This window comes from Melospiza melodia, chromosome 2 (assembly GCF_035770615.1).
Source record: "Melospiza melodia melodia isolate bMelMel2 chromosome 2, bMelMel2.pri, whole genome shotgun sequence".
Taxonomy (NCBI): Eukaryota; Metazoa; Chordata; class Aves; order Passeriformes; family Passerellidae; genus Melospiza; species Melospiza melodia.
In genome coordinates, this window is record NC_086195.1 from 3,944,562 (window position 1) to 5,080,652 (window position 1,136,091).

The following is a 1,136,091-nucleotide window of genomic DNA, read 5'->3' on the forward strand; positions in this document are numbered from 1 at the left end:
GAAAATCCTCGTAGATCCCTTCCAACTCAGCTTATTCTGTGATTCTCTGATAAATTTTTAACATCAATATCACAAGGCTGATCAAATGCTGTGAAGCCCAGGACCATTTCATCCTTTGGCTGTACTTCTTCAGGGCACAGAAAACCAAATAATTTGGAAACATTCTATTCCAAATGGCCAGTTCTTTTCCCAGGCTATATTCACATATAAAATCTCCTGGGAAACAAGCATGTGTAATGACTTCAGGCTACAATTAATGTTTTCTCACTGGGCTTTTTTTCATGGTTGTTGTTCTTTTTCAGGAAAATACTCTGAAAATATCTACTTCTAATAGGCCTGTTGCTGGACCTCGTGTTACCCCTCAAAAGTAAAAAAGAAATGACAGATGGTGAGTCACACTAAACTACCATACTGTTATTTTTAGTTTTCAGCGCAGTTTTTCAGGATCCCAGTTCCATACATGGAGTACTGCATTTCCAGCTTAGGATACTGATTAACACAGACAAAAAACTTGCTTTCAACAGCATTTTTACTCTTTATAACTATAAAGAGTAAAATTTTTACTCTTTTAAAAACTCAACAGCATTTTTACTCTTTATGTAATAGTGTATTTAGCCCTATCTAATAAATTCTGGAAATAAACTATTATAATCCATTTTAAGTGTTTTCAGGATCAGACCCATTGCTACATTCAATCTTAACACTGAGCAACTTCCTAGAATAAGGTGGTCAGGGCAAATATTACTACATTCAATCTAAACATGTGAAATATGTTTTTCTAAAACCTAGTCCAGTTTCACCTCTGGCACAGGGTCAGCTTTACTAAGCTCATGTTGCTCAGAGCACAAACAGACTTGGCCCCTTAAAATTTGAAAAAAAATCTGTGACCATTTAACATTCTTCAAATGCCTCTCATGCCCAGCAACCTCCTTCAGCAAGTATGTGCAGGCAGGCACTGAATTGTGGTGATTTCTGGGGTAGAAGGTGACAACCAGATGGAAAAAAGGAGGATAACACAAAAAAAAGGTGGATAACACAGGAGAATGGGAATATTTTTTGCTGAGTATACTGGACTACTTAAATCTTCTTTGATGCAAAAAGGAGAAAATGCACCAATAGGTTCTGGGTACATTGAGTCAGGCAAATCAGTATTAGGCAGTGTCAGACACACATTTATGTCAGGAAAGTCCCTGAGCCTGCAGTGTAGGTGATAATCTGAATTCTTTAAAGCTGAGAACATTTGTAACCAAGGTTTATTTCAATCTGATCTCTGCTATAATTACTGCTGCATCTTTGCTCCTCTTTGCTTTCCCCTTCCCCTGAAATTTCCAGCTACAACTCCAAACTCTTTCCCATAGCTTTGGGATTGTCCCCAGCACGAAGTCTCCAGCTCCCCGTCCCTTCTCCCTTCTCAGCTGTCCCTTCCCCCTCCTCTCCCAAATATTTCTCCAGCCCTGTCTCATTGGTGCACTACTCTCCCTTGCCTTTTTTGGGCTGCCTCCCTGTCAATCTCACGCAATAAGGCCAGGGGCAGGTGCAAACCCCTTGCTCTGGCTCCTCTTACTGCCCAATCCTGGTCCCAAAATACCCCAAGAGCCAATGGAGTGGGAAAACCCGGGACCCCGAGGAGAGGGAGAGAGGGCAAAGCAGCCGGGCTGCAGGGGGGAGGGAGCATCCATTTAGCACCCGGCTTAGCCCAGGAGCTCAGGGACATTTTGGATTCCTCCAGGGATCGTGGTGACTCGTGGGTAGCAGGGCTGCTCTGCTGATTCACTCCCACCGCTGCCAGCATGGTGATCAAAGTGTTTGTGGCCACATCTTCGGGCTCTACAGCGGTAGGTGACACCTTTAACATCCTCCTGGGATCAGGGTGGGGAATTAGCCCAGGAAATGCCAGAAAAGAGCCTGCCTGTGATGAAAAACCCACTGGAATTCTTAGCATTTTATTATTTTTATTCTGCCCTGACCAGCTTATTCTTGAAGGTTGCTCAAGGTGTAGAGAATTCCTGTCTGTGTGAGCTTTTACAACATTTTCATCTAAATTACCTGTCACTTCATAGATTTACTGCTGTTTGGGAAATTATTTGCAATATATATAAACTGAAGAAGGAAACAGTGGGTATTGTGTTTGTGCAAAAGCGACGCTGGACTGTTTACAGAAGAAAATTAAGTGTTTGTTTTTAAAAGAGACTTCAGGACACTGCTCCTGCAAAGGGGGAACTCTGCCTAAGAAAGAACCTGGGAGCTGGATAAAGTTAAAAAAACTTATTTCCCAAGCTCCTTCTTTTCCTGGTTTTTGGGAGGTATTTTGTTTCCTTCGTGTCTTCTTTTTGGTTTTGTTTGTTTGTGTTTATTTATGGGTTTTTTCTTGTTTGGCTTTTTGTTTGGGGATGGTTTAACTGTTTATATTTGTTTGGATTTTCGGGTTTTGTTTGTTTGTTGGTGTTTGGTTGGGGTTTTTTACTTGGTTTTTTTTTTTTTTTTTGGTGTGTGTGTGTCTGTTGAAACGCTATACTGATGATTTTCAGCATTGAGATCTACTGCTGTAGCTGTCAGCAGAGAGTATCAGCTGAAGGGAAGGGCATGTGAATAGTAGGGAGGTTGGAAGTCCGTGGGAGGTGGGAACCGGGGAAGGACTGTTTCCTTTTATATCCAGTTCCCAGATGAGCTCAGGTTGCAGTTTTCCTTTGGCACTGCCTCCCTCTCCCTCCCAGTGACACGGCTAAACAAACTGCCTGGGGCTTGCACAGAGCTCCAGCTACATCTCTATCTCCCTGACACCAGCTGCATTTCTTTAAGAAGATTCCAGAGTGGAAAAGCTCCAAAAAACACCCCCCATTTATGGGACCATCATCTGTAGGAAATGAACCAAGGGTCCTTTACTGAAGTTCATTTCCTTCCTTGCTGAGGAAATTTGCAGTTCTCTCACCAGCCTGTTCCTAAGCCTTACATTCTAAAATTACTATTGATATTTAGCATTCTTTTAAATTTTTAAAAATTTTTAATAATAAACTTCAGATACAAGAGGAAAAAAAAAGAAGAGAAAGTTGGGATTTTCAGGTTTGGTAGCTCACAATTTGTAATGAAACATTCATTTTATAAATTGCCATGTGCTTTGCATGAGCACTCTTCTTGCTGCTGTTTGGCCTATTTTGATCTATAGATTCCAAAATAAAATTAAGGAATCTTCACAGGGTGATATTCCTCTGTATTTGCTCCTTTCTGGTGTGATGGGTGTGTGTATATCTGTAGCAATCTCAGCATGGGTTCAGATCACTAATTCTGAACTGCAATGCCAAGTACATCTGGAGTAGTTTTCCACATTTTCTGATGAGTATGGATGGAAGGTATCTTTCAACAAACCTTTAATGAGTTCTGGTATATATAAAATAAAATAAAATAAAATAAAATAAAATAAAATAAAATAAAATAAAATAAAATAAAATAAATTCACTCACACGGAGAGTTAGCACAAACCTCAATATATCACCAAAATCCTATTCTATTAAATAGAAATGTTGTATCAAGCATGTACAGCTTTTTCTGAGGGGAATTAATTTAATCCCTAAACAGTTTAAATTGGAAGTTTAAATTGTCCTATTAGTACTGGTGAACTCTTCAAATTTGATGGCTGTTCCCATCAAATGCATGGTGTTGATTTTGAATTCAGGATAAGATGGGCCAAGCCTCTGGTGTAAATCAGCAGAGGATCACTGGCAAAGAATGAAAAATTCTCTATTTTATGTACTACATGGTCACCCTAGCCACTGCAAGTGGTTTTCATGTTAATAAATACTTTGTGCAAGGGAATGCAGTGAACCCAGTGACATTCTGGTGCTGTGGATCAGATGCAGGAGTGTTATAATTCACTGTGGCTCTGGGGCAAATCTGCAGTCTGTATTTTTCCCCTTGATGCTTCAAAAATTTATTTTAAATATCTCCAGCTTTATTATCTTTCTGCTCCAGACTTAGCTGATATTGAACTATTCACTAAGGCAGGCAGAAGTGGAGACATTTATTTATAGCACTAAAAAGCACTAAATGCTTGGCTTGGAGCAAGCAATAAAAAAATAAAATAATGTTGCTGCTAGTCACAGGGGTGTTTAAAATTTAGAATCCTGCAAGATTCTGAATTGTGGGAGAAAGAGGATTCATGTCTCAAAGAGGACTTCTTAGAGTCTTGCTTTCTGCTGCTTGTGGTTATGACACCTCTAAAATACTTCTATTTCCTGTGCTTTTGGTGACATTTAATGAACTTTCCCCCCTTCAAATCATCATCAAAAGCAGCATAACCAGCAGGGCAAGGGATGGGATCGTGTCCCTGTGCCCTGCTCAGGTGATTTCCCACCTGCAGAGCTGCCCCAGCGCAGGGAGGAGCTGGAGCTGCTGCAGAGAGCCCAGAGGAGGCTCCAGGATGGGCAGAGGGATGGAGCAGCTCTGCTGGCAGGAAAGGCTGGCACAGCTGGCATTGTTCACCTGCACAGGAGAAGCTTTGGGCTGAGCTCAGGGTGGCCTTGCAGGGCCTGGAGGAGCCCCAGGAAAGCTGGAGAGAGACAATTGCCAGGGGATGCAGGGACAGCACACAGGGAATGGCCTTAAAATGAAGGAATAAAGGGTTAGATTAAATATTAAGATTAAATTTTACCTTGTGAGTGTGATAAGGCCCTGGCACAGGTTTCCCAGGGAATCTGTGGCTGCGTCTGGATCCCTGGAAATGCAAGATTGGATGGGGCTTGGAGCAGCCTGGGACAGTGGAAGGTGTCCCTGCCCATGCAGGGGGTTGCAGTGAAATGATCTTTAAGATGAGATGATCCCTTCCAACCCAAACCATTCCGTGATTCTGTCAGCCAGCCTGGCCCTGAACACTTCCAGGGATGCAAAGTCCACAACCTCTCTGGCAATTCTTACACTCTAGCTAGATAACATTTATTTAAAACAAAATTTTTTATTATGATTTTAAGGAACTAGTAGCTAGGGGTGGTGCAACTCAAGCTTTGCTGAAAGAAAAACTGGCATTGCTGAAATAATATCCTGCTCATCACCACTTTCCAAGTAATCTATGCCCAAGTAATTTGAATTCTTCTCATGCCACCAGACAAGGGAGGGCACAAACAAGCCCCTGCATCTCATTTATTCTGGGAAAGCCTTTGCATGTCCTTTGTGTTGTTACACCCTAAATTTCCCTCTGTCATTGCTGCTTCCTGGAGAGATTTTTTTGGTTGCCCACTTAGTGCCACCCACAACAAAGGTTTGCTTTGTGGTTTCACACTTGGTTGAGTCCCAAGTCTTTTGCTCTGCCTAAACCCCCAGTGATGGTGAGCCCTAAGGCACAGCACATCCTCTTGTGAAAAATGCATGTATTTTATGATTGGCTTTTCACAAATATTCAAATGAATATTCTATGTGTTGTGTTATAAAGTTATGCTGTATTAATTCTCTTAAGTAGTGTGTTAAATATAGTTTTAGGTTATAAAAAATGTTAAAATAGAAACTGTGCTAGGTAGGATACATTTTTTAAAGAAAGGACTGGCAGCGAGGTAGCAGCCACAGGACACCTGAATCTTTCAGAGAAAGAGAATTTATTCCCCATTATCAGAAGAACCAAACTTCTTCCCACCTCGCAGGCGCTGTCAGGATTCAGAGGAAGAAGCTGACACTGCCCAGACAGAATCCTGTGTTTGAATGGAATTTATGCACCATGTGTGAACTGTATGAATATGCAACAGGCTGTTGCTTTTAAGGGTTAATCCTCTGTTAACGTGGATCCTTTTTTGGGCTTGTGCTGCCCAGGAAAAGGTACCCGGACTGTCTGTAACTCTTTGTTTCTATTGTCTCATATTGTCCTAATCCAAATTGTCCAAATTATTATTACTCTAATTGTATTACTCTTTTGATAACCATTTTATTACTGTTAAACTTTTAAAATTTTAGATTTGGTAAATTAAATTGGTAAAAACAAGTGATTGGCGTCTTTCGCACTCTGCTCTGTTTATCTCGTTGTCATAGTCAGAATCTCCTTGCCTTTTCCTTAAGCAGCATAACTCCATGAAACTTCACTGCTTTACCTCAGCATTCATTTTTTCAGGCAATTTTTTGCTTTCAGGCCTGGTGCTGCCTGTGCATTATGAACCTCAGGCTGAAGAGAAATTAAGCCAAGTTTAAAAGTGAGAGCTTTCATGAGCAGGGGAGCACAGGATCCCTGGCTCCATGTCCATTATCTCCTCAGAGGCAGCGTCGGTCTGGAGCAGCAGTTATTCCAGGAGCCCTGTCTCCTGCAGTGCCTGTGTCCAGAGGGACAGGCTGACCCTGCCCTTGCAGCTGCCAGCACTTGAGTGGCCTGGCTCTCAGAGCATGTGATGTTATCCTGCTGCTGGCTCCTGCAGATTTTATTAACCATGTACACAAGCATTATCCTGCCACTTTCTCCAGTGAAATGTCCCTTGAGCAATCCTTTCTGCTGCCTGAATGTGTTCTGCAAATAACTCTGCCGCTAAATGGGCAGTAATGAGATTGTTTCTGTTTAAAAAGAGAAAATAGGAATAGAAATAAGCAGCTTTGAACTCTGTCAGCTGAATGGCTTTTGATCACTTTGGATTAGTGTTTTCATTCAAAGTGATGCACTTTCTTTAGCTCACTGCAAACCTCTGTTGTTGTCACAAAAATGTACAGAATTTTATGTTTGTTATTTTTTATTAGCAAGCCTGTGTATAGACAGATGCTTCTTTGTTTGTATAAGGAAAAGAAATTTTATCTACTCATGAGAATTCATCTTTCCAGGATAATAGGCTATCACTCTACTTCAGCTCTTCTGTTTTATTAGATTATGGAAATACATAATCCCTGACTTACTTCTCATCTCATTGCCTGTCCCTCTGATTTACACTAGCTTGGTGTCACTTTAATTTCAGGTGTTCAGATGTCTGACATCTGGAGGATGTGGTTTCAAATCACAAGATATAAAAATTACCTTGATGCCTCATTCCAGCTGTGTCTGGTGGCAAGTTCTTTAAAAGCTGCATTCCTTTAGTAGGGAAAGTCAGTGAGTGTTACATTTTCAGAGTAAATGGATGGGTTATAAGCTCAGTGCCTGCGCAGAACCAGCATCAGAGGGAATAAAAGGGCCATGAGTGAATTTCAGGTGTCACAGAAGCTGTGTGTAACAAGATTTATTTGTACATAATATGTTCTTCGTGGTCCAACTGGAATGTCGTTCTGTAATTGGGGATTTATTTAAGCACAGGAGCTCAGCTGTGCTGGATTTTCTTGAGCCTTGACTCATATTAATATATTATATCTCAGGGAGCAGGGGCCATGAACTAAAACCCAAGAAGTTCCACCTCCATGTGAGGAAGAACTTTTTGCACTGAGGGTGAAGAAGCCCTGGAACAGCTGCCCAGGGAGAGCAAGGATTCCCCTTCTCTGCAGACATTCCAAACCCACCTGGACACGTTCTGTGTCACCTGCTCCAGGTGACCCTGCCTTGGAAGATCCCTTCCAATCCCAACTACTGTGTGATTCTGATCCTGTGAAATTTATTTATGCCTAACCTTAAAGAACAGAGACGAGAGAAATGTGGCTCACAGAAAGCTGAATGTCACTTAGGTTGGAGGAAGAAGGAGGCTGAGGAAAATTTGTACCATGCTGAGGAAAATTTGTACATTTTCTGACCTTTGCTGGCTTGAGGCAGGATCACCATGGGTATCTGTACAGCACATTCCCAGATCTGGGAACACAGTAGGAGGCTTCATTTCTCAGCTGGAGCTGTCACTGCATCCAGGGAGGAAAGAAGGGAGCTGGGGGGTGGCTGTGTGGTGGGAGGGATGGAGTGGCAGCACTCTGGGTGCTGACAGAAAGTGTTGAATCTCAGCTTCAAAAGGTTTGAGGGCTACTGGAAAAGTGAATCCCACTTCAGGAGCTTCCAACTTTCAGGAAGATTTTTTTTCCATGGAAAAAGAATTGGAACAGGCTGCCAGGGAGGTTTAGATCCCCATCCCTGGAGGTGCCCAAGGAATAACTGGATGTCACACTCAGAGCTCCGGGCTGGGGACAAGGGGGGGTTTGGCCAAAGATTGCACTCAATGATCTTGGAGCCTTTTCCAACCTAAAACTTCTCTAAACTTGACAAACTTGCCTGAATTCTTATAATAGCAGTTGCTCTTAAAAAACCAGTTTCATTTTAAAGAAGGAATGTTGTTCTCCCTCTTCCCTACCCAGATAAAAAAGAAGCAGCAAGAAGTCGTGGGCTTTTTAGAGGCCAACAAGATTGACTTCCAGCAAATGGACATAGCAGGAGATGAGGACAACAGGAAATGGATGAGAGAGAATGTCCCAGGTGAAAAAAAGCCTCAGAATGGAATTCCCCTCCCTCCACAGATCTTCAACGAGGAGCGGTACTGTGGGGTAAGAAGCTGTTGGGAAATTTAAATATTCCAGAGAGTGGTTTCTCACTGAAAGGGACTCTTTTCCATTAATAGGAGGTGTCAAACCAACTCCTTAAAACAACTTGAGATTCACTGTGAAAGAACAATTCTCAGGAAACAGTTTTGAAGCACAGAAAAGCAACAAAACAGATTTTTTTTTATTTTTGAAAGCAAAATATGAATGGAGGGAAAACTGCCTGGAGAAAGTTCTTGAAGTTTCAGTTAATTTTGATGAAGAGTATTGATATTTTGTTTGTTTGGACTTATCAAGGACATCAAGTAGATATCTGAGGTACCCAAAGCTGGGAATAGGAATCTTCTTTTTCCATTATATTATACAAATAAATAGGAATGTTTGTTTACTGGAATAGTTCTAGAATGTGGTTTGAATTAGTGGCATTATATTGCTTATTCAATAAACATTCAAGCCTCCATAACAGCAACTGTAGCACTCATCAGATGCTTTTATATTTTCCTATGTGCTTATAACAGGTTCTTTCTCTTGAGACAGTTTGTTCAAAGCACAGAAAGATAATAATGTTCCAGCATGAATATTAGGACTGTGAATCAAAAGAGATAATCTGAGACCTTTTATTTTCTCCCAGTCTGGGTGGAAATGCCCAGTGTGGAAAGTGCTGAGATCTGCTGGCTGGAATGGACCTGCAAAGTGCTCTGGAATGCAGGGAACACAGTGAGCCTGGTTTGGAGTTACTGCACAAATCCAGTGTGAACTCCTGAAAGGTTGTACTGGGATTTTCATGCCACTGAGTTTTCAGAATTAACTTCAGTGCTCTCAAAGCAAAAGTTCATAATATGAATATTGGAGTGCAGCTGTTTCCTTGTTTTCTCATAGAATTCCTAAAAGAGAAGTTGGTGTGTTGGAGCTCATGTGCATTTCAGCATCCAATCTGCACCAATAAAAAGTATAATTTGATATATCTTACTCTGGGTTTTGTGGCAGCCAGTGCTGCAATAAATATTTCTGATGTTCCTTGGAGAAGTATATAAGGAATTAGAGAATAATTGCCTTATAAAGTGTTGCATCTGGTCAGTCTTAACAGTAAATGATAAATAGACAGTTTTTCCTGCATGTCTGAAGCTGTTTCAGGAAGCCAAATAATCTACATATTGAAATAAATTCAAGTGAAGAAATACTCCTTTGCAAAAACACCTCCATGGGGAAAGAAGTTGCAGCTACTGATTTAAAAACTGAATCAAATTTACAATTAGTCTAAAAGTCTCCAGAATTCTCATGTGCCCAGCTCTCAGAGCTCAGAGCTAATGATCCCAGTGGGTGTATAACCAAGCCTAATTTATGGCATCATTATTTCCAAATAAATAAGGTAATGAGACTCCTGTCAGTGCATGAGCCTTCCCCTTCTCCCCAGGGGAAGGTGCCTCGAGGGAGCTGCACAGGGAGTGTGATGTGGGCTGAGAACATGGCCAGGGGCTGCCAAACTGCTGCAAAATCCTCCCAAGTGACATGTTCTACAATCATACCCTGGGGATTTGCATTCTGCCAGCAGAGCCATCCAGAAATCCAGAATTGTTTCAGGCTGCTTAATGTTTGTCTGATGCATCTTCCCCTGTGTCCCACTCCTGTGGCCTCAGTCATTTTATTAAAAATATCCCTGAGGATTGCAAGGGTCTGTGTGACTCCAGTGCAGTATCCTGAATTCATGAAAGTCTTTTTAAAATATATTGCTCTCATCAGTTTTTAAGGGCTTCACTCTTGTGGCACCTAAAAACCTTTGGATTTGTAGCCTGGCTAAATGCAGGCAGTTCATTCCCATCTCCTGCTATGCCCAAATCACCCTTTAGCTTCAACAGCCCAATCCAGTATATTTGTAAATGGGGATTGTATCCTCTATTAATCTTCATTTTGCTGAGCTAAACAAGTCAAGCTCTTTACACCTCTCATTTTTTTTGTAAGATATTTTCCCTTTCTCCTTCCTGCTAATTTTTATTTTCTCTGTTCACAGTCAGTCTTTTTTTTTAGATCAAATCTGTTACATTTAATTTTCCCCCATTCCTCTTTCTGGGTTCACTATTTTCCCACATTTCCCTTCTTATCAATGGTCTTATCAGTTGTTCTTATCAATGTTTGGTTACCATTCACACATGTGCACTGTGTACACACATTACATCACGATGGCCTGGGAGATCTGGCCTTGGCAGATAAAAAGCCAAGATTAAATATTTCCTTTCTTAATCTGAGAAACAGAGGTTTGGAGAGAGACATGACAACTTTCAACTATTTTAAGGGCTGTGGCAAAAAGTGAATTATTGGTCTGAGTTCAGTATTGACCCTGCTTTGAGCTGGAGGTTGGTCTAGGTGGTCTCCTGAGGTTTCTTCCCACCTGAATTATCTAGGATTTTGTAAAATATGTTTTTGTAAAATGTGTTCTGCTCTGCATCCACTGGAGGTGGGATGAGCTGGAAGGGAAGAAAATAACAGCAAAGAAAGTTCGAGTCAGACATCAGAAAATACATTATTTTCAGGAGATCACCTCATTACCTCATTTAAAGGAGAGTCAGAACCAGTGGATCAGAGTGAGGCAATGGTTCCTGCCTTGGAGGAATGGTCCTTTGGGACATTGTCCAGTGTCCTCTTCTGCAGTTCAGTGAAATTTTTGGAGTGGTGGGAAGCAAAGGGGGACAGGTGAGGAGTCTTCTGTTTGTGCTAGAATAGAATGGCAGGATAAAAAAGCAAAACCCTCTGCACATCTGCTTTCTTGCTGTTACATTTTCTGTATCTTCATTTTCTGGGTGACCATGAAGAGCTGCTCCACTCCACAGCTTGTACTGCAAAGTGGAGGATTCTTACAGATGGATTTTTATAAAGATACATTGCCTGGGAGCAGCATTTCCATGAGGTCAGAGAAGCATAAAACTATAAAATAGCTGATAAAATAACTCAGATCTTACTTTTCTCCTAGATCTTTGGTATTGCCACTTGAAGAAATAGATTAGAAATTGATTCATTTTGTGAGCCTGGCTACAGCACCAATTTCAAGTATCCATTCTAATCCAGCAGTGCTGGCAATTATGTCCTCATTTGATCTTTTTCTTAAGCTGCTTCTTTGCTCATGTCTAGACAGACGTCGGCATCTGTGTCACTTGCTAAATATACTGAGCACTCTGTGGCTCTTGTCCTTTCTTTTGCTTGACAAAAACCCTTAGAAAACTAAGAAAGAAAGGAGATGTAAACTTCTGGTTTTCTTTGTAAGCTGAAATCTCTGCTTTCTTCTGTAACCTGAAATCTGTAGAATAAAGTACCCTTGTGTGCACTTTAAAAAACATCTCTGAATTATTAGGTAAGGCTTTTATTTGATGTTGGAATGTACATTTGCAGCCCAGAGACCAACTGTGTCCTTGGCTGCATCCAGAGCAGTGTGGGCAGAGGTGAGAGGAGGATTTTGTCCCTGTGTCCTGCTCAGGTGATTTCCCACCTGCAGAGCTCCCCCAGCCAGGGAGGAGCTGGAGCTGCTGCAGAGCCCAGAGGAGGCTCCAGGATGGGCAGAGGATGGAGCAGCTCTGCTGGCAGGAAAGGCTGACACAGCTGGCATTGTTCACCTGCACAGGAGAAGCTTTGGGCTGAGCTCAGGGTGGCCTTGCAGGGCCTGGAGGAGCCCCAGGAAAGCTGGAGAGAGACAATTGCCAGGGGATGCAGGGACAGCACACAGGGAATGGCTCCAAACTGAAGAGAGGAAGATGAGATTAGATATTAGGAAGGAATTCCTTCCTGTGAGGGTAGTGATGCCTTAGAAAAGGTTGTCTAGAGAAGTTTTGGCTGCCCGTGGATCCCTGGCAGTGCCCAAGGCCAGGTTGGATGTTGGGGCTTAGAGAAACCTGGCACAGTGGGAGGTGTCCCTGCCCAGGCTGGAATGAGATGATCTTTTGGTCCTGTCCCAACTCAGGCCATTTTATGATTCTATCATTTATGTAACTGCTGAAGTCAAATTTATGAAAACACAGGGACCTCTGGAGGTTTGTAGTCCTGCCTGCTACTCAGAGCAGGTTAGCTTTAAAGTTAGCTTATATTGCCTGGGGCTTTGGCCTTCTGAATTCCAAAAGACTCCAAGGATGGTGTTTCCATGCTCTCTCTGTGTGCTCTGACCTGGTGCTGTTCCTAGCACTGGGGGAAGAATTTTCTGCTGCTGTCCACTTGACGAATTGCACCACTTAGACCATTTATGTCTTTTCATCCAGATAAAATATAATTGCTTACCTGAAGTAAATTGCTCCTGCTTATTTTTCTTACTGCCTGCCATGGGAACAGTTATCTTTAGTCATTCAGCAAATGGAGATGTGAACAAGTCACCATTAGTAAAGCATGGCTGCAGAAACACCATAAAAAAACTATTCCATGATCACTGTGGGCTTTCCTTTATCTCTTATTTAATACATGATAGCTTTCTCCTCAATGTAAGGAAATAAGTGACCTTCCATTTCCTGTGGGATGTCATTGCACACTCCCTGTTGCCAAGGAGCCCCTGATATCATAGAAGATTATTCCCACTTCTGATAAGGACTTGTCTGGTCATTCATACATTTTACTTGTGTCCTCAGGTCTGCTTATCTACAAGGCTTTGTGTTTCTGGAGGATTTTAGTACACTTGCCATGGGCTACTTTTCCTCAAAAAGTCCTATAAAATATCAAGTCCACTTCATGGCTTTTCCTTGTTGTTGTCTTCTCTTTGTTCCCCAGCTCTTGCCATGTCTTGTCAAGGTTGGCTCAGGCTGCTTTGAGTAGGGAAATTTCCTGTGTTTGTGTGGCCATATCAAATTCCAGCCCTTCAAATTGCAGAAAATCCTCATTTTCTTGTTTGCTGAAAAAAAATCCACGATCCAATCCTTAATCCATGAGCCAGATGCAGACAGTGCCTGGCTTGGATGAGAGGATGGTCTGAGAAATGGGTGCCCTGGAGCAGCAGCAATATGTGCTCCAGGGCTTCTCCCAGACAGAGCAGTTCCCCCTGGGTGTGACTGTGTGAAAGCCAATCTGTCCCTCAGATAAATCACTGAATTGGGCTGTCATTTGTCCTGTCTGTAAAGCTCTTCCAAACTGCACTGAAATGTCATCAATTCCACTCTTGTTGGCATTAAAGTGACTTCAAAACCATCCACTCCAGCCTTTCCAATAATTTATACTGTGGAAATACTAAAACAGCTCAATAAAACAGCTCAGCTCCTTCCCCTGGCTTTACAAACAAGTCTCAAGGATGATTCAGCACCTTATTATTTACAGGCTTCTATTCCTGGAGGTATTTGGGATTAGAGGAAGGATGATAACATGATCAAGGCAGCAGGGTAGGACTCAGCAGGACATGTTCAGTCTCCTGTCTCAGAGCTGGCTGGGATGCTGGGCCAGTCACTCTAACTGGAGATTCTGCTGGAACTTAAATATTTCTTGATTTTACCTGTGTAAGATGTGAGCTGTGAAGTTCCCAGTGATAGTAGTGATAGCAAAACTTCCTTAATTGATAAGAGTGCTGTACAGGTGAAAGCAGTAAAGGGCATGCAAGCTGTAGCTGGCAGGATGGGAGGCATCTCTGATGTTCTCAGTTCCATCTCCACTGAAAACAGGCATTTAATGTAATGATTTATAATTTCATTTCACCAGTGCACATGACATTTTGGCTGGTACATGGATATCGAGAGAACAGCACAACCCTTCCCTAAGTTAGTCTGAAAATAACATCATTTTCTAACCAGACTGCCTTTCTCTAAAATGAAGTTTCCTTGTTACCATTTCACTCGAGCTATCATGTTGACTGTTGCCTTTATTTGCCATAAAGAAGTTCCAGGGTATTTTGTGTCCTTACTCACAGCAAGTTTCATTTTAACATTTCAAAGAATAGCTTTGCCTTGGAGTGTACAGCTGAGGCACGTTAAAATGAGACACTTAATTTTATCTGATTCTGCATGGATGGGATGTAATTAAAGTGTAAGTCTCTGGAGAGATTTGCTCATTTCTTCATTTTGCCACTCTGTGTGAAACTCCCTTTATCTGTGTTTTCTTCCTGGGCCTGGGATAATGCAGACAATTGTACAAATGCATGGTCATTCTCATCTAGGTAGGATTTGCCTGGGCTGGGGATAACAAAACTTCCTTAATTTGCCTCTTCTCCTGTGCTTTTCGTTTGATTTTTGATACCAATTCTCTGTTGTTTGTTTGTTCCTTTCTTAGGATTTTGAATCCTTTTTCTCTGCCAAGGAAGAAAATATCATTTATTCGTTCCTGGGCCTTGCTCCTCCTCCAGGCACAAAGGTATGTACTTCTGCCTTCCATGGGCATCATTTATTTGATTTTAATAAAAGATGAACACTGGCAGTGACTCAGCATGTCGTTTAAGAGGCAGTGGCAAGCAATATGTTAGATGTTGGAGCAGCAAAGTGTTCTTAGGGGGGAAAAAAGTGGCTGCTTCAGTAAATAGTAGAAAATACTTCTTTCTTGCCTTCTTTCACTGCAGGCTCGTTACCATGGCTCCAGCTGATGGGTTTGTTGTTGTTGTTGACACGAAGAGTGTTTTATTATGTTCAGCTTTTAAGTGTTGCAGGCTCCCTCACACAATTTCTAGGTGGTGTTGCTTACAAGAAACCTCTTGCTCCTGACCACATTGGGCAGGCCCAGTCCTGGTCCCCACCACAGGGTTGGGATCAGACCCATCCCATCCTTCACTGGCACCATGGAACTCTCTCCCTCTCTCTGCAGGAGGAAAGGGCTCACCCAGCCCTTCTCCAAGTCCCTTTGGCAACTCTGCCTGTGGTTCTCCATCACATTTTGACAATGTTCTAATACATTTCTGGCAAAAAAAACCCTCCATTTTCTTTTTTTTTTTTTTCCCTAGTGTTTTTTTTTTACAGAAACATGTGTTTTTTCTTTATTACAATCTTCTTCTAATTAGAAGTTTTATAACTGTTTCAGCTCTGCTACCCTGAGCTCATGAAATATTACCATCTTTAACGTGGGTGAGCCAACAAAAGGAATTAATCAAGAGAGTGACAAGCCAGAGCCACAGGAGAGCTCTGCTGCATTGTGGTGACCTGGCTGGGAGGTGCCTTGGAGCAGGAGATCTGCCTTGGTCCAACTGCAGCAGCTTTGAGTGAAAAACACCATTGGAGATATTTCTTTATCCTCTTCTGTAAAAGCAGAGGGAAAAAAAAAAAAAAAGACCCTTTGCTAAATGCTTTGAGAGCCACAGCTGAAAACGCACTCAGGGGTGTTTTAAATATCCCAGTTGTTAGAGATGTCTTTGCCACTGAGTCCCTGCATGATAAGGAGAGTGATTTAAACTTTCTGCTTTAGCTGAGCCATCTCCCACCCAGGGAAATAAAAATGACTTGCCTACCTCACAAGGGTCTTGTGAGAATTCATTTAATTAACATCCACAAAGCCATGAAAGGCTTAAAGGACTGCAGGTATTACATATTATAGGCATTATAAAAGATATGTGGAGAATCAGTGAGATAAAGAAAATTGCATTTTTCCACCTTCCCACTCCACAGATTATCTGCTTCTTCATGTAAGGTCCTGGTAGATTCCATATCTGTGCAGCAAAGTAACAATTTCTCAGAATTCATTCCTTCCCAGCTGTCAGCAGAGGCTATTACTGTTTCTATTTCGTGACAGCCTTGGAAATGTTGAAAATAATATGTTTGGTACATTCTGCTGGGCAGATTTGTTTGTCAGTGCCTTTGGTAGCAGGCAAGTCTTGTTTACAGTGATTAACTGCTGCCTTGGTGGTGGCTTCAGGCCAGAGAGCACAAATAAGTGAGAGTGTTTGTAAAGTCCCTGTGAAATGTGGAATTCTGACAGTCTCTCTTTCAGAGTCTATTCCTGTTTGTGAGATACACACACACTTCTTGCAGAGGTGTTTCTCAGCATCTTCACTGCAGCAGAGGCTGCCTGCTTTGTCAAGAAAAGAATTCTCCTGCTCTGCTTCTGCTGCTCTTTCTGCTGCCCCCTCATTCTCTGCCAGCTCCACCTCAGATAAGCACAATGCATGGCTCGTGACACTGATTTCCAGCAGCATAAATCTGGAATTATAAATCAGACGTGGAAGAGATGGTGATGGTGACACATATGACAAGGCTTCCTAATAATCCCTTCTTTAAATAATGTGTGGGTTTTGGGTTTTTGCTTTTCTGGAATGAAGAAGAAAACTATGAAGCATGGAATCACCACAAGGCAGTGAGCATTTTCTTTCTAGAGATTTTTACTGTGCTGAGACATGACAAAGATTAATATGAAGCTGATACCTGTTTGATACTCTTGTCTTAAAACATTCTATTTCTTTTCCCATCCATCTTTTGTCTCATACTGCACCGAGACTGGAGAAGTTCTTTACTGGCCATGGTGCTGTTTCACAGAACAATCCAACAGCATCTTGACCAGGACTGTTTTGAGCTTATTTCCTTCCATCTGAGGAAGCAGATGAACCTTTTGGGGCTCCCTCAGCAAATTATAACTTCCCAACAAAATACTTGTAGTTAAATTTATTGCCAATTCATTGCCATTGCTGAGTGCAAAATACACATTCAGTTCTGCAGATTCTCTTGATCTGTTGTTTCTATAAATTAGTGTATTCTGTATATTAGAGTGCTTCATCCAGCCCTGCCCCAGCCCAGGGAGGAGCTGGAGCTGCTGCAGAGAGCCCAGAGGAGGCTCCAGGATGGGCAGAGGGATGGAGCAGCTCTGCTGGCAGGAAAGGCTGGCACAGCTGGCATTGTTCACCTGCACAGGAGAAGCTTTGGGCTGAGCTCAGGGTGGCCTTGCAGGGCCTGGAGGAGCCCCAGGAAAGCTGGAGAGAGACAATTGCCAGGGCATGCAGGGACAGCACACAGGGAGTGGATTCAAGCAGAAAATTTACAGGTTCAGATCAGATTTTAGGAAAAAAAATTCACCTTGTGAGGGTGGGGAGGGCCTGGCCCAGGGTGCCCAGAGCAGCTGTGGCTGCCCCTGGATCCCTGGAAATGTCCAAAGCCAGGCTGGATGGAGCTCTGAGCACCCTGGGATAGTGAAGGTGTCCCTGCCCATGAAACAAGATGATCTTTAAGGTCCCTTCCAACCCAAATAATTCAGTGATTCTGTGATTTTATCATACCAAGTACATCTATTGCCTTAAAGGGTGCAATGTGCCCATAAAATTGTGTGATTTTACAGGAAACAAATCCATATTTGTGGTGCTTCAGCAAGGGTCTGTTAGCTCCCATCACACTCTCTCCTGTTCCCTCCTGACCACAATGGTTTTTGTGTTTTCTAAAGCACCATTTAGCAGGGCTGAGCAGAACAGTTTTCTGTGCCTGAGAGAAGCAGCAGATGTAGTGTTTGTGTTAATAAGTAATTTAATCTGTTAATACCAAATACCTCCTCACCTGAAGGAGTACCTGGTCTGGATTAGTTCCAAACATGGTTCAGGGCAGGCTGAGATTTAAGACCCAAAGATCACTCAAATCTGTGACAGATTTCTCAGAGGTCCTGTTTAATCTTGGATTATTGGCCTGAGTAGTGATGTCCCAATAGGATACACGTGTAGATCTAAGCTATAATTCGTGTAGTTTTTATGTTTGGGGTCAGGCGTGTCAGTCTCAAAAGCTGGGTGCATTTTTTTAAAGCTAGCACCACTTTTATGCTTAGTCTGACTCAGTGAACTCAGTGATTCATGTGATTTCAGGGTCTGTTTTCAAATACTGTGCATGCTTGAAGCCTTAATCCCACTATTCTTGATCTTAATATCCAGAATCTTGATATCCCCAAATCTGTAGATACTCAAGCTTAAGTTAGTGGAAAAAGGCTTCTCCTAAATCTGCTTTGAATTACAAATTTGTGCTGTGTGCAATTTATTTAAAGAGAAAATGACATGTCAGCCAATCTTTAGAAATGGTACTTCATTTTGAATTCGCTGAAAATGAAATTCTGTGTTTCTATGGAGAGCCAGTGTGGCAATGCTGTTCTGAATGTCAGAGTTCTCCATATAATTAACAAGAAGTCTGTGTGTGTGTGTGTGTTCTGGCTGATAACATGCTGCTTCTAGAGTTTATTTCTCTCCGCTACAACTCTTTTTTGTGCCTTATGATCTAAGTATGTGATTCATCTGAGATGGATTCACACAAAAGGGTCATTTTAATCAGGGTGCTCTCTGTGGTTCTTATGTATTTTATGTCCCAGCCAAAAATCCTGAGTGTATGGATTTTAATGAAATGTTAATATTTGTGCTGAAAATAAATATTCAATCTATTTCAAGAGCAGGTTGGATGGGGCTCTGAATAACCAGGTCTGGTGTCCCTGCCCATGGCAAGGAGGTTGGAAAGAGATGATCTTAAAGGTCCCTTTCAACCCACATCATGGTCAGTGATTCTATTAATTTAATTTTCATTAACACTGTCCTTTTCATTTGAGGAACTTCTGCAAAGAAAGTACCTCTAGGTAGTTTCCATTTCCTTAAGAAAATAACGTATTAACACAATATTGCACAAGAGAATTTCAGTGTATGTTTGTGTTACTACATATTTCAATCTTCAAACACTTTTTGGCTTCTGGGAAAAAAAAAATAAACAACAAACCAAGCCAAACAAATGTCTCTGTAGATCTGTAGATTTTTAATAACAATGCCACCAGCACCAGAGTGCAGTGAGCCCCCAGTTTTATGTGCACTTGAAATGAGACGATATTGCCAGAAAAAGAAATTCTCTTTTCTCCCTCCTCCTTCCTCTGGCTCCTTCTGCTCCCCTCCAGCTGCTCATCCCTCTCCCCAGCATCTCCCACGTGCTGGCAGCAACCCTTGTGCAGCTGTGGGACAGAGTGTGAAAGTGCTGTGAGCTAGGAAAGTTTTGCTTTTTAAAGCTTTTTCATCTTGATCACCTCCTGTTCCACTTCCAGAGGAAGGAGAGCTTAGGGACCTTTGTGCCCACTCTCCTTTCACTGCAAGGAACTTGGGTGTAAAACTGACTTTGGATGTAAAACTGACTTTCCACAACTCAGGAGACAATTGCCAAAAGAGCACCAAGCCTTGCAGGCAGTCAGGTTTCAGCAAAAACATCAAACTGCTGTGAAATCTGCTTCCTAACATTGCTGAGCTCCTTTCTGTCATTTCTGTCCCCATCCAGCAGAGATGTCATCAGGAGCCCATCTCTTATGTCCCACAGCACATCCTGGACAAAGACCCCTCAGCCAGCAGCTCTGGGGATAAAAGCCAGCCAGCCATGCCCTGTTCTGCAGAACGAGAGCACTGGCTGAGGAAATCATCATGGGGACATGGAGGAGGATTGTGAAGTTTAAATGACAGGGGAACATGAATGAGGGCTTCTGTTGAACTGTGGAGACAAATTAAATGATGGAAAAGCAGCAAACCCCAAAGCAAGCAGGGGGCTGAGCTGTAAGAGCTGGGTCACAGGGATGGGGAAGCAGTTTGTGCCCCCTCAGGGATGTGCTGCTCTTCCCAAAGCCTGTGGGACTCAGGATGGCACAGGACAGGAGCTCCCCTGAGTGCCAGAGGAACCCACCCCAGATAACGCCCATCAGAGGGGGTCAAATTTCCTTTTAATGAGTAAGGTCCTTTACCTCTCTACTACAGATCACTTCTGAAATCTCCCACTGATGATGATTAGAACTTTTCCTCACAGCCAGTTTGTACTCACTTTGCATCTCCCTCAGCACTCCTCCCTGTCCTATCCCTGTCTGATGTTTACTCTGATCTATTTTGGGAGTGCCACCATATCCCCTCACAGCATCACTTCCAACAGATGAAAGCAATGAACTTTTTTTGTCCCCCTTTCATAAGACAGGCTCTCCACTCCCTCAGATGTTCCTGGAGCTCTCTCTGCACCTGCTCCAGGCTGAGTTTCTCCTTTTTGAGCCTGAGTGACTGGGATGGCACAGAGCAATCTGAGGAGGCTCATGCATGTGAGGATCACATTTTTTACCTCTTTTATTGTCACATCACCCTCATGGCTCAGTTATCCCATGCTTACTTAAATACATCCATCTTTTTGTTCCTTGATGATCATTAACTGACAAGTTCTTAAAGTGCAATAGAAAAATCACTTTCTAATGTCTGATCCAGAACTGCCTGTCCCCAAATAAGGTGACTTTGCACTTCATGCTCTTGCATTTCATCGTATTTCTGCTGTGCCACTCGAGGCCTCCTTTTGTCTGACACAGTGTGGGAGCCACTGTGACCTTTCAGAGCCACCTGGCTGAAAGGACACCAGGATTTTTGTCAAACAAAGAACTTCCCAGGAGGTGCTTGGTTATGGTGCTGGAATAAATGTGCTTGAGCGACTGATGTGGGAAGAGTTTCCTGGTGTTTTTAAGCAAGAAAGTTAAGAGACTAAATGTGAAATCCTTTATTACTCCTGTTTTCCTGGAGCTTTTGGATGATGTTTAATTGGAATTCATGCTGGTGGGAAAAGGGTTTTTTTGCCCTGAAACTCAAATGTGTCATCAGCATGAACTTTGGTTTTTGTTGAACTTTGCAGAGGAAGATTAGAGAACCTGCTATGCTGAGAAGTGCTTGAATTCATGTTTTCCCCACACAGATCCCACCTGGTCAGCATGCCAGCAAGTGTTCTTTTCACAGGATAAATACACCCTAAAAGGAGGTATTTTCATTTGACAGCTGAAGCAAAAATAGAAAAACACTTTCCCAAAAACAAGAAACTCAAGAATTTTATAGAAATGAGTTGTTGATTATGTGCCCTGAAGCTGACCATGAGTTCCCCTTTGCTGCCAGGAAACTGAAAAGTCTGATGCCACAGAGGAAAAGTCAGAAGCCACAGAGGAGAAGTCAGAAGCCACAGAAGATAAATCTGATTCCAAGGATGAACATTCTGATGCCACAAAGGAAACTGAGGCACACACAGAAGACAAGGCAGAAGAAGGAGCTCCTGAAGAGGCTCAGCCTGACCAGACACCACCAGAAGGTCAACAGGTAATTTCTCCTTTCTCTTTGTGATCTGAGGGTTTTAGCTGTGCTAAGCACATGGAACATAAACCCACAAGGCCTCCTGGCATGCCCCAGGGTGACTGATTGCAGAATGTCTTTTGGATGTGTTTTCTTTGATATCAGGATGATATCATACCTGGATAAAACTTTCCTCTGATTCTTGAATATCAGCAGCTGCCTTTTGCCACTTGTTACCACAAGCTTTTCATTTTATTTTGATGGTTATTGGGAACCAGAGTCTAGTTATGGAGGGTAATTTAGGACTAGACATCTGAGTCCTGCCTGGATAAAAAAACAAATTGCTGCTCTCAATGGCCAGCAAGTGCAGCACTCATAAATCTGCCTGTAAATGTTTGCTGCAGATCTGACAGTGACTTCTCCAGGCCTTGCAGAATCCCCTGGAGGAAAGGAGAAAGGGAGAAAGGGAGGCCAGTGTTTTCCTTGCTGTCTGCTCCTGCCCTGGTACTCCAGATCTCAAAGTGCAGCTCAGGGTGTCCTTTAAGGGTGGCTTTATTTGGGTGCTGACTCTTCCCAGGGAGCCAGGCCTGCTTCTCAGGTTCTTCTGTGTTTGGAGATCAGATGGTCCCTGGGGAATATCCAGCACAAATGCATCATCTCTTACATCAAAGATCAGAATAAATTGAGTTTGGGTGGGTTTTTTTTTTTTTTTTCATCTAGCTGCAATATTTCTCCAGAGGAAACATCTCTCTCTAGGCCTTTCCCCACTGCCCTTTTTAATAGTGACTGATCTGGTCACTGCTGGGCTGGAAAAGCCCCTTTTACACAGCCTTTTACACAGCCTCAGGCACATCTCAGCCACTGGGAAGTCCCACTCATAATTTCAAAACAGTGATGAGGACAGACAGTCCTCAGTGGGAACTAAATTCCTCCTTAAGGAAAATTATATCCAAGCACTTTTCATGTTGCTGTGAATTTCAGCTGGCAGGTGAGTGCCATCAAACTCCTTTTTTTGGCTCATAAGAGGAGCCAAAAATGCTGCCTGGCTTGGGTGCCTTGCCCTTCTGGCTGGCATTCTGCTTTAATGCTTTTCAAATGAGAGCAGAATGTTGGAATTTATCTGCAAATGTGTCAGGCAGCTGTGGAGGAGAGGCTTTGCACTGGCATCATGCAGCACCACTCCTATGCAACCAGCACCTTGCTCCACTTCTCACAGAAAGGATTGGAGTTAAAAGTGGAAAATACAGATTTCTTTGTAGCTTTTCAGGGAGGGAAGAGGCAGAGGAGAGAGCACAGAAAACACTTTTTGCCCTGTTCCACCACCCACCTCTCGTGTCACCCAGGACAAATCACTTCAGTGCTGTGGCATCTGCCTGCCTTGCTATAGTTCATCCCAATTATCACTTCTGTTGGGATGGCATGAATCATTCTGTAGGAATTCTGCTATTCTCACTCACTACAGACAGCACACAGAGGACAGGGTTAGATGAGAAGAGCAGCTCTGAGGCAGATACAGCGAGATGAATTCCACCTTTTGTCTCTGTATCTCAATTTTTGCTTGTAAAAGAAAGTAAAAATACCATTTCCAAACCTGAGCAGGGTTTGATGAAAGCAAAGATGCTCAAAGATTGCCAGGTTCCATCAGAGTATCTCCCCTGGATGTTAACTCCTAAAGGATAGAGGTATTTTCAACACAAACATTTGAAAGATGGCAGTTTTATGTTCCATGGCTGAATTAATATTCCAGTGGGAATTCAGTGCTGGAATTTTGGCTTATTTACTTATTTTGGAGGGGGTTTGCTCCAAACCCCCTCCAAAATGACTCCCATTTGTGGGGTGTAACCAAGCCAGCTTTTCTCCAGTGGCTTTGCAGGAGAAATATCAGCGCTGTGGAAAATTCTGGAAGTCACCTCAGCCTTCACCAGTGAGAAACCAGAACAAACTGGGGCTGGCTCAGCCCTGGGGCTGCAGGGAGGCTCCAGGTTTCAGGAGGCTCCAGAGCTCAGCATCAGGGGATGTTCATGCAGAGGTTGCAGCTCTCTCCAAATCCTGCTGCTGCTCCTGGGAGATGCAGAAATGCAGAAGTTCCAGGGGTTTTTTTTGCCTGCATGGACGCAGTGCCTCCCATTCCTGCTTTGTCTCCTTTGGTTTTGAGTTTCCTGAAGAGAAGACTGAGCTCCAGCTCACATGGAGCCTGCTGGTCACTCCATGTGCTGGTGATAAATTTTCTGTGGTATCAGTGTCTGATTTTGACTTCAGATTTAAGCTTGGAGGTTTGGGTATTTTTTAAGTGCTGTCCCAGTTAAATCAGTTTTCAGTACAGGCTCCCTTCAGGGCAAAATTATTTTAGAAACATGTTCAAAAATCATGTTATAATGCAAGTCTGTATCCTGTCTCAGCAATTCCCCAGGCCATATTTAAACCCTGGCACTGCAGCTCACTCCCTTAAGTCATTCCATGAGAACTCAAATTAACCCCTCAGCCTTCTGTGTGGCACAGTGACATTTGCCTCTTGTCTTTGGGGTTTTGTGTAGGATCAGCTCTTTCCCCCATAGCCAGCTTAGCATCTAACATTAAATTCTATTATTTTTTTTTCTTTTTTATCTCTCTCATCACTTCTGCTCAGTCTACAGTCTAAAACCAGCTTGTATTATTTTTTATTCCCTGTTGAGCCAAGGCATCTGTTGCAGCCTACAACACTTAGCAGAATCACAAGCCAGATTCTGAATGATGATATATAGCATAGATAAGACTCTATAATTCTGATTTACTTGCATTTTGTCAACCAGCTAATTACCAAAAAAACCCATAGAAACTCCACCTGAACAAGGAAACAAAACCCAGCTCCAAATCTTTGCTTGCCAATGAAGCAGTTTTGATTGGAAGTAACTGAGGAAAAGGGAGCTCAATTTAATGATTTTATAGTCCTTTTCTAATATAAAAGTTAAGCTTGAATGTGCTTTGTGAGTTAATTTGGAGGACAGTATCTCCAAATGAATCCAGTGAATTCCACATAATTTTCCTAAATTCAGTGTTTAACTTCTGCTGTGTTTACCCTGTCTCATTTCTGATATTCTTTCTTTAATTTATTTTTTCAATGTTTTCTTTTGTATCTCTTCTGTAGGAAGGAGAGGAAGAGCATGCAGCAACAGGGGTATAGTACACCTGGATATTTTATAATCATCTTTTGTTTGTGTGTATTTAATTCCTTTTCAGTCCTTTTGCTTCACTCAAAAGCTGGGAAATTCTTATTCATGACAGTAAACTCACCACAGTCATATTCTGCTAGAGATAATGATTGGTCCTATTGTGGTGTTGCTGTCTGGGAACAGAGATGGGCCTTTAATCATTAAAAGCTGTAAATGGAAGGGAAATTGTCTGTCACAGAGCCTTCAATAAAATTTGCCAAGGACTCCCATGACAAGTCCATCTTTGATAATCACTGGCTGACACCATGCTGTGATTGCATTTTCAGTGTGAAAACTCATTCTGACAATTTAGGCAGCTCTGCCCATAAAGGAGATATTTCCCTCGTGAGAATTTCTAACAGCCAGGTGCAAATCCTCAAACACTTCTCTGCTCTGCCCAAACCTCCAGGATCACCCAGTGCCATCACCCCAATCCCTGTCCCCAAGGCCACATCCAGACTGCTCTGGGACAATTCAGTGACTCCAAACCTCCCTGGGCAGCTCAGCCCAAGGCCTGACCGCTCTGCCAGGGAAATTTTCTGTGCCAGTCTCCAACCTGAGCCTGCCCTGGTGCCATCTGAGGCCATTTCTTCTCATTTTTTCCCCTGCCCCTCCTGTCAGGAGCTGTGCAGAGCACTGAGGTCCCCCCTGAGCCCCCTTTTCTCCAGGCTGAACCTCCCCAGATCCCTCAGCTGCTCCTCACAGGATTTGTTTTCCTTACCCCAAAGCTCCTGGAGCCATCAGCAGAGTGCAGAGAGGCTGCTGAGGGTCACCAAGCCTGGTTAGTGTTACCCTGGCACCACCAACTAAAGCTTCAAGCAAGAGAAAGAATAATTTTTCCTCCTGTAAAAGTTAATTGATTTGAATTTTGGATGGAAGTTGGTAATATCTGAAAGATGTGGCTTGTGTGTGTGCTCTCCTGGCCCTGTGTCAGAGTTCTCATGAGATAAAAAAGACACCTTTCCTGGGGGAAAATGCCCAGAGAGGCAATACTCCTTTGCCATAAGAACTTCTCATCCACAGATGTTTGTATTGCATTTCTGGTTTTGCAGAATGATTCTTTAGTGCAATGTTTTTCCCTGAAAAACAGCTGAAACCAGGAATCTGCTTCCAACAGCTCCGTTCCCAAGCAGGGATTTCACCTCAGCACCTCAGGTGTGACTCCTGCACAGACAGGAGGTGCCTGGGAGGAAAACCAAAAATCTGTGCTTGTGTATGACCTGCAGTCCTGGCTGAAAGCTCATTATTGATTCTTTGATTGGTTATTTGATCATGCCAGGAAGAAATTCACATCACTTCTGCAGTCCAAGCAGTTTGTGAAGGGGTGGCAGCTTGAGATAAATGGATTTATGCACCTGGGAGTGCCTTTGGACAGGAGATGGCTGGAAGAGGAGCAGAGGAGCCCTCAAAGCAATTTCCAGCTCTTTTTCAGAGTAGAGCTTCATTTACTCTAGAAAAAGAATAAGCAGAGATTGTTGTCTGTGTCACACAAATTCCAGCTTTCAGATAAGTGTTGATTGAAGCAAAGGGCTGTTGTCTTTCAATTGTGTCATTTCTGCTGCATAAAAGAGAGAAATAAGAACTTCAGAGATAGAAAGCAGGCTATTTTATCTGGTTCCAGGTGATTTTTAGATCATCCAGGAGTCTAGTCCCGATGGCATGAATCTTTAGTTGTTTACTGCTTCGGCAAAGTGTATATAATTAAAAATACTAAATTTTTTATCATATTTACACATATTTCATATTCTTATTTTGATTTTGAGCCCCTATTTGCAGCTTAACCATGTGTTCTAACCTAAGAAGAGGGTTTTTATATTCCAGCTCTATACATTAATTCTGTTTTTGAATCTCAAATGCATTTACTAGAAAGAGAACAGTTGTAAAAGCAGAGCTTTGCATTTCAAGACTGTTTATTTTTTTTTTCTTTCAATTCCTATATGGTAACTACAAATATTTTCTATTTAAAAAAATAGGAAGAAGAAGAAAAGCAAGGAGAGGGAGAAGAAAAGGAAGAGGTGGAGGAGCAGGAAGAGTCTTAGTACAGCTCCCTATGGCACAATATTTCTTGAACAGGTTTTCAGGTAAATATTGAGAGATCAAGCACAGTTTCTAAATACCCTTAAAGTAACATAAATCAGCAATTTTTTAAATTATTGTTGTGGATGGGTGAAGTTTCCATGCACAAAGTACCCAGCTGATGACTCAAAAGCAGATTTAGCTGTTGTAGCTTGTACTTCACATGGAATAAGATTTCATCCCTCTCCTCTCTTACTCAGCTACTGATTCCACTGCAGCTTTTAGGAGCTCTATGCCTCACATGAATTCCTCTCTCAAATTTAGTTGAAAACTTAAAATATTGGTATGAAAGAGGAACCTGAGGAGAAATATGACTCAGTATAAAATTACTGAAAATAGTCCAAACTTACAACCTCAAAAGAGGAAGCACCTGGCAGGGTTTGTCCTGTATAGATGTGTGAACACACCAGCACTGCTCAAGTTCTGTCAGCATGTGCTTTCTAATTTTAATTTTCAGGTTTTGAGGTTTTCTCCTTCTTCTGTCCCTGCTCCCTTGCACTGAAATAGAGATGAGAAAATCACTTTGTTGCAGAATGAGCTATTTGTCGGGTGCAGGGAAAACTTGAGACGATCAATATGAGATCAGCAAGCTTCGTTTATTGAAGAGAGCGTCAGACACTTATACAGCAAGTAATAAGCTCATGAATATTCTGTAATTTACACTGTCTATTGGCTACACTACAACATCAGCTCTTCTCTATTCCTTAGAAGTTACATCTCTCTTTTCTCATGTCTTTTTCACTATTTGTTATCATGCTATAGCTAAGCCCAAAGACACGCTATCTTGTAGGTACAAGACTTAGAATTAGCTACAGCCTTGTACTTTTCCAATTCCTAGCTACTCTCCCAACATCACTTAGTGGGGAGAAACTCAAACTTAAAAGAGAGTTGGAATTTCCAGCAGATTTTCCATTGGGTGATGGGACTTTGCCTGATCACAGACACAAAATGCTCTTTTAGGATCCATAGACTCATGGAATGGTTTGGGTTGGGAAGGACCCTAAAGATGATCCAGTTCCACCCCCTGCCATGGGAAGGGACACCTTCCACTGTCCCAGGCTGCTCCCAGCCCCATCCAGCCTGTCCTGGGCTGGGTTCCCAGCTGACTCACACTCTGAGGGAGCTGCCAAAGGTTTCACCAGCCAGGTGCAGGTGGGATTTCCCAGCACCTCAGCAGGGCAGGAAATCCATCACTTCTTTTATGCTGCCTCTCCCAAATCCGGCTTCATCTGCTGCAGGGGGATTAATTCATCACAGCCTTGTCCAGAGTTCAGATCTGTGACTTCACAGAAGTGCTGAGTTCTAATTGAATTTTCTTTGTTTTTGTTCAGGAAGCACCAGCTGGAGCCACCCCACCAAAGAAAAGAAAATCCCTTTCTCAAGCAAAGCACCGCCACCTTTAGTGCCTGTGTGAACACAAAAACACAAACAGAGCACAGCCACCACTCTGTCCCACCTGTAACCTTTATATATATATTTGGTATTCCAGTTGCTTGTTGAAATGGATCTGCTGTCTGACAGCTGCTATTTCAGTCAATTGTTGTGTGTTGGGATAGTTTTGTCCATGTCACATTTAGATTGTGAGCTCTCCAGGGCAGGAACCACGTCTGTCTCCATGTCCAAACACTGCCAAGCACCTTGCTGCCACTCAGCAGCACTCACACCCCTGTGACTTCAGAGGAAAAGAAATTCAGCACTGAAAACTGCAAAGAGGCTTCCTGTACACAAGCCATGTGAGTCACTTCTCCCTCAGCTGGCTTTTGAAAATGATTGAGATTCCCATTGTGCAGCAGTTGAAATAAATGTGTTTTCTGTCGTATCTGCTCTTTGTCTGCAAAAGCATTGATTTCACTCTGCTGCAGATGTTTTCTCCATCTTTAGGGTTGTGGGCTCTACAAAACCATGGAATCATAGAATCATGGAAGGGTTTGGGTTGGAAGGGCCCTAAAGATCATCCACTTTCCACTATCTGAGGTTGTTCAGAGTTCCATCCAACCTGGCCTTGGACATTTCCAGGGATCCAGGGACATTTGACTTTAGCAGTTGCATAAATGATAGAATCATTAAATGGCCTGAATTGAAATGGGACCATAAAGATCATCTCATTCCAGCATGGGCAGGGACACCTTCCACTGTGCCAGGCTGCTCCAAGCCCCAACATCCAACCTGGCCTTGGACATTTCCAGGGATCCAGGGGCAGCCAGAACTTCTCTGGACAAACTCTGCCAGGGCCTCAGGACTCTCACAGAGAAAAATTTCCTCCAGATACCTAATCTAACCCTGCCCTCTGTCAGTGTGAAGCCATTCCCTGTGTGCTGTCCCTGCATCCCCTGGCAATTGTCTCTCTCCAGCTTTCCTGGGGCTCCTCCAGGCCCTGCAAGGCCACCCTGAGCTCAGCCCAAAGCTTCTCCTGTGCAGGTGAACAATGCCAGCTGTGCCAGCCTTTCCTGCCAGCAGAGCTGCTCCATCCCTCTGCCCATCCTGGAGCCTCCTCTGGGCTCTCTGCAGCTCCAGCTCCTTCCAAAATCATCAGCCCAAGGGGCAGCAGTGGCCAAGACCCAGGGAAATGCTCTGTCAGCAGGATGGCAGGGCTTTGCAGCCATACAGACCTGGCTGTGTTGAACAGGCTGTGCAGTCTGGTCTCAGGGAAGACCTGGGGATGTGAGAAATACAGACAGAACAGCAGCTGGAGGGGAGGAAACAGCTGCTCCATGAGGAGGCTGAAAAGACTTTTCAATTTGGAGAGGAAGCCAAGGAAGCTACAAAAAAAAAATCATAAAGATGAATGCAGAAGAGTGAGTCAGAAAATCCTGCAACGCCATAATGAAAATTAGCAGACACAATGAAATTAATAGATGGGCTTGAAAGAGAAAAGAGAGAGAATGTTTTTATGGAGTGAGCCAGGAGATGTTGGAATTTGTCGTCACAGGATGTTATGGAAGCTGACAATGGCAATGTGAAGGGATTGGGCAATGTCAGGAACAGCAGGGTTATAAATGGATCCTACAGCCTGGGATATGTCCACAACAAATTCCCAAATCCAGATGGATCCTACAGCCTGGGATGTGTCCACAACAAATTCTCAAATCCAGATGGATCCTACAGCCTGGGATGTGTCCAGTCCACAACATCCCAAATCCAGATGGATCCTACAGCCTGGGATGTGTTCAGTCCACAACATCCCAAATCCAAGGAGTCACAGATGCTGGTGACTGGCAGCAAAAGGATTTAAATATTGCTATTCCTAAATAGTTTTTCCTGTTTCCATTTTCAAAGACTGAGTACCAGCTTGGGTGAGCCACTGATTTTAGCATTTCTCACATTCCTGCAGGTAATTTCTCTTCCTGGGGGAAATTTTCCCCATCTCACCAGCAGCCAAACCAGGACACCAATCATTCATTGCTGCAGAGGTTTGGAGCAGAAGGACTTTGGGGAGCATGGTGGACAACACAAACACAGAACTGTTAACCACTCTGGAAATGTGGTAAATCCAATCTGTGCTGTGCCTTGATGGAAATGTGGTAAATCCAATGTGTGATGTGCCTTGATGGAAATGTGGTAAATCCAATGTGTGATGTGCCTTCCCGGGCTGCCTGAGCTCCCTGTGCCTGCTGAACCACAAGTTCCACTTTTCCCCTCAGAACAAAATCCCTGAGAGCACTCAGGACACCAGGCAGGGCTGCAGCCTTTGGGTTTGAGACAAAGCCCACCACACTTTGCCCGTTCTTGTTAAGGCAGAAATATAGCAGTGATCTTCTGGACAGGGGCTAATCTGGGAAGGCTGGGAGGGAATGTGAGGAATGCTGAGCCTCCCACGTGGGAGGGACACGCTGCCCTGGTCTTCAGCTGGTGCCTGGGGTGAGACAGCAAACGGGACAGCAAAGATCCTGCAGCCAGCACAGAAATTTGGGATGTTCCTTGGGATCAGCACGGGCTGGCCATCCCTCCTGCCAGGAGAAAAGGGGGCTGTGAGTATGCCAAGGATAAACTGGGGCCGGCTGCTGCTCGGTGATTTTAGCCATAATGTTAATTCTGCTTACATAAGCTTAATACTTTCTGCAGTAATTCAGTGCAAAGAATTCAATCTTTTCTAAACTGCAGCTGAATGAAAATCAGTGGCACGAATTTGTGAGCTATTGGCTTAAATGCACTTGGAGGAATACTGCCTGCATGTATATATTCCTGTTTTACTGGGAGAAGGCAACTGCAGCTGGTTAGCACAGAGTACACAGCATTTCACAGGCTTCAGGAATCCATGGATGCAAAATCCTCCCAGTGCACCCCAGTTACACACAAACCAGCAGGCTGTACTCTTTTTTTTGATTTTTTTTTTTTTTTAGTGACACTTTGGTATGTAAAGCATTTTCCTTGGATGATTGATGCTTGAAACTTCTCGTATCCTAAAACAAGCTAAAATTAGAAAGGCTTCAAGCTATGCTTCCTACAGATCCATATATGTCATAGGATGTGGCTGTTGGCACTTGGGGATGATTGATTGTCAACTTTCACAGGCTGCTGAAGTGTCAAAGACGTGATTTTGAGTACCATGGCAAGAACAGAGTGGATAGAGTTAGTCAATTGTTTGTTTTGTGGGAAAATAAATATGAGGTGCTGCACTGTGTGGCTAATAAAGGGTTTGGAATGGCAGGTCCAGAAGGGAACTTGGGCCATGGGTGAGAGCACTTCTGAGCCCACAAACTGTGTGAGTGATTTTCTCCTAAGAAAGGAGAAAATTTTCTCTTTGTGAAATTCATTGGAGAGAAATTAAACTGTTCAGGAGTTTTGAAATGAAAATGAAAATTTTCTCATTGTGAAATTCACTGGAGAGAAGTTAAACTGTTGAGGAGCTTTGCCAGGGCAGTGCCAGCCCCCAGTCAGGGTTTCTGGCCACTTTTCCAGCCACCACATCCATTCATCCACCTTCCAAGTAATAAAACTTGCTTACAGTCCTCTCTTTAATGTCAGGAGATAAGTCTGTCTGTCTGTCTGCATCCTTTGGCAGCTTTGGGAGGCTGGAAATATGCTTGACATATCATCTGGGAAGCTGAGAACTCAAGACAGTCATTCCTTCAGGAAGCAGATTGTGAGTTTTAGGTTTGATGTCAGATATCCTGAAGGATGCTTGTTGTTCCCATCATTGCCAAGCAAGAAGCACGGGGAGGGAGCAACAAATCTCAGCTGAGACTCATCTTCATGAGTTTCTGTCTCCATTTAGCTCAGGGGAAAGGAACTCACTGGTTACTGGAGTGCAGAGTTGGGTGACACAAATCAAGGGCATAGGAGTCCAAATTAGATGTGGAGCACCATGGTGATGCCTTTCTGTCACTGAGAATTTGGGATCATTTAGGTGGGAAAAGACCCTTGAGATCCCTGAATCCAACCATAAACTTAACACTGCCAACCCCACCACTAAAAAATCTTCCTTAAGGGTCACATCTTCACTTTTAAATACCTCCAGGGGTAAAAGTAGGAAGGAACTGTGGAGAGATGAAGGATGAATCTCTGAGAACACCTGGGACTGCTTTAGAGGCCACAGTTTCTTTGAGGCACTGTACCTTTCTCTGTCAGGATGTTTGATTTGTGAGGAATAACTCTGTCACTGGATTTAAGAGAAGCTGAGTTTTGATGCCAGCTTGTCCAAGCTCATTTTTGACCATAGACTGCTGTCTGGGCTTGAACAGACAGGTGTCTGCTAAGGAAGGCAGGAGACTCCCTTGAAATGGAAAATGTAAACCCCTTTCCTCTGTATTATCATAAATTTGAAATTAAAAGGCTCTCAGGCAAAGATATGAGAATGACAGTTCTTTACTAGGAAGATTAAAAATAAAACTGCCATAGTACAAACAAAAAATCCAAAACCTTGACAGAGTCAGACCATGCCCTGTCCCCTGTGTGCCAGGGCGGTGTCCCAGCCCCATCCCATGGGGGCTCAGCCCTCCTGCAGTGCCAGCTGTGGCTCTGCTGCAGCAGGGATCCTGCACAAGGGGGGAGTTTTCCTCTGCAGCTCCAGGGGAAGAGGCAGCTGCTCCTCTGGCAATGCAGTGGAAAGGCTGCTCTGCTGTCCCAGCACCTCAGATTGGATCCAGGCAGGAATGCTTGGCTCCTCCCCTGGGCGCAGCATCTCCCCATGGGATACTGGGATTGGATCAGCCCTGCAGGGACACTCAGTGGCCATGGACAGCAGAGATCTCCTGGAGGGAGGGTTGGCTGTGGGAGAGAGAAAGGAAACACTGCCCCAGGAACAGCAGAGAACTGCCCCAGCTCTGACAAATTGCAAATAGAGCACACAACCAGCTAAACCTGAGAAAATTACCCAGTTAACTTTCTTTCACCTTTATGAGAAAAGGGAGAAAAGAATTTGTGGGAATAAAATCAAAGTATCAATGCACTGATGAAGAGATGAAAGCAGAACTGCACCTTCCTCCTTTGGTAAGATTATTTGCTTCTGGGTTGTCCATTCTCCTTGAAAAGTGATCACTTTTTTCCCCCCATCATATTGATATGTGACAGCTATCAAACCTTCTCCTTCTCATGGTGTTTTCACTGCTTTCTCACCAAACTCTCCTGTTAAGCAGCCTGCAGGAGAAATGGCTGAGAACACACTCACCTTTCACTCCTTTTTACTCACTGGACGGCCATGAAGGTCTCCTCCACCCTTGCTGTTTCTGTGATTTTGTGACATTTTGAAGCAGAACAGAACTTATCTGCGTTTCCTACTTCACTGGAAAAGTCTGGAGCATATTTCTGAGGCTGCAGAGGCCCCTTCCTCGTGTGTGCAGAGGAAGATGTCACACAGAGTGCCTTCCTGCCAGCTAGCTGGGGTTTGCTGAGAGGTGTGGGAAGAACCTGTTAGCACCTCTCCTTCCCCAGCAGTGCAATCCTCAGGAGAACCTAGTCCCAGAAAAAGAACCATTGCACAAAGCAATGCAAGAACCTAGAAGAACAGATTTTTTTAAAGTTTTTTTTTTTTTTTTTTTTCCATAACTGTGTAGCACCAGGGTGGAGCTCAGTGGATCAAAGAGAAACCAAATCCCAAAGAAGGGATCTTCTCCCTCTCCATAAATCCCTAACAGGAAAGTGGGGCCAGGTGGTGGTCAGGCTCTGCTCCTCGGTAACAAGGGACAGGAAAGGAAAGGTCAGGAAAGTTCCACGAGAGTGGAAAGTGAAAGGAGAGGAAAGGAAAGAGAAAAAAAAAAAAAAAAACCAAAGGAAAGGAAAGGGGAAAAAAAGGAAAGGAAATTTCAAGGAAAGGACATTTCAAGGAAAGGAAAGGAAATTTCAAGGGAAGGGGAAGGGGAGGAGGAAAGGGAAGGGAAGGGAAGGGAAGGGAAGGGAAGGGAAGGGAAGGGAAGGGAAGGGAAGGGAAGGGAAGGGAAGGGAAGGGAAGGGAAGGGAAGGGAAGGGAAGGGAAGGGAAGGGAAGGGAAGGGAAGGGAAGGGAAGGGAAGGGAAGGGAAGGGAAGGAAAGGAAAGGAAAGGAAAGGAAAGGAAAGGAAAGGAAAGGAAAGGAAAGGAAAGGAAAGGAAAGGAAAGGAAAGGAAAGGAAAGGAAAGGAAAGGAAAGGAAAGGAAAGGAAAGGAAGCCTCAATTTGCACTAAGAGAAGTTTAGATGGTATATGAGGAAAAAATAGTGCAAGGAAAGGGTTGTTGAACATTGGGATGAGCTGCTCAGGACAGTGCTGGATCTCCATTCCTGTAGGGATTTAAAAGCTCTGCAGATGTGGCATTTGGGGACATGGGGCACTGGTGGCCTTGGTTTGCTGGGGGAATGGTTGGGTGTGATGATCTTAAAGGCCTTTTCCAACTTAAATGGCTCTGTGATTCCAAGACAGACACCAGGACACATCAGAGCTCAGAGTGCAAGAGAGAGGGTGAGGTGGCTGTGGGATCCTGACCCTGGGCTGTGGGGCTGGGCTCAAGGCACGGTGATTTCTGCTCTGCTGAGCTCCAGTGTCGCAGACATCTTTTATGAAAAATCCTTTCCTTAGGATTTTTCCTCCTGAGAAGCTGGGAGGCCTCAGGAACAAAATGTAAACAATGATTATCTGCTGCTGTGGAATGCAACAGGTGCATCTGGGATTGGTCTCATGTTGGTTGTTTTTAATTAATGGCCAATCACAGTCAGCTGGCTCGGACTTTCTGTCCGAGCCACAAGCCTTTGTTATTCATTCCTTCTTTTTCTATTCTTAGCAAGCCTTCTGATGAGATCCTTTCTTCTATTCTTTTAGTATAGTTTTAATATAATATATATCATAAAATAATAAATCAGCCTTCTGAAACATGGAGTCAGATCCTCATCTCTTCCCTCATCCCAAGACCCCTGTGAACACTGTCACACTCCAGGATGGGGTCCTGGCTGGATGCCACTGTCCTGTCAGCTCCAATTTGCAGTCCCTGCCCTGTGGGGCCCAGCAGGGGCTGCAGGTGAGCTGGAGCCCTTTGCTGAGCAGTGCTGAGCCTGCCTGTTGCCTGCCTGAGCCTTCAAAATCACATTACCCTGATGAAATTTGCAGCACCAAGCACAGGAGCTGCCTTCTTCCCCAATGCCCAGCCTGTATTTCCCTTACCACCATGGGAGGATTTTTTTTTGTTTGTTTAATATTTTATTCTGACAAAAGCCAAGCACTTCCACAATAGTCTCAAAATAAATAAATCAAACAGGCACATTCTCTTCCAGCTCCCCTCTGGCCAGGGAGGTGACAGTTTTGGCATGGCACTGCACAGGAGTGATTCTCAGCAGCCAGTTATGGAGCAGGAATATTGGCTTCCTGTGGCCTCCAGTACTTTTCCATCTGCATTTGAGTCTTATTGGGTTTTAATGATGGGTCATGCTGCACCCAGTTGAAATGGGTTGGATACTGGTGTCTGTGTGGCCTTAATCAGATAAATCACTCTAAGAAAATTATATTCAGCTTCTGGCCAGCCTCAGGCTGATTTGGGGGGAGTTTTCAGTGTGGCAAATCCAGAGCCAAATACAGGAGGTGGAAGAAGCAGCTCTTGGACGGCCAGAATTCGGGTGGGGAGTTGTGGGAATCCATAAAATCAGAGGGCTTTGGAAAGCTGCAAAAGGCAGAACTCAGAGGCAGCAGAACTGGGATTAGAGCTAAGCAGTAGCCATGAGATTGGTCAGCAAAAAATTATGTAAGAAGTAGAAAAGCAAGAACAAATAGAACAATGGTTTGTGTGTTAATGCTTGCCTGGTTAGCAGAACATTCCATCAAGCCTTGAAAGTAGCCCGTGTAACACTGAAATACTCACTGGAGTAACACCTAACACCTACTGCCAAAGCAGTAGGTCTTATTATAGTGAGCATTTTTAAGAAAAATTATAGTGAGTTATTTTAGTATTTTAAAGAATAAACAGAGTATTTTTTAAGTATTAAGTATTATTATAGTGAGTATTTTTAAGAAAAAAAGGTATTTTTAAAGAAAAAACATTGGAAAACAAGATCTGCTCATCAGTATGATGAAAACTGTAAAAAGTTATTGCATGCCTTAGAATGCTGCGAAAAAAGTTTCAGCAGGTTTGTTTTTACCCCAGCTGGCTTCAGCAATGGCTTTGAAAGAACTAGATCAAGTTAGGTGTTAGTTAAGTAAACAAATGTTCCAGACTGCAAGGCAAGATGTATTCTATCACCATCTGTGTGGCAGTTGTCTTTTGTCAAGTGGGCAGTTTGCCTTATCTCTTGCACAGTCACTCTTCCCTCTGAGGAGACACCTGCTGATAACAGCCATTGAATGTCTGATGGCTGATAAGAACCACAGCATCCCATTGGGAGATGTGAGCCCAGTGGGAGGAGCCAAGCATTCCTGCCTGGATATAATCTGGAGATTCTGGAACACCAGCACGGCTTCTCCACTGGATTCCCAGAGGAACAGCAGCTGCCTCTCCCACTGGATCTTCAGAGGAAGATGCACCTTTCTACAGGATTCCTGCTCCAGCAGAGCCACCCCTGACACTGCAGGAGGGCTGAGCCACAATTCCAATGGGGCTGCTGCCAACACCCTGACCCACAGGGTGTCAGGTTGGGTTCTGACTCTGGCAGTGTTGTTCTAGTGTACTGCATTGTTTATTTTATCCTTTTATTTTTCTTCCCTAATACAGAACTGTTATTTCCTGCTCCCATATTTTTTGCCTGAGATCCCCTTAATTTAAAATTTATAGCAATTCTGAGGGGTGGGGAGGGTTTACATTCTCCATTTCAGGGGAGGCTCCTGCCTTACTTAGCAGACTCCTGTCTTTCCAAACCAAAACAACAAACTAATGCCACACCCACTGCAATCAGTGATATATTAACAAATGTTAACAGTGTTAGACCCTTCAAAATAAAACAATTCATTTTCTTTTACTAGCACGTAGAGACAGTTGTGGAAAATGTGAAAGGCTGTGTTATATGAGCCTGTCTGATGATTCTAAATCCATCCACAGGGAGTCACAGCTGTGCCGTGGGGAGGACACCCCCACCTGATCCCCAGCACTGGGGAGGCTGTGGGGAAGGAGGAGGGAGGAAAAACATCCAAGGATGGGTCCTGGGACTGGGCTTAACTCCAGCTCCAGCTCAGGCTGCCTGTGACAAAAAATGAGAATGGGCAGGGAGCTGAGGAGCATTGCCAGAGTGGAGGAAACCAGGACAGCATCCCAGAAAGAAGACAAAGATCCCCAAGTTCAGATATCAGACAAAATTTGGAGTCATGGAGTCCCAGCATCACTTGCTTTGGGGGCTAATAAGAATTTCTGCTAGAAACTGGGGTCCTGTCCTCCCAGGATTGGAGGCAGAATTTTGTGTGCACAGGTTTGTCTCCAGGCTGTGGGGAGCTGTAATGTGATGCAGCCGTGGCAAAGAGGAATGTGATGAGTAACTGTCCCAAGGAGTTATTTTCAGAAGTACAGGGGATATCTGGTCACACTGCAAAGCACTGCCCTGGCACCTCCTTTGGGACAGGTCCTGTGCAGTGCTTTAATCCTGACTAAAAAGGTTCAGCCCACACTGAAGAGATAACGGAGAAGAAATTTCAGTAATTGCTGTAATTATTAAAAATTAACTGGGGAGAAGAAATTCCAGTAATCCAGGTCTGGCACTGTCCAGTTTATGAGAGGAGGCAACAGGACCTTGGTTGGTGTAGAACAGCAACATTTCCAAATTGGAAATTCCCAAAAAATGTTGGATAATGACAGTTGTTTTGTACTCAGGAACAGAGAAAGCATAAAGCTGGGGAAGGAATTTATTCCAGAGGAATGGGCAATAATATCTCTTTGGCAGATGTGCACGTGTCAGGAGGAACATGGGATGTAAAGCAAGGAGGGACAGTAAATACTGGGTGTGCAGGACCTGTAGTGTGCCAGAGACACCTGGAAAAAGTTAATTCAGCCTGTGCTGAATGTCCTTAGCAAATGATGTCCTTAGCAAATGATCCTGAACTTCTGTTCTTATTTTTAACCCGGGGTGATCTTTGCCTGACTGTTCCTGTTCCAAACCTCACCATCAGCCTCTTGGAGAGAGGAAGAGCTCTAAGAGGTTTTAGCTCTAAGAGGAAGAGCTAAAAGCACAGATATTTTGGTGCCTGTTGTCTGAAGGGAGCTGTGTTGAAGTCGTGTCTGCTCAAGGGGAAGATCAGAGAGCTGGGCTGACACTTGATCCCTGCCTGGGATAATCCTGGGAGCTGCTGGAGCCTCCTTAGGATAGGGACAGAGCCAGCCCACAGTGCCAGGCTGGCAGCAGGGCTTGGGGACATGGCACACATGAAGGTCAGAGCTCCTGCAGGGTTCTGCTGTGTCACGATGGATTTTGGGGCTCCAAATTAGACACTGAGCTGGCGGCACGAACTCAGGAAGTTCTGCCTTGCTTGGGGCCACCACCTGTGGGATTGTGTCCTGTGGGATTGTGTCCCTGTGTCCCCTCAGGTGATTTCCCACCTGCAGAGCTGCCCCAGCCCAGGAGGAGCTGGAGCTGCTGCAGAGCCCAGAGGAGGCTCCAGGATGGGCAGAGGGATGGAGCAGCTCTGCTGGCAGGAAAGGCTGGCACAGCTGGCATTGTTCACCTGCACAGGAGAAGCTTTGGGCTGAGCTCAGGGTGGCCTTGCAGGGCCTGGAGGAGCCCCAGGAAAGCTGGAGAGAGACAATTGCCAGGGCATGCAGGGACAGCACCCAGGGAATGGCTCCCAGTGCCAGAGAGTAGTGTTAGATTAGATATCAGGAAGCAATTTTTCCCTGTTAGGGTCGAAGGCACTAGAACAGGTTTCCTAGAGAAATTTGGTTGCCCCTGGATCCCTAGAAGCATTTCTCAGTGTCATTCTCAGTTTTCTTTCTTTCTTGCAAAAAGAAAACCCAACCAGCTGCCTTTTGGTCAAAAACTGACTCCAAGCAGGAGTCTTTCTTTTCCTGTGGGTTGGATGAGCTTTTTGTACAAGGTATTTCCTCTAAAGGAGTTTGATTAAAACAGAAAGGTTCCACAAAAGCAAATGTCAGTGATCCTCTTATACTTTGCCTGATTTTTTGTTTTTTAATGAAGTGTTTCTCCTCTTTCTTTGTATTCAGGGGCTGGGAGACACCCTTTGTGTTGAGAAGATGCCAAAAAGAGAATTCTGATTCCTGTAGCCCCTGCCCTTGCTGCCAAAGCTCAGCCTTGTAAACCCAATAAAGACTCCAGAGTTTCCAATTGCTTCAAGAGCTGAGGGTTTAATATCAGAAGCCCGACTCTGACTGACTCCAGCTGATTTAGTGGGCTGAAGGAAACAAGGACAGGTATATTTACTGCTCCTCTCTGTTTTACTGCCCTGTATGAAAGATTAATGAGCCTGAACTTGTGGGCAGCCAGTGTTCTGGCCTGGCTCACCCTAAAGAGGAGCTGGAGGGGGTTCTGACACCCCTTGTCTGGGTGAGCACAGCACACCCTGATCTGGGTGGGTCATGGTTGTGTCCTCCTGAAAAAAAGAGGGGTTGAGAGGGGGGAATATAAACTAGAGACCAGATAAAATTATTATAAGCAGAGCAAGTTGTACTATCTGCAGGTTTATTTTTTAAAATATAATTGTCATAAAATCACAGAATCATTGAGGTTGGAAGAAACTCCCAAAATTATCCAGCCTCACTATCAACTCAGAGCCACCAAAATCATCCCTGAACCATGTCCCCAAGCGCCACATTGAGACCCTTCTTGAACAGTTCCAGGGCTGGCAGCCCCACCACCTCCCTGGGCACCTCATTCCAATGCCTGAACACTCTTCCAGGGAAAAAGATATTTTTATACCTAATCTGAACTTCTCTGGTACAACTTGAAGCCATTTCCTCCCATTCTTTCACTTGACAATCATTTTTCATGTTTGAGAAATGCCATTCATGTGAAGTCACCTGGCAAGGAAGGCCCCAGAAATAAATCTGTAAACACTCAGCTGGACACTGCCCTTGTGTGAATCTATAAACTGCCCCAAGCTGCACACCTTGGAGCTTGAGTTTCATGGGGCAGAGTGGAAGAAGGATAAAGTAAAACACAAAAGCTGTGGCCACCCTGGCTGCAAGAAGACCTGAACTCTGTAAGGGGGCAAGGGAGCAAAGATTGGAGCTCTTCAGCTTGGTGTTTGAGCAGGGTTTGTTCCATCAGCCATTTATTTTATTTACTTAGTGACTCTTAAATGTACTCAGGGTGTCCCCTTGTGCAAGGTGAGGGATGCCAGCACCAGCCCAGGGTGAAGAAATGAGGGAGATCCTCTCCAGCACCAGACACCCTTCACAGAGGGAATGTTGGTCACAACAACCCTGGGGAGCTCCAGGCTGGGCAGAGGGGCTGGAGAGCTGGAAAGGCCCTGGGGGTGCTGTGACAGGGGCTGGACACGAGCCCAGGGGTGCCCAGGGGGGCAGGAGGCCCCTGGCAGCTGGGCTGGATGGGGAATTGTGTGTGCAGCAGGAGCAGGGCAGGGATTGTCCCTCTGTGCTGGCTCTGAGAGGCCCCTCCAGGGCTGGGCCCAGTTCTGCTCCTGCAGGAGAGCCCTGGAGGGGCTGGAGCGTGTCCAGGGCAGGGAACGGAGCTGGGCAGGGGCTGGAGCCCCAGGAGGGGCTGAGGGAGCTGGAAGGGGCTGAGGCTGGAGCAAAGGAGGCTCAGGGGCCCTCGTGGCTCTGCACAAGTCCCTGCCAGGAGGGCACAGCCGGGGGGGTCGGGCTCTGCTGCCAGGGAACAGGGACAGGAGCAGAGGGAGCGGCCTCAGGCTGGGCCAGGGCAGGCTCAGCTGGGACAGCAGCAGCAATTTGCCCATGGAAAGGGAGCTCAGGCCTTGGCAGGGGCTGCCCGGGGAGCTTTGCAGTGCCCATCCCTGCAGGTGTGCCCTGGAGGTGGCACTGAGTGCTCTGGGCTGGGGACAAGGTGAGGATCAAAGTTTGGACTGGATGATGCTGAAGGTCTTTCCAGGTCTTTCCCAGGCTCAGAGATTCCATGGTTCTGTGTTTAGCAGCAGCTGGGGCACACAGCAGTGGCACCTTGGCCATGGGGGCTCAGCACTGCAGCCCCTGCAGGAGCTCTCCCTCTCAGGGTCACATCCTGTGATGGTGCTCACAGGGGTCCGAGGGTGAGGGAAGAGACGAGGATCTGACTCCATGTTTCAGAGGCTGATTTATTATTTTATGATATATATTATATTAAAACTATACTAAAAGAATAGAAGAAAGGATTTCATCAGAAGGCTAGCTAAGAATAGAAAAAGAAAGAATGATAACAAAGGTTTGTGTCTCAGACAGAGAGTCCGAGGCCAGCTGACTGTGATTGGCCATTAATTAGAAACAACCACATGAGACCAATCCCAGATGCACCTGTTGCATCCCACAGCAGCAGATAATCATTGTTTACATTTTGTTCCTGAGGCCTCTCAGCTTCTCAGGAGGAAAAATCCTAAGGAAAGGATTTTTCAGAAAATGTGTCTCTAACTGCATCCTCTGCTCCAGCCTGGATCCTCACCCACCAGATCCCAGCCCCAGGTACCTTCGAACCCTCAGAAACACAGAAAAAAAGTCAGAATCTGACCAGAGAGTAGATGTGAAGTGTGAGTTAAACAGCCAGAAATCATGGAGAAGGTGGGCGTGTGGTTGATCAATACTCACCTGAAAAAAAGCTCAATCCAAAACCTAAAACAGAAAAAATGAGGTTTGTTTAATGTATAAGTATTCTAAAAGCATTGATAAGTATTTATGGAGTCAGGGGTATTACTCAATTTACAAAACCACTGCAAAAAATGCTTTGAGGGAACAGAAAATTTTGTGGTAGAGCAAGTAGGTAGAGAACTGTACTGACAAACATGGTTTCCCATAAAAAAATAGGGGAAAATAATTATAATTTTATTTCTGATGCTGACATGGCAATATGCTATAGAACAGTTCCAGATATAAGAAATAAAATAAGAATATAAACATAAATAGTAGAAATATAAATAAGAATATAAATAAGACTATAAATAAGAATATAAATAAGAAATAAATGTTCAGCAATGGCATTTTTTTATTTTGTGAAAAACATGTTTCACTCCTTGGAATTCATCTTGAAACAGACTGGAAACATTTCAAAGAGTCACAATATCAAAAATATTTCATTTCTGCTGAGCTTTCAGGAGAACTTTTTGAATTTCCAACCTCTTTGAAGGCAATATTGTATCACATTTCCCTTGCATCCCATTTTATACCAATGCTGTGCCCAGCAGCAAATGAACCCGTGATCAGCTGGATTTGGAGCCTTCTGCTCTACACAGAACTCTGCAGGACATGTGCAAGGGAGGGTGGGCTTTATTTTTTAAATTTGGAAGCTTTGGTATACTTAGTTTCAAGCCAAATGACCTGAAACTTCCTTCCTGACAAGCCCTTGTTTTGAACCACATCAAAAAATATTCCATTTGGACACCTTCCCCTTGGCTTTTGCTCTCTTGCTGGCCCAGAACAGGAAAAGGCTGATAATAAATAAAAAAAAAAAAAATAGAAGCACGCTAAACTCAGCAGCTCAGAGGGATCCATTTGTCAGAGCCATAACTGAGTGAGCATTTCCTGGCACTTCCATCAGCTCCATCTCATGCCCTGCAGCAGATAAAGGAGCTCAGATCAGTCAGGGCTGGGGAAACCCTGGGGCTGATAAGGCTGGGAGGGAAGCAGTGGGAGTTTGGTCAAACCTGGGTTTCAGCCTTTGTTTCCGGGCTCACATCCTTGGCTGGTGTTGTCCTTCCCTCGGGGTTGAGGGCACAGAGGGAGGCTGCAGGCAGGGATACAGGTCCTGCAGCACATCCCGGTGCCCGGGCTCCATCCTCGGAGCTGCACAGCTCCAGGGTGACCCCGACCTTCCCCTGGGCTTCTCATGACTGCCTCATACTGACCCTTTCCCTTCTTTCCCTTTCCCTTTCCCTTTCCCTTTTTCCCTTTTTCATTTTTTCACTTTTCCCCATTTTTTCATTTTTTCTTTCTTTTTTTCCCCTTTTTACCCTTTCCATTTTCCCTTTCCTTTTTTCCTTTCTCCCCTCTCCCTTTCCCTTTTTCCTTTCCTTTTTTCCATTTTCCCTTTCTTTTTTTTTTCTGATTTCCCTTTTCCCCTTTCCCTTTATCTATTTCCCTATCTATTTTTCCTTTCCCTTTTCCCTCCCCCTTTCTTTTCTCTTTTTTCCTTTCCCTTTTCCCGTCTCCCTCTTCCCCTTTCCTTTTTCCCTTTTCCTTTTTCCCCTTTTTCCCTTTTCCCTTTTCCCTTTTCCCTTTTCCCCCTTTCCATTATTCCCTTTCCTTTTTCTCCTTCCCCCCTTTCCCTTATTCGTTTTCCCTTTCCTTTTTTTCCATTTTCCCTGTCTTTTTTTTCCCAATTTCCCTTTTCCCTTTATCTCTTTCCCTTTCAATTTTTCCCTTCCCCCTTTTCCCTTCCCCCTTTTCCCTTCCCCCTTTTTCCTTTCCCTTTTTCCTTTCCCTTTTTCCGTTCCCTTTCCCTTTTCCCCTCTTCCCCTTTCCATGATTCCCTTTCCTTTTTTTCCTTCCCCCCTTTCCCTTATTCCTTTTCCCTTTCCTTTTTTTCCATTTTCCCTGTCTTTTTTTTCCCAATTTCCCTTTTCCCTTTATCTCTTTCCCTTTCAATTTTTCCCTTCCCCCTTTTCCCTTCCCCCTTTTCCCTTCCCCCTTTTTCCTTTCCCTTTTTCCTTTCCCTTTTTCCGTTCCCTTTCCCTTTTCCCCTCTTCCCCTTTCCATGATTCCCTTTCCTTTTTTTCCTTCCCCCCTTTCCCTTATTCCTTTTCCCTTTCCTTTTTTCCCCCAATTTCCCCTTTCCCTTTATCTCTTTCCCTTTTTCCTTTTCCCCTTTTTTCCTTTCCCTCTTCCCCTTCTTCCTTTCCATTTTCCCCTTTTCCTTTTTCCTTCCCCCTTTCCCCATTCCCTTTTCCCCTTTCCTTTCCCTTTTCTTTTCCCTTTTTCTTTTTTTTTTTTTTCCTTCAAAATGAGCCAACAGGGCAAAAAAACACAAAATCACAGAAACCCTTCACAACCTTCCACTTATTTGTGCAGTGGGCAGGGACCAAAAAAATTAATCTGTTTTCCTCATTCCTTCAGGCAGAAGCCCTGGAGCATGTGATTGGATTCCCATCAGTGCCAGGGCAGAGAGGGCAGCTCTGGGGGCTCAGGGGGGCACAGACCCTGTCCCTGCATGCTGGATTGAGCTCTTTCCTCACTCAGAGAGGAATTTTCAAAACTTTTATTCTGTTTTTTTACTTTCATTTGGAGGGTGAGATAATACAGGTGTTACAATTCACGTTATCACAATCAGAAGCCATTTCCTAATTACAATACACTATCAGTTTTTGCTACACATGCTGCAAATGCCTTAATAATAATAATGTAATAATGCTTAAATAAAGATAATAATATAATAATGCCTAAATAATGATATAATAATATAACTAATATTATATAAATAATAATATGCAATATATAAATAATATATAACAATATATAAATAATATATAACAATATTTCTCTAAAGTATCCAGTCTTTTTTTGTAAGGCCATTATTCAAAACTTGTTTGTAGTTAATTTTTTCTTTTAACGATGTCTGTCTTACCCCATGATATTTTTAAGGCAGTATATTTTTTATTTCAAGGTTTGCATAGAGATGCACACTGTGTGAGCCTTCTGTTAGGTTTTGAGAATTTTCTACATGTTTCTCACACAGATATGCCAAGGGCTCCTTCCAGGAGAGCTCCAGGCAGTGAGGGTGAGGCTGTGCTGCACCTTTCTGGTGGCCCCAGCATTTCATAACCTGCACTGCCTATTGAAACAGGCAAAATTGCCTCAGTTAAAGCCTGAATGGCTCCAAGCCAAATCCCCCAGTGCAGCAGGAGGGATGTGGGAAGGGCTGGGGGCACTGGAGAGCACCAATGCCATGCTGTCACAGATTCCCAGAATTCACAGAATCACAGAATTCCCAGAATCCGGTTGGGAGAGACCTCCAAGACCATCGAGTCCAGCCCAGCCCCAACTGAACCCTGGCCCCCAGTGCCACATCCAGGCTTTGTTAAACACACCCAGGCATGGGGACTCCACCACCTCCCTGGGCAGCCATTCCAGAACTTTCTCACCCTTTCCATAAAAACCTTTTCCCTGCTATCCAACCTGTATTTCCCTGGTGCTCTGCCAGGTGCTGGCCTCGTGCTGGAGGAGGGATGGGCAAGTGAAGGGTTAATGGGATTCAGGCCCTGGAAAGCAGCACAGGACAGGGATGGGAGCAGCTGAGAGGGCTCAGCCCAGCCAGGGGGATGAGGAGGAGCTGCCTGCTCCATGCAGGTCATGGCTGAGGCCAAACCTGTGAGTCCTGGCCAGTGTGAGGCCGTGGGGATGAGGATGAGGATGGGCTGAAAGCCACAGAGCCCTGGCTGCCAGCCCTGAGCCATCCTCAGAGGGCAGGGAGAGCTGAAAGCCCTGCAGAGCCAGAGTTCACCCTGCTCTTTGAGGTGCTGAGGTGGCTTTGGCATCCTCAGGGAGGATTTTGGGAAGAAATCCTTCCCTGTGAGGGTGGGCAGGCCCTGGCACAGGGTGCCCAGAGCAGCTGTGGCTGCCCCTGGATCCCTGGCAGTGCCCAAGGCCAGGTTGGACACTGGGGCTGGAGCAGCCTGGGACAGTGGAAGGTGTCCCTGCCATGGCAGGGGTGGCACTGGCTGATCTTTAAGGTCCCTTCCAACCCATTTTGGGATTCCATGACCTTATCAATGCACCCAAATATCTTAAAGGCAGGTTCCAAGGGGATGGAGCCAGACTTTCCAGTGATGCCCAGCAGCAGGACCAGGCAAAAACTGCAACACACGAAGTTTCATCTGAATATGAAGGAAAACTTTCCTGTGGGGGTGACAAAGCGTTGGAAGAGGCTGCCCAGGGAGGCTGAGGGGTTTCCTTCTCTGGAGATGCTCAAAACCTTCCTGGACATGATTCTGTCAGCAGGAAAAAACTTTCTGTGCCCTGAGGGATGGAAGCAGGACTGGAGGCAGCCCCAGGAGCACTGACGGGCACAGGAATCAGCTGTACCCAACACTGGCTGCCCACTTATCCTGTTCACTGCTGATGCTGAGAGCTATTTGGGCCTTGTTTGCACAAGTTGCAGTAGAATTTTACGTATTTTGATCTCATTAAGCGAGCACTGTCCAGCCCCCTCCCCATGGCAGAGGCGCTGTTATAAAATCAGGGAATTTAAATCATGCACAGTGAGGTACCTGATGTGTCTTGTCCACCAAAGGTGTGGGATTAGAGTCACACAATCACAGAATGGTTTGGGTTGGATGGGACCTTAAAATTCATCTCATTCCATCCCATTCCATGGGCAGGGACACCTTCCACTGTCCCACATTGCTCCAACCCCATCCAACCTGGCCTTGGACACTTCCAAACATTGGGCAGCCACAGTTTCTCCAGGCAAAACCCATCAATTTTGCATCAGTAGAATTATAATCCTGTAAATCTGAGGGTAGAAACCATTTTGCTGCCTCACAAGTAGGTTTTATTGGCAACAATTTTCCTCATATTATTGATTGATCTGCACTGCTGTTGTGTCTTTGTAACATAAACTGCACCCATTGAAGGCCTGAGGGGGTTATTTCAACAAAACTCCTCCTCCTGACTGAAAGAAAGAAATCTGCAGAAAATTTATGGAGAAAAATCTTGAAAAGCTCTGCATGAAAATTTGGTTTGATTTTGCATTAGAGTGAATATCCTAAAAGCTTCCAGTGCAGTCAGGCAGTGAAGCCATCAAAACATCCCATTGCTACAGCAAGTGGCAGGCTGGAAATCAGAGATGCCCCCCTTCATCTGCAGGAGTTTGTGTGCCTGACCCCACAGAGAAACACAAGGACAGAGCTCCCACCCACATTTTTCATCCTGGTGAAAAAGCAAAACATAGCAAACCTCAAGCGTGTGGCATTCACATTCTCTGAACAGACAGACATAATTCTGTCTCCCAGGTTTTTCCTGGAGAAGCACAGAGAGAAGAAGGGGGCCCAGCAGAAGAACTGTAAATGAAGTCTTCCTTTTATTTTTATTATAATAAGAATTAATTAAGAATTAATAATAATTATTTTATAATAAAAATTAATGATATTAATTACATATTTGGTAGGTAATAAGAATTATATTTATAATTATAATATATTATTATACAGCATTACTATATATAATAGAATATATATTATATACAATAATTATTACACTATATATAATTACAATACATTATAATTAATTATAAATATAATTATTAATTTAAAAATTCATAATATACCATCAGAGATATAATATATATAATATATAATTATAATATATATTTTATAACATATACTATATTATATAATAATATAAATTATACATCTAATTATAGAATTATAATAATAAAATATTATAATTATTAATTGTTACTTGATTACAATATAGTTATAATTTGTATTATGTAATATTGTAAAAATGAAATTAATTATTATATTATATAATAATGTAATATATATATTAACTATATTGTATAACTTAATATTAATATCAGATAAATAATGAATAAATTAAAATCAATAAATTAATATTAAATAAATATTAAATATTTAATTAATATTAAATAAATACTAAATAATTATATTAATAAGAATTTTACTTTATTATGTGAATAAATAATTATAGTATGATATAATTATTATACATTATATTAATGATATAATTATAATTAATATAGTATAATATTATTAAAATAATATATTAATTATATTATAATACGAAGGGTGAATTGTAGCCAGAGCTCTCTTCATAGAGAGCAGGCAGGCCCAACTTCCCAAGGATATTTCCTGAGAATTGCATTGAGGAACCTCAGAGAAGAAGAGAAAACAATTCTTATCTCTATTCTCTGCTCCTGGTGTTTTGCACATGTGGAATGTGTGGAATGTGTTCTGGAGATTGTTTACCTGAAGGGATTTGGCAATTGGATTTTGCTGAGGATTGTTTTGTTTCCTTGGCCAGTTGGGTCAGAGCTGTGTCCTGGCTGTCTCAGACAGCCATGGGTTTTTCTTTAGTATTTATCTTTGTATAGTATCTCTTTAATACAGTACAGTATTCATGTTATACAGTAAATTTTTAATAATTGTTCAGCCTCCTGAATCAATGGGGTCAGGTGCCAATCATTCCCCATGGGGGAATCCCCTGATTCTACCACACAAGCCCAGCCAAGCAATGGCATCTTTTGGGGAGTGTTTGCAGCCTGACCTTATCCCTGCCTGCCCCAGGCTCTGACAGACACAGGTGTGGAAATATTTACTGTCCCTTAGCCAGGCCATGTCAGAGGAGGTGACAACACGGAGCCACCAATGCCACCAGCAGCTCAGGGTGCTGCTTTTCTGCTTGGAGAATGGATGGCAGTGCTGGGGGGCTGAGTCTGGGGCTGACCGTGGCTTGGAAGGCAGAAACATCCTCGGTCCAAGCAGAATTTTGAGTTTTATGGGTTTTTTTTAGCCTGGAGAAAAGGAGGCTCAGAGGGGACCTTGTCACTCTCTGTGACTCGGTGACAGGAGGGTGCAGCCAGGGGGGCTCTGCTCCCAGGTGACAGGACAAGAGGGAATGGCCTCAGGTTTTGCCAGGGGAGGGTCAGGTTGGACATCAGGAAGGATTTCTTCACTGAAAGGGTGATTAAACATTGGGAGGGTTGGAGTCCCCATCCCTGGAGATGTCCAAGGGTGTCCAGGATGTGGCACTCAGAGCTCTGGGCTGGGGACAAGGCACATCTGGGACTGGGAGGGCTTTTCCAACTTTAATGGCTCTGTGAATATCCTGCTCCATGAGCCACACCTCCTCCTCATCCTCTGAACAGCATCCACACTCTCTTCTCTTCTTTTTTTTCTTTTTCTTCCTTTTTTTTTTTTTTTTAATTTGATCTGGCCTCTTTTGATGACTAAGGGAGCAGGAAGATTACAGTTTAAGTACATAATTTTCATTTGATGTGACAGGTTAAAGCTGTGTGCATTTAGAGCAGCCTTAGATTATTTTAGTTCAATTGCAATGCTGATTTAGGCCCTGACTCACTCTTTCAGGCCTGATTTCATGTAGATATATGTTGGAAATGCAGGCACATGTGTGCATTTCTCTGCTGAGATGCTGGGGTAGGGATGGACTCACACAGCAAACAGTCCTGAATCAGAGGCAGAGAGGAGTTAATTGTGCTTATTGGGTGGGGTTTTTGCCCCAGAATGAAGGCTGGATATTCCAGAGTTTATTTTCTGTCCCCCTGTGCCCCTCCCAGACCCTGGGATGTGTAATCTGCCCGTGCAGGGAGCGCTCTGAGTGCCCTGGAGCTGACAGCCGGGCAGCCTAAACACCATGGAGAATTTAGAATTTAGCAAATTGCTAAAACTCACAGAGCAGGCTGGGAGCAGTGACCTGGGGGTGCCTGGCCTGGCTGGAGGGAGTGGAAAATGCTTTGTGTGGATTGGAAATGGAATTCTGCCCCTCTACACTGCCCTGGCAGCCACCCCTGCAGTGCTCAGGGCTGCATCCAGCTCTGGGTGCCAGCATGAGGAAAACCTGGAGCTGTGGGAATGAGTCTGGAGCAGGGACATGAGCACCCAGGACATTCCTCTGGCTGCCCTGGAGGACTCCAGACCCTGGCAGGGGGCTCAGAGACCTTGGCACAGAGTCAAAGACACCTGTGCCTTTGATTTTAACCCATGGAAACAATTCCCAACTTTGTGTGAGGAGTTACAAGCCACGAGAGTTTGAATAGAGTGATAGCTAATTTGTCACAGGGTGAAAAAGTAGAATTTTGGGGTTTTTAGAATGGGGGTTCAAGAGGCAATCTGGATGTGTCCTGTCTTCCTCCTTCTTCTTCTTCTTGTCCTCCATCTTCTGCTGTTTTGGTGGCACTTCTGGATTGGTTTAGAGTAGAGACAGACTGTCTAACATAGGTGATGGGTCTTGGGAAATTATTGCAAATAAAGTACACACAGTTCTTAGTATAAAAAGCTAACACTGCCCCAAGGGCACTCAGTGTGCCTGGAACCCAACCTGCTGGACAGATCTCAGAGAAAGAATGTGATAGATAAGAGAAAATAAACAACCTTGAAAACCAGAGCTGAGGAATCTCGACTTCTTGTTTGGTCACAGAGCTGGGAAAAAAGACTCTTTAATACCTTGGGAGCCATTTCAGGAACACCAAACCCAACAATTCCTCTGCTACAGAGCCAGGCTGGGAGAGCTGGCACTGCTCAGCCTGGAGAAGGCTTCAGGAGACCCTTGAGCCCCTCTCAGTTAATGCTTTACAGGAGAGTTGCAGAGGGGCTTTTCACGAGGGCATGGAGTGACAGGACCGGGGGAATGGCCTTGAGCTGAAGCAGGACAGGTCAGAATAGATTTGGGAAAGAAATTGTTCCCCGGCAGGGTGGGCAGGGCCTGGCACAGGGTGCCCAGAGCAGCTGTGGAGCCCCTGGATCCCTGGCAGTGCCCAAGGCCAGGCTGGACACTGGGGCTGGAGCAGCCTGGGACAGTGGGAGGTGTCCCTGCCATGGCAGGGGGTGGAGCTGGATGAGCTCTAAGGTCTTTTCCAACCCAAATCATTCTGTGATTCCATGATTTTCATTTTAAGGCTGCTCTGATGGCAGCCAGTGAGCTGTGATGCTCAGCAGCAATGTGGGCAGGGATTGAGGCCCCAGCCCCAGCACTGTGCTCCTGTTTTCCGTGGGAAAATGCCCAAACCTTCCTCATTTCCAGGTGCAGGGCAGACAATTTGCACACAGAAGCTTTTGTGTGCTCAGTAGCTGTGTGGGTCAGGCCGTGACAAAGGAAGTGTTAGCACTTTCCCAAAACTAAAGCATGGATTTTTAAGAAACTTGGAGTACAAAGGAGAGAGTCATGCATGCAGAGGGAGGCTCAGGTGCCTGAGCTAATGCTTCCTCATTGCAGGAAACTAAAGCTACCCAGGAGTGGGTTTTAGAATAATTAAAAAAAAAAAAAAAAAAAGAGAGAAAAAAAGAAAAAGCTTTTGGGGCAGTCCTTTCTGCAGCAAATCTGGAAGTGGATCTGGACCTCTCTTGTCACTCGTGTTTCTCCTGCAGAGCACACCAAGCAAGCAGCGTTCTGTGTGTGTCTCCTTAACCACATCTCTCCATCTCCAGCCTTGCAGCGGAGGGGGAGGAGAAAGGAGCTGCCAGCAGCTCGCAGTGATTGATTCGTCTCGTGTTTTCTTGCGCTGCGCTCTAACAACCTGTTTCAAAGGGAAAAAAAAAAAAAAAAAAAGACAATGACGACAAATCAAAGCGAGCATTTTCTCGCTAGAAATTCCAAGTGCCCTGGATGTTTTGCTATTAAATGTGAGGCTTTATCTGTAACGTTTGTCTGGGAGGTTTTGGGGTTTTTTTGTTTGGTTGGTGTTTTTATTTTATTTTATTTTATTTTTCTTCCTGCTGTAGCTCGTAGCGTTCAGAAGAGCAATGCCTTTCCCCCGGAGCCATTTGCTTCAATAATTGTTTGTGCCGCGGAGCTGCCGCTGGTCGCTGTCACCAGGGGACAGCTCACAAAGGTAAAAGCAGCTCTCTCTCTCTCTCCACGTGCTCCGAGTGATGGAATTGGCGCTGGGGAGGCATCGGGAGTCCTGCCTGGACTCGGACTTTGCCCTGAAGCAAAGGCTGGGTGCTGATGGCTGGACTGAGCCCGGACAGCTTTAGGGGCAGGCAGACAGGGGGTCCAGGTTCAGGGATGCCGTCCTGAGCCCGGACAGCTCGGGGGTCCAGGGAAGGTGGTCAGGGATGCTGTCCTGAGCCCAGCTTGGAGATCAGGCGGACAGGGGGTCAGGGATGCTGTCCTGAGCCCGGACAGCCCGGGGGTCCAGGTTCAGGGATGCTGTCCTGAGCCCGGGGATCAGGCGGACAGGGGGTCAGGGATGCTCTCGCCCCGGGTTGCGCGCAGGGTGAGGTTTGCTCCCCTCGCTTTCCCGTTTCCCCGGCGCGGTGGTTTTGCGTTTGGTTGTCATTCCCCGGCAGGAAAACCCCTCCGGGGGTGTCTCAGTGCGGGCTTTGGAGCAGAGGGAGATTTCTGTCGGTGGCTGGGAGCGCCCGGCCGAACTTTCCCAGCGCCGGGAGGAGCCGCTGCCGCTGCTCCCATTTCCATCTCCCGCTCCTGGCAGGACGCTGCTGCCCACCTCCCACCCCAAACACCCCCAGTAAACCCATCCACAGCCAGCTGCTGACCCGGAGCAGAGGTTCAGCGGGTCTGCTACCCACGGCACGGAGGGAGGGAGGAGGAAAGGGAGGGAGGCGGGAGGGAAGCGGCAGCGGGGAGTTCAGGTTACCGCGGCCGCATCCCCGCCTTCCTCCGCTTCTGCCGCCGGAGCCGGGCCGAGGATGAGCCCCTGGCTGGGCACAGCGGGGCTCCGGGGTGGCAGGGGCACAGCCGGGCAGCTGTAGCCCCGCAGATCCCGCAGATCCCGGCGGGAAGAGCCGCAGGGCCGGAGGATGCGCTGCGGGCGCCCGGGGTGAGGAGGCGCCGCCGCCTTGGGCAACTGCAGGTAGGAGCGGGAGCAGGGACTCCCTTCCTTCCCTCCCTTCTTCTCTCCTTTCCCTCCCTTCTTCTCTCCCCCCTTCTCTCCCGTCTTCTTTCCCTTCTTCTCTCCTTTCTCTCCCTTATTCTCTCCCTCCTTCTCTCCCCCTTCCCTCCCTTCTTCTCTTCCCTCCTTCTCTCACTCCTTCTCTCTCTCCTTCTCTCCTTTCTTGCCTTTCTTTCCCTTCTCTTCCTTCTCTCCTTTCTCTCCCTTCTTCTCTTCCCTTCTCTTCCTTCTCTCCTTTCTTTCCCTTCTTCTCTTCCCTTCTCTTCCTTCTCTCCTTTCTCTCTTCTCTCTTCTCTTCTCTTCTCTTCTCTTCTCTTCTCTTCTCTTCTCTTCTCTTCTCTTCTCTTCTCTTCTCTTCTCTTCTCTTCTCTTCTCTTCTCTTCTCTCCCTTCTTCTCTCCCTTCCCTCCGTTCTCTCCTTTCTCTCCCTTCTTCTCTCCCTCCTTCTCTCTCTTCTCCTCTCCCTTCTTCTCTCCCTCCTTCTCTCCCTTCTTCTCTTCCCTTCTCCTCTTCCTTCTCCTCTCCCTTCTCTCCCTTCTCTTTCTCGCCTCTCTCTCCCTTCCCTCCTTTCTCTCCTCTCTCTCTCCCTTCCCTCCATTCTCTCCTTTCTCTCCCTCCCCTCCCTCCATCCCTGGATGTGCCCTCGGAGCCGTCGCTCCAACTCTCCCAAGCTCTCTGGTGGGTGGGAGAGGGAGAGCAGAGCAGAGGGGGCTGCAGGTGTGACCCTGCTGGAAACCGGGATCCAAATCCAGCCCTGCCTATCCAGGGGTGTCCCAGCTCCGGGCTGCCGTGCCCATCCCCTGGTAAAAGGGGTCTCACACACAGATTTGGGGGTGAAAACGGGATCATGAGCAACCTGACTTGCTGGATTTTATGGGGGAACGTTTTGGCAGCCCCACATAAATACCAGGATCAGTTAGGACAAAGCCACGGCAGCATTCTCCTCGCTGTCCTGCTCGGATAAAATGCTGAAAAACAGAATATCCACAAGGCACAGGTAAGTAATTAAAATCACTGCCACTGGCCCTGATCCCACAAACATTTCTGTGTATAATCAGCACTTTTAAAGCCAAGTAGTTATTGACAAAGGATTTGCCAGCATGAGGGCCCCATGGCTGGATTTGTGTTCCTTTGCCCAGGAAGATTTTTCCTCCCAAAGTACCAGACTTGATGCTTGAACAGGCACATGAATGCAAAGACTTAGTTCAGCTGTTAGGGGAGTATAAAGTTCCAAACACCAAAAAATGGCTTTGCCAAGAGGCAGAATGAAACAAAAGGGCAAAGCAGGAGCACCTGGCTCACCTGCTCCAAGTGCTCCCCAAGCTTAAAATAGGGAAAAAACCATTTGCAATGTAACATCCCACAGTGGTTCTCATCATACAGTGAGAGCATCAGGAATGAGCAGCAATCAGAGATTTAGGAGCGGTACTGGAATATCTTCATTGGCAATTTTTCCCATTTTGAATGTTTTTTTTTTTTTAACTTGCATAATTATCACTTCTCTTCAGTGCTATTTTACTTCTTCCTTCATGTGTCTTGAGGCTGTTTCCAAGGGAGAAAAGCAAGATGCTCATTCTATCTGAAATAACCATTTCCTATTTTATTTCTCTTTTGCATTAAGGTAAGGAAAAACAACCAGCAGTACTACTTCTAAAAGAGGGTGCAATAAATAATTTGGTTTGGGGCCACAGAATTTCTTGGAGAACTGGACTTTTGGAGTCCTGGCAGAGGCAACAAGAGCCTGAGGAAGAAATTTCCTCATTACTTTGTTGATGAAGATGGGAGGAATGTGAGCAGGGTTCTATTCCTGCTCAGCACAATGAAACACAGGGGTTTACACAGGTGCTGGACAATTGCTTATCTGTGCTGGGATCTGGGCTTTGGAACAGAGCAAGGAGGGTAAAATTGCTGATTCATGAGGCCATGCCGAAATAAGCTAAATGTGCCCATTAGCATCAGGGATAAAAGGAGCATGGTGGTGTTGTAGGAACAGAGGAAGCATCAGGAGAAGAGTCTATTAGCACTGGGGAGAAATCCAGACAGGGATGGCTGGCACTCAGCAGGTGAAGGGAGGACAGAAGGAGGAGGAGGAGGAGGAGGCTTTTAGGCTGAAGGTTTGGGAAAAAATGCTACCAAGATGGGAGTGCCCCAGGGCACTGCTCCTCTCCCTGCCTGAGAGAGGGTGAGAGAGGATGCCCTTGGCTGGCTGCCTGTCTGCTGTGTTTGCATCCCCCGAGCAAGTGGAACGAGCCCCAAGTGTCCAAATGTGCTCCTGGGAAGGACACAAAGCACCTGCAGGGGAAGTTGGACTGCACTGGGTGTCCTGCACAGTGTCCCTGCGTGGATGCTCTGAGCCCTCACTGCAGCATCCCCTCCATCCTGGGAAAAGGATCTGGCCTTCAGAACACCCAAACTGAACATTTCTGTGGGTGTTTGAGGGCCAGGATCCATCCAGAGAATGTTGCAGGTGGCTTGGGAAAGCAAGCTGATATTTTAAAATAGCAGCAAGCTTCCTCAGCTTGGCTAAAGTCCCTGGGGATTCTATATATTTCTTTTTGACTTGCAGCACTTATTTCCTGTGACATTACCAGAGCAGTGGCACCTCCTGCCAGACTGTTTCACTTTGAGTCACTCCAAGACACAAAAACTTTTTGTGTTTTGGTTTTGAGAGCAAAATTGCCACTAGGTCTGAGGATACTTTTTTGGCTTATCAAAACAGATGTTGTGAGCAAGTTGGGTGGATGAGATCAAGGTGCATTAAGAGCTAATGGCTCTTGATTTCTTTTTTAATAAGGAGGAAGATGCATCCTCTGGTTCAAAAGATTCCTGTGCCACAAAGGCCTTCCCTCCTGCCATGATCTTGATTTTTATTTAGGCATCTGGGTGGGGATAGAGGCAGGACCCAAGGACACCTGGTCTGGGCCATTGCAACCATATAAATATAAATACAAATATATAAATATACATATAAATATAAATATATAACTATGGCTATAAATGCATAAATATAAATATAAATATATAAATATGGATACAAATACACCTACAAATATAAATATATAAATATGAATAAACTATGAATATAAATATACCTATAAATATAAATATAAATATAAATATAAATATAAATATAAATATAAATATAAATAAGTATAAATACATAACTATAACTATAACTATAACTATAACTATAACTATAACTATATAACTATAACTATAACTATAACTATAAATATGAATATAAATATAAATATAAATGTGACAGACATCTGGGTAGGGACAGAAGCAGGACCCAAGGACACATGGTCTGGGCCATTGCAACCATATAAATATAAATATAAAGATAGATATAGATATAGATATAGATATAGATATAGATATAGATATAGATATAGATATAGATATAGATATAGATATAGATATAGATATCGATATAGATATAGATATAGATATAGGTATAGGTATAGATATAGATATAAATGTTACACCACCACCAATAATAGTAATAGTAATAGTAATAGTAATAATAATAGTAGTAATAATAGTAATAGTAGTAATAATAGTAATAGTAGTAATAGTAATAATAGTAATAATAATGATAATAATAATATTGTGGAAATTTCCACATCCAAGGTGACACTTTTGGATCTGAGTTGGCAATACTTTTCTGAGTGGATGAAGCCCAGGAATGTTTGTTTTTTTTCTGTAAAAAGATGCAGCTATTAAATGTTTGAGCAATCTGCTGGGACTGTGGTTAACCACCAGTAAGGTGCCCTGTGTGGCACAGAAAATACAATTCAGGAGGAAATGATGCAAATTTGCCTCTGACTGGGTGAGGTTAAGGAGTTATTGAGGGTCAGTTATTGTGGGTCATTTCTCTTCTGAAACAGCCTCATAGCACCATAGGGCAAGGAAGTGAAACTTGAAGAGACTCTTGCTCAGGTACTGAGCAATTTAACCAATTTTAAGCCTGAATTTTTTAAGCCTGAATTCTTTAAACCTGATTTTTTTAAACCTGAATTTTAACCTAAATTTATATTTTAATTGTTTTGCTTTTTATTGACCATGGTTTTTCTTTGATTGCTGTGAAAAATGTTTCTTTGCTTATTATAGCTGTGCCAGGTACTGAGCAATTTAACCAACTTTAAACCTGAATTTTTTAAATCTGAATTTTTTAAACCTGAATTTTAACCAATTTATATTTTGACATTTCTCCTTTTTTTGACCATGGTTTTTCTTTGATTGCTGTGAAAAATGTTTATTTACCCATTATAGCTGTGCCAGTGTTTAGGCCATGTTGGCCATGCATATATCTGCATATTAAACCTGAATTTTTTAAACCTGAATTTTAACCAATTTATATTTTGACATTTCTCCTTTTTTTTGACCACAATTTTTCTTTGATTGCTGTGAAAAATGTTTATTTGCCCATTATAGCCGTGCCAGTGTTTAGGCCATGTTGGCCATGCATATATCTGTATATATCTAAATAGTATTTCATTTTAAATCTATAATATGACATCTGACTCTAATTTTTCTTCCTCTAGAAAATTCATAATTCACTTGTTTTTAACCATACATATTTTTAATTATTCTTAATTCTCTCCTTATCAAAACCCCAAGTGGTAAATAAAAACCAGCCCAACCTTCAGAGAGAAAATTCAGTTTGCTGTTGGAGCCACAGGGTCAATCAGCTAAATGGGTGTTAGCAACATAAAGGCAGAGCATAATCCAGGCCACGCAGTGGGATTTGCAAATCCATAACAAAAATGCTCCTTTTCTATCTGATCTCTATTGATGGCTCTGGGGACAGAGCCACTGCCTGGACAGAAAACATTTCTGGAGAACCAGGGGCTCGTTTTAAGCATGGAAAGATTAAAATAAAACCCATTTTTTTTTCCATGCAGATCCCATCACAGAGAGGCTGGGAGGAAAAAATGGGAGAATAAACCAGAGAGATGAAAATAATCGAGACAGAAACAAACCCATGACAAAACGAACAAAAAACCAAACAAAAGAAACCCCAACCAAACAAAACAAAACCAAAAAGCACCCCCAAAAAACCCTAAAACAAACAAACAAACAAAAAAAAAACAACAAAAACCCAAATAAAACAAAAAAACCCGTGTGGGTTCACCAGAAATGGGCACCAAAATTGGCAGGAATAAACTTTTCTAATTTTCTTGCTGTTGCTTCTTTTTACATAATTTGCCAAAAGCCCACTGGAATGGGTTTTTGGCAAATTATGTAAAAAGAAATTAAATGAAACAAAAAACAAACAAAAAACCTCACAAAAAAAAAAAAAACCCAAACAAAACACACACACACACACACACACACACACAAAAAGGCAAAAAACAAAAAAAAACGGGCCCTAAATAATGACGAAAAACAAAAATGAAACAAAAACAAACCCAAAAAACCTCACAAAAAAAAAATAAAATAAAACCCCCCAAAAAAAAAAAAAAAAAAAAGGAAAAACAGAAAGGAGAAAAAAGGGAGAGGTTTTGGCCATAAATAATGACAATAACCGAAAATGAACAAAAAAACCCCAAAAAAAACTCACCAAAAAAAAAAAAGGAGAAAAAAGGGAGATGATTTGGCCATAAATAATGACAAAAAACCAAAAATGAAACAAAAAAAACCCCAAAAAAACTCACAAAAAAAAAAAAAAGAAAAAAAAAAGAAAGGAATAAAAGGGGAGAGGATTTGGCCAGAAGTAATGACAAAAAACAAAAATGAAACTAAAAACTCCCCCCCCCAAAAAAAAGGAAAAAAAAGGAAAAGAAAGGGAGAGGATTTGGCATTAATAACCCCAGCAGCTCAGTGCTGAAGTGATAGAAACTGGTGTGTGTTGCAGAAGAGGCTGGTGACAGGTATCAAAGGAAAAAGGTTCAGAAAATACAGCACAAAAAGTTTTTCCCTTTGTCCTGCATTTTTGGGGGGGGTTTCCACCCTTTTTGCCTCCCAGTTTGGGAGCACACTGTTAATTCATAAAGCTGGTGAGCCAGGACTGCATCAGCAGAAATGTCATTTTTGGAGAGCTCCAGACTGGCCCCTGCTCCTCTGAAACTCTTGCATTTAGAAAAAAAAAAAAAAATGTTTTCTGCTGTTCTTGATATTTTCTTATAATCTATGTGTGCTTAATCCTTCTCTGTGTCATGCTGAGCTTATGGAAAAAGAAATTTAGGGGCTTTATTCCAAGGAAAATTGGGAGTTAGCAGCTTTTACCAGCCCTTACAGCAGGGCGTGTGTTCCATTCAGTGATTAGGAGAGGCAAAAGGGAATAATGCTGCTGACTTTGTGCAGGATCTGAGTCTGGAGCTCCTGGTCCCACTCTTGAGTTGTGCCTCTGATTTTGGGGCTCTTTCAGTCTTTTTACAAAGCAAGGACTTCTGCAGGTGGCCCAAAGCATTTTTGCTCATTTGTGGTTTGGGTTTTTCCCTGGCTGATGTGGGCTTGACCTGGGTGCAGAACATCAGCAGCTGAGCCTGACAGCAGCTCTGCCCCAGAAAAGGTAAGAAAAGTTATTTTTTAAAATGGATATTTCCAGGGGGACTCCAGACCTACTTCCCTGCCTCCCTGAGCTCTCTGGCACGCAGCCCTCATCTCCTGGAGCTCTTCAGATAATTACACTCATTAAAGGAGATGCCAGGTTAATTCTGAGGCAGTAATTAGGTTTTGGCATAGGAGTAACCACGGCTTGATGTCTGGGAAACACAAAGGATTTGCACCAGGGTCAGAGGTGTGAACAGAGGGACCCCAAAACCAACCCATGGCAGGGTGGAGGAGGGATGAATCTGGTGGAAATAGGGACTTGAAAAATACAGAGTTTGGGATTGGGATCCCAGACCTTGGCCACCTTCTTCATAGAATGATAAATAACACGGAGAACAAACATTTCCACCTCCCCTGCAGGATCCCAATCCCGGACCTTGGCCACCTTCTTCATAGAATCCCAATGATAAATAACACAGAGAACACACTTTCCACCTCCCCTTTAAAAGATTTTAAAGACTAACTGGCAAGCAGAAATATAAAATAATGTATTTTCTATATAAAATGATGTGGAGGCGTGCCCAGAGGGTGATAAACGTGCCTGGGACAGTGGAGGAACAGATAAAGAGGCTCCAGTGGGTTTTTGGTAAATTATGTAAAAAGAAGCAACAGAAAGAAAGTTAGAAGAGTTTATTCCTGCCAATTTTGGTGCCATTTCTGGTGAACCCACACTGGACAACTGCCTGGTGTCCCCTGAGGCTCTGGGATTTTCCATGCTGGAGAAAATGACAGATTCCCCTGGGATTCCTTTGGGACACAGGTAGGAACCCACTGTGACATTGAGGCAGTCTCTTGAGTTTGGGAATCCTGCCCACAAAAGACACCTGAAAATTGGTATTTTGGAATTGGGTGCTTTAGAATTTAATATCTTGAATATCTTGGGTTACTTTGATATTTCGAAGCTTGATGTTCTGGTATTTTGAGGCAGAATTATTTTAGCATTTTGGAACTTGGTATTCTAATATTTTGAAACTGGGTTGGTTTGGTATTTTGGAGCTTAGTATTTCAATATTTTAAATATGTGTTACTTTGATATTTTAAAAACTTGGCATTCTGGTATTTTAAAACAGAGATTTTGAAACCTGGTGTTCTAATATTTTGGTGGAATAGCTACCAGCATTTATATTGTAAATGAAAAATGAAAGTTTAAGAATTAGCTGTAAAGTCCTGTGCATTGAGAACTGAAAAGGGCAGCTGCAGGCATGGACAAGAGAGACATTAAGATAAGAAAACATTTGGGAGGAAGGTAAAAGTTGCCTGGCTCATATTTTCATAGGACAATGCTCAAATGATATTAGAATTAAACTACCAAAAATACAAGAAATGGGTGGGTTTTAATACAGGTAAACTACTGGATGTTGTATGGGCAGTGTATCAAAAAAAGAAAGGAAAAGAAAGGAAAGGAAAGGAAAGGAAAGGAAAGGAAAGGAAAGGAAGGAAAGGAAAGGAAAGGAAAGGAAAGGAAAGGAAAGGAAAGGAAAGGAAAGGAAAGGAAAAGGAAAGGAAAGGAAAGAGAAAGGAAAGGAAAGGAAAGGAAAGGAAGGAAAGGAAAGGAAAGGAAAGGAAAGGAAAAGGAAAGGAAAGGAAAGGAAAGGAAAAAACTAAACAGAGAATGATAGCAATTATAAAGAAAACAGCAAAAATTCTTAACCCCAAGGAAGAGTCCTGTAACAAGGGAAGGGCTTCAGTTCCTCCATCTTCATAGGAAGATTGGGAACTCATCAATACCCAAATTACAAAATAAATATAAATATTGGAATTAGGAGTATGCTCAGGTAAAACCCAGGACTCCTCCAAAGCCTCTCATGGCAACAGCAGAGCCTCTGGTAAGAGCCATCCCAAGAAATCAAAACCTGCAATTTTCAGAAGACACAGGAACCAATTATTCAGTATTAAATATCAATTAGTCAGTATTAAATACCAATTATTCAGTATTAAATATCAATTAGTCAGTATTAAATGCGAGGGAAGTTTAGATGCCTCCATCACAATTGTTGGTGCCACCGGAACTTGTGAACTCTGTCCCTTTTTCAAACCTGTTAAGTTCAAACTAGAAAAATTATAATAACTTTTAAAATAATAATAATAATAATAATAACAGTAACAATAACAATAACAATAACAATAACAATAATAATTTATTTAATTAATTATAAAAATTATGATATTATAAATAAATAACCCATAAATTTTTGTACCCAACTCTCCAAAACTGTTATTAAGGAAAAACTTACTGGGAAAATTGAGTGCAAAAATCAAGTTTCAGGAAGGATACATTCAAATTAAAATCCCTGCATCTAAATGCATGGAAACTTCAATTTTTATATTACCCTGACTTCCCAATCTGAACCCATCCCAAAGAGAATTAAGGATGCAGTAATCCCCTTTGTGTGGGCCAGGGAGATTCCTGGAAATCAAAAAGACCAGAACCTGTGAGAACGAAATTGAATCAGACAATGGCCTGGTAAGACAAAACCAACATCTTTAAAATTAAAACATTGAAAAGGCTCATTACCTAAGATTAAGACAATTTTAAGGGTACAGGCTGTTGGTGAACTCCACTTTTGCCAGACAAAAATATGAATTGTGAAGATTTGCAGTTAGTACAAGACTCAGGAGCAATTAATAAAATGCCTAACTAACCCCAAAATTGCTAAATTACCCAAAACACTCATAACCACACACAAAAAAAGTAAATAAATAAATTTGAATGGCTCACTGTAATAGACTCAAAGGAATTTTGAATTATTAGTTCACCCTTTGTATGAGTTTTAATATTTTTATATAGTAATAGCCAAACAGAGTTTATAGCTGTAAATACTTTTAAAAACATAAATACTTTTAAATACAGAAATACTTTATTATATGGCCTGATGCTACTCAGGCTGCTTTCAAATGACTCATAAAGCCCTGATGAGGTCTCCAGCTTTGGGCTTCCTAGATCCTGTGAAATGTTTTGAATTATTCTTTCATGCCAAGGCTGGCCCTGCTGTTTGTGAGCAGTCACAGTTACAGAGATATTAAACCAGGATATAGCACAAAAATTCAGGTAATCAGAATTTTATATTCTAAATTTCCCCCTGGTGGATGGGGCAGTCACCCCTGGTGGACAAGGAATGTTTCTGAGGGAATAGATTAGGGATGGAGGTTATCAAATGTAGGAACTCTCCTGGAGATTATTGGCAAATTGGCTTTACAGAACTCCATGCAAAGAGAGCTGTAAATTTCCTTTTGGTGGATCCCTGTTCTGGGTGGCCTGGAGCATTTCCCTGTTGCACCAACATGGCAAAAGCAGTAGAGGATTATTTCTAAATCAGTTATTTCCATGCTTTGGAGCTCTTCTAGGAATTTCATCAGACAGAGGGTCTCCATTTTATAGCAGGAATTGGGGGGCAAGTTAGCAACGCCTTGGGAATCCAGTGGGATTTACACACTCCATGCTGGTCACAAGAAAGGCAGAAGGAATGAATTACACTGTTAAACTTAAATTATTACCCCCAGCCAGAATAAAATTGAGGATAAAGTAACTTACAGATATGAGCAACTGGAGTATTGCTCATATCTGTAAGAGGCGTCTCCATAGTTCACCAAAATCTTTGTTTGCCAAAAACACCTTTGGAGTTTCACTGAGGGGTTAGGCATGAAAATTCGTATGAGAATTTCAAGTAGCTGAAATATGAAAGGTAATTAATTGCTGGATATGTTCTCAAGGCTCCACAGAACCACATGGCCTTAAGGAAAAATTTGCTATTATGGGACAAGAAGGTTGCATTTACATCAGGGATGAGTTTGCAGCCCAGCAGACAAAAATGGATGGAAAAAGCAATGGAAGAGTGGCAGAAATAAGAAAACTCTTGGATGAGGTTGGTTGAACTCATGGCCACCAATCTGGGGACTGCTACAAAATGCATTTGTGGAGTCATCTGTAATAATTTCAGTGTTTACTTGTTTGTGTTCACTTGCTGTAACACTTTGTGCTGGAAAATTAAGTATTGTGACTTGCCTGAAAGAGACAATCTCAAGGAAAAGGAAGGATTTGATAAATAACAAAGAGAATAAAACATTTCAGCTCCACTTAAGCTGCTGGGAGAGAGCAGAGTGGTTTTTAATGTGTTCCTTTCAGGTGAGTGTGAGCAGAGGCTGCAGCTCCCACATGGTTTGGTGCCAGGATTCCATGCAAGCCACAGCTGCAGAGACCCATGAAGTGCCAGTCAGCTTAAGAAAAGTCTCTAGGACATGGAACAGGCAATATTTTTGGCAAATATTTTGCAGTTGGAACAACAAGAGATGGAAATAATATTGAGATAATTAAAACCCCTGATTTCTAACTGAAAGCACAGGGAAAAATCAAATATTTCATCATGCAGAAGGACTTTATATAAAACCAGAAATACTTGTTTTGATGCAAAATGGGGATGGGAGGGGGGGCTCAGCATCTCAGGGGTAAGGAGACAACACCAGGGTGGTTGAATTCCCTGACAGAGAAACTTCAGTGCTCCAAGGAACTGTCCTGACTGCATTAATATAAAATGGTTTTAGTGTTCAGAAACAGTTTTAGTGTTCAGGAACAATTTTGGTGTTCAGAAACAAATTTAGTGTACAGAAACATCCCTGTTCATCTGAAAGCAAGGATTGAATGGATGGTTTTTGAAGAAATATGACCTTGGCAAGAGGAGGAAGCAGCTTGTGTGTCTGTCATCCTTTCCCTTGGAGGCTGGACACTGGGGCTTGGAGCAGCCTGGGACAGGGGAAGGTGTCCCTGCCATGGCAGGGGTGGCACTGGGTGATGTTTAAGGTCCTTTTCAACCCAAACCATTCCATGGTTCTTCTTATCATTGCCACTGCCCACCCCTTGATCCCTGGGAGAGGATCCATGGATGCCTGTGCCACTTGCAAAGCTTCTAAAATAAAATATTTACAATTTGCATGCATTTGGCAGCATTTGCATTGCCCAGCTGTGTGTGTTTGTGGGGTTTTTTGTGTGTGTGCTCCTTCACACATGGGCTGAGAGGGGAAGGCAATCAGATTCTGGAAATAAAAAATGGTAAAGGTGGGAGGCTGCTCACCCAGCTGTCTTAAAACAAGGACATTTTAGAAGCTTTTGTAGATCTTTTACCAGTGCTGGAAACAAAAGTAAGTAATGGTCATTTTACATCAGTCTGATTCTACTGAAATCTTCTAAAATGGTTGTTGTGTGTTATGGCACCTTGCACATTTATGGAAAGGTTTTCATGGGTTTTAACAGAATGTTGCTCTCCACTGTTTCCTTATTTCAGTGTTTGGTTTGCACATGTTCTGGAATTTCTGTAACAGAGAAATATCAGACTCTCAAACACTCTTCTGTGAGCTGGTGACAGGAAAAAACCTCTCTAGATCTCCATTGTCAACCTCAGAACACCTTCCTGTCCTGAAAACACAATTCAGGTCATTCATGTGCTTCCTCCCAGGCCACTGAAAAGTGTGAGAACAGATGCAGAGCAGAATTTTGTTTAATCTTTTGTATGTACATATAATATAACTGCACAGGTAAAATCTCGCACAATTTCACACATGCATTTAACTAAAGCCGTTGTAAAGTCAATTACAAAACTACTGTGAGCTATAAATACAAGAAAAAATCAGATCTGAGAATTACTCTATTTAAGGATAAAGCGTATTAAATTTAAGTGCCAGAAGAAATGTGAACTTTTGAAATATTGTCAAAATTGATTAGTGAATCATTGCAAAAATGCGCTTCACTGTGGGAGCAATTCCAGTAAACTAAGACTCCAGTTCTATTTGTTTCATGCTTTGAGAATTCCAGAAGTCAATGGGATTATTCTTGGGGGTAAATGAGCAGGATTTGGTTCCAGGGACACCTGGAATTTCCGAATGAGTTTCAGTCCTGCAATGCAAAACCTTTGATTGCCTGGAAAGGGGAATTTGAGCAAAAGGAAGGCACTGAGGTGATTTGGGGGAGTCTCCACAGAACATTCCTAGTCAGAAGGCAGAGATCAGATTTCCATGAAATCTGCAGCTCTGGCCATGGTTTAACTTGGCTTGCTGTGTTTCCAGCTGTGTTTCCAGATACAATTCCTTGTTGAGAAGGGGGAAGGTGGAAGGTGTGCCCTGGTAGAAAATGCCCCATCCAGAGCTCTAAAATAGCAGTAGGACAGTCTATGGATTACTGGAATGAGAAATCAAGTCTTAAATTCCTCTCACCAGGTTAACTCGTGGAGATGTGTCATATTTTTGGCACAGTAAGGATTTGGGAGTTGCTTTGATAGTTTTTCTCTAACTCAAAATTTCTGTTAGACTTATGACCAGATGTCCAGCTCATTAATCTCTTACAAGGTAAAATGAGTGAGCATTGTTGTTGTTGTTTGGATCTTTCTCATTTAAAAAGGGAAGGGGAATAGGAGAAGCCCCTTCTCACCTCAGCATGTGCTGGTGAGTCATTCAAACTCTGCACATTAAATAATAAAGTGACCCTCTGCTGTTTTGGTTCTTTTCTCTTTTTCAGAGCAGCTGACCCAGCTTCAGAATGTGACTCATGGCCCCTCCAGCAAAGGGATCAGGAGCAGTTTCTGGGTTGGTGCAAGAGCCCCACGGGAGGCAGAGGTGATGAAGATGAGAGGAACCTGGCTGGCTGTGACCCTGGGACAGCTGCTGGCTCTGGGACACAGGCACAAACTGGAAAAACATGGTATGTAAACCAAAAAAAAAAAAAAAAAACCAAATCCAAACCAAACCAAAACAAACAAAAACCAAAACCAAAACAAACAAAGAACCCCAAACCCCACAAAAAACAATAAAAAAACCCCAAAAACCCACAAAAACCAACCAAACAAAAACCCCAAACCCCCACAAAATACAAAACAAAAACCCACAAGAAAACAAGCAAACAAAAAACTCCAAAAAAAAACCCCAAAAAACCCCCAAAACACCCCAAAACCCCAAAATACTGTAATTGTTATTCTCTTCCCTCTGAGATAGATACATAAATCTGCTCCTTCTCTGCCCCTGGTGGGTGTAAACCTGGTTAGTAGGATGCTGAATATGGGGAGGGGGGCTTGAAGCATCAGCTTCATTTCTTCTGCTGCTTTGCACTTGGGAGAAGAGACCAAGCCCCATCTCACCACACCCTTCTGCTCCTTCTCTGGCCCTGGTGGGTCTAAACCTGGTTTGTAGGATGCTGAAAATGGGGAGAGGGTTTGAAGGACCATCCTGGGTAATCTAGTGTCTCAGTGGACAGGCTTGAGTGTTTTTTCTGAGGACACACTGGCCTGGAGGGCAGTTCAGGTTAAGCCCAAGTGTGAATCTGCCAGCAGAACATCTCGTGGGGGTGACAGGAGGAGAAATGCAGGTGGCTGAGTGCCCTCAAACAGGATGCTGAAAATGGGGAGGGGGCTTGAAGCATCAGCTTCACTTCTTCTTGTTCTGCTGCTTTTCACTTGGGAGAAGAGACCAAGCCCCATCTCACCACACCCTTCTCTGGCCCTGGTGGGTCTAAACCTGGTTTGTAGGATGCTGAATATGGGGAGAGGGCTTGAAGGACCAGCCTGGGTAATCTGGTGTTAATGGACAGGCTTGGGTGGGTTTCTGAGGACACACTGGCCTGGAGAGCAGATTCAGGTTAAGCCCAAGTGTGAATCTGCCAGCAGAACATGTCGTGGGGGTGACAGGAGGAGAAATGCAGGTGGCTGAGTGCCCTCAAACAGCAGCTTCCCTTCAGAGCTGACCTGGCTTTGAATCCCCGTGCAGGGACTTGGCAGAGGAGCACTGAGAGGAACAAGAGATTACTTTTATGGATGTGCTGCTCCTCTTTGTTCCTTTTCAGATGGATTCCAGGAAGTTCAGGCTGTTTGCCTGCCTGCTGGGGCTCAGCAGTGCCAGCCTCTGGCTTTTCCACACCTGGACCGAGCTGTGCCTGTTCTGTGAGAGCAGCCAGGGCTACCTGCTCCCCACGGAGCCCTTCAGGAGGATGGAAGGGAACTTCTCCCAGCTCCCAGACGTTGACTGCCACAAGGACCCCCCTTTCCTGGTGCTGCTGGTGGCGTGCTCGTTCCAGCAGCTGGATGCCAGGATGGCCATCAGGCACAGCTGGGGCAGGGATGGAGGACGGTGGCTGGGAAGCGCCTGGTGACCCTGTTCCTGCTGGGGAGCCCTGGGGAGCCCAGCCAGCAGGCTGGCCTGGCTGCTGAGAGCCAGACGTACAGAGACATCATCCAGAAGAACTTCACAGACACCTACTACAACCTGACCCTGAAAACCATGATGGGCATGGAGTGGATGCACAGGTTTTGCTCCCAGGCCAGCTTCGCCATGAAAACCGACACGGACGTGTTTGTCAACGTGTTTTACCTCACCGAGCTGCTCCTGAGGAAAAAGAAGAGCACTGGGCTCTTCACAGGGTTTTTAAAACTGCACGAGTACCCCATCAGGACAAGAAGGAGTAAGTGGTATGTGAGTAGGGAAGAGTATCCAGGAGCGACCTACCCACCCTTTTGTTCCGGGACTGGATATGTTTTATCCAGCGACGTGGCCAGCCAGATCTATAACATTTCTGAGAGTGTTCCCTTCATCAAACTGGAGGATGTGTTCATAGGGCTGTGCCTGGACAAATTAAAGATTCAGCTGCAGGAGCTGCACTCGGAGCAGACGTTTTTCCCAGAAAGGATCAGGTTCTCTGTTCCTCGCTTCAGGAAAATCGTGACGTGCCATGGGATCAAACCTGCTGAGCAGATGAGCTACTGGAACCACCTGGTGGCAGCCACCCAAGGAGGAGTGCTGTAGCACCCTGCCCTGCCCCACTGAACAGACTGAAATTCTCTGCTTTTACAGGGCTGCTCCCCACTCCAGCAAAATCCCAACGAACTCCAGCTCTGTCAGGTTAAAGGATTCAGAAATGGTTATTTTAATCCCAGGATCAGAGAATGGTTAAGGTGGGAAAAGATCTCCAAGATCATTGAGTCGAACCTTTGACCAAACACCAGCTGTCAACTAAGCCAGAGCACTGAGTGCCACATCCAGTCATTCCTTGAATACATCCCTAGGCAGCTCCTTCCAGTGCCCAGTGATTTCCCAATCCAGTCATTCCTTTCCTTCCTTTCCTTTTCTTTTCAAATCCTTCTTGGCAATGATTTCCCACATCCAGCCATTCCTTGAGCACCTTCCTGGGCAGCCCCTTCCAGTGCCCAATGATTTCCCAATCCAGTCATTCCTTTCCTTCCTTTCCTTCCTTTCCTTCCTTTCCTTCCTTTCCTTTTCTTTTCAAAGCCTTCTTGGCAATGATTTCCCAATCCAGTCATTCCTTTCCTTCCTTTCCTTTTCTTTTCAAATCCTTCTTGGCAATGATTTCCCACATCCAGTCATTCCTTGAGCCCCTCCCTGGGCAGCCCCTTTTAGTGCTCAACCACCCTTTCTGTGAAAAAACTCCCTATTTCTGCCCAAAAAACCTGCAAACCTCCTTCTCTCCATTCACTCCCACCTCTGTGCATTCCTTCTCTACACAAGTTACAATTATTTTTTCCCTGAAATATCCAGGCCTGCTAACTCACCCTCTAAACCTTGCTGCCAGAGTCCTGGGAACATTTCTGCTGTGCCAAACAAGAAAAAAAAAAAAAAAAAAAAAAAAAAAGTCAAAGCACTTTTGTTCAGGGAATAAAATCTGCAGCATCTTCTTGATGAATTGCTGCACCCATCTGTGCAGGCACTTAAGGGATGGCATTTGTAGCTGTCAGGATGCCTCCTCCTGGCACAGGGAGCTGCAGCCCTGCCCTTGCAGCCAGCTCTGAGTGGGCTGAGCTGCATCCTGGCACAGATCCCTCCTTCATCTACACAGATTTTATTTTATTTTTGCAGAGATGGCAGAAATTGCCCATGCAATGCTCTCAGGACAACCTTGGGCAGTGCAGGTCAGCTGGTGGAGGTGCAAAAGCTGCTGCAGCTCTTTCCTTGTCTGTGCTTCCTGCTGAAAATAATCCAGCGGTGGAGCCAGTGCAGGGTGTCTGCTCTTCCCATTAAACAGACCCTGGAGACATCTTTTTATATTTGTGTCTCGCTTGGATTGCCTGAGAGCTGCTGTGAATGGCTTGCCAAGGCGAAACCAGAGTCACTTACAGTGATTTAGACTTTAGACTTTTTTTTTTTTTTTTTTTCCAAAGAGAAACTGGGTGTGTGAGGGAGAAGACAGGAGGATTTTTCTCCTTTTATAACAAGACCGAGTGGAAATGTGCTCAAGTAATCATTCAGGCTGGGAGTGCTATTTCTTATTTTCACTCCCAGGCAAGGACTCATGAAATCTTTGGGATGATGATAAGTTTCAGAGATAAGGAGAGGGGTCTTTACAGCAGATGCTGAAAAATCCCTCAGGGCTCTGAGGAGGGAGAAGGGAGCTGAGAAATCCTCCCTTATGCAATGGTCCTGTTTGATTTTCCTGCAGGCACAGTTAGAGCTGATAACACAGGTCAGTGTTATCAGCATGGAATGCCTGTAATGTCTGTGGGAAGGGTTTTTTCTAAAAAAGCAGTGAAAGTGGAGCTGTTCCCAAGGGGAGCTGAGGGGATCCAGCATAGGAAAAGCTTGGAAGAAAGGCAGGAAAAACAGATTTTATTGTTTTGGAGTTATTTATTTTTATTGTTTCTTTTCATTGAAGAGAAGGGTCTTTCTCTTTCTTTCTTTCTTTCTTTCTTTCTTTCTTTCTTTCTTTCTTTCTTTCTTTCTTTCTTTCTTTCTTTCTTTCTTTCTTTCTTCCTTCCTTCCTTCCTTCCTTCCTTCCTTCCTTCCTTCCTTCCTTCCTTCCTTCCTTCCTTCCTTCCTTCCTTCCTTCCTTCCTTCCTTCCTTCCTTCCTTCCTTCCTTCCTTCCTTCCTTCCTTCCTCCCTTCCTCCCTTCCTCCCTTCCTCCCTTCCTCCTTTTCTTTCTTTTCTTTTTCTTTTCTTTTCTTTTCTTTTCTTTTCTTTTCTTTTCTTTTCTTTTCTTTTCTTTTTCTTTTCTTTTCTTTTCTTTTCTTTTCTTTTCTTTTCTTTTCTTTTCTTTTCTTTTCTTTTCTTTTCTTTTCTTTTTCTTTTCTTTTCTTTTCTTTTCCTTTTCCTTTCCTTTCCTTTCCTTTCCTTTCCTTTCCTTTCCTTTCCTTTCCTTTCCTTTCCTTTCCTTTCTTTCCTTTCCTTTCCTTTCCTTTCCTTTCCTTTCCTTTCCTTTCCTTTCCTTTCCTTTCCTTGAAATTTCCTTTCCTTGAAATTTCCTTTCCTTGAAATTTCCTTTCCTTTCCTTGAAATTTCCTTTCCTTTCCTTGAAATTTCCTTTCCTTGAAATTTCCTTTCCTTGAAATTTCCTTGAAATTTCCTTGAAATTTCCTTGAAATTTCCTTTCCTTGAAATTTCCTTGAAATTTCCTTTCCTTGAAATTTCCTTTCCTTTCCTTGAAATTTCCTTTCCTTGAAATTTCCTTTCCTTTCCTTGAAATTTCTTTTCTCCAACTATCTAATTTTACTTGTCTGTGTCTGAAGAGCAGGGTAAATATTTTCAGCAGGAAGATCCTGAGAAGTGTTTAATAATGGTTATAATGTATTATTTATTTTCCTCTGGTGTAACCCAAGATCATGCACTTATTTTTGACCACTGATGATGAAAGAAACAATGTTTATTTGTTTGTCAGAAGAATGGTCTTTTGCATTTTAAGCTTATTTAATAAAATTTTAATATTTTATTTAAAGAATTAAGATATTTAAATAGCTGCATTTTGCTTAAAATTCTGCTATCTTTTAATACTTTAGCTGCCTTCAGAAGGCATGATGGCTCAGACTGATAAAGCCAAACCAACAACTTTTTAATCACTATTTTTTCCATGTAATATGCAGAAATATCTTGTGTCATTCATTGAGGTTGTGCCCAAAGTGCAAGATTGTTATTCCTTTAATTTATGGAAAATTGGTGAGCAGAAAGGGATTTACCCTGGTCATTCATTGCTAGCTCCTTGTCTGGAGGGGCAGAGCTCTGTGAGCTGGGACAGCATCATCAGCCTGATGCTCTCTTCTTGTTCTCACAGGTAACAATACAGTCATAAAAATAATAATATAAAAATGAAATAATCCTGCAGGCAATTGCAGGTCTCACTCCCACCTTTGTGCCTGGTGCCAGCACTTTGTGGCTTTGTATCCGCATTAAAAAAAGCCACCCTTGAAGGTGGCTTGGCCTCTTGGCTGGGGCTTTTATTTGAGTCAAGGAATGTTCCAAATTACTTGAATCCAGCTGCTGACTGTTCTTCTGCAGACTCAGCCTCTGTATTTTTGGGGTTAAATTCCAGTGGAAGATGTCCCTGTCTGTGGTAAGGGGGTGGGAATGGATGTTCTTCGAGGCCTCCTCCACCCCAAACCCAACCCCAACCTCAAACCCAATCCAAACCATTCTGTGGGGGCTCCATGAATCCATCTCTGCAGGACTGGGAACAAGGACCTGACACCAGGTGCTGAAACCATCCTGGCACCATTTCAGGGAGATGGAATTGCCATTTCCAGTGACCTGGGCAGGATGTCTCTGTTGCTGCCTTCAGGATGTTTTGTCCCCACCTCAGTCTCCAAAGTATTTAATTTGGCCCTGCTGGAGCTCTGCTGAGGAGTAGATGAGTTTGGGTTGAAATGTCAGGGATTCAGATTTTCAGGGATTTTTTCACAGAATCACAGATTTGTTTAGGTTGGGAAAAGAACTGCAAGTTCCCTGAGTCCAGCCATTAGCCCCAAAAGGTGTCCCTAAGCACCACATCTGCACATTTTTAAACACTTTCAGGGACAGTGATTCCACCACTTCCTTGGGCTGCCTGTCCTGTGCTTTACCACCCTTTCTGTGAAGAAATTTTTCATAAATTCAATCTAAACCTTCCCTGGTGCAACTTGAAGCCATTTCTTCTTGTCCCGTCACTATTCACTTGGGAAAGAGACCAAACCCCATCTCAGCACACCCTCACTGCACTCCTCCATGAAGTGCAGTGAAATCCCCCCGAGCCTCCTTTTCTCCAGAATAAACCCTTCCCCTGCTCCCTAGGCTGCTTTGAATAAGAATATATTAATTGAGTAATTAATTACTTAAAACATAAAGTTACCCTGCTGGAAATTGTGATTTAAGAAAAAGCAGATGATTGCATGTAAGACAAATCCATTTGTTTAAACAAAGCCACTGTGCTAGTGAGTTTATATGTATCTGCTAAATTAAATTAGCTTTTGCAGCTGAGGCCTCAGATCATGAATTTTAAAACAATCAAAACAGAATTAGTGGCCTTTTGCAAAATTAGATTCATTTTCCTATGAAAGGCCATCACAAAACGATCAGAAATGTAAGCAGAACTGTAAACATAATTCTGCAGTGTACATATACTTATTTTTAAAATTTTGTGTAGATTGATAAAAGAATTCAGGAAATTTGGGGACAGTTTGTCTGCAGAAGTTGAACACTACCCCTATGTTTTTATGCATTCTGGGTTAGAAGTTCATTAAATGTTTATTTTTTTTTTTAATTAATAGCTTTGAAAAGGTAATCTAAAAGTTACTCCACTGCTTCTAAGTGGGGAGGAGTGCAGAAATCAGCAGAGCTGGCAGTGTCTTAGAGTTGGTTACATTTCAGCACACTCTATTTCTTCCAAGATCAGTTTTTGGATGCATAAAAATTATTACAATTTTTCCCCCCACAACCCTAATTCATCAACTAACACATTCTCAGTTTAAATTAGGATTTTCAAATCTGTGCACAAAGGATTTGGTCTCGCAGCTCCTCTGACTCAGACTTATTGAGGAGGCACAACCCTCCCAGGCACTGCTGAAAATACAGAAGGGGATTTTTGCAATGGAAGTTTTGCCTTATTTCAGAGTGGAAGGGGAGAAAAGGGCTCCTGGGGTGTGCTGGATGTGACAGGGACGCTGCTCCTCATGGATGTGTGCAGGTGACAATGCCATGTTCATCTCAGAGGCGTGACAATGTTTGTGTTATTTGCATAGAACGTGAGAGTGTTGAGCCAACAGTTCCATGTTTGATATTTTATTAGTAAAGAATTTTGCTACCAGAGTTTTGTGTGTGTTCTCTTGCCTTTCTGGTTGTGAATGTATCAATGTTTTGATGTGTCAAGGGCTGCTTCCTTTTCCAGTTAAAACCAGTAAAATTTGAGAATCATTTGGGTTGGAAGTGACACTGAAGGTCATTGAGTCCAACCTTTAAATGAGTCCTGCAGTCCCCATGTCCCCAAGTGCCACATCAGCACAGCTCTCGAATCCCCCCAGGGATGGGCACTGCAAAACTCCATGGGCAGCCCCTGGCAATGTTTTACAACCCTTTCCATGGGCAAATTGCTGCTGCTGTCCCAGCTGAGCCTGCCCTGGCCCAGCCTGAGGCCGCTCCCTCTGCTCCTGTCCCTGTTCCCTGGCAGCAGAGCCCGACCCCCCCGGCTGTGCCCTCCTGGCAGGGACTTGTGCAGAGCCACGAGGGCCCCTGAGCCTCCTTTGCTCCAGCCTCAGCCCCTTCCAGCTCCCTCAGCCCCTCCTGGGGCTCAGCCCCTGCCCAGCTCCGTTCCCTGCCCTGGACACGCTCCAGCCCCTCCAGGGCTCTCCTGCAGGAGCAGAACTGGGCCCAGCCCTGGAGGGGCCTCTCAGAGCCAGCACAGAGGGACAATCCCTGCCCTGCTCCTGCTGCACACACAATTCCCCATCCAGCCCAGCTGCCAGGGGCCTCCTGCCCCCCTGGGCACCCCTGGGCTCGTGTCCAGCCCCTGTCACAGCACCCCCAGGGCCTTTCCAGCCCCTCTGCCCAGCCTGGAGCTTCCCAGGGTTGTTGTGACCTACAAGCAGGATTCAACACTTAGTCTTCTTAAATCTGAATTTGAAGCTGTTGAATTTTCTCCCCTTCTCAAAATTTATTTAGGAAATAGTGAGGGAAATTGAAAGAAAAAATAAATTTAACCACAGCTGATACCTTTGGGAGGAACAAGAGCCAAACTGTAGTGATTTCTGCCCCTCTGTGTGCCTGAGGATGGCTGCCAGGGCCCTTCTGGGACCTGAAAGTACAGGGCTATTCTCTTAACACTTAAAGGAGAAATGTGAAATAACTGAAGACTGTCAGACTGATTTTCAAACACAAGCAGTTATGAACAAAAAAACCCCATAAAAGTCGCCCCTTACTGCCTTTATCTTTTATTTTATCTTGCTTACATTTCTGATGTATTTTGCTTGAGTTTTTTTTTTTTTTTTTCCCACTGGACTTCAATTCATTAGTTCATGACAGCAATATATTCCCAGGAATATCTGCAAATATTGTCACAGGACTTAGACATATGCAGCACATAGGAGATCCAGCCTGAAAAAGCAGAATTGAATTTGCACATGTTCTGGCTGAGCAAACAGAGACTTTTTTTCAAAACCTTGTAATAGAGTGGATTTGAGGCTGTTCTTCTAAAGAGTTCACTTAAGTACATTTTCACTGCAAAATGTAATTGGATGATTTTAATGGTTGAGAAATAATGTTTCCCATATTCAAAGATGCATTATTTTTTTCAGGAAAAAAGAAATAAATCCATGTCCCTTCTTAAAATCTGCCCAAGTGGACCATGTACACAACATTCCTTGCATTCAGCTACTGACCTAACCTGACCTGGTTTAATTTATGACTTTGGGTGCAGGGACAGAGGTCTGCAATCACCTTCCTGCTCCTCAGGAATCCCGGCTCCATTTCCAGTTACACAATTCCACTCCACAAACTCCTGTACATGGAATGCCATAAATTACTGATGTGCTGTGATTTGCACCTCCAGCTCGTGGATCCGTCAGGCAGCTCTAATCCCTCCGTGTTTAATTTAATTATTCCTGCTGAAACAGCAGTTGTAAGTAAATGTTTGACTTGGGTACACAAAGGGACCTGCAGCTTTTCCACCCTGAGCTGCTGCTTGTCAAGGTGCAGAGGGGAATGAGAGAGCAGAGAGAGCTGAGCTGGGAGCAGGATGAGGAGTGGGAGTGATGCTGCTGGGTGCTGGCAGGCTGAGGAGGGGTGGAACAGCTCAGGGAGAATAGACTAGACTAGACTAGAATAGACTAGAATAGAATAGAATAGAATAGAATAGAATAGAATAGAATAGAATAGAATAGAATAGAATAGAATAGAATAGAATAGAATAGAATAGAATAGAATAGAATAGAATAGAATAATAAATCAGCCTTCTGAGAACATGGAGTCAAATTCTCATCTCTCACCTCGTCCTGGGGACCTCAAACACCACATTTGTCTTCTGATCATTGGGCAGTTTTCCTTATCTCTTCCACAGTCACTCCTCCCTCGGGAGGGGACATCTGCTGATAACAGCTATTGAATGTCCCTGCATGGCTGATAAGAACTGTAGCATCCCATTGGGAGATGTGACCCCAGAGGGAGGAGCCAAGCATTCCTGCCTGGATAGAATCTGGAGATTCTGGAACACCAGCACGGCTTCTCCACTGGATTCCCAGAGGAACAGCAGCTGCCTCTCCTCCCACTGGATCTTCAGAGGAAGATGCACCTTTCTCCAGGATCCCTGCTCCAGCAGAGCCACCCCTGACACTGCAGGAGGGCTGAGCCACAATTCCAATGGGGCTGCTGCCAACACCCTGACCCACAGGGTGTCAGGTTGGGTTCTGACTCTGTCAGTGTTGTTTTAGTTTACTGCATTGTTTATTTAATTTTTTTTTCTTCCCTAATACAGACCTGTTATTCCTGCCCCCATATTTTAGCCTGAGAGCCCCTTATTGTTTGTCTACAAGTGTTTCAAAGGAAATGACCAAACAGAATAATGAAATCAGAGTGTTTAGGTTGAAAGAACCCTTTAAAGTTCATCCAGTCCCACCCCCTCTGCTGTGGGCAGTGACATTTTCAACTTTGTCAGAACCCTGTCCAGCCTGGCCCTGAAGTTTTCAAAGGATTGGAAATCCACCACTTCTCTGGACAACCTGTTGTGGTTTTCTTCATTGTAAAAAATTCTCACTCATATCTAGTTTAAACTGACCCTCCTCCAGTTTAAAGCCATTACCCCCTTTTCCTATCAGTACAAGGTCTTGTAAAAATTCCCTCTCCAGCTCTCTTATAGCTCCTTCAGATAATGGAAAAGTGCAGTAAGGTCTCCCTGGAGATTTCTCTGGTGTGAGCAGCCCCAACTCTCTCAGCCTGAATATCAAAATAAATTCACTGCTCCTCTACAGGAGAAAGCCAAAACACAGCAGTGATTCTGCCACATGAAGAGAAATTGAGTATCTCAGCCCATCTCTCCAGAGCCTCACGGTGTCCTACTGCAAAAGGGCAGCTCTCAGTCACAGACCTGGTACCACAAACAGTGCAGGGGAAACATTGATTTCCAAAAAAACAACCCTGCTATTTCTACTTGGTGATCTTGAATGAATGCCCAAAGGGAGCAGCAAGACGTCAGCCACAGGGATGGATGTGCTTAATGAAAATGTAAAAGGGAGACAGGCAGATCTCCCAATATCACACCCACTGTGCTTGTGCCACTCTGGATCATCCCTGTGGGGCACTGTAGAAACCCAGGGCACTAGGAATATTTCTGTGTCTGCTCTGACCCCCAGGGCAGCACTGACTCTGACCCTCATCCATGGAGAAAGTTTCCCAGACTTCAAGATAGACCAGAATCCACAAAAGTGTGAAATAGATTATAGAGAGCAGTGTAGGTGCATCACTTGGTGAGAAATTGAGGGTTTGAGGGTTTTTAGTGTGTTGTGGATGGAAGCAAGATGGAGGGCACAGGGTGTTGTCCTGGGTTTCTTCTTCATGCTTCTCCTTCCTTCTTCTCCGTGGGTTTGGGTGGCATTTTGTAATTGGGCAGAAAAGTCCCCATTGCAGCTCTTTGGGATCAGTTATTGGGGTAAAAGGGAAAATAATCCAGGTGTCAGTTCTTCATTGGATAGTTTAGTCTTAAAAGACCTTGTAACAAGAGATTGTTGGCCATTTTGTGCCTTCTGATGAAAAGCTGCTGAACTCACAGTAGTGAGACTGTTTTACTGATAACAAATAATAAATACTTGAGTCTGAACATGAAATACCATCTCAAGTGCCTTCAATCCAGATCCAGAGAAACCCACAGCTGGTATCCCCACAGGGCACTTGGGGAATATTCATTAATATTCTATTTTCAGAGGTGTGAGTAGAAATCTTTCTCATAACTGGCAGCCCTTGCAAAACCATCAGGAAAACAAGAAAGGCCTGGGGGTGTTGGACAAGATGAACTTCAGAGGTCCCTTCCAATACTATAAATTCTGTGGGATTCTGTGTGAAAAGGGGTTTAATTCCATAGTCCTATGGTAATTTTCCTGGGAAGTCCTGTGGGATTTGGAGCCCTGGACTCAGTGTCTGTGTGTGCATTCCTCTGACCAAGCTTTGTCCATCTGCTGTGCCCAGAGCTGGACTCACTGTGCTTGCAAGAGAGAGGTGGTGAGCACCAGTTTTAGAGGAGCTCTGGAGAGATTTGCACTTTGCTTGAACTCCTTGAGTAATCTGTTTTCCATGTAAGCCTCAGGAAGAGTGTAAAAAGCATGACCTTAAGCAATAATGAAAAATGCAATCGTAATTATGAGTGTAGAGAATGATGTTTCCCTTTTCCTGGCACATTATCACGCATTGAAAAGTTCTTTAGAATAAACTGGAGGATAACCAGAGCAATTAAAGCTGTTTGAATCAGAGACAAAGCATTTCTAAAGCTAAAGAAAATGTTGCCAGGGGAACTGATGTATTAAAAAAATTTCCTTCTCAGATTTACACTCCCTCTGACAGCACTAGAGCTGCATCTTCTGTCACTGTGTGATAAAGTTTCTTACTTCATCTTGCCTGAACTGGCAAGATGAAGTAAGAAATGATAACTGTCTTCACCTACCTGGCCTGAATGATGACATTTTCATTTTTTCCAGCTACAACTCACTGGTTTCAGTGCTGGAGAGGAGAAATGCACCTGCAAAGGGGAAGCATGGAATGTGGTTCCCAAGGAGTGCTGGCAGGAGAGGACTGGAGCACAGCATTCCAGTTGTGCAGATTTATTCAGGACAAATAAAAACTGTTGAGGGCATTTGTGCCAAAAAAAAAAAGAAAAAAAAGTGTTTAATCCTGAGGCCTCCTGGGTGTGAAAGTCTGGAAGAAGATTATGTCCAAAGCTTTCCTCATTAAGGGCCCACAGCAATTCTGTATATAATATATAATATATAATATATAATATATAATATATAATATATAATATATAATATATAATATATAATATATAATATATTATATATAATATATAATATATAATATGTAATATGTAATATATAATATATAATATATAGTATATAATATATAATATAATAAAGCTGTGGCTTCATTATAATCAGGAAATAATAATAATCAGCAAGGAAAAAAAAAGAAATTAAAGAAAAAAAAATCAGATTAGTTAAATTTGTGTTACAAGGTTTTTGAGAATTTATCCTGGCCTAGATTCATGGCAGCATAATTCCATGAAACTTTACATCAAGGCAAATATTACCTGATTTCCTTGGAAAGAGACAAAGCAGGATTCCTCAGACCAGTGGGAAGCAACCTGGTGGGATTGGTCTCAGCAAATTTTGCAGTTTAAACCAGAAAGTCCAGTCCAGCCCTTCAGACTCCTCTGGAGTGAAAATAAGGAGGGAGACAATGGGGCAAAATGCATCTCAATGTTTACAAAGGTGACACAAAGAGGAAATAGCCCAGCCCTGTTATTTCCAGAGCTATTTTTCCCTCTAAGCTTCTGATTAACGAAAAATGTGACTACACTAACAGACTAATTATAAGATTTAATAAAACTCATTAGAGACAGAGAGGGATCTGTGTGTCTCACTTAGGCTTCTACAGCTAACACTAATAAAATCTGTTTTGAATGAGAAACACCTTGCAAAGCACCAGATATTTTGGAGAACAGTAAAGGAAAGGAGGAAGAGCATAAAAAGAGAGGAAAAACCAGAGGCAGAGGTGGAAAAGTTATGGCTTAGCATCTCTTTGGCCTGATTTGCTGCTGGAGAGCAGCATCCTGTAGGCAGCAAGACAGAGAGAACTAATTCAGCCCCATGGGCAGCTTTTTTCCTGCCTTTGTCTTTTCTAGGGGTTTCAATTCCCTTGCTCTTCATGAGAGAAAACAACATTTATTTCTTGGATAGGGAGCCATTTCTCAAAATCCTTGCAATGGTCCAACCTCCTTTCAAGCCCATTTTCATGAAGAAATGAAGAATCTTATTTCTGTTTCTGTCACTGGCCTCAAATCATCTTTAATCAGAAAGTGGCTTTTCTCTGCTGTTTTAGTGATCATTATTTTCTTTGACTTAGCTAAATAAGCCAAAATACAGCATGGAACTGTAGGGCTTGGTGATTTTGCAGATGAAGGTGTCTAAATATTGCTCATTTTCTATCACAGAATGGTTTGGGCTGGAAGGGAACTTAAGGATCATCCAGTTCCATCTCCTGTGCCATGGCAGGGACACCTCCCACTGTCCCCAGCTGCTCCAAGCCCCAGGGTCCAACCTGGCCTTGGCCACTGCCAGGGATCCAGGGATGTTGGATGAAGTTTTTTTCTGACTTAGAGATGGAGTAACTGAGAGGCATTTTAAAAAAATTTTGTTTTATTTTCAGTCTCATGTGAAGGGTGAGACAATACAGATGTTACAATTTACACTACTATAATCAGAAGTTAACTATTTCTTAATTACAATACATTATCAGCATTTATTGGCTTATTAGCTTTAGCCACACCATGTTGTAAATGCCTTAAAGCCAATAATTTAAAATTACCCCTTGTGGGTTTTACTACAATGCATCTTTCATAGTTCTATTTCTCTAAAATATCTAGTCTTTTTTGTAAGACTAGATACCTATTTGTATTTCTTTGAAACTTGTTTCTAGTTCTAGTTCTCACTCAACTATGTCTGTCCTATCCTATGGTATTTTTAAATCAGTATTTCTTATCTTAAAGTTTGCACACGGATGCACACACTGTGTGAGCCTTCTGTGTTTGAGAATTTTCTACAAATCCATTTCCCTCACAGGGGCAGCCACAGCTGCTCTGGGCACCCTGTGCCAGGGCCTGCCCACCCTCCCAGGGAAGAATTTATTCCCAATATCCAATCTAAACCAGCTCTTTTCACCTGAAGTAATTCCCACAGTGACAATTTGTCCCATTCTCCTGCAAGGGAGACAGAAATTACACTTGTGGCCCCAGTGGCAGTGACAGAAGGTTTCCCTGAGTGAATCCCAGGAAGTCCTCAGAGCTCCTTGTGCGAAATGGCACAGCAAGCTGTGCAGACATATGTTCCAGCCTCACACACCCCAGAACAAAATTGTGGGGGTTCCTTAGGAGTTCACAGTGTACACACCATCCAGAAATGGGCATGGAAGGGCTGGGGGTTGGGGGAAAAAGGGTGAAAATCCTCCTACTCACCAGCAGAAGAAAAAGGAAAAATTGGAAAGAAGTGTCTTGGGGAATTGGAGTGGGAGGCAGGACTTGCCTGGTGATTCACAGAGTGACCAAGATGCTTTTCCATTGAAATCAGGCTGGCAAAGTAAGGACCTGGTCTTTTAAACATCATGAGCAAGGGTAGCCTTGTGCATGCCCCCTGGGGACCACATCTTACCACACTCCATCTTATCACACTCCATCTTACCCCACTCTGTCACAGACATCTTTTCATTAAAATCTTTCCTTAAGATTTTTTCCTCAAGATTTTTTCCTCCTGAGAAGCTGAGAGGCCTCAGAAATGAAATGTAAACATTGATTATCTGCTGCTGTGGAATGCAACAGGTGCATCTGGGATTGGTCTCATGTGGATGTTTGGAATTAATGGCAATCACAGTCAGCTGGCTCAGACAAAGAGCCCTTGACAGCTGCCTTTGTTATCATTCTTTTCTATTCTTAGCTTAGCCAGCCTGCTGAGATGAAACCTTTCCTTCTATTCTTTTATTATAGTTTTAATGTAATATATATAATAAAATAATAAATCAAGCCTTCTGAAACATGGAGTCAGATCCTTGTCTCTTCCCTCATCCTAAGACCCCTGTGAACACCATCACACCATTCCATCCCATCCTACTCCATTCTCACCCAAGGTTTTACTCATCCCAACACCATGGTTCATTAGGAAGGCCAAAGGAAGGAAGGAGCTGACAAGGGCAGTAATTAATAATTAATAAAATGTCAATGCACGTGCTGGTCTTTTCTAACATAGCTGATTTTGGCTCTGCCATCTCTGAAATTGCTCTTCATTGGTTCTTGCCCATCCCCTCAGCATAGAGAGGACAATCTCTTCCCAGCAGTGCCAAATGATAGCTTTGTGAAAGTTCTAAAAGCAGCAATTATCCTTTCCAAAGCATTTTTATGAAGGGTTATCTTGATTAATTCAAGTTGAAAATTCATTTTAACCTTCTGCACTTCTCCTGCTTGGGCAACCAGAGATGGAAAGTGCTCATTAGATGTTATTTATCTCTTTTTTTTTTTCTCTAGCTTTATTCAGACACACCTGTATGGAAAGCATTTCAACAATACTGTTATTTGAGTAGGTGGAACAAGAGTGTGACGTTTTAGACTTTAAAAAAGAAGGTTTGTAAAGTCAAGGAAATAGTAACAAAAAATTATAACTGGTCAAAAAACCTCTTCCTGCAGCTTTCATGTTTTTTTTTTTTGTTTTTTTTTTTGTTTTTTTTTTTTTTTTAACAAATCTGGGAAATACTTTTTCTAATAAAGCAAAATTTTTAAAATTCATTTGCAGAAATTTCTCACTATTCCCCAAAGTGAATGATTCATTTCTCTTTGCTGAACCTTTCCATTTTGAGTCACTGTGGCACTAATTTCTTCTTGCTACTGTTACTGTGCTTATAGGAAATACAGTTTAGGGAAGTTTTACATCCCTTTTTTACAATTTAAAAATCATGAAAATTATAAGTTGAAATTGTAAAAAAGGAATGTAAAACTGACGTATCACATCAGTTCAGGTTATCCCCTGACGTGTCACATCAGTTCAATTCACTGACCACAATGGCATAAAATGCAGGCTGCAGTTCTTGGAAGGAGACAAAGGCTGTAGGAACATCTCACACACACACAACCCTCTCAGTCTCCCGGGCCATCAGGATGAATTTCATCACGGAAAATGTGATTAAACACTGGAAAGCACTCCCGGGGAGGTGGAGTTACTGTCCCTGGAGGCGTTTAAGGGTGTGGCACTCAGCGCTCCGGTCGGGTTGACGAGCTGAGGTTCGGGCAAAGGTTGGACTTGATGATCTCAGAGGTCTTCTCCACCCTAATTGATTCTGTGACTCTGTGATGTTCCCCAGTGCTGCCACAGCCTGATCCATCCCTGCCCTTGTCCTTGCATGGGCACCTTGGTTTTACATGCAAAAGATTTACCTGAAAAGCTTTACACCTGAGCTCTTGCAAAGCCTTACCTGCAGCCCTGCCCCATCTCCTCCAGCTGCAGATGATCCCCTGGATGCTCCCTGGGCCTGGCCCAGCCCCTCACCCTGTCCAGGGCTGCTGGTGGACCCCAGCACCCCCAGCTGGGGTGACAGTGACCACTGGCAGCAGCATGGCTGGCACAGGCACTCCTGCTCTCTGCCACCCTGCCTGGGCATTTCAACAGTGGGGTGTGCTCCAGCCTCATACACCTGTGCCATTGTAACAGGGGACATGTATTCCAGACACACCACACTCACCTGTGTCACTGTAACAGGGGACATCTGTGCCAGGCACCATTACACTCACCTGTGTCAGTATAATGGGGAAATTGATACCACTGTACACACCTGTGTCATTATAATGGGGGAAATTGGCATCTTGGCTCTCATCTGTGTCATTATAACGGGGGGAATTGGGACCATGACAGTCACTGTGACAGGGGAAATTGGCACCATGGCTCTCACCTGTGTCAGTGTGACAGGGGATACCTATTCCAGACACAATCACACTCAGCTGTGTCATTATAACAGGGGACACCTGTTCCAGGCACCATGGCTCTAACCTGTGTCACTGTAACAGGAGAAATTGGCACGATTGCATTCACCTGTGTCACTGTGACAGGGGAAATTGGCACCATGGCTCTCAAGTGTCACTGTGACAGGGGACACCCATCCCAGGGACTATGGCTCTCACCTGTGTCACTGTGATGGAAGACACCCATTCCAGACACCATGGGGGTCACCTGTGTCCCTGCAACAGGGGACAACTGTCCCGGGCACCATGGCTCTCACCTGTGTCACTGTGACAGGAGAAATTGGCATGATTGCACTCACCTGTGTCACTGTGACAGGGGACACCTGTTCCAAGCGCTATCACACCTGTGTCACTGTGACAGGGGACACCTGTCCCAGGTACCATGGCTCTCACCTGTGTCACTGTAATGGGAAATTGGTATCATGGCTCTCACCAGTGTCCCTGTGACAGGACCACCTGTGCCAGGCCGTCCCTGTCCCGTGCTGGTTGCTCCCCTGGCCGCCCCGAGCCCTGTCCCCGGCCGTGCCCGTGTCCTGTCCCGGCTGTCCCACGGTGCTCCGTGTGTCTCCATGCGGGGCTGGCTCCGTGTGTCACCGTGCGGGGTTGGCTCTGTGTGTCACCGTGCGGGGCTCACTCCGTGTGTCACCGTGCAGGGCTGGCTCCGTGTGTCACCGTGCAGGGTTTGTTCTGTGTGTCACCGTGCGGAGCTCTCTCTCTGTGTCACCATGGAGTGGTGGCTCCGTATGTCACCGTGCGGGGTTGTTGGCTCCGTGTGTCACCGTGCGGGGCTCAGTTGTCTCCGTGTGTCACCATGCAGAGCCAGCTCCGTGTGTCACCGTGCGGGTTTGAATTCGCTCCGGGTGTCACCATGCAGAGCCAGCTCCGTGTGTCACCGTGCGGGGCTGGCTCCGTGTGTCACCATGCGGGGTTCACTCCGTGTGTCACCCTGTGGGGTTGTTGGCTCCTTGTGTCACCGTGCAGAGCTCTCTCCGTGTGTCACCGTGCGGGGCTCAGTTCACTCCGTGTGTCACCATGCAGAATTGTTGGCTCCATGTGTCACCGTGCAGAGCCAGCTCCGTGTGTCACCGTGCAGAGACAGCTCCGTGTGTCACCATGCGGGGCTGGCTCCGTGTGTCACCGTGCGGGACTCAGTTCGCTCCATGTCACCGTGCAGAGCCAGCTCCGTGTGTCACCGTGCGGGGCTCAGTTCACTCCGTGTGTCACCATGCAGAATTGTTGGCTCCATGTGTCACCGTGCAGAGCCAGCTCCGTGTGTCACCGTGCAGAGACAGCTCCGTGTGTCACCATGCAGGGCTGGCTCTGTGTGTCACCGTGCGGGACTCAGTTCGCTCCATGTCACCGTGCAGAGCCAGCTCCGTGTGTCACCGTGAGGGGCTGGCTCCGTGTGTCACCGTGCAGAGCCAGCTCCGTGTGTCACCGTGCAGGGCTGGCTCCGTGTGTCACCGTGCGTGTCACTTCCTCCGGGCCGGTTAAACATTGACAGGCACAGGGCGGGGGAAGGCAGAGGCCATCCCTGCGTGTCACAGTGCCAGGCACGGCCTGCGGCTGGGGCACAGCTCGGAGCGGCCTCCCTTCCCTCGCAGACAGCGTCCCCAGCACCCGAGGGACGTTCCTGGGGACACAGGTGCGGGCAGGCCCGGGACCCTCCCCTGGATCCCCTCAGGCCCCTGTGGGCAGCGGGAGCCGGAGCTGCCGTCAGAGGGGAGCGGTGACAGAGCTCAGCACCAGGGATATGATCCAGGTAAAGCCCTGGATTTGCTTCCCGGATGGAAGATAATTTAACCCTTTTAGCCCCTTTCCCTGCTCCTGCCTCAGCACGGAGCTGCCCTGGGTGGCAGGAGGGGTTTGTGACTCTGTCTGCTGTTCTGCTTCCTGGCATTTGGGGTTGGTGTCTGTCGTGGGGTGCCCAAAGCGCTGAGCCCCTCTCTGGGTCCAGCTGCTTCCTGGAGGGGATGATTATTGTTGTTATCCCCTGCCTGTGTCGTGGATGAGGGAGGGAGCAGGCTCAGAGCAACCTGAGTCACCCATGCGCCGGCAGAGGAGGGGAAAAGCAGCCCAAAACAAACCCAGGCATTTAATTCATCCTCAGCCAAAATATCCTGTTTCATCTGGGGATCAGATTGTATTTCCCAGCCCTTTGAAAGTCCATTTTGAAACCAAGTGAAACAAAATATTATAGATCCCTCCCTTTCCTGCCTTGCTTTACTTCACCCCAAGCTGTTGACTGATTTTTGTCCTGGATTTGGCACAATGCTCTTGCCAGTTTATTCCTCACCATGTAAAACTTTGCCCAGCTCAGGTTGCTTTTGGATTGGTCAGGGTGGGTATGAAGGCTGCTGTTCTGGTTGGAAATCCTGCTTGGTGTCACAGCTTCCTGGAAAAGGACCCAGCCCTGTGTTTTGGATTTGTTCCCTGGTGCTTTACTCGGGCTGTTTCCCTTGGTGTGACAGATGATACCAGCTCCTGTAATCCTGACTGCTTTGTGTGTGACAGCCAAGAGCTGTGACAGTGACAGAGCACAGAGAAATCCCTGCAGGCCCTGCACAGTGACCCTCCCTCCCCACCTGCCTGCTGGGGACTCCTCCACACATAAAATATGGAGATAAAAATACCCCAAAACCTTTTAAAACACACCAGGAAAACCTGAACAAACAGGTGAAGAAATCAGCCCACAGGCTTGGCTGAAAATGTTGATTAAGTTGACAGGGAACCTTGAAGGTTCCCAGGGTAAACTGAAAGCTTGAAAAACGGGAAAATGTGGATGAAAATGGGAAAATGTGGATGGAAATGAAAGCTGAGCCTGCCAGATTGCAGCAGGGAGTGGAGCTCTGGTACCTCCTGGTGCTGAAGAACCCAGGGTGTCCCTGTGGTGACACTGAATTGTCATGCCCTGCACAGAGCTGCCACAAAGAGCACCCCAGCAGTCAGAAACACTTTTCCTGACAAGAAATTTGGTCTGGCCACAAAACCACATCCCCTGGCCCGGGTTCCTTTCACAAAGGCAAGCTTCAGTGGCCCAGATGAGGAATTTGTAAACCAAGCGCAGTCAAAGCCTCTCCCACATATTTTGAGGGGGAGGAGGAGAATATCTGACAAGTGAATCACAAGCACTGAAAAAGCAGAAAATATGGGAGTCAGGTGGTGTCTCACACCCAGAATCTGTGCATTATTTCTGACCACAGTGGAGAGCTGCAGGTGGTTTATTGTGGGGTATATAGGAGGCACTCTCAGGTTCTGAGGAATAACTCTGGGGATCTTTTTTTTGCATTCTCAGCCTTTCTGAGGGCTCAGTCTGGGCAGCTGGGGGGAGATTTGATGTTTCTCATCCCCACAAGTGCAGCAGCTCAGAGAATTATTTTTCCTAATTGTTCAAGGGTAACTTTAATGATGCAGCTGGAGCTGCCCTGGCCCTGTCAGTGCTGAAGCAGGAGGGGCTGAGGAATGGGAGATCTGCAGGAGGAGGTTTCTCTGCTGAAAACAAGTTCCTCTGTGTCTTTAAAAACAGTTATTTGAGGAAAGATTCTGCTCTGCTTCCAAACCCTCCCTCATTTAATCTTTTCCCCTTGTTGGTGGAACAGGTCACACAAAGTCACCCTCGTCACAGCACCCAAACTCATTCCTGAGTTTCTCCAGGAGTTCTGTCCTTCAGCTCTGTCCTCTCAAGCATGCAGTGACCACTGGTGGCTTCCTGCCTCGGGGACCAGGAGAGAATGCTCCAATGGAGAGCTTCCAGAAATGCATTTTGCTCCCCCTCATCCTGACTGCCTCGCTGCCAGGTAGGACCTGTTCATAACCTGTGAGATGAACCAGCAGGGATAAAATGTGGGCTCTCATTTCAGGGTGGTGGAAATGGCCGTGGGGATGAGCTCAGGCTGATTATTTCAACTGTTTGAAAGGAGATGTTTGTATTTCAAGCCTGAACAACCTAAAGTGTGCTTGAGTGTGAAGGACTGAGCAGAATGTGGGGTGGGGAGGAGGTGGGAGGGCTGCCCTCTTTCGGTTTACTTGTTTTTCTGTTCCTCCTTTTTGGGACTGCTTTTGCATCTGTAGAAAACTCAGCATCAGCAGCTGGTTTTTACTTCCAGAAGTAAATGCAAATGCAAAAACATTGCTGTTTTACCACCAATTCACATTTCACAAGTCTCAAAGTCAATTCAGATTAACTGTGTCTTGGTGGCAAAGCTTTAGAGGAAAAGTGAATATTAAGTGACTAGTTGGGTAATGGAGACAAGGCTGATTTTTTTTTTTTTTAATTACAGTCTAGCTGGAGTTTTAAGAGGCTCTGACAGGAATGAGCTGCAGTGGGATGAGGGGAAAGGTGTTGTCATGGATTGATAGTGAAAGGAAACACAACGCAGGGATAAACACGGAGTGTTCTGAGCACGGAGCTGCACGGGGATGCGTGGCATTCAACAAGCTCTTAAACAACCTGGTGAAGAGGAGGGAGCTGTGAGGTGGCAGACTCTGCAAGCAGTGCAGAATTACTTAGGGCAGCCAATCCAAAAAGGGACCAGGAAGATTTGCCAGAAAATGTCATGATGTCAGATCTGTAAGTAAGAAAGGCAGAAAAAGCATCTAATGCAAAGCATCTCTTAAATGCAGTGTCTAGTGGAGAAAATAATAGATGTCTTGGAAAGAGAGTAAATTGCTGAAAAAGAGAGAAAATTTCACCATTTAATGTCTTCAGCAAGGGCAGGTAAAATGAAACCTGGCATGATGTAAATCCACAGAAAAGTTTCATCTCAGATATTGCTGTTTTGTTAACCCTTCCATCACAAACAGGACTGAGAAAGCTACAAAGTGTGATGGAGCTGTTCCAAGGCAGAGAATAAAGAATCATTGGAGGGTTTGGGTTGGAAAAGACCTTAAAAATCTTCCAGTTCCAGCCTCCCTGGTTGGGCAGTGACATTTTTCACCAGAGCAGGTTCCTCAGTGCTCCATCAGCCCTGAACACTTCCAGGATGGGGCATCCAAAGCCCCTCTTGCCTAGGAGGGAAGGATGAGGAGGCTTCATTAGACAGGGGTATCTTTTTCCTGCTTGTAAAGAAGAATAAATGGTAAAAATGTATTAAAAAGATGAATTTTATGGAAGTGAATGGTGAAATGATTATCCACAATTTCTCGTAACAAGAATTTGAGGTAACCACTAAAAGTATCAGATTTAAGCTAATCAAAGACTGTTCTTTTCTCAGAGCATGTCATTAAATAGTAAAGCTCATGGTCACTGGCTGTGGGGGATATCAAATTATAAACAGGCTGAAAAAACCTAGAAACAAATATCATAAAGGGTAGATCCATAGGTGCAGAAGTGTCAGCATCACATTTTCTGAAAAATCCCTTCACCAGGATTTCTCCTCCTGGGAAGCTGAGAACCCTCAGAGAAAATGGAAAACAATAATTATCTGATTTGCTTCTCCTGTGTTTTGCTACTTTGGAATGTGGTTTGGAGATTTTTTTTTATCCAACCTGTGAATTGTTTTGACTTAATGACCAATCACAGTCAGACTGTATTGGGACTCTGGGGAGAAAGTCAGGAGTTTTTAATTAGGATCTTGTTAAGCCTTCTGTCTGTATCCTTTCTCTATTCTTTAGTATTAATATAATATAATATAATATAATATAATATAATATAATATAATATAATATAATATAATATAATATCCTTCTAAGAACATGGAGTCAGATTCATCATTTCCTTCCCATGATGAGGACCCCAGAAAATACCACAAAAAAAGCAATTTTTGGCTCAGGAAATCCCTGGATCTCTTATTTTTTTGAGCACTGGGAAGTTCTACCAGGGATTTCTGTCAAACATTGAGTGAGAGGAGAGAGGAAGACAAGCCTGGGGGCTGTGGAGAGGTTTGTGTGCAGGTGGGAGGAAATAACGAGTTGCTGAGCATCAGGAGTCTGGTATTACTTGACAGAAACATCCTGTAAGCATTTAAAAATTCTTGTTAACACAAGTGAACGAGCCAGTGCCTCGCTGCAGGCTCTGACAAGCTCTAACCTACTTCGGTTTTCAAAAAGCTCAGCTGCGGGGCTCTTGGGTTTTGAGACAAACTTGAGGTGCTTATTTATTTATTTATGTATTTATTTTATTAATTTTTAAAATTTTATTTATTTATTTATTTATTTATTTATTTATTTATTTATTTATTTATTGTTGTGTGTTTAACAGCTGATAGCAGAGCTGTGGCTGGAGCAGTGGGCCAGTGGTGAGGAAGGGGAGGTAGGAGGCAAAGTGGGATGAGAAGGAGAATGAAGAGAAAAAGGAATTACAAAGAGACTGGGAAGGAAAAAACAAAAAAAGATGTAGAAATTCAAACAGAAAGAGCAGAGAGGGAAGGGAGAAAGGCAGATATTGGATACAAAAAGTGAAGGGTGAAAAGCAGTGTTTGTGGATGGGCAATATGGGTGGAGAGGGGGAGATTATTTTGAAATACGATAATGAGGCTGAAAAAAAAAAAGAGGAATCATTATGGCAAAAGGATAAGCTCATCCTGTCCTTCCCTGTGCTGCATCCAAATAGGTCACTCACAAAAGAGGAAAGGCAGAGCCAGCAGAGGACAGGAGGCAAGGAAGAGGAGGTAGCCAGGTCTCAATGCCCCTGTTGTTGAAAATCCAGCGTGGGAGAGAGGTCCTTTGGGGTTCGTTCAAGGGTGGAATAAAATCATTGCTGATGATGGGCAAGGGTGGCTCTATGGCAAATGAGCTTCCCTCAGTGCAGGCACCATCCTGCACAAGGTGCATTTTCATTTCTTCACCACCTGCAGTGGTGTCACAGGGAATTTGTGTGGCAGAGGAGGGAAAACCCCAGCTCACAAAGGAGATGGTTTGTGTTGCTGGGAGGCGCCTGGGACACCAGAAACACCATAAACGCTTCATTTAAGCAAATTTTCACCCCTGCTGACTGCTCTGCAGACATTGAGTGATGTGCCTCAGAGGAGGAGTCCTCCCTCAGCCCAGGGGTGATCGGGGAGCCAGCCCAGCATTTCCCTGCTCTCTGCCTGGGTGGGATCTCTCCCTGCTGCTGTGGGGGGAAGCAGATGCTAAAGCAGCTGTTAAGAGCTGAACACGTAATTCCTGTAAAGTGCAATGAGAATCTAGCCCTTAATTTGTTTAAAAGCAACCATCTGCAAGGTATTTTTGAAGCGGGATGCAAATGAAAGCAGCGCTAACATTTTTCCCCCCAGTGCATGAGGCAAGGTCCAGCACTGGCTGGAGGCATTGGTGGCTGGGTTTAGGTCCCTTTTGTGCCACGAATGTCCTCTGTGACCTCCCACAGGTGACTTTGTCACTGTTTGTGCACGGCTTGGACAATGGAACACGCTGCTGGTTCAGGACTCCACGTGCAGAACAAACAATAAGAGCAAGGAGATAAAGAGGCAGAGGAGAAATCACCAGAACCATTCAGGCCACAGGTGGAGAAAGCTGATGGAACTCCTTCATGGGCTGGGAGCTAAATGCAGGAGAGGTGATGTCCCACTCCTCAGCCCTTCTGCCTCCCCAAGGATCCCCATGCAGGGCTCAGGGACCTTTCCCCATGGGGCAGCAATCAGGGAAATGTCATTTATTGCTCCAGCAGACATGGCTGGTGGAAGGAGATGTAGATCCTTCCTTACCTATGGACTGATAAAAAATAATTATCACAGATAAATGATTAACTCATACCTACCTGCCTATACTGCCCTGAAGAAAGCAAAAGCAACACAGCCAATTATTTTTGGAGCCAATGATCACTGATTATTCCTGTTTAGGGATAAATTTAAAAGATTAATTAACAGCAAGCATTGTCCTGAAAGTTGAACCATTTATTCAGAGCCCTGGCAGACCACAGCTCCTTGAAAAAGCAGAGTGTTTGCACAGGCATGGAAATAAATTCCAAGTGCACAGAGAACAGTTTGCATTAAGAGGGGCAGAGTGGGTAAGTTTTAATTTGAACAGAAATATGATTTACTTAATCTTATCTGGCTTTATTAATTATCAGTAGGTAAAGTTTGCTTTTCATTTAATGTTTTGTTGCTCACACACAGATATACTCAGCAGACTGAGGGGCATGGCAGAGGTAACATAATCCAGGAAGGTGGAAAATTCTTGTGGAGGTTTTTGTAAACATGACAGAACTCAGAGTCAGCCATACACAGAGCCAGGGAGAGCGAGGTTTGCACAATCCTGCAAAACAAAGAAGTCTGAAAATGCCTGCAGCAGGTGGGAGGAAAGAGAGGAGCTATTTATATTAAAGAACAATCCCTGGCACCAGCCTGGTTGGATGTACTGGGCTTAAATGTGGGCTGGGTGTGGTGTTTGTGAGGGTCCCCAGGACGAGGTGAGAGATGAGAATCTGACTCCATGTTCTCAGAAGGCTGATATATTATATTATATTATATTATATTATATTATATTATATTATATTATATTATATTATATTATATTATATTATATTATATTATATTATATTATATTATATTATATTATATTATATTATATTATATTATATTATATTATATTATATTATATTATATTATATTATGCTATATTATATTATATTATATTATGCTATATTATATTATATTATATTATGCTATATTATATTATATTATATTATGCTATATTATATTATATTATATTATATTATGCTATATTATATTATATTATATTATGCTATATTATATTATATTATATTATGCTATATTATATTATATTATATTATGCTATATTATATTATATTATGCTATATTATATTATATTATATTATGCTATATTATATTATGCTATATTATATTATGATATATTATATTATATTATATTATGCTATATTATATTATATTATATTATGCTATATTATATTATGCTATATTATATTATGCTATACTATATTATGCTATACTATATTATGCTATACTATATTATGCTATACTATATTATGCTATACTATATTATGCTATACTATATTATGCTATACTATATTATGCTATACTATATTATGCTATACTATATTATGCTATACTATATTATGCTATACTATATTATGCTATACTATATTATGCTATACTATATTATGCTATACTATATTATGCTATACTATATTATGCTATACTATATTATGCTATACTATATTATGCTATACTATATTACATTACATTTCTAATTTATAAATATATTTATATATTATAAAATATAGTATATATTTTATAATATATATAATATCTTATAATAAAATATAATTTATACTATATAAAATATATTATATCATAATATATATTCTATAATAAGATATATATTATAAAACATATTATATAAATATAATTATATTTATATATAAACATATAATGTAAATAAATTATATTAATACATTTATATATAATATATATTTCTATATATTATATAAATCTATTTCTATATTATAAAATATTATATATATTAATATATAAACATAAGTAATATTCTATAATAAAATATAATTTATATTATATAAAATTTATGATGTTTTATATAAATAATATATATTTTAAAATATAATTATATTTATATATAAATATAAAAGGATATGATATGATATTAATACTATAATAAAACTGTACTAAAGAAAGAGAAAGGATACATCCAAAGGCTTAACAAAAATGAATAATAAAATCTTGTGACTGACTCCTCAGAGTCTGACGCAGGTGATGGTGATTGGTCATTAATTCAAAACCATTTACATGTTTGGATAAACAATCTCCCGGCCACATTCCAGAGCAGTAAAACATGGAGAAGCTGAGGCTTCTCATCTTCCCAGGAGAAGAAATCCTGGCAAAGGGATTTTTCAGAAAATATCACAGTGACAGCTGGGAACTGCAAAGGGCTCTGGGCAATGGAGCAATGAGGTTCCAGACCCCAGTCCTGGGAGCAGCTCACTGAGGCACTGGTTGCAATGTCCTCACCGAGTCTGGGCTCTGGTTGTATTTATATAAACGCCAAACACCCCTGTTGTGTGAAAAATACAGTGTGTCCTTCTCACATCAGCTGCTGACTGAATTTTTTTTCTATAATTTATAGCTAATCCATTAATGAATAAACTACCTAAAAACCAACCTGGTGTGAACAAAACCCTTAAAAATTACTTCATTGCCCTGAATACTCTTAGCAAGGGAGTGACGACCATTTCAGGCTTCCTTTCTCCTGGAACATAACTGAGCACTTATTCTCAGGCCAAATTGGCTGGCATGGGGTTTTAATTAGACTGCCATGGGCTGCAGTGTCTAATTGCTGTCATGGTGCAGGGCTCAGCTGGAAGCACTGGGGCACCACAGCAGGAATATTCCCTTGGTGAGCAGATCCCCCTGGCAGGAGGGAAATGTCCATGCTTGGACTCAAAATATTCCTGTGCAATTGGTGGAGTTGGCAATGGGAGGCTCTGGGTCTGTGAGGAGGAAAGGAAAACAAAGTGACTTTGTTGGGAGCTTTCAGCTCTGAAAAAATATTGGCCAAAATTCACACTGCCTTTCAAGGAGTTAAAACTAATGAGTTTAAGCACACCTTGGATAGCAGAAAGCCTTTAGGAGGGCTTTAGAAGAAATACATGACAATGTGTGTGATGAATGATTGAGGAACAGGGGAAAGAGCACTGATGGGGCTGCAAAAAATCAGTGGCAAGATATGGAAAAGGGATTGGTTACACACTCCTTTAATTATTTAAAGTGTAGGCAACTCATGTATTTTCCTAGTTAAAACGGGATTTTTCTGTCGGCAAAATGGTAGTCAGTGAATTATTGAAGAGAAACAGGTGATTTTGGAGTGAGAGGAGGAGAGACAAAATAATTAAAGGCATTTTTAAAGAAAAGCACTTAATCTAAAAATCTGAAAGAATAGATTGCACAGCTCCATCTCTGAACTGGTTAAGATGTTTTACACTATCCAACACCTCTGCTGGTGTTGTAAATGTATTTATGGACTGATTTTGGCTCCCTCACAGGTCTGGGCTTTTGTTACTCGATCACAAAAGGCCCTGAGAACGCCACGGTGCTGGCTGGCTCTGAGGCCAGGTTCAACTGCACGGTGTCTGCAGGATGGAAAGTCATCATCTGGCTCTTCCAGGGCAGCCCTGTGCTCACTGTGCTCAGCTCCCAGGGCTCTGTGGAGACCACAGAACGCTTCACCTCCAGGAACTACAGCACTGGGGATGAGTTCACCTCGGAGCTGATCATCCACAACACCCAGCTGAGTGACTCTGGCAGGATCGAGTGCAGCATCCAGCAGCCCAGTGAGAACAACTTTGCCTTCCTCTCTGTTCAAGGTGTGTATGGCTGATGCCCTGGGAAGGCTGACCTAGAACAGAGCTAAAGAATAAAGCAGGGATTTATGAAAATGGATGCACCTTGGGCAGCACCAGAGCCCAGCCAGGGCTGCACCCAAGATGAACCAAAATGGCCCCAAAATGCACGGCCGGGCACGGGCTCTGTCCCTGGGATCAGTTCTGCTCCATTTGCACCTTGCAGTTCATTGTCCCATTCCAGCTTTAGCCCTGCAGTCCCACCCTGCTTGTTTTTCTCTCTCCAGCCCACGGTGTTTGTGCTCCTGGGCTGAGATTTGGGTCATTTGTCCTTGGTGCCCAGCTGGAGCAGGAATTGTTTTGTCTCCCTGCTCTGTGCAGAGAACTCAGCATCCCATCATGTGAACCCAGACCCACACACTAAAGCAGCACAAAATCTGAAAAACAGAAAAGCTCAAACCTGAAGCATCACAGCCACCAGCAAAAAGCTGTTTTATTGTGCTGCACTTCAGGGAATCCTCTGAGGAATTGCTCAGGTTATCCCTAGGAAGGAGCACAATGCTCCCATTTCCCATCCTTGGCCTCCTGCCCTCCTCATCCTCATTTTACTGATTGGGTTTGAGTCACATTCAGAGTGCCAATAACAGAGGTTTTAACTGCCCCTGTTTTTTCCTGCTCCATCTCTTATTCCTTATCATCCTGCAGCCAGGAAAGCAGGATCTCACCACCAGGCACCATCCATTTGTCAAGGAGGGACTTGGTGCAGTGTTGATCTCATCACCTACCTGTAAATCTCTTCTTATATGACCTGAGCATATTTAAAACTTAGAGAGACACACTGTTATTTCACTATGTTGTCCTCCAGCTGGATATGTGTCAAGATGTCCAAAAAGTGCAATTTCCTGCTTTTTATTGGAAAGGTACTGAAAGTTGAGACTTGTGCTTTAGCATATTGGGTAATGGGCCAGTGTAGCTGAAATATCTGCATGTTTCCATCATGCATGTGGTGTATCTGTATTAATAATTGTTTTCCACTTCATATCTCAAGGCATAGCTATTTCTGGGTAGCGAGATAAGATTTAAAAACCACCAGCAGGAAAGCAATGCAGCGAAACGTTCTGAAGGAACAAAAACATCTTTTCCCTCCCACAGTTAATGGATCTTTACTCATCAAAAATAGCACCTTAACAGTAAAAGACAACCAAACAATTGAGATTGTTTGTGAAGCCTTAGGATGGGCTCCAGCTCCAGACATTGCCTGGATGACAAATGACTCTTGGGTTGATAAGTCAAGCTATGTCACCCAGCAAAGCCCAGGATCCCATGGCCTCCACAATGCCCTGAGCACCTTAACTCTGACTCCGAGGGACACGGAGGTTTTGACTTGTTTAGCTGACATAGAAGCACTCCCCAGCCCTCAGAATGCATCTGTAACTCTTATTTTTGACAACTCTGCCACGGGTAAGTGAATGTTTGTTGTGCTTTTCCCGGTCCTGTGCTCAGGGCTGTGTGTTTTGTTCTGGTTGGTTTTGCTCTAGAAAGTTGTTTATTTGCCAGTGAAATCCTCTGGGGTGTGGGATTCGGGGCCAGGAGTCACAGCATGATGTACAGGTGGGGTTAAATGAGCTTTTAGCAGTCTAATGAACCATGAAGCCCAAGGTAGGACTGAGCAGGACAAAGCCTCTGACAAATATCTCTGCCTCTGACTCCTGCGGATTCACTGCTAGGAAAACCAGCCTTTGCTCCTTGACCAGGAAAACACCCAAGGAATTTAGATGTTAAATACCCTTGATCAGAGCATGCCAGCCATATTAAATTAATTTCTTACAAAGCCAAACCCTTGTGTGAAATTGTTCTCTGGAATATCCAATACCAGTTTTACCCCTGATTTGGGAAAAAAAACCCCTCCCGGTTTCTGCACACAACCCAGAAGAAATTCTGTCCCAACACATATGGAATTTTTTGGGCAGTGCATTAGGTTGCTTTTTACTGGCTTTCACTTAAAGAAATTCAACGTTGCTTTAATCCAAAGTGGGATGTCATGCAAATCTCTCCAGAGCAGTTAGCAAGGCCTTTGATAACTCTAAATATTTTTGCTAAGGTTGTAATCATGCTGACAGCTTCTCTTGATGAACTGATTCTTCTTCTGCAATGGGTGAACAAGGCACACACAAAACATCCTTACAGGGTATCAATGAGGGGTTTGGTACAGACATTTTGACACATAAACAACTGAGAAGATTGAGTGGCTGTGCCCTTTGTTTTCTGTATGAATCATTATTAGCAGGCCTTTTTCAGAAGTGTTTGCTTGGTAATGCAGTTGGAAAAGGTGATTTTACCATCCTTAATATGGCCTTTTGTAGTCTCATTGATCTTAATTACTGACTAAGCAAAACAGGACTATCCTGAGGAAATTAATAAATTCCCCTGCCCACTCATTTGTGATGTTTCCGTAGCTACTCCCTGCAAATCAGAAGAGGAGAAAAACAGATGTCATGAAGCACTATTAGTGTATAATTTGTGATTGCACAGGACCATCATTCATTTCTCTTTGGAAATACCATTGTGCAGCAGCAGCAGCAGGCACTCAAAATTTGACAGGAGAGGAGAATCTGAAGTCTTTAAATGATCAGGATGAAATAAAAGCATGGGATTTGTGACACGGGAAGGTATATAATGTACACATCACACTCAAAATCTAAGAGCTTGTCCCAGTTTTCATACATGGGCTCAGCCTTAGCTGGCCGTTGGGAAAGAGCACAACCAGCTTCAAACATGTAAGAAATCCTTCCCAAAACTACTCAAATTTTCCCCTTAAAAGCTGGGGGAATCAAATTCCTTGTTTCTCTCAAGCAATACAAGAACTACAGAAAACCTGATCCCTCTCCAGCCCCTGGGGAGGGAATGTCCCACCTTCCTGCACCTCTGGGTCAGTCTTTCCATGCAAAGTGATGCATTTTCATGTCATTCACTATTCCTACAGGGGTTTTTGGCTGTGCCTGAAATTTGGGAGCTCCTACAGAGTTATCCCAGGAGATGCATTCACAGAGCTGCTACTTGGAAAGGGATCCATGGGGCGGCTCCTTAGCTGGGTCCAAGCTATCTTTGGCTTTGGTGGTGAATTCCTGCAGGCTTTTTGACCTGCAGAAGTTGAGGGCAGGGGGTCTGCCATGAGCCTTTGGATGTCCTTTGCTTTTGGGCTCAACCAGAAAGCTCCAAAGTGTCCAAGGAGACACGTGCAGGTTTTTCCAGTCTCTCATTCCTCACTGCCTTGGAAAAAGCCCCTTTTCTGCAAACACTTTGTCAATGTTTGGACAACTTAGGGAGGAGCCAGAGGTTGGGATGGCAGCAGAGGATGGGCCCTGTGGAATGAGGAAGTGGCTCTGTCCACACTGAACACTCCATGGAGCTTGGTTTGCATTTCCTAAGGACTCAAAGGGATTTAACTCCTTCACCCCTTCGTGCTGCCCTGTTGGTGTGTTCACCTGGCAGCTCCTCATCCACACCCAGCTCCAGCTGCTTTCTGCACCCTCCAAAACTGCAGAGACACAAAAATGCTGAACCTCTGGGAGTGTTTGTGTCGTTCCCTCTCCTTGTGGCTTCAGCTCCATAAATCTCTTGGAGATAACCTGACCCTGGCAGGGAGTGAAACACCTTGGTGTGCCTGGTGCAGGTGTGTTTACCCCCTCCCTTCTCACCAGGGTTAAGCTTTCCCCTCTAGCTAAATAGATGTAATTCATCTTTTAGTCAGCTTGAAACCCCCATGCCCCCATGGCACCTCTATGGAACAAAAAGTACTAAAATGTAGATATCTGTTGCAGTACTTCTAGATAAAAATACTATGAACAAGTTTATCACCAATTGATGGCAGCCTGCAGGATTTATTGCTAATTTTCAGCAGTAAATCCTGTAATTTTTTTTCCAATAAAACTGAGTGCTTGTTTTTTTTCCTAATAGAAGAAATTCCAAACATGCTGGTTGAGCATTAGGATTAGAGAGGACTGGAACAAATTGCTTAATGATAGTGACCTGAGCTTTGGAGAATGCAGGTTCCTGGCAGAGGTTCAAGCTTTGTAGGAGGTTTTGGTTCTGTATCTTTTGAGTTTGAAACCTCCAAACCCCAAACACACACCCAGGAAAATTCAAAAGGATTTAGTTTGAAAGGATTTAGTTTATTCCCTGCCACAGGTAAACCTGGTTCCCACATCAGGGAATTTCATCAACTGCCCTGACCTTGAGCAGCTCCCAGTCCCCCTCATTCCTGTGGTGCCTTTTCCAGAAGCTGTGTGCCCATGGAGTTGTTAATTGGGACCTCAAACGAGGAAAAGGCAATCACAGACCCCATGGGACAGGACTGTGCCAAATCTGCACATGCCTCACACCTGTAATTTGGATTGGAAGATTGTTTCTACACTGCCAAAAGTGTTTTGGGGCTGCTTTCCAAAGGGAACCCAAATTTGAGGTGCTTCTGGAATATTTGGTCCAGCCAAGGGGCAGGATGATGTGACAAGCAGAACTGGCATCTTCCTTGTACATCCAGCTGCCTGAGAAATATTCCCCAGCCCTGGAAGTGTCCAAGGCCAGGAATTGAATAAACCTGGAATGGTGGAACCTGCCCAAGGCAGGGGGTGGAACTCAGTGATCTTTGAGGTCCCTTCCAACCCAAACCATTCCATGATTCTCTAATTCTAAATGTTTTTAAATTCTGTGCACGTGGGAGCTCTGTTTGGTCATAGCAGCTGATTTCAGCAAGACACTGAATTATCCTTAAATCCCCTCATTTAGCCCTGTAGATTACAGCAAAGATGAAGGAACCAGTTAAATGTGAGCATGCTGTAGAGAAGATGGGTCAGTAGCTGTGTGTTCTTCACTGGTTTTGCTCTTTGGTGCTCTTTAAGTGGGGAACAGGAGTCCCACCAAGCACATCCCAAAATCAAACATTTGTTGAAATCATTGAGAGAAATCCCAAGATGGAGTGGATTAGAAAATAATTTTTCCAGGCTAGAGATCACCAACTGTTCTAATCCTCTACAACTGTTGCTGTGGTTTGTGGGGAGAAATGGACATTTTTTTCAAAGCAGTTCACCTTATTAAAAGGGACACATACACATTTGATCAAATTAATTGCAACCCAAAATACCTGTTTTCTCTCCACTGACAAGAGCAGCCAGGCAAGACATTCAATATTTGCAGTATGAACACCTAAACTGAATCTTAACACCTTTCCCCAAATGTCTCCAAAGGACTCTGGGACGCCCAGCATAATTATAAAATAAAGTTAAGTTTGATGTTTGCAATCCTGTGCTCTTCAGACAAGAAGAAGCAGTGGGAGAAACTACAACTGCAATAAAGGATTTGAATTCAGGAATATTTCAAATTCTTGGGTGCCATCCATAGAAACAGAGTCTGTCATTTGGAAAACACAGTCTCCTTGTTAAATATTCACCAAACATTTAATAGCATCTCGCAGACAAGGCAAACATGCTGAAAAGGGTGTTGTGAGGGTCTGATAGCCCAATGTTTCTCCATTTAATTTAACAGAAAATTATTACAGTGAAGAGAACACGAGCACGTGGGTTATTGTGCTTGCAGTTGTGCTCTCATTCCTTGGCATTGTTCTCCTGGTCGTTCTTGTTGTGGTCGCTGTGCGCTGCTGCCTGAAGAGGAGAGGTGAGTGAACCCTCACAGCTGGGCTAAACATTAAAAAGGGGTTTTGGTAAGACATAAATCTACTTGTGTCAGCTCTGATGCTGCACAAATTTTAATTTTACTTCTGTTAGCAGAAGACTGAGCAGGCAGATCCTGCTCTTAGCCGTGACCTGTTTAAGATCCTCCTTAATTTCACCATCATGTTTCTCTCATGAATTTATTCCAGTCAGCCTTTCACATTAACTCCCAGTAGGGGTCATGTTTTTTGGGAGTTTTGACTTTTAAAGACATTTAAAGGTTATTTATTGAAGAATATTTTCAGTGCTGTGTGCCTAATTCCAGTTTCCACATGAGATGCTCTACAGGGCTGCCCAATTTTGCAGACAGGGTGCAGAGATGCTCCTGTGGTAGCTGGAACTCAAGTCATGCTCTTAGAGAACTCATAGAAGTTTTAAATTTGAATTTCCTGCATTTTAAACACATCTTTTTCTTTTTTTTTTTTTTTTTTTCATTTTTAGGATCTACTTATCAAAATGAAATAAGGTAAGACAGATGATGAAAAATTCTTGGTGTGTTTGCTGGATTCTTTGAGGTTGCTGCAGGGTGGCAAGAGGGACGTGCCAGTGTCCTTGTCCTGGCGTCCATCATCCCAGAACTCCTGGGCTGTGTGAGCTTGTGGGACAGGTCAGGGATGGGGAACAGCATCCAGGGAAAGGGATTGAATTAGAGATGGGGGACAGCATCCAGGGAAGGACCTTGTGACAGTGTTCACAGGGCCTTAGGATGAGGGAAGAGACAAGGATCTGACTCCATGTTTCAGAAGGCTGATTTATTATTTTATGATATATATTATATTAAAACTATACTAAAAGAATAGAAGATTTCATCAGAAAGCTAGCTAAGAATAGAAAAAAAAAAAAGATAACAAAAGGTTGTGTCTCGGACAGAGAGTCCGAGCTGGCTGATTGTAATTGGCCATTAATTAGAAACAACCACTTGAGACCAATCCCAGATGCACCTGTTGCATTCCACAGCAGCAGATAATCATTGTTCACATTTTGTTCCTGAGGCCTCCCAGCTTCTCAAGAGAAAAAATCCTAAAAAAAAAAGATTTTTCATGAAAGATGTCTGTGACAGACACTGACTCAGGGATGGGGGATGCCATCCAGGGATGGCACTGATTTAGGGATGGGGAACAGCATCCCGGGAAGGGCACTGATTTGGGGATGAAGGGAGAGCCCCAGGCTCTCAGCAGGCAGTGAACTCCGATCCCACAGCGCTGAACACCCCTCGGAACCCCCAAAGCGCCGATGCGGCTCAGATGCCAGCTGTGTTAACGCTGAAGGACAAAGCGGATCCCTGGAGCCGGCCGTGCCCCAGGGGTGCCGGGGGAGGCGCGGACGGAGGATGGCGGGACCGGAGCCGAGCCCGGCCCGCGATTGCCGCCGCCGCCACAGGGTGGCGCTGCCGCACCGGCCGGGAGCGGCTGGGGAATTGCACCGAGAAACGGGGGAAAAAGGGTGCACAGGGCAGGCTCCGAAAAAGGAAGAAATTAAATATTATATATGAATACATATATTATATGTGTGTATATATGTTAGTTATATATATAATATATAGTTGTATATTATAGATAATTATATATTTCTATATATAATTGTATATAATATATATAATATATAATATATAATATATAATATATAATATGTAATATTTGATATATATCATATAATATATAATAATATTATACTATTATATATTATATCTATTATATAATATACAATGTATATAATATATAATATATATTATATATATTATATATATATTATATATATTATGTATTATGTATTATATATTATATATAATATATTATATATTATATATTATATATATTATATAGTATATATAGGGAAGGTTTGGATTAGATATTAAGAGGAAGAAATTAAATATAATATATGAATATCTATTACATATATATTAAATATAACATATTATATAATATCATATCATATACATTAAATTAATCATTATATATTTGTATATATTAAAATATATTTTATATAATAATAAATATAATATAATAAATATAATATAATATAATATAATATAATATAATATAATATAATATAATATAATATAATATAATATAATATAATATAATATAATATAATATAATATAATAGTATAGTATAGTATAATATAATGTAATATAGTATAATATAATATCATATCAATGTGTTATATAAAATATATTTATTATTACATAAAATATACATTTATATTTTATGAACAATAGAGAATAATTTTTATAAATAAACAATATGATAAATAAATAATTAGTATTTTATAAATAATAAATAAATAATAGATATAATTTTTATGTAAATATATAAAATACATATTATTATAATATAGAAATAATCTATAAAGATGTAATGTAAAGATAAAATATGTATAATTTATAATATTATTACATTATATATTACATATTAAGAAATTCTTGACTGAGAGGCACTGGGACAGGTTGTCCAGGGATGATGTGACTCTCCATCCCTGGGGGTGTTCATTGGAGCAGCCTGGGATAGTGGAAGGTGTCCATGCCTACAGCAGGGTTGGGAGTGAGATAATCTTTAAGGTTTCTTCCAAGCCAAGCTAATATAATATAATATAATATAATATAATATAATATAATATAATATAATATAATATAATATAATATAATATAATATAATATAATATAATATAATATAATATAATATAATATAATATAATATAATATAATATAATATAATATAATATAATATAATATAATATAATATAATATTTTTAAGAATGCAAAAAAGTTAATAAAACTGTCCCATGGATTTTTAATTAAAAAAAAATTAAAACTGCTTGGAACAAGATGATCTTTAAGGTTTCTTCCAGCCCAAGCTATTATATAATAATAATTAATATAATATATAATATTATGTGATATAATAATAATAATAATAATAATAATAATAATAATAATAATAATAATAATAATAATAATAATAATCTATTAAAAATTTATAAAGCTGCCCCATGAGTATCAGCACCTCATCCACTGATTTTCAGATGTGTTTCAGTACAAAGTTGTTCTATTATTGCACTGAGATGGAAAACTTTAGAAATCATTAACTGGTGGCTCTCAGCATTAAGATCCCTTTTATCAGCAGCTGTGACAGCCGTGGCAGTGGGGTTATTAATATTATTATTTATATTTAGGCAGCATTGTGAATTCATTCCCTGCCTACGCCTGTGGGGGTTTAAGTCCCCGTCCCTTAATGAGTTTGCAGAATGTTCCACCCCGCTGCCTGGCACGTCAGCAATTCCCAGTTTCATTAGCAGCCTCTTGTGGGGAAAGTCTGTGCAGGTCTGTTGACAGATTTCCATTTGTAAAGCACTTTATTGATGGGAAACAAAGTAAGGAAATTAGATACCCTCTGTTTTCTCCCGAGGAAATGATGCTTATTATGCCATGCCATACGTGTAAACTTTGTGATTTCTTACTTTGTGGGGCTAAATTCATCATTTTGCCAAGTGCGGCTCTATAAATAGGGCAGGACTAAATCAGCGGGGATTGCTTGGATTCTGGCTTAGTTCAGAACCCCAGAAACTTCCACAAGGATCAACCCTACAAAGGCAAAACCAGTTAAACATGAAGGGAAGGACCTGCCCAGCAGTGGGGTCTGTGTCCTTGCCAGACCCTGCCTTGCTGTTGTGGATGTGCAGTGCTTCCTTCAGACAACCTGAACAGGTCCAGAACAGGGCAGAACTTTCCTTTCCCCTTGTGTTTTTGCATCTGATGTGGGCAGAAAGAATTTTACCTTCCTGGCAGAAACGTGGTTTTAGCTCACAATACTACAAAGTTACTATTTCCCCATTAAAGATGAGTTGTCTCACTGTGTTTGTTCACAAACCTTGCTTATACTTTAAAGTTCAGGCTCTGAGGCCCAGTTTGGACTTGAAGATTCAGTGTTGATTTCAAAGTCTGAAAAACAATGACCCTGAAATCACAGGAAGGATTATTAACAATCACAGATTTTGCAGGCTCAGTGTTTTTTCCCTTGGGGGGAACTTCCCTGAAGAAAAAGAATGATGCTTGTCCAGATTTTGGAAGCTGCATTGCTGTGGTAGCAAAGAAGTAGTGAGACCAAACATACACTGGTTTATTTCTCACCTTTATTTTTAACTTGGCTGGCTATCTTCCTATGCCTCCCACACACCTTTTCTTTTTTTAATTTTTTTTTGTAGCTGCTTTTTATTTGGCTACTCCACTGAGTTTGTTGGGATCTAAGGCTCAGATAAAAGTGACAGCACAGTGTCATGTAACATGTAGGGGTGGTAGCCCTAAACATTTGCTTTTGTCTTCTAGAAACCATGGCAGGGCTCTTAGTGGTGTCCAACGTGTTCATCTACTAAAAAAGCCCCATAGCTGAGAGCTGAATCACCAGATTTGTGTGTGTGCATTAGTGACACCCCTCTGAAGCTCTGGGGGCCTGCAAAGTGATTCCTACTAAATAGAAAAGAAGGAGAACTACAGAATAATGGAATCACTGAGGTTGGAAAAGCTCTGCAAGGTCACTGAGGCCAAGCTGTGCCCCATGGGCACCCTGTCCCCAGCCCAGAGCACTCAGTGCCACCTCCAGGGGACACCTGCAGGGATGGGCACTGCAAAGCTCCCTGGGCAGCCCCTGCCAAGGCCTGAGCTCCCTTTCCATGGGCAAATTGCTGCTGCTGTCCCAGCTGGGCCTGCCCTGGCCCAGCCTGAGGCCGCTCCCTCTGCTCCTGTCCCTGCCCGACCCTCACTACAACTTTTGTACAAAGAATGCAACATTTTCCACAAACGTCACCAACATCCCTTCCCGCCAAAAATTCCTGGTTTTCCATGGTGGATTTGTGTTTGCCACACCTCAAAGCCAGGCAGAAGTGGACCTGGGAGTGTCCTGGAGATGGGTCCATGATAGCAACAGATCAATAGTAGCATCTCTTCTGGCATCAGATTTTTGGGTGAAAAAGCACCCAAATTCTCTCTGTGCAGCTGTGAGGGCAGCATTCTGCAAATTCAGAGATGTGTAACTTTAACCAAGGAGTTTCTCTCTCATGTAAGGTAAATTTCAGAGTGAAAGATTAACTTCAGAGTGCACAGATGGATCCCTGACTGTGGGGATGTGAGAGGACACGCTTTGGGTTTGTGTTTGCAGCTGGGCACCAAAATGATCAGCTGTCATAACTGACCTGGCTGGTGGTCCACTATTGGGCACATAAATATCCTACAATTCACAATCAGAGATCATAATTAATTTTCTGCAAAACCTATGGATCTGGCACGCTTTTGGAAGGTTGCTTTATTTCCATGTGTTTTGACATTGCAGCTGATGGAAACTTTCCAAACAGAATTCCATGGGCAATACCTCCATGCTAATTGCTTGGAATATGTTTTACACCTAAAAAAAAATTAGGTGCAAAAATTTTAGGTGTAAAAAATTTAGGTGTAAAAATTTTAGGTGTAAAAAATTTAGGTGTAAAATTTTTTATATTTTTTTAGGTGTAAAAATACCATTTTTTGGGATGTGAGACATTTACTTCTTTCTAGTCTGCTACCTAAGAGTTCTCCCACCATGAAGAACTTCAAATGACACCTTTTTGTTTTCTAGAAAAGTTTCAGCTGAGAAGAAGAAAGAAGGTGGTTTGGAAGACAGGCAGAGGAGTGGCAGTGAAAATCTGGGATACATTCCAGAGGAACTGTGGAACACAGAGCACAGCTCAGGTGAATCACAGATTGTTAAATTGCTTCTCAACATGGGCCTTTTGGACAACAGGTCAGGCAATTAAAATTATGAGCTTTCACAATATTTAGTGAAGGACTTGTGCTTTTCCTGGACCTCTCCAGAACATTTTTGATGTTTTAGAGGAAGATCCTCCAAAAATATTGTGGAAACACCCAAGTTTTGTGCAATTGAATTTAGATTTAGTTCTGGGTTTGTTTTTTTAAATGCCTTTGTTCTTCTAATTGTCTTCTGGGGCCAGATGTGGGAGGAATGGATTTTCATACAAGCAGCAATTTAGGCAATATTTTGCAGTTGGCCTGTGAAAATAAAAGAAAATTCACCACTGCCAACACACACACACACAAAAAAAGAAAAAAATTAAAACAAGAAAAAGGAAAGAAAGAGAAAAAGGAAACAATAAAGGCAGTTAGTGAACTATTATTTTACTGATAAATGACTAAGTTAGCATTATAAATTCTTGTCCTTAAGCACAAAGACTCTTCAAAAGCAAATGTAAATCTCCACCAAATCATTGCCCACCACTTGCATTTTTAACCACGTTATTCTCAAAACATTTAATCAAACACTTAATGGCACAAAATTATTGTGCAGAGTCTATTATCCAGGCACACATCTTTTCCTCTCTGACAAATAAGTGGTGAAGAAATAAGTACAAGGGAAAGATTTTGTAGTATTATAAAATGCAGCAGTTATAAAAATTAAAAGGGAAATTAAGTGGATCTGGACAAATTGAGTCCACATCACCTCCCTTCTCCACTGATCTAGGTGTCTCCAGGACTGTTTTCTTTTCTCTCTCCTCTTTCCCAGGTCTTTCTGTGCTGGGGATTTTACCTTTCCTTAAATAAGTTATGGCAGAGGTGCCACCAATGTCACAGCTCCTGGTCACCTCACAGAAATCACCCCTGCAAACTCCCTCAGTACAAAAATCCGGCCATGTTATCCCAAAATATTAACCTTAGTTTTGCTCACAATATTAATCATAAATATTATTAATTAATAATTAATATTAGCCATTGTGTTTCCTGCCATGATGGACACTGAGTAACATTAATATTTTATATTCTTTTTGCAGGACTTTCCTCTCTTCCCCCAGTGTTTTCCAAGTTGGCTGGCCCTGATGACAATTTGCACATCAGTTCTGTACCAAAGGTAATGCTGATTTCTTGAATATCTCGACCTTTATTTTTTTTTTTTTGCTTTTTCACTGAGTGTGTATTGTGCAAGAGCCAAACAGAATTTGGGCAGGTAGACAATTAGAAGTTAATTACAGCTGTAATTTGGTAAGTGGAATGTCCCCTCAGCATTCTTGACTGCATTTTCCTTCAGACTTGAAGGAAATGTGAAAATAAGATGGAGGCACTGTGAAGGTGAGGTTTGAGGTTCCTCTGCAAACAAAATCCAGTGTAGAGAGAGTAAATAAATGTGAATTTTCTCTGGATCATTTCTTGACTGTATTTTCCAATGTTCTAGAAGTTGCTTCAATCAGGAACTTTACATTGATCTTGAAATCTTTGTTATCTCAGGAGAGACAGCAAACACCCAACACCCAGTGCCCCCAGAGCTTTGCCCCTTTTCCATGTGGATAAAATGCAAAAAGAAGAGCTCAGTGTTTGCTCCTCCACTGGTTCCATTCTCAGTGACCTCATTCTGAAGGCTGGTGCTGCTCTCTCTTAGCTTCCTGCACAAGAGCAATGTGAACCTTAATTTATGCCATAATTTTATAAAATCCATTTAGCACCTCCAGGATGTTTTTTTTTTTTTTTGCCAATATTCTCTTGAGAGAGTGGTGGTGATGTGGTACTGAGTTCACTCCTCAACACAGTGATAACTCATTTATTTCTGAAGAGCTGCTTCAACATGTACAATGCACAAATCTGTCTTGGGGATGACACTGCACATAAATCATAGCAGAGTGTGTCAACTTCTCTTGGCACACAATGAAATTTAGGAAGCACTCAATCAGCAATTAAAACAATGATCACATAATACCAGTACAAAATAACAGCAATGACACTGATGCATTTGTGCCTGCTAGTTATGATGGTTGACATGAATTACTTGTCAAACAAAATAGTTTTAAAGGAAAGCTGAAAAGTCTGCACAAAACAGTGGAGGCATCAGTGTGGATCTGTAACTCCAAGCAACACTTTCAGACAGAGTCTGGAATGGTTGTGAACAGGATTATGGGGCTTTTATCAGCTCCTGCATCACAATATACTGAGAAGCCATCACAATATACTGAGAAGCCCTGTTCAAAACTGAAAATTTTTTGTCTTCACCAAGCCATTTTTAGATTGCTAAGTATTCCTCTAACACATGAAAAATAGTTATAAATAATTTTAACCTCTTGATTCTCTCTTGGTGTTTTTCAAGAATGTGTGTGCAGCTCTTGATGCAGGTAGAAGCCACTGTGACAGTTTTTATATTGTCCAGGGACAACTGGTTTGAAAATCATAAATATTTCAATTTTATGCTGCGTTCCTGTGATGGATTCAAAGTTTCCCTGGCCACTTGATCTCCTGGGCCACCTAACCCAGGATTTCATGTGGAGGCTGCACGTTTCATGTCTCAGTTTGAATCAGGACAGTGAACCCTGATGGTCCCCACTCACAACATTATTGTGCTCACAGTGGATGGAGCTGCCTGAGAACACCCAAATTTGGTGCCTTTCAGATGTCACTAAATGCCTTAATGCCACCACAGTGCCCAACCAGTGCCCATGAACCATCAGTGAGCACCCAGGCACTGGGAAATGCCCAAAGGGATCCCAGAACCATCAAGTCCCAGAGGCACCAAGGCTGGCAGAGACCTCCAGATCATCCAGGCCCATCATCAACCATCACCACCATCATCACCCCTGAACCATGGTGCCACATCCAGATGCCTCTTGGAGTCATTATCCTGCCCTGAAATGTGTCCATCAGCAGAAATGTGTCCTCCAGATCATCCCAGGCCCATCATCAACCATCACCACCATCATCACCCCTAAATCGTGTCCCCACATCCAGACACCTCTGGGATCAATATCCTGCCCTGAAATGTGTCCAGGGTGCTCAGCACAACCTTTACAGGCTGTCAGAGCAGACACCACGTGCCACATGCATGGAAGCTTCTCTTCACTGTCCTGATTGAAACTGTGACATGAAAGGAGCAGCCTCCACATGAAATCCTGGGTTAGGTGGCCTAGGAGATCAAGTGGCCAGGGAAACTTTGAATCCATCACAGGAACACCGCATAACATTGAAATATTTATGATTTTTTAACCAGTTCTACAAAAACTCTGTCACAGTGGCTTCTACCTGCATCAAGAGCTGCACACACATTCTTGAAAAACACCAAGAGAGAATCGAGGGGTGAAAATTATTTATAACTATTTTCCATTTGTTAGAGGAATATTTAGCAATCTAAAATTGGCTTGGTGAAGACAAGCTATTTGTCAGTTTGTGTTGTATTGCACTAAATAGTTAAGTATATTGTGATGGCCCCATTTGTGCATGCAGGAGCTGATAAAAGGCTGCTGAAGTTTTACCCTAAATCGTGGATTTGCACTCTGTGATTTAATTTTATCGCAACAAATGCAAACTGAGCAGCACATTTCCCAGACAAAAAGTGTTTTCCTTTTACATTCACAACCTTCCCTGTTAACTGCATAATACAGGTTTTCTCACAAAAGGTGTTTCTGGATATATTCCAATAAAGTTCAATCACCACTGATGCCAATACATTAATGCCTAATAACCATTGTAGTGCTCTTTCATCATATTTCTTGTCAAGTAGGTGAAATCAGATGCTCACTCATTTTGCTGTTTGCTGGCTAGTGCTGAATCAAACAAATTGTTCAGAAGCCACCTGCCTTCCTGCCATCTTCCAAGCACAGAAAGTTGTGATTCTCACTTGGCTTTTCCTGGAGACATTCCCAAAGATTTTCATCTTTATTCTCTAGGGCCTTTTAGGGAGAAGTAGGGGGTAAAAAACCCAAAAAACAACAGGAGGAAGAAAAGGTGAGGATTTTTTCCATAGTGAAGGAGGTTAGGAAGGGGTGGACTCCAATAAATTACTTCTCTCTCCCTGGGTAATCAGGAAAAATGAACAAAAGTCCTTGCAGTGCTTCTTTAGAGGTCAAGAAGAAGGAGGGAAAATCCAAGGCCTCTCTGAGGAGCAGGAAGTCCATCTACTGATGGAAAAAATGCAGATTGAAGATGTAAAACCTTTTCTATTCCTGTGTCTCTGAGGGTAAGGGCTTCAAATCTGATCCCTTCTGTTCCAGATGTAAAAAGTTACAATTTTAAACGATTTGGGAGATTGAAGGAGACTTCATATCAAGGTTTTGCTTCCTCAGGATTTGTTACCCATAGACCCAGCTGGGTACAAACCTGAAGTCCCTGGTGTGTGTCACACAGGGTGACAACAGAAAAACACTGAGCTCAGCTTTTGGCCATTCAAACTCTTTGAATCAGAAACTAATGCAAAACGTCCACAGAAGATAAATGCTGCCCAGTAATTGCACTGATCAATTCACAACCTGAACAAAAGGTTTGGCAAAGAACAAGGGAGGAAAATCAGAAGTGTGTGAGAGGTTTAAAAAATGATGAGTAATGAAGCAAATTATTGAGCTGAGGGAAAAATGACCAGGCACTGGAAGAAGAGGCCAGAAGCATCAGTCAGAGGTGCTGGAAGGTCTTCATTGTGATGATATTAACTGAGAAAAGGTCAAACTGAGAGCAGAGGTGCAGGCTTCTGTTTAATTGCAGATGCGGTTCCTGTCAGGGATGGGTGAGTGTGATCCTTGCTCCCAGTACCAGGGCTGAGCTGCCACAAAAATGGCTTTTAGGGACCAACATCCACTCAGGGAACAGTTCCTCATTCCCTGCCCCACCCAAGTTCCTCATTCCCTTCCAAAACCCAAGAGCAGTGAGGGGGTGTGATGGTGCTCACAGGGGTCTCAGGATGAGGGAAGAGACCAGGATCTGACTCCATGTTTCAGAAGGCTTGATTTATTATTTTATGATATATATTACATTAAAACTATACTAAAAGAATAGAAGGAAAGGTTCTCATCAGAAGGCTGGCTAAGAATAGAAAAGAATGAATAACAAAGGTTTGTGGCTTGGACAGAGAGAGAGAGCTAGCTGTGCTGTGTTTGGCCATTAATTCCAAACATCCACATGAGACCAGTCACAGATGCACCTGTTGCATTCCACAGCAGCAGATAATCATTGTTTACATTTTGTTCCTGAGGCCTCTCAGCTTCCCAGAAAGAAAGGAATGATTTTTAATGAAAAGATGTCTGCGACAAGGGGCACCCCCTGCCTGGGATTCTGCAGATTTTGGGGCAGCGCCACCTCCCAGGAGCTCTGTTCTCCAAATTCCCACAGAAGGAGCTCTGAGGACTGAGCACCTTGCAGGACTGGACAATCTCCATAACGAGCTCATTTAATATGCCATGAAGGTCTCTGTGATAAGCCAGGAGCCCATTCCATGAGGGAGGGAATGCTCGTTTCCAATGGGCTGGGCCTATCCCTGCTGTGACTCCAGCCCAGCTCCAGGAATCTTCCACAGCCTCACTCCTCCTTCCCAGTCCAGAGTGAGTCATGGCTCCCTTAATGGGGAAAGATCTATTTTTCTTCCTAACTACTCCAAATGACACTCTATAAACTGGAAATATTATTTAGCTGTGCTTGTGGTTTTATCCTGAGAAGGAAATGAATGATGAATTGCAGCTCCATTTATTGCCCCATATAGAACTGCTCTGACTCTGAGGGTTGTTGGAAAGAAAAATTAAGCTATCAAAATTGAATTAAAAGGTCAATAAATAGAAAAATAAATCGATGAAAGCAAACAATTTTACCCCTGCTGATGAAATGGGCTGCAGATATGTCATGTTATGATATCCATTGGTTAGCATATCTTGATTAAGAGAGCAATAAATATTGATGATACAGATAAAGAAATGGCAGGGGAAGTTCACAGATTTTTTTCTCCTAAATATCTGTGGGAGAAGGGGAGGAGTTAAGGCATAAGGGTGGGATTAACCCATGAAGAAACAAGGGGGAATTTCCAGGCTGTATTGGTGGGCAGGGAAATGTGCTGAGGGTCCAAAAGTTGACAGAATGGAATTGGTTTGTTACTTGAAGTAATAATGTGTCTGAATTATTTTGTGGGTATCCACAATTTATGGGTGTAGGTGTTTTCCTGTAAAAGAAGCGAATTTCGAGTCAAAATTGAAAACTAAGGGCAGGGGGAGAAATAACCTTCAGAACCAGAAATCTGTGGCTTTGCCCCTCTGAGAGCAATAAATATTGATGATACAGATAAAGGAATGGCAGGGGCAGTTTACAGATTTTTTTCTCCTAAATGTCTGTGGAAGAGGGGGAGTAGTTAAGGCATAAGGGTGGGATTAACCATGAAGAAACAAGGGGGAAAGAAGTGAATTTCGAATCAAATTTGAAAAGTAAGGGCAGGGAGAGAAATAACCTTCAGAACCAGAAATCTGTGGCTTTGCCCCACTGATTCTTTGTTCTGTTTTTGTCAGCCCGGTGTGTGATGCATGCAGACACATTTGGGAGCCCTCCTGCCACATTAATGTCAGCACTTTGTTCTCATGCAGTTGGGCTTGAATATTTCTTGGCTGGCTGGTAGCAAGCCTTGAGTTTATCTCAGCATCAGTGTCTGAGGATCTACCATCCCTCCCCTCAGTGCTGAGAGTCCTGTTCCACAGGGCCAGATGTGCTCATCATTCACATCTTATCAAACAGGGTGCAGAAGTGACTGAAACCTGCTTGTAAGAGCAGAAATCCTTCTTTCATTGACTGAAGATCACTATTCAAAGCATCATGGAAGGATTCACCCCTGAAAGCAGCTGGTACACAGTTTACCTTCTGATTCATCCATGTGTTGCTAGCTCCCTTTTTGTCTGGCTGAAGAGCTGGAGGAGATGAAAAGATCTGTGCTGCATCTGTTTCCCCAACCAAACCAACAAAACTATGTGAAGCTTTTCCCAGTATTACAATCCTTTTACAGCAATCCCTGTGAAAAGGCACCCAAGGCAGATGATAAATCAACAGCATGTGACTGTCAGATATCCATGGTTAACTGGATGCCAAGCTGACAGCACAAAGAGATTTTAAACTATGCAAAAGAAATGCTGATGTTAGCACATCCTTCCTGATGGGGTGGCCACCTCAGGAACTCACTCCTGTGATGTTGTGCTGTGGACAAGCCATGGAAATGGGGATTTTCCCCTTCAATCTGTAGGGTGTAATGAGTTATGAAGCCCTTTGTCCTCAGACTAGGACTGGCAGGAGTAGTAAAGCACTGAATTAATCTAAAGAGGAAACAACTTTGGAATCAGAACCAAGCAGGGGCTCCAGCATCTCCAGCAGGTCAGGGTATAAAATAGGAAGTGGTTGTTGTGGTCCTGCTCCTCTGCATTATTATTTGTGATGTGTTGTATGAAATCTTCCATTCAGAAAATGAGTTTTAGGTCAGTGACCAGCAGCCAGCAGCCTCCATTTCAGCGAAGCGCAACCTCAGGAAGGCTCTGCTGCTTCAGAGAAAGCTTCCCAGAAAATGGGCCAGCACACAGCATGAGCTGATTGAAATTCATGAAATCATTCATTAATTGACACCAGAGCACAGTTAGCTTGAAGGAGAAGCAACTCTAAAGCAAATAACTGTGAGAGATGCAGCAGTGCAAGGGTGAACCCTCATGGACATCAGCACCACACTGGGAGCAAACCCTGCTCAGGTGCTGCTTTGGTGGAGAGGAGAAGTGCCATGACTGGGCTGGATGGCTCATTACTGAGGATGGGATTTTAAAAGAAAAATAACCCTGGTGGGGTTTTCCTTTCCCCAGTGCTCTCATGGGGCTGCCTGGATCCAGCTCATCCTCTGGCTCCCTGCTGGTCAGGATCATCTACAAGCCTAAAAGAGAATATCAGAGTGATTGGGGTTGGAAGGGATCTAAAAAATCATCCAATTCCACCCCTGCAATGGCAGGGACACCTTCCACTGTTCCAAGCCCCAGTGTCCAACCTGGCCTTGGGCACTGCCAGGAATCCAGGGGCAGCCCCAGCTGCTCTGGGAATTCCATCCCAGCCCCTCATTTCCATCACAGGGAACAATTCCTTCCTAATATCCAATATAGGCCTTCCTTCTATCAGTGTGAAGCCATTCCCTGTGTGCTGTCCCTGCATCCCCTGGCAATTGTCTCTCTCCAGCTTTCCTGGGGCTCCTCCAGGCCCTGCAAGGCCACCCTGAGCTCAGCCCAAAGCTTCTCCTGTGCAGGTGAACAATGCCAGCTGTGCCAGCCTTTCCTGCCAGCAGAGCTGCTCCATCCTCTGCCCATCCTGGAGCCTCCTCTGGGCTCTGCAGCAGCTCCAGCTCCTCCCTGGCTGGGGCAGCTCTGCAGGTGGGGAATCACCTGAGGGGACACAGGGACAAAATCTCCTCCCTAAATCTCCTGTAGCATTGCCCCCACATTGCCCCGAAATTTTTTATTTTTCTCTTTCCACAACACTGCTGGGAGAACTTTCTGATTTATGTCTTTTTTTCCTTTAGCAAATCTGGTGCAATAGAAAATTTTTCTCCAGCAAGTTCTGGGAAATATTCTCACCTCAGTATCTTGCTAAACATGGGATACAAACCATGACCTGTTTCAGGGACTTTTAGAGACAGGGTGTTCTTGGGCCCCCTCTGAAACCTTCTGGTTGCTCACTGTGCTACTGGTTCTGTATCCTTTATTCTCACACACAACAATATGTGGGAATATTTCCCTTCCACAAACATAAAACTTGCCTTTGGGTTTTTTTTTTTCCAGATTTTTTTCCCATTCTACTTGAAAATTTGTTATTTTGGTGGGGGAGGTAGTAGAGAGCTCCTCTGCTTAACACTGAGGTCTTTGGGCAAGAAATCAAGTGCAGCAGAGGGATGTTGGAAAAGGTCTTTGAACAGAGCCAGGCAATGCTGTTACTTCCCAAAGCACCTCTCCTCTGTGCAAAAATAAACAGTAAAGAAGGGTAAATTTAGAAAACAGCAGCATGTTCTGGCTACAAGAAGGGATGGGAGGGTGGAGAAAGAGAGTTCTGTTTAAAACAGAAGGCAGCTGTCTCATGAAATGCTCCTAGGATGGTTAAATTCATCCCACAGTGGTGCTGGGGCTCATTAAATACCAGAGCTGTGTTGTCCACATTTGTTATCTAACATTTGCCTCCATCTGTTATTCAATAATGTATATGTACCAAATGCATTATTGAAGATGTTTAATACTGGAAGAATACCAGAGCAATACAGACTGTGCATGATTAATGCTCCAGAAACAAACCTCAGGAAAATTGGTCAATAGTGAGAGAGCCAAGTCTGCCTTGATAAAACATTTCACTGAGAAAAACAGTGAAATTTCCATTAATTTCCAAGGCCTTGAGACCAGGTGAGGAATTACAGGGAGGAGCTGTTGCTACTACATTTAAAAATCCACAGTTTTTGTTACTCAGATGCATTTGAGAGCGAATTTCTCCTTGTCTTTTCCTCTGCAATGATATTTTGTGGAAGCACAGGAGTAGTTAGGGCTGGAGATGCACCTGCCCTTGTTTCAGATGAAGGAGGAGAAGCTTTCCAAGGCTGCTGAGTATTTTCCCTGCTCTGATCCCACAGTGCAGCCAGTGGCAGTGGAATCCTGGCAGTCTTGGGAAGTTTAAAAAAGATAAACACTGAGACACTGAGAGTGATCTTCCAGCCACGTGAAATGCTGCTGTGCTGTGATTTCTGATGGGTTTGGAAAGCAAATATTCAGATTTTTTACAGCAATGTACAAAAAGCAAACACACAGATTTTTAAAAGGAAACATTTACAGGTTCCTTTAAGAGAACCAGAGGAGGAACAGCCAAAATCACCTTCTGCTTAGGATCACACAGGCTGCAGAGGCCACAAGGAGTTCTCAGGCAGCACTGAGAGCAGATCATGAATTCCCAGCACTGCCAGCAGCAGCGTGGTGCATGCGGAGCTTTTGTTTCGCTCTGCTCCCGTGCTCTCCTTTGTGTTTGGAGTTTGAGTGGGCTGCTGGTGATAAATTCCATTTTGCTGTCATGCTCTGGGCTGAGGAGTTGGCAGGTAACCTCCTGAGGCCCCTTGTGGGACTGCTTCTCTGGGATTTCTTCCAGCTCTCTCACTGGTTTTGCTCTCCCCTAGGTGCGGCCTCAAAGGCGTCCCGATTATCCCATCAGCCCAAAGAAAATCAGGAATGTGACACTCGTGTAGGATGTGCTTCTCCAAGAAGTTGCTTTTTTCACATGTTTGGATGCCTTCATGCAATGCAGAGAAGTTAAAACCAGTTCTCTCAGTTTAACTTATAAGTTATTTTTCTTTTTTTTTTTTTCTTTTCCCCTCCTGCAATGAAATAAAATTGCAACCTTTATGACACAGCATATGTTATCACAGCAAAATAATGGACATGAATAATAATATAAATAGACTGCCCTCATTTCCAAGACAATGAGTTTGATGGGACTGTGAATGAAGAATCCAGGTTTTGGGTCCCCAGGAAATCAGCAAAACTGTCAGATAGGAATGTTGTGTTACAGCAAGATCAAGGACCGGAAATGCAAGATATTTATTATTTCAGAAGAAAATGGTTAATATAATAATGGTTAATGCAATATCTATGCTTTTAAACGTATTTTACGTACAGCTGATCATCCTGAGCTTTCAGATCAACAACATTTTTCCATCCCTATTCTGTAATAAAATCAAGGGAAGTTTTCATGGGGACTGCTTCAAAATTTCTAACAAAACTATCTTTGGATCAGAAATGACATTTCTCCATTTCAATGCATTACTTTATGAGACGTATTTGCCTTAAAATTCCATTTCAAAATAAAATCCAATCACCCATGTGCCAAAGAAAAAAAACCTTTTTAAAGAAAATTGAAATTCAAATATCTTAAGCTGAAAAATGTAGATTTGAAACTCTTGACTTTGAAGAGTTGTTGCTTGAATGTTTTACGTCTCTGTTCTACTTCTGGGCTGAGTTGTGTCACAGCAATGGTGGCTTCTGGAATTCAGTCTGAACAGTGTTTTTTCCTCAGGGATACAGTTGATAATGACCACGGAAAATGCACTTTAACAAAGCAGCTTCTCAGCAGAGCAGATCCAGCACATGGACCATATCTAAAACTGATGAAATATTTTGTCTGAAATTTTCTATTTCATAATAAAAAAAGTTCAATGTTAATATTTTATTTCTTTTCTTTTACAAAAAGGCGAACTTCTTCCAGAAAAACAAGATATTTTCAGTGTGCTCTTCTTCCTTCCCACTCAAAGAATTCTGAATTATTCAGTGTGTCTCACGTTAATCTTTGGTACAGACGTGCTCCTGAAAGAAGCCCTTCCTTCAAACCCCTTCCAGTGACACTCTGTGCAACAGCACTGAGGAATGTGAGACCTGAACTCAGGAAGGAGAAGTTGTTTTGCACATTTAGCATTTGGTATCTCCTTAAGTCGTGGCAGATTTTGTGTGCTGGTGGCATTTTCAGCCAGTCTGTCAGAACAAGTGCAGGGTCTGCCATGTGCTGTTTGTACACAAAGCTGTTTCAAGTTCTGACCATCCACTGCCTTTCTATCTTGTCTGCCTAAGGAGGAGCTTTGAAGTGAATTTTATAATGTTACACAGACAAAAATATAAGCAATTTACATTGTGGCAGATTGAAATTATCCTTGAAAATATCCTTATTTTGAATTAAACACTTGTGTTGAAAAAATCTACCTTATTCTGATACGAGGATTCCTATTGCTGACCTTTACTTGTTCCCACTGTAGCCGAAAGCAACCTAAACAAAACGAAAAATCCACTTTATTAGAGGGATGTCCACTGCATGAGAGAGGGAAGCCCAGGGTAACACCAGCCTGGGATTTGAGGGGGTAAAAACCATGGAGCTTTGGCTTTCTGTTCATGTGCATTGTTAACAGGGCCTGCTGGTTGTCAGAAAAGTAAAAATAATCTCTAAACTCAGTGGTTTCCCAGTAGGAAGTGTTGATTTATTGGGATGTATTTTGCAAAGGGTTCAAGCTGTACTCCTTTATCTCCAGGTCCTTATTCTCAAGCTTAGTTTTGACATTATTTGGTGTCATAGCAAAGCAGCCAACCTAGGACTGAAGAAAACCTTTTATCCACTTAATCAGAATCCTTCCACACTAAACAAACACATTTCTGTGTTGATGCCATTGGCCCAAGGACACAGACTGTGTCAGCAGCAAGGAGATTTCTGTGCTGGGGAGTCCCCACTGAGATTCCCAGGCTGCAATTCCAGGTGCTCCAGGCTCTTCAGAGGACACCAGCAATGCTCCCAAAATTGGTTTGCAGGGCCAAAGGGCTCCCTGGCACTCCTGATGGGTGAACAGTCTGAGAAGAAAAGGTTCTGATGCCTTGTGCAGGCTGACCTAGAACAGAGACTGGAGAGAGCTAAAGAATAAAGCAGGGATTTATAAAGAGGCCCCCATGGATGCACCTTGGGCAGCACCAGAGCCCAGCCAGGGCTGCACCCAGGATGAACCAAAATGGCCCCAAAATGCACGGCCGGGCACGGGCTCTGTCCCTGGGATCAGTTCTGCTCCATTTGCACCTTGCAGTTCATTGTCCCATTCCAGCTTGAGCCCTGCAGTCCCACCCTGCTTGTTTTTCTCTCTCCAGCCCACGGGGTTTGTGCTCCTGGGCTGAGATTTGGGTCATTTGTCCTTGGTGCCCAGCTGGAGCAGGAATTGTTTTGTCTCCCTGCTCTGTGCACAGAGCTCACCATCCCTGAATGTGAACCCAGACCCACACACTAAAGCAGCACAGAACCTGAAAAATAGAAAAGCTCAAACCTGAGGCATCAGTTGGAGATTTCATAGCAACCTGGAGAGGGGCTCCAAGGAGTCTGGGAAGGGATCCTTCATCAGGAATTGTAGTGACAGGACAAGGGGGAATGGCTTCAAACTGCCAGAGAGCAGGGTTGGATGGCATATTGGGAAGGAATCGTTTCATGGGAGGGTTGGAACTCCTGATTAAGAGAGCAATAAATATTGATGATACAGATAAAAAAAATGGCAGGGGCAATGGAGAAGCTGTGGCTGCCCCTGGATCCCTGGCAGTGCCCAAGGCCAGGTTGGACACTGGGCTTGGAGCAGCCTGGGACAGTGGAAGGGGTCCCTGCCAGGGCAGGGGGTGGCTCTGGATGAGATTTAAGGTCCCTTCCAACCTTAAGGCAGCTGGAAAAGTGCTCCAAGGTGCCATTCTCACCTCAGGAATCAGGAAAATGCCCCTGAACATCCCACAGCAGCAGGAGGAGTTCACAGCCCCTGACTGCACCTCTCAGCCTCTCAAGCAAACAAAGCTTTCTGCACAAACAGGCACCACAGCCATGGAAACTGCACATTAACCAGAGTCTGGAGCTCTTTTCCCTCCCTGCCAGCTCAAGGAATGCATCCCACACAGCTCTGGAACGCTCCTAACAGCGCTGACACGAGGTTAAAAAATTCTCATTGCGTCCTTGGGATTTATGGTTGGGGGCATTTATTTCCTTGCAGGTTTGTTTGTTTGGGCATGTTGTACAGCCTGTATATCATCTCCAGTACTAGCTGTTACTTATGTTTGCAAATAGAGCTCCACAAATAACAATACATAAAATACAGAGACAATTTTCAGCTCACAGGGAATATAAAATATACAGGCACTTTCAGAAGGCACAGTAGACTAAAAATATTGAATTTCAGGCACTTTATGGAGACACCAATCTTTTGTATGCATGCATATTGATTTATAATTATGACTTGAGGGACATTTTAGTAATCTAGAAGTATCCAGCTTTTTACAGCTCACAGACTGTGCACAGTTTGATAACATAAAACCCTTCCCTGTTTCCTTACAAAATCTTCTAATTTGAATTCCGTGCTTGTACACACAGGGAAAAAAATGCACTGAAGATAAACAGTATTTCATGCCACAGTAAGGTTTCCTAAACTTGTCTCACCAGATTAGTGTTTCACAGAAAACTCAGGCTACCTTTAATACAAAACCACTTAAAAATAACACTTGGCTTCACAGGGAGGTTTCTTGTTTCAACAGAATGCACCTCAGGTTTGTGTGGGCTGAGTGGAATCAACAGATGAACTCTTACTGAGGAGCACTCACAATATTGACTGAACATTTGGCTTCTCACTGATCTGATTGAACAGAGCCACTATTTTCAATATTTATTTGGTAGAATGTACAATATATGGTGCTGTTGAGCTAAAATGCAGCATTTTTGAGGATTTGGGCCTCCCAGTGACACGGATGGGAATAGCTCTTGGGTTGCAGGGCTCACCATGCCTTTCCTCAAAAGGATACTGCATGAGGCAGGAAAAACACAGCTTCCTACCAAATTCCCCAGCAAAAACTCATGGAAAACAGAAATATGGTCTCCTTAAAGTGTCAGAGATATCTCATTTTCCCATCCCTCACTCTCCACCCAAGCAGATTTTCCCCATCCAAAGTGGGGAAATGAGGCCCACTCCCAACTCTCCCTCTCTCTGAGTTTCTCTAAATCCCACACCCACATATTGAGTTTGTGGGGTCCCCAAGATGAAGGAGGAATTGAGAATCTGACTCCATGTTCTCAGAAGGCTGAATTATATTATATTATATTATATTATATTATATTATATTATATTATATTATATTATATTATATTATATTATATTATATTATATTATATTATATTATATTATATTATATTATATTATATTATATTATATTATATTATATTATATTATATTATATTATATTATATTATATTATATTATATTATATTATATTATATTATATTATATTATGCTATACTAAACTATACTAAAGAAAGAGAAAGGATACATCAAAAGATTAACAAGAATGATTATGAAAAACTCATGTCAGACATAGCTGATGGTGATTGGTCATTAAGTAAAAACAATTCACATAAAACCAATCAAACACTGACCAGTTGGTAAACAATCTCCAAACCACATTCCTAAGCAGCAAACACAGGGGAAGCAATCAGATAATTATTGTTTTCATTTCTTTCTGAGGCTTCTCAGCTTCCCAGGAGAAGAAATCCTGGCAAAGGGATTTTTCCAGAAAATGTGACAGTGACACCCACATTCCCAACAACACCACAAAATTAATCCAGTGGCCTCATGGTAACTGTATAAGTGAAATTAAGCAATCAGGATAGACCAAAGTGGGCTCATATTTTCAATCTATAACAAAACCCAGACAACCTCAGCTGCCACGGGGAGAGCACAGCTCCCCAAACACCTTTGGCATCTCAGTGCTTTTTTTCCCAGCAGCCTCCAAAACCCCTCCTGAGGATGGGGCTGAGCATTGAAATTCACAAAGCCACTTGATGTGGAGGAGCATGCACTCGGCAGATGTGACTTTTATGATTACTCTCCTCCCACTCAGCACGATTGACTCTTGTTCCCCAGGCTATAAACTACCTGCCTCTTCCTCCCCCCAGGTGACAAGCAGCTTCACTTAACTTCAACTTTCCGTGTCTCTCATTTTCCGCCCTCTTCCCCATCCTTTCTTCTCCGCAGCTCCCAAATACATTTCCTTTAAACAAAGGCCTAATTGATACATACCTAATTAACATCTGAGCGTTTGTTCTCAGCTTGTATTTAGCTCTGAAAATTGCTGCTTCTATTTCAGACCTGAACAAGGGCTTGCATACCTGAGAGTTTGCCTGATATTTCCAGCAATAACCAGTTGATGCAATAAAACACACACTGGTGGCTGTGTATTCCCATTATCCCATCTACCAGGATTCAGGAGGACACTCTGCCCACCTCAGCTGACCTTCCTGAATTAATGGTGGGAATAAATAAAAATAAAAAAAACAAAGAGCCAAACCAGGTCTGCATTAATATGTGTGCACCAAACCTCCTCAGCCAGCAGGAAAATTCTCCATGTTGTTGTGAAGGTGGAATTTGACAGGAATGTTCTACATTGCTGCAGTTTGGAGCTCTGTGTGACATTTCTCCCCTTCTGAGTTCAGTTTTCTCTTACTCGTCCTCACCCTGCTCTCTGTTCTTTGGGAGGTGCAGGTTGGTATCAACTCCTTCCCATTACCCTGGAAATAATGGGAATAATCCCATGGATGATTTATGCTAGATTAGCACAGATAGTTATTTAAATGATGCATATTTTCAGGCTCAGAGGAATATTGCAACTTCTTTCCAGCTCAGAGAGTCAATGTTTGGGAGTTCCCAGCATCATTTGGCATTAGCTCTGATGGCAGAGCTCGTGTCACACAGATTTTATTTATATTGTTTATTTTCTCCTGTGCTATGATCACTCCCTCAAATGAAGCTTGCACCAAGTGCTTTTAAAAAAATAAAAATGTTCCAGCAAAATGCTTTGTTTGGTTTTGTTTTGGGGGAAGAATGCCAAAATGGAGGGAAAACAATACTGAGAGGTTTTTATTAGAGAAATCAACCAGATCCATCTCAGCCCTTCCTCCTACACATCAGCCTCCCATCAAATGTGCCCAGGGCCTGCCCTGACCTTGGATCAGCTCATTTGTGATGTTGATTCCCTAATCCCAGTGCCTTTCCCAGCAGATACTGATGCTGTGGGCTCAGGTATTTCCTGGGCTGTGTTTTCTGCAGACAGCACACATTTCACACCCCCTGTGCAAGGTGAAGGAGGCTCTTGGCTCAGATATGTTGCCCCTCTTCCAGAGAGGCTGCCAGGATGGATTTTCCTTCCCCAGCAGAGCAAGGATTCACGTGGGGCTGCAATCTGCCAGATGCTGGGATTATTCCATGCCATGGGGTCCATTTAGATGTCACCCCACTGACACACAGCCCCTTGGTGAGCACTGCTCCCTTTGGGTTTGCCTCTTGCATGTTGCAGCATCTTTGGAGAAGCCTGATCCTCCTGACAACTGCTGATCCACCCTGAAATTGTGTTGGCGAAACAATTCCTGCTTGAAAAATAGCATTTTGTTGTGGTGTTTTTCAGTATAAAGCAGACAGACACATTCAAACCAGGCAAAACACTGGCACAGATTTCCCAGAGCAGCTGTGGCTGCCCCTGGATCCTGGAAAAGTCCCAGACCAGGTTGTTCATTGGGGCTTGGAGCCACCTGGGATAGTGGAAGATGCCCCTGCTGGTGGCAGGGGATGAAATGGGGTGATCCTTAAGGTGCCCTCTAACCCAAACCATTTTGTGATCTGATGATTCTAAACCAGAGACTGCTCTGTTAAAAGGCCAGCAAATTTAGCCACAATTTTTGTAGAGATCTTCATCTTGGAAATTTGCAAGTCTGTTCCCTGATCCTCTAAAAACATCCTGATGAAGATCTGAAGTCACCAGCCAAGTCTCTGATGCTGCCTGAGCTCAGAAAACACTTTAAATTTGATCACTGCTTCCCTGTCTCCATTTGCAAAATGATAACTAAAAGGCAGCAAAGAGGGAAGCAGTGCCTGTGCCAGCCTTCAAAACTCACAGGAGAGGAATCTGAGCTGGCAGAGGAACAATTATTTTCCCCTGTTCCCTTTATCCATTGCCAGAGCAGGAAACAAACAGAAGGGAGTGGTTTGGCAGTGCTGCTCACCAGGAGTGCTCACAGTGCTGTGCTGGGTGGAAGGGAGCAAAGGATTGGGAGAGCAGCTGAAAATGCTGCACAGATTAAAGGAAAATCTACCATTTCCCCCTAAAGTGATATATGATGGTTACATCGTGGATTCTGTGATGCTGCTTGCTACTAATAATAATTATTGATTGTTTACCCTTCCCTGGGAGGCTGGGAAGGCCCTGGCACAGCTGTGGCTGCCCCTGGATCCCTGGCAGTGCCCAAGGCCATGCTGGACAGGGTTTGGAGCAGCCTGGGATAATGGATGGTGTCCCTGCCATGGCAGGGGGTGGAAAGATGTGATCTTTAAGGTCCATTCCAAACTGTTCTAAGATTCCATGATTACCTTTCCCTACAGATACTGAAAAGAATTGTGACATTCTAAGCTCTGTTGTGCAACCAAATTTGAAGACATTTTAGAACTTTGTGTGAAATGACAAGTCAAAATTCTGTTCCCTTTGCTCATGCAAAACCTTTGCTGATCTCGGTGGGGTTGAGCCTATTTTTAAAACTAAAATACCTCTCTTATGCAATAGGACCATCCAGAGTTACAAATAAATGTATTCTTTCCAAGGCTTTTGTATTTTACCTCTTTTCATAACGTTTAAAGGTTAGCTGAGTGTATTAAATGTGTTTACAAGAGGCAGGTACTGATGAGGATGGAACATTGAGAGGTGCAAGGCTGCAAAGTACAAGGTGAGGGAGGAGGTGGCTGTGCTACACAAACATTTCCACTGCTCCGAGCTGATACCTGAGAGCTGAGGTCTTGGGGGAGCTGCTGAAACGACTTAGGTGCTGTAAATGCAGTTTTGGGAGCATTCAGTGCAGTTCCTCAGGGCCCTGGGAATGCCAGCAGCCTCTGGAGCCACCTTTCCCTGTAATCCTGCTCTGCAGGGGATTCCACCCTGCACATGCAAGGCTTTGCTGCCAGTGTTTGAGGGGATGCTGTGTAACCTTCCCTCACTCTCTGTGAGCACAGAGCTGGGGGAAAGAGCAGAGAGAATCCTCAGCTGAGCTGGGGGAAGGAGCAGAGAGACTCCTCAGAAAGGGCTGAGGGGAAAGAGCAGAGAGAATCCTCAGAAAAGGCTGAGGGGAAAGAGCAGAGAGAATCCTCAGCCAGGGCTCAGGGGAAAGAGCAGAGAGAATCCTCAGCCAGGGCTCAGGGGAAAGGGCACAGAGAATCCTCAGTTGAGCTGGGGGAAGGAGCAGAGAGAATCCTCAGAAAGGGCTGAGGGGAAAGAGCAGAGAGAATCCTCAGGCAGGGCTGAGGGGAAGGAGCAGAGAGAATCCTCAGAAAGGGCTGAGGGGAAAGAGCAGAGAGAATCCTCAGTTGAGCTGGGGGAAGGAGCAGAGAGAACCCTCAGAAAGGGCTGAGGGGAAAGAGCAGAGAGAATCCTCAGCTGAGCTGGGGGAAGAGGCAGAGAGAATCCTCAACCAGGGCTGAGGGGAAAGAGCAGAGAGAATCCTCAGGCAGGGCTGAGGGGAAAGGGCAGAGAGAATCCTCAGAAAGGGCTGAGGGGAAAGAGCAGAGAGAATCCTCAGCTGAGCTGGGGGAAAGGGCAGAGAGAATTCTCAGAAAGGGCTGAGGGGAAAGAGCAGAGAGAATCCTCAGGCAGGGTTGAGGGGAAGGAGCAGAGAGAATCCTCAGCCAGAGCTGAGGGGAAGGAGTAGAGAGAATCCTCAGAAAGGGCTGAGGGGAAAGGGCACAGAGAATCCTCAGCCAGAGGATTCCCTGAGGGGAAAGGGCACAGAGAATCCTCAGGCAGGGCTGAGGGGAAGGAGCAGAGAGAATCCTCAGCCAGGGCTGAGGGGAAAGGGCAGAGAGAATCCTCAGGCAGGGCTGAGGGGAAGGAGCAGAGAGAATCCTCAGCCAGGGCTGAGGGGAAAGGGCAGAGAGAATCCTCAGGCAGGGCTGAGGGGAAAGAGCAGAGAGAATCCTCAGCTGAGCTGGGGGAAAGGGCAGAGAGAATTCTCAGAAAGGGCTGAGGGGAAAGAGCAGAGAGAATCCTCAGGCAGGGCTGAGGGGAAAGGGCACAGAGAATCCTCAGGCAGGGCTGAGGGGAAAGGGCACAGAGAATCCTCAGGCAGGGCTCTGCTCAGTGCCTGGCAGGGAGCTGGGACCCCCTGCCCACTGCCCAGCCCCTCCTGGGTGCCTGCACCTTGCACCTGCCTGTCCCTCTGCACCTGGGCGTTGCAGCAAGGTAGGAAAATCATAAAGAAAGGGAAATGATTTATGAAAAATCCTGCTCTCCTGGAATCAGTGCCTGGCCTTGTCAAAGCTGGCATTTTGCAAGTTACCATGTGAAAGCAATCCTGTTGTGAGCAGTTTGTTATAACAATCTATTCCTGGGCAAAAAAACAACTTGCACCTGCACAAACTGGTTTTACACCGTTAGATAGAAAAATGAAAATTGTCTTTCACAAACACCTTCCCTACATGTATGCACTGAGTGTCACAGACACATTTTATGAAAAATCCTTTTGCCAGGATTTTTCTCCTGAGAAACTGAGGGGCCTCAGAAACAAAATGTAAACAATGATTATCTGCTGCTGTGGAATGCAACAGGTGCATCTGGGATTGGTCTTATGTGGTTGTTTGTAATTAATGGCCAATCACAGTCAGCTGGCTCAGACTCTCTGGTCAGTCACAAGATTTTATTATCATTCCTTCCTTTCTATTCCTTTCAAGCCTTCTGATGAAATCCTTTCTTCTATTCTTTTAGTACAGTTTTATTATATAATTTTCTTTTAATATAATATATATCATAAAATAATAAATCAGCCTTCTGAAACATGGAGTCAAGATCTCATCGCTTCCCTTGTCCTGGGACCCCTGTGAACATCCCCACACACTGAGTTTGTTTTTGTTCATCAATACAGAATAACAACTTGCTACTAACCAATAAAGGTAATTGGCAAGATAACTACTGACCAATTGGAGTCCCATACAAGGTCTGTAAAACTGGATAAAAAGGAGTTTTGTGATAAAGAAGGGGATTTCCCACCACGAAGAAAATGGACTCCTGTGGGATTTATTCCCATACTTGTGTGGTCATCTGGGCTTCTGGTGCCTGCCTGGTGGGGCCTGGACCCTGTGTGCTGCTCTGACCCTTGGTGAGCTGCAGAAAAGTTCTGTTTCCTGGCAAAGGGCTGTAGGAATTCTGCAGGTTATAGGAAAGATTATTTTGGGGATAGATTTAAAAGTTATTTTTACAGACAACACAAATAAAGTGGTTAATGCACCTTCTGTAGCTTCCACTATTTGCACATTATGAGGAGTAACCCCCATTCATTCTGGGACAGAATTACTTCCATATTTAAATGCAATCCTTCCACCAGGAGTGAGGCACAGCATCATCCTCTGCATTTCCCTGATAAGAAGTTTGTTGTGGTGTTGTGAGGGTCCCCAGGACGAGGTGAGAGATGAGAATTTAACTCCGAGTTCTCAGAAGGCTGATTGATATGATATGATATGATATGATATGATGTTATATTATATTATATTACTAAAGACAGAGAAAGGATACATCAGAAGATTAGACAAGAATGATAAAAACCCATGACAGTCAGAGAGTCTGACACAGCTGGACTGGGATTGGACGTTAATTAAAAACAATTCACATGGAACCAATCAAAGATGCACCTGTTGGTAAGCAACCTCCAGACCACATTCCAAAGCAATCAGATAATCATTGTTTACGTTTCTTTTCTGAGAATTCTCAGCTTCTCAGGAGAAAAATCCTGGCAAGGGAATTTTTCAGAATACATTATGGTGACAGAGGTTGCAGCAATTTGGGGCTGGTCCCCTCTCCCAGACAACAAGACAAGAGGAAATGACCTCAGGTTGTGCCACAGGAGGTTCAGGCTGGACATCAGGATGAATTTTTTCATGGAAAGGGTGGCCAAGCATTGGAATGGGCTGCCCAGGGAGGGAAAATCACCATCCCTGGAGGTGTTCTAGAAATGGCAGGACGTGGAACTCAGTGGGGTGGTCAGGGTGAGACAATGGTGTTCAGGCAAAGGCTGGACTCTGATCTTAGGGGCTTTGTCCAACCTAAAAGCTGCTCTGGGGATTCTGTTTGTGCTCCTTTTGTCCCTGACACAAGGGACAAACTCCCTTCTGAAACAACCACAGCATCACTCACAGGGCACAGGTGGGAACATCCTTTACCCAGAGGGACAAGCTGGGGTTTTTTCTTTTTTTGAGGGGGCAAAGCTCCCTTTGCCACATAACAACAGACCCAGTGGTTGTACAGGGAAGAGGGAGATGAGCTTTTGCCTTCATCACTGTGTGTTCACTGAGCCACCTGGGGGTATCAATGCAGAGGCCACTCAGCCCTGCCACCCCTAAGCAGATGCCCAAAGAAAATTCCTTCAGTGCTCAGAAACCTTTTCACTGCAACTCCTTTCCTGCTGCAACAAATCCAGCGCTGAACTATGCAGCACTACTGCCAATAATGTTTAATTTCCCTCCAGAAAGTTTCCTTTCTCACCCTTCTTTGCAGATGCTTCTTTTCTCCCCCTCTGCCCTCGATTTGTTGTCGACTCTCCGAGCTTTACTTGTTTAATCAGGAGCCCAAAAGCCTCAGAGCAGGTGCCTTGGCTCCTCAGCTGGCTGTCAGGCTCTGGGATCAGCCACATGCCTCTGCAGAAAAAACAAGGAAGGAAATCTATATCCATTCCCCTCACTGGCCAGGCTGCTGACAAACTCTGCCCTGCATTGCAGAGGTGATTCAATTATTTCAATGAACCCAATCAGAAATAATTAATGAAGACTTTCTAATGCATATTGGGCAGACCATCCACTAAAACCATGGAGCTTTTCTTTCTTTTGCTGTATTGCTCCACTCAGCAGCTTACAGCTAATAAGTTACAAAGCCTTGGTTTACTTGATTCCAACTGCTAATCCCTTTTGGAAGGGCAGAGGTGGATACAATTCATGTCAGAAGATTATGATGGTGCTTTGAAATGGAAACCGTAAGAAGAGCCACAAGCTGTGGTTACCCACACGACAACACTTCAATCACTCCTTGGCTGGTGTTTGTTAATTTTGCCACGGAGCAGGGTTTGCCAAGCAGCACCTTTGTTCTTTGTGCCCTCTTGTAGCTGCTGGATGATCAAAATTCACCGTGGGCAAGTGAGGGACGGGGCACAGCACCTCTCGTGTTCTGTGTGTTTGTTTGCCCTCCAGGGACACACTGCCTGCAGCCACACTCGTGGGTCAGCAAGCGAGGCAATTAAACCATCAGCTGAACAGCCTCTGATTGCAACAATTTCCATGGAAGGCTGTGGCTGCTTTTCCTGCTGCGGGTGCAGAGAGCCCAGGGTTCAGCCCACACTGCCTCAGTGGATGCCATGCTGCAGATCCATAGGGAAGAGTTCACTGCACTCAGTTTGCTCCATTTGCTGTTTTCTGCTTCTCAGCCACAGCTGTCAAGTGAACAGATTTGATTGCACAGGGTTGTTGCCTTTTTTTTTTCTCCTGTCAGGGAAAAGAAGATTTTATGAAAGCCTAAAGACCTAAGTAAAAGGTCAATTGGCATAATCAGCAATTTAAGTAATAAATCTATTATCATGCTTTCAATCTCATTAGCCAATTAATGATTCCAGCCCCTGGGTTAGAAGTGGCATTTCAGTGTGCAGGGCATGGTGATTCCCAATGGAACCACAGAATCCCAGAATGGTTTGGGTTGGGAGGGACCTCAAAGCCCATCCAGTGCCACCCCTGCCATGGCAGGGACACCTTCCCCTGTCCCAGGCTGCTCCAAACCCTGTCCAGCCTGGCCTTGGGCACTGCCAGGGATCCAGGGGCTCCACAGCTGCTCTGGGCACCTTGTTCCAGCCCCTGCCCACCCTCACAGTAAAGATTTTTTCCCTAATATCCAATCTAAACCAGCTCTCTGTCACTTTGAAGCAATTCCCCTTTGTCCTGTCACTCCAGGGCCTTGTAAATAATCTCTCTCCATCTTTCTTGTAAGCTCCCTTCAGGTCCTGGAACATTACAATTTTAATTTACTTGATGGCAAAGATAATTTATAACACGAAACCTCAAAAGGACACAGCGGTTCCTTTGCTCTCCAGGCATCAGTCACGTCCTCCTTTAAATTAGAAAAGTGTGTAATGGAACAGAGAGAATAAACCTTTAATATGGAAATGGACTTTTGTTGGGGTGTTTATGTACTTGCACATTTCTTTGCTTGACATTAATAGAAAGCAGCAAAAATCATATTCTGGAAATAGTTTTGGTCACAATCTAGAACACTGCAGCAGTGAGGGAGGAAGGACAACATGGACATAGAGGGAAGGACACATTGCAGCAGCAGCAAGAGCAGCCTCTCTGCTTTTGGAAACTGTGGGGGATTTGGGTTTTTTTTGGGGTTTTTTTGGGTTTTTTTTTGGGGGGGGGGTGGTTAGGTTTGGGATCAAAAGTATTTGAGAAACTATTTTGTGTTATGATTTAGATATTTATTATTTCTTATTTATATTAAAGTTTTATAAGCTGTGAGTTTTACAGCATTTTACTAACAAGTTATAAAATGGCCTCATATCTATCTTTCTAAGGTTTTTTAAGGAAAAACTATTTAATTAAGAAATGACACTTAAATGATTTTTTAAAATTTAATACCTAATGACTTTTGTTTCATAATGTGGATTTTTCTGTCTAATTATAAAATACTACTTAAACTTATGAAGAAGAAGGATTAGCTACCACCCTAAAACTTCTATTTTAGTTTTATATATATTATTATATTTTAAAACTTTAAGTTTTTTGCTACTTGATATTACACACTTTTATTGAAACTACACACTTATAACCTTAGTTCTATCATTCAATTTTGGAAGTTTTTTTCTATGGTTTTACATGTAGTGTTTTCTTGAGGGCTTGTGTTTTTCAACAGAGAAAGTCTAAAATTCTCAGTATTCAGAGTTCCAACAGTGAACCAAAGCTCATTCATTTGAAGCTGTTTTCTTGAAAGACACCACTTTGAAGAAGACTGAGAGCCCAATCCCCCAGTTTTACACTGATCACGAGTGTTTTCCCACTGAACAGCACATATTGCACAGGTTAGTGACAGGATTTCAATGTGGTCTAAGCAGATAAGAAGCAAACTGTTTATAGATGCAGCACTGAGAGTATAATTAACCATCCTGCTTGATGAGGTATTAGTGAGGATACAGTGGCCATTCACCTCCTTCTCAGTCTTTGCCCTGATCAGTGCTCATCAAACTGAGCTCTCCAGAACAAACAACAGAAAATCCCATTAGGAAGTAAAGCTTCAGATATCATTAAAGATCCTGTGGCACCCATGCTGGCTAGAACAGGACTGGAAGTGTTTTCCAGAACAAGGCCCAGAAATTTATAAATTTATATTTTTCCTGTGTCCAGAAATTTATATCAAGTGTTTGAACTATGTTCTCCTGCACCAGGCTAAGACAGGTCCAGCATGCCCTCAGGCCCTGGATTTGAAGGTTTTCTGCCTCTCAAAAATTTGGGCATACTTCACAGCAGCTCCAAAGTTCTCAACAAGGAACAGCTCCTGCCCAGATGGCAGCAGGAGCCCTGTGAGTGTGTGTTAGGGCTACTGAAATCTCCTGCTACAGGTTGGAACTACACAGGGTTCACACAAAAGCCCTCTTTACTCATCTGAAATTTGTATAAAAATACAGTCACATAGCTAATGCCATCCAGCACCATAACAATGTGTTATTGACAAAATTAATACAAAAAAAAATTTCCAGGTTTAGGTCAGAGTTCCTTGCACACAGTGTCCAGAAATTTATATCAAATGTTTGAACTGTTTCCTTGCATTCATGATTTCATTGCTGTTCCACTGATGACCTCCAGAAATCCCTTTGTGACCTAAATTATTCTTTGATGCTATGAATTGTTTTGAATTCCATCGAATTGCTCTGAAACATGAAACAAGGTAGATCCATGCTCAGCAAAATGGCAATGTGCTCTGTAAAATTACCCAGCAGGTTTTTGGTCCTTCCTGGGTAAGAGCTATGTTATTTAACACCCTTGCCTTCCTCAATATCAGGTGAACTCATCTGTTTACACTTGCATAACGTCATTAAAGTTTCACCTTCTGAAACTTTAAATACAAAGAGATGATAAACTAAATATTTAAGAGAACCTTGGATTAAATTCCTCTGACCTTCAGAAACTCCTTTGAGTAATTTATATAAATGAACCTACTTATTATTCATACAAATAAAATGCATGAAAAAAAAATGTAAATCCAGGACTACTCCTGTTTTTTATAGCTGAGATCAGATCTAGTTTGTCCATTAGGCTCATAGCCAATGCTCCATCTCACTGCCAAGGACACTGTAGGGCCTGAACTGCTTCTAATTGAGTCAAAATTATTTTATTTCTGGTCATTTGAGGGAGCACTGGCTGGACTGAAGGGTGGCTGTGGTGAGCTGGGGTCTCTTTCTCCAGGCAACAACAGACAGAACAAGAGGACACAGTCTCAAGCTGCACCAAGGGAGATACAGGCCAGAATTAAGGAGGAAGGATTTTACAGAAAGAGTGGTCAGATACTGGAATCATCTACCCAGCGAGGTGGTGGAGTCGCCATCCCTCAAAGAGTTTAAAAAAAGACTGGATGTGGCACTTGCTGCCATGATCTAGTTGAATTGTTAGAACATGGGTTGGACTCGATGATCTTACAGGTCTCTTCCAGCCTTGAATTTCTGTGATTCTGTGTGACTTTTGTTCTGGCCAGATCCTGGTGTAAATGTCAGAGCTCTTTGTGCTTCAGGGCACTCGAGGGGCACGGGGACAAACCAACTACCCAAGAATGCATTAAACCTCACTGTGCTTTTTTTCCTAGTCCCAGGTAACCTGGTGCAGCTGTTTTTAATTTCTGTGCAGCAGCAAGTGTTAAACAAGCTCCACGTGCCCTCAGTTGCATTTTGAAGAGGTAACATCAGTAGAGAAAAGCTGTAGGAGCAGCAGAGTGCCAGAGATGCAGCCTGGGAGGCTGGAGCTGGGGGATCCCACAGCTTGGCCTTGTTCTCACCCTCCTCCAGCGCTATCCATAGAAGACTTTCATCTTTCAGGAGAAAGGTTTCTGTGTCAGCCCTTAGGGGTGTAGCCTCAATGACCAAAAATAGGTTTGGGATCTTTTCTTTCCCTCACCTGAGTAGAAAGTTAAAGGAGAGGGAGGGGGAGTGAGTGGGAGATGCTCTGGCAAGGCACAAATCAGGATGGTCACTTATGTCCTGAAATTACCTCAGGGGAAACTTCCCTTTCATGGGGTGCAGAAAGATCCCCGAGAGCCCAGACCTTCCAACCTCAGCTTCTGATGGGGCTTTGGAAATACCACCATGGAAAACTCGGAATAAAGCGGCACCATGGTGAGCCAGGACAGAGAACCACTTCCCTTTTGTGAACGTGAATCTATTTTAGAGTCGTGCTGACCTTTGCAAGAACCTTCACTTAATAATACCCCAAATAAAGAGAGTGGCTCTGAGAGAGCACTTTCTAGCAAGGATTCAAGGTGGGCAGGGGCCTCAGAAAAGTCATCAACCATTAAACTGAAATGTCACCATAAGCCCATAGGAAATAGCTGAATGAGGTGTTATTATTGGTAACACAGACATTGCAGATGAAAGATGAAGGAAAGGGAACTAAGCATTTCTTTCTGTTAAAAGTGAGGGGTCATCCTTTTCCATCAGGCAGCAGGGAGTTGCTTTTATTTCCACCTCCATTTTATCATTTTTAACATAAAAAAATGACAAAGAATATCATTAAAAAAGATTCAGCCAAATTAGCTGCACCTATTCATCATCTTAGGTCTTTAGATGCTGAACAGGATAATTTTTTTTTTTGGTAGCATATTTTATGTCTCCTTTTTTTTTTCCCATGCCTCACACTCCTCTCAGCAAACCAACCATGGCTAAAAGGAGAGATTTAACTCAGTGGGACAGAACAGGCTGTGCTAAAGTGCCTGGGTTTGGGTCTCTGACTATGCCCATTGCTAAATGGGTATTTCTACAAGGCAGCCCAATGTGTCTCAGTCTGCTGTTGCACTTCACAGCTCAGAAATTAAAAAGTGCTGAGCTCACCTCTCCCTTGCCTGGCTCAATTTCTGAATGTTGAGTAAATACCTTTACCTTGCTAAGTGCAAGAGATTCCACTTTGTGAATAAACTGAATGTAGAAAATAAACCTAGACAGGGCCTCTTGAAGTATCAAGCCCATTTCATGCTTCCTACCTGCAGCCAATGTTGTGTGTTACATTAATTCTAACTGGCTCTGTTCAAAACCCAGGCATGCAAGGGAAAAAAGGCCCCAGCAGCTGTGGCTGAGAACTGCCAAACTTCACTTATCAGTCCATAAATATATTTTAAAGAAGGGATTTAGCAATAGTGACAACTCCTGCTGTTCACTGACCTTCTTATGCGTGAGTTCTCACACTGATAAGAGTTTTCCCTCCTCAGCAGAGTTCTCTGGCCTGATCCATGCCCTGTCCCTGCCCATCCTGCACAGCAGAGGCATTTCTGTGCCCTCTGAGAGAGTGAGGAATCCCAATGTGCATTTGCATGAGGGAAGAGCAGAGATGAAGTGAGTTCATTCTTGTTTCCTCTTTTGGCAGCCACTAACTCTGCCTCACTTGACCTGGTGACTTTAGCTTCCTTTTACTGGAACATGTTATGTGTAATTACTGTCAACACAGCAATAAAAAGGTTTCTGGATGAAGTGAAAAGAAAGGGTTTGGATGTCTCAGCTTGATTATTTTTTTTTCCTGTAAAATATCTGGCAAAATTTGGGACTGCTATGACACAAAGATCAGAGGTTGTTCTGGGGGCTGTGCTCTGTCTAAAAGATGAAAGATAAAGAGGAGAGAAGCTCTTCTGAACCTCAGCTTTTTGCTGTTACAGAGACCAAGAAAAATAATAATCCAGCAGCTCCCCCAGTCCCAGCAGCACTGCTGGGGGGTGTTTGGTGGATGGAGTCTCCTTTTTGGCCAAACCAGTTCTCTGCAGCTGGGGTAGGAGAAAAGGGTGGGATCCCTAAGGTCCTCCCAGTGGTTAATACTTATAGGGATGTTACCTCAGCCCTTTTGAAGATGGGAGTCTTCTAAATCCATTATCTGAAAAAGGATTTAGGGAAGAGACTCCCTGAGAATTTGCCCTTAACCTTCCCAAACTCACTGAAATAAAGTAAGGGAACAAATCTACTTAAAACATCCTTATCTCTCCACATCACAAGTTATAATTGAGCATCTTCTAAATCACATTAATTCCCTTGCCTGTACAGAGATTGAAAATTGTTAACTGGTAATTATGATGTCTTTTACCTTCTAATTTAGAGGGGAACTGCCACAGGTAAGCGCCAGGTAACGTCTGAATGCTCCACATCTTCCCATCCTCTGCAGAGCTGAGCCAGCCAAGGACTCAAAGCCCAGAACATTCTTCAGGCTTTCAAAAAACTTTAGGGAGTTTGGCTTAAACTGAGAATGGCTTTTTTTACAAGTCTGTCCAAGTTAAGGACACAGCTCGGAATTAAATCCATCAAAACTCTTTGGGCAGACAGAAGAATTGACACATATATTTGGGTGATTGGTTTTGGGGCTGTATTTTTTTAGGCTGGAAGATGACTCACACTGTACAGTAAGTCATGTCTTGTAACTCTCCTGAGAAAAGATTCAATTTTTCAAATGGTATTTGATATCTTTGTGACAACGACAGCAATAAGACTTTGCTGGAGCCATTGACTCATTCCTCTTGCATGGGAACAAAGGTTAGGTTGTAACAAAGGCCCTCAGGCCCAGATCTTTAAAGGTATTTTGTTGATTAACTACCCACAGCCATTAGCTTCTTAATTAAAAGGTAAGAAGGCATACTAATGGGAGTTCAGCTGTGGAAACTGTCTCTTTAGATTTTTTCTTGGGCAAATTAGCTGATAAGTCTGAGATGACCAGTCATCCATCATCCAGCATCTGAGGCTATGCTTGTTAAATCTGTTGCTACCATGCCTTAAATCACAGCATATTCTCTGTGATTAGGGCTGTGATCCAGATCCTCTCCTGATTTCTAGGATTCAAAAGCACACATCTTTCTGAAACAAAAGCTTTCCATTTGAAATCAACATTCTTAATTTCACCTTCAACATGGACTTTTTTTTTTTTTTTGCAGAAACTTTGTGTGAAATTGTTTCTTCTGTTTAAAAATTCATAGTGTAAAACCAGCAAGTGGCAGAGGTTTCACTTCACTGTACCAATTTCAAATGCTGGGAAACTCCAGTTTTTGCAGTCATGGTCAAAATTCAAATATATTCTACCAAGCAGAGCAGTTCTGCTCTGATGGAATGTGGAATGCTGTTCAAGGCACAGCCATATTTTCATTTTGATCTTTTTGGATTTGATGTGAATCAAATTTTGACTGAATAATATAGCAGCCTGAGGAGAGATCTTCCCCTGCACTCTGTGGTACCTCCTGAAAGGAGTTTGGAGCCAGGTGAGGGTCAGGCTCTGCTCCCAGGTGACAAGTGACAGGATGAGAGGAAATGGCCTCAGGCTGTGCCAGGGGAGGCTCAGGTTGCACATCAGGAGGATTTCTCCATGGAAAGGATGGTCAGACCTTGGCAGGGGCTGCCCAGGGAGGTTTGGAGTCTCCATCCATCCCTGGAGGTGTCCAAGGAAGGCCTGGAGGTGGCACTGAGTGCTCTGGGCTGGGGACAAGGTGGGGACAGGGCACACCTGGGACTTGATGGGCTGGAAGGTCTTTTCCAGCTAAAGGATTCTGTGATTCTGCCTCTTCTGGAGCTTCTGCCTCTTCTGTGATTCTGCCTCTTCTGTGCTTCTGATCAAACTTTGCAGGCACTGACAGGGAAAGAGGCACCTCAAAACTAAAATATGGTGCCATCAGACAGCATAAATGGCAGGGTATAAAGAAACTTTTTGGTGGGATCAAAAGCAAAGCAAGACTGTGCAGTTGTGTGTCACTGTCAGTGACAAAGTCTGAGCACAAAATCAGCTCTCTCCTTGTACAAATACAGCACCAGAAGGGCACCTCTCCTGTGAGGAAAGGCTGAGAAAGCTGGGGCACTTCAGCCTGAAGAAAGGACTTTACAGCCCCTTCCAGGGGGCTCCAAGAGAGCTGGAGAGGATTTTTCACATGTAGTGACAGGACAAGGGGGAATGGATTCAAACTGACAGAGGGCAGGGATGGGTGGGATACTGGGCAGAAATTCTTCCCTGTGAGGGTGGTGAGGTCCAGCACAGGTTGCCCCAGAGGTTGTGGACTCCCCATCCCTGGAACTGAAAGCTCTTTGGGGCTCTGAGCAGCCTGACCTAGTGGAAGATTCCTTGCCCATGGCAGGGGTTTGGAACAAGATGATCTTTAAGGTCCTTCCAACCCAAATGATTCCAGGACTTTAACACACACTTCTCCAGTTATTGATTGCTGAGTCTGGCACAGAAGAGCCATTTTCAGTCCCCTTAAACAGGTGAAGCTTCTTGGAAGCCTGAGAGCCTTTCTGTTCCAACACCCAGCTCAGATTCTCTTCTCTTCTCCTCTCTCTGCTGAATTTTTCAGGTAAGTGGGAGTAAAAGGCAGTAAAATTGCAGTCATATGCCAGCAGACAAGATTGAACACACACTGAGTGCAGACTTGATGAATAAGAAGGTGGTATTTTAATAGTCAATTTTCAGAATATAATGGCTCTTGAAAATAGATTGCTTAGAATATTTTCTGTACTTAGAAGTGCTACTACTTAGCTGTGCACTTAAGTAAAAGCAGAACTTTGGGGCACCTTTAAATTGAGGGATTGCCATGGTTTAGAAAGCTGACAGGGAAAGGGGTACCTCAAAACGAAAATGCGGTGCCATCACACAGCATAAATGGCAGGGTATAAATAAAAAAACTACTGGAGTTACCTTTATTGTAAGAACCTTTTGAAAAGCTCAGGTTGCTGCTGCATTCCCAGAACTTGGGATTTGTCCATTTAAGATGGATTTGGAGGCATCTGTGTGTCTGTGTTTGTAAACGGAATAATTAAGTTCAGTCCACACTGCAACTGAGGAGAGGCACAGAGCATTTCAGCCCAAAGTTCATGTCTGGATTGCTCTGGCTGGCTACAGAATTTTTTTTTTGCAGTGTATGAGATGCAAAGCTGGGAGGCAGGGAACAAGATTTAGAGGGAGAGAGAGAGAACAGCTGCATCTCTGCTGGTCAGAGGCTTTCCCTGGGAGAGGGGAGCTCTGTGCTCACTCAGGACCTGCCTGAGGGCAAATAATGCACCTTTAACTGTGTCTGCACACCACAAAATGTGCAAGCTGTCCTCAGAGCAGAGTCACTGCTTGGAGGGCACTGTCACACCTCAGCATTGTTCCCCTAAAGAGGCACCAGGCTGGGTGCTGTGTTTCCAGAGTGCCACCTCCCAGACACAGCTCAGCCCTCCAGGATGCCTCTCTTAAACTGTGACCTCCTCCAAACAGATCAGAAAATAAGAATTTTGTATGTTCTCCTGCAGCATTTAGTGCAGAGAGCTTTCTCGGCTAACCTGCTTCTCGGGGCACACAGCCTGAATTGTCAGCAGGAGATTTTCTGCTTGGATTTGACACATTTATTTTCATGGTGAAGAGTGAGACCAACGTGATTCCCCTCGGAGTCAAAGGGACCTGAACAGATTTCCTCTCAGTTTTCTGCGTCCCTTCCCATGAGATTGGGAGCCCTTTGATCAGCAATTCTCTGTTAATAGTTTATGTTAGCATTGTGCCTGGGCTCCATAAGCTGACAGACCAGTGGCACTCCTGTCAGAACAGGAATACTAATGCAATACACCCACAATTGCTCTTCCCTGGAAAAGGGTGTCACATGAAACACAGCTTCTTCAGGGGCTAAACTTCATCATCATCTTTATTTTGGGTCCTCACAGGGCAGCTCCTGAAGCTGCTCCTGCAATGAACTTTTACCATGTTTGTTGCCTGCTTGGGCCACTCACACCAAAAACTGGGACAATTCATGTTAATTTAAAAAATACCAGATGCTGGTGGAGGTCCTGGGAATAATGGAATGATGAAAGAGGCAAAAATTGTGTTCAGTATCTCAGATTTCCTGTTTTGTTTCCCAGAAGGGTAAATTTTTTTTTCTCCTCCTTTTCTGGCCAACACACTTGTAGAAGCCCCTATTATTTTTCACATCCCTTGCCAAATTCAGCTCCAGCTGATCCCACCCCTACATATTTGGCCAGCATCCCTAAAATATTCCCAGGATACACAACCCTGGTTCCACTGCCTGCGGAACCTCTTCATCCTCAGATGAAGGAGCCCAGCCCCTCCTGCCTCTCCAGCTCCAAGAGAAAATGTGATTTCTCATCAAATTTATTTCCCTGCCTCTATTAATACTGGCCCTGAAGACAGGTGCTGGCGAAGAGATGAGGCTGCTGCAAGGTAGTCCCTGGAAGTGGGAGGGCTTGTCAAGCTTCTTGGGCTCTCCAATATAATACTTTAACTTTTTTTTATTGATTTGAGAAAAATTTGAGGGAGTTAAGTGCATTCCCAGAGCTAATTGAACCCATATTTCTTCACAGATACGTGAGTCAGAGCATCTGAGTGTGTATTGCCAAATATAGCGATTGTGCTCCATCAAAAGACGGATGCTGGAGCACAACAGCACACATCCCAAAGTCCTGCTTTAATTAACCATTCAGAGAAATGATAGAAAGGGCTGTTTTCTGTGTATCTCTGGAAAAAATGCTGTAAATTTGAACAGGAATGGCAGCAAGACTGATGAGACAGAGAGGAAAGGCAGGGGGGAGGAGAGCAGAGATTCTATGCCTGGTTTATAGGATCACAGGATGTTAAGGGGTTAGAAAAGGATTTTTAAGATCATCTTGCCCCAAACCCTCTGCCACGGGACACCTTCCACCATTCCATGCTGCTCAAGGCTCTCACCTGGCTGGCTTTGAACACCCCCAGGTTGAGGCACCTTTAAATTGAGGGATTGCCATGGGTCAGAAAGGCTGACAGGGAAAGGGGTACCTCAAAACTAAAACGCGGTGCCATCACACAGCATAAATGGCAGGGTATAAATAAAGCAACTACTAGTTATCTTTATTGTAAGAACCTTTTGAACTATCCAAAACCTCCCTGGCCAGCTGTTCCAGTGCCTCACCATTCTCACTGTAGGAAAAAAGAAAAAAAAAGTTCCCCATTTAGTTTATTCATCCAATCTGCCGCAATAATTCCCCATCGCCAGGCTGCCTCCAGCACACCTGGAGTTCGTGGCTCTCCCCTGTGGGGATGCCCGAAGCCAATGGTGCCGGGCACTCGGGGAAGTGCGGAGGGAAAGGGGGAGGAGTAGGAAGACGAGGAAAAAGAGGAAGAAAAGGAGGAACAGGAGGAAGAAAAGAAGGAAAATAAGAGGAGCATGAGGAGAAGGACGCGGGGAGCGCTGCCGGCCGTGAGGGCTCTGAGGGCCGCCAGGGGGCGCCGCGCGCTCTCGGGATGGCGGGGAGCGCCGGGATTGGGTGGGGCCCGCGCGCGCGCGGCGCTGATTGGCCGGCGCGGGCCGGGCCGGGCGCGCGGCGCCGCTTCTTAACGGGCGCGTCGCGGGCGCGGCGGGAGCGCTGAGCGCCGGCGGGGCCGCTGCCACTGTCACACCGGGACACTGTCGCGACATGAGCGAGGTGAGCCGGGCTGAGCGGGAACGGGGGGAGCAGGACAGGGCAGGACACAGGGTCAGTGTCACCACACTGCGGGCATCCCGGGCTGGGGACGCTGCGGAGGTCCCCTGAGGGGGTCTCAACATCTCCCATTGCGGCGCATCCCCGCAGGTGTGCGCGCACCTGCAGAGCGTGAGGCAAGGTGGGGGTTTGCTCTTTGGGGTCCTAATTACAGATCCGCGATGATTTTTTTATACCTACCCAGCGCTTTCCTGTGTATAAAAGAGGGTTTAGTTAAGTTGTGGGAAAGTTGCCCACTGGAGAGCTCATGGAAAAAACCGCCCTGGTTTTGGTTGGGTGCTGATGTAAACTTTGTAAGTAGCGTCCTGAGAGGGATTACAATCGAGGCGAAAAAATGTAAATAGTGCCAAACATGTAAGGATCACTTGTACCCTTGTAAATAAATAAGCTGGAATTTTGCGCTTGTGGGGTTCTTTGCTTGCCTTTTTTTTTTTTTTTTTTTTTTTTTTTTTTTTTTTTCTTGTTCTTCCTCTGCAGTGAAAAGTTCAAACTAGAATGTTTTTAGCTAAATGTATTGTTAGATAGAACGACTCCTTAGGTTCAGCTGAGAGATCGCACATTCTCCAGCTCGGCTCATTCTTTGGGAGTCAGCAGAGGTACCTGAAACCCAGCACCTATTTTTGGAGGCTGTTTGTTACAAAACACCTGCTACTCCATTAACAAATGGGATTTTCCTTTTTTTAGAAGCAGAATTGAGAGGGACACGGGATGAGCTGCGACTCTGTGCTGTGCAGGTGTTACACTCAGCTGTGGAGGTGCAAAGCAGAGATGAAAAGCAGGAGCAGCCTGGGCTGTGGTGCAGGGGTTTGTGAGGAGCAGCTCCTCACAGTTTGGCTTTCAGGTCATGCCAGGTGGGGAGAGCAGAGGAAATCCTCATCTCTGCTGCCTGCAGGGATCAGGCACAGGGATCTCCACATGAGAATCCTCTCCTCTGCTGCTGCCTGTATTTCTGTCACCTGGCTGGAGTTCCTGCAGTGTTGGTTTGGGGGTTTTGTTGCCTTTTTTTTTAATGTTTCAGCCACTGTGACTTTGCTGCCCAGGTTGGCTGAAGTGTGCTGTGAGATGCAGCAGCACTAAAATTTACTTTAAATTTATAATTTAGGGGGAAATCTCATGGGGAGGAGTGATGCTTGGGTGGTGCTGCTGTAACTATATGAGGCATTCTTTTTCCAGCTTTTTGCTGGTTGTGTTTGCTCAGTAATTACCTTTCATAATTTGAATTAGACTGATTGCCTTTTGGATTTGAAGAGACACAGTGAAGATAAAGATCCTCCCTGCTGCCAGCACATGGGGTTCTTTATTCCCAGTGCATTTGTTGGTGCCTGACAGAGCAAACCCCTGGAGCTGGGAGATGTTTCCCTGGTGCAGAGCTGCATCCTGTGCCCGTGCCACTGAGCACTGTCTTCAGTGCTGCTGTCCTTCCCGTGACAAAACCGGGGAGTTAATCACCCTCAGCTCCAGTGAAGAAAAGCCTCCCTGCTGTTCTTGCTGTCAGCTCTTCCCCAAAAGGCAGAGGAGAGCAACTACACCACCCCAAACCATCTCACTGCAAAAATGAGGCAAAAAATACCCTGAGCAGAAAGGAAGCTCTTGGGTAACTGTTTGCTGTTGGGGGGGGTCTCAGTGGTTTTATCTTGCAATGCTGTAATTGAAAGATATTTTTATTTTTGGTTTAATCTGCTAAAAAAATAATCTATGGATGGGGTGATTGAAAAGAGGCCAAATTAGAGCCTTCAATAGCTTATCCCACATACAGCAGTGTTGGGAGGGTGGAAAGGTGGTTTTTTTTTCCTTGCTTTATGTTACCAATTGCCTGGATTTGAGCAGCACTGGAAATGTCACAGAAATCTCAGAAAAGAGCTTTCATCTGCCTGAGTTATTTACTGAGACTTTGCATGAATTCTCATTTTCAGCAAAATTAACTTCTTTCCTGCCTATGGGCAGTGATTAGGGTGATTTATGAGCGTGGTGAGGCTCTCAACAGGTGGTGCAGAGCACCTGTGGCTGCCCTGGATCCCTGGAAGTGCTCAGGGAGAGGTTGGATGTGGCTCTGAGCAACCTGGGATGGTGGGAGGTGTCCCTGCCCACGGCAAGGGGTGGAACAAGATGATTTTTGAGGTCCATTCTAACCCAAACCATTTTGTGATCAGGAAAAAGCTGAAAAGGAAGCAGTTATTCATCTACCTGTAGTACACTTCTATTTTCTAGCAGCTAGCTTATCTTTTTTCCAAGAAGGATAAGGACCTTTTCTGCAGGAAGAACATGACATTCCTTTCTCTGCAGTATTTGTCTGAAAATGTGTTTAATGAGTTCCTTCTGCTGGGCACAAGTCTGGCCCTGTAAGTAGCCATTGGGAATGTGAGGTGTAAGAGGTGACCTGGTGGCTTTGAAAATTGTGATTTATCCTTCCTGCTGCCTGGTTTGGTGGCAGACACGGGTGGGAATTCCTTGGGAATGTCAGTGTGCATTGAAATGCATCTTTAGCTGTGAAAGTCTGTCCTCAGATATCTGGGGAGCCTTTTCTGTAGGTCTGTGGCTGTTCTCTGTTGTTTTTAATGAGCCTGGAGAGGGGAGCTGTGCTGAGAAATATCAGCTGCTGTCAATGAGCAGCCACGAGAGGCAGCCTGGCTTCCATTAGAGATCTCCACTCACACAGGCTGAACTGGGGAACAGATCTTGGGTGATGTGCCCACAGAGCAGTGCCAAATCTTAATTTACAGTCAGCACTTGTACCAGCGAGCCTCTGGACTCAGTCTGGCACAAACTCCATTCAGCACAGGGGCTCCTGTCATCGGGTCACTCATTTGACCACCCTGACACGTTGCAGATGATGTGGGGTCCTGGTATTGCCCTGCCACGAGGCTTCACAAGAAGCATTCCATCACACAGACGTTTTTATCATGTTCACTCCTGTGGGGAATGCTCGTGGCTGTCATCAGGAATCAGCTGTGGGCTCAGGAAGGAGAGCACTTGAGCAATGTGTTGTCACAGCCCTGGGTGCTGCTCCAGTGCTCAGGGATGAGGAGTCTCCAGCAGAGATTGCCTTGGATGCATTTAGTTCCTTTCTAAAAGGGTCAGATTGGTGTTGCAGGTGTAGGGACAACTCAGCTTTAACACATCTTATTTAGGTGTGAGACTTCAGGAGAGCCATTTGGGAAATCTCTTTCTGATTGCCTGAGGCACCTATGATTGAAGAAGCTGCCCTGGAAGAGCCTTGTGCAGTGTGAGTGAAGTGCAGGAAGAACATTCCTGATTGCCAGGAAGAACATGGCATTCCTTTCTCTGCAGTATTTGTCTGAAAAATGTGTTTAATGAGTTCCTTCTGCTGGGCACAAGTCTGGCCCTGTAAGTAGCCATTGGGAATGTGAGGTGTAAGAGGTGACCTGGTGGCTTTGAAAATTGGGATTTATCCTTGTGACATTCCCAAGGAATTCCCACCCATGTCTGCCACCAAACCAGGCAGCAGGAAGGATAAATCACAATTTTCAAAGCCACCAGGTCACCTCTTACACCTCACATTCCCAATGGCTACTTACAGGGCCAGACTTGTGCCCAGCAGAAGGAACTCATTAAACACATTTTCAGACAAATACTGCAGAGAAAGGAATGCCATGTTCTTCCTGCAGAAAAGGTCCTTATCCTTCTTGGAAAAAATATAAGCTAGCTGCTAGAAAATAGAAGTGTACTACAGGTAGATGAATAACTGCTTCCTTTTCAGCTTTTTCCTGATCACAAACCCTGGCAGTGGTGTGTACTTTGTGCCAGCAGCCTTTTATCCTTGAGAGCCAGCCTGCTGACCAGACAGCAGCGAGAATACTCTGCCTTTCCTTTGCAAACAGGTGTCAAGCAACCAGGCACGTGAAATTCAGAGTGCTGGAAGGATCTGACTCTTAGTTGGGAAGGTGAAGAGTTGGGGACTTGATCTTGAAATGTGGAGTTTTTGGTCAGGCTTTGAAAGCAAAGAACACTAAATTTTTATTTATTTGAGCTACACCAGGCTCTTTCCTTTTGGCTTAGGGTGGTTTTGGAACCCTGCAGCCCCTGCTGTGCTGTGCCCACCCTCATGGAGGGTGTTTGTGTGTCCTGTAACTGGGAGGTGCAGGGGATGAGCTGTCCTGGTGGGTCATGCAGCTCTGCTCGGCAGCCTGGACAGCTGAATCTTTGCTCTGGAGCTCACACCACCCTCACTGGGAGCTGTTATGAATAAGAAGCTTGACTAGGCCAATATTCAAGCAGCAATCAATTTATTATTAAAATTAATAATAAATTTAAAAGTATGAGCAATACAGGGCTAGGTACAGTGGGGGAAGTTTTCCCTCACACTGCACACGGATAATTGATGGTTACAGGTATTTATAGGGGTACCCATCAGCTTTTTCAGCAGTTTCTATTTCCAATTTTTTTACTCATCAGCAATTTTTATTCCCAATTATTACATCATGATTCTATACACTGTTGTGATCTCAGTTTCTCAGGATGGATCTCAAAAGGAGGATCCCAGATGGTGGCGGTCCAGTTTCCCTTTGGTCGAAACCATAAACCCTTGAGGTGATGTTCATCTTCCTTTCTCAAGCTGTTTTTCTCTGCTTCAATAAGGCATGAGATAAGCACATTTCCTTTATATATATTCCAAAGCTATAGTTTCAAGGATACAAGGAATATTCTAAAATTATACTTCAAAAGGAAATTATTAAATGCAGGCAAAAAGCAACATCCTAACACTTCAATTCCAATGCTCCTAAATCAACCAGGGTTAATTGCAAACAAAAGATAGGTTCAAAGGCCTTTTCCCATGCTTTATTCTCCTCAGTTATTTATTAGAATTCACAGCTCTCCCATTGTTGGGGTCCACACATTTTGCATTCACAGCTACACACATCGCCTGTTTGTACCTGACACGAAACACAGCTTTGCATTTCACAGCAGTGTCCAAGCAGCCAGCTCAGCAGGGATGCTGGCAGGGGATAACTCTGGGGTTAAAGATGTTCTTCTGAAAAAGGAGCTTCACCAGTGCCTGAGGTGTGTCTGTAACACACCCATCAGCAAGGCAGCCTTCCAAACAAGCGATGCCCCATGGTTTGGGTATGTCCCACAGCCCAAAGGGACTGTCCTTTCCTTGAGGGAGAGCCTGAAGCATGTCCCTGTCCCTCTGGGCAGGTGTGTTCAGCAGGGGGCTGTTGGAGAGGGACAGGCAATGTGTGCAATGTTAGGTGTCAGTGGAGGTTTTTGGCTGGAGCTGTGTCTGCTTCACGTGGTTAAATGGTAAAACTGGGGGGTTCTCCCTGGGCTGTTCTCCTGAATTCCCTTGAAACCATTCCATTGAAATGGTATTCAGCATCCTGGAACCCCATAAACACAAGGGAGGATCATACAACCATAATCCTGATGGCACTAGACAGAGAACTGCTGTTTTAAGGGAAGGACACACCATATTTGTGCAGAGGAGCTCCAGTTCTCTGCTCTGGTGCTTCCAGCCCTGTGGGTGTCTGAGCCAGCCCCTCACCTTGGGGGGGCCCTTCTGGTTGCATTTTTCAGATATTGCCACGACCCCAATTGTTAATTATTTCCCTTATCCATACCCACAGTGGGTACAGAAACTGTGCAGCTCCAAAAACCCCAGCTAGAACATGGCAGAGAGGAGGAGGAGGAGGAAATTGTGCAGCTGTTCCAGAATGGGGGTGGGATCGATAAGCACATGAACATCAGTTTTTAATTTTAACTCACATCTATTTATTAGCTGAGTGGTAAATTGCAGCTCAAAAGAGGAGGAAGAAGGGAGAACAATAAGTTTTACATCTGTCACTTTGCCTACTCTTTCCATCAGTGTGGTTTCAGTGGGATCAAGCATCTTCTAAAATAGCACTTAGAAGTGATGTTGGAAATTGATCTTAATTTGATGACACTGGCAGAAGCTCACGGGTTTTCTTGCCATGTATAGAATGCCAACAGATTCAGGCAACACACTAAAAAAAGGACATTTAGTTTTAATAGTGTGCTCTGGTGTCATGTTTCCTTGTAAGAGTAACTTACTCCAACCTTCATGCTGCTGGACTTCAGAGTACAATATAATTTCAGGTTGCAAAGGAATATTAGTTTCCTGTCCAATATCCCTAAATTTGTAATGAATTGGCAAGCTTATAGGAGTCATCATCCAACACTTATTACATTATCTAGATCATGCTAGTGATGAAATGTGAAGTAGCATTAACTTCAGCAGGAACAGCAGTGCCATTTCCATTAAAGGTTTTTGGGTTTTTGTGTTTTGTTTTTTTTTAATTTGAATAAAATATTGATTTCCAAACTGCCATTTGCTCTTGTCTGTCTCAGTTTTTTTGTAGGGATGGTTTGGAAAATGTGTTTGCATGTTTTGCCTCTAACTCTGCTGTGGAAGAGCTTGTAACAGAGTGGGTAAACACTGGGTATGTCAGTCCTGAGGCACCCCACTGGCTGAAGAGGATGGGGAAAACAATTCCTTCCTTCAGCCTCTCACTTGGCAACAGAGCCCTCAATTCCCTGAGCCATGTACCACATTCCCTACAAGGCACAGGGTCCTCTCATGGAGGTAAACATGCATTCCTCCTCTTTTCTAAGGAAACATCTTCTGCTTCTTCAGTTTTTGGGTATTGAGTTTCTAAATAAATAAAAAAAAAAACCACAGTACATACCTATAAACTAGGTCAAATCATAAATAATCCCTTTTTAACTCTGCCCTCTAATTTTAATTCAGAAACCAATCTCTAGCTGTCTTACAAAAAAGATGTGGAAGACAGACTATAAACATTAGTCTTGTTAGGAAGATAAATGGCAAGTAACTGCAAAGGAAATCAGTTGTGAAATATTATAAATGACAGGATTTGGGGTCACAGCTTATCCCCACTCTCCATGTCTGCTTCCTCTAAGTCTGCTTAGAGGTGAATTGGGCAAGTGTCACCCAGAGCAGGGCTTGGGCTGGTGCTGTCTCACCTCATCAGTTCATACCAGGAGGGATAAAGCCTTATTTATGCACTAACATGGAATTTGGAGGGAGAAGCACAAGTTTAGTCAGAAAAGAAATGAAAATTGTCTGCCTACATGACTTGAATATTAGTTACAGCTGAACTGTCTTTCCTCTTAAAAAGAAAGGTATTACTTTATAGACACTGAATGTTCTTGCATTATCACCTTAGTCTGGAGTGCATGAAATCTGACCTTAACCAGTGGTGTAGCTGACACTGGGAGTGCTGTAACAGCAGACAGAATGATGTTAGAGAGCTCCTTTGTGAGAGATGAAAGGAAAAAAAAGAAAGTAAAAAAACTTGCACAATTTGGTGTCCTTCTGTCTGACCTTGGAGACCTCAGAGATCCTGGGCTGAGACGAGGAGCTGCTGAGAAGGGTGGCGTCAAATCTTGGAGACAGACTCTAGCTCTGCCAAAAAGTTTAGAGGTGTATTATTTAGAGGTATTTAATATCTTTACCATTGAGTCTGGGTGTCCACGTGCCTGACAGAAAGGTCTGAGCTGCTTTGTCACAGCCTCACCTGGTGTTTCTTGGCTGGCACTTGGAATCTTGGTGGGTTGTGGGGCCACTGAGTGGTGCCAGCAGAAGTGGAAAACTGCAGCAGTAGAACCAGAGAAACCTGAAATGTGATTAATTTATGATGGTTTAGACTTGGGAGGAGTGAGCAGGGCTATTACCGTGCCTGTGTGGGTGCTGCTGGTGAGAGCGAGACGGTGAATCTTGTTTCTTGAATCAGAAGGCTTATTTATTAAGATATTATATATAATACATTATGACTATGCTAATAGAATATGGAGAGAGGTTTGCAGAGCAGCTAGGCTAGGCTAAGAATAGATAGAAAAGAATCTACAACAAAGTTGTAGCCAAGGACTCAGTCCCCTAGCTTGCACTGGTGATTGGCCCTTAATTAAACATAGGAACTGAGCCAATCAAGGTGTCCCTGTTACATTCCACAGCTGCTGATAATAATTGTTTACCTTGTCTTCTGGAGCCTCTGGCCTCCCGAAGACACAGAAATCCGAAAGAAAGAATTTCTGTGGAGAAATGTCTGTGACACAGGGCTGTGGAGGTTCATGTTGGATTGCTGCACAACAGGAGTCTCCTAAAGGTAAAAGGGAGAGATCCCTGTGGGGATCCTGGCACACACTGCTGTGGGTGGATTTGGAGGGATTTTGGGTGCACCTTTTCTGGGAATGATGGAGCCCAGTTCAGAAATGCCCAAGCCAGCTCTGGCCAGGACTGACCCTAGAAATAGGACAAATCCTGCTAAATCAGCTTGCGAAGAGTTCATGGGCTCTTCTGGAGTGAATCAGGGGGTGGAAGGGATCTTAAATGAAGACTTGGGGTCTGCACAGCTTCAAAATCCCTGGGCAGAGTGTTGGGAAGCTGACAGCACCCCCTGCTAATATCTGGGGATGATTTTGCATCTCTCTGTATCCTCTGTGACCAACAAAAACCAGCCTGGTTATCCAGCAGGTACCACAGTCTGAACAGCCTTTTCCCCAAATGCAAGTGTGAAACAGCAGATGAAGCAAAAATTAACAGATCTGAGGACATCAGTGATTTCTTGGGGATTTTATGGATATGAGACCTTTTCCTAGTGACACTCAGGACATGAAGGAATATCACTGATTTGTGAGAATGGTTTTCACAGACATCAGAGCATTTTCCCATGAAATGTTTGCCTCACCAGGCAGTAGGGTTGGTTTGCCAGGTGAGTATCAGGGTGCAATGCCTGGACAAATATGAGAACACATTTTAAAAGGCTGAAGTCCAAGTTTAGGGGAGAGGGTACAGAGGCAGAAAAATAACCCTTACAAAATCACAAGTTCTCCATTTGAATAGTAGTGATTTTCATTCCCTAGCCTTGATGTTTCAAGAAATGGTGTTCTTTTTTCTCTTGGGGATTTTTGTTTCTCTTTTTCCCTTGGAGGAAAAAGGCTTTTCTTTGCAATAGCCAGCATTAAATTACTCTTGTATTAAAATACTGAATACTGTGCATGTTGACTGTAAAGCACATAATTTTAACATTAATGGAAATGCTCTGAATAATGACTTTTATTTGAACATTTTATTGCAGTGTTCCAAGAGGAAATCTGAACAACATGGAAATCTGTTTCTTGGAATTCTAAAAGAGTACTTACAAAATGTGAGGTCAGAGGATAAACTGCAGAAATTAGAAGCATTAGGTTGATGGAGAGGAAGGAGGAGGAAGGATGGCTGGGCAGGCAGATGACATGGAGAGGAAAATGAGCCATGTGGCTTCATGGCTGCTTCACACTTATCACTGCTGCAGTCAGAGCTGACAGATACACACCCCTGGAAGAGAGCAAACATATTGTTGGCTTGGCACATTTGGGAGTGCATGTGCCAGCACACATGTGCTGCAGTTTAAGCAGGGCAGCCAAATGCCTAAGGCAGGCCAGCTTGATGCCAATTTTAATTTGCCAGTCAGACTTGGCTAGTTATCACTTCTTTCCTTCAGCATATTTTGCAAGCTACTGAAGAGCACTAACACCCAGAGGAAGCTGAATGAACCTCTCAGGATAGATTGCAGGAGATCCTCTCTTCCTCACAGGGCTTTTATTCTGAGCTTTGTTTTGTATTCCTTTTGTGCATCAGAAGCTTTGTGCTCTTCTGTCCTGGAATTGGACTTTGGGATGGATCTGCAGGTGTGGGAACATTGGTAGCAAAGCTTCTACTGTAATATTGTGAATTGTAGAGAACCTAAATTGCAAATTACCTGAATTGTAGCAATAGCTTTTGCAGTCATGCCATGTAAGTCTTTAATAGATGCTTTTGTCTGACTGCAGTGTGTCAGGCAGCACAGCTGGATCTAAATCTGCTTTCTGCATGGAACTTCTAAGGAACCTATGTTCTCTCTAGTCACAGGATAAGGATGGGAAACTATTACCAAAATGCATGGCTGTTCTTGTAGGAGCACCTAAGGGCCATTTTTAATGGCATTGCAGCACGTTTTGCCATGTTCATGTGTGAATGAGGTGTAAATCTTTTTTCTTTTATTTCATATGCAAGGCACAAAGCAGAATGGAGCATGGTTCATCATGTGAGACTGAAAACAGAATGAAAGAGGGCTACATGGAGAAACTTACAAATTTTCATTGAACTTGAATGGGAAAACAAAGTTTATAGAATCACAGAATGAAAACTTACAGATTTTCATTGAACTTGAATGGGAAAACACAGTTTATAGAATCACAGAAAGGTTTGGGTTGGAAAGGACTTTGAAGATCTGTTCCAACCCTGCCATGAGCAGAGACAACTTTCACTATCCCAGGTTGCTCCAAGCCCTGTCCCACCTGTCCTTGGGCACTTCCAGGGATGGGGCATCCACAGATTCTCTGCCCACCCTCCCCACCCTCACAGGAATGGATTTATTCCTAGGGCAGGTAACCTGGTCTGTCTGCTGGGGCCAGGGAACCTGGCAACTCTTACAGCTTTTCTGTGAAAATTGCTTTCTTATCTCCTCTGCTGCTGTTAGCAATGAAATGGATCGCAGCAACAATTTCCCTGAGCAGCTGCTGGGTCGTCAGAGCTTCTGATTTGTGAAAATCCCAATTTTCTGTCCATCTCTTGGACAGAGGCAGTGACCTGACTTGTCTTCTGCTTGCTGCATTTGAGCTTATTTGATCTCTGTCCCTGATTTGTGGCCATCAGGGTGCCCTTGTGCCTCACCCTGCCCATTTTCCTTTCACTGTGGCAGATTTCTTCCTAATCCCTTGGCTGTGGTTTTTGCTCCCAGTGCCAAGAGCTCTGCTCTCAACCACATCCCCCCCTTAACAAAGCATCTCCTCTAAAGCTCTCAGCAGGTCATCCCCCATCCAGATGGGAGCAGTGCTGGACAGATCCTCTGTTGAGCAGTGCCCCACATCCAGGGCACCTCCAACAGCCCATCCTGGGTCCCCCTTGCAGGGATGTGCCCGTGGCATGGAGCCAGAGGTGCCAACTTTGTGTCATCCCCCTGGGCAAGGCTGTGCTGCCAAGGCTGGGCACACTCTCCATCCAGAGATTCCCCGGTGCTGGAGTGACCCTGGAGAAGTTCCTGCCATCCCTGGGTGTCAGAACCCAGGACACCCCTCTGGCTGTGCTGAGCAGCCCAGACCCTGCCAGGGGGCTCACAGACCCTGGCACAGAGCCCAAGATGCCCCTGTGGGTTGGATTGTGACCCATGGAGCAAGTTACCAACCTCAGATGAAGATCTGCAGGCCATGACAGTTTAAGTAGAATGACAGTGAATTTATCACGGGGTGACAAAGGAGATTTTGGGGTTTTTAGAATGGTGGTTCAGGGATGATATTGAGAAATCTGAGCATGACTTCCTGTTGGGCTCTTTAGCTTGTCAGAATGACATCGAGAAGAGTTTGAAAGTAGCTTTTCTCAGCCTGGCACTTGAAGAAGGAGTCTGGGCTTTTCATTTCTTGGTCTCAAGGCTGTTTATTGTATTTTATCTGTAAAAAATTTGCTCCTGTCCAGCTGAGGTCTGTCCAGCAGGACAGTCCAGGCACTCTGCCTGTCCCCGGGGTGGTGTTATGTCTTTATTCTAAAAACTACGTGTACAATGCTTGCAATTACTTTCCAATACCTATCACCTATATTAGACAGTGAGCTTCTACTCTAAACCAAATCTAAAAGTGCCAACAGCACAGCAGAGGATGAAGGCCCAGAAGAAGAAGGAGAAAGGCTGGACACGCCCAGATCCCTCCATCTTGCCTCCATAACCCCCATACCAAAAACCCCAAAATCTACTTTTCCACCCTGTGGTAAATTCACTATTCTAGCTAAACTGCCGTGGCTTGCTGATCTTCATCTAAGGTTGGTAATTTGCTCCAAGGGTCATAATCAAAATCAGAGGGGTCTTGGGCTCTGTGCCAGGGTCTGTGAGCCCCCTGGCAGGGGTCTTGGCTGCTCAGGACAGCCAGAGGGGTGTTCTGGGTTCCCACATTCTCCTTTTTCTTCTTGGCCTCCATCTTCTGCTGTGATGTTGGCACTTTTAGATTGGTTTAGAGTAGAAGCTCACTGTCTAACATAGGTGATAGGTATTGGAAAGTCATTGTAAATATTGTATTGTATTTTTATTGATGACATGGATGAGGGTTTAGAGTCCTTTATTAGCAAATTTGCAGATGACACTGAGCTGGGAACGTGTGTTGATCTGTTAGAGGGACAGAGGGCTTTGCAGAGGGACTTGGAACAGTTGGATGGGCAGAATCAAACGGGATGAACTTCAATAAGTCCAAGTGCCGAGTCCTGCACTTTGGCCACAATAACCCCTGCACTGATACAAGCTGGGGACGCTGTGGCTGGACAGTGCCCAGGTGGAAAGGGACCTGGGGGTGCTGGTGACAGTCGGCTGAACACGAGCCAGCAGTGTGCCCTGGGGCCAAGAGGGCCAATGGCTCCTGGCCAGTATCAGGAATGGAGTGGCCAGCAGGAGCAGGGAGGTCACTCTGCCCCTGTACTCAGCACTGGTGAGGCCTCACCTGGAGTATTGCATCCAGTTCTGGGCCCCTCACTTCAGGAGGGACCTTGAGATGCTTGAGTGTGTCCAGAGGAGAGCAGCGAGGCTGGTGAGGGGCTTGGAGCACAAGCTGTGTGAGGAACGACTGAGGGAGCTGGGGTTGTTCAGCCTGGAGAAAAGGAGACTCAGGGGTGACCCCATCACTCTCTGCAGCTTCCTGAAGGGTGGCCATGGTGAGCTGGGGTCGGTCTGTCCTGAAGGGTGGCCATGGTGAGCTGGGGTCAGTCTCTCCTGAAGGGTGGCCATGGTGAGCTGGGGTCGGTCTCTCCTGAAGGGTGGCCATGCTGAGCTGGGGTCGGTCTCTCCTGAAGGGTGCCTGTGCTCAGCTGGGGTCGGTCTCTCCTGAAGGGTGCCTGTGCTGAGCTGGGGTCTCTTTCTCTGGGCAACAACAGACAGAACAAGAGGACACATCTCAAGCTGCGCCAAGGGAGATACAGGCTAGAATTAAGGAGGAAGTATTTCACAGAAAGAGTGGTCAGATACTGGAATCATCTACCCAGTGAGGTGGTGGAGTCACCATCCCTCGAAGAGTTTAAAAAAAGACTGGATGTGGCACTTGCTGCCACGATCTAGTTGAGGTGTTAGAACATGGGTTGGACTTGATGATCTTAAAGGTCTCTTCCAACCTAGAATTTCTGTGATTCTGTATACATAGATTTTAGTATAAAAAGATAACACCACCCAGGGACAGGCAGAGTGCCTGGACTGTCCTGCTGGATGGACCTCAGCTGGACAGGAGAAAGAATTTTATAGATAAGATACAATAAACAACCTTGAGACAGAGAAATGAAGAGCTCTGATTCCTCCTTCAAGCTCTGGGCTGGGAAAAGAGACTTTGCAATTTTTCTCGGGGTCGCTCTGAGCAGCAGAAATCCCAAGAGCGGGGGCTGCTCTGAGCCCCTCCCTGGGACCAGACCGGCTCCCTGGGGTGGCTGCAGCAGTGGAGTCGGTGCTGCAGAAGCATCCCTGCCACTTGGTCTTGAAAATCAAAGGCTTTGCCCCAGGCTGAAGGCAGAAAGTTCCTTTGCATGGTGGCTTGGAACTGCCATAATTAATATTTTTGGAAAATCCTGGCTGGCCCAGTTACTAGAGCAGTCTAGCTGACTGTGATAATACCTGTTTAACTCTGAAATATATAGGGAAACAGCAGGGAAGTAAGAATAGATTTTCTTTTTTCTTTTTAATTGTACAACTGGAAATAAAAAACATGCCAACAGAAAAAAAACAAAACAACAAGCACCAGAGTTTTTGCAGTCTGGGAAGAAGCAGCCTGTTTTATTAATGACAGCCAATATGATCAGAGATGAAGCAATTTGTCAGCTCCACTTTTCACTGTGAATAATCCAAGCTGGCCCTTGAAGACAACCTCTAACTCAATTACAGCTGGGTTTAGAGCTCAGCAAATTGCATTACCCAAAACTTCAGAAGGGCTTGGAAGAATAACACATAAAGCAAATTTTTGCTACAAAACCACTCTCCATAATCAGTTATATTATGCCTAAGCAGGGACTCTGACCCCTTAATTGGCTTAGGACATTCCTCCTAGCTGGGGATGCTGATATGAAAGGATACCCAGGATATTGTCTGTGTCCAAATGCTGTTTCCAAATCCCAAAGTTCTCTTGTTCCCAATCAGGTGCCTGTTACAGTGTCCTGAGTGGGTGGCTGGAGGTGAGAGAGAGACGAGAATCTTGTTTCTTGATCAGAAGGCTGGATTTATTGATCTATGATATATAATGCATTATGACTATACTAAATAGAATAAAGAGAGAAGTTGCAGAGGCTTCCTAAGCTAAGAATAGAAAGAAAGAATCTATAACAAAGTTGTGTCCAGGGACTCTGTCCCCAGCTTGTTCCTGTGATTGGCCCTTAATTATAAACATGGGAACATGAACCAATCACAGGTCAAAATAGGTGCATCCTATTGCATTCCACAGCAGCTGATAACAATTGTTTACATTCTCCTTCTGGGGCCCTTGCTTCCCAGAAAATGCAGAAATCTGAAAGAAAGGATTTCTGTGAAAAAATGTCTGCGACAGGTGCCCTGCCTGTGTTTCCTACACAGGGGCCTGTCACAGACCTATTTTCTGAAAAATCCTTCTGCCAGGATCTTTTCTCCTGAGAAGCTGGGTAACTTCAGTTTCTCCATGTTTTGCTGCTTTGGAATGTGATTTGGAGAATTGTTCACCCAGCATGTGAATTATTTTTACTTGATGACCAATGACAGCCACCTGTGTCGAGGCTGTGAGCAGTCACAAGATTTTATTATCCTTCTTTTCCTTTCTTCGCTAGCCTTCTGATGAAATCCTTTCTTCTTTCTTTAGTATAGTTTATAATTTTCTTTTAATACAATATATTTCATAAAATAATCAATCAGCCTTCTGAAACATGGAGTCAAGATTCTCCTCTCTTCCCTCATCCTCTGTGAACACCACCACAGGGCACCAAGGCTGATAATTTAGGTTGCCCTGGTACAACTGTTTGTGGATCAGAGACATCAACTACACGACTGAAATGATCAACAGAAACAGTTGAAATATGTGTTTCTTTTTTTTAGCTGGATCATTTCAATGATTATTTTCAACACAGCTCTGCTGAAAAGTTATTTTTAACTTGAATAATTTCAGTGCTCCTGTTTCCCGTGTGACCTTGCAAACAATTGTTTCCAAAGAAATGAGGCCTTGGGGATGGGAAGGTGTGGCTGGATTGGGCTCTAATGGGAGGTTTCCTGCCCAAAAATGCCCTTTTTGGAACTATAATGCCAGGTCTGATGCTACCAATAGATAAGAAATAATAGGAGGAAAAAAATGGAAGAAACCACCTTAAGATAAATATAAATAAAATAGGTAAAGATAAATAAAACCAGTCAGTTTTTACTTATGCCATCTAGCTTAATCAGTTTTTATGTAATTGAAATATTCCTCTTAGGTCACCTTGGAAATAGATAAAGAGGAGATCTCAGTGTGATGGGGATATGGGCTGTATCAGCCATGCCCAAGTGAGAAATGAGGTCATTTTTTGGCAAATGCTCTGAGAAGGTTTTTTTGTAGTTGATTTTACTCTCTTTGCCCTTTGCTGAACAAAACCCAACGTGCAATTCAGGGAAATTCCACAGTACCACACTGAGGTTCCAATTCCACTCATAAAATTAATTCTGCTGAGTTGAATTCAATTCCTTGTCCATATCTGAGTTAGCCCTGTAAATAAACCATGCTGGATCAAATCTTCCATTTCCTGCAGGAAGGAAAAAAAAAGGATTACTTCTCATGGCTGGCATGGTAATTAACAGGATTTGGGAAATACATTCTTGCAGCTGCTTTCGAAATTAACTTCAAAGATTCCATTAATCCCTGCCTCTGAAAAAAAAAATTAGAAATTGTGATTACAATGTCTTTGGAGAAATAATGTTTTAATTCAAAATATGCTAATAACCTAAATATTAAGCAAGCTACTGTTTGTGCTAATTATGTTGATTACATTTGGTGTTGGTGTAAATATTCAGTTTACAACATTATATGGAATCTGAATACAAAATCAGCAGGTTCTCACTGTGCTGATTTATAAATTACAGCCCAGCATCGGCAAAAGTGGGGCACAGCTAAAGTTCTTTTCTGTGCTATTAGAATATTTAAAAGCAGCTCTGTAAGTAGGTTCCTCTATCCCAGGCTGTGATTCCTTCAGCCCATTTTCATCAGATGCCTCCTGATTGATGCTGGGATCTGCCCTAGCCAGGGAGGAGCTGGAGCTGCTGCAGAGAGCCCAGAGGAGGCTCCAGGATGGGCAGAGGATGGAGCAGCTCTGCTGGCAGGAAAGGCTGGCACAGCTGGCATTGTTCACATGCACAGGAGAAGCTTTGGGCTGAGCTCAGGGTGGCCTTGCAGGGCCTGGAGGAGCCCCAGGAAAGCTGGAGAGAGACAATTGCCAGGGCATGCAGGGACAGCACACAGGGAATTGTTGAGTCTGTGAGGGTCTCCAGGACAAGGGAAGAGATGAGAATGTGACTCCATGTTCTCAGAAGGCTGATTTATTCTTTTATGGTATTATATTATATTAAAAGAATACTATACTAAAACTATATTAAAGAAAGAGGAAGGATACAGACAGAAGGCTCAACAAGAATGATAATGAAAAATTCGTGACTGACTCCTCACAGCTGGCTGTGATTGGTCATGAAGTAAAAACAATTCACATGGAACCAATCAAACCTGTTGGTAAACAATCTCCAGCCACATTCCAAAGCAGCAAAACAGGGAGAAGCAAATAAGACAATATTGTTTTTTCTCTGAGGCTTCTCATCTTCCCAGGAGAAGAAATCCTGGGCAAGGGGATTTTTCCAGAAAATGTGACAGTGACAGGGAATGGCTCCCAGTGCCAGAGGGCAGGGCTGGGTGGGATCCTGGCAATGAGGAATTGTTCCCTGGCAGGGTGGGCAGGGCTGGGATGGAATTCCACCCCTGGATCCCTGGCAGTGCCCAAGGCCAGGCTGGACACTGGGGACAGTGGGAGGTGTCCCTGCCAGGGCAGGGGTGGCACTGGGTGATTTTTAAGGTCCTTTCCAACCCAAACCATTCCACGGTTCCAAGTGTGTTCAGCTCTGAAGGACCTCCTGCTCTCAGTGTACACTCTGAGCATTTACCTCAAGCCAGAAGTTCTGTCTGGACAAAAATGAACAAATGACACCTCCTAAATTGAATCAATGCCCTAAGCCTATGAGCATCTCTGTGATTAAGCACTCTGTGTGCATTTTGTGTAGCCATGTAAATAAAAATGTGTGTTCCACATCAGCAATGGCCACACTGCAAACACCATTTGTAGTTATCAGAGGCCTGGTAATTTTGGACAGATAATACTGTGCTTTCCAGGGTGACAGTGTGCATAACCATGTCCCTTCAGTCACTAAAAAAGTCCCAAAAATTCACTGTCCCTCTGTCAGCTTGAAGCCACTGCAGTTAGAATCCCATCGGCTCCTCTCAGCCCACCTGTGTGGTTTTAATTTATTAAAATAGCTGTAGGAAAGCCTTAATAAAATCAGGGACAATCAGGAGCCCAGTCAAGTAGAAAAGTGTCTGACCCATGAGGATAATTACAGGAGTTGTCAGAGTGCCAGGGATCATTTAGCTTTGACAGCCAGTATGGAAAGATGGATTTTGGTGTTCTTGCTCTGGCAACATTGTGCTGCCCTGGCAAAGCAAAACAGACAGAACACTGGCTGTAGAAAACTCCCTTGGAGTAGAGAAACATGCAGGGAGCAGGGGATACAGAGGTGAGCAAGTATAAATTGATAAATATTTTTTCTTTCTGTCAGGCTGCTCAGGAAATGCAGTCTGTGCTTTCTCACAATGATGTGTAAGACAGAAGTAACAGAATAATTATCAGATTTATCCATCATTCCAACCAAATCTTGGCTGGGTGCTCTGTACCTCTGCAATTCCCTTAAATGTGGCCTTTGAAGGACACTTCCATCTCATAAATATTTAGTCCCACATCTATAAAAATGTGTGGAAGAGTAGAAGAACTTGTAAAGGAGGCACAAGCAGACGAGTGAGGAAGGTTTATTTGTGAAATGTCTTGTGCAGTTTTTATTGCTCCATCCCAGCTCCTGTCAGGGGTTCTTCAGCTCTGGCTGCAGATGTTCTTTAGGTGAGTGATGTGAGTGAACCTGAACGTCACTGAGTTGGTTTGGGATTTGCCATCTGTCTGTGCTGCAGACCAGTTTGGGGAAGAAATAATTAGAAGGAAATGAGTGAAATGATAGAAGTTGTGTCTGGCTCTCCAGCAGGGTGCTTTATCTCTCCCAGCTGTTCATTTCCATGCTTTCTGATATATAATTCCAAAAAATACTTTTTAGTGGTGCTAAAATTCCAGTCCCATTACTGGAATCCTTTGCAGCTTCAGCAACCAAAATCTTTTTGTCACAGCAACATAATTTTCCCTGCTCTTAATTTTTATTTTTAAGCATTGTGATTTACTTCATCCATTTCTAAACCAAATTATTACTGTGTTGTGGCTAAGAGTAATGCTTTTCACACTTCAGGGTGTGAAATGCTGAGTGCCACAGTTTCAGGTTGGTCCATGACGTTAGAAAGAGGTATTGACACAGAAATCTCCAGTAAAGGAGAACTTACCCTAAATAATCATATTGAAATCCCAAATTCTGCAGTGTAGCCACTCATCTCTGGTCACACTGTTTGCTTCTTGTCCCTGCTTAAATTCTGGATTTTCATTTAGATTCTGATGGATCTCCTGATCATTCTGCTGTGATTGGGAAGCTTTCCTTCCTTGAAAAACACCACAAGTCCCTAAGCAGATATTTTCAGTGACATTTTTATTGCAGAAAGATCATAAACTCCATAAATCTTTGAAATTTATTTTTTTCAGTACTTTTTTCACATTAAGGCTAAAACAGCTGAGGTTTTTTTTTTTTTTTTAATTAAAGCAGAATACCATTAAAAAATAAGCTCATTATGAAATAGTTTAGTTGGATTCAATTTATGTTTCTTAAAGAGACATCTTTGTACGGGGAGTGGGTGATGATGCAGAGGGAAGGCTTGCTTGGCACAGTGCTGGCAAAGCCACAGCTTTTTTGTGTTGTGTATTTCCTTTTGTCACACCTCAGAGTATCAAAACAAAGCTTAGGAAAAGCTTAGGACATGCACAATTTCCCTGCTGCTCCCCTTGCCAATGCAGAACATCCCAAATAACATTTCATATGTGTCACCCCTGTCAGTCTACGCTTTTTCTGCTGTCTTTCCACCTACTTCTCTTCTTTTAACTCCACTCTTGGATCTTTTTTTTCCACTCTTTTATGTAGAAACACATCCTGTTGAAAATCTGCAGCCACTGCTTTGCTGGGATTCAGCCTTTTGTACCTTGTTGACCCTGCACTGAGGCGAAGCATCGACACGATGTTATTATCTGGAAGAGCCCATTTGTCAGAACGTTCTGGCAGTTTCATGTCCCTGCTCTTGGACTTTTCTGTGGCTCACCATAAAACAAACAACCCTTCTGCCCCCAAAAATTCTCTAATCAACACCTGGCTGCAGTCCCTAACACTGAGGTGCTAATTAAAAGCATCGCTGAAAAGGTCAGGCTATTTCAAGACAAGAACAGAATGTAAGATTAAAGGCAAAAATTAGGCTTGGGGGTACAGCAGGGGCTAGAAGAATGAGTCAAAAAGCTGCTGCAGTAATTTAACATTCTTCTTGAAATGTCCTCGTGGCTCAAAGTTCACTTTTGACCTCAGTTTGCTCGCCTTGGGGACTAATTTAGTACAGATTTTCATACCACATTAACTGGCCTCTGAGAGTTGAACAGGAAAGCAAACCTGTTCTTTTCTTACTGGGATTTGGAGCATATGGCAGAAATCTTTTGAACTTCCTCTGCTGACAAATTGGGAGTCACTTTGATTTTTGGAGACATTTTTAATTATGTGTCTTTAGTGTTTTGTAAAACCACTGAGTTAAAAATTAATATAGCCCGAAGCAGTCATAAACTCTGTTTCCTCCTACACAACATAGCAGCAAAACTGTTTATCATGTTTTACTGTAAAATTATTACAGGTCTGCACTCGTGTTCATTTCAGCTCTGATGTTTCTTTGATGCTGGTGGAAAGTTTATTCCATGTTTCTGTCCTGGTGCTTGCCTTTAAAGATGCTGTGGAATTCCAGCAGCAGTCTCTGAAGGAAGGGAGCAGGCTGCAAGTTATAGGGGATGGGAATCCTCTGTTGGGAGAAAAGGCTGAGGGAGCTGGGGCTGTTCAGCCTATCAGATCCCAGAAATTATTGCTTTTCTTCTATTTCCGTGATTTTAATTTTATCTATGGACAATATCTGCTATCCCAGCATTTCATCCATTGCTTCTTGAAAATACCCCCAGTAACTCCTCCTCGTGTTTAGTCCCCTTTTGCTCTGAACCACGTTAAAAACCTCAGCTTTGTTCTGCAACCTGCACTAGCATCATGAAAGGTGATGGAAGAAAAAAGAAACTCCAGCTGCTAATAATACCAACACCTTGAAATAGTTTTGAAAAGTAGGTCCACTGAATGTATTGAAATAACAGAATAAAGGCATTGCAGAGGATGATCCCATTGTATCTGGCTTTTTCCTGACTTTCAGTGCCTTGTTAATGAGCAGCTGATTCTGACTTTCAAATCCATTGCAGTCACTTGGAAGACAGCACAGGGCTTATAGATCAAAATACATCTATAACCAAAGGAAAAGCTCTCAGAAGCTGCCTTGGCACACTTTCAGGTTTCTTTCTGTACAAGTTCAGTGGTCACCAATCAAACAAATGGCTGCAGAATATTGCAACTGATTTCAGACTTAAAGAAAAATACCGCGACCTCATGAATAGAAAAACCTTAATTTACCAAACCCAAATTTTTATTCTTTTTCTTTGACAACATTCTGCTTTCCCCGAGGGGAAATCTCAAGACACGAAATAAATGTGTGAATCCATATTCCAGCACTCCATCATAAGCAGACTGAACCTGACAGGTATAGCCTAGGGAGGAAAGAGAAGCTTTCATAAAACTTAAGTAGCACAGCCTGAAATGCTCAGGAAATAAGACAACTTGGAAAAGCATTTAAAAATATACAGGGGAAGAAAAAGGAATATAGGTATCTTTTTATTGATAGGAAAAGTAAAGTATTTTGTAAATGAACATTAAAATCTTCTTTAAAGTGCAGTTTAGGGTTGAAAAATGGAATTGTTAACCAGACTTTAAATAAAGGCACAAAGCAAAACTGGCTGTGGGGTGCATGTATTGATTTCTGGCTGTTGGTAACTTAGGCTTTTGTCAAAGGTGTTTATCCCTTCAGAATCCCATTCTCTGTTATTGGCCAAGTTTTTGTCTTGGCTCAGAGGCTCCAGGGAGAAAACAAATATATTTCCATTCTCCATGTCAGAGCTAAGAGCACACATGAAGGTTTTGTCCTAACCTCATGATTAGCTCTATTATATACAAAAAATACTTTGGAAATACTGCTTGGAAAGGCAAAAGACAGAAACCAACACAGGGAAGATTTTAACGAGAAATTTTAGAGAAAATGCCTTCAGATAAGTATGGTTGTATGAATTTTCTTGGGAGAATCCACATGACTGTCCAGATACTGATAAAAACCATTTGGTTTGCAGTGCTGCTGTACCTGTTCACTTCCCTGGTGCTTGAGGATGTGCTGCCCCTGATGGCTGAGTGCAGCTGGATTATTCTCTGAGTTTAATATTCCCAGATTTTTACATGTACAACCCTAAAGGACTTTAGTTTCTTTAGTTCTATTTCAGTAACACACACAAGCATTAATAATTTTGCATAAGAAATATTAGTTTTGCCATACCCTTTAAGTACTTTAATCCACCTTGAGTGCTTTCTCTGGGGAATAATTTTCACAGAATGACCACTCCTAAGCTGGCAAGTTCCTACTCTTGTAACCACTCTGGTACTCAGCCACTGTGAATATTTCCACTGCCCTGGTGGAAGTATGGATTTTGCCATCTGTCACTTAGCAGAGTGATCTAAATCAGTTATTTTTCATGGAAATTCAGGAGGCTATTCTTTGGACAAAGCTAAAGTGGGAAATTCCATCTTCTCTTGAAACTGAATCTTCTAGCCAAAATGAGACCTGGAGATTCTCCTTAGCCCTCCTTCTGTTGCTAGTGTATTTCTAGGGAACATTGTTGTTGTGTCTTTTTTATGGCATTGTCCAAATTAACTTCAGGCTGGCTTTGACCCTTATAATTTTGTCCCTGCAAAACCTCACGACTTCCCTGTAGCCCTCCTGAGTCATGGAAGGGGAGGCACAGCAAGGAGCTGAAGAAATGAAAATGCTGCAGAGAATCTCCCACCCTTGTACTGCTGGGAACCTGATTACACACAAACATATCACTCATGGTGCAAATTACATCCAGGGGCACCAGCAGTGATGCAGCTGGACCTAAATTTGAGATTTTTATATTGGAAAAGAACTCCAGGATCCCAGAGTCCAGCCTTGAAATGGAACTAAGCATTCCTGGTTCACTGGCAGTGTCTCAAAGCAGCTTTGCTTGAGGGTGAATGGATGATCCAGTGTATGGAGGAGAAATCAGGCTGTAATTGCCAGGAATTCCAAGGGGAAATGCATGTTCAAGTGTGTTCTAACCTCTTGTTTTGTGTTTTTTTGTCTCCCTTAACAGAGACAAGGAACCGGGGCTACAAATGGGAAAGACAAGACGTCTGGTGAGAATGGTAAGGGTTGTCTTTAGTTCTGGATGGAGAATAATGAGTAAAAGGGAGCCAAAATACATTTAACTGTAGTCTCAGATGTCTGTAGTGAAGGCTTTGGTGTCATAACTTACCTTTTGATTGTGTTTGAGAAGCTGGAAGGGCTTCAGTGGGTTTGTTTTCTTTTTATTTGCACGTTTAAACCCTTTGCTAAAGTAGAGTCTCTTTCCTGAGTGTGTACTGTGGTAAACCAAAGGACTTCACAGAAGTCAGAGCAGACACAAGTGGGGCTAAAACAAGATTAGATATGTGTGAAACACCAAAAAACAAGGTGGGGTATTATCAGCTGCTCCATGAATGAGAAAGGTGAAGAGAAATAAAATTTCAAAGGATTTTCTCATAGAATTTCTGTAGTCTGATGAATCCTGCCTAACTTTAGGCCCAGAATTAAGACACCAAAGTTAAAATTCACTTGTTTAGAGCTCATTTGGTGTTGCTAGAGAGAAGCTATGGATGGAGCAGCTCTCATGGAAGGACCAGATGGCAAATTTCATCACTGGCGTGAGTCTGGACTCATCTCCACTCCTCCAAGGGGTGACTCATGGGGCTTTTTCAGACCTTAACAAAGGGGCTGGCAGAGACCAGGGTCAGCCCTTTAAGTGGCACAAACAATTCTAATTAATAAAGTTGGTGGTTTTTTTTTTTTTTCCCTAGAAGAAGGCAAAATGGAATTTTCAGGAAAACAGTAATTGCTTGGGGTTTTATTAGCTGAAATCTCATTTTATGTCTTACAGGAGCAGAAATGCTTTACACACAAGTGATAATTGATTAAAAGCTGGTTACCATCAGAAGCATTTTTCAAAGGAAAATATTTTAAAATACTTAATTTTTTTAATACACTCAGCTGAAAAAGAAGCAGCATCAGAAAGAGGATTGAACTATAAAATGTGCTCTCTGCTTCTGTTTGCTCATCCAGTTCTAATTAAAAGAATTGTCCATCCCATGCCCTGAAAAGCAGGAAAGATCCAAGTCCTTCTCTGAAAAGGCTTTTCCAGTGGGTCATTTGAGCAGTTATCTTGGATGTGTTTTGACCTTTTAAGTGTTGGTCAGAGTAGAATTTCTGGGCCCTTTGAGGGAACACATCCTAAAGCATTAAGATCCTTCTTTATGGATGGTTTTCCTAGTACAGGGAGGTGACTTTCCCATAAGGGCTGTTTGCATAATGTTTCACTAAATGAAATCCATAGATGATGCTCCCACTATGATAAAACACAAATTGGAGTGGAAAAAAAAAACCCAACAAATAAATATTTTGGCTTGTTATAATGTCTTGAATTAGTGGGAACAAATGTACCCTGACAGCAAAGCAATTTGCATTTTCAAGTTAACAGGGAAGGAAAGCAAGCAAAATTATGTCAGCCATTCGGGCAGCATGGGGAGCGTGTTTTTCTCTTTTCTGTTTGAGCACATTATGAACTCAGCTCATTTGCCTTGAATTTCTTTCCCAAATAAAAATTTCTTCCTGAATAAAATTGTCCTGTTGTCAAGTACAGCTTAGATTTACTGATTCTGCAGCCTTTTTAAAAGCAATTTTTTTTTTCTTAGTGGGGATTTTGAGTGAGCAAGGGCTGCATCATTAATTCAAAAATATATATGGTTCTGGTTGTAGCATAATTTTATGTATAGCATACACAGACAGATGCACAGTTAATCTTGGGTAAATAGATACCAATTATTTTTTGTAATGAAATTATAGCAGAAAAGCTGTCACCTACATAAAACACAGGAGCAGCAGGGGAGATGGAATAGAGTCCTCTGATCTCCCCAGCCCACATGCTTGCATAAAAATAAAGCAGAATCAGAACTTTGAACCTGAGATTGAATGCTAAATCAAAGAAGCAGAAATGTGTAATTCTTTGTCCTTATTAGCTCTGTGTGGATCAAAATCAAGCAGTGATTTATTGCTCTGAAAATTGGGGTGTGCTGGAAACCTACACAGACAATATAAATCCTCTGTTCCACGTTTTTCTGGCCAGAAGTCTGCAATATGTCCATGTCTTAAATGTTATTAGCCTTTTCTTTAAAGTGTTTGTTTCCCTGTCAAAAGGAAACTTTCCCTTTTGTTTCCCTCTTGTTGAAAAGGATGGAAGGAGGAGAAACAAAAAAACCTCTTTCATCCTAAAAAAAGAAAGGAAAAAAAAGGAAAAGTCATGCTATGACAATGTTGGCAAAGGCAAACTGGTCTGGTTGCTGTCTTTTCTCTTGTTTACAGATCAGGAAAAGCTGCTGAAAACTGGCTCAGACAACAAGCAGAGATGCTTGGCTTTTCTCAGGCATTGGTTCACACAGTGAGACTCTCTGGGGTTGAGCTTTCTTCGTGCATTGCAGCAGAAAATGAATTTTGGGTTTGCCTCTAGGTTAGGTCGAAGCTGAAGAAAATGAAATAATGACCATGGCAATCAGCAGTGTCCCTCTTTGAGACATGCATGGCCTTGCTGTCACCGTGCAGCGCTCAGGGAAATGCAGGCTCTGAGGATTCCTTTTATAGCAGGGGTGCTTTGGGTAGGCACAAATGCAAGTTCTTGTTTGACCTTCCTTGGACAGGGACAGTCTATCCTTAATTGTGTTTAGTCCCTACCCCCACAGCAGCTCTTAGCAAACCTCCCTTCAGCAGCAGGGACTGCTCTGCTGCACACAAGGGTGGCTGAGGATGGCAGGGACCACAGGGGACAGCTGGTGCCACCTCCCTGCTCCAGCAGGGCCATCCCAGAGCACAGGGCACAGGGCTGGGGCCAGGTGGCTCTGGAATGTCCCCAGGAGGAGCCCCCAGAGCCCCTCTGGGCTCTGCTCAGGGCTGGGCACTGCCCAGGGCAGAAGTTGTGCCTCCTGTGAGGGGAATTGCTGGGCTCAGGCCCTGCCCGTGGCTCTGGGGCCATTGCTGGGCCTGGAGCAGAGCCTGGGCCTGCTCTGAGCTCTGCACACAGGGACAGACACAGGGACAGGCAGGGACAGACACCGGGACAGACACAGGGACAGACACAGGGACAGACACAGGGACAGCCAGGGACAGACACAGGGACAGCCAGGGACAGACACAGGGACAGACACAGGGACAGGCACAGGGACAGACAGGGACAGCCAGGGACAGACACAGGGACAGACACAGGGACAGACAGGGACAGACAGGGACAGACACAGGGCCAGACACAGGGACAGACACAGGGACAGACACAGGGACAGACACAGGGACAGGCAGGCCCAGGCAGGGCTCAGCCCCTCTCTCTCCCTGGGGCTCCTCTCCAGGCTGAGCAGCCCCAGCTCCCTCAGCCTTTCCTGGGCACGGAGCTGCTCCAGGCCCTTGCTCAGCTCCAGGAGCTCCTGGCCCTGCTGTGCTGAGGAGCCAGAGCTGGGCACAGCAGCCAGAGGCGCCCCCAGGGCTGGGCACAGGGGCAGGGTCAGCCCTGACCTGCTGTCAATGCCTATCCTAGTGACCCCAGGGCACTCTCCTGGCCCAGGGACAGCTCAGTGTCCCTCAGGACTCCCATCCCTCTCCAGCAGGTCACCCCCAGCCTGTGCTGGTGCCTGGAGTTATTTATTCCCAGGTGCAGGGTCCTGTATTAGCCCTGGTTGAGGTTCAGACAGTTCTCTGCCCATCTCTCCAGCCTGGCACAGTACCCCTGAAGGGCTGCACAGCCCTTGGGGGGACCAGCTGCTCCTCCAAGCTCTGTGTCATCATCCCAAGCTCTGTTCATCATCAGACTTGCTGAGGAGCCTTCTGCCCCTTCATCCATGTCATTGGTGAACAAGTTAAATAATCTGGGCCCTATGTTGAGCCCATAACCTCACTGGGACCTTGAAGGACCTCAGTGTACCTGAAACTCAGGAGATGCTTGTTTGTGAAACTGCAAATGTAACTTGTAACCCTGTTCCATAATGCTGTTCTCTGTGCTGGAAAATCCAAAGGGAAGACAGCACTACTGTTCCCACACAGCTCAGTGTGGGACAAGAAGCTGTAATTTCTTTTATGCTCACCTGGTTTGATTAGTTGGGACAATCATATTTGCAGATGCAAATATGGAAACAGAATGTTCCCCCCTGACTATTCTTAGTGAATAAGTGATTCTTCTCTTTGACCTTGGCAATGTCACAAAGTTCCTTTGTAGGTTAACACTTGTCACTTCTTGTTCTGTTTCACATTGCTCTGTGTTTTTTTTTTTTTTTTTCTTGTGGTGTAATTTGCAAGCTGCTCTCATGCAATCTACTCTTTAATAGCCCAGCACAACTGCCAGGGAAACAATTGCATCAGAAGCAATTATTTCTGTCTTCAAATTTAGAATCGCTCTTTTTCCTATTAATAGATCTCGCCCTTTCTTCTCAAACTACATAAAGCATGTGATTATTAATTGGTATTAATATTTTTTCTTGGAAGATGAGATTTATCATTCAGTAACATGAATATTTATGATAACAGTGAGTGTTTTCATGGGATGAATTCTGTGCCTTCCTGGCTCTTGAGTGAAATGAAAATGAGTAGGTTTTGCATGAACTGAGATGTCATGGTGGATTAATCCAATCACAGCAAGATGGTCAGTTGTATTTTCAGTTTCTTCTCATGCCCAAACACTTGTCAGTGTATGAGCTCTGCTTTAGGGCATTCAGAAAATTATACATGAATAAATATTCTGTGTTTCATCCTGTCCAATGGGTTGCTTCTTCATAAAAGATGAAGATACAGCAGATTTAATGAAGTAAATTCTTATATTTTACATCTAAAGTGGAGTCTCTTCAGTCTGAATGCTTCTAGAAAACATTAAGGGAAGGGAAAGTAATTGCAAAGCAATTCTGTGAGGGAGAATTTTCTAGTATTCCTGGGCATCTTGAAGTGTTATCAACAGTCCATTCACCCACTCCCTCTACTCAAGAAATTTGGGAAATTCTGCTCACTGCACTCAGGAATAATAATTAAAAAAATCTCCCCAGATCTGACAGAGTGAATACTGAACTTCTTAGTTATTTATGTAGAGTGCTTTGCTTAATAGAGCTTCAATTCCTGGCTAGAGGCCAGGATCATTATTGTAGTATGGGCTAATATAAATATCTCTTTAAGAACTCCAGATTAATTTTCCACTAATATTCTCCAATGACTGCATAAAAAAATGTGCTGTTTTTGGGAACAGCCCTACAAATAAACTTACTGGTGGAAAAAACGATTCTGAGGAAGGAGGGGAACACATGAGGGTAATTTGGATAAATATTCAGAAGACCTCATGGAACATGGTTTGCTGTATCTTCCTGGGCCTAGAGGTCACTTTTTTTTTAGTCCAAGGAAAGGACAGAGCCTGAACTGCTGCACTGCAATGCTCCTGTATTTTCTTTCCCACAAAACATCACTTGTGTGGCAAGAGATGAATTTTCAGTATTGCAAGCAACTGCTGAATCAATGTAAAAAAACCCCACCCAACCCTTTCAAATTGCTGCTCTCTGATATTTCACCCCCACAGCACTAATCAGAAATTAGGATGAGGAGTATTGGATGAAGGTAATTAATATTGAGTTTTCCTGGGTGATAGGTTAAGAGCTGGCAGGGAAATTAGCTTGCCTTGTTGTCTCTTTTCACTGTGGGGTTCTAAAATTCTCTCATCCCTTTTAAGTGGTGCTTCAAGGGATATGATCTCCCAGTAATGCAGTGTCTCTTATTCTACTTTCAGCCAAATTCTGCCCTATGTCATCCACTCTAACCAGTACTAGTGGGGATTTGGGAAGTGTAATGAGAATGATTTGTTGTACCTCATCCCACATCTCTTAAAATAAAAAGTCTGTGCCTCAGCAACATTCCCAGACGTGTCTGCAACCTCCAAATACCATAACACCTTCACAGAGCCTAAATGCAAAAGTGTCTGAACCCTCAGCATGGTTACATAAGTTGTGTTCGGTCATGTACAGATCACTGAGGCTCAGAGAGAGGTGTAAAAATCCTGAGAGAACTCAACACTGTGATCTGGAGCTGAGGGTGGATTAGATCAGAGGAGAAAAAGTCCCAAGTGAACAGTTCTAGATGAATCCCATCTCAAGGCATGGCAAAAACACTGCAGGAAACTGCTGAGTTTCAGTTTGGGTGTTTTCCTGGGGACAGCTGCACATAAAATGTGCCCAGAACCAAACCAAAGATGTCTCAGGTCCTCTCCTGGTCTGGTTCTCTCCCTTTGCCTATCCTGGTGTGTTTATCAAGGAAAGTTCCCATCCTGGTGTGTTTATCAAGGAATGTCCTGTCCCTTGTCCATCCTTTTGTGTTTATCAAGGAATGTTCCCATCCTGGTGTGTTTATCAGGGAATGTTCCCATCCCTGTCCCTCCTGGTGTGTTTATCAAGGAATGTCCCGTCCCTTGCCCATCCTTTTGTGTTTATCAAGGAACATTCTCATCCTTTGCCCATCCTGGTGTGTTTATCAAGGAACATTCCCATCCCTTGTCCATCCTGGTGTGTTTATCAAGGAATATACCATCTCTGTCCATCCTGGTGTGTTTATCAGGGAATGTTCCCATCCCTTGCCCATCCTGGTGTGTTTATCAAGGAAAGTTCCCATCCTGGTGTGTTTATCAGGGAATGCTCCCATTCCTGTCCCTTCTGGTGTGTTTATCAAGGAATGTCCCATCCTTTGCCCATACTGGTGTGTTTATCAAGAAAAGTTCACATCCCTTGCCCATCCTGCTGTGTTTATCAAGGAACATTCCCATCCCTTGTCCATCCTGGTGTGTTTATGAAGTAAAGTTCCCATCCCTTGCCCATCCTGGTTTGTTTATCAAGGAATGTTCCCATCCCTTCCCATCTTGGTGTGTTTATCAAGGAATATACCATCCCTTGCCCATCCTGGTGTGTTTATCAAGGAATATTCCCATCCTGGCTGTGTTTATCAAGGAACATTCCCATCCCTTGCCCATCTTGGTGTGTTTATCAAGGAATGTTCCCATCCCTTCCCATCCTGGTGTGTTTATCAGGGAATGTTCCATCCCTTGCCCATCCTGGTGTGTCTATCAAGGAATGTTCCCATCCTGGCTGTGTTTATCAAGGAACATTCCCATCCCTTGTCCATCCTGGTGTGTTTATCAAGGAATGTTCCCATTCTTTGTCCATCCTGGTGTGTTTATCAAGGAATGTTCCCATCCTGGTTTGTTTATCAAGGAATGTCCCATCCCTTGCTGATCCTGCTGTGTTTATCAAGGAGTGTCCCATTCCATGTTCTTCCTGGTGTTTTTATCAAGGAATGTTCCCATCCCTTGCCCATCCTGGTGTTTTTATCAAGGAATGTTCCCATCCCTTGCCCATCCTGGTGTGTTTATCAGGGAATGTTCCATCCCTTGCCCATCCTGGTGTGTCTGTCAAGGAATGTTCCCATCCTGGGTGTGTTTATCAAGGAATATTCCCATCCCTTGTTCATTCTGGTGTGTTTATCAAGGAATGTCCCATCCTGGTGTGTTTATCAAGGAATATTCCCATCCCTTGTCCATCCTGGTGTGTTTATCAAGGAATGTCCCATCCTGGTGTGTTTATCAAGGAATGTTCCCATCCTTTGCCCATCCTGGTGTGTTTATCAGGGAATGTCCCATCCCTTGCCCATCGTGGTGTGTTTATCAAGGAATGTTCCCATCCCTGCAGCAGCCAGCAGGGCTCAGCTAAAGGGAGATTGAGCCTTTAATAAAAAGGATCTGGGATTGCTCACAGATCTTCCCTGGAGAGGATGCTGAGAGGAAGAGAAGGGAATTATACATGAACTTTATTTCCTCTCCGAGGTGAATTTCCATTTCTAGAGGCCAGGGATGAGCATGAATCCTCCCCAGAGGGATGCTGTGTGCTTATTTATTTGGGGTGATGAAGGATTGTTCACAAAAATTCTGTGATCAGGAAGTTTTGGTGTTAATCCAACGACAAAACTTCTAAAGTGATGATTTTTATGTGTGTTTGAGATAATGTGGGCACCTTCTGCACTGAAACTTCACCTACACCCACGTGTGTCTGTCCATGTGCAGTGACAATCTGGTTTTGTGCAGAATGGCCTCTGGGGGAGTTTAATCAATGTCTGATCTAAACTAAAGTAGCACTTCTGAAAGAGTAGATATTGTTCTTATTTTTCTGTTATCTGTCAAGTTGGCTTTGGCACTCTGCATTACAGCTGCACCTCATCTGGTAATGAGGAGCTTTCATTTTTTAAAAGTTTAGGTAGAAGCATCTTAAAAAAAAAAAAAAAGAAAAGATTGTATTAAAAGTTTCATCAATTAACAGCAGTGCTCTTGTAGTCTGGCTCATGCCCTGGCTCTGGAATTCCCCACAAGTTTTCATTTTGTGTATCATTTATAACCACTCTCATAACTCCCAAATAAGTCCATCTTCCCACACAAAAAAAAAATAGAATTATCCACATGAAGGATATCTTGTCAGTATGTTGCTATATAATGTTAATTATGCAGCTTTTTCTTGCTTTTGTTGGGTTTCTTGTCTTTCTTTTTTTAATGCAGAAGTCGCACAAGGAAAAAAAATGTGGAGCAGAACAGCACAAGCATAGAATAAAAATTTCAGTTTTTTAAATCTGCTTTTTAAGAACGTAAACATTGGGAAATTATTTCGAAATATAAAGCTTCTATTAATTGGTACCTTTGACAAGGAGAATCTTCACTCAATACTCATGCTGCCAGTGAATCTGTCCAGGTACTTATATGGTCCTCACCACCATAGTAACTGAGAGTCTTCCAAGTAGTTAAAAATAGAGATAACAATAACAATTCTTGCCCTGGTCCACCTCTTTCTTTCCAGCTTGCCAGGAGAACAACTTGATTAATTTATGGGATCTTTGTTTTGCACACAGTGCCTGCACACAGCTTGGGAACCTTGTGTGCCTGCGTGGATGCGATGTTCTCAAAGCCAGTGCATCCAAAAATGCGGCTGCATTTCTAAAAATGTGAGAGATGAACACACGTACAGGAGTTATATATATTTCTGTATGGTCCCTCACAGTCTGCTCCTCTGCAGGAGGTAGAATTCAGTAGAACTGCAGCATTCCTGCAGCACTGAGATCAGGAGAATCCCAGGGAAATCATCATGAGGTGCCTCATTGTGAATTTGCACACCTGAAAGGAGGTGGTAGCCTGTCACATTCATATTTTCTGGAAAAATCCCTTTGCCCAGGGTTTTTCTCCTGGGGAGCTGAGAGGCCTCAGAGAAAAGGAAAACAATAATTATCTGATTTTAATAAAGCTTCTCCTGTGTTTTGTTCCTTTGGAATGTGTTTGGAGATTGTTGATCCAGCAGGTGATTGTTTCATTGGTTTCACGTGAATTATTTTTACTTCATGGCTAATCAGTGCCAAGCTGTGTCCAGGCTCTGGAAACAGTCAAAAGTTTCCATTATTATCTTTTTAGCCTTCTGTAAGTATCCTTTCTGTATTCTTTAGTATAGTTTAGTATAGTATTCTTTAATATAATATAGTACCATAAAATAATAGATTAGCTTTCAAGAACATAGAGTCAGATTCATCATTCCTTCCTGCCCCACAAATACAATACTAGCCCAGCTCCTTTCTGAGAAACTGTCTAGAAAATCAGCCAAGGTCATTAGGGGGAAGAAAATATCAGTGATTAGAAATGAAGAAAAAATTAAGTGAAACAAAAGCAAATAAAGCTGTGCTGATGCTTTGGTGGGTTTTGCCTTTTGGATGAGTCATAAATATGCTGGAGTTCCCATCAAGTGTTAACGAGGAAAGACAGAATTGAAATGATGCCTTTGACAAGTGCCATATTTCTTCTGGAAATCAGTCTGTAATTATCAGTGAGCTGCCTGACTGTGCACCAGGGAGAAGGAGCCTTCTTTCCCTGACTGGCACCTCGCTGGCTGCCTTCCACAAACGTGCCCTGCCTGGAAAATGTGGTTTTTGGGGAGCAGGAGCCTTTAGTTCTGCTTTGGTGCTGACCCAGAGGGAGGACACAGCTCGAGCCAGCCCCTCAAAAATCTTGGTAACCTCTCTGAAGTTACCTCTGAAATGAATCTGCACGTGATGGAGAGTGACTTTGGGGTGTGTCAGGATTGGGATGCGGGAGCTGGAATTTTTACCTTGGGAATCCACGGAGCTGGGCTGACTGGCACAACTTGGAAATTCACCTCTCCTCATTCCCCAACACTAACAACACATGATTAAAAGGCTACAAGAGCTGCATATAGCTGAGCAGCCTGGTTTTTTTTAATTTAGTGGAAGTGAAAAATGAAAGAGGAACACAATCAATGCCCAACAGTGGTTACCAGGATTTACTGTTGTGGAAACATCACTTTTCTTTTTGACTGTACACAGACCTGCTTTACTTCACACCACAGGCTTTTGTTTTCTTCTGGCTTGGGTTTGTAAATGGAATGAAAATACTTTCCTACTTAAGAGTCCTCCGTTAGCAATCGGTAAATGATTAATCATATTTTTTTTTTTCTGAAGGTTTTTAAGATTTTAATTTGTAGCACACAGCTGTCTTCAGGCACTTAGCTCGATGCTCCAAAATTAGCTTGTAATTTGGTGTTATCAGGCTCCCTTGTGCAGGCAGGCACCAGAATTTAGAGCAGCAGGAGTGTTACAGACATGATGAAAATGTGCTCCTGTGCTGAACTGGTGGCCAGAACAAAAAGCAGGAAGGAAGTGCATGCTGCATCAGGAACCAGCACAACATTTCCCTTCAGTCCCCATGCTCAGAGTGTTTCAGGACCTTATTTAAAATGTTTAGGTTGCCTGTGCAAGGGAAGAGAGGGGTGTCTCAAAGCCCCACACGTGTCTTGGGTTCCTCTGCCTCTCTCTGTAAGTTTGGGGTGAAATTCTTCATGTCTGGGTGCACATCCATGTGGGAGACCTAAAGCTCCTTTTGTTCTCAACAGAGAAAAATGTATTTTTTGGTGATTTTCTTTGTGTTTATCAGAATGATCCTCTCTGGAGAGCGTGGTGTTCATGGATCTTAATTTGATTTAGGCTTCTAATTTGCTTAGCTCTGTCAAGGCTGAGGAATTTGTGGGTAATACTAATATTACAAAATAAGAAAAATAATGTAATAAAAACGCATCATAAATATAAGAGTTTTTTGTCTATCTCTGGAGATAAGTGGATGCTCAGAAGGGTATTTAAATCCATCTTTTCCTTAAATCCATCTCAAACCATCCTTATTCAGATTTGACTTATCCTGACCATCTTGTGCCAGCTCTCACAGCCATTTTATCTGCGGAAAGATGGATGTGAAAACCAAATATTTTCTGGCTTGAGGATTTTGTTAGCCGGGATACTGGATTTGATGGAAACATTTGCTTTAGCCAATCATTCTTAGTATTGGTTCATTTTTCTCCCAGCCTGCAGTGGGTGAGGAATAGGAAAGACTGAGAAAAATACAGATTTTCCAAGGAGGAATTTCCAAGAACAGAAGAAAGTTGGATAGCACCGGATATGGAAAAGGCATTTTGAAAGTCACAGTGGAAAAAAAAATAGGTCAGGGTGCTGTGGCAGCTCCTGGGAGATGGTGTGGGTATTCCAGAGCTGGAAATCAGCCCTCAGCACTTCTCCAGGGTCTCACAGTGACATTATTTAATCACCACTGATGAATGAGTTCTCTAACTGTATTTTGAGTATCTCATCTTTCATTCTAATTTATACCTAAAACCCCCTGAGACTGCTGGTTGACTCTGGGTGGAGAAAGCATTAATTATTCCTTAGGTTTTAGTGAAACACTGGCACTCCACAGTGACCAATTTACTACTCCTGTAAAAGCTGCCAATAAACGATGGACATGTACAAATATATTCATTAGCACAAACTAATTATAAGCCAGGCTAATAGCCAGGAGCACAACAGGTTCCTGCAGGATTTTGGAATTCATTTTGTGCCTGTGCTAATCCAACAGGAACTATCACTGCAGCTCCTAATCTAACTTAAAGATCTCATGCTGATAGATTTAAAATTTAGTTTATAGTGGCCACAGGCACTGCAGAGAATTTCTGACCCAGGTGTGTCTGTCAGGAAACGGGGATTGGGCATGGGGAAAATTCTGGGCTACAGGAATTAAGTGTGGAGAAAATTCTGGGCTACAGGAATTGGCCATGGAGAAAATTCTGGGCTACAGGAATTAGGTATGGGGAAAATTCTGGATTACAGGAATTAGCTATGGGGAAAATTCTGGATTACAGGCATTGGCCATGGAGCAAATTCTGGATTACAGGAACTGGCCATGGAGCAAATTCTGGGCTACAGAAATTAACTGTGGAGCAAATTCTGGGCTACAGGAATTAGCCATGGAGCAAATTCTGGGCTACAGGAATTGGGTGTGGGGAAAATTCTGGATTACAGGAATTGGCTATGGAGCAAATTCTGGGCTACAGAAATTACCTGTGGGGAAAATTCTGGGCTACAGGAATTGGCCATGGAGCAAGTTCTGGGATACAGGAATTGGGTGTGGGAAAATTCCAGATTACAGGAGTTGGCCATGTGGAGAAAATTCTGGGCTGCAGAAATTAACTGTGGAGAAAATTCTGGGCTACAGGAATTAGGTGTGGAGCAAATTCTGGATTACAAGAATTGGCCATGGATCAAATTCTGGGCTACAGGAATTAAATGTGGAGAAAATTCTGGGCTACAGGAATTAGCTGTGGGGAAATTCCAGATTACAGGATTTAGCCATGTGGAGAAAATTCTGGGCTACAGAAATTAATTGTGGAGAAAATTCTGGGCTACAGGAATTGGCCATAGATCAAATTCTGGGCTACAGGAGTTAAATGTGGAGAAAATTCTGGGCTACAGGAATTAGGTGTGGGGAAAATTCTGGGCTACAGAAATTAACTGTGGAGAAAATTCTGGGCTACAGGAATTAGGTGTGGGGAAAATTCTGGGCTAGAGGAATTAGGTGTGGGGAAAATTCTGGGCTACAGAAATTAACTGTGGAGAAAATTCTGGGCTACAGGAATTAGGTGTGGGGAAAATTCTGGATTACAAGAATTGGCCAGGGAGCAAATTCTGGATTACAGGAATTAACCATGGAGCAAATTCTGGGCCACAGAAATTAACTGTGGAGAAAATTCTGGGCTACATCCTTTGTTGTGTGGTAGAACCAAACAGAAGGGTGGGAGAGGTGAGATTAATTAAGCCTGAAGAATTTATTGTTCTTCTGGCCTTTGATTTCAGAGCTGAACGTAGGTTATCAGGTGTGGTGACTCTGAGGGAAGGTGTGGATACAGCTGAGTGTATTCCAGACCTCCAGCTGCATCCTGAGGAATGATGGGAGCACACAGACCCCATCCTGGCTTATCCAGGTTCATAGAGCACAGGTGAGAATCAGACAACCTCCTCCCTTTCACCTCTCAGGGGACAGAACCCATCAAGGGAGGGACTTTGGGACAGAGCTGAGCTGGATCCAAGGCTGTTTGGTGTCCTGGAGCATCCAGCAAAATAATTACCAGCAGAAAATGTGTATTTTAATCTCAACCAATGGTTGTATTCATCAGGCAGACAGCTGAATTTGTCACTGGCAGAAATTTCTTGGTGACCTTTCCAATGAATCTGTTCACAACAGAAGTCCATGTGTCTGGTGAGAGATCTGTGTCTCTGGTGTGAGCTCTGCCTCTGGCAGGCAAAGATGTGGAGGAATGGGGGGAAAAGCATTCCTGGCTTATTTTAGCCAAGAAGGTAAGAAGACAAATGGAAGATGTGGAGGTTTGGACCTTTTCTGTCAAAGGGTGATGGATGCTGTCAGCAGAGGGCAAGACACTGGCATTGCCAATCAATCATTCTCTCCATCAGCACCACTGGGTCTCATCTCAGATAAACTTCTTTGGCTGAAATTCCTTCCTCTGTCAAATTAAAGAAAAAGAAAAGGCTTTTCTAGACCCCAGTGGGAAGGGGTTTGGAGATGAATGGTCCATAAACAATGATGTGTATTCCTGTGCCATCTGCCCAGCAGGACCAGGTGTGGGAGGCTTGGTGGGCATTGTCTGCTCTCACTGCTCGACCTCTTTGAAGCTTTTCCACAGCTATGCCAGAGAAAAGCATCAAAATTCTTGTGCAAGTATTTATGGTTTTCACAGGAGTGACCACAGAAATCAAAAGCTTTAAGTCATGAGGTGGAATCCTCCAGAGGTTCCTCAGCTCAGAACCATTCCATTGTGGAAGAACATCAAAAAGAAAATGTAATTTTTGGCAATTCCCCCCCATTCCTCTCCATGCCACGGGCAAACCTTGGGGACAACACAGTCTAGAAGCTGTTCTCAGATGCAGCAGAGTTGTGAAGATTCCTGGTCTCTATTCATCATCTTAAGAAGATTACTGCAGCTAACATTAGCATTTTTGCCATTACATGGTGGACTGGCTGAAGTCCAGCCTGAGTTGGAATTAGAATACTTATTTCTTTCCTTTTATTAGTTCTTTTTCTTCTTGCAGTAGAAGATGATGGACACAAAAAAAAAAAAGCCAGTGAAGAAAGCTGCATCAAGGGATACCAGTGCTTTGTAGTTTCTCTCCACATAATTGTTTATGTGAGCTTTTAATTCCAACTCAGTTTAGTTCTGTTTCAAGTTTAAATGAAATTAAATATAAGCACATCCACAACTGCCATGATTTTTGAGTGGATACTATGTGAGACCACAAAGAAGTTACTGTTTTCCTCTCCAAACTATAAATATACCCAAATTTATTTGAAACTTGGCATGAAAAGATTTTATAACTACCATAAATTTGACCTTTGTTTTGAGTCTCCCACAACTCTTTGGACACCACAGTAATTTTCTGTGGCTGTAAGGAGTTTTCTGCAGGATTCTGTAGTACTGTGGTGAATATTTGGGGCTGAATTTCTTGACAGAACTTGCAAAGTAGAAACCAACAATTAACCTGAGCTGAGTTAGAGAGCAGCTGCTTCCATTGTGCTGTGGATTTCTGGAGGTTCTGGCCTGGCAGAGTTTATTTTTTCTGGCAAAAGGCTGAGTTGATTTATTTTTTCTTTAATTTCAGTGTAATTGCTGAGAGAGGGAGTGATGCAGCTCAGAGCTGCCAGCCTCATTTGCTGGTGTCAGGGATACCTTTTGTTGTTGTAAGTGATGCTGTCTGAATGTGACAAAACACTTGATAAGCTTGGCCAAGCGTGCCAGAAAACAGAACAGAACACAAAAAGCAATGTGGACTTCCAGCCCAGGCAGTTTAAAAATCCCCCAAGGTGTTCTGCCCTCATCAGGGAGTTGTTTCAGGAGAAAATCTGATCGATTTGCTTAAAAAAAAAAGAAGAAGGTTTTGCTTTTGCTGCCCAGGAGAGGCTGCACAGCTTGAGGTGAGCACTGGAAAACTCTCAGTTCTGTGGTGCACATTGCCACAGCTCTCCTGGCAGCGCTTTCTGCTGGTTTTGCAAGGCCCAAGAGACATTCACTCACAATGTTGAAGTTCTAACCAGTCCCTGGTTTGTGTAAGTTGATATTTTCCTGCCACTGAGGGCCCTTGTTGAGGCAACAGGTGAGTGTGCCATGGGAGGGGGATGCTCCAGGCTGAATCCAAACTCCTGCTCCTTCCTGCCAGGCCAGGCTGCTGTGATGGGTCAGGTCACTTTTTCCTTGCTTTCTTCAGAAAACCTGAGGTTTGCCTTTCATCTTTTCCACAAGTAAGGTCTTCTCTGTCTGCTCCTCTTCTTGTCTCCCTCGTTTCTTCTGTCTCACCTCTCATTTTGTGTCTTCCCAGCACAGCCAAGTGAAGTGCTGCTTCTCCCTCTGGCTGCCTCATTTCCCCTTCTGTTTTCCCAGGAAAATTTGCAGTCTGGGTCATTAGTAAAGAAAATTAATTTGCCATAAAGAAGGGTCCTGAACTAATGCTCTAATTTGGAGTCATAGTGAACCCTCACCTGAAATTTCTCATTCCTCTCCAGTCTCACAAATAATTCCCTAGACTAAGGAAATTAAGGAAATTCAGTTTAAGCAAGGGCCAGGTGAGGAGACACCTGGAAGGAGAGAAACACAAGTAAGAGACAAAGCAGTTTTTAAAGTAGCAGAATTAGAAGAGGAAATGGGAAAGGAAAGGGGAAAGGAAATTTCAAAGAAAGGAAAGGAAATTTCAAGGAAAGGAAAGGAAATGGAATGGAAAGGAAATTTCAAGGAACTTTCAAGGGAAGGAAATTTCTAGGAAAGGAAATTTCAAGGAAAGGAAAGGAAATTTCAAGGAAATTTCAAGGAAAGGAAAGGAAATTTCAAGGAAAGGAAAGGAAAGGAAATTTCAAGGAAAGGAAATTTCAAGGAAAAGGAAAAAGGAAAGGAAAGGAAAGGAAAGGAAAGGAAAGGAAAGGAAAGGAAAGGAAAGGAAAGGAAAGGAAAGGAAAGGAAAGGAAAGGAAAGGAAAGGAAAGGAAAGGAAAGGAAAGGAAAGGAAAGGAAAGGAAAGGAAAGGAAAGGAAAGGAAAGGAAAGGAAAGGAAAGGAAAGGAGGAGAAGTAATTGAGTTTCCTGAGCAAAAGAGGAGAAAAAAATAATTAATTGGTTCTGTTTACAGTCAGGTCTAAAATTGGAGCAGTAAAGACAATTATTTGGGGTTCAGTGGAACAGGGACTGGGGTGTGCTGTGTCCTGTGCATTCTGCCCATCCAGCACTGTGGAGGCAGTGAGGGATGTGAGTCCCAGCTTCAGTCCTTCCTTGCTTGTGTTTTCTGAGGCAGAGCAGATGCATGAAAAGCTTAGTCCTTCTTCCAGATGCTTGTAAGCCTTTGTCCTTACAATCCTCAGAAGCAGGGGGAGGAGGAATGGATCTCTCTGGATCAGAAAACACGGGCTGGGAGATGATCTGAGGATGGGCAGCCGTGTGTGGCAGCTCTGATGCTCTTTCTCATCAGCTTTATTGACAAGCTGGCATGTCTGTAAATCCAGGCAGACCTTAAAAAGTGCCTGGCAGGGTCTAAATTCACACAAGGGAAAATGTTTTCTACAAAATTTTTTAACTGAGTAGCAGAGATAAGTTGAGAGAAATCCTCAACACAGAATGTGTAAAGCACTACTCAGATTAATTTTTGCCTTCCGTGTAATCATTTTAAGTGACTCAACTATTTTCAGTTTTTTTCCCGTGCTTAAATCTTCAAGAAGTCATTGGAAACTCTAAAAACACCAGCAGAGTAACATTCACTCTCTGATTTTGATCCCTTTTAAAGATTTTCCAGCTATCTGTAACTTTTATTTCATTTGGTTTACATTCCTTCACTGTTATTACATGCACTTATTTTGTTTATTGCAATCTGGACTGGTGGCAAGGCCGATTAACAGCTGCTGAACTCTGCTGGTTAAAAGCTCCCTTTTCAGTTGTACACAACCTTGCCAAAATCCAATTGCTCAGGCTGAAATTTGTCATTTTGATTGCTTGCCTCAAGCAGAATTATTTTGGAAGGGTTCAGCAAAGTCATTCCAGTACTTTCCAAAAATGAGGCTTGAGCAAAATGTTAGCACATCAAGAAATTAAAAACAATTTCTGGTGGCCTTTTGTCTGACTGCTTTGAGCCTTTGTCACTTTGAACAGAAATGTAAGATTTGTCATCTGGGATGTGACTTTTCTATCTGTTATACAAGTCCTGCATTTGTGTGGGTTCAGTGAAGCAGTTAATTATTATTTTTTTTTCTGTGAAAATTTAACATCACTGAGCCAAATAGTAAACACTAAAGCAATTAAACCAACACTGTCTTTGAAAGGCTTAAGGAGATCATAGTTTTCCTTGATTGCTGCTACATTCAGTGATGCTTTGGTCAGGAGCTGAAGCCAAAGGCAGGGTGGTGCCCTTTCTGTGCTCCCAAAACACCACAATTGCTTAGGAAAAAATCTTCCTCCTTGCTTGGGAGCAGAGGGTCCCAGAAGCTGGAGCAGGCAGGTAAAAAGGATGGGGTGACAAAGGAGTTAATTAGGGGCTCCTCAGGAAGGTGGAACCACAGGGGATTAGGCAGGATTTGATATTTTTGGGGTGGGAAACAGGACTGGGAGGGAGGAATATGGACTGGTTGTGTCACCATGATATTATATTATATTATATTATATTATATTATATTATATTATATTATATTATATTATATTATATTATATTATATTATATTATATTATATTATATTATATTATATTATATTATATTATATTATATTATATTATATTATATTATATTATATTATATTATATTATATTATATTATATTATATTATATTATATTATATTATATTATATTATATTATATTATATTATATTATATGAAATTATATTATATGAAATTATATTATATTATATGAAATTATATGAAATTATATTATATGAAATTATATGAAATTATATTATATGAAATTATATTATATTATATGAAATTATATACTAAACCTGTACTAAAGAAAGAGAAAGGATACATCAGAAAGCTAGAAAAGAATGACAATAAAACCTGTGACACTCAGAGAGTCTGACACAGCTGGCTGTGATTGGCCATTAATTAAAAACAATTCACATGCTGCGTTAAACAGTTCTCCAAATCACATTCCAGAAGAGCAAAACATGGAGAAGCTGAGGCTTCTCATCTTGCCAGGAGAAGAAATCCTGGTGAAGGGATTTTTCATAAAATATCGTGGTGACAGGCTGGGAGGAATATGGACTGGCTGGGCTGGAATTCTGATGTTAGGGAATGTCCTGGAGCAGTTTTGGGGAGCAGGAACATCCAAATAAAGACACAGCATTGTTGGGGATTGCTGGGGGCTGTGGAGACCATCAGGGCTGGGGCAGAGCTGGGATGGCCGAGGTGGAGCAGGAGCAGCCACCACATCTGAGGGCATCAGAGCTTTCTCATTGTTCCTTTCCTGACAGCTTCATGAATCCCACCCAAAACTTCATGAATCCCACCCAAAGCTTCATGAATCCCACCCAAAAAATAGTCAAGGTCATTGCCTTTGCTGCTGATTCAGGAACAGGACAGCAGCCTCCCACCCCTGCCAGTTACTCCATTAAAACTGGTGTTGATTTAACAGTTCCAAGCAGCAGTGCTGAGGAGCCATGTGGCTGTCCATATGTTGCATCAAAATGCATTTTTTGTGCTTTAAATCTAGGAAACACTGTGCTCCTAAGACCATGGAAGTTTCAATGTCAAAAATTCAAGTTGCCCACTCAGTGATTCAGTTCATTTTGCCTAATGGTATCAGTTCTTTTTGTCATTTATTAACTTTCTTGTGTTCAACTTTGTAACCTGAATGTTCTTTTAAGATAGCTTTATGTGTGCAATAAACTTAGAGCTGAAGCAGGAGGGGAACCTTTATCCCCTGGCCTCAGTCAGATTTTCATGTCAATTAGTCTATCTGGCACAGGGTTTAATAACTTTCTAATTGCAATTGCAGCACTTAGCTGAATCAATGGCCACCCCTCCTGAAAAAATTGATTTTAAATAGGCGTTGTTAAAAGGCACCAGGTGAAAACTTAGTGAGGTGAAAACCAAGATAAGATTAATAGGAAGCCTCATTTTCTTCTAGACAGCTCATATTAATAAAAGTTGCTTTTTGTTTTGCCTTAACATGTTTTTGCATTGAAAAAAAAAAATCGAAGTTACAGAGGAATCTTTCTTTGATGGGAGGATTAAAAGGGGGGACAGAAGGAAAGGAGGCAGAGGATGACAAAAGGGGTTTGTTCCAGCTCTGAGGGCTGGAAGGCAGCAAGGCTGGAGGGCCAGTGTGGTACCTCACACACCACTTGTCTGGCAGCTCAGAAATGCACCACACTCCCAGCACGTACAACCTTCCTTTGTGTCCTCAGTGTTCTGTGTGGGCTTGTGAAGTGCACCATCTGTCAGGATAATGAGACCATTTTCACTTCCCTGCTCCATAACCTCCTGATGTAGATGCAGAGCTCGGAATATGGACCTGCTTTCTCTTTCCTTTATTGGAAAAGCATGCTTGCTTTTACCCACATAAAAAAAAAAATAAAATAAAAAGGAGTGTGGGTGTGATTAATCAATACACAGGCTATAAAAAGGTGGATACTCCTCCTTGCTACACACCTGAGAATAAGCCCACTGCAAGGCAGCATTAATGATCTACCCTTGAGTCAGATGCTTGTCAGAACACAGAGCTGCACTCTTGGGGGAGAACAACCCTCCACCCTTTTCTGAAATAGCACTGAGTTCAAAAGAGGATGTTGCTGAGTCAGTGCCTAGGCCCTAGAAGGTTTGGAATTCTGTTTTTTTATGAGGTGGGGGAAAGGGAAAAAACAAAAAAAAAGCAGAAGTAGGATCTGAAGTACTGTCTAGTGGCTTTGGAGCCAGACCTTGCTCATTATCTTTGCTGCTTTGGAAAGGTTTGGAAAATTACATTACCTTACAACCATCAGTCCTCACTCAATAAACACAGAGGCTCAAGGCAGGGGCAAGAAATCCCACAGAGCTTTGGTATTGACTTGTTACAATTCCAGGCTTCAGCCTCCCCGGGCAGAACTGCCTTTGGGAAATGCAAGGGCTGCTCAGGGGGACACCTTGTCCTTCTGGATTCATCCCCCCTCTTTTTCAGGGTCTGCTCACTGCCATTTTTTACTCCCTTATGCTAAACAGTAAATTGTCCTATGTGACAATAAGGTCTTTTTTATTACTCTGGGACAGGAAATGAGTGGAAGAGCAGAGCTGTGCTCCAGTTCTGCATCAGAGCCAAGAGTCGTGTCCACCTCAGCATCAGTTTCCACAGTAGGGGTGGGAAAAGAAGAAAACATGGCAAGGATGTGTGGTGGGGCTGGATTTCTTCCATTAAGGAATGATGAAGCAGTAACTTTGTGTGCTTTGGCATGGAAGGAACATGTGAGTGTAACTGTGCTGTGAAATCAGAGCTCTCTGGTGAGTGCACCATGTTGGGGAGCTGCACAGGGAGGTGCTCACTGTGGTTTCCTGAGCTCTGCATGCAGATCCCAGTGTGATATCAGTGTTCCTTGGCTTGGATCAGCCATGAGCATCATGGCAATAAAGTGTTCTTGTCCTCTACAGATGGCCACCCAGCTCATCTGGCACCCACATTTTATTCCTCCTGCATTCTCAGGGCTGTTTTGGCTGCCTTGGCCACAGGCTGCGTTCAGGAGGGTTCCTTGGTTCAGCAGGGTTCCTTGGTTCAGCAGGGTTCCTTGGTTCAGGAGGGTTCCTTGGTTCAGGAAGGTTCTTTGGTTCAGGAAGGTTCCTTGGTTCAGCACAGTTCCTTGGTTCAGCAGGGTTCCTTGGTTCAGGAGGGTTCCTTGGTTCAGGAGGGTTCCTTGGTTCAGGAAGGTTCCTTGGTTCAGGAGGGTTCCTTGGTTCAGCACAGTTCCTTGGTTCAGGAGGGTTCCTTGGTTCTGGAGGGTTCCTTGGTTCTGGAGGGTTCCTTGGTTCAGGAAGGTTCCTTGGTTCAGGAGGGTTCCTTGGTTCAGCACAGTTCCTTGGTTCAGGAAGGTTCCTTGGTTCAGCAGGGTTCCTTGGTTCTGGAGGGTTCCTTGGTTCAGGAAGGTTCCTTGGTTCAGGAAGGTTCCTTGGTTCAGGAAGGTTCCTTGGTTCAGGAGGGTTCCTTGGTTCAGGAAGGTTCCTTGGTTCAGCAGGGTTCCTTGGTTCAGCAGGGTTCCTTGGTTCAGGAGGGTTCCTTGGTTCTGGAGGGTTCCTTGGTTCAGGAAGGTTCCTTGGAGCACCTCCACCCCTCAGGATGGCAGCAGCCATCCCCTGGCTCTCTCTTGGCTAAGCAGCAGAGCAGAGGTTTGGTGTTTGCTGTAGCTGCTGAATTCAATTACAGCTCTCTCAGAAATTGTCATCTGGCTGCTTGTTCACATGAAACATTTGATATTGCTTGTGTGGTGTTAGCTGTAATCCCTTATTAGAGGTATGGAAGGAGTCTTATTGATGTACACATAAAGGCACACAGTGTACACAAAAATTCACTATCTCTGAATTAAATTGAAAGGAGAGTGAGAGTGCTGATACAGTTTTTTTTTGTCTGTTCAACTATATTTCTATAAAAAGAAAAGTGTATGCACAGTGTTCAGTCAGCTCCTGAGGGAGCATGAGAGGATCCAGATCAGCTCCACAACTGGCAGCTTCCCTGGCCATCTCAGCAGAGGGAACAAATGTTCACTCTGACCCTCTGCTGAAGGTGAGCTGTTCTCTTCTTCTCCATCCCATGGGATCAGAGCACTCAGTTGGAGTTGTGGGAGAAGGTGTGCCTACCTTTATTTTATTTTCTTCCTTCCTGGAGCAAACAAGATTTCTTAGCTGCTGCAGTTTCAGTGTAGTAGTTTTTATGAGGGCTAAATAATTCATTTGGTGAGAAAGAATTTCTCATGAAATAGCAGATAAGTGTGTTCTTCTGAAATTCTGCAGTGTGTAGTCCAGGCAGCACTCAGGCTCAGGCAGTGTAACTCATTTAGAGAACAATGCCTACATCTGAACCAGTCCCTCTGAGCTGCCTTTAACACTAATGGAGAATTAAGCAGTATAGGAAGGGATTCAAGGGTGAGATTCATGCTGTCCAAAAAATATTGGAGTTGCACCCTTGGAATCCTTGCTTTTCTCCATTGCTAAACACCTGCAAGTTTGGCTTCATTTATAGATCTCAAAGATCTCTTCCAACCTAAATTATTCCATAGTTCTAAGTTAGAATAAGGATTTTTTTTTCCCCCTCCTAGAAATTGGCCAGATCTTTTTACCTAGAATCTGGTTTTGAAATATTTGGCCTAATGAGCTTCTGCAGAACATGTAACCTGGCTTTCCAAGTGGCTCTTGGGCAAGACAGCCTGGAACACACTGGAACACACTCACAGTACCCTGCAGCATTTAATTCCTTCTCATCCTCTTTCAGAGCCACATTGCCACTGGATCTTCATTTATCTCCCCTGTGCTGCTGTTTCGGTGTTATCCTACATTTTCCTGAGCAGCCCCTCCTCTCTTCCTAGGAAAGTTAAGCAAGCCAGCCTGCAGGGGAAATAAACAGAGACTGTGGCTCTTTGTGTTCAGTGGAGACATGTAAACTCAAATGAATGATTCTGTTCGGGTAACAGCCCAAGCAAAAGAAAACAGTGGAAATTTCCTAGATCCAACCCTCCTGCAACAGGATTTCTTTGCTTTATGGTGGAAAACTACAGCTGGGTGACTGCTTTCAGGAGTCAGAGATGTTAAAATTCTGTACCTTTTGTGAGAAAATTTCATTCTGTGGAGCAGTCAGTAAAACTTCTGGTCAGACTGAATCTATCTGGCACTCTGGCTGAGCTTGTGGATGCTGGAGTGAAGTGACAAAGCCAAGTGATGCAGGAGCCAGTGATGTGAGAGCCAGTGGCAGGCCAGGTTTCATGGTAAATTGATGCCCATCAGAGTTTCCTGGTCTTTGCTCAGGCTGAACTACCTTGGAGCTGTTCTGGATTTTACATCCATCACATCTCTGGGGCTCTCCTGAAAGGATGAGATTGGTTTTAAGGAGGGGTGACAAACTTCCTTTTGCCAAATGCTCTCCTGAAGGAATCTCTTAGAGCAGGTTTGGTCATCCCAGTGTGTTTTTACCCTCTTGACAATTCTGTTCTGTCACTAAAAGACTCCAGGTACTTCCTTAGGCATTTTTAACCTCATAAGCTCCACTTCTACCCAATTATTGACTGGTTGCCTCCACAAGCATCCCCAAACTGGCAGGTAGTGCAAGATGTTAAAAAAACATTCAGTGGCTTTAAAGCAGTGGCTTTTTTTGTGTGTGTGTGATTGTGCTAAAATTGCTTTATCCTATTGCATCCTGAGCAATAGGATAAATTATTGAATTTATTAATTTATTTAATAAATAAATAGCATACTCATATTTGTGCAAATAAAAGCTGCACTGCTTGGTCATTATTAAAGTTGTTTGTTTCTTGCTCTTAATCCGTGCAGTAGAGTGTTTCTTATTGATAATGTTTACAAGGCTTAGAAGATACTGAAATAAAATCATAGAATAGTTTGGACTGGAAGGGTTCTTCAAGCTCATCTTCCAACCACCTCTTCCATAGGAAGGGATATCCACTGTCCCAGGATGCTCCAAGCCCCAATATCCAACCTGCCCATGACATTTCCAGGGATCCAGGGGCAGCCACAGCTGCTCTGCCAACCTGTGCCAGGGCCTGCTCACCCTGCAGAATTTCTCTGAGAAGAAGGGAAGAATTTCTCTGCAATATCTCCTTTGCTTCAGAATGTGATACTGAATGGCAAAGCTCAGTTCCTGTACTTTACCTCTGAGTGGGATTAAGTCATTTGTAATTAAAAGCTGTGATAGATTTTACAAGAGGAGAGTATTTTCTCACTGAGACTTTCCAAGTGCTGATAAAGTAGTTTTTATTAAAATCACCCTGTAAACTTAAAATAGCCTCTCATTAGTTGCTAACAGATATGCTGGTATCCAGTGACTCCAAAAAATGCCTTTATTTTCCACTTTGAAGATGAGCAGGGCAAAGCCTCACTCTTCTTTGTGCATGGAAAAAACCATCTTCTGACTCCATAGCACGGCTCTTTTGATTGATTCCTCTCCTTTGTGTGACTGACAGGTTTTGCTCTGTAACCCGTGCCACCTTCCCCAGCTGCTGTCACTTTGGCAGGCAGGGGTTTGATCCCCCTTTCCTGCCACTCCTGGCTGGCATGTTGTGATAGCTGCCACTTCTCCGAGCTCCTTCCCCAGCTGCTCCTGAGGGAGCATCCCTGCAAAGCAAAGCTGAGGGAGGCAGCGCCACCACTGGAAGATAAAATCCTCTGGTTTTGTGTTTTCCTGGTGAGTGCCCTCAGGTATCATTGGTCATCCCACAATTAGCAGTGAGTGCCAGCTCATTCTGAAGCAGTTCCTCTGCAGTCTGGAGCAGGAAAGGGTTTGGAAGTGCTGTGTGGTGGTACCAGTTGTTGGTTTCTCTGGGTCTGGATTGAAGGCACCTGAGATGGTGTTTCGTGTTCACACTCAGGTGTTTATTATTTGTTATCAGTAAAACAGTCTCACTGCTGTGAGTTCTGCAGCTTTTCATCAGAAGGCACAAAATGGCCAAACAATCTCTTGTTCCAAGGGCTTTTAAGACTGAACTATCCAATGAAGAACTGACACCTGGATTATTTTCCCTTTTAACCCAATAACTGATCCCAAAGAGCTGCAATGGGGACTTTTCTGCCCAATTACAAAATGCCACCCAAACCCATGGAGAAGAAGGAAGAAGAAGCATGAAGAGGAAACCCAGGACAACACCCTGTGCCCTCCATCTTGCTGCCATCCACAACACACTAAAAACCCCAAAACCTCAATTTCTCACCAAGTGATACACCTACACTGCTCTCTATAATCTATTTCACACTTTTGTGGATTCTGGTCTATCTTGAAGTCTGGGAAACTTTCTCCATGGATGAGGGTCAGAGTCAGTGCTGCCCTGGGGGTCAGGGCACCCCAGAGCAGACACAGAAATATTCCCAGTGTGCCCTGGGCTTCCACAGTGCTGGGGGCAACATCCCTCTTAGAAAACAAAATGGGTTGAGAGCCTTTTCTATGGTTTTGATGCAAAGATGAATCAAAAGGGCTGAACTCTCCTTCCTTCGGGGGTCCCATCCTCTGCCGCCTCGTCCCTTGGCAGAGTCTGTCTGGAACAATCCCAGCCATGCTGTCATATATTCAGGGAAGCTGTGGATGCTGCCTGAGCTGTGCTGGGGCCTTGGGTAATGTGCTGGTGTCGAGGTAGCCCTGAGGAAGTTCTCCCATTGTTATTTTAAACGTTACTGCTGAAGACACTTTTGCAAAGGTCAGAGCACTGAGGGGTGGTGGAGGGGAAAGAATTTATTGTTCTGCATTTGTAACCACATTAGGGCTCCCAGCTCGGGCTGGGAGCGCCTGCATGCTACCATAATAGGGAAATAACTGATCATATATTAATCAAGCAGTGGAGGAGCCAGTCAGGAGGGCAGCTCGCTTCAGGCACTGCTGAAATGCAGCTCCCTCCACAGCAAAGCTGGTTAAAGGCACAGTGTTTAACTGGGAAATGAGACCTGGAAATGGCAGAGGAAATTAAAACCACCTTGTAACAATTCCTATTTCAAACTTGGCTGGAGCCTTGGGCAGCTGCAGAATGAGACTCTCACAATTCTGGGCTGAATTTGTGAGGAGGATTTTGGCATCCTGACCTGTAGGAGAGGCTGAGTTAGGGCTGGGTGTGTTATCCCTGCTGGTGGGTGTGGAAACTCAGGGCACAGGGAATATTTCTGTGTCTGCTCTGGGGTGCCCTGACCCCCAGGGCAGCACTGACTCTGACCCTCATCCATGGAGAAAGTTTCCCAGACTTCAAGATAGACTGGAATCCACAAAAGTGTGAAACAGATTATAGAGAGCAGTGTAGGTGTATCACTTGGTGAGAAATTGAGGTTTTGGGGATTTTTAGTATGTTGTGGATGGAAGCAAGATGGAGGGCACAGGGTGTTGTCCTGGGTTTGTTCTTCATGCTGCTTCTTCCTTCTCCATGGGTTTGGGTGGCATTTTGTAATTGGGCAGAAAAGTCCCCATTGCAGCTCTTTGGGATCAGTTATTGGGTTAAAAGGGAAAATAATCCAGGTGTCAGTTCTTCATTGGATAGTTCAGTCTTAAAAGCCCTTGGAACAAGAGATAGTTGGCCAATTTTTGTGGGGCTTTTCCAGCGTGCTGAGCCTGGTGTGGGCAGCATGCAAAACTTTAGATAAGATAACAATAAACAAGAACCTGAAGACTGCAGAGATCCAGTGTGTCTCTCTTTCCTCACACAAGGCCACTCCAGGAGGGTCTCTCTGGCCCCAGCCAGAGTCCCAGAAGTCAGGGAATTGGTGACAGGTACCCTGACAGATGGGACATCATTCTGCAGGAACACAGGGATCAGACGGGACCTGCACTCTGTGCTCCTTGGGGTCCCTTCCAGCTCAGGAAATTCTGTGATTTGTGTCAGTGCCAGCACTTGATCCCCAGCACCATTTCCCTTCAGTTCCCAGAGCTGCCGCTGAATTTGCCAGTTTAGCACCTTCAGACACAGCTTTAGCTGGTAAGAGATGAGATTAAGAGCTGAAAACAGGCTGGTTTTGTTTGCTAGGTTCCCAGTTAAACTTGCACAAAGTTTGATATCCGTGTGGGAATGTGAATTAGGGCCTCTGGTTTCATTCCCAGAATGCCTCCCATGAATTATGTACCTATCTGTGCATCAGTTATGTGTTTGTAAACCATTTTAAAAGGCTGGCAGTGATCCATTAATTACTTTGAAGATGAGGAATAATTGCTTAAACAATATTAGCATTTAAGGAAAAACAATATTTGTCTCTATATTAATTGTTGAGCAAAATCAATTCATCTGTAGTTGGCTACAATCTAGAGAATGCAATTTCTGTAAACTGAATTTTATTGCTATTCCTTTCTGTTCCATTATATTACCCCAATGTACATATTTTTTATGCTACTTCATTTATCTTATGTCAGAAATAATATTCCTGTTCTCCAACATTATTACAACTAGGAAAAAAAAAAGATTAATCAGACATTTCAAAACCTCATGCTGAAATAACATTTTTAAAATTATAGAAGAACAACCATTATTTTTTGCAGCAAAACTAATTTTTCGAGTTTGAGATAGCAACACCATATTCTGAAAGTAAAGGTCAATTTGAAAAATAAAAGATTCTGCTTGCCTAATAAGGTCATGTTCTTTATACCAAATTGTAATTTACAGTTGAATCAAATGATATTAATTATTTCTGGCTAGCTTTGAGTGATATTCTGGGACCAATTGGTGTAGTTGAGATTAAAATAGATGTTACATTTAGTCTTATCATTAATGATAACCTTTATTTTTTTTTTTTCCACATGGAGCTTTTGAAGTGTCAGGAGACTGCTGAGCTCCAGGGGTTGCTTTTCAGTTTCAGAGATGGTTCCTTTATGGACTTTACATTTCCCCAGCATTTCCCACCTTCGAAAACCTGAAAACAAAACCCCCTTGTGTAAAGCTGTAATTCCCAGCCATCAAGTGCCTCTCTCCTGACAAACCCAACAGGGAGCCCTGGACTCTGGAAGGTGGCCCTGGAAGTTCTGGGTTTCCTTTGGAGTGACAAAACAGGAACAGCTTTAAGGATGGAGCCCTTGTCACAAACTGAACATCTCACCCTGCAGCACTTCTGATGAGCAGGAAGGACAATTATTGTTGTTCCTAATCTAATTAGAGAAAAATTCTGTGCTTATTAATGAAGAGGCTGAATCTTTGTGTCCAGGAAGGCCCCTGGCAGCTGGGCTGGATGGGGAATTGTGTGTGCAGCAGGAGCAGGGCAGGGATTGTCCCTCTGTGCTGGCTCTGAGAGGCCCCTCCAGGGCTGGGCCCAGTTCTGCTCCTGCAGGAGAGCCCTGGAGGGGCTGGAGCGTGTCCAGGGCAGGGAACGGAGCTGGGCAGGGGCTGGAGCCCCAGGAGGGGCTGAGGGAGCTGGAAGGGGCTGAGGCTGGAGCAAAGGAGGCTCAGGGGCCCTCGTGGCTCTGCACAAGTCCCTGCCAGGAGGGCACAGCCGGGGGGGTCGGGCTCTGCTGCCAGGGAACAGGGACAGGAGCAGAGGGAGCGGCCTCAGGCTGGGCCAGGGCAGGCTCAGCCCAGGGAGGAGCTGGAGCTGCTGCAGAGAGCCCAGAGGAGGCTCCAGGATGGGCAGAGGATGGAGCAGCTCTGCTGGCAGGAAAGGCTGGCACAGCTGGCATTGTTCACCTGCACAGGAGAAGCTTTGGGCTGAGCTCAGGGTGGCCTTGCAGGGCCTGGAGGAGCTGGGAAGAGAGAGACAATTCCAAGTACAAGGGAGAACGGCTTCAAACTGACAGGGAGTTTAGGTTCAGGTTAGATATCAGAAGAGATTCTTTACTGTGAGCTTAGTGAGGAATTGTAACAGCTTGCCCAGAAATTTTATGGATGCCCCATCCCTGGAAGTGTCCAAGGCCAGGTTGGACACTGGGGCTGGAGCAGCCTGGGACAGTGGAAGGTGTCTCTGCCATGGCAGGGGTGGAGCTGGATGATCTCTGAGGTCCCTTCCAACCCAAACCATTCCATCATTCTGTAACTCCCCTAAGAAATGAGTCATTTACTTCCTCACCCTCAAGTAGATACAGAAGGGAAAGAATGGCCAACATCACCTCTTGGCTTTTAAAACTGTTCCTTGTGAGGAGTTAAGTGTGGCCTCCACACCTCTGAGCATCCATATGCTTTCTCCAGCTGGCTGGTTGATCTGTGGAGTCTGGGCAGACAAAATCACTCTTCCCATCACATAAAGATAATGCTGCACATGGATGTCAGCATCCGTGTGATTCCTGCCCATTTTGCTCCTCTTTAATTAGGGGCTGTCCTGCCTTATTGGATAGGCTGGTGTAATAGCTTGGGATAAAGATTGTCACAGCTTGAAAAATCTTTGGAGCAGTGGGAGGTAATGATCCTGCCTGAGGCAAACTCTGCTTCTGGCCCTGTGATTCTGTCCCACACTCCATTGAATCTTTTTTTCCCAAACGCTGCAGTTTAGCCTCTGAAAAATGCAGTATTTTTATGAGTGTATTCCATCTTTGGTCTGGCCCCATAATTCCTGTTAGATGTGAGCAGGGGCAGAGGATGGATCCTGAGACATGAAATGCCAGGGAGAGGCTTCAGCCCATGTGATTTTTCATGCTGAATGTTTTTCCCGAATGTGACGAGCAATTTCCGTTTCATCTGGAAGATGGGAATTTCTGAGAATAAAGACTGAGTCCCCTTTTCCACCCCACTAACCTTTTCCCTTCCCTGAGCAGTTTTGGGAAGGACTGGTCTGTTTAGGCTGTGTTCAAATGTCACAAAAGACTGCTTGAAACTTTTGGCCCATATGGAATAAGCAATGTTTCCTTTTCCCAGCGTTATCACAATTCATTTTGCTTCATAGCTGAAAAGTAAATGAAAGAAATAGCTGGAGGCACATTTGTGAATAATTACATTTGCACCACATTTCTTCAGAGCTTGATGGGTAGATTTATGTGTAAGATTTTATTGTTTTCCTTCAGCTTCATTATCCATCCAGTGTTTGCCATGGATCACAGGGCGCTCTAGCAGATCATGGCAACAGCATTCTAATGCTGTTTCATCTGGAAAAGGAAAACACAGATCTTTCTTCAGCTGCAGCAGTGCAAGATGATGGGAGACTTGGAAAGCAGCTCATTAGTTGCTGCTTCAGGCTCTCCTGCTGGGATGAGTGCTGCCTGTGGTGAGGGAAAACCTGTGCCCTATAAATTGTGTCACTTCAGCCCTGCAGCGTGGTGGTGCTGGGGTGTGGGGAGCCCCTTTTCAGCAGGCACTTCATGTTGTTTTCTGTGGCATTCACATTCTCTGAAAAAATCCCTTCTCCCAGGATTTTTCTCCTGGGAAGCTGAAAGGCCTCAGAGAAAAGGAAAACAATAATTATCTGATTTGCTTCTCCTGTGTTGTGCTCATGTGGAATGTGTTTGGAGATTGTTTACCCACAGGTGATTGTTCCATTGCATTCTGCTGTGAGTTGTTTTCACTCTTTGGCCAATCAGGGCCAAGCCGTGTCAGGACTCTGGAGAGAGTCAGGAGTTTTCATTATTATCTTTTTAGCATTTAGTAAGTATCCTTTCTAAATTGTATAGTATAGTATTCTTTAATATAATACAGTATAAAAAGTAATAAATTAGCCTTCTGAGAACGTGGAGTCAGATTCATCATTCCTGCCTTCTTTGGGACATTTCCCAGCAAATACAACAGTTCTCCAAGGAGTTTGCCCCACCACTGATCAGATTTGCCTCAATTGGCACCAGAGCCAGTCCGTGGTTAAATGTGATTTTGGGAAATTCATTGGGTAACAATCTTTTGTTATGCCAAATCTTTTGGTATGCCCAACTACTGCTGGCAGTGATCAGGGCCCAGCAGGGACAGGCACTAGCTCCCCTGGTTTGTCAGGGTGTCTTTGGAAGAGGCCAGCCAAGTATGAAGAAATCTTTCAGGGAAAGCCTTGCAATAGCTGAGTTCAGTGGGAAGGGTTAGGAGGATTTATTTATTGTGGTGCTAATAAAAGCAGAGTCCCCCTCAGAAAGCAGAAAATGCAGGCCAGGGCTTATCAACCATCTCTGAATCCTGTAAAATCACAAGAAGCTCAGGAGTTTTAAGTCTGCTGACAACAGTTTTGGGGTTTTTTTTCCCCTGGTTTTCTCCTGGGGGTGGGTGTAGTTCAGGTATCCTCAGATACCCATGTGGAAGGAATCATCATTTAATTTAGAAAGTGAAGATACCAACAAAAGGTTGTGTGTGGCAGAGGGTGGGGATGGAATCCTGATGCACCTTTATTGCCACATCAAGGCAGCTTGGGAAGGTGGTTTGCTGTCAGAATGGTTGGCCCCCACCAGCAGGAATGGAAAAATCAAATCCAGGAGTAAAACCTGTGCCAGTGCTTACCTGTGCTGTGGCCTGCTGAGAGCAAGAATTTCCTGGGTTTTCAGACCATTTCCAAGGTAATTATCCCTTGTGAAAGGAAAACCAGGAGGGCATGAAAGAGGAGCATTTCTACAGGCTTGCTTTCAGCTCTCTGCAGAAATTTAATGATTTGAGGACTCAAATCCAGCAGCCTGCACGCCTGAGATATGTGAACAACTACTGACAGGTAAAAGTCACTGTGCCATGGGTGGATATGGAGTAGGAAGGGTGCAAAAAGGCTTTAATCTTTTCATCAGTGCACTGAGGTGATTTCAAATCTGTGCAGTTCCTGAGCCCAGACTGGGTTTCCATTGTAATCAATTGGTTAATTCTTAATTTGTAGAATCACAGAATGGTGTGGGTTGGAAGGGACCTTAAAGATCACCAGGTTCCAGCTCCCCTGTCACAAAGGAGTTGGAACTCCTGCTCCCAACCAGCAAAACCATGTTGTTTGCAGGGTGTGATACTTTTTAATAAAATCACAAGGCTGCTTTTAGGGAAGCAGCTCAAGGTAAAAGCTAAAATTTTATTCCCTTAGACAAAGCCCAAGCTGGCACCCCACTGAATTTTCTCCCCAGACTGACAGTCCATCTGGTAAAGTGTCTGTGTTGTGACAGGTATCAATAGGAAATGGTTTGGGGAGAACTCCAAGAAAATCCACTCCCAAAATTTGGGTAACACCCAATCCAGCTCTTTTCAGTTTAATATAAGACTTAAACTATGTTAAACTATGTTAACTATATGTACTTAAACTAACTCTTTAAGCAAATGTGTCTGTGCAATTATATATTATTATATATTCTCTATGTATGCAAATGTGGATGGACCATCCATGTATAAAAATAGTGAAATATGGGCATAGGGAGAAATAAAATTATACAGAAATGTCCATTATATTACATTACCTACACAGATAATGCACATGTTGTTTTGTAATATATATTATGCATATATGTGTAATCATTGTATTTCCCTACCATCTGCTAATTATGAATTTCTCCTTTATTCATATAAATATCTTGGCCCATTTGAACACTTCTGATTTCTTAATTACAAGTCCAAGTCATGGCTGAAAACTTCTTGTCCTAGCATTTCTTAGTGGTGACAGGAAAATAGAAATAGAGAAGAGCTCATGTGGAATTTTGATTTCGATGTCAACAACTGCAGGTTAAATAAAAGGAAGTTAGACCTTGAGATACTGTGAATTATGTATTACAGTTGATTTTAAAGCAGTGATGATGGCATCAAGCAAAGATTTAAGTGTCCTGGGAATTTAGAGACAAATTTCACTAAATGCTGCATTTTCTTAAGTGTTAATGTGAGATTGCTGAGTCACTGTTGCAAGTTAAGATAGTGCTAAAACTTGGCTGTAATAGGAAATGAGCTGTACAGGCCAGATTTCTTCAAGAGGTACAGACCCAATTGTGTCTGTTCATCACCCATCTGGTTTTCCCAACTGGCATTTCCAAAGGACAGCAATTATTCCTCTGAAAGGCTAAAATCCATGGACAGACTCCACTTTTACTGTTAGGTTGCCTTTAACCCATAAATACCAAATCAAAATCAGTTCCAGTTTCTCCTTGGCTGTGTCATTTCCGACCTTCACGTCCCTTCCCCACGCAAGATAAACTATAATTGTATTTCTGTACTCAGGGTGGTTGCATTGCTTGAATAGCTACACAAACCATGCAGATTCTCAGATTTAATGACATGATTCTGTGATTTAATGACATAAAGTTAATGGATTGATTTTGTTCCACACAAGTCTTTGTTTTGATAGCTTAGCTTTTCATTAGCCTGTGTAATAAAATTTGGTGAGCTCTCAAGCTGTTCTTTTTTAATCCAGATTTTCTCTTTCTTCTTCCATTTTCATCTTTCTTCTTAAATGTTTTCTAAATAAAACAAAATACCAAGTGAACATTTATCTTACATTAGCATAGCTACATTTATTTGATTACTGTAGTTAAAATAAAATCAATATGGGATATTGCAAAACCTTCCCTTGAAATGTTTCTTCTGTTTAGAGTGGTCTATAGAAAATGGACACAAAAGCTGAGTTTTGAGTAAGAACAAGAAGTAAAGGCAAGAAATCCTGTAGGACTGATGCTAAAACCATGGAATGGCATCCCTGTTTTCTAGTGTGCAGGACAGAGACTATAAGGGGGATAAATTTATTTTCATCATTTTAATATGAAAATTGTTATTATTATTATAAATTGCCTTTATTTGCATTAACCCTACTTGGAGATGAGCATCCTGGAGGTAATAATGTCAAGAATTAAGAGCAAAGTGGTTCAAAATGGGTGAATTCCCCCAAGCAGAGCTCCCTGCAGACTCCTGGTGTGACGGGCACTGCAGGCTGGCACACAAGAGTGGCATCAGTGAGTTTAACAAACCAGTTTATGGTGAAAAACTCAATGCTGTGACAAGGTCAGTGGGGCAAACGTGCTCCCACCAGCTCAGTCCAGGCAGTTCAGGGTTATCTCTGCAACCAGGGCAGGAATTTTCCCAGGGCTGCACTTTTAACTTGTAGGTGGGTGAAGGAAAATTCAGCAGAGTCAGCTGGGTTGGCCACGTGGAGGCCGAATGCAGCTGAAGGGAAAGCTGGGCCTGGGAATAAAGGGAGGCAAAGAGCCAAGGATTGAGGATGAAAGACAAGAGCAGAGCCTGGAGAGAAGTGAGGGAAGCAGCACAGTGGTGGAGAGATTGGACATAAATGATTCAGAGGGGAAGGGATGTGCGTGTTGGAAGGGATGAGGCAGGAAACGAGGGGAAAGGATGGAAATTAGCCTTAGGAAAGGAAGTATTATCTCTTCCTCTCATGTTGGAGGTGTGATAAGAACAGGGTCTTAATGCCTCTACTTTAAAATATTTTAATCTGCCTCTTTTTTTAGAGTAAACGTAGAATAATTTAGGTTGGAAAGGAACTTTAAGTTCTCCCTGGGCTGTGAGGACTTGCCCAGATGCTGGATGAGTGCTGAGCACCCTTTGGATGTTGCTCCTCAGTGCCCAGCTCCCCAGACTCTGTCACTGGGAGGGGTTTGATGTAACTTGTGCTAGGTTTTTTCCCTGAATCTGCTCTCCCTTTCCATGTCTGTGTCTATTGATGCCTTTCCTGAAAATTGAGATATGGTTAAGAGATAAAGGGCTTTTACCTCATTATTTAATAAGGATCTTTAGGAAGAAGGAGAAAGCAGCAGAATTTTCCACCTGTGCTGTTCAGTGATCATCCCTGTGTGAAAAAGCTGCTGATTTGATGTTTTTTGTTGTGTTTCCTTTGAGCAGATGGGCAAAAGAAGGTCCAAGAGGAGTTTGACATAGACATGGACGCGCCAGAGACAGAGCGGGCGGCCGTGGCGATACAGTCCCAGTTCAGAAAATTCCAGAAGAAAAAAGCTGGCTCCCAGTCCTAGTAGCTACCTCACAGCTCAAAACAAAGTAATCCTGAGATGATTTATCAAGATCAGAAATAACACAAAGATGCATGTACAGAAATTATCAATATTTAAAACCCCATTGGCAGATAACAACCCATGAGCTTGTGTGCGACTTCATCCCAGATGTTTCACGCCCATTATCCTCTGTAACTCACCATTTTACTTGATGTTGTAATAAAAAGTTAGGGTGAAGTAATTAAAGTGTCTGCCTTCATCTGTCTTTCCATATTAATCCAGCAAGTGCAGCGTTACAAATGAACCCAGCCCAGATGCCTGTTTCCCTCTCCACCTAAAGCTCAGAGTCGTAACAGCACCGTATGTTGCAGGAATTTTTGCTGAGGGATGAGATAGATGCATCTCAGCCCTGCTTCCCTCATTTGGAGACTTCCAGCTGCCAGCAAAATGTGAAAATAAAATGACTTTCTTGTAATGAGTTGAAAGTAAATAAAAAAGAAAAGAGAAAAGTTGCAGACAGAAGCTGGCATGAGGGGTGTAGGAAGCAGGGAGCAGTTTATTTTTGTCTTGCAAGTGTGTCAATGAAGTGGTTTGAGTGGGGAAATTGTGCCTGTCCTTCCTCTTTGCATGATAACATTCAGAGATCTTGGACCACGTTGACTGTTATGGAAAGAAAATAATAAACCAGACACAAAATACCTTTGGAAATTTGGGATTGATTTTTGTCTGTAAAAATAGAAACTGACCGTCTAAACTCTATTTCCTCATGTTGGTTTTTCAGTCTCTACATAATCAACAACTGTTTCTGTGCCATCCCTCTCTTTCCATATTATTTTCAGTGTTTGAGGAGTAAATCATACCAGGCTTCCTGTGTCCATTTGCACTGTTCTGTATTCAGCTTTGAGCCCCTTTATTGGTGAGTTAGCCCAGGTTTGGATCGACAAAAATCAGCTACAATGTGTCTGAAGTGGGGAGGTGAGTGGTGACAGCTTGCCAGCCTTGCACCCCTTCAGGGGCACAGATCCAGGGGTCATTCCCAGCTCTGCCCAGGGGATTCTTCCCTTCCTCTCCCACCTTCCACACGAGTGTTTGATCACCAGGGCAATGGGATAAATGCATCATTAATCACATTTAAACAGAAATCCAGAGCAGGGGCAGGGACAGAAGGGAAGGAGGGGCCTGATGGCTTTCCCAAGGAGCCCATCAGGGCAGCAGTGCTGGAGAGATGCAGAGCTGGGGGATTACAAAGGAAAAGGGAAAACCTTCTACAGGTTCAGGCACTTGTGGTGCTGGGCATCATTTTGGAGGTGGTGCAAAAAGTTCTGGCCCTGTGCTGGCTACAGGGAGCCCTCAGGGAATGCTGAGCAGGAGAAATCCTGTGGGCAGAGAAGAAAGCATGTGCAAACATCATTTGTGAGCTGCTTGAGGCTGGGGAGGAAGGCACAGAAAATTAATTTTTGGGGGGAACAGCCAGACCCTGCCTGTGGCGTCTCTTTCTATGTCAGGTCCTAGGCATGACTTTCCCACTCATCACCTGCAAAGTCAGCTCAGTGCTTTCATTATTTATTTTTCTATCAGCACTGTTCCCTCTGCATTTCAGAATTTCACAAATAAACCTCAAATAACAGTGCTGCTGTGCTCAGAGTGTGGTTTGTGGAGGCCCCAGTTCCCCCACTCGTGTTTCACAGCAACTGCTCACCATATAATGATAGCCTAAGCATAATAATCTAAAAATTGTAATGGCTTTGGATTGTTTTGGTGCCATTTTGTTTAGATGAACATATATTTGTAACAAAAGACTGCATTTGTGTTCTGCATTATGTCATTTGAAACAGCATGAGCTCTGTAATGGCTACTTAATTGAATAAAAACTATGGGTAAGCACTAGGCTTTTATATTTGATCTGACATTCCTTGGACTTAAATTTCCTACACAACAGGAATAATCATATGGTTGGGACACAGAGAAAATGATTGCATTATTGAAGCACAGCAACAGGGGCTGTTAGTAAATGAATTATGGCTCTTCCAGCAGCAGGGCTTTTCTTCAGTGTGCAGTTCAGAGTGCATCTCACAGACACAGCCCTAATGTACAGAGAAACATAATGAGGAAACAGTGATCTGGCATGAGATTTGGAGTAATTGTGGCTGCCCCTGTCAGACAATTTCCTTTTCATGTAAATGTGTTTGCACACAGATTCCTGTTCCCAGGAGAGCTTTCTTGCTCCCGAGTCCTGCTTTTCACTCATCTTTTGCCCATATCCAAGGTGACAGCTGTTAATTTCTTTTCTTACCACTAACTCACAATTTTCAGAGACCTCTCTGGGTTTGGCTGAGGTGAGAAAAGGAATGGGATTCAACCAGGATGGGTAAGAGGACAGTTAATATTCCAGGGATAATGTGGGTCTTTTAATTTCCAGACAATAAGCTCTGCCTAGCTGTGAGTAATGCAGTAATGGAAATAAAGATTTAATTTAGGGGGATCTCAGTGCTGATAACCCCAAAGTTCCCATAGGTAACATGGAAGAATACTCAGAGCAGTGGATTTTGCAGGAAACAGGGTTATGGCTCCCACCCCTGACACCCACACCCTCCCCAGACACATCCATGCTGCCTCTGCTCCAAATTGCTGCCAGATTATCCCAAAAGAGAATAACCTACAGCTGAGTGATCAGGACAATTGCCTGAGCCTGTGAAAGCCTTAGCTCACAATGTTGCCTGGACTGTAAAATAACCTGTGGAAATAAACACAGAGGAGACCAACAGGAGCAACCAAAAGCCATGAAAAAGCACAGGAATGCCCACACAAGGAAAACAGCAAAGAATGTGGAGTCTGTCAAGTTAAAGAGAGAAAAGCAAGCCACAGCCAGACCTGTGGGGGAAGTGGAGGTTTTGCAAAAAGTAGAAATGGTTTTTGGATTAATGCCCAGAGCAGAGGCTTCCACAACTCAGAGTTTGGAGCAACCTGACAAAATCAGAATCATAGAATCAAGGCATGGAATGGGTTGGGTTGGAAGGATTCTTAAAGTTCACCTCTTTCTGATCTTCTTTTCCATAGGAAGGGAACATCCACTGTCCCAGGCTGCTCCAAGCCGCAGTGTCCAACCTGGCCTTGGGCACTGCCAGGGATCCAGGGGCAGCCACAGCTGTCCAGGGCCAGCACCTGTGCCAGGGCCTGCCCTCACTCACAGGGAACAATTCCTTCCCAATATCCCATCTGAACTCACCCTTTTAGTATCAACAAATGAATACCAACAAATCACCAGGAGTGCACAAGGTTCACCTATTGTATTTGCAGGGAGTGTCCCAAAGAAGGCAGGAATGATGAATCTGACTCCATGTTCTCAGAAGGCTAATTTATTACTTTATATTACTATATTATATTAAAGAATACTATACTAAACTATACTAAAGAATACAGAAAGGATGCTTACTGAATGCTAAAAAGATAATAATGAAAACTCCTGACTTTCTCCAGTCCTGACACAGCTTAGCCCTGATTTGCCAAAGAGTGAAAACAACTCACACCAGAATCCATTGGAACAATCACCTGTGGGTAAACAATCTCCAAACACATTCCACATGAGCACAACACAGGAGAAGCAAATGAGATAAGAATTGTTTTCCTTTTCTCTGAGGCTTCTCAGCTTCCCAGGAGAAAAACCCTGGGAGAAGGGATTTTTTCAGGGAATGTGAATGCCACATTCATCCATGTGATGGAGGAGCTCAGATGCACAATATCTGCCTCGATCAAACCATTGCTCCCACTGGCCTCAGCTCCAGGGACAATTAACAACATATTTTAGAAATGCCATTTAGAAAGGGCTCTAGCAGAATTCAGGGATTTCCAAAGAGCAAGCTTCATTAGGAGTCTTGAGAGAAAACCAAAGAGATGAAGTGATGCAGTCATGATACATCACCAGCCACACAGCCACTGTGACTCCAAAACCTGCATCCCCGGAGATGAAAGGAGGGAACTGGGAACCCAGGGACACCTGGATTTTCCAGAAGTTTTAACAGGGATTCCTTGAGTGCCTCTCAGAGGAGCTGAGGTGTGGGAACAAAGGGTCCCACAGGAAAACAAGTGAGGTGACAATTTGTTGTACAGGCTCCCCTGGGCAGTGAGCACAGCCCCAAGGCTGCCAGAACTCAGGGAGTGTTTGGACAACACTCCCAGGCATAGGGTGGGATTTTGGGATGCCTGTGCAGGGCCAGGAGTTGGGCTTGGATGATCCCTCCCAGTCAGGATATTCCCTGATTCTCAATATTAGCTGATTCCCTGATTTCTCAATATTAGCTCTATACCAGTGTTCAAAGCCCGATGGGGAAAAAGCAGAGTGTACCATCAATATGATGAAATGAATATTTAGACATTTATCTCCTGGAAGCATTTAAATGCAAATATCCTTCTCAATGTGAAAACAGCAGAAATCCCTTGTATTGGTTTATATGATCAAGACAATCTTCAGAGGGGGAAGATCCAGGAACTTCCCCTCCAAAGAGAAGCTCTGCCATTTCTAATCCATTAAAGCCTAGTCACGAATGGGTTATTTAGCTCAATTCTTAAATTAAGGCAGTGCATTTTTTTTTCTGTTTTTTTTTTTTAATCCCCAAACTCTCCCTGACAGATGGTCTCCTGCCTTTTAGTATCTCTAGTGATGGTAAGGCTAAAACCTTCCTTGGCAGCTTGTTCCATGGCTGAACTTTTCTTAAAGCTATAAAGGTTGGTTTGTACTTAAAACCTAAATCCTCCCTCCTGCCATTTAGATTAATTTGTTCCAGTCTAGCTATACCCAGTTCCCCTAATCTTATCTTGTAGGTCTCCTTTTCAACCCTTTTCCTTATTTTTTGTTATTCTCCTTTGAACTCTGCCAGTTTATCTGTGTGCCTGGAATGAAATGCAGCCATCCAGATGAAATGCACCCAGTGCCAGGCACAGCAGCACAATTATCTCCACTGTTTTACGAGTGATGAGCCCCTCACCACAAATTTACACAGCTTTTGGCTTTTTTTTTTTTTTTTTGTGACAGCATTATTTTGCTGGCTTGTACTCGCAACATCATTTCCCAAGAATATGGAGCTGTTTTGTGATGTCTCTGCCTGGTCAGGATTTCACCTTTTTTTTTATTTTTTTTCTGCAAAAGACTACTCTGGCTGTATAACATCTTTATTTTTTAAATTTTCTAATCCCCTTGCACCTCTGCAATACTGGGATGACACAGAAATCTGGGTAAATGTCTTTCTCTGTAGCAATTTTCCTTCAAATAAGACAGGAATTGTAATAGTTTCAATTTTTTTTTGTGCTTTCCCATTTTCTGTTCCTAAATAATTACAGTCAGGTGCAGAGGCTTGAATGATCTCTATATCAACCTTTTTTGGAAACTCAGAAAAGGTTTCAATGACTTCCTATTTTATTCTGAAAAGTTAACTTGCCTTTACTGGTGATGACTAATTATTTGATAAGAAAAGTCTTCATATCCACAGCTAAAAATAGCTTTTGAAATAAGCCTGAGGACTCTTGTCCCTTCTCAGTGTGTTGTGATTTAATGATCTTTTCACAAAGGCCAAACTTACACTATTACTCACATTCAGTGGTAGTTTCCAGCACAAATATTCCTGCAGAAATCTTCAGGACTAATGTGACAAAGGGAGGGGGTGTGAGCACATGATCCTTTGGCCTCATCAAGTACACAAAGTACAGTGACTTTCTGTGCTTGGTTTGCAGATCTTGGCAAAATTATATCCCTGTATTCCTTGAGCCCTTGTAATTTCTCGTTGGGAGCCAAGCCTGTGTTTAATAGAGGGAATTACTGAAAAAATAAAATAACCAGCAGACGATGGCAATGATTAATAACAGATACAATAATTACAACAGCAAGGGGGAAGTTGACAGGTTTCCAGAAGACTGGAGGCAAGTGGTGACAGGACAAGGGGGAAAGAAGTGGGTTTGGATTGGATATCAGGAAAAAATTGTACTCTGTGAGGGTGGGCAGGGGCTGGGATGGAATTCCACCCCTGGATCCCTGGCAGTGCCCAAGGCCAGGCTGGACACTGGGACAGTGGGAGGTGTCCTGGGACAATGGAATTCCATGATCTGTGAGAACCCTCCCAACCCCAAGCATTCCATGACTCCATGACAATAACACAACTATACATCACTAAAGCTTTTATTAATATTCACACAATAGTTATCTTTTAATTGCCAGAGCCAATCCTCTCATTATCCATCTCTAACACCAAACACCAGCACAAAAGGCCAAAAGAGGCAGCATGAGAGCTTTGGGGCTGTGGAGTCACCACCCTGCCCTAAAGCCCAGAGCAGCCCCAGCATCAGGCACCACTTGGCAGGGCAGGGGATGGCAAAATTACATCCCTGTATTCCTCTAGCCCTTGTAATTTCTTGTTGGGAGCAAAGTCTGTATTTAATAGAGTGAATTATTGAAAAAAAAATAAAATAACCAGCAGATGATGGCAATGATTAATAACAGATACAATAATTGTTACAGCAAGGGGAAAACTGACAGGTTTCCAGCAGACTGGAAGCAAAAAGAGGCATCAGCATGAGAGTTTGAGCTGATCAGCCACAGGGCTGTGGTGTCACCTCCCTGCCCTAAAGCCCAGAGCAGCATCAGGCAGGGGATGGAGAGGGGGGACATGGCAGCAGAGCCTGGCAGCAGGGAAGGGGATTTCTGCAGTGAAAGGGGTTTGGAGAAGGTGAAGGGGACAGGTGTGAGAACAGCTCTTTGAGGGGAGGCTCAGGGTGTGAGCAGAGAGCCTGGCAGGGACGGGAGGGAGGCGATGGTGCCAGGGAGCTGCAGCTCCTCATTCCCCACTCACTCCGGTGCTCCAGAGCTTTCCCCTCTGGTTATGTAAGAGGGGACACGTGGTGGTGCCTTCAGGGGTACCTGGGAGCAGCACTGAGGTACATCAGAGTGCCCAGGTTATGCAAGGCAGCTGGCAGGCAGTGAGGAGCACAGCTGTGCGCTGCAAGTGCTGGCAGAGTTAAAAATAAAACCCTCACTGTTTGATCAGCCAGCCTGGAGTTTGCCCTCTAGTCTTCCCCCTGACATATGGTGCCTGCAGCCTCTGGAGAGCACCCAAACCACCTCTTGCATCCAGGGCTTAAAAGAATTGGGAGACATCATCTGTGGAGAAATTAAAACCATTGTTTGCGGGAAAAGCAATTTCATTCCGCTAGAAATCTTGTGCCATCGATGCTCCCCTGTTCACAAAGGCCTTTTCTTTACAAAGGATAAAGCTGGGGCAATCAATTGTTTTTATCTGGTAAATGAAAATGAATAAAATGCAATTTGGGTGTAGGTAAACAGAGAAGTCATTTTCCACTCAGCATTAGCTCCCATCTCAATGGACATTAGCCCAGTGTTTATTGAAGGACAGGTTATTGCCTGGGACATTGGGATTTTAGTGGAATGGAACACAAACTCCAGTTTATTGACATCTGCTGCATAGCAGAAAGATGGATGATTAGCTCCTCTATTCCTGCTCTTTTTCAGAACTGCTGTGTGGATGCCCACAGGGGAAAAGCTTGGATTATGCATCATATTCTTCATACTTTTATACAGAAGAAGTTAATGGTCCTTTCACAGAAGCACTTTCCATTAAAACAAGTTTTCTTGGCATCAGAGATCTGCCTCTTTTGCTTTTTTCTCACAGATGTACATGACTTAGTGTCTGTCATCTGAATTAAAAGTCCATTATCTTGATTCTGTGCTGCACATTGAAATTGTAATCCTGCATGCTTTGTAGTCAATAGTACTAATTTCCAATAGTATTTTTAGTTTAGAGCTGCCAGAGCTTCAAGGACTAGCAACAAAGCAAAAAGTAGAAGTAAAAAGAATAAAGGAAATCCTCAAAGTATCCGGCGAGCAGGGGAAATTCTCTCTATGACAGTTGGGTTTTTTTTTTCCTTTTTGCCTGCACAGAAACAGATAATTCTCCTTTGAGGAAAAAAAAAAGAACCCAAATAATAAACATCCCCTTTTCATCTCCTTCAGTGCCAGTGCACAGTCAGAGCTCAGGCTCATGTGCAGAGCAGCAATGAGCAGCAGCTTCCCTGGCTGCACCAGCACGACATGAACCTTGTTCCTGCCCTTGGTTTTGATTTTCCTCAGGTGCCACCTCACTGCAGGGCTGCAGCACGAGGGAGGATGAGCTCCATAAAGGTGAGATGCAGCTCCTGGAGCTGCTGCTGCTGGAAGTTATCACCTGAGGATTTATCACCCTGAGGCTGCTGGAGCTCAGCCCCCCTTGCTGGGGAGGGCAGGGGGCTTCAGGATGGGCACCAGGAGGAATTTCCTCTGGAATTCAGGTCTTCCAACTGAAGGGATTGTTAAATATTGGGACGAATGTTCAGGGTGGCAGCGGGGCTCCCATCCCTGGAGGTGTCCAAGGAGGTGGCACTCAGTGCCCTGGCAGGCTGGGGATGGGTCACAGGTTGGACTCAGTCTTGGAGATGTTTTCCATCCTCAGTGATTCTGGGATTCTGAGACTCTGCAGGCACAGGGGGGAAGCCCTTGGGCTGCTTTGGTGAGTTCCCACCCGGCCAGACCCGAGTGAAATTGTAATATATGACACAAACCATACACATGACACACTCTCTCTGTGTGTTTTGAAGCCACTGCTTCATCCAGAAAATAACTCACCACAAAACCCTGAAGGCATCCCCACCTGCTTGCCACTTCTGGAGTGTCCCTCTCCCTCCCTGCCCTGGAAAGAGCTGACAATAAGCAGGTGATGGATCTGGGACTTGCAAAACGCCACTGAAAAATGCCTTGCAGCTCAGGAATACAAAACCACACGGCCAAGGAGGGCTCAGGCACACAGAAAGTTTGGCTTCCAGCTCTTCCAGGCTTTCAGGGCATGCCTTAGTTATCATGGCATGGGCAGGCATGCACTTGTGTTGCTTGTTCTTTGTCCTAGCAACCGAATTTCACTCTCAGTTTTCCTGCTGCTCCTTGCTGAAGCATTCCCAGCTGAAAAGCTTTTCTCCTGATACACTGCATAAGGCTTGATTGGGTTGCTGGAGTCAACATTAGTATTTTTAGACAATGGTCCACAGCCTCTGATGCAAATCAACTTTAAAAGGTTACTTTTGTTTGTGTGCTTTAGGCTATTCTGTTCCCTCTTGTAACTCCCTTTTCCTGTGCTCTGTCAGCAGTGATATTCTTTAGGTGAGATGATTAGTCAAGCCCACTTAATCCTTTTGCCTGGCTCTTCTCTGACATAAAACCTGTTGATTCCCACTGAAAAAAAAAATCTGATCTGTTGGCTGTTAGGAACTTTTGTATTTGTCAGTCTTGGAGTTAAGCATTGTTCAAAATCCACTTTCCAGTCTGATCATTTAGTAAAAAAAAACCCAGAAAAACCAGTCGATTTTGTTTTCCCCTTAAAATATCAATCAAATTAAAACAAAAGCAAGACTTGCCCAGCTTATGTAAAGCTGGATTGCACTTCAGACTGTATTTTTGTGCATTATTAAGTTTACTGAAGTCTCAGGGGATGAAATTTGCAAAAGCAAGTACCATTTAAAGTCATTGGCACTCGTGCACTTTAATCCCCTGGGTGCTTTTGCAAATCTTTCACAGACTGTGTAAATGTGCCATATTCAACTGCAGCAATTCTGTGATGGATGAGGCTTCTGCCAAGCAGGGAGATTTAGCAGAGCCTCTGTTCCTCGTGCATTTCACTGTTATTAACAAGCTCTCACCTAGAGCGAAATAAATCTGACTTAATTTGCACCAGCTTCCCGTTATTAGCCATCCATTTGTAAATATAGCTGCAGTGACATCTGATTGTTTTTTGATATGTCTGTTGCATCAGAAACAAAGCCAAACAAATTCTGTCTGGTTACATATCAGCATCTATTATCTGCTGTGCAGGAACTGCCTGCAGAGAGAGTTTGGAGGAACTCTGGAGGAACAGGACCTTCTCGTGGTGCTGAAATTCCCTTTTTTGGACAGCAAACCAAGCTGACCCACTGTCCATTTAAGCCCTTCCTCAGGCTTTAGTCTGGCTTCCAACCCTTGAAAGTGTCCAGCCTCCTTCTGCAGCAAAATCACCTCAGTTTGGTGAGACAGAGAGGAGTTTATCCCATTTCCAGATGAAGCTGACCCAATCCACTGCTCCTTCCTTATTTCTATCACGGATCCACACTCACTGATGCAGGGTTTATGTTAGAAATGCCCATGTGATACCAGAGCTAAAGAGTTAATAGACTGGAAATTCACATTCATCCAATAAACCCCTCAAGGACAGGGCCAAGTGTTGGAGGTGGGCTCCTTGCAAGGCAGTTTTCACCAAAGTTGGGAAAAAATGAGGAATTAGTAAATGATGCTGAAAACATCACTTTTAATGAGGATGTGAGGCTGGGTTATATAACCCAGGGTATTTATGACTTCACGGCAATTTAGGGATTTTCATTCTGCAGTCAAAAATTAGTTGGGAATCATAATTGAGAAAATTGACAATTTTTACAGGATCCTTCTTCCCCTAACCTGAAAAGAAAGAAAAAGAGCTCATTGCTAGAGCCTGACACTGACACAGCCTGATCACTCCTCTGATTAACAGAGGCCAAATATTTCAGAGAAATCTGCTTCTCGCCTACATACAGTCAGCCAAGTTAATTGATTTTAGAGTTTTCTTTCTAAATGCCCTGTTCAGCAGAATACCTGTGTTATTCTCCCACTTAGTGCAACATGAGAGATTCTGGATTTAGCTGAACTTTTAGAAAAGTGCACTGCACCTCTGCTACCTCACCTTGGTAAGAGCTGCATTGCTAAAATAAGAAGCAAGTTGCAGCCTCTGGGGTTAAAAGGTCTTTTTCTCTATTTTTTTTCCTGTTGTTTGTGGGTTTTTCTATTTTTCTTGTTTACTAGAGTGGTTTTGAGAGTCATGTAACTTCTCCTAGAAAAACATGAGAAGCCACTTTTTAAAACTTTGATGAGATGTTGGTGGAAGTTTGCTGTCCTTGTTCTTTATTAATAAAACAATTGAAGCAGTTGGGATTTTTCTGGGCACTGGGCTGTGGCCCTTGCCTTTTGTCTTGGAACTGTGCACTCGGTAAAGTCAGAGTGAGGAGAAAAGCAGGGGTAATACCTTTCCTGAGCTGTGGTATTTATCTTCAGACCTCCCAGGATTATCTCGTTAAGCTCATTAACTGAACTGTCAGTCAAAGCACAGGTTATTTCCAGCTCTTTTTTTCTGGACAATCAATCAATTAAAGATGATAGCAGCTCTGAGATATGAAAATACCAGGTGAGTTTTTAGCCAGGGCATCCAATTGTTGTGTTTAGCTCCAGATATTGCCCATGTGGGCACAAACTCACGGACATTTTAAGAATTCTGGGAGATAAAATCATTTTGATTTGGTATTTTGATTCAGCTCAAGTTTTAGGGAAACTAAGTGAGCTTCTGCTTTTCTTGGATGAAAAATAGGGGATCTGGTGGAGTATGTTCCCTGAGCATCCCAGGATGATAATTTTTCCTGAATTTTCCTGTGGCAGTGACATCTAAAAGTCAGTTATTAGAACTTAACTTTCTTGTCTAAGATATTATGTAAGTTCAGTGTAGCTGTGATGCGTATTTGTATTTCATAATCATTTCTTGAAACTTCTTTGCATGTGTGAGCGAAGCCTAAGCCTTGAGGGATTTAATATTTAGCATATTTCTGCAATCTGGCAAGGTCATCTTTCTGCTGATATATTTGAGTTAGGAATTTACACAGCAAATGCCATAACTATTAAGTGTGAGAGAAAGCCAGAGTCCTGAAAAATTAAGATGTTTGAAAATAGAACCTGACCTTCTCTAATACAGGATTCCTGATGCCCTCCCCACACCCTTTACTTAATATTTCAGTTCCCATCACACATGGTACAAACAAACATAAATCAATCAGGAGTTTTCCCCCGTTTGCAGACGTCAACAGTTTTCAAAGTGACCTTTTTCCTTCCTTCAGAAGCTACTTCCAACAGGGAGTGAAAATTTCCCTCCCAGAAATCAAAATGTGAATCCAGCTACTGGAGAACAAATGTGTGGCAGTGAATTAAATAATTTTATGGGTTTTTTTTAGAGAAGTTTTACTCTTCTGAACTTTTCAGCTGTACTTTGTTGCAATTTAACCTTCAGCTAATATATTGTGTCAAACTTCAGCAAGTACAGGATGAGATTGTTCTAATTATAAGATTGTCATAGTTTTTACTATTTAAAAAAATCTGCATTTGCCCATCTGCATCTTCACCACCTTTAAGAGGCTTGAGAGTCACAACTTAGCAAATAGAAATGAACATTAAAGAGTCATGTGCTGTATCTGCAGAACGTGCAGAGCTGAGCCCTCTGCGCCTCAAAGCTTCCCCTTTGTCAAGGCTGACAGGAGCAATCTGCTGGCAGGGAGGGAAACGTGACAGAAACCTCCTGTCCTGCCTCCTTTAGAAGCTGAACTCCCGTCTCAGAGAGAGTGTGGTTGCTGTTCCTGCAGTGCCTGAGCTACACAAGCACTCAGTAATTCCCTTTTTCCATTTGAAGACGCAGGGATCTCTTCAAAAGTTGATTTTAGTGCTACCAGCTGCACAACCAAAACAGTTTTGTGGTCCCACAGTGTTTGTGTTTGCAAACAGGGCTGACCATCCACTCCACTCTTGGAAATATTTATCCAAGCCTATTCCCTTTTGAAATAATTGTACACCAATGTTCCTTTGGGAACATTTTGACACAGATTTGAGCCAGCTGTGACCACACCAAACCAAGCTCCCCTCTCTTCAACAGGTCTTTGCCACCTTCCTCAGCTGATGCATTGCTGGCAGTGCAAGGAATGCATTTCTTAGCAAGGTTTTTATTTTTTAAGGTGTGTAAAGTCCTAGAAAACCAACCTTTTGTCACTGTCTAACTAAAAGATGAGATCAAGCCTGGACAGCACCAGGCTGTATTTTTCATGGCACAGCACTCCTGCTGCCTGCTGTATTCCCACATTTCTAGGCAACAAAAGTGAGTTTTGGATTGTTGTTCTCCCAGGCTCTGCAGGCTGCCTGGCAATCAGCCCCCCTGCTTCAGCCCCACTCCAAGGAGCTGCCAGTGCCTTCAGCTGGAAATCTGCGAAATCTCAGGGCTGTTCCCTGCTTTGCCATGCAAACCTGCCCACATTTTTACTGCAGGAACTGCAGGAGCCCTTTCTCCTTTCTGGAGGGGCTGCTTGCCTCCCTGATGGGCCATTTCTGCTTTCAAAAGTCACCCAAACCAAAAAATTTCTTTTACATTCACAGTACAGGAAAGGATGTAGCTTGACCAGCTGACATAAATAAATAAATTCTAGCTTCCAAATTAGACAGTGGTTGTGCTGACTGCTCTGCATCCCTTGTGTGCTGGACTAACAAGTAGCTCCAGATGCTTTGCCACACACAGCGAGTATTTATTGCCTGGAAAAAAAAAATAAAATTATGGGATAAATTGATCATCAAACACAAGCCACAGTAAAATGCCAGAGCAATCCTAGCCTGGCCTGCCAGGATAAAGCTGGCAGGTGCTTGAGCAAACTGCAATCTTCTGGAACACGATTAAAATGTTTGCTCTTTGCAGTTGCAGTCCTCGTGGTGGCTGAAGGCGTATTTATATAAATTAATGGAAATACTGACAATTCTTTGGTGGCAATATGTAAATTTTTTTTGTGATAACAACCTAGAATTTGTTCTCAAGCGATGACCTCATTTGGGGGAAACAAAGCAGCAGGTGGTGGCCAGCTCAGACACTCAGGAGGTGGAGAGAAACATTTTGCAAGGACATTTAGTGACAGAAAAAGGGAAAATTGCTTTAGACTGAAAGAGGGCAGGTTTAGATTGGATATTAGGAAGAAATTAGGAAAAAATATTTTCTGTGAGGGTGGGCAGGGGCTGGGATGGAAATCCCAGAGCAGCTGTGGCTGCCCCTGGATCCCTGGCAGTGCCCAAGGCCAGGTTGGACACTGGGGCTGGGAGCAGTCTGGGACAGGGGAAGGTGTCCATGCCATGGCAGTGATGGGCTTTAAAGTCCTTTCCAACCCAATCCATTCCATGATTTGAGGGAAGGTGGGGAAGCTTTCACCATCACTCCCTGGCTCACCCCAGCTCCCTGCTCCTCTCCGGAGTTGTTCCTGGGCTCCATCAGCCCCAGGCCAAACACAGGGCATGGCAGAGTGTTGTCATTATATTGCAAAGATTCCATATTGTTGTCTTCTTATTGCAAGAGTTTCGTACCTCCTCGATGTTTCTCATGGGCGTCTCCTCTAAGCACTGCCTCTTCCTTCTTCTCACAGCAGCCAACTGACTCCAGTTCCCCTCTCAGCCAACCAATCCACTCTTTTGTAACACTCTTCTCACTGGTTACAGCTGTGGCCTGTTAAAGTCAGGCCTGTTCCTAATATCTAATAATTGGCTCAGCTGCAACTCCTTAGGGGTAGGATTACATTCTATACTACCTTTATTTTCTTATATTCTATCCCCCTACAGCAGAGGCCCCAGGGGCCACAAATCCATCCCCCTGTCCCCTGCTCCCTCCTGCCTGAGGGTTTCTTGTCAGAGCCCAGCTTCATTCCTGCCCATCTGGAGTCAAACCTGGGGCAGGAAATCTGCTTCAAGCATGGCAGAAAGCAGCTCTCCTCCTTTACCCCACTCTGGGGCTCCAGCACACAACCCCTGGGTTCACCTATTTAAATAACTCCATTTTGAGCTTTTCCTTTGCTGCAGTACTTCTTTAGTGCCAATACTTGAAGTAATCCATGTTCCTCAGGGAGGAAAAAGAAAAAGAGGCAATTTGATATAAAATGACAGCAATTCCACACAGTTTGGGCTTTCATAAAGGTGAGATTTTTTCCTTTTTTCCTTCTCATCTGATTTCCATCTCTGCTCAGCTTTTGGCACCATTTTGTCCTGCCAGAAGAGCTCCTCCATCCCTTTTGTGAGCTCCATCCAGCTCTGCACTGTCCCTTCTTTTCCTGTTTTACAATTTGATCAAGTCATGACATTAATTACTGAGCAAAATCATGTTTCTCCCTGTGGTGGGTAATTTCTAGAAAAAACACTTTCTATCAGCAGCAAGTTCTCTGCCACATATGTCCCTGCCTGTTTGAGACTCCAGGAAAGCAGCCTGAGGCAGTGTTTAAAATCCTAATTCAGCTGTAATTTATATCTGCAGCTCCAGGTACTTCAAAGCAATTTCTGCTTCCATCAGCTGTGGAAGGAGTAGGATGATGTGAGAAAACACAGATGCCTGCTCTGAATTTCCCCAGAAATCCTGACAGAGGTCGTCTGGCTCTCGCTGCAGCCGCTGTCTCACCCAAGCTGTTTGCTGAAGGACAAGCAGAGGGAAAATCCCTTCACTGCAATCCACCCTGGCTGCTTTCTGTCAGCAAACCCCCTTCAGTGCAGGCAGCACCCAGGGAGGGGGACCTGCTGCACCCCCAGCTGCTGAGCAGCTCATCCATCAGCTCATTAGCAGGGTTCCTTTGACATCCATCCACATTTTGCCTCCCTTTGCTCTGTTTTATGGAATGAGGGAATCATAGAATGGGTTGGAAGGAAATTTAAAGATCATTTTGTCCTAACATTCCTCCCATGAGCAGAGACTCTTTCCATTATCCAAGGTGGCTCCAAGCCCCATCCAACCTGGTCTTGGACACTGCCAAGGATCCAGGGGCAGCCAAAAAGTCTCTGGGCAACCTATTCCATTGTTTCACTACCATCACAGGGAAAAATTTCTGCCTATTATCTAATTTAACCCAGCCCTCTGGCAATTTGAAGCCATTCCCTGTGTGCTGTCCCTGCATGCCCTGGCAATTGTCTCTCTCCAGCTTTCCTGGGGCTCCTCCAGGCCCTGCAAGGCCACCCTGAGCTCAGCCCAAAGCTTCTCCTGTGCAGGTGAACAATGCCAGCTGTGCCAGCCTTTCCTGCCAGCAGAGCTGCTCCATCCCTCTGCCCATCCTGGAGCCTCCTCTGGGCTCTGCAGCAGCTCCAGCTCCTCCCTGCGCTGGGGCAGCTCTGCAGGTGGGAAATCACCTGAGCAGGGCACAGGGACACAATCCATCCCCCCTTCTGGCTGGCTACACTGGGATGAGCCCAGGACCTGGGGGTTTTTGGGCTGCCAAGCTGGGACATGTCCACCCTCTCGCCCTCCAGCACGTCCTATCCTTCCTGGCAGAGCTGCTCTTGATTTTGTCATCCCCACCCTGTGCTGTAACCAGCTGTTGCCCCAGTCCAGCTGCAGCTCCTTACACCAGGTCATGAAACCCCATGAAATTCCCAAGGATCCACTGATTTCCCACCTTGAACCCTCTCTTGGAGGGTGAAACCCTCTCTGAATATTCTATTTGTGTTGCCCCCAGACGAAGTAAGGAATGATGAATCTGACTCCATGTTCTCAGAAGGCTGATTTACTGCTTTAGGATACTATATTATATTAAAGAATACTAAAGAATACTAAACTATACTATGGAATACAGAAAGGACACTTATAGAAGGCTAAAAATATAATGATGAAAACTCATGACTCTTTCCAGAGTCCTGACACAGCTTGGCCCTGATTGGCCAAAGAGTCAAAACAACTCACAGCAGAAACCAATGGAACAATCACCTGTAGGTAAACAATCTCCAAACACATTCCACATGAGCACAACACAGGAGAAGCAAATCAGATAATTATTTTTTTCATTTTTATCTGAGGTTTCTCAGCTTCCCAGGAGAAAAATCCCGGGTGAAGGGATTTTTCAGAAGACATGAATGTGATATCTGAGTGTGCTGAGGGCTCTCAGGAGCCCTGTCAGGACAGGGGAGTGCCAGCAGGGCCTGATGAGAAGCAGCACTCAGCCCTCAGCCATCAGACACCCTTCTGTCCACATAAGCAGGAAACTTTTCCCAATCCGGGTTTGTTTATTGCCTGAGCTAGCTAAAGGCCACCAAATGCTAATGTTAACGCCACGAGCACATTACTGCCTCTTTAATTTATTTCAGCTACCTCCTGTGGATGGCATTTGGATAAGCTAAACTGCCAGTTGAACTGAATTTGTTGTGCAGTTCGACGTAAAAACCGTGCTGGAAATAGATCTGCATTCAGAGGCATCTAATTAGGAAAGCATCATGATAGTCAATGCAAATGTTTTCCAAGGCTCTGCATCTGTGCATCAGTTGTGCACTGAGAGTGCAATATCCATTTTCCAATCCTTAAAAGCCATCAAAAGAGGAAAACATGCACTTCCAGCCTGCCTTGGTGAAGGAAAGAGCAAACCTCGTGTTTTAGTGCTTCAGCGTCCACGTGTAAAGTTCTTCAGTAAAATCAGGAGGAAAAGGAGAATGAAATAGGAAGGGAAATCTGCAGGGTGTACCAGGAGTCTGTGCAATGTTTATCAGCTGAGAGCTGTGGTTTAAAAATGCCCAGAGCCTTAGGCTGCACACAAACACTGTTGGAAATGCAAGGGTACAGCCCAAATTTTTTATTTTTGGAGACCAAAATACTTTGAAGTAGTCTGAGGATGACCTGGGCTCCCCTATTTTTTTTCCTTATTTTAACAACAGTTTTTCTATGACAGTTCCATGGAAATGTGAATATAAATACTCATGTATGGATATACAGAGATGTGGAATACTGGAATGGCTTGGGTTGGAAAAGACCTTAAACATCATCCAATTCCATGGGCAGGGACACCTTCCACTATCAGGGTGTTCCAAGCCCTGTCCAGCCTGGCTTTGGACACTTCCAGGGATGGGGCAGCCACAACTTTTTTATGCCAGGGCCCTCAACCCTCACAGGGAACAATTTTTTCCCAATATCCCACCTAACTCCACTTTCTCTCAGTCTGAAGCCATTCCCCCTTGTCCTGTCACTCCATCCCTTGTAAATAATCTCCACTTTTCTTGCATCTTCCCTGTTTCTTGGCAAGATTTTGTAAAGTTTTTAATGAAAGCATGTTAAAATACTTTGAAAGCATCATAAGTGCAGCAGAATGCTTTTCCCTATGCCTCTGAAGTGTTATAAAAATCCTTAAGGATCTGTGCAAACTCTCTAAAAAAACCTGAATTTCCTTCCAGCGTCTAAACCTGACTAAAAATAACCAGTCCATCAAACTCAAAAGAACACAGAATTTTATTCAAGTTCACCTAGGGATTTGATTATCCTGTTGAAAATGGCAAAAACCAGCAATTATGAAAACCTAGGCAGAGAAACAGATTGATCTTCTAGGTCTGTTTAGTTGCTCCTTTTCAACACAAGAGATACCTCCCCCTTTTCTGTGAGTAAGTAAATAATTTCTGGCCTCTCACATCTATAGGAAACTGCTTTTCTCGAGGAATTTATTCAAAAAGCCACTGCAGCTCTATTTGTAGAACAAATGGGTCTTTAATGATTCGCAGTCTCATTTGAATTTTCGTGTTAATGTGCATTTTTTTTCCATTTAGGAAATAATCATAACCAAGGACTCCCATTAGCTGCAAAATGCTCTTCTTTAGGAAACTAATTTCCATTGATTCTTGAAGAGATTGAGGGAACTACCAGCATCTGTAGGGAAATTAAAAGCACCATATGTCTTCTTCTACCTGTCCTGGGTTTAGTGTGGAGAGCATTGCTGTGGTGCTTCCCAAGGATCCTCATGCCTGTGGAAGTCAAACATCCTGACTGCCCATCATGCTTTAGAAAGGAACATATGAGAATGGAATCAGGGAATGCTTTGGGTTAGAAGGTGTCCTAGGGTGGCATTATGATGCTTGTACCCCCAGCTCTTGTTCTGTTTATGCTGGATGTTATGTTCTGTACCTTCAAGACTAGCTCTGAAGAGTGAAAATTTGTTTTGTTTTGTTATCAGTGTGCTCACTTTCCCAGAAGTCGGTGGGACAAAGAGATGGGGCAGTGTCAGAACCCAGGACATGCCTCTGACTGCCATGGATGGCTCAAGACCCTGGCAGGGGGCTCAGAGACCTTGGCACAGAGTCAAAAACATGTGTGCCTTCGATTTTAACCCATGGAAACAATTACCAACTTTGTGTGAGGATTTACAAGCCACAAGAGTTTGAATAGAGTGATACTGAATTTAGGTGAAAATGTATAATTTTGGGGTTTTTAGAATGGGGGTTCAGGAGGCAAGATGGAGGAATCTGGGCATGTTCTGTCCTTCCTCCTGTTTCTTCTTGTCCTCCATCTTCTGCTGTGATGGTGACAATTTTGGATTGGTTTAGAGTAGAGACAGACTGTCTAACATAGGTGATAGATATTGGAAAATTATTGTAAATAAAGTACATGTAGTTCTTAGTATAAAAAGCTAACACCACCCCAAGGTGGTCAGTGTGCCTCAACCTGACCTGCTGGACAGACCTCAGTGGGTCAGAGAATGTTGTAGATAAGAGAAAATAAACAACCTTGAGAACCAGAGCAGAGGAATTTTGACGTCTTCAGTCTCGGGGTTGGGAAAAGGAGAGTTTCTAACACCTTGGGGTCATCTCGACACCAGAGACCTCGTCAGGGCAGTACATAGTGCAGTTTTGCTTTTTATTTGCTCTTGCTTTTGCTTCTGCTCATTAGTTAGTTTAGCTAGACAGTCCAAATTTTCCCTGGACTGTTTTTCTTTCCTGTCCTGGTTCAGGACAAATTTGGGAGAGAAACCCCAAACGGGCTCCTCTAGGAAAGCAGATTCAATTGGCCCCTCCTCAAAACCAGTCTGGAAGAAAATGCCTCCTTGGAGAATAGTTGAAAAAACTGTTTATTAAACAATAAAACCTAAACAATATTTATCAACAAAACCCCTTGCTGCTCTAAAAGAGATGACAAACTCAGAAAGTCCCTCTCTGGATTGCAGCTCAGCTCACTCAGTCTCTGATCAGTGCTGGAAATGTCACAGGCCCAGCCCGGCCTGGTGGCCTCAGGTGCAGCTGCCGGTGCTCCCCTGGGTGTTCAGGCCAGAGCAGGTTAAACAACTCCAAAGAAAAGGAAAAATAACCCACAGTCCAGGGAACTTCTTTGCCTCAGCTAGCTAAACTAACTAAAAGCAAAGGAGAGCTCTGTCCTGCTGTCTGTCCATCCACAGACAGCACAGTCAGGAGCAGGAATGTGTAGCAGTGAGTGCAGTGTCTGAAAACAAACTGCTGCTTCTTCTCTCCCCCCTTCCCTCTCTGGAACAAGTCCTAAAGGTGCAAAACTTATTATTCAAGACTCCTGGGGATAAAAGCATCATGTAGTCAACCCAGGACATTTCCCTTTCTTGGAACTACTCAAGCCTGCTCTGGACTGAGAGCTGGGAAACACTCAGAGTTTGCACCCTGTGGCCTGCCGCAGCCACCAGCAGTGCCTGAGGGACTGATAACAGAGCAACCACTCCCAGGAGAGACTTTCTGAATTTGTCATCTTTTTCAGAGCGGTGACAGAGTGGTGTCATCCTGTATTGTTCATTTTGTGTGCTGGGGAGTGCTGTGCCTGTTAAATAAACAGGTTCTTTCCACTTGTCTCTGAGGAATCCTTCCTGAACTGGTTGGGGGTGAGGGGCCGTGTGGGTTTGCTTTCTGGAGGGGCACCTTTTCGAGGTTTTCTCCCAAATTTGCCTTACATCAGGACAGAAGGGATGGTCCTGTTCAAACCCCCTGCCATGCCAGGGACACCTTCCACTGCCCCAGGCTGCTCCAAGCCCCAGTGTCCAACCTGGCCTTGGGCACTGCCAGGGATCCAGGGGCAGCCACAGATGTTCTGGGAATTCTATTTCAGCTTCTTCCCACCTTCCCGAGGAACAATTTCTTCCTGTTATCTGATCTGAACCTGAAAAATGTTCAGTGTGGAGCCATTCCCTGTGTGCTGTCCCTGCACAATTGTGTGCTGTCCCCTGGCAATTGTCTCTCTCCAGCTTTCCTGGGGCTCCTCCAGGCCCTGCAAGGCCACCCTGAGCTCAGCCCAAAGCTTCTCCTGTGCAGGTGAACAATGCCAGCTGTGCCAGCCTTTCCTGCCAGCAGAGCTGCTCCATCCCTCTGCCCATCCTGGAGCCTCCTCTGGGCTCTCTGCAGCAGCTCCAGCTCCTCCCTGGACTGGGCCCAGGGCTGGGGCAGCTCTGCAGGTGGGGAATCACCTGAGGGGACACAGGGACAGACCCCTCACTAAAGATCTACTTAGAGCTGTACAAAATGCTACTAAAATATGAGGGAAAATGAGGAAGGAAAGAGATGGAAATGGAGAATTCCAGCAGCTGTTCTCACTGAGTGGGGAGAAAGCATCAGGATTTCTACAGATCCAGAGCCTTTTCCATGATTAGAACTTACTGAAGACAGCAATTCATGTTAAAGATGTCAGTTTTCCACAGACATTTGTTGGACCATCCCGCTGGAAATTAGAAGGAAACAAAAATTAAACAAATGTTTGTGGTAACAGTTTTTGACAGAGCCCTATAAATCTTTAGTCAGATACAAACTGAGTGTGGTTCTCTGCATAATTTACTTATTTCCTGATAGTAGCAGCAATGCAAGATATATTGGAACTGTCTTCAGGGATTGTGTATTTAAATTTTCTTTATTAAACAGTTCAGTTGGTAATGTGTATTTACAGGTTTTATTTCCTTTCTAATTAATTGTTTCAGAGATAGTTAATATTTTCTGTCATTTATTAAAGAACATAAAAAAGGAAGGAGAGAAAAGAGGAGCCCTAAAGCCTTTCTGCATCATTATCCATTTATTAAAGCACTTAGGAATGGGAGTTACCCACACATTTTTATGTGAGATCCATTACAAGAAATTTTGCCCATCCTGAATTAAAGGGAGCTTTGCCTTGGAGACTGAACTTCACAGCCTGGGTTTTGGCATTCCCTGGTTTTGCTCAGTGATCTGGGACTGGTTGCAAAACCCAGAAGTTAAAAGCCCTGCAGAAAAATCTAACAGGGCTGGGAGAAACTGAACTGCAAGGAAAAGAACAATTGGAGAAAGTAAAAATTCTGCTGTAAAATGGAGGAGAATCAGAGCAGCATTTTAGCAGGGCCTGTTGCAGCAGGACAAGGGGCAGTGATTTCAAACTCAGGGTAGGTTTAGATTACTTAGAAGACAGAAAATTTTTATGATGGGCAGGATGAGGTTCTGGAACAGGCTGAATGCCCCATCCCTGGAAATAGAGGCCAGGTTGGATGGGACTCAGAGGAATCTGGTCTAGTTGGAGATGTCCCTGCTCATGGAACTGGGGGATCTTTGTGGTCCCTCCCAAACCATTCTCTGACTCCATGAGTTCTGCCATGCACAGTCAGCTCTTAAATCAGATGGTGAAATATGACTCATTAAAATAGTGACCTGTGCAGAAAATAGCAAAGGAGAGGGGGAACCTGATGTGTGACACAACTGTCAGAGCACATTTTATTTACCAAGCCTCTTACAAATAAAATATTGCAACTTAAAAAATTTTTGTTTGTTCACCAGGAGCTCCAATTCAATTCTCTTCTTTCTCCAAAGAGCATTTTACTCTGTGTTCTTTTGTCCAGCAGATTATTTTGCTGACAAACTCACATTTTTGTCCTCTAATAGGACACTTAGGGAAGTCAATAAGATTTGGGAAACCACTTTGCCCTGTCTGTACTTCAGCCAAATCACAATGATGTTAAATGAACTGCTTTTAATAATTCATGGCAGCAGAATCTGGTTTACTTTTAGCCAGCTCTTAGAGAAGGAGAAAGGCTTCAGCTTCTGAGCTTCATCTTGCAGAACTGATGAATTTATCCCAGGCTGTTCCCAGATGTTTTTCCAAAACTGGACAAATCCTCCACATTTTCTCCCCTTTTCCCTCTGACTCCCAGAGGATAATTCCTCCTTGTTCTGTACCAGCAGCCCCAATACAGGAGGTGACACAGGAACAGGCAATTATTTGTGTATCTTCCCATTGTAAAAAACAAAAAAAAAGGGGAACTTTTCACCTCTTGATGGACAAATTTAATTAACCCTTCTCTCCTCAGTCATCACAGAAATTAGCAGATCTCAGACCCCTCCTCCCAGAGAGGAGCTGTGCAGCTTCTGGGATTGGGAGAGGACAAACAACCCAAACACACCCCAGAAAAGTCAAAAAGAGAGGAAATTTGGGCTGTTCCAGGCTTGTGATGTCTCCAGGAGAAAGCAAAAATTTGTGCTCAGCCCTAGGTAACCAGGATGGGTTAAGGCTATGAGATGAGACAAGGATTGGGGGTAAAAATACAATTATTTTTAGCTTACCTAACATAAAAAAGGGAAAGACAAGTTTGAAGGTATATGAGCCCTGAAAATGACCTGAGGAAAACTCACCTGCCTTGAAACCTCTCAGTTTTTCTAGCCCTTGGTCTAACAAAAGTTCCTCTCTGTTTTTCTAGCCCTTGGTCTAACAAAAGTTATTCCCCACACACTTTACCTCAATTATGTATAAAATAATATATTACCTCATACCTGCCTTTGAACTGAAGACTTGCTGTCTATGTTACAAGCACATATCAATTTAAAAGTGTGTGCATACATAGGTGCCTGTAATTTAAAGGGTGCATGTTGTACAGAGAGATACACAATTTTTCATTACCTGTAGGTAGATCCCTCTACAAAAAACAAGATAGAAGGAGATTGGTTTTATTAGTAGTGTAAATCAATAAATTGACCTCAGCTGGACAAGAAGTGCTCAGTTTTAGCAGCTGGGGATGTGGCCTGCAGTCTGAGTTCCCATTTTATGGGACACAGGGAAGGAGGCAGGGATCTCTCTCTGCAGGAGCTGATCAGGAGAAGCTTTCTTGCAAAAATTATAGATTTTTGGAGGTTAAATTTGGGACAGAACAGCTCTGAACAGCCCCCTCAAAAGTGTAATGACAATTATTAAAGGTTTCATAAAACACGGAATAGCCTCATTGGATATTCTCTCATATGATCACATGGGTTTAAAAGATTTTTATTTGCTCTTCCCATAGTCAGGAGCTGTTTTTTGGGATTTGACAGATGCTCTCTGGGCTGTGAGGAGTCCAATTCACCATTTAGCATCCTGCAGCATTTCTGAGCAGCCCCAGGAACAGTGCCCAGCTCTCAGAGGGAAAGCAGGGCACTCCAGAGAGGAGTAATTCCAATTACACTTTGCCTTCAATTTGTCAGCTGCACCACCACCAGCAAGTGGAGAGACATGGAAATGTCACAGAGATGGTAACCTTTAAAATGTTTTTGCATTTAAAGAAAAAAAAAAAAAAAAAAAGCCCAAAGCACGTGGCTGTAGCAGCCTGCAGCAGCATTTCCATGGCTTCAGTGAGTTCCCCAGCTCAGCCCCTCTGCTCTCTGGGGGCTCCTCAGGGTGGCACCAGCAGCAGCCTGGGCACCGCTGTCCCATCCAGCATCCCTGGAGCTGAGAGCCCAGGAAAAGCCCAACAGCACCACCCCACTGGGACATTTAATGCTGGGAATCCATCATAAACACAGATTTGTGTCTGCAGCTGGAAGGCATGTGGGCTGCATGTGTCAAAGAAATTTCTGTCTTTGTCTTTTAAATCTCCTTCTAAGGTGATTGCTCAGCTGTTTGAAGAATGAAGTTATACCTGAAATCTTCTGATGTGACCAATATTTGAAAATCCTGGGATGTTTCCTGTGTAAGTGAAAATGTTATTTTGATAATGAGGAGTACTGGAATAAAGGTGTCCTGCAGTAAAAGCCTATGGAATATATCCTGAATATGTTCACAAGATATTCTGGTTATGTTCCTATACTGAATGTTCTGAATATATTCAGACAGCATAAAAAATTACTTCCATAAGGCAAATAATGCCTGTAGAAATCATGTAGTAAATACTGTAGCAAAAAAAAAAAAAAAAAAAAGAGATGGATAAATAGCAACCTTTTCCTAAAAGTACAGAAAATATTTCAATTTTATAAATAAGTCAAGCTTGCAAGTTTTTCTCCAGCATAACATACTTTGTTGCTGTTTTGTTATGATTTTTTTTTTAACAAATGTATATATGTATTGATATTTTCCAGCACTCTGGGGAATGTTGAGATGTAATTGGCATCCTTCACTGCTTTTTTAAAGTTGACACTTCTTCACAGAGAATATATTTAGGTATAGACCCAAGACTACCCTGCTGGTTGAAAAGCTCAGCTCTATAAAAGTTATCTGAAAGTCATTAAAATACCATCAATGATCTTTTCATGCAAGGTCATTGGTTAGGAACCCATCAGAAAGTTTCTGCACACTATAAAGCACATCAAAAATAACTGGGTTGCAAAGGCAGCCATCTGAAGTGGAGAAAGGCCAGAATTAGATACCCCTGCAGTATTAATGGTCCTTGCTCTTCCATGATGAAATGTGTTATGACACAGGTTTTGACTCCACCACCCTCTGTGTCCCCTCCCCCAGCCCACTCCTATTCATAGGAAAAGGGACATTTTTCTTTTCTACTACCTGTATTTTATTCAGAATTCACTGTTCAGAGGCTGAAATAAACATGAAATTTATTCCTTGTCTCCTTGGAGATTTTCTGACTCTAATTTCATTTCACGGACGCTGTCAGACGGTGTCCAAGTGTTCCACAGAGATTCCTGAGCTCCTCTGCACGGGGTCATGGTGAGATGAGGCAGCAAATGCCTGCATGTGAAGGACAAAATCCCACCTGGCTTTTGGGACCTCACATTATGGTCATGGCTGGAAATACTTGGAGCATTCCGTATGAAAAGCCAAATGGCTGTAACAGATCAAACAGGGCTGGCCAACATCACCTCACTGCCAGCCAGTGAGGCAAGAAGAGTCCTGAGAGCTGGCATGGAGAACATCCTCTCCTCTCCTGAGAACTGGCACTGGGAACTCTCTCCTTTCCTCTCCTTTCCTCTCCCTCTCCTCCCATTCCAATTCTCCTCCTAGAATCATGGAATCGTGAAACCATCAAGGTTGGAAGAGACCTTTAGGATCATGGAGTCCAACCATTAACCCAGCACTGACACTGTGACCCCATAACCACTAAATCACATTATCCAACACAACCTCCTGATGCCTCTTTAACACCTCCAAGTTGCGGTGACTCCACAACTTCTCTGGACAACTTAAATCCATGCCTGGCCACCTAACAGGGAATTTTTTTTCCCTGATATGTGATCTGAATTCCCCTGTCTCATCTTAAGGCTCCTTTCTCTGGTCCTGCCCCTCATTTCCCAAGCAACTGCTGGCACAGGTTGCCCAGAGAAGCTGTGGCTGCCTCATCCCTGGAAGTCTCCAAGGCCAAGTTGATCTTTAAGAGATGATCTTTAAGGTTCCTTCCAACTCCAACCATTCCAAGATCCTGATATTCTTTGATCTACAACTTCTTTGGGCAGCCTGCCACCAGGTTCAGGCCGAGCCAAATCCCCTCTGTTTAAAGCAGAGAGGGCTGAAATCTCCTGTGTCCAGAATGACCTTGGGGAAATCACCTGGTCCCTGCAGCTTTCCCTTCTACCACCATCATGTGGGGGGCTTGTAAGACTCCTGAATTATTTGGTTATACCCCTTTACCTTACTTTACCTTTACTTTATCTTTATCTTTAATTTACCTTTACTTTACCTGCAGCTTTTCCCCTCTGAGCTCTGCAGCTCCTGAGCCTTTAGTACAGGAAATGTTGCTGTACTTTTACAGGGTATAACTACATATATATATATATATATATATATATATATATATATATATATATATATATATACACTCTTTATACAATGGTATAAAGAGTACCATCTTTTTTAGTGCGAATAAGACCAAATTAAAAGCTCACAGACATCTGACATTAACACTTTGCTGTCTTGGAGGCTGCATCATGTCACTCTCAGGGTCACATTAATATTTAGCACTGCCCCTGTTACTAAATTTTGAAATTTTTTATTAAAACTGCAAAAGCTAGAAGCTGCATTGTCCTAACACAGACATCACCTGTGCACACCTTCATGAATTTAAAGTTGTGGTGAATTTTGCCAAAGCCTTAACCCCTGGTCTTTGCCATTTTCCCCCCCAGGTGGGTTCCTTTCTGTCTTTATCACCCACTTATCTGCCTGTTTCTCTCCTCGTAAACCCCTGCTAAAGACTTTGGGACTTCAGTGACTGTGAAAATAATTTGCCTTGTCAGAGCTAGATGTGTGTTTTACTGGGAAATAAAACTGGAAGTATGCAGGCTTTGGAGAGGAGTTTCTGTTATGGAACCACATAAGAAACAAGTCAATATTTTGCTAGGTACTGGGCAAGACTTGCTCTTTTCTTACAGGATCCAGGCTAATGCTCTTTATTGAGCTGCAAGGACTGCTTCAGATCTCATGGGCTCAAATGGTTTCATTCTCATGCCCACAATGTGCTGTTTTCCTGTAGAAATTGTGCTTTTCTTTGTGTGTTTGGAGGTCGTCCCTGGGACTGGGATGTGCCCTGAGCTCTGTGGATCTCAATCTCCCTGCTAAGTTCAGACATGTCATTTGGGCAATTCCTCATTTGCATAGCAAACTTTCGAGCTTCTTTCAGCATGGACAGCTAAAAGAAAGGTTTTGCTTGGGAGCCCTCAGTGAGCTCTAGAAAAGTTGTTGGTACCCTGGGCTCACTAAGGGCTGATTGTTGTTACCCTGGGCTGATTTCACCAAACCTGCTGAGCCCCAGGCCTGCCCACCCTTGTCCTGGCTGCTCTGGTTTCCAGATGTCTTAGGCTGGAAGATGTGCCTGGGGGTGTGTATTCTATCCCCATCTGTCAGAGCTGGGGCAGTTCTCTGCTGTTCCTGGGGCAGTTTTTCCTTTCTCTCTCCCACAGCCAACCCTCCCTCCAGGAGATCTCTGCTGTCCATGGCCACTGAGTGTCCCTGCAGGGCTGATCCAATCCCAGCATCCCCTGGGGAGATGCTCCGCCCAGGGGAGGAGCCAAGCATTCCTGCCTGGATCCAATCTGAGGTGCTGGGACAGCACAGCAGCCTTTGCCCCCTGCATTGCCAGAGGAGCAGCTTTCTGCTGCCCTGCATGGCCAGAGGGAGCCCAGGCCCATCTGCAGCAGCCCTGGAGCTGCAGAGGAAAACTCCCCCCTTGTGCAGGATCCCTGCTGCAGCAGAGCCACAGCTGGCACTGCAGGAGGGCTGAGCCCCCCTGGGATGGGGCTGGGACACCGCCCTGGCACACAGGGGGCAGGGCATGGTCTGACTCTGGCAGGGTTGTTTTGTGTTACTCCATTTTTATTTTATTTTTTCCCTGTTAAAGAACTGTTATTCCTACTCCCATATCTTTGCCTGAGAGCCCCATAATTTCAAAATTACAATAATTCAGAGGGAGAGGGTTTACATTTTCCATTTGAGGGGAGGCTCATGCCTTCCTTAGCACACACCTGTCTGTTCAAACCAAGGCACCAGACAAATCAGCACAGAGAAAATCTGTCAGTGTGGTCATCACTGGATGTGGCCAAACCCACTCTTTCCTCTTAGACAATGGAAGTGCTGGAAATCCTTTGTTTGCCTCTCAGGGAAAAGAGATCTGCAGCTTCCCAGGAGAATGAAAAACCTGAAATTTGCCTTACTTCATTTTATAAGGAAAAACCTGCAAAACCATAAATGCAAATGTTTATTTTCCGATCCCAGCCTGTTGTGGCTACAGATTGTGGCTTGGGCTGCTTCCTGGAAACTCAGGGAAGTGTCCAGGGTCACCCAAAGGCTGGAGATTTGCCTGGGTGCTGGGAAGGGACTCTCAAAGGCCCCACCTGGAAGCTGAAACCCCACAAGCCTCTGCTGGACTCCAAATCCAGAAGAATGAGGCTTCCAACAGGCATCTTTGGTAGCCATTCCTTGGAATGCCAGGAGAGGTTTTGTTGGCCTCAGAACCTCAGATGAAGATAACTTTCATTTATCTTGAGCCTGCTGATTGAACTGGAAGGAAACCAGGTTGTTTTTAAGCTGGTTGTTACTGAAAATAGGAGACTGGCACGAAAATTTTACGTCCACTGTGTGGACTTTTCCAGTGAGGTCCCTGAACATCAGGCTGTGCTGGAACAAATCTACTGAGAATCATCACAATTAGTAGCAGTAATCTTTGTACCAAACCTGTTCTTCCTGACACTGGCAGCTCTGACATAAAGCTTTCTGCATTTTCCTGGGGTGGAGAACACTGACCATTTCCATGTGCCACCTATGGAAGTGGCTGTGGGGTTCCTGTTTGCTCTGGAAGGGATGGGACAGCTCTGAGTGCAGAAATGTGAATGTGAGAATTCTCAGAGATGAAAATGCAGAATGTGGGCCTGAAAAGTGGTTCACAGCTGTGAGGGGAGATCAGGGGCTTTCTATATCTTTAAGGTTTGATGCAGAAACTTCCTAGCATTTAGACTTCAGCCAATTCTTTTTCTTCTCTTCCAGTTCTACTCAGGGTAAATTACACCCTTCACCTTGCCCTGAGCTTTTGTCTCTCCAAGTCCCTGACTTGTGATCTGCTGCTGAATGGATTAAGGAGCTCAACTTTATGCTGTGAGAGGCAAAGAATAGAATAAAAATTTATGAAGAGAACCGGGGGAAATTGTCTCCTGGACATGGTAATGCTGGCTAAAGGGTGGGCCAGAAAAATTCAGATTTTGCTGTGTGCACACACAGGGCTGAAACAAGCCCTGGGGAGTGATGTGGCTGGAGGGAGCTGCTGCTGTGGTTTCAGCATCTGTCCCTGCTCCCTTGCCCAGCAGGGCAGGGCTGTGATGGTCACTGTGACACCAATCTTGGCCAAGAGCACGAGTGCTCTGGGGATGTGCCCACACCATAACGAGCCAGGTGTCACCTGGCTCTGCAAGGCCAGATTGAGCACAAACAACCCTCAATCCCACCCTTTCCCAGTGTTCCAACTCCCCCTGTTTGCCCTGAAAACCCATCCAGCTGTGCTGGGCTCCAGGGCCAGGGAAGAGCAGCCTAAATCCCAAACCCACCCCATGTGCTGCAAGCTGAGCCCCTTGTGGAGTCACATCCACTCTTTTCCAGCTGCTCAGTCCCAGATCCCCCTCCAATAAAATGTGAAACGAGCTTCACCCTCTCCCTGGAGTGTTGTCTTGGCTCTCTTTGAAGTGACAGGAAAGCTGCAGAGTTATTTTTAGCAGCACCTCATCAATTCTGTGTTCCCGAGCGCATTGGCTCCTCCACCCGAGGTGATTCTGCTTACAAATACTGGAGAGGGTTCACCTTCAGAGATGATATTTTAATTAGGAGTGCAAAGAGCTATGGCCCAACGTGTCAGGGACTGATGAAGGAGCTTTTGTGGTTGGTGGGGAGCAGCTTGCCAAGGTATCCATTCCCTCCTGCACTGTTTAAGATGAAATGCAACTGAAGCTGTTGCCATTTTAAAAGGAAAATCTTATTAGAGCACAGGCAAGGATATCAGAATAAAATAAATGGCTCCTGGTGCTTCTTCATCTATTTGTATGTAGGTTCAGGTGTGATTATGTAGTCTGCTATCAACTTTAATTAAGCTTTCCCTTTGCTGCTGACCTTGGGGCTTAAATATAATTTGTTCTATAGGAAGAACAGGTGGCACAAGCTCAGTGTTTTAAAGTTGAAATAGATTTAGGTTACATTTAATTTAAATTCCTTTATGGAAGCATATAATTTTACTATTACTAATGATGGAGCAATTACACAGAGGTGAGGAATCTGGTTCAGAGCAGAACCTTACAGCTCTCTAATGCTTCTCTTCATGAGCAGAAATGTCCCTGCCTGGTGTTTTTTGGTAGAATTTTATTTAAATCCACCAGAGTCCCAGTGAGTTCCCATTTATCCTGCACATCTCTGGCAGACCAGAGGCGACAGTGGGACCTGCCCAGAGCTGGAGGGCTCCAGCAGATCTGTCCCTACCTGGGAATAGAGGTGAGGTCTTTAACATTGCCAGGTTATTTATTCTTTCCAATAAAACAGGAGTGCTTTCCTTGGGAGAGCTGCTGGCCAGGCAGGCACTGCAGGCTGTTTGATTTCCAGCCTCTGGACAGACCCTTCTCCATCAGAGCTGAGCTGTCTGTGCCCCAGGCTCCAGGATTTTGGGGAATGGTCTGCACTGAGACTTGTCCTGGCCATGGGGAGCCCCTGGCCCCACTTTTGTGTTTTTACAGAAGCAGAGTGGTGGGTGCCAGAGAAAGGGACACCAGGGGTGCAAGAGATCAGCCTGGGGTGTGAGAGGGGCTTGGAAATGCCAACAGAGAGGAGGGGAAGCAGTTGTTCCATAGGATCCAGAGGCATCTGCACTGAGGTTCTTCAACCCTCTGAAAATTGAGGGCAGGATGGGATGGGGAGAAAGGATGAGACCTGCAAGGTGTGGGAGGAGAGATGATTGTCAAGCTGTTCGTGTGTTTTCTCCAGGGAAAATCTGCAGGATCAGCCATAGGCAGTGAAAAAACGATGGCAATAAATGTTTCAATATGTGCTCGTTATTTCCGAGCCCCTGCTGCAAGGCTCCCTGCCCTCCCCACACCACCCAACGTATCCCCTGCACTACAAATAGCCCTGAAACTTCTGCTTTGCCTGTCAAAGTGTTGAATCAGGTGATTTTGCAATCCCACTGAGACTGGAGCCCCTAAAGAAAGCATACAGGAAAACTTTAGGTGCAAAGAAAAGGTGCAAAGATGTGGTTTGATTGAGCTTGGGCAAAATTCCAAAATCATATTACTGCTGTGATGACAAGGTGCCTTAATGACAGCACTTCTTCAGGTTTCCCACCTTTCCTTGCCATTGTGTTGTGGATTTCTCTCACCATTATGTGCTATCTTTTTATGAAACACCTATCTTTCTCACTTCCAATTAAATAAGAGTCCAAAGGTTTGAGCTCTGGAGGGGGTGGGTTGTGCTTTCTGACAGGCTGAGAGGAGGAAATATTGGTGATTCCAATGTAAAAACAGGGACTTTGCCAATCTCTCTCAAAGCAAATTTTTTAGTTTAGGTACTGTGAGAAACTGGTGTTGGCATTACTGTCCCATGGGCAAGGGCAGGGATTATTTTCTCTTGTGCTCATAGACATTTCAAAATCTTTCATGTGCACATATATCCCATAAATGAAAAAATAATTCAAAGAATCACTGGCTAGAAATTCTGAGTGTGTGTCCAGCAGCATCAGGACAAATACCTGCAAGCACTTTGCAGGGACACATTCTATGCCTGCATTTGATGCTCAGATGGCTGCTCCAACAGGAGGGAAATCTGTCCCCTCTCACCATGGCTGTGCTCAGTCAGCTCTGTCTCAGGGTCCTCCCTGTCACTTGTCCCCTTGCCCACCATCTGGCCCCAAAATCAGGTGCCTGTGAAGGGGAAAATCCTTAATCCAAAGCCAGGAGGAGAGTGCTGCAAGGTGTGGAGCCCCCATGCCAAACTCTCCCATTGCTGAATTCTTGCTGGGAAATTTGCAGGGCTCTTGTCAACCCCCAAAAATAGTTATAGAGCCTTTTTTGTCCATTCTAGCACCTTCTGTCCTGAAATCCTGAAACCAAAGAGCGCACCAGTGACTGTGGGAAAAGGAGGAATGGCTGGGGCAGTGCAGCCCCGTCCCCAGGGAGGTGCCCTGCAGGACCCCCCAGCAGTGTGAGCAGGATGTGCTGGGCTCCTGCCCTCCCTACAAAGGCATTTCCATTCTGGGCAGGGAGGGGAGCTCTCCCCTGGGAGGCTCAGGCAAGCTCAGAGAAAATTAATGGTGAAAAGCACTCTCTTTTCCCTGCTGGAATGCTTCATAGTCAACCAAGAGAGTCCATTAAGCAACTGCTGTGACCTAAAATAACCTGACTAGCACTAAAACTATGAGCAGGCTGTATGGTTGGGGTTTTTTTTTTTCCTTCTTTTTACCTTTCCTTCCTTTTAAAATAAAGCTTCCTTGCCTGGGAGAGTTTTTCAGCCTGGTCAGGAAAAGGTGCTGGCAGAGTTTGTGTGTCCAGCTGCCCCTTTTCCCACTTCTTGGCTGTTCATATATCTTCAGAATAAAAAAGATACCCCCAAAATAAAAATCCAAGCAAAACCCCAACCTGGCTGTGCTGCCAAAGTGAGTTTTGGGTGTCAAAATTTGGAGACTTTTACCCCTAAACACTGAATTAATGGATTCAAGAAGAGACCTATTGCCTCCCTGCAAGCCAGGGATGGGTAACATTCCTCCAGCTACCTGGGAAAATGGGAAATCTGGTTGTACAAAACTCCTCTGGACTCTTTTGTCCCAAATGGCAGCCCAGGGTAGTTTTGTTTGATTTTCAGCTGTGTTATTTGGTGGAATAATACCTCACCTTGCTCCAAACTCCCAACTCTTCTTAGCTATGGTACCAGTGCTGTGGAATTCACCGGGCTAAAACTAAGTGACCAAAAGATAAACATTTAAACAGCCACAATTTCTTTGGTTCTGGATAGGAAAAGCAAATTTCAACCTGAAAACAAGGAGAGGGAAAAGCTCTGCTGAGTTAAACTGCAATTGTGTTAATCAGATAATTTAAATGAAACGGTGATGGAATAAAGGATAAAAGGGTTCTTAGAAAAGGCAGCAGTGAGGGAGTTGCTAACTCACTTGAGACAAAAAAGGAGACTTAATTGCTAGCTGTGAGTCATTAAAGGGTTAGCTGAGGTTGGGTATGAGGAAAAGTGTAATGTGCAAAAGAGTCTCTCTCAGGAGGTCTGATTTCGAGGAGACAGAAGACAGGGAAGAATTTTAGTTTTTAAATTCATCTTTTGAAGTAAAGTCCCCAGTCGCCCTGGGGTCCAAGATGGAGTCACAGTTTTGGGTAAGATGTGCTCACAGTGATACCTTGATGTTCTGATACCTTCAGGGCTTTTCTTTGGAGAGCTCCTGCTGATGCCAACTGCTGTTTTCACTTCTATGAATATTTTCCAAAAGGGCATTTGGTGCAATAGGGGAAGTGCTGAACCCAGGGGTGCCCAGGGGGGCAGGAGGCCCCTGGCAGCTGGGCTGGATGGGGAATTGTGTGTGCAGCAGGAGCAGGGCAGGGATTGTCCCTCTGTGCTGGCTCTGAGAGGCCCCTCCAGGGCTGGGCCCAGTTCTGCTCCTGCAGGAGAGCCCTGGAGGGGCTGGAGCGTGTCCAGGGCAGGGAACGGAGCTGGGCAGGGACTGGAGCCCCAGGAGGGGCTGAGGGAGCTGGAAGGGGCTGAGGCTGGAGCGAAGGAGGCTCAGGGGCCCTCGTGGCTCTGCACAAGTCCCTGCCAGGAGGGCACAGCCGGGGGGGTCGGGCTCTGCTGCCAGGGAACAGGGACAGGAGCAGAGGGAGCGGCCTCAGGCTGGGCCAGGGCAGGCTCAGCTGGGACAGCAGCAGCAATTTGCCCATGGAAAGGGAGCTCAGGCCTTGGCAGGGGCTGCCCAGGGAGCTTTGCAGTGCCCATCCCTGCAGGTGTCCCCTGGAGGTGGCACTGAGTGCTCTGGGCTGGGACAGGGTGCCCATGGGGCACAGCTGGCACTGCATGGGCTGGGAGGGCTTTTCCCACTTTAATGATTCCACAAATTGTAGCATATCAATGCCAGGATGCAGGCATACAGCATCCATGGATTTTTATGGTTCTCTTCCAGTGTTTAAAATGGTGCTGGCAGTGACACATCAGCTCTTTTCCTGTCACCTGGGTCCTGCAGCTCAGGGCATCCAGCCCCAGCTGCTCCCAGCTGCCCAGATCCAAGAAAAGATTGCTCTGTCTGAACTGGATGGGAGCAGAACAGGCAGGCCCTGTGAGCCCCTGCCCCATGTTTATCTGTCTGCTGGCAAGATGAAAAGGCAATGAAAGCCCAAAGCCAAGAGAACCGTGCTTGTGTGACTTAGGTTGGAAATGGGGGTGTGTGTTCCATTCCCATCTGTCAGAGCTGGGGCAGTTCTCTGCTGTTCCTGGGGCAGTGTTTCCTTTCTCTCTCCCACAGCCAACCCTCCCTCCAGGAGATCTCTGCTGTCCATGGCCACTGAGTGTCCCTGCAGGGCTGATCCAATCCCAGCATCCCATGGGGAGATGCTCCGCCCAGGGGAGGAGCCAAGCATTCCTGCCTGGATCCAATCTGAGGTGCTGGCACAGCACAGCAGCCTTTGCCCCCTGCACTGCCAGAGGAGCAGCTTTCTGCTGCCCTGCATGGCCAGAGGGAGCCCAGGCCCATCTGCAGCAGCCCTGGAGCTGCAGAGGAAAACTCCCCCCTTGTGCAGGATCCCTGCTGCAGCAGAGCCACAGCTGGCACTGCAGGAGGGCTGAGCCCCCATGGGATGGGGCTGGGACACCTCCTGACACACAGGGGACAGGGCATGGTCTCACTCTGGCAGTGTTTTGTTTTTGTTTGTTCTATTACATTTCTATTTTTAATTTTCCTAGTAAAGAACTGTTATTCCTATTCCCATATCTTTGCCCGAGAGCCTTTTAATTTCAAAACTATAATAATTCTGAGGGAGGGGGTTTACATTTTCCATTTGAGGGGAGGCTCCTGCCTTCCCCAGCAAACACCTGTCTGTTCAATCCAGGACATCGTGTTTCCAGCTGCTCGCGCTGCGGATCCGCCGGGATGCGGGCACCGAGCCAGGCTCCCGCTGCTCCCGGCCTCCCGTGGGAAGCAGCAGCCCCGTTCCACTCTGATTTCAACCAGCAGGAGCCTTGCAGTGGATTTATTTGAATATGAGCCCCCCAAAGGCATCCTGAGTTCATAAGGAGGATGGATATTAGCAGGCACATTGAATACAGATGAGGAGGAAGTCTCATTAAGTCAAGGACGGTTGACACTTTTCCAGATCATCAGCCAAATGTAGATGTAGGGAGATGCCGGAATATTTCCAGTATCAGCAGGCACCAGGAGTTTAAAATGTGGCTGTTTCCTGCCTCCATTGCTGGTTCACTCTTGCCTGTCACTGAAGTTTTGATGGGCAGCCACAGGACCCATCACCCTCTGCCTGAGGGAAGTAAAGAGCCACAGGAACAAATGTAGCAAACCTCAATTTTGTCCAAAAGCTTTTCACCTTTTTGCAGAGGACAAGGAGGAAGCTTTGAATATAGAATATGAAAGTGTTTGGAGGCTCAAAAGTCCTGAATGCAACCGAGTAAATCAATTTTATTTCTACATGCAGTGCTAATGCCCCATCCACCTCAAGCTGAGCACAGCAGAAAGACTTTTGAGGGAATAAAATAGGACTGAATTGCCCCGAAATCTTCTATAAAAGTTTCATTTTCTGTGCTTTTTCAATGGGAAATAGTAAAAGAAATTTCTTTCTGCATGTTTTAATTAGGTTCTTATTAACACCATTTTTCTCTGTGGAAAAAAAGAAATAACACATCCAACCAAAGGAAATGAATAGCTTAATCTTTTTTTCATGGAATTGTTAAACTTGGAAAAGACCTCCAAGATCGTTGAGCCCAACCTTTGACTGAACACCCCCATATCAACTAAAACAGAGTGATAATAGATAGTTGCTTCATTCTGTTTGGAAATACTTCATGGGTAATTCTTAACATTTCATTTTTAATTTCTGGTTTGGAGGCGAAAGGTTCAATGTTGCTTTTTTGTTGTTGTTGTTTGGGTTTTTTTGAGGGAGTTGGTTTGATTTGTTTATTTTTTGGTGTACTTAAAAATTTTTTTTTAATGTTTTATGACCATATTGGTCAGACATGCAGACCAGATGGGGAATGATCCCTTAACTGAGTGACATCTCAGCAATCTGCAGGTTTAGGAGCTGTACATACCTTGAGGATGTCTTCATTTGGCCTCTTCTGTTCAGCTCTGCAGACCTTCAGCCCTTGGGCTTGGCAAAGCTATGGGTGCAAGCACAACCTGGTTCATTCCAAGACACTTGGCTCACTTAGTGCCCTTTCAACAGCACAATCCCATTAAAAACAGTGACACAACAACCACACATTGCTGCACTCTTGTGTTTTAGAGCAATCTGAGTTGAGCACGGTGCAGAAATGTTTTTGTTAGCAATGCTTACAGCCATGGAAATCTGGGGAGCTCCCCCCCTGCCCCAGCACAGCTGGCACCTCCAGCCAGTGCTGAACAACATTTTGGCACCAATTTGGGATGCTCTGCTCCCTGCTGCCTTGGCCAGGGCACACACAAGGAGGCACTTAGCAAAGCTTTTGTGTTAAAAACACCGACTTTGGTACTCAATCATTTATGCTCTGCATAAAACAAGCAATATCACTTCTCATGGAATCAGAGGATGCAACAAAGTAATATGAGCTGACAGCTCCCACGTAACAAGCTTTTTTTTCCTCTAGAGAAAGACCTGGAATAACTTTTTTCCTCCCATTTTTCCTATTATGGGAGAAGTTGTTGGTTTTTTTCCACCCCGGTCCTTACGTAAGCAAAGAATTTCCATAAGAGCTGCTCCCAAATGGAATAAAGATCCTTTTCTAAGGAGGAAGTAAAGCAACGTCAATGCATTTCTTGTGATCCAAAAAATATTGAAGCTGAACCAAAGCTTCCTGGTGTGAAATGGAGCAAATGTTGAGAGTCCAGGGCGGGTTTGGTTCAGAGCACTCAGGGCTTGCACCCTTCTGCCTTTTTGCCCCATGGCAGAAAAAAAAGTGAATCCCAATTTTTTTCCAAAAAATGTGACCCCTGAGTTCCTTTAGTTTTTTCCCAAGGCACAAAAAGACATTACTCAGAGGATGGCACTGACATGATTATCACACTTTGGGAAAACCACAGCAAAAGGTGATGGAAGCAGACATCACAAATAAAGGCAGAAGACCCTTTTATTTCGCATAGACAAAATGCAAAGAGTGTCTCATTAAATTAATATTAAAAAAAAAACCCAAATCAATCTCCTCACTCCACTGACATCACTCATCCTAATTAACAACAAAAAAAAGAACAATCAAGGACCCATTTTCTAATTAAAAAAAAAAAAAGTGCAAACATGACAAAAGACTTCGTTTTTCCAAATCAATGTTCCTGTTGAATTCACAAAGAGGGTGATTTTCTTTTTTTTTTTTTTGTGATTTTTTTCCCTTTTAAATCTTGTCTGATGGAACTTCCAGTTAAAATGTTTTTGTTAAGTCTCCATGCACTTCGTAGAAAATCAGTAAAAACACAAACGCTTGTGAAGATCAGAAAACTGGACTCTTTTACCCAAAAATTCAGATGTCCAGTCAGATGAAGCTCACACTCAGACAGAAAAAAAGCAAGAGAGTCTTTGCACTGTCTGTCGTTCATATTATTATTTTTTTGTCAAATATTTTGGCAATCTTCTTCTTTAATTATAAATATTGGAATTCAATAAAAAAAAGGTAGCTTTCATTGGGCTTTTTTTTTTTTGTTTGTTTGTTTGTTTTGTTTTGTTTTTCAGTGTAAATATTTACAGCCACTGTCCAGCCATGCTCTTTTCGTTATACCAGGGTGTAAGACTTTGCGTAGGGATTGTTTCCTTTCAAGTGGCCCCGGGAGTCCAGCAGGGATTCTTGGGAGCTGCTCATTTTTGCTTGAGCCTGTCCTAGCTCAGCTCCTTCTCGCTGAGGTAACGTTGCCACAGCACCAGGTTGCCATGACTGGACATCTCTCGTGGAGGATGTCTCCATGGGGATCGGCTCCAGCACGGTGGGACGCTTCAAGGTTCGGCTTTTCTGTGGCTCCAAGCAGGCTTGCCCCAAACCCAGGTCTCTGCTCGTGCCCTGCACGCCACGGTTCAATAAAAAGTCCATCCTCAGGTAGGGTGGCAAATGCATGAGATCACCTGGGGAGGCAAAAGGGACAAGTGAGATTTTATTTCGGGTCGTGCGTTGCGTGGCCTCGCCCGGCGGGAGCGACTCAAGGTGGTTTGGCCGCCAAAGGGGAGGATCTGTGATCACAATTTATGATTTACAGATTATTTGTCAGCCATTTACTCTGCTGTGATCTTACAGAATTGTGCAGTAAATTCCTTCTGGGCATATCCACAATATTCGCTCTTAACATTTGCTTTCACAATGGAATGAGGAGTGCAGTGTTCTTTACATGCACTCACAGCATGAAGGAGATAAAATGAAAAGACCAGGAGCTTTTTCTCAAAATCTGAAAAGTTCTTGGTTTTCCTTTGTCAAAATCTTGGAAAATGCAGAGGCTCAGTAAACTACTGAGTTTACTTTTTATTTTCCATTTTAAATGGAAACCTTCACAATTCCAATTAATGAACCCCAGTGTGGGGTAGAATGACTAAACTATTTTAAATGGATGCAAGAGTGCTAAGGCTGTAGTCTTCGAGAGATTTCTTAATAAAACAGAAACATTCTTGTCCTCATATAACAAAATTTGCCTGTCAACCATCATCACTGTGTTTAATTCACTAATAATTTTTTGCCACTGTGACCACCAAGATGCTGCTGGTTTGTGGTAATAAAATGCACTGGGATTGGCACCTGAGCTCTTGCATCAACTTTCTGCTTTGTATTGTCAAGAAAACCTCTTATTCATTATTTCCTCTGACTCCTGGGCCTGTTAGGCATTCATGATGTTCCTTCAAGGAAATGAGAGGCAATCAGGCACATAATGACATTCCCTTCTAAAAATATTTGATGGTGTAACCTCACCTATGTATGAAAAAAAGCACAGTTGCAGGAGAATTCAGAACAGTATTTTCCTTTCTGTACAGATCTCTGCAGGTATGGAGCTGCTTTTTTTTTTTTTATGGTTGATATCAAACCCAGAGTCTCATCTACAGATGGGATGCATCCTGAATGTTTAAAGCAGGAGACTCTTGGCACCACACCACCTGTATAGCTCTCCATGAGCTATTTACAGCAGGGAAAATTAAGGCTGACCTGTGCCAGTGGCATAAACAACAGACCAGGAAAGCAGTTCTTCATAATAAAACTATGTTTAACAATTTTGTTCTTTCTAGCCCAGCTAAAAGCTGTCCAATGAGCTAAAATAAAACAGGTCCTCTGCTTTCCCACGTAAGTCAAGGCACTGCAAGTCTTAGCTAAAAGACCAACAGCATCTGCTCTATCTGTAATTCCAGGTCACAGACAGAGAATTGCTGAGGAGTTGCATTTGGCCAGGATCCTTGTTTATTCCTATAGAAATCCCTCAGGCACAGTCTAACACCATATGTTTTTTTTCTGGATGCATCTCCAGCACAGGCTCACAGCACGTGGTGTGTTACCCCCGTGGAGTAAGATGGGAGTATCTCGAGATGAGCCTGACACACACCGTGGAGCTGGAGGGAGAGGGGGAGGTTTGTCATGGTAATCACACTGATTGCCTCTGGAGAAATGGGTGGTGTTGGCTTTAATGGGTTTTGCTCCTTGGTTTGCCTGATTCTCCTGCAGTGCCTTTCATGCCAAGCACAATTGTGCATGTCAGACCTGTTTCAGCTGCGACAGCAACAATGCTGCTGCTGCTGCTGGGGGGAAGGACAGCAGGACTGGCCATGGCACTTGGTGCTATAGTCTAGTTGAGGTGTTAGGGCATAGTTTGGACTTGATGATCTTAGAGGTCTCTTCCAACCTCATTATTCTGTGATTCTGTGTGAGCAGGGAGGCACCAACTCACGGCACTTCTCCCCAGGCATTGAGCCAAGCTGCCCATGGGCACATCCGTGCTGTCCGACACCTAGGCACACAGAACCCCTGGTCACATCACTTCTTCTGCATCCCCTTGTAGTGCAAGTCCTTCCAAAATGCAGGTTTTGGGTTGGTTGGCTCCAAAGAGCTTTCCCTGTGAGGGAGGAGACAGCCAGGATGGGAAGTTCTTGTGCTCCTACCCCACTCCTCTCCAGAGGGAGAGAAGTAGGAGTGAGAGGGATGCTCCCCACATCTCTCTGCCCTCTGTCCATGGAGGTTTTGGGGAGCTTGGTTTGGCTGCCTCAAGTGTGGGGATTTCACTGTCAGGTCCAGCAGAATGCACCTTGGAGATGGCAACAGCAGCTGTGAGAGCTTTGGGACTGATTCTAATGCCAAAGTGATGATTTCCCTCTTGCCAGGAATGTTTAGAGACTGCTGGGATCAAAAAGGAGGGGGGGGGTTTCTCCCACTCCCATGCTCCACTGGGGTCCCTCAGCCCCAGCAGAAGAGGAAAAATGTTCTGTGTTGAACCCAGTCCTGGAGCACCTCTGCTCTGGAGATAGGAGGGGGGAGCTGGGGGTGTTCAGCCTGGAGAAGAGAGGGAACCAGAGAGACCTCAGAGCCCCTTGCTTGAGCCTGTCCTAGCTCAGCTCCTCCTCGCTGAGGTAACATTGCCTAAAGGGGCTCCAAGACAGCTGGGGAGGGACCTGGGACAAGGGCATAGGATGACAGGATAAGGAATAATGGTTTTAAACTAAAAGAGAGTAGGTTTAGATGGGATCTTGGGAATGAGGAATTGTTCCCTGTGAGGGTGGGCAGGCCCTGGCACAGGGTGCCCAGAGCAGCTGTGGCTGCCCCTGGATCCCTGGCAGTGCCCAAGGCCAGGCTGGACACTGGGGCTGGAGCAGTCTGGGACAGTGGGAGGTGTCCCTGCCATGGCAGGGGTGGCACTGGATGATCTTTGCCATCCTTCCCAACCCAAACCCCTCCATGTTTCCATTTCCCACAACAATCTGCCTTTTCCCACAGGTGTCTGTCACCCACCACTGCCTGCGAGGGGCTGCCACTGCCTTGTTAACACCAGCCAGGACATTTTACACCTGCTCCCTCTTTCTGCTGCATTTCCTGCTTGTTTTTTGGTTGGCTTTCCAGGAAGGAGCTGGTGTGGAGCAGCAGCTGGAGCGTGGCTCACTGACAGCTCCCCGTGGGTCCCTCACGGAGCTGATTCTGTGCCTTGGCACATTTGCTGCTTCTTGAGAGCCACGGGTATCAGTGGACTACAAAAAAAAAAGAGCACTGAACCTTACAGAGATGGAGGTTGCTTTTCAAGCTGCTGTCTAGACATTTCTCAAGTGTATTTAGGAGCTTGGAGCTATGTAAAAATGATCTTCCCCCCCCCCCCCTTAAATCTACATAAGAAAGCGTAGTCAATAATCTGTGTAAACAATATGCAGCCATTTTACTGCAATTTTCTAAATGTCTGGGGGCAAAGTTCCAGCAGGATTTCAGTAATGAGAAACCACAGAGTGTAACTTGTTCTCCAGAACTGGGTACTCAAAGCACAGGCTCTGCCATGGCTTATGCAGAGCCCTCATTATTTGATGTGATGTACACATTTTCCCCATCATAAAAAGTGTCACTGCTCCTTCTCATCTGCAAGGAGCATCTCTCTCTGCAACTGCTTATAAAACAGGGCACATTATTAAAATCACCAGCAAAGAAAAATCTTGAGAATGGAACTTTTTTCATCTGTGCTAGGGTTGAAACATCGCAGGATGGAAAAAGAAGAAAAAAAGTCTTTGATTTAGAAGAACTAATGGGTATCTGACTTGAAAACACAATCTTTGAAATGTAACCACAGGGGTTCACCTTTGCCATGTCTACATCAATTCTGAAGGTATTTTTAAGCAGAAATAAAGGTTTCTTGCTGTATCTCTGGAGCTGCTTGGGAAGACTTTGTTTCTTATCCTCTGGACACAACAGTTCAGGCATTTTTTTGGTTCCTTGCTGTTCAGCTGAATGATGTTTTTTTTGGGCAAAACATTATGAAGTTTCAGGATGGTTCATTGCCTTTGATGCTCTAATTACCTCTTTTCAGCTATGTTTGTGCCTTATTAGTAATGAAAGCAAACCTTTCAAGTGCATGAGCACTGTAAATGAGCATGTTTAATAATTCATGCATTTTGGCTTAATTAGTACAAAAGACATTCTAAAACTCCAGTTTTCTGATGCATTTTTAAAAATGGGGTTTGGACTGGATGATCTTCAGAGGTCCCTTCCCACCCTGACCTTTCAGTGATTCTGCAATTTTTTAAGAAAGGAGGATTTGCTGCATAAGAACCTTGAGTTTGTACAGAAATAATGAGCACCCAGCCAAACCTGAATGCTGCAATTTAAGCCAGAGCTACCTCAGTCTTTTTTTTTTCCTTAATGGCCAGCCCTCTAATGAATTATTTAGTATGGTACATTTAAGAAAATGTTAGTTCAAATAAATATTTGTAAACAAATGCTAAAAATCACTTAACTGTGATATTTACAATAAGCAACACATTCTACCAAAAAGGGAGTATTTTCTGTGTTAATGCAACACTGAATAAAAATAATTTATCCTTAATCCTTATTTCAGTACAACTAAGCTGATATCAAAGACTTTGCTAAAAAAAAAAAAAAAAACAACCCAAAAAAAACCAAACAAAAAACCACAACAGACATTTTTAGCCATTTTCCAGAGGTCAGCTTCAGGTGTGGGAAGGGTTGGGATGAATTTGACAGACTACATGCAGGGAAAAACATCACTGCTGAATTTTTCTTGGATTTTATTCAAGATAGCTGTCTCATCTGCAGAACTAAACCAAGCTGAGAAGCACTCCTTTCTCCCAAAAGATTTACCTCATTCCTCTTTGAAATGCCAGAGAGCTTGCATGGTGTTTTTCTTTTTCTTTTTCTTTCATCTACTCCAGAAAAAAAATATTTCTAAGGATTTGTGCTATTTTCAATTCAAGGATCATCGCAGACTGCAAAAAAAGATGCTCTTACCAAGTTTTTTACATGAGAGGTCAATGCATTTTCTCATGAATCAGAGCCTCCACTAAAGGAAAAGCAATTTGTCTTCACAACACTCCAACAGAGATACCATCAGTGAGGGTGACAGCCTGAGGGTTTTGAAGTTGTGGTTGCCATGTGGAGGAAATTCTGTGCTATTTGAGAGATTATCTCAGAAAGTTTTGAGAAGCAGGGCTGGTGACTGTGACAGGGTGTTTTATTTAACACAGGTAAGGATGAGGCTGCTTGAACGGGGCATTCACACATCCTGCTTCAGGAGGTGAGTGGGCAGGCAAAAAGCTCTCAGAGATTTCTCAGGGATGATTCCATGGGATCAAAAACCATGCCAGGGCTGAGATCCCACAGCCCTGTTAGCTCAGGGAAGGTGCTGATGTAATTATGTTGATTTAGGAGCAAATTATGACCTTGTACAAGTGCTGTGCAGATGGAGTCCCACTCTGCTGGGCTCCTCCTGGCTTTGCTGACTTTGGAAGGGGAAGCACTGATGGGATGTTGTGCTTTCCTTTGAAAGGAAGCAAAGGAGACAGAGCTGCTGATGTAGTTCCAAGCTCAGGTTTATGCTGATTAAAAAATTACAGTTGGTTTTTCCAGCTCACTAGCACAGTAAATAAATCAGTGAAGCCTTTGCTGCTACTCAGAAGCTGTTTTTCAGGACAAAGACTGCCTATGAGAGAAAACCTGCATTAGGAAGGAGGAAAGAGTGAAGAGTTTGCAAGGACAAGGTGAGAGGTTTGCTGAAAAAAACGAGTGTAAGCGATGCTCAGAGGCCTTTGTCACATCCAGAACTGACACACCATTAAAAACTGAGCAGGCAAAGCTTTCTTGGACAGCAGCAGCTTGGTCTGAAGCCAGGCTGATAGCAGCAGTAACATTTCTCACAATTGCTGCTGTCAGTGTTGGAGTCCTGCTGGTGCTGCCTCCCTGTCCATCTCGGGTCCGCAGTGCGCCGAGAGCATCCCCTCACCTGCAGGGCTCTGCAGCACAGGGACAAGCTCACTTAATGAGCAATAAAGCCATTTATTTGCTTAGCTTGGCCCTGTGTCCTGCTTGCAAAGAAGGGGGGGTGAAGAGGATCAGTCCTGCACCTCCTTGCTTGGCTGATACACGTCCCAGGATGTGCTCAGTGCAGAGCTGCCTTCCCAATTTGTTGGAATTTGTTATTTTCTTGCAGCAAAATGCCACAAGTAGAGTAAAAATTTCTGAAGAGTGCTTTGAATGCCAAGACTCCACTCTCTAGACCCAGTGCTGATGATTAATGGAAAGGGAAATGGAATTTCCATGTGCAAATTTCTGGCTGGCCATATGAGTGAGAATCTCAGCTCGCTATCTGTCGACAGGAGCACACCATTATCAACACACTCAGGCTCCTGCTGAGGCCACTTCTTCGAGACAAAAACTGGATTTAATAATGCTCTGAGGTGATCCAGAATAAAAGGCAGAAGGTCTGAAAACAGCCAAGCAGCAGAAGGGGAAGAAGGAAGGGAAGGAAGGGAAGGAAGGGAAGGAAGGGAAGGAGGGAAGGAAGGAAGGAAGGAAGGAAGGAAGGAAGGAAGGAAGGAAGGAAGGAAGGAAGGAAGGAAGGAAGGAAGGAAGGAAGGAAGGAAGGAAGGAAGGAAGGAAGGAAGGAAGGAAGGAAGGAAGGAAGGAAGGAAGGAAGGAAGGAAGGAAGGAAGGAAGGAAGGAAGGAAGGAAGGAAGGAAGGAAGGAAGGAAGGAAGGAAGGAAGGAAGGAAGGAAGGGAGGAAGGGAGGAAGGAAGGAAGGCTTCCTCATGAGTGAAAAAGCTGATGTGAGAGCAGGCACGTGCCCTTCCCTTCTCCAGAGCAGCTTCAACCTCTGCTCAGGTGCCCAGGAAAAATGATTAAAGTGCTCAGCATTTGGGCAGTACTTTTAAACTGACTGAATGCAGGATTCATTTCAGCTCCCAACCTGCCCTTCCTGGCTCTCTGACCCACAGCATCACATCCTCTCGTGCTTCTCTCTGTGTTTCAGCAGGCAGAAAAACACCCCACCCTTATGCTGTTTACATTTTTAACCTAAAAAGGTGAAAAATAAATAGCCAGGTTTCCCATTTCTAGCTGGAGAAATCAGAATTCCCTGTCACCCCTGCAGGGCTGTACTTTATAACTTACTACACAAAAACTGCACCCTCATGGATGGTTTGGAGATCCATAACACCTTGTTAAATGTTTCACATTGCAGTCTGCCAGAACTGGCATTTTCATAAAAATACTCCAAATACCAGCTGTGATTCACAGAGCAAAATAAAAACAACAGTTGCTGTTGACTACAATTGTTGGAGTTATCTCTTAAAGAACACCAGGGTATCAGGAAATCTGGAGTTCAGGAGCCAAATTTGCTACTGCTATAAATCACCAACTCTATTGATTTCAACAAGACTTTAAATTGATTTCTACTTACTGGAGATTAGGTTTAAGTGACTGAAAATGAGGATTCCAACTAATGGGGATTTTTTTTCTCTTTTTAAAAAGGTGATTCATTTTGTTATTTAGATTTAAGCCTTCTGATTCCAAGAAAAAGCCTTTGATCAAGATGTGTTAAAGCAAAAGCATGACTGCTGTAGCTGAACTGAGATCATCCATCTGAACTCCACTGACACAACAGACTGTGCAGCTGCCTGAGAGGATGGCAGGAGCCTTGATTATCACATTGTTACCTCTTCCTGGAAGATCTAATGGAACAGGAATTGAAGCACGTTTCTGGTTTGCATTTCTCTAAGCAGAACTTGGGTCTCTAACACAGTGCTGCACTTTCTAAACACCTGCCAGATGCTTTGTCCTTTCCAGAAGGAACTTCAAGGAGAATTGATGGATTTTAAGGGTTTCTCTGACACTGAGCTGAGTAAGGAAGGAAAAACTGATTAACTCCAGGGGTCAGATGGGTTCAGACCCTATGGATAAAGCCATGTGGATGCCCAGCCTCACGGGGCTGCTGCACCTGCACAACTGATCCCTTCCTGCCTGGATTTAATGAGGTGTCTCAGTTATAATAACATGCAAAAGGGGCCTCACTGTGTAAATCAATACCCACCCCAGGGCTAAAGGCAGCAAATCTGTCAATAAATAATGAAATGGTGACAGGAAAGGTGAGGCCAGGAGCGCTCCCTTCCCTTCCTGTCAGTGCCTTGTCACGCAAGCGGCCTCGTGCATTTTTAAGGGTGTTCTGAGACAGCACCTCCTGCCCAGTGGCTGGGAAAACTTGGAAAACTGTGCTGGAAACCTCAGTGAGGTGCCCCTGCTTAGCAAGGCTGGACTTTTAAAACTCATTTGCTGCAGTGAACAGAAGCTGCTCAATTATGCATCATTTCAGCTGGGGGTTGAATCAATGGTGGCTCCGTGGAAACAGGAATATTCCTGGGATGGGTTGGGAGCCTGGAGTCAGCACAGAGGCTGCACAGGTGAGGAGCTTTCAGGGCTCACTGAACCAGCAGGAGCTGCTCTGTTGACCTCTCCAGGTGTCAGAAATGGATTTGTAAAGGACTCCCAAAACCTGACTGAAAGCTCACAGTCTTGCACATCTGTATGCAAACTCTGAGATAAGGTGTGCTGATAAGGAAGGCCATGGAATAGAGATGACATGGTTGAGAAAGAGATTAAACTAGAAACAAGTTTCAAAAGATGGCCTTGCAAAAAGACCAGATATTTTTGAGAATTAGAACTGTGAAAGATGCATTGTAGCAAGACCACAGGGGGTAAAATAATAGGTGAAATATTATTTATAAGGTCTTAATAAAAGGACCTGAAAGCAGGGCTGGATCTGTTCTCGTCTGGATGGAAACCCCTGCTGCTGGTTACCTTGGGCTGGCTGACAGCAAAAATCACACACACTGTGTCCCAACACTGGGAGGGTGAAATTATTTGGCATTTTCAAAATAATAGGTGCTGTTAGAAGTATTAGCAGCATTGTGTGGCAAAAGCTAATAGGCTGAAATACATTTATAGGGTATTGTAACCAGGAAATAGGGTGGCTTCTGATAGAATGGTGTTGAGTTTTACATCTTTTGTGTCTCACCTTTCTAGGAGACTGATAATGGAATAAAATCTTTTAAAATGCTTCTCAGTTGCTCTGTCTCTGTAGAGCTGGGATTTTCCAACCTCAGGCTCCGAGATGGACAGGGAGGGAGCACCAGCAGGATTCCAACAGTGACAGCAGCAATTCAGGTTTATCCCTGTGAATTCAGGGATAAACCTGACCATGGCACAGCAACAGGAGAGCAAAACCACTGCCCATAGAGCTGGGCAGGTCAGGCTACAGCAGGAAACCAACACCAGCCCTGCCCCGCTCCCTGCTGAGTTAGGGGGGAGTTCTGCAGGGATTTCTGTGACTCACTCACCCCAGGCCCATTGCTCTGAATCCCCTGGGTGCTGCTGACGAGGTGCAGCACTCGATTTTTGTTAATTAATCCTCTGGAACCTGGGGTTCTCACAGCTCTCACATTTAAATTGGGGATGCTGAATTTTTCCATGCTGAAATCCACCTGCAGAGCTGTGCTTTAAGGGCAGCACATAAAGCTCTTCCATGGATGGCACAGGCCATAATTACAATCAGATTAGGACTGTTAAAACTAAAGGTTTTTTTTCTCTAGTGATATGATTTCCTGCTTTAATTTCCAAGAAGAGCACAAGCACGGTAAGGTTTGGTTTCCATTTTCAGGTGTGGTGGTGCCAGCTCTCCTGTAGGGCTCAGATTGCACTCAGGTCCTCTTGGCACAGGGGGAATAACAGAGCCTGACTTAATTAAGTCATGTAAATTAAATGTAAATGTCTGTAAGGACCTTAAAGCAGGGCTGGATCTGTTCTTGTCTGGATGGAAACCCAGCCTTGAGCTGACTGACAGCAAAAATCACACACACTATGTCCCAACACTGCGAAGGTGAAATTATTTGGCATTTTCAAAATTAAAAATCTAATTTTATAGAAGTGAGGTTCAAGTTAGGACACTTAACAGAAGTGCTCTAAAATATTTGTTGTGTTAATTGAAGTGGACACAGCATCTTTGGTTTGACTTGGAAATTTTGCTGGTAGTTTTAACAGTTTAATATTCAAGTTATGACTGTAAGAACACGAAGGTAGCTGAAAATTCACTGATAAATGTAATCCTTGCTTAAGGCATAAAACTCTTCAGTAACTACAGCTCAATCAAATGTGTCTAAAGATACAGACAACATGGGTAGTCTAATAGCTGCAGCTTATATATATATATATATATATATATATATATATATCACAAAGCAAATAACCCACTTTAGAAAACCAAAATTAAATTTTAAAAAAGCTCACTTTTAATAATATATATTTTGTTAAGTTTTACCAATCAAAAGACAGAAAATGGGCATTCTTGGGGGGGAGGGAATTTGCACATTCTTAATGTGCGAATTTTAGTCTAGAAATAATAGAAAAAAAAAACCTCAAGAGTATCCTGAACCTGAACCCCCTGAGTATCCTGAAGAGTTTGGTTTTTTTCCAAAGTCGGTGTTAATTTTGAAATCAAAATAAAGAATGAATTAGGCACAACAGGAAAAGGTGATTTTGCTGCTACACACTCCTCACAGTGTCTTTGAGGAATTGGTACCTCTGGTATTCCTTCCAGAGGAGGAATTGTTTCTCTCCTCTAAATAAAATATCCCTTCCTAACACCACTATCACTGATTTAGAGGTGAAAATTGTAAAAATAATTTACATTACTGTAATCACAGACTCACAGAAGGGTTTGAGTTGGATGTTAAAGATATTTAGTTTCAAATCCTTCCACTCTCCCAGGTTGTCCCAAGCCCAGTCCAGCCTGGCTCTGAACACATCCAGGGATGAGGCAGCCTCAGCTTTTCTGGAAAACCTGTTCCAGTGCCACCAATGACTTGAATTTATGTTGCAGACATCTCCTGTAGTACCTAAAATGAGACTTCCACATCACAATTGCACAGAAACCTTGTAACTGAACAGCTGTCCTGTTTAAACTCAAGATTCATACTGATTTTGTTTTCCTTTCTGATCTCAGAATATTTATTTCAGCTTCTGATCTGAACCTGTTTAAGTTCATTTTTATTGTACTGGCATGGTTAAAAAACGTGCAGTGTGAGCCTTCCTGTCTGCAAATCCACCAGAACAAAAACCAAAGCCAATGATATCACGTATGTAGTCACATCAAATTAAATGCAGAATTAAATGGTTTTCATCCCTGCAGAACATTCAGCTTTTCTCAGTTGAAGGAGAAAAAGCTCCTGATACTCCACAGAAATAAAAGCTGAGACAAGATAAAGGCAATTTCCTCTCATCACTGATGTGCCATTTCCAGGATAAGCAGCAAATGGCACGGTCTGTCTCTTTGTGATGAGCTCCTGCTTTTCCAACAGTGCAGCAGAAAATAAAGAGAAGGTGTTCCATGCACAGAAGGATTTCATATGGAAACATTAGAGATGCTCATCTAGAGGAGTAATTTCAGTATATACATTTCAGTATATACATAACTATATATACAAATTAACAGTCATGCTAAGAGTATTTACTACTGTTAAAAGTGTAGGCAAGAAGGTTTATTTTCCCCACTCTCTGCCTCTCCTTCTGTTTTTCCACCTGCTTATTTTGATTTTTCTCCTTATGTACTTCTCTCTAAACTGAATCTTGGTCTACCACTGTAGAGTCGGGATGGGGATTTCTCTGTTCTGTATACACTTCATACACAGTGTGTGTATATATATTCTTATTTCTTCATATATATTCTATTTCAAATATTTCATATATATATATTTCATATATATTTCTCATATATCTATTTCATATATGTATGTATATATATGTGTGTATACATATAGATATATGTTTTTCATATATGTATGTGTATATATATGTGTGTGTATATGTATATATATATATATATATTTCATATATATTCTGTATTTCAAACCAGACAGTGCAAATATAAAACCAGAACAGAAAACAACCCATATTTCAGCCTTTGTGTGCTTTGCTTTGTGATTTCTGAACAACAACAACAACAACAACAACAACAACACAAAGATACATAGATTCCTCTGCATCTTCAAGAAATTCAGTTTTGGATCTGGAAACCATTGAATTAATGGAATTATTCCCCATTTTTAGTCAGAATAATACAGTGGGCATGGGGAAAGGAGGCTAAAGGTGAGCTGCCAAGAGTCTCAGCCTTTGCTGAATCCCCTGTGGCCAAATTTGTGTTGAATTCAGTCACAACCAGTGGAGCTCTGTCAGCAGCTTTCCAACAAAAATCCCGTTCCTCAATGGACTCCAATCCCTGTGTCACAGGGAAAGAGCTCCTTCACCCCAGAACTCACAGAAAAAGAGTTCACATCTTGGGGCTGACACTGGAAAAATACTGTGCCTTCCCCTGCTGCCTGATTCTTATTTTTGTCATTATGCTAAGCAGCTTATTTTTAGCTGCAGTGACTGAATTCTGGAAAAGAAGATTTGTTTCTCGAGTTGGGTGTTTAAAACAACATTTAGGCACTGCAGGTGATACCCAGACTGCATTTAAGGGACCCTTGTAAATCTTTTAATAAAGTACTCGCATTCTTTAGCTCAAGGCTTGTCTACATGGTAAGGCTTTGCTGTTCAATCATCAGGATTAGTCAAAACAGCGAGGAACTTCTAAATTGGGTCAAAAATGCTAATTAAGGTATTTGAAAAACGGAGAGAACCTGATCATTCAGCAAAGCTGGACAGGTTAAATCAGTGTTTTTTTCCTAGTTAATATGCAGTAGGTTTAAGGGTTAGTCTTTGGGCTGCTGGACTGAGATGCCCAGCTGTAAAAACCCAAAAAGTGCCCAAATCTGGATGGTGAGGGCTTGGTTGAGAGCCTGGCCTTGGGCTGATGTTAAAAGGCAATTTCAGCTGGCCAAATTTCCTCTGGGACATGGGGGCCATGGAGAAGGGATGGAAAATGGAGAGGAGAGAAATGTTCTTGCCCACCAGCCAAGAACACAAGGACAGCAGGAGGAAAATCCTAGGAAAGCAGCCAGGTTCCCTATGGAGAGGGGAGTGTCCCTGATATCTTCATAGCTGTAAAATCAGTCCCTAAAAAATATTTTTTCCAGGGTTTGCCTGTCCAAAAATGCCATTTGTCCCCACTCACGAGCAGGCTTCTTTCCAAACTGGTTCCTTTCACCAGCTGAAAGTTTATGGAGGAAGTTCTGAGATATAAAATCTTGGGATGCTTTAAATGGATTTCCAAATCTACTAGTCTGATACACCCCCTGAGAGACATTTCTTCTCTGGGATCATATTTGGGGTGCTTCAGTCCTTCATGTGATCACTCCCCACTTTTGAGGAGGTGGGATGGTCAAAAATGACCCTGAACTTGTTTTGTGACATCAGGTAGAGAAATTCCTGGTCCAAGTCACACATTGCCCTTAAAGGCAATGTCAAATATAATCAAAGCTTCTTTTTACTGCTGATTAGCAAAAGAGAAAAATGTAATTGGGGGTCTGATTTTGCAGCACCCCTGTGGGAAAGGAAGTTTCTGCAAATTGAAAGAAATGAAAATTTTCTAGATATTTCCCATTCAAGCCCTTGTGTGATGTTATTCCTTCCAAGCATGAACTCCATTGCCAGGGGATACAAGTAAGTGGTCTGTCCACAAAAGAACCCCAGACATAAATAGTACTTGGGATGCAAAAATATCAAAATATTTCCCAGTTAATAGTGGTTCTTTCCTCCAGCACAATAATTTGGGAGTAAAGAGAAGAAAAAACCCAACAGGCTTCTTGGCTGAGGCTATTACTGAGATTTAAAATTATAATAATGGGAATCTATTTTTAATAAACTGCTCCAGCAATGTTTATTGCAGTGAAGAATAATTGTTATGATAACTCAATTTGTGAGTATTATTCTTAAAACAGAAAAAAATGAACATTATTATAAAACTCTTTGAACCTCTACAATTATCTTCCATTTTTCTACATTACAGGCTCTTTGATGGCACAGTGGGAGGTAGGAAGAAAGTGCATTTCTTTCCAATTTCTGTCCCTTTCTTGGAGGATGAGGGACTGACTCATTTGTCAACCTCACAGGTAAACTTGGGTTTACAATTGTTGAAATTTATGAATATTTATATGAAAAACTGCCTCAGTTTTGCTCTGCTTAAATGATTCCTTGAGGATCTGATCTTACAAACCAAACTGGTACTTAATGACAGATGTGGGGAGGAGAACAAAAATCCAACCCCAAATTTCTGGGAGTTTTGATGCTGAGAAAGAAGCAATGAAAACAATGTGTTGCCACCATTTTTACAGCATGAAGGATTTTAACACTGCACAGGAGCTCAGAGGAGCCACTTTTGTAAAGGATGGGATTTATCATCCCAGAGCTTTAAAATCCTGCTGTGCTGCTTTTACTGCTTTAATTCTCTCTTTTAAGTTCATGATGAGGCATGAACTACAAATAATCACAGAATCATGGGATGGTTTGGGTTGGAAGGGACCTTAAAGCCCATCCAGTGCCACCCCTGCCATGGCAGGGACACCTCCCACTGTCCCAGTGTCCAGCCTGGCCTTGGGCACTGCCAGGGATCCAGGGGCAGCCACAGCTGCACTGGGAAATCTTCTAATCTGATCTTTTCTATCTTTTTCCAAAAATCTGCTTGGGGTGTTGTGAAGATTAGAACACAAGGATGTGTGGGACATGCTTTCAAAACACCAAATGTTGGAATTAATTTAAAAATATCTTACTTCCATGTTCCATTTCCTTTTGAAAACTCAGAGAAATTCCTGAATATATTTTTTTTTTTAAATTAAAGACTGCTTAAAAAAATGTTTTCCATGTACTTCAAAGTTTTGGCCTGGTGTGAGGACAATGATGCAGAAAACATCTACAGCTGCTTGTACCATCAGCTGAAGTGTGCTCCTGTCTAGGAGAGCTGGTTGATGTTCAAGGATCACCTTCTCCAGGCTCAGTGAGCAGAAACTCAGGAAAAAATTCTGGGAGACCTCTATGGACGAAGCAAAAGCTCCTGGCAAAACTCAGACACAGAGAGGGAGTTCCCAGGAGGGTGGAAGCAGGAAAGAATAACCCAGAGGGGATACAGAGACATTGTCCAGACATTCAGAAATGGGGTTAGGAAAGCTCAAGCCCAGCTGAAGTTGAATCTCTTCAGGGATGTCAAAGATGGGAAAGGGGAAAGGGAAGGAAATTTCAAGGAAATTCCAAGGAAAAGAAAGGAAATTTCAAGGAAATGAAATTTCCAGGAAAGGAAATGAAATTTCAAGGAAAGGAAAGGAAATTTCAAGGAAAGGAAATTTCAAGGAAATTTCAAGGAAAGGAAATTTCAAGGAAAGGAAATTTCAAGGAAAGGAAATTTCAAGGAAAGGAAAGGAAATTTCAAGGAAAGGAAAGGAAATTTCAAGGAAAGGAAAGGAAATTTCAAGGAAAGGAAAGGAAAGGAAATTTCAAGGAAAGGAAAGGAAATTTCAAGGAAAGGAAATTTCAAGGAAAGGAAAGGAAATTTCAAGGAAAGGAAAGGAAATTTCAAGGAAAGGAAAGGAAATTTCAAGGAAAGGAAATTTCAAGGAAAGGAAATTTCAAGGAAAGGAAATTTCAAGGAAATTTCAAGGAAATTTCAAGGAAATTTCAAGGAAATTTCAAGGAAATTTCAAGGAAATTTCAAGGAAATTTCAAGGAAATTTCAAGGAAATTTCAAGGAAAGGAAAGGAAATTTCAAGGAAATTTCAAGGAAATTTCAAGGAAATTTCAAGGAAAGGAAAGGAAAGGAAAGGAAAGGAAAGGAAAGGAAAGGAAAGGAAAGGAAAGGAAAGGAAAGGAAAGAAAGGAAAGGAAAGGAAAGGAAAGGAAAGGAAAGGAAAGGAAAGGAAAGGAAAGGAAAGGAAAGGAAAGGAAAGGAAAGGAAAGGAAAGGAAAGGAAAGGAAAGGAAAGGAAAGGAAAGGAAAGGAAAGGAAAGGAAAGGAAAGGGGAAAAGGAAAGGGTCTTCTGCAAGTTTATGGTGACAACAGGAAGGCCAGGGAAACTGTGGCCCCACTGCTGAGTGGAACCTGGTGACACAGGACATGGAAGAGGCTGAGACCCTGAATGCTTTGCTGGCCTCAATGTTCCCTGGCCAGAGCAGCCTTCAGGAATCCCAGGTCCAGGAGATCAGTGAACAGTCTGGAGCAAGAGACTCAGCCCTGGTGGGCACGGATCATGTCAGGGAGTGCTTAAGCAAGCTGGGTATGTGTAAATGCAGGGACTTTGATGGGATGTGCCCACAAGGGCTGAGGGAACTGGCAGATGCCAGTGAGGTCCCTGTCAATAGCCTGCGAAGTGACCGTGGGATTGGCAGAAGTGCCTCAAGACTGGAGAAAGCAAATGTCACTCCTGTCTAAGAGAAGGACAAAAGGAGGATGCAGCAGGAACCTCTGAGCCTCATCTCCATCCAGGAATTCACCAGCAAACTCCTGAGAGTTACCTTCTGAGAATTAATTTTCAGCTTTGCCATTGGGTGGATTCATTTCCAAATGCCCCATTTATCAAAATAAGTTTTTTTTTTTCTCACAGTCTTTCTTCAGGCTGTCTTGTAATTGCTGGGAATTATTTTGAAAAACAAACAGTACTTATTGCAAACCCTCAAAACTTTACTGCACCCATAAGATGCAACAGGCAGCAGTTTGAAAAGGGAGGACAGAAATTAGGTAGAAGAGGCAGAAGTGATTGGAAGTGACATTTTCCCAGGAAAATTGAATGGGCTGAGAAGAAAAGCAAAGCACCATGAAAACAGGTGAAAGTTCTCTTGAAATAAAAGATTTACTTAGAGGAAGAATGAAAGTGTGCTGAAGCAGCACAGTGATTTATCTCAAATGTTCTTGTCTACTGAAACCAACCACCTGAAGTTTTTTATTTCTTCACCACGTCCTTAAATGGAGAATGACTTTGATTAATTGTATTTGAATTACAAATTACCTCTGGCAAATTTCTGAAGTGGTGGGTAAAAGAAGAAAGATGCCCAGTAAATGTTTCCTCACTGACTTGAAAATTAAAATATTGTTCTGTCTGCTACTGCTGAAAGTTCTTTCTATCCATATGTTTTGTTTAAAACCCTTCATAAAATGACCTTTAATAATGCATTATTCAATATTTATGGGCCAACATTCAAATTGCCCCACTGGAACATTCAATTATTCTTTCAAGGTAATGAAGCTAATTATTAATTTTATAATATATTTAATTTCTTTGCTGCAAACGAAAGCTAAAGCTAATCAAGAAAAATAAGGAAAAAAAATAAAGCCATTAAAAATAACAGAGCTAAACATGAGTACAAGTCTGTAAATCACTGGAGGGGCCCTAAGGCTGTTCCTGGAAGATTTTTTTACTCAAGCACAGGGACCAAATTTTGAGTTTATCTGCCCTCAAGGAAATCAGATTTATATGGAATACATTAGAATATTTCCAAATACTAAATATGCAAAATTAAATATGCACTTGGAACATGAAAGGAAAGATAGCAAGATATTTGTTAAAGAAATGATAAAAAATATCTGTTGACTGCTTGGAAGGAAAGAGTTCAGTTTTGACTTAGCTGTGAATGCAGATGCTTCCCTTTAGCAGAGCAGGGACAAATATTTATCTTACTCCTTTGGAGCTAGAAATGAAAATTATTCCTATCTTTATCTATTTCTACAGCTCCTGGGTTTGTGGTTCTACCCTGTGACTACACAGAAATCAGCAATTTCTCCCACTACTTTATTTCTTACTTATTTTCCCTCTTATCTATCTGTGTGACACACTAATTTCCTGCCTGGAGTATTATAACTGTCTCTCTTCTGCTTGGGCTTTTTCTTCCCACATTTTTCTTTTAGCTTTCTCCAGCCCAACCCTTGATGCTTTCTTTTCAGTGTTCCTGCTTTTGAATGACCCTTGCTGATCCTTCCTTCCACTCCTCTGTCCTCACAACCACAGCTTGTTATGGTGAATATTGAACAAAAGACCCTCCAGAGATTGTTCCTTACTCTTTTTCACATAGATCAGCACCTCTGATTACCTTATGTGGATCTGAGTAGCAGCACTCACACTGGCAAAATTGCAAAATAAAATAAATAATAAAAAATAAAATAAAATAAAACAAAATAAAATTAAATAATACAAAATAAAATAAAATAAATCATGTTTTCAGAAAGCAAACAAATAGAATTATGCCTTTTTCCCATTTGAATCCTACTCTGCTGTGTCACATCCTGTATCCTGTAACAAAGACTGACAAATCTTCTGAGATTTTATAACCTGCTTGATCTCAGAGTATCACAAATAACTTGCCTGTGCTGTTGGGAATTAAGGTATCAGCAGAAACACCATGTTTGTGATCTGAAAATGTGACTGAGCCTCAAGTGCCTTTGTGGAAAATTTAGGATTTCTGTAAAACTGATTATACAATTAAGTAGAAGTTGTTTATTGTTTATATTATATATATTTATAGATTTTATAAATTATTAAGTGTACATTTTTATTGGTGTTTTTTTATTGTTTATTTGGTTTTTGTTTGCATTTTTTGGAGTGCATGATTGGTTATAGTTTAGCTGTTTTATAGTTTTTTGTTATTCAGTTTTTGTGGTCTTGATATTTGGTTTCTTAGTCTCTTCTTTTTAAATTTAGTAAAATTTATTTATTATAATTTTAATTATATTTTATAATTTTATTATATTTTATTATTTTTATATTATTTAATGGTATTATATTTTTAATTTCATACAATTTATTTATGTATTATAATTTAGTACAATTTTTCAGTAGCTTTGATGAATTCTTGAGGCTTTGATAACAAACTCAGAAGCAGTCTGGCTGGTGCACACTATGGCTTAACCCTTGTAAATACATTTCAACACACCTTCAGGCAGCAAGGAGCTGAAGCCTTAATTTTCTCCTTTATTTTGTTCCCTCCTGATTTAGATATCCCAAGTTTGATATTAGGTGATGTCAAAGAGAGGAGTGGAACAGCTCCAGGCTTGTTACAAGTCTGACAAGCCACAAGGCAGAAGGGACAGGCTCATCTCCTGCAATCTGTCTTTATCAGCAGTTAATGAGAGCCAGCTTTGGCTCCCAAGCACGAGGCAGCACAGTGAGAGGGGGTTTATTCCAGGCTGGTTGGAGCTGGAGATGGGCAGATGCACCCACATATGGTCTTATTTATCCCAGGAGGGTCAATGGCCTGATGGCTGCAAGTGTGAGGAGTGGATTTGATGGCTCAGCCAGCCTCTTCCTGCTCCTGAATTCCCACGTTTTCTGTATGTGGGAGAATATGCTCGCATGTTCCATTAGCTGGGATTAGGATTTTAGCTTTTCTATTTTTCATGTATTTGTAGTCCTGCAATTCTTCAGTGTATAACTCTAAACTCCATACACATTGTGAGCTGCTGCTTTCCCAGTTTGGTCAGACAAAACAATTCCTCTCCAGGCCTGGGAATCAAGGACACCTCACTGTCTTGAGCTCCAAGAAATGTAGACAAAAGTGAGGTGGGGGGGAGCAAACTTGGGGTAAATTACTCCATTACCTGCAGCTGTAATTGGAAGATTAACTCCCAATATGCAGATGGACCAAACTTATAAAAGTGTGAAAACTCGTGACCCACTGTCCATTTTGGGTGTAGCCCTGGGGGGCTTTGTCTGCCCCAAATGTATCTGAAGGCCTTTCAATAAATAGAACTGCCTTTTATTCTCTAATTTTTTTGGCCCTCTGTTTTTAGGTAGCCCCGAAAATACATCAGCACAATCCCCAGTATGGCATTCACATTCTCTGAAAAAATCCCTTCACCCAGGATTTTTCTCCTGGGAAGCTGAAATGTCTCAGAAAAAAGGAAAACAATTCTTGTCTCATTTGCTTCTCCTGTGTTGTGCACCTGTGGAATGAGTTTGGAGTTGTTTACCCACAGGTGATTGTTTCATTGGATTCTGGTGTGAGTTGTTTTCACTCTTTGGCCAATCAGGTCCAAGCTGTGTCAGGACTCTGGAAAGAGTCACGAGTTTTCATTATTATCTTTTTAGCATTCAGTATGTTTTCTGTATTCTTTAGTATAGAATAGTATTCTTTAATACAAAATAGTATAATAAAGTAATAAACTAGCCTTCTGATTGGATTCTGGTGTGAGTTGTTCTGACTCTTTGGCCAACCAGTGCCAGGACTCTGGAAAGAGTCACGAGTTTTGATTATTATCTTTTTAGCATTCAGCAAGTATGTTTTGTGTATTCTTTAGTATAGTATAGCATTCTTTAATATAATATAGTATAATAAAGTAATAAATTAGCCTTCTGATTGGATTCTGGTAGGAGTCTTTTGACTCATTGGCCAACTGGGGCCAAGCTGTGTCGGGACTTTGGAAAGAGTCACGAGTTTTCATTATTATCTTTTTAGCCTTCTGTAAGTATCCTTTCCTAATTCTTTAGTATAGTATAGTATTCTTTAATATAGTATAATATAATAAAGTATTATAAAGTAATAAATTAGCCTTCTGATTGGATTCTGGTGTGAGTTGTTTTGACTCAATGGCCAACCAGTACCAAGCTGTGTTGAGACTCTGGAGAGAGTCACGAGTTTTTGTTATTATCTTTTTAGCATTCAGTATCTTTTCTGTATTCTTTAGTACAGTATAGCATTCTTTAATATAATACAGTATAATAAAGTATTAAATTAGCCTTCTGATTGGATTCTGGTGGGAATCTGTTTTGACTCTTTGGCCCATCAGGGCCAAGCTGTGTCAGGACTGGAAAGAGTCACGAGTTTTCATTATTATCTTTTTAGCATTCAGTATCTTTTCTGTATTCTTTAGTACAGTATAGTATAGTATCATAAAGTAATAAATTAGCCTCTGAGAACATGGAGTCAGATGCATCATTCCTGGCACCCCTGCAAATACAACACCCCAGCTACATCTGTGACTATCAGGAGACGCTGTGATCCACCCTCTCCCCAGCCTGGCCACGGTGTCAAACCCTCCCTGGGGTGCCCCAGACATTGTCCCTGCTGCCTCACCTGGGCGATGTGCCTTGGGAACTGCCATGTTCATCACCCTCCCTCCGTCCTGAGGCTTGGGGGGGGAGGCAGTGAACCTGCAGATGCCCGACTCGGACGGCGTGCTGGACGTCAGGCTGTCCGTGTAGTCGTTGGTCCCTGCCGTGAGCTGCTCCGAGGACGTGTCTGATATGAAGCACTCCGTGATGGTGAACTTGGCGTGCCTCAGCTGCTCTTCCATCTTGGCGTGCTCGTAGGCCCTGGCCAGCTCTTCGTAGGTGGAGGAGGCACTTTCTGTGGAGACCATGCTGCTCCTCGCCCGGTCTGAGCGGCGGGAAGGGGAAAATGGGGAGAGAGAAAACATCTGCACACGTCTGGTTTTAGGTGGGAAGCCACGAGCGTGATATTTCAGAGTAAAGCAGAGAGCACTTGAAATTATCAAGGTGATTTAAATGAATCTGCTTCAAATGCCTGCACAAGTGTTACTTTAGTCGGGATCTCGACAATTACAGATAATCTAAAGTGAAGCCTTATCCTGTGAGCAGCATTAGGTGCCTTAACATTAAATTCATGTTTCTTTTATGAAAAATAACCTTTACTACATGAAAAATATTACTTTTTCAACAAAAAACCCCATTTATCTAACCCTGAAATGCCTTCAAAAGGTTTCAAACCCACAAACCAGATTTTGCAAAATAAGAAACAGCTTTTTTACACTATCTTTTTAATGCATCTCAGAAATATTTCACTGGGGCTATGTACAGATGAGAAAGGAAAGTCTTTTTGTCCTGTTTCCATCATACATATATATATATAATTTTCTTTTTTTTGGAAAGTGCTGAGAACAAAGGTCAAAAAGGAAGGCAGTAGCTCTCAGATATTATCTCTCTAGACACCAGATAAAACACAAACTCATTTCATTCAGAACAAAGGTCTTCAGAAAGCAATATTTGGCAACTACAGCCTGCAGTCATCCAGTTGCCTTTTTTCAGTGCTGCTGAAGCTAATGAGGGAATTCATATTTGACACACAGGTTATTATGACCTACAAGCTGTTCTCTTCTGCTGATGAGTTCCTGAGAATATCAATATTTCTTAAACAACACAGTTATTGAAGATGTAAATGGCTACTGATCCATTAAAAAGCACTCTGGAAATGCAGGGCTCATTTCTGCAGGGACAGAATTGCTGAGCTTTGCACCCACAGTGTTTCTATCCAGTGGGCTGGAAGGGCAGAGGACTTTAAAAAGTTCCTTGGGCAGAAGTCATGTTTCATCACAAGATCTGTGCAATTTCAGACATTGTTGGTGATGGTCAATAAACAGGCACAGTGTAATAGCTAATTCATAAAAATGGACCTCCTGCAGCAGCCAGAGGCGAGCGTGTCATTATTGCAAATCTTTATCTTTTTTATTGTGTGCCTGCACCCTTGCATCAGTTTTCATTGTGCACAAAGAATGATACTCCTGCCACTTTTAAACACGACCATCCATTATTTAAAATGACAACCACTTCTGCTCTAACTTGCTTAAGATTTGGAGCTGACCAGAACTTAACAGGGTTTAATTTGATTTTTCTTTCTTTTTGCTTTTTATTTCTTTTTTTTTCTTTCCACCCACGGGAAACATCACTCTGTTTTTCACATTTGATTTGTACAGCAGACCTCAGTGATGTCTCCCCACATTTCTGGTCAACTGGAAACTCCCAGGAGGCAGCAGCTGACCAGTGCCATGGAGCAGTGTGTGTGAATATCGTGGTCACGCAAAGGTCACAGCTTGGTCCATTGAAGCTCAGGACCTGCAGCTTCCCATCTCCCATGCCAAGAGGGAGAATATTCCAGAACCAATCTGCCTCACACCTACTTTAGATTTGATATATCCAAGCCCAGGGTGAACTTTATGAAACTTTTTGGACTTCACGAATACAGATTGATCAGGAAATTTCTAATGGCCTCTAGTTAGAACATCAGAACTCGGTCACAGCTATGAAATGCTGCCAGGCATTTCTCCTAAGCTCAAAAGCTGCTGCTTTGTAAGCCTGGAATTGTTTTGATAAGTGCTAAATTCTGCCAAATATCAACTGCATCAACCAGCTCCTGAAATGTGAACTCCAGATTGGAGAAGTGATCAAATGTGCACATTAGCTCAATTGATTCTTGAACACATAATTTGGCTACATATGTTTATTTGAAAGTTTTAAACTTCTGAAGCACTTAAATTAAATGGACTCTACTCTTTTCCCAGAAACCAAGTGGTGTAATAGAGCTGCTTTCTGGCACAAGAAAAGCTTCCTTGATCTAAAGCTTGCTATCCCTCACATAAATCACCGTGAGCTCAAAGGTAGACACGGAGTAGAAAAGAAGCTTGTTAAAATATAGATTATAAAGTCTGTTTACATAATTGGATGTAGTTTATCTACTAAACCACACAGTAAATTTAATTTCTACACCCTTTGCCACACATATTGGAAAATATCCTTGGGTGACAACAGGTTGGAACACATCCAAATGCACCTGCAGTCTGGAGTGTCTACAGAAAGGGTTTCTGAGAGAAGATTTTCTATTTATATTTAGATTTGTATATTTAATAACTTTAAAAATTTATGATCATTCTAGCTGAAGGTTGTCAGCTGACTGGAGGAATCCAGTGACTGCCATAACCCCATGGAGAAAACATGGGGGTTTAAGAGGGTGAATTATGAAATATTGAGAAAGGCTGTAAATCACTAAATATGAGTGAAGTCAGATACTTGTTCTTATACAGAAAACAAATCAGTCATATTGGTTTTTATGGTGAAAAGCCACTCACATCCACTGCTTTGTAGCTCTAACACATCATGAACACCCTTCTCCTAAAATCAGGAGAGACAGTTGGCAATTTCTCCTGAGGAAGCCAGAGCAAGCCTGGCTTCACTTTGGTCAGAGTTCCCTTTGAGAAATATTTTACTTTTATTCTTTTTTAACCTTTATTAGATTTACTTCATGACAGTTCTTCTACTTAATAATTTAATAATTTATTTGCCTTTTTTGTTGCTTTTTCAGCATAAGACAGTGGAGAAAGCTTTTTTTTTCCCAGTTGCATTTATGATGTGAAGGCATCAAGATGACATGAGGGCTGCAGGCAAAATATGTGTTCAGTGTCTCCCCATTTGTCTTCCAGAGGAATAAACCCCATGCTGTTTCTCAGGGAAATCCTGGCCAGCTGCTACAGAATTCAGTGCTAGGAATGCATTTTTACTTGGACTCTAATTCCAGAGTTTTCCCTTTTTTATTTCCTCTTCTCTTTCCTATTGAGAATAAACATATTACATGAATGGGAAAATAAAAAATACTAACCTGAAGGTTGTTCAGATCCTAAAATTATTCCAGATATGACTCAAGGATATTCTTGCTGATTAATATTGTCCATTCCTAGTTAAATTCTCCTACTTTTGCTTTTTGGTTCAGGAAGCTACAGGAAAATTTACCACCTTGTCTTTCAAAGGAAGAATGTCTTCTAAAGGATGTGTGTGGAATGGGGAACCAGAGGCACAATATTTGTTGTCATTATCACTACAAGCATTTTTGGCACCCCTCATAAATAACCTACGGAAAAATCCATCCTGGCAAGGGAAGAGCAACAACACCTGAGCTCCAAACAAGGCACACCCAGGAACAGGACAGGTGGCACAGGCTGCCCACCCAGGAGGTGGAGCTCCCACCCTTGGGGACATTCAGAATCCATCTGGGGATGTTCCTGAGCCAGCAGCCCTTGCTGACCCTGCTTTAGGCAGAGGGTTTGGACTGATCGGTGCCCAGATGTCCCTCTGGACCTCAACCTTTGATCCTGTGACTTGGGAGGATTCTGTCAGCAATGGGAATGAGCAGCTGTGGGAACCTGTCAGCAATGGGAATGAGCAGCTGTGGGATCCTGTCAGCAATGGAAATGAGCAGCTGTGGGATCCTGTCAGCAATGGGAATGGGCAGCAGTGGGATCCTGTCAGCAATGGGAATGGGCAGCAGTGGGATCCTGTCAGTAATGGGAATGGGCAGCAGTGGGATTCTGTCAGCAATGGGAATGAGCAGCTGCTGGGATCCTGTCAGCAATGGGAATAAGCAGCAGCTGTGGGATCCTGTCAGCAATGGGAATGAGCAGCAGCTGTGGGATCCTGTCAGCAATGGGAATGAGCAGCTGTGGGATCCTGTCAGCAATGGGAATGAGGAGCTGCTGGGATCCTGTCAGCAATGGGAATGGGCAGCAGTGGGATCCTGTCAGCAATGGGAATGAGCAGCAGCTGTGGGATCCTGTCAGCAATGGGAATGAGCAGCAGCTGCTGGGATCCTGTCAGCAATGGGAATGAGCAGCTGCAGTCCGTGTGTCCCTGCCCTTACCTGTGTCCTGCGAGGGGCTGACACTGTAGCTGTCACTCTCCTTGTCCACGGACCCTGCTGGCCTGGGCGTGGGCAGCCTCCAGTCCGTGGTGAGGGTGTGGGCTGAGATGGTGGGGTGGGGTCTGTTGAGGGTCCACTGGCTGGCGTAGCGGTTGCGCGCGGTGGGGCCGGTCTTGGCACTCCTCCTCGTGGTGGGGTCTGTGGGGGATGGCAGAGAGGGGTGGGTAGGAAACCAGCCCTGTCACAATCACAGAATGTCCTGAGCTGCAAGGGACCCACAGGGATCATCCAGTCCAAGCCCTGGCCCTGCACAGACCCCAAACAATCCCACCCTGGGTGTTCCTGGAGCAGCGTCCAAACACTCCAGGAGCTCTGGCAGCCTCAGGGCCATGCCCATTCATTCAACACCTCTGCGTGAAGAAAATCCACCTTCTCCTAAAATCCAACCCAATCCTTCCCTGACACAGCTCCAAACGTTTCACAGAATCACAGAATAATGAAGTTGGAAGAGACCTCTAAGATCATTGAGTCCAAGCTATGCCCTAACACCTCAACCAGACCATAGCACCAAGTGCCATGTCCAGTCTTTTTTAAACACATCCAGAGATGGTGATGGTGATTCTACCACCACCCTGGAAAGAGCATTCCAGTACTTTATTATTCTTTAAGTGAAATTTTTTTTCCTGATTTCCAACCTATACCTTCCCTTCCTTGTGTCCTGTCCCTGGTCAGCAGAGAGATCAGTGCCTGGCCCTTCACTTTCCCTTCCAGAAGGAGACGGCCACTGAAATCATCTTTGTTAATAAAACCCAAACTCAAGACATTCTTTTTGGGGAAAAAAATGAAGTGTTAATGCTGATCAGTACCAAACTGCTGATGCTTTTCTAGAACTACTCTCTTTCTAATGAAACTCTACATTTTATCAAGGGTGGAACTGAAGAGCTGAAGGCACCATCATTCTTCCATTGACACATTCATTATCCCTTTACTCCAAGACAAGCAGTTCTCCAGCACCAAAACCACTCTGAGAACTGAAAGAGCACAAGGCAAGTAGATCTGGTCAGGGATTTCACACCACACCTCAAGTGAAGTGCAAATTATCATCATAGATGTGCCCACAGAAACACTCTGCACCTGCTGTCAGTTTTGAAATAGATGTGCTCAGAAATGTGGGGCTGTAATTCCCTCTTCTGGACACACTGTTCTATATAACAGTATTGATCAGCTCCAGATTTCCTATTTTAACAAGTGGCCAAGACATAAACCATAAGCTGTAATAGTGCCACCAGAGTTTCACTGGGAACAGGTTCATAAAGATTTGACTGCTTTGGAACAATTAGTAAATTAATACAATTTCTCAAACTTAAAAAATCATCTGCTACTGGTTTAAGGTCAGCAATGTTGTACTTTTTAAATTAACTTAGAGATAATATAGTGACCAAGATTGTAAAAGCAAACTATGTGCCAAAATTGACCTCCTTGAACTTATTAATAAATGAGTTCTGCCCTGAAAGTGAGTCTAACAAAGCAAGGGCAAGAGAAAAATCATTATGTGGCAAATAGAGAATGACTACATCAGCACTGAAGGATTTCTCTTCAAAGCTTCTGAAAGGATGTCACTAACAATAGAAAGGGTGTTAGAAATGAAAAATTCAAATCTATTCAAAATGTTCTTTGACATTCAAATGGTAAAGTTGTCACTCTTTGAGGTAAGAGACTTTAGCAGAAGAAATGGAAAGAAAAAGCAATACCCAGATAATGACTCCGAGCACGGGTTCTGCCTAAGCATTCCCAGTGAGAATTTGTATTCTGCTGCTTCAAAGAAACAAGGCATTTATTTACAAACAATGGTCTGATCCTTCTCCTTTTCTTTTCCCCTACAGCAGTGGAAAAATTACAACCTGGAGCCACTGATAATTGATCCTCCTGGTAGTGCAGCACACAGCTGCCTCACATGGACAACATCCCAATCCATGCTCAGTGTGGCACAAACCCACACTTGGGAATGTGGCACGTGGCTGTGGTGAGGCCAGGAGTGAGCCTCACTCAAAGGAGAATGTGGGAATCCATAAAATCAGAGGGCTTTGGAAAGCTGCAAAAGGCAGGCCTCAGAGACAGCAGAACTGGGATTAGAGCTAAGCAGTAGCCATGAGATTGGTCAGCAGAAAAATTATGTAAGAAGTAGAAAAGCAAGGACAAATAGAACAATGGTCTGTGTATTAACACTTGTCTAGAAAAACTCCCTGAGCTTCAGAAATGTATATCTACTGAGATATGAGGAAGTTTGAAGCTTAATAATGGAGCTCTGTGCATTGTGTTTTAAGGCTTACAAGCAGGTGTTGTATTTGAAATAAGCAAGCATTGTTTAAACAAAGGTACTTATAGTGGTTGGGTGGAACTACTGTCAATGTGCCTTTGCTTTGTGTGATTGGTCAAAAAACTTTTAGTGAGTTGTAACATTAAGTCCTAAGTCTGCTGCCTGAGATGTGAGCTGATGGCATCTTCCCATTGTCAAAACCATGTAATGAGACTGATGCTGATGGCTCAAGATGCATAACTAGCAGTCTCATCCTGTTTGTAATTTGCACACAGCCCCCAGCTGGTGATAGAGAACATAGAGAACAGGAGAGTGCTGGTGAGAACAGCTCCTGGAACAGTGCCTGCTCTGGAAAAGAGAACATTTGGGGGAATGCCATCAATGTATGGAAATACCTGAGGGGTGAGAGGACAAGAGCCAAGTTTCTGTCAGTGGTGCCCAGTGAGAAGACCAAGGGCAATGGCCACAAGGAGAAACCTGGGAGCTTCATCCTGAACAGCAGGAAAGACTTTAATGTGAGGGAGACTGAGCCCTGGCACAGGCTGCCCACACAGGAGGTGGAGTTCCCATCCCTGGGGACATTCAGAAGTCATCTGGGGCTGTTCCTGAGTTTAGGATCTGTGTCCAGCCCTTGCTGACCCTGCTTTCAGCAGAGGGGCTGGACTGATCAGTGTCCAGATGTCCCTCTGGACCTCAACCTCTGATCCTGTGACTTGGGGGGATCCTGTCAGCAATAGGAATGAGCTGGGAGAGCCTCTGGCAGCCCACAGGAGCTCAGTCCATGTCCTGATGAGCAGGACTGAGCTGTGCAGCACAGGCACAGCAATCCCAGAGCTGGCAGTGGGACGGACACACAGCTGGTGCCCTGGTTATGCCAGCTCTGCTGTTAAACACACCTGGACAGAGCTGAGCTCAGCAAGGCAAAGGTTCACAGAGCAACTCTTCCATAAATCAATAAATAAGGACAAGAGAAAAACTTCAAATATGCTGTAAAGGAATATTTGTCACTCAGTGAACGTGAGTGGGCTCAGACAGGAGGGTCCAGAACCTCTGAGCCACCCAGCTGGGCTCTGCTCTCCTCTTCACAGCACAAGTGGTGGCTCTGGACAAACTCCCATCACCCAGCCTGCAGCAAAGCTGGATTAGTTCCTTAAATCCAGAGAACATTACCTGGAAGGCTTTGACCCAGCCCTGTGCACTGCTGCAATCAGATCTGCACTGCTTAATAAAAGTGCTGGTGGAGTTTTATTTCCTAGCAGGGCTGGACACAGATAATATTCTTACACATGAGTTAAATCCACATTTAATTTGAAGGAATTCTCACCCTGGCTACAGAGGAATCAAGAACTGCACACAAAGAGGCATTAGAGAGGAAGGTGCTATAAAATTCTGTGTTATGACACAGGAACGGGGTTTTGGGGGGATGCCTCTTTCCTTATTAGAAAATCTAATCCTCAAGGAATGACCTGAAAAAATATGAAAGGGCTAAAAGAGCAGCAAGGCCAGGACTAGAACACCTCTTGTTTAAAAGATTGTGGTGGAAATGGATTTTTCAAATTATCTGCATTCTAACAAGTTCACTAAACTCAACAAGTAAATTCTGAAACAATCAGGGGATAGAAATAATCTCAGAGATTTCAGAAATTGAACACTGCAGTGAACTACATTTTGGCAAAATTTCTAACTCATACCTAATCATTCAAGTTAGTATTTTTTTTTACCCATTTACATAGATATGGAACATATTCATGAGAGGAATGAGAAAAATGAATTGCATCGGTATATTAATTTATGATAGTATTTTAATCACTAGGAGAACAACTTGGCATGAATATATCTGGGAAAAGTAATTTACCATAATAACTAAAGCCAGAAATACAACTTTTTCAGAAAAACTAATAATGAGAATTGCCTTTTTTTTAGCCTGATAGAGAGGTAAGAGGAAAGTTGCTTTTGAAATACAATAAAGATTGATCACAGAGGGAAAAAAAAGTGCATTACACACTAAAAGCCATTAAGGTAATTTACCCAATAAATTCTGGAAATTAAAATCTAGCATGCATTTGCTTTAATGAAGGCCAGGTATGAATTATTTCAAATTACACCTCCATTTCAGATGCATATGCAATTTCCCCCATATTGAATCACTAAGTGAACTAGTCTAAAAAATGTCCTCTGCTGACCTAAAAAGATTTCTCTCCACTCAGACAGAAAGATCAGGATGCAAATACAGGAGCAGAGCATTTATTTTGTTACAGCTTTCTCAAAAATCTATTTTCTGATGTGCTTACTTGTTCCTGGCCGGGCATCAGAGACATCCACCAGGGGCCCTGTGGCTTGTGACACCGACTGGTAATGGACAGTGTGGGTGACAGTCAGGGACTTCTGCTTGGACGTCTCTCCAAAGTCAGCATCAGTGAGCAGGACCGTGGATCTGTCATCTGTAAGTGGGGAAATGATCAGAGAATGAGCACAGAAAGTTGGGTTTGACTCCATCAGAGCTTTGCAGAGTCCCCAGGTGTCCACACACTGCGGGCAGAGCAGCTCCCTGTCACTGTCACAGCTTCTGAAAAATCCCCTCACCAGGATTTCTTCTACTGGGAAGCTGAGAAGCCTCAGAAAAGAATGAAAACAATAATTGTCTGATTGCTTTGGAATGTGGTCTGGAGATCATTTACCATCAGGTGCATTTTTGATTGTTTCCATGTGAATTGTTTTAACTTAATGACCAATCACAGCCAGCTGTGTTGGACCCTCTGAGTCAGTCACAAGTTTTTATTATTCATTCTTGTAAAACCTTCTGATGTATCCTTTCTCTTTCTTTAGTACGGTTTTAGTATAGCAATAAAATGAATATAATATAATAAATATGATATGAAATAATATAATATAATATAATATAATATAATATAATATAATATAATATAATATAATATAATATAATATAATATAATATAATATAATATAATATATATAGTAAATATAATTAATATAATATAATATAATATATCAGCATTCTAAGATTCTCATCTCTCACCTCGTCCTGGGGACTCTCACAAACACCACAATTGGTGACCCTGAGTGTCTGGCATTGTCACCTCTTCATGGAGTTGAAGGACAGCTCCCTGCTCTCTGCAGGGCCCAGGGGGCTTTGAAGGGAGGGAGACTCTGGGTTTAAACTCAAATCACATATAAAACTAAAGAATAACTTTAATTTTTCAGATGATGTGTAGCTGGGGCAGACAAACATCCTCACAAAGAGCTGATTTTTGTGTCATCATTTGTGGTCCCAATTCCTTCATGGCCATCCCTTGAACACTGCCCTCTTCCCCTTCACTTTCAAAGAGCTTAGATGAGCTTTTCAACCTCATATTTCAACCTCATATGTTGTTGATGTTTTCAGCAACATATTCCCTTTATTTCTTTTTATCAGCATGATTAGCAATGTCCTCAGTGTAACTACCCCTGTTATCCCAAAAGGAGGTTGTTAGGGGGTGTTGCTAACCAACCCTCTCTCCCCTTTTTCTGCAGAGACAGGGATGACCCTGACTCAGGACTGGTTTTTTATGCAGCTTCAAATAAAGGTGTGAGGTTAAGCCTGACCTTGGGAAGGAAGGAAAAGGTGAGCACTAACCTTTCCTGCTGCGTGGTTCTGCTTCTATTTCTTCCCTGTGGGTTAGGATATATTCACCAAATTTCTACACAGACCTTGATCATTGCAGTGCTATACAGCATTTGCTTCCTTTTGAATTTTTTTTTTCCAGTTGTGATCTCTGTATCATATTTTTTTGCTCCAAGGAAGAATTTGGTCCACTTGATCATGGATGGTTTAATAGTAATAAATCTTTCACTGCCTTTGTGCTTGCAGAACAACTGTTTGGTGTGCTATCAGACTTTCTTTTGCATTCTTTACAGTCTTTTTTATCCACTCAGGATTGCAAGAAAAGCCTCAAGGATTTCCTGCTGGGCTGTGCTATATAGTTTTGTAATGTGTTCTAAGGAACTGGCAGCAGCAAGACTTCTGGGCATTTACTAGTCAGCAGAGGTTGATCCACTTCTTTTAAGCATTCCTGGTTTTTGTTTTGGATTTTTATTTTTTTTTTAACTTGACAAGACACCATTAGGGTGAACAGTTCTGCACAATAACAGAACACACATTTTTTACCCAAAGAAGGCTATAAATAGAATAACATTAGGAATCAAATCACTCTATCTCTGGCAAAAGATGAGCTCTTATTCAGGTTGGGAATAAAGCCTCTTGGCAGCAAACTCTGTCAAACCCTGCCAAAATCCCTGCTTATTCTGGGTGGAAGCTGCCTCTCAGCAGGGCCCTGATGGCATTGCTGCAGTTCAGGCTCTCAGAGAATTTCCACTGGAACCCCCCCTGCTCAGCAGCTGCCACTCAAAAGTTAAAGCTGTCTTTGGGGTGAAGCCTGGCACAAAGGGCAGGCTTTGGGAAGCTCAAATAATGGTTTTAGAAATTCTGTAGGTCTCCTTTTCAAACCAGGAGGTGCAGAGATGCTGCTCTCAGTTTCCTGACTTTTCTCTCTGACCACACCATCCCTGGATGCTCTTACACTGTCAGCTTCTTTTAAACAGATTTTTATCCAAAAAATGTAAAGTTAGGAGTCTAACAAGGTCAGTCAGGAGTCACAGTGTGTGCTCATACAGTCACGACATCAGGCTCCATTTCTATTCTGAGTTTCCAGATATTTTTAAATTATTTGGGAAAAAAAAAAAAAAACCCAACACCAAACAATTCTATTTCTCCTGACACTTCAGTTAAGTGCCAGCCCCATGAGAAATCTTGTTCTCTGTAACATCAAAGAATTTAGATTTGGATTTTACATGGATACACAGAAGCTGAAAACTGATCAAAATGTTGAAATATCATGTGCTATGAACAGGTGGATATAGTATGCAACATGTAAGTTTTAAAAGTTAGCTGTAGCAAATCTTTAGCTACTATGAGTGCAGTTTCAGAATTTCATTTTCCCTTTAAGTAATGTCAGTGATCCAACTGCCTAGGCAGAGCCAAATGAGAAATCAGAATGAAAATCATAAAACTGCCAGTCCTCAATTCCATTTTCTTCAAGAAACTCTTTCCAACAGTTTCATTTTCCTAATGCCCTGCATTATTTTAGAGCCTATACTGAGATTACATTTAGTGGGAAATGACTCAAAGGGGAGGGAAAATAAACCCAGTTCAGTTTTCAAATGACTTTGTAGCTCTTTTCTCTTGATGTGTGCAGTAGGGAAAGGGTGTGGAGAAAAGGAATTCCACCTAAAAGAACCTGTTACATTAACCAGGGGGGAAAAAATCTCAGATTTACCAATGGTCTCCATGGTGTCTCTCTCCTCTATCAGCAGCTGGGCTCTGGGAATGTCTATGTGCATCCTCAGTGTTTGCTGCTGCTTGTTAAGTGTGTCTGATGTCCTGGTGTTCTTGCTGAAAACAAAAGAGAAGTGAGGACATTAACAGTCAGCCTAAATGAAAAGATATTTGCAAACTTCCTCATTTTCAATCTGTCCAGCTCAAAAACACCAATGTGACCATAATCAGCAGAAACCACTCATACATTTGATTTTGCCCTCTTCAGAACAATTGTATTAATTTATTGCACGTGGTATGAATGCACAGTGTGGAGGGATGTGGTCTGTCCTCCATCAGCAGGAACCTGAGAATTTCACACAGTTTTCTTCAAGGGCTGTCATAATGAAATTAATAAAAACACTTTGGAAGACTGATCTTTCCTTTCCCTCCTCATTAATCTGAATAAAGCAACAAGCAGCTGATCAAACAGGTTGGTGGGAAAATGATGTCTTGAGTAATTTCTAATTGTTTTTTTATCTTTTCATTATTTTTAATTAGCTAAGTTTCAAATATCAATTCCACTGATAAATGAAAAAGCAAATTAATAACTAGGCATACTATTAATAGATCACATAAAATAAATAAAGGCTTTAGTCCCATTGATGTTCCAAAACAAAAACTGCAAGTCTTGTTTACATTTGTGGATTATGTCTAATTGATTGATGCAATAATCTAAAAAAGAACATAAACCAATTATTTTATCATCATGCAAATTGAAACAATTTCATTTTGAAGTTTGTGTACCAGAAAATGACTTCTTAAATGAGCTGTCTACCAAAAGCAAATGAAAATGGATGGTAAAACCAAGTGCCACAGTCATTTCTAGCACAGAGCTTGCACCAAAAAAACCTTCAGATTGCATTAAACAGGAACATTTTGCCCTTTTAGATGTAATTAATCTCTGGATGAAATGAAATATTTGCAAATACTTCATGCAGGGAGGCTGTGGAGAGTTGAGACAAATCAGCCAGCAGCGTGATCCAGGTGCTCAGGCTTCAAAGAGCTGAAAGATCCAAGTGGAAGCTCATTTTCTCATTTTCTAGTGTAAAATAGCTGCAGATCACTCACTTTAATTCTGCTTTGGCAGTGTTAATGGAAGCAGCAGAGGACTGTTAAAGGGATAAGCTCAGTTCTTCTGAGAGCACAGGAGATTAATCCACCTGTGATGAGCCCACATCTCCAGGAAATTTGTGTTAACTTCCTGCTGTGCCTCCACATCAGCAAGCCCTGATTACCTCAAGTTTGGACATTCTCCTAGAGACTCTTTTTGGAGGAATTTTCCAGCCATGTGGTCAGTGGTTCTGCTCCAGATCCAAGGGTTAGATCCTCAAGGCACCTGGGAGCACCTCTCTGATTTTCACCTCCTGGTTTCCCTGCTGTTGTTGTCCCCAACATCATTAACACCATCTATACATCCCAAATTTAATGTCTCTCTTCTCCTGGGTGATTAGATGGTGCTGCTCCCATGACATACACATGGATATTTGAAATACATTCAAACAGGACACAACTGGTGCCTCATTCAATCATCAAGGGAGCAAAATATCAGGATAGCCTCCCAAGGGCTTCCAGGCCTTTCTTCATATATAATCAGAGGAGAATGGTCATCACAGGGTCTTACTAAAAAACATAAATTTTCAAAGATGTAGTATGGTCAAATGCAGATAAATTCCACACTGGTGTTCTCTAAGTCTCTGCATGGAGTGGATGCTACTTAAGTTGCTGAAATGTTAAGAGAATCAGACAGTAATATTTTATCTGCATGCCAAATATGCTTGGATGCAGGTCCTTGGGAAGTTGGACTGCTCTGGATTTGCCCAAAGTTGTAGAGCAAATGCAGAGCACCTGTTCCAGTGCTTCACTGCCCTCTGAGTAAAGAATTTTTTCCTAATATTTAATCTGAACCTGCCTTCTTTCAGTTTAAAGAAGGAAACTGATTTTTTTTTAATGTCCAATTTCAATAATCCAGTAATTACAGGACACACAGAGTCAGATACATCTGTGCAGTCCATAACTGAGTCTGGGAAATGCATCCCTGCACCCCTCTGCACCCACTGGGGATGCAGGAGACAGAGGGATGGGATCAGAGAATGCAGATCCCAGAATGCCAGAGCTCTTCAGCAGGGTGAATGCTGTGTATTTCCATTATTAGAAAGTACTCAACCCACCCTGGAAGCATTGCTTGGACCACAGGGAGCAGGAGCAGAGTTTTCCCCAGATTTGCAGTTTCACTGCTCACCTGACAAGAGAGAATTCCCAATCCCAACCTTGGCTGCAGGGACAGCTCCATGCAAAATAAGTGGGAGGTTTTTCAAGCCAGAACTGGAACTCAGGCCTCTCTCTATTCAGGAATATTCCCTGCTATTCCTGAGAGCTATTCCTTGGTTTGTGGGCTGCCTCTCCTCCTCCTTGCTGAGCTAATTAATTCCCCTGCATGCAGCAGTGACATAGGGTGTCCAAACACAGCACAGGCAGCTGGCAGAAGCAAGGGGGTTGTTGCTGATTAGGATGCTGTCTCATTCTGGCTCAGGGAATTTGGAATCCTTTTTTTTTTTTTTTTTTTGCATACCACAACAGCTCAGCTTTCAAGTTATAAAATCCTAAAGTGCCAACAGCAATGAAGAGCCTCTAGGGCTTGGAAACGGGGCAAAGAAGGTTTCACTTTTGAAGCTTCCTAAACTAAATTCAGGCAAAAATATTTTAATGGTCTGGTGGATGAGGAGTCCAATGATTAATTCTTTAAAGGGATAAAATGTATTTATCTTTATTTTTTAATATTTACAGACATAAAATCCCCAAACATAAGCATGTGGGGTTTTTTTAACTTATCAGACCTTGTAAGGATATGTATATAATAGAATTAATTTCCTCTGGTTCAAAGAATCTCTGAGCTTCAAATCTTTAGGCACTGGGAGCCTGTCAGGAGACTGGGGCACAGAATCACAGGATCATGGCTTGGGTTGGAAAAGACCTTAAAGATCATCTCATCCCAACCCTATGCCATGGGCAGGGACTTCTCCTACAATCCCAGGGTGCTCCAAGCCCTGTCCAGCCTGGCCTTGGACACTTCCAGGCATGAAGGATCCACAGAATTTCTGCACAACATGTTCCAGTGCCTCACTGCCCTCTGAGTAAAGAATTTCTTCCTAATATTTAATTAAACCTCCCCTCTTTCAGTTTAAAACCCTTGCCTGTCACGGACATATTTTATGAAAAATCCTTTTTCCAGGATCATTTTCTCCTGAGAAGCTGAGAGGCCTCAGAAATGAAATGTAAACAATGGTTATCTGCTGCTGTGGAATGCAACAGGTGCATCTTTCATTGGTCTCATGTGGTTGTTTTTAATTAATGGCCAAAGTCCAGCTGTCTCGAACTCTCTGATTAGTCACAAGGTTTTATTATTCCATTCCTTTCCTTTCAAGCCTTCTGATGAAATCCTCTTCTTTTATTCCTTTAGTATAGTTTTAATCTATCACTTTCTTTTAATATATATATCATAAAATAATAAATCAGCCTTCTGAAACAGGGAGCCAAGATTCTCATCTCCTCCCTCGTCCTGGGACCCCTGTGAACACCACCACACTTGTTCCTTTTCCTGTCACTGTCTGCCCACATTAAAAGTCCCTCTCCTTTTCCTAAGCTCCTTCCAGGAAATGAAAAATGCCTCAATGAGATCTCCTCAAAGATTTCTCAATTCTGAAGAATCCCTCAGTATTCTCATTAATTTGCTGTATTCTTTTACTCTGCTAAAGTTCCTATGTTTGTCACTATTTAAAACAGGTATTTGGGCAGGTGTTTGGTCTGAGTGCAGCTTTTATGTTGATTCTGTGGATAAAAATGCCTTTTCCAGAGCAAGTGCATTTTACAGGGCATTTTGAAAGAGTCCACAGTTTGTTGTAAAAACATATGGGAAGCTAAATCAGAATATTTGGGGATAAAAGATTCTTCAACTTGTGTTCAAAATTTTAAAATTCAGTGAATGGCTAAATAGATTCACAGTGAACTGTTACAAAAAGTGTGGCTGGACTGATGCTTTCACCCAAAATTAACATAAAAAAGCTGTGCTTATCCAACAGCAGGGATTTTTATTTGTGAATGTGAGGTATCAACAATGAGTTGTGCAATTCCCATTAAACTGCTGACTTATCCTGCTCCACAGACATTTGACTTACACAGCCAAAGCCAGGGACTCTCAAAGCAAAGACTAAAGCTCTGTTTTTAATCCTCTTTACACATACTGCTGAAAATCTCCTCAAAAGGAAGGATACACAGAGCTCTCTCCAGGCCTCACACCTTCCTACCAAGCAGGGAATCATCTTGTCTGCCCTCTCCCCAAATACCCCCTTTCTTGATGGTTTTATCATTGCAGATTTTGGTGAAATAATAAAGATAAAATATAAAAGATAAAAAGACATAAATAAAATATATAAAATATATTTATATTTAAACATATATAAATATATAAAAAGATAAAATATAAAAATATAATATATAAAATATATAAAATATATATAAAATATATAAAATATAAAGATAAAAAGGGGCTTTATCATATGTGACTGTTGTTTTGGAGAGGGCTTATTATGCTTTGATTATTCACATGCTACATCTTCAGGAACATCTGTTGTTTGTTGGTAGCTCAGGTTTTGGTTGAATTTATTTCACAGATTTGTCATAAATGAGAGTTCTCCGTTCTGGCATGTCTGTAAATATAAGCCTATATCCCCCATTTCCTCTGAAGTTGTAATTTAACAGTCATTTGCCTTTGTTTAAACTTTTAGAAAAGAAATATAAAATATGCTTATGTGATAAAACCAGGATTATTTGTTAATAAATCAGATGAGAGGAACTGATTTGATGACCATGTGAGAGGAAAATCCAAATGAAATGGTGGCAGGTGAGTTACCTGGAAAAACATCTCTAAACCAAGGACTGAGAGGGGACCTGGCTGCTCCCTGAATACATCAGGCAGGGAGGACAAAAATCCCTTAATTTGGTAACCATCAGCAAAGGAAAAAGTGGGTAAAAGCAGGGCACTTCTGAAGGAAGTTGTGTGAAGTTTTCTAAGGAAAATTTCACCAAAAACCAGTCAGAGGAGTGAGGCTGTGACATGGCCTTGCAGAAGTGGTGGCAAGGCCTGTGAAGCCAGCCAGGGCTGGGGCAGAGCGTTCCAGCTTTGCAGAGGCTCTGGGTGGCTGCCACTGGGACTGAAAGTCTCCATGCAGGGGTTTCAGCTGCTTCCTGCTGATTTTTTTTTAGTGTGATGCCTCAGGTTTTTGCTTTTCTATTTTTCAGATTCTGTGCTGCTTTAGTGTGTGGGTCTGGGTTCACATTCAGGGATGGTGAGCTCTGTGCACAGAGCAGGGAGACAAAACAATTCCTGCTCCAGCTGGGCACCAAGGACAAATGACCCAAATCTCAGCCCAGGAGCACAAACCCCGTGGGCTGGAGAGAGAAAAACAAGCAGGGTGGGACTGCAGGGCTAAAGCTGGAATGGGACAATGAACTGCAAGGTGCAAATGGAGCAGAACTGATCCCAGGGACAGACCCCGTGCCCGACCGTGCATTTTGGGGCCATTTTGGTTCATCCTGGGTTTATTTTGGGACCATTTTGGTTCATCTTGGGTTTATTTTGTGACCATTTTGGGTTCATCTTGGGTTTATTTTGTGACCATTTTGGGTTCATCTTGGGTTCAATTTGTGACAATTTTGGGTTCATCTTGGGTTCATTTTGGGACCATTTTGGTTCATCTTGGGTTCAATTTGTGACAATTTTGGGTTCATCTTGGGTTCATTTTGGGACCATTTTGGTTCATCTTGGATTTATTTTGTGACCATTTTGGGTTCATCTTGGGTTCAATTTGTGACAATTTTGGGTTCATTTTGGGGCCATTTTGGTTCATCTTGGGTGCAGCCCTGGCTGGGCTCTGGTGCTGCCCAAGGTGCATCCATGGAGGCCTTTTCATAAATCCCTGCTTTATTCTTTAAACTCTGCTCTAGGTCAGCCTTCACAAGGCATCAAGGGAACAGATTTTCTGTGAGTGCTGATCTGTGCTGTCTTCTGTGGCACCAGAAACCACCAGGGCAAATGTTTCCAAAGCTGCTGAACCCCACAATTTTCTGCCAGGGGCAGCCAGAGAGGGGATGACCTGGACTGCATGACCAGTCCTGTTAACATCACTGGGTTTATTCAGATATGATGGCATAGAGCTGAATTTACACCAAACCCATCTGTCACCATGTCTTTGCTGAGTTTATTCTCACAATAGAAGTGAAATTTATCACAGGTGAGGAAGTTTGGAGTATGTTTCGTGTGGTGAAATATCTATGACACTCTCAAATTTGTAGCTGGAATATAAAATATATTTTCTAGCAACCCCAAATTCATTTGAACTCAAAAATAATCCCTTGGCAATCCCAGTTTCAAATATATGCAGCAGTTCTAAAGTTCAATATTTTCCCTAGACAAAACAATAAACATTGAAGTTATGAAATTTCCATCTTTGAAAGAATTGTGGTGCCAGAATAGTCATTATGATGCAATTCAACAACTGAATTAGATTTCTGAATGCTGAGCTGATGGAACAGAAGTGAAAAATAATAAATGGATTTACCTGCTCTTTTATACCTTTGGGTATAGGCAGCTAACAACAGTGAATTACATAAACAGAGCTGCAAAGTTTAGAGATATTCACAGCCAGAAATTTATTGCCTTTAATCAGATGATCTCTGAACAGCAATTACTTTGATACATATTATGAAAACGTTTTTCAGAGTGGGAAAAATGTCCAAATGGACCTACATAGCTTCTATGAATTAATCTCACACAAGTTATTGGGTTTTTTTATAATTTTAGCTCCTCACACTATCCACAAAGTGTTTTCTTTCTCTCATGTCTGACCACCAGTGCATCACAGTTCTAACAGACAGACAAATGGTGTGTTTTGGAAAAGGGTTTAGGAATAAAGAGTTTACTTCTCCATTTGTCCCTCTAACAATTCTGAAATATGATACTATAATTGACAGACATTTTGCAATTAAAAATAATACAATGAAATTCAATTTGTTCTTACCTCATAAGCATTTCAGCCAAACTCTTTGCATCTAGAAGAAAACAGAAGAAATGTCATCACAAATGAAAATCTATTTGAGAGATGCATTATTAACAAGTGATCTGAATCAGCCATGTGTAACACCACAATTGTTTCTAGATCAATGGCAAGAATAAAAGTGTCTCAAAGTTCCCACTTCTGCTGAAATTGCATTTCTACCCCAAACAATCCTGTTTAGTTCCTCAGTAGTACCAAAGATGGTAAGAGAAATACGAGTTACCACTGGCTTAACTAGAAAAAAGCTACATAAACATATTAGAAATAGGAACAATTTAACAAATAACGAGGATCTCATTTCTTTCGTGCTATGGGTAGCAAATGAACAGGTGAAGGAAGAAGAAAAGGCAAGAAAAGAGCTCGAGACCCTGGCAAGGGGCTCAAAGACCTTGGCACAAAGTCAAAGGCACCTGTGCCCTTTGATTTTAGCCCATGGAAACAATTACCAACTTTGTATGAAAATTTACAAATCACAAAAGTTTGAATAGAATAATAGTTAATTTGTCACACAGTAAAAAAGTAAAATTTTAGGGATTTAGAATGGAGGTTCAAGAAGCAAGATAAAAGAATCTAAGTGTGTCCTGTCCTCCTTCTTCTTTTTCTTGTCCTCCATCTTCTGCTGAGATGGTGTCACTTTTAGATTAGTTTAAAGTAAAGACACTGTCTAACATAGGTAATAAGTATTAGAAAATTATTATAAATAAAATACACGTAATTCTTAACATAAAAAACTAACACCACCCCAAAAATGAAGAGTGTGCCACAAACCGACCTGCCGAACAAACCTCAACAAGTCAGAAAAAGAATATAACAGATAAAGAAAAATAAACAACCTTAAAAACCAGAGCTGAAAAATCTTGACTTCTTATTTGGCCACAGAGCTAGAAAAAAAGACTTTTTTGAAATGGCTCGAAAGCCATTTCAAACACACAAAACCTGAAAGATGAGCAGGTGTCAACCTGTCAATTCCAAACCAGATGTGAGCAAGGGAGGGCTCCAAGGAGTCAAATTAGAATCACAGACTCCCTGAGGTTGGAAAAGACCTCCAAGAGTCCCAGTTGTGCCTGATCCCCACCCTGTCCCCAGCCCAGAGCACTCAGTGCCACCTCCAGGGGACACCTGCAGGGATGGGCACTGCAAAGCTCCCTGGGCAGCCCCTGCCAAGGCCTGAGCTCCCTTTCCAGGATGGAATTCCTCCTGGTGTCCAACCTGAACTTCCCCAGGCACAAACTTGCTTGGTTTCACTCAAATATGAATATTTTCCCACTAGCAATAATTCAAAATACTGCTGGGCCTTCGGAGTATGGCTACACATGAAACAGAGGAGTGTTCATTCCCACATGGATCACCCCTGCAAAGTAAGACACTGCTGAAGGAAAAATATTCCTCCTGTTCTTGTCGTTGCTGCTGTTATTGGCAGAGAATCCTTTGGGGCTATAATTATTTCAATACTTAGTTCAAAAGGCAGAGTTGAAGTGTGGATTTTCAGGTAGGCTTCTGTAAAACTTTATCAACATAATACACGAATTTCTGTGGTATCACCCAGCAAAAACAGGCAGCTCTGCTTTGTTCTCCTGCAGTCTGCTGCTAAACAAACTCACTCTAAATGCTGATTCCCAAGTCCTTAAGTTTATCACACAGCAACAAAGCAGCCTTTTGTGCAACCAAGTGAAGCAAATCTGAGAAGAAAGCAATTCCAAGTTCTAAGTCTTCAAACAACTCTTATATGGAAGTTTACATTTCTTCTTTTATCTGCTTCTTGTAAATCCATCAGCACCTGCCAAGACATTTACTGAATTTATCTTTGTTTTCTCCATCCTACCTTTTTTATTCCTCAATCACCTTTTAGGTCTGCAACACCTACAACAATTTCCTTACTTGTGATCCTATTAAACATCCTGCCTTTAAAATGCCAAGGATGCAGGCAGAAACAAGCCACATCTTAATACATCTCTATAGCTTGTGTTGCACTCATTTTTTAAAGGAATGGACAGACAGAGAGCTCTTTTTATTCATTAAAAATCTCAGCAAAACCCCTTTTATCCACTTTTCTGAATTGTATTTATCTGACACAGTGCCAGCTTGCCCCTCTTAGGCTTTTTTCCTCACCTACCACTGGAGAAGCTGGAATTCTGTGCTCCCTCTAGCTCTGTTTGCTCCACTGCTTCATTTTTAACCTTCCTCCATCCCTTTCCAGCACAAAGCATGGAAGATTCATGGCGGAGGGAAGGATGGTTTATCTGGGGTGCCTCATCTAAACCAAACATTTATTTTGGGCACTCAGAATTCCTATTTTTCACCTGGGATGAGATTTTCTTTGCCATTAACACCTGGAAGTGGCAGTGCCTAATAGATGACAATATCTCTGCCATCAGTCATAAACCGAAAGACCAACACTGCTGCTCCCAAAGGAGTTTTGTTACTGACTTCCAAAAACCCAGGAAGGGACAAATTTCTTCAGAAGAATACAAAAAAGCCAAACAAACACAACACAATGATAATAATGACACTGGTTGCAAGTAATGGGGTTGTTTTTAGCAAATTTTATGATGCTTTTTGCTATTCCAGCAGCACCAGGATCATGAAGACCCTGTGCACACATTCTCCCTCTGGCACACATAATCAGGGTGGTTTAATATGCAAATATTGTTTTCATTCAGCCAGCAGCTTTTTGAAGCAATTGCTGCCTCCTTAAGTGAAGTCTGTGGGTATTTGTGCAAGGAATTCACAACTCAAGAAAAGCAGAAAGAACAAAGTTGAAAATTATTACAAAGTACTTAAGTTTGCTTTTAATAACTTTTTTATCAGGCTTAAATGGCAAACAATCTCTCTCAGATGTTCTCAGGTGTTGCCCAGCACACAGATGATTTCCTTGCTACATCTGGAGAAAAATTCACACAAATTCATGTACATGGCACAGACATGCTTGTTAACACACGTTGATCCTTGGTTAAAGAGATGCACAGGAGATTGTGCACCTTCAGTAAAAAATAACATGAGGCATCAGCAAGACCATGTAATCTGTCAAAAGCTGAATGAGGAATTACTGAAGGGAAAAAACTCAATCAGCTGACTTTAAATTTGTTAATTATTGAAGCAGGGTGAGCAGAACTGCTGGAGTTAATGAAGGGCACACAGGTTGGTGTGGAATGGGACAGAAACAAAGCTGGCAGGAATATAAAGGGTTCCTCTGTATCCATCAAACCAAAATCCAGAAGCTTAAAAGTGAATGTTAAAGAATCATGGAATGGGTTTGGATGGAAGGACCCTTATAGATCATCTCATCCCATCATCCCACCCCTGCCATGGCAGGGACATCTTCCACTGTCCCAGGCTGCTCCCAGCCCCAGTGTCCAACCTGGCCTTGGGCACCCCAGGGATCCAGGGGCAGCCACAAAATCTCTGGGCACCCTATTCCAATGTTTCACCACCATCCTAGGGAAGAATTTCCACCTAATATCCCACCCAGCCCTGCCCTCTGGCACTGGGAGCCATTCCCTGTGTGCTGTCCCTGCATGCCCTGGCAATTGTCTCTCTCCAGCTTTCCTGGGGCTCCTCCAGGCCCTGCAAGGCCACCCTGAGCTCAGCCCAAAGCTTCTCCTGTGCAGGTGAACAATGCCAGCTGTGCCAGCCTTTCCTGCCAGCAGAGCTGCTCCATCCCTCTGCCCATCCTGGAGCCTCCTCTGGGCTCTCTGCAGCAGCTCCAGCTCCTCCCTGCGCTGGGACCCCTCTATAAAACATCATGTGTCCAAACCATCAGCTCCAGGACAAATGTCATTGCCACAAGCCAATGATCAGAGATTTTAATGTGCTTTTCCTGCATTTTTCAGAGATTTTTCCAGAGATTTTAATCTTCTTTTCCTGCTTTCCCTGTTGATCAGCTGATTGATGATACTTTCTAAGACAATCCAGCATCCCTGGCTGTGTCCTGTCACCTCCCATGTGAGATGGTGAAAGCAGGGCTTGGAAAGGGGTGACAGAGGGAAGGAGATGATCTCTGCTCCAGCCAAGCATCACTTCAGTAAAAAAGCCACAGCCATCACTTTTCTTTGCTGGCACAGCCACCTTTTAAATTCTTAACACACTTTTTGCCCTCTGGGAAATCAGGGACAGTGATGGAGTTTTAAATTGCATCCTGCCACTCCTGAACTATCACGCCGTGCTGATCCTTTCTGCTTGTGTTAAGGTGAATTGGATTCCAAAACAAAGGGAAAACCATTCCAGGAGTAGCAGAGCTGGGTTAATGGCCAGAAGGAGCATTAAACCATCAGGCTTCCCTTTGAGAATATCTGCTGAACTCCTGAATTTGTGACATTTTTGTGTGACCTGGCTGGTGGAACAACTAAACTGGGCAAAAATCAGGACTGTGCTGAGAAATTTGTTTTCTTTATAAAGGAGGAAGAAAAAGGTTTAACTGTCCCTACATCCAGACAAGTGGATCAAGAATGGAGAGGCTGCTGTTCTTCAAGAGAAATGGGAACTCAAACCCATTGCTCATAAGCAGGGACACAAATGTTTGCATGCAGAGCACGCTGCAAATAAATCTGCAATTCCCTCTCCTCTTTGTCAAACAGGTTCAAAAAAACCACATCTGCAGCCACAAAGCAAAGAGTTACACCTGTAATTTGCACAAATTATTTAAGAAGGTCCCACTGTGGAGATTATTTTGCTGATGTAGAGTAGAGGAAATCCTGATTTAGGAAAAAAAGAATATTGTGCCTCAAAGAAATCCCACCAGGTCATACAAACCAAGTGATAATGTGATTATTTCCCTTTCAAAAATTGTATAAATTTAACCACAACAAATACTAGAGTAAACCATTTATTTTTCAGTTAGGACTTCAGAAAACTTGCACACATTTGTTTTAGAAAACTTAGTAAGGAGTTCTGTGGAACAGCAATACTTATTGTCAGGAAAGCTTTTAGAACATGAAGTTTCTGCTCCAGAAGAGCAGAAAATGTCAAACATGGGATCGGTCTTCAAAAAGAATGAGCAAAAAAATTCTGAATTCCTGAAGTCCTATCAGTCTGATCTAGGCAATGCACAAAATAATACTAAAAAAGAATTGAGTGAAGCTTAATGAAATGAATTAAAAGGATAAATTAGGCCAATCAATACAGACTTGTGGTCAAGCAGCCATGTCAAACAAAGTGGATTTTTTAAAAATGAGATTGAAATTTGCTGAGAATTAATGACATTGAAAAAAGCTCTCACCGGGATATGATTAAATCACAGTAAAAGATCATTTTTATGTTTCCATAAAACAAAGTTTAAGTAACTCAAACTATTTTAACAGAAAGTAGCATGATGCAAAAATTAACACAGCAGCTATTTAAAAAGGATTTCAACATATTCAGACCACAATTTGAATAATTATTCAGTATTTTCTTTGTGTGTGGGACATTTATCAGTAGTCTGGAGTAAATAAAATAATATCTGATAAAAGTTTGACAATGATACAAGAATTTGGTGCTAAAATATAAGCTAAAATATAAGCAAGCTAAAATTTAAGGAAAATGCCAGATCACTAAGAAAATAATCTGGATCATTAAGTCACACATCAAGAACACAAACCAGGGCTCTACAACAGGGAATGTTTTCCTGTTTCAGAGCAATCAGAGACCTGGCAAATGATCTCAGTGGATAAAATGTTAAGGATGTAAATGATGGGAAAACTAGAGAGGAAAATTAAAATGTATTCATCTGTTTCATTTACCAATTAAAACATTAAGAAATGAATTGGTTACCACCATGTGGAAAGGATATCCTTGGAGACTGAAAATGATACAAAAAAGAACTTCTGTACTGTGGAGAAGACAGGACCAGATGGGATGTGGAGCTGTAGTGTGACAAATTCAGCAAAGTGAGACACAACTTTTACAGAAATGGTACTTAAATACTGACTTCTTTTATCAAAAGTACTGATGACATCTTTTCCACTGTCTGTGTTTAAGTGAAGCTCCAATATTTTTCTAAATTCCTCATTTCTGAGAGGAAATAGTTCTGAAAATTTTTATTTTATGCAAAAGCCACCCTGGTCAGTGATCATCATCCTTCCTCAAGGGACTGTAACTCAAGATTCTATGAATACTTGTAAATTACCATGAAAAAATAATGTGCAGAAACACTTTCTAGAGCCAAAGGGCTTGAGATGTCCTGCTCATTACTGGATGGAATTCCACAGCATTTCTAAGAAGATAAGATAACACTTCCTTTTTCTTTACCACATTTTTTTAAATTAAAAAACCCAAAACTGGGAAGGTAAATGGCTTATAAAGTTTTGAAGAAAAAGTGATTATACAAGCTAAAGCATCCAGATGTCCTGATTTCCAGGGCTGTGTATGAACCATAAGGTTGGTTGTCCTTCTTTATATATGAATTTGCCCATGCCCTCTGTCCTTTTTCTAACTCCAGAATATTTTACAAAGGACAAAATTAGACCCAGAAGAGAGAGAAGTAGGAAGGTCAGAAGGAAAACATAGCATTGGCCCTGGTTTCAATAGGTACCATGATCCCATTTTGGTTAAAATACAAATAACTAATCAATTTGGTGGCTCCTGGAAGAGATTAGGCTTATTTTTTGCAGATGATAAATTGTTTTACTATTAATTCAGGTTTGGATTTGAAAGGATTTTCCTAAATACCTTCAGGAAATGCCTTCCCAAAATACCTTTTGCCAATGCAAAAGCTACAGGGCAGCAGTGTCAGACTGCAAGGGTCAAAAACTTGGCTGTGGCTCAGCCAGGGGTTTTTGCTGGAAAAATGATAAAGCTGAATGAATTCACAGATCTAAATCTTATTCACATAACAAGCAACTGAATTTGAATAAGGATTAGAGGAAAATACAGATCAGCAACAATGAAAAGTCAGTGAACAATGAAGTGTTGTCTAAGTTCTATTATAAAAAATCATGGGGAAAATGTGATAACAAATCTGAGAATCTCTGGTTGTGTGTTCTATCCTACTAAAATCTGGCTACTTTCAATTTATAATTTGGAAATAATGGTTAGCATCTGCTGGAAAACTGAGATTCCCTCACCTTCAGAACATCTGATTTCATGCTTCCAAAAAAAATCTGGTTGTGTGTTCTATCCTACTAAATATCTGGTTGTGTGTTCCATCCTGCTAAATATCTGGCTACTTTCATTTTATAATTTGGAAATAATGGTTAGCATCTGCTGGAAAGTTGAGATTCCCTTGTCTTCAGAACATCTGATTTCATCCTTCCACAAAAAATCTGGTTGTGTGTTGTTCCACGGATACTGCAGTTGTGTGTTCTATCCTACTAAATATCTGGTTGTGTGTTCTATCCTACTAAAATCTGACTACTTTCATTTTATAATTTGGAAATAATGGTTAACATCTGCTGGAAAGTTGAGATTCCCTCATCTTCAGAACATCTGATTTCATCCTTCAAAATAAAAATCTACTTTAAGCTCATTGAGGGAAGCAAACAAACAACAAAAAAAGGAAAGCGAACTAATGAGAAATACCTTCCTTTCCCCCATGCAAAATAATAACAATGTATTTATTAATAATTTTTTAGAAACTTCTGAGCAAAAGAAAAAGGAATTTCTACAGAAAACACACACACTCTGTTCTGTACTGCAGGAAAATGATCCCAGCTGGGGATTGCACACTTTAGTAATGTGCAGCTCCACTCCTGTTTTCATGTTCTGGTAGAGAAAAGTTCCACAGACACCCCCTTACCTCGCAGCCTCTTCAGCCTCTGCTCCCTCCTCCTCCTCCTGACGATCAGCAGCATCACAAAGAGCAGCAAGACCCCCACCAAGATGCAGGAGATGGTCACCAGCATCTTCAGCCCTTCGTTGGTCCCCAGCCCTTCCTCACTCTGCACAACCGACTTGATGAGAGGAGGGATTGTACCTGCAAACAGGGGCATGGCATTAGAGGCCTCCTAAGCAGGACAAAAGATTGACTTCTCAGGGAATAAAGCATTTTGTTGCTTCAGGTGCTGGCAGAACCCTCAGCTGGATTTTTCTGTTTGGGGTGGAGGCTACATTTATTTGTGTGTCTAATGGCCACAAACACATAGCCAGGCTCATGGTGATGAGGGACTGACTGCACAGATTATCAGAAATCCAGAAGAATTGCATTCATTGATTAAGGAAAACCATGCCTGATATGCAGTCAAATACTGTGATTAATTTTGAGTCCTATTAAATTATTAAAAAGCTGTAAGAGAGCTCAGAATTCCTCCCTGTGTCTATTATTTCTTATTATGGGGAAATAGCACTGCTGTGACATTTCTGCTGGGCTATGCTGTGCAAGGAACCCATTTGACAAAGCTCATTTTGTGCCACATACATCAGATTAATCCTTTGCACAGAAACATTCTGCCATCAGTTCTGAGGGTGCAGCAGTGATAGTGATCTGAAATTCAGACAGCCAACCTGATACTAATCTGCTAAAGACTGTCTGACATTATACTCATCAGTAAAACAGGAGAGTAATGCTGGATAGAAACAATCAAATTTTGAGAGGGAAACGAGGGAAATGAATCTACCAGCTACTGGCAGGCAGCTCACTTTTTCATTCTGGGACATATTTGCATTTTGAATATACCTGGCTTCCTGGTGATATATAATACTTGAACTTTTCAATTCTTTTCTTCTTTACCTCTAAGGGACGTGAGAAGAATGCAGCACCTTCTGTGGAAGGCTGTTTAGTCATGGAAGACTTCTCACTCATTTCCTGATTACTATTAAACTGCTGAATGCAACCACAAATGAGGCTATAAAATGCAGATTTCCTTGAAATGCGTAGAAACACGTAAGTATTGTGAACTGTGATGACTTTGGATGGAAGCTATTAAATTTTAACCAGCTACTGAAACATAAAAGTGGCTACTTACTTGCTAAAAGGAAAGGAGGGTGAGAGAGAAAAACAGGCACATCCTTTTTAACATTTTAATTGCTGCATTAAGTGGTATGGTTACATCTCATTATGTGCTATACAGTATCAGAATAAAAAGTGAGATCTGATGCAGTACAGTGTGAGTGCCATAACCACAGTGAAAATGTAGAACCCAAGTCCTGTTTTTTTCAGAAGAGCTATTTCAGCTGCATATAAAGAGAAGAGCAGCTCCCTAAAGGGACAAAGATTAAAAGAAAAGCTACAACCATCCAAACCTATATTAGGTACTTTGGAAAATTTGTTTTCTTACAATTGCATTTGGAATATTTTTCTAATGTTCCACTGCAGTTCTTCTCCATAATTTTCTTTCTTTTTTTTTTTCTAATTTTCTGTTTCTTGAACACACAGCAGGATATTTTCATCTTGCCCTGAGATGCACATTTTGTACTACTTTAAAGGCAAATAAAATTATTAGATGAAGAAATGGAAAGAACTTCAGGCTCCTGGAGGTAATAGTAATAACTGTCTCCACATCCTCCTAAACCCTCCTGGATACTAAAGGGCCAAAGTTTTCTCTGAATTACAGTCACAGAGACCATTAGGTTCCAGATTACCTAAAATTATGTCTTTGATGAAAATCAAATGATAAGTGGCCCTTATTTCACTTAAAGCTGAAGTGTTTAGATATGTGATTATCACTATCCATACCTCTCTCTAGGCAAATGTAAACCTCATAACATTGCAAACAGGCAGTTGGAGCTTAATTAAAAAGTCATACTGCACGTTTTCACATCTCCCCTTTGTTGCTTTTCAGCAATTGCGTTAGAAATTACCAAAAATTAATCCTGGGAGAAATGGAGAAAATAACATTTCAACATTTGCTGTCATTCTAGGTGCCTGCTGGGAATAGAAGGGTCAAAGCTTTTTTCAGGACTCAGTCCCAGACAAATGAGGAGGGTTTGTTTTGTTTTCCAGGTCGGTTCACCATCACCCTTTGTTAGCCTGATTGGTGCCTCACAGAAATTGTAATCTGAATATCTCTGACCCCTTTTTCCCCTAGGTTGCAGCATCTCCCACTGCACCCTGTGAACCCAGGAGTGTGTCCTTCAGGGCAGGGAGTGCCTGGGTGGGTCAGAATCAATTAGCAGAGTTTAGAGCTGATCCGATTTAATGCCAGGGCTACCCAGGAGCTGATCCCTGAGCTGGGAAGCTCCTTTGCAGCTCTCCACAACTGCAGCTGCACAGGGCTAAAAATATCTGAAAAAAACAAGGGGCAGGCAGGTCAGCCAACCTGTAAGCTGGAAATTGTTGCTGAAATGCCCATGAACAGAGAGCAAAAAGCTGCACGTAGGTTTGTCATTAACCCTCTGACCTGATTCAGCACAGGGGGAGATTTGAAGGGGAGGATGCTGAGCCATGATATTCCTCCCACACACAGCAAAGTGACCCAAAACCACGTAACTCTGGGATTTCTGCAAACTTTACAAAGGCTTTATCTTAAAGCTCCTAAAGCTTCTAAGCTTGCTCTTAGCGTTTGGCATCCCAGAACTTTCATACGCTGCGTTCTCTAATCTTCAAAGTGCTACTCTTGTATCTGCTTTATCTGAGGGGCAGCTGTGGCCCCTGCAAGCTGGAAGGGGCTAATCTCACATCACAGGGTGAATCAAAGGTAGAGGCAGGGACAGAACTCAAAAGTGGGGCTGGCCAAGAAGCTTCCATCGGCATTTTTTATGCAAACAAAAATTCCCTGTCTATGGAAGCAAAAATTTCTGTATCAAATACTTGTAAAAATGATGATGATGATCATCATCATCAGTTTATAATTTCAGTTCTGAGTCAAACCTAGCAAATGTACAAAATCTGAAAACTGAAATTTGCTTTTCCATCCCTCTTTTTCCTCTCATAACCTCAGGGTCAGTATTTGAGCTCGCTCTGCCTCTCTAAGGCACAATTCAGTCTTGGCAAAGCACGCTTCACAAACAAAACCAGCAATATCACAAATGGGAAATTTTTTAGCTGACCAGAAGCAGTGGCCCAGGAAATTTAATGCTGCAAATATTTTTTTACTGTTGCATTTTATCCCTTTTAAAGATGCTATATGGCAACATAAAAAATCAAAGGGTGTGCAGGTCACACCAGGGTAAGTATCATCACCCAATCAAAGAGCAGAGCCTGACAACATTTCACATCAGATCACTGTAAGAACAGTTTTGATTTGAGTGCTACAAATGGAAATTTAAAGCTCTAGATCTGCATTTTTATATAAATTCATTTTAAGGTATGGATTAAGACTGTTTGCCCCAATCAAATATAAGTGATGATAATGGAACAACTGAAAGTTGGATGCTGTCTGTGGAAAGATATTGGAAAACAAAACAAAACCAGCATAGGTTAAGTAAAATGAGAAGAAATTAACTCATAATACTTGGAAGCATTATTATTGATAACAGCTACACTTCTCAGTAAAACAAGTCCTTCACATGCCTGGAAAAACCTGGAACATTTGTGAAGTAATTGCTCAGATCCTGGTTTCCTGTGGGCCTCTGGAGTGCTGAAGATCTCACTCTTATTTTGCTAGACTGTCTGAAATAATATGTGGACTTGTGTGGCAGCTTACCAAATATGATGTTTTTCCAAAGAGTGATTAACTATCTGCAAGAGCTTCCGAGTACCCAGCACAAGGCTGGTATACAGCAGAGGATGTGTCAGGTGCTGAGGTTTAAACCTGCCTCAGTCATATCCCACATTTCTGCCTGGGAATGACCCCTGAGCTGTACATGAGTGGTGATGTTCATGTGGAGGCCTGTTACCAACACAGAGTTACAAACAATTACCAGTTTGGTGCTGTCACAACCATCAGCTCCTGGTTGAACTCGCTCACCAGTGCTGTAGCTTAATTTAACGCCACGGATGCTGCCAAGTGGTTGCACAACGCAGCACAACACCCCTGGCAACACAGCAAGGTTTTACACTGGAAGTCTCCAAAAAAGCTCTGGCAATTCCCACTGGAGCAATCCAGAGCTGCCATCTGGAGCCATCTGTGCTGCCTTTTTGCCAGGAATGCAGCCCTTCCCCACTATGGAGCCAACAACCCTCTCACCCAGCCTGGCAGCACCTGAGCTGCACTGAGTGACAAACTGGCATGTTTGCTCCTGTCCTTGTGTCCTGGGTTTTGCAGGGTGGGCAGTAACCCCTGGCAGAAGGGTGGGATGAAACAACAACTCCCTCCTGGTCTGTGTCCTGCTGCTGGGCATGACAGAGCCATCTGTCATGGCCATTAGTTTCACTGTCCCCTGCCTGTGAGCAGAGATGATTGCACTGCCATTGCTTTGCCCTTGGAGGATGTTATCCAGAGGCTTTCCCAGAGGACAACCTGCTTGGCTGCTCCAATGTGTCCCATAATGAGTTTTGGGCTGTGTCACAGGGAATAGCAATTAAGCCAGACACCCCCGTGAATGGCTGCAGGAACAAATTCCATGGAAGACTAAAATTTCATGGAAAAGATGCATGAAATACTAGGAAAGGCCCCTGTAACCACTGGAACTAATGACTTTTAATGTCCTATGATTATGTGTCTCATGGCTGATTGACTTTGGAGTTTTTCCGAGGTGAAGATAAATAAACAATTCCTCTTTTCTGCCTGACAGCCTACTGTCAAGAAATCAGGAGCTATTTTACATCTTTGAGACTTTAACCTCTCTGACAGCATGGCTGGTAGATTCAAAATGTGGTTTTTGAGGAAAAAATAGAAGGATATTTTTTAAAAATATTTTTTCCTGTTTCTGAGGAAAAAATAGATGAGCAAAAAGAAAAATCACATGTGAAACCCAAGCAAAACAGCATCTGAGGCGTAAATTAAAGGAAATACTTACTGCCATCGTAATTGAGCGTGGCAAATTTGGCTTGTTTCTCTGCACAGCCAGCACTGTTGCACACCCTCATTTGCAGCTCGTACCAGGTGGCCTCCTGGAGGTCATAGAGGATGTAGGACTTGGACAGGGATGTCCTCTGGGCCGTGGTCCAGACCGTGGTGCCAAAGGGCCGGTACTCCAGGGTGAAGGAGGTGATGGGGCAGCCGCCGTCGTTCCAGCCGATCAGGTTCAGCCTCACCCGCGTGGTGTTGATGCTGGCAAAGAGCTCTTGCTCCTTGGAGAACTGTGGCTCTAGAGGCAGGGGGATATTCCAGATAAAATGCTTTAATATTGCACACAAAACCTCTCAAAATAGAAAATCTAGAGAATAATTTCTAGGGCAACCTCGATTCTAGCTTAAACTCAGTATCTATATATTCAACTTCCCCACTTCCTCCTTCTTAAATCTTTTTTCCCACTTTGTGCCAGACTCACAAACCCAGATTTTCAAATCAGTGTATGGAAAAAAAGTATCCAAACATCTATTCAAAAAATATGGTTTGTTTTGCCTTGCAGAACTTGATGCAAACTTTTCCTTTATTTTTGACACTTTTCCAGTTCAGAGGATGCTGCTTGCACACTCCTGCAATACTGGCTTGGAGCAGAAATCAGACACTGGCTCCATTTGCTTTATACATAAATATACTCCCTGTCTTCCTTCAACACACAGATAAACAACCCCCTGAATTTTCATAAGAAGAGAAGAGCCAATTTCCTCGTGGGAATGAAATAATGAAATGGAATTGCTATAGTCTGTGACAGTGGAGACACCCTCTTACCAAATATCTGCCAACCCATCTTAGAAAAAAATTATTAGAGAAAAAATGACAGAACATTAGCCTGTGTGGGCTTCAAGTCTCACAGCCACAGCCTTTTTTGTCACAGCCATGTGAATGTTTCCAAAGCCAGAAATATTAAAATATCCAGGCCTGTTTTCTCATCAACGCAGGATCTCCAGCAGAGTGCAGGAGCTTTAGGAGGGCAAAGGGGATGGAACCATGCAGCAATCACATTTCCTGAACGTGATTCCTTTGCCCAGGGTTTTTCTCCTGGGAAATTGAAAGGCAGCAAGAGGCCTCAGAGAAAAGGAAAACAATTCTTGTCTCATTTGCTTCTCCTGTGTTGTGCTCATGTGGAATGTGTTTGGAGCTTGTTTACCCACAGGTGATTGTTTCATTGGATTCTGCTGTGAGTTGTTTTGACTCATTGGCCAATTGGGGCCAAGCTGTGTCAAGACTGGAAAGAGTCACGAGTTTTCATTATTATCTTTTTAGCCTTCTGTAAGTATCTTTTCTGTATTCTTTACTATAGTATATTATTCTTTAATATAATATAGTATCATAAAGTAATAAATTAGCCTTCTGATTGGATTCTGGTATGAGTTGTTTTGACTTACTGCCAATCAGTGCCAAGCTGTGTCGAGAGTCTGGAAAGACTCACAAGTTTGGATTATTTTCTTTTTAGCATTCAGTAAGTATCCTTTCTGTATTCTTTAGTATAGTATAATCTTCTGTAATAGAAAATAGTATAATAAAGTAATAAATTAACCTTCTGATTGGTTTCTGCTGTGAGTTGTTTTGACTCATTAGCCAACTAGGGCCAAGCTGTCTCAAGACTCTAGAAAGAGTCACGAGTTTTGGTTATTATCTTTTTAGCATTCAGTAAGTATCTTTTCTGTATTCTTTAGTATAGCATAGTATTCTTTAATATAAAATAGAGTAAAAAAGTAATAAATTAGCCTTCTGAGAACATGGAGCCCTCCTCACCATCCCTTCCTTTGCTGGTGCCCTGCATTCACAGCAGAACCAACACCCAGAACCAACCTTTGCCGAGCGTCTTGGCCTCGATGATCTCGCTGATGCGCCCCGGCCCCACCCCGTTCTGGGCAGTCAGGGTGAACTTGTACCAGGTGCCACATTTCAGGGTTTCCAGCCGGTAGGATCTCTCACTGGGGCTGATGGGGAAGCTGCCCCACTGCTCACTGTTATCCTCTGAGTACTGCAGGATGTAACCTGGAGGGAAAGCGCAGATGGAAATGGTATCACAAATCCTTCAGGTAACCCAAGGAGGCATTTTAATGACCTAATAAAACTGAAAAAAATCCCATGTGCAGGGAAAGATACAGCTCTCTGCTGACTGAAAGATACCAGGCAATGCATTTTGCCCACTCTGATAACAGCTTAAGTACAATTTTTTATGATGGCTTCAAGGGGAAAAGAAAAGGATGGATATTTCTAAGGACCCTTCAATCAGTAACAAACATATGATGAACCTGCACCCTCCAAAATGAGTGGTTAGAGATTACACATTTGGAAAATCAGATAGAGCAACTGTCATAACAGCTGAGGAGAAAGTGATTAAATGTGTGAATAAACCACCACAAAGACAAACTGCAATTTACTGAAAGCTGTTATCACCATGATAGTGCACATTAAGGGTTGACAGCAATACAGATTGTCTTGTTTTTCTTTTTTTCCTTTTTCTTTCTTTTTTTTTTTTTGGAGCCATTCATAATTTTATACTAATCCTATCAACATATGATAATTTAGTAAGAAGCAGCAATTAACCTGAATTACATTACCTCGGATAGAACTGCCCCCATTGTCTCCAGGTATCCAGGAAAGAGTGATAGAGGAAGATGTAGTTTTGGATACAGTGAGTCTTGGCTGGTCTGGTGGAACTAGATGGGAAAATAGTTAAAAATAGAAAATGCAATCAAATGGTTCGACATGATGTTAATCACTTCTAAGAGTCATTTATCAAATAGCTGCTTTGAGTTGCAAAAAATGCAAATGATTTCTGTCAAAGTGTCTGTTTAGCTGACATCCTTGGTTAAGATGAGAACAGACAAGCTCTCATTTTTTTATTTAATTTTATGCACAATTTTGTCTTTCAATTCCTAACCTTTGTTTTTCTCTGAATTTTTTTGCATCTGTCCCGTTAGCCCTCAATGGCACATGAGCTCCCCAGCCATTAATTTTCATTTTTTTTGATATCTGTTTTGGGGAGAAGATAAAATTTTAGTGACAGGAAACATGTGCTGCCGCAAATGATGCCCCACTCATTCCTGTGTGTGCAGGCTATTATAGCAAAATGAAAAAAAGGTGCAAATCAAGGGCTTCTGCCCGTGCAAATGTGAGAGTTAATTAGATATCATAGATAGATTTGTGACTGGAGGCAGATCCAATCTTCTTCCAAACCACTGAGGCTTTTGGTATAAAGGATTCCCTACCCTGTCAGCAAAGACTGGAAGCACTTCAGCTCTGCTGCTCCCCATAAACATTATGCGGGATGCAAGATCAGGGTTCCAAGGATCAGCTGCTGACTGAGTGCAGGAATAAAACAGGGGTTTAAACTCTCATCCACTTTCCAGTTCCCAGCTTCCTTTGGAGGAAAATCATGGAATGGTTCGGGTTGGAAAATAGCTTAAAGGTCATCTCATTCCAATTCAGTGCCATGGGCAGGGACACCTTCTGGGGTCCCAGACTGGTCCAAGCCCTGCCCAACCTGGCCTTGGACACTTCCAGGGATCCAGGGGCATCCACAACTTCTCTGGGCACCCTGTGCCAGGCCCTCAGCACCCTTGCAGGAGGAATTTCTTCCAGCATTAAAGGGCAGAGAAGGAGCCCTGTCACATCCAACAAGTTGTGCTGGATAGGGAAAACTGGGACTAGGAATTGACACAGGGAGCTGGGACTGGAAATGGACTGGGAACATTCTACTGTCAGAGAAGTGGAGAAAATTGAGCTTTGCTGCCTCAAGAATAAGGAGTGAGGTATGGACAGTGTCCATGCTTGCAAAGGATCAAGAAGCAGCAGCAAAAATGGGATGGAAATCTGGGAAGGAGAGACAACAGGATGGCCACAGCTCCCCTGGCTGGGACAGAGAGGGTGGTGATGCCAGTGACCCATGCTGGCAGGAGCTGCCCTTGTCCTGACACAGTCCCATGACCAGGCAGGACAGAAATCCAGATTGCCCTGCTGTGTCCAGCATTCTGCTGCCAGAGAACATTGCCTGCTTTGCCTGTGATTAAGGGACAGAGTGAAACTCCAGGGAAAGCTCGCCACTGCATTCATGTTCAAGCCATCAGACTGCAGAATAATGGGTGCTGATGTAAGGCAGAGTCTGCTGCTTTCCAGCTATGGATTACTTCAAAGAGAAGTTGATTTTTTTTTGCCCTCACAGGGCCAAACAGGGCTGAAGAAAACAAAAGAGACAGTTTATACTCTAAAGGAAAATTCCCTTTGTGAGATGGATTTGTTCTGTTATTCTGAGTGACTTTGTTGAGTCCATGGGGAGAGAGTGCACACACTACACTGGCAAAGATTTATTGCAAAAGCTTTCATCACAGCTTCACCCTATCTACAAAAAATGGTGGTCCCACATATTAAAAGCCACTTTTTGTCTGTCCCTTAGGGAAGTAATATTGATTTGCTTTTAGTTGCTGCAGTTCAATAACAGCAAATATATGCAATTAAAGAAGTACTTAGTGAAATATAAATGGAAGGTTTCCATTTGATGGTGTTTTTTCTCCCTACTTCCTGTTGTGGTCATGCTTCAAACATCACAGAAGAGCATCTTTAGTTTCTGTTGGATTGTAGGGAAGCTGATATATGCCAATATCTGCCGTGAGGTTTGTTCCAAGGCTTAGTGGAATGGTTTAGGCGGGGAGAGAGGGGGACTGCAGTGGAAACAACCTCTCTGTGCTCTCATGTGTTTGCACTTGAAGCTTAAATTTCACATCCAGGAGAGTGATGGTTCCCTCTGGTACAAAAATTTGCAGTAAATTGAAGCATTTGTAGGGTCTACTTTAGTGTAAGTGAGCAAGGAAATCTGCACAGGGAATTCTTCATATGTGAATACACAGGTTCTGCTTCACTTTACTCTTGGTTTATATTCTTATATTATTGCTGCTTTTGTACATACCAACACCGTCCTGGATGCTCTTTGTGCTTTTCAACATGAATATAAAATGTAGCTGGAGAAATGCATTAGCTGATGTTTCATTTCCAATGCTTGCTCATTTTCACCTCATATTAAAATTCTGTGCCTGCATAATGAAGTTTTTGTGCAAGGTCTCAGTACGGAGGCAAATTTCTGCTGATAGCTTTTCAGGAGCTAAATGAAAGGCCTTCATGTCTTTCTGAATTTTGTAATATTAAAATGATACATGTGGTATTTGTAAAGAGAACGCAGAAGCTGATACCTTCTGTGTGAAGAACTAGAAGATAACTGAAGGCAAACACACCGTTGTCAATCTTACAAAAACTCACATAGAGACTTAACTGAGTGTGTGAATTGTTTCACCTAAAGCACCATTTTCTAGATCATAAAATTCCCATGGCTGAATCAGGATGACTTATGTATGAATTTGGAAGAATTAGATTTGCACTAATACACACCAATACGAATATTTTTCATTTCAAACAGACACACCTTTAAACACATGGTAACAATTCTGAGGTGGATCCAATAGCCTTACCTTGTACCTGCAAATTCAAAATGATTTCATCTGAGCCCCAGTTGTTGCTGGCCACACAGCTGTAGTAGCCAGAGTCCTCTGCCTTCACAGTCCTGATGACAAAGCTGCCGTTGCTGAAGATGCTCCTTCGCCCATCAATCATCACTAGACTGGGTGTCCCGTTACTGCCTCACAGGAAACAAAGTGCATACATTAAAGAAGTTACAATCAAAATTAATCACAAGTGAGTTCTTTTTTTTTTTAAGCAGCTAAGAGTGGAAAGAGAGGAAAAGGTGTGGGGTGAGGTGTGTCCCTTCAATAAGGAGTATTTGCTGTTGCGAAATATCTATCATTTGCTTAAAAACACACTTTTTTCCCGGACCCAGTGTAGTGAAGAAAGAAATTCACTTCTTTCTTAACTTGTTATTTCATTAAAATGCTGAAATGAGGGTATAGGCAGTTCCGTGGCTATGAAGTTCATCCTTATGAAATCACGGGTATTTATATCAATGCACAAGATGGTTCCATAGCACTGTAGTTTCCCTGCTTACACAGTGCTTGGATGAAAATTATTGTCTATGTGTGTTTCCAAAGTGGCTCTGTCAGACTGAGAAACTAAAGCTGAGAACAGAATAATGGAAAATTAAATATGTGCAAGACATTTACTGCCCACCTCAGCACAAATCACTGTACCAGGCACTTTGCTCTCTCAAAATAAAACCTTCCTGCCTGCCTGAGGATAAAACAAAAACACTTCTAAATTTTACATTTTGAATGTTTACCTTTAGCCCTTCTTCATTATTTTTTGTCCCTTTGATGCCCTGTCATCACCACAGAAATTTCTAAACTCCTCATCTACTGTGACCAAGTGCAAATCACCACCACCAGTCCTTCTCCTTCCTGCCAGTGACCCAGGATCAGCATCCCCACAACCCTCAGGATTTTAAGGAAATGGGATTTATCTGAGCAGCACATTTAGTTGCTGGTTACCTATCCTTCATCCACTTGACTGTTGGAGCAGGGTCCCCCACAGCTTTGCAGGGGAGGACAATGTCCTTCATCCAGGGCGTTGTCACCGTCCCACTGAACGTCAGAATCCTGGCCGGAGCTGGAGGGAGACAGCAAGAGACTGGAGTGAGGTGTCCTGTCATGGACATGTTTTGTGAAAAATCCTTTTGCCAGGATTTTTTCGCCTGGGAAGCTGAGAGGCCTCAGAAATGAAATGTAAATAATGATTATCTGCTGCTGTGGAATGCAACAGGTGCATCTGGGATTGGTCTCATGTGGTTGTTTTTAATTAGTGGCCAGTCACAGTCAGCTGGCTCAGACTCTCTGGTCAGTCACAAGATTTTATTATTATTCCTTCCTTTCTATTCCTTTCAAGCCTTCTGATGAAATCCTTTCTTCTATTCTTTTAGTATAGTTATAATATATCATTTTCTTTAATATATATGATAAAATAATAAATCAGCCTTCTGAAACATGGTGCCAAGATTCTCATCTCTTCCCTTGTCCTGAGACCCCTGTGAACACCACCACAGTGTCCATTCATACAGCCCTTGGAAGGGAAATAGAGACACCCACAATTAAAGGGGGAAAGCCAAACCAATCTAAAAATGATGGGTTTAGGGTGCTAATTCCTTGTAACTTGTAATATTAGCTATTTATTCAAGCAAAACATCAGTTTCAGTACCTGGAAGACAAGTAATTAAAAGAGAGATGAGGCATGGCATTGAAGAGTCTTTGTAGAAAAAGAGAGCAAACCCATCATCTTTACTAACTTTTATATGTTTTGGAGTAGAAATCATGGATGAAAATTATGTCCAAGGGATGCTTCTCTCAACACTTCCAGCAAGAATTGTCCACAGTAGACAGGTGTCTCATAAAAACTAAATTATTGATACATCTCTTCTACAACAATTTTGATATTAAGGAAAATAAACCTTAATGAATATTAGTACATTGTAGAATCTATCTGAAATCCACAAATGTGAACAAACTAAAATCAGTTTTTATCAGCTCTCAGATCACCTAAATATAGATAAAGAATATCACTTGTGTATTTTCATTTTAGAGATTATGTTAGAACTTCATTTGTTATTCCTCAAGAATGACCCCTGATAGAAATACACTTTCTGCTGGCCTCTAAATTATATATTTTAAAAGCACATACTGAATACAGATAGACAAAATACTTGTATTTTTAGTCCTGATCTACTTCAATCCTGCACACAGATCAGAACTTATACTTAATAATCCATTTTGCACCAATTAGGAAAACATGAAAATGAGACCCAGCATCAAATATAACTGGGACAGTTAATCTGGAAAAAGATTCATGCATAAAAGAACAGGCCTTGAAAAATTAAGCAAAATTACTTGAGTAGGCTGCAATGGGACTTGAGATATTCACAAAAAGAAAAGATTTCACAGATTATACAATCAATTTGGACTGTGTTGCCTGTGTTCTCTTCATGCACTGTTGAAGGCCAAGCTTCTCAAGAGGTTTTTTTGTTTTAATCAAGAGATTTTTTTTTTCCTCTGGTCAAAATTTTAAGTAAAACACAAGTTGAAGATTTAGGTAACAGACAAAGTGAAGGTTGGGTAATTGGCCAGCAATACTTTGCTAACATGTCCTGTCCTGGCTGAACAGCAGCTGGAGATGCCTGGCTCCCTCCTTGCAGAGCTCTGAGGTTTAACCCTTTCAGGACAGAGCTGTGGTTTGTGCTCTGGGCAGTCAGAAACTCTCATGGATCAGGTTGGTTTTCCACCTGATCTAAGATAACTAAGATAACATTTTCTAGATAACCCGATATCCTAAGGTAACATTTTCTGGAAAAGCCTTGCACAGGGCTGTACTCCCGGAAGCCATCTGTGTTGGGTTTGCATGGCCAGGTTTTGGTAGTGGGGAGGTCACAGCTTGCCAAAAGCTTCCCCCATGTCCAGCAGACATGATGAGCTGTCTGTGACCCCAAACCCATCTTCCTGTGCTGCTGGGGAGGAGGAGATAGAGCTGGGAAGGAGGGAGGGGTGTGGGGAAGGTGTTTTTAAGATTTATTTTTCTTCCCATTATCGTGCTCTGATTTTGTTGGTAATAAATTCAATTAATATCTCAAATTTGAGTCTATTTTGCCTGTGAAGGTATTTTTGAGTGGTCTCTCTCTGTCCTCATCTCAACTCATGAATCTTGTTATATTTCCCCTCCCCTGCCCACCTGCAGAGGAGAGTGATAGAGAAGCTCTGGTGGGGAGGAGGAGATAGAGCTGGGATGGAGGGAGGGATGTGGGAAAGGTGCTTTTAAGATTTATTTTTCCTCCCGTTATCGTGCTCTGATTTTGTTGGTAGTAAACTCACTATCTCCAATTTCAGTTTGTTTTGCCTGTGATGGTATTTTTTGAGTGGTCTCTCTCTGTCCTCATCTCAACTCATGGACTTTTGTTGTATTTCCCATCCCCTGTCCAGCTGCAGAGGAGAGTGATAGAGAAGCTCTGGTAAGTGTCTGGCACCCAGCCTGGGTAAATCCACCACACCATGGGCTAATTAACCAAAGTAACTCAAACAGAAAAATGCTCAGAGCAGCCAGAGACACAGAGAGAAATGCTGACTCTGCTGAAGTTGGTGTTAGAAGTCACATTTGTCTTCAGTGGTGCCAGGTTGTGCTGCAGGAGGTGCCTCGTGGCCCTCATGCCATCTCTGAAAAGCAGCAGGAGATGCTGTCAGCATCTGTGAGCATCTGGACTGCTCAGATTCCTGTCCTGTGCAAAATTCCCTCTCCCACATGAAGTCTGAAAACTCATTTAAAATTGGCTATTAATCATTTTCCCCATGGTCTTCCCACATTTCCAGTGTTTCTTGAAACATCCAGCTACTCCAAACTGCTGCCAGGTCCTGCAGGACAAAACATGTGGAACACAGGAATCCTGCTGGAGCCTTCAGCGTGGCATGGCAGCACTGTCAGCAAAATTTTTGTGTTATTCCTTTGTTTTTAATGGTTATTTCAGCATGAATTCTTCCTTAAGATCAGATGTTGAAAGTGCAACATTAATGCTGTAGCTCCTGGTTTTCAATATCCTGTGTCCTTCATTTTACTGAGATGGGTGGAAGTAACATAAATCTCACAGGAGCCTAAGCCACTGGTAAGATGATAGAGCATGGCTCAGAAAATCATCAGAAAAGCACAGTGCACTATTTCTGTGAAAGCATCCACAGCTTTCTATGGATTTTCTCATTCCTTCCATGTACTGAGTGCTTTTAAAAGAAATGGTAAAACAGCAGGAAATTTTTCAAGACCAATTTTCTTTATAGCTGAACTTCAAATGATGTCCTGAGACTGCTAAAAGGTGCACAAAGAAAACTAGAAACAAAATAAATGTCAAGTGAAATCCACCTCAGAGCAATAGGTTTGAAATTCTAGCAGGCATTCATGAGGTAAGAAAGCCTGGGATCTCACAGACCTCTTTCTTTTGAGCCATGGGTATTTTTGGAATCATATGGATAAGCTGCAGGGTTTACTTCTTTATTATCAAAGCTACCCACATGCCTACACACCTCCCTCCAGCCTTACATTTGATGGCATGGCACTGGATTAGGGATGTGTCTGTTCCTATTATTTTTACAAACCACCCAATTATTAATTGAAGATAAAGAGGTTCCTTCACAGAACAGTGCACTCTCTTATGATAATGCAGTTTTCTGCATGTTTGCTTGTTTAAATTACAAATCCTGTAACCTGCATTTACTGCCACAGAAATAGAAATGGGCAGAAATTCTTTGTAGGAGGATGTAACACACGTGGGTTTTTCTTCCTCCAGAGGACACAACTGTGGTTTAAAGGTGAACTTCAGAAGGAAACTGAACGAAAGCTTTGACATTTCACTGCAGTTCAGCTTAAAAAAGAAAAAAATAAAAGCTCCACCAGTGAATACCCTGTGTCAGGAGATTCCTTCATTTAATTTCTCACAGAAGAGGGTGGGCAGGCCCTGGCACAGCTGTGGCTGCCCCTGGATCCCTGGCAGTGCCCAAGGCCAGGTTGGACATTGGGGCTTGGAGCAGCCTGGGACAGTGGAAGGTGTCCCTGCCATGGCAGGGGTGGGAGGGGATGAGCTTTAAGTTCCTCTCCCAAACCAAATCCAGATTTCATTGTTCCTGGTCTGATTCCATCTGCCTTCTCCTGAATTTAATTCCATCCCCTCAGGACTCACTCCCTGTGTCCAGGTTCCTCCTGGAAGAGCCACCCCTGGAAGGTGATCCCTGTGCAAACCCTGCTGGGAATGGCTCCCAGTGCCAGAGGGCAGGGCTGGGTGGGATGTTGGGAATGGGGAATTGTTCCCTGGCAGGGTGGGCAGGGCTGGGATGGAATTCCATCCCTGGATCCCTGGCAGTGCCCAAGGCCAGGTTGGACACTGGGGCTGGAGCAGCCTGGCACAGTGGGAGGTGTCCCTGCCATGGCAGGGGTGGAACTGGATTTAAGTGTCCTTCCAACCCAACCCAACCCATTCCATGGTTCTGTTTCTAACATCCCCTGCACTCCAGTCTGATCAAAGAAACAGAACAGCATGTCCTGTCATGTGAACCCCACATTTACATAAGTAAATGTTACTTAAAACCATTAAACACACAAAGCAATGCAGACTAGGGGGGAAATCTGTTCAGAATTCATGCTCAGGTAGCTCAGAAAACCAGGGGAAACTCAAAAGTCAGAGTTGTCCCCAGAGGATCAGATTGCCAGGGGTCTGGATCTGTTATTGTCACACTGGCAGCAAACGCCATTCCCCATCAGTCATGGTCAGTAAATCAGAGGGACAAGTGCGTGCAAGGTTTTTTGTCTTCTGAGTATACTTGAAAGGCTAAACCCACTTCTTTCATGTCACCAATGAAGAGTAATTTGAGGGGCAGGAGCACAGCTTGCTTACGTGGAGGCTGAACTTTCATTGCCATGATTATTTTCTGTTTGTTGGGGATTTTTTTTATTATTTCTGTCAGTTAATTACAGAGAATAACAATCTGTTCTGAGAAATGAAGACACTAAAGAAAGAAAGAAATGCTAACTTGAATTAAGCTTTCATGTAAATTGGACTATCCATTTCACATCAAACCCCTATCTAGACATTCTCATTGTTCTCAGAGGAGTTCTTAAAGGGGTTATAATTAAGTTGACATAATTCAATTCTAAGTTAACTCTTATTAGCTGTCATGATGGTATCATTACTTGGACAGTTACTGTGCAGTAAGAGGAGCAAAAAAAGGAAGCAAACAACTACAAAATAATTGCCCACAGGATGGTTTTGCATTGGGAAGTTAAGGCAAAATCAGGATTTAACTGCTTCTAACCCTGGGATGTGCTGTTTGCTACAGATATAGTGTGGGGTGAAAAAGGTCTTTGAGGCTTTGAGCTCTGCCCATCCTTCCTCATTGTGCAGCCACTGCCCTCAGCACTGATCACCACTTTCTCCCAGCTCCCTAAAAAGCCCTGTGATGCATTAATAAAGGAAATTTTGTATGTGACACAATAATTTCTAACCTAGCTACATCCAAAGTTCATGAAATTGCTATCTATCAGTATTCCTAGTGCCCATCAAACCCTCAACAAATGGATTATTCATTACTTTTACAGTCCTAAGTGCATGTAAGAGGCTTTTCCTGAGCATCATCTAATGCTGACTTTATATTGGAGTATCACCACAAACTCTAAGGTTGACTGGATGCATTCTACTGTCCTTTGAAATAAAGTCTTCTTCAGATTGACCTGTCTATATTGAAGTAATTAATTATTTTTTCTTTTAAGTCATCTTGCCTTTTCATAAAAGTTATTTTTAAGTTCCATGACTTATTTGTCATCATGGATTATGTTACATAAGCTTCAGAGGAGCAGAATTAATTCTGGTAAGCGGGATCAGTTTAAGTCCATGTGGGTCAAGTTGCAACTTCTCAATTTTTGGCAAACAGAGAGCAATTGCACACTGCAATTCCTCATAACTTGAGGTCATGAATATTGGTGCCTGCAAAGCCTGAATTGATCTGTGTTAATCTTTGAACATTTCCCTCTTGGTGTTCATTTTGAACATTTCCCTCTTTTTAAAATGCATAGGGCATGGCAGAAGAGAACTTCTAGTGCATTTTGTGCAGGGTTTGCCTGCAGCCTCAATTTATTAGTACTGCACCATGTCTAATAATTTTTGCCCTTATTTGAGCATCTAGTTTTTATGCTAGTTTTTGTTTGCTTTTTTTTTTTCATCGCCACATATTGATTACACACAGGTGACAGCAATGGAGGAACACACTGAAATCTTTGCCTTTTTTCCTGTGAGGTTCTTTTATGATCTTCCTTCACTGGTGTCCTTGACACTCCTCATCTCCCTTTTAGGATCTCAGTTTTGGTCTCACTGATGTCCACAACGCAGAGTGCACTCATGCTACAATGGAAAAGCTCCAGATGTTTCAGATCTGAAGAACTCTGCGTGCAGCTTCTCCATATTGGGAAACTGTCATGTGTTCAAACAGTAGCCTCCAAAATCAGCAATACCATCCACCATAATCATAGAATTCTAGAAGGGATGGGTTGGAAGGAAGGTTAAAGATCATCCACTTCCAACCCCCTGCCATGGGCCACTGTCCCAGGCTGCTCCAAGCCCCAGTGTCCAACCAGGCCTTGGGCACTGCCAGGGATCCAGGGGCAGCCACAGCTGCTCTGGGAATTCCATCCCAGCCCCTGCCCACCCACCTAGGGCTGAATTTTTTCCCCAGTATCCCACCTAGCCCTACAATCTTTCTGTTTGGGGCCATTCCCTGTGTGCTGTCCCTGCATGCCCTGGCAATTGTCTCTCTCCAGCTTTCCTGGGGCTCCTCCAGGCCCTGCAAGGCCACCCTGAGCTCAGCCCAAAGCTTCTCCTGTGCAGGTGAACAATGCCAGCTGTGCCAGCCTTTCCTGCCAGCAGAGCTGCTCCATCCCTCTGCCCATCCTGGAGCCTCCTCTGGGCTCTGCAGCAGCTCCAGCTCCTCCCTGCGCTGGGGCAGCTCTGCAGGTGGGAAATCACCTGAGCAGGGCACAGGGACACAATCCCCTCCCTCAACCCTGTGCTTAAGCTGCTTTTGATGCAGCCCAGGGTAAGAGCTCTGCTGTTAATCTACCAGCATTAAAGTGGTGATCTGCCAGCTAGACAGATAGGAACAGGGAGATTTCCCATGGTGATGGAGTTTGCTCTTCCATGCAGAAAGTGCTTTCATGTTGGTGGCACTAGGCTGAAGTTCAGCAAAGCCTTTTCAGAAAGAACCTGTCATCACAATGCACTAGACACTTTATTTTACATCTTTACATCATTAAACACCCAAGTGAAGACTTAGCAGGCTTGTAAAACTGTAAAGCCAATTAAATGTATCTATTTTTGCAGCTCTGGGGATCTGTGCATTTCTCTGCCCATCCTGGCACAGGCTGTAATGGTACCAAGTTGAGTATTAAAAAAAAATCAATTTGAAGACCCCATGTAGAGATTGAGTGAGATGGGACTCTTCTCACTTTGCTGCTCAAAATGTTAGGCCTCCATTTCCAAGCCAAGGTGCTCTAATGTTGCAAGCATCACATCTCAAAAGGCAGAATTCACAGGCCCCAGCAATATCTTTTAATAGAACAACTAATACAGCTGGAAATAAATATTCAAGATTTCAGGCACATTATCCTTTCATCATATCTGAAATAGAAGCAGCAAACTTCAAAGCTAATGCAAGTAGAGAACAATTGTTCAGAGTTTAGATATGTTAATCAGACCATTTTATACAGTAGATGGTACTTGTAGAGTACACAAGAGATATTACTAAGGAAAGGAAAGATAAAGAAGTTACCTTGTACAGCAAGGAAAAGAAATATATTCAGAGGGGGAGAGGCATCATCTGCAAACCCCCAGCACCCAACAAGTGAAGATAAAAATGGCTCCAAAAAAGCAATCTATTCCCAACAAGTGAAGATAAAAATGGCTCCAAAAAGCAATCTATTCCCTTCTAAGGCAGGCTGGATGAGTTACCCCTGGAGGAGCACGTCATCCCCTCTCTGCTGACTCCAGCAAAACCTGGAGCAATTACCGCGAGTTGTCACCTCGCCTTTCGCGAGGCAGCTCCTGAGAAATCCCACCCTCAGCGAGGCCACACCAGCCAATTCTGCCAGTAATTAGCAGCAGTAATTAGGCAGCAGAAGCCTGGCTGGCTGTGGGCAGCTGTCCCTGTACCTTTGGCCAGTGGCTCCACTGTGATGATCTCGCTGCTGTTGCCTCTCCCCGCAGCCGTCACGGCCACCACCCACACGCTGTACTGGCGGTTCCGGCTCAGGTTGGGGATTCTGTAGGAAAATGAGTCGGGAGAGGCTTCAAACTCGCTGATCACCTGTGGTGGGAGGGAGAGACAAATGTTTCCAGGCTAAAATAAGCAGTATTTGGAGAAAATGTGAGTGCTACAAAGCCTGTTACTTCAGGGCTCTGCGGATGGGTATCGATTGCTCCAAACAGATGGCAGATGGCAATAAACAGAGCAGACACAGTCACTTGTTGCAATCCATTCATATTCAGTGAATTTGTGCCTGTGCCTTGTTTACAGATTGGTTTTATTCAGATTAGGACTTTTATGTGCCATTCATTTTTACAGGGTTGGATAAACAATGGAAGTGGATAAATATGGCTAAATTTTACCGTCAGCAGTTCTGACAAACTGATTCAGCTCTACACAAAACTTTCCCAATGGAGGATTCATTGCTGCATCTGCTGTGAAATCTGGAGTTTACTATTTCTGTCACCTAGAACCTTTGATGTTCTTCATTCCTGGCTTTTGGTGGCTTATCTCTTCAACAGTGGAGCAAACCAAGGAATAAAACCGTGCTCTGTAGCAGACTGTTCAAACTTCCCCCAAGTCTAGTTTTGTTTAATCACGAAATTACTTCCATTCAGAGACTCCGAGCTGAAGGTCATCTCGGCCAGTTGGCCGCATTAGCAGGGAAGGACAAGTGCTGGAAGAAATGCCAGCTCAGTGTCTCCTCTGTCACTCAAGTGCCTGGGCCCAAGGGCTGCAGCAGAGCCAACCAGCTGCTCTGCAGTCCCTGCTCATCCATGAGAGCTTCTGCATCCTGCTCGCAGCAACCTGTGCAGGGCAAGGTGTGGAGGAACACTGAGATCCCTCTGGGGGCTTTGAGAGCCTCAGCACACCCTGCACAGGAAGTGTGAGGAGGAAAATCTCAGCTCTGAGCAGTTTTACAGCGCTCAGTATTGCCACTTTTATTTTTGACACGGGCTTTGTGATGCCTGCACGTAAAAATAGAGGGGTAATGAAGCATTGGGATGAATAATACTCACTTCCCTGAGCAGTGCTGAGCCTGGTAACGGCTAACTAACACTAGGCTAAAAATAATTAGAGGGTTAATGACGTAGAAAAGAAGATTTTAGCAGGAATCAGCATTAAAAATAATGCATCAATGTAATCTAAACTGGGTTCAGATTGACAAAGTGTGCAAGGAATCTCTTTGATATACAAATATCTGCTTGTGGTAAAGGCCAATTCCACCTGATTAGCATTTCAAAAGGTACATTGACCTGAAAACATTGGAATACGTAGTCCTTCAAAGTGAATTCCAAATAAATAAGAGATGTTTCTGAGATATCATTAAACACCTCTCCATGTGCACTGGCAGTTTCAGCTGCTGAATGGGTCACTGCACTTCTCTGCTCCTGAGCTGGCCTCTCCTACAGCCTGGGGAAGAGGGGAGTTCATCTCCTCTCACATTTGAAACCCAGAGTGAAGACATCTGTCTCTAAGCCAGGCACCTCAGCTCCCTTCAGAGACCATGCAAAGGCTTCTACAGGAACACATTTTGTTCCTTCCATGGACAGTGATTTTCCTGGGAAGACTGGCTTGCTCCAGCAAAGTTCCCCAGGCTCACAACAAGCCCAGAGGGGGAACTGCTATATTTTCTAGCCAAACCCATTGCCCCTTTGCTTGTCAAAATGCCAAATTGGTTTGTCCTATTTAGCCAGAGTTTGCCTGGGTTCCCACTTGTGATATGAAGAGGTCAATGCAGCCAGACACCTTTATTATTACGTGAAATATTGCAGCAGGTTTTGAGAACCATCTGCCTTGACATTTACACAAGAATATTGGATAAATGCCCATAGCTTGACAGGCTGGATCTTTGTGAGGTCATACATAAAAATTAATGTATTGATCATGGCAGAGGAAGCTGAAATTTAATATTCATGAGGCAGCATTTCCTACAGTTAATTTGAAAGTCAAACAGGCCAGGCTGTCTCTGGCACTTAGGCTGCACTCATCAATGCATTTACCTAGCACAGGTTCCTCCTAAACCACCTACTGACATGGGCAGGGATACAGAACTTAGGAACAGCTAAGCATCACAGAATTCCTCAGATTTTCCACAGAATTCCTCAGAATTTCCACAGAATTCCACAGAAAGGGCTAACTTTCATTCCAGCAACCATCAGCTCTTTCTCACTGAAAAGTGTTTGTCTATCCTAAAGATGGACAAACAGTAGGATTTTCTGCTGTAAAGCTTTAAAAATGCTTTGTTTTCAATTCCCTTCTTTCTCCCAGCATCATTCATCCATTTGCATCTGTGGCTATTTTAAATGTAAGTTAATTATTCTCAGAATTAATTTATTAATTGAATCTGGTAAATGCATCTTCAGTAAATCAACCACTCTCATTTTCCTCAAACAAGCTGCTATAGCAAAAGATTTTGGTTTCTAACTGGTTAACACACATCTTGTTTTTCCTCAGCTCACATTCCCTTTTAAACACTTGGGGATGCTTCAGTGACAAAGAATCGATTTTACTTTAAACTTTTACCTGTCATTTCAATTAACCTAACATGCCAGAGACTTTGATTACACAAGAAGAAAAAAAGGCAGCTTTGTCAGCAAAGAGAAGATTAAACAACTGAAATAAGAAATATTTAAAGGAATGTCACCTTGTCACATACTGGCCCATGAATGTACCAGTATAGAACATAAACTGCTGTTCAATCTTAGAAGCAGCAACATGCTTGCTCAAGGGATCTTTGTTTCCTAATTGCTATTTTTCTTCAGCTTATAGATGATGGGTTAATTTTTCTTCTGCCTTAGCTCACTGTCTGAGAAGGAGAGACAGAGATCAGTCTCTGAAAGCTGGCAAGGGCTGTGAAGAATAAAATGAAATCAGAGTCCTTTATCAGGATGCAGTCAATCTACTTCCCCAAGCAGGCAATGGCAAGAGATGCTGAGGAAGAGCTGGTGCAGGAAACATCATTTTCCTCTGCAGCTTGAGCCCTATTGGTGTGCATTTCTTGGTACACTTTGAAGCAGCATGCCATCTCCTGGCACTTCTGACTCCTTTAAAGCACAATTTAATAGGTAATGTGCATAAACTCTGATCCCTCTGCTTTCTATTTTTAATTGCCCATTCTTAACACAACCTGGGAAAAATTCAGAAGAGTGCTATAGAAAAAACCAAATTTCTAACAGTATTCCAAGCACTCAGGGAGTTTCCCAAGCAAGGAGTTAAGGCAAGAGAGAGCGTTTACTGTGGGCTGGAAGATTATTTAGTGAAAGGTAGCCTGCACCTTGCTTAGAGCTGGTCCCACACAACATCTGATTAGATAAGTGAGCTACAGATCTCTATCTCTGTTCTCTGCAAGTTGCAGGAAACCTGGAAGTGAACTGGGAAAGCCATATGGAGACTTCAAGGAGTGAAAAGGAAGACACAGCCCAAGCTTGTGGTGTGTGTCATGAAGAGCATATACAAGTTGGTTACCTGTGTATTGGCTGCCTCATGCTGAAAATTTAATATAATATATAATATATAATATATAATATATAATATATAATATATAATATATAATATATAATATATAATATATAATATATAATATATAATATATAAATATTATATATTATATAATATAGTATTATATTATATATTATATATTATATATTATATATTATATATTATATATTATATATTATATATTATATATTATATATTATATATTATATATTATATATTATATATTATATATTATATATTATATATTATATATACTACCTAGAGTGGGGTGTGTGTTTGCACTCCAACTTTAGGTAGAAAATATGGCACCATCTAAAAATACATCTGAAAGGACTCTGAGAGATCACCTGAGTCTATCTTTCTTCTTTAAACCAGGTTCATCTGTGTCTGCACAATTTCAAACAGATGTTTCCCCAGCCTGATTTTGAAGACTTACAATAAAAGGAGATTTTGCAACTCCCTAGGCTGCACAATCTATTCCACTGCTTGACTAATCTCATGATTAGAAATAGGTTTTTTTTAATCTAGCTTGAGTTTCCTGCTGCAGTTTCAACCCATAGCTTCTTTTCCAGTCCATTAGGAACATGAAGAATAGATTATTACCTTGATCTTTGCACCGGTCTTTAATCTACATGAAGTTTTATCGTTCCTTTCCCCACCAGTACCCTTATCTTTTTACAACTAAATAACTCTGGTGCTTTCAACATTGTCCAGAAATCCCATTTTCTCTATCAGTTTCTCTAATAATATCTTCTGTTATCCTTCAGACTGTCTAAAGATGGTCCATAGCTTTCTCACTGTTTCCAAACCTGCACTCAACAATTCCAGGGATTCTCATTTGGCTTTTCAGGACAGGGTTATAAAGGCTGCTAATGTTCATCTTGGGAGGCACAATAACCTCAAAATCCTCTTCTGAAGAATCAACAGAATTGCTCTCTACACAGTACTTTTGCAGTTGGTTATTCAGGGTACCCATTTTCTTGCTAAATTTTATCCAATTTTTTCCAGACCAATTTCCCAGTTCATCAAGACCTGCCTGAATTGTGTTTCTGTCTCCCATGTACATGCAGTCCCTCCCAGCCTGGTATTCCCTGCTAATTTAATAGGCAGCCTCTCTATTTCATTAGCCAGGTCAGTAATGGAGCCACCGAGCAGAGAGGGCTCAGGAGAGACACTGAGGCTGCTCCCTCCTGCCCACAGCACGAACCACTGGATTTTTTTGCAGCCTCTCATAGAACAGCCCTGAGTTTGCTCTATCTGGCCTGAGTTAAATCAGTGAAATGGTGTTTGCAGAGCTGGGTCTCTCTCAGCAAACATCCCTCCTTTGGGCTCAGCTCCACTGCTAAATGGGAGAGAGCCAGGTGATGAGTTGAGCACTCCATCCCAGTGATCCACATTGATTTTTAACTCAGTTTTGTGCTGCTCTAAATAGCTGTTTTCAAAACAATTCTGCTTTGGAGGGGCTCATGATAAGCAGTGCAGGCTGACATCAGTCACCATCACATCCTGCTGGGGCCAGGTGCTGCTCCTTGGGCCCTGTTTCATAACTGCTACAGATGAGGCCTAGAACAGGCTATGAGCCTCATGGATAATTAAAGTAAGTCTTCAATTCTATGTGGTAAAAACACAATGATCTCCATCTTTTTGTACAGCTCCATCACAGAATTGTCTGTCTTGCCCTTCCTCAGGCGTTGCTGGTTTTGGAAACCACAGAATCATCAAGGCTGGAGGAGAATTTCAAGTTCCACCATCAACAAGGGCCAGTATCACCCCAACCCCTGTCCCCAAGGGCCACAGCCAGGCTTCTCCTGAACACTCCCACAGACAGCGACTCCAAACCTCCCTGGATAGACCATTTCAAGGCCTGACCACTCTTTCAGTGAAATTTCCATCTCCAATATCCAATCTGAACCTCCTCAGGTGCAACTTTAGGCCATATATGCTCATCCTTTTACTCTGGACATGGCAGAAGAGACCAACCATTGCTAAAAGTTCCTTTCAAGGAGTTTGAGAACAATGAGGTCCCTCCTGAACCTTCTTTTCTCCAAACTGAAGAACCCCAGCTCCCTCAGCTCCTGCTCCTAAGATTTGTTCTCCAGACCTTTCCCAGGACACAGTCCATCACTTCAAGGTCCTTTTGTGATGTGAGAGGCCCAAAACTCCACACAGAATTCCAGGGGCAGAGAGTACTGAGATGTTTTATTCTAAAAATCACATTTTAGAGTCTCCTGGAGACACAAGTTATCCAGTACTGGGAGCTGCACCAAGTTGTTTCTACCTGGAAGCAAAGTGGGGTAATAAAAAAATCAATGTCTGTATTTATAGAGAATGAACTTCAAGCTCTGCATCCCTGAGAAGAACAGACAGAGCCCGGCTGTGCCCTCTCAGTGAACTCCCTAAAGATGTGAAAGTCTGCCTGAGGTCACAAATTGTACTTTTCTTGAGGGCTGCTGGCTTTTGCCTTCCTTTCACAGACGGACAGACTCTCAAAGCTCCAAATAACCACTAATCTTGGACCATGGTTTCCAGTAAGGCTCTTGGCTGCCACTTTGGTCTAACAATGGTTTCTGTTCAGGTGTTGGCTCATGTTTTGAAAGGTGGCATCTGTCTTTCACTCATTATTGAAGGTAACTGTTGGAAACAGATGCTGTGCACAAAAGTGAATGCAGCTGCCATATAACATTGTTACTTCATTTTTCTTTTTCACCTTAATTGTGGAATTAAAATGTCAGAAAGTTTCAGATAGAAATTTTGGGAAGAACAGAGGCAGCTCCCTGCCAATCCAAAGAATCCCTGGGCTGGAAAAGCCCTCCCAGCCCATGGAGTGCCAGCTGTGCCCCATGGGCACCTTGTCCCCAGCCCAGAGCACTCAGTGCCACCTCCAGGGGACACCTGCAGGGATGGGCACTGCAAAGCTCCCTGGGCAGCCCCTGCCAAGGCCTGAGCTCCCTTTCCATGGGGTAATTCTTCCTGATGTCCAACTTGCACCTTTTCTGGTGCAATTTGAGGCCATTTTCTCTTGTCCTCAGAGCAGAACCTGACCCTCACCTGGCTCTTCCCTCCTGCCAGGGAGTTGTGGAGAGCCAGAAAGTCCCCCCTGAGCCTCCTTTTCTCCATGATAAACACCTGGAGGTCCCTCAGCTGTCCCTTAATTCTCATTTCCAGGTATTACAGCTGGAAGAAAACTCACTGTCTGGATTTCCAGGTAGCTCATTTAGGGTCCACCACCTGCCTGTCCCTTTGGAGCACCTGGAGAATCCCTGAGCCTCCTGAGGAGGGAAGCAGCCCGTGGTGTCATGGGCTGGTGACCACAGGAATGTCAGGACACCAAGGACTTATTGTCAGAGTGTATTGATATCCCTGGGTGTGAGACGAGGTGGTGAGACGAGAAGGGAGGTTTATGAAAAAATCAATATTAAATTTGTTTTGGTAGGGCTTTACAAGGAGACCTTTTAAAAAATCATATAAACCAGCACATCTTCAGAATCAATTTATACTCTGTGACATCCCCTCCTGAGGTCTGCTCTCTGACAAAAATAAGAGAGGTAAAAAATGTAAAGTTGACAAAGCAATTAAAATAATGAATGCACTGTGTTTGGGAGCTGGCACCAAAGATGTGAAACAACGACAAAAAGGCTAAAAATAGAACATGTGGTATATTAAATAGACACATTTTAAATACTGCCCAATATAAGGTTTTAAAATAACCCCCAAATTATGCACTATTTCTATGCTAAATAAAGCACAGAGGAATTAATAAGCATAAATATCTTCACGCTGTAAAAAGTGCAATATAGATACAGTGATAAATACTGCTTGCAATACACAAATCAATGAACATATATTTAAAATTCAACCTTACAGAATCTGCTGATTCTACATAAACTTCTGTTCAGCAGTAACTTTATCTACTTAGCCAACTTCTGCCAGCTACTTCTCCCTTTTTTCCAAGAAACTTTCAGCATCCTTCTAATCACTGAAAGACCTACAGAATTTAACAATAAATAATTTCTGCCTTATAACTGCATCAACTCTATTTTCCAAAGTTTTCTTTTATCCAAATCCTTAATCTGGAGAGGAAATGAGGGTCAGAAAGTGTGATGCAAACCCAAAGTTGGAATTTAGACACATTCTATGCAAAATCAAGACAAAACTTGTGTCTGCCTGAGAGAATTGAGTGGAAAACACCTGGATGATGGGAATTTATGACAGCTAGTAGTTTTAAGATCTAGGTTAAGATAATTGTATATACTTCCAGATCTAGTTTATGTTGCTGGTTTAGGATAAGCATGTATACTTTCTCTAGGCTAAACAAAGAGAAGGGAAATTTTCAGGAGATTTATCCAGTTTATCACTGACATCTAGCTTCTTTCCTTAATGAAAGGAAATCCTTGATGACCCCAGAATAAGTACTTGTGACTCTATTCAAGGTGACTGAAGTCAGATTAATTAAATACCACTTAGAGTCTGTGAATTACAGACCAAGAGCAGCAATTACTCTCCTCTTCCACACAGCAACCCCAGAGACTCCTGTGTATGCTGGTTAAATCACATGATTTATTTTCCCTTAGTGGGTTTAAATAAAAGCAAAAGAATGAAACAAATCTAGAAGTTTAACAGGCTTAAGAGTATGTTTCTCACAGTAAAATAAGCAAATCAAAAAGATCAGCAACTGTCTGCCTCAGATGTTGGTCAGTTTCCAACATTGATCATGTTTTCACGTAAACTGACTTTGGTTTTCAAGTTTTGACTTGGGCTTTGGCCAAATATAAGATCATTTCTCTCTTCTCCATCACTGCTTTGCACCTCTTCATCTACCACCTATTCCGATTCCAGCTGCCTCACAGAAATATTTCCAGGCCAACACAAATCTTTGCTGGGCTTGAAGGGTTTGGATATTTCTACACCCTTTGGAGAAGTCTAGAAATGTAGATCACAGTTTCCAAAGACTCTTTCCAACACAGGTACCTGGGGCTGACTGTAGGGTTTGCACTACGAGATAATTCCTAATCACTGCCCCTATTTCAGCACTGGGGTCTGCTATGTGCTCTGGTTCCTCATCCAGATAATCCAGTTTATCATCTGGGATCTTTGCAGGAATATTCTCACTCCATTCATCTCATTCAACAGTTCTGGAATTTCTTCTCCTTCCAGTCCTCAGGCTTCTGGTCTTTGGAGACCTCAGTCAAAGGTGGGTTTGAGGGACAAATCATCTCTCAGCAGAATCCCACAGCTAAGCAACAGTTTCATCAACCAACATTTCAAAGTTACTGTCAGGATTAAAGACCAGAAAATAAACTGGTTCTTCCTATATGAAATCTAAGGTTTTAAATATATACCTGTATGCTTTGCAGGTTTTTGTCATATTTGCCAATCTTTGGGTCCTTGTGCTAGAAAGTGAGGTAAAGAGCTGAGAAAATACAGACCAGCAAAATCATTTGGGCGTCAATAAAGAGTTATGGCATCATCCGATCAGAAATACACATATCAAAGTCTATTTTGACTTGTTGATTAGCAAAGTTTAGTCATTATGGTTGTTGTTGCTGTTTGGGTTTTGCTGATCTGCTGGTGGGTCACTCACTAATAGAAGCAAACACATTAAACAGGATTTTCCTGCTGTTCCCAGCAAAGCAGGTCATTAATTTGTGCATCACTCTGTGCTTCCTCCATAGAAAGCCTGGAGATTAATGGAAAGGAGTCATGTAAGTAGAAGTGCACTATAAAAGGATAATAAATGGAGACCATTCTCCTTTCTCCGTGATTTTCCTTTTCAGGACACAGTCAGTTGGTTCTTGTCTTTCCTCCACTCATGTGGAACTCAGTTAAGATGTGAAATAAGGTGACCTCACTCCCACTCTCTGACTTCCTGATAGTGAGAGCTAAAAGCAGAACTTGCTTGGGAGACTGTGCATAGAAAGTGCTCAGATGGGAAAGACGAAGAGTCCTGCCAGTGGCCTAAAATGTCATACGAGTTTTACAGGAGACTTTTAAATTATGAGACATCTTGGTATTAATTTAATGTGTCTCTTTTCCTCCATGGGTTGCACATTAACTCTACCACTGTCTGGTTTCCCTTCTTTTATACAGATTTGGACCAACTTTTCCAGTTTTAAACTGCCTCATAGTAATAGAATTGAGGTTGGAAGGTTCCTCTGGAGGTCACCCAGTTGAACCCCCTTCTCAAAGCAAATTTAATTGCATCAAGTTGCTCAGGGACAGGTCAAGTGAAAACTTGAAGATTTCCAGTGTGGAGATGCCACAGTCTGGGCCCCAGCTTCAATATTTGACCAGGACCTCATGGTAATATTTTCCCCCAGCTGATCAGAATTTCCCATCTAAAAAATTCCCTGTCCTTGTGCATAGGCACTTTCTCATCAAGAAATCCTGATCCTTAACCTTCCTTCTCCCGCCCTCAGCACTCTCCTGCTTCTTTAGGAGAAGCTTTTTACCTGTTCTGAGATCAAAGTTTCCCAGGCTGGCTAACCTGTGTGCCACAGCCACCTTTTCCAGACACTTCCTGACATCTAAATTTTATTTAATTTAATCCCATTGATTCCTCCTTAAGCATTGTACTGACCTGAACGCAACAAGAGGTCGGTGGTTGTTTTTAGGGAGGATTTTTTTGTCTTTTTTCTTCATAAAATCCCCAAATCTCCTTTTCTGTTGCACTTGAAAAGCCCTGGCATTGCACAAGTGCTGGAACAGCCTCCGGGGGAGGGAGTTAAGTTCAGCAGGAACTGAACCAGCCTAATTTCTGTGCTAGGATTCAAATTGTGTTCCCTGTGGGTGGCACCATGGGGGAAAATCCCCCTGGCAGGGTGGGACAGCAGTGGCAGAACTTCCCTGAGACCTAGGCAGGAGGAGTGCTATGAGCATCCTGCCAGAACAATGGGAATCACCTCTCTTAAAAGGAATCTGGCCACCATGGGACCATTACAGGTGGTCCTAAAAAGCCAGATCCTACCAAAAGTTGGACATGGATATGGTAGAAAGTGGGGAGAAGCAAAAATATAGGCTATGAGTTAGCACAAAGGATAATTTTTCTAACATAAATTCTGGCATATTTTGTTTCTTATATTTGAAGAACGGAGGATCCATGAAGTCTCATATTTCTGTATTTTCTCCTACATTTTCAGAATATAAAAAGAGAAAGTTTTGCCTAATTATGCCTGTAGAATACTACAGACACAACAATTAAACAGTGTGAAATTGGATCCTTGCTTGCCCTTTATCTTGGCCAGAGAACAGACTGCAGTGGAGAATCTTTTCCATTTTTCACACATTAATCGTATTTGTGGTTTGAAACATCCCAGGCAAATACTGTCCTTAGGGCTCAAAATATTTAAAGAGGAAATGCTTTTGTTCTATACAGAAGCAGCAGAAGTTTTAAAAGCTTCTGTCTTTGCAAAGCAAACTGAACAGTGCAAGAGGCAGCAAATCTTCATTTTATATGTCAGGCTTGTCTAAGTGTTATGTTTGTAATAAAAATATGCACAATACGACCAAGAGAATTAATTATTTTTCCTGTTGGTGACTTAAACACCAAAGCAGTGTTCTTGTGTAAAGGACTGGTGTTAACCTGTCTAAAGTCTATTGCATGGATTTGTTCTCAGCCATAAAATACAATCAGCAAAGAATGCAGCCTCCCCATAAATTTACCTTTACCCCAGTCCTTTTCTCTTTCTATTCACTGATGCCTGAAAACTGAGTTTGCCTTTCTGCTTGAATAGCAGACTTTTAGCAAAGTTCTTTTGCAGCCAGGGCTGTGAGTGATGGATGAAGTTTTTAGGGCTCCATACCTGCAGCTACAGCACTTGCTACTGATGGTGGCAGAGGAGATGATAAAGACACAGGTCTTTTATTTATTCTCCTCCTCACCCTAATTTAGGGCCTCTCCCTCTGTCAGCTACTTGTCTCTGCCAGCAGTGAATCAAACAAGAACTTCCCTGGATATATTAAGTGTATCTGCACAGCAGTGTTGGCATTTGAGCAGCTCTGCAGCAGGCTGGATTCACTGCAAAGCAGCTCTGAATAAAACAGCTTTTTTAGCTCACAATCCATCTCAGAATAAAAGATAACAAAGCATTTCTGTTAGAAATAAAGCTGAGGGAGTGTGTCCTATATTAAATACGTCCTGAGGGCTTGCATTTGTTTAAAAATGTCCAACTTGGCTTCTGGAAACTGAGCCCCCAGTGTGATCCCTGCCTCACTCAGCACACAGGGCTGATAGAGATGATCTCTGCAAGCCACAGCTCCTGCTGATCTGCAGAGCACTGGGACAGGGACACATCTTTATATATTTATATTGAACATATTTATACATATATCTGTGTGTGCACATATGCATTTCTATGTACACACACCTGCATGAGGGTAACAGCAGGATCATGGAATCACAGAATGCTTTGGGCTGGAGGGGACATTAAAGATCATCTGTCCTGGGGGCAGGGACACCTTTTAGAGCTATCCATGCACACATCAGCAATTAATAAAAAGCACAAAAACCTCCATGTGCCCCTACCTGGGGCTAAGGTATGGTTCCAAGATGGTTCATACATACCCCTGCATAATGAACACCACAGAAATACAGCAGTAAGATTCTGTTCAGGCCAAAAACAGCAAAAAAAAAGCAACTGTTCTTGTCATTGTCCATCTCTGAGGTGCTCCCAAAGGTAACCACAAAATGGGAAGTTTTGTCTGTTAGAGACTCACATGGTGGAGAATAATATTTTTAGCTGAGGATGTTTATTTTCTTGGGGATGTAAATACAGGGAAAAACGTTGCTAGCAAAGCCCCAGGAAGCAGCACTGCAGCTTTGTGCATGGAGGGTCTGTGGAGAAGGCAGCAGCACCATCTGGTGTTCTCTCCAAGCCCCCAGAGAAGTTCCTGATCCCCACTCACAGCTGTCCTCTAAACTCTGACCTCTTTAACCCACTGAGGGCCATAGAAAAGTAAGAACTAATGAACTAATCACATTTCCAAATGTGATGGAAAATCTCCAGCTAGTTTACATTTAAAGGTGTGCTAAAGATGGTTTGGTTTGCTACAATTATGAAATGAATGGATTTAGGAGAAAGTAGTCCCAAAACATAAATCCGAGAATCAAACAATGGTTTGGGTTGGAAAGGATCTAAAAGACCACCTTGTTCCAACCCCCTGCCTTGGGGACAGGGAAATTTCCCCAAGCCTGAAGTACTTTTGGAAATTTCTGGAACAATATTTTCCTTTCCTATCAAACCAAGATTGCATTTTTTACGTTTGGTGGGAAGTCCTGCTTAAAACTGAAATCCAGACCTTGGATATAACCTAAATCCAAACCTCAGATATAAAATAAATAAGTATCCTTTTCAATCCACATGAAAATAAATATACATGGGTATTTAAAGAGAGCAATTGGCCCTTGTTTTTAAAGATTGCTGAATTTCATTGTGATTCAGACAGGAAGAAAGATAACCTGATACTCCATTCAAATTTCCTCTTGTCACTTTCTCAGCAAGTAAAAGCACATAGAGCTAGATTGGGCAAATATTCCAGGCATAAATAACCCTATTCACAAGCAAATATGTTTGTTTGTTTGTAAGTCATTATGTTCCTTCATACATGAATACTCAAGGCAAAAAGGCAGGAACTTCAATGGAAGCAGGGTGAATGAATACACGCCTCCAGCTGCAACAGGGCTCCTGCAGCTGGTCCTGGAAAATGGAACTTGATATATTCTAAACCAACCAAACCTTGAAAAATACTTCACTTCAACTGCATATTTTGAAATTATTTGTATAATAGGTTTTGAACAAAAATCTGGTAGGTGGGATAAACCAAACTCCACTCTCACTTCCCTCTGCAGCTCCAGGATCTCCCTTTGGCCTTGCTCAGGGAGCAAAGGGCAGGAGAGGAGGCAGCAGGGAGAAGATCAAGGGCTGGTATCTGCAAATGCTGTGTGTCAGCCCTGCAGGGAGGGGCTGTGGCACTTACTGTGGGGTAGGGGTGGGAGCAGAACACGGTGTATTTCCTGATGATGCCGTTCAGCTTCAGGGGAGGCAGCCAGGAGACAAAAACCGTGGAGGCCGAGGCAGCAGCTGCTTTAACTCCAGCAGGAGGACCTGGAACTGGAGAAGCAAAGTGTATGAGAGTGGCCCAAGGCAGATACTCCATCATCCCAGTGTAACAGAGGAGTTAAGAGGAAAAGGGGAGTGTGCTGCTTTGGTGGCTGTGCCCCCATGGGCTGAGATGGACACTCGGTGTTAGGGAGTGTGCCAGGGAGAAGGTTTGGGGGAGAAACTCTTCTTCAGAGGGTCCCAAAGCAGAACCTGCTACTTATGGTTAAACTTTTGTGATACATCCCCTCCAGCCTGCATAAAATCACAGAATGAACCCAAGAATGGTTTGGGTTGGAAGTGAACTTAAATATCTTCCAAACCCTTGCCATGGGCAGAGAGACCTTCCACTAGACCAGGTTCCTCGGATCTCCATCCATCTTGGCCTTGGACACTTCCAGGGATGGAACATCCTCTGAGAAACCTGTGTCAGGGCCTCACCACCCTCACAGTAAAAAATTTCTTCCCTAGATCCAACCTAAACTCCCCCTTTCAGTTTGAATCCAAATGCACACATGAAAATATCTTGTCCGTGACCACAGAAATTGCCAAACAACACTTTATAATAAATAGCCAGCTTTGAACACACAACCCAGGCCAAAGTGTTATAAATAATGCACATGTGGACAGTTTAATGGACATCCAGAGCAGAGCTGTGAATTTACTGAAGTGCAGGGTAAATGAGCAGTTTGCACTGCCTGGTGTGACCCATGGCCAGCAAGTGCCACAATGGATATGTGAGCAGACATCTCCTCTCACAGAGTCCTTGTCCCTCGCCCTGCCCTCAGCAGCTCAGACCTCCCTCTGGCACTGCACAATATCTATTTCTCTAATTACAGCAGCTATCTACATAATACACAATAATACCAAATTATCACAGAGAAATAGTAAAACTCCTCAAACCTCCTGTCTAAAATCAGTGGAAAAAAGCTTCAGCTCAGAAATGCTAAAATCTTGCTGTGTAGTCTTAACCACATCCCTTTGCAGCCCTGCATTTTGGGAAAGGTTTTGATTTCATGAGCATATGCTGTTTTTCAAACATACATTACACTGTACAATCTCTGCAGCTTTGGAAACACTCTTTTACTAATGTGCAAAATTGCTAGATTTATTTTCCTGCATGCTGGAATATCACATTACACACAAGCTTCTACTCAAACAAAACAAGGGCTACATTTAATATCAGAATAAACGGGTTTAAAATTTCCTGAAAAATAACACCTTGTGTCAAAATATTTGAAAATATATTTTAAAAACTGTGAAAATATATAATTTGAAAGATATAATAGCACTGTGTGTGCTCAATATTTATGTCAAATTATTAAAATAGATAAGTTGTATTGATAATTGCTATGTGGGTTATAAGTCAAAATGAAACAATTTTCTGGACTTTGTTCTCTACAGAACTACTGCTTTGTGAGGAATCTGATATTTTTGTCTGTTTTCAAGTAAAACTACCAAAATGTTAAAATTTCTAGTGCAATTACCATCGCAATGCTTGACCAGCTTTACTTTCACAGAAAACAGTTACTGTGCAGCAGAGGTACAAAATCCCTTGTCCTGATATTTGTAGACAAATTCCGAATCTTTGCTCTACCTCAACTAAGCAAGCAAATATTATGCTGCTACAGAACTTTGCCCATAAAGAGAAGTCAGCCGTCCTGGGATCTAAATTTGCTCATCTTTTGTGTAAAAACAATGTGAGGAGACCCTCAATTTCATATCTGCATAGGTGGTCCTGGAATATGTGAGAAAATTGACAGGCACCACTCAGTGCAACTTCTGTGAATTTGCATTTTCTATTTATAATGTGCTGAGAGAGCTAATTAGGCATCAAGTGAGAATGTCATGATGATAATTGCATGCAAACCCAGCCCCTCACTGCAAAGGGGCTAATTCAGTTAGCAGCTCTATCCAATGCAGAGTAAATATTGATGCTTGACAGCATCCAACTTGTTATTTATACCCAGCTCATTAGAAATGCTATTTGCTCCTGCTGCTGAGAAGTGAAAGCTGGCTCTCCAGGGTAATTACCTAACCCACAGGAGGATTCCTTTATGGATAGCAATGTTTTCTGGAAATCACTGCAAATAGATGGATGAGGTTAATGCAATTTATTGTTAAATTAGGGTGTGATCTATAGGGACAGGTTCTGATGGTAATTGGTCATGGCTGCCAAGTGTTGAGGGATTAACTCAGAATTCCTCTGGCATTTTCCACTCATTGGGCCTATGTGGGAAACATTCCTTGGCATTGCTGTGTTGCTGTTTGGTGTGAGACCAGCAGAAAGAGGGGCCAGAAAGAAACTCAGGAAGACATTTAATAAAATTTTCAACCCAAGGACCACTCCACCTCACTGGGTTGGAGTCATGCAGCAGTTTTTGCAGTGTTGGCAAAATTATTCTGAATACTCATTTTTTAGTCCTCTTTTTGCTGCACTGCTGGGCTGCGCACATGAAAACTCTGTGTCACTCCACTGTGTGTGTGGAAGTGTTTACATTTCCTTGGCAGGAATCCTGCAGAATCTCTTCTGGTGCTCCACAGATCCCATTGTTCTCTGTCCAGAGGGTAAAGATATTGGTCAAACCCATCCCCTGGACCTCATAACAGCAATCTCAGCATCAGCTGAAGAATTTGCTACTAAACTGGGTTCCTTGGGCATCTGGAGAAGTTGTGGTTGGGTGTGCCATTCACACTCTCTGGACATGATTCCTTCGCCCAGGGCTTTTCTCCTGGGAAGCTGAAAGGCAGAGAAGCCTCAAAGAAAAGGAAAACAATTCTTATCTCATTTGCTTCTCCTGTGTTCTGCTCATGTGGAATGTGTTTGGAGATTGTTTACCCACAGGTGATTGTTTCATTGGATTCTGGTGTGAGTTGTTTTCACTCAATGGCCAATCAGGGCCAAGCCGTGTCAGGACTCTGGAAAGAGTCACCAGTTTTCATTATTATCTTTTTAGCATTCAGTAAGTATCTTTTCTGTATTCTTTAGTATAGTATAGTATTCTTTAATATAATATAGTACAATAAAGTAATAAATTAGCCTTCTGAGAACATGGAGTCAGATTCATCATTCTCTTCCCTGGAGTGGACATGCATTTTCAATAGTTGGGGAATGTGGTGCCTGCCTGATCCTGGAGAGGAAAATCCTGAGCCTTGCCAAGCAAACTAAAGGTATTTTCCCTCATTGCCATTGCATCCCCAGCCTTTCAGGCTTCAGTCATTACAAGCCAGCAGTATCAGGAGACCAGAGCTGCCTTATTGAATTCTCCCTGGACCTTTATTCAGCACACTGACTCCCACAGCTCCCAGAAATACAAACTGAATTTGCACAATGCCATAGATCCCTTTTTTTTTTTTTTCCCATAATCACCGGGGCTAAAACTATGGTGAAAATCTGAGGATTGCTTCTAAACAACTTTGCAGCCTTCCAGGGAGCAGATGTGGCAAATTTAAGATCAAAGATGGCCTCATTCTCCAGCTAGCAAGGCTTTGAAAAACACGGAAATAGCATCCTGCTTTCATGTGGAGGAGAACACTTTGTATTCCTGACAGTGCAAGTGAAATGCTAAAGCAGAGCAGGCAATTATCCTGATACGACAGGGCTGGGAACCAGCATTTAGATGTGCCAGATAATGGGGAGGAGCTCCAGGAACTTTCTCATTCTCCTTTTCATAAGCAGAGAGATTATCACCATTTTTCTTCACAGTACCGAGCAGCAGGGAGGCAAATGCACAGACTGTGGTGCATTTAAAGAGTGATCTGGAAAATAAATCAGAAATCTGAGCCTTGTTCTGTAACAGGGTTTTAATTCTGCAGGACACGGGACTATTCCATTGCTGGCTGCACTTAGAAAAACCAAAATAAACTCAACTCCTGACTGCTGCCTGTTTGTTCATGTACATATTCCACCTACAATGCAGGTCTATGCCAGCCAAAACACATCAACATGTGAATTTACTCTGAACTGGCCCCTTATTAAGCACCCCACTTCTATTAAATCCTGCCAGTTTCCCAAGGGGAACATTTGCTATTCTGTGCCTTTTGCTTTTTAGTCAAAAAAATAAAATTGGAGATCTTTACCACTAGAAAAAAAAGTGCTTTAAGGGGTCATCAAGGGAAATTTTTCATCCCAGAGCCCAGTCACCCTCATCAGCTGAACAAACCCAAGCAGAGCTCTGCTCCAAGGAGTACTGATCACTGCTTACTCATTTCAGAATGAAGGTAAAGCTTGCCAGATGCTGTCTGTGCCTCTCATGCCCATGGTGAGGAAGCTTGGTACCCAGGGAGAGGAAGGAGAGGAGGAAAATCTCTTTGGATTCAGCAGAGCGGGGCTGGCAGAGGGATTTGGGATTATTTTCCCTTCCTTCCTGCTGCAGTTTTTGCCTGGCTCTGAATGCCAGAGAGCTGGAAGCACAGCACTGCTGCTGAAATCCTCCTGTGGCACTGCCAGCCCAGATGCCACTCTGACAGACACCCAGAGCAAATTCCCAGCTGCAGGAACCTTTCCTGGCATGGGGGCTCTGGGTCTGTGTCCTCCCAGGGTCAGGGCACTGCTGCCAGCCAAGGTGCTGTGTCACATTCTAGACTTGGTCAGGCAGCAAATTCCTTATTACAACCATAGTTTGCTCATGTTGCATTTGCAGCATAGGAGCAGAGAGCGAATCTGTGACACACACTCCCTCTTGCTGCAAAACGGAGAAGCCTTTCAAACTGCATTTTGATCACAGCAGGGAAAAGAATTGGAAGAGCTGCTTTAATTTTTAATGGTTTATTAAAGCAAGTCTCCAGGTGAAGAGGATGAGCAGCTTATTAGAAACTGTAAAGTGGAAAAGGTAAGGGACAAAACCAGAATGAATTTTTAAAAATTCGACATTTCTTCTTGGATTATTTTTTCTACCAGGAGGAATTCACAAAAGAGCAGTATTTTTTCTGAAGTCAGCTTTCAAGAAAGGAGCAGGGGGAAAGCTAGATAAACCCCCTAAATATGATCACATTGAAAGGAAAGCTCATTTCTTGAAAGCTCCTTTCCTATTATTTGCTTGAGTTGTTCCCATTTCCTTTGCTGATCAGCAGCAGTGTCTGACCTCTGGTGTCTAAAATCAGTATCAAACATTACAAAAAATCAAAGTATCAAGGCATTCCATCCAGGATTCACCTGCTGGGTTACCCTTAGAGATATCAAGCCTGCTGAAGAAATTCTGGGTTGATGTCTTTAACTGAACACCAACAGAGAAGTCACAGGAGGCCCCAGCTGGGTTTTCCAGCAGCAGTGGAAAATGCTGCACCATTGATTTTACAATGAAAAGTTTCCTCTCATGTAAAAAAAATGAAAAAAAAGAGAAAGGAAATTATGATCACATATGGCCTCATAGCAATAATGATGTGGAGGGCTTGGCAGCCACTTTAAAATACCCCAGATTTCCAGATTTTATTAGAGGAGGGTGGAATATCTTGTTGTCATCATTTTAGCCAGAGAAGGTCTGGGAGCAGAGATAGAAAGTTTCCAGTTTTAAGCTCTGTTAGGATTCCAATTAATTTATTTCACATGCCAAGGAAATGCTTAAACTCACTTCAGGGCAGAATTTTTTAAGTGCACTGGAATTAGTCCTACTGAAAAATCCTCTACAGAATATTTTCCTTAGAAAATGACAGTGGAAATGTCCCTTTCTCTGAGGAATGGGGCACCTGTTTGGTGCACAGTTTGCCAATGTAAATGCTCTTTTCCTCTTTAACTTCCATACCCTTCAGGATGTTTAGATCCAGGATTTTGGGTTTGGTTTATGCTTAACTGCAGGTCTCTGCACATTCCACTCAAAACCTTTCCTGCCCTTAGTAAAAGTTGTGAAGCTGAAGCTGAATATTAAATCACTGTATTTTCTGGAACACCTTTCCATTTAGTTTCCTAGACAAAAGATTTAATGAATGCAACCAGTGAGAGGCATCAGAAAATCTCTGGAAAGTTTCATCAGGCTGTCCCAGGGTGAGTTATTGCTGAGCTACAGGAGGAGGAAAGGTGAGAGATGAGCTTTGCACTGCTCCAAACAAAGTCTGAGCAATGTGCTCCCCTCTCCAGGGCCGGTCTGATCCCAGGGACGGAGACAGCAAAAGAGCCACCACCAAGAACTGGGATGAGCAAATGAGGCTGGGCTAGGGGGAAGAAAAGAACACAAAGATGAAGGAGCTGATGGAGGAGATAGAGGAGGAGGAGAAGAAGGAGAAGAAGAAGAAAGAGGAGGAGGAGGAGGAGGAAGAGGAAGAGGAGAAGGGGAAGGAAGAGAAGGAGAAGGAGAAGGAGAAGGAGAAGGAGAAGGAGAAGGAGAAGGAGAAGGAGAAGGAGAAGGAGAAGGAGAAGGAGAAGGAGAAGGAGAAGGAGAAGGAGAAGGAGAAGGAGAAGGAGAAGGAGAAGGAGATGGAGAAGGAGAAGGAGAAGGAGGAAGAGAAGAAGGAGAAGGAGGACAAGGAGAAGAAACGTTTGAGGCTTCTGACATGAACCAGATATCCCAGCCTGTCCCCAAGCTCCTGGAACAGTGTGGGACATTACTCCTGGCTCCTGGTGGATTAAATCCCACTCCCAAGGCTCAGGGCTGAGAGCCTTTGTGTTCAGAGGAAATTCAGGTTTGCTATGCTGGGATCTACTTGACAAAAAGTAACTTGAAAATGCAGCATGTGTTTTACAGTTCTCTTACATTTTATATTTTATATCTTTTCTCATTGAAATAAATCCATCTACTTCCAAGCACTAGGTGTCCCAAGAGTATCTGAGTCAGGACCTGGGTGCTCCAAAGTAACTTTTAAAGGACTTTAGGCTGTTATCAGAATGTTCAGTGTTTGAGACACACAAGTCTAGAGCTGAGCAATTTTCATTTACTGCATCCTCTGGATATAGCTACAGCTGGAACCAGTATCAAACATTACAAAAAAGGAACCTTACAATGTATGGAAATTTTAGTATGAGTCCCCTTAATATTTAATTGGAAAAAAATTACTAACTTTATTCACATAATTTTTTACTGGGGAAAAAAGCACAGAATTCATCACGTCAGTTTAATTTACTGAACCTGCTCTCTTGTCACTTTTGTAAATCTTATTACAAATAAAAAATTGGCATGTATATTCATATATTCATGAGTGACCAATAAAGTGAATGTACAAGAAAGGAAAATCCATTGACTAATTTCCTTGAAAACATATTGTATAACTCACATGAGAATTTAAAAATTAAACATTATTCAAGTAACCTCATTGAGAGGACTGTGGGCATTTTTATCAGTACCATAAAAAGTCTTGATCCAGTTTTTCAAAAGCATTTTGGGGATCAAAAAATACATTTGTACATCTCATTGTATTTTCAAGGCATTAAAACAGGTTAGGGACAAAACCTCCCCTGAATTTGGAATTTTAGTGCTCCAGAAATAGATCAGTGCATGGCATCCTACTGAGGCAACCTGAAGTGATTATAACAGTTACAGTTACAGTAAAGTGATTATGGAATCTCATGTGTCAGTGTCTGTGTATGATTAAAAGTTTCTTAAACTTTCAGCATTAGGAACTGAATTTTCCATGCTTTGGTCTAGGAAAAAATGGTAAGCCATTTTTGTTCTTTATTTTGCTTTTGAAGGAAGAGGTATTTGGAGGATTTATATATATATATGGATATACATGTGTGTGTGTATATATATCTATATATATCTATCTATATCTATATCTATATCTATCTATAAATATATATATCTATCTATATATATCTGTATATATAGTGAAAAAATATTCGTAGTGGGATCTAAGTAATATAGATAGTTCCAGAACAGTCTCTCCTCCTTTCCCCATTTTCATAGAATATCAGAATGCTTTGGAAAGGACCTTAAAGCTCATCCAGTGCCACCCCTGCCATGGCAGGGACACCTCCCACTGTCCCAGGCTGCTCCAGCCCCAGTGTCCAACCTGGCCTTGGGCACTGCCAGGGATCCAGGGATGGAATTCCATCCCAGCCCCTGCCCACCTTGCCAGGGAACAATTCCTGATTCCCAAGATCCCATCTAGTACTACTCTCTGTTAGTTTGAAGCCATTCCCCATTGTCCTGTCACTCCAGTTCCTTGTGAATATTTTGTTTCCATCTTTCTTCTCAGCTCCTCCAGGCCCTGCAAGGCCACCCTGAGCTCAGCCCAAAGCTTCTCCTGTGCAGGTGAGCAATGCCAGCTGTGCCAGCCTTTCCTGCCAGCAGAGCTGCTCCATCCTCTGCTCATCCTGGAGCCTCCTCTGGGCTCTGCAGCAGCTCCAGCTCCTCCCTGCACTGGGCCCAGGGCTGAGTTCTCAATCTCTGCATGCCTGAGACATGTTTTTACATAAAATATGTGCCTGAGACAAACAGACATTTCCTGGAAGTGGGAATGGAAGGTGCTTTGACTCCTTACCATCCTCCTTAGTGCGGGTGAAAATCTGCTCGCTCCTCACTCCATCCCCAGCCCGGGTGAAAGCCAACACCTGGATGCTGTAGTTGGTGTATTTTTCCAGCCCATCCAGCTCCAGGGATGGCTGGGTAGTAGTGACATTCTTTATCTCTCCCAGCTCTATAAAATAAAATGAAATAAAAAGGAAATGGAGTTATTGCCAAGTTCACTCTTCTTCCAGATGTTGATACCTGCTGTGGAAATCTTGGGTGTCCCAGACAAGGAATGCTTCATTATTGCAGAACAGCAATGAATTTTAATGAATTACAATTAATTCACTTAAGTCCTGACCTCTTACCACTTGAAGCAGACCCCATTTTTCATTTCAAACTCTTTTTTTTTATTGCAATTAAAAAAAAAATATACGATGAAGAGAATTGAAGAAATTCTACAAGTAATGAGATTTTTCATAAAGAACAGATAACAAGAAGAGATTATTGTGAAACATCCCCTAAAGAAAAAAAATGAGAACATTGGTTATCTTTATAAAGATTTTCTGGTTATGAGAAAGACCATTTCTCATAAGGAAAATGAAGAAAATGTCCCCTTTATTTTAAAATATGCAGCAAGTGGTGCTGCAAAGCACTTGATAGCAGCAATAGTGGCTTACAATAGATTTAAACACAGTAAAATCAGATTTACTTGCAGAAAGATGATGCACTTCATATTAATCTTTTTTTTTTTTTGAAGCAAGCTAAGAAGTACGACCCATATGGCAAAAAGAAAAAAAAAAAGCTTTACACATATTTAGGACAGCAAATAAAGATGAATAAATCAAGAAAATCCAGTTTTAAGCATGGCATGAACATCATCTTTTTCATCATGTTGTGAGACATCACATAGGAGCTTAGATGTGATAATATCCACACAGGATCTGATCCAAAACTACAGGCATCACTGTAAACATTTAATTTTATGCCCTACATGTTTACATTTTTTTCTGTATGCTTCTCATACATTTTTAATCTTTATTTTTAAAGGATTTGGTTGATTTCCAAATATTTTTGAGGCTATCATAACCAGCAGGGACAATGGGCCTCTGAGTCCTATTTCCACTCTAAATTCCCCTTTCCACACTAAGAGAGGCCAGGATTGGCACAATTGCAGGTTAGAGTGAACTGTGGTTCTGCTGGATGAAAGGAAAGAAGGGAGGCAGCTGTGAAAAATCCACAGGGCAAGTAGGAATAAAGTCATGTGCATCTCAAACCTACTAATTTGTTTAATTTACAAAAAAGGGCCATACATGGAATTATCATCACGCAATAAAGTGCAGATGAGGAAAGCATCACAATTCTCCTTTGATTCTTTCACTCAGTCTCTGCTCTGGAGCCTATTTCCCCAAGAATTATGCTAAGAGTACAAAAACCCAATAGGAAAAGCTGCCATGGAAATAACAAGCTTTTCCCAGAGACATTTCCTTCTTTTGCTCTCAGAAAAAAAATTTTCTATCTTTTTTCCTCAGGAGAGGAAATGCATCCTATGAAAAAATAAGTGATAGTATATCGACTAGGCAAAGAGATAACCAACCAAATTATAGTGAAAATCAGGTTTGGGCTGGTTTGTTCTAGATCCATGTCACCATTCTTAAAAAAAACCCCACAAAAGTCCATTAAAAAAACCTCAGAAGTCCATTCTGGACTCTGTACCTGAGGTGAAATTTGCTCAAGTTGTGTTGGGTACCATGACAGTTTTGCAAACCCATGGTGGGAGCCTTCCCTGAGGTTCCTCCAGGCAGCTTTACTGTTCTGTTCAGCCTCTAGGAAAACCTGCTCCCTCACAGGTAGAAAAAGTTTTCTCTAAACCAAGAAGAAAAGAGAGTAAAATGCCTTCACACCGGAGAGAAAACGATATAAAGGCTACATACAGCTTTTTGCTTGGTAATAGGTTGGTGTTTCTTACCTCCATCCAAGAGGTTGGCCCAGTAGATAACCCTGAATCCCTGCAGGATCCCATTCAGGGTTTCCTTTGCCAGTGTTGACCAGGAAATGGAGATGGTTTCTGGGGACGTGGCAGTGGCTTGCACATTCCCTGGAGGGCAACTGGGCACTGCAATAAGAGATTCACCATTTTAACACAATAAAAGCAACTCAATATTCATATTTCAGCTAACCTTTATTTTCCCCTCCATCCCACCACACAATATTTAAATACCATTACACATTTTAACAATGCAAATCCTTTATTCTTGCTGCAATCCACATGTTTCTGCAAGTGCAGCGGTTTTCCCTGGAATGACTTTTGATGTACTGTTTCCCTACTTGCTGACTTGTCTTTTAATTGGCTTTTTGTTGCTTCTTTTGAAATATAATTGTGTTCTGACACTGCAATGTGTAGAACATTCTGTAAGCAATTTAAATATATTTTTTAAAGTTTGCAGCCAAATTTGCATCTTTTTTGGACAATTCTGATGTTCCTTTAATTTGGTGGAGGGAGAAAAAATGGGCAAATCTTTAAAAAAACATAGGAAAAATGGTCATAATATATTTTTGCTGATATTTAAAAAAAGTGGGAAAAATCAAATCTAGGCATTTTCTGTTGGCCATTTAGTGTCAAATCAATACAGCAGTACTAGTAACTGGCATTGCTTTTAAAGCTTGTGGCATCTTTAATTCTAAGAGGGACCCAAAATTGAGTGACAACCAAAAAAATTTCCAAGAAGAGCAAGCATGCTGGATTCTGAAGGAAAAAAAAAAATCCCTTTTATTATAGTATAAAATATATATCTGTGTGAGCATGCTGCCTTTTGAGGTCTTGCAGCAAGCTGAGCCTAGAAACATTTAGAGTAAAAAACGCTATCAGTCTTTCATGAATAGCCTGCCTCAAAATGTGTGGCTCTTGAGGATTTTAGATGTGTGAGATTCCATTTTGTCCATGTAGAAGTCAGATTCCAAGCTGGCACAGGTTTCAGGACACTGATGTTGATTTATAGTAGGTGAAAATCTGACTTGCATGGCCTTTAGGATTATTATTTGCTGCTATACTCCTCTAAAATACTGAACTCTTTGTTTTGGATATGGGATCATTCTCTTTTTCCACTAGAGGACTCCCTCTCATTGTTTGAGAAGTACTTTTTATGCAGTTAGGAAAAAAAAAATATATTGTTCCTTGGATTAGAGAGGGTGAATTTTGCCTAAAACAGCAATGATTTTTCTGTCACTGGATATCCTTGAAAAAACACACATCTCTCTTAAGATATAAGACAGTGCAGTACAAGAGCTCTGGTCACACAGCAGATTCATTTGGAAACAGCAGTAATCCAACAAAAAATACAATATTGCTTCACCTTTCAGTTTCACTTCTCAAAACTATGATGAGACCACTCTGGAGTAACAACGAGATCACAACAGTTGCAAATATGTCAACACCAGAGCATTTGGCTTCTTAGTGAAACTTTTGGTCTCAGTTAACATCATTCACAGAAGGATTTATCACATTAGTAGAGTTATTTTTATTTACCTGGTAAAATAAATTCACCCTTGCAATGAAAATCAGACAAGCTCATTGAGTAAGCACCTGTCTACCTAGACTGGTCTTTTATCATCCCTACTTTCATCAGCACTAATCAAACAAGAAATGCAACAAGATAAAAAGATTAATAAATAAGAAAATGAGAATAAGAATAAAAAAGAGAACATAAAAGAATAAAATTAAGAAAAAGAAGAATAAAATTAACAATAAGTCCCATGAGAGTTGTTTGCCAAGGACCCACCGTCCTCAAGAGTTGTGGTGATGATTTCCTGAGAAGAAGGTCCGATCCCAGCCCGGTTACAGGCCTGTACCACCATGCCATACTGGGTGAATTTTTTCAGGTTATTCAGGGTATAAACCTCACTGTCCCCCGTGGTGTCAATGCTGATGATGTTGAACTGGAAATTTCCCCCTGCGCTGTACTCCCGATATCCGATCTGGTACCCACGGATGATTCCATTCTGCAAGTGCTTCTTTGGAGCCTGAGCAGAAAATGGAAAGTTACACATAAAGTGCACACACCCAAAGTCAAGCTGGTTCCCCTAAAATTATTGGAAAAAAAAAAAAGTTTAATTTTAATTTTTTTCCTACTGAATGCAAGTCATTTTGTAAGCAACAATTCAGAACTATGTCCTGCACCACCATGCCATACTGGGTGAATTTTTTCAGGTTATTCAGGGTAAAAACCTCACTGTCCCCCATGGTATCAATTCAGATGAGGTTGAACTAACTGGAAATTTCCCCCTGTGCTGTACTTTCAATATCCTATCTGGTACCCACAGATGATTCCATTCTGCAAGTGCTTCTTTGGAGCCTGAACAGAGAATGGAAATTTATACATGAAGTGCACATATACAAAGTCAAGTTTCCCTTAAACTCACTGAAAAAAAGTTTAACTTTTTTTTTTCCTACTGAATGCAAGTCAATTTGTAAGCAACAATTCAGAACTATGTCCTGCACCACCATGCCATACTGGGTGAATTTTTTCAGGTTATTCAGGGTATAAACCTCACTGTCCCCTGTGGTGTCAGTGCTGATGATGTTGAACTGGAAATTTCCCCCTGCACTGTACTCCTGATAAGCACCTATCTGGTACCCACAGATGATTCCATTCTGCAAGTGCTTCTTTGGGGGCCTGAACAGAAAATGGAAAGTCATACATGAAGTGCACATATACAAAGTCAAGTTTCCCTTAAACTCACTGAAAAAAAGTTTAACTTTTTTTTCCTACTGAATGCAAGTCAACTTGTAGGCAACAATTCAGAACTATGTCCTGCACCACCATGCCATACTGGGTGAATTTTTTCAGGTTATTCAGGGTATAAACCTCACTGTCCCCCACGGTATCAATTCAGATGAGGTTGAACTAACTGGAAATTTCCCCCTGTGCTGTATTCCTAATAACCTATCTGGTCCCCACAGATGATTCCATTCTGCAAGTGCTTCTTTGGAGCCTGAACAAAAACTGGAAAGTTATACATGAAATGCACACATCCAAAGTCAAGCTGTTTTCCCTAAAATTATTGGGAAAAAAAAAGTTTAATTTAAATTTTTTTTCTTACTGAATGCAAGATTTACTTACTCAATTTGTAGGCAACAATTCAGAAATGCTTCCTGCACATGAAACAGCAACTTTTTTCAATCCTATAAATTTCAGGTGTGTCTTTTTCAAACCTGCGCTGAAAGACCTTAAAATGGTTCATGCACAGAAAAATCCAATACAGAGACACTTTTGAATGTGACTTTAGGATGTTTTGTTCTCTTTTCAGGTGAATCTATCCAAGCTGATTTGATAAGGGTATATTTGCATTCCAGGCCACCATTCACTACTAATTGTTTTTGCCAGCAGCCCCCACCATTCACTGGACCTTTAGGAAGGAATTTATTGATCTGTGCAAGGCAGTCACAGGAGTTTATCCAGTCCCATGCATTAGGAAAATTTTATTCTGTGCTTTGAAATATGCTTCTGTTCATTCAATGTGTAGTGTGGAAAGATGATTAGATAATAAGTGCTGAAGGCAACAATGATTTGGGAAGCAGGGATTTGCATACTGAATAGCTGCAATGTATCTGGCATTCAGGGACATGGACAGCACAAAATGGTTGGCCATAATTATGTGCCACGTTTCTCAGTGCAAGGTTCCCTGCTCCTGACTACTGGAAATCATTTGTGTGCTCTGCAATATAAAATGTGATCTAGTGCAAAGCAGAAGTTTTCAGCTCAGGGAAAAAGCCTGTCATTGACAGCAATACCCACAAAAAATTATATTTAAATAGTAATGGACTAATTTCCATACACGATGATGTTCCTGCCTGATCTTCTATCTATGCAAGGCATAATCAGTATATATATTTTAAGTTTAAAGTATATATATTTTATTATATATATTTTTATATGCATTTTAAGGCAGTTTTTAATCCAGGAGCAAAAATCTCTTTGCAATCCTCCACACCTCATTCAAGCTCCCAACAGATGCCCTCAAGCTCATCAGTCCCACTGGCCCACAGAAAAGGTCTTTGTGATGCAGTTTATCAGCAACAGGTGGGAGTGGCAGAAGCAGCAACTTCTGTTGTTTCTACATCCCATTAAATCTCCTGAGGAACAGATTCTCAAGAAAAACACTCATTTCTGCCACAGGACCTGCCTGTTTTGGGGAGTTTATAGTGCACTGGAGATGATAAAACCAGGGTGAGGTTTGCCTTTCATCCACTACCATCAAAACCCTTGCTCTGCAACCCCCTCTCAAATTTAAAATGTGTGTCACTGTATGCAACTGACTGACTGAATAATCTCTTCATACGTTTTTTTTCTACCTCTTGCCTGAGAAACAGACTCAGAACTTGAAGTGATTATATAATTTCAATTCCCACTGTATCACTTTAATCAGATGTTGATCAAATCAGCAGATTCAGATCTTCAGAACCCTGTAAGTCACACGTCAGGGATAAGGATTGTGTTTTGGTAATCTAAGAGTATAAAGTGTGTCCTGTTTGAATATTTCTCTGGGTTTTTTGGTCAAAAACTCCCCAAATGCTTTAGAAACATACCTGTCATTTTATTATCAGAGCCCTTTCTAAGTGTGTTACATATTCTGGATAATTCCATGGCTTTGTGACATTTGAGTGTTTGCAGAAGGAGGAACCTTTAAGCTGGGGTAGGGAACTAAGGTCAGATTTTTGTTGTTTGAGTTCAGATAAATTCATAGAATCACTGAATGGTTTGGGTTAGAAGGGACCCCAAAGCCCATCCAGTGCCACCCCTGCCATGGCAGGGACACCTCCCACTGTCCTAGGGTGCTCTAACCCCAATGTCCAACCTGGCCTTGGGTAGAAAATTGAGGGAAACAACTTAGTGTTCTTGGGGAAAAATATTGTGAACCTTGTTCTATGTCAGTAGCCATAGAACATTATGAAAAAGTAAGTTTCAGTCCATACACTTTCTGCTTTTCTCACAGAATTCAATACTTTAAAACAGGGTATCAATGACTTTTGTAAAGTATGACATTCTGTAGTTTTGTGTGTGTGTAAATAGGAATAAAGAGGAAAAGGAATACTCTCCATGTTTAAATTTACCTAATGTAAAGTACTGCATGAAAAAATGAATATTTTCATGCTCTTTTCTAAATGAGTATTCCTGTTTAATTCCCATCATCTCTGCACCAGTTTAAACTACCAAAAAGTGCTGAGTTTTATTTACCAGCTCAGTCTGAAACCCGAAGTCTTATGTGGACACACAGATATTGGATTAAAGAAATCACAGTCCAACACAACTTTGCTTAACTGGGATTTTCTAAGAGTGGACAAAGACAAAACTTTAAATGAAGATTTACAGCTGCAGCAAGCTGCAGAAATGGGATTTCATACAAGATGAAGGATAATCAATGTGGTATTCCCTGCTCCTTTTGCTGTTATTGACACTGTGTTTTAATAAAGTTTGCCAGCTTTAAATATAACCATGGTTTGCACCACAAGCCTGTTTGTTCAATGTCATCACAGCCTTTTATGGCTAAAGCTCCACATGCCTCCAAAATAAAAACTACCAAGGTCAGGCTCTTTTCTTCTCTTTTGGCTTCCATGACAACATAGAATTGATTTCTTCTCTATTCTTAATTACATTTTATGAGACATTCAATCAGTGCCTTCTGCACAGCACTGTAGGCACCTACCCAAAAGTTAGGATTCAGCATGGAACCAAACTGGATTATGTCTGTGGGACCATCTTAAAGTTCTTTTTTGAGTAATGAACCAAAACTGCTCTGACCTGGAGAAAACTGCAGTAAGTCAAGGGAAGTAAAGTGGCTCGCTCCTGGTTTGGGACTTCTCAGTAGGGAAAAGAAGATTTTTAAATCAGCTTAGAAGCCGTCAGTCAGGAAATAACTCTTTAAGTAAAGGTAGGACTACACAAGCTCTAACCCTGCACAGTGACTTCACCTTAAACTCATCTCAAATTGTGAAAATCCATCTCTCCCTTCAACTCATGAGACCAGGCTAATGAAGTATGAACTAAATATATAATTCATTTCTTGAATATTTGTGAATATTTGTTATATTACATACTGAACTTTGCTTGACAAGTATTCTCAAACCAAATTCCAAACACAATCTTGAGAACACAACCCCAGCACCTCATTTGATATCCTCCAACATCAGACAACATCCAGAGCCCAGGACACATTCAGTTGTACTTGAAGTGTCCTTGAAGTACAGATTAAACTATATTTTAGGGAGTTATTGAAATGTAGGGGTGGGAATTCTGTTTGTCCTGTTCAAATATATCAAATTTAATGGCAGAACTTCACAAAGAGCAGCTATGAATTCCAGCAATGGGCCAGTGGTGCCCATCTTCTCTTGCTACTTTTGAAAACATTCCCCAAAGTGAACTTCTTAAAAAAGCAAACAAAGCCTTTCAATTCAGGCATAGAAGCTTGAAGATTATAGTTGATTTGATCAGACAGTCACAGTTAAGTGGTTTTAAAAAGGAAAAAAAAACTATTAAGAATTTATTTTAGTTGTTGAGAATCACTGTGCACCCCCGCACGGCTTCAAAAACTACTTTGTTTGCTCTACTGACTTTGTGTTGGATTTAAACTCATGTCTTTAAGTTCATTCCTGTGAACTTTTGGTTTTGGAAACCATTTGGTTTATACTGATATAAATGTATTGGTTTATACTGATAAAAATTTAAGATGTGGACAAGATCCAAGCATCAGCATTGCAGATTCAGAAGAGGTTCTGAACCTGCCTTTTAACTAACAGGTTTAAACCTACAATATATTCATTCTTGTGCAATAAATAACCAATCACTCAGAGTTATTTGGTTAATAAGCAGAACCTCACTGCTCCTGACTTTCTGAGTAATCCTTTTATTAGGACAAAAGCCACATCACCCACATTTGCAGGAGTAATTAACATCAATATAGAAATTAATCATTATTATTGTGCCATTTCAGCTCTTAACATTACATATTTAAGAAGTGTGAATATATGGAATTATTAACATAATATACAAGCAGTATATATAATAAAACCATTTAAAACATGGTTTAAGTATCTCTGATATCATACCAAAGCATTTAAAACTTTCTGTTATTGTCAAAATACTGGGAAAAACCTAGAAAAACTGGGTCACACAACATGCCACATTTTTTAATTATACCAGCTGATGATATTTTTATATTTATTACTCTTCATCAGTTCTCACAGACTATACTAAGACTCTGTGCAGCAAAAATGTGTCCCAAAGTCTATTGCAATGGGAAGAAGTTCCCACTGGTTCCAATGGTTTCTGGGGAAGTTTTACCCAGAACTACAGTGAAATTTTGTGAGTGTTCATTTCCTAAACATGTGCCCTTATCTCTGAAATCAGAAAAAAGAAGGAAATGCAAGCAGTTGCTACTTTTACTCTCCGATAGAAGGCTTTCTTTGCATGATGCTCCCTTCAAATCGTGGTAAATATTTTAAGATATGTTGGCAAAGGCATCTGTAATGTCTCTCCTGAATAAAACAACCAAGGCACAGTTGTTATAAAATTCCCCTGAAAGCATCCAAATACTGACAGAGCCTATCTGATCCACGGATGTGTGAGTATTTACCTTCCAGGTGACTCTGATGCTCTGGGAAGATATAGGCTCAAGCTGCACATCCTGAGGTGGACCATCAGGGGCTGGAAAGAGAAGGAAAATGCATCAAAGGTGGCCCTCACAGCACAAGGAATTCAGCATTTCACATTAAATGTCACCACCTTTACACCCCAGCATCACAGAGGTTGGAAAACTTTGCCAAACAAAAGCAGGACCAGGAATCTTCTGCGTTCAGGTGTCATCTCTGGCCAACAGCAAAATGCACCATGTGCCCAAACATACCAAGCTGGTAAATTAAATGAACAGAATAAAATGAATAATAGTGGTTTCCTTGGCTAGAGATACTCTCACAGCGATGTTTCTGCATATCTGGAGATAGGCAAGGGGAATTCTCAGCAGTCACAACCCTATGGGTGATGCAAAAGCAGCTGAGTTCATTTAAAGCAGGTGAGCCAGAAGCTCCTAATCCAGACAGAAAAGCAGCACAACCCGTTTAAAGCAAGTGAGCCAGGAGTTCCTAATCCTGCTTTCAACTTGTTGCAAATTTTGCAGTGGGATCCCCTTTGTTCATTGGAAACTGAGCACATTCAGACCAATATCAGATATTTTATACAAAATCCTTCACATTTTAAACTCTTCCCCCTCCCCAGTAAGAGTTCAAGCCCGGAAATCTGACAAAAAATAACTTCTAGGTGGGAAAACCTTCTTTCAACTCTTGCCTGAGCCAGGGAAACTTTCATGGACCGTCAACACGGTTCTAAAGGTGTGCAGGAGGCTTTAAATGTGAATGAAAAAAGAAGGAACCTCCCTGTCAGCTGGGCAGCTACAAAGCAGATCAGGATCAGCTGGGACTGAACAGAGAGATGTGCAGTAAATTGCTTGCTCAGTGAGGTAAATCACTGCAAAGGAAAGATCTGAGGAGAGGGATGGAGCCACCTCGAGCTGCTGCAGAGGGTTCCCTTGATGCAGAATACAGCCTCAGTAAAAGGTATTAAATTCAGTTTAATAGCAGGACAAAGGAAGGAAAGCAATGAAAAGGGTGAGATGGGGCTGTTAGAGGTGGAGCAGCAATAAGTGACAACTGTGGTGAAAGGAACCAGAACATTTTGCTTTAACTGATGGAAGCAGAGACACAGAATGCAGCCTGTAATATGTTTAGGTTATTAAATATGTCCTATTCTCTGCCATTCCTGACTGTCCTTCATATGGGAAATTTCCAAAGCTTGAAAGAACTTTATTTCCATTCTTCTTGCATTAATACAAAGGAAGGAGAAGAGGAAAAAGTCCACTGGTAAAATGAGATCTATATAAATTTTTTGAAGTCTGACCTTGATTCTGTCCTCCTGTTGATAAAAATGAATGCCACTCCTCTGGGGTTCCTTATAATGTAGTGGAATTTGAGCCAAGCATTTGATCCTAAAAATGGGGTTTAAAAATCTGCCCCCCAAAATCCTGACTTTTCCTCAAAAGACCCCAATTTTTTTTTTTTCACAGACCTGAATAGTTAAGTGCTCCCAGCACACCACAGGGAGATGCTAAATAAGAAGTCATTTGTTTACAGAATTTGTGGCAAGGACATAAAGAAAACCCAGATATCCCCATTTCCTCTATTGATTTCAATATTAGGCAATGGCCATAATGCTTCTTTTTTTCTGATAGGCATTGGAGCAAGTGTGTACTGGCATCTATTTTCCAACACATGAGGTAATTGGGGTTGTATGGAAAGAAAGATGTGGTCTGAAAGCTTTGAAATTGTTCCATCCTTACCTATTCTTTTGCCATAGAGACCTTTTACAGGTTTCTTTTTAATAGAGATATTTCTTTGCAATATGTGATACAGAATCTGCCCCCCTTTCCAAGTTGCTTGGTTTTCATCTTGTATTTCTTGGACCTTTATTTTGCTCCCTGCTCATTAGCTTCTCTCTCATCCCCTGCACCCATGCTGTTCCCCATTGCCTGCTGTAAAAGCAGGGAACAGAAGTAAACAGTGATCAAACAAAAATGATGTTCCTACACGTTACACATCCCCTGAAATAAAAACCCAGGAGAAAAAACATCACAAACTCTGCCTAAGCCTGACCTCCTCCCTCCCAGTCCTTCCCTAGGTAGATCAGTGACTTTTGAATACAGTTCCACACTGCTGGTCTTTTTCTACCAACGAACAGCTCCTCAAAAAGACAGCCACAAAAGGATCATTTATTCTGAAGCCTGGTTACAAAGAACTGAATAAAAAGTGATGTTAAGGTTCCACCCTGCTCATGGGGAAGCTGTTTTTTTATTCCAAGGGCAGCTGCTGACCCTGACAACTTAATTACCAGTCAGGAAAAACTTGGCAAGTAAAAACCATTCCAAGCATGGGTGAATAAGGGAGCGTAAGAGAGCAGATCTAAGACCTAGCCTCTATTCTGCACAAGGAAGGATGGGCATTTTGAGGTTATAGATGACTCTGACTGGAAGAATGGATAGTCTCTTTTCTCTAGTGATTTCACATTTTTTTTGCACAAAGGAAGAGTAAATTTCTGATCAAAAAATAAGTATTTTTCAAACAAACGCTTCACTGTTAAATCTGTTCACTGCACACTTTTCTTCTGCTGGAATGATAAAAGAAATGCAACTTTTGTTGTCTCTAGCGCATTCTGCTTTCCACTGTGAGCCCTTGTGTGCTGTTACTACTCACAAGGTCCCTCAGAAGGAAAATCATGCTGTCCTGACAAGGATTGTGTTTTCATTGTAGGAAATTCCCAGAGAAATTCAGTGGGAATTAAACAGTTGTGTTCATAGGAGCTGAACTAAAAATCAGTCTCTGGGTATTCAAATGCAAGACCAACATAAATCTTGAAAGAGAAAGGGAATTTCCACTGCTGGAAGACTGTCACCATGTTGTCCTTTCTAAATCTCCACAGAAGCAAGCAGTGCTGACTTAGCAAAAGGTAAAGGAAGGTGGAAATTCCATGTGCACGAGAGTGTCTCCAGTCACCAAAGGGAAAATGCCCACACAGTACTCCTGGTGCTGATGAAAGAGATGATGAAAGGTTAAAGATAAAAATACAGATCAGACTTGATGACCTTAGAGGTCTTTTCCAACTTAAATGATTCTGTGATTCTGTAATACAACAGAACAAAGATCAGGGGGATGACATTAAATTCAGCCAACAGATTTAAATAGAGGCCAGAAAAATAAATGGTGGGAGGGTTGAGTGAGGGAATGTTCAAATGAAGAGTTGATTCATGTGGATCAACATTCTCAAAAGGGAGAAATTTAAATTAGTTACATTAATATCTAAACATGTAATGAAAGCCACAATACCCACAGGGGAGGCATCACCACTAAAACCAGGATGTTGCTGGTTGAGTGGCCTCACTGTAGATACAGGTATGTTAATTCCAACGTCACAAGCTGAAAATTTGGAGCACAATGTCTTCTTTGGCCACTAGATGCCACTGAACAGCTTTAATTACAGCCCTGCACAATGAAGTTGCAAAACTCACGATGTTCCATGGGAATAACTCAGTACTCAGTATTTTGATACAGCTGCAGCCACACAAACAGAATTTCATGCAATGATTCCTGACATCAAAGAGAGATAATTGCCACAGGATTTAGAGGTTGCAAAGCCAGGTCATACCTGCTTCATCAGTGGTGATGGTGAGCTCGTTGCTGGCCTCGCTCTTGCCGATGCGGTTCTTGGCGTACATGCGGATGTTGTAGGTGGAGGACGGGTGCAGGTCGATGATGGTGGCCTGGTTTAGCTGAGGGGAAACATCTCTGGTTCTCTGGACAGAATCCCAAGAGTCTGTTTGATAAGAAATATCAATAGAAACAGACAAATAAATGGTGGTGTTCATGCGGGTAATACAAGCTGTTTCATGCCACTGCTGTGTTAATCCAGAAAACACATTCTGCTCCAGGCAAATCCAGTGATCCCTCCCCTTCCTTGGCATTCCCATCATTGCCAGCAGCATTCCCAACTGGCGCAAGAGTGTGGCTGAAAACAATGGAATCTTAGCTCTGGGGTCATCAGCAAATCCACAGAAATAGCTCCTCTTTGAGAAGGTGCTGAAAGCAGAAAAGATTCCCCAGTTTTTTAAGTGCGATTTCTTACCTTTGGGGCATTGGAACAACTGCACAAAAATGGGAGTTGCTGCCCCAAAGGGATCTTCACTCAGTGAGAATGTTGGTTGTGTTAAAAATAAAAAGGGAGGGAAGGGAGTTAATAAACAGGAATAGCCCATGGGAGACCTCATTGCTCTCCACAGCTCCCTGACAGGAGGTGCAGCCAGGTGGGGACTGGGCTGTTTTCCTCGACAACAAATGACAGCATGAGGGGACACAGCCTCAGCCTGGGCCAGGGGATGGTCAGCTTGGATATCAGCAGGAATTTCTTCATGGAAAAGGTAGTTAAGCATTGGAAGCAGCTGCCCAAGGTAGTGGTAGAGCCCCCATCCCTGCAGGTGTCCAAAGAAGGCCTGGACATAGCACTCAGTGCTCTGGGCTGGGGGACAAGGTGGGCATTGGGCACAGTTTGGACTTGATGTGCTGGGAGACCTTTTCTACCATCAGGGATTCTGTAATTCTCTGAAAGTTATCATAGGGAAAAAAAAAAAAAATCAGTCCTGGAGAAATACCCTGCAAAATGGAAATGCCAACACCAAACTCCTGCCACAGCTACTCAGCACTGACCCTGGGGGAAACAGCCTGACTGAAACACAAACCGTGCCAGACTTCACCCCTATGACACCAAACCTTAGCATCCAGCCCTAGGAAACATTCATCTAACTCAGGGCAAGCCTGAGATCTCCTTCTGAGAGCCTCTAGAGTTTTGTAAATTAATCCAAGTTCTACTCCCCTGTGGGTTACTTGTGTTCCATATATGGTACTGTCTCTAGAATGTTCACCCCCAAGACTATATATTGTTACCACTCCCATGTTTCTGGTGTTTGGAGCTTGTCCCTATACTGTGTGGGGTTCCTGAGCTTGACTTTTCACTTGGCTGTTTCAAATACAACCCTGATTAAGAGGCAAATGAAACTATGGGAAGGCAACAGATGGATTTTACTCAGATTTTATTTCCCAAGAATGTGAGAAAGGAGAGAGAAAGAAAGAGGAAACAGTGTCAGAGAGAGAGACACACACACAGAGTAGGAGATAATCAGCTGGAGCTACGTGAGCTGTAAGGTCCCTGGCACCCCAAGCGCTGTGTAGTGTAGGAGTTGTACGGACTCCAGAAGTGACTCCTCAGCTGTTTTCTGCTGAGCAGGCCCTGGGCAGGGACAGGGGAGCAGAGGGGGCAAGGCTTCAGCCACAGGCTCAGCAGCAAGTTCCTTCTGATGCATGTTCTGTGCGCAAACTGTTATGAGTAAAAAAAGGTCACCCAGTTTTTATAAAAAGTTGCAGAGTGAACAGGTTGGACCAGTTGCTGCCAGGGTGGAGTTCTAACTGTTTGTTATTGTAATCACTGGTCGTTTTCATTAACTACCTGTCCTTGAAGGTTAAGAATTCTTCCTTTGTCAGCACCACCCTGCCTGCTGCCAAGTGGATCACCCTTCTCAGACAGTGAAAGGAGGGGACATCAGAGGGCATGCAAAATAACTTTGGACCCAGCATGCCAAGGGAAAACCACCCCACCAAACTTACCAAAATACCCCCAAAACAACGAGCCAACTTCGAATTGAGATCAAAGTGATGTCTGGACGTGAGGAACAAAGTACAGAGTCTGCAGAAACACTGAGACTCTTTGTTGCCCCTCGCCCTGAGCATAGACCTCAGCTGGAGCCAGGACCCCGAAGGTGGTAACACAGGGTATACCCCCACTGCTCTCATGAGGATGGGACCCCCAGCTCTGCCCCCTAAGAAACAAAGCTGCACATTCCTCCATTCTCCGAGCCATTCCTGGGAACGACGGCACCGAGCCTGCCAGCCTTGAGCTGATCACTTTTAATACTGACATTAAAAAGCAGAGAAGATCTGCCCTTTTCATTTCACAAACTAGAAGTGAAAATGGGGAGAAGAGCCTTTGCAGTACCTTCAAAGCCAAAGCAAGCCCGGCCAGCAGCAGCCCTTACTCCTGGCCCACGCCCAGCCGGCGCTGCCCTTCTGAGGCAGCCGGGCTGCCGGGCCACGGGCAGCGTCCCCGCGGGGCTGTGCTGGCTCCGCTCTGGCGGCTGCACAGCCCCGCTGCCAAGGGCTCTCTCCCAGCACAGCTCTCTCTCAGCCGGCCTCAATGGGCGCCTTCAGTTGGCCTGCAGAGAGCAGCGCCAGCCCTGCCCTGCCCGCCCGGCCGGCAGCTCTCCCGCTGCGCTGGGGCTGAGCACTCCCTGCTCACTGGGGGCTTCTTGTGCCTAACAAACTTTATTAGAAAATACATGAATTCTTCAATAATTGTAACTGTTTTGGGGTTTGTTTTTTTTTTTGTTATTTTCTAGGAAATTGTATCATAAATACATGTTGCATATTCGTGTTTTTATATCATAGATTGTAATACAAATATACAATATGTCAACCAGCTCTCCCTCCCTGCCTCTGGCTTCTGGGAGGGAAGAGAAGCCACACGGCCCACAGGGGGTTGGTGTTTCAGGGGCGTGAGCATGGCACGGAGCAGCCCTGGACTGTGCGACTGCGGAGCCTCCTCCTCAACCCACGCCTCACAAGGGAGGGGCACTGCCACAAAAACTCTCCGATGTTGTTCTCTGTTTTCTTCTGGGAGCAGCTCTAGGATGCTCACCTCATCCCACTCTTCCTGCTCTGGGAAGAAGGAGGGCTTAGTCCAGATGCCAGGGTCACTCTGGTCTTCATGGTTCTCCTGTATTAGTTCCTCACAGCTGTCATCTGAACTGCAGTGTCCTGAGGATCTGCTGCCATTGCCTCTCGACATGTCTTGGCCAATGCAGGCTTCCCTTTGGGCAGGCTCTTGGCCAATGGATTCTTCTCCATCAGAATGTTCTGACCAGCTGCTGACATCTCCTCCAATCAGCCCTTGCCAAGTGTACTCTTCCCAGTCTGAGAGGTTTTGGGAGCCGCTGACTTCCCCCTGGGACAGCTCCTGCTCAGTGAAGTCTTTGTCCCAGTCAGAGTGCTCATGGTGACTTGTGTCTTCTCCCTGGGACACATCTTCCTCTGTGTGCTCTTTCCAGTCAGAGGGCTCTTCCTGGCACAGCTCCTGCTCAGGGCACTCTTCCTCCTGGAACACATCTTCCTCTGTGTGCTCTTCCCAGGCAGAGAGCTCTTCCTGGGACAGCTCCTGCTCAGGGCACTCTTGTTCCTGGGACACATCTTCCTCTGTGTGCTCTTTCCAGTCAGAGGGCTCTTCTTGGCACAGCTCCTGCTCAGGGCACTCTTCCCCATGGGACACTTTTTGGGAGTCGTTCATTTCTCCACGGAACACCTCTGCCTCTTCCTTATTCTCCCACTGGGAAAGCTCTGGCTCGATGTCCTCTTCCCACTCTTTGTCCTCCCCAGCCAAGGGGCCCTCCTGGCTCTCTTGCACTGCCCCCACTGCTGCTGATGCTGCCCCCTCCTGCTGCTGCCTGCTGGGGGCCTGAAGAGGTAAAGGCACAGCTCCTGACTGCTCACATGCTCCTCCTGTTGGGACAGCTGTCAGTCACTAATAGCTGGCCACTTGCACAGCTCTTGGGCTCTGGCATCCAGTCCTTGTGACAGCTCCTTGTCACTGCTCTCTCTCACTTAGTACAATTCTGATTCTCTGCTGTCTTCCCATTGGGATGTGTGGGAGCACACATCTTGTTCCCATGGTGAGAGTTCTTTATTCCTCTCATCTTTCCTCTGGGAAAGCTCTGGGACACTGTCCCATGGAGAGATGGGGGAGCGCACATCACACAGTGAGAGGTCTTGGTACCTCCCACCTTTCCTCTGATCTGGCTCTTGCATATCAGAATCCTCTGGGACACTCACATCTCTCTGTAAGCACAGCTCATGGGATCTCTCATCTTCTTCCCATCCCAACTCCTGCTGCTCACTCCCATCTATTTCCCATTGGAATATCTCTTGGGCTATGACACCTTCTTCCCACTGCCTTCAGCAGCGACAGCCGGGGGCACCGAGCGCGGCCTGGCATCTTTGCCGGGCACGGGAAGCCGAGCGGGGCAGGGGCAGCGCGCAAGGCCGGGGCCATGCACAGGCACCCGGCCGGGCTGGAGAAGCGGCACCACGAGAGCCTCCTGCGATGCCACAAGGCCGGGCCCGGCTGCTGCAGCTGCCTCGGGGCACTGCCTGAGGCCGCGACTCCTGCAGCTCTGCCCTGGCCTCTGCGGCGCCACGGGCACAGAGCCCGGGCCGGGGCTCGCTCCCTGCTGCCCGCAGGGCGCTGCCCAGGGCTCCCCGCCTGCCGGCGCCGGGGCCGGGCGCTGAGGGAGCGGCGCCGCCATCGCTGCCGCCCCGGTGAGCTCGGCTCCCGCTGGCTTTGTCCCAGCTGGGGCGTGAGGAGAGCGCTGGAAGGACTCGAGTTTCTCGTTCCCTTCTCGCACACGTGCTGCTTTCCGGTGTTCTGGCGCTGCCACCCGGTGGCCCTCGCTGGTACCGCACCAGCCCCGCGCCCGGCCGGAACCCCCGCGGATCCCGGCCAAGATTTCGGGAACCCCCAACTCTGCGAAAGCATCGGGGACCCGGGTGTGGCCCCCTCACACCAGAGCACAATAAAGCGCAATTAAACAGAACTGTTCAAAGTTTGTCCCTAAGACTGCCCTAATGACCTAAAAAATTTTAAAGGATGGTGAAATAGGCACAAATGAAGACCCATATCCCTTTTCATCTCTCCAGAGCTCTTTGCACAGCTCCGATGAAAATCTCTAGAGGGTGCACAGGACTGGTTTCCATGAAGGGCCAGGTCTGAGTGCCACAGGTACATGTCTATACAGACCGGTGATATCTCAAAGTACCAAAACATCCTGAAACACCAAGTTCCTGGTATTCATAGTGCTATGGGATTGCAAATGGACCCTACAGGACAGGCAACTCCATGGTCCTTCCATTGAGTAACTAATTCCATTGGGGTAATTAGTGTACCTTTTGTGTGTGATGGGGTAGACATCAACAGTGCTGAGATATCTTTGGACTTGATGATCTTAAAGGTCTTTTCCAACCTAATTTATATGATTTTATGATGGGATATTGAAGGGCTCCTAAATACAGCTCTTGCATTCTTTGTGATCGCCTGCACCTTCTCTGAAACAGAAAAGTTTTCCTGCTTGAGAAGCCTCGATGGTGCATCTGATCTAAATTCATTCCTGAGTCCTCAGGAAAGGCAGCAGAGGTGGAAAATTCTCACAAAATACAGTTGTGCAGTTTACAGCTTCACTATGGTCTTGGCAGAGTGTTTCTTGAATGTATAACCTAAATTTTGTTCTGCCCCTTTAATGCCTGGAACCTGAGAAGTTTTCTTAATTCTTCCTCTTTGTTCTAAATTGCCCCAACTACCCCATGCAAGTTCTCCATAAATCATCTTTAGTATTTCATCTTCTCAGTCATTCAATTAATGACAAAATTCGTTTGCAAGAATTTTCAAAAACCTGATCTGAGTTTCTCCAAACATTCAGCCTCAGACTTTAAAAAATGACATTTCTGTTGTTTGCAGTAAGAAGAAGATAATCTGCTCTTGTTAGGACATGACCTCCAGGATTTGTCTTCAGATACAGACAAATATTTTCTTTGACACCAATTCTGCTGCCCCCTTCTTTTCCTTTCTTTTTTTTTTTAACCTTTATCAATATATTGAGTCCTGATATTTCCATCCAACCTGTCTTGCTCTTGATTTATCATTCCATATTAGAGAGAAATCATTTTTCAATGCAAGTTCACTTAATCTTTGCCTGCATTCTGCATTATCACTTGAAAACATCAAACTAAATCTAGCAAGGATTTTTTTAGAGCTCTGAAATCCATTCTTGTCAGTGTGTCAATAGAATGGAAGCACCTCAAGTCATCCTAAACGGGGTTGTGCTGAGTTACACCATTCTTAAATATTTATTCTTGTATTTGAGAAATAAAGATATGTTTTAGTGTGAGAAAGGAGTAAATCAGGCGAGAATGATTTTCAAAAGCTTTTCTGGAGCAGGTGGGTGGTTGGAAAGATAGGAAAACAATCAAAAAAGAAAAGAGAGCCCAGAAACTTTTAGGTGTGCATATCCCTTGAAGGCAGCCTTGCCCAATGCACATCTCCAAACCTGCAATTCCTGACTTCAGCCTCAGTGGAGAATTTCCACTCCTCATCTTTCAGGTACATTATCAATCTCTCCTGTACATTATTGATTTCATTTACAAAACCAGGGCTAAAATGATGATCCATGATTCAACACTCTTGAAAATGTTTTTTTCTACTAATGAAAACATCACAAAATTTTTGCCTCAGTAAATATAGCATGAAGTGGTAAAAGGGGAAAGCAGCAATTGCTAAATTTACCATCTTTACCACAAAACAAACAAAAAGGACAACAAACGAAGATAAATCTTCCCGCGGAAGATTAAACAAACCGTTACAAAAAATTCCACCAGGCAGTGTCAATTTATGAATTAGCTTTTGCAGCACGGACTCGGTGGGGAATGAGCAGCGGGGGGATGACTGAGGTTGTTCCCTACCTGACTTGTTCTTGCACTCGATGTCGTAGCCAGTGATGGGGCTGTTGCCGTCGAAGCCCATGGTCCACCTGAGCGCGATGCTCCGAGCTCTCACCTCGCGGATCTCTATCTCAGGGGGGTCGGGGGGCTCTGGGCAAACACACAACACACACACACAGCTCTGCTCAGAACGCAGCCCTTCCTCTGAGCAGGGGCACAGCAACCAGCGTGGCACTGCCTCAGCTTTCCTGGCATTTCTTTGGGCACTCGTGGGGACCCTGATCCTGTTAATCACCCGCTGGAAATATCAGCATTTTTCAATTCAGAGTCACTGGTGTCATCTTGAATACTGGCTCCTCTTTAACCTTCTTGATTGCATTTCCTTAAAATCACTCCAGCTTGGACTTTCATCCCAGGAAAGATTTTTTACCTCAAACACCACATTTCCCTGATACTACTATCAGTGATTTTACTCAAAAAGTGATTGTAGAAATATGAGTACTAAACGCAAAAATGCTGAATTTGGTGGAGAGAGAGAGAGTAAAATTTCCTTCTCTTTGAGTGCGTTTAAAAGTCTTACTTCAATAACAGAATAATTTGATTAAATCACTCTGAAAGTTCTCTCTGCCTCTAAAGTTAATGTTGCAAATAACCAGCACCTAGACCCATTCTAATGTCCCTTTAAATTGTCTTGGAAGCTTAGATGAGCAGTGGTGGAACTGGGAACCTGTCCCCAAACTCCACCTGAATTTTTCAACAGGGCTGCCTTAGGCATCCTCTGGAATCTGCTGCTACTTGGAATCAAGAGCAGGGAGAGAGAAATCTGCAAGTTGTAGGAATTTGTTGTGAGCAGGCTCAGAGAGGCACAGGAGGAACCAGCACCACATGGGAATGAGCAGTGGCCAGTGGCTGAGTCCTGCCTGTGCCCTGCATTTCAAATATTGTCACCTCTCCAGGACTTGCTGTTTCTGCCCTGTGGGAGGGGAACCCCAGCCCCAGGCAAGATAAATTCCTAGAATTTGGATTGTGCAAACTGCTCACAATTTATTTTGATTGATTAGATTTGAAATATTTTGCTTTAAGTTCCACAGTAGGTTTAACATTTCTCTACAGATGAAGTGAGATCACTTTTGCTTTATTTTAGACCTGGGCTTGAAGCACATTTGTTCTTTAAAATTAAATGCAACCTGCTCTCCCTCAATCCTCCACATCTACAGTCCTTACTGAAGATATTAGTTTTAGGTATCTTTGGCAATTGTCAACTACTGTATTTAAGAAAAAAATTCTAATTAATTTGTATAGATCTAGAAGGACTCAAGATTATCTTTTATTTTGATATAAGCTGTGATGCTGGAAAATGAAAGGCTGAGAACCTTAATGCAACTCCACATTTCTTTGACAATGAGGAACACATTTAATCAAGAATCAGAACCTCCCTGCCCCCAGCAGATTTCTACACTTCCTGTCCTACAATAGCTGTGGGGTTTTTCCCTCGTGTTGCCCTCTCCCTACCTTGCACAGTGAGCTGAATTATTCCACGATCCTCCCCGTAAGAATTGATGGCGTGGCAGGAAAAGAAGCCAGAATCTTCACGCACAGTTGGCAGAATCTATAGGAGGTTGGAAAAGAGGTGATGGATTGAACAGCACACAGAGAAAACAAACCAACAGCTTGTCTGTGTGGCACAAGAAAAATCACTCAGACTGTTCTCCCTGACAGCAATAAATAGATATGGCAGGTTACACACATACAATTGCACAGGAAAGCTTCCAAAATGCTGAGATTATCAAAGCCAGCAGCACCTGGTCTGAGGACACAGGCTATCAGTTCAACACGTGTAGTCAGGAGCTGGAGCTCCTCCTATTCCTGCAGCTTCTCCTTAGGAGCCTTGTTTCCAGATCCTCACCACTTTGCCAAGCATTTAACTGTTGGCTGAAATTTGCCATACAAAATGGTGCCTCCTGCTGCCTCCAAATTTTTCTGGCTATTTCTGAAAATAACTCAAGTGGCTAAAGTCTGTGTGGGGGGAAATAAAGGTTCAAACACTGGTGGTGAACCCTGTAGTGTTTAGCATGGTGCCTCATAATAAAGTTTTGTGTGGCCTTTCTTTTCAATTTGCTAACAGCAAGGACATTTATATATAATATTTACAAACATGATCATAATGATATTTTTCTACAGGACCACTGCTGCATTCAAGGTATAAGAAAGAAAAAAAAATTAAACTAGCAGATATTTGAAATACCATTTCCTTCTCATTGTTCAGTGTGCTGCTCCGTGATTTATTTACTGTGCCCTGTTCAAACTGTGCCCTGAAAACAGACATTCATTTTCTCACAGCATTTTCCTCTGAATTCACCCATTGCAGAAACAGGAGTGAATTTATTTTCATCAGCCCTTACACCATGAAGAGCATTGCCATCATTTCATGTAGGGAATTAAGGAAGCAGATGTATGATAACGTTTGTGGCTGCTTGACAAGTTGCCACATATTAGCTGAGCCATGGAAACTCCACGTGCTCTTTATTCCTCAGCAAAACCCAGGTGATGTGAGCACAACTCCCAGTCACCACTGGTTAAGATAAATGAATTAATTTCCCACTTGCTGCAAGGAAATTGGAGAGTTATAATCTGAGATGTGGCAACGTGTCAAGCTGTGTTCACTTGCACGTGTGGCTGAGCTGAAAAACAAAAATTTCCAGAGCCCAATTTGAGACATGTAGGGCCTTCCTCCCCCTCCCTCAGAGTCCTGAGCAATAAATGGCTTTTCATGTGTTCATAACAGCTTCCACTGAGTTCAGCTGCAGCCAGGAGGGCTTGGTGCTTCTGCAAATCAGACCCCAAGGGCTCAGGGCAAGTGCCCAGAAAACAAAGAACACACAATTATTGGCCATCTGTGAAAAGTTTGGTCTCAAAGATCAGCTTTGCACCACACAGTGCTGTTCATTACTCAACCCTAATTCAGCCCCAGTGAAAATCCAAGTCCTGTCTCACTGAGGCAGGGGTCCTGCCGAAATAATAAAAGCTGAGTACACAACTAAAGATTACATCATCATGCAAAAGCACTGAGCTCAAAGCTTTAGAGACAGCCTTGATCTGCCACTTTCTGCTTTTTGGGGTGTTTTATCTCTCAGAAGTGAAAGATTTTGTATGTAACACACATGGATGTAGAACACCATTGCTGTACACAACTGCTTCAGAAAACTCTCCAAGCAGGACTCCAGCCTTCCAAATAGAAATATAGTTGTCTATCCTGAGGTTATCTTATTAAAATCAACAAGAATGAGGGCCTAGGGGTCAATCCTATAACTAAATATTATTTGTATCACACAAATACTAATAGGAACGAAATCACACATAGAATTTTTTGTTCCTCATACAAATCAGTGACAAAGATTTCTCACAGAGAGCAAACCCATAATTTTACTGGATGTCATCCAAAACGGGTTTTGGCTGGTAAAGAAAGAAATCTTTCATAAGAGTTACACTAAAATTTAGACAATAACCAGACAGATAAAGAATTAGTTCCTTGGGCCTGATAAATATACTTTTCAAATGTGATTGAAAATGGATAATGAATATTTTGGAGTGAGAAAAAAGAAGAAAGATCCTTCTAGATTTCATAAAGCACACATAAAACTACTTTGAATCCTGACTTTATAAAGTGGTCTCACAAGCCCCACCAAGTGAAAGGAAGGGAGAAGAGCACTTTAAAAAGGCAGCATTTTTTCTCAAAGCAGTTCAGTGATTTTGGTGAGGGTAAGTGTGACACACAGCAGAACTTGGCATTTGCCAGAGTTTATCAGCAGTTTGGTCAAACTGATTCAGGGAAGGACACACTAAGACATGAGCCACGCTGCTCCTGAGACAGAGAGGATTGAGTGTTGTGCTTGGCTCACTCTCTTGCTGCCTCTGGAGTGTGGAAAGAGGGGATTTTTCATTAGGGATGGATTGCAGAAGTTTCCTCTCCCTCTTCTGGCTGCCCCACCATGCACGGAGCGAGTGCTGGGGCTCTGGTGTTGTCATTCTGGCCCTGCACCTAAATCAAAACCAAACCAAGCACACCTTGACATATCTGTATGATTTGGGGGCCAGTTTGTTTTCTTACCTGCAGGGTGGAAATCACTTCGTCCCCAACTTCCTTGGTGGAAACCAGGTACCGGGACATTTCGGGGTTGATGATCCGGTCTTCCTTCTCCCAGCGGACTATGATGGGTTTCTCTCCATGAGCTGTGCAGCTCATCTCCTTCTTCTGGCCTTGAGTTGCCAGGGTGGTGTTTGGGTAGGAGGTTATCATAGCTGGAACTAGAAACAGACAGAACAAAACAAAACAAGGTTGTTCCTCAGTGAGCTGAAGGGTTTGATGATACAAGGTTGGATTTTCAATCTGTGTCTCACCGAGCTTGTCCATATTGAATCAGGTAGAAATAAATGTCAAAAAGGATTTTATTTTCATTCCTGTGTTATGAGAACTGATGGGCCTGAAAGGGAACTTAGCAGAAAGGAGTTGGAAGTGGACAATAGAGGGTGTGAATCCCAAAGGAAGCCTGTCTTCATTTGTTTTGCTGCTCACAGGGCAACTTAATTCAGCATTCAGTATTCAACATAATTCAATATTCAATATTCACAGCACATAAAGGGACTTTAACTAATAAGTGTTCAGATATGTGGACAATAAAGAACTGATAAAAATGTCTGCTTCCTTCTGATGAGCTGCTGTTCTACTTGCTGACTGTTATATGTTTTACCAGTGTGTGTGACAGTAATGATCTATCAAAATGAGGGCTCAATTAAACCAGGAGCTGCACAAAATTAAAAGAAAGGCTCTGCACCGAGGAGCTTACAGACCATGGATGTGTTGAGTGCGTAGCTGAACTGTGCTGAACTGAAAGTATAATTAAACTGACAATAAACCTAGCTAGATTCGAGTTTTTATTGTACTCAGAAGGTTTTTGCAGAACAGTTTGGACATACCTGTCAACTTTATTAACCATTCTTTAAAAAGGGCTTAAATTTTAATGTTGAAAAAAGTACTCTTCTTAGCAAGAATAGTCTTAAACCTGAAGTATTTTCATGTTTTGGAATTAAAATTTTCTGCTAAGAGGAAGAAAAAAAAGTCCTTGGAATGTTTTATTGCAAATCCAAAACATCTTTGAAACAGGATGATCTCTTGGGTGTCCTTCCCTCCCCACATGGTTTGTCCACCAATGAATGGCACCTGGATTTCTGTCTCTAGAAAGAATCAAAGCCCACAAATCCTTCAGTTCAGGCCCAGCAGAAGCTGGAGAGCCCTGGACAGGAGCCAGAGCTGTTCTTTCTGAATAAATCTGTCCACTCTTCTGGAACATGTGAGGCATCAGCAGTGAACCCCCTCCCTGAGCTCTTGCCCTCCAGGGCTGCCTCCTGCAGTAGCCCCAGTCCCTTGTTTCTATGCATGAATCGTGTCCTCTTCTTGTCACGACTCACTCCTTCCATCTGAGCCTCTCTGGGTCCTGTTTTAATCAGATGACACTGGCAGAGGATCTGATTCGAGGCCTTCCCAGGCTTTCCCCTTGCATAGGTTGTGTTTGTTGCCACACAGCAGAATAATACTTATTTAAATAAATTACTTTAATTGCCAGCCCGTAATGTTAATGCTTGGTGGCATGACCTTTTCACATGCCAGAGCTGTTAATGCTTGCAGATGACAATATGTCAGGATGCAGCCCTTTCTGTTCAAAGGCTTCCTGACCCAAACCAAACTGATCTGGAGATTACCAGGGCCTGTGGAGCTGTGGGTTTGAGTTACCAATGGGATCTAATTCCAGGAGGAACTCTGAGAAAGATCTTGTGTGAGGCAGGAGGCTCCTCATGCACTAGTGATGAAGTGCCTCTTGTTTGACTGTTTGGGTATCAGGTACTCATCAGCTTTGTCCAAGAGAATTTGAAGAGAAGAAATTATGAATAATCAAAATAGAAAATGTGGATGAGTCTGATTCCATATTCCAGAGAATGAAAATAGCCTCAGTTTCATGTGTGTGCCCAGGTACCCACAAGGAGGTTACTTTCAGAAGTTGTTTTTCTGTGGCCATCTGCTTGTTCCTCCAAACCCAGAACAACCAGGGCTATGCAAGATCACAGGATCACTTAGATTGGCAATGACCTCCAAGACCATGGAGGCCAAGCTGTGCCCAATCCTCAATGTGTCACCAGCCCATAGCACTGAGAGCCACATCCAGGCCTTCCTTGGACATCCCCAGGGATGGAGACTCCAAACCTCCCTGGGCAACCCCTGCCAATGTCTGAAAACCCGTTCAGTGAAGAAATTCTTCCTGAATTTCTACCTGAAATAGTCCCATACATCCTTTTATGCATTTTGTCCAATAGGAGACCCCATTCAAAAGAGTGCCAGGCTGTTAAAGAGTCCACATTACCATCATAAATTTGTGCCACCTCCTTTCTTCCTTCCACAATGTCCCCAGCCTCCCACATGTCCCTTCCTCTGCACATCTCTGTCCCCTCATCACAACGGCCTCCATGTCCCTTTCACCTGTCCTTTCTTCCTGCTTCCACCTCCTCAGGTTCTCACATGTCCCCTAATCCCTATACCTTTATACTTTCCTCTTCCAGCCTCATTTCCTGTCCCTAATTAAATCAGTCAACCCCCAAGCCACCTAGAGGGTTTTCCCTACAGCTGCAGTCATCCTTCCCATCAATATCCCCTCCTTGGAGTTTCCCTGGTGATGGTAAAAATGTTCTGAACCCACACAGTAGATAAGGGGTGAGAGTTTTGTGCCTACCCACGAGGTACCAGAGCTCCCTGCCCTGGCAGGTCCATCCTCCTCCTGCTTCACGAGCAGGAGCGCACAGAAAATGGGACATCTGGACTTGGATTGAAATCCCACAGCCATCCAGGAGCCTGTCCCAGTCACTCCTGCCTCTCTTCTGTGAGGGTACCAGTTGTTGGTTTCTCTGGGTCTGGATTGAAGGCACTTGAGATGGTGTTTCATGTTCACACTCAGGTGTTTATTATTTCTGACCAGTAAAACAGTCTCACTGCTGTGAGTTCTGCAGCTTTTCATTAGAAGGCACAAAATGGCCAAACAATCTCTTGTTCAAGGACTTTTAAGACTGAACTATCCAATGAAGAACTGACACCTGGATTATTTTCCCTTTTAACCCAATAACTGATCCCACAGAGCTGCAATGGGGACTTTTCTGCCCAATTACAAAATGCCACCCAAACCCATGGAGAAAAAGGAAGAAGCAGCATGAAGAACAAATCATGGACAACACCCTGTGCCCTCCATCTTGCTGCCATCCACAACACACTAAAAACCCCAAAACCTCAATTTCTCACCAAGTGATACACCTACACTGCTCTCTATAATCTATTTCACACTTTTGTGGATTCCAGTCTATCTTGAAGTCCGGGAAACTTTCTCCATGGATGAGGGTCAGAGTCAGTGCTGCCCTGGGGGTCAGAGCACCCCAGAGCAGACACAGAAATATTCCCAGTGCTCTGGGTTTCCACACTCTTCCAGCTCCTGCACTGGGTGACAGTTCCAAACCAAACCCCATGACTCCCTATCTTGCTTTTAAAAACCAGAGGCTTCGTTGGAAAGCTCATTTTTCCCCCCAACAAACTTTCTTAATATGAGCAGCATAAAAACATGTAAAGAAAGATGACTTTATTCCTCAGATACAGCTTTATCCCTGCTTATCCTTCCCTTCTCCTCACATAATCTTCCACATGGATTCCTTATTGCCATAGCAATGCCTCACAGCTAAATATTTCCCCTTCCTCCAAAGCTGATTTTTTACTCTTCACAATTTATCTCCAATGATTCTAAACCATAAGCTCTTCTTTTTATCTTCCTCTATGTCAAAAGATTTCTGGTAACAAAGCCACATTCCCAAGGATATTTTAGGCAACATATTTCTTCATCCTCCAACTATCTTTAATCAAATTACTGATGCAAATAACTGAGATAAATATGCTGGTTCTTTAGTGACAAAATAATCTAGAAAACTGTAAATAAGCAAGCTAAATCTGCAGTACATATGCATGAGATATTCTCTCAGGATGTCTTAAAAATAAGTGAAGGCATTTAGAAATGTATCAAGATGATTCAGATGCCATATTAAGTGTGGCTGTGCCTTATATCTCTTCAAAAATGTGCATTATGTACAGACACATAATTATATTTATAGATATTTATATAAGAGAATTTGGGGAGGGAAGGGCATGTTGCTGTGCAGGTTCAAGGAATGGATATTGCCATGTTCCACAGTTTTGGAGGAGTTCCACTGGGGGACAAATTAAATTAATCCAGTTCTGGTTTTTTTGGGGTTCTCCATGTCTGAAGCCATGGGGTGCTGGGCACAATTAGAGATCTACTGGTCAAAACTGGACAAAGTAGAAGCTACAATTTCTAAATCATGGCAATTTCCAATTTCAAGGTATTCATACCTCTGCCAGCAGCATTAATCCAGGAGTTTTCTCTGTTTAGAGTTGGACTTTATTTTGGAAAGCTGATTTATTTGCTGCTTTTCACAGGTGAACCTACAGTTTTCCCCTTTCTTCATGGAAACCCAGCAAGAAATAATTTAAAAATATTTAATTATATTATTATCATTACATTATTAAACAATTTTTATTATAGCATTAAATATTATTGCTATACTAATGCATATCAAAATATTAGATTGTACAATCATATTAATTAGCAATTATTATGCTAATAATAAATTCTTGTTGATATAATGATTGCTTTTTAGTACTACCAACTTCATTAAAATCAAAGTGCAAAATTCAGTAGTTGGGGTTATCCTTAAGAATTGTGAAAGTGGCTCAGACAAAACAAGAACTTTTTGTCCTACTCATGAAGAAAACTGAATCTGGGCCTTTCCTAAGATTCAGTAAATATTACTTAATCTGACTTATTTTTTCTCTGCTACTGCTGAGTGTTTCATCAGGAACTGAGTCCAAATTAAAATGAAAATATTTAATTACTTTGATAAAGACCAATCTCATTATCCAGATTAACAAGACTGTAGGAAGTTGAGTAAAGCTTGTGAAGGGTATCAGAAACTTTTGAATCCTTTTAGAATAAATCTTTATGAATTAAGAGAAAACAAAAATTCACGTCAATTTAAAAAATTATATAGAGAGCTGGGGTGGAGGGAGGTATTTTTTCTCTCTTTCACCTCATAGATGGGAATAGCCACATTGGAAAAAGCAAATTAAAAATCTCCCTTTCAGTTTGTAATTAAACACTTAATATCCATATATCATTCAGAAAGGATTGTAAGACTCAAGTTCTCAGTATTTTTAAGAATTATGGTCCTTTCTAACCCAAAACCATTCTGGGATTCTCCTGGTCTGATGATCTCTGGCCTGGCAGAGTGTTCTCATATTTTGGCTCCATCACTGGATCGTGCTGGAACTGGCCAGTCTGGGGAAATATCTGTAACCAATGTTTGCAGATTTATCTAGCAAACATTGAGAAAATATTGAAAAAATGAATTGAAATTCGAGTTTAACATTTAAGCCAAATTCAGCTGTCCTTTCATTCTGCCACAGTGAGGACACTTCTCTCCATCACAAATGGGATTTTCCTACCTCAGAAATTCACTTTTCTTCCATCTGCTTTTGCTCAGGCAGAGAAAGCTCATGCAAACACATTACTTGTATTTAAGTGAGCCTAGCTGTCACACTTTTATATGTTGATCTATATATTTGTTAGTTTATTTTCAAATTTAGTAGACTTCCTGGAGTCAGCAGGAGCTTTGCTAAAATTTGTAACTTCAGTTTTCCCCTTCTGATAGGAGACATTTGGGTTTACTTAAATATCATCTCTATGGAATTCAAATGGTGAAGAAAAGAGAATTTTGAATCAATAGGATTTCCCAAGCACTTCAGTTTAAACTCATAGCTCCTTGGTAAAAGTCAAGCCTGTTCAGCAGGTGAAAATCATTCTCTTAATCCTCATCCTCAGGAAATGTCCAAGATTAGGAAACAAATTCTGTGCTCTCTCAGAGGGTCAAAGAATGTAAACACACAAAAAAAAAATCCCATTTTTATGTATACAAGTTATTATAGATAACAATATGGACATATAATTAATGACAACTTCTTTCTACCAATACTCACTAATAATGAAAATTAACTTTACATTTTGGACCTACTTGTGTTTGTTTTTTGTGAAAACCTCCTCAGAGACATGTTCTCTTAGGATAAATATTTTAAAAATTCCATTTGAGTTATTCAATCTCTTCATGAAGGTGATTTTAGAATGGAATATTTTATTTCTTGGAATCAGAAAAGAATTTTTTGTTCAAGCAATACAATTCCCAGATAGAAACCATTCTGGGTGAATTGTGCCAGTAATCAATTGTGCCATGAATTTCAAATTTAAAAAGCCAATGCTTTGAAATTCATAGCCATTGATGTTTCAGATTAGAAAAAAATAATTTCAAACATGTAAACCTGAGAAATTTGAGAAGTAAAGATTTGATTAATTCATATGACAGACTGAATTATTTATTCATTTAGTTTCAGGAGTCTGTAGTATATAGGGAATAAATTCCAAAAATTTATTTATAAGTATATTCTTGAAAATATTTTAAAATAAAGCTGAACAAAGCAAATTGCCTTCTACCCCAAATCTGCCCTAAAAGGAAGACAAGTAGCTTTTTTATGCATTTTTTAATGAATGAATTGCTGGACAAAAGGCAAGAGATTCATTAGCAGTTCTATTAGCAAAATAATTTTCTGACAGAAAAGTATAAAAACCAACAGTGCTGTGTAAAAAGAAAGGCATCAAACACAGAAATGGCAGGTCCAGTGCTTTATAAATTTGTATTTCAAACCCAATAACAAAAAAAGAGACTCAGTGCTTTGTAAAAACTGCCTTATTAGGACACCCATATAAGGTAATCTTTGGAGAAAAAAAAAAATCTAAAAATAAATAAATACTGAATGGGAATGAACATGGCTTCTGTGCATCCTCAAACACCATTTCAGCCAAGTTACTTTGATTATAAACGTTATTCCAACATGTGTTTCCAAGCTTGAGCAGGCCTTGTTTGATGCTGAGCTGGAATAAAGTGACAATGATGTCTGGAGTCCTTGGCAGCTCCACCAGCGCCTCCTGATCTGATTGAGTGTGTCAGGGCAAAGGCTGTGAACATTTAGGGTTCATATCTTATTCACTCAGAAGTGCTTTCAGGTCACATTAGAGGAAGAGAAGTCGATTTATTTTGCATGACAACTATGAATTTTAACCAAAAGACGCATTAATAAAATAAAAAAGGGCTTTTCACTCAAATCACAAAAGCATTTTTTTTCCTCTTCCTGAGGTCTTTTCTTGATTTAGTTCTGTGTTTGTACAGTGCAAACTGATGGCTTCAGATGATACACAGGAGACCAGCAGCTGCTGCTGTTTCTTGGGCTTTCCTTTGACTTTGACATGGCTCTGAAATGAATGTGACTTTCTCTTGCTTTGCCATGCACCTTCAATTCCCATTTTGTCCAACTGCACTTCCAGTAACCAAGGGAAGGGAACGGGGGGATGATAAGCTGACAGCTTTGTCCCCTGCAGCAAGCTGTACTGAAAGCCTGTGGAAATGAGTTACAAACTGTGGGAACTCACACGAGGCACTGGGAAATCAGTCTCATCAAAAGTTGGCTAATTGTCAAAACAAAAATTAGTGATCGAAAAACCATTTTGTTACCGCGTATGTAATTGTGATTTATGGAGACTTAGACAAAGATCATCTTCCCATGGAAGAAATTTATGACCAATATTAGTTTTACCATCATTGACATCGTTGGGAAGCCTAAAAATTAGCACTAGAATCATGTCTCCATTAATTAGAAATTCCTTGGGCCACTTTCTGTTCCAAATCAATTATGATCTTTAATCAGCCTGTTATAAAAGCCAGGCTGGAAAGAGCAGGAATGTTAAACAGTTAAAACTAGCAATACATAATTTTAGATAACTTCTCCAATGCTTTGATCTTAAATTGAATTCAGTCTGCCATCAAGATGGCATCAAGTTTTAATGTGAAATGAGAGGGTTACTGCTATCATAATTGTAAAGCACAGCACTCTAATTTTTGGTGACTTACTGAATGCAAATCAGTTAAAAACAGAAACTGTGGAATCCCACGGGAGAGTGGAGGGTTTTTTAGGTTTTATTTATTTAAACAAGTTTTTATGCTTTAAATTCTCTATTTGTATCCTTTCATTAAGATCACCTGAACAATTTACAAGTTTAAATGAAAAAAAAAAAAAAAAGGCAGAAAGTGACTGGAAAGCACAAGCTTTAATCAGGCTCTATTTTATGACCCAGCAGCTCCCATAAGTCTTTTAGATTTTGGAGGCTGTGAAGTGACATGTGTAAATGTCCCTCCCTGGGGAAGAGAAGCAAACACTAATTGGGGTATTGACAGGTTTAAATGAAGCAGAAACACACCAAGAAAGTCTGGCTCCAACAGAAATGAGTATTGGGGAGTGGGGCATGCCGGGACATTAATGGTTTTCATTCACTGCTCACTCATGCAAGTAAATATACTTTTAAGCACAGAGACCTGGGTCTATAACAGCTCAGTTCTGAGCTAAAAAGCCATGAAATGCTATCTGCTGATGTATAAGAAACAGGGCTCTGCTAGAACCAGTCTCCTCTGGCTATCCAGAGGGAATTATAATTTTATTTTCTACATAGTTGCAGATAGACCAATATAATCTGGTACTGTGATGGCAAGAACAGACTCTAATGTATTTAAATCAGCAAGACACAACACTGTATATTTAGCAGCCACTCTCTATATGAATTTATTAGCATAACCAATATAAATAAATACATTTTCTGCATATTAACACTCACAGAGAGGTGTTGCTGCATTGGGTGAATATTCAAAAGCATTCACCTGGGCACAGGGGCCAAGCATGGTTAGTGGCTCAACACAACAGGTCCTCTGGTGGCTAAAAATAAAAGAATATTTCTGTACTGGGCAGGGGACAAAAGAAGGCCTTCCATTGGGCCATCTGTCTTGTTTTAAAGACAACAAACATCTTATTGATGATAAAAGGACCTCAGGGTGAGCTGATCAGACTTTTGCAACCAACCTTCAGAATTCCAGCTTAAACTCAGGGAAATCAAGTGCTAAAGGCTTGATCTCAAATCAACATTCTCTTAACTAAGGAGATTCAGAACATTAATAAATGCTACAATCCCAGGAAAGATACAAAAGGACATTAAATGAGGGAGAATGAGATCCTAATAAAAAGTTCTGAAGATATTTATTTTAGTTTTATTTCATTTATCCAGTAAAAATTCTGCCCTTTTTTAGAGACACCATCTGGGAATAATAGTTTGGGAATGGTCTGATGACCTTAGTCTGCTTGTTTCTGCAAAACCAAAACCTTAATTCTCCTTCTGTTTCATCTTTTCTTTTCCTCTATATGGTCCAGTTTCTACTTTTAATGCCCATCATGCCACAAGCTTCTAGAGGGAAAGCAAATTTCAATAAAAGCAGAAAATTTCCAGAAGAGTTGGGAACCATCATGAAGGCTGTACAGCCTAGGAAAAGCTGATTAATGAGCTAAAAAAAAATTATCAATGAATTAAATTAACAATTAATTAATAAAATTTTTAATAAAAATAAATTAATAAGTTTTAAATAAACAATTTTTTAGTACCTGTCTCATGGAAATAGGGAATTACTAGCAAAGAGAAACAAACAGGGCTTAGAGCAACAAAATATTTATCAAGATATTAAATGTAATATTTTTTGAGATACAATCACCCATAAATTAGAAGCAGCTCTTACAGCAAATAAAAATCAGAAAGGGAAACTTTTCTTGCTTTTATGAATAGGAACCTTCCTTGGGAATTTTTTGGTGATTTTTTTTACATTCATTGTTGTTGTGTCTTTGCAGTGTTTTATCTAATCTGAATTCTAGGCCTTGTGTGCTGAGTATTTTGGGATTGTTTCACTGAATAGTTAACACTCTCAGACAAAAGCAGAGGCTGAGAATTTGGCTCCAGTGCCCAAACGTCTGAGGCCAGAGGAAGAGCACCCTAATTTGGACCTGGATTATAGTTATTTTGGCTCATTCAGAGCTGCCAATGTGCTCATCCAGCTGGGAGCCAGAGAACAGCTGAAAAGAAGTTTTAGAGCTGAATTTTACAGTGCTGGTGTTGACAGTGCTTTGCTGCACAGGGTCCCTAGGGATTTATCACCTCTATAACTTAGGTCAAGGTGTTTTTGTGCCTGCACATGCACAGGCACATGTGTGTGAGTTAAAAAATGGGAAAAACCCGAAAATATTTTCCACAAAGGCAAACAAGGAGAATTATTTTATCACCTGGGGGAAAAAAAAAAAAAAAAGGACAAAGCAACCCTCACTGTCTCCTTCCCTTGACTTCCAGCTGTCCCATGCATCCCTCTTTTCAAAATGTTCTTAAAAAGAAATGTTTCTGTTTCTCTGGAGACCCCTCAGCCAAGGGGAGGCACCATCAATACTCGTGTTTGAGGCAGGAGTAAATTATAGCCATCCATCTCCTGGACAGAGTGTGGCACAGGGCTGGGGGTCACTTTCCTTCCCACTTTCCAAGGAGTTCAAAGGACTTGGTTTATAATTTTTTTCCCCTTTAAATTGTATTTCAAGGGGGAATAGAAGCTCCCATTACCTCTTGCACGTGCCCAAAAGCAGAGGCCAAAATGGCACTGCTGATAATGTGAACAGCAGAAAAGGAAGAAGAAAGTCGTGTTTGCAAGCAGGGTTTGACATATTGTAGATGACAGATGCTGAGTGTGATAAATGAAGCAGCTGGTTACAAGGGCAATATGAAAATGCTACTTTGACTTTTTTTAAAATCAGGTTGTCAAATGTTTCTTTGTTAATCAGATCCTTGAAGCACAAAAACACAAAAGCTGTGCTTAGATCTAAGCCTTGCACCTAAATTATTAAATTATCTTCATTTGGCCTTAGGAAATACAGGAGGTTTAAGGGCTGATTTGGTCAATCTGGGTTTTGTTTTTTGAGGGTTTTTAGATTATATTTCATTATAAAAAGAATAATCACAAAGGTATAGTGTGAGTTTATACACTGTATAACAGCCTCATTAGTCACATCCCCAGAGGGATTTTATGTTCAAGTTTTATTGCTTTTTCTACGATACATTTTAGAGTTTCTTGTAAGTTGGTAGAAAGGTTTTTAGAACCACTCCTGTTGGGGCTTTGGACTGTAAGTTATTTTTTCTTTAGAGAACAGCTAATTTATTTGACCTAAAACTTTTTATGAGAATGTGGTCTCTTTGACAAAAGGCATTTCTCAGAAGGCTTTATTAGCTCAGCATTTAAAAATCAGGCCAACATACTCTCAACATCTTCAAAATGAAAATTCTGGCAGAAACGGAGAAAAGAAAAAGCTACACAAATTCATGAGAATTCTCAAAACTGACTCTTTTTTCAGCCAAATAATACTGGCAAAATCACCCAAATCCATTCAAGCTAAAACACTCTAAGGGACACGGATTTCCTGGTGGTCATCTGGGAATGCATTTACAACTTTTTATTCTATGAGGAAGGAAGGAATAGTTTTGACAAATGGAATAAAAAGCAAAAGGTTATGGTGATGTTGAATCAAAGGTAGAAACTTGCTTTTTCATCATGAAGTAAAGTTATCACTAATTTCTAGTTATCTTCTAGTCAGCTTCTTATTTAATGAACTTCCCCATGGATGAATTATTCTGTTTTTTTGCTAAAAAGAGACAGCTGCAGTGATGGGCAGGATGGTGTTGTCTTGTAGATCCACACTGCTCCTCCCCTGCAAATAACTGCTCTAACCAGCCCCTTCTGTAGCTGTAATTAAAAATTTATCATATTACCTAAGGCCCTGGAAAAAAAAATCATCCTGAGATTTAATCTGGAGAAGCTCCTGCATTTCTGCTCTCTTTTAACTGAAGGAAAATCTGTCTGTTGTTTGGAATTTAGCATGAAAAATCCCTCATTGCTGAGGTGCTACACCTTTGTCCCACAGTGTTTCATGGGGAATTCACAGTGGAAAATGCTGGAAAATGATGTGACTTTTAAACTTTCCTTACCAGTAAGATAAATTGAAGTAATAACAGCATCAGCAGGATGCCAAACTAATAACTGGATATGAATGTTCTAAAAAGGAAGATGCTGCCACTGTCAAAGCAACTGCAACTACAACTCCAAACTGGTGATGCCTCAGGTTTGAGCTTTTCTATTTTTCAGATTCTGTGCTGCTTTAGTGTGTGGGTCTGGGTTCACATTCAGGGATGGTGAGCTCTGTGCACAGAGCAGGGACACAAAACAATTCCTGCTCCAGCTGGGCACCAAGGACAAATGAGCCAAATCTCAGCCCAGGAGCACAAACCCCGTGGGCTGGAGAGAGAAAAACAAGCAGGGTGGGACTGCAGGGCTAAAGCTGGAATGGGACAATGAACTGCAAGGTGCAAATGGAGCAGAACTGATCCCAGGGACAGAGCCCGTGCCCGGCCGTGCATTTTGGGGCCATTTTGGTTCATCCTGGGTGCAGCCCTGGCTGGGCTCTGGTGCTGCCCAAGGTGCATCCATGGAGGAGATGCTGTGAATAAATCCCTGCTTTATTCTGGAGCTCTGCTCTAGGTCAGCCTTCCCAAGGCATCACTGGGGCAAACCCAGTGGATTCCCAGCATTTCAAACACTTGTGCCAAGAAAAGAATGATAAAAGGAGATTGTTTCTCCTGCCCAATTTATTGTCTTTTCCTTCTTTTCCCTCCAATAAATGGGTCATTGATAACATTGAGCAACTTCAGGTCATCCTGTGCACATCAGGTTTTGCCCTCTCAATTGTAGGAAAGAAAATGAGGGATTGTTCAACCAGGCTGCTTTGTCCGAGTTTCCAGCTGCAACAATTGTCTGAAAAAGTTTGTTCCATATTCCTTTAGTATGGAATCGGGCAACTTGAATTATAGAAGTCTATTTTCAGGAGTAACTACTGAGACTCTACTGCATCACAATCAATTAGGTTGGAAAAGACCTCCAGTCAAATCTATAATCTGCTGGTTGCCTTATAAAATACATAAAAATGCATATAAATAAATAAATAAATAAATATGTATATGTATATGTATATGTATATGTATATATGTATATAAAAGATATCTCCTCCAGATTAATTGATATGGATTTTAATTTTAAAAAGAAAATTTAAATGGCAAATTCAAGCATCCAGATTTCAGTAACTGAGACATCAAGCAGTCTCCAGTGAGACTGTTGTGATCATGTTTGATAATACATTGTTTAATTACACAAACATTGTTTCCCCACAAGATAAGTTCTTTACTAGAGGGACTACCTGGTGCTCAGGGTTATGAAGTTGGTGAATTATGCTACTCCTCTTATTGCCTTATTTTTGAGCACTGGATTAGAAAATAGTAAATGAAATTAAGTCCTTTGGCTAGTCCTTGCTGAATGCCACATTGGATACTCTCATTTTACCCTTTTTCTGTGGCAAAATGAAGCATTTCTACACTGTAACCTCTCACCTTCTTTCAGTGTTGTTGTTTTCCTTCACTTATTTTTAAGTGTTCAAGTGGCTTTGCAGAATTGCTGAACACCCCCGGGTGCAGCTAAAGTCTTCCTAAAAATATGTCCTGATTGTCTGCAGAGTAAATTATTCCTCAGATAATATATATTTTCTGTCTTTTGAGGTAATTTCATAGATTTAAACTCGTACTTCACACAAGTTTTCTGAGGATAACTTGGAAGCATCTTAAAGTGCGTGATTCCTGAAATGCTCCTGTATTTGTGCTGTTTACTTGACTCAGTTGCTCTGGATGAGCAGCATTAACAGAGTACCCAGAATTGGTATTAAAAAGAACCAAAAGCTTGTTAAGAAGCTGAACTCTGGTGAAATGTTAAAAAAATTATATATATACTCTATATATATATATATATATATATATATATATAATAATATATATTATAATATATATTATAATATATAATATATATAATATGTTTATCTATCTATCTTTCTATCTATCTATCTATCTATCTATCTATCTATCTATCTATCTATCTATCTATCTATCTAAATGCAACCAAATCTCCCAGCACTGAAGAAAGGAAAAGCTTTCTAAGCCCTCTGTCAGTTAAATACATTTTTTTAATACTACTGCTAACAAATAATAATCCTTTGATTTTCCATCCTGAAGACTGCAAAGTTGCTGGCAGCTCCAGTAACTCTTCCAGTTTCTATTGCCAGCTCTGCCAGTCTCTCATAAATCTCATTGCTGTCTTCCACCTCTGTCTCCAGGCTGTTCCTTGCCTCAGATTTTGCCAGAATAAATTCTGGTAATGTCACAAAACATCCCCCCACTCCTGCCTGAGAAGGCTCCTGTTGTGGTGTTTAATTAGATGGTGTTCTTTGCAGGAATGGAAATTTGAGGCAAAGAGGTGAAGAAAGGGTCACTGGTAATTTATTGTGTGTGCCAGGGCTGAGGGAGCTGGTGACTGCAACACTGTAAACCTGAATAATGACTTGTGGAGGAGCATTGGAAGGTTTGGAACTGCAGGTGAAAAAAGAGAGGAATCTGAATCCTTGTCTTAATCTTACTGAATCCTCTCAGGAAGTAGAAAACCAGGTCATCTGTCAAGAATTCCCATGGCATTATTACTGGTAAGAAAAGATGTAATTCAAAAGCAACCTCTGAGATGGTTTTCTCTTGCTCCTTTGGGATCACTTAGAACCACAAAGTCCAAACATGTAAACTAAGATATTACTTTGGAGACTTTCACCTTTAAATTTCTAAAATATTTGCATGCCAGCTCTCTTGGGCTTGATGCAGGAAGGCTGATTGGCTCATGTATACCTTTGATATAAAGGAACATCAGCATCAGGAGCACACAGATTTTGAAATTACCACTGAATGGTTTGGGTTGGAAGGGACCTTAAAGATCATCTCATTCCCACCCCCTGCCATGGGCAGGGACAACTTCAGCTATCTCAGTTTGCTCCAAGTCCTGTCCAAACCTGGCCTTGGACACTTCCAGGGTTCCAGGGGCAGCCACAAAACTTCTGGGCAACCTTTTCCAGTGCTTCATCACCATCACAGGCAAGAATTTCTACATAAGATCTAATCTAACCCTGACGTCCAGCATTTTGAAGCCATTCCCTGTGTGCTGTCCCTGCATCCCCTGGCAATTGTCTCTCTCCAGCTTTCCTGGGGCTCCTCCAGGCCCTGCAAGGCCACCCTGAGCTCAGCCCAAAGCTTCTCCTGTGCAGGTGAACAATGCCAGCTGTGCCAGCCTTTCCTGCCAGCAGAGCTGCTCCATCCCTCTGCCCATCCTGGAGCCTCCTCTGGGCTCTGCAGCAGCTCCAGCTCCTCCCTGGCTGGGGGAGCTCTGCAGGTGGGAAATCACCTGAGCACAGAGCACAGGGACAGCCTCTTGGTGGAGGAGAAATTTTGGGTATCTCCCTTTGTCTGCCTGGTTGTTGATGTCTAATTACTAAATTACCAATTACTGCATGACTAAAGCAGTATTCCTGTTATCATCAGAGCGTGTAAAAACAGAATCTTGTGGGTTACAAAAAGCTCAGCTCTGGAGATGAGGGTACTGATGGGTCTTTGAGGGAGCTGTTTGCCAGCAGGTCCCACATCACCCCACAGAGGAGGCAGCCCTGGAGGAGGAAAACTTCTGTCATCTCTGTAACCAGCAGCCTTTGGTGTCATGGGGAGAACTGTTCCACCTTTCTGTGCCTGCAGAACCCCGTGGCTCTGGGCAAGGATTTTACACACCTTCTTTCCAGCAGGGGAATAATCTTGTTTTTCAGTTTGGTGGTGATAGGAAAACAGGAAAACCCAAAATACACAGCCCAATAAATCTCCAGTTGAGTTCAGGAGGAAAAGTGCAGAAGATGGTAATGCTGCCAAAATCCAGGGATGGCAAAAGGGGGAGTTCAGTCCTTCTTAGGGAGCAGCTCTGCTATTTGTCAGCAGCAAAACCCACAGGCTGGCCAGGGGCTTGAAAATTTTGCTGCATCATGGTAAGGATGAAAATGAGATTGCTCAAATGAGGCCCCATGACTGATATTCTGTTCCCACAGAGGTCTTGAGCAACTGGCACTGACTTTCACTTGAGCAGGATTTAATTTGCTAAAATAAGAGTTACACTGGCAAGTTTCTTACAGTCTTATTACCCAATCCTCATACAAGCTAAAAGGGAGGTGCTGAAGGAGAACTTTTGGATCTTAAAAGGACTATTTCCTTTTTGTTTATTTTTAATAAATAAGAGAAAATAAAAATCTCCCAAGGTGCTTAATATTGCCTCTTACTGTGCATATCCTGAATTCATGACTAATGCACTTTAATTCAGTCACAGGATCTGCTTTAAACAGTTCAGTGCTGCATTATGTGCTGCACTTGAGATATTCAAGATCTTAATTATTTGTTCTGTTCAGTATCCCTCACCCAAGAGCTAATGACAAATTCTGTCGTGATGGTATTTTTTATGATACACATAGCTGTGACACATGATAATTTCACAATCATTTCGAGACACCATGTGGTTTCTTTTGACATTTTGTGACAGGCTGTGTTATCAAGCACAATTGTTTGCACAGGAAACAACTGTAGCACGTGGTCCTTGGGACATTATGTTATCTCCTGATAATGATGTCATTAACATGTGTATACTATAATTAATGACTACAAGAGCGATTCATTTGAGTAAGGCTTATGAATCCATTTCATCTAAAAAGGGAAAGAAAACCTATAATCATTTGGGCTCAGATCCTGAAAGCTACTTACTTGCAACCTGCTGCAGCTACGCTGGGTGACCCGTTAATTGAGGCATATTAACCAAGAAGCATTTATTTCTCAGTTATATTACAGAAGCTTAGATTAGAATCATTATCATAATGATTGTTCTAATAGAGATCAGTGAGGGAAACAGGAACCTAGCAGTGCTCCAAACCCCTTTGTCACCCCATCTCCTACCAAGGGGAGCCAGGAAACAATTACAGTTCATCAGTGTGCACGGTGAAATAATGAAGCTGGAGACGTGGAGAGCAAAGCTGCTGCAGCTCAGGCTGTCCCCTCCTGCTCCTGCAGCCCCAAGACAGAAAACACTCTCCTCACATCCTTGTCTGCATGGAAAGCAGCCTGTCACAAAGGCAGTTCAGACATGGGAAGCATTTTTATGTAAGAAACACAGAATTACAGAGTGGTTTTGTTGGAAAGGACCTTAAAGATCATCCAGTGCCATGGGCAGGGACACCTTCCACTGTCCCAAGCTGTTCCAAGCCCCAATGTCCAACCTAGCTTGGACGCTGCCAGAGATGGGACAGCTTCTCTGGGCATCCTGTGTCAGGGCCTCACCAACCTCACAGTAAAAAACTTCTTTCTGAATTATTTTTCTTTCTGAATTATTTTTCTTTCTAACCTATTTTCCCTATTTTGAATTCATTCCCCCTTGTTTTGTCACTCCACTTCCTGATGAATTGTCCCTCTCTGGCTTCCTCTTAGGTTTTTGCCATCATATTTTTGCCAATATATTTGATGGTTCAATGTCTTGATGTTAGTCCTGCCATGGTTTAGTTGTAATGTCGCCACAAACTCAATTCTGCTTCTCATTGCTTAGAGCTTCCCAAGAAAATAAGATATATTCAGACTGCCAAAATTTGCTTTCAAGCCTGATAATCTACTCTTCTCCATTAAAGCTACACAAATTTTACGTAGATATTTTTGTGGGTTTTGGATTTTCAGAAGGTTCTATTTGGACATGCAAAATATTTTCATGGAGATGTTTGCATGCAGGAGCAGCCACACAAAAATAGCTGTGGGTGAATGAAATTTCCAATGAAAATCCTCAGGAAAGCTGCCTACAATGTGTCTGCAGAAATTATGAGACTGGATCCCTGGGAAGATGTTTAAGAATTGTGCAGAAAAGCTACAAGTGGTGAAAGCTGGATCATGCTGGATCCTCCAGAAAGATTTAAAAAGAGCAGGAGGGATCCAGGGAACCACAAGCTGAGCTGCTCCTCCCAAAGCTGAAATTCTGAATGGGGCTCAAAGATGCACAGAGCTCTATCTGGGCTTTTCCAGAAGAGAGGTGATAGTGGGATGTTTTCCTGCAAAACAGAACCATCAAAGGGGTTTTTTTGAGAGATGCTGCTGCATTCTGTTGGCTCCTTCTCTCTTTTATGGTCAGCGGTCCAGAGGACACAGCACATCCCTCCTGTCCAGGTGTTTCAGAACCATGCAAAGTCAATCTCTGTGACTTTAACTGCCTTTTACATGTAATTGTCATGGAGTGACCATATGGATTATAAATGTATGCACAAATAATTATTTATATGCACTATTAACTTTGCTCTGGGGCTTGGAACACTAAACATGTGTGTACTTAGGGGCCCTTCTTATATTTTATCCCAGAATAATCATCACTGGATTTATTTCAGTGTGCACTAGATTTTTTTTAGTTAAAGTAAATAAAACAATAATGTGTATTTTCATGGTGTAAGCTACAAAATATTTTAAAAGTCAAGAAATGCAAAGTCAGAATTTCAGGAATGGTAAATTAGAGCAATAATTTCAAGAATAGTAAATTGGAGCAATGTTAACAACAGCCAATGTAAGAGACGTAACAAAGGAGTTAACACACAGAAATTATTCTCCCTGCCTTAAAAATATGGGTTTTTTTCTGTATTTGTACATGCATGTTCCAAAATGTACTCTTGTATGTGATTAAAATAAAAATAAGCAAAGTTTGATTATTCCTCCCAAAGATCCTGATTCAGAACTAAATGTGCTTTTTCTTCCATGCGAAAATAAGAACTGGAAAACCTAATCTTGGTCTACAGGAACCTTATATGAATCAATGTCTACAATTCAGATATTATTTAATTTTTAATTGCATTGGTTTTGTAATTGTTGATTATAACATCCTTTATAACAACATCTGAAAAGGGAAGGGAAGGGAAGGGAAGGGAAGGGAAGGGAAGGGAAGGGAAGGGAAGGGAAGGGAAGGGAAGGGAAGGGAAGGGAAGGGAAGGGAAGGGAAGGGAAGGGAAGGGAAGGGAAGGGAAGGGAAGGGAAGGGAAGGGAAGGGGTTGAATGAGTAAAATTTGATTTAAGGCAAATGGACAATTTTCTTCTCCAGATCATTATTTCCATAGTGACAAATGCATTTGTTTAGGTATCCAATGATACTTGGGGGGGAAAAAATCCACTTGTTTTATGAGGAGAGACAAAAAAAGGTACAGATACCCCCAACTCAAACCAGTTGGATGGTTGATAACACTTGATGTGTTCTGATTTCCCCTTTTCTGGGTATGAAAGCAATTGATGCTCGTGTGAGAGCGCAGCTCCTCAAGGTCACTCCCATTTCAGCATCTTTGAAATGCTCCCCTGGGTTAGTTTACATCATTCTGCACGAGAGATAGGCTGACACACTGAGCTGCCTTGGTATCAGCAAGCTGGGAGTGTGTGACAGATCCCTTTAAAGCACTTAAACTCCTGTGCATTCCAAGCTAAAATATCCCTGGATGGCCCCAATTTAAACCCCTGGTCCTTCCAAGCTCCTGCATTTCACAGATTCAGCTCACTCAGACTGAAGAGCTGAAGCAAAATTTTCTTCAGGCTTATGTTTGGGCTTTATCTGTCTGTTTTCTTGTCTCCTGCTCTTGGAAGCAATTGTAATTATGCTGCAAAAAGTCAATGCTTGCTCCAGTGTCCATGTGAGAGGTTTATAGTTATACAGCTAAGTCATTATGCCATTGGAATAAACTGGAATAATCAACAAAGGAAGTAAAAATCTTGGATTTTGACAAGATCTAAGGAACTTCTAGGGAAAAGCAGCAGACTGAATGTGTATATTTATATTTAAAAGCACATTTGTATCATCTGAAGGGCTTGCTGGGTGTCAGCAAGGCTATGGTAACTGCCCAAGTCTACAAGCCTACCCCACAGCAAATGAGAGGAAATTCAACCTCTTTAATTGTCTTTAATTACTCTGGCTATGCCCATGCTCAGCAGACACTGGGACACCCAGCAGCTGCCAAGCCACTTCTTTGTACATTTGAGCTCCCTCATTCAGAAGAGAGACTGATTTATTCTGCTCCTGGGCCTTGACAGGTGAAATAAGCAGATAAAAAAGGGGTAAAAGCAGATCACAGCCAAGGAAAAAGCCATCCTATCAAAGCTAAATAGTGCTTGTGCCAGCCTTCTCCTCCTGGCCAGCTTGTTCTCGCCTTTCTCAGTTTTTCAATACTTCTTTACCTTTTCTGGGAGGTCTTCCACACTGAAAGGTTTAAGAGCCCAAAGGGAGAGAGTTAACACCTCTGTGCAATGCATTATTTCCATTATATATGCAAATAAAACTCACAACTCCTCATTCACAGATGTCTCTCCACTGGGGAGTTCCCTGAAATAGGACTGGGAATGCTACAGGAAATCAGCAAAAACTCCTGAGGGCATCCAGGGATTACTGTGCTCTCCTGTAAAGGTTTTCCTCACTGTTTGGGTGCATTCCCATTTTCCTTAAAAGCCAGGCACTTCATTTAGCCCTTATTTAAATCTCATACCTGGGCATTTAGCAAGTGGTAATTGGATTTTCCACAACAATATGCAACCACTTATGGAAAGTCTGTTCTCCCTTATTTCAGCTCGGCAAGTCACCACTTAAAAATCTGATAGCAGGAGATTTGCCTTGCTCAGAGTGTGGGTTTATGGCTGTAAGTGCATGGCAAGGAGCCAGCTCCTTCCTGTTGTAAATGCAACATTTAGGTTGCATTGCAAAGGAAGACAAAAATACAGCAGAGTGCTGCTTTCTTGCAGAGCACTTACAGTAATAGGCACTTATTTTAAAAGCCAGTTTTCAGATAAGACTGCAGAAGTGAGATCCTGCTGCACTATTGTGTATGTACCTGTGGGCAATTACCCAAATCAATGGCTAGTAATTAAAAGCCAGGAAAAAATAGTCATCTAACAGATGCTCCTGCTACTGCTCTGAGGATTTGCAGCAAAATGGACTTATGCAATAGCTCTATTTTCTGTCTCTTTCTGATTTTGGGATCACAAGTTTATACCATCTCACTTTCAGAAATTGCATTAGATCCTTTGGAACCTTTGCCCTTTGCAAGGAAAGAAATGGAAGCAAGAGAACAGGATTGTTTCTCAGGCACTTATTTATCAATATGGCCAGTCTGTTAGTAGAAAAATGTTCCTGTTAGGTCACTGATGATGTGATTTTAGAGTTTATTTTAACTAATCTGAGAAAAGTTCAGGATGGGGAAATAGAACAGAGAGAACTTGCAGAGCTGACTGAAAGCCAGGCCATTGGCATTGCTGCTTTACCATTCATTCCCAAAGGATTACAACATTTGCTGAAGGATTTTTTCTTAAAAGTTTAAGCCAAATTTGAAGACAACAAGAACAAAACCCCCAAATCTCAACCAAATCTAATCAGCATATGTTTAATTTCATAAATAGCCATCCTCTATGCTAAGCATCCTTCAGCACATCACTGATTATATGAAAGACAACTGTGGCCACACTACCTCTATGAATCAGGGCTCTGATGAAAAAATCACTGTAGGAGCATAATAGTTAAGATCCTTTTTTTTGGGTTGATCTGACTTTGGGGATTAAATTTCACCAAATCACCCACAGAACCCAAGCCTTTGGGTTTTTTCTGTTGTGAGTGGCCACACATTCATGCATATGGGCACAGAAATATTGGTAATTGAGGCCTTTAATTTCCATAGATCAAACACAGCAAGAGATCTTTTACAGCCTGATAGCATTTTTTGCAGAACGATGGATAGGAAATCTCACCAGGAGTTTAATTTGTAAAAGGAGGGAGTTTAAATGTCATTGGCAATCCCTGCACACCCTGGGCTGCTCCCACCATCACCTGAGAACACATCAGCTTATTGTCCTAGGGGGACTTTACAATGCTGGTATCCCCATTTGTCTGTTTTATTATTTAATATTGTTCTCTTTTTCTGTACTAGTGAATGCTTTGCCTGATAAATAAACAGGGTTTTTCCTCTCTTCTCCAAGGAAATGTTTTCCCAAACCAGCTGGGGGAGGGTTCTCTTGAATCTGCTCCCTAGAGGAACCCCTTTAGAAGTTTTCTCCCAAATTTTCCCTAAACCAGGACATTTGTACAAGGGAATTTTAAAGGGAAAACCTCTTTCCCAAGTCAAGAATGGTGGTTGGAGCTGTAATATTTATTCCCTCCCTGAAAGATCATTTCTCCTTTCTGAATTTGGTGCTGTGCTCACCTATGTCCATAAAATTACAAAACATTGCTTTCTCAGGGCAGGAATTTGTCCAGGTGGAAGCTAAACACCAAATAATTGATGACAGAGAATCTAAATTTATTGTCACAAAGACAAATAACTGCCTGGACAACACAGTTCCTACATGATCAAATATTCCAACTCGGAATTGGAAAAGAAAACAAAAATTGGATGTAAGAATAATTATTCTTTGGCCTAATGGAGACAGTTACAAAAAAAAATGGATGGGGTTAGATTAATCATGAGTAATTAGGCCAACAGTGAGAGCTCATTCTTTCATTATCTCCTGGTTTGACAGACCAAATCGATTCATTCCTCAGCCCTGCGGGATTCTAATAAGATTTATCTAAAAATGGAGCTGTGCTTCTTTAGTTATCTGTACTGTGAGGACACTCAGAAATCAATTGCTATGGCCATAAGTGGACAATTCTTTTTTTTTTTTTCAAGAAAGATAAAGCAGCATATTCAGATTTGTTAAAGTATCTCATACCCTATAAATATCTGAATGTGCAGTGGGGATGGGAGCTGATGCACTGAGCAAATCCCAATGGTCAGGGAAGTGATGGGGTGAAGGAAACATTTCTCATCAAGAAAATGGATCGCTGAAAGAAAATCTGCATTTGCAAATCCTTTCTTCTGATTGTACCTGACATGCAAAGGTTTAATTTAATTTTTTTTTAATTTTTTGTTTATGTTGATTATCACAGACTCTACACACTATTCTCACACCGAGCACCGCTGTAGGATTTTCACAGAGGAATGTGAACAAAACCATCACACAATTTTTGAAAATCTATTTTGAAGATGAAAAGAAAGTACTACCAAAAAAAAAAAGAAAGGCTCTTTATGTTTGAAGGCAAAATTGCTGTCCTTAAAAAAAGCTTTGAGTTGCATTGATGGAAGCAGCTGTAAAAGATCATCTTTGTTTGATAGTGGCATGTGATACTATTTTTTTAAAGAAATAAACTCTTATTGAAAGCATAAAATATTTGCATATAAAGTACCTTTTTTTACAGTTTTCTTTTGCTGCAGGAGAATTTATACAGAAAAATACAACTGACTTTGTATCTGTGTCACTTGATACTCAAATGTAGTTTATATCCTACATATTTCTCCAGATACTGTGAAATAATTTTTACTATTTTTGTTATAACTCAGTTTATGTTTTCCTTCTTCAAATTGAAGATAAGGATAAACAATATTATTAAATAAATAAAAAATGCAAAACTAGAAAGAATTATGATGCAGGCCCTATGACAGCATTCATTCATTTAAAAAAGAGTGAATAAACTTTTGAAATATAAGCTTTTTACTAAAAAAGACAGTGGCTAAGTCATTCAAAGTACAGAAGAAGCTGATATATAAAAAGAAATATAATTATGACTGCATTCTATTTTGGCTGTTCAGAGAGCATTCTGCAGATCCTAATCTGATATAAAATAATAATGGGGAGTTCTGAGGCTTTGTCCTGCTGGAACAGTGTTATTTTCTAAATGAGATGTAGCTTAAAGCTGGCAAGAGTGACACAGACAAAAAGAGATGAGGGAAAAGGGAAAGGAAAAGGAAAAAGAAAAAAAGGAAAAGGAAAAGGAAAAGGAAAAGGAAAAGGAAAAGGAAAAGGAAAAGGAAAAGGAAAAGGAAAAGGAAAAAGGACAGTACTATAAGAGCTACCTTTTCTGAAGTGGAAATAGTCATGTGTACTTAGCCACTAAATTAATTTACATCCCACTATTGCTTTACAGTGCTCTCTTGATTTAAGTTCATTTAATCTTTGTTATCCAGACATAGACCCAACTTTTGATGACATTGCAATTATAAAATAAGCTGCAATAGATCCTGCATTCACTTCCTCCCCCAGAAGCCAATATTAAACCCATCAAACACACTGCAAACAGCTCCCTCCACACAAATGAAACTAATGCATTCACAGCAGCATTTGGATTTTAAAATATTGTTCAGAAAAATTAGTAGGTTCCATAGCATGAAAATCCAAGTAAATGTAGAGATCTAAGCATTAAATAAAGGTATATATTCAAGAAAAATCAAGACTGTAAACCTGTATCCATGCTGCATTTGAAACCCATTCAATTCATATAAACAGTAAACATCAACACTCATTTGTGGGCATGGTTAGTGATTAGTCATTACTCCTGTACCACAAGAATTGAAGGAAAAAATAAATAACTTATCAAAGCACTGTCCTAACACTATTTGTATTACGACCTATTTTGTGTGGCAGACTTTGAGATACAGAACCACTTTGTAATTTTAAGAAAACACCAGAACTAAATACATTTGATAATTTTTTTTTTCTATAAGAGTGGTGTGTTCTGACACGGATTTCTAGGCTAAACGTCCAAATGCAATTCCTGTGTTCTCCTCAGCACAGCAGGGCCAGGAGCTCCTGGAGCTGAGCAAGGGCCTGGAGCAGCTCCGTGCCCAGGAAAGGCTGAGGGAGCTGGGGCTGCTCAGCCTGGAGAGGAGCCCCAGGGAGAGAGAGGGGCTGAGCCCTGCCTGGGCCTGCCTGGCCCTGTGTCTGTCCCTGTGTCTGTCCCTGTGTCTGTCCCTGGGTGTCCCTGCCTGTCCCTGTGTCTGTCCCTATGTCTGTCCCTGTGTCTGTCCCTCTGTCTGTCCCTCTGTCTGTCCCTGCCTGTCCCTGTGTCTGTCCCTATGTCTGTCCCTGTGTCCATCCCTGGCTGTCCCTGTGTCCGTCCCTGTGTCCATCCCTGTGTCCGTCCCTGTGTCTGTCCCTGTGTCTGTCCCTGGCTGTCCCTGTGTCCGTCCCTGTGTCCATCCCTGTGTCCGTCCCTGTGTCTGTCCCTGTGTCTGTCCCTGGCTGTCCCTGTGTATGTCCCTGTGTCTGTCCCTGGCTGTCCCTGTGTCTGTCCCTGTGTCTGTCCCTGTGTCTGTCCCTGTGTGCAGAGCTCAGAGCAGGCCCAGGCTCTGCTCCAGGCCCAGCAATGGCCCCAGAGCCACGGGCAGGGCCTGAGCCCAGCAATTCCCCTCACAGGAGGCACAACTTCTGCCCTGGGCAGAAGAATTGTGAACAAGGCTCACGGAAAAGGCCTGAAGCTGAACCAGGGGAGGTTCAGGATGGAGATCAGGCAAAGGTTCTTCCCCCAGAGGGAGCTGGGGCACTGAAGAGGCTCCCCAGGGAAGTGGTCATGGCCCCGATGCTGCCAAGAAGCTCAAGAAGATTTTGGACATCGCTCTCAGGCACCTGGTGTGACTCTTGGGCTCTTCTGTGCAGGGCCAGGGGTTGGACTGGAGGATCCTTGTGGATTCCTTCCCTTGTGATTCTATGATTCTAAGCCACCAGTAAGAATATTTCCCAGAATATTTCCTCCCAGTTTAGAGAATTTTGGGATTATGGTTTATTGCCTTTGAGCAATAAGGTTTGAAGAATCATGCCAAATACAATATACTGACATTTGTACTTTCTCAGTGATGGTTGTTATGAACGGATTATCTGTCTAGCTGGTATCAATCCCTGCAACTCCACCATCTCAGCTGAAGGAGTAGATCAGATATTATTTTCAAGTCTTGTTTCAGCAGTGTTCAGAGACAGAGGAACTGCAGCCCTTGATCTGACATTATCTCTGTAGCACAGAGTTTTCAGACCACAGCTGGCCAAACCTGGACACAGAATTCACTGCAATGTGAGAGCTAGATAACACCTTTCAATAAAGTGATAATTTAACAGGACATAAGAAATATTAGATAATTTAACAAGACATAAGAAATATTGAGGAAGGAGAATTTGCTAAAATATTTGTGTTTTTTATAGTACTAATCTGTTCAAGGAAGGAAGAAAATAAAACAGCAGCTTCTGAATCCCATCCCTCAAAAGGCTTTTGAAAAACCATGAAAATGTGAAGGCATTTGAAAAACTAAATTGTCACAATTTTCTTGGACTGATTATTTTTCAGGATAGCCTCAATAGTCTGTATCCAGTATGAAAATTTCCCTAGAAAGAAAATTTCTGGAAGTAAGCCTCACCCATGCTCCCTTTTGAATGTTGCCATTTGGGCATCAAAAAGCTGAGAGAGACAGCTATTTTGGGAAAAAAAAAAAGAAAAAAAAGGGGGCAAGAAATATGATACTGTTGATACAGCAGAGTCTGTGTGCACTTTGTGGGAGAAAAATATGTTTTACCTTTCTGCTGGAAACATTTCTGTGCAACCAGCCTTGAAGAACAGAAAAAGGGCTGCTATAATGTTCAAAAAATATTTATTAAAAAAATAAAAGAACAAGAAAGAGAGAGAGGTTCTTACCTCTCTTCTTCTCCTTAAATGAGAGCATTGCAAAGATTTGCATACAAGCCCACTTGAGTATTTGTGCTGCAGCACATCTGGCAATTATCTTACAAGAGAATTGCCACGGGCTTGGCATTACCGCAAGGAGCAGGGAGCGTTTGAAGGCACGGAAGAAAAGGGATATTCCAGCCTTCTACCAGCTACCTTGAACATACTTCATGTTTAATTTCCCTCTGTTGCCAGAGGCACTGTGTTGTTATGACAGCTGATCTGCCATGGAATAGCTGTAAAGGAAAATCAACAAAGGATCGCTCCAGCGATTCTCGGCGCAATTTATCGGCGCTCGTGTCTGGCGGCTGCTGCCGCCTGTCGGGGTAATGACACATGATGGGTGATTAAAGTGCGAGTCCCTAAATCAAAGCTGTGCCAGCACTTTGAAGAGGCAGAAAGCAGCATTTAGACCCCTGTTCCTCTCTAGTTGTGGGAGGACCTCGTTAGGGAAAGAAATGGGCTGTTTTGTTAACAAGAGAGAGCGCCTGCATCCAGGGAGATCTTATCCAAGATTCACTCGCGGCGTCTTTTAGACTGTGCATTTCATGAAAATTAACAAACAAAGTAATGAAAAGAAACAATTAGAGTCATGAGAATAAACATTTAGAGTCATAGAATCATGGAACAGTTTGGGTTGGAATGGACCTTAAAGACCATCGAGTTCCAACCGCCCTGCTATGGGCAGGAACACAAAATTAAGAAATAAAGGGTCTGAAGTTCATCACCACTGACTTGGAGTTGGACAATTCATTCACAACCTCATGTATAACACAGTTTATACCTTTGATTGCCAAGAAAGTGGTGGTAAAAGAGGGAGAGAGCTGCCTGTCATGAGGGCAAGGGCAAAGATGGGCAAGAGCAGCTCACCAGCTCAGCAGGACTGATTCGGGCATGAGAGTAGCTCATGCAGTTCAAGGAAGAGTAGCTTGCAATTCAAGGAAATTATTTTTTGTTTTCTTTGCCTTTGCCCCACTCTTTAATTCTCAGGACACGTGCAAGCCATCTAGCTAGAGATTTTTACCAATTTTGGCTAAATTTGTCCATTTCACAAAAGTGTACCCTACTTGAGATAACTGCAAAATAAGGATGAAGAATCAAATAAATGAAACAGCCTTTTTTAAAAAAGAAAAGATGGCAGAATGTCAGAAGAAGAAAACAGTAAATCAGGGCACACAAAAACAGAAGGGAGCTTTTGTCTTGTTTTGTCTTTCCACAGAAAATAGTATTTACAGACCATGGGACTGTGAGAAAAATGGAACAAAGAAAGATTAAGAAATATCAAAATAATTGTGCTCAGGTGAATTTGACATAGCATTATTGCTGTCCTTATAAGTGTTTTTGGAGGTATTAGAGACAGTGATTTTAGGCTTTCTTTACCACATATCATGGATAATCTATCTTTGCAAATGTAGAGCAGGCAATGCCACCCTTACTGACACCGTGTGGGATACATGCATTTTAATGAGAAATTGGCTTTTTATACACAAACAAAAGTAGCAGTTGGGCTGATCTCCACATTCCTGTGCTCTCAGCAAGGAATTATTTTCCCAAAGACTAAAATGAGCATTTAGAAGCACCCTGGTGAGCAGAGCACAGTGAGTTCTCCATCACAGCTTGCTGGCTTTGCTGCTGGTGTCGCAGCAGAGCAAACTCACTTGCCTGGTCACATGGAAATTGTCCCTTTATCCTGCCTGGATAAAGCTTCAGAGGCAGAGCTTTCCATCCATCTCAATAAACAAATGCTGCAGTGCTTCAGCCATATGGTGGAACAACTGTTAGCTTGCAGAGGAGAAAAGAGCTCCACCATTCAGTCTCCATCCATAAGGATCTTCTGGGTTTATTTGCGGGTTTTTTTGTTATATTTTATTTCTTTTGCAGTAGCGTGTGTGATTGAGGTCTCTTTGCTCCATGAGTTGTCTGAAGATGGTGAGGAACAAATGTGGCCTGGAAGAGGCCGTGGTCAACAAGGGCAAACAGCAGTGTAAGAGAGGCAGGGCCAGCAGAAACGCGACAAGATGCAGGAACAGCCTCCACATTTTACCAGTTTTACCAGGCTCCCTTTCCCCACCAGCCTCTTTTCTTATTCCATCAGCTCTTGTCATAGGCAACAATTTTTAAAGTTGTTTTTTTTTATTCAGAAAAAAGTCGAAGTGGTGAAACTTGGCATTGAAAGAATTAGCTGGGATTAGCATGTTCCTGCTGGAAGGAGCTGTGGATCTGACTGACAGCTTTAGGTTTATGTATTAAACACATATAATGCCAATAGCTAAGCATATTTGAAGGGAAAGTGAATGAAGCAATTCTGTTTTCTTGGCAGACAGGATTTGTTGGAAATGTTTTGATGATCAGATTAAAACTTGTGAGGCTCCACACTGTCACAAAAAGAAGTGATAGATTTAAGAAGGGGCAGGGCTAATGTGGTTGCCTCCAACAGATTATTTACACAGGAACATGCAAGCCTTAATGCAAGCTTGCTTTTCAGGAGGTAATTTTTTCAGGATACCATTCTATCACATTATATACAGCCCCTAAAGTGGAATTAGGAAGTGTGACATTTATTCAGATGAAGGCAGGCAGTCTGTTTTAAGCAGTCATCTCTTCCCCTGTGACTCCCAGGCAACCTTTAAATAATTTTAGTTCTTCCCTTCATGTTAAAGGCTCATTATCCTTTATAGAAATTCCTCAGAAGTCTTCTCATCCCAAGCACCAGGAGTCATTTCTCAAGACAGCACTAGATGCCTTGTTCCAGATCTCTCATAACTTTCTAATATTGTGTGTCTTAGTGAATATGGAATTTGGGAACTACTAATCCTTGAATCACAAGAAGAGAAAAATTCACTGGTCATGATTTTTTATGTCCATTCCTTGAAAAGAAAGAGAGCAGGATAATAGCTGCTAAATGAAAATTTTCTGCCCCGTGGTTCCTGATTCAGCATTGATGCTGGCAGCTTGCTCTTTTCACATTTCTGATGGTATTCCTGAAGCCTCTTTCTTTCTTTTTTTTTTTTTTTAATTTTTTTTTCCTGTTTCTTTGCACTCCCTTCTCATGCAATCTCCCTTCAACTAAGAATTTGGATCAGCTCCTCTGACATGAAGGTGTCACTCAAAAAACAAACACTGAGGCACTAAAAAAATGAATATTTGGAATTGTTACAATTTCTCTCTTAGCACTGACAGTTATGTTAAGCAAGCCAAGCTGGTTTATAGCTTGACATAGGTTTTTACTAGGAAAAAATCCATCCATTTTAGAGGTAGCAAGTAATGGAAATAGATTAAATAAATTTTCATCCTGCCCAGTCCTGAACTACTGAAACAAAAAAACTTCTACTCTCTTTTGACAACAAAGTTCAACATCTTTTTTGTTTAGATACAGGTGACAATGGAAATTCTGGAGGAGTAAAGCATCAGCTCATTCAAGAGATTTTTTAATAAGATCTGTGAAAGGTAAAACTTTATCCAGCAGAGTTACTTACAGAGTACGTAAAAACTTTATCACACAAGGAGGAGAAGAATCTCCTGCGCACAAGTGGGTTTATTTCCAAGTTCAGTGATGCCATCAGTGGTCAGCACCTGCCTGCATGAGGTATTTGTGCCACAAGGAACAAGAAGTGAAGGAATTAAATGTAGAGGGACTGCTGCCATGTTTTTTTCTTTCTGAGGGCCAGTCTAATTTCATGATCAGTGACCAAAGCCATCTAAGCCACTCTGCTTTTTCTATCAGATTTGACCTACTGCTCTTGGATAAGCCATAAATAGACTGAAGGAAGGTGGGAAGGCAATTTGTCACAAGGAAGCCACAAAAATATGCATCAGTGCTAACCCTTGTTTATGTTTTGGAAGCTGTTTCTTACTTACCAACTCTGTCACCCAGAAACAACTGCATGGGCCAGGTCTCACCCTCCACCTCTGCCTAAAGAAGGCATTTAGGGTGACCTTGTGGAGAAGGATCAACTAATCAAGAATACCAGGAGTTTCATGAAGGAAGACCAATGTTTTTATCTAGAGGAGGGCTAAACTTGAGGCCCAGGGTCCAGGAACAGGATCCACATAGAAAAAGGAAACAGTGAATGACGAGAGAGATGAAAGGCAAATCCAAGCCCTCACTTTGGAGTCAGTCCACCTGACCAAGCGCAAATATTATGAGCCACAACCACACCACCAGAACAGGGGATCCAGCCATAATGCAGCTCATTTCACCAGAGCATCTTGTCCTTAAGGAGTGTTTGATGGAAGCTCAGGCTCTGCCCCTTCCATGCACACCCCAGCACCCTCCCAGTGCTCTGGAGTGGACTGGTGTCAGTGTGGGTGCGTGAGGGGCACAGGCTGCTCCCTGCTATCTCAGAGCCAGAGGGGTTTTCATTAGATTCAAACAGCAGCTGCCTCCCCAGGGAAGCTCCTGCTCTTATTTGATAAGGGATGCTCTTTCATCACACATGAAACTGCATGCAGTGATCAGACAGGCAGCGTGCACGGCTGCCAAGCAGAGGGAAGCTGGCTCTGGTAGAATATTACAGCAGCGCCTCGCTCCTGCAAGGGAAGACTGGCCCAAAAATGGCCAGTTCTGCAAACCACAGAAGCTGGAACTTCTACCAGCCCACAGAAAAAATGTCCAATTAATATATTTGGTGGAGGGGTCATCATGTTGTTTTTTAGAAGATAGAATCACTATTTTAAATTAGAGTCAAATGTTTGACACTCTTAAATTAACTTAGTTATCAATTCTCAACAACAAACAACACCCCTCAACCTAAACATTAATGGTCTAAAGTGCACTCTCCAATAGAGAATAAATTCTATTTTTCTACCTTTCTGGAAAAAAAATCTTTTTACTTTCAAGGGCAAAACTTTTTCAAGGTAATTGGCATCCCAGAACTTCAAAGTATTCTTAAATCTTCAAAAACCTTTCAAAACATGAAAGTACATAGTGTGGTCACCTCCTCCAGTACTGGTCTGACAGGTCATCCAGGCACATTTGGCATGCTGATGTGTCAATAGTCTCTTTTTTTCTCTAGTGAGAGAAATTATATTATCTCTACATGTTTTTTTCCCATTATACTTCCTCTATTTTCTAAACTGTGTTTATGTTTCAAGGAATTATAGCTAATATGAACTTGAAAACTGGACTGCTTTTGTCTCTTGAGCCTGAAAAGTACAGCAATTAAAAACCTGTGCAATTAGAAGGATTTTCCAAAAATTACCTGGCTAAGGCAAGATAACTACTATGGCTGTATCTATAAAATCTTAGAGCATGCTGTAATATCTTGTGATATCTACCTATAGTAATTGCACATATAGTTTCCATCTATGACACATTGAGAATTGTTAAAGTATCTTTTGAAGCCACATTTCCTTCAGCTTCTGAGATTTATGACAATTGCTGTGGGGATTTCTCCTTTGTTATTTTTTTTTTTGTACTCCGGAACAACTTTCTTATTTTCCCTTCATGACTCAGGGATAGCATTCAGACCTGGTACAAATTTGCTTTTCTTCCTCTACCTAACAAAGGTTTTTATTAACCATCCTAACTTCCACAAGCAGCTGAAAGCCAAAATTAAATCAAAACCCAACAAATCCAACCTCTCCCCTCCCAACCCCATTCCCTTCCCTCCACGCTACGGATGCAGTAAAGCCTTTTTTCACTCAATGGCAATATCTGGATCACAGAGAAGCGTTTCAGTTCTTACTTTTAACAGTGAGGTACATGGACTTGCTGACGTCTGCTCCCACATCATTGCTGACCTTGCAGAGGTAGTATCCACTGTCTTCTTCCAGCACATGTTTGATCAGCAAGGAGCCGTTTGTGAGCAGCTGGATGCGGCCGTTCAGCGCGATCGGCTGGAACTGGGGAACCCCGGCACCTGCAGCAAGGAACCCGAGCAGAAGGGTTAAAAAGCATCTCTTGGTTTTGTTTTTAACAAGGCACAAGATGCAGCTTCCTGTTCTTAGAGGCTCAGGGCAATGAAAATGGCTTTTGATATCATCAGAATGACAGGATTGTTTGTTATTGTCTTAGGTTGGGGGTGTGTATTCTATTTCTATCTCTAAGAGAAAACAGAAACACAGCAGAAGCACCAGTGCTTCTAAGGCAACACAGGAGAAATCCTAATAATTCCTTGCTCTCCTCATCCCATGGAAAATTTGAAGCCTCATTGATTCCCCAGGTCCAGGCAGTGCTGAATTTGTCTGAAAGTTGAGGAAGACAGAACAAAGGACCTAACCATCCATTCTTGTTCTGATCCAAGAGCTGCTTCTCCAGAAGTGCCACAAAATAAGAAAGAAAGTCTGGTAAAAGGTTTTAGCCCAAGAAAATGTAAGGCACTACTGAGAGGGACCTCAGCACTGTAAATATTTTCCCTGGGGCCTAAAATAGTTATTAATGCCCATGAATATGGGACTAATTATCCATTGAGAAAATCTGTGCAGCAGAAGCACAGCAGAAGCACCAATGCTCTAATATATGACCCTCACGTTTTTTTCAGTATAAACACTCTCATAATTCATGCAAATATTTGCTCTCATTGTGCCAGAGTGTCCCAAGTTTCCCTGAAGGAGAAACAAGAGCTGCCAGTGTTGGTGAGTGTGGGACAGCTCAGAGTTGAAGGTCTGTGGAGATTCTCTCTGCAGGTTCAGAGACCCCTGCTCACAACAGCTGGAGCCTTCCTCCCCGTGCCTTCACAATCCAGACTCCCCTCCAGCTTTCTCATTCCACATTCATAGATAGAGCTGCTTTTTAAAAAAGGACAAAAGTCCTCTGGAGGGAAAATAATCCCCCGTTTTAGGGTGGGAGTGTGCATTCTATTTCGATCTGTCAGAGCTGGGGCAGTTCTCTGCTGTCCCTGGGGCAGTGTTTCCTTTCTCTCTCCCACAGCCAACCCTCCCTCCAGCAGATCTCTGCTGTCCATGGCCACTGAGTGTCCCTGCAGGGCTGAGCCAATCCCAGCATCCCATGGGGAGATGCTCCGCTCAGGGGAGGAGCCAAGCATTCCTGCCTGGATCCAATCTGAGGTGCTGGGACAGCACAGCAGCCTTTGCCCCCTGCACTGCCAGAGGAGCAGCTTTCTGCTGCCCTGCATGGCCAGAGGGAGCCCAGGCCCATCTGCAGCAGCCCTGGAGCTGCAGAGGAAAACTCCCCCCTTGTGCAGGATCCCTGCTGCAGCAGAGCCACAGCTGGCACTGCAGGAGGGCTGAGCCCCCATGGGATGGGGCTGGGACACCGCCCTGACACACAGGGGGACAGGGCACAGTCTGACTCTGGCAGTAGTTCTTGTACTATTACATTTGTATTTCTTTTTAATTTTCCTAATAAAGAACTGTTATTCCTATTTCCATATCTTTAACTAAGTGCCCCTTAATTTCAAAATTACAGTAATTCATAGGGAGGGGATTTACATTTTCCATTTCAGGGGAGGTTCCTGCTGTCCTTAGCAGACACCTGTCTTTTCAAACCAAGACACTTATCCAAACTGAATTCGTTGCATGAAAAGAAGGAATGCAACAGCAACAATAATTTTCCCATGTTAAAGGGGAAAGAGGAGCACCAAGCAGAAGAACCAGGAAGGGGGAGAGCGGAAATGAAGATTTTCAGCCCTTTCATGGGTGAAAAGACACATTTGTTGTACATTTAGAGGCTGATGAATTATTGACAATTACAGCTGAACAGTCATGGCAGTATGCATCCCTAATGCAAACAGCAAATGAATTTCTTATGACTGAGAGGGATGTCTGCTGTAGTAAACATGGCACACTCAGGGGACCTCGAGGCCCTTGTTTATGAAACCCTGGATAACATGGAAAACCACATCAGTGACTGTTCCTCTTGTTTCCTGCTACAGCTGATGGACTGGTGACACAAAAAAATTCTCTGTTCTGCCCTGTTTGCAGCCAGGATTTATTGAGAAAGTGCACTGTTAAAAAACCCTCAAAACTATCCACAAAAAACCCTAAATGAAACAAAACAACAAAAAGCTCAGACCACTGATCAGACATTTTTGGCAGCACTGTAAAAATGGAAGGTCCATAAAAACAGGAAGCCAAAGATTTTTGTATGAAGTTTAGTTCTAAGAAAGAACATACTTTTCCTTGGAAATAAGATACTGGGTAATTTAGGGAACAGAAAACAGGATCCTGCTGTACTGTCACCACAAGTTCAGGTTCCTCCAACATTAAAGACTCCCTAAATGTATATCAAGACACATTTCTTGTAAAAAACTACTTTGGCAGCAGACATGGGATTTTTCAGGGAAGTCAAAATGTGCTCTTCTTCAATGGAATTCTCTCACACTATTTTCTGTACACAAAGTTAATATCTGTCAGCATTAATCACTATAAACAGTTGGTTGAGTCAACCCAGACGGAAATACAGTGAATAAATATAATGGGGAATTATTTAGTGTAACATAATGAGCTAGAACAACCTACAAATACAACATCTAGAATATTAAAAAAAAAAATCAGACATGTATATAAAAAATACTTCTAGACCTGAAATAGTCTGCTTTGGGAACTTATGGCTTAAAGGCCTGGTGATCAATACTATGAACTTAAAAATGTTACAATGATAATGTTTTCATACAAAATTTAGTTGCCATTGTTGATTTTTCACTATTTTAGCCATGTGCTTGTCCCACTTTTCTTTTTATCAGTTTTTTCTTTAACAAGAAATTTTTCCTGTCATTAAGTTGAAATGCTCATTTGTGCTTTACTAACTGTAGATGCCTGCCATTGATTGCCCAGTCACTTCCTGTTCTTCTTCACATGAAAAATTGTGGGAACAATTTAGTGTTCACAGAAAGGAAAGGGCAGATATTCCTGAGGACAGCTACGGGAAAAGCTGGAAAAAAATTGTGCAGCAGTTTGCAAAGTTTTCTTAATCTGCACACACATTTTTGGTGCTATTGCAGCCAAAGTCCTTCCTGAGCAGGAGAGAATCTTATCATGTACATCTGTGTGGATGAGTCTGAAAGGGGTTTTATCAGACTACTCCATGATTCTACCATTCCAATATGGGTTATTTATCTCCTCACAGTTAATTACAACTCATCTAGCTTGGCTTGTGCTCCTTCAGCATATAAACAGAATAAACCAGAATTACCTCTTTGTGCCCATTATTCAGCATTAAAATCCCACATACCACTGAGATTATTGGAATTTGGAACACTGCGTGCTTGCAACAAACCCTAATTTATCAATAAGAACACAAATAGTCTTTAATATGAACTTTTCTCTCACTCTTTTTTCTTCAAATACAATTTGAATATTTACAATTAGATCCTAAGAAAACCAAAAATGACATGCAGCAATACATAAAGATTTCTTCTCAACAGCACCTTATTTTGTTTTTTAAGGAGTTAACTCATTTAGATTTGGTACAGAGCTTGCAGAAAGTGGTTTTTTGCTAAAACCTTCCAGCAGACAGCTGGCCAGAAGATGCAATCTATCAGGCAGCACATTTTAACTAAAAAGCAGTCAATTTCCTATGGTTACTGAGGGTCAAGTGGGGCCACTTTTAATGCTCTGTTACACGAGGAGAAAATGTTAAAGCATTATGTAAAGCTCATACTGAATTACTGCTTATGCTAATGCTACCTGACCTTCCTTCTTTGCTGAAAAGCTGTGATTGGCCATATTGTCACAAATTTTGAAGGGGAGGAAAAAAAAGCAGCCAAATGCTGCTGGTGAACCTTGCTGGTTGTTTCAATTAAAGCTGTGTCTGTTCTCTCCCAGCCATCCCTTTCATCCCTTGCCTGCTGAGCTGACACAGGCTCACAGGCACAGCCAGGACATCTCCCTCCAGGGCAGAGCAAAAGTCCATCCAGCTCAGCCTTGTGTGAGACGGTGACTGTCCCACATAAGAATTTTGTGCTGGGGTGTTGGAACCCTGGCTGCTGAGAATTTGAGACTTTCTGTGCTGCCAGGCACTGACCCCCAGGAGAACACTGCATTGACCTGAGGCCATGGAGAAGCTTCCAAAATTCAATAATAAAACTGAGATTTTAGGTGTGCAGTTTGAATAGAAGTGTGTGATGTCACAGGGTGGAAAACTTAGAGTTTAAGGGTTTAAAATACAGTAATAGGTAGAAAGCAAAATGGAGGTTTTAGGGTGGAGGCTGCTTCTTCTTCTTCTTTACCTTCTCCATGGGTTTGGGTGGTTTTGTGTAATTAGATAAAAAAGTCCCCATTGCAGGCACGGGTGGTTGGTTATTGGGTTAAAAGTAAAAATAATTTAAGTGTCATTTCTTAATTGGACAGTTTATTCTTAAAAGGTCTTGTTGAAAGAGAGATACATCTCCATTTTTAGCTTGTTAAAGTACTGTAGAACTCACAGTTTGTGAGACTGTAACAGAGATAAGGACTAATAAACATCTGAGTCCCAACAAGAAATACCATCTCACACATTTAATCCCAACCATGGCCAAAAAGAAGCAAAGAATCCATTACTGGGGGAGATGATTTATGAGGAATAAAACACGACTGATATGTCCCTCATTGGACCCTGCTGCTCCCTGGCAAATTGGAGATTAAAACGGCAACTTAGGGGTGAGAGGGATGTTATTGAGGCAGAATTGGCCTGTCCCCAGTGGTCCCCACAGGAATCCTACCTTTAGAGTACTTCCAGACAATGGTGGGAACGGGATAGCCCTCGGCAGAGCAGTTGAGGATGACGGCTTTCCCGTAGATCCCGTCCTGGTCACTGGGCTGGACCACAAACCTGGGGGGCACTGTGGGAAGGGAGCAAGGGAGACATCAGAATTCCAGCAATTTATCGGCAATTTGTTGGGTGTCTCAAAATGGCAGAGCAGTCACATGCAGAATTATAACACTTCATGGCGAAAAGCAAAAATTAAAACCAGTTTTTTGATGATCCAGTAACACACTAAGGTTTCTTTTACCAAATAATTCACTTTCTGTGCACAGCCTCAATTTATTTCTTACCAGGCATGACAAAACCACTGGTCTTTACAGGATACCAAAATAAGTTTATAAGATCTCTCCATGGGAGAGGTTAAAAATGGAGTAGTAGATAAATCATATTATTGTGGACAGAAAATAAATGCTTTCTACCAAAGGTAGGTTTGTCAGATGTCAAAGAATAATGGAATTTTTCTGTTTGCTTTTTTATAACAGTGAACTAGCAAGCTTTAGAAAAAATAATTAAATTATTTGATATAAGTAACCTTAGCAAATAATGTTTTTATTAGCAATCAAATCACTTAGCATTAAAATGAGGGTCTTTGAACCATAACTTCTGATGGGACTTTGCCTTCCAACCAGCCAGAGAGAGGTCTAACACAATTTGCTCACATTAAGCTGATAAGAAATGTTATTTCAGTGCATCAATGTACACATATTATTAAACTTATCCCAAAGTAGCATAAAACCACTGAGTCTTCCACACATACTTATTTATTTATACATAAATAAGAGCTGATTATCTGAAGGAAAAGCTTTACTTGTTCCAAATACAGGAACACAATGGAGAAAACAGCTTGTGACAATGTTAGGTCCAAATATTTGACATGAAAGACTGATTCTAAATGTCCAAGTCTCAGTAAAACCTAAATATTTGACAAAATTATGAAAAAGAGCTGAAAGTTGTGAAGACTGTGGAAAATCCCATTAAAATTTTGAATATTAAAAGTGCTTAATGGTTGTATTATGGTCAGTTAAAATCACAGTATTTTGTTGATGCCCTGCTCTTTGGTTCAGAACATGGAAGTGTAAACATCCAAGAAAAAAGAAGTCAATTAATTGTGCTTTTATTTTACATGTTTTTCATTCTGTCATTTCTCACAGGGCCACAGAGAGTGACTGAACATGTGACAGACTTTTTTCTTCAAAAATGAATTTTTTTTGCTTGAGTTCAGCAAATCACTGAGTTCTAAGGCAGCACAGGAAAAATCCTAATAGTTCCCTGCTCTCCTCATTCCACTCCAAAATTTGAAGCCTCATGGATTCCCCAGGTCCAGGCAGTGCTGAATTTATCTGAAAGTTGAATAAGACATAACAAAGGACCCAACCCCCCATCCTTGTTCTGATCCAAGAGCTGCCGCTCCAGAAGTGCCACAAATTAAGAAAGAAAGTCTGGTAAAAGGTTTTAGCCCAAGAAAATGCAAGGGAGCATAGAGGGGGACCTCAGCACTGTAAATATTTTCCCTGGGGCCTAAAATAGTTATTAATGCCCATGAATACGGGACTAATTATCCATTGAGAAAATCTGTGCAGCAGAAGCACAGCAGAAGCACCAATGCTCTAATATATGACCCTCACGTTTTTTTTCAGTATAAACACTCTCATAATTCATGCAAATATTTGCTCTCATTGTGCCAGAGTGTCCCAAGTTTTCCTGAAGAAGAAACAAGAGCTGCCAGTGTTGGTGAGTGTGGGACAGCTCAGAGTTGAAGGTCTGTGGAGATTCTCTCTGCAGGTTCAGAGACCCCTGCTCACAACAGCTGGAGCCTTCCTCCCCGTGCCTTCACAATCCAGACTCCCCTCCAGCTTTCTCATTCCACATTCATAGATAGAGCTGCTTTTTAAAAAAGGACAAGAGTCCTCTGGAGGGCAAATAATCCCCTGTTTTAGGGTGGGAGTGTGCATTCTATTTCCATCTGTCAGAGCTGGGGCAGTTCTCTGCTGCTCCTGGGGCAGTTTTTCCTTTCTCTCTCCCACAGCCAACCCTCCCTCCAGGAGATCTCTGCTGTCCATGGCCACTGAGTGTCCCTGCAGGGCTGATCCAATCCCAGCATCCCATGGGGAGATGCTCCGCCCAGGGGAGGAGCCAAGCATTCCTGCCTGGATCCAATCTGAGGTGCTGGCACAGCACAGCAGCCTTTGCCCCCTGCACTGCCAGAGGAGCAGCTTTCTGCTGCCCTGCATGGCCAGAGGGAGCCCAGGCCCATCTGCAGCAGCCCTGGAGCTGCAGAGGAAAACTCCCCCCTTGTGCAGGATCCCTGCTGCAGCAGAGCCACAGCTGGCACTGCAGGAGGGCTGAGCCCCCATGGGATGGGGCTGGGACACCCCCTGACACACAGGGGGCAGGGCACGGTCTCACTCTGGCAGGGTTGTTTTGTGTTACTGCATTTTTATTTTCTTTTTATTTTCTTCCCTAATAAAGAACTGTTATTCCTATTCCCATATCTTTACCTAATTGCCCCTTAATTTCAAAATGACAATAATTCATAGGGAGGGGTTTTACATTTTCCATTTCAGGAGAGGCTCCTGCCTTCCTTAGCAGACACCTGGCTGTTCAAACCAAGACATCTCCCTAACTGGACCTTTTCCTCACTATGGCCAAAAAGCAAAGCTGTTTATTGCCTAACTACAGAAATGCTCTTTGGAACACAGCTACAAGAAACAGAAGGAAACAGCAGTGATATAGGCAAGAGATTTCTCTGTACTAGAAAATATATTTACTGCTGACAAACACTTTGGCTTTTCAAATGGTTGCCACGCTGAGAAGCATTTATTGTAGGTTATGTTAATTCACAATAGGTAAACATCGAACATGAAATCCCAGCAGCAACAGCTCTGGGCAATCACCCATCCTGTTCTAATTATCTGCTCAGAGAAAACATTTGCTTCAGTAGCTCCATTTTCACTGTCCTGTGTTTGTTTCATCCCCAAACACACAATGAGGTATTTTCCAAGGCAGGTGAAAAGCACAGTTAGTTGCACAAATAGATTTGATTTTGTACGACTTGGCACGGAGGCATCAGCTTGTTTCACCTCGGTAGCTGTGAGTAAATTTGTGTTTGCATCTTCTGAAAAATCAATTACAAGCTGCTTATCCATAAAGAGGGATAAAAAACCAGAGCACAACATAAACCCACCATTCTTACAGGTAAAACCAAATGAACCCACCATTCTTACAGGTAAATGATTACAAAAGATGCAATGGAGTGACTGATAATTACTGTCCTCCTCTACCACTGAAGAGTGTGAAGAGCAGAATATAATTTAAAATCTGTCTTCCAATATAAAATTTCTGTAATTTGTTTTATTTTCCTTCTCTTTGAAAAGCATTTTTTTATATTCTTCATTTGCTATGGATGAGACTGGCAAGAAATGCTAAATTTTCAGGAAATTGTTTTATTAAATGAGCAGGCATATGCAGAAAGTTCTGGGAAAAGTTAAGCAAGACTGATTAGTATAGAATAAATGCAACCAGTCTATAAAGTACTATTTGCATTAAAATTATCTGCTAAATCACACTTTTTGTGTAATCCCATTGCAAATATAGAAAACAAAAGGATGGATGCCAAGTGGAAATATTCTTTGGGCTTTTTAATGGAAATTCTGCCACATTCTTCCACATCTTTTAAAAATTCAGAGAGATATCAATGATATGTTGTGCCTTTAACACTGACAAGCTCTGAACAAGACTTTTCATCACATTGATATCACTGTATTTTTAGTTATATATAAAACCTAAGTTTTTGTCTCAGATATTCTTGATATTCTCAATTCTAATTACTACTTTCAGTAGAGAGCAATACTAGAATTGTAACTGCCAAAATTAACTTTTGCTCTGGAGCTCCAGGACCAGGCGTATCATCAGAAATCAGAGAATTTCCTTCTTTGGATCCATAAACAAAACTTACTTTAAAAAAAATTCATCCCACACCCAGTAACAGAAACAGTTTCTGTGTTTAGTAAAGCTTTGGCCATCCTTTAGGACTGATTATAAAAATGCCAAAAATGCTGCTCTGGTTTTGAAGACAAACCTTTGCTACTTAGTCTTAAAACTGCCAGTAGAAATCTGAAGAGATGCTACAACAAAATAAAAATTACTCATTTAATGACCTTTCAATTTTTTCTGTATTGCTGTCTAGGTAAAGCCAGAGGATTTTTCTTCTTACATAAATGATGAAAAAGCAAACAGAGCAGACCTTTGCAATTTTTTTATCTCCTTGCTCATTTGCTTCTCAATTTTATTTCAATTTAATAACTTGTTCTGTGCTATGTGCTGCCATAATTCAGAACACAGTGCTGTTAAAAACTTGTTCCAGATTTTGATACTTAGATTTAGATGATAAACCTACATTCACTTTTTAATTATCTTTCAGGAGATTATTAGCCCTTAAAGAAAATATGCTTAGCAAGAATTTAACCAAGGTAATTTGTCTGCTATGTTTGAGTTAATAGAAAAAAGTAAACAATTAGTTCCTCCTTTCTTTAGCTGTAAAATGTGAGACTCCTCTACTCCTTTGGAGGTGAAACTCTCTGAAATTACTCATGAATGTGACTGAACAGTTCTATTTTATCATCCTCCTTATCAAGAAGCACAGTTCTTGAGCCTGTGAAGGATGGCATTTAAAATTGCTTTAAAAGTGAATTTCTGGTGGGCCTTCATTCAATGCAGCCCACAGGTCTGTGATGAGAAATGAGCTTTTGAACTATTTAGGGTAAGAGCCATAAGTTGAGAGATGCCAACTCTTTAATGGCTGAATTTAATGGAGGTAAAAGGTTAAAAAAATGAAGGTTAAAAGGAGGTAAAAGGTTAAAAATGAAGGTTAAAAGAAGATAAAACACCCAAAAAAGGTATATTTTCCATATCATGATTAGCAGTCTCAGGTTCTAACTGAGGGAAAGCAAAGGATGAAGCAATCAGAACAGGGTTCAGCACCCCCCAGTCCTTCTCCCAGGGCTGCTCCATCTTTTCATTCCCAGCCTGGATGGATCCTGGGGATTTCCCTGACCCAGGTGCAGCACCATGAGATCCCTGTGGTCCCACATCCACTCCCTGGTTTAAATCTGCTCTGTGCATGTGCAGAATCCCTCCTGACCTGCCAGGGACCAGGTGCCAAACTCACACATTCCTTCCCAGGCTTCAAATCGCTGCAAGCGCTCCTGGCTCCCAGGGATCAGGGAATCCCTCTGGAGAGCAATTCTGAAGGCTCCTGCCATGAGCTCCTCTGCTTGGAGTCAGTTAAGAAATAATCTGTGGCGCCAGCCTGGAATGCAGTGTCTCATTTTTACATGGAATATTTGTACTTCACATTTGGATCCCACTGTCAGAATGATGGAGGAAGTTTAATCAGCCAAAGCAAGCCTTGATGTATTAATGAATGAGATCGTTAAACACTGTACTTTAGCAAAGATGAGCAGTTATTAAATGTGGTCATTGCACCTAAGGGGTCGATTTAGCTGCTTTAGTGAAACCATTTGCTCTGCAGTTCAAGAAAAAAGATGTACTTTTGCAAAATGACACCGTGCCTAGTGGTTTGTGTTGATCAGGTTTGTCTAATGAGTACATTAAATAAGCGAATCTTTTAGGAGTCATCTTCAGAGCCACAGTGTAAACACCAGCAAAGAAAGTAAAGGAGTTTAGATACCGGCTCTGGCCTTAATCTTCCCTCCCTGGCACCACCACCAAACATCGCAAAAAAGGTGGAAACTCTCCTGCAATCTGAAAAATCCAGACTCCTCATTGTGTGTCTAACTGTCTAATTATATTCAACACCCCTGGCAAGTGCAAAATGAAAACACATTTAATGCACTAAATGTGTTATGGGGGGTTATTCATTATCTAAAGACCTTATCTCAATTTTAACTTACGATGTGTTCACTAACAGCACATATAAAATCATGATTTATGCATCCACTACTATCTTTGAATTCCCCTTTCTGGTAGTATCAGAAAAATTTTGAACTCATTAATACATTTATCAGGTTTTTTTGGTTACCCACTAGAATTCTTTTCACTGCTTTTTACTTCATAAGTACTTCATTTTAGGAAACTCTACAGAAATGAATAACACATGATAAAGTGTATATAGATTTTTAATCACTCTTAGACGACAGCCTTAATGAGTAAAGTCTTGATTAATTCCTTGTGATGATTTAAGTAGTTGACAGAGAAGACATTTTCCTCATTTCTGTCTATGGCTCTCATGACAGGATCTTAGCCTTTCCTTTTTCCTGTTGGCATGACTAACAAACCAAGAGTGTGCCAAGAAATAAATTATTAATAATAGCAATAATAGCAGTAATAATAATAATAATAATAATAATAATAATAATAATAATAATAATAATAATAATAATAATAATAATAATAATAATAATAATAGTAGTAGTAGTAGTAGTAACTTAGGAGGTTTGAGAAGTCCTTCTAGCTGCTAAATTTTTAATGCATTTCCAGAAGATCTGAAGACCAGGATCTGGCAGAACCTACAATTTTGAGAAGGAAAGTCCTGTTCTCACTCACTCACTTAAATCCACTTCCTACTGAGCTTTCAAAAGATATTCCATAAATATTGGGACTAATCAGGCCTGATTTCTGTGGATTTGTATCTCGTGCTTGAGGAGAGATCTCAGTTGGAAGGATTCTTGTATTGGCTGAAGATTTTGCCTGTTTAGATTCTCGGGTATTGCACCCAATGTTTCTTATCAATCATCTCTAAATATGAAGTTTGCAGAGCTCAGCTTTATTGGAGGTGTTTTCCCCTCTTCCAATTAGCCTAAGACTAGCCAATAATTTGTGGAGAGAAGCACTGACAGCCCCATGTCCAGAGCATTTGGCCCTGACTCATTTCTAGATTCTCACCAAGGGGCTCATGGCAGAGAGAGTTGAGATTGCCCTGAGATGATCCCACCCAGATTCTCCAAAGCGTTATTGTCTCACTTTCTCTCAGCTGCTTCCTTCCATGTCCTGTGTGGTGCTGTGGAAGCTGGCCATCCTCTTCCTCTGATATTTAACACAGGGAGGATCCAGCCTTGCTGGCCAAGGGTTTTTAGGGCTCCTCATCCTCCTCATCACCACTTGGTTGCTTTTATAAGGCACAAAATAATTGGAACTTTGAAGATTTGCCATGAAGTACCCACAGAATTGAAGAAACCAGTTCTTGTTTTCCTTTTGCCATTTAGCACCCCTGGCAAAATGGCAGTGCAGCTCAGGTATGAAAAATAATATTTGTAGGAGGAATATAAGAAATCTATTTAACAGACTTTAAACAGGAATATATGATGATGATAAAAATTGCAGATCTATGGGATTTGACAGAAGATATTGAGGAAAACATATCTGAAGGTGTAAAGATGATGAATTTAGGTTTGTGTATGGAATCTGCAGAAATTTCTGTGTTCACTAATAATTCAAATGAAGCAACGAACAGTTGGCCTGTGTTTGTTCATTCTCCTTAGGAATGTCTTGACTTTAGGTTCTACTTCTAGTCCTCCCCATGTGCTGTAAAATGATGTGGATTCCCATTTAGTTCAGAAACACAATGGCCTGCACTGTTTTAAAACTTTTGAAATGAATACAAGGATAGCCTAAATAAGGAAAATGAGTTGTGTGGGACACTCATATTTCACCTAATTTTCCTTTCCCATTCACTGTCTGCTCTCATACCAAAATGCACAGTATGCACATAAATAGGATTTTACCAGTACACATCTCCCAGCATTTAGGATAGCAACATTTAAGTTTAAAGCACACTGCTGAGAAAAACTCAAACAATTAGAAACAAGAGGAGTTAAAGCACCACTCCTCCCTGTATTTGGAGATAAACCACTTAGATTATTTAGAAAAATATAATGTTTCAGTTATACAGCACCTATGAACAAAAAGATGAGGAGGGATGAGAAACAGGCAGCAGGAAAACAAGTCTGACTTGAAATGTACAGGTCAGCTTGGATGCAGAGGAGGAGAGACCACAGGAACTCTTTGGTGGCTCTTTGAGCTCTGACCTCTGTGGGATGAGGCAGCTGCAGCAGTTCAGCACCAGGGAAAGAGGTCAGGGGAGGGTTTTGGCAGAGAATTCAGGTCAGACATGATATTGTATTTCCCCCTTTTCCTCTGAGTGAGAGCTGTTATCTCAGATGCACATCCAAAACTGATTAAAACATTATCATTTAAAGTGACAGCAAGAGAGAGGAGAGGATTTAAGGAGGCTCTGCAGAGCATTACATTGGCAGAAGGGTAAACAAGGGGGGAACATGATGTAGCCTTCATAACCTCCTAAAAAATTGAGGATCCAGGATTGCTCTCCAAGCCCTTGGGTATAAGAGAGTGGAAAGCTCCTCTCTATCATGCCCATGGGGTTTTTACACCTCATCAGGAGGTGAAATTAGAGCAGAAAGCATATGAGGGGGAAATAGAGGTGAAAATGGAGATGTTGGGGTGAGGGACAGACTTCCCAAAGCTACTCTGCTGGACAAGAGGGGAAAACCGATTAATGCAGCAAGAGGCAGATGTGTCCTGGGAACAGAGGTCGGGGCAGGAATTACCCACAGACAGCAGGAGACAGGGAAAGTGCAGTTCAGGCAAAGCCAGGAGAAATCAGGGCATGGCAGGGCTTGTCCCCATCAGTGGGGGACAGAGCAGAAATCCCTACAAAGAGCAGAAACCCCTATAAAGAGCAGAAACCCCTACGAAGAGCAGAAACCCCTACAAAGAGCAGAAACCCCTGCACAGAGCAGAAATCCCTACACTTACGGGTCTCAGCCTGGCAAGGACAGAGAGTGGTGGCAGAGAACCTGTTCTCAGATGGTAAAACCATCCTGGGAGTAAGAAATGCCTGTAGGAACCCACACAGGGTTGCTGCAGATTCATTCCCATCACTTTCAGAGCTGAATTACAGAGAACCAGGGTAAATCCCAGCTGGTTTTAGGTGCAGCATTTCTGAGCAGGGCAGACACAGGCAGAAATGTGAGGTTTTCAACCCTCCCTTCTCCAGCAAAAGAGGACGTGAGGAAAAGCTCTCATTGTTACAGTGAGGAATAGGGTTAAAATCTAGCAGAAAAGCTTAGAAAGGCATAATTAAATGCATGTAGTTAATCAAATCACTTCATTTAAGAATTACTAAATAAATGAGGAAAGTAATAGACATCTGTACTGAATAATCTTAAGCAAGATTAAAATCAGTGAAATTTTAAAAAATAATGAAATATTTATATCAAAGCTAGTAGAAATGTAATGGATCTGTTTACCACTGACTTCTGGGAATACTAGCATTAAAAAAAAAGTAAGCATATTGGAAAATTAGGGAATCATTCCTTAAGGATAGCATTAAAACACTGGGAACATTTGATTTAAAAGAGTTCTTCAGAATCTAGGGTGGGAAAAAACCTTGGGAAATATTGCAAAAGCCCCATTAAGATTTTAAGGTTTATCTTGGCAAACTTAGAGGAGGGAATATAAAATGTAGCAATGTGCAGGGGGTAGAAATTACTGAGGTTCCTTCTAGGATTATTCTTTCTCTGAGAAGGCCAGTAGCTTGGTAGCAAGAAGGAGATGGTGGAGAGGGAAGGGTCTGACTAAGTTTTTAAAAATAAAAATTTGAAACACTTTGAAAAATTCCTAGAAAGAGGAGGAGGCAATGTGCTTTTGTTGAAGTTATGCACAGTAAGTTTGAAAATACATCACAAGGAATAATCTCTAGATAATTTGGTTAAGGTGTGACTAGAAAGGTTTTTTCTGCAGAAAATATTTTCTTACTGAATGTGTATACACATTTATTTCAAGGCAAAATGTTGTGAGTCATCATGAGTACATGAATCCTGCTAATTGCATAATAAACACAAACCAGGAAAAGAACAAGGTAAGAGCAGAGAGTTCTTTCCCCATGAAGTCAACATCAATGTTTTGCTTTTTTGCTGACATAATGTCGGAGAGAGTGGTCTAAACAAAAAATGGGTATAATCAGACTAAAACAATAGCAGAAAATAATTTTATATAGTTTCAAAGGCTTTATCCCAATGATAAAATTTCCCAGGAAATCACTCCTGCAGCTCCCCTACCCACCCCAAACACTCCAGGGTTTTTCATTAGTTTCAAGACTCTAGATAGGAAAATCCACATTATTTTCTGTGCCTCATTGCTCTCTGCGCTCTCTGTCACAGAGTGAGGGATTACCATATTCCCCTCTATCATTGTCACCACTTTTAATGAAGGGATGGGACTATTTTCAGGCCAGGAACGATTTATTGCTCAGATAAACATCAGCCTCAGAGGCTGTAAGATTTTAAAGGAGCAAGCAGTTGGCTCAAGAGTAGTCACTTTTTTTTTTTTTTTGTTACGAGGCAATATAGAGCTTTCTAACCCAATAGACAATTGCCACAGGGTTTATTTTGTTTTTCTAACCTATCACCTTTACCTCTACTGCACTGTGGATACTTTTGCCCAATTGGCTTCTGTCTCTCATGCACACATTGGCATCTATTATAACTTCTAACCTCTCAGCTTATTCTATACAACCACACCCCTACATTATAAACCCTTCACCATCTTATCACTACAGTTTCTCACTTACTTAAGGCATCTCACTTACTTAAGGCATATTCTTACTTATAACTATAGAAACATAATTTTATGGTTTTTCTGCTTAAATCTGTGTATTGATTTTTTACATCAATCCACATTTCTCCCAAGGCTGCAGATCAGACCCTTCCTTGTCTGTGGAAGTTTCTGTATTTCTGATTCCCATACCCCTCTGTTTCACACTTCCCATCTGTGGAAGCCCAGGGCACTGGGAATATTTCTGTGTCTGCTCTGGGGTGCCCTGACCCCCAGGGCAGCTCTGACTCTGACCCTCATCCATGGAGAAAGTTTCCCAGACTTCAAGATAAACTAGAACCCACAAAAGTGTGAAATAGAGAGTAGTGTAGGTGTATCACTTGGTTGAGGTTTGGGATTTTTAGTATGTTGTGGGTGGAAGGAAGATGGAGGGCACAGGGTGTTGTCCTGGGTTTCTTCTTCATGCTTCTTCTTCCTCCTTCTCCATGGGTTTGGGTGGCATTTTGTAATTGGGCAGAAAAGTCCCCATTGCAGCTCTGTGGGATCAGTTATTGGGTTAAAAGGGGAAACAATCCAGGTGTCAGTTCTTCATTGGATAGTTTAGTCTTAAAAGTCCTTGGAACAAGAGATTGTTTGGCCATTTTGTGCCTTCTAATGAAAAGCTGCAGAACTCACAGCAGTGAGACTGTTTTACTGATAACAAATAATAAACACCCGAGTCTGAACATGAAACACCATCTCAAGTGCCTTCAATCCAGACCCAGAGAAACCCACAACTGGTACCCCAGCAACTGGGACCCCCACACCCATCAAACAGATCCCACCACACAATACCGACGAATCCCACTTAATTAGCGCCTTTCAAAGCAATTACACCTCCTCACCTCTGACGATTAATTGGCTTTGGTGCTCCACAGCTGCTGCATCGTTCCTGGCTATGCAGGTGTAGTTCCCGTTGTGCATCAGGGACAGGTTGGAGATCCTCAGGGAGCTGGTGAAGTCGATGTTGTCGATGGTGACGCCCAGGCTGGCGGGGATGGGCCGCCCGTCCTTCTGCCACGTGATGGTGATGGGCAGGTCCCCCGAAACCACCACGCAGGGGATGAACACCCTCTGCCCGATGGAGAAGCGAGGGAACTCGAAAGGCTGGATGAAAGGTGGGACTGGAAGGAGAGAGGGAAAGAGAGGGCTGTTGAAGCCATGGCCTTGGTTATGGAAATAACGTAATGGGGCATGTGTGCAGGGTGGGATTGATGGGTTTTAGCTTTTCTGTTTTTCATATATTTTATATTTTTAATAGTTTCATTTATAATTTTAAATATTTCATATATTTCAATATACAGTATTTTAATATTTAATATATTTTTTAATCCTGCAATTCTTTAGTGTGCAGCTCTAAACTCCATATACAGTCATAGCTACAGCTTTCCCACTTTGGTCAGACAACACAATTCCTCTCCAGGCCTGGGGATCGAGGACATCTCACTGTCTTAGGCCCTGAGAAATATTCTAATATTTCATATATTTTTAATCCTGAAATTCTTTACAGTATAGCTCTAAATTCCATATACAGTCCTAGCTACTGCTTTCCCAGTTTGGTCCGACACAACAATTCCTGTCTGGTTCTAGGGATCAAGGACACCTCACTGTCTCAAGCCCTGAGAAATGTAAAAAAAGTGAGTTGGGGGGAGAAAACTTGGGGAAAATGACTTTATTACCTGAAGATGTAATTGAAAAATTAATCTCCAATATGCAAATGGACCAAACTTATAAAAGTGTGAAAACCCGTGACTTGTCATTCATTTTGGTATGGGGTACTGTCACCACTTTTAATGAAGGAATGGGACTATTTTCAGGCTAAGAACAATTTATTGCTCAGATAAACATCAGTCTCAGAGACTGTGAGATTTTTGGTATTTTGTAAAATTTGGTATTCGTCTACCCTAAACGTGCCTGAAGGTCCTTCAATAAATATAGCCACTTTTTATTACCTTAATTTTGTCTGGCCTCTGTTTTCAGGTAGCCAAAAAAAGGCATCAGGATGTGCAGAATCTACACCTCTGACAGCCACAAAGCATTGTTTAGCAGGAAAAATCCCATTTTTGCAAACACCTTCTCATTTCTTGGCCATCTAGTGCATAAGCAGAGATGACAAGCAGGGCTTGTAGAGACACCTGCCCTCGCCAGCAGACCCCTAAAAAAGGATCAGGCAGCTCTTCCAGAAGTCACAGCCCTGCCAGCTCTTCCAGAAGTCACTGCATTGCCAGTTTGAGGCTCTCCAGGGCTGCTAGCAGTGATATTGCCAGGAAGAGCTCAGCAGATTTCAATGTCTGGTCCAAGGGCATTGCTTAAAGGTCATGGAATAGACCTGGAAGAGGCTCCAGCTTTGCTCTGGGGTGTGATGACAAGGAGTGTGAGCTTCCCTAACCGCCTCTAGCACTTATTTCTTAATCTTTCAAGTCACAATTCACACTAAGATTGCAGGAAGGGGAAGTACTTGTAGGACAACAAATTAAAGTAAAACTGATTTCTAATCAGAGGGATGGTGCAAGACATGAATGTTCAAGTTGGAATTTAATTCCATCTAAGCATATTCTGCCTAATAAATATTTTTTTAATTTGCTTTTCTAATTTTTTTAAACCATATTATTCTCTAGCTGAACCAAAAAAACATTTAAAAAATTACCATATTTTCTACCAAAGTAAAGAACTCTACTTCTTAAAATAATTTTGTTTTAAGGTGTTTTTAATAAAAACTAGTGAAACAGACACATTAAATAAACATAGAAAAAATAATGGGACTGCCATGTTTTCTTTGGGTTATGGTTGGAACATTTACTAAAAAATTGGTAAATTGAGAGGCAAATACTTGTCCAGATCAAAGAATCAAAATCTTCTGCCCTTCTCAGGGGAGCATTGAAACAACCAGAGCATTGATCTCAGACAGGTTTTTATCCATCACTCCTGAAAGGGCTTTACAACCAACTTTGCCAGCAGTACTCAAATCCTGATTTATCAAAAGAGAAGGTTCCTAGAGGTTATGCACCTCAGATATAGAAGTGCATTCTCCTATTGCCTGGGAGATCACTTACACCTGATCTGTACTACATTTGAACAGGAAAGATGGAAGGATACCCAGAGCAGAACATTTATAGTGATCGATATGTTTGAACTCCAGGAGAAAATGGAGTTGGTGGCTTTATCTAATTGTATTTCTTTTGTCCTTTTCCCCTTCAGAAATTGTAAGGTTGTGGTTTCCCCAGAGTTGAAGCAGAAAAAAAAATAAAATCTCTCAAGTGGTTGCAGTGTGTGCCCATGGACTTCCCAGCAGCATTTTTCCTCCTTTTATCAGTGTCCTATTTCTGGGATGCAGGGACAAGTTGGTGGCCACTGAGTAGCTCCAGGCATTTCCTTCGATCCAAATATTGGGTCCTCCATTAGGAGTAAGAAAGTTCATCAAACATGGCAAGAAAGTCAAGGGAGGGGATTCTGTGCCTCTGTCCCCTCAGGTGATTTCCCAGCTGCAGAGCTGCCCCAGCGCAGGGAGGAGCTGGAGCTGCTGCAGAGAGCCCAGAGGAGGCTCCAGGATGGGCAGAGGATGGAGCAGCTCTGCTGGCAGGAAAGGCTGGCACAGCTGGCATTGTTCACCTGCACAGGAGAAGCTTTGGGCTGAGCTCAGGGTGGCCTTGCAGGGCCTGGAGGAGCCCCAGGAAAGCTGGAGAGAGACAATTGCCAGGGGATGCAGGGACAGCACACAGGGAATGGCTGCCAGTGCCACAGGGCAGGGCTGGGTGGGATCTTGGCAATGAGGAATTGTTCCCTGGCAGGGTGGGCAGGGGCTGGGATGGAATTCCCAGAGCAGCTGTGGCTGCCCCTGGATCCCTGGCAGTGCCCAAGGCCAGGCCAGGCCAGGCAGTGGGAGCCATTCCCTGTGTGCTGTCCCTCCATCCCCTGGCAATTGTCTCTCTCCACCTTTCCTGGGGCTCCTCCAGGCCCTGCAAGGCCACCCTGAGCTCAGCCCAAAGCTTCTCCTGTGCAGGTGAACAATGCCAGCTGTGCCAGCCTGAGAGGACAGAGGGACAGAGGGACACTGGGGCTTGGAGCAGCCTGGGACAGTGGAAAGTGTCCCTGCCATGGCAGGGGTGGCTCTGGATGAGCTTTGAGGTCCCTTCCAGCCCAAACCATTCTGTGATTTATAATTCCATGACTCCAGGCCCCCCAGAGCACTAAGGCCTTGTTCAAAGCCATGTTCAAATGGTTGTGCAGATTCTCCTCACAGTGCAGGAGGTTGACAAATACAAGTTTGGTATTAACTCCACAGTTTCCAGCACAGCCACGGTGCCATTTGATGAGGGGAAGTTGTGACCATGCTCAGGTGCCACAGAGAGGTGACATCAGGGACAGGAAAACACAATTCATCCTTCCAGGCCTTCACTGGCTTTCCCAAGAGTGCCTCACTGTCTGCGTTTGGAAAAGCGCCACTGCCATCCCTTTTCCTCACTTTTCCTGGCTGCCATCTCTCTAATTGCTAAAACCTGTCTTTTGGCATTCTGAAAACCTGGTAGATGAGGCACAGAAAAAAAAAGAAACTTGGTATAAATGACTGTGTTTATTTGAACTTTGAGCACTGGAAAGTACCTCCTTGTTCACTTGGGGACTTTTGCTGTCACAAAGTGAGGCAAAATACCTGCAGCCTCTTGGAATTACCTTAGCCCAGCTGGCTCATTCACATGAAATATCTCAGATTTTTTTCTCAGCAGAAAAAGATTCTCTTAGCATTTATTGACAAGCAGTTCATAATGTGAATGGGAATGAGAAATTAACTGTGTGTCTTTCAAAAGGTTTGGCCATAAATTTTCCCCTTGATAAATATAAATACCTCCTAAGTGCCAAGTCCTCCCCTTACTGTGGTGCCCAGCACATTTCTGCCCAAACCCTTCTCTTCACCTCAGACACCATTACTGAAAAATGCACTAAAATTCACAACAGGGTGGCAAATTACTTCTGTATTTTCTGCTGAGTCTGTAACAAATTTGAGCCAATCTTTCACAGACAAAATGATATCAAAAGTCAGACAAAATATTGCCCAAGGATAATAATGTGCATCTTCACTCTCCATCTCCCTGATGAAGAAAACAGGGAGAAAGATCATTAGGTGACATTGAAATGTTTTTCAGAAAATATTGATTTGCAAGGCTGCATTTACCAGCTCTAAAATACAAGTAGCAGCCTGCAGAGTATTTCAGAAATTGGCTGAAATATTTTTAGGCAGCACATTATCCTTGTATTCAGGTTTTTAGGATACACAGGAAACCAACATTTCTGCTTCATAAAATATAATGTATATTTGACCTGAAGCAGCTTGCAGTCCTTATGAGGAGCTTATTTTAAAAGCCAGTGTGTAATTTAAAAATCAGTACTTAGAAGCAAGTAAATAGTCTTGCAAAAACTTTGAAGTATTGAGGAATGTTTTTCAGCTATGGTATTCACCAGTTTAAATTGACAAAAAAAGGTTTTTATGAGCTATCATAGGAGATAAACTTTCTTTCTGCTCATTTGAAAAAGGAAATGACCACCAAAAATATCGCTTATTAAAAATTTATGATGATATCCAGCAAATAATTTCTGAAATATAAAATTTTCTGTCTCTATCAATATCTGCGGTGAAAAATAGAGATATACCCTTGATAGAAGAAAATATTATGATTATTATGACTATGATTAAGAAAATAATATCATTAACCAGCATGAGGAGGCTTTTTTGCACACTAAAGCTGTACCATTGCCAAACAGCACTAAAAATATAAGGGTATATAGTACTTTGAGAGACAAAATTTACAGCAGGACAGATGTATTTAAAATCTGTTTAAAATACTTCAATGTGTGTTTATATATTTTACTTCCCTATACATAGCTTTAGCTTGATGAAATTTCAGAGCTTGCATTTGATTTTTTTGTTTACATATATATATATATATAGCTATTATGCTGTTTTGTATATAAATTGTTCCAGAGGAAATTTACAGTAAGACAGAAGTATTTAAAATCTGTTTAAAATACTTCAGCGTGTGTTTCCATACTTTACTCCCCTATACATACCTTTAGTTTGACCATATTTCAGAGCTTACATTTGATTTTTTGATGAAATCATGCAATTTTATGTATAAGTTGTTCCATCTTAACCAGAGAGAGAATAGTTTTTGTGCTTGTGTACATGGAAGGGATATTTTTCTCTACCCACAACGGGCAGAAGAGTGGAAATCTCTGCTTCATGCCACCAAGTGCTGTGTCCTGGGAATGCTTTATTGATGAGAGCTTGAATTAAGTGTCTATTTAAGAAGAGGAGCATGGGCCAGCCTCATTAGTGCTAATACAGGAAGATTTAAATTATGTTTTTGTGCCCTAGCAAGGTCTTCTGTACCTCTGGGGGACTGCTGGAAAGGAGGGCAAGGAGGGCTTCCACGCTGCTCTCCATTAGCAGAGGAACATCCTTAATTTCTTGCCCTCTGTTCCATGGGAGTTTTGCTGGGAGGAGCTGCTGAGATGATTCACTGAGACAGAGCATCCTGCAGATCTCCTGTTTCCTGCAGCAGACAGCTGAACATGGTGTTCTGCACAGCAAAACCAGAATCATCCCCTGCTTTATCATTATAAACAGCTCCCTGATGGCTTTTCTTGCAACAGCACTGTTGCAGGGGCTGTGTCTGCAATAGGAAATACTTTTGGCAATGAATATTTATGGCTGATGCAAAATCACAGCCACCAGGCTATGCAGTCCCTTAGGGCAGCTGTGTGACCCCAGGTTTCATGCACTGGGAGTGAAAAAGCCAAAATTGTCTCTGCACAAACCCTACCATGGGCTAGCAATTTTTAAATTTTCACAGTCCCCACTGCCCCTATTCCCCTTTCCTGCCATCCAACACTCACAGGATCCCTGATGCTGCAGTGGAAGCTTCTCCAAAAGGAGAGAGCATTTAAAATGTTGTACGGGAATCAAAATCATGTCTCATCCATCCTATGCAGTCCCTTAGGGCAGCTGTGTGCCCCCAGGTTTCATGCACTGGGAGTGAAAAGGCCAAAATTATTTTGTCTCTGCACAAACCCTACCATGGGCTAGCAACTTTTAGATTTTCACAGCTATCCAGTCCCCACTGCCCTTTCCTGCCATCCAAAAACTCACAGGCTCCCTGATGCTGCAGTGGAAGCTTCTCCAAAAGACCATTTAAAATGTTGTGTGGGAATTGAAATCATGTCTCATCCATCCTATGCACTCTCTTAGGGCAGCTGTGTGATCCCAGGTCCTGTGCACTGGGAGTGAAAACACCAAAATTATTTTGTCTCTGCACAGACCCTACCATGGGCTAGGAATTTTCAGGTTTTCACAGCTATCCAGTCCCTGTTCCCCTTTCCTGCCATCCAAGACTCAGAGGCTCCCTGATGCTGCAGTGGGAGCTTCTCCAAAAGGAGAGAGCATTTAAAATGTTGTGCAGAAAGCAAAAGTGCTTTTAAGTCATGTCTCGTGCATCCTATGCAGTCTCTTAGGGCAGCTGTGTGACCCCAGATTTCGTGCACTGGGAGTGAAAAAGCCAAAATTGTCACTGTACAAACCCTAGCCATGGGCAAGCAATTTTTAGGTTTTCGCAGCCATCACAGTCCCTATTCCCCTTTCTTGCCATCCAACACTCACAGGATCCCTGATGCTGCAGTGGGAGCTTCTCCAAAAGGAGAGAGCATTTAAAATGTTGTGTAGAAAGCAAAAGTGCTTTTAAGCCATGTCTCATCCATCTGTGGAACCCTGTCCTTTCAGCCTCCTTTGTGAGGAGAAAAGTGCGAGCCCTTATCATCCTGAAACACCCTGCAAAGCTGGGGTGGTGGGGAGCTCACTTCCCTGCCCAAGGGGATGAATTTGTTTTATTTATTTGTGAGAGAGAAAACCTTGATGTGAAGATAAGACAGCAGCTGCAGTATTTTCATGCAACAAGCTGATCCCTTCATTGGTGAAGTGTTTCCTAATTAAAGGCCTCACTTTTGGAACCTGCTCCAGAGATATTGCTCTTGTTCAGCCCCTACCTGATTTAAAGTGATTTTTGTCCTCAGGTATCACTGTGAAAAGTCCAACTAAATCACTGGAGCCAAAAGATGATTGACAAAATAAACACAGAAAAAGAGCAAGAAAACACCTTAAAATCTTAAGTAAACAAATCTGCACTGTAAGTGAAGAGGCCAGTTTTTGATAAAAATAGTATACAAAGCATCTTGAACTCCTTAATTGAGGTGCTTATTGAAGTATTAAGGCTCATTTCACATTGGTTGTGTAATTCCCAAATAAATACATCCATACACAGACATAAATTATACTTGAAAGATAGAACATATAAAATGTGCACATAGAAAGATGGAACATATAAAATCCAGGGAGTTTTGATTTAGATTTAAATGAAAAGTTTTAGATTTGTGCATACTAATTCCTCATCATGAATACTGGGATAGTGGTGAAACAACTTTAACAGACATTTTTGGGTGACCATTTCTGCAGTGTCAGGGGTGAAGTCATTAGAGGAGTTTCATTAGAAATGTATTGGTGCACAGTAAGACACATCCAGATGATACTTGTGAGACTTTACAGAATGTAAATCAGGAATTTTAGTGCAAAGCTGACTTTAAGATGCTGAATGGCAAAAAAAAAAATTTACACAGACCCGTCAAGAATATCAGCCTGTTCCACTCTTATTTTCAGGAATTTCTACAGGTCAGACACACTTGAGACATCCCTATCAAAGTGCAAATTCTCTTAAATCAGGCTCTGCCACTGCTTGTCCCCCAAAACTACTCCCCATGCCCATGATGGGACCTGAGAAGAATTCCTAAGTGCATTTTCCAGGATGTTTTGCACAATGGTGCATTCTCATCACTCTGACCACAGGGCCCTGCTGTGATTCCTGTACATGACAACTTCCGTCACTTTGAGGGGTCTGAGCATTTCTTTCCAAGGAAGTTGTGACAAGTTTGAGGGCATCCAAAACCATATAGCATGGGGGAGTGGAAAAAGGGCAGAAAGTGATATAATGAAAGAAAGATCTGAAAGACATCAAGGCCAGAAGTTGTTTTTTTTTCTGATTCAATCTATTGGCAAAGTCAGTCAGTAGGACAGATAAGATCTGAGATTTGTGCATGAAGCTCAACTCCCACTTGCCATAATCCACAATTCCAGGCTGAAGCATGCACAGATTAGCAGATTGATTGAAGAATCCTGCAAGATTTCCAATGATGATTTTTTCCTCTCTTGTGCCTGCATATTTTTCGCTATCTAAACCAACCCTTCCTGAACTGATTTGCAATGCAAATTCACAAACAGAATTTCAGATATTAGAAAGAGCTAGACACTTCCTAGGAAAGATGAGGAGGATCTATTCAAAGAGTTGCAAACATGAAGCTATTTAGAAGTAGCCCCTGTTTGGTTTGCTTGTATTGCAACATGAAACAAGGCTGGTACAATTCCTTTTTGTGGTTCACAACAGGTGAGGTGCTCACTTTACATACAAGAACCTTTCTAAATCAATGAAATACATAAGCTCAACAAGATCAGAAACAGTCCTTTTGAACACCACACTTTTTATTTTAATGATGCTGTACCCTTCCCTCTCAGGGGCTTCTTTTTCAATTAATTCCTGTTGGAGAAGTGTGAATAGCAGCAGGCTGTTTACATGAGAATGTGTCCCATGAGACTGATGACAAGAAAATCATCACTTACTACTGATGGCTTTTACTGGAGCTAGGAAAACTATTACTATAAATTGCATAATAAAAAAAAATGGAGATAATAACTCACTCCTGTTCTTAAAAGCTCTGAGATCTACTAAAATGCTGTAAAAGAGATGCTGCTATTATTATTTTAATATCCTTCAACTTTATTGTGTTTTTTTCTTGTTTATTTTTTAATGGAAATATGAAAATTAGACATAGGGTGGGTAATAGAACTTCTTTCTTTGTTTGCCAACACTTCCCATGATGAGACTATTTTCATTTGCTTGAAGTTTGACTTTTGTTTGGGTAGCAGTTTGCCAGGCCAGGTGTCTGCCTCAGGCTGAGTCATTTCAGCTGGAAGGTTTCAGCTACAATTCTTTGGCCATTTCCAAGAAGAAGGTGGGAGAGTGAGAAAACTGAGACATGGTGAATATCAATTTACCATAAAACCAGAAAAAAACCCCAAAACTAAGGTATTGTGAAACCTGAGAAGTCCCACCTGCCTCATGGATTTAGCAGTGGATTTCCAATTCAGGTGATGGCACCAGCCTCAGATGTTTTTACTGTACCTATAAAAGACACCACAACGGTGCCCAAATTTTGCATTCTGAGCCAAACCAAGTCAATAAATAAACAAAACCCCCACAGGATCAGATGTGGAGAGGATATTTTGCAGTGACAGAGTCCAAGCAGCCCTGAGCACATCCCAGCACTGCCTTTCTGTGTCTGGGTCAGTCAGGTGAGATTTCAGAAATCGGGGCAGATTTGTCACTCCAGTGTTTGAACCTGAAGGATGGCAGAGAGGACTGGAACTGGAGAATGGGGAAAAGGTTGGGGTATCCAATAGGAAAGGGTCATTTTGAGTCTTGAGAACAAGGCAGAGTGGAAATGAGAGCTGAGATGATAAACACTTTGAGTTCAGATTGATTTTGGAACCCAGAGAAGAGCCAGGACTTGGAAAAGGAAGAGCTGGAGAAAACTGAGAAGGACAGGTCATTGTGAGAAGGAGTGAATAGAAAGTCTGCATCTTCTACAGAATATTCTTCTCTTTAGGATCTCTGATTCCAACAGTTCTCTGCCTTTGGCAAATGTGTACAAACTCCTCTGGCAAACCACAACAGCTGGGCTGAACACCGAGCAAAAAACTGGGGCTGCTAAGAATAATTCTGTTCTTGGCAAAGAGTGTGCCAGTATCCTTAGCAAGGCTAATCTCAATTATTTCTGATGATGGCAGGAACTGCTGTTCCCACTTTGCAGGAGGCAAGGGACAGGGGGTTCAGTTTACTTAACAAAAAAAAGCTAAAAATAAAATTACACCTAACATAGGCCAAAGCAACATGTGCTGAAAAGGTTTTATTACAGTTGCAAAGGTCAGCAGGTATGGAATACAGAAATTAGGAATGTAAGTACAGTTGTGGTCTCCCTCTGTTACTTGTGCATTACAGGGTGGGTAGTTTGCATGGCTTTCTGTCAGAAATAAGAACTGGCCAAATCATTTGTCCAAATAAAAAAAAAAAAAAAAAAAAACCAAAAAACCAAAAAAAAAAAAAAAACCAAACAAGTTGGCTTGATTTCCAAAAAGCCCTGTTGGAACTCAGGCAAAGTTCCATGGGAGTTAAATCTGCCAAGCAGAAACCTGCACGTTCTCCTGGCAGCTCATGCACTCAGCCAGCTCAGGGCACTGCTGCCTCCCAAATCCAGATTTTGGGAGAGACAAGGGGAAGGCAAGAGCTGAGGGGAGAGAGCAGGGCAGGAATGACAGGACAGGACAGGACAGGAATGACATGTGGCTATGCAGATGAGGGCAGCAGTTATTCCTAAAAAATAGGACAAGAGATTTCACATGGTGTCTCATTGATTGTTCTGATCAGCAGGGCAAAGAAGCAGAGGATCTAAGGTCAAATAGCACAGAAGTGCCCAGCTCCCAAGTTTTTGGCTTTCCCAGAGCCTGCCAGGTGGGAGCATGCACAGCAAGGCTCTGAAAGCCCCTCTAAGGTTCTCTGGAAGCCGACAGTTCATTTAAAATTATTGTCAAGAAATGTTCTCCTATCTATTCTCCTATCTGTGACCTTATCGTGATTTCTGAAGGATGATTTAACTTTCATTTGGATGTTTGCAAATGTCAAAATACCCTGCAGAGTGGACAGCACTCTTGTGTTTGATAGCACACTCATGGTGTTGCATGTTTTTATTTAAATGCTGCTTTAAGCAAGTCTTCATCCCAGTTCAGAACCAGGATGCTTCACATGCTGGAGAATTTGGAAAGTGGAAAGTCAATGTGGCAGAGAGCTGCCAACTCTAAAACCCATTTGTTTGCCTAATGCAGATAAATGCTGGCCCACAGAGCCAAATTCTGCATTTACCTTTGCCACAGATCTGTCAGATAAAGCTAATTAAATTACTTAAATCTGTCTTTCCCAGGGGGTTGCTAAGCTGGGTGACGTGACTGCTCTGAAGGAGGAAACAAAACTCTCAGGAGCAACTTCATTTCAATGGGAGCAGGGCTTTGAACATATAAATGCTACATAAAGGCAGGTGAAGTGGAAAAATTAACCCATAAGCTTCTGAAATTGAATATACAAAAAATGTGTGGATATTTTTTAGTTCAGTTTGTGCCTTATTGCCATTTTTTCCTGGTGACCCAGGTGGCTTTTGAAAATGAACACATTGTTCCTGAAACATTCTGATACCACAGAGATGATATACTCATGAGGAAATTTATAATTATGTCCTCAAAACAGAACATGGACAGGGAAAAAACCCAACTAAGTAACAGCTCATTCAGTGTCATCTATTGTGTCACGCTTCAGGTGAATGGTTTGAGGTCACCCACAAAGCTTGTAGCAGAACTGAGAGCAAAGCAAAGGACTTGTATTGAAGATGAACAATAATTCTCCCTCTGTTTTCTCTGGAAAAAAATATTTATACTGATGGTAGGAGAAGCTGAACTGTAAATAAGGATATTTGAGCATTGATTTTAACTCCCCTTATAATGTATTTCAGAGTACTTTTAACCTCCAGTATGCAAGCTGGACCATATTTTGTATTTTTTTGGTATCAAATAGAAGTGCTTAAAAATTCAACCCATTAGGTTTGGAATCTATAAAATGAAAAGGCAACACACACACACATTAATAATATTTTAAAGCACCAGGTCACTTTTGCCTCCCCACTAGTATGTAGATAAAATCTGCTGTGGCACTGCTGACCTCAAGCTACAACAGCAGAACACTGAGAACTGTTCAGGCCTGACCTAAAAACCTCACCTGTGACATTTTGGGCTTTTTAGATGAAACCAGGCTATTAACCTTATTTTCAAATTACAATGTCTTTTCTAGGCTTGGAGCAACCTGGTCTAGTGGGAGGTAGAACCCCATCAAGGAAGTAAAATCATTGGCAAAAGTTACAGCTCAATCCAAATTGCTGGAGCTGGAAATCTGCTTTCTGGGGGAGGAATTGTCAAGTTGGAAACTGTAACCTGATGGAAGAAAAAGCAATATTTCACCTGAGATACCAGTTGGTGTTCTCAGTGACTGGTTTTGTTTCGATTTCAATGCCTGTGACTGCTGGATTTGTTTTGTCTGGCTACATAAATTTTGACAGTCATTTGAAAAATGGTATCATTTAAGAGGCAGCTTTTTCCCACCAGAATTTCCATGGTGGCCTCTTAGTGCAGCAGCAACACAATGATTGATTTGTCATTCAGTTCCTAAACCCTATCAGCAGATCTGTTATATCATTGTAATGTCAAGCAAAGCACAACGCACATGAAAACAAAAGATGATGTTGGCTTTTCGTGCCACAGCTTGTGACCAGTGCCCCTGATGGTCTCAGGTGTGGGAGATGTCATGCCTTTCAGAGTCCAAATTGCTCATGGTTTAAAGCTAATCCCCTAAACCCTTGGGAAAAAAATAGCAATTGCATCACTCCAGAGTGCTAAAGCCAAAACTAACAGAGCAGAAGGAAGTTGAGATCAGATGTCCATAACAAAGTCATTTTACCTTACTGTTCTCTGCATTTTATCTGAGAATGGATACAAGATTCAACCTCTCTTCCTTCCTCTCCTCTGGCTCCAAAAAAAACCCCAAAAAACCAATCCAGGAAAAGCTTCTAATAACTTCAGGAATAGTGAAATTATACTGCAGTTCTTCCTACAGGCTCACATGAAGTGCAGTATTTAGTGGCCCCATTGCTCAAAACTGGGAGCTACTGCAATCAGGTTTTCTGTCTTTTGTGTCCTCATGAATAGGTCTGAACATTGCCAATGTCAGAACAGTCAGGACACAATGGTAAAAAATTCCTATTCTCAATCTCTTTCTGAAGTCTTTCAGGGCCATCTGAACATCCTTGTTTTGGACTATTTGACTAGATTTGAAGCATCCTATTAGAATTTCAAGTCAAATTTATTTACAGTGTTATCTTTCTAAGCATGAAGAGCACTCAGATAATCACTTAATAAGAGGAAAGCAAGGTTAATGCTTTTAGTTCCTGTCTCTGCTTAGTGACAAAAGTACAGACATTAAAATTCTCATCTCATGTTTTAAAAGCCAGAAAGTCACTGGCTAATGAAAATTGGAACTTTGTTGTCCAGTAGAGAAACAGTCACCAGTGAAATGTGTGTGACAAACCATTAATTTCCTGATTTAGTTGTAGCAAAAAGTGTTCATAGCAAACTTGAGCTGCAAGGCCCCCACGTAGAGGCAACAACAAGAACAAGGACCAACTGTGCCAAGGAGGGTAAAAGTCAGGAGAGAACAAGACACAATGACTGATTAGCTCTGTGACATCATTAAAAATAAACACAAATCTGGATTAACCTCCTCAAACAGCTCGTTATCCGCATGCCAGGACAATCCTACGTGTGCAGTTCCACCAACGACCCAGCAATTAGCCAGGCTCTGCTTTTCCCAGCTCTCAGAACCCAGGACATTCCTCTGACTGCCCTGGAGGGCTCTAGACCCTTTCAAGGAGCTCAGAGACCTTGGCACGGAGTGGAAAACACCTGTGCCTTTGATTTTAACCCATGGAAACAATTACCAACTTTGTGTGAAGAGTTACAAGCCACAAGAGTTTGAGTAGAATGATAATGAATTTATCGCAGGGTGAAAAAATAGAATTTTGGGGATTTAGAATGGGGGTTCAGGAGGCAATCTGGGCGTGGAATCTGGGCATGTCCTGTCTTTCTTCTTCTTCTTGTCCTCCATCTTCTGCTGTGATGGTGATACTTCTGGATTGGTTTAGGGTAGAGACAGACTGTCTAACATAGGTGATAGGTATTGGAAAATTATTGTAAATAAAGTACATGTAGTTCTTAGTATGAAAAGATCACACCACCCCAAGGGTGTTCAGTGTGCCTGAACCCAACGTGCTGGACAGACCTCCACAGGTCAGAGAAAGAATGTATTAGGTAAGAGCAAATAAACAACCTTGAAAACCAGAGCTGAGGAATCTTGACTTCTTTGGTTGTGGAGCTGGGAAAAAAGACTCTTTAATACCTCGGGAGCCATTTCAGCAACATGAAACCCAAGACCGAGCTGTGCTCACCTTTCACTGTCACGTGCACGCTCTGGCTGGTGGACAGCTGGGGCTGGACCAGGACGTTGCAGGTGTACTCGCCCTCGTCCACCTCCTTCTGCACGTCCGAGAGCTTCAGCGTGCCGTTGTTCTCGAACGCCACTTGGCGATGGTTGAAGGGCAGCAGGTTGGAGTTCTTGTACCACTTGATGGAGTAGTAGGGGTACCCGATGACCCTGCAGTGGATGTAGGTGTCCCTCCCCGCGATGGCCGTGATGTTCTTCATGGGCCGGATGCTCGCTGGCCCTGCCAAGGCAAGGAAAGGAGCTCTTGAGGACAATTTAAAGGCACGTTTGCTCGAGGGAATGGGTGAAATTATTTCTGGATATACAGATGTTAATGGACGTGGCTCGCGCCGTGCTTCTTAGCATTTGACAGATTTTTACTTTTAAGAGCTACTTAAGCAATTTTCCTAATCTTTGTATGCTCTACTTTTTCCTTACCCTGCAGCATCCATGCTAATTATGTGGGGGTATATATTTGTGTTATCCAGCACTTGCCTGATAAAATCTTTGCTGTGTTACAAATTAAAAGGCTGAGTGTGATTTAATTAATGTGAAATACTAACACTGATATGGAGCTAGACTCCTGTTACACATGAGAACACTGAAACAATTAGCTTTTTTATTTGCTATGTATATAAAGTATATATATACCCATGAGGATGGGTATTATGCCATGTAGAGCCAGAAATTCAAGGTAAAGTTCTGCACACATGAATAATTACAATGGATGTTGGACAGGTAAAGGAAGAAAGGAGAAGGAAAACAAAACATGCACAGCAGGACTAAAGCAAAGAGACTGTGAACTAGTAGAGATGAGTAGAGGAAAAATAGACTAAAGGACACAAGCCAAAGGGTTCTTCCAACATTTAAGTATACCATACACTTTCTAGATGGGGCTGGAGAGGCAGGGTGGGAAAAGAGAGCAGGGGGGAGAAAAGAAGAGGACAAAACCATTAAGTCGGTTTTTGGCATTCCAAAATCTCATCACATGCAACAATCTTCTTCTCCACTACAATGAGTTATGTGTGTTTTTTTTGAGGAGCTGATTTGACAAGCACCTCTTACGTTTATTCGAGCCTGGTACAGGACGACTCCCGCAGAGTTGTTGGCAGTGCAGCGATAAACGCCCCCGTCCCGGACCTGGGTGTTGGAGATGTTCAGGTAACTGACCACGTTGCCCTCAGAGGTGATGATCTGGCTGATCCTGTGGCTGCCGTCCTTCACGATGGGGTCCTCGTCCAGTGTCCAGGTGATGGTGGGCAGGGGAGTCCCCTTCACGTTGCACATCAGGGACACTGGCTCTCCTGGGCTCACCACTTTCTCGCTGAAGGCAGAGATGATTTTGGGAGTTCCGTCTGCAGAGGGAGAGAAAAGCAGCAAAAGAGTGCTTACGTGGTGTAAAGCTTGTCCCCTCTACCCTGGAGTGTCGTATTTGTGGGGTGCCCTGTGGCAGGAAGGAATGAATCTGACTCCATCTTCTTAGAAGGCTAATTTATTATTTTATGATACTATATTATGTTGAAGAATACTATACTAAACTATACTAAAGAATAGAAAAAAGGATAAACACAGAAAGCTAAAAGATACTAATGAAAACTTGTGACTCTCTCTTCAGAGCCTTGACACAGCCTGGCCCCACTTGGCCATTAAGTCAAAGCAATTCACCAATGAAATAATCACCTGTTGGTAAACAATCTCCAAACACATTCCAAAGCAGCAAAACACAGGAGAAGCAAATCAGATAATTATTGATTTCATTTTTCTCTGAAGCTTCTCAGCTTCCCAGGAGAAAATCCTGGGCAAAGAGATTTTTCCAGAAAATACAAAAGTGACATTTCACCCTTTTTTGTATAATTAAAATTAAAAAAAGACTGCATTTGTAATTCTTCTGCTGGCCCCTTGCAGAAGAGAGAACAAACACATCTCACGAGGTTTATCCGTTGCCAATCAAAACTTCAGTCAAGTGCTGAGGTGGAATGGTCAAGGAGATTCTTTACCTGTAGAACTTCTATCATATCACGAAAACAAGGCGTACAATATAGAAAATGCAAAAAACCGTGCAAAGAATTGTTCATTGTTTTAAGTCCAAACAGCTGAGTTTCAGGAAAAGGAAATCAGATAATTATTGTTATTTTTCTCTGAGGCTTTCCAGCTTCCCAGGAGAAAATCTTGGGCAAAGAGATTTTTCCAGAAAATATGACTGCGACACTGGAGTGCATCCCATGAGCCATGGTCTTTCTTAGAAGCAACACAAGCAATGATTTTCCAGGATGTAACCCTAATTATTGAGAGAGGGAAATAAATTCTGCCATTAGAGGACTTAAATGACCCTTTGCTTATGGCAAGTTTTTTTTACATCTTCGGAGAAATCTGGTAGTGGCTCTGCTGTATGAAAAACACTTGAATAGGATCAGGCATCTCTACAAACTCCTGTGTTCCTGCAGACAAGTTTTAAAACCATATGGAGTTCATTATAAAAGACATACAGCAAAACCTCAACACATTTGGAGAGTCTCCTGGTAGATTTTAGCTCCTTGGGAAGTTTAGGATGAATCCTGCTGCCAAGAGCCAGGCACAACTCGCATAGGTTGGTTTCACAAAGCAGTTTAGTCCTGACATGCAGTGCCCCATCTAGGAAAGTGTTAAATTAAGCTTTTCTGAATGGAGATTGCCTGCAACAGCAATGATGCCAATTTCTTTCAGTGGTCATTTTGTGCTACAGATAAATATTTCTCTGAATGAGAGCATTCAAACACTTTATCTTGTGAACTGTCTCCCAAAATACTCAGCCTGTAACAGGGAAATGAATAAAGAAAATGGGTGGGCACAGAAACTTTGTAAGCAGGGAGCAGGGTTAAATACCCACCTCTCCAGAGAGTTCAGTGGGGTAACATTTAGGAGTGCTGACACCCTGGTATTAGTTAGGAAGTCCTTTCTGTGGTCATGCAGTGTGTGTTTGTTTTCCTTTGAAAATATTACTTTAAAAACAGGGCTGCAAAATTCCCTTGCTTGCCACATGGTGAAAAGATAAGCACTGGCATTCTCAGAATGTTGAAAGGCCTCAGCCTCTTTGGAAGAGCATTTGATTTTATCTGATTTCATTTTATTTTCCTCTGCCCCCTCTCTCTTTCATTTTTGTCCCATTGGTTATGTGACAGTTTCTAATTTTTTTTTATTCATTTTCATTCCTGACTCTCTCCCTTTCCTTTGGATATTGTCACCCCTCAAAAAACAGAATAGCAGAGACACAAAAAAGAAAAAAACCAACTTTTTATCCTGTAAGGGAGCTGACACAGGGCCAATAAATCTGTGAGCGTGCACACTATGTACCTCTGCCACCCTCCTCCTCTTTTTTCCCCCCTTTTTTTTAATTCAAGTGACAGGCTTTTTTTTGAGATGAAAGCAGACATTATTTTCGCAGTGAGACCTGAGTGTCTTTGAAATCTTCCCTGCTGTTGCTCTCTGATAACCTGCACTCTCCAGACACCCTGATAGATTATCAATATGCTCTTTAGGCTTTCCTAGTCACGGGAGATGGTTGCTGAGGTAACTCGGTCCAGGCAGGTAATCTCTTCTTCTTCTACAGAGACTCTAAAAATAGTGTCCATGCCATGCCTGCACCACAGCCTCATTGGAGAGATGCCTCTGTGCAAATTGATGACTTTCCTCACTTCATTATCATGTAGAACATGGTATCAGTTATTTAAGATGATCTCCAAGCCCTCAGCCAATACACCCAACCAGAAAAGCAATGTTTGGATTTTTAACAGAGATCTGCTTGGGAAGGATTTTCATTTTTTTTCAAATTGATTTTTCCATTCTCTTATGAGTAGGGCACAATAAACCCCATGGACATTTCATAATTACCTTCTTTTTTCATAAACTCCACTGGTGACAAAATGATTTTTACTTTTATATATTCTTAATATATATCAATAACTCTTGAATTAGAGTAGACCATTATCGTATGGTTACACAGTTCCCAGCTATCTCCAGTACTTTTCCTACCATGACAGACAGAAAGACAAAACACATTCCCAAAGGCCCCAATACCATCTTGCTTTTTCCTGGGAGCCAAGGATAAGCTACCCTCCCAAGACACTTCCTCATAAACAAAGTACAGCCAGTAGCTGAAGAAAAAGGGCCTCCAGAAGAGGTGGAACCAGGGGGGAGAATTACATCATTACTCGAGGTTCTAATTGGGAATTCCTGTCAATTATGCTGATTTGCTAAACTTGCAAAACGGTGTTCACCCTATGTGGGGTTGGTATTTTTCCATATCTGCCCCTGGAGTCCTCCAATTAAAGACCAGGTTCTATTGCCTTCCTATTTTTATTATAGATTACTTCTTATATCAATACTGTGTCCAGGTCTGGGCCCCTCAGTTTAGGAAGGATGTTGAGATGCTTGAGCACATCCAGAGGAGCCAAAGAGGCTGGAGAGGGGCTGGGAACACAAACCCTGTGAGGAAGCCCTGAGGGAGCTGGGGGTGCTCAGCCTGGAGAAAAGGAGACTCAGGGCTGCCCCCATCACTGTGCACAGCTCCTGAAAGGTGCCTGTGCTTACCTGGGGCTGGGCTCTTGCTCCAGCAGCACTGACACACCCAGAGCACACAGCCCCGAGCTGCACCAAGGGAAACACAGGGTGGAGAGCAGGGAAAAGGTTTTCACTGAAAGAGTGAGAAAGTTCTGGAATGGCTGCCCGGGGAGGTGGTGGAGTCCCCATGCCTGGGTGTGTTTAACAAAGCCTGGATGTGGCACAGGGTGCCAGGGTTCAGTTGGGCTGTTGGGGCTGGGCTGGACTCGATGGTCTTGAAGGTCTCTCCCAACCCAGTGATTCTGGGATTCTGCGAATATTGCCTCTAAAGCGCATTGCTTCATTTCTAGATCTTTAAGGCATCACCATTCAAAAAAAACAGCACCAAAGCCAACTTGTGCATAATTTTAAAAACCAAACTTGCTAGGCAGGTGGAGACTGACCTTCCAGCACCACCTGGACGTAGTCCTGTGCTGACATCTTGTCCTTGCGCACGAAGCACTGGTAGGCGCCGCCGTCGCTCTTGGCCATGCCGTCCATGATCAGGTTCTCGCGGTTGACGCCGGTGATGCGCACGTTGCTGCCAGGGTTGATGATCTCCCCGTTGCGGTACCAGGACAGCTCCTGGTCCTCGGTCCCCGTCACGCTGCAGGACAAGGACACTTGGCTGCCGACGCTGCTTTTGACCTTGCGCGGGCTGATGGTGGCTTTTAGCGGTTCTGGAGGTTTGGGTTGAAGTAAGGGAGAGAGAAAGGGAAATAGAGATTATTCAGTATAAATGTGCATTTGTGTGCAAGTAACAAATCAACTCTCACAATAAAAATCACAGCCATACCCTTCTTAAAAGAAAATACCAAATAAATAAATAACAATAAATAACAGATAACTGTATTGCTCTAAAAAATACATTTTTTCCACCAACACCCATGACAAAAAAAATAGGTCTACAGGGATAACAAATTCAACACGTAATCCCATGCCCAGGTGAACAGTGGGACCAGACCTACAAGTACCACCACTAGTGTTGAGGCATTTAACATGGCACTGCACAGGTTTTGGGAGGGCAGGAGGTTATTTCACATTAGTTCAGTGCCGACCTTTGAATCTTGTGCATAAGTGCATTCCTGAAACTCATTTTCTGGTTTAATTTTGGGCAAAAGGAGCCAAATTTACCATTTCCCAAACTACTCTCTCATGTGACCAACTGCAATAAATGCCAATTAAAAGATTAGCTTTCAAGAGTGGAAGATGTTAATGCAGGTACACCCATGGATATCCATTTGATATTTCCACATGGAAGTTTTTTAGTGTGTGGGCTCACCAGATTTTCTGCTTTGATATGGGAGGATTACAATATTTTCAAGTCAGCCTAAAGAAATAGTGGGACAGGAGAATGCAAGTTTTACATGGCAAAAAAAGAGGATGAACAGTACTGAAGAAAAGTCATAAATGTAAATGCAAGGACAACAATCTTTATCCTGCCACCTAGGATTTATCAGCACTGCAGAACACAGATTTCATCTCGTGCCTTGTATAAATTGGTTTGACTTCCTTATAAAGATAAGGGGTTGCTATCACCACTGGTGCTATCTCTGACACAAAATACGGGCCATCCTATTTTTTCTTTTAGCAGCTTGCATACACACACATGTGCATAAACACACTTAACAAAGAAAAGTTACTTGTTCACTTTATTAAATATTTTATAACATTAAAGTTGGAATAAATCCATAGGGGTTAATCAGGAACAGAGTCCTGGAGAAAAACACACAGTGGCCTCAGACATTCTGGACTACAGACAAAGGTCCAAAACATTAATTGATCTGTGCTCAGATGCATGTTAAAAGTCACTGAATATCTCTATTTCCTATAAAAACACTACAAAAGCTAAAAACTGGCAACAATCCATTAAACAAAATAGTGACACTCAAGTGTGACTAATATCCCAGAGCCATGATGATGCAAGAGAGCCACATCCTCCATTGCAGAGGGGGTGAAATTTCTTTGCCCAGCTTTTACTTCCTGCCAGCCTGATCCAGTGAATTTCCAGTGTCTGAGTGCAGAGTCATTAGGAAAAACACATCATGGGGATGCTTTGGGTATCATCAGCAGTACAATTACATCACGTCTCTGCAAGTTTTGACTTTGCATCATACAAGGCAGATGGAATTCAACTCATTTTTTATGAGTATTTTGATTAATATTTTTAGAACCAAAGCTCTTCAGCTATAACTCGAGAATGGCAGATTTTCCACCTCGGTTTTATTTTGCCCAAAAATATTATGTGCAATTATTTGTGAGGATTTTTTCATGGCCTGAACTGCTGACAAACTTCTCCCTTTTCAGTTTGCTAGTCATGCTGTCTAGGTGGAAATGTTAGTTCACAGAGCATTATTTCTATTCCAGGAAACAATTTTGTGGGTTTTTTCAACAGTAGTAGCATAACACTTTTCCAGTGTGGTGCTCCTGAAGTAATAATTATCTTTGTAGAATTTGTGAAACATTCAGAATATTCACACATGAATACTCGACTGAGGGGAACTATGAGTATTCAACATTACTGAGCACCATGAGTCATGGCAATGAGAGTTTGGCAGCTTTATTTATGAGAACATTTGCAATTTCTTTTCCAGCACCCAATTCATGCTTCTAAATTACATATCCTCCATGTGATAAATTATAGAGCTACACTGGAAATTGCATCCATTTGCACTTCTGATCGCTCAATTGGCCAACTAACTCATCTCCACAGAGCCTGCTTTGTGTCGTTCCACAACTTTGAGGACTTTAATCATTGCTAGGATAAATTAAGGAAACAGAAAGTACAGCAAGGTAAGATAACAACACGATACTGATGCCTAAACAGTTTTGCTTTTACAAATTTTTCATATATTTTTAGCTCTGAAGAATATTATCACAGAGTTATGTAGCTCCTAGTATTTTTCCTACCCTTTTTCTCAAATTTTAGAACAATAACCTAACATTCTAACACGTTCCTGAAATACTGTTTAGTCCTATTTTTATGTAGAGGACTTACAAGAAGAACATTTTGTTTCACAACCAGAATCTGAGAAGAAATAACAAGAAGTGAGGCAAATAAGCCCTGGACCAACTCCAAAAATCACCTAACCAACTGCTCTTTAATTGGACAATATTTGTTAAGAATACTTATTTGTTGAACTTATAAAATTGTAGAGATCCAGTACTGGCTGTGCCCATGACCATTGGGACACCTGGAAGCTTCCAATCAAGGTCTGATTTTTATTTTACCATTTCAGTATTGTTGCAAGGGTTTTTCTCTTTAGATATCAGGCAACAACACCAACAATCCATTGTGACAGGACCTTTCACCCCCTGGCACAGCAAAGGACTTATCCACTTCCCCAAATCTAAACTAGGCCTGAATGGTTTGTCTTGTGATGAATTATCTTGGCTGAAAACACCCTTAGGCAGAAATAAACATCCTGCTTTGAATGCATGGGAAAGGATAAGCAGAAATAAGTGACCAACAAACAACTACTTTTGCCATTCTGAGACCACTACAATTTTCATAAAATCAGAAAACTCTTCCTGAGTGTGTGGAGAGATCTCATTGATGCTGAGATGTTGGTATTGAGACACTTCCCTGGGGCTGAGAGAAATTAGGAGACTTCTGCACATCACTATCATTCACTGGAAAAAGATACTGACTTCTAATCTAAACTATTTCTTTATAGTTATTTCTTTATATATAGCTATATATATAGCTATAGCTAGTACCTTTATTATAGTACACTGTGTTTTTCTCTACTAGTAGTTCTTTTTGTGTTAGCCTGTGTGGTAATTAAATCTGTTTAAAGTCTTGTGTCTATTTTCCTTGTGGTGTCTATTCTAAATAATTCATGTTGTAGTAGACCTGAGTGGTCATTATGAAGGCCTTGTGAGTAAGAGTGGCTTTTAGGGTGCTGGCTGTGGGTGGACATGTTCTCCCCCTCTCTACCACAAATGGTTGGTGCAGAAATGAAGAGATAACCCAGGCAGGTGAAAGTCCCAAAGGGATCATCTCTGGCACCAAAAGGGCTCAGGCCCCAGCTAGGAATCAATATCTTAGTCTGGAGAGAAGATGTGGGAAAAGATAAAAGAAAAATAAATATTCTTGAGTGAGACACTGTTTTACAAAGACTATAAAAGACACATGAATTTTCACAGAGGCAGAAATGTCCTACACACACATCCTGATAAACATACAGGACTTCTCCCTGGAGTTTGGACAGAGATTCCATAGTTATTTTCCTGGGAATTGAGGGAAAGGATTTTGATGTGTGCTCCATCATAAATTGGTTGGTAAGAAACATTGCTTTCTAAGTTAAATAATTTCTTTGCTAGCTGTAAAATTAATGGTACCTTTACCCTCATGCTGGATTTATTTACTAGTAGTCTCTTCTGTCCTTATTCCTGTGGAGTAAAAAATCTGTTTTAAGTCCCATGTCTGTTATTTTTATATCTATTTAATGGGTAATTTGTTCTATAATAGACCAAATCAGCCATTATTAAAGAATTTGTGAATGACAGTGGATTTTGTGGTACTTGCCACTTCAATAAAGTTCCTGCCTCCTGCCAGGGGCCTGGGCAGAAACCAGGGACTAATCTAAACTTGAGCATCTACTCATAACATTGGCCACCTCAATAAAAGCTGTTGTCTGTGGGGTTTTTCTTATTTATTTTCTACCTCTGTAGAGGTTGGGATTGAAGGCACTTGAGATGGTATTTCATGTTTGGACTCAGGTGTTTATTATTTCCTATCAGTGTAACAGCCTCACAACCATGAGTTCTGCAGCTTTTCATTAGCAAGGCACAAAATGGCCAACAATCTCTTCTTACAGGGTCTTTTAAGACTAAACGATGTCATTAAGAAATGACACTTAGATTATTTTCCCTTTCAACCCAATAACCAATCCTTCAAAGCCCGCAATGCGGATTTTCTGTCCAATTACAAACATCACTTAAACCCCTGAAGAAGAAGGTGAAGAGGAACAACTTGCCTCTGCTTTAAAACTTCTATCTTGCTTCATATTTATTTTTATATTCTAGAACCTCAAGCTCTAAGTTTTCTACCCTGTGATATCACACACTTCTATTTAACTATACACCTGTAATCCCAGCGCTATCAATCAATTTTGGAAGTCTTCTCTACAGCCTCAGGTCACATGTAGTGTTCTCTTGTGAGTCTGTGCCTTTCAGCACACAAATTTTAAAATTCTCAGCATCTAGTCTAGCATTCCAACAGCTGCCCACTGCCAAAAACCTGTCCCAGGCAGGGACTGGCCCATGCTCTCCCTGTGTCTCTGTCTGAAGTTTCTCTCAACTGCCTCAGGATCATCATGAAAAGTACAGAAATTGGGACCACCAAAAAAAAGACCAAGATTGAAATCCTGGTCTTGTTGGAGACGGTTGCTTGCCAAGATCCTGAGGCCTGAACAGAGCTTCTGGCTTGCTAAGCTATTGTTCACAAGTGTGTTCAGTGTGTGTATGCAACACTGAACCCAGTGAAAGGAGAAAGGGGCACTTTGCCAGCACCCGCTCTTCTAAAAATACCAGGAGCTACATAACTCTGTGATAATATTCTTCAGAGCTAAAAATATATGAAAAATTCGTGAAAGCAAAACTGTTTAGGCATCAGTATCGTGTTGTTATCTTACCTTGCTGTACTTTCTGTTTCCTTAATTTATCCTAGCAATGATTAAAGTCCTCAAAGTTGTGGAACGACACAAAGCAGGCTCTGTGGAGATGAGTTAGTGGGCCAATTGAGCGATCAGAAGTGCAAATGGATGCAATTTCCCGTGTAGCTCTATAATTTATCACATGGAGGATATGTAACAATAGCCAACAATATGAATTTCCCCAGGATTGGACTGGACTTTTCCCCAGGATTGGCTGGACTTTTTCTGAGTTAGCTTTTGGTGGTCCCCACAGAAGACCCCTCATCTGTTTTACAACCACTGTGACGGATGGACTGAGATGGGAGAAGCCTCTCCCTAGAGGACTGAGGCATGAAACCCCTATGTGGAAAAGCTCCCCCTCCTCCCAAGGACTGAGACTGAAACCCCCAACCCGTGGGAGGTGCGTGGGAGAGGTGAGCTGACCAAAGTGAGATTTTGCCAAGCACTACCTGATGGCTGGACCAAGAAGACAATGGCTCTCGCTTACTGCTGAGAACATGGACTACCTGTTACAGCTATTCTTTATTGTGTCTGTTCCCCCCACTCACAATTTTCAATAGAGTTATCATAATAAAAACCTCTGAGTTAGCTGGAGTTTTTAAGATCTCCCCGATGTAACAGGTGGATCCTCAGCTGGACCAGACCAAAGGACTTTTTTTCTATGTTTGGTAGCTATATTCCCCTCTCTCTCTCTCCTCTCTCTCTTTCTCTATGTTTTTCTCTCCCTTAATCCCCCTTATTGTAGTGTATTTTTATACTTTCCAATTCTTTGTAATAGTTTTGTTTTTGTATCCCCATATTTTTCCCAAATGGTTTACCCCAGATTGTACCCTCCTCCCTTTACCTGTGTAATCCCTTTCCTTTGCTGAGATCATCCCCAAATCCCTACCCTGGCTCTCTGTCAATCACTCAGCATCCCATCCCCTCTATCTAGAAGCTTTGGTCCAGGTGGTCGAGTGATTAGCCAGAGGCCAGGGGTCTGCCCCAAGTGTTACTCCACATGCTGTCCTAAATTGTTAAATGTCTGTCCCCCAGTATCCATCCCTTAGGGTCACTTATTGCTTAGTAAAATATTACCTACTTTCAGTTTCCACCTGCCTTTAAATGTTGTAGGGGGATAGAACATAAGTAAATAAAGGTAGTATAGAATGTAATCTTACCCCCTAAAGAGTTGCAGCTGAGCCAACTATTAAGGATTAGGAGCAGGCCTGATTTTAACAGTCCACAGCTATAGCCAGAAAGAAGTGTTATAAAAGAGTGGATTGGTTGGTTGTGGGGAACTGGAGTCAGTTGGGTGCTGTGAGGACAAGGAAGAGTCAGTGCCTAGAGGAGCTGCCTCTGAGAAACATCAAGGAGGTACGAAACTCTAGCAATATGGAACCCTTGCAATGTAATGACAATAGCACTCTTGTAATATAGTGGCAATAAAATGCAACCTTGGCACATCTCCTGGGGGCTCTCAGCAGGAGCCCCCAGAGGTGTAGGCGCTCCTTTGGGACTCCTAGAATAAAACCTTGGATTAAGCCCTGCTAAGAGTCAGCCCTTTAATCTTCTACCGATGTCTCCAGTGTCTCTCCTGCTGCAAAGGCGACCAGCCCAGGTATACCCTCAGTATCCTTGGGGCACAAGAGAGTGTCCCCCCGCTGTCTGCTGACACGGGGCTGGCTGGGGTTCCTGAGAGGCTCCCAGAAAGACAGAGACACCTCTATCACATTTTGCTGTGGTTGCTGTCCTGGGTTGACTATATGATGCATCTATCCCCAATTGTTCTGTTATGCTGAATAATAAGTTTTGCACCTTTAGGACTTGTTCCAGAGAGTGAAGGGGGGAGAGAAGAAGCTACAGTTTGTTTTCAGACACTGCACTCACTCCTCCATGTTCCTGCTCCTGGCCTGTGCTGTCTGCAGATGGACAGGCAGCAGGACAGAGCTCTCCTTTGCTTTTAGTTAGTTTAGCTAGCTGAGGCAAAGAAGTTCCCTGGACTGTGGTTTTTTCCCTTTTCTTTGGAGTTGTTTAACCTGCTCTGGACTGAACATCCAGCAGAGCACTGGCAGCTCCACCTGTGGCCCACCGGGCCTGGCCTGGCCTGCGACATTTCCAGCACTGATCAGAGACTGAGTGAGCTGAGCTACAGCCCATGGAGGGACTTTCTCAGTTTGTCATCTCTTTTGGAGCAGCAAGGGGTTTTACTGTTTAATATCGTTTAGGTTTTATAGTTTAATAAACAGTTTTTTTCCACTTTTCTCCCAGACCGGTTGTGGGGAGGGGCCGATTGAATCTGCTTTCCTAGAGGAGCCCCTTTGGGGATTCTCTCCCAAATTTGCTCTGAACCAGGACAGTCACTCAATAAAGGTGCATGTGTTTATGATTATCACTGCAAATCCCCTGTGCCGTGTCGTTTTTCTCGCACTCTGAGATCACGAACGTCGCAAAACCCGTTTATAAGGACGCATCGCGACACTCCCCTCTCCCTGGTGGCACCAAGGCAGGACCTACGTGTGACGTGCAGGCGGCCGATGACCTCGGCAGTGCCGTAGTTGTTCCACACCTCGCAGACGTAGCTGCCCGAGTCCGAGGGCCGCGTGTTCTCGATGAGCAGCCCCGTCACCGTCTGCCGGAAGCGGCTGTCGGGCTCCCAGGGCACGTTGTCCTTCAGCCAGCGGTACTTTGGTGCCGGGTGCCCCGATGCTTTGCAAGGCAGCTCCACTCGCTGTCCTGCCATGGCTTTGCGGTGCTCAAACCCATCTAGGATAGATGGAGCTGAATTCGCTGGGTCTGAAGCAGGAAACACAGAGAAACTTAAAATTAACTTGCTAAGCAACATGTAGTTATTTTTTCTCCTGCATTGCTGACATATTTTATGAAAATTCTTTCACTAGGATTTTTCTCCTGAGAAACTGAGGCCTCAGAAATGAAATGTAAACAATTATCTGATTGCTTAGAATGTGGTTTGGAGGTTGCTTACCAACAGGTGCATCATTGATTGGTCTCATGTGAATTGTTTCTACTTGATGACCAATCATGGTCCAGCTGTGTCAAAGCTCTCGTCTGTCACGAGATTTTATTATTCATTCTTTTCCAGCCTTCTGATGTCTCCTTTCTCTTTCTTTAGTACATTTTTATTATATAATTTTATTTTAATATAATATATATAATAAAATAATAAATCAGCCTTCTGAAACATGGAGTCAAGATTCTCATCTCTTCCCTCAAACACCACCACACTCCTGCATTTTCTGACTCGCCTGCCCAGTGTTTTGGGCACTACAGTTTGCTTCTCTGACCCAGCCAACCAGTTTGAGTCATGGTGGCTGGGATCCAGCAGCACATGCTGCTGGAGCAACTCATCACTGCTTGGAAATCCTCTCACTGGATTTTTTCCAGGTGGCAAACATTTGGCTGGTCATCCTTCATGTTCCCTGTGAGAGGCACAGAGAGCCAGAAATGTGTTGCCTTAGCAATTATTGCCACTTCTCGACTAGATTGGAGCCAACACATTGTCCCTTCTCTCGGTGGTCTGAAGGCTTTGAATTAAAGGAGCAATTTATTCCCTTGTCAGGAGACAAATGGGCAAAGGCACAGGGATTTCTATCTGCAGTCAAAATGACAGACAAGCCTTTTCTTCTTCTGTGGGAAAAGAACTTAACGTGACAAGACCAACTTACAGCTTAATAGTGCATCTTTCTGTGCTCAATTTGCTGACAACTGCAGCCCTCACTCGTGCAGCACCTGGCACAGATTTATGTAGCTCACAGATGTCTGGCAGGATTGCCTTCACCAGAGGTGCATGTACCCATCAGAAATAATTTCAGATTATTTGTAATTTCAGATTTCAAAATTTTTTGAGACAGAGGTTGACACTATTTAAAATTTTTTTTTTTTTTTTTTTGCAGCCCATCCTGGAGCTATTGCAACAAAAATACTGAAAAAAATATTCATCAAAGTATTTTCTCATCACACGCACACGCTTTGCTAAGATTTGTGTCTCACAAAGAAACCCCACATGCTGACCAGCTCCTACCTGACACACTGACCTCTTTTTGGGTATATCTAATCACAGCTGATTAGATGTAGGTGTAATTGCCACAATTATGGCATTTTCAAGAGTCATTTTAACTTAGCAAACTCAGGTGCTTGTCACAGGGCAGCTGCAGCAGGTTCCTGTACAAAACTGGAGAGATTAAAGGAGCAGTTCATGCTGAATTCAAGTTATTCCAAAAGTAATCAGTACTTGAACTAGCTGGTTTAAAACAAGCTTAAATATATCTTTATGAACTGCAGCCACAACTGGGAGGGCAGCCAGGACAGCAAACATCTTAAGGCTGTTCAAGTTAAACTATCAATCCACAAACCAAAACCATGATATTAAAAAAAGGGACTAAATATCTTTGGGGGTTTTTTTTGTGTGACTATATCTCAATAAAACCCCCAAAATGCCAAGTCCAGTGAAAGGTGACAGCAGAGGTTTTTCTGCTTTCTAGGTGCCAGGAAAACCCGGAGCCACTGAGGGCAAAGGCACGTTCAGCTTGCTGAGTGTCTCATTAGGAAGGCGTCGGCGGTGGTTCAATGAGTGGTTTTGGATGAATCAGTGGCCTCCAGGTCCACATTTGGCACCAAGATGGGACACATTTTTGAGCTTGCCATGCTGTTTATGTCTGGCTCAGTGAAAGCACAATCTGCCAGGATGCTGTTGGGAAGGCCAATGTCAATTTGACTAATTGATCAGCCAGCTCCTCTCTCGCCCTTTGGGTCATCAGGCATCCCCGTAACCAGGCTCAGATGCTTTTGTGGTGAATTCACTGAGAGTAAAATGAGTAAAACCCACAAGCAGGCAAGAAATTACAGCTTCTGGCTCTTAGGAAGGTTACATCTACAGGAAATCAATTTCTTCAGTTGGAAGTAATAATTAAATATTTAGATAATAAAAAAGCATAACTGTCTTTTAGAGTTATTGCCTGTGCATTCCTACTCAAGCAGCAAAGCAGATCCTGGATTCTCTATCCCAGGGTCATTTCCCTTTGTTCCTTCTCAACTTGAGCCTTGTCAGCAGCAGCACAGCCTGGAGTCCCAGCTGCAGGACAGCTAAACTGAGATTTGCCTATATAATGGAGAAAATTCCACCTTGCTGTTATAGAGGAGGTTTTACAAATATATTCAAGATTTGTAAAACACAAGGTATGATTCCAGTGAGCTGTTTTCTTTGACTTTGTGGAAGAAAATATATATTTTATTAAAATATAATATATATTAATATATACTATACATTTAAATGGACAGTAAAAGCAGTTCTTCAGGTTGTCTCTGGAACAGACTCATATTTAAAACTCCTACAGTTCATATATTTCAGTTAAGGGGAAGAAAATAAAAAAAAACAACAAAAAAATGCCAAACACCAAACAAAGCACAATTTGCAATCACCTGCAATGAGACAAAAAATACCAAAGTAACATAAACCAATATGTGTTTAGTATCTTTTGAATTATTATTTTACTATCCTTTGACAGCTGGCTGCAAATGACTTCCAGCAAGGAAAAAATGAGGCAAAAATGCTGTTTTAAAATATTCTACTTTGGAACTTCTCTGAAGGACAGAAGAGGAAAATTTTTGTGCTTTAAAAAATCATAAGGATTTTTCAGAGTGTGTAGGTTAAAAAGCAGTAATGATTTTGGGAGACGGGATTCGTTGCAGGACAAAATTTTTGTTGGAAAAGGACACTATAATGAGTCTTAGAAGTAGATTCTGTTGCATGTTAACAGCTTTGGGTTTAATTTTATTTAGAATCATGTGATTTCAAGGAGATGTTCTTACTCAAAATGAAATTTGGAACTTCAGTTTGTTCATTAATATAGGCATATTAATTATTCACTATTTTTGCTATTTTTTTATTTGCTATTATCTGCATGTTACCAGTCTCACTGTTTCAAACCAAGAATGAAGCTTAACTTGTGTTAAATGTGGCCAGTAAACATGAGAAACATCCACTAAAAACTATTTCATCCCTAAACAAGTGAAGAACAAATATGGATGGAAAAGGCAGGCAGAAATGTATGTCTCATGCAAGGAGACTTTTCAGAACTATGTTAATGGATTTTCTGATCCCACTTCTTAAAGGAATCACTCTTTTAAAATACAAATTCAAGTAAAGGAAGAGGAAAAGCTGTTAGAGAAATATTAAGAGACAAACTGTGCCCCTGATTGCTGCACTTGCTCTGTAGATTAACAGGACTGGAAATCAGAGCTCACTCTAGCCCTGATCAAGAATAATTAACTCTGTTGAATTAAAAAAGTGAGTTACTGCACACAGGTAAAATTTTCTATTTCAATTTGGTCTGTGGAGGAGAATAGAAGAGGCAACTCTAGACAGAGAACATCCTTTAAGGTGTTTGTCCTAAATTTCAAACAAGACAGAGCTTTCCTTTCCCCCCTTTTGTTCAGAGAGATAACCAGAATTTTTCCTGTGGTAACCAAGATACAAGCCTGATTTTATTTATGTTCCCACTGGCTCAGCCTTAACATGATTCCACACGGAAGCAGACCATATTATGGAGCCAGCTGGAAGGGTGGAATCCTGCCTGCTCTCAAAAGACCACAGCAGGCAGATTACTGTGCAGGAGAACTTCTTCATCTGTTTGGGGAAAGCAGGGGCAAGAGTTCTACCCACAGGGGACACCTATCAAAGGGAGGAACTCCTGGAACTGACTGGTAAGTGATTCTAACCTGAACAATCCCACTATTTTATTTATTTTTTTAATCATTATTATATTTGTACTGGCCTGTGTGTTCAGAGGGCTGCAAAATATTTCAGCAATGTCCATTTTGGAGGAGGGCAAGAAGCAGGTTAATAATGGAAAACCTTGTGCTCACCTCTGTCTCCTTTAGGGCTCTCAAACAGAGGTGTGGAGGGCTGAGACCTGACCATGGAGTTTTATTCTGACAGAAGAGGAGAGGAAAGGGTCAAAAGGGGGATGACCCCACTGACTGTCAGGCTGGGAAAGTCACCAAATCCCGACTGACCTTTATGGAAACTTAGCAACAGGGAAAAGGAGAAAAAGCAATGTGGGGCTTTCAGTGGGATGGTGGGGGATGATTTATGTAGGGTAAAGATATGAGAGGAAGTCTGGGATACAGCCTCAGAGAGCTCAGTGGATGTAGGAAAAGCACTCTGGATTTGCTGACCTGCAAACAAAGGGATGAGCAGCAAATAAGGGGCAAGAAGGGGAGGTGGAGATGTGCTAATCCTACACAGAAACGTTTGAGAACAAATTCCAGACCCAGGCTTGGGATCAGCTCCTCCTTCCCCTCACCCACAACTGGCACTGCCTCTCACTGAGGAAAAAATGGGGAAAAATCTGTGTTGGAGCAGCAGTGAGAGAGCCCTGAGGGTGTGATGACTGTGAGGAACCCAGCTGTCCATCACACACACAAAGCAAGCAGGAATTCATTTAAAACCACAAGGAAAAGTTAAAATAGCCCATCAAGCTTCTCATTTTTCCACCTGGTGGACAAATTGCTCCCAAATTGCTGTCTCTCTGCAGCACCCCTGGGTGCGCTGGCACAGTTCTGGTCATGTTTTCCTTCTAGCTGGAGATCCCTCCTGGAAGCAGGGGAACATACTAATTTCCCCAGGTGTAGTGGTTTTGATTAATCAATTTAAGATTTTTTTTTATAATTATTAGTGTACTTATTAGAATGTCTTTTTAATTTTTTTTTTTGTGATGTAGGATTAGGAGAAAGGTGAAGTAGGTTTAAAATTTTAAAAGGGTATAAAGAAAAAAATATTATTAGTAATTAAAAGGAAGAGTAATAAGAATTGGAATAAAACTTTTAGGACACTTCTTATAACTTGTTCTTTCTTAATGATAATGTAAAGAAATAATATTTAAGATTTTAGTCAGTTTACTACTTTTAGAATAATCTTTTTATAGTTTACTGAGGGAGAGAAGTTTTTTTTTAAATTAATGTTATAGAGACTTTTTATAAGAAAGTATTTTTTGTGGTTTTGAATTTTTATGAATAGCAGTCACCCAGGGAAATTTGTAGTTGTGAAATCTCTCTTATTTTTTATAAGCTTTTCTTAAAGTTGTATGTATGGGTTATGTTAACTTATAGGGTGTTGTTTTAAAGATGAGTTGTTTAAAGGTAAAGGTTTTCATTATTTATCTGTGAAATAATTTTGGGGGGTATAAGATCTTTATTATATTTTTCTCTTTCTTTTTTTTCAACTTCTTATTGGACCATAGCTACTCTAATATTTACTTACTTCAGTATATGTAGAAATGGGATGAATGAAAAGGAAGGCTGAAATACACCTTGGATAACATGAGAATTTGAGGTGAAAATATTTACAGCTGAGTGCAATGTCCTGAACTCCTGCTGGGGTCAACAGAGAGGAACAGGCGCCATGGGGCACCCCAGATCACCCCAAAGCAGGGCAGGTACATTACCCCCAAAAGTGTTCCTCTTCTTTGGTTAAACAGTGAAGTTAAGGTGATTAAGTTCCCCTGTACAAATCTAGTTCTGGAGCAATTGTTACTTTGTTTTTTAAAGTTTTTTTAAACTTTCTGATGTTTACATTCTTATAATGAACTTTCTCACGCACTTTATATAAATAACTTATTGTTTTACATTCTTTTATAGAAAAAGAAAAAATTGATAGACTGTTAGTTTGTCCAGTGTCATTGGAGAGGTGGCACTGTCACCCTCCAATCCGCTGTCACTTTTAGAAATCTATAAATGTTGGAGTCAGGAATTAAAAATTCTCTTTTTTACCTTAAAAAGAATGTGTGTCCGCATTATGTTATTTCGTGTCCTATAACAACAAGGGATAAATCCCATCCTCAGTCCCTGTATAAAGTACTCCAAACCTGCTAAAAATCACCATGCTGAATGCAGGTACACCCTAAGGGACTTCAGGAAATAACTACTAAGATGTGAAAAACATATTTTAAAAAAATTAAGGATTTTTAATGACCCATCTCATTTTACAACAGCTCCCCACTTGCATTTGACAGAAACCACACAAGAACATGTCTTGCCATCTGGGCACACTAGAGAGAGACACAGGCAGCATTTCATTAAATTTCATGTAGGAAGAAGCAGAAAGGGAGCACCTGATACAAAAAGTCTGGCGCTGTTGCTCTGTCGCGTTTCTCCCGTGTATCTGTGCCTGGTGATGCAGCGGTAGTTGTACAGTCCATCTTCGTTTTGTACATCTAAAATATACAAGGCTCCCGTGGATGTGATGAGAAATCTAGGTCCTGAAAGACACAAGAATTGGCAGGGTTTAAAATATCTGCAGGTTTGTTACTCTCACACTGAAGGATGGAGGGCACAGGGCCTGAAGATTTTCTTGTTGCTGGGATTGAAACTGCCAATTCCAAGCTCACCAAGTACACACTGTAAATGCATAAAAGGTATCAATTAATGTGTATTTCATTTGTACTTCATGTGTATTTCATTTGTACTTCATGTGTATTTCATTTGTACTTCATGTGCATTTCATTTGTACTTCATGTGCAGAAACAGAGACATCTTTAAGAAAAATGTGAGGAGTGAAGCAAAGAAATGTGCCATGGTCTAGATGACTATTAACAAACATACAAAGAGCATCTGAAGTAAAATAAGGGATAAAATGCATAAAAGGTATCAATTATTGTGTATTTTGTTTGTACTTCATGTGCAGAAACAGAGAGATTTTTAAGAAAAATGTGAAGAATGAAGGACAGAAATGTGCCATGGTCTATCTGACTATTAACAAACAAAAAAGGAGCATCTGAAGTAAAATAAGGGGTAGAGAACCAATGCATTAACCCAGTTCAGTCCAGTGCTGTAGGATGATCTGATGCAATTCAGCAGCAAAGCTGAAGGGCTTAAAGAGGCAGGGAAGCTGCTAACCCTGCAATCCCTGCAAGTTAAACAGCTCCAGTCCCACCCCACCCTGCCCAGCAAAGCCACAATCTCCAAAACCAAGCAAATCTGACATGTTCAAGGTCAGAGTTTCTACCTCTGTTCTCTCAAAATTAAAGTATTGCAAGTTAAATTTTCTTCATATGTGACTTTTTAAATTATTATCTCTAGAATATGTGGAAAATACCATGGTATAGATGGTATTTTTATGAGCAGTTTTTATCATTTGGCACCCACAGAACTGTCTCTGTTCTGTTTCATGCCCACTTTAAAAGCAAGGACACAAACTGTCCTAAATCCAACACAGTACCTGCTGGCTCTAATGCACTTTCCATAATGCAGTACATTGAAATAACTTGTTTAGAATGCATTGTAAACTTAAGCCTCACCTGGTTAATATGTCCACTTAAAAAATACCGTAGTCTAAACTGTGTGTGCTTTTCCAAAACTTTTACACTGAGGTAAATGTGAATATCTTTTCCTTTTCACGTCTGCTAAATTTCTCTGTAGCTGGTAGCTCTTATAATATATGTACCTGTACCTAGATATTATAAAATATATCAGGCTCCAGAATTAGGGGATAAATACACAAGGGTGAAACCTATAATGAACTAATATCCAGTAATATGCAGTAAGAAAGAATTCCTTTTCTTCAGAGCTCTGTTTGAACAATGACTTTTTAATAATTAAGTGTAGTCAGGATGCTTGCTCACAGATGCATCAGTGGGAAAGCAATCCAACAGAGAGAAGATAGAAAGGAAATGGTTTCATTACAGAGGGTGATATCCTTTAAACCATAATATAAAAGAAATTGAAAAAAAATAACCATTTAATGTCACCGGTCTGACCCTCAAAGCAGAGAACATTGAATAAAACAAACCAGCCCATCTCTCTCATCCTTGGAAGTATCCAGAATTATTAAATAACAACACCAGGGTTAAATAAGTTGTGGGGTTGTTTAGTGTGGAGAGAAAAGGAGGCTCAGTGGTTATATTATTTCTCTCTAAATCTCCCTGACAGGAGGGGGAAGCCAGAAGGAGTCAGGCTCTGCTCCAGGGAACAGGGACAGGAGCAGAGGGAGCGGCCTCAGGCTGGGCCAGGGCAGGCTCAGCTGGGACAGCAGCAGCAATTTGCCCATGGAAAGGGAGCTCAGGCCTTGGCAGGGGCTGCCCAGGGAGCTTTGCAGTGCCCATCCCTGCAGGTGTCCCCTGGAGGTGGCACTGAGTGCTCTGGGCTGGGCACAAGGTGCCCATGGGGCACAGCTGGCACTCCATGGGCTGGCAGGGCTGTGCCAGCCTCAGGGATCCTGGGATTCTGTGAAAATAAATCACCAAAAGTGAGGCATAAAAGGTGTTGAGCTCTTTTGCTGATGAGGAAGAGCTGAGCAAGGGAAGGTGCAAAGGAGGAGGGAGAACTGGGTGGGAAGCACTCTCTCCTCAGCCATGAGCAACACTGTACTCCAGCCCAGGTGGATTTACAGATTTACAGGCTAGAGAGGCTCTTTCTTATACAGGAGCCATACTGACTTCATATGCCTCTGAAAACTTAAATTGCTTGCATAGAGAAGACTTAGGAACAAAGATATTGTGGAGTGGAGTGCAGTAGTAAAATCACCTGAATGGGTAATATTTCAGTTTCACAGCCAGATGTCTGAAAGTGGCATTGAAAAGCTTATATGAAAAAAAGCAAAGCTGTCTTACATCTTACATTTTAATATTTTAGTTGTAAAGTTCGGAATGAAATTATACGTGTAGTAGCAATAAATTACCACGTATACTACACCTAGTAGCAATAAATAAAACCAATAAGATACACTGTAAGTTCTTGATCTAATGTTCTGCCCTATGCTGGGGTTTTTTCCTTTTCCTTTCATATTCCTAATTACTCAGAACAATGTCTGAATGTATTCATTACTCAAAACAATTTTGGCCACTCTAACTTCTTATCAAATAGTGCTACTCAACATCTGTACCCTTTAACAAGGTTTGCCTTTACCCCTAAATTTAGGTTCAAAGGATATTTAGAATTTTGATTTGAAAACCACGAGATGTCAGACTTCGGTTCACAAGCAGCTTCTGCACTCCTGAAATATTCATAAAGCAAATCCACCTTTTCCAGGGAATATGCTATAAGAACTACAGGTAACTGAGGCATAGTTGTCTCCCTTATGCTCCGTGGGCAGCACAAAATGACAGATTCAGGAGATGGGAATCACGCTGAAAGGCTTGGCCTGGGGGATGCAGCAAAGACAGCCCTGCCTTGCTTTTGTTTGCAGCTGTGTGAGCATCCACCAGCTCTGCATCCAGGCAGGGCAGGGGTCCAGCCCTGTGCCCTCAGCAATGCCCCAGCCCTGCCTGCTCTGTGCACACACATCCCTGCAGCCCAGGCAAGGCTCACATCAGGGTTTTCCAGCTGGGATGTGACCCTGGTGCCAACCTGTGCCAGGGTGGGTGGCAGTGGAGAGGCTGCAACCACACCAAAGGCCCAGGAACAGATAAAAAGGTGTTAATGGGGTGGTTGGGATTGTTTTGGTCCCTCCAGTAAACCTGCACCTACTGGGCATTTGTGTCAAGTGAGTGCAGCCTAAACAGCTTAGAGGCAGAAATGAGCCCCTCATGCATGTGAAGGCTTCCTGTAGCTTTCTCTTTCTGAGGTCATCTTCACCTTTGCTAACTAAATATAATTCCTTTTCTCTTCATAATTCCATTTCTCCATTATCCCATTGTCACAGACATCTTTTCTGAAAAATCCTTTTCTTAAGATTTTTCCTCTTGAGAAGCTGAGAGGCCTCAAGAACAAAAGGTAAACATTGATTATCTGCTGCTGTGGAATGCAGCAGGTAGATCTTTGATTAGTCCATGTTAGTTGTTTTTAATTAATGGCCAATCACAGCCCAGCTGGCTCGGACAGAGAACCGAGCCACAAACCTTTGTTATCATTCCTTATTATTCTATTCTTAGCTCGGACAGAGAACCGAGCCACAAACCTTTGTTATCATTCCTTATTATTCTATTCTTAGCTAGCCTTCTGATGAAATCCTTTCTTCTATTCTTTTAGTATAGTTTTAATGTAATATATATCATAAAATAATAAATCAGCCTTCTGAAACATGGAGTCAGATCCTCGTCTCTTCCCTGAACCAAAAATCCCTGTGAACACCATCTCATCCCATTTCACACCTTTGGACACTAATAGAATGCACAAGTTAAGGATCACACAAATTGGGCCAAAGTTTAAAAATAAATAAATCCCTTCCTCTGTGCTCTTCCACAGCTGTCACCACTTTCAGATGCTCTGCACAGTTTTGAGAGATGGCCTACACAGGGCATTGTTAGTAATCAAATTTGTCTCTCTTCTCAGGATAAGCATGAAAAAAGCTGCCACATAAATTAAGTGAGAAGATCAAATACAGAGCTTCCCTTTAAACCCTGTTCTGGAATCACAGCTGGGGTGTGGATTGTGGATGAGGATGTGGAGTGGCTGGGTGATGAATTTAAAGGATTTGTGGGCTGTTCTCAGATCTCATAGCACTGAGTGATACTTGCAGGTGAAGCCTTCCCTGCTCAGCCCTGGCAGTGACTTTCCTCTGATGCAGTTACACTTTTGGCTCTGTGAGAGCAGACACACTTATTAAAAGCCCTCCACTTAATAAAAGAGGAATGTAAAAGGTTTGCAGAGCCAAGAAATTGCTCAGTGTTATCTTGCTGTATTTTCTGGAGAAGTTATGAACACACTCAAGCTATCTAACACTGCTTAGATCATCTTCCTGTTGGAAATTACTCAGGCAATTGTACAATAAAACCTTCACTTAAAGCATTATCTAGAGATTTTTCCCTCACCCTCTTCAAAGATAGCTAAAAGTAAATAGTTATTGCCACACATCAGATGTTATCCCACATTTCCCACCAACAGACATTGTGTATAATTGCAGGGCTAAAGATTTTCCTTTTCCTCTTTTCTTCTTAACATATTTTGCATACTTATGTAATGCTTTTAATAACCAGCCCCTCCTTCTCCTGCAGAAAATGCGAGACAGAAAAAGATGACAGAGAAATAAAAGGGGAAATGCATGTAATTTCTGTCATCTTCTAAACTGAGAGCATTTTCATTAAACCCGACAGGCTGTCAGCTGTGACAAAGCTGAAGTGTTGAGTGCTCTGCCTTCTGCACTTCAAAAAGTGTTTAGAAAAGCACCAGGATGGGACAGACAAGCTCCCACTGTCCTGTTGATCCAGGGCAGGGCTTTCTTCTCCAGGCAAATTTAATTTAATCACCCCTGCTTTGCTCTAATGAAGTCTAATTTTTTTGACTCACCTGCTTAATATGCCAAATAAAGATTTTTCTAAAGTGAAAAATCCTTTCAGATCAACTGAGGCTTTTTGTTTGTTTGGCTGCTAGCAGGCTTCAAAGAAGGAAGACAGAGAAGCCTCCTTCACAACAATTAAAAAAAAAATCACTGTCAAAATATAGCTCATAATTCCCATTTATTATTCCTCCTCAGCAGTATTTGTATTAATTCCTTGAATACTTGATTATAATAATTTCAGCATCTGATTTGCAGAGATGTTGAAATCTCTTTTGCCTTTCAATGCTTGATGCCTTTGAAAACGTGGTTCAATATCTGGAATGTGTGTCTCATTCAAAGACTTCAAAGGCTTCCAGGAACCCTCACTATCTCTTCCCTTGGTAGTGTGGCCAATCACAGTAATATATTACCATTTAAAATAGTATTTAAACTTGTTTAAAAATAGAATTTAAACCCAAGTCCAGGCTGGATGGGGCTCTGAGCAACCTGGCCTAGTGGAAAGTGTCCCTGCCCATGGCAGGGGGTTTGAATTTATGTGTCCTTTAAAGTCCCTTCCAATCCAAAGCATTCTATGATTTTATGAAAATTTAAATTCTTCACAGAGGAGCTCTCTGAGACACATGGATTCATACAGTTCATACAAGTCACTGGAAAAACAGGGAATGGAACCCATAACTCTTTCCCCAGCATCCAACATAATACATAACTTTGCCTCATGGTGAGACTGAAAATATATAGATCCAAGGACTAGAAAGACCATTAGAGTAATTTATTTTCACCTTCCATCCTTTTGCCATTAACCCTTGCCCAAGTCCATATCTGGAAGTTACACTGTAGCTTTTTAAAAAGACATTAGTCATGATTGAAGATTTCTTGTAAGTGGAGAGCATGCGATAGCCCTGGCTAAATTCCTCCAATTATTCTTACCTTAGAAAATTAGTGTATTGTTTAGGCCCACCTGCCTTTGCCTCTGTTACTGGATCTTACTGTGCCTTCATTAAAGATTTCCCCCACAGCCAGAAATCTTCTGCCCATTTAAGTCCTTACAGAACACAAGGAAATTACCTCTTATACCATCTTTCTCCTTAATTAGTTATACAGATTGAACTTCCTAAATCATTTACTGTGAATTATTCATATCTTGAAATATTCCTGTAGTTTTTCACTCAACACCTTAACAACTTTTTGAAGTTTCTTTTCAAGCTTGCATCATGCACATAAATTCAGTTCTGAAATTTCTGGTTCTGGTCACAGTGAATGCAAAATTTCACCATTTTCCTCTGCACAAGTTTTTTTCCCATGCACCCATCCAGAAATTGAGCCCATCCTGGAAAACTTAGATCTCCTTTTCAAAGTCATGGATTTAGGGATTTTCCTCATTCTGTAGATGTGACCTCTCACCTGATTGTCCCAAAACTGGAATTATTGGTATGAAAACCTCAGTGTTCAAACCAAACCTCTCAAACACAACCAAGCTGTGCCATCTTTTGCCATTACACCAATATTTTAACAGTTGGCCTATTTTGCCAACTGCTTTTCTTAACAAAATTTCATTCCCTGACAGAAACTCCAAATCCATGTCTTAATCTGAGATATTAACAAACCACTTGGTTTGGAGATAAAGAGAGGGATTCCAAAGAGATGGATCTCACTGTCCTAAAGAACAAACAAGGAAGAGGTGGAGGATAATGGGTCATACCTAGGCTTGACCAAGGGCCCCAAAACCCACACATTTTTGAAACACACTCCTGATTTTATTACCTGCTGACCAGTGCCCTTAAAATCCTACTGACTTCCTTAAAGTTGAGCAGTGTTAGCAAATCATGTGCTCGTTTCTCTACGTGAGAAGAGGTCACATTAACAATTATGAAATTGCTCTTATGTAAGGTTTTAATGTTTTCCATTAGACTGCATAATATTAGAGATTAAAATAAAATTCTGTTTAGGTTTCCTATGTGAGATTGTTCTCATGTATAATTCATAAGAAAATGTGATCACTTTCCTGTCGAATTAGCGCATCGTATTCTTGTATGAAAATGAGAATATTTTAAAATCACAATGTTAATTATTCTCTTATCATGCCCTTTCCCCCCAGCATGCTGGTAGTCATTAAACAGGGGCAATGTAACCCCCAAGATGATTTAAAAAACCATATTTGATTTTTCCTTTGTTGGAAACACATCTAACGGCGTTGTGTTATTGCAGCCTAAATTGGGTTGATCGAAATTAAGAGAACAGATGGCTGTTCTAATCCTGTGCCAAATGGTAATACAGAACAAAAAGACTCTTGCCAGTGGTACTTGTCACCTCCCCTGGATAGAATTGCTTCTGCTAAGCAAGTTTCCATTGTGACCTGTGCATGGAAGGGGAGAGAGCTCCCCACAGAGCCAAAGGGGACAGGAACCCATAACTCAGATTTATGGCATTGCTACAACATCCTCAAACAAAGCAGGCTGCTGCTCAGGGCATGGGAAGTGTGCTAGAAGCTGCTTAAACTCTGCCCTGCAGTCACAGTCCTGGGAAGGCTTTTGATACCCAGCTCAAAGATTAGATGAGGAAAGGAGGTGTGGAGGGAAAGGTCAGGATTTCACTTCTCCAATATCACCCACTCAGTGTACTCAGCCTCCATGGGATACCTTGAGGGGCCATCCTGACTCATTTCCTGGCAGAAAAAATCAGTGGCAAAGCTTCTGAAGGGCCACCATAGTATGATGCTGCTCATGAGGAATTAAGGTGTTTGATATTCCCATTTTTTCCTGACATAAAGAAAGAAAAAGCCATAAAATCCATGGGAAGTGTTTTCCAAGGTGAGGGAGACTGCTGTGATATTTAATCTATGATTCCAGGTTCCTCAAAGCTCACAGAAATGTGTTTTATCATAAAGCCAAACTTGCAGGTCTGAAGTTTTCTTCAGTTCCAAAGCAGTTGGTTTTGCCTTTCCCTTCTGTTTTGTTTTTTGTTATAGGCTTTTCCCACCCCCCAGAATTAAATTCGAGAATTTAAAAAACAAGCCAGCAGACTTGCATTAGATGCTTTCTATTTTATTTAGACACATAATCTGTTTAGAGTTCAATAAAGAATAACTGAGATTATCTCTGTGCAAAGGTCCCTGCATGGAGCTGAGGACATTCATAAATATTTCCAGTCCTATGACCTGGTGTGGTTCCAGCTCTAACAGAGATGGATTCGCAGCTTGGCAAAATCTGTGCAGAACTGACAGCTCAAAGCTAAGACATTATTTCTAATATCATAATTCTTTACCCTCCCTCACCTCCTCTACCTCAGTTAGGGACAGAAGACCTGCTTTGGTGGCAGGTCAGGGTGAATCAGTGTTTATTGTAAATAAATCTGTTCCTTTTCAGTCCCTCTGCCTCTCAGTCAGTGGAATTCAGAGCTGCTCAAAGTGTGGGAGGCCCAGCACAGCCACCATCTCTGTGGCTCTAAAATGCCACCAAAGTCATGGAAAATGTTCCACTTTATTTTCCTCTTGATTCTTCAAAGATTAGAGAGGAAAAGAGTAAAAAAAATTGCTGTAATTTTGGCATCCCTATCTGTAAGGAATATCATGGATCAGCAATGTCCTTCTGCATATTTTCAATCAAAATAGATCTAGGCAAATTTAGATGCCGTGGTGTTCTCCACTCCAAAATGTCTCTCTGTTTCATAAATGGGGATTTTGCTATAGTTATCCAGATTTTTCTTGATGTTTTACCTGAATTATTACTACCTGAGAAAATAAACCTGCCTGTTTCTTGCCTATAGAATCATAGGGTGAATACAATTGAAAAGGAAGGAAAGGAAAGGAAAGGAAAGGAAAGGAAAGGAAAGGAAAGGAAAGGAAAGGAAAGGAAAGGAAAGGAAAGGAAAGGAAAGGAAAGGAAAGGAAAGGAAAGGAAAGGAAAGGAAAGGAAAGGAAAGGAAAGGAAAGGAAAGGAAAGGAAAGGAAAGGAGGAAGGAAGGAAGTGGCGGAAGAAAGAAAGAGAAAGAAAGAAAGAAAGAAAGAAAGAAAGAAAGAAAGAAAGAAAGAAAGAAAGAAAAGAAAGAAAGAAAGAAAGAAAGAAAGAAAGAAAGAAAGAAAGAAAGAAAGAAAGAAAGAAAGAAAGAAAGAAAGAAAGAAAGAAAGAAAGAAAGAAAGAAAGAAAGAAAGAAAGAAAGAAAGAAAGAAAGAAAGAAGGAAGGAAGGAAGGAAGGAAGGAAGGGAATTTCAAGGAAAAGGGAAAGGAAAGGAAAAGGGAAAGGAAAGGGGAAGAGGGGACTGAACAAAATAAAGTAGCAGTTTGGAATTTGTAAATTGAGCTGAGATTATCTGCTGAGTCAGTTGCAGCTTTAAATAGGGACAAGAGTTGTGGTTCCCTGTTGGTTTCTCATTGAGACAGGATGAGGCCTGAACCCAGTGTTCCCAAATCAGGTAGGTCCTGAATTCTGGAGCAGCTGCATTCCTGGTTTTAGCTGCTCTAAATCCAACAGTACCCTGAGCTTTATTTGTGCTTCTGTAATCTCAGTATAAGGAAAGAAATTATTCTCTTTTATGTGCAGTGCTATGATTTTCTGAATTAGTTTGACCCTTTTGAAAAAGAGACTGTAAATTACCCAAATCAAAACATATTTTGTTGCCTTGTCTGTGTTTCTGAGACTGCAAAAATGTATTTTCATGCCAACTGTCCACACCAATTCTATTATGTTACATAAACAATCTTCAAGTTTTATAACGGAGGAATAAACCTGTTTGTTTGTTTTGATTTTGTGTTGTTTTTGTTTTTGTTTTTGTTTTTTTTTCAAATAAGGCATAAATAGATGCAGGAGCTGTGCTTTTGTGTACACAGATTGGGTTTTGTTAATGGCTATTCTTTTATGATTTAATAGTATAGATTTAATAGTATAGACCTGACTGATCACACAATGTTTTTATTTAATTGTTCCCCTCCTAATCTTTGATGAATTTATTAGGCATGAGCAGCTACAGCTGTTGTTAACTGTCATCCTCCAGGATATTGAATAAAACTGCCATAATCTTTAATGCCTGAGTTTTAGATTATTTGAGTGCTTGCATACATTGCTGTAGAAGCTGCTTTCCTCATTTCAGCTGGCAAGCAAGCAGATAATTTTAATCACAGCTAGTTTTAGGGGCTCTGATTAAAGAGGATTCAACTTTGCCCATGATATATGGAGCTGTCTGGAGGATTAAAATCTTTTTCCTCAGGCTTTTACTGGTGCATCTCACATAAATAAATAGCCTGCAGCTGACCAGTGGCTTAGCACAAATAAACTTATTCTCTGCTCTTTATATCATCAAGGACCATAACACATCTCCCCCTCCTATCTGCATGTAAATTTAAACAGAAACTCATTAATTAAAGAGAAAACCTCCCTCTACTCTGGCCTGAACAGCAGCTGCTTTATGTCACCATCATCAAATGTGCACCTTAAGAGTTCTGGAGCTTTGAAGTGATTGTGTTTCCAGAATATAAACTGTTATGGACAATATGATCAGAATAAGGCACAGCCCTGCAGACACAGAATTCCAACAGCAGCAGAATTATTTTTACTGAGTGCAGACAGCCAATATTATCCCACAGTAATTACAGCAGCTGCAGCTCGCTGGCCCCCACATGTTTAACCACATTTATTCTGCAGGTAGCTGTGAAGGCAATGGAGCATCTCAACCTGAAGGAACAGTTTTATGAGAAATTTATCATAGCACCCACTCCCTTCCATGAAAAGATCTATTCAAAGCTTCCCAAGACACCTGAGCAGTCAGAATTCTTATTTAAAGTCTGTGCAGTAGCAGACAAAGCCTCACATGGTACATTCTAGTGTAGCATTTTTATTTTGAGAGTGCAAAATGAGAGAAAGTGGAACAGGTTAATTTGGCTATGGCAATGACATGGGAAGGAATAATATCTTCCTCACTCAATTTGAAAAAGTAAACCTATGTTTGGTTAAAAAATATTCAGAATATTCACTGTGGGAGGAAGCAACTCCACTAGGAATTAGAGATAAAATAAATAATTTCTCCTGGAGACTCTTGGCCAATCTACTGGGAAAATAATTCAATGTTCAGTAAATAATTTTTAAAATGAGAGAAAAAAGCTGCTAATCAGGTACATTTCTATCTTTTTGAACAGTGTTAAGTCTATGGTGTTGCTTTTCAACAGCTCCATAAAAATTAAATATTTTTTACACTTTCTCCTCACTATAACAATTTTTCCTCTACTTTCTCTCTCGTATAAACTAATTTTGATTTTCAGCACAACCAGCTATGCTAGAAGATGGAACCCTGCTTTGTCTCTTCTTTTCCCATCACACAGGCACAGAGCTCCATGTTGTGCATTTTGTGTATTTAACTTTTCAGCTCTTATTACCACTCACACACCTACAATTTTTTTTTTTTTAAATGTCTCCTGATGAGCTATTCCCATATTTTGAGACTCAGGACACGTTTCCCTGATTATGGAAACATACAAAAACCATTTGTACTCAGTGTTGCTTCAGAAGAACTGATGAAGCAGTGTTTTAAACAGAAAAAAATAACAATAGTAAGAGCAAAAGTACGTAAAGACTTTTCTATACTTTAAAATAAACAAAACTCCTGTCATCCCTTATCCAATGAAATATTCCATAAAGGAATATTAGAAAAACAGCATTTAAGTATTATATAAGTCACATGTATTACCAACATTGCTGGAGGAAAAAACCAACCCACACTGAATTAAAATGGAAATAACTGCAACCAGTTCCTGGGAATCTGTTTGCAGACTGAATTCCATCAGCATATGGGGATTTAGCAGACCTCATTTGTTATGGGTTACAAAGTTTTATAATTCTTGCAACTTCTCTAAATAAACAGAAACACTTTGAACAAGAGTCATATTATAGCAGTGTGAATAGATGTGGTTTTCACACTATTTATTTTCTGTTTGCTGACATCTTTGTCAAACTAACTTTATAACAATGAAAAGGGTTCAGTAAATATAACTTTTCAGCAAGGAGTAAATTCACAGTGTGATTTGTGCTGAGCATCAACTCATGATTATGGGATATTTCAATCCAGCTTCATTTCAAAGATCTATGTGAGGTAAAACTGGGAAGGATGTGTAATTCCCTGCCATCTCATAAAGATTACTGTGATTCTGTACTATTACTTTCCTTAGACTGGAAGCACAAAGGAAATATCATTATAAGCACAACAAGCATCAGTCCTTTCAAATAAATGTATTTTAAGGTTTTTTATTTCCTTCTCTGAGCTACTCAGAGAATAATGGCTTGGAAGCCTGTCCAAATATCAGGATGATTATGCAAATATGCCCAAATACATTCCTAAGATAATTTTTATCATTTTCTATTTGATTGGGAAATTGAGGCACAATGAAGCAAATTGATTTGCCTAACTTTATCCTACGAGTTTGTGGCAGATTTGGGAATCCCAGTTCTGGGTTTTGAGCACCCAAACATCTTTTCTTACCCCTTATTTCACATCCTGTGCCGGAAAACCTGCCAGACTGGATCCAACACTTTATGGAGGTGCACAACAAGGGCACAGTTTGACTGTGTACATCTCTCTGAATGAGTTAAATATGATTATTGTTGTTCTCTTTCCACTGTCAGAGAATTCACCAGTGGGCTGGACATGTTTTGTTTGCACAGTGCTGATTTTCTATGAAGACCTCAGAATAAATTAGTTTTAAAATACAGCCTTTGGCCAGATTAATGTTTCAGGTAAGCTGTGTTGAACATTTTTTCACTTTTCCTGAGTTTTCCCTGTACTTACAGATGCAATTAGCTCTACAAATGATTTAAAGCATCTAATTTTTTTACACTTAGATTTGTTCTAAAGTTTTAAATGGTTGCATTTCAGCATTTGTTAGGCTGCTAGAGTCTATAATGTGTTCTGTTCTGTCTCTTAAATGATGAATGTTAAGGAAACAGAGGTGTTTTATGGCAAAAAAACCTACTGCAAACTCATATTCTACATATGGGACTTTAGGCTGAAAGTCACACAAAGCATTTTTTCCACTTCTAAATTTTTTTTTTTTCAGGAAGAATAGGTTATAAAAGCAACAAAATAAATATGGCCAAGCAGACACAGACCTGCACTGCCTGGACCCTAAGAACTTCCCTCAGCAGTCAAAAACTCTTTCTTTCTTTTGTTTTTCTTTTCCTTCCTTCCTTCCTTCCTTCCTTCCTTCCTTCCTTCCCTTCCTTCCTTCCTTCCTTCCTTCCTTCCTTCCTTCCTTCCTTCCTTCCTTCCTTCCTTCCTTCCTTCCTTCCTTCCTTCCTTCCTTCCTTCCTTCCTTCCTTCCTTCCTTCCTTCCTTCCTTCCTTCCTTCCTTCCTTCCTTCCTTCCTTCCTTCCTTCCTTCCTACTCCGACACTTCCTTCCTTCCTTCCTTCCTTCCTTCCGACACTTCCTTCCTTCCTTCCTTCCTTCCTTCCTTCCTTCCTTCCTTCCTTCCTTCCTTCCTTCCTTCCTTCCTTCCTTCCTTCCTTCCTTCCTTCCTTCCTTCCTTCCTTCCTTCCTTCCTTCCTTCCTTCCTTCCTTCCTTCCTTCCTTCCTTCCTTCCTTCCTTCCTTCCTTCCGACACTTCCTTCCGACACTTCCTTCCGACACTTCCTTCCGACACTTCCTTCCTTCCTTCCGACACTTCCTTCCTTCCTTCCTTCCGACACTTCCTTCCGACACTTCCTTCGACACTTCCTTCCTTCCGACACTTCCTTCCTTCCGACACTTCCTTCCGACACTTCCTTCCGACACTTCCTTCCTCCCTCCCTCCCTCCCTCCCTCCCTCCCTCCCTCCCTCCCTCCTCCCTCCCTCCTTCCCTTCCTTCCGCCACTTCCTTCCCCCACTTCCTTCCTTCCTTTTCCTCTCTTTCTCTCTTTCTTTCTCTTTTCTCCCTTTCTCTCTTTTCTCTCTTTCTCCCCACGGGTCACTAAACAACCTGTGGAGTCACAGAGTGGCCTTGCCAGAACCACATGACATTAGCACAGATGGCCTTGACCACGTTAATGACATTTCCATGGCAAGATCCATATCATTGACATTTCTTGCAATCCCAGAAGCTGCAAGCAGCATGAAGTTCTCTAAACAGGACTGACCTGACAGAAAAGCCCCCACGTGTCCAGCACAGTGCAGGACCCCAGACATTCAGAGCAGCATTCCCAGCATGAATCAGACACATCCACATCCTCTGGCACTGCTGGAGATGGAGAACATCATCCAAAACTGTGCATGGAATCACCACCAGGATCATCCCAAGCTCTGTGAGGTCCAGGGAGGGGATTCTCCTCTTTGCTCTCATGAGATCCCACCCAGAGTGCTGTGCCCAGTTTGGATGTCCCAAGATCAGAAGGATCTGGAACTGTTGGAGCAAGTCCAGAGGAGGCCATGAGGTTGATAAGGGGACTGGGACACCTTCCTTATGGAGAGAGGATGGGAGAGGTGGGGCTGTTCGGCCTGGAGAAGAGAAGGTTGTGTGGAGAAGCTTCCAGTGTCTGAAGGGGCTACAAGAAACCTGGAGAGGAGCAATTCATCAGGAACTGGAGTGGTAGGATAAGGGGGAATGGGCTCAAAGTGAAAGAGGGGAAATTTAGGTTTGATATAAGGAAGAAATTGTTCCCTGTGAGGGTGGTGAGGCCCTGGCACAGGGTGCCCAGAGCAGCTGTGGTTGTCCCATCCCTGGAAGTGCCCAAGGCCGGGCTGGACAGGGCTTGGAGCAGCCTGGGACAGTGGAAGGTGTCCCTGCCATGGCAGGGGTGCATTGAGATGATCTTTCAGATCCCTTCCAACCCAAACCATTCCATGATTACCACAAGGATGCAAAATACACTTTAAAGGAGAGGATCACTGTGAAACCTGTGGAGCAAACATGTGTCTCTTGTTTAAGGAGGGGACCATGTGTTCAAAGGGATTTTAAATTATGTACAGCAGTCATTTCTCCTTATTTATGCTTTGCAGCTCCCTAAAAAGAGATGTGACTCTCTGCAAGTGATGCTTCCAATGCATAAGGTCTGTAAGTACTCCTTTTTTGCACAAATTAATCTAAAGTAAGGATATTCACCCAATTTGCTTTGATGTACTTTGTTCTCCTGAGAAAACACAGCACAGTTTTGACATTTTACATGAGCGTCCAAAAAATGCTGGTGTCACTTAGATAAGAACATTTAAAAATAATTATCCCTATTTTTCAAAACTAGGCAGTGGAAAAGTAATGAAGAAAAAACTCTGAACTAAAACTACTTTTCTTCTCTTTTCCTGATACTCAGCTTTAATCTTTGTATACTCTTGTATGCAGCCAATGGCTTAGGGATGTGAACAGCCATAAATGAATCTTAAAAAAAGAGAAAATTAACGTGGCAAAATCTGACAGCTGTATGGCATTTATTCTAAGCAAATTCTGCATTGGTTCAATCTCTCGAGCAACTGTTATTTGGGTCAACATTATTGCTTTCATAGCTCACAGTCTTTATCTCCTGGGAGAAAGCCAATTTTTTTCTTCACTCCAATCCTCTTAGGCAGAGCCCCAAGGGTCTGTATCAGTGACCTGAGGATTTGCATTCTACACCATGTCCGTGGTTGGGACACACTATCTCCCTCCCTGGAGCATTTTCATTAAAAAGGTGGAACAGCCCCTGTAAATTGAGCCTCCTGGATTTTTTTAAAATTCTTTGTGGAGCAAAGGGAACATCCTACAAAGCAGAGCAAAGACCAGGGAAGACGGCGGGGGGAATAAATAAATAAATAAGCGATATCCCAAAGATCCAAAAGTCAATATTCCGTGTTTCATTTCTTTTTCTTTCTGACAGGAGCTCTGGCCCCGGAGCCTGGTCAGGGGCAGCTCAATAATAACGATCTAAGGCTGGTCTTCAGTAGAGACTCAACAGCTGACAGCTCTTCTGTTCAAACTGACAAGGGCACAAAGGAAGGCTTGAATAATTAATTGTGAGTGCTTGGATGTGGTTTGATTGTGTGACCAACCTGTTACATCGACTTGCTTTCACCTAATCTTTCAAAACGAGGTATTAAAACTGAAACTCTGCTATTCTTCCTTATTTGCTGGTTGTCTCTTCCTCAGGCTGCAGGATGAGCCCTCCATGGGATGGAAGGTGGGGAAGGAGAGCCCTGATCACACGTGAGTGAATAGGACTCTGTGCAAAAACCCAGCCTAGCCTCTATGAAAAGTACTTTTAAATTCTATTACATGGATGTAGCCATCAATAAAATAAGTAAAAGAAAAAAGGATGGAAAAAAATGTGGGACGTTAGCAAAGGTAACAGCTATTCACTTATTAACTTCTTCCTACCACAAAAAAAAAAAAAACCCAAACACACAAAAAACCCCCCCAAAACTCTAAAGCCCTAAAAGACCAAAAAAACCTCCCAGCAAATGATAACAATTATCTTAGGAATGTATTTGGGCATATTTGCATAATAAACGAAAATAAATGAAATCCAAAAAGACCCAAACCAAACCAAAAAAAAGTCCTAAAAGACCCAAAAACTCAGCCACCAACCCCTGGAAAAAATAAAACAAAAACAAAACCAAACCAACCCTAAAAAAAAATCAAAACCCCAACACCTTTCTCACTTCATTTCATTTTTCAGCTAACTTTTCATAGACCAATTTCCCACTTAAATAGAAACTGCAGACACCTGAACATTCAGAGCCAAGTCATATGATAAACACCATCTCAAACATAATCTGCATTCATTATTAAATGAATAGATATTATTAATTATAAAATAATAATGAAATATTTTTTAAAATAATTATAAAATAGTAAAAAATATAAAATCATTTTTAATAGGGACATATATGTTAACATGCATGACTTCAGCATTGTCTTTAACTCAGATGCCGCTTTCTCAGCAGGCACAATAAATCTTTGCTGAACTCATTCACCACAATTGGGTGACAAAAAGAGTGGGTGTCCAATAATTTCTGGTTGCTAAAGTTCTTTGAATAAGAGGAGGAAAGGCCACCATGTCAAGCTGCCCAAGGTCTGCAAATGTGTAGTTAAATGCTGGTTTTGGGTTTTGAAGGAGTATTTGCTGCAGTGAACTGTGCTTACAATGGTAAACTGCACCTTGGGAAACTGAAAATCTCTCTGTGATTAATAAAAAGTATTTTCTGTGAGAGCCAAGCTCCTCTCTCCCCTTATTCAGACAAAATTCCCCTGGGGTTTTACTCTGGATGGAAAGACTGACTGAGCAAGGAGTGAATATTTCAAAGTTTGTTTGATAACTCATTTTCTGAGCAACAGCCAGCACTTAAATGAAAGAATCTGATTGTTCAGGGAGTCCTGATCATTGCACTGTGTTCTAATCCCAGCTCATGGTCTATAGAACTGACAGAGTCTCCAGTGCTTAATTATAAGAAGAAACCTGTCTCTATAAAATACGACTTATGTTTAAGGTCAACACTGGCTCTTAAAAGAAATTAAGTTTTGAAGAAGAAATCAAGATACCTGGAAATAAAATATTAATAAGATGCTAAAATTTTAAGTTACCTTATTTTTTCCTTTCAAACAACCAATACTCTGTGGAGAGGCATCACCTGTTTCTACCAGATTGTACCCTGTGGCACATATTAGGATTGCTGAAAAAAGTATTTTCCAACACTTTTAGGAGCAATATTTCCTTTGACTATAACCTCTGTTAAATATTTATACATTAATCTTAATTTTTATGTAGGAAAATATCCTATATATGCATGTGTGCACATGCATGTCCCCATCATGTGGGTGATAAATAATAGAAGGTCCCTCTTTATGATAAATTATGGATGGGATTTATAATATATGAATTAAAGTTAACTGCAGGAAAAATCATTCACATACAAGAAGCTGGGGGAAGAACTAAACCCTGCAAGAGAGAGGTGGCAAACAATTCATGTTTTACTTCAGAAAAGCAGATCTGAGGATTCCATAATGGTGCAGCTTTCTCTGCTATGTTTGTGGAAACATTTTCCACCAAAGAAACAAATAAATGAAATAAATAAATATGGAAAATTTAAATGTCACTGGACTGAAATTCTATTGACAATTTGGCAGGTACAAGGAAGAGCTGCAGAAATTGCTCAAGAGATGAAAGCCCAGTTTTAAAATGGTGGGATAAGGAAACAAAGACAGCTGTTATGAAATAACAGTTCAGTTATGAAAAAGGAGCAAATAAAGAGAAATAACAACTGTCTGAAAGATGAAGGAAAAGACCTTTAAATTATTAGGTCAGTTCATATCTTCATATCTTATCAGAAAGTGAAAACAGAATCAATTGAGCATAGGCAGAAGATGGAAAATTCAAGCATCAAGGTATTCACAAAAAGGATCACAGTTCATGGAGAAATTACAAAGTGGATACAGGAACTCTCTGGTAAATTCCAAACAAAAATAGGGAAGGACAAAAACATCTAAAAGGGGGAAAACAAACAAAAAAAAAAAAACAAAAACCCCAACCAAAACCAATCCAGGACATTTGTCTTTCTTACGGGAATTTCCACACTTTGACTGAACAAGAATTGTGTCAACAGGTGCTGTCAGCCCAATCCAGCATCACATGAACCAACCTCAAAAAAAATTTGATATTTAGAGGAATCAGGAAAATAAATGTGTATTCATTTTAGATCTAGATCAGTCTTTCCCCTAATTTCTGAAATTCCTGGTTTCAGTCTGGATTAGGACCCAATCTATGTTAGAAAATTAGCAGAGGTACTTATGATTTCCTATAATTTTATTCTTTCAGAATTACAAAAGCATAAATTCTCTTCTTTTTTTTTTTTAACTTAACTCATTTTCATGTTAATATAAATCTGTATTTTGCTCATTTTTTCTCACTGGTCCACTTCACTTTTTTTTTTTTGTGAAGTGGCTACAGATGTCTTTTCAAGAACATGTTCCAAACCACAATAAAATTTTAAAAAAAGTACTTTGTGCTTAGTGCCCTTTCTCTAAAGTATCCTTGATGTTTTCTGTGAATATTAATTCCTAGCATTGGAATATGGAAAATTTTAATTTTGAAGTGATGAAGTCATTCCTTTATTTTTGGTCCTTGTTCTGCTGTCATAAATCTGAGAAGGAAAACATTCTGTAATGCTGTTTCTAGCTCAGAGGTTAAAATTAGTCTGAAATTCAGCTTACTAATTATCTCCCGTATCTGACTGCACAGCAACCATTTTATAAAAGTGAGACAGAATTCCACCACTTGGAAGGGATGGAGAAAGAGAGGACTGTGGATGTTTTGATGGATGGTGGGACGTCTCTGAGCTACCAGTGAGACACAGCCATGAAAGAGCCAAATAGGATTCTAAGATAAAACATGAAGCAATAGCACCACTGAATAAGATAAGAGCTCATCTAGGATATCATCTGTAATCCAAGCTGGTTTTGTTCACACAGGACATCTCCAATAAGAACTAAAAATCAGGCATGTAAGTGCTTACAGATTATAAAAACCCTCTATTTTTTAGAGAGACTTTTAAAAATTGATTTATTTTTTCTCCCAAAATAAATGTAGCAATAAATGTGTCAATAAAAATATTACATTGAACAACAAAATGTGTATGTTTGGGTGTATATGCCAGGGAGGGAGTGGAGAATTGTTCAATTTAAAGAGCATTACTGGAATGAGATTTAATGGCTTTGAGTTATCCATTAATAAAACTTAGTCTAGACAATTGGAGGGGATTAGAAGATTGGAAGATGGGGAATGTCCCAAACAGAGCATGGGGAAATCTGCCTGTCCCAAGATGGAGCCTGGGATGGAATTTGCCATGACTGTGTAACACAGTCGAGGAATTTGGGATGCTTTGGACATTAAATTCAAGCAAAAAAAAAAAATTTATATATATATTTCTTAAGATTTCTTGGAATTTATCATATTTTGTTGACACTATGATTAAGATCCAATCATTAATTGTAGAGTTTAGGAAATTTTTGTCCACCAGGCTCTTCTTTGGTGTATCTATTTTCTTGTGAGCCTCCCCTTGCTGCCAGGCAGAAAACAGCAACATCCTAAAGTGCAAAGGCTTAGGAAAACCTAAAGTGCTTAATTGGCATCTGTTGTTTGCATGCTCAGGATTATGGACCCTCTCCTAATTTGGGAATAATAAAGAATTATGGTACCAACCAGACTGGCAAGGTCTAGGGGCTCTTTTACTTTTCTCTGTGCCACTTGGGAGTTTATTTATGAGAGCTGTCCTGCCATGGAATTTGTAGGATATCATTTTATTTATCCCTCGCCTTCATTGTGCCATTTTGTTCTGAGCAGCTTGTTTTGGTTGTAGTTTCTTGGGTGTTGGTTTGGTTTATTTCTTTTCTGAATTTAGATTCTGAACAGCACAAGTTTCAAGATTAGTTGAGGAAAAGCTTAGGGAGGGCTTTTAGTTTTGTGGGTTTTTTTGGAGACTAATAATAGATGTTCTGTGAACTCTTCTGAGTATATATTTATGTTCATGGAACTGAACTTGATGACCCAGGTCACTCTTTTCCTAAATTCTAATGGAAGCTGCAGTTATTTTTTGCTCTTATGCCCCCATTTCAACTGAGTTTCTGAAAGTTTCACAGCTGGGAGTGAAGCAAAAGATCAATTTTCTTTTTTCTTGTGAGATTTTTCTCTTTTTTTTTCCTCCCCAGTTCTGTGGAAGGAATCACAAGGACAAAACCTTTTGGGAACTTGGTTGAGGAAGCTCACTTCCTTCCAGAAAAATGGAATGTCTAATTTGGCAGAGTTCTTGCATTTATTTGCAGTAGGTTAACAGTGATGCACTCTGAAGATAGAAAATTAAACTATTTGGTACTTCTTGAAAATAAGATTTTCACATGAAGATTGTACTGTGAAATCTATTTACAAGGAGAATTATAAGAACCTCTGTTCATGCCTTACATCATGCTTTGCTAAATTCAGGAGTTGTCAACCCACAAAAGAAAAAAGGCCTGTACACAGTGAAAACCACTGGGTTTTTTTTCCTAATTTACACCTTAAATAGTGTGATTGTGTGGTTATTTTTTGTCACAATGTCACTGAAAAAAATAGCCGCCACAACATTTCTGCTGGCCACTGTTCTTAGTACAAGTGTCCTGATTTTGGTTAGTAATGACTGATACCACTGCATTGCTGGAAATGCAGGAGAAGAGGAAGCAGAACTGAACGAATCTCATCACCAAAATATCAGTGTGAACCTCAGGAAAAATACAAATGCAACAAAACAGAGGTTTGTTACTCAAGTTTGCTTGGAGCTGCAGAGACATAAAGCTTGTGTAAAATTTTATCATATTTATCCAGACAAACCAGTAACAACAAGAACATGGGTTATTCTGAAGTTTCATAATGGAGTCCTGGACAATATTGGTTGGTTTTGTCTCACACCTATAAAAATACTCACAGTCATTTCCCTGAAATCTACAGTGGAGCCAGGGAATCTACAGGAGGTCCTTCACTCCTTCACTCTCAGAATCATCACAACAAAGTTTCAAAATATGCAAAATGGATGATCATAAAAAAGATTTAAATGCTATAAGGCTCTGGACAGAATTAATGTGATGTCCCAACAGTGCATCCTCTAAATAAATTTGGGACAATAATGACTCAGAGAACTCAGTTATGTCCTGCTGATTTTAAAGACAAAATGGGCGCAACTGCTCACAGGTGGGTGAAAACCAGATCTCACTCAAAGACAATGCTCCAGTTTGCTGATCACTGAGAAAATCCTGAATATTAGAAATGAAAATGTTATTACCTGTTGTATATAACCCCAAAGCTCATTTGTACTGGGAGCCTGAGTACTGTTCCCAAAATCATTCCCTCCAGGTCTTAAAGTACCTGCAAATCTCTCTTATGTTGCTCCTGGCAACAGGGAACTTAAAAAGTTAAAACTAATATTGTGAGAGCAAAGCAAGCTATGAAATAGTCATAATGCATACAATTAATTGTTATCCTGTTGGGCATAACCACTTCTAAAAATCTTGTTTGGAGTATTACAAGTCATCCTGAAGCAGAGGCATTCAGAAGTCATTAATATTTTAACTCCTCTTGACCTTGGATCTTCTGGAGAAGCCACTGACCTAGTTTGGTCTGTTTCTTCAGCTACTCCAGGAAGTTTTTTGCAACTGAATAAAAAAAAAGAGAAAAAGCTCTTTCCAGATCTCAGGAGAGAGAAGAGAGAGGGTGTGGATCCTTTTCAGAGCTGATGGGCATCCACAAGCTGTATGACCCACCCCTACAGGACAAGAGTATCAAAAATCTTGCAAATGTTGTACCCACAGACAAGAGGGCAGAAATTAGAGTCAATTCCTCAACACTTTTCTGTGGGAAACATTCCTTTGATTGTGTCTTCCTTATTATAAATCATGGATTAGGATTTAGCATGCAATTATAAACAGAATTGGATCCTGGAAGAACCCATAAGTAGTATTCAAATCTCAAATCAAAAATTGCAATTATTCCTTGTCTAGATCAAGTTTATTCCTTCAATCTGACTTTTTGTTTCTCTTTCTTCTGGACACTGGGATTATCTTGCCTAAGTCTGTGATTCTGTGATTTCTTTTGAGGTTGTTTTTTTTTTCTTCCTATGCTTTGCACTTACTGGGAGGGGGGGAAGAATATTGGCATCTGCAAAGCGATTGACTGTGCAGCCTGATCATTTGCTAAGCATTATTAAAAGCTCCCTGAAATCACTCCAGTGCTTTGCCCTTTACAAGCCATCAGCCATCAATTCAGACCATCAAATGTGATTACCAGCACTCCTCCTGAAGCTACTTCCAAGCCATTAGGCTGATCGAAAAGCTGTGTCTTTCTCTTCCTCCCAAGTGCATGTAAATCCACCAGACCTGTGTTTGTGGGGTGATTCATTACACTTCTGAATAGCATTTGTGGTGTTAAAACTCCAAGACGAGTCAGAATTCATGAAATTTTCAGATATTGTCCTTATTCAAGGGAACTTTTTCAGAAATAGGCTCACATGTTCCTCTCTCTTCTCTCTGCCTCTATCCATTATGTATTTAAAATGTTCTGCTGGTGTGTAAAGAGATTTAATGACAGTTGCTTGGAAAACTACAATTAGAAAAGAATCAAACTTTTCTACCAAAAGTTTTTTAACCATTCCATTTTTTTTTTCCCTGCAAAAAATTTTTTTACCAAACATCCTTTTTTTAAGGACTATATTGTGGCTATTTTGCGCTTCTCTCTGAGCAGGAGTGGATGACTTCTAGAGAACTCTTATCCATGGCCTAGTGAAATTTCCTGTAGGAAAGTGGTAAAAGCTTTATATTTGCCACAGATTGATTTTCTCAGCACAGGGATGGTTTTCTGCACAGTTATAACTGAACTGAGGTGTTGCCTCTCCTTCCAGCCCAACCTTCACTCCAAGAACACACAAAATCACAAACACAAACATCTCACAGAGAAATATCAACAATTATTGAGCTGAAATACTCAGGACTGCCCATCAAACATAAATGTGAAAAGCTCAACAACCTGCACTTTCTTAATTTCATCCTGAATGAAAAATGGAGGAAACTGAACATTTCATGAATATTCCAATAGAAATTCAGCTCTCAGGCATGTTACAATCTCCTCCTATTTTAAATTGAGCAAATTACTAACTTCTCATTTATTTATTTGTGTGGGGAATGTCTTTCATGTGGTTTCTCATTCTATAATTGGAACATAATGTGTCCAGATTATTTATCTTCACTGATTGAGAAACCATAACAAATTCTCACAAAAGCAAGAGGTCCTGCAGCAACAAAAGCAGAAAAAAAAGTCATTATAAATGCAAGACAGCAAGATAGACAGGTAACTAGAAGATGCACCATTCCCTGCAAATAATTTATAACAAATCATTTATTTATCCAATTCCACCATTTTTGTCTCCTCACAATGCATTAGCAAGATCCTGGAGTCCTAGAACTGACTTTTTACTTGAAATTATTAATGATATTTCCCCTTTAAAGATAAAAAGGTTTGTCTTCTCCTTTCTTTTCAAATGATTTTACAAGGCTTGAAAATTGCACACAGTTAAATAAGACAACTATTTTGGAGCTTTAGAAAACTGAAAATTATCTAGATCTTAATTTTGTGGCACAATTATGCCTAATTACTTTTTTTTTAAAGATACTTTTCTAAGCAGGATGCTTCAGTAATGCTAGGAGAGTAGTTAAGATTTATTTCACTCTGATTTTAAGCAAATCAGATGTCTAAGTACCACACAGATCTAGGTCAGTCACATTACTCCTTGTCCTATGACTGCAGCTCCTGGTGAAAAGTCTCTGTTGAAAGTTGAAACCCAGAGATTTTTTTTCCCCCTGTTACAGACAACGTTTGCATTTGGTTTGCCCAGGGGCTTATCTTTTTTACTGATTTCCTTTCCTAATGACAATGAACATTTTCTTCTGGAGGGAAACTTTCCCTTGCACAGTGGAATGGCTCTGAGGAACCCAACATGGGGAGCATGGACGTTTTCCTGAAAGGTGCATTTAAAACATGCAGGGATTGTTTAGGGAATTGTTTGGAAGGAGTGTGGAAATTTGGAATATCCCCAGGGAGGAGCCCCCAGAGCCCCTCTGGGCTCTGCTCAGGGCTGGGCACTGCCCAGGGCAGAAGTTGTGCCTCCTGTGAGGGGAATTGCTGGGCTCAGGCCCTGCCCGTGGCTCTGGGGCCATTGCTGGGCCTGGAGCAGAGCCTGGGCCTGCTCTGAGCTCTGCACACAGGGACAGACACAGGGACAGCCAGGGACAGACACAGGGACAGCCAGGGACAGACAGGGAGAGACACAGGGACAGACACAGGGACAGACAGGGAGAGACACAGGGACAGACACAGGGACAGACAGGGACAGACACAGGGACAGGCAGGGACAGACACAGGGATGGACACAGGGACAGCCAGGGACAGACACAGGGACAGACAGGGACAGCCAGGGACAGACACAGGGACTGACACAGGGACAGACACAGGGACAGACACAAAAACAGCCAGGGACAGACACAGGGACAGCCACAGGGACAGACACAGGGACAGACACAGGGACAGCCACAGGGACGGACACAGGGACAGACACAGGGACAGACACAGGGATGGACACAGGGACAGCCACAGGGACAGACACAGGGACAGACACAGGGACAGCCAGGGACAGACACAGGGACAGACACAGGGACAGCCAGGGACAGACACAAGGACAGACACAGGGACAGACACAGGGACAGACACAGGGATGGACACAGGGACAGACACAGGGACAGACACAGGGACAGACACAGGGCCGGGCAGGGACAGACACAGGGACAGACACAGGGACAGACACAGGGACAGACACAGGGACAGACACAGGCCCAGGCAGGCCCAGGCAGGGCTCAGCCCCTCTCTCTCCCTGGGGCTCCTCTCCAGGCTGAGCAGCCCCAGCTCCCTCAGCCTTTCCTGGGCACGGAGCTGCTCCAGGCCCTTGCTCAGCTCCAGGAGCTCCTGGCCCTGCTGTGCTGAGGAGCCAGAGCTGGGCACAGCAGCCAGAGGTGCCCCCCGGGCTGGGCACAGGGGCAGGGTCAGCCCTGACCTGCTGGCAGTGCCCATCCCAATGACCCCAAGTCCTGTTGGTAGCTTTGTTAGTGTCAGAGCCAAGTGACACTCCTGTAACTACAACACCTGAGTTAGGTGTACACGGATACAAATTCCCAAATTTAGTATTTGAGAACTCACTTATTTTAACCCAACCCTTCAGTGAGCAGCTGTCACAGCAGGACCATGTCATGGAGCACAAAACAGGCAACACAGAGCCTGAAACAAAAAGGCTCCTCTGCTCTGAAGATTCTCCTGAAAGCTGTGTTATAAAAATTACAAGGGCCGAGGACCTTTAGCAAAAGCTTAATCAGCAGTTTCTTTTATGAAGTAGTGTTAAAATCTGTTGCAATATTAATGATTTTAGCTCCTCAACAATAGGATACCTTTAATCCTGCCTGTGGCATAAAATAGTGCTTTTAACATTTTGACTTTCTGTCAGTATTAGAATACATATTAAATGACAGAAAATTCATTATGTGTTGCAGTATAAATTAAGGGCAAAACCCAGATAGATCAGCCACCTTGTTCACTCAGATAACAGACAGCATATTCAGAACTATTTCTTATATGATTTTGCATTTTTTAAGCTACACTTAGTGCTTTCCTTTTTCTACTACATTTACTAAGCTATGTATATTTTACAAAGTACTTATTTGCCAAACTTAATGCCTTTTCCTCAGAAATGCTGCTCATAAAGAGAAAGTGCATAAAGCACATATTAAATTGACATATGCCAGCAAAGGGAAAGAGAAGAGAAAAGCCAGCACGTCTTCTAAATTTTTACAGCCCTCCAAAATTTTTCACTTATATTTTACCAAGACAGTTTAGGTTTAAAAAAATTAACTATTGCTACAACACGTAAAACACCTAAGGATCACATTTTTTAGAACTGGTACCCCAGGATGACTTTTTTTTTGTGTCATAGAAGGACTGTCAGGTAGGACAACTGTTTTAAAGATTCTATCCTGACAAGAAGCATTAAAGGCATGTAGCATGAATTGCTTTCACCTCCTTCTACCCAAAATATTTTCATATTCAAAGTCAACCAGGGCTGAAAATCTCAGTAAAAAAGAAATCCACAGTCTTAGCATTGCAAATAATTAAGCAGGAATACATAAGAAATGGGGTGGTCTGTGAATTTCAGAAGCCTAATCTTTTAATCAGAGAAGGTTCAATTTTTCATACAAATATTTCTGAAGCCATTGCACTGGTGGGAAAACTGAAGCATTAACATGGCAGAACTAGACAATCCATTTAGTTGTTGGGACTGAAAAGAACTGATTGATTTATTGATTACTACCTTTTACAAAAGGTAGTAATCCATTGCTGTTATCCATTGCTCTACTGTATTACCATCCATAAATGAATGTATGAACAATTTAAAAAATTTGCTATTTCAGTGCAGAATGATCTTCCTGGTTTAAAATCAAAGTTTTAAAACTAAAGGCTGAAGTATTTTGCTTACAATGGTCCTAAACTTGAAATACACCCTTATAAGTTGCATGTCTCATATTTGAGAGACTTCAGAGGTGATTTCAGAGCTGGTTTCAGAGCTGGATTGAAACACAAACCAACTAAATGACTTCAAGACTACCAGTCCACATGTACTTAAAAGTATTACCCATAATTTAGAAAATCTGGACTTCCATTACCTTTGAACTTGTAGTTGTGCAATTTTACTGAACCTGGAGATGAGGTTTTGCTGAGTGCTGAAGGATTTTAAATTAGACTCAGCACATGTGAACACAGTAGGTGGTTGGCTTGTGCACAAGAACTCAATTGTGAGATGCCCCAAGCACAGGAAAGGAAAAATCTGGATTATTTAGAGTGATGCAATGGTGTGGGCAGGAAGGAACCTTAAAGATCATCCAGTGCCACCCCTGCTGTGGCAGGGACACTTTCCACTGTCCCAGGCTGCTCAAAGCCCCAGTGTCCAACCTGGCCTTGGGCACTGCCAGGGATCCAGGGGCAGCCACAGCTGCTCTGGGAATTCCATCCCAGCCCCTGCCCACCCTGCCAGGGAACAATTCCTCATTGCCAAGATCCCACCCAGCCCTGCCCTCTGGCACTGGGAGCCATTCCCTGTGTGCTGTCCCTGCATCCCCTGGCAATTGTCTCTCTCCAGCTTTCCTGGGGCTCCTCCAGGCCCTGCAAGGCCACCCTGAGCTCAGCCCAAAGCTTCTCCTGTGCAGGTGAACAATGCCAGCTGTGCCAGCCTTTCCTGCCAGCAGAGCTGCTCCATCCCTCTGCCCATCCTGGAGCCTCCTCTGGGCTCTCTGCAGCAGCTCCAGCTCCTCCCTGCGCTGGGGCAGCTCTGCAGGTGGGAAATCACCTGAGGGACACAGGGGCAGAATCACTTCCCTACACTCCAGTTTAGACAAATAATAAATATTTTGTTGATATATTTGTGTGTATATTTGTTTTCTGCATTAGTTAATCTCCCCTTTTCTCCAGCAACAAGGAGAATTTTTATGATTCACTTATTTAAAAGGGAACCTTTCACTGTGCTCTGATACACCCCAAACAGGGTTCCTCTACTATTTACACTGAGTATGTAAAGCTTCAGAGCTTCTCTCTCACTCAACACATTTATGCACAATTCCAGGTTCATTTCCACGATGAAAGCAGGTCCTCTCAGCATGTACAAGCCTCCACGAAGCTGCATCTACCCAAATGCAGCACTTGGCAATCCCTGCACCTCCTTCATAATTCCAGCTGACATAACCAGTGTCCCTAGGTTGATGTATTTCTGATTAATGAGGCATTAGTTCTGTATCAGGTAGCAATTTTGGAATAGTCTATTTCCAATGAGTTATGAATATGACTTGATTATTACCATTTGACCTGCTCTTGTGTTGAGATGATTTGTGGCTGTGTTTTCCCAGAGGATCCACCAAATGTCATTGCCTTGAAAAACCACCAGTTATGTTCCAGTAATTAAATGGAGATTAAAAAAAATTGCATGGTAACCCTGGAATCTGTGCTTGGTATTCACAACCTGGAATATTTGTACACTTCCTTACAAGAGAATTTCCTTAATGTGAATGAAAATGAGCCACATAAAAATTCTGCAAGTGTTGACCCAATACAAAATACAGCTGCTTTTCCCTCCCAGACATTTGGAAAAATCAAGTTCTCTGCCTTACTCAATTTACACATAGCAGTTAAAAAATAAAGCAATCAGCAGGCACAGTCAACATGGGCTCACAAAGTCTCTTCTATTCTCAGTCTAGGAAAAGACCTAATCCCAATGTAAATTAAAACATCAACAACAAGAAGAAAACAAAACAAAACAAAACAAAAACAAACAAACAAAAAAACCCACAACCAAACAAAAAAACCAACCAACAAACAAACGATATCACCTTTTAACCTTTACATGGGAATCAGACACAGATGATTTACTATCCTGAGACCAACTAAACATTTTCCAACTGTCCCAAACTATAACTTGGCTAAAAGGCCTCTGACAAAAGTTAAAATAAGTAAAAATAGATTTATGTACACCCTGGGAAGGAATTGTGCTGGCATCTCCCACTTCTTGCTTGCTGGCACATAAACTAGTTGCCATAATTTTAATTATTTGCTCCGCTTTTTCTGATGATTAGGGGAATGGATTTTTTATTCTTTGTTTATTATATAATTATTATTATATAATAACAAAACTATTATTATCCCTTAAGTAGTTAATCAGAGTTATATAGGCTTGAAAAACCCAGAAGTCTTGAATTATGTGGTCAATTAATGAGATGACCAAGAAATAATACAAATATTGAATTTTTTGTATAATGCTAAGGTGCAAAATCATACTTTAACATACATTCTCATGTGCCATCTGTTAAAGAGAAGTCATTCTCCTTTTAAAAATGATGACAGAAATGAAGGACACCTTGATTTAAATTCTCTTTGCCTTGTGCCACTTGTCACACTATTTTTCAGAGTAATCTTTTTTCAAAAGAGTGTGAGAGCTTGAGTGCTGACTTGGATGCTACTGAGCTTCCCTTTCCAGCCAGTTTGATTATTTCCCAACAAAAGACCATCCTTCAATGCACTGCTCCATTTATCCTCAAGCAGAAGGCCATCAAATCAAAAGCTGGCACCCCAACCTCAGGAAAAATCAAGCACACCTATAAGCTAGAAAGAAACAATTTCATCAGACACCACCAGGCAGAGCAGGAAAACCATAAAGCCAATTTAAATTCAAACATCTTCCGGGACAAAGCACATTTTATTGAATTTGTTTCTGATACAAGAAGGTCCTAATCACAGAATCACAGAATAGAATTACAGAATCACTGAGGCTGGAAAAGATGTCCAAAATCATCGAGTCCAAGAAGTGCCTGGTCCCCACCTTGTCCCCAGCCCAGAGCACTCGGTGCCACCTCCAGGGGACACCTGCAGGGATGGGCACTGCAAAGCTCCCTGGGCAGCCCCTGCCAAGGCCTGAGCTCCCTTTCCATGGGCAAATTGCTGCTGCTGTCCCAGCTGAGCCTGCCCTGGCCCAGCCTGAGGCCGCTCCCTCTGCTCCTGTCCCTGTTCCCTGGCAGCAGAGCCCGACCCCACCGGCTGTGCCCTCCTGGCAGGGACTTGTGCAGAGCCACGAGGGCCCCTGAGCCTCCTTTGCTCCAGCCTCAGCCCCTTCCAGCTCCCTCAGCCCCTCCTCACATTTCTGACTCTCCAGTAAGAAACTGGAGCTGCTCAATGCCCTGAAGATCATCATCTTCACTGCACAGGACTTCCCAGACTGGGAGAGCTCTCTGTGCTTTCCAGAGCTATGGAGGAAAATATTACACCCAAAACCAGCCTGCAGGTCAGTGGCAGAGAATGCTTTGCATCCTCCTCATTTCCAGTCTAATTTCCTCCTCCCTAGATGATTTTCTGTAATTATTTCTCTGCACTCATACAAAGTCTCATTAAACCTGAAATATCAAGCCGTGCAATAAGAAGATAACTGCAGCCATGTGCTCTCCAAAGGATGCAGCTAGCCTAACCTGAAGTTAGGCTACTTTCCACGAACAACTAGACTTTTTTTTTCTCTCTCTTTTTTTTTTTGTTTATTTTTATGATTTTTGTAGCAAGAGCTGTGCAGTTTCCACACACATGTGACCATGTTCCCAGGGGTCTGAGGATGAGGGAAGAGATGAGGCTCTGACTCCATGTTTCAGAAGGCTTGATTTATTATTTTATGATATATATTATATTAAAACTATACTAAAAGAATAGAAGAAAAGGATTTCATCAGAAGGCTGGCTAAGAATAGAATAGGAAGGAATGATAACAAAGGTTTGTGGCTCGGCTCTCTGTCTGAGCCAGCTCACTGTGATTGGCCATTAATTACAAATATCCAACATGGCCAATCACTGATCCACCTGTTGCATTCCACAGCAGCAGATAATCATTGTTTACATTTTGTTCCTGAGGCCTCTCAGCTTCTCAGGAGGAAAAATGCTAAGGAAAGGATTTTTCATAAAAGATGTCTGCAACAATACACATTGAACAGCTTTGCTTCACGTGCTCTGAAGGTCTCGAACTCTTTCACATCTATTAAAATAAGGAAACCAGATGCAGCTTCCTCCCCATCACATGAACTATCCCTGAATGAAACAAAACACCACTGCCTTGGGATGGGGAGTGTGCCCTGGGGGCAGCCAGGAGCATCACCAAAAGTCCTGAAAAAAGGAAAGTGATAAGCTCGGGCACGAGACGAGGCAATGAGTAAGGAGCGCTGTCATTTAATAAGGTCTGTTCTCAGTAATTACAGCGACACAATTTGATCAGCAAGAACTAAGTATCTTCATCTGAAAGGGATCAGATGAAATTAGTGCTGATGTAATAAGTACCATTTGTCACTATTAGGGAGAGAGGTGTTGACAGGTCCCTGCCGTTGCTGTGGCAACGCGGCAGCGCCGTTCCTGCTCCGACTCCAGCAGCGGCACAAGTCTGGCAGGCAGAGGATGCTCTGCTGGGATAACCCAGTTACCCCTTCCCCAGCGGGCTCAGGCAGCATCCCCTAATGCTGATGATGCTGGGATTCCTGGGGCTCCATTTGGGGCTCAGATTCCTCACCTCAAGCTATGAGGAAGCCCTGAGGGAGCTGGGGGTGCTCAGCCTGGAGAAAAGGAGACTCAGGGCTGCCCCCATCACTCTGCACAGCTCCTGAAAGGTGCCTGTGCTCACCTGGGGCTGGGCTCTGTCTGCAGCAGCACTGACACACCCAGAGCACACAGCCTCGAGCTGCACCAAGGGAAATACAGGGTGGAGAGCAGGGAAAAGGTTTTTGCAGCCAGGGTGAGAAAGTTCTGGAATGGCTGCCTGGGGAGGTGGTGGAGTCCCCATCCCTGGGTGTGTTTGACAAAGCCTGGATGTGGCACTGGGGGCCAGGGTTCAGTTGAGGGGTTGGGGCTGGGCTGGACTCGATGATCTTGAAGGTCTCTTCCAAGCCAGTGATTCTGTGAATTTTGATAATTCTGCCTCAGTTTCCCTGCTACGACCAACCCAGAGCATCCTTGGGGACATTCTCCCTGGATCATTCCACCTTGCTGCCAGTCTCTTGCAGCCAGCTCTCACACAGGCCCCTGGCAGGAGGGAAATTCCTGCATTTTCTGGTTATTTTGACAGCATCCCCTCACACCTGCTGGGTGATTTTCTCCCACAAAGCCTTAATGCAAGATTTAGAAACACTCAGGGTTTTGTGTTGGCCAAACTCGAGCTGAAAGGTGTCCTTTCCACCAGGCAGCCCCATAAAGGAAATTTTCATTGCAGGCAGAAGCTGAGCTCTCTCTGACACTGGAAGTCCAGCAGTGAGGTTATGCACAGGCAGATTGCATATTGTTACAATATTTTTCACTGATGCATTCCATGATGTGAAATAAAAAGGGAATATTTGCTGCCAGCAGGTAAAATTCTAAGAGTGAAATACCACGTGAAAAGAAAAAAAAAGAGAGATTCTCATGATCAGATACTCATAATCAATGCACATAGCCAAAACACAATCTTAATTACTATCAGTGGGTGGAAGTTTCCCGAATGTTAAATTACCTGCAGCAATTATGAACTACTGAGTAACCTGTTTACAGCTTCCTGAAATTATCATCACATAATTTGGCAATCTGCCCTATTTTATTTCATTAAAAATTTAATGTACCGTAACATAATAGCCATAATAAAGCTGTCAAGATCCACTCACTGCTATTTACTTGGGTATCATCTATTTATTACCTCTCAAAACCAAAAGCCAAACAGAAAGGAAAACTGAAAACTCACAGATCACACAACAAAAGGAGAATATGAAGGGTTCCCTCTTTCTGCTGTACAGCCCTATTTCTCTTACAGTCAAAACCATGCATACAGAATACCTAATAATCTGTTTTTGAAGACCTTAACTGCTTGCTAAAATGTGATGCACATAGATGGGACAAAACATAATTTGCCAGAACCCAGCAATAATTGTCAGTATTTTACACTATAGCTAGCATTAGCAACACCAATAAAACCCTCACGATTTTCAAGTTGTCATCTGGAAGAAATGCTTCCTCTGCTGGAATATCTTTAAAATTAAACACTGAAGCATTTGAGAAAACTGCAGTAGCTGGAACTGATGCAAAAAAACCAAAAAGTCAGTGACAGTCACAAAATGTAAAGCTGTTGGATGAGGAGTTAATCCCTTCAATTAGGACTCAACAGCTTCAGCCAGAATGAGGAGAGCTCATGGCTGTGCTCTGGCCAGGCTCTGCTCTCTCTGAGGTTTCGTGGTTCACAGGGAGTGCAGGTCTGGAACCACGAGTATTTCTGAGCCATGGAGAAACCCAGCAGCTCCACTCACAGCACAGGTGTTGATTTCCTTCCCCAGCTCCTTCCTCACTGCCTGACAGGCACCACACCTGCTGAGGATTTGAAGCAGATCAAGTGCTAAGAGATGCAGGCTTTGAGAAGAAAGGGGTATTGCTACCTTCAGATGCAGGTGAAACAACAGAGACAACAACAGTTTCACAGTTTCACAGGTGAGTAGCAAGGGAACAGCACTAACAGAGCTGAGGTACTCCTGCAAAAATCAAGAAGTCAGTGACTGTCACAAAATTCAAAGCTGTTGGATGAGGAGTTAATCCCTTCAATTAGGACTCAACAGCTTCAGCCAGAATGAGGAGAGCTCATGGCTGTGCTCTGGCCAGGCTCTGCTCTCTCTGAGGTTTCGTGGTTCACAGGGAGTGCAGGTCTGGAACCACGAGTATTTCTGAGCCATGGAGAAACCCAGCAGCTCCACTCACAGCACAGGTGTTGATTTCCTTCCCCAGCTCCTTCCTCACTGCCCGACGTGCACCACACCTGCTGAGGATTTGAAGCAGATCAAGTGCTAAGAGATGCACGCTTTGGGAAGAAATAAAGGGGCATTGCTACCTTCAGGTGCAGGTGGGACAACAGTTTCACAGGTGAGTAGCAAGGGAACAGCACTAACAGAGATGAGGTACTCCAAAAAACCCCACACTCAGTGAATTTGCACTAATTTCGACCATGTTAATGACAATCACTAAAGTAATTTAACCTACTTGCATGTATGTTAAAAATAGACTTACGGAGTAGCACATTGGTTGGCATATTTTGCCCACTTGTTTGTTGTTTTGTTTTGTGGTTTTTTGCTGGCTTATAAACCAAGAAAATAGACAAAATTCCATTAAGTTTCTGTGCATCACTAAGATACTGAAATTGCAATGACAGAGCATTTTATTTGCAAAACATTCGAAGACAATTTCACAAATGGGGCAAATAAACCAAGACACAATGCATTAAGTTTTCAAGTAGTGGGAGATAAATTAACACTGTGTTTCAGAGCCCATAGACAGCTCAAAGAAGCATTAGTTGATATTATTTAGGTAACTCACAGTTTTAATCTTCAAGTTTTCAAGCAAGGGAAGAACTGCTTGATATACTCGATTTACAGGCAGTATTTCTCTGAGTTTTAGATTAATGCATCAAATGGAAGACAATCAACACATACTGAAGAAATCTGAAGGGAACCTGCAATAAAATAAAATCCTCACAGAGAAAAAAAGAGCACTTTTCATTAAAACAATTCTGCTGACATCATTTTACCCCTGGGTTGGGCATTAACCATAAGTGTGATTTAAAGTGAGCATTTCTTCTGCTTACAAGTGCTGCATTTCCAAGGGTGAGCAGGAAAATGAGTACATTTTCCTCAGCCTCATGCTCAGAACTACTGCTTATGCCATGGCATCCTTATCACAGAATACTAGCTAAAAATGAAAAGCAATTACTTATTTGACTTTTAAATTTGTATCCAGATGTATCCTCTCAGAAAATAAACCCTGTCCCAACAGCTATACTAAAGCCCGCACACTGCTTCAGTTGCACTATGACATCATGGGATCATTAAGGTTGGAAAAACCTTCAAGATCATCAATTCCAAACACAACCCACAACCAGTGATAAATCACATTTTTCTGCAGGTTTTCCCTCTTTGCCTCTGGGTGCAACTCGAAAGTGCAAAGGAAAGGAGAAGAGCAGAGGTTCTGTTCTCATCCTCAACTGGAAGTGCCTCGCAGACAGAAGAAACAACTAAGAACAGGAAAAATCAAGAGTCCTACCCTTGAATTAGGGAACAAAATCTGAAAAGTAAAATTTAGGGGTTATGCTACATCAAGTTATAAGCTAAAATAAGTATAGAAAGGACCTTAAATATCAGTTCTCAAGAGTCACTGGCATTACTGGTACAATTCCAGTTCAGTCAAATGGGTTTGAAATAAGAAAAATTGTCTGGTTCCCAGAGTGGGAATTAGGCAATGACAACATTTTATCACAACTGAACCCAGTTACTCGCTTATAGTTTTAAACTAAAATAAAACATTAAACCTGAAATTTAACTCGCTCTTATTACAGGCTTGAATTCTCTCTTTCCTTTCAATATATTTCCTCTTTTGCCTAAATGGAGCTGTTGTGATCAATGCCACCGCCTCTATAAAATGTCAACATTCTCTCTCTGTGTCTTAGGTTGGAAAGATCTCTGCTGTCCATGGCCACTGAGTGTCCCTGCAGGGCTGATCCAATCCCAGCATCCCATGGGGAGATGCTCCGCCCAGGGGAGGAGCCAAGCATTCCTGCCTGGATCCAATCTGAGGTGCTGGGACAGCACAGCAGCCTTTGCCCCCTGCATTGCCAGAGGAGCAGCTTTCTGCTGCCCTGCATGGCCAGAGGGAGCCCAGGCCCATCTGCAGCAGCCCTGGAGCTGCAGAGGAAAACTCCCCCCTTGTGCAGGATCCCTGCTGCAGCAGAGCCACAGCTGGCACTGCAGGAGGGCTGAGCCCCCCTGGGATGGGGCTGGGACACCCCCTGGCACACAGGGGACAGGGCATGGCCTGACTCTGACAGTGCTTTTTGTATTTCTACATTGTTTATTTTATTTTTTATTTTCTTCCCCAATAAAGAACTGTTATTCCTATTCCCATATTTTTGCCTGAGAGCCCCTTAATCTCAAAATTATAATAATTCAGAAGGAGGAGGTTTACATTTTCTATTTCAAGGGAAGCTCCTGCCTTCCTTAGCAGACACCTGGCTTTCTAAACCAAGATGCTCCATCTTTTTTTTTAGCTCTCTTCAAGCCCTGCAAGGCCACACTGAGGTCCCCACAAAGTTTCTCTTCTCCAGGCTGAACAATCCCAATTCTCTCAGCCTTTCCTGGTGGTGTTCACCATCATCCACCAAAGATCTTCATGACAGACAATTTCCTTGGTGTGAACAAGACCAGGAGGCCTCAAATACCCCAATGCCATCAGAAACATGTTACAATTGCTATGCCAACCTTAATGTCTCTGCTTTTGCTTTGTTATGTTAATGATGCCACAAATAATTTGGACTCCTTGAGAGGTTTTCACAACACTTGGTTAAGTTTTGCTTTTTTATTTTCAGCTATAAATTGTGGGTTTTTATGAACAAAAGGTTTGTAACCAGCTTACTGAAATGCATCCTCAAAGGGAGTTCAGCATTACATCATCCTGTCCTTCATGCTGTTATCATTAGAAGGGATGTGCTACCATTACTGCCTGAAATTTTTTAAAAGGCTTTAAAAAAAAAACCCAAACCACCACAAAAGCACATCAATGCTGCTGAACATGCTTTGGCAACAATTCCAGCTTTTACAAAGGCTTTATTTAATCTGAAAGTTGTACTTAAAGGGAAAAGGCTCAAAATAGTAGCTGCTCACAGCTCAGCAGATGGTCCAGACAATAAAAAAGGCAGAACTATTTGAGGAACGTGAGTTGTTCACTGATATAGATAGAGTCAGTTAGCAAGTGTGCAGTGGAAATGGTATTTCACTGTAATAAACTGATTTGTAAATTTATAGATTAATCCTTTTATTTTTCCCTTTAAAAAACGAAAAGGTGTTCTGAACCTGCCTGAATGGTTCACTTTTAAATGTGTGTTTCAAAATGCTATTTCATTTAAAAATCTTGGATAACTGCAGAAACTTCAAATACTGTGAGGGGAAAACTTGGGATAACAGACACATTTCAAGCCAGGGTAGTTTTAGAGATATATCCTACAGACACCTTATTGCAGGATGAGAGAAGAAATTTGAAATTGTATTTTTTCTAGGAAGTAAAAATTAGTTTCCTATTTTAAATGAGGGTTCCATATGGCCAAGAAAAGGGGTGGGAATAATCAAGACAAACAGCAAAATCCTAACTGGGAAAATATAGTTAAATATTGAAATTACCTGATTATTAACTTGGGGGTTTATTAGCACACAAAGCTACAGCCCATGTCAGTAATTCCTTTAAAAAGCCACCTCAAGGTGGAAACATTTAAGTAATTTCCTAAATTTGCTATAGCTGTAGAGTTCACTCATTAATTGATGATGTAATCTACATGTACTGAGTTTCCAACTATTTCATTACTTTAAATAGTAAATTAACTCTTGAACTTTACTATGTTCTTCCTTGCAGTTAAAATAAAGAAAATCTGCTATTTAACCTGCAATGCCTTTGGTCACCTCACTGTGCACTTTCATTCAGGTCACACAGGAGTTCTTTAAGGATTATTTGGAAGAGAAAGTGGAAGGTGAAGGGATTTTCTTGCTTGAACCACCAGTGATTTCTGCTTTAGTAGGGAACCAAGATATAAACATTTTTGTAGAATCACACAGGACTCTTCTGTATCCACACTGCTCTCCCCTGAAAAGCAGTTTCAGAGCTTAGTTTCTGCTGATGCCTGGAAGCTTTCTTCCATTTTCCAGGCTAAATGTGTTTGGGATCAATTGATATTGATGTTTTCCTTTATCTTTAACAGCTTTTCACCCTCTCTGACATTTTATATTATTTTCCTTAGTGAAGGCTATGGTATTTCCCTGCTATGTTTATTCTAATGAATTGAACCAACCACAATCTTTTTAGCATTGCTTCCTGAGAAATTTTCTTTATCCCTGATTCCTCTCAGCCAGCCTTCTCTACACTTATCCCAGTGTGAATTTATCTGTGTGGAGGAAAATGCTCCAAATGAAGGGTTACATTTATTTGTGTAACAATGCTAATGCTTCCACCTCTTTGTAGAAACACAACCCCTACCAACTATTCCATTTGGATTTATTGACTTTATGAAAGTTCAGCAACCTAGGTTATCCAATGTCTGGAGTTCACAGGATTTCTGGAGATAAGAAAAAAAAAAAGGATTTAATTTTTACTGGAATTTAATCCCTATGGAGTTAAATGGTACCATCAGAAGCCTGGAAATTGTTTTCGCTTCTCCATTCTAGTGACTGCCTCCTAGTCACTGGAAAATATTTTTATTCCTTCTACAAATCTAAATCTTGCGACAGAAATCACAGATTTTCATGATTTTAAAGGAAACTTCAGTGTCTCATGGCTCCCAAGTTTGGCTAGCAGCTAAAACAGCCCATAATTCATGCTGCTAATGAGAAAGCAATCACTGGGACAAAGAATTTCAATGCTTCCACATTAGCAGTTACCATTATATGCTAATCACATTTTAATTGCTAACCAGAAAAGAACAGGCTACAAAAGCAGAAAATAAAATTCATGAAGCAGAAGCTTCAGTTTGTCTCTGCTTTTCATGTTTAATTTCCATTAGTTACTATCTGACCTGCATATGTGAGAACTACATTGGTTTACAGGAAGCTCAGAGCCCTTGGATCAGGTAGTTCTATGAAAAATTAATCTGAAAAGTATTTTTTTGTCTGTTTAAGCCATCATTTTGGATTTTCCTACTTCCAATGAGGTTTGGGGTGGATTAAAAAAGATTTTGTTGCTTGTTTCTCTTAGCCTAAAGTCTCCAAAGTTGACCGTGTCCAACCTGGGCTTGTTTTCACAGCTGAAGCACCAAACCAGTGCCACTGCCTGGCTTCCAGGTATGGTGGAGGAGAGGTTTTTGAGCCCTGGCACAGCACTGGTGCCATTCACTCAGCCCTGAGCACCACAATTTCACCCCTCTGTGATTTGGAAAGCAGCGAAACCCCCTTGTCCTGAGAAATCCTACAGAGGAGAGAAGTTTTCAGGAGAATGAAGTGAAATGAGCACCACAGTTTCACCCCTCTGTGATTTGGAAAGCAGCGAAACCCCCTTGTCCTGAGAAATCCTACAGAGGAGAGAAGTTTTCAGGAGAATGAAGTGAAACAATCAGTAAAACAGCAACCCTGTCCTTTTTGCCCAGGTGTGAGTTATTTCCACCCAAACACAGATTATATTTGGTATATCTGAACCCTTGAGAGCTCCTCTGGCCCACAGAAAGCCTTGGAAAGTTTGGAGTTTTGTTTCATCCTGTTATCTAGCTCAGAAATCTTTCTATTTAAGCAAAAAATCAGGGAAGAACAACAATTACTGGAGAGGCACATGGGGAGAAAATTCCTCTGTTCCCTCAGGAGAGCTAAAAAAACCCTTCAGGACAAAAGATCCTGCTGGAGGAGGCTTGAGGAAGGTGGTGGAGGACAGAGATTGATCTCAGTGCACCAGGGGAGGTTCAGGTTGGACATCAGGAGGAATTTCTTCATGGAAAAAGTTGTGAAGCATGGGAAGGGCCTGCCCAGGGAGGTTTGGAGTGCCCATCCCTGGAGGTGTCCAAGGAAGGCCTGGAGGTGGCACTCAGTGCTTTGGGCTGGGGACAAGGTGGGAATCAGTCACAGCTTGTACTTGAATGGTCTTGGAGGTCTTTTCCAACCTTAATTATTCTGAGTTCCAATGATTCCACTGAGGGCCCTTTGGGTTTCTTATTGCCACTACCCTGAATGAAAGAGTAATAAAATAACTTGGATATTCTACAGGAAATAGGAGCAGACTGGCAAAAGACAGCCCAAATCAATGCATTTATTTGCCATTCACCCATAAATTTTATTTTATTTTTTATATTTATCCAGTATATATTTTTCCAACAGGAGAGATTTTTCCAAGCCTCATTGCTTCTGCCAATAAAGATCTCACTTACAATAACAGTCTGACTATTTTTATTTTAGATTTAAAGAATTTCCAAATCTAATTGCTGCAGAAGTTAGTAATGCTAAAAATCACTTGCAAATATACTGATCTGCAGAGACACAGCAGCTGAACTATGGACTTCTTGCTATAGTTCTTAATTTTCTATGATTTTTCAAAATACAGCTTAATAGAAAAACTGAAACAAAGTCTACTGGAAAAACACCAGAACCTGAAGTTAATTATTTTGATATGAAATTCCATCCTATAGAATTACTGACTTCTTGCTATTAGTTATTTTAGTTCATTAATTAGTAATTATTTTATTACTATTAGTTATTTTAGTTTGTTAATTAGTAATTATTATTACAGCCTAACTAGCAATAGCAATTGTTCTTAAATAATATCCCTGTGAAGCAGAGATACACAACACTCCCAGGCACAGGGATTTTTTGATTTTGGGGTGTCCTGTGGAGGGGCAAGAGCTGGAATGTGCTGATCCTTGTGGGTCCTTTCCAGCTCAGGATATTCCATGAGTCTCTGAGCACCTCTGCCTTGTCACCTTCCCCTGGTAATTGTCACCAAATGTCCATCCCTCTCAACCATTCAGTAGGGTTTGAGTGCAATTTTTAACTTCTATGAAAGAAAAAATTTCACCCATATCAACAAGGGACAAAACCCAAAAACCAGAAAACAATTAATCACCCAATTGACCAGGAGAGAAACTTCTCCTAACAGATATCAGGAGTCAAACCAGATGCTCCCTTCATCTTTCACTGGCTGCAAAAACAACCTTAAACTTGTATTTATATGCAATATTTCTATGGCATTTTCAGGTTCAGTTGTGATGGAAGAGAACATAAACAATTATCTCAGCCCCAAATTCAGGAATTTTTAAAATTTCACTTGTAAGCTGTCCATCCCTTTCTCTCTCTCTCTCTGATTCTTACTGGCATCTAGTGGTACAGAAGGATTTTTGTCTAAAAAAGCAAATTCTTTGCTGGTCAGAGCAGGAATAGCCCAGAAATCAGATCCAGCAGGTGCTGGACTTTAGAGGGTTAAGAGATCTGGGGTTTATAGGTCTGATGGTGTCACTAGGCAACAAGTAACCTGCTGCAGCCAGCTCTCTCCTGCTCCCTAATGAAGGCTGGTCTGCAGGCTGCTTTAGAGACAACAATAACAAAAAGCATATTTATTCCCTCTTCTTCTCCCCTCCCACCAACCAGTTAAACAAAATAATGCCCCCAAATTCAAGACTAGGGCTGGAATTGCAGGTGCACCGTGGTGGAAGCAGTTAAAAACACTGATTTTAAGGTAGGGATGGTTGGAGAGCTCCTGTGTTTTAGGCATGTTTCAAGAAAAGGCTGCAGCTGTAAGGTCAAGACAAAAAATAGGGTGAAAAAATGAAAGAAAATGTCATTTAAGTATGTTGAGCAGTTTTGAGCTTGTAATTGCAAAGCAGTGCTTTTTCAATGACCCATTAAAATACAAATCAAACCCTTCTGTGTCTTTTTAAATTGGAAAATTAGTTACAGTATTTTTTCTCTGGCTTGCCTCATTGTGTCACGCATTCTTACCTGTTCTAAGGGATTAAAACATGAGCCCAATTTAAACAGATAAATCTGTACAGTTGTTTTGTAGACTTTAGATTATTTTCAGTAGAACAGAAGTATTCGAGATACTGAAAAAGTGGAGCAAATCTCATGATAGGTTGTTTTGCAAACCAGTTGTTTAACTAAACAAAACTTGCTGCAAGCAAGGAAAGAGCAAATAATCCTCAAATTCCAGAGGAATTTTACAGAATTTTAATATAATGCAAGGAAAATAAATCAGTGCTATGCAATCATGAGCGCATATTTTGGGTTCTGCATTTAAAAAAAATATCAAAAATGTGTTTTATTTATGTGGTCCAAGAGATTACATGTTCTTGCATCCAGCACTTTCAGTTTTGTATCATAAATCTGAATTCAGCGCCTCCACAACAGGAACATTTCTGACAAGCTGAGCTATTTGTTTTATTTGAAGATGGATCCTTGTACATTTGGCAAACTGAGTATGTCATGGCAAGTACAAAAATAGAAGCATTTTAGTGCCAGAACAGCAGCTCTGTGTAGTTTGGAACACACACACCATGACCTGTGCCCTACTAACTTGCAATTGCAGCACATTTCCCCCAGAGGTAAAATTCAGACACACTAAACCTAATTTCACACTTCATGTAAAACTAGTCACTCTGTTGGCCTGGCTGAGATACAACATGATTCTTTTTGGTTTTTACAAAGCATATTATGGATTTAATTAATATGGCTACTCTCAAAATAGAGATTGAAAGCTTTTTCTACCGAGGTCCTAATTCTGCTCCCTGTTCAGCGTTTCCTGCAGGCTTTGCATTGCAGAGGGAGCTCAGAACTGCAGGGGTTTTACTGCAAGTAGGTTTTAATTTTTGCAGATAATAAGCCTTATTTCCTCCTTTGAAATAACATTTCAGACAGTCTCCTTTCATGCACACCGTCTTTCAGGTTTACAGCCCTCCCTTCTTGTTCTGCACAAGCAGCAAGTTCTTCATCTTCTCCTGCTCCACACAATGAGTGCCCACACACTCAGTAAAAATTAATTTCAGACACAAAGAAACATGTTCCCAGATTGGTGATCCCTTCTGACAGCTAGAAAACAAGTAACCATGCAATCATGGAATCAAAGAATCAGAGAATGGTTTGGGTTGGAAGGGAATCTGAAAGATCATCTCATTCCAACCCCTGCCATGGACGCCTCCCACTGTCCCAGGCTGCTCCAGCCCCAGTGTCCAACCCGGCCTTGGGCACTGCCAGGGATCCAGGGGCAGCCACAGCTTCTTTGGAAAACCTGTTAAAGGGCCTGCCCACCCTCAAAGGGAAGAATTTCTTCCCAATATCCCATCTAAACCTACTCTAACCTAATAAGGTTCACAGAGAATGAATAATTGAACTGAATTAGTAAGGATGAGGTTACACGGCTCTCCAATCTCCTTTTAAGATCAAGGAGGTGTACCAAGTCATATTATGAGGTTCTAGATTAGTCATCCATGTAAAATTTTGGATCACTCCTTGAGAGAAACCTAGAAAATAAATTAAACCTTTTCTCAGAGGTAGAATTTCTACCTCTGAAAAAGTGTTGAATGCAAGGCAGCTCAGCTCCTGCAGGAGTCAGGCCACTGATTTTCAGAGCAGCAGAAAGCCTTTCAGTGGCCAGCCACAAATCTGAGCCCAAGGAGAGCACATCACAGGAATACGATACACAAATATCACAACATGGAGGTGCCAGTTCTGGCTTTGCCAAGGAATGGTGACAACATCCCACATGCCCCGTGGATGCATCATCCTTTTCATCCTTCATACTAGATGAAAAGGAACCTGTTCTGGCAAGGAGAAGCCCAGATACCATGGAGAGCTCTGTGTTTGTCTCAGCTGGCTCATCCCCACCTGGAGCTCCCGTTCAGAGAGCCATCAGGAATCCAGGTGAAGTGATTTACAGTCAAAACATCACCCTGTGGATAGCCCAGCTCTAGGTTTTCCTCATAGGAGTGTTATAGATACATATAATGATATTGGCTTTTCAAAAATATTAAAATGGAGTTTATATGGCTTTATATGGCCTGACTACTTCAGAGCAGCAGAAGCTTTTCAGTGGCCAGCCACAAATCTGAGCCCAAGGAGAGCACATCACAGGAATACAACACACAAATATCACAATCTGGAGGTGCCAAAGCTGGGCTTTGACAAGGAATGGCAACAGCATCCCCCATGCCCTTTGCTGGAAGAAAAGGAACATGCTCTGGCAAGGAGAACACCAGAGACCATGGAGAACTCTGTGTTTGTCTCAGCTGGCTCATCCCCACCTGGAGTTCCAGTTCAGAGAGCCATCAGGAATCCAGGGGAAGTGATTTAAAGTCTAAGCATCACCCTGTGGTCAAACCAGCTCTAGGTTTTCCTCATACCATTGTTATTGATACATATAATTATATTGGCTTTTTGCAAATATTAAAATGGATTTTATATGTGTGGTGTTAAAGTATCTTTGTTATAAAGACACAGTTTTTATTTCTGTTGTTAATTAAGCTTAGACATAGTAGTGAAATAGCTGATAAAAGTATGCTTGTGTTAAAATGCCTGCTTGGATGGGATGATATCTAATGAACAGAGGACGAGGACCCTGGTATTGATATGCCAACTATCAACACTCACTGTCTGAAAATAGAGGGGGCCAAGGCCCAAAACTGGTGGTGATGATAAGAAGGGACTAAAACCACGGCCAGGGAATGTGCATGCTCTAAAAAGGAGGACCCAAGGAGGAGCCATGCTAAACAGTTCTTGGAATATATAAACTAGTTTGGTGAAAAATTTGCTATGCATAATTGTTTATGAATATGTAACAGGCTGATGCAATAGAAATTCTATATAAAGGGTGTTTCCAAAATAGCAGGTGTGCTCTTGTCTGAGTGCTGAGGCACACCCAGCTGTTACATCTTCGTTCCATGGTCTTTGTCTCTTATTGTCCTTTATTAAACTTCTTAAATTTCCACAAGAGAGTGCATGTGTTTGTCACAGCATTGAGCTACGCCAAGAGATGCAACCCCTCACACCTCAGGTACCAACTACAGGGCCTGCAAAAACTGCATTGGGGATGGAACTGAGCTTTTCAGTCAGAGAGGTCCAGCTTGTGTGTAAACCTTACTGAGCACTGGTGCTTGCATAGCCATTCTGGCAAAGGGTGACAGTGGTTTTTAATCCCCTGCACCATCAGGCAGCTGGGATTGTTCCTCCCTGTTGTGCCTGGGCTGACAATGGAGCAGGCACAGCCGCTCTCAGCTGGGCAGAGGAAGGGTGGATCAGAGGGAGTGTGCCCAGGCTGCTCCATTTCCTCCCCAGCTCAGTTAGGAAACAACAGCCTGCTCTTCCCAGCGTGTTCCTTTTGTCTTGCCTTGCTCCTGAGTGATTTACCCCCCACAGCCCCTTCCCTTTCCCACTCCAGCTCTGGCTCTGAATGCTGATGAGGCACTGTGTGTCACCCCAGGTGGGAATTTTGGGGTTTCAGGTACAGAGATTCCCTTACCCACAAACACCAAGAGACCATTCAATCCTATTTCCTGAGAAAGCCACGTTGGTGCTGCCAAAAAAACCCCAAAAATCTGCATACATGCACATAAACACAACCCCTGTGGGGCTGCAACAACACCAAACCCACAGTTTTTAAAAGAAAAAAAAAGGCTAAGGAAAGAGATTTGCTTTTGAAACGCAACATCTCTTTCTTCTCAAAGATCTGAAGTAATTAAAGAGAAACAACAACTCAGATCTATCTTATTTTATTTGCAACACTGAGAGCTTCAATTTTCTTTCACTGAGGGGGAACAATGTGTTTCTTTCCAGTAGGAAGAAAATTGTTCTGTGATTGTAATGACATCATGCTGCCTCTCACGAGTTGCTACAAGTATAAAAGCTTGAAAAAAGGAAGGGCACATGAAGTACAGCACAGCCTTTCAGCTGTTAACGTACAAATTCCTATACATATGCATGTACAAAAAGTAAGGAGTAAGGGGACCATTTTTTTATAAAAAATTGAGATTGGAAGAAATTCATGGGATTTTCAGCTTGATTTTCTTCTGTAAAAGAGCAATAAGCCAAAATGAGGTTCCAAATACTTTTGACAGCAAATGAGAATTGCAGTTATGTTCAAATTTTACAGTGCAATTTCATTGCCATATTTTTTTCCGTATTTTATACTAAAACCTATTTGAACAGCCCAAGTTATATTATAATGAGTGAAAACTGCTTTCATGTCGCTTGTAGCATTAAAATACTGAAGTGACAAAGCATGAATTTGTTTCCAACAACTTAAGTCTGTGCCATGGAAAATTAGAATTGCTAAATTCAACTTTGCTTCATGCTTGAGCACTAATATTAGTAAAGTCTTAGGATCTTTGGGACCAAGACCACAATATTTATATATTTTAAGTCCTGCTTAATGTAAACCAGTGGCTGTTCATAATTTTTGCTGCCAATCCTCATATTGGGGAGTGGAAAGAGACCACTCACAGGGAAACCTCAGTGGTGCAGGGACCAGCCTTGTTCTGCCTCCTTCCCTGCTGCAGCCAGAACTGGTTCAGGACCTTTTGAGGTCCCCTGTGGAAACCCAGGGCACTGGGAATATTTCTGTGTCTGCTCTGGGGTGCCCTGACCCCCAGGGCAGCTCTGACTCTGACCCTCACTCATGGAGAAAGTTTCCCAGACTTCAAGATAGACCAGAATCCACAAAAGTGTGAAATAGATTATAGAGAGCAGTGTAGGTGCATCACTTGGTGAGAAATTGAGGTTTTGGGGTTTTTAGTGTGTTGTGGATGGAAGCAAGATGGAGGGCACAGGGTGTTGTCCTGGGTTTGTTCTTCATGCTGCTTCTTCCTTTTTCTCCATGGGTTTGGGTGGCATTTTGTAATTGGGCAGAAAAGTCCCCATTGCAGCTCTTTGGGATCAGTTATTGGGTTAAAAGGGGAAATAATCCAGGTGTCAGCTCTTCATTGGATAGTTTAGCTTTAAAGACCTTTTACCAAGAGTTTGTTGCCATTTCTGTGGTGCTTTTCCAGCACGCTGAGCCTGGTGTGGGCAGTGTGCAAAACTTTAGGTAAGATAATAATAAACAAGAACCTGAAGACCAAAAAAAATCCAGTGTGTCTCTGTTTTCTGACACAAGACCACTCCTGGAGGGTCTCTCCAGACAGGGGAGCCCCCTGGGAGGGCCCAGCCAGAGTCCCAGAAGTTGGGGAATTGGTGACAGGTACCCCAGCAGTCACCTGCCCCTTTTTCTACCTCTCATCACTTCTTGTGATTCAGGCATCTTTAAGCACCAGAATTCAGCCCTGCTTAGTTTACTGCCGTGCCTAAAGCTTCCTCCAAGCTATGGCAATCCACAAAGGAGTGGCTGCTTTGAGCTCTTTTTTCCTGGGAGCCTGGCAGCCTTGTTGTTATTCTCAAACTGGGAGCATAAAACTCCCTTACAAAAGACTGAAGCAAAAGCCTCAGCCACTGAGGAATTGCTGGATATCATTACTCAAAACAACACTGCAGAAAGCAGCACGTTGCTGCTTTGCACATCACTGTTATTTGGGAAATGCTTTTATTACAGAGAAATGGAACAGTACATATGTATTTCGTGAAGCTCTGCTTATGCAGTACCAAAGAGATTACTTTCATGACTGAAATTTTAACATTTGTAAGGAAAAAAAATAAAAGTTTTGTCTGGTAGCAGCTGCCTAACACTTGTGGATAAAGGAAAACAGATCCACACGGATCCCTGAGAGCATTGTAAGGTTATTATTGGCCAGGAAGTGCTTTTGCAGAATTCATAATGCAGAATTCATAATGCAGTGACAGTTCTTTATGCCAATTTCTAGCATGAGTTTTACAGCTGCACAGACTGTCCTGGTGAGGATCCCAGACATGCCATAAGACACTGTCTGAGCTCACCTTCATTTTATAGCTCCTCCTTGCCCAAACTCAGAAATCTGCCAGGGAGAATCTCAGTTTTATAAACTGCAGTGCAAATGTAGCATTCTGTTGTTCAGGCTGGGAGAGCTGGGACTCTTCAGCCTGGACAGAAGAGGCCTTTGAGGTGACCTTATTGTCACCTTGCAGGGCCTGAGGGGAGCCTGTAGGAAAAGAGCGACTTTTCACTTGGGCCTGGAGGGACAGGACACGGGGGAATGGCTTCAAAGTGAAAGAGAGCAGGGTCAGATGGGATATTAGGAGCAATTCCTCCCTTTGAGGGTGGGAAGGCGCTGGCAGAGGTTTCCCAGAGCAGCTGTGGCTGCCCCTGGATCCCTGGCAGTGCCCAAAACCAGGTTGGACAGGTCTTGGAGGTGGAAGGTGTCCCTGCCCATGGCAGGGGTGGCACTGGGTGATTTTTCAGGTCCCTTCAAACCCAAACCACTCCATGACTCCATGATTGTTCAAACAATGAGGGAAGATGAGGAAATAGGGACTGTCAACATCTGACGGGCAGTTTCAAGACCCTTGCCCATGTCAGTGAGTTCCAGATGAGCTGGCATCACTGGAAGAGGGCTGTAACCCCTCAAATCACCAGGAAAAGCATTATTTGGCTCTGGCAACTACAAAATTATCCAAAATCTTATTGGAATTGATAAAAAAAACCTGGAAAAACTGGCATTGCATTTTCCAAGCAGGAAGCTACAACTCCATCATCCATTTTAGATCCCAGATCCTGCTCAATCAAAATTCCTATCCAAACTTTGAGGCAGCTGAGGCTTAGATGAGCATAGGAGAGGCTGAATCAGGAGGGAAAGTCAGACCCTTCTCACCAGGCAGAGGAGTGAGGACTCAACTCTGGCTGCATCTGCAACTGGTTCTTATAAATCATCCCAGGCCCTAATCAAACCCTGAACTTGCAAATCTAACATAGAGTGCTGCTGGGCTCCTGCACTGAGGTTTACAAACATCTTTTCAGTGCTGCTTTGGGCTGCCACAGCTGTTGCAGTTGTGTGATTTAGGGCTTGATTTGCTCATCTTCCAAGGAAAAGTCTCCCCTGAATTAGTGGTGCTGGAAAACACAGGGTTTATTCAGCACCTGCTCTGAGGGCCTTGATTAAAATAATGAGGGACAGGGATTGTTTGAACATGTGAACTCCTTACAGGAGAAATACAGTGTTTCCAGCAGAAATAATGTATTTCCAGCAGAAATTCATATTTTGAATTGGTATTTCTGCAACCTGTCCAACAAATACCCATATTCAGATCATGGCCACCTGCAAAGGGTGTGATAAAACATTCCTGGAACAGTTCCTCAATGGCCCTGACAGGCATAAAATTTCTTATCCAACTGGAGAGAACATACCTATGGTTATCCAAACTATTAAATTATATTAGATTCTCTGCCCACTGTTGCGAGCACAGAAAGAAAGAAATCATAAATCACCTCAAGGAGCTCTCCTTGGCAGTGACTCCCTCCAGTCTTTGCTCATCTGCAGCTCAGGCTGTGGCATCCAATGGACTGAGATCAGTCAGCCCACTGAGATCTGCCTTCAGGATCCCAAAACATCTATTCCTGAAATCAAATTTTTGAAAGCAGATCCAGCCTCCTGTGACTGCCTGCTGAGCCACTGCTGAATGATTTCAGCTCTGCAAATTTTATAAACATGGTGGCTTTTCTGTTTCTCCAGAGTGTGCCACTGATTTCAAAATAAAGCAGAATCTCTACTGAAATGAAAATGCTGAAGGTAAAATGCAGAAAAGCAAAGCACATTAAAAAAACCTGTATCTAGCCAAGCCTACTTCAAATAATGCCAATTACTCAACGCATAAACCTACCCAAATTCACTATATTTCTGAGGTTTTTATTGTAAACGGCCATACCACAATTCAAATTCCAATCAAGACCATTAAAGCTACTCCCTTTAAGGTCTGCAAATTATTTGCTACACTTGCAAAGTGTTCTTTTTGGTGTTTTAAAAAGCTCCTCTAGTCAGTCTGCTATAATTACAGGATGAATAAGGATAAACATGTAGGAAGGCACCCCTCCTTGCAAACCAGCTGGAAGCCAGTTGTTATGATTTAAAAACATTTCCATGCTTCTGCTCTGGCAATCTTTAAGCATTTGAAAATATCCCAAAATGCTGTGTAGGAAGGGAAGTGATAGATAGAGGGAACAGGGAATGAAAATTTCAGTCAAAGAAGTGGTGAAAAGAAGTTGGGGGTTGGACTGGAGGATCTTCAAAAGTCTCTTCCAACCCAAACCATTCAATGGTTGCATGAAAATGGAATTACTGTACACTTAGGGCAGATTCTTGGCATTTCCTAAGGATTCTTAGAAATCCCTAAGGAATTTCCTTGGAATTTCCCTCTCCATGGCAGGGGGATGGAAGGAGATGACCTTTGTGGTCCCTTCCAACACAAACCATTCTCTGATTCTATAAAATGGCCACTGATGAAAACACCAGCAACAAGATCAGATAGTTCTTATTTTATTTGGAAGCTAATCTTTAAAAGATTTTATTTTACTTTTTTTTATGTGGGTTGGGATGAGTTTAGAAGTTGGTGAGAAAAATTAATTTAATAGTCCAAGCTAAGTTTGGGAAACAGTAACAAACAGTAGCAAGGTATCTCTGCTTTATCTCTTTCTCCCTAGACATTTGACAGCACACATTTAAAAGGCATCTGTGCATGAATTATGATCTACTTTTATATTAACTAAAGAACTGGCCATAGTGATAACAGTAATCATGGATAAAAATGACTGTGTGCCTGTTTCACTTAGAGCATGAATAATTTATTATAGCTTTTTTTAAATTTAACCCTGTTCTGCTGTGCATTACATGAAAAATGAAGTACCAAATCAAGGGTCTTCTTCATGTCATAGTTTCAGTGCTAATGTTTTAAAAAGAACAACAAAAATATTTGAAAAATCATTCATGGAATTTCTCATAATCTGTTATCTGTAATTCTATTCAGTGCCAACAGTAGCACATATGAAAGCTGATTTAATGGAATAATAGAAACAGAATGATTTGGGTTGGAAGGAGCCCTAAAGGTCTAATTCCAACCTTCCTGCCATGGAGAGGGACCTCCATTAGACCAAGTTTCCCCATTTTTTTTATAAATTTTGCCATCCTGGCTGCCTCTGAAAAGGAATCTGTTACTTGCACAGTCCCTTCTGTGCCCTCCAGCTGCAAACGGGAGCTGGGATGGGGCATTTCCAATGAATTTGCATCTGTCAGAGGCACAGTGATAACTGCATGAAGCATCTGAGTGACACCCCAAACCAGTGCTGACATTTCAAGTTTGTGCTTGTCACCTAGTGTTAAGGCACCACTACTGGTTTTGCCATTTTATTTCAATTTTATACCTTAAAAAAAAAAAAAAAAAAAAAAAAAAAAAAAAAAAAAAATTATAACGCACAAGCTGCTCTGGTGCCTGACCTTTCTCTTTAGGGTGGTCACTGAATCATCAAGCAATGAATATCCCACACCCCAATCCTCTTCCTTAGGATGCCAGCACTTGTGAGAAGGTGAAAGGGAAGCATTAGGAAAGCTTGGCTCTGTCCTGTCATGTTGTCTTAGTGTGACATGAAATTCTGTGACATGTGACATTAAAAAAGGTCACTTTGACAACACGACTACTGGAATGCCGGCATATTGTTCACTACTGCTGGTAAATAAATAGCAAATTGTGCAATAGCTGCAACTAAAAATTAAAATATTTCCCTTTTCCCTTTTAATTCATTCAGTTTTATGACCTTGTGGAGTTTTAAAACTGTGAAGCTTCTCCAGCTTCCCTCCAGTTTTCTCATTTCTTCCTTATGGGATTTTCTTACTTTCAATGAGGTTTGTTTTGTTTATTTTTAGAGGATTTATTTAATCTTTTGATGATTTCCATATTCCTTCTTACTACACTGCCCAGACAAAGAAGTAAAATTGCATTTTTAGTAAATTTAAAAGAGGGAGAAAGGCAAGAAATAGATGTTATAAAGGCCCAAATCTTGTCTTTGAAGAATTATCAGCATTTTCATTTATCAGCTGAAGCCCATTCTGATCTGACAGAGGCTCTAGTCCAAATATATATATTATACATATATTTTATATATATATACAAATAGAGAGAGAGAGAGAATATAAGTGGCACTGTAACTTCATAATGAACATTAATAGAAGATCATAAAACCCAAAAGATGTAGGTTCTGGCTCACAATAACAGCCCAGTTTTCATCTCCCAAACATCTTAGAGTTGTGCAGAGCTAATTATCAGACACAAGGAAAAATGAAGGGTTATGTGAAATTTTACATTCTCAAAAGTCAGGAGTAGAATCTACTTTTTTTTTTTTATATTGTTATTAAAGATCTTAACTGAGTTCTCAGAGATGTAAACCAGGAAAACACTGATGCTCAGCCACTATTTTAGAATGAATATAACAATTTCCGTGCACCCCTCTGTGTCCAGAAAGCAAACTGAGTAAAGAGTTTGTACCCAGATGTCTCCTGAAAGGAACATTTCAGAAAGAATTCAGCCAAATGGCAATGCAAGCCCCAAAAAGAAAAAAAAAATCTTCCTGAATTCCAGAATCTCTTCCTCACATTTATATTCAGCTCACTGCTCCAGCACATTTTTTTAATCTGTTCCTTAGACTTTCACTGAGACAATTCATAATTGTTAACACAACTGCCTAAAGCCTTTTAGGTGTAAATCAGTAAGCAATGAAGTGAGGTGGAAAAGCAGCTTCCCTGCAACAGATGCGTGCTTGAAAATGAGGTGATAATAGGTAAAAAGGTATTAGGAAGACTAATGACATACAATAACAAGCCTGTCTAATTGTGAAGATTTAATTAAAGCAGAGCTGCTGTGATGCTGATGCAGTTGTTAAGAGACTGGATTTCTGTCAGACCAAGATGCTGTTTTAGAGCAATATCATCCAGACCTTTACAAAGCATTTAAAAAGGTCTAGATTCCAGCATGTCATAAAAATGTTTTAATCTATGTGTTTACTTCAGGTTGAAGTAGAGTTGCGGAAAAAAAAAAAAAAAAGGTATTTCTGAGGTGCTTCAGCAGCACATTATTTGTTAAATCCTTGCTGTTCTGCAAAGCATTTATTGTCTGAAAATTTTGTAAACAAGATTGCAGGAACGATGAAAAAGCTGGATGAGTGACAAGCTGCAAAACACACAACAACATCTGATTATAAGGTTAGGTGGCTTGTGACAACTCCAAAGGTGCTCTCAGCTCTTTCTCACTGAATTATATTTGCAACTGTAGCTAGCACCGTATGCTATTTGGCATTAGCCAAGACGTGTTAGACACCAGAACCAGACTTCCGAGAGAGGGATGGAGAGAGCAGATTTCTCCTGAGGCTCCTTGAACCAGAAGTGAAAACCGAAAATCTCTTTCCAACAATTCCTAATAATTTAGAGCAGGGTGCGTGTTGAGTCAGTCCTATGAAGAGCAGCTGAGGGAGCTGGGCAGGGGCTGGAGCCCCAGGAGGGGCTGAGGGAGCTGGAAGGGGCTGAGGCTGGAGCAAAGGAGGCTCAGGGGCCCTCGTGGCTCTGCACAAGTCCCTGCCAGGAGGGCACAGCCGGGGGGGTCGGGCTCTGCTGCCAGGGAACAGGGACAGGAGCAGAGGGAGCGGCCTCAGGCTGGGCCAGGGCAGGCTCAGCTGGGACAGCAGCAGCAATTTGCCCATGGAAAGGGAGCTCAGGCCTTGGCAGGGGCTGCCCAGGGAGCTTTGCAGTGCCCATCCCTGCAGGTGTCCCCTGGAGGTGGCACTGAGTGCTCTGGGCTGGGCACAAGGTGGGGATGGGGCACAGGTTGGACTGGATGGTCTGAGAGGTCTTCTCCAACCTTAATGATTCTGTGATTCTATTCTATGATATTATGTTATGAAACCCTGGTCTAGAAACTGAGGTAAATGGCAAGAATTCCTCATTATTCCTTCCTTTCAGCCCAGCCTCAATGTCCAATCTTCCCTGGGGAGTTCATATATAAGACATGGGTTTGGAAGGAGAGATAAATGGCTGACCTCAATCCCCAGAAGGTTTTGCTTGAAATCTGTTAGCCAAGTCACACAAAGCATTTTTCTTGTATCTGCTGTCACCTTGGTGTGTCTGTCCTTAGTGTCTGCTCCAGGGACTGTACTTTCTCCTTTTATCCCCTTTTTCCTTGGTTTCCTCTTCATGCTGAGCTCAGTAACTGCTGTGCTCAAGGAACTCAGTCAGCATCTCTCTTTGGGAAGTGTTAAAACATGCAAGATCCACTTCCTGGGACTCAGAAGTCCTAACATCACCCTATCCTTTCCCTCCACCAATTTTCTTATTCACAGGGAGTCAATTTTTGCACCCTGTCCAAACCTATCAATACTATTTTGCCATGGGGGATTTATCCTGCCAATCAAATCCATGATTAAGATTGTTCTGAAAAATGGGGAAATGCAGGAACAACTGAGACAGGCAGCTCTGCACTCCTCCACAACAGGAGAGTCCAAAATTTGGTCCAAAAATCTCACACCATCTGCACAGACCAGTGGTTGAGGAGCAAACACAGCACAGCCGCGTCATTTCCTCTGTTTAGTACTCTTGTAAATTATATGTGCATCTTGAGATTTTCTTTAAAATTAATTTATAAATTAATTTCTCAATTAATTGGTAAATTACATGTTCATCTTGAGATTTTCTCTGCAGATGGACTACCAGGAAAAACACAGAAAGGAGGCAGAATCGTGGGGAACAATAGATGCTCACAATCCTGCTCTTCACTTTGTAAGGCAGGGACATTTTCTCTGCCTTGTTTTGCAATATTTCATTGAATGGCCCAGAAATTTGAAGGACAAAATAGGGCTTTAGAAAAATATCTCTGAGGGACTGGTTAATGTATCCCAAATGCAATTGCTCTAGAGATAATTTAAATTCTATTGTTGTGTAATTCAAAGTAGGCAAAATTCAAGTTGAAGGAAATCTTTTCCCTCGTCCTTCAACAAAACAACAACAAAAATTAACAGCAGATGGTTTGCAAACTATTAGTCATTTCAATAGTCATTCAAAGTCTGTTTTAATCCTTTCAGATATGATTTTTTATCATTTTTCCTTCCACTCACAGTTACATCTTTCCTAGTTATTTCAGCATTTCCCATTCCAGCCAATAGCTAGAAGTGAACATATAATTGTAGTCCTGACTTGTACAGAGGGGTTGGTTCAGATTGATGTGAAAACAGTATTTATAGCCAAGGAGGGAAAGTGACAAACACAACATTTTACTTTGGCCAGATAAGTAATTTAAAACTGTTTTTCTCCATTTAGAGATACAGGCTTAAGACAGCAGCCTACAGGTAATGGGATTGATGCCTCCTAACCAGTGATTTTCCAGCACTTCCTCCTCAACAAACAGGTTGATATTTTCTGTTTACTTTGTGTTTTGTATTAATTGATCCCCCACATTAGAAAGAACATCCCCCTGAGGTTTCCTCCATTTTCAGCTTGTCAAACATTGTTCTGCTTTCACGCACACTCTCCTCACTCCTTCAACACTTTACACCAGGCCTGTACATTCCAATTTATTCCAGCTCTGTGTAATGTTAAAACATCTTGTTTTCAGCATCATAATGATATCTCCAAGGAGAACATGATTTAAAGGCTGTTTTGTGCGTGAAAAGATTGTGCAAATTAAGTTTCATGAGTCTCAGAAAAGCAGAATTAGTTTTCAACAGTTGAATTAAACAGAAATTACAAAAAAGGAGTCCTTAATTGCTCATGTTTTACAAAAATCTTCATCTTGCACTACTTAGTGTCTTTTAAACATGTACACTCCAAAGCTGAGTGAAATCTCAATGTATTCCTATCAAACTTTCTTTCTTCATTTTTCTTTCCTCCTTTCCAGCTCACTAGTTCTTCTGGAAATAGGTCTGAGGTCTTTCAAAATCAAAAATATGGTTGAAAATGCTGAAAGTCATCACAAACTCCCAGAAGATATCACTGGCAAACTGTGAATCCAGAAAAGGCTGGTGGATTCACAAAGACTTTACAATTTATTTGATGTCCAAGGGCATCAAACTCCAGGACATCCCTAATGGGAAACAAATTTTTTTACTTCCCTGAGATTTGGGGAGGAAAGTCAGTAAGGGTTTGATTAAACCAAAGGACAGCAGAGAAATCATAGAAAACTTTTGGGTTTACCTCTGTTGTATTGGCAGAAGGAAGATGTCTTTAAAAAAAAAGCATTTCTCCTTACAGGTAAAACCACAATAGAATTTTAAAATTTCAAAGAGAATTCAGAATGAATGTAAATAATTTTCTGTTTCAGAAGACTGAAAAAAATATTCCTGTGACTTTACTCCCCTCCACCAAGTGAAAATGACCCTGTTTCCAGGAAAATAAAGGACATAATCACTTCTGTACAACGTGCAACACCCTCACCCCAGGAGCTATTGAAAAAGCAGAACAGCTCTATGGGATAGGTACAACCACCAGATGAAATGATGAAACAACTTAAATAATTCTTCTGTGCAAATATAGACATCCTGTCTACCTCAGACAACCCTTCCACGTGGAAGATGGAAAGACAGAATTAAGTAGATAGAAATAAATCTGGAGATGGAGAAAAATGAGAGTTACAAAATAAGTTAGCAGAGAAATTGCAGACTTGCAGTTGTATCTTTTTTGTATTAGGGTTTTTTGTGGGGGTTTTTGGGTTGGTTTTTTTTTGGTTGGTTGATTGGTTGGTTTTGGTTTTTGTTATTATTGTGGTGTGAAACAAACTACTTGGTTTTATCAAAGGATCATTTTCCCAACAAAACTTTTACCAAATTTGCCCAAACACAGTCATTACCCAATTTGCTCCACTGCATTCTTCATCTATAAAACAAATGACGTACACAGGATGTGCTTGTACTTGACAATGACTTCTATTTGCCAGGTAGATTTAGGGCCTCATTGATATAAATGACTAAACTCACAATACATTCAGAAGGATGAATCTTCACCCAAAGTTTCACTGTTTCTCAGTATTCAGCTGTAGTTAAGCCAATGCAGGAAGAAATACTTTATGGAAAGGTTTGTCTGGAAGGTGGTGACTCCACGGAGGTCAGTCAAAGATGATCTTTGAGATGTTTTCCAACCTGAATGATTCTATGATTCCATAATGGTTTGATCCTGCAGATTTCTGTGTGGGTGAGTGACTGTACTTGCTGTGAGATCTCTGACAGATAAATAAAAATCCCATTTGTAGGGTTTGAAACCAGTAGGCAAACTGCACCTTGGGGCAACACCACCATGGTAGGAAAGCATCCTACAGCTTGGATTACTTGTGAGCTCTGCAGTCTTAGAGCCCTGTCTGATGTTTGACCTGAGGGATGGCTCTGAACCAAAGGGCAGCCCTGGTGTAAAAACAAAATTATTGTGTGCAGAAAATGCAGCAGAGGAGAGAAATCTTTGCATGCTGTCACAGCTTCCAGTTATGGCTCTGGGACAGAGTCACTTGGGATCTTTGCCAAGTGACCAACCAAAGGCAAAATTCAGATTTAGACCCCTGTGAAACTCATGGATGGCCCTTGCCAAAGCAAAGTCCGGGTGCTTTTTAATTTGGTCACATTAGACATAACTCATTAAACCATTGCTGCCTACAGAAAAATGGCCTTTTATTTCTGTTGATGTCAGTACTTTGGGTTTGTTTTCCTTTTTCCAGCCCAATGGTGAATCATCTCTTTTTTCACAAGACATGACTAAGGTAATATTTATTGCTGCCATAGGTTATCAATAAATGAAACTTTAGACCGGACTTGATCTGTTATTAATTTCTGCACATTCTTAAACGACTGGAATCAAAATAGAGACTCCAACATCAAAAACCACCCTACCTATAAAGATACAAGATTTATTAAAGTTTTTACACACGGACTAATTTTCTTTCACATTGTTTTATGTACTGGTGATTACACTGAATAAAATTCAATGATGAAAAGAAAATAATTTATCTCCAAATATAAAACACTCTTGGAATTGAAGAAATTCAAGCTCTGACTTTAAGAGGAGAAGTGACTTCTTTGCCTTGCCTTCCATAGGAGCATCTCCTGCTTCCCCACATCTATCCCAACGCCTGTGTTCCAGCTGTGACCTCACCAGCACCAGCTAGAGGAAGAAAACAACTTCCCTCCCTCAGCTGACCATGGTCCTCCCAACACAACTCAAAATTTACTTTTCTTTATTCACAGTGGAAGTTCAATTTGGAGTCCAAGGTCTTTTTGTTAAGAAAGAATGGATTTTGCTGTGTCCACCTCAGTAAATGCTCTATGGTTAAAAAACCATACAGTAAAAAACCTTTTTCATATTTCCTTTTACTAATTTAGGATGATTTTTTTTTTCTTTTTTCATTATTGGAGTTGATTTAGAAACATAATTATTTGATAATGGTAGTTTCCCTGTGCACCATAACTATACTTTAACAGCCCCTGTGCAAACACCAAACAAAAAATCGTGTCCATAATAAAATTTAATTCAACTTCAGGATTCTGCTTCACAGTACCATGCTGGCCATTCTCAGCCACCTTCTTCTGACTTTTCCTGCCCAGACTCACTGATTTTCTGTAATATAATGGCCTTGGATCCTGTAACACAAGGTCTTTCCTTTTAGACACAGAGTTTATAGCATCAGTTCATTGGTCATTTGTACCACTTAGGAGTTTGCTTCAGTAAAATTACTCCTCATTTAAGAAAAAAAAAATTAATAGCAGAGTAATACATCAGTGGACCAGGTTTTCCAAGCAGGTTATGAAATCCCAACATTCAATTAGCAGCCATTTGCAGATTTATTCCTTTGGAAAAGTGTCCTTAGGGTTTTTTTGTGGAAAGCACAATAAAAATAATTTTTGTTTTCTTATAAGTCTGTACAATTCCCTTTTATGGCATAGAAAATTTCAATGTTCAAGAACCATTTTGCAGAAAACTAATTTGCAGTTACAATTTATCCCCATATTGCCATCCAAGATTGCACTTAGGAAGACAAATAGAACAGAAAGAACTATGAATTTTCCTCCTCGTTATGAATGATCAGGATCCTGCAAAGACATTCTGCCTGATATAAATATGTTAAATATGATCTTTCACTAGTGAATTTAAGCAAGTTTGGTTTTAAAAAAAGCGAGCTGAAAATATTTTTGTGATCATGGAAGATCTCAAATTTTCCTGGGAGGGAGAAAATGGGCAAGATGCAAAAAATTATGAGAGTAACAGCACTTCTTGAGAGGTATTGTTGACCACCTGCTGTACTGAATGGATGAGAAACAAGCTGTACAAAAGCCAAGATATTTCACACTTCTTTCTATTTGGGCCTTTCTTTTTCTTTTATTTCCCCAAATGAAAGGAAATAAAACATGCTACAAGAGCATTTACATTAACAAAAAATAATTATGGCCTCTGAAACATTTTTAAATTGAGGTAATTGCTTTTTATGACCTGCTGCTTTCTGTGATTCTACTCAGGTTTTGCTCATTTTTTTCCCTCAAAATATTTTGTTACTCCGTTTTGGGTTTTTTTTTCCAACAGACATCAAAAACTTTAAGCATTTTATTTTATATATATATATGGATATACTTTTTATCTATTTATATTTATCTCATCATTGTTACTGAATTAAGAATAGTGACATGTATTTAATCACATTTTTTTGGAAAACTGAAGCTGAGTGATCCCATCCCCTTCCTTTACAAAATGATATTCTGGCAATGTTCTTTCCAAGGAAGACTCTCTGAGGTTTGTGTATAAAAATTTAACAAGCATTCTCTTTGGACAGATACCTTACAAACATTTTCAAACACAGATTTTGAAAGCTTTTCTTTGTAAGAGTTTTAAAGAGAAGTTCGAGTGAGATATCCAGAGAAGAACCCTTCATAGGGTACTGGAGGGACAGGATGAAGAGGAATGGATCAAACTGACAGAAATTAGGGTTAAATTGGATATTAGAAAGAATTTCCTTACTGTGAGGGTGGTGAGGCCCTGGCATGAGTTGCCCAGAAAAGCTGAGGCTGCCCCAAATTTAGAAGTTCTCAAGCCCAAGCAAGATGGGGAATGAAATGGGATGAAGTTCCATCCCAAACCATTCTGTGATTCTGTGATTCTATATTCTACCTAAACCAGCTGGGATTTCTTTGGCTTGTTGTAAGTAAAAGTCTAACAATCCCTTCTACACAATCACCCCTTCTATGCATTCCCAGCACAGTTTTGTCCCTGCCAAAATAATTTAGCTTTTCAACCTCTTCCCAATATTCCACCTGAAGAGAGAGGTGTTGCACCAGTACAATCCTTGTTTGACTGAAAATTACACATGAAAAATTTGTTTTCTGCATCAAGGTAACTGGGTTTTCACCATCAAGAACAAATTTATTAAGTGAAAAATAATTGAAATAATCCAAAAGGCTGCAGAAACTGATGCTACATAGGGTGCTAGGAGATTTTAGGACCCACATGTACCTGTAGATGCATCAAGTGGCACAGGGGGTTGTGCCACTAAGTTGCCACATGCCTTTTATTTCTCTTCCCCTGCCTTAGACATTATTAATTTCGCCCAAAAAAAGCCTATTTATTTTCCCCTTAGTTTCTACTATATCCTGCACAGTTGCATTGTGGTTTTTTGAAGGGAAAAAAAATCACGTCCCACTTTTTTTGGTAAATTCTAAAAATGTAAGAAAGCAAAACATTAGTATTTATAACAGGATGGCTCCCAGGCACTGCAGGAGCCATGCAGGGCACTGTTATCTTCTACACTGTGCAAACACACACTCAGCCTGTCACAAAACCTTATCCAGAGCCTCTAAATGGACAATATAAATGAACAAGACAGAAGGAAACAGAGAGAAAAGTGAATTACCCAGAAATGACCTGTGCAAGGTCACACCGCAGCTGCCTGAAGTCACCGTGTGGACGCAGCAGAGCCACAGTGGCAGCACCGCTCAAAGTTCTCATTTTTTAACCTTGAACTAGAGCTCTATCCATGAGACAATGCTGCACATCAACTTCTAAATTCACTGAAAGTAGCAACATTTCCAGTTTTTCTGTTTGATTGACCTCAATTTGATACCACATTATTGTAGTTATTTCCACACATTTTTGTAAAAGTATTTTGCTAGAAATTATATTTAGTTGTTTAGTCATTGGAAGAGAAGAGAGGAGGATTCTTGCAATTTATGTACTATTATTCCAGTCTGACAAGTGACTGAAAAACCAGGAGGTGTTAAAATGCTACACAGAAGTATTAACTTTATCAGAACTCAGATTCAAAAATGGATTTATTTCAAGCAATAAAGGACTCCTAGAGTTGTTGCCAACATTAAAACAGTCTCATGAATGGCCTTCCTTTATTCCTTATTGCACCTTCACTCACAACTCCTCTGAGCAAAGGCTCAAAAGATTGGAAAGGGTGGGAATAAAGGAAAACCAGTGGAAATTTTTATGTCTCCAATACCTAATGGTCAAAGGAGTGAAACACACAAAAAACTCTAAATATGCTGCAAGAAAGCTGATGGCAATTGCAACATGACAGCAAGCTGAAAGGGTGTGTAAAAGTCATTATTTTGATATTATTATAATCATCACATGAGACATTCAGAGCCCTGAACTAACACATTTTAGATGAAATATAATTTCTAGCAAAATACTTTTACAAAAATGTGTGGAAATAACCACAATAATGTGGTACCAAATTGAGGTCAATCAAACAGAAAAACTAGAAATCCTTTACTATGAGAATAAAAAAAGTTACTTCAAAATAATTGCTTCAAACACATTCTGCTAGTTATCTAAAGAAGAAGATGGAAGTGGGGATTATGAAACAAAATTTCTTCCCTCAAGTCTATAAAAGCAAGAGGCAACAACACTGTCAGCCATGTGATTTTGGTTAACACTACACAATAAACCCATTGGAAGCATTAATAGATTGAGAATGGGAAAGGAATTGTATCTGCTGTCTAGAAAAGTTACTGCAAACATAAAGATTCACTCATCAAACAGCAACAGCAGCATTTAGAATAGGTTTTTCTGATCAACAGGATGAGCAGAGGGGAAATGCCCTTTGTTTTGTGGAAGGTTGTAGATAAAGTTCATGTATCTGTGCTGGTTTTACATGAAAAATCCAACCTCTTAATTAGAGAAATGTTCTGCCTGATACAGTTAATTTCTAATAAATGTGCCCCATGCTTTGGAATACCCAGATCATAAATATTATCTCCTCAGTTTCTGAAAAAGCTTCAAAAATGCCATCATTCTCTCTGACTTCAGATGGATCATGTTTCTCCTCTCAACAATACAATGGAAAGTACAACTTCACATGAGAACAGAAAGGAAAATATATCTATAGGGAATTTATGGTCATTATTATTTCTCCAGGTTACAGAAACTGCAGTTTAAGCCAGCTCCTGTACAGAATTAATTTGAATGCAAACATGTCCTTTCCAATAAAAAGGAATTCAGCTTCTTTTCCACACCAACCTTCCCCACCTTCCTTTTTCTCAGGAAAAACAACTTTTCAGATTGGTGTGGGCAATCTAAGCTTGTGTGTCCAGGTTTTCATCCAGCTGGAGATGAATTGGGTACAGTTTGGGGGATGTCTGTCCATGTGAAGTGTAAAATCCTAGAAACAATAGGTTTGGACAAGGACTTTGGGTGCAGATCTCTTTAGTGTGTTATCCAGAAAACCAGACTTTAAAGATGAAGCTTAAAAGGAATGTTTTATAAAAAACCCTCTCTACATCTGTTAAAAGGCACAGTGCCCAAGCCTGGGCTAAAGCAAAGTACAGAGCTTCTCAACAGCTTAAGAACTTACAACATCAGATAATTTAGTCCATCTGGAGGTACATAAATACTAGAAATTGCCAAAATATTGCTCCTAATTTGAATTTCTTTAAATGTGAAGGTTTGTCACCTGTCAATATAAAAATCAAGGTACTTCTAACAACAAACATGATTCTGACTATCTCAAAATCTTTAATCAGAGCCACACTTAAAAAAAAAATTGTGCATGGCATAATGTCCTCTACTATTTGTGCTACTCTGTTGCATTAAATGTTCACTCCAAGGCCCTGACAGTATTCCCAACATCCATAGAGCAATATCACATAAAAATATGAGATGGTGTCCAAAAATTTGCTGCGCTGGTACTTCCATCTTCTCAGCAATGAATACTTAGTGCAGTACATGTCCATTAAGACAAGACTTCAAGCATCACTTATAAGGAAACACCGATTTTGCTTCTTAATCCTCTGACCAGATTTCAAAGTCAGATCTAGCAAACAGAAATTAGATCACCTGTTATCTCTTTATCCTTTTCCTACCACAGCCTAATGACTTGTTTGCATTTTTCCCTACTGCTGGGCACTGTCTTGATTATTTCAATGATTTCTCCACAATAATCAACACTTGTTTCCTCATCAGTGTGCTGGATGATTGGTTTCCATTTCCCAGACTAATTATTTTACATATTTCTATACCACACTCTTTACCATCTGTTGACCCAATTACCTAAATGATCCAAATCCTCTTCAGTCTGGTTGTAGTTTCTCATTATTCCTTACAAATTCCATTTCAGTGACATCCATAAGCCATGAGGGCTTTTTTATTCATTCTTCCTGTGTATCAATAGATATTAATATTGTAATCTAGGGGGTCAGATCCCACTGGAGAATATTCCAAATCTGATGCACAGGACACTTATTGCTTCAAATTATATTAGAGATTATGCTAATCAAGTTGGAGAGGGACTATACACAAGAGGATGTGGTGACAGGACAAGAGAGAGTGGCTTCAAACTAAAAGAGGGTAAGTCTAGATTAAATATTAGAAAAAATTCTTTCCTATGAGTGTGGTGAGGCCCTGGAACAGATTTCCCAGAAGTCTGTGGATGTCTCATCCCTGGAAGTGCCCAAGGCCAGGCTGGATGGGTTTTGGAGCAACCTGGGATAGTGGAAGGTGTCCCTTCCACTCATGGCAGGTGGTGGAATGAGATGAATCTTTAAGGTCCCTTCCAACTCAAAGCCTTCTGTGGTTCCATATATGAAACTCCTGGCTTAGCTGCAGGTTTCAGTCCAAATGTTCATTCATCTTCTCAGCCTCTTCCAAATTTCTAAGGATTTCAGAGATATTTCAGAGGTATGGAGCTATCACTGCACACATAAATCATTTTCTTCTCAGCTTTGCTGGGTTTGTCTAACGCCAACAAAGCACTAACCAACAGAAGGGAGGCCAGCACACCACTGGCTGCTGATGTCCTCAGATGCTCCTGACAACTTGAGTTGTTTTTCTGACATTCTGCAAGGATTTAAATTGTTCTTTCCGCACATGAAAGTGGGTTTCTGGATTACATCTCACATTTCATATGAGAATGGCTGTGATACCAGCTCAAGATGCTACAGGAAAGCTTCAGTAAGAAGCAATGGCTTTGAATTTTGCAAGAGAAGATACCAATCCAGTTTGTTTCCAAGAAGGAGAAGGATGGAGGAGGGTTTTCTAAGAGATGCTAAAAAGCCTTTTCTCACTGTGATTTTTAAATAAGTGGGAGAAATCAGAAGGGAATGGCAGATGCACAGAGAGAGTTAAAATGCTGGAGGGTTTTTAGGGCAAGGGATTTGCAGTTTGCTCTAATTGCCTGCTTATTCCTTCATTATGGTTGAAGGGTTCTGGTAATTCACCATTATTAAATATTCAAGGTCTGGTCTGGAGGAAGCATTCTTCAGGGATTGCTCTCATCACTCCAGTGCCAGCTAAAATCCTGCTTTGTGCCTGCCCATGTGTGCAAATAAAGCTCTGCTTTTTCCTGTTTTATTGACTCCCTTTACTAAAAAAGACTCCGAGCACTGTGGTAATGTGAGATTATTTAGGAAATTAGTGCTTGTGCATATTTCATGGAACTTTGCTCATATTAGCAAGAACAGTGTGTTGGCTTTTTGGGGGAATAGAGCAAAAATGTTCCTTCCCTTGAGCAGAAACTTCATTTGTCCATACTCCCTCCACTCCCATCATGCTTTTACTCTCTTCTACCTTCATCTTCCTCACCTACAGACCTCATAGCATGGAAAGTCCTTTCTGTTACTTCCTTGTCAATATACTGCTGACCCAGTATAAAAGCACAATCATAAATTGTGGCCCTGTTCTTCTAAGTTCTTCTAAACCTTCTGATGTTTACATTCTTGTAATGAGGTTTCTCGCGCACTTTTATGTAAATAATTATTGGTTTACATTCTTTTCTAGAAGAAGAAAAATTTGATAGACTGTTAGTTTGTCCAGTGTCATTAGAGAAGTAACAACTTCATCCTCCAATCCACTTTCACTTTTGAAAGTCTATAAATACTGGAGTCAAAAAAATAAACTTCCCTTCTCCTTACCTTGCAGTTCCAGTGTCCACATAGTTTTATTTTGTGTCCTATTACAACAATAAATTATACAGTAGTGTCAAGTCTCTTGAAGAGCAAAATGCCAGCTGTGCTGTGAAATATTGCAATATTTGAAGGGCTGCATCAGTACCAGGACCCTACCATAACAGGGATCAAGTGTCCTTTCTCCAAGTCATCAAAACAAAGAGGCACACAAGTACCTTCTTCTGCTGGGTAGGGAAAAACACAGCTATAAAATGTCTGAGAAGAGTGCTTGGCTACTGCAGAGTTTTGGTAATGTTCTCACTGAGGTCTGAGTGCTGAGGTGGGAGTGAAAGAGAAAGTCATAGAGTCATAGAGTGGTCCTAGAGTCATGGAGTGGTTTGGGTTGGAAGGGATCTGAAAATCATCCAATTCCACCCTCGGCCATAGGCAGGGACATCTTCCAGTATCCCAGCTCCCTGAGATGACTTTGTGACTATGAATTGTATCCCCATTTGCCTGTTTAGCACAGAAATAAGTTCTGCACCTTTAAAACTAGATCCGAGTGAAAAAGAATTCCAGGGGAGTGGCTTCCTCCCAAATTTGCCCTAAACCAGGACACCCACGTTCCTCCAAGCCCCCTTCAAGCTGGCCTTGCACACTGCCAGGGATCCAGGGGCAGCCACAGCTTCTCTGGGCACCCTGTGCCAGGGCCTCACCACCCTTTGAGTAAACAATTTCTTATTACCGCCTAATCTAAACTCTTTTACTTTGAAGCCATTCCCCCTTCTCCTATCACTCCAGTTCCTGATGAATTGTCCCTCTCCCACTTCCCTATAGCCCCTTTGGACACTGGAAAGTGCTCTGAGGTATCCACATAACCTTCTCTCTCTTCTCTTCTCTTCTCTTCTCTTCTCTTCTCTTCTCTTCTCTTCTCTTCTCTTCTCTTCTCTTCTCTTCTCTTCTCTTCTCTTCTCTTCTCTTCTCTTCTCTTCTCTTCTCTTCTCTTCTCTTCTCTTCTCTTCTCTTCTCTTCTCTTCTCTTCTCTTCTCTTCTCTTCTCTTCTCTTCTCTTCTCTTCTCTTCTCTTCTCTTCTCTTCTCTTCTCTTCTCTTCTCTTCTCTTCTCTTCTCTTCTCTTCCTCTCCTCTCCTCTCCTCTCCTCTCCTCTCCTCTCCTCTCCTCTCCTCTCCTCTCCTCTCCTCTCCTCTCCTCTCCTCTCCTCTCCTCTCCTCTCCTCTCCTCTCCTCTCCTCTCCTCTCCTCTCCTCTCCTCTCCTCTCCTCTCCTCTCCTCTCCTCTCCTCTCCTCTCCTCTCCTCTCCTCTCCTCTCCTCTCCTCTCCTCTCCTCTCCTCTCCTCTCCTCTCTCCTCTCTCCTCTCCTTTCTCTTCCTTGTCTCTTGTCTCATCTCCTCTCTTCCTGGGGCAGTTCTGCAGACGTGGTTTTACCCTAGCAGGGCACAGGGGACAGAATTCCCCCTGACCCGCTTCCCACTCTGCTTTGGATGAAGAAGTCCTTCAAACAGCACAGGGATTTTGTCACCAGCAAGCACCTCCTACGAAGGCTGAAAGCTCCCCCTGGAACTGCCCTGACATCACATTGGCACTTCAATATCCAGCTCTGTAAATGAGTTTTCACTTCAGCAGTTCCAAGTGAGGATATAACATAATTTGAAATCCCAATATTATCCATTGCTCCAAAAAAAAAACCAAAAAAACCCAAAGAAATGGAATATCCTTTCTCAGATCCTTATCTGTGATTCCATACCCAACTTAACTTGGCAAGAATTGTGCTGGATTCTGTTCTGGCTAACCTTGGAGAGCCAAAGCAGCTATGGATGGGCAATGTTCAGTGTCCTGGATTATGCTGAGATTTTTCATTGAAAATTACATGTAATTTATCTTTTGCCTGAAGCCAATTTCTGCTTTAATTTAAATTTTGATAACCTAAAACAAACCTGAAGAAAACCAAGGAGCAAAACCTTGCATTGATCATACAGAAGCAAATTAAAAACACTTAACAACCTGATGGCAACTTTCAAACTGTGAAATCGTTATTAAGGTGATAATTTATAATTCTGAGGATTGCTCACTGCCCCAGTTTATATCTTTGAAAATTTTAAAATTTTCTGTGTCATTATTACAACTTTACCAATTTGACACAACTTTGTTTTGAAATTCCTAATATTAATGGGAAAACTTAGATTTGCATTCTAAACCTAATAAAATAAGTAAGATTTCCATCTTCCTGGAACCACTGAATAAGAAAATTCTGAACAGATCTAGGCAAAGACTTTGTGAAAATGCTGCCTACCAATGACAACTGGTCAGACTCAACCTAGTTGCAAATTTGGTTGAAATTCACCAAAGAATTTCTCGTAAATGAAAAAGAGTGCTAAAAGCTGATTTTCACAAAACTGTGGTTTAGTGGTTTGAACACGTCAATACACAGATGATCAATTTCTTTTCTGCCTAAATAAGCTCAAAACAAAATCTTCCCCTCCTTGGAGGGTACCCTGACTAGCAGCCTGGTAAGCATATTTGGATTTTTTCTCTGCTTTGCATAACTGATTGAACGAAGTTGATAATTCTTTCACATCTGCAAAAAGCCTCCTATCCATTGCTGTTGGGTTTTTTGTGGGATATTTTTTTAAGGTGGCTCTGAATTCACTCTCATCTTGAAGCAACTGAAGCAGAGAGGGGGAGAGGGAAGGTGTTATAGTGGTTTCCAAAACATTTAAGAGGATTCAATGGCTCTAGCATGTGTATTACTGAACATTTCCTTATGAAAGTGTCAATAGGAGAGACATAAAATGTACTTTATATTCCATGAATGTAAATAACCTACACCTGTGGCTATGGGTTTCCTCCAGAACAGGTAAAAAATATGGGATGGATTCCCTTCTGGAATGACCTAGGCTTGTGTCTCCTACATGTTTTATATCTGATCCACTGCAAAAAGGGGCTCCCTTTTTAGGCAATTTTGAAAAAAAAATAAAAATCATAATAAAAGCCAGGTTTTTCATCAAAATATATTTATTTATATGTTAAAAAGAGGCAGTCAGATTGCATCAGATCATCCAGTCTCTGATGGTGAATGGTGGTGGATGGCCTAATAAAATCTGTAAAAACAGGGCAAGCACATCCTGATATTTCAGAAGACTTTCCTATTTTCTAGCAGTCTGTAGTCTCATGAGCTACTGGTGGCATCTCTGCATTGAACAGTCCCCAGTGGGATGTTTCCTGCCATGAATTTGTCCAAGCACTTCCTAAACCCATGTAAATCTGTAGTGTCTGTGACATTGTGTGCAATAAGGTTCTCAGCTTAATTATGTGAGGTGTGAGGACGTGCATCCCATTGCTCACTGCAGTCTTCCACCAGATAATGCAATCTGATAGCTCGTTCTTTTGGGTGGGAAAAGGAGGCAGGAGAGACAAAGAGAATATTAATTTGTTATCACATCTTCTGTGGCACCTGGGATTTTGTTGTCTCCTGTCTGCGCTACAAAATAATTAAGTTTTACACTATAGGATTATTCTGCACCAGCAGATCCATAAAAACCACCTGTGTCAGGTTACTCTGAATTTACCCTGAGTCTCTGTCACCTCACCCTCCACACCTTTCACACTTGTGCTGGTGATTTCCCAAAGAACTCTCTCCAAACCAAGACCTGATGCTTAGACAGGATTTTATATGGGTGCAGAACTCTTCTTCCTCAACAGTTTTGAGTTTCTCTTGATGCCTTTTCACACTTCTTAATGTAATTTTTGAGATTTTTTTATTTTTCTGATATTTCAGGGCTTTTGAATATCTGGTTGCTAACATTCATTTTGCCTATTTGTTCCATAGACCTCTTTTTTGGCAACAAATCCTTTGTGGGTTTTTTTGGCACAGCCTTATCTTCTCTTATCAGGCCCTTCACACATTCCTAATCTATTGCCCCTCTGTACACTCTGGCAGAAGTTTTATTTCTGTTATGTTTGTAAATAAATGCATTCTTTCCTCTATACCTTTTCAAGTTGTTTCTAAAAATCTCTGTGGCCTGACATGTTATGTTTCCACACAATAAAATCTACCAGAGGTTGAGTTATTCCCTGTTTTCTGCTTTTGGACATAACAATGAGTTTCTGAAGGATGATTTCTTTCTTTTGTAATCCTTCTTTAGCCTCTTGTTTGACCACAGCAGCATTTGATAGATGATAGCTTTTTAACAGATGACATTGTCCCCTATACATGATCTTTCAGCTGTAGCCATGACGCCTGCAAAGATTTTCTGCTTTCAGATGACCCTTTTGGTTCCCTTTTTAAAAATACCTCATTTTTCTTGGGAGTTCCCTTTTTGCCGTCAAGAAAGTGTGTGTGAAGTGATCACTGACTTCTGTCACTCCTGCCCTGCTCTTCTCAGCACTGCTGAGGCCACACCTCAAGGCCTGTGTCCATTTTTGGACCCCTCGTTTCTCAAAGGGCAGAAGAGTGTCCAGAGAAGGGAATGGGGCTGGGAAAGGGGCTGGAATTTGTGAGTTATGGGGAATGGCTGATGAGCTGGGAAATGGGTTCAGCCTGGAGAAAAGAAGGCTCAGGGGGGACCTCATTGCTCTGCACAGCTCCTGACAGGAGGGGCAGTGAGAGGGGTTCAGGCTCTGCTGCCATATCCCAAGGGAAAGGAGGAGAGGAAATGGCCACAAATGGCACCAGGGGAGGCTCAGGTTGGAGACTGGGACAGAAAATTTTCCTGGCAGAGTGGTCAGGCCTTGGGCTGAGCTGCCCAGGGAGGTTTGGAGTCACTGGAGTGGGGTCTGTGGGAGTGCTCAGGAGGATCTGGATGTGCCTTGGGGAGTCTGTGCGCCCTTTGGAGTCTGTGGAAATGCTCAGGAGGATCTGGATGTGCCTTGGGGAGTCTGTGGGCCCTTTGGAGTCTGTGGGAGTGCTCAGGAGGATCTGGATGTGGCCTTGGGGAGTCTGTGGGCCCTTTGGAGTCTGTGGGAGTGCTCAGGAGGATCTGGATGTGGCCTTGGGGAGTCTGTGGGCCCTTTGGAGTCTGTGGAAATGCTCAGGAGGATATGGATGTGCCTTGGGGAGTCTGTGGGCCCTTTGGAGTCTGTGGGAGTGCTCAGGAGGATCTGGATGTGGCCTTGGGGAGTCTGTGGGAGTGCTCAGGAGGATCTGGATGTGGCCTTGGGGAGTCTGTGGGCCCTTTGGAGTCTGTGGGAGTGCTCGGGAGGATCTGGATGTGGCCCTTGGGGACAGGGTTTGGGGTGATGTTGGTAGGGTGGGGTGGCACTGGATGATCCTGGAGGGCTCTTCCCATCTCAATGATTCTGAGATCCTGTAACACATGGAAGGGGCCACCTGGTCACTGCAAGGGAGCCCCTCAACACCCCAGAACTTTGGCAGGGCCTGTGCACCCCTCGGGGTCAAGGCAGGGCTGGCACTTCCCCTCCCTGATTGTCCTCCATTAATTTGTTGTCTCTCTGCAACAGGGAAGCCTCACCATTCCCATCCAGGTCTGAGATCCCAATCTGCCTCATTCACAGATTTTAGGGATGCCAATCAACACTAAGTTTCTCTCACACTCACACCAACATGACCTATTTTGTAATACCACAGTTCAAAGGGCTTGGGAAAGACAGTGTCTCTCCTTCCTCTGCTACTCCAGCACAAGTCCAGCAGATCCTTTTCTGAGTTTCATTTCAATTGAGGATTTTTTTTTTCCTCTTCCATTTTTAAACTTGCAGCCAAGCCAAGAGACAGCTATTTTCCCAGCCCAAATTTCAAGGAAGAAACTAAATAATTTCCTTCTTTCAGTGTTTTTCCACTTGATCATTATTTATCATGGTAAAGTGTATTTGCATATATGTGCATCAAACAGAAAATGTAAATTCAAACTTAATTACACTGAAATATGAAGTGAAATATAGTTATTATCTCAACTTTTATAGAGTCAAGGAAACAAACATATTTCAATACTTGAGTTAAACTGTTTAGTTATTGCAATTTGCATTAAATCATATGGTTTATGCTATCCAGAGGGGCAAACTGGGAAACAATTTATTCCTTCTACCTTTATTATTTCTGCAAGTACATAGTCCTCTCACATATCATAATATCTAATTGCTTTTTTTTTCCTTTCTCTATCTTTTTTGCCCCTGAAGGCTTACATCAGGACATCAATAACTTGCTACACGAATTATTTTGACTTGATCTACCTCTGTGTTATTGCAGACACAGCAGCCTTGGCTGGGACTACAACTTTGACAGGCAAATTCCAGTTACTTTAGTCATCAACCGTTCTGAATTACCAAAGGAAAACTATTAACAAATTTTTGACATGAAAGCACTGCCTCTTATCACTGTCATGCAATAATTAGAATAAGCAAGCAAGCAAGTGCTCATTTTCTCATTGAGTTGACACATCTTTAGTCTTACCCAGCAGAGCTTTGATACTTAGCATGTCACATACCTACAAAAAACATGAAATTTAAAGTGGAAAACTTTTCCAAAGAAAGTTCCAATTCAGTTTAAAACCCTGTGATGTTCTACACTTGCAGAAATGGCATTTTGGAGGTTGCAGACGCCTAATAGGTAAAAAACTGCAGGAAAAGGAACTTTTTTGGTTGAATCACTTGTCCTTTAATTACAGATGTAAACTGAAAGCAAATCAAATCAGTGCAAGGCTTGAGAAATCACAATTCAAATAAAAATAATGTCAGCAGAAGAACTTTCCCAGTGACTTTTCCCCAGACACAGAGAAGTGCTCCTGTGTTTGCCTGAGTTTACTTATGTAATGTCAAGGGTGTCCTTTCAAAACAATGAGCTCTTCTTCAGCCTAATTCAAAGACTTTCTCTCACTTTGGGTGAAAATGTAAATCAGTGAAGGGAAAGGAAGGCAGGTGCTCATTTTTCATAATATGGAGGTGGCCTGTTTGTTTTTCATTGTCTCTTTCTAATCTCATCCCCAATTTCCAAAAGTTGTCTCACTCATCCAGCGACAAACTAAATGTATTTTCATATTACAGATTTTTTTTCCCTGTCCTGCCCATGATGAACAATTTATGTCTGTAAGCACAGGCATTCCCCAGGTACTATTAGCAGTGATAGAGATGATTTGGTGATAAATCTGGCTGCATATTTTTGTACTATCTCTCAACTCTAGGAAAGAGACCAGAGTTTTCCCATTCTTATTATTTTGAAAATACTCTTTTTGAGTGATATTCATTGGTGATAAGTGCAGGTTTGAGTATATAACAACAGTGATTGAATCAGCATTCTTTCTGAAATTATCTTTGCAAAAGAAGAAAAATCACATCTTTGAGCAAGAAAAGATTCATGATGCACTGGCATTATATATATATTTTTTTTATCTTTAAAACTAGGTAGAGGGTTTGAGTAGAATCAGCAAGACAAATCCCTTAGAAACCATGGAAAATATTGAACTTCAATTAAAGTTGTGGAGATTTCTCCTCTTTAATTTTTAAAAGTTGCTTACTGCTACAATACTCAGCAGAAATCCTTTGGGCCAAAAGAAGTGGTAGCTGTTTCCCCAAGCTGTTAATGAATTTCACACTAAATACTTTGTAATCTTTAGAAACAAGGGACTTAACCTAAATTGCTTTTCCATCATTTTTAAAAGATGGCAGTCTTCCCAACTGTAACATCTGCTTTTTTTTTTTTTTTTTTCTTCTTTTTTTTTCCTGATGCTGTAATTCACAGCACTGAAATCTGACTCTGATAATGTTGTCCTGGCTGATTTTCCCTCATTTCAAACCTCCCTGTAGTAGCCTGTGCTGGTGATCAACCAGCCCAATGCACAGATGGTGGGCAGGGAGTAACTTTCAGTTTCCAGGACTCCAATTAAACTCTTCCCCTGGGACTTCCACCCACCAAACAAGGTCACACGGGGCCTGACCAGTGACAGTGACAAACAGAAACCCAAAACCCTCTTAGTGCCATTTCCAGTTCCTCAGGGACCAGTGAGGAAGAATATTTTAACACCACACCTTGCTGGTTGTTAAGAGATAAACATAGATTTGCAATTAACGAGAATAAGCAATAATAAACATTTGGCCTTCATCTCATTCAAGTGCATGGCAACAGAGGTTGATATAAATTAGGAGGACTGATGCTAGGCTCTCAGAGTGAGTGGAAAAAACCATATTCAGAGGACTTGTGCTGCAGCAGAGCACCTTTTCAGGCTGCTGGGGGAACATTCATTACCATGTACCACACTCGTGTTTCATTAATACATAACCAACGTGCAGAATTGCTCCGTTAATCTTGAAGATGAATTACTCCTGTCAGGGCTTTGTTACAGACTTATCTCTACCACCAACACTCGTGCACTGAGACAATAACAGCAACACTCCACTTGCTCTCGAGTGTGGGGAAAAAGAATATTCCAAGTAATTAAGAATACTCAATTTAGACAGTTGATCTTATATTCCAGGAGCTGGTGCTGTAGGTTTCACTAATGAGGCACTGCAAGTGCCAAACACCAGTGCTAACCTGCACATTCTTAACCTGAAGGAAAAGCAATTAGTGATACCGTGTGATTGTGGGATTTTAACCAGTTTCTTCAGCTTCCTGCTTTCAGCCAGAAACAAATGTACAAAAATGCCAAGAGATGAAAATGTCAAAGGTCCAGGAAGATTCAGCTGTAATTAACTTCTGAGTGTATTGCTCTGCAGTGAACTTGGTTTAATGGCTATGTTCATGTGCTTGGACTTTTTTTTATTTTCAGTTCTACTCCTTGTCAGATCAGATTAATGTGCTCCTAAAATGAGGCTTCTGCAAAATAGGGGGGAAAGGAAAGTCTTGCAGACTGCATTTGAATTCTTGTGATTGTCCTGTCACAAACTCACACTTCTCTGCTTCAGGGATGTGTCAAAGGCCAGGAAGGGCTGGGCCAACACCAAAATGGGAAAGAAGCTCCCTTAGATCCATCCCCAGGCTCTCTCTGCTGGGAATGCAGGAAACTGAAACCTTCAGGAATGCATTTCATAGTCCTGCCTTGCTTAGCAGTGAGGAAAAGTTATCAAACTCTCCCAGACTCACCTCTACCAACACAAATCTGAATTTGAGGTGTGTCCACATCAGGTGAACGTGGTGAACACAGTCCTGCTAACGAGCACTTGGGAGATGGGGTGGAATTGGGGTCAAGAAATATTGTTTTAGTAAGTCAAAAATTACCAGGATACTTATTTTATAAAAGAAAGTGACCTTTTCACTTTCTTTGCAGTCATAAAGGGAAGGAAAAGTAGATTCCAAAGGAAAACATGTTTCATTCTTCTAAGAAAAAGGATGGCTGCATTGGAAAGTGTATTAAATAGAAACATAACATCAAATCAGTTACATAATCAGTGTTTTTCCTATAAATCCAATATATTACTGCAATTTATTTTTCTGTAGAATTTTTTTTAAAGTCTGCTTTCTGTTAATAATGAATGCCGTAGTTCAATATATTTTACTTCATCATCCCTGTGATCACTCTTCCTATGTTTAAAATAAACTGTGCTCTTGTTTTTCAGAACATGGATTATTATCATGAATTTTCTATGATCATTTTATTGTATCCCATGGGAAAAATGTGATTTGTTAGTTTGGCAACAATTAGGGTATCCCTGAAAAAAAAAATCAACTTTAAATACCAAAAATTAATAGTCAAAATTAAATATTTTCTGAGGGGAAATGAGAGGCTTGGTAGAGAATAAACTATAGAACACTGAGTATTTGGGATTCCTAAGACTTACACACTTAAAATTGCTGTTAAGGTTTATTAAGGCAACAATAGGAAATGTGCTGCTTGAGTTTATTTTTTAAGCAAATGGCTCATTTTCTGGGGCATTTCTTTATGGAACAAGTTCCTATCTCTATATATGTCCATGCTATCTTATGTCTAACATCTCATTACCAGGCATAAAATTATATTTTTATGTATTGCTAAATTGTACCCCTTTATCCATCAGTTAAGCCTCATTGTAATCATTATAATCCGTTAAAACAATTTACAAGTTTTAAAGTACACTGGTCTGGGATGTTTATTTTCTTGCCTGTATATGGAGGAGGCAGAACTACAGAGGGGCAGAGAACCAAGGAGATAAAAATGGCGTTGCAAAGTTGAGGGTTGGAGATTAGAGAAATTCAGAGTGACATTCTGCCTCAGAGAGGATGGGATGGGTGGCCTGGGGAGGGAGGATGAGGTTACAGCCTTTAAGCCATGCCACGCAGGAAGATCCACAAGGAAATCTGGGTCAGCCACTCACTGAAGATTGCAAACTGCTCAGCAGTAGTGGCAATCTATATTTGGCCTTTGTGTGTGTGAGAGAGAGGCAGAAGATCCTCACTCGACCCCAGCACAGCACCAGTCAGGGGTGAACGTGTCACAGGGGCTCAATCTCCATAAGCTGCCCCACTTCCAAGTATTCCAGATGTGAACTCCTTCCTACAAGCTTTCTGCTCATTTAATTCCTCTTACTGGTAACTGGTACCAGACAGCTCGTTTTCTTTCTTTTATTTTTTAATGCATTTTAATATCTGCAGCTGACTACCATTTTGAATTGCTTGAACATTTATGAAGAAAATCAGTAATTTACAACAGAGTTCATGGCTCACCTCTACGTCTCAGAACACTGGGAGGATAAATAATACACCTAATACACAAAATATAGTAAAGTCCTTCAAATAGTGCTGTAGGATATACAAATTCTGCAGAAAGCAGGAAAGAAATGTTTTGGAACAATAAACAATTTTGGTTCTGCAGAAACCAGAAAGAGAGGCTGCAGCTTTCTGAGAACTCTGCAGAATTAAATTTGCTTGTGCTTAGCCAGTGAGGCACCAACACTTTCCTTGGCAAGGCTGTTTTTCCTCAGAATGACCAGAGATGCAGCACATTGTGTTTCCTAATGAAAATGAGGTGAATGAATGGCCCTGCTGTTTTCCCTATTATTCTTCTTTCTGCCTTTTAATGGTGCATTACCAAAATGCGAGCTGCCTTCCCTGAATTGCTGCTGTATTTACAGATCCCATTAAAACCATCCAGGTTGCACTGATGTGTGTTCTAATGGCTGACGGCAGCACCTAACGGTGTGAACAAGATGGGAACTGCCTGATGCTCCTTTAAATGACAGAAGAGTGGTGAGTTACAGGTCCTGGGGAGGGGGACTGCCAGCAGCCAGGATTCCCTGGAAATGTTTATATTTTCTTTGCACGTCATTCCCACACGCTGCTTTTGTGGGTTTGGTGAGAGCTAATCACCCTTGCCTAATGGGAAGAGCATTCCAGGAGTATCCCAGTGTGGATTGCTCACTGGAAGGGATGTGTGAAGGCAAACCTGTGAGTGCCCTCGTGGTGAAAGATCCATAAAACATTCCCTGGAACCCAGGCCACGAGGAAAATACATAATGATCACTTTTAAACATGTGTATATTAGCTCTAAGACCAAAATTAGCCACAGCAGTGCTGCTGGAAGCATTCCCAAGGTGTGTATGACAAGAGTTTTGAAGGCATTATTCCTAAAGGAATACACTCACTGAAAGATACTGCCAGTGCAGAGGATTCCCCATGGAATGTGATGGTGTTTGGTTGGCAATATTTGCATCTTCAAATCATCAAAGTGGGCGCCTTACTATTTGCTAAGTTATAGATAATAGTTAGAATGAACACAAATTGGCCAAAGGTGAATTGATCATTATTACAAATGAAAAAAATAATTTATCAGAACATCCAACGTTATAAAAAAATTAGTGAAATAATCCTAGTGAAATTGATGAGTGAATTAATTAGTGAAATTAGTGAGAAAAGCTAAGATCAAAACCCCACAGTGAATATATTACTGTACTAAAGTAATTCCCAGTGATTTAAATACACTCTAAAATGTTGTAGTATCATCCAAAAGTGGTGATCAACACAAAAAGGAAAAACAACATGGAAGGGGGCTATTTTTTTATGCCTGTGTATAAACAATCTTTTGTTCTGAAGCTTTGGAACATTTCATTTCAGTGAATGTGGCCTTTCAACCACCTGAGCATACTCATGGTGATTAGAACTGAAGGCACAAATGCTACATAAATCTGTTAAAATCATGGAGGTTTTAAAACCCCAATTGCCACAATATCCTAAATTAGCTTGTTTTGTGAGCCTAAATCTAACTTATACCCAAATCTAACTCACCTGGCAGGTCAGCTACTTCATGAAGCAAGAACCCACCAGGAAACTCAACTGGGCTGATCTGCAAAGCTTCAATAATAAAGAAAGGCAGAATGTCTCTCACAAAAAAAAAAAAAAGAAAAAAAAGGGAAAAATGGAAAAAACCAATCATTAATTTAAATTACTTCCTTTTTTAATTTAAGTTATACTGATTGTAACCATTGACCTTCAGGAATCCTTTCATTTCTACCCAGGTTTAAGTGGTAAAATGCCCACTTTTCCCCTCCAGCCTGAACTGATTTTCACTTTCCCAAGACAACCATTAGAAAAAGCATCACACCAGCTCCTTCCTGATGGCCTATTTGCACAGGTTTCTAAAAAATCAACTCGGGATTGTCTGTCTCAGTTTTTAATTAACTTAATCAGTTGTAATTACAGGTCTAAACACTTCCTCTGCACTTGCCAAAAAAAAAGCCTTACTTTTTTTCTCACCGCTTCCTATCAAATTCTCCTATGAAGAGCTCAAGCAACACCTGCTCCACATTAAGATCTGCTAAAGACAGGTAACAGTGATACCAATTTTAGTATCGGGTGGTAATATCTAATTACTGACAGAACATCATCATAAAATGGTTATGAAAGTAATAATTTCATTCTTCCTCAGCAAACACTGCCACAAAGTCTTAGAAAAACTGATTTCCTTCCATTAGAATTAATTTCAAGGAGCCTGCCTAGCTTTGTCACCCTAACTTCAAAAAATGCTAATTAATTCTAAATCAGAATGTATGTAATTACAACAGTTTTCTGCTGAAAAACAAATTACCTGGTGCCTCTGGGGTGAACAGCACAGAAGAAATTTCACATTCCTTTCAACAGCATAAATATTTTACATTTTAGGCCATGAAAATAATGTGCCAGCCATAAACATCCCATATTTTCCCTCTCAAATGTTTAGAGACTGTTTTCTTCCTTCTAGCACCAAGACACTAAATGAGTTGACAGTCTGCTTGCCAGTCAGTTTAATCTCACTCTCTCTCTGGGTTTGTGGGAAAACTGTGGCATGCCAAGTTATTTTTGGCCAAATGTTACAGTATGAAGAGCCTTCAGGAGCTTTTGTTCTGTGAGTGGACTAAATGGCAGCTGTTTTACCTGTAGAATGGGAATTGATGTTGCCATGGAAATAGAATAACTTCTTTTTTTGTGTGTGTGTTTTTTCCCCCCTGTCTTTGCATATTTGGGTTTGCCCAAGCACAGAAATCAGCTCAAGAACAATCTCCAGAAGAATGAAAGACAAGGAGAGCTCTTGGAGGGAGCTCTAAAGCTTTTTGCATCTCAAATTTGTCATTTATGGACAAACCACTTAGGTTTCTCTTCCTAAATGGGAAGCAGGTGAAAAAATTAAAAAATTCACATTTCATCCTCATTTTTTGATGACTGCCATGTATTTTCCACTGAATGTTTCATACTGATCAAACCACAAAAATGGGTCTCTTTCAAAAGGCAATAGGAATGGTTCTGTTCTCTTTAACCAATATTTTTATTAAGGCAATCTGTAGCATGAAAGAACATAATAAATGCAGCTTAAAAATATGCAATAAAGGAATTTATGCTTTTGCACATACAATTGGATTCTCCAGCTGCACGACAACAGAAGCCCAAGCAGTGAAATTTATGTGCCCTGAGATGATGCAGTTCCCAGAGAGACCTCCCCACCTCAGCCTGTCTCCATCTCTTGAAAAAATCAAGGAGACATTTCCACAGAGTCATGTAATAATTGTCCTTTCATGAGACAGTGCCTGAACCTTGGACTCCTCAAATTGCACGAGTATGAAGTCACTGAACCTGCTGCAAATCATGTTTTCACAGAGGGAGCATTTCACAGAAGGGTGGCATCACTGACACAGTCACGCTGATTTGCTGTGCTCCTTTAGACACTCCAGCCAAAAGCCAAGGAGCTGAAAACCTCAGAATTTACCTTAGTTGGACAAAAAAGCCAAGAACTTTGAGATGTTTGAGAAGTAGGACCAAGCTCCTTGCAGACAGAAAAAACCACAATAAGAAGTTAAATTCACATGGGCTAAGTACAAGATTTCTGCTCTAAGAGGGATGCTGGGGAGAGACAAATCCACAGCAGGTTGGGATTTTCATCAGCACAGATTAGAAGCACAAGCCTTGCCAGAGGCCACTAGGGTTTGTGTCCTTTGTATAAGAACTTAAAAACTGATAAGCTCTTTGTGGCACAGCATGGAGGATTTTTTTGGGGGGTTGTTGGTCTGGATGTTTTTTATCATTGTAGTTGAATACACTGGTTTTTATATTGTGGTAATTTCAGCTCCTACTCAAACCTCAGGGGAGAGGCAAGATCTTCCAATTCACTGTAATAGTTACTCTTAAACAGCTACAGACCAATCAGGGAAGAAAAATTGAGGCTTCTTCTTCTTGCTGAAATTCTTCAGATTTAGATAAATGCAAACACCATTGCCCCTCCAGGTCTTCACATTTTCTTTACCTTTCCTCATTTAGTTCCACATCTACTTTAATAAATATTTAACCACATGCGCCAGCACTTCCCACTTACTCTCTCCTTAGCTTAAAGATTAATGTAGATATCTGAGGAAACATATTCCCTTAAAAGCACGGAAAAATCATTTTGTTCATACATGCATTTAGGCAGACCCATGTTTACCTGATCTGCTTAATGGGATAGAAGATTTCACAACTGCATATCAGCCTGAGAGTCAGGAAATATTAAAGAAAGAAGAAGAAAGGCTATTTCCCTGTGAAAACTTTTTTATGGACTCATTTGTGATTCTGATTGGAATTTTGTCACACTGGAATCAACAGGAAAACTGCCACGGTCTGCAGCAGAACAAGAATTCCATTCCTGTTCTAATTATTGCTTTTATTTTTTCCCCATAAATGAGCATTCCTGCTGGGTTCTATAATTTTCTTTTATATTCCCAGTGCAAAGTATGAAACCACAGTCTAACATGCAAATGAAGTCTAAATTTTCTATCAGACACATCAAGGACAAAGGAAGCCCTGTACCTGCGTTTACCCTGCACAAACTCACAGTTTAGGGGTTTTTTCTACTTTAATACTGCAGATAAGAGGCTTTGCTTTCTACAAAGGCTAAGGAGGGGCATATCTGTAACTCACTGCTGATCTGACCTTGCAGGATCCTGGGCCATCTCAGCACATTATATGCAACAAGAAATTGCATTTATCACATCTCTAGAATATTTAGATTATTTCAGGCCTCAAGAGTAACCATACTACCTCAGATTTATTTATCAACAAGGTCACTTTTTCCCCCAGATCAGCCTAAATATTTTGTTTTGGTTCCAGAATTGTGGCCTTTAAACTTGAGCTGACATTTACCACACCCTTTGCTGCTTTTGAATGATTCAGAGCCAAAATAACCTTATGGAAAATTCACCTCTTTTTTTGTGGGTTCTGTGGTGATGAACTTCAACCCAGCCTCCTATTTTTAATACAATGTGGACATGAAGAACAAGTGAATAGCAAGCAACCACTAAGAACAAATTGTAAATCAAACATCCTACTTGTATTTAATGACTTCAAGCCCTGTATTTTTAAATGACACTGTATTTACATCCACAAATGTAATGTAGTGCCAATAAATATTTCTCTGCTGACATTCAATGAAGGATTCTGTCCACAGCCACACATCGTATTTTTGTTAAACCAGCAGCCTGTCTGGCTATGAGTTAATACATCTGTTTCTGCTTGCATTTATAACCTTACAAGATTCTAACTTGGGCTTGCTTATTCTGCATGCATCCCTTGGATTTTTTTTTTGAAAATTTTCACATATTATCATCTAGAGTATCTATTAGCTGTTGGTATTTAATACACGCACATTAAAAATGAACAGTAACTCAAATAACGCCTGTTTTTCTTCTTTTTCTGTTCAACAACTTTGTATTTCCTTATCCCACTTCATTCTGTTGCTAGTTCTCCTGCTGCCATCATCAGCTACATCAAACATTTCAACTTGACTTGAGAAAAGATCTTGACTTAGAGCAAACTGAGTTTCAAATCCCCCTCACACCTCACAGAGGACGCACGGGAAGGAGAAATAAAAAGGACATAAATGCCCAGTTTTTTAGCTTATTAAGATATGTTTAGAAATTCTGGAGCAGTAACAAATGAAGGCAGGAGTGCAGATGTGGGCTGTGACCATGAGGAAGGACAGTCACTCCCACAGCTGTGGGCACTGTCAGCACCTGCACAGAGCAGCACAAAGTTACAGACAACAGCAAATGCCCTTGTCAGTTCAGAACCCTTCCCCAAATTTCACTGATTTTCACACCTTTCATCTAATGATCAATATGAAAGAATTCCTATTTTTATTCTTATTTATAATTATCTAAGGATATTTCTTCAATCCCACACATGCTGGATGCAGGCTGCTTGAGAAGTTTAGCAAAATAAACAATGGTTGTGAATTACAGCTCCTTGGAGATTATTCCTTTTTACTTTAAAAAGAAAAAAATGAAAAAAATAAAAAAAAATAAGGAAACACCAATAATTTGTAAATGCCAATATTTCACGTTCATTTACCACCCGCTGTTCTTCCAATAGCATCTCTCCCTCTAGGAGAGACATGCCATAAAATGCTTAAAGGTTATTCTTTTTTTAACCCAGAAAGGCTGCTTCCCAAACCTCCTTGAATGCAATTTTCCAACAAGCTTTCCAGCACCATTCCCCAGGCCTGACTCGAGGCCACTGAAGCCAATAAACAGCCACTGTTCCTAATGACCAGAGATCCCTCTGCCAGAGGACTTTACTGCACTAGCAGATACCCAGATAGGGAGAATTAAAAAGCAATCATCTCCTGCTGAGACTAGAACAGATTCCAAACTGCAGCCAAGGTTTTTTTGGGGATTTTTTTTTTTTTGGTGGATACATGCAAGCTTTGCAGATGAAATGCCAAAAGCAGAGAATCTGATTGCAGTGACCTTATATTGCTCTAAAGATCCTTCCTTGGACGGCAAATGTGATGAGCTGCTAAATAATTGATTATTTCAAGAGCTTAATGCCGAGTGCTTTTCACGCATCAGTACAACATATTATTTTGTAGGTGTTGGTGTGTCAGCAAAACCCTGAACCACTCACCTACACCTCTGGCTGAGTAGAAAAAAAAAAGGAGAGAAGTGGGAGTCAGAGGCAATTCCCTTGAAAGATGAAAAGCATGGATTGCCATCAGCCTCTTCAAAGCTGAAATGCAGCAAAGTTTTGCTTCACCTCTTTGCACTTAAATGCAAAGTCCTGGTATTGCTATTGCTGTTCAGGAGATGTTATTTGTTTATGGCAATAAAGCAGCAAATTCTCATATGCTTGGAGGATTTAATGGAAGTTTTCCCAGCAGGTAAAAAGCTTTACTCCACCCGTACATAGTGTGTTGCTCTGTGGCAAAAAATTTTGCTTCTGGACACGGAAGAAATATAATGCAACTTAATTTTTTTTTTTCTTCTCGGATGACCTTGTAGCTTGACAGATCAATAAAAGTTAAGAGAGGCTCCCAAAGCATCAGGAAAGAGGGCAGAAACAGACCTGTATAACCAGAGAATACAGACACAGGAGCTCTGTGGTTTTGGAGGTGTGCTAAGATAATTTCTTTGGTGGTTGTTGTTTTTTTCATGAGGATGGTAAAATACTGGAAGAGAGGCCCAGAGAAGTTGTGGGACCTCTTGTCCTCAGAGGTGTTCCAGATTTGACCAGTCATGGCCCTGAGAAACCTGATCTAAATTAGATCTTTTCTGAACAGAGGTTGAATTGGATTGGCTTCTGGACAAGCCCCTAAATGTAATTTATGGTACTGTGAGACATGAGTAGGAGGGAAACACTTGGCATCTCTAACCTAATTTCCAAACTAATAGAGAGATAGAGAGATCTCTATCTAAAATATTACCCATTTAAAAATAAATGCACTTTGTCAGGATGATAAAACCTCTGGTTCAAAGTTCAGAGCTGTTATGAACATTAGCATTTCTAACAGGGACATACACATAAAACCATCTTGAATACTTAAACTAAATGGACAGAAATTCAAACAAAATCTGAATAGGAAAAAATGGAATAAATAGGTAATTGACTTGGTTTTCCTTGCCCTAATCTTAGCCGTCTTTGCTGGTACCAGATCTAAGGGAAATCTTCCCCTCCTCTGCAATAAGCTTCATTTTTCCTAAAATGCCATCATATCTGGGAGGCATTTAGGAGCAAGCTTGACATTCTGAAACCATATGCATTCACAAGTGAAAGAGAAACAAATAATAGTGACAACCAAGCTGTGAATAGCTATTAACATCTCTGGATATTGTGAACTCTCTTCAGACAAGCCTGAACGAGAACACGTTTGGTGTTTCTGTTATTTAGCTGCTCTCAGCTTTCCACAATTCTGGCACTGTTACACCCCTGTGATATCACTTGACTGTGAATAAACTAAATTTGCTGTAATTTGCACCTATAGCAAAAATCACTGCTTTTGGCCCCAATGATTAAAGCACATCATTAAAAAAATAATCAGAGTTAAACAGGATGCATGAAGTTATCCATTTATAGTCTAATAAAAACGTCTTAGATATCCAAACGCAACCTCGGTGCAAATTAATTATCAATGTTTTACACAAAAGATTTACTGATAGGAACCATTTCCTTTTCTTAAAATCTCCCTCCTGCCTGGTTTCTTTAACTCTGCTTTACTTGACATCCTTATTTATTTAATATGACTGGATGGCCTAAAATGATTGTTGCTCTGAAACAAAAGACAATTAGGCCAGCAAGACATGACCAAAAAGAGCTGCAAGAATGCAGGAACAAAGAAACTAAAATGGAAGAACATAAGGTTTGGTTCAATTCACCTTTCTCTCCCTCTCTGATTCATTATTTCTCTTATTTCTGTGAGATAACACATTCCTCTCACATACTCTCTTGATAAGCTTTGAAGTAGTAGGGAACTCCAAGAGAGAATATTTGTCTATATGCAACAAGAAAGCAAGAAAATATCCTGAAATGTTTTGTTGTTTGAGGGTTTTTTTTAGTTTTTCTGTGTGCTGTGCATGTGTCTTTACCAAGGTGCCAACAAATGCAGCAGAAGTGCCACAAGGAAACAAAAGATATGGTTTTAGGTTGTTGAAAGAGCAATAACTTCTCTGCAAATATGAAAACTCACTGAGAAATGAAGAGCATTTTGCAGTCTAATTACATCTGGGTTACTATTTACAATTATACTTTTGTCACTAAAAGTAAATTTTTACTACTCCAACCAAAACAGATATCTGTAACCAAAACAGAGATATCTGTGGTCAACAGGAATTAGTGACAAACTAACTCCAGCACTTAAAATACCCTGGGTGTTCTGTAACCCTGGGGCAAGCAGAGCAATTCCTGTGGCTGCTCCTCCATGGGCATCAGCAGGCCAGATGGAGACCCCAGAGCTCTGATATTCACTGATATTCACTGATATTCACTGATATTCACTGATATTCCTCTCTGCTCCCAGTCCAGAGAGGTGGGAAAGGAAAAAAAACCCAACCTGGATAAAGAGGTCTGAAGGTCTCACAGCAGGTGGATCATGGAAAGGGCACCAGCAAAATAAAAAGGACAAAATGCAGCAAAATCAGGAAATAAACAGGGATGGAAAATGTCTAAAACTGGTTAAGAAAGGTCTTTGAACTTGAATATAGCTTCGGCCTCTTCTCCGAAATGATAGGTACACAGAATTTTTCTAAAACCTTGATGTTGCTGAAGCCAAATAAAGTAAAATATCCTTTTCCTGCCCCCCTTTCCTCCAAGGACAATGCTACATGTTCAAAACCCAACCGAGAATTCATGGGGGACCTAAAGAAGTGCATATGGAAAAAAAATATTGTTTAAGCATTCTTTCTACATAGGAAAATGGACATAAAATCTTATATTTGTGATTTATTTGGATTATAAAAGTAAGCAAGCTATCAGAAGTTGGACAATGCCAGACAAAATAGGTGGTGAGAACTTGCTGTTACTTTTTTTATCCATGTCCAAGTTCTAACAAGTAAAGATCTAATATTAATATTTTTGTGTTTCCCTCCACCACATCCTATTTTCTGTGGCTGTTAGTAGCTGGGAGAAGCCAGTCTCTGTCTGCTTGGAATGTGTGCCTCATTTAAATGCAGAATAAAGGAGATGTTCATGTTTTCTTTCTTGCATGTTAATTGCACTGATTGATATGACACTGGTCTTCATGCTTTGTACTTTCTTTTATTACCTCCTATGAGCAGTGGAATTCCATTTAAAAAGCCCTGAGATAAGGCCATGGTAACATTGTAGAGAACAAAAAACCTGCAAATAATACCCTGGCTCTGGGCAAAAGGTGGTGGGAGGTTTTTATTTCTTGTTCAGTCTAGTCCAGACATTCCTGATAGTAATGAATATTCTGCTATATTTCATCTTTGGTCAATGTGAAATATAAAATAGTTTGACTCATCTTTATGCAGAAATCTTGGTTATTAGATAAAGTCAATATTCTCATTACTATTAAGAATAATTTTAGGTATTAGCAGTAAGAAAAAATAATCATCAACATTTGAAAAGTAAGATTTTTTTTTCTCAGAGAGAAATCCCATTTCCCTCTTATTTTATATATGAACCTCTGTACATAATGACTATGTTTAGAATGCTTTTATTTAATGGGTTCACTGCAAACTTGGTTGTTCCTGGCAAAGATTCAAAAAATCAGAAATTTATATACATATTATTCTGAGATTACATGCAACATTTTGCTATTGGAGAAGGTTGCTTAAGGCCTTTAAAAGACTTTTTTATTCCTCTCCTCCCATATTCTTAATTTAAATTTAAATACAGGTATCAAAACACTGGTGATGTAAACTGTTTCTGTCCCGGATTTCATAGGAACACTTTAAGCACCTGTTGGAAAAAGTGATCCCAACTAAAACCTGGATGAAAAGCTCGCCCTAGAATGTGACATTATGTAATTTTTTAGCTCCCATACCCCTGAGAAGATCCATTGCAGGACTGTGGCTCCAAAAGCCAATGGCTCAAAGCCTGTTGACCCCAATGAGAGACTTTTCAGGGACTCCACTGCTGGTTTGGGCTCAAAAAGCTTTATTTAAAGGTCTTTCATGGCAGAATGTCACTCTAGTGACAGCGTTATCCCAAATTCTGCTGTTCCCCAAAGCAGCAATGCAACACACATTTAAACACCTGAGTTGACAATAACTGCTGCAAATTTCAATTCCAGAATATGGGGATTGTCCCACCTGGCAAATGCTGATTATTATTCTCATCTCCAATGAAAAGTTCTATATATAGAATAGGAAAACAGTTATTTTCACACTGATTATTGAATCATGGTAATTACATTTCATGTGGGAAATATTTTGTGTCTAATTCAGGTTGTGAACAATTATGTGCACCATGCCAGTTATTAGGATGTGCATCAGTTGGCATGGGCTCCTGATGCATTGCACACTTCCTACAGACATATTTAAACTGAAAAAAAAAATCTAAAAAAAAAAATAAAATCCCACTTCTGCTGATTAAGAAATTCAGAATTTTCAGATCATGAGAAATTATTACATTTCATCATCAGTTAATTTTGTATGGAGGCTAAAAGCTGATGTCTCAACATTCTTCAAAGAACATGGAAAGTAAGTTCCAGATTCTGAAGAATGTCATTTTAATGTTCCAATAAAAGTGAAACATTTTAGCATTCCCAAAGCATTTTTTCAGGAAAATGATGCTAAACTCTTGTTTTCTGTCTGTTTAAAAAATATAGAGATTGAGGTTTGGATCATCTTTTTCACCAACAGACCAATTCCTTGAAGATTTGCCCTTTCCAGGGGTAATGAATTCCAGCAGGGCCCACATGTTGCCCCATGAGGAGTGAAAGTTGAGACCTGAATGTCACGACATTATTATTATTATTTCTTATTAATATTAATATTGATATTTCCTGTACACAGCTTTAGAATCCAGCTGTACCTGCTGCAATGCAAAAAGCTGACCAAAATAAATATTTTATGTCTTCTGAGAAATGTGGACGTCAAACTAACCTGACCTGTGGGGAAACATCCAGGCTCAGCTGGGGAACTGATCAACTGCTTTGGAAAACAAAAAAAAATTCTGGGAAAAAAGAATAGAACTGAAAGTTACTTCAGGGGAGCCAGGCTAAAAAGTCAAACCTGCACACAGAGAATTGGAGTGGGGGGGAATCCTGGGATTTGCTGACATGCCATATCCATGATTTAGTCCAACAGCAAGGGCCATAATCATTCCTCGAGGCTGTGGCAGGGCATGCTGGGCAGCTGAGAAATGCAAAAAAAATGAGAGGAAGCTCATCTTTAGATTGCCTTGCCTTGGGCCAGTTTGCCAGGCCGGGTTAGATCACTCTCTGGTGACAGATGGCTGCAAGCCCTGCAGGGCCAAGAACCCCAGCCAAAGGTTCACGCAAGTTCCACGGCAGCGTTTGTGCCGCGTCGCGTGCGCGGGCCCGGGCAGCCGCGCTCCAGAGGGACACCAGGGCAAGGAGCCTGAAACCTGCTCCCAAGGAGCCTGAAACTGCCTTCCCTGCATCCCCAAATCCAGCCCTAATGGGAGCTCTAAAGGTTTAGAAGAGTTGCCGCCGTGAAAGTGGAAAATGATCGTTTATTTCTGCAGACTATTGATTGCCACCCTGCGATCAAGTCTAGACCTACACAGCAGCTGAATCCAAAATGTGCCTGGTGTCTTACAGGACATGCTCTTTCCATCCTGTGTTCCACGCCCTGTTCAGCTGGGTTTTGGCAGTTTAAAATAAAAATTATTAAAATTATGACAAATTAATGGTTTGGGGAAGCAGAAGATTGCCTCGATTTGGGACACGCTCATCAAGAAAGAGAAAAGCAAAGATGTCTCCTTGTAGGATTCTTTTTAAATCCCAGTCACTCCACACTTTCTGAAGGCTGTAGTAATTTTATTGCTGCTGCTTCTAGAAATTTTGATCCAGTGGCAGTTCTTATCACCTAACATTGGCACAGCTACATCTGATAATGGTGCCTTTGAAGACAGCAGTGACAGGGAAGTAGGAAAAACCTACAGAAATAATTTGGATCAACTGTTTCCCAAGAGTCTCTTGCAAATATATATCAACTATTCTGTACAAGACAATAAGTATACGGTGCTGAGAGGAATTGCCTTAAAACCTTTCAGAAAGTAAAAGACATAATTTTGTTATTTAAAAAGATATGCGGTAGCTCAACAGAATACGCAGGGAAAAACTAATAAAAGGAACACTCAGTGCAACACTGACATAATTATCATTTGCTTTTTAATACTGTACAGTCATATAAACACAGCATGTTCTCAGCTAAGTATAGAAGTTTGTTGAGAAAAAAAGTACAGCTGATTTCCTAATAAATTAGAAGAATAAGGAACTCCTCTAGGAAAAAAAATCAACAGAAAAAAGACCTTGCAGTCACTCTTAGATGTCAAATACCATTAAATACAACTTTGTCTGTTGCTAGAGAAGATAAAAGCTGTATTTAAAAGCCTTGCCAAAAATGTCCTTTTCAGTACTAATTAGTATCAATGGTCAAAGCCGCTAGAGCAAAAGAAGAACAGAGGAAGGGAGGACAAGAGAAATAAGTACCATCACTGACACTAACAGGATTTTTTTAAGCTTTGTCTCATGATACATTAAAGGATATTTTTCTTTTAATATAATGTCCTAAGCTTACAAGTGCTACGAGCAGATGCCCTTCTCAATCTGCATTAAACTCAAGTCTAAAGGCACACAAAGAAGAGCCACAGCAGAAAGTGCCTCTTCCCACTGTTTACCCAGATGAGAAATTAGCAGTTCTACAGTGTAAAACGAAGCTGAGATCTCCTTGTCATGTTTGAGAGCTCTTCTGGTTCCTACTTCAGGAATTTTCGCCCATTATCTGGATCAACAGGAAAAAAACTGAAGCACAGTTAAAGAGAGTGAGTCCACCTGACTGTGGATTTTGTCTTAATGCTTTTTACGGTCATGTGAGTTTTATAGTTTCAAAATGGGCAATTTTACTGTTGCAGCAATGATATTCATCAGGAATTGCAACAGGTTTGTTTTTTCCAGTTTTGGCTGTGCAAAACAGCCCCATATTGACAATGAAAGCATCAGAGGTCAAGAAATGCAGGAGTTTCTTGTGTATCACAGTGGAAAGTAAGTCATCAGGTCTGTTCTTCCACAATGCCAAAACAGCTTGGCCTTATCTTTTCAAAATTCTGGGGGCCAGGGTAAGCCTTTGTCTTCCTTTTCCCTGCTACCTCCAACAACCTGGCGCAGCTTAAAAAATAAACGTAATCAAAACAAAAATAAAAAAAAAACAACATCCCAACGAAACAAACCAAAAGAGCCTCCAAGCCCCTGAGTCTTTTTACTTCCATGATCACCTCAATTTCATTCATTTCCACAGTTTAATTTCTTTCAAAAATACATTCCTTGCTCATTTCTCATCCACACAGAGTTAAGTCAGGAGCAACTGTGGGAGTGCTGCATTTCCATGGGTATAATCAGACACGAGAATTCCTACTGCCAGCTCAAAATATGGGTCAGAGCCTAAAAACTGATTAGCCCCTTGAGCTTTTCATGTCTCTTCTTGTCATGAGTGGCATGACAGGGGAAGGAGAATAAACAAGCCTCCCCCTCACACTCAGCACACAGCCAGCCTGGGGCACTGAACCCTGGCTGCACAGGCTGGGAACAGCATTGCCATAATAGATGCACCAGCTTCCCAAATCCAGCCTGTCATTCTGCTTCAGTCCTTCTCATGAGGGGATCTTCTTTCACATTCCTCTCAGACTGACCATGCCTCAAATTCTGTGAATCAGGGATAAATGCTTGAACCAAACTCTCCTAAGTTGGAAGCCTCAGCATCCTGCCAATATTTGATTTCTTACTGGGGAAATCATGACAAGTACAAGGCTACAAGTAGTAGACCTCAGACTTGGGCATCTTTTTGTTATGGAGATGACCATTATGGACTGTTCACCTCATACTGAAGAGATGGAAATGGTTTTGCTCCCTATCAGTCTTGTATGAGAATCAAGGAGTTAATGGTCAGTTGTTCGACTATTGAGTCATTCTGTGTTTGGGATTTCAACTGCAGGGATGTTCATGCAAAGAAAATAAAGGTTTTCTTTGTATTCTGAATAAAGGTGCTCCAAAGGCCAAAGGGACTCATTTTTAGGAAAGTGCCTTCAGGTATATTAAGTGCAATGAAGCCAATGTCTTTCCAAGTCATGAAAACTAGAAGTGACCAACATCATCATTTCCACAGCAAACAGGCACAGTGAGGCACAGCATACAAACAGCATATGAATTTTTAGGATGCATTATGTTTCTGAAGAGAAGGTTTAATTGCACAGACTCACACTTACTACATATGCTAATTAAATCTTCCACTCAACACCAGACACAAAAATCAAAATGCTGAGAAAAAAAATAAAAATAGGGCTGTTTTGTTAAGACAGAAAATAGACTTTTACCTCAAAATAGAAAATTGCCACTTGAACAAAAGTTTATGGTATTCCTTTTTTCATTTATTTTAAGTCATCGGTCTCTGCAACTGCCATGGCAGGAAATTATATTTGTGCTTGATGTCTACTTTCTCCTCATTATCAATGCTGTTCCATTGGACACCTCCACCTTGTCCCAGCAGGCACAGACACAAGGAATCCAAATTGCTGCTCAGCAAAGTGAATGCCCCATCCACATCTCCATGGAAATCAGGCTCCTCTATCGGAAGCAGAGCCCCAAATTGCTGCAGGTTAGTTTGTACAAGCAATTCCAACCCACGTGGGATGAAGAGAAGATGAAAGGCAGCAGAGAATCCCCAGTTCTTCCTGTGTAAATGCATTTTGCTTCACATCTAAGGTTCACTAGGAAGGGCTGGATGCAACACAAGAGGAGGAATCAGGAAGGCAACACGAGATTTTCCTTTCCAGCGTGTCTCATGCAGCCTCAGAAATGCTTTCTGACAGCTCCTCATGTGTTGAAGAGGAATTCTTCGATGTGCAATCAGCAAGGGGGTCTCTGTAGATGCAGGTTGGCATATGGTATCTCAAATTTCTCAGTGACAAGTGGCATGTTATCAGAGCAACAGAGTAGCAGGGAAAAAGACGTTTTGCTAATCACTCCCTGTTGCCCACACCCTCAGGCAGAATCGTATTGCTTTATGCAGATGAGCTCATAACAGTTTCTTCAATTTAGCTTTTATATAAAAAAGTGCCAGCTCCTAACGCTGTGTCAACAGGCACCCGAGGGCCTTCCACTTTACATTGCAAGTGTATTACTATTTAAAGATGAGCTTTTAGCTTAACATCATTGCCTGCCTTCAGAGTTTAATTACCACCCTCCCCATGAGGCCCAGTGAACCATCCACTCCTCCCACGGGAGTTCTGCCTGGCAATGATCTTTAACTAAATAAGTAAATGCCAAATAAGCACTTCTGCAGGATGCAGTGCCTTGTTCCCTGCCCAGCTCTGATGCTGCAGGAGCCAGGCTCTGGTTTGGATCTCCCTGGCAGCAAGCCATGTTGAATTTACAGGTCTCAGTTATAAATCTCATCTTGCTGATATAGACTAGGAAAGGGGATTTTAAAAAATTGAATTTTTTTTCCCTTCTGCTGTGTCTTGTGTTCAATTATCCCACATCATTATCTATAGGCAGACATAAATCATTGAAACGAGAGATTCTTGTACCCAGTTGGATCAACTGTGTCTCACAACGTTTTATACAACCTGGGTTTCCTGCAATACTCCTCCAAATTATTTTCCCACATTTCTTTCCACCAACTCTATCTGCAGGATTAGAATATTTGTATGGTGAAGCAATTAATTCCCTTGAAATAAAGATCCAAAATTTTTAATGGGTCAACACAGATGCACTTAATTCTGCAACAATTCAAGCTGCTGGGCCAGGCAGAGGCTAAAGATTTAACAGCATCCATAGAAGGAGGAATTTAAACAGACTTTTTTTAAAATAATGGAAATGAAAATTGGCATATATTTTAAAGAGGAATTTAAATGGACTTTTTTATAATAATGGAAATAAAAATTGGCATAACCAGGTGTGTTTTCAGAAATAGGGGAGGATTACAAAGCAGCTAGAGTAAAGATGATCCCAGATCTTAGAGCCCTGTGCCTAAATAGGAGCAGTCTGTATTTTAGGAGATATCCACAGCTCTGGCTGAGCTGGAAAGGAGCAGAGCAGGGGCTCTGCCTTGCCTGACTTCTCTGTCACAGGAAAATAACCCAGTTTGGGCAGATCCCAGCAGAGCAGCAATCACACCATCAGACATGGGCTCTGCTTTCTGAGGCACTGCTCTGCACACACTGCAAATGATCACAAAATCACTTTGTGAATGCACCTCTTGGAGCTGTCCCTGGCTTCAGAAACAAAATTCAAGCCAGAGTGGCTTTAAAGAACAGTAGCTCTGAAATTAAAATGAAGCTTTCCATCCTATAATTATATAAACACAATGGGTTTTTTTGTAATGTTGCAAGAAATCCCTTTCTTCCTCTGTGTTTCAGAATATAAAATCTCTAATCATAATGTTCTGGACGAAATCAAAGTACTTCTATTTAACCTAGAGAGGGCAAAATTCTGTTTTATTTGAGCATCAGATGGGAAAAACATTCAAGCATCAAGTAAAGGGAGTGCACAACATCACCATCTTCAGAAGAGAGCAGAAAGCTGCAGTTTCTTGCAGGCTCCCTATGAATTATGGATGTGGCAGCAGGCCTCTGGCAGCATTTTGCTATAATGTTAATTTTTCTCATTTTTGATTTTCTGTTATTTGTATTTATAAGGAAAGCTGTCAAGCATCAAAACCCAGGAATGTTCTTAAAATATTTACTTGGTCTCTGAAGGTGTGAACCGCTGTTGAATAAAACCAATGCTTCCTCATCTTTAAGCTCTTATTTTTATATTGTTTTCCTCACCAGGATACCTGAATGTTTTACAAACATGACCACTCCTTCCTTTGAAAACACAAACTGAAATGAAAAGTAAGCACACATTTCTCCACCTGTGCATGTTGCAGGGTTTGTTTAGCTGCTGAGGCAAAGCCAAGTCAGGGAAGTGATTTATCTTCTATTTTCCTTTTCCTTAGACAGAATCATTCTGAATAATTGAAATGGACATGGCTACGATTTTCTGTGTGCTTTTTAAGCCCTGAATGTGTTTATTTACAGGAATTTTGTCTAAACACTGACTTTGCCCATTTCTTTAGGATCCTTCTCTGTCAGATTTGGAGAATGGCATCACAACAGGGGCTGTGCTGTCAGAACCCTTCTTTGAACCAGGCTGCAAATACTGAGAAATATATCCAGTTACAGGGATACTGGGCTCAGATCAGCCATTGCTTCTCTCCTCCATGATATTCAGCTTTTGAATAAAAAATATAATAAAAGCAATTACCCCCGAGCGTGGTGTCACCTGGGGCTTCTCTCTGATTCTGTTCCCAAGGCATAAATTCCGTGGGTTTTATCTCTGGTGGTTTATCTATGGCTGAAATAAATGATTCTTAAAGCCTGAATTCACCTCTTCAAGGGAGGACCAGGGTGAAAGGCTGGAAAAATGCTGGAAGTGAGGAGTAAGTTGATGCTTGTGGAGACAGAAGTGACAGACATCCCTCCTGCCCCGATTCTCAGGGGAAAGGGGATTGCCCTCACTTTGCACAGGTTCGGACCTGGAGCTGAGGAGCAAACAGGAACAGTGCAGCCAGCAGGAATGCCCAGAGCAGCAGCAAGAGACCCCAAACCAGCAAACCTAAAGGCTGCCACCATGGATGCCTGCTGCTGCAGAGCACCAGGGAAAACTTCCATTTTTTCCTGGCCTTTAAGCTCCTGCTAGTGTGGGGAGATGCCAGGAGAGGGCAGGGAGCAGGGAAATCCCCAGCACAGCTTGTTCAAAATGGTCTTGGCTGTTTTTCTGTGCACCACCCTCTGCTGGCTCCTTCCCTCAGCAGCTCCTTGCTCCTCTCATTCAGGAGCACACAGAAGGCTAAATGTGTTTTACATGTTATTAAACCCTCAAAATTCTTCTTGTATCAATGCTCCAAGTTAACAGAGAAAAGTAAATTCACATCAAATAACCCCTTAAATTTTCATGTCCAAGCATTAAAGAGTAGGACCTTCAATTAATAATAATCATTGACCTTCAATTAACAATAAACATTGACCTTCAATTAACAATAAACATTGCTGTCTTTAGCTTACAAAGCTTTTTGCTTCATCAGAAAAGCCTTCAACACCTGTACCAAAGGGCACCCAAAAATATTATGAACAGGAGAACTAATTCAGCATCAGCTTTTATTACTGTAGGTAGTTTATACCATCCCAAGCATAATACCATCTCAGCTACAAATAAAGACCAAGCCACAAATATTTTTTGAAAAAAATAGGCTGAAGGGGGACAGGACTATCTACAGTTAGAGGAGGAAATAAATACTATAAAAATGCTGTAGTTTATAGAAGTGATGCCTAGCTATTAGACTCATGGCAAAGTGGATTTTTGAATCCTACCACAACCTCCCATCCTACTTTGACACAGTCAAGTGTTTCACAGCTTTTCACCTTCTGCATTTGCTCATGTCTGTGTTTTCAGAACATAAAGACAGAGCTTCCTAAATGGATGTTGGCAAGTGAGTCATTCTGGGAGTCTTCAGCTCTGTTCTCCACATTAAATAATCATACTGAAGAGTTTCCCACATGTTACCCAAATCCTTGACAGTGCTATTCCAGCTGTAAAATCAAACCTCCCCTGTGTCACAAGACCCTTCTTTGCATGGTTAAAAGCAATTTATGCCATAAGCAGCGCAGACTGAGGAGCTGGATGCTGCTTCAGAGCCTTCCCACAGATTCATTGCTGCTCGAAATATGATAATAGTATTATTTCATGCACATACTGTAATCACTGAAATATGTCAGTGATCTGTAAACTAGCATTAAAGATCAGATAAAACCAGATTTCTTATGTTTCAGACATGGATTACTGTTAAAATCCAACCCGGAAATTGAAGCAATCCTAAGCATATTTTTTTTTCTTTTTTTTTTTTTTTTATCAGCATTACAGCTCCAAACCATCTGTACTTAATTGTAAGACAACAAATTGTCTAAAAACCAGGGAGGATTAAGAGGACAAAGCTTCTTATGGACTGTTTATATTAGAGAAATTTAAAGACTTCTAATATCACAGCACTTCTTCTGCACTTGTTTTATTTCGGTCGAGCCCCTGTGTTTATCTTCCAGAATGGAAATACATAGAGCATGTTGATCACTGCCACAGCAGCAGTAAAGAGGTTTATCAGGGTCTTAAACTTTGATGAGAAATCCACTGGTAGCTTAAGAGCTGGGTGACATTTACCCCTGAAGTTCATGCAGGGGGAGAAGCCCAGCTGCTGAGCCCCAGTGCTCCACTGACTCCCAGGACTGGAGGAACTGGGCCAGTGGGGTAGGGTGGGGTGGGAGACATTCTGCCTGTCATGCTTCTCCTGTAGCAGAGAAAATAATTTCCTTTGTGTGGAGTGAGGGACAGAGATTTGGCTGCTGCTGGGTGGAAGGGAGAAATGGAAGTGTCAGTCACCAAAAGGGTCACCCAAGAGTCTTTGGTGTGGATGGATGTAAGAGCTGAAATGAGGGATGCAGGACTCCAGGCACTCTCCAAAATGCAGTTTATTCCATCCAAGAGGTTACAGCAGCCCAGGGTGATGGGTGACAGAGCTGTGCCCACAGCTGTCAGCTCCAGCTGCAGGCAGGCCTGGAGACCCTTTGGTTTTGGTTACATTGCATTATTTACTTTTCTTTGCTGAGCATCTTCATACAGTAGAACCAATCTATACCTTAACTTTTATCTATAGCCTATCATAACTACTGTAATTACCATATTCATGTTACTGTTCTCCAATCACTAAAAGTTAGTACATTACAGTTTAAGCCAGAAGTTGTTTTTCAGTTTTCTTGCAGTGGAAAATTCTGAGACCTTTTTCTGCTTGCAACTTTGCTACCTTGTTTGCCTGTGCTCTCTTTCTGCTTGGTAAAAACATCTTGTTTGCGGTGGGTTTATCCTTTGCTCTAAGCCATAAAACCCCTTCTAACTAACACACCCTTTGCCTCCTTGGTTATCCAGTCAGACTGGTTCAGCAATTCTTTTCCTCTATGTCAAAACTTGCTTCCATCTCTATTCCTTCATCAGACTCTACATTCAGAAATCTTTCTGCCAAGCACACACATCTGTGAGACTTTCTTGTCAAACTTTCATCCTTCCCAAAAAATGGAGTTATGTCCATCTCTTCCTGACAAACAACTTCAGTGTCCTGAGCACCTCCAAAATGTTTTGGAGTGTTGTGCTCATTCAGCTGTGCCTGAATTGTTTTTAATTTATTCCATTTGCCAGCTGTGATTTGTTTCAATCACTGGCCAGAAAATGATATTGTGCAATTAAATAACAATTCATGAGATGAAGAACCAGCACTGACCTGTCCAAGTCAGCCCTTTGCCCACCTCCCAACTGCAGCTCTCCTCATTAAAGCAGCACTTGGTGCACTTCCCAAAGAAATCCATTTCTACAAAAGGGAAAAACCTGAACATTTGCCAAAAAAAAATCATTTTAGGGCTCTTTCTTCTTGTCTTTAAGCTGCTCTTTAATTTCTTTTATTCTCTTAGATCTCTTGGAAAAAAAATTGTTAAAAAAGAAAAAGAAATTCAAGCTTTCTCTAAAACACATCAAAAACTCTGAAAAAGCTCTTAGTGGCATGTCTCCTGGGACTTCTTATGCACTAAATGAAATGCAGATGCTTTAAAAATAACTGTTAAAATATTTAAAGTTGAGTGAGATGTTACAACTAATAATCTACTCATTAAAATAAACATGCACATTTTTTTAATACAGTAATAAAGGATTGTCTGCCTGGCTCACAGACTGCTCTAAATGGTTTCTCCATCTTTGAAAAGCTGGGTGATATTGGCTGAGTCCAGATTAAAAGTTTGTCTTCAACACATTTTTTAAGGGTCATTTTTTTATTTTTAACACAAAAAGGTCAAATCTCTTCTGGCCAGTCAGTAAACAACACCAGATTTACATTTTATCAGTTAAAAGATATATTTCAGGTCATTATGTTAGAGGGTAATGCAAATGAAGATCACATCCTTTGTCCCCTCCTCAAATTCTTTCACTACCAGTTATTATTAATGTCTCCATTTCAGTTACTTGCTTTTCAATAAATTAGCAAAAGATAGAGTAGAACCATTTCTTAAATTTTTAATTTTTTTAAAACAAAGGTAACTCTACAGCCTTTCACTTAAATGTTATTTTAATTTAAGAAGATGCCAAAATGAAAAGTTACAGGGATCCATTCTCACGTATCCCAGTGTATTGAGATGAAGATTATTTCAGAATTAGTGCTGTCCTTAAGCCCACTGGCTTTGCCAACTCATAAATCCAATTAAGATTCCAGGCTGCATTTTAAAAGCTAAAGAGTCAATGTGTAAACTACAAACAGCACATCCTTGAGGGCAAATGCCTGTGGCCTCATAACCTCCTTGTCTCAAATGAAGCTGTTTAATTTGATTTTTTTATCCTCTTTTATATCTATACACATGCCTAGCTGTTCTTGGAAGTAATCTTTTTAAGGAAAATTCATATAGATGTGCTAAAAATGTGCATTATGTTCTTACCTCCTGGGCAAGCTGGGACTTCCTGAATGGGACATTTCAGTAGAATTGTTCTATATTTAAGATCTTAATTTTATGCTTGCAGGCTTTTAAACAACGCCCTATTCCATCATTAGTTGAGAAGATGATGATTTTATACCTAGGAGCATTTTCAAGCAAAAAATCTGAACTTGTGTTTGTTTAGAAAGAAAAACAAACCAGAAAGAATCTCCAATTCTCTGTGGGGTATTTATTCTAATAATAATTGTAATTTTTCATTGTAACACAATGAAATAGTTAATAATACAAAGTAATTTTTATTCAGGTATTTTTTCAGTGCTGATTATTAGTTCTACTGTGTAGTTCTAAACTTCATAAACTTCTAAGCCTGAACCTAACTGATTAATTTTAGTTGGGCAAGACCTGGCCAAAATTAACAACTCTTTTATCTATTTCTTAGAAATTTTTTTTTCATTTTATTACATTTATCATTTTTGATTACAAGACAACTTGTATGAGTTAGTGTAAAAAAGATTAGATATCAGCTTAATAAAACTCAGCTCACAAATGTATTCTGTTCACATAAACCCACACAAAAACTTCATTCTTGTCCATATTTTAAGGTTTGTTCTACACAGATCATCCCAAATAAGGTTATAATTCCCATACGTGCACACCACACTTGTGTCAATGAAATTATTGCAACCCACAGGGGGAAGATAAAATAAAAAATTAAAGGAAAGAAATGTGAGAGCCACCAGACCAAACTGAGTTTGGCTCCTAACCTCTAAATGTCAAGATTCCTCTTGATTTCTGAGAAGAGGCATATAAAAACATCAGTGAATTCAGTCTTGTACATGTGCTCATTATGTTAAAAATCAAGGATATTCCAGATTTTCTAGATGCCTAAATAGGTTAGAAACTCCAGGCATAACTGGAAAATCTCAGTTTCTTCTCCAGGATTCAGTGCAGAGCACGGTGACGACTGTGAAAATCCTCATTTATTCCAGAGGAGTTATTCCAGGACTGGTGGACATCCCCAAAATTCAGATCAACACTGACTTCCCATCAAAGATTGCAGAACAGAAGAGACTCTAAACCAAAGATTTCCCTGGGGGAAAAACCAACACCCAACCCCCCAGAACTTCTATTCATTGATGCTCCTTAAAATGAAAGATTTGCTTAAATTTTCTACAGGGAAAAAAAAAAAAAAGCAAACCAGAAGCCACAACTGAGTTGAGTCAAGTGAAAGTCATTCTTGTTAAAGCATTGTTTAGGGCATGTTTGAGTTGCTCTGAGATAATTAATGGCTTTTCATGACTTTTTTTTCCCCTTCCAAGGCAGGACCTGCTCACTCATGGCCTTGTGCTTCCCTCCTGCCTCAGCCAAGAGAGGAAAGTTGGTCCTTCAAGAGAGACGTGACACTTTGAAAGGGTTAAACTATGGCAGTTAAATCTTGTAATAATACAGTATTGTCATAATCTTATAATCTTCATAATTCCTAACTCTGCCAGCCAGATCCTGTTCTGTTTTCTGCCATACAGAGACACACAGACATTTGAGGTCATAAAATGACTGATCCTCTAGACCAGAGGAAATAAAGCCACTATTTATGTGTGGAAGGATAAAAAGGATAAAAACATACAAATCTGTGAAGTTTGAGACAAACAGGGAAGTATTTGTTATGGTTAAAATAATTCATACTAATAAAAGCTTTGTAGGTATTGCTAAAGAGCACCATAATAACTTGAATGTTAATTTAATTATTAGATTGTTTATATAATATTCTTTCTAACTCTATGCATTGAGTTCTAACTCTATACATTCTTTCTAACTCTATGCATTAAACCTAAGTTTAAGAACTTATGTTCTCAAACTCAATGCAACAGAGCAATTAAATTAATCTTTATAAAAATTAAGAGATGAGGTCTCTTTCTGACTACAAACTTGTAAAATAATAACAAAAAAAGCTCAAAAAAGAACAATTGGCAAAACAGAAATATACAGCTCATCTTTTTGACAATAATAAAGCAAATTACATGGTTGTACAACAACTCCAATGTAAACACCCCCCCCCAGCAGCTGAGATTAGCTCCTAATCTGAATTTACCATCCCTAAACAACAGCTGGGATTTTTTCATGAGTCACAGTTTGTATCTTCATATCACCTTTCCCCTGACAAATTAAAAAAAAAAAAAAAACAAACAAGAAACAAACCAAAAAGAGGTTCCAGATTTATAGAAGTCATCATTATCCCCTGGTTGGCCTAAAACAATCAACCTAAACATAAAACTGTCAGCCTGGAGGAAGCCAAAGGCTGGAAATAATGCACCTGTCCCCTAAATTGGCTCCCTACTGGATATTATGTCAAGTGTAGGAGTTCAGTCTGGAGTTCTTGATGGGAGTTTTGCACAGCTGGGATCCCTAAAAGGCTTCCAAAGCTTGAGGGCTGCCTTTGCTTCTGTGGCACTGAGGATTATCAGAGTGCTCTTGTCTGGGAAACTTTTAATTGTATTTTCTCAAGACACCGAAATGGGTTAATAGAGATTTCAAGTTGCTATAAAATGTTGGCATTAACTGCTCCAGCAAATTAGAAAGTCACCTTTTAATTCCATTCCATTCCTTTCTCCTTTCCATTTAGGATGTGTTTTGGTGAGCCTTCCCTCCTTTTTTTAGGAGATACCTTACACTTATGTTAGTTTCTTCTCAATTCAGGAACTTCTATCATTACCCTGCAACTCTTATTCCCGCAAGAAGTTTCTCCTCCTTGAAACTCTTCCACCTCATTCTGGTCATGTCTCAGATTTTGTCCTCCCACTTTTCTGTTTTTCCCAAATAATCTTTTCCCATTTCTCTTCAACTCATCTGCTAGCTCTCCTTTCTCCCCTGTAAATGGGGGAGAAGACACCCTGCAGTTTGGGGCTTGATTTTAGTGATTTTTTTATGGAGGTTTTCACTTTGACTGGCATGAGAATTTAAGGGATAACTTAAACACAATTGGTATCCCTGCATTTTCTTCCAGTGCACTGAATTCCCTCCCCCACATATATTTACTCACAGTTCTGCTCCCAACAGCTCTCTCTGCCTCTCCTTGACCCTTCCACATCTGTCAAACAAATTCTATCATATTCCCTAAACGGGATATGGATCTCTGGGGACATAAATCTCTGAGCAGGGCTCTTCAGTTGCCCTCAGGAGTTGCTCATTATGGAGGTGGAGAAAAGAGGAATGGCTGTTCCTCCCCATTCTTTTCCATCCACCTGCAGGGGGAATTCGTGGAACCAAAGGGATTGTTAATGTTTCTCTCCAAAATGGAAGCACAGCCAGCCTAAATAACAGGAGTAAGAAACACCAGGGCACAGACTTCTCCCTGTTTTCTCTGATAGTAGACCAAGGGCAGCCAAAAAATGACATCAGGAGCTGGGCCAGATGAATATCCTGAAGGAAGGGCAAAATCCCTGTGGAATGGTTGCCCCATCAGACAATGGTTGTCTGCAGTCTGGGACCACACTGCAGACACAGAAAACATTTGCAAAGGAGTTCAGGCAAAGTCTCCCAACTGGAGTTCCAACAGAAATCCACCTCAAAAACATGGAAATCTAGGGTGAGATCCACCTCATCCAGCTTTTTCAGGTGATCACAAAAAAGTGATCACACCCTAGATCACCTCAAAAAGTGCTTTTTGTGGACACCATCTAATCCATGAAGGGAGAAGGGCCTTTCCAGAAGGGTGTTATGGCTTTCCAAGGCATATGCCTTCGATCAGAAACATGAAATCAGTCACATATTTCTATAGTTCATCTGAGAGCAGACCAACACAGCCCTTTTTGGAGAAGATGGAGCCTTGCCATATGCACAGGCTGCCACTTCCTTCTCTGTCCCATACCCCAGTGCAGCAAGCGCTCATCCCTTCCAGTATTTCCAAGAAAAGCAGAAATTGTTTTTCCAAGGTAGAAAAACATGCTGTAGAAAGCATTAAAAGAACTTTATGCATTATTTTTACACAATAAACCTTCAGGTAATGACAGTGAGGACCCTGTGAGCTCAGTTTAAACTGCTGAGAACCCTACAAGATCTTGGAGGGAGAGGCAGGCCATGTTTTAACTGAGTCCTTAGAAAACACAGTGTTCAGAGTCGGAGCAATATGGTTTTATGGAATCTGAATTGACACATTACGTGGAAATCTGATTTAGCAGCAGTCATAACTGCTCCAGGAAAGTGGTTTCTCTGCTGCAATAAAGCAGGTTTATTGAATAGTTGTCTGGTAATCAGCCTGCAGTATGATTATTATTATTTACTATCACCTGATTTCACCTTTGGTTTAGTAATGGCTGAGGTCATTCATCATTCCCTGATGAATTAAATTGCCAAAAGACTTTCATCTGTCTTTCGCAGGGAAATTATTTCCTGAAATATTTTGAGAAGCATTGCTCTTTCATGTGCACACACATTTATTTATATAGGTATGCACACACACAGAGGGGCTTTATGTTTTATTTCAGAGGACATCACAGCAAGGTAAAGGCTTGGCTGCTAACTGCTGTGGTTTAGCCGTTCTAGTCAGTTCTTCTCTGTTAATTCTGGTGCCTGCAGTTGTTTTTTTCATAATTCACTGCGTGAGTGCCTGCTGGAAGCAATTTTAATACCTGATTGCTCTTGGCTTCCAGTGAAGGAACGTCCTTCATCAGGGACAACAAGATGGGATTGGTGAGAATTTATGAAGCAATGGCTGGATGTGACGACTGGGTAGAAATCACTTTTATTATGTGCATAAAATGGTGGTTGGATTAAAGGACAACTGCATTTCTCAAGATGACAACCAATCCAACACCTTGGACAAGAGAAGAAAGTCTGCGGTTTGGGGCTTGATTTTAGTGACTTTTATGGAGGTTTTCACTTTGACTGACCTGAGAATTTAAGGGGTAACTTAAACACAATGGGTATTCACTTTTCATGTTTCATAAAAAAGGCAGACTTGACGAAAATATTTTCTGTAAAACAAACATTGAAACCTACTTAGGTACTCTCGGTAAGAGTCAAAAATAACTCAGAGTCACAGGAGTTTTCTTGATGACTTTCCTTCCGTCACATTTCTAATCAAGGTAGTCCCAGAGGTGTCATTATTGCAGCTGTTAATAAAGATAGCTGATATTTGCTTTCAAAATGTGTGCTTCTGGTAATTAAAATGCCTTGCTGCTGCCCTAAAGGTGTGGTGTGATTCATCAGAACCTGGTGGACACATCCTAAAATAACTCTTTTAACTATTACGGTTCTTGTGCGTGTTGCTGTGTGAACAAACCACAGGGGTTTTCCTGTGATTCTTTTATAATAATATTGTGAAGAATAGATAGAAATATAAGGGGATTTGAGAGGAAAATAACAATGTAGACTCACCACAAAAGAACTTTCACAAAGAGAAGGAATTTGGGGAAATTTTAAGGAAAATCACAATCTCATCAGCAATGAGGGAGAAAAAATAAATGACCTAGAAGCCTAAAATGTTGTTACCACCCCGTCCCACACCTATCAAATGCCATTTCTACCTTCCAGTTCCTCTGTTGGTAGATCCATTTTACTAAACCCTCCCCATAAGATGGTTTTATACTCTCCCTGCCATGTCTATGAAGAATTCTACTGTCACGTGTCACAATAGTACATGAAATAAAACAATGCGGACATTGGAGCTCCAAGGTAAGAAGATGAATGGAAGTTTATCTCCTGACTCTAATATTTATTGACTTTCAAAAGTGACAGTGGATTGGGGGATGAAAGTGCCACCTCTCCAATGACACTGGACAAACCAGCAGTCCATCAATTTTCTCCTACTCCAGAGAGGAATGTAAAAACAACAATTATTTACATTAAAGTGCGTGAGAAACTCCATTACAAGAATGTAAACATCAGAAGGCTTAAAAGAACTTAGAATAACAGGGCGACAGTCACATCCCAAAGGAAAGTAATCCCAAATCAACCCTTTTTTATTATTGATTAAAAGGACAAAATTCATATTCAGTCTCATCATGCAAAGCTGATCACACAACAGAGCTGACCATATCCTCCTGTAAATGTGAGGAGTGATCAGGTGAGAGAATAAACCCAACCGGGATATAGAGCTCCAGACACTTCAGGGAGTAATTTCATTATTCATGTCTTATCAATCATACAAAAGAAACAATCTCCAAAACTGTTCAGCTGCCTTGGTGGCAGGATTGGCATTTCCTCAGCTGCGGGATCTGGATCTTTGTTCTTGCTTTATTGCCAGTTTTGGTTGAGCAGCCTTTCACCACATTACAAGTAACTTCCCTTTGCTAAAGTACCCAGCTATTCACAAGAAATTGTATCAGGTGGAGTCTGACTTGGGGGGAATTTGAAGTGTAAGATGAACCTAAACATTTACTGAAGACAAGAACAACAAACTGGAGATGAATTCTGAGAACATTAGTGCAGCTGCAGCTGTTTCATAGCCCTACCAATGAGTGCTGTTCTTTCCCACTGAGATGTTTTTCACCTTTCTCTGAACATCTGAAGGGCTTCACAAAAGGAAACAGAAATTAAAAAAGAAAAATTTTGTCTGCCTGCTCAAAATGCCCACCTGAAAACTCAGAATCTGTGCTTAGGAAACCACTGGGAACAGAGGGAAGCAGAACCAAGTGCCATATTTGTTGTTGAGACACCAAAGATGCAGTTAAATAAGATTCAAACATTTCTGGAAATACCATAGTGGTCAAGGCATCTACACCCTCAAATCTCTCCTACAGTCTCAGCAGTGCTAAGATTTCACTGTCTGTATCAGAGCTGCACAATCCTCCCTCCACAACTGCACATGAAATGTGTTTGAGGAGAAGCAGAGAAGTTTTGATCTAACAGGCAGCTGACAGTATTTTTTAGTTTATGGGCTTCCTTGTCTTCTCATTGTTACTGTTTGCAAATAACTCCAAAGAAATAAATGAAATTAGTCCAGCATAAAAGGAAATGTGCCAGGGAGAACAAAATTGTGCCAGCTGGTCTTTGCCTTATGTTCTCCTGCTATTAGACCTGAGGTTTTTGAACACAAAAATTCATACCATAATTATTCAGTTGAGGTCTTGGAACAGATTTTTGTGCTGATTTTATTTAGACACAATCAAGAAAACATTCCCTGACTGCTTTTTTTCCAGCTCTCATTAAAAAAAAAAAAAAAAAAAAGGCATGTCACAATTTGTTTTCTCCAGATTTTTTATAACAAATCCAATTTAGTTCAGTAAAATTCCTCATCATAGATATCAGGCACCTTCTGTCCAATAGAAGGTATTATGCTTTCTTCCTGTGCTACGGCTCTTTCCCTGCTAGACTTTAATTCTAGGAATTTAGATATCATTTAACTGTTATTTCCTTACCTAAATGCTGCTATTTCTGTTTATTTAAATTATGCTTTAATTTAATATTGATATTATTGTACATTTTCCTCCTCTCTCCAGTAAATAGCCCCTCACAGGGTGAGTGGTTTAGACTTGTTGATTCCTCAGAAAACTTGAAAATTCCCAAAAGGCCATTTAAAAAGGTTTCTATTCCTCCTATATAACTTGACTTTTCTCCCTTCAGCAGATATTTTGCTCTGGAAATCCAAATAGTAACATGAAAATGTGAAATTTGGTGCGGACATGTAAAAAACTGGATTTGCATTCTTGGCTGATTCTCGACAGACAACACAAAGAAAGCTGATGGAATCCAGCCAGGAGGCTGAAACTGGACAAGAAATCAGAGGTGCAAAACTTCAGGTGAACTTCTAATGGATTTGCTCTTCAAGATGGAAAATAACCCAGTCAGTAACTGTAAGGATCTATTGATTTAAAGGTAAAATAAACTAGATTGAAGAGGACACTGAAGTAGAATTTTTGGGTTTTTTTCTGCCTAGTGGCAAAAGTATAAAACTAAGTCAGTCAGACAAAAAGTCTATTTATATATAAAAGGGCTGAGGTAACATTCTATAATCCAGCATTCATTTAAATAAATAAGAAAATGCATGAGAGCAACTATACAAATTTACTTGTCCTTTTACCGACTTCAAAAAATACCAAACTGTATCTCATCAGTATTTTTGAAAATGAAACATCATAAGAAATATCAAAAGAAAACAGACTGTTTAAAAAACAAAGAACTCCAGGGATTCATGTGTACATGGCTCCTGTGAGAATTTCAGCTGTTAAATTCTGATTTAATTCCCTTAAGATTAATTTATTCAATAAGTGTACCAAAGGTTTTATTAAAGCAGGAGTTCTGTGAAGGAAATATCTTTTAATTCTGCTTTTACAGCTCTATTTGTTGTTGAGCACCTCTCAGCATTTTAAACATTTTATAAACTGTGTCCGGTCTGCCTCTCTTCAATCTGTGGAATCTGCAGTAATCCCGCCTCTTTGCCTCTTTTTTTGGGTTTTTTGGGTTTTTTTCCTCTATTTTTTGTTTGTAGAGCTTTATTGAGCACATAAACAAAGGAAAAGGTATCTGCCTCTTAAAATTACAGTGCACCCAGCAGTAATAACCCAGCAAACATCAATTTTCCCCCTGATTGTTTGACAGTATGGCCAGTTTTAATTCTCTGGTTTGGTGATGAAGTAGGAACACTGTTGGTTTTGTCAAAATAGCAAAGAATTTGGGAATGCATTCCTGAAGAAATTGGGTTATCTCACCTTATCTGGCAAGTGAAGAAAAGAATCAAAAAGTGACAGTACCAAAAAATAGAGACACTTTTTCAGTTTTGCATCAGCTTTGACTAAAACACTGAATTCATTCTGGTATGTATTCATTATCATTCCACATGGAGATACTTCTTGAAGTGCTTAATTAGCTAAAACATCTAAAACCAACAGTATTTTAGCTTTTTCATTTATTAATGAAACTATTTTCAGTTTAATCTTTATTTTTCCTCTGGCATACTTGCTCATATGAAGCGATTGATTCTTATTCTGTAGGATATACTTCTGTATTTGTAGGTTTCTAGAATATGGTGATCTTTCTTTGATCTTTTTGCTTTTGATCTTTTATTCCCCACCAGTAAAAATCTGTTCTTCTCTACTCATTTTTTTCACCATATCAGAAAACCCCCGTTCTGTTTTGTTTTCAGCACACATCTTCATTTCTTGCCTGCTTTATCTTTTGTTTTCACTACAGAACTTCATCAAGTTAATTTGTTAATGTTTTTTGGGGGTTTTAAATATTTTTTTGGCTTTCTAGCAACACAAATGACCAAACTGCAGCATTTGAGGTTACTCCAATATTTGCTTTCTTTACACTACATCTGAAATGCTCCTTATACTCATTCGTTTATTCACAGAGTGATTTGGACTGGAAAGAACCTTAAAGATCATCTCATTCCAACCCCTGCCATGGCAGGGACACCTCCCACTGTCCCAGGCTGCTCCAGCCCCAGTGTCCAACCTGGCCTTGGACACTGCCAGGGATCCAGGGCCATCCACAACTTCTTTGTACATAATCTGAGCACTGGAAACTCTCTTTTAAATCTGCAGAAATAAATTTTTTTCTCATATTTGACTTAGACTTTTTCCAAATTTTTTTTTTGTTTTGCTTCTAATGCCATTTAGTCTCAAGGTGATTATTTTCAAAATTATTTTCATAGTGATTTAGCAGTAGTATTTTGTAGTATATTTATTATTATGTATTTTAATATAATTTTATATTATATAAAAATACATATATAATAATATATATTACAATATAATACATATCATTATATTGTAGTATTTTGATTTTTATTTAAATACCATTCTCATAGTGTTCAAATATTTCAAACAGATTTCAAAAATCGCATTTTCAAACACAATTCTCACAATATTTAAAGGGAAAAGAAATGAGGAACAGGGGTCTCCAGTCCAACCTCATGCTCAAAACAAGGCCAGCTCTGAGACACATTGATCCAGTTAGAACCTGAAATCCACCAAGGATGGAGACAGGACAGGGAGAAACCACCAAGGATGGAGACAGGACAGGGAGAAACCACCAAGGATGGAGACAGGACAAGAAAAATACACCAAGGATGGAGACAAGACAAGAAAAGCACCACGGATGGAGACAGGACAGGGAGAAAACCACCAAGAATGGAGACAGGACAGGGAGAAACCACCAAGGATGGAGACAGGACAAGGAAAAAACACCAAGGATGGAGACAAGACAAGAAAAGCACCAAGGATGGAGACAGGACAGGGAGAAAAGCACCAAGGATGGAGACAGGACAAGGAGAAACCACCAAGGATGGAGACAGGACAAGAAAAATACACCAAGGATGGAGACAGGACAGGGAGAAACCACCAAGGATGGAGACGAGAGAAAACCACCAAGGATGGAGACAGGACAGGGAGAAAAGCACCAAGGATGGAGACAGGACAGACTCTCTGGATAATCCCCACCAGCACCCAGCTGTTCTCATGAGGAAAAGCTGTTCCTTCACACCCAAGCTCATTTCTTGGTTTTGCTCTCCCTCCTGCCCAAGAGGGAGCTGCTGTAGGACCTGCAGTGCCAGGACATGCTGTGACCTCATGTCCAGCTCCTTGTCCCAACTCCCAGGGCTTTTCCCACCTTTCCCACTGCCCAGTCAGGCCCTGCCAAGGGTTTGGTCCATCCCAGGGATGGGGAGAGGGAGTGGATGGAAATCAGGAAGCTCCTACGTGTCAGATACAGCAGAACTGTGCAAATGCTGCACCTGCACATGAGGCAGCAAATCTGAAATCTGCCCTTCACACACTCACACACACACACTGTTATTTATTACAGCTTTCACTCTTATTTATCATGGATTTCTTTAAGAATAATTTTAAAAAATATTAAAATCCAACCAGCAGTGTTCTGATTTCTCAGTTTGCCGCCTCCATTCTTACAGGAAAAAGATGAGGCAGGAGCGACCCCAGAACGTGGCATCTTTAGGATTTGCCACTGGGCTCCAGCCCCACGCTGAGGCAGAGTGAAGCTGGCTAATCATGGTGTTTTCCAGCCTGGAACAGCTCTGTTATCAGCCTCATGCAGGCTCTGACCCCCAAAGGCTGCCTATTGTGCAGCAGCCCGGCAGCATCTGGGGCCGCCAGCAAGGACAATGGATTGACCTGCTCAGCCTCTGCAAATTGAAGCTGCCTGGGAAAATGAGAAAAAAAAAAAAAACAACTCAAAAAAAGAGAAAATAAAGAAAAAAAGAGAAGAAAAAAAAAAAAAAAAGAGAGAGAGAAAAAAAAAAAAACAACCCAACAAAACCAGCCAACCCGGGTTAGCATTAGCGTGTGGAGGAAAAAAAGAAAAATATCAGGGATCTTCAACTGTCACATGCAAAAGTGACATGCCTGTAATGAACCTGATCTAAATAGCAAAGAATAATGTTTCAGGACAAAACAATGGATTGTGTTTAGCCAATTAAGGATGCTGTAGGTTTAAATCATGTTTTATTTTCAAATAAATAAAAGGTGAAACAGTAAACTGCAGAAACATTGGAGTGAAACTGAGTTACTGCAATGAATATGCAGCAAAATGCAAATATAAGGGGATATCTAAATCAGGATATAAGAAATGGGAAATTAGTTATTAATTATAATGGGAAATTAGTTACTAGTTCAAGGCTACCAGTAAAAACTAGGGAAAAGCAGACAAAAAGGACTGATCACAAAATGATTTATTTCACACGGGGACATTTTCCTTGCAGAGGTAATGTGGCTTTCTGGATGATTCTAACTGCTAAAGAGGTTAAAAGATTAGTGATACCAGGAAAATCTCAGCAACACTGAAGTTAAATATTTTCCACTGGGCTATAAAATCCATCCACATTGTGTTTGCAATAAGGTGCCTGTTTATAATTTTCTAACACAAAAAAACCCACATTAGTGATAATTAGGTACATACAGAAAGCAGATTATACAAAAAGCATAATGTATGAGCACTAATTTAATTTCTTCCCAGAAAGAGCTTCAAAGGCACACATACCTCCCATTTTTCATATTTAATGATACATTGCATTTTAGTGACAAACTGGTATTTGAGCCTTATTAAATTAATCAGAAAATAAATACAAATATACCATTCCCATGTAGAGGTGAATTCATCCTTGCACAAGGAAAACCCCACAAAACTTCAGTGCTCACCGATCCAGTGCCTCCTAAAGAGAAACTTCTGCAGTTTCTGAGCTTTTAAGATTGGAGAATTCAGCTGAAATGTCTTAGCAGAAAAACACATATTTAGAAGGCTATTCCCATCCCTGGAAGTGTCCAAGGCCAGGTTGGACAGGGCTTGGAGCATCCTGGGATGGTGGAAGGTGTCCCTGCCCATGGCAGGGAGTGGCACTGGATCATCTTTAAGGTCCCTTCCAACTCAAATTATCCCATGATTTGCAAACATAGGGACATTTTTTGATAAAAAATACTCAGTAAATGGTAGCAAATATAATTTGCCTTTAAATCATTCATGTCTTTGAATTTAGAAGGGCCTGACATGGAATTGTATTTGGAGAGGAATCTTTCTGGCCTATGATACATGCATTTTTTCTTTACCACCTTTTCTTACAAATACTACAGGAAAATATCTTGATTAATGGGAGCAAAGTTCCCCTCCCAAAGCAAATATTTAATTTCTCTAATTAGTACAGCACATCCCACAGATTTCAAAGCAACTGAAGGAAATATACCCAATACCACAGCCCAAACCAGTCCTTCAGGCAAAAGTGACTGCTGGCTCTGGCATTCACATGCTCTGAAAAAATCCCTTTGCCCAGGATTTTTCTCCTGGGAAGCTGAGAAACCTCAGAGAAAAGGAAAACAATTCTTATCTCATTTGCTTCTCCTGTGTCGTGCTCATGTGGAATGTGTTTGGAGATTGTTTACCCACAGGTGATTGTTCCATTGGATTCTGCTGTGAGTTGTTTTCAGTCTTTGGCCAATCAAGGCCAAGCTGTGTCGGGACTCTGGAAAGAGTCCCAAGTCTTCATTATTATCTTTTTAGTATTTAGTAAGTATCTTTTCTGTATTCTTTAGTATAATTTAGTATAGTATTCTTTAATATAATATAGTATCATAAAGTAATAAATTAGCCTTCTGAGAACACGGAGTCAGATTCATCATTCCTGCCTTCATTGGGACACTTCTAGCTAATACAAGAGCTGGCCAAAATTTCAAGCCATCCACACCATGGAATTGTTGTTTTTGGAAAAGTGGACAGTCACATCCTGCATAAAGTGCAGCCAGAGGAGTGACTTGGCATTTGAATCATCCTTTCTATACCTCATGTGGAGTATTTGCAGTTAACAGACACAAAAATATCTCTATGTAATAACTGCTTTGCAAAACCGACTTTAAAAAGGCCTCCCACTTTCATTTAAGCAACTGCATACATTGATGATTTCAAAGACATGCAGGGTGTTATGTCTCATTCAAACAAGAAAAATGGTCCTTGCTGGGGATCTTTAGGTACAGTTCACTATTCCACTGTAAACAAAGGCAAAAAACAAAAGGAAGAAAATGACAGTTCAGGTTTTTATGCTTCATACTGATAATTACTCGATTCTGTATGCTAGAATTTATAATCATGCATTTATTTTCCTTTCTGGGGCTCACCTGGGTAATTACATTAGAAAATAGTGACTGTGGTTTCAGAACAAGATGAGGATCAATTTTTGACAGGTCACCATTGGAGACAATTAAAAGCAGCTGCTTGTAGCAGTTGGGATTACACCAGTGTGCTGGTTTAATGCAAACTGTACAATCAATCTGGAGCACAAGGATCTTTTGAGGACTGAATTAATGTTTGATTGAATGAACTCAGGCATTTTACAAGCCAGAGTAAGCAAAGTGCTCAGAGCCATCAGACAAATACTAATTTGAATAACACCAAGGATGTCAGCACCAAGGCTGAAATAAGGTGCCCTGTTGGAAGCAAAGGGTGCCACGGTTTTCTTCAGCTCACATCAAACTCCCCCCCCTCTTTTAAACAACAAATTCCATAGGGTAAATGGGGGCAGAGAGAGGATGTGGCAGTGCCTCACTGCTCAGAGTGTTCAGACCTTTTCTAGACTGAGAAATCTTCAGATATCCATGAGGTTTGGAGTCTCCAAACCTGGAGGCGCCCAAGGAAGGCCAGGACATTGCACTCAGAGCTCTGGGCTGGGGACAAGGTGGGGATTGGGCACAGCTTGGGCTCCATGGGCTGAGAGGGCTTTTCCAGCCTCAGGGATCCTGGGTTTCTGTGATTTGATTTTAATCCAAGCCAAATCAGCTAACTTTAATAAAGGATTTATGCTTTGAGGAAGGAGGTTGCAGTGCTTTAGGCAGAGCTGGATGTGTATTGATGTGTTAATCTCTTGTTTTCACCAGGTATCTTTGGATTCACTGTAATCTGTGCCCTCTCCTCCAGCAGAGAAAGATACAAGGCAAGAGACCATTCAGACTCCAAATATCTTGTATATTCTCCAAACAATTTTATCTGGCTCTGGCATTTTATGCAAGAGCATCCATTCTATTTCCCCAAAATGATACAAAATCAAGAATCCATTTTAATTCTTCTGAGAACTGATGCCTGAAGCATCCAGCAAGAGGCATAAGAAATCCTGAAAAAATGTGTCAAAAACGCCCTTTTTCATAGCCCTTGCTTATCAAAACCTTATATTCCTGAAGCAAACTATTGAATTTCTCCATCAGTAATTCACAACGATCAGCCTGACTGGAAATCCTGGAGGATGGACTTCTCTGAAAGAAGGGATAAATTAATCTTTCTTAAAAATCCCTACTGCTGTTTGCTTATATTTAAGGTTGATTTCATGAGATCCAGGGAGATTTACATCCAATGATTCATGCATCACCCTTGCCCTGAGAATAACAGCAAGTGTTTGCAGCCAGTGCAACTCAGCAAGAAGTGAATGCAATCAGAAAATGCGTGGGAGGGAGGAGAGAAGCAAGAAAATCCAGCTTCAGTAATGTGAAAAGCATGTACAAGGTGCATTATACACTTGTTAGCAACTGTAAAAACTTAAGCAAAGTGATGATGAACACGACTGGAATGGAAGATTAAAACAGGATTTGTACCTACTGCGGCTCCAAAGGATTTGTCAGCACAGGTATTAAATGTTCAATATCACCAAAATCAAAACTCCTGCAGAATTTCTAGTAGTAATTGTTACATATTTATGTTCAAAAAGAAAGAAAAAAACAGGGGCAAAAAGGATTATTTAATGGGCTGTGTTGCAGAGAGAAACAATGAAAATTGTGTGAGATTTATTATATAAAAATGCTGCTGCATCCTACAGGGTTAATGGCAACAATCATCATGGGGAAAGAAGCAAAATTTTCATCCAGAAAAGCCTTTTAGTGTGATTTTTTTGGGGGATTGATTATTTTTCATATGCACTATAAACCCACCTGCTCTGAGCACCAGCAGTTTGCCTGAGCTGTATTTATTTTTATGTTGATTTTGGCAAAACCTGCCTGTCCAGCCCCAAAAGCAAAAGCATCCCTTTAGCCACATTCCCTTCCACAGGTTCACTATGGAAATCTCCAAGTCTCAGCATGTCTTGAAATGCTCCATCCACCCCCCTGAGCCAGTGCTTAAGGGCTCTCTTCCTGCAGAGCCTGCTCCGAGTTTCGTTTAAATTCCGGTGCCGTCATCCAGGGCAGGAATCTCAGCTTTGGGATTCTTTGCCCGTCACCTTCAATCTGTGTTACTATGGGTACTGGAAAGCCTATTACTGTACAAGGGTGGGAGCCAGGAGCCAGGAAAAGCACAGAGATTTGCAGCAGCAACAAAAAAAAAAAGCCTAAAAAATAAAGGCAAACAGCAAAGAAAATTGGCAGTCACTCGTAGGATGTGATTTCCTATAATATCTTTTTCTTAGGAATGCCAAAAGTATTAGTGTTATTAGAGGGAAATAAAAATGGAAGGTGAGATCTCTGTTCCCTGCCCTGTAGTGTCACACAGAACATCTATGGCACGCTGTCTTTGCTGTGTTTCTCACCTCTGCAGGAATACTCTGGGAAGTAAATATCATTCACATAAGAACAGCACTCTGTCAACAAGTCTTTTTTACCAGTGAAATAATCAATGAAGGAACAGCAATCTGCCCTGCAGCCTTCTGCACTCTCCAACGTCTACAATAAGATTTCTGCATGTTGGCAGTCAATACAGTTCAATTAATGTTTAATTCATGCTTTCTTCCTGAAGCAAGATGAAAAGACAGAACATTTATCAACAGCAGAACCACAGCAAAAACAAACACTTCTTGTTCCAATATTACCATCTTTTTGAGATGCAAGGCACCGTATCTGAGAACAACCAAAATGTCATCAGCTGTTTGTTTTCCAGGGCTGCATTGAGTTTTGCAGATGATCAAATAAAATATTAGCCTAAAAAATATATGGTGAAGGGAATTCTTCAGTGAATGCAGCAGCCACACTAAAGCATATTTATGATTTTCAGAGAAGATATTCTGTAAACTATGCATAATCCCTCTGTATCAAAGTGTGTGCCAGCTGAAAACTCAGTCCCACTAAAATTTTTATATTTTTGTGCTCTGTATTTGTGGTTATGAGGTAGATTGCTGACCATCCAAGTGAGTTCTGACTACTCCTGGTAAAGCACTCCCTGCTGAACTGCCATGGTCCCTCTCTCGACAGCAAGCATCTGTCTTGCTGAAGATACAGCGTTTTGTCTCCATGACTCAAATGTCCAGGGCTCTAAAAATAAGAGTTTAAAATCTAATTCATGTCTATGGCCCACCTAATCACCCAGAAGGCTTCAGTAAATGCTTTTTCATTGTTTCCTTTTTTATTGTTTCCTTTTTGAGCTTCCTCTGCTCAACTAGCAGATCCAGCTATTCACAGTTATAAATTAACCTCTTAAACCCAAACATGGATCCAATCCATCACCAGGAAAGGCTGGTGAAGACAGAGGGTGAGCCCAGCCAGGGCTATCTGATGTAATGAGCATCCTCAGCATTTTGATCTGTTGTGACATTTTTGTACAAAATATGCCCTGCCCCTTATCTTGAAACCTCTCATATCAAAATGTCTGAGATTTCAAAGAAGCAGAATGAAAAATCCTCCCTATGAAGTGCTGGAACAGTGGGAATGGCAGAAGAAAGGCAGGTGACATTTTTACAAACTTTTCAGGGTGCCAAATTATTTTACACAAAGGTCATCATCCTGTACTGAAGACAAGGTCCACAATACATGCCAAGAGACCAAAATGCCACTGACTATGAAAAGTTTTGCTTGGTTACCACCGACCTGGGAAGAAAATTGTTTTATATCAGCAGCAGTTCTGTGCTAGGGTACACAACAGCCTGAATCTTTCATGCCAGAGTTTGAAAACAGGACCAGAGGCAAGTACAGACATCAATAAGTAAATGGGTTTTTTACTTTTAGATATGTCCTGAAAAGATGTCCAAATTTAGCCACGTATCATGAGAATTTAGTAGTTAAATGCAGAGAGTATTGACCTGGATCTGCAAGTAATTAAAGTATTAAATGCTAGACATTACAACATGAGAAAGTCTAGAAAACAGGGCATGGAAAGAAAGGCTGAAGGAGTGGATGCTGTTTAGTCTAAACAAGAAAATATTTTGGAAGATAAACCAGCAATTTCCAAAGTGGAGACTGGAAGAGAGAAAATATTTGCTCCATCCACCATAGGTTTGACTGGGTGGATTTAGTTTCAGTTCAGGAGAGCAGTTCAGTCAGGAGCAAGAAGCACAGGAGAAGCTCAGCATGCCTGAAAAATGGCACAGATGTTGGGTGATCCTTCCCTCAGGCACAGGTGAGCTCTCAAGATCCTTTTCCAGCTAATTGTGGGATTGCACAGCCCATGGGCTGGTTTGGATTGCATGGAGTGTCCATAGGTGGCATCCATCGTGTGCATCCTATCCAGGGGGTGTGTAGCACTTGCTGAAGAGCACAGGATTCAGTTCAGTCTGATAATTACAATTCAGTCTTTATAATTACAATAAACCTACCAATAGAAGGGAAAACACTGAGGGAAATAACTGTGTAAAGAGCATGATTGTGTGTGACTCGGGTACTGTCACATGGCCAACAAAGCTGCTCCCCATGGAATCAGGTGGATACCCCTGCATTAATCCTTCATTTGCAAAAGGATGAACCTGGAATGTCAGGCCCTGTGTTAAGGGTCACCGCCATAATTCTTGCCTGGTCATCATGGTCCTCAGCCCACCAGACAGTTTGGGAGACAGGATGAATGGGCCCGGAGACAAATGTGTTTTTAAAAGAATCCCACTCCAAGGAAAATGCTTGAAAGAAAATAGATTTTACTATTATTATTATTATTATTATTATTATTATTATTATTATTATTAGGAGGAGGAGGAGGAGGAGGAGGAGGAGGAGGAGGAGGAGGATGAGGAGGAGGAGGAGGAGGATGAGGAGGAGGAGGAGGATGAGGATGAGGAGCAAATAGTCCACATGCTGTGGGAAATTTAGGGTAGATACATGGAGGAAATTCTTTACCATGAGGGTGGGCAGGCCCTGGCACAGGGTGCCCAGAGCAGCTGTGGCTGCCCCTGGATCCCTGGCAGTGCCCAAGGCCAGGCTGGACACTGGGGTTGGAGCAGCCTGGGAGAGTGGGAGGTGTCCCTGCCCATGGTAGGGGGATTGGAATCAGATAATTTTTAGGTCCCTTCCAACTCAAACCATTCCATGATTCTGTGCATAAAGGAAGAGAAGAAGAGAAGAGGAAGAGAAGAGGAAGAGAAGAGGAAGAGAAGAGAAGAGAAGAGAAGAGAAGAGAAGAGAAGAGAAGAGAAGAGAAGAGAAGAGAAGAGAAGAGAAGAGAAGAGAAGAGAAGAGAAGAGAAGAGAAGAGAAGAGAAGAGAAGAGAAGAGAAGAGAAGAGAAGAGAAGAGAAGAGAAGAGAAGAGAAGAGAAGGAAGAACTATCTGTGCTCCAAGCACCATGGGACATTTTTCATCTGGAAGGAAAAACCAACCAGCCTCAGGTTAAACCCTCCTAAAGAAAAGCCTGTCTAGACAGCTGCAAAGTGAGAGCTTAATAAGGTAGTAAATGATACTTCTCCACATCAGGTGATGGATTTTGATTCTTTCACTTTTATCAGATTATGCTGAGTACATGAGAAAATAAAAGCAGAAAGGATGTTTCTTGTCTCATAAGCACAGTTCAGATAAGGACAAGAAGGGAAGTTGTGCTTCCCTTTCAAAAGGCAGTGGACTGAGGAGGTATTGTTATTCAGCTGCCAAGAGCTCTCTCCCTAATGTATAGACATCAGTGTTTGCTCTGAAATATTGTCTGATATCTTAATTGGAGGCTACTTTTCACACATGGAGAAATAAGGCACTGCTTCACTTCCTTGCAGGGACAAATCCTGTCCTAGTCCCTGGCAGAGGGATATTGTCTGGAAGAGGATGCCACAGCTTTAACTCACACAGCCTCATACTCTGATGGGATCTGCTTCAAAAAATTCCCTTTATATTATCCAGGATTGTTATGGAGTGAAAATTATACCCTGTTCCAAAATGCAACTTCCATCTCTTGGGATTTCCTGGATCAGAAGGGCTGGCACAAGCTGGAAAAATCAAACCTGCCAAAGTGAGGAGAGAACAAAACAAACCCAAAAGAGCCCCACTGAACTGTGAGCAGGCAAGTACAGTGAGGAACTCCCCAGTAAAGCATCCCACGGATTAAAAAAGGAGCTCTGAACTCATTACTGTGAAAGTGGCCACTGCAGCTGTATTTTTTTTTTAATGCTATATCTATGATCCTCAAATTATCCAGCTGTGCTTATAGGAAAAGTAAAGGATTTTGTATTAACTGAGACCTTGGCATCTTCAGCTTACTCTTCCTAACCTCACCATTTCAATTTTGCCTTTCAGCACACTTTTGCACAAAGATATGAAAAAAAGGAAAAATAATGACAGAATTTTTACAGCAGTAAAAATATGTACAAGAAATTTTTGATGAAGATCAGTTTGGCTTGGTAAGGGTAATGCCATATATGCTTCACTTATATTTATGCTGTATTTACCTAGCTTGTGAAGTGGGCACCTTATAGAATCAATCAGCTGAAATTACTCATATGTTTGATTTCTAGAAGTGTTGAGATGTCACTCAAGAGGCAAATCCCCACCATAAATCTCACTTCCACCCTGGGAGGGAGCTATACAAGCAGGTGTGCAGTTAAAACAGTAGTGTTACCATGGGACCTGCTTAGTAACATAAAATTCTGATAAACACTCAAGAATTTTATTAATAGTTTTGTAGCTACCAGTATGCAGCAGTTTGCCATATCACTTCTCCTTAAATTGATTAATTACTTCCACTACTTATTCTTCTGTCTCTGCCTGTCTGCTTTTTCCCCCAAAGAGTGTAAAATGACATTTCTGATTGCTGCAGTTGGAGAATGATATTTTTATTAGGAAAGCAATTGCTACAGAAAATATGTTCAAGAAAAATGTTGCTGGTTTCTTCCATTTTTAATAAAACAAAATTATCCCATTTTCCTTCAGTCTTGACCTACTAAATGGCTGTTAAACACCTGCCAGGTGAAATGCCTTTTCCTTTCACAAGGAAAAGATTTCAACACTTAGTTCACCAATTCAGCTAATGTTTAATTCATTTCCTTGTCAGCTAGCTAGATTAAAGGAAAGAACATTTGTCAACAGGAGGGAGGCAACAAGAATCCAGCTTTGCACTCCAGTCCTAATTTACAAGAGCACCAAGTTCCCATTTCTGGATAAAACCTTTCTTGGGAGGAGGGAGGCCCAAGCTGAGATTGCAAACCATAAAGAAGCTACTGGAACGCAGACACCACTGATGATGGATCCTTTAGGCAAAGTCAAATTTATGATCTAGTTAAAATGGAATATCCTGGCATCTAATGTCATCACAGCACTAATGAGATAGATCTGTTGCAGCAAACTGCCTTCTCCTGTGAAATACATGATTTTCTTTATTTCCTCTGCCTCAGCTTGCCTCTAGTTTTATGCCAGGCAGGGTGCAGGAGCTGGGCATGCTGCAGGTGAGGATTTTTCCCCAGGTGCTTTGCAGCATTTGTGCATTCACTACCACTGTATAAAACAGCATAAGGAATAGAAAACACAGCTCAGGAAAAAAAAAATGCAGACATATGTATTCTGTGAAGACCTAGAGAGAAAGGAGAAGGGTAGAGAAAAAAAATCTTTTATTTCCCAGACATTTGTATTTCTTTCTGAGTCATGAGAAAAGCAGTGATTAATCACAGGCAGGTGTCATGGAACAAGACACATAGCACAAGTTGTATGTGAAATGTAGACATTACCAGTGGAATCACAAATCCCAGCTTTCCTAATTGGAGATTCCCCCCACCAAAATGGAGACTATACTGAAAATGTTCATCTTAAGATCCATGACTTCTGTCGCAATAATTCAGAGGTTTGACAGCACTATAAAATGCTGAGAATGTCTGGATTCTGGTTTATTCCTCATATGTCTACCCTTTCCAAAAATACATTGATTTTTATAGGTATGACAAGCTGGTTCAATTCATCTCTATGGGAAGCAATCTTTCATATCTGTACATGAATACTGGGAGATATTTTGAGCATACCAGAAAGGGTAACAAATGCAAACTGCTGTAGGCTCACATATCTGGCAGAATGACATCCAGGAAACTGCAGAAGTGCTGCAATCTCTACAATGTAATGACACTGCATCAGATAATGTACCCACCTGATGGAAACTGCTAAAAATCATATAAAGGAGGCGTAAGGGGAGAAAAAAATAAGCAAATATGTGCAGGAATAAACACAATGACTGACCTTCTGTTTGCTTTCCTCTATTGCCCCTCCCCAGCTGCTTTGATTTTGGTGTAGTCAAGTCTTTGTTGATATTGCAGCATGAAAATGAAAGTGGAAGGGGGGGAGATTAACCCTAAGAGGAAGGAGGAACCTTTGCAGATCTCATTTATTCCAAGTTCTTCAAACTAATCCATTTGCAACTCAATCTTATCAAAAAGGAGAGAGGCTCCTTATTTCAATGTTCCAGGGAAAAGGGAAAAAACCTGAACCAGCTCACACTGAGCAGTGTCTGAGCCAGAGGAATTCAAACACAGATTTTCCTCTCTGCAATCCCCTCAGCGCTGTGGCTGCTTGCAGCCAAGCACTCCATGTGTTTCCAAAAGAACCTTTGGATCCAACTAAAAATTAACATTTGAGCTCTAAATAAGAAAGAAGCCTGTGCACCCACCTAGATTCAGCCTCTAATATAAGTTTGGAAGACAAATTAAGGAGTTCCTTTTAGTCTCTGGATGATAAATATCTTCCTATACCTCTATGCTTCCCCAAAATTAGGCATAGCCTCCAAACCTTGTCTGTTCTGACCCCACACTTGCAGAATTTGCTGCTGATCTTTCCCCTACAGCAATGCTGCATCTAAACTAAATCTTCATTATTTAATTATTTTCTAGCCCGTGAGCACAGCCCTGAAAATGAAACATGAATATAAACTCAGGCAGTGGCATTTCAGAGACTGCAGCAGAACTGGGAAACGAGGCTGCATTGTTGTAGATAATACAGAAAGCCGCAATCAAGAAATTGTGAAATGCTAAACTGATTCTCAGTTTATATTTAATGAAGAGGAGTTGAGCCACATGACTGTTTATGGGCTTCTTGGAGGTGCTAAATCCAAGCAGGAAGGATGGTAGTGATACATGAGCTTTGCCACAGCACCATGGATAACCTGTCCCCACAAAAGAGCACCAGCAAAATGCTGATCCAGGGCTCCTCCTTTAGGGACAGCCCTAAGCTCCCTCTCTCCAGATTTCCCTCATGGTTTTACAGGAGTCAGCAATGCATCATAAACAAAACAAAAATCCTCAGAGTGTTAACACTTGAAATGATGAAATCACGACACCAAGAGTGGGACTGAACACACAGGTACCTCATGGGACAAGGTTCTGCTGCTCCCTCTCCTGTAAAATTCCCTTCCACCCTCCCTTTTATTTAAGGTAAAAAAAAAAAAAAAAAACAACAAAAACAAAAACAAAAACAAAAACAACCAAAAAAACAAAAAACAAAAAACAAAAAAACCAAAAAAAACCAAAAAAAAACAAAAAAAACCCCCACCAAAATAAATAAACTGCTGGCAATATTCCACAGCTGAAAGCCACACAATAAAGACACCTTTATGCAGGCCTTGGGTCCAGGGACCTGCTTCCTCTCTTTCCTATCAGGGTGCAGCAGCATTAAAAACACTGGTAATGGGGCTGATATTGCACTGACACCCAAGCAGGTCTTAATTGCTGCAAGGGCAATTTCTGCCAGGTTTTCGCAACCAGGGCTGCTTGTGGCAGCTTCACAAAGCTGATATTTACAATATATCATTCACCTGTTTACTGCCAGCTCCTTCTGTAATGAAATGGCCGCCCAAATATTGGCTCATCAAAGAATATTAAGAGTATCCATACCCTGAATCTCATGGTCTTTCCCATAGTCTTGAAAAATTATAAATATCAGGAGTGATCACTCAAAGAGGCTGTTAGGTTTAATTTTAGCTCTTTTTTTCTCCTTAAGGAGAGGAATTTTTTTTTTAATTATATGAATAAACAAACTTGAGAAGAAAAGGCTGAACATCTGATTTGTTACTGGCCACTGATAATGGCAAACCTGAAGCAGTAGTAAACCAGGAGTAACATTTTCTGCCTAAGCTCAGGATTTTTCCTCCCTTTTGTAAGCACCAACCTCATGTCATTTTGAATGATAGTTCTTTTTGTCTATTTTCCCCTCCAATCTAATACCTGTCACAACCATCACACCACTGAGAGCCTTCTCATAGGCTTTAGTTAACCCACTGATCCATGGAAATGCAGAACCTGGAGCCTGCAGAAGCCTTTGCTTCCTGAAACCTACATTTGCTTATAGCTTGCCCTTAAAAACTTAGGTTTGTGCATATTTTGGGTACTCCACTTTCTTTACTTTTTGATGAAGGAAAAAAAAACTGAAGCAAAAACTCGGCGGAGGTAGTGGGATAACAACATCTAAATTTTAACAGTGTTGAGTGATAAAACACCCCTGGAGATTGGAGATGGTGGGGGGAGGACTCAAAAGCATATCAAATTAAACATCTTCCAGTCCTCAGGGGCACAGTCAGAGGGGGGAGGGAGAAGCTGTCATCTCATTTCTCCAGTCAGTGTTGCCTGCAGATGCAGGTTAGGAAGGAGAGCAGGAATCCATTTGTTGAAATGCTCTTCCCCCAGATTCATCTGCCCTCTCTTTCTTAGTGTTTTTCATCAGCAGTTTTTCCATTTTCATCATTTTGCGAGACTGATGTTTTGTGGGTTTCTTTTTTTTTAATGAAATCCTCTAAAATATTCATACAAATATTTCCCAGAAAAAAAAAATCCCAAATAACAGGCTTAATTAAGGAAAGCCCTTTTATGCCTTTTTTTTTTTTTTCAAATAAACCATTGCATTCCTCCAATCATTAATTAAAATTAAATATTAAAAATAAAAGCAATGGAGACCTCAGAACCTATCAATAATTGATTAGGGAATTAAACTGATCAGCCAGGGGTGGCACATGTGACAGCACAGGTGTCCTACACTGGTGATCTGTCACACACTGATACCTCATGTCATGTGTGGGGAGCTCTGAAGGTTGGAGAAAATGGGTTCAGCTTCCAATTATGGGGCTGCAGGACAGCTACAGGCTATAGATTGGCTGCTTGTTAATTAAGTGGCAAAATGCAATTTCAGCCTCTGCCCAGCTTCGTGCTGCATGACCTTCCTTTTTCCTCCCTCTCTGGAAAATAAAATTAGTTCCCCTGGCAAGTGACACCGCTCACCTCCTCTAGGTTCCTCCCATCAACTTGATGTAGTGTTTTCCACTGCTCTGTGACCACCATCCAAACCCTTCAGCAAAGAAATAACCACACAACTGATTTATTTATTTTTTAAGGCACTGAATGCAATGAGGCTTTCAGATTTTTTCCAGCTGCTCTGGGCTGTGCCAGCACCAGTAATGTCCCTGTCTGTAACCCTTCCTAGGGATGTGCAAAATTCACAGCTCCTCCAGCATTCTCCAGGTGCCCAGTTGGCACCGGGAGCCACAGTATTCCTAGAGAACACAGGGATGCTTCAGGATTTCAGCTTTTCTATTTATCATGTATTTGTAATCCTGCAATTCTTTAGTGCATAACTCTAAACTCCATATAGAGTGTGAGCTGCTGCTTTCCCATTTTGGTCAGACAACACAGTTCCTCTCTAGGCCTGGGGATCAAGGACACCTCACTGTCTCGGGCCCTGAGAAATGTAAACAAAACTGAGCTGGGGGGGAGCAAATTTGGGGTAAGTTAATTCATTATCTGAAGCTGTAATTGGAAGATTAACCATCAATATGCAAATAGACCAAAATTTGAAAATGCATGTCCATTTTGGGTGTAGCCCCTGGGAGGCTTCATCTGCCCTAAATGTACCTGAAGGCCCTTCAATAAATACAACTGCTTTTTACCCCCTTAATTTTGTCTGGCCTCTGTTTTTAGGTAGCCCATAAAGGCATCAACAGCTGTGTGGAGAGAGAGATTAAGTACAACAAGGGGAAAAGGAAAAGAAAGAATGAATGAATGAATGAACATCCATGAATGGTGGCTCTGTTGTGTGGGCCACAACAAGGCCTTGGCATCTCCCGATGGTGTCACAGACATCTTTTTATGAAAATTCTTTTCTTGGGATTTTTTCTCCTGAGAAGCTGAGAGGCCTGAGGAACAAAATGTAAATAATGGTTATCTGCTGCTGTGGAATGCAACAGGTGCATCTGTGATTGGTCTCATGTGCTTGTTTGCAATTAATGGCCAATCATGGCAGCTGGCTTGGACAGAGATTCTGGGACAGCTGCCTTTGTTATCATTCTTTCCTTTCTATTCTTAGCTAGCCTTCTGATGAGAACTTTTTCTTCTATTTTTTTAGTATAGTTTTAATGTAATATATATCTCATAAAATAATAAATTCAAGCCTTCTGAAATATGGAGTCAACATCCTCGTCTCTTCCCTCATCTGAAAACCCCTGTGAACACCGTCACACGACGGCACCAGAGCGCGGCACCCACTGCAGCCCAGGGAACACGGCTCAGTCACACTGGGAACAGCAGCTGAGGGAGCAGGGCCGAGTGAAGAGACAGAGCCAGGGGAGGGCAGGAGCTGGAGGAGTTTGGGGCACTCTCAGAGGTCGGGTTTGTGGTTTTCCCCAGTGGTGGAAAACGGGCGATGAGTCAGTGTTTGTCACTGAGGGGGCTTGGCGGTGGGGAGATCTGCAGCGCTCTGACAGCCTGTCAGCAGCAGCCAAGCTGCATGGCACTGCACAGTTAATAAGGCTAGGAGACCGTAAACACAAAGAAACCAGAAATAAAAAGGCCAATGAGAAATGCGAAACGATAAACAACAAATTACACAGCACCAAAATAGTGTTTTCTGCACCTTAAACTATGGGTGTACAAACTACAGGTGTAAATTTGTTCTACGGATTGGTTTCTTTTTTTAAGTTTTTTTTTCCCCCAAGCTTTGCAAGCCTATATGCTAGGGAAAATCCTTTGATTTGCTCTCAGACACCCAAAAAACTAAATATAACCACACACACAGCCCAGTGGCATGATGTGCTCACTGCTGCCTATGCCAACACTGAGATTTACAAAACAGCTCGTTCAGCCTGATAACAGCATGGGACATCCCCCAAGCCGGGTTTTCCTCTCCAGGGATGGAAAGTTTCCTTCATAGACAGTGACACCCTTGTAGGATGCCTGCAGCCCATCTGGAAAGGGCACAGCTGCAGTTTGGCTCACAGAATTCCAGAATCATTGAGGTTGGAAAAGACCTTCAAAATCATCGAGTCCAAGCTGTGCCCAATGCCCACCTTGTCCCCAGAGCACTGAGTGCCATGTCCAGGCCTTCCTTGGACATCTCCAGGGATGGGGACTCCATACCTCTCTGGGCAGCCCCTTCCAATGCTTGTCAACCCTCTCCATGAAGAAATTCCTCCTGATTTCCAACCTGAACTTCACCTAGTGCAGCTTGATGCCATTTCCTTTTGTCCTATCCCTTGTTCCCTGGGAGAAGAGGCCAGTACACCCTTGGCTGGCTGCAAGGTGAGCTGGCCAAAGTGTGCACAGGTAAACAAAACAAGCTCCAGAGCAGAAAGTCCCAGAAGAAAGCTGGATCTCTCCTTTTCCTGAATAAACTGGTATAGTTCTGAATTGGGTGAGAGAAGACAGGTCCTGGGAAGGACAGCAGATCAGGACCTTGCTAGAAGGGCATTGCTGCAGGAGGAAATTATGGAAGCAGACATTGGTAGGACATGGAAACAGGAACCTGTCCTGACAGCCTGGACATTTTTTTACCAAGTGTTTTGTTGAGCTGGGCATCCCTGATATACATTACAGGCAGAGAGTGACATTAACTCCACTGCTCAGTGCTGCTCCCTGCTCAGGGGCCCGACTCACATGTCCTGTGCTCCCTTAGGCAGCCTGGCCCTGCTGAGCCTTCCTCAGGACTCCCAGAAGCACAGTGGCTATCCCATGCTGTGTTCCTGTTGTTTCTAACAGCAGAATTCTTGACAGGGCATCACCAGTTCTTTATTTCACTTTTGGTTTGTTTGCTAAAAGATGGTGGAGCATGGCAAACACTGAAAAGAGAATTGTCTGAAATTTCAAACTTTGTTTTTCCCAGCACTATTTGTCTATTTAAGGATTCAAAGGCATGTAAAAGCCTTCATTTAATGAGTAAATCAGAGTGCATCATTTGGCCCCTGGCAAAATTTGAAAGCTTAGTCTGTGTGGGTTTGGTTCCCCACTGTTTCCTCTGCAACTCAGTGCTCACAGATGCAGCATCTCTTCCCTGCCTTCTTTCCCCAAACTGCTTCTAACCCAGTAACCTCTTTTCTTCTTCCTTTGATGCCTTCACAGCTGGATTTTTTTTTTTTAGCTTTGGGCACACCCACATTCTAGGCATGTCCAGAAAAAAATTAACCAATTAAGTCATCCACAGCCCCGAGCATAGTTAACATTCATTTAGAACATGAAAAGAGCAACACACCTTCGTGGGGCTTTGCCAATTACACGGTGTTTCAGCCAAATGCAAATCATGCCAGAATGGAAATTCCAAACTGTGCATTATGTTCATTTCTAAACCCTGTTAACTTAATTAACTCTTGGTTAAATGTGCACTGATCTCAGACATAAAGCATGTTTGATGAGGCATGAGGCATTTTTCATTAGGCAAAAGAAAGAATTTGGAATGTGCAAACCATTTGCAACAAGAGAGAAGACTCCCTTCCTCAAATTGCCTACAACTCACACCCAATTTTTGGTCAGTGAAGGTTTATTTTCTACTTGTACTTCGTAATGCTCTTGTCAGTTTTACTTGGATCACAAAGCATCATTTGAGCAACTCTATCCATTGAATGTGGGAGATAATATTCTGTATTGTCAGTGTCATTTAAAATGCAGGAGCAGGTAATATGAAAAATTATTAAACCATCCAACACAGGCTGTATTTAACCTGTGTTGCCACTGCTAAATCCACACACTGAGTGGCTGCTTGGTGCAATTATTGGAGGCACAAATCCAGATCCTCAGATCCTGGTACCCAGGAGGCAGACAGCCATTTCTAAAAATAAACAAATAGCAAGGAAGGGGCTTATCATTCTTAGCAGAGCAGAGCTGTGGCATTTTTTAGTGGACACAGATCCACACCAGAAAAAGGAGCACTTCACTAGCTGCTAAAAACATTGTTGTTTGGAAATTGATTATTATCTCAGGACACATTGCTGTTTTGTTTGGTTTTGGTTTTGGTGTTTTTTGGGGATTTTTTGGGGTTTTTTCTTGGGGGGGGTGGATTTTGTGGGGGTTTTTTTGGGTTTTTTTTTGTTTGTTTGTTTGGTTTTTTTTAATTTTATTTTGTTTGTTTTTCTTTTTTTTTTTAAGTAAGTAAGAAAAAAAAAGCCAAAAACCAAGCCTGATACCTCAATGTGATGCACACTAAGGCAGGGATTCCAAGCTGGCAATAGAAAAGTAATCTGGCTGCCTCCCAAAGCAGATGCCATAAAAACAAATTGTTATTGCCAGGGAAGACAGGCAATCCTGACTGCACAAAGAGGAATTAAATGGTAGAACAACTCTGCTCTGTCCTAGAACTGAGGCAGCAGAAAGCTCCTTCCCCCCAGAATTGTGAGCACTGTGAGAGGCAGCTTCTAAAAATCACAGCTGGGTGCATCTGTCCTCCTTTCTCTGCACAAAGTGAATTCTGAAGCCAGAATAAAGGCCAGCTGAAGGAGCAAGATCACACACTGATGTCACCCACACTTTGCACCCCTCACCTATGGCTGCAAAACAAACCACAGGTGAGGAACATCCTCTCGTGGGCACAGAGAGGCTTCCAGAGCACAGAGAGCACTGCACTGACACTGAAAAACATGCAAGCAGGGCACCCTGCAGCCATTCTCCTGTCATTAGGTATGGTAAAGAACAAGAAGAGACAGATACCATGACAGGTCCAAAAATAACATCCCTGAGTTAAACAGAGTTATGGTGTCTGGCTGTGGGCTATATTTCCCGTGGCCAGTCAGTTGCCAGCACAGTAACATTTCCCAGCTTTCCTCAGTGCTAAGCTGAGAGGAAATGCTCCCCTGCCACCCTCAGAATAGAAACATTCAGACTCTGGAAGGCTCCACCATCTCTGTCTTTTAGCATCAGCAAGTCCAGAAAAGCCCCAAAGGGCATTTTGATTTCCGTTTCTTCTTTGTGATTGCAGAGGTGGGCAGCGCGGTGCAGAAGCTCCCGTGCTTATTTCTGCTGCAGTTTCCTTGGATGTACAATCTGCTCCATCCCATCCCTGATTCCATGTCCACATTCCCTGCTCAGGAAGCCCCTGTACACAGAATTTCCCATGTGGCTGAGTGACCAGAGCCAGTTTATTCAGCACTCTGTGAAGCCAGAGCTACATTTTTCACACGAGCTGAAGTGCTGCTCATCCCAAACCAGCTCCTCCTCCCAACACCCACTAGTTACATTTATTCTCTAGATATATTGTTATGTTTTTAAACAGTATCTGGTTATCTTGTCAAAAGTTACTCTTTTTTTTTGAAGAATTTGCTTCTTCATAAAACAGACCAGCATATCCCACCTTTCCTGCAACTTAGTACCAGCTCAATATTCACCTGTCACTGTGATATTTTATGAAAATCCTTTCACTAGGATTTTCTCCTGCGAAGCTGAGGAGTCCCAAAGGAAGGTAAACAATAATTATCTGATGGCTGTGGAATGTGGTCTGGAGATGGTTTACCAACAAGTGCATCTTTGATTGGTTCCATGTGAATGTTTTCACTTGATGACCAGCTGTGTTGAGGCTCAGAGCGTCACAAGATTTTATTATTCATTCCTTTCCTTTCTAGCTTTCTGATGTCTCCTTTCTTTAGTGTAGTTTTATTATATAATTTTCTTTTAATATAATACATATCATAAAATAATAAATCAGCCTTCTGAAACATGAAGTCAGGATTCTCATCTCTTCCCTTGCTGGGGTTGCCTGCAAATTCCACATTTGCTCATGACAATTTCTGCTGATACAACACACGTTACTTCAAAGTAACCCTTTGAACCTGAATTGGACTACAAGCCTCATACACACACTTTAATTTTGCTTGCTAGGAGATTCTTGGTTTAGCATGAAGTCAATTTGCATGCTGATAGATCTCTTCCCCTTCCAGTCACAATATAAAAAGTTAACATACTGCTGTCATAATTCAGTGTATATCAAATCTGATTCCTTTGGATGCATTCAGCCACCTACTGTCACGTTAATGCATTTTTCCTGCACATGCACGCACCCTTTTTCACATGAAAACATTTAAATTTGTACTCAATACATTTAATTTTTCCCCCAAAGTTGAAATATCCAAATAGAGGTGTATTCACCTCTTCAAAAGAGTTAACATTTTCAAGTTAGGGAAATGGAGAAAGAGGAGCTATTCCATTATCAAAACAATTGAGACAGAAATAGTTTTACACTGAAACTGCAAAGTTAATTGGTCATTTATTTTTCTTGTGTGAACATCTACTCAACTTATGTGAAAACACATAGCTCCTCAAAATTTACCATTGGAAAATAAGACTGAGGAAAGAAATCAAAAAGATGTGAGAAGTACATATATCATGTGTCAGAGCAGGGTAACTTCTCATTCAGTCCTGGCAGCAAACAATGAGATAGAGACAGAACGAAAGGAAAATGACATGGAGTTAAAGTTCATAGACAAGTGCATGATGTTTATGTGCTGTATACCCCAGTCTCACACCCAACACACCAATAGCATTTTCCTCAGGAAGCTAGGGAGGACATTTATCTGCATCAAAACACCCATCTGACATTTTAGAAAGGTATTGTTTTCTTCTTTCTGGCATTTAATGGGTTCTTTTGGCAACATAATTTAACTACTTGCAGTTCCTCAACTTCCCTGGTACAAATGATGACCTGTTGGCACCAGCCATGATTTGATGTACAGGTGCATGAAATTGCATTGCTCAGGCTGATTCTAACAGGAACCTTCTCAAAAAGCTGCCCAAGTACATGGTGTGGGAGCCTTCCCACCCTGTAACTCTGAATAAACAGAGAACAGCCCAGGGAGGAGCTGGAGCTGCTGCAGAGAGCCCAGAGGAGGCTCCAGGATGAGCAGAGGGATGGAGCAGCTCTGCTGGCAGGAAAGGCTGGCACAGCTGGCATTGTTCAGAATGGAAAAGGCTTTGAGATGGCCCCATTGTGTCCCTTCAGTACCTGAAGGAGCCATGAAGAAAGGCAGAGAGAGATAATTTACGAGGGCCTGGAGTGATAGAACAAGGGGGAATGGCTTTAAACTGAGAGAAAATAGGGTTAGATTAGGTAATAGGAAAAAATTCTTTCCCGTGAAGGTGGTGAAGCATTAGAACCAGTTTCCCAGAGAAGATGGAGCTGCACCATCCCTGGAAGTGTCCAAGGCCAGGCTGGACAGGGGTTGAAGTAACCTGGGACAGTGGAAGGTGACCCTGCTCATGGCAGGGAGGTGCAACAAGATGATTTTAAAGGTCCCTTCCAAGCCAAGTCCTTCTATGATTCATAGATAAATACTATATAAATACATGTATAATATACTGATTCACTTGCATGGCAAAAAATTATACCAGCAAAAACAAAAGCAAAACATACCTTCCTCTATAACATTAAGAAAAAGGAAAGGATTAAGATGCTGAGGATGCTACCACTTAGTTTCACTGGTTCTTCAGGGGCTGTCGTCCTCCTTTAGCAAAGCTTTCAAGATTGCACAACCACTTAAAGGAGCACTGAGAATTTTGTTTTCCCAGATCTGTTTCCAGTGATTGCAGAACATGGAAAAAGAGTCAGCAAAGACAGAACATTCTCATTCCAGCTTTGTCTCCCCACTGGTGCTATCATTAAGGCTGAACCTGCAAGCAGAGAGCATCACCCATGCCAGCAGAGCACTGGGATCTGTCAGGTTGGTTGCCACTTGCTCACTGATTGATTTTGTTTCTCCCATTTCTGGGTCAGTGAGTTCTAAAACGTGGCCATTTTCCAGGCAAGTATGAACTGCAGCAGACTCTGCCTGTGAATCCAGCGTGCTTCAGCTGTAGGTGGGGGGAAAGAACAGGATTTGGTGCTGAGCCTTTGTCATTAGCATTTATGTGTGCACACGCACATGCACTTGCCCTCCAGAATTTCACCTTGGAGGAGAAAACATTCCCTTGGAGACAGAAAGGGTTAGGAAGCACAGAGCATCTCCTCATTATAATACTGACAGGTTTCTGGCCTTGAGCTCTATTCTTTCTTTTCAGTAAGCATTTCCTATGGGTTTGAAAGGCAGAGGTAAAACTGAGTTTACGACTTATTTGTGTGTGAAAAGAACGTGTGAAAATGGAGTCTATAAAACAGGAGTGGTCCCAGGATTTCACATATTCATTAATAAACCATCTTCTCCAACTAAGAAGTCTCTATGGAATAGTGAAAATGTATCAGATTCCCTGAGTCACTTCTAGTTTATTCCATCTGGGATTTTTTTTTAACATTTTAAATGAGGTATTTCAGCTTCACCTCTTGTCAAATCCCATGAATTTAGACAATACCTCATAAGTCTTTAAAGAGTAATCAGAGATGTAATTGCAGTGTTTTGTTAAGTTACTTTTGTGACTGAAAAAGGGGCAGCAATTCAGCTGCTCAGTGTTCTATAAAAGTTGGAAGAGACCTTCAGGATCATCCAGTTCCACTGTCACCTCAACACCACCATCATCCCCCCAAAAAGCCATGTCCTCAGGGGCCATCCAGACACCTCCAGAACACTGAACATGGTGACTCCAACTCTCTGGGCAGCTCATTCCAATGCCTGATCACTCTTTCAGTGAAAATTTCTTTCTAATACCTAAACGGAACCTCCCCTGGTTTAATCTAAGGTAATGTCCTCTCATCTTTTCACTTGGGACACAGCAGAAGAAGCCAAGTCCCATCTCACTGCCCCTCCTGCCAGGGAGTTGTGGAGAGCCATGAGGTCCCCTCTGAGCCTCCTCTCCTCCAGACAAACATTCCAAGATCCCTCAGTCCTTCCTCATAGGATGAGGTGTTTTCCAGACCCTTTCCCAGCTCTGTTGCTCTTCTTTGGCCATAGGCTGCTCAATTCTGCTGTTTACAAAAGTGGTGTGGTCTGGTCTGCCTTTCTTTATTTAGTGTTGATTTCTAGAAGACTGAATTCAGATGGAAAAAAAGGCACAAACAGAGGGAAAAATATTCAGACAGATATTAATATCAATTCTCAACCCAAGAACATACTAAACTGGTTGTAGCAAGTCCTTTGAGTTATCAGGTTGTTCTCCCAAAGACATATCTGTTTGGATTTCATCCTTTCTCTACTTCTTATTTGGCAAGAAATGGCTCCCCAAGGAAACAAAGTGAGAATTTCTACTCAGTCAGGCTGCTAAGGCTCTTGAGGCAAACTGCTGCTCTGTTGTCCACCAGCAGAAATGTGCTTTCTATCAAAACAACACAGGAATTCATTTATTTTTAAGTCACCCTTTTCCATTTTACCGTTTAGGTCATAAATGATACTTGTGGAATCATAGAATGGTTTGGGTTAAAAGGGACATTAAGAACCATCCAGTTCCAAATTCCTGCCAGGTGCAGGGACATCTTGCAGGGACATCTTCCACTAAACCAGGTCACTCAGAGCCATATCCAGCCTGGCCTTGGAGACCTCCAGAGATTGGGAGTCCACAAATGGGATTCAATGAAACCAATGAAAAATGAGATTTCTTGCATACTTTGAGTGGTATCACAGGGGATGACAGAACCCATCCCTGGGGCACTCTTGTCCCTCCTTTGTGCTTGGGAAGTACCTGGTCTCCTCTGAGCTGTAATATCTGTCTGGCCCTGGCCAAAATCATGCCCAAGAGCCCAGTGAGAGCCAGGCAGTGTTTGCACAGTCAGCACAGGACAGCCTGGCACTCCACCTCACTCCCCGCCCCTGTTTTATTTACCAGAGGAGATGTGGCCACTGAGCCCTATCTAACAACCATTTAAGTTGGCTGCAATCATTCTGCTCACTCTGATGCAACTTTGATTACATTAAGCAAATTGGAAAAAGGCCAGGTGGAATTGAAAACACTCTTACCCTTGTTTTGAGAGAGCAATTAACCTACATAAGAACATTTCTCATAGACATTATCAGCATCTAACCTCACCTCTGCTATCACAGCATGCAGGAATTCTGCCTCAGGAATTTTGGCATTGTTTTCACCACCGTTAGCTGTCCTAAGCTTAGCTTTTAGAAGGTTACCCGAGGAGTGGACAGAGAGACAACAGAGTAGGGAAGTGACCACAACCCTTCCCAATGTATTCCAACAATTATATCAGCCCAGGCTTCCTTTGGCCTAGGTGACACTCTAAAAATAAACAATTTTAAGCACTTTAATATTCAAGACCATAGTTTCCAGATTTCATGGCACTTTCTTGAAATTAGCAAAGTTTTTCCTTAAGTGTATGCTTATTTCATGTTTAAATGATTCTTGAAAGCTAAACATTGACTATGATAGGCAAGATAGATCTTGCTTTTTTATTTACTCACATTGAAGTGCATTATCAGGATGTCAGATGACCTGGGAGCTTTATCTGAGCTCTAATTTGCCACAATCTTTTTGGCACAGAGACTGAGTGACACACACTTTCAGCCATGATCTCACCAGCGCTGATTGCAGACTACTGATTTTGATATACCCAGGAACAGTTCAAGAACTAAAGCAGTTCCTTCTGTCCCAGGTTTGAAGTGGAAATGCAAACTTAGTGCAGATCAAGAGAACCTTTTTATTGCAGAAGAAATCTCTAGAGAGATTGAAAGAGTCTCCTGAGGGAGGTGATTCTGCACCTTTGTTCTACTCAGGTGAGATCCCACCTGAAGTACTGCATCCACCTCTGGAGACCTCAGTCCAAGAAAAACATGGACCTCTTGGAGCAGGTCCAGAGAAGAGCTAGTAGTGATAGACACGAGATAATGGTTTTAAGCTGAAATATTCAGATTAGATATAGGAAAAAAGAACGTACAAGGGTGATGAAACACTGGGACATGCTGCCCTGGGAAAAGGTGGATACCCCATTCCTGGAACACTCAAGGTCAGGCTGGATGGGACTTTGAGCAGCCTGATCTGGGTGAAGCTGCCCTTCATCATTGCAGGGCTGGACTAGACCGCCCTGAAAGGTCTCTTCCAGCCTAAACCATTCCATGATTCCATTATTTAATTTCTCACCTCTTCTTGAACACTGAGAGCTTTGCAACCTTGGAGATCCAGACCTTTTTAGGGCTGCAGGTGCTTTGCTGAACATGTTACCTTCCAGCTTCTTTAGCAGTCATCACCCATCACTCAGAGCAGGTGACTTCTTCTCCCTCCCTCCCCTCTCTGCCAGTTAACACACACATTTGAAACTCTACTTAGCATTCCCTCTGTTTTTTCTGAGCCACAGGACACATCTGTAAACAGTCCTTGGTGCTTAACCTGATCAGACACAGACAATTTTGATTTGTCAAAACAAAATTGACAACAGCAGTTTTAACAAACACAGGATAACTCAGCCTTCCACCATTCCTATTTCCAGTGGGAAATGCACAGCGTTCCCCACATAGTTCAAACAGTGAAGAGAACAAACAAGAGGATGTGCAGCAGTAGTACAAAATCTAAAAAAATAAAAAAAAAACCAAACCCAACAAAAACCCACAACAAACAATCAAAAAAGTAGAACTAGATCATGAGATTTGTTTGGTTTCAGAATAATTATACATTGAATGGGTTGATTTCCAAAGCTCATGGACCCCTCTGCTTTGAAGGACTGGTTGGAAAAGTTCTTCCCAGTTTGGGTATTATACAGGGCATGCAAGAGAGAGAGAGATGGGGCATTAATCCCACCTGAGGGTCATATACTACACTTATGCTCCTGACACACTTGTCACTAGAAACAAACTTTTTATATGGAAAATAACAGTGAGAATATATTAATATATTTTTATATGCTTAATGAGGCTTAGCTAAAGAGAGAAACATGGGCAGAAGTTCTCTGCAGACCATTAAATATCTGAAGGACCCAATGATCTGAAAAGAAATATAGGGAAATGAGAGTGACAGCTGATCAAAATGTAAAAATATCAATTTTAAAAATGATGCTTTGGTCTCTGAAAGGTGAAACTGTATAAACAGATCAATTGATCAAAATATCATATGTTTACCATGCCTTTTTAAAAAGTACACCCATCAGGTGAATAACTCTCTCAAAACCAATCATAGTTTAATATAAATATTCAGGAAAGCAGTTATTAAAACTCAACATTAGTTTTGGGGTGTGGGGACTTGTTTGCTTTTTTGTTTGTTTCTGTTTTTATGGAATCAGAGAATCATCAAGGTTAGAAGAGACACTCACAATTATCCAGTCCCACCATCCTCCCAGCACCACCATGGTCACCCCTAAACCATGTCCCCAAGTGCCACTTGGGAAAGACTTCCCCTAGAAATGACCTTGATCATCAACAAGAGGATAAACTTTAAAGACTGACTGGCTTCAGTCATCCACTAGCCTAAAAGATTATTCTGAAATTTTTGTGAATGGTTTAACATAAAACTCCTGGGATCAAGGAGGAATTATAAGAAGAAATTCTGCTACTTAAAAAGCTGCCACAAATCCAGAAATAAAATCCCTCCCTCAGAAACACCAGTGGTTTTCTTCATTCTATCTATACATCTACATCCAGGTAACTAAAGGAGCATCCTAGAAGAAACAGATCTCAATTATTTTTAAAAGTGAAAGAATAAACCAAAGGAAAGAAACTGGCAATAATTTTCTGTGATATATTTTCATCTTCCAATGACAAATACTGTTTTTTGACATCAAAATGCTCTGGGATTGCAATTATCAGGCTAGATTTTCCTCAAATTGAACAATAAATAAACAAGGAATTTTAACACTCAACAAATTTCACAAGTCATTAACCTTAAAACTTTAATATTGAAGACTTTAGAATTGAAAGAAACAAAGCATCAAACTCTGTCCTGTATTGCAAACTGTGCCTTTTCAAGAATTGAAAAGAGTGTTTTATTTTCGACATGCCTTTGTTTGAATTTTGCCAATGAAATAAAATTCCAAAAGCATTTGTTTAATGACCCTCAATTTTTCCAAGGTCAGATACCTACTATTCATACATTCAGATTGAGAAGGGGGAGATTTGCCAGCCCTGCTCCTTGTGAGGAGCTGAACCAGGAGAATTCTAAAAGTCCTTTACTCCATTAATGATTCTGGGAATCTGTGAATAAAACTCCTGCCTCTTCAGAAATTGTTCCCAGCTATCTTAGTTGGGCATATGGTATCAATTACCATAATACTCCAGTTCTTTGCAATCTTTAATATATTTATTTTCACAATCCTTTTGAGAGGCAAGGAAGTCTATTATCCCTGTTTTATAGATAGAGGACTCAGGTATGGAAATTTAAATGGTTTCTGCTAAATATTTCTATTCTATTCCTCATGCTCAGGGTTCCTTGGATGCTGAACATATATGAACATTTATGCAAAAAATACTAAAAATATGCTTAAGTCTTCTTGAGTAATTTCATTTTCATAATTTCACACCTGATAACTGCAATAATTTCACTGGACTGGAAAGCTCCATTTTGGGCATTTTAATTTTAACACTGGGAAAAACCTTAAAACTAATGTCAGGACAGCATCCTATGATTTGATAACATACCCTGGACTCAGCCAAAGCCAAGCACTTAATCAGCAGCATGATCATTTGAATGGTCTTGTAAATACATTGGCAAATTGTAGATTTTATTTCATAGATATCACAGAGGTGTAAAGGTTTCCTGATAACACTGGCATCACCTTGGTATGAAATACAGGTTAGAACTCTACTCAGAGGGAGGAAATGAAGTATGAGTGTCCTTAGCCAGAGAATCAATGACAAATTACAACACAGATGTTAAAACAGTTCTGTAAGAGTTCCAGTCACAAGGCTCATCTAAATAACTGAAGAACTCCCCACATTTGTGATCCCAAAAAAATATCAACAGGTTAGCAAGCTAAACTGAAGCCATAATGAAAGAAAAAAGATAAAATATCTCACAACTTTATCCAGCAAAACACACTTAAATGCAATCAGCTGCTTCTGAAACTATGAGAGATTCAAGGCCAACAAAGCCCAGGACATTTCTTCCTGGAAGAGGTGGTCAGGCCTTGAAAGGGGCTGCTCAGGGAGATTTGGAGTCCTCATCCTAAGGAGCGCTTGATGTGGCACTCAGTGCTCTGGGCTGGGGACAAGGTGGGGCTTGGTCACAGGTGACTCGATGGTCTTGGAGGTCTTTTCCAGCCTCAATGGTTCCATGATTCTGATTCTGTGATTTAACTAGGCGTATTTTGCATAGTTCCAGCTGTAGAAGCACATTTCACTTCAACACTCAGTGTGTCTAAACTTTGACTGCAAATACATCCTAAAAACAATGAAGTGGGAAATGTAAATGTGGACAGGTTAGCAGGGAAGAAGATCTACATTGAGCCCCTACAAGCTCAACAATATTTTCTCCTCAAGACTTACTCAAACCTTAATCACAACCCCTCACGATGTTTATATCCCCAGGAGCAGTTTTCTTTTGCTTTAGCATACTCTGCTCTCTTTATGGCAGATTGTTTTTAAAATATTTTAAAGGAGACGCTCAGCATGCTGCCAAGACTCCTTCCCTCAAAGTTGGAACAACACAGTTCTCCATGGAAAGAGTTCACTCCATTTCGTGTTCAATCTCCTGAGTAGTGTGAATTTATTAACAGCTTTGAAGTGATAAAAAATGTGATGTGTGTGTGTGTGTGTGTGTGTACAGATGATCCAAACAGTATAAAAAACCAGCCAGGAAATCAATAAAGTAGCTTTTTAACAAATGCATTTCCAGCCGATCAAAAGACTCGCCTAACGGCTACATACAGCTGATCTAACACTCATTACGTTACCATTTCAAGGAAACATCCTTTGCAGCTGAAAGGTGAAGTCTTTCTGTAATGAGCTCCTTCTGAGTCAGCAACAAGACCCCTTTTCATGGCGCTGAGACAAAATAAATATGTGATAAACACCGGGGAAGAATTATTCTCTGCAAACAAATGTTTTTCTGCATGCAAGGACTCTGGTTTAGATTGAGTTTGCTGCTTGGAAGTGAGGAAACCTAAAGAGAAGAGGGTCTTTAATGTAGGGTCTTCTCATTAAAAGGGACAATTTAATTAATTAATTTAATTAGTGGTTGCTCATGTAGTGGGTGGATACCCCACACCTACCAAAACCTATCACTTCCCTCCACAGCTGGAGAGGAAATACAGCAAAAGTTCATGAGTTGGGATGAGGGCAGAGAGAAATCACCAAATACCATCACAGGCAACACAGCCTGGGGATATTAATTATTTTTTTACCAATAAAATCAGAGCAGGATAATGAGAAGTGAAACAAACACTCAAAAACACCTTCTCTTATCCTTCCCAGCTCTACTTTCTCCCTCACAGCAGTGCGGGGAAATGGGGAATGAGGGTTATGGACAGTTCATCACGTGTGCCTGCCACTGCTCATTGCTCTCCACCACATTCCTCAAAAGATTCTCTTCAAGCAAAAGCACTTCCTAAAAGTTCCTGCTAAGTAAAAAAGCACCTATTACAAATACCCACAGCATATTCAAAATTTTCTGGGAATTGGAGTTTGGTTTTTTTTCAAGCAATGACAGTGGCTTGAGGCCACCACTTTGCCTCATGGTTCATTCTAAAGTAGCAGTGAAATTCAATATCCTCCAGCTGTCTTTGGATTACACAATCAAATTACACTTTCAAAGGAAAGTGCTGGTTTCACAGAGTAGCACTGCCTCCAGACTTGTCAGTTCAAATCACCTGCAGCAATTCCCAAAATCTGTGCCATTGGGGTAGCCAGGGACCATGATATGGGAGACAAAATATTTTTCCATGGCAGTCACTAGGGGCTTACTGATAAAGTTATTGATGTAAACTCAGGCAGACTGAGGCTGAGTACTCTTTTTCCCATGGTGCCTTTTCCTCAGGAGTAATGTGGTTTTCTGTAAAAATATTATTGGCACAATAACTTTCCCACAGGGGTCAGAAAGAAAATTAGGAAATCTTGTCCCTCTCAATGCTTCAAGGGGAGTCAGGAGATCCTGTATTCATGAAGGGAATCATGACCCCTTGGAATTAAGCACAGAACCAGGATTCATCTCTTCTGATATTCCATGTCTTCACTGTTCATGTCTATGTCTGAAGCTCTTCAGTCCAGCCTTGCTTGACCCCAGATGGATAAACACATGATTTTAGGGAATGATTTCTCTAACCAAACTGAAATGTCTTACTCTTGAAAACAAAAATCACATGTTAGAGATGTCTGTTTCTCTTGTTCTGTAATGAGAAGGTAAAACAGCTCAGGGACAGGCATTTACCATGTAGATGTTTGTGATAGGCTAAATCCCACACTGACAGTCCCAAAAGGGATCCTGCTTTGGTGACAGCTGCACACCAACTCCTGTCCTTCTCTGTGCAATTGAACAGCTTCAAAAGGGAAAGGGAATAGCAGCCTTCCCAGAGAATGCACACATCAGCAGGAAAAAGGAAATCTCTTTAAATCTGTTCATTTTTCCCCACTCTTGTCTCTCTGAAAACTTTTTCACAAGCACAGCTCTCTATTCCAAACGTCCCATCAGCTTCCAGCAGGAACTGGATACCATTTTCTGCTCTAGAACTATCAACTTTCACATTTTTGTTGATGGGTTGACATAACAGACCTGACTATTTCTTTTTCCCACCATCCCTTTTAAAGTTTTCTTGATCCTTTTTGGTTTTTTTTCTATTTCTTCCATGTTACCATCAGCCTTCAGCTGCCTCAAAGGGTTTCAGAGGATGCTGGAGGAAGAAGGTACTACAAAAAATATGAAGAGAGGCAGAGGGAAGAGAAAAAAGAGTGAATTTTATAATGCCCTTAAGGCACAAGGCTGTCCTTTTACCTTTCCCTGGAGAAATGGAGCATTTCTGTTGCTTTAACCAGCTGTGGACTGCAAAAATTAAGAAAAAAAAAACCTCAACCAAATGTGTACTTGGAAATTTCCTCACACTCATAAGAGGAAATTAATGTTGGGCCTCAAACTGTACATGGAGTTTGTTGTGGATCACAGGAAACTGAGGAAGATCATTTGGCCACCAGGTGTTTTGTTAGAAAATAGACTCAAAAACAAAGAAAAAAGAAGAGCTTTCTCTTCCAATACTCACAGTCAGAGGGACAACCACTTAGATAATGCAGGCCCTTGCACTTTCCTTCTATATTTTATTTTTTTTTCTCAAGTTTTTGAGTGAGGAATACATCCACCCCCTAAACCCCCAGTCAGGTTATTCTAAATGAGGTACTGAAAATTGTAATTTAGGTGCTACAACCTGCAAGGCTGGTAACTTCCTAATAAAGTTGATGACACTTTATGTAAAAGTTTATGTCCTTGTTTGCAGTACAAGATGCTGAAGTAGACTTTTGTTGCCTTCATTTTAGTCTTGCCTTGCCACAAAGAAGATTGTGCCTTTTAATATTTTGTAATTTATAGCATGGCCCTGCAGTGGCTAAATATTGCCTCAATTTTTTATTTCCTGACCTGTCCCTGAGGCATTTGAATATTCAGGAATTTTCACACTCTAATTTTCTTCTACAGATGGCAGCTAACATTAAAATATTAACAACTGAGTGAAATAACCAAAACCTTTACCATTTGACTGTCCAACTCCACCCTTCCCAGAAGCACAGCTAATTTATATGATAATTAAAAGGAAATTGCAAAATTTCCAGCTTCCCTGAAAGAGTCTCTGAGGTGAAAATATCGAGTATTACAATTTTTTGCAAGGATGGGAACAATAACTGTCTATTTTAACACATTTTGGCCAGGTTGCAATAGAGATTTCTGTGGTTTTAGTAACTGAAAAGACATAAATGTGTTAAAATATTCTATGTATAGCATAGTAAAGAAATTCTAAATATACAGATTAAACTGTGTAGTTTCGACTGTGAGACAAGTCTGTGATAAACACTGACTTCTAAATAAAAATACAAGTGAAATATGAAATAAATAGCTCATAATGAAGGATGCATTATTCTCAGCCTGATTTTTCTCCTCTAATGCTGCTTTTTTTGAGGGGATGGACTTTTAAAAATAATTATTCAAAGTTATAAACCAATTGTCACACACTGAGTCACACTTCTTCCCTTCCAGGCAAATTTCTGAGTTTCCTGGACACATCTGCTGTTGGCAAACACTGGGGAAGGTAAAGCAAACACGACTGGAAGGTGCTCCATGCTGCTCCTGCTGCAGAGAGTGTTTGCTCTTCCCCCAGTGAGCAGCTGCCACCCCAGGCCGTGCAGATGGCACCCCAGCTGCTGTGTGACCACGGGAACAGGGTCACTCACACCCAGCCCAACAGGTAACAGCGCCACAGAAAATGCACCTCCTAAAAGAAATCTAAAATAAGGGTCCTTGGACAGGCTCAGTATGAACTGCACTATGAACTCTTCCTATAAAAGCCTTGGTGGCAAGTCCATGTGAATTTACCAGACCACCAAGTTCTCTGTGTTACCCTGAATTTTCATCCTAGCCTGATTTTCTATTTTTTAAAAATTACTAAATTATTTAAAATGCATGTTAAAAGTGTATCTTCCTATGTGGCTTGTATGCACCCACCATGTAGTTTGGCAACCATTATTATTATTTAGGAATTGTTTATTTATTATTCATTATTAGTATTACTAGAACAGCTAATAAATAGAATATAGTATATATTATAAGTAGAATATAGTATAGAATAATAATAAATAAATAAAATATAGTATAGAATAAATAGAATATGGAATATTCCATATAAATATAATAAATAAATATTTCTATTTATAATAATAAATAGAAATAAATAGAATATAGTATAAATAGAATAAATAGTAATGAATAGAATATAGTATAAATAACAGAATAAAAAGAATATAGTATAAATAGAATATAGTGTATATTATAAACAGAATATAGTATATATTAATAGAATATAGTATAGAATAATAATAAATAAATAAAACATAGTACAGAATAAATAGAATAGAATATAGAATATTCCATATAAATATAATAAATAAATAAATAAATATTTCTATTTATAATAATAAATAGAAATAAATAGAATATAGTATAAATATAATATAGTATAGTAATAAATAGAATATAGTATAGAAAATAATATTGAAAATAAATAGAATATAATATTATATTTTTTAGAAATATAATCACATAATAGAATTATTATTATTAGAAACATGCCCTTCAATGCCAAGTTGGATGGAGCTCTGAGCAATCTCATCCAGTGGAAGGTTCCCCGCCCATGGCAGGGGATTTGGATCTGGGTGATCTTTACAGTCCCTTCCAACCACTTTCTATGGTTTTATGGTTCTTGGCAATGGCAGCTGGGTGGCAAAACTATTGCATGTGGTGCTTAAAGGGGCAACATGGTGATCAATGTGGGATCAAAATCAGTCTGAGGGAACAGAGGAGGTCAGAGAAGGGGCAGAACACTCTGATTTTCCTTCTGTCTTTGCAGGGATGCTCCAAAGCCCATTTCAGTCATCTCAACGCATGAGCAACAGATGCAGCACTGACATGAGACCTCCTCAATGCAGTTTTGTCTCCACCAAATTCCATCTCAATTTTAATTTCTTCCATCAAACTAAGCAAAAATTAGGTGCTATTAGTTGAGAACTGGTGCTTCGAAATACCATTTTGTCTCAACCTGAAATCTGCTCTTGACTATATAAATTTTCTGTTGCACCTTGCAACGATAAGGCCTGAAATTGTCTCTAGACAGAATTCACAGTTTATTGGAATAAATAAGGAATATGAGCATGTAGATTTAAAAAATAAGAGATGCCCAGAAACTTAGAGAATAATTAACAAGCAAAGTTGCAAGACAGAGATTTTGTAAATAGTTTGCTCGAAGACAGCATTTCCCTCTCCATTTGTGTACTAGTTTAAACAATTAATAAAGGTAAATATTTATCTACTGCATATATTTTGTAAAACTTTGCATCACTTGTAAATAAAATGAGTCCTCCGTATTCCCCAAACCTGATATGAACAAAGAAAAATTAATAGAGGCTCTATCTACAACAAATGAATAATTTATTGAAAGAAAATTTTAGAGTTTAGAAAGGTGATAGGAGCCAATCTATAAAAATTACATTCTCAAAATCAAAGCTATTTAATCTTGCCTTCATATGGGCCTAAAAAAAGTTAATACCAGCAAAATCTGAACTTCAAAATGGGGTGTTTTGACCTTCCAGGTCATTCCTTTGTGCAGTGACACCAACACCTGCTCATCCCCTTTTCCAATATGACCCCCAAGCACATAAATTAGAAAAGGTAATCTGCATGAAATCTGCACTATTTCGGAAGGAGTTTTGTGCAAGCAGACCCTGTCTCCAGTGCACACAGGTGTAAGTGCTCGATAAACAGAGGCACAGCTGCCACCAGCCTGGAGTGAACAAACAGAGCAGGTTTCTGAGTATTTAACAGTCACCTAAGCAACCGGAGCAACACACCTCTGAAGCTGACAGTGCTAAAGCTGCCCTTGGAATTAAACACCACGTGAGGCTCATTTAGAGCGCTTTCCCCTCAGATTGCAGCTGCCAGAGCAAGGCAGGTGGGATGTGGTAAGGTGAGTACAACATCTGAAGTGTCATTTTCTGCCATCAGCTGGGGCCCTTCAGTTTTGCCTTGCTGCAGGTTCGTGGCAATGAGCTGGGGGGAATTTGGCCACTGAGAATCCTGTTCTATAGTTTTCTGGTTGCCATGTCACCATCAGCCAATATTTCATCTGTATCCCTAAAACTCAGGTTTAGAGGTGAGAGCTTCAGAGATGTTTCCAACTGAGGTTCATCATTCAGGAGAAATTTGGGGCAGAGTGATTTATTGTCCCACTATGTGCAAGAGGAGGAATATTGATCTCTGTTCTTCCAGTGAGGATGGCAATGGGGAGGAGGAAGGCGACAACATCTGCCAAGACAGAATAATAACTGCAGAAAGTACACAAACCAGACAAGGTGATTCTCAGGCGATTCTTTTCAGCTAATTCTTATCCCTAGCAGGGCTGAAATGACAGACACAAGAAGGTTTTACTGTCAACACAATGGTACCTCTGGCATGCAGAAGTTCTGCTGCTTATTCAGCTATGCTGCAGTGACCTATATATGGCCTCTTAATTTGATGGTGGATGGAAGAGTAAAAAAACCCCTACTTTATGGTCAAAATATTTATTTTAAATAAAGTATTTCCTTAAATTAAAAAAGTCTGGGCTGCTGTGTCCAGCTCTGGCTCCTCAGCACAGCAGGGCCAGGAGCTCCTGGAGCTGAGCAAGGGCCTGGAGCAGCTCCGTGCCCAGGAAAGGCTGAGGGAGCTGGGGCTGCTCAGCCTGGAGAGGAGCCCCAGGGAGAGAGAGGGGCCTCAGCCCTGCCTGTCCCTGTGTCTGTCCCTGTGTCTGTCCCTGTGTGCAGAGCTCAGAGCAGGCCCAGGCTCTGCTCCAGGCCCAGCAATGGCCCCAGAGCCACGGGCAGGGCCTGAGCCCAGCAATTCCCCTCACAGGAGGCACAACTTCTGCCCTGGGCAGTGCCCAGCCCTGAGCAGAGCCCAGAGGGGCTCTGGGGGCTCCTCCTGGGGACATTCCAGAGCCACCTGGACCCAGCCCTGTGCCCTGTGCTCTGGGATGGCCCTGCTGGAGCGGGGAGGTGGCACCAGGGACCCTCTGTGGGCCCTTCCAGCCTGACCATTCTGTGATGATGTGAAAAGAAGCAAAATTAAACCTTTTCTTTTTCCTCTCCCCAGCTTGCTTATCAAACCATGGCCAGGTAGGAATTACTGATTTTGTCACGCTGCTTCTGATCAGGATGCAAAACCCAACAGGCAGATTTCCAGAGGAATTAGCTCTGCATATACAATCCATTCAGTTCTGCAACAAAAGATTGATTTAAAACAGTAGGCGTGGAAGGCTGTCCAAAGATTCTTGTTACACAACTGCTTTCAAACCTCTGACACAACAATGCACCATAATGGCCAGGCATTATTTGTTTAACTCTTTTGCTCTGGGTCCCTGCTGGGCCTACATTCATTTTTTGCCTTGGTTCCTGTGCCCTACATAGCATCCACAGCAGCCATTTATCTGCAGCAATCCAGCTCAGAGTTTTTCTGGATTTTATGACAGCATTGCTTCAGATTAACTGCTCCCTATTCTTCTGTGAGCCAGTTAATCACTGTACAGCTTATTCTATTACTGGGTAATCAAAAAATTAACAGCAATCATCTTATAATGGCAATTCTGTGGCATTACATTAGTCAACTTCCTCTGTCCTGAGCTGCTCTTACACAAATTACTCCTTTTTAAATAATTTAATCTATTTTTTTATACTCTGAAGTATCTCTCACATTTTGATCCTGACCTATAATGATTAGTTCAGGTAAATTATTTTCATAGCTATTCATATTGCAAAAAAAAGTCTCCTCATATTTGAAGTGGTTTCTTCTACCTAGACGATTTCATTCCCATTAAAACTTTGTGTTGGGCACCCAGGTGCCTTCTTTTGGTAATTGATTTTTTTGGTAATTAAGCATATTTGCTTTCCTCAAAATTGTCTCAAGCACTCTTCAAGCAGTAAAATGGAGGTTACCTTTGTAAAGCTTCTCCTGCCCACAGTTAATTCAGCAGTTACAAATTTCCCATAGCAAACAAGAGACTTGACATCAGTATTTCTAAACAGTTGCAGCTAATTACATGACAGGCCCTAATTAGAGCAACAGCATGACCTTCTGTGTGTAGATGCTCACAGAACTACATCTGAATTCAAACAGAATTTCAAGAAGGCTAGAGACACAAAATCTTTCATCCCGTATCATACCGGCACACTCCACATCCCTTGGGATGCCTCAAACAAATTTATGCTGCAGTAAAGTCATATATTATGCTAATCAGAGGGTTACAGATATTTTTTTTCCTAGACACCACTCAGGTGAGGAATTGGTGGCTCCAGACTCTCACAGCACACATGAACAAAAAAGTCATGGCTGACTTTCCCACCATCAGGCAAGCAAACAAAATCCAATCATCCAATAGGTGATTGGAGGCTGCTAAATTACAGAACCATGGAATGGTTTGGGTTGGAAGGGATCTGAAAGATCATCCAGTGCCACCTCTGCCATGGCAGGGACACCTTCCACTGTCCCAGGCTGCTCCAAGCTCCAATGTCCAGCTGGCCTTGGGCACTGCCAAGGATTCAAGGATCTGGGCACCCCGTGTCAGGGCCTGCCCACCCTCCCAGGGAAGGATTTCTTCCTAATACCTGACCTAAATTTTCCCTTTTTTGATTTGAAGCTATTCCCTGTGTGCTGTCACTCCAGTTCCTGATGCAGAGCCATCTCTGATTTCCTTGTAGCCCCTTTTCAGACCCTGGAAGCTGCTCTGAGGTGTCCACACAACCTACTCTTCTCCAGGCTGGGCCACCAAGCAGATTCACAGGGTTGAGGAAAAAGGGAATTACAAGTTCTCTACCAAATCCTAGAAAACATCCTAATACCCTAAATAAACACACATATCTGACCACCTCGTTCTTGTTGCTCTTCCCATTCTAAAAGGAAGGAATGAGGATGGCAGGCAACCCAAATGAATCTATGATGCTAAGATGTACTCAAGAATGACAGGAAGGGTTTCAGCTAAAATCACTCATGAAGGGTGCAACTAAAAAGTTTAAATCTCTGCTGATCAGCCTCTTAAAAATGCAAATCAATAACAACCCCACAGAAGCTGATGGAGGTAGCAATAGTTATTGGTTATCCTCCTCTATTGTTTCATCTCATTTCGAAGGTGGCATGTGCTATTTATTTAAAAAAATTCATTGCATCAGAGAACATATTATTTTTTTCACAATTTTATTATTTTTAAAAAATATTTTGGTGAATTAAGTAATTGAAGCATCCAGCCAACATGAATTTGAATGGTTTTTATCCCACTTAAATATTTTCATGTCTCTACTAGCAGAAATAGAAAACAATTGCTTGACATGACATAGTTATGTGACTGAGCTTTCAAGACAGATGTGTCTTGGAAACTTGAAGAAAAGAAGGGACTTCAAGCAAAATCTTTCTGTGCTGCTCATTTTTATAGTGAGTAACCTTAAACCACCCTAAACTGAAGCAAATATGCTTTAATTCTTGTCAAAAGTGATTGCTTTACTACTCAGAGTCTCTTATTAAAGATGCAGAGTAGATGAAAGAATTTGCAAATGTTATTAAAGGTGAAGTTGAATTAAAGAATGAAGACTCCAGTGCAGGGAGGCACTTAATCATCTGCTGAGGGTCTGCAGTGGTTGTGGCTGCTTCCCTAAGTCTGATTCTATGTCCTGAGCAGCAGCACTTCTATTTTTTTCTGTTTAAATTGTATGAGAATTCCATGCAGAGAAAGAACACAGACCCTGCTGTATACCTGACAGCCATTTCCAAATTGCATTTAATGACATGACAAATGGTGTGTAATATCTGTGAGAATGATTTTAAAGGGTATGCTCAGTAATCCCATTATCTTGATTAGGCTGCCATGATAAGCATCTTTTAAAAATCTTATTTGCCCCTGGATTTTCCTTTGTAGTTTCATTGCACTTTGAATTGAATTGCATGCATCATCTTTCTGCCACAGCCTCCTATTTTATTCCAGCAATTTTGGATGTTATTGCCCCCTTGGCATCCCCAGATGTGCACTTGCAGATTTCACTGCCTTGTTGGATGTGCTTTCCCCTAGGTCATTGCTGCACTAGGACAGATTCACTGCAGGAAAGAAATGGACACATCTGAGCTCTTCAAGCCTTAGAAAAAATGTGTTCTGCCTATGGTTGTGCAAAAATAAAACAAAATTAAGAGGTACACTGGTGATATTACTCTCTAAGGATAGAGATTCTTAAATCCCCTGGGTAAGGAGTAGTTTCTGTTTGTGCTGTAACCAGGTAATGCACAGCCAGATATCATTGTGCACCACACCCCTGAGGAATCCTGGAATCACACAGGACCTGGAGACCTTACAAGCTTTCTTCTGCAGGATCCTAACAGGAGCAGATATGAGCAGACTGCAGAATTCACAGTGACAGAAAAAAACCAGAGTTTCAGCACAGGCATTATTCCAGCAGCGTGGTCAGCAGTGCCTCCATAAGATGGCCTGGAAAAGGACATGATTCCTTCTGAGGGCACCAGGGATGGGATCAACTTCTTAAAAATGGACAGGCACACATTTGTGAGCACAGCTGGCAGAACCTACAGGAAATATTGGTACTAATGAATTGCTGGGTGTCCAGGGCAGGGTGCAGGAAGAGGACAAAAAATATCAACTAACATCAGCTGGTGAAAGTGCACCATGAGACTTTTCATAATATCCTAAAATATCCTGATTTGCAATAAAGATAATCACAGGCCACCTCATGGTCCTGCACAAGACACCCCAAGAATCCTACCCTGTACCTGAAAACATTGTCCAGACATTTTTGGAAGCCAGTAAGTAATTCCCCCCCAAAAAAACATCATGAATGAGGACCCTGAGGGGACATTCAGAGGTCTGTTGAGGACACTTGCACAGGATTTTGAGGTATGATTGGTACAGAAGAAACTACAAGGAAAATGCTGGGAGAGGCAGAGATGAGAAATCACCACAGGGAACACTCCTAGAAACTCTCAGGCTGCCATGCCTGTGGTTATTTAGGATGCCACACACAAGTTAAATCTGCATCATACACAGAAAGCAAACCTTTGGCATCTTCTTAGCTGCTTAGAAGGCCAGTTGTGTGACCTTATCTCAGATTTTGAGACTTTAAAATGTGGAGGGAATACATGGAGATGCCAGCATCTCCATGGGACTGATCAGCCCCAGCAGAGGTTCAGTCAGGGAGAAGGTTTTCAGCTGTTCTGCTGAGAGCAGTAAACACCCACCCTTGGCAAACTTGGGGTCCAGGTGGCTGCTCTTCAGTGCCAATCTCCTCTGGGAAGTGCGAATCTGAGTTTTCAGGGGAGGACCACTATATACTTCACAATATTGGTGCCTAATTAAAAATGAGTTTACCAGAAGTGGAAACATTCAATTAAAAAAATTAGAAATTCTAAAAATTAGAAATCACCTACAGATATACTGGTGTCAGAGCAATCTGCCATGAAAACCCCTCTTGTTCTGAGGCATACCTATCACCACACAGCCTCAGAAAGATGATATTTCTGAGTTACACACAACTTCCCATGAGTGGTTTGCATTAAAACCAAATCAGCAGCTGAGATGGGGATGACCTTTCGACTATAACCACTGCTCTCCTCACAAGTAATTTCTCTAGAGCTACATTTCTCTGCTTTATCTTAGCAGATGATACTATTGCTACTGCCAATGCTACTCTAAAATTCCTTTTATCTATTTTTGAGCTGTTATGTGCCTAATAATTATAATGTAAATGTGCTTTCATAGCTACTGGGCAATTCTTGTTTTTTCTCTCTTCATAATAAATTACTCATATTAAATTACAAACAGCAGCCTGAGGCTGTAGAGTTGATACCCAGAGGCTATTAAAAACTTTCAACCTCATGTCTGACAACTGGGGAGTTAAACAAACATCCTCACATATGCTACAGTTACAATAAAAGAGATAATTATCTTTGTATTATAAAGGATGTTAACTACTCCACAAATTTATTTTTCTTAACATTTTATGAGGACGCAAAGCTACATTTTACAGCTTTTACTTTTTGTTTTCATTACTGTATGGTTTGTAACACCATCTCACAAGCCTAAAAAAAAAATTATGGCTTTGGATTTTTTTTTACGTTGGCAAAGGAATATTCATTGCCTCTAAATTCCTCACTTTTCCTCAGTTTCCAATAGTGCTAAAGGACTGCAAATGTTATTTTCAAGGCTTTCTTCTTAATGGATGATATCACAGACTTCCACTATCATTTTTATTTTTACTATTTCATGCTGTTTCAGTTAACCAGTGTGAGGAACCTGAGGTGGCATACAAATTTAAATCAGATTTATTTTTTTTTCTCATTCCCAAGCGATCAAGAGTCTCTTCAGGCTGGAACAAAAATAAACACATTTCAAATGTCTGAAACACTGGGCAAGCTAATGGGCGTAAAAATGCTTGTTATTAAAATAAATGCAACTTTCTGGGGCAAACAAAACTGGAACCTATAAATAGATTAACCCTGACAAATTAAGCAGGTGCAGGAAAGCTGTAGAGCCTGTGATGTAGCTGCTGAAAGCAAGAAAGGACTCATCTGATGGAGATAAGACAATTGTTTCATGCTTCCAAGTACTCTTTAAGAGCTGTTTGATTTGAAACCTACTGAGATGATTAAAAAGCACCTACCAGCCCTTTTTATCCTTATTTTCATGGGAATAGACAAATATAATGTCACAACACAATGTTCAATAGAAATGCAGATTAAAGAGATGGTGTTTCTGTGCAAAACATTTTGTCTATATTTATCCATGGTGCCCCATCTTATCAATTCACCAAAGTGTTTGAACACCTTTTTATTAAAAAATAACATCTGTGAGGTACATCTATTTTGATTTGGTATTGGATATTTACACTGCTCTGCTGGACATTTAGACTGCAAATATTGGATGTTTACATTGCAAGCACAAAAATAGACCCTGAAAATATTAGAAAATGTGGATTTTTTTTGTTCCTTCTCTGGAAGAACAGCTGTTCTCTGAGCCAAAACTACACAGGGATCTGAAAATCTGAGAGAAAAAATATCTCTCCTCTGTGACTTAATTTTCATTTCAGTTGCTGGGAGGAAGGGGAAGGGCATAGGGGGGAAGGCAAAACAACATGGGAGAGAATGATGGTTTAGATGGACAACAAAAATAAAGATTTTTATACAAATAGTCCTTATTGTAAGAAAGTAAATTAGGTAAATATGGTGGAGATTACATATCTGCATAATGTTCATATTCTTCCTGACATTCTGCAGAGATGTGAGCATTGTCTTCTAGGTAAAGCATCACAAACAAAGAACAAAAGGTCGCAAATGCCAAGTGGAAAAGAAACAATATTTGGGAAAAAAATATGTACAGTAAAAAATAAGCTGCTCTGAGCTCATTCGGCAGAAAAACTTAATTTTATCCCTGTTATTCTGTAGGAAGCAAATGAACCCACAGTATTTAAAACACAAGCTATTCTTATGAAATGAAGTATTCTTAAAATGAGAATAAAGCAATTGCAAACTGTTAGACCAAGAGAGAAAATAAAAATACGTGTGGTCAGTAGGAAAATGGGGTATTTTTTCCCTTAATATTTCCCTAATAGATTATTCCAAACATGTTAAGCTTCTTTCAAGAAATCTAGGTGACTCTAGAAAGATTATGCAAATAATTATTCCATTTCTGTTCTTTTTTTGGTGAAGTATCTCCACCATTTTTAATGTAGCAAAGTCCCAGCAGCCCATATCTCTACCACACAGCTGGCAAGCATATCTAAAGGATTATGCATAATATGCATGTGAGCCCATGGAGGAAATGCATTTATTCAGGACTGAAAAGAGGTAGGAAAGCTTTACTTCCCCAGCCACAGAGAAAAATGGCTTAAATAAATTTCTGTTTCTCGTCCATCCTTTCCCCCAAATCCCAACCTCTTGCTACCTGCACCTCCATTTTCATGGCAAGGTTAAAAGCATCACCAAACCCATCCTGCTTCCAGCCAAGCCAGTGAAGATTTGAAAAGGAATTTTTTTTTTTTTTTTTTGTGGATTCTGGATGATTTTTTTTTTCTTAAAACTAGATGGATGCACAGCATCTTTTCTTCCCTCCTCCTCCTTAGGTAAGCATTTGTCACTGACATTTGTGAGAGTTGCAGGCTCCCATCAAGACAAGGCTGCTGTGGATACTGGCAGGTGTGAATGCAAGGGAATAATTCATTCTCCTCAGACTTATTCCTGGGCAAGAAAATGTGAAAATGCTCTTCTAAACTCAGGACTACACATAAGGAAAAAAAAAAAAAAAAAAGAAACCAAACACAGCAGAGTGCTGCTTTTTAATGATAGTTTATCCTGAACAATATTTTGCATCACTCATCACTATTTAAAAAATATTATTACCACAACTAGGACAATCCCTTAAATATGGTGCCCAGATTTCAACTTTTATGGCATTTAATTTTGTTTAAGTGTTTCTCTCCATTGCCAGAAGTCTTCAAGGAATGTGAATGTGGGTGGGCAAATCTCCCCCTTGAATCCCACTTTGCTAACAGCTGGGTTTAAATTTTGAGAATTCAAAGTTGTCCAAGTATTAAGGAAAGACAGCTGGTTGGATTTTTTGTATTAATTTATATTCTTTGGCTTCCCCACAGAGTTTAACTCACACCTTGTGCACCAGCAGTGACACCAGCTAGAGAAAAATGAGTTTTTGGTTTGGGGTAAATTGAAACAGAAGATTTTGAACTGAGTAGTTCATGTGCTGGATCAAGTCAAGATAACACGAAGCCTACACACCTCCTCAGCTTCCAGGGGGTGCAGAGAAATCCATGCTGCCACAACTGGAACAAACTGATGTCCCAGAGGGCAAGGGACATCCTGACTGCTCTGACTTAATGCTGAGCTGCTAAGGCAGGAGATTTCCCCACCTAAGAGGTCATGCAGAGAGGTAAAATTCACTCTTGCACTTCTGCATCAGATTTTTCTGGTGTCTTATTGCATAATTTTCACCTGTGGCTTCACCATTCTTCCCAACACCCTTTAAAGCCAGCAAGTGATTAAAAAGCTGCCTACAAGAGCCCAGCACACCCAATTTGTGCCCGTTTGTGAGCCCCTAAATGGCACCCAGTAGAAGTGTGGATCCCCTGCTGCAAATATCACTCTCCTGCCAGGAAATCTGCCTTGCTGTCCTTCTCACATCCCTCTGAGGTGTAATCCCAGAAAGTGCTTAGCTGACACCTCTGTTGTTCAGCTTTTTGAATCTCCCTCAGAGTTCTTGTTCTTTTCATCTGTTTTAAGAAAAATTCATGGCCAATAACAGCATCATGAAAATGACCAGACTGGGTCTGTTCTCAGTTTTTCATCTCTCACATTGAACTGCCCACAAAGGAAATTAACCCATCTGGGATCACCTGGTGGATGAGAGGCTGGACATGCCCTGTCCATGGGTGATGGGACACACAAACCCCCTTGTGCTGGGCTCATCCCACAGCCTGGGCTGCAGGAAAAGGGGAAATCTGTCCCTGTGTCCCCTCAGGTGATTTCCCACCTGCGGGGCTGCCCCAGCCAGGGAGGAGCTGGAGCTGCTGCAGAGCCCAGAGGAGGCTCCAGGATGGGCAGAGGGATGGAGCAGCTCTGCTGGCAGGAAAGGCTGGCACAGCTGGCATTGTTCACCTGCACAGGAGAAGCTTTGGGCTGAGCTCAGGGTGGCCTTGCAGGGCCTGGAGGAGCCCCAGGAAAGCTGGAGAGAGACAATTGCCAGGGCATGCAGGGACAGCACACAGGGAATGGCTCCCAGTGCCACAGGGCAGGGCTGGGTGGGATCTTGGCAATGAGGAATTGTTCCCTGGCAGGGTGGGCAGGGCTGGGATGGAATTCCACCCCTGGATCCCTGGCAGTGCCCAAGGCCAGGTTGGCACTGGGGTTTGGAGCAGCCTGGCACAGTGGAAGGTGTCCCTGCCCATGTGGTTTGGAATCAGACGATCCTTCAAGTCCCTTCCAACACAAACCATCCTATGATCCCCTGATGACCCCAAGGGATGGATCCCCTATGAAGGGATGGATTCTGACACCCAAATGAGATTGCACAAGATGTCCAACCACCCCTCTGTCACCTCAGGCACAGCCTGGCTCCAAGAGAGCCTGAGGAGGACAGGGAAAGGTGGCTCAGCTCTCTCTCTGTGCTAAAGGCAGGCTGAAGCACAGACAGACCCTCATCTGCCCCACTTGGAGATAACCAGATAAAGAAGAAGGAGCACAAAGTGAAGCAAGTTTTACTAACTCGTGGCTGTCATAACCTTTGCTTCCTCACAGGAATTACTTCCCTTGACCTATCATCCACTTCAGAGCCTTCGTTAACCTTCTTTAAATTAGAAATTATAATGTAGGCTTGGAAAAAATAAGGGGGGGGAAAAAGAGATGATAATCCTACTGAGACACGAATCTCCAGCTGATAGAAGTAGACACCAATTCTGTCAGCCAAGGGTTTGACCTGTGATGCCAAAACTGAAAAGATGCTCTTACCAGAGGGGTTAATTCAGACAACTCTTTTAAAATGCAAATTTCCTGCTTTTTGCTTTTCTTGATTTCAAGCACAGCCAAGCAGGGGCTGTAATTAGAGAATGGGTAGTCGGCACTGTTCACCAGTTGTGCGTAAGCTTTAAACTAATAACTCAGCAATTAGAAGAAAAATGAGCAGTAATTACACACATTTTACTCACTGCTAGACAGATGGAACATTTTCTGCTCGTTATTGGCAAACTGTCACTGGGTTTATTTCATTTTTAGTGTTTACTGTTTGTTGTAGTTTGATTAGGAATAATTACAGGCTAGGAAAAATACGAAAGAAATGAACAGCCTTTTCATTTCTACATCCTTAAAGTGATACAGCCATTTCTTCCCCCATTTTCTCCAAGATGAACATGCTCTCTGTTTAAAACTTCATTAAAATCAGGCTGCACCTTCTGGACCTTGGTGAGAAAAAGGATTAGGGCAATGCAGGAAAGACCATCCTGTCCAGAATGGCTGGTAAAACACTGCTGGGGCCACAGGCAGCTTCCCTGGTGGGCACTGCTCCATATTGCCAAGCTATTGCATAAATTGGTTTATATTTATTGCAGCTACAAGGCTTTAATCAAAAGAGGCATCTGAGGCAGATCCCAGCCCACAGCTGCAGGGAAATATCAGTGTCCTTACCCCAGGTAAGCAGGAAAACACAAGAGGCTGGAGGCAGGACTTTCATTTTTCCACCTTGCTGGGGTTTGGTTCCCTATCCCCTCCTACTTAACTCTGGATTTCTGAGCCTTTGCTGCACAAACTGCGCCTTACTCCCAATCTTTGGGGATGATTTGAGGGAAGGGAGGGGCTGTCACCTGTACAGAGCAAAGCACCCAAAGTTTGCCAAGGAACTTGGAGAGCACTTGGAGAGATTTCTAAATACTGAAGCTTTGAACCAGGGATAAAGACTTCCTGGTTTAATTCTATTCATGACAAAGTTTTTCTAAGCCCCTACCTGAAACATTTAGAGAAAAACACCCCAAATTGTGCAGATGAGCTTGTTCCTTCCTCAATTTCAGCATCACTGAGGTCCTTGCACAGCCCCAGCCTGCCCTGCACTGACTCCTGGATAGCACTGACATTTTTTTATAGATAGGATAGGAAAAAAAGCAAATGAATGTTCCTATCAATACATCCTTCTGACAATACAGACTAAACAGATCTTGTGACAAGGTGTGGGGGGTGGGAGGTGAATCAAGCCTGCTTTGCTCAGGAATCCATTCAGTGATTGTGGAAGGTCTGAAGGCCAAGGCCCAAACAATAACAATGTGAAGATTTCCTCTGCTTTGCTTCAAATATCTCCAGCACAATTTTATTCATGAACTTTCTAACCATCTCTGACTTCTTTTACATCTATTTTTTTTTTTAATAAAGGGTCAAAACAACAAACCTGAGGGGAAAAAAAAAAGGATTATTTATTTCCCTGCAAATATAATGGGATTTGAATATTGGGGATGGGGTGCATCACTGAAAAATTGATTTAAATTCACTGACGCACATAACCTAATACCACTGGAAGGAATAACAATGCTAATGAAGTCCTAGGAAAATCCAAACCTGTTATGAAATCTGGCTGCAAACTTCACATGAGGCAGCAGTGGATAATCTCCCATTTATGTAATGCCTTGGAAAAGTTTCCTGGCTTTATGGTAGCACCTTTAGGGCAATGAAATTTTGGCATGACTCATAAATCCTGCATTAGTCAGGTTGGAATGGACAACCTTATCATTGGGAAAGTTTTCTGCCAGGCCCTGTATCCACCTCTCCTTTCACAATTCATAGCCAATGGTTTTCTCAGCAACACTAAATAAATATTCTCTCTGATGCCACAACTGAACATGAATGAACGCTACAGCACAAGGTATCACATGAAGCAGCTTTTTCAAGGTCTGAAACATACAGTAGCTCTGAAATAGGTTTCCTTGCCAAAAAAAAAGAAAATTGTCTTTAAATGCATATTTTTTTAAGACTTTTCTGAGTGCCCTTTAGTTATAGTTTCAAGTTTTTCTCCAGAATAACGAGCGGTGGGTTCTTCTTCTACACTGCCAGCTGAAGGACCAAACAGAGGCTCTACAGACCCTAGAGGTAGAGATGATGGGGGGAAAAATCACTATAGGAACACTATAGGAACAGGACAGAGGCTTTGATTGTTGCAGGAGTATAAAGCAGTGAAATAGTAATGGCAAAGAAATGGAAAGCAGGAAAAATGGCTGAAAGAGCCAAGACTGTGCACTAACAGAGGACTTGAAATGATGCAGCAAAATATTCACTGCAAGGCATTGGTGCTTTTGTCTATGAGGCAATCTCTACTTATGAGGCTGCTGTTGAAATTTCTAGAAGAAAAAAGTGTAACGTCAATCATAGAATCATAGAAAGAAAAGAAAAATGGAATGCCTTGGATTGGAAGGGAGCTTAAAGATCCCCTGATTCCAAAACCCCTGCCATGGTAGGGACATCTTCCCCTGTCCCAGGCTGCTCAAAGTTTCACTCAACCTGGTCTTGAACACTGCCAGGGATGGGGCAGCCACAGCCTCACTGAGCAGCTCATGCCAGGGCTCACTACCCTCCCAGGAAGGAATTTTTTTTATAATATCCCATCTAACCCTACTCTCTGTGAGTTTGAAGCCATTCCCTGTGTGCTGTCCCTGCATGCCCTGGCAATTGTCTCTCTCCAGCTTTCCTGGGGCTCCTCCAGGCCCTGCAAGGCCACCCTGAGCTCAGCCCAAAGCTTCTCCTGTGCAGGTGAACAATGCCAGCTGTGCCAGCCTTTCCTGCCAGCAGAGCTGCTCCATCCCTCTGCCCATCCTGGAGCCTCCTCTGGGCTCTCTGCAGCAGCTCCAGCTCCTCCCTGCGCTGGGGCAGGGCTGGGGCAGCTCTGCAGGTGGGGAATCACCTGCGCAGGACAGAGGGACAGAATTTGCCCCTTTCCTGTGGCCCCCACTGGGGGATGAGCCCAGGACACAATTGGCTTTCTGGGCTGCAAGCCGACATTGCCAGCTCATGTCCAGCCTTTTTCTAAGCTATATTTATCCAGCCTTATGTTGGAAGGCAATTTCAAGGAGGTGGGGAACTGGAAAGCAGCTGGTTTTTATTATTTCTGAAGTTGGAACAAACGTGATCCAACGGAGCTGAGACACTACACCAAGGCAAGTTTCTGCCCAGCAAAGAGCAGCTGGAAATTGTCCTTGCAAAATTATTCACTCCCTGAACACTTGGGAGCACACTCCTGGCATTCATGGGGTATAGCACTCTCTTTTTAGATTTTAAATTCATAATAATTCGCTCTCTTTTTGTATCTTAAATTTATAATAACTCGCAATTCATAATAAATTATAATTTCCTTTTAGCTGTGCTCTGAAAGGAATAAAATAAAACCACTGGCAGTTTCACATTTCACATTTTCAATAAAATTTGGAAAACAGCACTTTCCTCATGGTGACAGAAGAAAGAGAATTTCTGTCACGTTGTAAAGCTGTGCTGTTAATGATATTTAATTACCCACGCTTAATTACACCTGGCACTCTCCATCTTTGGCTCCTAAGGATTTTCCTGGTTAGATGATTAATGTGCATATAAGTGTGGAAAATTTCAAAGCTGGGGCTTAACCTTGGCACTAAGCATGGCAAACTCAAGCATCTGCACACTCATAGCTGGGCTCCATTTCTTTGTTGCATTTTATCAGTACAAAGGTACTTTGATAACACAGATAACATTCCACAGAGGGGTGAAAAGAATTGTCTTGAGACATTTGCTTGAATCTTTTATTTTTCCCCCTAATTAAGGTTTTGCACCAGGGCACCAAGCAGAAGCACAGATTTTAGACACTTAATTTGATCTACACGTGGAGAGTTAAAGAAAAATAACATTTTTTTAATAAATGTGCTGTAATAATTGAGTGTTGTACATAGAATTCAATAAACCTGAAATAATTATAACAAACTTCTTCTTACCTGGCAGAACCCAAGGGCACCTCTTATCTACTTTTTTTTTTTAATAGATCATAAGTCTCTAATTTCTATTCTGCTCCAATATGTAGCAGTTTTGTAAATTATTCTCAGAGCATCAAAACTGTGCTTCATCAGGGTCTCCACAGGAGCCTACATTATTAATTACATGTTGTATAACATTTGAATAGTATTCCTGAATGGCTTTCAGAGCAATTTTTAGAATATCCTACTTATGTCCTGGAGGATAAATATGAATATTAGCAGTCCATAAAGAGTGACCTGTTCTGACCAGAGTTTTGGTTTTTTGTTTTTTTTTTAAAGATGGCACAAGTATGATGGAATTATACATATATATGTGTACATTTTATATATATATATATATATATATATATATATTTTGCAACACTAAGTCTTAGTAAATGATTTTGCAATAGTAGCACTGGGTCACTTAAAGTTAAAATGTTATTCTGGAGTAGAACTTTTGTTTGGAGTTGCATGAGATTTGGGCTGCTCAGTTGTTGTATCTGGTTACATAAGAATGAATTAAATTTGTGTTTTGGTATTGCAATCCACCAAGTGACACAGAATAGTTTTAAGGAGATCATTTTATGTTTGTTTTGAAAGAAAAAGGTGCCTAAACTGAATTTTTTAAATTCCATTCCATCTACAATTCTAATCAAAGAATCCCACTGGATAAAAAATAAATAAATAAAAAGACAAATAAATACACAAGCAGATTGATACATAAACTCTTGAGAAATAATCAGACTCTCTCTCTTTCCCTTACAAGAATTTCAAAAATGACCAATGTATTTCAGCTTAAAAAAGTGAGAACCCCCTCATTTTCACTTATTATAGAAGTTCCTGTCACAGTTTACAGCTGCACCCTCACAAACAGTGCAAAAAGTTAAACAACCTTGGAGAACCCAAAATTGTTCCCTGACAAATAGAATCAAGTAATTATTAATGTTGGCAAAGCCCTTTCAGCCCAAGCTGTGACTGATTCCAAACTTTTCCCCAGCCCAGAGCTCTGAATGCCACATCCAGGCCTCCTTGGGCACCTCCAGGGATGGGCACTCCAAACCTCCCTGGGCAGCCCCTTCCAATGCTTAACAACCCTTTCCATGCAGAAATCCTTCCTAACACAAACTTTCAAAATGTGATTGCTTATCTTCGACCCAAACGTGTGGAAAAGCACTTTAAATAGCATGAAAACCTGAAGGAAGAGTAGTTTGTTAGGCAGAAAAGCAGTACCACAAAAAACAGGACCAGAGAAAACAACAGGTCATGGATGAATCAGCCCTTGCAAAGCAGGTTTACTTTGGCAGAAGCACAACAAAATTAAAATTCCCTTTACTCTTCCAAGCAAAACCCACATGGGTTTGGAGCAGGTATTTATGAACTGGTTCTTGCTGACTGTGCTAGAACACCAACATCTTTGCTGAGCAAACTAAACAAATTGTTGCTCCAATATTAAAGCATATATTCCCTTTCCCACTTCTGACTCAGCTGAAATAATTTCTCCACGTATTAAAGAGGCAGACAACCAATGCAATTTCACAGCCAACTTCTTTCAAATATTGATCCAAGGCAACTCCATTAAAGGGTTGTTTTATTAATGTGCTTTGTCAACTTTATTAACCACTATTCATGGGGACTCTGTGCTAAGGGTTTTCCTCTCAAAATGAAAATGAAGTGAACAAGAAGAAAAGCATCCCACAGTCACTTGTGCATTTAGTAAACAAAGGTGATTATTAAAAATCTTTTGGTAGAGAGAGAAGCTCAACTTTTTCTCAGCATTTCTCTGGGTGCTAAGATACATCTGGTTGGTGAGGTTTGTTTAGTTTCATCCTCTTTACATGACTTGAGGATTAAAAATGAGACATGAGTCAGCAACGTGCTCTTCCAGCCCAGAAAGCCAATTGCATCCTGGGCTACATGAAAAGCAGTGTGGCTTGCAGGTCAAGAGAGATGATTTTCCCCTTCCACTTCAATCTGTATCCAGCTCTGGGGTCCCAGAACAAGAACAGCATGAACTTCTTGGGTTGGGTCCAGAGGAGGACCACAAAAATGGTCACAATGTTGGAGCACTTTTCCTGTGAAGAAAGGCAGAGATAGTTGGGGAGGCTCAGCCTGGAGAATAAAAGACTTTGAGGAAACATTATTGCTTCTAAGTCTGTAAGGTGCAGGAGGCTTACAGAAAACATGGAGACTTTCTGCAAGGACCTGTAGAGACCAAGGAGCAACAACTCATAACTGAACAAGGGTAGATCTAGAATGGACCTAAAGAAGAATTTTTTTTTTTTTTTTTTTTTTTAATGTAAGAGTAGTGAGACACAGAAAGAGATTATCCAGAGAGAAGTTGTGGCTGTCCCATACCTGGAAGTGTTCAAAACCAGGTTGGATGGTGTTTGGAGAAAATGATGCCTCAAGTTTTAACTTTTCTATTTTTCACATTCTGTGCTGCTTTAGTGTGTGGGTTTGAGCTTCATATTATGGGATGGTGAGCTCTGTGCACAGAGCAGGGAGACAAAACAATTCCTGCTCCAGCTGGGCACCAAGGACAAATGACCCAAATCTCAGCCCAGGAGCACAAACCCCGTGGGCTGGAGAGAGAAAAACAAGCAGGGTGGGACTGCAGGGCTAAAGCTGGGATGGGACAATGAACTGCAAGGTGCAAATGGAGCAGAACTGATCCCAGGGACAGAGCCCGTGCCCGGCCGTGCATTTTGGGGCCATTTTGGTTCATCCTGGGTGCAGCCCTGGCTGGGCTCTGGTGCTGCCCACGGTGCATCCATGGAGGCCTTTTCATAAATCCCTGCTTTATTCTTTAGCTCTGTCCAGCCTCTGCTCTGGGTCAGCCTGCACAAGACATCAAAACTTGGTCCAGTGAAAGAGGCCCCAGTCCCTGGCAGGGAGGTTGTTCTTTAATAGCCTCCTGCAACCCAAACCAACACTTAATAATCATCAATATAAAAGAGTAGCAAGCCCTTTTTGAAGAAATTCATAAACTCCTTGGAGATCTGGATAAGACTTTGGAATGCCTTGCTGGTTGAGGGAAATGTCATTGTGTTATATTTGTTTCTCCCACATTGTGCAGAGGGATTAAAGAAAGCTCCTTACTTCAGAACCAGAACACAACTGTAAGTGCTACAACAAGCCCCTCAGTTTTGTTTTACAGACAAAAGAAGCACATTACTGATAATCTCAACTTTAAAAAAATTCTGTTGACCATCACAAATATCTGCCTTAATCCTGAATACTTCAGCACTCATTTTAGAAGCTGGTTTCCAAAGGGCTTCAGCAGCTTTAGACTCAGACTGTGCTGCATAGGTCTGCAGCAGTTCTTGCACTAATACATCTAAACATTTCTGCTGTATTTTTAAAAAAGTAGGTATTATCAGGAATACTGCTGAAAGCTGAAGTGGAAAGACAACTGAGCTGAATTGTATTTGTCACTCCAGACAGATAAATCAAAGAATCATGGAAAGATTTGGGTTGGAAGGGACCTTAAAGCTCATCCAGTGCCACCTCTGCTATAGCAGGGACACCTTCCACTGTCCCAGGCTGCTCCCAGCCCCAGTGTCCAACCTGGCCTTGGGGACTGCCAGGGATCCAGGGGCAGCAACAGCTACTCTGATAAATATATCTTTTATCTTTTGAGTTTTCCCCTCAAGGAAGCCAACTCCTTTCAGCTGAAGTGTGTATATGAGTGAAGGGCAACTATTAGCAGAGAGTTCAATTAGCCCAGGGTTCAAGTGCAAGTGACCTCATTGTGAATCAATAGCAGTGTTTAACTAATAAAAATAGAATTAATTTATGGCCCCACTGAAGTCAGAGGACATTTGCAACTTGCTTCCATCTCCAGACTTTGGAAGAAAAGTCACATACCTGCCCTGCTGAGCTGATGTAACTTCCTTTCCCTCATGCCTTCACACATAATTTGTCTCCCTTACACTACACACAGAAATCCTGGGGTTTTCTGTCCCCATCATCCTTTCCCTTGAGCACTGACCACTGCAGAGCATCCCTGGAGCTCAAGGGAGAGCATGAGAGGACATTTCTACTTCCTCACAGCCACTTGCTGCCTGACCAGTCCTACTCATCCCAGCCCAGTTACTCAGCACAGCTCCATCAGTGGGCTCCCATTTTTATTAACATGAGGAACAAAATCAAAATTTTTTCAGCTCATTCTACAGCTCCTCTAGAAAATTCACATTTAGAAATGTGCAGTGTGAAGTGAAGCCAAGGAGAAAAACAACCCCCCAAAAAATGAGTTCTACAGAGACTGTGTCACTGCTGAGGGAGAGGGAAGTTTAGCAAAGGAAAGTTGCCTTTTAACTCCACTTTTTCAATATGAGAAAAGTCTCTGATAGAGCTGACAAATGGAAAACAAATTTTCACCAAGTATAACCACTTAATACGCTTTTCTTCATAAAGTATTAATCTACTTGCTTCCCTTCACCTTTTTTTTAATGTTTTTTCCCCCATTTTGTCTTCTACCTTGAGCCTTGGTAATGGTGAGGAACAAAGAGGTGCTAAACAGTGATGAAGACAGCAGTGGATGTGTTTGCTTTTATGGCCTGCAAAAATTCTCCATGGGTACATTTTGAAAAAGGCACAGGTTGTATTAATAAGTGTCCCAAAAAAGAATCAAGAGCAGGAAAAATTACTAAAGAAAAGATATAATTTTAGCAGTAAAGTGGCTGGATGAAGGTGAATGTTAAACTGAACAGATGATGCCTTGCCAAGTGACTCTTGTAACAGCTGCTCTAAACCAGACACTACCGGAACAGCGAATATAAAGTTATTGATGTTACTAATTGTACTGTGTCTCATTTTGCACCATTGTTCTGTCAGGTTCCTGCAGAAATTTCTGACAAATACACTACTTACACTTTTCAGCCAGCTAATAGCATTTTAACATGCCATTCTCTGGAGGGAAAAAAAACAAGTGAAAATCTGAGCTATTTTGAAAAACTTGCTTCATTATGAACGGGTCCACTGTCACATACAAGAGCATTTCATTCCCCCGGCTGCTGTGAGAAAAGTAAAATAAATTATTAGACACGGGAAAAAAAATGTAGAACAGAGGCAATTTTTCATTCCACTTATTAGTAGCTAGAACTTTCCTGACAGGAGCAGGCAGTGACCCCTTCCCTCAAGGAGAAATCAGCCACAGGATGGTGGCCAACACTTCCAGAAACATCCTCCTACCTTGCACCTGAGATAGAGGCTGGCACTCAGCAAGATTTTCAAAACAGCTGGAGGTCACAAATGCACTTGTGCCCCCTTTATTTAACTCCTTACCTAAAGGTCAGAGAGAGGAGCAGTGGAAAAGGCAGGAGCTGAGCTCACTTTTGAGCTGATCTGAACCCAGGGATGACTCTTGGTACATTCTCCCTGCCATCAGCATTACACTGCTAAGAAATAGAGCTGAGCATTAAAGGGCATTGTTTTGGTGGCATTATGAGCAGAAGTGTTCTTAGATAAAGAAAAATAACTTCGCATTTCTGGCCTGGAGTCCAAACAGCAACCTGAGGAATGAACTTTCCAGCCTGATTAAATAAGCCAAGGCCCTTTGTCACAGAAGCAGCATCTATTCCAGGAAGAGCCAAAAAATATTTTTGCTGATTCATTTGCTGCCTATCAAGACTGAATTATGAGCCTGTCTCAGAAAAGAAAATGAAATTATCATCAGAAGTTTTTCATGGAGATTTTTGTGAAAATACATAGATATCTATATATAGATATATAGCTATATATTTAGCTCATTTGCTCTTCAAGGTTAAAACAGAATAATTGTGTCTGAGCAAATACTTCCCCTGGCAAGCACAAACAGAATTTCAATCATACTTTCTGTGCAGAAGAGTTGGAAGGCAAGGTTAGAGTTGTGCTCAAACTGAGATTTAAAAACTCTGATTTCGTAAAGTCTTCACAGAGATGCTTTAGAAATGTTCATAACCACAGCTTTTGTTGGTGGCTTCACAGCTTTATTGCCAAAACTCCTCAGCTGTCACAGGTGAGCTAATTTGGGGGGCAAGGGGTGAAATAGCAAAGATGATATTACATGGGTTAAGCTGCTCACAATTGAATTGGTAAGGTTGCAATTAAAAAAATAAAATACTGTAACTAAATTTGAAAGCACAGACCAGATTAAAAACAGATAAAGCCATTGAGGTACCACACCTTTTTCAGGCCTTAACAGAAAAACCAAAGCAAATTCTTGATTCAGCAAAGCCACACAAAAGCTAATTATCTGGTATTTCTAAATTACTCACAATGTTCCCTGTCCATCATTTGGAAACAATGGCTTCTTAATGCTTACCTGGTAAATATGACATGTCTGGGTAAATACAAATATGTGGCTAAAGAAAAACTGAGACAGCCAAGCTAAACAAAGTCCATTTGAAAGGGCAAAGTGTCTTCCATATTTTACACATGTGGATAAGTAGAAAGGTTGACATCAGATAAAGATGCAAATCTGGGAAAGGATTGTGAGCTTCAAAGGCAATGAGTGCTTGGGAAATTGAACACAGAGACTGGATTATATAGTTGAGGATTCAGCTGAGCAGCCCACAGAATTGGAAAATTGTCTTTCTTTTGATTATTGGTGTATGTGGCTGATTTAATAAAAAGAATCTGGATGATGCATAGAATAGGAGCCTCCTTGTACTCCCTATCCAGTACAGAATAAATGAGCTTTCAAATATATTTCATATGGAAAGAGTTGAGCAAGATAGACAAGGTTAAGTGAAGGAAAAAAAAAGGGCTGACTATCAGGTAAATAACACACACTGACTGAACTGATGGCAGAAAATAGGAGTGTTGTGGATTTATGGGTGAATTTATGTATTTGTCAGCAAGAGTGAATCTGGTTGACTTCCCAGAAATACCAAAGTACAAATAGGAGATCTGTTAAACTGCTCACGAAAAACCTGCTCACATTAAAATCCCATCAGGCACAATTATTTGTGATACCATTATCCCAGACACAGAAAAGGTGAAATAGAAAGGACTTAGTACTACATATGTAAATACAGGGACACCCAATCCATGTTCTCTACAAGAACTTCCAACATTTTATCTGAGTCTGCTCTATCTGCACCCTGCTGATATTTCATCCCAAGCATTTCAAACCCAATTCATTACCTCTTGCACTTTATCCCCTTCCCATTGCACATTCCAAAGCAGTCACAGGATCCATCCTCCCACCTGGCTGTTACACCTCCCTGTTCTTCCTTAACATTTCCTTTCTTCCTTTTCCATCTTCAGATCTCCTCTGTGCCAGTCCCCCAACAAAGGCAGATGAGAGCCACAGGCTACTACCCCAAACTTCAGTGGACCATGAGCTGTTGTCACCACCCTCAGCAACACCAGATCCTTCCAAGTTTGTACCTTAGCAAGAATGTCATGAGACATCAGATGGAGTTATGATTCCAGTGGTGATCTGTGGCATTCATATGCTCTGAAAAAATCCCTTCACACAGGAATGTCTCCTGGGAAGCTGAGAAGCCTCAGAGAAAAAGAGAAACAATAATTATCTCATTTGCTTCTCCTGTGTTTTGCTCCTTTGGAATGAGTTTGGAGATTGTTTACACACAGGTGATTGTTTCATTGGATTCTGCTGTGAGTTGTTTTCACTCTTTGGTCAATCAGTGCCAAGTTGGGACTATGGAGAGAGTCACAAGTTTTCATTATTATCTTTTTAGCATTCTTTAAGTATCCTTTCTGTATTCTTTAGTATCATTTAGTTCAGCATTCTTTAATATAATATAGTATCATAAAATAATAAATTAGCCTTCTGAGAACATGGACTCAGATTCATCCTTCCTGCCTTCATCGAGGCACCCCACAAACACAATAGTGCTCTCTGAAGAACAGGAGATTTGTCATCTAAACCTGTACATTCAATGCTACTGAATCCACATCAGTTCACATGAACTTCCATCTCAGACTTTATACTTGTATTTAAACTCTTAACATAGGAATATCTGCAGGCAGTTCAAGGACAGCAGTTTAAATTCAGGTCTGCAAGCAAATGCAAAGCTCATGTCACAGTGACCTCATGTTTTTAATTGGTTATGCAATGACAAAAAGGTTTGGCACAGTGAATATAAAGTGAATGAGATCCATTTTGTTTAGAGGCTGTGCAGCCCTTTCAGGTTTTTGAGAGTTAATTATGCATTCCTAACACTGAGCAGTACAAAATGTTCTTCAGTGCACTGCAGAGATTTGTTGGGGTTGTAACCAGATCACAGGAGCTGTTCAGCTCCAAATTCCATGGCAATGTGTTAGGGATGTGTCACATTGGAGGTGTGCTTGGGAAGCAACTGAAAGGAAAACTGCTTTTTGCTGCTTGATCAGAGGTGCTGCAAAATGTCTGTAAAAGCTTTCTAGTCCCATCCAAATAGATTTCAAATACATTGGAAAATTCCACAATAATAAGATCTGCTTTTGGTGTGTGATCTATTCCCCTCCCCAGCCCCAGCCTAAATTTTATTTTTAGAAGAGCTAAGCTGTCTCCATGCTATATCAAGCCTGCTTATCCAACTCTCCTGTTTTGATGGATGGATTTAGGTCTATGTGACTAAACTTTGCCCCTTTCTGTCCAAGAAAGAAGGAAAACAACATAACTTACGTACATGAGGTGATGCAAGTGTTATTTCAAATACCGAGTCTTGCAATAGATCTCGCTTTTGTATGCTGAATTTAATAAATATCAGGAAACGTGTAAAGTTCTGAACCGAAATTACATCACTGGACTACATGGTTAGATGGAAAAACAAAACCCCTCAAAATAATTCTATCAAAATTATAAAGCTGCAATCTGCAATAATCATGTTCCATTTCCTTACTCTTTCAGGTGAAATTTCTGCATTATTTAAATCATCACCCAAAAAAATACCCAAAAAACCCCCGCCAAACAGCAGCAACAAACAAAACAAAACAAAAATCACAAAAATAAACCAGTAACCATTTGTGACACATGGAAAATATCTCCATTAAGCTATAGGTTCAAAAGTTCAGCAGCTATGAAGTCAATCTATTTATTAATTTTGCTGCTATTCCAAACGGCATCCACAAATACCGACTGTCCAAGCCAGTTAGATCAACCTCAGGTCAGTCCATGGTGTTCTCATGCTGTTGATCTACAAAACCCCATTGTTTTTAGGTTATTTTTATTCACTTTAACTTTCTTTTTTTTCATAGGCTTTTTTCTACTTTATGCCCACCAATCCCTTCATCTCCACAATCCACTGATACCTCTGCATTTCTACTTTCCAAAAAGTTTCTGGGCACTTCCAATATGCATTGAGCAAAAACTGATTGTCACTTGTTCTATCTGTCCCTGGGCCATCAAACAATTCATGATTTCTTTGATATCTCCTCAAGCTGACAAGATTGAACTAAATTGCATTATTATGTACTTCAGTGCAAAAAGATGGCCCGAGCAATTCCTGCAATTTCCTCCACACACTTTTCAGAGAGCAGGGCAGTTTAGTATTGCAATATTTTCACTAATAATTGCCTTTTCTTTTTTCTTTTCTTTTTTCTTTTTTCTTTTTTCTATTTTCTTTTCTTTTCTTTTCTTTTCTTTTCTTTTCTTTTCTTTTCTTTTCTTTTCTTTTCTTTTCTTTTCTTTTCTTTTCTTTTCTTTTCTTTTCTGCAGCATGATTGCTTTATGAGAGTTAATTGTGATATTAAATATGGTCTTTTTGCCTGCCTGCCCTCAGGGTAAAGAAAAGTCAAGAATGAAACATGGAATTACAATCAAGCCTGACACATGTATGCAGCATGACCTTCTCTGGGCTCTCAGATGTTGTGACTTCCCGAGCCAAAGAGAAATAACAAAGTGAAAAGGCAAATATGAGCAGTGTGGAACATGTTTGGTCACAACTCAGCAATAGAACATTATTTCACAAATATCTCTGAAAAGAACAAAATTATTACTTTCCAGAGAAGGGACAAATTAGCTGTAGGATGGGACAACACGTGAATACTGTAATACTCTGCAGAGTTAATCCTGAATTCCAGCTTGCTTGCAGGAATCTCTGTCTGAAAAGGATATTTCAAAAGCAGGCAGCACTTCTGAAATCCACTTTAGAATTTACCATCAGAGAAGCAGAATGAGGGAAGACTCTCAGCTCCACCCCACCGGAACACTGGTGCACATCACAGAAAACCCTATTTTTATTATGAAATGACATGTTGGATGATCTCATCTCTACAAAGCTTTTTTTGCTGCTGGCATGGATAATATACCAAAAGTATCCAGCCCTTGAGAAGGTGGCTGCTCTAGGGCAGAGTTATTATTTTGAAATTAATTTTTTTGCACAATTTAAGTGAAATTTTTCCATGCCTGGCCAATAAATAGACAAATGGTTACACAGAACTAAATACTCAACACATGGAGAAAGGTGAAAAGGGGATTTGGAAGGGTGGGGATAACAAAACATTCCCAGAAGGAAATATATTTATTTGTGGGAGGGAGACACAGCTATCATTAATTCCATTTTCAAAGTAGTTTTCCTATTTTAAGCTGACACATTTAAAATTCTTGAACAGCATTTCCTTGTTTTAATGACAGAAGAAACCTCTCCTGTCAGTACCCTGGACAGCGCACATGCAACTTCGGGATTCTTTTTAATTTGCTTTTAAAGAGAGATGCAACTCTAAAGAAGAGAAATAATCATCTGTGTCACTGATGCCTCAAGTTTTAACTTTTATATTTTTCACATTCTGTGCTGCTTTAGTGTGTGGGTCTGGGTTCACATTATGGGATGGTGAGCTCTGTGCACAGAGCAGGGAGACAAAACAATTCCTGCTCCAGCTGGGCACCAAGGACAAATGAGCCAAATCTCAGCCCAGGAGCACAAACACCGTGGGCTGGAGAGAGAAAAACAAGCAGGGTGGGACTGCAGGGCTAAAGCTGGAATGGGACAATGAACTGCAAGGTGCAAATGGAGCAGAACTGATCCCAGGGACAGAGCCCGTGCCCGGCCGTGCATTTTGGGGCCATTTTGGTTCATCTTGGGTGCAGCCCTGGCTGGGCTCTGGTGCTGCCCAAGGTGCATCCATGGAGGAGATGCTGTGAATAAATCCCTGCTTTATTCTTTAGCTCTGTCCAGCCTCAGCCTTCCCAAGGCATCATCATCAAAGCTGATAATTTCTGGCTGTGCTGCAGAACATCTTTCTGCATGTCACTGCACCTTGAGATAAACGCTAATTGTTGAAGGATTGTTTTTGTTGTAAAAACCTTGCATTTATTCCTCCTGTCATGCTAACGAGCTCCAATTGTATCACCACAGTCCTTCCAGCCATGTCAGCTGGGAATAAATAATTTCTGCCTAGATGTTCAGTAAGAATCTGGAGAGTGAACTCTTAGTCTTCACTTTGGGATAGTCTTTCCAGAACCCAGACCATTTTCTAGACCTGCTCCTGGAATACAGAATTGAGCTACATGTCTTACCAAATCTAAAAGCAAAATTTTATCCTCTCCTCAACTCTAGTTAATATTCACTCAATCCCATGGCAGTTCAATAGTCCCAACACACCAGAGCAGGGCACGCTGCACCCACACAATCCCAGAGCACATCCCAAGGGAGACCCCATTCCATCCATGGTTCCCGGCAGGATTGCTGGTGAGAACACTCTGTGGGAAAGAACAGGATGTGGCTGGAGAAGGGGTCATTCAGGGCTAGGGCAGCACTTTTCTGTGACAAACGTCCTTGTTTTGGCTCCTGGAGATCAGCACAACACAGCACAACACAGTGCAAGAACAGGTTGAGAAGTGAGCATGGAATTTGGGAGGGGGTCAAGGCCACCAAAGACCCCCAAGGGGCTCCAACCTATTTCTAGAAAGGTCTGGAAGAACAGACTGTGCATGAGAACTAATTTGCATGGAAAGCGAGAATTTATCTCCAAAGTAGCGACAACTTATCTGTCAAATGCCCGAAGAGCTGGGAGCATGTGCATCTCAAGACCCTGGACACTGGATTAACACTGGTGAGCCTTTTCTTTCTCTCTCTCCCCCTCTATAATTCATATTTTCTTCTCACTTTTCCCTTTACCCAAACCTGGACACTGGATTAATACTGGTTACTTCTTTTTCTCCCTTTCTTTCTCTCTGTCCTGCTCTATAATTCATATTTTCTGTCTCTTTTCCCTTTACCTAAACTTGCATGCTTATACCAAGAAACAGGGACCAACACACCACTTTCCATGCCAAGTGTGCAATTCCATCATAAAACTGTTTCTTTTGCAGACTGACTTTTGCTGTTCCTTTCAACCAAGAGCATTTACAACCCCTGGGTGCTCCCTTCCTCCTCAAGGTGGGACATCCAAATGGCAAATCCTTGGTCCTTTCTGGTCACTGGGCTGTCCTAGGACATGCAGCAGAAATGGACACCTGAGTTCTGACCTCTCTGCTCGACCCTTAAGGTTGTTCCCAAAGTGGAGGGGATATTATGATACAAACCTTATTCGTTTGGAGCTAATATTTCTGTTTAGAAACCAATAATATCTCCCTTTTTAAGGGTAGTTCTTGTGCCCAGCCTGTCCTGTGTGATCAAGTGCCAGCCTCTGAGGGCAAGATTTCTTCACTGCCTGACATCCAGCCCCTTGAGCAATTTGACAAGGATCATTTCACGTTCTCTTCTGGATGGTTGAAAAAAATATTGACTAAGCCAAGAACAGACCCGCAGAACACATAATTTTTGAAGGATCCCGTGTGACCCGGGGGTTGTTTTTGCAATCTGTTTAATAAAGTTCCATGTAGTTTTTGTATGCTGATAAATGTTTTTAATTACTTTGGTGACAGTAAGTCAATTACTTAATGTTACAGTCCATTATCACACTACTCCTTCTCTAACATATTTTCTGAGTCTTCAAAAAATAATGGGAAAAAAATCAAGATCAAATTTTCAGACAAGATCTATTTTCCGTAAAACTGAAAATTATATTGGCATCTTTTGAGGTTTTAGGGGTTTTTGAGAGGATGGGTTTCTTTTCTTGCGAGGGTCTTTTTTCTTTTTTATTCCCAGATCAGCCTTTCTGTGGTTCAGAATGGGATTGCCATTTGGCTAATACATTTTGAAGTAGCATGAAATTAATGTTCTGTACTATATTTTGAGGGAAGGAGTAAATCTGATTAGCACGAGACCTCCCTATCGTACTCTGCAATTGCACTTTGCTGAAAGCTAGAATTATATCCTGAATATAAACGAGATGAAACTTATGAAAGTGATCAGCAAGCTATGCAGAACTATATATAATTATCTATTAACTAATTATAGCAGGGTTTGAGTCAGAAATATTATTGAAGGGGGGAAAAAAAAAGATTGCCTATTTTTAATCTAGATATCTTTAGATGGTTAAAATCACTTGCTGAAGGTAAAATTTTGAAGTCACTAGTCTGGAAAATTTTGAAGTCACTAGTTTTCCAGTCACAAGTCTGGAAAAACAAAATGTCCCAGGACCTGAATGAAGGAATTCCATTCTCAGTAAAACAACTAAAACCAGCCTTTGGTCACAGAAATAATTTGCTTTATAAAAGGTTAAATATAAAATCTTAATACATGGTCCAGCTTTCAGACACCTATAGAGTGAGGTTCATTTTCCAAAGAACCAAAGCTTTAACTTTCAACTCAGAGCTTTTCATAATCACTAATAAATAATGAGAGGAGTAAAATGCAAAGCAAACAATTATAGAGGCAAAGTGACAGAGCAAAATATAAAATTTTCATTATGATTTATCACTAACAAGGGTCCATCAAGACTTCTGTTGGGACTCAGATATCTTCCTCCCACCTTAAGCACTTGGTCCAATCTGCTTAGATTTATTTCTACACATTCTTCTGCTGCAATCAGTAAACTAAAAACCACTCTACCATCTAGAAAATACTGAAATATTTTTAAAGTCATACTTTTGAACTTCTGTTGTTATCAGGATATGTATGGCACCTAAAAGCAAGCTGAGATTCTTGTCCTTTGTACTGCACACTGTGAATTCATGAAATGAAAGGTGGTACTGGCCCAGAAAATCTTGTACTCTTTAAAAAAAATATATTTATAAAAAGAAAAAAGGAAGAAAAAGATAAAACACAAAACAAATAAGGCAAAAATAGATAAAGAGAACAAGGTGGGAACAAGTCCAAAAGTAGGGACCTATAGGGCATTTCTCCAAAACAAACACACAGAAAACCAAGGATGGTCTTAAAAGTACAATCAAGTCTAAAACATTTTATTCATGGCTTTGTTCAGTAAACTACACTGTCAACTATTAGAGGTTTTTAAAAATGTCAATATTATGATAAATTTTCAAATAAAAATATTTTAATCTTTTCATTGACCTTATTTCCCCCTCTCTCTCCCCCAGCAAAGTTTTGTCTCAGCTCTCCAGAGAAGAATTATTGAAGTCCCTCTCCTTAGGCTTAAAAATAAACCCAAAATTTGGCAACTACATTCTCTGTATTTCCTAAGAACCAATGTGATATTTCAGTTCAGCAGAAGTGACATGATGATGGGTTACAGAGAGATGAAATGAAATCATACAGCTAAACCTAACTTCCTAGGACACCATGGGAATACTACAAGAATCTTCATATTCATGAGGCTTAATTATAGCAAAATAACCAATCTGTAAAATACAGCCACATTCAAGTACTGATTTCAAGACTAAAACATGAACAAAGAGAAGATGTTTCCCAGGAGATGCCTCTACAAGATGTGCAGAGGCACAAATGTAAGCAAAAATCAAAAAAGACAGATCAACAGATCCTACAACAAGGAAGAACTGGAGCAGCAGCCAAGGAGAGAATTAACATTCCTTTGGGAATGTAGGGAATTTAAAATATTGGATAAAAGGTCTATAGCAGCTGCACTTCTTGTTACACATGGCTATCACAAAAACAAATACCAAATAAATCACAGAACAGAGAGATCGCAAAACATTAGGGAAAAAAACCCACAAAATTCTTTGCCAGGAAGGGTAGCAAATAGGAACAGGCTTTTTGTAAGCCAAAAATTTTGAAACAGTGATTGAACAGGGTATATTATGTCATTCCTGGTGATTTATCCCTTTTTGCCATTGCTTGAGATGTTGTCATTTCCATTTTTTCAGGTGGGACAGAAAAATATTGTCACTATACAAGTGATTTCAGGAAAACCACTTGGCAAGTGGCCATAGTCCAAAAGGTTTAACTTCAATTTCTCCGCAGTAACCAGCATAAATGTTACATCCCATCCTAACTCCATAACCCATCCATCTCTAGGCAGACAGTGATTTTAAGTTGTAAATATCTATATAATCTCTTTGTGTTACTTCTGGTCCTAGAAAAAGACAGGTAGTGGGAGATTTAAATCTGCATTTCATTAGCCTCTGGTTAACAAGCTGAATTTCTTGTTCCCCTTAGGGAGTATTTCCACTTTGCTTGTTTTGAAAGATGCTCTTCTTTACCTTCTCAAGAAAATCCTCCAGGCAGATTAACATAAAAAGTGATTGTCTGTACAAAAACTGAGAAGTATTTAGAGCTACTTTTCCTATGAATTTGGCTCAAACCTCCTCATTTAGAATGTAACTAACAAATTATTCCCTACATTATTATAGATAAGGCAATTTCAGAAAAGAATTGCACACCAAACCACACCTTTGAATGAAGAAAAAATCCCAACTAATGCTTACATGTCAGAGAGATGGCTTGCCATAAATCCTATTATTTCAGAAGGGACTGGCAGCAACTCCAGCAAGATTTTCTTCATGTTTTCTACATTTTTTTCTTTTGCCAGCTGGAGGGGCTTTATCTTCACACATATAAATGCTTTACATCTTTTTAAAAGTCCTCCAAAACACCTACCAACAACTCCACACACTCCTATACGCTATTTAATTCAGTGTGAAGTTTTAACACTTTATTAACATCCTGAGAAATGCCAAAGCTGTGCTTCCAGCAGGTTAAACCTGAACGGGGGAAAAAATGGGAATATGTATTTTAAAATGCATCATTTTATGAAAATCATTCTTCTTCCACAAGATATGAATCACAAAACCTACTACTTCATTACCTACACAGAGTATTTATGCTTTTGGATGCTTTCAACATTTGTTGTCTACTACATTTTAGTTCTGTAACTTTAGACACTGGGGAAAAATAAAAAAAAAAAATACTCCAGCTTCACAAGCAGCACCTATTATTGAAATGTTAATTTTCATTTAAATATAGAAGAAATAATAACATTTGCATTTAAACTGCAGTGATTAAGCTTTGAAAGGCCAGAAATTAAGTTACTTATCTTTTGGGGGGATTTTATAAATCCCTGTCTCAGTAGCAAGTGGTGAATAGACACAAAACAGACCAGCTCTGGTCCTAACTTATTTTAATTTTTACATCTGCAAAATAGGAGACTATAATATTTACAATTATAAAACTGCTCCCACAGGACAAGGTGCTCACTACAATAGTAATGGAAAAGAATTAATAATCCCATGAGTTCTATAAAAAATGGGGGGAAAAAAAGAGAGACAGACTAAGGAGACAGAGAAACCTGATTAGATGTAGGGTTCAAAAGAGCATTAGGTTTCCAAATGGGTCTGAGGCAAAAGAAGCACAGCTCTGAAGAGCATAATATCCAGGAAGACATTCAGTGTTAGATACCAAAATCAATCAGCTGTGTTCAAATCTAATCCTTGGTAGTTTATTGCTTTAGCTGAATATATGCTGATAGTGCAAACAAAGGTTTTCCCTTCAGTGTGATAAATGTGCTGGGAGACTCACAGGAATAGCTCTTGCTTTTCTATACCCCAGCCAGGGAAAATTGGACAAAGAGAGTTTTGATTCATATTGTTAAGAAAGAAGAAATATGTGTTTATTTGGCTTTGTAACCAAACTGAAGAGAAATTTGATTATTCATGCAGCTGCTATAAAAGCCCAGCCAGAGACTTGTTTTACCTATTACTAAACAACCAAATCAGTCATTGCCAAAAGCAGTTCTATTAAATTCTATTAAATGCTAAGTAAAAACTTATATTTGCCCTTTACCACCAAGACACAGACAGAAAACAATTTTTGTCTGAAAAAAATGAGTTATCTTTAAACAACAAGATTTTCAAAACTGCATCTGTCTTGAACCAGACATGTTTTGGTGCTGAAGGTTTTAACTTCAGAGGAAAGTTTTCACTTAGATTCAGAAATGCTTTTACAGCTAAAATTCAATACTAATAATTTGATAATAAAATCTCTCTTAAAACAAACGACATCCATCTCTGACCAAACCTTCCAGAGAAATGAACACAGCAGATTTTCAATCATGGAATGTTTGGGTTTTTTTCAGTGTTGGAGGGACCTTGAAGATCATCCAATTTTTCCCCCTACCACGGGCAGGGACGCCTTCCACTGTCCCAGCTTGCTCCAAGCCCCAGTGTCCAACCTGGCCTAAGTTTCCTCAAAGTTTGCTCTCAAACAAGGCACACAAAGCAGGCTGCAACTCCAGAAAATAAATCAGGAGCATTCAAGGATATTTGGAATATTCAAAGGTATTTAGATGTGAAAACAAAAAGCCTATTCTAAAGGAATTCATCTTTTGAAAAGAAAAAGATATCCAGACAAGAAACAATTTTCTTGGTGTCAAAAGACCATTTTAAAAGGGATGTAAGTGGCAAAATCTGAAAGAAATGTCACAATGTAGCACTTTCCTGATTATTCTGTGAAGGAAAAGCAAAATTAAGAAAAATGCAAGAAAGAAAAGGCTGTTCAGTCCTCTTTTCCTGTTTTAAAAGAATTAGAAATCTGTACAAACAGACTGCATGAAAAATATCAGAAAGCTAAAAATTAACATATTTTAGAAATGCACAATACTGCTTAAGAACTATGAAACATTTTTTTTAAATTCCCAATGATCCTTATTTTCATTAGGATTAACAACACAGCATGAATATTGTGAATTCATAATCAACAAAAAATTTTTGGTTGTGAAATCAACAAAATAGTATCAAGTTAAAATCATAAGCAAGCAAGCTGGACTGACATTATGACCTATTTTAAAATCTAGGAGAGCACTGTCAGTATCTTTGAGTGTAAATAAAGAGGTTTACCTTATAGGTTTTGGGGTTTTTTTAATATTACTGAGCAGGAACTTCTCGTTTTTAGAATCCTCTGTAACTTAAAGCAAGATTTATTTTTTTTTTAAATAGTATTCTAACATTCTTAATGTTCAAATTATTTTAATATTTTGGGTAATTAATATGTTCATCCTGCGGGTAGTATTAGGTGATCATCTTTTAGGGCAGCACCCACAAAAAGTGAATACAGAAAATATAATTTAAAGTTTTTTTTTTTGGGGGGGGAATAACAAACAAATAAAAAACCAAAGCCTAAAAACCAAAACAAAGGCAACCAACAATTTCAGCTGCAGCATTTTAATAAAACAGCCTGTTATCTCTCTGCTCCTCCCTCCCCCTCCCAAAACAGACATGTCAAACTTGGATATCTCTTGCTCTAGGCAATAGGCTGATGGATGGTATAACCAGATGTCCTCTGCTTATCATTAGACAAGGCACACATTTCTCTGACCTCCACGCTGAAATACGCTCCAAATTTTGCTTGCTTTGTTTAAAAGCAAAACCCAAAGATAACCACGCTACACAAAGCCACCATCTACACATCTGTATGTGTTCTGTCTGCACAAAACCAGCCAACATCCCCCCTTTTGAAATCCAGATGAGAGATTTTCCATTTTTAGACAACTGCTAGGAAGGCACAACGTTCTGCTTACGAGCAGAGCACACCAGTGACAGTAAACCACAGCCAGAAGGCAATAATCCATTTACAAAGGGCACCACAAAGATTCTGCATCCCCCATTCATATTCTGGTGCAGTCACCTGCTGCTGGAGCATCTCTCCAAGCAGATTTTTTTTTGCAGCAAGGAGGAGCAGGAGCAATTAATAGGAGCACTCTGCCATACATCTTCCTCTCCTCTTGTCCTTACCTGTGTCTGCTCACACCCACACAGAGGTCCCAGAGGTCACAGTCCCAGGGTGCTCCATCTTTAGTGGGGTAATTATTCTGCTCAGCAGAGAGGGATTTGACAGCTCCCTCCCCAAAGGCAGGCAGTTGTTGAGCTGAGAGATGCAGCAGCATCCTGTGTTTGCTCCTTGGGGGTAGGACAAAGCTATTCAGGAGAAATCCCAAAGGAACAGCTGAGACCTTGGTGGAGCCAGGAGGAATTTTGTAAGGTCCTGCTCCACACCAGCCCAGCAACACCTGAGGTGGCTGCTGCTGCCTCCCACTGCAGATCCAAGGTTCCAGGTGTGGTGGTGGATGTGGCTGAATCCCCCCAGGTCTCCCCTGTGCTGTGGGAAGCACAGAGTGTGGCCAAGGACATTCAGGCTCTGCCTTAGGCAATTGCCTCATTTGCTGGAGCCCAGAGACTGGCTTGTCTCATCAGAATACTGAGGTGAATAATAAAACACGTCCCCACACTTGCCACAGGAAGAAAACTCCACTGGAATTGTTTTCCATAAAACTATCAGGAAGCTTTGCGAGATGAGGACACTCTCTTCATTTTCACTCTGATTAATAACCATGGTTTTGACACAAATGTTAAGCACCCAAGGAGGTTTTGTGATTCATCTTTTTCTTAGATGAAATTGAGCAAAACAAAAATATGTATCATGACTTTTATACAGGAAGAAATGTCTGGCATTTCCAGTTAGAAGGGAGCTACATAGGGACTGTCATCGAGGTTATATATTAGATATTAACAAAGTCTGGTCATGCACAAACAACTAAAATATATCACACTGTATGTTAAGCATATTAAAAGGGAGGAATGCATATTAAACATATATTAAAATTTATATTAAAAGGGAGTATATTAAAAGGAATTTATATTAAATGTATATTAAAATGTATATTAAAAGGGAGGAATCCACATGTGTGAAAGAGGAAGTTACATAGCAGATCCAAATCTGGAATATTCTGTTTTTTCCAGCACAAAATTATTACAGAGGTCAAGTGTTTCTTTTCCTTAAGAGAAATTATCTTCTCCTTAAGAGAAATTATCCATCTTTGAGGCAAAATAAAAGGGCTGTGCTTTTGCATAAAATAGGAACTCTGCAATAACTGCCTCAGTGCACAATGAGAAAATTAGATGGCATGTTGGGTAACAGCTACATTTTCTCAAACTTTCATAATTTCAATTTTTTTTAAACTATCATTCTATAGAACAAGTACTTTTCTATAAAGATATAGTAATTGAATACATAATAGAGCAGTCAGTGGTGACAGTCCAGTGAAAAGGGAATTCCATTAGAGAACAACTTGCTTTTAAAATCATCCATAGATAACAGAATATTGAGCTGCTTTACATCAGCAGCTTTAAACACACTTTTTTCAGTGACCTCTGGCACATAATAGGGTACTTGCTTTCCTCTGTTTTTCAGTCTTAATCAGTTCTGTCAACAGGTATTGTATTATACTGCTTTTATATTTCTGTCTAATCACAATATTTTCAGCAATTAGGTGTGAAATCAAGACAAGTAAATCTGTTAGATTAAGAACACTATAGATAAAAAATGTCATGTTCCTTAATTGACATCAGCAGAGTTTCTCTACAAGCTTTGCCAAGGAATGACAACACAAAATGTACAGATGAATCAACTGTATCCTGGGCTGATCCCAGGACAGATCCACTGATCACAGGCTGATCCACTGATCCCAGTCTGGGTGATGCCTTTAGTTTTATCTTTCATATTTTCCAGATTCTGTACTGCATTAGTACAGAACTCTGAACTTCATATAAAGCATTAGCAAGATCTCCCCACAGTTCAGTCAGACAAAACAATCCTCCAGCCTGAGAACCAAGGACACCATTGCAGCTTCAGGCCCAAAAAGTGCAAACAACAAAAAGGCCCAAAAGGCCCAGAAAGTGCAAACAGTGAATTGAGGAGAGCAATCTGGGAGGATGGGACTGCATAACCTGAAGCTGTAATTGGACAATTAATCCCAATATGAAAATGGACACTTATAAACGTGTGAAAACTCATGAGTTGTTGTCCATCTTGGGTGTAGCCTCAGCCAGGCTCTTGTACCGCCCAAGGTGAGTCCTTTGAAGGCCTTTTTAATAAATCTCTGCTTTATTCCTTTAACTCTGTCTATCCTCTGTTTCAGGGAGCCTCTCAAGGCATCATGAGGAACAGGAAAGGGGATGAGACCCCATCTGTAGAGCTGCCCCAGCCCTGGGCCCAGCACAGGGAGGACGTGGAGGCACCAAAGGAGAGAGTCCAGAGGAGGAGAGAGTCTTTGCATACCTTGTTATAAGTTGATTGTCTGATGTTCCTCAAAACAAGGGTTCTTTTCTCTGGGAGAAGAGATTTGGAGAGAGCCCAGAGGAGGCTCCAGGACGAGCAGAAGGATGGAGCAGCTCTGCTGGCAGGAAAGGCTGGCACAGCTGGCATTGTTCACCTGCACAGGAGAAGCTTTGGGCTGAGCTCAGGGTGGCCTTGCAGGGCCTGGAGGAGCCCCAGGAAAGCTGGAGAGAGACAATTGCCAGGGCATGCAGGGACAGTACACCGGGAATGGCTTCAAAGTGAACATTTGTCAGGTTCAGATCAGATATTAGGAAGACATTATTCCCTAGGGTGGTGGGAAGAAGCTGAAATAAAATTCGCAGAGCAGCTGTGGCTGCCCCTGGATCCCTGGCAGTGCCCAAGGCCAGGTTGGACACTGGGGCTTGGAGCAGCCTGGGACAGTGGAAGGTGTCCCTGCCATGGCAGGGGTGGCACCGGATGATCTTTAAGGTCCCTTCCAAACCCAAGTCATTCTACAATCACATGGACAAACACAGTCCTAATTGTCACTTCCCATGAGCAGCAACTGGCAGTGCTGCTGGGGGAATAAAGTACCTTTCACGAAGTTGAGGCCCACTGCAGAATCTTTCTCTCTTTTCTGTTCTAGATCTTTATTCTTTGAAAGGAAACAATATTCCTCTCTCAGAGAAGAGAACCCTTGTTTTGAGGAACATCAGACAATCAGCTTGGAACAAGGTATGCAAAGACTAAAATCCAACTCAACCAGGCAATTCTGTTCACCACCATTTCCTGATCTAAGAGTTTTTCTCTTGAGAGAAACAAGACTTCAGAATTTCACTTCATGAAATGAGCTTCCTCTCTTGTCATGTGAATTTCTAAGGGAGAGACTTGCACTTGTCTACAGGGACAGACACATTTTTTCCTCAGTTACCAGGTATCTCCCCAAAGGCTCCTTATCATATATGTAAGGGACATGCTGCTTTTCCTCAGACAGGCAAATAAACATAAAAAGTGCCCCAAACAGAGCAGCTCTGTCGTCCGCTTTGATTTTAAGGGCCAATGCCAAACAGCTGTAGCAATAAAAAATTTCATTTTCTAATCTATGCACTGCTAGATCTTCAACCTGCAGCCAGGGTAGCTTTATATAGGATGTTTAACAGGTGGAAATCTGATTGAAAAACCTGATTTATTGTCTTTATTTACAGGCTAAGGCATTTCCAAATGCATTGGCATCTGTAGTTTAATAATTCAACTAAACTGCATGTCACTATTTATGTCACCTACAATGTCAAGAAATATTTAACACCATTGATAAAAACAAAGAAAAAGCCATCAACGTTGAATGTTTTTCAAATTGCAAAAATTTTAAGTCACATCCTTTTGTTTCTGCTGAAGATGTTTCAATTAGCAGAGTAAATTGTTTGGTTTTAAAAAGGCAAGTCATTTCAGTCTCTTTAGTTGTGGGTGTCTGGTCTAACACAGGTCCTCCTGTAAATCACAGATAATCAATTCAAAAGGTCAGTGCGGATTAAAAGAAATAAATCACATATGAGGACATTTGTCAGACTGCAAATTACTCTTTTATGTCCTCTGAAGTAATATCTCTCTTGCTTATTTCAGGTACTATGAGTAATTAAAAAAAAACATAAAATAATGAATGTGTGTAAGGAGGAGTTTCCTGTCAAAAGTTACACTGCTTCAAGCTTGGCTCTGTGAGACTAATGTTCCCTAAAACAAGTTTCAGGCTGCAGCCTGAGCTATCAGAAACAAGGCATTATTCATCTTCAGAATAACAAAAATATTCGTCTTCAGTGCTAATAAAACCCAGGAGCTTCCCTTGTTCTCAAAGAGCCGAGGGTTTTTCTACATAAAAATCTGTGAAAAAAGTCTATGTAGACTTAGATTTGACATTTTTCAAGTCAAATAAGAAGACAGCAAAAATTAATATAATTCTGTGTCTCCTTAATTTGCCCGCTTCCTCCTCTCCCCTCAGTTAAGTTTCATATTTATAATTCCTTTTTTTGCTTGTATTGCACACTGAAATTCTTAGGTAGATGGATAAATATTATAGAGTTCATAAATGATTATGAAGATAAAGTAAGTGATTTTTTTTTTACTCTTTTCAAGTATTTAATTTTAATATTTACCTTTTCAAGCATTTTATTTACTTTTTTAAGTATTTAAGAATATTTAAAGTATTCTAAGTAAAATCCCCAAACAACCAAAATTAAGAAAGCTCTACAGATCAAACACAAATCACAAACTTAGTGAGAGAAACATTTTGAAAGTGTGGCCTAAAATTGGCACAGTGGGAACCTCCCCAATGCCCACATAACTTTCAATCTAGTAAAGCTTTGAAGCAGATTTGATATTTTCCCTGTGCTCATGCAGTGCCTCAGCTTCTGTATGTGCAAAATGGAGATATCACTCCATAAATTGCTCCTGCAGAAAAGATTTATAAAGGAAAAGGGTAAAGCCTTATGTGAGAGATAAATATCATTAATTGTTCACTGCAGTACAGCAATATTCTGGCTCTCCTAATTCCTAGAGAAAATTATCTGTTTCCTCCACAGTTTGCAAAGTGTGTCCTCAAAGACAGGAATAAAGAATGAGAATGCTGACTTGCTTGGCTGTGACATTTTAATATCCTTTGAGCCACTGAAAGACGCTTGTGATTTATCAAAACAACATTTTCCCATATCTAAAAATTCAACATTTTATACATCCAAGGAGAACCTGCACTGGTGTCTGAGGGTGATGGAGAAAAAAAAAAATTAAATTTCATCCACTGCTAAGATGTGGAGGCAGCTGAAAGCGCTGAGTGCATGTACACGAAATGAACAACACTCATGCTGAGATGTTTAAGGCAAAAAAAGGTGTGTTTATTTCTGGACTTTGATATTTATAGAATTTTAACAGTGACCATGGATTGGAGGATGAAACTGCTACTTCTCCAACCACATTGGTCAAACTAACAGTCTATCAATTCTCTTTTTTAGAAAGGAATGCAAACCAATCATTATTTACATGAAAATTGCATGAGAAAACCTATTACAAAAATGTAAACATCAAAAAACTTTAAAAACTTTAAAATAACAAAGCAACAAGTGTGAAACACCAGACCCTGTGGCCTGGGAGTGATTCTGGATCTTAGAATGACAGAGAATAGAATTAAAAAGTCAAGGAAGTTGGCAAAGCCCTCCCAGCCCATGCAGTGCCAGCTGTGCCCCATGGGCACCTTGTGCCCAGCCCAGAGCACTCAGTGCCACCTCCAGGGGACACCTGCAGGGATGGGCACTGCAAAGCTCCCTGGGCAGCCCCTGCCAAGGCCTGAGCTCCCTTTCCATGGGCAAATTGCTGCTGCTGTCCCAGCTGAGCCTGCCCTGGCCCAGCCTGAGGCCGCTCCCTCTTACCCTGTTGCTCATTTCCTGGGAGAACTGGGAGATAAAATAGGTTGGTTTAACAGAGTGGTAACAAAGTGAAATCAGCACAGGGCTACCAAAGGGAAATAATTTATTACTCAATAATTATTTAATAATTTATTCACTAATAATGATGAATTATGAAAGAATGAATTAATTCTCCTCAGCCCCTGACCAGCATTGCTTCCCATTTGCTCTCGCAGGTAAAACACACACACAAAGGAGGAGAAAAATTTGGATAATGTGGTGGTTTTATCCCACTCTTCCCTTCCAGCTTTAAGTTACTGAATGCAGCAGATCACCTTGACTGTTTGCTCTACACACCCCTTTCCCTCTACAACTTCTCATTTTGCATTTGCAGACATTATGCCATTTCTAAAATTTCCTTAATTAGGGGATGTGGGGGTGATGTTATGTAACCACAAATCTTATTTTGTTACCACAAATTTTAAATTCACGTTTATTCTGAATGACACTGGGAGATGAGGAAAAAATGAAGTAGGGATAAGGAAGCGGAGATTTATAATTTCTTCTTTAAAGTGTGAAATGTTAAATATTCAAGCTCCAAATGAAAAGGTTTGAACTGGAAAACAACTCTATTTGAATCCCCTGCTCCTCTGAGCCTGCAGCACTCATGGCTTGATCTCTCCCCTGGTGTTTCAGAAGTGGAGAGAAACATTCCCTCTTCTTTTGGGAACATATGGCCACGTTTGGACAGTGTCAGAGGCAGCTGGTTGTGCTGAGACCTGCCCTAATTGCTTCTCCTCAGTGTCTCCCCAATGCTTCCAGGGTGACAGGACAGAAAACTAATGGGATTTGGAGAACAGTGTGAGGAGCACAAAGTCACTTCGTTTCTGCCCACACATTTTGCCGCTGTTCCACTCTGAGCTCAATTGCTGTCTTCCTTCTTGTAAAAAGCCACTTCCCAAATCATAATAAATCTAAATCACTTCCCAAATCTACTCTTTCTTTCCCGGCTCTTTTAGTTTCCTGCTCCATTCTATTCAGATGGAATTTAGTCACACAGCCAGCCCAGACCGCTTTGAACTTTCTGTCCATATTGGCTTGAAAGGTCTTCAGTGGCCTAATAGATTGTTTGCTGTTCAAATAAAAACAATTTGGAGCCAAGTTTCAACCCAGATTATTATTTTATGGGCATCTGTGAGCTCCAGAAGAGAAGAACCCTGAGCAGAAGCATTAAATGATGCTCCATAATAACTGTAAAAGAGATATTGGGGGAATTATTAGAGGGGGAAGTGTTTGAATGTTCCCAATCCAGGATCCAAGTCACCCAGACACAGAATTTCCCTGTTCCTCATTAATACACCAGATTAAACCCAGTGCTGACTTGCCCTTGCAATGTGTCTGAGGTTAAAAATGCCTGTGTACTCAGCTTAATAGGCTCCCATTAGGGAAATGCAAAATTAGCATTGATTTTATTTAAAAAGGCCATCTCGGATAAATGGGGTGGTTAAATGGCTACACACAAAATTTTTCTGAGCTCCGGCAATTTCTTTCCCACAGAAAATATCCTATTTGGATGTGACAGAGTTTGCTAATTTCCATATGTTCTTTAGCTCAAAATACTCCTTCTCCCAAAACAGGAGGTCAGGGAGGAAAGTAAAAAAACAAGCACAACAAACAAAAAAAATTGAACAAAACAGCCAAAAACCAAACCAACAAAAAAATCTGCTAGGATTAGTATTGGAACAAACAGTCAATAAAAACCCGCACAATTCTTTATCCTAAGAAATTATTTTTTCCTAGAGAATTACATGGGTAATTTTCAAACAGCTTTCACTTTAAAATGAAAAGAGGAAAATATGCAATTTTGAAAATATTGAAAGGAAAAGTTCTGGTTTTTTCTGCATGCCTTGCAGATTTTTATTTATTTGTTTTGGCTGAATCATAACTTTTTCAACAGAACAGCATTTTTAACCAAAAAAATGCACATTTTTCCTAGTAAAGTAGTTGGCAGCAAAGGATATCAATCCTGAGAGAGAGAAAAGAATTATGCACTTCAAAACAGTAAGAAGGAAGTGAGTTTTGATTCTAAATGCAATTAATTTTCATTAATTAAAACAACATGAAGGTCTGGGGGTGGTGGAGACAGAAAATTTAGGGCATTCATAATTATGGTCCCCTGTTCCTGTGGATTCCTTCCAACAATTTATTATCAGGTATGAGATATGGTGAAAAAATTAAATGAAAGCAACAAAAAAAACACAACACATTACATCTTCTTTTAGCTAACTATTTTTAGCCATTTTTTAATGGCAAGCAATGTTTAACTATCCCAGCTCTCCCATCTTCCCTCTCCTCACATGGGGAGCTTCAGTCCAAGGCAATGAGAGCTGCACAAACACAAATCTGAAGCATTGCTTTGTGGGTTTATTACTATTTATATAAAACAGTCCTACCAATTTCACACTTAATCTCCTTTATTTCATGTTTTGGTACTTGGGAAGAAACAGGAACCATGGATCCAAGGAAAGAATAAGGTTTTAGGAGATCCTGCCTGAGGATTTGCAATGAGAAAACTGAGGAAGTCTTGTTTCTTTGCTTTTCTGTTTCCCTCAATATAAAGAGGGAAAAGAGATAAAGAGATGTCACAAGAGTGATAATTCCAATTAACCAAAAAGAGGGTTTGGGCTTTTCATAAAGGAAGAGAGATGCCAAAACAGGCAGAGATAAAGGTTCCCTTGATTTTCAACAGAGTTTGTGATACAGAATTTCTTTAGCACTTGAAAAACAAGTCAGCTCTAAAATGTGCTGTGAATAACCATTGATAAGGGGGCAAAGAAATCCTAATAATAAACAGAGCTCAGGCAAGAAAGGAGAAGATGCATGAAAGAAAAGGAAGGCCAAAAATCCAATTAATAACTTCTTAATTTGAAATCCCTTTTGGTGCACACAGAGCATCTCACAAGATCTTGTTGGGCTGCTGACATTTAGAGGGGTTTTCTTTTCCTCACCCCTTCTGTAAAACTGCTGAATGGCTGCTGTGACACAGCACACATTATCCCATCACTTCTTATTTATGGATGCACTTTGCCTCCCCAGCCCTGGATTTGCCTTTCAGCAGGTCATAAATGTGCATTTTGAAAAGCAGATCAACTTTGCTTCTGTTGCTCTAATGGAATTTTTCCAAGAAAATTAATGTCTTGTTTGTTTTCAGCACAAGGAATTCATGAAATCCAGCACAGTTAGGAACTTAAAAAACATTTAAGAAGAACAAAAAGCATTTTGTAGATGATCAATCCCCTTATTCCTCTGAATTCTTCGCTATTTATATCTCCATTTAAATACAGTTCAAGGTTAGCATTTTTTTATTTTTCAGTTTTCTTTTATCCCCACTTTATGTTTTTTCCCTAATCACTACACTACATCCACAGCTGCTTCCACATTTTATTATTTTGCAGTAAATTACTAATTATATTTCAAATATAAATATATAAACTTATGTGTTATATATTTATATTGTAAATATATAAATTTATATAATATATAAAAATTTATATATAACTAAAATATAAATCAAAATTGTTTCTATTTTTTATTTTTGACTGATGTTTTACATACATGTAAAAAGATCAGTGCTTATGGAGACTTGTGAAATTTTATATTGAAAATTTATTTTACAGAAGTATTTTGATTTTAGAAGACACTGAATATAGTGAGCATTTCTTTAATTGAAAATATCTATACAGTTTTATTATTATTTAAAATCTGCAAAATATTTTTCACATTTAAGAGATGAGTTTTAACAGTTTTACTTCTCTTTTAATAGTTGTATATACCCACATGGTGATTTCTAGAATTTCAGTTGGTGTCATTTTTTTCCTTTTTCATATCAGAAAAACTTTTCAATTTTAAAACAAATACATTTTAGTCAGTGTTCTGTGAAAAACAGTTTTAAATTGAATGGAAAAATGGGGTACATGGAAGGATTCTCAGTGCTCAGTACAGAAACTGCACTCTTGGAGGCACAAAACAAATGTGAGTCTGAAAGAACAGAAGGAAATATTTCTTCCATCATTATCACTCAGGTATTGCCTGGAGGATCAGTTGCAAGACAAATATCAGAAGAACAAAGATGTTGCTTTCCCATGGTTTATGTCTCTCTAAAGAATAAAATGTGGATTTACTAAACAATGGTGTTTAACCAGCAGGATGTTTTACAAGAGGAGAACCAAAAAAACCTCAAAAAAACCAAACAAAAAAAACCAAAAAAACAAAAAAACCACAAAAAAAACAAAAAAAAAAACAAACCCAAAAAAAAAAACCAAAAAAAAAAAAAAGAAGAAAAAATATCTCTACCTCATGTAGAAAACTATAAACTATTTGTCTCTTTGTTAGTGCAAAAATTAAAAAATCACCTCCACAGCTGGACTGCAATGTATTTTCTGAGTGTGTCAGGAATTTGATTCTCTGTTTTAATGGAGAAGCAGGGAAAAACCTTTAGGAAAAAAAAAATAAAATTCCCCAGGCATGCAATTGAAAAACAAGAGTGCTGTATGTCAGCTGGAATATGTAATCCCCAAACAGAGCCTGCCCTGACCTTCCACAAGTAGCAGGGCAATTGTTCTTGTGGATTTTATGAATATCAGTGTCTATTTGCAAAGAAAGCCCTGGATGAAAGAGGAAAATGAATTTGAATTTGCAGTGAGAGCGAGCATCCAGCACTGGGCTGCACCCCAGCTGGAGGAGAGCCAGCATTGATCCCCGGGCAGGGAGCCAAGGAGGCATCCTTGGCATGGTGCAGGACCAATTCTGCAGCTGGAGAGCTGAGCTGGGCACAGAGGAGGGACCTGTGCATCATCTGCAGCAGAAACAAAGATTTCGAGATGCCAAGGTATTCATTTCCCCATCCTCTCTTGCTGCCAGCCCAAAAGCTGCAGCAGTAAAACACTCAAGGTTTGCAGGGGGTAACTGGAGAGAAAAATCACATGGGGAAATTGTGGAGAACAATCCCTCCAGGGCCCTGCAGTGAGAGACAAATCCTTTGGAGAAGGAGGAGGAGAGAATGAAACCAAAGCCCAGACCTGAAACCACAGTGATACACACAGGATGCAACCCTGAATTCTCAGTCCACTCATCCCTCCCAACAATTTGTGCCGGGGTCAAATCGCTGCCTCAAGCTGCCCTTTTAGTTCCCCATGGCTGCATCCCAGCTTCAGGGAGCAGGATGTGGAGCATCCTCCCTTGGCAGGGCTGTTCAGTGGCCACATCTGCCTGTGAGGAAGAGTTGGGCATCACCCAGGGAGGAAGAGCTGGCCCAGGGCTGTCACAGACATCTTTTATGGAAAATCCTTTCCTTAGGATTTTTTCCTCCTGAGAAGCTGTGAGGCCTCAGGAACAAAATGTAAACAATGATTATCTGCTGCTGTGGAATGCAACAGGTGCATCTGGGATTGGTCTCATGTGGTTGTTTCTAATTAATGGCCAATCACAGTCAGCTGGCTCAGACATTGAGACACAAGCCTTTGTTATGATTCCTTTTTTTCTATTCTTAGCTAGCCTTCTGATGAAATCCTTTCTTCTATTCTTTTAGTATAGTTTTAATATAATATATATCATAAAATAATAAATCAGCCTTCTGAAACATGGAGTCAGATCCTCATCTCTTCCCTCATCCTAAGACCCCTGTGAGCACGGTCACACAGGGCTCCTTCCCCAGCCCTGCTGGGGTGTCCCCTCACCTGCAGCACTGGCATGAATTTTTAACTCCTCTGTTCACCCAGGCAGCAGTGGCTTTCAGTCCAATTCACTGCACAAGATGTGCAATCCTGGAGGTGAAATCCCGGGATTAATTCACACTGAGCGCACACAACGGCGAGAAAAGTGACAGTGCAGACAGAGAGGAAGAAAAGGGGTATTTCCGTAATCAAAACCAAATTGGTTACTTTAAAATGAACAGTGAGTAATCCATGCAGGTACCCAAATAAACACAGAGCCTTTCAGATGGCAGCAGGGAAAGGAAAAACCTGCAGGCACAGAAAAGGACACAATGAGGTAGGAGAGAATAAGTTGCCATAGACATATACCTACAGCCTTCATTTCATGCACCCATAATTCTCCCTGGCAGCTGCATGATTAATTCAAAGATTTATTGATTTTTTTTTCCTTGCTCAATCCTGTTGACCTGCTTTTGTTGACAGGTCTCTGTGGATCACACTCTGGCAGCTGAAAGCGTTGGCATCGCATTGGTCTCCAATGGCCCACAGGAAACATTTCGACTCATTCCACACCACCAGTGCTCGAGTGCAATGGCAAGAACATGCAGGACTTATTTTAAACAAAAAAAAAAAAAAAAAAACAAAAAAAAAAAACAAAAAAAAAAAACCCAAAAAAAAACCATGAAAAAAAAACCTGGTAGGCTATTTTGCTGTGAAAAATATCTGTAATCACAATTATATTTTAATTTTTGTGGTGGTAGAGAACATATAAACAATTTAATCTGTTTTTCTCTATTTTCACTCAATAAAATTCACTGGTTTTAAGTTTTCTGGATATTTTTGGCAACTGCTCACAACATAAAATGTTTAGATTCTGCATCTATCACCTTTGTGCATCAGGACAGAGCATCTGCCCCAGCACAGCTTGAGCTCACACACCAGATCACAGGCTCTAAATTTCACTTGATTCTGACTAAAAGGTCACTTGGCCTCCATCATAACCTCCCTCCAAAGGGAAAACACACATGCAATTAAAATGTGGCTTTCCAGATCAGCAGCCCAGGTACAGCACTGATGTCACAGGAAATGAAACAAAGCCCTACCAGATAGGCACCTCCAATTCCTTCTAATGAGTCATCCTTCTAATGAGCCTCTCAATTAAAACTGGACTCTTGACAGGGAGGGCAAACCAAATGAGCATTGTGTGAGCATCTACAGCCCTAAAAAAAATGTGGATTTATCAACTTAGTGCCACTGTGCTCCACAGTGATGTTTTAATTGAAATCAGTTACCTGGTACAACACACAACAATAGAATATTCTGTTTCTGCTTGTTTGTTTTTTTTTTTTTCCAGATGTCACCTGTAGATACCTCTTTGGATGTATTAAAAATAACCTGAAAACCACAGCTGGTGGCAGTTTTGCCATTCTGCTCCCCTCAGAGTGCAGCTAAACCACGTCCACAGGCAGGAAGGGTTCCCAGTGGCGAGGCACACACTCATTAAAATGAATCTCGTGCATCAATTTTGTCCCCTCACATCAAAGCTGTCACAGCTCGTCGGTGTTTGCTCAGGTTAGGCTGGGTTTTGATGGGAAACCTCAAGCACACAGTGCTTGGTGTGGTCACCTACTTATTCACTGCTGCTCAGCAAGGTGACAACATCACAAGCTCCTGGCAGGGGAGATTTATAAAGAAGAAAACAATGCTACAATCGCTATTTCAAAAAGCAAAAATGAAAATAAATCATAAAACTGGACCTAAAAGCAGCACACTGATTCATCAATGTAGAATTTTGATACCTGTTTGTAGAATTTTGATACCTGTTTGTAGAATTTTGATACCAAATCTGAGCTTTGCTGTCTATAAAATCAGACACCCCCACCCCAAATCATGCCAGGTAAAAATATTGCCTTAAGTATTGAAGAAAATACCTATGAACCAAAAAACTGACTGAAGAATAGTGAAATAAGAGCAAAGACAAAATGGAAGAATGCTGAGTGAGCACCTGGGAAGGTTAGCAGTCAGCCTGCTCTTATTTCACCTTTAATAAAGAGCTGGTAAACATCAAGTTCATTTAAATGCAGGCCATATTTATTTGAAGGCTCTTCAAGCCCCAGAGAGAATGAATATTACAGAAACCACGAGGGCTGGAAAAAGCTGGCCAGGTGATAAAATGGGTTTCACCCAGGAAAATGAAAGAAATTTCAAGCACATCTGGAGAGAAAATAATGTGACACAGATATTTCCAGTGAAAGGCTAACTGTGTCACTGAATTCAGCCATGCTGAAAGAAACCTCTTCATGACTGGCAACATCAATAACAAGGTGGTAAAACAGAACAGTTTGGGCATCAGATTGGATAATGTTATGCATGGTTCAACAGAGCCTCAGGCCCATGGAGAGATGTGATAAGTGCCCATATTTGTGTGTGTGTGTGTGTATATATATATATATATATATATATGTATGTAAGTATACACATACACACACTGATGGATACAGAGAGAAGGGCATAAATCATAAAAAAATAAATATTTGAAACATTTACCCAGAAGCAGATTTGCAATCCTCTCTCTCTGTTTAATTCTCAAGAAGGCAAAAGCAATTCTAAAGGGGACCTGAATCCAATCAAGTTTTTCACATGCTTTAATTTAAGTAGAGAGGAAATAAATTAAAGAGTTGAGGCAAAAAAATTGAGAAAGAGGATTCAGGGGTTGTTGGGCTTGGGTTTTTTATTTTGGTTTGTTTTAAAGTGAGAAGAGGGAAAGAGTCCCTCCCATTGATGGAAATGAAGGGCTGCCCAAAACTCAGTAGCAATAGAAGGAAAAGTTTCGATACACGTTTATCCTAGACATGTTTTGTTATTGAAATGTCAAAGCCACTGCTCCTATTTGTGATTCCCATTAGAATTAAAATTGCTGGGTATGATGAGACAGAGCAAATTCTGGCTTTTTGGACTTTAACCACAACACTGCACTCAGAGATAATTTTCTCCTCCATCTCTCTCAAACAGCCAGCATTGTTCTTTGCCCCCAGACCAGCCAAAATGTCCAGTCACACTGAGGAAAATCCACAAGTCCCCTTTACAGGGAAATACCACCCTCTATGATGTTAACACTGCATTTCACTTCCCTGTGCTGAGTAAATGATCAGAAACCACTCCTGTGCTACAACCACATTGCTCACTTTCCTCTGTGCTACCAAAAAGTGATTTTTTGACATGTGGATCAGATGCTTTCCATCTTCATCCCTTTGAGTGGCTCCCAACCCCTGACTCCCACTAGGCTGCTGAAATCCGTGCATCCAATGCTACCCGTACCAGAGAAATAACTTTTAAATTATTCACCCGATCAAAATACTCCAATGTAATAGAATAGGAAACAAAAATGGAGCCCAGAGAAGACAGAGGAATGGTTTAGGTGGAAAAGACCTCTGAGATCACTGAGTCCAACCATTAATCCATTCTCTAAGTACCACATTCAGGTGTGGTTTTAGCACTTCCAGGGATGGCAATTCCACCACTTCCCTGAGCAATCTGTTCTGACCACCCTCCCAGTGAAGAAATTATTCCCAATACCCAACCTAAACCTCCCCTGGCACATCTTGAGGCCATTTCCTCTTGTCCTATTGCTTGTTACTTATAATTTCCTTCAGTGAACTGTTTGAAGTACATGGCCTCACTCAGTTACAATTTTCATTCATCAGACAGAGGAAGGTGTGAAAACTGTTTGCACGAGCAGGAAGTGCTAATTTTCTACCATCTCCACTTTCTGGTGCTATAAGATACTGTCCACTTAAAAGAGCAGAGCTCTCAAGAAAAATGTGGAAAACCAGACATTTCTTAAATAATGCAGTAAATAATTTTTTCCCTAGGTCCCTCAGGAAAATAACCTTGCTGAAAGAGAAAGTGAGGAAGCACTATATTGTCTTTAGAGATGGGCAAGTGCACTTTAGGAAGCTCAGAAAAACACATTACTGGAACAGCAAACCTGCAGCCTGACCCGAGTGTGGCTGAATGCTGCTCCCATCAGCCTTCCAGGGAGTGGAGGAAGTTCAGCACAGGGAGAGATTTGCCTGCTGTGCTTTCTGAGTGCTGATACAGCTCTGAAGAGGAGAATTAAACCTCACTGACATGGGTTTGGTAGAAGGTTGTTTGCATGCAGATTTTTAAAAATTTTACATATGTTGCTAATATTTAATAATTAAAAAAAAAAAAAAGTAATCTTTATCTCACTCCACCTGGAACCAGAAGAAATCTTGCATGTAGAGCATTCAGGGACACAGGTTAAATATATGTTGCATGCTTGGGTTTTGGCAGCTGTGGTTAAGCACTGACATCAAAGCAAAGCAAGAAACACCATTGCTCATCTCTACTAGACCCAGACTCAGTCAAATGGCTGCACTTAATGCCTGTGGTCACCAGCAATAATCTAATTCTGATCACAGGACTTCACGTGGGATCAGTCTCCATAAAGAGTTTGTTTTTTCTTGCACTATGCACAAACCTCATGGCTGGAAAACCAGCCCAGTGCAAACTGAGCCCTTGCTGTAATCTCCAAAGCTGCTTTGGACTGTTCAGGGTGGGCCCTCTTAAAGATGTTTTTGTGTTATTATGAAAATAGTTATAATAACTATTTGATTAGTTATTATAGTTATAATAGCTTTTGATAGTTATAACTTTTGATAGTTATAATAACTTTTGATTTTTTTGCTTCAAAAGAAATAATAAGAAGTTCATTAATCAATTGAATTTAGTAGCACTTTATCTGTGGGAGGAGGACCGCCTTTGAGAAAATTTTTCTGAGTATTTAGTTTTAAATAATCCATGAAGCTTGCTCATAGAAAAAAGTCATAAATTCAGAAAAAACGTCTTTTAATCACGAAGTCCTTAAATAGAACTCAAGCCAATAAAAAACCAGAAAAAAAATAACCCAACAAAAAAAACCTTCCTCAAAACCCAGATTTATCAACCCCCCCCAAAACAAAACAAACCCAAAAGCCAAACCTTTCTGAATTGAGTGTTCCCATCATAATGGCTCTTCAATAGCAATCGTTTGTTGAATGCTGGGCATTCAACAATGCCCAGCAGAGCCCAAATCTGCAGTGCTGAGTTTCAGAAGTCACCACGTGGTAACTCCTGGCAAACTCAGATGCTGATTGCCAACCAGAGCAGCTCAGAAAAGCCCTTTGTGCAGAGAGGGATCCAAGAGCCCCCGAGCCTTTTAAAGACGAGACTTGAGGAACTGTGTGTAAATAAATAATGCAATTCATTAGGCCAAATGTAGGTCAGTGTACATCAGTGGCACTTCCCAAGCTGTGGTCCAGTGTGACTAATTCCTGGCTGGTGGGCAGGAGGCTGGCTGGAAGGCTCATCACTTGTCACCAGCATGTCAATCACAAGGTTCCTTCAGGGAACCAAGTTCCATCCATGCTCACCCACCTTTCCTCAGAGCTGCTGTTCTGCCAGTGCACACTCAAATATGCCAATGTGCACAGCTGCTGTTAGCTGTCTCTCCCCTTTTCTACATTTTTTTTAAGCAGTCACAGGCCATGTATAAATCAGAGAGATTCTTGCATGGTGTGTCATTAGACGGGAAAACGGGAATTCAGAAAGGTCGGGGCACCAACCTACCCATGATCCTGCTCTCGGCACTGTTCAGAAACACAGAGAAACTCAAAATCCCTGGCACTTATCAGGATCAGGGCAGGAGGCATTCCTAACAGGAATACAGAGTGCAGTGACAGACCCAAGTTAATTCTTCAGGCTTTGTTTACATCCATTCCTCATTCTGCTCCTCTCTCTTTGCTGATCCCTTACACTGACCTTCACTCACAGTAATCCCTCCTGCTACAACCACACCCATCCTTTGCTCTCCCTGGGACTAATTAAGACATGAGTGGGTTCTGCTCTGTGCTTTCACCTGGGCACAGCCCAATCAGCAGTTATTCCACTTCCCTTTCTAGTCCAGCTCCACAGTTCAGTGTGTGAAGAAGAAATGAGCCAAGCACTTGACTCCCCTCTGCCTTGGAGATGCTCAACAGGAGCAGAAGCACAATCTGGGCTGGGGCACTTTACTATACTATTATCCCTTGGGTTTATTATTTTTATTATTATTATTTATTATTGTTTTGGGGGATTTTATTACAAAAACCTCAGCTTTGCTGAGCTCTTTGGTCCTGTAGGGCTTATTCTGTTTTCAGTGGTCAGAAGGTCAGCACAAAGCTGATTCCAAAAGTCTCTTTTCTTTAGAAATGGTCTGTGAAGGAAAGCAGGAAGAGGGAAAGGAAGTTTGACCTTTGAGCTATCCATCAGGTATTCTAGAGTGATTCTAGGATGAACACGATGCTCTAGGCTGATTTAAGATTTTATGTTTAGTGCCATTAATGAAAACATGTAGGATTTGGTTACAGGCACAAGAACAAACTGCACTGCCTTGCTCTCCCTATTATAATTTAATTTCAGACGGTTTCAAGTCAACTGACAATGCAAAATTCTTCAGAAAATAAGGATTTTAGGAAAAGAAACCCTGAAGCTGCAGCTGCAGAGCTTGGCACAGCAGTTACCTGCACTTTGTGAGCCCCTTGAGACTTGTCAGAGTTACCATCAATCCTTAATTTTGCTGACACTTCAGAGCTTGTCAGACACCACTGCAAAGTCTGATTATTAAACAGCTGTGTCCAGTGGAGAGAGCAGAATATTCCGTCTCACCATTATTCCTCAAAATTGAGTTTTCCAGTATTAAAAGCTTTCTCTGTATTTGCTGTTGGAGCTCAGTGTTTTCTGCTTTTCCTCAAAATAGATTCACTTGAATAGTTGTTTTTAAAATGATTTAAAATTTTTTTCTTGCTACCTTTGCCCCTACAGGAGATCCTGTAAAAGCTTTTTGTCCTTAGGTTTGCTGTCATATCAGAACAAAACCCCAATTCTGGAACTGTTTCCTAACAGACAGACAAGACCCTGCGCATGGAAACTTCACAGAAATTGGTGTTTCTGGCTCCAAACATGGGCACCCTCCCCTTTATTGAACACGGAGGATGATTTATTGGGGTACTCCCTGGAAAAGCTCTGGTAATAGGTCTTAATATGTTTCAACTCCCAATTACTTTACAATAACCTGGAGGCACGACATGAAATTGCAGCCAGGAAACAGAAGATGCTCTTGCCCAGCTGTATTTATTACACACTTGGATTTCTGTGGACATCACTGTGCTCCCAAATATACAGATATGCCCAGGATAGCACACTGTGGCAAGACCAAAAACATTGTACAGTTTTAACAAAGGGACACCCTTCTAAAACTCTCTTTCTAAAAAGGCGGGATGTATTTACCCTAGAAAAGTAAAAAACATTGTGCTTTTGGGGGGTTTTTTGGTTTTGTTTTAATATTAAAAAGGAAGGAAGTGGCGGAAGGGAGTGGCGGAAGGAAGTGGCGGAAGGAAGGAAGGAAGTGGCGGAAGGAAGGAAGTGGCGGAAGGGAGTGGCGGAAGTGGCGGAAGTGGCGGAAGGAAGGAAGTGGCGGAAGGAAGGAAGTGGCGGGCGGAAGGAAGTGGCGGAAGGAAGTGGCGGAAGGAAGTGGCGGAAGGAAGGAAGTGGCGGAAGTGGCGGAAGGAAGTGGCGGAAGGAAGTGGCGGAAGTAAGGAAGTGGCGGAAGGAAGGAAGTGGCGGAAGGAAGGAAGTGGCGGAAGGAAGTGGCGGAAGGAAGTAAGGAAGGAAGTAAGGAAGTGGCGGAAGGAAGGAAGTGGCGGAAGGAAGTGGCGGAAGGAAGGAAGTGGCGGAAGGAAGTGGCGGAAGGAAGTGGCGGAAGTGGCGGAAGTGGCGGAAGTGGCGGAAGTGGCGGAAGGAAGGAAGGAAGGAAGGAAGGAAGGAAGGAAGGAAGGAAGGAAGGAAGGAAGGAAGGAAGGAAGGAAGGAAGGAAGGAAGGAAGGAAGGAAGTGGCGGGCGGAAGTGGCGGGCGGAAGTGGCGGGCGGAAGTGGCGGAAGGAAGTGGCGGAAGGAAGGAAGTGGCGGAAGGAAGGAAGGAAGTGGCGGAAGGGAGTGGCAGAAGGAAGTGGCGGAAGGAAGTGGCGGAAGGAAGGAAGGAAGTGGCGGAAGGAAGGAAGGAAGTGGCGGAAGGAAGGAAGGAAGTGGCGGAAGGAAGGAAGTGGCGGAAGAAAGGAAGTGGCGGAAGGAAGTGGCGGAAGGAAGTGGCGGAAGGAAGGAAGGAAGTGGCGGAAGGAAGGAAGTGGCGGAAGGAAGTGGCGGAAGGAAGGGAAAGAGAGAGAAAGAAAGAAAAAAGGAAGGAAGGAAGGAAGGAAGGAAGGAAGGAAGGAAGGAAGGAAGGAAGGAAGGAAGGAAGGAAGGAAGGAAGGAAGGAAGGAAGGAAGGAAGGAAGGAAGGAAGGAAGGAAGGAAGGAAGGAAGGAAGGAAGGAAGGAAGGAAGGAAGGAAGGAAGGAAGGAAGGAAGGAAGGAAGGAAGGAAGGAAGGAAGGAAGGAAGGAAGGAAGGAAGGAAGGAAGGAAGGAAGGAAGGAAGGAAGGAAGGAAGGAAGGAAGGAAGGAAGGAAGGAAGGAAGAAAGAAAGAAAGAAAGAAAGAAAGAAAGAAAGAAAGAAAGAAAGAAAGAAAGAAAGAAAGAAAGAAAGAAAGAAAAAAGAGAGAAAGAAAGAGAGCAAGAGAGAAAGAGAGATATTGCTTAAATAAAGGATTCTGGTACATCTCTCTATCCTCGTAGTCAGAATGGCACTACAGACACATAGGTAGATGAAATATTTACTCTTGGTTGTTGTTGGAAGAATTGCATCGGGGTTTAAGTCCTTCAGAAAAGAAAGAAAAGACTTCACTGGCATCTGTTTTAAATGGTTTTATCATCTCAGTGGAAATGAAAGAATCACAGGATGGTTTGGGTTGGAGGGGATCTGAAAGCCCATCCAGTGCCACCCCTGCCATGGCAGGGACACCTTCCACTGTCCCAGGCTGCTCCAGCCCCAGTGTCCAGCCTGGCCTTGGGATCCAGGGGCAGCCACAGCTGCTCTGGGAAATCTGTTCCAAGCCCTCACCAGCCTCAGAGTAAAGAATTTCTCCTTAATATCCAGTCTAAACCTGCTCTCTGACAATTTGAAGCCATTCTCCTTTGTCCTGTCACTCCATCCCTTGTAAAAAGTCTCTTCCCATCTTTCTTGTCAGCTCCCTTCAAAAAATGTTCTCATCTTTATCCTGGCCTCTCCCACAGATTCTTTTTCTCTTTGCTCTTCTTACTTTTCAAGTAAATACTACCTTTTTTCCCCCTACAAAAACCTTTTCCTCTTCAAACCATGATAAGCATCACTCTCAAATATATTTATAACTATATAACTATAATATATAATATATTACACATTATCATATATAAATATATATTTTATATATATATCACTATAACTATTATTATATTTGTTCCTTTTACAGTAGAGGTTTCCCCTCAAGCTGGCTTTCCTTTTTGAAGATTTTAATGAATAACCAATAAAACAGTTATTTAGAAGGAAAAAAACCAGAAGAAAATAAATGAGAACTTGATATTTTCCAATACTTAATAACTTCCAATACTTTCCTGAGTGCAAGACCAAAGAATCTGGTTTTGCACATAAAAAAATACAATAAATAGGGTTTTTTATAGCATCTGTTCTAATGAACTATGTTTTATTTTCATTTAAATTGCCAACTGCAGAATTGAGGGATTGTGAGATAAGAAACTTGGTAAAGTTTGTAATAGATTTTTAGTGATTGTAGCCTTGTCAACCATTGTCAGAGGGTGCATAAAGGAAAAAAAATTAGATTTAGATCTATATAGTTGACTGTTATCACACTGTTTTATTCCCCAAACATTTTGGCATTAAAACCAATATAAGCTAAGAAAAAATAAATTATCTGCAAGTGGCAGCTATAATGTTTTGAAGAGCTGGCATATTTTTTCCTTAAAAAGGAAATTACAGAGACCTGGATGTCCCCTACTCCTGATTCCAGGGTGAAGGTAGGATTGAGCCACTCTCAGATATCACAGAGGTAGAAGGAATTCAGATTATGTCCTCTCAGCCTATGTTTCCACAGAAAACATGCATATTTTTTTTATAACAGGGAATGATTAAACTTAGAAAAAAAAATTAAGGTAGTTAATCATGAAGAAGTTAATGTTTTTTCCTCCAGCCAAGACTCACACCTACAGACGTACATGCACCATGCAGCAGATTATTTTAAGACTAAGCAAAATAAACACATCCATCCAACCTTGTGTTAATTAGTTGAAATCATAGTTTAGAGAACCTTAAGCATAATTCTGCATCAATATATACAGAATAATGGAAAGGTTGTGGTATTTGCATTTAAATACAACTCTGTATTGGCTGAGGTGCTGGTGAGTCCAGTAATTCAGATATTCCAGACCTCTGTGCAAACACACCCAGCTGCAGTTGCTCCATGACAAAAAATTATGATATTATCAAAATCCAAAACCATATTAAGGAAGTGAAATTACCAAGCTTAGACAGTGCAACATAGAACAACTGATCATCAATTACATGGGTTTTAAATATCTACCAAATGCTTAGAAATGTCTTTGAATTATAATTTTTGAGGAAAATATTTCAAGGTGATGTCAGGAATCAATAAAGCATGGAGAGAAATTAAATCTATAATATGAGCCATATAGAGACACAGGTATTGCCATCAATGACACAATTTTCCATAAAATAAAAATTATTAATATACTGAGGGGGTGTACAGGAACATTTCCACATGCTTGAGCATCATAAACACAAACATATTCCTGAGTAGACTGTACAACATTTAACTCAAACTATTTTTTTTTCCATTCTGCACAGCCCTGAAACAATACATTTCCAATTTCTGCACATATAAATCATTTGTATGTGCAACAACAACTGCACTCTGCATTATCTATAATTCAGATATGTACTATACTGAAAATATTTCTCCTACCCATTTGTTCTCCCATGAATTTCTTGCAATGTGTATGCTTTAAAATGTTAGATTTTCTTTGCTCAAATTCCTGAACAATGCCTCACACTTTCTCCCTCTGTCAGTAAATAGATTAATGAACATAACTGCTTTACTACAGATTTTTTCACTTCAATATGTTCAGCTTATAGCAGTGCTTAAGCCTCCACTGTTATCTGTGAAGATATTTGGGATTAAAATGCTATAAAACTATAAATATTGATTACATACCTCATTTAAACATAACCAAACTCATTTAGACCCAGGATTTCTTCTAATCCATGAGTAACATCACCACTAAAAACAATTACAACCCAGCACATGTTTATGACACTCAAATTTCCTTGGCATGCAGGAGCTCTCTATCAAAGTTAAAATGCAAACCCACTGCCACAGCACCCGAAAGCTGGTTTTATGTCTGGTATAAAACAAAAACCATGTTATTTTCCCCTCAAGCAGCCTAGAAAAGCAGGGCTGTCTGAAGCCTTCATGTCACACACACAGAGTCACAGGGATGCAGCAACACTGAAGTGAAATACATTACTGGGAGGATGACATCCCACTCAGTTATAATTGAACCAAAGCAAACATCAGGCTTTTGGGAGGGAAAAAAAAAGAAACAGGAAATATCTCTGTCACATTCACATTCTCTGAAAAATCCCTTTGCCCAGGATTTTGCTCCTGGGAAGTTGAGAAGCCTCAGAGAAAAAGGGAAACAATTCTTATCTCATTTGCTTCTCCTGTGTTTTGCTCATGTGGAATGTGTTTGGAGATTGTTTCATTTGATTATGGTGTGAGTTGTTTTCACTCGTTGGCCAATCAGGGCCAACTGTGTCGGGACTTGAGTTTTCATTATTATCTTTTTAGCATTCTGTAAGTATCTTTTCTGTATTCTTTAGTATAGTTTAGTACAGTATTCCTTAATAAAATATAGTATAATAAAATAATAAATTAGCCTTCTGAGAACATGGAGTCAGATTCATCATTCCTTCTGTTGTCGGGCACTCTGCAAATGCAATACATCTCTGCCATTGCCAGCTGGGAAAAGCAAAAATAAAAAGCCATAAGAGCCTACCTGAGACAAGCGAGACTGTGTCTTTCTCCCATGAGACAACAGTGATGTATGCCTCCACAGAGGAGGGGATAATGCACTTGAACACTGCTACATTGCCTCTCATGGCTTTCTGGTCCTCCACACGGACTGTATAGGGTTCCCGTAAAACTGCAGGGACAAGAGGAGCCTTTGTTACAGAAATTGGTACAGGAATTGCAGCCCCACACCTCACCCACTGCCTCAGCCTCGCAAAGTGCCCCCAGAATCAGGCTGGGAGCTCTCATCTCAGTCAATGGCACACGCAAGTTGATACAAAAGCATTCCTGGTGTTATAGGATAGGGAATAAAACAATGTGGATACTGGAATGTTTAAGGTAAAAAGAAGGATGTTTAATTTGTGACTTTAACATTTATAGTGTTAGGAAAATTAATCCACAAACACCAGAGGTTTATGTCCAAAGAGGAGACAGAGGAGTCCTTTTACTTTATTGGAATAAAGGGAGAGACCATGGCACATTCCCCTGGGATCTCTAAATTTTTGGAGGATGCAGCCTCCTTTTTATCCCAACTTCCTGGCTGCATTTCCCTTCTCTCTTTCCCCATTGGCTGAGGTACTTGAGAGGCACAGACTGCCCAGAATGCCTGATACCAGAGATTGCCCTCTAACATATAACCCTCCCTTTTAATTTTTAATTCTTATGGAATTTAGGTGTTTTTCTTCCCCATTGTTTCCTTCATCTCTCAATGTCTAATTTCCTTTATCAGCAAACCTAATGTTTATTTGTAAAAGCAAATATATTTTTCCATTCATCAATCAGTATAATCCTTCCCATTTTTTCTTTTATCTTCCAGAGATAGTTTTATCTACTAGCAGACCCATAGCTTGCTTGTAAAGACAAATCTACTATTCCTCTCTATAGTTTTTCAAAAATGACTTGGAGGGTGACAGCACTACCTCTCCAATGACACTGGACAAACCAACAGTTTATTAAATTTTTGATTTTTCAGAAAAGAATGCAAAACAATAAGTATTTACAGAAAAAAGGGAAAGTTCACTACTAGAACGTAAACATCAGAAAGCTTAGAAGAACTTGAAAAACAAGACAACGCATTCCCAGATTTTTTGTTTCCTCAACATCTGCATCTCTTACTCTGTGTTCTTTCCTCACCTAATTGCAGGAGGCTCAGGTAGGAACTGCATATTTATGTGGATAAATGATGTTTCATGTAACTTGTGCAGCTTCCCCAGCCACATTTCCCTTCACAAAGGGTTTTGTGCTCTCTCAAAGAGCACAGAGGTACATGCAGGTGCTGTGTGAGAATTGGACATCCAGAGGGGAGAAGGGAAAGGCAGTGTCATTTAGGATTTTGAAGAAGTGAGAACCAAAGGAGAAAATCCATGGAGGTGACAGAGAGAAAAAAATAAATGTGTGTCAGGAACACGGAGAAATGAGAGTAAGAGGAGAGCTACATTTGATTGACCAGAAAGAGATCAGTTAATGGAAAAAAAAAAAAAAAAAAAAAAAAAAAAAACCCAAAAAAAACCAGAAACAAAGTCACAACTGTATTTAAAAAAAAAAAAAAAGCTATAATAAAATCCAACATGATTCAAAAAATGTTTAGAATCAGCATAGTAGTTGTCTTGAGTCTGAAATAGTTAATATAATGGAAGAAGAGAAAAGAGAACAACTGGATGGACAAGGAGGATAAAAGCACAACTGGAAAAATCATTCCCACCACACCAAACTGATGATGTTGGGATGAGATGAAGTTGCACTGTGTAGGAGAATGGAAAGAAGGCAAATCCTGAAATAATTCCATGAAGAGTGAGGGATGAGCATTTCTGTGAGAGGGTGAGACAGGACAGACAAGCACAACAAAGATTCTCCATGGAAACACAAGGTCAAGGTGCAAAAAAAAAAGGAATCACCAGAGCCAAAAGAAACCATTTCAATGAGAACAGGGATGAGTGCACTGGACATGTCAGTGTGCCTGAGACCTGCATCTGCCTGAGGGTAAAAGTTATTGGGAAGAACAGCAATGCTGAGCTGCCATATTACAGGGACATTTCTTGCCCACCTTTCCTGTCCACAAACAGAACAAGCTCTTATACAAATACATTTAGCCCCACTGATTCTGGCTGGAAAGTCAGTAAATTCTTTTCAGTGTTTACAAAGGCAATTCTAAACACCAGCAGCACTGGAATTTCCAAATGTCTGCCCCACTTAGGATGTATTTCAAGAAAATGCCAGAGTAATGAAATGGAACCACAGTCTTCAAAATGCAAACAGCATCAAATTTTCGGGTCCATTGTTACCACTGCAAAAAGTAAGATTGAAGTTCTCCATCCCAAACATTGCTATAACAATGTAACTTATAGAAGACCTAACCAAAAATAAGTTTAATTAAAAATGAAATATCTTTTTTAAAAGGAAAAAAACCCTAATCTTCTATTGCAAAATAGACACTGCTGGTTTTTAAAAAGTCAATAATTGATTTCTAATGAAAGGTTAGGATTCTTAGCCCTGTTATGATTGTTAAACTGATATTAAAAGCACCTTTAGTGCAGTGACTTTTCAGTATTGGCTGCCCTGTGGTGAAGCAGTTCCCTGACCTTGTCCCACACCCAGGGAATGGCACATGGATCATCTTAACGAGGCTGATTTGTGTCTGTGCTCTTGCTCCAGCCACCATTCCCTGTTCAGCAGCAGTACCCCAACTTACTGCTGAAGGTGTTTGCACTTTTCAGAACACTTTGCTGTTGCTTTGATTTTTTAAGATTTTTTAAGCTTTCTGATGTTTACATTCTTGTAATGAATATTTCACATGCTTTCTGTAAATAACTTACTGTTTTGCATTCTTTATGGAGGAAGAGAAATTTGATGGATTGTTGGTTTGTCCAGTGTCATTGGAGAGGTGGCACTGTCACCCTCCAATCCACTGCCACTTTTGGAAATCTATAAGTGTTGGAGTCAGAAATTAAAAAGTGCTTTTAACCTTTAAAGAAGCAGCATGTTCATGTTGTGTTATTTCATGTCCTATAGTGACACTTGGCCACTTTGAAAATCTGCCCAACTGATCTTGTCAACAAAATCTGACACAGAAACCATGTGGGGCACAAAACCTGGAAAGAAGTTTATTCATGTCCTTGCTTAAAAAATAAATTTACATTATTATGATTTATGAGGCTCCTCAGCTATTTCCAAATCATAGTTTTGACAGTTTCCATGAATAAATTGCCGATTTTTACTTTTTCTTATTTTTTTTTAATCCCAAGTCCTCAGGTCATTAATTTCTATGAGAATGTCACCCTTTGCTTAAGAAAAAGAAAAAAGTAGACTCTTCACTGCCATGACTGCACAGAAGAGCTTCAAGATAAAATGGAGACCTTTACTGCCATGTGGGACTGGCATGGAAGAGGATTAGGTTTGGGTGTCCAGGTTGGGGATTATGATTTTTGAGAGGACTTTGGGAATATTTGTTGCACTAAATCTCAAATTACATGCAAAACCACAATTACAGTTATCTGTGAGCTGGAATTTTTGTATCTGCTGCCCATATGCCTGGGAAAAGGGGTAAATGAGCTCCAGACTTTCTCAAGCTTTGAGAAATGTGCAGAACCATCTATGTCTTTGTGCTATGACCAGATTATCCACTGATTTCTTCTGTGTTCTTAGGAAACCAATTGCTGTTGGAGTGCATTGGAAGCAGGAAATTAGGAAAAAAAAATCATGTTAATTCATGCCAGTCTGAAATATTTTTCAGATTTCACGTGAACAGAAATCATTTGCGAGCACCACATAAAGAAATGAAGTTTCTAATTTCAAATTTGAGCAGCCCAGGGTTTCTCATCTGAGCATAAAATGCACTTGACTGCCATGCACAGAAGACTCCAAATTTTGTTTTCCTGTGATTGAGGGGTTGCACAGCCTTTGGAAAATATGCTCACTGGTAGCTGTGGCCTGCCACCAGGCACAGGGACAGCTCTGACCCAGCATCAGCTCATGTGAAGGAAAGGAATTCACTATCCAAACCTCAGATTAAATGAGAAATTGGGAAATTAGTGAAAATGGGGTAAAAGGTTACAAAAGAAAAGAAAAGAGGTAAAGGGGGCATTCATGACTTGGCAGAAAAAGAGGAGTCATTAACTTCTGAGCCAAGCACCTACATTGCAAACAGCAAAGTCCTTTTCCAAGGCCCTTTTTTTATTTGCAAGGTTCATTTCTCAAGCAGAGGGAGAAATCTTGTTTTGGAGTTCCATGGATAAATATTTGACACCTAAAGGGACACCAGCTCAGAGCCTTAGCCAGCAGCACTGCAAATTTTAGCCTCATTGTATCACCACATTAGTTTATCTAAGAAATGTAAAAATTGGAAAGCAATCCTGGGAAAAAATAATGTCCAAAAGATGTTCAAAATGGAGACAGAGAAACACATCCAGAAAAGACAAAAATAAACATTATGTTATCTCTAAATATAATTCTAGCAGACAACTTGCCCTCAAATCCATGACAGTAAAACCAAAAGCTCAAAAACCAGAACGGAGTTTTAAACATAAAGTTGGTTACAATGTGTTTGTATGAATCTTTGATTTTCAAGTTTTTGGTTTTTTTAGGGACAACTAAATAATTTCATAAGAAGCACGGACCATCATAGAGCTCCCCATATATGTAACATGATAACTTGCTTCTACTGGATGCTTCTTGTGCAAGAAAACCCACTTTCCTAGACTAAAATTTTAATGAGACACGAATTTTATGGAAACCTGGTTTTTATTCTTGCTTCCCAGCTGCCTACAAACTACAGATCTCTGAATGTTAACTTATTGTTAAGAAGAAGAGAGTGCATTTTATTATTTAAAAAGAAAGTCTCAGGCAAATCTGTTTTTAACTCTTCACAGTTTATTTTTCCCCTGTGAAGACAAATCTCCAGAGGAAAGGTTGTTCTCTTCTGAGAAAAGCCAAGCATAACTCCACCACAAACAAAGAACTTCCAAGGATTTGCATTTGCCAAGGGTCAGCTCCCAGATTATTTTTTGTTTATTTGTTCGAATATTTTAATTAACTGAAGATGATAGACCAAAATCTTCAAAAGCTGTGCAATCATGTTTGTGTGTTGTAACAAAAGGCCTGATTTTGATTGATCTGTAATTCCCCACTGGCTGACCCAGTCAGTACAGGAAACAGATGCAAAACCATCCTTCTCATTTGCATATTTTAGCTTAAAGAGAAAGCACTGCCCCTGGAGCTACATCAGTTTCTGAATCATTGCAGGAGACACAAATTTCTCTCTCAAAACAAAGCAGAAGTGACCACAAACTTATGAGGAGAGCTGTGATTTTAGACCAATCATTCCTCTTCTCTTCCAGCTCATGTACAAAATCCATCTTCTTCTCACACAGTTTTTTAATGTGCAAGCATGGTTTGATTGTTAATTTGATTATCATTTTGTTTCTCCTTATATTTGTGCTCAACTGATCTTTGGAAAGCTGACTTTCCAGCACCAAAGTAATTCAAACTGGGGAGGACAGGAGAGGAAAGAATTCATGCTATTACTTAATATTGTTAAGAGTTTAGAGGTTACACATCTGGCCAACCTCCCTTGACTGATATCTGCTCTTTGAAACACCCAAATTCCTTCCCTCCTTAATCCCGTGTGAACCCAAAAAAAAAAAAGATTCGACTCACCAGCCTTAATGTGAACATCCTGACTCCTGATTTTCCCTGAAGGATTTTCAGCTGTGCAATAGTAAGTGTTATCATGGATTAAGTTATTAAAGCTTGAAGGAGGGAAGGGGAAGATTTGGAGAGTGCCATTGGGGTGGACGTGGCGGATCCCTGGGACATCGTAGATCTCCTCGCCCGTCGCTAGGTACCATCTGAGCGTCACCGGGGGGATCCCCGCTGCTGGACAGGGGACCAGGGTCCCTGTGGTGCTAGCAAACACTACCTCTTGCAGAGATGCATTGACAAAGTAGAGACTGGCGTGTAGCTCTTCACTGAAAACTGCAAGACAAGAAGGAAAAAAAGAGAACAAGACGTTGAAAACCTGAGGAATTTCAGCGGCGCGCGGCGCGGTCCGACAGCGACGCCAAGTTAAACGCGATGCCCAGGGAAGGTAATCAAAGCTAATCTGGATGATGATTATTTATTTTATTATAATAAAATAAATAAAATAATAAAATGTTTCTTTTTTTCAAAGATAGTACCGCCAGGTTAAACACAGTAAGTGGTTTGCACCCAAAAGTAAAATGAGAAACCCCTTTTGGTGTTTCGGACACAGATCCGCTCACTTCTGCACTTGCTGAGGCAGCACTCCTCCTACAGCCTGCAAAAATCTATCAGTAGTCTGCCTCTATGAAATTCCAGAGACTAAATTTCTGCCTGGAACACAGGCAGCTTCTGTTAGCATCCCTAAATTTATCATTACAGTCTTCCCAAGGCAAAAATTATTTATAAAGTTATAAAAAGAACTGAGCAAACAGTGAAAAGAAATTCCCATAACTCCTTAATAGTAACACATGTCTATACTTAATACAGATACAGCTAAGTAAATGTTTTATATCATTTGGTCAGGTCTTTCTAAAGACCTCTATACCCAGGTGCCTATGGAAATCTTGGTTCTGCCTCCCAAGTGATTCCATGGAGTCCCACTCCCAGCCCTAAACTGAAGAATCTGCATCATTGGAAAGAGCCAATATTGGACAGAGCACCAGATTAACCACTTCTGCCATGGGCTATTCAGCTCTCACTGGAGGGACTGAAGTCTCCAAGTGGTTTAAAAGTCCCCCAACATTTTCTCTGAAGTACCTTCCTAAACTCTGTTGGAGAGCTGATAAGCCTAACACATGTTTTTTTTTTTCCAATAAATGGTAGGATAAATTCCAATACCATCAATCTGATTTGCATTTGCATATAGTGCTCACTTGTTTTTAAAAGAATGGTCAGTTTTGCTTGACACAAACACAGAGGCTTGAATGTTTCATTATATCATGAATGAAGTGGATTTTGACAGGATTCTCTAAAGCAAGGCTGGTAAGAGATCAGTTTTTGAAAAGGTGACCCCACTGGAGGACATGAGGCAGATTTCAGGGCAGCACAAGATGGATTCTTTAATCCTGCAGAAAGAACTTGCAATCCCAATGCTAAGCCATGAACTCTCTTGTCTAACTCTGCCACTGCATTTTATGATAGTTTGGAACACAAAATAGACAATTTTTTTCTTCTCTTTTTTGATAATTTACAAAGCTACAAGGTGGAAAGGTGTTTATTCTAAATATCAATCAGGAGAGACTCAAAGGAGAGCAAAACTGGCTCTGGGAATCCTTGGAAATTAAAAAAAGAGAGACACCTCTCCAATAGGGAAAGATGCCTGGCATGAAGCAGAAAAATGAGTGGCACAGAGAAGGTTGAAAGGCACTTGGAGCTTCAGAAAGGAGAAATTTCAACTGTGGAGCTGAGCTCCTGCATTTGGATGAGGCAGGTGCCAGCACAGAATAAATCCCCTGCAAGATAAATTCCACCTAAAACCTAGAGATTGGTGCAATCCCAAGGGGAACTCAGGCATCTGGAAAGCAAAAATAGGCACAAAAGGACTAAACACAGGAAGAAGCTGAATCCTCATTCAGAAGGAGTGAATAAGATGGTGCCACTTTTACATAATCACATTTCTAATTATAGTTGTACTTTGAAGCAGAGAACAGTATTGTTGGTAACATAATAGAGAAGTGGAAAAAAAAAAACAATTTAGCACTGTTCATCTGCTGTACAAGCTTTTCTCTGCAAATACAAATGAAACAATCAACAGGGCATTTAATTTCCATTGGCCAACAAGACATTCACGTGGAAGTAATAAACACAGTTCACATTTGCCAGCTTTTATTGTGCTGTGCTGCTTCTTAGCAGATATTCAAGCAAATCCAGTAGATTTCCTGGCCAAGAACAAAGAGGTAAACACCAAATTATGAATGCCATAAAAATAGAGAATATCAGAACTCTGTTTGACACTTCCATAGAATGTAACTTCCCAACCAAACACAGCACAGCTGAACTAGAGCCTCACACTAGCAGCACTTAACAATGAATTTTTCCAGCTGCTTTGTATCCCCTGTAGAAGCTTTCCCTACTTTTGACAAACTTTGCATCCATCAGCCAGTACAATAGTGCTTCATTTTAAACCAGCATCTGCTGCACATTCATCCTAATGGCAGCCACAAACACACCGAGATCCCTGGAAAATAATCACAGCGCTGTAATACACACACTTATACACAGTGCTGACAGCCCAGATGCTTTTTGTGGTGGAATTCACTGTGTAAGCCACATTGGAGACATCCAATGACAAAAATGGGATTTCAGAAGCTTTTATTAAAAAGATATTTCTCCTGAACATTCCGTAGGAAGAAAGGGATTAGCTGAATGACAGAAAAAGTGATTTATTGAAACCTAATTGAAGCTGAGACAAGTCAAAGATGATGTGTAATTAATTATATGTTACTTAATGATAGAATATGAGCCAGCTAAACACTGTGTTTTTCAGAAAGGAGAAGCAGCTCAGAATAAGAGTTGCAAGGGAGAGTGGTTGGAGAAACTGATGAAAGTTATGGAAATAAAACAGCAAAGAGAAATACCTGAAGAATGGAAAAAAAATAAAAGGCAATCATAAAAGAGAAAATAACATCCAAGGCAGAACTGAAAACTCTTGCAGCTGAGTGACTGCACTTGGCCTGGACAGAGATCACACCATTTCACAGTGTAAGGGAAGAAAAGGAAGAAAAGATTCTTCCTGGATGAGGGTTATTTATTACCAAACCAATAATTCTGGAGGGAAGCAAGAGGAAGGCAGCACCTCAGCAGTGCTCAGGTGCTCCAGCTGGAATGAAAAGGTGAGAAACAATCTGCACCTGCAGGCACTTTGGGGCAGGAAGGCAGAGATTTGTGTCCTCGGCTGAGTGGATAAAGGAGAACATCAACAGTTTATCGGATCAAAGGACAAGAAGCACTTCTGGATTCTAAGGCTCAATAGAAGCCAGGATCTCACTCCTGCAAGAATGGGGAGAGAGGTATGGGGGAGGGAAAAACAGAGGGGAGAGAGGGAGGGAGATGGGAGGTGGATAAATTTTTTGCAAGTTCAATCAGTATTTCTTACTCTCAAGTGCGTGGAGCTGATAAGGGGAACTGACAAAGCATTACAGCCAAGGAAATTCATCCTGATTTTCAGGGGAGACAGGGCTGCTGTGCTTAGCGAAGTGCTGAATGCATCAGCCAGATGCAAAATTTCTGTTGGCACTTGAGAGATCTCTTTTCAACTGAAATGATTCTTTGCAAGCTGCTCAGTGGAGCTGTGAGCTGATCTCCCCCAGCCAGGGACACTGAGCACTGAGAGCCAGGCTGGGCAGGTGGAACCTGGATGGACACACAGCCAGGAACATTTAGGCTGGGTGTGGCATTTCCAACACCTGCAGCTGTTGGCACAGCTGAGAATTGAGTAATTTTTTGTTTTTACAGAGGTGGCCTTTTCTCTCAGGCAGGTCACTCCTCCAGGTCTGTGCATGCTGAGCATTGAAGGTCTTCTACAAGGACCTGACCAATACCTCCTGTGATATTCCTGCCTATAAGGGATTTTGTTAAGGCTTTACAAAGCAAACCAGGCTGAAACTGCTGTTTCTCAATCCTCCTGTTTCCTGGGCAGAAAGGTGTGTCACTAAGGTGTGAGAGAGAAGATCCTACATTTAAATGACAGCACTGCATCCATCCAGCTTGGGCTTGCCCCGTGTGGAGTCTGGTGACAAGGAGGGATCAGCACCAACAAAGAGATGAGAGAAGAAATGCAAAAGCCATGAAACCATCTGTCCTCTTCCCTTCTGTGGAAACCCAGGGCACTGGGAATATTTCTGTGTCTGCTCTGGGGTGCCCTGACCCCCAGGGCAGCACTGACTCTGACCCTCATCCATGGAGAAAGTTTCCTAAACTCCAGAATAGACCAGAATCCACAAAAGTGTGAAATAGATTATAGAGAGCAGTGTAGGTGCATCACTTGGTGAGAAATTGAGGGTTTGGGGTTTTTAGTGTGTTGTGGATGGCAGCAAGATGGAGGGCACAGGGTGCTGTCCTGGGTTTCTTCTTCCTTCTTCTTCCTTCTTCTCCATGGGTTTGGGTGGCATTTTGTAATTGGGCAGAAAAGTCCCCATTGCAGCTCTGTGGGATCAGTTATTGGGTTAAAAGAGAAAATAATCCAGGTGTCAGTTCTTCATTGGATAGTTTAGTCTTAAAAGACCTTGTAACAAGAGATTGTTGGCCATTTTGTGCCTTCTAATGAAAAGCTGCAGAACTCACAGCAGTGAGACTGTTTTACTGATAAGAAATAATAAACACCTGAGTGTGAACATGAAACACCATCTCAAATGCCTTCAATCCAGACCCAGAGAAACCCACAGCTGGTACCACCACACCTTTCCTCCACAATATTTCCCCTTCACGTTGTTTCAGCTCCAAGAACCTTTACCCTAAAGATGCCAAAAGTGAAAATTTTCCTGCAGCTTTCATGGAACAAAAGAAAATTTTGTATCTGTTCAACTCAGTGGCAGAATGCAATGCTGAGCCTCAGTGCTGTACATAATTCCTTTTCATCATGTGCTCTTTCATCTTTTAGTAAGTTTAAATAACACTTGTGTGATTTTGAAGTTGGTTTTTTGGGCCTCATGTTCTTCCAATGCTCTCTTCCCCTATTCTGCAATTGGCCATTTGAAGCCCCATTTTTCTCTTCAGCTCTTGAAAGAACTGAAATACTTTTGGTTGAGAGACCATTCAGCACAGTCAAAAATATGAGTAAAATGTCTCTGAACAATTAATTGATACTTATATTTAATTCACCTTCTGTACCCTTTTCAAGGACTAAATGCTGTTCCTGTAATGTCTTTGCAAGTGGAAAGTTTGGTCTTAAATGAATAACAATTTCAAACTAAGGGAAAAATTGTTTCTCATCCATTTGATTAATCAAATCCAGCATGAAATATTTATATAGATAAATTAAAAGATATGAATCAAAGTGAAAGTCTGGAGCCGAGAGACCACTGAGATTATTTAGATAAAATAAAAATCAAAACAGAAAAGATAAATTATGGAATTAAGCAGTTGACTGCTCTCCTGCACTACAGCAGGTTTGCAGAAACAGCCTGAACTGTGTTACAGTGGAACTTCAGGTTTGCCACAGCTTTGGACATCAATGTTCCCTCTCTTTTTCTGTTTAATGAGGTTGTGATTGAGGAACTGGGCAACAATCAAGTTTTATTTCAGATTTATTGGATATATATGTGCCACCTTCAATAGTATTTTTTTTAAATACAGCTGCCTAAACACAAGAAACATAGAATCAAACCCAAGGAATATAATAAAAATAGAAAAATAAAGGAAAGAAAGGACAGTATTTAATAAAGTCTAAACTCCTAGTGCTGAATTGGAATTGCAGAAACCTGGGACTGCTTTTTATAATGATGGGACAGCACATTCCAGAAGAGGCTGACATTTGGAAAAATTTTTGCAAACAGATGCCAAGCAGGATGAGACACGTTCCCTTAAGAGGTTTAAGGACTAAGAACCTCTGTAATCTTATCAGCTCATCAAGCTCCAATCAAACTTTAAGAAAAACACAAAATATCAATATCTTTCATGCCTTCTGGAAGAAGCCTTGTCCTAAAGGACCTGAGGCATCATGCCTTGCGTAGGACAGAAGTTTTTTGAGCCTTCTCCACAGGTGATGTAGGAAAACCAGCCTGGGCTCAGCTGAGGCCCTGCCTTGATGGGAGAAATCACTCACTTCCCTTGGTCTCCCATCTCCAACAGATAGAGGGATTAGGAAAACTTCCCAACTTCTTGAACATCTCAGTCAGGTGGAGAAGCTCAGCACAGGTGCTCCAACATTTTTAGCTCCTGGGTGGATGTTTGGTGTCTACATTTATGGACATTTGTGCTGTGAGTTCAGCCTGTCTGGCTCATGCATGAACCTGAAAGCATCACAGCCTTTGCCTGTCCTTACACCAGCAATTCCTAAATGCATCTTCAGGCTTCAGAAAATTCAAAAATAGGGGTTTTTTTTAAGTTATTTGGGTTTGGTTTTGGTTTGGGTTTTTTGTTTGGTTTTTTAAATTTTCTTTTGTTTTGGTGCGGGAGGTGTCGCGTAAAAACATTCAGTAGAAACAGGGCAAAAAAAAGACAAAGATCACAGAATATCCTGAGTTGGAAAGGACACACAAGGATCATCAAGCCCAACTCCTGGCTCTGCACAGGATCATCCCTGAGAGCCACACCAGATGTTCCCTTTCATCCCCAAAAGAGGACAGGGAAGAGATTAAATAACAGAGATGTATTTGGCAAAATGGAAGAAGAAGGTGGCAAGGCAGGTGGGAGTCAGAAGGATGTTAAGACTCAAGGAACTCCTCAGGATCTCTTATCTCTGCTATCAGCCAGACAGCTCCTTTTTCACTGCCCTGAAATCAGGGTAAAAGCAGGCAAGAAAACATCATTGTGGCCACAGCCATTAAAAGCATATGCCTGTGAGGTAGACACCTAGAGAGAACAAAAGACCCAATTATAGCAAAACAATTGAAAACGTTTTTAAAGTGAGTATTTAAGCCTCATTTTTCCATATGGTCAGCAAAAAATATTGAAGGCCTCCCTAACAGAGGAAAATAAAATATTGATTTTTCACTGTAAATACAAATATCTTGTAAGACAATTTAGTGGAATTAATCTAAAAAGCCGTCAAAAAAAAAAAAAATAAAATAAACCCAAGCCAATTTTTGTAGGAGAACGGCTGAAGCCATCTAAACAACAAATTATATTTAAGGAAACTGAATTACCAGGATCACACTACAGGTTAATTACCCTGTTGACATCCAAACAATACAGTATACTAAGATAATCTTTTTTGCATAAACACACACACACAGAGAACTGATAAATGAAACATTTCTGAATGCACTGCTGTGCCTTTCAAAGCAGTAGAAACATTACAAATGCAATCACAAATATGCTGATTACTCATTGCAGAGCACAGGGAGGGAGAAAGAGCCTGGGTGGGTGGGAGGATGCAATGCTGATGGGCTGTGTTGCTATTTAGGATGTTTTTTAATTTTTTTTCAAGATGCTATAATGGATCACCATGAATGAGATTTTAAAAAGAGAGATTTAAGAAAAAAAAAGAGGCTAAATTGGCCTTTTTTTCCTGCAATACGTCTCCCCTTGATGAACTGAAAAAAAAAAAAAACCCTCATTTGAAAAGAATCAAAACCTGATTAGACACTTACAAACAAGAATGTTATTATCACTACTCAATTATCCAGTAACAGGCTATGCAAAGTGACCTAGAGAAATTACTGCAGCTATTGTGGAAAGATCAGAGTGATGAGGCATTACAATAATCCATCTGTGATCGTGTCTCCCTCTAGGGGTTTTATCTAATGACTAGCACACAAGGTTGATAAATATTATAAATTTTATTAGAGCAAGGGGAAAGCAAATGTACTTTTACAACTTTGGCTTTGATTCTGGCTCTGGACAGGGATTTCTTTTGCTCCTCTGAATGGATGGGGATTGAACATCCCTCATTGTTTGAGGGGATGGAGGGTAAAACAGCTCACAGGAGGAGTAAGTTTCAGGTGGAAGCAGAATAAGTAACTTCAAGAACTTCAAGAATAAAGATGCTCTGACCAGACTCTAAAATAAATCTTATTAAAAAGGAATTAATAAAATGAAGAGTGAAAGCAGCCCTAAAGAAGAATTATGAGAGAATGCTAAAACCAAAATAGATTTAACATGGAAAACAAAATTAAATCAGGTGCCTAAAATTATCTGATATTAAAAATAAAATTAGCAAAGAGATGAAGATATTAAACTAATTCAATTACAAAAACACCAATTAAGCACCACCACCCACAACGGATTTAAGTCAAGTCAACTAAGGAGAGAACAATTCTTCCCACAGTATAAAATCTCAAAATGCTGAACTATTTCCCATGCTGTGTGTTGTGTAAGGGTAGCCAGTATTTTAGGGCTCAACAATATAAATTTGCTATATGTCCACCAAAAAACCTGCCAAAAAATGATGGTTTTTTCAAATTGCTACTGTGATTCAATGTGTCAATGCTCAACCTTTTATTCCAAAGGGTTTCTCGTTTGAATCAGTTTCAAAATCAGAACCACTAATGAGGATAATTAAGTATGCAGTTGGTTTTGCCCACAAATAATAATCACTATGGAAAAAAAGCACTCAGCATTGCATTATCATTCTCAGAGGACAGAAACTTCCATTAAATCAAAGCAGGCTTCCACAATTAAAAGAAAAGGTTCTCAGGTGAAACCATAAAAAGAAGCAGAACTCACAAGGCAGGGAGAGAAGTTTGGGTTTTGGTGGAGTGCACAATGCAATAAAGGCAAGTGATGGGAGATTTTAATCAGCTAAACAGGAATAATTTGTGGTTAAAAAAATACCAACCAAAAAAACCCAAACCAAAAAAACCCAGATAATTGTCAATCCATGGGCAAAAAAATATGCATCTGTGCTTCTTGAACCCAAAATCTCAATTCCACTCATTCCTATCAAAAGGAACAGACAGCAAGAATGCCAAAATCAATGGGACAGAAATTAGAGAAGAGGCTTAGATTTATTTTTCTCTCAAAAATATTTTATGAGAAAGAAATAAAGATAATTAGATGCGTCTTAGGTTTTTGAAAAAATGGAATTAATCCATATTTGCATAGATCCTTTTAACTGGTTTATAAAATTATCACTTTTTCCATAAGCAGAGCCATTATTTTCAGTGCCTTATTGGCTGAGATTTAACAGGTTTCAATCTGAGGCATGTCTTCAAAATTTCTGAGAGAGTCCTGATGGCCACCAACTTCGCATCCTAATGGGACCAACATGGTTTTACAAATAAACAGCAAAGCTGAGCGTACTTTTATTAGATCTGTCCAGAAAGGAGAAAAATTAGGAAAAAAAAATCTCTTTCACACAAAAATGAGAGCAAAATAAATCTAAATTTTCAGTGAAAGTAATTAAATGTCAGGATGACACATGGACAAAATTCCATGAAGGTTGTTTTAGAGAAGAGCAGTCAGCTCCATTTTGAGTATCACAGTCTGGTGACTTCTCTGTCACCTTTCCCACACCCCAGAGGAAGACTTTGCCAATCATGCAAGCCATGAAGGTTCTTTCATTTGGATGCAGGGAACAGCCAGGACATCACTTTGGGACAGGACCTCATCCTTTGGGTGTCCTTTGCGACAGGACCTTATCCTTTATCCTTATTCATGTGGGTGAGTTCTGCTTGTGGTGAGTGAACCCCACTGCCAGAGCGAACCTCCCAGCAGAGCAATCTTGCCAAAGACCCAGCTAGGAAAATGAAGAAGAACAAAAACCCCAAAATGTCAAGGGATTTTTTAACCTCAATCTCTCAGGTCCATTATTCCACACCATTGTTATTGCCGAGTACCTACAAAAGCGGCCCACAAAAGAGAAATCAGCTAAATGGCTTCAAACTGAAAGAAAGGAGATTTAAATGAGATTTTAGGAGGGAATTCTTTGCTGTGAGGGTGAGGAGCCCCTGGCCCAGGGTGCCCAGAGATGCTGTGGCTGCCCCTGGATCCCTGGAAGAGTTCAAAGCCAGGTTGGACACTGGGGCTGGGAGCGGCCTGGGACAGTGGAAGGTGTCCCTGCCCATGACAGAGGGGTGGAATGAGATGAGCTATGGTTCCATTTTACAATGAAGTGAGAAGCAGTATTATAATTTGCTTACTGCCCATATTTTTTCCTAAACTTCTTTCAATATCACCACGGTGTACTGATTATTGTTTACATCTCACTAAATTAAAGGAAAAGAAAATGCTCTGGCCTTCATGGCCATCCATCCATCCTAAGCCATTCCATGATTCCATAATGCTACTTTTGCCCTCAAGAAGCCTGCAGGAGTTCTCAGTTTAATGATGGCAAGTTCAACAGGCTCCTGCATCTACAACCTGATGCAAGTGTTGTTGGCACAGCTGGAAATTGACTGCCTTAAAAGCTTCTGTAAATCCAAAATGGGGCTGAACATACACCACAGAGCTCCAAAGCTCTGAGGGGAGAGAAGGGGGAAGGAAAGCAGAGGGGTAAATCTGGATGTTGCCTGGTTGTGTCCCACTCCTCCCCCACACTGAGTCACTTTGGGGGAAAAGTGTTTTCCTTGGATGCATTGAGGGAAAGCAATATTATTGCCCCAAGGGAAAAGTAAGAATGGAGGCTTGGGGTTTGGCTGAGCCTGCACAGCCTCTACCCAGACACCATCGGGGAGCTCCTCCAGCATGGACAAGCAGGGGGATCTGAAATATTCTGGCAGCCACAGGCATACAAAACACGAGGTTTTACTGCAAGAAATCACACAAACATTGCTAAATACACTGGGTATTGATAGAAAATGCAGGGAGAATTAGGTGAGAGCTTTGGTGGCACAGTATTCCCAACACTGGCACTCATTTAGGTACCACATTATGTAGCCCCTGCTAAAGGAAAGTGCAAAACCTGCCCATGATGGGAATAATAAGCAGAGCAACCTTGGTAGCACTTCCTGAAAAACAGAGTTCTTCCAGAAATTGCTAAAGAGATGAGTAGCACTGAACTCTACTGGATTTCCTAGTTAGGAATTGTTGAACTGTACTCTTAACAGTCCAAATTCACCACCAGCACATCAAGGACAAAATTTAATATTAGTGTGATGCGTTTTTTGCATCAAGCTATTTATAATATTAGGGTATAAGAGCATTTACATTCTGGAAGTGTTAAGTTTACTGTCCCCCACCTCCCCACCATGATTCTTCTTTCATGTCAAAGTTCACTGCAGGTGATTTATGCAAGAACAAATCCTTATTCCCCAAATCTGCAGCAGAGAAAGAAAATGCAGGAATGGAAGAAATTCCTGTGTCACAGGCAAAAAAAAAACACACACCCCTGAACATTAATCTGAAGGGAGAGAACATGCAGGATCTAGAAATGGCTCTGTGGATTAGAAATCCCTCCAGGACCACAGATCCACCTGGCATTTGGATTTCCTTGCTTGGTGGGGACTCTCAAGCCTCTGCAGAGCATGCAGCACATCTCCAACATTTTGCTGCACTAAAATCCCTGCTGGATTTTTCCAGCTGTGGGGACAAGCCCTGGGTGTGAGTGAATTCCTTGTGACAGCCTGCCTGTCATATCACCAGGGCTGGCTGGGGCTGAGTCACAGCAGCAGAACCAGAGCAGCGCTTCCCTCTGCTCCAAAGCCAGCACCAGCCCAGGAGGGAAGAGGGCACAGCTGCCTGGCTCACCCCGGGGATGGCTCTCAATGAACATCCAAAAAACAAAAAGGAGACAGGAAGGAAAAGAAGGAGAAACCCACAAAACCCTCATAGCAATTGCTTCTGCTCAGCACAAAGCATCTAGCAGCAACAGATCTGAGCAGTCTCGCTGGTGCAGAGCAAACAGAAGTTGTACAGAGTTGCTGTTTCAATGATGAAATTTCTGATGGCCTCTGAAAGTGATTTAGCTCTATTAATCATGAAAATTAAGCCAGGACTGACAGAGGCAGAGAGTAACTCACATAATACATACCACATACTCACGTACTACAGCAAAACAAGGTAGAATAGAATATTCCAACATAATTTAAGCGTACATAGAATGGAAGGACGTGCAGTGACAGAACAAGAAGAAATGGCCTTTAGCTGAAACAAGTTAGGGTTAGGTTAAATATTGGGAAGAAATCCTTTTCTATGAGGGTGGGCAGGCCCTGACAGAGGGTGCCCAGAGCAGCTGTGGCTGCCCCTGGATCCAAGGCCAGGCTGGACACTGGGGCTTGGAGCACCTGGGACAGTGGGAGGTGTCCCTGCCATGGCAGGGGGATGGAATGAGATGAGATTTTAGTTCCCTTCCAACCCAAACCATTCCATGGTTCCATTTTACAATGAAGATGAGAAGCAGCATTATAACTTGGTTACTGCTCATATTTTTTTCCTAAACTTCTTTCAAGATCACCATGATGTACGGATTTTTGTTTACATCTCACTAAATTAAAGGAAAAGAAAATGCCCTAGCATTCATGGCTATTTTAGTAGAAGACTAGAGCTGTGACAAGTTACTGCAATCTTAATTAAAAAGAATACCAAAAAAGGAAGATTTTTCACTCTACCTATCACTTGAAGGGGAAAGAAAAAGAGGATTAAAAAAAAGGGTAGGTGCAAAACAAGTCTTCAGGATTTAATTTTGTTTCTTAACTAAACCAACAGACAGACAACTTATGGAATGATCACTGCCTTAACAACTGCAATCTGTTATTCTCTTTGTCTTGGGTTTACTGTATAATTCATACAACATAGCATACAAAGAAAAAAGTATATTAATAGTATTATAAAATAGTATATTTATATTTTTAAAAGTATATTAATAGCATTATAAAATAGACACAGCCCATGAGGAATTCCTTTTCCTCAATGGGAGACAAGATCTCAGGAATTTGGGTTTTGCTGGATAAGGAAAGGTTTCAAGTAGAAATTCAACATATCTGAAATAAATTAAAACAACATCACTCAATATTAATATCACATCTAAAACGGAGGGGAGACACTACCAATGTAAAAATAAGTTATCCAAGAGTATTTTAACATTCTGAATATTCCCAAGATAACATTCAATTTGGAAATGGCACATTTAGCATGTTAATCAGTTGAGGAACAGAAATTATATGTATTGGAATATGATTAGGATGGTACAGAAGGAGAATATAACACAGATTTACTTATTATATACTCTTGACAAAATATAACACTAACTTGCCTTGAAGGCCTCTTTGTTCACCTGAAAAATAAGCACACAACTTGCTGAGCTGTTACTTGGAAAATCTTGGTTTCCATTTGCTCCCCCCATCAGGATTTCTGTGTCACATCAAGGCAATCACAAGCCTCAAAGAGCAACAGCAAAAAAAAAACAAACATTATTTGAACTTAATTGAAATTTGAAATTTTTCTGTGTTTTCCAGTAGTTTTTTAAAAAACAGTATATCATTTTTTCACTGAAGTGCAATGAAAATGAAGTCCTTGGACCTTCTGCAGCCAAGGAAGGTATTTCTGGTGTCAGTTCAGCCCAAACAAACCTCCTCCCTTCCAGTTTTCCTTGGGAACATTTTACAAAGACCAAGCCTCAAGAGTAACTGCACAAACTCATTTATTTTGTTATCACTTTTGGGAGAAGGATGACAACGTTCAACATAAATCTTAGTGAAAGGAAAAAGAATTCTTCAGTGTTCAGTTTCTTTTTTTTTAAAAAAATAAATCACCTTTTCTTTTGTGTAACAGTAGAATGGGGTGTTATTCCAAATGTCCAAGTACCCATCACCTGTGCTCCAGCAGAGAGGCTGATAAAGGATGTTTAGGGAAGGGCTGTCACAATCCTTTCCTAGTGGTGACAGCTAATTTTAAGCCCAGTATCACACAAATAACTGGAATTACCTTTGCTGTTTGCAGTGCTCTGCACTCATTTCCTTCCCCAATTGCCATTTTATTCCCCATTATTGCATGATCTTTCTAACTCTTTGCAGCTCTCCTTCTGTGCATTTCGGGGTTTCATGAACAGTGTTCCATCAGAAGACTTTAATATTTATAACCTTCCTCAGTTCATTTATGTCACCAACCCATGAACCAGCACAGATCACTGACTGGGTTTTTTCTCCAGCAGGAAAATCAATTGTATGTTTCCTATTTCTTTCCTAGCCTGTCATTAATCTACATGAGGACCTCTCTTACCCCATGGCATCTTTCTTCTTGATATGCTTGATATGACATTTTGATGAACTTGTTTTAAAGACCTAGTTATGTTATTCTGACTCCATTCTCCTTGCCCACCTGCTTCGATTCCCTCAAAGAAAAAAAAAATCTGTAATAATTTGCCAAGCACAACTTTCCTTTTCTAAGTCTGTCAGATTTCTTTCCCCAGTGTATTGCATTTATTTATGTGTTCTGAAAACTTTGTTCTTTAATGCCTGGTAACTTAGAGTTCTCTACCATAGCCCATAAGACAACAAAAACCTGTGACATTAAGAACCCAAAATAAAACAGCAGATAAAATAAAAGAACACATCTGATGTCTGGCATTTCCAGAACTTTAAAAAGTTATTTTAAATTCATTTTCTAGCATCAGTTCCTTAGGGATTGAGATGCTTTGTCCCAGATGCCCATTTTCAAACACTTAGGTTATTTGGGCATTTTCTAGGTTCACTGTCTTTCACCTTCACTTTTTTTGTCCAAGTCTGCAGGATTTAACAGGGTTTTACATCAAGATTTCAGACCTGGAAGACAAATTCTCACCAATTACATGATAATTTCTTACCAATTATTCCTACACTTGTCAAATCCCCCAATCTTTAAGTTTGAAACCATCCATTTTGTATCACATCCCAACTTACCTTTAAATATTTCCTTTTCCTTCTGTAAGTCTTACTCCTTCTTTTCAACACTATTTTTTTTTAAACTCATTTTTTGGGGCTGGGCAGATGTTGAAGGATTCTACAAGAAAAGGCTGAGCAGAGAGGTCCTAAAATTCAACCTTTTCTGGAAACAACCTGTCTCAAGCAAGTGTTTCTGTGTTTGCTGGTACCTCTTGGAATATATATATTGAATATAAATATATTATAAATATATAAAAATAGTAAATATATAAATATGTTTATAAATATAGATTGTATAACTATATTATAAATATATATGTTGAAATATAAATATTTCCTGTGTTGCTGGTACGTCTTGGAATGTTCCAGCTGCATCTCCTGTGCTAAACCAAGACAAAAATCACCTTCCCTGAGGGCTCCAAACCACAGCATCCACCTTTCACCTCTCATCTTCATGAGCCAACTCTACCAAGCTGAAAATCCACCTTTTTCATTCATCAGTCACACTAAACCATAATATTTAAGGCTTAATACAATCACTGTATTTGGCAAAATAGTTTCTCCCACACACACTTCTGCTCCTAATCAGAGATAATTAAGTATGTGCATCATACAAATTGACAGCCATGTAGATTGTGAAGCAGAGTTTAAAGTGTAAATAATGATGAGATAAAAGGGATCTTTTGAGCAAAATCAAAGTATCAAGTAGTCATTATGTGTAATCACTATTACAATTTAATGACATTTGTGCTAGAGTAGGAATATGAACGGGAATTAAAGTGTCTCATATATATCACTATTTTCTTTTTTCTTTTTAACTCTGTGTTGGTTCCAAATGGTTACCAAAAGATCAGCCTTTGCTTGAGTCTCTAGTAGGTGATTCTGCTGCAAACACAGAGCCCAAGCCAGCTTCAGTGGCCTGGATGTGAGACATGAGGAGGTCATGCTGTGTGTGGGGCAAAGATCCTAATATTTATCCTTTTAATCTTGCTTTAAGTGTTAGATATCAATATTAAGACTGGAAAGTCACGATTGGAGGCTGCTGCCCCACCACACACACAAATCTATAGCTAAGATACAGAGGTAACCTCAAATAGATGTGACAGTGACACACAAACCTGACTAAAGGCATAAAGGGAAGGCAGAGGAAGGAGGAATAAGATTCCTTTGCTCCCATGAAGCTGATGAACATCAAATCATGAGAGAGCAGAAATAAGAGAAAAAATTCTATCTGCTTTTAAATTTCCTATGCATTTGTAAATACTTTAATTTTATGACCAGTTCAAAGGTCAGTTCTGCCCAGCAGTCAGTTCTGTCCATCATCAGGACAGCAGGTTTGCAAACATCATTGTCTTGCACAGATTTTTGATAGAGGTGTTTCTATATCTAACATTTCTCAGGGTATCGAGTCCCAAATGTGGCCTCACTAATATTTCAATGCATCATCGGAAATGTACCATGAGAAGAACAAAATAAATAAAACAGAAGGCCAGGAGTACTCAGTGACAAAAAAATACTGACTTCCAAATGTTATTTCACCCACAAGTTGATGTGAAGGGGACAGGACACAAAGGACACACCAATCAAATAAAAGACCTTATGTAATCTGTAGAAATATCAGATTGAGCAGCAGCACCAGTTGAGTTCAGGGCATAGACTGATACCAAGGTATCCCTAGGGCCTGTTTGCATTTCCTAAAACAGAACTTGATCTAGCAGAGAAATTGTGGGGGTTTATCCAGCAATATTTTTTCATCTTTCCGTTTCTTCACTCAGATTTTAAAGAAAGGTATCTGGCTTTATTGATTATGATTATCTTGAGACATTTCCATTCGTGAACTGAAAAAAAAAAAAAACAATACAATGAGCTGATTGGTAAAATCCTTCTTGGGTTGTTCTAAGGTTTCTGGCTTTAAAATAAAATATTTTTTTACAAATATGCCATCCAACCAAATCATCCCATCCCCTATACAATTCACATCTAGATTTGTCCCATTAAAAACACTCTGAACATTTTGGGTTGTTTTATTATTCTGTAGTGAAACCAAATACTTGGCTTAAGCCTGTGCCTATTTTTAATGGCCTGTTTTAACTCTCTCATTGATCTGTTGTCATGTTTAATCAAGACAACAACAAAAAAAAAAAGGGTAGCAAGTAGGGTAAGCTTCAAGTACTGCACATTTAATTACATCAAGGATTTGCTGGGGAGGATGGGCACAAATTGACCTTTGTATCAGGTTTCATGAGCTTAGGTGTTCTTTTTAGACTCCCAGAACACCAGCCTTGAAAATGGGAAAATGAAGTGGTTCTGTGTTTGAATTAAACAAAAGGCCACTGTAAGGAGCAGTCTGCAGAAGGACCATGGTAGCAAGAAGGTATTTTTAGGTTTTTCTAGTCCATCACTCACCAGCACAGCACCTCCCCATGCTGTACACGGTGCAGACAAATATCAGAGCTGTTTTTCACATCATTTAAAAGAAGAATGCCCCAGCAGTGAGGTGTAGGGACACAGGGCAGGCTGAGAACGGGGCCATGGGAACCTCACTGGGTTCACAAAGCCAAGGGAAGAGATGGGGAGAGACTTTTTACAAGGGATGGGGGGACAGGACAAGGGGAAATGGCTTCAAATTGTCAGAGAGCAGGCTTAGATTGGGTATTAGAAATTAGGGATTGTTCCCTGGCAGGGTGGGCAGGGCTGGGATGGAATTCCATCCCTGGATCCCTGGCAGTGCCCAAGGCCAGGTTGGACACTGGGGCTGCAGCAGCCTGGGACAGTGGGAGGTGTCCCTGCCATGGCAGGGGTGGCACTGGATGATCTTTAAGGTCCTTTCCAACCCAAACCATCCTGTGATTCCATTATACAGAAACCTGATTCTTTCATTGTTCAGCTGATATAACATGTTCAACAGGGAATTTAAAACAGTCTTAAATTCTAAGTTACTTCTTAAGAAGACTGGAAATTACTTCTTTCTTCCATATTCCTTGGGATCCTTGTTCTGTGCATATCACTCACTAATAAACAAATGCAATTGATCTGGTGGGAGAAGAGACCAGCCAATTATGCCACACAGATCACAAGTACTGCACCAAGCTGTCTTTTAACTGTTAAAAGCATAATTAGTTTCTGCCTCTTAAAAACACAGAAAATATCAGATGAGTCCTGGAAGTGCTTTGGGGATGGTGAGTCCCATTTTTATTTCCCAGCAGCCTATGCTCAGATGATGTCATGTGTCACAATCTGATCTTACATGCAAGTAACTAAAAGTGATCAGAAAGAAAATAGCCCAGATCTCCCAGGGAGGCCTGTGTAAGCAGAAATAGCCCTCTACCCTATCTCTATTTGGTTGATATCTAAGCACAATTTTACATTTAACAATAATATTGGTATTATTTATAGATTAAATTTGGATTTAGCAAAACACAGGTAACACTCAAGACAAAAAATAAGAGCTTATGGGGATTCCAGAATGATAATACACCAGCACATTCAGTAACTGCATTCTGACTTTCTGAAAACCTTATGTGTGATAACTTTCATTAGAATGGTGAGATGATTCATTAACATGTCAAGTACAAGAACAATAAAAGAGAAATAAATCTATGAAACAGCCTTAATCCCATTTGGTTTGCTGCAGACCTCATTATTAAAGAAAACATATGTTTACAGAATATTTTTCAGAAAGAGCAATATTTATTACAATTGCAAATGCACGCTTTAGTCCCATAAGGGGATGAAAACCTTCTCAGACATCATAACAGTGTGCAGCAGAGACCAGAAAGTTCCCTCAGAAGAAGCAGTCTGAGAGAAACCATCTAAGAGGAAAAAGTACTCAGAAGCAACACTTCAGGTCTACATGAAGTATCTGGGGCTGGTGGAAAGGAGGGGAATGGAAGCAGATGGGCAAAAACTGTAAGAATTATATGATTATTTGCTGGAAGGACTAAGGCAGCTGCAAACTCCACTGGGGGCACTGCCCTTTCTGCCCGGGAATGCACCTCTGGTCATGCAAAAGGATCTGCAACCACTGAGCCATCCTGCTACCACAAAAACAGGTTTACAGCCTGCTTGGCAATGCCTGCACTGAATTAGTGCCTGATTTCAGGGGCAGCTTTGCTGCAGGAAGATCAGTCCCTGCTTGGCCACCACTCTCCATCCCACCGGCGCTGGCAGGAGCCAAGTGACAAGGAGCACCACAGGCTGGACAACCTGAGGAATTCAAAGGTGTCTGAGAGGTGATGTGACACAAAACTCCATTTTCCTGCCTGAAGAAGGACTCAGCACACAGGGTTTGCACACACTGCTGAGGAACCTCAAGGTTCCTTTGTGGACACTGTGAGCATCACAGGCTGGGCACCCTCATGAATTCAAAGGTGTCTGAGGGACGATGTGACACAAAACTCCATTTTCCTGCCTGAAGCAGAACACAGCACACAGGGTTTGCACAAATTGCTGAGGAACCTCGAAGTCCCTTTGTGGGCCCTGTGAGCACCACAGGCTGGGCACCCTCATGAATTCAAAGGTGTCTGAGGGATGATGTGACACAAAACTCCATTTTCCTGCCTAAAGCAGGGCTGCCCACACTGCTGAGGAACCTCAAGGTTCCTTTGTGGACCCTGTGAGCACCACAGGCTGGGCACCCTCATGAATTCAAAGGTGTCTGAGGGACGATGTGACACAAAACTCCATTTTCCTGCCTGAAGCAGGGCTCAGCACACAGGGTTTGCCCACAGTGCTGAGGAACCTCGAGGTCCCTTTTTGGGCCCTGTGAGCAGAGGTGACACAAACATTGGTAGTTGAAAACCAGGCACTCCGTGAGTGAGGCTTCTCAGGATGAGCACAAAGAGCTGGCAGGAAAAGAGGGAGAAGTGAAGAGTCTTGAAGCACAGTTTCAGTTCCTGCCTTTTGAAGGCCCTGTAAACATCATCCTAATGCAAATGCAGCATTACCCATTTGATGCATTCCAAACTCGAGCTCAGATTCCTTTGTGCTTTTACAATGTAGAGTCAACCTAAACTAACAATTTTCACACAAAAGCATTGTTACTTTGAAGAAATACCTAATGCTGTTAAGAAAGACACGCTTGTTTTAAAAAAACCACCCTATTTTTTACAAATAGCTCATTCTTAAAGGATGTGCATTGTCTACATGGAACATCCACTTTAATTTATACACAGCTGACACTAAAATGCCTTGTTATTGTTGAATTCCCTTCCTGAGTACACATAAACACCCACTTCTTCCTGGTCTTTACATTTCACTGAAAAGAACTTCCTCACTTCTGTTTGGCATAATGAAGAAAAAAGACTTTGAAATCAAATGAGGGGAAGAAAATAATAAGGTTACACACATTAGGCTTTTACTAACTTTAACAGCAGTTAGGCACAGAAATGATCTGCTCAGGGAGGGAACTGAGGGACTGTCATTAGACCTCTTAAGAATATGATCAGTGCAAAACTCAAGGGACCAGCACCACAAGATGGAAGGTGGGCAGACAGAAAAATAAAAAAGAAAAGTAAATTTTTTTTAAAGGGTAAAATAAAAAGCCAGCACACACTTCTTGGTCTAATTAAAGAACTGATTAAAATGACACTGGGTGTGGAAAGCAGAATGTAGGCCCCGCACCTAAAATATAAACCAGCAGTTTTATCAGGCTATAGGAAAGAAACAAAATAAAAAGCCAAAGCTAGTGTTTTTTAAAACACTGAAGCACACCTGGTGTTAAAGACAGAAAAGCAGCAGCTATTTTTATGTTTCTAAATGCCCTTAATGCATTTTCTAGTGGTTCATATTCTAGCAGTATGCTTCTTGTGCACTGTACTTCAAGTGACTCCACTCAAATAATAAGGTCTTTGAAGTGACCTTGTGAAAGTCTTCCCTTGGAAATGCACAGATATAAATGAACTTTAAAGGTCAGCCTTAGAGGGGAGAGAAAAAAGATCTGGTTTCCAGGCTGCAGCATATGTGTGCAGGTAAGGGGTGGCTGCGTTGCTTGCAAATGAGAACTGTAAGATGGAAGCAGACAGATTTTCATTGTAGTTCAGGAAATCAAAACTAAAAGTTCTAATAGACTACTACACAAACAGACTTTCCTGGATAGAACCTACTGGCAGTGCACTTTGTAGCCAAATCAGCCATTTGGAGGTTTAGTGAGGGGACACAAAAGCACCTTCTCTCTCAAGACCTGCATCCTGGAGGAGCCACCAAACCATGCCCAGCTTTTCCCCAGGCAAAAGGGATCATTCCCACAGACCAGGAGAGGTTTGCAGAGCAAACACACAGCTTTTCTCCTGCTGGCCACGGCCTGTGAGCCAGGCAGAGGTGCTTTTCAAGTGGGGTCACCACCGGCACAGCGAGCGGGGAAAGGAGAGAATCTGTGGCCTCTCCACAACTTCCCCATCCAGCACCACATCCGTCCTCCTCTCAAATGTCATTGGCCCAATTGAGGAGAAAAATAATTAGTTTCACTCTACTTCCTGCTAATTACAGAGTGTATAATCTGCCAAACGATGTACACGCTCGTGTTGGCTGTGGCCTGCTGCCTCCCCCTGCTAGCACAGGCAGCGAATGGCTTACCAGTGACAGCTGGCAAAGCAGCCTCTGGGAATAAAACATTTTAGCACTTCATAAATTTCTAACAAGGTTTCAAATTGCTTCAGTTTCCCTCCTCTCAGCTCTGTCAGCCTAGCAAAGGAGCTGGGGTGTGGGGGGAAGAAAGTGGGGGGGGGGGAGGTGAACACTAATTAAATCGGCAGCAGAAAAGTACAACTTGTAAGATAGTTCATTATTTTTAATAAGCAGCAATTAGACCCCAACTCTGAGGAAAGTTGGATGCTTCCTGCGATGCACTGGCAGCAGGGAAAGCTGAAATACATCCTTCTGCCTCAAATTCTCAACGTAGGAACAAGTAAAGCACTTCAAAGTGCAGCTGCATGACATGATAAAACTTAATGGAAGGTGACACAATGCACTGAAAACTTGGAGGGAACATGCAGCATGGTTGGCATTAATGTTAGGGTTTCGTATCACCATTCAGATAACAAATGGTTTCCAAATCCCCCCATGAAGCTGCCATCAGGATAAAAAGCTGTCTTATCATTATTACTATTGATTAGACAACATACCACATTACACTGGATCTGACATCCTGACCACAGGAATGTGCCTGGAATAAAAATAAGAGGATGCAAACAGCTATTGATCATATTTATAGCAGGCTCCCTCACAGGTGTAAGTCAGCAACTCTCCACTCAGCAGGAACAGACAAAACACAGGGACTGATTTAGAGACCGAACATCCCAGAAAAAAATCAAATATTTGTGCATTTGACATAACAGAAGTGTTGTAAAACATAGAGATTTTACAGAGGATTGTAGGAAAGACTTAAGTAGAAATGGATACTCAGTGAAAACAGAATAAATGTGTTTCATAGGAAATTAACAGCATAGTAGAATAATAGTGTCATGTTGTTAGAGCTACACTTCTTTTGCCAAAATTAACCTTTATTTTGCCTTCATTTTAGTAGTAGTTCAAACCAAAAGGCAGTAACTGAACAGATTTATTCTTTTTCCATTATATTTAGCTCTGAAAGGTCAGAACGGTGCTAGATTCAACAATAAAAAGAAGCAGAAAGGTACCAAATCTGGGCTGTGTCACTATCTGAGAGTCCTTCAGTATAATGCAAAATCCTTCAGGAGACAATTAAGACAAAAAAAATACCCAAATTCAAAACAAATGCACAGCAGAGCAGGTGTTTTACAAGCAGAAAGAATTTGTCATCAGGACCACGGTTTGCTATGTCCTCTTTCCAAGAGAATCTCTACCCACAGATATCTTCAGATAAAGATATTCACCTGAAAACATGTTTACTTTTAAGTGAAAGCTGAATGTCTGCAGAAAAAGGCTGTCAAACTCTTGGGCACCTTCTTTTGACTAAGGGCCTTATTCATCTCAGTATTTAATTGCAAGATCAGCTTTAGGAATCCCAAAACCTTTCCCCAGTGACCAAGGGGAAAGGCTGGACCAAGGAGGACCTTGGTAGAAGAGGATGAGGTCAGGGAATACATAAAAGAATGAGATTTACATAAATCCATGGGCCCTGTAAAGTGTTTCATGTTTCCTCTGTAAATTAAATTCACCTCCTATTTCTTAACTCAGAAGTTCACCCACAAAAAGTAATCAAGTTTTGCTTCCTCATATCCAATATTTAATTTATTGTGTTATAAAGAATTCAAAATTCATCCATTTTCATTCTCTTGCTGCTTCATCAGGAGGCAGGAGGGATCTTAAGCTCAGAGGAGACAGGGGAAAAGGTGAAAGAAGAAGAAGAGAAGGAAGGAAAGAAGAAAAATGGGCTGGAGGGAGATGAAAATGAAAGCAGGCCAAGAGTATAGCTGAAAGATGCATGCAGCATTTCTATCAGAACTTAATTCTAAAAGAGAATTCCAGACTCAGGCCAACAGAGCTAAATGCAAAATCTTTACTTCGCTGTCATTGCTCAAGCACAAACCTAAATATCCTCAAAAAACAAAACCAAAACCACCACCGAGCACAGCCCCGATGCCTTGCTGGGAAAATGAGTGGCAAAAGTATTTTAAACCAATTTTTGGTCATCTGACCCAAGTGACTGCTCAAACAATAATTCTGGAGACATTCAGTGCTGCTGGGATGGAGACCTGGCTGCTGCTCCTTGTGTTTGTAGCCACGGAATTCTGAGCAAAGGAGGTGCCACTCCTCTCAGCCACAGCACCAAAAGTGCCAGTCAGCAACATTCAAGCAAGAAATTAATACATTTAAAACAAATAAATGAATCTTAGGGGGGAAATAAGTATAAAAGTGTGTTCAGGAAATAAATCTTCTGTGTTATTTAACAATGATAGAGGCAATAACAACTTTTAAAATGACCTCTTCTTCTCCCCAAATTAGAGTGTGAAGGCAAAATGTTATTTTTTTCTCAAGAGAAAAAAAGGAATCATACAGAACAATTTTGTTCTGACAAGAAAAAAAAGAAGTTTTGTGTTAAAGATGGCACAATGGATCCTGCTAGCTTTATTCTGAAAGCACTTGTAAGAGTTCACCTGCACTAATTTTCATTGCACTTTTAAAATTGGTGATATAAAAAAATTGCAACTTTATTGAATATGTTGTTGAATCAGAATTTCGTCAAAATAATTTTTCCTCATTAAAAACAGTTTTGACATGTTACACCTGGAGCAAGTCTCAGCAGAAAATACAATTAAGAGAAGAAAGTGGTAGTTTGTTGGCTGGGGAAGAAAAAAATGAAGACTTTTAGATTTGCTTTTATTAGTATGGAAACCCAGAAACTTCTCCCCATGTGGGATGCCCTTGGCCAGAGATGTGGGTCTGGTTTTGCAGATCCCATGGGGAGGCTGAAGGATCTCTGTGGGCAGAGTTCGATGCAGCCCCTCACACTGAAACCTCCCCAGTGTTATTTGTTTGTTGCAGTCAGGAACCCTCACCCCACATCCCTGTGCACCCCCCATGCCCCATTTTGGGGGACTCTCACCTAATTTATAATGTGTGGTGCCTGCTCTCCTCACTAAAATGAGCAAGTATGCAGATTTGTGATATCTTTCTTTCAGCCTATAGATTTTCCCCTTGTAGCAACAAGACATTTTTCTCTAGAGAGTTTTTCCTCTCTCTGTTTAAAGCAACATCCCCTTTTGCAAGTAAGAAGTCACCAGCCAAAGTTCACCTTTACCTAAATTCTCCTACAGCAGGATAAGGTCACAAAAAAAACAATTTCTGGGTCAGTCCAAAGCTTTTTTTTTTTATCCTGGAGCACATGCTGCTCCTAATCCCTGCTCTCATTACAGCCAACAACACACCCATAGGCTTAAATGACCTGCATTGCATAATTGAAGGGACACTGTCCTGATAACTTCCTGCAGCAGCACATGGCCACTAAAAATGAGCAGCACACATCACCTCACCACCAGAGCAAATTAAACAGCAGCACAAATGTGTAATGGGCAATATTTTGTCGAGCAGGGCCAGAATGAAAATATAATTGTGTCACCCTCTTGTCTAATCCTCCCAGGACAAGGCAAAATCTCCTCCAGGGCCGGAATGCACGGGGCTGACCCGAGCCTGGCAGTGCTCCCACAGCAAGTTTGACTTTCATCTTTGACAGGCTGAGCAGATTAATGGGTCTGGCCAGGAGCTGCCTGGCTGCTGGTGCTGCCTGCGTGGGAATCCTGAGTGTCTCCCCACCCTGCATCCCCTCTTCACCCCTTTATCCTCCTCTCCCAAATGGAGAATTGTAACAGTGCTCACAGGGGTCCGAGGATGAGGGGAGAGACAAGGATTTGACTCCATGTTTCAGAAGGCTGATTTATTATTTTATGATATATATTATATTAAAACTATACTAAAAGAATAGAAGAAAGGATTTCATCGGAAAACTGGCTAAGAATGGAATAGCAAAGAATGATAACAAAGGTTTGTGGCTCGGACAGAGAGTCCAAGCCAGCTGACTGTGATTGGCCATTAATTAGAAACAACCACATGAGTCAAACACAGATCTACCTGTCACATTCCACAGCAGCAGATAATCATTGTTTACATTTTGTTCCTGAGGTCTCTCAGCTTCTCTGGAGAAAAAAACCCTAGGGAAAGGATTTTTCAGAAAATAAATAGCTACAGAGAATGGCTGGGCTGGCACTGGCACAAAGCTCTGAGCTGGCCAAAGGACATGTGGCACCTGAGCTCCCAGCTCAAGTTCTATGTCTCTAAACTGAATTTCTCACCAGATGTGGAAACAGCAGCACAGGGAAGCAGTCTCATGCTGGTTTTATGTGCAAACCCCAGTTGCTTTGCTGGTCCCTGGCTTTGCTCCACTTGTCCTTCGCCCCCCCCGCCAGAAGTTCCTCTTCACTGCATAATGTTGTATTCCATCTGGTTTTTATTGCCCATAATAACCTTTTAATTCCTTGACCTTTCCTTAACCCAAATTTTCCAGATCCCAAATCTAATTTCTTACAAATCATTAGCTCAGAAAAATCAGAGTGCATCCCCATCAAAAATACTGACAGATCTCACTGCCAGCTGTTAAAAAACCCAGCAATCCCTTCTTCAGCATGCAGATTCAGGCAACAAGTTAACATCTGTAAAGAATCTTTCAGAGTTTTGCCAAATTATTAATGAAAAATCCAAACACATACACAAAAAATAATTTTTGTTGTATTGCTCACTAAGCAAAATGCAAAGTCTTCATTTTATATCAGCATTGCCTCAAAGTCATCAAAATAAATATGGAATGGAGCATATTTTAATTAGATTAAGTCCACATATGGAAAGCCCCTTCTGAGTGATACATTTGCCTCATCACCTTGAATTTACACCTTCCAGGCTTTGGTTAAAGGATAAGAAGCAAGAATGTTTAAGCCCAGGTGAGCCATTTGTGGTCTCTATAAATCAGCACACTTAGGGCTTTCACCACACCATCAAATATTCATAAGTGCTCTTAGGTTATTCCGAGTGCAGAGACAACAATTTAAAAGTGTAAAGCCACTAAAAGATCTTCATTTAAAAACCTTTCATTCCATCTCTTTTATTCCACATGAATTCTCGTGGCTGGAAGGCATTTGGGATTGAAATACTGCATACTTAAAGCAGACAACTGGACGACCTTAAAAATAAGTGTTTTATCCATGCCTTCAAACTCCATGGGCAATCCAAATAAAGTCCAGGCCCATAGATGAACATGGCAGATGTGGAGTGACAGAAATGTGATTTTTACTGAAAAGGACAAGTATATAGGTCAACCAGGATATCAGGTACCACCATAAATACTCATAAAGACAAAAAACCCCATCTGCTCCCAATTCCATTTACATATAGATGTTAGAGGAGATGTTAGATACCTGGCTGTGATTTACAGAATATTATTACACCATTATGCTGCTGCATTATCAAACTGAGATAAGTGTTACCTGATGATATTATGAGCATATGTTATGCTTAATATCTTAATCGAGAGTTCCATTGACCTTTGAATGTCAAAATTAACAGCCAGATTAATGAAAAATTCTGCTTCAGTTCAATGCAGGGTGTGGGCAAAAATTTCTGGAGCTACAAAGCACCAGAAAAGAATATCCAACAGTGACTTGTCTTAAAATAATATTACACATTTTAATACTCTTTTAAGTAGGATTTAGACTTTTTTTTCCCCCCAATGTTAATGCTCAGTGCTAACAATATTTTAGGGTACTGCATTTTACCCAGATGAACACATACATTAAGGAGTGATTTTAAAGGAGATATTAACATAACATTTACTGCTATTTTAAAAGTGAAGTTGTGACACAGGAGAGCAGAAGAAGAATGAGAGCCCGTTTCCAAGATGTAAAATGATCTTAGCAGGACAGCTCCGGAGCGATAATTTTATGACATAATTTTAAGACATCATTTTTCATCTTCAGGAGGGTTTCCACAGACTCCTGCAGCATCTGTGCCCTTTGGAGGATGCAAGGAGAAGGCAGAGAGGCTGCTGCTGGTTCTCTCAGGGAACAAAAATGGTCATATCAGGGAGAGTGCAGCTACAGAAGAGCAGAGGGCTGATAAGGAAGATGTAAAACTGGGAATATTTTAAGGTAAAAAAATCAGCCACTGCCTTAGCACGCACTGATGAACTGCTTATGTGATTAGAGTGTCAGATAATACAGTGATACAGGCAGATTTTCCACCCTATTTCCTGAGGTTATATATTCATTCCTGCACCAAAAAGGTGAGCCCCAGTGCCAGGGGGAACCCTGGCATTCTTACAAGCTCACTGACACTTCCCTCTCCAAGCCACAGCAGTGTAGCTACGTCCTATTGCTAAGTGAAATTAGTGTTTCCCCTTGCATTTTGAAACAGCAGATTTAAAAGGTATTATTAAACACATAGAAGAGTTGATTCTTCCAAAAGGTGTGATTGAAAGAAAGCAGAGGAGAGCGGTGTTTTATCAAAGAATTTTCATCTATATTTCAATATCAAATTTAACAAAATTAAATTAAGTGTCAAAAGGTGCCAGGCAAATCCCACACAGAACTCAAATAAAATGCTCAATGATTCATTTTTCACTCTGTGAGACTCTTTGGAAGAAAATGCATTTAATTTTGTTCAATTATGTTTGTATCTGATTTCTAACGCACAGAAGTTAATGGAAAGATATAAATACTGTCCTCCTCCAAGAATAATTCTATCAGAGAGGTGCACACTGAGGGAGTAGGAGAAATGTTTAAGTTGAAGTATGATCCTCGTAGAAGAACAAAGCTGGCTGTGAAAATATTTAGGGTGGGAAATTAGAAGGCTGGTTTAAGAGCAAAACAAATCAAGTTCTGTCCATACAACTAAGAGGTCATCTTACCTCTCCATACACAGAAAAAGGTTTTGAGAAAAAAAAACAACCCTCAAAACCAAATTGGGGATGGAAATTATAGCAGTGATTGGGAGATTAGGCATAGACTTTAACAAAATCTCCAATGCCACAAAGCAATCAAGATTTCCTTTAAATGATGCTTGAGCTACACTAAACAGATAAGGTGAGAAAATAAAAAGGTGAAATGTAATTGTTAGCAATTCTGCTAAACTGCTGGAATTTTCACATCCATTTAGTCCTATTCCTATCCCAGATCCCCAAATCTTCCTCCATTCTTATTTAAGGCATTACATTTAATGTTCTATATAGAAAAGATATTGTCCTGGGCTCTTTGGTCTGTATACTCTCCTAAGAATCTTTTTTGTTTCCCTTTTTTTTTTAATCTTAACTTTGAAGTTGCTGGTTTAAATTCAGTAGGGAATAAAAAAAATTCACAAGACAATGTTCTGATTTCTGTCCTAATCTGTCAGTCTATCCCAGTATAACCAGCACTGTTGTTTATCTTTAAGGCTGCTGGAAGATTCCCCTGTGAAATTTAGCAAGATCACAGTGCTCCTTGTTAATAGCAAGATTTCAACACAGAGATACAAATCACAATTTCCACCACATTTTGAACATATTCCACTTGGAGCCTTGCCATATTAGGACTACTTGACTAGATTTGCAAGAATGATGAGCTTTAGTTTGTGTAAATCACCAGCTGAAGCTCATTTTCAAATAGAGCTAATCAGAAATTATTACTGAACCCAAAAGTGAAGAGGCCAGCTCTGTAACTGGGGTGCTCACTAGGGTTGCAAACGAATTCATCAAAGTTCAACTACCTGATTTTAGATGTTCTTCAATGAAGAATACTTTTTCCTGATTTTACTTCATTTAAAAAAAGTTAAAGGAATTTTTAGAGGGAAAAATTATTCCCTAGCCACTTTATTAGATAATAAAACCTTGATCACAGTGCAGCCTGTTGGCACAGGGACCCTTGAACAGAAGGCCTGGGGTGGTGCTACCTCTCAAGAGGTGCTTCTGCAGCTTTTCATGCATGAGCTAGTAACAGGGGCTAAGGCAACTGTCAGGGAACAGAGAAGCAGCTGTTGAACTACATAAATCATGTAAATTTAGGCTGCAAAAGCCCTCCCAGCCCATCTTGGCCAAGCTGGGCCTGATCCCCACCTTGTCCCCAGCCCAGAGTCTGAGTGCCATGTCCAGGCCTTCCTTGGGCACCTGCAGGGATGGGCACTGCAAAGCTCCCCGGGCAGCCCCTGCCAAGGCCTGAGCTCCCTTTCCATGGGCAAATTGCTGCTGCTGTCCCAGCTGAGCCTGCCCTGGCCCAGCCTGAGGCCGCTCCCTCTGCTCCTGTCCCTGTTCCCTGGCAGCAGAGCCCGACCCCCCCGGCTGTGCCCTCCTGGCAGGGACTTGTGCAGAGCCACGAGGGCCCCTGAGCCTCCTTTGCTCCAGCCTCAGCCCCTTCCAGCTCCCTCAGCCCCTGCTGGGGCTCCAGCCCCTGCCCAGCTCCGTTCCCTGCCCTGGACACGCTCCAGCCCCTCCAGGGCTCTCCTGCAGGAGCAGAACTGGGCCCAGCCCTGGAGGGGCCTCTCAGAGCCAGCACAGAGGGACAATCCCTGCCCTGGTCACACAATTGTAATGGGTAATTACCATAAGTGACATGTGCCTTATTAACCTTAAAATAAAATATCTGTGTCATTAACACATCATCCATGAGTCTGTAACACATCCTTGGTGATTCCACAGGTTTGAGCTTTTCTATTTTTCAGATTCTGTGCTGCTTTAGTGTGTGGGTCTGGGTTCACATTCAGGGATGGTGAGCTCTGTGCACAGAGCAGGGAGACAAAACAATTCCTGCTCCAGCTGGGCACCAAGGACAAATGACCCAAATCTCAGCCCAGGAGCACAAACACCGTGGGCTGGAGAGAGAAAAACAAGCAGGGTGGGACTGCCTGGGCTAAAGCTGGAATGGGACAATGAACTGCAAGGTGCAAATGGAGCAGAACTGATCCCAGGGACAGAGCCCGTGCCCGGCCGTGCATTTTGGGGCCATTTTGGTTCATCTTGGGTGCAGCCCTGGCTGGGCTCTGGTGCTGCCCAAGGTGCATCCATGGAGGCTTTTAATAAATCCCTGCTTTATTCTTTAGCTCTGTCCAGCCTCTGCTCTGGGTCAGCCTGCACAAGGCATCATTGGGGAAACACTAAAATCTCAAACTTCCAAATATACCCTAGGAATTAAAAGCCTCAGCTGATCAGGTATGAATGTAAGAAAGCCTAAGAGGAAAGAGCTTTTTCTTTACCACTTCTCCTCTACTACACTTTTAGCTTCAATTTAATTCCAAAACCTTTTTTCCCCCACCATCCTCTCTCAGATTCTTTTATTAGGCTAAAAATTGAGCTTTCCAGATCTGCACATTAAATGTACTTTGAATGAGGAAAGGGGGAAAAAAATTCCAATCCTTTTCCATCAAAGGCTTCATCAGAAATGCATACTCACAAGCTCTTCTCAGGAAATTCAGAACAGAAAAAGGTGGAAGAAGCTTATCAAATCATTAAATATAGATGTGCACAGTTGACCTGTTGGGCATCAGGACTTCCATGTATCATGAAGAGAAAGTACAAAAACGGAATTCAAATGGAAACTGGAATATTAAAATTTTTTGCACAAAGCCTTTGGTTTCTAAGAGTTACAAAGTAAAATAACCATAAAATTATTTTTATAGTAATGAAACTCCTCAATACTCAAAAAGGTCTCTGTTTTAGGGTCATAGAGGACAGAACCAGTGGCTGAGAAATTCACTCTTGCTGATAAAAACCCCAGCAATAGAAAAACTAAAACCAATTGCTCTGGTGTTAAAATGTCTGTATGCTAATCACTCACTGCCCTGAAGATAGCTGAAGACCTCATTTCATCTTATTTTCCTAGGTATCAAAGTTATCATAAAATCACAAAATGGGCTTGAAAGGGACCTAAAGATCATAAAGTTCCAGTGCCACAGGCAGGGACACCTTCTACCATTCCAGGCTGCTCAAAGCTCCAGGCACCCTGAACTTGGACACTTCCAGGGATGGGGCAGCCACTGCTTCCTTGGGCAAGCTGTGCCAGGGCCTCATCAACCTCATATTGAAGAATTTTTTCCTAATATCCCATGTAACCCCACTCTCTGTTGGAATGAAGCCATTTCCCCTTGTCCTTAGAAATCATACCTCTCTTCATCTTTCTTGTTGGCTCCATCAGGCACTGGAAGGCCACAATCAGGTCACCCCAAAGCTTCTCCTCTCCAGGCTGAAGAAGATATCCCTGATACCAGGGATCCCCCCAATCTTGGGGCAGCACCAGCTCTTGGCCTACTCAAATCTCATCATTTCCTTCCACCTCCCTGTTCAATAACAGTCACCAGATGCTGCTCTGATTCCATCTCTGCTGATTTTGGTCTCCTCCTGACATTATCTCAATCTAGTTTAATAAAAATCCCCGTTTCACACCACATCCAGTATATTTCCCTTGCAGCCATCCACAGATGTAAGCATATATGTACTCTGCATATACAATTTTGAACAGGAAAATTGCATAGCGGAAACCGAAACAAAACAGGAGACTATTAACTGAAAGCAAAAGCAGTAATTTGAAGCAATTAGGACATATTTTGTGCTTCAGATGAGAGCCATCAGCATACAGCTACTATATATACACATCTCTAAACTTGAGGAAAACACAGAGACATAAAGATACAGAACTATGGAGAAATAAATGTAGCCCTAAATGTAGAGATTATTAGAATGAAGACATAGGAGTAGAGGGGGTGAAAAATCAGCATCAGGGATAACAGGATCATGAATTGTTTTTTATACTTATAGACCACAAACACAATTTTTAAGGTTGAAGATCTTTCAGTAGAGTAGAGTGATCTTGAGAATATTTGGGGCAATATTTGAGTTGGTCCCTGAGCAGAGGGGAGAAGAACCTCTTAATTCCCTGTGCTCCCTCTTCCCACTCCATTCATCACAGCTGAGTCCAACATAAATAGTTTCACAAGGTCAAAAATAAATGGGAAAACCCATTATCAGTAATACCAAGGAGCCAGTTAGGGCCAGAGGAGACAAATGAATCATCTTTCGTTACTCTTGAGGAAATGGGATATTATAATTAATGGGGAGAAACTGCATCTATTTCATGCATTTAACATGAATTCGAAGGGAACCAAGACATTTTTGACAAATTGGACATTGCACACAACATACTTATTAATTCATAAATTAAAAATATATTCTGTTACCCTATCAAAGGAAATTTTGCTTGTTTCTGTCTCTGTCAGCAGTCTTTTTCTTTTTTTCTTTTTTATCACCCAAGTTGCCAAAGTAAAAGAGAAAAGAAAGCTCACATTTTTGAAAGAAAATCATAAAGATCATAAAGGAGTTCACATCCATCTTGAACCATCATGCTTCTCTGTATTTCAGATTGAGTTGAAATTTCTAATTGAAATGATTTTTTCATGAGTTAAACTATAAAGGAGAAATAAGTGATACATTTAAATTATTTATCCATCTTATTTATAATTAATTAGGTTTTTCTCTGTGCACAGCCAGGCTATACCAGAGCGTTTGATTTTTAAAAACTCCTCTATCATCAGGCAACAATGGATGACTGCTTTTCTCATGTCACTTTTGTTTTAGTTTGCTCCAGAGATTCAAACAACTCCCGTTGAACACTCCTTGGCTGGCTTTAATGCATTAACCCTGTCAAGACACAAAGGACAGCAAGGGCCTTTCCAGGGAGAGGTGCTGGGCAAAGCTGTGCCCAGACCACACCTGTATGAGCTGCTGGAGGTGTAGAGGTGAGGAGGGAAAGGTTTGAATCAATCCCTGTTAAACCCAGGTCTTTTTTCATCATTTCCATTGAAGGACAAGAGGAAAAGGTTGTAGCTGAGTTGTGGCATTCACATTTTCTGGAAAATCCCTTCACCCAGGATTTTTCTCCTGGGAAGCCTCAGAGAAAAGGAAAACAATTCTTATCTCATTTGCTTCTCCTATGTTTTGCTCATGTGGAATGTGTTTGGAGATTGTTTACCCACAGGTGATTGTTTCATTGGATTCTGGTGTGAATTATTTTGACTCAATGGCCAATCAGTGCCAAGCTGTGTCAGGACTCTGGAGAGAGTCCCAAATTTTCATTATTAGCTTTTTAGCATTTAGTGAGTATCCTTCCTTAAAAGTATTCTTTAGTATAGTTTAGTATACTATTCTTTAATATAATATAGTATCATAAAATAATAAATCAGCCTTCTGAGAACATGGAGTCAGAATTCATCATTCCTTCCTTCATCTGAGGGAACGCAAATACAACACTGAGTGAACAGCCCCCTTCTGGTTTTGAGCAACGCAAGACAATTTCTTTCCTTCCCCTAAAAAAAGAGGGGAAACTATTTACAAGAAGCAGGGAGGGCAATAAATTCTGAAGGAAGATAGGAATAAGATGTTCCATGTCATTCTTCTACCAGGACATTGCTCCAGGTGTGGCTCCATCCCACTCTGCACAAAATGGGAGAAACAGCAGAACTTCCCCATGTGGCACAGATGGACCAGGGCAAGCAGCACTGGAAGCTGCTCCTCACACCTGCCTGTATCAAACCACAGCCTAAGGGACCACAATTTTTATCCTACCATGTTTATCCTAGCTGGAAATAAATAGGGAGAAAGCCTGGGATTGTTTTGCACACTGGTGTTGAGTGAATAAGTGGCAGGAGGGGGAGTGTGAGTTTCAGAGTGTGAGTTTCAGAGTGCTGTCTTGAAAAATAAAAAATGTTAAAAATCAAGACTTCAAAGTTTCCTTTTGTCTCTGGTTAAAATGGTAAGTTTTAAAATTATTAGCTTTAAAATCCTAAGCAGAAAAGAAAAAATTTAAGATTTCTTCTGTGGTCTCAAGAGTCAGAAATATCCTTCTTTTTAAACCAAGACTGACAGGCATATGCCATCACAGGGCTCCACACACAGGTGGGCCTTTTCAAGGAAAAGAAAAAGTATTTTGCTGTGCAATAAAATCCAAGGCAACTTTAAAAGATTTGAGTTTTTTTTATTTCTAAGAGACAAAAAGTGCTGCACTTGTAAAACAAGGAAAATGTTAAAAAACCCCTCAGGACTGGATAATTTGCACAAATGTATTATTTTTAATGAAGGGTTAAGAAATTGCTAAAGCTCACTTTCTCCCATGGAACCTGGTGACAGTGCAACAAAAGCTCCATTTCTCCTGCATAAATCACAAAGCTCAGAATGTGAGGCCTCAAGAAAGCACAAAACCCTGCAAGGGCAGTGAGATCTCACATGCAGAAACACCCTAGCTCTAACAGATATTTTATATTTTCTAACACTTACAAATACCCAGCCTCAATTTTACAATTGACTAATGAATGATGAGATTTTAATGAAGAATAATGAAAAGGTGTGCTGAAATCTGCACCACTGAGTTGCCACAAGGAAGGGGAGAGGAGGCCTGAGCTGCTTCATCCCAAATCTGAGCTGAGGGTACCACTGAAGGGGTATCTGGGACAGCTAAAGGTGACACAGAGACTCTTATTATCAGAAGGTATGAAAAGATACTTTATTATTAATCTACAGTTTTTATAGAAACGATGGTGGACCTAGGGCTTGATTGGCCTTTAGGAATCTTCTCTCACACTATTATATTGGTGAACTTTGAATAATACACTCTGGAGAAACATTTTTATAAACAATGGTTACAGAAAAAGATATAATAATTGTTTGAATTCTTTCCTCTGAGTTTCCTACAGCTTCTATACAGCTTCCCAGGATTTTCCTGGGAGAACCATGTCTCTCTCTGTTCAGAGGATATGTAATTACTACAGAGGGGCAAAGTGGCAGCATCCCTGTGCATTCCCAGCTTGAGGGATGCTGGGGTATCCCAGAGTGGCTGGAAGGATCCTTCACAGCACAGAGAGCACAGCAGGCTCTGGAACACAGGGCTTTACATGGGAAACAGGGAAAACAGGGTTCAGTTCGTGGGGCCCAGCTGGCAGCAAGCCCAGAGTGACCCTGGCAGTGCCAACCCTGCAAACAGCCACAATAACCTGAGTGCTTCCAGTGCCACCCCTCTGATGCCCTCCAACCACTGTGTCCCTGTTGAAGATTGCAATGCAAGATGTTTTCCATTACCACCTGTATGGCAGTTATCTTTTGTCAAGTGGGCAGTTTACTTTATCTCTCTTTCTGAGTGACCACATTCACTCCTCCCTCGGGAGGGGACATTGCTGATAACAGCTACTGAATGTCACTGCATGACTGATAAGAACTATAACATCCCATTGGGAGATGTGAGCCCAGAGGGAGGAGCCAAGCATTCCTACCCAGATATAATCCAGAGGTTTTTGAGACACCAGCACGGCTTCTCCACAGGATTCCCCAGAGGAACAGCAGCTGCCTCTTCTTCCCCTGGATCTTCAGAGGAAGAATACATCCTTCTCTCCAGGATCCCTGCTCCAGCAGAACCACCCCTGACACTGCAGGAGGGCTGGGCCACAATTCCAATGGGGCTGCTGCCAACACCCACAGGGTGTCAGGTTGGGTTCTGACTCTGTCAGTGTTGTTCTAGTGTACCGCATTGTTCATTTTATCCTTTATTTTCTTCCCCTATTAAAGAACAGTTATTTCCTGCTCCCATATTTTTGCCTGAGAGCCCCTTAATTTAAATTTTATAGCAATTCAGAGGGGTGGGGAGGGTTTACATTCTCCATTTCAGGGGAGGCTCCTGCCTTCCTTAGCAGACTCCTGTCCTTCCAAACCAAGACAATCCCATGAAAAACCTGCTCCTTTGCACTCACTGTTTGTGCATTGGCTCTGTGAGAGCTCCAGTCCTCCCCCCTGCCACATCTGGCATGGAATTATTCAGGGTGGAAAAACTCTCTAAGCTCATTGGCTCTGAGCACCAACCTGACACTGCTGAGTACAGCACCAAACTGTGCCTGAAAGTGCCACTCCTACAGGGGTTCTAAAATCATAGAATCCCAGAATGGTTTGGGTTGGAAGGGACCATAAAAACCATCCAGTGCCACCACCCCTGCCATGGCAGGGGCACTTTCCACTGTCCCAGGCTGCTCCAAGCCCCAATGCCCAACCTGGCCTTGGGCACTGCCAGGGATCCAGGAGTAGCCACAGCTGCTCTGGGCACCCTGGGCCAGGGGCTCCTCACCCTCACATTGAGAATTTTTGGGGAAAATTTGAGGTGGTGTCCCTGAGGGGAGAAGAACCTGCTAATTCCATGTGTTCCCTATTCCCACTCCATTCATCACAGATGAGTCCAACATAAATATTTTCACAAAGTCAAAAATAAATGGGAAAACCCTTAATCAGTAATGGAAGGATTTACTAAAAGTACCTCCAGGGCTGTTTGTGCAAGGCCTCCATGGTCCCAGGAGCTGAAATAAGAGGAATTCCCAGCAAATCTCCTGCAGGTCCCCCCCTGTTCCTCACCACAGCTCAGCAGGGCTCCCACAGCTGCTCTCCACGGGAGCTCCAGCTCTCCAGCACCAGGGATTGCTGGATCCTCGGGAGGTTTTGACTGCTGCTGCTCACAAAGGCTCACTGCACCCTTGTCTCACACAGAAAATCACCAAATTAAAAAAAAAAAAAACTTAAAAATCTCACCCCTCCCCAAAGCACAGAGAGGGAGAAAGCTCAGTACACACCTACCACCATCAGCTAACACATCCTGCTGTCACAGACACATTTTATGAAAAATCCTTTTGCTAGGACTTTTTCTTCTGAGAAGCTGAGAGGCCTCGGGAACAAAATGTAAACAATGATTATCTGCTGCTGTGGAATGCAACAGGTGCATCTCTGATTGGTGTCATGTGGTTGTTTCTAATTAATGGCCAATCACAGCCCAGCTGTCTCAGATTCTCTGGTCAGTCACAAGATTTTATTATCATTCCATTATTTTCTATTGCTTGCTAGCCTTCTGATGAAATCCTTTCTTCTATTCTTTTAGTATAGTTTTAATATAATATATTATAACTATACCAAAAAAAACCAAACTACTGAAACATGGAGTCAAGATTCTCATCTCTTCCCTCGTCCTGGGGCCCCTGTGAACACCACCACACCCTGTGAGCAGAGTGAATCAGTCAGGATGCTAAAGGCCAGCAGCCAAAACAAATATAAAATAAAAGACAATAAAACAAATATAAATTGAAAGACATTTAAAACAGATCTCTTTGGTTTGGGGTCCCATCTTTCCTCTACAGTGTATATTTATTTCACTGGCATATCCAGCTCAGAAAACATGAGGAAGTCTGTGAGACGCGCCTAAATGTGAGCCCAAGGTGAGCAATGCACTATCCTGCCACAGGATTCTTGCATTCTTGAAATGCAAGAACAACTCAATTCTTCCTCAAAATAAATATGATTTTCAGCCCTTCTATGCAAAGCTGCTAGATTGCACTGTTTATTTCTAAAATGAAAGTTACATAGGTCTGCACGTGGTTCTTCCTCTATTCCACCTTTTGATTTTATCTTTTTTGATGTTCCCTTCACCATTTTAGAAATGTTTTCAAAGCAGACAATCTCTCATTGAATCTCCCTCTTAAAATAAAGGCTTATTATGGTTGATGATTTATGTAACTCAAGAACAGTTTTGCAAATCCTCATGCAAATAAGACTTGAAGCAAAAAACCCCAGAGGGATTCCCTTGCCCTCAGGTACTACAATGTTTTAATTCGCTTGGTTGCACAAACCCTACCTTTCCAAAAACCATTTTTGTTTTTCTTTGTCAGGAGCACAAACTTTCTTGTTGCCTGGCCTAAGGGCTTCTCTTGTTTGTTTGTTTAGTTAAAAAGCTGTGGGTTTGGCAGCCTGCCTGGTGATGCTGCACAGCACTGCAGGGATTTCAAGTGCTCTCCCATCACTTGCAGGTATTTTTGTTGTCACAGATTTAGGGTTTGACTCTCAACCCCATGTTATACCAACAGCTGCAGGAGCCACCCTCAGACATTGAGCAGGACCCCAAGTTGGGGGAGAAGGCTTTAGCTTCCCTCTATCAAATACCAAATCCCTGGCAAGTAGCCCTAAATAGAGGATTAATGTCTTATATGGATTTGTGGGTGATGCAGGTGATCCTGTGGTTATAAAGGGACATCTCAAGGTGAGTGGCCACTCATGATAGAAATAAAAATAAAAAAATAATTAAAATTTTAAAAATATTAAAAGAAAAAAAGAAAAAGGTAAAATTTTAAAATATGAACGGAGGGCAAATGGAAGAAAGGAAAATATTGGCTTGTGATCTTGGGTCCTGACTTCAACCTGTATCACATTACACTCCTCAGCTTTTAAAACCACTTCCAAACACAAATAGGCTAAAATAACAACATTGTGCACCTGAGCAGTCACTTTGAAGTCACTTTTATCCCCTGTAAAGCATTTTTCAATGTCCATCTTTGAAACTCAACAAGCACCTGATCCAAAGATGCATCAGCTTCTGCAGCAAGACCAGTGGTGCCCAAAGCCAGTATTAGCCCAGTGAATTGCTGTTGTCCTGATGAATGATGAATCAGACAACAGCAATGACTAACAGAACAGTGTAAATAACACGAGAAAGAATAATTTAATTTTTCACTCTGTTACACAGGATTTATTTCACCTACAGAGTTGACTTTTGTAAAAGACTTGGAGATGGTGTTGTGGAATTGAATCTCTGTGGCTGAATATTGGCCTCAGAGCCTCACAGAGCAATATCCCAGTCAAAAAAAAAAAAAAAGAGAGAATTTAAGGGGGAGCAGGGCAGGGTTTGAAGGCAACATCATTTTTGTCAGATGACAAAGACTTAATGGCACCATTAACTTTATTTTATGGAAAAGGATTTGCAGAACATGGCCCAGTTCTACTAAGAAACCACCTGTAGGAAGGAAGGGGCAGCTCTCTCTTGCCTGTCTGGACACTTTCAGCAGAAAAGTTCAGAGGAAAACACCCCTTGTTGCTATTTGCTTGTTGGGGGGTTGCTCTGCTTGTTCTAATTCAATCATACAGTTCAGCTGCAGTCCAAATAGATACAGATGGGACCACAACTGGCAGCTTTTAATTCTTCTTACTGACTCTGAAGTGCTGAAAGGAAAAAGAAGATGCTTCCTACCAGGTCAAAATCTGTGCTTGTAAGGAGGAGGAGAGGAAAGTGTCAGGGGAAGGTGGGGTAGAACTCTGCTCCTCCAGAAATGCCAGGATCTCTTCAGATTCTTGCCCCCAAGTATATCTAAAATACCACAGCACTCCAGTCAGTCTTTCTCCTTACTTTTACTGAAGAGAATCCATTGTTTTATAGTGCAGCAGCACAGAATCACAGAATGGTTGGGTTGGAAGGGACCTTAAAGCTCATCCAGTGCCACCTCCTGCCATGGCAACACAACCTTCCACTGTCCCAGGTTGTTCAGAACTCCATCCAACTTGCTCTTAAACACATTTATACCACCAGAGGCAACTTCCCAGCTGTCCTCTTTTTTAGGATGTACCCACAAAGTCAGGCAAGCTACAGGCTGGTGAAGACAACAAATAAAGATGAAGAGCAGTCACTGTCTGTCTTTTGCGAAAGCGCTCCACTCCCCCAGAAAAGCCAGGACCTCTTCAGATTCTTCCCCTCAGGTATATCTAAAATACCACAGCACTCCAACCAATCTTTTTGCTTACTTTCACTGAAGAGAATCCATTGTTTTATAGTGCAGCAACACAGCATCACAGAATGGGTTGGCTTGGGTTGGGTTGGCTTGGGTTGGGTTGGCTTGGAAGGGACCTTAAAGCTCATCCAGTGCCATCCCCTGCCGTGGGCAGAGACACCTTCCACTCTCCCAGGTTTTTCAGAGCTCCATCCAACCTTCTCTTAAACACATTTTTACCACCAGAGGCAACTTCCCAGCTGTCCTGCTTTTTTAGGATGTACCCACAAAGTCAGGCAAGCTACAGGCTGGTGAAGACAACAAATAAAGATGCAGAACAGTGATTTTCTATCACACAGCAACAACTTGAGGTTGCTGAGAGTCACTCTCAGAAGGAATTAATTGGAAGCATTTTACAGGCTCCAAAAAAAAAAAAATCTCACATCCCTCATCCACCTTGTCATTTGATGATGCTGCCTCTGCAAATCAGGCAATCTGCATTAAAAACATTAAACTATTTAGATGTATAAAATGAAGCCTATTTTTCCACTGATAAATACATTTAGCTCATCAACGTTAATGGGAGCTCGAGGCAACATAATTACAGAACACATATAATTTGAATTAGCTACTGTGAATCAAAAGTACAGTTTAGATTTACCCTGTCTTCTCCTCCTCCCTGCAGCCATCCATACACACCTTTTTGCCACATTTTAAGACTGCAAAGCTGCAAAAAAATTTTACTGGTATAAAGTTAAACATAGTTTTCTTTGTTTTTGAAGTATAAAATCATCAGCTAATTAGACAGTATGTTTTAAAGGATATAAATACTCCAAACCCCCTTTAACTCTTTCAACACCAAGTCACGTCCTCACGTCTTATCCAAGCTCATGATGGAGCCTTTCTAATTCTAAAAACTACTTTTCTCTATTTCCACTGATGCACAAACAAAATTTTCATCCTGCCTGCTTTTTTATCTCACTCAGTATCCTCAAATTCCACATGAGTGTCCTCTAACTTCATCTTCAATGCCTTTTTTCTCCGGGGAACAGGAAAGAGATCAAAAGAAAGGAAGTGCAAGGAAAGCAGGGAAGCAAAATTCTTTTTGATAAAAAATAGAACTCATGATAACTCTGTATTTTTAAGAATAACATCAAGTTTTGTTGGAAATGTACCTGTCCCCAAATTAAAACGTTAAGTATAATAACCTGTCAAGTCAATTATAATTGTTTACAGCATCTGACAAGCAAGAAAAAATCAGAAGTAATAAATAAGAGAAAGATTGCCCCACCCCTGGATCCAGAGCAGAGAACCTCAAGACTTTCACAAAAGTAAATAAAAAATGAGGATTAGCCTCTTTTTTTCTGTGGAAAAAAAAAATTCCATCAAAAAAGAGATTAGGAAATCTCTTAGAAAATATCAGCTTCTCCTCCACTTTGTCACAGCATTTGTCAGCTTAAGTAGGGCATCCAGCTATTTTACACTCTGAAAAAACAGCTTTTCCCCCCACCTTTATCCCCCCTGTTAAAAATATTTTGTTTAATTTGACAAACTGGACATGAACAGGTGTGTTTGGCCAAGGCACACGTCCTGCACCTACCTTTTAATTCAAATAAACCACAGAGCTGGGTTTTTCCAGTGGCTACTCTGCTCACAAGGTGTTGCTGCTGAATTAATGTTATTAAACACCCAAAGCCATTAACTGCACAGATGATTGGTGAGAAAAGGGGGTGAATTACTGTACCAGACAGTGTTTCTGTGCAAAGGGATACCCAGCTCTTCTGTAAAGAGTTTATAAACCTCAATATATGCCCCTGGCTTCAGCCTTGACAGACCACCAAGAGCAAGTCAAGCATGAATTCTCTCATTGTCAAATTTAATAGAATCTCAGCAAAGGGAAAATCCTCATTCTGCGCTGCAAACATTCAGAGCCACAGCCTGCTGCTTGTTTCTTAATTATGTACAAACCTATTTAGCCCTTCCACTCAGAATGCCATTTATGTCTGACTAAAACTTCTAGGAATTATTTTTAAAATGGAAGGAGTTCTCAGTCAGGAATTAGTAGCAATTGGAGGTTTTATTTTACACAAGACAAAGTTTCTAACTAAATAAAAAGAGGCATGATTTTTCCAAATTATTTCCTCTCTATTTTTTTTTCATTAAAGGCAAGTTCTGTGAATATTTTTAGTTTATTGTAAATAACCATATCAAGTCTTTCTTCTCATTTCTAGTCACACATTCCCATTCTGTGCCCAGTAGAGGCAGATTCTGAAACAAAGACATTAATCACAATGTAATAAAGAATTAATTAGAACTTAATTTTTTACTACCTGGTTAAAAAAAAAAAAAAAGAAAAAAAGAAAAAACACACACAAAGAGAAAATAAAATTAAGCAGTCTACAGAATAATCAAAAGAAATCTTACTCCATTTTTACAATGGAAAAGGCTAATTGACCACATTGAGAAAGTTTTAAGGGTTAAAAAAAGGGATGTGAGTCAAGGTTTGTCATTCAATCTCTGACCACTACCTGCAGCGGTCTCTGTCACCAGCCTGAATATCAAATACAAATAATAGCTTAATATTCCTTGTTAAAATTCAGCCTGAACACTGTATTTTCTAGTAAACATTTCTACTAAATATTGTAACAACAATGCAGGTTACCCAGCACTAGAAACATGCTGTGCCTCATTATGCATTTTAACTTGCTCCCCTTCTTTTCTCTTTTGATGCACAGAGAAAAATAAAAAAAAATACCTTGTGCAGGCTTATCCTTATTTAGGTTTACTACACAAAACCACTGCATTTTTACAGAGCCATGATGCCATCAAATATTTATAAGGACAAACAAAACCAGCAGAGATCTTTGCAGAACCATTTAATACCATCATCTTCCTCCAATTCCTGCAGAAAGTGACTGAAGGAATCTTGTAGGTTCAGCAGGAGGGAGACCAAGCTAACAAGGCACAAGTGCTGAACGTGCTCAGGTTGGAGTCAGCAGCTCAACGACACAACCTGGTTGTGCTTTCTTCTCAAGAGATGCCTGAAAGCTTTGCCTGAACAGCAGGGGCACAGTGAAGAGGGAATGATCCAGCAAGAGTTTCTCCACCATGTCAAAATTCCCTTTGATTCTGCTGGCAGCACCTGAGGGTAATAAGGGTTTAAGTGTTGTGGGGAATTCATTCAGGAGGCTCAGGCTTAGCAAAGTGTGTCAGAATGGAGCAGCCCTGGGTGGAAGTTGCTGAAAGGTGACAAACACCATTCCTGGTAGCAGGGAGGGTGCAAGAGAATCCATCCTGGAGACATCAGGAATTTCAGACTGAGGATACAGGAGAGATGCAGAGGGACCTTCACAAGGGATGGAGTGACAGGATGAGGGGGATGGCCTGGAGCTGAAGGTTAGTTGGGATAATAGGAAAGAAATTCTCAATGTGAGGGTGGCCAGGCCTGGCACAGGGTGCCCAGAGCAGCCCCTGGATCCCTGGCAGTGCCCAAGGCCAGGTTGGACACTGGGCTTGGAGCAGCCTGGGACAGTGGGAGGTGTCCCTGCCATGGCAGGGGTGGTGGCACTGGATGGTTTTTAAGGTCCCTTCCAACCCAAACCTCTCAGCAGAGGCTTCTGCTCCCTGCCCTGACAGTAGAGAAGGGAACACATGAGTAATTTTTTCTACATCTTTGCAGAAGGTTGGCCAGGCAAGGAGGCAAATGGGAGGATTTCATATCCCAAATCTACAGCAGAGCAGCAACACCAAAGGTTTTGTTACACTTTCACTGAATTCAGGCCATAGAGGGTGGGGGAAAATAGACAATTACGTTCTGTAACCACAAAGTTGGAAAAACATAAGTGAAAAGTAGTAAACACAGAAAAAAAAAATCAATAAATTTCACAACCTCCTGGCAAAACCCCCAAACCACAAATACAGATTTCAATTTCAGGCAGAAAGTGGAGCCAACCTGGAGGTGCAGAGAATGTATAAAGGTAGGAGAGATTGTTGTGGGTTTTGGGGGTTTTTCTTCCTTTAGAAAAGCAGGGTGCAACTACCAGGCAATTCATCTGGATATATGGAGGGGGAGGACACACAGATTTCAGACTTTCCTGATCAGCATCTCAGGAAACAAATGTAGTTGCCAATGTCTGTGGGTTACCACCAGTATCATCTTTAATGTCCACAATGACACTGACATTTCATTTCGCCAACCCTGAAATATGAAATTTTGGATTCTCCTTGCCTCCTGGGTGTGGCATTCACATTTTCTGTAAAAATTCCTTTGTTCAGGATTTTTCTCTTGGGAAATTGAGAAGCTTCAAAGAAAAAATAAAATAATAATTATCTGATTTGCTTCTCTTGTGTTTTGCTCCTTTGGAATGTGTTTGGAGATTGTTTACCCACAGGTGATTGTTCCATTGGATTCTGCTGTGAGTTGTTTTCACTTGTTGGCCAATCAGGGCCAAGCTGTGTCAGGACTCTGGAAAGAGTCACAAGTTTTTATTATTATCTTCTATTCAGTAAGTATCCTTTCTGTATTCTTTAGTATAGTTTAGTATAGCATTCTTTAATATAGTAGAGTATCATAAAATGATAAATTAGCCTTCTGAGAACATGGAGTCAGATTCATTATTTCCTCCTGCCGCAAAGGTCCCGCAAATACAATGCCTGGGGAAGCAAAGTATTTTTATTTTTGTCCCCTCTCTCAAATCCATTGCCTGCTGTGACTCCTTAAAAATCTATTCAGATTTTCTCTCTCTCCCTTAATTTTTACAGGAAGCAGCCTATGCAAGCTCTATGACTATTTACAAAATAGGTTTTATTAAAGAAACGAATGCACAATTCTCCCCTTCATTCCTCTTGCACCTGTGCAGAACCTAAATATCAAACTGATTTCAAGGGAACAGGAAATATTTACTTGGTGGAGAGAGGCAAGTTGAAAAAGCAGCTCTGGCACTGAATCCATTGTATCCCATCAGCTTTGCAAGCAGCTAACCACCAATTTATTTTTAAGTTATGTGCATGTCTGGGTGGGAAAAACAAGGTAAAGAAATCAAGTTGTGAGCATCAGCAGTAATTTTCAGGTGGCTTCAAAGGAGGCAGGGTCAAACACTCCCATGTTTAAGACAGTAACACCCACATTCTACCATTTTCAGTTTTTAAAACATGACGTTTTCATCCAGTTCTGCAGGAAACCTTTGAAAAAGAGGTGACTTTCCCTTGATGAATACCTGTCAGTTAATTATTAGTGTGCTTTAAGTGCCTCCAAGTTTGCCCATCCTTTCCTTTCCAAGCACTGCAATTCCTTGGAAACAGAATATGACATCACAGGGAGGTTTTGCAGAAGCTCTCCCTGGATGTCCATTTGTATTAGTTTCATCATCCATAACAAGTGTTTAAAAAGCAGAAAAACAACCATGATGCATAATGCATTGTGTCATGATGCATAATAATAATAATTAAAACCCCTCCCCCAGCTCCTGAGGTTTAAAAATCTTTCCAAGTAAGCATTTCAGCAGAAAGGCTTTGACAAAAATGCCATTTAGGGACTTTCAAATTTACAGCCCTGCAATTTGTCATCATTTATATTAGCAAGAAGGTTTAAAATAAAAACAACAACAATGAAAGGAAGATAATATAATGCAATTTTGTACTTGATGAATCTCCTGTTGACTAAAAACCCCTATGCCTGGCAGTCAGAAAAGTTATTAACCTGCCAAATTACAGATGGAATTGGTGTATTTTTTTCCCCCAGAATTCTTTAAGCAGAAGAATATAGAGTATCCCGTATTCAAGCATTAGCAAAGGTTACTTGCCTCTAGAATATTGATTAGCACAACCCTTGTGGGAATTATTTTACTTTTCCAAAGCAAATTAAAGATCTGAAAAGCAATTCTCAACTTAACTTCAAATGCAGTTATTTAAAAATGGATGATTAACACAATTACTGCCTGGCACAGAGAGCACAGCTTTCCAGAGGCAGCCAGCAGAACTCACAGTGAATGCTGAAATCACATTACCTTGAAAGAGCTCCCTTGATCCAGGGAAGAGAAAATAAAATTGATACCTGGGAGCTTATTTCTCACCTGAACAACACATTTTTTTCCTTCTCAGCCACGGACTGCATTGCAGCTGGCTGTGTGTGCACTCCAGCTCAGGTTTTCTGGGTTTTCCACACTAAAATACACAGGAGGGATTGATTTATTTGCATCCCACCACTCGTTCTCCAATCACCCCCAAGGTTTCTGAAGTGCCTGCTGAACAGTGCAAACACTGCTTAAAATGAGCATTTCTGCAGGCTATTTTCTTTAGCAATGATTCACTCAACAGCAAATTAATTTGGTTGTCCTTTTTGGACTTCCATGTAGGAATTAGCAGCATGGAGTGCCCCTATCATGTTCCTGAGCACAGGGTATTCTCATTTTTTGAGGAACCCATGAAAACAAAGTAGATTTTTCTGCTACTGCACCTGAAAATGGGTAACAAAGCAGGGATTTGAGCTCAGGTCTTCCATGCTAATGCTAAATCACATAACTGTTCTTCTGCCTCATTCTGGAGCCATTAAGATCAAACAGAGTTTCAAAATCCTGGCAGAAATATTTCCACTAAAACTTTATGTCAATTGCTGCTGAGTTTTAAAACACCAATACATCCTCCTGCTAAAATAAGGATTTGATAATGCCAGTAATACACATTTCAGAGGTAATTATTTTAGTATTTTTCTTTTTTTTTTTTTTTTTATTCCTATTTCAGGTTCTAAAAATGTGGCAGTTTTAAATCTTTACCAGAGAGCATAAGTGATAATGAGCTGTAAATCCACAGAACTAAAATGTTGCTGGGAGCACTACTTATGACTTGTCAATCAGCATGTCTAAAAGTATATCAGGAGTCTAGAAAGTGATGGGATTTTTCTTCCATCACATACATTAAACCAAAGTCTAAGAACACAAAATCAAAGACACTTACATGCTTTTTTTTTTTTTTTTTTGATAGTTCTAGGAAAGGTTCATATAACATAATAAAAAAATTTTAAAAATTAAAAATATTAAAAAATATTAAAACATAATATAACAACATTTTTATTTATTGACCAAAGGGATGGCTCAATGATGACTTTTTCTTTCTTTTTGAATAAAGAGCAAGCTAGCAAATGTGAGTAGTTATTTAATCCTGTATTATGTAGTGCTTCATGTTCCAATCAATTTATTAATGAATTGGGAAGCTGTGTAAAGGCAAATGTAATTGTCAGCCAGATCCAAAAGCAATGAGCTACAGTCAAGAACAAGCAAATCTTTGTTAGATGTACTAGAATATTTAGGAATTTCTGTAAGTGCATAACACGAGGTGTCTTTATTAATGGATATTACTTAGGAAGGTTGTATGTATATTACTCAAGAGGCTGGAATGCTACCTCAGTTTTATTCCCTGGGATCTGGAGCACCACAATTCCATTTATGATGTGGCACAAACTGTGAATTGCCCATTTCAGACAGAAGGAATTTTGAGCTATGACAGGTCAGCAGTGAAAATTCAAATATAAGGAGGACTTGAATAACATTTCCAACTGCAGTTACTGCTTAGTGGGGGAAAAATAAATTATAGAGACCTTTTTCTAGAAGCACTTGTGTGTCCATCAGGTGTTAATATTTGCCACAGCCACCCTCCAGAAAGGAATCTCAATTTCTGTACTGAGAGTTCATGAGTTGTGGTTCTAACACTCTTATCCTGGAATAATCCCAAAAGATCATTTATACACAAAAAATTCTAGACTAGATCACCACCAGCTGCTCAGCCTCAACACAAACAGAACAGCTCTGTTATTCCTGAAAGGCAAGGACAGAGAAAACAGGAATAACAGAATCTTTTAGGGGGCAATTCCTCCTGTGGTTTAGGTGAAATTGTGCAGGGTTTGAGAGCTAATGTGGCCACTTTTAATCAGGTAAAATAAACTGGACAGGGTCCCATAAATGAGAGGATGAAAATGGTCTGGGTATTCTAAAAAGGAAAAATAATTCAAGATACACCTTTTCCACTCTTTGCTTATTCCTCACTGTTGATGTGTCTTGTCCCTTGAGAACCTCAGTCCTGAAAAGACAGGTGCTCCAACATTTGCACATTCAGGCCAGAGCACAATTAATTAAACACCATTTTGCCAGGACCTTTCCATTTGTTAGAGCCTGTCACAATCAAAAGCCAGGCATGTTAATGGTTTTACACAAGTGCACGTGCTCATTTTGAAATTGCATGCCAGGTTTTGAGATTTTATAAAATTATTTGTCTATGATGTTTCCTCAAAGAAGTTTATTTGCTAGAGACACCAGTAAAACATAACTGGTCCCAAATGTAAGATTGCAGGCTGATAAAATTAAATCACTTCAATTCTCTTTTCTGTGGAAATCTCATTGATCTGATCTGTGATCTCTTCCTTTGCCAGAAAGCATTTTTGTGAATATTCTTTCTAAACATTCTCCCACATACACACCCCAAGCTGATGAAAGCACAGGCAGAACTTGAAAGGAATATTGATTTTCTAGAAGCACATTTATTATCATTAAGTCATTTTTTTCCAAGAGGGAATAAGATCCTCTCCAGGTGTATGAATCCAAACTTCTTTCTGGCAGAGCTAAAGAAAAATTTCTCACGCAATTTCAGTCATCTCTGAGGATGGATATTTACATTTCTGGTGTGACTGAGGAAGGACAGAAAAGGGAACAGTGGGAGAAAAATAAGTTAAAACACAGGTAAATTACTAAATTACTCTCCTCACTTTCAAACCAATTTTTTGGGACTGACAAGTGCTGTGAGGTGACACCAGAGACAGCCCTGGGCAGGAGAGGGGAGGACAGCAGGAAGAAGCATTTTTCCCTCCTGAGGTGAGAGCTAGAGCTGCACTAGGAAAAGAGCTGCAAGAGGAAAATGCAAAAAAGACCCAAAAAATTAAATCTTCCTGCCCTCCAGCCAAGAAAACCTTCCACACATGGGAAGAGTTGAAGTGCACACAGTAGCCAGTTTGGATGCACTAATTCCACTTTGAAAATAAAGCATATGGGTTACCCAGTGATTTTTTTATTGTTTTTTTTTTTATCCCCTCTCCCCAGACAATCTTATTTCTGCTCTGTTTAGTTGTTGTTTCTAGGCATTACTAATTGTCATTCATGGCAAACCTAGTCAGCTGCTCATGGACCCGATTCCAAGAGGAAGCTGCAGGGGTATTTTGGGTTTTATTTTTTTGTTTTGTTTTGGAGGTTTTTTGCATTTTGGGGTTTTTTGTGGGATTTTTGTTGCTTTTTTTTTTTGGTTGGTTTTTTTTTTTTTTTCTTTGTTGGTTGGTTTTATTTGGTTTTTTTTTTTTTTTTTGGCTTTTATTTTTGGTTTTTTGTGTTTTGTTTTTGTTTTGGGGTTTTTTGTTGCTGTTGTTTTGGGGGGCTTTATTGTTGTTGTTGTTGTTGTTTGCCTGGTTTTGGGTTTCTTTAAGTGAAAAATACCCAGGTTAGTGCCTGGTAACAGATCATTTCCTCATTCTAATAACCTCCTGTACTTCCTTTTCTCTTGAGATATACAGAAAATAGACACTGCAAGCAGCAGAGGACTGAGACACCTGCAAGACACAGGGATTTTCAGAGACTGGGCAGAACTAACTGCATGTCCTTGTTCCAAACTATTTACAGGGTTTGGGGGCAGTCTGCAGCTGCGCCTGATACAAGCCATATTTTCCAGAAAAAAAAAAAAAAAGACAAGGAGACTATTGACAAATTTCTCACTGTCCAACATGTAAGTGCTGATTTCTGTGGGAAAAAAAGAAAAATTAGGAGTCAACTAGATACAGGCAGATTGGAGAGTGGGATAACCTTGGGGTGAGCCTGTCCCCCAAATCAAAGATTTAAGAAGGAAAGGGGCTGCCCCAGCTTGTGAAGCTGTTCTTTCTCTTTTCTCCACTAAATGCAATTATGTGCAGCCCTGACCATGAAGAACAACCAGAGCTGATGCTCCCTTTAAAACAGAACACTCAAATTGTGATCAAGCCAAGCAGCCAACCCCAAACACACTGAGAAAGGTCAGGGAGGGAGCAGGGAAAGGTTTCCACCCATTAAAACCAGCCAGGGAAGCGTGACTGTTCCCAGAAAGGGCAAGAGGTAAGAACAGCAGCACTCTGACAAACCTGCTGGTGCCCAGGGGAAAAAGAACATGAAAATATTCAATGCCACCCTTAAAAAGGAAGAAGTCCATCAAATTCCTGTGCAGGAGATTCTAACTGAGGTCAGAGCTGTGTGTCAGCCATGTGTCCCTCCTCTCTCCTCCAAAGAAAAATCCTCTTCAAAATTCATCTGTATCTGTTTGCAGCTGCCTGAAGGTGGGAAGCCAGGCTAATTACAGATATATTGACCTCTAATTTTGTAGTATTAAGGGAGAGATTTATGCTTCAAACAGCAATGGTTCGTGCTGTGCACCTGGATGATGAAATCCTATCAACAGCCACGAGATTTTACATGAAGAATCCACAGGAAAACACGACTGAGGCACACGGCACCAGTGGCTATGGACAGTGTGGTGGAGTTTTTTTTGGACACAGGAGATGTGGATAGATTACACCCTTTCCTCCTCCCAGAAAGGGCAAGAGGTGTTCCAGGCAGAACAGCAGCACTCTGACAAACCTGCTGGTGCCCAGGGGGAAAAGAACATGAAAATATTCAATGCCACCCTTAAAAAGGAAGAAGTCCATCAAATTTCTGTGCAGGAAATTCTAACTGAGGTCAGAGCTGTGTGTCAACCATGTGTCCCTCCTCTCTCCTCCAAAGAAAAATCCTCTTCAAAATTCATCTGTATCTGTTTGTAGCTGCCTGAAGGTGGGAAGCCAAGCTAGTTACAGATGAGCTCTGATTCTGTAGCATTTAGAAAGAGATTTATGGTTAAAACAGCAATGGATCGTGCTGTGCACTTGGATGGTGATGATCTATCAACAGCCACCAGATTTTACAGGGAAAACACGACTGAGGCACGTGGCACCAGTGGCAATGGAGAGTGTGGTGGGGTTTTTTGGACACAGGACATGTGGATAGGTTATACCCCTTCCTCCTGAGCTTGGATTTGTCTCTCCAATGCAAATCAGCACTGACCTCTGCTGCTGGACTATTGGAATGTGTTCTCCCCAGGGAAAGAGCAAGGACAATGCAGTGACACAGAAATGGCATTTTCCAAAGGGTTTTCGTGCTGCTCACCATGAGCTCCTCTCCTTCCAGAGGCTCAAAGCTCTAAGGATATTTATATCCATCCAAAAGAGCACTTGTCAGGTGGGCAGGGGATGTGTTCCCACTGCACAGACAGGGAGGTGAGTTAGAGACTTCAATGGAATAGCTTGGAGTGCCTCATTCAGCACAGCCATCTTCCCCACTTGGAGATCTCTCCCTTACTCCAAAATCACCTTTGCAAAGCTGATTTCTGTCTGGAAGACCACACAGAGAATGCAAAATAAACAATACAAAAACAAAACCAAAGCAGGTATACAATTATCTCCCATGGAATTCTTAATGTGCTTCCCACACATGCTTTAGTGTATTTTGCAGTAACATCCCCAGGTCACAAGCTTAAGTAGCTTACCAAGGCCAGGCAGAGTCTGAGGACCTGTCCACATGGGGATACTCAGGAAATGAATCTGAAATTAAACTTTTAAAAAGAATGAGCTAAGCAGCATCCTAAGCTAGCACTTTCATTTAGAATTAGAGCCTTAATTCAGATTAGCCTAATTCTTTCAGTTCTAAAATGAGGATGGTGACACAAGCCTGCTTCCAGATCTATTTATCTGGATAGCTTGAAGGTATTACTGCCTGCAGCTCCTCATGGAGGATTGCACCCCACAAACCCTGACAGCAGAGGGGTTCACAGGAATGGGTCAGCTGCAATATAAAACAGGGGGTTTGCATCCATCCCATGTGGGATCAGGGGCAATTCCCCCTCCCAAACACATAGCAGTAGACAGCCATAGGTTTTAATTTCTTAGATCTGCACAGATGTTGGCAGAGCCAACATCTGCCCACAATCTGTTTGGAGGGAGCAGAGCTGAGGCAAGAGCACAAACTGGTGAGCCAAGGGTGAGGGAAAACTCCCTAAATGGGGTCTCTGGCAAAGGATGAGGCTGAATGCATTGGCAGGGCATAGATTCTCTTAAATCACGAGATCTCAGTATTCCATCACTGGCACACAACTGCTCTTTGACAGAATGAAGGTGCTTTTGGCCTCTATGCCTTGAATAAAAGAGGACTCATTTACCCCACATTGGTTTAGAGCTGGCAATAGATTGTCATGCCAGTCACCTCACTGGTAAAATTTTTTTCCTAGACAGTGTGAAAGGAGTAAAATAAGATGTTAAAGGAGCTCTATGAATCTCTGACAGCTTTTCAGGTAAACAAAGGGAAGGAGAGGGAAGAGAAAACAGCCTTTACATCCCTATTCCCTCGCTCCACCTTCCCACACCTGGGGTACAAAAAAGCAAAATCCCCCTAGACAGGTCTTGGCAACCCTGTGCTCAATCTGTTTCACACTTCCCCTGAGATAAATTCAGGAGAGGGAGAGAGGGGAAGAGGGAGGGAGGCTGTTCCATGGTAGTGTTTTCTGCACTGTAGGATGGAAACAAACCAAGGGATTTAAATTTAACATCCTCCCTCTAAACTCCAGCCACTCATTACTATCAGACTCTGACAGAGGAAGACACTGGTGCCCACCCCCATAAAAACAGAGAAGCCAGTTAACACATTCAGCTATGTAACACCTGTAAATATCAAATATTGAAAGCCAAAGCACCTCTTGTTTAAAAAAAATTAATGTTATTATTGGGGCTTTTTTGGCGTTTTTTCTCCAGTATGTAGAACTGAGTCATACGAAGTCAGATGACCTAAACATGCAGGACCCCAAAGACAAAGGAAGCAAAGCTGCAGCTGAGCATTAATCTCTCAGCAGCACCAAGGTTATAATTTCAGTGTGTTCTTCATTCCACACCCTTGCTGGAGATTACCTCCTAGAGATGGCATGCAAAAATAAACCTGGGGGAAAAAGGAGGGCAAAGCAGGTAGTAGGAGTAGAAACAACCTTCTCTCCTCTCTACCCCACTCTCACACAGACAGAAAATTTATTCTGCAAAGAAGAGAGTCTCTGGACCAACATACATTTTGGCTTTGAAAAGGAGGGAATTATTTGGGAAAAATCCACTCAGAATGCAAACAGATTGAGGATTTAGCTGTGCCATAGTTTTTTGCCTTGCTAAGTTATGAGTTATGAATGGGACATGGGGTGGGCTTATTAATAGAAAATAAAAAGCTTGGAACCTTTTCCCCTTCGTTTTTTTTCTGCAATCCCTAGCAACATTCAGATCCTCTAGGAGGAACCTACCTATTTCTGGTTCTGTGCAGCAGAGGAGGAAAACAAAAAGCCCTTTCCCCTGCATCCCAGCATTAAAAGGAGCCGTAGTGGGTTTAATACAGAAAATCCATTAGGCACAGGAAAGGCAGGAGCCTCCTATCAAGCTGCAAGCAGGAATGCTTAAGCACAAGGCACTCAGGCAGTGGAAATGCATTCAGAGCATTTAGCACGTAGGATTAATCGAATTATAATTTAATCATCTGATCAAACACTAATTAGCATAATCACTTGAGGGGAAAAGCTGCCAGAGGAACAGACGAAGAAACACCTTGGGCACCCAGCACATTTTAATGACGAGAGATCGTGCACAGATAATTTTTTTTTTCTCCCCTTAGTAAAACACAACAGAGATTGAGGACTGTGGTGCTGAAGAAGCAGTTTGAAGCACTCCTGGATCACACACAGTTCTCCAGCGTGAAAGATGTTCAAGCAGGGTCTGCAGGCTTCAGTTTATTCAGATTTCAGAGCTGTAAAAGCACAGGAGCACTCCACTGCCCTGCTTTGCCTTGTGAAGGCTCGAGCACGAGCACACACTTCAGCCCACTGTGTTTCCATTAAAATCATCCCTTACTGTTTCCCCCAGAGTCTCCCACATGAATGTTTAACTATGGATCGCTTAGATGACCTTCAGGGATACAGCAAAGCATTAGCATCCTTTTACAAACTGCATTTGAAATAATTAGTCTAAATCAGCTGGGTTTCTCTGGCTTGGGGCAGGCAGGAATGGGAAAGCAAGAGATATTAAGGGAGCTTTGCTGTGTAATGCTGTCTGGCTTTGCTGGCAAAATCATACCACTTTTTTGAGGCAGAAATCTGGAGAGACCAGGAAAATCACCCCTGCTGTTTGCCCACACAATCCAATGACACTTGTTGGGGTGAGATATAGGGACAGAAGGAAGCCTGGAAGAATTTACAGAAAGGAGGAAGGGGAGAAGCAGGACTTGGACAGGGAAAAGAATCTCCAGAGATGTCTCTTGTTTGATTTTTTACACAAAATAAAGCAGCTGAATTACTCTGAATAAGAGTTTAGGTTTTCAAATGGATAATTCTTCTGGACATTAAAAACATCCAAATGTTATGAAGTGCAACATTTACAGAGAAGATCATAAAGTCACTGAGATTAGAAGAGACCTCTGAGATCATTGAATCCAATCACTAGTTCACAATTAACCCATGTGCCACATGACTGGGCTTGGGAAAAGTTTCCTACAATGTTATGTAAGGCAGCAGAATGATGAGCAGCTTACCTACATTTAAAGGCACCAGATCACACAGGCTCAAGCGTGAGCTAATTTAAATTGATTGTATCCCTCTTACAGAGCTATTACTAATAATCCTTTCAGCTCCTCAGAATGAGTGTACATTAATAAAACAAGGTAACCAGATACAGCACAAGGCAGATTTACCTCAGGGTTTGCCCATATTGAGCACCTTCCTATGTGCAATCAATATTCAGAGTCTGGAAACTCTCAAGAAGGAAGCAGGTGATGATGCCAGAAAAGCTCCCAGCAACAGAATTGTGTGTCCCTTTAAAGCATTGTCACACCTTCAATAAGTGACTGATAGATGAACTAATTAAAAAAACACATGGAATGGTTTGGTTGGAAGGGACCTTAAAGATCATCCATCTCCAATCCCCCTGCCATGGGCACCTTCCACTAAACCAGGTTGTTCAGTTGCCCAATTATCAGGCAATAAATCAGTTTCTCACTGACATGAAGGTAAAACCACCATGCTGCACACACAATCCTGACTCAAAGAGGGAGATCCTATACCACCACACATGGAGGCCATTTAATTAATAAGTGAAAGTAGTTCCATTCAGATTTAAAAGTTATGGGGTCAAAAATATGTTACTTGTTTAAAACATCTAGGTTGAAATTCCTGTTTGTTGATTTCCAAGCAACAGCTTAAAAGAAACTCAGGAGATTTTGCATCTTTTCCCAAAAGCTGCAACATGGCAAAGTGGGGAGAGACACAGAGCTGGTAACAAATACCTGAGACTGCCCCATGAAACACAGCAACCATCTCTCCAAAATCACCCCTAAATCTCTCTTCTCCCTCTGGAAGGTCCTGAGCCCAGTGAGAGCATCCCCTGCTGCAATCCCAGCTCAGCTCCCCACATCTTCCCAACCTGCAAGAGCACCAGCCCTGTGCCATGCCATGATGCCTTCATTTTCCACTTGGAAGCTGTTCCAAACGTGCTATTTATTTTGTGTAAAAATTTCCTGAGCACCAGGCCAGCTGCACATGCCTTAGGAAATGGCAGAGCTGAGATGCTCAGCCAACCTTAACCCCTACCCCAATTATCGCAATGAGTGTCCATGCCAGGGACTGAGAGCAGCAGAAGCAGTGTGGGGAATGAGAGCAACTGCATTACAAGGCTGTGATCCTTGAACACAGACAAGACAGAAACGCAATTTACTGACACCAAAAGTTCTCAAAACCTCTTGGAATTCAGTAGCTGTCAGACTACTATTATTTAGGAAAATATTTTTTTAAAAATCTCATTAAGTCCTTTTGAAATTACTACGGCCCAGTGTTCTTCTCTTCTGTTGAAACACATTTTGAGACGTGGTAGAAATGCTATAATTGCTTTTACCCACCAGGGACTAACTTTTGGACTTAATAAATATGGACTGAACTGCTGCAGCTGTAGTGTCTTCAGACAGGCATTTCTTTTGCCCTGCTTTGCCTTCATGTGTGCCAGTGGTGGGATGTTCCAAAAGGCTTCCAGCTCCACCACCAGTGGGGCAAGCACAGATTGAGCACATGCAGCCACATGCCTCTGAAGCCACACTGTTCCTGGAGCATGAACACAATGGATGAGGGCAAAAACTGGTGAAGAGCAGAAGATTTTTGGACAAGATTTTTACTCTAGACTATGATAGAAAAGATAGAGCCTAATCCTTTTTTCTTCCTCTGAAAAAAAAATGAAAAAGAAATATTCCCTACTCCAGGCTGTTTTCCTACCACAACTGTTGGATGTTCCTCAGGATTTGCTAAGCCAGCAGCTCTCCAGTTTGTTACAAAGAGCTGCTCTCCAGTGAGGAATTGGGGACCTGCTCCCCTCTAGCCAGGAGTGCTTCCAGGACTCCCACCCCAAGAGGCCCCAGGATTCCCATCCCAAATGGTCCAGGATTCCCATCCCAAATGGTCCAGGATTCCCATCCCAAAAGGTCCAGGATTCCCAGCCCATGAGGCCCCAGGATTCCCACCCCAAAAGGCCCATGATTTCCACCCCAAAAGGCCCACGATTCCCACCCCAAAAGGCCCCACGATTCCCATCCCAAAAGGCCCATGATTCCCACCCCAAAAGGTCCAGGATTCCAACCTCAAGATACCCCAGGATTCCCAGCCCAAAAGGTCCAGGATTCCAACCTCAAGAGTCCCCAGGATTCCCACTCCAAAAGGCCCCAGGAGCGATGCTGGGGGATCAGGCACCTGCTCTGAGCAGACTCCACTGCACCAAACCTGACATCTACCACCAGCTGAACAGCAAATTACCCCTGCCAGGGCTGCTCTGAAAGCCTGACAGCTCAGCCTCTTTTCCTGAGGATTAATTATCTCCCTCCTGCCCGATAAAGGAGCTCAGCTCCTTCCTCCTTCACTCAGATGAGGAACTTGCCCTTCCTACCCTACAGCCACGCTGACATTTGTAAGGTTGCTGTCCAGTCTTGGTCTCCTCCACTCCCCCAAATCCATTTGCCTCAGGGGAAGAGGTGAAATAAACATAAATTTCTATGGAATTTAGGGAAATTCTAGGGAATTTCCTAGGGAAACTAGGGAAAATGTGGAGAGAAGACAGATAGTAGGCCTCAAACTAAGCCTACAGCAGAGAGTAAATAACAGGAGTAGATAAGAATGAAGGAAAAATCTGAGTGCAGGCAGTGAAGGAGAAGGGCAGCGGGGACTTGGAGCTCCCAGGCACACAGCAGGATCCATGGGGAGCACCAGCTTCCCCTGGCACAGACCAGCAGCCAAAAGAGAGCACTGGGTTGTCCCAAAGCCACATTCTGTCACATTCTCCACCGACAGCTCACAGGGGAACAGGCTCAGCTTTGCCTTCCCCACTGCAAACTGAAGGCAAGACCTCAGGGTCCTTCACCATAACCTGTCCAGCCCAAATGTGGCCTTCAGAGTCTCCTGCTGTCCCCCAGGGATTCATGCCCTGTGAATGCCCTCCCTCTTCTCACCACACCTTCCATCACTGGCTGGATACCTGTGCACTTCCAACTCACCCTTTTCACTTTGTGCCCCCATCCCTCCCTCTCCCCTAAGCATTCATTCTGCATTTTATAGATAAATACTTACAAAAAAGTTGAGAACAAAAAGCCTCAGCCACAGCTGACACAACAAAAACCATGGTAATCATCACCAGATTCCATAGTGGGATGAACCTCACTGCCTGTGCTTGAAATGATGAAAATCTGGTTTCTAGAGCCCCTGCACAACAGGGTTGTGGAAAAGGTTGTCATTGTGGAAGAGAAACCTTGAGGTCACGCAACAAAATTAGAAAGAAAGATACAAAGGAAAGCTCCTTAAATAAATACAGCTAAAAGCATAAAGTATAATGCAAATATTGCTGTAGACATTTGAAAATCACTTAACTATGCAAAAAGCTCTCTAGATTGGTTGTCTGCAAACATAACTGGAGAACTTCTGTTTCACTGACAGCTTCCCAAATTACTTCCTTCATATCATGACACAGCAAACACTTTGCTTTATACTTCACAAGTGCAGTTGCAGCACAAATTGTGGTTTATTTGCCTAGAAATAATATGTGAACTGGCTTTTAAACTGCCCCACAGAAAAGCCACTTAATGAGAGGAAAATATTTCAGGTGGACAATGTGTAGTGTGGATGGTGAACCACGTTGCAGTTTAAGCTGAGGTCCACCTAAAGCCTATTTTGCTTGAATGACATTTTTTCCAGCAAGATCCCATTCCAGGGACATCTGAATCTGCTTTTCATAACAAAAAGGACTTTGTCAAGGACTTGTTCTGTCCTTAGCTCAAGCCAGGAGTGTTCTAACAGCTTGTCACATGCTCACCTCATAATTATCAAGCGACTGACTCCATGCACTCACAGTATTTTCCTGAGTCAGGGCCAAAATTCCTAATAAAACTCACACAGAAAACCCCAAAGACTTCTGAAGGTAATATCACAAAACAAAAACAAACAAAAAAGATCCCAAAACACAATGGTATCTGATAGAAAAGCAATTGCACAGGAGAATTCAACAGAAGCCAGAGCTTGCACTTTATGCATCACCTTTCCATGACCTGGGGGAAAAAGCAACCAAGTAGATTTGGGTGCTCTCAAATCCTGCCATGAGATGAGTGGGTGGAACATGGGCTCCTCCAAGCCTGCACATTCCAGCATCCCAAAAACTCTTCCCAGCTAAAACAGGAGCCAGCTTAACCAAAAACCACCCTTCAAAGACTGACATTCATCATTTGAACTCCACACTCTACTAAACCTCTAGAAAACTTTACTGAACAAGTCGTTATCATGGGGATAAAGAGCAGAGCAGGGAACAAGCTCTTCCACAAATTCCTGAATTCCCTTTTGGCACCCAAAACCTGGAGCCACTGAGGGCTGCCACTCTGCAATGCTGAGAGACGAACGCCCCGAGCGTGCAGGCTCAGCATGAGCCGCTCCGTTTGCAAAAAACCACACGAGAGGATTTCACACCAACAGATATTTATATAGACACAGCAACCCCACAATCTTATCTGCAGAATCACTGTGAGTATATTATGGAGATAGGCAACTATTTGCAGCTACAGTGCAGTATAATTATATTCTGGCTGCGTTGAAAGAGTCGCGGTCATTTCAAGAATATTATTCTGATATTCTTAAAACACTGCAGGGCTCCCCAAAGTTACGGCAACAATTTAGATGGCAGAAAGTTACTGAGAATCATTTTTAGTCTAGTGGAAAACATAGACCTTAAGCCACAAATTTTCTGCATGGGATTACAGTGTAATTAATTGGAAGAAAATAGCATCAAGCACACTTGGACAGCAAAGCAAGCGCCAGATTTCCCATTCACGATACTTTTTAAGCAATTATAAGCTCTGCAGATTTACATATGTAAATGTGTAGAAATATACATGCTTATTTTAAAATCTCAGAAGGAACTGTATCCCTAACAAATTACACTGAGAGCCACACGAGCAGGATCTCCAAGAGAATGCATGAAGAGGCACCAGGCAGAGAATTCCTCAGGTGATGCCCTTGTCTCTGCCACGTGGGTGTGGAGCACAGAGCTATTTTCAGCCATGCTCTTGGGCTGCCCCATGGCCCAGACTCCTGCATTTCTGAGGGAAATGTCCTTCTGGAAGCTTCAGCAGGAGCACATCAGTGATGCAGCTCCTCAGGGCTGGTCCGTCCCTCGGTGCTGAGGGAGCTCCAGGGAGCCTGGTGTTTAGGATGGAGGTGACTCTCCTTCCCAGAGCCTTTGCATTTGAAAATGGCTTGCTATAAATAGGATTGCTGGCTCACTCTTAAGTCTTACTCCCTGCCTTCTGAGTAAAAATAGCTTAAATAGGGATGCTGGGAAGACTTGCTAATCTCTGGCAGCCTGTCTGTCCATCCACCTGCCTTGCTTTCCTTCCTCAAAACAGATCATAGCATTTGTTGCCCACTCCACTGTGAAAGGTATTTATTGACACACTCTACTTTTTCTTTTTCTGATGAGTAACTCAATGCCCTGATGGGGAAAAAATATTTATGAGGTAATAAGAATTTTATTTTATTTTGTGAATGGCAGCATCCAAAGAAGATAAGCAATGACAAGAAAAAATCCCAGTGCCAACAAATGCCTGAGGAATCAGTGGCTTGTTCTTGAAGATGTTCTCTTCAGTGCTCTAAAATATTGAGCTGTTAAAGGCTTTTATTATTGAATACCTCCCATTTTCTGTTATTTTATTTTCAAAACCACCAATTGTTTGATGAAATGTTTTTAAGGGGAAGGGAGGTGAAGACTGAGAAGATAAAACTTCTTTTGAAGAATTGCAATTTCAGATCTTAATTTAATTGATTTAATAACAGTTTAAGTGAAAAGAAAGTGATGATTAAATAAGATTATGAAATAAAATATACCTTGAAACAAGTAATTTAACTGTAGACACCTACACATTCACCTTGAAATAATTAAGTGTTCTGATGTATGTTGCAGACCTATGTCGGTTAAATGGATTGTTGTAGGATATTTAGAGTTTCAATGACTCAAAAGAAATAACACATTAAAAATGTCAAAAAATGTCTCTTAGAATAAAAGATGAATAAAATTTTTTACTCCCATCTTCAATTTTTCAAGTAGAAGATGGAATTAGTTTTTCCTATTGCAAATCTGAAAGACTGCAAGACCAAGAGGTTGATAAATGGCATGTGCCAAATAAAATCAAAGGGTAAATGAGTGGTGTGTTCAAATAGGCCTTGATCCTACACAAATCTTAACCTTATAATCAGAGTAAACTTTGTGAAGAAAACAAAACCTTATAATCAGAGTAAACTTTGTGAAGAAAACAAAAATGTCTATGTATTTTGCTCCTCAATCCATTGCCCTGACCTCCCACCCCCAGAAAGATGGTTCATTTTGTTGCCTTCTGCTGGTTTTGTCACTCCAATTGTTAATAGAGCCCAGCTCAGAAACTTGCACAACTCATGAGCTGGAGGAACTTTCTTCTGGATGAGCTAATCACCAAAATCCATAAGATTTTCCCAAATAATTCAAATTATTGGTATATTATGTGACAAAAGTTTACTCAAGAACAAACAAAATTAAAATCAACTTCTAAACTTTTCCACATGCAGCAGCACTGAAGAAATTCCACTGAAATACATCCCAAATTCTGTTTTCATTTCAGGGCTCCTCACTTCCAGAGAGCCCTGGAGGGACTGGAGCATGTCCAGGGCAGGGAATGGAGCTGAGAAGGGGCTCAGCCTGGAGAAAAGGAGGCTCAGGAGGGACCTTCTCACTCTCCAAAACTCCATGAGAGAAAAGTGAAGCCAGGTGGGGGTCGGGATCTTTTCACCATGGAAAAAGGGAAAGGATGAGAGAAAATGGCCTCAAGTTGCACCAGGTAGGTTTAGATTGGAAATAAGGAAAAATTTCTTGATGGGAAGGGTTTTCCAGCCTTGGAACAGTCACCCATCCCTGGAGGGATTTGGAAGAGCTGCAGATGTGGCACTTGGGGTTAGACAGGGGCCAGTGCTGGACTTGGCAGTGCCGGGGGAACGGTGGTGCTCAAAGGTCTTTTCCAACCTAAACAATCCTGTGGTTGTACGAAATCACAGTGCAGAGCTGAGAGCTGCAATAAAGCCCTGTTTAAGGTGGTTTCGAGGTTTGTTTTTACAACTTGCAGAAAACAGCTTCTCCTTGAACCACTCCCAAAAACACCTCCACTGCCACACAGATCTGCTGCCCAGCGCTACGGGAAGAAGATGCAGCATCCACCAGTTTTTAGTGACCCTTGGAAGAAAAACACAGGCAAAATGCCTCTTTGAGCTGTCTCTGTGTGCTGCCACAGCCGAGGAAGACACAGATTCTGTGGTTTGCTGCCCACTAGTGTCCTGTGGCTCCAGCTCCAGCACAGCCACTGCCCACACCACGGGAGGAAAACCCCCGGAGAGCCCCAGCAGATGGGGGAGCAGCACACCCTGAACTCAGGAGAAACAAATACAGATATCCCCATGGCCTCTGGCTGCCCAGCAATAAGAGTTTTTCTCCCCTTGGCATTTGGTGATTAATTAACAGCTATTCATAGCTCGGGTAACACTGGATTAAAAACACCCTGAGCTGTGCTGTGCCATCCACACACAAGCACCAAGCTGAATGCTTCCTGCACATCCATTCAACTTCCCGAGGTGAGGGTCTGGATACACAATTCCACACAAACTGTGCATGTACCTCACTATGTTTCCACTGCTCTTTTGCTGGGATGTTCCATCCCCAGAACTGAGAATCACCATTTTCTTGGGGGAGGCTCAGCCCCACCGTGGCTCTGGCTCCTCATCCTCCAGCCTAACCCGTGCTCTCAGCTCAGTGTGATCCTTCTCCATCTTCCAAAACGCTGCTAAAACCCATATTGATAGATGTACGGCAGGGAGAGGATTCAAACAGGAAACCATTTTAATGGAAATGTATTTTTAGTGTCATCTGTGCTGCATTGGTGCCTCCCGATGCTCGATTGATTTCAGCAGAGCATCTGTGGGCAACGGGCATGTAAGAAATGCAGCCTGAGAGAAGCCTGGAAATGGGTTCAGCACAGCCACAGCAAACACTGAAAGATCCTCATTTCTGAAAGCAGCACCTGAACTAGCTTGATCAGGCAGGATTTTGAAGGAGGCCATTCTCCCCTCAGAGCCTCCCCTGCCTTCTCTAACTGTAATTAGTGAAGTGCCCCATTATTAACTATGACCAGGCTACTTCTCCTGCTCATTCTGGAATACTCAGGGAGAGTAACAGGGAAGGTGGTGCAGGTGGAGTAACCCTGAAAGGCAGCTCAAAAGCCTTGCTCAGGATTAGAACTGCATGACTCAGGCTTTCAAGGTAGTGAATTCAGCTGCAGAGCTCCCACTGATGTCTATATCATCCCATGCACTTTCCAGGGCTGCAGTGCATTCATGGTTAATAGTTACCTGTATTCTTAAAGAACTCACAGCAACCAGAGTTTAAACCCCTCACAAAATACATAAACTTTAACCAGGTATTTGGGGAGGTTTTTGTTTCAGGCTTCAGAAATACTAATTGGATGGAAGAGCATGTCAGTACTTTATTGTCCCCAGAAGGAAATTATTTCACAAACATAAAGCCTTCCCAGTGACACTGCTCATATCTAATTTGACAAAATGTATTTGTGCTGAGTGACTGTAGGGAAATATGGGGGCCAACCTTGTTATTGTTATTCAGACGGTTCCCATTATCTCCAACAGAAATTAAGCCCAAGACTACAAGTGCAGAGTTAAACCTATGGGTTTATTTTTAACCTATTTCTCCCCTCAGAAATAAAAAGAAAAAAAAAAAAAAAAGGAAAAAAACAAATCAAAACCAACACGAACACGATCAATCTTACACATTTTTAAGTTAAAATCACACACTGGAAAACCACTTATACCTGTGCTGGTATTTTAAGCAAACATGGTGTGGTTCCATAAGGGGTTAGAAAAGGCAATGGCAGAAGCCAAGCAGAAATCAGTCCCCCCCCTCCACCAGATACACTCATAAAAGAGCCCTGCCTGTCACACAATGGAGTTCAGATGGAGTTATAGATAGAATAATGAAAATAAATGTGTACGTGACATATCTATTTATATATGCAGTCATTTCCTTCAAAGAGATACATATCTGATATGACACTGCATTAAAATCTGAAGTCCTTTAAAAATATTATTCTCCGACTCTTGACTCTGATAAAATGGCCCTAATAAGTCCTAATAAGTGCTACCAATGAATAAAACCATCTTATCCAGTCTTAACATGAAGGAAGGTGCCATTTTCTTCCAAGATTTCCCTTTAGAAGACCCTAAAAATCTGCATTTTGACATCAAGTATGATGCCAAAAACAAACAGACTTTTTAAGTTGCAAAGAATCGTTGAACCACCCACTACATGTTTTCACAATGCTCGCATCTTGGAATATTCCTGTACACAAAACCATTTAATTTTAGTCCCCCTGGAATCACAAATGTACAGATGTTGCTGTATGGCAGCACAGAATCCATGCAGATGCAGCTATCATGTACACATTACACTCTTCACTCTTTGGGAGACAAATTCAGGTTTGACTGTGATCCAAAAACACATGGAAACTGAAAGTGAAATTACTGCTGACTTCATTGATCAAGGAATAAATGGAAGTGATTTTCACGATACTTCGACTTCATAAAGCAAAAATTATTGTGTTCTTCAAAAAAACCCCTTGCAGGGAGGACTAACTAGGATAGAACATAGAATTTATAGCATCAGTACAGTAGGAAAAAAAATCTGCTCCTTTTTTTCTTTTAAAATATGATTTCTGGAGAGAAGCAGGGTTCATTTCTATGCAAATCTAGTTTAAAATGAATAGCTCCGGTCAGAGCGCACTTCCAGGCTGATTCTTTCTGTCCTATTAACAGCAAATCTCTCCCTCCAAGGTATCTGGCTGGAGAGGACACAGAGAACGGCACAGTGCTGCTGCCTGTCAAAAATAAATAAATAAATAAATAGATAATTTCTTAATGTTAAAACTTGTTGCAGTTTCCTTACTGCCAAAAGAAATGCAAAAAAAAAATTTCCAAGTTTACACTTTGGGGGATTTCAATCCTCTCGTATTCTGAGGCACACAGAAGACAAAAAAAAAAATGATTTTAAGGTCGCTCTAAATCCACACATTTAAGATTCACCTCCTGATTTCTGCCCTCCCCAGCGCTTCACACTGGACCAGCCATGCCTGTCAGTGCATTTTCTCATCCAGTGTCTACTTAAGAAGATGTGAAGGCACCCTCATCCAGCATTCATCCCTCACCCTCTGCCAGAGGTTCAATTATTTCCATCCTTCAGGAATCCTCACACTTTGCCCTGTGCTCCTCTCTCATTCATTCCACACAAGGAATTCTTTTCCCTGCTCTACCTGCTTTGCCCATTTCGAGAATTTTGTGTTTAATCTGATTTATCTGGCAGGGTGAAAAGCATTTCAGGCAATGTTACGTTCTCAGATCGGAGGAGGCAGTGCAATAGAATAGCTGGCACCCCAGAATAATTTGTTTTCTGCCCTTAAAACTGCAATGCCGAACGTGCATTTTTAATAAAACTTAAGCAATTTAAGCATATTTTTACACATGCCATGGTTTTCAATCAAATATATCTAAATGTTCCAAAATACCCCAACCCACTATTAAAAACGCACAGAAACTGCAATAAATGTTTGTCAGTCAAAGAGTTGGCAGAAGGAAAAAAAAATAATTTAAGAATAACAGGTTTACCCTTATTCTATCCCCACTCTAATTTCCCTTCCTAACTTTATAATTGACTAAAAGTCTTCAACCTTTCCAGATGATGTAATGCTTATCCGTGCATATTTTTACATAAATGAGTGAGGAAAAAAAAATTCGGAACAGGTACCTTCACGGAAAAATTATGAAAGTTAAATAAATTTAAAATACTACTTCTTAAATATATGTAAAAACGTAAGGTGAAAGCAGAGGGCGAATGATAAAAAAAAAAAAAAAAAAAAAAAAAAGATGCGAAAGGAAGCAATATCTCAACGCGACCGCTTAGGATGAAAGCCCTTCAAACCATCCCCGTGTGCTCTGACGGATTTCTACGGCACTTGGCAAAAATTCGGTACTTTTCCAGATGAGAAAGAAAAGAAAGAAAAAGCGCCTCTCTGCCTCCTCGCCTCTGCGAGCACCGTCTCATTCCGAAGGAGGCAGGCACGGAGGTTCCGGGCTGTCACTTTGCGAGGTGAGCGACTTTCAGCGATCACGGCGCTCTCGCTCCTCGCCCTTCTCTCCCCGCACAAAAGCCACCGCCGCGACCCGCTCTCCCCTTCCCGGCCGCCAGCAGAAGGGGGAAGGATGGAGGGACAAGGGGAAGGGATGCCCGCGGCGGGGCTCACCATGCGAGATGCTGTGGAGCAAGGCGACGGCCAACATCCACATGCCCCCGCCGCTCCCCCGCTCCCCGCTCCGGGCTCGCCCTCGCCCGCCGCGCCCACGGCCGGGCCGGAGCTGGCAGGCAGCGCGCACCGGGTCCGGCCGCCGCCTGGCTCGGCTGGTGGCTGCTCGGAGCCTGCGGGGCCGCTCGTCCGCCCAGCGAGCGCTCAGCCCCGCCTGCAGCCCCGCGGCTCCGCCGACACTCGCCCGGCGCTCGGGCGGGGGAAGAGGCGGCCGGCGGCGGGGGCGGGGGGCGGGAGCGCGGCGGGGCCCAGGTGTGTCCTTGGCTCGGGGAGGCGCCCGCAGGGCGGCGGGGGCAGGGCCACAGGTGACAAAATCCTCCGGCGCGGCCACACCAGCATCCCCGGCGGCAGCAGCGGCGGCCGGCACCGAGCCGCGGCGAGCCGGCTCCTCGCACGCCTCCTCCTCCTCTTCTTCTTCCTCCTCCTCTTCTTCCTCCTCCTGCTGCTGCTCACACGGCTCCCCTCGGCCCGGCGGCAGGCGGGCGGGCAGGCGGGCACATCTTCCTTCCTTCCTTCCCTCCTTCCTTCCTTGCTTCTTCCCTCTCTCTGCTCCCTCCCGGCTCGCTCTCGGCAGCTCGGAGCGCTCCGAGCCCGCTGCTCACCTCCCCTGGCTCCCGGCGCGGCGCAGGGACCAGCGCTAACCCCAGCCCTCCGCAGTCTTAAAGCAGCACCAGGTCCGCACAGTGGAAAAACCCAAGACCAATAGAAGAAGGCAGCAGAATTTGCAGCCTCTCAATAGTTGGCTGAACTGCGGCCGTTTGGCATCAGCTGAGTTGTATATGACTAATGTGTTGACAAGTCGTGTGGGGGGACTGGAGGAGGGGGCCCTTCTAGAAGGTCACAGCCCAGACAGGCGAGTGCATCAAATAATTGACTGGGATTCTGTGCACCGCTGAAGGAAAATACACACACACACACACACACATCTTGCAGTGCTTACACAGGTCCAGATACTATTTGGCCTTTCATCTGCGTCTCTTTCTGTGGTGAGGCGTTTTTTTTCCTCCTGTAGTGAAAGAGTAAATTGCAGTCTCTCTAACTAAAAGCAATTTCTGCGCCTATTCTTTCTTCACATCTGTGATGTGAAGGTAGGTCTGAAAAGGAAAAGGGAAAAAAAAAAGAAAAAAGGGGGGAAAACATTAAATGAAGACAGCTAAAAAAAATCAATATTGTGAAATACATAACAGCATTAGGGCAACTCTGGATTTAAGCTGGAAGATGAAAAGCAAACACAACAAAGCAATAAGGAATCTCAACCTGCAGAATCCCCAGTGTGTTACCAACAGGATGACTTCACATTTGGGGGACGATATTTTTTTAAGAAAATGCTTTATAGCAGCAGACATTGCCCTGCTGCCAACACCCTGCCTTGTGCACTGCAATGAAATCCAGGAAAGGACGTCCCCCAGAAAGACACTGGGATGGACATCTGCAGGAAGCTCAGCAGCAGCAGAACTGGGCAGGGAAGGAGATCTGGCTGGAGATGTTCCTGAAGCCATAGAGGACAGGTCAGAACACACCCCTGAGGTGTTGTATAAGGCCCTTCTTTCTCATTCTTGACAAAACCAAACAGGGAAAGCCATCAGGAGAGAGCTCAGCTCCCTGCATCCCATTTGGGCTGGGCTATCAGCCAGGAGAGACTGAAGCCTTGGAGGGAAAGCAGGAGAGATGAGACTAATATTGGGCAGGGAGTCATGGCTGCATTTAAGAAAAAATATGTGGGCAACCAAGGAAGCTCTTTGGGGGAAAATAGAATCCGATGCTGTAAAACAAAAATTAAAGAGAGAAGCACAAATGTCTTGGCAGACAAAAAGAAAAAAAAAAAAAAGAAAGAAAGAAAAAGAGAGAAATTTGTTTTTATTGGGAGTGGAGTTCTGTTAAAAATAACAAAACTTTAATCTGTTTAGGAGAGAGCTGGTGACTAGCAGAAATGTTTAAGTATAGATTTGAGAGCATTTGGGAGAAGTTCATGACAGATTTGTTCCGGCAGCTCTTTCAGAATTGCTTTGTTTCCTCTTCTGAAGCCCGAAACATGTTTAGGGCTTAAGAGATACAATGTTCTAGACATTCTGCAATGACAGTATAAATAAACCTCCTTCTTATACATTTCTACCTCCTTTACTCATCTACATAACTCTGGTAGCCCTTGGCAAATTTCTGCTTCCTGTAGAACTGTCTCAAACAAGCTTGTGTGCATTTCAGTTCATTTAAAACAACCACAGCAGCTGCAAAGTAAAAGAATAAATCTTTAATTTACTCTTCAGTGGCACCAAAAGGCAAAGAGACCAACTTCCAGAGGATATTTAACATTTTTAGCAGAATCCAAACAAGTAAGCAGCATAATCCTTGTCCTGGGCTGGGTTTAAGGAGGGGAGGAGGAAGGCAGGATGCAATTTTGCATGAGAGCAGGGTTCACTGGTCCTGCTGCTCAGGGAATGACTTGGCTGAAACTAAAATTCAACAATCTGTCAAAGTGGAGAAAGAAGACCATATGATAACTTCCACGCAAAGTACGTGACATCAGTCAGGATGCTGCTTTTCAAGTCTGGAAAATCAAGCATGATCAGGCTTCAGCTGCAATCAAGGCTACTCAAGGTCATGAAGGAGAATCCCCATTTATGTTTTTTTGTTATTATTTGTTTGATTGAAATATAATGTCTTAGATTAAGTGGCTGGAAATTACTTAATTCTTCCTAAAACAAATTCGGCGATTTTCCAGCAAAATATCTCAATTAGACTCTGCATATATAACTATATCTTCTCTGAAAAAAAAAAAAAAAAAAAGCTTTTTAAGTTATTGATCTAGTTGTAAGGATCAAAATTTTATTATTTTATTATAAAAATTTTACTATTTTATTTCTTAAAATAGTCTCAAATTCTTAATCTGGGTTTAGACCACCTACTGGTTGACTGTATTGGGCTGACCATCCTTGCTTTCTGCAGCTACCACACAGCTCGATGAGGAAGATCTCCTGAAGTTAACAGAGATATAGCAACGATTCAAATCAGCTGATGATCACTGTGAATGCATCTCAGACAACTTTCCAGGTCACACTGTGCTGCAGGAGGCACAAGATTTTCCATGAGGACCTCACCGAAACCCTAAAGAGTTTGAGCCATCTGGTTCCAATGGGACATCCAGAACACCAGTTCTGGCCATGCACAGTCCAGTTCTCTCCCCCAAGCCACCAGCATGAAGAACATGCAGAAACGTCACCAGCATGATCAGTGTGACCACATCCCACCCAGTCATCAGCTTGCAGTTGAAATTTCTCCACTGAAAACCATGGGAAGGGTTAAATGATGAGATCTGCACCCCAATTCTGCAATGCACCTGCATCATATCCTCACCTTAAGTGAGCAAACACATGAGGAATGACCACAGCAGACCAACACAAGCAAGAGCTGCCTCGTGGAAAGCCTTCGTAAAAATGAAGTTGAAAATTAAGGATCCAAGTTTTCACATCCCCACATTGGAAGATGATGTATCTGTTGGATGACAGATATAACCTACAACCAGTCTTGCAGGGAAATTGTTTCTTCAAAGAAAAAGATAAAATAGTCTGTCTACAATAAGTCTGCATTGATTGGGACTTTAAAAAAAAAAACCAAAAGAATCTTCCAAGGAGCAGCAGCTCCTTGTAATTGGTAATTGGTTCTATTCAGATCTTGGATGGTTTCATGGGCTTTGGGCTTTAGGGAACTCAGTCAAATATCTGCCATTGAAGCATTCAGCTATTCAAACAGAGCCTCTCATTGTCATTCAGAATGCAAAACACTCATTTGCAATTTCAGCTTTGAAAGTGGCTTTAAAAGCACCTGAAGGAAGAAAGAATGGGAGGGAAGTAGAGAGGAAGTGAAGGGAAAGCGTGGTGAGAGAGGAAGTTCTCAACAGTCAGAAGACCTGGGGAAAAGAAACAATGAAAAATGAACATGCCTGAAATCAGAATCTAAGAGAATGATCAGCCCAGTTTCTGGGAGAGATGACACCTTGGCTCAGTCATCCCTCAGTTTCTAAATCATTCTGTCTCTCCTCGTTACTGACCTCTTTCCCTGACTGGGGTTTTCTTGGCTATTTTCTGGCAGCATAGCAATTTGAAAGGAAAATATGAGTTATTATCTTGTAGACTAGGTAAAGATAAGCACAGAGGGCTATAACTAAGAAAACTCACTTAGTTCTACATTAAGTCGTGATTTTCATTTGAATAAGATTCAGAAATTTTTCAGTTCTGCTAAGAAAGGAATTGTAGTCCCAGTAAGTTTAAAAACAAAAAGAAAGCACATACCCCTCTGAGATAATAACAATAAAGAAACAAAACCTGGAATCTCTCAAGAAGCACTTTTTATCCTTTATTAATGAAAATATGCAATGAATTTATGAATATTTGGCTGAAATAAAGAACAAAACATTCAAGTCCCGATCTTCTGAAAAAAACTGGGAAATATTCTCCATCTTCTCTCTGATTCATATCTGTTTAAAGATGACAGGTTCGAACCACTCTTCCCCAAATTTTCAGGTAAACCAAAGCTTTGTCACTGCACCCATAATAAAGGGAGATAAACTCAAAGAGGGATAAAAGGACCAGGGGTTAAGAAGGGAAGAGGAGCAGAAGTGGGAAAGCTTTTTAGTAGCTTCCATCACTCTGGAAACAGGAGAATCAAAAGCCTTGTGAGAACAGGTTTTCCTCAGAAGACTTCATGCCCGATTTGATACTGGAAAGATTCAGATAAATGTTGAATGCTTGTCAAAACCAATCGCTAAACCTTCTGATATTCACTGGCTACCAAGCCTAATGCTCATATCTATAAGCTCACAGTCAGCCATTTTTTTATCAGGACAAGCTGCAAAAATTAAATATGTTCCATGAGACACTTAAGGATGGAAAAGGAGTTTCTGGTTCTGTAAGTACCATTAAGATGATGGTTAAAAGTTGAAAAGCTCTGTTTGTTACCGTGCATCTTGGGAATGCTCAGGATGGAGAAATAAAATCTCAACCATCTGCATGCAACTACTTGTGAAAGCTTCTGAGCTGCTGATACCTATCTATTCCACCCCAAAAATGCGAGGGAAAAACTACAATTTGCTTCATTTGAAGCCATTGACTGCTCCAAGCTGATAATGTGCAGGAATATTGTTATCTGGCAAAAAAAAATGTGCTCTCTCGCATGACCTGTTCTTACAGTACACACACAATTAGCCATTCACTCTTGATATGCTCATGGATTAAAGCAGCAGCTTTCAAAACACTCTGAATGGCTTAATACACACTGAGCTTTAAAGCATAAAATGGGGATTTTTATTTATTTTTTTTACCCTGCCTGAAGTTACTCTTCCCTGGTGCAGCTCATTCCTGGGGTTCCAGTAGCATTTAGAAGATGTGAACAAGCTCTCCCCATTAGGTGGTTCTGTGAGCACAGGATCAGTGGGAAAAGGAATTTCCTCTGGATATTTGGTCAGAAGACTGAAGACTTAAGTCAGATGTCTATGAATTTTTCCATTTTTTTTCAACAGCTTGGAGTGGGATTGGTCTCTCTCTCTCTTTCCCAGGTGAGTGTTTATACTCTTACACACATATTAAAGCAATGAATTAATTATGTTCTACTTAAACTTGGCAAGCAAATGGATTGAGACTGGACAGCAGGTTCAGAAATTATTAGAGAAAAGGATGAGAGCAGCTGACAAAGATGTTTCTTAGAAATCCATGCTAGAGTAAGGCATGGAAAAATCCAGTCTGTGGGAAGGATTTTCAAGCCCGTGTATGATTCATGTTTTCTTCAGAGAATAACAGATTTTTCTATTTCAAGCAACATCATCAAAACATAGGGTAGTGATTATTTTTTTTATGCTGTAGTCTTCTCTTTGCATTGCACCTTGCAAACAAACAGAGAAGGTAAGATTCTCACTGCTTAAAAGACTGTCAGCTAGAAGAAAAATATTTCCTTTCAGAGTGGAGAAGCCAGGAGAAATATATTTGATTTTTTTTTTTTTAATTTTCACATCTTCATACAGACAAGTTTGTTCCTAACACCTGAAATAAGGTAGGGGAGGAGGGTGGCATGTAAAACAGGTAAATAAGAAAGGTGGGGACACAGCTCACCACCCTGAGAACCCTTCAGCCAGCTGTCCAGGGTGAAAACATGGGCTTGAGAAAAGGCAGAGAGGCTTCTCCCAGTGCTAATTGGTTCTCACAAGAGAAAGTATCATAACATGACACCCCAAGCATTATGGCACTGGAGATATCCACTGAAAACCTCCAAATAAAGGCGAACTGAGCCCCTTTGTGTGTCTGATGTGTGTGCAAAGACAAGACATTAAATAATCGGCATCGAAAAATTGTAATGCCAAGGTAGGATGGGATGAATCACAGACACTGAAATCACAGGGACAGCTGTGCCACACTGTACATGTCATAACCTTGCAGCATGACAGGGATGAGCCAAGAGGACTATTTCATTTCTGAATGTGATTTTCCATTATTTGGGTTAGGAGTCAGAGCGTTTTAGCAATAGATCTAGAACTCCTCTGGGTTTGGATGCAGGCATGTCTAAATACACACAACTGCTTCTCATTGAGAAGAAGTGATAAGAAAAGAGGATATTTGAAGGAATATCACAATTTCAACACAGTTTAAAAAAAAATGATGGCTTCAAAGCTCTGCAAACCTCTCTTTAATAATTGCTACAGTGCAATCCATTAAGGGCTGTAATTATGTGGGAAGAAGGTTATCCCTGGTCCTGAGCCAAACACTGATTTCTATTACCTGCTCTGGATGCCAGTGGCTCACCAGGAGTAGCAACCACATAAACAAAACAAGAATTGAGCAGTTGGGAGCCAATACCCCCCTGGCCAGAGTCAACCCAAGGAAGGCACCAGAAAGAGCAGAGTTCTCCATGCCTTGGGCAATGCAGTGTCCTCCACATTCTCATCTTCCTGACTCCCTGCAGGCACTGAAGAGGAGATGATATCTGATGATATCTGCGCTTGCAGGCTGCTGGGAGCACGTGTGAGCCTGGCTCTGCCCAAGCCTGGTGCAAAGGAGGGGCTGCAGGGCAGCAGCAGCACCGCAGAGCAGCGGTGGAGCAGGGATGCAGGGTTGCCAAGCAACAGCCTACCACGGGAGGGGGGAGGTGAAATGGGATAAAAATGGGATAAAAATGGGATATAAACTGTGCTTGGTCATGAGGGGCCACAGCAGCCCTCCCATCTGCCTTTCCCCCTGCTTCCATTGAGTTGTGGGTCTGGATTTCACCAGAGGGTTTGGCCACAAGCGTGTCCTGCACCACGAGCTCCTGTTGGCTCCTCCAGGAGGCTGCAGCAGGGAGAACCCCAGGAAATGTTTCCTTTGCCAACTTGTCATCATGGATAATGCAGCAGGAGCAGGCTGCTGTAGGTTCTCCACAAAGCCTTCCCCGAGACTCAGGAGCATGGAGTGAAACCAGACCTGCCCCATTCACACATGGAGCAGGGATGCTCCATCCTTTGTCTCAGAAACACAATCTAGGGGAGATGTTTTCCCTCATACCATTCTGTGCAACAAGTGGAGCCTCTGTGTTATTCCCATCTAAAGTTCTTGTCCCTGTCCTGCAAGGAAACAAACATTTGAGGGCATGGCATCAGAGGAGACCTTCACAAAGTTTTTAGGCAAGAGCCTAAAAGCTTTCAGCCCTCAACTATTCTGGTGGAGAGGGGCCAGTTTGAGAGGGGAGGAAATAAACAAGAATAAAACTCCTGACAACTCATGGGGCTGGGCCACAGATGCTGGGACGACTTTTCTGACCCCAAGCCTCTCCTGCAAGAACAATCTTCCCCCCAGCCCAGCTCCTCATGGCCATGTCCCACATCACAGCTTTGTCCCAAAGCCAGCTGCTGGCTCCAGCTGTTCCCTGTGCTGCTCTGCCTCCTCCCTGGTGCAACTCAAGGTTTTCAGTTTGACATCAAAAATTATTTTTGACCCTCCCTCTTCTGTTAGCCCTTTCTTGCCTGTCCACTCTTTGTACTCATTAGCACCAACAAAATGTGTTCTCATACACCATTGCACAAACAAATTTGACTTCATATTGCATTTTATTTAACTTACCATTATTTATGGACCAAATAAACAAAAGACTTTGGAGGAAACTGCATTTGCATTTACTTTTAAATACAGAACATAAGTTTTATCAACGGAAATAGTTCACAGATAAGATGGATATATTATCTGTGCATTTCAAGTGATTAAGTCACGCAGGAAAACACAAAACTTGTCTCTCTTCCATCCATCTATTTTGGTCTCCTTTAATAGACTAAAAAGAGGAGAAAACACATTTAAGAGATGATTCCTCCCACCTTAAAGTGACTGGCCAAGGTAGAACAGAAAGCCCACCTTGGAAGTTCCCATTCCTCTCTCTCCAAGCATTATGTGGAGAGGCTGCAGTGAATTGCACCATAAACACTTCAAATTAAGCGAGATGAGCAATGTCCAAAGCAGCCAACTGTTGCTGAGGTTTTAAATAGCAGCAAGCCCACAGGCAAGATCTGAAGGCAGCTAATGGAGATCCTGTTTTTTTGGGGAGGAAATTCTTCTACAAGAGCAGAAAAGCGCTTGGCTGTAAGTCTGGCAAACAAGTGGGATTTCATATGCTGGCTGGAGATGGAAAATAAGGCAAATTACTTAGGGGGAGAACCTTGGTAGGGATGTTTTATGGAGAATTTCAGCAGCAGAGGAGAATTATGTGATAGAGAAACAATGGGATATCCTGCCCTGTGAAGGGTTTCAGATTAATATGAAAGCCTGGATAAATATGAGTGACAGCAATACATTGAACTGCTATTAAAGGGGGAAAAAAATCAAAATTGTCATGTCATCAAGTGGTGACAACACATCTGCAGTACTGTGTACCACTTCTGGTCTCCTCAGACCAAGGAAAACTCAGACACAGGGGAGTGAGTCAAGTGAGGGACCACAAAAATGGTTAAAGAATTGGAGAATCTCAACCATGAGGAGAGGCTGAGAGAGCTGTGATTATTGGGACTGGAGAAGGCTCAAGAGGATCTTAGTAATGAGTAAAAATAGAGGATGGGATGGGGTAAAGGAGCTGTAGCCTGACTCTTCTTGATGGAATTCAGAGAACAGAAAAAAAAAGGCAAAACACAAAACAGAAACCGCGCAGCTCCATTTTAAGATATGATTTCATATCTATGTAAATAATGCATTTACTTTTACAGTGAGGGTAAAAACCACAGGCAGAGGTATCCTACAGAGTGTCCATCCTTGGAGTTATTCAAAATTTGACAGGACACAGTCCTGAGCCACCTGCTGTGGTAGTTAACCCTGCTTTGGGCAGCAGGGCTGTTCTAGACCTGCCTAGGTCCATGAGGTCAGTCTCATGGATCTGTAGTAAAACCACCAATTTAATTCTCTACAGAGAAGCTGATCTGGTCCAACACAGACTGGTACTTCTTATTCATTCCCTTGGGGACTCATTTTTGGGTTTGGTTGGTGTCCTGGTTTGTCACCCCAGGACAGCTGAGCTTTTCTTTTTTTCAAGTATAGCTACCTGCCAAAAGTGGTCTCTTCACCACCAACATGTATTTTTAGGTAATGGTGGCTCATTTAAAAAGCCTCAATTTACTAACAATTGCCACAGTTGGGTTTTCTCTGAGTTGAAGAGCTCATAAAGTTTATTGAGTAAAGAGCATCAATATCACCTGTGCTAGAGAAAAATATGGGCAAATAAAGAGTTTTCCTGCCTTCCCTGTAAAGGGCTGCAGTTTAGTGGAGAAGGAAGCAAGTTGAAAATGCATTTCCTCCACTGTTTTGGATAATTCTTCCAAAACCACAGCCCAGGCAAACCCCTCTGTGGCTCCCCAGCCCTCAGCACACAGAGTGGGTGTGTACAGGCCACAGTCACTGCAGGGAGGGACATAAATTTTATTGAGTAAATAGCATCAATATCATCTTTGCTAGAGAAAAAGCGGGCAAATTAAAAGTTTTCCTGCCTTCCCTGTAAAGGGCTGCGGTTTAGTGGGGAGGGAAGTAGATTGAAAATGCATTTCCTCCACTATTTTGGATAATTCTCCCAAAACCACAGCCCAGGAAAACCCTCCTGTGGCTCCCCCAGCTCTCAGCACACCTGTCTTGCAGAATATCTCCAGTCTTTCCTGCACTGTGGAAAAAACAACTTCTTACTATTTCTCCCTGCTGTTATCCAAAACATGAGCAGGAAAAATAAAGCTATGCTTAATTAGTTGCAAGTCAATAAAATAATCAAGAATATATTATATCAAAATAGGTTTATTTAAAGAAAAAACCTCACAGAATATGCTGGATGCTGAGGCACTGAATTATTGAATTGAACTAACTTTCATATTCAGGTAGAAGTTTAAGGTTGAACAAAAAGTTAATTGACATAACACCTCCTTTAGGGAAAAAGTTGAATTTAGTACATTTGAAACATTCTGCTGTACGAGTTCAAAACTTCAATACAGTTTCTTAACTAGCACGCTCAAATGACAATAACAATTTTTTTCAGAATAAGAAAAACAGTAATTTCATTTTTTTTCATATGAATTTTGGGATTCCTGTCAGTTTAGAACTGAAATTATACCAGGTTAGCTTTTGTCATGGGACATTAAATTAAACTTCTGTTTTTCAGTTAGTTTTAATACACATACTGAGGACATTAAGTTAAACTTCTGTTTTTCAGTAAGTTTTAATACACATACTGAGGACTTCACTGTAAGGAGTGGTTTTCTAATTGTTTTTCTGTATTTAGATGTTGTTCCAGACACATAGAAAAAGAAGTTTGGTGATCTCACTTTAAGCCCTAACAGACCACTGTCATAGACCATGTCACAGAGAAATCTCTGCCCTCAGAATTTGCAAAAGTGATCAGCAGCTGTTTCAGTCATGAGTGATGGGAGCTGGCAAAGCTTTGTGGGAAAATGCAAAATGCCCACGTGTACACGTCCAGCTCGAGTGCCACAGGCTTTTCACATCAGGAATAAGCAGATCCCCCTAAAAAACCTTTACAAGGTGAGGAAGGGGTGATGGGGGCAGGGAGAGGTGACATCTCACTTGTTTTCAATAGTCAATATGAAGAAATGAGTTCTCAACAAGTCAGTGCTTGCTGATCATGACACAGAATTTTTCCTCTGTGCACTGGAAGCCTGCCCCAATCATTTCTTGTACCCAATGCCCTTCCACGAGTGCAACAGGTATTATTTAAATAGGTATTATTTAAACCTATACCTAAACCAATAGGTATTATTTAAACATATCTATAAATTCAGCTCCCTGGAGGAGATGTTTCTCTAAAGATTAACAGGAAACTGTTAGACACAGCAGATACAGCTGCCACGCATAACCTTCTCAGCAGATACAACGCAAAGATCTTCCAAATACCGCATATATTAATATTCTTCCCTGTGCAGGGTGACAAACGGCACAGGGGTGGCTATTTCTCCCGTGTCCTTTTGCCAGAGGGAGGGAGGGGCAGGGGAGGAAGCCGTCCTTCGTGCTCGCCCCGCCAAGGATGCTCGGATGTCGGCAGAAAACGGCGCTCGCTTGCGGGCTGTCCCTCCGCGGGGTGAGCGGCTCGGAACGGGCACAGAGGGAGCTGGGAGCGATCACGGAGCGGGCTCGGAGCGATCACGGAGCGGGCTCGGAGCGATCACGGAGCTCCTTCTTCGCCCTTCTGCCGGCGGCTCCCGCAGCAGAGCCCGCATCCAACCCCGCCGGGCACCGGGGGCACCCGGGACAAGGGAAGGGATGCCCGCGGCGGAGCTCACCATGAGAGATGCTGCGGAGCAAAGCGACGGCCAACATCCACATGCCCCTCGCCTGGCTCGGCTGGTGGCTGCTCGGAGCCTGCGGGGCCGCCCAGCCCCGCCTGCAGCCCCGCGGGCTGAGGGAAGAGGCGGCGGGGCCCAGGGGTGTCCTTGGCTCGGGGCGGCGCCCGCAGCGCCACAGGTGACAAAATGACAAAATCCTCCGGCGCGGCCACACCAGCATCCCCCAATGCGAGCCGGCTCCTCGCACGCCGCCTCCTCCTCTTCCTCCTCTTCTTCCTCCTGCTCCTCCTGCTGCTCCTCACACGAGACCCCTCTGCCCGGCGGCAGGCGGGCGGGCAGGCAGACACACCTTCCTTCCTTCCTTCCTTCCTTCCTTCCTTCCTTCCTTCCTTCCTTCCTTCCTTCCTTCCTTCCTTCCTTCCTTCCTTCCTTCCTTCCTTCCTTCCTTCCTTCCTTCCTTCCTTCCTTCCTTCCTTCCTTCCTTCCTTCCTTCCTTCCTTCCTTCCTTCCTTCCGCCACTTCCTTCCTTCCGCCACTTCCTTCCTTCCGCCACTTCCTTCCTTCCTTCCTTCCTTCCTTCCTTCCTTCCTTCCTTCCTTCCTTCCTTCCTTCCTTCCTTCCTTCCTTCCTTCCTTCCTTCCTTCCGCCACTTCCTTCCTTCCGCCACTTCCTTCCGCCACTTCCTTCCGCCACTTCCTTCCTTCCTTCCTTCCTTCCTTCCTTCCTTCCTTCCTTCCTTCCTTCCTTCCTTCCTTCCTTCCTTCCTTCCTTCCTTCCTTCCTTCCTTCCTTCCTTCCTTCCTTCCTTCCTTCCTTCCTTCCTTCCTTCCTTCCTTCCTTCCGCCACTTCCTTCCGCCACTTCCTTCCGCCACTTCCTTCCGCCACTTCCTTCCTTCCTTCCTTCCGCCACTTCCTTCCTTCCGCCACTTCCTTCCTTCCTTCCTTCCGCCACTTCCTTCCTTCCGCCACTTCCTTCCTTCCGCCACTTCCTTCCGCCACTTCCTTCCGCCACTTCCTTCCGCCACTTCCTTCCGCCACTTCCTTCCTTCCTTCCTTCCTTCCTTCCTTCCTTCCTTCCTTCCTTCCTTCCTTCCTTCCTTCCTTCCTTCCTTCCTTCCTTCCTTCCTTCCTTCCTTCCTTCCTTCCTTCCTTCCTTCCTTCCTTCCTTCCTTCCTTCCTTCCGCCACTTCCTTCCGCCACTTCCTTCCGCCACTTCCTTCCGCCACTTCCTTCCGCCACTTCCTTCCTTCCTTCCTTCCTTCCTTCCTTCCTTCCTTCCTTCCTTCCTTCCTTCCTTCCTTCCTTCCTTCCTTCCTTCCTTCCTTCCTTCCTTCCTTCCTTCCTTCCTTCCTTCCTTCCTTCCTTCCTTCCTTCCTTCCTTCCTTCCTTCCTTCCTTCCTTCCTTCCTTCCTTCCTTCCTTCCTTCCTTCCTTCCTTCCTTCCTTCCTTCCTTCCTTCCTTCCGCCACTTCCTTCCGCCACTTCCTTCCGCCACTTCCTTCCTTCCTTCCTTCCTTCCGCCACTTCCTTCCTTCCTTCCTTCCTTCCGCCACTTCCTTCCTTCCGCCACTTCCTTCCGCCACTTCCTTCCGCCACTTCCTTCCGCCACTTCCTTCCGCCACTTCCTTCCTTCCTTCCTTCCGCCACTTCCTTCCTTCCTTCCTTCCTTCCTTCCTTCCTTCCTTCCTTCCTTCCTTCCTTCCTTCCTTCCCTCCCTCCCTCCCTCCCTCCCTCCCTCCCTCCTTCCCTCTTCCCTCTCTCTGCTCCCCTCCCGGCTCACTCCCACCACTCCCCTCCCCTAGCAGTGCTAACCCCAGCCCTCTGCAAGCCCTAGAGCACCGCCAGGTCTGCACAGCGCGTTGAAAAGCGAGACCTAAGGAAACAGGCAGTGAGGGGTGTGCTGTGATGTGCCAATATTGGAGTGCAAGAGTCATCCTCCAGCAGCACATCCTCAGCGGCACTCCAGAGGGAAACGCGGGAAGCACTCAGCTGGACTAGGTTTAAGGAAGTTTTTACTTTGTTTCATAGGACTTTTGCTAATTTATACGAAATTGTATGTACTGTATGTAATTTATTCTGGCTACTGACCTTTCTTGCTTGAGATATCCTTGCCGAGTCACAAATTCACAGAATTCACAGAGTCACTGGGTTGGAAGAGACCTTCAAGATCACTGAGTCCAGCCCAGCCCCAACAGCTCAACTGAACCCTGGCACCCAGTGCCACATCAAGGCTTTGTTAAACACACCCAGGGATGGTGACTCCACCACCTCCCTGGGCAGCCATTCCAGAACTTTATCATCCTTCCTGTGAAAAAATGTTTTCCGGATATCCAACCTGTATGTCCCTTGGTGCAGCTTCCAGAGAAGGCAATACCTTGATTTCCCACTATATATAAGTCAGACAGAGGGTGTTGGAGCTCTCTGGAATGTACTATTTTCTCCTGGATTGGTGATTGTGATGGTGTTCACAGGAGTCTTAGGATGAGGGAAGAGATGAGAATGTTGACTCCATGTTTCAGAAGGCTTGATTTATTATTTTATTATATATATTATATTAAAACTATACTAAAAGAAGAGAAGAAAGGATTTCATCAAAAGGCTGGCTAAGAACAGAAAGGAATGATAACAATGGCTTGTGACTGACTGAGACAGTCTGGACAGCTGGACTGTGATTGGCCATTAATTAGAAACATCTCTATGAGACCAATCACAGATGCACCTGTTGCATTCCACAGCAGCAGATAATCATTGTTTACATTTTGTTCCTGAGGCCTCCCAGCTTCTCAGGAGAAAAAATCCTAAGGAAAGGATTTGTCAGAAAATATCATGGCTACAGGTGATGGTGTTAGTTTAGCTTGGGATCCAAGCCACAGACCCTAAACCTGGATCCTACAGCTATTTAGCTCATCCTCTGCATGAGAAAAGTGAAATATCTCCTCTTTAGCTCCTCACACAGATGAGCTGCAGCTCAAGGAGGAAAGATGTTAAAAATTATTTCCCCTCAAAGGGAAGCGTAGTCACACTGACAAGAGGGTGGAAACTAAATCCAATGGCTGCACTTGCATTTAAAGTGGTCACAGAGGTCTTGGGCACTTCATGACCTGCAGAACCACAGAATCAACAAAGTTGGAAGAGACCTTCGAGATCCTCCAGTCCCACCATCAACTCAGCAGCACCATAAAGGGGCTGAATGAAAGAAAAGCTGAGGTGGTTTTATGGGGAACTGAAAAAGGGTCTGTGATAAAAGCATAAAACTCCTCAAAAAACCAGCAGCAAAAACAAATAATGAAAAGGATGGATAATGTAGTACATGAGCACGTGAATTGATTAATAAGACAAAATAGTAGAGGCAAAATATGGATATTTAAAATATGGAAACATTTATTGATTTACTTATTACACTGGAAAGGCAAATTATCTTCTGGATTTTGGGATGAGACAGGTCTGTACACGGATACTTGGATGGACAGAAAGTGGGCTCTTGCAGAGAGAGAATATCTGCAGTGGAGAACAGACACATGATGGGGTTATGGGAGGAGGAAAATGTCAGACCAGGCTCATGGTGAGTAAAAGGCAGCAAGTTCTGGGATCATGAAAGAGGGAGACGTCAGAAACAAAGTGCAAACTAAGGCTTGGAGCAGCTGTAAGGATGCAAACATTGGCAGTGACAAAGCAAGGGGAAGGAGGGATCTGGGCTGAACTTGGGTCTTGGGAATGGGAGGAAAGATGTTTCCCCAAGTGTTTGTTCAGTTGAATGTCTTCTTTCTTCTCACTACCTAAATCAGTAATTAAAAGTTTATTTTCATTGTCCATTAATTAATTAAGTGTAATTCCCTAAGTTGAGTCATCTTCTGAGAAGTTACTAGTGGTTCTACAACTAAATGTAATACTTCATAATATCTGCTAAAGAACTGTTGGAAAAGCAGAATACAAGGAAATAATCAATTCTCAAATTAAGACAAACCTCAAAAACACTGAATTAATTATTTGTGAGATTCTAAACTTAGGCTTGGCTTCCTCTCACTTGTTGCATAAATTAAATGAAAAAAACCTCAGCAAGAATTCTGTGGAACTATGCCATTTTCTTTATTATAGATGGACAGCAGGAGTTTTGTGCCCAGAAACATTTTCCTTTGTAAATCACATATATCTTCCTCAACTAGAAATAATGATTAGCTGTGAAACAAATATTCTCTTGTTGATTTGAAATTATCAAAATGCTTTCTTAATCCAGCAGAGGGGACAAAAAGATGATTTTATTGTTGGCTTTTGTAATAAATAATTTTGTGCTTGGCTTCCTGACTCACAGAATCACAGAATGGGCTGAGTTGGAAGGGACCCATCAGGATCACCAAGTTCAGCCCCTGGCTCTTCACAGGACACCCCAAGAATCCCACCCTGTGCCTGAGAACATTGTCTAAGTCAGAAATTCCACTGCAAAAGCTTCCATGAGGACCAGCAGTGAATGTCTGGGAATGTGTCAATGCTAAAACAGGATGATTATGCACAAGATCTTTTTATTTTTTTAATATTTGAGAGATGTGATCCAGACTTCTCCTCAGGACTCACCTCAGAGCTGCCTCTATTTCCTCTTCAGAATCCTTGACAACTTTTTGTGAATAGATCTTCCACAGCATCCCTGTGAGTTTGGAGTGTTTTGTTATTCCTGTATCAAAGAAGAACTAAAGGGAAGCCAAGGGTGAATCCATCGGGAGATTCAGGCACTGAAATTGCCCATATTGCAAAAGCCAAGTTTTAGGTGGTCTCTCATAATTTTGGAACTCACAATTTCATGTAGTACCCAGTGTCCTGGGGGCTGATACAGAAGTGTTGGGTACTGTAAAATGGGATTGAAGGGAAATAAGTGGGGAGCCATTTTGGGAAACATCTGTAAGGAAAGTGCCCTGACTCTCACCCTTTAGGGGCCCAGAGGAATCAGTGGGCTGGGTTCTCTCAGGAGAGGCAGAGGAGGAGAAAATTGTCTTGTGCACTCATTCTCTGCCCAGCAGAGAGAGAGCTGGGTTCAAATTATCACCTGACAAACATTAAAACATTGATTGATGCCAGTTATCCTGTCTTCTTGTGGCACTTCACTTCCCTAGGAGACTCAATGCCCTGCTCCTACTTTTATCCAAAACAGTCTTTCTTCACAGAACCATTTGTGACTCAGAAGATGCCACATGATGCCACATTAACCTCACCTTCTCTGAGGCAGAAAGAGTGGGATTCCCTCTCCAAAGCAAGCAGGAATGCCCTGGGTGATGGATCCCACATTTCCAAGCCTGTGCTTTGGGGTTTGAGTACGGAGTGAGAAATGGGGGGCAGCAGCAGGGACACATCCACTCCATCTCCACGCTCCTGGGGAGCCAGGTGAGGTTTTCATGCCTCCAGCACCCTCCAAAATAAGCATCTTCATGCCAGGAGGCAGCTCTAGAGGTAGTCCTGCAGTGGTTCTCTGCTGCTGAAAGGTTTTCTGCACAAAACCCCAGAGAGATGTGCATAATAACCTGAGAATTTACAGAGACTCTCCCATACCCTCTGATTTTTTAAACATAATTTTCAATTTCTAATTCATGAAAGCCTCCTTGCAGTTTGTTCTCAAGCCCTTCTGTCGTCTGCCTAGCACTTTCTTTTTTTTTCTACGAGTATCCAAAGTCATTAAAAATGCAAGTACAACTATATATATCTCTCTAATACTATATATATTGTTATGGAGATAGTTCTAAGAGATAACATTATGAAGGATCTTATGAAAGATCTTATCTTCATGTGAAAGCTTTATTAATACCTCCCCAGAGGTAGCTGAGGATCAGTTTTGCCCTTTGTAATTAGCTGAAATTACCTCGACCTTCTCTCCAGGCTGGGTGAACAACACACAGAACTGTTCTCTCAGTTACTGCTCTGGATCTGTGCATGTTAAAGAATAAAATGTGGGGAGGGAAAGAGAGAAAAGAGAAGGAAGGACAGTCCATACACAGCTAACTCCTCTCAGCATCTGGTTGTGCTGTAATCTATTTCTGTCTGTCTAGCAATTATTCCACAGGATCCATTCTCACAGACATTTATGCCACACAGTTCCTGGGTGTGGTGTTTTCTGGGTCCCCAGGACAAAGGAGGAATTGAGAAATCTGACTCCATGTTCTTAGAAAGATATATATATATATATATATATATATATATATATATATATATATATATATAATATAATATAATATAATATAATATAATATAATATAATATAATATAATATAATATAATATTATATTATATTATATTATATTATATTATATTATATTATATTATATTATATTATATTATATTATATTATATTATATTATATTATATTATATTATATTATATTATATTATATTATATTATATTATATTTATGCTATACTAAAACTATACTACAGAATAGAGAAAGGATATAGACAGGAGGTTTAACAAGATAATAATTAAAAACTCCTGACTGACTCCTCAGAGTCCTGACACAGCTGGGCAGTGATTGGTCATTAAGCAAAAACAATTCACGTGTTGGATAAGCAATCTCCAACCACATTCCAATGCAGCAAAACACAGGAGAAGCAATCAGATAATTATTGTTTTCATTTCTCTCTGAGGCTTCCCAGCTTCCCAGGAGAAAAAATCCTGGCAAAGGGACTTTTCAGAAAATATGACAATGACACCTGGGTTAGTTCCTCTTCAGAGGGATGGGAGCATCTGAAACCTGTAGCCAGATGGAACAAAACCTATTTGAGTGGGTGAGCAAGGCCCTTTCCCATCCCAAAATGACCATATTTTCAGCAGCCATGCTCATGCTCATGCTCAAATCATTTTTCCCCCTCCTCCCAGAACATCTGGGTCTGGTTCAATGTGTCAGAGCACGTGGCAGGTCATGCCAGGCTCTCTCCTCACATCCAGGCCAGCTGATGCTCCAAACAGTCTCATGCTGAGCCCTGACATCCCACATTAGGGAGAAGAAATAGATGCACAGATAATAAAACACACAGCGTTGTCAACAACTTTTAACTAAACATGAAAAAGGAGCAGGTGTAAATTTAGAAAGACCTGAGCTACAGACTTGAGCAGCGAGTGGCAGGTGCACACTCTCAATCAGGGATGCTGATATAATTCCTGCCAAACCTTCCAGTTGTTTTCCTCAGTCTTCATCAGTCAGAGGATCAGCAAGCTGGCATTTATCCAAGCCCCAGCCTCACCTAAATTCCAGCCAAGGTGCTCATTCCCAGCATCAGAGCTGGATTAGGTAAACATCAAAGGGTGGGTGTTTTAAGTAAGATTAAGGTGGCATGGCCTGGACTTTTATTTTATCTCACCCTCTCAGCTGCACATTAAACACACAGAGTGGGGAGGTCACTCCAGACCTGTGAATCCTCTCCTCAGGGCACAGGATCTCTCCCTGTATGTGATTTTTTTTGGTAGCACTCCCTAAAAAATTAAAAAATAATGAGTTTCATCAGCTGTACAAAACTGGGCCAAGAAATCTAAAAAAAAAAACCCCAAAGCCAAATAAAAATCTCCCCCTGTCACCTCTACCTGACCACTGCTTTTATTGAGAGCTCAGCTTCAGGCTTCACCCAAGCCATAATCAAAATGACCAGTGTCTTTCACAGAAGGTTTTCTCAGGGCAAGCAAGCAGCATTAGAATTTTTGTCACATGGAACTGCTGCTGAGGGGCTGTTGCTGCTATAAATTAAAAGGCAAAGTTGTCTTTCTGAGTATGCCTCAGCTGCACTTCCCTTTATCAGAGAACTCCTGAGGTTTTTAGAGCTGTGTCTGACCACAGCTCACCTGTGGAGAACAGAAAGAAAGACTCAAAAATAGGGCAAGACATTTTGGACAGGAGACAGTTTCTTGAGCAGATGTTTAAATAATGCTTCCTAAAAAAAGCAGGCCTCATTCTCCTGGAATGAAACACTATCTGCATCCACTAAAAGCAGATCCAGAGTGCTTTTAGTGATTCCCTGCAACTGCAAACAGTAGGAGGTACCAATAAGGAAACAGCATGACTGAACTAATTTCCTTTGACATGGCAATAACCCCAAATAAATCTGCTTTCTCTTCAAAGAGGCAAAGCTCAAGACAGCACTGCATTTGGGGAACCTTTCTTTGGGGTCAGCTCTTTCATATTCCAGTTTCACACTCAAAAAATCGCCCTGTAGAAACTTCATGTAGCCATAGATCAGTAATAAACACTTGGATTTGTCACTGACTCATGAATCAGCTCTGCCTTTATTAATATTTTTTTTTTACAGTGAAGGTGTTAGTTTTTCAAGGGAACACAAAGGATTTTGGATTACACAAAAGATGTTTCTCCACTGGACACATTTCTTCATGGACAAATTGCTTTTTGCCTTTTTTTTTAGCTCCACCTTCCCTCACCACCCTGACAGTGAGGTCTGTGACAAGCCAGGCTCATTTTCTCTTGGCCCAGTGTCTCCAGAAGTAAAATATTCCAAGACAGGCATCTCAAACTGATTGGCAAATAATCCAAGTGTTCAAAACCAGAAGTACACACACTCAGTGAAAACAAAGCTGTGGGTCAACACCAGATGAATGTTCTCTGTAGGTGACCAGCCAAAATATCTCTGGCAGGAGTCCAGTCAGGGGATAGCAGGCTTGTAATGGTTGTTAAATGACCTGTTCATCGTTTTTGATTGTGCCTGGACATGTCCAGGCAGGAAAGCACCTCCTGGCATGGCTTTGCCATCTGCCACCCTGTGATGGATGTGAGACCTGGCCTCTCACTCAGTTCCTGTGCTGGAACTGCAACTTCACCTCCCCAGAGAAATGTTTGAGCACCTCAGCCCTACCCCAGTGCTATTTGCTAACAAGAAAAAGGGATTTAACTACCAAACAGCACCACCTGAGTGTCACAGCACCAAAACCCTCGAGGGGCTGGAATTGGTAGACCTCAATTTTATATCTCTGTACCTCAGGACTCCACTTGCAGAGCTGAAGAAGGAAAATCTTCATTCTTTCCAGAGCAGGGAAGGTCTCCTGGAAGGGCCTGGCAGGGCAAAGAATGAAGGTTTTCTTTCCCTGCTTTGGAAAGAATGAAGATTTTCCTGGACCCACAGATCCAGGACATGGCACAGGCTGGCACACACTGGAGAGAGGAAGGAGGGAAGAGGGAAGGAATCCTCCTGGGAGCAGGTGATTGCTCAGGCAGGCAAGGCTGGCTAATGAACACATCAAAAACGTGCTTGAATTTCAGCTTTTGTATCAGCTCAGGGAAAGGCTCCTCTGGGGAATTTGCAGCTTTCACTTCTGAGAAGCAATGAAGACAAAACCCACGATCAATAATTCTGGAATTTCATACAGCGACATAAAACTTAATGCACAAAACACAGCAATTTGATTAGGTTTACCCCAGAACACGGAAGCTGCTCCTCAAAAAGTGCCAGCACAGACTTTGTCACCCTTCCCTTGAAGTACAGGGTGGATTTATTTGACTTTTATCTTATCTGAAGTGAAAACAAAGCAAAAGCAGATATGTGGATGACACAAACCTGTAATTCACAAAAAAGCAGAATTATCCCCACATGACAGAGGCCAGCCTTGCCAAAACATCACTGATTCCAGCAGCAGGCACAGCCACAAGGATGCAGCCTCTGAGCCTCCTGTTGTGCACAACTGTGCAGCACTGCAGAACTGAGTTTGGGCCTGTGACACGAGCACAAAAAGCAGTTCATAAGTAATTACATTTTAAAAGTGGGTTTGGTTATCTCAACCAATGCAGTTTCTTGGTTGCAAGAGGCCTGTGGTTGTTTTATATTATTTCTTAGAACTGATGGAAGGTCCCTTCCCCCAACCCAATCAGGCAAAACAAGGTCTTCATCTCTGCTGCTTTTGGGTGGCTCGGATTTGTGAGTGTCCAGTTAAGACCCAGAGCAAGAACATCATTTAAAAGCATCATCCAAGACAGAAACTTACCTCAGCAACAACATCCATGGGAAGGGACAGCTATTTCTTTCTTCTGTTGCCTAACTGGAGCAAAAGAGATTATTAACCCTCGTGGAATTACTGATTTACCAACACTGCCACTGCAGTGTGCACTCATTGCTCCAGGTAGAAAGTAATACCTTCAAAATGTATTGGTAAATAAATCAACATCAGATTTTAATATTAATTGTCCCTTTGAAACTGATTCTCAACAAATATCACAGTTAGTGTTGCTTTGCTAACATTTTAATGGGTCATTAACTAAAACCAGCCATTACCTTATGCTGTTACAGCTTCCAGAAGGATTTATTAAGGCAACTTCATGTATTATTAAAAACAAAGTTTGTGGCTCTAATGTTTTAAAACTTCATCTCCCTCAGGCTTCCACTGATTGCTTCAAAGGTAGAAACATTTGCCAAACATAATTGTGTCATTCAGTTCAGAACAATCCTTTAAAACAGCATTTCTTGCTTTTAAAGTTGCTTTTCTTCCCCCTGTTCTCCCTTCTCAAGGAGAAAGTGGCTGTATATAAAAAAATTGTGAATGTGTGGAAGTATATAGGGTTTTGTTGGGTTTGTATCTGCTAAATCAAAAGGGGATGGACCTGGAATATCAAAAAAAGAAGAACAAGCTTAGAAAGCTGAGTCTGTCAATATGATTAAAACCACTAAGGAGAAATTCTTCCTCACACAATGTGTTATTAAACCATAGAAATCATCACCCCTAGAAGTCATTAAGGGAAAAGTTTATGCTCACCACAGAGTTAAAATTTCATACAAATCTCAGGAATTCTAAGCCTCATTCTCCCATAATTGAAGATAAACTTTGGAGTATGAGGCTTAGAACTACCTTAATGACTTCCTGAGGTAATTAATTCTGCAGTCTAAATAACATTTGTAATTATTAGCAGTCAGAGTGACATGCTTAAGTAAAAAAAAAATGGATTTGCACCCTACACAGGCTTCCAATAGATCATGGATGAAATTAAGGTCACTCCCTTCTGAGAAGTCTCCTTTACACCTATATTTTCTTGACTTTGTCTTCCTTTTTTACTTTTCTTCAGTGGAGAGATATCTGAAAACAGGAGTTTCACACTTACAGCTCATCACATTCCTAGTGTGCTACCAAGAATTTAAAATACTGACAGTTTCCATGTGGTGACATGAAAGAAAAAAAAACCAACATTTTCCCTCCAGCCTGTAAAATCAGACTCAGGTTCACAATCAGCTCTGTGCCTCTCTATTCCACGTTCTGGAGCACAATTTCTTTGAATTATTCCGCATCCCTGAAAAATAAGTGTCAATTTGCAGGAAAGACAAGGAAGGGACAAGAGACTTTACCTCACTTCAGTGCAAGAGCTGAGCTTTTGTGGCTGAAATTCACTTTTCACCAAATTTCACTAATTGCTCAATGTTGGATAGTGCATGGAGATGGGCTGTTGGCCTCAAGAAGTGTTGAACATTCAGGTTCCTTCAATAATATATTTCTAAAAATCACATTGTCCCAAAATAAGGAGCAGATTTTATTCTCAGTTTATGTCAATCCAAAGAAATCAAGATATCAAACAGAGCCATTTATGTTACTTAAAAAAAAATAAAACTGATTTTCAGGCTGCCAAGGATTTGTAACCTGGTACTAAATGGTTCAATCCTATATTGTTATCTGTGGATGAGCTGATAATATTTATGAATGCTGAGTTTTCTGCAAATGGCTTGGATTTATTTCACCTCTGCCAGGCAATGCTGCAGAGATTAATCGCAAGTGCTGCAGAGATAATGTCTTAATTTATATCTCTTGGGGGAAACAGAAACACCAGGCTTGGGAAAGGTTTCTGATGATAAAACTTCATGATTTCACTTTTTTTAAAGAAATTATCTGTGAAATGTTCTTGTATATTAAAAAACCTTCAGTGCTATCCCTAAAACACCTGTTTCCATTGGGTTCCCATGGCTGGAGAGAGTTTCATGGAAAACTTCTTTTTGTGCCTGATCAGTCACAAGATCTATAGGAAGAACTGCACTGCTTTTTTTGTAATTAGCAACTGCTAGTTAACAGAACAACTGCTTGCTCTCAAAATGTGCTGTACCTTTGGAAACCAAGAATTCATCTGCAAGGAAGCGAAAGTGGGATGGATGTAACAGCTAAACTTACACGCACCTGCTTTTACATAAGCCAATGTGTTTCTGGTGATGGAAATCAGAGTCTTTCAGATCCAAATGAATCGTTTAAATTAGCAAGGCTCATGTTCCATCGTTAGAAACACCTTCCAGCCTCACAAGATGCAGAGATTTCTTTCTCAACAGAGGTGTCTGAAAACACGAGCTTCGGGACGCTTTTAAAAAAGGTGAAATTTGCCATCCGACACATTGTGGAAATTTGAAAAAAAAAAAATTGCCTCTGAATGCATTTGCCTGTGTGAAATAATGTCTCACAAAAGATGCAGGAAAAGGAGCCAAGATTCACAACATTAAATAATCCTCAAGTGAACATTTCAGTACCACGCTCCACCAAAGGTAGGTCACAGAAACCAACTGTGTCACATCATTACTATCTGGCAAAAAAATACAAATAAAAAACCAAAACCATACAAACAGAAAATCCTCCTTTCCATTTCCAACAAGAACCTAAATCTGGAGGCATTTTCTAATTTCCAGTCAACAAACAATCAGACACCACCTGCTTTTCCTGCTCCCCAAGTCCTGTTCCCCAATCCCTGTGTGACACCACATAGCTGAATCCTTACTTCTATGCCCTCCTTTCCATGGAAGGAATAATTTCCTGCAGGACTGGAGAAAATCAGCCTCAATCTGTTCTCAGGCCCTCACTCTGTCACTATATATGGATGGTGTCATGATGATGCCATGTATGAATTAGGAAAGGGATAGCCTGTAACTTTTGCTGATTTTTTTCCCTAAACATTCCCTTACCTTTCCAAAACACCCTGAACAACTTTATTTCTCGTGCTTACCAGCCCTTCTCTGCACATTGTGTGCTCTCTGCAACTCAGAATATATTTATTTATTTATTTTTGTTTGTTTGTTTGTTTGTTTGTTTGTAGTCTTCTCTACTAAGCCAAGTACAACCCAGACCTGCTTCTTAATTAAGGCTCAAACAGTACAATAAATAATTACAGTAACTCACCTACATATATATATATATATCTGGCTTTGAATTATGCTGGTAATGACAAAAAAAAAATGGGAATGAGTGATTAATAGGAAACCCAAATCTTCCACACTCACCTATACATATATTGCTTTGAATTATGCTGGCAATGGCAAAAAAAATGAGAATGAGTGATTAATAGGAAACCAAACTCTTTCACACTCACCTATACATATATTGCTGTGAATTATGCTGGTAATGGGGCAAAAAAAAAAAAAAAGGAAAAAAAAAAGGAATGAGTGATTAATAGAAAACCCAGCTCTCTTACTTTACTGTTGAGTGCCAATCTCTGAGTAACTTAAATCAGAGGGGAAGAAAGGAAGGTGGAGGATTAGGAAAAGTCACAAGGCTAAATCATAGCATACCAAACTGTCACTCAGAGATTCACCACTAGCTGGATTAATAAGAACACTAAATCACATATATCTGTGTCCCTAAGATAAAAAAATAAAATGCTCAATTATCAAAATCACTGCTCCTTCTCAAATGATGAGGATGTTAGCAGGTGTATTCTGCTTTCATGCATTACCCAAGCTATATCCACACATTAGAAACCTGATTATAAGCAGTGGCCCAATATCACAGTAACTAATAAATTTCTCCCTAATTTATTTACAGCCCAAGGGGAAAGGCCTGTCACCATGGCCACATGCAGACAGTTGTGTGTTAATTCCATCCATCCTCTGATGCATCTAGGTGTGAGTCAGCTCCAGCCCAAAAGCCATAAAACCTCATTAATGAGGGGTAGGTCTTATCACCGTGGGCCAATTAGTGCCACTGACAGGGCCAGCTTTGGGTCTGGCTGAAGTTAGGGCTGTCTGTGCCAGAGCAGAGACATGAGAAACACGATTAATGCTGCCAGGACTCGGCAAGTTTGGGGCTGGAATTGTGAAATAAAAAAACGTCACCTTAAAAATTGAACCGTCACAGAAAACATTAAAATTCAAAAGAGGTTTGGGTTGTAGGGTAAAATCAGCCTGGGATGCATTGGGATAGTTTGATTTTTTGTTTAATTTTTAATTTTTGATTGCATTGCTGACAGTTTGATGGAGATGATCTTCCCCTCTGCTCAGGGAGGATTCAGACACAATTGAAGGCTCTGTTGCAAGAGTCATGGGCCCACAGAAAGACCCTACCTCAAAGACAATTAATGGGCTGGAAAATATGAAAAAAAAGCTGATAGAGCTGAGACTCCTTAGCCTGGAGGAGAGAAGATTCAAGGGGAGCCCTTGCCAGTGTGTAAAAGTGGGAGTAAAGAAGATGCTGTGACCTCAGTGATGCCCAGTGAAAGGGCAAGAGAAAATGGGCACAGGCCAAAATACATGAAATTCCCCTTAAACCTAAAAATTTAATTTTTTAAAATTGTTATTGCAATCAAATAGTGGGAACAATTTTCCCAGAGAACTTGTTGAGTACTCCATCCTTGGAGACACTAGAAACTTGTTGGGACATGGTCCTAAGGAAATCTGCTGTAGTTGACCCTGATTTGAGCAGAGGGACAGGACTCAATCTCAAGAGCTCCTTTCTAGCCCCAACTATTCCCTGGTTCTGTAATTTTTTCCAAATCAAAACTGTTAAAGAAAAATAAAAATAATCACCAGAAAGAGTTCAGTCCTTAGAGAAAAACAGTCAACGCCAAAAGAAAATCCATTTTCTGCCAAGACAGGAACGAGGCTCTTAACATCAGCTGCACCTTTTTTCCTCAGTGAGAACAAAATTTAGCCAACTCTCCCTTCAACAACCAGATGGGAGGAATTCCAGTGTTCTCCACTAAATCATAATCAGCAACATGCTCATGAGGTAATATCACAATGGCACAAATGGTTTTTTCTGGTTGGTTGGTTTGTTTGACCTGAATTGTATGATGTGCCTGGGGGTGTGTGTTCCATTCCCATCTGTCAGAGCTGGGGCAGTTCTCTGCTGTTCATGGGGCAGTGTTTCCTTTCTCTCTCCCACAGCCAACCCTCCCTCCAGGAGATCTCTGCTGTCCATGGCCACTGAGTGTCCCTGCAGGGCTGATCCAATCCCAGCATCCCATGGGGAAATGCTCCGCCCAGGGGAGGAGCCAAGCATTCCTGCCTGGATCCAATCTGAGGTGCTGGGACAGCAGAGCAGCCTTTGCCCCCTGCATTGCCAGAGGAGCAGCTTTCTGCTGCCCTGCATGGCCAGAGGGAGCCCAGGCCCATCTGCAGCAGCCCTGGAGCTGCAGAGGAAAACTCCCCCCTTGTGCAGGATCCCTGCTGCAGCAGAGCCACAGCTGGCACTGCAGGAGGGCTGAGCCCCCCTGGGATGGGGCTGGGACACCGCCCTGGCACACAGGGGGCAGGGCATGGCCTGACTCTGGCAGTGGATTGTTTTAATTTGTTTGTTTTTTTGTACTATTGCATTTGTATTTTTATTTTTCCTAGTAAAGAACTGTTATTCATATTCCCATATATTTTCCTGAGAGCCCCCTAACTTCAAAATTATAAAATTCAGAAGGAGGGGGTTTACATTTTTCATTTCAAGGGAGGCTCCTGCCTTCCTTACAGACACCTGCCTTTTCAAACCAAGACACCCCAATTTCTTCACGGCTGCCTCTGTGACAGAGGGGTTTGCCAAATGACTTTGAGGAGTTTGCTCTGCTCAAGCAGAGCCAGGAGCTGATTTTCATCCTACAGGACCCCAGAGCAAAACCTGAGGTGGAAGAAGGGTGCTCCTTCCTCTGTGATATTTCAGTGTGAGGTATGAAATGCTCAGTGGCAAAAAAAAAAAAAAAAAAAAATTAAAAACCCTGCTGCCAGATCTGCAGCTCAGCCTGGTGTTTGAGGACTCGATGTTCTGAAGAGAGAGAAACAGATCCTTGGAGAGATCTCACCTTGCAAGAGTCTTCACAACAAAATCCTGACTTGACTGTTAGGGGAAAATAGAGGATCACGTTATCCCCCAGCACGATGAATCACAGGGAGCAAAAACTGCGGCAGCCAGAACAGCTCCTCGTGCTTGCATAATCCTATTAAACATTTTCATTCATTTCTGCTTGTTAAAGTAATATGATGACTTCCTCTAGTTTCAAACATGGCAATGAAAGGAAGCTTTACTTTCCTCAGCCTGCTGTGCTGCTTCACTGCCAAAGGCAACAGCTTTTAAATCCAAAGTAAGAGTTACAAGATGAAATACATTTACCAGCTCAGGAGGAAAAGAAGAAAAAAAAAAAAAAAGAAATGAAAAAGGGAAATGGCACCCTTCTCACCTGCCCATGTATAACCATGTGAGCTAAATTAAAAACATACGTTGCCAGCTGGAAGCTGGTTTGCATGAGGGAGGGCAGGCCGGCTTTTGAGGGTGTGTGGGCTGCAGGGAAGTGTCCCTGTCCCTCCCCTGGCCTGGGCAGCAGTGCAGGACTCGGAGCTCTGGAGGGATCTGGCTGCAAGGCTCCGGCAGCTTTGATGGAGGCAAGTCCCAGGATTCAAAGCACAGTGCATAAAGGAGAGGATCTGCTTTGGAGTCCATTTATGAGGCAGAGCAGGACAGAAGCAGGCGTGGAACAGAAGCTCTCCCTCAGGGACCTGCTGCACAAAGGAGGAGACGCTGATTCTGAAACCCAGAGACTGAAATGTGGCAGTCATCAAAGTGCAGACACCTTCTCCTCCAGCCCCCTCAGCCCTGTCTCATCTCAATGCACACAGAAATGTAGCAGCACTTTGCTCCCCACTGCTGCCAGCTTTACCTGGAGCACACAGCTCCGTGTTGGGAGTGATGAGGAATTAAAAGTGAATTGACAATGATCAATATGCCTGAGTTCAGTACCACAAAAATTAAAGAGGTTTTTAGCCAGCGACTTCAATGGAAGCAGAACTACTGCCTGACTAACAGTGCTTTGGGACTTATCCCTTTGCCATCAACTGCGAACAATATTTTAAAAGACTTGAGTCATAATTACAGTTTTTAATTCACCTTGCCAGCTCAGTCTCGCTGGTGACACAACAATTTCCTCCTGTCTCTCCTCACCACTGTGGCAGCACCTGCACCTGCCTCTTGTCTGAGTCCCTTGAGCAAACAGAACTTGCAGAACTGTTTTTAGGCAGTAAAAGGCAGTTTGGTAATTCTCTGACAATAATGCAGTTATTTCTATTTAATCAAACAGGCAGTCCTGTTTTGGGTTAAACATAAACAACCCTTTCTGGGTTTAACTGTGAGCAGGGGCAGTTTCTCACTTTGTAAAATTAACATTTTCTGGTGCTTTCAGCAGCCTTCAGGAATGGGGAGCTTTGCAGGATCTGGCAGTGGTAATTCCTGCATCCTGCACATGCTTCCAGCACATTGCCATACCTGCATTTCCTACAGTTTATGTTCCTTACAGATGTCTGGCAATGCCCTGCATAAGTTATGTCTCTCTGATAACTACCCTTCACTAGATTTTTCTTTAGTAGTTTCCCTATCCCACTCCCTTGTTATTTTTGTTTTTGGTTTGTGGGTTTTTCAGTTTTGGTTTAGGGTGATTTTTTGGGGTATTTTGTTTATTTGTTTGGTTGGTTGGTTTTTTGGTTTTTTTTTTTTTTTTTTTTTTTTTTTTTTGTTTGGTTTGGTGCTCTTTTTTTGGGTTTTTTTTTTTTTTTTTGTTTTTTGGTTGTTTTTGTTGTTATTTGGTTGGGGGTTTTGTTGGTTTTTTGGGGTTTTTTTGGGAGGGGGTTTGTTTGTTTGGGTTTTGGGGGTTTTATTGTTTGGTTGTGTTTGTTTGGGGGTTTTTTTTGCTTTTTTTGGTGTTGTTTTTTTTTTTATTTCTTTTCACAGAATAAAGAAATCAGAACACATATTAGATATATTAGGTGCTTGTTTTCCTGGAAGTGTTTTTAGACATAAACTGGAAAAAGATTCTCTCCATTTTTCTGTATTTCAGCTAACTGCTGTCCCATTGCACGTGCCGTTCAGACTCTCCATCTGAATTGTGTTCCCTGTCTATTTGCAAGGCCAACACAGCAGGCAGGGCAAGCTCACAGCTGCAGGGTGTATTTAGTGAGGTGGTAATGCTCAGGTTCATTGAGGGTTGTTTAAGGAGGTGTGGGGTTTTTTTCCCAGTGATTTGTTTTCCTTTCCATAAACATGCCAACCTTTGTCTTGAGCTTTTCTCCAGGATGCATTCCTAACTCTTTCTGCTCAGCTATTTCATTTAAGACATAAGGGAATATTTGATTAGAAGACAGGATTGAGGTAGGGAAAACAATTGTGGTCACACCAGTACTGACTGAAGGAAGCAGAACAACTCCCAATGAGGGATCTGAATTCATTTTTTAAAGTTGATTTTCAGCAATGGTTCCTTTAATGTTGAGTAGGACTAGATGTTGGATTATAAGGAACAGGAATAAATAATCTCTCTGGTCTTTATACTTTCCCAGAGGCTGCAAATAAAATTTTCATAGTTAATTTTAATATCATATATAAAAAAAAGATTTGCTATTTCTACATGCAGAAAAGACATACAACAATATTGTTGTCTCAAAATCAATGTGTGCAGCTCACATTTTCCTCTAAAAATTGAGAACTTCCATTTTATTTTCCAAAGTATTTTAGGAGAGCCATACATGAAGTGTGGTGGAAGAGGCAAGTATTACATGGAACTATTGTTGGTCGCACTGAGGTGATGTTCATATAAAAGAGGGGGTGAATGTGTTTAGAATACCATGCTGGTGGTCAATAAAAAGGAGCATTTTAATTTTTTTAATTTTTTTTAAGGGATTTGAACATATTCTCTTCTAGTTCACAGATAAACTTCCCTTTCCTTCCCTGCCATCACATCATCACCTGCAGGCAGTACTGGAGTAGCAGGATAAAAGCTGAAGGCTGAAAGCCATTCAGTCCCCAACAATCTGCAGAATATCTGCAAAATAACTGCAGACTGCCTTGGAAAGAGGAATGGCAATGATTCCCCTCTTCCACAATGTTCCTTCCCACACCATTTCTCTAAATTTCCTCATAGCACAATAAGATGCTCACAGAAAATGCCAGGATTAATTTGTGGGGGGATGGAAAATGTTATTCTCAGATGTGAAGAATGGTGGTGGCATTCAGAACAGTTTAAGTACAGCCCTGTTATTAGTGAGGAAAAAAGCTAAGTTGTGTCTTGCAGCTGCAACTGTTAGAGGATTGATTGTGCAATTAATTACTTCCCAAAAATTCAAGTTGGTATTTGTGACAGGAATATTTATTGGTAATCACTCAGATAAAAAGCAGCCATCCAGGACTGTCCAACACAGAGAATGCCTGGATATCTGGACATGACACTTTATTTTGTGCTGTGGCACAAGGCAAAGCTGAACAGTTCAAAGCCAAAAACATTTAGTCCAGCAAATGGACAAAAGAAAAGTGTTCTCTTTTTTTTTTCCACATTAAAATCAACACAGGAATAACTGCTGAAGTACTTGACTATTTTTAACTCTGCATTTTCTCCCTTGCTGCTTAGGTTCTTTTCAATATCTGTGTGATTGTCTCGTGTGAGTAAGACTACACAGATACACAAATATTTAGAGGATCTGGGCTATCATATTTCATATATTCACTAGTAGGAATAGGAATTGGAGTTGCCACTCTGTGGCACAACTTGTGCTGCTTCAGTCTGGAGTGATCAGACCATGGCTTGACTTCAGAGAGGGTACAGCAGCAGTGAGATTCACAGCTCATTTAAAAAGTTGATTAAAGATCACATGGTTTGTGTGGACAGCAAAAAAGAATTTCCAAGATTCTTTGTTGCTTTGTGGTCTTTTGTAGCCACCAAAAATTGCTACAGAAAAGTTTATAATTACAAGTGGAATGGGTGGTCTATCAGGTGGAATATGTAACCCATATCAGGTTCAAGATCTGAGAGGGAGAACTCCAAAACCAAAACCAGCAGCATTTGCAGCTTCAGGTGGTGAAGCAGGGCCCCAGAATGAGGTCTTTGACAGCCCCATATTTGCTCTGACAGGACAACCCACAGAATGCAGGATCACAGAATTGCCAAATCAGGATCACAGAATCAATCGCAGAATGGTTGGGGTTGTGAGGAACCTCTGAGCATCACCCATTCCAACTCCCTGCTAAACCAGGTTTGCCTGGAGCTGATTGCACAGCCAGGAGACTCCAGAATCCCTCTGGTTAACAGTTCCACTGCTCTGGAACTGTTCTACCCTCCAGGTGAGGTTTTGCCACACACTCAGATCAGCCAAACAGACAAGAAGCTTGCTCTGAGATAAACTGCCATTGAAATCCCAGAAGATTCCTCATACGCATAAAAATTCTCACTTGGACTCACCCTTAGCTGCAAAATCAGTCACATCTCTCTGTCAGTGACATCCCAGACACACCCACACTGATATTTGGGGTTCATCTTGCAGCACCTTCAGCCAGAGCCAGTGGAGTGAGCTCCCCATTGTCCATCAGCTCAGATGGAAAGGCAGGATTTAGGTGTGAGATTAAGGCTGATGCTCCCTATCAAAGCAGCTATTGACCAACATGCTGCTTTTTGTCTTCTCCCTCCTCAGACTGCCGTGCATCTGAGGAGCCTGTGAGGAGAAGCCAAACTGGGATTGCCCTGGGAAGAGAGTTACATTCCTCCAAGGGAATATAAAGCCCAGTGTTTCAAAGAGAGAGTGAGGGCCATCACACTGCAGGTTAACTAAAAGCTCCAGCTGCATGTGAGGCTGGGCTCACATACAGGTTCTGTGCTCAGGCACAAAGGAGGGGTTGTCTTGGGTTTCTGTGCTTCTGTGACTCCCAAGGTATTAGAAAGTCTTTTTTTTCCCAGCCCTGTAACTGAAGAAAAAGATGAGATTCATCAGTTCTGCTTTTCAAGGTTGTTTATTTTCTCTTATCTATCACATTCTTTCTCTGACCTGCTGAGATCTGTTCAGCAGGTTGGGTTGTGGCACAGTCCATGCCTTTTGGGGTGGTGTTAACTTTTTATACTAAGAACTACGTGTACTTTATTTACAATAATTTTCCAATACCTATCACTCATGTTAGACAGTCTGTCTCTGTTCTAAACCAATCCAGAAGTGTCACCATCACAGCAGAAGATGGAGGACAAGAAGAAGAAGAACAGGACACATCCAGGTTCCTCCATCTTGCTTCTTGAATCCCCACTCTAAAACCTCAAAATTCTACTTTTTCACCCTGTGATAAATTCACTATCATTCTACTCAAACCCTTGTGGCTTGTAAATATTCACACAAAGTTGGTAATTGTTTCCATGTGTTAAAATCAAAGGCACAGGTGTCTTTGACTCCATGCCAAGGTCTCTGAGCCCCTTGCCTGGGTCTGAAATCACCCAGGGCACGCAGAGGAATGTCCTGGGTCCTGACAGGGCTGCAGCACTCCCTGATCAGTGAATTTCAAATCCCAATTCCAAGAGTGACAGTGGGGTTATGGCACCTCAGAATCACTGCTGCTCTTGGGGCTTCACTCCTTTGGGATGGCCCAATGGAAGCACTGAAACCACCTCCGAGTCTCCTGTGGGAAATGTGGAAACCACACAAATGTTCCTCTTGATGAAGAGGAAATAATAATTATTACAAATGGTCCAACCTGTGCTGCATTCCTCACAGTGAAGCTGAGGAATTTTGTGTGTGTGCTGTTGCAGATTCTGGTTTTTGAAATGCACACAGTAAGAAAAGTGATGCCAATTTACAGTGCTCAAATTCAACCTTCCCAAGCTGAAAGACTGGAGCATGAAATCCTGACCAGGAGCTGCCTGTGCAGTTTCACTGCAGCTTTCCATGAAGTCATTCCCATCTGCCCAAAAAAAAAATATCCAGCCTATCTTGAAAGTGAAACATGTTTTGTAGGTGATCACATAAGGAGATTGTAAAATAGACGAGAGCTAGTTAAAAATATGATAATAATATTTTATAAATCATATTCATTTTAAAACCCAGTAAAGTTACATTTTATAATTAATGTATTAGTAATAAGTGTTTGAGAAAGCTAATATTTTTAAACATTCATGTATCAAGATAATAGAGTAAAAACTTTAAACATTAAAAAATAAAAAAAAATAAAAAATAATAAAGATTAATAACAGTCACTCTGATGTTATTTTTGGAAGACAAAAATAGTAGAGACTGCAGTGAAGAATAGAACTTTTGGTGAAATTGATGATATAATGAACTGTATCTTCTTTCACTCACAAACAGATGCATCAATATGTTATTTCAGTTGTTTTGATTGGAGCTGTCTGTTTCTCTAAGAAAATAACTATATCTCTTACAGTTTGGACAAGTGGTTTTTAAACTTAGGATAATTTATATTAAACAACACTTAAACTTGGAATGAAGGAACTCTGATAGGAAGGAATAATAAACTAAATTTTAACAGAATATCAGTGATAAAATGTAACTTAAGAGTACTTAGACCTAAATGTAGTGAAACTTAAATTTATTTAACTTTATTAACACTCAACTTATGGAAGGCTATTATTTATAAACGTTTTCACTTTTACATATATTAGAAAATAATGAATATTATTTTAATATTATTAACACCAAAGGTATTGAAAAATCTAAACAACTTATATTTAAAATAAAAACAGAACCATTTTGTTGAGGGAATTAGAAATGGATAAGATTATGGATAATAATCTTCCTTTGGTTCTGATTATAATCTGAGCCATCCCAGACTTCATTGTTGTGATCTCTTACAGATCACTTTTAAGATAGGGTGGATATTTTCTTTTTGAAACAGCAGAAACAATCACAAGTGAAAAAATCTTGCCGCAGTCCCCAGTCCTCTTCAGATTTGGGTTTAAAGCTGGGAGTGTCTCCCAAATCTTAAAATAGTGATTTAGCTGTGTGTTCTAAAGAAAATATTTCCATTTTTTATCTTACTTAATAAATAAATTCTCAAGAAAGAGCACCTGTTTGTGCTGCAGCAGATTGTAAAATAGAAACTTACACAAGTTTTATTATCCTTTCTTATGGGAAGGTTAATAGATCTAGAAACCTGTTTTGTTGTTTCTGCCTCCTTCTAAATTAGCCTCTTTTTATAGTCTCACTTTTTTTTATTTTTGACAAGAGATTTGCATGAACTAAAATGTTGATTCTTTAATTACTCAATCTGAAAGCAGGCAGAGAATTTTTCACTACAAATATAAGGAAAATAACACAACCTACAAGACAAGAAAAAATTTGCAAACCAAAACTCCAAGACAGCTTGAAAATTAGCTCACAGTTACATTAGAATTTACACTTCAATTTTGACATTATCTAAAAAAAATCTCAATTTTCAAGATATAGGGTTAACAATAACTGAAGTTTATCTTATATTCATTGCCACTGGAGTTCAAGAGTCTGTATAAGAATTCTTTAAAGGGATGGCAAGGAAAAAATACACAGACCAGCAAAACCAATATTGCTGAGTGCAATGCTCTGTTCAGTAGCTGTTTTGCACTGTTTTAGCATTTTATCTGTACTTTATTTTTTTTTAAATTTTATAGAAAAAGACTGAATAACATTTCCATCAAAAGGACATGATTTCAATATAAAAGAAAGTACTAACCCAAGGTCAGGGAAAATGTGCATTTAAAAAAAAAAAAAAAGAAAAAAAAATATAGCAGAGCTGTGTTCTCCTGAAAGGAAAAAGTCCAATGAGTCTTCAAGGAAAAAAAAATCAAGAAAAGCCATTGTATTTTTATTCTGAATACACCAAGAATATTTAGCAAAAAGGATGGAAATAATGATTTTATCAGTGGCAGGAAGGCTGCGCAGTCTCTCCTCTGTTGCCTGATACACAAATTCATTCTTGATACCTTGAATGCCAACACTCTCACAAATACACACGTGTTCATGTAATTGTAAATACCAGGGAGAAAGGAAATAAAAGACCAGCCAGAAGTGCATTCCATGACAGCAATTAAACATGACAAAAGAGGAGCAGGATAAAAAAAAAATCTCACAGCAAACATTAGATTAATAAATTTTATTATCAGAGCTTTTATGAGGGATTTTTCTGCAATTAAAAACAAGCAAATGTTGAAACATATTTTGAAATTCAGCAGCAGCAAAACCCCCAAATTGTCACAGGGTCAAACATCCAGCACTTTTCACCATTTTCACCAAGATGCATTTCCAGCAGAATTCCCCAGGCAGTCAAGTGATTTTACTGCAAACTTTTGTAAATCCAGGGGACTCCATGAGGAAATAACTAAATGGAGCCACTCTGGCATAAAACTCCAGCAATTCAGAGGAAGCTCAGACCCAAGAAATGAAAGGTTATGTGTGAAAAACTCTGAGTAACAGGCTGAGTATTCACATGGCAATACAAACTCCCCCAGAAATATGTAAAGTGTAAAGAATTTGTATGGACACTCAACAAACTACCATTGAGATATTTACTTTTTATCTGGTTTTGTTGATAAGCCTGTTTTTAACATCCAAATAATTAATTTATATCCAGGTGTGACTTCTGAAATAACAGTGTATTTAATACTTTTGCAGAACTTAGTGAAGTCCAGAGATTAGAGGCTTTACTAAACAACACTCAAATAATCAAAACAAGGTAATTAAATGATGGAAAAGGTAAAAGAAAATAACTTTAGAGTAAAAATAGTGCTTTGTTTTCAGTAAATTCACAATTACATAATTATTAAAAATCATTGCTAGAATTACAATAAATTGTTTATGTCTGATATGCTTTTTTGTTGGTTTTGGGTTTTTTTTCCCCCTGGAAAATAGACATCTTTATATCTGGTTGATGCACAGTGTGAAAAACACCAACAATATATAAACCCGTTGGCAAACCAATAGGGAAATATATCTCATCTCTATCTTGAGACACCATGTGCCTTGTTTAAGGATAATTTGTTTCTATCCTAGGACCCTGAATGCTATACTTGTTATTTAAGAGCATTCATTTATGTTATTAATTCCCTTAAATCAAGTTTCACAAGTAGCAAACCCTGAGCTTTCACTACATTGTGTGGAATGACCATCCTTAAGGATTTAAACTCTCAGCAATTTTCTGTAGGTTCTAAAAAATAACCTTCAGACCACAGAGCTGAGAGGCAAAGTGACTTCAAGAATTGTTACAAGTCCTCCTCCAAAAAAATACCCCTGGATAAATGTTTGGTAGTCACAAAAATACCAAAATTTATCAGCTGGACACACACTTTTATCAAAGAATTCCAGGAAAACTCCCCATTAAACAATTCATTCCAAAAATTTGTGACCGGGTTTTTGTTCTGCTCTAGCCTCAGATTTTGTCTTTCCTGGTTTAATGGTGCAGAACATCTCCATTTGTAATGGCTCAGGTTTCTTCTGGTCTCTTTCTCCCACAAGATTTCACAAGGAAATACAGCCCTGCTTTTGAAGCAGTCATACAGGCACAGCCACAAAATTCATCCACGGTGCTCAGAGGGTCAGGACGACATTGAAGAACACAAAAGAAGGGTAAAACAACAAAATCGCTAAAATTAGCATGGAAGAAATACTTGTCTTCAGGAGGAAAAAAGAGTTGCTAAACATTTCTTCTGCAATATATCCAAAAAGACATGAAAAAATGTGGACTTACAGGGTTCTTCAGTTTATTTTCTCCAGAGCTGACAGCTCCACCAGCGAGTGAGTGTTACAGGCAGTGACGCACCAGGCGCCATTTCTGGGGTCTGCTGCTTTACCTTTCTGATGCAACTTTTCCACCACCACCACCTCCCTCCTGCACAGAAGTGACGTTTGTCTTCTACCCGGATCAGTTTCACATAACTAATTTTTCCTCTTGGTTCACAAATTAAATGAACAAACAAAAAAAGGAGGCAAAAGGAGAAATATTGCTTGTAATGGGACACGGGTGATTTCTTAGGGGGGGGTTGTATCTACCTTGTAGGTCTAAAACTTGCTGTATCCATGCTTATTTTGGAAAATAATATATATCTCAGAATATACATTACATATATATTATATATATATATTTATATATATTATATATATATGAAATATAGTCAGAACACTATAGTCTGACTATATATATTTGTATTATATATATATAATACAAATATATATATCTGTATTTTATATATATATAAAATACAAATATATATATGTATTATATATATATATAATACAAATATATATATTTGTATATATATACTTGTATTTTATATATATATGTATATACATATATGTATACATATATATAGTCAGAAGGAGCTTCGACATTTAGAGTTGGCAGAGGAATTATTGAGTGGAAATAGCAGAGTTGTGGGTTGTGCCAGAGTGTGGAACAAAAGTTACAAAAAAGTGAATTTTCTTTTGGGTTCAGGGGCAGAGAGGTTTTAGTTTTGGTCTAACCAAAGAAAGAAATAAAGTGAAAGCATGAAGTAAGGCAGGGGAAAAGGCTGAAGATCTGCAATAGCACTAAATAAATGTATTCTGGAGGATTGTCTGGCTGGGAATTGTCACAGCCTCAACTGTAATTGGAAGGTGCACAAAACTTTGCATTGCCAGAGAGGCAGCACCAGAGGGAAACTCTGCAATCAAGATCCAAGTGATGGCTTGGCCAGGCACTGAGAGAACTCTTACCTGAATAATGATGAATCAGCTGACCATGATTTTCATTTCCCAAATTAAAATCATAGTCCCTTAAGTAAACTCTCTGCTTTGATAGGTAAAAAGTTTGGCTCGTTTTAAAGCCAGAAAGCTCAGAACTTAAATTCAAAATCAGTGGTGCCAAAAAGTATTGCTAAAGAGGCCTCATAAAGCTTCATAGATCTTCCTCAAGTCAGGCAGGTAATACCAAAATTTCATCCTTCTGGTCACAAAAGGAGTTCAGGCTATGTTGATATCTTTGATCTGCAGAGTTATAAACTCAGCTCCTCCTTCCATTTCCTGTGAAGAGCCCATTAGAGATAATGCCCTTTCATCCAGGGGAAGGGCTGCTCTTCAGGAATCCTCTTTCTTGGCAGATTTAGAATATTTTGATATTATCAATTCTCGCAGTATAAAATAAAAAGTATTAGATGAAAATGCTTATTTGGTTGCATTGATGAAAAGACAAAAATATTTTAAAATATCCAATAATTGGATATATTGCTAAGGAATATCACCAGCTGTATCAAGCTGATAGATGTAGCTTGAGGCTTCACTGAGCACAAGATGTGTACTGTCTTAGGTCAATCTGCAGAATTCTTGGATTAAATTCCAATTTATTTTGAGACTTATCTTCCTGTTTCCTCTTCATTGTAACCAAAATGCATTTCATAAGCATTTGTAGATAATGACCTGTATCTCTCTGTGGATCATCTCAGTCTTGGGTCTGATAAAGCACACAAGTGTTATTGATGATATTCTGAGCTGTTATTTTATGGCCTTTTGCATTTCACTGTTGTACGTGACAGCATGATTATATATAATTGATAGAGAGTTTCATGTTGCTCACGAAGAGCTTGATAGGTGGCACAAAACCCAAATTATTTTTGAGTTTTTCTGGTGTATTTCTAATCCTTCTCATCCAGGTGCTATTTTGAAAGACTTTTTATACATTTCTCAATGCCTGTGACTCATTAATTATATACTTTAATTGATTTATTATGGAAATAACTTTTCAACAAAGCAAATATCAAGCATGGCAAAGCAGATTAAATTGCTCATCTCCTATCTTCTACCATTGCATGAAGGAACAAGGCATAAGATATCCCATCTCTTATATCCCCGTGTGCAAAAATACAATGACTTCAGGACCCAGACTTTGCTGTGGGAAAAATGTTTACTTGTTATTTTTTCCACTGAATTTATTTAGAGCTGGCATTAAACTTGGGACATTTAAATTAAAGGTTTCATGCCTTCAGTGTGGATCCCAATCATGGCACGCTGCTGAGCAATTCTTAATCCAAAAATATGTTTAAAGGAGGGAATCAAAGCATTGAAGGCAAGCCAAAGAGCTCCCTGTGTGACCACAGGTTTGCTGTGTGAATATTTATCACTGTTTCAACATCAGGTAATTGGGAACAGGAATTCTCTGCTGAACTAAACCAAAATTTTCAGCCTGCTTTCATCCCACTTCCAACCTCAGGCACCTGCTTGAGGTGTCAGGAGAATATTTGCCTGAGGCTTCTGCTAAAGCCAATGACAAAACAGAGAATAAATTGCCAGCTGGAAACACCTGTGTGGCTTTGACAACCCTTGAAAATCAAGGGTATCTAAACTCCTAACACCACATCTTCTACATAGTTAAGTGTCTTTATTTTGTTGGGAAGGAATCCAGGTTCTCAGTCAGTAAGAAAGAGTGGAAAGAAGGAAATGTCAGTGTCTGATTCATCCAACATCTCCCCACTGTGCAGATCAATCCTTAATTATACTATCTGCTTGAGAACAATTTCTAGTCTTTGCCTCAGGGCAAGTTTCCTAAAAATAAAAATGTATTTCTTTGAGAGGAATGATGAAAGACAGCAGCCATGATGCTATAGAAGTCATAGATGGTGAGCAGTTTTGATCAATACAATTTAAAAACACAAACATGGCTGGGAATGTCTCTGCTATTTTGATAGTGCTAAAGTATTTCTAATCAAAAGCATGGATTTCTCATATTTTAGTACATTTGGCTAATTTCCTTATATTCTCTTTATAAGAGTAATAAAAACTCATTTCACAGGTTGTTCTGCAATCTTTCACATTATAAGAAAGTGGAAGTTCTTCCAACCTCAGAAACAATGTTTGGCAGCATTTGGACGTGCAGAATCTATTGAAAAGTGGATGCATTTTTGTTAGTCAGCAATTTCTCAGATTTTGGAGGAACCTGAGGCTCCTCTAACATATCTCAAGCTGCAGGAACTGACAGTGTGCACTCTGTCCTTCATGGGATGAGCAAGAGACCAAGAGTACTTCAGAGCTCACACCAGGGAAAATGGGTTGTGTCCTGATCTCCCCTGCGCTGAGGAACTCCACTTAAATCAACACACAGAGAAAAAGGAGATCTGAGCCAGGAAAATCATATTTACTCACAGCCTGGAAAGAAAGTCAGCCTAATGCAGCAGCTCATCATGGAGAGAGAGGAGGAAGAATTATCTCCCATGATACAACTGAATATGAGAATTAGAGCTGCAGAAACAGTTGTAGTTTGTAAAGCAATGAGTATCAAGGGACTGTGCTTGGGATTTTTCCTACTGGACACTATTTCTGCCTGAGAGACCTTTAAATTTGAGACTTATTTGTGATTCTGCTGGGGAGTGAGGGCATTGCTCAGTTGCTGGCTGTCAAAATGCAATAACATATTTTATAGTGACAAATTATTGGCCACTCAGCCAAAATCATATAACAATAAAACAGTATGATTTTCTAGGATGCATCATTTACACCTCTTTCTCTTTCACTTAGAATTAGTTTGCATTAAAACATATTTTTGTCAGAGACAGGGAATGCAAGTGAACCTGTTAGCTGAGCTCCTCCACAGTCCCTGGACAGTAGCCAGGGGACAATTCAGTAAAACCTCCTGCAGTTGGTGGGATAACTGTCTCCTTGCCTCAGGGAACCTCAGCATTAAAGTTATTAAATAAAACAGCAAGTCTGGCAGTTGGCTATGAGAAGCAATTTGTACCATTGTAAATGGATTAGCGAAATGTAATTTCTTTTAACGTTTCCGTTTCAATTATTTCAAATAGATGTGCAGTTATAAATGTTAAGGAATTGTTTAAATGTTTCTCACAATGGGAAAAGTAAATATAGGTTAGAGCTCCGCACTCCCAAGTGAATTTTCTGTTTTCTATATTTCAAGGCTTTTCACGTATTGCTGTAAAAATTTGCCCGTTTGGAGACCAGGAGGAAAAAAAAATATTTGTGCTCCTGATGAAGCAGGGTATTATACTAATCAGGAAAGTATAGATTTGAAATGTCTTGAGGACCAGAGGAAAGCCTACGGCTGTTCTTATCCTACATTCTCAGCTGGTATATTTTGACATCAAGGGCCTGGAGCAGTGCATGAGATACCAAGAGAGAGACTCCACCACATCTCTGCGTGTGTGAGAGGTGGGGGGAGATCTCTCTTGAAATCAGAGCTCTGTGGATTTGCTCTGAGAAGGGTTAATTAACATATATAGCCAGCAGCTCCCAAACGATCACCATCTCTTCCAATGATTTCAGCAATATCTCACCTGATCTCTGGTTTTTTCCTTTCCCCCATTTTTCCCCCCTATTTTTTGCTGTGCTGTTTCAATTAAGCAATAAGGTCTAACAAGAAAGATGACTGCTGGCATGGGATAATGGTGTCCTTGGGGGGTAACCAAGCACCAAGAAGAAACCAGAGCTTCTCATCCCCAGCGGGCGCGATTTCCTCGGGATTGGCCGCGCCCGTTGGGAAAGGCAGAGGTACCACAAATTGTCTGCTTTTATATTTAAGTGTTTTATCCAGCCAAGTGGCTGTGCTGGTCCCCAGCTGCCACATTGAGTCAGAGCAGGCAGAAAGGCACGGGCTGGTTGCAGGCAGCCCCCTCAACGCCCCGCCAGTGCCGCGCACCAGAGCAGGGAAATTTCCGCCAGGGATTCAGCCGGGTGCGCAAAGCTCCCGCCTTTCAAATCCTCTCTCCACAGAGAGCTGGATTCAAGTCGCTGTAGACTTTAAGAGAGGGGGTGGTGAGGGGCAAAAGTAGGGCAGCAAGGAATGAGGGACGAGGCTATCTCAGTTGAAAGCAGCCGTGGAGGAGCCTGAGGGCTGAGATGGCAGTCATCATCGATTCCAGGGAAGGGAGATGTCAAGGACAGGGAATGTCAAGCAGGAGCAACAATAAGGGTGCTTAGCAGAGGCAAGTCTTCCAAAAACAGCACAAATAAAGCTGCTGGGCTGCTGTGATTGGTCTGTTTGCTGCTTGAGATCACAACAAAAATGTAAAAAATGTGATACACTTAGAGTGTACGTAATGTAAAAAATATGATACGTTTACAGTGTACGTCTGTCCTCTCCCTCCTGCCTACACAAAACTAATTAAAAATATTCTCTCCCTCTCATGTCCCCACCCCCACTGGCATCATCTTGAAATAGTCTTTGCAAACAAAGTTAGATACAGGCAAATGCTCTACATGGAACCAATCTTGTCAATATATAGATAAGCAGCAGCAGCACACTGGCCCTGAACAAATAATCAAATGTTGAAGGAAGAGCTACAAAAAAACACAAACACACTCCAGGTTTCTGCAGTCTGCCACACTATGTGTGTATTCCTGAAGCATCAACACCTGCCTTTGCAGGTGATAGAGTTTTATCGCACAAAGTGCATTTATCCAATGGTTTTTTACACATCATTTACAGCAGCTTCTCAAATAGGTGACAGAATGAATTATGTTTCTGCTGATGCTGCACCAAACGTGCTGATACTTTCAGGTGTGCACACACACAGGTTTACACACAAATGCACGCAGAGAACAGCTGGAAGGCCAGCTCACCACAATATCTGTTGGACTGGACCACTGAGCCTCTTGCTGAACCATCAAATAAATGCCAGCACCTCAGGGAAGCAGCAAACAATGTTTTTTAAGATGCTGAATGGCTAGTAAACATTTTCAATGGCTTCAAAGTTTGATTTTGCTTCGTATTGAACAATTTTTAAATTATCCATAAGAGAGAAGTAAGTGTCAGCATTTGGGTCATTGACCTGTACTGGAATCATATAAGCCCTGAAAATCCCTGACCACAGAGGAAATGATCTGAGACTGCAGAAAATGCTGATTTTCTAGGCATGTTTATAAAAGAAAATCAAAATCCCCCCTCATGCATATTATAGGGTTATGGAGCACTGCAGGAAACCAAGAGAACTTTGAATTATGTTTTAATTTTCTAAATTATCTCTGAAACCAAGATACCTTTGTTTGACTGACTTCAGTGAAAAAACCTTCCAGTAGATTATTCCCAACTCAGCTGAGGCATTTTGTGACCCTTACCACCCAGAGGTGATCCTTGACACACAGAACACTCCTTAGCAGAAATAGTATAATCAATTTAGATACTCCTGATGTACAAGTCTTTTATTCCCCTCACCTTTCAACACATCAAAATATATGATACTTTCCAGGGAGGAAAGCACACTTTCTTGGTAGAAAAGCTCATTTTCAACCTTCCTAAAAGCAGTCATTCCATTTCACAATAAATATGGCACAATATTCACCCAAAACTTGCACTTACCCGGGACCTCTGTGACATTACTCATTTCTGTGACATTACTTCTGGCACAGTAGGGAATTTCACTGCAATAAACTGCAACCAAGGAAGACCCTCCTTTTTTGCTTCTCCACTGTGCCTTTGATTTTCTGCATATTTAGGAAATGGAAGACATTTCTGTCTGAATAAATTAGTTTTCCTAGTAAGGGATTTTCCACATACACGAAGAAATATTATCCCCATTGCCCACAGTCTTCCAGTTCAAAGGGGGAAAAAAAAGAAGCTGGAAAAGTAGAACACAAGGGAAGACTTGATCATGTTGTTTCTTTTCAGCAGTAACCCTTTCTGTAGCTATAACCAGAGATTTGATTGAGTACTCCTTGGCTGAAATAGGACAGGCTTAATAAGCAGATAGTCGTCTTCCTCAAAGGCTTTTGGCATCCTGTGTCTGAGCTGGAGTCTGTATGTCAAACTCCCACACCAGATTAGAGGTTAAAACCTCATCAGCCCACACTGGGGCAGCCAGCAGAGAGAAGGAATGTTCCTGGAGCATCCTCATTCCTTAGAGAGCCAGAGGTGGCTTTGGGAATGGCGCTGCCCATAAGGACAAAACCAGGCAGAAGCTGCAGATGGGTTTTCTCTGTTGTTATCATATTTCTAGAGTCCCAGCTCTCAGGCTGCCACAGCTCTCAGCTGTCCTATCTTCTATCATGTCGGGGTCACCAATTGTTGTATTCATATTTCTAGAGTCCCATACCTTCCGGGGGGTTTTTCTCACAAGAGGCTCTTCACAGCAGTGTTTTTCCTGCTTCTTCATCAGGGCTCCTCCAAGGTTCTCTCTGGCTGGCCAACCCACCCCCTTTTATCCCAGTTATCTTCATTGGCCACAGCTGCTGCCCAATTAAGGACATCATAGCTGCAGCCCATTTAGAACAACTAGGATTGGGGCAAGGCCACTTATACAATACATATATTTTACTAGGACTCCTACTATATTTCACCTTTTGGTGGGTGCTTTGGTTGGGCCTGGAGCACTCCTCATGGGAGTGAGGAGGTGCAGAGTCAAGGGGCAGGGACACCTTCCACTATCCCAGCACAGAGCTTCAGCCTGGCCTTGGACACTCCACAGGGATGGAGCAGTCACAAATTCTCTGGGCAACCTTACCACCCTCACAATAAAGAATTTTTTCCTAATATCTGCTCCAAACCTACCCTTCTTCTACTTAAAGCTGTTACTGCTTCTTCTATCAGCACATGACTGTTGGGATCTTTAGCTGGCCAGAGTGACCCCGAGAAGAGTTGGAAAGTCTCTTTTCCCAGCCCAGTGCTTGAAGAAGGAATCAGGGTTCTTCATTTCTCTGTCTCAAGGTTGTTTATTTTATCTTATCCATAAAAAATTTTCTTCTGCCCTGCCGAGGTCAGCTCAGCAAGAAAGTTCCAGGCACTCTGCCTGCCCCTGGGGCAGTGTTATCTTTTTATACTAAAAACTACATGTACAGTGTTTACAATTACTTTCCAATACCTATCACCCATGTTAGACAGTGAGCTTCTACTCCAAACCAATCTAAAAGTGCCAACATCACAGCAGAAGATGGAGGCCCAGAAGAAGAAGGTGAAAGGCTGGACATGCCCAGTTCCCTCCATCTTGCCTCCGTAACCCCCATACCAAAAACCCCAAAATCTACTTTTCCACCTTGTGATAAATTCACTATTATTCTACTGAAACTGTTGTGGCTTGCAGATCTTCATCTAAGGTTGGTAATTTGCTCCATGGGTCATAATCAAACCACAGGGGCACCTTGGGCTCTGTGCCAGGGTCTCTGAGCCCCCTGGCAGGGGTCTGGGCTGCTCAGAACAGCCAGAGGGATGTCCTGGGTCCTGACACATGACCTTGTAAACAGTCCCTCTCCTGCTCTTCTGCAGCCCCTTTAGCCCCTGAAGTCTGCTCCAAGGTCACTCTGGAGCCTTCTCTTCTCCGGGCTGAGCAACCCCAACTCTCTCAGCCTTTGTAGGAAAGGTGCTCCAGCCCTGTGATCACCTTCATGCCCATCTGTGCTGTGCTGGTGACACCAGAGCTGGAGGCAGCTCTGCAGGTGGATTTGCAGGAGAGCAGAGAGGCAGAATGCTCTCCCTCACTGCCCACACTGCTGGGGATGCAGCACAGGGTAGGGTTTGGCAACTTTCTGTGAGTGCACATTACTGGGTCATTTCCTCTTCTGAGACACAAATTCTCTCTACAGAAGCAAAATTTCACCTGTAAAATATACCTTGGGCTCTTAGTGATGGAGCAGGCTTTCCCTCCTGTTTTCCTCCCCCACATTATTGCCAGAGGTATTTGCACAGCCCTCTTGCCTCCTTCCAGCTCGTGACCCTGCCATGGGGCTTTGACAGATCCTTTTCCCTGCGTCCTGGCTCAGCAGAGCCTTGTGCACCTTCACATCTCCCCCTCTGCACAAAGATCTGAAAGGATTTTGACTCTGGCAGCCTCAGGACCCTGATTCCCAGTGGGTTCTGCGAATGTCTCATCCCAGCTCTGCCCTCCCATCTGCATGGATTATTGCCTTGCTAAAGCAGAGCAAGGGAAAGGCTCTGAGGGGCTGCCTTGTCTCCAGGCTGTTTGTCTTTGCTGTACAGCTGCAGGCAAGCATCTGTAAGGCTTCAATATTTGCTCAAAATGAAATGTCTCTCAGCTAGAACTCCATTTCATGTGGCACTGCTGGTGCAGACAAGATGTACCCTGTAAATAAAAAAAGAAAACCCCTTGGGACACTGGTGCTGCTGGTAACAGGTGTTAATTACCCTTCCTCGGCCTGGTTTTTGGTTACCATCGTTTCATCTTTGTTATTATCAATACAAATTCCTATCTTATGAGTTAAACAGCCACCATAAAGTTACTTGGGCGTAGAACAGTTGCTATCAGATATACTGGATGTCTTTTTTAACTATTATGTGATTATTAGGGATTAAGAAAGCACAGAAAGGTGTAAACAGAAAATACATTGTATTTTACACAAATTTATTACCTGGTATTAAATTAAATTGATTAATACTTTGTATTAAAGAATTTTAAATTTGTTTAATACCTTGTATTAAACAAATTTAAAGCAATATTAAAGCTAACCCAGTTGTTTGTCCCTACCCCCAAACAGGGCTTCTTTTAAAATCCTGTTATTTCTGATAGGTGGTGGTTTAATTTGTTCTTCTAGACCTCCACAGACATAGAAAAGCTGCAATTTTGGTAGTGATTCCATTCCTGGGTGTCATCAGAACACTGTGCCTGTATCATGCACGCCAGTGTGAATATTTCTTGTGATGACATTAATTTGCTGTTTCTCACCTTCTCCAGCATTACCATGCACCACTTTAGCACTTGGCCTTGCTAGACCTGGTCTCCTTTCAGCCTCAGACAGTTCTCATGTCACTTTTTAAGACATAAATCAGGGATCAGACTCTGCAAGTACCCCTGAAATATTGTGAGATGCTTCCTGGGAGAGCAATATTTAAGAGAGATTTCTATTTTTACCTTTAAATTTGCAAGTCCGAGAGCTATAGAATCAAATCAACAGGAAACTTTAACCTCTTGCACTGCAGCCAAGAGAAAAAGCTTGTCTTTACTACAAAAACATAGAGGAAATTAGAGAAACTGTTATACAGCTACATAGAAAGGGCAAGAGCTTTCAACTCTAAACTCAGGTGTGGTCAGGTAGAATTATGCAGAAGTGAAAAATGTCTCTTTTCTGCTAATGAATCCCTAAGCAAAATATATTTAATCTCCCACTAGCTAACAATAACTGAAATTTGCTATTTTGGTTAGGTTCCCAAAGCCTCTTTTCTCACATAGCTGTTTAAAGTATTGGATTGGGAAGAAGGATTTTAGCCACTAAATTGCACAATGAAATTATTTTCAGGTTTTTTATGTGCATCATAATAGCTGCATTTACCATTCTATTATTAGTGCTTGAGGACATCTTTCATTTATCTACTCAGAAGTTTTTACATAGAAGTCCCAGAGGTAAAAGTCATCATCTTGCTGAGTTTGAAAGTTTTCTTTTCCAGCATTTTATTCTTCCATCTGAAGGGCCTGACATTTTTTTTTTCAAACTCTTGGCATTCTCTTCAGTAACAAGGTTGAAATTTGAATATGCTACATCAATTTGGCTTCAGTTTGATGCCTCACTCAGGCTCACAGCCTGGCTGAGGAGAGAGGAAAAAATGAATATGAATGCCAACCATCTATTGGGATAACTCAGTAAAAATCAGCAGGTCTCAGGCTGTAACTGAGAAGGAGCACTACCCCATAAGTGAGAATGAATCTACTTTGCATTAAATTACAGAAATATAAGTTGCCAGTGATATAACAAAGTTATATAAATTTAGCAGCAGCCCAAGAGGAATTTAGAGTAACCTGGTGGCAAGGCAGTAGCTCACTGCACTTTTGAGGACATGGAATGATTTCATGAATTGATTTAATAGTTTAAGAAATATACAGTCCTAAGAGGAAAAGAAAACCATACAAACCTAAGGTTAATGCAGACTGGTCCCAGTGGATGTCTTTCATTCCTTGATGCTGTCTCTGAGGCTTCAAATGTTCCTGTGTTTCTATGCAAATGAGCTGCTTACAAAATCCAACTCTTTCAAGTGTGTTCTAAGTGCTGCTGTCTATGTCGTTTTACAGTAAACACATTTTTGTTGCACAGCAATATGTTTCTCTTAGAAGATGGGTAAATATGCAAAATGTTTCTGTAACTATTTGTCAGATAGTCAAACAGATTTTTTGTCTATCCTCGGGCCCCTTTTATGTTCACTCTCTGTGAACATATGCGACAAGAGCTCTCCCAACACAAACACTTGAAGGAATCAAATTGCAGGCTCTTTTTCTACCAACATTTGCACAAAAAAAAAAAGAGGAAAAAAAAAAGAAAAAGAGAAGATGAGTATATTTTATCATGTGATAGAATAGAAACATCCTGTGAATTTCAATCAGCTCTTACCATTCCTGATTTTGCAGGAATTTTTAAAGTTTGGTTGATCCTTGTGCTGGTGCCATTTGATATGTTATGATGTCAGGAGGTGAAGTGAGCCATGAAGGCCAAAATCCTTGTTAATATGTCAGCAACCAGATGTCAACAAGGCCATCTCCCAGTTTCCTTGGAGTCACTCCAGATGCAATGTGTGACAAATGAGCAGTTGCTCCAACCATAGCCCAGGCAAAGCAAAAATGCTGCTGAGAGAACATGGATGTGCTAAAGGACTTCCCTCTTCTGCTATTGAGGGCATTTGTTCAGGTGTGGGATCTCAGCACCTCAGGACGGAGGTGCAGAGTGACCGAGACCTTCCCTGGGGGGCTCGGGAGTCCTGGAATGTTGCCAGAAGTGTCTGGTGGCTGGACTTTGATCCTACACAGGAGGCGACACCTGTATGAGGATGGGAGGATTGCACTGGGTAAATGGTGAAGGGATAAGTTAATTAGAGTGTGAAACACAGGATTTAGGATTTCTGTACAGGGGGGTCTAAAGAAGTAAGATGGAGGAATTGGGGCGTGTCCTGTTCTTCTTCTTCTTCTTCTTTTTCTTGGCCTCCATCTTCTGTGGTGATGGTGGCACTTTGGGATTGGTTATTACTAAAAGTGCACTGGTTATTAAGGGTAAAAGGTATTGGGGAAAAATGATAAATATTGTATACGTAACTTCGAGTATAAAGCTAAGTGACCGCCCCGGGGGCTCTCAGTGTGCTCATGGCTGACATGCTGTGCAGACTCTGTTGGGCTGAAAGAAAATCTTTTAGATAAACAATTAATAAACACCGAGACCGAGAAAAGATCTGAAGTCTCTTTTCGTCCTTTGAAGCGCCGGACTGTCCAAGGCCACCCTGGGCCTTTCCAGGCCACCTAAACAGCTGAGAAACCGACATTCAGGGACTGGTTCTTTTGCAGTTTGAAGAACTCCGCACTGGTAAAAGTCAGGTTCCCCTGTTCCTTGAGCCAGTGATTATCCACAGGCTGCTCTGGGCACACCCAGCTCACCAGGCCTTTTTCAACCACAGATGACCTGGAGGAAGTTGGTATTTATGGAAAAAAAAATTCTTCCTTGTGGGTGGGCAGGCCCTGGCACAGGGTGCCCAGAGCAGCTGTGGCTGCCCCTGGATCCCTGGCAGTGCCCAAGGCCAGGCTGGACACTGGGGCTGGGAGCAGCCTGGGACAGTGCAAGGTGACCCTGCCATGGCAGGGGTGGAACAAGATGAAGTTTACGGTTCCTTCCAACCCAAATGATTCTGGGATTCTATTTTATTTTATTTTATTTTATTTTATTTTATTGCAAGTATGGGATGGAATCTTACCTGGAGGCAGCTTTGTCTGGTTCCCAGTCTGTCTTCAGTGTTTCATCAGGCCTTGTCCTTGTCACGTCTCCGCGTGCAGGGGTTTTGCCCACCCAGTGCCCAGAATGCAGAGTGGGTATGAAGTCATTGGAAAAGCACACATCAAGAGCTGGGAAACTGCCATGAAACAGGATCCTGTGATGTCACTGGGACAAAAGCTTTTGTTGAATATGAAATTTTGCCTTTCTTCACTTAATAGAAAATGACCTTGTGAGCAAACAACCGGATCTAAATCACATATGGCTGTAACAATCTGCATCTCAGGGGGCATTGTCCTGATTACATGAAGGTTAGTATGGCTTTTTTATTATTTTGGGTCTTTGCAACCTCAGATAGAGCCCTTAGATGTCTGAAAATCTTCTTTTCTAGGCGAAAAATGCACAATTGTTGTTGATCACAAATAGTCTCTTCAAAATATTCTGGAAGACAGAAAACACAGTCTTTCACTCTTCCCCTTTCCCTTCCGTGCCCAAATCTAAACTTTGGCTGTTTAGGTGGTTGTGTTGTTCCATTTATGCTTTGATACAATGCACCAAAGATTCAGCTATAATTATTCTTAAAGCACAACTTCAACAGCATCTTTTCAAGATTTGTATAAAGGATGCTTTGATGAAGCTTCTGTGAAACAAAATGAATGAGACCTCTTATGAAGGGCACTTTCAAATACACCCAGGAAGCCACAAATGATGTGACTGGCTACAGGCAGGCCTCCAAACCACCAAGAACTGTTAACACAGTCGTTCCACTTTATCTGGGAGAAAGTTTTTCTGTTTATGAACCAATCATCCAGTCTGCCACTCTTCCTGTGACTCAAAACACGTGCAAGGAAGTGTTATTTCCACCCAAGTTCCCAGATTTTGAGATTTGTTTGGTAAACACTGCAGTGATTTTTTTGTTCTAGGGGCACACAGCCATGGAAGCACAAATGGTTTTTGTTTTTAACAGACCAGCCAACACTCCCAAATTCTTTTCCTGTAGAAGCTCTACTTTTGTGCAAAGCTCCATGATGTAATGTTGTTGGAAGTCTTGCAAGCTCTATACATTATCTTACCAATTTCTTGTGTGATATGGCAGAGGATACAAATTTAGAGCATGAAGACATCTTTCTATGGACAGAGTCAATTTTATACCCATTTCTACTCCAAACCTGTCATTCTGGAGTTATGAGAGCAGATAAATCAACCCTAATGTGCCTTTCACCAAAGAGACTTGCATGTTTTTATTGCCTCAGCAAGAGGGGCCCCTCAGACTACAGCAAAAATGGGGCTTCTAGAGGAAGTGATAAATATGAATCTCAGCAGGGACAATTCATAACTAAATAGAGTAATTTTTTTGTAAAAATGAGGAGTAAAATCTGAGAATTTCAGTTCTTGTTCGCAATATAAATAAGAATATTGTTGCGGGTATTTTCAAAGCTATCCAGGAAAATGCCCAGGGTGTTGATCAATGCAAAGAGATTCCAGTGCAAGGGAAACCAGGCAATGGTGAGGACAATGGTTCACCTAAGCTGGAGGAGTCTCCAAGGTGAGGTTGGTCCATGTTGTGCATCAAAACCACTTCCATAAAGAAAGAAAAGGGATATTGTCATAGGAGACTGTCCTGAGGAGAACAGCAGGTCCAATATGCAGAATTCCCCAGTTTTTAAGGAAAGCCTGCTGCCTCCCTGGGACCAGGGTTAAAGCTCCCTACCCTGGTACAGCCCTTATTTTATTATCCATGGTGATTTTTTTCAATAGGCTGTGATCAAGATGAAGCAAGAAACCTCAGGAGAGATTTCAGATCCTCGGGACAACTGCTTAAAGGCTCAGGAGCACAAGCAGTGCTCTCCTCTGTCCTCCCAGCTGCAGGGAATGATGAAGGAGGAAATAGGAAGAGTCCAGAGATCCATACCTGGCTCCAGGCTGGTGTCACTGTCGGAATTTTAATGGTGGGTTGGTCTGTGGGACAGACAGGGCACGGCTGCCTTAAAAAGGGAAAGAACTTTTTGTGCAGGAGTTAACAGGGCTCGCTGAAAAAGCTTTAAACTAGATATGATGGAGGAAGGAGACAAACCAGGCTCACTAGGGCTAAGCCTGGGGTGGCACAATGATGTTGGAGGGATGGTGATGGTGAGGTCCTGCTGTCTGCTATGTTAGTGGAGATAGGGGTAGAAATGCACGGGGCAGAAAAGACACAAGGGTTATTCATGCGTGGGAATGGTCACCACCAAAAAAGGGTGGAAGCATCAATAGCCCTGCTGAAATTCATCCACACCAGTGCCCACAGCAACAAACAGGAGGAGCAGGAAGCCCCTGCACAGCTGGAAAACCAGGATACAGCTGCAACCCTGGAAACATGGGGGGCTGACTTCCACACCTGGAGTGCTGCAATGGATGGCTGCAACTCTTCAGAAGGGAAGTGCAAGGAAGGAGAGGTGGTGGGGTGTATTAAGTAGAGTTTTGATTGCCTGGGGCTAAATGATGGCAATGAGAGGGTCAAGTGTTTATGGGTAAGAGTTGGGGAAAGATGAAATCAGATATGGGGGGATTCTGTTGCAGACCCCCCAGCCAGGGTGAGGAAATCAAAAGAATATTCTGTGGATGGCGGGGAGAAGTCTCACCATTGCTAACCCTTGTTCTCTACAAACTTCAACTCAGATATCTGCTGGAAATACAACACAGTGGAGAGGAAACAGCCCAGGGGGTTCCTGGGGTGTGTGGGAGGTAATTCCTGACACAGCTGGTGAGGGAACCAGCCAGGGGAGGTGCCCTGCTGGACCTGTGTGTGAGCAGAGATGGACTGGAGGGGAATGTGATGGTTGGAGGCTATATTGGGCACAAAGATAATCAAATTAGAGAGTTTTTCCAATTCTTGGAGAAGTAAGGAGGGAGAACAGCCCAACATCTACCTTGACTTTCCAGATGGCAGACTTCAGATTTTTTGGGAGCCTGGTTGACAGGAGAAGCTGAAGGGCAAAGAAGTCCAGGAAGGATGGAGATTCTTCAAGGAGGAAATTTTCAAGGCACAGCAGGAGATTGTTCCCTTGTGATCTAAGATGAACTGGTAGGAGATTTGCAGGTTTGGTGCTCTCCTGCCAGAGGTACCAACATAAACTAACAATCACATGACAAAATGCAAGGACATCTAAGAGAGGAGCTGCTGCAATTCAGTCCAAAGGACAGAGAGGAGATGAATCAATATTTATTACTAAAAAACCCCGCTGGGAATGTCTGCGCTTCAAAGGATGCAAAATTTGTCCTTGAGGAGTGAAAAAAACTGCTTTTCTAGAACAGTGGCCTGACTGGAATCCAAATCCTGGTTCTAAAAATTCAGGAATATCCAAAATCAATACCCTTAGCATGCTTTCACACATTTCTCTGCAGAATTCTCATTCCATGTATTAACTGAGAAGATGATGAGAAAAGCAAAAGAGAAAAGAAGCCACTCCAAAGCAACCTCCGGTTCTCTGGAAAACAATAATTGGGCCAGATTATGGGTTTTACATTTGATATCTGAGATAAATTTTCCCTTGTAACTACTTTAATTGTCTGCTTTACACAAGCAATACACGTGGAGCTTGTGGCAACCATAAGAAGACATGGTTTGCATTTTGTTTTTTAATCTGAATTTTATCATAACCTAATTTAATGAGTTACACTTTCCACTGGTCTTATTACTGCTAAAGTACAAAGAAGTCATAATTCCTGAAGTATGTTTGCCTGACAATAATATATGGTGTAGAGTACTCTGTATTAAGTCATATTTTTGAGTTTATTGTCTTTGAGTTGCCTTTCATTCTAAAGGTCAAAGAATTGTCAGGAAAGTGAAGGTTTTAGCCCTGCTAAAGCCATACTCCTTAGTCATTGCAGTGTCACACTGACCATAACGCAATTAATTACTAATTTAAACAAGGCTTTGTCCTTCTTTTCCTGCAAGTTCAGCTTAGCTCATTCCCAGCCCATCTTCTGATGTGCGTTTGCATACCAAGTAACACAAGCAAAAGAAAAAAACACCTCACTGCCTTTTATAACAGCTCTCATTGGTGTGCTTGAGGGGCAAAGGAAGGAGAATTTCCCCATAATTCTGAGTCTTGCTCTAAACCTTCGTGCTGTGCTGAATAAAAAAAGTAAGACCCATTTTTACATTCATTTAAAATGTGTTCTGCATTTCTATTTATGGAAGCCATTCAATGTGTGCAAATACCACATTCCTTTGAATCCTGCTGTATTTCCATTCTTGCTCAATAATTAAAACAGATAGTGATTACCCTAAATAAATACCAAAAGCTCAGAGCTGGGGTTTATTATTCTTCTTTTGTTCACCTTAAATTGGTCAGCATTTATTCCTTTTTGTCGTGTGGGCTTTGCATTTGACAATGCTTTGGGAGAGCATCTCTAATCTCCAGAACAACACCAGCACTACACCTCACTGCACCTCCTGAAAGCATTTAATCCATATTCATATTAATTAATTCCAACTTTCTCCTTATATGGTACTTAACTGAGCTCATTTTTTACCTTCCATTCTTTTTAACACTAATCCTATAATAAATTGGAGCTCCTGTAGCCATTTTGACAGTCATACAAAACACAATTATTGTAACTCAACCCTCCTGAAAATTATTCTACCTTCTCTGGAACATGCACAAAGATGCTGTATGACCTTGAGCACTGCCTGGCAAATGACCTTGAACATTCTTTATAAATCCTATACTTTGATTTAGTAGGAATATTTCTTAAGAGATTTAACTGTCTTAATTAGACTGTATTGTGCTATCCATTCTATTCATTTTATTTTTCTTTTTTTCTTAAGGATCTTTGATATTAAGTAGAAAACAATATTGTTTGAGACAATTATTCTTCACTAAATAAACACATATTATTGAATTATCCCTTTAAGTCTGATTACTAAATTATCTCAATAATGACTTACTCTTGTCTTGCAACTATGGGATAAAAATATCCTTTGAAGTTTTCTGTGCTCTTAGTAATAGGCTAAAAAATGCCACAGTTAAATCCTGTTTTTTACTGAAGTCATTGCCTTCCACGTTACTCATTATTTCTTTTACTAATTCATTACTAATTACTGCAATGCCCAAGAGACTTGGTCATAAACCAGAAAGTGCAGTACTGCACAAATATTGAGTAAAAAAAAGTTTCTTCTTTCAGATAAAAATGGAAATATTGTTAAAACCGGTGACAGATATATTTCAATAATATATATATTTTTACTCATGTTTCTACTTAATGAAATATTATTCATCTGTGTATTTTAGGCTTTCTTGGTTTAAATTATTCAATTATTTATTTTCAATTACTTTAATAAACATTATTTTAAAGTGTAGTTTTATTTTTCTATTTCAGCAACCCCATTTATCCTATCCATTTAACCTCATCATCCTATTTATTTAGTACCCTAAAATGATAGGAATGGACTATTAGTCTCATGAACACCATTTTTCCATGTGTTCGATTTTTGTTTATGAATTAGGATAGTGAAGAAAAAAACCTCAGTTAATCCCATCCTACTATTGATCTTGATAGTATGACTTGCTTTATTTCCTTTGTGATATAATTGACGTGAAAATTAACTACTGAATAGCACTAGATGAATTTTTCTCCCCTCTGTGATTTTCAGTTTTAGAGGCATCAGATCCCAGGTCTCTCTAAGTTTACCCTTCCAATGTTTCATAGGATTTATCTTGCCAGGGGCTCCTCAGCCCCTAAAATGCTGTCCTAGGAATCACAAACCTGAGAAAAGTCTGCCCAGTCACCATCACTTCAAAATCTAAATACAAAAATACTGTATTTTGCCCCCTTTGTCTTTTTTCCCTCACCATCCTCTTATCACAGAGGAAGAAAATTTAAAGAAAAAACACCGATTACAAGGCTTGAGAGAGTATTGAGATGTCATTCCTTGTTGTTTGATCACCAAATCATTGTATATTTCTGGCAAACACCTGAAGTAAATATCTTTAATTCTCAGAGTTGGGGAGGAGTAAAGGGACCCTTCATATAATGGCAAACCTTTTTACAAGACATATGCTTAGCTTACAGGGAAAGAGCAGTGGCGACGCACAGATTTAAAAAAAAAATAAACCAAAGCAGAATTCTACAAAGCAATATAAATAAGGCAAAGATTAAGTTGTTTTAATGACAGAAACAGGATCAAGTAGGTTAAAAGACTAAACAGAATCAAGAACATTGAGATTTTATGCTGGGCCCTGCACTGACAGGAGAGAACATTCCAATACATTTTTTTTGAACATTTCATTGATCCTGTGGTGTTTTGCATTTCCCAGACATGTGCTACTGCTCGTTTGACACAGCAAGTTGTTGACCATATGCTTAACAGAACGGGGTACTTCTCACAAGAAATCCTGTCTCCTGATAAAACCATTGTTGACAGATTTAAAAGTTGTTGTTTTTTCTTTCTCTACAGAGAGATTGTGTGTGAGTAGCTGCAGTGAGAGTTCTGTGTTTATTGTCATGCAGTCACGTTCAGATCCAGCCCACTCAGTTTGTTCCGACTGTCACCCGCTGGATTCTGAGAGCCACGACTGCAGATTCTCTCACTGGCATCAAACCAATAAATCTGGCAAACAACATTTGTTGCAAGGAAGGCCAGCTGAGGTCTGAAAAGTCTCTTTGGCCTCTATTGGAGGTGGAGATTCTGCAAGGAAAATTTAGTTCACAATTCCTCAGACAGCAGGCAAGCGACAGTAGAGACCTCCTTGCTCTCTGCTGCCTTTATTCCCCTCAGAGCATCAGCAGACGTGGAAAGTAATTCAAAAAAACATTGTCAGAAAATTTAGAAGATCATGCTCAGGAGGGAAAGCAGAGATGGGAGGTGTGGGAGAGGATTATGCATCACATGTGAGTAATAACACTTCTTCCAAGTGAAGGGAAAAACAGTTATGTAACAGAGAGAGAAGGGAAAACAATCAAACTGTAGCAAATATTAATTTTTCTCTCTATTTGAAGATTTAGGAACTGAGAAGGGTAATTTGGAAACTATGGGTCAAAATTCAATAAGAATGTTTTCTTGTGAAGTTCTGGGTTTGGTCAAAATCTCAGAGAAGCTCACCCTGAGGAAATTGGTGCAGATTATCAATGATTAAAGTTTTGGGGAGTTCATCCAGATCTCTGAGTCCCAGAATATTGACCTATCAGTACAAGGCAGTGACACACAGCAAACAGAGGGAAAGTTACCTTTCCCCAGAAAGATTTTGCTTTGTTTATTGAGATTTACCACAACCATTGCCTTGTGAAGCTGCTGAGCTTTTTCCATAATGCACAAATGGAAGCAGGTCTAACACATACCCCTAAGGTAGGGAATGAGGACTGTTCTTCATGGCCAGATTTTGGGCAAAGATTATTTTGGCTACATGGACTAACAAAACTTCCTCACAGAGTCCTGAAACAGGGGAATGAGAACCCACTATTGTTCTTCTCCCATATGTTCCTGCCACACCTGAACAAAACCTCTGTGCATGGGCAGAACTCTGTCCTGGACCAGAATCCTTTTTTTTTGCCTGTGGAGGAGAGCAGCCTGATGGCACCTGAGTGCTTTGGGTAGACTCTAGAGGACAATTCCCTGAGGATTTCACCCACAGCACAGGTGCAGGCCTGCATTTTAAAAGAAAACTTCCAGCACTGTCTCCAGCAAAGCTGATTTCCAGGTCTAACTCCTTCCTTGCGTTTGCTGCAGCAGCTCTTAGATAACATGCAGGGAACAAAAGGCATGTTGCTGTAGCAGGATTTTGAAGAAGTTATTCATTGCTATACTTAAGTTGAGATCTGTGAAGAAACACATGCGGCGTATTTTGAGAATGTGCTATGCCAGGTTACCCTAAGTCACAGAGTGTTTAAACAACCACTTTATTCTGCCATCTGGTACATGATAGGTTTCTGATAAATACGTGCCTGCGCTTTGACTGTGGGATGCTCACAAGAAAAGAGACTGTATTTTTCCAAGATGTTTGTCTAAGTCTCAGACAAACAACTTTGGCAACTTGAAGAAGCTTTCTGTGGGTGCAGCAGTAATCACGGAATCATAGAATGGCTTAGGTTGGAAGGGATCTAAAAGATCACTTAGCTCTTGTCCTTCCACTATTCCAGGTTGCTCAAAGCTCCAAACAGGCCTTGGACACTTGCAGGGTTGGGGCAGCTGAGTTTTATGTGAGTAGTTTTAATGTTATGTGAGTAGTTTTTAGTGAGTAGGCCTCTGAGGTGAGGCCTCAGCACCCTCACAAGAATTTCTTCCTGATAGCTAATCTAACCCTACTCTCTGTCAGTTTGGAGCCATTTCCCCTTTTCATGTCATCCCAGGCCCTTGAAAATAGTCTCTCTCCATCTGGGAGGCCACAATTAGGTCACCCTGAAGCTTGTCCTCTCCAGGCTGAGCAATCCCAATGTCTCAGCCTTTCCTCACATCAGGGTTGCTCCATTCGTCTAATCAACCTGGTGACCTCTTGACTCACTTCAGCAGATCAATGCCCTGCTTGTGCTGGGGACACCAGAGCCCTTCTCTTTAATTTTCCTCCCTCTTGTCCTCTCAAACACCCCAGACAGCATGAGGGGAACTCAAGAGTACTGCTGTAAGCCATAAATGTGAATGTAGCTCAGACAAATGGCAATTTTAAGCTAGGATTTATGCATAGCCAAAATCAACATTTGCCTTAGGCAGCTGACTGCTGAGCACCCCAGGGTCCCTGCTTTGGAGAGTGAGAGGAGAGAGAAGGTCCAGCATTTGAGCAACCTCCAGAGTCATCTGCCACTGCTCTCCTGCCTGGTTTCCCACTACTCATTTCTGTTTGCTTTTCTGTGCTGCAGGGGAAGGCCTTGTCCCTGTCCTGTCCCCTCCTTCTCACACAGCAGCAGCAGAAAAATCTCCTGAGACCACAGCAGGAGGAGGCTGCTACTCAGAAGGGAGAGAGGATTTGGTCAGGGATGCACAGGTAACACGGTCAAATTGATATTAAACCTGCTTTTGCCCATATCTTTGACAGGGATTCTTTAATTAACCTGAACCACTCATTCACAACACCTAGGGCAGGAGGGAAAAGCTCCTGTATCAGATGGGAGGAAATCACAGATAAAGAAGCAGGAGGTTTTCTTCCAGTAAATTATAATGTCAGGCATAAGAAGGAGAGGGAAATAGTCCTATGAGTACCAACAGCCTTCCAAAGTCTGCACAAGACCCCACAAACCCCATGGATCTCTCCCACGATTACAGAAACTCCAGGAACTCATCCAGATATATTTCTTTTATCTGCAAGTTCCTGAAGCTGCAGTCCTATTCCAGCCTACATCACCCAGTTCTCCTCAGGGGTTCATCTTAGCCTTCCTCCACCCTTTACTGCCATCAGAACTGATCATATTTCCCCCAAGGCTGCCTTCATTCAGTTTTGCCAGCGCCACTGGAAAACCTTGACCTCTCTCCAAGTGTTTTTTCACTTTCCATAGATTGTGGCAATGTTGCTTCAGTAAGTTGCTCAGCGCAGGCTGCAGACTCTGCCCACAAATCTGGGAAATGCTCAGGTCTTTAAACTGAACAGACAGCGCTGTGAGGTCAGATGAACAATGCCACACATTTTTATGGACCATAGTTCTGGTATATTTATGTTGAGCAACTAAGAGCCTTTCTGGCCTGGACAGTATCATGAGACAACACTTCAGAGAATATTTTATTGACAATAACACCATGTAATGCAGAATGGATCAGAGGACTGGGGTCTGATCCCAAATCTAACACATTTTACATTCTCTTACCTTAAGCTTCAGTTTCCAAGAATTTGCTTTCTAAGATTTGCTCTGTATTTCAGCCTCAGCTCAGAACAGGAAGCTTTCTGAAAACTCAACCTCAAATTATCACTATTGGGATTGACAAGCATGTAAGATAAAATACAAGAGGAACAACCCAACTCCATGCTCTCCAAATTGTGGGATTGTTGCCATATCCAGTCATGACATTCACAGTTTCACAGAATTTTCTGACTTGGAAGAGACCTACAAGGATCATGGAGTCCAAATCTGAAGTAAATGACCCACACAGAGATTGTAGCCACAGCCTTGGAGTTATCTGCACCATGATCCAACCAACAAAGTATTGTCACATCTCTTCAGACATGTCACCAGCCTTGGCCAGTGTCTGACAGCGCTCTACAGAGAGCTACAGAGTGCAAGAAATAAACCCCCTCATGACTAGGATGAAAGTTAATTAGTTCTTAATTTATATCCTGAAGTGCAAGTGTTGGGCTCCCATAAAACTGCATCCTTTGGAAAACAAGTTCTTCCATTTTTCATCCTCTGCTGCAGCTCTTTTCACTGCTATCAGCCTGCTGTTTAATAATATCTTGCAGCAGTAGGTTTTTATATGAAAAAGAAAAGCAGTGAGCTTTTTTAATGTGAGGAAGAAATTCTTCACTGAGAGGGTGGCGAGGTACTGGAGCAGAGAAGCTGTGGATGCTCCATCCCTGGGAATGTTGAAGGCCAGGTTGGATGGGGCTTTGAGCATCCTGGGATAGTGGAAGGTGTTCCTCCCCATGGCAGGGGGGTGGAATGAGATGATCTTTAAAGTCCTTTCAACCAAAACCATTCTGTGATGTTATAAGTTCCATCAGGGGGTTCTGTGTGGAATAATATGAGGAAAAATAACCTGATGGAAGATTTTGAAGTTGTTACCATGGTCTCCATCAGACTTTCTCTTGCAGACCTGCCATGCTTCCCGTTAGACATCTGAGGAGAAATCTACTTTTACCTTGTATAATCTACTCTATCGAGGAACATTTTCATTGTCTCTTCTGAGTCATTCCTACTTCTTCCCCCTTATTTGGGTGGGACAAACAAAACAGAGCAGTGGTTGGGGTTGGGGACATTTCACCCTTCGATGTTTTTCTCTGAGCGCTGCTGTCCAACCTTGGGAGAGAGTTGTGTTGTTCAGGTTTGCACTTGTGCTGTTTCCTGAAGTAATTGCAGTTATTTGTGAACACAAAACCTCCTAGATCCTCTCCCTGGCGTGCTCTGCCTCGCTTTGCTGAAGGGAACATCTTGAACTCTTCACATGCATTGACTCACTGTGACGGATGAAGTAGGATGTGACATCCCACTTGCAGCTCCCCAGCATAAACAGTGGGAACATAATAAGAGCTCCCATCTGCCTCGTTCCTTTGCTCCCCCAAAACTGAAAGTAAAATGAAGACCAGGAGTCATTCACATCTTCATTCAGAATTGTGTCAGAAAGCAGGGACATCCACATCTTCAAGGTGGTATCAGTGATAAAGCTTTGTCACGATTATTCCAAACAAAAGTGAAAATTTTGCATATACACAGAGGGGATTTGTTCCTGGTATAATTTTATGTCTGCCTGGAGATGTTTTGCCCACAGGTTGGCTTAGGTTCCACATCACATGCTGGTCTCTGACAGTGCAAACTGAAATGTATCTAAAGGGAAAAGAAGGGATGTGCTATTTCTTACCACAGCGTGGCTTTAGCAGGAATAAAATAATCTTTGGGGATAGAAACTATTAAACTATTTCTTGACCTGATTTTCTCTGTAATTAAGGAATGTGCAACAGTTCACTGAAAGTCTCAATAGAACTGCAGTGTCTACAAACGTTTTTAAAGGTACCCAACTGCAACAAAATAAACTGTAATTTTTCCATTTCCTGTTGCTACTTCAAGACAGTGAATGCCACCCAGGACTTTAGTTACCAGGAATGGAAAAGTAATTCATGCCCAAAGCAACAGGGAGAAAAGAAGTCTATAAAAATGAACTTGAAAAAAATACAATTTTGTGGTGATACATAAAAAAGCTTCCAAAACCCAGCTGAGATTTAAGCCATGTAAGTCCAAAGTACTCTGAGTGCTTTGACAGAAAGGATGTAAAGCATTATTTAAAATTAAATTCAACCTCTATATAGTTCTACAGGAATTTGACCTATTCTATTGCATTTTATTACTGCTACTTGATAGGTTGGGGTATTTCTAAGAACTAGAAACCTTATGTCCTCTCACTTAAATGAAATTATTGAAATAATTTATTTTTAAAAGACTCGTTGAAATTTTTTTTAATTGTTGAAATAACTTGGTTTGGTAAGTTCCTTACTGAACAAAATACTAAATTAGATTAAATAATTTTTTTCTAGTGAGAAAATTATCCCCAAAGAGCAATGAGATTTATATTTTGGGCAGTGGCTATGTCTACATAAATCCATCAATATAGAAATTGAGAAAAACACATTCACCTGTGAAGAGCAACATTTTTCCTCTATCTTATCACATCAGAGGTTACATTGGAGCAGCTGTGTCTCACCAGATCAAAAGCCCACATGGATGAAAGGTCTCCCACTCCAAGTGGTGGATGCCCTGGAAAGGACACAGAGCACTGTCCCCAATGCCCCACTGTCCCAGCAAACCTCACAGCTCCTCAGCCTCAGCTGCATCTGAGCTTCTTTTCTTAACAGAGGTATGTCCATGAATTTTTGATCTTTTTTTTTTTCTTTCAAGACTGGTTATAGTTTAAACTCCACACATCCTGTGGCTGTGAACTCTACAACACAAATAAAACAGTCCATGAAAATCTACTTTTTGTGTGTGCGTATTAATGTATTACCTAATCATCTTGCTGGGTATCACCTAATTTTGGTATGATAAGAAAACCCCAAAACTTATTTCCTATGCACACTATTCACAGCACCCATGTTAACCTTGTTGGTGCTGATTTCATTTCCAAGATAAAAATACACCATACTTTGTTCTCACTCAGCAGACAAGTTACTCTGTGTCCTTGGCCATCTTCCCTTCTCCATACCTTTTTTATTCACTGAGGTTCTTTCTGAGAAACCATGACCAGAATTGTAAAGTTTTCAGGATATAAATACACCAAGGAGTTTAGCACAGACACAAGATTTGCTTTTCCAGTTTGTACTTATTTCTGCTTTTTTTCATGATCCAACTTGCTTTTTTGAACCCTATGGACAATGAGATGATGCTTTCAGAGGATTATTCACAGTGATTTCCCTAAGGACTCTTTAGTACCAGCTAATTTAGAGTCTATTATGCTTCTGCTTAAAATGATGAGCTATATTGAGTACAACCCTGTCCCTTCCATCATTTAGTTTCACCAACTTTATTACTACCCTTCCACTGATTATCTACTGGATCACTGGACAATAGATACAGCAGTATCTTGGAACAGTGTTTTTAGCAATGTCAGGCAGAATCCTTGGCCCTGATATCCAGTGATTACATGACACATACAGGAAAATCAGTTTACTAACATGTTGCCTTGCAATTTTTTCCTACAGTCTTAATTCTGTTCCTCATAGAAGTTTCATCTTAGATTCAGATAAATTATTGCTAAATAACAGGTTTTCCAGAATAGATGATATTGCCTCTTCCCAGATATTTTCTCTCTAGATATTCTTTTCCACCCATCTCGGACCCATTTATCTGTTCATTCACTACACCACATATGGAAGTTCATAATTTAAGTCTGACCTTGCATTTCTTTGTGATAAAGTATAAAATGGCATGCAAATGTAACACACATGAGATTAATCCTTTATTTAATAAACAGCTGCATTACTTCATGTCAAATGGAAATGTCTCATATAAATAGACTGTTGTGACAGACTGTTACATAATTCATTAAAATATATATTTGATTATGCATTTAGATATTTGTGGAAACATTTTCTTAATTAATCGTTTCAACATACTCATCAAACCCTATAAAAGGTTCTTTATACACTGAGATCTTGTTGAGAAGAAATATTTACTGGTGAATGGATACCTTTCAAAAGATCAATAAATCCAAAAGTCTTTAGGAAGGTGCTTGAGGAGGAACGAGTAACATTGCTTTTCCAGAAGAAGTTCTTTACAGTGAGGGTGGTGAGGCACTGGAACAGGTTGTCCAGAGAAACTGTGGATGCCCCATCCCTGGAAGTGTTCGAGGCCAGGTTGGATGGAGCACTGAATTTATTTGGTCCAGTGAGAGATGGGCCTGCCCATGGCACAGGGTTGGAATTAGGTGATCTCTAATGTACTTACCAACCAAAGACAATCATAGAATGTATTTGTATAATTTTTCTGGAAAAAACTCTATCCTGGAAATAGGAAGTGTGTTTGAAGCTGTGGTTTTAACCTTGGTAAAGTGATGCTGGACAGCATCAGGCTCAGGTGAAGTCTAAATACAGAGGAGATTTTCAGGAGGGAAAAGGGGCTGTTACTACTTGGTCTACCAAAAGGATTTTGAAAAAGTGTGGATTTTTTGCAAGAAAAAAAGATTCTGCAAATCAAAATCATAAGTTAGTCACTTCAGAAAAGCTCTTGGCTTGTGAAAAGGCAGATTCCAACACTGAAGTTACCAGAGTATTGTGTCTACCATGCCACATCCCTGCCTAGAAACGCTGACAGATCCCTCCAGTTTTGGCTGAACTGCTCAAGAGCAGCTTCCTGCAGACACTTTGCATGGAAAATTGTGCCAGTTAGCAACACAAAACTGGATTCCAGCCCAGTGGCTCCACTTGCAGTGTCCAGAGACCCCTCAACAGCACAGGACGTCAATGTCCTGTGTGCGCGCTCGGAAAGATTTCAGGGAGAGCTTGAAGGGAGAGCTCCTGGGCTGGGTGAAACCTCTCAGGTGAGAGGCTGACCCTGGTGGGAGGAAGGCAGGGTGGTCAGGAGACACCGTTGCTATGGCAACTCTGCCTGGGAAAGACAAAAGAGGAAACCTGCGATGGAATGGGAACGGCTGAAATAGGGAGGAAAACGAGACCCAGCCATGACAAGCTGACACACACTCGTCACCTCCAGTGACTGAAGCTGCCACTCACCCTGCCAAGCCACGATGTCACTTGCCCATGTGGCCAAGTGCCCTGAGCTCCTGGGCTGTCATGGGCTGAAAATGAGCCTTTTTATTCAAGCCCTGTTTGGGGGGCTTGAATAAAGAGTTTGGATTGTTTGGTGCGGACATGGTGCCCAACACAAATGTTTAAATTGGCTCTAAGTCTCAGGAGCTGCTTCGCCTCCCCCAGCACCAAAGTAACTTCCAGAGGGGAAAAACATTGTTCAACAATAAATATATCTATACCTATAGCTAAATTTATATATCTATATCAATATCCATTGCACCTACATAAGTCAAACATGAAGAGTTGCCATCATGTACACTCTCTTTCTCTCATGCTTATAGTAAAACCAGCTGCAGGTTGAGCAACCCTGACTTAACAACTCCATGGCACAACAGCAACTGCCAGGATTTTATTTGTGAATTGATCTGGGCAGAAAAATCAGTCTGGGAGCATTAAGAACCCTTAAAATCACCCTCTTGACTTATAGGAACCCAGAAACAGGGCACTGCAAATTATTTTGGCGAAGCTGAGTCATCCGTGCAGCAACTCAAAACCAACATTAATCTGTTGCCCAGATCAGCTAGTAGAAAAAAAAAAGGAATTTATGATAGAAACTGAGCTAAATTACGACAATTGGCAGACCAATGTTCCCCTGTCAAATGACCACATAAAACTACAAGCAGCCACTCAACTTGTGTATTTTCTAGGGCAGTTTTCACTGTAAATATACTGCTTCTAGCCAGAAGAGAAACCCAATTGCCTTACATAGAAAAAAAACCCTGATGCAATTAGTTCTCAAGACACCACAGGCTCCTATATCATTACTTTCTACTAAAATCACAAATAAAGGCAACTAAAAGAAAACAGAAAAAGGGAAGGAAGAACTTTTATATATATATAATCATATTTTCTTTCCATGGCTGTTTATCTTCTAAAATTTTCAAAACATCATTGAAAAAAATATGAAATAACAGCCTCCTTTTGTAGTGTAGGGAATTGATACAAAGGGAGATGAAATGGATTCCTGAGGATCACTCAGGAAATCTGCACTGGAGCAAAAACCTGCATTTCTCATATTCTTGTTGAGCACCTGAGGAAGAGGTTGGTGCTCCCTCAGGCCCAGGTGCTCTGCAGCATTGCCACAGACATTGGGAAAATAAGGCCAAGGGCTGCAAGCACTGAACCTGGCACAAAGAATAGGTTGATTTATTTTTTTTTTTTTTTGCTGCTTTTGTTTTATGTTTTTCCCAGTGCTTGTTCAGAAAGTAAAATAAGTTATTCAGGCCCTGCTTTTTCATAATCTCCAGGGTACTTGGTGTGCGGATAAGCCATCGATTTTTGCTCTCAGTCTGTTACAGTCACATATATGCAGTAAAAGTAATTTCCTCGGGACTAATATCATTTGTTCTCCAGGGTTTTTCCTTATGAAAACTGAATTTTGAACAATCCTTATGTAACCTTTGCTATTAAGGTTACAAGAGATTGAGATCCATTTGTGAGATGAATAAAGCATAACATTTTGCTTCTGCAAACTTTCCTGACAAAGCTCTTTATGTGAGGGAAAGGATGAAGCTTTTACTGTGTGACAAAATTTCCAGTTGAAAATAAGGGATCTGTTATATTACTTTCCCTCCCTGCTTTCTGCACCTATTTGCTCTAAAATCTCTCTTTAATCTAATTGCGATGCTCACTCTAAAACTATTAAAATTCAGGTTTTAAGAGAACATGACTTTTCCCCCTCTTAGAGAAATATGACATTTTTCATTGCCATATTTATTCTAAATCCAGAAGAATGGCTTTTAAATGTAAATTAGTTGTTCTAGTAGAGTTTGATAAAGGAATATACGGGAATACAGTAAGTAAGTTGTATGTCTTTAGGTTACTAAAACTGGGCTAAAAGTTTACTGCAATTATTAAAAAATCAGAGAATCATTTAGGTTGGAGAAGACCTCTGAGGCTGTTGAGTCCAACTTTTCATTGATCACCACCTTGTCAGCCAGACCATGGCACCGTGTGCCTCATCCAGTCATTTCTGGAACAAAAATACATATTTTGGCAGTGGGCATTTGTCCACTTTAACTAAAATTATAGTCAACAAGAAACATTTTTTTTTTTTCTGGGGGGGGTGGTAACTTCTCCCAGAAAATATCTCCATCCTAAACAAACCACACCACAGTGGTTGCATTCATGAGGAAGAGGTGGCAGGTCAAAATGCTGTTCTCAAATTTAACAAAGAAAAACCACTCAACCCTGAGCAAAAAGAAAGCAGTTTGAGCCCAAACAGACACAGCTACTCATGGAGTCTGTCACATTTAAACAGATCAGAAGTCTGGGGCAGGACATCTGACCTGGCTGGATGTTGACTTTCTGGTTGTCACCATCTCATTGTCACTGGGGAGAGGTTTTGCTCGTTAAGGCACCATGGTCATTACAGTGTGCAACACCCCTGAGATGTGAGTGTGAGGCATAAAAATCAGCTGCCTGCCAGCTGCTGAGTGGAGGACCTTCTCCTTTTTTGGTTAAAAGTAAGATTTCCTCCAAAATTTACTTTGTGTTCCTCTTGAAAAAGAGATAAAATAACAGCCTCCTTTTATCCTCTTTTCATTCCTATTGATCATGTTTTTCTCTACTTAGAGATAATTGAGGCCTCTTAAAACTAGTGCAGCCAAAAATATTGTTATTGTTTGAAATGTGACTAAAAAGAAGCCAAAAACTCCCCTCTATCTCCAGAAGCATAAAAATATCCCTGAGCACCTACATTAATTCATGGAGCATCTCATTACTCCTGGAAGGACAGCTCTGAAGGTGGTGTTGTGGTGAGAATTCCCTTGCTGGAGTTCTTGACTGAAGGTTGGATCAGTGGTCAGATCTTTGGTCCCGCCCCTGAATCAGGTGTGCCCAGTGGCCAGGTCAGCCTCTGTGGGGTTCATATTTTGTTCAGCACATCCCATGTTCTGTTAGACCACCCCGTGCTACTGACACATTCCCATGGCACTTCCTAGCACAGAATTCCTATGGAAAAAAGGTTTTTTATGCCAGTTTTTGCCTGTGAGGGATTTGGGACAGAGAAAGCTCAAGCCCCCTGCATTCAACCCCAAGCTTGAGAGCCACCTCTCCTTCGCCTGCATGATTCCAGGCCTTATGGAAAATAGGGAGAAACAGGAGGCAGCAGACATTGCTAGAGCTATTTGTGGGTTCCAATGTGGGAGAAACAGGACCAGTGTGCGACCAGGAGACATCCACTGAGTAATTTTTATCCACTTTGTAGGAGAATGAATGTCCTCTCCAAACCGCTCGCATCCAGCAGGACCTGGAACTTCAGAAGAGAAAGTACAGTACATTGTGAAACAGTTCTTTTCCATGGGGAGCAAAGCACATTCCCATATTATATTGGTAACAATAAACCCCTAAAATAATACAGAACATCTCTCTCCAGTGAACGGCGTCGTTCTGTGTTCTTCAGAGCTGGGCGGAATAAAACTGCACAGAACAAAGGTTTCAAGTTTCCCCTTTTTGATGCTCTCAGACCTGAACTAAAAAATAATTAATTTCTCCACATCCACGAAGAATTTTGGCAGTTTTGCCATCGCTGGAACACAATAATTATCCATGAAAAAAGAGCCAGTTTTCCTAAAGACGTGGATGTGTGAGAAAACAGTCAGTACACAGGAGAACATCTTTTCCTCTTAATTTTAAATCAGAGTAGGGGCAGGAAGCTGGTTTGTTTTACTTTTTAAAGCAATGTGGGACACAAACCTTAACTCTCCTCCCTGAGGACGTGAATATAACTCCTATGCTATGTGCAGTGGGAATTACAGGGCAAGTCCTGCTGATTTCCAGCTGGGTCAGAAAGCTCTGGGGCTCCCTAGCCAGGGCATTTTCTCTTTTTGGCTCACACAGATGATGAATATTTCTCCATGGCTGTGAGGGTGTGATCAGATAATGCAGAACCACCTCAGGCCCTACTTCAGAGGATTAAAGACTCCCCTCTCCCTGCAGTGCTGCATGGACAGATGGATGGATGGATGGATGATGGATGGATGGATGGATGGATGGATGGATGGATGGATGGATGGATGGATGGATGGATGGATGGTGGATGGATGGATGATGGATGGATGGATGATGGATGGATGGATGGATGATGGATGGATGGATGGATGGATGGATGGATGGATGGATGGATGGATGGATGGATGGATGGATGATGGATGGATGATGGATGGATGGATGGATGGATGATGGATGGATGGATGGATGGATGGATGGATGGATGGATGGATGGATGGATGGATGATGGATGAATGATGGATGGATGGATGGATGGATGGATGGATGGATGGATGGATGGATGGATGGTGGATGGATGGATGGTGGATGGATGGATGGATGATGGATGGATGGATGGATGGATGGATGGATGGATGGATGGATGATGGATGGATGGATGGATGGATGGATGGATGGATGGATGGATGGATGGATGGATGATGGATGATGGATGGATGGATGGATGGATGGATGGATGGATGGATGGATGGATGATGGATGAATGATGGATGGATGGATGGATGGATGGATGGATGGATGGATGGATGGATGGATGGATGGATGATGGATGGATGATGGATGGATGGATGGATGGATGATGGATGGATGGATGATGGATGGATGGATGGATGGATGGATGGATGGATGGATGGATGGATGGATGATGGATGGATGTAGTCCTGGATGCAGGTTGGTAATGCAGCATTACAGCTAAAGAAGATTTTCCATAACTTTCCATTCAAAACCACCCCATTTCAGCATTTTCTTTTGTTCCTAAACTGTGATGACCAACTTATGGAGCTTTCACAACCTCCATTAAGAGGTTTCAGTTAAAGATTTTTGGACTCTCCTTTGCCAAATACAACAGACGATGTAGAAAAATAATCTCATCATAGCCATTTACATTGGAAATTCTAGGTATTTTATTGAATCTCAATAACCTAGAATGTGAAGGAAGGGAAGAGGAAGGCTGACCTGCTCCAAACCCAGTGATGTGCTGTGGGGTTGAGTTTGGGTAAGGGTTAACCTCAAGGGAAAAGTGAAAATTCCAATTCACTATTCCAGAATGGCATGTTCCATGTTTTATTTGGGCAACTACATGGGTGGAGCTGGGCCTGCTCCATCCCCTTACAAGTTTCTGGTGTCATGTAGAATAAATTCTTGCATTGCCCCTGAACAGATACCACTCTAGGGATGGAGGTGCTAAATGGAGTTTTGTCCTAAAATTTCTAGCCCTCCCACAGAGATACCAGGAATGGGAGCAGAAGACAAGAGGAATATTTCTATTTTGTTCTCAAATTTTCACTTGTCTGCAGCTGCTCCACTTGTCTGTAGGAAGGGCAGAAAGGGGAAGGGAAATATTATTCAGTGAGGTTATTTTGTTTTTCAGATGCTAAGCTTTGCTCAGCAATACAGAGAAGGGTTCCTTGTTCCTTGCAGAAAACCCCACAAAAAACAGCCAAGTCACAAAAAATTTAACTCCATTCCAAGGGCTCTGCCTCCTGCATGTACTGAAGGGCACAGCCTGCCTACATAAAAAATAGCATGGAGTCATGTAATTAAAGATTATATCATTCCACATACAGAGGAGAATTTAATTTAAAATACATGCCAGTAGAACTTCCCTTTGGCATCCCCTAAGGTTTGGGGCCTTGGCTTCAGAGCATTACCATTTTTATAATATTTTAGGGATGTGGTTTTACTTAAAAATATCTGTCTGACTAAATATATCTTAAATAAATATATATATATACATATATGCATTCTTATAGTTTTTAATATATATGTTTATTTATAATTTTATTTATAATTTATATATTTATTTGTTTGGGGTTTTTTTTTTGTTTTGTTTTTTTTTTTTTTTTTTACTTTTATATATATGGGGCCTGCCACAGCCCATCAGAAAAATAAAACCTGTAGGAAGCAGGAAGCAGTTCTGCTCCTGTGATAGTCATGCTTCCACCAGTGGTGCCTCCTTGCAAGAGGACCTGCTGCTGTCCTGGATTTTCTGTCAGATATTAGGATTCTCTGTGGAAAACCTCTCGTGCTTGCTCAGCAAATCCCTGTAGTTTTTTCTCTGGGAAGTTGCTCATAGGTACTCCATCACTCTGACATTTTTCCGCCAGGATAATGATGGAGCAAACAAGCACAGGAGCTGACTCAGGAGGAAGGTGTAAGGCTGCAAAATGGCTGAGCACAGAAGCTGCTGTTTCTTTGTTTGTTTATTTATTCTTAAAATCCACACAACAGAACAACCTTTTCTTTCTCTTTTTTTCTTTTTTTTTTTCTTTTTTCACATTTTAAGCAACGCATTTTTCCAAGTTTAGAAATTACTTCAACTGCTGACCAAGGAGAGTATCACATCCAAAAAAGGCAAACAGCAGCCACTGAAAGGATGGCAGCAAAGATGGAGGAAAATAAGTATTTTAAAGGTGAGTAAGATGGCTGGAAACTCCCAGTAACTGAGGGATCATACATGTCAGAATGTAATGGAACACGGTGGAAAGGGCTGTGTGGAATTTGAGAAAGGCTTCTCTACATGCAGGAAACTTCTTAAACAAGTCAATATAAAAGCAAAATATTTAGAGAGTGTTCCCATAAATGTAAATACAGATTTTTTGTTTTATTTTTGTACCATAGGTAAACTTGACAATACATTTAATATTGCAAAGTGACACAGCTTTATGTCTGCTCATTTTTACCTTCTCGCTCTGATATTATCTGTCACAACTTGAATACAATCTTGCTGTCCCATTTTAGGAATGGAAGTAAAGTCAGAGTTTTCACCAAAGTCACCATACTTTGATTTTCCCCAGGGTCATATTCTCCCCTCTCTGCCTCAGAGAGCTTGCCAGCTTCCAAAAAAACTCATTACTTTTACTTGGCAACTGATATTTCTTTCATCACATTGGTAGTTTTACTTTCTTTTGAACAAAGAGGCTGGTGTGGTTTATATTACATGACTGCAAATAGTTAATTAGCATCTCATCAAGATCTAGCAAGGTTTATGGCATTGTGGTGTACTTTGTTGACATGTCCCTTGATTTTGAAAATTTTCTTTTAGCTACTAAACTATGTCTTAGTCATTGTCTAAGAAATGTAAAAAAATACCTTTCAATAACCTGCACCACATCAATGCAGCTTTAGCAGTTCAGAGAAAATGAAAGGGAATATAATTCCAGTGCTACTGCTAATGTAACTCTACAGGGCAACATTTCCAGAAGCACTTCAACACTTGAATTCAAGTTAATTTTTGTATAAATAAAGTTTTAAGTGGTCCCCAAAGAGAGAAGAAAATGAATCATTTGAATCCAGATCTTGTCAGATAAATCACTCATTTTGGAGATGGAGCAGCAATCCAAGACATTTCTCCAGCAAGTTTAATCACATCTGTGATGCTAAAATCATGGAATGGCCTGTTTTGGAAGGGACCTTAAAGATCATCCAGTTCCATCCATCCACACTTTTCACTATCCCAGGGTGCTCCAAGCCCCAGTGTCCAACCTGACCTTGGACACTTTCAGGGCTGGGGCAGCCACAGCTTCTCTGGGCAGCCTGTGCCAGAGGCCCAAAGCAAGCTGTGACTCTGAATGTCCTAAACAGGAATTTTTATCCTCAGAGCTCATCCTAAACTGGGATCTGACCTGCTGTCAGTGTCAGCAGAGGTTACAGAGTCCTGAATAACATCCCAGAGACACAGAATAATGGAAGTGGGGAGGCACCTCAGAGGTTCCTGCTCCAGCCTCCATCCCTACCAGTCAGGTCCAGCAGCAAGATCGGATCAGGCTGCTCAGGATCTGGTCCAAGAGTGTCAAATCTTATCTTTCAAGGTATTTAGGAGTGTTCAAACTAAGACATTACTCCCCTGTCCTAAAGTCTGCTGTGTCTGGTGCCAGCTTTCAGCATAAATGCTGTGGTGGAAAAGCTCCATTTTGGCACAGAAGGAAACAGCTTTTACTGGGCTTGGAACCTGGGCTGCAGCATTGACTAAAGTGTCACACCAGAAAATCTTTTTCCAAGGGTGGTACCAGAGAGGAAACAATTATTTTAGCCAGAAAAAAAAAACCTCCCAGAGGCACCCAAAGTTCCCCACACAGTGGTGATTAAAACACATTGGCAAAACTAAGCTTAGCTGAGGTAAAAAGCAAAGCTCCTGTTGACTGCAATTAATCACCAGAGGACCCTTTCATCCCAATTCTACTCCTGCTGACATAAAAGGCAAAATTCTTGCTGTCCTTGGTGCCCCAGCATCAAACCTTCCAAAAGCCACTTGGGTGGAGGGCTGGGGGAGCTCTGTTCTTTCACATCTCTACATGTATTTTTAATTTCACATTGGAGCAGCCTTTTATGGCTGAACTAAAAATCCCTGGAAAATAAGTTTTTTTTTCACAGAATTGCTGACAGACTGTTAAGTAGAGTGCCACAAACAGCACTGCTGTAATGATTACTTGAACAGGCTGATTACACTGGGCTCCTGTGCTCTCAGCAATGGCAAAAACTCATTTGATTTTCAATATGCCAACCCCTCTTGAATCAATATTTTGTATTATGTATTCCATTTGAAGTACTTGCATAAAGACTACGGTAGTATTTTACCTTAATATTTTATTTTTAGAGCTCATGTAGCATATTTAGGCACATTTCATGTAGGTTTGGCATGCAGTTTAACAATAGGTATAATTTACCTGTTTGCTTTGCAGTGTGTGCATGCTGGCATGTGTGAGAATGCACATCTCTAATTGCAGTTCCTGATCTCAGCTTGCTGACCTGTGATTTTGTTTGCCTTTTCCTCCTGGATGCCAACCCAGAGACACCTTTAAGAGGAATAATTTTCAGGATGTATTGAGCGTTGCCCACAGGGGCCTGGAGGCACAGAGATATTCAAACTCAGCAGTCATTTTTTAAAGGTTAGGTCATATCACAGATCTCTTGTTGTGCGTCTCCCTGTGTGGAACAACCAGTTGGAGTGGAAGACAGACACAAAAAGCTGAAACCTGCCCAATCTTTTCAAATTTAAAGGTGCACAGCACCATGGTCCATGCAAACTTGGCTGTTTAATGTCACCCAGGTAACACAAAAATAACAATCACCATGGAAGTGGAGAGTCCTGGGGCTACTCTTAAACACAAAATAACCCTGCTTCCTTCTTAAAATACTTATTTCAGAACAGGTAAATGGCTCAGGTAAATGGGCCCTGAGCCAATATGTGAGAACTTGTCCCAAAAGGAGCCCTGTCACAGGAAAACAGGTCCCTGTTGCACCCTGTCACCTGAACTTTCCAGTGCCTGGGGACAAATTATTTCCTCTTGGGCAACCTTATCCCCAAGAGTTCTTTGGTGAGCTGGGGATCTTCACTCTGGGGCCAGAGAGAAACTCAAAGGTCTGAGCAGATATTGGGAGATCAACATCAGAAAATTCTCAGAGCCAAGTGCAAAGTGTGGCTCATACAGAAATAATTCCAGGTCGGTACCTAACTAAAGCTCCCTGTGAGTGAAATAAGGAGCTGCTGAGGGAGCAGAGGGGTTTAGCCTGGAGAAAATGTGGCTCAGGGGAGACTTTATTGCTCTCTGCCTGAAAGGAGATTGAAGCCAGGTTGGGGTGGGACTCTGCTCCCAGGGAACAAGGGACAGGACATGAGGAAGTAGCCTCAAGTTGCCCTTGATATTCAGGTTGGACATCAGGAAAAATTTCTTCATGGAAATGATTTTTAAGCATTGCAGGGGCTGCCCAGGGGGGTTTGGAGTCCCCATCCTTGGAGGTGCCCAAGGAAGGAGAGGAACTCAGAGCTCTGGGCTGGGAACAAGGTGAGGATGAGGCACAGCTTGGACTCGATGATCCCAGAGGTCCCTTCCAATCTCAATGATTCTGGGACCTGAAAGGCTCCCACAGAATCAGAAATTTATGTCTGGCACCAGTGTCTGCCTGAGATTTACCCAAGTGTGACATATCTGAACAGGTCCCACCTGTCCAGGCAGGAAGGCAGCATTCCCATTTGTGGGGTTTTTTGTTTATTTTCCTTTTCAAGCCACTGGTGATGTTATTGGCACCATGTAAAGCAGTCAGGGCAGCTGAGTTCACTGCTGTCTTATGGATTTTGGTGAAAGCATTAAACTCCAGGACAGTGAATAGGTTTTTAAGGAGAAGCATTTCTGTGGGAGCCACACAGAGGCTCACTAACATATAGGAATTTTTATTTTTGAGAAAACAGCATTAAATTTATGAATATCACCCCAGAGTGCAGTATCTAAATACCTTATTTGCAAGAAACTCTTTGGCTGAATAAAACCCTGGCTTCAGTGGGAGTTTTGCCACTGACTTCAATAGGGGAGGATTTTACTGGGTTTATCTCCTGGGAAGGAGAAAAAAAGGAAAATCCAGGAACATAAGCCAGCTAAATAGTGATTACCTAAAAACACTGAGTAAAAAAAAAAAGAAAAAACACTTGGCAAAAATCAAAGAAAATTTCTGCATTACCAAAGGGACTGAAAACTGTTAAAGCAAATTCTAGTGCCTGCTCATTTATACAAGGATCAGCTTACAGTTTTCTCAAGGCAGTGATTAAACAAACTGCAGTTTGCCTTAAGTTTACTTGGCTGCTGATAAACAAATGATGGTGTAAGTGAGCATAGAAAAATGCAGAGCAGTGAAAACAATAACAAGGAACCCTTCTCACCAGCAAAGGAAAAGATTCAGGCACATGAATAGAAATATTTGGACTTCACTGGCTTCACTATATGCTTAAAATATGCTGAAGTGATGTTTCTGGAGAGAAAAGATTTCTTAAATCAGGACAGAAAGTATTCTGAAAATATTTCTTTCAAAAGTAGCACCTGGTCTCTGGTTTATCCCACCTGCATGTCAAGCCAAACTCAGTTCTGGGGTTTTAAGGAAATTCTTTCATTTATTTGAGATTTGACTGGAAAGGAATAAAAGTAGACCTGAAATTGGGCTGAGTAAAAATCAAGTGTTAGAGGGCCACTGAAATCTCTGATCTGCTACCAAATATGAAGTCACAAGTCAAGCTGGACCTTTCCAAATAGGCACAAATGGATTGAGAATTTGAAATACAATGGACATGTTTTCTAAGTTCTGTACATAGAAACAAAGATGTTTTCTAAGTTCTGTACATAGAAACAAACCAGCCTGTTACAGGAGTTCCCATTCCTGAGTCACAAAAACCAGCATGGCAAGAACTTGGAAAAACTCCAAGGAAAAGCCATTTTTACAGGTGCTTCAAAAAGATGTGGGATAACCTCTGACTCGTGATGTTATAGACTGAAGAAACCCACAGGGTTTGAGAGGGGCCTACAGGCTAACTTTGAGAATTAATTCAGGACTTTACCCTCTTGCAATCACAGCAACCTTATGGTTTCTATGCTGCCTGTTTTTAGTGGTTTGTCTTTCCCTTATCATCTTGTGTGAGCAACAAAATGCTGCCTCACTGCTCCCTGACATTCACATCTGTGAGTTTTCTCCACACTCCTTGTAGCAAGAAATTTTCTTGGTATGGAAAGAAACCTAAGATTCTTAGATGGCTTTTAGGAAAAAAAAACATCAGTTCTCAAGGCTTTAGATAAAACCTTAAGAAATAGCAGCAACCTTGCAGAGAAATCATTTGGTTCTATAGATTATGCACTGGGTAATTCTCAGAAACGTTGGGACAGTAAATCAATAGTAAACTCTGAGAGATATATTCTCAGCTCATTATGTAGTGCTTTAGTTCCTATGTTTGTATTAATTTGAAGGACAGCTACCCAGGTCTAGTCCCAAGCAGTGAGTTGAAGCTAAGTTGACAAAATGTGCATTTTTCTCCTAGTTACAAATAAAGATTATCCAAATACCCATATAGATGTTCTGAATGAATAGACAACAGCAAAATCTTTTGTAATCTCTCCAGTTCTGTTCTCACATGATTGTCAGAGCTGAAACAGGAAAATAAGATGAACTGGTGTAAATTTATCAGTATGGGACTGGTAATTAGAAACTCAACATGCCCTCAACGTGACATCCCCAGATTTGGGCACAGCAGGGAATAACCAAACTGCCTTGGTTCTGGGAATTGGATCAAAAAGGTCCCTGTAGAGAAACTGTACTGCAGTTTCAAGGCCATGACTCTCTGTGCCTTGTTTCCAGAAGTTAAAGGCACCAGCCCCAGCTCTGTCAATGTCCAGCCACTCTGTAAGTGTTGATGGAAAAGGCTCATCCCTTCTCTTCCCATGCACAGGCCCTGCTGTCTCCCTGAAAAGTTTGAAAAATAAGAGGTTTGTGTGATTCCTGCCAGAGAAAGCACTGTTTAAAAGAGAGAAAAAAACAGCAAGCAAGGAAAAACCTCCATCTCCTCCAAAACACCACCCACCACTCTTGTGGAGAGAAAAAAAAAACGAATCTAAAATGAAAGGCAAACCATGACACAATGCAGCATTTCAGGAATATTCTGCACTCTGCCAGGGAAGATGTGTGAGTAGCTGAAATGGAAAGTTAAAAATAACAAGTTGCATGCTGAGGCCAGGGTTGCTGAGGATCAGACTATCCCTGCATTGTGTTTTGAGCCACACTTATCAAGGCTGAAGCAAAGGCTGAGCTGGGGGCACACCATCCCACAGCTGAGCACAAGGGAGGGTGGAAAGGTGTTCAAGCTGTCCTGTGTCATCCAGAGAGTGAGTACACTCAGAATCACAGAATGCTGGATAACACCTCCAAGACCATTGAGACCAAGCTGTGCCCCATCCTCACCTTGTCCCCTGTCAGAACCCAAGACACTCCTCTGGCTGCCCTGGAGGACTCGAGACCCTGGCAAGGGGCTCAGAGACCTTGGCACAGAGTCAAAAACACCTGTGCCTTTGATTTTAACCCTTGGAAACAATTACCAACTTTGTGTGAAGAGTTACAAGCCACAAGGGTTTGAGTAGAATGATAGTGAATTTATCACAGGGTGAAAATGTAGAATTTTGGGGATTTAGAATGGGAGTTCAAGAGGCAAGGTGGAGGAATCTGGGCCTGTCCTGTCTTTCTTCTTCTTCTTCTTCTTCTTCTTCTTCTTCTTCTTCTTCTTCTTCTTCTTCTTCTTCTTCTTCTTCTTCTTCTTCTTCTTCTTCTTCTTCTTCTTCCTCTTCTTCTTCTTCATCTTGTGCTCAATCTTCTGCTGTGATGGTGACACTTCTGGATTGGTTTAGAGTAGAGACCGACTGTCTAACATAGGTGATAGGTACTGGAAAATTATTGTAAATAAAGTACAAGTAGTTCGTAGCATAAAAAAACTAACACTGCCCCAAGGGCAGTCACTGTGCCACAACCCAACCTGCTGGACAGATCTCAGTGGATCAGAGAAAGAATGTGATAGATAGGAGAAAATAAGCAACTTTGAAAACCAGAGCTAAGGAATCTCGACTTCTTCCTCGAGCATGGGGATGGGAAAAAAGACTCTTTAATACCTCAGGAGCCATTTCAGCAACATGAAACCTGAGAGTCCCCAGCCCAGAGCACTGAGGGCAACATCCAAGTCTTCCTTGGACACCTGCAGGGATGGGCACTGCAAAGCTCCCTGGGCAGCCCCTGCCAAGGCCTGAGCTCCCTTTCCATGGGCAAATTGCTGCTGCTGTCCCAGCTGAGCCTGCCCTGGCCCAGCCTGAGGCCGCTCCCTCTGCTCCTGTCCCTGTTCCCTGGCAGCAGAGCCCGACCCCCCCGGCTGTGCCCTCCTGGCAGGGACTTGTGCAGAGCCACGAGGGCCCCTGAGCCTCCTTTGCTCCAGCCTCAGCCCCTGCCCAGCTCCCTCTGCCATTCCTCACAGGACTGACTCTCCAGACCCTTCCCCAGCTCCTGACAGTCCCGACTCACACACACGCTGGGCCCTGACAGGCCTAGGAAACAAACCACCATCACTTTGGGTAAACAATCTCCATATTGCATTCTACTTTTGCACAAACACAGGCACAACAAATGAGATAAGAATTATTTCTCCTTTCTCTGAGGTTCAGAGAATGTGAATCTCAGAAATATCCTTGGGAAGTTGTGCCTTGTGAAGGCTCTGTGAAATGTGGCTGCAGCTGCCCTCTCTGGTGCCTCTCCAGGCCCTCAATGTCCTTCTCACCTCACCCATCCCAACCTCCTGCTCAGCCTCTGCGGGGAAGGTTCCTCACCCACCATCCCAAAGGACCAACAAACAGCCAAAATCCCGTGTGCCTGTAACTCAGCCAGAGTTAAATGTGCTTCTAAAGCTGCCTTGCCTTGGCACAGCTCCTTTGCTCACAAGGAGCCCACAAACCCCCGGAGCTGAGCACAGGCTCAGAGCTGCGCTGGAGAGGAGGATATTTGCTCACAAAATCACATTAACATCCCTGGAACCGGAGAGCTTAATTCCCCACACATGGCTTTGAAAATGCAGCCTCAGAGCAGCCTTCAGTGCAGGATGGGGGTGGGGAAGGAGAGGCTTAGCCCGAGGAACAGCTTAAATTAAACTTCTCCTAAAGCCTCCCAGCTTTAACATGACTGCAGGCCTTCCCTATCTGCTGTAGCTCACAGCAACTCAAATGATCTCATGTGCAGAGCCCTTGTCCTCAAAGCAGGGAGAAATCCTCCCCTTGCCACACCATGGGGATGCAGAGAGGGCTCCTGGTGGGATGAGCTGCTGTGTGTTTACCCAGAGGGGTTAGCAGCCTTGAGCCTGCAGAAAACTTTCCAGTTTTTCTTTATGCATTTTTAATCAATTCTAAGCTACTTACAAATATGTGCAATTACTTTCTGCACTTCGCTTTGTAATAAGATTTAATGACTGTTCTGTAATCCTCTTGGTGAGCACTGATAATCAAACACTATGATTTAAATTTTAGATTTAACAGAGCAGTTTTCTACAAAATGAGGAGAAGTATATTTTTAATCTTTTATCTTTTACTGGAAGTTGGGAATTTTCAGCTTTCTTATACACAGTCATAAAATAAAAGGCAGGATTGGGGTTTTTAATATCTTTTTCAAACGGGTGCCAGAACATCCCAGACCTTGCTTTTTTTTTTTGGAATTTTCTTTTTCTATGAAAATGTTTTATCTCTTACAAATTTATGGTCCTATTTTCAGCATTCTGAGGCACCTATTAAAGTGGATGAGTGCTAAAATTATGTATACCTACCATACAGAGAGATCCCAGATGTGAAATAACTGTTTCTGTATATTGGCATGACAAGATGCCAATGAAAAAATGGGCTTTTCTCATAAAACTCCTTGGAACTTTCTAAAGTGAATTTAGTGCTCGTGGAAAGAACAGGCAGTGACTCAAGCTGTGAATCCACCAAGCCAACAGAGGTTTTTCTTCTCATTAGGAAATGCAGAACCCCTGAAAAAAGGACAAAAAGCTCGAGGGTTACAGGCTGAGCAGTGTCTGGGGTGTGGAGTCAGCAGAGACCTAAGGGAAGGAGATTTGAGACTGAAAACAACCATCAAAGCCTTGGGGAATGATGGCAGCCTCTGGGGGGAATTTTAGCCAGCAGCTCCTGGCTCTGTCCCACGTTGTCACTCCACTGAGGCAATAATGCAGGACTGAATGCAGCAGAGAATTGCACTTATTTCTTGCCCCAGACAAGCAGGTAAAGCAGCTCCTCTGCAATGTGTGCCAAATGAGCTTTACTCCATCAACCAGCACGTTTCCCATATCCACTTTCCATGACAAGAGCTGTGATGGGGCAGCAGGAGAAGCCACAGCTGGGCAGGTGTTGGTCGTGTCCTGCAGGGTCCCAGCAGGATCACCTGGACTGTGACAGGGTTTGGCAAGGTCAGCTCAGGGCTCTGCTCCATCCCTTCTGCAGGGCTCAGCTTGACTCATTGTGCTGAGGTGAGAAACAGAGAGCTTTATCTTCAGAAATCTTCAAAATTAGTTATTTGTGTTCATTTTTCTCTTTTTTTATCCCAAACATGAGAAGGCATCACCGCCTGCTCTCTAAACCACCATTTTCCTTCTCTATGAAATAAAAAAATATCTTGTGCAACAGGAATAATTCAAGCTCACCACCACCAATGCACCAGAGCTGACTCAAATTTCATCCTGCTGCAGCTGCAGACAGTTTTCCATGCAGGAATACCAAATCCCTCTGCTCCAGCACTGATAATCTCTTGCCTTTACCTCCAGATAGAAAGGCAAAAACTACTGACTGACTTGTGCCTGCAGGTGACTCCTCATCTGAGCCAGGACAGGGGGGCAGGAGGATTCTAAGCAATGGAAAATCTTCAGTGGAAAGTTTATTAACAGTGAAGTTTTAGGAGAAAGCTTAGGGGGATTCAGTATTTGAGTGATGGGTGCGGTGAAAGTTCTTAAAAGGTGATAGATGTGCGCTGTCCACAGGTATTTCTGTGAACCAGAGTTTTGTGGGAGGCCTTTAAGAGGAAAAGGATCTGAGAAATTGATTTTTCTGCAGAATATGAGTCTGCCAAAAGAAACGATGCAGAGTTTCCTTAACCCTGGCCTTGTAACCAAAAATATGCAGAGAAAGCAAAGGTCTCAAACCTCCCAGTGACACAGGTTACTGCCATTGCAGTTTTGCTATTCTGTGTCACAGACAGGCCTTACCATGTTCATGAAAAAGCTGACAGTCATCCCAAGTTTTCTGCCAAATCAGGGGCAAACACTGTCTTAACCCAAATCTGCTTTAAATAGGAATAAATAAATAAATAAATAAATAAATAAATAAAGGCAACAAATCTGTGTTCACTCAAGGGCTTTCTTTAAGCACTTGTGGAGCTTAAGTCACTTGTAGTTCCAGCAGCAAAGTTCCCCAGCTCTGCAGCCACCTAGGATCTTCACTGCATCCCAGCCTCACCCATTTCCTCTCACATTTCCATTTCTACACCCCAACCACATCCTTAATATAGAGAACGAGAAATATGAACCCTAAAAACAAAATAAACAAACAGAAAAACACACACACACACACACAAAACTTAAACCAAAAAAGCAATTAACCCCAGTATTATACAGTGTCAGAAGGAAATTAAAAGTTCATTCCATCTGCTTCTTCATGCCAGTGCTGGATCAGCTCAATCTGTACAATTCTGATTGGCATCAGTTTGACTTTTTACATCTTGCTGTTCCTTCCCTGCAAAGGTGATGATTTTCCCTTTCCTCAACCTTTCATTATTTAGTAGAAAACACCTCAGGATTACAGTTGGTCTCCCACTGCACGTTCACACAGTGATCACTACCCTGGACCAGACCTGATCTAAACCTTTGGGGTTTGCAGGAATAATAATAACAGGGAATATTTTTATTATTTAACTAGAACTTTTTAACTATTTATTTTTTATTATTTAACTAGATCAGTTTGCACTGCTTCAATTACTCCTCATGGTTATAAAATTAACATTTGCCAATATCAGAAAAAGACAATGCTGCTTATTGTGACAGACCTTTACATCACCTCACTGCAGGGCTGAATTTTCATTTCCATACCCACAGATCTGGGTCTAAATTGGGGCCATTTAGGGTTATTCAGGCTTTTTAGCATCCTCAGGACCCTGATGTCCACCCCTGAAAGCAGCAGAGTCTGGTCCAGATTGAACAGTTATACCCAAGTCCTCAAATGTGTTTTTGTACACAAAGGCTCTTCAATCAGTTATACCCACATTTTTCTACATTATTTCTGGCATTAGGAAAAAAATAGTTTAAAAATGGTACAAACTGGGAAAACGTGAATGTGAACATGCATCATCCTTCAGATGGGACATGCTCATTATCAAGTGAAACACATTGTAGGGATAGCTGATTTCAATTTTTTCAGTGAGTAGCGCTGTTTGGAAAGCAGCTTTATCTGCAATTTGGGGGAAAGAAGAGACACAGCAGGCTTCCAATATTTGAGTTAGCTTTGAATGGCTTTGTTCAGTGTACCTCCCTTTCATTTAAAGGTAAATGCTAAGAAATGGGAACATAATATTACAAATTTCAGCGGACAGTTTGATTTCTTCAGTTTTAATTTTGCTCACTAGGACTGTATTTCATTAATTCTGAGGTGCATTTGATAAACATACAAGTTAAAGGTACAAGAATTGGGTAACAAGGAAATTTTGGTGTTTGAAGGAGAAATCTGTATACTCTGTAAGAATGTTACTCTAGAGTATTAACCAGATTAAAAGTGGTTTAAAATAGGCAAATGATTCATTGGACATGGAGAAAACCAACTTATATTGCTCATTTCATTTAAGATTCCTTCTATCTCAAAATATTTTATTATTTTATCTGTGCACATGCACACAGTCATGTATATTAACCTTTTCCAAAATGGAAACACAGCAGTGATTGATAAGATGGGAGAGAAACTATAAGAATTTGATTTCTTGTTTGCATTAATGAATTCCTCTATTACTCTGAAATAATATAATATAATATAATATAATATAATATAATATAATATAATATAATATAATATAATATAATATAATATAATATAATATAATATAATATAATATAATATAATATAATATAATATAATATAATATTTTGTATTAATTAATTTTATATGATGTATAATTTATAATATAATTATGAATTATATATTGTATGCTAAAAAAACCCTGTTCTTAGTATAGATTCTGGTAAATGCTCTAAAGTCTTTTCACTCAGTGAATGAAAGCTATTTTTAAAAATTATAAGAGTATTAATGAGAAAACTGAGACCTTTGCTGTATCTGCTGAGAAAGTTAAGGCAAGAACTGAAATAAAAACTGAGATACATGAATGAGGGAGAGAGTGATGGACTCTTTTTGTGTTTGCAGAAAAGGCAAATGGGATCCATAGGCACTGGATACATAATAGGAAAATAGTGGAATTGTGAACTATTAGGGGAAACAGAAATTTCCAGTGGGTAGGCACAGCATCTCAAAATGAAGTTCTCTATAAAAACAATCACCAGCTTGAATTTTCTGTGTTCAATACACAGAGTGGCTGTTTTGCAGTCTACTGTGCAAAAAGTGAAAGCTGATGATCCATACCATCCCTGAATTGCAAATAGGAGGGTTGTTAGAAAGACAGAAAATGCTGTCACTTAAAATAATATCTACAGTCTGAGTTGTTTCTTTTTATTTCCAACAGAATTGTAAAGAATTCAAAATTATCCCCCAGAGGTACAGGGTAATGGACAGAAATGTTCACAAAAAAAAAAAAAAAAAAGTGGGAGATGCTCTGGGTTTTTATTATTTCTTGAAATTACCAACTATTTCAATTAACTGTAATGATTATTTCATTGATTGAATGCATCCAGTCAAATATGCTTAAACTTAAAAGTAGCAGGAGGACTTCTAGGAATTCACTATGGAAAATACAAGTATTTCAAAACAAGATATGAACTATGTCAAAAACACAGATATAATCCAGAATTAGCTAGAAAAACTTGTCCAACATATGGAAAAAAGATGGAAAATTTGTTCCTTTGGATTTTAAGTATCCTCTGTGCCATTACCTTGGAGGAGCAGACTATGGCTGTTGTGAATACAAAGCAATGAAGACATCACCTTCTTTAGCATCAAAATGCAATCATGGTGTTAATTAGGGCTCTTGGGTACTATTTCACAAAACCCACTGTCCTCGAGTCACTGATTGTAGGAACAGGAATCAAAGCACCAGTTTCTCCACAATACTCTAGGCGACCTCAGGAAAACTGTTGATATCTGCATCTAGACAGGAAAATTATTTTGAAATTTTCAGTCAGCTTCTGAGACACCACAAAATGACCGCATTAATCTTTTCCAAGCACTTTCAGATTGGTCTGGTTGAAATTTCAGTCCAGACAATCCAACGAAATAGCAAAGATGCTCTACAATGAGAGTCAGCAATGTGAGGGCTGTGTTACACTTGCAAATCACATCTGGAACAAAATATACCATGTTTTATTTTATGTACAAGTATCCTATAAATACTCAAGTATAAGTTACACTTGATAAATTTTCACAGGTGCCCTCATCTTCTCTTTTACAGCCTTTGCTTCTTTAAAACCAAGGAACTAATCATGCCAGGCAAAAATTTCTCTAGTGTGTTATCTTCATAGTCCTTGTGGTACCTCCTAAATCAGACAAATCAATTTTATTGTGGCCCATTTTGATGAGGAATCCCTTGTTTTCACCTGCAGTTTCTCCTCAACAGAATTTACAAATTTACAGCACCAAGGCCTGATGCAGCAGCATTTCTGAAAGGGAAAACTGTGACTTTCTTTTCTCACCTCACATTTCTTCCTACAGCAGCGTGAGGCCACTTCTCCAACGGGGCATCCAACGTCCTGGGGTGCAGGGAAAGCGACTTGAAAGGCATTACACAATTGCAGTGCTTCCAAATAGACACCTACATCTCTTCCTGCTGCAGAAAAGGCACCAGCAGGGTTTTGCCAGGCTGTTTGTCACTACATGGGACTGCAGCCCTCTTGGAACTCCTGACATTATCACAAATGGATCAAGAGGCAGCGCGGTTAAAAATAAAATCTGTTTTCTCCTGTGTCATTGCTGCCCAGCGTCTCTCATTCTTTGTGTAGAATTGTTGTGTACAAAGAAGAGAAACACACTCATTACTTTAGCCTCACCTATTCTTTTAACAGTATCTTAAGTACTGTAGTTTCATACTCATCATCTTTGGCATTTATTCTTTCATTTCTATTCCCTCAGAAGGCTGAGCCATAGTCAAAACCCCCCACATTTCTCTGTTCTGGTGTTGCTTTTTTCATAAAAGCTTTATAAAGGTTTTTTATAGAGGCCACTGTGCAGGATTTATTTCTCAGAGTACAGTTTTAGAGATGTATAGGATTCTTTACCCCAGAAAACAGAAAGTCAGAATGGATTTTTTCCATGAGAACTGTGTACCAGGAAAAGAGGATGTGGAGGAAGCTGAGGATGGGAAGGAGTTTGGATAAACTTTTAAAGTGAAAATTTTAAAATGAGAATCTAAATGGGTGGTTTGAGCACCACCTTGACTGGAGGATGGGTGGAAAAGTATATTCCCAATAGCAGAGGAAAACAAAGGTGTGGAGATCACTCACTCAGGCTGACCATAGAAAGAAAAGGAGGAACCAAGAGCAGGGAATTGCAGGGTACAATACCAGAAAAAGTTACAGAGCCTGTGGCCAAAGAACCCCTTAAAACTTTAATGAGACCAACCTGACTGATCTGTTTATTCATATGGTGTGCTTTCTATAATTTCAGTTTTCTCAGAGGAATCAGCAGGAATATGGAAACCAGCAGAAATGACAGACAGCTGACCCAGAAAAAAAGCCCACAACTATTTTCAGCTTTATTATACAACACACTGCCTCCAAAACAAAGGTTTAATTAAAAAGTTGCTCGTGATCTTTTCATATTATCACAAGAAGAAGCATACCCCAAACATTTTTGGAAGAGCTGCATAGACTGTGTTCAGCTGTCAAAATTGCTTTAGGTTCTCTGAGTGCAGAGGGCATTTCAGTCCAATGTGGGAGGGATCACAGGCAACAGGCACTCCTCTCTCAGACATGTCATGAGATATTTTACCAGTGCTTTAGTGAGGAATTCTGATCAATAGAGTGTATTGCCCACAGCACCATGGAGAAGCCACAGTTTGCTCACTAACAGCTGAATTTCCCAGGAGCTATTGATAGCACAAACATCTCTGGCCATGCAGACAGGACACAGCTGGGTAATCCCTGTGCTCCCTCAACCTGGACAGCGTGCAGGGCTAAAACAGCACAAAGCATGGCACCCAGGAGCCCTGTGATCCCCAAAACCAGAGAGACACCAGCACAGAGTGCCAGACTCTCAGGCACAGAAATACCTGCAGCAGTCTGGGCCACAGGAGAGAGCTTTTCTGAGGGATGAAGTAGATGTGGAACATTTCCTATTCCCCTTTCCTGCCACCCCCATCCACAGCAGGGCTGCGTGGGCAGGAGAGAAATCACAGAATCACAGAATGGTTTGGGTTGGAAGGAACCTGAAAGATCATCTTGTTCCTGCCCCCTGCCATGGGCAGGGACAACTTCCACTATCACAGGTTGCTCAGAGTCCTGTCCAACCTGGCCTTGGACACCTCCAGGGATGTGTTAGTGTTCAAAAACACATAATCATGGGGGATTATATGCGGTGCTTTTATTAAAGAGCTCTGGGAATCGGGGTATTACCCAAATCTGATTCCGACCGTACATCCGAAATGATCATGTTTTAATACTCTATCGTTATATAACTTTCATATTAATTATTAAACTTATATTGTTCTATTGTACACATAAATTTAGCGCCTCTCTGAATTTCCAACATAGTTTCTCATTATTCTTCTTATGGTTATATAATAATTTAATTACTAAACAATCATCACATCTAACAATTATATAATTTATCATGCTGCTTACGCAGGTGCAGTTGATCTGGGAAAGCATAAAGCCTAACATTTTAGATTCTATCTTTAACTTTTTCCAGGGCTCCACTACCAGATGGAGTAGTCACAACCTCTCTTGTTCCAGGGCTCCACCACCCTCACAGTCAAGAGTTTGTTCCCAGTATCTAATCTAAACCTGTCCTACTTCACTTTGTACCCATTCCCCTTTGTCCTCTCACTACAGTTCCTGAAAAAGGGCTCCTGTCTGGCTTCCTTGTAGTCCTCCCATAAGAGAGGCTGGGAAAAACTTGTAGTCATGGTGAAGAGAAACCTTATGAGGTTAAAGAAGAAGCAGTTCGGGATGGAGCAACCCTATGCATCAGTGCCAAACGAGGAGCAACTGGCTCTGCAGCAGCTGAAATTTAGCTGTCATGGTAGACACCACTGTGGCCTCGATCCAAATTAAACAAGCCACGAGCCTGCATTGGAGGAGCAAGATCAGGGGATCAAAGGAACTTATGAATCTCCTTTTTTTTCAAGTCAGACCACAACTGAATTTACTCTGTTGAGCTGGGGCACCCCAGTTCACAAAGAGAAAAAGTAGGAGGCTATGGATGTGCAAACACACTGCAGGAAAAAGCCTAAAAGGAAAGCAGTGGGTTCCACATTCACTGCCTAGGTTTTGACTCTAAAAATGCAGAGAAGGAGATGTCCCACATAATAGAGGAACAGAGGAGGAACTGAATTTGGAGCCCATCATTCTATCAAGATGCTCTGCTGATGAACAAGGACAGTGAAACATATGTTGTTGGAGTAGTCACTCAAATCTCTGGGAAAACATATGATACCAGTCATGTCTCAGTACTCACCAAACATAGCAGCTACTCACACATGTGCCATGGGGTTTTGTTTTTCCAGGCTTAAATGGGGCATTTTTCTCCAATTCCAGGTACCACCTTTATTTTGTAGACAAATGTGCTCTTCTCTTTCTCCAGTAACGCTCCAGCAGTGCCTCCTAAATTGCCTTCTCTGGTTTTCTTCCTAGACACAGAGTCATAGAAATAGGACTAGTGGCTTCTACCAGGGTGTGTGCAGACCCCAGCAGCAGAGAAACAGGCACACTTTTCCCTCTTTCTTCAATCCAAAGTACACTCTGGCACAAAGTCTATCTTTCAAGGACCTTCTTGGAGAAAGTTGCTATGTTTGTACTTTGCAGGGTTATCCAGTACAGCCACCCTTCACCATAAGCATCATGACAAACAAGGCAAACATTCCTTGCCCTCAGTTTCCACAATAATCTTGAGGATGGCTTGGGGTGCAGTTGTGTTCAGCCAGGGCTGCTTCTCTCTTGCCTGGCTTCTCCAGATCAGAATCACTTCATCCTAGATCAGAATCACTTCATCCTTGAACAAATTTTCTCTGACCTTGTGCAGTGTTTCTGCCATGGAAAGTCAGCCTGTTGGCCTCCTGAACATCACCTTTACTTTTCTGTTCTTGTTGAGGAAGTCCAGTCAAGACAGTGATGATTGGAAAAGCATTTTCACATAGGAAATGTCGCCCTGTTCTTCTAAAGTTCTTCTAAGCCTTCTGATGTTTACATTTTTGTAATAGAGTTTCTCACACACTTTTCATGTAATAATGTAAATAATGATTGTTTTGCATTCCTTTCTGGAGGAGGAGAGAATTGATGGACTGTTAACTTGACCAGTGTGGTTGGAGAGGTGGCAATTTCATCCTCCAATTCATGGTCACTTTTGGAATTCTATAAATATCAAGGTCCAGAAATAAACGCGCCTTTTTTGCCTTGGACATCTCAGTGTGTGAGAGTCGTTCATTTTGTGTTGTCTTGTGACAAGGAAGTAGTTTTCTATGTGGAATGGAGCAATTTGGAATCACAGAAATGATAAGGTTGGAAAAGACCTCTAAACAAGATCATCAAGTCCAACCATCAACCCAGCACCACCTCCATGTTCGCCAATACACCATGTCCTCAAGCACCACATCCATGTGTTTTTGAACACTTCCAGGGATGGTGACTCTGTCACTTCCATAGGAAGCCTGTTACAAAGTTTACTCACCCTCTCCATGCAGAAATTCTTCATAACATCAAGTCTAAACCTCCCCTGGCTCCCTGTCACCCTGACACTTGTTTCCTGAGAGAAAAGACTGACACCCTGCTGGATACAACCTCCTTTCAAAGCGGTCGTGGAAAGTAATAAGGCCTCCCCTGAGACTCCTTTTCTCCAGCAGGAGAACCAGAGAACCCTCAGCTGCTCCTGCTGTGCTCCAGACTCTTCCACAGCTCCACTGCTCTTCTCTGGACAGGCTCCAGCCCCTCAATGTCTTTCTTGTAGGGAGGGACCTAAAAGTGAATACTAGATTTGAGGTGCAGCCTGACCAGTGCCAAGCACAGGGGAAAATCTGTGGGAGTGGGAAAGATGCAAAACCAATCCTTACTCCATAATTCAGAGAGGATTAACACGTAATGTTTCTGTCTAGTAACAATTTTTTCAAATTTTCAATATTTGAGTATCATCAGGGTAGGGCAGATGTTATTGCTTATGCCCAGATTTTCACATCAATTCTTCTGTTTTAACCTTTCAAATGGTGTTGGCTTTGATTCACTTTTAAGGAAGGAGAAAAATGCTGGGATAATGGTGGATCTGTTTTTTTCTGGCCATTTCACCCAGAAGAGCTCCAGCCCCTTGAAAGCAGCCAGGGGGTTGATCTTGCAGTTCAAACCTGCAGGAACTTAACTGACATGGCACAGCTTGAAGAAATGTTTTATGAGCTTATGCTGCTTCTTGCAGCACAGTGTTTGGCAGAGCTGATGGATGAATGTGATGCCTGCCACTATTTCTCTTCGCTTGCATGTCGTTAATATATTGCTTCTTAAGGTTAATAAAATATTCAGCAAACTTTACAATGTAAAGCTTCAGCATCATAAAGGCCCTTTCCATGAGAGTGGGTACTACAGGTGCCTGTAAATTTGAGTGGAAAAAAAAGTTGCAAGGCAACATTATGCCAAAAATAAAAATACATGCTGAGAATTTAAGGAGTGAAAGCTTCCTGAGAAGTGATGAGCCCTGGGGACTGATGATCCTTTTTTGAACCTGCAAGAATTGATAAACACAGGACCAAGAATTTGCTGCATTTGCTCAAGGACATGTGCACACATGAGCCACAGGACATCAGTACAACCCTCTGCTTCTGGGTAAATGGCCCCAGAGCTTCTGCTCCAGCTGGGAGCTGTCTGCTCTGTGATGGTGCAAGTCCTCTGCTGGAGTGAGTGTGCTCTCTGAATAGTTATTTGCCATTAACAATAACAGCTTGTTTTGATCCCTAATAGCAGCTTAATGAATAATAAGAATTCTAACAAATACTGGCTGTGATCCTTGTCCCCCACAACTCACTTCCCCACCAAGAGAAAGGGAATTTACAGCATGCAAATGGTGGACATTTCATTTCAGTAGCTGAATAACTTCAGAATGCTCAGGGAAAAAAATATGAGGTTTTTTTGTTGTTATTGCACTGAAACCTGTTGACAGAACTAGAGAGCTTTATTCAAGGACAGTCTGATAGCTGGAAGTCATTTGGAGAGGAAGGGAGTGGAAAGAAAGGGGAAGAAGTGGGAAGACTGCACTTCCTAAATAAAGACAGATGGTGCCTGTGGTTTCTCTCGTAGGTGTGTTCTTGCTTCCTTGGGTGCATTTGCAATTGAACACAGTTTGGTCACCATCTGACATGTTTATAAAAAACTGCTTCTTGGATTGGTGAGCCTGCTGATTTCTCTGGGTTTTCTTAAAGATTCCAGATCTACTGGGTAATAAAAGAAATTGGAACTCCAAAATCCAGTATCCATGTGAAGAATATGGCTTATTCCTACAATTTCACTTTCTAAGACTCAATAAATGCCTCTCCAACAACCCCACAGTCCCACCCCATTGTGATATATTCCCCATTTGTAGCTCAATTTATTTTCTTCCATACAGGAAAGCCCAAAATATGCAAAGGCTGCCTGGCACCACAGCTTATCCCATCTGTAGCAGCTGGAAAGCACAAAGATGTGGAGAAGTGAGTGTTAACAAGCAACTAGACAGAATGAGAGACACAGCTATGGTTATTTCCTGAAAGACAAGATGCATCAAGGTGTGGGGTTTTTTTACAGCAGCAAAATGATCAAAACCACATGACAGCTTCTGCTTACAGGTATTCCTGTCCTGTCACCCTTCTCTTTGTACCAAGTGCCTTCATTCCCTGGAAATAGTTGTATCTGATAAAGAGTAAAAGAGAGGATTTAAGGCTCAGAGTGTGTGTGCATACCCATCCTGTCCCGTTCCTGTCTGATCATCCAAAAAGTCCCAGCTGCAATTTTTGCAGCACTTCCTTCGTGCTGTGCTGTGCTCCTGAGCCCTTCATTTCCTTGGGTTTGGTCCATCTGTGTAATATGGGATGACATTACACTTGCTTCCCCTCTTTAAACTTCCAGTTTTGATTCATAAGCTGTTTTATCAGGCTGACAGGTGATCTCAATTCCTTCAAAACAAACATCCAGCAAATTAATTTTCTCTCTTTCTCTACCTATTTCTGCAGAACACTGAAAAAAAAACATACAGAAGGTAACAAATCTATAGAGGTTCTGCTCAGACCCTAAAGGAGGTTGGAGCCAGGTGGGGGTCAGGGTCTTCTCCCAGGCAAGCAATGACAGAACAAGAGGACATAGCCTTGAGCTGTGCTAGGAGAGGTTCAGGTTGGACATCAGAGGAATTTCCCCATGGAAAGGGAGCTCAGGCCTTGGCAGGGGCTGCCCAGGGAGGTTTGGCATCCCCATCCCTGGAGGTGCCCAAGGAAGGCCTGGATGTGGCACTCAGAGCTCTGGGTTGGGGACACGGTGGAGATCAGTCAAAGGTTGAACTCAATGATCTTGGAAGTCTTTTCCACCTTAAAGGATTCTGGGATTCTGTGAAGGAATATCAGAAGATCCTAGGACCATGGTAAAACAAAGCCTTTGTTTCTCACTAATGATGAATCCAGAAGGTCAGGTGTTCATAACCACTTCTCAGCTCTGGGAGCTGCAGTGCAAGCTGAGTCAGCTCAAAATTATGGGAATTTCCTGGTCAGTGGGTACAGTCACCCCAAAATGGACAAACCCCTTGGTCCAGAAAGGCTTGTTCTTAATGCCACTTCTGCTGGAGAGCTTCAGGGCCAGAGAAGGTGTGGAGGTTATTCCCATCACTTGAATTTGTCTGTCAGTGGGGGCAGCTCCACTCACCCAGGCCCTCAGAGAAGCTGATCTGTACATTCTTATATAGGAGTGGTAGAAAAGGCTCATATTGCCCAGCTTCCCCTCCACAGCCAGATTACTGACCCAGACTGTGCATCCAGTCACTGCCCCTCCTGGAGACTTTGCTGTGTTTCTGAATTTATCCCCAGACCTGGCTTCAAATACATTTATTTCATTTATAACACTATAATTAAGGCTTTCCTTTAATTATGTATGCCTAGAAAACTAGACTAGAAACCTGACAAAAGACTACAAAAAAAAAAAAAAAATCCAGAGAAGAATAATCAGATAATCTCAGTGGAGGGATTTTTTAAAAATTAAACATGTAAAGAAATAAATTAATGCAGTGTCCTCTGTATTATCTATACTGCCATAAATTTAATTTATTTCATCCTGCTTTATACCATCAGTGTTCTGCATGCTGCAGAGTTTTGTTCTGAGAATGCAGAACAGCACAATCAAAGTTGCAAGTGAAAGGGAGAAAAAACAGAGCTTTTAGCATCAAAGAACATTATCCTGGAGGCCCTTGGGAAAGTCCAGGAAAATTATTTGGGATTACAGAACTATATAACTATATATATAATATAGTTATATGTATGTGTATATATATATATATATATATATATATATATATATATATATATATATATAATATAGTTATATAATACATAACTATATTAACTGAATACTTCTGCTAAATTAATTAGCAGTGAAATTAGCTGCATTACATTTTCCAAACTTTAGGTTCCAAGTTCCAAAAGATTAATTTGGGCAGAGCTGCTGCTGCTGCCTACAGGAGCTGTCACCACACCAGTCACACATGGCTCAAGTGATATTTTTTTAAATCTCTGTGTACAGATAGAGGGGTAGGCTGGGCTAGATTCAGACCTAGACAAAGGAGAGGGTAAAAATCACCTCTTGCTGGTGTTGGTGGAGGCTGTGTCTGGCAGCAGCGGGGAATATTTGATAACTGCACAGGAGGCAGCTGTGATTTCCTGCCCTGCCATCACTTCAGCTGTGCCTCACTGGGGATTGTGTGCTGCTGAATGCAGCCCCTGAATGATGAGCTCACTCCCTGTCCCTGTCCCAGAAAGGAGCATTGTCCAGTGTGAAATGCACCCAGCTGCACAGCCAGGGAGGGAGCCAGTGCTGGCATTTCCACTCTCTCCTCCTCAGCATGCTGCTGTCCATTTGAAACTCAGATCCTCATCCTGCTGATGAGCACTGCTAAATATTTTTATTTATGGCATTAAAAACATCCTCACAAAACTGGTGACCATTAGAAGTTTCCTCAGTGAATGGAGTAAGTAAAAATGCATGAATTGACAGGGATCAATGTGGGTTTATCACATCAAACACTGATTCAAAGACACAAAGCTTTGTGCAGGCACATCATGCACATCAGGCAGGAGAGAGCTGCTTTGCTTTCCAGGGACCCTCAGTGGCCTGCTGTGAGAACTAAATAAAAATTAAATTACTAAATAACTCTGGAGTTCTCTTGGGCTGATATCCACTGAGAGTCAAAGAGTCACAGGATGGGTCAGGCTGAGAGGGACCACCCTGGGCCACCAGGTCCCACCTCCCTCCTCCAGCAGGGCCATCCCAGAGCACACAGCACAGGATTGTGTCCAGATAGGTCTGGAATATCCCCAGTGAGGGACACTCCACATCCTCTCTGGGCAATCTGCCAGCGACTCTGGACAGGAAACTGGAGGTGTAAAGGCATGGACAGAGCCTTAAACCACAACAATCAGAGCTGTGAGTTTTTCCTCTCTCTCCAAATCACAATGCTAATGCCATTCCTGTCTCACAAAATGTTCACTACAAAATGTTCATTGTCTTTTGAAGAAGCCTGTTGTCTTTTCTGGAGAAAGAAAACTCAGATAACTCCTCAGCTCAGGTATTCCCTACAGCAGCACTTTGCTCACACTGCTAAATCAAAGAGTATTCTAATGCAAAATAGCTCTGTGCTGCACATTAGCTTCACAAGAAACATCACATGAACTTGGAGCTCGGGCCAGTAATCATGAAGTTGGGGATATAAAACATATTTTACAATATTGTTCAAACATAATAAATACCTCAGGCAAGTTTCTCCAAGCTGTCAATTGACTGAGCAGTGCTGTCCCATCAGAGGCTGCTGAACACGTTACCCCTGCTGCCCTTACAGGTTAGGAACAGTGACTGCTTCTCCAACTTGGAGCCACAGGAAACACAGCTACATCCATCCCTGCCCTCCACATACTGGGTTACACCATCCATCCCCATCCCACCTTGATAATTTTAATGATATTTTCCAGGAAATTAGTAAATTAGTAGATTAATAAAGCTGTCTTAAAAGGAAAATTGTGGCAAAACCTCAGCCGTGTTGCTGCTACTTCTGTTTCACATAGCTACATGTCCAGTTCAGCTGGAATAATCTTGAAGAGAATTAGAATACATTACATTTGTAGGAAATAATTCATGAAGATTGCAGAAGATCAACAAGCTGGCGGTGACAGGGCAGGCAGGCGTGTCCCTCCCTGTCCCCCACTGCCGTGCAGCAGCACAGCTCCTCTCAGCATCCCTCAGCACCTGCAGCAATCCGACTCCTGGTGTCAGCCTGGATTGCCTGGATGGCTGTCACTGGGCATGGTGGTACTGCTTCTTGGCTGCTTTTGAAGTGGCGAATGGGGGAAGCCACCACTGGCTGCCACAGGAGTTATCAATCCTGTCCCCAAATTGCTCAGCACAGCTCTCTTGCAAGCACAATGCCTGCAGTGGTGCAGATAGGGGAGAAGACTATAATCTGTTATCATGAATTTTAATGCAATGCTTTATATTTATACCCGAGCTATAGGCCATAAAACTGAAATGAATTTCTAATGCTGTAAGTATTATTTGCTGTTTTCCATTCTGGTTGCCATTTCACTCAGATTTTCTTTAATAATGCATTTTATAGGCCTGTACCTCTGCAACTCTCCTCTGCCAGCTCAACTCTTCTGCTAGCAGTAGCAATGCTTCACAAAGCCCTGTAATTTCAAGTGACCTTGGGACTACCCTTTTCCCTGTTCTCCCCAGGCTGGTAAGAATCACAGCATTAAACTAAAAGTAGCCCCATATTTCCCAGCTTTTGTTAGCTTAACTCAGATCCTCCCAACACACATTTTTGATGTTAAATCTGTTTTGTGTTTGGCCACCCCTCTGAACTAAAAGGAGAGCAAAACACCTCCTTCCCAAGCAGCAGCCAGGAGCATTACCAGGCACCTGCACACCAATGAGAGGAGCCTCAGCTCCAGAGCTCCCAATCAGCACAAGCATCCTCTCATCAGCACAGCCCTCACGTCCCTGCCACGGAGGGGAGGTGAGGCTGCTAAAGGTTGCAGAGACAGGCAAGTTTCCTGGAAGCACCCTGCTGCTGGCTCCTACTCGTGCCTGGCATGCTGATCACAGCCCTGCCAAGTGTCACTTCCCTGCCTGCCTCACCAGGCAGGTCCCTTCCAGCTCATGGAAACCCAGGGCACACAGGGAATATTTCTGTGTCTGCTCTGGGGTGCCCTGACCCCCAGGGCAGCGCTGACTCTGACCCTCATCCATGGAGAAAGCTTCCCGGACTTCAAGATAGACCAGAATCCACAAAAGTGTGAAATAGATTATAGACAGCAGTGTAGGTGTATCACTTGGTGAGAAATCGAGGGTTTGGGGTTTTTAGTGTGTTGTGGATGGAAGCAAGGTGGAGGGCACAGGGTGTTGTCCTGGGTTTGTTCTTCATGCTTCTTCTTCCTTCTTCTCCATGGGTTTGGGTGGCATTTTGTAACTAGGCAGAAAAGTCCCCATTGCAGCTCTTTGGGATCAGTTATTGGGGTAAAAGGGAAAATAATCCAGGTGTCAGTTCTTCATTGGATAGTTCAGTCTTAAATACCTTGTACCAAGAGATTGCTAGGCATTTTGTGCCATCCAATGAAAAGCTGCAGAACTCACAGTAGTGAGACTGTTTTACTGATAAGAAATAATAAACACTTAAGTCCAAACATAAACTACCATCTCAAGTACCTTCAATCCAAACCCAAAAATCCAACAACTGGTACCCCAACAATGGGTTGCAGCCTTTTGCATGGTGAGAGCAACAGACCCCCCTATACCATCATCTTATCCACTTTCTGGACTTCAGCTAAGCCCTGGATTTGTTCTTCCTGTAGTTGTATCTCTCCCTCTGGGGCAGTGCTCCCTCCTCATCCTCTCCCTCCATCTCCTCCCTCTTCACCCTACAGCAGCGGCAGAATTTGTCAGGAGGGAAAACTTCTCCCAGCCCCAGATGCCTCACCCTGTGATGGTGTTCACAGGGGTCCAAGCTTGAGGGAAGAGACGAGGATCTGACTCCATGGTTCAGAAGGCTGATTTATAATTTTATTATATATATTACATTAAAACTACACTAAAAGAATAGAAGAAAGGATTTCATCAGAAGGCTAGCTAAGAATAGAATAGGAAAGAATGATAACAAAGGCTTGTGGCTCAGACAGAGAGTCTGAGCTGGGCTGTGATTGTCTATTCATTAGAAACAACAAACATGGGCCAATCACAGATGCACCTGTTGCATTCCACAGCAGCAGATAATCATTGTTTACATTTTTTTCCTGAGGTCTCCCAGCTTCTCAGGAGGAAAAATCCTAAGGAAAGGATTTTTCATAAAAGATGTCTGTGACATCACCCCAACTGACACCCTTGAGTGTGAGGCCCTGCTTGTGTCACACCTTTACAAAGGAGTGGCAAACACTTTTGGCCAGGTGTGCCTTGGAGCTGCTTTTCCACCTCAGTTAATACTTTTTAACACGTTCCCTTTGTGGTCAGGTGCTGACTTCACTTTTCCAAGCACCACATGGAAAACTGTTTGTTCAGGTTTGTATCACACACACAGGGAAACCAACCTTTATTTTCCTTCAAGAGAAATACACCTCATTTGGCCTGTTGTGTCATAAAGGAATGGAGAAAAAGACACCAAAATAAATGACTGAAATATGTTTTGATGGGGAATAAATCCCTGTCAATCAAAGCCAGTTTGGATGGGAAACTAAGCAACCTGGTATAATGGAAGGTTCCCTGCTTTCTATTGGAGTGAAATTATCTTCAAGGTCCTTCTCAAACCCAACCATTCTGTGATTCTCTGATTCTGTGAATTTAAGGAAGGCCCCTGTTTGCTTAGTGGTGACTCAGCAAGCAGCCTCACCTTGCTGGCTCAACCTCATCCAATGCTAAACACAAATAAGCAGTTTTAAAGTTAGACATTAAGCAAACACGAAGAGAACTTTATGAAACGTTTCTCAGGCTGGTCTCAGAGCTTTGGAAGCATCAGTTTTAAGGCATAATTCGCTGTTCACTCTCACAGTAAAACAAATACCACAGATTCAAGCAAAATATGCTTGTAAATCTACAAAACATGGAAATAATGCACATGGAAAATGAAAATCTTCCTAACCATCTGGAGCATAAGTATTTGACATGAATATTGGATCCAACAGCACTGTAGCTAGTTAGAATTTTGTCACTGGTTCCAGCAAGGCCAGGATAGCCACAAGTGGCTGGAAATGGAAGCAGTGCTCTAGGCAAGCAGAACCCATTCCCAGCAATTACAGAGTTAGGGGTGTGCAGCTGCCTGGGTGGTTTTATTTCTTTGCATGCTAGACAGTAGGAAAAGGAGAATTAAAAGGTTTTTCTTTCCCTTGGTTTTTCTCTTTAATTATCTTTTTCCCCTTTAATTACCTTTAGTCTAGTTGAGGTGTTAGGGATAATTCTAAAACTTCTACCAGAGAATTATGTCCATATGTTAGGTAAGATATATGTCTAAAGCGAGCCAGATCATGAGTTGAAAGTTTGGAACTCACCACTTAAAAATATTATTTTGTATCCTTTAATGCAAAAATCTGCATTTCATGCAAAACACCCAGTAAAATCTCTTCCTCATGCATTGTGGGGGCAGCACAAGCTGGTGCAATTTTCTCTCCTCCTGGTCTGCCAGTAGGAATGACCATCATTTAACAAAGACTGTGAGAGCTAACAGGGCATTATGAAGGCTAAAATCTCATAGACTATAAAAGTTTTTTCTGGGAGGCAGGTGGCTTTTCTCCAGATTTCCTCCTAATCCATCCAAAGACTGTCAAGACATCTCAAAGGTTTCCTTCTCCGCATTCTCATAACCTTGGACCATAGTTGGAAGGCAAATAATTAGTATGGAGGAACAAAGTGAAAAAAACTGAAAACTTAAATCAGCCCATTCCTGCACCTTGCAGGAGAATTCCTTACCAGGTGAGAAGGAGGAATGGGATCTGGGACAGATCCCTGTGTCCTCAGGACAGCCTGGTTTTGACACTCACTGCAATATTCAGCAGCAAGAGTTCATTTAGTCACTGTCCCCTCAGATGCCCCTTCTAGGGCCTGCCTCACATCTTCCAGCTGCTGGCTGGTGTTTTGGATACCCTGGAGGGTCTCAAATGGAATTCCCTGCCTGTGGTGAGGTGACACCATCCCTGATTCACTGCATGACCAGAGATGTCCACAAAGAGGGTGCAGGAAGTACTTTTCTCCAGCCCCTTTTGCAACTGCTCAACCAGAAGGAAATTACATCACAAAATCCTAGAATTGTACAATAGTTTGGAGAGGACCTTAAAGATCATCCAGTTCCAGCTTCCTGCCATGGACAGGAACATCTTCCACTAGACCAGGATCCTCAAAGCCCATCCAGCCTGGCTTTGATCACTCCCAGGAATGGGGAATCCCTAACTTGTCTGGGAAACCCGTGACAGTGTTTGACCATCATGATGGTGAAAAATGAGAGGTGCAGAATCACTTTAAAGAGTGTCTACTGGCCAGACACCAAAAAAACCCACAGCACTAAATAAAATACTACCTTGAGGCTTCCAATCTGAAATCATTTTGTTAAAAGCAGCCCAAGTGTTTGCAATTAAAGAATAGCACAGTGATGCAAAGACAGGTGAGTGCTTAAATATAACCACAGAGTCTGTGCACCACGAGGTCTTTTCAAGAGATGCTGTAAGTGGTAGCTGGCCCAGTGGTTCCAAAAACACACTGCAGCACATTCAGAGAATATTCCTGTCCTGTGGTGGAGCTTGATATCCAGGGAGACTGAAAGGGTAGGGGAGAAGAGCCTGGGGGAGGGAGGCAGAGGCAGCAGGGGGAAAGGCTGAGGAGGGAGAGGAGGGATGTGAGAGCATACAGCGAGCATGAAAGTGATGGAGAAATCACCCTGTCCATGCAGCTGCAGGCAGCAGAGCTGGGGCTCCTCTGCAGCCCAGCAGCTCTGCACAACCCCAGGTGCTGCTGCAGCCCAGCACAATCCCAGGTGTGGCTGCAATCCAGCACAAACCCAGGTGCTGCTGCAGCCCAGCACAATCCCAGGTGTGGCTGCAATCCAGCACAATCCCAGGTGCTGCTGCAGCCCAGCACAATCCCAGGTGCTGCTGCAGCCTGCAGCGCTCAGGGGATGAGAATGCCTCGCCCTGCAAGGGGGGAGCCAGGGCGGCATGAACCGAGGGACAGAGGGACAGAGGGACAGACAGACAGAGGCAGAGGCAGGTGAGGTTCAGCCAGATCAGGCATTCAGAAGGGCAGGAAAACATCGCTGCTGACAGTGCATTGCTGAAAGGGAGAAAATGCACTGAGAAATGCAGCATTTAGGGAGGAGATGAAGAGAGGGGATTTTGCGTGGCACTGCGATGATGAGGGAGGGGAGGAAAGCTCCGTGGTGCAGGGGGAAATCCAACACAGGGTCAGCAGAGAAAGAGAGGAAGGGTCAGGTATCAGAGGTGGGGGTAAGGAGAGAGGAACAGCGTGAATTCTTGTACAGAGTTGTAATAATCAAAACATTGGCAGGGCCTTAACTAGGCAGCTCTGCTGGGTGCCCAGATAATACAGCTGATTTTAATTGCTGATGTGTGCGTTTTGTGTCATTTGCCTGATGCTCAGCCCTTTTATGACCGTGGAGTTTGACCACAAATCAACAGTCAGTCATAAAGCACCACACAAACGACCTCCTCCCCAAACAGGCTGTGTTATTTTTATTGATATTCAATATTCAGATTTTAATGGAGATAGATGGATAGGCGTAAGGACGGGAGCAAGACGGGGCACGGATAAATGGATTTGGAATAAACAGATTGACAAAACATAAAGGCAGGAGGCAAGAGACAGATGAATACTCAGGGAGGTGCCTCCCACCAAGGTAGGCAGATATCATCTGGAGGCAGACTGCTCAGGAAAGGCCAACAGATGACAAAACTCTCAGGGAACAGAGAAATATGAGTATGATGTGGGAAAAGAAGGACTAAAGAGAGCGAAACCAAAAATAATCTCGTACACAAATCCCATTATTCCACCTTCCCCCTTCCTCCAGCCCAGCACTCTGCTCCTCCCCATTTCCAAGGAGCATGGTGTAAAAGGTTTGATTTCGAGTCCAGCAGGCTTCACTCTGTCAGATGTGGCATTGTTAGCTGGAGGTCTGGGAGGATGCCTATTGCTTCTCTCCCACCTGCTGTTCATTTCATAAACTGCAATCAGCACACAGCCAGTCCACACCTCTCTTGTTTATTAGCTGGGACAGCAGGAGATGTCATTAGACCTTTAAAGCACTGGACCAAATGCCACTCATGCCAAATCAGTGTCAGTGCCAGTGGGTGAGCCTCTGCAGCACCCACCCCCCATTTGCCCATAAACCACACAGACTGGTTTCATTCTCAACCTCTGAATTACATTGCTTGGAATTCTTTTGCATTGCCTTGAATTTTTATTCCCATATTTGCTCTGATTCACTTTTTATTAGTATATGCTCATCCAGGAAGCTGCTAGAGACTCCAAAATTAGCATCCATTTGTCAGGGGCAGGAACAAGTGACCCTTGCATGGTCAGATATTTATTGTATTTCTAGTATGACACAGCAAATAGATACCAGCTGCAGAGCTCCAGGGTCCCAGCGCAGGGAGGAGCTGGAGCTGCTGCAGAGAGCCCAGAGGAGGCTCCAGGATGGGCAGAGGGATGGAGCAGCTCTGCTGGCAGGAAAGGCTGGCACAGCTGGCATTGTTCACCTGCACAGGAGAAGCTTTGGGCTGAGCTCAGGGTGGCCTTGCAGGGCCTGGAGGAGCCCCAGGAAAGCTGGAGAGAGACAATTGCCAGGGGATGCAGGGACAGCACACAGGGAATGGCCCCACACTGAAAGAGAGTAGATTTACATTAGCTATCAGGAAAAAAATCTTCCCTGTGAGGGTGGTGAGGCCTTGGCACAGGCTGCCCAAATCCACAAGCTTTGGGTGACTTATCCCTGAAAGGGATGGGAAATGAACATTGCAAATGTTCAGGGCCAGATTGGATGAGGCTCTGAACAACTTGGTCTGGTGGAAGTTGTCCCTCCCATGGCAGGGGATTGGAAATGAATGATCTTTAAGACCCCTTCCAACACAAATCATTCTGTGATTCCAGTATTTATTATTCTATTATTTATTTCCCCTTTTTCTCTCACTCCAGGCCTTTGTAAGGAGCCTCTCTCCATCTCTCTTGTGGGCTGATTTCACTGGCCATGCCAGTGTCCAGGGCATGCAGATACATCAGCTCCTGTTTGAAAAAATTGTATTCCTGCCTAGAAATTCCAGAAAAACAGGGGAATTCCTTGTCACTTCCCTGTGTATGATTCCAGTCAAGGGACAAGTACTGTGTCTCAAACCTTCACAAGAGAAGCAGGCCAATAGAATATTTTGCCCATTTTAGATGTGGGATCATTTGCCAGTTGAATATTTCACTCCCTGCAGATGTGAAATTATGACTTCAGCTGTAAGGTGGCAGATTCAGGCCTCCACCAATGACTCATCCTGTCTTTCTGCATGAGCGTATGAAGTTTATGTCCCTGTCAGTGACATCTCTAAGTGACCACACTCCCCAAAGTCACAAATAAAATCTAAGAAATATCCTTCAAACATTTCTAGCTGTATGACCCCACAGCAATGTCTGTCTTCCAGACTTTTATTTTTGTGGATAATAGATAGAAGGAAAAGCAGTCACTGCTCCCTGACATTCATGGGGCTTATGTGGTTGAGACCTGAATTGGGAATCTAATGACAACTGCTCCAAAGGACTCACTAAGGTCTCATGTGATTTGATTTCAATCTTCCAGGACTCTTTTTCAAAGGACTACATTCAAAACGTTGCATTGCTCAACCAAACATTTTTTAAAAAGTCAAACAAAAGGGAACCATGTGAAGCTATAAATCTAGCTCTGCATTCATGCACAGCTTCCATTATGCAGTCACATACCCTGATCTATGAGCTCTCTGGGCAGGACAGGGCTGAGCACACACTCTTGGGAAAGCAGGGTGCAGGAGCTGCCTTTAGCAGAGCTTTCCTTTGATGTGGAATATCACTGGGCTATGGTGCCTCACTGGACTGGGGCAGGTTTGGAGGTTGCTGACAAGGTCCATGCCTGTCCCTGTCCCCACATTATCCTGCACTGTCCCACCCCCTGCAAATGGGCAGTGCACCAACCCTCTCTGCTGTGGGGAAACAAGAAAGTAACTCTGCATCTCTCTTGGATAAAATGAAATGGCTCATCCAGAATGGATCAAACCACTCATTTCTGCTACAGACTGTGGCAGTGTTTACAGGGGTCTTATGTTGAGGGAAGAGATGAGGATCTCACTCCATGTTTCAGAAGGCTGATTTATTATTTTATGATATATATTACATTAAAACTATACTAAAAGAATAGAAGAAAAGGTTTCATCAGAAGGCTAGCAAGGAATAGAAAAGGAAAGAATGATAACAAAGGCAGCTGTCTCAGACTCCTGTCTGAGCCAGCTGACTGTGATTGGCCATTAATTAGAAACAACCAACATGGGCTAATCACAGATGCACCTGTTGCATTCCACAGCAGCAGATAATCATTGTTTACATTTTGTTCCTGAGGCCTCTCAGCTTCTCAGAAGAAAAAATCCTGAGGAAAGGGTTTTTCATAAAAAGATGTCTGCGACAATAGACCATGAACACACTATAACAGATCCTACCCTGCCTTCAGGAGGAAGAGTTGCTGCAGAATCTCTTTCCTACAAAATGTTCCCAGCTTCCACCAAGTCTGAGCACTCAGTCATTGTGAGCCTGAAAATCAAACCTGTGTTGCTTCTGACAAGGATCAGATTTGGCCTCATTCTCATTTGTGGGTAAATATGACAATAAGATGTATCCAATCTAAAAGAAGATCCAGAAAGAGAACATTTACATCAGAAATGATATTTTAATTTTCTCTTACCTAGAGGGCCTTCCAGGAGATGAGGGAAAGGTTATTTAGAGGATCTTACTTTTTGTTGGCAAAGCATTCCAGAAAAATCTGAGATGGAGGTAACAGCTGATTGAAGCACCTGAAGAGTCTGTCTGAAGTGTTAAAAACTAATTTGGAGCACCCAGGAGTTTGCAACCTGGTCACCCTGTGACAGCTTGCACTCTCCAAGAGCTTGTGCACAAAAATTACCAAACCTGCACTGAAGGTCACCTTTGAGGGACAGCAAAGCTGCCGCCCATGAAGGCTGGAGCAATTTTCCTCAGGAAAAGTAATGCAGTGAGAAAGGGTAAAGGTGCCTTATTCACAGGGCCAGGCATTCTGGTCTCTTTGTGAGCTTGGATAATGATTGTGGAATGTTCCAGAAAGGTTGTAGGCCTGGTCTGCAGCAAATGCTCTGCAAATCCAGTCCCCAGACAGGGATGCTGAGCCCATGCAGGGAGTACACAGGGATGACTGGTAAGGATCTGAGGTGAGCAGACAAAAGCACTGAGGACAAACCAAGTCAAAGTCAAAAAGCTGGCTGCTTAACTCTTTTAATGAAAAAAAAATTAAAAAGAAAAAACCAAACAGAACCACATCTGCCTAAGCAAGGGAAGTTCAGAAGGGAAAAGAAAGGCTCCTCAGTGTGACATTTTCTCCCATTTTATTTCTGCTCTGACTCTGATGACCCAGCCTCTTGGTTGCCAAAGCTGAAAAAATTTTGGGAATGGAGACTTTGTAGAATGTTGCTCTCCAATACAAAAATCTTTCCCTTCATCTTCATTCATCCTGGCTGAAGAGACAGCTTTCATTTTTTTAAAACAAAACTGTTTCCAGGAAATAGTGTCAGTTCCAAAGGCCAGTCCTCCATCACTGTGGGCTCTGTGTCCCACCAGGAATGGGGACACCTGAGGTGATCAAACCCAAAGTTTCCCTTTTAAAGCTCCCTTTTCCAGAGGGATGTTCCATACAGCTCCAGAGCCCAGCACTGTGCTGAGCCCTCACCCCTGCTCTGCAGAGCCCACAAGGACCAGGGACAGCTCCTCACTGCAGTGACTGAAGCAGCTGAGAGGACCTCAGCCAGCCAGTCTTGGTTTAGGGCAAATTTGGGAGAGAATCTCTAAAGGAGGGCTCTTCTAGAAAGCAAAATCACATGGTTCTTCTTTCTAACTGGTTCGGGAAGAATTCTTCAGAGAGAAGTGGAAAGAACCTGTTTATTTAAGAGGCACAGCACCCCCAGCACAAAATTAACTATACTGGATGACACCACTCTTTCATTGCTCTGAAAAAGATGACAAATTCAGAAAGTCTCTCTTGGGGGTGGTTGCTCTGTTCTCAGTCCCCCTGGTGCTGGGGCAGCTGCTGCCCAGAGTAGGCCCCGCTGGGCCACAGGGTGCAAACTCTCGGGGTTCCCAGGGCCCAGCCCAGAGCAGGCTCGAGTAGGTCTGAAAAAAAAAGGAAAGGAGAAACAGTCCAGGAAGAAATTTGGACTGTTTAGCTACACTAGCTAATGAGCAGAAGCAAGAGCAAGCAGAAGCAAGAGCGAGAGCAAAGCAAAAAGCAAAAGCAAAAAAGCAAAAGCAGCACCATGCACTGCCCCGTCTCTGTGTTTTGCCAGCCATGAGAGATCAGCTGATAAGAATCTCAAACAAAACTTTCACTCTTCAGAGCCAGTCTTGAAGGCACAGAACATAATATCCAGCATAAACAGAACACACGAATGGGGATACAAGCATCATAATGGCACTCTAGGATACAGTCCCCTGCTGCCTCAGCTTCTCTGAACCCCTGCCCAAACCCTCTTCCCAGGATCACACCTCCAGGAGTGGGTCTGTAAGAGCCAGACACAGAAATTACTCATGAGCTGCCCATCAAGAGTTAGGACCAGATCCAAGATGATCTGCGGCAGGACCCAGCCATCAGAGGGTGAAAGTGTGGCAGTTTTGGGGCCGAGCAGATGAAGACAAGCAGCCATCAGTCCCAGCTGTGTTGCTGCCATGCTCCCAGCTGGATAACAAAGCTGTTCCTTGCTGTTCCTCGCTTGAGCACATCCAGAGGGGACAACGAGGCTGGAGAGGGGCTGGGAGCACAAACCCTGTGAGGAAGCCCTGAGGGAGCTGGGGGTGCTCAGCCTGGAGAAAAGGAGACTCAGGGCTGCCCCCATCACTCTGCACAGCTCCTGAAAGGTGCCTGTGCTCACCTGGGGCTGGGCTCTGTCTGCAGCAGCACTGACACACCCAGAGCACACAGCCTCGAGCTGCACCAAGGGAAATACAGGTTGGATAGCAGGGAAAAGGTTTTTATGGAAAGAGTGATAAAGTTCTGGAATGGCTGCTTGGGGAGGTGGTGGAGTCCCCATGCCTGGGTGTGTTTAACAAAGCCTGGATGTGGCACAGGGTGCCAGGGTCCAGTTGAGCTGCTGGGGCTGGGTTGGACTCGATGGTCTTGGAGGTGATGATCTTGGAGAATGATCTTGCTCTCTACAACTTCCTTTGCTGTCTACACCTTCCTGAAGGGAGGCTGCAGACAGGTGGGGTCAGTCTCTGACAGAACCAGAGGACACAGCCTCCAGCTACGTCAGGGAAGGTATAGGTTGCATATGAGGAAAAAATTTTTCACCAAAAGAATAATAAAGTACTGGAATGCTCTTCCCAGGGAGGGGTAGAATCACCATCTCTGGATGTGTTTAAAAAAAGGCTGGACATGGCACTTGGTCTGGTTGAGGTGTCAGGGCATAAGTTGGACTTGATGATCTCAGAGGTCTCTTCCAACCTCATTATTCTGAGATTCTGTGATTGTGAGGTCTCTTCCAACCCAGGGATTCTGTGAATTCTGTGAAATGGCTCTGACTGCATTCAGGAGGAGGGTCTGGCAGTGAGCAGGGAGATGCCATCCACAGCTCCCTGGCTTTTTAATATTACATGTGCATGGCTGGAACTAGTAAGTCTTCCCCTGACACTCGCCCCAAGGTGCAGACAGCTCTGAGGAGCAGACTGAGCACACAAAATAAGGCAGCAGATATATGTTGTCATTACCTTTAGGAGTGAGTTACTACTGCTGTTTGCTATTTGCATAACAAGTGCCAAAAGCCCCAGCCACCCACATCTGACTTGACTGACTAATATCTGCCTGGAATATTGCATGGTATTCATGAAATAAATAAAGTACAGTTGTGGTTACACTCCACAGCAATATAGGAGTGTTTTTTTTCTCGAGCACATTCATAAGGGTTGCTATTCAGTTGAGGTTCTCTGCAGCAATCATTTTTGCAGACTCATGGTGCCTTCCAGGAAAAATCCCAGAGCAACTTTCTATTTTTGAGAGAAGAAGCGTGCATAGGATGAGATGCTGAGGGCTGCTAGTCCAGAATCCACAAGTGCCATCAGCAGAAAGGAGATTGGAATTTGAGAATGACAGATATTTTCATGTTTTTCTCTACTGTCAGCTCCAGATTCCACCCTGAATAGAAGAGGGACTAAAAGGGTGTGTCTAGATCAGAGCCAAAGGTTCTCAAGGTGGCAGACAGAGCTAGAAAACTTCCCAGGTGGGTTTGTGCTGCAAAGGAGATGAGGGTCTGACCTGCTCCTCCATGAAAACACTGTGAGGACAGAGTAAACAACTGCTGCCCAGAGAAAGTAATTGTTTAACCCTGCAGATAACTCATTTCCAAAAGATGCACTTCTTGTTTCCCCCCACATGCACCAGAAAAGGGAATTTCTCCCTAGAGATCACTTCCTCTAGCATTTCCTAAGGCAGGTGACTGAGAGATGCCCATGTAATTTATTGTGGTGTAGAGGTGGAGCCCTGCAATTAGAATTTGGCTGGAACAGAGAATTTCAGTGTTCTGGAGTAACCTACTTAGAAATGTCCAGGGATGTGAGCTGGGGGGATTGAAGTTCCAGTAATAATCTTTCAGGGACTTTATCAAAGCTGTAATAATAGTAAAGAAAATTCATGGCAGATGGTTAATATTCTGCTGTGCAGTCCAATGCTAACCACTAAGAATCAGAGGTATATTGGACTTATTCCTTGAGAGAAAGGGAGAAAGTAGTGGTTTGAGCTTACAAAGCTTTCACAAAGAGTTTGGAGAAAACACATGTGGATGGTTACATGTATAGATGTCTGTGTCGTTTGGACTGGGGAGAAGAATGAGCAATGAAAATCCAATTTTTTATCTTCCCTTCATTTCCAATAGAAAACCCTTCTTTTTCTGGTCTGTATCTTTATACCAACAAAACCGTGCCCAATTAGAGAGAACCATGGCATCTTTCTCCAGGGGTGCCTCTGTCATGAAGGTATCTCACTGTTACACTTTTCTCTCACTCCCTCACTGCCCTGGAGTCAAGAGCAATTTTTTCATCAGGATTTTTTTTTCACCTTCATTAGGGTATTGCAAGAGATGCTCGTGCCCATGAACCTGTTTTTAAAGCAAACTTCCTGTGAAGGCTTATCATTCCTAGAGAACCACATCTGTGTGGCTTTCTGCTATCAAAACACTGAGACAACTATTGTTGATAGCAGACTGTTATACAAAATTCAGCTGAGACATTCTGGACAACAACTTTGCTTCCAAAACTCTTGCAATAATAGGGAAAAAATTAAAAAAATATTAGGATGGGAACTTTTCTGCAGTCTTCCACAACAACTTTGCTTTTCCAATCTTATTCCCAGTTGTCAACCTGGCTCATATTGGAAGATTCTTGATATTTATATCTTGATCTATTTACCAACAGTAGTGCTGATTACGTTGCTAATATTTAAATTTATAATAATAGAAAGGTGGGTAAGATTTAAGGGGTTAGTATAATTGTAATTTATATTTCCATATTAACAGCAAGACTCAGCTTAAACATGCTCTAAGAGACCCTATAGAGATAAAAGTCCAAATTCAACCAGAACTACTTCTACTTTTCTAACATGCAATTCCTAATGGAAATTCTAATTCACAGTATGATCAATTCCTTTTAAAAACAGGCTAGCCAAAACCAGGAAAAATAGCTTCATTTTAGGCATTGGGCAAACACAACAATTCTCACTTTCCTCTCATGCCTCCAGACTGTGTGTCTCCAAACAATCCCCACCCTGAGAACTGAAATCAGCAAAAAAATTCTTGAATTGTCAGAACATGGTTCCAAAGAAGTTCTTTCCACGTTGGAAATTGTGGTACATTCCACTCACAGTCATGAGACAAGTTAATTAGACAGATACAAGAAGCTACATAGTAGTTTCAAAGTAACTCCACTGGAAATGGTGGTAATTGCGCAGTCACTGAAGTGAAGAGGCCCTAAATAGAAAAATACAGCTCAAATGTCTTTGTACATGCAGATACTTTAACCCCAGCTGCATTTTACTGTCTAAGTTCAAAATTCTGAGTCCCCACCTACCCTGTGTGCACATTTTTTGGCAATTCATGGCTGATTTAGAAGAACTGTATCATTTTGTGAGACTCTCTGAAAGCTGTTGGATGCCTCTGGGCTTTGCTGGGCTGGAGCTGCAGCCTGTGACAGATTTCATGGCTGAGCCCTTTGGCCATTTCACCTCTACTCCATGATACCTCTCCATTAAACCTCATTTCTGCTGGAGGACAGAAGCAAAAGGAAAAAAAAAATGTATTGAAGGGACAGCTCATGTGCAAGGTGCTTTCTTGCTCTCAGTGCCAAGCTTAGCTCACAGTGTCAAGTTTAGCTCACAGTTTTCTTCATGTCTCGGGACCAAAAGCTGAAGTTTCTGGCCCTGTCTTCATGTATGCCAATGTAATGTCGATTAATGTCGCAGACATCTTTTCATGAAAAATCCTTTCCTTAGGATTTTTCCTCCTGAGAAGCTGAGAGGCCTCAGAAACAAAATGTAAACAATGATTATCTGCTGCTGTGGGATGCAACAGGTGCATCTGGGATTGGTCTCATGTGGTTGTTTTTAATTAATGGCCAATCACAGTCAGCTGGCTCGGCTGTCTGTCCAAGACACAAAACTTTGTTATGATTCTTTCCTTTCTATTCTTAGCTTAGCTAGCCTTCTGATGAAACCTTTTCTTCTATTCTTTTAGTATAGTTTTAATGTAATATATATCATAAAATACTAAATCAGCCTTCTGGAACAGGGAGTCAAATCCCTCTTCACTTATCCTGGGACCCCTGTGAACACCATCACAGATTAACTTTGCCAGAGTTAACTCCAGTGCAAATGACATGAGCAGGAAGCTCTAGAGCTTTATTTGTTTGTGATGAACAATGTGTGTACGCTTGAAAATAAATGAAAGCACGCACAGAAGTACCAAAAAGCCCTTTTTAGAACACAAAAACTACCCCTTGCTGGAGAAAAAGCACTTCACTGACACCCAGAAAACAGACACACCACCTCTCCTACCCAGGACAGAGGAGTCAGTGACTGTCACTTGTCCCAGCAAATTCCTTCACAGGGAAGCCAAAATATCCAGCGGTGAAGACTTGGACTGTCCCCTCTTGATGGTCTCCTTTTCTTCAATGCCTGTAGAAAAACACATCCTGAATCCCCCTTGAGGAAAGTGGGTTGTGAAAAGTGGATGGAGACTGCTACAGTCATTGGATAAAATGGAAAAGCTTGGAAGAGCTTCAGGAAGGAGTGGCACTCAGTGTCCCAGATATGCCATGCAAGGAGGGGACAGTTTGACTCCTCACATGCAGTCGGGGCACAAGCTGGAGGAGAAAAAAACCAAAAACCCTTCAAAGTCTCAAAGATGTATTCATGTATTTCTCCCCCACCCCCCATAGAGATTTCATTGTGTGACTCATGAAACATGTCATTTTAAATCCTTAGAGGATAAGTTGTCAGAATACATTGTGCTTTAAAGCCTTTCTTTGGTCTCTCATTTAAATCTTTGAAAGACTTTGTAAGTTTGGGGTTTTTTTGCCTTCACTTTGGTTTTAGTATTGTAGAGATGAATGTGCCTTCTCTCTTGTGACTTAAGCACTTAAAATATTCTGGATAAGTGAAATGTGAGGCATGAATTGTGAAAATGACAATCCTTATGGCCCTCTATGTGCACAGCAGCTCCAAGGCTCCAGAGCCTTCAGACTTTCACCTCCTCCTTTGGTGGTTACAGCTCAACACCACGCTGGCAATAAAAGGTAAATGAGTTCCTGCAGCAGAGTAAGTACCAAGAATATGAAGCTTTTGTGAACGTGGATGCTGCTCTTACCATTATGGGCAATTAGAGGGCTTTGAAAGTGTGTTGCCTGACTTTCTGTTGCTTGGTAACTGTGCACCTAATTCTTTCTCTAAGAGGTCACAGAAATGTCAGAAAATCCATTTTGTTAGGGCAGGGGGGGGTGGTGGAGACACAAATGCCCCCATCAGAACAGCAGCCTATGGATTCATTAAAATAACTTCATGTTTCCCATTAGCAGATAGGAAATATACAATTATTATGATCATTTTCCCAGCACCACAAAACTGCAATTTCAGAGTGTCGGCAACTATGTAACGCGCTCACCGTGCCAAAAAGCTTGGGAATTGCAAACACACTGATGGAATTTGGCATGGTACAGGTCAATAGAACTCCTGGATACACTGACAAACAGCTATTATTGGCCTGATGCAGAGCCTGGTGGAGTCAATGGAAAAACACCCTGAAACAGCAACAGCACTGTGAAAGCCATAAGGAATTTCTGAGATTGGAAGCTCTGCAAATATTGCCTGGCACAGGAAAAAAATTATGAACTTGGAAGGAAGCTAATGAGACAGAAGATAAAATTTTCTTCTCCAAAGAGATACAAGCTGCAGGTTCTGCAGCCCCTGAAATACTAAATGACTGTCACTGAGAGTGAACAAATTAAGTGGTGTCTGTGAGGGAAGAGCTTGGCTATTTTTACCTGAATTTTAAGGAACAGGACTTGGGAAGTACATCTCATCTTCAGCAAATGTCCAGATTTTTCTACTTTGAGACAGGTTTAGTAATCCACATTCCATGTTATACACTATTCCCACAAATGAATACTGTCCAAAAAAAACCCCTATTTCCCTTCAACTTGAGCAGTGTGCTCAAGTTTGCAAAATGCAGTTTAGATTAAATGAATGCCCCTGAGATTGAGTGAATGCATTTCTAGAGGGGCACAAAATGCAGGTGTCTACCACTGACCATCAATCATTTTTGTGCAGAGCTGAAGCTTTCCTGCAGTTGTCACTCTATAATCGCTCTGCAAGAATTTGCAGTCATTTTCTAAAAGCATCTTTAGGAGAAAAGAAGGGCAAACAACACATTCTACACTTTAAAAACTGGGCCTATTTAATCATAAAAACAGAGGATATTATCATTTTGAAACAGTTGTTTTGTGAAATAACACAACCACACAACCCTTGGGCCCCTCCATAGGACAACCTTGCTGTGGGCAACATGGAAAACCAAAACTCAGGGTCCCAGCCCACCTCTGGCTACAAATTTTCTGCACAATTTTAGATAAAATGAACTCAGGCCACCACCTAGTGAGGGCAGATGTATCCATGGAAAACTAGAATCTGATTTTTCCTTGTGATCTTCCACTGAGAGGATTTCTTCAGCTTAGAATGATCAAAAGGGTTGTGAATTTCTACATACCCATTACTGGCAGTAAATGATTCTGTAATATAAATCACTATCACTGAAGCAAAAAATCACAGATCACTAAAACAAGGAGGTCTTTAAAGTAAGAGGAAGAAGAAAATGCAATCAAGCTCCAATAATGTCTGTTGTTCTGGAAATACTTATGTATATTTCTGTCACCAAATTTTCGTCATAAATTTGAGATAAATGCAAGAAATCACATTGCTGGGATGCTCTCATTTGTTTATATCAGACAGAGTAAATGTGACTGCAGAACTCATACAAATAAACATTTCATGCATGTCCAAAACAGAGTAGCACAGGCTATTCTAAGAAACATATATTGGCAAAATCCAGCAAATCTTTGTGAAGATGCTTGTACCATTATTCTGGTCCTCAGGCTGACATGGATTTTGATGCACTTTAATGCATAATTAAATTCTACTGTGTTAAGTATGTTTCTCCTGACATGTTTTTCTGAAGATGCCAGAGAAGATGGAAAAATGTATTATACAACCCCTTAAAAAATGTAAGCTCACAGCAAAATCTCCTGAAATATTTTTGAGGCAATCAGAGTTCTGTGATATTCAGGTGGGTTGGAGATTCTTGGGAAAAATACGCACGACAAAAAACAAAGAAGTCAAAAAGTGAATAATAGAAAACCAAGAAAACAACAATGGTGCAACAAAAGAATATTTTTTTCAGTATTGACTGTGAAAGCAAATTTAACAAGGGCTGAGAATGAGCCATGCCAGCTACATGCAGAACCATGTAGGTCATGAATTTGCTGACTCTTAAACCTCTCCCTGTTTTCCTGTGGATGGTTTAAACGCTCTGCAAAGTTTATAAATGTAGTGAAACGGCCACTGGCATTTCAGCAGCACAAAAACTGCAGACAAACACAGCCACACACCCACACATTTTCTGTAAATAATCTGTCATCTTCAAGTTCAATGTCTGCATTTTGCTGCTCCACACACTGTGTTGCTGGAACCAGAGAACTGATTCAGGCAAGAAATGCTCCACAGGCTTTTAAACTCACCTGGCTAGGGCTGGTTCATGATGTCAGAGGGTCTGGTGTTTATCTTGGAAGGAGAAAACAAAGAATTTAGCTTGTGAGGAACAGCTTCCCTGATGTATCCCTCACTAAAGTGGTCTGAAACAAACCAGAACTCCCTGTATACTGTTATTTTTTCATTTCAGCCCCTTGAAGTTGCTCTAATTTCATGATACACGCTGGGGGTGGAATGGCTGGGAAGTGGAAAAGGCCCTGGGGGTGCTGTGACAGGGGCTGGACACAAGCCCAGGAGTGCCCAGGGGGGCAGGAGGCCCCTGGCAGCTGGGCTGGATGGGGAATTGTGTGTGCAGCAGGAGCAGGGCAGGGATTGTCCCTCTGTGCTGGCTCTGAGAGGCCCCTCCAGGGCTGGGCCCAGTTCTGCTCCTGCAGGAGAGCCCTGGAGGGGCTGGAGCGTGTCCAGGGCAGGGAACGGAGCTGGGCAGGGGCTGGAGCCCCAGGAGGGGCTGAGGGAGCTGGAAGGGGCTGAGGCTGGAGCAAAGGAGGCTCAGGGGCCCTCGTGGCTCTGCACAAGTCCCTGCCAGGAGGGCACAGCCGGGGGGGTCGGGCTCTGCTGCCAGGGAACAGGGACAGGAGCAGAGGGAACGGCCTCAGGCTGGGCCAGGGCAGGCCCAGCTGGGACAGCAGCAGCAATTTGCCCATGGAAAGGGAGCTCAGGCCTTGGCAGGGGCTGCCCAGGGAGCTTTGCAGTGCCCATCCCTGCAGGTGTCCCCTGGAGGTGGCACTGAGTGCTCTGGGCTGGGCACAAGGTGGGCATGGGGCACAGGTTGGACTGGATGATCTTGGAGGTCTTTTCCAGCCTCAGTGGTTCTGTGATTCCATGATTCTCTGAGTGGATTGTTCCAGGGCCAGCAGCTCAAGGAGGTGTTTGTGCAGGCCCTTGGGGCTGACCATGCCTGGAGAAGGAAGGAAGGGACAGAAACCTCAGGCACAGAGAGGCTGAGCACATGGGTGGGCAGGGATCACAGCAGGCCACACTAAAGCCAAAGGTCACACCAAAGGAACTCTTTCCCATTGCTTGCTGTAAGCCTTGAGTCCATGCTCAAGTCTTTCCTACCTTCATTTGCTTTTTCCAGGATTAAAGATGCACTAGGAGAGGGGGTAAAATGCAGTTAAACTGGAAAGGGGAAGAATTTCTTCTGACTGTCTTCCAACACCCAACATTGCATACTCCCCCATCCATGGCACTGTTATTAATTTCACATCTAAAGAAATTCTGAGGATATTTATGGTATATCTGTGTTTATATTTTAAAGTGAACAAGTAAATAGTGCTTCTTTAATTGTCCCAATTAAGCAGCTAAAAGAACATAGTGTTTGGGCAAAACCCTCTAAATCTGGCAGACCACCTTACCATATCATTATATTAAGGGCTGAACCTAATACATCTGACATTTTGAAATTCAGTGTCTCATAAATATCTCTCAATAAATCCTGTCAAGTGCCAAAGCCCATTCCTAACAAAATCACAATTCTTTTGAGGTGACAGGCAAGTTAATTTTCTTTTTGGGGAAAAAAAAAAAATTCAGTTTTGTCCTAAAGAAAATCAGAGAAAATTAATTTTTCGTTAGATTAGCTGCTTAAAAAAAAAAAAAAAAAAAAAAAAAAAAAAAAAAAAAAAAAAAAAAAAAAAAAATAAAACCAACAAACAAGCAAAAAAACCCCTGAAAACCCCAACCTTCTGGAGTTTCAATAAAGACTGGAAGGATGTACACGGAAAAGCACACAAGTCAACAGCACAAATATGAAAACTGTATTAGTTTAGAATGGATATCTCCTATACTGGGCACATCTCACTGTATATTGCTATTCCAACCAGCAGCAAAATCATTTTCCCCTCCCAAGTACAAAATGAGTGAAACACTTTCCACTGAAACACAGCAACTGTTTTGTCAATCTCTTACAACTTTGCATTTGCATTTTTCAAAGACTCGAAGAGGACAGAAAGTTCTTCCAGTCAATGAAAAGGCACAACTTCCTCACTCAGCATCACACCCACCCCCAGAGCATCTCACGAGGCTCCCGTGGGAGGGACCCACAGCCGGTCCATGTGGGCAGCACCCTCAGAGGGGCTCCTTTAATGTGTCTCCACAGCTCCTGAAAGGATGTAAACCCTCAGCCTCCCTCCCTCCTTCCTCTGCAGGACGTCACTGCTGCGACCCTTCCCTCTCCCACTGTTCCTGCAACGTGTCATCTCTTGCTCCAGAGAGAATCCTGGAATGGTTTGGATTGTGTTAGGAAAATTAATCCACAAACACCAGAGGTTTATGTCCAAAAAAGAGACAGAGGAGTCCTTTTTGGCTTGATTTGAAAAAAGGGAGAGACCATGGCACATTCCCCTGGGATCTCTCAAATTTTTGGAGGATGAAGCCTCTTTTTTATCCCAATCTCCTGGCTGCATTTCCCTTCTCTCTTTCCCCATTGGCTGAGGTACTTGAGAGGTACAGACTGCCCAGAATGCCTGATACCAGAGATTGCCCTCTAATGTATAACCCTCCTTTTGAATTTTTAATTCTTATGGAATTTAGGGGTTTTTCTTCCCCATTGTTTCTTTCACCTTTCAATGCCTAATTTCATTTATCAGCTAACCTAAATTTTATTTGTAAAAGCAAATATCTTCTTCCATTCATCAATCAGTAGAATCCTTTCCATTGTTTATCTCCCACTGCTAGTTTTATCTACCAGCAGACCCACAGCTTGTTTGTAAAGACAAATCCACTATTCCTCTCAATTGGAAGGAGCCCTAAAGATCATCTGGTTCAGACCCCCCTGATGTGACCAGGGAACCTTCCACTAGACCAGTTTGCTCAGAGCCCCATCCAGCCTGCTCAAGAGCAACCAGTTCTTCCTTCCTGCCCCTTCTCAAATGTCACTGTCTGGAAGCAGCTCTTAGGTAAAACATTTGCATGAATAACTTTAGCAAAGGATGTTGGTCACGTTGCTTTGCAGTAAGACAAAGCACACTGTGCCATATTTAAGACCCTATAACCTCTGCTTACTGCCCTTTTCCTGATGCTCTGCCTTCACTGCACCACTGCTGCTGTTTTTAGCTCTCCTGCAAAAGCATTTGAGTAGTCCCACTGGAAAATCTACAGCTGGATCTTGAGAAAGGAGGAAAACACAACACACTTTCCTTCTGGTCTGATGTCCAGCACACTCCATGGCACGGGCAGAAATCTTGAGGGAGGATTGTGTTATCCATCCCAACAGGCTCTCCTAGCGCCCATTCCCTCCAAATGGCAGGAAAAAATCACTCTATTTAAGATATTATTAGAGGCCAAAGGAATGCCACAAGGCACAATATTTTAATTGTTGAAAACCAGGAATGGAATCCTTCAGAACACACCCTAAAACCAGGAGTGAGTGAACACACTCCCAGGTCCAAACAGAAGGACTGTGGCAATCTCAGACAGAGATCAAATAAAAGCTGATCTGTTGAGTAAGGATAAGGGGAGAAGAAGATACACCACGAGCTGCCATGAGATTCCTCCAGTGGGTTATTCTTTTTAAGTAGAAACATGTGGTGGAAGATTAAGCAGCATCTTTTTAATCTCCGATTGTCCAGCTCCCCCTGCTGTAATTACAAATTGGACACAAATGGCAACAGATGTTCAGTGTCTAAGCTAAGAATTATATACTTACTCAATATCCCAGTGCTTCAAAACACTGACTGGGAGGCTGGAATTGAAATTTGCACGGAGTGGCAAATGAAAGAGTTCCTAGAACACCATGAGGCACAGAGAATATTAATGCAAACTTGAGGATGAACCCTTAATGGAAGGAGACAAACCGACTGAATGCCAGCTAGAGTGGTTTTAATTACAGCAATTTCTCCCTAAATTATTTTAACCCATCCTCATCCCTGAAAAGCTGAGCCTCCATTGTTATTTTTCACATAATCAAATCTCTACAACCCTATGTGTGCAGCTAGATAGAATGTTCTTCCTAATCATTTCATCATCTCTCAAGTGGCCAGACTAATTTCCCCATATAAAACCTAATAAGAACAGGTCTATCAGCCTGTATTTGATCTTGTTTGTTTTCCAAGATACACATCTGCCCATTATCCAACTACATGAAAGCTTTTTGCCTGATTTGCTGAGAATTTTAAGCAAGTAGCTATTGCTTCCTTTCACGTTGAAATATCACAGTGCTGGGAAAGAAGGTGCTCTAAATTGGAGAGATGCCTCACCCAACACAGACATGAATCATCTTCCCTGAAATTTCAAGGTATCAAAATAAGAGAGAGGATGCAGTTCTAGGAGGACTCAGGCATGTGATTGCATCTCACTCCAACCAGTTTCTCATTTCCTGAATCAACAGACTTGCCCCATTTCCTCTCAAACATCCAACTCCTTCCACCCATATTTTGGGTACCAGTTGAAAGCCCATAATCTGATTCCTCCCACTGCAATGGCTCAGGCAGGAGTGCAAATTTGAATGTTCTGAGCACTCCAAGGTGCAGATGCACACCAAGAACACGTGTCCGAGGGTGACACAAATCCCTTTTACTCATATGCACATCACCACTGAGGGCAGACACTTGTTTACCAAAACATTTTCTGATAGAAAACTGAAAACGCTTTTAAGTCCATTAGTTCCACTGATCATTATGAAAATGTTGACTTTTAAAAGTGCATTTTATTACATATGATTTCATTTTCCTTGCAAGATCACAGGCTGGGATGCAAACCAATGTGCTGTTTGCTGCCAGATGGCGTGTTGGAAGGGTACAAACTCATTTCACACAGAGTGCTGTGTGGCATGAGAATGCTGTTCTTACACTTCTAAACAGTCATGTGTCTTTGAATGGTTCAGATCCCCAGTATTCTTTCAGTAAGCTCATAAGCTCTTCCCATTTTAGCTAAAGCCTTGGGAAGTTAATAGATAAATACCAGAGAACCATGGGTGAAATCTTTATGGATAAATAATGTGCCCCTCTCCCTTAAATTTTCTGGATGCAGAGCTCCAAAGAGTCAGCAGGTCCAGACACTGGGCTGATGTGCACAGGACCAGAGAAAAACCACAATTGCCAGGTATTAAAGCAGCTAAGTGATAAATTGACCAAAATGCACAATTCTGATAAGGGAAATAAGCTCCATGTTATTATAACATTATTATAACATATTATATTATACATAACCTGCATGCCCTCAGCACTGGGTCCTCCTCAAAGAGACAAGGACAGCCCAGAGTGTGTGTTCCAGCAGTCTGTAACACTGGTTTTTCCTAGAAATGTTCTGATGATATCCTTAACAGCATCAGGGTCTCCAGAAAAACCATCTATGTATTTCACCTGAACTATCAGGTTGATAGTTGAATGAAGGTAAAATGAAGATAATGAGATGAAGAAAATGAAGTAGAATGAAGGTAAAAGTCTCCAAAACCCTTTGGGAAGAACATTCCACGTGTCAACAGGGAAGGTCCTCATCCACAGCCAGGCTAAATAGGTTTAATTTGCACCAGCAAATCCTGTGCAGCAATCCCGCATGGCTGCCCTGCACATTTCAATTTTTGACATATTTGCTTTGGAAAAGGAACTGGAAAAACCTCTCTCCCTCTTTCCCTCGCCAAAGCAACGAGCACAGTCTGCACCCGCTGCTAAAAATTGTATCGGTATCAATCTCCTCAGCATCACAAACACACCCACATGCGTCTGAATCCTGAAACGCTTATTTCGCAGAGAATGTGCCAAAAGATTTACTTACTCTTTAGAACTGTTTAATGATGTTGTGGGGATCAAAGGAGCAAGCATTTTCATGACAAAAGGAATTTGTACTCCAGGCTCCACAGCACAGACAGTGATTAGTGAGTCATACATAAGAAGTGTCTCGCTTTTCTCTTTTAAAGAGCTGTTGTAGCATTTACCTAAACATTACCGTGCTGAATCAGTACTTTCACGAGTCTTCCCAGATTGCCTGAACCGCTCACCTTTACCTGGTGATATCCTGGTGATGGTTCCTCACCTGAAAAATGTGTTCAGCTCCCTTACTTGGCTGTTAGCAGACATTAAAGATGCACACAGGATTTCCTGGGGCTTGGAAAGCAACCACGGCATCTGAAAGAGATTTTAAAATATCAGTTCTGAATGTTTATTTTTTTAAAAAATTTTTTATTTAAAAAAAAAAAAAGAAAATAGAAAGCATCTCATAGTGGAGCTCAGCTAACCCAAAGAGACATTTTAATTCTATTACTATATATTTAAAATTATTATTATTATTATTATTATTATTATTATTATTATTATTATTATTATTATTATTATTATTATTATTATTATTATTATTATTATTATTATTATTATTGTTATTATTATTATCCAGAGCTGAAACACCCACTCTCATTGTGATACAACCCCCCAAAAAAATAGAAAGCGTCTCATAGTGGAGTTCAGCTAACCCAAAGAAACATTTTAATTCTAGTACCTTATTTTTCTAAATACTAATACTAACACTAAATAATAATAATAATAATAATAATAATAATAATAATAATAATAATAATAATGATGATGATGATGATGATGATGATGATGATGATGATGATGATGATGATGATGATGATGATGATAAATAATTAATAATAATAACTATCCAGAGCTGAAACACCCACTCTTATTGTGATACAACTCCCATTCTTCTCCTGAGGTTTTCCCATTTAAGTCCTACTTCTCTCTCCTTCCAGAGTACAGCTCCCATCTTGTTGCCCTCTTTCCTAAAAAACACTTTCCCTCTCCTCAGTAATTGCAGATGAAGATGATGATGGTGATGACGATGATGATCCTTCCTCCACCCTCACTGCCCCTTTTCCTGGACAGTGTCCCTGCAGTGTCTCTCCCTCTGCAGCTTTGTCACATTCACAGCACCCAAAAGATTCACCCCATGCTTGTACAGGTTTGCTCTTGGAAATTGGGAGGGCAAGGGAGGAGAAAAGGACTTTATCTTCTAAATTGGCCAGAATAAATGGTTGTTTTGTGGATTTTCTGCACCTAGAAACTTTTAGGCAAGTTGGATTTCTATTCATTCCATGTTCTCTCTCCTCGCTCGGCAAGGAAAGGTTTCGGTGCTGAAAATGGAAAGATTTGCAGAAAAGACTTGACTGTAATTTAAGTTCTAGAAAAAACCTATAGCTCCTCGAAGGAAATTAAAAACAGCAGGAAAAGAAGTGGTTTTCTCACAAAAATCATTTTATGAAGAAAAAAAATTACTAATGTCTAAGCTGGGATCACTTCTTATTTTTGATCTGCAAAGACTTTTTTATTCCTCTTTTTACAGATCTGCCACCAAAGATTCATTCTTTCATTAGCATTTCCCTCCAAGTGGTTCATTAGCAATCTCCCTACATTTTTGTTGATTTTCCTCAGTGTGTCCCACCGGGGGGGACATTCAGGCATCAGATGTGACACTGCAGTGGCCCCAGTGGGTGACATGTCCTCTTCTGCTTTGTGTGGCTTAATTCCTCCATGCATGACAACCCCTGACATGAGTGAAAAAGCAGCTGAATAAAAGATTTCTCTGCTTTCAACGGTGCTTGCCATTTTTATAACCCCTGCTCTGTGAAATGGGGAAATTCAATTCACCCCAAGGTGTGGTCCCAGCCCTGCCACTGAGCCCAGATGGCTTCAGCACAGGTGTCACTGCTCACCTGTCACCAGCTGCATGGAGAGCTCTGTGTGCACTTCTGCTGCCAGATATTATTTTAAGAACAGACCTTCCATGACCAGGAACTCCAAAAAGCACTTAAAAGTCCAAGATTGCAGGAAAAAAAAAAAAAACACTGTTTAAAAGAAACTCTCACTGGAGCGAGAGCATTTTGCATGATTCATGTGCAGCATGGCACCTGAAATATTTCTGTGGTGCCTTTCCCTCAAAGAGCAGTGTTGGGATTTCAGGAGAACATGCCAAAGTACTCACAGAATTTCTGCACAGCTCCTTGAATAGATGCTGCTAAATGTATCTGAAGGGGAAAAACATAATCAGAAAGCTGTGCTGAACTCCTGTGTCAAATCTGGCCAAAAACCTGACATTTTCTCTTGTCTGGTTGCTTAGTGCTGGGAGGGGAGGAAACACAGTCAGTTATTCTGCCATATTAATAAGTCGATATCCTGACAAAGTATATCTCAAAGATGCTAGCTTGGTGTTGGAACCCAGGACGTTCCTCTGGCTGCCCTGGAGGACTCGAGACCCTGGCAGGGGGCTCAGAAACCTTGGCACAGACTCAAAAACACCTGTGCCTTCCATTTCAGTCCATGGAAACCATTCCCAACTTTGTGTGAAGATTTACAAGCCATGAGAGTTTAAGTAGAATGATAGTTAGTTTGTCACAGGGTAGAAAAGTAGAATTTTGGGGTTTTTAGAATAGGGGTTCAGAAGCCAAGATGGAGGGATTTGAGCATGCCTTGTCCTTCCTCTTTCTTCTTCTTGTCCTCCATCTTCTGCTGTGATGGTGGCACTTTTGGATTGGTTTAGAGTAGAGACAGACTGTCTAACATGGGTGATTGGTATTGGAAAATTATTGTAAATAAAGTACACGCAGTTTTTAGTATAAAAAGCTAACACCACCCCAAGGCAGTCAGTGTGCCACAACCCAACCTGCTGGACAGATCTCAGCAGATCAGAAGAAGAATGTGATAGACAAGAAAAATAAACACCTTGAAAACCAGAGCTGAAGAATCCTGACTCCTTCTTTGGATTGTGGGGCTGGGAAAAAGAGAATTTCTAACACCTCGGGGTCATCTTGACACCAGAGACTCTGAGACAGCCTGGGACCCCAAGCCAAATAAGCTTTTCCCCAAAATTAGGAATATTTGAATGAAAACTCCAGATTTGGGCAGAGCACAGAGGAAAGGCTGCAGTGGCAGGGTTCAGCTCAGCTGGGAAGCCTGGCACAGGAAGCAGATTGCTCTGCTGGAGCTGATGCTTGGCTTTTGAGCAAACAGGTCGGTCCCTCTGTGGAAAGGTGCACACAGCTGAGGCAAGCATGACTGGTAGGATCCTATCAGAACAAATCACACAGGCCTCCATTTTCTTCCTGGTGGAAAAAGCCCCTTCTTTATTCGCATAATCCTTTTTATCCAGTTTTACAGACCTTGTATGGGACTCCAATTGGTCAGTAGTTTTTTGCCAATTACTTTATTGGTTAGTAACAAGTTGTTATTCTGTATTGATTGGTCGCTCAAACTCTCAGTGTATACGTGTAGGGAAGTTGTTTGGGAAAGATAATTTTAATTTTTCTATCTAACAGTGTAAAAACAGTTTATGCAGGTGCAAGTTGTTTTTTAGCCAGGAATAGAGTGTTATACTAACAAATTGCTCAAAACAGGATTGCTTTCACATGGGAACTTGCAAAATGCCAGCTTTGACAAGGCCAGCCACTGATTTCCTGGAGAGCAGGCTTGATTTTGTGAAGCCTTTCTTTATGATTTTTCTACCTTACTGCAACAGGATCCCACGTGCCTTTAGATGAAAAACAGGGAGATTCTTCTGAGGTGGCTTCAAGGTGTATGACAAAACCAGCTTGCTGTGGATATTCCCTGATTCCTAACAGGAATTTCAGAGCCAGTCAATAAAATTCCTGTTCTTGGCTTCATGTCTGAGCTCCTAAGCAGAAACGCTCCGAGAGGCGCGGAGCACCTGCAAATCTGATTTATACTCATAGCATCCACAGGAATTCTGTACCTTTGAAACCTCAAGTTATTTGACAGACTGAAGCATTTAATACTCCAAATGCTGTATTTATTTTTTTTTATTATCTTGACTAATATTTGAGAGCTGCCCCTTCCCCTCTGCTGAGGCACAGAGCTCACATGGTTCGTCACCTCCGAGTTGTCAGCATCCCTTTGCCGAGGTGTTGACACTGCAGCAGATGGCATTCCCAGGGTGATCTCCCTGATAATCAGGAGTCCTGCCCCCTGCCTCCTCCTTTCACTGCTGTTTAGCAAAGCCTCTGCAGCACAGCTCATGCTGGATGGATTCCCTGCTCCTCTCCAGAGCTGCTGCCTGGGGAATGTGCTGCCCCATCCTCCTGCCACATCCTTTGTCCCTGGATGTGTGCCCTGGCATGTCACTTTTGTAAAATCCATGTTGTTCAGATGAATGCTGCTCCTCAAGAGGCAAGGCTGTATCATAACCAGCTCTTTGCTTTTCTGTTTATTCATGGCTGTGTCCTCACCTGGGATTTGTTGTTATTAGCGCTGAAGATACTTAACAGACTGAACCAAGAGCAGATTCCTGGAGAAACCTGATGATAACATCCTTACAACCTGTAAACCTGTAAAGATGATAACATCCTTACAACCTGTAAACCTGATGATAACATCCTTACAACCTATATACAACTCCCACATTCCAAGAACAAGGACAATTTTGACCCACCTTTGTGGGTTTGCTGCCTTTGTGCTGGTGTTTCTTTTATCAAAGGGGCCCACAGGACCTTTCAAATACCTCTCAGAAATCAGAGTAAATCACATCAACAGTGACTTCTTGCTTTATTAAAAACTGTGAAGTTGGAGAATACTCATTCTGCCTGGAGGGAATGTTGGATGAGACATCATTACACAACCACATTTTAATTTTTGCCTTACTCAAGGTGAGGCAAAAGGTTTTCTGGAAATCTTCCTGGAATTTATATCAAATGAATGAACCAGTATAAAGTTTCTGGGGTTAAACCTATTAAAGTTTCTAAAAATTAACATATCATTAGCTTCTTCCAGTACTTTGCAACTTTCTTGCTAAAAGTCTACAGTGAATGTTATCAAAAGTCTCAGGCAGTTCTTGTTTTGCCAACAAACTAAAGAACACTCACATGCATTTTCAGCTGTTTCTTTCTCTTGTCATTAATTTGTCTGGTTTGGGTTTTTTCCACACGAACAGGTAATGAAAAGCTGTCCTCCTTAAATCCCTTCTCCACGCCAATCATTTTTTCCTTCTCTGGCTTCTCCTCCAGCCTGTACTGTTTCCGCTCTCAGTTGTATTTACCCAGATGTCTTAGGGATGGGTTTAGGTCTTTATCCCTCTGATAATTCTTTTACCAGAAGAAAGAACCTGATGAGATCCAAAGCCCTCCTGTTTCAGCCTCTGGGTTCTGACACTGGCCAGCATCAACTGCTCCAGAGGTAAATATTGGCCATTTTCCTGCCCGAGCACTCTGTTTCTGATTTCTGATGCTTAAGGATGGTTTTAAACTCCATCCTTTCTCCTTCCTTCTTTGCCAGAATCATATTTTTAAAGCAACACAACTAGAGGCAAGATAATGAGAGTAAAATCCAATCACCTGTTTTTCACGGGGATCAACTGTGAATCTTCTGAGCCAAGACTTTGGCAGAGAAATTGGCAGTTTCCATAATGGAACAGTGAATCAAAACACACAGCAAGGGATTATTATTGAGCTCCCATCCAATAAACTGGAAATGTATTTTTGAACTATTGCTTTTAGAACATATTACTCCACATTCACTACAGTTAAGCAGACAGCACTCCTTGGTTGCAAGAGACAATTCCTTATCCTGTGTGAACTTCCAGTGGTTACTGCAGCCATTAACCTGTGAAACTCTTAAACTTTCTCAGTGTTTTATATTAAATGAATAAAAGTCAAAATGAATAAGATGTTGCATAGATAATGCAATATGCAGAATTAATGATAATTATCATTATCACACATTAATGATAATAACATACCATCCTCCTGAAAGCATTCCCATAGATTCGTGTCAGCCTCTCTGAGAGAAGGAAGGCTGCACATACCAAACACTGGACATCTCTAATTAAACCTAACCTAAGATGTGGCACCAAATTAATTGTTCTAAAGCACTAGGGAAAAAAAAAAAAAAAAAAAAAAAAACAAAAAAACTAGCATAGTTAAAGTGTGTATAATATATTTTATATAACATTTTAATATAGCATAGTTTTGAGCATGTGAGAATGCACAAAAAAAATTCATATGGATTTCTGAGTATCTTTCTTCATTCAGGAAGGGAACACACCACCTCAGACCTTGAGAAATCACAAAGACCTGGAAGAAGAACAGGTCACAGGGCTGAAATGGGGCCGCTGGGCCATGGGGCCACAGGCTCCTTCTTTGATGGGGGTTTGTGGTCAATGTCAGAGGTGCTGGGGGACCCAGATCCAGAGCAGCTTTCAGCCTGCCCTGGTCAGCCTTGGGGGTTTTGCACCATGCCTCAAGTTTAGGAAGCAAGGAGGAAAGGCTGAGAGAATTGGTGTTGCTCAGCCTGGAAAAGAGAAGCTTTGGGGTGGCCTAATTGTGGCCTTTTAGTGCCTGAAGGGAGCCATGAAGAAAGATGAAGAGAATATTTACAGGGGCCTGGAGTGACAGGACAAGGGGAAAGGCTTCTGTGACCGTGTTCACAGGGGTCTTAGGATGAGGGATGAGACAAAGATCTGACTCCATGTTTCAGAAGGCTTGGTTTATTATTTTATGATATATATCATATTAAAACTATACTAAAAGAATAGAAGAAAGGATTTCATCAGAAGGCTAGGCTAAGATTAGAAAAGGAAGGAATGAATAACAAAGGTTTGTGTCTCGGACAGAGAATCTGGGCCAGCTGACTGTGATTGGCCATTAATTAGAAACAACCACATGAGACCAATCCCAGATGCACCTGTTGCATTCCACAGCAGCAGATAATCATTGTTTACATTTTGTTCCTGAGGCCTCCCAGCTTCTCAGGAGGAAAAATCCTAAGGAAAGGACTTTTCATAAAAGATGTCTGTGAGAGGCTTCAAACTGAGAGGGAGCAGGGTTAGAGGGGATATTAGGAAAAAATGCTTGACTATGAGGGTGGTGAGGCAGAGGTTACCCAGAGAAGCTGTGGGTAACCTCTGCCCCATCCCTGGAAGTGTCCAAGGCCAGGTTGGATGGGCTCTCCTTCACCTGGTCTAGTGGAAGGTTTGCCCATGGCTTGAGTGGATGATCTTCCATGTCCATTCCGACCCAAATCATTCTAGGATTCTATGATTCCATAACACACACATCTCTTCCCAAAACGATTTCCAGCCTCAAAGTTTGCAGGGAAGAGCCAAAACAAATGTGCTGTGAATAGCTCCAAAGCTAGAAGGAAAATGTGAAAGATTTCTAACTTATTTTCCAAACTCTTACGCATTGCTCTTCGATGCCTATTTTAGCCTGACTCATCTTGACTAAAAGCTTGGCAATAGCAAAGGTTGACAGTAATTCTAAACAGCATTTGGGTGAGAAATTAGAAGGCTGGCAGAGGTAACAGGGTTTGCTGATTTAAAAAAAATAAATCTCCCATTTTATCTGCAAAGTCATGCACCTGGTGAAATCCCAGGCATGCTGGATGGTGTGGCAAGGGCTGGAGGAGCACAGAGCAGGGAGGAGAAGCTGCTGGAATGAGTCCATGGGTCAGGCATCCCTCTGCCATGGCAGCTCCAGGAACCACAGCAGGAAAACCTACAGTTCAGCACACAAGGAATGGCTGGAGTTATCCTTTATTCCCTGCTCTGGTCCTAGTTCAGGAAAGCTACTAAGTGCCTGCCCCACTGTTTGCAGGATCTGAAGCAAAAGTGAATTTTTCAGTGGTCTGTATACAACATGTTCAGGGAGCAACTTTTAAAGAAAAAGGAAAAAAAAAATTCTTAGAATTATATTTTCCTCTTGGTTATTAGAGTCTATACTAAAGCATTTCTCTTCTATCATTCATACTTGACTAACTATTTATCTGTGATTTTAATGTCTTTACAGGTTTTGCACCTTTTTTTAAGGACTCTTCCTGTGCTTGTTACAGCAGGAAAAACTGCAGGACACTGGTACTGGAAATGCTCTGAACTCCAAATTGACCTTTTGTTTGCTGATGGAGCAACCTCCAGGTGAGAGAAACAACAGGAGAAACCATTCCTATAATAACCCATCTTCAAATAAAAAGCTAAACATCTGTAATTTCTCAGACAAATGCATGTTAATTGTGTCCCTGACATCTCCCTGCTACATCCCCAGGAATTCACTTCCCTTTTCTGTCACAGTTTATCTGCCCAAGTAGCAGGTCAGGGAAAAGCCTTGGCATTCCCCAAATTCAGGCTCATCCAGGGCAGGCTCCCAGAGTCAGAGCAACCCTGATGCTACAGTGAAAGCCAGCCAGTGACCAGAGAGTGACCCCAGAAGATGCAGCAGAAATCAAACCATCCCAACAAAACCACCCCAGTGGCAAAAATTTTATGAAGAAAAACCAGAACTGAACGTGTGAGAAGCAGAGAGATCAATTAGCTTGCCTTTTTTTCCTTTTCTTTTTTTTTTTTTTTTTTTTTTTCTCTGCCTGGTGGATTTGCTTTAGTTTTGCATTTGTAATTACTTAAATGCAGTGTTCTTCACAACAGACATAACTCACAGGCCTTTAATGCTGTGCCTTTCAAAACAAACATGAGTCACAGCCCCTAGGTAAACTTCCTGGGCTGGCAGTGAATATCATTATTGTGTGATAGAGTGCAGCAAGCTGTTTGCCAGATTACTCAATCTCCTAAAGCTAGAAAATGCATTGCCATTTATTTATTATGCTCATGATAATTACAATTATCATCACTGCAGTGCCAATCTGTTTGCTGCAGAATGAAGGCCTCTTCATGATGTCTCCAAGGATTCAGCGTCAGGCTTGAGTAGTTAACCAAATTATGGGGCCTTGCAGGATTATTATTTTTTTTTTTCTGCAAAATGAGGGCTTTAAGAGGGCTTTAAGCCCTCTCCTGCTTGTTTAACAACAATGTTCAAGAAATCTCCGTTACAACCCTCCCTTCTGTACAAAGGACTGTTTTGATCCTTGCTTTGGGCACTGTTCTCCAAGAAAATATCCAAGCACGAGTTCCAGCTCGTGTTTGGATATCTTGACATCTTCAGTGTCATGCTTTCTATAAGCTACAAGAATGTAAAATTTGGTGAGTGACTGGTAAATGATTTATCATCATGGTTTGTATTTTTGTTTGGTTTTTGTTGGGCGGGGGTAGTTCTGGAGTTAATTCTATGTCTGTTTGGGGCTGGTTGTAGAGTGATGATGATGGTTGATTGTTGTTTTTGATATTAGGAAATATAGAGGAAGGTTAATTGGAAGTGTATTGATGACAAGTGATTTGGATAATGTAGGGATATATAGTTCAATTATTTGAACAAAAAAATAAAAAATGTCAAGATAAAAAAAAGGATGCATAAAATGGAATTTAAATACTAGTTCTTAGTAAGTGATAAAATAATTAATATGCACATAATATTACATATATATTATTATATACATAATATAATATGTATAATAATAATATATAATGTATAATATGTATAATATATAATATATTACATATTACATATTATTTATTTTATTTTATATATTATATATAATATATAACATTATATATTACATATATTATATATTATATATTATATATTATATATTATATATTATATATTATATATTATATATTATATATTATATATTATATAGTATATTGTATATTGTATATTGTATATTGTATATTGTATATTGTATATTGTATAAATATCTATTTTTATAATATATAAAAATAATAAAATAAAAATATCAGGCACTCTGAACATAAAAATGAATGTATATTTCCAGTGTCTTTTCCTAACACAAATGTGACACAAAAGACACAAATGTGTCTTTTCCTGCATCTATTAGGAGCCATAGAAATTGCATAACATCTGAGTATGGGCACAAAGCAAACAAGAATCTGCCTCTGCCTTTATTTCTAGCCGGTTCCTGGGAACGTCTTGGCACCCAGAAGGAGGAGTCAGAACATGCTGAGACATTAGGCCAGAGAGAGTAGCAAAACCCAGATTGTGAGCAGAGGGGGTGGAAACACAGAGTGTGGGCAGGTGAGAAATGTGAGATCATTTATCCAACCCTGCAGCAGTCTAAAAGAATACTCAGCTTCATATGGTGCTTTAAATCTCCAGAATCCCCGACGAGCATTAGTCAAACTAATGAAATTAGTCATCTAAGGTCATATTCTTTTTATTTTCATTTTAAAAGGGTTCTGTTGGAGGATTTTGATGAGCTGCATTGATTTAAAGCCCTGCAAATGGGTTCTCTTGAGTTGCCTCGTGTTTCCCTTCGCATACCTGCTGGCAGGGGATGTGCAGGTTGAGTGAGCCCTGGTTCCTGGGGGGCTCCTGACGTGATCAGGCACTGTGTTTCCTGGGAACACATGTTCCAGAGTTGTGTGACATCCCTCAGACAAGACAGGACCAGATCTCTGGGATTCACTGCAGCTAATTGGCTTTGGAGAGCTGTCTTGTCACCACACCCTCGCTTTACTGATGTGGTAATGTGTTCAGCACAAACGCACTAATCTCTTTCATTTTCATACACAATGAGATGCTGAATTGCAGCACTCAATAAAAACCACTCTGCTCACCCCCGTGAGAGTTGCAGATGATCATAATTAGTGTGAAACCACAGCGATCATCTCACCACACTGAGCCCTGGAAGTTCAAACGTGGATCTAAAACCAAAACACAGACTGAAGGCAGCTCTTGGGTTGATTCAGGGCTGTTATTAATCATAGATTCATAGAACATGCTGAGCTGGAAGGGACCCACAAGGATCATCACAGTTCTGCACAGCATCATCCCCAAAATCCCATCCTGTGCCTGAGAGCATTTTCCAAACACTTCCTGAGCTCTGTCAGGCTTGGTGCTGTGACCATTCCCTGGGGAGCTGTTCCAGTGCCCAAACACCCTCTGGGGGAAGAATCTTTTCCTAATATCCTAAACCTGCCCTGACACAGTTCCAGCCATTCCCTGGGTCCTGTCCCTGGTGACAGAGAGAAGAGCTCAGTGATCAGTGCCTGTTAATTATGAGGCACTAAGATGTGTGGAACATTTGGCACCTCTTTGGACACAGAGCACTAGCAGAGGTCTGTCTCTGCAGGGCAGCAGGATAAACCATAGGTCACCCTACTTCTAATCACACCCAGGAACTTCTGGGTAGGCATTTGTTATGATTTTGCAGTGAGAGGGAATGTGAGAGGAGAAAAGCGAGTCCTGGACATTCACCTTGTCAAAGCTCCCAAAATGATGAATGATAAAGGTTCACAGTGAGTGACCCTTGTTGCACAGCAGCAATTTGGGCAAAAATTATCAGGAGCTGAAACTGTTTATCCTTCATTCTGCTACCGTGCATAATGGGCCAATTAAGATATAGCATGAGCTGCTCATTGATGTCAGACAGAAGTCAGAGGAGCCCAATAGATGGGAACTAAATCAGATTGCCAAGGACAAGTATAAAAGGGAAACATAAGCACATAAGGATAAAGGAGAAAGCCATAATTAGGAGACACAGAGGGTAACAAGAAACATTCCATAAATACACTAATAGAGAGTGAGAAAAGCTTTGTTCACTATGAGCAAGGAGAGTGTTACTCTGCTATTTAACAGGAAGGGAAAGTGACTGTCACAAGACAGTCAAGAGGACCACAATGGTAAATGCCCCTTTTGCATCAAATCTTCCCTGGAAAAATGGGAACAAACATTTTTACTTCAAGTCAGTTTCATTTCTAACTGTGAAAGGATGAGGATCTTGAATTTAGGAGAGACAGATGAGAAATATGGAGAGAGATTATTTATTAGAGCCTGTCATGACAGGACAAGGGGGAACAGCTTCCAGCAGAAAGGGAGTAGGGTTGGATTGGATATTAGGAAAAAAATTCTATATTGTGAGAATGGTAAGACCCTGGCACTGGCTTCCCAGAGAAGCTGTGGCTGCCCTTGGATCCCTGGCAGTGCCCAAAGCCACTTGGACATTTGAGCTTGGATCACCCTGGTGTTATAGATGGATAATGAGATGATTGGCTCTCACAACTAAAAGATAACTATTGTGTGAATATTAATAAAAGCTTTAGTGATGTATATTTATGTTATTGTAGTTTAGATGCCCTCTGTTCTCCCCACAGTTCCCTTTCCCCCTGTATTGTTGCCATCACACAGCCTGGGCTGTCCAGGACAGGTACAAAGAAGCTGCACAGGTGTCCCTTGCATGGGGCAGCTGGGAATGGAAAAGCTTGGGGGTGCTCAGGGGGTGAGCACGGCAACAGCTGAGCTCCAATCCAGTGACAAGAAAGCAGTTTGCACTGATAAATGGCACAGAAGAGCTGAGTGACAGACTTTGGGAGGGGCCAGGGCTGGCTGATGCAGCCCCCAGGGGTATAAAAGCCTGAGCATCCATCCTGAAGATGAACTGGGGATGTGGTGTGCATGAGGGGCAGTTCCCAGCACTGCAGCTTTTTCCTTATGCAGTCCTTTGTTGTATTTTTGTTAAGGTTTAATAAACCTTTTTAAATTTTCAAAGTGAGGAATTGTTTCTCACACTGGGACAGTGGAAGGTGTCCCTGCCATGGCAAGGGTTGCACTGGATGAGCTTTGAGGTCACTTCCAACCCAAACCATTCTGTGATTCTGTTATGCTGTGACCTCTCTTTTGACTTTAATAACAATTTTTATTTGATCTGATATAACATTTACACAACCAAGTTGCAAAACCCAGTCGAGGAGGAGCTGTCTATGTAGATATAACCTAAATTCAGTCCAGTTCTGTGTTCTCATTCATGAATGAAAACACAGAACTGGACTGAATCTAGGTTATGTCTACATAGACAGTTCCATGCAATAAAGCTGGAAGAAACTAGAGGCACATGGGGATAGAACATAAATTATGTGTGCAAACTAGCAAAATAAGGGGGGAATTGAAGCTCAAAAAATGCAATTGCAATATCCTACACTCAGCAGACAGGGCAAATACTGGATGTGGAGAAGCAGGTTAGGTAACAGCTCTGCAAAGATGGGTGTAGGTGTTACAGCCAATGACAAACCGAGCATGAGTCAGCAGTGTCACACCGTTGTGAGAATGGCAAGCGTCACACTGAGATACAGAAACAAAAATGAGGTTTCTGAGACATGAATCAATCCTTCTGTTCTACCCAGCACTGCAAGAACACAGCTGGGCTGGACACTGCACTCCAGGAAAGTGTGGAGTAAAAGAAAATAGTCCAAAGGGGAGGAAGCATTGAAAGAACTGGGATATGCAGCTGAAAGCAGAGGAAAATGTACCAGGTAGCCATCTTCAGATAGAAACTGTCATACAGAGTGAGAGGGATAGTGGATTTGTGGATTTGTCTTTACAAACAAGCTCTGGGTCTGCTGGTAGATAAAACTAGCACTGGGAAATAAAAGAAACAATGGGAAGGATTTCACTGATTGATGAATGGAAAAAGATCTTTGCTTTTACAAATAAACTTTAGGCTTGCTGATAAATGAAATTAGACATTGAAAGATGAAAGAAATAATGAGGAAGAAAACCCCCAAAATTCCATGAGAATTAAAAATTAAAAGGGAGTGTTATATGTTAGAGGGCAATCTCTGGTATCAGGCATTCTGGGCAGTCTGTGCCTCTCAAGTACCTCACCCAATGGGGAAAGAGATAAGGGAAATGCAGCTGGGAAATTGGGATAAAAAGGAGGCTGTGTCCTCCAAAAACTGGAGAGACCTCAGGACAATGCCCCATGGCCTCTTCCCTTATTCCAATAAAGTAAAAGGACCCCTCTGTCTCGTTTTTGGATATAAACCTCTGGTGTTTGTGGATTAATTTTCCTAACACAGGGAAGAGAATAACCTGTTCTTTGTGGCAATAGTAGCTAGGAGAGAAGGTTTAATTCACAGCAAGGAAGACTAAAACATTAGGAAGAACATTTTACTGGAAAGCCTGGTGAAGGATGACAGTGGAATTCCTGCTGCAGCCATCTCTCCATCACTGGAGGTCTAAGAGTATGTTAGATAAATGTGTCAGAAATCACCAAGGTCTGTTTGATCCTTCAGGGGAGTGGGCCAGCTGAGCTCTGGAGTTCCACCTGTGTCCTACACTTAACACTGATGTCATTTCTAACTGCAAATGAACCCTAACCTTAATGAGTGACCTTGCTCCAGGCATGCTGCCTATTGCCCATCACTCCACACCTCACCACCAATGTTTTTCTGAACCCAAACAAATTCTGCAATCCAGCTCCTTTCTCTAAAAAAGCAACATTGTTGATTTTTAATTTGGAGAGTTTTTTAAATGACTTCTCCTTTCATTGCTGGCAAAATTCTATCTTGTGTTTAAACCAGTCTTGTTTCAGGAAATGTACACGTGTCTCTTTTAATAAGTAATCCTGTTTAAAGGCCAATCTAAACAGATGGAATATTTTACTAGAACTTCTCAGAACTGATACTTTCTGTTATTTTCAGAGACACAACAAAGATTAAAATTTACTACTAAGTAACATTATTAGCAAAAAAAAAAAAAAAAAAAAAAAAAAAAAAAAAAAAAAAGCTGTTTCACTTTTTTACTTCATTCCAAACTAGGATTTATCTGTAAGCAACCCATACCACTCAAACCAGAAAACCAAGTTACTTTTACGTGCAAGTTCTCTCACAATGCTGACCCTCCTGCTCCTGTGGAGAAAGTACGAACTGAATTCCTATAATCAATACCTGCTCAGTGCCTTCAATCAGGCACCCTCAAAACTGCTAAAAATCTGATGCTATTCTCATTTTACCAATGGGAGAACACCAGCAGCCCTGCCTTCATCAAAGACTGAAGTCATTCCTCAAGGTCAAACAGGAAAGCAGCGCCCAGGTCAGGAATTTTGCCCTTAAGCCCAAACATTTTATCTGGATCTGGCTCTATCTAACCCTACTGGTTTGAGTTGCCAGGTTTTCCTCCATGAGGAGATGCCAAGTGCCCAATTTGAGACTGAGTTCCCTTTTTTCCATGATTATGGGATAACCATAACCACCCTCCCAGCTGTTTTTTTCCAGAATGAACTGTACAGCATTAACCATTGATGCTTTATTGTCATTGATTTAGTAGCTGTCACAGAGATACAGGAGGAGACAGATTGCTGTTATTTTAGCCTATAAAAAGTCTTATGCCTCTGTCAGCAAACACTTTATTCCTTAAAATAAATAAGTAATCTGAAAGAAAATAAACAAGCTGGAGAAATCTTTTAGACAAAAAGGAAAGGGAAAGGGAAAGGGAAAGGGAAAGGGAAAGGGAAAGGGAAAGGGAAAGGGAAAGGGAAAGAGAAAGGGAAAGGGAAAGGGAAAGGGAAAGGGAAAGGGAAAGGGAAAGGGAAAGGGAAAGGGAAAGGGAAAGGGAAAGGGAAAGGAAAGGGAAAGGGAAAGGGAAAGGGAAAGGGAAAGGGAAAGGAAAGGAAAGGAAAGGAAAGGAAAGGAAAGGAAAGGAAAGGAAAGGAAAGGAAAGGAAAGGAAAGGAAAGGAAAGGAAAGGAAAGGAAAGGAAAGGAAAGGAAAGGAAAGGAAAGGAAAGGAAAGGAAAGGAAAGGAAAGGAAAGGAAAGGAAAGGAAAGGAAAGGAAAGGAAAGGAAAGGAAAGGAAAGGAAAGGAAAGGGAAAAAACCCACACTTTTTTCTTTCTTATTTTATACCTTTTTTCACATTTTATGTTTCAACTGCTGCATTGGCTATTTCTTTCTGGATAACAGAGCTGTGTTTCATTGCTTTATATGAACCTGGAGCGCAAGTGAGGACATTGTTCTCACCCCACTGGGAATACTTGTGCTGGGCATCACTGGCAGGATTTGGGCAGCAGAGGAACTGCAGGAGTGACCTGTGTGGGAGGAGGCCATGAACTGCCCTGGGCTGATCACAGCCACATCCAGACAGCTCTGAGACATGAAAACAACCTAAATCTCAATATTTCAACCAGCCAGAGGAGCACTTGGCTCCTCTGCTCAGACATTTTTAAGAAATGGGGGCAAGCAAAGAGGGCAGGATACAAAGGAGATAAAAGCACCTTTTTTGGGTGCCAAGGAAAGCTGAGAAGAGAAAGGGAAAAGAGAGACTTGCAGAAATGGAAGGGGCACATGGAAGATGCTCCTGAGAACAGGGCTGAAGGCACAGTTCTGGAAGAACAGAAGTACCAAAATTAGATTCCCTCTGCTCAAAGGAAAGCCACAATGGGGACTCACAGTGGCACACAGGGACAAAGGATGTGGGGAGAAGGAAGAAGGAGGCGAGGTGCTGGACTGAAGCTGATCCTGAAAAAGGGGAGGAAAAGTGTTTTCCTAAGTGCTTAATCATTTCTCTCTCCATCTTATCTCAGTATCTGAATCAGCAATTTGTGTCTTATGTTAAATGACAGTTGATTATATTGATAAATATAGAATATTGAAAAATATATTATATATTATATGTTATATATATTGATAATATATTATATATATTATATGTATTTTATATATACTATAAAATAGTTATTATAATATATTATATATAGTGATAATATATGACATATTGATTATGTTGATAAATATCTATTATATTGATAAATATACAATATATTATAATATATGACATATATTGATAATAAATCCAAAATATATCATATAATATATAATATATAAGACATAATATGTAATATATAATATAAGATAATATAATATAGTATAATATAATATAATATAATATAATATAATATAATATAATATAATATAATATAATATAATATAATATAATATAATATATAGTATATATTATGTATTGTATATATTATATACTCTATATTACATATTATATATTGTGTATATTATATTATATTATATTATATTATATTATATTATATTATATTATATTATATTATATTATATTAGTTGTATGTTATATACTATGTGTATTAAATATAATATATATTATATCTATTGATTATATTGATAAATATACTATATATGACAAATTACAATAAATAAAGTGAAATTCCTTGTGTAGAGACATTTTGCCTGTGATACTTCATGTTCCCTCATTACTCAGAAAACATTTCCAGATTCTTTCACCTAAACAAACCTGCCTTCTGTTTCCTACTCCCTAACCCAGGTTTTAAATTAAGCCCTGCTGAATCTGTTACACCATAGCCCAGTTTCAGGCTGTGAATCCAAACTGGCCACTGATGTCAGACTTGAGAAAAAGTTCAGAGAAACAGCAAGAAATGCAGCTTGGTGTTTCCAGCTGTGTTCAAATTTACAACAGGCATTTACCTTCCTGTTCCTGCATCTCCAGAGAATAAAAAAACTCAGAAATCTGCACAGGAATGTCAGCACAGCGCCAGAAGGGCAGGAGTGTTATCAGTGCTTTCATGAGGCACCAGCAGCATTTAGCACAATTCTAAGGACTTGGCCAGCTCCCTTCAATTATCTAATTTGTGGGGCTATGTTTCATGTATGTTTTAGATTGATTTAATTAGTGTTAATTAACATAACTTTCTGTATTATGAGAGACAGCAGATACCCATAAAGATTTTTATATTGAGCCGTATGGCAGCCAGCGATGCACCAGCCAAAAAAAATATAATGAGGCAGATTAAAAAAGCCTGCTGCACAACACTCCTTGGTAATTTTGGAAAATGAATGTCAGAGTTTGCACAATACAAGGGATGCCATCCTGCTCTTGCCTGGCCCAGGCTGGCTGTGGAAGCTGGATCAGGCTCTGGTTGGGATTGTGGAAGATGCAGATCCAAGGCTTAGCTGGAGGGAGCCTGCCCACACCTCTGGATTTTCTCCTTCCCCACAAGGCAGAGTAGATGGAAGTGTTTCCTTTAATAGATTCCAGATAGAAGACCCTGAACTCCTCCCTAGGATCAGGAAATAGGCATTTGTCTCTTTGATTTTTTTTTGGTGATGTCTGAAGTATTTTGCATCATTTGCGGTTTGCCAGCAAGAGATTGGTTTGTTCAAGATGGACCTGCCTGGTCCTTTCCAACCCCACCTTGCAACAACAGAGACAAATGGAGCTTGGTGGGAAGGAGGTGAAGAATCTCCACCTCTAACCATGATCTGCCACAGGTTCCTAAAGCTCTTTGAGGCTGCAGAACAGCAGCCAGGTTCTCCTAGAAAGCATGAAAAACAAATGGCAAGGAGGCAATAAAGTTCTCTTGTGTCCCACAGTAAATGTCCAACCACCAACTCCAGGCACAGCCAACAGGAATAGTGTCCCATGCAGAAAAAAACCCAGTATTTTACTAAAAATGTTATTTTTAGCAGCACCTTCCTTGAATTGCATTGCTGTCACCCACATGGGCAGAATTCAGGAATTTTCAGGGACTCCAAGGACAGGGCAAAGTGGATGAAAAGCAAACAGAAAAATCAAAGAAACAAACAAAGAATCAAGTGATTCCTCAAGATGACTTCCTCCTTCCTTCTCCCAGCAGCAGTTCCCACGTGGCACTGATGCCTTTCCCAGAGCTGTATCTTCATTTTCAGACTCAGGCCCACCTCAGAGAGGAGGCAGGGCAAAGAGAAGTTGGAACAACACAGGAAAAACTGGAAAATGTGAGCATTGCAAGGCCAAAAGGTTCCAATTGAGTGTCATTACATCTCCAGAGACATAAATTCAGCGGGGTGCTGGAGAGATGAAGCAGCAAGGTGCTGGGGGTTTTTTCCCCCTCACATTTTGGCCACAGGAATGCGTAATGAAAACCAGTAAAACCAGAAACCCCACGATGCTCATAAAGAAATTCAATAATTCATCTGCCTGGCACGTGCCCCAATTCCTGAACATCCCAACACTCCAGACTCTGCCCTGGGTTCAGAATCAGACACTCGACCTTGGCAGGATTTTAGCATCCTGAACGAGTGCCAGCACCACCAGAGTCCAACCTGCTCCTTACAGACCACATTATCCCGGACCTGAGGAGATGAATGTGCTTTCCAAGACTGCCACGACTATTAAATCCTGTCAGAAAAGCTTTGCAGAGCTGGAATTTGGTTTTTTTTTCTTGTGCTGGAGCCTCTTTTTATCTATATCATAGTGACACCCGGTGGCCATGAGCATGAATGGGCCTCTGTGAGAGAGCTTGGCTGCTTTATTGCAGACAGAAATGCGTCCTGAAGGGCCAAGGTGTGAGCAGAAAGTGAAAATATTTATATTATAATATTTATAATATTATATTTATATTATAATATTTATAATTAGACTCTTTTTAACAAAAAATAGATGTATCTTTAGAGAAGTCTAGAGAGGATTTTTTATCTCTTTTTTTGTAATAAAATAGGCACAGCTAAAGATTAAATGCACACAGGATGTGTGGCTATTAGTCAAATAGAATTTTTTATAACGCTTACTCCTTATTTTTATGAGGAACCAATGCACAAACACAAACACTTTTCCACACAGAGGCTGGTGCTCCTATCTTTGCAGAATCAAACTGGAAACAACCCTAACAAAAGGGACTATCCCTACCTTGCCAGCTTGCTTCAAGGTGCAATCAGAACTAAATTTTTTTTCTTTCATATATTATGCAAGATATAAACATTAAAAAAAAAATACAATATTTTATTTACTGTGGGGCTGGTGAGGCCCTGGCACAGAGCAGCTGTGGCTGCCCCTGGATCCCTGGCAGTGCCCAAGGCCAGGCTGCACACTGGGGCTTGGAGCAGCCTGGGACAGTGGAAGGTGTCCCTGCCATGGCAGGGGTGACACTGGATGAGCTTTGATGTCCTTTCCAACCCAAACCATTCTGGGATTCTGTTTATCATCTAAAAGATAAAGCATTTGAGTGACAAGGACAGGATTATAGGATGAGTGCCTGAGCTCTTTATTAGTGGTTATCTCATTTACATGATGATGTTGTTCCATTAGAAAGACCATTAGTGGTCAGAAAGACCAGAACTGGGAGAATTCACCATTCCAGGGAGAAGGAAAGGAATTGACAGAGCAAACTCTTGTGCAACTGTAATTAAAGTCAAGATCAGAGCTATAATCTCCTCCATGCCCATCATCACAGTGTTGGGAACTGAAAGCTCTCGTGTTCAGGGTGTTTGGCAGTGGGATTTCCTGTCGCAGACATCCGACATCCTTTCACTAAAAATCCTTTCTTTAGGATTTTTCCTTCTGAGAAGCTGAGAGGCCTCAGAGACAGAATGTAAACGATGATTATCTGCTGCTGTGGAATGCAACAGGTGCACCTGTGATTGGCCCATGTTGGATGTTTCTAATTAATGGCCAATCAAGGACTGAGCTCTCGGACAAAGTTGGAGAGAATTCCTTTGTTATCATTCTTTCTTTCCATTCTATTCTTAGCTTAGCCAGCTTCTGAAGAAGCCTTTTCTTTTCTATTTCTTTTTTAGTATAGTCATAATGTTATATATGTATCATAAAATAATAAATCAAGCCTTCTGATCATGGAGCCAACATTCTCGCCTCTCTCTCATCTTGAAAACCCCTGTGACCACGGTCTCAACTCCCATCTTCAGGATCACAGGCACTTCACCACCTCACACCGCAACAAAAATATCAGGTTCCTCTCTTGACCTGATATCAGGCCATGCTCCTGCTGCTCTGGAGGTTTTATCAGTGAGAAACTTACTGGTCCAGCTTTGTCCTCTGTTACCATCACAATTTTCACAAGCTTCTGTATCAACTCATTGACACCTCGTTGGGCTTACACAAAATCTTGCTTCACAAATCCCAGCATGTAACAAAATGCTGTGAAATACTCCATTTCCAGGTATGAAATCTTTTTGTGCTCATCAAACAAAGCACTGTCCTAGGAAATTTCATTATTTGAACAGGAGGCTGAGGTGGGAGACCCAACACATCAGCATGCAAGGAGCCTCAGTCTCCCATATCATTTTTCACTGAGAAGGCTTTAAAATTCAAAGTTCCTGGTGGTCTTCAACAAAATCTTCAACAAAATTTTCAACAAAAGCTTTAGCAAAATCTTCAACAAAATCTTCAACAAAATATTCAACAAAAGCTTCAACAAAATCTTCAACAAAATCTTGCTTCACAAATCCCAGCATGTAACAAAATGCTGGGAAATATTCCATTTCCAGGAATGGAAATGCACACAATGTTGTGCTCATCAAACTAAGCACTGTCCTAGGAAATTCCATTATTTGACTGAAAGGCTGAGGTCGGAGTCCCAACACATCAACATGCAAGGAACCTCAGTCTCCCCCTCCATTTTTCACTTAGAAGGCTTTAAAATGCAAAGTTCCTGGTAGTCTTCAACAAATTCTTAAACAAAATCTTCAACAAAGTCTTCAACAAAAGCTTTAACCAAATCTTGCTTCACAAATCCCAGCAAAAGACTGGGAAATATTCCGTTTCCAGGAATGGAAATGCACACAACATTCTGCTCACCAAACAAAGCAATGTCAGAGGAAATTTCATTATTTGAATGAGAGGCTGAGGTGGGAGACCCAATACATCAGCATGCAAGGAACCTCAGTCTCCCCCTCCATTTTTCACTGAGAAGGCTTTAAAATGCAAAGTTCCTGGTAACCTTGCTCATTAGTCATTTCCCTGACTACAACAGCTATCTTTCACATCTGATTCACTCAGTAATACAAATATCTGTAGAATATGCATGGCTGGTAACCCCTCAAAGCTTCATCAGCATATTTGGCACAGTCATGGAGAAACTGTCACACTGAAGGACTCTCACAGATCACAGAGTTAGCCCAGCCTAAGTTTAAGCCCAGTTCTCATCAGTTTTCTGTACAATTTATGACTGTCCTCTCAAAGTAGGGCCCCTTGCTTTGAACATGTTGCGATCTATGGAAGTGTTTAATTATTTATTAATTTATTTCTCTGGTCAAGAACATTGGTTGCATATATTTTGTAAAACGGAGTTCCAGGGTGTTCTTTCAAAAATGCTGATAACATTATTCAAGGCTGAAATACAAGGTGACACTACCTCCAATTTAATTTATTTTTTAGTGGCAATGGTTCTATGAGGGAATGTTATGTCTTCATGTGCTGGCCCCACCCAGAACTCTAAATATCAGCCTTTGAGCTTTATTTATAAAGCAAGCACAGGATCAGGACATTTCTGAACTTCATCACCCAATGAAAACCCCACTGGATGAGGTGCTGACCACCCTCTGCACACCCCCAGGGGATCAGAGGTCACACCAAAGCTCTGCTCTCATAATTTCACTTTTCCAGCAGCTGAAGCAGCACAAAGTCCAGCCCTTATTTGTCCAGTTCTGGCTGAGGGAACCCACCTGGATTTTCCATCTCATAACTTTTTTTATTTCCATGAGAATATAGCCAGCTCTGTATTTTAAATACCTTAAATATATTTTAGCTTCAATCTAGCAATTGCGGTCTAACCCCCAAAAAAAGAAAGTTTTTAGCTCATTTTCCTATTTTGTATTCCAATAGAAACAAACACTGCCAAGCTTTTCCCCCTCTGTCTGCAGATATAAGAGTCAGCTGAGCTTTGAGATATCCCCAAGTCCTTTCTGATAAGTAAACTAAGAGTTTGGGCCAGCACATAAAAAATTTAATGTTATTTATAAAGTAATTTTGGTGTGCTACTGTGGAAATTGTTGAGATGTGAAAGGCTGGAGTTGAATATATGCTTTGTCCTCTACAACTGGACTTGAAGAGTTCAGTAGTTTCCAGACAAGAAATCTTGGATATTTCCCCACAGTTTTAGTCTCATAAAAAGTTGCTCAGACTTGTTTTAAATTATTTAATGCTGCCACTTCCCTTGAAGTCTTGGAGTGAAAGACTTCCTTGTTGTCTGCCCTTAAACTTCCTCTTCATTTCATACTGTAATATCTGATTACACAATAATTCTCTTCCTAATATTTATGCTTAAAAAAAAAAAAAAAGCTAAAAATGGTTGCAGACAAGACAGATAACATAACGCAAAGCAATGCACCTCTGATAAGAGGAGACAAATTGTAACATGAAATTTCAGTTCCCATGACTTTAGAGATGAGATAAAATCCACAAGAGAAAAATATCAAGGCTGAATAAAGAATCCATGCAAGGCTGACTGCACAGAGATGAGATCCCAGACATTTATACTCTTTGGAATTCTGCCCTGCAGCCCAGATAGGGAACAGATATTAACAGATCATGCCTTTCTCCCTCTGCTTTTTCCCTGAGGACTCCTCTCTCAGCACGTAAAGCCATAGAAAATTCAGGCTGGAGATTTCTGTTCCACCCCACTCCTCAGGGCATGGCAAACTTCACAGTGAGATCAGGCTGACCCAGCCCCCATCCAAAAGGGTTTTGGAAGCCTCCCAGGATGCAGATACCCACAGCCATCTCCAGGCACCTGTTCCACTGCTGAACCACTCTCCAGTGTGGGAAACCCCAATTCCAGCACATCCTTCACCAAAGATCCATGAGGAGACAAATCTGCAGGTAATTTATTAATCAAACAGCTACACTGTCGCAGACATCTTTTAAGAGAAATCTTTTTCTTGGGATTTTTCATCCTGAGAATCTGGGAGGCCTCAGGAACAAAATGTAAACAATGATTATCTGCTGCTGTGGAATGCAACAGGTGGATCTTTGATTGGTCTCATGTTAGATGCTTGTAATTAATGGCCAATCACAGCCCAGCTGGCTCAGACTCTCTGTCCAAGCCACAGACCTTTGCTATCATTCTTTGCTATTCTATTCTTAGCTGGCCTTCTGATTAAACCCTTTCTTCTGTTCTTTTAGTACAGTTTTAATGTAATATATGTCATAAAATAATAAATCAGCCTTCTGAAACATGGAGTCAAGATCCTCATCTCTTGGATCCAATCCAAGAACCCCTGTGAACACGGTCACACTACACAGTGCTGCAAGAATTATATTTGTAGCCCAAAATACCTGGTTTGGTAAGTGGCCAACTTCAAGTGACCTCCTATTCTTCTCTGCCTCTCCAAGGTGGGCTGTGCAACTTTGGAAATCCCATGTGACCAAACCAAAACTCAGCCCAATACTCCTCCCCTGGCTTCTTCTGGAGTCCCTCCACAACCAGCAGATGAAAATTTATCCACACTCCCCCTAATCCCATGATCATTCACCCAGTCATATAGTTCCCAGGTATCCTATAAGGAACAAAAGTTTTGTCTCTTATGAACAGTGGTAGTGGGATTTAAAGCCTTGATTCCCCTTCCTGGTTCCCTGCAGCTCCCTGGATTACAACCCCTCGCTGACACAAAATATTTTAAGCAAAACAGAAGCTCAGAACGCTTTGCCACCCCAAATGCTCTGTGCATATATCACCAGAATAATAAATAGTAAACAGGGAGATAGCATTGACACTTGGCCTGAGGCTGGCACTGCCAAGCCATGTTTAAGAATGTCTCTTTGAATTCTGAAGCACTCTTATGCTCTTTTCTGTTCATGTACCACCGCTTTGAAGTTCATAAACATTCCAGTGAATAGCTTTTTGATTCATGTGAATGCTTGAAAAATACCTATTCCCTGCAAAATGCCTGCACATAATTGAGTTTTTCAATGCAGCAGCACAAATATTTGCTATTTGGTATTCCACTGCCTAAAAATTCTCTTCTCCGGCCCATGAAAGCTATGTAAGCCACACAACCAGCACTATATCAGAGAGGGTAAAAAGTCAAACTAGATAGTTTGCACATGAAAATTGACAATTGTTTATCTATATTATCCACTGAACAGATTTGCAGAGTCCAGCTACAGTTAATAAACAGCTCATGAATAGCAAAAAGTATTTTCAGAGTACTCAGGATGTTCACCTTTTGAACCATTATTCCTTATTATCTTTTGTTTAAAGATATGAAAACTACCAGGTATTTAGGTGCAGGGGTTTCTTCATGTGCATGGGTGACAAAAAATAGTGAGAGCCTGCTGCATTCTCACCCTCAGATGAGATAGTTTGGCACTACAAATCATCACAATATTGTCTTGAAGGAAATACCCCAGCACGTTAATTGCACAGAGGATTTGCTGGACATTTATTAAGTCAGGGAAATTTTAGTTATTAAAGAGATGGAAGTGTTTTGCAACCTTCACACACTTATACAGACTTAGATGGGTAAAAAGAGAAGAGTTGTGATTCAAGGTGCAGAATTTGTGACAATACTAAACTTCAGGTATTCCCAAGGAGAAAATGAAACCTGACGCAGACATCTTTTATGAAAAATCCTTTCCTTAGGATTTTTCCTCCTGAGAAGCTGACAGGCCTCAAGAACAAAATGTAAACAATGATTATCTGCTGCTGTGGAATGCAACAGGTGCATCTGTGATTGGTCTCATGTGGTTGCTTCTAATTAATGGCAAATCACAGTCAGCTGGCTAGGACAGAGAGTCTGAGCCACAAACCTTTGTTATCATTCCTTCCTTTTTTATTCTTAGCTAGCTTTCTGAGGAAATCTTTTCTTCTATTCTTTCAGTATAGTTTTAATGTAATATATATAATAAAATAATAAATCAGCCTTCTGAAACATGGAGTCAGATCCTCATCTCTTCCCTCATCCTCGGACCCCTGTGAACACCATCACAGAAACCCAGAACAAGCTCAACATTAGCTTAGTTCTGTGACTGGAAGCACTCCCTGAGAGGTGAATTCTGCACGTTAAACATCAGCTCTGCTCCCAGCTGTATTTTTAGCATGGACCCCTGATTTTTTGATGTTGTGGAAGGGAAGAAAGAGCACGAGGCAACATGAGGCTTCACACAAGGCTCCTTTTCCACCAGGAAAAGCTGACACAATGGCCTTTTTTTGGCATTTCTCCCACACCCTGCTGAGGGAGGGCCCAGTGAGATGGTGCTGGCACGCGGGACACAACAGGGAGTGGTGTGGTTGGTAGATCCAGGTCCCTGGAGCTTCCCCAAAACTGCTCCAGCTCCAGCCAGGCGTCGGGTGGAACTTTGCCAGGCTCTGAGCTCAGGAGGTTCATGGTCCTGTGCCCCTCCCCAGCCACCCTCAGCTCCCACAAGGAAAGGAGCCCTCCATCACTGCTGCACAAAGCACTTGTGGCTTGGCTGGTTTGTTATCAACTCGCCGCCTCTCGTTCCTGCGAGGAAACTTCTCCTTCTTTGAAGTGGGAAAGAGTTTCAGGGAAAAAGGAAAAAAAACAAAAAAAAAACCGAGAGGCTTGTTTCCTAATCTTTTAATCTGAACGCTTCAGCAAGTTATGTTTGTTTGTTAAGTTTAAACAAGCACTGTGTTTAAGGTTCTTGTGCACAAGTGTGGCTTCGGCCTGCAGTTCTGGTCCACCTTCATCAAATTCCTGCAATCTCTCTGATAATTTGATTTTCTCTTGTTTCAGATGATAGAAGAGAAGGACTCTTTATCCGTAACTGTGAACAGGAAAAGGAGTAATGAGTTCAAACTGAAAGAAGGGACATTTAGCTTAGATATTAGGAAGAAATTCTTCCCTGTGAGGGTGGGCAGGCCCTGGCACAGGTTTCCCAGAGAAGCTGTGGTTGCCTTTGGATCCCTGGAAGTGTCCAAGCCAGGCTGGACAGGGCTTGGAGCAGCCTGGGACAGTGGAACTACACAATCTTTGAGGTCCCTTCCAACCTAAACCACTCCAGGATTCTGTTGTTCTAAGACTGACCTGGCCAACTCTTGTTTGGATCACTGCCTATCAGTAGAAATAAAACAAAGGAGAATGTCAGCCTCACACAGCTCTGTTGCCTTTGTCCTCATACAAAAATGCCCCAAACACAGCAAATCTCCTGAGAATGAAGACCAGCCTGCCTCCCACCCCATTAATTTTGTGCAGCCCCCTCCAAAGCACTCCAGGGATTTCATCCCACTGCACCTTAACAAATCACAAGTACTACGGCCATTACAGCAGCATTCCTGTGTTCTGGAGCCACACAAATCCTCAGGGAAAGGCTTTAACACTGGCACTCATTCTTCTGCATTAGATGGAGTTGTAGAGCACAATTGTTTCATCAGAGTGAAGGCTGCCTGAGCTGTTTTCAGTGACATTTTCAGACAGAACACGCTGTCAGAACCTCGGCGAAGGCAGTTTTGAGTACTACAAACAGGGCCAATTTGCTGCAATGCAAAGGTATTATTTTCTCAATCACCACGGGCAGTTTGCACTCAAAACCCTCTGAGCATATCCCAACAGTGCCTGCACAGACAGCAGGAACCTCAGCGTGCACCTCAGCAAAAGGCACACAGATGGGCAATGCAGAAAGTGGCAGCGTGCTCAATGCTCATTTTTTTCCCCTTCAGTATTCAAATTTAAACTCTTGTTCAATTCCTTTGTGTTTTACCATGGAGATGGAGTCTGGAAACGATGACAGCAAACAGTGGGAGAGCAACTGGTTGCAAATTGTACAGAAAAGCTCAGTCAGAGCTGCAGGAGTGCTGGAAGTGCTGGCTGATGTGACAGCAAGACCCCTGTCTGCCATCTATGCAAATCCAGGACAATCAGGGAAAATGACCTGAGTACCAGGAAAAGGGGAGAAATTCACATGCTGAATGTCAGAGCTTGAATCCAGGGGAGTGTCGCAGACATCTTTTATGGAAAATCCTTTCCTTAGGATTTTTCCTCCTGAGAAGCTGGGAGGCCTCAGGAACAAAATGTAAACAATGATTTTTTTTATTATCTGCTGCTGTGGAATGCAACAGGTGCATCTGGGATTGGTCTCATGTGGTTGTTTCTAATTAATGGCCAGTCACAGTCAGCTGGCTTGGACAGAGAGCCTAAGCCACAAACTTTTGTTATCATTCTTTGCTATTCTCTTCTTAGCTTAGCTAGCCTTCTGATGAAATCCTTTCTTCTATTCTTTTAGTATAGTTTTAATGTAATATATATAATAAAATAATAAATCAGCCTTCTGAAACATGGAGTCAGATCCTCGTCTCTTCCCTCATCCTCAGATCCCTGTGAACATGGTCACAAGGGCCAGCACTGTAACTCAGCAAACTCCTCACCAGGCCACATCTGGAGGGCCAGGACAACACATCCAAGGAATTGACCCTTCCCCTCTGGTCAGAATGGTTCACATCACACCTGGAACAGGCTGGGGAACCTGTGGGAACCCAGTTCAGCAAGGATGTGGCACAGAGGGCCAGGCAGAGCGCTACCAGACAGCTCAGGGTGCACAAACACAGGAGCTGAGAGGAGCTGGGCTTGGGGTTCACTGCAAGTAGAAATCTGATCTCTGCACCCTCCAGAAGTCTCTTTCCACCAGATCTTTCCATTATTCTGTGATATTGAAATGATTGTGTCTCTATGTATGCAGAGATAATCACTCAGGGATATTTCAGGGGAGAAAATTCCAGGGAAGAGGAAAAGAGAAAACAAAACAAAAAAAAAAAACCCTCAGCAGTCTACAAGTTAATAAGGTAACAAGGTCTTCAAGATCATGGCTGGGACCTAAAATCCACATAAGGATTTCATGGGTTTGGAATGTGTCTGTGTGAGAAAACAACGAGGAAAATAATAATGCATTACTGCTATCACAGTGCCCCACGGTGAGTTCTGCCTAGAGAGGAGTGAGACACTTCAGCATCTCGGGGTCTTTCTGGTTGCTGCCATCCTGAGATTGTTAAAAGTCTCTTTTCCCAGCCCAAGCGCTTGAAGAATCAGTTTGAACTCTTCAGTTCTCGTTCTCAAGGCTGTTTATTGTTTCTTATTTATAAAAAATTTTCTCTTGTCCAGCTGAGGTCCATTCAGCAGGACAGTCAGAGGCACTCTGCCTCCCTGGGGTCGTGTTATCTTTTTATACTAAAACCTATGTGTACAATATTTACGATTACTTTCCAATTATCAATACAATTACTTCCATATTACCTATGTTAGACAGTGAGCTTCAACTCTAAACCAATCTAAAAGTGCCACTATCACAGCAGAGGATGGAGGCCAAGAAGAAGAAGGAGAAAGGCTGGACATGCCCAGATTCCTCCATCTTGCCTCCGTAACCCCCATACCAAAAACCCCAAAATCTACTTTTCCACCCTGTGATAACTTCACTATTATTCTACCTAAACTGTTGTGGCTTGCTGATCTTCATCTAAGGTTGGTAATTTGCTCCATGGGTCACAGTCAAACCCACAGGGGCATCTTGGGCTCTGTGCCAGGGTCTCTGAGCTCCCTGGCTGGGGTCTTGGCTGCTCAGGACAGCCAGAGGGGTGTCCTGGGTTCCCACATCAACACAAATGTTCCCATGCTGCTGCAGCTAGGTGAGAAGCACAGGAAAATCTCTTCTTCCCACCCCCAAACTTAGTCAGCCCATACAGACTACTGCCAATTTCTATGATTTATTGATAAAATAAAGCCCAGGTGTGAGTTTGCAGGAACACTTTTTCATAGCATGGAAGAAAACACACTTCAGAGGGTTTTCTTCTGGAGAACAATTCCTTCCAGAGCTATATTTGGACAATCCAACACCCTGCAGTGCAGGCAACTGAAAAGTGTCCACGTGTTGAGTCCAGCATGAGGACCTCATTGATTCAGACCAATTTCATTCTGAAATCCTGAAGTTGCCGATCTGCCTTTACTTTTCCAGGAGACCACTGAGCAGATGTTCCCCAGACCAACAAATCTGCCTTGTTCGGCACAGCAGCACCTACACGTTGTGGCTGAGGCCCAAAATCCGTGTTGTGCAGTCTGGCATTCCAGAGAATTCCCCTGAGAGCTGTTCCTGCAGCTCTCTCAGCACAGCCCTGGGGTGCCAAGGAGGCAGCAGAATATTCACCATCAGAGCCCCTGAGCCAGACCCTCTGTTTGATAACACTGACAGTGGCCACAGGCTGCTCCCATCCTCCAGCACAGGGAGGATCATGACAAACCTCCTGTCCTCCTCCATAAAAAGCCCAGCTCTGTGCAATGAAGAGCAGGATCCCTCTATCTTCCCTTCCCTGTAAGAGCTGAAATGAGGGATGCAGGACTCCAGGCACTCTCCAAAATGCAATTTATTCCATCCAAGAGGTTACAGCAGCCCAGGGTGGTGGGTGACAGGGCTGTGCCCACAGCTGTCAGCTCCAGCTGCAGGCAGGCCTGGAGACCCTTTGGGTTTGGTTACAATGCATTATTTACTTTACTTTGCTGAGCATCTTCATACAGTAGAACCAATCTATACCTGAACTATTATCTATAGCCTACCACAACTACTGTAATTACCATATTCATGTTACTGTTCTCCAATCACTAAAAGTTAGTACATTACAGTTTAAGCCGGAAGTTGTTTTTCGGTTTTCTTGCAGTGGAAAATTCTGACACCTTTCTTCTACTTGCCACATTGCTGACTTGTTTGCCTGTGGTATCTTTCTGCTTGGTAAAAACATCTTCTTGTTTGGGGTGGGTTTATCCTTTGCTCTAAGCCATAAAAACCCCTTCTAACTAACACACCCTTTGCCTCCTTGGTTATCCAGTGAGACTGGCTCAGCAATTTTTTCCTCTATATCAAAACTTGCTTCCATCTCTATTCCTTCATCAGACTCTACATTCAAGAATCTTTCTGCCACACACGTATCTGTGAGACTTTCTTGTGAAACTTTCATCCTTCCCAACACCTTCCCCAAAGCATAACCTTTCCCTTTCTCAGGAGCACCTTCCCCCACCTCTTCTGTGCTGGTTTCTACAAGCCAGGCAGGAAATCCAGTGCCTGGTCTAAATCCCTGCAGCTGTGCATCACTGAACTGCACAGGGAACAGCACCACCCTTCCAGGTGCCTAAAGATACTGAGTTTTTTACACATCTCCAAGCCTCACACCTCTGAAACAGAGGTGCAAGCCCATCCAGGCTTAGGTGCAGATAAGAGCATTTTAAGATGCCATAATCCTGCCAGGCATGGCCCCTCATGGAACAGTTTCTCATAATTGTCTCTCAGTTTCCTCAGTTTGTGCATGATGGAGTTTTTCCCATCATGTATTGTGTCATATAAATGGAGCTTCCAGGATTTTCCCATGGAAATTCTCCTTTTCCCCACTGTACCTCCTCTCACAAAGGCCTACTGAAGGAATTGATCTTTCCACATCTCCCCACCTCTGGTAGCAGTGAGAGGTATTTGTATTCTGATTGTGATGGCAAATGACAAATCACCTGTCCCACAAATCAGGAAGATGGATTTAAAAACCACAGTATGATTTTTTTTAATTTTTTTTTTTTTTACTCTTAGAAGTCTTCATGCACGTTTTGGTTTATGAATCTTTCAGACACAGACACATCAAATGTTCCTTCCCCTAGAGATGTAAAGGATAGATAATGGGTTTTTTCCAGTGAAAGAGGAGAATTGCACCAAAAGTATCCATCTTCAGGAGCTGAACATTGTCTCAAATACAGAGAGACTTGAGATGGAATCAGCTCCCTAAGCAACACATTGAATCACCAAACCAGAAGCATTTTTCTCTGGCTTTCAAAGCTGGATGTGCCTCCAGGCTTACAGCCACCCATCCAGCACAGTTTTGTAAGGATTTTTCTCTCTCCTTGTGTCTCATTCAGCACTTCAGGAATCTGTGACCAACTGTGTTTGGCATTTGGGATGAAAACACATCGGATAAAAAAAGGCCAAGAAACTGTCTACAGCCCAAGATTTTACATTTAGCTGGGCCTTGAACCCTCTCCAAAGTTTCCCTTTCCCTTCCACAATTGGATTGCTCAATGCAGTAATTTTTTCAGGCTCTTGAAGAAGTTGTTTGTGAGTTCTTACATCTTTGATTCCTTTGAAAAGAAGCCTCCTTATATGTTTGTCTTTCTGGCAAATACAGTCTTAAAACTATGCTAGTTTTGAGCAAAAACAGAATAAGGATGAAGTAGGAATAAAAGGTCCATACCCTCTGTAAAGGTTTCTAGTATGACATTTGGAGGAGGATTATGTAAAGAAACAAATAACAACAAAAACATAAAAACATCAGGCAAGTTCAATATCTTCCAGGGCAATATAGCCTAGTAAAGAAAACAAGTCATGCTGATCTATAAGAGACAATATGCTTGGGATTAAGAAGAAAAACACAGAAAGTCCTTTTAAGAAGGGATTTAAACTTCAGAAATAAACAATAAGTAAAAGGAGTTAATAAAAATAAATTCTAAAGTAAAAAAATGAGAAAAGCTTGATGTAGAAAGAGGAAGGAATGAGAAAAGTGCTAAAATGAAAAGGAATGAAAATGCTAAAATTTAAAAAAAAAAGTGAATGGGCAAGTGATGAAGGAGATGAGGAAAATAAACAGAACAGCTGTACTAAGCATAAGGTGAGAATATCAGGCTACAAAAGGTGCTCTTCACAAAAATGGGGATCATGAGGAACAGAAAAAAGTGAAAAAAATTAGTCTAGTTTGTATCAGCTTTAGGAGAGTGCAGGGTATGGAAATGAAGAAATAATCATAGATAATATGGCTGATATAGAGGCACAAAACAAAGACACATGGAAGGGCTTATCCACTTAACCAAAATTAAGAATTGTGGTGAACTGTGCCTAAAAATACACATGCCATGTTTTGATAGTGTGGGTGAGACAGGTCCAAAGCTGAGCACCGCTGTTTTTTAAAAAGGTATTTTCTTGGCAATAACAACAAAAATGACACAAGCGTTGCTAGTGAGGGGAGAAAGATGAATGGTGAGAATCAGAGGGGAAGAATAGAATTTCTGGGTTTTGTTATCTTTAAAGCAGTTGTATCTCTCCAAGAGGGAGATAAGGGAGGCAGAAAAAGAATTATTGATGAGTACGTGTGCAGACAAGAAAGAAGGAACATACCTGGGTGCTGTGAGCATACCAATATCACTGGCCAGGAGCAAAAGTGCTGCTGATAGTGTAAATACAGAGATAACACCGAGGCCAAAACAATACCCTGGGCACAGTGCTAAAAGCAGCACCTCAAAACTGCCAAGAACCTGAGCAGCCAGGCTGGGAATGAGGTGAAACACCATGAAAAAGAAGAAGGAACAAATTACTGGGTCAAACACAGCACTGGGGATGTGATTCCTGGGCAAAGCAAGGAGGACACAGAGCAAGAGCACTGAAGGGCAAAGTGCTACAGAGCAGCTCATCCCTTGATGCTTGGGGATTATCATTAAGGGTACATTTCTTTCCAGCAGCATTTCTTTCTAGCTCGGTGCACTCCTAACTTGGTAAATTCCACTGACTTGTGTCTGGGGTTCTCTTCCCAGAAGGGGAAAAGCAGAAACAGAGGAGGGTGAAGGAACAAAGTCTGACGTGCAGAGAAGCTTAACACCACCATTTTTCTGTGTTACAGCAGCTACAGCAGCACTGCTCACCCAAGAAAATGAATATTTTGACCTTACAGGCTTCAGCTGCAGCATAAGCAGCACCAGGGAAGACCCTGAAAACAAGAGAATGGAAGTGCTCAGTGACCACAGCCAAAACAAATTACAGGGCAAGGATGAGAAGAAGATGTAAAGGCTGCAGCAGCCTCTGTCCACAGGACAGGAAGATGCTTCAGATGTCATTGCTTTAAGGCAAATGTGGGTACCAGCTTTATGGTAGGGAAACATTTTAATCTTACAAGGAAATGCATAGAGAAAGAGAATTCACAGAATCATTGAGGTTGGAAAAGGCCTCCAGGATCATCAAGTCCAAGTTTGACTGATGCCCACTTTGTCCCCAGCCCAGAGCACTGAGTGCCACCTCCAGGGGACACCTGCAGGGATGGGTGTCACAGACAACTTTAATGGAAAATCCTTTCCTTAGGATTTTTTTCCTCCCGAGAACCTGAGAGGCCACAGGAACAAAATGTTAACAATGATTATCTGCTGCTGTGGAATGCAACAGGTGCATCTGGGATTGGCCCATGTTGGATGTTTGTAATTAATGGCCAATCACAGTCAGCTGGCTTGGACACAGAGCCCAAGCCACAAACCTTTGTTATCAATCTTTGCTGTTCTATTCTTAGCCAGCCTTCTGATGAAACCTTTTCTTCTATTCTTTTAGTATAGTTTTGATGTAATATATATCATAAAATAATAAATCAGCCTTCTGAAACATGGAGTCAGATCCCCATCTCTTCCCTCATCCAAGAACCCCTGTGAACCCGGTCACAGATGGGCACTGCAAAGCTCCCTGGGCAGCCCCTGCCAAGGCCTGAGCTCCCTTTCCATGGGCAAATTGCTGCTGCTGTCCCAGCTGAGCCTGCCCTGGCCCAGCCTGAGGCCGCTCCCTCTGCTCCTGTCCCTGTTCCCTGGCAGCAGAGCCCGACCCCCCCGGCTGTGCCCTCCTGGCAGGGACTTGTGCAGAGCCACGAGGGCCCCTGAGCCTCCTTTGCTCCAGCCTCAGCCCCTTCCAGCTCCCTCAGCCCCTCCTGGGGCTCCAGCCCCTGCCCAGCTCCGTTCCCTGCCCTGGACACGCTCCAGCCCCTCCAGGGCTCTCCTGCAGGAGCAGAACTGGGCCCAGCCCTCGAGGTGTGGCCTCACCAGTGCCCTGAACATTTCCACCCACCCTGTCCTAGGAAACGCCACCCTGAAGGTCAGGCTCACAGTCCATCCACTCACAGCAACCCTGAACACCCAACCCAGGGCATGGCCAGAGGGTGCCTCTTCACTGCACCAAAAACTCTTTGGGGGTTCAGGCCCCCTGGAGCAGCCTGTTTTAAATAGGACTTTATATTTGGCACTGCGAGAGACTACTGAGCAATTGCACTGGAGTTTTTTCACAACAGGAATAGCAAAGAGAGATATTATGATATTCCAGGAACAAGAAGTCAGTGACATTTTAGGAGAAGCAGAGTGTTGGAGGTGGTAACTCTCTCTAATTTTAAAGACCTGCTCTAGGATATTTCATCTCTCTTGTGTCAATGCAAGGACTTCAGGACCACCTATGTCACAGAACTCATCTTTCAGACACCCTCTCAGCACTCACAGCACCACACAGCCCTGGCAGCATGTCTTGGTTTGAACAGACAGGTGTCTGTTTAAGGAAGGCAGGAGCCTCCCCTGAAATGGAAAATGTAAACACCCTCCCTCCAAATTATAATTTTGAAATTAAAAGGATCTCAGGCAAAGATATGGGAATAGGAATAACAGTTCTTTACTAGGAAAATTAAAAATAAAATTGAAATGCAGTGATACAAACCAGCACTGCCAGAGTCAGACCATGCCCTGCCCCCTGTGTGTCAGGGCGGTGTCCCAGCCCCATCCCAGGGGGGCTCAGCCCTCCTGCAGTGCCAGCTGTGGCTCTGCTGCAGCAGGGATCCTGCACAAGGGGGGAGTTTTCCTCTGCAGCTCCAGGGCTGCTGCAGATGGGCCTGGGCTCCCTCTGGCCATGCAGGGCAGCAGAAAGCTGCTCCTCTGGCAATGCAGGGGGCAAAGGCTGCTCTGCTGTCCCAGCACCTCAGATTGGATCCAGGCAGGAATGCTTGGCTCCTCCCCTGGGCGGAGCATCTCCCCATGGGATGCTGGGATTGGATCAGCCCTGCAGGGACACTCAGTGGCCATGGACAGCAGAGATCTCCTGGAGGGAGGGTTGGCTGTGGGAGAGAGAAAGGAAAATCTGCCCCAGGAACAGCAGAGAACTGCCCCAGCTCTGACAGATGACAACAGAATAATCCCCATTTCCACCCTAAGACACAGCACTGACACCAAAGGAACAGGTAAGGAGGAAAGTTTCTCCATCCATTCTTCCTCTAGAGATGAAGCCCTGCCAAAATTTTCCAGCACAAACTGGGAATCAGAGGGTGTAGGCAGCAGTGTCCAAGGGCACTACAGCACCACACTGTATATGTGAAGAGTAAAATATGAAGAGTAATTTGCACATCCCCAGAACTGTGATGAGCCTGATGTGCGCACATCACCTCTCACCGCAGCAATGATGAGAGCATTCATCTCTCTGTGGCCACAAAAACAGCTTTAAACTGAAACACAGCAGATTTAGATTGGGTATTGGGAAAAAATTCCCTCCTGTGACTGTGGTGAGGCCCTGGCACATAAAAGTTGTGGCTGCCCCATCCCTGGAAGTGTCCAAGAACAAGTCAGATGAGTCTTGGAGCAACCTGGAATAGTGGAAGGTGCCCCTGCTTAACATAAATGTTCTGCAAAGCACAAGCTTGGTCTACTTTTTCTAGCACTTATTCTGCAATTCTTTTAGAAGAATAATGCAAGATGAAAGGTAACTTTTATACAGTTTTCCTAAAGCCCCTTTACTCTTCTGTGGAGCTTTTAACTGGAAAGACAAAGGGGGTATGGAGGGAGAAGATGTGTCAGACTGTGCCTCACATCCACATGCATCTGCAGCAAAGAGAGAACATTCATCAAAACAGGTAATGGGATACTTCAGGAAGCAAAAAAAAAAAAATCCTTCTGCCCATGCTTCCCTCTTGGAAAAAAAAAAAAAATTGGTGCTGTAAGTTTAAAACTCTGCCTTTGGCTTGCGTGAGCTGCATTTCCTCAGCAGATTATCCCTGATCTCACTGCCCTTGGCAGCATTAGAGGGGGTCACATTTTTACACGGCTGAACTACTTGAACAATTTCTTCAAAGTATGAAATAAAAACATTCTTTCCTTCAAAGCAGCCGTGAATGCTTTCTTCTTTATTCTGTTTGTTCAGTTTCTCTTTTTAAGTCAATAAACACTTTATACCTTGCATTCATTGCGAGAAAAAAAAAAACAAAAACAAATTCTACTCCATTACTCGTATCTACATTCTGTTTACAGCATCAGCTGCTGAAAATGAAGCATTTTCACATGTGCCTTCTAAGATTTGAGTGCAACCCCTAAATGATTTTCTCCCCGGCAAAAGTCCTAATTGCATTTGGCAGGAATGGAGTGGGGAGTGACATTTCTGATTATCTTCTGCCAAGCCTCAAAGAGCTGCTTTGTCCTCTTTCCCAGCTCCCAGGAGAGAACCAGTGCAGTAAACACCATCTCCTTAGGTACTACATGTAGCAGCAGCAGACATATTTGCAAAGGTCACCTGGCAGAAGGCATTCCTGCCAATTCCCCTTCAAATCCAAACGCTTATTATGAACTATTTAAAGCTGAGACTGCTTATACAAGGTGGAGTGGACCCAAACTATGTGTTGTAGCTCTCTTTAAAAAGGGGTAAGATTTGCCCAAGTGTTAATAGAGTGCAGGAGATGGATAAGGGTATTGCTAATATGAGGTAACCAAAAAATTATTCAGTCCTTTCACACAAATGTTATATTCAGCCTACAAGAAAGAGACCCTGGAAAGATGAAGCAGAAATTCCTGAGTGCTTTTCCTCTTTGGAAAGTGTATTCTCTCATACAAGTCTAATAAAGGAGATTACCTCCAACACTGAGTCAGCTTCTATTTCTTTTTTTTTTTTTTTTCATTTCCTAAAGAGACTAATAGGATTTCCAGTACTAAATCCTGAAAATCATATTCCAAAGCAGCACCACCCAAACCTTTGTCACGGGGACCAGAGTATAAGGTGAAACCCTGAGGGGGTTTTTTTTGTGCTACTTCAGAAACAGTTAAAATGCAGTCAATAAACTTAGAGACTAAGAAGGAAAAGACCTCTGAGAATCCAGAAGGTCTCGTTGCTCTCAAAATGATACAGAGCAGATTCCTGCATGGAAAATCTTAATTAGTCACCAAACCGCTTCATCCGGGGCGCGTCGGATTCCTGCGCTCACATCCCTCATTTGGGGAGAAGTGCTCAGAGCTCCTGTGCTCCTGTCCCTGATCCTGCCACCCCAGCAGGGCAGGAACACCCTTTTCCACCCCAGCAGGGCAGGAACACCCCTTTTCCCACCCCAGCAGGGCCCTTTTTCTCCTCCAAGTCACGCCACTGTGCAGGTCCCTTTCTCTTTGTGCTGTCACAGCTCCCCTGTGTCCCCCCCTGATCTCTCCAGGTCCCTCCAGCTGGAGCTGCCTCCCTCCCTGCCCTGTCCCTGGAGTCCCTTGTCACTCCTGTGATTTCTGCCCAGCAGCAGCTCCGAGGAAATTCTGACCCAGCCCCGCAGCAGGACCAGGCTGAGGGTGCAGAGCAGCCGGGAGATGGATTTGGTGCAAAAGGGAGGAAAGGAGCTGCCAGATGGGCTGCACTGAGCGCATGGAAACTGATTTTTTTTTGTAGGAAAATAACCATGCTCACATTTGGTTTGTTATATATACCTCATAGGCTGATTTCCTTTGAGGTTTGGGGGGTTTTTTTTGTTGGTTTTTTTCCAGGAGGTTTTTGGGCGGTTTTTTTGGGTTTTTTGAGTTTTGGTTTTTTTGGTGGTTTTTGTTTTGTTTTGTTTGGTGGGGTTTTTTTGTTTTGTTTTTTGGGTTTTGTGGTTTTTTGGGGGGTTTTTGGGGGTTTTTTGGGTCTTGTTTTTTTGGTGGTTTTGTTTTGTTTGGGGCTTTTTGTTTTTTGTTTTTTTGGTTTTATTTTGTTTTTTGGGGGGTTTTTTTGGGTTTTCGGGTCTTGTTTTTGGTGGTTTTTGTTTTGGGGGTTTTTGTGTGGGTTTTTTTTGTGTTTGTTTTTTCTTTGGGTTTTTGGTTTTTTTGGGGTTTTTGGGTCTTGTTTTTTTGGTGGTTTTGCTTTGTTTGGGGTTTTTTTGGTTTTTTTTTTTTTTTTTTTTTTTTATTTTGTTTTTGGTGGGGGTTTTGGGTTTTTGGGTCTTGTTTTTTGGTGGTTTTTGTTTTGGGGTTTTTTGTGTGTTTTTTGTGTTTGTTTTTTCTTTGGGTTTTTTGGTTTTTTGGGGTTTTGGGGGGGGTTTTTTCGGTTTTTGGGTCTTGTTTTTTTGGTGGTTTTTGTTTTGTTTGGCGGTTTGTTTTTTTGTTTGGTTTTTTTGGTTTTTTGGGATTTTTTGGGGTTTTGGGGTTTTGTTTTTTTGGTGGTTTTTGTTTTGTTTGGTGGTTTTTTTGTTTGTTTTTGGGGGGGTTGGGCTTTTTGGGGGGTTTTTTGGGTTTTGGGTGGGTTTTTTTGGTTTTTTTTTGGGGGGGGGGTTTTGGTTGGTTGGTTTTTGTTTGTTTTAGTTTTGTTTTTGTTTTTAGTTTTTTGTTTATTTGTTTTGTTTTCTAGCACCTGGACATGCCAGATTTTCTTCTCACACATGAACACCCCAAACTAACTGATTTTTTTTTTTTTTTTTTTTTTTTTAAGCCAGAGCACAATATGCTTTTCTCCAGTGCATTCCTCAGAACAGCCAGGAACAAACTTGCAGGAAATAGGATTTTTGAGTCTCTGGTGGGCCCTCAGCCCAAAAGACTTCAGCCCCTGAGTTCAGCAGTTACAAGCTTCTCTAATTCAATGTTCTCTGCATTATCAATCAGAAATCATGCAAACAACTCCAAGAAATATATTTCTGATGCCCAGCATGAGAAATGTGCAAACTATTTAAGAAGGAAAGACAAATTGAAGTAAAATTACCAGATCTTGCAGATCAATCTGGTTCACTTCGGTGGGCCCTGCCATTACAAACGAGGGAAGAATCACCTGAAGTTTTTCAGGCTTTATTTTCAGCCTTCTGCCTCTTTTTGGCTGGCTGGCTGCCTGGCAGAGGCTGCAGCTCTGAAACAGCCTCCCTGATGTATTGTTTCCTGAAAACAAAGAATTCCAAGAGGCAAGCATAATTACTCTCATTGTTGGGTGCTGGAAACAAATGGCAGGAGACATAAATTATGAGAAGACCTCTGTGTCTGATGGGGAATAATGAACTGCTGGAAAGACAGAACAATTGAAGTGCAAAGTCATGTAGCATTTTGCACATTAATAACTTAATCAACTTTCCAAGTTGACAATTTTTTACTCATTTTTTTTCAGAAACGGATCAGAGTGTGTTGCCTCAGGACATTTTTTTTTCCTGGACCATTTTCATTACTGTCATTACCAGGTAAATGCAGGGTAACAGTCCTTTTCCTTATTGACTTACTTAAACCATTTTTCAGCTCCATCCTGCAGAAAGCCCAACATTCACAACTGAAAACAGTTCATTATCACTCTCTTTTAGAGTATGTGAGAGTTTTAAGCAGCATTTTGGGTTTATCATTAACACAGACTCTCAGAAGTCTAAATATACCCTGGTACATCCTGAACTGGAAGTTCACTCTGTAAAACACAATTCCATTCCACCTTCCCCTGGCATCTCAGAGATCTCCAGAGGCCCAGGAGGATGACAACAAGACCTCATTTTGCAAAGCTGATGGATGCAAACCTCTCTTTGGTACAGCAGGTTTTCCCCATGGCTTAGAAGCCAGGAATGTTTCCGTGCCTGTGGACGGCTTTGCTGGTGACATTTTCATTTGTCATGCACGTGTTTGTCTTCACATGCATGAACTGAGAAACTTCGACCTTTCTAAGAATCTTGGGAAAACAGAGCTCAAATTTGGGGTTTTTTTTTAAATGGGTTTTGTTGGGTTTGGTTTTTTAATTTGAAAGAAATGGGATACAAAATAAGTTATTTTGATCAAGGTCACTGGGAAGAGTGTAACAATTTTTTCCAGTGTTTTTCTATTACTAATTTGAATTAAAAAAAAAAAAAAAAAAAAAACTCCAACAAAAAAAAAAAAACCAAACAAAAAAACCCCAAAACAAACAAACAAAACAAAAAACCCAACCGAACCAAACAAAAAACCCAAAAAATACAAAAAAACCTCCAAAAAAAAAAAAAAAACCAACAACAACAAAAAAAAAAAAAAAAAAAAAAAAAACCACAAAAAAAATTCATTTAAAAAGTATAATTTCAAGACCAAAAATCCAAAAATGAAAAATCAATAACTCATTGTCAGGTTGCAAATAATCTTTTATCAAAAACAAAAAAAACCACCCAGGTTGTTAAAAAAATGCTTCATTAATCCCACTAATTACATGTACTTAGGTTGTTCCTCTTAATTCTCCTTCATCCCAGCATCACTCAGGAACCTGGTTTGTGCTCAGCCTTCAGCATTTCAGATTGAATTTACAACAATTTACTGAATTTACAGCATATCTAAACCAGAATCCAGAAATGTCCTGGCCCAGGAAGAGAGGAAAGGAAGGAATTTCACTGCCCAGCTGGCAGTCACTGAGTTGAGCACCCCAAGTTAAGGAAATTGCAGATTTTCATAGATTATGACCAAATTTACCAGTCTGCAGAGGGTCAGCATCAGGGTCAGAAAGAAAGGGGGACCACAAAACCCAGCAGATTATAAAGACAGGCTGCAGGAATTAATTTTGCCCTGTGTGAGCTCCTTAATTCCTTGAACTTTCCAGCTGAACAGCTATTGTCTAGAATTCCTTGAGGCTTCTCTATCCCAAGCCCTCCACTTCCAAGTAAATGCTGTGGAGTCCAAGCACTTCTAAAAAGTCTTAACCAAGCTGAGTGATTTCCCAGCAACAAACTATTCTTACAATTCTTACTATAAATAAATGAATAGTCCACCACTTCTGGGCAAGTGGGCTGCAGCCCCACGTTTGTACCCGGGTAATCTCAGCAGTGCCAGCTCTCCCTGTGTTGTTTTTAAAGCCCTGTTGTAGTTCACTGCATGTTTAATTTTTCATAGTTTATGAATTTATAACCATTGCTGTTTGTGGTGTAGGAAGGTCTGGAATCAGAAGGTCGATATTGGATCATTTGAAGGTCTAACCCACAAATTATTTCTTCCCCGGTGCCAGATGCAGAATGGAGCTGAGGAAGCCTGCAGAACTTTGTGAGGAGAAATAACACTTTTGTGTGAGAGTGCTCAATGCATTTATCACGCGCTCAGATGTGGGGCAGGAGCTCCCCAGGCAGCAATGAGTTACACCAGACCAGAAACACCCAAACAGAAGGTGATAAACATTCAAAGTGAACGCAATATTGAATATATCGATGGTGCTGCAGCACCAGGGTGTTCATGAGCCTTCTCTTAACCTCAGCTCTGATGCCCTTTGAGATTGTGTGGTCTGAGCAGGCTTTACGTGGACCTGCAGCTGTTTGTGCCTCTCCTTCCTTGGTTCCTGCTCCTTTCCACAGAGGAGGGATCTTGGCTCCTGCACAGCCCCTCTGCCCTAGCACCGGCACAAGCACAAAACAAAGAGCACTTTGCATCCCTGCCCTTTGATTGGTCACACTCTGTCACTGTCACGTTTTCTGAAAAATCCCTTCGCCAGGATTTCTTCTGCTGGGAAGCTGAGAAGCCTCAGAGAGGAATGAAAACAATAATTATCTGATTGCTTCCCCTGTGTTTGCTGCTTTGGAATGTGGTCTGGACATTGTTTACCAACAGGTGAAGGTTTGATTGGTTTCCTGTGAATTGTTTTTGCTTAATGACCAATCACCACCAGCTGTGTTGGACTCTGAGGAGTCAGTCATGGGGTTTTCATAATCATTGTTGTTAAGCCTTCTGTCTGTTTCCTTCTCTTTCTTTTGTATCGTTTTAGTACAGCATAATATAATATAATGTAATGTAATATATAACATATAACATACACTATATACTATATAATAAATAATATATTATATATACTATATAATAAATATTATATTATATTATGTAATATATTCTATTATATGATATATAATATAATATAATATAATATAATATAATATAATATAATATAATATAATATAATATAATATAATATAATATAATATAATATAATATAATATAATATAATATAATATAATATAATATAATATAATATAATATAATATAATATCCAGCCTTCTGAGAACATGGTGTCAGATTCACTCATCTCTCACCTCATCCTGGGGACCCCTGCAAACTCAACAACATGCCACTTTGTTAGAGAAAAAGTGATCATAAAAATCACAGAATGGTTTGGATTGGATGGAAATTTAAAGCTCATCCAGTTCCATCCCCACTGCCATGGACAGGGACACCTTCCACTGTCCCAGGGTTCCCCAAGCCCCAATGTCCAACCTGGCCTTGGGCACTGCCAGGGATCCAGGGGCAGCCACAGCTCCTCCAGGCAGCATTTTCCAGTGCCTTACCACCCTCACAGGGAAGAATTTCTTCCTGACATCCAATTTAAACCTGCTCTCTGTCACTTTGAAGCCATTCCCCTTTGTCCTGTCGCTGCATGCCCTTGTAAAAAGTCTCTCCCCGTCTTTCTTGGAAGGCCACAATTAGGTCACCCTGAAGCTTCTCTTCTCCAGGCTGAGCAATCCCAGTTCCCTCAGCCTTTCCTCACAGGAGAGCAGCTCCATCCCTCTGACACCTCACATGTTCAACTGCATACCATCATTCAGAAAACTCACTGCTCAGTGACCAAAGAAGGCACCCCCACCCACAGATCCTCTACCCAAAACAAAGAGCTGGATGGTGACAAGGATTTGCAGCTACATCCCCAAGCACAGAATCTTCAGCCACATCTTGCATGAGCTCTACACCCAGCACAGACACTCCATCCTTTAATAAGTCCCAGAAGCGTCCATGTTCCCCCCTTTGGAGCAGGAGGCATTTCAGAGCCCCAGGAATGGCACTGGAACAGCTCTCCTGAGGGGAACATTGCTCATCCCATGGGCCAGCTGTTTTATTCATTTGAGGACAAACAAAGCCAGACCTTGGCAGACACAAAGCAGAGCCAGACCCTGTGGCCTCTGCTGCCCCTTGATTGTTTACACTCATCTTGTACAAGCGATGTTCCACTGGAATAGGCCTAAAATATGACAAAGCTGATGGCAAGACAGCCACAGACAGAGAAGACCTTTTCCCAGTCACATCCAGGAAGAACAAAACCCCTCCTCTCCTCCGGCTACCGAATTCTGTGAATTAACCCCTTGCAGGTGCAGCTGGGTTTCCTTCAGAGCATTGTGGAATTACAGTAAGGAGCAATCACTCTCCTTAAAACCAAAGTATTGATTATGCTAAGAGCAAGAAGACAGAAAGCAGACACAGCAGTTTTAGGACAGAAGCCTTTGTGGCCATCTGCCCTCACCATTGTGTAACACTGGCACAGGTCAGCCTGACTCCTTCAGAAGCTGGGCACAGAAACACTTCGATCTGAGCAGTCCCCTAATAGCTTCCTCCTGGGGAGGGAGAGATCTCTTTTTAGCCACACACAGCTCCTTCTGCTCAGATCAGCTCCAGCACTTCCTCTGCATCCTCAGATGCTTTCTCTGTTCCTGCTGCTTTTCTCAGCAGGCCTGATTTAACATCTCCACAGAGCAACTCTCCCCTCTGACTGAGTTCACACACCTTGGCCACAGCACAGAGCAGCTGCATTTCTATGATGTATTTACAGTAAACATTCTGTAAAGAATATTTACTGTAAGAAAGAAAAGAAAAAAATATACTGTATTCTGCAAATGCTGGTGGAAGGTTGTATTATAGACACAAATGTTAATTCACTGTCAAGAGTATTTCTGTGATGCTCTGTATTCTGTAAATACTGGTGGAAGGTTGTATTATAGACACAAATGTTAATTCACTGTCAAGAGTATTTCTGTGATGCTCTGTATTCTGTAAATGCTGGTGGAAGGTTGTGTTATAAACACAAATGTTAATTCACTGTCAAGTGGCTTTAAAGCACCATGGTGCCATCAAATTGGATTAATACAGAGTTGGATTAAAGTCAAGATTTACCTGAAAAGTTATATTTAGACAGCTGACTTTAAGGGGAAAAAAAAGGCTTATTCACAGAGACTGATATTAAAAATACTTTTATTATTATTTACTCAAAGAACACATATTTGGAATCACAAAACTAGAGAAAAACAAGATTCACCAAATACTGTAGAACACAAAGTGTACAGACACTTAAACTTGAGTCTATTTCTGGCATTTCGTTTATTTTCTGTATGTGATACATAAAAAAACCCCAAGTGTGCATGTTGACTGTGGCACTCATTGCATACAGATGACTTCCCCTCTGAGGAACATCTTGGATGCAGTCACATTTGGCTCTCTGGGAGGACTTTTTTTACATCTCCTTTCCCAAGCAGCTGTTCACATTGCACTTTTCAGGCCCATTCCTGCCAGCGTTCAGAAATGCACTGGAACTTCTCACCTGTACGTGGCACAGCCTAATTCTTCTCAGATACTTAAATAAATAAAGGAGCAAGGGAGGCAAGGCAGACATCCCCATTCTGCACACCCAGCCCTGCTGGGATGATGCCATGGGAGGGCAGGAAGGTTTCACACACAGCATCTCATACACAGCAGCTGCCTGATGAGCATTTACTGTGAGACTCATCCAGGGCTGTGGAAAACAGGAACAGAACTTTTACCAAACAGCATGAACAAAAAAAGGAGAAGTTTTCTCCTCAACACTTAAAGGCTATGCTATATCTTCTGTGCTCTGAAAACTATGCACTCCTTTGGCTGGAATTGCTTTAGCCAGGAGTGTGGTAATGTATCTTAGCAACAGCAGCAAGGGGGAAGACTTACTGTACTGTAAAAGAATTAAAACAAAATGCACATAGCTGCTGACTGTTCTAAATACATCCCTACCACTCTGAGGGGGTGTTCAATTATACTCCTGATTACTTTTCCCATTCCCTCTTCCAAAGGGGCGGGGGCATTTCTCCACTTTTCAGCTCACCCATGAAGAGCCCCTGAGCATTTTAATTCCCCTTTGGCTTCAGCTGTGACTAGACAGGCCCTACAATGCAGCCTGTCACCATCCCAGCCACGCTAGGAAAAGCCATTACTGCAGCAGCCCGGAGATAACCTCTTTGTGTGAGCCTGGCTGCCCCTCCCTCAGGTGCTCAGCTGCATTTTCCCTCTGCCTGGAGCAGGTGAGACCAGACAGAGCAGGGCTGCAATATTTCACCTTCCTACTTGTCAGGCAAACAGAAAGCTTTGTGCAGCAGGGGAACTTTGCGCAATTTCACTTCTTAGCAAGGTGTGTGGTTCCCCACAAGCACAACAACCTCCTGAGAGGAAGTTTCATTTATAACCTCTCCTCCAGCCCTTAGCCAGGCCTTGGTCCTTGTAGGCTTCCCCTGCAGCATTTTCCTTCTTGCTGAGGGCTCCACCAGCCAGGACAGGGTCTGCATCCCCCTCCTGCCATGGATGCAGGAGGAAAAGCATCCAGCTGCACCAGAAGCACGGAACTGATCCAAGGGGAGCCCTACAAAGGGCTCCAGATTTGAGGTGACAGAGCCAGAGTAACAAAAATATCAGTGAAAAAATGTGAAAACACTTCTTTTCCTTCAGCAAGGGAAGGTGGGCTCCCACTTTCTTTTTAAGGATTATCCTCTTCAAGCAATTCTGAGAAATGACTACAGTTAACAGCCTTACCCAATTATCCTTCCCCCAAACAGCCTTCCCAGGAATGAACACTGTCTGCCTCTTAATAAAACTTCATTCAATACCTGGGAAAAACCTGGAAATCTTGTGGACGATTACTCCAGCTCCAGGAAGGGAAGGGGGGAGCTCTTTCAGTTTACTCTGGCAGAGGAGGGATCTCAGTGCACAGAGCTCTGCACAGATTTACACACAGGGAGAGACCAGGTGGCTGCCTAGGACAGCAAATTGATCAGGGGACACCCAGAGTACACATGACTTCAGCTGGATATTTTTCAACTTTATCTACAGCCGAGGACCGGGGGAAGAGCCAGAAACAGCCACAGAGTGACTCTGCTTAGACTTGCCCAGTGTTACATTTCAAGGTTTTTTGGACTCTCCGCTCCATCCAGCGATCCATCAGGGCACTGCCATTACTCCAGAGATGTCGAGGCTAATTCCACCCTAAGTGTTCCCATCTTTCAAAAGGCCTCACTTGGCTGCCGTTATTAATTCCGTGCATGATGAAGACATTTAAAGCCTCGCATGCTCTCTCAAGCAGACGCCTTTGCGTGCCTCGCTCCAGCCGGTGCAGCAGCTGAATTTCCACACGCACAAACACACACACACACACCAACGGTGTGAAGCGGCACACGGGGACACTCCCGCATCCCCGAGCGACCCCGCATCCCCATCTCCACCTCCTCCTGCCCAGCACAGCCCCGCTCCCGGGGGATGGCGATGCCGGAGCCCCCAGCCCCGTGTACCGGGAGGGGACCGGAGCCTCTCCCCGCTCTCCCTTTAGGCCTTTCGGAAACTTTTCTCCCCGCCCTGCCGCCCTCTCCCTTAGCAGGGCCGAGCCGAGCAGTTTTTCCCGAGGCCGCCGGGTCGGAGCAACTTTCCCCTCACGGAGTTCCGAGCGCTCCGGCCGCCCCGGGGGCCGAGCGGGAGAAACGCGAGGAGGAGCTCGCTTCGGGGGAGGGGGAGATGGAGCCGGGGCGTGGGTAAGCCGCTCCGGGGCGTGGGTAAGCCGCTCCCTTCTCCTTCCTCCTCCTCCTCCTCCTCCCCCCTCGGCTGCTCCAGTCTGGCAGCCAGGCTGCCTCCGGCCGGAGCCGCCGCACTTGGGAAGCGACTCCTCCCGGCCCCGGGATGGGGACGCCGCTGGCGGCTCCCGGATTGCTGCTGCTGCTGCTGCTACTGGCCGGCTCCGCGGGGCTCTGCTGGGCTCTGTTCTCCCTCCCGCTCCGCGTGTCCCACCCCGCCGCCCCCGCCGGCTCCCCGCCCGCCCCGGTGGTGCTGCGGCCGGTCGGCGGCAGCCCGCAGCAGGATGCGCCGGGGGCTGCGGACGGCTTGGCCTTGGCCTCGGACCCCGGCGGCACCCTCAACTTTTTGGCCATGGTGGAGAACCTCCAGGGAGACTCCGGCCGCGGCTACTACCTGGAGATGCTGATCGGGACCCCGCCGCAGGCGGTAGGAGCGGGCCGGGGGCGCTGGGAGGGATGGATGGGGAGGAGGGGACCGAACTTCTCCGGGGGGGCAGCGACTCGGCCCCCACCCCTCCGGCTCCAGCGCAACTTTGTCCCGGTGCTCGGCGCTGGCGCCTCCTCCCTTCCCCTTTCTCCCCGGGAGACGGGGCCGGTGCCCGGCGCGACTTTCCGCGGACCCGCCGGGAGGGGAGAAAGGAGAGAAGCATCCCCTGTCCTGCCCCTGCTCGGGAAATCTGCGGATCTGGTCCCCAGGATTCCTTGTAGGCTCTGTCACGGCGAAGCGAGTTGTTCTGCCAGCCGAACTGACCGTGTTTTAGAGACAGAGGATGCTTTTTTGGTTATTCTTTGCTTTTTTAAGCTGCTCTGCGTCGTGATTGGGTGCTCTGGTAGATCTTCCCGGTGCTCCCGGGAGAATCGCTCGGCATCTTCCTGCTAAACTAAAGTGATGGCTGGGCACAACCAGCCCCTTCTGTCGGGAACCCATGTGCTGCTCATCAACGGGGCAAAGAACCTGTGTGTTCTGAATAGTGCTTTCAGACAAACCGTGTTGCCTTGAATCTTCCCTCTCTGCCTCCACCAGTGTGGCTGAAGTTTGTTTCGAGTTATTTTTGGGGTTTTTTGGGTTTTTTTGCCGTTGCTCTTTCATGTGTGTCATGAGATCCCCGGAGGAGCGGAGCTGGGCTGCGCGGGGGATGACTGGTCAGCTGAGTGGGGATTAATTTCCTGAGAGCCCTCGGGGCTTTGCTTCAGAACTTTGCGTTTGCTTCAGGAGTTCAGGTCCTGAGGTTCCCAGTGTAGACAGAAAGAAAAAAAAAAAAATCTTTATTCTTCTGCTTAACTCCCCTACGTAATAAAAAGCCAATGAATGCCAAAATGCGCAGCCAATGGGGAGTGTTCAGCCGTCATTGCATTTTTGGATGTCTGTGAGTTCTTTCTTTTTTTTGCCCCTCGAGTGTAAGAGGATTGGCCACATCATCTCTCTAATCAAAAGGTATCACACTGGGATCAATACATGCATTGAGAAAGGCTGGCATTGTTTTATGATCAATAAATAGAGATTAAAAAATGAAAAAAAAAAACATAACTAGGTCTGACATATCAAGGTGTGGCCCAGTAGCCATGGAGGCCATGAAATAATTTTTCCTCCTTGTTGAGTGATGCATATTTGACTAGTTCTGTTGGTGTGGTGTGTGCTTCATAACTCCAGGGAACATTCAAACATTCAATATTGGCTTCTGCCAGAACTGAGGCACCAGATTTGACTGGACTAATCACCCAACTCAGCATGTCCTAGATGAAAAAAAATAACTTCAGGTAGGAAAAGTGACTATCAGGCATATTATCTCCTTACATGTCTAGGGGGATTCTGAAATGGGAAGAAATGGAGAGGGGAAAAATGTGACAGGCCTTTCATAATATGACTGGAGGTCTAAGAGGGAGAAATGTGCTGCCCTCAGTACACCCACAGGGTTCACTTATGCTCAACAGCTCGTATCACTTGTATTACAGGTGATGGAAGGTTTCAGCTAGACTTGCCTCGGATTTTTATTTTTTCCACATAAAAAAACCCATGCTTTGAATCTGATTGCAAAGCTTTTACTATTTTGAACTTGTTCTGACTTCTTGCAAAGTTAATTATTTTAAAGACTACCACTGGTTTAGCACATGTGAGGTTTTATTCACAAGTAGACCCACCGAGGTTGTAAGTAAGATTATAAATGCTTCTGTTTCCCAAACCATATCTTGGTGTGTAATGACTCAGTGGAGTGCAGTTAGAATTTCTTCTGTACTTTTGATGAGGATGAATTTGTTATCTCGTTCCCTGCCTGAAACAAGAAGACTTAAAGATCACAAATGTACTTTCTGCTTTTTCTGCCTTGCAACGAGTAGTATGAAGCCACAGAGCTGCTGCTGTTGGTGCTTGAATGCTTCACATGCTGCTACTAAAAGCAAGTGTCTGGATAGTGCCAAGCGTTGGATTGTGTTAAGCTCCTTGGGCAAGCGGTTGCTGGAGTTGGGAGTGGGCTGTGCATGATGGTGTAGAAAAGGAAAATCTTTTCCTGATTTAAATGCTCCTCCCAGCCTGACTTCGCTCCACGTCAGCAGCCGCGCTGCGAAGCGATGCTTGGACACCTTGCTCTGCTCTTGCGCCCCTCCAACTTGGGGCTTCCCAGCTTTCTGCCCGAGCCAGGCCCGTCCCAGCGCTGCCAGCCCAGGGAGCTGCCCTGGGAGCTGCCCTGACATTTTGCCAAGCAGGAAGGAGGATGCTGGCAGCCAGGAGCGCCGGAGCGGCTGCGGCGCAGAAAGGTGCACGGCACAGCTGCTGCTCTGCACAGGAGCAGAGAGTTGGGGAAGTGCTCCCAGGGCAGTGGTGCACCACGACCAAGCAGCGGGCTGTGAGAAGAGAAAGCAGATTTGATGTGGTGGTTACAGCAGCGTTGGTGCCCAGTGGCTTCGGGAGCGTGTGCGTCAAGTGTTGGAAGCTGCTGTGCCAGAACGGGGAATGAACATTTGTGAAAGGCTTCAGCACTACAGGGCTTGCTTTGCTGCTCAGCTGCATTTTTAGAAATTTTCCTTTTTTAATTCCTGTTCTTGGAAGGAAGCTACTATGACAGAATTTCGTTTTTCAGGTCATTTAAGGCATACTTTTTGGCTTTCGTTCTAATTCCGATTTGTCATATAGCAGATAAACAGAGCACAGAGCTGCGATTCACAATGGCAGTTCTGAAACACTTGTTCTGACGGTACAAAAATAGAGCAGCTGTGTGAAGTCAAAATTTATTTTATTTCCAAGACAGGAAACTTCAATGCAGTCAATCCAGTTTTGCAAAGTGTTTGCAGCCAAAGTGTATCTGATCATTTCCAGTTTTATGATACAATATCCTTCCTAATCCTATCAGATCTCCAGACCAGTTACCAGCTTGGTGTCAGGTGTTATTACTCCCACTAATTCTTATTCATTCACATGTAGACCTACTTAAGAGTTATGTGAAAGGTGAGAACGGTCTGTTGTATTGAAGGGTGTGATGTATTTGTCTCTTATTTCATGGATGTATAATTATGTGTCCTACTCCTGATGGATTATGGGCTTTATACCTGTCTGCATAGGTGCATTTCTTCCAGTTCCAGATTTAAGTAAGAGGTGGCAAGAGCCCAATATGAATTGTGTGCAGTGTTCTCAGCTATTCCTTTAAATAATCCAATGGAATTCCTTTGCTCTATCTTTTATTATTTTACCTACCCTGAGATTATAAGAACTGTGAGAAACTGAATCCAAGATCATTTAGGTTTTTTTGCTATCTTCACTGCAGTTCTCTTCATATTAATTTTGTTTCTCCTACAAGCTTTTGACCAAAAGAATAGTCAAACTCTTTAAAAAACCTCGTGTTTTTCACAGCTTTCTTGAAGTCCATCTGGGCTGCATTAAATGTTTGCAGGGACAGTACCATTGCCTCATCTTGCCTCTTGTACAAGGTGGTGGCAGTCCTGCTGATCCCACTGCATCTCCAAGCTGTGTTTTTATTAAGAACAGGTAATTTTTAATCCTGCTACTCCTCTGTGAAAGAGAGACCAGGTGTACAGCCCCTGAGAGCTCTTGTCTGATTAACCACACAAGGATCCAACTTGTGCTCTGAATGCCACAGCTCCTTTCTTTCAGTGTCAGTTCTTCGTTCTGTTCATGAAGAGGCTTTTAAATCTGCTGTTTATCCTAATGGCAGTTTGTTCTGTGCACGGGGTGAGCAAAAACCCCTTCTATAAACCTGCTCCCAAGTTTTAAGGTCAGCGTGGATGTTGGGTCCAACGGCCCCCGCTGCAAAACACAAACTTCAGTTCCCACATAATTGGTGGGAGGTTATCTTCCCTTCCATTTCTTCCAGCTATTAAAGAGAGGAATGATAAAGAAGGATATGTATTAAATATCTCTAGTGTGTCGTGGAGTCAGAATTTATGGCTTCGTGTTTTGAGGGTGATGTACACGCGCATTAACAAGTTCTGAACTTGCAGCCATTATTCCTTAATTGGTGGTAGCTCTCATTCTCTGAGTGTTGAAAGGAATGAAGATGTGAGGAAAGATTCAGCTGCTCTTGTAATCTGATTTCTGGTGCTGTGCTATTGCCCAACATGCTCAGCTCCACTTTCTTAATTTTGCTGAAAAGGGATTCACTGTCTTTCTAGACACAAGGAGTTTTAAAATGTGATCTTTCTTTGTTCAAATATCAGAAGGCAGGCTGCATCTCAAGTCCCTTTCTGTCTTTTTTTTTCTTCTTTTTTTTAGTAATTACTAAGGTCTTTTGTATTTATTTTTGAGTTCTTTATGAAAGCTGAAGAAACAAAAGCCTGAGAAGCAAAGACAATTTCTGTGGTGCGTTGGAGTGTTTTGAGGTGGCAGTGTCAAAATCCCTCCAGATCTGTCTAGTGGAAATAGTATTGAAATGCAAAAATATTCCTGTTTCTAAATGGTGATTTGAGTCTATTTTGGTGGTTGTTGTTATTGGATACCTGCAAAATAAAAAGGACAAGCACCTGGCAGTTGTAATTCACGACTAACCCAGTGAACAGCTGTGGGCTGTGATGTGTTTTTGACCCAAGACAAGCAAGCAAACATACCAGGTTTGGGTTGACCAAAAAGCCCCTGCCTTTACAAATTAGCATTTTAGCACCTTCTTCCATCCAAAATTAGCCCTGGCAAAGAGGCTGTGTGGGAGTAGTAGAGGCTGTACTATAAAATAACCCAAAATGTGAGTGCTGCTTGCACTGAATGGAAGAGGCTCACCATGGTCATTCCTCAGGATGCTCTTCTCTCCCAGAGTTAGGGATTAGAGCCCCACTAACTGTTCCTTTAAAGGAGCTTTCTCCTCTTCAGAGAAGTGATGGAAGCTTTATTATCCAGGGGTTCTGCCTGAGGCAATCCTGAATTCACATCCTGGTGGGTCAGGGCAGGAGAGATGTTGTGAGGAGCAGAAGTGGTGGAAAGAGGTGCCAGGCTCACATTTTTTACCACTTTGCATTTTGTTCCTTATCAAGGAAAAAGCATCAGTTAAAGGTGGAAAGAGGAAAGCAGAGGGCATGCAAATAACTCTTTTCCCTGAATAAAGTGTAAATTAGTTGGGATTTGGAGTAGAAATGAGATGAAAATGAAACAATGGACGAAAGAAAGCCCATGGGGAATTTCCATGTGTTTGTTTCATTTGGATTATTAAGGAAGAAATCTTTCTCTTCTTACTTTTGCTTTTCTTGTGTTTTTTTTTTTCCCTTTTCCCCCCCTCTCTAACCAGAGGACTGTGAGCTCTAGGGATTGCATCTGGCAAGACAGACTTAAAAGCTACTACCCCTTGCAGAGGTCTTCATTTCCTTGAAGAGCTCTTACGACTTCGAGTGTGTGAGGACACCTTAGCTATTACATTGCCTCCACATATTATAATTTTTGAAATGTCCTCACTCAGTCTGGCCTGAAGTGTTGTCTGGTCATTGTCAAGTACAGCTCTGTTTGAAAAAGGATGCTGCTACAATGGCTCTCACATGTGCCTCTCCAGTGGGAGTCAGACAGACCTCTCTGCCCCTTTTCCTACTGGCTGTAAAATACAGATTTCATCATACAAACAACTTGTGTAAATAAGTGAAGGAACTTGTTGCTTCTATTTCAGCACAGATTAGGGCTGGAGATCAAATCTTCAAAGTAAAGGAGGCAGCTCTCAGCTGCCTTAAAGAAGGAAGTGTTTTTTCCTGCTATTGACAGGCCTGTCTTGCTGCTTCCCAGCCTGGGTTTGCTCTGTAGATCCAAGCTGATGAAGCAAACATAGAACATGTTCTAAGGTCACTTTTACACCTGAATTTCTATCCATCGGCTCAGTGCCCTTCAAAGCACTTGAAGCAGCCCAGGACTAGATAGATCTTACTTTCCTTTCTGCCCGTGTCTCCATCACAGCTCTCTGCACGACTGCATCGCGGTGCTGAGGAGCCGGGCTGGCAAGACACGGCTCACTGGGGTCTCAGAATTTCTGCTGCTCAGAATCACCCTGAGATACGTTAGAAAGTCTCTTTTCCCAGCCAGGCAGTCAAAGGAGTCAGAACTCTTCAGTTCTCAGTCTCAAGGTTGTTTATTGTATCTTATCTATAAAATTCTTTCTCCTGTCCAGCTGAGGTCTACTTAGCAGGACAGTCCAGGCACTCTGCCTGCCCTGGGGCAATGTTATGTCTTTATACTAAAAACTACGTGTACAATATTTACAATTACTTTCCAATACCTATCACCTATGTTAGACAGTGAGCTTCTACTCTAAACCAATCTAAAAGTGCAACCATCACCCAGAACATGAAGGTTAGGAAGAAGAAAGAGGAAGGACAGGGCCCACTCAATTCCTCCATCTTGGAACCCCAAGCCTCCAGTCTAAAAACCTCAAAGATCTATTTTTCACCCTGTGACAAACTATTATTCTACTTAAACTCTCTCGACTGGTAATTCTTCATTCTTCAGGTGGTAATTTGCTCCATGGGTTAAAAATCACAGTCACAGGTGTCTTGGGCTCAGTGCCAGGGTCTCTGAGCCCCTTGGGCAGGATCTCGAGTCCTCCAGGGCAGCCAGAGGGATTTCCTGGGTTCTGACAATGCCAGGCTGCTGCATCCCTCGCTGTGCCAAGCAGGGGCCAGTACAGAGAAACCAAAGCTGTGGGGTTGGTGCAGACTGGAGCTGCTGTGGCTGTTGGTGATCTCTGGCCTGAGACGGGCTGGCAACAACACCCCGAGGGATCTGTGGGGTGCGTGGGGAAGCCCTCTGGATTTGGGAGCTGGATGATGCTGTGGTTGCGTGGTGCTGAGCAGACCTTGGCAGGCCAGAGAAGGAATTTTATAGATAAGAAACAATAAACAACCTTGAGACCGAGATCTGAAGAGTTCTGACTCCTTCTTCAACTGCCAGGCTGGGAAAAGAGACTTTGTAATGTATCTCGGAGTCACTCTGAGCAGCAGAAGTCCTGAGATGCCATCACCTGAAGAGCCTCACCAAGGAGCTCTGAAAGCTTCTCCTCCTTAGGCTGAGAGCAGCTGTGCTGCCCACAGGCCCAGCCAGTTCAGCAGCCTTGCCCCAGGTGTGGCTCTCTGATGGATTTGTGGCCCTGCACATCCCAGAGCGGCCACGTGGCAAAGTCAGCGTTGGAGCCTTCAGGAAGCCTCGGGCCAGAGTCAATGTTTGCTCCCTCTTTTGCCAAAGGCTGATAAAGCAGCACCTTTTTCCCCCGGTCTCACTCCTCCCTCAGAGTTCTTTCCTCATTCTTCATTTTGCCTCTTTCCCACTACTCTCGCTGCCTTTTTTATGTCTAAGAGTATTTTACAAGGAGGGAAGCTGGGAATGAATGTTCTAGACTTTTATTTTTTAAGAGTCTTTCTCTAGATGAAACCTGTGGAGTGTCATGGAGAGGGAAGTTGAGGAAAACAAGCTAGATGGGGGAAAAAGATCTTATTTGAGTGAAAATTACAATTCACTGAATACAATTAATGTGTCATAATTAGGCCCTTTTGAAGGGAATCTGTTAAGACAGTAATTGCACTCTGCAATCCTTTTTTCCCCTCACCACTGCTTACTAATAATTTGATATTGTGAAAAACAAATTACTTGTAGATTTTGTCCTCTTTGCTCAGCTTGCGAGTACTAAAATTAGTTGATTTTATTTGGCTTTATGGTTGGCTTATTTTTGTACCTATTTACTAGTAAAAACTGCTATTAAGCTAGATTGCAATGTGTTCAGGGAAAATGCTGCTCTCACATCCTGGTCTGGCCTTATTTTAAAAGAGGAAAGGTATTAAGGCTGCAGCAATACTTGGTAAGCTTCTCCTCCCTAAATACAGAGAAGAATCCATCCTTAGGGATCCAAAACTGGCATTTTTGCTTTAAAGAAGAAGACATGACAACTCAAGAACTGAGAGTCACCTTTCCACTTGAGGGAGGGATTAAAGGCCAGCTCCTGCCATTTGACAGGGGAGAAATAATTGGATGCTTTTTGTCAGCCATCTCTCAGATAATTCCTTGATATTTGTGAGTGGATCTGCCTGTGAGAGTGGCTCTCAGCAGAGCACCTTGGAGCCCACCTAGTGCTCAGGCTCAGGTCAAGGCCAGATGTGAGAGTTTTTTCACCACCCAGGCTCTTTCTGCTTCCTACTTTGCTTCCTTAAGAAGCTTCACACCATAGAGGATCAGGATTTGGGGTTTCTACAGGAACAAAAGGCATCATATGTCATTTGCCATCATATGGGAGCTTGGGTCCTGCATGTGCCAACTTGAACGTTTTATTGTGGCATTTGGGAAGAAAAGAATTTGAAGAATGTCATTGGCAGAGATAGTTTTGGCATAGAAAATAAAATAGTGGGGTGTTTTGTTTTGACTGCAGGATTTGGATCTGTTTTCAAAATTGTGACTTTGTGAAATCTCCAGTGTGATGGTGTTCACAGGGGTTTTTGGCTGAGGGAAAAGATGAGGATCTGACTCCATGTTTCAGAAGACTGATTTATTATTTTATGATATATATTATCCTAAAATTATACTAAAAGAATAGAAGAAAGGATTTCATCAGAAGGCTAGCTAAGAATAGAAAAAAGAAGGAATGAATAACAAAGGCTTGTGTCTCAGACAGAGTCCGAGCCAGCTGACTGTGATTGGCCATTAATTAGAAACAACCACATGAGACCAATCCCAGATGCACCTGTTGCATTCCACAGCAGCAGATAATCATTGTTTGCATTTTGTTCCTGAGGCCTCCCAGCTTCTCAGGAGGAAAAATCCTAAAGAAAGGATTTTTTCATAAAAGATGTCTGTGACACTCAAGGGAGGTTTTTCCCTCCCTTTTTTATCTATGTAAATGGAAACTTTACTTCCAGAATTCCATTGTGACACCTGTTGATACAGAAACCTTGACTGTCAGCGTCTGCAGTATAACAAATTAGCAGTTGTGGCATCTTTTCAAGGCCAGGTTGGACAGGGCTTTTAGCAGCCTGGTCTAGTGGAAGGTTCCCTGCCCATGGCAGGGGTTGGAATGAGATTATTTTTAAGGTCCCTCCCAACCCAAACCATTCCATGATTCAAGCCAGAGCACACTACAGCAGCTTGAGCTGTTCAGGGCAGTATTACTGTGCTGCTTGAGCATGGTTTGGAAAGGCTGTGCTTTTATTCACTGTGCTGCCTGGTAGATGTCTGCTACAGCAAAGAGTGAAGTGTGAAGCGTGTCAGAAAAAATGATTCATCAATCCTACCTTTTCTCTGACTAAAGAGATTTTTATTTAATTCATTCATTTTTCTTCTCAGCCACTCTTGGGTTGCAAATAAGACAGAGGAGTTCAAAGGTGGCCACACTTCCCAAAAGTCTGGGAGCTGCTGGGGCAGTGCAACATCTGATGCAGTCACAGTGCCTCAGCTTAACTGTCAGAGAATAATCTTCTCATTACTTGTCAGCAGCAAAGTCCTTCAGGGAATAACACAAACATTTCACATGATCCAAAGTGCCAGATTTTTGCATTTGAACCGCTGAGATAAACCATGTGGGGGATGGGGAGGGTTCACAGAATTTCTCAGGAGCTGTGGTTATGAACGCTGCTGCGTGCTACATTTTCCAGCTAAAATTAACTTCCATTTGCACTCTGCTGAGCCTTCAGGTTTACCTTGAATAACCTTTGGTCATTGGCAAGTGACCAGATGCAGCTTTTTGTCCAGGTTTGGGAGCTTTTCTCTGTGGCAGCTTTGCACAACAGCATTTGAAGTTGCCAGTGGGCAAAATTCCACAATTCCAGTGCCCTGAGCACCATCAGCTCCAGTGGTGTGAATAGAAGGGTTTGGGTTGAAAAGGATCTTCAAGACCACCCAATTCCAGCTCCTGTCACACATCCATCATCACACAGTGAGATGTAAGCCCTGGCCAGAGTAGAAAGAACCTTATTCCTGCACTGGAATAAGGAATGGGAGGAATGGCTTGTGGGGAGCTGCTGTTATGGCGTGTCCTGGCAGACTTTTATCAACCCGAGAGCATAACAAAGTCTTTTAACTTCCTGCCCTACAAACTCAATCTGGTATCTGGAAATGAAGCTGTGTTCCTGCATGCCTCTGTGTTCTCCTGTGTAATCAAGATTTTTATAGTGGAACTTGGTTAACAATTGTAATGATGTATGAGCCACGGGCGAAGCTGGTTCATTTCCCAGAGCTGCTGCCTCTCCAGTATTAGCCAGGGGAAAGAGGAAAGTATGAATGTTTGAGAAGGAGAGAGAGAAATAAACTACTCCTATAGCAGGGGAGGAACAGTGCTGCTGTTCTCTAACAGTGCTGCTTTCAAAAAAGAGAATTTCTTTTTAAAGCATATCATATTTCACTTGAGAATCAAAACCGCCTTTTAAATTGTCCTGCCAAATTTTTAAGTAGAAGCATTAGAACAAATAGGAATAAAAAGCATGATTCTTATTTTTAATTAATCAAACACATCATTATGACATTGGTTAACACTTTTTTTTCTTTTTTTTTTTCTTTTTTTTTTCTTTTTTTTTTCTTTTTTTTTTCTTTTTTTTTCTTTTTTTTTTTCTTTTTTTTTCTTTTTTTTTTCTTTTTTTTTTCTTTTCCCAATCAAATAGTCCTTCCTGCTAATGTGGAGCATAAAGCTGATTTCTGTTTGTGCCTTTGAACTCCCTTGTATAATTCCAAGGAACACCCATGATGACAATCAAACTCTGCATGGCAATATCCTAAATAGGTCAGGTGCAATGGGGAGCAAAAGCCTTCCATCTGTTGTATTCCCTTTATTAATTGCCAGGGAAATAAAACCACTGGAGTTGCATCACCTTGTTTGTGCTCTGGGACCTGGGACTCCCTGTGCACATTCCTGTGGCCACCAAAGATGGCACAGAGCACTGGGGAGCTGCCTGGCCCTACACCTTTTCCCCAGAGGTATGGCACAACTTTTCTAACAGGGAACACGGTCACAATTACCAGATTCCAGTCTTTGTGCCTGACACAGATGAACTCGTGGGTTTTATCCTGGTCTTTCCCTCCTTCCCTTCCCTGGCCTGCCCTGGCAGATCCAGTCATGTCCCTTTCCCATCCTGCCAGCCCAGCAGGTGTGTGAAAGTGTGGGATGGTGCCTGTTTCTGGGCAGAAAGGCAGGAAAAGAGGTGGGAGCTGCTGTGACAGGTGAGGAAGAGGTGGTTCAGGAGGGTGGGATTGGCCTTTTCAGGCTGACACAACCCAGATCTCGTGTTAAATAAAGTCTGGCAGTGCTGCAAGCCAGGCCTGAGGAACAAGTCATGGCATTTTTATAGCAGAGATCATGCCTTGAAGTACAGGGAGTTCATAGCTGGATTTCCAAGGTGTGTGCTTGTTTATTTACCTCTCCATACCCAATTATCCCAGCTAATCCAGGGATCTCACTGGGTGAACATGGCATTGTCTGAACTTTCCTGGCCTCCAGGACAACAGGCTGCTTTCAGAGCCCTTGTCTTGGTTTGGAAAGACAGGATTCTGCTGAGGAAGGCAGGAGCCTCCCCTGAGATGGAGAATGTAAACCCTCCCCACCCCTCCGAATTGCTATAAATTTTAAATTAAGGGGCTCTCAGGGAAAAATATGGGAGCAGGAAATAACATTTCTTTAATAGGGAAAAGGAAAAAAAAAAGGATAAAATAAGCAATGCAGTGCACTAGAACAACACTGACAGAGTCAGAACCCAACCTGACACCCTGTGGGTCAGGGTGTTGGTGGCAGTCCCATTGGAATTGTGGCTCAGCCCTCCTGCAGTGTCAGGGGTGGCTCTGTTGGAGCAAGGGGATCCTGTAGAGAAGGATGTATTCTTCCTCTGAACATCCAGTTGGAGAAGAGGCAGCTGCTGTTCCTGTGGGGAATCCCATGGAGAAGCCGTGCTGGTGTCTCAAAAACCCCTGGATTATATCTGGGTAGGAATGCTTGGCTCCTCCCTCTGGGCTCACATCTCCCAATGGGATGCTGTAGTTCTTATCAGCCATGCAGGGACATTCAATAGCTGTTATCAGCAATGTCCCCTGCTAAGGGAAGTGTGATTGTGGTCACTCAAAGAGAGAGATAAGGCAAACTGCCCACTTGACAAAGGTAATCTGCCCTACAGAGGGTAATGGAAAACATCTTGCATTGCAATCTTTAACAGCCTTGAACTTGTCTTAAGCAGCCAAGCTGGGTGTTCCCATGCCATTATATCCATCGACTTCCATGTTTTGGCAAGGTTGGTTGCTTCACTGTTGGGGTGAGCAGACAGAGAAAACCCAGGGTAAACTTCTGCACTTTGGGTGTGTTAGAACATTTTAGGAGAACAGACTGGAAAATGTCTCTAAGCGTTCAGTGTCCTTGAAGAGGAGCACTAAAAAAGCACAAGGAGGAATTCCTGAAAGCAGGCAGCAAGTGCAGCTAGGAGGATGCTCTAATGAGTGGTGCTCCACAGAGTGGGGATGGAAGCGCTGCTGGGAAGAGCTCATTCCAGGGAAAACAGATAGACTTGATGAGTCAGGGGTGTCCTGCTTTCACCTCTCCTCCTCACAGCTCTCCAGGCTCTGAAAAACCTTTGCTAACAAACACTCATCTCCAAAACTAACGTCTTGACAGAGGAGGGGGGAAAAAAAAGCCTGGAAAGAATCGTGTCACTACAAGAGTGAGGTGAAGGGGGGAAGAGAGGTAAGAGATCAGACCTGGCATGCAGCCTTCTGAAAAAGCTGATTTGTCTCACTGCTGTCCTGCAAGTCTCATTTTCTTTCTATTTGCCTCCAAAATGTAGCCTTTTCTCAGTGTTATTCACTACCTTCCAATCAAAGAATTATTGAATGGCTTGGGTCAGAAGAGAACTTCAGGATCATCTTGTTCCAACCCCTGCCATGGCGGGGACACCTTCCACTGTCCCAGGTGCTCTAAGCCCCAGTATCCAACCTGGCTTTGGACACTTCCAGGGATCCAGGGGCAGCCAAAACTTCTCTGGGCACCCTGTGCCAGGGCCTCTCTACCCTCACAGGGAAGTTTTCCCTAATATCCCATCTAACCCTACTCTCTTCCAGTTTGAAGCCATTCCCCATGTTCTTATAAATAACATCTCTGAAAAACAAAACAAAACAAAAAACCTTTTTAAGTATTGAAGGAGCAGCTTTGGCACTTGGTTTCACATCTCCAATGCAATTTGAAAGCCGGAATCTTATTTAAAATTGAGTTTGAAGTATGAGGGAGACCTTTGAAAGAAGGTGGGAACACAGGAGTGGGACTGAACCTCTCCTGCAGGGTTCTGCCTGCTGCTGAAGGACAAGGGGACTGTGGTATCTTTAGCAGAAGGGATATCACAAAAAAATAGCAGTGCCCATGAGGCTGGGGATGCCTCCTAGCCTAAGCTCAGGAGCATTAGGAATGGGCTTCATTTCCCTGATGAGTTTTGTTATTTCCAGATGGCACAGTAAACATGGGCAGTGACTCACCTACAGGGTGAGGAAGGTTTAATAATTAGTCACTTCAAGCCTTCTTGAGTTTGCCTAGCATGGCTTGGCTCTGTGCATATGTGTAAAACTGTTTTGGTCTTACTGCAGTTGATTTAGTTTCAAAACAACATTTTTTCTTTTTTTCTTTTTTCTTTTTTTTTTTTAACTCTAGGACTTCTGAAGCTAGGTAGAGAAGAAGAGTTTAAAATGCTTTTTTTTTATTATTATTTGACAGCAGTTTCACTGAGTCTAATAAGCAATAGAGGAAAAGAAAAGAATGGCCTGACAAAATAAATTGGAAGCTAATTTCAGAGAGCAAAAGCCTCGGAAAATTGAAATTCTGAACTGAATGCAGCTTCTAACTGTAATCATTCACCGGGTATAATACATTAATGTAGGCTTACTGATTTCATTTCCTTAACCCAAGGGAAAAAAAAGGCAAAAAGCCCTCAATAATATTGTATTCTGAGAGGTAATGTAGTAGCATGATTTCTCTTTTTTGTTTTTTTTTTTTTTTTTTGGTGACTTGACTTTTTTTGTGTAAAAAAGCCCAACCTCTAAAATTCTTTGACATTATTTTACTTTTTAGAACGATCGTGCCCTAACCAGTGCTGGTGAGCAGATCAGCAGAGATTTAACCTCGGACAGTGCCCTGTTTATTGTGGAGCTGGAAGCTCTCCCCCCCTCACGTCCTCCTACAGCATCCTTAGCTCTATCTGGTGTCCCAAAGAGCTCAAAGTCGTGCTGGACAGTGCCCAGCATGTCTCTCCTGTGGTGGTGACACTCTGTAATGGTGGTGACATCTCGGGTTTGGTGTTGCTGAAATGGCTCCTGAGGTATTAAAAAGTCTCTTTTTCCCAGCCCAGAGACTGAAGAAGAAGTCGAGATTCCTCAGCTCTGGTTCTCAAGGTTGTTTGTTTTCTCTTATCTAATACATTCATTCTCTGACCTGCTGAGATCTGTCCAGCAGGTTGAGTTCAGGCACGCTGACCGCCCTTAGGGTGGTGTTAGCTTTTTATACTAAAAAAACTACATGTAGTTTATTTACAATAATTTTCCAATACCTATCACCTATGTTAGACAGTCTGTCTCTAATCTAAACCAGTCCAAAAGTGCCACCATCACAGCAGAAGATGGAGTGTGGTGGTGTTCACAGGGGTCTTAGGTTGAGGGAAGAGACGAGGATCTGACTCCATGTTTCAGAAGGCTGATTTATTATTTTATGATATACATTACATTAAAACTATATTAAAATAATAGAAGAAAGGATTTCATCAGAAGGCTAGCTATGAATAGAATAAGAAGGAATGATAACAAAGGTTTGTGGCTGGGGCTCTCTGTCCAAACCAGCTGACTGTGACTGGCCATTAATTAGAAACATCCAACATGGACCAATCACAGATGCACCTGTTGCATTCCACAGCAGCAGATAATCAATGTTTACATTTTGTTCCTGAGGCCTCTCAGCTTCTCAGGAGGAAAAATCCTTAGGAAAGTATTTTCCATAAAAAGATGTCTGTGACAATGGAAGACAAAAAGAAGAAGAAAGACAGGACAGGCCCAGATTCCTCCATCTTGCCTCTTGAACCCCCATTGTAAAACCCCAAAATTCTACATTTTCACCCTGTGGTAAATTCACTATCATTCTGCTCAAACCTTTGTGGCTTTGTAACTCCTCACACCAAGTTGGTAATTGTTTTTTCCATGGGTTAAAATCAAAGGCACTGGTGTTTTTGACTCCATGCCAAGGTCTCTGAGCCCCCTGCCAGGGTCTGGAGTCCCCTAGGGCAGCCAGAGGAATGTCCTGGGTTCCAACAGTGACACTCTCTGGTTTCCAAGTGAGAAAGAGTTTTATGCTGAGAAGGAGCCTGTGAAATGGGTGATGCCTTTCACAAGCACATCTCCAAGAGTTAAGCTCTTTTTTAGCTATGCAATTATTCAATTAATAGCTGTGTCTGCAGCACCTTAAGTCACCCTGTTCTCCAGGGAGGGAGGGGTGAGCTCTGCATGAGACTCCTGCTAATTTGGGACACAGGGCTTGGGCTTAGGCTGTCTCTAAACCCAGGCTGCGTGGGCACTGGGATTCCTCTCGAGGCTTGCAGTTAAATGTGAGAGTTGCTCCCAGTGGCATTTACAGCCTCCCTGTCTCATCAGTGCTGTGCTGTAATTACCAGAAAATTGATTAATTTAGTTGCCTTACACCTACTAACAGGTGGAAACAGTCTTTTGGGTTTAACAAGAGCTTTGTGTGCACTTAAGTGCAAATAGCTGATGTCTCATGCGCTCCTTCTTGAATTTCAGTGTTTGTGGGGGTTTTGTTCATCCTCCATTTGTCTAGGCATTCATTATCTTTCCATTCAAGAATGTGTGTGGTGTAAGCACAGCAGATACACAGATTTTCCTCATTCAGGTTTGGGGGGATTTCTGCTGCTCTCAGTAATCACTAACTCTGCTTGTGCTTAAGGGTTGGTGGCTATGAAGGCACCTCTTGGCTTCCATGCAACCCCTTCCTTCTGAAAGGTCTGGCTCCCTGGGGTTCTCTGTATCACACCTTTCCTTTGTCTTCTCAAGCCATTTAAAGCCAGTCAACCCTTATTTACAGGTGATTTTTTTTTTCTACACCTCTAGATTATCATTATTACTCTGTAATTAGTCCAAATTTTCCTTAAAACTCAGTGCTTAGAGCAGAGCATGAGTTCAGCTGCAGCTGGTTTATGTGAACTACAGGATTGCTTCACTCACTTGGTTTTGTCTGCTATAGGGTGTGAGGGGGGAGAGAGACTCATATCTGGGGGGAGAAAAAATAAAAAAGAGGGGGAAAAAAGGTTAATCTCTTCTGAAAAGGCAATGAGACAAAATTGCTGCGATTCACACAGCTCTAAGATAAGCAAGTAATGGCTCATGTTCAACAGCAAAGCATGTTCATATAGCATGAATAGGATGGATGTGTTGTATGATAAATCTAGACACAGCAAATAAATTTCAGCCTGAAAAATAAGATAGCACATGAGATGGCATGTGCAGAAAGAATGCTAATGTTCAGGGAACCGAGGGCATTGGCAGGAAGGAGAGCGTAGAAATGAAGAATAGATATTTTGTTTTGTTACCAGGATTGATTGGCTGACTATTTTTTTTTTGTCTTTAAACCATAATAGCCTTCCCTTATTGTCAAAATGATAATATATATAAAGCACTTCCTGTAATATTTTTCTTCAAAATGACTATTCATCAGTCCCACAGTCAGATGCTCATATTTCAACTCACAATTTAGTTTAGCAAGTTTATACTTCAGAGCAATCTGTCATTTTAGCATTTGTGTTTTTTATACAAATCTCCACTACAGAAGCATGCAGTGCTCTTAAACACGGATAGATTGGCTAATCCAGATAGTACTTTGTAATCTTCTGCCAAAGAAAGAGATTATTGCTTTCCAGGCAGGAAAAAAGAAATATTCCTTCCAGTCTAGCAGTGCAGATCATGGAGAGATGGAGGGGGAAAGCTCTTGGTGTTCTTCTGGGGGTGTGAGAGTGTTTGGGAATGGATGTTTTAAGTGGCTGGGGAAGAGAGGGAATGTGAAGATAGGCAGTAAATGTAAATCCAGGTCCTGGCACCACCTGGGAATGCAGTGAGGGGAAAGGCAGCAAAGGCCAAACCCTCTCTGGAGAGCTTGGTGTGCTGCTGGCACTGCTCCTCCTGTTAACTCCCCAGACTGCAAACACTGCACAGCTTCTGCGACAAACTTCTGCTGTTGTGAAAGCAGGAGTTATCTTTGGTGATAAACTTGACCTTCTGGTTTGCCCATGTTGTCGTGCAGCAATAAATCACCTTCCTTTGCATCCCCAGGGCTGCAGCCAAACGTGGGCACCACCTGCTGAACAAACGTCATTAGAAAATTAATCTCATTCTTTTTTTTTGTTTTTTTTTTTTTTTTTCTTTCCTCACAATGCCTCTCTTATCTTGGCTGCATGGGTGAACCCTTCTTGTGACCATGGGAGGGGTTGTTTTTGGAGGTAGGAGCAGATAGATTTTCTGTTTTCTCTGGTGAGGTGACTTCACTGGAAATACCCTTCCCGGACTTGGTGTAAAATGTGGGTCTGGCTTCCTCTTCCTCCTCCTCTTCCTCCTCTGAGGTGAAGTATGATTCCATCCAAGCTGCAGAGGATCATTTGGCTTTGGGGTGAGGTGTTCCTCCAGTGCAGGCACTGCTTGTGAGCAGAGAAATGGGAGAATCCATCCCTGCCTGTGTTCATGGGCAATGTGCCAGTCCAACAAATTTACCTATTTTTGTTTACAGTCTTACCTTTTAAACAAGGTGCACAATATTCTGCAAGCAGAAGTCTGTCATTGTGGAGGCTTTTCAGGTTTACGTCTGACTTTGCAGTCTTCTACACCTAGAAATGCTTCCAAAATTTTCTCTTGATTCATCTTTTAAATTGCTTTTATTTCTGCATCTTCAGAGGAACAGATGAAGAATCTATATTAAAGCCTAGCCTTCTGATACTTTTTTTCTTTTATTGGAAAGTAGTTTTATTGGCTGTAAATGCTAACTCTAAGTAACACAGGGGAGAAAAAAAACATCCAGAATGTCTGTGCTTAAAAAGCCACTGTATATTGTAACATTACTAATTTGTAGAAACAAATTGCTGAAATAACCTGAGTGACAGTCAGTGCCAATAATAACATGTAATAACTGTGGGCAAACACAGCATATAGTTATTGGTGTTTTCTTTTCTGTGTGATGGTTGTAAGCAATTCTTGCCAGATGGGCTGATAATGTAATTAGGAATCATTGTGTTAAATGAGGCAGCATTTAAATTGCCAACTAATTTTCCTATCTATTAACCAGCTTGAAAAAGAAGAGCTGTTACCCAAATAATTTCTAGTTGCTAATCCCTAACAAGAAGCAGTATTTCTTTAAATTTTCTTTTTTTGAAGCACTGTCTAGCAGATTATTTTCTGGAGGGTTTATTATGTGTGGGACAAAATAAGAAAGAGAATTAAGAGATGGTACAAGCTTAGGGGTGAGATGGGGTAGACTTCTACCTCTGCATTGTGATGTGTGGTAACAGCTCCTGAGCAGGTAATGGGGATGATTCCTATTTCTGGTCTCTGCATGGGGATAAAAACTTTTTTACTCTGTCATAGTTCACTGTGTGACATGCTCCAGCAAGCATATAGAATTACAAACCCTATTTTAGAGTGGGTGCTTTGGGAGAAATCATGAAAGTATGAGAAGATTTTGAGTGGCACATGAATGGTACTGGTGTGGAATGGTTGTGCTCTTTACTGAGGACAAGAGAAAAGTGAAAAGAAAGGGAGGCCCTTGGGTCAAGTTAAAATCCCGGAGGAGGCATGATGGCTTGTAGTTTTCATCCTGAAAAGAGATATCATGGCTAAAAGAGAGTAGGTTTAGAGTAGATATTAGAAAGAATTCTTCCTTGTGAGGATGGGCAGGCCCTGGCACAGGGTGCCCAGAGAAGTTTGGGATGCTCCTGGATCCCTGGCAGTGCCCAAGGCCAGGTTGGACACTGGGGCTGGAGCAGCCTGGGACAGTGGAAGGTGTCCCTGCCATGGCAGGGGTGGCACTGGATGGGCTTTGTGGTCTTTTCCAACCCAAACCATTCTGGGATTCTGTAAATTCTTACAGAGCCCCCTCTTTGCTCTGCTGCCTTGTGAAGGAAACTATCTATTATCACTAAAGTTTTGACTGAACCCCAGAGTAAATGTAAGGATGAATGAGATTGTTTACTGTATTTATGGCCTTATGTGTGCAAATCCTATTCCTTTTTTTTTCCCCCACTCCCTGTGCTTCATCTGAAGCAGGGATGAAGAGTCAAATGCATTTTTGCAGTCTGGTTTCTTTCCAGAATCATTTTATCTGAATAGTTAATGTAGGGGGATACAGTATGGGTGAATGAAGGTGGTATAGAATGTAATCTTACCCCCTACAGAGTTGCAGCTGCGCCAATTATTAAGGATTAGGAGCAGGCCTGATTTTAACAGGCCACAGCTGTAGCAAATAAGAACAGTGTAATAAAAGAGTGGATTGGTTGTAAAAGAGTGGATTGGTTGGTTGAGGGAGAACTGGAGTCAGTTGGGTGCTGTGAGGACAAGGAAGAGTCAGTGCCTAGAGGAGCTATCTACAAGAAACGTCAAGGAGGTACAAAACTCTAGCAATATGGAACCCTTGCAATATAATGACAATATAACTCTTGCACTGTAATGACAACAAATGGTGACCCCAACATGATTCAGGAAAAAGGACTTGAATGCTAAACTATATGACCTCGCAGATTTGGGAGAAAAGGATTCGACTATATAATCCCGTGGATTTGGGGAAAAGGACTTGAATACTAAATAAACTATTGGTAAAATATATTAATTGCAGTTATTAGTGTTTAAATATGAGTATAAAAGATTTTGAAGATGTTTACTTTGTAAACTGAGAAAAGCTGCAAAACTGAACCAACACTCATAAATATATGTATTTGTACTATATGTTGTCTGAACATTTGTATAGCTCTTAGTTCTAAATGAAATATATGAATGTGTCATAATGTTAATTTATTTGAATATGTACTTGTAGAAATGCTGCAACTCTGTAATTAAAAGAGAGAGGGAGAGTTGTAGGGGGATACAGGATGGATAAATGAAGGTGGTATAGAAAGTAATTTTACCCCCTAAAGAGTTGCAGCTGAGCCAATTATTAAGAATTAGGAGCAGGCCTGATTTTAACAGGCCACAGCTATAGCCAGAAAGAAGAGTGTTATAAAAGAGTGGATTAGTTGGTTGAGGGAGAACTGGAGTCAGTTGGGTGCTGTGAGGGCAAGGAAGAGTCAGTGCCTAGAGGAGCTGCCTCTGAGAAACATCAAGGAGGTGTGAAACTCTAGCAATATGGAACCCTTGCAATGTAATGACAATGGAACCTTTGTAATATAATGACAACAGTTAAGGCTGGGAAAGTCTAGCCATCAACCCAGCACCACCACCGTGTTCACCAATAAATTATTTTCTCAAATGCCATATCCACATGGTTTTTTAATAGTTCCAGGCATGATGACTTTTCCACTTCCCTGGTCAGTTTGGTCAAGTGCTTTACAACAGTTTTTGTGGAAAATTTTTCCCCCAATATCCAGCCCAAACCTCCCCTCGTGCAGCTTGAGGCCATTCCCCCTCATCCTGTCACTTGTTTTCTGGGAGAAAAGACTGACACCAGCTCACTCCCAACCTGCTTTTAAGTAGCTGTAGAAAGTTAGCCTGTCTAGTGTGGAACTTTATTGCTTGACCTAAAAGAATTGATCAGACCCATGTACTTGGAAAAAAAAAAATACAGTGGATTTTTCTATGGACCAGTCTTTAGTGGGAATGATGAAGAGTATCCCTAGTTCAGTGTGGGTGACCTGGGGAATCACAGAATCACACCAAAAGCAGCAGGTTTGCAGGCAAGCCCCAGGATTCCACACCTGGAAAAGGCTGTGGATGCTAAATCATGCAGACAGCTGCTTCAAATAAATCCATTTTGCACTTTCAGCCTGTGGGATTTGTTTAGTATATTTTTCTGGAAGTTACCAAAACCTCCCAACCTCAGACTAAAACAGGGAAGAGGAATTTCTGCAAAGTCTGAGCAGGTGTGTACCAGAACAGAGGCAACTTCTGTCCCAGCTAAGGGAGAGGAGCAACCTCTCTGCAACAAAAAATGAATAATTGCTGCTCTCACTTTCCCTTGAAAATGTGAAGGAAGTCACTTTCTGAATGCATGGTGGATAACTGCAAATTGTTTTAGGCCAGGCAGTTAAATGAGGCATGAATAACAGCCAGTCTAGTGTGGATGTGTCATATTGACATCACCTGCTGAACCAGGGCTGGTGCCTGAACCACAGACAGCCAAAGCTCTGCTGGGTGAAAAAAATATAACACATCAATAGTCAATTTTTGGGGTTTTTTCTGGTATATTTAGCATGTTATATATATATATATATATATTACATATATATATATATATCACATATATGTATATATAATGTTTATATATTTAGCATGTAATATTTAGCAATGTAAGGCTTAAAAATGTTAAAGACACAGTGTTAAGTTAAATTATTGAAGCTGTGTAGCATGCAGTAAGTGCTATTTGATGCTGCTGCTGAATCAAGCCCTGGAAAGTTTAAGGGATCCTTGAAGTATTGACACAGTGTTTGGCTTCCAGTTGAAAGAAATCGTTGGGACTGGGGAATTTTTAGTGTCTCTACCCCTTCAGAATAGAAAAAAATGTAAAATGCATGACCTCTGAGGCTTCTGCTTTCAGTGTTCATGACTTTCAGTAAACAAGTTTGGATTTGCTTCTTTTTATAACCACGAACTAATGGCATACAGATAGTGTCAGGCTCCCTCTGTGAGTCTGTCATGGCAGAGGTGGATGTTCCTGTCTTGCTTACTGTAAAATAGGGATCTTTATGAGCCTCCTGTTAATAATAACAGCTCTATTTGCATACAGGAAAAGCAGACAGCAAAATAATCTCCAGGTACTTTACCAGGTGCAGATTTTGTGTCCCATAGCTGCGGTTAAGGTGACCTTTAGGGGGTGTGAAAAATGCCAATCACTTGTTTTTAAAATTTTAATAGTAAGAAAATGGTTATAAAAATAGTAATACATTTAGAGTAAAAATAAATTGGACAAATTGAATTAGGACAATATGAGACAATAAAGACAAAGAGTTATGGACAGTCCGGGTACATTTTTCTGGGCAGCAGAAAAAGGACACACATTAACAAAAGATTAACCCTTAAAAACAATAGCCTGTTGCATACTCATACACTTCATACATGATGCATAAATTCCATTCAAACACAGGATTCTGTCTGGTCATCATCAACTTCTTCCTCTGAATCCTGACAGCACCTTTGAGGAAGGAGGAAGTTTGTTTCTTCTGATAATGGAGCAATAAATTCTCTTTCTCTAAAAGATTCAGGTGTCCTGTGGCTGCTGTCTCACTGCAAGTCCTTTCTTTAAAAAAAATATCCTACATAGCATCGTTTCTATTTTAACATTTTGTTATAACTTAAAACTATATTTAACACCCTACTTAAGAGAATTAATACAGCATTACTTACTAACACAACACATATAATATTCATTTGAATATTTGTGAAAAGCCAATCATAAAATACGTGCATTGTCCACAGGGGAAGAAACAATTTAGTGCATTTGCTCTTAGTGTCTGTTGTGTGGGTCTGTAATTGAACTTGGAAACCACAAAAAAAAAAAAAAAATCCCCATAAAAGGCTTTGCCTCTTCCAAAAGCAAAAGGAAAGTAGTTTTTCATTGGTTTTAATGCTGATATCTAATCTAAACCCAGTCTAGCAGTTTGAAGCCACTCCCTGTGTGCTGTCCCTGCATCCCCTGGCAATTGTCTCTCTCCAGCTTTCCTGGGGCTCCTCCAGGCCCTGCAAGGCCACCCTGAGCTCAGCCCAAAGCTTCTCCTGTGCAGGTGAACAATGCCAGCTGTGCCAGCCTTTCCTGCCAGCAGAGCTGCTCCATCCCTCTGCCCATCCTGGAGCCTCCTCTGGGCTCTGCAGCAGCTCCAGCTCCTCCCTGGCTGGGGCAGCTCTGCAGGTGGGAAATCACCTGAGGGGCACAGGGACAAAATTTCCCCCTCTCACTGCTCTGGATGCAGCCAAGGATACAGTTGGTTTCTGGGCTGAAAGTTGACATTTCCAAGGACATGTCCAACGTTTCACCCATCAGCACCCCAAAATCCTTATCAGCATTATGCTGTCTGTGGTTCAGACAGGACAGGATGGACAGCCCTGGACCTTGGCTCCTTCAGTGGCCTTGGGACTCTCCAGAGCTTGCCTGAAGCTGCCCCAGCAGCTCCATGAGGAATCAAGGAGGCTCCAGTGGAGGCAACATGAAATTTCCTCTTAATGAGACATGAAAGCACTAAAGAAAATTCAGGAGAGAAAGGGAACTCAGTCAGTTATACCCAGCCCAGAATGAGCTGCTAATCACTGGCGCTATTGTGAGGACTACAATAAATCAGTGTCTGCCCTGGCTGCCTGCATCTCATTATGCACAAACATGTGGATGGAGAATGTCAGCCTCAATAGCATCTGTCATGTGAGCTCTGCTGTGTCCGAGTGGGCTGGAGCCTGCGTGCTCAGCCAGCTTTGTGCTTTCCCTCTGTCTTTGTGGGGGATATCTATTTTATTCTGGAAATCTCGATTTGCTCCGTCCTGTGGGTAGTAAATCTGCCCTTTCCTTGGATGGTTTGTGAATTCTGTGATGATAACATTGTGTTTAAGGTGTGGGGGTGAAATATCTTTCATGTGTGTCATATTCAGTGATTTTTGTTTAGTTTTGGTTGGGTTTTCTTTTTCTCCCCCAAGTCCTCCTCCGTTTATGGTGCCATGCATATCACTGAGGCTAAGGCAACACCTACATGTATTTATGCATCTGATGTATGGTGCCCATTGCTCAAGCATCACAGACTACCTCAGAAAGGCTAATTAATTTAAGCCCTGCAGCACCCCTTTGAGGCAAATTTTGTCAGTCCTGATAGATGCAGGCACACGTTGTAGCTGCTCTTTGTTGTTTATTTTTAATATGATTTCTATGCTAGAGAAGGGAGGGAAATGAATAGTTTGTACTTTGTTAGGTAGTTGAAAAAATGTTAGGCTTTTGATAGCATTGAAATGAACTATGTAGCAAACTTTGGATTTTATTGCAGAGCCTCAGAGGTTCTTATTTTCTTTTAAAGCCTCAGCTCCTGGAGCCAAGTGAACTTGTGGATGTCCTTTTGTTCTTAGATGACTCTGTCTAGCTCATGTGGTTGCAAAATAAATTTTAATGCATTGTCTTTGCTTAATCTAAAATCTGGGATGCAGCTTGGCTAAGGTTGTTGGTTTGTTTCTTTTCAGTCTTAAAATTTCTGCAAGATTAGGGCTGGGAATACCAATGACAGAGCGTGTCTGCAGTTCAGGAGAGATTCTCAGAAATTACTGGTTGGTTTTGTGTGCTTGTTTAAATTTCAGAGTTCCTCAGTCCCATACTATATGAAAAGGGTGAAACAAGGGTAACCATCACCTCCCTTCTCCTCCATGAGCAAACCAAAGATGTTTTTAAACATTGACTCACACTTTTTGTCTACACTCAGTCTTATTAGAGAAGGATTCAGCACATCTTTTAAAATGCTTTATCCTCCTTTGTGTTTACACTCAGTTCTGAGCTCAGCCTTTTTTCTCCACTTCTTTTGTCAACACCAAACTTGTTTCCCTGATGTTGTCTCCTGCCCTTTCCATATCCCCTCCTGTGGTAGATCCCAAGCTACATCCCATCTTAAGGAGTGATCAAAGGGGCTGCTTTAAGCCATGGGCAACCAAATCTTCATGTCTCACTCCCTCCTACAGGAAAATTCCTAATTGTGGGGGAACCAGTTGTGGGTTTCTCTGGGTCTGGATTGAAGGCATTTGAGATGGTGTTTCATGTTTACACTCAGGTGTTTATTATCTCTGATCAGTAAAACAGTCTCACTGCTGTGAGTTCAGCAGCTTTTCATTAGAAGGCACAAAATGCCCAACAATCTCTTGTTCCAAGGACTTTTAAGACTGAACTATCCAATGAAGAACTGACACCTGGATTATTTTCCCTTTTAACCCAATAACTGATCCCACAGAGCTGCAATGGGGACTTTTCTGCCCAATTACAAAATGCCACCCAAACCCATGGAGAAGAAGGAAGAAGCAGCATGAAGAACAAACCCAGGACAACACCCTGTGCCCTCCATCTTGCTTCCATCCACAACACACTAAAAACCCCAAACCCTCAATTTCTCACCAAGTGATACACCTACACTGCTCTCTGTAATCTATTTCACACTTTTGTGGATTCTGGTCTATCTTGAAGTCTGGGAGACTTTCTCCATGGATGAGGGTCAGAGTCAGTGCTGCCCTGGGGGTCAGGGCACCCCAGAGCAGACACAGAAATATTCCCAGTGCCCTGGGTTTCCACACCCAATTCTTTAATATTTTTCTGGGGAGCAGGTGTTTTAAGCCAATCTGAGGCCATGCTGTCCCCAAGGGAGGGAATCCCCCTTTTCTGGTATCTACTCCTACCACATCCATTGGTGTGGCTGTCTGGTGTGGCAGATTGTTGTTTTTTCTTGGTATCTGTAGGTGAGGAACCTGATCTGCTTTGCATCACAGCCCTGTGGCTTTGCCACGGAGGCTTGGGAGGCATCCAGCCAAGAGCAGGGGGAAAGTGTGACCATTGATCTGGTAGCAGTAGTGTGATGGTGTTCACAGGGGTCCCAGGGTGAGGGAAGAGATGAGGATCTGACTCCATGTTTCAGAAGGCTGATTTATTATTTTATGATGTACATTATATTAAAACCATACTAAAAGAATAGAAGAAAGGATTTCATCAGAAGGCTAGCTAAGAATAGAAAAGGAATGATAACAAAGGCTTCGGACTCACCAAGACAGTCTGAGCCAGCTGGACTGTGATTGGCCATTAATTACAAACAACCACATGAGACCAATCACAGATGCACCTGTTGCATTCCACAGCAGCAGATAATCATTGTTTACATTTTGTTCCTGAGGCCTTTCAGCTTCTCAGGAGAAAAAATCCTAAGGAAAGGATTTTTCATAAAACATGTCTGTGACACAGTAGAGTCTCTGACTGACTTAAATTTACCATTTAATGGTCTGTACCTATGTGGTTTCCAGGTCTCGCTGAAACAAGTGACCCTGCTTTGCCATTGTGCAGCTGTGGTGGACCAGCCTAGTTACCTGAACTAGATGGGGGAAAGAGGTGTCCCATTTTGTCCATTTTTAGGCAATTTTCAGCCTAAATCACCTTCCCAATCAACCAAACAAGTGGCCCCCTCTTAGGCCACCTTTCAGTCATGGTGTTAATATATCTGCCATCCTCATTTTTAAAGGTGGTAAAGGATGAAGTGTGCATTGCTCCTGTGTTTTCCAACCCACAAAGCAGCTCCATGCTTCTGCTTATCTCTGTCCAGACCTGTACTCTGCCCCTGCCTTGAAATCTCACAAGCTCTAAGACAAAGAGAGCTTTAAGCAGTCCATAATTCAGCCAAGACTCATGGGTTGGGCCAAAAGAAATTGGAGATGATCAGGAATTCATCTGCTGTGCAAATGTGGCCTTGGGCCAAAAAGAAATTGGAGATGATCAGGAATTCATCTGCTGTGCAAATGTGGGCTTGGGCCAAATAGAAATTGGAGATGATCAGGAATTCATCTGCTGTGCAAATGTGGGCTTGGCGGGTTTTCCCCCTTTCAGGAACAGATTATTTAGAAACTTTTCAGCAGGATCAGCTGTTTTGGATGGGCTGCAGCAGCATATCTTTCCCAAAAGTGACACTAAATTTATTTCCCAGGGCAATGCTCATCATGATTTTAAAACTGAAGATAGTTTAGACAAAAACTGCAATGTTTTATTGTTGTTCATTTGTTTAATTGGGTATGCAAATCACTTCTCCTTTCTTTTCTTTATTTTTTTTGGGCAGTTAAATATTCTGGTTGACACTGGGAGCAGCAATTTTGCTGTAGCAGGTGTGCCTGATCCTGATGTCACATCCTACTTCGATCCTGAGCTGTAAGTACCTGTTCTGCACCCATGGTGGAAATTAGGGGGGTTATTTTGGATTCTGCAAGACAGGATAATAAGGCAGCAGCTCCTGGGGCTCCTGTGACATCCCATGGGAGTGGGATTTTGGCTGCCTGGTGGGAATTTTGGATTTGCCTGATGCCTGACACCACGAGCAGCCCCACTGGTGGCAGCACAGCTGAGCTCTGAGTGAACATCAGCAGCACTAATTAGAACTGGAGGAAAGAGAAGATGATTACAGGGTAAAAATCATTTGCAAAAATCACACCAATTTCAGCCAATTTCTTACCTGAATAGACTTGCAAGGAATTAAAAGTTTCAATATGCTTTGACTCTGTTTGAAAACAAAAATTAAAAGCTGGTAATTGTGTCAGTTACTTGACATTTCATCCAGAAGCAAAATTACTTAGTCAAAACCTAATTAGTTGTTCAGTTTGGCCACAGGCCTCAATCAGTCAGTGATCTGGACAGACCCTGATGAATCTGGTTATTTATAAAATACAACTTGGTGCTTCTGGTGTTTGTTATGCACTAAATTTGCTGTGTTTAGCATAAGCTGACATTAATCACAGCCAAGCTTTGTCTGTCTGAATCACACTTCTTCCTTTCTGCCTTTCTCTGGTTTCAATTATTTCAGGTGAACTCCAAAATGCAGTGTCTATTTTTGGCTGAAACATATGAATAAAAATACTAAGAGTGCTGGGAAACTGGGGAGCATCACCCTTCTCACTACCTCACATGTGTTTTAACATAGGGTTTTACACTTTTTTTCCAGTAAGATGCATTGGGAATGAAGGGACATCTGTTATTTCCATGCTGCTTACTGGAGTAGCCTCACCTCCTGTCATGTATTTAGAAGTTAATGGAGATATTTCAAGTCATGCTGATGTGATAGGTCTGGAAAATCCGGAATTTTGGAGCGCTATTTCTGATACTGCTTGATGGCTGTTTCTGCACTACTGCAGGGTTTTACATGCCAGCCAGCTATCCCCTTCCAGGGGAAGTGGCTAGAGAAAATTTAATTGCAAGAATTAAAAGCACAAGCATTCTTTCTCTTAATTGATGTTATTGAGACTGAAAGGACAAGGCCTCTCTCATCAGAAACACAAACCAGTTGAAACAGCAACAGCAGAGTTTGTGTGTGAAGAAAGACAGACTGAAATCATGTGAAGGTTGCAGCCTCTGATCATGTTCTCAGTGAACACTGTGTTTTGAGAACTTTAATATAAGGTCAGTAATGAAACCTTGAAGTCCAGGCCCTAAAGAGTTAGTTAAGGGTGCTTTGAAAAATTTCTCAAAATCAAGTCATTACTTGATTTTAAGTCATTTCTTAAAAGTCAATCAAGTCCAGAGCAATTGCAGCAGGAGTTTCTGGTTTGGGTTGCACTGATGGAGTCTTGCAGTGGGCTCACAATTCAAACATCAGCAGATTTCTGGATACACCATGCTTCTTCCATTTTGAATATTTTGACTACATTTAAATAAATAAATTGGAGGGATCCTGGCTCCAGTGAAATCAGGTAGATCTTTTAAAAATGTTGGTTGCAAGAAAGCTCTGTAGGTCACCTGGCACACACCTAAAATGAGCTGGGGCTGTCACCAGAGCAGGTGAGCCATGGCTGGGCCCAGCCAAGGCCTGTGACCTCTGAGGATGGAGAACCCATGATCTGTCAAGGCAGGGTGCCATGCCACAGTGTCCTGGGGAGGAAATATTTCCTGTTGTGAAAACCTGAACCTCAAAAAATGTAACTGGTGCCATGGCAGCCTCTCCCTTTGATGCAGATCTGAGTGTGCAGTCTGTCCTTCATGTAGGCTCTTGATGAAGACCTTCACAGAATCACTGAGGTTGGAAAAGAGCTCCAAGACCATCAAGTCCAACCTATGACCAATCCCCACCTTGTCACCAGCCCAGAGCACTGAGTGCCACCTCCAGGCCTTCCTTGGTCACCTCCAGGGTGGATGAGTCCACCACCTCACTGGGCAGCCCTTTCCAGTGTTTAACAACCATTTCCGTGACGGAATTCCTCCTGGAGTCCAGCCTGAGCCTCTCTCAGCACAGCTGGTGTGTGTCCTTTTGTCCTGTTGCTGTTGCATGGGAGAAGAGCCTGACTCTCACCTGGCTGTGGCCTCCTGCCAGGGCCTTGTAAAGACAAAGTCTCTCCTGAGCCTCCTTCTCTCCAGACTGTGGAGTTTTTCCTCCACTCACAACCCCTGGGGCTCTGCTTGTCACGAGTCAATGGCTCCTTTGGGCCCAGGGGTGCGGCCCACCTTCAGCCCACACCATGGCTGGCTTGTTCAGCCCCACACCCTCAGCTTCCAAATGGGAATGCCATGGGAGCTGGTGTCCAAAGCCTGACAGGAGCCAAGATGTGCTACAGCCACGGTTCTCCTCATCTGTGCCTCCAGTCCTGATGTAGAGGGAAGTGAGATGGGTCAGGTGTGATGTGGCTGTGACTCCATGACTGTCCTTCACATGCTTGGAAACAGATCCAGGAGCTTTTGTCTGAGACTTCTCCTGACTGAAGGTGCAGCCCAGTCACCTCTACTTCCTTGGTGCTGCTGTTTGTCTCTTTTTGAGACTGGCTTAGGGTAAACTTTGCCCAGCAGTCAGAACACCTTCCCTGGCACTGTGATTTAAACCCTGATGGCAACTCAGCCCCACGCGGCCACTCCTCCACCAAAACCCCAAACATTTCTCCCTTCTTCCCCCAGCTGTATCTGCTGAAGTGTGGGATATCCCTGGGGTCACCTGGCTGTGTCCCCTCCCACATTCTCGTGCAAACCAAGCCTGGCAGTGCTGGGGTGGGGTGAGAGGGAGAAAAGGCCTCGACTCTGTGCAAGAGCTGCTCAGCAATAACAAAAACATTTCTATATTTCAGCTCTGTTTCCAGCACAAATCCAAAACACAGCCTGTGCTAGCTGCTGTGAAGAAAATTAACTCCATCCCCAGCCCAAAGCAGCACGCTTGGCTGTCATGATTTTGCAGGGATGGTAGACAAGGGGCATTGATACCACATCAGCTGGATCTGTAAAATTACCCAAGAGTGACCTTTGCCCACGTGTAAATGAGAAAAACAACCTGTGGGTACTTGTATTCCTTCCTAGGAAGAACACTTGAGATTAGATAAAGGGGTTTCCTCTCATCTGGTAATCACTCCTGCAGTTTTTCCCTATTTGTCATGGAGTGCTTCCGATGTCTTAAACTGCAAGTTGAAGACAAGGGGGGAAGAAAGATTAGTAATTTGTTAAATTAATGGGTTATGAGTTATAGATGTGTGCTTATTAGAATATTCATGTTGTGTTGCAGAGAGTGATGGGGCTTAATTTCCTGGTGCCACACTCTTAGTTTAATTTTATTCAGATGATCAAAATCAGAAATTGATTCCATGATTCTTTTTTGACTGAAATTGAGGGGGGGTGCATGGGAGAGGCATTGTCTTTGTTTCAAAGGAGCCAGAGAGTGTGTTTCTCAGGAAGAACCCTCCTGGAGCAATTCCAGAACTAACTTGTTAAACTATGTTGTGTATCACATAATCTATGTGATATAATCCTGCTGTTTAATTATCTGCCTCTTTCTTTACAAAGTGAGTAAAGCTGTTACCACGCACTCTTTTACAACTTGGGCTTTTGAGTGGCTCTGACAAACCTTTGCTGTAAAAAGTTCTGAGTTTGCTGTGATAATCATGCTCTATAAGTCACCATGATGTATAAGGTTTTGCAAAATTACCTGATTTGTCCTATCTGAAAAGAAATCACTGTGTTTGTTTCTCATGCTGTTGAAAATAACAAGTAGTTTTGTTGAGTACTCTACTTATGATAAAAGAGCTACTTAAACAGACAAATAAAGGGATTTTTACACTTGAACCCAAGTGATCGGTGATGGCTCTGCAGCAGTATGTAAATCTGACATGCTCAGGGCTTTCAGTATTCAGGAACAGTATTCAGTTTTATTTCAGTAAATAAATAAAAAGTACTACTGCCTCACTATCTGAAGCTTCAAAAGCAAGCTGCTCAAGAGTTGATCTTTCCAAGAGATAGGGAGGTAAGAGAAATACAGGCAATAAATTGAGGTAATACAATAAGTTATACACCATCAAACAAAAGAAACTTGTTTTGCTGCCTTTTGCTGCTTGTTTTGCTGCTTTTGCAGTGTAATCCTGCCAGGATGGTTGTGTGCACTGTACAGGTTGTGGCTTGGGGTAAATTATAAAAAAATTATAAAAAATTTTTTTTGTGGAAGCCCTGCAGATTACATGGGACTTCTTGGTTAGAAATCAATAATTTCTGTTGTATTTTCACGTTTGCTTTGTCTTAAAGTTATTTGGTGAGGTCAGTGTTAGGCAGGGCTTCGTGCACATGGGGGATTTGCTGTTGCCACGTTGAGCTTGCTGCAATAGGGATTATGACATGAAAAATAAGATTTTGGTTGTGTTTTGTTCTGTGCTATGTGCTGGTAATGAGGATTAACTCTGCAAGAGGAAATTACCCCATTGCTGGTTTGCTCAGCTGGGGCTCCAGATCCATGTGAGGTTTGAGGACCAATTTCTGGTTGCTGCTTTGGAGAGAAGATAGGGATGGGAAGGAGAGGGAGAAAGGAGTAGGATCCCTACAGGACCGTGATCTAGGAGTCCTTATTCCTTGCCTCCTTCTACTTTGTCCTGCTGGAAGATGTGAATTTCTTCTTTCCTCATCACAGCCAAAACAGCTTGTTTGTAATTTTCTTTCCTGTGCTGTGTGTTTGTTTTATAACACTCAGCCCATGAATTACAACTAGTCTCTAGTTTTGACCTCTAAAGTTTTCTTCCTTTAGATCAGTGAGGTGGAAAGGTGAAAAAACCCTGTGGCTGATTAACTGCAAGAGGATGGGGAAGTGGTTTTGCAGAACAGAATGCAATTTACTGCAAGATCCCTCCCCATGTTACCCATTTTGCTCCTTGAAGGCAGTAATAAAGTCTCCTCTTCAATATGACATTTGTGAACATTACAGATGAGATGAGTGTGTTTATATCCGTTTCTACAGGTGGGGAAGCTGAGGCACAAATGGTGAGGAAGCAGGAAAGGTCAGCAGCTGTGCTGGAAAGTCTTTCTGTGTCCTGGTCCAGAGCTCTTCCTACTTCTGGAAGAAGAGCTGTGTGCTGCTGTTCTAGTCATGCACTGCTGCTATCTGCAGATTTGCTTCACTTTATTCTCCCAGCACTCAATTTTCTCTCTGATTTCAGATGTTTCCTCTTCTGCTGCTCAGCCAGGCACTTTTCTCTATGAAGAAAAGCATTCTCCTTTTCATTTATTGCCCCCGCAGTTTCCCTTATGTTGCTAATTATTCAGACTCTATTTTGATTTATAAAATGTCCTGCCAGTGTCACAGAGGTGTTCTGAGGACCCTGCCTGAGCAGAGATGTTCCTTTGTGTGTCACACAAGTGCAGAATCACACAGGAGCAGTGGAAGTGATCAGGTGCAGGTAATAGCAGTACCTCTGGAACTCCCGCATTTTGAAATATTATCTCATATGTTTCTGCTGCCTTTGATGTTAACCCCTGAAGGTTTAAGTCTTGGGACTGTCAAGAACTGCTTAGGGATAGAGCCTGGCCTCCTGCCTTGGAAGAGTCAGTTGCATGGTCCACATGGTCCAAGTGTTCCTCAGGAGAAGCTGTTTGAATTATGGGACTTGTCCATGTTTCCATCTGAAGCTTGCTCCTCATAATAATGAAAATTATTCATTAATTTTCCAAATTCATGCTGGTGAGCTCAGGCACAGGGCCTGTGAAGCCACTTCATTGGCTGTTAGATTAAAGCTGGATTGATCAAGGTGTCTGCGCCTGATAAACCTTTGCCCTTTCTATTGTTCTACACACATGTAAAGATGCTGTTATAAATTTATTTTACACTTTCCCCCCGCAAATTTACTTCCCAAAAAGCTGTGAAAAGTCTTTTGAGATGAGCTGAGTGTGGTCATCTGTCTCTCCAAAAGAGGAAGCTGTGTGCCAAGGAGAGGATCCAAAGTAAATTGTGAGGGATGTAGAACTTTTGAAGCTCTTCAGTAGAGATGTGTGTGGGATATAACAATACTTGTGGATTACAGGTCTTTAAAGTTAAAAATCTATTGAAGATTTTACTATTTTTAAAGCATTTTAAACAGGATTCAGTTCCTCCTTTCACTTGCCATACCTACCTGCTCTTTTGCCTTTGCTTCCCTGCTCTAGAAAAAATTAGTTCCTTTTCTCCTCCAAGTCAGTGAATCATTTGTTAATCAAATTCTACTTACTTCCTCACAGATAGGTCAAACTGCAGATTTAGGAAACCTCTGTCTTACTGCTGGTACTCACAATAACATTCCAATTTACCCAAAAGGGATCTTTTAGAAATATTAATGAAGTATTAGTTTACAGCTATTCAGTTAGCTTTGCATTTCAAGTTCAGATTTGAATTCAGCAGCTTTCCATTTTCTAGTGCCATTTGATACATTCCTTCTCCAGTTAAAAAGTTGCTTCTATGGACCAGTCTGAGTCAGGGACACTGCACTAGGTGATAAAATATTTTATTTATTTTTTTAAAAAGCACATTGTGAAGAACTGAGTTATTGATGGCTTCTGGATAAAAATGGGGCTTTGACTTTCGGGGCTTTTAATTTGACTTTTGGGGTTTTTAATTTCTGCTTCTTCCTTATTTTAGGAGCAGTATGAATACATATTTTGCATACTTAATTTACCTTTTTTCCCCCCTCTCTGGGCAAAATTGAGTTGGAATATATTCTGTTGTCTTGCATTGTAAATGAGCAGCCCGTGCATCAGCGTGTCCATTCCTTTTAAAGGTCAAGCACATACAGATCTCAAGGGGTGGAGGTGACAGTGAAGTACAGCCAAGGCAGCTGGACTGGAGTGCTGGGCACAGATGTCATCACCATGCCCAAAGGACTCTATGGCAGCTACACCATCAACATTGCCACCATCCTGGAGTCAGAGAACTTCTTCCTGCCAGGGGTCAAGTGGCACGGGATCCTGGGCCTGGCCTACGATGCCTTAGCCAAGGTAAACCATCCCTTCCTCCCTGTTGTCTTTCACAAGGACAATAAATGGAATAATCATAGAATATTATTATATAATATATAAATAGAAATGTGTTAAAATCAAGCCAGCAGATGATCTGTCAGCGTTTGGCTCCACCCTTCCAGCCACTCCTTCCTACAGATCTTCTGCCTTTGTTCCAGAAAGAATAAACTGGGTTGTGGTGGTACCACAGTCCCATGAGAGGATTTTGGCTTTTTTGGTGATTGAAATGCTGCTTTTAGCTTCTCTGGAATGAATAATCTTTTACAGAGTTTGTAGTACCAGAGTGTGGTTGTGGGATGTGTGTGGAGGGAGGTTTTAGAGCTCTGAGGATACTTCTCAAACTGGTCCAAGGCAAAGTCCTCAGCAGTTCATTCTAGGACATTCTCTGTTCATTAGTAAAAGTTGAGGTGTGCCAGGGTACCAGTTGTGGGTTTCTCTGGGTCTGGATTGAAGGCATTTCAGATGGTGTTTCATGTTCAGATTCAGGTGTTTATTATTTCTTATCAGTAAAACAGTGAGTTCTGCAGCTTTTCATTAGAAGGCACAAAATGGCCAACAATCTCTTGTTCAAGGTCTTTTAAGACTGAACTATCCAATGAAGAACTGACACCTGGATTATTTTCCCTTTTAACCCAATAACTGATCCCACAGAGCTGCAATGGGGACTTCTCTGCCCAATTACAAAATGCCACCCAAACCCATGGAGAAGGAGGAAGAAGCAGCATGAAGAAGAAACCCAGGACAACACCCTGTGCCCTCCACCTTGCTTCCATCCACAACACACTAAAAACCCCAAACCCTCAATTTCTCACCAAGTGATACACCTACACTGCTCTCTATAATCTATTTCACACTTTTGTGGATTCCAGTCTATCTTGAAGTCTGGGAAACTTTCTCCATGGATGAGGGTCAGAGTCAGTGCTGCCCTGGGGGTCAGGGCACCCCAGAGCAGACAGAGAAATATTCCCAGTGCCCTGGGCTTCCACAGAGGTGGATGGATAATTTCAGAACAAATATTAGCCACAGTATTTCCAGGAACACAGAACCAAGCACATCCTGCTCCTCTGGAGGCAGGAAATTCAGGCAGACGATTCAATTAAAACCTGAAGTTAATAATCCACATGTATAACCTTAAAATCTAAAACTGAAAACGTGATTGGAAAAAGACAAAGTTACCATTTGCAACCTTCACCTCCCAAAGTGAGAAAGGAGAGAAGAAAGAAGGAGAAGGAGAAGGGAAGCTGTTCTCAGACTCTGCTTTGGGCAAGCAGAGTACTCAGGACATTTGTTCTTCCCTTCTTCCAAGGAATTCAGGGTTGTTGGCTTCTGAGGCTGCTCTGGGCTTTGTGCAGTGAGAGCACTTGGCCCCTCTGACCTCCCTGCACACGAATCTGAGTTACAGGGAAGTTGCAGCACTCCAAGGACTGCAAAGGAAAACAGGACCTGCAGTGTCAGGAAGAACCTGGCCAGCACCCAGCTGGAGAGAAAGTGCTTGGGAATGAAGTTATTTAAGAGAAAAGAGAGGAAATTTGGGCCACTCAACTCAAAGTTCCTTAGAATTCAACAGTGCTGAAAAACTGAAAATCTTGACTTTAAAATTCTGCTTTTTAACCATGGGAAGGAGTGAAAGGCAAGAGTGTTCTAACAACACAAAGATCTTCCCAAACAGAAATTATCAGTGAGAGTTTCTGCCAAGCTCAAACTCTGTTTGAGTTTGGAAACTGCAGTTGAACATTACTCCTGTGTTTTAGCGATTTGGTGGCAGCAGCACTGACAGTGGTCAAGAGTAAAAACGTTTTAAAAGAAAACAGAAACAGAAAAATGACAGATATTGGGGTTTTAATGGCTTATTATGTCTAGAACTTTCATCAGCTGCTTGTCAGAAATTCAATTTACTCATGAAAAGTGGCCTTGTTTGAATGATTTGCTGATTTCTGCGAAGTAACTTTCAAACGAACCCTAAAATTCTTTTTTTTTTTTTGTTTTGCTTTTCACCACCTTGAAGCCTTCCAGTTCTGTGGAGACATTCTTTGATTCCCTCGTGAGGCAGGCAAAGATCCCCAACATTTTCTCCCTGCAGATGTGTGGTGCTGGACTCCCTGTTTCTGGAAGTGGTACCAACGGAGGTAGTCTTGTGGGTATCTGTCAATAGGAGAGGGAAAATGTATCTCTGTTCATCTCTCTCCCTCTTTTCTCTGACTATCCTGCTTCTGCCAAATTTAGTGTTTAAAGATATTTTCGTATTTTAAATGTGTTTTGTATTTTTTTAAAGAAAAGCTAAGCCCTTAGGCAAAATTTGAGTGTTATTTATTTTTATTCTCAATTCTATTTTTTTCCTCTCTCAAGTTTGAGTAAACTTTCATCTTTTAACAAAGAAAAACATGAATGTTGTGGTGTTTCCTCAGGGAAGATTCTGCTATATTTCTCAAACTGAGTAGTCCCTTATGCAGCTGATAAATTTGTTCAATCTCATCAAAATGCTACAGTATTTTTGTTTTATGTGATGTGAAAAGGGGGAGAGGAATCAAGGGTCTTTTATTTTTTTCTTTTTTTTTTTTTTTTTTTTGTCAACAACATATTAAAGGGAAGAATCTGTAGATCAGATCTCCTGCTTGCTGTTACTCTGGGAAGTCTTTCCATCATCTTTAGTGGGACCATGAATTGGCCCATGAATTCTGTATCTGGAATTGGGAGATGGAATAACTGTTCCCACATGATGCTGGAGCAAACATCTCAGCACAGGAGTTGATCACAAACACTTACTTTGAGGAGAATTCATATATTGTAAATGTTTTTTGTATAACTGAAGACCAAGAGAGAACTTTCTTAAGTTTAGTTCAGAGTCAGAGCATCCACAAACACTCCCAGCCCTCCTCAGCATAGGTTTTGATGGAAGCTAAAAGTGGTAGCAGTGACAGGATGAGATTCCATTTTGGATGTGTGTAAGAAAAAGTAAAATCTTTTTAGGCAGTATTAAAGCTTTTTTGATCTGATAAAACAAATTATTCACATGTAAGTTTATTATTCTGTCCCATTTTTATACATTGCCTAGATTTATCCACTGAAGATGCTGGTTTTAAAATTAAAACAGAGGAGTTTTCATAATAGAATCAGTGTGAGGTTGTAGGTAAAAATAATTTGGCTGATAATTTGGCCCAGTATGGGAATTCTGTTTGAAGAACAGTCTGTTTAATGTTTCTTACTGCTCTGTTATTGACAGAGAACTTGACACCAAAATCCTAACAAATGGTGCTAAATTAAAACTTTGATGCCCCTGAGTATCACAAATTAAACATCCCCCTTTTTGTGTGCACTTGCCCCAAAACTAAACATGTGACTTCTTGTAAAACTAGACATGTGACTTCTTTTAAATTGACTTTTTTTTCTCCTGTCCCTTAGGTGCTGGGTGGAATTGAGCCCAGCCTGTACACAGGGGACATCTGGTACACACCCATCAAGGAGGAGTGGTACTACCAGGTGGAAATCCTCAAGCTGGAGGTGGGGGGACAGAACCTCCAGCTGGACTGCAGAGAGGTACTGGCCCTGGGATGTGAAATGCAAGTTGGGCTGAGGGGAAAAAAAAAAACCAAAAAACTGATTGGTCAGTTTTGTCTTGGCAAGCAGATGTGCTTTGCAGTGTCCTGAGAACTGAATTAAAGCAATTCTGGTCAAACAAGGGAAATGGGAGGGTTTGGGTTGACCCTGTAGAGCTGTCTGAGCTCACAGCTCATGATGGCAGTGGACAGGAGTCACCCTGGGTTGCTTCCTGAACTTCTCATCCTAGGCTGCCTTTTTAATTTTATGTTCTTGTTCTTCTTTTATTCTTATGTAAAAATCAACTTTTGCTCTCTTGAGGCTGGCAGTTATTATTCCTGATGGATAAGCTTTCTGTTTCTGTTAGGAATAATGTTCTGCTGTATCTAGATCAGTCTAATGAGGCTGTGCTCTTGCAATTTTTATTCCAAATGCATTTCTTTTTTTTTTTTTTTTTTTTTTTTTTTTTGTGGAGGATATATGTGTATGTTTGTGCTTTGTCTCTTTCTTACTCTTGCTTGTTGGTATTCATGTTTTGAGTTTAGTTCTGTATTTTTTATGCCCCAATTTCTTTAAACATCCCAATTTCATTCTACACTGATGCTCTTAGTTGGAGATCAATGGGATGTGATAAGTTTAAAGTTTTTATAGTTCGTATAAATTAAGTGAAATTCATTCTTTCAGTATTACATGTGCATAAATATTACATTCCCATGCAAAATATTGAAATCATATTGCCATGTCAATTATTTAAAATGAGTCACAGCATCTTTCAACTCAACAAGCAGAACAAGGTCTATTTAAATGCCTCTCTCTATTGTGCAGTTAGGAAAGCAAAACCACTGGTCCCTTAAAACAAATGTTTGCTTTTCTTTCTTGCCTTAAAAAACAGCCAGCATGTTTTTTGAAGGGGAGCCCTTCAGTGCTTTAATACATGCAGTTGCCAGAAAACAACTCGCTGAAAAATTCAGCGGTGTGTCAGGAAGGTTTCATGTAATTGTTGCTCTTTTCTGAGCCAGGGGTTGCTCTCACTGCTGCAGAAGGATCAAAGGAGACCTTCCCACAGAAATTCCAGAGAAATTCAGAGGAAGAGCAGTGAAACAGGAGCAGCACAAGTGTGCAGAGGATGCATGATTCACTCTGGGATGAGGAGCTCTGAGCCCTCTCTCCTCTCTGTTGTTTCATAGGAAATGGAACATTTTTGTTTCACAGCCATCACCAGGGACTGCTCCTTTCCTTTCCCCTTGCTCCAGTGCTGGGAATGTGTCCAGGGCTCCAGCACAGCTAAATATTAACCAGCAAAGCCAAGAAGGCAAGACCAGGTGCTCAGTCCCCCTGTGAGCAATCCCACTGCTCCCAGATATTTGCACAGGTTTACATCAATGGTCAACCCTTATAACTGCTTTTGTTTTTTTTCCCCCAAGGGTGGGAAAAATAAATTTTTCCATGTATTCCAGGATGCCAGTGATTGTGTATTTTGTGGTACAAATCTGTTAAAATGGACTCCAAAAGGCCTTGGCATTTCTTTCCACTCTTTAGAAGTATTCCCAAGTGTGTAATAAATTATTTCCTGTTTGCTCTTCTGTCAGTTCTGTATGGCAGCCCCATAGCAGCTCTTTCAAAAAAAATGTGGAAATAACTGTCAAGAGTTACTTTTTTCTGACTTTTTTTGGTGGGTTATATTTTTGTCACTGCCCTAAAGGGACTCCATGTGACTTCATAACATCCAAACCAGTGTATTTAAATTTCACTTGCTGTTTGACCTCTTCCTAAGTAGCTTAGGCTGTATATCATCCTGTGTCTTATGATTATGCCATAAACATGTCACAGCTCAGTTATATTAATCCTTCTGCCTAAGCTGGCAGCAAAAGTAGTTAATGCAAATAGCTGCCACTGCTACTTGCTTTCCCCCCCCCCCCAACATTTAATCATAGTTTTTAAGGAGTTCATGAAAAAGGATTTACCCTTTTAAAAGTTTATACCTCATTGACTGTACCTGAAGTTTGCTGAGGTCTCTTAATTTTAGGGTTGAACAGCATTACAGTAATAAGAGAGGTGTTTGCTCTCTTATGGGTGGTTTTTTATGCAGATTTTAAGGCAGCAAGACAAACTTCAAGTTTCTTTGTATTTGTTTTTTTTTTTTTTTTGTGTTTTAGGGGTTTTCAGCAGTCAAGGGATAAAGGTGTGACATTTGTACTCTTGAGCCAGTACAGATGTGTCATGAGACCTAATTTTTTCTGCTTATTCTTATATTAGATATGCCAGCCAATAAAAGAGGATGCTGTGTTTAAACTAGAGCTGTTCTCATGCTAGCAGAGACCCTGATTCAGGGCTTGGAATCTGCATCAGGGTGTTTCACACCTCTCTGCTGAATATCAAAGTGTTTTTGCTCCCTCTGAGAGGGGCCAGAATTCACTTTTTCACAGCAGTGAGACCATTTGCGCCAGCTGTGGTGACACAGTAATTTCCTGACCGGTGCAGATAAACCCACTCTTGTGTCTAGGCTGATAGTATCTGATAGTATCTTGCTTTTTTTTTGCCTTTTTTTTTTTTTTTTTTCCTCTCAGATTTCACTGGAATTGAAGCTGTCAGCTGGAGAGAGCTGCTGACAAGTATGACATGCAGTTCTGGGAAGGCAGCTGCCAAAAAGGAGCAGCTTTGTTCTGCTCAGGAGACACTGGGGTCTGCATTACAGTAACTACAGCTTACAACTTCTCTCTCTTTTTTCTCTCCCCTGCCCAGTACAATGCTGATAAAGCCATAGTAGACAGTGGAACCACTCTGCTTCGACTGCCAGAGAAAGTCTTCAGTGCTGTGGTGCAGGCAATAGCTCGCACATCCCTGGTAAGAAAATGCCGTGAGACCTGCTCAGAAATGTGAAATTCCAGTTCAAGGATCACAGGGGCTTTGAAAGGGGTGTCAGCTCTGCTGCCTGGCTTGCAAGTCATGGTTTTACACCTGAGGGAAGCAGAAATTTCCCTGGTCTAGCCCTGCTAATAAGGCAGAAATTACTTTGATGGAAAGGGAGAGGTGGAAAAAAAGGGAGGAGGGAAAAGGGAGGGCACAAGTGTGACAGTGTTCACAGGGGTTCTTGGATGAGGGAAGAGACAAGAATGTTGACTCCATGTTTCAGAAGGCTTGATTTATTATTTTATTATATATATTACATTAAAACTATACTGAAAGAATAGAAGAAAAGGTTTCATCAGAAGGCTAGCTAAGAATAGAAAGGAATGATAACAAAGCTTCTGTCTCAGTCTTGGACACAGAGTCCAAGCCAGCTGGCTGTGATTGGCCATTAATTAGAAACAACCCCATGAGACCAATCACAGATGCACCTGTTGCATTCCACAGCAGCAGATAACCATTGTTTACAGTTTGTTCCTGAGGCCTCCCAGCTTCTCAGGAGGAGAAATCTTAAGGAAAGGATTTTTTCATGAGAAGATGTTTGCGACACACAAGTGCAGACAAGAAGTGTGAGTGTGGAAATGCATCAGAAATAGGGCAAAAATGGTGTATTTTATTCTAAGTATTTCAGAAACACAGACATAATCCCCATTGCTCTGATTCAAAGTATTAAGAGTGCAAAACTCAGTCTTTTCATTCAAAACAGAGTGTTTGTAAAGTGGGAGAACCTGCTGCTGCAAGCAGTTCCTTTCCAAGTATAATTCTTAGTGCTGTCTAGAATAAATGCCATTCATTAGGATTATTCATATCAATAAAGCTGCGTTTGACCTTCATTATTGAATTATTTATGTTCAAAAGCATCTTTCTTTGGGAACAGAGTGGGCTTTAGCAGTAGGGCCAGGGGATGGTGGAGTTCTCTGTGTGCAGAGTGGCTGAGGCAGCATTTTCTGCTTAATAAAAACTATTCATAAATTTCTGTTCAATACAAGCAACAGCACCAAGGAGGTTAAAGAGGAAGAATAAACACCAGCTATTTCAGTGTGAACAAACTTGATATTTTTGTCATGGGCTCACAATCAGCCAGTGGTTTGTTGATGCAAATCACAGGGAACACAGTAAAGCAGCTGCCCCAAAGACAGTGTTTGCCTGTGTGCTGATAATTCAAGATTGAGATCCTTTTTCCTGCTTGATGGAGAGCAGAGATTTGGCATGAAGTGTCCTTCACTGCCTGCAGATGTCCAGGATCTGAAATAAATGTACCAGTTACGAGTTCTCCTCTTTGCACAACACTCAAGTGTTGGCTGGAACAATTTCAGTCCCTGGGGGGAGAACTGAGAGAATCCAGCCCAGGAACTCTTGTAATGTCACCCTGTGGATAAGGAATCCTCCTGGGGAATGTCACAGTGATCCACAGCCCCCTCTGATGCTGTCAGGACATTTGAACTGGGGCCTTCCACCTCCCAAGGAAACAGTGCATAGATCAATAAGGTATTAGAAGGGAACCATTCACTCTACTTAATTTTTTTTTTCCTATTAAAAATGCATAAAGCAGCGTTTTTTTCTGAGTTCTTTTTAATCTCTAGGACCCCTTTCCCTCCACACAGCCCAGAATTTACCTTGACAGCTCAAAACAAAGCAGATAGTCTGCTAAATAAGAAAAGTAGTTACGGGGTGCAGGGATGGGATTCCAGCTGTGTAGGAGCAATGTCAGGAAAATGGGTATTTTCAGCAATTGTACTGCAGCTCTGTGCTTCTAGCAGGAGATGTACCACTGGAAAAAAACAATAAAATAATCTGCTGTGGTCAGACACACTTTTCTGACCACAGGTGAGCCAGGTTAACAAGTTCCTACTCCACATAGCTTGTTATGAGCACCCAGCCAGGTGTTATTTCCCCCTCAGACAAACTGGGATAACTGTGTGTGACACATTTCTTTATTCAGCTCAGTTCAAAAACAAGGCTGTGAGCTCTTCAGTGGTGCAGATGGGTTTTTTAAACTTAAATTATTTGGACTGAAGGCTTTCAGGGAGCAGCTGTTATGATGCAGTTTGGTGTTCAAGGGTGGTGATTTTGGCAGATACTACACCTACTACACCTCACTGAGCTGAGGTCAGGACAGCAGGAATACAATGTTCAGTTAAAAAGCTGAACAAAGGAAGGCTCAGATAATCCTAAAATCTTTATTTTAACAGCCTTTTGGGGATCATGCACTCAAATCTCCCACCTGCATTGCTGCAGCGTGCAGAAGGAAGGGAAAGAAATGAAGTGCATTAAGCAATCATTCTGGGAAATTAAAGCAGGCCCTTAAAACAGAGCACTTTGTAGGCTTGGCCTGACCTGGCTGGGTGGTACCTTGCAATTTTTGTCAGATCTGCTTTTCAAGACCAAAAGGAAAGAGAGGAGAACTGTATTTCTCAGCAGGTTTGGCCTGGGACTCAGCTGTGAGGGAAGAGTGTTCTGCTCTGTGCCAAGGGATGCCCTTCAGCAGGAGCTGAGAGTTCAGGGTAAAAGGCCTGTTCATGGTGGGAAATCTCCTTGTTCACATGAGTCTCTGCTTGTTGAGGCCCAAGAGCAGAGCACCTGGAAATGGGAAGGAGTTGTGGGAACCCAGAACACCCCTCTGGCTGTCCTGAGCAGCCAAGACCCTGCCAGGGGCTCAGAGACCCTGGCACAGAGCCCAAGATGCCCCTGTGGTTCTGATTATGGCCCATGGAGCAAATTACCAACCTTAGATGAAGATCTGCAAGCCACAACAGTTTAGGTAGAATAACAGTGAAGTTATCACGGGATGGAAAAGTAGATTTTGGGGTTTTTAGAATAGGGATTCAGAGGGGCAAGATGGAGGAATCTGGGCATGTCCAGCCTTTCTCCTTCTTGTTGGCCTTCATCTTCTGCTGTCATGTTGGCACTTTCAGATTGGTTTGGAGTAGAAGCTCACTGTCTAACATAGGTGATAGGTATTGGAAAGTAATTGTAAACATTGTACACATAGTTTTTAGTATAAAAAGATAACATTGCCCTGGGGGCAGGCAGAGTGCCTGGACTGTCCTGCTGGATGGACCTCGGCAGGGCAGGAAAAAACTTTTTATAGATAAGATACAATAAACAGCCTTGAGACAGAGAAATGAAGAGCCCTGACTCCTTCTTCAAGTGCCAGGCTGAGAAAAGAGACTTCCCAACTCTCCTCAGGGTCACTCTGACCAGCAGAATTCCCAACAGGAGTCTCTGTGCAGCCCTAACAAACCCTTCACTGGCTGGTGTGGCAATGGTGAGGGCCTGCCACCTGTAAAATGCCATATTTTAATGAATGAGCTGATGCTTACAGAATGATCCATCTCACAGATAAATACAAGTGAGCAGAGTGCAGAGGCTGGGTTCCATTATTTCCTTCACCCAGATGGGAGCCTCTGGCTGTGCAGCCTCAGACCAAGCTCCTCCTTTCTGCTGCCTTGTGGGGGAGCAAGAACCAGCCAAAGAAATGCAGTAAAATGAGGAAGGGCTTTGCTCAGATCTGGCAGCAGGTCAGCTTCAGGGAGCAGGAACATTGAGCAAGATGTTTGTCTTAGCCAAACAATCTCTGTAGGGGTTGGCTTTTTGTTTTGTTAGTTCCATGGATATGTTACAAAATGCTGTTAATCGGTTTTATTTCAAAAGCATGCCAGGTTGTACTGGTAGGGAGTGACAGGGCTTCAAAAGAGACAGAGGGTGTGTTTCTTTCCTTTACAGCAAACCTTGATTCCCTCAGATGCCAGGAGATTTTTGGCTTAGCCCTTGGCTTCAAAGCTCTGAAGCTATAGGTGCATGAGGAAGGGAGGTGACCTCATTATCTCATGACACATTCACGTGGTTTGTGCTTTGGTTTGTGTTTTTTATAGAATGTAAAATGCAAAACCATTGGTGCTTGGTCAGATGGGGAGGGAGGGAGGGAGGCAGTAAAATCCCATTGTGGAAGTGATTGCTCAGGGAGGCCACGTGTTCACTGCTGTAGAGGAAATAATGGGACAAAAACAGGGAGGGAAGGGAGAGCTAAAGTTGCTTTTGCCTCTTCCCCCTTCTCCAGGTCATGCTGGGTCATGACACACCTCAGTTTGGGTGTTGGGGTTTGGGTTTTTGCCTTGGTCCTTAAAGAAGCAGCTCAGATTTGTGTTCTTGAATTTCTCCATGGAAATGAAAGAAGTATCAAACACTGGCAGTGATTCACAAAAACCTATCAAAATAGCTGTAACCTCTAAGCATAATTTTGTTTGGTTGGTTTGTTTTACAGATACAAGAATTCTCCTCTGAATTCTGGACTGGCACACAGCTTGCATGCTGGGATAGAAGTGAAAAACCCTGGTCCTTATTTCCCAAACTCTCCATTTACCTGAGGGATGAAAACTCCAGTAGGTCGTTTCGGATCTCTATCCTACCACAGGTCTCTTTGTTTATTCATCTTTGCATTTATTTTTACTATTATAAAATAGCAAATAGTATTATGAAGCACATGCTCTTAAGAAATAAGAGCTATTTTTAGCATTAACAGAGAACTGGCTTATTGCATGCCAAGGGAAACCTTTTTTAATCAAATTTTAAAAATCAATTTTTAAATATGGAAAATAATGAACTCGTCAAACCTAAAAGCAAAAAAGAAAGGGACAAAGCACAGTTTCCCTCTCAGTGCAGTCCATCTAGTTGGGAATGATTTTTTTTCAATTTGTCTGGAAAAACAGGCAAGTTTCTGTTTTGTTTTCGTGAGCTTTGGCCATATCAGATGTCAATACAGAATGTCTCTGCTCGTTTTGATCTTCTCGTTTGGGGAAGGGAATTGATTTGTTTCTCGTGGCATTTAGAGTTGGAGCACTTCTTCTGAATATGAAAATCTTGGCAATGACCCTTTGTGAGCTCCCCACCAGTTTCTGCAACTCGCCTGGTTTATCTTTTATTAATATTCCATCCATTCCATTATATTTAGAATATAATGTGCCACTTTTGTTTTTCTTCTCTGGCTTCTCCTCCCAGTGTCAGTTGCAGTACAGTCTGGTATTGTCTAACATTACTAATACATTCTTTTACCTCAAGGGACAGGCAGGAGCAAAGGAAAGAATGAACCTATTAAGTACATTTTAACTTGAAATATAGTAAAGCCTTATGATAAGCTTTTTCTGTATTGATCATGTAGCTTGACAATCATTCATCTTCCCCGAGGAGACAGGGGGTGAAATGTGACTTGAATTTATAAAATCTAGAACCTTGCAGCTGACAGTGAATGCTCTCTGAATCAACTCCATCCTAATAATTCTTTTAATAACTAATTCTCTAATTTGAGTTCATCTCCCAGGCTCTGCCTCAGCCACCCTTCCCTTATGGAAAATATGGTAAAAAGTAAGAATCTTGAGAATTTGCTGTTGACCTGCATGTAGCGACTGACTGTGTTCAAACTCATTTTAGAATCCACCAGCTTTACCTCTTTACCTGCCTGTTAGCTTTGACCAGTTTTAAATCATGTACAAAAATCTGTTTGCCCCTATCCATTCTCCATTTCCAGTGGAATTTTCATGCCTGAACTATAAAAATGAAAAAGTCTGAACTTCTACCTGCTGTGAGGTGTTGCTTTTTATACTCTGGCTTTATCTTTATTTTTATTTTTATAATATATGTAATATATTTTTTTAATATTTTCCTTTTAACAGCTTTACATTCAACCCATCCTCGTGATAGGGGATAATTTGCAGTGCTACAGATTCGGCATCTCCTCCTCCACAAACGCTCTGGTCATTGGTGCTACAGTCATGGAAGGATTTTATGTCATCTTTGACAGAGCCCAGAGGAGAGTGGGCTTTGCAGTGAGTCCCTGTGCAGGTAAGAGGAAAATTTCTCAGGATTTGGGGAGTGAGGAAAATCAGAGAAACACCTTTGCCACGTATCTGTTGGCAGAAAGTGCGGGTACTCCTGCAGTGTGAAGGGTGTGTTTTGAAGAAATTCCAAGTTATTCACATTTCAAAGGAAGGGAAAAAAAAAAAAAAGAATAAATAAAACCCAAAACTATTGCAATATCTTTTGGCATGAAGTGAATCAGACTCAACTCTGGGTACTGCTGGGTTCTTCCCTCTCACAGAGATGATCTTTCTGGGACATGTCTGTGTGTGCATTTTCCCCAACAGTTAGATCAGATGAGTCCCTGTTTTTTTTTAATGCAGCTTCATTTTGGGCTGGTTCCTGCTCTGAGCTGTGCATAAATGGATTCTTCAACCAACTCTTGAAGTGTGCAGTGAAGTGCCTTGCTCACACTTTTCTCTTAATGTAAATTGAGCCTGTTCAGCCCCTCAGAAATTGGCAAAGAAAGAAATGAGGTGAAAATGGGACTCACATTAAGACTCTGTAGTGTTTGTGTTAATTCTAAACAATTACTTTTCTCATTGTAAGCTGAAAGCCATTAATTTATCAACTAGCTGTGAGGAAGCTCATCATTTCTGGCTGATTTTACTGTGCTGGTTAACTTTCATGATTTCTCTTTTCTCACCAAGGGCAGCTAAAACCCAAAAGCTTTGGGGTTTCTTCCCCTTGTTGTTCAGACATTGCTTTGACATCACAAGTGGGAGATGAGGGGAAGGATGTGCACCCATATTCAGGTCTCTGTCCCAAACAGGAATGGTCTATGCCCTGAAAAACATTTCTCATGCAAACGTCAGGTGAGACAAAGGACTGGAAGTGGCAGTGCTTCTTTAAGGTCTTAGAGAAGGTAAAGGTAGTTAGAACTGGAGTGCTTAATGAAGGGAAAAACAGAGATACTGGCTGGCTGAGTTGCAGCTCTAGGGCAGTTTTAAAGCTTCTTCTTTCTTTCTTTCTTTTTTTTTTAATCTCGCCATTGTTAACAAGCTCAGACTTGTTGGCTTTGAGCTTGCTTTCAATGAAAATCTGGATATTGATACGAGTTGCTTTATGGACACTTCTGTGAGGTGCCAGGCAGTGATGAAAGACACATTTTGAATGCATCTGGCAGGAGAGTGTAACTGGACAAATGCTGCAGGCCAGGTTTCCCTGCCTTTCATTCTTCCTGGTGCCTCCTGACTGCAGCTGGAGCAAGAGTGGAGCTGCCTCCTGCCCCATCCTGCTGCAGGCATCAGTGTGGGGAGGAAGGGGCATCAGAGAGAACACATGGACCATGCATGGTCAGCAGGGGAGCTGCTGTGCATTGGAACTGCCTTGGTGAGAAAAATAATGTGAGAACCATAGTAACAACAGTGTGGTGTTAGTATTGCTCCCTGCAAGCACAGTTTGGCCACTTCAGGTAGTTCTGCCGGAGAGGAAGAGCTGAGCTTGCTGAACAGAGCTGCCACTGGAATTTCCATGAGCTTGGACATGGGATTACACCCAGCTGGTGCTCCAAGCCATTTCCTCCTGGTCTCCTTGTCCACGTTCTCTGCACATGTCTCACCAGCATCACAGGAACTCGGCTTCCTGAGGAATCAGCTGAGACGAGATGCACGGAGCTGCCAGATTCCACTCACATGAGGCAGATGACATTTTGCTGGATGGTGCCAGTGATGCTGAGTTTCACTCCTTCACAGCTTGTGGTTTCCATATTTAACAGCCCTTGGATGAGAGAGCCACGGCTGTGAGTGCAGGATGAGGGATGGAGCTTCCCGTGGAGGCCAGCCCTGCCCTCCATAGCAACTGTGTTCGTGGCATTTATTGGGAGCCTTCTAGGCAGCTCGTGAGCATAAATTAAGCTGAATTACTGGTGGCTCCAATCTTCAGGAACAGAGGAATGTTCAAGACTGTTCAGTGTGGCTTTGCAATGACTTTTGCTTTCTGAGTGTGAACATTAAATTAAATCCAATTGATTTTGTAAGGTGGTAGAGCTGTACACGATGATTACACAAATTATGGGAACAGCACTAAAAACCTTAATTTCATTGAACTTCCAGGTTACTTCCAGGTTGCCTGGCTAGAGTTGAGAACTGGCTTATTCCATATTATTCCTTGGATCATTTTTATTCTCCAGGATGTACCAAGAATGAGGAAAGTGTGACGGTGTTCACAGGGGTCCGAGGATGAGGGGAAAGACGAGGATCAGACTCCATGTTTCAGAAGGCTGATTTATTATTTTTTTATATATATTATACTAAAACTATATTAAATAATAGAAGAAAGGATTTCTTCAGAAGGCCAGCTAAGAATAGAGAAAGAAGGAAAGAATAACAAAGGCTTGTGGCTCGGACAGACAGTGAGCCAGCTGACTGTGATTGGCCATTAATTAAAAACAACCACATGAGACCAATCACAGATGCACCTGTTGCATTCCACAGCAGCAGATAATCATTGTTTACATTTTGTTCCTGAGGCCTCCCACCTTCTCAGGAGAAAAAATCCTAAGGAAAGGATTTTCCATAAAAGATGTCTGTGACAGGAAAGTTAGATAGTTGCAAGAAGCTCTTCCATTGCAGCAGGAAATTTGCCTTTAACTCATTACATGAAACCCTTTAAGGCTTATTCAGACAAATAATTATGAGTTGCCTGTTGATAATCTAGTATTTACAGGATGACTAGGACAGGTTTTTGGATCAGGTTCCTTCTTGAGACAGGATGTTCAGATCAACGAGTTGGTTTTAGTGAAGCAACCTGGAAATGTTCAAGGCCAGGTTGGATGGGGCTTTGAACAGCCTGGTCTAATGGAAAGTTCCCTGCCTGTGGCATGGGATTTAAACTAGATAATCTTTAAGGTCCCTTTCCAAGCAAAGAAAAAAAAATCAGGAAGAAATAAATAACCCTGTGGGAAAAGAACTGGGGTTTGGTAGGCCCTTAGCTGAATGCAAGCTAAGGAAGGTGAAAATGAAATTACATAACAAAGAGCAACATCTACCAGGGACATTCAGGAACATTGGACATGAGGAGTTTTTTCTTCACCAGGTGGATGGCACAGCACTGAAACAGGGTCCCCATCCTCGGGGTTTTACAAGGCCTGGCTGGATAAACCTGCAGCAGAACTGATCTGTTGATTCTGACAGTCCTGCTCTGAGTAGGATCCTGGTCTAGGTGACTTCCAGGGGCCCCTTTCAAGCTGTAGTTCACAATTCTGTTATGAATTTTATCTAATTCCAGGTTTACTGCTTTTGTAACCACCCAAGTGGGTGAGCTAGCATGTGTTGAGTTCTACACAAATGTTAGAAAATAGCATTTTTCCAGAGGCACCTTTTTTGTCCTGTAATTACCAACAATGAAGAAAATCTCATTTATTCAAGGTTATACAAGTACTGTAGTTAGGTACCACCAGATATTCTAAAATAATACATCAAAATCCTCTAATTCAGTTAATGTGCAATATGCTCAGTGTGTCACTGTTAGTTTATGTTAAGGGTTTCTTTGAACAATTTAGGCAAATTTCCTCTCAATTTCCCTGAAGGTGAAAGTGTGTGAGGGAAAACTTTTTTCCCTTTTGGAGGGAAGAAAGCAGAGGCTGTGCTGCTATCAAGCATTCTCAAAATGCAATTTAAAATGTCAGCCACTATGGCAACAGTTTTGTGTTGTCTTCTTTAATAGGAGTAATTATTGTGCTGGAGCCAAATAATGAGTAATTAGAGACTGTTTATTTTCAAAGTAATTTCCAAGGTGGAAAATTGTGGTGCTTTTGCTTTCCTCCCTCACTTCTTCAAAGTACAACTAAGTAATGATATCTAGGCCTTGCATTTGAAATTGGTGTTAAATGTGGTTGAGTTTGGTGTTGCTGCAGAACTTCATAGAGACAAACCAATGGTGTGAGGGGGTGAGATGTCCAGAAGAAATAATTGCATTAGAAATAATTGCACAAGAAATAATTGCAAAGTGCAGTCCTGGGGCTCTGGACAAAAAGGATTTCTTCCACAGACCTTTCTAGGCAGAGTTTTTACCATCTAATGAGTTTGGGGAGTGGGTGTTTGGTTATTCACCAGCGCCAGGGTCCTCGTGGGTGCAGCCTCGGGTGCCCCCAGTTTGCTCTCACAGCATATTCCTGCTCAAGGAGCCTTCCCACACTTAGGGGTGGAGAAAGGGCTGGTTCAGATGAGTGATTCCACAGAAAATTCCTTGTTTGGGCATTTTGTTTGTTGTGAAGGCTGGTGTCCCATCTGATCTGCGAGTTGCAGCCTCCCATTCCCTCCTCCAACACCAACGGGGCTGTGAGGGACAGGAGTGAGGGTGCAGGATTGCCCCTTTCAACACCAGCCCACAATTGAATTGAATTGAATCTAACAAAACCTAAATCTTAAAATAATACAAGGTCTTGTGAGGCCAGGCACTGAATGACGACCAAAATCTATGCAGCTAAAGCAACCAACCTATTCTGCATTTTTTTAAAACCTGAAGAACCTTAAAGGTTAGCTTTGCAAAATCCAGGCTCCCTCCTTCCTTCCAAGGGGGTAGTTTATGGTAATCTCTTTAAATGTGGTTTCAGCAGTTGTGACTAAGATATGTGAAAATAAGAGATGCAGTTTTTAGTAGTGGGATCGCTTCCAATCAGGCAAGAGTGTGCCTGTATGTAAAATGTGTGAGAAATAGACAGGACAGTTAAAACTGGGGCCCTCGTGAAAAAATATTCAGATGTGTCATGGAAGTGGCTGACTAGAGAAGTGAATTATGACTGCTTCCTTGCCTTAACTTTGTCGTCATTTTTTGAGTTGCTGGGTTCGTTCTCCTGGCCCAGCACCATTGCTCCTTCATGTGCCTGTTCCTCACTCCTGACACTGACCTTCCTCTCATCCACTCCCCTTCTGTGGATATCTGTCACCCAGCTCTCCTGCCTCACCTCCCCTTCCTTCTGGACTTTCATCCACAAGAAGGTCTGGGCTGCTTTCCACAATGCACCTTGTATTTAGGGTAAAGTCCTTTCAGGTATCTGTGAAACTGATGAACCTTCCTGCTGCTCCCTAAGAAGACAGCAAACACAGATCAAAGATTCACCTGAGGTTCTTTTCCAGTTGTTGGAAGTGCCAGAAACGAGCAAAAAACTTCCCAAGCCTTGCCCTACAGCAGGGTGGATGTTGTAGGATATTCACATGGATATTTTTGAATGATTAGTGCAGAGGTAAAAAAGTGATCCAATGGTTTGGGCTTTGACTAATTGAAATGTCTGTCCTCTCCTGGACAGCCTGTGGAGATGTGGGAGAGTCACAGTCTCCTTATGCTTCAGAGTCCCTTTTCATAAACATGGGATTCTTTTGTTTTGTCTTACATTGAAAAGCCAGGTGTCTGCTAAGAAAGGCAGGAGCCTCCCCTCAAATGGAAAATGTAAACACCCTCCCTATGAATTATTATAATTTTGAAATAAAGGGGCTCTCAGGCAAAGATATGGGGATAGGAATAACAGTTCTTTATTAGGAAAAAAATAAAAATAAAATGAAAATGCAGTAACACAAAACAACCCCACCAGAGCCAGACCGTGCCCTGCCCCCTGTGTGTCAGGGTGGTGTCCCAGCCCCATCCCAGGGGGGCTCAGCCCTCCTGCAGTGCCAGCTGTGGCTCTGCTGCAGCAGGGATCCTGCACAAGGGGGGAGTTTTCCTCTGCAGCTCCAGGGCTGCTGCAGATGGGCCTGGGCTCCCTCTGGCCATGCAGGGCAGCAGAAAGCTGCTCCTCTGGCAATGCAGGGGGCAAAGGCTGCTCTGCTGTCCCAGCACCTCAGATTGGATCCAGGCAGGAATGCTTGGCTCCTCCCCTGGGCGGAGCATCTCCCCATGGGATGCTGGGATTGGCTCAGCCCTGCAGGGACACTCAGTGGCCATGGACAGCAGAGATCTCCTGGAGGGAGGGTTGGCTGTGGGAGAGAGAAAGGAAAAACTGCCCCAGGAACAGCAGAGAACTGCCCCACTGATAGGAATAGAACACACACACCCATTTTCAACCTAAGACACGTTTTAATTGCAATGAGAAATGTAGTAAAATGTGACTGTGTTCACAGGGGTCTGAGGATGAGGGAAGAGATGAGGATCTGACTCCATGTTTCAGAAGGCTGATTTATTATTTTTTTATATATATTACATTAAAACTATACTAAAAGAATAGAAGAAAGGATTTCCTCAGAAGGCTGGCTAAGAATAGAATAGAAAGAATGATGATGAAAGCTTCTGTCTTGGACAGAGTCCGAGCCAGCTGCTGTGATTGGCCATTAATTAAAAACAATCACATGAGACCAATCACAGATGCACCTGTTGCATTCCACAGCAGCAGATAATCATTGTTTACATTTTGTTCCTGAGGCCTCCCGGCTTCTCAGGAGAAAAAATCCTAAGGAAAGGATTTTCCATAAAATATGTCTGTGACAGTAAAACTCTAGTGTGTTGAGATTTGTGATGACAGAGGGATGTACAAGTACTTTTTAATGCTCTCTGCCTGATCCTTTCCTTTCTGTGGCTCCCCAGAAGTTGACGGCGCGCCCGTCTCCGAGATCGAGGGCCCTTTCACCACGGCCGACGTGGCCAGCAACTGCGTCTCCAGCGTCTCCTTCCACGAGCCCGTGCTCTGGATCGCCTCCTACGCCCTGATGAGCCTGTGTGGGGCCATCCTGCTGGTGCTGATCGTGCTGCTGCTCATCCCACCCCGCTGCCAGCACCGCTACACCGACAACGACGTGGTCAACGACGAGTCCTCCCTCGTGCGCCACCGCTGGAAGTGAGCGGCTGGATCCCAAAAACAGACTCAAAAACGGGACCAAGGACAAAGAGCTCTGCCAAGGGGAAGAAGCCAATGCCTCCTCAGTCCCTCCTACGTTCCTAGAAAACGCTGTTGAGATTCCCACCAAATCCCCTGCATCGTGACTTTTATAGCTTTATTTTCTAACACCGGTTCTGAACCAAAGCACTGTTAACCACCTCTGAAGTGCTACGGTACTGGATTTGTTACTGCAGTAAAAGGAGCCTTTATGCTCTCTACAGTACCTTCTTTAAAAAAAAAAAAACTGGAAAAAAGTTTAAAAAAAAAAGATAAAAAGCCACACCATGATGTTCTTCCACTGTCTGAACAAAATTGTCCATCTCTCTTTCACAAAAGAAAAAGGAGCTGTCAGTATTTTCTAACTAATCGAGCCCTGACTGTAGAAAAAGAGAAAAAAATAATAATCTTTCTTATTAATTGCATTAAATGAATACTGCTTTCTGTTTACATCAGTTTATTTTGAAACTGTGCTTATGGTTTGGGGGAGGGAGAAAAGTCAGACTTAAGCAGCAGAGAAAAAGCAAGGGAGATCCAGAAGAAGTGGTGGTTTGTGGTTTCTTTCCCTCAAGATCACTGCTGCCACTTGAGAGGGTCGCCCTCCCTGAGAGCTGTAACAAAATATAGTCCAAGGTGGTGAAAACTGGGAAACAAACTTGTTCAGCCTTAGAGTAAAACAAGACTACCTCTCTTAATTTACAAGGATGCTACCACTGGTGAGTGTGTGGATTAGAACTGGTCTTGAAGCACAAAAGATGCTCCATACAACCAAATGGAACTACTTGGCTTTGAATTTTTTGGGATTTTATAAAAATCAATACTTCATGACTTTCCACTTTGGTGCACCAAAAAAAAAAAAAAGAAACCTTTCAGTTTCCCCCTCTTGTGTGGAGTTTTTGTTGTTTTTTTTCTGAGTTTGATATTTAGAAAAGGCTGATCTGCGTATGTATGGACAGACAAGACAGCAAGGTCTGTGTTCTGCTGTATTTCTAGAGAGAGTGTAACAGAAAGAAAACAAAATAAGAACGACAACTTTTGGGTTTGTTTTAATTTGGCTGAGCTCAGCAACCTAGAAACTCAAAGGAGAAGCACCTGTCTTTATGGACAGGCTGTGAAGTGAAAGTCTTTATGCTGGCTTGTTTTTCAGCTTGAGATGTTCAGTTTGGCATCAATCAAATGAACAGTGTGTGTGTGTCCTGCCTGAAAACAAACACGTGGTGGGACTGGAGACAATAGTGGGAGAGAGCAGGGGAGGGTGTATTGACCAGGCTTCCATCCTGCAAGTGCAGATCATCATGCTGGGGTAGGAATGAGGTGTTTTCTTTGCAGATAGGACAGTTTTTCTTTTCTCTAGTTTCAGGCTTCTCTGTAACACTGGCCTAAGTGTTTGGATTGAAAAGAGTGCAAGGCTGAGGGGTTTTTTTATACATTTAAAAAAAGGAAAAAATATTTGTTTTCATTTTGATAGCAGAGCAGTTTGCATATCTGTATGGGAAATGAGGAAATAAAAAAAAAAAAAGCTTAGCTCTGAATTTCTCAATCCCTTGCCTAGACAATTTTCTGCCCAAAATCCCTTCATATAGCTCTGTGATTCACACTGCCTCTGCATCTGACTCTGCATGGAATAAGGAAAGATTTTAAATTTTTTTTTCAGGAATGGTGCATTTACAGAGGTGCACATCATGTGTGTGAAAATAAAACACTGTGGGGGGTTTTTTTTAACTACCTTACGTCTTTCATGTCATAACTGGAAGTGCCTGTGGTTTTCTTTTCAACTCTTGCACTTTCAGATTGCTTGGCTCAGTGGAGTAAAATAATTGATGCTGTGATCCAACGTCTGAAAATGATTTCTCGTGGAATTTGAAGTTGGAAACAGGAAGGAATTTTGAGCTTGTCTCCTTCTTCCTCTGCCTCTTAGTTTCTAAGAGGAGAAAAATTGTGAATTACATTAAATAAGCCATAGAGCTTAACTGTTTTCTCAGTGTTCTATTTTCCATATCTCTTTATTAATATCTTTTAATTAAGAGTTCCACGTCGTCCTCCTGGCTTTGGTTTTACACGAAACAAATAACTCGAGAGTTGTATTCCTCCTTTTTCTACAGTACGGCAATAGAAGTTATGCTTCTGTCACTTGTTTCAAACAGAAACACCATATGGATTTTGGATGGGTAGTGTTAAACAATAAACCCTCTTTCAATTCAGAAAGTGAAAACAACTTGTATGCTCTTAAAAAGTTTCATCACTGCTCCCCTCGCCTCAGCACCTCCTATGTCCTCACCACAAAGAATTTTAGGAAGGAATTTATTGGGAAAGGTTCTGAGTAGGCTTTTTAAAGAGATTTCTTCTGAGTTGGTGAACAAATTTTTGTTGAAAATCCCACCAAATACCCTGCATCGTGACTTTCTGGATTTCATATAAAAGATTTAAGTATTACCCTTTCCCTTTGAATGTCCTTGGTCAAGATATTTGAAGGGAAACACTTGAATTAAGAGGAGCAATAACCAAGTAGAAATACTGATATATTCTTGAGTTTTCCTGGCATTCCTTCACACTAAAAACGTGGCTTGTAGTAAAAATGCTGTGAGTGACACCTGCGAGCAGCACAAACTTCATCTGGGCTTGTAAATTGATAGTTACAGTGGCAGAAATTCAGGTGAGCATTGCTTTGTTGCTCTGGCAACAAGGAGAGCAATGGAAACCCTTGAGGGTTCATTTTTTATCCTACAACACATTAAGGAAAATAATGCTCTCGAGCAGTTTTGTGTGGAAGATGAAACACAGTGATAGACTACACCATAACCAAGTGTAGTCACTTGGTAACTCTCAGTGATCTCTTTCCCTGATATATTTCAAAAAATTATATATGTTGTGAGGTATATTATGTTATTATGTTCCTGTTAACTTCAGGTGTAAGAATAAACCACACCTTAAGAAGAAAAAAAAAAAAAAAAAAAAGGAGGGAAGGGGAATGAAAAAAAGAGTATTGAATAAAGATGGTACAGAAAAATATCCTTTATTATGAATGACAGGATGCTCCAAATCACAGCTCTCCAAACCATCCCTTGTAAGAAATATCAATATTTCTTGCTGACCCAGCTCTCCCCTGATGGGAATGTAACACCACGTCCCAGGAAAGTGTCAGGAAGCTGCATTGCCCTGGCTGCAGCCTTGCAGGTAAATTAAAACCATCAGTGCCATCACCAGGGATTGGAGGGAGTGTGGTTGGAGTTCCAGTGGTTAAACCCGAGCCCAGCCCTGGGAATAGGTTAATTCTATCCCGCTGCCTTTTAGAAATATTGTCATGGGCTTTTTGGAGCAATTTAAATGCTAAGGGAAACAGATGAAGCATTTTAATGAGGCTGTAAAAGGCGCTGTAAAAGCAGTTAGGTGGAGGGGATCGTTCTGTTTTTAAGGTGAAGGATTGTGTTTAGGATGTGCATGTTGAGTCATCCTAAATGCAATGTATCAAGGGGTTTTGGTATCTCCTGTTGTCAACAGCTGTAAAATTCATCAGCAAAAAATCACCCTGATCCAGTTCCTTGCTGTGTATTGGCTGCCTTTGTCTTACTGAAGGATGAGCCATTTGTCTACCAAGCTTTTCCTTTTAAATATTAAAAGGCTTGTGAGAGTTGCATAGCACTGCACATTGCCAGGGAGAGAAAGAGAGATCCTTAAATTTTCCAATATTAAAACATGATTGTGCTGCTGGAAGTTTCTTTGATTTCCATAAGGGTTTCCAACAACTGGGCTGGTGTTGGTTGTCATATCCTCATCTCAGACACAAACAGAAACAGCAATATCAGTGATGTAATGAAAGGTGCTGGTACAGTGACCCATGGAGGTGCAATTAAAAGGAATCACAGAGAGAAAAATAAATAGGATGCCTTTAGCTTTATTTAAAATTGCAAGAGCATAACAGATTGATCCTTTTCAGAAAGGGCTGTACTCTTTACCAATACATTAGTTCCTGTCAGACTTGACTCTGACTGATAAATTGTTCATTTCTGGCTGCTGTTGAGAGAAGTGAAGACAAGTTGGTAACGGGATAGGCGCAATCTTCTGAGCCAGTTAGATTTGCTGGCTTTTGAGGCTTAATTAGGTGTTAATCCAGGCAATCCAGGCTTGGCAGTAATCCAGCATCCTGGTTATGGGAATTATTCCCTCTCTTTGGGAATGCTAGCAGAAATACTTGCCTTCAGCCAAACCCCTGGGCGAGGTGGCTCCAAACCACAAAAGCCACATGGAGACAGCAGCTGCTGTAGGTGCAACATCCCACAGCCCCCATTTCCTTTGGCAAGGCTCCACCTGCCTGAATATTTTGGAAACCAGCACTCCAAGGTGCCTTTTGGTGCTCCTGGGAGTTATCCCCTCCCAGGTGAGCACAGGACACAACCATCTTTGGGTAGGATCATTGCCCAGCTGCTGAATATTCCCCTCTCCGTGTAACTCAGTGCTGTTTTTTCCCCCCAGCTGTGGCATCTGGAAAAAGCAGGACAGGAAATCATAAAACATGCTGATATCAATGACTGTGCAGTGGTAATATAAGAATGGTTTGTATCTGCCTGGATCTTTGTGGTCAGATAGTCTTTGAAATACTGGGAATTTTTTCGATTGGACCATGAAGGCACACACAGAATTTCTTTTGAGCTAGGCAAAAAGTAAAACACAAAAGGTAAGTTTTAGAATTTAAAAAGAAGTAGCCCTTAATAAGTGTTCTCTTCCTTTTTTTTTTTTTTAATTTTATAACAATCACTTAAACATATTTTAGCATGGTCACTGTCCTACTAATTTGCTGGTTGTAACTCTGATTTTTCTGATTTGTCTTCTAGGCCATTCACCCCTTTTCATTCCCTCCCAAAAAAAAAGTTGCTAAAAGATTAGGGTCTCCATTTTCCAATTTTAGCTTTCTAACAAAAAATACGTTTTTCTTATTTACCATTCACAGGCCTGTTTTAAAGTAGTTCCTTAATGCTTTAAAAGTTAACTGTAGGTTGAAAATACAGTGCCATTAGGAGAAGAATTGGAGCCAGAACTTTACCTGTGCCAATGGTCCCTGAATTTTACTGTGTGCCAAGAGCTCCTTTGTGTATTTGACTACATTCCCTGGACTTTTTTCACATCCCACTTGGAAATACGCCCTGGTCCTGTATCTTCTTCTTTTTCTCCATCTTCAGGAAGTGCAGAGGTGGAGAGCAGAACCACAAGGAGCTTTGAGAGCTCCATCCATGACATTTTTTGTCCTAAAAACTCCATCTGAGCAACGGAGTTTTTCTGATTTTACAGCAATGTTTATTTAGGCAAAACACTTGAATAAAGACATTGTTTGTAACAATCCTCCCATCCTGTCCCACTCTGATGAGGGAAATTTTCACATTTTCACATTTTCACAAGTCAAACCTGAAAAGGGCATGTTTATTCCTGTGTTTTCAGAGAGGGATTATGGAGCTGAATGTTTAAATGGCTTTATTTGCAGCATGGTTGTCCTTTGGAAAATTCTGTGGTATAAAAACCAGAGTTGAGAATGCTTAGAGGTAATGAAAAGACAGCTAACAATTTCTTGATAGCACAAAGGCATGGATTATTGCAATATGTGCTGGGAAAATTGCTTTGGTAGCCAATACTCTGTGTGTGCATAAACTACACAAAGTTCAGTGTTGAAGACTTACCTGAAAACAGGCAGTTCACCTTTTTTATTGCAAATTTTATATGGAGATGCAGAGATCTTTTAAGGCTTTTAACACTACAATAACTGTTATGTTATTCAGGAAGTGTGGAAAGGATTTCACCTTTAAGGTCAACTTACAGAGGCATTTCTTCACCTGTTGTTTTGTTTTGTTTTTATTAGACAATGTTTTTGACTGAAAAGAAAATGGGATCAAACTTTGGAACAAAGGGGTATAGTCTTTCTAATTCAATCTTCAGGTTATGTTAGGATCTCTGTCCCACTTACTGTCAAGCCTCATTACTCAATTTTCCAAAAACTGATACTTTGTACTTTCAGGTCTTGCCATTTTCAGATAAACACTATGTAAAAAAAATCAGATTTTATGCTGCGTAAAATAAATGATTAATTCTTTCAACCTATCCTGTGTCTTTGAAAATCCTGTTAAGAAGAACTTCAAAGCTGATAAATTATATCCATCCAAATTCCTCCTGTGACTCTCTGGCTGTGTAGATCCCATCTGATGCTGGCAGGAGGGGGAGGCAGCCAAGTTTAGCTCCGAGGTGATTTATCCTGTTTATTCCCGAATTACAGATAATCCTGCTTCAGCTTTTAATTTCAGTACGGGGCACAGCAGAGCAGAGAAAGCGTGAAGCTGAGAAGGTGGAGCTGCTGATGGGTTCGGGTCAGACTTAGGGCTGTTCCTGCCCTGGATGCGGATGGGGAAGGGACACAAATCCCAATCCCTGTCCCCAATCCCTGCTCCGCGCTCTTTCCTCACCAGGTGGAGCCCAAGCGGCGTTTTCCAGCTCTTGGAAACCCGAAACCTCAGGTTTAACTTTTCTGTTTTCAAATTCTGAGCTGCTTTAGTGTGAACTTCTGCACACTAAACGGGATGGTGAGCTCTGTGCACAGAGCAGGGAGACAAAACAATTCCTGCTCCAGCTGGGCACCAAGGACAAATGACCCAAATCTCAGCCCAGGAGCACAAACACCGTGGGCTGGAGAGAGAAAAACAAGCAGGGTGGGACTGCAGGGCTAAAGCTGGAATGGGACAATGAACTGCAAGGTGCAAATGGAGCAGAACTGATCCCAGGGACAGAGCCCGTGCCCGCCCGTGCATTTTGGGGCCATTTTGGTTCATCCTGGGTGCAGCCCTGGCTGGGCTCTGGTGCTGCCCAAGGTGCATCCATTTTCATAAATCCCTGCTTTATTCTTTAGCTCTGCCCAGCCTCTGCTCTAGGGCAGCCTGCACAAGGCCTCAAGCCCTTTCAGAACTTTCTGGTTTTTTGTCTGAACTCCCTTAAAAGTTCCTTTCATTTTTTTTTTTAATATCCATCCTCAAACGTCCTTAGCTTAGGGTCTTCTGTTCATTTATCATCTCCCTCTTCCCCTCACCTAAACACCTCTTTACAAAGTCCATTATTTTAAGCCCTGAGCTTTCTAAAGGCAGCACAGTATATTTATTGTGAATATTGCAAATGGAGGGCATTAGTCAAGTAACAAGGAGTGGCACCAACTGTTTAATATTTTTCCTTCAAAGGTGGCAGGTTTTGCTTATTTCTGTCTTGATATTCAGCAAAGCTTCTCCATTACTGCCACAGGTGTCCCCCAGAAGTTGTGGATGCTGCATCCCTGTAAGTGTTCGAGTGTTGGATGGGGCTCTGAGTAACCTGTTCTAGAGAAAATTGTCCCTGCCCACATCAGAACTGGATGATTTTTAAAATCCACTTCCAAACCATTCCATGATCCCATTGTTACACAACTCTGCTCATAACTTCTCAGTCTTTTTCTTGTGCTTAAAATTCTCTTGTGCTTTTGGAATTACCATCATCTTCAGAGCGCCCTCGGACTTCAGGCTCATTGAATCCAAAACTGTAAAACTGTTTGTTCACATTTCCCTTGTGTCACAGACACCTTTTATGAAAAATCCTTTTGCTAGGATTTTTTCTCCTGAGAAGCTGAGAGGCCTCAGGAACAAAATGTAAACAATGGTTATCTGCTGCTGTGGAATGCAACAGGTGCATCTGGGATTGGTCTCATGTGGTTGTTTCTAATTAATGGCCAATCACAGTCAGCTGGCTTGGACTCTCAGTCACAAGATTTTATTACCATTCCTTTCTATTCCTTGCTAGCCTTCTGATTAAATCCTTTCTTCTATTCTTTTAGTATAGTTTTATTATATAATTTTCTTTTAATATAATATATATAATGAAATAATAAATCAGCCTTCTGAAACATGGAGTCGAGGTTCCCCTCTTTTCCCTCATCCTGGGACCCCTGTGAACACCACCACACCCTTGCTCATCTTTGCCCATGAAAACTGGCCTGTTTAGATAAAACAGCCTTTAAGTTTGTGTGTGAAACACAAAAGCAAGAATTTGTTGCAAGAATACAGCTTTTTTTGATAATGACAGTGGAGTGTAGACTAATACATGAAGGTTGGCAATGTAAGTGCTCTGTGTAATTTCCAGTACAATGTGTAATTCTGACGGCCACTTAAACAGTAAACATTTACTATTCTCCCCTTTCTCCACCAAAACAAACTCTTTAAAAATAAATGGCTTGTGGTTTCTTTGGGTTTTTTTTTTTCCCTTGTAGAGGCTGACAAGTACCACTTGCCTACACCTTGACTCATCATCTGTTTGGCTAGGGAATTCAATAGCTCTCCCCAAGAAATACAGGTTATTGCAAAGAACACAGGGATCTCTGCTGCCAGTGCCTACACAAATATTAGAGTATTGATTTTTACAGCTGTTAGCTAGATGAGACTGCTTTCTATGAATAGACAAGGTATTATGTTTCTTCAAATTCTTTTCATGCACCCAGAATTGTTCTGAAGTACTATGAGTAAGAATACTATTTACTTTTCCCTTGAGTGCTTTTTAATTGTAAATTTAACATTACTTTCATCTTTCTGTACTCTTACTGAATGAGATTCTTTTTATTGTTGGACAACTTGAACATTCTCTGGGCTTGTGGTTTATACTGATTTTTAACTGCTGATTTATTTTTGACTGCTGATGTATATCACCTCTATCTGGATCAAGTGCAATTCAATATATTCTCCATATGTTTCTCTGGATTAAAAAAGCAGAAGAAAAACACACAAATTAGCCCCACCTTCGTTGTTCAGCAGGCCAGAAATACCCCAGACTCATAAATTTACAGGTTTTCCAGCTTATCAGCTGAAAGTAATCAATGCTTGCTTTTTCCCCTTTGTTAAATGACCCATTTTTGCTTATCTTGGGGAAGGTGAATTTAATCCTTTATATCCACAAAAGAAGTATCTAAAAGTTCTCATCTTGTTTTAAGTATATAGTCCTGGGTTTCATGAAGACAGTGAAGGTATTAAAAAAAAGGGGGGGGGGAGGGTAAAAAACTCAAAGAAACAAACAAAAACCAGAAAAAAAACAAACAAAAATCAACAGTAGTTTTAATACAATAGACATTTACATCTCTATTTCTCTATGTTCCCCTTCATGTCACCAGCACACAGGATGCTGAGTTATGGCACAGGCACATGGTGAATTATGGGTGAGTTAACTTATGGCATAGGCACATGGTGAATTATGGGTGAATTAAATAACTGCTTTTCCACACTGCTGCCCCTGTTGTCCATGGGCATGTTCTTGTCTGCCCCGAGTCTTAGGTAAAATTAGACACCAGTTGCACATTTTATGTAGGAGGTCTATTTTCTTACTTATTCTAAGCTCTACAAGCAAAGATTTAGTCCAACGTTCTCCCCCTGCCTTGCTAACTCTGCCTTCCTTTTAAATCATTAAATTCTTTGAACTTGTCCTGGCAGGACAGAAAATCCACTGCTGGCCATTTGTGGGCAAGCAGAAAACACAAATTAAATTCTTACAAGGGCTGGCATGACACTTCTGCTCATTTGTTAGTCAAGTGAGGTGGATGCAGAAAATCCCTCTGTTGGTGCCACGGCTCAAAGGGCAAGCAGGAACTGGCTGGTGCAGTTTTTACTGGCTCAGACCATAAACCTCCTCTGATGACTGGGTCTTGTGGTGATAAGACAAGAGTAGGACCCTGTAGATGCACTCAGCTGCTCCATTCGGTGTCATTTGTTTCCTGAGGAGATTTCCTGTCCTGCTTATCACCAAAGGGTCTCACAGCCTCACAGGAGCTGAGAGTGCAGATTCATATTTTGTAAGTTTTTTCCTCTAAGATTTCAAAGTACAGAATGAATTTGAAATCTTAGAGGAATCTGCAGGATGAAATCAGAAATGATCCTTCAGAAGGGTTTTGCACCCCGCATCTTTGATTAATCACTAAAGAAAGAAGTGTAGCTTGGGTTTTTTTGCAGATACAAAAGACATACATGAAGTAAAACATTTTAGAGTTTCCTCTTCCTTAGGCACTTAAAATCCCCTCAGCCACTGGGTCCCTGGGATTTGGCAGGCCAGCAAACCAGGATTTGGAGCAAATGCCTGGGTGTAGTTCCATGTAGTTTAGGCAGTAATGAAAAAGAAGCTGCTACACTTTTCTTGTGGGTAAAAGCAGGCAAAATTTCATTTTTTCCTGTAGACACTGATGGCCAGTGAAGTGGGTTTTTCACTGTATTGAGGTGCTGACAAAGTTCCTAAGGGCTTAAAATTTTTCCCTATGGAATCTGTGACCCACCACTACTCAAACAATAAATTTATTTCAAAACTAAATTATACCAACTCCTAGTTAATATTCCTTGCTTTAATAAAAATATATGAATTTTTCATTTGGTTACCATACAGTGTTTTGGGTTAAGAGCTGGATTATTGTTACTTTAAGGGCTAGAAGTGCAGTCTTCAACAGTTTCAATCATTTATTAACAGAGGCATCATTTTCTTATGCAAGTTAACACTTCCTGCAGAAGTAACTGCATATTTTAAAAAGTATGCCAGCCTAGTGTTGTCCTTAACTTCCTCTTGCCACCTCATAACTCTTTTTACTTTCTGTCCAATGCTTCTCATTGCTTAAGTTTATTTGTCCCATGTTACCTCTTTAATTATTCACACACCCAGGTTTTGTGGGACGTTGCTTTTTCATTTGCAAGCTCCAGTACATTTGAAAATAACCTGCAGCAATTACTCCCTTAGGTTTTACCTGCAATTTACAGGGTATTATAATATACAACTCACAGACAAGGACAAGAAACACCTCTTCTGCAGGGACTGCAAACATTTACAGCTTTCAGCAGTGCCCTGGGAGGAATGCAAAAGCCCCACTCTGGCTGCAGTTCCTATATGAGCCCTCCTGCAGGATTTTATTCATTTGTTTGCTGAGCTAAACATCATTCCTGTGCATCATTAGAGGCAGAGGGAATGAAAGAGCTTAGTGGAAACTAAATCTGAGAGGTTTTAAGGGCAACTGCAGATTCACAGAGTAGTTTGAGTGGTTTTCTGTGGAAACCCAGTGCTCAGGGACTTTGACCCTCATTCATGGAGAAAGTTTCCTAAACTTCAAGATAGACCAGAATCCACAAAAGTGTGAAATAGATTATAGAGAGCAGTGTAGGTGTATCACTTGGTGAGAAATTGAGGTTTTGGGGTTTTTAGTGTGTTGTGGATGGAAGCAAGGTGGAGGGCACAGGGTGTTGTCCTGGGTTTCTTCTTCATGCTGCTTCTTCCTTCTTCTCCATGGGTTTGGGTGGCATTTTGTAATTGGGCAGAAAAGTCCCCATTGCAGCTCTGTGGGATCAGTTATTGGGGTAAAAGGGAAAATAATCCAGGTGTCAGTTCTTCATTGGATAGTTTAGTCTTAAAAGACCTTGAACAAGAGATTGTTGGCCATTTTGTGCCTTCTAATGAAAAGCTGCTGAACTCACAGCAGTGAGACTGTTTTACTGATAAGAAATAATAAACACCTGAGTGTGAACATGAAACACCATCTCAAATGCCTTCAATCCAGACCCAGAGAAACCCACAGCTGGTACTGCCACAGTTCTCTAAATGAAAATTAGTGACCCAGCTACCCCAGCAGGAAGGAAACCCCCAGGTGATGGTGCACAACACCTGGTACACAAGAAAAGATGAGCCAAGGAAGGGTGGGCTCATGGTGGAAATTGTGTCATCACAGAGCTGTGGAAAAAGGAGGAGGGGTCTCCAATGGAAAAAGCCCTGGGTTGGGTTCAGCAGGCTCAAAAATAATTGGTTCACCTGGAGAATGGATCCAAACTCAAAGAGAGTAGGTTTAGGTTGGATATTAGAAAGAAATTCTTCCCTGTGAGGGTGGTGGGGCGCTGCCCCATCCCTGGAAGTGTCCAAAGCTTGAGAAACCTGATACAGGGGGACGTTCCCTGGCCATGGAAGTGGGGTTGGGAGCAGATGATCTGTGAGGACCCACAGCACAGCAGGAAAGGAGAAGAAGAAATAAGGAAGGGAGAAAAGGGAGAAAGGGAGAGAAAAACAAGGAGAGAAAGAGAGAAAAAGAAAGAGAGAAAGGAAAGAAAGAGAAAAGAGAGAGAGAAAGAGAGAAAGGAAAGAAAGAGAAAAGAGAGAGAGAAAGAGAGAAAGGAAAGAAAAAGAGAAAGCGATAAAGGAAAGAAAGAGAAAAAAGAGGGAAAGGAAAGGAAAAGGAAAAGATGAGGGAAAAAGAAAAGGAAAAAGAAGGAAATGAGTGGCACATGTGCTCTCCTGTCCCGCGGGCCAGCTGGGTGCTCTCTGCGGAGAATAATTCAAAGTTGTTTAACGGGGCGGTGCGGCGCTTACAGGCAGCCGCTCCCCTTCCCGCTGTCTTCCCGGTGCTGGCAGGGGAAGGCTGCGAGAGGGACGGGCAGGAGGAGGAAGAGGAGGAGGAGGAATAATGAAGCTGACCCGGCACTGTGAGTAGGATGCGCCCCGGAACCGCTCCGGACGGGATGAGACCCCCATGGCCAAGGGGAAAGGGCGAGAGGGCTGATGCCGGCTCAAAACCCAGCTCTTAGTCTGGAATAAGTCATGCTCGAGTCTTAAATATATTGTCTTTTTTTAGTTTTTTTCCTGTGTTCAAACCCAGCTGTGTGTAGATGGGTGTGTGTTAGCGAGGTGTGGCTGCGTAGGGGTTTGGGATCAGCTAAATACAGAATAACCCAGTCCTGGGCTTGTATTTAGTGATTGAGTTGTTGCCAAGAGGCGCCTGAGGGCCGAGGGAAATTGGGAGCTGCTGAAAGGTGGAAATGCTGACACAGGACACGAGGGAAGGGCAGGAAACTCTCTCAGGGGAGAGGAGATAGTAGGATAGGGAGATATTAGGATTTTAGGGAAGGGTTTTTCACCCAGAGGGTGGTTGGGCGCTGCACAGCTCCCCAGGGAAGAAGGGAGCACTGAACTTGACAGAGCTCAAGAAGGGTTTGGACAACGCTCTCAGGCACAGGGTGGGATTGTTGGGGTTGGACTGGATGATCCGTGTGGGTCCCTTTAAACTCGGCATAATCTGTGATTCTGTCATTTTTCCTTATGCTCTGCTGTTTTACATGTCCTGCCACACCTCCATCCTGACTGTCCTTCCTCCTGGCTTCTCTCTGCCACCTCTGCCTGGCACTGTGAGTATCGTGAGTGTCCCTGCCTCGTGACAGTGACAAGATGGAACTCTCAGGGAGCTCCTCCATGGCAGAAATGGAATGAGGGAGGCACAGCAACACCTCTGTAGCTCAGTGTCCCCATGGTGCTCCTTGGTGCTGAGCAAACACAGCCTCCAATATCAACAAAAGCCCAGTCTGACTTCCCTGCATGCAGGCTGCACTTTGTGCTTTATTGTGCTCTTGATTACCTTAACTTTGTCTGAGCTTATGGCTTTGTTGTTAACTGTGTAGAGGTTTGCGCAGTGGAGAAACCCAAAAATGAATGTATGTGTGCAGGATAAATAACCTCAGTAAACCTAAGAGACCCAGCTGGACCCAGCAGTTTGGGTCAATGAAATCTCTTGATGCCTTCTGAGTCCCAAAAAGCAAAAGTTGGTTGACAGTGAAAATATACTGTGAGTTTTGAGAACCAGGTACAAACTATGCAGGACAGTTGGGAAATCTATTGAGCCTTAAAAGGCATAGTTCTAAATAAAATACAGAATATATTATAGGTTCACAGAACTATTTAGGTTGGGAAAAGCCTCCAAGATCATCAAGTCCAGCCTTTGATTGATCACCACTCTGTGAAATGGAGAGTAGGACTGAGTGCCACATCCAGTTGTTTCTTTCACTCCTGCAGGGATGGGCACTGCAAAGCTCCCCAGGCAGCCCCTGCCAAGGCCTGAGCTCCCTTTCCATGGGCAAATTGCTGCTGCTGTCCCAGCTGAGCCTGCCCTGGCCCAGCCTGAGGCCGCTCCCTCTGCTCCTGTCCCTGTTCCCTGGCAGCAGAGCCCGACCCCCCCGGCTGTGCCCTCCTGGCAGGGACTTGTGCAGAGCCACGAGGGCCCCTGAGCCTCCTTTGCTCCAGACTCAGCCCCTTCCAGCTCCCTCAGCCCCTCCTGGGGCTCCAGCCCCTGCCCAGCTCCGTTCTGGCACACTCCAGCCCCTCAATGCCTTTTTTGTGGTGAGGAGCCCAGAACTGGACACGGGACTCGAGGTGTGGCCCTCACCAGTGCCCAATACAGGCAGGTCCTGCTCCTGTGGCCACCCTGTTCCTGATCCAAGCCTCAGCCCATTGATCCAGCCTGTCCAGATCCTTCTGCAGAGCCTTCCTGCCCTCCAGCAGATCAACACTCCCACCCAACCTTGTGTTGTCTGCAAACTGAGTGTGCAGGTGATCTCTTGATCCCCTCACCCAGATCATCAATAAAGGCATTGAACCTGACCAGCCCCAGAATTAATCCTTGGAGGACAGCACTCAGGACTGGGTGTGGCACCATCCCCCAAAACCCCTGAGCAGACAATTCTTAACCCAGGGAAGGTGCACCTGTCCAGGCCTGGGCTGCAGCTTTTCCAGATGTGTGGGAGATGTGTCAAAGGTTTTGCTGAAGTCCAGGCACACAACATCCACAGCCTTCCCCACGTCCCCCAGGGGGGTCAGTAAAGGAGATCAGGTTGGTCAGGCAGGACCTGCCTTTCCTAAACCCTTGCTGGTCCCTTGGTTATCATGTTTGTGCCACGTGATCACACTCAGGATAATCTGTTCCATGATTTCCACCAGGGAACAACATCAGGCATAACAGCAATTAGACATCGTACTTTCTCCTCTATTTAGATAAAATGCTGCACTGTTGAGCCTGTTTTGCAACAGAGTTGCTCCATAATAAGGATGAAAAATAGTGCAAATATATTGTAAAGGTAAACCTGCCATGCTAACTGTGGAATGAGCAAAACAAAACTTGGCTGGTGCTCTCACAGATCTTTGCAATGCACCACGCTCCATCCTCTCCCCAAAAATAGTCACTGAAATCTCTCAATGAAATTGTCATTTTCACTTCAGTCTTCCAGGGTTTTGTCTTTGAAACTTGTGACTTGGCCTCCTATATTAATTAAATATATTTTGTATATAAATCTGGTAATTTTTTTTAATATTGAGAAAGAGCTAAGGTCATTCTGCTTGGTTCCAGCAGCTTCCTGATTTGTGCATGTGGACTTTGTCAGTGTTTGTGCTCACATCACTGCTCAAATGACGTGTCAGAGTAATTTCAGTATTATTTTAGTGTGGGTTTGCACCACTACTCGTGGTGGAGTGAGAGATTTCTCATGAGTAATACGCAGGGAAATTCATAATAGCTGAAGATCCATTACATTACTTACTCAAACTTAATCCTTTGATGAAAACACAGCAAGTTTTCACAATATTTTCCCTGCAGTCACACAAATGTTTCTGCAATGTTTCATTGGACTTTTTATTTTTAAAGCTGGGAGAATGCAGGAATAACCACGTGGAGAAATACAAAGAGGGAGTAGCTAGAGAGGAAAAAATTCTGTCTTTATGGTAGATTATCAACAGAACCTGTGTGAATAAAGTCTGCTCTTCCGGAAAAAAAAAAAAAAAATCAAAGTTCCTTCTGGCATGAATAACCAGAGTAACAGAATTTTTCAGAATTTGGATGCAGACCAATTGGGCAGAATTCACAGGAGTGGCAGAAATTGCAAAACAGGACTTGATGAGGACAAGTGAAAAATCTGGCCTAATTCTAGAGAAAGGGTAGGGCAGAAATCTTAATGTTTATAAAAGACAGTTCAAAGAAGGAAAGGAGAGAATTATCTCATGAGTGTAAACAGTTATAAGGAAGGTTCAGACTGAATAATACAAGATATTTTCTAGAGAGCTGGCAAAGTAAACATACTGCATAGTTTTGGACATTGGTGCTGTTGAAATCAGTTTTTAGGACTACAAAATGAATAACTTTCACTTTAACAGACCCTTGTTTTGAAGGATGGTTCTTTGCAGATCAGGAAGTGACTCATGCCTCTAAAGCAACCTATTCCACTGCTGCAGTGTGATATTTCCTACTTTAGCATCATAAATTAGGTGGTGTGTTTCATCAGGAAAGCCATCAGCACTTCTGGTGTTGAGGAAAAGCAGATATTCAACAGGAGGAGGAAACCTTCCACAGCAAGGTGCTAAAACACTGGCACGGGTTATCCAGGGAGGAGGTGGCTGTCCCATCCCTGGAAATACCCAAGGTCAGGCTGGGCAGGGCTCTGAGCAGCCTGATGCAGCTGAAGAATTCCCTGCTCATTGAAAGAAGGGCAAATTAGATTAATTAATTAGATTGAGGGTCCCTCCCAACCCAGATTATTCGGTGATTCTGTGAATGCAGCGAGAGCTCATTGTGTGAAGGGGATTGTTTGGGCTATGCTGTTTTTACCCAGCATGTTAAAAATGTGGGTGCAGGGAATTCCCTGCTTGGTCAGTATTTAAAACAATTCCTGGAATGTTTGCATGTCTCAAAAAATAAACGGTAACTGCAAAACACCTCTGTAGTAGCCAGTATTTACTTTTCAGAGTCAAAAATCGTACAAGGATTGAGTTAAACTTTGTGTTCCTTCGAGATGCTATGGATGTGGATTGAAGAGAGTGATTGGGGGAATTTTCTGCTTGAAGATCAAGTTTTAGAAACAAAAGGGGTTGTCCTTGGAGATAGGAATTCACCTAATACTCCATTGCCACATCTCTGAAGGCTGTGGTTAGCACAGTGAATCAAACAAAAACCAGCCAGTTTGGGTAGCAGTGCCAGAAAAAATAACAAGATTTTTTGTGTTGCTGTGAAAACATTTTTATGTTTTTTGTTGGGTGGGGTTTTATCCTTTTTATTTTCCCCTTCACAGTTGTTCTGAGATTATTTGGATTCCTGTTGACATCCTTGGCTGCTTGGTATTTGGGATACTTTCTTGCTGTTCATGTACCCCAAAATACAGTATCTATTGCTGCACTTCAAGAGATTGGAAAGAAACCAGTGTTGAGGGGTATGTAGTTGTATTTATTTCCTTTTTTTCTTTCTTATACTGTATCTGATATTGTGTATTTATGTGCTAAATAATAAATGGCTTGTTAGCTAAGAAATCATTTGTATGTGCTATTATAAGAGTGAAGTTGACTGTAAAGTTAATTAAAGCAAAGCTAAACCTTTTCTTAGATACTGTTTTTGAAGAAACACAATGTCAGCCTAGTTTTGCAAATGTACAAAAGTAATTATTTGAACACTGATGCAAGAACAACTAATTTACTTCTGGGCAAAAGAGTGCAAAGCTGCAGCTTTGTTTCTATTGCACGTAATTTATATTTATGATAAACAGCTGAACCAGTAACTAAACTTTGTAAGTAAATTCTCATTATTTTTTAGCTCTACTCTGACCAGGTGGTTTACTGTGTATATTTTTGTCATTCTATGACTAAGTTATTGTGTGAAAAGAGGTCTTAAAATAAGAATGATAACTATTCACTTCAAGCTGTTGGTAGGAAACCTTCATCCTGGTAGCTCTTGTTTCCTGTTATGTGGAATAGCAGATAATAATTACCTTATTTTCAAGTTTTTTGGATTATACCTCTTTGGAATCAGTGATAACTTCCAGCCCAAACCAACCTGTGGTGAAGTTGCCACGATCCCAGGATTCTGCGTTCAGATGTTTGAGTTCAGCAGGTTGGCTTTAGGGGGCTCATCCCATGTTGAAATTGTTCATGCTGCATCCAATAAAACATTTTTTCCTCTTTGCTGTTGCAGCCCCAGCCCCCAGAAGGCAGAAGTGTGGCCTCTGGGCTCCCTGCCCACCTGGGAACTTTGTCTATCGCATCCTCAGTGGTGGTGGCAAACAGAGGAGGCCTAAAATTTGTTTTGAGGATGAGGAGTGAGTACCATTCTAACTTTACACCTAATCCAGTGCTTTGTAAAGATATTTGGGCTGAGTAGCAGCAACTGAGCTCCTACCAGGGGCTCCATTCTGGTGGAAAACTTCAGAATTTATCTGACAGTATTTAACTCTTCTTCTTCTGTCTTTTTTTTTAACCTAATATCCAGTGATTTTCTTTGTTCTTCTATATAAGCTGCATACAATTGTTAGTTTTCAGCAGGATTTTCAATTTTCATGGTGCAGGATTTACAGAATTCTGACTGCTCAGCACCTTCTGAAAGTCAGATTCTTTCACAGCTTTTCAAACTGGACAGGTGAAATAACTTCAAAACCTTGCAGTGACCTTTCCTGGAGACATAATCCACAGAGAGTACAGTCACAAAAACACCTCATCTTGTTTGTTTGGGGTTTTTTTCCTCCTTTATCTTCCTGGCTGCAAATGTGTGAAATATTTTCTTGATCTGGCTCATTTTGAAAGAGTCATTGTTGAACGAAACTTACTGATACACTGTGCAAGATTTTTAAGCTCTTGTTTACAATAGAGTTTTGAATTAAATAACTGAAGAAAACATAAGTATGAGAAAATTACTTCGCGCTGGTAAACATAACTTTGCACAGAGCTTCTGGACAGGTGTCTTTTACTGATATTGTATTTATTTCAATTCTAGGCTTATAAATGAAGGGAATTATGAAGCTGAAAGTGGCATAATCATTGCCATTGTGAATTGTAAGTAAGAGAAAAAATGTTAAAGAGACACATACTTTTGGACTGCAATAAATTACCAGTGTTCTTGGGGGGATTGGGTATTTTGTTTTGTGGGGTTTTTTACCAGCTAGTATGGAAGGGAAAGGAAAATATTGCAAACCCGATTCACATGAATGTAAGAAAAACAAATCTGTGTGATAAAAACAGTCTTCTGGGTAAACAAAAGAGACATGTTCATAATCAATAGAGGAAAACAGAATAGAAAATGTGCACACAGATGTATTTTATTAGACAAAAGATTTGTAGCACAGCAAGAATATTTGTGATCTCCAGCAGCAGGACTCAGCTTTCAGCTTCAGTCCTTGATAAATTATATCTGCTGCTCACTGATAAGGGGGAGGCAGGAACTGAGAGCTGCAGTTCTGCCTCAAGGTGTAGCCATGGTACAAATTCCTTTTCCACACTTGTTCAGGATACAGAAAGACAAACTTGAATTAATATTAAACTACCGTTTGCTTACAGTAAAAGCACTGGAAGCAGCAGGTGTGCTTTATTCTAGGTTTGGAGGCACCTAAATCCTAAATTTTGATTTAGATGAATGGGAAGGGTGATGAAGTGCAGTGTATTCAATAATGGGTCCAGGAAAAAAATGAATGCCTAAATCTTGTGCGGGAGGGGGAAAAAAGGGAGTTCACAGGCACAGTCAAGCTGGCTTTGATCACAAAACACTTATATTTTAATTTTTTTTGTCTCACTATTGCTAAGCAAGATCTTGACTTTGTCTAAACTTGTATGATTTTGCTGAGGATTAAATTAACCACTGACAAGAATCTGTTACAAATTTTTCCCCAGTAAACTACTGCCCCTTTTTTTTCCAACAATCATAAAATCTTTCCTGGGTATAAAATACAAAAATGAGTTTAAAATGAAAGTAAGAGGAGAAATACTCATCTTGAAGGCACAAGCAAGAAGGCACAAGCAAATAGAGCAGGTAAATCTGTCCATTATCCTGCACCAGTCTGTAGCAAAATATATTTTTTTACATGTCCACTAATTAGATCAGGCAAGATAATGACTGTTCTTAATTAGTGCCTTATGGATGAAAGGTTAAACATCTCAAACACTGCACAGAATAGAATTAAGCTCATTCAAATAGTCTTAGGCTTAACCAATTTTCCTATCTACAGCTGTGACCTATTATATTATATTTAGATATAAAAACATGGAAGCACACACGAGAAAATTATTTTAAATAAGAAGAAATAAAAATTTTTAGTCACTTTTGATGATTCGGAGACTATGCAAAACAAAATATTCTCCCCAAATCTTAAACTTGTTATTTCATATTTCTTCCAATTTAAGAACTGAAACAAAAGAAGCCAAATAATACTCAAAATTAGGGATGTCTAGCTTTAGCTGAAAATTCTAGGTTTGCCTATTGAATAAAATAATATTTGCTCATATTTAGATTTTTTTTTAATTACAGATAAAACAGGAGAACTCATTTCGACAAAATTTTTTCAAATGTGGGCAAGAGGTAAGAAAAGAGTCCAACAGAGCTTTTGTTAGTGTTTCTGCATTAAGAAAAGACAGATTCATGTAATTATCGTCCTCTTTCCTGTTTGACTTTGTATTCTCAACAGGGATCAGCTAGAAACAAACAGCTGCTGTATTCATGAAATATGTTCTGGCCAGATATGATGACAAATTTAGCCTGAAAAGCTGAATTTCTCCTGTTGGTTGAGATAGTTAATGATCTTTTTTGTTAAATTATCTTGTTCTTTCCCCCTTTTTTGTTTTTTTGTCTTTTTCTTTGGTCTCCATTATTTCAGTCTGGTAGGAATAGCACCTAAAGAGATATGACATCCAGATACTTCACTCAGCAAAATTCCTTTTCCTGCCATATCTTGTTTTATTTTAGTTATAAAATCATCATAGGAAATTTGCTTATCTGTCTCTTAACATCATTCCACATAGCTGGAAAGATTATCTACTTTAAGAATAGCTTTTAACACATTTTCTGTACTTTGAACGGCAAATTTCCTTCCCTATTAGTGAGGAGAACCAGAATGCTCTGAGGCACGGGAAGGTGATTCCCTGACTCCATAAAAATGCTGGTGACTGTGGGTGCGTGAGAAGGAATGTGATGTGTGTGCCAGGAATAAGCAGCTGTGTTATTCTGGTTATTCTGTTATTCTAATAATTTGTGTTATTATGACTCCACAGACCACTCAGGGGAGATGATGGATTTCATCAGGAAAGCACCAGAAGGGACCCTCCTTCTGATGGCCACTCAAGATGATGGCAGCACCAGGTAGGAGGTTATGGAGCCTGCGGGGCAGAGAGGTGAAAAGTTGGAAAATTCATGTTGGGAATTGGTGTAAAGGAATGGTAAATTCCATTCTACACTCAGAGTTGTTCTCTCACTTCTTGTCTAAAAGTTTTAATTCCATGACTTTTCCATGATTGCACATATCTGTGTGTTGGTGCTCCCTAGGATGGGTAGATATTATGTTGCTTAAAAGCACGCCAAATGTTGCTGTTACCTCTGGGTCACAATCTTCTTTACTTTGAAATGTTATTTATCCACACCTCCAATTATGATGTCTCTAGTCTGTGTTCCTTCTACCATCATAATCTGATTTTTCAGGTGCTTTTGAATCTTTGGGGGTTTTTAGCTGAGTTCATAATATAGTATTATTCAGGAAAATGCTTAATCCATGTTTGATACCCTTGTCCTTATTTAGGAAGGACTGAAGCACCAGACAGTATTTGATATACATTTTCCTTTCTGCTATGCTATTACAAACAGGTTGTATTAACATCAGTCACTTACTGAGAAGGAAAAAATTTTATAAATTCAATTCTCTCAGTGAATTCAATGCGATGCTGCTACCACAGCTCTCAAGACTATTTAAATCTCATTTTTACTTCTGCAGGCTTAATGCTGAATGTAAAGCATGAATCAGCCATGATCTTTTTCATCATTTTTCACATCCTGAATTTTTAGCACTCATTTTTTCACTATATTTTCCTAGGTTGAAAGATGGCGCCAAAAAATTAGTAGAAGAACTGGGAAGTAAAGAAATAAAGAATATAAAGTTCAGATCAAGTTGGGTTTTTATAGCTGCCAAAGGCTTCACTCTGCCACATGATATCCAAAAAGAAAAGGTCAGATTTGTTTCATTTTCACTTTATATTTGTCTGTATATCAAAACCAAAAACTTTGGGAATAACTTGTCCAGAGGTTGCAGGAAGACTAAAGATACTGTTTTTCACAGAGATTTCTGTTTGTATCTGTGCCCTTGCTATGTTCAGTTTCTGTAAGCCCAATCATGCTCATCATGGACTGAGGCAGACAGAAATGAGAAAATCCAACACAGAGTTCAGGTCCTTTGATGATGCTGTGTCACTGTCATGTTTTCTCAAAAATCCCTTCGCCAGGATTTCTGTCCTGGGAAGCTGAGAAGCCTCCGAGAAAAATGAAAATAATATTATCTCGTTTGTTTCTCCTGGGTTTGCTGCTTTGGAATGTGGTTGGAGATTGTTTATCCAACATGTGAATTGTTTTTGCTTAATGACCAATCACAGTCCAGCTGTGTTGGGACTCTGGAGAGAGTCACAGGTTTTTCATTAGTATCTTGTTAAGCCTTCTGTCTGTAATCTTTCTCTATTCTTTAGTATAGTTTTAGTACAGCATTCTTTAATATAAGTACATAAAATAATAAATTAGCCTTCTAGGAACAGGGAGTCAGATTCTCAATTCCTCCTTCATCCTGGGGACCCCAAAAATACCACAATGCTGATTCCCTCCACAGCCTCGTCAAAGTTCCACAGTGGGGTTCTTTTCCCAGAATATCACTGGATCACAGAATGGTCAGACTGGAAGGGCCCACAGAGGGTCCCTGGTGCCACCTCCCTGCTCCAGCAGGGCCATCCCAGAGCACAGGGCACAGGGCTGGGTCCAGGTGGCTCTGGAATGTCCCCAGGAGGAGCCCCCAGAGCCCCTCTGGGCTCTGCTCAGGGCTGGGCACTGCCCAGGGCAGAAGTTGTGCCTCCTGTGAGGGGAATTGCTGGGCTCAGGCCCTGCCCGTGGCTCTGGGGCCATTGCTGGGCCTGGAGCAGAGCCTGGGCCTGCTCTGAGCTCTGCACACAGGCACAGACACAGGGACAGACAGAGGGATGGACACAGGGACAGACAGGGCCAGGCAGGGACAGACAAAGGGACAGACACAGGGCCAGGCAGGCCCAGGCAGGGCTCAGCCCCTCTCTCTCCCTGGGGCTCCTCTCCAGGCTGAGCAGCCCCAGCTCCCTCAGCCTTTCCTGGGCACGGAGCTGCTCCAGGCCCTTGCTCAGCTCCAGGAGCTCCTGGCCCTGCTGTGCTGAGGAGCCAGAGCTGGGCACAGCAGCCAGAGGTGCCCCCCGGGCTGGGCACAGGGGCAGGGTCAGCCCTGACCTGCTGGCAGTGCCCATCCCAATAATCCCAGGACACCATTGGCTTCGTTGGTCTCTGCTGGGCAGGGACAGCTATTGTCCCCAGGTCCTTCCCCATGGAGCTTTTTCCCAGCAGGTCACTCCTAGGTTGTGTTGGTGCAGAATATTTTTGCAATATTCTTCACATTTCAGAGCTTCTGCTGGACAAAGATAATCAGTTTAGTGTATGTCATGATAGCCATCTGTGAAATAAATAAAGCACTCCGTGTAAGAGAGGAACTGGCACAATCTTCACCCATTATGTTAAGCAAGATGTGCAACATTCTCCTCAGCTTCCCAATCCTCCTTCATTACCCCCTCCTCTTGTATAAGATTTGAGAAACTGATATATAAATAGAAAAAAAGAGATACTGTTTTTTCTTTTTTTTTAATTTATTTTATTTTTACAGATAAACCACTCTGACCAGACAAAGAACAGATACAAAGGCTGGCCAGCTGAAATCCAAATAGAGGGCTGTATCCCAAGAGACCTGATCTGAACAAATGCATACCTCATTAATAAAGACAATTCTATATTTTTATACCTATGACTGTAATGAATTGCCTCCAGAACTCAATAAGCATATGAACACCAATTATACAAGTCAAATGCACAGCTTTTAAACTATCTTCGCTCTCTGTGGTTTTATTCTAATCTGAAAGCAAACAGGTATTTTGATAAGAAGTGAAAATAAAATAGTCTGGTTTGGAAATGCAGTGTTCAGGAACTCAGTCATAAAATGCCAGGATTTGTGAAAGTGAGTATAGATTGTCATTAATACTTTTAGGGCTTTGGTTTTACTTGTTTCTTTTTTGTATGTCTTTTCTTTTGGTTCCCTTTAAATACTAATACACAAACAGCACTTAGTCTAAATTGCAATCTAAAACCATTTGCAATACAGCAAATTACTTGGATGTCAGTTTATTAATAACATTCTTCTGTTGAGAGAAAGAATGGCAAGAGCAGGCACATTTGTTGAGCTGCTTTTAGTGATGTTGGCAACACAGAACAGCAGTGCTAACATGTAAAGATCCAGTTACTTGAATTATTTTGCCAAATTCAAGCTGCAAATCTACATAGTTTGATTTAATTTTTTTTCTTCCTTTAAGTTCAACTTACATTAAAAAATGTAGGGACTTTATGGAAGCCTAAGTGTTGTTCATGTTAAATATAGAATCAAGCACATGATTGAAAGGAAGTTGTAGAAACATTTATTCAATTTCCCTTTTTTAAAGCACAGCGTGTGTCTGGACAGTCTTAAGTGGTGTTTGTCCCCCTGTGGTTCAGACATCTCCCATATGGCTGATTCCATAACTTAAGTTGCTTCCTGCAGCATTCCACTGTTATTCTAATTATTCCCCAACCATATGGAATTAATCCAAAACGACCAAGCCAATTACATGGAGAATAACTCATCACTATTCTTTTTATATCATTCCATGGTGTGCCTGATGATTGTCCTCATCTACTCCTTCCTGCCTAGACTGAACCCACCTGTTTTAATCTTTCCTTACATTTTTTCTTGATATTAAAACATTCGTTTTGTGGTTCCTCCTTGAAGCCCCTTTTGAAACTTTAAATGAAGCTTGAAAGCTTCAAATCTCCAACCGTGTCTGCCACCTGTAGTCACTGCTGTGCTCCCAGCAGCTTTCTGGTGGTGTGCCTCTCACCAATCCCTAAAGTTTCCTGCTACTGGTTTGCAAACTACTCCATAGCTCAGGGACACTGCCAAAAAATCAATTTAAATTAGTCTGACTCAATTTGACTTTGGCAGACTCGGTGGTTGCTCCTTAGCACCTTGCTGCTGATGAGGTGGGTACAAACTGAGCACTTCAATACTGTTTCTATGTTTTTCCACATTAAGTCATTCTTCTTAATAATAATAATTTTTTGGGTGGTGCTTGTGTTTCTGGCAGGACATTTATTCCTTTGCATCATAATCACCCTTTGCTACATGCCTGAATTATAAAAATAACATAATTACAGTGCTAATGGCTGGCAGTGCTCAAGAGTGCCAAGCTCTGAGACAGCCCTCGAGCTCTGTGCAGTCTGACAGCCACTGCCTCCTGCTCCAGGCCACAATTAATCTCACATCAGTTACAATTAAATTTTATTTCAATTTCTGTTTAGCAGTTACCGTGAAGTACAACATTCTCATGCTTTACATTGGCTCTGTTCTTCACACTCTGTACAAGTGTTCCACTCTTTGCAACAGTAAAAGCTGCACCTCTTTCATTTGAAACAAAGATCAAATCACTCTGAGAACCTTTCGCAGCACGAATTCCTGCAAAATGGTCTTTAACCCGTGGTGTTTCCACTTTTAAAGAGATGAGGCTGAGTCACCTGGGCTGGACTGAAGTGCGTTGATAATCTGCAGTGCTCAACAGCCACCATCAGCTTTGTTTTCATTTGTTCATGACACAGTATTTAAATATGGCAAGAGGATTCTCAAGTACTTTGACAACGGTCTGACCTGAAGAAATCACGCAAAAGTGATCACTTGCCAACTTTTTCAATCACTTTTCAGATTAGAAGCAATCTTGAAGAGTTGGTTTGAAAGTGGAATTTTGACTTTGCACCCACGGTTTCAATAGTTTTAAAGGAACTGCCTCCTAGGAAGAAGTGAAAAGCTTTTTCATGGAATCCTAATTCTGAAAATTTAATCTGGGAGGAAAACAACAGCTGCAGTGGTGGAGGTCAATGTTCTCCATGCCAGCTGGTGTTGCCAACCACAAGGAGCAGGTAAGAACTGATTTCCTGCATTCTCCTGAGCTGGAAAAGTGCTGGGAAATACCTCTGGGTGCTTATTACACAAGTGAGGTCACCACCATGCAGTAAGGTGAAAGCCTGCACAGCAGTCCATCTTTTTCTAACCCCAGTAGGCAAATCCCATGGGAAGCCCTGAGCTTTAGGCTGTGGCATTACTCAGGGTGTGGGTTTGCGGATTTAGAAGTGGGATGGCACAGCAGGTGGTAACAGTGGTTTTCCACATCCTCTGCCCCTCTAGAAGTACCCAACCTTCTGGTGCTTACCTGTCCTGGGCAGACACTGGAACCACAGGCATGGCTGGAGGTGACGTTGGGAGGACACCAGCAGCTTTGTCCCCATCATGCCAGAACTTCCTTTTCTACACTTTGCCAGGGGCAGGTTCTCATTTCAAATATCCCCAGCAGAGCATTGCACACATAGAGATCCCTTGTACCCCCATGTAGAAACATATTTTAGATGCTCCCATTTTTACCTCCTATGTTAACATGACAACCAGTCCTATAAAGAAAAAAGTACCTGGACAAAGCTCCTTTTTTACTTCTCCATTTAAGAGCATGAGAAGTATTTCAGGGTCCTGACATGTCTCTTAAAAATCCCTGGATCCCTGGCAGTCCAATTTGATGGCAGCCATTGAAAATATTGATCAAATAATAAGTAACATTTTCAGTTCCTCAGTGGCAACTGTTTCTTCATGTTCTTTGTGTGGTGTTATCTAACTCAAAGTGGGAAGTTTTCACTATACTTAAAAGAAAAATAGAAGACAGGAAAAGAAAGTGAAAGATGCTCTTGTGCTTAAAGGAAAATTCTGACCAAGAGCAATCCACCCAGACAAGCAAAAAGAAGCTGATGCTTTTATTTAAACATAGTGCCTGGAGGGAAGTAATGTGTGACTGTGATTTATGTGATCTCTTCTTAGCTGCAGTGAGATGCTGAACAATGTCTAGAATTCAGGTGTTTGAGATGGGTGGCTTAATACCATTTGAGTGACAGCAGTTCTTCATTTCTGGGGATTTGATTTCAGTTTTGGTTTCAGTTCTCTGCTCTGTTTTTTTTGTGGGTTTTTTTGTGCTGTGTTTTCATTTTGTTTTGGCTTGAGGGATGGTGTTGTTGTTTTTTGGTTGGTTGGTTTGGTTTCGTGTTTTGTTTTGGTTTTCTTTCCAGGAGAGGTTGTCAGCAGCATAGGAAATGTAGCTTCTTCTCCAAAACACCGATTTTACACTGTCAGGTTCTTCTTCCAAAGTCTATCCAAAGAATAGACCTTTTGGCCTGTCCCCATCTCTATTGCAGGTCTCATTAAAAATAAAACATATTTTTAATAGGTATGTTTTAGCCAAAAGCAATATACATTTCAACCTTGTACTTCTCAGATAAATCCTATGTGGTTGTGCTTCTTATCTCTTAGGAATTCCTAGCTCATAGGAATTCCCTGGCAGTGTTTTGTGGGAGGCTGCTCTTGGCCACCCAACCAGGACAATGACCCTGACAAATGATTCTTGAAGGCACCAAGGGACACCTCCAAACCAGCTGCCCTTGTCCCTGTGGGGGAACTCAGCTTGCCAGGTGCTCCCTGGAACACCACACAGCTGGGCCCAGCAGCCCCAGGAGGTTCCCCGAACACCTGGACCACAACTCCTCGGTGCAGGGGCTCGGGGGCAGCTGGCAGAGGCGCCCTCTGGGATCTGGTGCTCGTTCCCAGAGGGGCTCTCGTGGCTGCTGGGGGATTGTCTGGGCCACAGCGACCGCGCAGCCGCCGAGTTTCAGATCTCTGCTGCTCTGCCCGCGCCCGGCTGGCTCCGAGATGGGCCGGGCACAGCTGAGCCTGCCTGGAAAAGCAGCAGCTTTTATCCATGTGGCCATGGCAAAGCTGCTGTGCCAAAGGGATCCTTTCACCTGTGTGCAAGAAGCCAATCCCCACACAGAGTTCAGCTATTTCCTTTATTTACAGTTCTGCTCAGGAGGAGCTGCTGGGTGGCAAATCCACAAAGGCAGCACAGCAACTATCAAAACTTTTCACTATTTATATATTTTAGTGAACAAAGGCATTCATGCTCATTGCCTACCAGTTACATGGTTCTCTTATTATTTTTATTATTATTTGTATATTTTATAGTATCATATTTAAATATTTAGATATTACATTAATATTATGTGTAATCTACAATGTTCTATATCATATATTACACAATAGATTATCTTTAAATATTTAAAATATTTTTTATTTTTAGAGATTTATTATTTATGGACATTATAAAGATTAAATAATATGCTATATTTACATTTGTATTTTAAAATACTAATCTGTTTTTCTATTTATTATTTTCTATTTATTATTTATAATTAAATATTAAGTTAATATTTTCTCTTATTATTAACTAATATAAATTTGCAATAATTTACTGATGCCTTAATATTAATGTATTAATATTTTTCTATTGGCTAGAAGATTGCCCCACTTTTTATGCTAACTAGTCTTTCTCTGTGCCCAGTCTGTCTCTTCGGTTTTCTCGCTGGGTTTCTGGGTTCACTGGGCCAGGAGTGGGTGGTTGCTGTCTCCCTGTGCCAGAAGTACCTTTTACCCAGCTGGAGAATTTCAGCACAGTTGCTGAGTTGGCTTTATGAGTTTTGTCCTTATCTGGGAAGTTGTGCCAAATGTCCTTGTGGCTGTCACTCTTCATTCTTGGTGTCCCCTCTGAGCGGGAGCTCCTTCTCCCCAGGCTTTGTGCCGCTGCCCTTGATCTGACATGGCTGGTGCCTCTCAAGCCCTAAGCCTCAGCCAGGCCATTTTCCCGACGAGGCGCGATGTCCCTGAGCCCTGGAACATGACAGGCAGCCCGTGTGGCACTGGGCAGGCTCTGGGCCTGCAGAGCCGGGCCTGGCGCTGGCAGCGGGCACTGATTGTCCGGCTGTGCCCTCAGGCAGGGCCAGCAGAGCAGCGCCCGCAGCGCCCGCCTGAGGCGGGACGGGCGTTTCTTGGGGGGAGCCGGCTGCTCCCTGAGGGCCTGGGCTCCTGCCTGGGGAGCTGAGCTGGGCAGGCACCGGGCTCTCTGTCCCTGCCTCCTGCTCCTCGGGAGAAGCCGCCGTGCTCTGAGGAGGCCCTGGGCTGCCAGGTGGGGAGGCGAGGCCCAGAGCAGCACTTGGGGCTCGGCTCGGCTGCCCCGCGCTCAACCCAGGCCTCGAGGGACAGGCACTGGGAGCCCATTTTCTCCAAAAACTCCCAGTCTTTGCTCCACATTTTCTTCTTCTTCACTCAGCTCAAAGAAACCCAGTTTGTGCCATGTCTTTCTCCCACAGCAAGGGCTTGACCCCATCGCTGCAGACACTTGCATTTCCCGGTTGTCCTGAGCAAGCTCTTTATCACCATTATTGTCCCAACTGGACTGCACACAGGCTCTGCCACCATTGCCTTGGGACAACTCTTGGCCAGCAGAGTCTTCCTTTTTGGAAAGCTCTTGACCAACAGAGTCCTACCAGTCAGATTCTTCTGGGGAGCTTCTGACAGCTCCTTGGGACAGGCCCTGCTCCTTGCATTCTTCCCCATGGAAAATTCTTGGTAGCTGAGGGCTTCTCCCTGGGACAGCTCCTGCTCTCCTCATCCCAGCTGGAGAGCTCTCCACAGCTACTGACATCTCCTTGGGAGAGCTCTCACTCAAGAGACTCTTCCCAGTCTGAGATCTCTTGGTATCTCCTAACATCTAGGGGATTGGGAAAGCTCATGATCCTAGTCAGATTCCTGCTCTTCCTCCACACTGACAAAGCCCCCTCCTCCTCAGTCCCTGACAGGGGCAGGACTGAGCCATGCACTGCCCTCACCAAGTGCCCGCTGAGGGCCTGATGTTCAGCCAGCTGGGCAAGGTGCTGGGGGGCTGGGAATTGGGGTTCCCTTTGTCCTCTTCCATCTCTGCTGTGGTCTAGTGAACAGGGATCCTGGGAGCTGCTTCCTCCTGAGGGCAGCTCTCCTGGGACTGGGAACCCCAGGGCACACCAAGCACCTGTGTCACCAAGGGCCACCCCCAGCACCCCTTCGACAGCCACTGGAACTGGCATGGAGCAACCCCAGCCTTGGGCACTTGTAGCCCCTGACGTGCCCAGGACCTTGTGAGGCTATGGACATGTCCCACTCGACAGCCCCAGCCCCATCCTGCAGAACTCTGGCTCTGGAGGCTCCTCAGGGCACAGCCACTGGCCAGATGGACGCAGCCAGGGAGTTGTGGGCAGTGGCTCCATGTCCAGCTGCAGGCTGGGATGAGGGGTGTCCTGCCTGAGTGCAGGACTTGGCACTTTGTTGTGCAAAACTTTGCAATGTTCCTGTCAGCCCATTTCTCCAGCCCTGTCCACATCCCTCAGGATGGCAGCACAGCCCTCTGGCGTGTCAGCCACACCTCCCAGTTCAGCTTTGTGTTACCATTAAACTCACTGAAAGCATGCTCTGCCCCACCATCCAGAACGGGCAGAATGGGATGAGAAGATTGCTGCCAACGATGGGCAAAAAGGGGGACTTTCCTTAGGGAGAGTGGGGCAGGGAAGGCATTTTAGGGTGACAGAGACACATTCAGATGACGAGGTCCCAAAGCCACATGGGCTCCCAGAGCAGACAGCAAAGGCTTCTTTGCTGGACATTCTCAAGCACATTCCCAGCTCAAAGCAGAGGCAAGAAGAAGAGGGAAGAGAGGAGCTGACAGAATCCCGGAATGCTGGCAGATGGAAGGGACCCTGAGCAGGTGTTACAAACCCATGAGGGAGAGAGGCCTCTGCCCAAATGCAGGTGCAAAGGAGGCCATATGAGAACAATATACGGATTTTATTTAACGTGGATTTTATTTACCAAGAAAGGGGAGGTAGAGAGATAGAAATAGGAAAGAGGTCTCAGAAACAGAGCATCAGTTGGAACTAGATGATCTTTAAGGCCCTTCCACCTAGCAACCATTAAATCTTGATCTAGACACAGGAGGCCAAATACTCACTGCATCAACAGGACTATTTATTCCAATGAGCTACAAAAATAAATCAGAACAGTAAATCAGTCCTCCGTCACTGTGCTGCAGGAGCTGATGTGTTAAAAGCAAAATCCCCTTTCACAGATGAATGAAAAACAAATATTCACCTGCCCTTCACAGGTCATTGCTGTGTGCCTTATCATGAGTCTGCCTTTTATCTTCTTAAGACACACCCCATGGTTGCAGTTGTCCAATATTAAATATCAGGGAATCTCACTTTTATTGTGGTGCTTGCTTTCCCCTGACATGGAGGATTTCCTGATCAAGCTTTTAATTTCCTTCACTTACAACTCCTCATAGATGTGCATGTGCAAGTACCTTATAGTCAGACCTGGTTTAGGAACTGGTTGCTCAGTCTGACAGACAGGATTGGGGGACACAGCTACAGCCCCTGCACAAATAAACAACTGGTGATTGTTAGTGGTATGGAAAATGTCTGGAGCACAGGGTCTGCCAGAACTCCCTGCATCCCTGCTCACTTTGACTACAGCACTGGCCTGACTGAGCAGCTCAGCCAACAATCAGTAACTGATTTAGAGCAATCTGTCCTTTACTGGGTCCCACTTCTCATTGGATGAACTGTGAGGGCTTTTTTGTGTCATTTCAGGGAATGGGCCAGGATCACAAAAAGTTCATGGCTCCCTGTCACACACCCCATGTCTGTGTAGAACTCCAGCTGATGGCAGCTGAGAACCCCCTGCAGAGGAGGGGCTGAGGGATGGTCAGACTTCGATGCTTCAATAACCTTGTTCTGGGAGAGGACTTCCCTAATTACAATGGGGAACTTGAACAAAGTGAATTTCCCAGCTCTCCCCTTCTGGATTATGTAACATTCCCATCAGATAGGACCCCAGTCCAGTGGTGCACTCCTCTGATCTCTTGCCTAACAATCCCACAATCCCACAGACCAAAAAAAGGACATTTTATTTTGCTGTTGTTATCTTAAAACTTTCATAGCACTATACTAAAACTGAGGGCTCATGAGTTACCTAAAATATAGTTTCTCACAGTTTTTACTGCGGGGCACCTCAGCAGGAATGCAACACTTATCTATCTGGGCTAGCCCTAAGTCCATTAGGGATGCAATAAAACTAAGGAAAGGAAGGCTTCCTCTTCCTGCTCAGCAGAGCATAAATACTCCTTGTTTGTGGATATGTCACTACAACCATAATTTTCTAATGATGCTGATACTGATGTCTAATATCCCAGGAATTTCCCACAGAAGAATTTGCATTTAGAGTTTTACAAGGTTTGTTTCACATAAATGTAATTTAGCCAGAAAACATCAGTGAAACATACATGTGATCAGTCAGGGATCACTGTTGTTCCTTGGAAAAAGATTGTTTCTGAAGTTCTTGAACATTTATAAGGCACAACTGGTGCAATTCAGATGTGGCCCTGCAAATTCCATGATGCTCTTATCCCATGTTTATTCCCAAGATGACATGGCTTGCTTGTGGACTTGGCAGCTCAATCCCAGGTTTCCCATAGCAGTCTCAGGCATCTGGATCTTTAAAGCAGTTTATTTCCCTGGCTGGTGCCACAGGTGCCTGTGACTTTTGAGGGGCAATGGGTCAGTGCTGGGTCTTGCCTGGGGCTCCCACCCCCCAGAGCTCAACCTGCAGCTCCTGCAGCTGCACCCTGAGTGCCTGCACTGTTTGTATGACTCAATTCCATGCTGTGGGGAAGCATTTTCCTTCTCTCACAGTCCATGCTTGGTGTCTGCACCTCTGTTTGTGTTTTGCTGCAGTGAAGTGAATGTGTCAGTGAGATACTGATGTATTTCACAGCAAAGAGTGAGCATTAATTAAATCTATAACCTGTTTTCTAGTATGGCATAGGAGGGATAATTCAAATTGTAAGTGCTTAGCAATGGTAATTCTGGACCAAAGAATGATCTGGAGGATATGAGGACAGGAAAGGGTTACCCTGGCTGGAGGTGGGGATGCCAGAGCCAGTGCTGCTCCCTGTGAGGGAGTGAGGTTCCACTGGCTGATGAGATAAAAAATGCTGCAGCATTTTAGTGGTAGGGGTGCAATGGGAGCACTCGGGGCCCACCTTTGGGCAGCAGATCTGGTGCTGGGGGCTGGACCATGGGGATGAGGTGCCCCAGGCCAGTGCTCACACAATGGATACCAGGGCAAATGTAAAGAATCAGCCCATGCCACATCTTTGCACTGTCCTTGTAAAACCACTTATGGCAGCAGGACTCTGCTCTGGATGTTGCTCATTAAATCTCTTTGCTTTTAAGCACAAACATGTGCTTAATTCACCTTGAGGGATACAAAAATCCCCCACCACTGTTCTGCCAGATCCTTTGCTACCACTTAATTTCCTGTTGACAGTAGTAATATACATGAATTGAGGAACTCATCTCTGTAATTTTTAATGTAACAAGATTGAAGAGACAGACAGGAGGAAGGTCATGCAAAGCCAGTTGCACCTGAGCAGTTCATGGACAAACACACTGCATGTGTGCTTTAGGTTTCAGACTCTCCCTGTCCCACCCAAACTGTAATATTTTAATGCTAAACAGCTGTGAGGAACTGCATTTATTTGCCTTATCTGTAACAGATAACACATTTATTTGCCTTATCTGTAACCGATAACAGATAACAGAAGTCCTATTTCATTATCAGAAACTAAGGAAGTAGAAAAATGTTTAGAGAAAAATATCACTAATTGTAAATGTCCCAATGGCAACTGTTTAAATACCATAATCATAATGACCATTAACAGATTTCAGTACCCCTTGAACAAATAGATTTAATATTCTAGATATTAAGGTTTTAATTCTTGTTATGAAGATTGAAGAAATGGTCCCTGTCTTAAAGGGGGATATTTTTCTTCTTTTTTTTTTCCTCTTCCCCTTTTTTGATAGCTTCTGCTCTTTGAGGTATTTAATGTTGGGAATCTTGTTGTGTGGAGTTTGCTTTGGAGAAGTGTCCAATCCATTGCACAGTTAAAACTCTTCTTTCTTTTTTGAGACATCAGTTCTTGCTTCTTATTACCTTGAAATTCAGAGACAGAAAAATACTTCACCTTATCAGCTGTTGATGGGTTAGGCTCTTTGTTGCTTCTCAGCAAATCTTCACTCCTTTATTCAGTGAAGTTTCTACCGTCCCTCTACAATAGGAAATTTCATCATTTTATAAAGAGATAAGAAAATGCAAGATGAAATTGAAAACAAACTCAGGAGTATGGACAACAACAAAGAGGGAGTTCAGATGTCATTTCCTGGACTGACTTCAGACTGCCTTGCTTCAGACACTCTTTTTAAGCTACTTCTGGGCCAAGTGTGGAGATTTTCATCCTGTAAAAGATAAAAACCCTAGGTCAAGATTCAGTGTCCAGACAGGCAAAATGGCTTTGGCAAACACACCAGGACAGACAGTTTGTGAACAGAGCCAAGAGTTACAGCATTTTCAGGTGAACAACATTGCTCTGGCTGATGAATCCAGCTCTGGCCAAAAGTAAACAGCCTGGGAATTCATATGAGAATGGGACTAGCTACAGGACTCTCCATAAATATTTATGAGAAATAAGGAAATATTTTGTATAAAGCAGAAAGCAAACATAAATCTCCATGTTTAAAAGTTGATGCCAAGTTTCTACCTCATTAGATTTTTATATTTACTAAACACTCTGAAAAAGCATCAGCTGAAACCACAGTCTCTTCCATGCCTCTCAAGCAGAACATCTGAATTTCACTTTGCTTTACCCACTTCCACAATCACTTCTGATGACCACAAAATTTGCAGTAAAGGAGCCCAAGAAAATCCACGTGTTCCCCAAACAATCCTGTTCCTATGGATTAAACCACTGCTCAACACTCAAATGCAGGAAACACTTGTGTCCACCAGGGAAGCCACTGCAGTCCTCACACACCAACCTTGGGGGTGACAGCTGGCTCTGGTCCCTTTCCTTCCTGCAGATTCCCTCTGGTGATCAGGGGTCAGAGTCTCCAGGATGGTGAGCTCCATGTGCCTGGCTCCAGCGTGGGGTGGGCACTTCCAGTTAGGGGGAACTGTGCAAGGATTACAGAGGGGAAGAAGGAAGGGGGGCAGAAAGGAGGTCAGAGGGAGGGAGGAAGTGGTGGAAGGAAGTGGCGGAAAGAAGGAAGTGGCGGAAGAAAGGAAGTGGCGGAAGGAAGTGGCGGAAGGAAGGAAGGAAGTGGCAGAAGGAAGGAAGGAAGGAAGGAAGGAAGTGGCGGAAGGAAGGAAGTGGCGGAAGGAAGTGGCGGAAGGAAGTGGCGGAAGGAAGTGGCGGAAGGAAGGAAGGAAGTGGCGGAAGGAAGTGGCGGAAGGAAGTGGCGGAAGGAAGTGGCGGAAGGAAGGAAGGAAGGAAGGAAGGAAGGAAGGAAGGAAGGAAGGAAGGAAGGAAGGAAGGAAGGAAGGAAGGAAGGAAGGAAGGAAGGAAGGAAGGAAGGAAGGAAGGAAGGAAGGAAGGAAGTGGCGGAAGGAAGTGGCGGAAGGAAGTGGCGGAAGTGGCGGAAGTGGCGGAAGTGGCGGAAGGAAGGAAGGAAGGAAGGAAGGAAGGAAGGAAGGAAGGAAGGAAGGAAGGAAGGAAGGAAGGAAGGAAGGAAGGAAGGAAGGAAGGAAGGAAGTGGCGGAAGGAAGGAAGGAAGTGGCGGAAGGAAGGAAGGAAGGAAGTGGCGGAAGGAAGGAAGGAAGTGGCGGAAGGAAGTGGCGGAAGGAAGTGGCGGAAGGAAGTGGCGGAAGGAAGGAAGGAAGGAAGGAAGGAAGGAAGGAAGGAAGGAAGGAAGGAAGGAAGGAAGGAAGGAAGGAAGGAAGGAAGGAAGGAAGGAAGGAAGGAAGGAAGGAAGGAAGTGGCGGAAGGAAGGAAGGAAGTGGCGGAAGGAAGTGGCGGAAGGAAGTGGCGGAAGTGGCGGAAGTGGCGGAAGTGGCGGAAGTGGCGGAAGTGGCGGAAGGAAGGAAGGAAGGAAGGAAGGAAGGAAGGAAGGAAGGAAGGAAGGAAGGAAGGAAGGAAGGAAGGAAGTGGCGGAAGGAAGTGGCGGAAGTGGCGGAAGTGGCGGAAGTGGCGGAAGTGGCGGAAGTGGCGGAAGGAAGGAAGGAAGGAAGGAAGGAAGTGGCGGAAGGAAGTGGCGGAAGGAAGTGGCGGAAGGAAGTGGCGGAAGGAAGGAAGTGGCGGAAGGAAGGAAGTGGCGGAAGGAAGTGGCGGAAGGAAGGAAGGAAGTGGCGGAAGGAAGGAAGTGGCGGAAGGAAGGAAGTGGCGGAAGGAAGGAAGGAAGGAAGTGGCGGAAGGAAGGAAGGAAGTGGCGGAAGGAAGTGGCGGAAGGAAGTGGCGGAAGGAAGTGGCGGAAGGAAGTGGCGGAAGGAAGGAAGGAAGGAAGGAAGGAAGGAAGGAAGGAAGGAAGGAAGGAAGGAAGGAAGGAAGGAAGGAAGGAAGGAAGGAAGGAAGGAAGGAAGGAAGGAAGGAAGGAAGGAAGGAAGGAAGGAAGGAAGGATCACTGCAGTAAAAACAGAAGATATGCTGTCTGTCCTGCACAGTCTGAACCACCCCCTCTGCCCAGAAAACTTGAAGTCCAACAAATCACAGAATCAATTAGATTGGAAAAGACCTCCAAGATCGAGTCCAAGATTGAGTCCAACCTTTGACCACACACCACAGTGTCAACTGAACCATGGCACTGAGTGCCACATGCAGTTATTTCTTGAACACCACCATCACCCCCTTTCAATGCTTAACAACCCTTTCAGTGAAGAAATTCTTTGGGATGTTCAACCTGAACCTCCCCTGTCTGCCCTGTGCAGTCTGAACCACCTCTCTGCCCAGAAAGCTTCATGCATAACAAATGTGCAGGAAAGCTGGAAGGAGGGAAAGCCCCCAGGCAGTGAGTAGACAACAGGAACTGCAGGTCTCTGCACACAGCTGAAGAGGACACAACCCACTAGGCAAGGGTAGGAAGGACCAGAGACTTCAGAAAACCCATAGGAAACCCATTATTTGGATAGTGGGGTTACCCTGGTATTAGTGATGTCAGCAGCTCCTACGGCTTCAAGTAATTTGGATCTCTCAAATTTCAGGTGTTTTTGTACTGGAAAGAGATTCCCCTTTATAACAATATCCAGTATAAGGCAATCAGGCCTCACCAAACCACACACAGGCAAATTGCCCTCTTGGCTCCCTCTCTGTGACTGACAGGAAGCCACAAAGTGATGGCCACTCACATGAACATGGACTGGTTTCATCCCACTCTTCACACTCTTCAGGACTGCTCCTCTCATTGTAAGGATGAAACCTGCATGTCAAACACTGTGACCCCAACTTCAGCCAAGTCAAACAGCAGACAAATATACCTGGGACATTTGCAGGAAGAGATGGAAGTGTTCATACACAGCAAATCACACAATTCCCTATAGCTCATCCCTTACTAGAGAAGAACGAGGCTCAGGAACTGAAGAGAATGGGTCTGGTTTGTGTCTGTCTCTCTGCTCTGAACCATGGAGAGCATTCTACCAACTTCTGTATTTTTCAGACCCTTTCATGCACCCCCCCCCAAGAATGCACCTTCCCCCAGTTATATTTTCTCTCTGACCTTTCCATTCTTCTATTTATTTTAAAGCCTTTCAAATCACCACCCACTCCTTCCCACCTCATGGGCTGCTTTTTGTCTCCACCAGCTTGTGCTGAAGCATCTTTGCACTGGAACTGCAAAGCTCCTCCAGGCAGCAACTCACTCATCTATCACCCCCACAGTGGGATGGGGAGGAGAATCACAAAAAAACCCTCTTGGCTGGGATCAGAACAGCTGAATAATTGGAATAAGTAAAATATTATTATATTAATTACTAATTTAATTTTTTTTTTTAATTCAGCCCAATTGGTGCACAGTACAGTTGCTCACCACCCGTTGATTGATGCCCAGCCTGTCCCTGATCAGCAGTAGGACCCCTCTGGCTAACTGTACCCATTTAAACCCTGAGCATGGCATTCCCTGGTGTGGAATATCCCTTTGGCCATTCCAGCTCTGCTCCCTCCTGGATTTTTGTGCTTCTCCTCACCAGCAGAGCACAGGAAACTGAAATGTCCTTGACTGAGGGTAAACAGTAGTTAGCAAGAACAAAACATCTGTGTAGTATCAACACTATTCTCCAAAACACAGCTCTGCACCAGCTACTAAAAGGAAAATCAGCTCTGTCCCAGGCACAGCCAGGACACTGGGGAGGGGATGGGGCTGGAGCAGCCCCCCAGCACCTCTGGCACTGGGCTCTGTGCAGAGATGCACAGTGGGGGAATAAGAGACATTGGCTAGGAACTGAAACATGGGGGGTGCATCCAACCAGACATGAAGAAGGAAAAAAAAAAAAGTCATTAGTCAATCATTTGAAAGAATTGCACTCTGTGGAATTTCCATACCTGAGGGTTTACAAGACTCACTGGGATAAAGCCCAAGACAGCACAGTCTGAATCACTTTGATTTATAAGGTTTGACTAGACAACATCCAGTATAATATCTGAATAATTTTATGATTAAGGATTTTCCCTGGTGGTATAAGTCACAGAATGATCTTGCCAACTTTTCCTAGTGGTTTATGTCACAGAATGATCTGCCAACTAGTGCATTTACACTGTATTTTGATTTCTTTTTAAATTATAATGTGAAATGGCTTTGACAAATGCTTGGTCATTCATCTTTTGCATCATGTCCCATTCTTCTCTTCATTAAAATTATTTCAGAACATACTCGGTCCTCTCAGATTTGAATTAAATTCTGCTTAGTTTATTTTAAATTTCTCTGTTGTGTTAATCTGTAGAACTGTATACCAGTGAAAGAAGCTGTTATAAATGACTACATAAATATGAAAACTCTTTTCAATGCCTTACACTAAAAAATTTCCCACTAAGGGGTCAAGTTTTTATTTTGTAGTTTCAGGAGAAAATAGGAGAACTGAACTCTTGACATGTGGAGAAAGGAGAACCCTGATTTCACTGTTCACAGCAAGTGATGCTGCTCAGAGTCCTCCTTTTTTTGCTACATAGTCCTGTGATTAAACAAAACCAAACTGATCATGTTTACAAAGGCACTGCTGAAAATTCATAAGCTAATCATTAGTATTGATGTGCATCTCCCAAATAAATCAATTATGGTTTAACATGTCTCAGAAATTGCAGCAGCTATAGAAAACAAAGAATTGAAGACAGGAATTTAAGATAATACATCAACAGAAACCAGGCATTTCTCGTGGATAGCAGAGCCAGACATTCAGTAATAACTCACTGCAAGGGTCTGCTAAGTAAAGTTACAATTCTGATTGTTGGGGTAATAGGAAAATGAGTTTCACAGCCATTCTTACAACCCACGGAATGCACAGCCGGAGACACTGAATTAACTCATGAGCTTCTGTATGCCAGGATGTCTTGGGTTGGAAAAGCGAGATGTGCCTGGGGGTGGCTATTGCCATCTGTCAGAGCTGGGGCAATTCTCTGCTGTTCCTGGGGCAGTTTTCTTTATCTCTTCCACAACCAATCTTCTCTCCAGAAAATATCTTCTATCTATCTTAATGGGCCACTGAGTGTCCCTGCAGGGCTGATCCAATCCCAGCATCCCATGGGGAGATGCTCCGCCCAGGGGAGGAGCCAAGCATTCCTGCCTGGATCCAATCTGAGGTGCTGGCACAGCACAGCAGCCTTTGCCCCCTGCATTGCCAGAGGAGCAGCTTTCTGCTGCCCTGCATGGCCAGAGGGAGCCCAGGCCCATCTGCAGCAGCCCTGGAGCTGCAGAGGAAAACTCCCCCCTTGTGCAGGATCCCTGCTGCAGCAGAGCCACAGCTGGCACTGCAGGAGGGCTGAGCCCCCCTGGGATGGGGCTGGGACACCCCCTGACACACAGGGGGCAGGGCATGGCCTGACTCGGGCAGTGCTGTTTTGTATCACTGCATTTTAATTTTATTTTTATTTTTCCCTAATAAAGAACTGTTATTCCTACTCCCATATCTTTGCCTGAGAGCCCCTTAATTTCAAAATTATAATAATAATTCGGAGGGAAGTCATTTACATTTTCCATTTCAAGGGAGGGTCCTGCCTTCCTTAGCAGACACCAAAGCAGAATTGTGCCCAATGTCAAGGCAGACGCTTGGTCTTTTCAAACCAAGACACAGGATGTGCAGTCTGAAAGTTAAATTCTTGAAATCCTTTTTCAGAAACCTCTATGTATCTCACAATAAAAGGCATGGAAGGCTTGGATCTGTTTAATAATGAACCAGAGCTCAGAGGAACCTGAGAATGACATCCTGAATGCTGCTTGGAGAGGGTCACTCTGAATCAGACACCTCGTTCTCAGCAGTACAGGCTGATACAGGATTTAAGAGCAATGAAACAAATTATCATGGACCTTGGATTTAGAGATGTTTTCTTTTGCATTCTGGAGGATGAGCAGAGCCAGACCATCTTAGCATTCAGGTGGGGAAATCCAACAGGAGGAAAGGTGCTGCTATTCCTGCCAGAACTTTGATGGTGGGACACTCTTTTTAGGAGGTCACAACAGCTCACAGAGATTTTCACTAAGTTACTTCGCCCGTTCTCTTAATGCTAACCCTATTATGCTTTGTCTTAATTGCAGCACTGAATATTTGCATTTGAAATTGAAGCAATTGACTTGCCAGTCATCCCTGTGATTAATTTCGGGAAAATGTGTCATGTTCATAAAAAGTGAGGCTTTTGAGTGCTGTTGTGGCTTCATAACCTCAACTGGAGGAAATGATGAACAACTCCCTAAAAGATAAATTATGTTTAATGTGTCTCAGTAATTGCAGGAGCTGTAGAAAAAAGAAAGAATAGAAGAAACTTGAGATAATGTATCAACTGCAGCCAGGCATAAATTACTGCTGAACCAACAAAGCAAGGACACTTGGTGAATAAACTAAGACAATGCCAGATAGCAAGGAGCAAAGCAGGGCCAGCTGATCAAATCAGGAATGGGTAATTTTGGCAAAGGGAGATCACAACCACTGACTCACTGCCCACCAACCCAAAAACTCACTGATTTAAAAGAAGAGAAAGACTGAGCATGAGGACTAATTAGCAAAATAAGTGAGGGAATCATTTAATCAATAGAAGATAGAATACTAGTTAATAAGAGAACTCTGTGACTGGAAGCCAGTGAACATTAATGCCTTTGTTGGTGTATAAATAGTGACAAGTTTTTATAGTCACTAGGCTGGCTTTTTGGATTTGCCATCCAGCATCTCTTTCTGTGCACAACTGCAAATAAACCAAATACCTCAACTCTTGCACACAGGGTGAAAAAAGCCATTTTGGGATAAGAGTATGACTTAGAATCTCCTTCAGATTGATCTCCTGTATGGTTAAGTGCAAGGATGGGGATGGTGAACGAGGCCAGGAGAGCTTAGAGCTGCAGTGTCCTGTTGCAGCCTGTGCCCAGAGTCCTGCCACCCACAGCCAGAGCTTGGGAACAAGTCCTGTGAGTCACTGCCAGGTGAGGAGTGGGGAGAAAGGGCTGGGTCCAGAGAAGTGTGAGTGCTGTGCAGTCAGACCCAGGGACCTGAGCAAGGCAGTTGGAAAGCCACCAGAACAGCCAGGAATTGAGAACAGCTGATCAGTCGAGGCAATGGGCAAAACCAGAAGGAGTGAGAAGCAAGGGGGGTTTCTGCACCCAGCTTGCAAAGCCCCTGACTGAACAAAGTATACTGATGTTGCTTGACAGTTTAGAGCCTATTAACAACAGAAAAAAAAAAAAAAAAAAAAACAAAACAAAACCTAAAACACAAAAAAATTGAGAGCAGGAGAGCAAAGACAGCAGAAGAGGAAGCACCCTGACCTTGTGATGTTGAGAAAAGACCACAAGGTCATGAGAAACAACTTGGACTGTCCTGAAGCAGTGCATAACAGAGACAAATCACACTGTGTGTCACTTTGCTGTCTTGTCACCCACATCCAACACCCTCAGCCTCTAGCAGCCAAGGCACAGCCCCAGGTGAGTTGGGGTGTGGTTTGCCACCCTGGCTGGGATGGAAAGTCTCACTGGGAGGTGGGAAAAAAATACTCCTTCTCCTGTGGAGGGGGCCCTCACCCACTTGCTTTTTGCATGGAGGGATGAGGAAGCTGAAAGGGTCCCCGGGATGGCACAGGACCAGCATCCCCAGCAGGCAACACCTGTGGGAGTGGGGCACAGCAGCTTGAGCCAGCAGGTTCTGCCCCAGGTGTGAGTGAACTGACTCACTGAGATGCCTTTTTGTGGGGGAGGAAAGGCAAGTTGTTGCTCAAATATTTTCAAGTACCTCTGCTGTTTGTCTGTGACATTCTATTAAGCAATGCAGCCAAGGAAGGAGGAGCTCAGCTGTGTTGTAAGGAGTTTCATTTCTGCTGTTCGCTAAACATTCAGAGAAATGAAAGTAAAAAACCCAACACATTGCATTATTATTTCCAGGGCTGTCACAAAGCTGTCTCAACAGCAGGGATTTCACATTTGCCTGACAGAGCCCCTCCAAGGCCTTTCATAGGGACAGTTTTGTCAAGTCAAGAGTTGTATTTGAGGTGACAGCTGTAACAGATTCAGAATTGCCTTTGATAAATGCATTTGCTGCATTAGTGCTAAATATCCTAAGGCTACTCAGTGATTAATTAACAATTCATAATTCACTAAAAGTTCTGCAATAATTAAGCTTAGCTTCACCTGGATATCATCTGCTGAATGCTGTACAGAGGTGTGGCTGCTCTTCTGAGAGGCTTTGGTGAGAAGAAGGCTGAGAGATTTTTACAAGGGCAGGTAGTAATAGGACAAGGGGGAATGGCTTTAAATTGAAAGAAAGTAGCTTTAGATTAGATATTAGGAAGAAATTTTGCCCTGTGAGGGTGGTGAGACCCTGGCACAGCTTGGCAGAGCAGCTGTGGCTGCCCCTGCATCCCTGGAAGTGTCCATGGCCAGGTTGAACAGGGCTTGGAGCAGCCTGGGACAGTGGAAGGTGTCCCTGCCATGGCAGGGGGGTGGAACAAGGTCATCTTTACATTCTTCCAGCCCAAACCATTCTAGGATTCTCTGGCTCTCTGAACTTCTGGCCGTGAGGTGCCCCGTGCAAAGTAAGCAAGTGGTGCCCACTCGTGGCAACTCTGTCTTTTGAAACAGCCTGGTCATTTCCACAAAAGCCAAATACTTCTCCTGTGAGAATTTAGTTTCATTTCTGCCCCTTGTTGTCACAATGGGAAGGTGGAGCCTGTAAGTAAAAAAGCATCTGAAGAAGTTTCAGAAAGTCAGTGCTTCTCCTTTCTACAGGACACTTAGGAGGGTAAGTTTCTCCCTTCCTTCTTCTAAAAAGAATAATGCAATTTTTTACTGTTATCTTTATTCCTTTTAATGTGACATGGCTGCATAAAGCATCTAAAGTAAGTGTGATTAAATAGGGCTTCCAGGAGCAGGATCTTTTGCTTTCTGGGGTGGGGAAAAAGAAAAAAAAGAAAATATATTAATATTATTTCATCTTTAAAAGAAGACAACTGAGAGATGGCTTTTTTTTTTTTAAGCCATTATTCTGCAAGATGATCTAGCCAGCACTATTTATGAGTAGGATCATAAGATTTTCATTGCTTCATTTTCTTTATGAGAAAACAGCTGGAGTTAATAACCATACAACATGGGAACTGTGAGGTTTACCCAAATATCCTGAAGTCAGAGGGTGGGTCAGCCAGAAATCCATGTGCTCCTCTGGCTGGACTGAGAGTGAGTAAATCCAGGAGCTGTGTGGGTTCAGCACTGCACCTTGGGTTCGAGAGGGGATTTTTTAGAAGGGGCTTTTCATCTTCCACAGATGCAAAGCCAAAGGGTCCTTGCAGAAAAACAAAGGAACTCCTCTTTGGCAGGTTGGTGTTTGTGCAAATGCCATGCTGTGCTGGGAGAGGTTTCCCTCACACGGGCAGGCAAATTCTGAAGGTAAATCTCAGTGAAATCAGTACTGTCCCGACAAAGGAGGCAGGGGCAGCTCTGGGGAGAGGAAATTTTTGGCAGCCTTTCAGCATCATGGCGTCATCCAGGTGTCATGTTTCACAAGTGCCTTCTGGCCCATTGTAGAAGGGTTCTTTACAATTGCAGCTTTTTTGTTTCCCTCTCCTCCTTTCTTCCATCCGATGTTGTCACAGCTCAGTACACAAAGAATTCACTATGCCCGTGTGGCACAGGGAAGGGTCACAGAGCCCACCCACCCTGTCCTGGTCCAGGGGTGTAGCCTCGGAAATCCACACAGGTGTTTATTCTGGTGCTGACTGCAGGTATCTTTGTGCAGGGGTGTTGAGTGTGTGTGCACCCTGTGGCCTGCACCCCACCTCGATGTTTGTACAGGTTAACTAAAGGTATTTGGATTTCCTCATGCATCCTCAGCCCTCCCCACATCCCTTCCACCTCTGTGATGGCCATGGGGTTTGTCCTGAGTAAACACACCAGGTGGGTATTGCAGGATATCTGGATGTTTGCATAATTAGTTCATTCCAGAGATGGGGAACTGAGATGTTTGTGATTGACTTTGGTGCACATTGGCCACAAAAAGAACATAAAATGCTGCTGGAGGCTGGGCCAACAGGGCAAACTGGTGGCACGAAGCTGCAGGGAGTTTCTGGGTTGGTTTTCCCCCTTCTCCATCCCTTCTCTCCCCACCCCCACCAGGGGTGCTTACAAGGTAAGTCCAGCTCCTGTGCTTTTGGACAGGTGTTAAAATACCCAAGGTCCGCCTAAATACAGACATAAAATCCTAAAGTAGCTCCAGAGGTGCTTTGTTGCTTTGCAATGGTGAATTCTGCAAGGCCAAACACTGGAAATCTGTACATTCCACCAAAACCTGCTCACATTGTAACCCTTTAGACATGGACTGACCAAATCTGGGACTACAGTGGAGCAGCTTGCACCTAGACTGCTCTGAGAAGTTTTGGAAGCAAAGAGGTCTCACTTGTGACTCAGCAGAAGGACCATGACCTGATTATAATCCATTGTAATAGATGATAGAGTTGTTATTTTGATTTTGCACTGGCAATATTTACATGCTGTATTAGCAATCAATCTAATTTAAAATGCCCACACAGTCACTGAATCCAGTTTCTCATGCCTGGCCCACAACCTTCTCTCAACTGTTCTGCTGCAATGTGTGGGCTTTTTTTAAACTTATTTTACACATTGAAAGTATAAACTGCATTGTGTCTGGTCATACTATTTTGGCATCTGTTTAAATTAGAAAACCTGTAAACTTAATTCAACAACAAAAAAAAATTAACAGAACAGGAAGTTATTTCAAGCAAAGATGTGGTTCTCCTAATTTGTTTTCTGAAGTGGTTGAGTTAAACAGATCTTGGTTTTGGCAGAAAGAAGCTAAAAAATCTAGCTTTGAAAAAGGACTCTTGGGGTTTTTTTCTTAAATCACTTTCTCTGGAAATCACCTTCCCTGGATAATGTCACACCAAAAGCCACTAATTTCCTCAGCCACCCATAGAAAACAAAACTTTTCCATAAGGAAATGCTGAACAAGGAAATAAAAAGTCTCCTAGTCCTCCCTTCTCTAACATCATGTGAAGAAAAGTCTGGTTTTGGTGGAGGGTATAAGCTCTAGAGGAGGGGACCAAGATACAGAGTTTCAAAAACAGGTGTCAGAGTTGCCCCTGACAAGGATTTCTTCCACAAAAGAGGTGAGATGGGCACTCAGCAGACTATGGATTGGAGCCAGCCCACAGCCAGGAAGAATTCACATTCCCTCCAATCCTGCCCTGATACTGACTGAGCTTCTCCAAACACCTTTCAGCAATTTTTTCATCGAGGAGAATTTGCTTTTTGCAAAAACTGGTGTAACTTTGTTTTTGTTTTTCCCCAAAAAACCAAATATTGTTTTTCCTGTGGCAATTTTTAATACCAAAAAGAGAGTTTAAGAGAGGTAAGGAGAAGTAATTCAAGTCAGAAGTTTCAAACCAGCTTCTCCAAACATCTTTCAGCATTTTTTTCATCGAGGAGAATTTGCTTTTTGCAAAAACTGGTGTAACTTTCCCCCCCCCCCCCCCCCCCCAAAAATATTGTTTTTCCTGTGGCAATTTTTTTTTTTATACCAAAAAGAGAATTTAAGAGAGGTAAGGAGAAGTATTTCAAGTCTATTCTCTGGAGAGCAATTTTAGTGGTTTGAAAAGAGCTGTGGCGCTTGGTACCTACCAAGGGTTTGGATCAGGAAATAAAAGTGATGTTTGATTTGCTCTGCTCTGATCATTGTTGCCAGGTGGAGTCACTCACTTCCCCATGTTCGGTTTCAGAGGCTGCACCTCGGAGTGGTTGGACCAGGCACTGATCAATATTTAGTGAAGCACTTGCAGACAACACACGTTCAAGCCCAGAAAATCAGCAGGCCATGGATAATAAGAAAGCAGCATTCAAACAACCTGAAAAAACCAAAAATACCCCCAAGAAAGAGGGGTTTGTATTTTCTCTTGTAAAACCATTTCCAGAAGCTGCTCAAGTGCCTCTCCCACCAGAAACAGAAGACAATCTTGGGCCAGAGAAGCAGTTTTACAAGTTCTTTGAGAGCAAACCTAACCATGACCAGGACTCGGAGGAGGAGTTTTTTACAGCAGAGGATCAGGTAAGGCAAGAAGAGGGCACAGATCCTCCCCTCTCTTACTCTGTTGTTTCTCTTTATGGCCCAAAATGAATTCCTTTGTCTCTTGGTCAATCTGCACTTGTGAGGTCTAAGGAGAACTTTTGGGATGAGTCCTAGCAATTATTCACGTAAGTGGCAATAGAGATACTTGCAATTAATCTGCTGACATTAATAATGCAGGTCTAAAAAAAGAGATGGCTGCAGCCTAGAAGCCAGTTTAATGTGTGACATGTGTCTGTTTCAATCCTAGCAACAAATATTAAACAGAAATCATAAAAGCTAAGGGTTTTTTTTTTTCTTGAGGCTCTTCAACCCTTAACAGAAATGCACAGAAAGGTTAATAATAACCTGCTTGGGTATTTAACACTGAACACAGGTTGGTTTTAAGTCTTTGACATAGTTATTGAAGTCTTTTGAGAATTTACTAGCTATTAAGTGAAGAGAGTGGGCAGGGGTTACCAAAAAGGGTTTAATATGCCTGCCTCCAATAATGTGTGCTGCCTTCCTCATCTTGAACCAAAAAATCTGCTTTGTTTGAGTGCATCCGATCCATTGACATACTTCTAGAAGTATTTTTCTTGGATAAAAGTGATGGAGAGAAACTTCAGTTTTTTGTTCTCAAAAAATCAGGCTTGAATGTGCCTGGCCCAATATGTCTGAAACATATTGGTGTTCCCAAAATTGCAGTTCTAACTGCAGCAGTCACTGGAACATGGAGAGAGGAACAGGGAGAAGAGACCAAGCTGATCTTTATATACTTTAGCTGAGCATATTTAACAGCAGATGGACCAGTTTTTCCAAAGACTGGAAATTGTTTTGTTTTCACATAAATGAAGAGTCTGTGTTAATATCTGGACCTGTGTCAAACCCAGAAAATGACAATAATCAGTCATTTAAAACAACCCACTCATATTCAGGCCTTATGTGAGCCTAAAATGAGGCAAAGAAGGAAGAGCCATGATGATCTAAAAGATTTCAGCCACCTGCTAAGAATGCTACAGCAGAACTCTTCTGGTGCCTGTGCACAAACTAAATCTTCAAACTGCAAAACAAACATCTAATAAGCTATTTTTTTCCAAAATCAGTGATTTCTGGGATCAGTCTTCATTTGCATACACACGCTTCAGTACATCTGTGGATGAGTGAAAGAAAATGGCAGTTATTAAAAAAAACCTGTTATTAAAAAAAATTAACAAACCACACTTATTTAGGTGTTCTTTATCTTTACAGGATGGCTCCCAAAATTTGTTATTTTTACTAAGGATGGTCTGTGAGCCACCCTCAACTGTTTCTTTCATATTTACAGACACATATTTATTACATGGAAATGCAAGGATGCACAGTGATACAAGTAAAGCTTGATGCCATTAAATAACTTTTACTAAAGAACGATTAACAGAAAATGTCTTTTTTTTTTTTTTTAATTATGGAAAATTCACTGTAAGTTTAACTCTAACAGGCTGCAGAACGCACATTGTACAACAAATATGAGGAGAAGATCCGACCCTGCATTGATCTTGTTGACAGCCTGAGAGCTCTTGGGATAGAAAAGGATCTGTCCTTGCCAGCGATTGCGGTGATTGGAGACCAGAGCTCTGGGAAAAGTTCTGTGCTGGAAGCCCTCTCTGGTGTTGCTCTCCCCAGGGGCAATGGTAAGAATTCACTTTTTCATGTTTTCTCTTTGATGAGATGAAAAGGATTTTTTTTTTCTTTTTTTCCTTTTTTATTTGGTCTAGATTTGGATAATTCCATGACTGAGAAATGGAGGTGCGAGTGAGACACCACAAGGTAAATCCAAGGCACGTGTTCCTGATGGTCAAAAGACCAGGAGTAAGAAGTGTAGTGTGATTGCTCCAGCTGACTCTGCATTTCCCAGAAAGCAGCAGTGCAGCAGAGTATTAATTTCACATGGAAAACCAGTCTTTAAATTTGCTTTTGGGGTTGGTTTGGGTTTTTTTAAACTACATTTTCTTACAGATAACTTTTGTTATTTTTGTGTGTAAAAAGTGTGCAAAGGTCTTTGTTTAAAGCATTATTTAAGTCAGAGATGATGAAAGATTTTACAGCTCAAGAAGATCCACTTTCCAGCTCTGTGTGTTTTTTTACTCACATGAATTCTGCAAGTTCCATGTGAGTTTACAATACAATCTAGTCTTTCAGGCTGGAGTTGTAAAAAGGTTTTTCATAGGATTTGGCTGCAGCACTGAAATAGATCATCCAGAGAGGAGCGAAACTCTATCTGTGGAGGTTTGCAGGGCCAGACATGTCTGGGAAGAGCCATGGTTGACCTCATCTAGCGCTGGTGACAATCCTGCTCTGAGCAGGAAGTTGGACAATTCCCCTCTGGCAGCGTCTCTTGGAATAGTTCCATGTTTTTTTTGTGAAACATTTTTGTGTGGAACATTTTTGTGTGGAACAGGCGGCCCTGTGTACACCACACACCTCAAGGCATTGTTTCATGCACAACCTCTGCCTTTGGAACTGCTGCAGGTATTGTCACTCGGTGTCCCTTGGAGCTTAAACTGAAGAGGTTGCCTGAAGGGCAGGCATGGCAAGGGAAGATCTCCTACAGAAATGTGACCCAGGAGCTCCAGAACGCCTCTGAGGTGGACAGAGCAATAAGGCAAGGTGAGTGGATTTGGCTGGCTCCATCTCCTCTGAATCCTCCTCTTCGAGCCTCCTCTCACAGCATCCATGGTGATTGTGGAGTTACACCAAGAGCTGGACTCAGAGCAGATGAAGCTGGGTCAGCACAACTCATTTCTCTCAAGGGAGCTGTACCAGTGCTCCAGTGGTGAAGATGATTTAGGATGATGATCCCAGAATGGCCTGGGTTGAAAGGGACCTTAAAGACCTTCTAGTTCCAACACCTTGGGCCGGGATGCCACCCACTAGATCCACGATCCTTTTATCATGATCCATGGTCCTTTTATCCTGGTCCATAATAAATGCTCAGGCTGTGTCCTTACCTGGGTGGTGGCTTCCTGGCTTCCTGGTTTGGGGAGGTTGTCTGTCAAATTATAAACATGGGACCTAAATGGTTCCTGTCATCAGTTCAAAAGCCCAGAGAGTGCTTGAGGTGTCTCTCTTGCAATATCCTCAAAATCTTATTATTTTGGAGGACGTTGCAAGAAGGCAGAGTGGAGGACTGAGAGCTTCTGCCACGCACTGTGACCATGGGCTCAGTCACTGCCCTTCACATGTCTCAGCTTTACTGTTACGACATTTCATGCTGGGTAAGAAATCAGTGTTCTTACCCAAAAGGCAGTGAGCACTTTGCCCTAAGTGTGAAAGTTGGATTGTCCTTACATCCTTGACTAGCATGATTCCTAGAGAGGCTACCTGGAACAGAGGCTGGACAGAGTTAAAGGAATAAAGTAGGGTTTTATTTAAAAGGCCTTCAAAGGATACAGTACCCAAAGGCTCTTGGGTAGTACAAGAGCCTGGCTGTGGCTACACCCAAGATCGTCACGAATTTTCACACTTTTATAAGTTTTGGTCCATTTCCATATTGGGGTTCATTGTCCAATTTCAGCTTCAGGTTATGCAGTCCCATCCTCCCAGACTGCTCTCCTCTATTTCCTATTGTTATACTTTTTGGGCCTTTTGGGCCTTTTTGTTGTTTGCACTTTTGGGCCCAAAGCTGCAATGGTGCCCTTGGTTCTCAGGCTGGAAATGGATTGTTTTGTCTGACTGAACTGTGAGGAGAACTTGCTAATGCTTTATATGAAGTTCAAAGTCACACACTAAGGCAGTACAGAATCTAAAAAATATGAAAGCTAAAACTTAAGGCATCAAGCACAGCTCTGCAAATTGTTATTATTTCTATTTTTTTTTTTAATTAGCTTTTCAATACATTATTTGGATATTCTCAAAACTGGCCAGGCAATTGGTATGAATTAAGGTAATTAAAGAGCTGAAAATCTCTGATGAGAATGACTGGAGTTTCTTTGCTTCTCTGTACAGTTCAAGCATTATTGCCTTGTAATATCTGGGACAATTTACTCTGAATGTACCTATCAAAATGCGAAGAATGTAGAACAACACCTATATTTCTTTCACAGCATCCAAGGATTAATTAATGCTGACAAAGTCTCTTGTTGAGGAAGCATTTCTACAACTGACCAGTGTTTTACCTGATCCCTTTCATTGTGGTTTATTTACATGTATTTGTCTGCATACATGAGAGTCCATAAATATATGCTCTGTAAAACATTACAGCTCATATTCCAACAGGACTTCACATTAACTTGTTCTGCATGATAATTTCCTTAGATTCTTGCATAAATTCCTATTCTTTCTATTTTTTTTTTTTTTAATTAGCTTTTCAATACATTATTTGGATATTCTCAAAACTGGCCAGGCAATTGGTATGAATTAAGGTAATTAAAGTGTCTGGCTGGATCTGAAAGAAAACGCCAAGCCTGAAAGAACCTTAGGTGGTAGTTGGTACATTTCAAAGTGCTTGTGTTCAGCTTTGGTTTGATGCATCGTTTGAAGCTTGTGTTCATTGCCTTGCTCTTTTCACAGCCCAGGATGTGGTGGCCGGTCCTAGAGGCGCCATTAGCCCGCAGTTAATTTCCCTGGAAGTTCGGTCCCCTGATGTCCCCGATCTGACGCTAATTGATCTCCCTGGAATTGCCAGGGTGGCCGTGGGGGACCAGCCAAAAGACATCGGGGACCAGGTAAAGCTCAGCCTCGTGTGCCAATCTGTGCCCAGGGCCTCATCCCTTGGGGGCTCCCAGCAGACCTTGAGTGAAGTAAACAGAATAAATGGAGGGGATCTCTGCTCTTCCTCTGGCTGCTGTTAGAAGAAGTGCTGGGAAATGCAAATAAAACTCTGGCAGGATAAGGCCTGCTTAAATAAAACTAAGGTAGGAAAAGTTAGGGTGATGTGCAGGAGCTGGGTGTGTTGCTTCTCCTAAAATACCTTTAAATGGGAACTTGCAATAAGATGAGGCCAAGCTCAACTAGATATACCAAATAAAAATGAGACAAGATTGGGTTGTCTGGGCTTTACTTTCTGGGAGGAGAGTAATTTCATTCCACAGTTAGATAGCAATCTTTCTGTTGTATTGAGAAGAAAGCAGCAGGTGTGATAAAATCCAAACATTTCCCTTGTTCCCAGCTGTCTGCATGCTCCAGAGATGGAGTCTGCAGCACTGCAGCCTGTCAGAAGCTGGGATGGGTGGGAAGTAGAAAAGAGAGGCAATTTTACCAAAATCCAGGGGAATTTTTTTTTTTTTTTTACTATGGAATAAGCACGACAGTGCTCTGTGAAGCTTCTACAAAATAACACAAATTATGAGGAACTCGTTTAGTTTGGCATTGAAACATTGAAAAATGTCAACTAGATGTCATGTGCATGTTCAGTTTTGGTGCTTTGTAAAATTTTCCTACAATTATTCCACTGAAAAATAAGCCAAAGACATTTGTGCTGCTTTCAGAGATACAAATTTGAGATTTATCAGCACAATTGAGCTTGCTTTCTTTCCATAAGTGTATACCCAAAGATCATACATACCTAAAACCTGATTTTCTTACATGCGTTAGATATCAAATACCCTTAATATTTCTATAATGAAAGATTATATATGCACAAGAGGTTGAACTCCACATAGCTGCCAAGACAGGCTTAACAACATTAGTTTGGTCTCATTAATGCCAGATGTTTGAATTAATCCTGACATAAGGAAAGAGGTTGCATTCTTCTGCTGGCCCCTTTCCATGCCATCCTCTAGCATGTAACCCTATCCTCAGCATATGTGGCATTTAATGTCATCAGGCAGTGGCTCATATTGCTAGAAATTGTCACATCCTACAAGCAAGTGTCTGATTTCACTGAACCTCCTCACTGCTGTATTGAATTGCAGATCAAAAAGCTTCTTAAAAGAATTATTGGCTGCAAAGAGACAGTCAATTTGGTAGTGGTGCCATGTAACGTGGATATTGCAACAACAGAAGCTTTGAAAATGGCTCAAGAGGTGGACCCCACTGGAGAAAGGACAATAGGTGAGATCATTTTTTAAGCTATGAGCTGGAAAGGAGGCCAAATCTTTTTTTTTTTTTTTCCTTCCTATGAGATCTGATGTTCTGTGGTCTGTGAAATTAGCTACTAGAAGAAGAGCGGGAAAAAAAAAAAAAATAAAACAGCCTAAAGAATATATTTGCAAGTATCTCTAGTCACAATTCTTGAGTAGCTCCAAGAATCCCTTCATTTGGTGTCTTGCTGGCACTCCTGTTATGAATAACTGGAAGCTGAAAATCTCAGTTAATGGTAGTGGATGTGAAGTTAATGGTAAAAAGCTTTGCTTTAAAAAAAACCTTTAAAGAAAGGTTTGCAAAGCAAAAGGTATGTTGGGAGGAACTGCAGAGTGAGTTTTACTGCCTGAGAGCTGAGAACTTTCTAGGAGAAGGAATACAAAAAAATTGCTTTATTAAGCATGGTACAGAGTGTTCCTGCTTGGTGGTTAACTTTCTCTTTTAACTTCACAGGAATCCTCACAAAACCTGACCTGGTGGACAAGGGAACTGAAGGGGCCATTGTTAAAATACTGCAGAACAGGGTGATCCCCCTCAAAAAGGGCTACATGATTGTCAAGTGCCGTGGGCAGCAGGACATCCACAACAAACTGACCTTGGCTGCTGCAATCCAGCAGGAGAAACGCTTCTTTGAGAATCACACACACTTCAGGTACTCCTCACAGAAAAGTCCTCATCAAAAACATGTTAAAGTCACCTCAAAGCTCCCTGTTGATTTGCTGAGATTTAACTACTTAGGGGTTACAAACAGATATCAATTATTCTCAATATTTCTCATTGCCCATGTAGGGTTGTGTTTCAGTAATCCAGAAGATTTTTACATACTGAATAAACTTTTAAAAAATTTTTTTGGGTTTTTTTGGATGCAAAATACATGGGGGAAATGCTATGAACTTCAGAAGTTCCGAATAGTCCCAAAGAATTCGAGTTAAAGCATCTGAGCACTTCAATCAGGCACTGAAGTGTTTCTGTTCACTGGAAAACGTGGAGGAACAGCATGAGAAAGAAAGGCTGTGCTGAGGACACAGGCTGCCCACATGACTCAGCAGCAAATAAATCATAATGCAGAGAATGGCAGCTGACAAGGGTTGTGAACTTCACACATGAAGAAATAATAGAACAGCACACTCATCTGCTGTTAGAATTTGCTTTTCTCAGATTTTTCTGTTTCCCTTTGCTCAGTCAGTAGCTGTCAAACAACTCATGAATAAACCCAGAGAGTCCTGGGCAGTTGCCACATCTGCACTAGCATGGCCCAGAGCCCCTTTCTTTACTCAAATTGTGTAATAAGATTAGTGAAAACAGAGCAGAGCATCAGTGCTGCCTCCTTGCCCTGCACAGCCTGGCTGTCCAAACCCACCTTTTCCTCTTTTTTCACAGGGCCTTTATGGAAGGGGGAAAGGCTACTATCCCCTGTCTGGCAGAAAAGCTCACAGATGAACTTGTGAAACACATTATTGTAAGTAACAGAAGCCCCATACTGAGCTGTTTGTAGCAGTTACTACCTAAAAACAAGTTCAACCCTTCAGCCTTGGGCTGCAGTTGGATTCCATCTTTATGTGCTTAATGATGCTTCAACTCAGTGATCAGAGAACAAACTGAACTGAGAGGCAGAGGTAAAAAGCCCCACTCTGTCCTCAGATTTGCCTTTAACTGCAGATCAACAATGAACAAATTATTTCATCTATTTGTGACTCATAATTCCTGCCTTTTCAATGACAGCCATGATACTTCTTTGTGTTTATAAGTGTTGATCACCTGGCTGACGAGTTACTGCTGTCAGCTTAGTGAAACAATGATTACTATTCCACTGAAAATGTCTTCAAAACATCAAGATGTTCTATTATATTAATATACTACTGTAAGGCTGTTGGGGGTTTTCATTTGGTACAACTATATCTGTATGTAATATATCTTATTGCAGATAAATATATCTGTAATATATCTTATTCCATTAAGAGAAGATGCTAAAATATAAGCAACATCTAAATTCAGTCTCAAAGGAGAAAAAAAATTGTTTATGTAAATTTACAGAAAAGAAGAAACTAAACAGCCATGTTGCATCAGGTATTTATCAGGAATTGGGCAGTCACCACTTTCCTGGCACAACCTGTGAGGACATTGTTTTTGGTGAAATTTTGCCCTAGCCTGCAGCTGTTCTGCCCAGCCCTCAGTGAGGTCCAGCCTGATCCCTCAGGCAGATCCTGGCTCCTGAGTGTCCTCAATAAAAGCCATATTTGCTTTTCTGTGTTATCCCACTGTCACACATGGGACACTGGCAGCAAGGTCTTGGATTTGTAAAAACAGCAAAGATCCCAAGCAGGTGTACATCACTCTTAGAGGGATTTTGTTTTCCTTCTGAAATCTGACAAGTTCAACCTATCTCAATGCTCTTCTTCACTGTCTCCTCCCCAGAAAACTTTGCCAGCACTGGAGAGCCAAATTCATGACGCCCTCTATAAAACATCACAGGAGCTGCAGAGGTACAAGAGAGGAACACCTGAAACAGAGTCTGAGAAGCTGTTTTACCTCACAGATGTAAGTATCAGTATTGGTCACAGAGCAGAGCAGGGAGGTAACTGTAACAAAGAAAAAGAAACTGCCTGAAATTATCAAAACATCAGCATGGATCACTGGGAAGTTTGTGGTATCCATCATTTTAGTGAGGGTAACATAGACAAACCACACCTGCAAAAATAATGGACCACAGGAGCTCATGGCCTCTTCTAAAAATTTTTCCTGTGTTTATGAGACATGAAAATGAAACTTGGTTAATTGGGTCAAAATCATGCATCTCAGCAATGAAAAACAAACTCCTGGGTGCTCAACACTTTGAAGGGTTCCCATTGTTTACAGGACTCATAACATCAAATGTATTCCTGATATAAAAATGTGGTTTGCAGGTCCATCTAAGTGCCTCATCTCACGGAGTTACTCCCTGAGTAAACCTTCAGTAGGCTTTAGAGGTGTTTGTGGAAGCTCATCAGACTTCATACAAGTCTGGCCTATTAGAATTTAGTAAATGGCTCTAAAAGTCTACAGGGGAAAAACCAAAAGAATATAAAGTTTGTTCTCCTCTAGTTGTTACAGTCTGGGGGGAAAAAAACCCCAAACCAAGAGCTAAGAGCATAAAAGATTTAAGAAAGGGATGTTTTTTATGAACTGTGTCCCTGCTTTAACATCAAACAACTGCAGATTTACTTAATATCCACAAATTAATCTGAAGAAATGAAACTTCACTAAATTGCCTGCTTGTTGTTCAATTCACTGCAGTTGATCAAATTCTTCAACCAAGAGATCTCTCAGAGCACACGAGGAGAGGAGCAGCTGTTTGAGGACGAGGTCAGGCTGTACACCAAGATCCGCAAGGAATTCCGTGGGTGGGGCGCGATTCTCCTGGAGTGTACTGCGAGGGGTAAGCACAGAACAGGCTCGAGCTGGGCCAAGGGAAATACAGGTTGGATATTAGGAAAAGGTGTTTTACAGGAAGGGTGATAAATGTCTGGAATGGTCTGCCCAGGGAGGTGGTGGAGTCACCATCCCTGGATGTGTTTAAAAACAGACTGGATGTATTGTAAATTCAGGTCCACTGACAAAGGAAGGAATGATGAGGAGGACTCCATTTTATCAGAAGGCTGATTTATCACTTTATTATACTATATTATATTAAAGAATATTAACTGTACTAAAGAATACAGAAAGGATACTTAGTGAATGCTAAAATGATAATAATGAAAACTCGTGACTCTCTCCAGAGTCTTGACACAGCTTGGCTCTGATTGGCCAATGAGTCAAAACAACTCACAGCAGAATCCAATGAAACAAACACCTGTGGGTAAACAAAGACATGTCTCCAAAGACATTCCACGTGAGCACAACACAGGAGAAGCAGATGAGATAAGAATTGTTTTCCTTTTCTGTGAGGTCTCTCAGCTTCCCAGGAGAAAAACCCTGGGCGAAGGAGTTCAGAGAATGTGAATGCCACAGGATGTGGCACTCAGTGCCAGGGTTTAGTTGAGCTGTTGAGACTGGGTTGGATTCAATGATCTTGAAGTTCTCTTCCAACCTGGTCATTCTGTGAATTCTGTGAACCCATCCTGGCAGCTGACCTGAGAGCCCATCCCCTTGCTTTTAAACCCAGACACAGCATCTTCAGTAAATGTTTTCCAAGAAAATTAAGAGCAAGAAGCCAGGAGCATCCATCTGTTGTGGTGTCCTGGGGACACAGACACAGTTTGTGTGAAGTGCTGTCATTACAGAGAGGTCTGTGCTTGTCTCTCTTCTCCCACCACAGCAATAACACAGGCACAGAATTTGTTGGAGGTATTCTGAACCATTCTTCTAAGTTACAACAATTATCTAGGTTGTAATTATTTTGTAATTATTATCTAGGTTGTTATTATTTATTACTATTCATTGGCGTTGTAACACCAATGAATAGTAATGAATAATAACAACCTAGATAATTTTTATTTTTGCTCTTAATATTTTTATTTTATTATTGCTATTAATATTTTAGAATCTGGGTGGGGTTTTTCTTTTCCACTTTAGCTCTGGGCTAAGGTGATACCTCACAGAAAAAAATGAGCAAATTTGTGTAGTATCAACAAAGAAATACTGACTGTGATAGCTTAAATAAAAATAACTAGCTAACAGTAGATTCCCCAGAAAAAAAGTGTTTAGTGAGCTTGGAGGTTTGTTTTGTTTGGGGTTTTTTTAAAACTTGGATGTGACTGGTAATGGCCAACTACTTCTGTGAGGGTAAAAATGTCAAGAAGAACCAGAATTTTTGTGGCCCAACATAATTTCTGTCAGCCAGATGCTTGATGCAATATGTGGGATGGCTCATTCAGAGAGCAGCAATGCATTACCTCTGTTCTGCGGTAACAAAAAAACATCTCAGTAGTTTCTCCTCTCAAGAACAACTCAAAGAGGATAAATAGACTTTCTTCTTAAACCTGAAACATATATATTGAGTGATTTAGTAGCAAAGCAAAGTTATTTTACCATTACAGCTAAAAAAAATGTCCCTGGTAAAGTGTGGAAATACGAAGATCGATACCGCGGACGGGAGTTCCCAGGCTTCAGCAACTACAACACTTTTGAGGACATCATAAAAGAGCAGATCAGAGAACTGGAGGAGCCAGCAATTGAGATCCTGAACAATGTGATAAGTATGGCCCAGCCCATGGGAGGCTCTTGTGTGGGGGACACTGCTGGGCCTGACAAGTTTATTTTCCAGGAGAAGCTGATGCTCTCAAGATCCTTCAGTGTGGAAATAAATCTGATTCAGCTTGGGGATTGCTCCTTCTCTAGAGCATTCAATCTCTACACATGGTCTCCAGCATTTATTAATGCTTTTACCAGTGGCTCTTGGAAGGGAATTAGAAAATAATTATAATAAATAGAGCATAACTATAAAAAATAGAAAATAACTATAATTAATAACACAGCAAGGAAGCAGTACAGTAGAAGTACCTGGTGTTAAGTGGTCACACTCTTGGATCTGGAAATCTAAATTTCTGCTTGTTTGTATGTGTCATAAAAGCAGAGTGCACCAGTACAGCAGCTCAGTTATTTCTGAATGAATAGAGAAAATGAGTAGTCTCCCAAGTCTCATATTAACAATAGCTTAAAATCCTCACTTGCTTACCTGACTTTATTTTGTCTCTCTGTTCTTCCCTCAGGACTGGTTGAGGAGAAATTTACGGAGGTTGCTAAAAGGAATTTTGCTAATTTTCACAATCTAAGCAGAGTTGCCAAGGTAAGACACTACTATAAGCTGAGATCCTCAAAAGACAGAATGGCATTTGTAAATACATCCATGCTTGTGGTACCTGTCTCACTGCATTACCCTTATGCAAGTGTGGAATTTCTTGCAGGAAAATAGGAAAGAGCCTGAAAATGATGGCATGATTATAATGGCACTAATGAAAGTGCACTTTGCACAACTTTGACAAGATCTAATATATACATTATTTATTCATTCTGCTCAAATTCTTAACAGTGCAAAGAAAACCTGGTGTGGCTACCTTGAAGAGTTTATCATTAATTTCAGATTTAAGTCCTGCAGTGATTTCTCAGAGCGCTCAACTGTGTTTCCCTCTCTGAAAACAAACCAGGATTTTAGCCAGTGCAGGAATCTCACCTTTGCTGAAAGGGAGCAGGAGCAGACAAACCAAAAATCATCCAGCCATGAAAAAACGACAAGATGGCTGCTCACAGTTTGGGCATTGGCAGGTTTTGGGGTGGAGTTCAGTGGTGTGCATGTCCTTGAAGGCCTTTTCCAGAAAGAGCTTTGAGGAAAAGATGAGAAGCATTGAGAAAAAGATGAGAAGCATTGAGGAAAAGACCAGAAGCAATGCTGGCAGCCAGGAAAGAGAGTCCACTCACAGGGTACTGCTGAAAAAGGAAACACAGAGGCAAATGTGAGTGAAATAGGTGGTTTGCTATTTCATTTGCATTGTCAAACCCTACTGAGCTCCCAGGCCAACCAAGCACTGAACAAATAAATTATTTCATCCAAACACAGAGGTGTTCAGGCAGGGTCTTTAGGTGTAACACAGTGAGAGGAATGAAGAGCGAAGAAGTCCTGGCAAACACTGGACATGAGAAAATATAGGGGGTGTTTTCTTAGGAATGCTAGGAAAGCATTTTAAGGGAATTTGAGCATCACTGAGGGAACTTTGCCAGCCCCACAGACTTTTAGGTGGAAGTATCAAAAAGAGTCAGATGGCTCAATAAAAGCACCAGACAGAGAGGGGTTAAACAGGGTTGGTTTGCTGACAACAGATATTTTCCTTTGGGTTTCAAGCACCAAGTTTGGAGTGGGACAAAAGTGCCACATTTTCCTGCTCTTTCACAAGAGAGAGACCACAATCCAAAGCATTACTCCATGTTCCCATGTTCTGGGGTTAGACAGTGCTGCACAAGGACAGTTGAACACTGTGCCCACCTTGCCATTCCCTGGGGACACTGGCACCTTCCCAAAGGGAGCAAATATCTCAGAACTTCTTTGTTCCTTTCTTTTCCAGGTGAAAATTGAAGACATTAGAGAGAAACAAGCAGCAGATGCTGAAAGACATATCCGGGCCCAGTTTAAAATGGAGAAAATCGTGTACTGCCAGGATGACCTTTACATTGGTGATTTAAATACTGTTAAGGCAGCAAACGCTCTCAACGGGTCCCCAGGAGCAACTCTGCAGTCTCACATTGCTCCAAAGGACCCCTCTGTTGTCGTGGAGATGGTTTCTCACACCAGTGCCTATTTCTCTGTGAGTTCACAGGCAGATTTGCTGCCCCCTGAATGCCACAGCAGATCCCCCTCAGCCAGATCTTGTTGGAGTCAACACAGCCTTGTGTGCCCTGCTAGCACTGTGCAGGGAATAGCCAGGGGTATCTCAGTGTCTCATTCAGGTACATGCTCAGCTTCTCTGCAAACCACTCGGAGCTTCTGAGCAGTCAGGGCAAAGCTGGGCTCTATCAGCAGGATGCAGGATGCAGGATATGGGGATTAGAAAAGCCTGAGTGTGCCAAAGTGACAAGCTGGCTCCCAAACCACTTGTCAGCTACCTCCCAGTCTGGCTCAGGCCAGCCTCAAGCCACTCTGCACATTCCTGCAGCCAGCAGAAAGTGGCTTGCAGTCAGATCTTAAACTGCTACAGCAGGAGGAGCAGTAATAAAACATTACATTAAAATATGCAGTAATAAAACATTACATTAAAATATATCAGCTGTCTGTAGGGATCAGAGTGCATCTGCTGTACTGCAGATAGCACCCTGTAAGTGAAGTCTCTGAGGACAAATGGGGTGTTTCAACAAAGGATCACGTTAAAGAAAGGAAACAGAACATGCAGGATCAAGATTTGCTTTGTTGTAAAACTCCCTCAGAAAGCAACAAGTTCAATATTAATGATTCAGGAAGGTAGGTAGCAGCTCACTTTGAATTGCAAGAGCAGACTTTGTGACAAATTCCTGCAATTAAATGGTCAGGCTGCTCAGGCTGATGAAGACAAAACCCTTGATTTTCACAGAACAAGAAACAAAGCCAGAAGTGGCTTTGTCCATCCCACCTTGCTCCACACTCTGCTTTATGTTTTATCTGCAGGTAAATAATTTTGTAAATGCCCTGAGAGCCATTTTCAACAATCCCACCTTGCTACACACATAAGCACATCCATCCCACCTTACTACACACTCTGCTATATGTTTTATCTGCAGTTAAATATGTTTGTAAATGCCCTGAGAGCCATTTTCAACAATCCCCCCAATGCCAGGGCACCACAGCTCCTTGGGACTGACTTATGCAAGGCCAAATAGAGTTTGAATGAGATGGAAGTTAAATATCCATGGCCACCTACACCCTATAGGGTCTACAAATGCCATTTTCAATTGTACCACAAAAAGAAAGACAGAACCTCTCAATTGCAGCCAGGCACTAAGGTCTAAGTGCTCACCCAGCTCCAGGAGGGCTGGAGGCAGCCAATTCCCAGAGCTGGGAGAGTTTAGAACCTCATGGTGCCCTAAAGCACCAGGTGGGCCCCCAAACCCTGTGGATATCCATGGGAAAAGGGCCCCAAAAGCTCTTCTGGATCAATCTGTTTGCATCCATAAATGAACCAGGTCAGGTCACACAGGAGATCATCTCTTGGGGATAAAAACAGATGTAATGTAGGCACAGTCTGGTCTCACTGCTGCTGAGGACATTTCCCCTTAAGGCTAAAGCTTCCTCCCAAAGCTGTTTTAAGTTTAAAAGGACAAGCACATCAGAAATACCATCTAAATACCACCATCTAATGGAGGAATTTACCATTTTTTTAAACCATCTAATAGAGGAATTTACCAGCTTTAGGAAAAATCACTCTCTGCTTTCCTGCATCAAAACATATCGTAAGCATTCGGTGAAGACAAGTTGGACACCAGAAATTGGGCACAAGTTCTGCTTGTCAGGAATGTCCTTCTATAACTTGTCCCAGTGAGAGCTGGCAGAGCTGAGCAGAGGACAATCTGCCTTGGCTTTAGTTTGGTGAGGGAAGAAAAGCAACAGCTGACATCCCCATTACTCTTAATTTTTAGATTTCAGGCGCAAAAGACATTGTTTGCAAACATTTTTTAGTTCATAGCAGCACTCCCTTCTTGAACAGTAACTCAGTCCAACATTTTAAAACTTTGGAGCCACTTTTTTTACCAGATTACCTATGGATCCTTCATTTTTGAGTTCTTTTTATCAATTTAGTATTTTGCTTTTTTCCCCCTCCATCTCACAGGAAGCAAGCAAACGCCTTGCCAATCAGATCCCTCTGATCATCCTGTCTTCTGTCCTTCATGACTTTGGAGAAAACCTGCAGACCTCAATGCTGCAACTTTTACAAGATAAAGAGAAGTTAAACTTTCTCCTTGATGAGGATTCTGAAGCTGCTAAAACCAGGGATTACCTCAGCCAAAGAGTTGATCGTCTCACCAAAGCCTGCCAGTACCTGAGAGAATTCAGCTTGTTGTAATCTCCTTGTTTTTCATGAGGTTTTTTTTCTCCTCATCTTCTAGCATTACTGAAGAATTTCATATAATCCCATAAAAATGTAGCATCAGCCCAGACCCTTAATACTAATTTCTATTTTTCAGTTATTCTTTATTTTCCATAATCATATGCAAACTGCTGCCTTTGCATAAAGAGCTCCACTGGAGGAGTTGTGATTAAATAAACATTATCCCATTTTAAAACATTTTCTTTGTGAACTCTGTGTAACCACTGAATAATCATTAAAAAGCTAACACTCTGAGGATTGTATGTTTTGTTGGAGTTTTTTTTTTTTTCTTTTTAATGATGGAAGCTGTATCATTCACAAACAAATTATCTAGCTTTCCTCAATGAAGCTTAGTGCATGACAGTGATGATCTCCCACTTCCCTTTGTGTTTTTGGCTTGCTGGGGTTGTTCTCTTTCCTGCTATCACCTAAAAGACACCTCTGCAAAGTGTCACCACTAAACCTCAGCCCAGGAGGGAGAGAGGCATGAAACAGCAGGCATGAAACCCTTCCAGCCTAGAAGGAAAATGAAGTTTATTTCCTTTATGTGATTGGTGCATCCAGAGGATGCCACTGGCTCTGTTCAGTCTCCTTTCCCAGCTCTCTGACTTGCAGAAGGCCAAGAGGATTCTCCTCTCAGATGTCTGCAGCATCACCTGAAATTTCAGGATTGGTGGGCAGGATTTGGATGTCCAAAAGGAAAGAAACCTCCCAGGATGTTAAACATTACAAGGGTCTCTCAGCATGTGTTTTGCTGCCTTTCTCCTTTCCCTCCCCAGGGCAAGGAGAACCTTTCCAAAAGCTCTTTCATACCACTGTGATATTTTCTGAAAAATCCCTTCACCAGGATTTCTTCTCCTGGGAAGCTGAGAAGCTTCAGCTTCTCCCTGTTTTGCTGCTTTGGAATGTGATTTGGAGAATTGTTTACCCAGCATGTGAATTGTTTTAATTTAATGACCTATCATGGTCCAGCTGTGTCGAGGCTCTGAGGAGTCACAAGTTTTTATTATTCATTCTTGTTAAACCTTCTGATGTATCCTTTCTCTTTCTTTAGTATAGTTTTAGTATAGTATTCTTTAATAATATAATATCATAGTACAATAAATCAGCCTTCTGAGAGCATGGAGTCAGGTTCATCTCTTCCCTGATCCTGGAAACCCTCACAAACACCACACTTTCATTTCATGAAAGCTGATACAAAATACATCACACACTGTGTTCGTGACATTTTTCACATGGAAGATTTGGTTTGATAACCAAAAGTAATGTCTGCATCCAGCTAGAAAAAAAAATGTGCTTATACCCAGTGTGTGATGTAGTCATTTCCAAGTTTCCTACAGGAGAAGCCTTCTCCTCAGGCTGGGTATGACAGAAAGGGTTTGTCCCTGTGGCTGGTGTGTGACTTTTGGTACAGCATTCACCCCAACATCCAGCTTCCTCAACCTTCTTGAACACTGCAGCCAGTTTCCCCTTTCTCCCAGCACATCATCTTGCTATTAGTGACTTGCAGTGCTGCAAGAAGCCTCAGAAAAACTTTTTTTTTTAAATTTCTCTTGAAAGTACTTTAAACTCGTTGGTTATTTCATGGCATTCCCCCACCCCCCAAGGTGCACAGGTGCTATTGCAAACACCCATCTCACACCTGGAGAGGAGAGGCAGGGACTCATTGCTGCAGGCAGCAGGAGGGGAAGGACAGAACAGGGTGTGACTCCCTCAAGCCACTGCCTGCAGGCTAAACCTCCTTATCTAATTCAATTAAATCAGAGTGATTTCATCAGACCCAGCCACCAAAACCACTCAGCATTCCTGGACATCCGGCTCTATTTCCCTGGGTTTGAAATACTGGAATTAAAATAATCTCTCAGCTCACCTTCTTGTTTTTCTTTTTTGTTGTTGTTTTTTGTTGTTGGTTTGGGTTTTTACAATCAGACTCTCAAAGCACTTCATACACTGAATCCAGCAAATGCTTTCAAAACCAAAACCCAAATAAACAGATATAAAGCACAACTAAGGAAAACTATTTGTAAAAAAAAAAAAAAAAAGGAAAAAAACCCAATTTATTTGGAGCAGTGTTTACATGTAAGATAATTGCATTTCAGTACCAAAAGAGAAAACAAGACTACTAGAGTCATTTCATTCAATAAAGATTTATCCTTAACAAAGTGACTTGATATGGCTTTTTGATCCTCTACCACGATTATAAATTATTTTCAAAATCCTCAGTCGGGTGGCACTCGGATACAAATTACATTTTGCTAAAAACATACAGGTGGATACATAAAGGAGAGCTCTAAGGAATCAGAAGCCAAATTTAACAAATGAGGTAGTTCATCTGGTCCTGCAGAAACGCAGCTTTGTGTTTCCTTGTAGAGAACATCCAGTCCCAGTGTGTGTGTGTGTGTGTGTGTGTGTGCAGGTGCAGGTGCAGCACAGCCTGCCTGCACTCCTTTGCCCTCCCACAGCAGGGAGAGGTCAAAAGTCACCTTCAATGTGCTCAGACAGGGCCCTCAGCACTGGGACTGCTCCTGCTGCAGCTCTGGGGCATCTCTGCCTGGAGCATCCCTGTCCAGGGCATTCTTGTACAGGACATCCCTATCCATGACATCCCTGCCTGGAGCATCCCGGTCCTGGGACATCCCTGACCAGAGCATCCCTGCTTGAGACATCCCTGTTTGGGGCATCCTTGTCTGGGACATCCTCCTATCCAGCCTATCCCTATCCAGGACATCCCAGTCCTGGGGCATCCCTGACCAGAGCATCCCTGTCTTGGGACATCCCTATCCAGGGCATCCCTGTCTGTGACATCCCTGTGACATCCCTGCCTAGGGCATCCTGTCCACAGCATTCCTGCATGGCACATCCCTGTCCAGGACATCCCTGCCTGGGACATCCCTGTCTGGGACATCCCTGTCCAGAGCATCCTCCTATCCAGCCTATCTCTATCCAGGACATCCCTGTCCTCGGGCATCTGTCTGGGACATCCCTGTCCAGAGCATCCCTGCCTGGGACATCCCTCTCCAACTCCCACATGGACAACTCTCCCATTTTAGGTTCAGAGCAGCTTAAGGCACATTTTTGTAAGGTCTGAGGCAGCCAGACTGCACCAGTCTGACTCTGACTGAGGGCTGTGTTGAGATCCTGAGGATTTTTAACTACCTGAATAGACAGTGAGTATTTTTTTTTTTATTTTATTTTCTGTGCCTGTACTGTAGTGCATGAAAAATTCCCTTCATACATATGCCTCACCCTCTACTCTCCTGAGGCCCCACCTGGAATACTGCATCCAGCTCTGGGATGCCCAGCACAGACCTGCTGGAGAGAGTCCAGAGGAGGCCACAAAGGTGTTCCAAGGGCTGGAGCATCTCTGCTGTGGAGACAGGCTGAGAGAGCTGGGGTTGCTCAGCCTCTGGAAGGCTCTGGGGACATCTCACCACCTTTTCCAGTCCCTAATGAGCCTACAAGAGAGCTGGAGAGGGACTGTGGACAAAGACATGGAGTGAGAGGACAATGGCTAGTGACATCAGACTGAAAGAGGGCACGTTTACATTAGATTTTAGGAAGGAATTCTTCCCTGTGAGGGTGGTGAGGCACTGGAACAGGTTGCCCAGGGAAGTTGAGGATGGTCCAGCCCTGGAAGTGTTTAATGCCAGTTTGGATGGGGCTCTGAGCAACCTGGGATAGTGGAAAGTGTCCCTGCCCATGGCAGCGGGGTTGGAAGTGGATGATCCTTAAGGTTCCTTCCAACCCAAACCATTTTGTAATTCTATACTAAAAAAAAAAATTAATTTCTTTTAAAATTGCCAACCAGCAGCTCAGAGATTCAACATTCACATTACTTAACATTTAATTTAAAAACTACTAAACCAACTCTCTCAGCATCCTGCTACGAAAATCTGAAATCAAATTCTGATTGAAATTGTCATTATAAGCCTGATCATCAAGTGAAAGTTACTCAACAAAAGAGAGACATTTCAGCAAGCAGCTGACAGAATGAGTCTGCCAAGCACCACAAGGAGAAGAAAGGTGCTCATTGTGATAATCCTTCACTGATTAAGATCTGTCACTGTAGCCAGCACAGAACCAAGTGTGCAATCCTTCATGTTACTTTTAAAAAGAAAAATCAAAGAGGAAAAATAAAATCAACCACAAAGTGAATAAATATCCCAGGCCCCCATGGCTTCATTCATTCTTGTCCTCAGGAACATCGATTAGCAATGAGAGTATTGTCATCTGTTTGCCTGGTTAAAAGACAAAACAAAACAGAAAACAAAGGCTCAGGTTCTGTCTTAACAATCACTTGGATGCTTCCCAACAAAACAGTTTAGTTACCATGCAAGTCACTTTTTTTTTTTTTTTTTAAGCAGAACCACGTTTCAGGATGTGGTGCCTTAAAATTTATGAAAAAACTCTGAATATTTTACCTGCATATTTTTATAAATCCAGTCTGTAAACACAGTCATATTCCCATACACTCCAGGTTTGTTGGGAGTGGCACAGCCAGTGCCCCAGCTGGTGTCTCCAACCAGCCACCACACAGAGTGGTGCTGAGTCACCAGAGGGCCTCCACTGTCACCCTGCAGGGGACACAAACACCTTGTCAGGGACACAGCCACCAGGAAAAACACAATCCATTTCACCCAGGAACACAGCTTTACTTTCACTATAAACCCATCTGCCATTTAGGGAGTCACTAAAACAAGATTGGTGGCAATTTTGGTGTTAAATGATGTCTGCTTCCAATGGGATGAAAATAATTTGCCCAGAGCCCTCTAAGTAAGACTGGCATTATTGGCTTTATTGTTCACAGCCACAACACTGTGATTTATATATAATAAAGATAATAATGCTGTGGTTATGAGGAGCATTTGATCATTTTCAAGTACCAGGTAGCAAACCATCCTTGAAGCATTGAAAAGGAGCCTCACCCCCCTTGGGAATTTAGTGAGAACTCAGCACGGGCAGCCATTCAGATGATGAAACAAAAGCTCTCCTCTTTAAAGGGATGCACCACCAAAAGAACCAGAAGCCCAAGCAGATGAAATGCCAATTTTTAATTTTGGGGGAGCACAGGATTTATTTTTAATAGGTAGGTAGGTAGGTAGATAAGAGGGAGAGAGAGGGAGAGAGAGGGAAAGAAAGAGAGGGAAAGAAAGAGAGGGAAAGAAAGAGAGGGAAAGAAAGAGAGGGAAAGAGAGATAGAAAGATAGAAAAAGATAGAAAAAGATAGAAAAAGATAAGATAGAAAGACAGAGAGAAAGATAGATAGAGAGAAAGATAGATAGAGAGAAAGACAGAGAGAATGATAGAGAGAATGATAGAGAGAATGACAGAGAGATTAAAAAAACCTACTAGCAAGCCCACCAAAATAATCAGATCATTTCATCTTTTACACAATTATTAGCTATTAATTAGGGATAATTACCTGACAGGAATCAATTCCCCCTGCCAGGTCTCCAGCACAGATCATTGTAGGCAGAATCATGCCATTGTAGATATAAACAGCATTACACCTGGAACGTTCTATGAGGGGCACCGCAACGTAATTCAGTTTATTTGATGTTTTACCTGGAATTGGGATAGGCACAAACGTGCAAAGACAAAACCAGAATCAGCATCACATTACTCTGCTGTTACAAAAAATCCCAGCAGCCAAGATGAAATAAACTTCCCAGAAGCAGCAGGATGGAAATTTAAGACGTTAAGAAGTTTACAAGAGGTCAAGAGGACCTCCCACAGCACCTTTCTTATACCAAAAAACCCTTTTCCTCCCTTTCCTTTTTCCAGTCTTGCAAATTTACTTGCATTATTCTCTTTCAGCCTGAGGTGATGAAAAGGAGCAGCTCCTGCCCTTTCCCACATCCACAGGACATGCTTGGCATGCAACAACCTTTGCTGCAGCAGGGGCACAGAATTATCTCCTGGGTGGGCATTTCTGGCCCCCAAAACTGATTTGAGGGTCCCTTTGCAGTCTGCTGAATGCAAAACTTGCTTTGAGACAGAATGCCCTGGGTAAATATTGGGGGCTGTAAAATGGTTTAAAAAATAGTGTATGAACAGATGTAATTCAAACTGCCCCACGAGCCCATGCAGCAGTATTCTTAGGATGAAGAAGACTGGTTTATGTGAAAGATCAAAATATTCCAGGAGCACTTTTTACCTCCTTGGTACTCTGCTCCCCACCCTGATATCCAGCACTGCTGGTTGGGCTGGAACATCATTCCTGGATTGGGCAGACAAACTGGCTTCACATTTTCTGCAAAACAAACAGAAGATGGATGTTCAGACAGAACTCAAAATAAATTGAAATGGCCACCACTTACACATCATGCATTCCCTCTTTGCATTCCTTGCAGGCAGACAACGCAGGAAGCAGCAGAAAGTTTACCAGCTGCCTTTTCCCTGAGGGGTACCTGATCTTCACCTCAAATCTACCCCATCTCCACCTCAAATCTACCCCATCTCCACCTCAAATCCATCACCTCCACCTCAAATCTACCTCATCTCCACCTCAAAGTGAAGGACAAGCAGTTAGTGGTTCTACCTTAATTCATCAGGTTAAACAGAACAATTAACACCAGTGGGTCTGAGCTGTAGAAGATGGAGAAAAAATTCTGGAAACTACAGCTCTGCATTCTTTTTGCAAAACTCTGCTGAAAATAATCACAAGACAAGCAGGATTCAGTACTGATATATACAAGAAGTGTGCAGCACAAAAAGCTGGAGAACAGACAATCTCCCTGCTCTCAGCAGCAGAAAATCCCTTTCAGATCACTCCCGGTAGCCTTAAACTGATGCACTGAAACACAAAGGGCCTGTACACAAAAAGCACTTAAAGTTTAAATAATGGCTTGTTCTTTATTCTGTACTGATTGCTTACAAACAACCTACATCTGCTTTTATGAAAGAAACTTCTTGTAATGTTGAATTCTGAAGGGATTTTTAAACAACATTTGACCTGACTTGAGTTGGGATTTAATCAGCAGCTCCAGCACTGCACCTGTAGCTTTCTGCACACACAGCAGTGGCTAAACTGAAGCACCACAGAGCATTCTGAGGCAAAAATATATTATTGAGATGAGCCCAAACCCCCTATCCCTGTCATAGATTTAAATAAATCCTGTATAGGAAATCAGAGGCTGTGCCCTCTGCCTCTAGGATCATTTTGTGTTCTTCCAATAAATGTCTACAAGGATTGCTTGATGAAATTCAGAAGTTTTAAAGGGTGTGCTCACTGCCACTGGACACCCACCAGTAAAACTCAGTGGTGTCTCCAGCTTCATAAGGGCAACATCATTGTCTTTGGAGTCTGTGTCATAATCTGGGTGGGAAATTATCAGTTGGACTTTGTATCCACTTCTGAAGAGCATCTCATCCTGATTGAGAATCCCAGCATAAACCCTCCAGCTGTGTGGGTCAGACAGTCGCCTGCAGAACAAAGAAAAGGTCTCAGGGTTTCCTTCTGTGGTGACAAGACAGGGATTAGAACCTTCGAAAAACTGTCTTCATGTAATCAAATGTTTGTGTGACCATAAATGCACATGCATTTAACTACCATTTCTGAAGAATAAGACAAACAAATTGCCAGACATGTAACTTGAGGAAAGCCTGGCTCTAGTTTCAAAAATATATTAAAAAAATCTTTGCAGTGGGTTGAGTATCACTGCCCATCCCCTTAATCACTCAGCACAACAAATTAAGTCTGAGACTGCAACACTGAAGCCTTTTGATTTCCGTGACTGAGGGATCAGGCAGGTATTTCTGAAGTCTCACATGTCACTGGTATCAGCAGAAGCCAGAATTAGTAAAAACATGATCTAGTGAAAGAATTTCACTATCTTGAAAGCACCAGGGTTTTTTTTTTAGGCTGGTTTTGGGTTTTGGTGGGGTTTTTTTTAAAGTTAAGCATGCTATTTAAGCAGCCTCTTGTGCTCCAGCACAGTTTACAAAAGCTTAACAGAAAACTTGCTACAAGTGTTGAAACTCCCTCCATGACAAGTGCCAAGGCAGTTGTGCCTGAAATTCACCCCAGCTCCAAAAAAAAACCCAGATCAGGCTGAAAACCAGGTTTGTGCCAGCTGCAGCTTGGTTGCCATTCCCAAAGCTTTTGCACACTGCAGAGCTCAAATCCAGACAACAAAGGAGGGATAAGATCTCCAGGCAGAAATCAAACACTTGCATTCCTTTCTCAAGGTTAAGGACAAATATTCTTCCTTGCCTCAGCCTCAAACTGTGATCCAGCCAACCAACCATTACAATGTTTTTCTTTTGGGGTTTTCCCTCCAACAGGAGCCACCTTTTAAACAAATTTCTGCCCTTTCTGAGGGTACCACAGAACCCTAAACTCTCTTTTATAGGAGAAAAATGTACAAAGCAGCAGCTATTTTTCTTGTTGATGGCTACATAAAGTGCTCCTTGGATAGATATAAATCTGTATTTAATACTGACTTGGACTTTAGTACCCTGTGGCAAAAAGATACGAAGAAATAAATGGCACAGGTGTCTTTAAATTGATCATATCTACAGCAGTGTGATATTTGAGAATTCGGAGGGGGGGAGTTCCCTTTGGGTGTTCTCACAGTGTAATTCAACATCTTCATGGAAACATTGTATGGCTGGCATTAAATTTGGTGCCTTGAGTTTACATCTTGAACTGGGTGGGTATCTGTGCTCAACATCACCCATTTCATTTTGTAAATAAGACAAAATATAAAATAAGGCTTCCTGTAGACAGCAGACAGATGAGCTGCAGCCACCCTCCTCCAGAACCAATCTTTCCTTAATACTTCAAATTTACAACACAGACAAAACACTGCCCCGAGCTCCTGCATGCCAGGCAGGGGGAGAAATTCAGTTTTAAGGGAAAAAGTGGGGAGAATTGAATAAATTTTTGCAATTTCAGCTTGAAGAAAGGCAAACAGGGTGAAGTTTAATAAATCCAAGTGCCGAGTCCTGCATTTTGGCCACAATAACTCCCTGCAATGCTATGGACTGGGGACAGTGTGGCTGGAGAAAGGGACCTGGGGGTACTGGACAGATGGATGACCATGAGCCAGCAGTGTGCCCTGGTGGCCAAGAAGGCCAATGGACCTGGCCTGGACCAGGAATGGAGTGGCCAGCAGGAGCAGGGAGGTCATTCTGTCCCTGTGCTCAGCACTGGTGAGGGCCAAACCCAGAGTGCTGTGCCCAGCCCTGGCCCCTCAGCTTGGGAAGGACCTTGGGACACTGAGCACATCCAGACGGGCTGGGAACACAAACCCTGTGAGGAAGCCCTGAGGGAGCTGGGGGTGCTCAGCCTGGAGAAAAGGAGACTCAGGGCTGCCCCCATCACTCTGCACAGCTCCTGAAAGGTGCCTGTGCTCACCTGGGGCTGGGCTCTGTCTGCAGCAGCACTGACACACCCAGAGCACACAGCCTCGAGCTGCACCAAGGGAAATACAGGGTGGAGAGCAGGGAAAAGGTTTTTGCAGCAAGGGTGAGAAAGTTCTGGAATGGGAGGTGGTGCAGTCCCCATGCCTGGGTGTGTTTAACAAAGCCTGGATGTGGCACTGGGGGCCAGGGTTTAGTTGGGGCTGGGCTGGACTCGATGGTCTTGAAGGTCTCTTCCAACCCAGTGATTCTGAGATTCTGGGAACCAGAGGGGAACTCACCCTTCCACGCAGTGTGCTGCTGTCACAAGCCAGTGTGGGGTGATGATGGAGCCCCCACAGACGTGGGTGCCCTGCACGTGCAGGCTGACCTGCCACGGCCACTGCCCCAGCACGGCGCCGCTGCCGCCCACGATCCTGTTCATGATGCTCGCGCTCTTGCTGGCCAGGCCACACTCTGAAAGGGCAGGCACACACAGAGCTCCATCAAAGAGGGGGCTGGGAGGTGGATTCTGCACCCCGGGCTCCCCTGGCAGAGAGAGGGGTGCACGCACCATGGTGGGCACAGCACAGCTCACACCCCTGCCCTGACACCAAATCCCAAGTCTGCCATTGCCCAAACCTCATTAAATTGCAAACCCCACCTGCCAACTGCTGCCCTTGGTTCACCTTAAACTCTTCCAACCTTTCAGGAGTCTCTGGCCATTCAGACACTGTTTTTGGGGTTTTGGTTTTGTTTTGTTCCTTTGTTTTGTTTTTGTTTGTTTGTTTGGGTTTTTTTTTTTTTGTTTGGTTGGTTTGGGGCTTTTTTGGGTTGGGGTTTTTTTTGTTTTTTGTGTGTTGTTTTGTCTCTGTTTTTGTTTATTGGTTTGTTTGTGGCTTTTTGGGGATTTTTTTGTTTGTTGCTGTGCAACAAAGCAGCCAACAGCCAGGAGAGTCCTCAGGACAGGAATCAAACCATCAAAAATGTACTGCCCACCCAATTGCTGAATCTTGGAGAGCAAATGTGCCACAGACATCCCAACACAGTGCTGGGGGATGGATATGGAGTTCCACCACAAGTCATTTAAAGGAACCAGTGGCAGCAAAGACAAAAGCAACTGGGGATCCACTGTATTCCTTGTCTCCTCTCTCCCACCCTGCTCCTAGAACTGCATTATTTGGGAACCAGAGTTAAATCATTTGCCCATGCAAAAGCAGCAGTAAATGCCTCAGGTCCAAAAGGTTTTGCCAGCCAGGGCATTTCAAAGCATGAAGAAGCAGAAGTTTGCAAAAGCCAGGGAGTTACCTATGCAGCGCAGGGAAACCACACTTTCTGAGGCACAGGAACCACTGCAGGAGAAATAAAAACACCAAACAGCATCTCAGGCACTCAGTGAAGGAAATGGAGAGCCAAGCCCACCCCCCAGCTGCTTTCCGCCCTTTCCAGATACATGCCCTGCCTTCAGCCCCATCTCCCTGCAGAGGGTTCCCTCCTTTCTTCACCATCTGGCCTCCAACATGTGATGGTGTTCACAAGGGTCCAAGGATGAGGGAAGAGATGAGGATCTGACTCCATGTTTCAGAAGGCTGATTTATTATTTTATGATATATATTACATTAAAACTATACTGAAAGAATGGGAGAAATTATTTCATCAGAAGGCTAGCTAAGAATAGAATAGCAAAGAATGATAACAAAGATTTGTGGCTCAGCTCTCTGTCCAAGCCAGCTGGGCTGTGATTGGCCATTAATTAGAAACAACCAACATGGGCCAATCACAGATGCACCTGTTGCATTCCACAGCAGCAGATAATCATTGTTTACATTTTGTTCCTGAGGCCTGTCAGCTTCTCAGGAGGAAAAATCCTAAGGGAAAGATTTTTCTTGAAAGATGTCTGTGACAGAAAGCATCATTTTTATTATCATTAAACCACTCTGAAGTGTCCAGTGTCAAAACCTGTAGACTGCTGTGCCTGCAAACTCCTTGCAGCTCCCTTGTTTAGTTCTTCTGCAAAAACTTCCTAAACCAGCTCCACTTTCTCTCTTCATCTTGCTTCTCAACAGGCTTACAAACCTTTTGTGCTCATGCCTGCAGTGTCCCACAGGACAGTTTTGGTGAATGCAAGGCATGGTGGTGTCGCAGACATCTTCTATGGAAAATCCTTTCCTTAGGATTTTTCCTCCTGAGAAGCTGGGAGGCCTCAGGAACAAAATGTAAACAATGATTATCTGCTGCTGTGGAATGCAACAGGTGCATCTGGGATTGGCCCATGTTGGATGTTTGTAATTAATGGCCAATCACAGTCAGCTGGCTCAGACAGAGAGTTTGAGCCACAAACCTTTGTTATCAATCTGTTCTATTCTTAGCCAGCCTTCTGATGAGAACCTTTTCTTCTATTCTTTTAGTATAGTTTAATGTAATATATATCATAAAATAATAAATCAAGCCTTCTGAAACATGGAGTCAGATCCCCGTCTCTTCCTTCAACATGAGACCCCTGTGAACACCAGCACAGCTTTCCACAGTGAGGATCCATTTTTGCATGCTGTGTGTTCATGTGACTGAGAGAAAGGCTGTGCCAGCTGCTGTGAATGTGTGGCAGCTTGCAGCTCTTGTCACCATGCACAAACTCCTGCTGCTGGTCAGAGAGCCTTAGAAAAACACCTTTGACATGGCAGCCTTCTAGGCAACACAGAGGATGGGACACCTTTTTCTTTTAGAAGGGGACAGGGAGGATGGAAAAACGACAGCTGTGTTTTTAAAAAGAGGGAAGAACAGCTGCTGCAGTCAGATTAAAAGCAAAGTTTCTTTCCTTCCAACAATCCCGACTGTGCTTGCATTGTGCTGCAGGCAGAACCTGCACCTCTTCCAGCATCTGGAGAGAGCCTGGATGAAAGGAGAGAGGATTTTATTAACCAAAGGTACCTGGTGTACAGCTTCTTGTACAAGTCTATATTCCCAGCACTTGTGTTCAGCTTCATGTAGCTCTTAAAGCTGACGTCAGGTACCCCACGACTGTAGAAATATGTATCCCTAAAAAACAGAAAGGCCACCATGAAACCCAGCAGTGCTTTCAGTTTTCAAACAGGTCATAACAATGAGCTGTGCCCAGCCAGAGCTTCTGACATGACAGCACTAGAAATCTTTATTTTTGTTTATTATATTTATTTTTTGTGGACGTGGAACCCTGGTGGTGCCGCCCAGCCACAGTCACTGGGTTAAAATATTTATACCATTTATTTATATCATTTATATAAATATATATTTTAAATATATATATTTAAAATAAATATATATTATAAATATAATATATTTTTATATAATATTTATATAATTTATATCATATTTTTACCTGATAAGTATGCACCTCATATAACAGGGCAAGATGAAGAGATGCCTTTGCCAGTACATTTCCACAGCAAGGTTTCAGACACATTAAAAATGGCAAGAGGGAAATTTTAACCTTCCTTTTTCTGAGCAGAGACTGACAGAGGTTGCACTTACACGCTGTAGCCCATGTCTTTGCACGCAATCTTCCCATAATCATCATTCCAGTCATCTTGGCAAACAGGATACCAGGATTTGCTGACAGGTGAATAAACTTGCAGGATAAAATTTGGTCCAAAAAGTCTAACTGCCAGAAAAGGAAGAAAGGGAAAAAAGAAAAAAAAAAGGAAACTAAGAACACCACATGCTATTATGACTGCTCTCTCTTCTTGAAGCAGTTACCCATAATATCCACTTCATGCATGAACTGATCTTAATTTAATGCTCCCTTCTACTCAAATTCTGAGTAAATAGCCAGTAGACAGAAATATGGCAATGACTTCTTTTCATGTAAGGCAATTTATAAGAACTACCAGTTTTAAAAAGTAAATGTACAAGATAGGGTTCATCCTTTCATTTCAGCTTTTATGCTAAAATTTCTCTGTTATATTCTATCACTGAGAAATATTGCAATAATGAATGAAAACGAAAATGAAAATTTCCTGATCTTTTCTTTATGCAACCATATATTTCTTAATATATTACATACTGTGTACAAATAAAATGATATATTGAAAAATAGATCATATTATCTTATTAATATCTTTATTATTAAGAGATTATATTATCTCTTAATACACCAAATTTCTCCAGAGAAGTGCTTTGTAAAGCAAGAATGTAACCAGAAGCAATTAGCTCTGACATTCCACGTCCCATTATGTATTTGCTTGCACAAGAATTTAATAAAAAATAGTTCAAGCAAAAGAACAGATTGAAACAGGCTTCTCCAAGAAGCCATTATTCAACCAAATGGGGTGGAACAGCTGCCAGCAAATGCTAACCCTGCATGAGAATTTGCTGAATAAAAGTTTGCAGAGGGAATTTAAAGCACAGCTGGAGTTTCCAGTGTGGCGCTGGCATGACCCAAGATGCCAAACCTCTGGAATGGACAAATCAAGGTTCTTCCACCTTCGACCTTCAGCTCTAAAGCTTCCCTTGGCATCTTTTCAGTTCAAAGCAATGATCAGGCCAGGCTTTCTTAAACAAATGAGTCAGTTGAAGAACGAAGAGGAGAACGAGGAATACAAAATACATGGAAAAAGCCAAGCCTGACTGAAGACCACCAGGTTTGTAATCACCTGAAGCTTACTGAGAAGTCACCACTGACTGTTCCATCCACAGACAATGCTTGGGCCAGTTCTGCACAAACCCCACTCAAATTAAAAGGTGAGATTTAAAAAACTGACTCAACGTCAAGGCAGCTCAAACCCCTGAGCGTTTTATTTCAGCTTTTCAATCGGGCTGGAAACAAACTGAGTATCTATACATAACACACATCCTAAACCACTTTAAAGACAGACCTTAGGCTAAAACAGCCTTGTTGCAGCTTAGGCAAGCTCTGTACAGGGCAATCTGCCCCCAGGCTGCTGCAGTTGATGAAATTTTCCCCCAGCCCTTGGCTGCTGTCACTCACCACAGCGGGTCTCGTCCTCCCCGTTGGGGCAGTCGCTCACTCCATCACACCACTGGGAGGGGGACATGCACACCCCTGAGGAGCCACACTCAATCAGGGAGCTCAGACAGTTGTTCTCTACTGCAGGGAGACACAAACACAGCCACGAGGCTGCACATTGTCACTGTGATATTTTATGAAAATCCCTTCGCCAGGATTTTTCTACCTGAGAAGCCTCAGAAAAGAAATGTAAGCAATGATTATCTGATTGCTTGGAATGTGGTTTGGAGGTTGCTTACCAACAGGGGCACCTTTGATTGGTTCTGTGTGAATTGTTTTTAATTAATGACCAATCCCAATCCCAGCTGTGTTGGGACTCTGCCACAGGTTTTTATTATTCATTCCTTTCTAGCTCTCTGATGTATCCTTCTCTTTCTTTAGTATAGTTTTAGGATATGATATGATATGATAATATAGTAAATCAGCCTTCTAAGAACTTGGAGTCAATTCTCATCTCTCACCTCATCCTGGGACCCACAACAATTGGTGACCACCCACATCAGCCCAGCTCTCAAAGAGTTTCCCACTTTGGTGGAGCAAAACGTTGGAAGCAATTCTTAAACCCAGAGGTGGGAGGGACCCAGCCTGCCCCAGCAGAGATGGATTGCTCTGTCCTTTGCACAGATCAAGTCTCTGGTGCAGCTGATTGGGTTTGGGCCACTGGCCTCCCCTGAATAATCAGGCACCATGAAGTTGTCAGAAAGGAATAAGCTTTGCGCTGGCAAAGTGTTAACACGTAGAAAAGGCACATAACTGAGTGCCTCAATTATGTACTTTTGCTCTTGTTTAAAACAAGATTGCACTCACCCTGCTTAAATGAACATGAGTCAAAAAAATTCCCCTAAGAACACTAAGTGTCATCCTCATAGTTCTAAATGAACTCCCTTAAAGTCATAGAGTAGTTTGGAAGGGGTCTTTAAACATCATTTTAGTCCAACCCCAATGCAATGAGCAGGGACACCTTCCACTGGATCTCTCCTTCTCTTCTCCTGAGCAGAATGGAAAGGAGGGGCTCCTAAAACCACCAGATTTTTAGTTTCCTGCTTTTTTAGCAAAACAGCTTTCATTGAAAGGCAAACTTCACCTGAGCTGAACAGAATTGGTCCAGCCCTGCTTCAGAGCTCAGCCACCCCAACTGGGGATGATTTCCAAAGCAAACATCCATAGTACAACTTAGAGTGCTGAGACAGGCTGGGCTCGTGCAATGTTTACACAAAAGCCCCCCAGAGACAAATAAATGGATGTGACTTCTGCTCCAAGAGAGATTCCATTTTAGCAAAGCAAAACACATCTTGACCATTTACACTCCTGCAGTTAAGGTTTGCACACTTATTACAATCCCCTCCCTTCACCTGAAATCAAGTGAAGCTCAAATTTGAAAAGTAGCAGCAGCATTAAAAAGAAAGAAAAAAAAAAAACAAAAAACAAACCTCAACCCACAAACAAAACTAAACCATTAAGAAGCAACATTAGTTCATCTCTTAGGAGAAAAGGAACAAAGACTTTTCTGTTCTTAATTCAGAATAAAGCATAAAATGAGAATGGATATATCTAACTTGAAAAGTTTAATGCATCTTTTCTTAAAAAAAAAAAAAAGGAAAACAAAATAACTTACCAAAATACCATATGAAGAAAGCAGCAATTGCACAACAAATGACTATTAATATAGATAATATTATTATTATGGTTTTCCTTAGACCTGAAGTGAAAGCAAGGAGGAAAAGAGAAATTAGATTCACAAATAAAGTTATTTCCACCCACCAGCAAGTTCCACCCACCAGCACTATTTATTCGACATTAAAATCAGTTGTTTTTAGCCTGACTTTTCCCCATTCCACCATCTTTCCTCCCAAAGCCCCCAGCTTCACCAGCACCCCAGCCAGCTGTCACTTCTTCACAACAGGAAGAAAGGCGTGAAGGAAGTGGCTCCTTCAATGCACAGCGGGGAAGGGAAAGTCCCTTTCCTTTGTCATCTAACTTCAACAAATCTCAGGTCCAAAACTGTGGCAGTACCAGCTGTGGGTTTCTCTGGGTCTGGATTGAAGGCACTTGAGATGGTGTTTCATGTTCACACTCAGGTGTTTATTATTTCTGACCAGTAAAACAGTCTCACTGCTGTGAGTTCAGCAGCTTTTCATTAAAGGCACAAAATGGCCAACAATCTCTTGGTACAAGGTCTTTTAAGACTGAACTATCCAATGAAGAACTGGCACCTGGATTATTTTCCCTTTTACCCCAATAACTGATCCCACAGAGCTGCAATGGGGACTTTTCTGCCCAATTACAAAATGCCACCCAAACCCATGGAGAAGAAGGAAGAAGCAGCATGAAGAACAAACCCAGGACAACACCCTGTGCCCTCCATCTTGCTTCCATCCACAACACACTAAAAACCCCAAAACCTCAATTTCTCTACAATGCTCTCTATAATCTATTTCACACTTTTGTGGATTCTGGTCTATCTTGAAGTTTAGGAAACTTTGTCCATGAATGAAGGTCAGAGTCAGTGCTGCCCTGGGGGTCAGGGCACCCCAAAGCAGACAGAGAAATGTTCCCAGTGCTCTGGGTTTCCACAGCACCTAACAAGTTCACTGCTCATCAGAAACCTATTTCACACTTCTGTGGATTCTAGGAAAACTAGAATCTAGAAATTCTAGAATCTAGAATCTAGTTTCCTGGACTAGAATTCTAGAAAACTAGAATTCTAGTCTAGGAAACTTTCTCCATGAATGAGGATCAAAGTCAGTGCTGCCCTGGGGGTCAGGGCACCCCAGAGCAGACAGAGAAATATTCCAGGTGGGTTTTCACACAAAACCAGGAGAAACCCCCCCAAAACTTACTGGCTGCACAGGTTCTCCTGGGTGGGGGCGCCGCTGGCCTGGTGGACTGGTGGGTGGCAACCCTTGGGATGTAGCTTGGCACGGAGGGAGGGTTTGTGGAGAAGAGCTGTGGGTAGGGGTGAGCACCTGCTGCCGGCCTGGCAGCGTAGGGGGGCTCTGGCTGGAAGCCCCTGTTCTCGTAGTATGGCGGTGGTGGGCCCTGAGGGTGGTGTGGGGAGGGAGGGAACAGCAGAGAGTGAGAAACAAGGACAAAAAACCTCCCAGTGCCACTCTGTAAAATACACCCCACACACACAGAGCACTTACTGGGGACTCCAGTGTACACAGACAGAGAGATTCACAGGACATGGCCAAAACCTCACGGTTTGAATAATAAAAATAGCACAGAGTGAGGCTGGGAATCCTCTGACAAGATCAGTTTCCTGCTCTTGCTTTCCATAGCAGCCCAGCCTAAGAAGGATTCTTGAGCCCAGCCCTCCCAAGCTGTTTGCACAATTGCTTGCCCTGGGACGTCTGACAGGGTAGAAATAACCAGCAGGGACAGCTGTGGGCTGCACCAGCACAGAAAGAAATGCTGACAAGTAACAGCCTTTGTGCAGGTCCAGGATAAATGCTTACAGCCTCATTTCGTGCTGTGACAGCACCAGGTACACCTAAGCTATTTCTGACACACACTGGCCTGCAACAGGAATATTTATCCTGGAATATTTATTCCAGGAATATTTATCCTGCAAGAGCTTTAAGAACTAGTCAGAAGCCATTCTAACCTACCCCACTATAACAAGGTTAAAAAAAAATCAAAAGTATGTGCTCAAAAGCATAAATCTCCCCTGAAAGTATCTTGAAATGTTGGTTAATTCGAGGCTCTTACACCTGCCTCACAGCATCTTTTCCCCCTTTTGGCCAAAAAGGAAACACATCAAATAGTCCACGTTTTAAAAGACTTGTTAATCAGGACATCGCTCAATGGGCTGTTATGTGTAAAGAAATAAAACCAAATTAAAAGAAAAAAAAAATGAGAAAGGAATATTGTGAATATTTTTGTTTACTTACTAGAGTAGAGGTCATTTTTCCTTTGTCAACAGTACAGAAACAATTCAAGTGTTGGGGCGTAAAGTGTGAACCTATACAAACAAACAAAAAAGAAAACAATCACAACTGGAGGCTTTGTCCAGCTTTCTTGTCAGTTCTCCCTTTGGAAAGAGGCCAGATTTGCAGAGAGGGGGAAATAAAACAAATTTAAAAAAAAACCAAACCCAAACCAAGCGGAAGTATTTGAAGAGAGGGTACAAATCAAGGTGCAGCATGAAATCAGATCTCAGCAGCCTCTCAATACAACCCTGAGGATTATACAGTGGCAACTATTCATTAGCACGAGGGCAGCACAAACTGAGAAGGTCAAGTCAGTGCTCACCCTGGCTGGCAGAACCACAGTCAGAGAATCTCCTGGCAGGCACCCACACGGCGTCAGTGCCATGGCCAGGCCCTCTCTCAACACTTACTCAAGTGTCTCTCCGAGATTTATGACACAGAAACCAGCACAGCATCAGCAAACACAAATTCAACCAGTTCACGATACCTGCAGCCCCCACAGGCCACGTTTTTTTCGCTTTTTTGTGTTCTAAAGAGTTGTTTTCTTGGCTGTGTGTTGTAACCACTGAACCAAAAACAGGGAGAGAAGCACTGCAGGGGAACTGTGCCACAGCAATACTGAGGGTTTTGCAAACAGGGTAAAGAGAGGTTCTGCACTGCATGTTTCAAGCATCCAGAAGTTGATTTTAAAGTTAAACGTTAACGTGGAGCAAAACCACTGATTGCCACAGACACAAGAAATAGGAAAATGTTTGCCACAGACACTAGAAATACAAAAATGTTTGCTGGTACAGATCTAAAATAGGCAGTTATACACCTCCACAAGAAATCATTCTAATAAATGCTGCTGTCTGCTGAGTCCTCTCATGTTGCTCTACAAGAAAAAAAAGCCTAAAAAGTGCCTTAGTCCTGCACTGAGAAATACCTGTCTCTACCTTGCAAGGAAAACCCTGCACATTGAAGCTGTGTAAAAGCACAACATAATTCAGCCCAAAGTAATAGGTTATCCTTTAAAACCTCTGTCAAGGCATCATCTCACCCAAAACTGAACTGCAAATGTCACTGAAGCAGATTTCAGCAGCTGCTCAGCCCCTCAAGCATGCCAATCCTTTGTGACACTTCAGGAAGGCTGATGCTGTTATTTGCTTATCAGCAAACATGTAAATAATGCACCACTGCACTTATTTGTGTGGCAGACAGGTGAGCCTTATTCATACTCACTGAAAGTCCATCAGACTGGTGACTAAGGCTCCAGGACTTCTGCTTTGCTTTATGTCCCATCCATCCTTGCCCAGCTCTTCACAGCAGTGGGGAAGTGCAGCTCTGCCCAGACTTGGGGACAAACAAATCACAGGAGGCTGTTTCTGTTCCTTGTTCTCTGAAAGGGAGAAGGAATAAAAGGGTTAGGAGGTTTAGTGATACCAGAGAGAAGTGGTGATTCGAGATAAGCAAACAGGTACTATGACCAAAAAAAAAAATCCCAAATTTTTTCACATTACCATTTGAAAGGCTTTGCAAATTAACAGGGAAGAGTGTTCCTCACTCTTTTTGGGGAGTTTCTGGGAGTGGTTTTGGTTTGGTTTTATTGGTTTTCAAATGAACTGAGGAAAAAAATGTCTGTCTTACTTAGCTGGTGTTCCACCACCACTCCCAATTTAGTTCTTGTTAATCTATTTCCTATCCAGCTTCTGATTAATAACACTTTACCTGTTATAAAATACAGGAACTCATAGGTTCCTGTATTTTATGGTATTATATATATATATAAGTATACTATATTATATATCATTATATTCTATTATATTATATATCATTATATTCTATTATATTATATAATTATATTCTATTATATATAATTCTATTCTATATCATATTATATTCTATTATATTCTATTATATTCTATTATATTCTATTCTATTCTATTCTATTCTATTATATTATATTATATTATATTATATTATATTATATTATATATAATTCTATTCTATATCATATTATATTCTATTATATTCTATTCTATTCTATTCTATTCTATTATATTATATCATATCATATCATATTATATTATATCATATCATATTATATATTATATATTTATATATTATATTATTTATATATTATTTTATTTATATATTATATTATATTAATTACATTATATTAATTACATTATATTATATTATATTATATTATATTATATTATATTATATTATATTATATTATATTATATTATATTAGCCAGTGTTTTAAAACTACGGGAAACCAAAATCACTGAACTCCTGTTAGCTTTGCAAATGTTTCAGGCAAAAAATCAATCTGCAGCATCCAATAATGACATAATCTGGTTTTCCTAAGCACACATCACTCCCACACTTCAAAATGTTTTACAAACACATCAAGGGAAGTGCAGCAGCTTCTCAGATAAGGAAGCTGGGTCATGGAGAAGCAAAGTGACCATCAAACACTCCCCAACAACTGGAGAGCTACAAGGGACTGTTCTGCCTTATCTAGTCCAATATTTGGCCCCTAACTCACCTCACACATCAGATGAATTTAAACAGACCATTGAAAAGTGTCCTAAACCCACTCTGATGGCGCACAAGAGTTCAGTGGGAGTGTACAGATGTCCTTCCCTCTCACTGCCCTCATTCCTCCTGAGGTCTGCTCAGCTATTACAACACTTTACTGGGTGCTTCCGAAAAAACAAACTTCAGGAGTCCTTTAAATAGAGGTGGAGGTCCCAGGAAGGGAACTGGGATGGAGTTCCCCATCAGAGCTTCAAGGTGTCACAGGGTACCAGAGGCTTGAGGGTTGGCTTGCTATCACCTTCCAGCACCAAATAATGAAAGGGACCCATCAGTCCTGCACCTAAATTTCAAAAACTCCAGTATGGATGGAGCAGAACCAGCATTTACACCTCCAGCAACACAGAAGGTCCAAAACTGAGTGGGTTTTTCTTCCATAAAAGAAATACTTTCAAAGTACAGGAAAAAAAGCCACTGTTTCTAATGACAGAAGTGACAAAGAGTAAAAAGCCACCACTGACACAGATCACTGATGAATAAAGCAAAATGTGTTGCCTTAGCTGGCAGCTGCTATTTGAAGTATCCAAGATTTTTACATATGCCTTAGGAGTGTTAATTTTATGCTATCTTAATCATGGGGGTCATTAAGATTAAAGGAATGCATCACTATTTCCAGTAAATTTGTCAAAAATGAAACCAAAAAAGGAACACAGCTAAACAACAATACAAAAAAAAAATAGATTAATTCAAACCAAATTCAATCCAATAGCTTTTTTGGATTTTTTAATTAGTTTTTCTACAGATTTCTGCAAATCAGGTCTTTAAGTAAAAGTTGCAGCACAGTTGGTCTGTACTTCATTTACAACATCCTATTTAATCAAAAATGTCCAGACTCTCAGCCCTGCAGAGGCTTGTCCTCCTCCCTGCCACAGTGACAGTCCCTCTGTGCCCTGGAGAGTTGTGCTGCTCGGCTGGTCCTCACCACCATGTGCTCCTAAACCCCTCACTGAATTTTGGTGAATTTGGGGCAAAAACGAGACCCTGATTTTGCCTCATTTACAGCAGCATCAGCTCACGGCCCCCTCACACCTCCTGTGCCCTTTGCTGGCCAGGAGCCAACACCCCAAAAAGGCGACAGACAGAATGAAAGGCAAAGAAACCCTAAAAGTCTAAGCAGGATTTTGTAATGACACCAGACCTGCTGCCTTTTACCCTGGCTCTCCATGCAAGGAATAACAGCCCTTCCTCAGCACACACCAAGCCATAATTGTTTATTGGTTTCCAAAGCTTTTTACACAGAGTTCCCCATAGGCTGTTTCCATGCCCAAGTCAATAGGATGGAATAACTACCTCCAGATATCCTAATTCAACACTGGGAATTCAACTGGCCAAAGAAGGCAGAGTTACACTGGCAACAGCTTGCTTCCTGCATTTACAAACTTACATATATTGCTCCAATAGGTGTTTCAGGCTATTTCCTGAAACAGAAACAACATCAGCTGTTTGCTGAGCCCTGTGGTGGTTATCAGCAATTGAAAAAGAAACCCCAGAACAATAAAAAAAAAAAACCACTGAACTAGTTCTTCACAGTTAGACCTAGATAAAAGCAGCCACATGTAAATAGAGATGGAAGAGGACAGAAGAGCCAAAGCCCAAATGAATGAAGTCAAGTTCATCCTCTAAAAGGAGGAAGCATAAAAGCATCCTAAACATTCTACATGAACCTGACACACTGCAACCAAAATTCCATCCAAATAATTCTCTGTATCCAGCAAACCAACAGAACTCACTGAGATAGCAAAGGAGTCATTTCAGTGCAAAGCTCAACCTTAAAGGAGGGCAAGCCAACACATTATGGCATTGATGATGCCAGAAAGGAAATATTACTTGCTTTTTTTATTTATTTCCAACCATTTTATGACCACCTAGAAGTTTCTACAACATAAATGTGAACATAATGTAATCATGATATGATGGTGTGGAGAAAAGGTTAGTGGGGCAACAAAATTTAAAACAAAAATTAAAAAGAGGGCAAACAAGCAAAGAGGTGATTTCAGATTCATTTTTATGAACTTTTCACAGGACAGTTGTCACCTGGACAGGAGGAAAGAAACATGGTGAAGATTGCTGTTTAACAGTCAGTACTAAAAATTATGATGACTTGCACATGAAGTATAGAAAGGTTTAAAAAAAAACAGTTATGAATGAAGAAGGAAAGGAGATAAATAAGATTTTTTTATCCCATTTCATTAACAAGATTTCCTAGACACTTCTTCAAGAAGTGGCACTGAGTATTTTTATTGTGATGATTTTAAGAAGTGATTTTAATTCATTCCATTTATCCTTTGGCAGGGATCAAAGACAAATTGACTGAATGTCTCAAAGTCACCAAAATCAGGGTCCTGCAGTGTCCTGGCCTTTCAACAAACCTTCTCAACTGAGGTGAGCTCTATTCAGCGTGCCTGTGCAGTAACATCACAAGTATTTCAGAGAACTCTGTGAGACTGTGCAAATATTTACCTGAAAGGTTGCCACAAATAAAACCTCGTCCTTCTCACAGTTCCTAAGAAATAGTTTTGAAGCTATTCCAGATTAGCTCCTAAAAAAGCCATTATAATGTACAACTACTTATCAAGAGGTGTTAAAAAGCAGTGCCTCTTGATAAGCACTATCAGCAGCGGCTCACTGAAGTCCACAGGAATATTCCCCAGGCCAGAAAATCAAGATTAATTCTACTTCCACGTGCTAAAAAAAAGGAGGCATTAAAAATCTCTGAGGGGAGCAGACACATTTTAAAAAGTTGTAGGATGCCATACTCATAGTACAAATAATTTTCTTGTTATTATTATTATCATCATCTATCTGAAAACAGATATTTACTTCAAACTCAGTGTGCCACGAGTACGTAACGTGCTTTGTTAGGAGCAGTGGGGTGAGGAAGGAGGCTGAAATGCTCTGTCCTTTTTTCTCATTTCACTGAGAACCCTAACCCTATGAAACCAGCCATTTCTGAACCAGAAAGGACCAAGGGCCCAGGAGAAGCAGAGGCTCTGGCATGGTAGGAGATGGACCCATTGCTCAGGCAGCAGCTACAAACCACTACCAGATCACAGGAGGAGCTGGAGCATGCAGCATCAGCCAGCTTGGCCTTTGGATTCTTACTTCCCCTACACGACATCCCAGGTTCTGCCCTTGCCCTTCTTCCAAGGCATAAGCAAATAACTTTCTGGCAGAAGCATGTTTGCTAATCATTTTCATATTTGATTATTACCCTCTGGCTAAATTCAAGTGTCTGTCTACGTCACTGACAGTCACTTGCAAGGAAATAAACCTCTCAGGAGCACTTGTTCACCATATTTGAGCTGCAAATAATGTGATGTGAATAAGGCAGCACTAGGTACCCACACTGCAGGAAAATAAAACCCAGCAATGTTAACAAACCAGATTTATTTAGATACCTGTCCAGGTCAGCGATTTTTAACCCGTGACCTACAGGTCCCGAGGAGCTGCAAACCACTTCTAAGAGGTCTGTGGCAGATAAGAGTGAAAAGCAAATCTTGCTGGCAGGAGGTTTGAATTCACTCCACGGGGAGGCTCCTGTTGCCAGAAAGGGTTTCAGGATGCAACATCAAAGCCTGGGGGAAGCGCTGCTGCAGGCACAGGCACTGGAGCTGCTCAGTGAGGACCAGCCAGCCCTGGACTGGCACAGGAGGAAAAGCCCAGATTTTCAGGACTGGCAACTCCAAGGCAAATATTTTGACCAGCATCCCACAATAATGTGTTGCTCTGTTTTTCCATCAACATCCAGGAACGTAGTTCCAACTTATTTCCAATTTCACGCTAGGCTACCGTGATAGATTTGCTCTAGTTTGACTGTCCTATGAGCCAGAATAAATTTTAACAGTTTAAGAATGAAAGGAAGAAAGGCAAAAAGGCACATGAAGTCCTACCTTGACATCAGCATTTATCTTAGCCACCTGTCTTTTGGCTTTACATCTACACTGCAGGTAAAAGCCACAACTTGCCATTTTCCCAGTTCACTGATTTATGCCACACACAACATTTCCCCATCCAGTATTTACCTAGATGATGCAAATATTCCAAGCTGCTTCCTTGGGCTCTTTCTAAAGCGCTGGAGACATTAGTGTCACTTGACTCAGGACAAACAGGGCCACTTAGGACAAAGGCTCAGTGTGACAATGCTGCCTTCAATTCACAGACACCCACCCACCCAGGAAGCTGAGGTTGAGTTTCAAGGTCCAGGCAAGCAATTAACACAAAGCCACCTGCGAGGAGGTGTGGACTGGGTTCACCTCAGCATGCAAAGCTTTGGCACAGAAGTTTCAATGGTACAGCTCTTCTGAAAGTTACTTTTCCAAAATCACTTGAGGAGCTGTGCCAACTTTGACCCCAAATTAGCGCTTTTGCTGAAACCCAATGCATCAATACGCACTGAAGAGGCCCCAGAGCTAAACATTGTTCTGGTTTACTCTCTCTGCGACCTTGAGGAGTTTGCCCAATCTTTTGCCCTTCATCACCAGGGCAGGAGATGGACAAGCTCCACCTGGAGCGGTGCGGGCTGGGCCGGCTCTGGCCGAGCCCTCCGTCCGCACCTTCCCCGCTGCGGCTCCTCGGACCGCGCTCTCACTGAACCCACAGCGCCCATCCAGATCCTTCCTTCCTTCCTCCGTGCTCCTTTGGCTCCTGGCTTCCCCTTCCACCTCCTCCGCGTGTCTTTGGCTCCCGGTTATCCCGGCTACCCCCATCCCCTTTTTTCCTGCTATCCCGGCTTCCCCATCCACCTCCTCCGTGTTCCTTTGGCTCCCGGTTATCCTGGGTTCCCCATCCACCTCCTCCCCGCGCCTTTAGTCCCGGCTATCCCGACTCTCCCGGCCTCCCCATCTACCTCCTCCGTGTGTCTTTGGTCCTGGTTATCCTGGCTATCCTGCCTTCCCCATCCCCTTCCTCCCTGCTCCTTTGGCTCCTTTCCATCCCGGCTATCCCAGCTACCCTCATCCACCTCCGCCCTGCTCCTTTAGTCCCAGTTATCCTGGCTCTCCCATCCACCTCCTCCGTGTGTCTTTGCCTCCCGACTCTCCCGGCTTCCTCATCCCCTTCCTCCCTGCTCCTTTGGCTCCCGGCTTCCCCATCCACCTCCTCCATGTGTCTTTGGCTCTCGGTTATCCTGCCTATCCCATCCTCTTCCTCCGTGCTCCTCTGGCTCCCGGCTATCCCCATCCACCTCCTCCGTGCTCCTTTGGCTCCTGGCTATCCCGGCTATCCCCATCCACCTCCTCTGTGTGTCTTTGGCTCCCGGCTTCCCCATCCACCTCCTCCGTGTTACTTTGCTCCCGGCTTCCCTTACACGCCGGCCCGCGGGAGTGCGCGACTTTATCGCGCCGCATCTCGCCCTGGCGACACCGGCTGCGGCCAGGGGACACCGGGGACAGCAGGGGGGCACGGGGAGAGCCGCCTCTCGCTTGTCACTCCTCCCCCGCGGAACGGGGCTTCCAGACACCGCCGCGCTCCCTCCTCATCCCGCCCAAGAGCGCAGCGAAGTTTCTTAGCTAAAAACCAACCCCAGCACGGCGCAGCTCGCCGCGGCCGGGATGGCGATTCCCTCACGGGTGGCTCCGGCGGCCGCGGGCGGGCAGAGCGGCGCTTACCTGGGGGAAGCTGCGGGAGCTCGGCAGGGGCTGGGAGGCGGCGGAGGGAGCCGGGAGCGGGCGGTGCTGCCCGGGGAGGAGTCACGGTGCGGGGCAGGGGCTGGGGCAGGTGCCCGCAGGTGGATGCGCCGCCCGCCCGGCCCCTTCCTCCCGCGGCGGGCGGGACCCGGCGCTGCCCGCCCCGGCCCGGGGCCCACCACAGCCCGGCAGGCCCGCAGGGACACGGGCTGCCCTTCCCTTCCCTTCCCTTCCCTTCCCTTCCCTTCCCAAACCCCCAGCCCTCCTCCTCCCGAAGGAGAAGCGGTGTCTGAGCCCCCTACCCGTGTCAGACCCCCGGGTTTGGGTTTCGCTGCTCCAGCCCAGCGTGCTGCGGCTGTGCCCTGTTTATTGAATTCATCCCTGTTGGCCTCCGTTTCAGGGTGTTGCAGGAAAATAAGGAGTCACAGCCACTTCCCTGAACTGGGCAGGTCAGTACCTGATAAAGGTTGCTCGTAAAACACCGGCCGGGGTAAATGACTTCCGTTTTCTTTGGGCTTTTTTAGGGTCATTTAATAACGGGGCGCTCTGGGGAATTACTGCCATCTCAATGGTCGCGGTACTCACAGCTTGTGGTGCCACCTGTAAGGAAATCCTACAGTGAGGGAGGGTTTTTCTCTGCCAAAGCTGAGCTCCACAGCAAAAAAAAAAATTAAAAAAAAAATAAAATCCACTCGCATCTCAAAACTTTTCCAGTACTACTCTGAAGTTCCCAAGTGAAGAAATTCCACTCACTGTTAATAACAGCTCTGATTTAGCTGCAATATTGCTGCATGCTATGTTTAATATCTCTGTAGGGGGACTGCAGATAAGGCAAAGTACACAAGCTTGGCGTGCAAGTGTCTGGGCTTTGTTTATATTTCCAAATGCATATCAAGGAATTCTATCAATCGTACCTTCAGTATTTTTCCAGGTCCGTGTGTTTGTTCAGAGAGAACTACGAATCTGCGACCCCTAGGTACAAAACCCTGAGAAATATTGTCTAAAACATCTTTAAACTTTAGCTTATTTTTAAAAATTGCACCATTTTGGGTGCAAAATGCTCCTGAGCACCCAAAAGGAATCAATGAGATTCAGTCATTTTCCAGTATGGACTCAGTTGCAGCAATTTTATCTCAAATTTCACCTGAAGCAAAAGGTAAAATCATCCCAGACAAACCAAAACTCTGCAGTGTCACCTTCTGTGGTCTCTAACATGCCCACCTGTGTGGCACATCCTTGTCTTTAATTTACAGCAAGATCTTCAGACCTTAGTGATGCTTTAGGTTTGAAGCAGGGTACCTGGTCATAAGATTTCCCTGTTAAGTTTCCTTACCTAAATGGAGGGAAATAACCCCACAAATTGTTACTTGGCATCATGGAATAAAAAAAAATGCCTCAAGATCTGTTCAGTTCTACTAGAGAAGCTGCACACTTATTTTCTTTGGAAATTCACATCTTTTTTTCTTTGAAAGTAATTTGGAAGTTGTGTACTCCTGTACTGATGGTGTCTCATTTCTCTCTCAATTCATAACCTAATAACTTAGAATTCAAAATTCTATTTCTTTTGAGTTTAGAATATCCTGGAGCTCAGTTTGGATTTGCCCAAATGTCTTGCACCATGGCTACAGATAAGGAGAGAGATTTAAAATATATATTCTGGTTCCTGTCTGCCTGTATGAAGCCACATTGAAGGTATCACATCAATTCGGGTGTCACAAGAAGAACAGGGCAGGAGGTAAAAAACACTTTGTGCTGCTCCTAAACCCTTTAGGGGGCTCGGAAACAACACCAGAGCAGCTCGGTTCAGATGAATGGAGCTCTGCTTGAGTTACAGCCTTGAAGGTCTGGGCGCTCGCCAGCAGCTCGCTGATTTACCCTGTTAACACCTTTTCTTCTCGGAGAGGCTGAGCTGGTCAGGGCACAGGCATTCCCACCCTCTTTCCCCCAGTTATTCCCTCCCTCCTGGTTGGTATCTGGCACACTAAAAGGCCTTGCAGGGCTCTAGAGTAGTAAAAGCTTTTATTTCTTCTTTTTTTTTCCTTTTTTTTTTTTTCTTCCCCAGCCTGGGTTAATATTGCCCGAGGTTAACTCAGCTCGCTGACAAAGGTCAGAGGAACAGGAGAGCCTGGCAGCGATGGAGAGGGGGTCAGTGCCTCCCCTTGGCAGCAGAAGCTGCCTGGTCAGTTCAGCTTCTCCTCCACTGTGGAGCTCCTGTCCCTCTTATCTCATCCCAAATTGCTCCGTGATAGCGTAATCGTGTTTCAAATCGTGCCGAGCATTCGTTTTATTAATGGGTTTCAAACAAGCTCTAAAGGACAGATCAGGGCAGGGTTTGGTTTCTCTGAGTGGCTGCATGTTTTGGGAGCAGGCAGTGTCCAGGACAGGGATGTGCTCTTGCTGGGCAGCCCAGGGGTTTCTGCTGAGAATTCAGGGTGTGGAGACTTTCAGCATGACCCAGCAATTGCTCTAAACACCTTTATTGCACTTAAATATGAATAAGTTCAATGGTATTGATCATAAAAGTTATTAAGAAGTTAAATGCTTAGCAAACCACTTCCTTCCCTGTATTTCTGGACGCTGGGATGTGTTCTTTGGTTCTTCACAGGAATGCAAGGTAACCTTTCCCCAGACTGGTGCCAAGCAGCTGAATAAATACATAAACTGATAAATAAACTGATGAATAAATGCTCCTTTTTGGTGTCTGGCATCACTTACATTCTACATCCTGGTTGTTTTTGGCTTCCTATGGCACCTCCTCGAGGTTCCATAAGGTAGCTCTGCCCACCCTTTTATAGGATCATGGAATATTCTGGGTTGGAAGAGACCCATCAGGATCATCCAGTCCAGCTTCTGTCCCTGCCCAAAATCCCAGCCTGGGCATCCCTGGCAGTGCTGTCCAGAGGAGCTCTGGCAGCCTCGGGGCTGTGCCCATTCTCTGGGCAGCCTGGGCAGTGCCAGCACCCTCTGGGCAAGAACCTGTCCCTAAATCCACCCCAAACCTCCAGACTCAGCCCCATGGTGTCTCACTGGTCACGAGAGTGGAGACTGGGGACCTGTCCCGTGTTTGCCAAGCCCACAATGAGGTAATTTGTCACAACTCCCTTTGTTTCTGAGGGCACTTTGTCAGAGTCCATTTCCCACTCGGTTAATGCCCAACTCGCCAAATGCTCCCTTGTATTCTGATTTCTGCCTGTGTTTCAGGTGTCTAATCAAAACCCCAGGGCAGTGGGAGATAAAGTCTCCCCAAATCCAAACATCCAGTACTTACTCCAAGCACTCAGGGTGAGCTTGCCCTTGACACTTTGGGATTACAGCACAAAACTTCCTTTTACCATTCCAATAGAGCTGCAATTAGAGCCATCTCCGGGGAATTTCGGTGCTAAAACCCACAGCTGGGGAAAAAAACCCACCAATATTCAATATATGATGTCCTCTCTGAATTTTTCTTTCCCTTGTTTTTTTTTTCTTCCCTTGGTGCCATGAAAGATCTCAGTGGTTGACAGAAACTACAGGTACCCACTCACCCATAAAACTACACCAAACCTGGGAACATAATTAGTCATTCAATAACTAAGCTTAAACTGAATGTATGTTGACTTTGGAAGTACATTTGCATCTGGCTGGTGTTACCAGGAATACACACACGTAAATTTACCTGCTGCAGGTATAGCTGAAAATCAAGATAAATTGTCAAACATCTTCAAATATAATCTTTATTTTTATTATTCCAGCTGCTGAATGAAGCAGAAGGTGGTTCTTTGTTAGGGTATTAACTAAATATGCTGAAGAAACACAACAACTTAAACCAATTACTCTGTTATCGGGGAAGCAGGAGAGGGTCTCATGGGCCTGCAGATTAGAAAGGTGTGTCCTTGTGAACATTCTCACTTCTCTCCCTGCCTTTCGGAAAATATTTTAAGACTTTGAAGCCCCACACAGATGGAAACCCATAAAATTGCCCAGACTCTTTTTAGTTCTCAATTAATTTTTTTTTTTACCTTTCCCCTCCCAATTCAGTTTTCTGGTACAGAGGCAAAGTTTTAGAGTTACAAAATTAAATTCTTTGCTATCTCACAGAGGGAAGGCAGGAATAATAAGTGACCTTCACTTTAGTTCAGGTGTGTGTTGTTACAATGGGTTTCTCCTCTGTTACTGTATAACAAGAGAGAATAAAAATTCAAATCCTTGCTCTTTGTTGGATTTTTCTGGGTGTATCATGTAAATACAGCTGCATTTTCCCATATCAGAAGAGAATTTGATCTACAAATTTGACCTCCTATCCACATTAAAATAATCCTACTTTTGTGGCACAGAAATTGAGTGCCAATTTTCATTTATTGAATGATTTTTTCCTGAAACTTGGGAGTTGTTTTTTTTTTCACTGATCTGATAGTTTTGTTTTGTCTTGCACTTGTAGCACAAAGCAGCAATAAATCCAAACTGCTCAGCTAATTAAGCCAAGTTTTAGTTACTCATATGCCAGCCTGGTCTGAAGCAGCTACAATGCATCAGTAATTTGGAGTTTCAATGCAGAATGATCTCACTGTTCTCATAGAAAGAAATGTCAAAACTGCATTTTAAATTAACATTTTAATTTTTTTCTATTTGCAAAAGAAAACCTACTCAGTTCTTATGTGATTGGCTTCAAGCAACCAGAGAAGGAACTGTGTTTCAGTACAGATTAGAATCAAATACATTTAGTCTTCCTGATGCATACAGAAAAAATACAAATTAGTAAAATAAAAAGAAACAAAGCACAATAAATCTTAAATTACAGTGGTTTTTTTTTCTGAATCAGAAACCAAAAATTATGTTTTGGATGTAGTCTTGGACAATTTAACATTGATTTAATGAAGTCAGATTTTCTCAACTGATCATTTAATCATAATATGTTTTTTAAATGTTGACTGCTAACCATGCCATCTCATATTTTAAAAAAAACCCTTATTTTATAAAGCCTCCGAAAGATCAGTGGTTTTTCATTTATTTGGTAATAATTCTATCCTAGATAAATTTAAAAAAATGAACAAGACCTTTTGAACAGCTGAATTTTCTGAATACCTGCATGAGATACCCAGAGATAAATCCCATCTGAAAAGAATTGCCTTTTGTTTGTCTGAATAATAAAGACAGGGGATTTTTTTTCCACTTTCCATACCAGTTCAGCTCTAGATTTGCTGCAGTTTCTATCTGCCTGCATTTCCTGCTGTGCAAAAAGGAATTAATGGTATTCAACGTCAGGAGGAGAACAGCTATATTCACATTAAACCAAATATTTGTAAAATGCTTGGAGACTTGTTGATTGACCTGTTATAAAAGGGTAACAATAAAGTGTCCTCTTTATATTTACCTGCAGCTAGACAAGCTTTTATGGCCTGTTCCTGCTCCAGGTATAAAAGTACTTGATTTATCAACAATGGCACATTGTTTTAATTCCGTGATAAATGGAGCAGATGAAGTCAGAAAACTGTAAATCACTGATTGGTCACCAACGATGCACTGATCCACTTCATTGGATCAGGCAGGTTATAAAGGAGGAAAAATGCAGCTCAGTTTCATCTGTTTATATTCTTCAGCAAGCCAGTAATTCACTTAGGGACAAATATATTAAATTGTGATTATGAGAAAATGCTGTTTGCTTCTGCAGTTTTCAGGGAGCTGTGCTTTCCATGGAAGCAGCCAAATGTGTTGTCAATAACTTTTGACAAGACAACTTTGTTTGTGACTAAGGCAAGATTTTTCACCTTGATTCCAATAGTTTCAATTATTTTATTTTACCTTTCTTCTTGATTTTAACTGAAGTGACTCAATGAAACACCTATTTGCACTATGAATATAGTTTCAAGTGGAGAAAAACTGGTGATTTCTGGAATTATTTCTGAATCACAGTTGCCAGTCTTCCATGTCTTGGTATAAAAATTAACTTGTAGTAGGATGTCACACTCTTGTCACCCTTGCTGCATTTTCCTCATTAATGACTAAAATGTGTCTGACTTCATCAGTCTTAATTTAGGTCTGACTCTCTCTTTATTCTGCCTCAGTGGCTTCTTGAATTGCTTAAGAAAGAATTTGTTTGCTCGCCTGCTGCCTGTGGAAAGAAGCCTTGTGTTTGAAGGCACAAATAAAGCCAAAATACTTCTTCTCTTTAGAGAAGGTGGCACAAGGAAGGAAATCCTTTCTGGTCAACAACAAGAGCTGTGGCATTAAAGTTTTCCTCTAAGAGGTGAAAGGAAAGACTGATGCTTTAATTCAACCTTTACCGCATTTCCAACACTTTGTAATCAAACAAGTAAATTTTCCAAAAGGAAATTACCATGCTAGGTTAACCAAATTGATTTCTAGATTTTTAGTTCATAGATCACTTTTGTTACCAAAACCCAGCCACACTGAAAGATACCAAAGCTTCACAGGAAGCTAAAAGCAGTTAGCTGGAAGTGTTTGTTTTCCCTGGGGTTGGTTGGACATTGGTCATCAGCCTCCTGTAGGAGCAGCAGGTGAGTAATTTTCAGAAGGTAATTTGAACCCATCCTGGGAAAGGAGTACAAGCTGGCTGAGACGAGTTTCTGTTGGTGGTGGACCTGTTCTCTTAAATATTTCTGTGTGCACAACGGCAACAGTCTCATAAATACCAGCCAGGGCTGGCATCTGCACTGCTGCTGTACATGGAACTGCTCAAAGTGCAGGTGCAATAAAAACCACTCAACAATGTTGCATGGGCACTGTGGAAAATGGCCCTAAGAAATGGGGATTTTCACAAATACCCAAAGCTGACAAAGCCTCTGCTATAGATCTTAACATTTTACCCCTATCACTAATTGGTCAGGTGGGTCATTGCAAAATGCTGATTATCTTGTTGTCTATGTGGGCAGGTTTTGAAGGAAAAAATAAAGAATGGATGGCATGAATGGAAGCCAGGTAAGTGAAGCTAACCCACTGATAGTTAATTTTATGAACATGTGTTTTTAGTCAGGGACTTTATTTTATTTTGCCACCTTTTTTTTTTTGCTGCTACATGCTGCCTAAGGCACAACAAGCTGTATTTGTTGTGGGGCAGTTGTATTTCCATTCCCTGTTTTATTTTTTAAAGTCTGTTTCAGGATCATCCTGCCCTGATTTTGAGGAAGGCACATTACAATTTATTTTTTAAATTTTCCTTTCTTTTTTCCCTTTATTTATGGCCCTGGTTTTGTAATTTCTGCTCATGCCTATGTACATGTGGCAGCTGTTAATATTAACTACACAGTCATGAAACCTTTACCGTGTTTTATCTTTCTCTGCCCTTCTTGTATCTTCAAAACAAAACAATCCTCTGCCCCTGCTCCCTGTGAATTTAGTCCTACCGAACCGGATAAAGAGGATTTCCACACCTTTGACCACAGCTGCAAGGTGCCTGTGGTACAAAAACAAGGAGTTCACCTCTTCTTGAACCGGCTGAAGTGGCAGAGAGAGTTTGTGACTCCAGATTCCTGCTCAGGAGTGATGCAAGAGCTCGGTGCTTGTGTCCCCTGCCCCTTCCCAAGGGAACCTGGCTTATCAGGAGCACCAGTGCCAAAGCTGGGAGGCTCAGCTGGTAAACACATGTAGTGCAGACCTTGGAAAATAACAATTCCCAGGCTGAGGGATGGATAATCCCTCAAAGAGCAGCAGGACAGCCAAGGTGGACACCTCTGCAGAGTGCATGTCGTGGATGTTGGCAGCATTTGGATGGGTTTTCATGTTTTGGTTTTTTTTTCCTACAGCTTTTTAATACAAAATAACCCTCTTATTTAAAGTTTTCCTGTAAGTGTTATCCTATAAATTATCCTATTAGTGTTAACTTAAGAATAACTTAAGTTATCCTAAGTTTGTCCATTTTGATACCAGTCAGATTTGTTGAAAAAGCCTAGTCAATACACAGTCTTTTAATAGTGACTACACTTTAAATAAGAACTATGGGATTCCACACAAAAAATATGATTTTCAGGATATCCTTACAGAGAACAGAGGATCCTTACAGAGACTCAAAGAGGAAATCACCCTTTAAGTGCTGGGAACTGTGAGAAGACCTTAAGGCAAAGAATTCACAAAATAACCAGGTTTTAGCATCCCATTGCACGCCCCAGAAAGGCAGACTTGGAGCTAACAATTCAGGAGAGTGTCTGTACTTCAGCACTTGTTTGATCCCTGTCTGAGAAGACTTGGAATTTCTTAGATATGCTAAAGGTAACAAATCAGCCCAGATGCCCATGAGTCATTTCATCAGCACAAACTGCTTGACCTCAAGCAATCAGAGTTTGTCACTTATAAAAGGATTTCCAGGAGGCCACTGGGTCTCCTGCATCCTGTGCACCCAGAGAAGGTAAATTTGATGTAATCTGAAATTGTAGCACATGTGAGGAGGCTGCGGGAGCTGCAGCCTTGACTCTTACCTAGGTGGGACTTTAGCTGCTCAGAGTGACCCCAAGATATATTAGAAAGTCTTCTCCCAGCCTGGTGCTCGAAGAAGGAGTCAGAACTCTTCAGATCTCGGTCTCAAGGTTGTTTATTGTATCTTATCTATAATTTTTTTTCGCCTGTCCAGCTGAGGTCTGCTCAACAAGACAGTCCAGGCACTCTGCCTGTCCCCGGGTTGGTGTTATCTTTTTATACTAAAAACTACGTGTACAATATTTACAATTACTTTCCAATACCTATCACCTATGTTATACAATGAGCTTCTACTCTAAACCAATCTAAAAGTGCCACCATCACAGCAGAGGATGGAGGACAAGAAGAAGAAGGAGAAAGGCTGGACATGCCCAGATTCCTCCATCTTGCCCCCTGAACCCCCATTCTAAAAACCAAAAAAAATCTATTTTTTCACCCCATGATAAATTCACTATCATTCTACTTAAACTGTCGTGGCTTGTAATTCTTCATACAAGGTTGGTAATTGATTTTTCCAAGGGCTAAATCAAAGGCACAGGGGTCTTGGGCTCTGTGCCAAGGTCTCTGAGCCCCTGGGCAGATGCTGGAGTCCTCCAGGGCAGCCAGAGGAATTTCCTGGGTTCCGACAGGAGGTCAGGCTGTTTGTCAGGCTCTGAACGGGGCAAGAACAGCAGGGTTTGCCTGTGGTGAGATTCCACCTATTTGCATGTGAACGGAGAATCCTAATGCTGCTGTTTCTGCACAGATTCATCCTCAATGGGCTCCGGGAGCAGGAGCAATAATCCCTTAACAGCTGCTTCAGGTGCCCCCTTCTGCAGGAGGAAAGCAGGAGAGCAGAAATTATTTCAGCTGAGTTCAGCCAGCTTGTCTTGTGAGAGAGGAACTGTCGCAGACATCTTTTAAGAAAAATCCTTTCCTTAGGATTTTTCCTCCTGAGAAGCTGAATGGCCTCAGGAACAAAATGTAAACAATGATTATCTGCTGCTGTGGAATGCAACAGGTTCTTCTGTGATTGGTCTCAAGTAATTGTTTCTAATTAATGGCCAATCACAGCCCAGCTGGCTTGGACAGAGAGTCCAAGACAGAGCCTTTGTTATCATTCCTTGCTCTTCTATTCTTAGCTAGCCTTCTGATGAAATCCTTTCTTTTATTCTTTTAGTACAGTTTTAATATAATATATATCATAAAATAATAAGCCTTCTGAAACATGGAGTCAAATCCTTGTCTCTTCCCTCAACCTGAGACCCCTGTGAACACGGTCACAAGGGACAATCCTCTTGCCCTGGGGACATCCCGTGGCCCAGTGCAGAAGGTGAGCAGTCCTGTGAAGCACCCCTGAAGTTGTGTGCCCGTTCTTGGGGATGCTGTTGTGCACAAAATGCACCCAGAGCTAAAACTGTGTTCTGGGGTGACGTTATGATGCTTGTGTGTTCTGTTTATGCTGGATCATCTTATGGATGGGAATGCTTTTTGCTTCTGCTCATTGGTTAATTTAGCTAAGCAGTCAGAATTTTTCCCTGGACTGTTTTTCCTTTCCCTTTTCTGGAACCACTTGAGCCTGCTCTGGGCTGGGCCCTGGGAACACCGAGAGTTTGCACCCTGTGGCCCAGCGGGGCCTACTCTGGGCAGCAGCTGCCCCAGCACCGGGGGGACTGAGAACAGAGCCACCACCCCCAAGAGAGACTTTCTGAATTTGTCATCTTTTTCAGAGTGGTGAAAGAGTGGTGTCATCCTGTATTGTTCATTTTGTGTGCTGGGAGGTGCTGTGCCTCTTAAATAAACAGATTCTTTCCACTTCTCTCTGAGGAATCCTTCCCAAACCGGTTGGGGGTGAGGGGTCATGTGGAGGTTTTCTCCCAAGTTTGCCCTAAACCAGGACAAACTGAAAAGCAAAAGCGTTAAATATAGGTTAGAAACTGTTGTAAAGTAATTGACAGACCGTTAAGCATGTACTGTCAGTTTGGTTATTATATTGTAAAAGGGGTTAAAAGGGCACGTATAAGAAATATGGTACTCAAGGGTACCACCAGCCAGCCTGCACAGAACTGCAATGGGACAATCAAGTGCCTTAAACCTTCATGCAAATGAAGGATCCAAAAAGAAACAAATCCAGAGGAACAAAAACCAGGATAAAAAGGGGTTTCTGACCCACTGAATGTGTGCAGCTCCATCTGGAATATCGGGGCCATCGCTGCTGAGCAGCCCCAGCAACGGGAATGCTCTGGCTCGGCCTGCGGGCCCTCACACTTTGGGCCTCTCTTTTTATTATAATAAATGCTGAAATCACTTCAGTACCAGGAGCTTGCTCTCATTTTTAACAGAAAGCAGTGGGCTTCCACCCATAACACTGCTGTCCTGCTCAGAGAGATGTCCCACCCATCACCTGAATAAAAGGAAAGTGAAAATAATAAAAGGCTAAAAAGGAAACCTGCATCCCTCTCAGAGGTGCCTGAAAGTTTGAATCTCCCTTAACAGCAGGAGGTTAGAGACTTGCTTGGACACAGATTGGTTTAAAACCTGCGAGAAGACAATTTTTTGGTGTGACATTCAGAAAAAGGGATGCTGTGATAGATAAAGAAGGGGCTGGCTTGGCTTCAGAGAAAAATGGTTACAGAGCATGAAATTGCAGAGCAGAGGAGCAGCTGTGGAAGGCATGGGTCTTTAGGGACAAAACAAAAATACATTGAGGCACCCTGATTTCACTCTGATGCTTTTGAGGTTCTCTCTTGTGTTTTCGTCTCTGGTTAAGTGTCCACAAGAACACTGATGCTTAGGCTGTCTGGAGTTACCTCCTGAATGTGGGCATCCCTTGAAGTCCCTGGAAGGAACAATGTGGAAATGCACTTTTACTTAGGCATAACACTCCAGTCCTCACACAGCACATGCTGTTCCCAGGCCACTATTTCTGTCCCCTGGGAGCAGAGCAGTTGCAAATTACCTTCCATTGAGACTATTGTCTACTGGGGTTATGGATCAGAAGCTTGATTTTCCCTCCTGGGTTCTGCATGGAGCGCACAAAGCCACCTGGCTGAGCCACCCAGGGTGATTGGCTGCCACCCACAAGTTCTGGGTGAGCAGGGTGTTTTCACTGAACTATAAAATACTTGCTGAAAGGAGTTTGAGGTGCACAGTGGACAGCTGCAAATGATGCTAGGAAATGGCACAGGCTTCCATGGGATTCCTCCCCAGGAGAGTTTGTCATTAACAGAAACACACCTGTGAGAAACAATTCCTCACTTTGAAAATTTAAAAAGGTTTATTAAAGCTTGACAAAGATACAACAAAGGACTGCATAATGAAAAAGCTGCAGTGCTGGGAACAGCCCCTCATGCACTCCACATCCCCAGTTCATCTTCAGGATGGATGCTCAGTCTTTTATACCCCTGGGGGCTGCATCAGCCAGCCCTGGCCCCTCCCAAAGTCTGTCACTCAGCTCTTCTGTGCCATTTATCAGTGCAAACTGCTTTCTTGTCACTGGATTGGAGCTCAGCTGTTGCCATGCTCACCCCCTGAGCACCCCCAAGCTTTTCCATTCCCAGCTGCCCCATGCAAGGGACACCTGTGCAGCTTCTTTGTACCTGTCCTGGAGAGCCCAGGCTGTGTGATGGCAACAATACAGGGGGAAAGGGAACTGTGGGGAGAACAGAGGGCATCTAAACCACAATAACATAACTGTACATCACTAAAGCTTTTATTAATATTCACACAACAGTTATCTTTTAGTTGTGAGAGCCAATCATCTCATTATCCATCTATAACATCTGTGGTAGAAGTTTGCACCAAAGGGGATTCAGGTATGTTCAGAAGCTGGTAGATCTGTAAAAAGCCTTGGTTTAGTCAATGGAGGTGCTGTGGAAGAGCTCAGAGTCAGGTGGATGTTAAACCTGAAATCCAGAGCTTTCCCAATGCCTGGCATGGTGCAGGCAGGGTTCTGTCAGCTCCAGGATGTGTGTGTGAGTCAGCACAGGCAGGCAGCCAGAATAACCACAAATAGCCACAAATTTATGATAAAACACAAGTAATAAACTGATCTCCATTACCTCTGTCAGCAGGGGATCCCCAAAGCAGAGGCAACCAAGAGGAGACACAGAAATTGTTAAACTGGTGCCCATGCCAGGGGATCTCTGGCCCTGCTGTTTGCACAGGCTTATCAAGGGTTATTCCAGCTGCAAGGTCACCTGGGCTGATTTACAACCCTCCTCCAGTCTCTGCTTTTTAACCCATTCCTCCCAAGACTGAGCTTTAAAGCACTCTGCCAAATATCTGATGTGTCCCATTGAAACCTTGCCTGGAAAAAGAAAACAGAGCAGCTATTCAGGAGTGAAAAGCCATGCCAAATCAAGAAGAGCTGGTTCTCCTTCCTGGTGCACACAGAGAACTCTCTGTCCTTGTGTGAAACCTTTGCCAAAGCTTTTAGGAGTGCACCCAGGAAAGCACAGACTGTAAAGCCCCTGGAGCTTTTGAAGAAGTGTGTCCAGAAATTAAGAGCTGTGCCCAGTCTGAGAACAAGCTTGGAGCTGGCATCCTCCTCCATCCTTGGCCTTGCTGTTCCATGTCCTTCAGGAATGTCAATGCCTTGTGCCAGCTTGACATTCACTCAGGCCTGACTTCAGAAGTTACTGAAATGCCTGGGAAAGCTCAGGTACATCATGATCCTCGTTTTACTTAAGAGATTGTCTGATCTTCTCCTCCTCACAGGTGCTGTTCAGTGTGCAGAGACCCACAGCCAAATCTGAGATCTCCTGAGGGGAAGACTCAAGCACAACCTGTGTTTTTTCAAGGAGTTTTCTGGTTTAAAGCCCAGTTCCTCAGGATAAAGATGGAGCTTTCCTCAGGATATAGAGGGAGCTAAATTCCTCTTTTTCCCCCTGGACATTCATGGATGGTCCATCTCATCATGCTGCCTTTCACAGCTGCAGTGACAGACTACATGGAGGACATCACTGCAAAAAAAAAAAAAAAAAAAAAAAAAGAAAAAAGAAAAAATACAGCTTTCAAGATCTTGGAGGGAAAAATAAAATATTTTTTTTCAGGAAAGAGCCTTGCTGACTCTGACACTTCCTGCATCTGTTTAGTTTTGTCCCAGAGCATCTGACCCCAAAGCAACATACAAGAGTGAAATTAGGACCTCAAAACAATACACAAGGCTCCCACAGGATGGTTTGAGAGGTGGAAGACATAAAGAGTTGACTACAAAAACTCTTCCAAAAATTTTCCAGAGCCTGACTAATGGGCAGACACATTCCTGGGGAGGCAGCCTGGCTCTATCAGCATCAAAGGGGCAGGCGGTTGCAACAGGCTTTGCAGTAACTATGAAAAAAACAAGATGAAAAACATTTAATGGGGTATTGCATAAAACAGGCAGCCTTAAGACAACTTGAAAAACTTGTTTCAGTAAAGCTACATGAGAAACAAGCAGAAAAGCAGTTATTTTGTGTCCTGTGATGGATTTTTTTTCTTGGTTTTGGCTGGGGCTTTTTGCTTGGTTTTTGTTTTTGGGGTTTTTTTTATCTGGGTTAGTGACTCTAATGCTAGTGTTAGATCTTTTGTGCATGTCTTACTATTCTGCTAAACACAAGGTTGCAGGACACGCTCTTGTAAAGGTTTTCCTCAGACAATTTTGTCCGGGGTGTGACAGGACAACATGGTACCACTGATGCCTTCATCACTTTGGTTCTTTGGGGTTTTTAGTGTCATTCATCCCTTAGAAAGGAGGTTTTTTGGTCATGTTAAGAGAACTTGAGAGATGCTGGCAGGAGTTGCCTGGATGTGGACATGAGCTGCTTGCTGACCTGAACACCTCCCTCATTTCTGTGTGACCCACATCCGCCTCCTGCTTTTCCAACAAAACCACCACAGAACTGTTCAATTTCCTCCTCTTTTGACCCACCTCTTTCTCTTCCTGACATGCTTTCCTGATCTTAAATTTACAAGATGATTGCTCCATTCTGGCCCCTCTAAAAATGTAATTCCATAAAAAAAACCCCACCAAAACAACACAAGAGAAAGGGGAAACCTTCTCTCTGAGTGTGATGTCCAGAGGAGAGGGGGTTTCAGAACCCTCTTCACTGGCATTTTGTTGTGAACTTCTGCCAAGTCCATTCTGGCCATTATATAACAACATTTTAATATTAAATCTTAGAGATTATTCAAATGATTAGCTGTATAACTGCAGTGAGCACGCAGCTTCTCACAGACTGTGCTGAAATGACAGCAATGAAAAATAAATGGCAGCAGCCAGTTCCTTTGAAATCCAGTTTATTTCTTCATAAGGCACCCCATTTTTAAAGGAATACAGTGTATCTTCACCCTTATCAGCAAAGGCTGACCTTACATAGCTCAGTGAGGACAAGCATGCATAGTTTATAACTGACCCTTTCCTCCTGCACTTAATCTGGTGGAACATCTTGCCTAAAAGCACAAGTTTAGGATTGCAAAGGAGCATTTTTGCCCTTGATTGCAACACAGGTGAAGTACAGGTAATACCTGCAACGTGGCCAGGGCTGCTGGCTCTGAGAACTGAAATTTCTGAGGGTAAATTCTGGCCCCTGGCTGGGGCTGCACTGGGACAGCCCTTCTGGGCTGGGAATGCAGGGGACAATCCAGTGAGCCTGCAGAGCCCTCTGCTTTCGAGCTTGGGGAGTTTTTTCATGGCATAGATAAGGAGCCAGACATTCCTCTGACGGGAAAGGGGAGGTGGGATCTTGCTGGCATGGGTTTTGTGGAGCTTGGGGTGAGTGCTGTGCCCTTTAGATGCTGAAAATACCCAAAAATCCAAGGTGCACAGAGCAAAATCCCTGTTAAGGACACAGTGAATCACTGCTGAAATGTTCAGGAGGATGTGGCACTTTGGGACGTGTTTTAGGTGTGATTTTAGGGGGTTGATGGTGGGGCTGGGTGGTCCTTGAGGATCCTGTGGTTCCACGATTCCCAAATGTCCCATCCCAGATGCAGCACTTGGCCTTGTTGAACCTCATGAGTTTCTTGTGGTTCCACTTCCCAAACTTTTCCAAACTTTCCCCAAACTCTGGGCTGGCAGTGGGACTGGAAAATCTCACTGCTATCTCCCAGCCTTGATGATTCTGTGACTAATGAGCAGGGGCAGACACAGCTTAATTAAAGTCATAATAAAAAAAAAATTAAAAAACAAACAAAAAAATCCAAACAAACAAAAAACCAACAAGAAAAAACAAAACAAACAAAAATTAAAAAACCAACCAACCAAACAAACAAAAAAACCCAACAAAACAAAAAAACAAAAAAGGCTACTTGTAAGATTTTAGTACTCTCAGAAAAGTATCTTAAGTGCTAGAAGGTGAAATATCATTTACAAAGTTAAGAACTTCAGCTTCATGTATCTTTTCCCTTCTCCCCTTTGTTTTCTGGTCAAAATCCTTAAGATTGATTCAGCTCTCAAAACAGGGACTTCAGAAAGTCACATTTAATTCAAAACCCAATTAGATAATTGGAAAATGTAAACTTTTTAATTTCATTTAGTTCATTCATTCATTTCAATAAATATTGAAACAAACTCCATAGGATTTTCTCAATTTTTTCTCACTAAAATTTATTTCTTGTTTGTTTGACTTACCAGTACTAAGATTTACCTAAGGTACAAAAGGTTTCAAAAAATGAAATTGGAAAGCCATTTAGAAAAAAGTTAAGTCAGTTGTTTTACTGAATATGAAAAAGGGCTGTAGAGAGGAGAAAATATTTGCATGTTTGAATCCTAGAGAGATACAGAAGTAGACACATAGATCCAGATTTCTGAAAGGAAAATAAAGTCCGTGGGTTCACTGTAAAAGTTTTTGCTGTTCTAATTGCTCAATACTATTTAGTGAAAGAGCTTTTGTGCATAAATATAAATAATATATTTAATGCCAGAAAGAAAATTGAAAGGATGAAAGTATGTGGGTTTGCCTCCACCTAACTCCTGATAGCAAATAAAAATTAATGATCAAAATGACAGCAAGAGGTGTGAACTTTCTCATTCATTATTCACTTTTTCTTTTGTTGTTACACACAGTATTTATGGTTCTTTGAAAATGAAGCTGTATGCCCAAAGTACAGTGCTTATTACCACTCCTATTACTGCAGATCCTTTGTTTGGCCATAAGTCCTTAGATTATCAAGCAATAGTTTTTATAGGATTAATATATTTACATCTCAAATGCACGTGCATGCTGTTGCATGAATGAACTGAATGAATCACAGTGTCAGAATAATAACTGCAGGCCACAGTGGAAGGAGAGATTTTGAATTGTTTTATGGGTGTGTGTGAGAGAACAGTGAAGTGAGATTCTGGGAAGAGGAGGTTGAACTTTATCCTTCTGCCTCCTCCAAAACCTGCCTTCAGTAACACGTTCAGAAATTCTAAAATTATAGGGCCAAAATGCAAAGCTTACACAAGTAACTATACTGAAGAATAATAATTATATAGTAAGAAAGCAGCTGGCAAAGACTTATCAGACTGGATAGTACCACAAGCTTTTAAAAATTTATGTTTAATAATAAAAATTATGTTTATTAATATTAATTATGTATTCAGTTAAATGTAGTAAATTCATATTGTTGGAAACCAGATGAAATTAACCCCAGGGGTAACCAATTAAAGGCAATGCAATTATACAAGGATTTATTTGCAGCAAAACATTGAGGGGAGAGGTGATATGAGGAGGCTTAGAGAAAATGAAGACATGAACTAAAAATAATAAAATTAAAATTAAAGTTTAAATTAATTTTAACTAAAAGTTAATTAAAAATAAATTTTGATTATTAAATAATTATTTTTATTTTAAAATAAAATTGTTTTATTTAAATAAAAGTATTTATTTAAAAATAAATAATAAAATTATTTATTTTAAAAATTAAAAATAAATAAAATTAAAAATTAAAATAAATAATATTTTAAAACAAAATAAATAAAATAAATGAAATAGTAAAATAAATCCCATTAAGATGGGAGCTAATCAGAAATGAAATGGGGAAAAGAAATCAGAAAACTTTACTTCTGCTGGAACTTGGGATGAAAAGGTTCTATTGACTGTGTGATGTTGCAGTGGAGTGCTTGTGTAAAATATTTTAAAGCTCGAATTTTTAGTATGGTGATCTTAATTGATAGAGATACCAGAAAAAACCAAGAGAATACACAGAAGGAGAAAGCAGGGACAGGCCACCTGGTCGGTGCCCCAAGGCACTGCAGAGCATGCAGGGATATGGTTGGCAAAACCAAAGCTCAGCTGGAGCTGAATCTAGCAAAGGATGAGAGGGCCAAGAGCTCTTCCTTTAAAATAAATTTCCTTGAAATGAAGGCTAAAGAAGATGTTGGCCTGGGGCTTGGGACCCCGTGCCTAATAAAAAAGAGGCTGAGGTGCTCAGTGCCATTTTTGCCTGGTTCATCGCTGCTCAGGTTGGTTCTCTGCCCTTCAGGAGTCTGAGTCCCTCAGCAGAGCCTGTGGGAGCAAAACCACAGGCAGGGAACACGGAGTTAACAAGGGCTTGGGCTAATTAGCCACAGACAAGACGATGGGAGGCATCTGTGGAGCTGGGGAAGTGGCCTCTATCACTGCAAGGCCACTCTGTCATTCACAGTGAGGTTCCTGATGACAGAAAAAGCCAAATAAAACACCCAGCCTGAGGAAGGGCAAGGAGCAGCTGGGGGAGGTAGAGGATGGTCAGCCCCAGCTCAGTCCCTGGGGATGTCACACAACAAATCCTCTTAAGAAGCCACTTGCAGGCACAGGAAGGACAAGATGTTGATTTGGAAGAGCTAACATGGATGTACCCAAGGGTGGCTGTGCCCTTCCAGCCTGAACACTTTCAGAGATGGCATGACAAGCTCTGTGTATGAAAGGAGAGAAGAGGACACCATATCCTAAACCCCAGCAAGGCCTTTCACAGTGCTTCCTTCCATATCTTCATTGCCAAACTGGTGAGATATGGACAGGATAAATGGGTGATAAGGGGGGCGGGAAGCTGGCCTGACCGCTGCGCTCAGAGCATTGTTTGTAGCCCCTCAGTGATCCAAAGTCCAGCAACGTGCCTGGGGCATCAATATCCAGACCAGCAGTGGTTTAAGCCTTTATTAATGACCAGGACAGCAGGACAGGGAGCAATAAAAGTTCCCACTGTGGAAGCAGTCTGTGCACTGGGCCGCTGTTCAGAAGGACCATGGCAAATGGTTCAGCTCTAGTGAGGCCTTGGGTCCAGTTTGGGGCTCCCAAGTCAAGATATGGATTTTTAGGAGAAAGTTCAGCACAGGGCCACCAAAACAGTCAATGGGCTGGAGCACAGGATGTATAAGAAGAGTCAGGGTGAGCTGGGACTGTTCAAGCTGCAGAAGAGAATTTAAATTCCCAGCACAAGGGAATTTATCACTGCCTGGGGCTAGGCCATGGGATGTAGCAGAGGATGGAGCCAGGTTCTCCTTAGAAGGACAAGAGGCAACGGGCACAGGTTGAAACATTGGAATCTCTGAGAGTAGGCACCAGAAAAAGGAAATATCAGCATGAGCCTGGTCAGACTGGGACCCAGAGAGGTTGTGGGGTGGAGATTCTGAAAACTCAGTTGCACAAACTGAGCAGCCAGTGCTGACTGACCCTCCCACGAGCCATGGGTGATACTCAGTGACCTGCCTTTCACTGAATCACAGAATATTCTGAGTTCAGAGGGACCCACAAGGTTCAACGAGTCCAACTCCTGGCCCTGCACAGAACAACCCAAGAATTAATGGATTGAAGTGAACATAAATTTGAAGATGAGAGTACCACAGACATGGACAGGAGCTCTTTGCAGAGCTTGGTGCAAGGACATACCTGTGGAATGTAACAGGAGGAAAACCTAATCTGAGTTTCAGGGAAAATAGTAAATCCTTTTCTCCATGTTTCCTTTATCTATTATATTTTTAGGACCTAAGCATATCTTTCTTGTTTTAGCATATAATGTCTCCAGAGCTTTTCTTTCTGATCAGTTTTCTGCCCAAATTCATTCGATTAAGAAGGCAAAGCACCTAGCAGCCAGTTTAGGCACAAAGTTAAGCAAAAGCCTCATTATAATAAAATAATTTTGCATATTATTTTACATATACAGCAATTTTATTTGTGGGCTGCTGTTAGAGAACAAAATTTCACCATCAGCCATAAGGAAGGCAACGTGTTTTTCATATCTGTCTGGCTGCCCAAGGAATTACCATAACAAGATAAAGGATATTAACAGTTAAACATAAAACTGAGTTGAAGGTGCCCTTTCATGCCTCGTTATATGAATAAATCAAAAGTTTGAACAGTGACATTTCCGTTGGGCTGTTTTGCTACTGAAGGGCTTTTATTTTATAATCTTATAGTTGGTACTTGCACAACAGCTCTGTTCCTCTCAGGCATGTTGCCATCCAACTGTGCCCATCACGTGCTGTTTTGGGGCTCTCAGCAGTTCAAGTTACAGGGAACAAATTTAATGCACATTTCAAACCAAGTGAAGTCGTTTACAGGATATAAATTTAATGCACATTTCAAACCAAGTGAAGTCATTGCTAGGAGACCTAGCAATGTGTGCAAGTGGACTGTGCAAGTATCAGTGAAAAACAAGGGATTGTGTGTTTGGAGACACCTCTAGAAATGGGTGTGAGTGCTATGTAGGGGGGTAAGGTATGGCCTGAACTTTGTCTTCTCCTCTCTGCTTGTCTTCATTTTCACAGGAAAGCAGGATGGAAGAGGGCTACAGCTAGAATCTTCTAGATTCTGCAAGAATCTAAAGGAAAGAATAATGGGATATGGGGATGAAGATTGTCAGAGACATCTTTTATGAAAAATCCTTTCCTTAGGATTTTTCCTCCTGAGAAGCTGACAGGCCTCAGGAACAAAATGTAAACAATGATTATCTGCTGCTGTGGAATGCAACAGGTGCATCTGTGATTGGCCAGTGTTGGTTGTTTCTAATTAATGGCCAATCACAGTCAGCTGGCTCGGACAGAGAGCCAAGCCACAAACCTTTGTTATCATTCCTTGCTATTCTATCCTTAGCTAGCCTTCTGATGAAATCCTTTCTTCTATTCTTTTAGTATGGTTTTAATATAATATATATAATAAAATAATAAATCAGCCTTCTGAAACATGGAGTCAGATCCTCGTCTCTTCCCTCAACCTCAGACCCCTCTGAACATGGTCACAGAAGATGTCCTAAGGAAGGTCACTGATAAGAGAATGAGCAACTCTCTATACCTGTGGAGTACCCACCATCCTGGCACAGGGAAAATCCACGCTCAGGTTATGGCCACAAATCACACAGCAGGTGGGCTGAAGTCTTTGTCCCTGTTTCTGTCCATGTCCCAGCCAGCATTTCCCACCCCACCGACCTTCGGGATCAGATGATCTGCAAAAACTCAGTCTGGCCTCTTGGACTCTCTTCTGCTCAGCGACCCCAAGATGTGTTAAAAAATCTCTTTTCCCAGGCTGGCAGTCAAAGAAGGAGTCAGAACTCTTCTATTCTTGTTCTCAAGGTTGTTTATTATTTCTTATCTATAAAATTCTTTCTCCAACCCGCCAAGCTCTGTCTGGCAGGTTGGGTTGAGGCACACTGCCACCTCAGAGGCAGTGTTGTCTTTTTACACTAAAAACTACATGTACATTATTTACCAGAACTTCCCAATACCTATCACCTATATTAGACAGTGAGCTTCTACTCTAAACCAATCTAAAACTGCCAACATCACCCAGAAGATGGAGGCTAGGAAGAAGGAAAAAGGACAAGGCGCACCCAAATTCCTCCATCTTGGGAGGACCCTGAGCCCCCATTCTAAAAATCTCAAATATCAATTTTTTCACCCCATGACTAACTATTATTCTACTTAAACTTTCTTGACTTGTAATTCTTCATATAAAGGTTGGTAATTGTTTCCAGGGGTCAAGATCAAAAGCACAGGGGTCTTGGGCTCTGTGCCAAGGTCTCTGAGCCCCCCTGGGCAGGGCCTCGAGCCCTCCAGGGCAGCCAGAGGGATTTCCTGGGTTCCAACACTGGCCCAGGAAGAAGGTTCTGGGATGCATGGACCTGGCAGGGACCTCTGTCCTTCCTCATGACCAAGGGCTCCGGGTCACACAGCAAAGAGCTTCAGAGGCTGGGATGGCAGCTGATGGGGGCCTGCGTCTTGGGTTGCTGTTGATAATTGCTGCCCCGAGATGTGCAGGATGTCTCTGCTTCGGCCCGTGCTACTGAAGAACGAGTCTGGACTCTTCACTTTTTGGTCTTGAGGTTGTTTATTAATTCTTATCTATAAAATTTTCTTTCTGCCCAGCCGAGGTCTGCTCAGCAGGGCAGCCGCAGGCACTCTGACCACCCCCAAGGCAGTGTTGTCCTTTTATACTACAAACTACGTATAACATATTTACACCTAATTCCCAATACCCATCACCTTTGTTAGACAGTGCACTTCTACTCTAAACCAATCCCAAAGCGCCAACATCACAGAAGAAGAAGGAGAAGAAGAAGAAGGAGAAGAAAAAGAAAAAGAAAAAAAAAGAAAAAGAAAAAAAGAAAAATAAAAAGAAAAAAAGGAAAAGGAAAAGAAAAAGAAAAAGAAAAAGAAAAAGAAAAAGAAAAAGAAAAAGAAAAAGAAAAAGAAAAAGAAAAAGAAAAAGAAAAAGAAAAAGAAAAAGAAAAAGAAAAAGAAAAACAAAATCCTCAGGTGTTTTGGGCTGCGTGCCAGGGTCTCCGAGCCCCCCCGTGGGGTCCTCGGCAACTCTGGACACCCTGAGGGATGCACTGAGTTCCAACACCTGGGGGGCTTCAGTGCTGCTAAAAATTTGGATTTGAGTTTGGTTCCACAAGGCTTCACCTCATTCTTATTTGTTTTCCTTCTGTCAGCTATTAAATGGGGAGCAGACAGCGGTTACCTGCCTGGCATTGTGAGGATAAGCACAATAAACAGGATCCAGACACAAAGGTCTGAAAGGTAGATTATCTTTTATACAAATAAGGAACTGCTAGGCCTTCTAGCAAAAAAAAAAAATAAAAAAAAAAAAAAAAAAAAGGAAAGATAAGGACTGAAGAAATTTTGCCACACTTGGCCTGACACCATGTGTGTTATACACAACAGAGCTGTGGTGTTTGCATCTCCTCAACGTGGCCAGTGCTGCAACAAGCAGTTATTGATTAGCAGGACTGATTTCAGCACCTCTCATCCAGAAATGCTGCACAGACAGTGCTCTCTCTCTCTCTCTTGCTTTCCCCCGTATTTTAATCTAAATTGATGTGTGGGAGAATGGGTAAGAAAAAAGCTTGGAGATATCTTGCTGTATTTTATCACAGGGATTTGGATTGTTGGCATTGGGGTTTTGGAGCTGCTCCATCTTTCTTCCTCTCCTTCAGTGTTGCTCAACCTTCTGGTCACAACTGGGAGAACAAATAGCATAGTTTATAATCTCTGAAGCATGAGTAAAACATGTTATCTTAAACTGCAGGCTAACTATAAAAATAGCTGCAAATACTAACTATAAATTATATAATAACAGAAATATTAGGGGAAGAAAATAACTAAAAAAATTTCAAAATGCCATTAATTTCTTAAGCTCTGCCCAGCTCTGCGTGGAGCCATATCCATGCCCTTTGGAGGATAACTGTGCTGGGGCCCATGTATTCCCTCTTTTTGTGGCTCTGGAGAGCCCCCATAGCCTGGATTCTCCCCTGAGTTAATGGTTAATGGAATTTTAGCCGAGGTGATAAATCCTGCTTCCTGCTTCAACCTACCCAGCCCCTGCCCTCCCCCTCCCAAAAGAGGGTTAAAGGGGGGATTTGCATTTCTCCACCTCCTCCCCTGCCTCCACTCTGCTGCCCTGTGCATCCCCACTGGGGATTGCTCCAGATCTGAACAAAGGCAAGGGTCCTCAGCAGGAGAATGGGGGTGCTGTGTGTCTAAATGAAAACACAACAACACCTGGTGTTCCTGCTGCTGGTTTTGTGATTTCCTTCTGGCTCAGTACTGGTTTAGCTTGTCTGGCATTTTCAGGGAATGGGATTGGGTTTTAGGAAAGAGAATTCCACCTTGAAACCCAACAATTGTGAGATCTGCATGGCAGCTCCCATGATTGGGGAAGAGGTTTTTTTGGAGAGGACATTGACAGACAGACAGAATGGCAGGGGATGAGCATGGTTCCAGACACAGATGCCTAAATTTAGTTTCCTGATGTGTAGGGGTCTTCATGTGAGCTAAGCTGCTACATCAGGGTAAGCTGAATTGCCCTCCCAATACTGCACACTGTACAGCGGAGTCTTAGCCAATAAAAGTAGCTTAGGACATCAGCATTTGGGACTATTCCCCCTTTTAGTATTCTATCTTAACCCAAGTCAGGCTTTTGAAATAGTTTTTGGATGCTACACTTTTCATATTTTCTTCTTTTAAAATTAGTATCCTACTTTAGAAAACAGGCAGAGATACAGCCCTGCTTTATTGTGACAATTCCATATTTGCATTATTGTTAACCATTTATTTGATTACATTTCCAAAGGGAATCCACTAAAATATTTTAATCTTGCTGAATTAGAGATTAAAATTCTTAATTCAGCAAGATTTAAAAATTCTTGCTCTACTGCTGCTGGGTGGGAGCAAAAACTTGCTCAGACAGCCGTGCCATGAGCAGTCTGCAGTGGTTCACTGTCAAAACAGTGGCAAATTCTGTAGAAAAGACTTCTAGGTCTACAGGAGGTCAAAAGTGGAGGTCAGGAGGCCATCAGTCAGCAATGCCATGGGTTTATGAAAATAAAATAAACACAGTCTGGAAGTATAAATGAGAGCAGTGCCTGCAGATGGGGGAAGGAACCTTTCCTTCCTGCTCCATCACTTCTTGTATTCAGTTTTGTATTCAGGAACTGAGTGAGTACAGTTCAAGAAAGCCCCAAGGAGAGTGGTGGGAAAGATCAGGAGCAAAACCTCCCCCACAGGATTTCCAGGGAAATTCTGTAGCCTTGTTTAGTTTAAAGCTGTTGAAGCCAAAGGCTAGAAATCCAAATAAAAGAGTGATGTACACACAAAGAAATTCTAATTTGCAGTAGGTGCCAGATCAATTTCAAACTTCAGGCCTAAAAACAAACACACAAGAAAAATTCTGGTAATTCTTCTCGTGCATAGAAGCTGGAAGGTGTAGTAGTTTCTGCATCACCTCAGGATTTTGCATCCAAACCAGGTTCATTTTTACTCCTTACATGTACCTACCCTGAACATAATCTGCAGACCAACAGAATTTAGTCAATAAATCTGCTTTTGAAGGCACACAAACTGCATTCATGTTTACAAACCCCAAACCATGTCACTGTGCACATGAGCAGTGGTCAGGGCTGCCCTCCCTGGGCTGTGGAGCTGTTCCTTAGCAACTGCCAAGGTGGCCTTTGGAGACCACCTGGCAAATGATGGAGAAATAACCTCAAATCAATATTTCATGGAGGAGATACTGCTAATAGATTGCCTATATATAATTTACAGATACAGCTTTCTGCCTGTGAGTAAACTGTTAGGTAAAAATTCTTCTGATTAACAACCACATTGTTATTTCATTTCTCATTTGTGTTAGTAGTAATCCTACCATTTTATATGTTGAATACTTGAATTCCAGCATTTGGGAGCTGTTTTCATGGAAGGAAAATCATGCTGAGATGAAGTTTGACATTAAAATGAAGTGATCAAGCAACTGTTAAAAACTCAGGCACTGTTTGCTTCCCTGGCCTGGAACTGAATTTGGAATCATGGCTCTGGGTGTAGAGGAAAGAGTGAGAAGAGGAAGAAAGTGATTTTGCTCAATTACTGAATTAAATTCATGTCTGTGGGAACTGTGATCAGGGGATTCTGGTAAAGTCCAGCCTATAACCTCAGCCTAAACACCAGATCATCCCTGTCATCCTCATGGATGGACCCTGCTAATCCAACCTGTAGCCCATTGCAGGATTGCTAGATGAGTTTTACCATTCTCCTTAGTTTGTATTCCAGTTACCCACTGCTTCTGAGGCCACTTCTTAGTATTGTTCAGTTCCTTCCCTGTAGAATAAGCCCCTTGAGGACTAGACTGGCAGAATTAAATATCCTCAGCCTGAATAAACCTGGTGAAGAAAAATGTTCCCTGTGAAATTAGCTGCAATTTTTATATTACCACCAATGGCAATTCCATGGCTGCTTTTCAGAGTACTGCACTGATAATGAACTATTACTCATAAATGAGCTGTTCCAAAAGTTAAATATCCTGAATATGCTCGACTTCACTTCTCTGCTGGCAAAGATTGCTCTGTTAGATTTGACCAACTCCCTCTCTTCTCCAAGGAAATTCACTAAATATGTTAAATTTATCATATGCTAGAGATTGGCTTCCACCACTACACCAAGGCAGGAATTGTCATCTTTACCACTTGCCTATTCAAAGAAGGAAATTACTACTCCAAGTAATTTCTTGTGGCAACCAATTTGGAAGAACTTAGAGGAAGGGGACGGAGATTCAAATAAAAGAGTGATGTACACACAAAGAAATTCTAATTTGCAGTAGGTGCCAGATCAATTTCAAATTTCAGGTCTAAAAACAAATCTTGGGCTGCAGGAAAATGTTGCCTGTGGCAGAGAAGTTCTGCCTCAGAAATTCTCCTTGTCCTTGGCCACACATCTGCAAACGTGCCAGTGTGGCCTTGATGTCAACTCTGTGATGAGTTGGCATAAATCTCCTCTTCCTTTCCCTTTCCCTTTTTATTTTTTAGCTTATTTGCTTCCAGCCCAGATAATTTCAGAGCCAGCAGCTGCACAGGGAGGAGGAGCAGGGAAGGGCAGCTCTGTTACCTGTTTTGTAACACTGCCCTCATCTGACTGAAGATGCCTTGAGCTGTGGAGTGCCCTTCACTTCAGAACTATGTCAGTGAAATATCAAATATTTCAGTTCCACAGGCACTGCAGAGTGACTGGGGCAGGATGAGAGCTGGATGCTGAGGGGCTTGAAGCAGCAGAGGTGATGGAGGCAAACAGAGGAGCAAGTAAGAAAATTTTGCCTTGAAAGACAGGAAAGCTTCCAGGGGAGCAAGGTTGTGTGGAAGGTGGATGTGTGGAGCAGCAGGTGAATGGAAGGGAAGATGCTCTAAAGGAGACAGAATTTTGGCAAAGGATGTGGAAGCATAAAGGGTGGCTGTGAAGCAAAGCAGAGAAGGAAGAATTGAACAAGAGAATGACACAGCTCCCTCTGGAGCAGACCTGGAACAGAGAATTTAAACCATTGCCTGGAGCCACAGCAAGGCTTTAACTTCTCACACAGGGGAGTGATTTGCCCTGTCAGTACTGAAAGGCTACAGAACCAAATTCTTTATCAAGCACAACCAGCTCTGCTCCTCAGCAAGGCAAAACACCCCAAACTTCTGTAAGTGATGTTCGATGGACCATTATGATAGAAACAAGGAAACATGGAATGGTTTGGGTTGGAAGGGACCTTAAAGATCATCCAGTTCCAGTTCCAGCCCCTGCCCGCCATGGGCAGGGACACCTTTCACTATCCCAGGCTGCTCAGAGCCCCATCCAGCCTGGCCTGGGACACTTCCAGGGATGGGGCATCTCCTCCTCAATTTGCCTGGAAGCAGGAGGGAGGCTGAGGTGCCACTTCATATCAGTCACTTGCCACAGCAAATTCCCAGGTTTTATTAATTATAATCTAATTAATTGTCTCGTTAATTGTATCAAGAGAGAGCACTGGAGCAGTGGGTGTGGAGGGACACACACTGTATTGCCACGTGCTAATTTGGACAAATCCTGAAAGATGTGTGAACTCATTCCTCTACAGCAAAAGGCCCATCCTGTTCACCACAGGAAAAACAAAATTGCCATGGAGCAACAACCCCTGTTCAAGCTTGTGGCTTGCCTTAAAACACAGCTGAAACCACTTTTGTTTTTCTGCAGAGTCAGACCTTGATAGATCAATCATGCAAGGTTTCCTGCAGCTGCGATTTTTAAAGACTTCCCAGGTGCTCTGTGTTTCCCTTTCAGTGCCCTCAGAATCTATATAAACTGAGGAGGTTGTAGGGAGTTTCTCTTTTTGATTGGGTGTGTTGCTGTTGTTTTAAGAGGCAGCGTACATTTTAGGCTAAGAGATGCAATTATTGCAACTTCCCTGTGCCAGGAAAGGCCTGGCAAAACCCTCTGATTTTGTGGATTCTCACATCACCTGGGAAGATTATTCCATGAGACAGAAGGTGAGAATGAAAGCATCTCAGTGTTATTCTCCTTTTTGTTTTGCTTGGTTTTGCTTTCTGTCTTTTCACTGGGTACCTTTCAAAACAAGGTGTGGGATGAAAAGGTTGAGTTTTGCTTTGGTGAAAGGAAATTGTTGGATTTGAGGGATCAAAGTGTGGCTGGTGAGTTTCCCTGGCTGTTGGGAGCTGTGGGAAGGAGGGATGGAGCCAGAGGAAGGTAGGTGGATTTGGGACACTCTGCCTCCAGACTCTGACATTGGTTAACAGGATTTGAGAGCCACAGGTGCCCTCAGCTCACCCCACTGGGGTCCAGACTCATGAACTCAAGCTTTTGTCTTTCATTTGTTCACTCTACATAGATTGGAGGAGATTAAAGACAAAGTTGCAACAGATATCCTGGGAATGGTGGATTTCACATGCTTCCAGTGTTCCTTTGTCATTAAAAGTCTGTCATATGTTAGTGCATAACTGCTTAACAGGCAAATGGAATATTGTAAACACTTCATCCTCAGTAAATACCACACTGAGGCCGTAATTGTGCCTTATTCAGGCATCTCCTGGATGAGAATTCCTTTGAGTCTCACTTTGAGAGCCTGATTCTGTGCCCTGAGCAGTTTTGTGCTCTCCTCTGGATGTTGTGCACTGAAATAGTGAATGGCAGAGCTGAAGGGGTTCAGGAGTTGTGGTGGCTGGCAAATGCACCTCTTCAGTGGACATAAATGGACTTTCATTAACTAAATACATGAATAAATAAATAAAATTCCAAACTCCTCAGTGGCTGCTGTGTGTGAACTTGCCCTCTCTACCTGATCCTGTTTGCCCACTCCTCACTTTGGGGAATCACTGCCTAAATTTGAGGCTGTGAGCGTTGGCTCCCCTCTGGAAGCTCTCATTTTTGTGCTGCTGGTTTAGGTGGTGAAATGTACAATGGTGTGCCCTCACCTGAGGGTTCGTGGTGCCTTTGTGGGGCTGCAGTGAATAAACTCTGTGAGGGAGTCCCTGGGGTGAGGTGATCTGAGTGATGCGTTTGTGTGCGAGACACACGCGAGGAACCGATGGCATTTCAGCGTTTTCTGGTGAAGACACCAGCTGTCCTGGAGGAACAGGACACCCATTGTGGGCCTGGACCTGCCTGCCTCCCTCTGGTGCCAGTGCTGCACAAAGCAAGGTTTTGTACCTCTAATGCTATTCAGCTTAGCAAAAGGTACAGCCTGGGACCAGCCAGAGACCGTAACTAAAGAATTCTCTGCTTCCACCCTCCACATAAAGGTCACGTTTTCATATTTCAGTTATTTAAGTCAGCCTACAGTGTTTGTAAAGTGTCTGGTGCTCTCCCGGTGCTGTGCAAACAATAGCAAAAACAAGGCAGAATTAATTTTCAGTTAAACTGTGGCCTTTGTAACAGGGATTAGAACAATAAACAAGTTTTAGAACCATCCTTCCTCCTTATATGAGGAGGATTCAACTTTGTTAAACTGATCAGATTTTATTTGTAAAATTAACTGTAAAATTCAGTATTATTAATCCCACACAGTCAACACTGACTCGAGCTTCATCCTCTTTTATTCACTCCAGGTGGGGGAAAATAATTTTATTTGAGGAAAAAAAAAAGTTTGGGATATGAACAATCTCATTCTCTTTTTAAAACGTTTGGTTTTCTGTGTCTTATGCTACATTGTTAATCTTCAGAATATTTTTTAGCATTTCTGACATCTGGAAATATTTAAATATTATTACTGCTGTTGAATGAAGCCTGGGATTTCTGCATAACAGCTTGCCTTGGGAGTTTATATTTGAGTTTAAAAAAACAAGAAGATGGGACTACAGTGATAAAAGCAAAAGAATTTGCAACTTTTGTAAGTTTTGAAGCCAGGTAGGGAAGCATTGTAAAAGAGAAGAAAACAGCCTGGCAGGACACAAATTCTGATGAAACCTCACAATAATGAGTGGCCAGAGGAGGCAGAGGGAAGATTACAGGGTCACTCTACCCACTGCAAGCACAGGAAAAAAATCTTCAACCATTGAGTCTGCCTTGTATTCATGGCCTTTGCAGGCTAATCCTCCCCTCCCCATCTTATCTGTTGATAATCTTTCTTTATCCTGATAAATGTTTGAAATGCAGGAACTGTTTGGCACAGTCTCTGCCCTGTGCCAAGGGGATGTTCGGGGAGGAAGTGCTAAAAAATATTCTGAAGATTAGCAATGTAGCATAAGACACAGAAAACCAAACATTTTAAAAAGAGAATGAGATTGTTCATATCCCAAACTTTGCTATTTTTCCTCAAAGTTCAGGGTAGAAGCAGAGGCTGTGACTCTGTTTATCTGTCAGTAGGGTTTCAATGATGGTTCATGACTTGTTCAGAACAAGGAACTGGGCAAGGCTTGCTCACTTTCCCTGAAGAATCCTTAATCCCAACACCAAGAGTCTGGAAAAGTCCTGGCCTTCAAAGAGGAAGATGGAACAAGTGTGTCAGTGTTGTTTTAGCACTGAACAAAGGTTTAGAGAGCACTGAAAGGGAGATAACCCAGCAGATCTCTGGTTTTTCATTGGGGTGTAAGTACAGGGGAGCTTTCCTGTCACACAGCTGAGGGTGTCCCTGGGTGATGGGAAAAGCACTGGTGATGCCTGTAGTGGTTTGGGTTCACCAGTTAGTGTGGTGCGCTCACTAAAATGTACTTACTGTGATACAGGATTAGGAGAAAGGCAAAGCAGGCTCAAAACTTTAAAAGGGTTTAAAGAAAAAATTATTAACAGTAACTAAAAGAAAGGGTAATAAGAATCAGAACAAAACCTTCAGGACACTTCTCCTCCCCCTACAACCTTTTCTTTCCCACTGGCAATATAAAGAAACAAAACTAAAATTTCAGTCAGTTTACCACCTCTAAAATAGGCTTTCTGCAGTTCACTTAGGGAGAGAAGTCCCTCTTGTTAATGTTATGGAGACTTTTCCACAAGAAAATGGTTCTCTTATGGTTCTGTCCATGAATAGTCTGCTGTGACTCCTCTTTCAGCACAGAGCATGTCTGTCAGAACCCAGGACATTCCTCTGACTGCCCTGGAGGACTCGAGACCCTGATGGTGCCTTTGTGGCAGGGGGCTCAGAGACCTTGGCAAGGAGTCAAAAACACCTGTGCCTTTGATTTTAACCCATGGAAACAATTACCAACTTTGTGTGAGGAGTTACAAGCCACAAGGGTTTGAGTAGAAAGATAGTGAATTTATCACAGGGTGAAAAAGTAGAATTTTGGGGTTTTAGAATGGGGGTTCAAAAGGCAAGATGGAGGAATCTGGGCATGTCCTGTCTTTCTTCTTCTTCTTGTCGTCCATTTTCTGCTGTGATGGTGGCACTTCTGGATTGGTTTAGAGTAGAGACAGACTGTCTAACACAGGTGATAGGTATTGGAAAATTATTGTAAATAATGTACACGTAGATTTTGTATAAAAAGATAACGCTGCCCTGAGGGTGGTGAACCTGCTGGACAGACCTCAGCAGGTCAGAAAGACAATGTATTAGAGAAGAGCAAATAAACAACCTTGAGAAACAGAGCCAAGGAATTCTGCCTCCTTCTTCAGTCTCAGGGCTGGGAAAAAGAGACTTTCCAACACCTCAGGGTCATCTCAACACCAGAGACACCATCACACGTCATGTCTACTCGGAGAAACAGCACCAGGGCTCACTGCACTCAGCAGTGTGGTGAGGTACTAATTCATGCTCTGACAGCTCATCCTACCTCTGCTTCCCTCTCAAAGCTCTGAATTTCCCAGCCTGTCATCCTGGAGGGATGTTCAGAGAGTGTCCTAGCGTGAACTGCACGCTGGGTGTAACGCAAACCCCTCGGTTTGGGGAACAAAGGAGCCTCTGTGCAGCTCCTGGCTGACAATGGGAGCTCAGTCAGCAGGAGCAGGGTGGGCAGGAGGGAAACCTCCTGCAGCAGGGCTGGCCTGGCACCCAGGTGATGGGAAGAGCATCATCCTTAACTCCCCAAGGAGCAGCATCCCTATCTGCAGCTTGCCTCCAGTCAGGGACATGACAGGGCTCCATGTTCTCAGAAGGCTGATTTATTATTTTATTATATACATTACATGTGATATTACACGTGATATTATGCATTATTTATATTCTATATTATATACTAGATATTATATGTATTATGTACTATATTATTTATAGTATATATTGTATTATTGATTATAAATTATATTATATAATGTATAATATACTATATATAATATAGTATATTATACATTATATATTATAGGATATATTATATTATGTATTGCATTATATATTATATTATATTATATTATATTATATTATATTATATTATATTATATTATATTATATTATATTATATTATATTATATTATATTATATTATATTATATTATATTATATTATCAGCATATCCCATGATATATAATGTATATTATCTATTATATTAATTTTATAGAAAGAATGCTATACTAAAACTATACTACAGAAAGAGAAAGGATACATGAGAAGGCTTAAGAAAAAGGAATAATAAAAACTTGTGACTGACTCCTGAAGCCTGACACAGCTGATGGTGATTGGTCATTAAGTAAAAACAATTCACATGTTTGGGCAAACAATCTCCAGACCACATTCCAGAGCAGCAAAACATGGAGAAGCCGAGGCTTCTCAGCTTCACAGGAGAAAATGCTGGGCAAAAGGATTTTTCAGAAAATATGACTGCGACAGCAGTTTGATTTCACACAATAAAAAAATTAACAGTACTGTTGTAGCAGGGAATTTCCCTGCCCATTTTGGTGAATTCATCCAGAGAGAGACTAAACAGTGGTTCAGTTGCCAGTTTAACATTGCTACCTTCCTAGTATGAAAAACTTAAATTCTCTCTGAGTTTTGACTGTATTGGTGCTGCTTGTCCATTCATCTTCCCCTCCCCACATCCTCTGACCTACTTCAGGCTTGTGCTGCTTTTTTGGGAAGTTTTTGGCTTTGTGTTTCCATCAGAGAGAGCAGGAGAAATGGCCCTGCCCAGTCAATCCCCCCTTAAAGTATGTTCAGCTTTGATTGGGAGGGGTGGGAAGAGGTTCTGCTGTCTCTGCTTGACTCTGAAGCCATCAAACATCACTCCCCTGGCTTTGTCTGCCTCTCAGATTTGGGAGCCAGCAGAGGGAATGTGATGAAACAGGTATTTAAGGCAATTAAGGAGCAGGCTGGAGCAGAGGCTGAGTTATCAATCACTGCAAGATCTACCTGGGGACATGAAAGAACTGTGCAGGTACTCAGCACATTCAGTTCTGCAGGTACAGGACAGGGGTTGTCTGGGCATTTCTTTGTGTTTCTCTTTTAGCTAAATCTGCAATGAAGTGGATAAAGTTGTTGCTTTACCTGCTCAATGTCTCATGGTTTCAGGTAGTGCTCCAAATCAATTCCCTGGAAGAGATAAAAGTAGGAAATAACTTTTCCAGAGTTCTGGGCTAATAAAAGTTTAGGACTAAAGCAGAAGATGGACTGAGAATCGCAAAGTCACACAAAGCACTTAGCTACGGCTCTTTTTTAAAAAACCTTCTCATGCAGCTGCAGTAATCCAAAACAGCAGGGTCCAGCTTAGAGAAATCCAGAGGATAGAAGTGTTTTAGCCCACCAAAAAAAAAAAAAAATATCTCTCAAGGATCAGGCTGCATCCTACAGCGTCTTCATGTTGTTACTCCTGTTTACTAAAATAGAAATTATGTGCTGATTTTTACAGTGCCCACTGTAAAAACCCTGCCAACAGCACCAATAATGTGTAAGTGACTCAACAGTAAGATTTTAGGCAAGTATTTGTTTTTCTGTTGACAGGATAATATTCTAGTCATTCCAAGGGGATAAAAATGAGAAGTTCTGCCTGTCTGCAGTTTAAATTATTGGTTGCAGTCCTGGAGTTTGGAGCTGTGCTGGCCATGGAGCCGTTCTAGGCAGTGATGCTGATGAGCTTGTAAATGCCAATGGATTCTGGCTTTAGGGCATGAAACACTTTCAAAATGTGGCAGCAATCCCTTGACTCCAAGCCCTGAGAAACACCAGGCAAAGAAGGTGGAAAGGGAAAGGAACCAAAGCAGTGTGTGGGTGCTGTGCCCAAGCTGAGAAAACTTTTGGGAAAATACACTGGGATTTTTTTTTTTCTGTAGCATCAGCAACTAAATTTAAAAAAAAAAATCTGTGTGATAATATTTTTTTAACTGTGAAAAACGAGGTTTATTTTCTTGGTAAAATTTAAAAAGTTTGATAAAAAGACAGTAGGATACAGAAATAAAGTAAAGGGTTAAAAACAGTTGGGTGTTTGGTATTTAGTTAAAAGTACAATGGTTTTTTTAAAATACTCTTTAAATACTTTTTATTACATCAGCTTGTATATTTATAGACTTTTATGCATATTATTATTTTTTATCAATTAGCTTATCTATTTTAGGAACTATTTTGTATGGTTCTTTTTTTGGGTCTGCTTTTTTTAGAGTATATGTGTTTTTTGGCTGTGGTTTTGGTCTGTTTTCTTTATTATATTATAGATAATATCTTTATATTTTAAGTTTGGGCTTTATCTATATTGTCTTCAGATGGTAGATGCTGAGAGTTGGCATATTAATATTAGGGTCTTTATCACATGTTTACTGGATGTTTTCCTGACTAAACAGGATAAATAATAAAAAATAAATATAACAATAAAAAATAAATAAAAGCAAATTCATTTTAACATTTTACATAAAGTATTCATCTTAATATTAGCGAAAAGCCGACAATATAATATGTTTTTAAAACATAAAGAAGAGTTTTCTGCTAGAAGTTTTGTGGTGCTGGCACTTGAGCACAGCCCCACCAGGTGTCCCTCGTCTGTCAGAGTTACTCGGAGCAGAGCTGGAGTCCGAGGTGTGGGAAGCAACGAGACTTTTAAATGCGTTTTCCACGCACTGTGGATGTGCTGTGTGCTCAGAAGAGGAACAGACATCCAATTCGAGCAACTTACAATCAATAATGGATTTATTTAGAATATCTAGAATCAAAATGGAATCAATATTCATCAGCATCAATGTGGAAATACCCAAGTGTGTGTGCAGGCGAACAGATTTTACCTGACCTTGCAAACCTCTCCAATCAGTGAAGGTCACCTGGCAATCAGAAGGTTTTTTTTTTCTGAGTTTTTTGCTGCATTTTTTGCTGTGGGATTAGGAATATTCCAGCCACTGCTGTGTTACTACTGCCTCAGACCTCTCCTTTTGCTTTGCTGGAAGTGCTGGGAAGGGTGTGGAAGGCTCCAGGTTCATCTCTGCTTCACTTCTGTGAACCCCATTTAATCTCATTCATTGCCATTTTAGACAGCAAGAGTTGAAAATCTCTGTAGAAAGCAGAGGAGTTTGAAGACTTTCAGGCAGAAAATCAGCACACAGACAAGGACTGTGGTTCAGATTGTATGAAAACAAATGTATCTGTACTAAATTAAAAAAAAAAAAAAAAACCAAAAAAAACCCAAAAAAACAAAACACAAACCACAAACAATAACCTAAAAATCCCACTGTTTTGGGTTTTTTTCTGTGTAGTTCTGGAATTTTTGTGTTAGTATTCCTAATGAGCTTTGTAAATAATCTTTAAAAGTAATCAAAGTCTGGACTGAAGCTCTGTGAGGGGCACAGTGACCTCATGACTAAACCTGTAATTACAAATCTGTGCTCAGTGTTGTTTATGGTCTACTACACATCACTGCCAAAGGTGGTGTGTAGCAGACTAGATTCTAAAATCTGGATTTTGGATTTTAAGGGTGATGAGAGGGAAGACAAAACCATTAGAAGACACAAAAACCCAGGCACCCTTAGGTGTCTATCCCAGTGCTGTATTTGTTTTTAATATTGAATTCTGCTTCTGAAACATAACAGAAAACAATCTTATTTGAATGTTTCAGTAATCTTTTTAATTTGAATGTTTCAGTAATCTTTTTAATAAGTCTGAACACTAGCTCTCCATGGGACCTCACATGTTGCTGTTTCAAAATATTGAAACTATCCTATATTTCTACAAGAAAATTGTTTTTAATGAACAGAGACTGCAAGCTCAAAATACACATTAGCAAAACCCAGATTATTAAGCGAGCTAAGCACTCATGAGACTTGCAAATTGATAACTGGAGAGAAGAAAGTTCCCTAAATATCCCCGGGGCAAATAAAGCAAGGGCAGAACAAACAGGGCCCTGACAAAGTGCTGCAACACCGGCCCCAGGTCACCCCGTTTCCAGCCTGGCTGAATGCTCAGCCTCTCTTCCCCAGGGCTGCTGCTCTTTCTCCTTGTTTTGAGTCCTTCAGGGCACATCTGTGGCCCTGTAACTCCTCTGGGTAATTTCTTCCCCTTTGTCATAATGCTGGTGCTCCTTACAGAGCTCTGGAGCAGGCAGCGGGCGGCTCTGGCGCCTTCGCGCTTATCCTGCTCTGAAAGGGGAGGTTCTCAGAATCCGCAGAATGAATTCACAGAGTCACTGGGTTGGAAGAGAACTTCAAGACCATCGAGTCCAGCCCAGCCCCAACAGCCCAACTGAACCCTGGCCCCCAGTGCCACATCCAGGCTTTGTTAAACACACCCAGGCATGGGGACTCCACCACCTCCCCGGGCAGCCATTCCAGAACTTTCTTGCTCTTTCCATAAAAACCTTTTCCCTGCTCTCCAACCTGTGTTTCCCTTGGTGCAGCTCGAGGCTGTGTGCTCTGGGTGTGTCAGTGCTGCTGGAGCAAGAGCCCAGCCCCAGGTGAGCACAGGCACCTTTCAGGAGCTGTGCAGAGCGATGGGGGCAGCCCTGAGTCTCCTTTTCTCCAGGCTGAGCACCCCCAGCTCCCTCAGGGCTTCCTCACAGGGTTTGTGTTCCCAGCCCCTCTGGCTGTGCTCAGTGTCCCAAGGTCCTTCCCAAACTGAGGGGCCAGAATTGGACACAGCACTCGAGGTGTGACCTCAGCAGTGCTGAGCACAGGGGAAGGATGACCTCCCTGCTCCTGTGGACCTCCTTTCCTCTGCTCTTGGATCTCCCTTCAGCAGTCCCAAGAATTCCCTGAAGGAAACCTGCCCCTCAGAGGGGAACTTGACCTTCTCAGCAAGGCAGACCTGATGTCCTAAAAGGCAGGAGTCAGGGCAGGAGCTGCTGTGACTCACCCTGGGTTTGAGTGACATGTTTCCTGATCCAACACTTCTCCCAGAGCATTTCTCATCTCGTTCTGCTCTTAGTCATAAAGTTTTATGGGTGCTTTTCTTCCTGGCCTTTTTACCCTAGCTCAACGCTGCTAAGCAGCCCTTTGTTCCTTTGAGTCATCCACCCACAGCTTTCCCAGTTTTATTGCTGCCAAGATGAATGCTCCTGCTTCTCTAGGCCATTCAGCACCTATTGATTCACCCAGCTTCTAATCAGCTTTTTCTCATTCTCCGGTGTGGCACTGGGAATCACCTGAAATTTAAATAGAATCCTGCAGATTAGGATGTCTGCAGAAGCAGATCCTCTTTTGTACGGGGCAGAAGATAAGCTTTAGGTTTCTAAATGCTCCAGCAATCTCTTTGACATGATTAGCACTCCAGGGAGTGTTCCTGTTATCCAGAAGGGCTTTAATTGTACCCTTGGGGTATTGTGAGGTGGGAGGGGAGCCGACCTGTGCTGGGGAAAAGATAAATCATTTATCACATACCTGGGTGCTTTGAAAGCCCCAGCAAGCATCAGGTTGGAGCAGGAAGCTCAGCCACCATTCCTGCTGGGAGGAATTAGCTCAGGGATAATTCCCCTGAGGAAATCTCCAGGAGTTTTCTGTGTCCAAGGCACTCTTTGGGAAGACATGGCAGATTTTAGGGCAGGCCAGGTGTGCCGTGGCTGCTCCCCATCACTTACAGGGCTGGCAGTTCAGGGTGGGAGGGATCTCAGCCCAAAAACTCCTCTCTGGCCTCATGGGTAGCAGATTTTGTTATTTTTTTTTAATTTTTATTTGTAGCTCCTTTATAGGAATAGCTATCTCTAAGGTCAGGGCTTCATCTGGTAGAAGAAACCTTGTTATCAAGAAGCGCAGAGGGAGCAAGGTTATAATTTTTCTCTGGTCTTTAATTAGTGGGATTTTTGAATGGTTCCTTCACAGACTAGCCCTTAAGGTTGCTACTATTTCTGACTTGTCTGACTCTGCTGCCTCCTCTTGTCCCTCCACGCTCCAAACTCTCATTTTGACTTTTGGGTCATTTCTTCCCCTTTTGTTGCCTTTTTCTCCCTGCAGAGTTTATGATCCCCATACCTACTGCAGGTTTTGTTCAACCTGCAGAAAAGGCTTTGTTTAACCTGCAGAAAACCCAAGTGTGAGGAGCCAGTGCTGGCACTGAGCTGTCCCTGCTGTCACTCTGCCCTGCTCAGGGCCAGGTGCCCAAGACAGCTCTGCCTGCCCAGCCATGGTTTGGAGACCTGTGCAAGCTCAGGTCTCTGTCTCTGCTTGGTGCTTTTTATTTTGGCAGGGCTCCCCTGTGACAAACAGCTCTTGTCCACTAAAAACCATGAAAAGCAAAACAACCCTGAGCTCACACTTTGTGTCTGGGTTTGCAAACCAGGCTCACAAACCACGTGCTCTGCTATCTTTCTGCACAGACATGTCCTGATCTTTGCGGAGCTCAGCTTTTGCTGTAGGAGTAGCACTGAGGCTGAGATTTAGTTTCCCCATTAAGCCTTAACATCCATGGAAATAGATATAGAAAAATATCTATCTATGTTTTCAAAAAGTTTGGGATTGCTTGCATGCCCAAGGTGGACTCCAGAACAAAAAAAAACCAAGTCCAGTTACAGGTGTAGTCATACCGAGTGGGCAGCGTGAAGAAGAAGCTGAAGAATATTTGGTTTGAGGATATTTTAATATAGAATTAAACTTACTTGTTTAAGTGAATGGAACACTTGTGTTGGCCCCTACCTGAGTCAGCAGTGTAAAAAATGCCAATCACTTGTTTTTAAAATTTTAAAAGTTTAATAGTAATAAAATGGTTATAAAAATAGAAATACTATTAGAGCAATAATAATTTGGACAATTTGGATTAGGACAATATGAGACAATAAATACAAAGAGTTACAGGCAGTCTGGGTACCTTTTTCTGGGCAGCATGAGCCTGAAAAAGAACACCCATTAACAAAGGATTAACCCTTAAAAGCAACAGCCTGTTGCATATTCATACACCTCATCCATGATGCATAAATTCCATTCAAACACAGGATTCTGTCTGGTCAGTGTCAGCTTCTTCCTCTGAATCCTGACAGCGCCTTTGAGGCGGGAAGAAGTTTGTTTCTTCTGATAATGGAGCAATAAATTCTCTTTCTCTGAAAGATTTAGGAGTCCTGTGGCTGCTATCTCAGTGCAAGTCCTTTCTTTAAAAAAAGTATCCTACATAGTATAGTTTCTATTTTAACAATTTTTATAACCTAAAATTATATTTTACACACTACTTAAGAGAACTAATACAGCATTACTTTCTAACACATATAATATTCATTTTAATATTTGCAAAAAGCCAATCATAAAGTACATGCATTTTTCACAGCAGCAAGATCAGGTCCACAAAAATGAAAATAATAGGAGGAGTTAGATGTGACCATCAGGCTTCTAATGCAAAAAAAAAAAAAAAAAACAAAAAAAAAAAACAAAAAAAAAACCAAAAAACCAAAAAGCAAAGGAGCAGAGAATAGACTAGGAGTGCATTAAACAGAGAAGAGGTGACTGCTCAGAGGCCAAACCCTGGTTGCCCTCTCCCTGCACACCCCAATGTCCTCACCTGGCTCCCTGCCGTGGTGTGGGAGGAGGAGGGAGGAGGAGGAAGGAAGGAAGGAAGGAGAGCAGGAGCTTCCACCTGTGGAGCTGAGCCTTGCCTTGAACTCCTGCCTGGCAGCAGGGCATGGAGCACAGGGGGCAGAGCAGGGGCAGCAGCCACCCTGCCAGGGCTGGGCAGGATGGAGCTGGGGGTGACCCTGAGCTGCACAGCAAGATCTGGGAGGAGATGCCAGTCTGGGCTCAGGAAAAGGATCTGTGCTCAGAAAAAGGATCTGTGTTTTCTTCCTGTGGCTGTCTTTCTTTGTTTTCTTGGTATTATTTGAAATACCTTCACTCAAAGAAATAATTTTCCAAACACCGGATTTCTTAGGAGGACAGGACAATTATTTCAAAAATGTTTTTTTGGGGGGAAAGTGCGCGCACATAAAATCTGTCAGGGACAACCCTTCATGAAACATGATTCTAAAATCTGTGCATCTTTCAACACAGGAATGTAATTAATAGACTGAGATTTTTCTTCACAAATGAAGCAATCCTCTCCAAGGCTGTCGTGCCAGCCGTGTGCTGGGGCTGAGGACTCAGGTGTCTGTAGACAGGTCACTCCTGGGATGCTGAAAGAAATGATCTGTTATTTCTTGTAACCAGAGGTGACTTGGTAATGAGTGTCTGTCCCAGTGGCACAAGGCTGAGCCTGGCACAGACAGATTTGCCCTGTAATGATGATACATTATTGATACAAGAATATTTCACCCAGTTACCCTGCAGACCTCTCCCACAATATCATCTTGTGCAAGGGCACTGAAATCTCTGTTGACATTGTGTCCGGCTGTGTCATTCTGTTTCCAAACAAGCCACTCCTCCTCCCCTTTGTTTCCTAAACCTCTCACTGAAAAAATTATTTACTTCAGTGCTGAGCCACAATGAGAAAAAAATAGATATTTACAAAGCAAGCCCAAAAATAATCTGTAGGAGGGAAATTTTCAACTAGTAGAGGAAGGAAATGCTCTTTGGGGAGTTGTTTTAGGGGTGATTCTTTCATTAGGTTCTTTTTCCTTCTTCATGCTGATATTTTTCGGGAGACCAAGAGATTACTTGCACTAAGCAGCTCCATTGACTGACAAGTGTCTCATCTGAATTTCAAGAATTAATTGCCCTCAAAAGAACTATTATTGCCTCATCTGTTTTTCTGCTAAACATGAATGCTTTGGGATGGTAACTTGTCTGTTGACACCTTGTCTTCCTGCTTCCCCAAGTACTCATCCACACTTAAAATTCTTGGGATTTTTTCAGGGGAGGAGAGAGTCTTGAGGTTTTTTTTTGTTTTGTTCTTTTTTTGTTGTTGTTCTTTTTTTTTTTTTTAGTGGTTGATTATCAACCGAACTGGGTTGTATAAAGGTGTGGAACAAAGGGACCCTTTTCATACAAGCACAAGTTTATTGTCAGCACAGGAATATCTTGTAAAATGTACAGAGGTCAGTTCTTAGTACAGGTGATATTCTGTATCTCTACAGATATGAGTAGATAAGGAGATATTTATAGGCAAATGAAACCTGGGTTTCCTTTTCAGTTGAAAAGCTTATATGTTTTTATGCCAACTATAAAACTATCTTTAAAAAAAAAGTTCATAAATTATTCAGATTAGAAGCTGTCAGTTGCTGCCACTGGATTTTCAGGTGTCCAGCTTGAAATGGAATTAGGGCTTGTCATGTCCTCTCTTCTTTTAGGATCAAGCTTCTATCCTGAAAAACATCTCCACTGAGGAAATATTATTTGTCTTGGATGAGTAGAAAATATACCAGAAAAGTCTAAATGTTCTAAGAAATCCAGCTCATTAGGAAACAATAAGGACATTTCTGTCCTGTGTGAGTGATTTTGGAAATGCGGTGTGGAGCTGCCCAGATAAAACTGAAACTGCACCAAAAAAAAAAATTAAATTCTGAGGTCTGAATAATTTTTGATTCAAAAATATTTTTGTCAGGAAACTCAAGTTTGTGTATGAAAATGTATGAAAATGGCAGAGGTTCTTTTTGTGTAACTCTGCACGTACACTTGTTGCCTCTTGTATGCAGTCTGCAGAGCAGTCACACAATGACAAAGTTCAAGTGAGTAATGGGGTTTTTTCTTAAGGCTTTATGTGTGCAGGGATTTATAGATCCTGTTGCAATGAGTTATCCTGTGTGGTAACTTCAGAAATAGATTCAGAGTGAACTTCCTTGCCAGTTAAGGAAAGTTATATATGTCAACAGACTTATTCAGTAAAATGCCAGACTACACAGCAAGGTCTGTATGACAAATGGTAATGGGCAAAAAAAACCCTAAATAAATCTGGTGATTCTGTAGTCATCCTGCACTTGAGATGGATAGCAAATGTGGCCACTGTTCAAAATGAGCAGAACACTCATCTGGCCAGTTTTGAAATCTGAATTTCTTCATGTTTTGGAAAGGAACCCGTCAGGTGCTGTATGCCAGTCTGCTTTTGGGTTCTTACCCAATTTCCTTATTTGAGCACACTCCTAATTGTGCCAGTGAAACGAGGTTAAAAAACTCATTTGGGCCAGAAGTACCCACGGTGGTTTAAGGTCAGTGTGACTTTTGGCAGTGTCCCTGCAGTGGCAGGGATTGTGCACCTGTGCTTTGGCTGCTTTGGTGCCAAGGGATTGCCCACAAAAGGGTCTGAACCAGCCTGAGCTCAGCCCTGCTCTGTTTTCCAGCCTTGCTGGTGGCTGGGCCTGCAGTGCAATGGCCTGGGTTGCAAACACCTGAGCAGGCAGCAGCAGAATCCTAAATTGCAGCTATTAAACTTGGCATGGCCTGCCTGACCCATGCCCTGCAACGCTTTGCTGGAACTGCTCTGCTCTAAGCTGGTAACAACGAGACCTTTGCAATCCCTGTGCTTGTTTTAGTAAACTGATCTTATCTGCAGATCAAAATAGATTTTAAAGGTGCTAAATGCTGGCAGTATATCTCCTATGGCAACACATTTGTTGCAACAGGTGAAGGTTTAAGACTGAACAGAATGTTGGGCTTGGCTGCTCTTTGCACTCCCTTCAGCTTCAGGGAGGTTGTGGGAGGGATGTGAACCCCTCCACTGTACAGAAATGTGACTTTTGGGGCTTTTTGCAGTGTGTGTTGCGCTCTGGGCTCTGATTTGGGCTGTTATCACTCCATTTCATAAGGACAATATTTACTTTGACACACGTGGTGTTTTTCTTTCCGGTGCCTTACTATTAAATCCACAGCTAAAAGCACGTTGCTGTGTAATTACAAACACATGTCCTGCTTTGGGTTTAGAAATAAAATTGCAGGTGTCTGCAAGGGGCATCTCTATCAATTCCAACAAATCAGAGCTCTCTTGTAAAACTTGCCTTGTCTCTCCTTTCAGCCTCAGCTGGAATGAATTCTGCAATTACCTTTGGTGGCAGAGATCTGTGAAGGTGCCGGGGTTTTATTTCTCACCTTCAAAAATGATGTTGTGATGATGCTGAAACACATTACAGCACTTAGAGGGTGTTATATAACAAGTTAAGTGTGTGCTGGAGCACTTTGGCCAGGAAATTGGGCTGGGGAGAAGAGTCATCACAGGTCAGGGTGTGTGGTGGGGAGGAGGTCAGGCAGCCTGGGGATTTTGGAGCAGAGCTGGATCGGAGGCGCTGCTGCTGCTTTGGGAGTTCTTCCCAAACACTCTGATTGTGGAGAAGCGTTAAACCACAAATGGGCAGTGCTGGGCAGAGAACTGCTTCATGACCTGTGCCCTAGGTGGTGAATCAGAGCTGAAATCAGGGGGCAGAGGGTGTTGGAGGGCTTTCCTTGCCCCATGAACCCCAGCTGCCCCACAGCCTTCAGCAAACACAGCACAAGGGCACATCTTTGCAGTCAGAGTCACAGCACCTTATGGGACAGGAGATGGTGGATAAAACCCAGCCATGAACATGGTGGAAAAGCCCCTGTCCATCCTGAGGCCCAGCAGCAGAGCTGGATTTCCCTGCCACCATCCCTGGAGCCTGCAGTGAGTCTGTCCTTGTGCACCTCCAAGCTGTGCTCTGGCTGCAGCAGGGAGCTGGACCGCCCAGATGCTTCCCAGGTGTTTTTAAACACAGGAGGGGGGAGAAGAAAATAGACTTGTCTAGCGCTGTTTTGTCAAAATACAACCAGGACAAGCACAAACTAATTAGAAATCGAGACAACTCCCATATAAAACGCAATGGTGTGTCATGTGTGTGCCAACAGGCAAAGTGATTACTCAGTTGTTGTTCAGGCAAAAATTCCCACTGAGTAAGGTCAGAGTAATCAGCTCAGGATCTGTCCCTGCTGTGCTTGCCCCCAGTTGCCACCTTGCTGTCCCTGTGAGGAGCTCCAGGCGCTCTCTGCCCCCGGCCAGGTGCGTCCTGAGCTCAGGGCTTTGCTGACTCAAGGCAAGGCTTGGCATCACCCTGGACATCACCCCATCCCCTGGGAGAGGAAACACCACCTCCTGGGCTCCTCCATCCCTGTGCATACCAAAATTGCCACAGGGATTAGGCAATTCTGCCTGTGGGACTGATCCCAGCCAATTGATCCCCCTCCCCTGCCTTTCCATACCGTGTGCCCTTCATCCACTGTGAAAAACGCCAATCACTTGTTTTTAAAATTTTAAAAGTTTAATAGTAATAAAATGGTTATAAAAAGAGTAATACAGTTAGAGTAATAATAGTTTGGACAATATGAGACAATAAAGACAAAGAGTTATGGATGTCCGGGTACCTTTTTCTGGGCAGCATAAGCCTGAAAAAGGACACACATTAACAGAGGATTAACCCTTAAAAACAATAGCCTGTTGCATATTCATACACCTCATACATGGTGCATAAACTCCATTCAAACACAGGATTGTGTCTGGTCAGTGTCAGCTTCTTCCTCTGAATCCTGACAGTACCTTCGAGGCAGTAGGAAGTTTGTTTCTTCTGATAATGGAGCAATAAATTCTCTTTCTCTGAAAGACTGAGGTGTCCTGTGGCTGCTGTCTTGCTTGTGAGTCCTTTCTTTTAAAAAAGTATCCTACATAGCACAGTTTCTATTTTAACATTATGCTATAACCTAAAACCATATTTAACACAGTACTTAAGAGAATTAATACAGCGTTACTTTCTAACACAACACATATAATATTCATGTTAATATTTGTGAAAAGCCAATCATAAAATACATGCATTTTTCACATCCACTCTTTCCCAAAAGCTGTGCTGCTCTCTTCCCCACTGCAGGGTGGTGAGGGAGGATTTCTGGTGCCTGGGCCCCTGCTGTATCCCCTGAGCCTCACAGTGTCCTGAGGCAGGTGTATGTTTTACTCCATTTGTACATTTTTGGGGTTTGTATGTGCTGGGGGTTCCTCCTGTGTTCTCTCGAGATCTGTGATGGTGGAGCTGTGGTATTTTGGGGGAAAATCCTGGCTGTATCAGACCCTTCACACCTCTCCCTGAATTTATGTTACTCCTCAAAGCCCAACTCCAGGGCCTGTTTTTACCCTGGAGGTCCAAGTCTTGGTCAGCTTTCAGGATCTGGACCAAAGTTTTTGATCCCCACAGGGCAGGAGAGGGTGGCTGTGCTTTTTTTGAGGGCTAGGACTCTGGTGGCTGGGTAGTCCTTAATGTCAGTGTAACAGCACTGCTAGACATTAAACTGTGTCACACTTGTGTCCCCAGCCTTCTATTTCAGGGATTTTCAGTTCCCTGCCTCCTTTTCCCCCTCCTTTGCCATGTCCCTGCAGGAATGGATTGCATTAAAAACCAGGGGCTCTCCTCATCTCCCACTGCTCCCATTCCCTGTCCTGGGCAAGGAGCTGCAGCTGCCCCTCTCCTGAGCTGTGGGTTCCCCTCCTGGGTCCTTCACACCTGCCCCTGGCCAGCTCCCCTCTGCTCTCCTTTCCTCCCTGGGCCCCACCCAGCTTTATCTCAGAGACAGGCAGAGATATGACACACAGCTGTGCTCACCGGGCTGATGATGTGTCCCCAATTAGCCCAAATGCAAGCTAGCACAGCAAGGAGGAAAGGAAGTTCTAGGGAGGGCTTGAGAGAAAATGTCCTGCAACAGCAAAGGAAAAAGAAGAAGGATTGGATTTACAGAAAAAAAGGAGGCTGCAAGGTGGACTTCTGGGCCAGTTGGCAGGACTCATCCACAGACAGCACAGTTCCCACTTTGACTTCAATTTATTGTGCTCAGTAGTGATTTTCTTTTTATATTTCACTTTATATGCCCCTGGCTTGATGAACCATAAAATGGAGTAGGTTTGAACCAGCCCAGAATTTGCCAGAAGATATGTCCTTTTTTCCCAAAGCTCTTACCCAGTCAGTTTTCTTTCTCAGGAGTCAAGAGTACAAATCCAGGATTTCTACTCATGAACATATTTCAACATGTACCTAAGCAAGACTTTTAAGTGTTTTACCAGAACAATGGGCACTTAAAAATCACAAAATGGTTTGTCTTGGAAGGGAAAAAGATCAACTCCTTCCAGCCCTTTGTCATGGGCAGGGAACCTTCCACTAGAAAAGATGGAGATGTAGCTTTTGGCATTGTGCAAGAGCAATGCTCTGGGAGGAAATGTCTCCCTTTCTGCTGCTGTGGGTATTAAGTGTGGCTGCTGGGAAGGAAAAGGCCTGTCCTTTGGGAGAGTCTTATTAAGGGAAACCAGCTATTAACAGGTATATATGGAAAGGGTGGGGTTCCTTATTACTGCACTCATTTCAGCATCTGCTATCTGCCTCAGGAGTGCATCACGGTGATATCAGCCTTTATTAATATAAAACTCACTATTACACATCCCTGATTACACCACAGGTGTAATTCAGGGGCTCCCTGACACTGCAGCCTGTCTGATTAAAGTGGCAGTGCAGAGATCAGCGACACCAAATTAAGCTGTCAGTGTCAAGGATCTTTTGGTGCAAAGTTAAATTATATCCAAGGATTAAAACCTGGGAGACTGTGATCTAATTAACTGAAGTTTATCCTGTGAGTGGTTGGGATGTAATAACTTGGTGATGCAGAAATGAAAATGCCCAATGGCCAATTTTCTGTGTGGGAAAGTGAGGAGCTACTTGGGTTTGGTATGTGCTGGATGACTCCTCTGTGTGGTTTTTTGATTTTTTTTTTCCTCCAGTCTAAGGAACATACCATTGTGGAAAGATGTAGTCATTTAATTCTTTTCTAAGCATGTATGGATTACAGAATTTTCCCCTCTCTCTTTGAGAAAAAGTTTCTTTATCTCGTTCCTGTCTTTATTACAGACTTACCACAAAACTCTAATTAGGGGAAGCATGTTTTTAGTGGTGAGGCTGCTAAGAAATTAGCACTTCTGTTCTGAAGTTCAGTGTTGACACTTAAATGCTGTGTGGGAATAAAAAAGCCTGCATTTCTTGCAAAACAAAACTCAATTACTCCTCATGAAACTTTTCCAGAAACATTTCATTTTTATAGTACAAGTGTCTTACACTCTACTTTCGTACAGATTTTAATAGCAAGATCATAGTTAAAAAAATCCCCTTATCAAAACAATTTTCTCATTAATTTTGTTAATATGAAAAATTGTTTGGTCCCTTGCTTCCTTGTTAACACTTACATCAAACCAATTCTAAAATACATTTAATTCTTTAAAAATAAAATTCCTTTAAAAATTCCTTTTTTTCTTTATAAAAATTTTCTTTCCTATTTCTTTTTAAAATTCCTTTTTTCGTTGTTTCAATAGAAAACTCTTCCCCCAGATGTTGTGATCACCTTCATGCAGCACATGAGTGCTCAGCGTTCCACTGGGAGCTGCAGGGGGGCTTCAGGTGGATTTTAAAATTTCCTTTCCTATTTCTTTTTAAAATTCCTTTTTTTGTTGTTTCAATAGAAAACTCTTCCCCCAGATGTTGTGATCACCTTCATGCAGCACACGAGTGCTCAGCGTTCCACTGGGAGCTGCAGGGGGGCTTCAGGTGGATTTTCTGGGACTCAGCACAGCTGAGCATGAGTCCCACAGTATTTACCCAGCCATGAGACAAGCAGGTGTAATTATATTGGCCTTATCATTTTCTCATGGCTGCCTGGCTGATAAGCTGCCCTTGGTGAGGAGCCTGGGTGCTCCTGTGGCTGTGAGTGCACACGGAGACACCAGGGCTCCCCACTGGAGCCCCAAATGGAGGGGAAACTCAGCTCTCTTTGTCAGAATTAAAGCTTTTCTTGTCCTGCTGTGGTAGTGGGGACTCTGATGTGGTTCATTCATGTTTCAGGATGTCCCTTACCCTCTTACCCTTCTCCCTCCTCCATTATTCTCTGTGAAATCAATTCCCTCAAACTGACCCTTCTTCAGAGAGCTTGGTGCCCACACTGGCCTCATTCTGCACAACTTGGAAATAAATAACCTTCTCTAAGTGCCATTATGTTGTGTCTTGTAATAAGTCTTGCTTTCTTTTCTTTTTCCTCCTCCAAACTCAGGCTGTTGATGTGCAGAGGAGCCTGGTGGTCCTGCCCTGTCAGGGAGCAGAGGTGGGAAGGAGGATTTTATCATCTGCCAGTCAGTGGATGCATGTGAACAGGCAGGAGAAGGCAAGCTGGTCTTTGAGGCAAAAGATGAGCTGAAAAGAAAAAAGAAATATTTTTCAATGACAGTGAGAAAGTGGCATAAGGGATGAAAAGAACTGTGCACAATTTAGGGAATGAAAAATGTCCCAGATTCAGCTTCTTTTCAGTTTCTTTTTCTAGATGTCAATATTTATCTGCACAGTTTTAAGGAGGGGCTAGCTGGGGATCAATACTTGTGTTTCTAGTAGTGCCTTTGACCCACTCACATGACAAGCTTGTAACTTGGTGTCTAAATAAAAGCCGTGGTGATAAGTAACCAATGCTGCTCCTGAGTAAACTGTACAGGAAATGTGCTGGATTTTTACTCACTCAGTTTCCGGCTGGGGAGACAGACACTGGAGTGAAAGCTGAGCCTGAACTCATGACTGGAAACGTCAGGAATTGGAAATGGTCATCATTGCTCACAGCTTAACTCAGCTTCCCATTCCCCAGCACCTTTTCGTTGTTACTTGGACAGGTTTCTCTCTTGAGGGATGTATTTTCCAGTCTTCTCACCTCTCTCATTTCTCTTTCCCTCAGTATTGCAATTTCTGTGGAGCCTCCTCATACCTTTAAAACAATTCCCACACCTCTTGTGGCCAGAAAATTCCCCATTCACCTCCAAATCATCTCTGGGGAGAAGAGAGCAGAGGATGATGTGAGGAGCTGGGGTTACATTTCTACAGTGGGTTTGGGATGGTTACTTTAAGGGCAAAACCTGTAACTTTCTCAGAATTTATATTCATTTCATGAAGTCAAAGTTCTTCTTTCTGTTCCACTTCTAACTGGCACTTTTAATGTATCCTACTGTGTGCTAGCAAAAAGAAACATGTTCTCTTTATGCTTCCTCCCACTTTTTGATTCTTTTCCATTCACTCTGTTCCCTTGAACATCTGATCAGCCAATTTGTCTATGTAAGGTTTCTCAAGATAAATATATGATTTGCCATGTGAACCAAAACATGCTAAATGGATAAAAATAAGGAATGTTAAGGTTCTTTAAGACCTCAAAGCTCTATATGCCATATTAACTTTCACAAGAAAAGTTTCATGAATTATTTTGGAGATGTTTCATATGGTGAGGACTCTTTCAGGCTTCTTCTCTTGATGCCTTTTTCCCCCTTAACCAGAAATACATGTTCTTTTGCCTGGTGCCATTTTGATACTCCTACCATTACCTCCCATGCATCCCTTTTCCTTTAAGTGTTTAATTGATGCTGGAGACTGTGCCCTGTTCAAAAGCAATTATATTAACTCCTGTATTTTTCACCTAATGTGGTGTGTGTCTGCTGCAGCCTCCAAAGGCTTAATAACAAGGCTAAATGCTCTCTGTGGGTGCAGTGAAGATTAAGCTGGTCTGGGTATGGAAAGCGCAGAAAGAAAAGTGATGGGGAAAGGCTTTTGTTCAGCTGAAGTGGGGTGGGGAGCCTTTTCCTCACCTGGGGCCACCCAGGGTTCCCAAGCACTGATGTCTCAGCCTGTGGCACACACCAGTCAGGAATTCCTTATCCTCCAGACCTGGGATGAGAACACAGCTGCATCCAGTGGGACCTGTGCCCATTCCTGCCCCACAGCACCAGGACCCCTCATCCCGCTGAGCCTGAAGCCCCCAGAGATGGCACAGTGTCCTGGGTTGATTATATCATGCTTTTATCCCCAATTGTCTCATTCTGTCTATGGTGAATAGTAAGTTTTGCACCTTTAAGACGTGTCCCAGAGAGTGAAGGGGGGAGAGAAGAAGCAGCAGTTTGTTTTCAGACACTGCACTCACTGCTACACATTCCTGCTCCTGACTGTGCTGTCTGTGGATGGACAGACAGCAGGACAGAGCTCTCCTTTGCTTTTAGTTAGTTTAGCTAGCTGAGGCAAAGAAGTTCCCTGGACTGTGGGGTTTTTTCCCTTTTCTTTGGAGCTGTTCAAACCTGCTCTGGCCTGAACACCCAGGGGAGCACCGGCAGCTGCACCTGTGGCCCACCGGGCCTGGCCTGGCCTGTGACATTTCCAGCACTGATCAGAGACTGAGTGAGCTGAGCTACAGCCCATGGAGGGACTTTCTGAGTTTGTCATCTCTTTTGAAGCAGCAAGGGGTTTTATTGTTTAATATTGTTTAGGTTTTATTGTTTAATAAACAGTTTTTTTCCACTTTTCTCCAAGGAGGTGTTTTCTCCCAGACTGTTTGGGGGGAGGAGCCAATTGAATCTACTTTCCTAGAGGAGCCCCTTTGGGGGTTCTCTCCCAAATCTGCTCTGAACCAGGACACACAGCCCCACAGGGCACACTCCTGTGTGGGGTCCTGCAGTCTTCTGGGGTCCCAGCACAGGAATGAGCTGTGGGAAGGAGCCCAGAGGAGGCCACAAAGGTGATCACAGGGCTGGAGCAGCTTTGCTGTGGAGCCAGGCTGAGAACTGGGGCTGTTCAGCCTGGAGAAGAGAAAGCTCCATGTAGCCACATTTCACAGAGAAAAGCAAGGCACAATTCTTCCCAAGAATATTTCTGAACCTCAGTGAAAAGAAAAACAATTCTTATCATTTGCTGTGCCTGTGTTTGTGCAAAAGTAGAATGCAATGTGAAGACTGTTTGCCCAAAGTGATGGTGTTTTGTTTCCTTGGCCTGTCAGGGCCCAGTATGTGTGTATGAGTCAGGACTGTTGGGTGACAGCCACAAGATTCTGTGCAGTTGAGTGCTTGGCAGATTCAGTTTAGATGTAATGTAATGTAGTGTAATATAATATAGAATAATATAGTATATTAAAGTAACTAATTAGCCTTCTGATAAGATGGAGTCAGATGCATCATTCCTTTCCTGTGTTGGGAGCAAAAATATCCACTGTAGCTCCAGGGAGACCTTGGAGCACCTTCCAGTGCCTAAAAGGGTTATGAGAGAGCTGGAGGAGGACTTTTCACAAGGGCATGTAGTGATAGCACAAAGGGGACTGGCCTTTAGCTGAAGGAGGGCAGATTTTGGTTCGATATTAGGCAGAAATTCTTCCCTGTGAGGCCCTGGAATAGGTTGCCCATAGAGGTCATGGACTCCCCATCCCTGGAATTGTCCGAGGCCAGGTTGGATGGGGCTTGGAGCAACTTGGGACAGTGAAAGGTGTCCCTGCCCAGGCTGGTAGTTGGAACAAAATGATCTTTTAGGTCCTTTCCAACTCAAGTCATTCTATGATTCTGAGAAATGGGAGTCCAGGAGCGTCCTTTGGGACCAAAGAGTGGAAATAGAGATTCGACAAAGATCAGTGGAGAGGATGAGGAACAGGGATGGGACTTTGCAGGGCACCATGCGGGGGAATTTGCCATCAGGGTGGAGGTTTCACACCTCTGTGCTCAAGAGTCAGTTTTCAAATTCAACCAAGCAAGGACACAGCTCAGCAAAGAGAGCTGTGTGTGCACAGGGATATTCCCTGGTGGAAAGCAGCACTTGTGGTTGCAGGAGAGGGAGAACCTCATGATTTTGGGGAGGGTACTGGCAGGAGAGGAGGGAGGCCCACACTGGTTGTGTGTACAGGCAAGGTGTTGCAAAATTCTGGTTGTGTCAGCAGCTGGCCAAGCCACGTGGATGTAGCGAGGCAGAACTTGTTGCCTTTAGCCTCATTCTAGGGAGCCAGATTGGGTAAAGCAAATTTATTAACACAGGATTTCATTTACAATTTCTCCTGGAGGAGAAAATTCAGAACTCATCTTGTTCTTTCCCCCCCGCCTCTATTCTTGCCATGCCTGAAAGCAAAAGTAACCAGCTGAGGTTTAAGGTGTCTGACACCAGTCCTGATGCAATGGCAGTGCAGGCTGAAATAACCAGGTGCAAACCCTGCCTGCGAGCGTGGAAGATTTGCTGGTGCTGTGCTGAGGGACAAATCTGCCCCTGCTGCCCCAGCTGTGGCTTCCCAGGCACAGTCCCACCCTTTTAGCCTCTGGTGTGGGCACTGCCCTCAGTGTTACTGCCTCAGCAGGCAGAAGTGCTGAGCAAATGCTGTCAGGTGGGGTTCCCATCCTGAGTCCCTGAGAAATCAGGGTTGTGCAAGGGTGCAGGTTGGAATTCTTGCTGGGGCACAGGGAAGGGGAAGTTGTAATGGGATAAATGTATGCAAGGCAAGATCCTGTGGGACAAGAGAGGGTGACAGCCAGGTTTCTGTCTGCTGGTTGGGGAGCAGATCATTCGGCTGCTGGTTCAATGTGCTTGTCATTCATGGTGTTTGACCTGATGTAAATTCCTGTTATCTGTTCATATATCCATGCTCTTGTGCCCAGTGGGTCTCTGTAACATCCCTAGCAGCTGCTGGAAGTGTCAGACTTGCTCTTCAAACTGGGTTCAATTTCTCCTGGACATGTGTAAAAATGTGCCCTTTACACTCACCTCAACTTGGGTGGCTGTGACAAAATTCCTTCCAAGTCAGGCACACAAACCCTTCAATGATAAAAGGGAAAAACCAAGGTACCATGATGTGTCACCCTGATTTTTTAAGATTTTCTAAGCCTTCTGATGTTGACATTCTTGTAGCGAACTTTCTCACACACTTGCTATAAATAACTCATTGTTTTGCATTCTTTTATAGAGGAGGAGAAATTTGATGGGCTGTTGGTTTGTCCAGTGTCATTGGAGAGGTGGCACTGTCACCCTCCAATCCACTGTCACTTTTGGAAAACTACAAATGTTGGAGTCAGAAAATAAACTTCCCTTTTCTTCTTCACCTTGAGAGCAGTGGTGTGTGTGTTCCTTCATGTCCTATAGTGACAATGTGAGGGTCTGTAACAGATCCCTACAGCATGGAAAGGGATGCATGGTGATTTAAAAACAAAAATAAAAATCCCTGTCATGACTGTCTAAGGATGGGACCATGTGGTAAACAGACATCTCACTCTCCCAAAGGTCAAGAGAAGAAGGTCAACAGGAGAAGGAGTTGTGTGGCCAGGTTCCTCCAGCATGGGAGAGACAGCTCATCTCAGGAATGGGAGCTAATAATAGACTGGATATTTCAGTATCCTTCCTGGTTAACAGAAATGGATTGAACAATCCCAAAGGTGGGAGTGAGCTAAGTGATCATAAAAAAAGCTGGGTCACCATGATAAGAATCGTGGATTTCAGGAAAGGTATGGAGCTGTTTGGGTGTTATCTGGGACAAAAGTCTAAAGGGTAAAGGATGACTGGCATTAAGAGACTGTACACAAAACATGCTGGTAGACTCTCCTGATGCAGCAGTCAGCTGGAAAGCTTTGTCTGGAATGCCCTGGAGGTGAGTTTGGTACAGAAAGGCACAACCCCACCTCAGATGTGGCACAAACTCAAGTGTGGGGAGCAATTCCTTGGCAGACCAGAAGGACCCAACTGTGCACAGGGTACAGAGGGTGTCCAGTGGCAAATTTGGCCTTCAGCAAGAATGGCCAAACTCTAAGCAGACTTGTGCCACATTATGGGCTCTCTAGATTTGTTTGTGTTTTGGGATTCCAGCACGTTGTACCTCGAGTGCTTTGTGTCCACAGGAATGTGAGCAGCATTGAAATCAAGATGAGGGCGATTGATACAGTGCTGTTTGTTTGCTAACCTGGTTCCAAAAGGTTATTCTGCTTTGTACTGTGCTCTGGGGTATAAATGGAAGTATCCTGATGTCTGGGTCTGCTCTGGAACGTGCACAGTGGAGCCAGAGGTTCACAGTGCTGACATGTTGGCCTTTATGCAGTCTGGGGAGACAAGGAATGTAGCTCTTGCTATAATGCTATTAACAATAATACTGGTGAAGAGCAAGAGATTTGCAAGAAATGTCATGTAATTACCAAAGCCCTGTGAATCAGCCAGCTTTGTTGTCTTGCAGCCCTCTTGCACACTAAATATGTTCTGTTAGCTGCTGCTAGAGGTTCCTTTTACTGTTACAAAGCTGGAGCATGAAGAGAAATATGTGCCATGTCCAGCTTTTCCTGTTCTGGGAGTAATTTTTTCCATGACGTCTAATCTTTTTCTTTTGCTGAACTGTCAGCAAAGCCAGACCACTTTGGTTTGGCATTTCGCCCACATCCACCTACATATTTTTCTTAACAGCAAACAAACTAATTAAATGCCTTTATCTTATGAGGCATTCCTTTCTCTGGTAGTTACTGATTAAAAAAAAATAAATAAAACTTCTCACTATTTTGAGAAAACAACAGATGAGTCAATGTGTTCACAGCCTGGTTTATTATTAAATAAGAAGTTAGGATCAAAAAAAAATGAGCAGGGTGGAAAAAAATGTTAGTGCTTGTCATATTGTGTTTGTGGCCAGTGAAAAAAGACTGTTCCCACTCCAGTGTGCGTTTCCAATATCTATTAAAATTCATGAGCAATACATTTGCACATGAAGGTGGACAGGGGTACATAAAAGAGGAAGAGGTACCTCTCATGTGAAAGATTATTGTAATAAAATGTAAATTTTATAAACCCCAGTTCATATTGCTTCGTGTTCAATAGCCCTTTCAGTAATGCCAGCTGGAAGTAGAAAGGCAATTACATTCAGAGTCAACAGAGGTTCTCCAACTCTACAAGATAACAATGACCTTGAAAAGAAGATAAAACTTCAGTTAGAAACTCTAAAAAAACTTTTAAATTTTAAAGTGAATTAATTGGGAATGGAAAAATTCAGATGGGTTGGCCAAGTCAACATCTGCTATTGGGGGAGTGGGGGGATAGCTGGATGTGTTCTCTGGAATTTGTAGCTCCCAAACAATTCCCCTGATGATTTGGATAAATTCCCTGGATACATCTTGCCTGGTGTGTGTCAGGACACACCTGTGCTGCAGAATAGCCCAGGATAGCAAGGCAGCAAGAGCAAGGGCCACAAATCCTGGCTTTGGGTGGTGCCACAAGAGCAATGGGGCTGATTCTGAGACGGTTTCTCGTGCCAGGACTGAGGAGCAAAGGTGGTGCTGGTGAGGGCAGGTGGCTCTGGTGTTAACCTGAACTGATCCCTGTGGACCTCCTGGGCCTGGGCAAAAAGGTGTCAATGTCTGAGTGCTGACTGCAGCACCCTGACCAAGCCAAGGCACCAGCCAGGCAGCGAGTGCTGAGCGTGTTGATAATCTCCTGCCAGGACAGCAGCCACTGCAGTGCTCTAAGCCAAAGTGAAAACAACAATAAAGAGGTCTTCAGTTGTCTCCTTCCCTAATATTAAGCCGGTTCTAGGCTTGCCTGTGTTTGTCTAGAGAACATTTTGTGCCCCAAGACAAACCAGGAGACGCTTGCTGCTATTACCAGCAGCCCTCATTCTACTTTGGGAGGTGTTGCAAAATGTGTAAATCAGCTTAGCTTTTCATCCCTTGGTTTTCTTAATCAAGGCTTCAACTCCAGCCTTTGATGCAGGCTTTACTCACAACAGACCTATTAAGTTATTTGCTCCTGCTATTGTATACCCAGGAGATCCACACATGCCCCACAGTTACACAGAAGCCATCCAGACTGACACCAGTGTTTATGCAAATCTCCAGGATTTATCATTTGGCCTAGACTTTTGGGATAAAGTGCCAAACCTGTATTTAAAAACTACCATGCCATGGAGTAGCATCCCAGCCCCAGAAAAAAAAAAAAAAATAAATAAAAAGAAAAAAAAAAAAAAAAGCAGGAGCCGTTGGCTTCCAGTGGCACCATCTCTAATCCAGCCTCCCAGCCCTGAATGATTCAGAAGCAGGCTGAGATCTCCCATGCATTGTTCTGAGCCTTAATCCTGCTGGATCCTCCTCCTTTGATATGCAACAGAGGGCTGCAGTTTGCCAAGGGGTGATGAGGAGGCAGCAGATGCTGGAGGTTTGGTAGCACTGGGCAAAGTGGAGTCAGTGTGGCCTGAACAGGGAGCTGGGAAGGCCCCGTGGGTGGAGCTGATGGTGAGTTTGGCCAGACAGTGATGGTGAGGAGGGCTAAATAACCCTGATACCAGCACCCACCATCTCCCACCTGCCTTCCCACTGGGCCCATCCCAGCAGGAAAACAGGCTCTGCCAACACAAGCATTGTCTGTGTGCCTGTAGACACAAATGTGGGAGTCCCTGCCTCATCCCAAAACACCCCAAAAAGTCACTGGCTCATTTTAATGCCTGTCCTCCTCCTGCTTGGGAGCTCTGTGGATCACTTGGGCTCCACCAACCCTGCTGTTCCTAATCTTGGCCCTCATCTTAGCACAGGACCTCTGGCAGCTCATCCCTATGGAAAGCTCTAATCCCTTCAGGACGCTGAGCAGGCTCTGATCCCAGGCTCCTGGATTTACCTCGTGGTAAAACAGGAAACTTCTCAGATCCTGCTGAATGAGGCCCTGGCCCTGCCCTGAGCTTTCTGGGGCGTTTCCACTGCCTTTGGGCTTGGATTAGCCCTGGTGCCACGTGGGTGGGGGGTTGAGGCTCCTGTGTCTGAGCGACCATGTGGAAAACTCAGGGACTAAAGAGTTGCATGGATCCATATGTCTTTGTGCCTGCAAGGCCAAACAAGCAAAAGTGAGGGTGTCATCCTGAGTTATCTGTGATTTCTTCAGGAGTGAAAAAATTCTGAAGTTTTTTTCTGTTTTTTTTCTTTTTTAAAGCAATGGCAGAAAGCAGGATGCTCATGGGGTTGGTTTATCACAGGCTCAAGATCTCTTGGGATTTATGTCCTGTTCTGTTGTGTCCTGATGGACATTTACAAATAGGATGACTACCCTGTGGATGAAGAATCCTTATTCATTTTGTGCCAGCTCAGGGCCTGTAAGCAAGGATATCACCCCATCATTAGGGCTCAGGCTGCTCTCAAAGCTGTAATTTCTGTTCGGTTCTTGTAGTGCCATAAAAGTGAAGAGTCAGCATCACCTGGGGCAAAAGGGTCACAATTCACTTAGGTTCAGCTCAACATCACTGGATTAGAGTGTTGAGAGCAGAAGCTGAAGAGTTTGATATGACATGAGCATCTGCAGGGCCTGTCTGGCTAAGATAAGGGCTGATTTATGTCTTTGATTGGCTCAGAAGGCAGATGAGATTTTACTGTAAGGCTAAAACCAGCCAGTGCCTCCTGGTGTAATCCAGTGTGATTATTCTGGGCCAGATTCAGCTAATTGTGTGTATTCTGTATACTGAACAGGTATTTTGATTTGCACCCATGAAAAGCAAACTACAGGGTAAATGTGACCGTGTTCACAAGGGTCCAAGGATGAGGGAAGAGATGAGGATCTGACTCCATGTTTCAGAAGGCTGATTTATTATTTTATGATATATATTATATTAAAGCTATACTAAAAGAATAGAAGAAAGGATTTCATCAGAAGGCTAGCTAAGAATAGAAAAATAAGGAATGATAACAAAGCTTCTGTCTCGGACAGTCCGAGCCAGCTGACTGTGATTGGCCATTAATTAGAAACATCCAACATGGCCAATCACTGATCCACCTGTTGCATTCCACAGCAGCAGATAATCATTGTTTACATTTTGTTCCTGAGGCCTCCCAGCTTCTCAGGAGAAAAAATCCTAAGGAAAGGATTTTCCATAAAAGATGTCTGTGACAGGTAAAAGCAGATGGGTTTGTGGTCCAGGCTTAAGACAAGGCCAAGATGGGTGTTAGGTCTCAGAAAAGCAGTTTTCCTCATTGTGAAGAGAAGTGAGAACTGCCTCATTATAGGAATGCTGACTCAGGAACCCTTGTTTAGGACAAAAGGATGTTAAGTGTTACTGCAATAAATTACTTGTTCCTGTGGTGACCACTGGCTTGCATTCATCTTCTAGGTAACATTGCTCATGTTATTTCTTTTGATCACAAAAGAAGCTTCTAGCAGCTTCTTATAGAAGCCACCCAACCCCCAAAATGTTGCCGTGCAAACCCAATGCACCCAGATCACCTGGCATGCCTCCAGCTCGGAGCCTTCCCTACACCCAGGAATCCTCAGCCAGTGTCTCCAACCTTCCAGAAACTTCCTCCATGACTCATTTTAGGTCATCTTCTGCTGAGGCAGAACCCTGACACAGGAGCCTAAAGAAGCACTGTTAGCTCAGGATGGATCACACAATTACCCCCAGAGACAGCAGCACTCACTGGAGGGCTTTAGTCCCTGCTAAAAGCAGGATGTTGGACTCAGCTCTTTGGTTCCTTCTGGACTCATGTCCACAAGCATAACCCAACCTCAGGGTTAGCCCAGGGGCCTGGGCAGCTCAACCCACCCTTCTGGACAGTCTGCTTTGCCAGCAATCTCTCACAAGCAGCTCTCTGCCCAGGAGGACCCACCAGAGGAGACACCTGGCTCTGCTGCTCCTGCACTCCTCTGCCTCCCTGTAAACTCAAGCGTGAGCCCAGTGCTCCATCTCCACCAAAACCCTCCTGTAGCTCCGGTGGTGCCCTGAGGTGTGCCCCAGGAGCTTCTCACTGCTGGGCTTTCCTGGGGCTGTTTAACAACACAGTGGAGGCAACCTAGGAGGTATTTGGCCTTCCTTCCCTTCCCTTCCCTTCCCTTCCCTTCCCTTCCCTTCCCTTCCCTTCCCTTCCCTTCCCTTCCCTTCCCTTCCCTTCCCCAGGGGTTCAGCCCCAGACTGAGAAAGGTAGAATGGATGAATAAATTCAGTGTTTGTTTCATTTTCTCCACTGGTTGCTGGGGGAGCTTTGGCACACTTGCAGGGATACCTGAAGTTGTGTGTGCTGCATTCAATCTGGCTATAAAAATTTATATTTCATGAACAGCCTAAACAACTGTGATTGTGTAGCTGGTAGCCCTGTTTGCTCTGGTTTCATGGTCTCTGGTTTGGTCAGGTATTTCTGTCCCTTGCAAATGTGTTTTTTTGGGTCCTCTGTTGGTGCTCCCAATAATTAATGGGTAAGAATGTTTCCTGCTGTGGGCTGAGCACAGCCCCTGCCCTGCTGCCTGGTGCTGCTGAGGGAGCACTCTGGGTCCTGGGGGATGCTCAGACCCTTGGTGCTGTGGATTTCAGCTCTGAGAAGCTGGCATGCTGTGCTGGGGCAGTGGGCTGAGCCCTTCCTCGGGATCCCTCTCACTCCTGGAACAGCCTCTGAGACCACACACCCATGTTCATCCAGCATGTTCCCAGCAGGAATGGATGGCAAGAGGAGGCCAGGGAGAGATGCAGCAAACAGAGGAAAACAAAACAAACCCACAGCCTCCTTTTTCTTAGGAGCTGTCAGAAAAACACCCGGTGGAGAGCTGATTTCAGCTGTTACCTGACACCAGGTGATGTCATGGTGCTGCCCTGGGTGGGGTCTGCACAGAACAACTTTGGTACAGAACATTAAAGATGTAATGGCTGGCTCAAACAATGGGAGTCAAGGGAAATAAAGGAGGAGGATAAGAAAGTAATTGTCATAATTAGGTAGGAGGAGAAAACTGAATAGGCTGTGTTGGAGGCAGAAAAGCACTGCTGGGTTACCTGCTGGATGTGTTGAGCTGCAATGGCAAAGTCTCAAAAGGAAAAATTAAGAGTTGTGTAATTAATACCTCCTGAATAATGCAAATAGGTGCCCTCACAAGTAGTTGTATAACTGATTTTGTTGCAGGGATGCTGCATAATTCCACAATGTGCTTTTCATTTCCAGCTCTCTTCTAGATGTTCTTCTTCCACATTTCTGTTACAGGAGTTGGCTTTCTTTTCACTGAATTCCTAAGTTGGCCATGTCTGTCCCCATTTTGCTGCTGCTAGAGAGAGAGAGATCCTTAATAACTCAGCTAAGATAGGAGGAAGTGCAAGGTGGATCCCTGTGGACCTCCAGTGTAGGTGGCAGAGAGAAGAAAAACACTGTAGTGACTGTGCAGGGTCACAGAATGAGTTACAGAGGATGTTGGCAGCAGTAAAACACTGAACCAGCTTCTCCAGGGAATGAGACCTCTCCAGCCTCTGGAGATATGGAGGGGAGAGAAAAACTCCACTGGACAGGGCTGAAATAACACAGGCTGTCCTTTGTGTTCATTTCCCTCCCTCCCCTGCCCTGTGAGTCACTGAGGATTCACCTTCCCGCTCTGGGTGCATGAATTCAGCACGACTCAAAGGGCAGGGCCCAGAAGAGGAGCAGGGGATGAAGAGAGGCTGAAGCAGCCTTGCAGTGGCAGCTCGCACACCTGACCAAAGGAAGGGCAGGCTGGACCCCTGGCATGTGTGGTGACTGCAGGCACAGCCTCGTGTCACTGCTGGGTCACCCTGCAGTGACAACACCCCTGCAAGTGCTGCTTCAAGGGACACCAAATGTGGGCATTTAGGAGCTGGCCTAAAGTCTGGTGGGTGAAGTTTGCAGCTAAGACTGAGTTGAAAGAAAGTCAGGACAGATATACTTGCAGCTTAATGATCTTTTTCAGACAAGAGATCAGCATTTAATGCAGCCTAGGCACAAAGCAGACACAAGACTGGAGCAGCCATTCCTCAGAGAGCCTCATAACTTCTTATTTTCATGTATGCTAGAAAATATCTCACCCAGATGTGAGTTTTTTCTGGTGAGGAAATCTTCCTGTCCCAGGTTCTCTTAATGGCTTGATTGAAGGATGGGATGTCAAATAACACTGAATTTAATCCACGGTTAAAGGATTATTTCTTGGCTCCTGAACAACAACATATTCTGTGGAAACCTGGTGATCTTGCATGTGTCACAATATAATATTTATATCCTTGTTAGGTATTAATTGTGTCACAACTCAGATCTGCAGCCAAACTCTGCTGGCATCAGATGTGTTTGTACTGACATCTTAACTTCCCTGCTGTCGGCCAAATGCCTTTTGTGCAAAACTGGAGGGCTGGATTGGTTGTTCAGGAAGAGCTTTAAGGAGTTAAAAGCACTGGAGGGGGAGCCAAACCCAAAAACTGAGGCTGGCTCTGGCCTTCTGGCAGGTTTCTGCAGCAGCAGCAGCAATGACTTCCCTCTTCCATTTCACTCAATTCTCATGGTGTCCTGGGGAGTGGCAGAGCCCCCAAGGCCCCAGTGTTGTATTTGTAGGATGCCCCAACAAAGGCAGGAATGATGAATCTGACTCCATGTTCTCAGAAGGCTAATTTATTGTTTTATGATACTATATTATATTAAAGAATACTATACTATACTAAAGAACACAGAAAAGATACTTACAGAATGCTAATAAGATAATAATGAAAACTCGTGACTCTCTCCAGAGTCCTGACACAGCTTGGCCCTGATTGGCCAATGAGTGAAAACAATCCACAGCAGAATCCAATGAAACAATCACCTGTGGGTAAACAATCTCCAAACACATTCCACATGTGAGCACAACACAGGAGAAGCAAATGAGATAAGAATTGTTTTCCTTTTCTCTCAGGCCTCTCATAGCCTTTCAGATTCCCAGGAGAAAAATCCTGGGCAAAAGCATTTTTCCAGAAAATTAGTATCTCTCGAGAGCTGGGCTATGCCTCTCCCAGAACAGACCTCTCAAGAAATTAAACTTTCTGTGAAGCTGCTGGGGCTGGCTGTCCCTGCAGGACATCAGTGCCTTGCTCAGGAGAGACTCTTCCTGCAGCTGGGTCTGTTCCCAATGCTTGCTGCTGGCACAGGAGCTCTGATATCTGATCAAGGAAGATAATTGAAGGCTCTCAGGAGGCTTTCGAGGAAGCCATAATCCTCTGGCATGAGAAGTGGCTGGTGAGGAGTGGCCAGGGCTTGGCACAGAGCCCCTGGCACTCACCAGGGGCAAGGGGACAATTTTAGCTGAGATACATAAACCTAACTTTGCTGGAAGTCTTCATCTATTTGGCTGGAAGGTTTTGCCACTTGTATCTTGATTCCTGGTGAATTTTATTAATCTGGGATACATTCAGGGCCTTAGAGTAAAGGAAAACAGCAAAAGGGCAGGAAGAGGTTTGATAAAAAGCAACGTAGATCTGCAACTGCCCACTCTGTGTGTGCACACGTATGTCAGCAATGGAAGTTAGAAATGCTTGATGAATCCCTTCTTTGTGGGCCGAAGAATGACCCTTAGAGGAGCTGCAGTTATTAAAATATGGTGGAGAAAGCAGCTGGGGGACAAGGGGAGGAGTCACAGAATGGTTTGGGTTGGAAAGAGCCTTAAAGATCATCCAGCTCCAACCCCACTGCCATGGGCAGGGACACCTTCCACTGACCAGGTGCTCAGAGCCCCATCCAGCCTGGCACAAACAAACCACAATAAACCCCTGCAAAGACCTGAGGCCAGAAGTAAGTAAATTACCTTCAGCTCCTTTAGTTTTTGGTGGTGCAGGAGCAGCAGCCTCATGTACCATTTTGGACCCAAATCCTTGCACCTGAGTTTGGATTTGGGTTGTTGGGATGGGATAGGGCTGGAGCTGCTGTCAACAAGTAGCATTGTAGGGGAATCAGTAGGAGTTTATATTCTGTCTCATGTGACTGCTAAAAAGAGGGTAAATATGACTTATTGAACATTATTAAATATGACAAGAGGACATCTTGTTATATTATTAAATATCTTGAGATACTGAATATTATTAAATATTCAATTCTCATATTATTAGGTATCTTGAGATATTGATATATATGACAATATATGTCAATATGACATATGTGACAAGACAAGGTAGAAGCAGAATCCAAAGGCAGGATGCCTTTAGACTTGTCAAATAAATGCTTTCAAGGGGTTTTTAAATGTGTGTGAACATATATATGTGCACACACATATCTATTTATGTGTCTGGATATGTATAACAGTAAACATGTATCTATTAATAATTTTTTAAATGGTAATTGAAGAGCAGTGTAGGATTCTGGAAATATTTAAAAATTTACTATAGATAAAGTGGGCACTGTGATAAATGACTGGGATGCAGATGGCATTTTCACTATGAGCACTGTGTTTCCTAACTTCCTAGAGAGGAATTATTTGATTTTTCCTCAGGCTTTTAATACAGGAAACTCTTGAGGCAAAATCAAATTTGAAGAATGCTAGTCTCATCCAGATTGTGCTTTCTGAGCTGGGAACAACCAAACCAACGTTCATGGCTGAGGAATTGAGTGTTTTTTCCTCTTTCTTTGCAGATGGGATTTGATTCCTCTCAGACAGCAGCAGTGTCCCACGGGAGTGGATTATGGGGTTGTGATGTGTCACAACAAACTCCAACCCTGAGGACACACCCTGAGGCAGCTTTTAGCCCCATGGATGCTCTGCTATTCCTCAGGGAGCTGGGATGGAGTAGCCAAAGGGGAGAGCTGCAGACTGCTGTGGGATCAGGTCAGCAAAGCATTGCACAAGCAGAGATGAGTCACTGCCATCTCCATCCTTGTCGGGATCATTAGCTTGTCAGAGTGACCCTGAGAAATATTAGAAAGTCTCTTTTCTCAGCCTGGCGCTTGAAGAAGGAGTCACAAACTCTTCGTTTCTCGGTCTCAAGGTTGTTTATTGTATCTTATCTGTAAAATTTTTTCTCCTGTCCAGGTGAAGTCCATTCAGCAAGACAGAGGCACTCTGCCTGCCCCCAGGGCAATGTTATCTTTTTATACTAAAAACTACGTGTACAATATTTACAATTACTTCCCAATACCTATCACCTATGTTAGACAGTGAGCTTCTACTCTAAACCAATCTGTAAGTGCCAACATCACAGCAGAGGATGGAGGCCCAGAAGAAGAAGGAGAAAGGCTGGACATGCCCAGTTCCCTCCATCTTGCCTCCGTTAACCCCCATACCAAAAACCCCAAAATCTACTTTTTCACCCCACGATAACTTCACTATTATTCTACTTAAACTGTTGTGGCTTGCTGATCTTCATCTAAGGTTGGTAATTTGCTCCACGGGTCATAATCAAAACCACAGGCACCTTGGGCTCTGTGCCAGGGTCTCTGAGCCCTCTGGCAGGGGTCTTGACTGCTCAGGACAGCCAGAGGGATGTTCTGGGTTCTGACACATCCTTGTGATTTTGGGCCCCTGAAAGATGAGAGCCATGGCCCTGCTTGTGCTGGGGGCAGTTTGGTGGATGTAGTGCTCTGATGTGGAGGGATAGAATGTGAGAAAATAAAGATAGTGCAGAAGGCAATCTCGCCCCTGAGGAGCTGCAGCTGTATTAATCACCAAAGATCAGGAACAGGCCTGCCCTTAACAGGCCACAGCTCTGTCCAGTGAGGATGAGTGCTATCAAGGAGTGGGTTATTCAGGTGAGGAGAGAGTTGGAGTTTGTTGGCTGTGCTGTGAGGAAGGAGGAGTCAGTGCTGCAAGGAGCTGCCCATGAGCAATCACTGAGAAGGTATGGGAACCTTTGCAATAAGATGACAACACTCTGAGAGCTCCCTGCCGTGAGAAGTGGAGAATTTTCAGTGTGAAAACAAGAAGTGAGTGTTGTGTGAGTGAGCACAGCTGTGTGCCTATGCAGGGAGGGGCAGGGCCCCACAGCTGTCCCTGTGAGGGCAGTGAGGAAAGAGCCACTCTAAAAAGGTGAAATGGCTGGAGATCCCATCCCCATGGCTTCCTACCTCACCCTGTCCCGTTGATTCCCCACAAAGAGCCCAGATGGCGTTGATCAGTGGGTTGGGTCCTTCCCTGGGAAGTCCCACTGCCTTGCTGCGAGCCTTGTGACACTGGGAGAGCTCTGCCTGCCAGCCCAGAGAGGGGACAAAGTGGTGGCACAAACTTTGTGGCACACCTCAGAGCAGTTCTGGGAATTTTACATGGGAACAACCTGACTTTACACGTTTTTCTGGACGCTGCAGTGTGGGCCAGGAGGGAGCAGAGGAGGTGGCATTTGAAGGAGCAGTTCCAGATGTCTGCAGGCATCAAGCACAATGCTGGCCAAGTCCCATAGGTCAGCGTCCCTCTGGTTTTAATGAGACTCAGATGCATAAAATCTTCTTTCCAGCCCTGGGAACAGGCTGCTGTTGTTAAAGCAATGACAGCCTCCCCTGGAGCACCTTTTCTTGGCTTGCTTCAGGCTAGAGAGTCTGTCAGCACAGTGCTGAAATCCATGGAGCAGAACAGTTCTTTCCAAGGATGGGCTTGGCCAGCTGTGCCAGGGCACTGCACCCTCTGCCTGACCCCTGCTGCCCCCCTGCCCTTCAGGAAAAAGGGAACCCCCTCTAGGCACAATGCTCTGCCAGCAGGGTGAGGCTGATTTGTTGGCCTTTTAGTTTATTTTTTCTTTTAACTCCTCCAGGAAGGAGGAGCTGAGTTACCTCTCAGCTAATTGAGAGGGAAGGGAAGCTCAGAGGGAGGAGGATCAGGTGTGCCTCAGCTTCCCCAGTGGCACAGGCTGGTCCTGGGATGACTCCCCAGCCCTTTCTCTTTGGTGGGTGTGCTTGCCAGCACAGCTCATTAACAACAGCCTTCACCATCAGCCTTCACCCTGGCTGGAGTGGCTGTTTTGGTTACTAATGAGGAGAAATGAATGGATAAAGTCCAGTGGCATCTCCAACACCGCCTCCCTGCCAAAAGCTGGCTGGCAAAGCCCAGCCAGCTCTGTGAGCAGAGTCAGCTGTAGCACAGAGCTTGCTGGCACACGCTGAGCTGGCTGCCACCCGGGGCCAAGGGCTGCTGCAGGGCTGCCTCATCCTGGCAGGCCTCTGGGAAGGAAACACAGGGTGCTGTGCTGAGAGCATGTCTGGGGCTGTGTCCTTGGCACGGCCATGGGGATGTGTCCTGGTTCAGAGCAAATCTGGGAGAGAATCCCCAAAGGGGCTCCTCTAGGAAAGCAGGTTTAATCGGCCCCTCCTCACAACCAGTCCGGGAGAAAACACCTCCTTGGAGAAAAGTGGAAAAAACACTGTTTATTAAACAATAAAACCTAAACAATATTAAACAATAAAACCCCTTGCTACCCTAAAAGAGATGACAAACCGAGAAAGTCCCTCCCCGGGTTGCAGCTCAGCTCACTCAGTCTCTGATCAGTGCTGGAAATGTCACAGGCCCGGCCCGGCCCGGTGGGCCTCAGGTGCAGCTGCCGGTGCTCCCCTGGGTGTTCAGGCCAGAGCAGGTTTGAACAGCTCCAAAGAAAAGGGAAAAAACCCCACAGTCCAGGGAACTTCTTTGCCTCAGCTAGCTAAACTAACTAAAAGCAAAAGAGAGCTCTGTCCTGCTGTCTGTCCATCTGCAGACAGCACAGTCAGGAGCAGGGATGTGGAGGAGTAAGAGCAGTGTCTGAAAACAAACTGCTACTTCTTCTCTCCCCCCCACTTCACTCTCTGGAACAAGTCCTAAAGGTGCAAAACTTATTATTCAGCATAACAGAGCGAGACAATTGGAGATAAAAGCATCATATAGTCAGCCCAGGACAGGATGCCAGGAGCAATTCTGCAGCTCTCTCTTTCCTCAGAGCTGGCAGAGACAAGGATGGGAAATGAGCCCCTCAGTTTCCAACTCTGCAAAGATTTTTACTTTGGAAATGACAGGCAGCTAGGAGCTTTTTGGCAGAGAAAATGCTGGTGAAAGGGAGGGAGAGACTGTGGGTTGTAGCTGTGGCCCAAGAGCTTGTCTGCATCTGCACTGGCTGCCCTGGTTTGCTGCACTAAAGCAAACTTCTTCCCTGGGAATTGGTGCAGTGAGAAATGTGTCAGGAGAACAGAGATGATTCTGAGAGCAGTTTGGCTTGGTGAACAATGCAGCAGTACCACCTTTCTTTAGTAAATCACCATCAGAATCTGGATTTATGTCAAGATGTGGGGAATAAAGGCTTTTCTGCTTTGGGAAGTCAGTGGTCAGGCTGAGTTAATCTCAGGGCATCCAGCATCTTCTTCAAGATCTGCTGAATAGATTTTAAATCTTACAATTTTTAAAGGAAGATGTAGTCTTTTGTGAGCTGGGAGACTGGCAGAGGTTAGGCTGAAGTCAGCTTTTACATTCACCACAAATGTCTAGACTTTGATTTTGCAAATGCCTAAACCCCACTGCACGTGTGCTTTTGGATGTGTGATAGAAGTTTCCAATGTCAGTTATAATTGTGCCCTGCTAAACCTCCTACAATGCCCCCAGCTAAGCATCTTTGCAAAAGCAAGGCAATGCTGGGGCAAAGCCAGCCTCACTGAGGGTTTTAAAACACAGCAGACATCAGTAATTCAGCACAGGACTTGGCATGTTCTGCCTGTTAGTGGACTAAGACAAGCAATTCTATTTAAATAGATAAAAGGGAAACGCATTGGACCCGCTCCCTGTTGAGGCAGGGTCAGGGCATGAACTCCTGTGAAAACTGGCTCTGCCAGGATTTATTTCCTCTGATCTGATCAGGCAGTGGAGACTGGGGTGGGGGAGACTCGTCAGGCAGATTTCTCTCCTTGTGCATGCTCTGAGTTGGCCCATGGCCCTTGTTCCTGTCAAGGGTTACTCTGTGCCTCTGGGGCAGAGCAAACGGGCTCCTGCCTGCTCTTCCAGGGGAGAGTGCAGAACATCCTTCCCCTTCTCGTTGCCACAGCTGGAGTGTTTGCCTTGCACTCCTGCATGTTTCTACTCGAGTCTCTCAGGCAAGGTGTTTCTGTGCGGATCATAAGTTGCTCTTTCTTAGCTTTTAAATGGTCTTAGCTCCACATCACTGCAGAGCAAACCCCTCCCACAGTATTTCAAAAACACCAGAGCGGCAGCACTGATTTAAATCCCATTCTTCCTCAAGTGCCAGCTGAGTGTTTCTCTATAAGCTCAGGACTCCTCTGGTGCAGCAGTGAGAGTTTTCCAGCCCAGCTGGGTGTCGTGCCAGCCTCTGCAGGGTGTCCTCAGGGCACAGCCTCCTCACCCTGCTCTTTCCATCCCAGCTCATGCCCTCCCAGCCCTATGTCTCACTGTGACAGCCCCTGACGCCCAGCTGGACGTGTTGGGATCTGCCTGTGCCACCTCCCCTGGAAAGGGCTTCCTGTGCTCTCACCCTGCCCTGCTTCAGCACCGCTCCCTTTGGGCTCTGAGCCTCTCCCTGGCTTGGCTGGCAGTAGTGGTGGACATGGCAGTGCTGGGTAAATGGTTGGACTCAATGATTTTGGAGGTCTTTTCCAACCTGAATGATTCTGTGATTCCTGGGTTTGGCATTTCACCACAGCCCTGGATGGAAGAGTGTCCCAGAGGAGGGAGAGGGGAGGCAGTGGAGCAGTGCTGTGAATGATCCATCCCTCTCCAATACCAAACTGGTGTGGTCAAAGCTGTTACAGGCTTCTTGCAAAGACCTGGGTGCACTTTCATGTGATTTTGGCCAAAGAACAAGACAGGCAAAGTGCAGCTGGGCATCTTCCCTCAACCCCTCTCACCCCAGGACTTGAAGAACCCACTTGTGAAAAATGCATGTATTTTATGATTGGCTTTTCACAAATATTAAATTAATATTGTATGTGTTGTGTTAGAAAGCAATGCTGTATTAATTCTCTTAAGTACTGTGTTAAATATAGTTTTAGGTTATAAAAAATTGTTAAAATAGAAACAATCCTCTGTAAGTTACTTTTTTTTTAAAGAAAGGACTCACAGCGAGATAGCAGCCACAGGACACCTAAATCTTTCAGAGAAAATGAATTTATTGCTCCATTATCAGAAGAAGCTAACTTCTTCCCGCCTCAAAAGTGCTGTCAGGATTCAGAGGAAGAGACTGACACTGACCAGACAGAATCCTGTGTTTGAATGGGATTTATGCATCATGGATGAGGTGTATGAATATGCAACAGGCTGTTGCTTTTAAGGGTTAATCGTTAACGGGGGTCCTTTCTCGGGTTCATGATGCCCAGAAAAAGGTACTCAGATGTCTGTAACTCTTTGTCTTTATTGTCTCATATTGTCCTAATTCAAATTGTCCAAATTATTATTACTCTAATTGTATTACTATTTTTATAACCATTTTATTACCATTAAACTTTTAAAATTTTAAAAACAAGTGATTGGCGTTTTTCACACCGCTGCTCTGTCCTCCTTACTTTGTGGGTCTCCTCCAAAGAAACACATCGGAAGTCAAGGAAGAGGAAAGGCTGGATGCTCCCTCCCCAAAACACAGGGACAACGGGATCTGTTCAACAGCTGAGCCCAGAGACAGCCAGAGAGGTAACACAGCTTTGAACCCCATGAGCACTTTAGCACCTGAAGGCTTTGCCTGGGATTTTTGGAGACACCCATGAGCTGATCTGCACCCCATGCCACCCAACTGGGGTTAAAGGAGGGAGAGGAGATCTCCCCTCCTCCAGAGCCCTCTGCTAAGGCAGGCCTGGCAGAGCAGCTCCCACATGCCTTGTTTTTCTTGCAAGCCTGATGTTGAGCGGAGCCAAGGTGGTGCAAGAGAGGAGAGGAGGCAGGAATGAAAGGGCTGAGGTTTGCCTCGGGGCCTCTTTGCAATCACCCAGCAATTCTCTCCCCTCTGCACCACCTCCAGCAGCAGCAGCAGCAGCAGCGTGTTTGAACCGCAGGCTTGTCGAGTCCTCTCGAGGCCTGTACAAACACAGCAGCAGGTAAATAAAGCTGCCTGTGCTGGGAACAAACTGCTGCTAAGACAGGTTAATGCAGCAGGGGCTGTGTCTCCCCTGGGGGCAGAGGCTGGAAGGGAGGAGTCAGGAATGGGGATGGTGTGAGGCACCTTCCCAATGCTGGAGCTCCTGCCCGGGGAGACGGCACCAGTGGGTGCTGGCAGGAGCCCAGACTGTGCCACCAGAGCTGTGCAGGCAGAAAAACCACATCTAGAGATGAAAAGGTGAAGGTTATGGTCATGAAAAGCATTTCACTGTATCATTTTTTCTTATGTTTCATACTGGGCTATGTTTCTCCCAGGAAATAGCCACCTGGGGCCACGGTCAGAAGCCCATGGATGAGATGGAAGGAGGGAAGGAAGGAAGTGGATGAGATGTCTGCAGAAACCCTGCAAACAACCTCTGCCTGATCTTGGAGGTGAGCAGGAAGAGTTGTAAGCAGCCTCTGCCTGATCTTGGAGGTGAGCAGGAAGGGTTGATGTTCATCTTTCAGCCCTCTCACCTACAAGGGAGCAGCTGGGGCACCTGGAGCAGGCTCAGCTCCATGGAGCCCTTCACACAGCACCTCAAACCCACCTCCCAAGCCTATAGAGGTTTTTTGAAGCAACACACCTGAAATTGGAAAGAGACAAAGAAATGCCTGTAAGCTTTAGGTCAACAGCCAGAGACTTCAGCTAAGTCAGGGGAGTGCACATAGGACTAGAAAAGTCACCGCAGGAGACCTTTACAAAACAGTAATTCCTAATTGCTGCATTAGTGCCAATTTAGCACCCCCCTCACCCCTCCTGCCCCCAAGGAAGGCTGGTTCACAGGGAAAAATACCCACTCCAATACTGCAATACTGGCAGCATGTCATTGCAATCCTTTGGTTTTTTTTGTCTAGTGCCAGCTGTGTTGCCTTCCCTGTAATGCATAGCTGGTGCCTGTTATTGTGAAAGACAGCATGGAAATAAAGACTCATGAGTGTGGCCTCATGTTTAATTAGAAGCTAATGTACTATTATTATTAGGCACTGAAGGAATGCACTGGCGAAGCAGTGTTTGAGCTGTTTTAAAAGCATTTTATAAGTGTACTTTCCCTTTGCCTTGCTGGTGTTAACCACCTTTATTAGGAGGTGCAAGACTGCTGTTACCTGATCTTACAGCTCTTTTGCACTTCAGGCAGGCACTGGGATTTAAGTATCTTTAATCTCACTGTTCAGGAGACTATGAAATAGAAGGGGAATGGTGTGTGCTAGACTAAGCCAAGTGTTTAAGTTTGAGAGACCAAGTGGTCTGTGGTTGAATTTGCTATACTGAGACAGTGATTAAGCACAGCTTAATGAAACATGGCTACCTCACTGGTCTCCAAAGAAGTGGAAGGAAGCAGGAAGATGACAGTTGTTTGTTGAGTGAGAAGTTCCACTGTCAGCACCTTTAGGAGCTTGCTGGGACTGCCATGCTCTGCTAAGAGTGGCATTGCTTTGTAACCTCCATGTAGTGGCATAAGCATGGCTTCACTATCTACTTTTTAATACCATTTCATTCCCCACTAACAGCTACAGCATAAGAGGAAACCATCCCAGTTGTACATCAAACTGTTGCATGCATAAAGATTAGGTTAGGTGAGGCTTTATTCTACAATTTTGTTCTGTAAATAACAAACACCTCCCATTCCTGCAAGCTCCTGGCTTTCTGTAAAGCTGTAGGGAATGTAAAACCGAGGGCAGCCTTACATGTCAACAGTTTGGGCTTCAGCATGATTCAAGACAAGGCTGGATGGAGCTCTGAGCAGCCTGATCTAGTGGAAGGTGTCCCTGCTCAGATCAGGAGCTCTTTAAGGTCCCTTCTAACCCATTCTATGATCACTAAACACATGATATTTGTGTTCTGCTGTTGTTGGTCAATGGGTTTTCAGTTGCTTTATCAACTCCAAAATACAGACAAAGTTGTGGAACACAATTTTTTTATTAATAACAGGCCACATTTGTACTTCGAAAAGAGTGAAATTAAAAGGTGTATTAAAACATACCCACTCTAAGCAATCTATTTTCTTCAGTAGAAAAAAGCGTACAACAGGTAGAAATCCTATATACACAGTATATCAATTCTATCATCAACCTCTCCAAACAGTGTTTTACAAATTGGTACAATGGTGTTAGAACAGACCATCCAGTTCCAGTCCAGTACGAATTTCAGCTCTTTACTTGCTCATTTAAGACAAACCACTAAGCACCTAATCCAGTTTACTGATCTCAGGATACTTACAAGGGAGTACTGTACATGAAGATAGCAGTGTTAAGCTTTTACTTCTGCTTAATTTTTTTTTTTAATCCTGCCTTGTTATTAAGTCTGCCTCATAAACTTTGAGTATGTGGAAATCTGTAATCAATGTCTTCATTAAAAAACGTAGCAGAAATGTGATTAACTGTACCTTAAACAGCCCTTTCCTCAACTCCTGCATTATTTTCCAGCAGACTGCTGTTGTGCTTATTCTACACTGGTGGCTTTCAGCCCAAAATATCAATGAACCACAAATCTATGCCATCTTTTTTTTTTTTGCTTTTTGCTTTGATGAAAATAATGAACCACAAATCTATGCCATCTTTTTTTTTTTGCTTTTTGCTTTGATGAAAATAAAAAAAAGCATAATGTTAGTTCTTAAATTAGTTTGGCACATAAGGAAAAAAAAAACAAAGCAGGGAGAGCACACAAGTTGCATCCTTCTCTCACAATGTCCTTGGGGAGGGGAATGTCCGGATCCAGGCAGGGTGGGCAGGCATGGAATGAGTGACACAGACCACGGCAGACTCCAGTACCTGGTCTCAGTTCCACTCAAACACCTCAGTCCATCATCTGCCACCGCCGGTGAGCGCATCCCTGCGTGGCTGGAGAAGGCCCTGAGCTCCAGCAGCCTCCTCACACCAGGTAAAAAAGCACCACTGGGCACCTTTGGCTTAAGTGTCACTTAACAACACCGTGAGCGAGCTATTCCTGCTGTGCTGAGCAGGAGGGAGCGGGGCCTGACCCTTGGGTCTCGGCATGTCAGTGTGGGCCCCGTGCTTGAGGAGAACCTCCACCGCTTTGGCGTGCCCCCCTCGCGCGGCCAGGTGCAGAGCCGTGAACCCCTCGCTGTCAGAAATATCGATATTCTCCGCACTGACAAGTTCTTCCACCACCTCAGAGTGCCCGTTTTCCGCGGCAAGGTGCAGCGCTGTCCTGTTTAAAGGCCCTCTGGCTAGCACGCTGGCCCTCTCATCCATCAGCAGCTTCGTCGTGGCCAAGTGGCCGCTGCGCGACGCCAAGTGCAGGGCGGTGTATCCCTCAGCCGTGGCGGCCTCCATGTCTGCCCCGTGCTTGAGGAGCAGCCTGGAGGTGCTGGTGTGGCCGGTCTCAGCGGCGATGTGCAGAGCAGTCTGCAGGAGCCCGTTGCGCACGTTGACGTCCGACTCCAGGTCGATGAGGAGCCGGGCCACGCGGTAGTGACCCCGCTGGGCGGCCAGGTGCAGCGAGGTCCTCCCGTCCACGGTCTGCACGTTGACGTCGGCGCCGCGCTGCTTGGCCAGCAGCTTCACGATGGGCAGGTGGCCCTGCCAGGCGGCGTAGTGAAGGGGCACCCAGTCGTCCTTGCCCTTGATGTTGACGTTGACGCCTCTCCTCAGCAGGATGCGCACGATGTTCTCCTGGCCGTACTGGCAGGCTATGTGGATGGGGGCTCTGCCCTCAAAATCCACCTCGTTTAAGGACGCGTTCTTGTCAAGCAGCATTTTGGTGCTGAAGTCATCCCCGTTCTGGGCAGCAAAGTGGAGAGCGGTCCACTGGTCCTCGTCTTTGGCGTTGACGTTGATTTTCCTGGCCATAATCAGTTCCACGATGCTTTTAAATCTCTTCTCGATGGCTATGTGAAGAGGGGTGGACCCTTTCTTGTTGGTGAGGTTAGGGTTGGCGTTGTACAGCAGGAGCCATTTGACACATTCTTCTTGACCTGCTTCAACAGCCAAGTGCAGAAGGCTGGAGTTCCCATCTAAAACAATATCAACATCTTGAGGCTGGAGGATCTTCATCAGCTTGCTGGTATCTCCGGATAAAATCGCCTCCGTTAGCTTCCTCTTCTGTATGTCTGTGGTACCAATATCTAAATGGATACAAGGAAGAAAATTTTTTTACCATGAAAAACATTTTACCATGATTACCCATTTTTACCATGGTGGTGAAACACTGGAACAGGCTGCCCAGAGCCCAGAGAGGTGGTGGATTTCCCATGCCTGAACACATTCAGCTTGAGCTATTTGAAGATGTCCATGCTCATTAAATGTCCATTCCAACCCAAACTGTTCTAAGATTCTATTGAAAAGACAACACCACAATTCTGACACCCATCAAACTATACCCCCCCCAGCAATGAGCTGCCTGCACAGCAATTCATACCCCTTGCTCCACAGGAGTCCCAGAACATTTTCAGGTCAGATTTGGGCCCCCACTAACTCCCTTTGTTGTGGCATGAAGACCAAAGGATGTTGTGGTTGATCTCCCTGCACTAACCATTGTTTACCTCACTGGAAAACAGATGTCTGGGGTTTGCAGCCCTGGAATGAAAAGTAAAAGTGAGGGGGTCTTTATCACAATGGCCCCAGGGGCTGCTGAGAAGGTGGCTTGAGTCCTCTCAAAAAATAAAGTCTTGAGGTTTAGGCTTAGTATAACTGAAAAAGCCACAAACTCAGCTGACCTGACTGGGCAAGTGGCTTTAATCCCATGTCAAGCAGGATGCTGGACTAGTAGTGACCTCCCTTCCAACCAACCTCTACATGACTGATTCTGTAATTGCTTTAATGGGAGTTTACTCCTTTACAAAACTAAATGAGATTTATTATTTCTCATTAGATCATGTTTGGGAACCACATAGGTGTTTTTTTTGTTTTGTTTTTATTTTTTTCCTTTTAAATAACTACCTCCAGTAAACAAATTTGTAGTGCTGACAGCAAGAGAAAGCAAGGCTAACAGTAATTTCCAGAATGTTATTCTGTTCTCCAGCCCATTGACTCCCATGCCCCAATCCAAACAACTACAAAGGAAAACTTGACCATTACCTGAACTCTCCCGTTCAAAGGAAAGGGAAAGGGATCCTCTGGATGAAAAAGCTGAATCTACAGATGAAACTCCTGAAAGCCTCTTGTCACTGGAGGCAAGTTTGGACTCAGAAGAGCTGCGGCTGAGCTCCTCAGGGCCTTCCATAGTCTGTGAAATCCCCGAATCCAGCTGGGACAGCAGCTCTGAGAGACTGTAATCCTTAACTGATGGTAGAGCAGGCTCCTGTTTCTTCTGGGATAGTGCACAAATCCCCTTCAAGAGAAGCACACAAGCATTTTAGAAAGGTCAGCAAACAAAACTGAGCCCTACAGAAGAAGCATAAATTTGTTGGTTTGCGGGTAGCATTTAAACACTGTTAGTATTAAATGAAACCTATGAATAAAAAGTCACTGAATTTTTTCAGAAGCAGGAGGGCAGTTTCCATCACTATTCACAGAGCCACTAAAGCCTTGTGGCTCTTCTGTCTATGATGGTTTTAAGATCAGTCACACCCACACAGTTCCAGCCTTTATTTCCGAACTGTCCTGCTCTCCCTCCCCAGAATAAGATGCACTTGTCATCTGGTTCTGCCCTGAGGTTTTCCTGAGCTGGTCCATGCTCCTGCTGTCATTTGTGCATCCCAGTCCTTCACCAAGACCCACTTCTATCAGTCAAGGTGGTGCTCAAAAGCAGCAAAAAGAAGGTTGCTTGGAATCTTCCAGGTCATAAAGGAGCCTGTTCCTCCCAAAACCCTGCAAGTTTGAACAAGAAGTGAAAGAGAAAATACCTCAGGCTGCTGCTCTGGGGCATTCTTGGTGTCCAGGTCCTGAGTTATCATCTCCTTTGTGTCATCTTCTGGTTTTTCACAAAGGGCCTCTGTTTCTGAAGTGATTTCTTTGAAGAAAATAAAAGAAAGTTTTAGTGTTTGGTTTTTTTCAGAAGGAGAGTTTCTGAGATGCCCTGCTGCCTTTCTCTATCAACTGAACGTAAAATCTCTGAGCTGCTGAGGGAGAACTCCAGTGCTGACCATTCCAGTGGGCACAAATGTACAGCCAAGCCAAGGGCACACAGGGCTGCCCAAACAATTCATTTTCAGTCACAACAGGCTGGTGTTACACAGGGCCCACACTGCAGGACTGGGAAATAGGAACCACTGTACTGCTGGCAGATTTAGATATGGTTTTTTCAAAGATGGAATCCCTCATCCCTTCAGTCCCCATTCCTTGTTTGAGCAGGAGGAGAAGGAAGAGGCAAATCTCTCCCATTCTTCTAAATGAAGCTACATCCCTCTGCACACTTGAATTCATAACAGGTGCTTTGGACAAGTTCAGACCTTTTACTGGCAGAAAAGTGACTGTACAAACTGTTTCAATACAAGAAAATAATTCAGTTTCTCAATGTACAAATTTCAAGAGCCAGGTCCTTCAATGCTTTGGTACACTGCAAACCACACCAGCTCCAGCTTGGCTTATGCCCTGACACTCACTATCAGAAATCAACATCATTTCTGGCTCAATGGACCAATGGCTCAGTGCAAGGCTTATTCCTGGCGTGTTTACATAACACCATCATGGTCAGACATGTCCTCAGATAATCCCTTCCTCCACAAATGACTAAGTGGCCTGTATCATTGTCTCCACCACACAATGTGCTCTGTTTACTCTGTCACAGAGCTTCTCAGCCTTTACCCCAAGGATTAGCAGAGTCCTGAGCAATAATGTGACTCACAGCAGAATAAATGGGCAGCCAAGTTAAGAGGAAATCTTACCTTGAAATGTTGGCCGTTCACCAGGATCATCTTGCCAACATTTTTGCATCAGTTTGATCAAGTTATTACATGACTGAGGTCTGGATTTGGAAACAGCAGGTAGCTCTGGGCGGTGCCCTTTAACTACTTTTACCATAATATGTAAAATGTTGTTTTCCTCTGCAAAGCAAAAGCACACAGATTTAGATGGCCCAGCAAAAGGAATCACTTCTCTTTTTTCCAAGAGTATTAAGAGTACATTAAGCTGAAAATTTGTTTTCACACTTTTTTTTTCTAGATTTCTTATCAATAGGGGGAAAAATTGTTGGTTGTCTTCTCCAACAAGATATTTTTTAATGCAGTAACAACTGCTTCTCATGTATCATTTATAAAACAATTTTCAGTGAGTGACTGTTCTTTTTCCACCCATTAAAGATAAAGAACAAAAGGGAAAAAAACCCTCAAAAAGTTCTTTGCTACTTCTCTTTGGATTTCCATATCTGCTGTAAGAAAACAGAACCTCAGGTTTTATTTAGACCAGGTACCTGAAGTATTCATAAAGGTGAAGGAAGAACATAAATCAAGAGGTGCAGCAATGCAGCTCCTGCCTGTAAATCAATCACTGGGCTAAAAGGAATCCCTCACTGGGAGAAAAACTAATAGTAGACTGGAACTTGCTGGGACATGTTTGCTATACATAGGCCAGTCACAGACACAGGAAAGTCATAAAGAATAAACAGCTGCCTCTTGAGGTGCATTTACTGTGGGGTGGAACAAGGCTTATTCTCACAGACAGCTTTTCTTTTCTTTCCTTTTTTTTTTTTTTTAAGGAAGAAATTTGTACCCACAATCTACAAATAAACTACAGAACCTCTCTACAGAGGAGCTGCCTCTGAACAACAGCAGAGCTGCCTGCCAAGGTGGCTTTGCCACACACTGATCTGAAGCTGTGCAGCAAACCCCAGCAGAAGCAGAAATGTGCAGACAAGGGTCCCTGCAGCAATACAAGTTCTGTTTTCATGACACAGGACAAAGGAGAATTTAAGCTTGCGATCAGAATTTGAGAGCTTAAAAGTCTCTACCACTCAAGACTGTCAGAATTTGGAGGTCATGCACAAAAATCTAGGGTTGGTGGGGCAAAAAGTGTGCTTATTAATGGGAAAAAGGAAAAAAATATCCAAGATAACACATAACTTACCTGCAAAAGGCTTCTTCTGTGTAAGAACTCCCCAAACCACGATGGAAAAGCTACCAAAAAAAATTTTAAAAGGTAAAAAAAAATTCTAGAAAATTTTTTAACCAAAAAATCTCACCGAAGTGTAATTTATTTCCCTTATCCCTTTTGCACCTAATTCAGCTGATGAACACACACACAGAGGAATGAAGCTAAGAACCACGATTTCAAAGTCTGGCTTTGGCAGGGAGGAACCTGAGGCAGCAAACACAGGGACTTGCTGGAGGCTGCCAAGTCCTTGGTAGCATTTACCAACCACTCCACATCCACCCTGACAAAATCAGAGAAAGCATTACAGTGGGTTTAATTTAATGTTTCTGCCCTGCAAGATGACTTTAAATAAATCAATTTAATTTAGAAGAAGAGATATCTTTTTAATCTAAAGCTGTGAGTTCCTTTTCCTAATAATCTTGCCATGAAAGAAGAGCCAAAGACCTAGTGATGAAATCCACTGAAGATAACTCAGAATTTTGTCACAGACTCAAAAAGTAGGTCAGGATGTACCTTTAGAAGGGAAATTAAAGGTGGGCAGAGTGCCTCCCACTGCCAACAAGTGATTTCAAGACCCAGCATCACCTGCAGTTTTTAAAAGGCCTCTACCCTACAAGGACTTTGCAAAACCCAAAGCAAATATGACACATTTCAAGATGAGGCTCAAATTGGATTTAGGGGTTTCATGCTTTAAAAAAGGGCCCATTTTACAGGGTTACTAAAATAGCATTTAGGTGTCTTCATAGTTCACTGACCTGTACACATCATGTTTGGTGTCAAAACACCTGTTTTTCTCCTTGATGCGCTCTGGAGGCAGATAGGCAATGGTGCCACACAAGCCATCCATGCTGATGTCATGGGAATGGGACAAGCCATTGCACTTTGCAAGCCCAAAGTCAGAAATCTGAAGGAAAAAAAAAAGGAGGAGGAAGAAAGTGAGAAAAGTGCATGGTGCCATCACACCTTCAAGGTGCTCACAAAATATTTTCTGCAAAGAACAACAAAGATGCAACAGGATCACCCAACAAATACAGTGAAGGGCTGTTCAGAAATATTAAGCCAATAAAACATCTCTGGAAGCATAATGCTATGGTAGGCTTTTCTTTATGGTTAAGCTAAAAGAAGAAGGAAAAAAAAATAAAGGCAAGCAGTTCTTGCAAGCAGCAGCATGCCAGCCCATTACATAGCAAACACAACAAACAGTCAAGACAATTTATTGTAATTTAAACCAGTCGAATTTAGCTACTGCAAACTACTTTAATGTAATTATTGGCCCTGCCACCCCCTTTCCCTACATAACCTCACATTCTATGAGGTGTTTAAATGCCCTGGCTCTGCAATGAACTCTGAAGAATCGCCCTTTCAGGTATCCCTGCTACACTGACCGTGCCAATGAGCACCAAGCCCAACAGCAGAGCCACCAAGTGCTACAAAAACCCAAATGGAAACACACACACACCAAAAAGCCACACTGGGAACTCTTTTTGGCAGCCAGGAGATACAGCAAGTTGGTGCAGTGACGCAGGGAGCACAGCTGAAATGAGCACAACAAGTGACAGCAAGTTTATAAAAAGGACACACCTCCACTTTAATTTGAAGTGTCAGGCAAATATGCATTCATTTGCTCTCAAAGGCATACCAATCATCGAGCAAACAGATAGGGCAGGAATTTCCTTTGTCTTACTTATTTCCCACTGGATAAAAATGTCTATTATGCCAAGTGGTAATTTCAAGAAAAGTCAAGTCTTTTTGGACCACTGAGCCCACTGATTTTTGTCTACATGTCAGATAAGACTCCCCCTCCCCCTAACTTATACATTCCTTTTATCTAATAAATACTCAGGTTTTTCAATGACTCATTCCTCTTTTGATCTTCACAGCTTCTCCTTTGAGAAAGTTTTCCCTCAAAACAACAAGCATAATTAAAAAAAAGCTTTGCCTTTTTTTTTTTTTTTTTTTTTTTTAATAGGCACACTTTGAGAAGTTTCTCTCTAAAGATACCACAAAACCAGTTGTAACATGTGTCCATTACTGGAAAGGGAGAAAACTGCTGCCAGCTTCAGCCTCCTGGAGAACACGCACATTACACAGCCATGCAAGGAATCTCCCTTTGCCATAAAACAAACAAAGCAACCCACACAGCTTCAGCAAGAACTTCTCCCATGGACAAAGAGCTCAGCAGAGCTGAAGGGGCTGGAGAAGTCCTGCACCCTAAAACACAGGTATGTCCAAGCTGTTGTCCTTCTTTGATCTGTAGAGTAATGTGGGAATGACTTGAGAACAAAAAAAAAAAACAAACCCACACACAAGGGAAAGAAATAAAAGAGGGGGAAAAAAGGGGAAAAAGCAAAGTTATCTGGAGGAATAGTTTCTCATCCTTGTGGAGCTACACTCTCAAGAGAGGGATTGCTGGATTTCTCACTAAGCCAAGCATTAGAGCCCAGGAAAGCAGCAAGAAACCTTGTCCACACACCAGGTCACCCTGGGGAGAGCCAAACTGACCACCACAGGAAATCCTGCGTGAGTCTGGGGCACTTGGTGCTCCACAGGAGAACAAAAGCCCAAGCCCAGCACCAAGGCAGGCTGTGGTGTCAGGTTCATAAATGAACTGAACCCTGCAAGTCTGAACGGATCCGAAGCGCTGCTCTCCTTTGATTAACGTGAGGCACAGGCTTGTGTACACCTCAAGAAATCCAGGCATAATTAAAGCCACACACCTCCCTCTTTGTCTAAACAATGGCGTGTTTCCTACTGCCTGAGTTAAGAAATGAAGATGAAATGCAGACAGCAGGGTGACACTCCTGTGTTTGGAGCCACCAGCTACGGTTTGAATCTAAGGCTGGGGGCTAAGGCAGAGCTGAGCACTCCAGACAGGAAAAAATCACCCTACAAACTAAGAAACAGCTAAGTTATATAGCATACACCCTCCCTGGGCTAGCAAGAACATCACCTTGTGGAACTGTCCCTACCTAGTGTGAAGGACTGGGTGTTATGTCAATAATCACCTGTACAGCAGGGCTTCGATCATACCAAATTCTGCAGGAGAAAGCACTGGAAATTGAGGAATTGTTATCTTGCAGGCTGCAACAAAACAGCAACATTCTGCAGACAGCTTTTTGTGGCTTTTATTAGTTCCTCTAGGGCGAATTTTCCACACTACATGGGGTGTATTTAGCCATGCAGGCTCTTTAAACACCAGTGGGAACTGTGCAGTGGGTGGAAGATGCAGCCATTTAACTCGCCTGGTTTGCCTTTAAATTGCTTGCCAGGCACCTCGTTCTGCAACTCCCTGGCTGGGGGAGGCAGTGAAAGTGGAGCACCCTTCCCCACTCCTTCCTCCACATCCTTGCTGGTCCCTGCAGCCCACCCCAGGCTCTGCCCTTCCCCTAAATTCCAAGGGAATCCACAATCTTGCTCCTTCACATTGATGCCTTGTGTAGGCTGACCTAGAACAGAGACTGGACAGAGCTAAAGAATAAAGCAGGGATTTATTAAAAGGATTTCCTCAATGGATGCACCTTGGGCAGCACAAGAGCCCAGCCAAGGCTGCACCCAAGATGAACCAAAATGGCCCCAAAATGAACCAAAATGGTCACAAAATGAACCCAAAATGAACCAAAATGGTCCCAAAATGCACGACCAGGCACGGGGTCTCTCACTTTGATAAGTTCTGCTTCATTTGCATTTTTAAATTCATTGTCCAATTCCAGCTTTAGGTTATGCAGTCCCATGCTGCTTGTTTTTCTCTTTTGGGTCTACATGGTTTATGCTCTTGGGCCTGAGATTTGGATCATTTGTCCTCGGTGCCCAGCTGGAGCAGGAATTGTTTTGTCTCCCTGCTCTGTGCACAGAGCTCACCATTCCCTTATACGAAGCCCAGACCCACACACTAAAGCAGCACAGAATCTGAAACATATAAAACCTAAAACCTGAGGCACCAGCATCAGTGATTTCAGGTGGGTCCCATGAAAAGCACACGTGGCAGCAGCAGGGGAGACACGGAGGCTCCACACAAAACCCACAGCGGGCGCTGGGAGAAGGGGAAGGAGCCTTGGCCAGAGCCCACGCAGGCTCTGGGCTGTTCATGTTCAGGCAGCTCTGCTCCTCCAAGGGCTGCATGAGAGCCAACACATGAGCACCGAGCTGGGACAGGAGCTGCACGTGTTCTCCTGCCCACTTCCAGCAACGCTCGCTCTACTGAAGGGCTCCGAGATCTGAAGATTTCTATTTATTTGTTTTTATTTTTAGTTCGGTTTGTTTTTCAACTCAGTGCACGCAAGACTTTCTCTGCTTCTGCCATTCGTGGATCTGTCCATTCTAGTTCGTACAAAAACGCTCACTTGCAAAGTTTTAGATGCTTTTTATAATTTTTTTCTACTTTGTAATGTAATTTTTTTTTGAAAACTAGAAGATACACTCACATAACCACAACAGCTACTACAGTCAAGCACTGCAAGGATCTAGCTCCCAGGAATAAAATGAGTGCTTGGAAAGTGCTTTTTTTTTCCCTGACAGGCTGCCCTGAACTCTGCTCTCACCTCCTGATGTCCTGAACTGTGCACTTAGCTCCTGATGCTTTATGTAATTTTTCTGCAAGCAAAACTCAAGAACCCACTTCAATGGACTCAGGGACAGAGTTCACCAAAAGGTTTTCTGCATCAAATCCACTGGATTAATTTTTAATCTGAGCTCCAACATGCAGTATTTGTCTCTGTATGAAGTCTCTGCACTTGGATATTGAGAATGGCCCCATATTTGTCTGTGGGTTATTAGGGTGTCTGGTGGCAGGGATGTTTCCTTTGTTTGTTTTTTCTGGGGGTAGGGGGAAAGGCAGTTACATTTTTTGTTTTTTAAAAATGCCTGAAATTTTTAAGCAATTTGCACAGGTCACAGATTTGGATTACTAAAAATTATGACTAAAAATGAATTCCAAATACCAACACAATGTGCACTTCAAAGTTATGTCTTTATGAATAGGGTTTTTTTAATGAATGCACTTCAGTTAGCTTCTAAAAAAAACTTTTTTGAAACAGATTGTATTTCCATCCTTTTCCAACCTTCCCTGAAACTTTTAACTCCTCCAAACCAGTTTCAGGTGGGACATTTGTAATGCTCTTTTCAGAAGCACCACAAACAACCCAAAGCCAAACACCCATTTTAATCCATCCTGAATCTGCATTACTGTAATAGGGATGGTTTTGTTCCCTCCCCTACCACCACAATCAGATCGATCAGAGAATTGATCAAGGTGCAAACCAGCTTTGTTGGTTGGGATTAAAGAGCCATGCAACAACAGCCCTGCATGGAAACCTTGATCAGGCAGGGTAGGAAACAAGCAGAAGGGACACACAGAACAAAGGCTCTCCTCATCTGTAATAACAGGAGAGCAATTGCAGCTGATAAAGTGGCTGTGCCACCTACATCAGGCAGTCTAATAAAGAGACAACTGCTCTTCACCAGCCTGGCCTCTGGGTATTGCTCGGCCCTACAGTTAACAACCTACATGAAAAAGCTTTCTGATCATGAAATTTGCCATCTGACTAGGCTGCTTCTAACTCCATTCTCAGAAATTTTGCAGCTGAAGCAAATGAAAGTGAAGACCACAGAGGCAAGACCATCAGCACGGTACAACACAGCAGCAAATTTCACATTGCTTTAAACTGGAGAACTGGGGAGGGGAGAAAAGGAACTACAGAGAGCTTAAAGCAGTGCACAGCTGACAGCAGCTTGTTCTCCTTCAAGTTCCTTAAAACCAAAATGTAGGAGATGAAAAACAGCTGGTCAGGCTTGTCTCTGTGTGTACAAACCCACACATGTATGTATCTGTGTGTATCTGTACAAATATATATATATATATATATATATATATGACAAGATGAGGAGTTGCAAAAACCCAGGCTGGATAGTGAGAGAAACAAGAGCTTAAAAATAATGTTTTCCCCCAAAAGTATTAAGCTGCAGGTTGGCTTAATTTTTAACACCCGAATAAAAAGTAACACTCTTGACCACGAGGTTTTGGAAGACAGGAGAGCTGTGAAGCAGCAACAGAGATCACGAGGGCATGGCAGCTGGCAACAAGCTGGGCATGAGATTTCTGCACGTGGTGGGGTGTTTATTCTCCTAGCCAGGGCCCTGCAGAGAGATCACATTGCAGCAGGGAAGGAGCAAACTCCCAGCCCACGAGGGCAGCGCTGGAATGTGGCATTGCTTCCCCAGTGCCAGCGATTGCCACATCAGAGCAGCTCAGGGGACACATCCAGAGAGTGTGGGGAGGGCAGCAGAGCTGAGGAATAAGCTCAAAAGATGTGGGTGAGCAAAGAAATAGATGTCAGACAGCGTGTAAATATTGGAAGATGGGATATGAGGAAGACTGGATATGAGGAACACTGGAGAAAGGGAGGATCTTGGTGGTGTGAATAAGAGAAAAAGGTTGGCATGGAGGAAGACAAAGCCTGCCTGGGTATGGAATAATCCTGCCAAGAAAAGCACAGTGTTTAAGGCAAACAAGATGGAGCAGGACATGGCAGGGAAGGGAGCTCCCAGCACCAATTCACAAGGGAGGATGGATGTGTGCACCTTCCAAAAACCAGCAAACCTTTCTCTCTACACGTTACACACAAACACTTAAAATCACCAGGGAATCCCCCAATGTGCCTTGGGTAAAGTCAATATCTGTCTATCTGTATCCCTGCCCATCCTCCTAATTATCCTCCCAATTCAGCCCAGGCTTATGTAATGGCCAGGCTTTATGATATGGAGGCACCCACTTGATGATAAGTTCTGCTCAGCAGCCCTGCCTGAGTCACCAGCCTCACTCAGGGCTTTGCAGTGATCACAGCACTCGTAAAAGGAGCAGGGTGTGTTTGCATTTAACTGCAGGATGGCACAGCAGCATTTCCAGGGCTCTCCTCTGGAAGACTGACTGCTTCCTGGCTCAAGGGCAAACAGTTTGTAAAGTCCTCCCTACCTACAAACTCTTCTTTTGCAGTCTGCAACGTCTCTTCGCTCACCTTAGGACTCTATTAGGGACAGGTCACATACTAAATTAATGCTGACACTTAAAAACACTTCAATCAGCAGCTCCCATTAGCCTTCCAGCAAGAAAATGCACATTAAATCAAGCTGCAGGGTCTGAAGTTTAATTGTAAATTTCAGGTCACACAAAAAGAAGGTTCGGGGCCACATTTTTAAAGGGAAGGCACCTCACAGAATATGTGCATCTCTCATTCTGCATATGGATTCCTGTGCCTGCTCTGCTTCTTGGAGGGCTTTCCAAGATGCCTGTGGATGTAGAAGACTGCTGGCTGGAAAAGGTTTGGATTACACCATTCCTTTCTGGACTCCATGGAAAGGATTTGACGACCTTGATGTGTTTTGTGTAGAAGCACATCAGGGATGTCAGCAATGACCTCACCAGAGACTTTTCTATTTTTGGACATTTTGCACTTTGCCCCCTCGTGTTACATCACCACCCAGATATGGGCTGTGCATCAGGCACTTCAACCTCCTGAAACAGTGAGAAAAACACAGCCTTGCTATCTGGGCTCATGGATGAGTCAAGAATCAGGAATTTAAGAAGTTATGCAAGCAAGCATGAACTTTTAAGTAAATAAATACTTAGCAAAGGTCTCTCAGCGCTATTGTGTGAGAACAGGCTTTCAACAGTTGAAATCCTGATGTTATGGTCATAATAGCATGACCACCTGCAGATGCCTCCTACCTCAGAAAGAAAATCCTTCTAAGAAATAAATGACTAAGAGGCCTAGTAAAAAAGCTGAGACCGTCACAAGTGTGGCTTCATTAGTGGCACACACCTCTTAAGGCTCCAACCCTACATGACACCAGGAAATCTGTCTTTATTTAATGAAAACTTCATTTTTAGAATGATACAGGGAAGACCAAAGGCACTTGATCAGTGAGGGGGCCAGGAGAACAGGGAGCAGATGGATTATGGCACTGCTAAAAAAAAAATTTGAACACAAAAAGAAAACAGGGAAAAAAATGTATTTCAGTCTCTGTGCTCTCTAAAAAGAAAGTTGAGGAAGGAAGCACAACCTCATTGGTCCAGCTGACCACAGAACCTCCAGCAGAGAAGGCTAACAAGTTTGCCTGTTTACTCTGGAAATGGATAACAAAAATAATTTCATGCTGTTACAGCCACAAAAGAAATTCCTTCCAGTGACCTCTGGCATGCATGAACAGTCAGGACAGAGATCCTTCCTCACTGTACATGCCCCGAGCAAATGGAAATGAGCTGCCTCTGGGAAGGCTTCTCCAGGCTATAGCTGTAAATGAGATCTGTGCATTTTGTGCTGCAGACAAAGACCAGAACAAGGCAATTGTGGCAACTGTGGAAGTGGCAAAGATGATTTAGAGGTTCACACCATTTTTCTCCCTCTGTTCTCAAAGAAATTTGTAGCAGGACCCATTAGGTCACAGAACCAGAGTTCCTGAGTTCCTGAATGCAGTTAAGAGATGCAGTTCCTGACCTGCATCCTTCTAAAATTTCAGGGGTTTTCTCACAACTTCCCTAACCACACCTCTATTTATGGACTAAAATAAAATGCATTAAATGGTGCATAAACCAGGTGCATTTCTTTAAGAGCTCTATCTGGGTGGATTTTAACATGGGAATCAGAGGTGTTGGCTCAGTGAGCATTTCTCTAATTCCAAAGGAACGCTGCTGCTTTCTCTCAGCCTTTTTGCACCTGGGGGACCATCCAAAGCTCGGACGCCCTGGCACAGAGCATCCAGTGCATACCTTGACGTGGTAGTGGGCATCCAGCAGGATGTTTGCAGGCTTGAGGTCCAGGTGGAGCAGGGGAGGGGACATGCAGTGCAGGAAGTTCATGCCCACCGCGGTCTCGTGGATGATGCGGAAGCGCAGCTCCCAGGGCAGGGGCTCGGAGGCCAGCAGCTTCTCCAGGGACCCTGTCTCCATGTATTCCATCACCAGGCCCACTGGCTCTCTGCAGATGCCATAGACAGGGAGGATGTAGCGAAACTTTGCCATTTCCATCTTCCTGGCTTCTTCCAGTAACTCCATGCGCTCCCTGGGTGGAAGAGAGTGGGAGGTGAAGGATGGAGCAGCTGCTTCTCCTCAAGCCAAACAGCACAAAATGTTTCCTATAAAACCCAACACACATTTCACATCATCCCCTGGCTGACCCACGCTGCATCTCACCAGCCTGAACATCCTTCCCAGGTGTATTTCCATATTTACCAATTTGGGGTTTTATGCTTTCAGTGGTTGGCTGTGGAAGGAAGAGGTTTTACAGCAACTTCTGTGAGCCAGAGAGAAGTTTGATAAGAGGATCCATGTTTACCCCCGAAAGAATTTTCTACCAAGGTCATTGACATAGAAACCAGGAAAGAAAGAAGGATAAATAAGAGAAACTTGCAACTGCCTATTCCAATGAGCACTTGGTTTGTCTCTTATGAGCAATGAGTAAAGTGTAAACTTATGAGTTTTGTAAGAATGTACAAAAAGCATGCATGCTATAATAAAAATTAATTATTAGTGGAGCATTTTCTAAAAAAAACCCAGAATTTTCTGTTTCATAAAATAACATTTTTTAAAAAAAGCTCAATTTCTGCTTGGACCAGATCCAGTTGAGTGAATTAAGAGAATAAAAATTTAAAACAGTTTGAAGCCTTCTGGAAATGGAGTGTGTTGCTTTGTATTGTCTCTGTCTCACCTCGGACCGTAGGCAGCTCCCAGCTGCAGGAGCACAGGTGAGCCCTACACATCTACAGTGTGAATATCCTGAGTGCAAAGCCCATCTCCCTGCTCTGATGGTCGTGCTGTGCTGCTCAGAAGGAGGATGATACACTTAGAGCCCAGATTTACACTGCTGGAGCTCCTTGGGCTGAAGTAATTAACTTTTGGTGAGTCACAAGGCTGTGTTAATCAGAACAGAAGCCAGACAGCATCTCTTCACCAGCCCTGCTGGTGCATCCTGAGTGCTCACAAACCCAACCCTTGGGAGAGGAATCCTTGGACCCACCACTGAGGGGAGCAAACTGCTGGCTGTAGCCAGGGGGACACAACACAACGAAAGCCTCCCCAAAATACAGCTCTGACAAGTCCAAAACTGCACTCACTGAGCTCCAGCAGGTGCCTAAATCTCCCAGCTCATCATTTTCAGTGATGTAACAGGCCTGGGCCTGGCAGCTGTAATGAGCACCCCGGGTTGTTTACAGGTCACTCCAGCCTGACCCTGCACAGGGGTAAGTGTTACTCAGTCCCAGCTGCAGCCACCCAGGGCAGGACCCTTAATTGCTGTGCTTTTCTTCTGCACCTCACTCACAGCCTTCTGCAGCAGCCCACAGATTGGAAAGAGGAGACAAGGGGCTGGCTGTGCCCACAAAGAGGGGCCACGCTTGATGTTTTAAAGACCCCTCAATCTGTAAAAACTGCATTATCAGTGATTATGAACCCTGCCCAGAGCAGCTTTGGGCACTGACACATCACTGCTGCTGCCACAGATTCACAGAAGAGGGCACGGGGAGGTCAGACAGGTAAAATTTCCTGAGCAGACCCTCTCTTATTACAGCTCCTGCAATGCACCCAAGATGTGCACACTGTCTAATGGACAGCAGTACCTGAAGTAAAAGGACAAAGTTTGTGCTGTGTGCCACCAACAAGTGATGCCAGTTACCACAGTGGGAGCCTCATGGTAGAACCTCAGCTCAATCAAACCTGTTTTGGTTTTGGTTTTAAAATTTCAAATCCAAGGCCAGCTAGTAGCATTGTGCACTTCTAAAAAGAGAAAACACTAAATCCAGCCTGCACACAGCCAAGTTTTCTCTTCTTATGTGTCCCCCAATGCCTGGATGACCTGGAAGAAGCTGAAGCACAGCCTGTGAGGGACTCTCAGATTTTGGGAGCTGTCATTTAGCTCGCAGACTGGGCAGCAGGGCACTCCCCAAGGCTGGCAATGTGGTCTGCTGTTCACCTGCTGCAGGTAACATTTCCCACCAGGACCCAGCCAGGAGCAGCAAACCCATTTCAGAGGCAAGATCAGGCTGAAAAATGGCTTAAAGAGGGACGGACACACAGAGAGAGAAACAGAAACCTTTTCCATTAGCCATGTTGCACAGAGAGAGAAACAAAAAAGATAAGAGAAATCTTTTCCATTAACCATGTTGGCTCCTGCTGCTCCCTACAGCAACTCTCTTGTGAAATAATTGCCTTTGCAGACAAGTCCCCAGTTTGCTCTTTGGCACGCTGGAAGGGAGCGCCCATGAATAACACAACCAACTCCTTGCCCCCAAGCCACACGCAGAGCCAGCATAATTCACCCGAGCTGGAGTCAGGGATGTAAAATACCTGTCTGAGCCCTCCCAGGCAAAGCAAAGCCCAGCAACAGCCAAGGTCTGACAAGAGCCACCAGACTCAGGTTCTCAGGCTAGCAACAGCCTCAGAGAGCATCGCCGAAAGCACAGATTGGCTGCTGGAAATGGGGCGTTTTCTAAAAAACCTGACTTTTCTGTTCCATTAAAATAATGGCTTTTTTTAAAAAAAGCTCCATTTCTGCTTGGACCAGAGTGAATTAACCAAATAACAGGCAAGTGCCCTCTATGTAATTTAGCTGTTTAAAGCCCCCATGCAACAATTACCACCCTTAGCACTTTCCCATACCCAGAGCATTCAAAACTGAACCAGCCAGAGGCCTGGCACAGCGTTCAAGCACCAAAGCACCCCTGTCACCTTCTGAAAGCAGAAAGGGAAAGAAGAAAAAAAACCAGAATTTTCTGTTCCATTAAAATAATTTTTTTTTTCAAAAAGCTCCATTTCTGCTTGGACCACATCCACTTCATTGAGTGAATTAAGAGAATAACAGGCAAGTGCTGTGTAATTTGCCTGTTTGAAGCCCCCTTGCAACAATTACCACCCAAAATAATGTTTTTTTAAAAAAAACTCCATTTCTGCTTGGGCCAGATCCAGTTCATTGAGTGAATTAAGAGAATAACAGGCGAGTGCTCTATGTGTAATTTGCCTGTTTAAATAAACCCCACTATGCAACCACCCTTAGCACTCTCCCATACCCAGAGCACTCAAAACCCCATCAGCCAGAGGCCTGGCACAGCTGTCAAAAGGACCCCTGTCACCTTCTGAAAGCAGAAAAGGAAAGAAGAAAAAAGCCCTGCATTTTCTGTTTCATTAAAATAATGTGTTGTTTTTTTTTTTTTTTTTAAAGCTCCATTTCTGCTTGGGCCAGATCCAGTTCATAGAGTGAATTAACAGAATAACAGATGAGTGCCTTCTATGTAATTTACCTGTTTAAAGCCCCCACACAACAATTACCACCCAAAATAATGTTTTTAAAAAAAACTCCTTTTCTGCTTGGGCCAGATCCAGAATTTTCTGTTTCATTAAAATAATGGTTTTTTTTTTAAAAAAAGCTCCATTTCTGCTTGGACTGGAGTGAATTAAGAGAATAACAGGTGAGTGCCCTCTATGTAATTTAGCTGTTTAAAGCCCCCATGCAACAATTACCACCCTTAGCACTTTCCCATACCCAGAGCATTCAAAACTGAATCAGCCAGAGGCTTGGCACAGCTGTCAAAAGGACCCCTGCCACCTTCTGAAAGCAGAAAAAGGAAAGGAGAAAAAAACCAGAATTTTCTGTTTCATTAAAATAATTTTTTTTAAAAAGCTCCATTTCTGCTTGGACCAGACTCAGTTCATAGAGTGAATTAAGAGAATAACAGGCAAGTGCCCTGTGTGTAATTTGCGTGTTTAAAGCCCCCTTGCAACAATTACCACCCAAAATAACGTTTCTTTAAAAAAACTCCATTTCTGCTTGGGCCAGATCCAGTTCATTGAGTGAATTAAGAGAATAACAGGCGAGTGCTCTCTATGTAATTTGCCTGTTTAAATAAACCCCACTATGCAACCACCCTTAGCACTCTCCCATACCCAGAGCACTCAAAACCCCATCAGCCAGAGGCCTGGCACAGCTGTCAAAAGGACCCCTGTCACCTTCTGAAAGCAGAAAGGGAAAGAAGAAAGAAACCCAGAATTTTCTCTTTCATAAAAATAATGTTGTTTTAAAAAAAGCTCCATTTCTGCTTGGACCATATCCAGCAGAATAATTAATTCATTGAGTGAATTAAGAGAATAACAGGCAAGTGCCTTCTATGTAATTTACCTGTTTAAAGCCCCCTTGCAACAATTACCACCCAAAATAATGTTTTTTTAAAAAACTCCATTTCTGCTTGGGCCAGATCCAGTTCATTGAGTGAATTAACAGAATAACAGGCGAGTGCCCTCCATGTAATTTACCTGTTTAAAGCCCCCTTGCAACAATTACCACCACCCTTAGCGTTTCCCATACCAAGAGCAGTCAAAACCGAACCAGCCAGAGGCCTGGAACAGCTTCCAAGCATCTTTCCAAAGGACCCCTGTCACCTTCTGAAAGCAGAAAGGGAAAGAAGAAAAAAGCCCAGAATTTTCTCTTTCATAAAAATAATGTTGTTTTAAAAAAAGCTCCATTTCTGCTTGGGCCAGATCCAGTTCATTGAATGAATTAAGAGAATAACAGGCAAGTGCCGTCTATGTAATTTACCTGTTTAAAGCCCCCATGCAACAATTACCACCACCCTTAGCGTTTCCCATACCCAGAGCACTCAAAACCGAACCAGCCAGAGGCCTGGCACAGCTTCCAAGCATCTTTCCAAAGGACCCCTGTCACCTTCTGAAAGCAGAAAAGACAAAAGCGGCGAAGGGAGCCAGAGCCGTCATTAGGAGCGCGCTCGCATGAACGCCACTAACACCAGCAGCTGGTTAAGGCAAGATCTCCTGCAGCAGGCACAGATCAAAGGTCTCTCCCCTCCCTCCCCTTGGCCCTGAGGATGCCACCGGCGCTGGGCACAGAATGAGGCGGTCCTGGAGCCCCAACACCGAGCGCGGCCCCCAGAGCGCATCCCGCGCATCCAAGGATGCAGCAAGGATGGGGATGGGACTGCTCCGGTATTCTGAGCTCAGGAGTCATCCCGAGTTATCCAAAGGGAAGGAAAAGCAAAGCTCCTGCTGGGGTTTCTCAGCCCAGAGCTGTAGGTTTAAGCCTAGATTTTATTTTGTAGCCACGCGGGTAAAGAGTTGGGATTATTTTTTCTAGGAGGCGCGGCTCCGCTCCCCTCTCGCTGCAGTGGGGTATCCTAATTTTATTGTAATAAAGGAAAAAGAAAAAAGGGAAAAGAAGGGGGAAAGAGGAGGAAAGAAGAGGGAAAAAGGGGGAAAAGAAGGGGGGAACAGAAAGAACAGGGGAAAAAGAAGGGGCGGGGAAAAATTGGACAATGAAAAATGGACAAAAAGGGGGGAAAAGAAAAAGAAAAAGAAGAAAGAAAAAGAGAAAAAAGAAAAGAAAGAGAGAAAAAGGGAAAAAGGAAAAAGGAAAGGGGAAAAAGGAAAAGGGAAAAAGGAAAAGGGAAAAAGGAAAAGGGAAAAGAGAGAAAAAAGAAAATAAAGAAAAAAAGAAAAAAGAAAAAAAAGAAAAAAGGAAAAAAAAAAAAGAAAAAAAAAAAGAAAGAAGAAAGAAGAAAGAAGAAAGAAGAAAGAAAAAAGAAAAAAGAAAAAAGAAAAAAGAAAAAAGAAAAAAGAAAAAAGAAAAAAGAAAAAAGAAAAAAGAAAAAAAGAAAATGTTACACCCAGGACAGCTGAGATCATGTAAATGATGGGCTGCACACACTTTCTCCTGTAAATAGTAGCAGGAGACAGGGGCCCACACATCAAGAGCTCCAGCACTGGCTCCAGTGCCAAGAGAGCATCTCTGTCACAAAAGTCAGCACAGATCAGTCACTTCCAAAGCAATTAGAAATATTACATGAATGGGAGCCCTCCAAAGAGCTGTCTGCTCCCACTCCACATCAGACAGACAGGGCTGCATTCCTTGGATGCTCCTGCAGACACAAGGGCCTCCTCTTGCCCACTGCCCCAGTCCCACAAACCCTGCCACAGGAACAGCAGGAATTACAGCTGGGCCTGCATTTGCATGGATCCAATCTTCGTGCCCTAGAGATAACACTGCTGTAAAACTACAACCTTAGACTCACCAGGCAGTCCTTGCAGTTTTATATTCCCCCACCACCACCACCGCATTTCCCTAATGCAGTCTGAGACAGGGCAGTTAAAAGTTGCTCCAGAGAAACTCAAAAATTGCTCCAGAGAAGCTCAAAAAAAATTGTAATTGGGGCCATTTGTGTGAGGCACCTCCAGACACAGAGCAGCCAGGGGAGATCCAGCCCTGCTCTGCTCTGCAGTCAGGAATTTCAGCTCCCTCTTCACAAAGTCCTGGTGGTGCAGGTGGGGGTCCATCAAATTACACCACCCCTGAATATCCTCAGAATTCCTCTCCCCTGCATCATGGCAGAGGTTTAGAGAGCACACAGTGGCCTCTGCTCTGCAGGGTTCATATTTAACAATTTCCACACTGCTGACTTGCAGAGAAGAATGTGAATATGAGACAGAAAGCACTGCGTGGTCAGGGCAGAGTATTGGGGGGGGAGGGTGGGAAAAACGAAAAAAATCTCTTTTTTCAGGTTTAACAGATGTCAGCCCTGCTAACAAATCTGTGCAGTTCTGGTACCAGAGGATTAGAGGACAGCCAGGCTCTCCCCAACTCTTTAAGGAGCACAAGGTGACTCTTAAGTTCTCCCTACACAGAAGAGACATTCATTCACCCAAATAAATGCAGCCTCCACTACCAGCAAGGCAATTCTAAAACCTCCTCAACTTCAAAGTCCTGCTCCATTCCCAAATCCAGGATGTGCAGAAGGAGAAATATGTAGGGCTTTGCTTGTTTTTTGGGTTTTTTTTTTTCCTAATCAAGAATTTTTTTCCACCTCCACAGCCTGTAGTCACCCCATGGCCAACACCTCCAGTAAAGATCCCTCTCCAGGAAATGTTACACCTTACACTCAGCACGTTTATGTCCAGCAGAAGAAATCAACAAAGGATTTTCTTGATTTTGCCGCTGTTTTTCTCCAGACCACAGGGATAAAGAGAAGAGACTTCCACTGCAAGTCCTGCAAGAGAGGCTCCTCCACACTTCTGGGTCACAAAATTCTTTTTTTCAGATTTACCTTGAACCTCCCCATACTGAGAGCATCCTGAGTCCCAGGAGAGAAAGGAGATCTCAGGAAAGTGGGATCTTAAAATAAGGTGTTAGCAATGGAATCTGGCTGGGTTGTCTGAGAGGGCTTGGGCTTAAAGGTAAAAAACACTGCTGGCTCTACATTCAGTTTTTCTTCTGCTTGAGGCCACTTGGCTCTGTGATGTGATAATTGCTGAGGGAATTACTCCAAATCTCTCACTGTCTGCAGAAACACGGCAAGAGAGACTCCACAGGGTATTACCACCACCAAGCCATTACAAACGGGGTTTTAATGTGGTACCAAATAAATACATCAGAAAAGGCCTCTGTGCTTTCCACTTAATGTTTCTGATACCACTGGCAATTCTTCTAACTCTTCACAGGGTTCCAAGAAACAGCTAGTCAAGTTAATCTCCTGGATTAACAATCTAATTACACAGGCTTGTTGCAGCCTGCCAGCTGAAGAGGCTGTGCCCCCCACCCCACCATTTGAATAGCACAAGTTTATTAGAAAAGTTTTGGGTAAAAAGTCTCAGCATAACCATCTCCTGTAAGGGGCTTGATAGAACAGCCCATGAATCAAATGAGCAATTAAAAAAATATTTTAAAAAACAGTTTACATTTATTTAGCTCTTTCAAAGGCCAGAGACACTTCAATTTCTCCTCAAGCATCTGAAGCACAGATTCTGCAGTAAAATAAATTAGTGCTTTAAGGAGTGGTTTATTAAAATCAATCAGAAGCTGCAGGAGCTCTATGGCCTCAAATTTCCCAAATTCTGAGGGCATTTTTTGCTTAGTGAGCTGCATGTTTGTATGGTCTTCCAGCATTTGCACACCTCACAGCCACGGAGGGACAGGTGGCTCTCTACTGCACGTGGTACATATTAATATAGAGGTCTGATAGCAAATCTCAAAACAAATTATTAAATATTAAACTAATAAATAAATAAATAATAAAATTAATTACTAGTCATATTAAAATAGGTGACAGCATCCTTTTTCTCAGAGTGGAAATTAACTTTCAGAGTAAATTTCTGGATGTACACTACAAATGAAAAGTTCTAGCTTATTTTTCAGACATGTTTTAATCCTAACTTCAAAATTAATCAGCCACGGTAGTATTTTGATCAATAAGCATCAAGCCTGAAATCTCCTTTGAGGTTTTAATAGTAGGGGGCTTGCAGATTAGCACAATAAAATACACTGTGCAACTTCAAGGTCTTTTCCATTTTATTCACAGACAGCACAGTTACCCTGTGCTTATAGTAAACTCTCCCTCTCCAAAGGACACTTAATGAAATTTAATGTCCTATGGCTACTGCAAAGTCAGCAATTCAGATACTGGAAAAGATGCTCAATACCCCAGAAATCCTGCAGAAGATGGGTTTACAAATGTTTTCAGGCACCAACAGGAAACCTTTTGTGACCGAGCCAACCCACGTCTCAAAAACTGAACTGCAGAATCAGCTTGTGAGCTGGTGGAGATCCCAGAGATCAAGTGGAGCTGGGAAAGCTCCAGGAACACGACTTGGGGGTATTCACCTCCCTGTGCACAGAGGCTGAAGCCGCCTCTGTCCCTACAACACAGGGATGTCCCTAAAGCTGCACCTGACAGCCTTCCCCTCCTGGAAAGGAGATCTGCCCTCGATAGCTCCCGTCCCTGGAGGTGCTCAAGGGCACCTTGGATGGGGTTTGGAGCAACCTGTGACAGTGGAAAGCGTCCCTGGTCATGGCAGGGGATGAGCTTGAAGGTCTTTCTCAACCCAAACCCATCTGTGACTCCGCAGTCACAGCGTGAGCGCAGCACAGCCCATCGTCCTCGCCGAGTGACAGAGGGCAGCGCAGTCCCGCCGTGGGGCACCTTCACCCGCACTGCAGCACACCTGCACGGCCTCACCTGGAGCACACAGACACACGGACGAGCGCTGCCCCTGCCCCGGGGCCGGACACATTGCCCAGCCCGGCTCCTTTCAGCGCCCCAAAGACACCGAACCCGCGGCTCCACGCCCGCACCCCAACACCCCAACCACATCGGCCACAACTCCTGCACCTGGCAGCCAGACCTGGCTCTATCCAAGCCCCTGCATCCCAGACACATTCCCAATCCTCCTGCCCTGCCCTTCCCATCCCACCCCATCCCATCCCGGCTCGGTCGGCGCCTGCCGGGGCCGCAGCGGGTCCGTGCAAGCCGGCACACGCAGAGCCGGGCAGGGCAGGAATGCTTTCCGCATGGCTCCGAGGGACAGGCGGGACACCAGGGCGGTTCAAGGCTCCCAGAGAACCGGCAGGACATTTGGGGCATTCCATAGGGCCCAGGGAACCCGCAGGACATTTGGGGCATTCCATAGTGCCCAGGGAACCCGCAGGACATTTGGGGTATTTAATGGTTCCCAGGGAACACACAGGACATTTGGGGTATTTCATGGTTCCCAGGGAACCGGCAGGATATTTGGGATATTTCATTGTTCCTAGGGAACACGCAGGACATTTGGGGTATTTCTTGCATCCCAGAGAACCAGCAGGACGTTTGGGATATTTCATGCATCCCAGGGACCAGGCAGAACATTTGGGATATTTCATTGTTCCTAGGGAACACGCAGAACATTTTGGGTATTTCACGCATCTCGGGGAACGCGCAGGACATTTGGGGTATTTCATGCACCCCAGAGAACACGCAGGATATTTGGGACATTTCATCCATCCTAGGGAACACGCAGGACATTTGGGGTATTCCATGGTTCCCAGGGAACACGCAGGGCATTTGGGATATTTCATGCATCCCAGCGAACAGGCAGGACATCTGGGCCCCTAAATTCAGGGTATTTGGGGTATTCCATGGTTCCTGCCGCTGGCTGTGACACGGGCAGGGCTGCACACCGGGAGCGCTCGCTCGCCCCGCAGCTCCCCGGCCGCGCATCCGCGGGGGGACCGAGGGCTTTGGGAATAATCCCTCGTCCCCACAATATCCCCATTCCCTTTTCCCCCCCCTTACTTCTCATCCACATGCAGGCTGGGCGAACACTTGATGGCGAGCCACGTCTTCCAGTGGAGATGCCGCACCTTGTACACCTGCCCGAACCCCCCGGAGCCGATCTTCTCCCAGCTGCTGAACTCGCTCTCCTCGAAGGTTCTGAGCAGCCCCATGGCCCAGGGGGAGCCGCCGTGGCCCGCGGTGTCCCTCGCCATGGCCGCGCCGTGTGCCCGGAGCCGCCCGGCCCGCGGAGCGCAGCGCCGCCGCTGCCGCCCAGGTGAGTGACTCAGGTGTGCCCGGGCTGCCGTCACTTCCTGGGCCGGGCCCGTGGGTGGGCTCTGCACGGCTCCTTCTGCCGTCCCGGGACGGAGCAGAGGGGCAGCTCTGGGCTTGGAGCAGCCCCGGGGCGATGCTCGCGTCCGGAGCGATGGGGCGGGAGGGGAGCGCACGCTGCCGAGCTGGGACAAATAAACTGTGACAAATAAAGTGTTGAATAAAGGAGAGGGAAGCGCCGGCCACCTCATTCCTGTCTTTTCTCCTTCATTCCTGCCTTTTCTCCTTCATTCCTGCCTTTTTTTCTTCGTTCCTGCCTTTTTTCCTTCGTTCTTGCCTTTTCTCCTTCGTTCCTGCCTTTTCGTCTTCATTCCTGCCTTTTCTCCTTCATTCCTGTCTTTTCTCCTTCATCCCTCCCTTTTCTCCTCTATTCCTGCCTTTTCTCCTCCATTCCTGCCTTTTCTCCTCCATTCCTGCCTTTTCTCCTCCATTCCTGCCTTTTCTCCTTCCCCTCTGGGTTCCGGTCCCTCCATCCCCTGATCCGCACATCCCAGCCTGGAGTGCGGGACTCTGGCCAGCCTGCCCCAGGCTGCTGTCTGTCTGTCTGTCTGTCTGTCTGTCTGTCTGTCCGTCCAGGCACGCTCTGGAGCAACAGATTTTCGTCTCCTAGAAGCTACTGCCGAGAATTCACACGTCTCTAGGTTTTAGTTGCCCATGGGATCAGAAGCTTTGATTATCCCAGCGCTAGATTTTGGTGCCTGGATCTTTTTGTGGATCTAATTGCAGGGATCACAGGACCCCCAGAATTGTTTTGTTTGGAAAAAATCTCCAAGATCATCAAGTCAAACCTCTGGACTTTGATGATCCCAGTGCTAGATTTCAGTGTCTGGCTCTCTCTAATTGCAGGGATCACAGGACCCTCAGAATTGTTTTGTTTGGAAAAAATCTCTGAGATCATCAGGTCAAACCTCTGGACAATCTCCACCTTGTCACTAAACCATAGCACCAAGTGCCACATCCAGTTTATGGAGCACCTCCAGGGATGGGGGCTGCCTGGATAGTCTCCCAATGCCTGACCACGCTCTCAGTGAAGAAATTCTGCCTGACTCCAACCTAAACCTCCCCTGGTGCAGCTTGAGGCTGTGGCCTCTCGTCCTGTGCCTTGTTCCCTAGGAGCAGAGCCTGAGCTTCCCTGGCTGCCCCCTCCTGTCAGGGAGTTGTAGAGAGTGAGAAAGTCCCCCTTGATCTTCATTTTCTCCACACTAAACACCCTCAGTCACCCTTCACTGGTCTGGCTCTCTAGGTCCTTCACCATCTCCTTTACTATTCCCTGGACACACCTCAATATCTTTCCCTAAATATGAGTTTTGGGACCCTAGATATGAATTTACGGGGCCAAAACTGGACCCAGGATGGGAGGTGTGGCCTCAGCAGTGCCCAGCACGGAGGGACAATCCCTGCCCTGGGGGATGCCCACACTATTGCTGACACAGGCCAGGTGCCCTTGGCCATGTGGGCACACCTGGGCACACCTGGGCACACCTGGGCTCGTGTCCAGCTGTGACTCAGACCAGTGGGTGCAGAGTCTCACCCTGAGATGCTGCATTTGGAAGCAAGGAAGGAAGGAGCCTGCACCCCTTGGTGTGTGACAGGATTGGTGAAGAGGCTGTTCTGACGCGCATCACAACCTTCACACCACCTATCACAGGTCTGAAGGTTAATAAAGCTGGCCTTTGTTTGTTACTCTGAGTATCAGACTCGAGGGGATTGTTCTGGGCAGGCAGTGTGTGTCATTTAATCTGGCAGGTTGGGCAATAGATAGAGGACAATGTGTTTTAAAGCCAGGATAATAGCAGTCCTTTGCAAAGCTCCACTTAAAAAAGAGTCTACAAAGACATTTAATTACTTTCAAAAGGCACAGGACATGAAGCCTGTTCTCAAGGCTTTATTCCACATGGATTTCTTCCTGCTTAATTTACTCTGGATTAAACGAAACAATGGTTTACTCTGAATGAGAACATCTTTGTATAAATAAATCAGGAATAAGAAAGAGCTGTGTGCAGGGACAAGCCCATGGTCACCTCTGTGACCCAACAATGCACCTCTATCTGCTCTCCTGCTCCTGGATATCATCCTGGCCTGTTCCTTGCTTTTATTTGGGATTCAGCTCTCAGTGGATCAGCCTGGAGAGTGTGCCATGCTCTCAAGGAGCTCTCCTTAAACTGAAGGGATTTGGAGAACCACGGCCCTGGAATTTCTGGAAGAGTGCACAACTTTGTTCACAGCAGATATTTTTAATTCCTCTAATGCTACATTGTCATTCAAACCCCTGTTTCACTGGGCTGATGGTGAAAGTAAAGCGAGACAAAGCCCAGCTTGCACTTAGCTGGCAGTTAAATTTAACCAGAAAGTGAATTCTTCACCTTCTGCCTCCACTGTGATTTGAGAATTAATTTAACAAACACCAAGCAAGAACGGAGTCAGAGCTCATGACAGAACACAGAAAGAGCTCATCTGAGAGAATTTCAATTATTTAAATACTTTCAAAAGGGCTAGGCCTAAATAAAATTCACATTTAAGGTGCTTCAAGGACTGGCTTCCCAGGCTCTGAGCTTTTTCCTGATGCAGTGTAGGAAGGCTGGAAAAGGACACCAGAAGGACTTGTCTTCCATAGGCAGAAAAAGAAGCCATCAAGGGAATTCCAGAGCAGTCAGGTCACTGAATAGAAATGAATAAATAAATAAATAGACTCATTAACTAATTAAAAATTTAAAACATCCTAACAGTTGGCCAGGCTGACAAACAACAGTCAGCACCAGGTTTATTGAGAACAAATCTCGTGCAACCAATGTAATTTATCTTTTTTGTGGCAAGATAAACAGTCTCACATAATTCCTTTTCTCCTGTGAGTGTATATTAGCAGAGGCACCACGGAGAAACTCTGTTCTTATTCTGCTTTGTTCCCTTGCAGTATTTCCCAGTCCTTTCTGAGAACAGGATCCAATCCAGTGCTTCAGCTTGGTCTTTTTAGAACAAAATGCTTCTAAAGGATTGCTTGGCATGAGTGAACTCAACCAGCCTGGTGCTTCAGCAGGTCACAGGGTGCCTTTGTCCTGTATGTTAGAACTAAAACATTTTGCTTTTCCATTCTGTGCACAGGCAGCAGCTGGCAACTAGGTAATGGCTTTAAAGTCGATATAAAGCAGCACTAATTTGCAAAACTATTAAACAGAAATCCATCTATTTGTCCACTCTGCAAATATTTAGCTGTGTTGGTTTTTTTTTCCTAGACAGATGGTGCAATAGTGCAGCTGGGTTGAGCCAAGCCCAGGCTCTGGAGGAGTCTGCCATCCCCTTCTGGTGCTCCCATCCCCACGGCTGCCTTTGCACTCACGTGGTTGAACAGTAACTGAATCAGCTCAGTGATCTCACTGAAAAAAACTCCCTGGGTTAGTTTGGAGCCAGATCAGAAAGCTGGGCTGACTGAGCAGGTGCTCCTTCATGTCAGCAGCCAGGCAGAGGGGAGGAAGCTGCTCCACAAGGAGGGGATGAAAGGGGCACGGCTGGGCTGGAGGAGAGGCTGGAGCTCCTTGCTGGTCTCACTCAAAGCACCCTCACAAACCTTGGGGAAGTGTGGAGATGGAAATGAGCAGTGGGAAGATGTGGTGGTACCAGCTGTGGGTTTCTCTGGGTGTGGATTGAAGGCACTTGAGATGGTGTTTCATGTTCACACTCAGGTGTTTATTATTTGTTATCGGTAAAACAGTGTCACTACTGTGAGTTCTGCAGCTTTTCATTAGAAGGCACAAAATGGCAACAATCTCTTGGTACAAGGGCTTTTAAAGCTGAACTATCCAATGAAGAAGTGACACCTGGATTATTTTCCCTTTTAACCCAATAACTGATCCCACAGAGCTGCAATGGGGACTTTTCTGCCCAATTACAAAATGCCACCCAAACCCATGGAGAAGAAGGAAGAAGCAGCATGAAGAAGAAACCCAGGATGACACCCTGTGCCCTCCACCTTGCTTCCATCCAAAACACACTAAAAACCCCAAAACCTCAATTTCTCACCAAGTGATACACCTACACTGCTCTCTATAATCTATTTCACACTTTTGTGGATTCTGGTCTATCTTGAAGTCTGGGAAACTTTCTCCATGGATGAGGGTCAGAGTCAGTGCTGCCCTGGGGGTCAGGGCACCCCAGAGCAGACACAGAAATATTCCCTGTGCCCTGGGTTTCCACAGGAAGGCAGGGGGAATTCTGAAACCAGCTTTTACTGAGGAATACTTTTTAAAAAGCAAGGTGTAGACAATCCTGCTGAAGTCAGTGACACACTGGACTGCTCTGGGCCCATGTGTGAGTTTTTGGGAGTTCAGAGCTGAAGGTATTGGCAGCCCTGCCTGCCCAGTACCCCTAGAGTCAATTCCTTTATAAATTGGTTTGAATGCACTAAAGGAAGCCAGGAGTTAAAAGGCAGGTTGAGGACTACCCTTGGGCCTTCAGCAGAGTGGTTTTAGTGCTCATAATATCTGAACAAATGAACACAGGTTAATAAAAAAACCTTGTGGCTTCCTTTTAAAGATGAAAACTCATCTTTAGAGGCAGAGAACTGAGGTACATCATCATTTGCTGGATATCACATAAGCTCCTTGCTGTAGACAGCAACAGAACAAACTCTGTATTTGATGTGATCTAGTAAGAAAATTACTGGTTTGGGGTTTAGGTAGGCTTTGCACATTGCTTTTAACAGGTCTTATTTCATGGAATTACATACTAAAAACCATATCAGGGCAACCACTCCTCTCCCAGACACCAAACTTTAAAGCCTGTGCAAAACAATAGCACTGCTTAGTGAACCAGCTTTGAGATTCTTTTTTTACCAGAGACAAATAAAGTGTTTTTTTCTCTACTGCTTTCTTAGAAACTTCTGAACTATCTTTGCTAACATTCTTCCTCTACAAGGATAATAAAAAAGCCCTACATTCAGGAACCTAATTGAGAAGTATTAAACAGCCCAAATTTTACATGCACCTTGTTATCAGTTCTGTTAATGATGGAGAGCCTGTATAATGTGAAAAAATAGTAATTAAAAAACATATTAATCATGTTTGCATTAGCAGCAAATGACTGACGTGGTTGTTTGTGGATATTTGGGAGAAGAATGCCTAGTTTTAAATTTTAATTCTTCAACCTCTGAGAACAGAAAATGCTTTCTGGATTATTTCCTCCAGCTTGGTGTTGCTCTGCTCCTTGGCAGCCACGCTCATTTTTGAGGTACATTTCTCGGGTACATTATTGGGGTACATTTTTGGGTACATTTTTTTAAGTACATATTTTTGGGTACATTTTTCGAGTACATTCTTCAGGTACATTTTTTCAGGTATATCTTTTGGGTACATTTTTTCAGCTACATTTCTCCAGCTACATTTCTCAGGTACATTATTTGGGTACATTTTTTCATCTACAATTTTTGGGTACATTTTTCAGGTACATTTTTCCGATAACATTTCTTAGGTACATTTTTTGGGAACGTTTTTTGGGGCACATTTTTCAGGTACATTTTTTTTTGGTTCATTTTTCAGCTACATTTTTTCAGGTACATTTTTTTGGGGCACATTTTTTGGGCTACATTATTTGGGCACATTTTTTGGGGTACATTATTTGGGTACATTTTTTGGGTACATCTTTCGAGTACATTTTTCAGGTACATTTCTTGGGTACATTATTGGGGTGCAATTTTGGGTACATTTTTTGGGTACATTTTTCGGGATATATTTTTTTGGGTACATTTTTCCAGTACATTTTTCAGGGTACATTTTTCAGGTACATTATTTGGGTACATTTTTTCATCCACATTTTTTGGGTACTTTTGTCAGCTACATTTCTCAGGTACATTTCTCAGGTACATTTTTCAGGTACATTTTTCCAGGTACATTATTTGGGTACATTTTCCAGGTATGTTTTTTCAGGTATGTTTTTCAGGTACATTTTTCAGGTAGATCTTTTGGGTACAATTTTTAGGTATATTTTTCATGTGCGTTTTCTGGGTACATTTTTTGGCTACAATTCTCAGTTACATTTTTTCGGCTACATTTTCGGGTACATTTTTTTGGGGTACAATTTTTCAGGTACATTTTTTTGGATACGTTTTTCTGGGTACATTTCTCAGGATACATTATTTGGCTACATTTTTTGGGCACGTTTTTTCAGGTACTTTTTTCAGCTACATTTTTCAGGTAGATTTCTCAGTTACATTTTTCAGCCACGTCTTTCAGGCACATATTTTTTCCCAGCTGCCGGCTGCGCTGCAGGGCACCACCTCCCCGGGCATGGTCAGAAGAGCTCTTTGCCAGCACCTCCTGCCTCCGCAGAGCCCAGGGCTGGAATCCAGCACCGAAATCCAGCGGGATGCCGTGCCAGAGCGCAGCAGACACCTCGCTGCTTTTCCACCCCTGCACATTGGAGCCGGCTCCTGCTTTATCTGATGCTCCGGCTCCTCCAGAACCAGCCCTGGTGACTCACGGCCACCTCCAACCCCTGCACCAGGAGCTGTTCTTCAGGCTGGATCCCACAAATCCTGGCAAATGGTGCCTTGTTCCTGGCAGAGCCTCCTCCTTCCTGCATGCAGGGGTGTAGGACGAAGAGATTTGCGTGGTACAAGCCCCGAGTGAGTTCAGATTTCCGCGCGCAGACACCCACTGCAACACGGGACACGAGTGTGTCAATGTGATATTTTCTGAAAAATCCCTTCTCCAGGATTTTTTCTCCGTGGAAGCTGAGAAGCTTCAGCTTCTCCATGTTTTTCTGCTTTGGAATGTGATTTGGAGAATTGTTTACCCAGCATGTGAATTGTTTTAATTTAATCATCAATCACCGTCCAGCTGTGTCGAGGCTCTGAGGAGTCGCGAGTTTTTATTATTCGTTCTTGTTAAACCTTCTGATGTATCCTTACTCTGTTTCTTTAGTACAGTTTTAGTATAGCAGTTTTTTAATATAATACCATATCATAAAATAATAAATCAGTTTTCTGAATAATAAATCAGCTTTCTGACATGGAGTCAGATTCTCATCTCTCACCTCATCCTGGGGACCCCACAAACACCACACCAGTGGGAGCACCCACTCCTCTATGGAACAATCACTTCACACTCTGACATCAATTTCAGAGTGATTTCCAAAATTAGGCACAGCCAAAATTCCACTTTTCAAAGCCAAATGGGTTCACTCATGGTTGTTTCAGTACAAAAAAGTTAAAATTTGTTATCAAAATCAGGGGGGGAAATGGAGCGTCTGTTCACCAAAATGCTTTTGAATGGATATTTTATTCTGTACATTTGCACCAGCATCTTGGGGTGCTAAAAATCTTAAGAAAATATTATTAAAATTGTAGCATAAGATTATTAAAACTATTAACGTCAAATTTGAAAAAGCACTGAAATAATCTTAACAAAATATTAAAATCTTCACAAAATATTACTAAAATTTTAACATAAGATTATTAAAATATCAACATAAAGTTTTAAAAACACAAATAATCTTAACAAAATATTATTAAAATCTTAAAAAAGATTATTAAAATTTTAGCATAAGATGATTAAAACTATTAACATAAAATTTGAAAAAACACTGAAATAATCTTAACAACATATTATTAAAAGCTTAACAAAAGATTATTAAAATTTTAATTTAAGATTATTACAAATATTAACATAAAATTTGAAGAAATGCCGAAATAATCTTAACAAAATATTAGTAACATTTTAACATAATATTAAAATTTTAACATAATGTTATTAAAAATATTAACATAAAATTTGAGGAAAATGCTGAAACAATCTGAACAAAATATTATTAAAATCTTAACAAAAGATTATTCACATTTTCACATAAGATTATTAAAAATATTGCCATAAAATTTGAAAAAACGCTGAAATAATCTTAACAACAAATTATTAAAACCCTAACAAAAGAGTACAAAAAATTTAACATGAAATTATTAAAAATATTAACATAAAATTTGAAAAAATGCTTTAAATACCCTGAAAATCATCATTGCTAACTTCTGTTGTCTACTAGAAACACGGGTGTGAGCAAAACCTCTATATACAAGCAAATAGAAAAAAATTGAAATGTAATGTATTTTCTAATGCAAATTCTAAAATAGATTACTGACAAAAAATAAAAAATATGTAACTTTTATCTTTGCAAACCCCTTGTGTGAATGCAAACTCTGTAAATAATAATGAAATAAGCCCGGTACGTAAACAATAATAGAATAAAACTCTAGAGTGTCATACAGCACTTTATTTTAAATTAGTGCTTAATGACATTCTAGAGCCATTATTTTTTAAAAAATATAATTTTAATTCTATTTTATTTATAATTATTTTAAAAATATTTTCAAAAATAGCTCTCTATGAATAAGTTTTCATCCCATTTGGTCTGATGATTTTGCCTTACAAAATGCATTCAATAGGCTCACAGGAAGAGATGGGAACTTTGGAGTTGCAGGTCGTACTGTTGCTCGTGTTCAGCTCCACAGCACAAGTACAAACCAAATAACACCGTGCTTTAATTTGCCACTGAGATGGCAAAATGGCAAATAGAAACCCTGAATGGCCTTGGTGTAAATTAACCTTGGTACCTGCACTGAAGGCAGCAACCTCCCCATCAGGCATGGGGAGTAAAAGTTGGGATGTTGGACAGGGTGAGGTGTTGTAAAACCTGGAAAAGGCTCCTGTGTGCCCTGGCTGACTCACACTTTCCATTGTGAGGGACTCTGTCTCTGGGAAGGGTGGACACCTCTGTGCTTTGTTGCAGCCCTTTGATGTTTATTTAGCAGGGGAAATCCCAGGGGCTGCAGAGGGACCCATCCGTGGCCCAGGGAAAGGTGAGTCAGCCCTGCCCGGCTGTGGATACTGAAAACGCTGCCTCCCTGATTCATGCAGATTAAAATCAGGCTGACACCCACGTGTGTCTGGCCTGCCCCCTCTGCACAGATGGCTCAAGTGCTCTTGGAACATTATTTTACAGCCCAGCGTATTTAATGAGAGTAAAACCTGAGCACGGAGATCTCAGCTGCCTGCAAAGCAAGAGCTTTTGAGCATGGAAGGAGATTTTTACACATGTCCCCTTTATTGTGACTATATTTGTGACAAAGCTTATAAATTCCTTTGCAATACTTCCATTGTAACAAGAAAGTCTCTCTAATAACTCCTGAAATATTTTTGAAGTCACTAAATAAAGCTAAGAAACCCACCAAAATTTTTGCATTCTTTTATATATCTCACAAACTTGTTACTGTCATATCTTTTGAAAAAATACTTTTTGCTCAGGATTTTCTCTTGGCAAGCTGAGAAGCCTCAGAGAAAAAGGAAAACAATATTATCTCATTTGCTTCTCATGTGTTTTGCTCCTTTGGAATGTGGTCAGAGATTTTTTTTAACATGTGATTTATTTTAATTTAACAACCAATCACAGCCAGGCTGTCAGACTCTGGAGGAGAGAGTCATGAGTTTTTCATTATTATCTTTTAACCTTCTGGTTGTATCCTTTCTATATTCTTTAGTATAGTTTAGTACAGTATTCTTTAATATATTCTAGTATCATAAAATAATAAATTAACCTTCTAAGAACATGGAGTCAGATTCATAATTCCTCCCTATGAAAGGAGTCTCAAAAAATACCACACAAGCTGTTAGCTAATTTCTAATAAATAATATAGTGGGCTAATAAAAATGGGATGTTTTACCTACCAACTCAAATTCTTTGTCTCATGCATTGGCTCAACATTTTCCCCACTGTCTGTGTGTTTTTAATAAATAAATGAACACATATATATGCTATGAACACATATATATGAACACATATATATGTATATAATGAATATACATGAAATTCTATGAATATACAGAACTTAAAAGTTTCTTCTCAAAAAGGCTATACATGAACTTCTTGTATGTGCATGGCATTGTGTTGATCTTGTATGTATTGTCTAAGCACATCAAAATAATTTAACAAGAAAACTGAGAAAAGAGTGTTATATATGAGATTTGACAAGGATAAAAGTGAAAACTTTAAAACTTGCCTTGTTTAAGAAAGCAAACCTGTCCCAAAGAGTAAAAAAAGTAATATTTTTTCACATAGTAAAAATGATTTTTTACTTTCATTTTTTCACACAGTAAAAATTCAAGAAAAGACTGTTTTGCTAGAAGTTTATCTGAATTCCCAAACCCAATTCCATTCCCTCTCTGCCAAAACTCTTTTGACTTGGTCAAGACTTGTCACCATCTATAAATCCTTCCCCAAACCTGGGCTGCATCCAAACTCCAGTGACTTTCATTGTCAACTTTATATCTAAGGGAAAAAAATTGAAAATAATGAAAACATAAACTACAAACATAGCATTTGCAGCAGAAAATAAGAATAACATCGAATTAGATTGCCAAAACTGATAATGTCAGCAATTAAAAGATGAATTAGGTTGTTGTTTACTATGTGGCACTCAAACAAAAGACACCCTCTGTGATGGAACACCTGCAAGAGGGCTCCAGTCAGTGGTTTTTATCAAATATGCAGCATGTGAGAGAAAATAGGAGATACATATTCATAACAATATTTTATTTGTTGCATTTTCTTGTCCCAAAATGGAGGGAACAGCTTGTTTATACTGCAGAAGCTACTGATGTATTTCTGAACTCTCTTCCATGGATACAACTTGCAAGGCTAAAATATTTCTTCTAACAACATCAGTGACAAGATTTTCACAGTTGTAAAAGCTATAAAAGCAAAAAATCCTTTTTACTTCCTTGGTTTCACCATCTTAGGTTTCACTACCATGATGGAAAACCTAATGCAAAGTAGTAAATTGTTTCACACTCAGAATGTCTAAAGTGGAACCAAACTTTAAATTAATTATCTGGATCTCTGAATCGGGATGTTTTAGAAAAAATACTTTATGATCTGAGCAAGAATCAGCTGGTGAAATACCTGAAATGAGAACGGCTGCTGAGTTTGTGAGCTTTTTGGAACTGTTGGGTCAGTGAATAACTCCAGGAGAAATGACAGGTATGCAATTTATATTCCAGAAAAAGCTGTTAGAGTCGTGGAAGGCTTGTACATATATATGACAAAAAATTAATCCCCTGTTGAAAAGGGGAAAACCACACTGAACAGCTGAAGTTTTGAAGTTCCTAAATATTTCCATTTTGTGGTTGTTAGAACTGGTCTGATTAAGGAACCCCAGTGAATGTGGGAATTCTCTGCCCTGGCCATTGGTGCTGCAGATCTTCAGGAACAGAGTGGGAACAGATCCCACTAAAATAAATTCATTTTACAGCACAGGAGTGATCACAGCTCAGGAAGCTGAAGAAACAGGCAGCAAGCATGCATAAATTACAGAAGCTGAAATTTAATGCGTGGCCACACTCACATGATTGAAAGTTTCCCTATTTTCAGGTAACATATTTGTTCTAAGAATGGAGTACCAATCCAGAAAGGTGATGTTGGATTTTAATCCCTGAAATGCTTTGCTGTTGAGATTGGAATTGGCATGTGGGATTTTTTTCCTTTTAAAAAAAGGGAGGTGGGAGGAGGTTGGCTAGAGTTCAAGACTCTGAGAATGCAACTGCATGTACCTACAGCAAGCACTCAAAAGGAGAAATCAGGAACTTGCATAACACTTGCAAGAGTCCTAGAAATGTGTTCAAATAAATGCTGGATTTGATGCAAAAATAAAATATTCCATCAATTCACACGAAACCAAATGCACATAAACTTGAAACTTTAAGTCTCATTTAGAGAAATGTATTTTATCCAGCTCTTTATTACACTCACCACATGCAGCCTCTTGCAGTGCTGTCTCAAAGCTGGTGAAGTCCGTGAAATAAAACCACATCCTCCAACATCACAGCTGTAGGCACCTGAATCACGGTGTGTTTCAACATGTTTATGTAGATCAGAGGCACTCTGAAAACTGAAAACAAGGCAAAACAAAGAGCAGATATAATAGTACAGAGGAGTAGCCTTGTGGTTAATGTTTAGGACTGGGAGGTAGAAATTTTTGGCTCTGACAGGGACAAGTGAAAGTGGAATAAGTGTAAATTGCTCCTCTGCCTCAGTTTTTCCACCTGTGGAAAGGGAATAGTACAGACTTCTCTTTGATGTGATCTTAATTTCTTTTTCCATTCCTTCTTTCTTCCCACACGTCCATACCATGCCCAAATCCAGGTTATTTTTCCACAACTGTCACCTTTTCTTTATGTTAACATAAAGAAAATTCTTGTCCATTACCAATCATCCTCTATGGTTTAGAAATTCCAGTTCTTTCCTTCTATCCACACACAATGTGAACTGAAAAGTACTTAAATATTGATGCATTTTACCCCATTTCCAGCATCCAAAGCCTAAACCTCTCATCTTCTCAAGAAAAATTAAAAAAATTTGCCAGTGCTTATGTGTGCAACTTGGTTTGTCACATCCTCAGGCCATGAGCCTCAGATTTTCTTACCTGCTGTCACAGAGGTGACAATGGAATTATGAAACTATGGAATTATGGTGTCAAAACTGGATGTGTGCTTTCAGTGAGGAGGCACCTGTGCTCACCATCCCACAAAGGCTCTAGGTAATAGAATTAAATAGAAAAAATATATAGAGAAAAACATACTTTCTGTTCTTTATAATATTCACCAGGATTTTGTCTTCTGCGTGACCAAAGAAAAGAGAAAAAGTCAGTTTAAAATTAGCATATTATAATACACTTGGGAATAAAATATACAGAGAAAGAATGAGATCAAAATGCAATGCAGATCCAATAAAGAGGGCACTGGAATAATGGTTGATTTACAGAGTTTCAGGTTACTTCCAAACAATAGATGGTAAGATCATGTTTTACCCTCTAGGCCCTCACTAAAAGGATGATTATTGTTTCAGCACAAAATTAGAGGTACATGTTGCCATCACTAGAACATTTAGATGGATATTTGGCACTTGTGGAGGGTTTTTAAAAGGTGGATGTTGTTCTGAGGGACAAGCACTGTAAAATCTGCTTTTGGTGTTTGAGGAATCACCACTCTCACAAGGGCAGCAGGAAGAGCGTCCATCCTCTGCCTCCCCATTGCATAGAGGGATTTATTTCCACAGCCGTGCCCAGGGCTTGCTCAGCTGCAGGCTGAGATGTGGGATTGCTCTGGATTTGGGACAGCCCCTGGCAGATGGGCAGGCAGGGCTGGAAGGATTTACCCTGAACAAACTCTGCTTTGTGCTATGAATCAGCAACGTGGGGAGCGCCGGAGGGAGAGTCTCTAAAAGAATGCTTGAATTTGGAGAAAAGCTGGCTTTTATAGGATCTTGAAACCTTTCATTGTTTTCTAATCAGCCCACTGATTTACAGATGTCCAGAGAAAAACAGTCATGTTGTCTCAAAAAAAAAAAAATAAAAGTAAATATAGTGTATTGTATTTGCAGGGAATGTCCCGACAAAGGCAGGAATGATGAATCTGACTCCCTGTTCTTAGAAGGCTAATTTATTAATTTATTATATTATATTAAAGAATACTATAATATACTATACTAAAGAATACAGAGAGGATACTTACAGAATGCTAAAAATATAGTAATGAACTCGTGACTCTTTCCAGAGTCCTGACACAGTTTGGCCCTGATTGGCCAAAGAGTGAAAACAACTCCCAGCAGAACCCAATGAAACAATCACCTGTGGGTAAACAATCTCCAAACACATTCCACATGAGCACAACACAGGAGAAGCAAATGAGATAAGAATTGTTTTCCTTTTCTTTGAGGCTTCTCAGCTTCCCAGGAGAAAAACCCTGGGCAAAGGGATTTTTTCAGAGAATGTAAATGCCACAATAATGCATTGTAATATTCCAGAATCACTCCCTGCACAGGTATTTTTCCTCATAGTTTGTCTCAGACCAGGAATCTTGTTTTGCTTTTCTCCCTAACATAAATAGCTTCATGTGGAAAACCTGTCTGGAATAATTTAATCTGCAAAACTGTGTCAGTGAATTCAGCAGGCTCTTGGAATGGGAGCATCCAAGTTTACTTAGCTGTCTGCCATGTAAATATGTCCACGGATGTAAAGATTTCAGAATATCTACAACATTTGCATTCACACCACAGCTCATTTCAGAATAATTTCCTATAGGTAAGCAAGCTCTTTTACAGGGAATTTCAATATTTATCAGCAAGCTGTTATGCAATCCACCAGGGCAGGAATATGGGAATGTCATGTCTGCACTGGCGCTCTGCACCAACACGCAGACGTGTGTGCTGCCAGAATTGCTAAAGAAAGCTGAATCATGACCCAGGGATGCAGCTGCCTTCAGAACCTGAATGGGTTTGGGCAGCTGGGACCCTGGGATGCCTCCCAGCTCCCTCAGCCACGCTCACTCACTGGGATGTGACACAGGTTCACATCAGCCTTGCTCCCGCTCCAGCCACCTTGAGATTTTCCCTGCCTGTGCAAGCAGAGCACAGCCAGAGTTATCAGGGGACAAGGACAGCCAGGCACATTGTACAATTCACAAAGTTTTAATCACAGATACAAATAGTTCAGTTAGCCATGCGCTTTATTTAATGTATCAGATCTATCTGAATGTGTTGTGCTTTAATTGTTAGGGCATAGGTTGGACTCGATGATCTTAGAGGTCTCTTCCAACCTCATTATTCTGTGATTCAGGCACATTGTACAATTCACAAAGTTTTAATCACAGATACAAATAGTTCAGTTAGCCATGCCCTTTATTTAATATATCAGATCTATCTTAATATGTTGTGCTTTAATTGTTAGGGCATAGGTTGGAGTCGATGATCTTAGACGTCTCTTCCAACCTCATTATTCTGTGATTCTGTAATATATATTAAAAAAAAAATAAAACAAGAAACACCAAAAAAAACCCCCAGCATATTTAAACTGCTTCATTAGTTAATAAAAATCTCAATTTGGATTTATTTCCAATCTCTTTACAAAAGCATCTTGAGTCTAATCTAATGAAACAGAGTGTCTAAGCATCAATGTGTGGAGTTGTAGTCAGTGAAGAAAATCACGTTTCCTGAAGAATGCAACTGGAAAGCAGAATGTGCCCGACAGAGCAAGTCTGCACAGAGCTCCCTGGGTGTTTATGGAAGCCGAAGGCTGCCAGGTCTGGCTGCGTGGCTGGAACGCTCCCGTTCCCCGGGCAGACCCACCCCGCTCCCTGCATTTCCTGCGTGTCCCGCAGCCAGGCCCAGCTTTCCTCCTGCTCGGATGCGCCGGGATTCTTTCCCAGCCAGTCATCGCCGCTTGCGGGAACCTCTGGGACCCGAGGGAGGCTGCGGTCAGGTCAGGGGAGGACCGGGCTGTGTGAGGGAGGCTGGGAATGCGCTGCAGGAGCGCACCTCGGGCATCACCCGGCCCTGCCTCCCGATGCGAGCAGACAGAGGCGCAGGAGGAGAACAAACACCTGCACGGGAGCCGCTGCAAAGGAGAAAAGCCCCTTCAACTCCTGGGCTTGGAGGCACACAGAGTGGAATTTCCATGCCTCAGAGGCGCAGGCAGTTCTTACTTTTTCCCAGCATTTGTAGCACAGCTGATCCATGTTCATAAATCAATTTTCTTAGCTGATATAACAATGCTTATAGCTCTGTAGTTTATCTGACCTGCAGTTTATCTAACCTTGAGAAAAGCATGTTTTATTTTAGGAAGCTCTAACCTAATCGTGTTTTCTCATGTTATCTCCCAGCAGCCTTCCATTGGCAGAATGTTTCCGACCGTTCTGCCAAGCAAATATTTTTTCTGAATTTAAACCGGAACTATTTAGTGGCAATACAAATAACTTTTGAAAGATTTATTAATTAATAACTTGATATTAATTAAGCTGTCAGTTTTGTTAATACAGTCATATAGCATTGAGACAGTTCCAATATTCTTTTTTCACTACAAATTTAGTTTAGGCTAAATGAAGAGGATGGTTTATCAAGTGAGTAAAATCCTAAACAGAATAATAACCTCTTCAAACAACCAACAAATTTAAAATTTGTGATCTTCTGTCAATGCACTCACTTTCCATCGCCAAAACATCCACAAATTCTAAATATATTCCAAGCACTTAAAACCACAGCAAAGCCACCACCTGTCTCTCCTTTTTTAGCTTGTAGAAAAGCACACAATGTAAAACACAGTTAAGGTAGGGAGTGTTCTGGTGAGGAAAATACTCACCAAACACACAGAGGCAAGAGAATTTCCGTGCTTCATGAGCACAGCAACCTTCCTGAAGCAAACTCTGCTCTCATGCAATTGATTTCTATGCAAGTAGAAATACTTATTAAATTACACATGCACATTAAATGAAAATCTTAAAAATATAAACAGAAATAAGAGCATAACCCTGTGCTGTTTTCTGAAACTTAATTCTGTACATGATAAAAATACTACAGCTAACCCTACACCTTCCTTTAAACACACCTAAACAACCTGAACCAACCAACCAAAAAATAAAAAGCTGCACATGAGGACTGTGCTTTCTTATGCCGAAGCAGAAGAAGCAATCACATACTTATGTCTGGCTGTAATATGTTTAGAAATACACAAATTACATCTTTAAAAAATAAAAATCATGTTAGCAGTGTTGCAAACACCACAGGACATTTAACCCTGTAAATGTCCGTGGCACAGGGCTGTGTCCAGACTGTTCTGGAATATCTCCAGTCTTTATAGTCCCTGGAGGATCAGGATGATGGTACAGGGAATAAATGTCAGCTGCACAAATCCAGAACTCCACTTAGAGACTGTTTTTGTTCAACTCTTTGCACTTTCTATCTTTAAATTCACACAGTGGTTAACCACAAGCAATCAGCAAGCCACCAAACAACCTTTGCCTTTCAAAAGCTCTGTCCTCTGATCTCCTGAGCTCAGGAGCTCTCTGATACTGAGGACACAATGCAATTTTAACAGCAGAATCAGAGAGCTCTGACTGCTGACACGTGTCAAGGGGAAAATCCCAAGTGGTTTTGTGTTTGGGTGTAAATAGAGCTAAAAAACTACATTTAGGAGAAAAGTTCAGACAGATGTAAAGGAACGTCCCATCATCTCATGCAAGGAGCAGTCACAAGTGTCTCTCATCTGCCTAACAAAGGTGACAGCTATGCAGAAATCTCCCTTTCCAGCAAGGTGAAATCACAGCCTGCACCCAACCAGATTTAAGAATCAAGAGGACTAAATGCAAATTCAAGAACAAGAGGTAAGGAAAGAAAATATTCCTGATGATAAGAACTGAAATGACTCTTTGGATATGTTTAGGTCTCAGAAATGAATACATAAAATTAATTTACAAAAGACTTGCCTAGTAACCAAGTGGGTGCAGAGTGAGTCCATTTCTGCTCTTCATCAGGACGTTCTCTCAAGAACAAGAATGTAAAACCTTGATCACAGCCCACATCCTCTCCAGTGCATGGAACACAGGCAATTTCCTGGCACAGAGTTCTGAGCTACAGATTCATGTACTTAGTAAAGGGTCAGAACCCCCAAATCTTTGTTAAAAGACAGGAAATCCTGAAACCTTGCCTACAACAGATCTTTCACCTCTCTCGTAACTGATGCTCATTACTTCTCATCTCTTCTAGCACAGACATGGAGATCAAGTGGTTTCCCTGTTCCTAAACATCTTTGAAGACAAACCACATTCCTTTTCTTCCCCATTCCCATATTTAGGCTGTACAGACAGAGGAGTCCCTCCATCTGTCCTAATGGGCTTTATTTTCTAAAGTTATGATCCCAATGATGTGTGATTTTTGCTCCTCTTAAGGACTAGAAATTTTACACTCTCGGGTTGCTGGAGTGAGTTGAGTTGAGTGACAAACAGAAATGCATCTGCCAGCTGATCTCCAGAGGGAGAGTGAACACATTTGTGTTGCCTTGCCTCCCCTGATGGGCTTTTGTCATTGATATCTACCCCAAAAAGCAACTTCAGCCCCTAAATTGAAGACACACCCAGCTTGTGGCTTCACCAAGAGGATCCCAATGAAATGTGGGCTCTGCTGACACATTTTAGGGAACAAAGCCGAACAGATTCGTTCAGAGCAAGAAGAGAATGATCTGTTCCAGGAGCAGAGTGCCACAAATTGCCTTGTTATCCTCCAGCTTTCCATCTGGAAAGGCTCTGCTCCTTCCTCTGGAGCTGAATGGCATGCACAGCAGATGCAGCCCATAGTTTAGCCCTTACTCAAACAATCCAGGCATCTGCTATGAAAGGCTGTCCCTGGAATGTGGCTCCAGCACAGCCACGGGCAGGACATCGCCTTTGAAGCCACGACAATAATTTTAGCACAAGAGGTGGTTTGCAATATAGAGAATGCATTGAAAATGCTCTTTCTTACCACAGAGCTGAGAAAAACTGGGGCAGCAGGAGGTGGGTGTGTTTGCCTTGATTGGAAAGGGTCAGGAGCACAGAAGGAAGCTCACCATGAGATATTAACTTGATCCTGGCTGGTAGAAATAAGTAAAAAATCTGCTGGGATGGTTTATGCACTGTCACCCACAAGCAGAATCATGAGGAAACTCAACCCTGCTCAATTCTCAGTTACTCTGACCATGGATGACAGAAAATACCCTACTTAAAATGATAGTGCCCATAAAATAGAAATGTTCCTGTAACTATTTCAGATCGGAGAAAAAAATATCAAAGATCTTTCAGAAGTTCCTATGAACATAGAGCACTAAGTGAATTTTATAAGAAACATTTGTATGTGAAATACTTTTTGGGATAGTATGTTTTAATTTCTTAATGAACCACCTTTCCAGCAACAATAAACATTAAACAACTTTTTTACCTTTTTTTTTTTTTTTTTTTTTTAAATTTGTAACAGTTTCTTCCTCCTTATCAGAGGCATGTAGAGCAACATCTTCATAAAACCACACTGGGTTAGTGAAGGTAACATAAACCGAAATAGAAGCATGGAGAAGACAAGATGGTTTTGGCAGAAAATCAACTGACAGGAACATAGAATTAAGTGTTTTTCAAAACCAAACAGACACCAGTAAATATTGCAGTAACATTTAATTAACTCCCTCCAACAGAGAGACAATTACACCAACTACAAAAATGCAGAAAATTTTGCAGTATCCACAACACAAACCAAGTCCTGCATTCTCACCCACCATCCCTGAGTGGAAAAATCTGTCCAGACTAATTGGGTGAATGCTCCTCATTCTTTTGAGCAGGGCTGTGCCTGCTCATTAATTTTTGTTGGTTTATTTCTCTGTATATTTTAACCTTGTCCCCTCCCTTCACTTCTCCCTGCTCCTACTCAAGGTTTATGAGGGCAGTGCAGGTAATTCCAACAGAAATGGGAAGGGTGCACAGTGATCAAAATAAATTTGGTTTATATGGGTTTATATTTGGTCAGGATGCAGCATCCCATGAGTCAGGATTTATGTGACAAGGGGGGACTAAACCTTAATTATCCAGTCCACAAAAACCCCACACCTGAGAGTGACAGTGGGCTGTACATTGCATTTCTGCAGTGTGAAACAGAAACTGCCATTCAGCAGCACACCAAACTCAAATTGCACCCCTCAGCTCCCAACAATCTAACCTTCAGCCTCTCTGCTGTGATGGCACAACAACTTTGTAAGGCTACACGCTGAATTTGGGGCAAGGAACTGCTTTCAACCAAATCAAATACCTGGGACAGGAAATGGGTGAAACTCCTTATGATGATAACAGCTGATTAAAATGTAAATATCATCCAGGTTGTTTAAAGAAAAAATACATCAATTTAAGCATATTTTATATTTTATATATCCTATTTTATATAGGATTACCTGGTTTTGGTCATTCCAATCTTAGCAGAGTGGATGAAAGGAAGCTGCTGAGCATTCTGTGTGCGGGACAGAGCATTCCCACACGGGGTTAATGCAGGCAGGGTGCTGCATTTTAAATTCCCACTCCAGAGTATTTCACAACAGCTCCCCGGGGCAGACAAGCCCTTATTTCCTCGGAAGGGCTTGAAACAGGATCTGAGAAATCCAAGGTGCTGTGTGTATGGAAACACAGAGACACATAAAGGTGAGTCAACTGAAATACTGAGCCAGACAGATGGAAAACCACCTCACCAAGTGGGGCTCAAACTCATTTTCATTCTGGTTGGTACCCAAAGTTGGAGTGTTTTAGTGGAACTTTGTTAAATATTCTTTATGGAGGGGAGAAGTTTTTAAATCAGAAGATTCAGGTGTGGGATGTCAGATGCAAAGCTGCGTTTCGTGTCAGGTACAAACAGGCAATGTGTGTAGCTGTGAATGCAAAATGTGTGGACCCCGACAATGGGAGAGCAGTGAATTCTAATAATAACTGAGGAGAATAAAGCATGGAAAAAGGCCTTTGAACCTATCTTTTGTTTGCAATTAACCCTGGTTGATTTAGGAGCACTGGAATTGAAGTGTTAGGATGTTGCTTTTTACCTGCATTTAATAATTACCTTTTGAAGTACAATTTTAGGATATTACTTATATCCTTGAAACTATAGCTTTGGAATATATATAAAGGAAATGTGCTTATCTCATGCCTTATTGAAGCAGAGAAAAACAGCTTGAGAAAGGAAGATGAACATCACCTCAAGGGTTTATGGTTTCGACCAAAGGGAAACTGGACCGCCACCATCTGGGATCCTCCTTTTGAGATCCATCCTGAGAAACTAAGATCACAACAGTGTACAGAATCATGATGTAATAATTGGGAATAAAAATTGCTGATGAGTAAAAAAATTGGAAATAGAAACTGCTGAAAAAGCTGATGGGTACCCCTATAAATACCTGTAACCATCAATTGTCAGTGTGCAGTGTGAGGGAAAACTTCCCCCACTGCACCCAGCACTGTATTGCTCATACTTTTAAATTTATTATTAATTTAAATAATAAATTGATTGCTGCTTGAATATTGGCCTAGTCAAGCTTCTCACTCATAGCAGGGGGAGCTGAGCCTGACACAGTGAGAGGTGCCAGGGGAGGCTGCATGGGTGATTTTAACAGGAGAGTTATAACTGTGGGAACATTTGTGCAGGTGGATGGGAGAGGTGAGCAGCTTTCCCTGCCCTCAAAGTTCTCCTCTCTCACACTGTGCCCTACCCCAGCTCCTGGGGATGGAGCCTGCTGGGTTGGGAAACATTCTTCTAATTAATAAAATTCACTGCATAGCTGGGACTTGAAAAAACACGCAGGGAAAAGGATTTTGCAGGATGCTGTGGGCTCAAGGGTTCCACCAGCCCCAACTGCCCACTGACAAATAGAAAAATTGGAATATTAAATCAATTAGCTGGGGTTTAAGCTTGTTTTTCAAGCCAAGACTGCTCTCAGTGACAGAACTTTTTTGAACTTTTTCTGAACCTTCCTCATTTTTAAAATAAATAGAGCAATCCTGGCAGTGTGTGAGTAAAGGCTGATTGGTGTGCATTAAAGGCCATCAGTATCAAAAATAACTCCTGGAAGAAATATGATTCCTGTAAGAGATCAGACATAACAGCAACAAGGTTTGTTTGTAGCAATAGTTTGTAATCAAATTATTCAGACAATCCAAATGTATCATAAATTATCTGTATTACATGCTTAGTTTTATAGCTTTTAAAAGATGACAATGGGGTGCTACATGTGTAATCCACTTGTAAATTAGAATTTTTATTTAGAGGTTCTCACAGATTGATTTAACAACAGAACTACCTCTCTCTACAAACAGAATTTGTATGCCATTTCTTATTTCATTCAAGGAAAAATTAATAAAAGAGAGGTATCAGAGCATTATGTGAATATAGGTATTCTAAATTTAGGGTCTAAAGGATATTTTTAAACATCATATCTGAAATGTAAAGATGAAACTGGAAAAGATTATAGACCCAGTAAGGCAAAGTTCAGTAAAGCAAAGCAGGGACTGCAGGCACCATCAGAAAACAGAATTGACTTTGCTCCATCACTGCAGTGCATTTATTCCAATAAATTCTGATAACAAATACACCAATATCACACTGATTGTAATTCTGGTATGACACACATCAGAAATAAAATATCTTTGTAAAGTACCACCCTTTGGTCTGACATTGCCTTGCATGCAAATATTTTCATCCTCATTAGCGTTTGTTCTTAACCTCAAAAAGATAGTTTATGTCATTAATGTTATCACAAACTTTGATATGAAAAATCATAGATAACAGAGAATGGGATTTAAGGATGATGAGCTATGAATCTTTGAAAGACATAGAGAGGCATAAGGAAAAAATGATCAAAGCCTTCTGAAAAATGAATTTTTTGTATTGATTATTCTTGATTGGTTATTTTGGTATTGATTATTTATTATTGATTAGTTCACTGTTTCAAAACCAACATCAGATTTGTCCATGTGAGGTTTGCAAAACTGTTTCGTTTCCAGTTTTTGGTAACTCAATTCAGTTGTTTCTTCCTTGCCATTATTTTTTCAGTTATATCATTTAAATGAAAGAGCAAAACTCATGAAAAAAATTGTTGTGGACCAGATAAAAAACTTTCCTGCACTATTTTTTTCTTTAAGAACTATCTTGCTCAAGAGTTACACCAAAGGAGAAGAAAAAGAAATTATATGACATTCCCCATAATGTCATATCAATAGGAAGCTACTTTTGGTCAGGAGTGAACACACTCAAGAAGCAAAAAACAATTATATAGGCATTAGTATTTATGCTATTTATTTATTAACATTGTTAATAAAAATATAGCAGCTGCTCTTGTCTTGGTTTGCTTGGTACAGAAACAGCACAGAATGGATAAATTATTTTATTTAACACAGGACATTAAAGGTGGTCAAGGTACAAACCATTTTTGGTTGAAACTAATCTTGGCAATGTTTGAACATCAAACTTGCATGAAGAGCTTGGTGTAAATGTCTGATTTCTCTTTGAGCAAAGAAAAATTCCCAAACATTTCCAACTAACCAAGGAAAGAGATTTTGTTGCCTTTTTTTCAGACCAACGATAAACACTCCAGATCTGGCTACAAACAAGTTTATCACTGAACTGAGTGCATTAAAGCTTTTCAGATATGGTTTTAAAACAGAGAGAAAGTTGCATCTTTGTCAAAAAGATCATTTTAGAGATGAGAAAGAGAAAGAAAACTTGGATTCAAGGCCACAAATGTTATGCAAATATCACAGAGTGGGTCAGGATGGGAGGGACCTCAGTGGCTCATCTGATCCCAGCTCCCAGAGCAGAGGATTTTGTGAAGAAAGATCTGGAATATCCCCATGAGGGAGCAGAGGATTTTGTGCAGATCTGGAATATCCTCATGAGGGAGCACAGGATTCTGTGCAGATCTGGAATATCCCCATGAGAGAGCAGAGCATTCTGTGCAGGCAGAAATGGAATATCCCCATTATCTGCTCCTGTGCTTTGCATTTTTGTCTTTGCTGCCGTGGTAATCTCGTGTTACAAGGACAGTGGGACACCTTGTCCAGGGGTAAAACTGAGCAAAAATTCCCCATTGGGAGCCAAGTCCAAAGAATGCTGCAGTCAGGAAAGGAAAATAAAATGCCCATATCAAATATTTCACATCACAGTTGTGCCAACAAGTGTAGTAATTTCATACTCCATGAGTAGCCTTAGCAGAGAAGCTGCTAATTGCTATCTGCTGATAATGCACCAAATAAAACTTGCAAATCTCAGGGGCAAACAGATTTCCCACTGTCCCACAAATGCAGCAACATCTGATTGCTTTGTACTTTAAAGCACAATTTTCTGCACAAAGGCATTTCATAGATTCAACAGGAAAATTTTGTCCAAATCAATTTTTCTTAGGTGTATACTATGACATTCTTCAGCTTAGGTCACAGAGACATTGTTAATGTTGGTCCAATTCTACTTTTTTCACCTTTAATTAAAACTCATTCACCTTTAATTAAAATGTCTACACCTGTAATTACACTTGATTACAGTGTTAAGAATAAAGAGCAGGATACACAAGAGCCAAACCAGCTATATTAAAAAGTCTGGTATATTATTGCTATTATATCCACAGACTCTACCTGTAATTTTCTGCAGAATGGGAATTTTTTTTGTTTTCTTTTTGAGTACATTTAATAGTATTTCAAAACTGTAAAATACAATAACGATCATGATAACACCAGTGTATTAAGGAAAACACCCTAGAAACAATAAAATTTCCCTTTCTGTAAAGATTCATACAAATCCTAATTTAAACTCAAAATTCTTATCCCTGAAAGGGAAGAAAACCCTGCCATTAAAAACAATTTGTTAAAATCTGCAGCTGCTGAGGCCCTGATCTTAGAAAAAAAAAAACCTCAGCAGAAGTTCTCATGACATCACCTCTTCACTGTCTTTCCATTTAGTAATAGTTGTCAATAGAAAGAAAAATCCAGAATAAACAGGAATGAAGGGAAAAAAAACAGGTACAAGGCCTTGTTGAAGGGCTTCATGCAGGTGGGGCTTAGCAAAGCTCAGGAAAACTGAAGTCAGTGTTATTTTCCAGGTGAACTGAAGTCAGAATTGCCTTCTAATCTTGGAATATTCTCCCCAGAATCTCTGTGGAAGGCGAGGAGGGAATGATCTGCTGCTCCCAGCTGTGGGAGCTCCTTCCCCAGAGGGATTGCAAAACTCCTCCATGCATCTCCCTACAGAGCAGCGTTCACATGTGGCAGCATCAATCCAGGGCTCTCAAATTTGCTTCCTGGGGCCATTGCCTGAAAGCTTCAGTTATGTTACATTTCTGTGAGTTTCTCTTGGAAAATTCATAGTCAAGATTAGAGTCTCCCCAATGACATGAACTTTTGGGGGTTTTTTTTGTTTTTTTGGTTTTTTTTTTTGTTTTTTTTTTTTTTTTTTTAATTACTGCATACCTTATTTTAAGTATCTAAAGCCATATTTTGCAAACACTTACACCTTGCCAGAAGCCACAGTTGTAACATTTTCGTTACAACCCCATGGTAAGAGTCCTTGTGATCACCACCCCAAATATCTGCTGAGGGTGCACAACCACGTCTGCTTCACCTTTCTCATAATTTAACTCCATGGCAGGGCTGTAAAACCTCTTTCCACACAGAAAACCAGAACCACCATCACCAGGAGTGCAATTCCAGTCACTGACACCAGAGTGGGATCCCACTGAACTGGGCTGGTTCCATTTTCTTGTTCTTCTCAGGATGCAGCTCTGGAATTGGCACAGCTGCTAAATTGATGAGAAAATTGATGGAAAGATTAAAAAAAAGGGATTTTCAGATGATAGAGGTGATTCTTGGGGGGAATGATATGGAGAGAAATCAGTTTTCTGCTCAACTGGATAAATGTTAATATAAGGAAGCTAATAGGAGTGTAAGCCAATGAGAAATAGTTCCACTGTTTTTTTGTTACTCTGAACAGTAATGAAATCTCATTTCCTTTTGGGAAGTGAAAAGGAATCTTGCAATTTCAATGGGAACCAATAGAGGAATCTTTGGTGCATGTCCCTGCCCTTGATGGCATGCCATGCCTTTTGATGGCTTTGACTTTGGGAAAGATTTTTTTCTTTTTTTTTTTTTTTAAGTATCCATGCCATGTCCCTCGTATCTTCCCCTCCAAGTTTTGCCTTCCTCCTTGACTTTCCCCCCTGCTTTTGCAACATCTGTGAGCTTTGTTTTGGCCTGTTTTGATCCTTTGCAATGCAGCTGATTTCCTCACCGCCTATTTTTTGAAGACACTAAAACTCCCGATTTTCTGGGGTTTTTTTTGAGGCTTTTTTCAATTGCATTTCATTTGATCCAATCTCCTTTCCAGAGTGTTTGTAAGCCTCTCTTTTCGGATTCGCAAGATTCCTTTTCCCCTCCCCGAAAGGAAATGAAATTTGCAACATACAAGACACAACAGCAAACTCCATTAAACAATTCTTCCGGCCCATTCTCCATGGTTTTCCACCTCCCTCCTGTTCCCTGCGTTAGCAAAGATCTGCAGATCAGCTGCTCCGAGAGCCGCTCCCTGCCTTTCCTGCCAGCGCTCCGGGTGAGATTTGAGGGCTCCAGGAGCAGATCAGCTGAGGGATCTCGGGCAGACTTTGGGAGGAGGATGGCAACAGCAGCAGGGAGGAGCTGCTGCACTTTCTCACCCAGATCTGGAAGACAAACTCTGCCCAGTAGCCTCAAGCACCGGTGGAAAAGCCTGACTGTGCCTTCCCCTGGCGCTCGTGCTGATCCCACTGATTAAAACCCGTGGGTGCTGACATCATTCCAGGCTGGGAAAAAACAGTGGGAAAGTGGGAAAACGTGCAGGAATCTCTGTGCCAGCTCCACGGTGTCAGACAGGCACCATCCACACGACTGGCTGTGTGCTCTTTGTGCTCCCAGCTGCTAAAATTCCCCCTCTGGAAGTGTTCTCCTACCAGAAGGGGAAATACTGGAGAGCTTCCCAGAGAAATGATGGTCTGATCTGCTCACAGGCTCCTGGAACCCTAAAATCTAATCCAAGTGGGACTCTCCTCAATCCAAACTTCTACAACCAGCCTTTTCCCTGAAACAGGAACTCCTGGCATCCCTAAAGACAGAAGGAAAGGCAGGAAGAGCAGTGTTTATGCAGGACATTAAATAATCCGTGGTCAAGGAGCTTTATTAAAGTTA

The 1,136,091-nt window shown here is 42.2% G+C and overlaps 10 protein-coding genes and 3 long non-coding RNA genes across 24 annotated transcripts; 10 read left to right on the forward strand and 3 right to left on the reverse strand.

The window, feature by feature from the left end:
- Window positions 1-1,578: 1,578 nt before the first annotated feature.
- SH3BGR (SH3 domain binding glutamate rich protein) lies at window positions 1,579-28,411 on the forward strand. Its single transcript, XM_063180852.1, has 7 exons — window positions 1,579-1,835; window positions 8,215-8,400; window positions 14,614-14,694; window positions 21,158-21,355; window positions 24,453-24,482; window positions 26,490-26,597; window positions 27,924-28,411. Exons 1-6 carry the CDS (start codon window positions 1,791-1,793, stop codon window positions 26,553-26,555), a joined length of 606 nt encoding a protein of 201 aa, XP_063036922.1. The 5' UTR covers window positions 1,579-1,790; the 3' UTR covers window positions 26,556-26,597; window positions 27,924-28,411.
- A 1,997-nt stretch (window positions 28,412-30,408) lies between these two features.
- LOC134432310 (uncharacterized) lies at window positions 30,409-44,427 on the forward strand. Its single transcript, XR_010031289.1, has 3 exons — window positions 30,409-30,560; window positions 39,126-39,332; window positions 44,136-44,427. It is a non-coding gene; the product is annotated as an uncharacterized LOC134432310 (long non-coding RNA).
- Window positions 44,428-58,407: 13,980 nt separating this feature from the next.
- B3GALT5 (beta-1,3-galactosyltransferase 5) lies at window positions 58,408-70,009 on the forward strand. Its single transcript, XM_063180878.1, is given in 5 exon segments — window positions 58,408-59,946; window positions 65,689-65,858; window positions 65,860-65,871; window positions 67,006-67,281; window positions 67,284-70,009. Coding segments are annotated over 4 exon segments (1,035 nt in total). The 5' UTR covers window positions 58,408-59,946; window positions 65,689-65,789; the 3' UTR covers window positions 67,962-70,009.
- A 14,726-nt stretch (window positions 70,010-84,735) lies between these two features.
- Window positions 84,736-117,122, forward strand: IGSF5 (immunoglobulin superfamily member 5). The gene is made up of 9 exons (XM_063180899.1): window positions 84,736-84,920; window positions 86,758-86,955; window positions 94,134-94,454; window positions 95,583-95,891; window positions 99,972-100,100; window positions 100,598-100,622; window positions 105,761-105,873; window positions 106,968-107,044; window positions 116,081-117,122. The coding sequence occupies exons 2-9, from the start codon at window positions 86,898-86,900 to the stop codon at window positions 116,147-116,149; spliced, it is 1,101 nt and encodes a 366-aa protein (XP_063036969.1). The 5' UTR covers window positions 84,736-84,920; window positions 86,758-86,897; the 3' UTR covers window positions 116,150-117,122.
- A 22,940-nt stretch (window positions 117,123-140,062) lies between these two features.
- On the forward strand, window positions 140,063-198,467 carry PCP4 (Purkinje cell protein 4). The gene is made up of 3 exons (XM_063180910.1): window positions 140,063-140,163; window positions 162,926-162,977; window positions 197,653-198,467. The coding sequence occupies exons 1-3, from the start codon at window positions 140,155-140,157 to the stop codon at window positions 197,778-197,780; spliced, it is 189 nt and encodes a 62-aa protein (XP_063036980.1). The 5' UTR covers window positions 140,063-140,154; the 3' UTR covers window positions 197,781-198,467.
- Window positions 198,468-235,333: 36,866 nt separating this feature from the next.
- Window positions 235,334-704,134, reverse strand: DSCAM (DS cell adhesion molecule). 3 transcript variants are annotated; one of them, XM_063180924.1, is made up of 33 exons: window positions 704,066-704,134; window positions 638,272-638,589; window positions 632,606-632,752; window positions 432,582-432,728; window positions 425,968-426,246; window positions 418,216-418,491; window positions 414,295-414,591; window positions 413,202-413,477; window positions 398,798-399,076; window positions 387,277-387,396; window positions 382,363-382,536; window positions 350,166-350,362; window positions 347,570-347,666; window positions 346,079-346,207; window positions 339,117-339,284; window positions 335,503-335,573; window positions 329,652-329,892; window positions 327,842-327,988; window positions 325,907-326,062; window positions 317,373-317,506; window positions 303,806-303,959; window positions 295,581-295,698; window positions 294,612-294,775; window positions 291,711-291,809; window positions 290,953-291,141; window positions 289,091-289,381; window positions 284,052-284,228; window positions 276,305-276,335; window positions 269,191-269,306; window positions 266,149-266,298; window positions 261,541-261,738; window positions 257,194-257,496; window positions 235,334-236,328 (listed from the first exon to the last, which is right to left on the reverse strand). In XM_063180924.1, the coding sequence occupies exons 1-33, from the start codon at window positions 704,106-704,108 to the stop codon at window positions 235,985-235,987; spliced, it is 6,030 nt and encodes a 2,009-aa protein (XP_063036994.1). In that variant the 5' UTR covers window positions 704,109-704,134; the 3' UTR covers window positions 235,334-235,984. The 3 variants fall into 3 exon arrangements, with proteins under 3 accessions (XP_063036994.1, XP_063037002.1, XP_063037010.1); XM_063180932.1 differs by lacking the exons at window positions 235,334-236,328; window positions 257,194-257,496; window positions 261,541-261,738; ... (5 more) ...; window positions 290,953-291,141; window positions 291,711-291,809 and having other exon boundaries at window positions 294,678-294,779; XM_063180940.1 differs by lacking the exons at window positions 235,334-236,328; window positions 257,194-257,496; window positions 261,541-261,738; ... (16 more) ...; window positions 346,079-346,207; window positions 347,570-347,666 and having other exon boundaries at window positions 350,215-350,362; window positions 382,418-382,536.
- LOC134432346 (uncharacterized) lies at window positions 446,555-452,183 on the forward strand. 4 transcript variants are annotated; one of them, XR_010031306.1, is made up of 5 exons: window positions 446,555-447,070; window positions 447,636-447,686; window positions 448,484-448,619; window positions 448,753-448,947; window positions 451,841-452,183. It is a non-coding gene; the product is annotated as an uncharacterized LOC134432346 (long non-coding RNA). The 4 variants fall into 4 exon arrangements; XR_010031303.1 differs by lacking the exons at window positions 448,753-448,947; window positions 451,841-452,183 and adding an exon at window positions 450,730-451,570 and having other exon boundaries at window positions 446,559-447,070; window positions 448,484-448,696; XR_010031305.1 differs by lacking the exon at window positions 451,841-452,183 and having other exon boundaries at window positions 446,559-447,070; window positions 448,753-451,570.
- Window positions 704,135-870,816: 166,682 nt separating the features above from the next.
- On the forward strand, window positions 870,817-924,836 carry BACE2 (beta-secretase 2). The gene is made up of 9 exons (XM_063180968.1): window positions 870,817-871,152; window positions 898,140-898,228; window positions 905,050-905,266; window positions 907,293-907,421; window positions 908,687-908,821; window positions 911,564-911,665; window positions 915,993-916,142; window positions 917,398-917,566; window positions 924,098-924,836. The coding sequence occupies exons 1-9, from the start codon at window positions 870,832-870,834 to the stop codon at window positions 924,349-924,351; spliced, it is 1,566 nt and encodes a 521-aa protein (XP_063037038.1). The 5' UTR covers window positions 870,817-870,831; the 3' UTR covers window positions 924,352-924,836.
- Window positions 924,837-936,780: 11,944 nt separating this feature from the next.
- On the forward strand, window positions 936,781-948,175 carry FAM3B (FAM3 metabolism regulating signaling molecule B). Its single transcript, XM_063150372.1, has 8 exons — window positions 936,781-936,865; window positions 941,264-941,401; window positions 942,157-942,280; window positions 942,952-943,010; window positions 944,476-944,526; window positions 945,216-945,303; window positions 946,028-946,160; window positions 947,873-948,175. The coding sequence occupies exons 1-8, from the start codon at window positions 936,847-936,849 to the stop codon at window positions 947,960-947,962; spliced, it is 702 nt and encodes a 233-aa protein (XP_063006442.1). The 5' UTR covers window positions 936,781-936,846; the 3' UTR covers window positions 947,963-948,175.
- Window positions 948,176-967,411: 19,236 nt separating this feature from the next.
- On the forward strand, window positions 967,412-986,643 carry LOC134432362 (interferon-induced GTP-binding protein Mx-like). Of its 2 annotated transcripts, none has more exons than XM_063180991.1 (14): window positions 967,412-967,492; window positions 970,479-970,804; window positions 972,282-972,474; window positions 973,313-973,450; window positions 975,353-975,507; window positions 976,696-976,834; window positions 977,318-977,516; window positions 978,245-978,323; window positions 979,280-979,402; window positions 980,138-980,279; window positions 981,880-982,038; window positions 982,552-982,628; window positions 983,899-984,138; window positions 986,131-986,643. In XM_063180991.1, the coding sequence occupies exons 2-14, from the start codon at window positions 970,574-970,576 to the stop codon at window positions 986,362-986,364; spliced, it is 2,109 nt and encodes a 702-aa protein (XP_063037061.1). In that variant the 5' UTR covers window positions 967,412-967,492; window positions 970,479-970,573; the 3' UTR covers window positions 986,365-986,643. The 2 variants fall into 2 exon arrangements, with proteins under 2 accessions (XP_063037061.1, XP_063037050.1); XM_063180980.1 differs by having other exon boundaries at window positions 967,443-967,492; window positions 970,445-970,804.
- A 1,773-nt stretch (window positions 986,644-988,416) lies between these two features.
- Window positions 988,417-1,013,605, reverse strand: TMPRSS2 (transmembrane serine protease 2). Of its 4 annotated transcripts, none has more exons than XM_063181003.1 (15): window positions 1,013,460-1,013,605; window positions 1,005,889-1,006,045; window positions 1,004,629-1,004,699; window positions 1,003,576-1,003,774; window positions 1,002,351-1,002,434; window positions 1,000,697-1,000,816; window positions 999,241-999,370; window positions 998,662-998,769; window positions 997,042-997,085; window positions 996,036-996,210; window positions 993,638-993,813; window positions 992,546-992,641; window positions 991,811-991,953; window positions 990,810-990,962; window positions 988,417-990,626 (listed from the first exon to the last, which is right to left on the reverse strand). In XM_063181003.1, exons 3-15 carry the CDS (start codon window positions 1,004,641-1,004,643, stop codon window positions 990,615-990,617), a joined length of 1,455 nt encoding a protein of 484 aa, XP_063037073.1. In that variant the 5' UTR covers window positions 1,004,644-1,004,699; window positions 1,005,889-1,006,045; window positions 1,013,460-1,013,605; the 3' UTR covers window positions 988,417-990,614. The 4 variants fall into 4 exon arrangements, with proteins under 4 accessions (XP_063037073.1, XP_063037093.1, XP_063037083.1 ...); XM_063181023.1 differs by lacking the exon at window positions 1,013,460-1,013,605 and adding an exon at window positions 1,013,177-1,013,259; XM_063181013.1 differs by lacking the exon at window positions 1,013,460-1,013,605 and adding an exon at window positions 1,012,857-1,012,943.
- Window positions 1,013,062-1,026,266, forward strand: LOC134432388 (uncharacterized). Its single transcript, XR_010031317.1, has 3 exons — window positions 1,013,062-1,013,323; window positions 1,019,744-1,019,789; window positions 1,025,979-1,026,266. It is a non-coding gene; the product is annotated as an uncharacterized LOC134432388 (long non-coding RNA).
- Window positions 1,026,267-1,084,042: 57,776 nt separating this feature from the next.
- Window positions 1,084,043-1,109,428, reverse strand: RIPK4 (receptor interacting serine/threonine kinase 4). 3 transcript variants are annotated; one of them, XM_063181045.1, is made up of 8 exons: window positions 1,109,225-1,109,428; window positions 1,098,894-1,099,185; window positions 1,090,888-1,091,036; window positions 1,090,106-1,090,155; window positions 1,088,929-1,089,087; window positions 1,087,948-1,088,054; window positions 1,087,181-1,087,433; window positions 1,084,043-1,086,228 (listed from the first exon to the last, which is right to left on the reverse strand). In XM_063181045.1, exons 1-8 carry the CDS (start codon window positions 1,109,416-1,109,418, stop codon window positions 1,085,051-1,085,053), a joined length of 2,382 nt encoding a protein of 793 aa, XP_063037115.1. In that variant the 5' UTR covers window positions 1,109,419-1,109,428; the 3' UTR covers window positions 1,084,043-1,085,050. The 3 variants fall into 3 exon arrangements, with proteins under 3 accessions (XP_063037115.1, XP_063037122.1, XP_063037133.1); XM_063181052.1 differs by lacking the exon at window positions 1,109,225-1,109,428 and adding an exon at window positions 1,103,833-1,103,927; XM_063181063.1 differs by lacking the exon at window positions 1,109,225-1,109,428 and adding an exon at window positions 1,103,759-1,103,894.
- Between the last annotated feature and the right edge of the window lie 26,663 nt (window positions 1,109,429-1,136,091).

Excerpts from the sequence above, each read along its gene's own strand:
- PCP4 (XM_063180910.1), top strand. Across the intron at positions 162,978-197,652 it reads CAAGACGTCTGGTGAGAATG|ATGGGCAAAAGAAGGTCCAA; the intron begins GTAAGGGTTGTC and ends TCCTTTGAGCAG.
- DSCAM (XM_063180924.1), bottom strand. The coding sequence starts at position 704,108 with ATGTGGATGTTGGCCGTCGCCTTGCTCCACAGCATCTCGCATG. Across the intron at positions 295,699-303,805 it reads AGTGGAGCCACTGGCCAAAG|CTCCGGCCAGGATTCTGACG; the intron begins GTACAGGGACAG and ends GTCTCCCTCCAG. Across the intron at positions 236,329-257,193 it reads TCCCAAGGCACATCGCCCAG|GTGATCTCATGCATTTGCCA; the intron begins GTGAGGCAGCAG and ends TTGCCTCCCCAG.
- SH3BGR (XM_063180852.1), top strand. The coding sequence starts at position 1,791 with ATGGTGATCAAAGTGTTTGTGGCCACATCTTCGGGCTCTACAGCG. Across the intron at positions 8,401-14,613 it reads ACGAGGAGCGGTACTGTGGG|GATTTTGAATCCTTTTTCTC; the intron begins GTAAGAAGCTGT and ends TTCCTTTCTTAG. Across the intron at positions 14,695-21,157 it reads CTCCTCCTCCAGGCACAAAG|GAAACTGAAAAGTCTGATGC; the intron begins GTATGTACTTCT and ends CTTTGCTGCCAG.
- LOC134432362 (XM_063180991.1), top strand. The coding sequence starts at position 970,574 with ATGGATAATAAGAAAGCAGCATTCAAACAACCTGAAAAAACCAAAAAT. Across the intron at positions 973,451-975,352 it reads GGACAGAGCAATAAGGCAAG|CCCAGGATGTGGTGGCCGGT; the intron begins GTGAGTGGATTT and ends CTCTTTTCACAG. Across the intron at positions 980,280-981,879 it reads CCTGGAGTGTACTGCGAGGG|CTAAAAAAAATGTCCCTGGT; the intron begins GTAAGCACAGAA and ends TTACCATTACAG.
- IGSF5 (XM_063180899.1), top strand. The coding sequence starts at position 86,898 with ATGGAGAGCTTCCAGAAATGCATTTTGCTCCCCCTCATCCTGACTGCC. Across the intron at positions 86,956-94,133 it reads CCTGACTGCCTCGCTGCCAG|GTCTGGGCTTTTGTTACTCG; the intron begins GTAGGACCTGTT and ends GCTCCCTCACAG. Across the intron at positions 107,045-116,080 it reads ACATCAGTTCTGTACCAAAG|GTGCGGCCTCAAAGGCGTCC; the intron begins GTAATGCTGATT and ends GCTCTCCCCTAG.
- BACE2 (XM_063180968.1), top strand. The coding sequence starts at position 870,832 with ATGGGGACGCCGCTGGCGGCTCCCGGATTGCTGCTGCTGCTGCTGCTA. Across the intron at positions 898,229-905,049 it reads TCCTACTTCGATCCTGAGCT|GTCAAGCACATACAGATCTC; the intron begins GTAAGTACCTGT and ends TTCCTTTTAAAG. Across the intron at positions 917,567-924,097 it reads TGCAGTGAGTCCCTGTGCAG|AAGTTGACGGCGCGCCCGTC; the intron begins GTAAGAGGAAAA and ends GTGGCTCCCCAG.
- TMPRSS2 (XM_063181003.1), bottom strand. Across the intron at positions 1,000,817-1,002,350 it reads TTTCTTCATATGGTATTTTG|TAGAGAACAACTGTCTGAGC; the intron begins GTAAGTTATTTT and ends GTCTCCCTGCAG. Across the intron at positions 991,954-992,545 it reads GGGAGCAGAGTACCAAGGAG|GTAAAACATCAAATAAACTG; the intron begins GTAAAAAGTGCT and ends TCCCAATTCCAG.
- RIPK4 (XM_063181045.1), bottom strand. The coding sequence starts at position 1,109,418 with ATGGCGAGGGACACCGCGGGCCACGGCGGCTCCCCCTGGGCCATGGGG. Across the intron at positions 1,091,037-1,098,893 it reads ATGCCCACTACCACGTCAAG|ATTTCTGACTTTGGGCTTGC; the intron begins GTATGCACTGGA and ends TTTTTCCTTCAG. Across the intron at positions 1,086,229-1,087,180 it reads CTTTGAACGGGAGAGTTCAG|ATATTGGTACCACAGACATA; the intron begins GTAATGGTCAAG and ends GTATCCATTTAG.
- FAM3B (XM_063150372.1), top strand. Across the intron at positions 943,011-944,475 it reads AATCATTGCCATTGTGAATT|ATAAAACAGGAGAACTCATT; the intron begins GTAAGTAAGAGA and ends TTTTAATTACAG. Across the intron at positions 946,161-947,872 it reads ATGATATCCAAAAAGAAAAG|ATAAACCACTCTGACCAGAC; the intron begins GTCAGATTTGTT and ends TTATTTTTACAG.